This window comes from Penicillium verhagenii, assembly GCF_028828195.1.
Source record: "Penicillium verhagenii strain IBT 33310 chromosome Unknown utg000002l_segment0_segment0, whole genome shotgun sequence".
Lineage (NCBI taxonomy): Eukaryota > Fungi > Ascomycota > Eurotiomycetes > Eurotiales > Aspergillaceae > Penicillium > Penicillium verhagenii.
The window spans coordinates 10,865-1,087,948 of record NW_026643166.1 but is presented as its reverse complement, the minus strand read 5'-3'; the positions used below and the strand labels follow the sequence as shown (position 1 = coordinate 1,087,948).

General features: G+C 47.2%; 403 protein-coding genes across 403 annotated transcripts in view, besides 2 other annotated features; 198 read left to right on the top strand and 205 right to left on the bottom strand.

Annotated features, from left to right (window-relative positions):
• Positions 1-311, top strand: part of N7466_000406 (uncharacterized protein) — a gene marked incomplete at both ends in the record, with an annotated part of 3,533 nt that extends 3,222 nt beyond the window's left edge. Inside the window, one exon of the mRNA XM_057159804.1 lies at positions 133-311. Within this exon, the coding sequence (XP_057026052.1) occupies positions 133-311 (179 nt within the window). The remainder of the gene's footprint in view (positions 1-132) is intronic.
• A 1,029-nt stretch (positions 312-1,340) lies between these two features.
• On the top strand, positions 1,341-3,302 carry bgt3 (uncharacterized protein; the record flags this gene model as incomplete). Its single annotated transcript, XM_057159803.1, has 1 exon — positions 1,341-3,302. The coding sequence occupies one exon, from the start codon at positions 1,341-1,343 to the stop codon at positions 3,300-3,302; it is 1,962 nt and encodes a 653-aa protein (XP_057026051.1).
• Positions 3,303-4,039: 737 nt separating this feature from the next.
• N7466_000404 (SRR1 family protein) lies at positions 4,040-5,051 on the bottom strand (the record flags this gene model as incomplete). Its single annotated transcript, XM_057159802.1, has 2 exons — positions 4,040-4,410; positions 4,547-5,051. 2 exons carry the CDS (start codon positions 5,049-5,051, stop codon positions 4,040-4,042), a joined length of 876 nt encoding a protein of 291 aa, XP_057026050.1.
• An 849-nt stretch (positions 5,052-5,900) lies between these two features.
• N7466_000403 (uncharacterized protein) lies at positions 5,901-7,313 on the bottom strand (the record flags this gene model as incomplete). The annotated part of the gene is made up of 1 exon (XM_057159801.1): positions 5,901-7,313. The coding sequence occupies one exon, from the start codon at positions 7,311-7,313 to the stop codon at positions 5,901-5,903; it is 1,413 nt and encodes a 470-aa protein (XP_057026049.1).
• Positions 7,314-8,259: 946 nt separating this feature from the next.
• On the bottom strand, positions 8,260-9,687 carry N7466_000402 (mercuric reductase; the record flags this gene model as incomplete). Its single annotated transcript, XM_057159800.1, has 1 exon — positions 8,260-9,687. One exon carries the CDS (start codon positions 9,685-9,687, stop codon positions 8,260-8,262), a length of 1,428 nt encoding a protein of 475 aa, XP_057026048.1.
• A 462-nt stretch (positions 9,688-10,149) lies between these two features.
• N7466_000401 (nuclear transport factor 2 family protein) lies at positions 10,150-10,545 on the top strand (the record flags this gene model as incomplete). Its single annotated transcript, XM_057159799.1, has 1 exon — positions 10,150-10,545. One exon carries the CDS (start codon positions 10,150-10,152, stop codon positions 10,543-10,545), a length of 396 nt encoding a protein of 131 aa, XP_057026047.1.
• A 2,000-nt stretch (positions 10,546-12,545) lies between these two features.
• Positions 12,546-12,770, bottom strand: N7466_000400 (uncharacterized protein; the record flags this gene model as incomplete). Its single annotated transcript, XM_057159798.1, has 1 exon — positions 12,546-12,770. One exon carries the CDS (start codon positions 12,768-12,770, stop codon positions 12,546-12,548), a length of 225 nt encoding a protein of 74 aa, XP_057026046.1.
• Positions 12,771-13,086: 316 nt separating this feature from the next.
• N7466_000399 (copper acquisition factor BIM1-like domain-containing protein) lies at positions 13,087-13,916 on the top strand (the record flags this gene model as incomplete). The annotated part of the gene is made up of 3 exons (XM_057159797.1): positions 13,087-13,294; positions 13,355-13,668; positions 13,719-13,916. 3 exons carry the CDS (start codon positions 13,087-13,089, stop codon positions 13,914-13,916), a joined length of 720 nt encoding a protein of 239 aa, XP_057026045.1.
• Positions 13,917-14,549: 633 nt separating this feature from the next.
• On the top strand, positions 14,550-15,228 carry N7466_000398 (PaaI family thioesterase; the record flags this gene model as incomplete). The annotated part of the gene is made up of 2 exons (XM_057159796.1): positions 14,550-15,134; positions 15,199-15,228. 2 exons carry the CDS (start codon positions 14,550-14,552, stop codon positions 15,226-15,228), a joined length of 615 nt encoding a protein of 204 aa, XP_057026044.1.
• Positions 15,229-15,598: 370 nt separating this feature from the next.
• N7466_000397 (alpha/beta fold hydrolase) lies at positions 15,599-16,822 on the bottom strand (the record flags this gene model as incomplete). The annotated part of the gene is made up of 1 exon (XM_057159795.1): positions 15,599-16,822. One exon carries the CDS (start codon positions 16,820-16,822, stop codon positions 15,599-15,601), a length of 1,224 nt encoding a protein of 407 aa, XP_057026043.1.
• A 573-nt stretch (positions 16,823-17,395) lies between these two features.
• Positions 17,396-21,395, top strand: N7466_000396 (uncharacterized protein; the record flags this gene model as incomplete). The annotated part of the gene is made up of 2 exons (XM_057159794.1): positions 17,396-17,440; positions 17,544-21,395. 2 exons carry the CDS (start codon positions 17,396-17,398, stop codon positions 21,393-21,395), a joined length of 3,897 nt encoding a protein of 1,298 aa, XP_057026042.1.
• Positions 21,396-23,013: 1,618 nt separating this feature from the next.
• hexA (putative Woronin body protein HexA) lies at positions 23,014-25,338 on the top strand (the record flags this gene model as incomplete). The annotated part of the gene is made up of 3 exons (XM_057159793.1): positions 23,014-23,019; positions 23,430-23,749; positions 24,219-25,338. The coding sequence occupies 3 exons, from the start codon at positions 23,014-23,016 to the stop codon at positions 25,336-25,338; spliced, it is 1,446 nt and encodes a 481-aa protein (XP_057026041.1).
• Positions 25,339-26,352: 1,014 nt separating this feature from the next.
• On the bottom strand, positions 26,353-27,188 carry N7466_000394 (uncharacterized protein; the record flags this gene model as incomplete). The annotated part of the gene is made up of 2 exons (XM_057159792.1): positions 26,353-26,944; positions 27,034-27,188. The coding sequence occupies 2 exons, from the start codon at positions 27,186-27,188 to the stop codon at positions 26,353-26,355; spliced, it is 747 nt and encodes a 248-aa protein (XP_057026040.1).
• A 2,877-nt stretch (positions 27,189-30,065) lies between these two features.
• On the bottom strand, positions 30,066-32,343 carry N7466_000393 (uncharacterized protein; the record flags this gene model as incomplete). Its single annotated transcript, XM_057159791.1, has 5 exons — positions 30,066-30,493; positions 30,543-30,782; positions 30,844-31,106; positions 31,174-31,473; positions 31,763-32,343. The coding sequence occupies 5 exons, from the start codon at positions 32,341-32,343 to the stop codon at positions 30,066-30,068; spliced, it is 1,812 nt and encodes a 603-aa protein (XP_057026039.1).
• A 2,084-nt stretch (positions 32,344-34,427) lies between these two features.
• On the top strand, positions 34,428-36,295 carry N7466_000392 (uncharacterized protein; the record flags this gene model as incomplete). Its single annotated transcript, XM_057159790.1, has 3 exons — positions 34,428-34,443; positions 34,574-35,359; positions 35,427-36,295. 3 exons carry the CDS (start codon positions 34,428-34,430, stop codon positions 36,293-36,295), a joined length of 1,671 nt encoding a protein of 556 aa, XP_057026038.1.
• A 1,368-nt stretch (positions 36,296-37,663) lies between these two features.
• Positions 37,664-38,449, top strand: N7466_000391 (MARVEL domain-containing protein; the record flags this gene model as incomplete). The annotated part of the gene is made up of 1 exon (XM_057159789.1): positions 37,664-38,449. The coding sequence occupies one exon, from the start codon at positions 37,664-37,666 to the stop codon at positions 38,447-38,449; it is 786 nt and encodes a 261-aa protein (XP_057026037.1).
• A 404-nt stretch (positions 38,450-38,853) lies between these two features.
• Positions 38,854-39,928, bottom strand: N7466_000390 (uncharacterized protein; the record flags this gene model as incomplete). Its single annotated transcript, XM_057159788.1, has 2 exons — positions 38,854-39,589; positions 39,681-39,928. The coding sequence occupies 2 exons, from the start codon at positions 39,926-39,928 to the stop codon at positions 38,854-38,856; spliced, it is 984 nt and encodes a 327-aa protein (XP_057026036.1).
• A 1,561-nt stretch (positions 39,929-41,489) lies between these two features.
• Positions 41,490-42,800, bottom strand: N7466_000389 (uncharacterized protein; the record flags this gene model as incomplete). The annotated part of the gene is made up of 1 exon (XM_057159787.1): positions 41,490-42,800. One exon carries the CDS (start codon positions 42,798-42,800, stop codon positions 41,490-41,492), a length of 1,311 nt encoding a protein of 436 aa, XP_057026035.1.
• Positions 42,801-44,829: 2,029 nt separating this feature from the next.
• N7466_000388 (uncharacterized protein) lies at positions 44,830-45,753 on the bottom strand (the record flags this gene model as incomplete). The annotated part of the gene is made up of 1 exon (XM_057159786.1): positions 44,830-45,753. One exon carries the CDS (start codon positions 45,751-45,753, stop codon positions 44,830-44,832), a length of 924 nt encoding a protein of 307 aa, XP_057026034.1.
• Positions 45,754-46,422: 669 nt separating this feature from the next.
• On the bottom strand, positions 46,423-47,759 carry N7466_000387 (uncharacterized protein; the record flags this gene model as incomplete). Its single annotated transcript, XM_057159785.1, has 4 exons — positions 46,423-46,603; positions 46,666-47,091; positions 47,189-47,258; positions 47,312-47,759. 4 exons carry the CDS (start codon positions 47,757-47,759, stop codon positions 46,423-46,425), a joined length of 1,125 nt encoding a protein of 374 aa, XP_057026033.1.
• A 702-nt stretch (positions 47,760-48,461) lies between these two features.
• On the bottom strand, positions 48,462-50,890 carry N7466_000386 (acetyl/propionyl/methylcrotonyl-CoA carboxylase subunit alpha; the record flags this gene model as incomplete). The annotated part of the gene is made up of 5 exons (XM_057159784.1): positions 48,462-48,515; positions 48,617-50,240; positions 50,300-50,397; positions 50,463-50,661; positions 50,736-50,890. The coding sequence occupies 5 exons, from the start codon at positions 50,888-50,890 to the stop codon at positions 48,462-48,464; spliced, it is 2,130 nt and encodes a 709-aa protein (XP_057026032.1).
• A 1,307-nt stretch (positions 50,891-52,197) lies between these two features.
• On the top strand, positions 52,198-53,865 carry N7466_000385 (uncharacterized protein; the record flags this gene model as incomplete). Its single annotated transcript, XM_057159783.1, has 1 exon — positions 52,198-53,865. One exon carries the CDS (start codon positions 52,198-52,200, stop codon positions 53,863-53,865), a length of 1,668 nt encoding a protein of 555 aa, XP_057026031.1.
• Positions 53,866-54,300: 435 nt separating this feature from the next.
• On the bottom strand, positions 54,301-56,337 carry N7466_000384 (uncharacterized protein; the record flags this gene model as incomplete). Its single annotated transcript, XM_057159782.1, has 1 exon — positions 54,301-56,337. One exon carries the CDS (start codon positions 56,335-56,337, stop codon positions 54,301-54,303), a length of 2,037 nt encoding a protein of 678 aa, XP_057026030.1.
• Positions 56,338-59,056: 2,719 nt separating this feature from the next.
• N7466_000383 (uncharacterized protein) lies at positions 59,057-60,138 on the top strand (the record flags this gene model as incomplete). Its single annotated transcript, XM_057159781.1, has 2 exons — positions 59,057-59,128; positions 59,275-60,138. The coding sequence occupies 2 exons, from the start codon at positions 59,057-59,059 to the stop codon at positions 60,136-60,138; spliced, it is 936 nt and encodes a 311-aa protein (XP_057026029.1).
• A 196-nt stretch (positions 60,139-60,334) lies between these two features.
• N7466_000382 (isovaleryl-CoA dehydrogenase) lies at positions 60,335-61,943 on the bottom strand (the record flags this gene model as incomplete). The annotated part of the gene is made up of 6 exons (XM_057159780.1): positions 60,335-60,749; positions 60,820-61,097; positions 61,156-61,391; positions 61,462-61,556; positions 61,616-61,703; positions 61,757-61,943. The coding sequence occupies 6 exons, from the start codon at positions 61,941-61,943 to the stop codon at positions 60,335-60,337; spliced, it is 1,299 nt and encodes a 432-aa protein (XP_057026028.1).
• Positions 61,944-62,680: 737 nt separating this feature from the next.
• On the top strand, positions 62,681-64,462 carry N7466_000381 (putative 3-methylcrotonyl-CoA carboxylase, beta subunit (MccB); the record flags this gene model as incomplete). Its single annotated transcript, XM_057159779.1, has 2 exons — positions 62,681-64,110; positions 64,168-64,462. The coding sequence occupies 2 exons, from the start codon at positions 62,681-62,683 to the stop codon at positions 64,460-64,462; spliced, it is 1,725 nt and encodes a 574-aa protein (XP_057026027.1).
• Positions 64,463-65,019: 557 nt separating this feature from the next.
• N7466_000380 (uncharacterized protein) lies at positions 65,020-66,048 on the bottom strand (the record flags this gene model as incomplete). Its single annotated transcript, XM_057159778.1, has 7 exons — positions 65,020-65,440; positions 65,508-65,517; positions 65,577-65,605; positions 65,675-65,697; positions 65,754-65,833; positions 65,916-65,974; positions 66,038-66,048. 7 exons carry the CDS (start codon positions 66,046-66,048, stop codon positions 65,020-65,022), a joined length of 633 nt encoding a protein of 210 aa, XP_057026026.1.
• Positions 66,049-67,951: 1,903 nt separating this feature from the next.
• yop1 (putative membrane biogenesis protein (Yop1)) lies at positions 67,952-69,034 on the top strand (the record flags this gene model as incomplete). The annotated part of the gene is made up of 6 exons (XM_057159777.1): positions 67,952-68,005; positions 68,246-68,452; positions 68,526-68,534; positions 68,665-68,728; positions 68,784-68,841; positions 68,911-69,034. The coding sequence occupies 6 exons, from the start codon at positions 67,952-67,954 to the stop codon at positions 69,032-69,034; spliced, it is 516 nt and encodes a 171-aa protein (XP_057026025.1).
• A 689-nt stretch (positions 69,035-69,723) lies between these two features.
• On the bottom strand, positions 69,724-70,604 carry N7466_000378 (autophagy-related protein 101; the record flags this gene model as incomplete). The annotated part of the gene is made up of 3 exons (XM_057159776.1): positions 69,724-69,920; positions 70,043-70,393; positions 70,526-70,604. 3 exons carry the CDS (start codon positions 70,602-70,604, stop codon positions 69,724-69,726), a joined length of 627 nt encoding a protein of 208 aa, XP_057026024.1.
• A 340-nt stretch (positions 70,605-70,944) lies between these two features.
• N7466_000377 (uncharacterized protein) lies at positions 70,945-72,038 on the bottom strand (the record flags this gene model as incomplete). Its single annotated transcript, XM_057159775.1, has 2 exons — positions 70,945-71,542; positions 71,599-72,038. The coding sequence occupies 2 exons, from the start codon at positions 72,036-72,038 to the stop codon at positions 70,945-70,947; spliced, it is 1,038 nt and encodes a 345-aa protein (XP_057026023.1).
• Positions 72,039-72,728: 690 nt separating this feature from the next.
• Positions 72,729-73,136, top strand: N7466_000376 (EthD domain-containing protein; the record flags this gene model as incomplete). Its single annotated transcript, XM_057159774.1, has 1 exon — positions 72,729-73,136. The coding sequence occupies one exon, from the start codon at positions 72,729-72,731 to the stop codon at positions 73,134-73,136; it is 408 nt and encodes a 135-aa protein (XP_057026022.1).
• A 671-nt stretch (positions 73,137-73,807) lies between these two features.
• Positions 73,808-75,814, top strand: N7466_000375 (peroxisomal biogenesis factor 3; the record flags this gene model as incomplete). The annotated part of the gene is made up of 4 exons (XM_057159773.1): positions 73,808-73,965; positions 74,075-74,424; positions 74,488-74,878; positions 74,944-75,814. The coding sequence occupies 4 exons, from the start codon at positions 73,808-73,810 to the stop codon at positions 75,812-75,814; spliced, it is 1,770 nt and encodes a 589-aa protein (XP_057026021.1).
• Positions 75,815-77,630: 1,816 nt separating this feature from the next.
• On the bottom strand, positions 77,631-78,352 carry N7466_000374 (mitochondrial 54S ribosomal protein mL38; the record flags this gene model as incomplete). The annotated part of the gene is made up of 3 exons (XM_057159772.1): positions 77,631-77,655; positions 77,709-78,093; positions 78,175-78,352. The coding sequence occupies 3 exons, from the start codon at positions 78,350-78,352 to the stop codon at positions 77,631-77,633; spliced, it is 588 nt and encodes a 195-aa protein (XP_057026020.1).
• Positions 78,353-78,749: 397 nt separating this feature from the next.
• Positions 78,750-79,461, top strand: N7466_000373 (FKBP-type peptidyl-prolyl cis-trans isomerase; the record flags this gene model as incomplete). Its single annotated transcript, XM_057159771.1, has 6 exons — positions 78,750-78,880; positions 78,951-79,021; positions 79,126-79,186; positions 79,262-79,282; positions 79,343-79,381; positions 79,434-79,461. 6 exons carry the CDS (start codon positions 78,750-78,752, stop codon positions 79,459-79,461), a joined length of 351 nt encoding a protein of 116 aa, XP_057026019.1.
• Positions 79,462-79,700: 239 nt separating this feature from the next.
• On the bottom strand, positions 79,701-80,111 carry N7466_000372 (uncharacterized protein; the record flags this gene model as incomplete). Its single annotated transcript, XM_057159770.1, has 1 exon — positions 79,701-80,111. The coding sequence occupies one exon, from the start codon at positions 80,109-80,111 to the stop codon at positions 79,701-79,703; it is 411 nt and encodes a 136-aa protein (XP_057026018.1).
• A 586-nt stretch (positions 80,112-80,697) lies between these two features.
• On the top strand, positions 80,698-81,249 carry N7466_000371 (uncharacterized protein; the record flags this gene model as incomplete). Its single annotated transcript, XM_057159769.1, has 1 exon — positions 80,698-81,249. One exon carries the CDS (start codon positions 80,698-80,700, stop codon positions 81,247-81,249), a length of 552 nt encoding a protein of 183 aa, XP_057026017.1.
• A 272-nt stretch (positions 81,250-81,521) lies between these two features.
• Positions 81,522-83,766, bottom strand: N7466_000370 (uncharacterized protein; the record flags this gene model as incomplete). Its single annotated transcript, XM_057159768.1, has 15 exons — positions 81,522-81,694; positions 81,753-81,872; positions 81,926-82,000; positions 82,059-82,198; positions 82,251-82,338; positions 82,402-82,455; positions 82,512-82,566; positions 82,624-82,793; positions 82,851-82,888; positions 82,947-83,012; positions 83,069-83,146; positions 83,202-83,248; positions 83,310-83,337; positions 83,391-83,484; positions 83,544-83,766. 15 exons carry the CDS (start codon positions 83,764-83,766, stop codon positions 81,522-81,524), a joined length of 1,449 nt encoding a protein of 482 aa, XP_057026016.1.
• Positions 83,767-85,235: 1,469 nt separating this feature from the next.
• On the bottom strand, positions 85,236-85,877 carry N7466_000369 (uncharacterized protein; the record flags this gene model as incomplete). Its single annotated transcript, XM_057159767.1, has 1 exon — positions 85,236-85,877. One exon carries the CDS (start codon positions 85,875-85,877, stop codon positions 85,236-85,238), a length of 642 nt encoding a protein of 213 aa, XP_057026015.1.
• A 1,244-nt stretch (positions 85,878-87,121) lies between these two features.
• On the bottom strand, positions 87,122-88,754 carry N7466_000368 (uncharacterized protein; the record flags this gene model as incomplete). The annotated part of the gene is made up of 3 exons (XM_057159766.1): positions 87,122-87,361; positions 87,432-88,602; positions 88,669-88,754. 3 exons carry the CDS (start codon positions 88,752-88,754, stop codon positions 87,122-87,124), a joined length of 1,497 nt encoding a protein of 498 aa, XP_057026014.1.
• A 1,121-nt stretch (positions 88,755-89,875) lies between these two features.
• On the top strand, positions 89,876-91,474 carry N7466_000367 (amidohydrolase; the record flags this gene model as incomplete). Its single annotated transcript, XM_057159765.1, has 1 exon — positions 89,876-91,474. The coding sequence occupies one exon, from the start codon at positions 89,876-89,878 to the stop codon at positions 91,472-91,474; it is 1,599 nt and encodes a 532-aa protein (XP_057026013.1).
• A 1,964-nt stretch (positions 91,475-93,438) lies between these two features.
• Positions 93,439-93,871, bottom strand: N7466_000366 (uncharacterized protein; the record flags this gene model as incomplete). The annotated part of the gene is made up of 3 exons (XM_057159764.1): positions 93,439-93,509; positions 93,601-93,704; positions 93,756-93,871. The coding sequence occupies 3 exons, from the start codon at positions 93,869-93,871 to the stop codon at positions 93,439-93,441; spliced, it is 291 nt and encodes a 96-aa protein (XP_057026012.1).
• Positions 93,872-95,872: 2,001 nt separating this feature from the next.
• N7466_000365 (uncharacterized protein) lies at positions 95,873-97,478 on the top strand (the record flags this gene model as incomplete). Its single annotated transcript, XM_057159763.1, has 2 exons — positions 95,873-95,921; positions 96,001-97,478. The coding sequence occupies 2 exons, from the start codon at positions 95,873-95,875 to the stop codon at positions 97,476-97,478; spliced, it is 1,527 nt and encodes a 508-aa protein (XP_057026011.1).
• Positions 97,479-101,328: 3,850 nt separating this feature from the next.
• steA (sexual development transcription factor SteA) lies at positions 101,329-103,724 on the top strand (the record flags this gene model as incomplete). Its single annotated transcript, XM_057159762.1, has 5 exons — positions 101,329-101,452; positions 101,511-101,610; positions 101,680-103,209; positions 103,319-103,402; positions 103,463-103,724. 5 exons carry the CDS (start codon positions 101,329-101,331, stop codon positions 103,722-103,724), a joined length of 2,100 nt encoding a protein of 699 aa, XP_057026010.1.
• A 1,014-nt stretch (positions 103,725-104,738) lies between these two features.
• On the top strand, positions 104,739-106,909 carry N7466_000363 (putative sucrose transporter; the record flags this gene model as incomplete). Its single annotated transcript, XM_057159761.1, has 4 exons — positions 104,739-104,914; positions 105,003-105,042; positions 105,151-105,472; positions 105,531-106,909. 4 exons carry the CDS (start codon positions 104,739-104,741, stop codon positions 106,907-106,909), a joined length of 1,917 nt encoding a protein of 638 aa, XP_057026009.1.
• A 713-nt stretch (positions 106,910-107,622) lies between these two features.
• N7466_000362 (bifunctional K:H/Na:H antiporter NHX1) lies at positions 107,623-110,080 on the top strand (the record flags this gene model as incomplete). The annotated part of the gene is made up of 5 exons (XM_057159760.1): positions 107,623-107,665; positions 107,743-107,772; positions 107,897-108,046; positions 108,116-108,775; positions 108,849-110,080. 5 exons carry the CDS (start codon positions 107,623-107,625, stop codon positions 110,078-110,080), a joined length of 2,115 nt encoding a protein of 704 aa, XP_057026008.1.
• A 1,305-nt stretch (positions 110,081-111,385) lies between these two features.
• N7466_000361 (putative GABA permease) lies at positions 111,386-113,289 on the top strand (the record flags this gene model as incomplete). Its single annotated transcript, XM_057159759.1, has 5 exons — positions 111,386-111,488; positions 111,581-112,455; positions 112,523-112,609; positions 112,676-113,069; positions 113,126-113,289. The coding sequence occupies 5 exons, from the start codon at positions 111,386-111,388 to the stop codon at positions 113,287-113,289; spliced, it is 1,623 nt and encodes a 540-aa protein (XP_057026007.1).
• A 220-nt stretch (positions 113,290-113,509) lies between these two features.
• Positions 113,510-114,695, bottom strand: N7466_000360 (zinc-dependent alcohol dehydrogenase; the record flags this gene model as incomplete). The annotated part of the gene is made up of 3 exons (XM_057159758.1): positions 113,510-113,556; positions 113,609-113,963; positions 114,036-114,695. The coding sequence occupies 3 exons, from the start codon at positions 114,693-114,695 to the stop codon at positions 113,510-113,512; spliced, it is 1,062 nt and encodes a 353-aa protein (XP_057026006.1).
• A 3,067-nt stretch (positions 114,696-117,762) lies between these two features.
• Positions 117,763-122,896, top strand: ino80 (chromatin-remodeling ATPase INO80; the record flags this gene model as incomplete). The annotated part of the gene is made up of 3 exons (XM_057159757.1): positions 117,763-118,287; positions 118,354-122,623; positions 122,700-122,896. The coding sequence occupies 3 exons, from the start codon at positions 117,763-117,765 to the stop codon at positions 122,894-122,896; spliced, it is 4,992 nt and encodes a 1,663-aa protein (XP_057026005.1).
• A 1,029-nt stretch (positions 122,897-123,925) lies between these two features.
• hemA (5-aminolevulinic acid synthase HemA) lies at positions 123,926-125,928 on the top strand (the record flags this gene model as incomplete). The annotated part of the gene is made up of 2 exons (XM_057159756.1): positions 123,926-124,259; positions 124,319-125,928. 2 exons carry the CDS (start codon positions 123,926-123,928, stop codon positions 125,926-125,928), a joined length of 1,944 nt encoding a protein of 647 aa, XP_057026004.1.
• A 2,936-nt stretch (positions 125,929-128,864) lies between these two features.
• Positions 128,865-130,896, top strand: N7466_000357 (glycoside hydrolase family 47 protein; the record flags this gene model as incomplete). Its single annotated transcript, XM_057159755.1, has 7 exons — positions 128,865-129,280; positions 129,349-129,649; positions 129,713-129,856; positions 129,915-130,100; positions 130,160-130,295; positions 130,388-130,685; positions 130,773-130,896. 7 exons carry the CDS (start codon positions 128,865-128,867, stop codon positions 130,894-130,896), a joined length of 1,605 nt encoding a protein of 534 aa, XP_057026003.1.
• A 2,142-nt stretch (positions 130,897-133,038) lies between these two features.
• Positions 133,039-134,763, top strand: N7466_000356 (Major facilitator superfamily domain general substrate transporter; the record flags this gene model as incomplete). The annotated part of the gene is made up of 1 exon (XM_057159754.1): positions 133,039-134,763. One exon carries the CDS (start codon positions 133,039-133,041, stop codon positions 134,761-134,763), a length of 1,725 nt encoding a protein of 574 aa, XP_057026002.1.
• A 454-nt stretch (positions 134,764-135,217) lies between these two features.
• On the bottom strand, positions 135,218-136,817 carry N7466_000355 (DNA-directed RNA polymerase I subunit RPA49; the record flags this gene model as incomplete). The annotated part of the gene is made up of 3 exons (XM_057159753.1): positions 135,218-136,222; positions 136,290-136,615; positions 136,670-136,817. 3 exons carry the CDS (start codon positions 136,815-136,817, stop codon positions 135,218-135,220), a joined length of 1,479 nt encoding a protein of 492 aa, XP_057026001.1.
• Positions 136,818-138,259: 1,442 nt separating this feature from the next.
• Positions 138,260-140,083, bottom strand: N7466_000354 (putative MFS transporter; the record flags this gene model as incomplete). Its single annotated transcript, XM_057159752.1, has 7 exons — positions 138,260-138,816; positions 138,870-138,917; positions 138,973-139,026; positions 139,081-139,437; positions 139,497-139,619; positions 139,682-139,842; positions 139,917-140,083. Coding segments are annotated over 7 exons (1,467 nt in total), but the record flags the coding sequence as incomplete, so codon positions are not given.
• A 3,135-nt stretch (positions 140,084-143,218) lies between these two features.
• Positions 143,219-144,544, top strand: N7466_000353 (Rieske [2Fe-2S] domain protein; the record flags this gene model as incomplete). Its single annotated transcript, XM_057159751.1, has 1 exon — positions 143,219-144,544. The coding sequence occupies one exon, from the start codon at positions 143,219-143,221 to the stop codon at positions 144,542-144,544; it is 1,326 nt and encodes a 441-aa protein (XP_057025999.1).
• Positions 144,545-144,702: 158 nt separating this feature from the next.
• Positions 144,703-145,336, bottom strand: N7466_000352 (uncharacterized protein; the record flags this gene model as incomplete). The annotated part of the gene is made up of 3 exons (XM_057159750.1): positions 144,703-144,809; positions 144,871-144,975; positions 145,042-145,336. The coding sequence occupies 3 exons, from the start codon at positions 145,334-145,336 to the stop codon at positions 144,703-144,705; spliced, it is 507 nt and encodes a 168-aa protein (XP_057025998.1).
• A 1,214-nt stretch (positions 145,337-146,550) lies between these two features.
• N7466_000351 (glycoside hydrolase family 3 protein) lies at positions 146,551-148,976 on the bottom strand (the record flags this gene model as incomplete). The annotated part of the gene is made up of 2 exons (XM_057159749.1): positions 146,551-148,805; positions 148,874-148,976. The coding sequence occupies 2 exons, from the start codon at positions 148,974-148,976 to the stop codon at positions 146,551-146,553; spliced, it is 2,358 nt and encodes a 785-aa protein (XP_057025997.1).
• A 2,357-nt stretch (positions 148,977-151,333) lies between these two features.
• Positions 151,334-152,662, top strand: N7466_000350 (uncharacterized protein; the record flags this gene model as incomplete). The annotated part of the gene is made up of 1 exon (XM_057159748.1): positions 151,334-152,662. One exon carries the CDS (start codon positions 151,334-151,336, stop codon positions 152,660-152,662), a length of 1,329 nt encoding a protein of 442 aa, XP_057025996.1.
• A 254-nt stretch (positions 152,663-152,916) lies between these two features.
• N7466_000349 (uncharacterized protein) lies at positions 152,917-153,600 on the top strand (the record flags this gene model as incomplete). The annotated part of the gene is made up of 1 exon (XM_057159747.1): positions 152,917-153,600. The coding sequence occupies one exon, from the start codon at positions 152,917-152,919 to the stop codon at positions 153,598-153,600; it is 684 nt and encodes a 227-aa protein (XP_057025995.1).
• A 367-nt stretch (positions 153,601-153,967) lies between these two features.
• On the bottom strand, positions 153,968-155,321 carry N7466_000348 (succinate--CoA ligase (GDP-forming) subunit alpha; the record flags this gene model as incomplete). Its single annotated transcript, XM_057159746.1, has 7 exons — positions 153,968-154,468; positions 154,526-154,608; positions 154,666-154,691; positions 154,764-154,826; positions 154,883-155,009; positions 155,069-155,097; positions 155,161-155,321. 7 exons carry the CDS (start codon positions 155,319-155,321, stop codon positions 153,968-153,970), a joined length of 990 nt encoding a protein of 329 aa, XP_057025994.1.
• Positions 155,322-155,618: 297 nt separating this feature from the next.
• N7466_000347 (Elongator subunit ELP3) lies at positions 155,619-157,408 on the top strand (the record flags this gene model as incomplete). The annotated part of the gene is made up of 2 exons (XM_057159745.1): positions 155,619-155,925; positions 155,985-157,408. 2 exons carry the CDS (start codon positions 155,619-155,621, stop codon positions 157,406-157,408), a joined length of 1,731 nt encoding a protein of 576 aa, XP_057025993.1.
• Positions 157,409-157,892: 484 nt separating this feature from the next.
• N7466_000346 (uncharacterized protein) lies at positions 157,893-158,454 on the bottom strand (the record flags this gene model as incomplete). The annotated part of the gene is made up of 4 exons (XM_057159744.1): positions 157,893-157,967; positions 158,050-158,142; positions 158,284-158,341; positions 158,417-158,454. 4 exons carry the CDS (start codon positions 158,452-158,454, stop codon positions 157,893-157,895), a joined length of 264 nt encoding a protein of 87 aa, XP_057025992.1.
• An 893-nt stretch (positions 158,455-159,347) lies between these two features.
• N7466_000345 (uncharacterized protein) lies at positions 159,348-160,350 on the top strand (the record flags this gene model as incomplete). The annotated part of the gene is made up of 2 exons (XM_057159743.1): positions 159,348-159,710; positions 159,778-160,350. 2 exons carry the CDS (start codon positions 159,348-159,350, stop codon positions 160,348-160,350), a joined length of 936 nt encoding a protein of 311 aa, XP_057025991.1.
• Positions 160,351-164,968: 4,618 nt separating this feature from the next.
• N7466_000344 (uncharacterized protein) lies at positions 164,969-166,739 on the top strand (the record flags this gene model as incomplete). Its single annotated transcript, XM_057159742.1, has 3 exons — positions 164,969-165,280; positions 165,355-165,664; positions 165,724-166,739. The coding sequence occupies 3 exons, from the start codon at positions 164,969-164,971 to the stop codon at positions 166,737-166,739; spliced, it is 1,638 nt and encodes a 545-aa protein (XP_057025990.1).
• Positions 166,740-167,202: 463 nt separating this feature from the next.
• Positions 167,203-170,004, bottom strand: N7466_000343 (tetratricopeptide repeat protein; the record flags this gene model as incomplete). The annotated part of the gene is made up of 1 exon (XM_057159741.1): positions 167,203-170,004. The coding sequence occupies one exon, from the start codon at positions 170,002-170,004 to the stop codon at positions 167,203-167,205; it is 2,802 nt and encodes a 933-aa protein (XP_057025989.1).
• A 286-nt stretch (positions 170,005-170,290) lies between these two features.
• N7466_000342 (glycoside hydrolase family 5 protein) lies at positions 170,291-171,884 on the bottom strand (the record flags this gene model as incomplete). Its single annotated transcript, XM_057159740.1, has 4 exons — positions 170,291-170,950; positions 171,008-171,388; positions 171,446-171,710; positions 171,787-171,884. The coding sequence occupies 4 exons, from the start codon at positions 171,882-171,884 to the stop codon at positions 170,291-170,293; spliced, it is 1,404 nt and encodes a 467-aa protein (XP_057025988.1).
• Positions 171,885-172,343: 459 nt separating this feature from the next.
• Positions 172,344-175,039, bottom strand: N7466_000341 (putative APSES transcription factor (MbpA); the record flags this gene model as incomplete). Its single annotated transcript, XM_057159739.1, has 3 exons — positions 172,344-173,023; positions 173,086-174,742; positions 174,800-175,039. The coding sequence occupies 3 exons, from the start codon at positions 175,037-175,039 to the stop codon at positions 172,344-172,346; spliced, it is 2,577 nt and encodes an 858-aa protein (XP_057025987.1).
• A 369-nt stretch (positions 175,040-175,408) lies between these two features.
• Positions 175,409-176,422, top strand: N7466_000340 (uncharacterized protein; the record flags this gene model as incomplete). The annotated part of the gene is made up of 1 exon (XM_057159738.1): positions 175,409-176,422. The coding sequence occupies one exon, from the start codon at positions 175,409-175,411 to the stop codon at positions 176,420-176,422; it is 1,014 nt and encodes a 337-aa protein (XP_057025986.1).
• An 862-nt stretch (positions 176,423-177,284) lies between these two features.
• N7466_000339 (uncharacterized protein) lies at positions 177,285-178,431 on the top strand (the record flags this gene model as incomplete). The annotated part of the gene is made up of 3 exons (XM_057159737.1): positions 177,285-177,511; positions 177,574-177,925; positions 178,012-178,431. The coding sequence occupies 3 exons, from the start codon at positions 177,285-177,287 to the stop codon at positions 178,429-178,431; spliced, it is 999 nt and encodes a 332-aa protein (XP_057025985.1).
• Positions 178,432-180,331: 1,900 nt separating this feature from the next.
• N7466_000338 (sugar transporter family protein) lies at positions 180,332-181,968 on the top strand (the record flags this gene model as incomplete). The annotated part of the gene is made up of 3 exons (XM_057159736.1): positions 180,332-180,523; positions 180,587-181,261; positions 181,327-181,968. The coding sequence occupies 3 exons, from the start codon at positions 180,332-180,334 to the stop codon at positions 181,966-181,968; spliced, it is 1,509 nt and encodes a 502-aa protein (XP_057025984.1).
• A 1,683-nt stretch (positions 181,969-183,651) lies between these two features.
• N7466_000337 (GPI inositol-deacylase) lies at positions 183,652-187,305 on the top strand (the record flags this gene model as incomplete). The annotated part of the gene is made up of 5 exons (XM_057159735.1): positions 183,652-184,212; positions 184,290-186,487; positions 186,547-186,712; positions 186,794-187,020; positions 187,077-187,305. 5 exons carry the CDS (start codon positions 183,652-183,654, stop codon positions 187,303-187,305), a joined length of 3,381 nt encoding a protein of 1,126 aa, XP_057025983.1.
• A 1,159-nt stretch (positions 187,306-188,464) lies between these two features.
• Positions 188,465-191,310, bottom strand: cdc48 (AAA family ATPase CDC48; the record flags this gene model as incomplete). Its single annotated transcript, XM_057159734.1, has 7 exons — positions 188,465-189,048; positions 189,108-189,797; positions 189,868-190,669; positions 190,750-190,999; positions 191,065-191,120; positions 191,180-191,207; positions 191,261-191,310. The coding sequence occupies 7 exons, from the start codon at positions 191,308-191,310 to the stop codon at positions 188,465-188,467; spliced, it is 2,460 nt and encodes an 819-aa protein (XP_057025982.1).
• Positions 191,311-192,464: 1,154 nt separating this feature from the next.
• N7466_000335 (uncharacterized protein) lies at positions 192,465-192,995 on the top strand (the record flags this gene model as incomplete). Its single annotated transcript, XM_057159733.1, has 2 exons — positions 192,465-192,937; positions 192,962-192,995. The coding sequence occupies 2 exons, from the start codon at positions 192,465-192,467 to the stop codon at positions 192,993-192,995; spliced, it is 507 nt and encodes a 168-aa protein (XP_057025981.1).
• Positions 192,996-193,271: 276 nt separating this feature from the next.
• Positions 193,272-195,185, bottom strand: N7466_000334 (ankyrin repeat domain-containing protein; the record flags this gene model as incomplete). Its single annotated transcript, XM_057159732.1, has 1 exon — positions 193,272-195,185. The coding sequence occupies one exon, from the start codon at positions 195,183-195,185 to the stop codon at positions 193,272-193,274; it is 1,914 nt and encodes a 637-aa protein (XP_057025980.1).
• A 660-nt stretch (positions 195,186-195,845) lies between these two features.
• N7466_000333 (SWI/SNF chromatin-remodeling complex subunit SNF5) lies at positions 195,846-198,328 on the bottom strand (the record flags this gene model as incomplete). The annotated part of the gene is made up of 2 exons (XM_057159731.1): positions 195,846-196,265; positions 196,331-198,328. The coding sequence occupies 2 exons, from the start codon at positions 198,326-198,328 to the stop codon at positions 195,846-195,848; spliced, it is 2,418 nt and encodes an 805-aa protein (XP_057025979.1).
• A 1,460-nt stretch (positions 198,329-199,788) lies between these two features.
• N7466_000332 (endonuclease/exonuclease/phosphatase family protein) lies at positions 199,789-200,667 on the bottom strand (the record flags this gene model as incomplete). The annotated part of the gene is made up of 1 exon (XM_057159730.1): positions 199,789-200,667. One exon carries the CDS (start codon positions 200,665-200,667, stop codon positions 199,789-199,791), a length of 879 nt encoding a protein of 292 aa, XP_057025978.1.
• A 541-nt stretch (positions 200,668-201,208) lies between these two features.
• N7466_000331 (curved DNA-binding protein (42 kDa protein)) lies at positions 201,209-202,767 on the top strand (the record flags this gene model as incomplete). Its single annotated transcript, XM_057159729.1, has 5 exons — positions 201,209-201,236; positions 201,388-201,471; positions 201,529-201,633; positions 201,707-202,519; positions 202,580-202,767. The coding sequence occupies 5 exons, from the start codon at positions 201,209-201,211 to the stop codon at positions 202,765-202,767; spliced, it is 1,218 nt and encodes a 405-aa protein (XP_057025977.1).
• A 2,002-nt stretch (positions 202,768-204,769) lies between these two features.
• Positions 204,770-207,877, top strand: N7466_000330 (putative PHD finger domain protein; the record flags this gene model as incomplete). The annotated part of the gene is made up of 2 exons (XM_057159728.1): positions 204,770-206,478; positions 206,539-207,877. 2 exons carry the CDS (start codon positions 204,770-204,772, stop codon positions 207,875-207,877), a joined length of 3,048 nt encoding a protein of 1,015 aa, XP_057025976.1.
• Positions 207,878-208,548: 671 nt separating this feature from the next.
• Positions 208,549-210,131, bottom strand: N7466_000329 (uncharacterized protein; the record flags this gene model as incomplete). The annotated part of the gene is made up of 7 exons (XM_057159727.1): positions 208,549-208,676; positions 208,750-209,266; positions 209,318-209,512; positions 209,564-209,744; positions 209,798-209,868; positions 209,924-209,990; positions 210,046-210,131. The coding sequence occupies 7 exons, from the start codon at positions 210,129-210,131 to the stop codon at positions 208,549-208,551; spliced, it is 1,245 nt and encodes a 414-aa protein (XP_057025975.1).
• A 3,372-nt stretch (positions 210,132-213,503) lies between these two features.
• N7466_000328 (uncharacterized protein) lies at positions 213,504-216,883 on the top strand (the record flags this gene model as incomplete). Its single annotated transcript, XM_057159726.1, has 7 exons — positions 213,504-213,506; positions 213,603-213,668; positions 213,734-213,877; positions 213,942-214,044; positions 214,113-214,129; positions 214,185-215,761; positions 215,812-216,883. The coding sequence occupies 7 exons, from the start codon at positions 213,504-213,506 to the stop codon at positions 216,881-216,883; spliced, it is 2,982 nt and encodes a 993-aa protein (XP_057025974.1).
• Positions 216,884-217,711: 828 nt separating this feature from the next.
• On the top strand, positions 217,712-218,970 carry N7466_000327 (coenzyme A transporter; the record flags this gene model as incomplete). The annotated part of the gene is made up of 2 exons (XM_057159725.1): positions 217,712-217,882; positions 217,981-218,970. The coding sequence occupies 2 exons, from the start codon at positions 217,712-217,714 to the stop codon at positions 218,968-218,970; spliced, it is 1,161 nt and encodes a 386-aa protein (XP_057025973.1).
• A 510-nt stretch (positions 218,971-219,480) lies between these two features.
• Positions 219,481-220,601, top strand: N7466_000326 (RNA-binding ATPase activator ESF2; the record flags this gene model as incomplete). The annotated part of the gene is made up of 3 exons (XM_057159724.1): positions 219,481-219,892; positions 219,955-220,174; positions 220,235-220,601. The coding sequence occupies 3 exons, from the start codon at positions 219,481-219,483 to the stop codon at positions 220,599-220,601; spliced, it is 999 nt and encodes a 332-aa protein (XP_057025972.1).
• Positions 220,602-221,059: 458 nt separating this feature from the next.
• Positions 221,060-223,108, top strand: N7466_000325 (RsfS/YbeB/iojap family protein; the record flags this gene model as incomplete). Its single annotated transcript, XM_057159723.1, has 1 exon — positions 221,060-223,108. The coding sequence occupies one exon, from the start codon at positions 221,060-221,062 to the stop codon at positions 223,106-223,108; it is 2,049 nt and encodes a 682-aa protein (XP_057025971.1).
• A 240-nt stretch (positions 223,109-223,348) lies between these two features.
• Positions 223,349-224,921, top strand: pex12 (ubiquitin-protein ligase peroxin 12; the record flags this gene model as incomplete). The annotated part of the gene is made up of 2 exons (XM_057159722.1): positions 223,349-223,406; positions 223,510-224,921. The coding sequence occupies 2 exons, from the start codon at positions 223,349-223,351 to the stop codon at positions 224,919-224,921; spliced, it is 1,470 nt and encodes a 489-aa protein (XP_057025970.1).
• A 421-nt stretch (positions 224,922-225,342) lies between these two features.
• N7466_000323 (uncharacterized protein) lies at positions 225,343-225,960 on the bottom strand (the record flags this gene model as incomplete). Its single annotated transcript, XM_057159721.1, has 1 exon — positions 225,343-225,960. One exon carries the CDS (start codon positions 225,958-225,960, stop codon positions 225,343-225,345), a length of 618 nt encoding a protein of 205 aa, XP_057025969.1.
• A 111-nt stretch (positions 225,961-226,071) lies between these two features.
• Positions 226,072-226,664, bottom strand: N7466_000322 (uncharacterized protein; the record flags this gene model as incomplete). Its single annotated transcript, XM_057159720.1, has 2 exons — positions 226,072-226,148; positions 226,460-226,664. The coding sequence occupies 2 exons, from the start codon at positions 226,662-226,664 to the stop codon at positions 226,072-226,074; spliced, it is 282 nt and encodes a 93-aa protein (XP_057025968.1).
• A 796-nt stretch (positions 226,665-227,460) lies between these two features.
• Positions 227,461-229,084, bottom strand: N7466_000321 (putative histone acetyltransferase Spt10; the record flags this gene model as incomplete). The annotated part of the gene is made up of 2 exons (XM_057159719.1): positions 227,461-228,525; positions 228,587-229,084. 2 exons carry the CDS (start codon positions 229,082-229,084, stop codon positions 227,461-227,463), a joined length of 1,563 nt encoding a protein of 520 aa, XP_057025967.1.
• Positions 229,085-230,308: 1,224 nt separating this feature from the next.
• On the top strand, positions 230,309-232,076 carry N7466_000320 (lanthionine synthetase C family protein; the record flags this gene model as incomplete). Its single annotated transcript, XM_057159718.1, has 4 exons — positions 230,309-230,489; positions 230,581-231,154; positions 231,213-231,226; positions 231,286-232,076. The coding sequence occupies 4 exons, from the start codon at positions 230,309-230,311 to the stop codon at positions 232,074-232,076; spliced, it is 1,560 nt and encodes a 519-aa protein (XP_057025966.1).
• Positions 232,077-232,679: 603 nt separating this feature from the next.
• On the top strand, positions 232,680-235,245 carry N7466_000319 (F-box protein; the record flags this gene model as incomplete). Its single annotated transcript, XM_057159717.1, has 2 exons — positions 232,680-232,869; positions 232,922-235,245. 2 exons carry the CDS (start codon positions 232,680-232,682, stop codon positions 235,243-235,245), a joined length of 2,514 nt encoding a protein of 837 aa, XP_057025965.1.
• Positions 235,246-235,750: 505 nt separating this feature from the next.
• N7466_000318 (40S ribosomal protein eS26) lies at positions 235,751-236,514 on the bottom strand (the record flags this gene model as incomplete). Its single annotated transcript, XM_057159716.1, has 3 exons — positions 235,751-235,856; positions 235,952-236,182; positions 236,492-236,514. 3 exons carry the CDS (start codon positions 236,512-236,514, stop codon positions 235,751-235,753), a joined length of 360 nt encoding a protein of 119 aa, XP_057025964.1.
• A 511-nt stretch (positions 236,515-237,025) lies between these two features.
• Positions 237,026-239,291, top strand: N7466_000317 (CBS and PB1 domain protein; the record flags this gene model as incomplete). The annotated part of the gene is made up of 3 exons (XM_057159715.1): positions 237,026-237,253; positions 237,428-238,301; positions 238,357-239,291. The coding sequence occupies 3 exons, from the start codon at positions 237,026-237,028 to the stop codon at positions 239,289-239,291; spliced, it is 2,037 nt and encodes a 678-aa protein (XP_057025963.1).
• A 683-nt stretch (positions 239,292-239,974) lies between these two features.
• N7466_000316 (nuclear import receptor PSE1) lies at positions 239,975-243,712 on the top strand (the record flags this gene model as incomplete). The annotated part of the gene is made up of 6 exons (XM_057159714.1): positions 239,975-240,157; positions 240,330-240,552; positions 240,625-240,800; positions 240,877-241,308; positions 241,368-243,430; positions 243,505-243,712. The coding sequence occupies 6 exons, from the start codon at positions 239,975-239,977 to the stop codon at positions 243,710-243,712; spliced, it is 3,285 nt and encodes a 1,094-aa protein (XP_057025962.1).
• A 376-nt stretch (positions 243,713-244,088) lies between these two features.
• Positions 244,089-245,324, bottom strand: N7466_000315 (uncharacterized protein; the record flags this gene model as incomplete). Its single annotated transcript, XM_057159713.1, has 3 exons — positions 244,089-244,446; positions 244,568-244,940; positions 245,099-245,324. The coding sequence occupies 3 exons, from the start codon at positions 245,322-245,324 to the stop codon at positions 244,089-244,091; spliced, it is 957 nt and encodes a 318-aa protein (XP_057025961.1).
• Positions 245,325-246,015: 691 nt separating this feature from the next.
• Positions 246,016-246,592, bottom strand: N7466_000314 (glutaredoxin; the record flags this gene model as incomplete). The annotated part of the gene is made up of 2 exons (XM_057159712.1): positions 246,016-246,173; positions 246,442-246,592. 2 exons carry the CDS (start codon positions 246,590-246,592, stop codon positions 246,016-246,018), a joined length of 309 nt encoding a protein of 102 aa, XP_057025960.1.
• A 1,125-nt stretch (positions 246,593-247,717) lies between these two features.
• Positions 247,718-249,427, bottom strand: N7466_000313 (uncharacterized protein; the record flags this gene model as incomplete). The annotated part of the gene is made up of 2 exons (XM_057159711.1): positions 247,718-249,190; positions 249,329-249,427. 2 exons carry the CDS (start codon positions 249,425-249,427, stop codon positions 247,718-247,720), a joined length of 1,572 nt encoding a protein of 523 aa, XP_057025959.1.
• Positions 249,428-250,872: 1,445 nt separating this feature from the next.
• N7466_000312 (BAG family molecular chaperone regulator) lies at positions 250,873-252,027 on the bottom strand (the record flags this gene model as incomplete). The annotated part of the gene is made up of 1 exon (XM_057159710.1): positions 250,873-252,027. One exon carries the CDS (start codon positions 252,025-252,027, stop codon positions 250,873-250,875), a length of 1,155 nt encoding a protein of 384 aa, XP_057025958.1.
• A 2,567-nt stretch (positions 252,028-254,594) lies between these two features.
• N7466_000311 (uncharacterized protein) lies at positions 254,595-254,861 on the bottom strand (the record flags this gene model as incomplete). The annotated part of the gene is given in 2 exon segments (XM_057159709.1): positions 254,595-254,695; positions 254,708-254,861. 2 exon segments carry the CDS (start codon positions 254,859-254,861, stop codon positions 254,595-254,597), a joined length of 255 nt encoding a protein of 84 aa, XP_057025957.1.
• A 1,264-nt stretch (positions 254,862-256,125) lies between these two features.
• N7466_000310 (uncharacterized protein) lies at positions 256,126-256,401 on the top strand (the record flags this gene model as incomplete). The annotated part of the gene is made up of 1 exon (XM_057159708.1): positions 256,126-256,401. One exon carries the CDS (start codon positions 256,126-256,128, stop codon positions 256,399-256,401), a length of 276 nt encoding a protein of 91 aa, XP_057025956.1.
• Positions 256,402-258,493: 2,092 nt separating this feature from the next.
• N7466_000309 (uncharacterized protein) lies at positions 258,494-258,784 on the top strand (the record flags this gene model as incomplete). The annotated part of the gene is made up of 1 exon (XM_057159707.1): positions 258,494-258,784. The coding sequence occupies one exon, from the start codon at positions 258,494-258,496 to the stop codon at positions 258,782-258,784; it is 291 nt and encodes a 96-aa protein (XP_057025955.1).
• A 790-nt stretch (positions 258,785-259,574) lies between these two features.
• On the top strand, positions 259,575-260,121 carry N7466_000308 (uncharacterized protein; the record flags this gene model as incomplete). Its single annotated transcript, XM_057159706.1, has 2 exons — positions 259,575-259,695; positions 259,811-260,121. The coding sequence occupies 2 exons, from the start codon at positions 259,575-259,577 to the stop codon at positions 260,119-260,121; spliced, it is 432 nt and encodes a 143-aa protein (XP_057025954.1).
• A 224-nt stretch (positions 260,122-260,345) lies between these two features.
• On the bottom strand, positions 260,346-261,644 carry N7466_000307 (FluC/FEX family fluoride channel; the record flags this gene model as incomplete). The annotated part of the gene is made up of 1 exon (XM_057159705.1): positions 260,346-261,644. The coding sequence occupies one exon, from the start codon at positions 261,642-261,644 to the stop codon at positions 260,346-260,348; it is 1,299 nt and encodes a 432-aa protein (XP_057025953.1).
• Positions 261,645-263,646: 2,002 nt separating this feature from the next.
• Positions 263,647-264,681, top strand: N7466_000306 (uracil phosphoribosyltransferase; the record flags this gene model as incomplete). The annotated part of the gene is made up of 3 exons (XM_057159704.1): positions 263,647-263,823; positions 264,061-264,160; positions 264,239-264,681. 3 exons carry the CDS (start codon positions 263,647-263,649, stop codon positions 264,679-264,681), a joined length of 720 nt encoding a protein of 239 aa, XP_057025952.1.
• Positions 264,682-265,606: 925 nt separating this feature from the next.
• On the bottom strand, positions 265,607-268,121 carry N7466_000305 (uncharacterized protein; the record flags this gene model as incomplete). Its single annotated transcript, XM_057159703.1, has 3 exons — positions 265,607-265,748; positions 265,810-267,862; positions 267,986-268,121. The coding sequence occupies 3 exons, from the start codon at positions 268,119-268,121 to the stop codon at positions 265,607-265,609; spliced, it is 2,331 nt and encodes a 776-aa protein (XP_057025951.1).
• Positions 268,122-270,761: 2,640 nt separating this feature from the next.
• Positions 270,762-271,406, top strand: N7466_000304 (uncharacterized protein; the record flags this gene model as incomplete). The annotated part of the gene is made up of 2 exons (XM_057159702.1): positions 270,762-271,050; positions 271,261-271,406. 2 exons carry the CDS (start codon positions 270,762-270,764, stop codon positions 271,404-271,406), a joined length of 435 nt encoding a protein of 144 aa, XP_057025950.1.
• A 2,827-nt stretch (positions 271,407-274,233) lies between these two features.
• Positions 274,234-274,503, bottom strand: N7466_000303 (uncharacterized protein; the record flags this gene model as incomplete). The annotated part of the gene is made up of 1 exon (XM_057159701.1): positions 274,234-274,503. One exon carries the CDS (start codon positions 274,501-274,503, stop codon positions 274,234-274,236), a length of 270 nt encoding a protein of 89 aa, XP_057025949.1.
• Positions 274,504-279,206: 4,703 nt separating this feature from the next.
• N7466_000302 (putative cell division control protein Cdc25) lies at positions 279,207-283,000 on the top strand (the record flags this gene model as incomplete). The annotated part of the gene is made up of 2 exons (XM_057159700.1): positions 279,207-282,582; positions 282,663-283,000. The coding sequence occupies 2 exons, from the start codon at positions 279,207-279,209 to the stop codon at positions 282,998-283,000; spliced, it is 3,714 nt and encodes a 1,237-aa protein (XP_057025948.1).
• A 1,913-nt stretch (positions 283,001-284,913) lies between these two features.
• N7466_000301 (wax synthase family protein) lies at positions 284,914-285,850 on the bottom strand (the record flags this gene model as incomplete). Its single annotated transcript, XM_057159699.1, has 2 exons — positions 284,914-285,376; positions 285,438-285,850. The coding sequence occupies 2 exons, from the start codon at positions 285,848-285,850 to the stop codon at positions 284,914-284,916; spliced, it is 876 nt and encodes a 291-aa protein (XP_057025947.1).
• Positions 285,851-287,188: 1,338 nt separating this feature from the next.
• N7466_000300 (COP9 signalosome complex subunit 5) lies at positions 287,189-288,252 on the bottom strand (the record flags this gene model as incomplete). Its single annotated transcript, XM_057159698.1, has 2 exons — positions 287,189-288,165; positions 288,228-288,252. 2 exons carry the CDS (start codon positions 288,250-288,252, stop codon positions 287,189-287,191), a joined length of 1,002 nt encoding a protein of 333 aa, XP_057025946.1.
• Positions 288,253-288,789: 537 nt separating this feature from the next.
• N7466_000299 (putative microtubule associated protein (Ase1)) lies at positions 288,790-291,287 on the top strand (the record flags this gene model as incomplete). The annotated part of the gene is made up of 4 exons (XM_057159697.1): positions 288,790-288,906; positions 288,960-289,012; positions 289,080-289,294; positions 289,348-291,287. 4 exons carry the CDS (start codon positions 288,790-288,792, stop codon positions 291,285-291,287), a joined length of 2,325 nt encoding a protein of 774 aa, XP_057025945.1.
• A 2,055-nt stretch (positions 291,288-293,342) lies between these two features.
• On the top strand, positions 293,343-293,696 carry N7466_000298 (uncharacterized protein; the record flags this gene model as incomplete). Its single annotated transcript, XM_057159696.1, has 1 exon — positions 293,343-293,696. The coding sequence occupies one exon, from the start codon at positions 293,343-293,345 to the stop codon at positions 293,694-293,696; it is 354 nt and encodes a 117-aa protein (XP_057025944.1).
• A 280-nt stretch (positions 293,697-293,976) lies between these two features.
• Positions 293,977-295,533, bottom strand: N7466_000297 (uncharacterized protein; the record flags this gene model as incomplete). The annotated part of the gene is made up of 4 exons (XM_057159695.1): positions 293,977-294,317; positions 294,418-294,856; positions 294,949-295,056; positions 295,123-295,533. The coding sequence occupies 4 exons, from the start codon at positions 295,531-295,533 to the stop codon at positions 293,977-293,979; spliced, it is 1,299 nt and encodes a 432-aa protein (XP_057025943.1).
• Positions 295,534-296,104: 571 nt separating this feature from the next.
• On the bottom strand, positions 296,105-296,308 carry N7466_000296 (carboxylesterase; the record flags this gene model as incomplete). Its single annotated transcript, XM_057159694.1, has 1 exon — positions 296,105-296,308. The coding sequence occupies one exon, from the start codon at positions 296,306-296,308 to the stop codon at positions 296,105-296,107; it is 204 nt and encodes a 67-aa protein (XP_057025942.1).
• Positions 296,309-298,144: 1,836 nt separating this feature from the next.
• Positions 298,145-300,088, bottom strand: N7466_000295 (MFS transporter; the record flags this gene model as incomplete). Its single annotated transcript, XM_057159693.1, has 6 exons — positions 298,145-298,713; positions 298,770-298,817; positions 298,920-299,168; positions 299,236-299,365; positions 299,456-299,869; positions 299,957-300,088. 6 exons carry the CDS (start codon positions 300,086-300,088, stop codon positions 298,145-298,147), a joined length of 1,542 nt encoding a protein of 513 aa, XP_057025941.1.
• Positions 300,089-302,494: 2,406 nt separating this feature from the next.
• Positions 302,495-304,090, top strand: N7466_000294 (carboxylesterase/lipase family protein; the record flags this gene model as incomplete). Its single annotated transcript, XM_057159692.1, has 1 exon — positions 302,495-304,090. One exon carries the CDS (start codon positions 302,495-302,497, stop codon positions 304,088-304,090), a length of 1,596 nt encoding a protein of 531 aa, XP_057025940.1.
• Positions 304,091-305,254: 1,164 nt separating this feature from the next.
• N7466_000293 (tannase) lies at positions 305,255-307,061 on the top strand (the record flags this gene model as incomplete). Its single annotated transcript, XM_057159691.1, has 2 exons — positions 305,255-306,376; positions 306,435-307,061. 2 exons carry the CDS (start codon positions 305,255-305,257, stop codon positions 307,059-307,061), a joined length of 1,749 nt encoding a protein of 582 aa, XP_057025939.1.
• Positions 307,062-307,740: 679 nt separating this feature from the next.
• On the top strand, positions 307,741-309,680 carry N7466_000292 (uncharacterized protein; the record flags this gene model as incomplete). Its single annotated transcript, XM_057159690.1, has 2 exons — positions 307,741-308,171; positions 308,255-309,680. 2 exons carry the CDS (start codon positions 307,741-307,743, stop codon positions 309,678-309,680), a joined length of 1,857 nt encoding a protein of 618 aa, XP_057025938.1.
• A 1,195-nt stretch (positions 309,681-310,875) lies between these two features.
• On the top strand, positions 310,876-313,265 carry lysF (homoaconitase LysF; the record flags this gene model as incomplete). The annotated part of the gene is made up of 2 exons (XM_057159689.1): positions 310,876-310,911; positions 310,962-313,265. 2 exons carry the CDS (start codon positions 310,876-310,878, stop codon positions 313,263-313,265), a joined length of 2,340 nt encoding a protein of 779 aa, XP_057025937.1.
• Positions 313,266-313,744: 479 nt separating this feature from the next.
• N7466_000290 (glutamate--tRNA ligase MSE1) lies at positions 313,745-315,880 on the bottom strand (the record flags this gene model as incomplete). The annotated part of the gene is made up of 7 exons (XM_057159688.1): positions 313,745-314,315; positions 314,385-314,551; positions 314,605-314,862; positions 314,918-315,334; positions 315,398-315,435; positions 315,495-315,567; positions 315,626-315,880. The coding sequence occupies 7 exons, from the start codon at positions 315,878-315,880 to the stop codon at positions 313,745-313,747; spliced, it is 1,779 nt and encodes a 592-aa protein (XP_057025936.1).
• Positions 315,881-316,180: 300 nt separating this feature from the next.
• On the top strand, positions 316,181-317,761 carry N7466_000289 (putative DnaJ domain protein (Mas5); the record flags this gene model as incomplete). Its single annotated transcript, XM_057159687.1, has 5 exons — positions 316,181-316,214; positions 316,288-316,314; positions 316,380-316,438; positions 316,500-317,152; positions 317,209-317,761. The coding sequence occupies 5 exons, from the start codon at positions 316,181-316,183 to the stop codon at positions 317,759-317,761; spliced, it is 1,326 nt and encodes a 441-aa protein (XP_057025935.1).
• A 227-nt stretch (positions 317,762-317,988) lies between these two features.
• Positions 317,989-318,834, bottom strand: N7466_000288 (uncharacterized protein; the record flags this gene model as incomplete). Its single annotated transcript, XM_057159686.1, has 1 exon — positions 317,989-318,834. The coding sequence occupies one exon, from the start codon at positions 318,832-318,834 to the stop codon at positions 317,989-317,991; it is 846 nt and encodes a 281-aa protein (XP_057025934.1).
• Positions 318,835-320,130: 1,296 nt separating this feature from the next.
• On the bottom strand, positions 320,131-321,420 carry N7466_000287 (fungal specific transcription factor domain-containing protein; the record flags this gene model as incomplete). Its single annotated transcript, XM_057159685.1, has 1 exon — positions 320,131-321,420. One exon carries the CDS (start codon positions 321,418-321,420, stop codon positions 320,131-320,133), a length of 1,290 nt encoding a protein of 429 aa, XP_057025933.1.
• A 1,159-nt stretch (positions 321,421-322,579) lies between these two features.
• On the bottom strand, positions 322,580-323,431 carry N7466_000286 (uncharacterized protein; the record flags this gene model as incomplete). Its single annotated transcript, XM_057159684.1, has 1 exon — positions 322,580-323,431. One exon carries the CDS (start codon positions 323,429-323,431, stop codon positions 322,580-322,582), a length of 852 nt encoding a protein of 283 aa, XP_057025932.1.
• Positions 323,432-324,059: 628 nt separating this feature from the next.
• Positions 324,060-324,917, bottom strand: N7466_000285 (acylglycerol lipase; the record flags this gene model as incomplete). Its single annotated transcript, XM_057159683.1, has 1 exon — positions 324,060-324,917. The coding sequence occupies one exon, from the start codon at positions 324,915-324,917 to the stop codon at positions 324,060-324,062; it is 858 nt and encodes a 285-aa protein (XP_057025931.1).
• A 583-nt stretch (positions 324,918-325,500) lies between these two features.
• Positions 325,501-327,342, top strand: N7466_000284 (uncharacterized protein; the record flags this gene model as incomplete). Its single annotated transcript, XM_057159682.1, has 1 exon — positions 325,501-327,342. The coding sequence occupies one exon, from the start codon at positions 325,501-325,503 to the stop codon at positions 327,340-327,342; it is 1,842 nt and encodes a 613-aa protein (XP_057025930.1).
• An 888-nt stretch (positions 327,343-328,230) lies between these two features.
• Positions 328,231-329,477, bottom strand: N7466_000283 (uncharacterized protein; the record flags this gene model as incomplete). Its single annotated transcript, XM_057159681.1, is given in 3 exon segments — positions 328,231-328,605; positions 328,619-329,204; positions 329,272-329,477. The coding sequence occupies 3 exon segments, from the start codon at positions 329,475-329,477 to the stop codon at positions 328,231-328,233; spliced, it is 1,167 nt and encodes a 388-aa protein (XP_057025929.1).
• Positions 329,478-330,350: 873 nt separating this feature from the next.
• Positions 330,351-332,011, bottom strand: N7466_000282 (Zn(II)2Cys6 transcription factor domain-containing protein; the record flags this gene model as incomplete). The annotated part of the gene is made up of 4 exons (XM_057159680.1): positions 330,351-331,115; positions 331,178-331,324; positions 331,393-331,881; positions 331,952-332,011. 4 exons carry the CDS (start codon positions 332,009-332,011, stop codon positions 330,351-330,353), a joined length of 1,461 nt encoding a protein of 486 aa, XP_057025928.1.
• An 845-nt stretch (positions 332,012-332,856) lies between these two features.
• On the top strand, positions 332,857-334,983 carry N7466_000281 (lysophospholipase 1; the record flags this gene model as incomplete). The annotated part of the gene is made up of 3 exons (XM_057159679.1): positions 332,857-332,908; positions 332,995-333,640; positions 333,699-334,983. The coding sequence occupies 3 exons, from the start codon at positions 332,857-332,859 to the stop codon at positions 334,981-334,983; spliced, it is 1,983 nt and encodes a 660-aa protein (XP_057025927.1).
• A 339-nt stretch (positions 334,984-335,322) lies between these two features.
• Positions 335,323-335,853, bottom strand: N7466_000280 (uncharacterized protein; the record flags this gene model as incomplete). The annotated part of the gene is made up of 1 exon (XM_057159678.1): positions 335,323-335,853. One exon carries the CDS (start codon positions 335,851-335,853, stop codon positions 335,323-335,325), a length of 531 nt encoding a protein of 176 aa, XP_057025926.1.
• A 53-nt stretch (positions 335,854-335,906) lies between these two features.
• N7466_000279 (uncharacterized protein) lies at positions 335,907-336,224 on the bottom strand (the record flags this gene model as incomplete). Its single annotated transcript, XM_057159677.1, has 1 exon — positions 335,907-336,224. One exon carries the CDS (start codon positions 336,222-336,224, stop codon positions 335,907-335,909), a length of 318 nt encoding a protein of 105 aa, XP_057025925.1.
• Positions 336,225-337,434: 1,210 nt separating this feature from the next.
• N7466_000278 (M3 family metallopeptidase) lies at positions 337,435-339,834 on the top strand (the record flags this gene model as incomplete). Its single annotated transcript, XM_057159676.1, has 5 exons — positions 337,435-338,718; positions 338,788-338,911; positions 338,979-339,279; positions 339,335-339,535; positions 339,591-339,834. 5 exons carry the CDS (start codon positions 337,435-337,437, stop codon positions 339,832-339,834), a joined length of 2,154 nt encoding a protein of 717 aa, XP_057025924.1.
• Positions 339,835-339,961: 127 nt separating this feature from the next.
• N7466_000277 (DUF4246 domain-containing protein) lies at positions 339,962-342,040 on the bottom strand (the record flags this gene model as incomplete). The annotated part of the gene is made up of 1 exon (XM_057159675.1): positions 339,962-342,040. The coding sequence occupies one exon, from the start codon at positions 342,038-342,040 to the stop codon at positions 339,962-339,964; it is 2,079 nt and encodes a 692-aa protein (XP_057025923.1).
• Positions 342,041-344,556: 2,516 nt separating this feature from the next.
• Positions 344,557-346,407, bottom strand: N7466_000276 (uncharacterized protein; the record flags this gene model as incomplete). Its single annotated transcript, XM_057159674.1, has 1 exon — positions 344,557-346,407. The coding sequence occupies one exon, from the start codon at positions 346,405-346,407 to the stop codon at positions 344,557-344,559; it is 1,851 nt and encodes a 616-aa protein (XP_057025922.1).
• A 2,433-nt stretch (positions 346,408-348,840) lies between these two features.
• On the bottom strand, positions 348,841-349,641 carry N7466_000275 (alpha/beta fold hydrolase; the record flags this gene model as incomplete). Its single annotated transcript, XM_057159673.1, has 1 exon — positions 348,841-349,641. One exon carries the CDS (start codon positions 349,639-349,641, stop codon positions 348,841-348,843), a length of 801 nt encoding a protein of 266 aa, XP_057025921.1.
• A 1,004-nt stretch (positions 349,642-350,645) lies between these two features.
• N7466_000274 (uncharacterized protein) lies at positions 350,646-354,424 on the top strand (the record flags this gene model as incomplete). The annotated part of the gene is made up of 8 exons (XM_057159672.1): positions 350,646-350,758; positions 350,818-351,046; positions 351,114-351,488; positions 351,544-351,730; positions 351,781-351,843; positions 351,900-353,397; positions 353,450-354,127; positions 354,184-354,424. The coding sequence occupies 8 exons, from the start codon at positions 350,646-350,648 to the stop codon at positions 354,422-354,424; spliced, it is 3,384 nt and encodes a 1,127-aa protein (XP_057025920.1).
• Positions 354,425-354,796: 372 nt separating this feature from the next.
• N7466_000273 (putative HAD superfamily hydrolase) lies at positions 354,797-355,684 on the bottom strand (the record flags this gene model as incomplete). Its single annotated transcript, XM_057159671.1, has 2 exons — positions 354,797-355,604; positions 355,665-355,684. The coding sequence occupies 2 exons, from the start codon at positions 355,682-355,684 to the stop codon at positions 354,797-354,799; spliced, it is 828 nt and encodes a 275-aa protein (XP_057025919.1).
• Positions 355,685-355,921: 237 nt separating this feature from the next.
• Positions 355,922-357,759, bottom strand: N7466_000272 (uncharacterized protein; the record flags this gene model as incomplete). The annotated part of the gene is made up of 2 exons (XM_057159670.1): positions 355,922-356,952; positions 357,036-357,759. Coding segments are annotated over 2 exons (1,755 nt in total), but the record flags the coding sequence as incomplete, so codon positions are not given.
• Positions 357,760-359,117: 1,358 nt separating this feature from the next.
• On the top strand, positions 359,118-359,821 carry N7466_000271 (lactoylglutathione lyase; the record flags this gene model as incomplete). The annotated part of the gene is made up of 2 exons (XM_057159669.1): positions 359,118-359,726; positions 359,780-359,821. 2 exons carry the CDS (start codon positions 359,118-359,120, stop codon positions 359,819-359,821), a joined length of 651 nt encoding a protein of 216 aa, XP_057025917.1.
• Positions 359,822-360,245: 424 nt separating this feature from the next.
• N7466_000270 (uncharacterized protein) lies at positions 360,246-360,494 on the bottom strand (the record flags this gene model as incomplete). Its single annotated transcript, XM_057159668.1, has 2 exons — positions 360,246-360,346; positions 360,410-360,494. 2 exons carry the CDS (start codon positions 360,492-360,494, stop codon positions 360,246-360,248), a joined length of 186 nt encoding a protein of 61 aa, XP_057025916.1.
• Positions 360,495-362,749: 2,255 nt separating this feature from the next.
• N7466_000269 (uncharacterized protein) lies at positions 362,750-363,250 on the top strand (the record flags this gene model as incomplete). The annotated part of the gene is made up of 1 exon (XM_057159667.1): positions 362,750-363,250. One exon carries the CDS (start codon positions 362,750-362,752, stop codon positions 363,248-363,250), a length of 501 nt encoding a protein of 166 aa, XP_057025915.1.
• A 685-nt stretch (positions 363,251-363,935) lies between these two features.
• On the bottom strand, positions 363,936-364,539 carry N7466_000268 (acyl-CoA thioesterase; the record flags this gene model as incomplete). Its single annotated transcript, XM_057159666.1, has 2 exons — positions 363,936-364,386; positions 364,460-364,539. 2 exons carry the CDS (start codon positions 364,537-364,539, stop codon positions 363,936-363,938), a joined length of 531 nt encoding a protein of 176 aa, XP_057025914.1.
• Positions 364,540-365,056: 517 nt separating this feature from the next.
• On the top strand, positions 365,057-366,721 carry N7466_000267 (pseudouridine synthase family protein; the record flags this gene model as incomplete). Its single annotated transcript, XM_057159665.1, has 2 exons — positions 365,057-365,284; positions 365,342-366,721. The coding sequence occupies 2 exons, from the start codon at positions 365,057-365,059 to the stop codon at positions 366,719-366,721; spliced, it is 1,608 nt and encodes a 535-aa protein (XP_057025913.1).
• A 615-nt stretch (positions 366,722-367,336) lies between these two features.
• N7466_000266 (uncharacterized protein) lies at positions 367,337-368,867 on the bottom strand (the record flags this gene model as incomplete). The annotated part of the gene is made up of 2 exons (XM_057159664.1): positions 367,337-367,678; positions 367,794-368,867. 2 exons carry the CDS (start codon positions 368,865-368,867, stop codon positions 367,337-367,339), a joined length of 1,416 nt encoding a protein of 471 aa, XP_057025912.1.
• Positions 368,868-369,947: 1,080 nt separating this feature from the next.
• Positions 369,948-370,794, bottom strand: N7466_000265 (60S ribosomal protein eL32; the record flags this gene model as incomplete). The annotated part of the gene is made up of 4 exons (XM_057159663.1): positions 369,948-370,056; positions 370,151-370,272; positions 370,333-370,457; positions 370,755-370,794. The coding sequence occupies 4 exons, from the start codon at positions 370,792-370,794 to the stop codon at positions 369,948-369,950; spliced, it is 396 nt and encodes a 131-aa protein (XP_057025911.1).
• A 1,147-nt stretch (positions 370,795-371,941) lies between these two features.
• N7466_000264 (Gfo/Idh/MocA family protein) lies at positions 371,942-373,316 on the bottom strand (the record flags this gene model as incomplete). Its single annotated transcript, XM_057159662.1, has 5 exons — positions 371,942-372,444; positions 372,550-372,833; positions 372,917-373,083; positions 373,185-373,210; positions 373,286-373,316. 5 exons carry the CDS (start codon positions 373,314-373,316, stop codon positions 371,942-371,944), a joined length of 1,011 nt encoding a protein of 336 aa, XP_057025910.1.
• Positions 373,317-374,118: 802 nt separating this feature from the next.
• Positions 374,119-375,141, bottom strand: N7466_000263 (uncharacterized protein; the record flags this gene model as incomplete). Its single annotated transcript, XM_057159661.1, has 2 exons — positions 374,119-374,750; positions 374,937-375,141. The coding sequence occupies 2 exons, from the start codon at positions 375,139-375,141 to the stop codon at positions 374,119-374,121; spliced, it is 837 nt and encodes a 278-aa protein (XP_057025909.1).
• Positions 375,142-377,010: 1,869 nt separating this feature from the next.
• N7466_000262 (translation initiation factor 4B) lies at positions 377,011-378,925 on the bottom strand (the record flags this gene model as incomplete). Its single annotated transcript, XM_057159660.1, has 7 exons — positions 377,011-378,023; positions 378,075-378,368; positions 378,432-378,518; positions 378,586-378,588; positions 378,652-378,696; positions 378,752-378,805; positions 378,922-378,925. The coding sequence occupies 7 exons, from the start codon at positions 378,923-378,925 to the stop codon at positions 377,011-377,013; spliced, it is 1,500 nt and encodes a 499-aa protein (XP_057025908.1).
• A 3,154-nt stretch (positions 378,926-382,079) lies between these two features.
• Positions 382,080-383,046, bottom strand: N7466_000261 (O-methyltransferase; the record flags this gene model as incomplete). Its single annotated transcript, XM_057159659.1, has 2 exons — positions 382,080-382,839; positions 382,928-383,046. 2 exons carry the CDS (start codon positions 383,044-383,046, stop codon positions 382,080-382,082), a joined length of 879 nt encoding a protein of 292 aa, XP_057025907.1.
• Positions 383,047-383,323: 277 nt separating this feature from the next.
• On the bottom strand, positions 383,324-383,506 carry N7466_000260 (O-methyltransferase; the record flags this gene model as incomplete). Its single annotated transcript, XM_057159658.1, has 1 exon — positions 383,324-383,506. One exon carries the CDS (start codon positions 383,504-383,506, stop codon positions 383,324-383,326), a length of 183 nt encoding a protein of 60 aa, XP_057025906.1.
• A 705-nt stretch (positions 383,507-384,211) lies between these two features.
• N7466_000259 (uncharacterized protein) lies at positions 384,212-385,001 on the top strand (the record flags this gene model as incomplete). Its single annotated transcript, XM_057159657.1, has 4 exons — positions 384,212-384,290; positions 384,358-384,471; positions 384,534-384,650; positions 384,706-385,001. 4 exons carry the CDS (start codon positions 384,212-384,214, stop codon positions 384,999-385,001), a joined length of 606 nt encoding a protein of 201 aa, XP_057025905.1.
• A 968-nt stretch (positions 385,002-385,969) lies between these two features.
• N7466_000258 (FMP27 family protein) lies at positions 385,970-394,629 on the top strand (the record flags this gene model as incomplete). Its single annotated transcript, XM_057159656.1, has 2 exons — positions 385,970-394,468; positions 394,528-394,629. The coding sequence occupies 2 exons, from the start codon at positions 385,970-385,972 to the stop codon at positions 394,627-394,629; spliced, it is 8,601 nt and encodes a 2,866-aa protein (XP_057025904.1).
• A 1,055-nt stretch (positions 394,630-395,684) lies between these two features.
• On the bottom strand, positions 395,685-397,365 carry N7466_000257 (uncharacterized protein; the record flags this gene model as incomplete). The annotated part of the gene is made up of 4 exons (XM_057159655.1): positions 397,045-397,365; positions 396,901-397,019; positions 396,276-396,836; positions 395,685-396,173 (listed from the first exon to the last, which is right to left on the bottom strand). The coding sequence occupies exons 1-4, from the start codon at positions 397,280-397,282 to the stop codon at positions 395,685-395,687; spliced, it is 1,407 nt and encodes a 468-aa protein (XP_057025903.1). The 5' UTR covers positions 397,283-397,365.
• Positions 397,366-398,837: 1,472 nt separating this feature from the next.
• Positions 398,838-404,492, top strand: N7466_000256 (uncharacterized protein; the record flags this gene model as incomplete). The annotated part of the gene is made up of 3 exons (XM_057159654.1): positions 398,838-398,904; positions 399,091-400,659; positions 400,714-404,492. The coding sequence occupies 3 exons, from the start codon at positions 398,838-398,840 to the stop codon at positions 404,490-404,492; spliced, it is 5,415 nt and encodes a 1,804-aa protein (XP_057025902.1).
• A 543-nt stretch (positions 404,493-405,035) lies between these two features.
• On the bottom strand, positions 405,036-405,325 carry N7466_000255 (uncharacterized protein; the record flags this gene model as incomplete). The annotated part of the gene is made up of 2 exons (XM_057159653.1): positions 405,036-405,136; positions 405,181-405,325. 2 exons carry the CDS (start codon positions 405,323-405,325, stop codon positions 405,036-405,038), a joined length of 246 nt encoding a protein of 81 aa, XP_057025901.1.
• A 656-nt stretch (positions 405,326-405,981) lies between these two features.
• N7466_000254 (ubiquitin-conjugating enzyme E2) lies at positions 405,982-406,986 on the bottom strand (the record flags this gene model as incomplete). Its single annotated transcript, XM_057159652.1, has 1 exon — positions 405,982-406,986. One exon carries the CDS (start codon positions 406,984-406,986, stop codon positions 405,982-405,984), a length of 1,005 nt encoding a protein of 334 aa, XP_057025900.1.
• A 464-nt stretch (positions 406,987-407,450) lies between these two features.
• Positions 407,451-409,207, bottom strand: N7466_000253 (uncharacterized protein; the record flags this gene model as incomplete). The annotated part of the gene is made up of 2 exons (XM_057159651.1): positions 407,451-408,916; positions 409,009-409,207. The coding sequence occupies 2 exons, from the start codon at positions 409,205-409,207 to the stop codon at positions 407,451-407,453; spliced, it is 1,665 nt and encodes a 554-aa protein (XP_057025899.1).
• A 545-nt stretch (positions 409,208-409,752) lies between these two features.
• Positions 409,753-411,422, bottom strand: N7466_000252 (rhomboid family membrane protein; the record flags this gene model as incomplete). The annotated part of the gene is made up of 3 exons (XM_057159650.1): positions 409,753-409,815; positions 409,870-410,894; positions 410,951-411,422. 3 exons carry the CDS (start codon positions 411,420-411,422, stop codon positions 409,753-409,755), a joined length of 1,560 nt encoding a protein of 519 aa, XP_057025898.1.
• A 1,125-nt stretch (positions 411,423-412,547) lies between these two features.
• N7466_000251 (serine palmitoyltransferase small subunit family protein) lies at positions 412,548-412,820 on the bottom strand (the record flags this gene model as incomplete). The annotated part of the gene is made up of 1 exon (XM_057159649.1): positions 412,548-412,820. The coding sequence occupies one exon, from the start codon at positions 412,818-412,820 to the stop codon at positions 412,548-412,550; it is 273 nt and encodes a 90-aa protein (XP_057025897.1).
• A 1,903-nt stretch (positions 412,821-414,723) lies between these two features.
• N7466_000250 (uncharacterized protein) lies at positions 414,724-416,715 on the top strand (the record flags this gene model as incomplete). Its single annotated transcript, XM_057159648.1, has 2 exons — positions 414,724-415,581; positions 415,633-416,715. 2 exons carry the CDS (start codon positions 414,724-414,726, stop codon positions 416,713-416,715), a joined length of 1,941 nt encoding a protein of 646 aa, XP_057025896.1.
• A 295-nt stretch (positions 416,716-417,010) lies between these two features.
• Positions 417,011-419,101, top strand: N7466_000249 (uncharacterized protein; the record flags this gene model as incomplete). Its single annotated transcript, XM_057159647.1, has 5 exons — positions 417,011-417,080; positions 417,144-417,198; positions 417,254-418,390; positions 418,444-418,730; positions 418,785-419,101. 5 exons carry the CDS (start codon positions 417,011-417,013, stop codon positions 419,099-419,101), a joined length of 1,866 nt encoding a protein of 621 aa, XP_057025895.1.
• A 59-nt stretch (positions 419,102-419,160) lies between these two features.
• N7466_000248 (sterol desaturase family protein) lies at positions 419,161-420,256 on the bottom strand (the record flags this gene model as incomplete). Its single annotated transcript, XM_057159646.1, has 3 exons — positions 419,161-419,378; positions 419,438-419,943; positions 420,027-420,256. 3 exons carry the CDS (start codon positions 420,254-420,256, stop codon positions 419,161-419,163), a joined length of 954 nt encoding a protein of 317 aa, XP_057025894.1.
• A 1,059-nt stretch (positions 420,257-421,315) lies between these two features.
• Positions 421,316-423,456, top strand: N7466_000247 (amine oxidase; the record flags this gene model as incomplete). The annotated part of the gene is made up of 3 exons (XM_057159645.1): positions 421,316-421,372; positions 421,431-421,862; positions 421,924-423,456. 3 exons carry the CDS (start codon positions 421,316-421,318, stop codon positions 423,454-423,456), a joined length of 2,022 nt encoding a protein of 673 aa, XP_057025893.1.
• Positions 423,457-424,101: 645 nt separating this feature from the next.
• N7466_000246 (ribonuclease III domain-containing protein) lies at positions 424,102-424,600 on the bottom strand (the record flags this gene model as incomplete). Its single annotated transcript, XM_057159644.1, has 2 exons — positions 424,102-424,334; positions 424,387-424,600. The coding sequence occupies 2 exons, from the start codon at positions 424,598-424,600 to the stop codon at positions 424,102-424,104; spliced, it is 447 nt and encodes a 148-aa protein (XP_057025892.1).
• Positions 424,601-427,105: 2,505 nt separating this feature from the next.
• pld2 (putative phospholipase D (PLD)) lies at positions 427,106-431,054 on the bottom strand (the record flags this gene model as incomplete). Its single annotated transcript, XM_057159643.1, has 4 exons — positions 427,106-427,786; positions 427,846-430,379; positions 430,438-430,807; positions 430,866-431,054. The coding sequence occupies 4 exons, from the start codon at positions 431,052-431,054 to the stop codon at positions 427,106-427,108; spliced, it is 3,774 nt and encodes a 1,257-aa protein (XP_057025891.1).
• Positions 431,055-432,180: 1,126 nt separating this feature from the next.
• Positions 432,181-432,776, top strand: cyn1 (putative cyanate hydratase; the record flags this gene model as incomplete). Its single annotated transcript, XM_057159642.1, has 3 exons — positions 432,181-432,201; positions 432,253-432,692; positions 432,755-432,776. 3 exons carry the CDS (start codon positions 432,181-432,183, stop codon positions 432,774-432,776), a joined length of 483 nt encoding a protein of 160 aa, XP_057025890.1.
• A 553-nt stretch (positions 432,777-433,329) lies between these two features.
• On the top strand, positions 433,330-434,535 carry N7466_000243 (putative C2H2 finger domain protein; the record flags this gene model as incomplete). Its single annotated transcript, XM_057159641.1, has 3 exons — positions 433,330-433,629; positions 433,802-434,184; positions 434,268-434,535. 3 exons carry the CDS (start codon positions 433,330-433,332, stop codon positions 434,533-434,535), a joined length of 951 nt encoding a protein of 316 aa, XP_057025889.1.
• A 1,602-nt stretch (positions 434,536-436,137) lies between these two features.
• N7466_000242 (uncharacterized protein) lies at positions 436,138-436,421 on the bottom strand (the record flags this gene model as incomplete). The annotated part of the gene is made up of 2 exons (XM_057159640.1): positions 436,138-436,203; positions 436,266-436,421. The coding sequence occupies 2 exons, from the start codon at positions 436,419-436,421 to the stop codon at positions 436,138-436,140; spliced, it is 222 nt and encodes a 73-aa protein (XP_057025888.1).
• A 1,618-nt stretch (positions 436,422-438,039) lies between these two features.
• N7466_000241 (tyrosine--tRNA ligase TYS1) lies at positions 438,040-439,468 on the top strand (the record flags this gene model as incomplete). Its single annotated transcript, XM_057159639.1, has 6 exons — positions 438,040-438,163; positions 438,235-438,666; positions 438,719-438,783; positions 438,842-438,908; positions 438,961-439,190; positions 439,247-439,468. 6 exons carry the CDS (start codon positions 438,040-438,042, stop codon positions 439,466-439,468), a joined length of 1,140 nt encoding a protein of 379 aa, XP_057025887.1.
• Positions 439,469-440,442: 974 nt separating this feature from the next.
• Positions 440,443-445,257, bottom strand: N7466_000240 (DNA-directed DNA polymerase delta POL3; the record flags this gene model as incomplete). The annotated part of the gene is made up of 7 exons (XM_057159638.1): positions 440,443-440,933; positions 441,037-441,043; positions 441,111-441,269; positions 441,406-441,601; positions 441,828-442,562; positions 442,619-444,801; positions 444,862-445,257. The coding sequence occupies 7 exons, from the start codon at positions 445,255-445,257 to the stop codon at positions 440,443-440,445; spliced, it is 4,167 nt and encodes a 1,388-aa protein (XP_057025886.1).
• Positions 445,258-445,643: 386 nt separating this feature from the next.
• N7466_000239 (uncharacterized protein) lies at positions 445,644-446,411 on the bottom strand (the record flags this gene model as incomplete). The annotated part of the gene is made up of 1 exon (XM_057159637.1): positions 445,644-446,411. One exon carries the CDS (start codon positions 446,409-446,411, stop codon positions 445,644-445,646), a length of 768 nt encoding a protein of 255 aa, XP_057025885.1.
• A 722-nt stretch (positions 446,412-447,133) lies between these two features.
• Positions 447,134-447,761, bottom strand: N7466_000238 (uncharacterized protein; the record flags this gene model as incomplete). The annotated part of the gene is made up of 3 exons (XM_057159636.1): positions 447,134-447,238; positions 447,340-447,414; positions 447,510-447,761. The coding sequence occupies 3 exons, from the start codon at positions 447,759-447,761 to the stop codon at positions 447,134-447,136; spliced, it is 432 nt and encodes a 143-aa protein (XP_057025884.1).
• Positions 447,762-448,972: 1,211 nt separating this feature from the next.
• Positions 448,973-451,216, top strand: N7466_000237 (putative protein kinase; the record flags this gene model as incomplete). The annotated part of the gene is made up of 1 exon (XM_057159635.1): positions 448,973-451,216. The coding sequence occupies one exon, from the start codon at positions 448,973-448,975 to the stop codon at positions 451,214-451,216; it is 2,244 nt and encodes a 747-aa protein (XP_057025883.1).
• A 1,981-nt stretch (positions 451,217-453,197) lies between these two features.
• On the top strand, positions 453,198-454,730 carry N7466_000236 (acyl-CoA dehydrogenase family protein; the record flags this gene model as incomplete). Its single annotated transcript, XM_057159634.1, has 4 exons — positions 453,198-453,690; positions 453,774-454,001; positions 454,056-454,175; positions 454,225-454,730. 4 exons carry the CDS (start codon positions 453,198-453,200, stop codon positions 454,728-454,730), a joined length of 1,347 nt encoding a protein of 448 aa, XP_057025882.1.
• Positions 454,731-455,151: 421 nt separating this feature from the next.
• N7466_000235 (phosphatidylinositol-3,5-bisphosphate 5-phosphatase) lies at positions 455,152-458,118 on the top strand (the record flags this gene model as incomplete). The annotated part of the gene is made up of 1 exon (XM_057159633.1): positions 455,152-458,118. The coding sequence occupies one exon, from the start codon at positions 455,152-455,154 to the stop codon at positions 458,116-458,118; it is 2,967 nt and encodes a 988-aa protein (XP_057025881.1).
• A 151-nt stretch (positions 458,119-458,269) lies between these two features.
• Positions 458,270-459,982, bottom strand: N7466_000234 (Tti2 family protein; the record flags this gene model as incomplete). Its single annotated transcript, XM_057159632.1, has 4 exons — positions 458,270-459,178; positions 459,231-459,670; positions 459,725-459,923; positions 459,977-459,982. The coding sequence occupies 4 exons, from the start codon at positions 459,980-459,982 to the stop codon at positions 458,270-458,272; spliced, it is 1,554 nt and encodes a 517-aa protein (XP_057025880.1).
• A 328-nt stretch (positions 459,983-460,310) lies between these two features.
• Positions 460,311-462,103, bottom strand: N7466_000233 (tRNA adenylyltransferase; the record flags this gene model as incomplete). Its single annotated transcript, XM_057159631.1, has 3 exons — positions 460,311-460,549; positions 460,602-461,147; positions 461,209-462,103. 3 exons carry the CDS (start codon positions 462,101-462,103, stop codon positions 460,311-460,313), a joined length of 1,680 nt encoding a protein of 559 aa, XP_057025879.1.
• A 615-nt stretch (positions 462,104-462,718) lies between these two features.
• On the top strand, positions 462,719-465,027 carry N7466_000232 (TRAPP III-specific subunit 85 family protein; the record flags this gene model as incomplete). Its single annotated transcript, XM_057159630.1, has 2 exons — positions 462,719-463,783; positions 463,837-465,027. 2 exons carry the CDS (start codon positions 462,719-462,721, stop codon positions 465,025-465,027), a joined length of 2,256 nt encoding a protein of 751 aa, XP_057025878.1.
• Positions 465,028-465,320: 293 nt separating this feature from the next.
• On the top strand, positions 465,321-467,064 carry N7466_000231 (putative vacuolar sorting protein SNF7 family protein; the record flags this gene model as incomplete). The annotated part of the gene is made up of 5 exons (XM_057159629.1): positions 465,321-465,370; positions 465,466-465,754; positions 465,831-466,052; positions 466,115-466,309; positions 466,369-467,064. The coding sequence occupies 5 exons, from the start codon at positions 465,321-465,323 to the stop codon at positions 467,062-467,064; spliced, it is 1,452 nt and encodes a 483-aa protein (XP_057025877.1).
• A 78-nt stretch (positions 467,065-467,142) lies between these two features.
• On the bottom strand, positions 467,143-468,405 carry rad18 (E3 ubiquitin-protein ligase RAD18; the record flags this gene model as incomplete). The annotated part of the gene is made up of 3 exons (XM_057159628.1): positions 467,143-467,635; positions 467,693-467,822; positions 467,871-468,405. 3 exons carry the CDS (start codon positions 468,403-468,405, stop codon positions 467,143-467,145), a joined length of 1,158 nt encoding a protein of 385 aa, XP_057025876.1.
• A 220-nt stretch (positions 468,406-468,625) lies between these two features.
• Positions 468,626-472,741, top strand: N7466_000229 (Six-hairpin glycosidase; the record flags this gene model as incomplete). The annotated part of the gene is made up of 11 exons (XM_057159627.1): positions 468,626-468,676; positions 468,732-468,787; positions 468,846-469,084; positions 469,144-469,322; positions 469,380-469,661; positions 469,715-469,934; positions 469,990-470,172; positions 470,233-470,353; positions 470,939-471,136; positions 471,189-472,402; positions 472,470-472,741. The coding sequence occupies 11 exons, from the start codon at positions 468,626-468,628 to the stop codon at positions 472,739-472,741; spliced, it is 3,015 nt and encodes a 1,004-aa protein (XP_057025875.1).
• Positions 472,742-473,224: 483 nt separating this feature from the next.
• N7466_000228 (chaperonin-containing T-complex subunit CCT7) lies at positions 473,225-475,307 on the top strand (the record flags this gene model as incomplete). The annotated part of the gene is made up of 6 exons (XM_057159626.1): positions 473,225-473,270; positions 473,351-473,517; positions 473,606-473,942; positions 474,011-474,383; positions 474,450-475,111; positions 475,201-475,307. 6 exons carry the CDS (start codon positions 473,225-473,227, stop codon positions 475,305-475,307), a joined length of 1,692 nt encoding a protein of 563 aa, XP_057025874.1.
• A 1,428-nt stretch (positions 475,308-476,735) lies between these two features.
• N7466_000227 (caspase family protein) lies at positions 476,736-478,170 on the top strand (the record flags this gene model as incomplete). The annotated part of the gene is made up of 3 exons (XM_057159625.1): positions 476,736-476,845; positions 476,927-477,441; positions 477,512-478,170. The coding sequence occupies 3 exons, from the start codon at positions 476,736-476,738 to the stop codon at positions 478,168-478,170; spliced, it is 1,284 nt and encodes a 427-aa protein (XP_057025873.1).
• A 418-nt stretch (positions 478,171-478,588) lies between these two features.
• N7466_000226 (MFS transporter) lies at positions 478,589-480,515 on the top strand (the record flags this gene model as incomplete). The annotated part of the gene is made up of 2 exons (XM_057159624.1): positions 478,589-479,237; positions 479,296-480,515. 2 exons carry the CDS (start codon positions 478,589-478,591, stop codon positions 480,513-480,515), a joined length of 1,869 nt encoding a protein of 622 aa, XP_057025872.1.
• A 1,239-nt stretch (positions 480,516-481,754) lies between these two features.
• Positions 481,755-482,995, top strand: N7466_000225 (uncharacterized protein; the record flags this gene model as incomplete). Its single annotated transcript, XM_057159623.1, has 2 exons — positions 481,755-481,996; positions 482,077-482,995. The coding sequence occupies 2 exons, from the start codon at positions 481,755-481,757 to the stop codon at positions 482,993-482,995; spliced, it is 1,161 nt and encodes a 386-aa protein (XP_057025871.1).
• A 2,447-nt stretch (positions 482,996-485,442) lies between these two features.
• On the bottom strand, positions 485,443-486,251 carry N7466_000224 (uncharacterized protein; the record flags this gene model as incomplete). Its single annotated transcript, XM_057159622.1, has 2 exons — positions 485,443-486,201; positions 486,249-486,251. 2 exons carry the CDS (start codon positions 486,249-486,251, stop codon positions 485,443-485,445), a joined length of 762 nt encoding a protein of 253 aa, XP_057025870.1.
• An 859-nt stretch (positions 486,252-487,110) lies between these two features.
• On the top strand, positions 487,111-488,985 carry N7466_000223 (uncharacterized protein; the record flags this gene model as incomplete). The annotated part of the gene is made up of 5 exons (XM_057159621.1): positions 487,111-487,512; positions 487,578-488,050; positions 488,105-488,222; positions 488,274-488,452; positions 488,508-488,985. 5 exons carry the CDS (start codon positions 487,111-487,113, stop codon positions 488,983-488,985), a joined length of 1,650 nt encoding a protein of 549 aa, XP_057025869.1.
• A 5,046-nt stretch (positions 488,986-494,031) lies between these two features.
• Positions 494,032-495,403, bottom strand: N7466_000222 (uncharacterized protein; the record flags this gene model as incomplete). Its single annotated transcript, XM_057159620.1, has 2 exons — positions 494,032-495,283; positions 495,342-495,403. The coding sequence occupies 2 exons, from the start codon at positions 495,401-495,403 to the stop codon at positions 494,032-494,034; spliced, it is 1,314 nt and encodes a 437-aa protein (XP_057025868.1).
• Positions 495,404-498,321: 2,918 nt separating this feature from the next.
• Positions 498,322-500,680, bottom strand: N7466_000221 (VHS domain protein; the record flags this gene model as incomplete). Its single annotated transcript, XM_057159619.1, has 8 exons — positions 498,322-498,522; positions 498,583-499,139; positions 499,196-499,580; positions 499,641-499,904; positions 499,958-500,251; positions 500,323-500,398; positions 500,453-500,540; positions 500,614-500,680. The coding sequence occupies 8 exons, from the start codon at positions 500,678-500,680 to the stop codon at positions 498,322-498,324; spliced, it is 1,932 nt and encodes a 643-aa protein (XP_057025867.1).
• A 303-nt stretch (positions 500,681-500,983) lies between these two features.
• Positions 500,984-502,209, top strand: N7466_000220 (ribosome biogenesis TSR3 family protein; the record flags this gene model as incomplete). The annotated part of the gene is made up of 3 exons (XM_057159618.1): positions 500,984-501,225; positions 501,276-501,412; positions 501,473-502,209. The coding sequence occupies 3 exons, from the start codon at positions 500,984-500,986 to the stop codon at positions 502,207-502,209; spliced, it is 1,116 nt and encodes a 371-aa protein (XP_057025866.1).
• Positions 502,210-504,085: 1,876 nt separating this feature from the next.
• On the bottom strand, positions 504,086-505,369 carry N7466_000219 (phosphatidate phosphatase App1 family protein; the record flags this gene model as incomplete). The annotated part of the gene is made up of 1 exon (XM_057159617.1): positions 504,086-505,369. One exon carries the CDS (start codon positions 505,367-505,369, stop codon positions 504,086-504,088), a length of 1,284 nt encoding a protein of 427 aa, XP_057025865.1.
• Positions 505,370-506,283: 914 nt separating this feature from the next.
• N7466_000218 (uncharacterized protein) lies at positions 506,284-507,214 on the bottom strand (the record flags this gene model as incomplete). The annotated part of the gene is made up of 4 exons (XM_057159616.1): positions 506,284-506,672; positions 506,743-506,858; positions 506,926-506,936; positions 507,011-507,214. The coding sequence occupies 4 exons, from the start codon at positions 507,212-507,214 to the stop codon at positions 506,284-506,286; spliced, it is 720 nt and encodes a 239-aa protein (XP_057025864.1).
• A 2,268-nt stretch (positions 507,215-509,482) lies between these two features.
• N7466_000217 (uncharacterized protein) lies at positions 509,483-510,262 on the top strand (the record flags this gene model as incomplete). Its single annotated transcript, XM_057159615.1, has 1 exon — positions 509,483-510,262. One exon carries the CDS (start codon positions 509,483-509,485, stop codon positions 510,260-510,262), a length of 780 nt encoding a protein of 259 aa, XP_057025863.1.
• Positions 510,263-511,135: 873 nt separating this feature from the next.
• Positions 511,136-513,067, top strand: N7466_000216 (uncharacterized protein; the record flags this gene model as incomplete). Its single annotated transcript, XM_057159614.1, has 1 exon — positions 511,136-513,067. The coding sequence occupies one exon, from the start codon at positions 511,136-511,138 to the stop codon at positions 513,065-513,067; it is 1,932 nt and encodes a 643-aa protein (XP_057025862.1).
• Positions 513,068-513,609: 542 nt separating this feature from the next.
• Positions 513,610-514,927, bottom strand: N7466_000215 (GOLPH3/VPS74 family protein; the record flags this gene model as incomplete). Its single annotated transcript, XM_057159613.1, has 4 exons — positions 513,610-513,660; positions 513,721-514,214; positions 514,309-514,555; positions 514,655-514,927. The coding sequence occupies 4 exons, from the start codon at positions 514,925-514,927 to the stop codon at positions 513,610-513,612; spliced, it is 1,065 nt and encodes a 354-aa protein (XP_057025861.1).
• A 1,067-nt stretch (positions 514,928-515,994) lies between these two features.
• acpA (acyl carrier protein) lies at positions 515,995-516,806 on the bottom strand (the record flags this gene model as incomplete). Its single annotated transcript, XM_057159612.1, has 6 exons — positions 515,995-516,002; positions 516,061-516,099; positions 516,160-516,208; positions 516,274-516,354; positions 516,465-516,482; positions 516,582-516,806. The coding sequence occupies 6 exons, from the start codon at positions 516,804-516,806 to the stop codon at positions 515,995-515,997; spliced, it is 420 nt and encodes a 139-aa protein (XP_057025860.1).
• Positions 516,807-517,135: 329 nt separating this feature from the next.
• Positions 517,136-517,949, top strand: N7466_000213 (NuoI/complex I 23 kDa subunit family protein; the record flags this gene model as incomplete). The annotated part of the gene is made up of 3 exons (XM_057159611.1): positions 517,136-517,398; positions 517,468-517,733; positions 517,819-517,949. The coding sequence occupies 3 exons, from the start codon at positions 517,136-517,138 to the stop codon at positions 517,947-517,949; spliced, it is 660 nt and encodes a 219-aa protein (XP_057025859.1).
• Positions 517,950-518,702: 753 nt separating this feature from the next.
• Positions 518,703-520,429, bottom strand: N7466_000212 (putative 60S ribosome biogenesis protein Rrp14; the record flags this gene model as incomplete). Its single annotated transcript, XM_057159610.1, has 3 exons — positions 518,703-520,163; positions 520,281-520,364; positions 520,415-520,429. The coding sequence occupies 3 exons, from the start codon at positions 520,427-520,429 to the stop codon at positions 518,703-518,705; spliced, it is 1,560 nt and encodes a 519-aa protein (XP_057025858.1).
• Positions 520,430-521,852: 1,423 nt separating this feature from the next.
• Positions 521,853-522,903, top strand: N7466_000211 (putative LaeA-like methyltransferase; the record flags this gene model as incomplete). Its single annotated transcript, XM_057159609.1, has 4 exons — positions 521,853-521,914; positions 521,990-522,100; positions 522,171-522,424; positions 522,485-522,903. The coding sequence occupies 4 exons, from the start codon at positions 521,853-521,855 to the stop codon at positions 522,901-522,903; spliced, it is 846 nt and encodes a 281-aa protein (XP_057025857.1).
• Positions 522,904-523,225: 322 nt separating this feature from the next.
• Positions 523,226-525,318, top strand: N7466_000210 (uncharacterized protein; the record flags this gene model as incomplete). The annotated part of the gene is made up of 10 exons (XM_057159608.1): positions 523,226-523,504; positions 523,552-523,653; positions 523,715-523,759; positions 523,834-523,850; positions 523,906-524,008; positions 524,073-524,456; positions 524,518-524,644; positions 524,693-524,812; positions 524,865-525,056; positions 525,134-525,318. 10 exons carry the CDS (start codon positions 523,226-523,228, stop codon positions 525,316-525,318), a joined length of 1,554 nt encoding a protein of 517 aa, XP_057025856.1.
• A 128-nt stretch (positions 525,319-525,446) lies between these two features.
• Positions 525,447-526,294, bottom strand: N7466_000209 (uncharacterized protein; the record flags this gene model as incomplete). The annotated part of the gene is made up of 3 exons (XM_057159607.1): positions 525,447-525,719; positions 525,808-526,015; positions 526,071-526,294. 3 exons carry the CDS (start codon positions 526,292-526,294, stop codon positions 525,447-525,449), a joined length of 705 nt encoding a protein of 234 aa, XP_057025855.1.
• A 333-nt stretch (positions 526,295-526,627) lies between these two features.
• N7466_000208 (fungal specific transcription factor domain-containing protein) lies at positions 526,628-528,327 on the top strand (the record flags this gene model as incomplete). The annotated part of the gene is made up of 2 exons (XM_057159606.1): positions 526,628-527,732; positions 527,804-528,327. 2 exons carry the CDS (start codon positions 526,628-526,630, stop codon positions 528,325-528,327), a joined length of 1,629 nt encoding a protein of 542 aa, XP_057025854.1.
• A 2,700-nt stretch (positions 528,328-531,027) lies between these two features.
• On the top strand, positions 531,028-532,941 carry N7466_000207 (uncharacterized protein; the record flags this gene model as incomplete). The annotated part of the gene is made up of 2 exons (XM_057159605.1): positions 531,028-531,579; positions 531,637-532,941. The coding sequence occupies 2 exons, from the start codon at positions 531,028-531,030 to the stop codon at positions 532,939-532,941; spliced, it is 1,857 nt and encodes a 618-aa protein (XP_057025853.1).
• A 2,585-nt stretch (positions 532,942-535,526) lies between these two features.
• On the bottom strand, positions 535,527-538,608 carry schA (serine/threonine protein kinase SCH9; the record flags this gene model as incomplete). The annotated part of the gene is made up of 3 exons (XM_057159604.1): positions 535,527-536,976; positions 537,058-538,173; positions 538,550-538,608. 3 exons carry the CDS (start codon positions 538,606-538,608, stop codon positions 535,527-535,529), a joined length of 2,625 nt encoding a protein of 874 aa, XP_057025852.1.
• A 3,426-nt stretch (positions 538,609-542,034) lies between these two features.
• N7466_000205 (Chromatin-remodelling complex RSC SWI/SNF subunit Rsc7/Swp82) lies at positions 542,035-543,993 on the top strand (the record flags this gene model as incomplete). Its single annotated transcript, XM_057159603.1, has 3 exons — positions 542,035-542,083; positions 542,176-543,298; positions 543,354-543,993. 3 exons carry the CDS (start codon positions 542,035-542,037, stop codon positions 543,991-543,993), a joined length of 1,812 nt encoding a protein of 603 aa, XP_057025851.1.
• A 752-nt stretch (positions 543,994-544,745) lies between these two features.
• On the bottom strand, positions 544,746-545,720 carry N7466_000204 (ESCRT-III subunit protein SNF7; the record flags this gene model as incomplete). Its single annotated transcript, XM_057159602.1, has 4 exons — positions 544,746-544,825; positions 544,945-545,153; positions 545,229-545,433; positions 545,546-545,720. 4 exons carry the CDS (start codon positions 545,718-545,720, stop codon positions 544,746-544,748), a joined length of 669 nt encoding a protein of 222 aa, XP_057025850.1.
• Positions 545,721-546,150: 430 nt separating this feature from the next.
• Positions 546,151-546,754, top strand: N7466_000203 (nuclear telomere cap complex subunit Ten1; the record flags this gene model as incomplete). The annotated part of the gene is made up of 2 exons (XM_057159601.1): positions 546,151-546,272; positions 546,364-546,754. 2 exons carry the CDS (start codon positions 546,151-546,153, stop codon positions 546,752-546,754), a joined length of 513 nt encoding a protein of 170 aa, XP_057025849.1.
• A 301-nt stretch (positions 546,755-547,055) lies between these two features.
• Positions 547,056-548,823, bottom strand: N7466_000202 (MFS transporter; the record flags this gene model as incomplete). Its single annotated transcript, XM_057159600.1, has 2 exons — positions 547,056-548,427; positions 548,498-548,823. The coding sequence occupies 2 exons, from the start codon at positions 548,821-548,823 to the stop codon at positions 547,056-547,058; spliced, it is 1,698 nt and encodes a 565-aa protein (XP_057025848.1).
• A 1,773-nt stretch (positions 548,824-550,596) lies between these two features.
• On the top strand, positions 550,597-552,242 carry N7466_000201 (putative 3-beta hydroxysteroid dehydrogenase/isomerase family protein; the record flags this gene model as incomplete). The annotated part of the gene is made up of 3 exons (XM_057159599.1): positions 550,597-550,825; positions 550,951-551,596; positions 551,657-552,242. 3 exons carry the CDS (start codon positions 550,597-550,599, stop codon positions 552,240-552,242), a joined length of 1,461 nt encoding a protein of 486 aa, XP_057025847.1.
• Positions 552,243-552,873: 631 nt separating this feature from the next.
• On the bottom strand, positions 552,874-553,578 carry N7466_000200 (pre-mRNA-splicing factor SPF27 family protein; the record flags this gene model as incomplete). Its single annotated transcript, XM_057159598.1, has 2 exons — positions 552,874-553,487; positions 553,542-553,578. The coding sequence occupies 2 exons, from the start codon at positions 553,576-553,578 to the stop codon at positions 552,874-552,876; spliced, it is 651 nt and encodes a 216-aa protein (XP_057025846.1).
• A 739-nt stretch (positions 553,579-554,317) lies between these two features.
• Positions 554,318-556,680, top strand: N7466_000199 (neutral/alkaline ceramidase; the record flags this gene model as incomplete). The annotated part of the gene is made up of 2 exons (XM_057159597.1): positions 554,318-554,526; positions 554,595-556,680. The coding sequence occupies 2 exons, from the start codon at positions 554,318-554,320 to the stop codon at positions 556,678-556,680; spliced, it is 2,295 nt and encodes a 764-aa protein (XP_057025845.1).
• Positions 556,681-557,511: 831 nt separating this feature from the next.
• On the top strand, positions 557,512-559,488 carry N7466_000198 (uncharacterized protein; the record flags this gene model as incomplete). Its single annotated transcript, XM_057159596.1, has 1 exon — positions 557,512-559,488. The coding sequence occupies one exon, from the start codon at positions 557,512-557,514 to the stop codon at positions 559,486-559,488; it is 1,977 nt and encodes a 658-aa protein (XP_057025844.1).
• Positions 559,489-559,740: 252 nt separating this feature from the next.
• On the bottom strand, positions 559,741-561,982 carry N7466_000197 (uncharacterized protein; the record flags this gene model as incomplete). Its single annotated transcript, XM_057159595.1, has 3 exons — positions 559,741-560,130; positions 560,191-561,864; positions 561,923-561,982. The coding sequence occupies 3 exons, from the start codon at positions 561,980-561,982 to the stop codon at positions 559,741-559,743; spliced, it is 2,124 nt and encodes a 707-aa protein (XP_057025843.1).
• Positions 561,983-562,705: 723 nt separating this feature from the next.
• Positions 562,706-563,650, bottom strand: N7466_000196 (EI24 domain-containing protein; the record flags this gene model as incomplete). Its single annotated transcript, XM_057159594.1, has 3 exons — positions 562,706-562,880; positions 562,948-563,525; positions 563,597-563,650. The coding sequence occupies 3 exons, from the start codon at positions 563,648-563,650 to the stop codon at positions 562,706-562,708; spliced, it is 807 nt and encodes a 268-aa protein (XP_057025842.1).
• Positions 563,651-564,184: 534 nt separating this feature from the next.
• N7466_000195 (haloacid dehalogenase, type II) lies at positions 564,185-564,959 on the bottom strand (the record flags this gene model as incomplete). The annotated part of the gene is made up of 2 exons (XM_057159593.1): positions 564,185-564,738; positions 564,794-564,959. 2 exons carry the CDS (start codon positions 564,957-564,959, stop codon positions 564,185-564,187), a joined length of 720 nt encoding a protein of 239 aa, XP_057025841.1.
• Positions 564,960-565,195: 236 nt separating this feature from the next.
• N7466_000194 (HNH endonuclease) lies at positions 565,196-566,034 on the top strand (the record flags this gene model as incomplete). The annotated part of the gene is made up of 2 exons (XM_057159592.1): positions 565,196-565,387; positions 565,456-566,034. 2 exons carry the CDS (start codon positions 565,196-565,198, stop codon positions 566,032-566,034), a joined length of 771 nt encoding a protein of 256 aa, XP_057025840.1.
• A 318-nt stretch (positions 566,035-566,352) lies between these two features.
• N7466_000193 (translation initiation factor 2) lies at positions 566,353-569,335 on the bottom strand (the record flags this gene model as incomplete). Its single annotated transcript, XM_057159591.1, has 3 exons — positions 566,353-566,504; positions 566,567-569,255; positions 569,312-569,335. The coding sequence occupies 3 exons, from the start codon at positions 569,333-569,335 to the stop codon at positions 566,353-566,355; spliced, it is 2,865 nt and encodes a 954-aa protein (XP_057025839.1).
• A 398-nt stretch (positions 569,336-569,733) lies between these two features.
• Positions 569,734-570,919, bottom strand: N7466_000192 (uncharacterized protein; the record flags this gene model as incomplete). Its single annotated transcript, XM_057159590.1, has 2 exons — positions 569,734-570,229; positions 570,297-570,919. 2 exons carry the CDS (start codon positions 570,917-570,919, stop codon positions 569,734-569,736), a joined length of 1,119 nt encoding a protein of 372 aa, XP_057025838.1.
• Positions 570,920-572,073: 1,154 nt separating this feature from the next.
• Positions 572,074-572,926, top strand: N7466_000191 (uncharacterized protein; the record flags this gene model as incomplete). The annotated part of the gene is made up of 2 exons (XM_057159589.1): positions 572,074-572,329; positions 572,391-572,926. The coding sequence occupies 2 exons, from the start codon at positions 572,074-572,076 to the stop codon at positions 572,924-572,926; spliced, it is 792 nt and encodes a 263-aa protein (XP_057025837.1).
• Positions 572,927-573,803: 877 nt separating this feature from the next.
• On the top strand, positions 573,804-574,707 carry N7466_000190 (uncharacterized protein; the record flags this gene model as incomplete). The annotated part of the gene is made up of 2 exons (XM_057159588.1): positions 573,804-573,864; positions 573,923-574,707. The coding sequence occupies 2 exons, from the start codon at positions 573,804-573,806 to the stop codon at positions 574,705-574,707; spliced, it is 846 nt and encodes a 281-aa protein (XP_057025836.1).
• An 857-nt stretch (positions 574,708-575,564) lies between these two features.
• N7466_000189 (uncharacterized protein) lies at positions 575,565-575,792 on the bottom strand (the record flags this gene model as incomplete). The annotated part of the gene is made up of 1 exon (XM_057159587.1): positions 575,565-575,792. The coding sequence occupies one exon, from the start codon at positions 575,790-575,792 to the stop codon at positions 575,565-575,567; it is 228 nt and encodes a 75-aa protein (XP_057025835.1).
• A 1,855-nt stretch (positions 575,793-577,647) lies between these two features.
• Positions 577,648-580,446, bottom strand: N7466_000188 (uncharacterized protein; the record flags this gene model as incomplete). The annotated part of the gene is made up of 14 exons (XM_057159586.1): positions 577,648-578,179; positions 578,234-578,357; positions 578,413-578,432; positions 578,486-578,585; positions 578,638-578,653; positions 578,714-578,837; positions 578,892-579,222; positions 579,287-579,398; positions 579,475-579,490; positions 579,548-580,021; positions 580,081-580,140; positions 580,198-580,229; positions 580,285-580,314; positions 580,387-580,446. 14 exons carry the CDS (start codon positions 580,444-580,446, stop codon positions 577,648-577,650), a joined length of 2,031 nt encoding a protein of 676 aa, XP_057025834.1.
• A 778-nt stretch (positions 580,447-581,224) lies between these two features.
• Positions 581,225-583,207, top strand: N7466_000187 (uncharacterized protein; the record flags this gene model as incomplete). Its single annotated transcript, XM_057159585.1, has 7 exons — positions 581,225-581,774; positions 581,828-581,925; positions 581,983-582,045; positions 582,097-582,149; positions 582,214-582,285; positions 582,339-582,452; positions 582,505-583,207. 7 exons carry the CDS (start codon positions 581,225-581,227, stop codon positions 583,205-583,207), a joined length of 1,653 nt encoding a protein of 550 aa, XP_057025833.1.
• Positions 583,208-584,158: 951 nt separating this feature from the next.
• On the top strand, positions 584,159-586,708 carry N7466_000186 (putative alpha-glucosidase; the record flags this gene model as incomplete). The annotated part of the gene is made up of 1 exon (XM_057159584.1): positions 584,159-586,708. One exon carries the CDS (start codon positions 584,159-584,161, stop codon positions 586,706-586,708), a length of 2,550 nt encoding a protein of 849 aa, XP_057025832.1.
• A 444-nt stretch (positions 586,709-587,152) lies between these two features.
• Positions 587,153-588,363, bottom strand: N7466_000185 (mitochondrial 37S ribosomal protein uS2m; the record flags this gene model as incomplete). Its single annotated transcript, XM_057159583.1, has 3 exons — positions 587,153-587,958; positions 588,081-588,266; positions 588,333-588,363. 3 exons carry the CDS (start codon positions 588,361-588,363, stop codon positions 587,153-587,155), a joined length of 1,023 nt encoding a protein of 340 aa, XP_057025831.1.
• A 546-nt stretch (positions 588,364-588,909) lies between these two features.
• hel10 (putative high expression lethality protein Hel10) lies at positions 588,910-589,586 on the bottom strand (the record flags this gene model as incomplete). The annotated part of the gene is made up of 2 exons (XM_057159582.1): positions 588,910-589,204; positions 589,273-589,586. The coding sequence occupies 2 exons, from the start codon at positions 589,584-589,586 to the stop codon at positions 588,910-588,912; spliced, it is 609 nt and encodes a 202-aa protein (XP_057025830.1).
• A 1,470-nt stretch (positions 589,587-591,056) lies between these two features.
• Positions 591,057-591,922, top strand: N7466_000183 (putative phosphoglycerate mutase family protein; the record flags this gene model as incomplete). Its single annotated transcript, XM_057159581.1, has 3 exons — positions 591,057-591,405; positions 591,511-591,733; positions 591,811-591,922. The coding sequence occupies 3 exons, from the start codon at positions 591,057-591,059 to the stop codon at positions 591,920-591,922; spliced, it is 684 nt and encodes a 227-aa protein (XP_057025829.1).
• Positions 591,923-592,632: 710 nt separating this feature from the next.
• N7466_000182 (uncharacterized protein) lies at positions 592,633-593,727 on the bottom strand (the record flags this gene model as incomplete). The annotated part of the gene is made up of 1 exon (XM_057159580.1): positions 592,633-593,727. The coding sequence occupies one exon, from the start codon at positions 593,725-593,727 to the stop codon at positions 592,633-592,635; it is 1,095 nt and encodes a 364-aa protein (XP_057025828.1).
• A 1,036-nt stretch (positions 593,728-594,763) lies between these two features.
• N7466_000181 (putative amino acid transporter) lies at positions 594,764-596,613 on the bottom strand (the record flags this gene model as incomplete). Its single annotated transcript, XM_057159579.1, has 2 exons — positions 594,764-596,090; positions 596,150-596,613. 2 exons carry the CDS (start codon positions 596,611-596,613, stop codon positions 594,764-594,766), a joined length of 1,791 nt encoding a protein of 596 aa, XP_057025827.1.
• A 1,941-nt stretch (positions 596,614-598,554) lies between these two features.
• On the top strand, positions 598,555-599,485 carry N7466_000180 (pirin family protein; the record flags this gene model as incomplete). The annotated part of the gene is made up of 2 exons (XM_057159578.1): positions 598,555-598,903; positions 598,971-599,485. 2 exons carry the CDS (start codon positions 598,555-598,557, stop codon positions 599,483-599,485), a joined length of 864 nt encoding a protein of 287 aa, XP_057025826.1.
• A 230-nt stretch (positions 599,486-599,715) lies between these two features.
• N7466_000179 (uncharacterized protein) lies at positions 599,716-600,451 on the top strand (the record flags this gene model as incomplete). The annotated part of the gene is made up of 2 exons (XM_057159577.1): positions 599,716-599,837; positions 599,932-600,451. The coding sequence occupies 2 exons, from the start codon at positions 599,716-599,718 to the stop codon at positions 600,449-600,451; spliced, it is 642 nt and encodes a 213-aa protein (XP_057025825.1).
• A 4,371-nt stretch (positions 600,452-604,822) lies between these two features.
• Positions 604,823-605,779, bottom strand: N7466_000178 (alpha/beta fold hydrolase; the record flags this gene model as incomplete). The annotated part of the gene is made up of 1 exon (XM_057159576.1): positions 604,823-605,779. The coding sequence occupies one exon, from the start codon at positions 605,777-605,779 to the stop codon at positions 604,823-604,825; it is 957 nt and encodes a 318-aa protein (XP_057025824.1).
• Positions 605,780-606,245: 466 nt separating this feature from the next.
• On the bottom strand, positions 606,246-608,309 carry N7466_000177 (uncharacterized protein; the record flags this gene model as incomplete). The annotated part of the gene is made up of 1 exon (XM_057159575.1): positions 606,246-608,309. One exon carries the CDS (start codon positions 608,307-608,309, stop codon positions 606,246-606,248), a length of 2,064 nt encoding a protein of 687 aa, XP_057025823.1.
• Positions 608,310-611,083: 2,774 nt separating this feature from the next.
• Positions 611,084-612,959, top strand: N7466_000176 (serine hydrolase domain-containing protein; the record flags this gene model as incomplete). Its single annotated transcript, XM_057159574.1, has 2 exons — positions 611,084-611,106; positions 611,162-612,959. 2 exons carry the CDS (start codon positions 611,084-611,086, stop codon positions 612,957-612,959), a joined length of 1,821 nt encoding a protein of 606 aa, XP_057025822.1.
• A 494-nt stretch (positions 612,960-613,453) lies between these two features.
• Positions 613,454-614,626, bottom strand: N7466_000175 (uncharacterized protein; the record flags this gene model as incomplete). Its single annotated transcript, XM_057159573.1, has 1 exon — positions 613,454-614,626. The coding sequence occupies one exon, from the start codon at positions 614,624-614,626 to the stop codon at positions 613,454-613,456; it is 1,173 nt and encodes a 390-aa protein (XP_057025821.1).
• A 1,835-nt stretch (positions 614,627-616,461) lies between these two features.
• On the bottom strand, positions 616,462-618,117 carry N7466_000174 (MFS transporter; the record flags this gene model as incomplete). The annotated part of the gene is made up of 4 exons (XM_057159572.1): positions 616,462-617,286; positions 617,343-617,420; positions 617,475-617,853; positions 617,915-618,117. 4 exons carry the CDS (start codon positions 618,115-618,117, stop codon positions 616,462-616,464), a joined length of 1,485 nt encoding a protein of 494 aa, XP_057025820.1.
• Positions 618,118-618,962: 845 nt separating this feature from the next.
• N7466_000173 (transcription factor protein) lies at positions 618,963-621,428 on the top strand (the record flags this gene model as incomplete). The annotated part of the gene is made up of 4 exons (XM_057159571.1): positions 618,963-619,099; positions 619,263-619,906; positions 619,965-619,996; positions 620,109-621,428. 4 exons carry the CDS (start codon positions 618,963-618,965, stop codon positions 621,426-621,428), a joined length of 2,133 nt encoding a protein of 710 aa, XP_057025819.1.
• A 514-nt stretch (positions 621,429-621,942) lies between these two features.
• Positions 621,943-622,155: a sequence feature (Protein overlapping with rRNA (N7466_000172, KAJ5947157.1) was converted to a misc_feature.).
• A 14-nt stretch (positions 622,156-622,169) lies between these two features.
• Positions 622,170-622,184: a sequence feature (Protein overlapping with rRNA (N7466_000172, KAJ5947157.1) was converted to a misc_feature.).
• Positions 622,185-622,821: 637 nt separating this feature from the next.
• On the bottom strand, positions 622,822-624,371 carry N7466_000171 (WD40 repeat-like protein; the record flags this gene model as incomplete). The annotated part of the gene is made up of 2 exons (XM_057159569.1): positions 622,822-623,856; positions 623,934-624,371. 2 exons carry the CDS (start codon positions 624,369-624,371, stop codon positions 622,822-622,824), a joined length of 1,473 nt encoding a protein of 490 aa, XP_057025817.1.
• A 3,423-nt stretch (positions 624,372-627,794) lies between these two features.
• Positions 627,795-629,191, bottom strand: N7466_000170 (MFS monocarboxylate transporter; the record flags this gene model as incomplete). The annotated part of the gene is made up of 2 exons (XM_057159568.1): positions 627,795-628,847; positions 628,910-629,191. The coding sequence occupies 2 exons, from the start codon at positions 629,189-629,191 to the stop codon at positions 627,795-627,797; spliced, it is 1,335 nt and encodes a 444-aa protein (XP_057025816.1).
• A 905-nt stretch (positions 629,192-630,096) lies between these two features.
• On the bottom strand, positions 630,097-631,174 carry N7466_000169 (uncharacterized protein; the record flags this gene model as incomplete). The annotated part of the gene is made up of 6 exons (XM_057159567.1): positions 630,097-630,281; positions 630,335-630,418; positions 630,478-630,549; positions 630,624-630,683; positions 630,751-630,806; positions 630,873-631,174. The coding sequence occupies 6 exons, from the start codon at positions 631,172-631,174 to the stop codon at positions 630,097-630,099; spliced, it is 759 nt and encodes a 252-aa protein (XP_057025815.1).
• Positions 631,175-631,972: 798 nt separating this feature from the next.
• N7466_000168 (uncharacterized protein) lies at positions 631,973-633,429 on the bottom strand (the record flags this gene model as incomplete). Its single annotated transcript, XM_057159566.1, has 4 exons — positions 631,973-632,285; positions 632,366-632,535; positions 632,599-633,029; positions 633,102-633,429. 4 exons carry the CDS (start codon positions 633,427-633,429, stop codon positions 631,973-631,975), a joined length of 1,242 nt encoding a protein of 413 aa, XP_057025814.1.
• Positions 633,430-635,197: 1,768 nt separating this feature from the next.
• On the bottom strand, positions 635,198-637,126 carry N7466_000167 (caspase family protein; the record flags this gene model as incomplete). Its single annotated transcript, XM_057159565.1, has 1 exon — positions 635,198-637,126. The coding sequence occupies one exon, from the start codon at positions 637,124-637,126 to the stop codon at positions 635,198-635,200; it is 1,929 nt and encodes a 642-aa protein (XP_057025813.1).
• Positions 637,127-638,869: 1,743 nt separating this feature from the next.
• On the top strand, positions 638,870-643,114 carry N7466_000166 (CHAT domain-containing tetratricopeptide repeat protein; the record flags this gene model as incomplete). Its single annotated transcript, XM_057159564.1, has 1 exon — positions 638,870-643,114. One exon carries the CDS (start codon positions 638,870-638,872, stop codon positions 643,112-643,114), a length of 4,245 nt encoding a protein of 1,414 aa, XP_057025812.1.
• Positions 643,115-643,458: 344 nt separating this feature from the next.
• N7466_000165 (DUF3716 domain-containing protein) lies at positions 643,459-644,362 on the bottom strand (the record flags this gene model as incomplete). Its single annotated transcript, XM_057159563.1, has 2 exons — positions 643,459-644,215; positions 644,274-644,362. The coding sequence occupies 2 exons, from the start codon at positions 644,360-644,362 to the stop codon at positions 643,459-643,461; spliced, it is 846 nt and encodes a 281-aa protein (XP_057025811.1).
• A 1,497-nt stretch (positions 644,363-645,859) lies between these two features.
• On the bottom strand, positions 645,860-646,924 carry N7466_000164 (LysM peptidoglycan-binding domain-containing protein; the record flags this gene model as incomplete). The annotated part of the gene is made up of 1 exon (XM_057159562.1): positions 645,860-646,924. One exon carries the CDS (start codon positions 646,922-646,924, stop codon positions 645,860-645,862), a length of 1,065 nt encoding a protein of 354 aa, XP_057025810.1.
• Positions 646,925-648,797: 1,873 nt separating this feature from the next.
• On the bottom strand, positions 648,798-649,532 carry N7466_000163 (uncharacterized protein; the record flags this gene model as incomplete). Its single annotated transcript, XM_057159561.1, has 1 exon — positions 648,798-649,532. The coding sequence occupies one exon, from the start codon at positions 649,530-649,532 to the stop codon at positions 648,798-648,800; it is 735 nt and encodes a 244-aa protein (XP_057025809.1).
• A 623-nt stretch (positions 649,533-650,155) lies between these two features.
• N7466_000162 (Glycoside hydrolase superfamily) lies at positions 650,156-655,297 on the top strand (the record flags this gene model as incomplete). The annotated part of the gene is made up of 8 exons (XM_057159560.1): positions 650,156-651,628; positions 651,703-652,203; positions 652,284-652,493; positions 652,572-652,670; positions 652,741-653,553; positions 653,671-653,854; positions 653,931-654,057; positions 654,178-655,297. 8 exons carry the CDS (start codon positions 650,156-650,158, stop codon positions 655,295-655,297), a joined length of 4,527 nt encoding a protein of 1,508 aa, XP_057025808.1.
• A 1,827-nt stretch (positions 655,298-657,124) lies between these two features.
• On the bottom strand, positions 657,125-658,726 carry N7466_000161 (uncharacterized protein; the record flags this gene model as incomplete). The annotated part of the gene is made up of 1 exon (XM_057159559.1): positions 657,125-658,726. The coding sequence occupies one exon, from the start codon at positions 658,724-658,726 to the stop codon at positions 657,125-657,127; it is 1,602 nt and encodes a 533-aa protein (XP_057025807.1).
• A 1,328-nt stretch (positions 658,727-660,054) lies between these two features.
• Positions 660,055-660,486, bottom strand: N7466_000160 (uncharacterized protein; the record flags this gene model as incomplete). The annotated part of the gene is made up of 1 exon (XM_057159558.1): positions 660,055-660,486. The coding sequence occupies one exon, from the start codon at positions 660,484-660,486 to the stop codon at positions 660,055-660,057; it is 432 nt and encodes a 143-aa protein (XP_057025806.1).
• Positions 660,487-663,004: 2,518 nt separating this feature from the next.
• Positions 663,005-664,850, top strand: N7466_000159 (sugar porter family MFS transporter; the record flags this gene model as incomplete). Its single annotated transcript, XM_057159557.1, has 4 exons — positions 663,005-663,125; positions 663,181-663,734; positions 663,796-664,126; positions 664,186-664,850. The coding sequence occupies 4 exons, from the start codon at positions 663,005-663,007 to the stop codon at positions 664,848-664,850; spliced, it is 1,671 nt and encodes a 556-aa protein (XP_057025805.1).
• A 1,101-nt stretch (positions 664,851-665,951) lies between these two features.
• Positions 665,952-668,004, top strand: N7466_000158 (hydrolase; the record flags this gene model as incomplete). The annotated part of the gene is made up of 8 exons (XM_057159556.1): positions 665,952-665,980; positions 666,071-666,797; positions 666,895-667,055; positions 667,121-667,201; positions 667,262-667,385; positions 667,448-667,576; positions 667,645-667,738; positions 667,997-668,004. 8 exons carry the CDS (start codon positions 665,952-665,954, stop codon positions 668,002-668,004), a joined length of 1,353 nt encoding a protein of 450 aa, XP_057025804.1.
• A 1,980-nt stretch (positions 668,005-669,984) lies between these two features.
• N7466_000157 (Helicase C-terminal) lies at positions 669,985-670,380 on the top strand (the record flags this gene model as incomplete). Its single annotated transcript, XM_057159555.1, has 2 exons — positions 669,985-669,990; positions 670,039-670,380. The coding sequence occupies 2 exons, from the start codon at positions 669,985-669,987 to the stop codon at positions 670,378-670,380; spliced, it is 348 nt and encodes a 115-aa protein (XP_057025803.1).
• A 38-nt stretch (positions 670,381-670,418) lies between these two features.
• On the bottom strand, positions 670,419-672,970 carry N7466_000156 (uncharacterized protein; the record flags this gene model as incomplete). The annotated part of the gene is made up of 2 exons (XM_057159554.1): positions 670,419-672,660; positions 672,732-672,970. The coding sequence occupies 2 exons, from the start codon at positions 672,968-672,970 to the stop codon at positions 670,419-670,421; spliced, it is 2,481 nt and encodes an 826-aa protein (XP_057025802.1).
• Positions 672,971-674,243: 1,273 nt separating this feature from the next.
• On the bottom strand, positions 674,244-675,589 carry N7466_000155 (uncharacterized protein; the record flags this gene model as incomplete). The annotated part of the gene is made up of 2 exons (XM_057159553.1): positions 674,244-674,737; positions 674,794-675,589. 2 exons carry the CDS (start codon positions 675,587-675,589, stop codon positions 674,244-674,246), a joined length of 1,290 nt encoding a protein of 429 aa, XP_057025801.1.
• Positions 675,590-677,502: 1,913 nt separating this feature from the next.
• Positions 677,503-678,363, top strand: N7466_000154 (uncharacterized protein; the record flags this gene model as incomplete). The annotated part of the gene is made up of 1 exon (XM_057159552.1): positions 677,503-678,363. The coding sequence occupies one exon, from the start codon at positions 677,503-677,505 to the stop codon at positions 678,361-678,363; it is 861 nt and encodes a 286-aa protein (XP_057025800.1).
• A 247-nt stretch (positions 678,364-678,610) lies between these two features.
• Positions 678,611-680,056, top strand: N7466_000153 (Zn(II)2Cys6 transcription factor; the record flags this gene model as incomplete). The annotated part of the gene is made up of 1 exon (XM_057159551.1): positions 678,611-680,056. The coding sequence occupies one exon, from the start codon at positions 678,611-678,613 to the stop codon at positions 680,054-680,056; it is 1,446 nt and encodes a 481-aa protein (XP_057025799.1).
• Positions 680,057-680,497: 441 nt separating this feature from the next.
• N7466_000152 (glycoside hydrolase family 13 protein) lies at positions 680,498-682,234 on the bottom strand (the record flags this gene model as incomplete). The annotated part of the gene is made up of 1 exon (XM_057159550.1): positions 680,498-682,234. One exon carries the CDS (start codon positions 682,232-682,234, stop codon positions 680,498-680,500), a length of 1,737 nt encoding a protein of 578 aa, XP_057025798.1.
• A 772-nt stretch (positions 682,235-683,006) lies between these two features.
• Positions 683,007-684,731, top strand: N7466_000151 (General alpha-glucoside permease; the record flags this gene model as incomplete). Its single annotated transcript, XM_057159549.1, has 2 exons — positions 683,007-683,612; positions 683,691-684,731. The coding sequence occupies 2 exons, from the start codon at positions 683,007-683,009 to the stop codon at positions 684,729-684,731; spliced, it is 1,647 nt and encodes a 548-aa protein (XP_057025797.1).
• A 799-nt stretch (positions 684,732-685,530) lies between these two features.
• On the top strand, positions 685,531-686,241 carry N7466_000150 (putative carbonate dehydratase; the record flags this gene model as incomplete). The annotated part of the gene is made up of 3 exons (XM_057159548.1): positions 685,531-685,773; positions 685,841-685,926; positions 686,007-686,241. 3 exons carry the CDS (start codon positions 685,531-685,533, stop codon positions 686,239-686,241), a joined length of 564 nt encoding a protein of 187 aa, XP_057025796.1.
• A 2,647-nt stretch (positions 686,242-688,888) lies between these two features.
• On the top strand, positions 688,889-691,269 carry N7466_000149 (uncharacterized protein; the record flags this gene model as incomplete). The annotated part of the gene is made up of 2 exons (XM_057159547.1): positions 688,889-689,289; positions 689,352-691,269. The coding sequence occupies 2 exons, from the start codon at positions 688,889-688,891 to the stop codon at positions 691,267-691,269; spliced, it is 2,319 nt and encodes a 772-aa protein (XP_057025795.1).
• A 729-nt stretch (positions 691,270-691,998) lies between these two features.
• On the top strand, positions 691,999-693,957 carry N7466_000148 (glutamine--tRNA ligase; the record flags this gene model as incomplete). The annotated part of the gene is made up of 1 exon (XM_057159546.1): positions 691,999-693,957. One exon carries the CDS (start codon positions 691,999-692,001, stop codon positions 693,955-693,957), a length of 1,959 nt encoding a protein of 652 aa, XP_057025794.1.
• Positions 693,958-694,870: 913 nt separating this feature from the next.
• On the bottom strand, positions 694,871-696,419 carry N7466_000147 (proteasome regulatory particle base subunit RPT5; the record flags this gene model as incomplete). Its single annotated transcript, XM_057159545.1, has 3 exons — positions 694,871-695,529; positions 695,607-696,022; positions 696,106-696,419. The coding sequence occupies 3 exons, from the start codon at positions 696,417-696,419 to the stop codon at positions 694,871-694,873; spliced, it is 1,389 nt and encodes a 462-aa protein (XP_057025793.1).
• Positions 696,420-696,600: 181 nt separating this feature from the next.
• N7466_000146 (putative trimethyllysine dioxygenase TmlH) lies at positions 696,601-698,881 on the bottom strand (the record flags this gene model as incomplete). Its single annotated transcript, XM_057159544.1, has 10 exons — positions 696,601-696,677; positions 696,760-696,858; positions 696,931-697,002; positions 697,059-697,547; positions 697,605-697,704; positions 697,771-698,036; positions 698,093-698,153; positions 698,449-698,670; positions 698,747-698,789; positions 698,844-698,881. The coding sequence occupies 10 exons, from the start codon at positions 698,879-698,881 to the stop codon at positions 696,601-696,603; spliced, it is 1,467 nt and encodes a 488-aa protein (XP_057025792.1).
• Positions 698,882-699,400: 519 nt separating this feature from the next.
• N7466_000145 (putative peroxisomal dehydratase) lies at positions 699,401-700,585 on the bottom strand (the record flags this gene model as incomplete). Its single annotated transcript, XM_057159543.1, has 4 exons — positions 699,401-699,746; positions 699,807-700,275; positions 700,339-700,387; positions 700,466-700,585. The coding sequence occupies 4 exons, from the start codon at positions 700,583-700,585 to the stop codon at positions 699,401-699,403; spliced, it is 984 nt and encodes a 327-aa protein (XP_057025791.1).
• A 572-nt stretch (positions 700,586-701,157) lies between these two features.
• rmtA (protein-arginine omega-N methyltransferase HMT1) lies at positions 701,158-702,604 on the bottom strand (the record flags this gene model as incomplete). Its single annotated transcript, XM_057159542.1, has 7 exons — positions 701,158-701,164; positions 701,225-701,696; positions 701,759-702,090; positions 702,145-702,254; positions 702,331-702,350; positions 702,423-702,436; positions 702,507-702,604. 7 exons carry the CDS (start codon positions 702,602-702,604, stop codon positions 701,158-701,160), a joined length of 1,053 nt encoding a protein of 350 aa, XP_057025790.1.
• A 1,084-nt stretch (positions 702,605-703,688) lies between these two features.
• On the top strand, positions 703,689-704,910 carry N7466_000143 (PGAP3/PER1 family protein; the record flags this gene model as incomplete). The annotated part of the gene is made up of 4 exons (XM_057159541.1): positions 703,689-703,814; positions 703,886-703,928; positions 703,984-704,758; positions 704,856-704,910. The coding sequence occupies 4 exons, from the start codon at positions 703,689-703,691 to the stop codon at positions 704,908-704,910; spliced, it is 999 nt and encodes a 332-aa protein (XP_057025789.1).
• Positions 704,911-705,427: 517 nt separating this feature from the next.
• On the top strand, positions 705,428-707,404 carry agm1 (phosphoacetylglucosamine mutase PCM1; the record flags this gene model as incomplete). Its single annotated transcript, XM_057159540.1, has 6 exons — positions 705,428-705,520; positions 705,577-705,590; positions 705,703-705,847; positions 705,915-705,929; positions 705,989-706,483; positions 706,532-707,404. 6 exons carry the CDS (start codon positions 705,428-705,430, stop codon positions 707,402-707,404), a joined length of 1,635 nt encoding a protein of 544 aa, XP_057025788.1.
• Positions 707,405-707,754: 350 nt separating this feature from the next.
• On the bottom strand, positions 707,755-709,489 carry rrp3 (RNA-dependent ATPase RRP3; the record flags this gene model as incomplete). The annotated part of the gene is made up of 6 exons (XM_057159539.1): positions 707,755-707,967; positions 708,030-708,272; positions 708,332-708,401; positions 708,502-708,968; positions 709,019-709,110; positions 709,168-709,489. 6 exons carry the CDS (start codon positions 709,487-709,489, stop codon positions 707,755-707,757), a joined length of 1,407 nt encoding a protein of 468 aa, XP_057025787.1.
• Positions 709,490-709,711: 222 nt separating this feature from the next.
• N7466_000140 (Brix domain-containing protein) lies at positions 709,712-711,110 on the top strand (the record flags this gene model as incomplete). Its single annotated transcript, XM_057159538.1, has 2 exons — positions 709,712-709,918; positions 709,974-711,110. 2 exons carry the CDS (start codon positions 709,712-709,714, stop codon positions 711,108-711,110), a joined length of 1,344 nt encoding a protein of 447 aa, XP_057025786.1.
• A 230-nt stretch (positions 711,111-711,340) lies between these two features.
• On the bottom strand, positions 711,341-712,190 carry N7466_000139 (riboflavin synthase; the record flags this gene model as incomplete). Its single annotated transcript, XM_057159537.1, has 3 exons — positions 711,341-711,888; positions 711,969-712,091; positions 712,160-712,190. The coding sequence occupies 3 exons, from the start codon at positions 712,188-712,190 to the stop codon at positions 711,341-711,343; spliced, it is 702 nt and encodes a 233-aa protein (XP_057025785.1).
• A 220-nt stretch (positions 712,191-712,410) lies between these two features.
• N7466_000138 (CaiB/BaiF CoA transferase family protein) lies at positions 712,411-714,119 on the top strand (the record flags this gene model as incomplete). The annotated part of the gene is made up of 6 exons (XM_057159536.1): positions 712,411-712,587; positions 712,671-712,702; positions 712,790-712,913; positions 712,977-713,481; positions 713,546-713,839; positions 713,908-714,119. 6 exons carry the CDS (start codon positions 712,411-712,413, stop codon positions 714,117-714,119), a joined length of 1,344 nt encoding a protein of 447 aa, XP_057025784.1.
• Positions 714,120-715,496: 1,377 nt separating this feature from the next.
• N7466_000137 (phf1/phf2 family PHD finger domain-containing protein) lies at positions 715,497-716,651 on the top strand (the record flags this gene model as incomplete). The annotated part of the gene is made up of 1 exon (XM_057159535.1): positions 715,497-716,651. The coding sequence occupies one exon, from the start codon at positions 715,497-715,499 to the stop codon at positions 716,649-716,651; it is 1,155 nt and encodes a 384-aa protein (XP_057025783.1).
• Positions 716,652-719,849: 3,198 nt separating this feature from the next.
• On the top strand, positions 719,850-721,148 carry N7466_000136 (uncharacterized protein; the record flags this gene model as incomplete). The annotated part of the gene is made up of 2 exons (XM_057159534.1): positions 719,850-720,368; positions 720,519-721,148. The coding sequence occupies 2 exons, from the start codon at positions 719,850-719,852 to the stop codon at positions 721,146-721,148; spliced, it is 1,149 nt and encodes a 382-aa protein (XP_057025782.1).
• Positions 721,149-721,257: 109 nt separating this feature from the next.
• Positions 721,258-722,665, bottom strand: N7466_000135 (rRNA-processing protein SOF1; the record flags this gene model as incomplete). Its single annotated transcript, XM_057159533.1, has 2 exons — positions 721,258-722,601; positions 722,663-722,665. 2 exons carry the CDS (start codon positions 722,663-722,665, stop codon positions 721,258-721,260), a joined length of 1,347 nt encoding a protein of 448 aa, XP_057025781.1.
• A 245-nt stretch (positions 722,666-722,910) lies between these two features.
• On the top strand, positions 722,911-724,247 carry N7466_000134 (proteasome regulatory particle lid subunit RPN6; the record flags this gene model as incomplete). The annotated part of the gene is made up of 2 exons (XM_057159532.1): positions 722,911-723,178; positions 723,241-724,247. The coding sequence occupies 2 exons, from the start codon at positions 722,911-722,913 to the stop codon at positions 724,245-724,247; spliced, it is 1,275 nt and encodes a 424-aa protein (XP_057025780.1).
• A 334-nt stretch (positions 724,248-724,581) lies between these two features.
• On the top strand, positions 724,582-726,179 carry N7466_000133 (SWIB/MDM2 domain-containing protein; the record flags this gene model as incomplete). Its single annotated transcript, XM_057159531.1, has 3 exons — positions 724,582-724,672; positions 724,724-725,604; positions 725,673-726,179. 3 exons carry the CDS (start codon positions 724,582-724,584, stop codon positions 726,177-726,179), a joined length of 1,479 nt encoding a protein of 492 aa, XP_057025779.1.
• A 183-nt stretch (positions 726,180-726,362) lies between these two features.
• Positions 726,363-728,063, bottom strand: N7466_000132 (putative MFS transporter Seo1; the record flags this gene model as incomplete). The annotated part of the gene is made up of 4 exons (XM_057159530.1): positions 726,363-726,477; positions 726,531-727,465; positions 727,576-727,826; positions 727,898-728,063. 4 exons carry the CDS (start codon positions 728,061-728,063, stop codon positions 726,363-726,365), a joined length of 1,467 nt encoding a protein of 488 aa, XP_057025778.1.
• A 1,276-nt stretch (positions 728,064-729,339) lies between these two features.
• N7466_000131 (TLC domain-containing protein) lies at positions 729,340-730,618 on the bottom strand (the record flags this gene model as incomplete). Its single annotated transcript, XM_057159529.1, has 2 exons — positions 729,340-730,059; positions 730,139-730,618. The coding sequence occupies 2 exons, from the start codon at positions 730,616-730,618 to the stop codon at positions 729,340-729,342; spliced, it is 1,200 nt and encodes a 399-aa protein (XP_057025777.1).
• Positions 730,619-731,239: 621 nt separating this feature from the next.
• On the bottom strand, positions 731,240-739,604 carry N7466_000130 (uncharacterized protein; the record flags this gene model as incomplete). The annotated part of the gene is made up of 2 exons (XM_057159528.1): positions 731,240-739,421; positions 739,510-739,604. The coding sequence occupies 2 exons, from the start codon at positions 739,602-739,604 to the stop codon at positions 731,240-731,242; spliced, it is 8,277 nt and encodes a 2,758-aa protein (XP_057025776.1).
• Positions 739,605-740,053: 449 nt separating this feature from the next.
• Positions 740,054-741,000, top strand: N7466_000129 (60S ribosomal eL27 domain-containing protein; the record flags this gene model as incomplete). Its single annotated transcript, XM_057159527.1, has 5 exons — positions 740,054-740,094; positions 740,185-740,249; positions 740,315-740,370; positions 740,582-740,918; positions 740,993-741,000. 5 exons carry the CDS (start codon positions 740,054-740,056, stop codon positions 740,998-741,000), a joined length of 507 nt encoding a protein of 168 aa, XP_057025775.1.
• A 3,092-nt stretch (positions 741,001-744,092) lies between these two features.
• N7466_000128 (putative pathogenesis associated protein Cap20) lies at positions 744,093-744,737 on the top strand (the record flags this gene model as incomplete). Its single annotated transcript, XM_057159526.1, has 2 exons — positions 744,093-744,167; positions 744,246-744,737. 2 exons carry the CDS (start codon positions 744,093-744,095, stop codon positions 744,735-744,737), a joined length of 567 nt encoding a protein of 188 aa, XP_057025774.1.
• Positions 744,738-745,385: 648 nt separating this feature from the next.
• N7466_000127 (MAGE domain-containing protein) lies at positions 745,386-746,712 on the top strand (the record flags this gene model as incomplete). Its single annotated transcript, XM_057159525.1, has 3 exons — positions 745,386-745,412; positions 745,488-745,833; positions 746,024-746,712. The coding sequence occupies 3 exons, from the start codon at positions 745,386-745,388 to the stop codon at positions 746,710-746,712; spliced, it is 1,062 nt and encodes a 353-aa protein (XP_057025773.1).
• Positions 746,713-748,150: 1,438 nt separating this feature from the next.
• N7466_000126 (translation elongation factor EF-1 alpha) lies at positions 748,151-749,746 on the bottom strand (the record flags this gene model as incomplete). Its single annotated transcript, XM_057159524.1, has 4 exons — positions 748,151-749,259; positions 749,324-749,521; positions 749,592-749,662; positions 749,742-749,746. 4 exons carry the CDS (start codon positions 749,744-749,746, stop codon positions 748,151-748,153), a joined length of 1,383 nt encoding a protein of 460 aa, XP_057025772.1.
• A 1,323-nt stretch (positions 749,747-751,069) lies between these two features.
• On the bottom strand, positions 751,070-751,608 carry N7466_000125 (DNA-directed RNA polymerase III core subunit RPC11; the record flags this gene model as incomplete). Its single annotated transcript, XM_057159523.1, has 3 exons — positions 751,070-751,105; positions 751,197-751,291; positions 751,353-751,608. The coding sequence occupies 3 exons, from the start codon at positions 751,606-751,608 to the stop codon at positions 751,070-751,072; spliced, it is 387 nt and encodes a 128-aa protein (XP_057025771.1).
• Positions 751,609-752,172: 564 nt separating this feature from the next.
• N7466_000124 (ankyrin repeat-containing protein ANK1) lies at positions 752,173-752,832 on the top strand (the record flags this gene model as incomplete). Its single annotated transcript, XM_057159522.1, has 2 exons — positions 752,173-752,428; positions 752,510-752,832. 2 exons carry the CDS (start codon positions 752,173-752,175, stop codon positions 752,830-752,832), a joined length of 579 nt encoding a protein of 192 aa, XP_057025770.1.
• A 538-nt stretch (positions 752,833-753,370) lies between these two features.
• N7466_000123 (putative L-serine dehydratase) lies at positions 753,371-754,656 on the bottom strand (the record flags this gene model as incomplete). The annotated part of the gene is made up of 3 exons (XM_057159521.1): positions 753,371-754,331; positions 754,417-754,470; positions 754,571-754,656. 3 exons carry the CDS (start codon positions 754,654-754,656, stop codon positions 753,371-753,373), a joined length of 1,101 nt encoding a protein of 366 aa, XP_057025769.1.
• Positions 754,657-755,199: 543 nt separating this feature from the next.
• On the bottom strand, positions 755,200-757,657 carry N7466_000122 (aconitate hydratase ACO2; the record flags this gene model as incomplete). The annotated part of the gene is made up of 2 exons (XM_057159520.1): positions 755,200-757,551; positions 757,613-757,657. 2 exons carry the CDS (start codon positions 757,655-757,657, stop codon positions 755,200-755,202), a joined length of 2,397 nt encoding a protein of 798 aa, XP_057025768.1.
• A 725-nt stretch (positions 757,658-758,382) lies between these two features.
• Positions 758,383-760,128, bottom strand: N7466_000121 (uncharacterized protein; the record flags this gene model as incomplete). Its single annotated transcript, XM_057159519.1, has 8 exons — positions 758,383-758,538; positions 758,596-758,781; positions 758,835-759,048; positions 759,102-759,268; positions 759,338-759,616; positions 759,670-759,694; positions 759,746-759,827; positions 759,870-760,128. The coding sequence occupies 8 exons, from the start codon at positions 760,126-760,128 to the stop codon at positions 758,383-758,385; spliced, it is 1,368 nt and encodes a 455-aa protein (XP_057025767.1).
• A 413-nt stretch (positions 760,129-760,541) lies between these two features.
• rpp1 (ribosomal protein P1) lies at positions 760,542-761,238 on the top strand (the record flags this gene model as incomplete). Its single annotated transcript, XM_057159518.1, has 4 exons — positions 760,542-760,610; positions 760,801-760,878; positions 761,003-761,135; positions 761,192-761,238. The coding sequence occupies 4 exons, from the start codon at positions 760,542-760,544 to the stop codon at positions 761,236-761,238; spliced, it is 327 nt and encodes a 108-aa protein (XP_057025766.1).
• An 893-nt stretch (positions 761,239-762,131) lies between these two features.
• Positions 762,132-763,445, bottom strand: N7466_000119 (PQ-loop repeat-containing protein; the record flags this gene model as incomplete). Its single annotated transcript, XM_057159517.1, has 5 exons — positions 762,132-762,278; positions 762,336-762,394; positions 762,463-762,512; positions 762,578-763,206; positions 763,329-763,445. The coding sequence occupies 5 exons, from the start codon at positions 763,443-763,445 to the stop codon at positions 762,132-762,134; spliced, it is 1,002 nt and encodes a 333-aa protein (XP_057025765.1).
• Positions 763,446-764,574: 1,129 nt separating this feature from the next.
• Positions 764,575-765,700, top strand: N7466_000118 (uncharacterized protein; the record flags this gene model as incomplete). Its single annotated transcript, XM_057159516.1, has 2 exons — positions 764,575-764,719; positions 764,793-765,700. 2 exons carry the CDS (start codon positions 764,575-764,577, stop codon positions 765,698-765,700), a joined length of 1,053 nt encoding a protein of 350 aa, XP_057025764.1.
• Positions 765,701-765,806: 106 nt separating this feature from the next.
• On the bottom strand, positions 765,807-768,238 carry N7466_000117 (uncharacterized protein; the record flags this gene model as incomplete). The annotated part of the gene is made up of 6 exons (XM_057159515.1): positions 765,807-766,966; positions 767,072-767,252; positions 767,355-767,711; positions 767,778-767,951; positions 768,122-768,168; positions 768,220-768,238. 6 exons carry the CDS (start codon positions 768,236-768,238, stop codon positions 765,807-765,809), a joined length of 1,938 nt encoding a protein of 645 aa, XP_057025763.1.
• Positions 768,239-769,250: 1,012 nt separating this feature from the next.
• On the bottom strand, positions 769,251-771,440 carry N7466_000116 (transcriptional repressor TCF25 family protein; the record flags this gene model as incomplete). Its single annotated transcript, XM_057159514.1, has 1 exon — positions 769,251-771,440. One exon carries the CDS (start codon positions 771,438-771,440, stop codon positions 769,251-769,253), a length of 2,190 nt encoding a protein of 729 aa, XP_057025762.1.
• A 290-nt stretch (positions 771,441-771,730) lies between these two features.
• On the top strand, positions 771,731-773,648 carry ptcF (type 2C protein phosphatase ptcF; the record flags this gene model as incomplete). Its single annotated transcript, XM_057159513.1, has 3 exons — positions 771,731-772,401; positions 772,458-773,468; positions 773,537-773,648. The coding sequence occupies 3 exons, from the start codon at positions 771,731-771,733 to the stop codon at positions 773,646-773,648; spliced, it is 1,794 nt and encodes a 597-aa protein (XP_057025761.1).
• Positions 773,649-774,437: 789 nt separating this feature from the next.
• Positions 774,438-775,442, bottom strand: N7466_000114 (putative mitochondrial export translocase Oxa2; the record flags this gene model as incomplete). The annotated part of the gene is made up of 1 exon (XM_057159512.1): positions 774,438-775,442. The coding sequence occupies one exon, from the start codon at positions 775,440-775,442 to the stop codon at positions 774,438-774,440; it is 1,005 nt and encodes a 334-aa protein (XP_057025760.1).
• A 251-nt stretch (positions 775,443-775,693) lies between these two features.
• Positions 775,694-777,480, top strand: N7466_000113 (alpha-1,2-mannosyltransferase ALG11; the record flags this gene model as incomplete). Its single annotated transcript, XM_057159511.1, has 2 exons — positions 775,694-776,073; positions 776,136-777,480. The coding sequence occupies 2 exons, from the start codon at positions 775,694-775,696 to the stop codon at positions 777,478-777,480; spliced, it is 1,725 nt and encodes a 574-aa protein (XP_057025759.1).
• A 721-nt stretch (positions 777,481-778,201) lies between these two features.
• On the bottom strand, positions 778,202-780,489 carry crzA (putative C2H2 transcription factor Crz1; the record flags this gene model as incomplete). The annotated part of the gene is made up of 2 exons (XM_057159510.1): positions 778,202-779,184; positions 779,241-780,489. 2 exons carry the CDS (start codon positions 780,487-780,489, stop codon positions 778,202-778,204), a joined length of 2,232 nt encoding a protein of 743 aa, XP_057025758.1.
• Positions 780,490-782,647: 2,158 nt separating this feature from the next.
• N7466_000111 (glycoside hydrolase superfamily) lies at positions 782,648-784,120 on the top strand (the record flags this gene model as incomplete). Its single annotated transcript, XM_057159509.1, has 1 exon — positions 782,648-784,120. The coding sequence occupies one exon, from the start codon at positions 782,648-782,650 to the stop codon at positions 784,118-784,120; it is 1,473 nt and encodes a 490-aa protein (XP_057025757.1).
• Positions 784,121-784,630: 510 nt separating this feature from the next.
• Positions 784,631-785,331, bottom strand: N7466_000110 (PaaI family thioesterase; the record flags this gene model as incomplete). Its single annotated transcript, XM_057159508.1, has 2 exons — positions 784,631-784,657; positions 784,732-785,331. 2 exons carry the CDS (start codon positions 785,329-785,331, stop codon positions 784,631-784,633), a joined length of 627 nt encoding a protein of 208 aa, XP_057025756.1.
• Positions 785,332-786,986: 1,655 nt separating this feature from the next.
• N7466_000109 (arabinogalactan endo-1-4-beta-galactosidase A) lies at positions 786,987-788,152 on the bottom strand (the record flags this gene model as incomplete). The annotated part of the gene is made up of 2 exons (XM_057159507.1): positions 786,987-787,718; positions 787,823-788,152. 2 exons carry the CDS (start codon positions 788,150-788,152, stop codon positions 786,987-786,989), a joined length of 1,062 nt encoding a protein of 353 aa, XP_057025755.1.
• A 1,435-nt stretch (positions 788,153-789,587) lies between these two features.
• Positions 789,588-793,190, bottom strand: N7466_000108 (putative serine/threonine protein kinase; the record flags this gene model as incomplete). The annotated part of the gene is made up of 1 exon (XM_057159506.1): positions 789,588-793,190. One exon carries the CDS (start codon positions 793,188-793,190, stop codon positions 789,588-789,590), a length of 3,603 nt encoding a protein of 1,200 aa, XP_057025754.1.
• A 3,951-nt stretch (positions 793,191-797,141) lies between these two features.
• N7466_000107 (alpha-l-rhamnosidase protein) lies at positions 797,142-798,734 on the top strand (the record flags this gene model as incomplete). The annotated part of the gene is made up of 1 exon (XM_057159505.1): positions 797,142-798,734. The coding sequence occupies one exon, from the start codon at positions 797,142-797,144 to the stop codon at positions 798,732-798,734; it is 1,593 nt and encodes a 530-aa protein (XP_057025753.1).
• Positions 798,735-801,635: 2,901 nt separating this feature from the next.
• N7466_000106 (uncharacterized protein) lies at positions 801,636-801,926 on the bottom strand (the record flags this gene model as incomplete). Its single annotated transcript, XM_057159504.1, has 1 exon — positions 801,636-801,926. One exon carries the CDS (start codon positions 801,924-801,926, stop codon positions 801,636-801,638), a length of 291 nt encoding a protein of 96 aa, XP_057025752.1.
• A 1,939-nt stretch (positions 801,927-803,865) lies between these two features.
• Positions 803,866-806,766, top strand: N7466_000105 (uncharacterized protein; the record flags this gene model as incomplete). Its single annotated transcript, XM_057159503.1, has 1 exon — positions 803,866-806,766. The coding sequence occupies one exon, from the start codon at positions 803,866-803,868 to the stop codon at positions 806,764-806,766; it is 2,901 nt and encodes a 966-aa protein (XP_057025751.1).
• Positions 806,767-807,428: 662 nt separating this feature from the next.
• On the bottom strand, positions 807,429-808,776 carry N7466_000104 (bifunctional chorismate synthase/riboflavin reductase [NAD(P)H] ARO2; the record flags this gene model as incomplete). Its single annotated transcript, XM_057159502.1, has 3 exons — positions 807,429-808,249; positions 808,323-808,684; positions 808,742-808,776. The coding sequence occupies 3 exons, from the start codon at positions 808,774-808,776 to the stop codon at positions 807,429-807,431; spliced, it is 1,218 nt and encodes a 405-aa protein (XP_057025750.1).
• A 279-nt stretch (positions 808,777-809,055) lies between these two features.
• On the top strand, positions 809,056-810,500 carry N7466_000103 (putative lipoate--protein ligase; the record flags this gene model as incomplete). Its single annotated transcript, XM_057159501.1, has 3 exons — positions 809,056-810,036; positions 810,089-810,196; positions 810,252-810,500. Coding segments are annotated over 3 exons (1,338 nt in total), but the record flags the coding sequence as incomplete, so codon positions are not given.
• An 801-nt stretch (positions 810,501-811,301) lies between these two features.
• N7466_000102 (sugar porter family MFS transporter) lies at positions 811,302-813,411 on the top strand (the record flags this gene model as incomplete). Its single annotated transcript, XM_057159500.1, has 8 exons — positions 811,302-811,397; positions 811,469-811,545; positions 811,620-811,844; positions 811,912-812,456; positions 812,546-812,553; positions 812,640-813,070; positions 813,140-813,213; positions 813,281-813,411. 8 exons carry the CDS (start codon positions 811,302-811,304, stop codon positions 813,409-813,411), a joined length of 1,587 nt encoding a protein of 528 aa, XP_057025748.1.
• A 1,147-nt stretch (positions 813,412-814,558) lies between these two features.
• Positions 814,559-814,837, top strand: N7466_000101 (uncharacterized protein; the record flags this gene model as incomplete). The annotated part of the gene is made up of 1 exon (XM_057159499.1): positions 814,559-814,837. One exon carries the CDS (start codon positions 814,559-814,561, stop codon positions 814,835-814,837), a length of 279 nt encoding a protein of 92 aa, XP_057025747.1.
• A 1,710-nt stretch (positions 814,838-816,547) lies between these two features.
• N7466_000100 (uncharacterized protein) lies at positions 816,548-819,255 on the bottom strand (the record flags this gene model as incomplete). The annotated part of the gene is made up of 3 exons (XM_057159498.1): positions 816,548-818,188; positions 818,236-819,081; positions 819,133-819,255. The coding sequence occupies 3 exons, from the start codon at positions 819,253-819,255 to the stop codon at positions 816,548-816,550; spliced, it is 2,610 nt and encodes an 869-aa protein (XP_057025746.1).
• Positions 819,256-819,573: 318 nt separating this feature from the next.
• Positions 819,574-820,441, top strand: N7466_000099 (glycosyltransferase family protein; the record flags this gene model as incomplete). Its single annotated transcript, XM_057159497.1, has 2 exons — positions 819,574-819,642; positions 819,707-820,441. The coding sequence occupies 2 exons, from the start codon at positions 819,574-819,576 to the stop codon at positions 820,439-820,441; spliced, it is 804 nt and encodes a 267-aa protein (XP_057025745.1).
• Positions 820,442-821,462: 1,021 nt separating this feature from the next.
• Positions 821,463-822,665, top strand: N7466_000098 (SDR family NAD(P)-dependent oxidoreductase; the record flags this gene model as incomplete). The annotated part of the gene is made up of 7 exons (XM_057159496.1): positions 821,463-821,512; positions 821,584-821,728; positions 821,807-821,893; positions 821,960-822,022; positions 822,074-822,181; positions 822,235-822,492; positions 822,549-822,665. 7 exons carry the CDS (start codon positions 821,463-821,465, stop codon positions 822,663-822,665), a joined length of 828 nt encoding a protein of 275 aa, XP_057025744.1.
• Positions 822,666-822,822: 157 nt separating this feature from the next.
• N7466_000097 (methionyl-tRNA formyltransferase) lies at positions 822,823-824,196 on the bottom strand (the record flags this gene model as incomplete). The annotated part of the gene is made up of 4 exons (XM_057159495.1): positions 822,823-823,564; positions 823,625-823,752; positions 823,807-823,877; positions 823,938-824,196. The coding sequence occupies 4 exons, from the start codon at positions 824,194-824,196 to the stop codon at positions 822,823-822,825; spliced, it is 1,200 nt and encodes a 399-aa protein (XP_057025743.1).
• A 202-nt stretch (positions 824,197-824,398) lies between these two features.
• Positions 824,399-827,028, top strand: N7466_000096 (uncharacterized protein; the record flags this gene model as incomplete). The annotated part of the gene is made up of 4 exons (XM_057159494.1): positions 824,399-824,646; positions 824,706-824,799; positions 824,855-826,144; positions 826,198-827,028. 4 exons carry the CDS (start codon positions 824,399-824,401, stop codon positions 827,026-827,028), a joined length of 2,463 nt encoding a protein of 820 aa, XP_057025742.1.
• A 940-nt stretch (positions 827,029-827,968) lies between these two features.
• rho1 (Rho family GTPase RHO1) lies at positions 827,969-828,914 on the bottom strand (the record flags this gene model as incomplete). The annotated part of the gene is made up of 5 exons (XM_057159493.1): positions 827,969-828,130; positions 828,193-828,327; positions 828,422-828,619; positions 828,736-828,763; positions 828,847-828,914. 5 exons carry the CDS (start codon positions 828,912-828,914, stop codon positions 827,969-827,971), a joined length of 591 nt encoding a protein of 196 aa, XP_057025741.1.
• A 1,922-nt stretch (positions 828,915-830,836) lies between these two features.
• N7466_000094 (alpha/beta fold hydrolase) lies at positions 830,837-831,765 on the top strand (the record flags this gene model as incomplete). The annotated part of the gene is made up of 2 exons (XM_057159492.1): positions 830,837-831,023; positions 831,182-831,765. The coding sequence occupies 2 exons, from the start codon at positions 830,837-830,839 to the stop codon at positions 831,763-831,765; spliced, it is 771 nt and encodes a 256-aa protein (XP_057025740.1).
• A 1,142-nt stretch (positions 831,766-832,907) lies between these two features.
• On the top strand, positions 832,908-834,055 carry N7466_000093 (mitochondrial 54S ribosomal protein uL24m; the record flags this gene model as incomplete). The annotated part of the gene is made up of 3 exons (XM_057159491.1): positions 832,908-833,228; positions 833,281-833,325; positions 833,399-834,055. 3 exons carry the CDS (start codon positions 832,908-832,910, stop codon positions 834,053-834,055), a joined length of 1,023 nt encoding a protein of 340 aa, XP_057025739.1.
• A 410-nt stretch (positions 834,056-834,465) lies between these two features.
• On the top strand, positions 834,466-836,130 carry rtt106 (putative negative regulator of DNA transposition (Rtt106); the record flags this gene model as incomplete). Its single annotated transcript, XM_057159490.1, has 4 exons — positions 834,466-834,568; positions 834,662-835,006; positions 835,112-835,468; positions 835,550-836,130. 4 exons carry the CDS (start codon positions 834,466-834,468, stop codon positions 836,128-836,130), a joined length of 1,386 nt encoding a protein of 461 aa, XP_057025738.1.
• A 1,715-nt stretch (positions 836,131-837,845) lies between these two features.
• Positions 837,846-839,355, top strand: N7466_000091 (casein kinase I; the record flags this gene model as incomplete). Its single annotated transcript, XM_057159489.1, has 4 exons — positions 837,846-837,974; positions 838,036-838,105; positions 838,169-838,317; positions 838,369-839,355. The coding sequence occupies 4 exons, from the start codon at positions 837,846-837,848 to the stop codon at positions 839,353-839,355; spliced, it is 1,335 nt and encodes a 444-aa protein (XP_057025737.1).
• A 4,726-nt stretch (positions 839,356-844,081) lies between these two features.
• Positions 844,082-844,886, top strand: N7466_000090 (uncharacterized protein; the record flags this gene model as incomplete). Its single annotated transcript, XM_057159488.1, has 3 exons — positions 844,082-844,258; positions 844,422-844,536; positions 844,714-844,886. Coding segments are annotated over 3 exons (465 nt in total), but the record flags the coding sequence as incomplete, so codon positions are not given.
• Positions 844,887-849,647: 4,761 nt separating this feature from the next.
• On the top strand, positions 849,648-850,715 carry N7466_000089 (regulator of G-protein signaling domain-containing protein; the record flags this gene model as incomplete). Its single annotated transcript, XM_057159487.1, has 1 exon — positions 849,648-850,715. One exon carries the CDS (start codon positions 849,648-849,650, stop codon positions 850,713-850,715), a length of 1,068 nt encoding a protein of 355 aa, XP_057025735.1.
• Positions 850,716-851,593: 878 nt separating this feature from the next.
• On the bottom strand, positions 851,594-853,783 carry N7466_000088 (RUS1 family protein; the record flags this gene model as incomplete). The annotated part of the gene is made up of 7 exons (XM_057159486.1): positions 851,594-852,415; positions 852,513-852,557; positions 852,649-852,989; positions 853,072-853,135; positions 853,242-853,254; positions 853,334-853,440; positions 853,658-853,783. The coding sequence occupies 7 exons, from the start codon at positions 853,781-853,783 to the stop codon at positions 851,594-851,596; spliced, it is 1,518 nt and encodes a 505-aa protein (XP_057025734.1).
• Positions 853,784-854,467: 684 nt separating this feature from the next.
• Positions 854,468-854,951, bottom strand: N7466_000087 (alpha-ketoglutarate dehydrogenase subunit KGD4; the record flags this gene model as incomplete). Its single annotated transcript, XM_057159485.1, has 2 exons — positions 854,468-854,751; positions 854,876-854,951. 2 exons carry the CDS (start codon positions 854,949-854,951, stop codon positions 854,468-854,470), a joined length of 360 nt encoding a protein of 119 aa, XP_057025733.1.
• Positions 854,952-856,017: 1,066 nt separating this feature from the next.
• Positions 856,018-856,921, top strand: N7466_000086 (mediator of RNA polymerase II transcription subunit 18; the record flags this gene model as incomplete). The annotated part of the gene is made up of 2 exons (XM_057159484.1): positions 856,018-856,505; positions 856,600-856,921. 2 exons carry the CDS (start codon positions 856,018-856,020, stop codon positions 856,919-856,921), a joined length of 810 nt encoding a protein of 269 aa, XP_057025732.1.
• Positions 856,922-858,039: 1,118 nt separating this feature from the next.
• On the top strand, positions 858,040-860,123 carry N7466_000085 (putative DNA 3'-phosphatase Tpp1; the record flags this gene model as incomplete). Its single annotated transcript, XM_057159483.1, has 9 exons — positions 858,040-858,130; positions 858,197-858,357; positions 858,438-858,550; positions 858,603-858,908; positions 858,964-859,088; positions 859,158-859,297; positions 859,406-859,466; positions 859,654-859,799; positions 859,959-860,123. The coding sequence occupies 9 exons, from the start codon at positions 858,040-858,042 to the stop codon at positions 860,121-860,123; spliced, it is 1,308 nt and encodes a 435-aa protein (XP_057025731.1).
• Positions 860,124-860,860: 737 nt separating this feature from the next.
• On the bottom strand, positions 860,861-862,452 carry N7466_000084 (uncharacterized protein; the record flags this gene model as incomplete). Its single annotated transcript, XM_057159482.1, has 2 exons — positions 860,861-862,059; positions 862,197-862,452. 2 exons carry the CDS (start codon positions 862,450-862,452, stop codon positions 860,861-860,863), a joined length of 1,455 nt encoding a protein of 484 aa, XP_057025730.1.
• Positions 862,453-864,599: 2,147 nt separating this feature from the next.
• On the bottom strand, positions 864,600-865,829 carry N7466_000083 (polysaccharide deacetylase family protein; the record flags this gene model as incomplete). The annotated part of the gene is made up of 4 exons (XM_057159481.1): positions 864,600-864,741; positions 864,812-864,915; positions 865,008-865,585; positions 865,724-865,829. The coding sequence occupies 4 exons, from the start codon at positions 865,827-865,829 to the stop codon at positions 864,600-864,602; spliced, it is 930 nt and encodes a 309-aa protein (XP_057025729.1).
• A 704-nt stretch (positions 865,830-866,533) lies between these two features.
• N7466_000082 (MFS transporter) lies at positions 866,534-868,458 on the bottom strand (the record flags this gene model as incomplete). Its single annotated transcript, XM_057159480.1, has 6 exons — positions 866,534-866,766; positions 866,830-867,117; positions 867,185-867,561; positions 867,629-868,092; positions 868,171-868,222; positions 868,271-868,458. The coding sequence occupies 6 exons, from the start codon at positions 868,456-868,458 to the stop codon at positions 866,534-866,536; spliced, it is 1,602 nt and encodes a 533-aa protein (XP_057025728.1).
• Positions 868,459-868,917: 459 nt separating this feature from the next.
• encD (Fe(2+)/2-oxoglutarate-dependent oxygenase encD) lies at positions 868,918-870,140 on the bottom strand (the record flags this gene model as incomplete). Its single annotated transcript, XM_057159479.1, has 3 exons — positions 868,918-869,265; positions 869,357-869,835; positions 869,915-870,140. 3 exons carry the CDS (start codon positions 870,138-870,140, stop codon positions 868,918-868,920), a joined length of 1,053 nt encoding a protein of 350 aa, XP_057025727.1.
• Positions 870,141-870,593: 453 nt separating this feature from the next.
• N7466_000080 (uncharacterized protein) lies at positions 870,594-872,144 on the top strand (the record flags this gene model as incomplete). The annotated part of the gene is made up of 5 exons (XM_057159478.1): positions 870,594-870,761; positions 870,832-870,858; positions 870,905-871,070; positions 871,180-871,679; positions 871,749-872,144. 5 exons carry the CDS (start codon positions 870,594-870,596, stop codon positions 872,142-872,144), a joined length of 1,257 nt encoding a protein of 418 aa, XP_057025726.1.
• A 621-nt stretch (positions 872,145-872,765) lies between these two features.
• On the top strand, positions 872,766-875,337 carry N7466_000079 (uncharacterized protein; the record flags this gene model as incomplete). Its single annotated transcript, XM_057159477.1, has 3 exons — positions 872,766-872,973; positions 873,021-873,431; positions 873,488-875,337. Coding segments are annotated over 3 exons (2,469 nt in total), but the record flags the coding sequence as incomplete, so codon positions are not given.
• Positions 875,338-875,431: 94 nt separating this feature from the next.
• On the bottom strand, positions 875,432-876,710 carry N7466_000078 (alkene reductase; the record flags this gene model as incomplete). The annotated part of the gene is made up of 3 exons (XM_057159476.1): positions 875,432-876,039; positions 876,105-876,435; positions 876,492-876,710. 3 exons carry the CDS (start codon positions 876,708-876,710, stop codon positions 875,432-875,434), a joined length of 1,158 nt encoding a protein of 385 aa, XP_057025724.1.
• A 733-nt stretch (positions 876,711-877,443) lies between these two features.
• N7466_000077 (uncharacterized protein) lies at positions 877,444-879,501 on the bottom strand (the record flags this gene model as incomplete). The annotated part of the gene is made up of 5 exons (XM_057159475.1): positions 877,444-878,316; positions 878,372-878,682; positions 878,736-879,099; positions 879,160-879,334; positions 879,401-879,501. The coding sequence occupies 5 exons, from the start codon at positions 879,499-879,501 to the stop codon at positions 877,444-877,446; spliced, it is 1,824 nt and encodes a 607-aa protein (XP_057025723.1).
• A 145-nt stretch (positions 879,502-879,646) lies between these two features.
• On the bottom strand, positions 879,647-880,625 carry N7466_000076 (lung carbonyl reductase; the record flags this gene model as incomplete). The annotated part of the gene is made up of 5 exons (XM_057159474.1): positions 879,647-879,805; positions 879,872-879,928; positions 879,982-880,342; positions 880,394-880,569; positions 880,617-880,625. 5 exons carry the CDS (start codon positions 880,623-880,625, stop codon positions 879,647-879,649), a joined length of 762 nt encoding a protein of 253 aa, XP_057025722.1.
• A 287-nt stretch (positions 880,626-880,912) lies between these two features.
• On the top strand, positions 880,913-882,505 carry N7466_000075 (uncharacterized protein; the record flags this gene model as incomplete). The annotated part of the gene is made up of 5 exons (XM_057159473.1): positions 880,913-881,618; positions 881,679-881,817; positions 881,873-882,019; positions 882,068-882,395; positions 882,449-882,505. 5 exons carry the CDS (start codon positions 880,913-880,915, stop codon positions 882,503-882,505), a joined length of 1,377 nt encoding a protein of 458 aa, XP_057025721.1.
• An 803-nt stretch (positions 882,506-883,308) lies between these two features.
• On the top strand, positions 883,309-884,663 carry N7466_000074 (aromatic ring-hydroxylating oxygenase subunit alpha; the record flags this gene model as incomplete). Its single annotated transcript, XM_057159472.1, has 3 exons — positions 883,309-884,108; positions 884,164-884,389; positions 884,466-884,663. The coding sequence occupies 3 exons, from the start codon at positions 883,309-883,311 to the stop codon at positions 884,661-884,663; spliced, it is 1,224 nt and encodes a 407-aa protein (XP_057025720.1).
• Positions 884,664-884,856: 193 nt separating this feature from the next.
• Positions 884,857-886,336, bottom strand: N7466_000073 (uncharacterized protein; the record flags this gene model as incomplete). Its single annotated transcript, XM_057159471.1, has 4 exons — positions 884,857-884,999; positions 885,070-885,214; positions 885,284-886,240; positions 886,301-886,336. The coding sequence occupies 4 exons, from the start codon at positions 886,334-886,336 to the stop codon at positions 884,857-884,859; spliced, it is 1,281 nt and encodes a 426-aa protein (XP_057025719.1).
• A 535-nt stretch (positions 886,337-886,871) lies between these two features.
• Positions 886,872-888,504, top strand: N7466_000072 (CoA-acylating methylmalonate-semialdehyde dehydrogenase; the record flags this gene model as incomplete). The annotated part of the gene is made up of 2 exons (XM_057159470.1): positions 886,872-887,397; positions 887,450-888,504. 2 exons carry the CDS (start codon positions 886,872-886,874, stop codon positions 888,502-888,504), a joined length of 1,581 nt encoding a protein of 526 aa, XP_057025718.1.
• A 913-nt stretch (positions 888,505-889,417) lies between these two features.
• On the top strand, positions 889,418-890,386 carry N7466_000071 (uncharacterized protein; the record flags this gene model as incomplete). Its single annotated transcript, XM_057159469.1, has 4 exons — positions 889,418-889,644; positions 889,684-889,718; positions 890,068-890,272; positions 890,332-890,386. The coding sequence occupies 4 exons, from the start codon at positions 889,418-889,420 to the stop codon at positions 890,384-890,386; spliced, it is 522 nt and encodes a 173-aa protein (XP_057025717.1).
• Positions 890,387-890,712: 326 nt separating this feature from the next.
• Positions 890,713-892,193, bottom strand: N7466_000070 (URC4/urg3 family protein; the record flags this gene model as incomplete). The annotated part of the gene is made up of 4 exons (XM_057159468.1): positions 890,713-891,347; positions 891,404-891,577; positions 891,646-891,964; positions 892,041-892,193. 4 exons carry the CDS (start codon positions 892,191-892,193, stop codon positions 890,713-890,715), a joined length of 1,281 nt encoding a protein of 426 aa, XP_057025716.1.
• A 511-nt stretch (positions 892,194-892,704) lies between these two features.
• N7466_000069 (uracil phosphoribosyltransferase) lies at positions 892,705-893,366 on the top strand (the record flags this gene model as incomplete). Its single annotated transcript, XM_057159467.1, has 2 exons — positions 892,705-893,108; positions 893,171-893,366. The coding sequence occupies 2 exons, from the start codon at positions 892,705-892,707 to the stop codon at positions 893,364-893,366; spliced, it is 600 nt and encodes a 199-aa protein (XP_057025715.1).
• Positions 893,367-893,445: 79 nt separating this feature from the next.
• Positions 893,446-895,278, bottom strand: N7466_000068 (uncharacterized protein; the record flags this gene model as incomplete). The annotated part of the gene is made up of 7 exons (XM_057159466.1): positions 893,446-893,903; positions 893,964-893,994; positions 894,050-894,338; positions 894,390-894,478; positions 894,537-894,618; positions 894,683-895,028; positions 895,122-895,278. 7 exons carry the CDS (start codon positions 895,276-895,278, stop codon positions 893,446-893,448), a joined length of 1,452 nt encoding a protein of 483 aa, XP_057025714.1.
• Positions 895,279-896,803: 1,525 nt separating this feature from the next.
• Positions 896,804-898,892, bottom strand: N7466_000067 (methylmalonate-semialdehyde dehydrogenase; the record flags this gene model as incomplete). The annotated part of the gene is made up of 7 exons (XM_057159465.1): positions 896,804-896,904; positions 896,957-897,058; positions 897,116-897,914; positions 897,970-898,134; positions 898,188-898,358; positions 898,430-898,663; positions 898,761-898,892. The coding sequence occupies 7 exons, from the start codon at positions 898,890-898,892 to the stop codon at positions 896,804-896,806; spliced, it is 1,704 nt and encodes a 567-aa protein (XP_057025713.1).
• A 404-nt stretch (positions 898,893-899,296) lies between these two features.
• On the bottom strand, positions 899,297-902,595 carry N7466_000066 (acetyl-CoA synthetase-like protein; the record flags this gene model as incomplete). The annotated part of the gene is made up of 4 exons (XM_057159464.1): positions 899,297-899,692; positions 899,746-901,922; positions 901,987-902,254; positions 902,320-902,595. 4 exons carry the CDS (start codon positions 902,593-902,595, stop codon positions 899,297-899,299), a joined length of 3,117 nt encoding a protein of 1,038 aa, XP_057025712.1.
• Positions 902,596-903,996: 1,401 nt separating this feature from the next.
• N7466_000065 (M20 family metallopeptidase) lies at positions 903,997-905,328 on the top strand (the record flags this gene model as incomplete). The annotated part of the gene is made up of 1 exon (XM_057159463.1): positions 903,997-905,328. The coding sequence occupies one exon, from the start codon at positions 903,997-903,999 to the stop codon at positions 905,326-905,328; it is 1,332 nt and encodes a 443-aa protein (XP_057025711.1).
• Positions 905,329-905,556: 228 nt separating this feature from the next.
• N7466_000064 (uncharacterized protein) lies at positions 905,557-906,870 on the bottom strand (the record flags this gene model as incomplete). The annotated part of the gene is made up of 1 exon (XM_057159462.1): positions 905,557-906,870. The coding sequence occupies one exon, from the start codon at positions 906,868-906,870 to the stop codon at positions 905,557-905,559; it is 1,314 nt and encodes a 437-aa protein (XP_057025710.1).
• A 1,026-nt stretch (positions 906,871-907,896) lies between these two features.
• N7466_000063 (fungal specific transcription factor domain-containing protein) lies at positions 907,897-909,087 on the top strand (the record flags this gene model as incomplete). Its single annotated transcript, XM_057159461.1, has 1 exon — positions 907,897-909,087. The coding sequence occupies one exon, from the start codon at positions 907,897-907,899 to the stop codon at positions 909,085-909,087; it is 1,191 nt and encodes a 396-aa protein (XP_057025709.1).
• Positions 909,088-909,270: 183 nt separating this feature from the next.
• Positions 909,271-911,405, bottom strand: N7466_000062 (glycoside hydrolase family 47 protein; the record flags this gene model as incomplete). Its single annotated transcript, XM_057159460.1, has 3 exons — positions 909,271-910,211; positions 910,273-910,917; positions 910,979-911,405. The coding sequence occupies 3 exons, from the start codon at positions 911,403-911,405 to the stop codon at positions 909,271-909,273; spliced, it is 2,013 nt and encodes a 670-aa protein (XP_057025708.1).
• A 1,244-nt stretch (positions 911,406-912,649) lies between these two features.
• On the bottom strand, positions 912,650-914,026 carry rpt4 (proteasome regulatory particle base subunit RPT4; the record flags this gene model as incomplete). The annotated part of the gene is made up of 4 exons (XM_057159459.1): positions 912,650-912,770; positions 912,841-913,297; positions 913,362-913,748; positions 913,813-914,026. The coding sequence occupies 4 exons, from the start codon at positions 914,024-914,026 to the stop codon at positions 912,650-912,652; spliced, it is 1,179 nt and encodes a 392-aa protein (XP_057025707.1).
• A 1,343-nt stretch (positions 914,027-915,369) lies between these two features.
• Positions 915,370-916,892, top strand: aspf22 (enolase acuN; the record flags this gene model as incomplete). The annotated part of the gene is made up of 4 exons (XM_057159458.1): positions 915,370-915,493; positions 915,559-915,615; positions 915,691-916,030; positions 916,097-916,892. 4 exons carry the CDS (start codon positions 915,370-915,372, stop codon positions 916,890-916,892), a joined length of 1,317 nt encoding a protein of 438 aa, XP_057025706.1.
• A 479-nt stretch (positions 916,893-917,371) lies between these two features.
• N7466_000059 (eukaryotic translation initiation factor 3 subunit J) lies at positions 917,372-918,392 on the top strand (the record flags this gene model as incomplete). The annotated part of the gene is made up of 3 exons (XM_057159457.1): positions 917,372-917,390; positions 917,522-917,598; positions 917,694-918,392. 3 exons carry the CDS (start codon positions 917,372-917,374, stop codon positions 918,390-918,392), a joined length of 795 nt encoding a protein of 264 aa, XP_057025705.1.
• Positions 918,393-918,713: 321 nt separating this feature from the next.
• N7466_000058 (uncharacterized protein) lies at positions 918,714-919,205 on the bottom strand (the record flags this gene model as incomplete). The annotated part of the gene is made up of 1 exon (XM_057159456.1): positions 918,714-919,205. The coding sequence occupies one exon, from the start codon at positions 919,203-919,205 to the stop codon at positions 918,714-918,716; it is 492 nt and encodes a 163-aa protein (XP_057025704.1).
• A 2,528-nt stretch (positions 919,206-921,733) lies between these two features.
• Positions 921,734-922,396, top strand: N7466_000057 (alpha/beta fold hydrolase; the record flags this gene model as incomplete). Its single annotated transcript, XM_057159455.1, has 1 exon — positions 921,734-922,396. The coding sequence occupies one exon, from the start codon at positions 921,734-921,736 to the stop codon at positions 922,394-922,396; it is 663 nt and encodes a 220-aa protein (XP_057025703.1).
• Positions 922,397-923,092: 696 nt separating this feature from the next.
• N7466_000056 (14-3-3 adaptor artA-like protein) lies at positions 923,093-924,434 on the bottom strand (the record flags this gene model as incomplete). The annotated part of the gene is made up of 8 exons (XM_057159454.1): positions 923,093-923,452; positions 923,516-923,603; positions 923,672-923,946; positions 924,005-924,016; positions 924,072-924,091; positions 924,159-924,205; positions 924,268-924,275; positions 924,423-924,434. 8 exons carry the CDS (start codon positions 924,432-924,434, stop codon positions 923,093-923,095), a joined length of 822 nt encoding a protein of 273 aa, XP_057025702.1.
• A 2,950-nt stretch (positions 924,435-927,384) lies between these two features.
• N7466_000055 (calcium-transporting ATPase) lies at positions 927,385-930,630 on the top strand (the record flags this gene model as incomplete). Its single annotated transcript, XM_057159453.1, has 5 exons — positions 927,385-927,472; positions 927,534-927,691; positions 927,761-930,079; positions 930,142-930,459; positions 930,535-930,630. Coding segments are annotated over 5 exons (2,979 nt in total), but the record flags the coding sequence as incomplete, so codon positions are not given.
• Positions 930,631-931,985: 1,355 nt separating this feature from the next.
• Positions 931,986-935,071, bottom strand: N7466_000054 (non-specific serine/threonine protein kinase; the record flags this gene model as incomplete). Its single annotated transcript, XM_057159452.1, has 5 exons — positions 931,986-934,399; positions 934,449-934,617; positions 934,684-934,801; positions 934,862-934,893; positions 935,021-935,071. 5 exons carry the CDS (start codon positions 935,069-935,071, stop codon positions 931,986-931,988), a joined length of 2,784 nt encoding a protein of 927 aa, XP_057025700.1.
• Positions 935,072-935,781: 710 nt separating this feature from the next.
• Positions 935,782-937,317, bottom strand: cdc43 (protein geranylgeranyltransferase type I subunit CDC43; the record flags this gene model as incomplete). Its single annotated transcript, XM_057159451.1, has 5 exons — positions 935,782-935,915; positions 935,989-936,097; positions 936,167-936,534; positions 936,589-936,634; positions 936,730-937,317. The coding sequence occupies 5 exons, from the start codon at positions 937,315-937,317 to the stop codon at positions 935,782-935,784; spliced, it is 1,245 nt and encodes a 414-aa protein (XP_057025699.1).
• Positions 937,318-937,612: 295 nt separating this feature from the next.
• On the top strand, positions 937,613-938,371 carry N7466_000052 (uncharacterized protein; the record flags this gene model as incomplete). Its single annotated transcript, XM_057159450.1, has 3 exons — positions 937,613-937,750; positions 937,825-938,244; positions 938,300-938,371. The coding sequence occupies 3 exons, from the start codon at positions 937,613-937,615 to the stop codon at positions 938,369-938,371; spliced, it is 630 nt and encodes a 209-aa protein (XP_057025698.1).
• A 226-nt stretch (positions 938,372-938,597) lies between these two features.
• Positions 938,598-939,396, bottom strand: N7466_000051 (CFEM domain-containing protein; the record flags this gene model as incomplete). Its single annotated transcript, XM_057159449.1, has 3 exons — positions 938,598-939,031; positions 939,104-939,233; positions 939,316-939,396. The coding sequence occupies 3 exons, from the start codon at positions 939,394-939,396 to the stop codon at positions 938,598-938,600; spliced, it is 645 nt and encodes a 214-aa protein (XP_057025697.1).
• Positions 939,397-940,635: 1,239 nt separating this feature from the next.
• N7466_000050 (uncharacterized protein) lies at positions 940,636-941,831 on the top strand (the record flags this gene model as incomplete). The annotated part of the gene is made up of 2 exons (XM_057159448.1): positions 940,636-941,055; positions 941,124-941,831. The coding sequence occupies 2 exons, from the start codon at positions 940,636-940,638 to the stop codon at positions 941,829-941,831; spliced, it is 1,128 nt and encodes a 375-aa protein (XP_057025696.1).
• A 1,023-nt stretch (positions 941,832-942,854) lies between these two features.
• Positions 942,855-944,913, top strand: N7466_000049 (putative MFS transporter; the record flags this gene model as incomplete). The annotated part of the gene is made up of 7 exons (XM_057159447.1): positions 942,855-942,900; positions 942,961-943,097; positions 943,183-943,572; positions 943,629-944,090; positions 944,147-944,555; positions 944,620-944,787; positions 944,843-944,913. 7 exons carry the CDS (start codon positions 942,855-942,857, stop codon positions 944,911-944,913), a joined length of 1,683 nt encoding a protein of 560 aa, XP_057025695.1.
• Positions 944,914-945,033: 120 nt separating this feature from the next.
• N7466_000048 (uncharacterized protein) lies at positions 945,034-946,356 on the bottom strand (the record flags this gene model as incomplete). Its single annotated transcript, XM_057159446.1, has 1 exon — positions 945,034-946,356. One exon carries the CDS (start codon positions 946,354-946,356, stop codon positions 945,034-945,036), a length of 1,323 nt encoding a protein of 440 aa, XP_057025694.1.
• A 330-nt stretch (positions 946,357-946,686) lies between these two features.
• N7466_000047 (putative alpha/beta hydrolase) lies at positions 946,687-947,501 on the bottom strand (the record flags this gene model as incomplete). The annotated part of the gene is made up of 4 exons (XM_057159445.1): positions 946,687-946,718; positions 946,793-947,084; positions 947,156-947,351; positions 947,431-947,501. The coding sequence occupies 4 exons, from the start codon at positions 947,499-947,501 to the stop codon at positions 946,687-946,689; spliced, it is 591 nt and encodes a 196-aa protein (XP_057025693.1).
• A 1,532-nt stretch (positions 947,502-949,033) lies between these two features.
• On the top strand, positions 949,034-949,748 carry N7466_000046 (uncharacterized protein; the record flags this gene model as incomplete). The annotated part of the gene is made up of 2 exons (XM_057159444.1): positions 949,034-949,336; positions 949,464-949,748. 2 exons carry the CDS (start codon positions 949,034-949,036, stop codon positions 949,746-949,748), a joined length of 588 nt encoding a protein of 195 aa, XP_057025692.1.
• A 2,258-nt stretch (positions 949,749-952,006) lies between these two features.
• Positions 952,007-953,092, top strand: N7466_000045 (uncharacterized protein; the record flags this gene model as incomplete). Its single annotated transcript, XM_057159443.1, has 2 exons — positions 952,007-952,411; positions 952,463-953,092. 2 exons carry the CDS (start codon positions 952,007-952,009, stop codon positions 953,090-953,092), a joined length of 1,035 nt encoding a protein of 344 aa, XP_057025691.1.
• Positions 953,093-954,331: 1,239 nt separating this feature from the next.
• N7466_000044 (uncharacterized protein) lies at positions 954,332-957,103 on the top strand (the record flags this gene model as incomplete). Its single annotated transcript, XM_057159442.1, has 4 exons — positions 954,332-954,383; positions 954,476-954,529; positions 954,615-955,958; positions 956,019-957,103. The coding sequence occupies 4 exons, from the start codon at positions 954,332-954,334 to the stop codon at positions 957,101-957,103; spliced, it is 2,535 nt and encodes an 844-aa protein (XP_057025690.1).
• A 604-nt stretch (positions 957,104-957,707) lies between these two features.
• On the top strand, positions 957,708-960,843 carry N7466_000043 (glycoside hydrolase family 35 protein; the record flags this gene model as incomplete). Its single annotated transcript, XM_057159441.1, has 4 exons — positions 957,708-957,939; positions 958,001-959,077; positions 959,134-959,635; positions 959,709-960,843. The coding sequence occupies 4 exons, from the start codon at positions 957,708-957,710 to the stop codon at positions 960,841-960,843; spliced, it is 2,946 nt and encodes a 981-aa protein (XP_057025689.1).
• Positions 960,844-961,172: 329 nt separating this feature from the next.
• Positions 961,173-962,419, top strand: N7466_000042 (tyrosine-protein phosphatase; the record flags this gene model as incomplete). The annotated part of the gene is made up of 4 exons (XM_057159440.1): positions 961,173-961,279; positions 961,347-961,383; positions 961,486-961,565; positions 961,645-962,419. The coding sequence occupies 4 exons, from the start codon at positions 961,173-961,175 to the stop codon at positions 962,417-962,419; spliced, it is 999 nt and encodes a 332-aa protein (XP_057025688.1).
• A 489-nt stretch (positions 962,420-962,908) lies between these two features.
• N7466_000041 (Frag1/DRAM/Sfk1 family protein) lies at positions 962,909-963,962 on the bottom strand (the record flags this gene model as incomplete). The annotated part of the gene is made up of 4 exons (XM_057159439.1): positions 962,909-963,320; positions 963,389-963,658; positions 963,714-963,813; positions 963,908-963,962. The coding sequence occupies 4 exons, from the start codon at positions 963,960-963,962 to the stop codon at positions 962,909-962,911; spliced, it is 837 nt and encodes a 278-aa protein (XP_057025687.1).
• A 1,094-nt stretch (positions 963,963-965,056) lies between these two features.
• N7466_000040 (uncharacterized protein) lies at positions 965,057-966,247 on the bottom strand (the record flags this gene model as incomplete). Its single annotated transcript, XM_057159438.1, has 1 exon — positions 965,057-966,247. The coding sequence occupies one exon, from the start codon at positions 966,245-966,247 to the stop codon at positions 965,057-965,059; it is 1,191 nt and encodes a 396-aa protein (XP_057025686.1).
• A 26-nt stretch (positions 966,248-966,273) lies between these two features.
• On the bottom strand, positions 966,274-966,795 carry N7466_000039 (putative COPII vesicles protein Yip3; the record flags this gene model as incomplete). The annotated part of the gene is made up of 1 exon (XM_057159437.1): positions 966,274-966,795. The coding sequence occupies one exon, from the start codon at positions 966,793-966,795 to the stop codon at positions 966,274-966,276; it is 522 nt and encodes a 173-aa protein (XP_057025685.1).
• Positions 966,796-967,718: 923 nt separating this feature from the next.
• N7466_000038 (uncharacterized protein) lies at positions 967,719-969,058 on the top strand (the record flags this gene model as incomplete). Its single annotated transcript, XM_057159436.1, has 3 exons — positions 967,719-967,785; positions 967,851-967,916; positions 968,022-969,058. The coding sequence occupies 3 exons, from the start codon at positions 967,719-967,721 to the stop codon at positions 969,056-969,058; spliced, it is 1,170 nt and encodes a 389-aa protein (XP_057025684.1).
• Positions 969,059-969,729: 671 nt separating this feature from the next.
• On the bottom strand, positions 969,730-970,245 carry N7466_000037 (uncharacterized protein; the record flags this gene model as incomplete). Its single annotated transcript, XM_057159435.1, has 1 exon — positions 969,730-970,245. The coding sequence occupies one exon, from the start codon at positions 970,243-970,245 to the stop codon at positions 969,730-969,732; it is 516 nt and encodes a 171-aa protein (XP_057025683.1).
• A 701-nt stretch (positions 970,246-970,946) lies between these two features.
• N7466_000036 (putative DnaJ chaperone (Caj1)) lies at positions 970,947-971,809 on the top strand (the record flags this gene model as incomplete). Its single annotated transcript, XM_057159434.1, has 4 exons — positions 970,947-970,953; positions 971,017-971,031; positions 971,084-971,144; positions 971,242-971,809. 4 exons carry the CDS (start codon positions 970,947-970,949, stop codon positions 971,807-971,809), a joined length of 651 nt encoding a protein of 216 aa, XP_057025682.1.
• Positions 971,810-972,466: 657 nt separating this feature from the next.
• On the top strand, positions 972,467-973,556 carry sec53 (phosphomannomutase SEC53; the record flags this gene model as incomplete). The annotated part of the gene is made up of 5 exons (XM_057159433.1): positions 972,467-972,568; positions 972,633-972,695; positions 972,758-973,074; positions 973,137-973,211; positions 973,307-973,556. 5 exons carry the CDS (start codon positions 972,467-972,469, stop codon positions 973,554-973,556), a joined length of 807 nt encoding a protein of 268 aa, XP_057025681.1.
• A 327-nt stretch (positions 973,557-973,883) lies between these two features.
• On the top strand, positions 973,884-974,914 carry N7466_000034 (CCDC90 family protein; the record flags this gene model as incomplete). Its single annotated transcript, XM_057159432.1, has 3 exons — positions 973,884-974,412; positions 974,470-974,803; positions 974,857-974,914. 3 exons carry the CDS (start codon positions 973,884-973,886, stop codon positions 974,912-974,914), a joined length of 921 nt encoding a protein of 306 aa, XP_057025680.1.
• A 1,064-nt stretch (positions 974,915-975,978) lies between these two features.
• N7466_000033 (uncharacterized protein) lies at positions 975,979-977,879 on the top strand (the record flags this gene model as incomplete). Its single annotated transcript, XM_057159431.1, has 2 exons — positions 975,979-976,222; positions 976,300-977,879. The coding sequence occupies 2 exons, from the start codon at positions 975,979-975,981 to the stop codon at positions 977,877-977,879; spliced, it is 1,824 nt and encodes a 607-aa protein (XP_057025679.1).
• Positions 977,880-978,419: 540 nt separating this feature from the next.
• N7466_000032 (uncharacterized protein) lies at positions 978,420-983,131 on the top strand (the record flags this gene model as incomplete). Its single annotated transcript, XM_057159430.1, has 5 exons — positions 978,420-978,453; positions 978,515-978,699; positions 978,762-981,993; positions 982,058-982,515; positions 982,574-983,131. The coding sequence occupies 5 exons, from the start codon at positions 978,420-978,422 to the stop codon at positions 983,129-983,131; spliced, it is 4,467 nt and encodes a 1,488-aa protein (XP_057025678.1).
• Positions 983,132-984,350: 1,219 nt separating this feature from the next.
• On the bottom strand, positions 984,351-985,719 carry N7466_000031 (uncharacterized protein; the record flags this gene model as incomplete). The annotated part of the gene is made up of 3 exons (XM_057159429.1): positions 984,351-985,049; positions 985,116-985,218; positions 985,286-985,719. 3 exons carry the CDS (start codon positions 985,717-985,719, stop codon positions 984,351-984,353), a joined length of 1,236 nt encoding a protein of 411 aa, XP_057025677.1.
• Positions 985,720-987,376: 1,657 nt separating this feature from the next.
• N7466_000030 (zinc finger MYND domain-containing protein) lies at positions 987,377-988,447 on the top strand (the record flags this gene model as incomplete). Its single annotated transcript, XM_057159428.1, has 1 exon — positions 987,377-988,447. The coding sequence occupies one exon, from the start codon at positions 987,377-987,379 to the stop codon at positions 988,445-988,447; it is 1,071 nt and encodes a 356-aa protein (XP_057025676.1).
• A 478-nt stretch (positions 988,448-988,925) lies between these two features.
• N7466_000029 (ECM29 family proteasome component) lies at positions 988,926-994,649 on the top strand (the record flags this gene model as incomplete). The annotated part of the gene is made up of 2 exons (XM_057159427.1): positions 988,926-993,833; positions 993,963-994,649. The coding sequence occupies 2 exons, from the start codon at positions 988,926-988,928 to the stop codon at positions 994,647-994,649; spliced, it is 5,595 nt and encodes a 1,864-aa protein (XP_057025675.1).
• A 2,554-nt stretch (positions 994,650-997,203) lies between these two features.
• On the top strand, positions 997,204-999,907 carry N7466_000028 (Zn(II)2Cys6 transcription factor; the record flags this gene model as incomplete). The annotated part of the gene is made up of 8 exons (XM_057159426.1): positions 997,204-997,370; positions 997,483-997,492; positions 997,574-997,583; positions 997,638-997,669; positions 997,742-997,862; positions 997,922-998,559; positions 998,702-998,884; positions 998,963-999,907. The coding sequence occupies 8 exons, from the start codon at positions 997,204-997,206 to the stop codon at positions 999,905-999,907; spliced, it is 2,106 nt and encodes a 701-aa protein (XP_057025674.1).
• An 850-nt stretch (positions 999,908-1,000,757) lies between these two features.
• N7466_000027 (lipase family protein) lies at positions 1,000,758-1,002,084 on the bottom strand (the record flags this gene model as incomplete). The annotated part of the gene is made up of 2 exons (XM_057159425.1): positions 1,000,758-1,001,762; positions 1,001,860-1,002,084. The coding sequence occupies 2 exons, from the start codon at positions 1,002,082-1,002,084 to the stop codon at positions 1,000,758-1,000,760; spliced, it is 1,230 nt and encodes a 409-aa protein (XP_057025673.1).
• A 307-nt stretch (positions 1,002,085-1,002,391) lies between these two features.
• Positions 1,002,392-1,003,674, bottom strand: N7466_000026 (WD40 repeat domain-containing protein; the record flags this gene model as incomplete). Its single annotated transcript, XM_057159424.1, has 4 exons — positions 1,002,392-1,002,432; positions 1,002,499-1,002,736; positions 1,002,796-1,003,382; positions 1,003,452-1,003,674. 4 exons carry the CDS (start codon positions 1,003,672-1,003,674, stop codon positions 1,002,392-1,002,394), a joined length of 1,089 nt encoding a protein of 362 aa, XP_057025672.1.
• A 317-nt stretch (positions 1,003,675-1,003,991) lies between these two features.
• On the top strand, positions 1,003,992-1,004,664 carry N7466_000025 (U2 snRNP complex subunit MSL1; the record flags this gene model as incomplete). Its single annotated transcript, XM_057159423.1, has 3 exons — positions 1,003,992-1,004,053; positions 1,004,112-1,004,325; positions 1,004,386-1,004,664. 3 exons carry the CDS (start codon positions 1,003,992-1,003,994, stop codon positions 1,004,662-1,004,664), a joined length of 555 nt encoding a protein of 184 aa, XP_057025671.1.
• Positions 1,004,665-1,004,824: 160 nt separating this feature from the next.
• On the bottom strand, positions 1,004,825-1,005,826 carry N7466_000024 (ATG3/ATG10 family protein; the record flags this gene model as incomplete). Its single annotated transcript, XM_057159422.1, has 4 exons — positions 1,004,825-1,005,019; positions 1,005,074-1,005,289; positions 1,005,446-1,005,550; positions 1,005,704-1,005,826. 4 exons carry the CDS (start codon positions 1,005,824-1,005,826, stop codon positions 1,004,825-1,004,827), a joined length of 639 nt encoding a protein of 212 aa, XP_057025670.1.
• A 1,490-nt stretch (positions 1,005,827-1,007,316) lies between these two features.
• On the top strand, positions 1,007,317-1,009,158 carry N7466_000023 (uncharacterized protein; the record flags this gene model as incomplete). Its single annotated transcript, XM_057159421.1, has 1 exon — positions 1,007,317-1,009,158. One exon carries the CDS (start codon positions 1,007,317-1,007,319, stop codon positions 1,009,156-1,009,158), a length of 1,842 nt encoding a protein of 613 aa, XP_057025669.1.
• A 1,341-nt stretch (positions 1,009,159-1,010,499) lies between these two features.
• pre4 (proteasome core particle subunit beta 7) lies at positions 1,010,500-1,011,404 on the bottom strand (the record flags this gene model as incomplete). The annotated part of the gene is made up of 3 exons (XM_057159420.1): positions 1,010,500-1,011,104; positions 1,011,174-1,011,321; positions 1,011,375-1,011,404. 3 exons carry the CDS (start codon positions 1,011,402-1,011,404, stop codon positions 1,010,500-1,010,502), a joined length of 783 nt encoding a protein of 260 aa, XP_057025668.1.
• Positions 1,011,405-1,012,046: 642 nt separating this feature from the next.
• On the top strand, positions 1,012,047-1,012,721 carry N7466_000021 (uncharacterized protein; the record flags this gene model as incomplete). The annotated part of the gene is made up of 1 exon (XM_057159419.1): positions 1,012,047-1,012,721. One exon carries the CDS (start codon positions 1,012,047-1,012,049, stop codon positions 1,012,719-1,012,721), a length of 675 nt encoding a protein of 224 aa, XP_057025667.1.
• A 352-nt stretch (positions 1,012,722-1,013,073) lies between these two features.
• Positions 1,013,074-1,013,926, bottom strand: N7466_000020 (HCNGP domain-containing protein; the record flags this gene model as incomplete). Its single annotated transcript, XM_057159418.1, has 3 exons — positions 1,013,074-1,013,675; positions 1,013,753-1,013,798; positions 1,013,858-1,013,926. The coding sequence occupies 3 exons, from the start codon at positions 1,013,924-1,013,926 to the stop codon at positions 1,013,074-1,013,076; spliced, it is 717 nt and encodes a 238-aa protein (XP_057025666.1).
• A 374-nt stretch (positions 1,013,927-1,014,300) lies between these two features.
• On the top strand, positions 1,014,301-1,015,144 carry prs3 (proteasome core particle subunit beta 6; the record flags this gene model as incomplete). The annotated part of the gene is made up of 2 exons (XM_057159417.1): positions 1,014,301-1,014,398; positions 1,014,457-1,015,144. The coding sequence occupies 2 exons, from the start codon at positions 1,014,301-1,014,303 to the stop codon at positions 1,015,142-1,015,144; spliced, it is 786 nt and encodes a 261-aa protein (XP_057025665.1).
• A 248-nt stretch (positions 1,015,145-1,015,392) lies between these two features.
• Positions 1,015,393-1,016,273, bottom strand: N7466_000018 (pre-rRNA-processing protein PNO1; the record flags this gene model as incomplete). The annotated part of the gene is made up of 3 exons (XM_057159416.1): positions 1,015,393-1,015,449; positions 1,015,504-1,016,138; positions 1,016,207-1,016,273. The coding sequence occupies 3 exons, from the start codon at positions 1,016,271-1,016,273 to the stop codon at positions 1,015,393-1,015,395; spliced, it is 759 nt and encodes a 252-aa protein (XP_057025664.1).
• A 256-nt stretch (positions 1,016,274-1,016,529) lies between these two features.
• N7466_000017 (mitochondrial distribution and morphology protein) lies at positions 1,016,530-1,018,808 on the top strand (the record flags this gene model as incomplete). Its single annotated transcript, XM_057159415.1, has 3 exons — positions 1,016,530-1,017,265; positions 1,017,327-1,018,537; positions 1,018,677-1,018,808. The coding sequence occupies 3 exons, from the start codon at positions 1,016,530-1,016,532 to the stop codon at positions 1,018,806-1,018,808; spliced, it is 2,079 nt and encodes a 692-aa protein (XP_057025663.1).
• A 1,141-nt stretch (positions 1,018,809-1,019,949) lies between these two features.
• On the top strand, positions 1,019,950-1,024,145 carry N7466_000016 (GTPase-activating protein BEM3; the record flags this gene model as incomplete). Its single annotated transcript, XM_057159414.1, has 3 exons — positions 1,019,950-1,023,361; positions 1,023,445-1,024,056; positions 1,024,111-1,024,145. The coding sequence occupies 3 exons, from the start codon at positions 1,019,950-1,019,952 to the stop codon at positions 1,024,143-1,024,145; spliced, it is 4,059 nt and encodes a 1,352-aa protein (XP_057025662.1).
• Positions 1,024,146-1,024,767: 622 nt separating this feature from the next.
• N7466_000015 (uncharacterized protein) lies at positions 1,024,768-1,025,532 on the bottom strand (the record flags this gene model as incomplete). Its single annotated transcript, XM_057159413.1, has 2 exons — positions 1,024,768-1,025,405; positions 1,025,463-1,025,532. 2 exons carry the CDS (start codon positions 1,025,530-1,025,532, stop codon positions 1,024,768-1,024,770), a joined length of 708 nt encoding a protein of 235 aa, XP_057025661.1.
• Positions 1,025,533-1,025,747: 215 nt separating this feature from the next.
• On the top strand, positions 1,025,748-1,026,693 carry N7466_000014 (18S rRNA methyltransferase BUD23; the record flags this gene model as incomplete). The annotated part of the gene is made up of 2 exons (XM_057159412.1): positions 1,025,748-1,025,770; positions 1,025,877-1,026,693. The coding sequence occupies 2 exons, from the start codon at positions 1,025,748-1,025,750 to the stop codon at positions 1,026,691-1,026,693; spliced, it is 840 nt and encodes a 279-aa protein (XP_057025660.1).
• A 544-nt stretch (positions 1,026,694-1,027,237) lies between these two features.
• Positions 1,027,238-1,028,701, bottom strand: N7466_000013 (isocitrate dehydrogenase (NAD(+)) IDH1; the record flags this gene model as incomplete). The annotated part of the gene is made up of 4 exons (XM_057159411.1): positions 1,027,238-1,028,229; positions 1,028,298-1,028,372; positions 1,028,547-1,028,604; positions 1,028,672-1,028,701. 4 exons carry the CDS (start codon positions 1,028,699-1,028,701, stop codon positions 1,027,238-1,027,240), a joined length of 1,155 nt encoding a protein of 384 aa, XP_057025659.1.
• Positions 1,028,702-1,029,539: 838 nt separating this feature from the next.
• N7466_000012 (mating alpha-pheromone PpgA) lies at positions 1,029,540-1,029,857 on the top strand (the record flags this gene model as incomplete). Its single annotated transcript, XM_057159410.1, has 1 exon — positions 1,029,540-1,029,857. One exon carries the CDS (start codon positions 1,029,540-1,029,542, stop codon positions 1,029,855-1,029,857), a length of 318 nt encoding a protein of 105 aa, XP_057025658.1.
• A 496-nt stretch (positions 1,029,858-1,030,353) lies between these two features.
• N7466_000011 (uncharacterized protein) lies at positions 1,030,354-1,030,899 on the bottom strand (the record flags this gene model as incomplete). Its single annotated transcript, XM_057159409.1, has 1 exon — positions 1,030,354-1,030,899. One exon carries the CDS (start codon positions 1,030,897-1,030,899, stop codon positions 1,030,354-1,030,356), a length of 546 nt encoding a protein of 181 aa, XP_057025657.1.
• Positions 1,030,900-1,031,713: 814 nt separating this feature from the next.
• N7466_000010 (proteasome core particle subunit alpha 7) lies at positions 1,031,714-1,032,931 on the top strand (the record flags this gene model as incomplete). The annotated part of the gene is made up of 5 exons (XM_057159408.1): positions 1,031,714-1,031,716; positions 1,031,785-1,031,850; positions 1,031,929-1,032,087; positions 1,032,230-1,032,556; positions 1,032,626-1,032,931. 5 exons carry the CDS (start codon positions 1,031,714-1,031,716, stop codon positions 1,032,929-1,032,931), a joined length of 861 nt encoding a protein of 286 aa, XP_057025656.1.
• Positions 1,032,932-1,033,076: 145 nt separating this feature from the next.
• On the bottom strand, positions 1,033,077-1,033,818 carry N7466_000009 (lumazine synthase RIB4; the record flags this gene model as incomplete). The annotated part of the gene is made up of 3 exons (XM_057159407.1): positions 1,033,077-1,033,473; positions 1,033,551-1,033,716; positions 1,033,776-1,033,818. 3 exons carry the CDS (start codon positions 1,033,816-1,033,818, stop codon positions 1,033,077-1,033,079), a joined length of 606 nt encoding a protein of 201 aa, XP_057025655.1.
• A 503-nt stretch (positions 1,033,819-1,034,321) lies between these two features.
• Positions 1,034,322-1,036,900, bottom strand: gfa1 (glutamine--fructose-6-phosphate transaminase (isomerizing) GFA1; the record flags this gene model as incomplete). The annotated part of the gene is made up of 6 exons (XM_057159406.1): positions 1,034,322-1,034,542; positions 1,034,612-1,034,773; positions 1,034,859-1,036,252; positions 1,036,462-1,036,693; positions 1,036,775-1,036,845; positions 1,036,896-1,036,900. The coding sequence occupies 6 exons, from the start codon at positions 1,036,898-1,036,900 to the stop codon at positions 1,034,322-1,034,324; spliced, it is 2,085 nt and encodes a 694-aa protein (XP_057025654.1).
• A 2,159-nt stretch (positions 1,036,901-1,039,059) lies between these two features.
• Positions 1,039,060-1,042,747, top strand: set1 (histone methyltransferase SET1; the record flags this gene model as incomplete). The annotated part of the gene is made up of 2 exons (XM_057159405.1): positions 1,039,060-1,042,549; positions 1,042,644-1,042,747. 2 exons carry the CDS (start codon positions 1,039,060-1,039,062, stop codon positions 1,042,745-1,042,747), a joined length of 3,594 nt encoding a protein of 1,197 aa, XP_057025653.1.
• A 456-nt stretch (positions 1,042,748-1,043,203) lies between these two features.
• On the bottom strand, positions 1,043,204-1,043,701 carry N7466_000006 (RNA methylation protein TRM112; the record flags this gene model as incomplete). The annotated part of the gene is made up of 3 exons (XM_057159404.1): positions 1,043,204-1,043,208; positions 1,043,265-1,043,454; positions 1,043,516-1,043,701. The coding sequence occupies 3 exons, from the start codon at positions 1,043,699-1,043,701 to the stop codon at positions 1,043,204-1,043,206; spliced, it is 381 nt and encodes a 126-aa protein (XP_057025652.1).
• A 496-nt stretch (positions 1,043,702-1,044,197) lies between these two features.
• Positions 1,044,198-1,045,418, bottom strand: N7466_000005 (small ubiquitin-related modifier domain-containing protein; the record flags this gene model as incomplete). The annotated part of the gene is made up of 1 exon (XM_057159403.1): positions 1,044,198-1,045,418. The coding sequence occupies one exon, from the start codon at positions 1,045,416-1,045,418 to the stop codon at positions 1,044,198-1,044,200; it is 1,221 nt and encodes a 406-aa protein (XP_057025651.1).
• A 256-nt stretch (positions 1,045,419-1,045,674) lies between these two features.
• Positions 1,045,675-1,045,964, top strand: N7466_000004 (U4/U6-U5 snRNP complex subunit LSM6; the record flags this gene model as incomplete). The annotated part of the gene is made up of 2 exons (XM_057159402.1): positions 1,045,675-1,045,780; positions 1,045,843-1,045,964. 2 exons carry the CDS (start codon positions 1,045,675-1,045,677, stop codon positions 1,045,962-1,045,964), a joined length of 228 nt encoding a protein of 75 aa, XP_057025650.1.
• A 786-nt stretch (positions 1,045,965-1,046,750) lies between these two features.
• N7466_000003 (S-methyl-5-thioribose-1-phosphate isomerase) lies at positions 1,046,751-1,047,960 on the top strand (the record flags this gene model as incomplete). Its single annotated transcript, XM_057159401.1, has 2 exons — positions 1,046,751-1,047,268; positions 1,047,327-1,047,960. The coding sequence occupies 2 exons, from the start codon at positions 1,046,751-1,046,753 to the stop codon at positions 1,047,958-1,047,960; spliced, it is 1,152 nt and encodes a 383-aa protein (XP_057025649.1).
• Positions 1,047,961-1,077,084: the final 29,124 nt, after the last annotated feature.

The following is a 1,077,084-nucleotide window of genomic DNA, read 5'->3' as shown; positions in this document are numbered from 1 at the left end:
GTGTCCACGTGCCGGTGGCTCAAACATTGTCTCACTTTGAACCCCGGAAACAACGTTAACGAACTCGAGTGACCTCGGGGGGTTTTTTTTTGTTTCAAACGCTAACGGTTTATTTTTTTCGGTTCATTTTAGTGGATGCCTATCGTAATAAAATGCGCACTAGTATGCTTGCTGCGGGTCAAGAAGCATCGGAGATTCCTAAGCATTTCGATACCCGACGAGGAAAACGCCGGTTCTTGGAACGGGCTCGACATCTGGAAAGTGATGCGCCCTCTGCTGCACAACGGAGCGCTGAGGAGGTGGAGGGCTAGAGGGCCCTTTTGCTTTTCATCTTCTTTCTTTTCGTATTCTCTCTGGGGGCATTATTTGGTCCCCTTCTTTTTCTAAACTATGACTTGATGTTGTCCTGGTTATGAAGGGTAGCGCAAAACAGGAAAACAAGGGTTGGGACTGGAATGGATTCGCACGGCGCAGGGATTAGGTAATGGATTAACGAGATCACGGCAAATTTTCATGTCATGTTTCTTTTTTGTTTCTTTTTAGTGGATTGATCTAATGATCATTCAATAATTCCCAAATATTAAGGCGTTCCTTATACATGTGCAGGGTCCAAACTTGACAAAAATAGTTCAGGGTCGGACCCACCGAGGTCCACATTGACAGGACCCTTAAACGAATGCAGGGAACGGTTCGGGATGGAATTCCTTTAGAATGTAGGTGTTTTTATTTTTATTTTATTTTTATCTTTCTCTTCTCATTCTAATTCCTATTCTAATCCTGATTTCTTTTAATTCCCGTGCTTTACTAGTACTACTCACTTCAATTCTCACTTCATCTTTACAAGTAGCGGGGCGTTTCCGTTGTCCGGGTCACCACCGCGCTTGTTGACAACTTTATTTCCTAAACCTTTGGGGAATCTTGCCAGTGAATTCCTCTTGACTTGTTTTTCTTTTCTTTTTCTTGCTCTTGATTTATTGCAGTCGCGTCCAAAACTCGACCTGTCACGGCACCTCAGCTTTCTAGTTCGGCCCATTGCACTGCCCTCATTCAGAGGACCGTGATTTCTGCCTTTAGCAGCCTTCACCAGGAAATGCCTGTCTAATCGGCTTGCTCTTTCTTTCCTCAACCACATACCAACTTCAACTTCTGCATAATCCAACACGGCCTTCTCTAACAAACAATCTTGAAATCCTACAAAATCATACACCGCCGCCATTTACTTGACACCCACGTCACATCCACAATCTCAGCCTCATCCTCAAATCCCTTGCAGCCCACCTTACATACTCCCAAAATATCACCTGTCACAAACCGACTCCACAAAGGGCTCAAAACTCAAAATGAATCCCCCCAACTCAGATATCCCTGAACCACCCCGCAGATACTCAAACACTCATATCTACCGACAAGACTCCTCCGTCACACCGGGCGTCGACAACCTCGGCCCCTCATCCATAGGCGGCGGCATCAGCGGCATAGCAATCGGCGTCGCAAATACCCACAGCCGCCAGAGCGGCATCCACGCTATGAACTACCAAGACAATGACTTGGATGGATACACCGGCCCCGCCGAACGTGGCTTCAACGCCACCGGCTCAGATAATCCCTACGTACCTGTTTCGCCGGATACGGGAGCTGGAGTAGCATATGGGAGTGCCGAGTCCTTTCGCGCTGAACCGCAGAATCCCTTTGCGTCGGGATTGACGCTGGGGGATGCGGCAACGCCGCCGGCTATACAGACACCGCAGCAGTCGAGCGTACATTTGAGTGAGGCCCGGCGCAGCTTCTATGAGGGTTCTGTCTCTGGTGCGGGTGCGGGTGCGGGCGCGGCGGCGCCGGGGCCATATGGAGGGAATGGAAACGGAGGTCTCGTGAATGACGGCCCTTATCAGAGGCAGTCGCAGTACAGTACTGGGAGAATGAGTTTACCCGTTGATATCAATCCCGATGAGATTGCAGATGATGGAGACGATGAATTTGGACATGGGGCTAGGGCTGTTGCCACTGGTGCTGGGGCCGGGGCCGGAGCTGCGGCTGGAGCACATACTGGATTCTTTGGAGGGTTCTTTGGGACCGAGAAGAATGCTGGTGTTTCTTACGATTCTGTTCCCGGGGGTGGGTTGGAGGCCGGACAGGGAGGTAAGGGCAAGAAGGCATTCGGCATGCAGGGGAGGAAGAAGCGAGGATTGATTGTTGGCGCAGTGCTTGGATTGATTATTCTCGCTGCTATCATCGGTGGTGCTGTCGGTGGCACGCTGGGGAGTCGACATGACGGAAGTAACTCTTCATCCTCGGCGTCGGATGACGAAGCGTCGAATGGCGTCCTTGATAAGAATTCGGCCGAGATCAAAGCACTTATGGGGAATAAGAATCTGCACAAGGTTTTCCCTGGCATGGACTATACGCCTTGGGGTGTGCAGTATCCACTTTGTTTGAAATATCCGCCTTCTCAGAACAATGTCACTCGTGACTTGGCTGTCCTGTCACAATTGACTAACAATGTTCGCTTGTACGGCACCGACTGCAATCAGACGGAGATGACCCTGACCGCAATCGACAAGCTTGGACTAACCGATATGAAAGTCTGGCTTGGGGTTTGGATCGACTCGAACACTACGACGACGAACCGACAGATTAATCAACTTTACGATATCCTAGACGCCAACAAAAACACCTCCATATTCAACGGCGTGATTGTCGGCAACGAGGCGCTGTATCGCGCGGGTCCAGACATAGCCACTGCTGAAACGAACCTCATCACCTATATCACGGATGTCAGAGACGAAGTCAAGAAACGCAGCACCGACATGCTGATCGCCACTTCCGATCTAGGAGATAACTGGAATGCCAAGCTCGTCGAGGCCGTCGACGTTGTCATGTCCAACGTGCATCCATTCTTTGCGGGAGTCAACGTCGACGTTGCCGCTGCTTGGACCTGGGATTTCTGGCAAACCCACGATGTCGTACTCACCTCGGGCACAACAAAGAAACAAGTCATTTCGGAGGTCGGATGGCCCAGCGATGGAGGCAAAGACTGTGGCTCTAGCCCGACCTGCGACTCCGATACCCCCGGCTCTGTTGCAAGCATTGATAACATGAACACATTCATGTCGGACTGGGTCTGCCAGGCTCTAGAAAACGGCACCGATTACTTCTGGTTCGAGGCATTTGATGAGCCGTGGAAGATTCAGTACAATACCCCCGGTAAAGACTGGGAAGACAAATGGGGTCTCATGGACTCGGCGCGCAACATCAAGTCTGGTCTTAAGATCCCCGATTGTGGTGGCAAGACGGCCTCATAACGCGGTAGACATGCGCATTCCTGCCCCCTCCCTCTGATTATCATGAAACACTTGCATGCATATACGCCCTTTCCCTTATCATTTGCGCTAGCTGTCAAAAAGCTTCTGTTGACATCCATCCACACTTCCTGGCGTGGTCTTGTCCTGCTTATCATTTCGTTCCCCTCATATTTATTCCCACTATTCCGAGGGAAGTAATTCTACTCGCCGCATTTTCGCTGTCGTTGCACCATTTGACATTTTGATGCCCGGCGTTCTCTACCGCATTCCATGTTATCGTATGAGTTTTGTCTTTTTTTTATGGGGAATTTCATGAAATATCACCTGCACTATTAGCTATTTTGCGTCTGGGTTTCGTTCATTCATTTTTTATGCCTGGCAGGGTCCATGTACATAGTATTGCTACTAATCTTGATGCTTGTCTTTCGAATTCAAAGGATTGATGTGATTTCGAATCCCAACATATTAACTTTCAAGTGTTAGATCCATACTCTGTGCCCTGGATGATTCGAACCAAAAGCCAAGCATTCAAATGTTTGAATTGACATGTATTAAAAGAAAGAGTCATCAATCATCTTCATGCACAACGAATGCACTTTTATACCAACAATGCAAACCCAAAATTGTGCAAATCCCCCACAAACTCCAAAAATGCAAACCTCATCCAAAGCCCATCAATGCAGGTAGGTAGTATGTACTAGGAAGTCCAATCAAATATGAAACATCCCCAAATCCCATCAAACCGCCTTCTCTTCCCGGAAATACAATCTCATGCTCCAAAACGCATGCTCGTTGACCGTAAAAGGCTCCAATACCCGCGACCCCACTCTCTCCACAAAGCCCTGGATCACATCCGACTGCGTATTCTCCAGTGGCCCGCCAAACACGAAGCCCGGGTTCGACGGCAGAATCAGTTCGAGATGCTGCCTCTCTGCACCCGGGCAGAAGAGCAGCGTGTTCCGCGTGACGTTCTCAAATGCCACCGGGTGCTCGACGACTGTTACGCCCATGCTTTCTAGAAGCGCGCGATCCAGGCTGTTGAAAATGGGGTCTTGTGCGTAGACGGGGATCGCGGTTGGTGTGCTCGAGGCGGGGCCGGTGTTTAGGGCTGTGTTCGTTGCGGTGAGCTTGGGTACAGATTCCAAATGAAAAGGAAGAATGAAAGAATGAAAGCCAAAGGGAAAGGATGCGAAGGTAAGTAAAGAAAGGGAAGAAGGGAAGGGAAAGCGATTCCAACCACTCACAAGCTACCCGCTCCTTAATCCTCTCCAGCGCCGCAAGCTGGTACATCGACACACTCCGCCGATCCACCCACCCATCGCGCGAGAACCCACTCAAACTGCCGAGTCCAATGCACACGATGCGATCCACGTCGGCGCATTTCTCGGCCTCGACTCCGGCTCCAGCTCCAGCTGAAGTCTCGGTGCCGCGCATGCCCTGCACACGCTCATCCAGCACTTTCTCCAATTTCCTCCAAGTCTCCGATGCAGTCCATTGCTCTCGATGCGCTGCATATTGCGCCTGCAATTCGTCCAATGTGAGGCGGGCCGGCGCCTCGGCGGGGCTAAGGATAGGCGAGGTATGTACTGCGTCTGTGTGCGCGTTTGCTGTCGCTGTCGCTTTTGTGCCGCGCACTGTGCGGCGGGCGTTGCTTCCCGTTGTGACGTGCGACCAGCCGTCGTCGTCGGTGACTGTGAGGCGTTTTTGCTTGAGTGCGCTGGGCCGCTTGCTGCGGGTTGAGTGTGGCATTGTGGAGATTGAAGATATGTGTGTGTATGGATATAGGTGTTTATGGTTCGAGGTTTAGTCGTGTGTCATGTCTGTAAATTTTTCTTTTTTTGGTTCGATCTTATTGAATTTCGAGGGTGGGGACTTGATGGGTCGGGAATCTGATGGTATGGGTGACTAAGCGGGGTGTTGATTCATTCAATGTTGACTCTTGAGTCTTGAGTTTGTCCACTTCAGAGTCCAGACCTCTATAGCACTTGCGTACCCTACTGCCGCACTACACTACAAGTCTGCTGCAGCCTGCAAAAAAACTCAATCCGTGGGTTTCCTTTGTTTTAGCCCCGGTATAGCGATGAATGGCCCTTCCAGGCCAAGCGGGGTGACCAGCTGGGGAATGCGGACTGCTTGGTGCTACTGGATCGATCAATTGATAATCATCTTGCGAAGGTCGAGAGTAATGTTGGCCCTTGGTTAACTGTAGGGAAGGCTAAATTACAGGCCCTCACGACGGGGTCTAATCAGCTGGCATCGAAATTCATTAGCACATATATGGGCAGCGCTGGGCTAGCGAGCACCAGTCAAATGCGCTTCCCTCGAGCCGCCAACTTTGCCTCTACCCCTCTTCCGGGCACTGTGGGGAGTTCTATCACAACATCCAGCAGGTACGGTATGTGGGGAAATAACGCTCTAGGGCCCTTGGGGGTGTGATTGAGCCAGAACTCTCCCAATTAAACACGACCTATATAAGCCAAGAGAAATATCAAAGAAGTCCTTATATTTATCATGTCAAATGATTACCATTTAAAACCTCAAGGACCGTACAGTTACACATCAAGGAGGATAAAGACATCGCGACTAGAAAATGATTAACTAGCTAGGTACATGTGGAGGGATCATTGCTAACCTCCGTGCTACTTGGGCCATTCCAACACTCCGCCAGACCTGGTACAATGTGTAGTTACCGCGTTCTTCCTTTACTCCAGAAATGCTGGAAATGTTCTGTAACGCCTCATCTGTGATGTCGTTTCCATCCGTTAAAAAGAAAAGTACACCAGGGCCGGTTAGGAAATCTGGCCGGTCGACAATGACAAAAAAGGTACGGTATGGCTCCCTATCCCCCGGAATGTAATTCGCACTTCGGTCTTGCGGGAAAATTCGACTGCTTTGGTGAGCCGCTCCTACTGCTATCTCCGGTCGAGAGTTTAGGAGATTCCGGTGCGATGTTAGGATAGCACCTAGGGATTGAGGCGCAGAAAGGAACTCAAAGCTAACAGTCTTTCCGTGAGGAAGATTCTCAATAATCAAAGCTGTAAAGGCCTTTGTGATCGGCATAAGGTCTAAACTGAGTTGTTTATAAGGAAAGGCGATATGGATAATATACCGAAGGTCGGGTTCTGGTGCGGTTATTAAAGGGATCGATGTAATAACAATAGCCCCTTGGGAAGGTGATTGTATATTGAAATCCTTATATTGTAATGAATCAGCTTTTCTCTGTAGCGACGTAATGATCTCTGGAGGTTGATCGGTGAAAGAAGGGTCTCCCTCATCCTCATCTAGACCATAATCGAACTGATAATCCATATCCCCGCATTGACTTAACTTAAGTAGTGACGATAATTCCCGTAAGATATGAAAAAGATTCCGGCATTTTCGCACCATAAGCTCTTCTCTTTCTGAATAGACTTCATATTCACCATAGAATTTTAAAGGGTCAAATTTAAATAGGGAGACGCCCTCAATCCGGGAGTGGAGATCAACTTGTGCTTTAAGCGGGAAACTCCGATTGAAAGTTACCCACAACGGGCCTGATTCGGCTTCGTACTCCGGTGAGTCGGTAGTACGGAAGCTATAGGAAGTAATCACTAATAGAAACCCTTGCAACAATCGATTCTGATCGTTGAGCGCCACTTTAGCAATACCAGGGAAGAAGCCTTCCCCCGGGAAATTATTCTTTCGGTGAAGAATCTCGCGTTTCTGATGCTCCACGCAGGTGAATACATCAGGCTGAGGACCATAGATCTCAAATGACAATCTGGGGCTGTCAAGCATCTGAGAACCAAGATATTGACCGAGAGCGGTATATTCATGCTTAGAATTCAAGTCCAGGGGGACGGTGCTGTAAACCTGGATGGCGATTTCTGGAAGAGGTAACATCGATTCAGGGTCGGTTGAGCCATTCAGCCCGAATGTCATCAAAATCGCAGGTTGGTTTGCATGGTCCTGATACCATTTCGTAATCCATTGCACCTGTGGAGTTGTGACCACGTATGTGGTTCTAGCCATCGCGCTTCTTCTGTGGGATGGGAGGGGAGAGGGGCATAATCAAAACTGGCCCTACCTTGATTAAGTGAAACACGGCAAGCTAGGTCACCCCTAGAATTAGGCGGTAAGGTACAGTAAGCACCTGATCAGTGTATTGGTCCAATAAGGGTAACTCTATGGGTAACCCATACCGTAAGGGTGTGTACTTCTTTAGTATGGGCAGAAAAGTAGGCGGGAAACTAATGGAGTTAAAATCTTTCAGAGTCCCATACCTTTATATTCTAGACTCGGGGGAGGCTTAGACTTTTATATACTTTTAACCACCCTCCGTTTCATGCTCAAAATGAATTACAAGGCATCCCCAGCACTAGAAAAGGTGGTTCCAGGGGTTCAAAGTTGGTGAGTTTTTTTGATGGGGTGCCAACGCCGCCCGCCCGTGACGCATCACAGTATGACAAACCACCACCACAGACCTAATGGGGTGTAGGCAATCACATGGATTATTCCAGCTGGAAATCCAGGGGTTAATTTCTGCATCACGGTATTAGCAATTTATATGTATTATGGTTTGATCGATATATACATATATGTACATATGAACTAACTCCTGACGCCGTAGGATCTCGGATTAGCTAAGTATTCAAGAATGGTTTTTGCCAAGAAAGAATCGTTCTCCCGTAAAGTTTCATACTATCCCCGTGAGGGATTACATAAAGACATTGATACTGCTGATCTGCTATACGATCGAATACTACGATTTACCACCCGAAGTCGAACTATCGCAACGAACAAAAAGTCTTCTGAACCTCGAGGGCGACGCCCGAGTACATTAATACGGCATTATACCTAGCTACGCATAGTAACTCTGAGCGCCCTCATAAAAGCGGCGGCAGCTAAGATATGAAAGCCCCACCCGGGAGCGGAAATATGTTACGTAGAGTGACCTAGGTATACACACGAAACGCAATCACTCCAAAAATCCCCAAATATTGTTCAAACTCTCGGCTAGAGTTGGATGAGCCAAGACTGCATCTCGCAGTTTTTGGTATGGAACATTCCCAATCATCGCAACTTGAACGCTGCTCATAATTTCGCCACCCTCGATGCCCAAACAGGAAAATCCCAAGATCAACCCCGTATCCTGATCAACAACAGCCTTCATCATTCCTCTCGCCTCGTCTGTTTCTAGTGCGCGAGCAACGTATACCATTGGCATTTTTGCCGTCTGGATCTTCTTGTTGGGAAACTTCGCACGAGCCTCATTCTCGTGCAGGCCGACGTGCCCTAGTTGAGGATCGGTGAACACCACGTACGGGACAATGCGGTCTTTGATGGAGATTCTTGATGACGGTGATAAGAGCAGATTAGACCGAAGGATGCGAAAGTCGTCGTATGAGATGTGCGTGAACGCCGGGGGTCCTTTCACGTCGCCCATTGCAAAAATGGATGGAGACGAAGTCTCGAGATACTCATTCGTCACAATATACCCTTTCTTGTCCGTCTTGATACCAGCCGCTTGTGTGTTCAGTCGGTCTGTATTCGGCACGCGGCCAGCAGCGAAGAGAACGTGCGTTCCTTCCACGGTTTGATCGCCATTCTTAGTTTGGAGATAAAGAATGAACCCGCTAGACGAGGGTACAATCCTGACTGGCTCAGAATTCAAGTGAATCGTCAGCCCGTCTTGTTGAAAAATCTCGCCTAGCATATGAGCGAGGTCCTCGTCCTCGCGCGGAACGAGTTGTGCTCCGTGCTGAATTATGGTGACGTGTGCACCCAGTCTGCGGAACAGTTGTGCATATTCCACTCCCACATACCCCCCACCAATCACAACGAGGTGATGGGGGACCTCGTCCAGCTCTTGGATCGAGGTTGAATTCAAGACTCTTTTTGCGTCAAGCGAGCCGATGCCTTCAAGCAGTGGCGGTGCGGGTCGTGTTCCGACATTGATGAATATTTTCTGGCCTTGGACGGTTCTCATACTGCCGCCAGCATCTTTGTATTCGAGTGTTTTCTTGTCTAGAAAACTTGCCTCGCCTATTAGGACATCTACGCCGGCATCTTTTAATTTAGTCTCGCTGCTGCCGCGGAATGAGGCGACGATGTTGCGTTTGCGTTGGCGGACCTTGAGCATGTCGACTGCGGCTGCGTTCACATTGGTACCGTGCCTATCGGTGTGTATGCCGTAGTCTAGTCCCCTGTGAACTAGATGGGCAATACGACCCGATGCTATCATGGTCTTTGTAGGTGTGCAGCCTTCGTTGATACAAGTTCCGCCGATATGTTCGCGTTCGATCAGCGCTGTTTTATGTCCTGCTTTGGCAAAGGTAGTGGCCAGAGGTGTGCCGGATTGGCCGGAGCCAATAACTATGGCATCGTATTGTAGGATTGATGCCATTTTGAAATATTTCCAGGGTGAGCTGAATACAATAGAGCGACGGAACATCAAATATTGAGTGGTTCAAAATATGGCCTCAAGAGTCCGTCGGGTTGGAACGAGTCAATATGAATCAGTTGGTTTTAAGCGGGACTTCGAACAATACTGGCACTCAAGTGCTATACAGCTCTCACTGGAGCTTTATTATATAGAGATAAATCAACCAAGTCAATGATGTGATGGCCCTGGATCATTGGTCGGGATACGGATACGGTCCTTCTGGAAGTCGTGATGTCAAGTCATGTCATTGTTGCATTAGTCACCACACTCGTACATGTGCATCGACAACAACTGAAAATAGATTTAGCTCTAGCATGTGAGTCTATATCTTACTTCTGCTAGGACAAGTTGGAATGGTAGCCACGTTTTAACTGGCAGCTCAATCCATCGCCGTTCGTCGTTGCTATCACAAACCATAGTGCGATGGATCCGACCAGGAAATCAATCGAGGAGCATTGGCAGGCATCGAATGACAATGACATCGAAACCGAACACGCCATCTATTCTGCAGACGCGATTCTAGACTATCCGCAATCAGGAGAGTGCTTTAAAGGCCGTGCTGCAATTTCTGCGCAGCGTGGTGGTCACCCGGCTGCCCGGCAGTTTACGGTGCTGCGGATCTCAGGCGATGGCCATCTGTGGGTGAGTGAGTGTATCATCACCTATGATGGTATACCAACATACTCGGTCTCCATCATGCAGTTTGATGGTGAGCTTGTGGTGCACGAGACACAGTATTTCACTGATAAGTTCGGTGCACCGGGGTGGCGGGCGGCACTCGCTGAGCCTATGCCTGGCCGGCATATTGAAACACTTTGAACAGCATGTTTATGTTTGTTGACCAGGTGAAATTTTCCAATTTCTTGAAAGATCACTTAGGGAATGTCAACCAGGAGTTTCCTTTGATCTTCGTCTTTGAGTGTCCGCGGTTCCAACCTTGCAAGGTTCCCGGTATTGCCAACTTCAGTAATGTCTGTTGTGATATACAAACCTAAATGTTTGTAATACCTGACAGCGACTATGTAGGTACGAATAGACTTTTATTAGTCCCTATCTTGGCGCCGCTTGATCCAACATCTATCAGGGTCACCTCATCCAATCTTAAACTTGTGTCTAACCAGCACCACCCATGCATGAATGTCAAACGAAAGTACCAGGTACAAAATGATTGAGATATTTCAGTGTGTTGAGTCTTTGGTTATGGGCTCGAGGGATATTTGGTACTTTGCGACCCAGAGTGGTCAAGATCCCATTACACATAGCCACGATAGAAAGCTCTATATCCGCATCATTCGAGCCCAAATCGCCTTTCGATCAAGTATTCAGCATGAAGAATCAATCAAAAACCGTCTTCAAAATTTGAGCTCGCAGAAGACTTCAAGTGATACCGTATCTACCTCTCTATGCACAATTCTAATGGAGGATCTCAAAATGGCACAACGATTAGTTGCTCGTGATCGGCGAAGGCTCTATGAAGCGGAATGGGCGGCACCTGAGGATCTGAGAAACATGTTTCATTCTGTGACGAACGATCCCAGATGGTATCTTAGGCAAGAGTTGTCTGAAGACTGTGCCAGACAAGAACTGTGCCAGACAAGGCGGGTGCTGTGGCCGGGAATGTGGGTGCTGCGAAAAGCGTCAATCCCGTACCAAAAGAAAGATACTAGGCGTTGGACACTGCTCAGCAAACTGTGGGTGTTGTGAGTTGGATCGAGGTTACATGCTCAGCGATGCGGAAAAGAACGATATTGAGCTGCAGTTTGAAAGAATGATGAAGAATACCCAACCTGATTACATGTTGATGATGAAACGGGCTTATTTTGGAAGGGAATATCAGCGTGAGAATCTTGAGACCAGAGAGGGTGTCGAATCCAGCGAGAGCTTGGGATCTTTTGAAGAAGAGACGATTCTTCAAGCTGCTTTATTGGATGTTTGCTCTTCTACATTATGTTTGCAATGAGTCTGTCTACATTTTAAGTCAGTACTACTATTAGCTATTATCAGGAGAAGTGAGCCATGTTACTCATTCTGGTCACATGGTCTGCTCCTGGACTAACGTCTGAGTGCAGCGCGTGTTGGTGTTGTTTTCGTGTTGATTTCGGTGTTGGTAGTTAGTCTGGGAAGTGAGAGCTTCTCTCTCCTTCCTTCCTTTCCCCCATCTGGCTTAGTTGAGAAAGAATATCACACAATTGCTCCTTCCTCCTCCTCCTCCTCCTCCTCCTCCTCATCATTCGTCTCCCAGATCTACATTGTGGATCCGACAGCTACTACTAGTAATTCACAACGGCTTCGTTGGATGCCTGGGAAACCAGGCCAATTTGTCCAGTCAACTGTTCAAGTTCACAAGTTTCTATCAACTACAATCAAACACCCTTCTATGTAAATTGGAATATTCCATTAATTCAGTCAATGGTGTGACAACCAGCACCACCTCAAAACTTGGATTGTAGCCTGTATGCTGTGATAACCCGAACGTCTCCAAGGCACGAATGATGCCTGTTAAATTCCCATTATCTGATTGGCCACTACTACAGAATAGGGATAAGATAATTGCCCATCTGCAGTGTCCTGCTCTCCTCCGCTTTGAACTTATGCGATATTGTGATTGTGACTGGCCTAAAATCTCCCAAAAAATCGCCCCCTGGAGAACGCACGTTCAATATGCATCGGTCGCATTAAGTCGGCCCGCAATCCACTTTTGACAAACTTGGGGTTGGTCAACATTGATCATTGCGGATCCCATGAGCCCAAGTCACCCAAGTTCCAACCGAGCTGCATCCGCAAGAAACAAAAGTGCTTAAAGTGCTTGTCTGTGATAATTATCCCACCAGCATGACCATCACATATGTGCCCTGTAAGCGCTGAGCACCCACAGGCCACCCCCTCAGAATGCCCGTTAGCGTCTCCCGGACTCTCCCCTCGGCGCTTCGAGCTGTGGCCTCTCCACCAATCAGAGCCTCCCGTTGCCATTCAAAGTGATGGCACTTGCAGCAGAGCCGTGATGATCCCCAGCAGCCCTGCTCCACTCGACCAGTCAGAACCATTCACAGGTTGTGCAAGCTGCAATCGCAGTCACATCCGAATCCTGCATCCTCACTCGTCGGCGCCAGCCAAGTCTGCACCGGGAGCGGTACCCCTCAAAAAGAGACCGATCAGCCCTCGAAAATCCTCCTTGGCTTTGTGAGATTTTTGTCTGCTGGATTGACGTTCATCTTTGCATTTCTTCGATCTGCTTGAGGTTCTATACCGCGAACAACTGGACCGGTTCCATTGCTTTCGCTTCCCACTCGTGCTGTCGCTTTTTAGACTTTTGTTTCATCTTGAGCTATCTTACCGCTCATCCCACACATAATTATCATCATGGTTCAACTTTCCACATCGCGATGGGCTTCAGCTCTGGCCCTGCTGTGCGTGGGCCTGGCAAATGCTCACACTGTCATCACATACCCCGGATACCGAGGAAACAACCTTCACACCAATGGTACTATTGCTGAGGCCGACGGGTTGGGTGTTGCGTACGAAAACGGCTCATACATCTACCCCTATGGCATGGAGTGGATCTATCCTTGTAAGGAGTCACTGTCAACAATCAACATGCGATCAAGGTAAACTGACAATTCTCTACTAGGTGGTGGTATGCCCCGATCAACCAACCGTACCAAGTGGCCCGTACTGGGAGGTGCAGTTGCCGTTCAACCTGGCTGGTTCCCTGGCCACGAGACTGCCTTGATCTATGTCAACCTTGGATTTGGCACCATCCCTGAGAACATGAGCCACCCTGTCGTTTCTCCTTTCCAGATTACCGGCCCAACCAACAACCCTTACCCGGGTACCTTCTGTCTGCCACAGGTCCCCTTACCTGCGAACATTAGTGTCAAGGCTGGTGATAATGCCACTATCCAGGTTGTTGAGGTCGCAAAGCATGGTGCTGCGCTATTCAACGTATGTTCTCCATATCTCCATCGATTTATTCTGTTCTAATCTTTTCCCAGTGTGTGGATATTACCTTCGCCGATGTCCACGATGCCGAGATTGAAGAAGTCACTCGTGACAACTGCTTCAACTCCTCCGACATTTCATTCCAATATATGTACACAACAGGTGGAATCAATGCGGCGCCAAGTCTGAAGCCTCAAACCTTGCTTGCCCTTGCACCGCTCCTGTTGGCAGGCATCTTCAGCTTGGTGTAGATGTGCTTTTTTTTTCTTTCTTTCTTCTTTTGCTTGTTAAACTGCATTTGCGCGCGTCTATGTTTATGACAACCATACCCTTCTCTTATAATATGCGCCATGTCTAAAAATGTTGACCTCGATGACCATCCCATGCTTGCCCTGTGTTTTGCAGGGCCAGGCTGGATGTCTACCTTCTCTCACTGGTCTGTGGTGTTTGACGGCGTTTTGGGTCTCCTTATTTTTGGTGTTGAATATATACCCACCAATCAGTATCAGTATCAATGAACAACCTTTATGGCTGATATGCATCCCATCACTTGTGTAGATGGACCTATTGAATTCTACCAACATTCTTTCCGGGCCGTGTTCGGGTAAGCGGAAACCATGCATAGGTTTGCCGAATTTTGCCGGAAGTTAGACCCCCATTCTGCGGATACACACTTATCATTCAGACTTGGGGTCGCGGCCCTGGAGGGGCCAGTGGGGCTGATTTCAGATGACTTATCGGCTGTAATCAATTCATGACGAACTTGCATTGCACTTTTACAATCACTTCCAATTCATCATCCACCCCTTCAACCAAAGTTGACCATTGATTCCCCCTTCAAAACCCAAGAATCTGGGTAATTACGAACCCCGAACAACAAAAAAATGGGTTCCATTGCAGTCGATATCCACGATCTGCAGGATGATCACCAATCTACACATATGGTGAATTTCATCCGCAACCACCAAACAACACTCACTCTCTCCAAGAACCCCGACTTCCAAGAAACACCACTAGACAGCGCCAGCATCCCCGAAAGCCTGCGCAGCAGCAACCTAATCACAGGTGCTCTCGCCGGCCCCCAAAAATTACTCATGGCACCCTTTGCATTCAGAAACCATTCCGATAATATCTTCGTCATGTTTATGTACCTGGGTAGCGGCATCTGCGGACACCCGGGTATCGTCCACGGTGGAGTTCTGGCAACGCTAATGGACGAGGGTCTTGCGCGGTGCTGTTTCCCCTTGTTACCTAATAAAGTGGGCGTTACGGCGAATCTGAATATTGATTACAGAGCGCCGGCTATGGCGGACTCGTATGTTGTTTTGTGGGCGCAGACTACGAAGGTTGAGGGGCGGAAGGCCTGGGTGAAAGCGAGGATTGAGACTCTGTCTGTTGATGAGGACTCGCATGGGGCGAAATTGTTGGTGGAGGCGAGTGCTCTTTTTATAGAGCCGAGATTGGCTGAGGTATGTTTCGTATAAGTCGATGGCTACTTTCTATTTCTATCTGGGGCTGGGGCTGACTTCTTAGACATTTGACACTCCGTATAAAGGTGTTTAGTTAGAAAGGTACTGCATAGTATAGACGAAATGGGCATCCACGCATGCAATGCTGTGCATATAAGTGGCTACCCGTCAACTGGTGGACGCGTAGACTACATCAATAGCACTTGAGTACAATAATACCAGTGGGAAGTTCACGTAAACATGCATGTGTAGATACCCATACCCAATTGGTAGATATGAAGTCTGTGGCAATTTTTAAGTTCATATATCATTCAATGTTCAATGTATCAATCGCCATTCCTATGTACATTATTCGATGCATATTCCTGCTAGTAGATTTGTTCCTGCTCATATATGAAGAGACTCAACTTGAGCATCGAGGCGTTCCTGTATGGGCAAGTTATGGAGGCAGGAATACTTCTTACTTATCCTTCCAGCTCTTTGGTCAATTCGATGATGGTTTGCACCACCTCATCCGGAGCTTCCTGGGGTATCCAATGTCCAACCCCCTTGAGAACCTTGAGAGACCTGAAATCAGAGCAAACGGCGCCACTGGTCATTTTTTCCAAAGCACCAGGTTCCTGGTATGTGCCCCAATCTTTTTCTCCCGAGATATAAGAACATGGCGGCTCAATTTTCTTCCCAGCAAAAAGGTCGTAGTCCTTCGTGTATTTGCCCCCAGCAGCTGTGCGAACACGGTACCAATTCAAACCGCCTTGAAATCCGGTGCGAGTGTATTCGGCTACATAGACCGCAAGCTCGTCATCCGGGAGCCATGAATGCGAAGCCTGTCCTCCTGATGGGTCTTCAATCATATGCTTATCCACTGCTTGGGGCATTGTCGCGTCCAACGGCATGATGTAGTAATACGGCATCTGCATAACTTCCTCGGCCGTCCACCCGTTGAGCCGATGTGGCTGGTTGCCCGGCCATGATCCACTCTTGAGATGAAAATAGCCACGCAGGAAGCGGTGTAGATCATGTGGAGCCATAGACATATCCCCATTTGCTGGTGCCGTGGAATAGTACCACTTGTAATGCTTGCGACCAGCTTGGGCAAGAGCTTTGTGAATACCTGACGCAGCAGCAGAACCTTCGGCTCCACCGCTACCACCACGAGCAGCTGCCGTGGCTTGCTCTTCTGCGCCTTCGTTTGCGGTGTTGAAAGGAAGGGTCGGACTCCCGTTGAAGGGATGACTTATTAGCACCACGCTGCGAAAAAAGTCTGGCCGCATGAGCGCACACATAGACGCGGTCATGGCGCCGCAGTCATGACCCACGACACAATGTACCGACCGGTATCCTAATGCATGTACCAGGATGACCACGTCGCGGACTAAGTTAGTTAACGAGAAGCTGGTTAGATCGACCTCTTCGAAGGGCCTGTTGTCCCACCCGGTGGTACAGCCGAAGCCACGCTGATCCGGAGCGATAGCATAAAAGCCTGCATCTGCTAGCTGGGGTAGAACTCGTCGCCAGGAGTAGGCGATCTCAGGGAACCCGTGTAGTAAGACAACTAAGGGGCGATCCTGAGTAGGAGTGGCACCAGCTTCGAGGGTGTGAAAGGTGAGTTCGGGAGTTGAGATGTAGCGGCTGGAGACACCCCTGGGGAGGGGCAACGAGGGAGGTACATGATCATCTAGGGTCATTATTGCAGATGGAATTTGGGAATGAATTTGATCATAAGGAATCACTCCTTTCTTTATCCTCTGGAATGACAAGAAAGAATTACTTTAAATGGGTATTTTATACCAATATTGGGAAGCGGGGGGCGGAATAATGTGAATAGTCTGAATAATATGCTGAGCCTGTTTCATAAGGTTCGTTAGGTGCCTGACCCGTTCCTTGGAAGTCATGACGCAAGTCTCCCTTTAGACTTCTCGATTTCCCACTTTATGTAACATCTCTCTCTCTCCTTGACTCTCTACAAAAATTCGAGGGCTTCTAATCCCATTTTGCACCTATTTCTCCAATTCTCACCTCACTTCGTTCTTTGATTCATCAATTTCCCCATTGCGCGCGTCTTTGTCTCGCACGGTTCCCTCGTCACGTTCTCTAAAATCGCATCTGCTTTTTGGGTTTTCCTTGTCTAATTCAAATTGTTACACACAACATCCGAGTCTTCCGTTTCAATATTTCAGATCAACCCCGGCGCTGCTCTGTGCAGTGTCCGGTCGGCTACCTCCGAGCCATCGCGCTGAGCTCCACGAGTACGAGCAATCATGTTTGGCCGCCGGAAGAGAAGCAGAAGCTCTTCTCATCACCAGGTATGCTCCGCCCGAGTCCGCAGCAACCTAGCTTTATCTATTTGCGATAAAAAGAAGCTTGCCATCGCTTACGTCGTGATGCTGATATTGATCACTTTTTTAGCCACTTCCCACACCTGCATCCCAATCAGCGCAGTCTGCCGCCAGCCATGCTTTCTTGAAATCCCAACCCTCCACGAGTAGTCTTTCGTCGGCCGCCGCGGCTGCTGCTCTTCGGAATCGCACGCCAACCCCAACATCCGTGGAAAATGTCCAAACTAAGCGTATGGTCCAACGGGCGGCCTCGACCCATTCACCGCATAATTCAATGTCCAATCGTCGCTCAGCCAGCGTCAGCGGACCTTTGCGTCGAGCCAATAGCTCAAGTTCAATGTCGGCCAGGACCTTTCGGGAGCCATCGCCTCATCGCCCGTCGACAAGTTCTGGCCCCGTTAATGTCCAACGAACCGCCGGGGCCCCTCCGCTACCAAACTTACCCGCGCAGTATACGCCACAAAGACAAGCTTCCCGTCGCGCTGCAAGTCTCGAACCTACGATGCGATCGCCTCCAGCATCCCCGCCACGAGTATCCACGCGAGGAGTCAGCTCCGATCGAGGGGGAGCAAGCTCACCTTTGCACAACCGGATCAGCAGCTTGAGTACGGTACCCGAGTTCGACCGACCAGGAAGCCGAGAATCGGTCAATTTTTCATACCCCAGAGGTGCTCGACCGAACTCGCCACCCTTGACACCATCGATTCCCGAGGATCAGCCTATCAGCTTGGGAGCGGTTGTGACCGGTGGTGGAGCACAGGGAAGTGGAACACAGCAAAGTACGCCTGAGAAATCGACAAATACGAGGCCCAAGGATCAGGTGGTAGAAGGAAGCCAGGCGAGCAAGTCCGCGGGTCCCTCCGTAGGCGCTGCTGCGGCTGCAGCTGCTCAGGCAGTTGGCGAAAAAAGTAGCTCTCGTGCGGACCCCTCTCATGCAAGGGTTGACCAGCTAGAGCACGACCCTTCATCAATCAGCAGTCCTGACAATGAACATCCTTCTTCTCGAACCGGCCCTGAAAGACGGCCCGTTGCTGTTCGGGAGATCGAGCCAGAGGTCAATGCGAAAACCGAGGCTTCTCGAAATGAAGCTGGAAATCGACTATCCGCAGCATCTCCAACATCGGACCGTGTTGACACAATAGTGACACCCCAGTCTTCTCCTTCCGCTGCAAAGGGACTAAAGGAGCAAGAAGTTAACCCCCACCAGTCAAATAGCCCTGGCCGGTCAGCCCGATTCTCCAAATGGCTTTCGGTCAGCAGTTCTGGAGATCAGATTCATCAGCCCCCCGCGCGATCCGTGTCTCCAGTCAAGTCTGCCCTGAAGCATCCTCGTGGAAGCTCTCTATCTCCGGAAAGAAAGGTGTCGCTCACCGGACAGCCTATTCACCCGCCTAGTGAGATATCCGATGGAACATCAGTGGGGTCCGATGAGGGACATCGCCTTGGCGTCAAAAAGAGAGCTCCCAAAGTGAGTTTCGATGATGAAGCTGAAATTGTCGGTGTTGCCGCTAGCCCTCCTACATCCCCCGAGGACTACACAGCCGGCTCACCTCCCAAATCTAAGTCTCGCATGAGCTGGCTCGGTGTTGGTAAAAAGAAGCAGGCTTCATCTGACTATGCCTCTGGAGATGACGATTTTGGTGCAGTATTAAAGCCGCGATCGGTACTTCCTTCCTTTGGTAGCGTACGAGGGAACCGAGATGGTGGTTCCCAGGAACCTGTCATCCCTGAGTACAGTGATAATGATTCTAGCGATTCATCAGACGATGAGGCGGTAGTCGCCCCAATTTCATTCTCTCATGACCATGCTATCGGAGGTATTTTACCCAATGTTCGCTCACAGGACACCACGAATATGAACACCGTGGAGCGATTCTCTGTCAATGGAGAGCACACGCCATCTCAGCCGAAGGCCGTAATGGATAAAAGGTTAGATGGCATGGCTATTGGAGGCATCACGGAGCAACCACCCTTCAATGCTCCCGTGGGTTCAAATCTGCCTCCGCCTTCTATTGCAGTGGAGCCCGCTACACCTCCGGTTGACAGCGACCGACCCAGTCGTGAGCTGCAGCGCGCGAAGCGATCAAGTCTTGAGCAATACCAGATTCCGGGTGGCTTCCCGCCCTCGGCCTCGGACCGCAGCCTAAAATCTACTGCGGAATCTCAAATGACAAAGAACCAGCCTGTGGCCAATGCCGTCCCAAAGCACGTGGATGACGTGGATACGGAGGGAGAATCTGGTGACAGTGTCTACAGTGATGCTGAAGAGGGCTTTGATGGAGATGGCTTTGGATCTATCAATGCCATCGTTGACAGCAAGTCAATTCCCAGGTCAGCCCCTGTGGAAACAGCCAGCGAAAGCCGTGACCCTACCCCCAAGCCGCTGGATCGAGCTGTAATTATTGAGGATGCGTCGCAAGACATCACCGACCAGGCTGCCGATGAAGGTCGTGTAACACCCACCCAAGATTCAGTTGATCGTGAGGTTGAAGGTTTCACTACCACAATGCCTGCTCTACAAGAAGACGAGCCCTCGAGTCCATCTCTACCTCTCAATTCGAACCCCCGAGGAGCAACAAATGGGACTACACATCCAGGTCCACGTCAGCAGAAGAGACCTATGTCTGTTGACATGTATGGCACCTCCAACTTGAACGATCCACGCCACTCCAGCGCTGCCCCCTCTACAGATGCTGGCAATGGTAAAACGCGGCCTTTGTCTCTCGGTCCCGCCTTCCAGCGAACAGGAAGATCAGGAGAGGCAGGATTCCCTAGCTCTCTTCGTCGAGCTAGGTCCAGTGGCAGTGACTCCTCCAGTAGCTTCAAGCGAGCCAGCCATTCACCTCGGAGCGATGGGTCTCACGGCATGCGCCGAACCATGAGAGCCGGTGCAAACATTCGGGGACCTCCCTCTGACCGAACCGATTCTCCCACCGACCGGCGACCAATGTCCTCAGGCTCCTCACAGGGGCCAGGAACTTTGCGTAAAACTTTACGAGGGCCACCAGGCGGTGGAAACGAACGAGGTTATTCATTCTTCTCGACAAACAAGAAAGCTGCACCCGCACCTCGTGCTCGATCCACGAAGCCACCGCCTAAATCAATGACAGGGTCTCGCTTCGGAGACTCGGATGACGAAGGCGATCGCCAGCAACAAGTATTCCACAGCCGCTTCGCGGATTCTAGCGACGAAGAGCAGGGCCAGGCCTCTATGCGGCCTGTCCGCGGTATTCCTCGTCGCCAAGGTGCCCATGATGGAGATTCCACCGATCTAGAAGATAGTTCTGAAGGCGAACGTCGCCAACAGTCTCGTCTTGTGGCTGCGCCTACCGCCGCCCGTGTTCATCCCACTCCGCCTGCTTCTCGCGATAAGAATGCTCCCAACATGTCTGGCATGGCCGCCGTGGCCCGGCAGCGTGGCATGACGCAGCAGGAATTGGAGGAGTTTGTTATGCGACCCCAGAAGCAAGGGTTCCTCACCCGAATTGGTCTCAAGAAGCCAAAGTATGCTGATAACCGAATTCGCAAACTGGATGCGGAAAGTCCTTCTCGGAAAGATACTCATCTAGAACGATCCCAATTGCAACGTGAGCAAATCCGTGGTGCCAGCGTAAATGGACCCCCTGCCATAGTGACTACTGTCACGGCCAACCAACCACAGTCACCTCCCCCACAAAAACTTGTGAAGAAGGACTCCAAACGCTATACAACGGGTGGAGAGCCTTGGTCATATCGCTCTGACGCCAAACATGAGCCAATCCCTGAGCAGAGTACCAGTGCTCCTTCGTCTCCATTGCGAACACAAAAGCCAGCACTCGATGAGAAGGAGCGCAATGGCATCGCTAATACGAACGGGGGAGGGGAGGCAGTAACCGACAAGATTCCCGAGTCACCCCAGCCCCTCGTGCTGGTCCCAGTGTGAATGACGATGCCGCCTCGGACATCACCAGCACTACTGATGACCCTGGACCCATGGCACGAGACGTGGTGATTGCTGGTTCTGGACGGAAAAAGCGATTCCCCATGCTCCGCAAGGCCTTTGGCCTACGAGCTTGATGCCAGTGACTACATTTCGATCTTGTTTTTACTATCTCTTTTTTTTCCCTTTCACCTGCACAAAGATTGACATCTTTCTGCTCTACACGTTTAATGACCGACTTTTTCTTTCTCTGTGATTTTGAATATTTTTTTTTTCTCATTTTCTGCAAGGTCAGTATTCTTCTGTCATGGTGGCCTTCTGATCCTCTTGGAGATTGTTGTGATCTTTTCCGAGTGGATCTAATCTTTAATGTGTGATATCCACTTTGTGTCTTTGTACCCTTGTTCGATTATTCACTCTTTCTTGTGGTTGGGGCACCTACGGGATACCCCCAATTGGCGTTGTCTCTGACATCTTTCCCCTTTCATTTTCTTCTGGTGTGGGGTTTATCGTACTATATACACTTTGATACCCTCGTTTCTTCCCACACCTCTGTATACGACTCAAGTGCTCTTGTGTGTTGTTCTTGATTGGAGCCGAGCGGGCCCATGCATGGATGCCGCGTCGTGTTTCTTTCCCCCCCCTATTTTTTTTTATCTTTTTCTCCCTTATTTAGACAATTTGTGTTGATAGATGTACTTTTGGAAACATTTGAATGATAAGATCATAATTGGGAGTGGACCATGATGAATTGGACTCGTAGGGTGAATTGCGTATACTGAATTTGTTGCTCATCACAAGCGCGAATGGCTCATCAGCTTGGAACCACACGCATCGGATGGCGGAGAGAGAAAGAGGGGCCATCTGTGACTAAGTGGATCCTAGCTTCTTCCCCCAGCCACTTCAGCTTGGTCTGACTCCCCCAGCCTCGGTAATTACAGCTCCATTACCAGTATTACGGGGGGGGTCCTGGTAAGTTAAAACAACAATGAATGTGTAGGGAGTACGCGCCCAGCCTTTGGAGAGTCTAGACACATGCAGGATGAGTTGGAGCTAGACACCCAACCACCCCCAACCACCTCCATAAATTTCATTGGGTTATTGGGTTGTGGTTGGGCGACAGCAAGTGGAACACGCCAGGGATACTTGGACATATCATATTTCCGATATAATTGGATATGCATTGCGTGGTCTGTAACATGCAGAAGCGAGAGAGATAGAGAGATCCGCAATTGGTGAGACAAGGATCAGCTCTGACGTAGGATTGTGTGGGGATACAGAAGCTATACAGGAGCTTTACAGAGACCAGAGTAGATAACAAGGAACCTTGGAAACTCCCAGATTTATGGATTTATGGCATTGAACTTGAACTTGAAGACAAGTTTGTTATCTGGCTTGAATCGATCGCAAGTGATCGGCAAACCCGATTGGATCCGTGGTTCGGTTGCTATGGAGACCAAGGGGGCTGGCCAGCCTCCATGTGATTGTACTGTATCCGAGTGTTTAACAAAAGTACCAAAGTAACAAAGTAACAAAACAATATACAGAGAGAAACAGAAAGATATACGAAGTATCCATATAAGTATTCAAGTTTACACTTATTAGTATATAGATCTACTCCATGTGGGTGCCACATTCCTAAGCTCCTTGATTGACCTTTTTTTCATGTCATTTTTTTTTTCTCCTTCAATGTTCATTTTCAATAATAAAATTGAAATCAAATTAAACGTAAAATAAATCCAAGCTGACTTTTGGCCTGAAAAACCCGTGTTTATTGTCTCTGAACCTCGGGAGCCGATCCAATCACCAATCGGGTCAAGCGTCGTAAACAAACCAAACTGCGCGCTTCATAAATAAACCACAACTGCAAGGCACCTCCCTCTAAACTTCTTCCTTCTCCATCCCTCACAATTCCCACATTCTTACAATCTTCAAAAAGATCCAAACATTCTTGAAATCTGATTCCCCAGACTTCTTTTCTTTTTTACCTTAATCCCTTCGAGAAAGACTTCTCCCCTAAAGTCTTTTCTTGATTAGTCTTTCGTTCTTTCAGTTCGAAAGGCATTCGAGAAAAGACGACTCAAGTCCGTCAATCTGGACTTTGACGCCCGCGTCCCCATCCCCTTCAGTGTCTTCCCGTCGTCGTACCGGAGTGACGCTGTCTCTGAAACTACTCAGACGAGAGTAGAGGGAGAAGTTCAATTCGATCACTCTTCGCACGTCGAACGGGAAGATACTCGACAGGCGGCCCCTCTCCCCGACCAGCGTGTCTACGGAAAGGAAGAAGTCGACTTTCGTGTTCAGGAAGAACGTCCTGCCCCTCGTCGTTACCAAGACGTTGAGTTAACTCGCGAACGGTACGTTTCTTCAGAGCTTCTACAATTGTGTTTATTCTGTTGTTTTGTTGTTTTGCGCTTGTCTCTTTTTTTTATTTGTTTTCTTTTTTTTTTTTTTGGAGGGGGCAAAAGAAAACGGTGATTATGGCCCAATTGCAACCGCAAAGTCCACCTACATCACTTGTTGCCCACTTTTCCCCCCTCCCTCTCCTCCCCCAATCCCCAATTCTATGGGCGATACACCAAGTGGATCCCGACTATTTGTTGTCGGATCTCCTATCCCGGTCTAGAATGGATTTCTACGGGATTTGTTTAGCCCCAGACTAAAATTACGTGTCACAAATACGACTCCACTTCTTCCCAAAGTGGAGTCTCCCAATGAGCGGTGACCACGGCTCGTGTTATTTGTTTATATATTTCATTGCTTTTTTGTTTTTTCTTACTGGAAAGTTTCCCCCAGCTAATTTCCTTTTTCATTTCTTCCCTTCAGCTACCCCAGCCAACAATCTTCTGTTCGTTTCGAGGAACGTCCCCAGATCTACGATCAACCCGTTGTTGAGAACCAGCTCGACATCACTGAGAGAGACTACCGTCAACGTACCTCTCCCAACTACGACGTCAACGCCTCTTACCAGAGTCGTTACCCCGTAGACCAACCCTTCCAGTACCAGCAGTCGGCCTCTACCGCCGATTACTCGTACGACCGCGCCAACCAGGGTCACCCCACCGGCGTTTACCAAGGCGAAGACTATACCCGTCGCGAACTCGAGGTTGAAAGACCCCGTTACAGCAACGCTCCCGTCGACGTTAAGTTCTCCGAGACTACCGTCCGAGACATCCCTGCCCGCTCTCAAGCCCCAACTTTTGCTCAAGCCGCCCCAGCTTTTGCTTCTGCCCCATCTTTTACTACTTCTACCCAAGCTCCCGCTCCCCGTTCCACTTCTTCCATTTCCACTTCCGTTCCCGCTTCCAAGCAATCTCGCAAGATGGGTTACTACGACGACGAGGGTCAGTACCACTCCTTCCGCCGCGGCGTGCAGCGTGCCGCCCACCACCTTGCTCACCCCTTTGAAGGCCGTGATGAGGTTCTCGAGCCCACCCCCAGCTACGAGGGTCCCCGCGAGACCGTCCGTGTCATCGAGCCCCGTAACCGCGGTACTCCCGGCGAGACCGTCGCTATCCCCTGCCACTTCGTCCGCATTGGCGACATCCTGATCCTCCAGGGCCGTCCTTGCCAGGTGATCCGCATCTCCGTCTCCTCCCAGACCGGCCAGCACCGTTACCTCGGTGTCGACCTCTTCACCCGCCAGTTGCAGGAGGAGTCGAGCTTCGTCTCCAACCCTTCGCCTTCCGTCGTTGTCCAGACCATGCTCGGCCCCGTCTTCAAGACCTACCGCATCCTCGACGTCAACGGTGACGGTTCCCTCACTGCCATGACCGAGTCCGGTGACATCAAGCAGGCCCTCCCCGTTATCACCCAGGGTGGTCTGTTCAAGCGCATCAGCGAGGCCTTCGCCAACGGCCGTGGCTCCGTCCGTGCCCTTGTCATCAACGACGGTGGTCGTGAGCTCGTTGTCGACTACAAGGTCATCCACGGCTCCCGCCTGTAAACTCTATAACTCTCTTAAGATTTTTTTCTGAAGATATTAATCCTGGGAGTTTGATAAAGCTTTAAAGCGGAGTCTCTTGTGATGTGATCCATTTCTTTATGTGATTTTATTTCTTTGTTATCTACTTTCCTTTGTCCTCATGATCTGTTTCTATGACGGTTACTACTTTTATGCCTTGCTGAAAATGTGATGGGTTTCACTTTGTATCTCTGTGCTGGCTGAACTGCTAGTTGTCCTTGTATCTAAAGCGATTCTTAATGCAATTGAATCAGGGCTCTCTAATCATCTCCTTCCACGGCTCCCAAAACAAAACAAAAAAGAATTTCCGTACAGATTTGGCCCCGTAAAATACAATTCAGCCACCGTATTTCTCCCCGATCGGCCCAATCTTCCCCGATTTCCCTTTTTTGCCCCTGTTGTTTGTTTATTTATCTCATTGGCGCCTTGGCAGTGGATGTGATGGGATGTGATGGCTGGTTGTTGAGGAAACGATGCGGATCAGGGTCCACGGCGCCGGCCTCGATTGAAATGCCGAGGTTCCCAATACCCTTACTCGAGTACTCCGTACAGGAAATGCAATTATAGTCTCAAAATCTCGGTCCTGAAAATTCTGTGAAAACCAACATCAAAGCAGGATCAAACCGTCTCAATTCAAGCTCGCTTCTCGGCCCCCACCCATGTGCGTCCTGCATGTATACCTTGACTCCCAAGTATACCAAGTCCCACATGCACCCAGCCACGTATAGTACCTAGGTATACTGTACATACTGCATTTTCCCTGTGGCAGACTGATCATACCCGATTCATTCCGAGTTCACTGAAAGTAACAATTTTGCTGACTCTTCAATTATTCTTGTTCACGGGAGCAAGAGTTGGAGCATTTATACCGGGACACAAAAACAAAGACGAATATTGAAAGGGGTCTTCGGTACAAGGTCAGAGAATGACCTCAAACTGAGACATGAAAATGTTTAGATTTAAAAACAAAGCAAAAGTAAAGGAATCCCATTTAAATCAATCCACTATAGTAAACTCTGCAAAATTAGATGACGGGACCAAGATAGCAGGCTTCCCATCATTATCAGCAGGATCAACAACCTTGCCACTAAGCCAGCATGGTAGCTTCACCACTTTGCTCGCATGCTCTTCGTGATCACCCCAAACCCACCAGTCAACACGACCACCCCAGTACTGGTATCGATACGTATCTCCGACCACTGTATCAGGATGCAAGTCGGAACGGGGCAGGAGATTGTGGCTGACAAAATGTTCTCCTGGTTTCAGGCAACGGAAAAGTGAAGCGTTCGTAACGTTGACCTCTACGTCAGGCTCATCGACAATCATGTAGCCCGGATTCTGTTCGTCATCGACATAAGTCTTCCACTGTGTAGGATCCGTGTCCGAATCCTTGGAACGATTGAAGTCGGGACGGCGGCGTTGTAGGCGGAAGTGGTCGTGAGAAAAGCCGTACTTGTGTATGATTATGGGCTTTGCGTTATCACAAACAGCCTCATGATTCTCGTTCGTTACACCCTCATAGGTGATTTTCGCTGTAAACAAGATCTCGTCCGTTTTGGAACCTTTCAATGGGCCTTTCAATGAGACACTTGAAACATGTGGTTCTTTTGATCTGTATTCTAAAAGTACAAAATGCATACCAAAGGAGTCTGTGTGATCTAAAACCTAAGGCAATACTATTCGGATGACTCCAGAAGCGGCTGTCTTTCTCCGTCGTCTGCACGTCTAACCTGTCTCAAAGACAGCCACAGTAATATTGCTTGTCCCAAAGCAAAAATTGCATCATCGACAGCAACAAAGCCAACCATATGGTACCACGCATTGATTACCATGATGATCGGGTGTCCCCCATCTAGGTAGAGATCCCATGGGACAGAGACCCTGGGGACCCATGAAATGGCCGAAAGCATGAAAAAAACCGCCTGAAGTTTAAGTCCAGTCAGACTTTGGGGTTGAATCGGCATGCAAGCTTGCTTGACAAGGGCTATAACAAGTGGTAGTGTGGTAAGAAATGGCAGAAGAATCACAGAATGAAGACCCTGAAAGAGAGCGATAGGGTCTCGGTCCATTTCAGGACAGTTCGGATGATGTGGAGGACAGAAGATATCTGATACCGCATCTGCTACCATGGGAACTAAAGAAACCATGAGGAAGACAAAATAAACTACCAGTGTCAAAGCTTTGCGAGGGCGACTAGCATGTCTGTAGAAGAGGTTGAGCCCCAATCTGAACATTTGTCAGTTTCCGGTAGTTTGTTGATCATGAAGAAGTGGAATTTTTGGACTTACAGGATATTCCACAGTGCCCATACGCCAAACACTTGAACAAAGTTGACCCAGTCGAGTGCGTCACGTGGGTGATGAGTCCAGTAGCCTGTCTCGACAGGTAGATTGATAGTGTAAAAGAATACTAGTAGAAGATGCTCGGTGGAACAAATGAGATTAAAAAGGAGGTAAAGCAAAGAAATGTCATCGGTGCCGTTGTCTAGCCATGCGTAACGTATATGAGGAACGAAAGAGGCAAAGACAGAAACCAAGACGAGGCTAATTGATGGTTTAGAATTTCCGTAAAGCTCACAGTTCTAGTCTTGCATGTGTAAGAGAGAATACGCACCAACTGATCAAGAGCAACAGCATAGTTCCCAGTCTGCCAGATAAGGCCGAAATATGACATGTAATAGAGGTAGGTGAAGGTATGAATATTGAAGGGCCAAATCAGCCTCAGCCTTGCACTTGCTTCGTTGCTTTTGAGATCAAGCAAGCTCAAGCAAGCGAGCCAAGAATTTGAAATGAGCTCAACCAAATGAAAAAGCCTCACTAACAATCAACCCAGAGTCCCAGACATCAACCGAAGTGGGCCGCTAAACTGTTCCAAGCTAGCTCCACCCGAACCCTTACTGGACCCTGAGTCAACCTTTGATTATGGACAGCATTCGCTGCAGCCGGATTTTCTCACAAGGAACTAGGAGCAGGCTCAGTGAGCCGGAGCCCTGCTTAGTTCTACTCAGTGAGCACAAGTGGCGACTCAGTGAGCACTAATCCGGAAAGGGCAGCCAAAATCCGTCAGGAGAAATTCGTTCTAAAAGCTATTTTCTCGTTATCGGATTCAATACTCGTTCCAACGCGATCAATTCAATGTTCAAAGATTTATATCCAATTCCAGGCTAGCTACTGGTGGATGCATGGATGTATATTTACATATGTATGCCCGAGCTCGGGCCCGGGTACAAAGTCAATTGCTCGGCCTGCATATGATATACTCCAGGATTAACCAATTGATGCATACACTATAAATAGAACTGCTCAGAGCCCAGGTAAAACATTGAATGTACTCGGGGCCAAAACATTGTATTTATGAAACTTCAATGTTTGAATACATTTGGAGCATCGAACCTGTTTTGACGCACATGTGATACCTGCACACCCGTTGACTACAGAGGCACGTAACATGTCACATGTGGTAGATATCCGCACGGTGTGCGGGGTAGGAACCTTGAAGTCGATCAGCACTGTCAACCCAATTGATGCCTCCGTCTTGAAAACGCCTTAATATTGAAATATCAATTTCTTCCAGCCCCGTATTTCTGAAGTATGCAACCTGTGGACCTTGAAAGGTATACTTCGGTTCCCCAGATAAGGTGCAATATGAACCTTGGAACGCTCCGCAATGGATGGGATCCACCATAATACATCGAGCCCCATCTCAACCTTGGAACCTTTAGAGAGTATTGGAGTATTAAATGGATTCTGGGGTTGGCTGGATTCCAGGTGGATCTGGGTGGCATTCAACATTTGAAATGTTTGCATTGCTCTGGATTCGAGGTACCTAAATCATGTACATACTACATATATCTGGTAGTAGTAAGTGTATAACATTTGAACGTTCAAATATTTGATTCCAAGCTGGCGAGCCGCGTGTGCAGGTATCAACCTCATGCACACATGCATGTGGCAATGGTGTCACTTACTTTGAATGTTATTGATACCTATCAAGCAGGTACGAGCTACATCAAGGAATGAAAAGGTAAGCATTTGAAAGCTTGATCCATGGATTCGATGAGAATTCAATGTTATTGAGCAATTCTTCAAATTTTAGAGCCTTGAAAGTGGCCTTCCAAGCACTTGAGGCTCTGGAAAGAAAAATATAATAACAACCAAAATAACAAGATGAGGAAGATCCTGATTGCGAAACATTTTGAAGGTGGAGCGGCCACAGTCAAGAATAGTAGGTAGTACATCCACGAATTAACACGGTAGAATGCAGAGCAGTGATTTCCGAGGTTGAATAGAGAGACAAAACCCCATATATGACGTGAACTTTCCAGAACACCAGTCCCAAAAAACCAAACAAAAATAAGCCAAAAAGGTTGAATATGGGAACACGGACAAAAGTAAACCATGAATTGAGATGGTAAAAGAAGTCCACAAACACGAACGGCTTGGAGGTTGCAAATAATTAGCCATGACCAGCCTCAAATCTCCAATAATATGAATGACGCCGGTCCAATATGAGTAGTGAACAAAAAAAGACGATGAAACCAAAAAAAAAAATCAAAAAGCCAAAGTCAAAAACAAAAACAAAACGCCAGCAGACGTTCTAATTTACATCCACCGGCATGAACCGCGGAAACAGAGGGGGGTATCGTATTGAGAAGCACCAACGTACAGCGAGCAGACAGAGACACACAAGTGCAGGGTGACACGGCAGGGTTACCGCTCGCCGAACTTGCCATACTCTTGTTGCCATTTGAGAAGGTGACGCGTGAGAACATCCATCATCTCCACGCTGCTCAGGTCCTTGAAGGTCTTTTCCATGTCCCCGCCGTCCGTGGGCGCGGATTCGCCGCCATCACTGATCGTCGAGGGCATGATGTTGTCGATCTGATCGACCATGCTCTTCAGAAGGAGGCCCTGAGCCTGATCACCATTCCCAATGGGCGTGGAAGAGTTTTCGCCAGCGACGGCCATCTCCACCTGCATTCGTGAAATGAACTCAAGAATGGCCGCTACACGTCTTTTCATCTCGTTCATGGTTGTGCGTTGTGGATGCATATGGCGTGGTTTACTGGGTCGCCCTGTGTCTCCTCCATTGATATGCACGCCGTTTGCTCCATATCCTCCAATTCTGGGTGATTCTCCTCCAATTTCATGAGAGTGGCCTCGACGAGGAGACTCGGGTACCAGTACCATTCGTGTCACGGTCCTTGGTATATTGATTACGTCCAACTCGACCTCGGCGAGCTGGTGGGCGCCCTGATTTCCGGGTGGATGGTCGAGCAGGTGTCGGCTCTTGAGGAGTAGGTGTGTTAGGGCTTGCTTGGACCGGCTCAGGATCGGGCGCTGGTGCTGGTGGTGGCGGAGCTGCTTTTGTTGGGGAGGCCTTTGTTGGAGAGGCCTTGATTGGAGATGCGGGCTCATGCTCGGATTCTATGATTCTATTGTCAGCAAACAATCAAGACTCGGTCTCAAGAGGACTTTTTGCAAGTACCTTCACCCTTGCGGCGATTTGTTCTCTCTTTTCGCCGGGCCAGAGTCTCGAAGAGTTCCGGTTCAGCCTCTTCGGTTTCCTTAGTTGGCTCTTTTTCACGCTGACCGCGAGAAGCAGCTCTCTGTCTCCGGGTGCCATTCTGGGCTGGGGCTGGGGCTGGGGCTTTGGACTCGTCATCGGATGGAGGCTGAGATGCCAAGTGACTCGAAACGGCGGTTGGAGACGGCGAAGTGGTTCGTTGGCGCTTTGCACCATGTCTGTTTCTAGAAATATGCTGTCAGCTATGTGTTCGAACCGAAAAATGTCAATTGAGGCCGAAAAAGCACGCACACTTCACTGCCACTTCGACTTCGTTTGCCCCGTCTAATAGATGTGTCATCAGGGAGACTTTTTGTGTCTTCCTTGCTTTCTTCAATGGCTCGCCGAATCAGTTCTTCTTCATCATAGGCAGCATCGCGGCTGTTCATTGTGGACCGTCGCTTCGGATTCATGTCACCATCGCTATTCCGCGACTTGGGATCTCTGGAGCGTCGGGTAGTGGTCTCTCGAGAAGATGCCCGAGAGACCGGTCGAGAGGACGGTGCAGGCGACGACGCCGGTACGACGGGAAGATAGGTGGAGGAGCGGGTGCTGCGAAGTCGTTGGTCATTAGCATGGTGAACGTTGGAAAAAAACAAAACAAAAACAAAACAAAATCGAGTGCCGATTGTCAAAGATCTCATCGGGAAACGAGGGAATAAGATGATCTCAACGCTGGATTTCTGGTTGCGTCGTCTCTTAGTGGGCAAAGTTGTCTCTCCAACCGCCCACAAATTTGGACAAGCGTTCGAGGCCACAAGCACATTCGAAATCCAACCACCAGAAGGTATGCAAAAGAAACCAAAAATCGGTATAGAAAAAGGTTGTTTCGTAAACTTACCCATTGGCTTCACCCCGAATTCTGTGAAAGTCCTTTCGGCACTCCTCGCAGAAATATTCATCGGGGCTCATTTCCTCGTCCATGATCCCCACACAACCACCGTGCTGCCAAACTTTGCAGGTGTCGCACTGAATGAACATACTCCCAATATCATCCGGCAGTATATCGGACGAATCAGTGGGTGGATGGTCCGACTCTGGCTTAACGATACTGCGACCGAGAGCTTCGCGACGAGAGGGGGGCAGGCCTGGATATTCTTGTTGTCCACACAAACATCTTGTAATTTCCTCCTCTTCCTCATCATCTAAATCGTCTTCATCCTCCTCGCGGGGAGGGTCGTCATCATCATCGTGGGCGCGCTGACGCTGGCGCGTTTGTGGGAGGTCGGTCCTCGAGCCATTTTCGCCATCGTCGATGGATTGGGATCGATGGGCCGATGAGCCCTGGGGGGAGTTATTTTTATGGTTTGATCGAGTGCTCCTCTCGCGAGTGGTGGAGACTGAGGAGTTGGAGGAGTTTGTGTTTTGGAGGGCTGGAGAGGGCTGTGTGGTGCGAGCCCGAGAGGAGCGACGAGGTGTCATGATGGTATAAGGACCCAGAGGGAATGGGGGTTTGGAAGTATAAATAAGATCAAGGTGAATATAAAAGATGGAACAAGGTCTCGCAACGGTGTCGAGGAGTGTTGACTACTGCTTCTAACAGCACCGAATTGCGAGGGAGCTCTTGCGCGCGAATTTTGAGCTTCTTCTGAAGGAAAGGAGGGGGAGACAATTGAGAATTGTATATGGATCTGAAGCACGGCGTCACAAGGCTCATGAAAGAGCCCGATGACTACATAGTCTGGTGAGGTGCAGGATTGGCGGGGGTTGCAAAGAGCGAGAGAGAAAGAGAAGGAGGAAAAGCGCCGGAACGGGACTCCAAAACCACTCTCGCCCGTCCTTCCCCGCTCTCGACGCCTCTTCGACGCGCGACCTCTTTAACTGCTTTTCTTCTAATCCTTCTTCTATTGTCTATTTTTTCCCGGACTTTCTGGACTGACTTATACATCTTACATCAGATATGTTTCTTAGAACTCGTTTTTATTCCTTTCTAGCCCCGTGCGAACTGGGCTTCTGAAAATTGATCAGTGACGCGCTCGGCAGAAATCCGCCCCCTCCCACCCGCTTCAACTTTGCAAACCCTTTCCTTCGCTCCCCCTTCCAGTGCCGCTAAAGGCAATTGTCTATCTGGGATCCGAAATTCATACTGGCCTGTCCAAATGTCTGGTTGTGGTAGACTGGGTTTATCTTTCCGGTAGGGAAGGGTTGAATGTGAAGCCAAAGGCAACGGGCCTGGGTCAATAAGCAGGAACCGAGTTGAGAGAAGCTGCATGTTTATGGATGCAGCGTGTATCGATGCGAATTCTTTGCAATGCTATGCGGTGTACGGTGGATACTTGTTACCTTTCTGCAATTGTGTGAGATATCGTCAAGGGCCATGTAGCCGGTGGCTGTCATCCAGGCCATGAGCGTAGCGATGTGAAGAGGCAAAGTTGCCAGTGATTTTTTTTTCATGCTTGAGAACGAATTGCTACAATGGATTGAGTGGTTAGCTAGTGCAAGGTTGTTCAATCTCGGTCTCGATCTCGAGCTTCTGGCGGGGTGTCCGAGCCACACGCAAGGCACTCGAGGGGTAGTTTTCTTTTTCTTTTTTCTTTTCTTTTTTTTTTTTTGCGCTGCCGACCGACCATGCAGGTACAATGAGCTTTTTCAAATACCATTGTCATTTAATCTCAGTATAATAGGCTGCCGATGGTGTTCATCACAAAAACAGCCTTCCCATTCACTTCAGTTTTGCTGTTGATCAGTTGGTTCATTGCGGAGATCGCAGCCACGCAGAACGAGAATGCTTATCGGCATCTTTGTGGGGGAAGAGAATCGATGGGTAATTTCCAGCTCAGTAAGCAGAATGGGGTTAGTTTCCCGTGAGAACTCCGTAACATTCTGGGAAGAAAGAGAGGGACCATAGGGATGATAGTGGTCAAGGTACTATACAGAAGTACACAAGATGCGTAATTCATTCTACCCCAGAGGACCCGGTTGGGTGCCCAGGATTACCACATACGGTTAGCGCCCAGCGTTCCGAATTCCCGTGACTCGCTGTCCATTTCGCTTCACATCTCTAACCCCTCCGTCCTATTCTCCGAGATCCTACCTGTAGCTCGAACAGGGCTTTCCTGCGTGTGAGAGTCAACATACCCGATTTTCCGACGGGCCCAATTCCTGTATTACCTGAGCAGAGTTTGGACTCTGTGGATTTAGAGCACACTTTGAGGGTATGTTCATGATATTCAATGTTCCCATTACGTGGCTGTGGAACACCGAAGCCACCGGAGTCCCTCTAGATATATCCTGTCTATATCTGATAGTGTCCCTGGCTTTCTATATTACCACCACCGTGTCTCCTTCGGATGTGACTAATATATGGGATCAATAGGGTGTCTCCTGAACCAAAACATTACCCCCCGAAATAACAACGAACCCCGACTTTGGTCTAGCTGACTTACCAACAACAAACTCGGTGGAGGGGGAAACAAAAGGAAAAGAGGGGATAAAGGGCTGGCATACCTCCATTCCACACGTATGAAACGATTGTGGGTGAGGCCCAGTGTTGAGGATCTTGCACGATGACTGCGACTTTGAGTATGTCTTGCTTGTAAGGGGACATCCCGGTCTGGCCACCTTGTAAAGGTGGATCGGCAGGGCCCTAACCTTCTCGAGTCAAACTATCTGCCGGTTACTCAGTTACTGACGTCGTGTTGCACTCGTGTAGACGGGACGTTCAACTCGGCCCCTGACACACCTTCCGTCGTCTATCCCGATCGTCTGATTCGTCCTCTCCCCAAACGGACCTTGCGTTCCCGCCTGTCTATCGACGCCGCCGACACCATCCACTATCCACCAACTCCCCCAGCATCACAGATCTTTTACGGAGTGTCTGGAGATTCTGAAGAGGCGGTGAATGACTCCAAGGTCTATGTGCAGCAGACCATCGAATCGGATCGACAAGAGCTAACCCCCGAGGCCGAATCTCACCACGCCTTTGAGACGGCAGCCGAGCTTGAAAGTGGAGATGAAGATGCGCCAGTAGTGGTACGTCGCAGTGCAGGATTTAGAGGTTCTCTGTCGCCGGTTTCCAGCACACATCCAGGATCAGGGAAAGACGGAGTTTCGAAATCTTCGACTGGACCTGACGGTTACGACGCATTTGAAAATACCAACAATAAAAAGAAACGAAAAATCCCCACTCCGGGCAACATGCCTGGTCACCATTCTGCTTTATCGCCGGAGTTTGCCAACATGGGCTTGGCTAACTCAAACTCCGCTCCCCCACCGGCCGGTGATGGAACGGGTACCGGCACATACTATGGGAATGGAAACCCAGCTTCTCCGTTGGGCAGTGGAATTTCTGGCTCGGGCCGAGGGCGTCTTAGCGGACGTGTATGTCCCCGCATCGGCCAGGGACGGAACCCGTTGTCGGCGAATGCTCAGAACGCATGGATGAACACTCGGACCCCGAGTCGGCGGGATGGACTGATGTCATCCCCTGGACCATCTGGTAGGTTTCTCAGCCCGTGCCTGAATAATTGATAGGATAAGCACGGTCGCTAACTTGGCTTTCTCAGGCGATTCGTCCGACCAAGGAATTATTTCCACGGCCATCGCAAATGCCGCTAGCCTTTCCTCACCTACCCGGGGCCCCAGCAACGTTAGCTTGCTGGAGCAGGAAAACACCACACCGACCAAGACACAGTTCACTTTCACTTGCGAGTCCGATTCATCCAAGGGTATGGCAATGCAGTCATACTCGGTTCCCCATCGTTCGCCCACTTCTCCTCTTGCTGTAACCACCGGCAACTCCCGAGGATTTTCCACCCAGGGTACACAGACAAGCCCCAATTTAAACGACCAAATCCCACCGGGATCGCATGCGCCCGTGTCAGATCAATCCCCTGTCACTCGCCAAAAGAAGCGATCTCCTAGCGCTGTTTTCGCTTCGGCTTCCCGCCAGCGAAAAATCCAGCAACAATACACCAACATACATCATCCTCCTAGCTTGGAAGATATTTGGATCTGCGAATTTTGCGAATATGAAAGCATCTTCGGCCGTCCTCCCGAGGCACTGATCCGCCAATATGAGATCAAGGACCGGAAGGAACGAAAGCGACTTGCTGAAAAGAAGCGTCTTTTGGAAAAGGCCAAGATGAAAGGTCGAAAGACAAAGAAGACGTCAAAGAATGCGTCAAAGAATGCCTCAGGCCACCACAGCTATGACCGAGCTTCAGTCGATCACTCCTCTGCAACTGGGTCGGGGCCTCATGATGATGATTATGTGGGCCACGAGTATGATGAAGAACCAGAACTACCGACTCCCAATCCTGAATCACCTACCGACTTGAAACCCCCTCTACCGCCCGATAATCACCCAAAGTTATCAGCAAGTGGGGGGACTGTCAAGGGTACTGCAGACGCTGGCACCATGCGACCACCCTGACACATAGCTGTGCCATGTAGCTGTTAGGTGCCAAGCAGTTTCTGTGGACCTCGGTGGCTATGCGGATGGCTCTTGTCGGCGTTTGTCTGGAATGACCCGTTACGAATTTTTTTTTCTCTCTTGCATTGGAATTCCCCACTCAAGCATTTTCATGATCGCATCGGGATGGAGCAGGCTATTTTATCATTGGACGGAGTCTGTAATTGTAATATAAGAAAGCCATGTAGGGCAATGTGCATAATTATTCGGGTTGGATATTGGTTGTTTTCAGCATTTGAATGCTCCAGGGTTCTTTGTAGGAGAGTACGGAGTAGTTGCTAGTGACAGTGTTAGGTTCATTCTTTGTTTGGAGACCCCGCTATTATTAGAGCCCTACGATTGGAATACAGCTGAGACAAATAATTTTCAGCTTTCAAATGTTTACTAGTATATAATTTGCACTTGGCCAATGTTCAGGTTTTCCCTATTGATTGGCTCATAGCTGATGATTGCATTCTACGCTGAAACGACCTTCCTGGTTGGCGCGCGCGAAAACTAAAGCGCCGTACAGATCCTGCTCCTCTTTGGGCCAACAGCCATGTTTTATCTACCTCCCCGCTACTAATCCTGCAGGGCAAGTCTATTTACGTCCTGAAGAACTGTGAGCTTTGTTTCATCATATCGCTGGGCTTCGGTGTCAATGGTAGAGGGTGCAAGACAAACAACCGACCAGGTGGAGCTTCTTAGCTGGAGCCGCTCGGCATTCATCAAGGCGGGAATGGTTTCATACCAGACTAGACAAGCCAAAAAAAGAAACAATAGCAGTTTGTGACTCTTGAGTCTTTGTTCGTACAGAAAGGGATCCAAACTGAGACGGTGTGGTAGACTCGGCCTGTTTCTATAGAATCTTGGAATCTACTATAAAGCCTCTATCATCCCTGGTGACATCTATAAAATCAGTAACACCAACGACTTTCATTTGTCCCTTTCCTTCAACTCCATTTCTTTCAGTCCAATTTTTTTTTTTTTTTTTCGCCTCTCCTTGAAACCATTACGCTCCTCGTTCTTTCCTTTTGCCTGTCGCATCATCCTGGTTGATGACCCGACTCTATTGAGACCTTCTTTCGTTATTGGCAACAGGTTGCCTTTCATCCAAGTCCAACACATACATACTGTGATATCCATATACCGTCTTGAGAACATATATTCCCGCGAGTGTCTCTTTTCGAAAACCCAGAACTCTCACCTACACTCGACATCAGTCACTACATCTCTCGAGCTGTAGCACGCATCAACCTACTACTGCTGGTCCAGTCACTCTCTAATACCACCACCAAGCCCAAACCCTCAAGTCCTCAATACATCCCCTCTCTGCAATACGAAGCCAAGATGTTCGTCGCAACAAAACTCCTCAAAATCGGCTACAACCAAGCCAAGAAGCACAAAGCCAACAAGCAACAAGCTCAATTCCAACAACCCCACCCAAACTACACCTACCCAAACCCCTACCCAATGTCTGAGTACCCACCAGGCGTAGCCCCAGGCACAAACACTCAATACATCTCGCCCGAGCCCCCCGCCGAGCCCATCAGCAAAGGCGCAAAGCTCCTCTCGATGATAATCTCCATCCTGCGCTTCCTGCAGTTCGTCTTCGGTCTCACGGTAATCGGCCTCTACGGCCGAGATGTGCACCACGACCACAAGGAAGACGACACGTACCATCCCAAATGGGTATTTGCCCTAGTCGTCGGGTTCCTGGCAACCAGTACTGCGGGATTCCATATGGTTCTGCCGTTCCTGATGAAGCGGGTGAATATGTCCCGGACTCCTAATCCGAAGTTGTACCTGCCGCAGTTTGTGTGGGAGGCTGCTCTTTGCATTATCTGGTTGGTGGTTTTTGGTATCTTTGGCGAGATGTATATTGGGGTCTATGCCAGTACATCGTCATCGACATCCACTACCACCACAAGCAGCAGTAAGAGGAGTACCAGCTCTACTGCAGCCTGGGATGCGGCGAAGATTACTCGTATGCGCCATGCTGTGTGGATTGATCTGGTGAACTTGTTGATGTGGGTGTTTACTGCTTCTTGGGTGTTGGTTCGTTGGCTTAAGAGTCGGCGGGCTGCTATGGCTGCTGCTGCTGCTCTTGATGCTGAGAAGGCCAATCAGATCTAAGAGGTAGATAGAGAGCTTCTGTGGAGCACTTCGATGTTTGCATGTATTTTCTATTTGATACGAGGAGTAATGGGAACAAGTAATCGCTTCAAGGCTGTTCACATGGTTGTTTCCTGGGAAGGTGCTCTCTTCATCCATGGATAGTGCACGGCGTTTATCGAGTTTAATCGCCATGGCGTTCTTTTCAATATTATTTGATTCAAAGGATTCTACCTTTATCCATTATCTTACAGGATTTCTAAACCAAAGACTTTAATGTTTCAGGAAAAGGTGTAGAAAATAGCTCTCGTATATAAGCTAGTTCAACGTTTACACTTCCCTACTAGTATATACACTATGTTGGCAAAAAAGGCGGAGGGGACAAAAGGACCAGTAAGGTATCAAACCCCTCCATATACACCCGCTTAAGCAAGGTAGCTGGTGTCAACCCAGTCCTCGTAGCTACTACCCAAGATACTCGTGATAGTAACAGCAGCAGACAACTTCTCAGCGAAGCTAGCACGAGTACCCTCCGATCCATCACCAGAGTTATCGTACTCTCCGAAGAGAATATCCGCAGTGTTAGGCTCGCTGGTAGACCACTCCTCCCATCCAGCCGAGTTAATAACATCACTGAGAACAGTCTTCTGGAAGACAACGCGCGCATACGGATACCAAGGACGACCAAGGAAATAGGTACCCTCCACCACATCCTCACCAGCCGCAGCTTCAACGGTACTCTCGTTGATAACGAAGTATCCGTTCTCGGAGCTGGAGTCACGGCCCTGCGCGGTAATGGTACCATCTCCGTAGGTCAAGACGCCGATCGTGCAGCTATCGAACCAGGCATTGCCCGTCTGTCCGAAGATGAAGTCAATGGCACCCTCGATGTAGCAGGTGCCGTAGACCTGGTAGCCGGTCTCGGCGAGCACGGTGTCCTGGAATCCGGTGAACTTGCAACCGTAGTAGCCCTGTTCGGTGTTGTAGGCGCTCAGTGCAAGGGCCTGGGAGCCCTCGCCGTAGGTGTTTGCGACATTGATGTTGTAGATGGCTGTCTTTGCGGCCCAGTTGCGCAGGGTGGCGGTCTCGTCGTCGTCGCTTACATCGACGAGGCCCAGCCCCGAGGTGATGGTGACGGTGTTTGAGGAGTAGGTGGTGTCACTGGGATGGGTTAGATAAACATGTATATGAATATTGGTTGAAGGGGGAGAGGTTTCGTATGCATTGGGGGCTATCGGCGGAAGATACATACTCCTCGGTCTGGCCGTAGATGATGAGCTTTCCGGTTAGCTCGGGGATATAGACCTGTTCCTCGTAGGTGCCTTCTTCGATGAAGATGGTCTGGGTATCATCAGAGGTGGTGCTCAAGGCGGCAATGGCCTCGCTGATGGTGGTATAATCACCACCGGACTTGGCCACGACAATGGAGCCAGAGGGAGGGGAAGTCCGACTGGCGGCGAGCACAGAGGCCGCGAAACAGGCGACGATGCAGAACTTCATGGTTACCGATCAACAGTAAGTGAAGGGGAGAAAAAAAATACGAGGAAAATTAATGCTGATGATCTAGGAAAAGAATGGAAAAGAACATAGGTTGGAAATAGTGTAAACTGCTGATGCTGTCCCAGTTCTTTTATATCCCATCCCATGTAGGTAGTCTGATGTCTCTCTCCCCTTTAATCCAACGGAACAGAAGACGTCCGAAGTCGAGCAGATCGCGACTTGGAAGGCGGGCCTCATCCGGACAGTAGCTCCGGTGCCCACAGGACCACAAGGCTTAATCCACCTATGGGGACGAGCAAAGCTAGTACACGCCGCCATCTCGTTTTAACGTTCTGCAGCAAAAGCCCCGTAGCTCCGTAGCCCCGTAGGTTGTTTGAGCCATGTCGACGCGGCCAGCACCACTAGGAATAATTTACCAGAGGTTAATCAGGTTTAGCTTCGGAGAAGGCACAAAACAAGCCCTACTGGGCGTTAATTGTTCATGATCTGGCAGGTTCTGGGCAAGGCTTATTGGTGAGGGGGCGCGAACTTTTCCACCAGTGTGTGAAACGAAACATGTGGGGAAGTAAGAACAGAAGTTGCCCCTGCTTATTTCCACTGGTTCAGGTACTTCGGTGGATCCACCCGTCCGTCCATACACTTATTTCTCCGAGAGAAAAAGTTTCTAATATAGTAAGCATGTAACAGGGTTATTAGAGAGTCTTCCTCACTGTTGAAAAAGGTTATTAGCATTTTATAAATGGGGGGTTTTTTTAGTTCTTGATATGTGGTTGGGTGCTGATGTTTACTCCATACTACTAGTAAAAGCGCTGGAGGGTCCCGACTGTTTTTAAGTTAACGTTGGAATTAGGATATCCCTTCCAATCCCATATGCCCCATCTCTAGGATCAAACCAATGGAGTGGATCTTTGTACTTGAGTCGCATCAGTCTCTATGTAGCATAATATGTTGACTCATCATCAATTGATGACCATTGTATCTATAGCTGCACACGCACCCCTACCCAGCACTTGAGAATAAAGCAGCACCGGAGGATTTTGCCAACTCTGTGCCTCAGGAGTCAGGCTGTACATATAAGAGCCCTGTCTCCTTAAAAATGTGGCTATGAAAATACACCGCAATGCCTCTCCAGGCCCATTTAAAACAAAGACAACTACACCGACTCATACACCTGCATCTGAATCTACATCCACATCCACATCCAGCTTGGTGGTAACATTGAGATATAACTCCCTTGCAAATGGGGGTGGAGTTTAAGGATGTGGCGTTGATGAATGATCATTTGGGTGAGTTGATAAAGACGTTTGATGAGGTTACGAATGGTGGATGGAAGAGGAAGAGGACTAGGACTGTGGAGGCAAGCGCAAGCTCCAGTGGGGCGGAGACGTAAGGGGCTTATCTTTTTAATTTGCAGTCAAAGCATAAGGCGGAATTGAAGACAGTAATTTTCCAATGTTTTTTTTTTGTATCGGATGCATGCTTAGTACTAGCTGCATTGTACGATCAGAGTCTTAGATAGCCTCGAGATTGATAGTATTTCAATCACACCACAAATTTACCATCAACAGGACGAATACTCAGCCTGCAGCTCCCGGAGAATTTGATCGATATCAATCTCGGAAGGAGTATCAGACTGCTGCTGCCTAGTAGTCTGATGCGCCTGTAGCTCCTGAGACGGCATCTCCCGAGATGACAGCCCCCGAGAAATTTCCGAGTCTGAATCAAATTGCGTACTGGTCCCCTGACACAGCCTGCGACCCTCCTGAATGAAAGACAGCGATTCTTTCGCGGCCTCGTTCTCGGCAATTGACTCCGCCAGAAGCAGATTCTCCTCTGCAATGAAATCGGTCCACTCCTGCCGGAAATTTTTAGGGACCAGTGACCTCCGCGACGGCTGGTGATTAGAAGGAGAGGGGGCCTTGATCATGAAGTCGAAGAGGAAATTGGGACGCGGGAGCTCGTGCCATGGGTGGTTGAAATAATGCAATGGGCGATCCGGCGCTGGAATGAATCCTTTCAGCGGCGTGTTGTCAAGAATTGTGTCGACGAGTGCTTCTGTCATTGCTCTAGGCATGGGGGTACGGGTAGCGTCGTGGTATCCCGGGACGGGGGTTCTCTTCACAGGTTTATAAGGTCGAAAATCATAAGGGCCCGGGATGTTATTAGATAAGCTGTTGTCCTGGATTTCAGTTTGGGTGGCTTGGCTTCTCTGGTCGGGTTTGTCACTAACCGTTTGTACGCCTTGGGATTGGGACAGGATGGGATCGTGTGGCTCGGGGAAGCGGAGATCGGTGAACGGGAGGTCGGCGGGAGTTATGGTGATTGCGGGGTGGCCAGATTTGCCGTCTTTCAAGAGGCTGGTGGCTGCTGGGGTGAGACCTGTAACGGGGAAATCGAGGTATGGTTGATCGTGATCTAGATCGGCCCAGGTCGCGTCGCGGGTACTGCGTCGATGGATGCTCTTGGGTTTCGTCCGTTCTGAGGTCATGTCATCATCGTCATCGAATATCTCCTCCGTTGGACCGGTGTTTTTGCTCTTTCCATTGTGTTTTTTGGGGGTTCCTTGGGCCTTGGGGACCACTCCTTGCGACGACTTGCGGCGAGCAGTCATCACTGGTCGACGTTTCCCACCTCGTTTAGAATGACCCGGTATGACAAGGGATGATCTCCTTGGTGTCAATCGGTCAGGGATGCTACCTTTTGGTTCCACTATACTTGGAGTAGGCGAGTTGGAAGGATTTTGGGTAATTTCTTCGCCATCGGGTTGGGTGATGAGTATGCGAGTCGTTTTCGGTGGCTCACTATGAGAAGCCTGAGGGGGTTTGAGAATCGGATGCAGAGATTCCGGCTCGGAGACCCCTTCCACTAGCATGGATTTGGATTCAGGCCGATAGAGAGCTTGGGTTGGAGTTGCCTGGCTAGATTCTGGGGACAGAAAAGTATTCTAAAGATGACTCTTGTGGTAAGCTTGTGGATTCGGGTGTGCTGATGGGAGCGCAAAGAAAATGGAGAAAAAGGTACAAGCACAAAAGAAAAAAAAAAGTAGCCGTAAAGAAGTGTAGCAGGCTGGGGGGTACTCACCTGGCTGTGGCGCGGCGAGGAGATGGGCTCAGACGCCATGATGCGAGAAACTAGCCCATCTAGATATTTGATATCGATGCGGCCCAGGAGATGGTCACTGCTCCAGATTCGCCAAAAAAGATACTCTAATCTGCGATCCTTCTCTCGATCACTAGCTTGTCTTGATGTGAAAAAGGCTGCCATATTATGATTAGAAAAAGATCGTAACACAGCAAATTTGAGAGTTCTGGTACCTTGCCAAAAGCTCTTGACGAGGGATCGGTCTAGCTTTTCTGCTCCATCGACTTCACTCGGGTGATTTATCGGAGAAATCGTCACCAGACTGTTTGCAATCTTTTGCGACATTTTGAATTTGTCAAGTGTGTTCCAACTTGAAGCTTACAACATCCGAGGATTGCTCAAAGCGAGGCTTGTGTTCCACTCGCCCTTAGTTGTAGGGTCGAGTTGGAAAATGCCGAAGGGGGCTAACACATCGTTAGAAAGGGGCTGGAAGTTGGAATATATTGGAAATTCCTAGAGAGACGCGGAACCGTAGGATGGAAAATGTGAGTTGACGGGGATTTTGGAGGTATCAGTTTGGGGATAGGTTGATCCTGGTCGCGGGGCAGAATCATGCAAACGTAGACAAAGAGGCTTTATTCGCGGGGTAAATACCATCAAACATCAAGGATCATGCATGAGATGCAGGTCAAAGGGGGATACGGGAAGAATCAAGCCCTGTGCTGTGTATATAGGTGCTTGAATCTCAGACTCCGATAGCAGAGAAGGATTTCCACACGTTGACAGATTTGCAGGAGTCTGGACCTCTCAGATATGGACAGGGATTATTTGAAGGGTGAAGAGCTCCGACATTTATGTCCGGAGAAGGTATCCAGATCAACGTACCTCCAAGGTAAGATCGGCAATCAACCCATGGGTCAAGTCTGACTCAAGATGCTAAGACAACTCCGCCTATCATAGAAGCTTTTGTGAAGATATCTCGATATCTCACTCCGATCTGAAGAAACAAAAAACGAGGGACATTCGGGACGGGCCGGGACTAGTGTTTTAAAGGCCATGAACTGAGCGATAAAACCCTCTTTCAAGGTAACTTACGACAGTCTCATCTCTCAAGCTGTGACAAATTCAGGCAAAATCTGAGAACGATTGCATGCCTGAGACCTCCGCTGAACTCCGCTCCCCACATCCGCATTCCACGACTTTTTGCCCCTTGCAACCTTGCAACCTGGGGCCCCACAGCTTATGTATCGGGTTTCAAAGACCTGGAGTTAAGTCAAAAACCCCACAAAACTCGTCGCAACTGCTGGAGAAAAATCTACTCCTTTTAACTCTGTATGGACCAGCGGAGGCTACTGAGGGGAAAAATTACCAAAATGCCCAACTGGAGTTTGAAATTAGTAAAGTACATCCTACGGTTTACGGAGGTACATTAGGATGTTTCATCCTCCCTTTCATGTCCAAGACTAATGCATCTTGCCGATAGTGAAAAGAAAAAAGCTTGGAAGTTGACTTGGAAGCAATGAGGCAGTGCATTGGTGGAATGTCGACGTAAGCTCTTTGTTTGCGGGAAAGGGGAAGATGTTTCCCCCTTGATATCCCCGCATTGGCTAACTGGACCCACTTGACTCTTCAAATTGAGTATACTGTATGCCAGTGTATGGTGGACCTGGTTCACTGAAGCGCCACTTACGAAGTTGGCTGACTAACACCTGAAAACAATCTCAACTTTCGAGACTCAGGCAGTTGCGGACTTCAATTCGTTATTGTGCATGTACAATGTATCTTGTCACATGAGAAGCCTTGTCATAAACACGTCACACTCAATACTCGCCCTCCGCCAATCTCGTGTTCAACGGAAGCTGAAATTTGTTCACCAAGCCATCACTCTGCGTCGCGTATGCATATCCACCCTCCGCAATCTGAACAGAAGTGGCCGAAGCTATGCCCTTCGCATAAATACCATGTGTACCATTCGGGAAAACCCGCGCGATCCCAAGGGTAGGTTGAGCAATGTAAGCAACACCATTAGAGTCGACGATAAAGTCATCCCAATCTCCAATGCTGATATCCATAGTAGCAACAACCTCCACATCGCCGAATATCTCCCCATCCTCGCTGATGGGCACCTTAGCGAAGACCCCAGTGGCACTGTTTGTAAAATACACACTATTCCCAACAACCTTCAATCCGTTGACGCCAATGGGCATTGGGGAATTAGACGGAGAGGCAAGTGCGGTGTTGTTGAATGCGACCTTGTACGCTCCAGTTGCTGTGTTCAAACGGAAAAGGACGCCGAGGACTGCATCGCCAATGAGAACGACGTGAGGCTGTTTGGGGAGTGCAGCCATGCCGTTGAGCATGACGGCATCGGGGAGATGAGCGTTTTTCTCAATGATGGGGTTCGAGGAATTCTGGCTGAAGTCGACTGTGTATATAGTTTCGTTGTCATAGTGGTAGCTGCCACGGACACCGCCTATGATGGCGAATTTGTCATGTGCGATTGTTGTAATACCACAGAGAGCTGTGGCACCAGGGAGCGAAGCGACCAATTCTCCTTCCGGCTCTTTTGCATATGGATTTAAGGTGTAGAGGCCGCCTTTCTCAAAAGTGGTGAGAAGGATGTGACCATTGGGACGCAGCTCACTATTTTCGATGTCGATTCCACTGGTGAAATTGAACAATGTGCTTGATTGTACTGCAAGGGCTGATGTGGCTGCCAGCACCGATAGGAAGGGGGAGCGCATGGTGGTTGGAGAAGTGATGTCAGGTTAGGTCAATTTGGGGTATGGACATCCGCATTCTATGGGGATGAGGGAAAATACTTCTTAAAAAGGTCTTCATGGATGTGGGGATCAACCGCCGTGTAATCTTTTTGCCCTGGTGCGGTCATATTGAGATTATTCCTGAAGGAACGGTCGTCGGAGATAAAAGATGGATCGGCAACGGGGCGGGAGGATCATCGCCAACAGGGTATAGAAACGGGCAAGAAGCTCCGACGTCGGACTACCTACAGACTACCTACGCAGATCTTTTTCATTTAGGTGGCGTGATGCCCATTGTACATGTACATATGCGCCACTGGCTTGGTTAAACAAGATACGACACGTCTGATGAACCCTGGCACTTGGCGAGCAGTATGGTTGGTGCACAGAGAGTGGACTAGGAACTAGTATGTCCTACCGTTGCATGCTGGCACAAGGTGGTCCTCTAGGCTCTCACCTACTTATTTAACCCGTATAGGTACTAAGCTCAGAAGATCATAAGACTCGTCAACTGAATAGACAGGAAAGACCAGGGGAAATTCAATTAAGATGCTAGTCATTTACAAGTTTTACTCAGAATGGATTCAACCGGACCTTTCTTCAAGACCACGTACTTGTCAAAAACAAGTAACCTAAATATCCAAAATGCCCTTAAGTAACTGTGTATCCACCATCCACACGAAGCTCGGCGCCGGTGACATACTTCGATGCATCACTAAGCAAGAAAGTCACAGCGCCCATCAAGTCTTCCGGCACCCCCATCTTCCCGACGGGAATGAGAGAAGTCCACTGGTCGCGAAGTTGCGGGTTCTCGTCGAGGATCTTGCGAGTACTAAAGGAAACAAAAAACACTATCAGCACCAAGTACTGGATCCCTTTATACATCCGACTTACAGCGCAGTTAGCATATAGCCAGGGCTAATGCAATTCACCCGGATACCATGACCAGCCCATTCAACTGCTAACGAAGCAGCCAAATGGCGCACAGCTGCTTTGGCAGCATTGTAAGGAGCCTGGGGCTGGGGTACATTTACAATGGCACCCGACATGGAGCCGATCATGACGATACTGCCTGGTGCCTTGCGCTCCATCAAATGCTTGGCGACTCCGATCGCAAAAAGATATGTTCCATCCACATTGACGCCCCAGAGCTTCTTCATGCGGTCAAAAGGGTAGTTGATGGCATCGAAATTCTCGGTAAAGCCTGCAGAGGTGACGAGGTTGTCAATCCGTTGGTGTTTGGCTAAAACTTCAGCCAGGGCTTCGCTCACGGAGTCGGGGTCAGCGACGTCGGCGTAATGTGCGGTGATATTGGGCATTCTGGTACGTTGTCTGATTCAGCACTGCATCTCCACATTCGAGTCGAGGGTTCTAGGCGGAGAATATTGGAGATGTAATCAGAACAAAGCTCACTTACTGTTCAATGCCAGGGTTTTCTTTGCGGAACTGCTCAATCAACTTCTCTGTTTGCTCTTCTGCTTCTGCCTCTACCTTGAGAGTTAGTATATACCATTTTGCGTGCCCGGGACTTAATGCATACTGTTCAAGTCAACAATGGCCAAATCCGAGCCAGAATTTATCAAGCCTTGTCCCATGACAAGTCCCAATCCACGCGCACCGCCGGTTACCAAGCTGACCTTCTTCTCAAGAGAGAATGATGCTAGTGTGCGCTTGTAGTGCATTCCACCACGGCCCTGAACAATCGGCTGTGCGGGCATTTCGCTGTCCGGTGGGTATTCAATCTGCATGCTGTCATCTGTGCGGGCAAATTGACCTTCTTGGCCCCCCGAAGCTCCACGAGGAGCCTGGGTGGTTGCTGCGGTATTGAGGTCTTTGGCATTGTCATTCTTGTTTTGAAGATGCGTCGCGGTGGAGGACAGTGATTTGACGAAGCATGTAGTAGCTGGTCTCGGCGTATTTGAAAGCCTAGCAAACGGAGAATAGTTGTTGATGGCCCTGATGGGACAAGTGGCCAGGCGGTTGAACATCGTAAAAGCTTGCGCAAGTGAAGTTCGAGACAGGAGATCCAAGTGAAATAATTCTCTTGGGGTGAGCAATCGAAGAAAGGGGTGGGTAATTGAATGAAAGAAACAGAAAAATATGGTGAGGGGGTGCTACATGAAAAAAATCCAGCTGATCAGATCTTGTTTTCTCCATCGGAAATCAAGTGGCTGAGAGCTTCTCCAAATGGAGCCAATGAGCCATGGGATGCGCGACACGTCGAAATTATGAGAAAGATGGATCTCGGATTCTCTCTCAGAAGGCCAATTATAGATTGCCATGGAATTGTTCCATGAACCTGAGTAAAACACCCGGGACTGTAAACTCCCCGCAGTGGACCTGCGGAGCCACTGGCCCACTACTTAGCGGGGTTTGGTCTTGTTGAACCAAAAGTACCTTGCGAATCGCGATTACTGTTGGCGGTCCTCGTGACGAGGACATTGAAGACACGAGTGACAGCTCATTAACTCTGAAAATGTGATCGGATGAAACTAGAATCTTAATGAAATACTACATAGCTCGACTCTTTCCGCTACAGGGCTCTACAATCGAAGCAGCGCCTATTGATGAAGAGGCCTAAATATTGTGCAAAAATACTTCCCAAGCTTTGAACACTGTGATAATCTTGGAACCTAGAAATTACTCTATAGAGTAAGGCACTTATCGTTAATCTCGCATCTCTTTCGGATTTATTCTTGCTCTTCGGCAAACTCGACCAAGGGCGTGCCGCTCTTGCATTGATCCTATAGGGTACAGTTAGCATTGTTTAGTCGAGGTGATGAATACACCCAGTGGAATTATGGGTATGAGCTTTCGGTCCGGATCCCCAAGAAAAGTGACTTACCCCTTGCTTATGCACGACACGCGCAATTGTTCCCTGGTGGGGGCTGCGAATCACTGTTTCCATCTTCATACTCTCAATAACCACCAGTGGCTGGTCCTTTTCAACCACATCGCCAGCCTGGACTTCCACTCGAAGCACCTTGCAAGGCATTGGAGCCAGTACGCTGTTCGCAATGTCCTTCATCCCCAGAGCCTTCTCCATCCACTTCGCACGCGGTACGGCCAAGCGATATTGCACACCTCGCTGGAATGCGATGATCGTGTCTTCCTCTTGGACCACTGTGGTATCGAGCCGAGTATGTGGGAAGAAAGATGTCACCACGTGTGTTTCCGGATCCATGCGGCTCTCGACTTGCTCAAAGACTCTACCCCCGGCTGTAATGTTGAATGTGTGATCGGCAGTTTGCTGAACACTAATGTGGAAGGTAGTTCCTTCACCCGTGGATCCTGTTGATTCAATGAACGACAATTGTCGCTGCATAAAGCTTGGAGCAAATCCAACTGCAGATCCAGCAAGCCCGTTGGAAGGCCTGGCAGATGAGTGAATATCACGGTGTAGGCATGCTAAAGCAACTTGAGCCAGGGTCTCATCTTCAATCGGCTTTGGGGCGAACAGCTCCTCTCGGTGCTTCTCGATATACCCAGTTTCAACGTCTCCGGATATGAAATCTGGACTGCGACAGATGGTCTTGAGGAACTCGATGTTCGTCACGGGGCCCGCGACCTCGTACTGCTCTAGCGCAGCGCCCAGTTTGCGAATAGCTTCCTCGCGAGTTTCGCCACGAACAATCAACTTGGAGATCATGGGATCGTAGTGTGCAGAGACATCATCGCCCTCGACAAATCCAGCATCAATGCGAACATCATCTGTGGTGGTGGGTGTTCGTACATGAATTAAGCGCCCAGAGTCGGGAATGAATCCCTGGTTTGGATTCTCGGCGTAAATCCGGGCTTCGATTGCATGGCCGCTACGAGCGATCTGCTCTTCCACTTGCTCCTGCGTAAGCGGTAGGGGGGATCCTTCCGCCACCATGATCTGCCAGTGCACCAGGTCCTGTCCTGTAACCATTTCTGTCACAGGATGCTCAACTTGGAGCCGCGTGTTCATCTCCATGAAATAGAATTCACCCGAATCGTTGTCAAAAATAAATTCCACAGTACCCGCGCCTTCGTATCCTACCGCTAATGCGGCAGATCGAGCCTTCGCCCAGATGTCCTTGCGAGTTGCATCTGGCAGATGTGGTGCAGGAGACTCCTCTAGGATCTTCTGATGTCTTCGCTGAATACTGCAATCTCGTTCGCCCAGTGCGACGCTATTCCCATGCTTATCTGCGAATACCTGAACCTCAATATGCCGCGGTGTGGTAATGTATTTCTCCACCAATACATTGTCGTCTCCAAATGAGTTCATGGATTCTGACTTTGCAGACTCAAGTTGTGCCTGGAACTCTGCTTTGGAAGTGGCGATACGCATTCCCTTTCCACCGCCACCTTTAATGGCTTTGATGAGAACCGGATATTTAATCTTATCGGCCTCGGCTTCGAGGAATTGGGGGTCTTGATTTTGGCCGTGATACCCAGGGACACAAGGCACTCCCGCGGCAAGCATGATTTCCTTAGAGCGACTAAGGGCAATCATCTGGTAAGAATATGCAAAAAGCCGAAGAAGTGAGTGACCACATACCTCTTATCGCCCATCTCCTCGATTGCTTTCCATGGGGGCCCAATAAATACGAGCCCAGCTTCGGTGCATTTTTTGGCAAAGGCGGAATTTTCACTCAACTGGAGAGCATCAGCACCCACTGATTCACTGGGAAACTCAGTTCAGCCTTATCGTCTTCACTCACAAATCCATATCCAGGGTGTATACCCCGGCATCCTTCTTTTTTCGCAATCTCAATAATTCGATCTCCATCCAAATAAGCTGACACGGAGCCCAAGTTGAATGCAAATGGCGAGCTTAAGGCGTGTTGGGATCGACTATCTGGGTCTGTGTAGAGGGTCGTCACGCGAATTCCATGCTCCGCAGCAGTCCGGCCAACGCGCCTAGATGATAATGAGCTTTGGTCTTGTGGATCGCTTCGGTAGTAACTTATAGTTCTATAATGGCTTATACGTACAGTGCAATCTCTCCTCGGTTAGCAATTAATATTGAGTCCAATGACTTCTGTGGGGTGGCATTCGTGCCAGATAACGAGGACACAGCTCGGACTGTCCTCCGGGCTGCGGTCGGAGCGAGGCGGGGAGTAATGCGGAGAAGGGATGAAAGGGTCATGTTGGAGATTTGGTGCAACGGTTGATGTCGCTGCTAGATAGAGTCATCCACTCGTTTGTGATGGGGCTCAGCACATATTCATAATCGAATTCAAAGGAAAGGAAAAGTGAAAGCACCAAGAAGGGCGGTCTTTTTGGCTTTGGGGATTACTTCAAGCCTGCTTGAGCCGACGCAAAGCGAGATGCGGGGAAAGCCGAGGCTGACATAATACAAGGGAACTCCCATGCCAAGACTAGCCAGTTCGCTAGCAGTTACACTGAAGATGAAAAAAGACAATGCAGTTGGATAAAATTATGGAGATGTGAGTTTAAATAATGGTCTCATGAATGTAACAGTGCGCGCCCGACTCTTTTATTTCTCACCACATTTGGTATCACGGCAGAAAGACGTTATAGGACCGTGAGCGACTTTTAAAACATTACCGCCTTCGATATCTTCGATGATGGGGTAAAAAGAATAATAACTGTGTAGGATTGAAAGGTGAGTCATATAAAAGGTAGATCCTTAGTACAGATAGCATAATTAATCTCTATTGCAAATACTCCGTGTGGCACCACTAAATCAAGTCAGGTACCGAACCCCACTGGGGCTTTTACATTACATACATATTCGAGTGTATGCAGATCGAGTTCCATAATTCGATTTTCAGTGTATACTCTAGTAGGAAGGTGGCCACATTCTATTCCCTAGCAAGAAAAAAACCAATAAGCAGCTTTTTATGGATAAAGACATTCCAGAATAAAATTGATATTGATATCAGATCTGTGAGGCACTTCTAGTTTAGAGTTAAGCTTTGCGGTACGACCAACTACCCGCCCCAAGGCATCTGGATAGGTTGCTGTCCAAGGGCCTGTAAATAACTCAGTACGGAGTACATTTGAAGTACAAACATTTGAGGATAGCCAAGCTCTGTGCGCACCCACATAGTGTCGGCACTGGAAGCTTCAAACTTGTTTCAAGCCTTTGCAACGGCACGCCATCCCGTTGATCGACATACCGATTGCCGCAATGGAATCAGATGACGATAGTTCCACCTTTCCCCTGGTACCTGAGCACACGATTGACCGAACACAACAACCATGTGGGACTAGAGTTTCCCGTCTGGTAAGCCAGAGGAAGATCTTCGATCAGATAACCAAAGGCAAAAGCAAGTCAGGCACAATGTGGAGTTTCATCGGGATTCATCTCGGGTGAAATTCAATGTAAAAATGCCCCTGGCGTCCCAACCCCTCCGAGGTTTTGTACATACAAAATCCTTTTTTACTCACACCTAGTGTTCTTTGTGACCCGTTCTCATGGCTTTAACCATGAGACTGCTGGGCAGCATTGCCGTGGCGCTCTGTTTCCAGCTCTGCCAGGCCAAAATCGTCACGTATGATTTCAATCTTACTTGGGTAACGGCGAATCCGGATGGCCTCCATGATCGCAAAGTGCTTGGCGTGAATGGTCAATGGCCGCTACCTGTCATTGAGGTTGAAAAGGGGGACCAGCTTGTGGTCAATATGCACAATGGTCTTGGGGACAAGAGATCGAGTATTCACTTCCATGGCATGTACCAAAACGGCACCAACAACATGGACGGTCCTTCGATGGTCACTCAATGCCCTGTCATGCCTGGTTCCTCTTTTACATATAACTTTACGGTGGACCAGGTCGGCACTTACTGGTATCATTGCCACACCGATTGGTGTTATCCCGATGGAGAGCGCCAGGCGCTTATTGTCCATGATAAAGATGCATATTTCAATGATGAGGTTGATGGCGAAATGGTCGTGACCATGAGTGACTGGTATCACAACATGACGGAAGATCTTCGCTATTCATTCCTATCCCCTACAAATCCGGATGGTGATGAGCCTGTTCCAAACGCGTTCTTGTTCAATGATACGTTGAACTCAATTCTCCCAGTTGAGCCTAATAAGACCTACTTGATTCGTCTGATCAACATTGGTGCTTTTGTCAGCCAATATTTTTATATTGAAGACCACTCTTTCCGCATTGTGGAGATTGATGGCGTGTATACGGAGCCTACGGAGGCAGATTTGCTGTATATCGGCGTTGCCCAGCGGTATTCCATTCTGGTTACTACCAAGAGCACCGCAAACAAGAACTATCCGATTGTTATGGTCGCCGACTCTCTATTACTTGACTCTATTCCCGATACTCTCAAGCTGAACCAGACAAACTGGCTACAATACGACGCAGAAGCTGCCCACCTTCAAGCTGTGCTGAATGTCAGCTCCTCTGCGGACCTTTATCCATTCGATGACATGAAGCTCTATGCATACGACCAAATGGAGCTTCTTCCCGAGCCTGACATCAGCATCACAGTCAATGTTGTCATGCAGGAAGCTAGTAACGGCGACGGCTACGCGTACTTCAATAACATCTCGTACACCAAGCCTAAGGTTCCAACCCTGTTCTCAGTCCTGTCTTCCGGCGATCTTGCAACGAACCCCGAAGTCTATGGAACGTACACCCACCCAACCGTTCTAGGTCACAACCAGATTGTTGAGGTGGTCGTCAACAACAATGACACGGGCGCACACCCCTTCCACTTGCACGGTCACAACTTCCAGCTCATTGATCGTTATCCATCCTACGGCAAAGACTTCTTCGATTATGCGGATACCGACTACCGCGTTACCTATGATCCTTCAAATCATACTGCTTTCCCTAAGATCCCTGCTCGCAGAGATACTTTTGTTGCTCCACCACAGGGCTACTTTGTTGTCCGCTTTGTTGCGGATAACCCCGGTGTCTGGTTTTTCCATTGTCATATTGACTGGCATTTGATGCAGGGATTGGCTATGGCGTTTATTGAAGCGCCTCTGCAGATTCAGGAGCGGGTGTCTATTCCCCAACAGCAATATGATGTGTGCAAGGCTGCTAGTATTCCCACTGAGGGTAATGCTGCAGGAAACACGACTGATTATCTCAACTTAAGCGGGCAGAATGAGCAGGTGCCTATTTAGAGGATTGTTTTATTTCAGCATTGTGATGTCGTTCTGCGATAAATAGAACGTATAGAGAGACCCTCAGTATAGTACAAATGTTTCAACTTCAGTTGAAGAATTGATGTGATGACTCTTGGAGTTCGAAGGGTCAATTCCCTCCATAATATCAATACCTTTACTTCAAAGCAACTTTTCTGAAATCTGTGAGATTTGGTATTGTGTTTGTGGTTTTATTATCAAATAATGACAGTGGTAGGTACTGGTAGTGTGAATCCTCGATGTAAGCAAGGACCTAAAGCTACTTAAAAGACCCCCCGCCTATATTGGCTTTGGAATAATGGTTGGAAAATGGCTGAAATCGAATGTCTTTGCTGGAGCTGCCTGTATCGCATTCCACCAAGTTCGAGCAATTCATCCATTGGAACTTGTTTTGACCGGTCAATGGCGGCACACTTAAGTCCAGGTATGATCAGCCAAATCGTGACGGGCACGGTCACAGTTGGCCTTTCCGGTGTGAGTGTAGCAAAGGCCAGCCACACCAGCGGACCACATTGCTCCACACTCCCACATAACGATAGCAAGATCCCACAGCTCCATAATCTTCTGTCCGTGGGGATAAGCTGTCTCAGCAGCGAGGACGGTTCCAACATACTCGCTCTCAGAGGGCAGAGTATCACCACCCTTCACGTAAGCGAGAACAGGGTTTACCAAGTGGTCAATAACAGCACGAGTCTCCGGTAGAATGTTACCAGAGACGAGGGCCTCAAGACGTGCCTCGGCACTGGAGAGAGGGCCCTGGCCGCGCTCGACTCGAGTGCCGTTGGCGCGGAAGTGCTCCAGCTCTGGACGTCCATCTGGCATGGTGGGGGCAATTGCTGCCTCGGGGCCGTGGTCAGTACGGCCGAGGAGAGTGACGGGGCGGTGACGACAGTTGGAGAGCTGCCACCAGTGAGTGAAGAGGAGGCAGAGGGCGGCCGGGTTGTAAGGGTCGTTGTTGCGGTACCAGATCATGGCACCGATCAAGCGCGAGTAAACCTCGGCCAATGGCTCCTCTTCCAGAGAGCCTCGGGTCAGAGAGGGGATGATATTTGAAACCTCACCACAGGACACATCAGCTCCGAGGTCAATCCAATCGTGTGCAACGCATCCAAGACCGGCAATAGCAGCCATTTGCTCACCACCACCAGAGTCGTAGTAGACGTGGCAGAAGACCGCGTCAGCGAGCTTGTAACGAGCAAGGCGATCGAGATCGCTCCAGACAACCAGACAGGGGCTGGACTCGACAGGATCATTGTCCTCAAGGATAGTCTTCTGGCGCAAGCATCCGTAGTTGCAGCCCTTGACGATGCGGATATCGTCGATGTGGGGACCGGCAGAGGAAGATGCTTCAGCAGAGGCAGTCACTTCGGCGAAAGCAAAAGAAAGTCTGTCTGCCATTGCAGAGCTATCCGTGCCGATGGAGTAATCCAATACAAAGGCTGAGTCCATGACAGCCCACAGACCAGAGATGGAGCCACCATAGACACCGCGGTTGTAACCAACTGACATGGAAAAGATACTGGTGTTTATCAGAGGGCCTTCGCACGCTTCCGCTGCAAAGAGCGCATCCGTAAACTCATCTGGCGAGTCGGCCACACCACTCAGCTTGGGAGCCAAAGGCTTGCGAGCATTACACCAAGTAGGGATCTCGGCCTTGCGCACTTCTGCAAATTCAAGGCTCTCAGTCTTTCCAGACAGAATGACTTTGTCACGGGCTTTTAGGAGAACGGAAGCGTCCGCCAACAGGCCAATAGCACAGTCGACCGCATCTGCCACACGGGCATTGCGAATCCATGAAATGCTTGAGGCAGCACCAAGCACGCCCTTTGTGTGGACGGTATCAGCACGACGCGGCAAGTTGACCGTGGTCGTCAGCGTGTCGGTTTCAGAGTCATACTGCTGGGAGAACTTGCCCGATTCGGGCTCGACTGGACCGAGACCGTGGCTCTTCAGGGTCCAGCATGGGGCTCCGTGTGGAGATTCTCGGGTGAGACCTTCTCCGCGGACATGGATGGTGTTCCAGGTCGAAGTCAGACGGACAGTAGCAGAAGGATCTTCGGCTGAGTAGTCACCGGTACGTTCACCCCAATGAGAGACGACAGGCAGACAATCAAAAGCGGGCGAGCGACTCAAGCCACCGCTGACGATGAGGCCCGGGAGGAGGTCGGAAATGGGCTGGTCAGAACACTTGACTGCCAAAGGACGACTGAGCTCGTTGGTACGGGCGAGAATCTTGTAAAGACGGGCTCGAGAGTCGCTGGTGTGCTTGGCAGCAGCCTTCTTGTCACGCAACTCCAAAGGTGAGACCTCGGCAGTATTGGAGATGAAGTCGGTAACGTCACGGCAGGAAATTCGCTTGTTGAAGGAATGCTGGTGATCAGCCCGAGGGTCCACAAGACCACCTCTGAAGGCTATCTCGGGAAGCTCTTTGACTCTGGCGTTGTAAGGCATTTTGATGAATAAAGAACCAGACGATGTGTACAAGCTGGCGAGGGATCAATTGATCGCTCTAAAAGTTGCTTGCTCTCTTTTTCACCGAGAGAGCACCTCTTAGTATTTATACATGTTTTTCTTCCTTCCCACTATCTTTGCTTTTTCTGCACTTGGTAAGTGATACTAGTAGGGACCAAGATGGAAGCATTCGGAGGGAGGAACATCGTGCATCGTCGACCCGGGACCGGTACCACTTTGGCCTGGATCTAGACGATGGGAGGCTACTATGTAGCACACATTCAAAGATTATCCCGCAACAGCATATGCACAAGTGCAGGTATGTTGTACCATGAACCACGGTCCACACTCGTGCATAGATGGCTGATCATTTACGAATCACAGTGATTTGCTGCGACCATGGAGTCGACGAATGCACAGACTGTGCTTGAGATCAGCTATACTAGATGCATCAATCTCAAGGTCATATTCAGTCAACGCTAGTATTCAGTGTGACCTAGGGTGGAGCTGCAGGATCTAATGAGGTACGCCCTTGGAACATTGAACGTGTATCAATAGTACCTACTGGTACCTGCTGGTAGGTAGTATCTATTTTTTACATATCTGATCTGTTCGAATGCTCTGGATGTACGTCAGTGACCTCGTGCTACAGTAAAAATAATCAATAATGTTCAAGCATTAGACTATTTTTCGGAACCTCAGAAACTTCCGAGGCGAAGATAACCATGAATTTGCAAGATTGGCGTCTGGTTGAGGTGGTAAACCTGCGCAGGTGGGTAGCTTCTGAGGTTATAATTTGCTAGTTGGATGTCTACCATTTGCTCATATACGCTCATATAACGGCATCATTGGTCAAGGGCAAGATAGTAGGTTGTAGGTGGTCGGCCAATGCTCTCAATACATACTACTAAGCATAAGCCTATCTTGGAACATTGAAGACTACAGCTCAAGCTTGGGCAGGTAAAGGGCTTAGAGATCGAGTGCTTGAGATTCAGCTTTTGCAGATACTATGTGATGTCTTTTGCATTTCGGTGTATCGTGAGCTCAATAGTTCCGAACATGGGAGCGCTCGATGTTAGCGCAACCCTTGGAAATACCCTCTCATTATGTGTAACTTGAGACTCTACTAGTAGGATAGAACCAGTTATGTCTCGAAGCGAATAAGCTTCGCTCTGGAGAATTTAATATAAATCTACGAAGCTCAAAGTTTACGAGTCAAATATGTGAGCCCAAGTTGCACAACATCTGGGTATCTTGTGTAAATTGATTTGCATTCATCAGATAGACAAAGAAAAACATGCAAATCCAAACTCAACACTGTGGGCATTTCTCCAATACTTTGACATAGCCATATAGTCAACACAGGGGTGAATTTCAGATTCAATGTTGTTTTTTTTTAACCATGAAAGATCAGATTACCACTGTATACACCTACCTACTAGTAGTAAGTTAAAAATTATCTTCTCCGTCTTCAGAAGTCTCCGTTGGTCTGAACCTGCATTTGAACTATCACCTTGTTTGCTTTTTTTTTTGGCCAACCTCTTTTTACGTTCTGTATTACATATCTGGAGTGCATCTATTTTCCCTTACGTGTCCAAGAATGGAGTGCATGAATATACGCGTGTGTGTGGTATATCATATGCAAGAGGTACATACAAGCAAATCAAATCTCACAGGGAACTTTCACGTGTTCAAGGGTCAGGTGGTGTCTTTTCACAAGAGAGATGGATCTGACTATCACTGATTCAGGGCCATTTTCTCCTGTGGTCTCTTTTCTCAAGGCTCTCCAAAGTTCCGGTCTGCTTCCCCCTCTCTAGAATTAAATCTTAGAATGGGAGTTCAATATTTGACCCTTGCTTCCTCAAATGCTTCATTTGCAAGCCATGCAAGACAAACCATGGATTTAACTCAAAAAAAGCAGCCTATGATCATTACTTGGACTTGATTAATGGCCAGAAGTCCGATACTTTGTTGGTATTGAACACATGCAGGGATGCGGGAATGCTTCTGGAGACAAAACGTTCAAGTCACCACTAAAGATGAATTTGGGAATACTCCAGGGCTACCAACTGAGGTATATATGTGATTCAAGTCTGGGATGATGGAAATTAAAGTAGGCCACATTTTCAGTCCTAGAGTTTGAACAACAGTAAATTCATCCAGATGTCCTGTACTTGGCTGAGAAGTTGAGGACATCTGGACATCTGGATTGTATAGTTCGACAAACCAATCAGATGCCGCAAACCCCTTATACAGAGCGATAACTAATCCCCAATGCACAAAAACATAGCATGGAATCGATAGAGTACTTGATCCAATATAAATAGAAACTATAAATCAAGTTTATTCCAAATGATATAAATACTGCTACTAGCCTTCTCATTAAGCGTCATCTTATCGGGGTCCAGACCAGCTGAAACAAATCGGGGCCATAAGTTGATGGGGTCCATGGACTCCAATATAGAAAAGATGAAAAAAATGTGAACGCAGAAAAAATGCCAAGGCTTACATTAGCCAGGCTCCTCTTTCCTGCAAAAGATCAGCCCCGATCTTCACATTCTCAGCTGCACCTTCGTTTCGACTGTTGCATTGCCTATGCGCTATATATACATCAATTTTGCACGGCCTGTTTCCGAGGTCCCTCGCTATTCGAATTTGTTTCTGTAACCTCTCTCGCTTTCTCTGGATCATCGCCACATCTTGACCGCTACCCGCAACCATGTCCGACGATGAGGATTATTATGACTTTGAAGAAGACTACGTCTACGAGGACGCTGTCCCGGATCTAGTCGTAAGTTTCTGGAATCACGCCCCCTTTGATCCTGTCACTGCGTCCATAAATCATGCAAGCATTGGATAGCACTGCATTACTCTGGACTTGCACACCGTGGACATTTGGAGCAAACAGACTCTCTAACAATCCCGCTCTCTCCTTAGGATGAACTCGCCGCATCCTCCTGGTACGAAGCGGCTCTGTACGAAGACCCGGGCATTGAAGTAGAGGACTACTTCAGTGACTGGGACTACTACTCAGATGACTACCATGACGACGACCCGACCGTAGCGCAAAGCAAGGCCCGTGCCAAAACCGAGCCCGCGACGAAGAAGACAAAGAAGGGTCGCGCCCACACCCACGCCGCCCGCGCACCCCTTCCCTTGAAACTCGACCTCGGTTCTTTCCAGGGTGTCGTGTGGAAAACCGATAGCCTGGAGAGAGACACTGATGTCTCTGTGCAGATCTATGAGCCGGGCCAGTTGGACAAGGTCGCCTTCCTGCAGGACTGGAGGGAGATCTTCAAATCTGCCCAGCCTGCGCTGGATAAGTCGCGTTTGAGAAAGAGACGCCGACCGGAGCCCCAGGCGGAGGATGTTTCATCTGGTGTTGAGGAGGACGATCACGGCGATTATGATGAGGAGATTCTACACGATGCTGATGAGGAGGATGGGGGTAGTGAAGAGGGCGAAGAGGAGGAGGAGGAGGAGGAGGAGGAGGAGGATCCCATGTCTGATGTTGAGTCATCCGTTCCGAATGGGAGTGTGGATGCTGGGGAGGCTTCGAATACCACCCCTGAGCCTGGCCAGTCGCCCAAGGAGGCTCCGCGGATTTCGGTGGAGATTCCTGTGAAACGGGGTCGCAAGCGCAAGGCTGAGGCTCAGAACCCGACCCCCGTGAAGGAAACGAAGAACAAACCGAGCGATAATTCGACGAGAAGTCGGTCGAAGCGGGTTGCTTTGGATAAGAGCGAGGACGATGCGGGTTCGTCTGGTCCTGTACGCCGTTCTGCCAGACAGAGAAAGTAGTGTGTATGGGATGTGGATTTGCTGGTTGTCTTATATCTGTGAAACATCTTCACTCACGACTTATGATGAATAGTACGATTGAAGGAACATTTCAATGCATCTTGACTCGAAGAGAGTTTATTGGAGACATCTGGATCAAATGATCTTACTTAATATGCACACATCTGGATAAGTCTTCTTATATGCGCCTCTAATCCTAAGCATATTCCTTATTGAACGCTCGACCGATGACCATTCGTCGAATCTCACTTGTTCCCGCTCCGATCTCGTACAACTTTGCATCTCGAAGCAACCGCCCTGCGGATATCTCATTAATGTATCCATTCCCGCCCATCAGCTGGATGGCATCCAAGGCGCACTCTGTTGCGCGCTCAGCGGCATACAAAATTGCGCCAGCACAGTCCTGGGTGCGGATAACCAGTGGATCATATGATGCAGCACCGTTGTCTACCGCGCGTGCTGTAGTGTAGGTGTATGCCCTTGAAGCAGCAAGCTTGGTGTACATATCTGCAAGCTTGCCCTGGATCAATTGGTTGTGAGCAATTGGAGTGCCAAATTGTTTGCGGGTATGCGTATAAGGGAGGACAAGGTCCATGGCAGCTTGCATAATTCTGGGTTGAAGTCAGTACACTGATACACGTATACTAGTAGGATGGGAAAGGTGAAAGCAAGGAACCATACCCAAGTGGTCCCGCACTCAGGACAAGTCTCTCCAAGTCGAGGCCTTCCATCAAAACTCGGACACCACGGTTTAGCTGGCCCAGAACATTCTCTCGAGGAACAAAGACGTTGTCGAAGACAAGTTCACCGGTATTAGAACCGCGCATACCAAGCTTGTCCAGCTTCTGAGCACAAGAGAAGCCCTCGAAGCCCTTCTCTACAACAAAGGCGGTGATTCCCTTGGAACCCTTATCAGGTTGTGTCTTCGCGTAGACAACCACAAAATCGGCTTCAGGACCCTGCAAAGCGAATTGTCAATATCTCCGCGTGATCAATCCGCAATACCCAAGGACGTACATTGGTGATCCACATCTTCGTTCCATTCAATAGCCAGCCACCATCCACCTCCTTTGCGTTGGTCTTCATGCTAACAACATCAGAGCCAGCAGAGTGCTCCGACATCGCCAAGGCGCCAACTTTCTCACCAGACAGTAATCCCGGCAAGAATCTCTCCTTTTGTTGTTCGTTTCCATTTAGTGAGAGTTGGTTAACACAGAGCTGGGAGTGAGCGGCGTAAGAGAGACCAATACTTCCTGCAAGAAGAATAAGAATTAGATATTTCCCACCCTCGCTGTGCAACAAATAATTGAATAGACCACTGACCAGATGCTCGACTAATCTCTTCCATCACCACACAATGCGCTTGGTAGCCCATTCCCAATCCACCATACGCTTCATCGGCTGTAACACCCAGGAAGCTAGAAGCAACTAATCAGTATACGTGATCTGGACTGACATGAATGGTGGCAAAGCTTACCCAGCATCACCGAGTTTCTTCCACATCTCCGCAGGGAAATTATTCTGTTCATCAGTCCGCGCCGCAACCTCGGCTGGAATCTCTCGCCCTGCGCCGGGGTCAAAAACAATGGAAAGTCAAAGACGAGACAGAGCAACATACTTGTGAAGTCCTGTACGCGTTCTCTGAGCTCTAGAAGCTCATCGTCGGTCGGGGGTGTGAAGCCTGCTGGGTGTTTTGTCGACACGCTGCGGGCGAGACCGAAACCTGGGGCAAGTGCGGGGATGGCGGTCCGCCGCAACGAGCGGGTGGATGTGCGCAAGAGAGATGGGACGGCAAGGAAGGCCATTGCAAGGACTGGGTGCAATGGGTATGAAGTTGGTATTTGTCTAAGAGAAATATGTGAAAGGAGAGAGTATTCAAGTTGGAGATGTAAGAAAGCTAGAGCAAGAAGCGGCTGTCCTCGGCGCGGAGAAACTGCACTGTAATCTGGGGGTTTGTGACGGCCGTATACACCAGTTTACAGACATGCACTAGTGTTATTATGTTGGCATTTTTAGAGTAATTTTGTCTTGAATATACAGATCGCTTCAAATGTTCAGTTTGGCTTTATCGTGCGTGAAATTTAGCCTTTAAATCCCCTCTTCGCCGTGGTAAACTATTCAAGTTGCTACTAGTACATAACACATGTTGGTTGGTTGGTCTTTGGTCACTTCAAGTTGGAATTGTATAGAGTCGGTCGCTGCAATAATTTGATCATGAGAGAAGTTATACTGAAATGCCTTCGCCTTTTAATTTCATTGCAGATTGTTTCAGGAAATGGAAATAACAATACCTCCATTGTAAATTTCATGGCCAGGGTAGTTTCTTTGCTGACGGGTAGACGCGGCAATCATCGCAACTCCGCACAATCTGGGGAACCGCGAGCTACCCTTTCTCACTTTCTCTCGAACTAAATATTCCAGATTGATTAATATTACATGTTCTTCCCCATTTCTTGATCTCGAGCACCTTTGAACTCTACGCTTCCACCTGGCATCGCCCCTTCAAACCCCCGCTGGGCAGTGTAATACTCTATCCCCCGCAATGCGTGCCCCTTCCCCGCTCGTCCTGCGGAGCCTATGCTCACGAGCCGGTCAACGCAACTGTCAACCAGCACACTTCAAGTTCAACACGATTCGAATCCAATCAAGATCTGTCGCTAATTACACACACCCTCACCATGCCTCGGCACTCTCAGTCATCCCAACAGCAGTCGACACCTCATCGGCCGAATACAAAGAAAACAGCCAACAGATGGAAGAGCTCCTTTCCAAAATGAACCTCCTGCATACTGAAATCTCCAAAGGCGGCCCTCAGAAATCTCGAGATAAGCATATTGCACGGGGTAAAATGCTTCCTCGAGATCGGGTTTCGGCCTTGATTGACCCCGGAACGTCCTTCCTGGAGCTCTCCCCGCTCGCAGGACACGGGGTATACGAGGGCGAGGATGTACCCGCTGGAGGAATCATTACTGGTATCGGTACGGTGGAGGGAGTCAACTGTATGATTGTTGCAAATGATAGCACCGTCAAGGGCGGAACATACTACCCCATCACGGTGAAAAAGCACCTTCGTGCACAGGCAATCGCGCAAGAAAATCGATTGCCGTGTATCTATCTGGTTGACTCGGGGGGTGCCAATCTTCCGCACCAGGCCGATGTGTTCCCTGACCGAGACCATTTCGGTCGCATTTTCTATAACCAGGCTCGGATGAGCTCTCTCGGCATTCCGCAGCTTTCCGTTGTTATGGGCCCTTGCACCGCGGGTGGTGCCTATGTCCCTGCTATGAGTGACGAGTCAATCATTGTTGAGAATCAAGGTACTATCTTCTTGGCTGGTCCGCCATTGGTGAAGGCCGCTACGGGAGAGGTTGTTTCAGCGGAAGATTTGGGTGGTGGCCAGCTGCATTCTACTATCTCTGGGGTGACGGATTATCTGGCTGTCGACGACGCACATGCACTCATTTTGGCGAGGCGCTCAGTTTCAAATCTCAATTATCCGACCACTAATGCACCACTGGAGCTTGGTGATGTCGTAAAGGAACCCCTCTATGATCCTGCTGAACTGAACGGTATCGTCGGTGTCAATCTTCGACGACAGATTCCCGCTCATGAAGTAATTGCACGAATCGTCGATGGCAGCGAATTTTCCGAGTTCAAGCGCGACTACGGAACTACGCTTGTGACAGGTTTTGCACGAATCCATGGGCATCGGGTTGGCATTATCGCTAATAATGGAATCCTCTTTTCGGAGTCGTCTCTTAAGGGCGCTCATTTTATTGAGCTGTGTGCTCAGCGACGAATTCCTCTTGTGTTCTTGCAGAATATCTCCGGTTTCATGGTGGGCGCAGATGCCGAGAAAGGAGGCATTGCAAAGAATGGTGCCAAGCTTGTGACTGCTGTTGCATGTGCAGATGTTCCCAAGTTCACAGTCGTCTTCGGCTCAAGTGCTGGAGCTGGAAATTATGGCATGTGGTAAGATTTCATCGAGTCTCTTCCCCTACACTTCGTTTGTCTCACATTTGCTTCTAGTGGCCGTGCCTATTCCCCTCGGTTGATGTTCATGTGGCCTAATTCGAAGATCGGTGTCATGGGCTCCGAGCAACTTTCCGCTGTCATGGAAGCTGTTGGTAAGACTGTCGATCCAGCTCTCAAGTCTCGTATCGACCACGAGTCTGAGGCTGTATTTGCCTCGGCCCGTCTATGGGACGATGGTGTTATTCCACCAGCACAGACAAGAAGAATGCTGGGACTCGGTTTGGCAGCTGCGGTCGGTGGAAAGCCAGAACCAGACGCGCAGACTAAGTTTGGAGTGTTCCGCATGTAAACAGAAAAGGACGAAAAAGAATCGTCAACTATAATGTAGACATGAAAACCAATCAGGCATGCTATTTTTCTTTTGATAAATATGGCAGAAATACTCGAATCATAAGCAACTTCGAAATGAAATATGAGAGAGAAAACAATTGCCGTCAGATATCACAGATATGGTATAGGCAATTCACCAAAATCGACTTTTAGGGGGTCCAAATAACCAAACGTCTCAGTATACAAGATCGTGGGGAGGGGAAAAAAGGAAAAAAATTAAAGAAAGAAAAGAATAAAAAAATAAAGAGAAGAAAGAGAAGGCTGAGCACTCAAGAGTGTATCATAGAATCGAAGAATGGATGGTATAATAGATGAGAAAGGGAGAAATGGCGGCGACGCGTCAGTCTATCAAGAGGCGCAGATGCATATAAGCGTAGAAACAATCATGTGGCACGTCAAAAAAGCATAGGTGCAAGCAAAGACAGGCGTGACTTGCAAAAAAAAAAAAAAAAAAAACCTATGAAGTCCTTGCTGGAAAAGTCCAGAAGGTCGTATTATGTGGTGGTTGTATCCAATTTACAGGATGACACACGGGGAACGTCGGCGCTGTGATCTATTGTCTCTCTTGCGGTCGTTGCGATTTGCGTTTTCGCGCTTTCGGGATGAATCACTGTTGGAGCCTGAGCCCTGTAGGTCCTTACGGATGATTTGACGACAGAGGTCAACGAATACCTCATTCACGTTCGCGCGGCGGCGGGCCGAGGTTTCGTAGTATGGTGCGTTGCCCCAGCTCTGGGAAAGGCCGAAAGCGCGCGCTCGGGGCACGGCTCGGTCGTCTTCGAGATCTGATTTGTTGCCGACAATCACGAGGGGGACTTTCTCGTCGTCTTTGATCCGAATTATCTGTTCGCGGAGTTCGGAGAGCTCATTCAGTGATGACATGCTAGTGATGGAGAAGACCAGTAAAAAGCCTTGACCTTGCTTCATATAAAGTTCTCTGTGAAGAGGAGACGCATATTAGTATGGTGTGGGTGTGAGAAGATGGAAGGCGAGTCGCATTTTACCTCATGGCAGCTATAAATCTTGTTAGCAAAATAATCTATACTAGTAAGTTTCAGGCAGACTGCACTCACTGAATTGTTCTGTCCCTGCGGTATCAAGACTACACCCCGAAATACCCGGTTAGCTTCCGGCTTTCCATGTCCCATTGTATTCGCATCGAACTACCTACATTTCCAGAATGCATTGCCGGCCCTATTATAGATACGTTAGTAAGAAATATTTGCTTCCGTATGAAAGGATCCACTTACATCTACCTCAATCTGCTTGCGATATGAGTCCTCGATGGTCGGGTCATAGCTTTCAATCCAAACATTTTGAACGAATTGCGCTGTGAAGCAATTAGCTACTGCTTCGCGGCATGCGCAATGGTGTTGTAGCGAGAGGCAAATGAGCCAAGGTGAAGTATGTACCAGTCAAACAACTCTTTCCAACACCTCCAGCACCCAGAACAACAATATGGTATTCCCGTCTATGGTGACACGTCATAGCGATTAGAAGAAGGCATTGACGAGAGCAGGATGCCACGACTTACTGCGGCCGCATTGAGAGAGATCCAGAGATCACCGGGTATAGTTATGCGATTGCGAAGAAGAAAAAAGAGGCGAGGATGGAACCCAATGGGACGGAGCTAGGTTGGTGACCGCAGATGATCTCGTGCCGCGTTGTTTGTACCACGCGGGGGGGGGGGTGGATCGAGATCCTAGGTTCTTTCGCGTCGTAGCGACGGGGAGGGAATGTTCCGTGTATGTGTTTCCCTCGGTAGCCGTATAAAGCCGTGATGCCCCTTAATTATAGCACGATGGTGTCCAGCTCCCTGGGGGGCCGATGGGGGAAAAGCAGAGGGAGTCGGTTACATCGGAGTCCCAATGGATCAAGGAGTGGTGTTGACGCACAGACCGTTCAATGGGATTCGGTGCGTCGGTTCAACCCACAAGAGGTCAATGTGGTGATAAATTGAGGCTGAGTGGTTCAAAAATGGGGGGGTTTGAAGTTGTTTGGGAAAGTGGGTGTTGTGTGCGGGCCGCGGAGTTTAGGGGCAGCTTTTTTTATTTTTTTACAGTTCTGCAGAAGCTAATTGAGAAAACTAGAAAATGGCAAAGTTTACGAAGGAAAAAGAAAAAAAGAAAGTAAAAAATTAGTAAGAATGAAGGAATTTCAAATGTTAATAGTTATGCAGACATGAACATGTCGAGTCCAATGAGTTTTGCTTGTTTGAACCCCCTTGGTTTCTCCCTAAATCACATCATCTCTGTTCCTGGCGGTGAGTGTCCAGAGTCCAGACTCCAGACCGTCAACTCCACAATGGCATTGAGTATGGAATACCTAAATTTATGAGGATTTCTACTATGCATGATTTGAAATTGAACTGAACAAGGGGTAAGACTACATGAAGTAAATATCCCCAATTAGGTCTGGTTGGGCTGCAAGTCCCAAAATTTGGGGAGACTTGAGAATGCAAAGTCTTTAGTACTCTACATGTATGCATGCACTATACATAGATCAATTTTGGGGAAATCCAGAACAAGAGATTGGAACATTTTATGGCTAGGGCTTTATGAATTGATCAATCATAAGGAGCTTGTATATTATTACTAAGAGTTTACTGATCAATTTAATATTTTTAATATTTTTAATCTATACGATGATATCCCTCGGAGGGAGCCGAGACGGGACTGATATGAGATGGCTTATTAACGTATGTGATAAGCTCTAATATCTAATAGATGTGAATGATAGAAGAACTCCTCAATATCCATTAGTTCTTTTGCTTATCGGTATATTAAAAAACGAGTGAGTGATAAAGGACCAAGGTGGAATAGATGGATGTGGATAACCAAAATAATCTCCCGGAGCTTGGCTGTCCGGGGTTGGTTTCACATTTCCAGTAGGTACTCACAAGAGCACATCATAAATTTGGGGTAAATCGTCATGCTATTATACTTTGGAATAATATGAAAATAATATACCGGCTAGATCTTTTAACCCAGAACCTTGATAATTTAGAGGAAATATCTATAAAAAAAAAAGAAAAGGAAAAAAAAAACCTGTATCTCTATGTCATAAGCCATACTTGATTTGGCTTAGAGAACTATCTAGGGTTTTGTGATTGATGATAGGGCTGTTCAAGGATGTCTTTGGGAATGAAATGGAGATATGGCTCGCATGAAATCCTACCCAAGTACAGGTAAGTCGGGACTTTTGTCCCTATCAACTAGACAATACTACTTGGTATGCGAGGGGAACACTGCATACATGATCACCCAAGTGCGTTATTCACATGGTCCTCGCATCTGATCGCAGAGTACGTCATGCAATCACGTGATACTCGCACGGGCACAGCAGGAAGCGCCAGCTTGACCAAATGCATTCTCACTCATCCCTCGCTCCCATTGCCAATCTCTCGACTTTTCAGAATCAATATTTTGAATTTCACAGCTCTTAAAAAATGGCTTCCTTCCAAGATCGTGCTCAGCACGCTATCGCCCAGCTCGACAAGGAGGTATGTTTCTAAAGTCATTGTGTGTTTCGTTGGTGCCTCGTTAGCTCTAGCCCTCTGCCCCATTTTTGCCTGCATGATTTCTGTGCCCTCACGATAGTGCGATCGGGAGGGCAACGGCTTCTCACAGCACTGCACACATATCCTCGTGCTACCATCCGTCACTATTCTTCCCAATTTTTTTTAGCCTCACTCTGCCTTTTATCTCAAGCTTTGTTTCCCTTACTAATATCTCGTCAATAGCTGTCCAAGTACCCTGTCCTGAACAACCTGGAGAGACAGACCTCGGTCCCTAAGGTCTATGTCATCCTCGGTCTGGTCGGCATCTACTTCTTCCTTGTCTTCTTCAACATCGCTGGCGAGTTCCTTGTCAACATTGCCGGTTTCGTTCTTCCTGGATACTACTCGCTCCAGGCCCTGTTCACCTCGGGTACCTCGGATGACACCCAGGTAAGCTTCAAGTTCCTTCTCACATCCTCTCCAAATCAAATGACTGCCTTCTAACATTCTTTTCTCTCTCTAGTGGTTGACTGTAAGTTCCCATGACCCTCAAACCAGCTACTATTTTCCGTCTGGTGTTCCTGGCACGAGACAGTCTGTCTTGTGCTTATCGGGCGACACGTGATATTGCGCAAGGCCACAGCAATCTAACTTATTCATAGTACTGGGTTGTCTTTGCTTTCCTGACCACCCTTGAGAGCGCCATCAGCGCCGCTTACTGGTTCCGTATGTACAACCAAGCTATCACCCCCCCACCAGAGCTCTGCTGACCTCCACCTAGCCTTCTACTACATCTTCAAGTTCGTTCTGGTGCTCTGGATGGCTCTTCCCCAGACCAAGTAAGTGATCACAAGGGACCTGAGGAAAACCCGACCTTGAAAATGGAACCGTACTAACCAAATCCACAGCGGTGCCCAAGTTGTCTTCAACTCCCTGCTCCAGCCTCTGGTTGGCCGCTTCTTCTCCAGCACCGGCACCTCCGCCAACCTCCGTGCCCAGGCCGAGGCTGCTGCCAAGACCCACTCGTCCTAAATGGTTTCATAATGAATCCCAGCTGAGAATCGTCTCGATATCCCGAACACTCGAGGCTGTAGTCAAGATATAGGCCGTGGGTTTATCGATTCTCCCCGACCGGTCGGGTTTTGTAAACGACGTTATGCGCATTCGAGGATGAAGTTCTTTGTTGCGAATGAATTGCGATTTTTGAGCCCAGATGACAATAGAGTCATGGCGCTAAGAGAGGAAAGGAGCCTAGCCCGGGGTCGCGTTGAGGGGGCTTGGGAGGAGGATTGAGTTTCGGCGATGGTTTTGTGTTGATTACCTTACATATCTTGAATGGTAGAGCTCGTCTGTAGCTTTATAACTCTATCGATTCGCTCACTTTCAGGGCCGTTTGATACGGAGACAGTATGATACGCAATACTCAGGTGCTTTTGTATTGAATCGCTTTCATTTCCAACGTTTATTTCTCTACATTTCCTTGAATGGGAGAGCACACTTTCATTGCCTTGCTCTTGATATGGTTTCTCCCGGTGAACATTGAAAAGACAATCATGATATTCCGAAACGCCGAACCTAGTATTTCCGAAGGACTTGTCCGCCAAACGCCGAAAGAAGAAAAAACCACCTCGTGTTCTACTAATTGCAATCGCATAGCCCTGAATCAATCACATAGGCCGACTGGCTCCGCGCGAATCGCAAAGCCAAAAGCCTCCACAAAATCATGTTTGCGAATTCAGCCCAATGCGATTACCCCAACTATCGGTCCTTGGGTTCACAACAATGCGATAAGGGAATGGGTTGGAGTCACTGGTTGTGATTGGCGGAATATGGTCATTGTTATCATGAATAATGTCCCTGATCTTGAACGCGGCCTTCTGGAGCATTTTGCTCATGGCAAGGCCGACCTTGGCTCGTTCTATAGACGCAGAAATCCCAAATTAGCATGCCGATCATCTCAAACTTCTCCAGTTTGCGCGCCCTGATGATAGAATGCATGCGCTCCCTGGATTGCCCACGGCAACACAACACATCACTCACCAGCATCCGTCCGTGGGGTGGCAATGGTCACATCCAACGTCCAAATCTCCCATAGGACCTCCTCCTCTGCCTTCCCAGCTAGTCCTCCAAACCAAAGTCCAGAGCGGCGCCGCTTCTTTTCGTAGAATTCCACAGCAATCCGACCACGTACACCTCCGCCCGCGCCCACTTTGCCATCTTGGCCCCCAGCGGCGGGGGAGAGATGCTGCCGCACAAGCGCGCTAACACGGGATTCGATCAAGGTCTCGAGGTCCGCATCTTTGATTGCCGGGAGTGAGAAGTCCAATACCTCGAAGGATGTTGGTCGGACGGACGGGAAGTATCGGTGGAAGAAGATGAGGTTCAGGATGCCTGGGGTGAGGCGCGGGGCAAAATGTCAGCGGCAATGCGAAGGGAGTAAGAAACGGAAATGAGGCCCGAATGCATTTCACAGGGTAGGCATTGAGATATTGTATGGAGGGCTTGAACTTGTTCAGCTTATACCTTTTAGCACATCGCGCACTGCGGCGGTATCGGCGAAGATCTCCAGGAAGTACTCTGGAGGGGTTTTGCGGGGCTCCATCCCCGCGGGCAGTGGAACGGACCCAGGGCGTAGTTTGGGTTGATTTGCGGGAACGCGGGTTTGTGGAGTGAGAGGGTGAGTTAGAGTACTGAAGATCGGGAGAATTTGTTGAGTTGCATAGATGTTTAGAAGAGGGGAATGGTGACTTCAAAGGGTCGGGGCGGTTTCCATCGGACTAGGCCGAATGACGCTTATCGGGCTTATCATTGGTCCCTGAGATTCTTTGGAGATGTTTTGTTCGGTTGCGTAATGAGTAACTACTAACAAGGGAAAAAAAGTGGGTTCCGCTTTTGATCATCATTACAACCATTACATTATTCATGGACTTTTTTATCCTCTCTTACAATTCTAGGAACCTCGTTGCCGGGTTGATCAACAGTCCATCCAGGTCGCGCATCTTATACGCACCACTTTCATCATCCCGAATAGGAACTGGCTCAGGCTGATCTGCCAAGCGAGGTGTGAAGCCAACCATTAGGAACACGCCCATGATTCTTGCCATCTTGATAATACTGATGGTTTTATCGCTAACCCCAGTTTCCTTTTGAAAGGTATTCCAGAAAATCTCCTCTAGCGAACGATAATCATCGTATCTCGACCAGCCTTGAGTGATATGAATCTTACTGATCATCCGCTGGTGATGGAAAAGATTAAGACCAAATGGCAGAATTTCTGCTTCGGCCCAATCAATAACCCCAAGCAAACTATAAGTCGTTTCGTCCACGAGGATATTGAATTCTCCAAAATCTTGATGCAGAAGGGCCATTGGAAGTGAGAAAATCTCGGACATAGACTCCAAGACTGCCTGGATCAACGGAGAAAATCGACCCGGAAGAGAAGTAAGCAGTAGCTTCAAGTCATCCTCATATCGATTGCGGAGTTTGGTGCGATAGACCTGATGAACATCCTGGGGGGCCTTCCAACAGGCAATGAAGAATCTATATGCAGTCATCAATAAGTACATATCCCACCGAAAAGTGCGTACTAGACTCACCTCGCAATGTCCAGCATGAGAGTTTTCCGATAGCCAAAGAACTCAGGTTCGCTTGCACCCCAATTATGGGCCCCCAGAAAGTCCAGTGGGCTCACGCCTGGAAGCCTATTCATGATGTAGATAAACAGAGGCTCTTTGTCTCCCGAAGCTTCACTCATTTCGCCCTTGAAGTTGACTTGGGGTGTAAGCTTGCCGTAAATTGTATTTGCGAGCTTCATGGTTTCCATCTTGAGCAGGAGGCACTTGAGCCGGAACTGAACAACGAATTCTGACCTAGGGCCGGCGTAGACGGTGTAACTGGACACGCCTTGTACGGGAACTGGAGTGACGTTGCCTCCGGCGTGCTTTTTCGCATACTCGTCGCATTCTGCGCGAGTCGCTGTTGTCTTCTTGAAGAAATCTGTGATTTCATCTTCGGCGTCATAGTTCTTAACAGTCATTATGCAGGGTCCAGGGATACTATTATCGATTGAAGTGACGGTTGGCTTGTGGCTTGGATGAGGGCATAGAGGGATCAGAACAATTTGAAGGTGGCTTAAGTCGTCTTTTTGTCATGGTTTCCGATCAGATTCAATGGACCAGACCAGGGTCTCACTGAGCCACGGTAAGTTTACTGACCGCTAGATTTGCCTACTTGGACCCTGGTCATTCAAACCAAACATTGACGGCTCAAAGAACTGGATGTTAATGAGCTCCAAGTACCTACTAGTATAATTAAGTTACTCTTAGTGAAGCTCGCCTTTTGCCAAGTATGAGCTTTTACTGGTTAATTCTGACTCTTGAGTACAACACTACACCTGCTTTCCAAAAGTACAATCATGAAGCCAATAGATGCTAGAATAAAAGCCTCAAAATGATAGTACTGCTTTGAACTACCCGGCCTCTTCCTATAGGTCAGCCTATATAGATGGATTGGTTTTGGGCCGTTTGGCCCCCAACAGGCAGGTGTTGCGTGGAAAGAGGGGCAAATACTTGGAAGACTATATAACAGTCAAGCTTACCTACTTCAACAGCTTACTTCTAACCTCTAACTTCTGAAATCTGGCCTCTGTCCTCTGACTTTCACCGTCCCTCCACAAAACCACACCATTCAATCCCAATACACATTCTCTTCTGTCATTTCAAACAAAATGACATTCCAAATCATGGTCCACGCCTACCGCAAGGCCGGTATGTCGCCGGGAGACTTCAAGAAACACTACGATTCGCACGTCGACCTTCTCAAACGTATCGCTGGCGACGTCTTCCCACTGTCCCACAAACGCATGTATGTGGCTCGCACATCCGTTGATATCGCTGCCGAGGGAGCAAGCTCTTCCAATGCCACCACCCCGGCCGCTGTCATTGTTGGCGAGCAATCGGACTTTGAGTTTGATGCGTTTGTGGAGCTTACATTCCATGATGAGAAAGCTTTTCTGGCTTTTGTTGAGAAGTGTCGTGGGCCTGAGTTTGGTCCTCAGGTGACTGCGGATGAAGAGCTCTTTTTGGATCGACTGGCTGTTGTGGCTATTGGGGAGGTTTCTGAAACGACGGCGTGATGACGTTAAATTCTGGGCTTTAACTATGTACACATAAGGCTATGTATTGTATATGTACCTAGAGTTTTCTTTTAGAGCAATGAATAGATCCACATTCGTGTCCAAGGTCCGTTGGTGTCACAACGCTGATTCAAGCGTTCCCATAGAATATGAATATGAGGTTAGTTCGTGAGAGGCTGGATCATGAAAGTTTTAAAAATAGACCAAGGGTAATAGGTTAATTATCATAAATCTTGTCTTCGTGTGTTGGATGTTTTGAGTGTTCATGATCAAGTGTAGTTAAGCACATGTTATTGCCATTTGCGGCTGGGGCAGCCTGGACCGAAGCCGGAGCTACAATCAGCCTACAGGTAATACGTGAGACATGATTTGAATCATTTGATATACATTATCCCTTGTCAAACCGCTGAAGTAAGAAGAGGAGAGGTTGTTGCATCATCGTGACTTGATGTGTTCCCCCACACATGTAGTCGGCGTCTCTCCACAGAAACCTGGCGCACTAGCCGAGGCTGGCTGGGGATGATCTCCGGTCGCCGCGATCAGCGCCCGAGGGTCAACCTCTCACATCGTCTGCCCGACTCCAACCTCAACCCAACAAACATATAAGTCCAACCCTGTTAACCCCTTCTACGGCAAACGAAACAGAGGAGGTATTCCTGAACATCGAAAACATGATCGGTGGCGCGAGGCGCTGGTTAAAGCGCAATCGCAAAGGTCTCGCGATCGGGGCTGGAGTGCTGGGTGCTGGCTACCTGGCTGGTCAATATGTCATTTCCAAGATCTCAGAGGCACGAGAGCGTATGAGTAGTGACCGGATTGCCAAAGAAAAGTGAGTCATGGTTCACATTCCCAATGCCCTGTCAATTCGGGCACGCGAGCTTGTGACGGGCTCCGTCTTGTTCCCGAAGCCCAGTGGCTAACAGTCGTCTCCACTCTAGCCTTCGTCGAAGATTCGAACAAAACCAAACCGATTGCGCCTACACTGTTATTGCTTTGTTACCGACCGCTACAGAGAATATCGTCGATGCCCTCCCCGTGGAGGAATTGACCAAGGAGCTCCAGAAGAAGCGGGCGGAGAGGTTGGCACGGCTCAATGCGGGGGAAACTACGGGCTCGGATATGAGCTCGGTCTCTCCAAGCTTAATCGGGGATGATACAAAGAGCCTCTCGAGTTTTCAGAGCGAAGGTTATGTGCACACGAGCCAGTTGGGAGAGCCTGCCGACTCAGATGGACAACCCCGCGTGAAGCGGAATAAGACGCAGCTATGGAACGAGGTTAAGATTACATGTATGTTTGACCTGAGTGCCCTATGATGCCGAATCCTTCGAGCTAATCTGAGATTTCCTGCAGCTGTGACCCGATCCTTCACCATGATCTATATTCTCTCCCTTCTCAACATTTTCACTCGGATCCAGCTCAATCTCCTCGGTCGCCGAAACTATCTCTCGAGCGTCATTTCCCTCGCCAACCCCCCAACCGACTCAACCATCAGCCTTGAAGATCACGATTATGATCTAACACAAACACTTGGAGATGATATCGCGACCAACCGGCGCTACCTTGCTTTCAGTTGGTGGCTTCTTCATCGCGGATGGAAGACGCTGATGGAGCGGGTCCAGCCCGCTGTGGAGCAGGCGTTTGGCCCTCTTAACCCGCGTGAGGACATCAGCCTGTCCAAGCTGTCGGAATTGACTCTCCAAATTCGGAGGAACATTGAAGGCAACACGGAAGAAGACCGCCGGTAAGACAGATTGCTTTGTCACTGACAATATACGATTTCGGATCACTGACAAGGTACCAAATTAGATCCAAGAAATGGCTGTCCTGCTTGCTACCGTCAACAGAAGAGGAAGACTACGTTCTTCGTGAATCCGGCGTCGAGGGAGTGACAGACCCGTCATCCTCGAAGACCGCTTCGAAGCTGCGTCTCCTCTTGGACGAGACAGCCGATCTTATTGACTCTCCATCCTTCTCCTTCGTCTTGACTCTCCTCCTCAACGAAGGATTCTCCACCCTGATTGACGTCAAGTGTGCCAACGAGGCATTCAAGGCTTCGGCTCCAGCCCCAGAGACAGCACCCCAGTCCTTTGACTCCATGGCCACCGTCATTCCCCCTGTCACCTCTGAGCGCAAGACCAAACTTGCCAATCTTCTGGCTGTGCTGGCTCGCCAGGCACATGTGATCGGCCATGGCCCCATGGGCCCTAACGATTATCTTGATGTCATGGACAAGAATGTGCGAGAGCTCGAGGCCTTCTCTGCTGTCATTTATAGCTCTAACTTCGACCTCGAACTTCCCGGTACTAGCCGGCAATCCGAAGTCTCCAAGGACATGTCTTCCTTGGATCTCAATGCCCCTCCCACATATGCAGAAGTTGTGGCCGGTAGCGAGGTCGATAGTGAACCTACCGATCTGGCTCAAAGCACTCCAGTTTTGATTGATCATGATCAGCGGGTTGTTGAGATTACTGATGATCCCATTGAAGCTAATGAAGAAGTCGTCGAGGCCCCTGCGCCCGTGACAGTGACAGCGGCAGTGGCCGAAGAAGAGGAAGGGGAAACAGACCCAGTGCCATCCCAAGAGCCCGCAGCTGAATCCGCCTTCGAGGCTGCCTGGGGAAAGGCCGTTGATGATGTAAACATCGCGCCCGAGCCGGAAGTTCAAGAGACCTCTTAGATTTTGGGGACCTGTATACTGGATCTATGTGGCCGATTTGTCATTTACTTCCTGTATATACCCTTGTTTTTACATCTATCCTTCCATGGCTTTTAATGTCTTAGTCCTAGGTAGACATGGTGGTGCTAATGAATACATGCTTTATAACCTACTACTGCCTCCATACACTCTCGGACCAAATGCATGTGTGGGTATGTACAGCATAGTAAGCTTTGTTTAGAGCTCAAAGAGCAAAAAGATAATAATAAAGGTATACAAATAAAAGGAACCAGTAATCCGGGCCTATTCATCCATAATCTCCTCGTCCTCTTCAAGTTGTGACGATGTCTCCTTTGAATGAGCAGACATCGTCGCCACCTGTGTGAACATCTGAATAAGGATCGCGTATACCTTGCATTGACCAGTCACCATTGTCGAGACGCAACAATCTGAGGCCTAGCAAAGGTTAGAGCCTCAGATAGAAGTTGAAGTAATATAGAGAACTTACTTTTGAGTCATGTGAGATCTTCGAAAACCAAAACATCTCCTCGTCTGTCGTTATTCCGTATATGTACAGTACAGTCCCTCTTCTGAAGGGCTTTCCGACTTTGGTGTATACATTCTTTTCAACAGATTAGCTTCAGTTTGTGGATATTATCAGAAATATACACTGATAGTAAAAGCTACTCAAGGCCACATATCTGAATCCAGGGGCAGAATGCACTGGCTCAGTGGATCATGCAACGCATCAATTCATATGTTTTGTAATTGTTCCTTTGGAAGCCTGATCTTTTTTTGACCAAGATCATTCAAATCCACTCATTTCTGGAGAGTGTGTTGACATTCATCCTAATACCACGGACCGACGACTCGAATAGACAATATTCCATGACTCCAGAACTCATCTGTTCCATTGTCTTTAGAATCACGTCAGCGATTCTGGCTCTCTTAGCGGTCATCCAAAATTTCTTCCGACAGCCAGCTAGAGGTAATTCGAATATGCATTTCTTCTTTCCACTGGAGTTTAAAGGCTAATATCAAAACTAAACATAGACATTGGAGACCAGCGAAAATGCTACCATGAAGTGTCTCCTTGTTTTCAAAGACGAGTTGTCGAGCATTCAGATTTCGTAATTTCCACATACCAGAGGTATTGCGCAAACGACAGCGGAGCAAGAATCGGCCGTCGTGACTCAGCTGATAATCTGTTTTCTTGAATAATAATTAGAGCCGGCATCAATGACCGAAACCGATGGCCTGGGTCTTATCGTCTCATTGGCACTTCCGCAGGTCTCTTTGAGCAATTTTCACCTTAACCATCTGGAGATAAGAATGAATTTTAGTAAGAGGTGGAATTGGTCAATTTAAGGCAGCAGAAGATAGAGCAAACTTGAATAAAGATTGTAGCCCGGGTTTAACAGGTGCGGCGACTTTCTTATAATTGCACTCGAGGCACTGATGGGGATCTCATGAGGCTACGACTAATTGCATATGTGAGTATCCTAGTATAGGGAGAAACTTTCGATCTTCAATGTTCGTGGTTTCTAAAAAAATACTTCATTAGAAATTTGTACTTTTGTAGCTTTGAGGATCATTTCTCAACATTTGTAGCTACTAGCCAATAATTGTAAATGTATACTTTCGTATTATATACTGCGAATAGTTTTTGCATATAACAATTAACACTACTTTGGTGGACAGACAGTGCGCTATGCTAATGCAGCAGTTTTACATGCCCATCAAAAAACCAAGCAATGCAAAAACTAGCCCCAAGCTCCGCCCGTTCGGGAACACCAGGCTAGCCACAGAGCCGCTGGTAGCGGTCGGCGTGGTAGTGCTAGTCGCGGTCGCGGTTCCAGAAGCTGTAGTTGTAGCTGTAGCCGTAGTAGTGGTACTTTCCGATTTCTCCTTGAACCAATTCGCGGCCACAGGCTCCTCCAAACCAGTTGAGTTAATGAACGGTCGCAGTGGGAAATTGACGCGGTTATACACATCTGTCAGATTCAAGGCCAAGTATGGGTCGTAGATTGATGCCACGGTGAAGTTACTGGGTTGCTTAAAGAGAAGGAGCGTGTAGTTGTGCGGTGCTGTCCCGGAGGGTTCGGGGGCAATATATTGCGCTAGAGTATTTCCGGATGAGGAGTTGGCGACTGTGAGGTTTGTGACGATGGTGTGCAATGCGACGGAGGTCGGGTCAGTGGTGTTGGTGCCTGGATCGACCATCATGAACACATACTTCTGGTCTTTCTTGATGACTGAGCCTGATTTTGCTAGGTTTGGCTGAGGTCGATTTGTGGTGTCTGTTTTCGACGTTTGTCAGGTTTTTTTTTTTCTCGAGAGAGTGCGTGGGAATTTAAAGATCATTGAAAGGCACGGCATACCATTCGAGGTTAACAACTCGCCGGCTTGCACCTCCAGAACTTGAGTGGAAGTTTGGAAAGTCACGTTCAGAACCTGCGAAGGTTCACCGATGATGGCGATCTCTGGTGGTAGAGACCCGGCGGACGCGACTGAAGCGATGGCAGTAGTCAATGTGAGAACGAAGGAGAGTGGGCGCATGATTGTTTGATTTCAAATTATTTGTTCAATATTTGGTGTATATACATAAGAAACTGGCTCGACATTGGGACTCGGGAGTATATCTTAAGTGGAAGAGGGAGAAATCCATCGAAGGTCAAGCAAGGCTGAAATACCTTGGGACGCGCTATGACCCATCTTCAAGGCGCCCTATTAGATCTATAATGAGGTAAAACATTGAAGATCTACATTCAAAAAGGAACGGCCCCAAAATGCAGTTCAGCTCTGCCTTGGTGGATTTCAAGACTCTGGACGACTTACAAGTGGTGGCGGCCAGCCCCACTTGGAAGAAAATTACGAATCAGCGTTGAGGCTGATCTTCCGAACTTCACCCCTCCTTCATCCCCCCATACATTCAATTTTTGTCATCAAATCCATCATGGGTGTCCAGAGAAAGATCATTACTCGCGGCAACGGCCCCTCGCCTGCGTCAGGTGACAAGGTTTCTATCCACTACACCGGCTGGCTCTACGATGCCAAGAAGGCCAACAAGGGCTTCCAAGGCAAGCAGTAAGTTGTCTTTCCCCACCATTTCTCGGCCTTATAGCAGGAATACACAGATTGTTAATCGTATAAATAGGTTCGATAGCTCCAGAACCCCTGGTCGTGGCCCCTTCAATGTCCAGATTGGTGTTGGACAAGTTATTAAGGGTGCGTTTTATTTTTCCTTGTTTGTTAAAGGATAGAGCCAGTGGTCAACTTGGGAACTACTTGCAAGTCCTAGTAAGATTGGTATGCTAATACTGCTTTTTTAGGCTGGGATGAGGGTGTCTTGGAGATGAGCCTGGGCGAGAAGTCCATGTTGACTATCACTCCGTGAGTATTTCGATCCGTTCATAAAGGATAACATTGAACAATGAAAAGTGGACCATTACTGACATTCATCCATAGTGACTACGCTTATGGTGACAAGTAAGCTACCGCGTGAGATATCCGCTACTGATCATTTTCTAACGTTCTTTTCCTATGCAGGGCTGCTGGCAAGATTCCTGCAGGATCTACTCTCATCTTGTAAGTTTTGCCAATGCAAATTCATCGGACTTGGAAACTAATGGGTTTATAGTGAGGTTGAGCTCCTTAAGATCAACTAGATTAGCTATCCACGCTAGCAAAATCCAAAGCTTTTTCTTACTCTATTACATCGTTCAATTTCTTGAAGAGGGTAGGCTAAGGCAGTCCCAGATTCATCATAGAGGTGTCAAATTGGATAAAAATATCGAGATACATGTGTAGTATTCATCACTGAATGTGGCAACGCTCGGGTAGTCTATCAATCAATGTCCCCATGTTCTGACAATCGGTGTAGCCCATCGCATTCATATCCATGTGCTCATTCGTGCTCGGTCATGTCTCCGTAGATTTCATGTTCTTCGCAAATGGCTTCATAGACTTCATCGGCCAGCATCACTCGGCCATGGGGATTAATCTTCACCCACAGGGCAGCTGAGATGCTGAATAGCAACCAACAGCCTACTTCAATGGATAATTTGAACCAAGGGAGCCAGTTAGGGTCATCTCTTCCGGGTCGAGGCAGGTTATAGTCTATGAGTGCCTTGAGGTGGTGTTTCTTCAGTGTATTATGCACCAATGTTCTCCAGGAAATAAAGTCATCCTCCCTTTGGAGTGTTGGCTTGGTTTGTTTGAAGGCGCCATATGTTCTCGGTAGTTTATCCCCTTGGCATTTCTTAATGATATCAGGCATGACTGTGGAGTCGCTGTCGTCGCCCGCTGAATCGGACATGTTCATTGATTTCCTAGATTCTCTTCTAAAAAAAAACAGAAACAGGTTTTGTAGGATTGGGTTGTCAGGAGATGGCGTGATGGGGAAATATCAAAGCCTTGTTTCGAGGATGAAGCTGATGTGGGTATCAATCTTCTGAACGATGAAGAGCTTCTGAGATGGCAGGGCAGGATAAGTCATGCAGGGTTTGAGAAGGATAAAAGGAAGGAACTTGAAATGCATTGGGAAAAGGGGGAATCAAAACTGGGTGCTATTAAAAATGCGATTCAATGAAGAAGGACCAGTCCATAAGCGACGCTATACTTTTTCCCTCTCTCCTTCTCTCTTGTCACTTCAACCCTCTTCCCCCTCTCCGCAATTTTTCACCTTGTTTCTCAAAGCATCCATTGCGCCCATTTTTCATTGCCTCTTGTATCCTACTTTCTAGGTACGTCTCGCCTAGCCCTGTACCCAGGCTCTAGCAAAATCCGTGTACTGACAGGGCATGCATGAATCAAATGGACCAGAGAGCTCAAGGATTTTAGCTTTCGAACCCTCTCCCCATCTGCGTCTTTTCAACAACCCAATTCTCTCCCAAACCGTCATTATGTCTGAGGGTCCCAGCAACCCAGTCCCAGCCAATGATCACGGGAAGCAGCCGCAAAACATCCACAGACAACGACTGACTGCCATCAAGGAGTTCTCCATCCTACAAACCCAAGCCCCTTGTGGCAAAGGCTGTCTGGAATCCCATCAAAATGACCCTAAGAATCTGATCAAGATGAGAGACGCGCTAATGGAGATTGGAGAAACGGCCAAGCCCAACGCGCCCCAAGAACCAGACCTCTACGAAAAGGAAGACACCACGAGCGCCAAACCCCTCGGAGACCCTCGAACGACTATTTTCCTCGAGAAGCTTTACATGGCAGCTCTCAAAGAGCTTCTCAGGAGAAAAATCCAGGGCGACTTTCCTACTCCGTACGTGGACTTGATGCTGATTCTGATTGAGTTTGAGGAAGAGGGATACGATGATGTTGTCAATTCGGTTCTGAGCGGATTGAAAGATGGCGATGATGCTGAATTGACTTTTTCGATGGAGGATAAGTTTGAGGCTTTTGATAGGATTGATACTCTGTTGAGACTTAGGAATGCCGCATGATGAGGGATGGGTCCTTTGGTGGATCTACTGATACTTTTGTATCTAGTGTGCGGTCAGATGATGTTTTCTCGTCTTCGACGAAGATAGTACCGAATCATATCGTCAATCTTCATTTTGGTATCTTCATTATAGCTGAGTGTGTTGAGACTTCAGCCCTTGCTCGATTAATGGCGTGATAAAAATTTGCCTTTTGATAAGATCGTTTCCCATGATCTTTTAGCCTTGAATCAATCCCGTTTCCATGCAGGTATAGTGTAATTGGTAGGCTGGGGTCATTCCTTCTTCACCTCCTCTCCAGTAACAATGACCTCCTTGTCACTCATGCTGTTGCTCTCCAGCGTGCCCTTCTCCTCATCGCGGCTTCCATTGCTCAATTCCTCGGTTTTGCTGTGCTCAATAGGGGAATGGTCCTTGATAACCAACCAGGTGGGAACGACCGCAATACCTGCATCAGAGTAAGTCTTTGTTGCGAAAGGATAAAAGACTAAGGAAATTTGACGAACCTAGCAGAATTGTGTTCACTGCAAGAGGAACTCGGCCTCCATACCAATCCCGAGTGTTAATTCCATACGATACTGCCTGGGCAAAGCTCTCCTGGCCACGCAGAATACCGGAAAGACGAGCTGAGACTTGTTAGTCTGACTTCCATTGTAAGGGGCTCTTGTGGCTAACTTACAGAGTTCTGAAATGTTATCGGTCATTGTGGAGAGCAGGTAGTACAGCCAATTCTGCAACGCCTGCTGAGAGAATTCTGTATTTTAAAATGTCAGATATACCGAATCAGAAAATGAATGACAGGAAGTACTCACGCCAGAGAAGAATCACAAACATGCCCTTGGCGTAGCCTTTATCGGCCCAATCGAGAGAAGGCGGGTTAGCGGTGTACTGTTCTTGCACGACCCAGCCATACACCCAGGCGATGATGTGAAGCACAATGACATAGTAAAAACTGGATTGATTATTAGTGTGTGGGTTTCATTTTATGCTTGCGGTTCCTTTACCTGTAAGTGATTCGGCTCTTGACCGGCACCTTCTGGTAATCCAAGAACCGACTGATAACCCAGGACGAGAAAAGGCCAGCAATGTAGCCTGGATCGCAAAAGTTAAATTTCGCACGAATTTAGAGCTGGTAGAGAAGGTCTTGAAACATACTAACTAGTCCAATCAAAGCACGGGCTCTGACTCCAAAGTAGTAAACTTCGAAATCTAGAGTTTCAAGTTAGCTCTGATCACAAGTATTGAATAGGACATTTGAGACTTACTGCCAGTGTACTGGTTGAAATAAGCTGCCCAGAAGACAGGCAGCAAGAGCAGAATCTAGAGAGAAAGTTAGCTCGGTGTAGTCAATCGAATTGGTGCTTTAAATAAACTGACATCCTTCCGGCGAGTGACCTTCCAGAGCTCAACCATCTCAGCGCGCCATGAATCCTGCTTGATAACCTTCACAGCACTTCCATCGCTGCGTTGGACATTTTCAGGCCGGGTGAGGAAAATAGCGAAAGGAACAGCAAGACACTGCAGCGCAACGAAAATGAGGTACGTCTCTGCATTCTATATCAGCAAAGATCCCAAAAACCTTACCGATTGATAGAGAAGCTTACCAGATCCGACCTTTCCTTTAGTCTTGGCAGCAGCAGAGCTAATCTCTCGTTAGCCACGTTGCCCGATGGCGCATTGAGCATTCGATTTAAACTTACTGGTTGAGTCCAAGAACAATGGCACTGCCCACCAGTGGGCCACCTGTTCGGAACCAAAGCCAAATGCTATTTTCTGGTTAGAGATTCCATTTGTTTCCAGTTCCTTGTTCTATTTAACTTACTTCATATATTGGCCTCTCTTGGCAGGCTCGGGGTATCCAAGCGCGACAGCGCCTTCAGAAGCCCAGAATAAACCAGCCCTGTTCTCATCAGCGCCCTGCACTGTTATTCCAAGAAATCGCTTTTTGAACTCACGACAGGCCACAGGCGACTGCACCAACTAGCACGAACCAAACATTGCCCTGTACATATGATTAGTACATATTGATGATTTTACACATGAAAGAGAAAGGCGGTATTCACATAGCGGTTGTTTGTATATAAAGCAGCCCTATTGGTAAGTTAGTTCATGTTTTTGGCGAGTAGTCTCAAATAGCCACATACGAGTAGATAGGATATCCAACTGCACCAAGCAGCAAAGTCCAGTTCATTCCAATGCGGTTCGCAATCGGTCCACCAAAAATGCAGAGAATTCCCACTGGAACAAGAATCAGTATTCGGTTCAAGGGTTCCACTTGCAAATAGTAGTGCACATACTAAGACCGAAAACCAGCGCATTAGCTGCGTTGATCAGAAATGGTGATTCCGCACCACCAGCACCAAGGGAATTCATCGCATTCCATAATCCCGGTGCTAGGAACCCAACACCTCCAATAACAAATGCATTAAACAGAGTCGTCCGGTACCAAATTCGCTTTTGATGCTGGATCGGCGCATCGTCGGAGGATGCCGAGGCCGAGACCGAGATCGGTTCTGCCATTTTGTAGTATCTAAACACGGATCTGGAGTTGAAATCGAGGAACTTTGGAAGAACAAAACAGTTGCGGATTCAACGACCTTTTTGTTGGATTTAAAGTTTCCTGCATCGGAAAATTTTGACCTCACGAGGCTTCATGCAAATGGCGTGCTTATTCGTGCTTGCCAAGTTGCTGCTCGCGATAGTTGACATTCTAGCGCCTGTCACCAAAGTAACTTGGTCCACCTTCGACCCACATATTAAGGTATTCGACCAATCATCTTTGCTTTTACGTACTAAATTTTGCATGTCCCTTGTCCTTAATCCCTTTTCGCTCTTAGGGTTCTCCGTTTCATGGTCTTGGAGAGCGCTTTGAGTTTGGGCCGAGAACATTCATAGGCCTTATCGGCTGGCTTTCGTGTCTGATTGGTGAATGCAGAACTGCCATCCCGAATCCGAGGTTTCGTTGATCGGGATCTTTCCGTCAATTTTGAATTCCTCGACGGGCGCCGGGGGAGAACCTTTAGCCCATTGCGACTCGCAGTTCATGTGGTAACTTTTCATGGAAAGCGATTTTGCGGTCTCGTGATTTGCTTTAGCAAGATGGGCCCCGTGGGGCAAACCATCCGGGGTAGTTGGTGATCTGCCAGTGGCAAACAAACGTCAATCGTAGTCCGATAACTGCCAGAATCATGTGACGGATTTTCTCGCAAGTTCTAGAGTAGTAAATGGTTGATAAATGGTTGATTGGCTGAATGATTGATTGGTTTGAATGCAAATGTGATGGTACAACAAGTCTGTCGCGGGCAGGTCATGTGGCGAATCTTTCCGACATGGAAACGGAATAGAAATCAATATCCCGGGGGAAAAAAAGTCCAGACGGAACAATTTAACTTTCTGCAGACGTGCAGAGAAGATGCAGGCAAACATTGAGAATGAAATGACAGGGGAAGTTGAAGTTAGCGAGTGCCTCGGGTAGCTGCATTCGCTAGCCCACCTGCGTTATTACTCTGTCAAGCATTGCGAAACCCAATCAGCCATGGATTCTGGCGATAAATTCCCACTTCTCGACAGTGGTCAGAAAAGGGACAACAGGTAAGATATTAGATCTCTAATTCTTGGTTTGAACTATTGATAATTCCGGGCATAAAAGATGAAGGAATTGCTCCGATGGTATTGATACTAAGCTTAAGCCTTAGACGGCATTGGCCTAGCGCCGCAATCTTCACATGCAAGCCACCATGTAAGATGGCGGAAATTTAACTTTCAGGGGCAATACATGGCACAATCCATCTCTCGGACTTTTCAGGCTGCAAAAAAAAAAAAAACGAACATAGACGGGAGCTGAGGTATTAATTTCGCTTTAACGATAGTCATTATGTAGGTGGTATAGATTAATGTAGTAACATCGTATAGTAACATCGGAACACAATCTGCAAATCGAACAGACCAAAAGAGGGGATGCCCGATTTCTATATCAGGATTATAAGTTCTCACAGAGCAAGAGCGACACCGAGGATACCGGCAGCACCAGCAAGGCTGATGGCGAGGCCACCAGTAGCGGCGGCGGCACCACCGGTAGAGGTGCTGGTCGCGGCACCGGAGGATGCGCCGGAGGATGAGGAGCCCGAGGAAGTAGTGCCCGAGGAACCGGTGGAGCTTGAACCGCTTGTGGTCTCAGTGGCGGTAGTGGACCCTGTGCTGAGGGGAGTAGAAGTAGAGGAAGCGGTAGAGCTGGGGATCAAGGTGCCAGAGATGGTGATATCGGAGCCGGTTGCAGTAGATTCGGCGGCAAGCATGCTTTCGTATTCAGTAATCTCAACCTGGATCTCGGAGGTGAAGTAGGCCTCGACGGCGGAGGGGAGACTGGTGACCCAGGCGGGGTAGTCACCGCTCTGCATGGCGCTGATCTCGGATTCCATGAAGGCGGAGTTGGAGTAGAAGTCATTGAGCCAGGTTGAGGGGATGCCGGTCATGAGAACGGACTCGATGGAGGAGGGGACCTCATCGCCGTCGTCAACCGATGAAGGAGTGGTATCGGTAACTTCCGAGTCCGACGAGCCGGAGTCTTGGGGCTTAGGGGCAGCAAGAGCCGCGGTAGCGAAAAGGACGGTAAGAATAGTCTTGTACTGCATGATGGAGTGGTTTGAAAAGAAAGTAGTTATTCTTTTGTGGGAAGGAAGAATAAAAATAAAAGAAAAGGTGTACCCAGGGTCTGGGGGGTTAAGAAAGGTTATATACGCCTCTATGGCAGCCTTGCAAAGCCATGTTTCCATCTAAGACATGAACCATAATCTTGCTTGAGGCTCGACCTGACCACTTGCCAAGATCTCCGAACAGGCTGAATACGACTCTGAAAGAAAAGAGCGAGTCGCCCACGCTAAAGGCCTTTGGAGCCAATCGCGGTGAAATCGGAACTTGTCAACCCCACTTCCTGCGACTCAAAGAGGGAAGGCGCAGGGGCGAAGCCAAGCCCAGGCCAAACCACTTGTAGCCTTGGTGCCTATTATTGGTCCCTGTGCTTACCCTAGTCAAGTTAGGCGTGGTCAGTAGCTTTGTTTAACAATTCCTTTACGCCGAACTCCCCTGGTTAAAATTACTTACAAGAAAGAGAAAAGCTCCACTGGTAACGCTATGGACTAGACCCTTTCCCGCCCGAAAATGCTCATTGAATACTGTTGTTTTAATAGTGTTGTTTAAAAGGTTATTATGAAAACCAAAATCCTCGCACGGAAGTATCGGATTTAGCCGTCAAACTTATTTTTCATGTATTATACACCGTTTCCATACGAGGCTCGCAAGCCTCGGAAGTACCCAGTCACTCTTTCTTGCATTTCTTTGCACCTTTTTATCCCTGCCATTAGACCCTGCATGATTCGTCATGACATCATTTCCTGGGGTAAAGACCAGAAAAAAAAGACAGTTGCCTTCCTGTACTCATCGCCCGATGATGGTTGCGCAATCCTTCTCTTTTCCATTTGCTGAAAGAGCAGCCTCGGACTCATGATTGCGCGTCAATCTCCCAGTTTCTACCAACCACAACTGCAGGGTTCTGTCGGCCACAGACAAGCTTACCCATTTTCCAGGCAGATATTATTCTATTAGGTAAATAAGGCTTTATGTTTTGTCTGTTGGTTTGCCATCCAAAACTTTCCCCAGCTCTTTGTTTTCTTTTTTTTAAGGCTATACCTAAACGGAATTCTGCGTCACCTCGTGCCTACGTCAACTATCACATGGCTTGAATATTTCAAGTTCTGTAGGCAATTTGCAGTTTACACTTTTGATCACAAATAAAAGGTCTTGAATTTTCTCTACTCTGAAATTTGTGAAGATCTGAGGCTTCCTAATTCAGCTAATAATTCATAGTGAGTCCTGGATATTACCAATCGGTACTCTGCTCGCTATAATGACGGTATCTTCCTGCAGTCTTCACCCGAAACTTCTTCCCAATGTAAACGAATATGAAGTTTCCGAGAAGAATAACTGTAGCAATAAGACCAAAGGTAACGTAGAACCATGATAGTCCAACCCGATTGACCCAAGGGTCAAGGGCAAAAACAAAGACGGTAGAAATCAGGTTTCGAATGAAGGTCACTCCAACGACTGAGTCCGCAATAACCTAATATCATATAAGTTGGTCAGTTATCTCTATCGCCAAGGGACAGGGGGGGGGGGGGGGGGGATCTTACGTCGGTGTATGCATCCGTCAGGTAGGTCAAGGCGGCACTGCAGGCCGGGACAGTGCCGAATCCTACAAGTCCAAGTCCGAAGGCTGGTAAGAGCCAATGGGATCCGTTGTTTAATCCAATACCAAACATGAATAAACCCGCCGGGACCAAGGGCATGAATACCAAAGAAAGCCAAAGACGCATCTCTGGCTCGAAGATACCCTTGTTTCGTTTGGCCAGGTAAAGAGCGATATAATCACTCAACGGTCCACAAACCAGTGCTCCTAGACTGGTGCCGAGGAACGGCGGAATCCCCATCAAACCGATCTGAGCAGAGCCAAAGTTATAAGGTGGCAGTGTCATGACGGAGGAAAGAGTGGTGACGGGAACGGTCGTGCAGGTTGTCATGATACCGTATTGGACGGCCATGAAAAAGACTGCTGGAAAACTGAAGAGTATCAAAAATGGCTGGTAGCTGTGTTTTAACAATTGGCCAAAAGGCATGGGCGAGTTGGTCCACAAAGACAGCTTTTTTAAGTATGTCTTGTGGGGGATGGATTGGTCAACCTCAACGATCTCGGACTGCAGTGCGACAGCATGGGAATCAAGAGTCCCTTTGACTGGTTCTGTGTCGAGTTTATCTTTTTTATCCAATGTTGCTTCGGGCACAGATAAACCATTGATGGGTGGGGCGTTAAACATCGTCTCCTCGTAGAAGAAAACAAAGCTGACGAACCCAACACCAAATAGAATAACCATCCACCACCAAACCCAACGCCATCCCTGTGAGAGTGTAATAAATCCACCTGCAAGAGGAGCCAATGTAGTACCGACGGTCATGACCCAAAAGTAGATTGTGTTCATGAGACCTCTCTCGTGGACGAAGAAGACATCCGCAACAGTCATTTGAACCAGGACCTCCGCCAGAGCACCAACTATGCAGCTCAAGACATTGACCAGCATCAGGTCTGCAACAGTCTCCATTTTGGCAGACCATACACTGATTCCACACTGAACGGCAGTGCTGAATATGTATATTGGTCGCCGGCCGAATTTCAAAGCAAACGGGATCAGGATTATGCCGCCGATGCATAATGCTCCACACCCAGCAGCATAACTGTCATTCAGTAGCGCGAAGCTGAAGCCCAGCTCTTCGTTCATTGATCCCCATGTCACAGTTGCTACATCAATTCTGTATGGTCTTAGTAAATTTCTAAGTGAGCTCTCAAGTAAATATGTCCATATATTTACTACTTACAGTGCGAAGACCATCATCACATAGTAAGAGACCAGCCCAAGATTCAGGTATTTCCTCCATTGCGGCCAGTTCTTTTGGGATGGCATCAGTCACGTTCATCAATTGACGAACAAGGTATATGGGGTACCTACCAAAGGATCATTGGGGTCACTGCTGGGTTTCGGCTCCAGAAGGACATCTGAAGTTTGACTTGATTGCGAGATATCTGTCAATGGTGAGACGCTCTCAGTCAGTTATATGATTATAATGTCAGAAAAGCATAAGGAATTCTGGCTCGCCTTCGATTCGAACTGTTCCTGGTGGCCACTCAGGGTCTATTGCTTGATTATCGAGAGGCATTGGTCTATGTTGTTAAGTAAATTGGCCTCTTGCAGCAAGTATGAATGTCACGGGGCCCAGAAACAGAAGCACAAGTCGGCATGCCTGAACTGGGGACCACCCATGTCTTATGTCCCTACTCACACTCACAGCCGGGATCAAACCCAGGAAGTACGTTGATATGAGCTTATCATCATCGGCTGCGACTCCTGGCATGATGCTCTGTGGCCACTCACAATCAGTCCGAGGGCGGAAAGGGAGAAACGACTTGCCCCAAAAGGGAAGTTTGAAGCAATAGCCAATGGGTGTAAGGCTGTAAACAAAAGATCGTGTCTAAGCTTATCATGTTGTGCTTGATCCGATAAGCGGGGAAACGCTTGAGATAAGGGAAGTCACGGCATTCGATACGTATCACGCGCAGAAATCATGCCCTTTTTACCGTGTTAGTAACACACATTTGATGCGAATGAAATGCCGATAACGTTTGTGTGGAGCAGAAATAACTTGATCACCAGGATTTATTGTTATCTCAACAGTCAAGAGTCAAGACATTGATAACCTCTCCACTTCCCCGCAGACATCCACCCGGAACGGACCAATGGCGTCAAATTGCGCCGCCAAGATGCGCAGCAGCTTATTCAATGGATCCCGACCAACATTCCTTTCGAACATCACCGGGCCCCTCTCCGTGAACTCAAGAGCCGAGAATATATCCCGTCTTCTTTCCTCGGAAATCACAAAAGGAAACTTCTGGAGACCCGGACTTGCGGTTGCTTCCGCCCTCCGGATCCTACCCCACACAATCTCATTTAAATAGCATGGTGCGCCCGAAGCCACCAGAGACTCGTCAATTCAACCCTTAAATCAATCAACCTCGACCTTTTTCACCATGGTGTCCATCTTTAAGAATGGCCGAATTTTTGTGCCGTCATCCGGCAAAGACAATGAGTTCGCAAATACAATGATCATCGAGAATGACCAGATTTCCTACGTTGGCTCACTCGAAAACGCCCAAGTACCCGCAGATGCGACGGTGATTGATTTAGAGAATAAGGTCGTGGTTCCCAGCTTTATCGATAGCCATGTGCATCTTTTACATTATGGTCATTCACTTCGAAAAGTCGATCTCATCGGTTGTGCTTCGCTGGACGAAATCCGGGAAACCATCAGGTCATATGCCAAATCTAACCCATCTGTTCCGCGGATCCTCTGTCGTGGATGGATTCAGGCTTCAGTCGATGGACTTCCACTGGCTAGCATGCTGGACGATTTGGATCCCCGGCCTATCTATATCGATGCTTTTGACCTCCATTCTATCTGGTGTAATTCTCCCGCGCTTGAGGAAATGAAGGCCCATACTGCTCCCGATCTTCCGGGTGGTACTATTCATCGAGATGACAATGGCCGAGCTACAGGCTTACTGGATGAGTCGGCTTTGATGAATCTTGCCTGGCCACATTTAGAAAGCCTCTACTCCAAAGAAGATAACTTGAGTGCGTTGGAGGTGGCCATTTCAACATACACCGCGGCTGGATACACGGGTATCGTCGATATGGCAATGGATGAGGCTACATGGGATATTCTACAAGAATATCGACGCGATAAATCAATCCCTTTCCACATTGGCGCCCACTGGCTTGTGCCATTTTCCGCCGATCAGCAAGCCAATCTCAGCTACGTGGATAGAGCGATTGAACTGCACAAGCAATTCCCCGATCCTAGCTTCACCGTTCTCGGAATAAAGATTATCTGTGACGGCGTGGTGGACGGATGCACTGCTGCCCTTCTCCAGCCATATACAGGCAAATCAGATCCAGTGGAGCCAATCTGGCCGGCCGACATGTTGACGGGGGTTGTTGAGCGTGCCGACCACGCCGGTCTCCAATGTGCCATCCATGCAATTGGCGACAAGGCAATCCACCAAGCACTTAACGTCTTATCAGAAGTCGGTACTCCCGGTCGACGACACAGAATCGAACATCTCGAGCTAAGCACGTCCGAGGACGCAAAGCGACTCGGTCAATTGGGAATCACCGCATCCATCCAACCAGTTCACTCCGATCCAGCTCTTTTCAAGGCCTGGCCCAGTCTTGTCGGTCCACACCGGTGCAAGCGGGCGTTTGCCTACAAGGATTTCCTGGATGGAGGCGCCCCTATTGCCATTGGAACTGATGCACCTACTGCTCGACACTTGCCCTTTCCCAATCTCTATAATGCCACTACAAGACGCTCGGCTCTTGAGCCAGAGTCGACTGACACGGTCAATGCACACTTTGGTATCAGCTTGGCTGAGGCGGCTACCGCTGCTACGACTGGTGCGGCATATGCGCGCTTTGCGGACTCTTGGACTGGGAGCTTGAAGCAGGGATTGAAGGCGGATTTCCTTGTTGTTGATATGCAGTGGAACCCAGAAACACTTCTCGAGGCAAAGGTGTGCCAGACTTGGTATCTTGGTCAGAAGATCTATGATTCGAAGTTGAAGGGATAAAGCGAAGTGATACTAGGTATGCACCCAATGTATTGTAAAATAATAAACTACTAGTATATCCATGAATAAAAAAAAGATCAAAAAGAAAACCGAAAAGAATATGAACAATGACATTAAATCAAGTTCCACATACACGCTATCCATGTTATCCTTTGCAGACATTTCATGGTGTTCTTGCCAGGTTTACACCGTCTGGTGGTAAGCGCCACTATCTTTTGTGGGCTCTTTGTCAGACGATCGTAGTAGTACACGGTGAATGTGATGATCGTGTCAATCACAAAGGGTTTGTTCATTTTCTTCTTTCGGATGCTCTTTGCTTGTAAAGGGCTAGAGGGGTACTCTCCAGATTCATCTAAGGATGAAGTGGCCCCCGACATCATGATGTGACACCGTGAGTTCAAAAGATGACCTTGGTCATCTTACCCCTAACTAGTTAAATATATGGTGTGGTAAAATCGGCCCCCCTCCTTGAAATCGCCACTGCCCTCAATCAAATAAATAGCCAAAAGCAAGGAAACACGCTCAACGAAATAACGTCAGGTTATAGCGCTCAACTGCGTTCAGCATACAGTAAGCCCATAAAACTTGAGCATCATTCAGCCGGACCAAAGTAAGCGTGATCGTCGGCGCATGCGGAGCCGCACTGTTGTATGCGGTATGAATATCGAAGTCAGTGGCTTGGTACTGCTTCCTTGCACATGGAAAGATGTGTGCTACATCCTATAACAAGTAAAGAATAGCAGATTAGCAAATGGTATTTCCTCACGACCCACCAGGGTCCAGGACACAGGGAAACTCACAGGATAGAAGCGATGTGCTGTAGATGGCTGCTTTAGTAACATCCCGGAAGAATTTTTCCGCCACTGGCTTGACCCTCTAGGCACTGGATATCCGCAAGCCAGTAACCAGCCCAGAATGCAGCTCTTTGATCTTCATCAAGCCTGGAAAAGGCTTTCACCAAAGCGACAGTCCTCAACTTTCTGTTCAGTGATCATTGCCTCTTCGGACAGCTTGCTCTGATCCACCTCCACAGCACGTACAGTGCAATCATCGTGCATCCCGAAAATAAGATAGGTAAAGGCGTAAAGGGCAATATTATGAGTCTGCATGTTTTCCCAGGCAAGCCGTTGACCCTGTCGCTGGATGGTATATGCGTAGTCGAAACGGCCGAAGGCACAAGAGTATAGACGGTTGTTGACACTTGAGTGATCGTAAGTGTCACCACGCTGGTGACCGTAGTAATTGTTCTTCGAAGTCTGAGGGCCTTCTAGCGTTCCCTCACTTCGTCTCAGTGTTTCCCTTTTTTCTTTTCAATTCACTTCGTTCCTTTCAGATCGCATCTCCTGATCGGGACTGCTCTGACAGCAAGGATCTTTCTTGTTTAGATCACTTCCAAGCCACCAGGCCGTCTCCTCTCGCTTCGTGCACCTGCAAAAATATCGTCAGATAGCGGACAAATTCGACGACGAACAGCGACTGACCTGGACTCCTTAGGTGCCAAAAGGCTATTGAGCGGGAAAGGAAAGAAACTAGCCAGGATTACAGATTCCTACTAGTACCCAATTTTCATGGAAAGGACAAACAGTAACGGCAATTACTACGTACTCCTTCCTCTTCTATACCATTGTTGAATGTTTGCTTGTTTGCTCTCCCTACTGATAGTCCTTGTCTCCGTTACAACTCCTTCACTCATCAAGTGTTGATAAGTAATTAATATGTATTTTTGTGCCTTACTATCCAGGCAGGTCAATATATCACATCCCTAATGCGGGGCGGCCATCACCATGACATCACCAAAAATGCGGGTAGAACAGAATTCGAATACAAAGTTTCATATTATACTAGTACAGTTATTATACAGTAATAAAGTACAATTCAAAAGCTGCATCACATATCCCAGCCTCATAAAATCTCGCGGTTATTCCCATTGAATAAGCATATTTTCCTCTGCACGAACGTTTTCATCACTCCTCAGGCTTGCGAGGCTCATGGTACTGAGCACCTTGATCCGAAGAGCGGCGGGAAGAGCTCATATCTATCATCCAAATTAGATTACTCTTCTGGGGGAGGTATATCGTTGGTACTTATGGACGACGGGAGAAAAAAAGGATGAAGTGAGCCCATACTGTTACTTAGCGTCTCATGTTGGTGTGAGGTATGCTCTGTCACATCGTGGAGATCTTCAAGGGCATGTTGGTGAGCAAGCTCCGCACATGTCGCTCGGGGGGATCTGTTCAAATATTAGAATAGTGAGTTCGGTATAAGTATGTGAAGCACATACGGTGCAACATTTCGGTCTATGATTATATCAAGGTCATCGGCTTTGGGAGCCTTGGGAGTGCTCGTATACATGGTGTTGGGGTCAAGAGGGTTGGCGTCGATGGACGAGGTGACCATTTTGAAGCGATTTCAGAGAATTTTGAGTTTGGGAGTCAAGATGATTTGAATTCCGGTGGTATATGATTTGATGTATCTCGGAATGATTGAAGGGAGAAGAATTAAAGTAGAGATGTCAGATATTTAATACCAAGGTCGCGTAGTGCGGGGGGAGAAGGTTAGTGGAACATCCGGGTGGGAAGTGGCGACCTATGATATAAAGACTACTGAAGGCTGTCAGGGGTGTCTCTCAGTGGCTACCGACTATTTTTTTTAGTAGGGTGTGACGTTTTCAATTCAGCGGGTGCTTTAAATGTTCAAACTACCTGATCTAATCCAGGTTAAACTCGGATTGATCTCCAAGGCTGCGGATATACAACTTCTCTTCCAACTCCTGTCTACGCCGTACCCTTGTTCGCAGTGCACATGTAATTTGCCATCAGTACCCAAGTGGCCAATTTTCTCTCCAAGAAGTAAATGACAGGAATTAATTTTCAATTTCAATTACTGTGATCGATCTACACTTAAAACGATAGCTACACAACATTTACTCAATTCTTCCTTTATTTTAATCTTCACGCTCATATGCATCCAAGCCTTGAAAGTGAAACCCAGATCTCGATATTAAGTATCAGAAAAGGTATGTACTCGCACAAAATTGCAAATAGAATATCTATTAGACTAGCATGCATAATACAGAAATTTAAATCTGCTCTTGTCAATTATATTTCTCAATAGACAATAACCAGCTTACGTGTATGCATTATACTAGTGCTTTACGCGATTTATCCACCAGGATTGGTCCGTTTTTAAATTTATTGGTTCTATTGAGAACAAATGACCTCATCTGTCCTATGAATAATATCTAAGCTCAAAATCCATTACTGGCCATGAATGTATCCTGGGTCTTGGTCTGCACATGTGCAGCTTGATTTGACAAAAGATACATCAATATCCCTGCAAATCTGGTCCAGGAGCATGGCAGTTTTCCTTCAAATGGTTTAAATCTAATTTCAATGTTTGAACCCATGACTGGTTGAAAGGTTGTAACATTTGAACATTGGATGTTCACTAGTTGACCTGGTGTGTACATGTATGTACATGTTCAATGTTGAACTCGAACTGCCCACATGCAGGTGGATACATATGTATATATATGTCTGTAAGAACAGCGGTGAACATTCAATATCAATTGAACTCCATGGTAGAAATTACATATGGAAATTAGAATCATCCGGGATTAGTTTTCCTATTTTAGCACAAGTTACATTTCCAGATGTCCGTGTGCACCTAGGGACCTTCTGGGCACTCGGCAAGGAAGCCGAACGGGGAATCAGCACTTGAGCAACACGACAATAAAGTCTAGATCAATAAGCCAGCACGAATTTCGTCAAAGAAGTCCAGTGAGTCAAATTCCTGTTACTAATAACCGATGCTTCATGCACTCCGAAAACCCTCAAGTGCAATATTTGCGCTTATTGGTCGAAATATCAATGGAGTAGGCCGAAGCCGACTTGCGGGGTACATAATAATTGCAATGTTAGCAAATGGAATGATCTAATGAGAATCTACTTAAGAACTGGGATTAAGTAATTAAGTAACTGACGAACCAAAGTTGGGGAATCCAGACCATTTCCTTTTACAGAACCCACTAGTCCCGATATGGTTATTGTCTGGAGAGGGTGGATTCGCATCCAAGAAACAACGCTATTCAGCTGATCGAGGATGGGGGAAAAATTTCGTTCGCCTCGTGTTGTTGGGCTTTTTATACTTTAACTGCTGATTCCGTTATATCCATGTTGGATCAGTTCTCGTGAAGCGTCTTTTTTTTCAGTCTTGCTTTTATACCTCGGTGAAGTCATTGTTGCTCGGAACGGGAAAGTGAAGTCATCTCCGAGCCTCCGATCCACTGGGCAGACCCTCGTGGCGAATAAACAGAACGCCGGGATATTGAAGCACCAGGGGTAAGCTACCCTTGCAGGCAAGGTATTGAGGAGTTATCCCATACCTTGTCCGGTAGATATGGTCTTTACTCGTGGAGATGTATCTGGCGAGGTTGATCAGACAATAGGTATTTTGCAACGTCCTTTTTCTTCTTTTTTTTCGGTCCGGAAGGTATACAATTTTCGGAACTAACACCTGGGCTTTAGATCATAATGAGCCTGCCAGTAACATCGAGGTGGTGACCTGGGATAGCCCCGAAGATCCTGGGAACCCGTATAACTGGTCTCTTCGACAGAAGTGGACGCTCACATACTTAGCGAGCTTCACCACCTTCATCACCATGATGAACGGTACGATCATCACGGTTGCCCATGTGGCCATCAATGAGGAATTCGGCATCTCAGACGCTTCCTTCCCCAACTCATACTGGCCCGTGACATCCTGGGCCGTTGGCGGCGGATGCTTTTCGCTTCTTGTCCTCCCTCTTATGGAAGATTTCGGCGTAAGATGGGTATTCCTATCCACATGGGCAATGTTCATCTGCTTCGTTATCCCGCAAGCTGTGGCACAGAACTTTGCCACCTTGGTCGTGACGAGGTTCTTCGCCGGTGGCTGTGTTGCTATCCTGGCGAACACATCTGCAACGGTCATCGGAAACCTCTGGGACACGGAGAGATCACGAAATATCCCCGTCAGTCTGTACATCGTGACATACCTCGTCGGTGCCAGCATCGGTCCGGTCATCGGAGCCCCGATCTACCAATTCCTTTCCTGGAGGTGGATTGGGTACCTCCAATTGATCTGGTATGGGGTCTTGTTCCCGGTATACTTCTTCATGTTCAAGGAATGTCGAGGCATCGCAATTTTGGGCCAGCGCGCGAAGGCCCTGCGGAAGGAAGGTCGGGAGGCATACACGCAGCATGAAATTGATAGTGCAGGCACTTCCATGCTGAGGATAGTGGCGAGGAGTGCGACACGGCCGCTGATCATGTATTTCACGGAATCCGTCGTCTTCTTCTCGGGCATGTGGTCAGCCTTCACGGTGGGCACGCTTTATCTGTTCACGCAGTCAGTTGAGCAGGTGTTTTCTGGGCTTTATGGATGGACTCCCTCGCAAGCGGGATATGTGCAAGGTGCCATTGTTATTGGAGAGTGTGTTGGTTGGGTAGGGACACTGTACTCCGGGAGACTTTATTTCAACTCTGCATCCAGAAACAACGAGGTGCCCGGCACGCCTATTCCCGAGGCACGGTTATACCTTGCTATTGTTTCCGGCATTGTTGGCCTTTCTGGTGGAATGTTTGTTTATGCCTGGACCTCTTATCCTTTTCTTCCGTGGATTGCTCCGGCTGTTGGTCTCGCTATGGTTGGAGCCGGTAGCGTCATTGTGGTTACGGGAATTTCAGACTACGTCGTTGATTCTTATGCCAAATACGCCGGAAGTGCAGTGGGAATCATTGTCACGGGTGAGAACATGTTCTCTGCCTTCCTACCGCTGGCTGCAATGAGCATGTACTCACATCTGGGATTCCGGTGGGCTAGTACCCTATTGGCATTCATCTCACTCGCTCTGTCTCTTGCTCCGATCCTGTTTGTGGTTTACGGCAAGGGGATCCGAGCTCGGAGTCCGTTCATGAAAGAGGCGATGTTGGAAAAGCGGAGGAAAAGCATAGATTCGGTTTGAGTTCCTCGTTTCGGAATTGTACATAATCTTGTCTGGCCATGTGCAAGAGCCAAAAATAAAGAGAAATGCCGCACGATTGAACTCTACTCCTGTATTGTTCGCAGGATGGAAATCGTTTATTCCAAATCAGTGAGTTCCACCGGCCATCCAAAATCGGTCGTTCAAGGCATGTGAAGACTAGCCTCCTGTGATGTCAGGGGTTCTCCTATCAGTTTCAATTCGAGTAAAAGAGCCGATTGATACCAGAAGGACGAATGAGGCTCGGAAAAGATCTTTCGAGGTTGAGTTTTCTAGAGGGGATAAATCTGAGACACGCTGCTGCATTAGTGTACCATGTCGGAGAATGGACGCCTGAAGAAATAACAATGGATTGAACTCAAGATCGACTCCATAGAGTCGAGGGCCCCACGGGTCAAAAGACTCAAAACGAAAGGTACATGTATTGTCGGGTTGAATGACAGGGTTAGCGAAACTGTGGAACATTCCATTCTGTAGGGCGTAATATACTTTGGCACTAGAGGAAAAGGTGGGAATCCAGGAGTAGTAGATCGGACGTTTTCCAGAATGAGGTTTAGAACAGGCGTTGTGTCCACTAGCCCGAACTATCCGCGCCACATTTTGTGGAAAGACCTGCACCTTAACGGCCAACATGTGCGAATGGCGTCTTATGCTCATGAACAGGAGTTTTCCATAGAAACTCCCCCGTTGTCGATCTGGAAGATCCCGAGGTTCCGACTCCATTATACTATCATGACACGCGAAGTAAATACATAGCCAACTCCTATCACCTTGAAATGATACTGTTACAGCAGACTTCCCGCTGAGTGGATTGTATTTTGCAAGAGAGGAGAAGATCATCAATTGAACAGGGATTCTCAGGGATTCTCAGGGCATTTTTCAGCAGGGATGGCAATGGCCAGACTGTTACTCCATTACTACAGTCCACTTCAATATCGACTTTCCCTTTCGGGGTTGCTGCATTGATTGCAAGTGGTCTTCCAGCCACGAAAATATTGACACTAACAGCCCAGAAGGCCCCACGTCCTCGACGAGGATCTAGACTAGAATTTCTAGATCGTTTCAGATTGGACGATCAAACGAGCAAGAATCATTTAATGCTCCGTGCGGGTCACCCACCTTACTCGTGCGTCCAGGGGCACTTGAATCTTTCTTATCCGAATGGCAACTTCTTGCGATAGACTCATGCCCGTCGTTTCAACTCTATGTACTCGTGACCCCCCCTTCTACCCCTAATCCCTAGATGGGACAATGCCGTGCGGGTCAGGGACAGTCGAGCCGAAGGCTTTTTGACAAAGAGTAAGACATTCGGAGAGTTTTTTTTTCTTCTTTCTTTTTGTTTATTCTCCTTTTCTTACTCTATATTCAATTTGCATCCATGACGACGCTAAAGAAAAGCAAAAGATAGTGAATGAGGGCAAGCACGGAAGCTACCCGGTAAATCTTGATCAATGATGAAACACGATTTTATACCCAAAAATAATGTATTCACCAGCTTGGCTGTATGAAAATCCCATCGATCCATTTTGGCAGGAATCTGTTCTACGCACAAATTTGATTAGATTTCTCATTGAATTGTTGGGGGAGAAGCCCCGTGACCTGAGCGGATCAGATTTGATATCGCAAGAATTTTTCGCCGAGAGCTATGGGGCACAGTGGGTGTTCTGTGAGTCTGGACCTTGGCGCGGTTTATTAATCTCCAATTCCAGTTGACAGTGCCAAGCTTTTTGCCTTTCACTGGTTATGCTGCTCATCAACCATGGGAAGAGAGGGGTTTTGACGGTCGGGGAGTGGTCTGGAATTCTTTAAAATGCTGATCTTCATAAGTGACATTAACAAGTCACAAAGGTGGTGATGGAACCAATCGGCTGATGGATACAGAACAGTATTGGGAAAGCGACAAGTCCCGAAGCCATAACCCCCTACTGCATGCACTCCAGGAAATAGGGGGGGCTTGAAGGGAAAAAGCCAAATGCCAAGTCAGGTACCAGAAGCACTTTACGCGGAAGAACTTCGGACCAACCAGGGGGCTTGTATAGACCTTGCCAGGTATAGAACATAGCGGATGGACCAATCCACTTGGGTTATACCGACTCGGGATGGGAGGTTTGGTCCTGCCGGAATCACACGGAGAGAGAGGAGACAAATCAAAAGTCCATGTCAGCTCCAGCTCCAGCCACAACCGTGCTTTGTTGACCCAAGCACGGGCATTTTTTATCTTAGTCGGAGAAATTCCTGGGACTAGGATGAGAGAAGGATAGTATAGAAGTGGGACGAGGGAGAACCCGTTTCAATGCATGTAAGCGCCGGGGATTCTGAAACATCCAAGGGCGGGTGCTTCAGGTACCCCAGCGCCAGTTTGATGAGCGAGCGAGGCCTTTGGTGGGGCTTTAGTTTTTCTAGTTTTTTTTCTAGTTGTTTTTTTTTCCCTTGGCTTTTTGGGAATCTGTTAATTAATTCTCGATTTTATGATTATTATCATCATCGTCACTTTTTTGGGTTTATTTTTGAGAAATAATGGAGTATATAACATCAGCTATGGGGGTTGGTACTATGTATTTGTGTGTATACTGTACGAAAGTAACGGTAAATTCTATGTGATGTACTCCGTTTTGTTAACTGTACTCCGTATACTCCGTACCTATACTCCACCGGAACTCAAGCTGATTCCTCCGCGAGGTAAATTGTATATAGAATGTACGGATTAGAAACCAATGTGTACACATTCTATGCATTCCAAAGTAATTTACGGAAAGAAGAAAGTGATCTCTTCACAGATAATCTGCAGTCTGATCACCCCCTCCTCATTTGGTGATGCATCAAAATCGACCTGCAGAAAGAGTACTGCAAGGAACCTTGGAACTCTGTTCAACTGCATGAAGAGATGTGAAATGAGGGGGGAACCAAAAAAGAAGGCATCTTTTCTTGTTTTTTAGTGTTTTTATATTTTAATATTAATATTAATATTAATATTTTTTATTCTATTTTTCGCTATTTTACTAAAAAAATTCAACCACATTTCTGGCCCCATCTTTTTTTCCCTCTTTTCCCTCTTTTTCCCACTTGGTGCAGCAAGTGAGAGTGGAGATCTGCATTCGTCCAATCATAAGCAAGGAATCCAGGAACCGTGTGAATACCTGTTATGTCATAAATGACAACTCTACCTGACCCATAATTGATGTTATTTATGTAATTCCGTTCGAAGTCTGACTGGTCATTCCTATCGCAGGGTCCTGGCGCTTCCCTATTATTATTAGTACCCAAGAAAACTGACGTTTGTACTCCTTCTCTCCCTTTAACCTACTTCTTCCTCTCATCACGCAACTTCCTTCCTCTCTCACTTTCGTTTCTATTCCCGCTGTGCGAGAAATTCCTCTCCCCCTTCAGAGACTCTAAACCGGCTGGCCCAGTTTCCTTTCTCTGTCCTTTCTGTCTTTCTCTTTGTTCCCTTGAGGCCGGTTCCTCAAATCTAAAAAAAGCTTTCGATCTGATTCGATACTTGCGTCTTCATCGCACATCGTCTCGCGTCACCCCCTCAAACCCCTGCAAATCAACGATAGTTGATCTCTTCGATATTTCCGAAATCTAGATCTTAGATCCGCGCCTCTGATCAGACGGTGATAGACTCATCTTCCTCCAGGTATGTTGTTGATATAATTCAAACAAAGTTGTTTTGATGTGGCACATGGTTCCAGAGGGGTGTCAAACAAGGGCCTCACTTGAGGGGTCGGATCAGATACCCTTTGTTGCCCCGTGGCGCTTATCTATCTCGTCCCATTTCCCCGGTCGGCGCTGACGGCTCCGTACATAGAGCGTGTGAAGAACAACAAAAATGTATCCCCAGCATGCCCCCCCTATGGCACCGCCACAGAAACCAGAGACCTTCATGCTCTCAACAGAAGCGCAACACAACCTTCCTCATGATGCGCAAGTCGCCCTGCAGCAAGTGGACAACCGTATGCCGTCGCAAAAATTACCCCTCACGCGAAAACAAATCATGTTGACGAAAACTAGTGAAATACTTCCTTTTGTCGGCGCCTGTTGACTGGCAACCCGACCAGCTGATCCGTCGCTTCCTACTTCCGACCGGTGACTACGTTTCTTGCATCCTATGGTGAGTACTACGGATGACAAGTGAGTTAGGCCAGGCAGAACTGATAGGTCTCTTTTTTCCCCTTCGCAGGAGCAACCTTTTCCACATTTCCGGTACAGATATCGTCCGATGCCTCGCATTCCGATTCCAGGCGTTCGGTCGCCCGGTGAAGAACGCAAAGAAGTTTGAAGAGGGCATTTTCTCCGATCTCCGAAACCTCAAGGCCGGTACCGACGCGACTTTGGAGGAGCCGAAGAGCGCTTTCCTAGACTTTTTGTACAAGAACAATTGCATTCGAACGCAGAAGAAGCAGAAGGTTTTCTACTGGTACAGCGTGCCACACGACCGGTTGTTTTTGGATGCGCTGGAGCGTGATTTGAAACGTGAGAAGATGAATCAGGAAGCGACCACTGTCGCCGTCAGCGAACCGGCCAAGTCCTTCGAATTCGATTCTTCTCAGTCACTTTACGAGCAATTGACGAAAGCACAACAAGCAAACTCGTCCTCTTTTGCTGCCCACGCAAGTGCCCACGCAAGTACGACATATGGCCAGCCCAACTCCCCCGTGGTTCGGACCGTTGACGCAATGCCTCCTCCCCAGATGGCTCCCCCAGCGATCCCTCTTCTCCAGGACGAGTCGACCCATCCGATGTACAGCAACCAACCGATGCCCCTGTCGAACACCCTGGTCCAGAGCATTATTAAACGAGAGCAGGACTACGGAACCGTTCAGTACGATCGCAATGGAATGCCAGTCGCCCGCATCCATCAGCGCCACTCCTCTATGCCGACCTTCTACGAGTACTCCCCCGCCCCGTCCTTTGTGTCCTCCCAATACGAGGACTACAGCAACCGTGGCCTGTCCTTTGAGCCAGTCACCCCACCTCAACACTCGGTCGGACTCGGTGCGGAGCCCGCATACATCGCCAATGAAGATACAGGCCTTTACACCGCGATTCCGGATCTCTCTCATGCGACGCAGTACAACCCCATGATGCAGCTTCCGCCTTCCAACTTTGCTGGTCATTACCAATCAGCGCCCCGGCCCTACTCGTCAAACCCTTACTCCGTGATTGAGGGATCGCCAACTTACAAGCAGCGACGGCGACGACCATCTATCACTCCAGGCCCACAGGGAGCTCCTGGCGTCATGAATGGCATCCCATCCACTCAATCTATTTCGCACTCAACCACTTACGCAGCCCACAGGCCCAGTGATCTTCGGCGCTCAGTGTCTAGCTCTGTGGCTCCAGGTCTTGAAGTTGACGAATCGGCACATGACCTGACACGTACATACCCGAGTGCCATGCTTCCTCAGAAGGATTTGCTGCATGAAATCTCGCGTCACGGTACCCCACTACAGCATCTTGATGGTAGCGTTGAGCCACAATCGGTACCTTTGTCAAACCCGCATGACGACTTGGCGGCGCTACCCACCAGCGCCGCTATTGAAACGACTGTTCAAAATAGTACCAGCCGTTCGGACCGCTCGGGCCCTGGTCCTGCCCGTCGGGCCCGCAGTGCAACAATGATGGAACTGGGTCCCTACCCACAAAAATCGCATTCTTGCCCGATTCCGTCATGTGGCAGACTATTCAAGCGTCTAGAGCATCTCAAAAGGTAAGCTTTATTCTATTTTTGAAACTCCGGCGTCCAATGTGGGGCGCCGATCTGCACAATGCACAATGCCTTGTGATGGTTTTAGCCGCCGACTAACCTGGGCGCCTAGGCACGTGAGAACTCACACACAAGAACGTCCCTACCCCTGTCCATACTGCAGCAAAGCTTTCTCGCGTTCCGACAACCTTGCCCAGTAAGTTCCCTTTCTTCTCCCCTACCAGCTGCCTTATGAACGACTCTAATATTATAATAGGCATCGTCGAATCCATGAGGCCCAACAAGATGGTCAACCTCTTGTATCCGAAGAGGACCTGGAGAACGATGTGAACGATTCCGACTTCGCCGGTGAAGACTCCCCTCCACCAGTGCCGGAGCCCATTCATGCGTCCCACATGGTTAACATGCCCGCCATGGCACCCATGGCTGCACCTATGAGCATGCCTTCCGCTGTTCACCATCCCAGCATGGTTGGCGCCCACATGATTGCTCCTCAGCTTCTGCAGCAGCAAATGTAAAATCTCTGCAAATTTGAGTTTATATTTGGCGTGGCCTCGTTCTTTTTTTGGGGATCTACAGGCGCACTGTAAGCGACCTTAGTCCCGGTGTCTAATGGTATCACATCCGCTTTTCTTTCGCACCACGACGTCTCTCTTGTCCAAACTTTGTTATATTTGCACATCCTCCATGGTATCTCCTACATTTTTCTTTACTATTTCTTTGTTATTTATCTGTTAGGATCTACGGTTCGATTTCGTTGAAGGAAGAACCTTGTATTATCGTTTCGCCGCTTACTCCGACGCCCGTGGACAACGAACATGCCTGGCGGGTACTGGCACGTGTGGCGTACAATGTCAAGGGTCGGGGGTCATTTGCTTTGCGCTTATTCTTTTTTTATCTTTTGGAACATTGGGAATATTTTCTTGAAGGGCAGGGATCGGAAGCTGCTCATGCGGCATGGTTAAACTATAGAACTTTAACGAATTGACTTGAATATCAAATTAAGTACATTAAAAACATAGTTATTGATCCACGATAGTAGCATTGTTTACTTCAAGTTAGTCATTGGTACCTGAGTCCAACCATAGGTTCAGTCTTAAATCTAAAACCCATCCCGATCGGGACACGATCATCACGTGCATGCTGACGTCGATCCCTAAGACCCATCATCGATTCAGCTGTATCATCCATTTATGTACACCTGTCCATAATTGTGCAGGTCAGAGGGACATCGCAGCATCGTTAATGTACCTTCTTACTGGTGTATTCTATAAAGAAGACAATCCCGGCTTCCCGAGTGTGGGCCCCATGACTGAACGCCTCATTGCATCCCCGACTGATGATTTGTTGGAATCAACCTAACCCCGGTCTCCAGTCTTGCCCACATTCGTTGCGGCCCGATTGTTTCCCTCGAACAAATTATACATTCTAGCGTCGAACCAAAACGCCGCGTGATCTACCCTCTGTCCCGGTTGAATTTCTGACAATCGCTGTGGGTCTCCCCTCTTATCGCATCTCAACTGTACTACCCCATGGGGGAAACCAACACATTTTCAGTTCCCCACGAAAGGTCGCCCCTGATGCCTGGGCAGCAGGAGGCTGGGGCTGAGGGTGAAGCTATGCTTCATTCTACTCCCGCGGACTCGTCAGCTCGAGATGAGTCGAAGAGTAGCTGGTATCTGTTTCTGCTCACCGTCTCTATTGGGGGGTAAGCTGCTCCTGTCCGGGTCTATGGGATGATAGTCTAGATCGCTATTTAAATGATGGATCATTACTGATGGTACCCTCGTTTGCAGTCTTCAGGTAGTCTGGTCTGTGGAACTGTCCAATGGATCGGTACGTGTCACCATGATAGTTGACCTGAGTTTACCATTCCCTGTATATGGTGGCTCAGTGTCCAGGCTTGCCCACGCAGAGTGCTAATTTTACTCTTCTCGACAATAGCCATTTCTTCTTTCTTTGGGCATGAGCAAGGCCCTGCTTGCTTGCGTTTGGATCGCTGGGCCTTTGACTGGCACAATAGTCCAGCCTTATATCGGCATTCGAAGCGATAATTGCCGAATACCATGGGGCAAGAGGAAACCATTCATGGTGGCTGGTGGTGCAGCAACTATCGTATCTTTACTCTTGCTTGCATGGGTCAAGGATATTGTTGGTGGGCTTCTGTCAGTGTTCGGCGTTGACTCGAGCTCGAGTGGGACTAAGATGACAATCATGATTGTTGCGACGATTATGATGTTCTGCCTCGACTTTGCGATCAACACAGGTAGGAACAGAATCTTGTTTCCCCCCCTGATTTGTTAAGCTAATACGCAATAAAACAGTGCAAGCTGGTATTAGAGCTTTCATTCTCGACAACTGTCCCACCCATCAGCAGGAACTGGCAAATGCATGGGCAAGTCGGTGGACGGGAGTGGGCAATATCATCGGCTACATTTTCGGCTACATGCATCTACCGAAATATTTTCCATTCTTCGGTAACACCCAATTTAAGGTGCTTTGTGTATTCGCTTCCATCGCACTTGGCGTGACGTTGGCGGCCAGTTGTTTCTATATTAAAGAGCGAGATCCCCGACTTGACGGTCCGCCACCCCCAGGCGGACTTGGAGTCGTCGCTTTCTTCAAACAGATATTCAAATCTATACGCACTCTACCCCCGCAGATTGCGCGAGTATGTGAAGTCCAGATCGCGGCTTGGGTGGGCTGGTTCCCCTTCCTATTCTACGCTACCACCTACATCGGGCAGCTCTATGTGAATCCGATATTCGAAGAAAACCCTCATCTCCCCGCGGATCAGGTTGACAAGGCATGGGAAGATGCCACACGCATCGGAACATTTGCTTTGCTCATTTATGCTGTCATATCTTTCACCGCAAACACCGTCCTTCCGATATTTGTTGTTCCCACCTACCAACCCGCTGTCGAAGTCATCGCACAGCAAGACGACCGAGATGTTTCCCTTGATGACGAAGATGAGCGCTCTCGGAGAATATCGATCTCTGCGATGCCGACTGGAATGGCATCGGAGCCACTTTTGGATACACCATCGGGCAAGAAAATGGACGCAGAAAAACCAACCTGGCTCACGCGCTTGCAGATCCCTGGTCTGACTCTTCGACGCACGTGGCTTCTATCGCACATTTTATTTGCGATATGCACATTTAGTACACTTTTCATCTCATCCTATCAGGCCGGCTCCATTGCCATTGGTTTCATTGGAGTTTCATGGGCAGTGACTCTCTGGGCCCCGTTTGCCCTCATCTCAGCAGAGGTTTCCCGTATCGATCTTGAACGACGGCTGCGCCGCCGGAACGCAGCCAGCACCGACGGACATCCGGTTTTTGCTCCGGTGCCCAATACAACATCCAACTCCTATGCACCGGTCTCCGTTGAGGACGAAGATGATCATCAGGATGACCACAATGCCAGTGCTGACGATCTCGAGGAGGGCCGCTCTAAAGCATCGGCTGATGCTGATTCAGACAACTTGATCCAAGCTGGCATTGTTCTGGGCCTCCATAATGTGGCCATTTCATTCCCCCAGATATTTTCCAGCCTTATCTGCAGTGCTATATTTAAGGCTGCTCAGAAACCGCGCGGTGAGCCCTGGGATGATAGTGTTGGCTGGGTGTTGCGGTTTGGCGGATGTGCTGCGTTGGTAGCGGCATTGTTAACTAAGCGATTAGCTGAGGGTACACGGTGATTTGGGAAGGTTAGGATAACTGGTTAATTGGGGGTTTCAAGCGATGTTGATCCTCATCTAGCCCTGCAGGGCATGCCAATGATGTAGTACGTAGTGTACACACGGAGGTGTGGGTCAGGGGGGAAGATAACTATGCGGTCATCATCGACCAAAGCTTGAATGCAGGGGGAGGAGAACGAAGACGAGGGATATGATATATCTGCAGCAAGCTATTTTGCATGTATAATCCTAGCCTCCTGATCTCGGATTTTCCCTTGATTCAAATGATCTGAGTAACTTTTAGTTCTGCATCAATATTTTAAAACCACAGTGTTCTTCTGTGCAGCCCGCTTGTCTTGGCGTGTTGCGCGGCATTCTTGAAGAGGCCCACGTGTTATATATTGTGTTTTGTGATTTCACGTATCGTACTATACTTCATTACATCTTGCCAAGCGATCAGACTCTCCGCCCGTAATCGGGTTTTGTTACTGAAATACCCGCTGCTTACGCCCCGATCGGTCCCTCCGCTCGGCCAATGCAACTCGACTCAGAACCTCAAGCCGACCTGCCACCTTTAACCCTATTTGTATCTTGTTGCGCTGACTCTTCACACATCTATTTTGCGTCTCCCAACCAGTGGATTATGCGCGCCTGTTCCTGGCTTCTCAAACTCGCAGGAGTTAACTGTCAGGTCTCATCCGCGCTAGCTCTTGAACGTTCCTAATCAAGTCGCGATGGCCAGTCAGCTCATGGGCGAGACCCTCCACGCTCTGCTACGTACGTCTACCGTCACCGGTCTTGATCGGAATTTTATCTACATGGATCACCAGCTAACATTGCTTCATATCTTATAGGGCGAGCGTCGGAGGACACTGACCCCGATGGTACGCGTACTGCGAGCTTTCCCCTCCCCTCCCCTCCTCTCTCTTTCCATCGAACGATAACGTGTTCCTGCGCGCTGCGGCGATGAGATCAGAATCTAACCGATGCTGTTTTCGGATTTTACAGATGCCCCCGAGGCGGGATCGAAGGAGATCACTAGTTCCTGGGCCTTATTTATTATGATCATGCTCTTGATGTTTGCCTTGTTCACAAGCTACATCCTCCAGCAAAGGAAGATCCAAGCCGTCCACGAAACAGTTTTATCCATCTTTGCGGGTATGCTACAATGAGAGAACCCTGTTTGATTGTCAATTGGACTCGCCGCTGAAATTCATGTCTTACTAGGAATGTTCGTTGGACTGATCATCCGCCTAACCTCCCAATCGACCCTCCAAGATAGCGTCGCATTCGACTACCAGTTCTTCTTTAACCTCCTCCTACCCCCCATTATCCTCGCCTCCGGATATGAGCTCCATCAGGCGAATTTCTTCCGCCATATTGGCACCATCCTCACCTTTGCGTTCGCCGGTACCTTTATCTCCGCCATGGTGCTTGGTCTCGTTCTCTATCTCTGGACTCGTATCCCGCTGGACGGGCTGAACATCTCTTTCGTCGAGGCGATCTCTGTTGGTGCGACACTCTCCGCTACGGATCCGGTCACCATTTTGGCTATTTTCAACCTTTACAAAGTCGAACCGAAGCTTTATACCATCATTTTTGGAGAATCGATTCTCAACGATGCTATCGCCATCGTGTTGTTCGAGACTGCACAGAAATACGCGGAGACTGATGCTGGCTCGTTGAGCTTTTTGAACTTCTTCGAAGCCATTGGTCTCTTCTTGCTTGTATTCTTTGGTAGCATGGTGGTCGGTATCATTGTTGGTATCGCCACTGCCCTGGGCCTCAAGTATACGTTGGTTCGCCGCATGCCGAAGATAGAAAGCTGCCTTATTATTCTTATCTCTTATGCTAGCTATTTCTTTTCGAATGGCGTGCACTTGTCCGGTATGTGTTACTCCATTTTCTTCTTTTTTGGATACTCGGGGATTACAATGAGTACTAATGTGACGGTCTATAGGAATTGTGTCACTCCTATTTTGCGGGATCACTTTGAAGCATTACGCGTACTATAACATGTCCCGACGTACACAGCTGACTACCAAATATCTGTTCCAGGTAATGGCGCAGCTGTCGGAGAACTTCATTTTCATTTACCTCGGTCTGGACTTGTTTGTCGAGTCCAACCTCCAATTCAATCCACTTTTCATTATGGTGGCAGTGTTTGGAATATGCCTTGCCCGCTACCTTGCTGTATTCCCACTTTCCAAGGCAATCAACTGGTTTATCCGGTATAGAGCTCGGCGTCGGGGTATCGAAGTCGCAGATGAACTGCCCTTCGCATACCAAGCCATGCTCTTCTGGGCCGGTCTCCGTGGTGCTGTGGGAGTTGCGCTAGCGGCAGGTCTTTCTGGTGCCAACGCACCGACGTTGCGAGCCACCGTATTGGTGGTGGTTGTGTTGACCGTTATCATCTTCGGCGGAACAACAGCACGTATGTTGGAAATTATGGGCATCCGAACTGGCGTTATCGAGGAGATTGACTCCGATGATGAGTTTGATATTGAAGTCGCCCACGGCGGCACCTACTACAAGCGATCTGATACTGCTTTTGGATATACTCCGCGACGGGGCGACTCGACTATCCCTCTGGATGGCGTCACTCCCAATCATCAGCGCGCGGCCACAGTCACTGGGCTCGGCGAACGATCAGGTAGTTACTCGACTGGCAACAGCCGACGCCCCAGTCCCCCTCACGGCCACACTCGAATGTACTCGGCCGCCTACGGCGCCAAAGATACCCAGGCGCGGCGCGATCGCTCGTCAACAGCAACCCTACTCAACCTTAATAGCGGTAATGCTGGCAGTGACGATGAGTTCGGTCTCCCGCCCAGTGGTAAATCTCGCGGGACCCCAGTGGCTCACCCAGACGAGTTCGATCTGGATCTCGAAGGCGTCTCTGATGACGACCTGCCACCCGCCGCAAAGGCCGCAGCCTCTCGTATGCGACGATCTCCATCTAACCCACCTTCTGGACCGCATACACCATTACCCATTGAGGGTTCTGCTAGCACCTCTCCTGCCCGACGGGACCAGCAGTCTGGTCTCACCGCTCGTGACGCTCTTCGAGATCTGTTCTCGGGTGGTGCGAACGGTGATCATGCGGCGTGGTTCCGCCAGATTGATGAGGACTATATCAAGCCGAAATTGTTGCTTGATCAATCCAACCATAAAGGACCCGGCGCTGTTTAATTTGATGATACCTTTCCTCTTTTATCTCTTTTTAGAAGGCTACTCCTTCCTGCATGATTATGTTTCTTCAATATGAAATGTATATTTAGCCTGTTGCTCATTTGGGTCTGCATTACCGTAACATTGGAACTCCAACGCTCTTTCGCTTTTTTTTTCTTTCTTTGTCTAATGTTAGCTTGTTTGTCTTGTCTCACGTATTGGTGTGGTCGTTCACGTTCAACGTTCTAGGCCCTGGTGGTCTCGTGTACTATTATCAGGTTTCGGTTGGGTTCACGTGTCTTTCCAAGGGTCTTTCAAGGTTCCTTCTTGTACTAGTAGCACATGTGCATGTCACGAATATCCAGGTGAAATTTTGGTATTGAGGTGAAGTGGTTTTGATGCAAGTATTATACTACTAGCACTAGTCAGTAGGGATATGAGGCCGCACTTCTCTGGACGTACTATAGTAGCGAACGGGCCAGCCCCATTTATGGAGATTCTGGGGTAAGCTTCAATCAAATCCACTTTTTTATAACCTTGACTACTAAGTAAACAACTAAGGGCCTCCAAATAATCAACATCACTGAAGATAAGGGCGATTTGCAATATTTCAGATTCCTTCAATGTCCTATGATAAAAGCAATGGCCTTACTCCAATTAACCCCAACACCCCCTTATCACACACCAACCGGATCGACCACGCCTATCTCTGGCCGTTGACAGCTATCGCGGAACGACCAAGCCCCAACCCAAATCCAGTCAAGATTTCCTCTCTCAGCTGAAACCCTCCATGTATTTCCCCGCTTCGGCCTCCACCTTCCTTTCTTCCGCATTCCATTGGTACCAGAGACCATACAACCTAACCCTTCTCTATCACCCCCATGGCTCCAATTCCGCACTGCAATCTAGATGAGGGGATGCGATGACGAGCCCCAAATACATTTTTGCCGCTACTTCGACATACAGATACCCGTGCATCCCTAGCCAAGGCTTGTACCTCGTACCTGCTGCACATGGCGTGACTTTCCTTGGCCCCGAAGCATTGCAATGATAGGCTTCGGAATGTTGGAGGCTTGTTCCATGCTTTTGAGTAGATAGTGAGATCGATATCGATAGCCATGTACTTCCGCCCCTCGGATTGATTGTGCTTTATCTTCCGAGCCCGATGCATCTGCTGTGCAATCTGCAGGTGCTTTTTGTTTCGTTTCTGCCTGTAATTTTCTCACTCTACTTACACTTCCCCGGCCACCTTGCCGTCTTTGTATATTATCTGCGCATGTCGCTTTCTTGAACGTTGTTCTAGATTGGTCTGACTGTCAAAATATCATGGCGGACATCAAGAAATCCATGGGCGAAAAGCCATCGACGCCTGTCGAGCATGGAGCTATTATCGAGACTACGGCTCAGGCTGGAGATACAGAGTTACTGGGTAATTATGCCCATGCTAAGGCCAATAGCAACTTCGCTGCTTTTCGCTCCCAGTATTGGGTCATTGTGCTAATGTGAGATTTGTCTGAATAGCAACACTGGGTTACAAACAAGAACTTCGCCGCCACTACTCTACTGTCCAAATCTTCGCCGTCGCGTTCAGCATTATGGGTCTCCTCCCGTCTATCGCATCAACACTCTCCTTCTCCATGCCCGCAGGTCCCGTCGGCATGGTCTGGGGCTGGCTGGTAGCAAGTTGTTTCATTTTCATCGTCAGTCTCGCAATGGCCGACATGGCGTCCGCCATGCCCACAGCCGGCGGTCTATATTTCTGGACACACTACTACGCCGCCGAGAAATGGAAGAACCCGCTCAGTTTTGTCGTTGGATACAGTAACACTATCGGGCTGATCGGCGGCATCTGCTCAATCGACTACGGATTCGCCAACATGTTGCTCTCCATGATCTCTATCGCGCGCGACGGCAATTGGTCCGCTTCTCGACCTGTTATCTATGGAACTTATGTTGCGACTGTGTGCGCGCACGGATTCATCGCTACGTTCTTTGGACGGGTGATGCCGAAGATTCAATCTGCCTGTATCTTTTTGAATATCGCGCTTGTTGTGGCGACGGTTATTGCACTTCCGATTGGTAAACATGAGAATGCGCCACCGGTGAATTCGGGCGAGTATGTTTTTGGTCAGGTGGAGAATTTGACGACTTGGTCATCTGGGTGGGCTTTTATGTTGGCGTGGTTGTCGCCTATTTGGACTATTGGTGCGTTTGATTCGTGTGTGCATATGAGCGAGGAGGCGACTCATGCCGCGAGGGCTGTGCCGTTGGGTATTATTGCTTCGTCTGGGTTGTGTGGAGTTCTTGGGTTTTTGTGTTTGGCTGTCATCGCTGCCAGTATGGATACGGATATTGATGCAATCTTGAATTCCAAGTTTGGGCAGCCTATGGCTCAGGTATGTACACTTCTTTTTTTTTGTTATCAATTTCTCTGTGGTTTGCGGGTGCTGACCTCTTTTGTAGATCTACTACGATGCTCTGGGAAAGAAAGGTGCCCTTGGATTTATGGCTGTTGTGGCAGCCGTCCAGTTCTTCATGGGACTAAGCATTGTAGGTGGCTCTATTTTAATTACCAAGGCCGCTTCGTTTTGAAATTCCAATTAACTGTTGTTATAGGTCCTGGCCGCTTCACGCCAAAGCTGGGCATTTTCTCGTGACGGGGCTCTACCCTTCTCGTCATTCTTCCGCCAAGTCAGCCAGCATAAATTAATGCGCTACCAACCCGTCAATATGATGTGCGGTGTAGTTTTTGTTTCTGTCTTGATCGGTCTCCTTTCGCTCATCGACAACGCAGCTGCTAATGCGCTGTTCTCACTCGCTGTTGCTGCTAATGACCTTTCATGGCTGACGCCCATCTTGGCACGTCTTCTTTGGGGACAGGACCGCTTTGTGCCCGGAGAATTCTATACTGGGAAATACCTCAGCAAGCCGATTGCGTGGGTTGCAGTCATCTATATGGTGTTTGCTATCATACTCTGCATGTTCCCGACTGAAGGACCAGATCCGACTCGTGAGTTACTTTTCGGTGTTTTTTTCGGAGTCTTTGTTTACTGACCACTCGAATAGCGGGCAATATGAATTATACTGTTGTTATAAACGGGGCTCTCTGGCTAGGATCTGCCCTTTATTATGTACTCCATGCAAGGAAGACTTTCACTGGTCCCCAGGCTACGGTGGGACCGGAGGATGAGGGTAAGATCGCAGCAGCTAAGGTGGAGTCAGAGGAATAGGCAGCTGGAAAATTCGCTCTCTGTAGATAAGCATACTGATTCTTTTCTATTATGAACTATCCTGAAAGGCTATTTGGTATTCCATTGTAGAAAATGCATCTCATTTCTCATGGTCTCCGCTGCAAGGAACCGGGGTGTCATTGATTCAGGCATCTGCTAATGAGAGAATGTATCATTGAACAAAGTTCATGTCCATTTCAAAGCATTCGTTGCTGGTAAGTTACTCGGGCATTTCGAGCACATATCGACCGGCAATCTTGCCTTGCTCTGCATAGCATTAGTATATAAATCTTAATAATTTGTCATCGTCAGCACTTACCCATGAGCTCAAAGACCTTAGGTAGATCCTCGAGAGGAACAGTCTTGAATGGTGCTTTGATTAACCCTCGAGCAAAGAAGTCAATAGCTTCGACCGCATCCTGACGGTTACCAACGTAGCTGCCCTTGATGTTGATCATCCGGACAACGCTTTCAAAGACAGGTGCTTTGAGGAAAGCATGGGCGGGTAGACCGATAGCAACAACGGCACCCCGTGGACGAGCATATGCACAAGCCTGCTGGAAAGGCTTCTCAGAGACAGCGAGCAGAAGAACAGCATGAGCACCCAGACCTTCCGGGGTGGCAGCCTTCACATCTTCAACCAAGTCCTGAGACTTGGTAAAGTCGACAAAAGCCTAGAATAATAATTAGTCGTCGCCCCTTAGAGCCAGCCCAAGGCATGCCAGCCAACAAAAAAAAGACCATACCTCTGAGCCAAGCTTCTCACACATAGCGCGCTTCTCATCGCCTCCATCAATAGAAATAACCCGCAGCCCCATAGCCTTAGCATACTGCAGCGCCAACGAACCGAGACCGCCACCAGCCCCAACAATGGCAACCGTCTGACCAGGCCGCGCTCCGGACTCCTTCAGCCCCTTGTAAACGGTGATACCGGCGCAAAGAATCGGCGCAACAGCATCCATCGCCAAGTCCTTGGGCAGCTTAGTCACATGCGCCGCCTTTCCAATGGCGTATTGCTGGAACGTGCCATCGACCGTGTAACCCGAGAGCTGTGCTTCGGCGCAGAGAGGCTCATCGCCCGTCTTGCAGAACTCGCAGGCCAGGCACGATCCATTGAGCCATTTGATTCCGGCGTGGTCGCCGATCTCGATTCCCTGTGCTAGTTGACCCTTGGCTACTACGACTCCGGCGCCTTCGTGTCCGCCTACCAGGGGGAGCTTGAGGGGGAGGGGCCAGTCGCCCTTCATGGCGTGGAGATCTGTGTGGCAGACGCCAGTGTATTTGATCTTGACGAGGACTTCATCGGGGCCGGGCTTTGGGACGGCGATCTGCTTGTAGATTGGGGGGCCGCCCTTTTTTTCGACTACTTGGGCCCATTGGGTGTCTGGGATGGTTGCGTTTGTCATTTTGGTCGTGAGCTTGGTCACTGAGGATGGTGATGGTGGACCGTGGTATGTCAGATTTGGAATAAGAGAAGGGGGTGTATGGGAGGAAGAGTGTAGTAGAAGGTTGGAATGAAGTGAAAGGAGGATGGGAAACGTTCTCAATTTAAATGTGTACACTAGATGTCATAGATCGAGTGGTGCCACCGATGGTAATTGCCGGATAAATCACGCCTACTATTTTCCCCTTTTGATTAGCAGGATCATGAAAGCCATGACAGCGTCTTACTACTCAGGCAATGTATAGTTTCCTGTTTTCTGATCCATGGATAAATCTTTGAGAAAACATGACATTGTCTTCTTCCCCTTCAGGCCTTCAGACGGTTGATAATGGCCGTGTCCCTATTACTTACTAGTACAACTTACAACATCCACATCCTGATCATTCATCCTCAATCACTCAAAGGGAGTACTTTTGGTAATTTTTTGTACTTTTGCTCCCTGAACTCCAATTGAATACATCTTGAACCCCGATTACCCCTCAACCCCAGACCCCGACAAGTGCAGCTTCAGACCCTGGAACAAGTTCATCCTGCGATGGAGCTCGGAAGGTCACCGAACACCAGAAGAGCTCCAATCCGAATGATGAAGATGGTCCTTCTGTCATATTGTGGCGGGTGACTTGCAGGGATGGCTCCGTCGGCATACTGGGATTTGTCGCTGCAATGATGAACGATATGGAGTGGAGGACGTCACCATCGGATCCCCCCAACGAAATCAGGGTATCTCCGAGAATCATGCGATGATTGACCAGGGGTATTTTTTAAGGTCCAAGCATGATATCTTGTTCTTTGAGCTTTCTAGTGGTTATTTGATCAGAAAAGAAAGATTGATCGGGTTAATTTCCATAGTTCGTATTTTCCGGTGTGGCGTGGACCTTGGAGGAATCAATTGATCACGGCAAGGCGCCGGCCACTTTAACCCCGCAGCAAGTATGTACTATGTATAGCCGTTCATCCCGTCGGCCGGGAGGAAGTGCATTTCCTTGTTGTGATGGCAAGTTTTTTTTTGGACCTTTTGTCGTTCTCCTGGGATTGATGCTGGTATATTGGCTTGCTTTTGCTTGGCTTTGCCTCGGGTAGGTAGGTCGCCCATTCAAGCAATGTTGGGTTCTGGGGTTGACGACATCCATGGATCTGCCCAGGTGCTCGTACATCCTGCGACTTCGCTATATGATGGGCTAGACAGATTCAGCAACGAGACTCCATTGTATAAAGTTCAAAGTGGTTTCTGAGGCCGACTGTTCTTGTACTAGGTGCATGCAAGGGTCTTGAAAAAGCAAATTCGGTATAGCCGCTCTCTGCCTATAATACAACTACACGAAGAACTTTATGGATACCCAGAGTGGGTTGATTCAAGGGTCCAGATTTCAGGGCCTGCCACATTCTTTCAGCGTTGAATGTTGAATTGTGTTGTTCTGAAACATCCGGATTATGAAGAATTTTAGAAGCCGCAATAGACTCTAGCCGCTGACAGGTCTCCTTGAGAAATGCTCATTTGGTACTGTATCCATGGATATTGTTCCGTCGATCTCCAGTTCTATCGATCGATGTATGTGGAGAGGTCTTTGAGTTATTCAATCTAGCACTCGAATAAGATGCAGCTTTCAAGTAAGACAAGGCACTACCCAAGACAAATGAGCGATATTCCTTCAATGCCGCATGTATCTAGGGGTGCGTTCTCGAGATCCAGTGGCTAATAGTCAGAAAGCAGGGCCTGAAGATCAATATCAAACTTGACTGGTCTCTTTGTTCCACAGTCGCGGGGACTTTGACTTTTTTTTTGGCCCTAGTTCTGCTTCAGGGTTTTTTTGTTCGCTTCATCTTCTGAGTTCTCCCCCTGGGCGTCAGCTGTGTGGCCACGATCCTCGCCCCATCAGCATGACCAAGTTGCACGGAAGATCGTGGATGCGCGCTAGGACAGTTTAGTATGGTCGCGATTCAGCATAGACATTTCGCTTCTTATTTTGTAAAAGAAAATTCAGCCTAAGAAATGACGAGCTTCTGCTCGTAAAGGCCGTGTTGAGGAAAATGGTTGTTCCAGTGGAAAACCCCGGGATCGGCCTCGATGACATCCTAATGTCGGTCTTTCGGGATGGACAGGAACGCTGACCGGGGAAGATATGATGATGTTAAAGAGAAGTCCTTCGGCAAGAGATGAATCCAAGAGAGGTTTGTCATCCACTTCTTTCGCTCGTAAAAGTGTTTCCGACCGATGTAATATAAGGCCGCTTCGTCTTATGCCGTCCGTTCCCCCCATTGTTGTATCGAAAGCTTGCCGCTTCACTCTGCAACCAAGTGGCCACACCATTATATCAGTTTCACCAACGGTCAGAGAATAGAAAGTAGCATCTAGACAGCAATAAATATTTTGTATTTTGTATTTTCGCGTTTGAAATCACTAGAAAAGAAATTAAAAAATTGGGGGGATTTGAAAAATGAAAAACCAAAAAAAAAAACAAAAGGAAGCACGAGTGCCGGATGGAAAGAAAGCCATCGGGAACAAGAGATGCTTGACAAGGGAAGCCAAATCCTACTTACGGTTCCTCCCCTTCCCCAATTTCCCTGCTTCCCCCCCTCCCAAACCATCCCCCCCGTCACGTATATTCCCTTCAGCAGGTTTTGATAATTACGAATCAAAAGACCATTCGGAATTATAGCGTCAACCTGCCTCGTTAGTTCAGCGCATTCTCTGCTTGGCTCGACGCGGCCACAAAGATCCCTCCTGCATCTTCCCACCACAAACGGACCCATCATCTAATCAGGTATTATCATCATCTTTGATCCATTTCCCTTTTCCTCAACCTTTCTCATCCTTCCACCACCCACCTCCGCCATCTTGCCATTTCGATCGTACACGCTGACGTCGCGGTCACGGTAGAATCACTTAAGAGCACCGAATCCCCCTTGACACCTTTCCATGGGCGTTCCCTCCGCTCTTTGACCGAGTTTCGTCCCAATTCATCCTCTTTTATCGCTTTTCGGTTGAATAGACCCTGCCGCGCTTGTCCGGCGCCGGGGACGCGGCCATCATGACCGGCGCTCCACCATACAACGCTCAGTCGCCGACTCGGTTCGGTGCCTATGAATCTCCGAGCAAGAATCGACCATTCTATCCCAACGGCGAACAACCGCCACCTCAGCAACAGCCATATTCACAACATCCCCCTCAAACACCTCCAGCTTTCGGTCCTTCGTCCGTGTCCAGGAGTCCTCGTTTCTCCCACGCATCGTCACCCATGCCGGCTTCCCTTCCACCACCCTTGAATGGCGCTGCGCCGCCACATGCGGATCAGTCGCAATACCAGACACATACCCCAGGTGTTGCCTCTCAGCTGCCCCTTCCGCGACCTTTCCCGAACTCTGTGCTCCCGGGCAACGGCGCCTCGCCTTACAGTGCTCCGACACCGCACGGCCACCCTTCCAACCGCCCAGACGCTCACTCACAATCCCCAACACGTGAGCCGGAATCTCCATATCGAGTTCGAGGCAACGGAGCAGGATATGCGACTTCTATGATGCGGGAATCCAGACCCGCATCCCCTCCCAAGGAGTCGGTACGTATACCAAGTACCTCAATCTACCCCAGAGACCTTGCCTAACACTATTGAACTACAATATAGAAACCTGCCCGAGCCGCGGATCCCATGTCATTTGCCAGTATTCTGTCTGGACCGACAGAAGACAAACCCGCACGAAAACCGTCCCCCCAACCTTCCCTTCCCTCCACACCCGCACTGCAGACACCATCCGTGTACGACCAAAGAAAACCCGAGCCGACTCCTGTTACGGGCACTTTCTATCATAAGACAACAAGCTTAAGCCAGGACAATCATAACCCGGAACCTTTGGAGCCGCACGCTTCCAATGGCTACAAATCAGAATCTGATCCTAGGGAAGCTCGAGCTCAGGCGCCTCAACGGAAGCCATTCCCGCCGGGTGTAGATGCTGACCAAGTAAGCCGCGCTATGATGGATATTGACAATGGCGCAAAGAGCGACCTGGAGAGCTCTGAATTTGGACCAGAAAAGAAGCGTTATTTGGAGAAATCCCGCATAAGGGCTCTGGATAGTAGCTATGCAGAGGGCATTCGGCGCAAGCGTCGGCGTCATGACTTCTTAATCGACCTAAGCAAAAATCTCGAGAAGAGCTTCATTCTTGGAACAGACCGGTTCCGCGCCCTTCACGAAGGCGCTGTGATTGCAGAGGTCCAGCAGAAGGAAGTCCACGATGAAAAAGAACGAAAGAAGGACATGCAACGAAAACGCCGTCGCGAGAACACGGTGCGCTTGGAGATGCAAAAGAAGCTCGAAGCCGAACGCAAGGCAGACACCGCTCAGGACTCGGCTGAGAAGGCGAAGTTCCTCCGTGAGGCTGAACGTGCTCAAAAGAAAATCAAATCTACTAAGCGTGCTCTTGAAGGTGGAAGTGCCCAAGATGACATGGGCGAAATCACTCCACTTGCACCAAATCTGGAAGGCGGCACTACCAGTTCCTTCCATGTTGGTCGTTCATCACCTTCTCGACGTCGATCTGGGCGTGCCGGTCCTTCTTCGCGACCGAAGAAGTCAAAGGAGCAGAAGCAAGCTGAAAAGGATTCTGCAGAGGCCGCTCATCTTGCCGGTCTGGATGAAGATTACTTCATGTCGCGTGATCCCAAGAAAGGTGGCCTCTCCAAGGAGGGTACGCCCAGCCTCCCGTTGCACTACGACAGTAAAGGCTACAACCAGATCTATGAGCAAATTTGGCGCGACATTGCTCGCAAGGATATTCCCAAGGTCTACCGTATCAAGACTGTGTCATTGTCGACTCGCCAAGAGAACTTGCGCAAGACAGCCCAGCTGGCCAGCAAGCAGTCTAGGAAGTGGCAAGAGCGTACCAACAAGAGCACCAAGGATACTCAGGCTCGCGCCAAGCGGACTATGCGAGAGATGATGTCGTTCTGGAAACGCAACGAACGGGAGGAGCGTGACCTGCGTCGTGTGGCTGAGAAGCAAGAGCTTGAGTCCGCCAAAAAGGCTGAAGCGGAGCGTGAAGCCAACCGACAGAAGCGCAAGCTCAACTTCCTTATCTCCCAAACTGAACTGTACTCTCACTTCATTGGACGGAAGATCAAAACTGATGAGGTTGAAGCTGCTGGGGATGGATCGGTTGCTGCCACTGGCGAGACTGTCAAGGCTGGCAAGCCCGGCGCCCACACCGTCAATCTTCCTAGCAACGTTGGTGATCTGAGCAGCAAAGTTACCAACTTTGAGGACTTGGACTTTGATGCTGAAGACGAGTCTGTCTTGCAACAAGCGGCCATGGCTAACGCCCAAAATGCCGTGCAGCAAGCACAGGATCGTGCGCGAGCCTTCAACCAGGAGAAGGGTGATGACAACATGGCTACCTTTGATGAAGGAGAGTTGAACTTCCAGAACCCCACCAGTCTGGGTGACATTGAAATTTCTCAACCTACCATGCTCAACGCGCAGTTGAAGGAATACCAGTTGAAGGGTCTTAACTGGCTGGTCAATCTGTACGAACAAGGTATCAACGGTATCCTAGCAGACGAGATGGGTCTCGGAAAGACCATTCAATCCATTTCCGTCATGGCCTATCTCGCCGAGTTTCACAACATTTGGGGACCGTTCTTGGTCATTGCTCCTGCATCTACTCTACACAATTGGCAACAGGAGATTGCCAGGTTCGTTCCGAACTTGAAGGTCTTGCCCTACTGGGGTAATGCACGGGACCGTAAAGTACTCCGCAAATTCTGGGACCGCAAGCACATCACTTACACCCGTGAATCGGAATTCCACGTTTTGGTCACTTCTTACCAGCTTGTGGTGCTTGATGCACAATATTTCCAGAAAGTGAAATGGCAGTATATGATTCTCGATGAGGCTCAGGCCATCAAGTCATCGCAAAGTTCTCGATGGAAGAATCTGCTGGGCTTCTCTTGCCGAAACCGACTTTTGCTGACAGGTACCCCGATTCAAAACAATATGCAAGAATTGTGGGCTTTGTTGCATTTCATTATGCCCACCTTGTTCGACTCTCACGATGAATTCAGCGAGTGGTTCTCCAAGGACATTGAGTCGCATGCTCAAAGTAATACCAAACTCAACGAGGATCAGCTGCGTCGTCTACATATGATTCTGAAGCCCTTCATGCTTCGCCGTGTGAAGAAGAACGTACAGTCAGAACTTGGCGACAAGGTGGAGAAGGACATTTTCTGTGACCTGACTTACCGCCAGCGCGCTTTGTACGCTAAGCTGCGCAACCGTGTTAGCATTATTGACCTGATCGAGAAGGCGGCTAGTGGCGATGACACCGACAGTAGCACACTGATGAACCTTGTCATGCAGTTCCGTAAGGTCTGCAACCACCCCGATTTGTTTGAACGTGCCGAAACCAAGTCACCGTTCTCGGCGGCTTCTTTCGCAGAGTGTGCTTCTTTCGTCCGTGAAGGGGCCTTTGTCGATGTTCGCTACTCGACTAATAACCTTATTGAGTATGAGTTGCCGCGCATGCTGGTCAGTTCGGCGGGGCGTATTGACATGCCAGGCCCTGATAACCTTATTGCTGGATTCCGAAACAAGTATCTCTCCCATATGATGAACGTTTGGACACCAGAGAACATCCAAGAAAGTGTGCGCGAGAATGGTGCATTCTCTTTCCTACGGTTCGTGGACTCATCTGCTGGGGAGGCTAGCAAATCGGGCCACCTTGGTGTTTATGAGCGTGCAGCCCGCCGGCGTGGGCAATTCAACCGCTTGTCTCATTTGAACGTTGTGTACGATGATGACAAGTCGCTCTCCAATTCCGTGTTGTCACATTCTATGCTTAACATTGTCGAACGCAACGACACCCGGGCTGTTCATGATATCACACCCGAGGGCCGTATGCGGGCTTTGATGAATGTTTCACACTCTGCATTCGAGGATCAAGGACTCAACCGTATTGAGCCCTGTGCTGCTCCTGCGGCTTCGGCACCACCGATCCTTCTCTCAGCCTCTGGACAGGAAGCTCCACGAGTAAACCAAAAGACCATGTTCAACGAGTCAATCCGTGAAGCACTGTATGGCATTCCCGGCAAGCAAGTCGATGACCAGCTTATTACGAAAGATCTCGAACCCACGCCCTACACTTTGTCACCGATCCTGCCCCAGCCACTCTCGGTCAAGTCACGCTACAGTCACATCGAGGTCCCCTCGATGCGCCGATTCGTGACAGACTCTGGAAAGCTGGCTAAACTGGATCAGCTGCTGCGAGAACTCAAGCCCGGTGGTCACCGAGTACTGCTTTACTTCCAGATGACTCGTATGATCGACTTGATGGAAGAGTACCTGACTTACAGAAACTTCACCTATTGTCGACTTGACGGTAGTACAAAGTTGGAAGACCGCCGTGACACTGTCGCGGACTTCCAAAGCAACCCGGACATCTTTGTTTTCTTGCTTTCCACTCGTGCCGGTGGTTTAGGTATCAACCTGACAGCCGCCGATACCGTTATCTTCTACGACTCCGATTGGAATCCCACCATCGATTCACAAGCCATGGACCGAGCGCATCGTCTGGGTCAGACCCGCCAGGTCACAGTGTACCGACTTATCACGCGTGGAACTATCGAAGAGCGTATCCGCAAACGTGCTCTCCAGAAAGAGGAGGTGCAACGCGTTGTTATCTCTGGTGGTGCTTCCGGTGGAGTCGACTTCAACACCCGGGCTCGCGACAACCGTACTAAGGATATTGCCTTGTGGCTTGCCGATGATGATGAAGCCGAACTCATTGAACAAAGAGAGAAGGAAGCGCTTGAACGTGGTGATCCAGTGGGACCTGTCAAGGGTGGAAAGAAGGCTGCAGCCAAGCGGAAGCGAGATTTAACGCTGGATGACATGTATCATGAAGGTAAGACTTTTTTGCTCTCTCTCTCTCATCTCTGAATGTTCCTGGAAACCGTTTACTAACCTCTATATCTCTACAGGCGAAGGAAACTTTGATGATAACAGTGCCAAACCATCCGGGGCTGCCACGCCCCTTTCCGATCCGGTTGACGTCTCCTCGTCGGCCCCAGCGGCTAAGCGTAGTCGTGGACGCGGCCCTGGAAAAGGCACGTCAAAGCGTGCCAAAACCACCAATGAACGCCTGCGTCTAATTGACGGTGATGGCGGTCTGGATTAATCACACGAATTTTTCTATTACTTGCAACTGGGCGACGGCGTTATGTGATCTGTGGTGCTCTCTCTTTTTTATCTTACTGTTCTTTTGTCTGTTTTTTTTTTTAATCTTTCTTCTAACTTGGCAGGTTTTTCTGGCCTGCTATGTATTACCATACAACCTTGATCAACAGAATCTTCGGGAGGCATCAACTTCAAACTCCATATCGGATATTGTTTCTTTTATTCTTATTTTTGTGTTCTTCTATTTATTTGCAAGATGCGGTGGATGGCCGGATGGATTGCATGAAGGCTGGGCAGAAAAAGATGTGCTTGTGATAGACGTTCAATTATTGATTCATTTTTTTGATTTCTCAATGCCTCCAGACCCTGATTGACTTTCTATGCGAAGACTTCAAACTCTGATTTCCAATTCTCGATTCCACGGATTTTTTTTGAAGGCCCGTGACCTGGAAAAAAAAAAGCACATATGTACTATGCAGCCATACCTACTTGTTTGGTGTATGTACATCTATGCCACGGCTTCTTTGGGATAATGATATTCGAACAACCGAGTGGCAAATGCCGATTTCAAAAGACATGCATTCCTTAGTACTGTTTGAGACTACTATTACTGGTGTTTTTATAGTAGATCTGTGTGATGTTGCACAAAATTCCACATGTTCACCTTGAATCACGATAGGCAATTTTCCCCGCAACGGAACCGGACTTCTCCTCTTTTCTAACGGACCACGGCATTGCAGACTTTCCGCCACTTGCCCTTTTTTTTCCCTTTTTCTCTCTATTTTTTTTGTTTGCACGAGGCCCTCGGCATGACTAAACCTCCTTCTCCTTCTAACTAGAACTGGCAAGATCTCCCGATTGCGCTCCGTGCGCACCAATGATATCCCGTGGATTATAATGGCTGAGTCAGGCCCTCCCGTTCTGCCCCCCAGACCGATTTTCATTTCCATATTTCTCTGCTCTGACTCCGCGTCTTTCTTAGGACATCTTTTGTTTGTTCTAACCCATTGTCTATTCAATCATCGCAACTATGGAGGCAATGCTCCAGCAGTCTCGGGCCATGTGCCCATTCCTGAAGCGCACCGCTCCCTCGACCTTGCGCACTTTGTCGACGGCCACTCGCCCAAGCACTGGAGGTGGAACTATGTCCAATTTGCAGGTTCTCGCTCGCCGTTGCCCTGTCATGAGCAAGGCCCTCGCTGTTCAGAGTGCCCGTTTGGCTGAGGCTAAGCGCTTTACCTCTTCCGCGGCCGGTGTTCCCACCATCAAGCCATTCCGCGCTCCGGCTGAAAAGCGCTCGTTGCACACCACCGGCGGTCACCCTGCCAGTGTCGCTCCGGGCTCCTATGAGAAGAGCGAGCAGAGTAAGCAGGGCTCACAAAATGTTTCATGGCTCTTCAATTATGCTAATTGGTCCCATCAGTTCACCCTAATCCTGCCCGCCCTCTCCGTGCCTCCCCCGCCGCTGAAGCCGCAATCCGTTCCCAACATCCAACCGCCGCCCCCACCACTCGTTTCGACTACAATGCATTCTACAATGAGGAACTGGACAAAAAGCACAAGGACAAGTCTTACCGCTACTTCAACAACATCAATCGCCTCGCCAAGGAGTTTCCACGGGCTCACACCACCTCCGCCGAGGAGCGCGTGACTGTCTGGTGCTCCAACGATTATCTTGGTATGGGACGTAACCGGCACGTCTTGGAGTCTATGCACCGCACACTTGATACTTACGGTGCTGGCGCTGGTGGCACTCGCAATATTTCGGGCCACAACCAGCACGCTGTGCACTTGGAAGACACGCTTGCCAAGCTTCACGGAAAGGAGGCATCTCTGGTTTTCAGCTCTTGCTATGTCGCCAACGACGCCACTCTTGCTACCCTCGGCAGCAAGTTGCCTGACTGTGTGATTCTCTCTGACAGTCTCAATCATGCATCGATGATTCAAGGTATCCGTCACTCCCAGGCGAAGAAGATGGTCTTCAAGCACAACGACATGGTGGATTTGGAAACGAAGTTGGCTTCGTTGCCGCTCCATGTGCCCAAGATCATTGCTTTTGAGTCTGTATATAGCATGTGTGGATCTATCGCCCCTATCGAGAAGATCTGTGACCTAGCCGAGAAATACGGTGCCATCACTTTCCTGGATGAGGTGCATGCCGTTGGAATGTACGGCCCACACGGTGCCGGTGTTGCCGAGCACCTGGACTACGAGGCTTATGCTTCCCAAGATACTGCCAACCCTCAGAGCACCAAGGGAACTGTGATGGACCGCATCGATATCATCACCGGCACCCTGGGTAAGGCTTACGGATGCGTTGGTGGTTACATCGCCGCCTCTGCCAGCATGGTTGACACCATCCGTTCTCTCGCCCCGGGTTTCATTTTCACCACTTCGCTGCCTCCCGCTACTATGGCCGGTGCCGACACCGCTATTCAATACCAGGCTGAGCAGCCACGTGATCGTGTTCTTCAGCAGCTGCACACCCGTGCAGTCAAGTCTGCCTTGAAGGACCTGGACATCCCCGTTATCCCGAACCCTTCGCACATCGTGCCTCTTCTCGTTGGCGATGCCGAGGTCGCCAAGCGCGCCTCGGACAAGCTGCTCGAGGAGCACGGCATCTATGTCCAAGCCATCAACTACCCCACTGTCCCCCGAGGTGAGGAGCGCCTGCGTATCACTCCTACCCCCGGCCACACCAAAGAGCTCCGCGACCACCTGGTTCAGGCCGTGCAGGCCGTCTGGAACGATCTGGGCATCAAGCGTACTAGCGATTGGGAAAAGCTGGGTGGTTTCGTTGGCGTCGGCGTTCCCGGCGCCGAGGACGCCAACCAGCCCATCTGGGAAGACTCCCAGCTGGGTCTGAACCCTGCCGAGCCTCTTGAGGGTGCTATCTCTCGTGAGCTCGAGGCCGACGCTGAGGCCGCCCGGGCTTTCCAGGCCACCGTTGTTCCGACCATGAAGACTGGTCTTCCTCGGGGCACCCGTGGCTACTCCACCATCGCCTCCGCTCCTGTCGGTGTGGTCGCCTAATCAATCATCCAGATATCACCTCTGGGGGCATTAGGATCTTCTTCCTATTCACTGCCTGTCCACTCTTTTTAATACACGAATCATGTTGATGCGCACGCGCATTCCGAGTCTCCGCATATCTTTTTTTTTCTTTTTTTTTCCTTTTCCCCCCATCGCCACTGTTAATATGAGGTCTACTTGGCCTCCTTCTTTTGCTTCTGTTTCTTGTGCATTTCCCGATGATCTCACTGCTGATCGCGATTTTGCATTCGATATATTTTTGTACACCAGCATTTGGATATCTATGAAGGTTTACCTACTATTTTTGCATGGTCTAGTGACCTGTGATAGTTGAGATGAGCAAGTCAAATGGATTTGGTTGACGGGGAGAAATCTTGAACAACTTTCTATCAATTGTAGCTGTAAGAACTAACTACTATATTCCATACATTGGTACAGCAGGTGCTTAACCATGTTGTGTGTGTGGGTCCTCTGCTTTCCAACGCCTGAGCAGATTCATTCGTCATCTACCCGTGGTCCATGGATATGCCAACTGGTTTGTGTGCTTGGGCAATTATGCAAATGAGCATACACTCTAAAATTTTATACTGGCCTATCTGTGTCACCATATAGCTACTTCATAGTCGATAGCTTGGTGGTAAGTTGTAATTTCCAAGGATGGAGGGAACGCGCGCCTTCGAAGCCATCGAAAAGCGCGCATTCCCCCACAAAAGAGGGGGCTCCCTGGTGTCTGTGTGGATTTGGCTATGTATCAGTTGACTTCATAGTCCATACTATCGCTTGATGATAACTTCCAAGAAAGGAGAGAACGCGCGCTTTCGAAGCCATTGAAAAGCGCGCGTTCCCCCACAAAAGAGCGGGCTCCCTGATATCTCTCTGGATTTGACCACTTGGGGAATCGGGCATCTGGGTGAGCGACCCAATTCCTGGGACTCATTTTGAATGCATGCGCCTGGGACCTATCTTATATATACATACTTTTATATTGTATCATCATTTGGAGTTTGATATTGGGTCTCTTTCTTTTCTTTCTTCTTTCTTCTTTCTAGTGACCTCTTATAATCTCCACTCCCGTCATCTTGTCCATCTCATTGAATCCGCTTTTACCTGCTGACAGGCAGAATACACGATGGATTCGTAGTTGACTTTGCGACTGTCCTATGTCTGTTTGGTGCCGTCGGAGAAGAGTGTAAGCACCCCCGGGGGAGAGGGTCGCCTAATACTACTTAAACGCCTCGGACGCGAGTCCCTTCTTGATCCCTCGCATTGGGCCCTAACGGAACCAGGGGAATAATGGTAGTTTAATAGTATAGGGCGTGAGACTGTGGGGTAGTTAGGTGGTGCCCACTAGTTAGGCACTGAACTTTGGCCTGAGGTCGCTGTTGTGTGCCTGTTCCGCGGCCGCGGGTTATCATTGGGGGGTCGTCGCACAAGCGGGCACTGGGCGTCCACGGTGCTTAAGTCTCAGGTGGCCTGCAGTCCGCTGGCATTGCAGGTTGCAGAAGGATAGCCTGCATCCCGGAACAGTTGAGTTGACTGGGAGAGTTCGCGAGAACACAGTCCGAAAAACTCACGGGCCACTCCAGCGAGCGATGCGACACTCACTCAACCATGTAAAGTCTCGATTTCACGACATGTCTGACAAAAAAAAGCCGTCGCGAGTCACATCGCGTACTTTAGCCTCGCTCTTCGGTGAGTGTTTATGTCTCCACAGCGATCAATATCAAGCAAAGCCGTGAGCCCTCAGCCACCGCAGCTCTATGTTTTTATTTGGAGGTGGACCGGTTGACCTCGCACTGACTCCGGGGTAGCATTTTAATCTGTTAGTCTCCAGACATGCTGGATCCAGCTGATTTCCACGGCTGGCCAAACCCCGTCTCGACTCGGGGTCTTCGGTATCCGTGTCGATCCCTTCCTGAAGGCTTGGAGCGGGGGATATTGGGGAAGTGGGGAATTGCGCTAGGCTGTACGGGGTTCCATGATCAATCATCCAGCAGCGAATCCTTGATTTGGATTTGGGGGGTGAGGGAAAACTGGGGGTGGAATGATAACGCCACATGATGGTTCGCTGTAGGGCACCAGGGGTACCTGAATGATGGCGGATGTCTAAATGATGGAATGTTTTGAGGCTTTTCAGCAGAAGACAAGACAAGTCTGGTTAGCATTTGACTATTATCTTGTAATATCCCCCCTTCCCCTTTCCCGCTTCTTCGATCTATTTGCTCGGCTTTTAGTATACTTTATATTCATCTCCACATCCATCTTGGAAATCGGCATTTATGCCAACGAGGCGGATGGTTCCGCTCAGAAAAAGCTTGGATTTGGACATTGGCGTGGATGGCGTAGATGGCTTTGATGCGGGTCAATGCACCGAGTTCCTGACTGTTATTCCGCATAATGTGACTATGGCGAATGGTCTGCAGCATCCACCTGAGCATGACCTGATTTTTGGATTTTCCAAGGCTTGAGATAATTACAATTCTTCGAAGGGACAAAATTTTTTTTTTTCGATAACTTGTACAGAAACTTCTGTTATGCCGTTATTCCAGATCTCCTTCCCGCTGCACAAATCAAGGGGGGGAATGCGAGAATGTCTAGAGTCTAGACATGTAACACGCAGATTAGATTTCAGGGGAATAAAAGCCAATAAGTCAACTCGTTGAATCAAAAGTGCCAATGGCCTTAATTCCCGAAATTGTAACATGATAACATCCAAGCAATGTAACCATATGTGATGATCTGCAGGGGGGTCCAAACAGAAGACTTTCGGAACTATTGGAATATCGGACAATCGGACTATTGAAATATTTGAAAAATGACTATATATCCCTTCGATCAAAATGCCAACTCCTGATTATCCCTCCTTTCATCCATTCATTTAGCAGGTTCCGGCTTCTCTAGATTATTCTAGAGCCAAGCCAAATCGAAAGATCAACATGGTCCCCGGTTTACCCCACGCCCTACTGGCCCTATCGCTACTCGGTCAAGCCAACGCCGCGCCCTCCCAGGCGCGTTCATCCGACGCGACATGCGGCACAGTCCAGTTCAATTTCCCGTCTGGAACAAACAAAAATGATCCCCGGGCTGAAGCCGTGAAACAGGCCTACGTGCGCGAGTGGAACGAGTACTCAAAATACGCGTTCCCCAATGATGACCTCTTGCCCATCACGCATACTTATACTAACGACCTGTTTGGCTGGGGTGCTACCGTGGTCGATGCGATCGATACCGCGGTTGTGATGGGTCTGACCGATATTGTGGAGCAGCAATTGAAGCATATTGCTGCGGTTGATTTCACCAAATCGGCCGATCTCGTCGATTTCTTCGATGTCAATATTCGTTATATTGCGGGGTGGGTATAATACCTCTGTGCATTTGACGTGCTGTGAGTGGGCCATCACTGACTCTCGATATGTATAGACTTTTGAGTGCGTATGATCTTATCAAGAGTGGGGATTTCCCAAATCCTTATGATAGTGATCTTGTCGAGGCCTTGCTGTCTCAGGCCAAGTCATTGGCCACGGCTATTGCGCCGGTCTTTGACACTGTCACCGGTCTTCCTGTTGCGAACTTGAACTTCACGTCGGGGGAGCTTGTGCAAAGCACCACCGAGGTCAACGGTACTACTTACAATAGTACAAACACGGCCCAGGCTGGAACTATGATTCTGGAGTACTATCGTCTGTCGGATCTTACTGGCGATGAGTCTTTCCGTGAGAACGTACGTTTAATGTATTTCTCGCGTACTTGTGGAGCACTGCAGCTAATTTGAGAGATCATTTAGGCTCAAAAAGCTGAAAAGTACCTAATCAATCCCAGCCCGGCGCCTGCCTTCCCTGGTCTTGTTGGAACCGAGCTTGACACCGAGACGGGCAAGTTCATCACCCTTGATGGTGGATGGGAGGCCGGTGTTGACAGCTTCATCGAGGTAAATATCATGAACAGATATAGCTTCTTTGCAGGCTAAATTTCTGACTTTATCTTAGTATCTTATTAAAACTTATGTCTACGATCGTGATGATGCGCTCGCTTCTGACATGAAAGACTTTTGGATCACCACCGCCGAGTCAAGTATCGAGAATATCGCCTTGCACCCCTATGACGAGCCGCAGTTGACTTTCCTGTCTCAACTGGATACTGACGGTAACATCATGTGGAGCATGGACGATTATGTACGTGACCAGTCGATTAATCAACTCCGGTACCAAGTAAAAGACTAATACTATTACAGGCGTGCTTTGCTGGCGGCAATCTCCTGCTCGGTGGTAAATACCTCGGTCGTGACGACATCACTGAGCTTGGTGTGAAGGTATCAGACAGCTGCCACGCATGGTACAATCAAACGGTGACCGGACTGGGACCTTCCAGTAAGAATCCACCCCATCACCCATATCTCATCCATTACAGCTTTTCTTCAATGAAATCCAGCTTAACATATACTGACAAATTACCCTTCCAGCGATCGGTTGGTACAACTCTGATAACCAGCCCTACGATTCATCATACGACAACGCCACATACCGAGCTGAAGCTTCCAAGTGGGGGTACTTCATCGAGGACCCATCTTATCGCTCGTACCCCGAGCCTATTGAGAGCATCTTCTACGCCTACCGAGTAACCGGCGATCAACGCTTCCAGGATTATAACTGGGAGATCTTTAACGCGCTGAATACTACTCGCTCGGCGTCTGTGCCGTATGCCGAGATTACCGATGTTAATGAGCCTTACGGTGGTACACTGGTCAACTACGTTTCCAGGTAAGATTTCCACTTCCATTTCTATTTCTTGTCTTGGTTCGATTCTAGTACCGATGGAGCTTTGTGCTGATTGTGGCTTTGATGCAGCTTCTACTTTGCCGAGGTTCTGAAGTATCTTTACCTTTCCTTTGCTGAACCGGATGTGGTGAGCTTGGATAAGTATGTTTTCAATACTGAGTGCCATCCTTTTACGATCAAGCAGACTTGTTAAGGGGGCTATTGTGACTCCAAGTGCTGCCATGGAATGCTTGGTGGAAGAGACATTTGGATATACGTGTATGTGTCGATTCGGACAGCTGTTTCAAGCTTGGAAATCTGTATAGACTGCAATAAATGCATGTAATACATTCTATTTTCGACGATCTATTAATTGTTGCTTGGTAATGAGTAAATTGAGAACTAACTAGTTAGTAGTTATAGTTGCATGAATGCCAGTATACGTAATTGATGTGCAATAATGGCAATCATCTGATAGGTCAACTTGGTTGTAAGGGAACGCGCGCTTTTGAATATTTCAAAAGCGCGCGTTCTCTTACAAAATGTATGTCTCCCTATACAAAATCTGAACCAATGCAATGTCGGATAATTCTAGACTCTGCTCCCCCATACGAATTTTGTAGGATCTGGTGTGTAGCTCAAGCTTTCCCATGTCTATGTTTTCATTTCCTATACAGTAATCCCGGGGCTATCATATTTTGTTTACCCAACCAACCTAGAATCTGCTAGATCATGACCCAGCATTATTTTATTTTCTTTCATTTTCAAGAATCGACTCCTTAAACAACAACCAAAAAGCGGGCGTGTTCTGATTCGCAATCTCGTTACGACCATGCATTATGCAGGCTTAAACCCCGACTAGGCCCGAGAACCAGGAACAGGGGCCAAAATCCGGTTTTGCGCATTTTGCGGTCAGGGTTTCTTTGGATTTCTTTTGCATTGAATGCACATGGCGGCCATGCCATCGGCCAACTTTTGAACTTTGCATTTCCGGATGATTTCATACATGTATGCATAATTGTATGAACCTGTCGATTATCTAGACTTTTTGTTTGGTAGCGAAGTGGATGATTTACCCGCCTATCATGAACATTTTGCCGGAGACGGAGTTGACCGGTAGATCACTGTAAATTCTGGAAAGGAATAGCTGTCAGTATTTGGTGAATAGATCGAGAAAAGTCTGGACTCGGCTTTTCGGTCAATTTCCGTTGTATTGCAGGTTTTGAAGAGAGATCAATGATACTAGTGTGGAGTGTTATGTTATGTTGTGGAATACTATGTAGAGGAAATCTGAAATCTGAAATCCAAGATCCTTGACACCCATGGCGTAAGACTAGCTTTGCCCAGATCACCCATGATGATCATTGAGATGTTCAAATGTTTTCAAGGTGTCTGCTTACTATTTCAAATTGTAGGCATAATGTTGGTTTTTAAGATGTGCAATAATGATGTTCAATAAAGTCCTTAGCTTCCCCGGACATTTGTTTCTAGAATCCGGAGAATAAAAAAGCGGATAACCTCGTGGTCTTCCACGCCTGCAATGTACATGTGGTGTCCAAAAAATCGGGGTATCAGGAACTGCGCAAATGTACATGGGCATCTGATTAACCCATGAGTCAACTATGACAACATTCCACGATTACATTAAGTGCCTAGTATTGTACCTTGTGCATTAGCCCCCCTATCGCAGGTCAAGCCACCACAATTGAAATAAACCATTGGTCGATGCAGATGCAATCAAAAAAGAAATCCATCATACAACCCATTCAAATGTTACAGAGGCGATTCCCCATTGACGTATTATCCGGAAATGACGTAGAGGCTCGGGTTGCCGACGATCCGAACGCCCCACGGCCCGTAAAGCATAAGTCCAAGTCCAAGCCGTAACAGGTTTTCCCGTGGAAATTCCTCTTCCAACATCTTTCCAGCCATTCAGCATGCAATTTCATTGGATAGGATGTGGGGGTGCGAGGTTTGAGCGAATCATGTATGAGATTTGTCCCGTTGAGATTAGTTTGGAGGTCATTTTGCCAGCTGCGCTCGGGTTTCCTGTTTGAGAAATTGTGACTGAGCCATCAAACTACAAGATATGATGATACCGGTTTGCAAGCTAGTAGGCAAATCAACCTGTCATATATAGAGCCCCCGGATCCGTTTGCGGTTGATATGTCTGGACCTTTTGACTTAATTTTCCTGTGAGACTGACCGAGTCCACTTTTATGCTTGATACCCCATACATTACCCACATTCTTGCGGTCTCCTCCCCCGCATTTCTTTTCTTTCCATACTACAAGAAATAAAAAGTCCAATCAATTAATCCCGGTCTGGATCTACCGGGCTAAAATCCACCTGCCACATGGCTTCGTCGGCGGATTCTTCGCTTTTCGACAAGCGGAAGGACGAGGATAAAGATCAAATCGACCTCGACCAAACAAATAATCGATTGGAGAAAAAAGTCGAACGGGGCGACGATGCCCAAGCCGAAAACGCCTCCGAATCGGACGAGACCAGCCGGGAATATACACCGAAGATTGAGAAGGCTGGAAAGCGTGAACTCACCGAAGATGATTGCTACGAGTCTTTGGGGTTCTGTTTCCCCACCTGGAAGAAATGGATGATCCTCACGGTGATTTTCGTGGTACAAATGTCCATGAACTTCAACTCGGGCGTCTACTCCAGTGCGGTGACAGGCCTGACCGAGGAATTTGGAATCAGTGAGCAAGCTGCGCGGGTCGGCCAGGCCGTTTTCCTCGTGGCGTATGCTTTTGGCTGTGAGCTCTGGGCTCCCTGGTCCGAGGAATTCGGTCGCTGGCCCATCATGCAGCTCTCACTGCTCTTCGTCAACATCTGGCAAATCCCCTGTGCGCTCGCGCCAAACTTCGGCACCATCGTCGTGTGTCGTGTTCTGGGCGGTCTCAGTTCGGCCGGTGGCTCCGTCACCTTGGGTATGACTGCTGATATGTGGGAAGCTGATGACCAGGGCTTTGCCGTCGCCTACGTAGTGCTTTCGTCCGTGGGGGGCTCGACCATCGGTCCCTTTTTCGGCGGGATCATCGGTCAATACCTCTCGTGGCCGTGGGTCTTCTGGGTGCAGTTAATCTTCGGCGGTGTCACACAGGCTTTACATTTTTTCCTTGTTCCCGAAACACGGTCGACGATCATGGTGGACAAGGAAGCGAAACGGCGGCGCAAGAGCGGCGAGGAAGAAGTCTACGGACCCAATGAGCTGAAATCGCCTCGTTTGGACAAGAAGGAGATTCTGAAGATCTGGATCCGCCCCTTTGAAATGTTCCTGCGGGAACCTATCGTGCTCTTCCTTTCCCTTCTATCCGGCTTCTCAGATGCCCTGATCTTCGTCTTCACCGAGTCCTTTACCCTGGTCTTCGATCAGTGGAACATGAGCACCCTCGCCATCGGCATGACCTTCGGCTCTATCTTACTCGGATACATCATTGCGTACGTGATGTTCTTACCAGACGTATACCGGCAGATCCAGACACGCCGCAAGCACGGCGCTGCATCTCGCTATGCCGAGCGTAGACTTTTACTCCTCCTCTTCATTGCTCCCCTCGAGCCAATCGGTCTTCTCGGCTTCGCCTGGACATCAATGGGACCACCGATTCCCTGGATCGCACCCTTGATTTTCGCCTGCCTAATCGCAATGGCTAACTATGCCATCTACATGGCCACGATTGATTACATGATCGCAGCTTACGGCCCCTATTCTGCCTCGGCTACTGGTGGTAATGGCTTTTCAAGAGACTTCCTCGCTGGCATTGCTACCATGTACGCAACGCCTATGTATGAGCATATGGGAGGGAAGTACCATCTCCAGTGGGCGAGCACGTTCCTTGGGTGCTTTGGTTTCTTGGTTCTGATCCCTATATACGTCTTCTATTGGAAGGGCCCGGAGATTCGGAAAAGGAGTAAGTTCGCTCAGGAGCTGGCTGCTGATCGGGAGAAGCATGCGGAACGCCGCTATAGTCGTGCTACCCCTGGAGCTACTCCTGCTGCAACTCCTGCCGCGCATGCACAACATGAGGCTGCGGAACATGAAGCTGCTCAGGAGTATTTCCCTTGAGTTTGGACTGGTGCGCGATTATTTCGATACCCCATTGAAGATGCATATGTGTATAATGTATTGCGAGGATGAATAAATATTTTGTGCCTATTTGATTAATTTATAAATATGAGACATTCAAAAGAAACTGCATATGTAAGCAATCTCTAGGTAGATGATGTCCAGATCGATTGAACTGTGTAAAGTTGGATGTGAAGTCAGCCCAGAAAACAAACAGAGAGAAACAATTGAAGTCTGGCGAGCTACGCTAAGTAGCATATCAATAAATTTTGAACATTTCAAGTTACACAAAACCTTTTAAGATAACAATGTATGCGTATGCAATCACTTCATTCATATAGGAACATTTTTGAATCGAGTACAAGTTGAAAACGCCGGATATATCACAATGGCATAAGAAATTTTAGACCGCCCAAACACTAAGGCTCGAATCGATCAAATTCGAGAGATCCTTTTATTGTTTGCCTCCACGGCTAACCTTGGGGAACTCAACAGGAATACGCAGGCGAGCAATACGACGAGCATTCGCCTCAGCACGTCCACCCTTGATGTTCCACTTGGCAAATTCTGTCTCGCGGGGTCGGTCGATGCGGCAACCCAGCTCGCGGAAGTATTGCTGCACAGTATTTGAGTCAAGACGCAGATCGTCACGAAGATCAGAGGGGTCGGTCGCCAGCTCGTTAGCTGCGTTGCCGCCCAGAGAGCTGGATCCACCGTCCTTGGCCGGCTGCGGGGGAATGTGCAGGGAGAGAGCGCAGATGGTGGTGTGGAGAAGGGTCATGTCGTGTCTGCTAACAGAGCCACCGCTGGGGGCGAAGCGGCGACGGACAGCGTCGATAACAGCGTCCGGAAGGAGCTCATCCGTAGACTCCTCAGATTCATCAGTCTTGACTCCAGATGTGCTGGAAAGAACCCTCTTGAGTTCGTCACGGGGTAGCAACTTCTTGGTGCCGGGACCACCAGCAGAACGGCCAGACTTGAGTGAACGAGCGAATTCCAGCAGCAGCTGGATGAATCGGAGAACCTGGAGCTTGTCCTGGTTTCCGGAGAGCACAACTGCTTCGACGCGGTTGGCCACATATCTGGAACTGGTAGTAACGGCCAGACCAGCTTCGACTTGCTGCTTCCAATCTTCGACACCAGTCAATTGGCGCAGAGTGGATTGTCCACCTGGAACCAAATTCTCGATAGGGTAGAAGTCCAGCGGGTGAGCTGCGGTGAGGTTTGGTGTGGGCAGAGGCTTGGCTGCTTGCACCTCGGCCTGCACATTGAGTGCCTTGGCCTTTCCGGAAGCAATATCCGCTGGTAAAGAGGAGATGAGTGCGGCACCAGCCTCGGTGACGGATCCAGCGGGGGCGTTGGATAACTGGGCATTCTCGGCCATGGACTGGACAGCCTTGCGAGACTGCTTGGTACCGAATGTGTTGGTCAGGGCCGTGCGTTGGGCGCGCATAGTGTTCTGCATCATTTAGTTAGCTTTGACAAATCCCCCCAAAAAACACAAAACAGGAACCCTTGGAACGTACCAGCTCCTCTTCAGATTCTTCATCTTCATCATCCTGCTGAATAGTGCGGACACCGCCACGAAGAGTCACTCGCCGCGCTTCCACAATCTGCCATGTCTTGCGCTCCGGGTCCACAACGGCAACGTAGTGCTTGAGCTGCGAGTCTGTGTCGTCTCCAGTTCCTTCACGGCCGACAAAGTCCATCTTTTCATGCTGAGACGACTGCAATAGCATCTCCGAGGAGACAATTCCAGGGTTCCGAGCGAGGGTTGCACGCTTGCCGTCGCGGGCTTTGATGTATGGGTTGAAGCGGAGGGCTTTCGAGTTCATCACACCGGGTGTCGTAGCTGCTCAGTAGTCAGTGACAAGCGATATATTGCTCCAAATAGACATTTCCATACCAATCACTGGAGCCAGCTCGCTCTGATCCTCGACAACACTAGCTGCCAACGGCGGGAGGGCCTGCAGCTCCAGAGCGGTCTTTTTGCTTGGACGCTCATGGCGATCTGAGGCGCGCTTGCGCTTTTTCTCTATTTTGTCGGAAGGCATTGTGAATGTAGAAACTACGGCTAAAACCACAGAGGATTTTTGAGCGTGTAGCTTCAATGGTTGATCGTCGTAATTCGGTCGAAATAAATGTCGAATGTCGCGGGCAGAAAAAAATCCTTTGCGGAGACCGATTGCAAAGGCGGTGAATGTATATTCCCACAAATAGATTCAAGTGCCAGATACAGCATTTATTACCAAATTCCAGTATAGGTCATATAGTGATCGACATGGATATTACAGCTACAAATATTCAATGTTGGAAAATGCAAATACTCTTAAAGTGTCATCGATTCATCGGCAAGCATAGCTATCGAAATCAAGGACCTCCGAGCTAAATAGTACCAGTTTTTGTTTCAAACTCTCGGTAAAAACCGCTCCATAGCTCCGGTCCTCGAACGAATTCAGGGATCGTAAAAATGTGAAATGAGCATGTAGTTGAACAGGCACCCTAACACCGAGCCCAGACTGGTCCCGAGGAACCAATCTCCAACCCTTAACTAAGCACAGGCGCTTTTCCAAATTAAAACATCGAGTGGGTATCCACTCAACCCATACCCGGCATCAGCACGAACGACGTTGTAGGATTCCGAAAGAATTGGAAAAGGTGTTTGAACGTGGAGTCCGTCGAGCGACTGTGGATTCTTCAAATGGCGGAAACCGAATCCGAGTAGGTAATTTTTTTGATGAGAGGCGTATCATTGTTGTGTTCAGTGTTCAAACGTGGGCCTCAATGAGAGGGGCTGAGGAGGAGGGGCGAGTTGTTTATTTGCTGAATACTTTATTAGAATTGTTGTCATGGTATAATTAGCGAATTGTCGAAACTCACGATCTGGCTCTCATCTTTCTTCTCTTGCGCTTGAGACGGCGAACGCGCTTCTTTCTCCACTTATTTCTCATCTTCGTAGATGTTACTATGAATTGGTTAGCTAAATTCGGTCAAAGTTTAAGACGTCAGGTGGCAACTAACAGTTCTGCGAAAATGAGGAGAGATAGTGAAGGAAGACAAATGCAGAGACGGGTCGCGGCGCATTTGTGTAGTGGGCAGCTTACTCAGCTAAGCGAGGTACTAACCCCTTTAGGACACTCTGACATCGCCAATATGGGGCACGTGACCATTGTATTGCATCACACAGTGGAAATAGGGTTTCCGCGCATCATTGATTCCATTCAATCGAAACAATAAGAAGATGAATGAATCGAAGATTAATGTGGATTCAATTGGTTTCGTCAAGCTTCAGAAATTTTCACACATCAAATATTTCACACACATTACATATATTGAACTTAAAAAAAACAAAATAAGTACTATAGCTTTTAAAGCTATGCAACTCAGCTCTAAACCTTTCAGCTCATGTGCATCATTGATATCCTTCCGGAACTTCGTCATCCCAAGGTATGAACCGCGGAATCTCTAACCCTATCGCAAAGGCGACGTCATAAAATCAGTAGTCATACCGGAATGTGGGTGAAAGGTCACCCAAGATCTCCTTTTCTTCCTCTGCCACTGTATTGGGGTCGATGGCGGCGTTGTCACGCTTGCGGTTCTCGTACCGCACAGCCAAAAGGTATAATGTGCACGAGATGATGGATAGGCAGGCGAATGCAATGCAAATACTATGTCCCGTAGTATAGTCCGGAGCATCTTTGCTCAAGAAAGCGAAAGTGGCAATGATACCACCAATGTTGCCGAAACCAACCTGCCATGCGGTACCAATACTGCGGCGGTGATGACCACCTAGATTCATGGAAAACCAACATACGATAACAGGCATAGCACTGTAAGCACCGCTCGTCACCAGGAAGAGTGCACCATACTCGGCATGTCTGTGCTCTTTGCCGTGAATGCTGAGCAACATGGCAAATCCAGCAATTGCAACACAGATGGGGATCAGTGTGAATACATAGCGATGCTTTAGGCGATCAGAGCAGAAAGCAATTACCATGGAAAAACCAAAAGCTGCTGCCCAAGGTGGAATGGAATATAGTTGGGTTGTCACCGCTGCACATCAAGTTAGCCATATTCTGAATTAAACACAACAAGGCAGGACATACAGGTATATCCATAGCTCTTGATAATGGAGGGCGCGAAGTATGCGTATCCTAAATCAATTGAGTCAGCAACGATGACAAACTTGCATCGGGTACGAATACTCACCATATGCGGGAACAATAAGACCGAAATACATAAATCCTCCGAGAATGACCTTGTCTATACCACCAATCAGTATCCATTTCATTGGTACCATCAATCGAGCCAACTTACAGTCCTTGAAGACAGACACAACTTCACGCCAGCCCATCGAGCGATGGTGTGCCGACTTGCCAACGTCTTTAGCCAGCTTGGCTTGAACAAACTCACGCTCCTCGTCGGTCAACCACTTGACATCCTCTGGGAAATCAGGCATAAAGAAGAACAAGATAAAGGCAGCCACGCAGGTGATGCAACCTTCGATGATGAAGACCCAGCGCCAGCCCGCGTAGCCACGATCTCCGCTCATCTGAGAGATACCGTACGCCAGCGCACCGCCGAATGCGCCAGCCAGTGTAGTGGAGCTGAAGAAGAAACTGAAACGCTTCTGGGCTTCACTGCGCTTGTACCACATACCCAGTAGGTAGAAGCCTGTAATGATAAATCAGAATCGCCAAATTGCATGAAGAGACTTTGGTTCGATCACTTACATCCCGGAAACATGCCTGTCTCAAAGACTCCCAAGAACCAACGAGTGGCCATCAATCCACTCCAGTTTTTGACCAATCCCTGGCAAACCATCACGAGTCCAAAGCCAAACATGCATAGGGGCACTGGGTAGAGTCAGCATCATCTCAACAAACACCCAAACCGCAATTAAAGTCGAATGACGTACACCAGACATGAGGTTTGAATTTCTTTAAAAGGATATTCGATGGAATCTCAAAGATAATATACGGGACGAAAAAGATCGTCAGCGCAATGTTGTATTTCATGCCCGTAGCGATACCAAGGTCTTCGGTAAGACCCAATGTAGCCGCATTGCTGATATTGACACTAGAGCACCCGAATGGCCAATGTTAGCAGCGCTTCTTGTCGCAAAATTTGGAGCTACGCGAAGGAATTCCTACCGGTCAAGGAAGGCCAACAGGTAAAGCACGCAAATGCATGGCAAAATGTGCCAATCAATCTTGGCCATCAGCTTGCGCTCGGTGGTTGATCGCAGCGGAGGAAGCTCATTATCGAAGTCAGGGCTGTCGACTTGTTGCGGATGGCCTTCGCCAACCTCTGATTTGAAATCTGCCCAAAAAACAGAGCCCGTCAGCACCGATCCCGTACTTTGGGCCCACTGAATGGAAAGTCCATGCGCCAGAGAGAAAGTCGGCAATATTGTGGAAGCTTACCTGTCGCATTCATGATTAGAAAGCGATCGGCCTCGCCGCGCGCCTACTTGTCGATGGAAGTTGACCAAAGTGAGAGGTTAGAGAAATGTGAGGGATGAGACCAAATGCGACTCCTCGGATGCCGATCCCTCAGGCGCTGATCCTCGGCTTGGTTTATGTAGTATCCGAGGCTCCTTAGTTGCGCACGCGAAACCAATGCACCAAGGTAAAGGCAATATCGATATTGCTCAAGTGGAAGGCAACACAATAGGAAAGATAAAGTGAAGAAGAAAAAGAAAAAAAAAAAGTTATGAGAAATAGTCCAGAGTTAAAGGCGAAAAAAAATGGTTACATGTAGCTTGGCTTGAGTCACCGGAGCCAATAGCCCCAGACTCCAGAGATCCTCATTCCGTAAGTACATTAGTAGGATCCACTATAATGCTAGCTGGGGCCCGATCTCGGCCTCGAGGTGAAGTTACATAGGCGATCCCCGTAGCCAATACAAACCCACCGCTTTTTGGGGGCTGATGCAGTATGCCATCAGCCGTGTGGCCTCACGCCATTTGTCAATTGAGACACGTAAAAACGGTGTGTTGGGTGAAAGAGATACAGTTGGAAGGGATTTTCCAAATGCGGTTCTCCCCGCAAAAGCAATCAAGTCTCTCCGCCCCCAAAAAGGGGCTCGGGCCCAATGACTAAACTTCCGCCTTTTCCGCTCTCCTCCCCAACCTTGGAAGGTTTAAATGAACCATAAAAATCCAACTCTGCACCTGAATTTATGAACTTCAAGTTTACCATCTCCTGCGGGTTTCTACAGATTTTCCCAGCACAAAAAGAAGTGGTTTAATGCTTCAAGAATTGCCGATGGTCTTTCTCCACTTAGTACATATTGCTTTTCAGCTCTGCAGTTTGCATGCTCCACAGTGGTCTTTCTCCTCGATGAGCACCAATCATGGCCTGCTGGTTAGACTTACGCAGCCCGCAGGCATGTGCTTCTTGATGGTCCGTGATCAACGGACTAGTCGCATTGAGATAAGCTTTTGCGACTCCTGTTCCAAATTCTTGCCGAAATGGCTGACTGCCTTAAAAGTAAGCACAAGGGTTATCTTGGCATAATTCGAGGTCTGAATGTACATAATCAATGAGACATTCTTAATCTAATATAAAGTGTCTGCAATTATGTATACTGCTATGTATTGATTTCCTTTTTTGATGTTAGCTTGGTTGTACTCTGAGTCAGCAGACGATACGGAGTACGCCACTATGCAACTCCAGTCTCTCTGGCATAAATTGTTAATTTTCACAAGCTCCAGTCCGCCTTTTTCGGTTACATTGCAAATTCACGCTAGCTAGATTGATCTTTTTAAGAGGTTCTTGTTCTTCATTGGTTCGGCAATTATACCCCTATATATGTAGTACGCATAATCAAATTGTAAAAATACGCTACACCATATTCTCGGGTCAGTAACTCAGTTGTTCATTGACTCCGTAATCAATTGATATGTCAGGGTGCAATGTGCGGAGTACATAAGGTTAAATCGGAGATACCCCTAGTCTGACTGCAGCCGCACTGGGGCCGCATTCCGTCTCTTGTCCCGTATGCACATGTGACTGGCCCGTATCCTGAAACCGTAATTAAATCTGTTTCTTTACATCAAGACCTATCATCTTTCGGGGGGAAATACCATTACCAGTTGACCCATCTACATATGCAGTCCTCCAGTTAGCGTTTAACTTTCTCCGACATCTGAAATGAGGCCATTTGTACTTGATCCTCACTGGAACTGTGAAAATTATTCCAAAGCAAGATGCCAGAATTACGGACGTCCAATTGCTTGATTTGGAAAGGGTATTTACAGCGGACTAACCCTGACAGGCTTATGTAGCTTGAGTTTATCCGTAGCATGACATAATCATTCGGATCCACAACCTTAATCTTTTGCGATTCATATCCAGTTCTTTCACCTGCCCGGACGAGCAAGATGATGGACTACATACAAAGTTGAAAACCGCCTGGAATAAATACAATATTTGAGTACCTTGAGAGTTGTGGCTTTGATGAATTGACGCAAATAGATACATACTATCTTCAAATTTCGTAAAATACGCACGTGCGTACATGTTGCGTACATAAGGTATGACTGGTACATCCATAAATATACATACATATCGCCGACCCCGGAACAATGAATGCTCTGCAATTGGACAATGTCTGGATGGATCTTCGAGTGTGCCCCACAGTGAGCACCAACATCTAAAATGCATGTGCATGTGCCCAAGGGCATTTTCATCTGGGCAATGTTTGGGACTACTCGAGGGCGCAATATTTGAAGCAACGAGCATTCAAATATTTCCAAGTTTCAAAAACAAGTATGCACTAGGTGTTATCCAACATATTATCCACATATGTGCATGCATGTGCATTCTACATAAGTCTGTTTTTCTTCATAGTTGACCTACATAGTATTAATGTCCTCCGGCTCTGGCTCGAGCACTTGAGGACTTCAAGGTTCCGGAAAAGACTCAAGGTGCTCAGTGCTAACAGGAACTTGAGAAATGGCCACCAATCCCTACTTTAGACATTCAAAGGGAAAGCCTCTATACTTATTTACATAGGGCCTTCAACTTTTAAAACCTCAAGTGCTTGGAACATTAAAGATGTAACAATAGAACGATCCGTGGGGTGTTGCATTCAACTTTGTCCCTTAGAACTTTGAATGCACATTTGTTCACATAAACTTGAAAGTCCGGTCGTTTCCAAATTTAGAGAGATAGAGCTATTCAAAGCAATCCCTTTCAAAAATCCATTCATACTTACTTTAAGGCTCACACCAGGCTGAGAAACGTGGTTCCTCGAATGCTGGCGCTCACTGACCGCACATGTGGATGACAAAGCACATAACGACAACATTGAACAATGGCCCCACTTATTCCCGCGTTTGAAAAGTTTATTGGGCCCCGCCATACACGTGATCAATCGAGAAAATTGACATTATCAGATTCAAGCGAACGTCTTTTCTCAAAGCCGAGCTCAACTTTCCATCTTCAAAATGATAATAAATTGCGGGCCTCTGACGGGCTTCACCCAAGCAAGATATGTGATTCACATGTCCACGGGAAAGCGGATTGTGTTGTTTCGCCTACCGTCCATCGACCCTACCAGCTCAAAACCAAACGAGAAGCAAGGATGGTCCTACTACGCTATGGAGGCAGAATGTCCTCATGCGGGTGGACCGATGGCAGACTCGCTGATTGATATCGAGGATTCGGCATATGTTGCCAGCTGTCCTTGGCACGCGTATGATTTTAACGTGGAGACCGGAGAGTCGAGTGTCGGTATCAAAGCATGCACATATCCCATTGACGTCCGTGGTGACGATGTCATGCTAGATTTCCCCGTTGAAGATAACGCTCATGTGGAAGTCGCCAAAATTAGACCCGTGAGCGAGAAAGCCAAGTTGAAGAATGCGCGACCATCAGAAAAACCAGTGGCCAAGCAGGAGGATTCTGGCTTGGCTCGTTACCTGGATGACAAGGCGACACTGTGCGACTGGGCCGTCCACATCCTGAATACTGCTCACCCCGAGCACAAGATTGAATTAACCATCCACCTTTTCACTATCTTCGCCGAGAGGGAGGCTTCGGACTCACCCATGGAGCTTGGAAGAGGCACCGTGACTGCACCTGACCAACCGCCCCGTGAACAGATGATTGAAGTCCACCCGGGTGCTATGCCGAGAACCGGAAAAGGAGGCTCATTGAAGAGCCGAATTGCCATGCTTCATGCGTTGGCCAACATTGAGCTATGGGCGATTGACCTGGCCATCGATATTTGCGTGCGATTCGCTTCATTCCAGACCGAGAAGACCTCCCAAGAATTACCGCGCGCATACTTCCATGACTGGCTCAAGGTGGCAGCTGATGAAGCGAAACACTTCTCTCTGCTGCGCACTCGCCTTGAAGAGATGGGATCCCACTTTGGCGCTCTTCCCGTTCATCACAGCCTTTGGTGGTCCGCGCAGGAGACAGCATACGATCTTCGCGCCCGTATAAGCATTATTGCCTTGGTGCACGAGGCCAGAGGTCTGGATGTCAACCCGATGACCATTCAGAAATTCCGCCTCTCTGGCGATAAGGAGAGTGTTGAAGCGCTGGAGGTCATTCATCACGACGAGATTACTCATGTCACTACGGGTCACCGGTGGTTGACCTGGATCTGCAGCCAGGAGGAAACCGACCCAGTGCAGGTCTTCCGTTCCATGGTTAAAAAACATTTCCGAGGACCTATCAGAGGGCCATTTAACGAAGAAGCTCGCTTGGAGGCTGGCATGGACAAAAGATACTACGAGGAGATTCCGATTGTAGCCGCTTCCTAGCGATCTCCTATTCTCATGATGTATGATAAAAGCAATGATACAATGATTTGAATTCACGAAATGAGGTCATATAACTATCACAGAAGGGTTCGACCCCTGATCATCATCTATTAGCATTACTTATAACATAGCGATCCATCGTGATTTTCCTCGGGCGCTCAGTAAACAGCCTTCAGAGTGACCTTGCTACAGCTTGAAGGAATGACGGGATCGTAGTATGAGATGAGGCCGAACAGCTGCGGCGCATTGTGGTACCAGGGGCAGACTGAAACAAAACGTTAGTTCAGATTCAACAAAGAAATCTGAATTTTCAAAATAAGACTCACCAAGCCAGCCAGCAAAGCCATCGTCCGAGGACCAAACAAAGTTGCCATTGCTGATCGCGAATCCTGTTTCACTAGCTCCTGCGTTGATAGTGACGGGCTCCCATGCTAGACATTGAATAGAATGATTAGCAAAGCACTCGACGATAATGGATGTGAGTCATGGGCGCATACCGGCATAATTGGTGTCACCTGCAACTGTCAGGCCCCATGGGAAATCTGTTCCCAGATCCGCAGAGGCAACTGTGCCATTAAGTGAGAACTTTGTTGCTACAGTAGCATTGCCGTCTAACACTCCATCACTGAGACCTGCGCCCGTGTGATAAGAGTAAAGATAAAGGTCGTTGAATTCGGAGTTCGTGGAGCCGGTGGTTTTGAGCTTGAACTCCTTTGGGGAACGGGAAATAACAGGGTTGGCCAGGGCCGTAGCGACGGTAGTGGCCAATAGAGCGATTGATGCGAACTTCATATTGCCAAGGGATAGATATTATATGTGATAAACAGATTCAAGAGGTCAAAATGAGGCTTTCGGAGTTTTGAGTATTGTGTAAGTTGATGTAAACGAAACTCTGTCCAGGGAGCAGAGTTGCGACCGGCTTTATAGGGGAGCCAAGAAGCGAGTGACGTTTTATTAAAAACAAACTTCTTGGCGATGGAGTTGACCACAAGGTTTCCGTCTCCACGGGTGAATCGGATGACGCTTTTTCGTTGGTTGTCCAGTGCTTGTGCTTGCTCCGTACACTATAGTTCGCTGGCGACCGTGGATGCAATTCTGTTTTGGATCAGGATCAGGCACTGTGGTAGAAAAAGAGAAAATAGCTGGAATCTCGGAAATCGGAGCAGCCCCCTTAAGACAATGATTGACATATGCAGTGCTTCTTGCAGATGAGGATGATCATTGCGAACCACTCATGTCTCCGCATTTATGCCGATCATCCCACTTATACCCCACTTGGCCAAGGGATGTGCTCTGGTGTGATCGAGCTCGGCAACCCCAAGTGGAGATGTGAGACATTCCTGCTGAACGGCCCAATTGTTGTGGAGTGAGTTCTCACGGCCTTCATCCTTCATCATTCATATGACTCGTTTTTTCTTTGTCGGAGTTGGGGATTCGGGATAGAGATTAGGCGGCCAATGGTTATGGCTGAGACAGGCCGGGATGAGGTCAGACGAAGCTAGCTAAGAAAGGCAAAGGTTGCAGTGAATGAACAACATTTGAAAGAAAAGGATGGGGACTTGGATGAAAGAATCAAGGAAAGAAGCAAAGGCCAGGAATAGAAATACTCGTACGCAGGTGCTTGGACATGATAACCCGAGACAGCCTTCTAAGGTTAGAACAAGCAAAGGAAAAAACAGTCTTTGATATCGGACATTTGTTAGCAAATATCTACTAAGCATCATTACAGGGTAGTAGGTACTATACTAGGTATCTTGTCAGTTCGTAATTGATTAAGTCTAAAAAGTGACAATTGAATGAGAAGAACTTGTTCCGGAGGATATCCATGACTTTTGACTCCTAACAGTGAGCTTTCTTACTGGTCTACATCAGAATTTATTCCGTCCAAGATTCACCGCTGGGAGCAAGTAACATAGAAGAACAATTGCAAGCTTCTATCTAATTACCCGACAAAAACTTTGTCAGTCCTTGAAATACCCTAAAATCGAAAAGAAACTCATTTCAGCTCAAATCTTTGTCTCAACACGAAAACTTCCATGCAATCGCAAATCCCGTGAACTGGCTCCGACATAGACTGTGTATGTACCAGACGCAACTGCCCATTTTTGAGCTTTCACATCCCAATGAGAGATATCTCGACGACGTAACCCAAACTCCACTTGCTTCTGCTTGCCTGCAGCAACATTCACATTCTCGAACCCACGTAGCTGTCGAAAAGGTTGCTGGGCGGCTTTGGGATATTCGATGTACAACTGAGGAACCTCTGCACCGCTGACGGTGCCGGTGTTCTTAATCACCGCAGTCACATTTGCGACAATGTCCCAGAGATCCTCGTAGCCACCGACCGCAAGCTTACCGGTGGGATAATGCGAGAGTGGCATCGGGGAGTCAATACCAAGGGACGAGTAGGTGAAGTTGGTGTAAGAGAGACCATAACCAAATTCGTAGCGAGGTGTCACATTGTAGGCGTCGAAGTAGCGGTAGTCGATGTAGTTGCCTTCGGTGAAGTTGCAGTTCGCAGTATAGCAAATTCCCACGTTATAGTCGGATTCGTTCTTGGCGATCGTGTATGTCAGTCGTCCGCTGGGGTTGACATTGCCATACAGAACATCGACAATTGAGTTACCGGATTCTTCACCAAGGAGACTACCGTATAGCACTGCAGTGACATTCTCGTGCTCGATCCACTTGTCAACCAGGCGTGCTCCGACGGTGTTGATGACAACTACCGTGTTTTCGCAGTTCACGGCCACCTCCTTCACCAGATTGTCTTGATCAGAATTGGTGAGCTCTGTGCGATCCGCGCCTTCACCGGCCAGTGCATTGAGGAAAACGAGACAGACATCCATGTTCTCTGCGTAGTTGCTAATTGAGGGCGTGACGGAAGTACTAGAGGAGCCCTGCATGACCAGCGTAGAGCCACCCGAGGATGTGTATGTGTCGTTTGCGACCCAGCGAAGCATGGTTCCATCTTGACTAGCCTTGATCGTCAAAGCAATTCCGGGCGTGATAAGGTATGGCAAAGATCCTTGGCCAGATCCGGATCCCGATGCAAGATGTCCAGCGAACGTTGGCCCAGATCCCACGACACTGAAGGCCATGTTTGGACCGGCAATTGGGGCCCGTGCATGAGATCCAAAGATGGCCATCTTGTGGGGTCTCTTGAGCGGGAGTGCGTTGTCTGTATTCTTAAGAAGGACCATCGACTTGGATCCATATGCACGGATAAGCTTGGAGTGATTGGCACGAACATCAACGTATGCATCTGTCTCTGCAGTGGAAGATTGCTTTCCGTTGTCGAGTCCAACGTGGTAGTATCCCATTAAGTTGCGAATTGCCATGTCGGTAAGACGAGCCTCGGACATGGTATTATTCTCAAGGAAGCCGTTAATGTTGGAGCTGGACCAAAGCGACGATGAACCGTAGTCAAGTCCATTGACTGCGGAGGCGAGAGCGTGTTCCTGGCCATTGGTGTCTGGGAATACAAGGCCTGGGAAACCGAGCTCGGTTTTGAGAATATCTAGCAAAATTGAAGAGGACTCGCAAGACAGAGTTCCGTTGACTTTGGTCATTGCGCACATGACACCACCAAGCCCAGAGTGGACACCATCGTAGAAAGACCAGAGATAAGTCTCATGGAAGGCTTTAGAGTCCACGTTGGACGAATAGGGAGCTCCAGAGCTGCTGGCTTGGCCCATTCCAGAAGTGCGATTTGTTTCTTGCTCGTTCAGGATAAAATGCTGAGTGATATCAGTATATTTCAAATACTTGAATGCCAGGTCCGAAGTTTTTATGGCAAGGGGGGAAGGGACATTATACCGTACCTTGATACCAGCAATGATTCCGGCAGCTCTATATCCTTGTGTAGTGAGTCCTGTTGCAATACCATTCAAGTATGGATCCGATCCCATAGTTTCGACCAAGCGTCCACCCCAAGGCGTGCGACCCAGAGGCTGAGATGTCGGTCCGTCAATAACTTGAATACCCTTTGCATAGAACTCAGTGCCAACAGCTTTCGCTTGGTTGTAAATGGCATCCTTGTCCCATGTCATACTTATTGCAGATGCCAAGCTAAAAGCCGAGACATAGAAATAGTCTTGAAGACCCATATCACCATCCAAGAACTCGAGGGCAGTGAAGGAAGATCCATCTGAGGCTTCGGCATCACTTCCCGTGATGAGTTTGATCTTCTCCGTGGTGTTCAATTTGGATACGAACTCAACAGCCTTTCTGTAAGCCGGTTGCCATTCGCCGAGGGAAACTAGGATTGTTGTTAATCAAGGGTGTACTGTCGTTAATCTATTGCTTTTTGTTTTGGCGGGAGCTTACCATTGCCGGTGGACAAGAGACCGGCGCTCGCGTTGTCTCGAACAGCAACCGCAGAGCTTAAGCTTATACAAAGCGAAAGAAGAGAAAATGTGTGGATTTTCATGCTGCAAAGATTGCGTGCTTTGAAGACGCACGAAGAAATTCAAGACAACAATATTCAAAATCAGACAGAAGACGAAGGGGAAACCCGCAATATTTACAATAAATCACGGCGATTGAACCCCACCGTCATATCCAAGTATCTAAGTAGCCTAGTCTGAGCATTGAATCTCCGGGAGATCAAAACCCTTGCCTAGCAAGTGGGAACGTGCCAAGGTTGCAGATGTCCGCGTATGCAATCATGCTCCACAGTAAGAACATTGTATCTCATCCGCAGCCTTCCTAGGCCGTTGGAAGGTTAAAAAACCTTGAGATGTATCAATTGTATGTTAGTCTCTAGATGCCACTTTCATATGAGAGAATCTTGTCCAAATCGCGAGATATAACATGGAACCTGTTTGACTATCTCGATTCTCGATGGTCATTCTCTTTTCAATCATTGACAATTTTCAGCAGAGGCTTATCAGTTGTGAAGATCCGGGAAATCCGAAAATGAGGACTTTCAGGGGACGAGTTACGCGGCAGTGGAGAATTCGGGACTGCAGGTACCTTGTTAAGGATCTGGTCCGACATTAGACTCGTGGATTGATCAAGCACTAACACAAGTACCGAGTGGGTCGTCGATCATTTACTCATCTAAGGTTACTGTTCCCTGAAAATTAGTCAATTTTGGTGTCGAGAAGAGATGACGTAGGTCATTATTTTTTATACTTATCATAAATAAACTATTTTGTAACAATCAAGGCATCCAGATTTCAGTTTCAAATAGAAATTAAGAAACATGAAGGATTTGCTCTTTCGCCCCCACTAGTACTATATTCACCAATCACCCACCTCAGAATGCGATTTCACATCATCCCCAAGAAGATGTCTCCAGAAGAATACCCCCCCCCCATGATTTCTTTGTTTCATCAGGGTGGTTTGAAGGAGACGACGCACGGCCTACTCACTGATGCCTGTCGCGAGAGAAGAATCAAAGTAAGCCTAGACCACAAAAAACCGTTTCGGCGGGTCACCTAATCCAAGACTGGTACGATCGTCTCCGCCAATGTTGCGTGTTCGTAGTGTACTAGTACCTGAATATACGCACGGGCTATACATATATAACGGGGATAGACTTCAGTTTTATGAAACTGAAGACGAGACGAGCTCTCAAGTATGACCTGCAAGTGGGGGATGGGGGAAACGCGACTAGCACTCCACTATTATCAACCAAGCTCCAGATGTCTGTACTAGTATGCACATGTGCTATCTTCTCATTGATGCAGGCGGAACTTACTTAGTGCCTTGACTGGCTACTATCTATTCTTTATCTACCTCATGGGCGGCTTGTTTCCGACACCTACTATCTATTAGGAGTTTAATACCAGCTTTGTTCAGTAAGCAAAATATTACAGCCCCGGAATTAATGTATAGGTACTAATGAAGACACAGTGCTACTAGACATGGGAAAGTTTTAGCTACACACCAGATCCTACAAAATTAATATGGAGGAGCAGAGTCTAGAATTATCCAGATATCCGTCATTGTAATGGTTCGGATTCTGTATAGGGAGACGGATTTTGTAAGTTTATTTTCAAAAGGGCGCGTTCCCTTACAACCAAGTTGACCTATTAATATAAGACTGTAATTTATCATTCTTGCAACTACCGTGACTACATACAATGGGTGCTCTCCCATCCCTGAAGATCCAATGAGCACTATTGCCACTTGGCAAAGGAAGTAAGCGCCCTAGGTAAATACCCTTTCGGGACTAGGCGGTTCTCCATCAACCGCATCTCCATACATTACCTCCAGGTCCAAGGCTGTTATCCTTTCGAGATTTTCACTTTTGACCAGGTTCAACCTTCCTTCCGGTTCTTTGAAAAGCGGGGGGCGTTGCAGGACTTGGGGATTTGATGCAACTCCAGAGCATAGGATCCCAATTGGTTGCTAGAAATTAAAAGTGTGATCATGAGAAGTTACAAACCAAACACCGACATCTACACAAAGGCCGACGCCATGGATGAGCGCTTGAGCTTGACTGGTTTCGGAATATTCCGTTCAACAAAGACCGAACCGGAAAACAAGAGATCGTCACTCCCCCTCATCTTACTTCTTCCTGCGCTTAGACCTTGTTGACGAAGTGAATATTGGTCCTTATTGGTCGGTATACATTGCACAGGGAACGAAAAGCGGGCATGAATCTGGGGCAATGTAACCTCTTCAATGCTGTGCGTTAAGTGTATTGCGAGGGTTTCATCAGTCAGCACTCGAAAGTTCTGATATTTTAACCTGTCTCCCCAATTTCTCTGGACAAAATTTGAACTGGAAATCTCACCTGGGCAGCATTTAGGAAACAAGTATAACTTGTACCACATCATGCGATTCCGATCTCTCTTTATCTCCATCACCACGCTGGTCTCTTTGGGAGCTGGATATGTCATTCATGAAGGAAGCACCTGTCGTCTGTATCCAGAGTCCCTCAAGCACAATGGACTACCCGTTGATGATGCGCCTTCCATCCACGAAGCCTTCAAGACCTGCGGGTCCAATGGCCAGGTTGTTTTCTCCAACTATACGTTCAACATCAACTCTGTCCTGAATACAACAAACTTGATGAATTGCGATGTGTCGTTACAGGGGGAGCTACTTTTTTCTGACGACATTTCATACTGGCTCAATCACTCTTATCCCGTTGTCTTCCAAAATCAATCCACGGCATGGCTCTTCGGAGGAACCAACGTCACTTTTCGTGGCGAGGGTGGCTGGTACAATGGAAATGGCCAGGCGTGGTATACAGAGAACCGCAACCAAAGTAATCAGCCGGGTCGACCAATCAGCATTACATTCATCAACTCTCTGAATCTACTCGTGGACGGACTACGTATCGTCCAACCCCAATTTTGGGCAACATTCGTCTCATACAGCAAAAATGTGTCCATCACGAATCTCTATGTAAATGCTACGAGTAATGATGAATGGGGCACCGTCAACACCGATGGCTATGACTCTTGGAATAGCGACACTCTGCTTGTTGAAAATGCCGACATCACCAATCAAGATGATTGTATTGCGGCGAAGGGAAACACTACGAATTTGCTAGTCAGGAACGTCACTTGTCATGGGAACTATGGAATGACAATTGGTTCTGTTGGGCAATACCCTACAATGCCTGATTATGTCCAGAATGTCACCTTTGAAGATGTCCGATGCTTGAATTGCATGGAGGGGGCCTTCATCAAGACGTGGCAGGGTGTCTCTGATGATGGCAGCTCCAACGGCGATGCCGGAGGTGGTGGCAGTGGTCTCATCAAGAACATCACTTACCGCAATTTTGAGTTGACCAACGTTGCTTTGCCCATTCAAATCTCGCAATGCATTTACTCTGAAAACGGGCAGACTTGCAATACATCCAAGATGGCTATTGAAGACGTTACTTGGTCCAATATCAAAGGGACGTCTCGGTACAATGTTGCGGCATCGATCTATTGCTCTGATGTGCACCCTTGCCCAGGCATCAAATTTGAGGACATCAACCTTCAATCCGTGAATATCACGTTGGGGTTGCCCCTTTATGATACAGATATTCAGCATGAGGTCTATCAGTGCACAAATATCGTCAATGTGGCTGACTCTGGGATTCCTTGCAATCTTGCTGCCCCGGACAATTATGGCCAAACAGTGACTTCAAATGTGAGCGACGAATAGCGGATGGTGATAACCTGGAATATTTGATGATCATAATGGGACTTGCCCGTATAGAAAAATAACACTCCTACCTAATTTGCAGGTGCGGTCAAGACTCCAGATGTCCAGTGTTGTCAGTTTCAAGTTGACTGGTGAATCCATTGCGTGACTCATCCATTTGCCGCACAATTTGTATAAAACTTCTAGAAAGCCCCATCCAATATTCTCTTCATTTGCATCAGGTTTAAAAACAAAACAAAAAGATCCTCATCATAATGCCAGGCTCACTGGACACAGGCCGTCGCACGGCTCTCATTCTCATCGATAATCAAGCAGCCTTCTGCGCTCCAGAAACAATCTCTCACTGGGGAACCGGCCGCTCCAATCCTCTCTATGAAGCCAATCTCCAAGCTCTCTTATCCGCATTCCGAAATAAACGATCTCTGTCGCCCGATCTTATAGAAGTGATTCATATCTTCCATTCTTCCGTGACGCCTGGTAGTCTGCTGCATCCTTCTCATGAAGGAAACGGAATCCGGCCGCTAGAGTTTGCTATTCCGGCCTCAGACGGATCGGAGCCTGTCTTTTGGAAATCCGTCAATTCATCTTTCATTGGAACCAAACTCGAGGCACATTTGCGCGAGGGGAAATTTTCCCAGATTGTTGTTGCGGGGTTGACCACTGATCACTGCGTCTCGACCACTGTGCGTATGGCGGCGAACTTGGGTGTTGTGAATGAAATCGAGAGTGAAGTGGAGATTAAGGCTGATGGAACGCATGCCAAGGATGCGTCGATTAAGAAGGGCCGGATCATTCTGGTATCAGATGCAACTGCGACATTTGGCAAGGGTGGATTTGATGCGGAAACCATCCACCAGGTCTCTGTTGCCAGTCTCGATGGGGAGTTCTGTGACGTTATGACAACAGAGGACGTGGTCAAGGGCTTGAGAGAAGGTTAAGCTTGGAAGCACTGGAAATGCTTTACCTATTTATTAGAAGACTCTACCTCTGGACGACAATAGTACATGTCAGTTTCATATAAATCAGCTTATAGCCACGTTCCGAATTGGCTGTGCTTGGAAATCCTTCTAGATTGGTCCAAATGGGAAATGCAGTGAATTACCAACTACAAATGCACGGTCATAAGTAGAAAGTACAAGAAACTAATTACTCTTCAGGGGTCTCTAACACACAAAGGAGAAAAGAATACAGTCGCGGCATGGTATCAACCGCCAAATGCCATCATATATGATGGATATACCTCAGATTCCCAGCCTTCTCAACCAGGACACCGAAAAGCATTACACGTCACGGGCACTAGCCAATTTAGATAAGGTCGCGCTTGACGAACTCAGCAAGCAGAGCCTTTCCAAGGGAGGCAGGGCTGCGCTCGACGATGACACCAGCATCCTGGAGAGCGGCGATCTTGGAGTCGGCACCACCCTTACCACCGCTGACGATGGCACCAGCGTGACCCATACGGCGACCGGGGGGAGCGGAGATACCGGCGATGAAGGAAACAGCGGGCTTGTTGTGGATGTTGTTGGCCTTGAAGAACTCGGCAGCGTCTTCCTCGGCGGAACCACCGATCTCACCAATCATGATGATACCGTCGGTCTCGGGGTCCTCAAGGAAGACCTTCAAGCAGTCGATGAAGTTGGTGCCGGAGAAGGGGTCACCACCGATACCGACAACGAGAGACTGACCAAGGCCGGCCTGGGTAGTCTGGTTGACGGCCTCGTAGGTCAGGGTACCGGAACGGGAGACGATACCAACACGACCGCGCTTGTGGATGAAGCCGGGCATGATACCGATCTTGCATTGACCCTAAAGAAGATATGAATATCAAATATGACGTCGGAAGGGGCGGAAGACCACACTTACGGGAGCGATGATACCGGGACAGTTCGGGCCGACGAGACGGGTCTTGTTCTGGGTCTTCAGGATATCGGTAATGCGGACCATGTCTGAAAGGGTAATTGGTCAGTGTATGTCGAATGGGTAGACAATGGAAGAGCTCGTACCGTGCTGGGGAATACCCTCAGTAATGCTATCAGGAGTGAGCTGTCAGTAAAGAAAAAAAAAAGTTTCAGGAGCTCCCTAAAATTTTCCAGCAACTTACCAGACAGCGAGGGGGATCTCAGCAGCGATGGCCTCCTCAATACCGGCGGCGGCGAGGGGAGGGCTAGAAGTTGTCAGTTCATGTTCTGTCGGTCTTTTGACGAAGTGACGGGTTCATACGGGACGAAGATAGCAGTGGCGGTAGCACCAGTCTGCTTCACGGCGTCGGAGACATTGGCGAAGACAGGGAGATCAAGGTGGAGAGAGCCGGCCTTTCTGGGGTTGGTACCACCGACGACATTGGTGCCTATGCGGAGTGAGTGTGTGTCCTTTTTTTTGCGATCGCGACGCGAGAGGGTGAAATACCGTAGGCGATGGCCTGCTCGGCGTGGAAACTATTCAAAAAAGCACACGTCAGCATCGCAGAATCAGAGCAATTCAAGAGATTCAACACTCACGTTCCCTGCTTTCCGGTGAAACCCTGGTAGATAACTCGGGTGTCCTTGTTGATCTTCAGGTTGTTCACGGTGCTGGCATAGGAGCTGCTGGCATAGCCCTGGCGCTGCTGGCCAGCGATCTTGCGAGCAGCCGAGAGGGTGTTACGGCGGAAGGCCTGCATGACTGCAATGTGATGGAGGAGAGGGGAAGAGAGGAGAGGGTAAAGGGGGAAAAAAGTAGTTGACTCGGGAGGTGAGTTAGTGCAAGGAATCGGGATGCGCGCCCGGGAGTTTTCGTTCGGGACAAACCTTTACTTAAGCGGACCCGAATAGACTGTTTCGGAGCGCTGCCTCGGCCACCAACTTTTTTTCTATCTAATCGTCAACCCCCCCACCACCAACCACTACCAACCACCTGCTCCTCACAGTCTTTAATATCAGTTTATTCTAAAGCTGCTGTGCGGTAAATCTCTCTGATCATGGCCACCATGACGGTGACGATGCCACCGGCGTCGAAGAACACCTCAAAGAAGAACGCAAAGCTAGTCCCAGAGAACGAGCGATTCATGCGAGCATGCTCCGACATTGCAAATGCGCTCATTCTGGATTATGAGTCTCAGAGAGACTCTTCGAAACCGAAGAGAGATATCAATCTGAACAAGTTGCGGGGTCAAGTATCGAAGAAGCATTCCCTAGCCACTCAGCCGCCACTTACGGCCATTATTGCGGCCGTTCCAGAACACTACAAGAAATACATTTTGCCGAAGCTGATTGCAAAGCCGATCCGTATGTTAAAAAATTTCCTGGGAAATATGGTGGATTTTGAGCTGACTCTTCCTCTGCAGGTACCTCATCTGGTATCGCTGTCGTTGCCGTGATGTGCAAACCCCACCGATGCCCCCATATCGCTTATACCGGTAACATCTGCGTCTACTGTCCCGGCGGTCCTGACTCCGATTTTGAATACTCCACACAATCTTATACCGGATACGAGCCGACCTCCATGCGCGCGATTCGTGCGCGATACGACCCCTTTGAACAGGCCCGAGGACGAGTTGACCAGATCAAGTCTATGGGACACAGTGTGGATAAGGTTGAATATATCATTATGGGTGGAACATTCATGTCTCTGCCCGTCGATTACCGGGATTCGTTTATTTCTCAACTACACAATGCGCTGAGTGGATACCAAACCGACAATGTGGATGAAGCCGTGCAGGCGGGCGAAATGAGCAATGTCAAGTGTGTGGGTATCACAATCGAGACTCGACCCGACTACTGTCTTGATACTCACTTGAGCAGCATGCTTCAATACGGATGTACGCGTCTGGAGATTGGCGTCCAGAGTCTGTATGAGGATGTTGCGCGCGATACCAACCGTGGTCATACTGTTGCGGCCGTCGCGGAGACCTTCAAGCTTTCCAAGGATGCCGGTTTCAAAGTTGTCAGCCACATGATGCCTGACTTGCCGAATGTGGGCATGGAACGCGATCTGTTCCAGTTCCAGGAATACTTTGAGAACCCTGACTTCCGTACCGATGGCCTTAAGATCTATCCCACACTCGTCATCCGAGGCACTGGTCTGTATGAGCTGTGGCGAACGGGTCGGTATAAGAACTACACTCCCAACGCCCTGATTGACCTGGTGGCTCGCATCATGGCATTGGTACCCCCATGGACTCGTATCTACCGAGTTCAACGTGATATCCCAATGCCGCTCGTCACTTCCGGTGTCGAGAATGGTAACCTGCGCGAACTGGCGCTGGCGCGAATGAAGGACTTCGGAACAACCTGCCGTGATGTCCGGACTCGTGAAGTCGGTATCAATGAAGTTAAGAACAAGATTCGCCCCTCGCAGATCGAGTTGATTCGTCGTGATTACGCCGCCAACGGCGGCTGGGAAACTTTCTTGGCCTACGAGGATCCGAAGCAGGATATCCTCATCGGTCTCCTTCGTCTGCGCAAGTGCAGCGATACCCACACATTCCGCCCAGAGTTCACCGGCCAGCAAACTAGTATTGTTCGGGAGCTTCACGTTTACGGATCCGCGGTGCCTCTTCATGGACGTGATGCTCGCAAGTTCCAGCACCGCGGCTTTGGTACACTGCTTATGGAGGAGGCGGAGCGTATTGCCCGCGAGGAGCATGGCAGTCGCAAGATCAGTGTTATCTCCGGTGTTGGTGTCCGTAGCTACTACGCCCGCCTTGGTTACACTCTAGACGGTCCTTATATGTCCAAGATGTTGGATCCTTGGGAGGATGAGGAGTAAATTTGTTCCCTGATTCGTGGGCGGGGTTCGTGTTTGCATATTACTGGCGTCGGGGGTTATACTCCAAAAGTGGTTCTTGTCAATAGTTATGAGCAATGATTGAAATGTCTATGGTCGCTCAATGAAGCGACAGTCAATGGAGTCAAGAAACAGGTAGTAATTCCGAATGATCTATGTACAAACACGCCTCGCAACCAGAAAGCCATCCGTTTACTATATCAAAGGAGTCCAGGAGACCAGCCCAGCAAATAGATTCCTTGAAAAAGACCGATTGTAATTCGCTTCCAGCACAGGTAGTGCGGGACTCCGTCGGGCCAACCGGTGGTTGTTGGCCCAGACAAAACGTAGCCCGCTGATCCGTTTCAGATCTCTCCCGCCCCTCAAAGGTGACCATGTATTCCCAAGAAAGACCGAAATATGTAACCCCAATGCAAACCAATCAGAGACACCGAACAAGAAATATTGGGGGAGGGTATTTTGTTGTTTAAAGTGATATGGCGCCGCCGCGGCTTACGCGCATATGAAGGTAGGCCTGGAAGCCGCAGAAAACAAAGAATCCCTATAAACCGCAAGATATTAGAACAAAACGCCGCTTGGGTATATATATGCTCCGGGCGGAGGGGAGAAAAGAGGCGACATACGGCGTAGACTAGCACAGCGACGTAAATGGAGGCAGCGACTGCAGGGCCATCTTCAGGCTCTCCCTCAGATCCAGTGTAAGCGTGGTTGTTGGTCTATAGCCAAAATTATCAGGTCAGTGGATTTGTTCCAGTCAATTTAAGTGTGTATTTGGTGCGATGCGACGACGGGGGGTGGGTGCGCAACATTGACACAGAGGTGTTGGTGGTGCAGAGGAGTTGGCAGGTTGGACGTACGCCATATAGAGTTCCCAAGACGGAAAGAATGACGATAGCAAAGACAGAGATCACAACACTGGGAAGTCGAGACATTGTTAGAATCTAGACGGAGGCCGAGGCTTGGACCGATCTTGATGACGGAGGAGCTTACCAGGACCAGGCGTTTAACGCCGACACAACGGGCTTCATCTTTGGTTTGATTGTGGGATGTCGGAAAGGTGAGGTAAGGCGGCGCTCAGATGCGTCTAAGAAGTAGGCAGCTGGTGAGTTTGGCGTGCAGTGGGGATATCAAAGGGTTGGATGAGGGATGGAAGAGTTGAAGATCACGGAGGTTGGCGGGCGGAGCTACTTGAGCCCCTAAGCCGCTTTCGGACACGGCCTTCTATAAAAAGTTCATGTACAACAACTTTTCATTCGTTACTTTCATCTGAGATCAAGATCGAATTTAAACTAAGCCCCCAAATCAATCTTAAATTCTATTTTCTATCAATACTAAGCTCCACTCCAGCTCATATAACCCTTGAGCGGTCAACAATAGGGCATTTTCGACCATCGAAGGCACAATTGGGCTGCTAATATAAGACTGGATTTTGAATTGAGAGCATCGTCAGAGCCTCTGCCAGAACTGGAATGATACCTATACTATTCACATGCTCACTTATTTCTCCAGTGTTGGTTTCCTTCCAATGTTTTCCTATAATTATTGGTTGAGGGTCAACTTCAAGTATTATCGAAGGTCAGTTTCTTCGTGTTCGAATTGTACACGCTGAATGTGAGTATATACATTGTTCAATTATGTATGTACTGTGCAATACAGGTCTGTACCGTGGACCTGATACGCATTTTCAAAAATCCCTTTAGTACACTTTCAACAATGCAAAAATCAAATAAATAACAAAGCACAACCTTAGAACTATAATTTGGTCAGTTCGAAATTTAAGATACCTTTCAAGTGAGGACTTGGGACAACTACGAGGGGCTTATCGATATCGTATCGCACGTGATCTGGAGCTTGGTCCGTTCCAAAAAAAAAAAACTTAAGAGATTAGCAACTTTCCATTGAACTCATAAAACCATTAAATATGCCCAATATGACCGGGAAACGCAAGCGAGATACCGCTGTGGTATCGCGATCTACTAAATCTACTAAATCCGAGGAAACAAGCCCCCCACCGACAGACAACGCGCAAGACATTTTCCGCAAATATTTCGAGGCGCAATTCGAGCCTCTGGAGCCTTCCAAGGCGGATGCCGATTCCGACGAAGACGAGATTGACGATGACGACGATGAAGAATTATTAGATGCCGAAGGCTCAGACTGGGACGGAATTTCCGGCGAAGAGGAGGATAGCGATGACGAGAGTGTCGAGGTGGAGATTGTCGAACACAAGGATGCCCAAAGGACGGATGACTTGATGGATAAGAAACTTCGCAAAGCATTTATGGTACGTGCTTAGTTGAGAATCGCCAAAGGCTGCGGGTACCTTGGATATCGCTAACCGGGTATTGTAGAATTCGAGACCACCGTCGTCTGCCGATACGCCGAAGAAAACAGCGCAGCCAATTACAAAGGAAGAGGAGCAGGACGACAAGGACAATTTCAAGCATGACCTCGCATTACAACGGCTTCTTCGGGAATCTCACCTCCTGGAGGATGCATCGGATCTTGCACCTACCGGCAAGAATCGTTTGAAGGCGCTGGATCTACGCATGCAGTCGCTTGGTTCGAAGACGTCTCTTTACGATCAGAAAATGCCATCTGCGCACAGGAGGGGTATGAAAGCTAAGGCTGCGTCAAAGGATGCGAAGCGAAGAGCAGAGGCAATGGAGAATGGCATTATCCTCGAAAAGCCTTCCAAGGTCACCAAGTCGAATTCCAGTCACAGAGAACGGGGCATTGGAGGGTCTTCCATTGGAAGATTTTCGGGAGGTACTTTGAACCTGAGCAAGGACGATTTGGATCATATGAGCAAAATGAGAGGACGCAACGAGAGAGGAAGCAGAGGTGGCAGAGGAGGCAGAGGTGGGCGAGGTGGAAGAGGTGGACGAGGACGAGGAAGGGGAGGAGGCAGGGGACGGGATTGAGAACGGGAAGCTCACTGATACTAGGAGCCTGTGTCCATTGATGATTCGAAGTATATAGAGGACCCCCTTTGCATTGTCTGCAAATTGATACCCCCCATTTGGGTCCTTCCGAGACACAACTTGAACCCTTCACATGTAATCTTGCTGGACAAACCTGACATTGACAATCTATCCACCACGTTTCTCGGTTCCCCAACGTGCGGGCGCTCCCGTCTGCCTCCGACCTCCAGGCCTTTGCGTAGATTTCTTACCATTGTTCCAGGATTCCCCTCCTTCCCAGGGTGGTAGTGCATATGACATGAGTAGCATTGGGCTTCATGCCAAAGTATGTCATCGAATAGCACCAATCAAGGCCGCCTGATCGCGTGTGCAATCTATTAATCTCGGTATTTATCGCCGTCATGCGCCTCCTCTTTTACGGGAAGCATGCATACGTCTTACATTCCTGATGATGCAATTGTATCTACCTCCAGGGCTACTAGTAGGTATACTTGCATCTCAACCAGCATGAATGACCGGGTGAACGTTCCTCAAGCCAAGGCCACACGCAGGCCAAGACGGCCGAGCAATTACCCAGGACCCATGCAGCGCTTATATTCCATACACCTTTTGTGTATCAGATGCTCGGTGCATGCCAAGAGCGGGAAATCGAAAGGCCCCCTCGTGTAACAATGAATGGCCAAGGGGACAGGTACGAAACAAGACAAAGATGCCAAGAGTGTACATGTGCATTTTATCTCAACTCCGCCTTTTGCCGCTTGGCTGCACGGAGATAGATGCAAGCTCGAGACCATGTTGCTTGGCACGGCAGCCACGGCTAGATGGGAGGGGCCGCCAGATCTTCCAAAAAAAAGCTCGGTAAAGCTCGTCAGACTTTCTTGCCACCAATGTGCTTTCAGGTATATGAAACATATGGCCGAGATCGACTGGGGAGTTCCACGGTAGAGGATGATCAGGGGAGTCCCATGGGCTTCAGGGTCGAGCACGGAGTACGGAGAAACTAGTAGTAATTTACGTGGGTTTGGCGGTTGCGGGTCGGGATGAAAATCATGTAGATAGACCCACCACGTTCGGGCAGAACCGTTTACAATTATCCTGATCTCTGCCAACCCTGCCAAGAGCGCGTCGAAAAACAAAAACAAAAAACAAAAAAAAGAAGCTGATAAGAACCTTTTGGCCAAGAAAGCCCAAAATCATACTAGCATGATATCTCTGCACAGTTGTCTTGGCGGACTTTTTTTGGAGCCCGAGATAAATAACCAAAGGCAGTCCAAAAATGCTGGGGAGACGTGGATTTGGGAAAATGGAAGATGGAGGAGAGAACCGGGGACATCTGGGCCATGTGAAGTATGGGGTGATTGCGTGTACGAACATTCCAGGGGACCATTTTGAAAATGCTTTAATAATGTTAAATTGAATTGATACTTTCCTCTAGTGCCCTTTTCATACTCCTCATAAGGGGTTGAAGGTTCTCAGGTACCCACCCAGGTTCCAGGGGGACCTCCACGATCTACGCAACTGCTGGTCCATGCGTCGCAGTTGAAACCACTTGGTGTCGGTGATTGCTTCTTCGCGGTTTCTAGGCAACACTTATTTTGATGTCGATCAGGCTCCAATGTTACTGGTCATAAAAATTTGGAGCCAATTGCGTCATTCCAATGTTGGGATATCAGGGGAAGATGGGGAAGAGAAGAAAAGTAGAGCCTGGGGCTGTGTTGAGTAGATAGTGGACCGGCGACAAACTATTGTTTCATACTGCACGGAGTTTGACGTTGAATATACTGACAATTATCATCTCCACTAATAAACTGGACTATGTACTGTAGTCAGTACTGCAGTAGGCTGTACACCTACATGGGAAGGTATGCCAGGACTCCATTAACTAGGAAACGATAAAAGTGAGAAAGGAAAGGTCCCCGAGGCGAGATTAGGTACGGAGTATAATAATTGTGAAGAAACTCATGGAAAGTCTATTTGGAGCATTTAGAGTCTAAGACCATCCAGACCATTGAGCTTATGCCAAGCACTTGAGAGGAGTTTGGAAAGTTTGGGCAACAACGTGCATAAAAGACTATCTATCAGAGGATGAGGTTGAAAGACCAGAGCATGGTGGAGACACTTCGAACAGGACCTAGACCATTTTCGCTGTGGTGGAGTGAAGGTAACTGACATGATCTACACTAGAACTACTCCATACAACAAGAATCTTGAAAATCTATAATCTATTATACTCCGAACTAGATCATGTTGCAACCCAAGATGCATCCAGCCCAACCGAGTAAGAAAAAAAAAAGAGGGATTGAAAGGTACGGAATCGCGGAGTTCACAGTGCATTGCAGTTCGGCTAGCCGAGTCGGGATTTCTCTCGGAGGCCGCGGTTCGGAACTGATAGAGCTCCGATGGTGTGTTGCAAATGTTCAATGTACCAGGGTTGTATGTATGTTGTTTGGATCCTTGCCACATGCACTTTCAAATGTTGGCCGAAAATGAAATCATGTTTAGTTTTGATTTATCTCATTTTATTCTAATTTATTTACCCAAAAGAAAAACCCCTCTTCGTTTCTCTTCCCTAGTACTGTAGCTACAAAGTCCAATTGATGTAAAGAGAAGTTGCATCAAGCCTTGGTCATGTCACCTTTGATTCAGCCCAAAGTGCCAAAAAAACGCCAAAACGATTCTAACGATTCTAACGATTCCTAAAAAATTCCCGACCCCATTGACCAGATGGTCGCAACTGCCGTGGCGTAAGTACCAAGGAGAAATATGCATGTGCCAATTCTTGGCTCTACCCAACATTGAACTCCGCTTTCAATGTTGGATTTTGCGTCACGGAATCTTTAGACGGAGAACCGTGGTCGCATGAGTTTGCCCCAAGATTCGGGCCATTGAGACTGGAATGTGTGAAATACCTTAAAATCTGATAGAGTCGACCCATGGCTCAGCAATGAAGTAAGAGCGGAGAACTACGGAGTACAGTACGGATAATGCAGCCGCTTGGTCACAAATCACAAATCATCAAAATTAGAAATAAAAAAAGGGAAAAAAAGAAAAAAGAAAATAAGAAAAAAGAAAAGAAAAAAAAGAAAAAGAAATCCCCCTGTCGTCAGCGCCAAGGGGGACTATGGTGATGGCAAGTGGGGTCTGATCGACGGCTCAGGATTGGTACCATTGTGCACTGGGGCCTTACAAGGCCGTTCGATTGTCGATCATATATCCGCCTAGCGTGAACCTTGTGAGAGGAAGGCGCATTCTTGACCCTTGATGTTTGGGCTTGCCGGATCAATTGCAGCTTTTCTCCCAAGTTAGTTCTGGGGTATGAAATTCTTTGACGTGGACTTTAGCCTTGGCTTATCTCTGATTGTGTCATAGGCTTGAAATCTTGGATCTTGAATCTTGAGGCGATTCCCCTTTCCGGAATTCCGATTGGCTGCATCTTTACCAGCAAGGGCAAATCGACAAACTGCGATGATCTCTTATAAATGACCCAGGCCAGGAATTACGTGTACCCATTGGCTTCAAATACTTGCCCTTGAATCTCAGGGCCAAAAGAGCCAAGAGATTGATGATGTAGTCATTTTGGGCGGGATTTCCTCTTCTTTTGCATCGTCACCAAAATTGTAACATTGGAAACAACCGACGGTTATCATGTGCAAGAGATGTTGCCGACTTGCCAAGATTTGAGTCTTTTTTTCTTGTTTATCGGACTTTTTTTTTTGGCTACTTTTTTGGGTTGTACAGAGTACCTTATCATGCATCCTTCAGGTGCGGACCCGAGGGACCTTGCGAAGTCAATCGTGATTAATCATTAATCGTTTTTTTCAGTTTATGTCCCTTTTGTAAAAAGAGAGAAAAAGGAAAAATCAATTTCGAAACCATCTATGCAGTATTTTATTTTGATTAGTTGATTGCGTGCTGTCAATTGCCACGCAGATCATACAGGACGCGTGTGTGTATAGACCCTTGAAGGACTCGGAATCTCATGAGAGAGAGCTCCCCATCTTTAAGGGTCTTTTTTTTTTAATTGAGTTGTTTCAGTTCATCTTTAATCTTCCCGTAAATAGGGCCATTTGTGTTTTCGGACCTGGGAATAACCTTGGAAAGCCACGCCAGCGATCGGGGCTTAGAGTGGATGGTATGCATTCCAGAAACTAGTCATTCAATATTGGTCCGGGAGTTGACATAGACTGTACAACCGCCTCGACTTCTCTATATCCACTCGCTGATCATGATCCATCCCATGGAGCAGCACCCGTCTTGCCCTTTTCGTCTTCTTGAGACGCCACCAACCTGCCAAGGGCAACCACAAGTCTTCCTGGGCCCCAATACCCACAGTGGAGCACATGGTCTTGTTTCCAGACGCATGGACCTGTGGAATATTTGAATATTTTGGATTTCATTTTGCCTTTTCCTGACACTATAGGGGCCCAGAGAAGAACAGACTCGGCCTACATAAGGGTCCATTCTTGCCCTGATCTTCATGCCCTGACACAGCTCAATCTGGCTGAACATTCGCTTTGGTCCTTCATCCATTCTTTCTCCTGTCTATATTCCATATACTATTTCACCTATGCACTCTTAGATTGTTCATTGGAAGCTTGTGCTCTGTTCTCTATACATAATGTCTTTGAACCCAGATGATCTCAAAAAGAACGCCCTCATCACAGAGCGTTCTATTCACTCTAGCGGCTCCAGCAGCGCTACTCTATCCCCAACATTAACGGCTCAAGATGAGAAATACCTTTCATCTTCTTCGACCAATGTCTCCTCTGCAAACTCCATCAACCTTGAGAAGCAAGATGCGCCTCCACCGCCATACCATGTATTCACTCGTTCTCGCAAGCTGCAGATGGTCTGCATCGTCTCGCTCGCTGCTATCTTTTCTCCGCTCTCATCTAACATCTACTTTCCCGCTCTTGGAACCATATCAAAGGTTTGTAATGCCACCTTGAAATGCATATTTGAAGCTCTTTCCAAAGTCCATACCATTCTAACAATTTAAAACAGGACCTTGACGTCTCCATGTCTATGACTACTTTGACTGTAACCGTATACATGATCGTCCAAGGTCTCGCGCCCAGCTTCTGGGGCTCCTTCTCCGATGCCGTGGGTCGTCGCGGAATCTTCATCGGAACCTTTGTCGTCTATTTAATTGCAAACATCGCATTGGCCGTATCCACAAACTACGGCGAGCTGATGGCTTTCCGCGCCCTACAAGCCGCCGGCAGCGCCGCGACCATCTCCATCGGCGCAGGCGTAATCGGCGACATCACCACCTCCGCCGAGCGAGGAAGCCTGGTAGGAATTTTCGGAGGAGGTAAGTCAAAACCACCCCCAAGCCCCAATCCAACCGTCCATCCTAACTCAACCCCCCAGTCCGAATGCTCGGCCAAGGCGTCGGGCCCGTCTTCGGCGGAATCCTCTCCCAATACCTGGGCTACAAGTCCATCTTCTGGTTCCTCACCATCCTAGCCGCAATCAGCATCTTCTCCATAATGGCCTTCCTCCCCGAAACCCTGCGCTCAATCGCAGGCAACGGCACCGTCCCTCTAACCGGCCTCCACAAGCCCTTCATCTACTACGTAACAGGCCAGCCCGACATGGACCCCTACGCCACGCCCACAGCCGAGAAGAAAAAAGTAACCTGGAAGACGGTCCTCGCGCCGCTGGCCTTCCTCGCCGAAAAAGACGTCTTCATCACGCTGTTCTTCGGCGCAATCGTCTACACCGTCTGGTCCATGGTGACTTCGTCCACGTCCCAGCTGTTCGAGGACACCTACGGCCTGAACAGCATGGAGGTCGGCCTGACTTTCCTGGGCAACGGGTTTGGCTGCATGTCCGGCTCTTACACGATAGGCTACCTGATGGACTATAACCACAAGCGCACGGAGCGCGAGTACTGCCAGACACACAATCTGCCGCTGGATACGCGCGTCACGACGAAGAGCCACCCCGACTTCCCGATTGAGTATGCGCGCATGCGCAATACGTGGTGGATCACTGCGGCGTTTGTGGTGTGCACGGCTGTTTATGGCGTGGCGCTGAGGACGCATATTGCTGTGCCGATTATTTTGCAGTATGTTATTGCGTACTGCGCCACTGCTATCTTTACCATCAACAGTGCCTTGATTATTGATCTCTACCCTGGAGCGAGTGCGAGTGCTACCGCCGTTAATAATCTGATGCGCTGCTTGATTGGGGCCGGTGGTGTGGCGTTGGTTACGCCTATGATTGATGCCATTGGCTCATTGTTTACGTTTGTTTTGCTGGCTGGTATTACATTGGCTATGGTCCCGCTCTTGATGATTGAAATGAGATGGGGTGCTGGGTGGCGCATGCAGCGCAATGAGCGTCTCAAGGCGAAGGCTGATGAGTCGATTCAGGAGGCTTGAAGTCTTTCAAGAGTCTGAGTTTTGATGGAAAGAGTTGCATTTGAAAAGCGTGTTTTTTTGGGGGGTTTTTGTTCTTGGTGAAAATTGAGTCCTCACTCAGGGCGATGGGGATCTCAAAAGAGGGGAATTCTATAGATAGATGTGGGCCCTTTGATGACTGATGACTTGTCTTTTTGGCGTTGACATGGGTACATACATTTGCGATCTTCACTTCTAGATACTTTTACATTCGGGGATCACTTTTTGACTGCTTTTTTGTATATAGAAGATACTACCACATACACTGCTTGGTGTGCTTATTTAGCTAGAATTCGGAATTCTAGATTTGGGGTCTTTCCATTTTGGATCATTCATCATCTTGTTAAAAAATAAAATTTATTCATCATCATGGTAGTTCTTTTTTGGGGATTTGGGATGATTCAAGAATCAATCCAGCAGTTTTCTTTGGATATATGGTATGATACTAATTGCCAGTAACCTCGCTTTGCAGTTCCTTCAAGCGAGTCCAGCCTTCTGAATCCTCCCAGAAGTCCTTGCCCTTGCCCAAGATACCACGCACAGCACTTCTGGCCTTGAATCGCCAGTCACTGGCAACCATCTCTGGCTCCGCGTCACCTTCCAAGTTCTGGTCTTCCCGGTCCATGGGGCCGTACTTGGCATACCCATCATGAACAAGTTTCTCAGTAGCCCGAACAACTTGGAGCCAGGGCTTTTCATCACCCATCTGGAAAGCACCCTGCGCACAAGAAGCAACGGTAGCACGCCATGCCTTCTCGTGGGCTTCCATTGCACGGCTGGGGCGGCTGCGGAACATTTCAACTCGGGAAACGATCAACCATAATGTAGAAGAGTGGGTAATGAGCGGGACAACGTTATCATCGACGAGCGAGAGAATCTGGCCCGGGATCGTACCGGAACGGAAAACCGGACCGGAGTCCGATTCGATAAGGAAGTCCTTGTACTCAAAGGCCGTGGTGAGGAACTCAACAAGCATGGCCAGAATCGGGATATCGACGCACTTCTCGCCACTCTTGGAACCAAGTAGCTCGATGATTCGTTTCTGGGCTGTGATGACATCGCGGAATGGTGTGGCGGGCGGTGGGATGGATGCAGCCACGGTCAACACGTTGTCCCACACACGTGCATCGGTGTGTTTCAGAGCGGCGGCACGTTGCAACGCAGATAAGGCTTCGCGTTTGCGTCTGTAGGGATCCTTTTCGAGTGCGGCCTTTTCTTCGGCGCTGTCATCGGTCACGGTATCAGGACCCTCCTCGGGTGCTGAAGAGCGCAGCATGGCAGCTCCCAGGTTACTCCATGCCTCTCCATCGGTATCATCTAGTTGCACAGTGCGGGTAAAAGACTCGGTAGCATCTTCCCAGCGTTCAAGCTCAAGCTGGACACATCCGACAGCAAACCACGCACTGTGGTTGAGACGGTTGATGTGCAGACTCTTTTTGTAGGCAGCCTCGGCCTTTTCCAAGTTTGGCGGTGTTAGGCCCAGATAATGGCGTGCCAATGATCGTTGAGCACGAGCATATCGTTCGCCTGAAACCTCCCATGCGCGCTCGTACATTTTCTCGTCGTGGTCGATATCTCCTAGAATACAGAACAGACGCGGGGCATCTGCGGGCAAAGTTGCAAGTTCTGGTCCCTCAAATAGCTCGTTTTCATCATCCTTATCATCTCCCACGGGCTCGAAGAGTTCGCGTCGTACCATACTCTTGGCCTTAAGCTCGCGGTCAGTGGCAGCGTAGCAGAGTGCTGCTTCAGCCCACATATGAAGTCTCTCGTAGATTTCCAACGCAGTACGGAGACCACCCAAGTCAACCCAACGCTTGGCCAGCTCGGCCTCCAGATCCCATCGGGTGGAAAAGTTCATGATCCAAATGTACTCTAAACGATCGGAGGCAGAGGCTGACTCGGAGACCTCTGGTCGAGGCAAGAAGGTTGTGGGATCTGCCGAGGGCTGTTGAGCCGCCGAGTCATTCGTTGCAGTATCGGCAATGACTTGATCAACAAGAGCTTGCATTTGCAACACAGATCGCTCAACTGTACGTGAACGGAAACCTTCAACACGACTACGAACCAGCAATGCCTGAGTGTAAATTTGCCAGTTGGAACTGCCACCCTCCAATACTCGTGCAGCGTAAGGCTGTGTCTCCTCGCGCGTGAGACCGTTCTCCGGAGCGGTGTTGGTGATTGCGGATGCCACGGCGAGCAAAATAGCCGAGTCCACAGGACTAAGAATGGGCTGGTTATTGGCATCAACAGATTGCAGAGCTGGAGAAAGCTCCTCGGACACAGTTGAGGATTTCTTATCGGCAAAGGAGATGGCTTCGAGGAGGGTATCATCATTCAAATCCAGGTTTTTAGGGCCGGAGGGGGTAGTAGTCTTGGATTGCTCTTCATCGGAACTCTTTGCCAGAACCACAAGCTGACTGAGATCCCGGTCCTGGAATTTTGTCCGCTTTCCTAGCTGTCCGGTTAGGGCAAACTCGAAGTTGCGAACTTGGGCCGCCTGGTCAAGATCAGCACGGGCCTTGGCATCGAAGCCGTGGTGTGTGTTGATAATGGCGCGCTCCACCAAGAAACCGCCCAGTTCGTATGAGTTGAGCTCCACCTTCACCAGCTCCTCGAGGTCCTTGTATATCGTATCTTGCAGGGTGCTGGTGACCTCTGAAAGCATCTTCTGATGGAGGAAGTTGGTGCGCATCCGTGCGGTCTTTGCAACCACCGAGCCCTCGTTGTTCGCATCCACCAACAGTGCCTTAGCAACGGAGAACAACTCCGCATTGGGAGTCAACTTATAGGCCGCTTCTCCATCGACGGAAAGATCCCGGATGATTTTGGCGCGAAGGGCTCGGATGGTGGGCACGTCGCCTCTCAGTTTAGCGGGGAGAACGGTTTCAGCCGAGTTGAACTCCAGTGGTGGGCCGGTCACGTTGGACTGTAGGAAGCTGAAAAGAGCTGCCAGACCAATGTGTAGGAGCTGCGACTGTGTTTGCTCAATAGTTGAGTCATCGTGGGAGGTTTGGAGGGCGGCGCGTGCCTGGTCGGCAACGAATGTCGTAAAGGAGATCTCAGCTTGAGCAACCTTGGTTAAGAGTTCACTGTCCGAAGCGTCGTGGCCTAAAACCTTCTTTGCTAGAGGCAGCTCGAGAACAGGAACGATATTGTTTGATACCAAACGAACAGGGTCATATTGGTCTTTAAGTGGTGCTGTGAAAACGCCATTTAGCGTAGCGGGAAGGGAAGACTCGGCCATTCTGATGACGAAGGCCAATTTGTGTTAACTCAATAAACCAAGTGTCAACCTCTTCACTCCACAGATTAATAAGTGATCGAAAGTGTGCGAAAACCCCGCGATCTTTTTGATTTTTTCTTATCGATAGCGTGTGGATAAGGGATTATATGCGTGGATTTAAGCTATATGCATAACGATATTATCGGTCTATACTTCAAATTGCCACGCACTTTACTGTACCCCTCTTCAACCCAAAATCTGGTCTAAAATGTCTAACATCTAATCAATATATGACATGACCATTCTCTTACTGGCGAGAATGTTCCTTCAGGATATGATTCAGGCCCTCTCGTTTCACGCACTCATCAAAGTGGAAACTTTTCGCCAATTCTTCAAGCTCATCTTTCTCCATTCCCTGGAACAATGCCGCAAACTCATCCGTAAACGAAGCGGCCAAAAAGGTATAGAGCACATTGCGTGTGACGTGTAACTCCGTATTCCACGAGGTAGGGTACGTTTCCTTGGCCGTGGGACTGACTCGATCAATCCACTCGAGGAGGGGTTTCAGAGCTGCCTCGGCCTCGGGGACATGCTGATGACCCCATTTATCGATCCAGATAGCTCGCTTCTTCTCAAGGAAGGGCTGGATCGTCTTGATCCATTTGCCTTGTGGGTTTGCGAACATCATACCTTGTAGACCAATGTCCTTGTATACCCAAATAGACCAATGAATAGAGTATTTGTCATAGATGCGCAGCTGTTCTCCCAGCAGATTGTATCGCTCTTGGTTGATTGTTGCTGCATCGACATCCAATGCAGGATCAGAGTAGACAGGACCAAACTCCCCATTCCAGACAGGAGTGCCATTCTCAGTCATGAACTGTGCCTTGCGAAGATATGATCGTTCAAGGTGCGCCTTCTGCTCTGGTGTGCCAAGGTACCGATCGCCAGTAGGGAATCCCATTGACTGAAAAATCGAGTCAGCAATTGGCAGCTATAGCGTGTCTTTTCTGCGCAGACTTACCGAGTAGTCATGCATAGCATAAACACAGTTGGGCAACACTTCGTCGAATCCCTTCCACTCCATAGCAAATGTGTTTCCATCTAGCCACAAAATATGATCTGGGTCAATTGCACGAATTGCTTTCTCCACTCGAGCATAGAAAGCAGGAAGTCGGACATGCTCCGGGTCACAGGGCTCATTAAGAGGGTTATATCCGGCAACCCAGGGGTTGTTCTTATATCGAGAGGCAATCTGTTCCCATAACCATACAGTGCGGTCCTGGTGGTCTCGATAATCCCAGAAAGCAGCATAGCTCGTGGGATTGTCGGAGTGCCAATCTGGATTCTGGCCCCCAGGCACCGCGTGCATGTCCAAAATAGTGTAAATACCGCGGGCCGCACACTATTGATTCCATAGTAAGCTTTGAGAATAGATAAGTGGATGAGATACTAAACTGACCAGATCAATCACACGGTCCAGATGCTTGAACCCCGACTCCTTCAGTACTCGTGGGTTCATATCATCCTCGAAGTGGCGATAGTTAAAAGGCAAGCGAAGACAGTTGAGGCCTACTTCGGCAAAGAATTTGGCATCTGCATCGGTGAAGAAGTACTCCAACCATTTATCAAAGAAGAACTCGTATTTTTCAGGTCCGAGGACTTTCCGCATCGCGGCCCGGTGCTGGGATTCATGGCCGGGGAAACCGGTGATGAAATTCTCCATACTAAATGGTACAAGTCAGTTGTAGTCCAGAATCCATTTCTCAGGAAGTCAATTTGAAAAAAATAGCTCCGACCTACTTCATCCATCCTCCAAGTGCTGCTCCCCGAAGAACCACAGTTTGCTCATTCTCATCGACGACTAGGCCGCCTTTAACTTTTAAAATTCCCGTAGCCATCTTGGACGAGGTATTTCTGGCTGTATGATAAGTTGTAAGCGAAAAATAAATCCAGCATGACGAGAAACAGGGGGGTATAAGTATTCTCCCCGAGATTTACCCGCAAGGTATCCAGAAAAGGATACTCCCCAGACGCGGGGAAGACTAGTCCGCTTTGCAATCGTGGAGGCGCGCCTTTCGTACTCGGACTACCGGCTAATCTCACCTCGGGCTTGTTGTATTTAGGCTTAAATCCTGTGACCCCCACACCAGAAAAGCAGTAATCATTGGAATTGAATGATATTTGAAGATATTCATGTTCAGAAACATTAAACTATCAGTAAATTGAACACATGATGAGTAGTGCAGGCCACTCGGGTATCTGTTATCGCAATCAAATGCTGCGCATCAACGCCGCCCAATAAAACCCGGCAGAGAAAAAAATAATAAGATTAAACGCTCGACAAAGGAGGGGTTTGTTTACCAGTCCTGGCCGCGATCCCGCATCAGAATCTCAATAGCCTCATCTTCCGGGACAGGGTTGTCGTTTAGCTCCTTGACACACTGAGTCAATCCATCCGCTGCGTCATCAACTTGTTCCGCAGTCCAACCTGTGCAGGCCATAACCATGCGACGATAATTCTGGCCCAGAACGGCATTTTTGGCCTTGAGACTCTCAACTTCATCTGTCACGCCAGCAAGGAACTCGTTGTAAATTTCAAGGCGGCGCTTCAAAATATCCGGTGCAGGCAATGTGGCCAGGAAGGCTAGTTGCTTGTCGGAGAACCCTGAAGATGGATCGAATGTCTCTGGGAATAAAGCTTCAAAGGCCGTGGCATCGATGCCTGAATCTTTATCGGCATCGCTGACAAGTTTGATCTCGGACAAGTCGATGTTCTGCGTGCCGAACAGTTTGGCTTTCAAGGCATCGGAGGAACGATCCAGGTTTTTGATGCGGCGTTCGAGTTCAACCCGCTCATTGACCTTCCGCTTCAATTCATCAAGTTCTTTCTGCTCAATCTGACGAGCCTTGGCAGACTCGCGGATCTTTGAGTGCCAGTGATCAAATTTCTCTTGTTTTTGTTTTAAGCTCGAGGCTAATTCTCGGTCGATTCCTCCCAGAGCCTCCTCGACCATTGTGCTAATTTGGCTTATCGTTGCTATGGAGAGACGTTAGTGAGTAACAAAATATTGAGAAAGGAAGGGAAGAGGATGAATTTACCATCCAATATTTCCTTCTTGGATTTTGCCAGCTGGTCGATAAAGGTATCACCCCGATCCCCAGACTGCTGCGACTGTGTATGACCATCCGCCATATCGACGCCCACTCCATAATCAGCAGGCCTAAGACCAGTGTGATTAGGAATGTGAGGATCAGCGCCCACTTCTAGTAGCTGCGGAACCAGAACGGAGCGTGCACGCCCCGCAAGGTTCAAGGCGGTGTCGCCCTGGTCATCGCGGAGGTTGACAATCTCTGAAATGAACCGGCCCAGTGAAATAACATCACTCTCTTGTGAACCATTCTGTGCGGCATCGCCATTGGTGGCCGAAGAAATCCCCCCGTGTCGAACAATGAACTCCAGGAGCGATTCTAAGTAATGTTTCGCAGAAACATGCCCCCCGCCACCTGTCGCAGCCATAACGGCAATATGATGTAAAATTGTTCGTCCTGTATAGTCGACCATGTCAATAGTTGGGGCGAGAACTTGCAGGAGACGAGGGAAGCTTCTGTAGTCGAGGTTGTTCCGTGTCCCCACGGACTTTTGTAGAGCGGTTTCACCGACATGATTGACACGGCTGATGTTGACTCCTCTATCAACTAGCGCGTGAACAAGGGGCATGCGAGCAAGCATCGCAGCCCAGTGAAGTGCAGTATTTCTATACTCATCGAGCGGGATTTCAAGGTCTTCACCTGATAACTGCGTAAGAGCTGGATGATTTGTGAAATCCTTCGCTCGTTTATCAAGAAACAGAGTCATAAGTAGCTTCATTTTTTGAAATCTCTCTGGTGTAGTGGCCGGACCCAGAGATTCGATCCCACGTTTCTGGCCATCATCCAAAGGCGGGGGTGGTAGATCAATGTCTTGGTAGAAGGAGTCATTTGGTTCGGTAGGAGTAGGTTCATGCATGGATAAATTGGAAGGTTCTCGGGGCAATCCAATAGATGGAGCTTGATGTGAGGTTGAGCGAAAGCGTTTGCGAGGAGGTTCAGCAATATCATCTGTATCATCTTGGACCAGGTAGCGATTCTGCAAACTACTAAACCCGCTGTCAGACATGCCATACATGCTTTGCTGACTGCTAAAGGCCATCTGAGACTCCTGGCTGCTCATCTGCTGTGACGGTTTGCGGATCACACTGGGACGCCGATTGTTGGCACTCGGAGAATCGAAGCGGGCTTTGCTGATAGCATTCACCGCAGTAGCAGCAGTGCGAGATATGTTTTGGAAGAACGTTCCCTGCTGTGGCTGTGATGAGCCGCGGCTCTCTGTACCGTTATAAAGTCGTTTTCGCTGTGCCGCCATTGCTTGCTCTTTGGTTGGGGTATCGAGTGTTCCCTGGGAAGGCCCTCCTGAGCCATCAGGGCTCATATCGTACTCCAGGAGGGGTCGTAGTAACTCCTCCACATGGTACTCGCGACATAGCTCAACGCCCCTTTTGTAGTTCACCCAGGTGCCTTGGTATTTTCCGTAACCACCTTGCACTTTCTCATGTTCACCAGCGGCGATTTCTTTCTCCAGGGTTTTGGTCCGGCGAGCCTTCACGACACCAGCAACTTTCAGGATCTGAGTGGCATTTAACCACGAGTCTCCGCGGCGCTTCATGACTGCAATCCCATTAACTTCCACCTCGTAGACTGGTACATTCGAATAGACGGCCTAATGATTTTGTAAGTATGCGGGCCCCAATTGGAGGTTTAAGTAAGGCACACGAACGCGATAGATCTGCGGTGTATACTCCTCCTGGTACGACATCATAGACACATTATCATTTTGGCCATCATAGCCTCCGTAGCTACTTCTTGAAGCACCGTTCGACATATTGAAAGAGGCCATTTGAGGACCTCTGGGAGTTGGAGGCGTTAATCGAGGGGTGGCGGAAAACGATTGGGAATTGTTGAGAATATTGTAACTTGGTCCATTCATTGACCTAGCGCTGCCTTGCGAGTAGGACATTCCTAAGCCTATCGGTCTGATGGTCTTGGTCAGTGAACGAAAAGTGACCAGGGTAAGGGAAGTGGAGAATTACCGGGACGCGAAAAAGAGTCGCGTGGCTTACCACCTTCAAAAGGCAAAGCACTGCAGGTGTAAATACTGGACCATGCACTTCCACAACAGTCAAATGCACAAGAATGTGTCAGGAACGGGATCGAAGATCGGTCGTAATGCAAGGCAAGATCAAGTCGCGGGGTTGGGGGAAGGAAGAGCGAAAAGGGCGCGTCAATCCCGTGACCGCGCCATCCGCCAAGGTTTTTCGCGTTTTCACCGTTATAGGATAAGAGAACATCTTCAACTCAAAAAACATACTCGAAGATAAAGATTACAATGGCAAATCGAATATCTCCCATTAATCTGAACCAGAATTCGTCCCAATGGCAACATTTACTACGGGCCACGCTCCGGGAATGCACCTATCTTCCCGATCCGATTGCTCGAACCTACATGCATGGCTATGTTCTCGACCGATATCGCCGGGCGTTCAAATCTAAGCAGCCGGAAGCCAAGTTGATACAGACAGCCAGGAAGGAATTATCTCGACTTCAAAGAGCAAATGAAGGCTACCCGCGCCCATTGGACCGAGTCATGATGATGTCCTATGGTCGAACTGGAAAACGAAGACACGAGCTACTAGCCCAGTTGATGAGCCCCGATACCCCGGTAGACACCGAGGCACTTAGAGAGCTCGTCACCAAGGCTCCGGATTATGCAGATGGCTGGGAGCCCCCACAGATCATCTTGGCTCTTATCAAATCTCAGATGAATAATGGAGTGATCACATCCTCCCGTCTGCGGCCTCAGCTGAAAGGTGTTGAACCACCCATACCCGAGAAGAACAGTTGGGGTCGACCCTTGAGACATTCTCGCAAATTCAATATCCGGCATCAGTGGTACTTTGATACATTATTTTGTCTTCTGCCGCCGTTGCCAGATAAGGAACTCAAGGTTCTGGACGGGTTGATAGCAGGGAATGTGTTATGGAAGCCCCGAGAACGAAAGCAGGTAGAAGAACCTCCAAAATCCCAGGATAATCTTTTATTGGATCTATTGGCAGATGGCCCTCAGAAGGGGCCAACGTTTCGGCGACACGTCCTGGGCCGACCGCATAAGATCACTCCCAGATTTATGCTCCGCCAGTGGCGACGTATCTCTGCCCATGTGCCGAGAAAGTTTTGGAACGAGAAATCGACCAAGACAATGAAATGGCTTTTCCACTGGGACGCCCCAAAGAAGGTACCAACGCTGGCCTTTGACGTGGATCAGAATGCAGATATTGATCAGATTTTTGGCGAATCATCCAAGGACAAGATCGAAGCACCATCCAAAAAATCCACTTTATAAGGTGATTATATAATAATGTATCATATTTTCGAGACCTAATACATACAATCCTGGGACTAAAGTTCTCATCGGAATCGAGCTCCCAAAAGCAGACGTTGTTGGCTTAGTACCGATGGTGACCGCTGCGGGAGACCTCACTGAGGAAATTTTGCTACGGTCGATATACAAGAATGTGAACTGATTGATAATAAATACCCACATGTGCAGACAACGGTATTTCCATCTAAAGAAAACTAGTACTAAGCACCCTTATGGAATTACGGACGACCGGTCTCCGGTGGTCATCCCTCAGGTCGCCTGGAGTTATTTCGACTCACTTGTCATGTTTGTTCAAATAACATCCCCTCAAGATAGATTAAAGTCCATTCAAGACAAATGAGACAAACTAGACAAATAGGCTAAACACCATCAAACAGTGACCCGTGGGTTTGATGGCGCTTTGGCTAGTCTAGATGCAGTCGGGTTAATTCCCATCATGACAGCTGATTCGCTGGTACTCGCAGGATTCACAGCCTCGGCCCTCCGTCATCCGATGATGCAAACTACTCCGTACCGGAGTTCTGGGTTTACCTGGATTTAAACACCGGAGATCGATGGAACGAACATCTTTGAATTCGGGGCAACGAGAAGACATGTTTGCATTAATCGAATCACTTTTTGCAATGCACGGGATTATCGGATTTGAAAAATAGTTAAATACTCCTAGGAAGTATCAATCGAAGCATCCATTATTCAACTCATACCTAGCAAGCTGATACTGGAAAACATTCCAAGGTTTGATCTCATCTCGACTCTCACTATCCGAAGAAATATCAATTGAATTACCCCACCCAAGCTCTCGAGCACTTAAGCAGCAATCATCATGATTGGAGAACCAGAGATTCACGACATTTCCAAATTCAAAGACTTTCATATCCACCATGAGACATACAAGGTCATCTCCGGACATCCAATTGACCTTTCCATTCTTGTCCCGAAATTCTTAGTTGAGAATGGCGAGTTGACCGAAAAGACTCCCTTGATCACTGAATTTCACGGCGGGTTTCTTGTTGGAGGAAACCGACTATTTTCACCGTGGTTCTCAGACTGGTCAGTTTATGCAGGAACCCTTCTTACTCCTCTTGCCTCAACCATACTAATCCTTTTAACAGGCTCATTGAGCTGGCTTTAACCAGACGTGCCATTATCGTGACCCCCGATTATCGCCTCCTCCCGGAAGCAACTGGCCACGATATTCTCGCCGATCTGGCCAGCTTCTGGGAATGGTTGCCGCGGAACCTGGAATCCAAGCTCGCTAGCTTCTACCCAGAAGTGCGTATTCGTCCGGACTTTGATCGCATACTTGGCACAGGTAGCAGTGCGGGAGGATGGATGGTCTCCCAAAGTATGCTCTTGCATCCCGAGATCAATATCAGGGCGGTCATTTTGTCATACCCAATGATTGATCTGAGGGATAAATTCTGGGCTGAGAAGTATCAAAAGCCCATTTTCGGCTTGCCTACCGTATGTCAAGCTCCGAGTCCCGAGGCGAGATTTTCGACTTATTTTTTGTGTTCTTGTTATCATCTGACTGATTCTGATTCTCACAGCTCCCTTATGAAATCGTGGAAACTCATTTGAAAGGATTGCCTCCAAATGCAGTATGCACGACAGATGGAGATATTGAGAAAAGCGTCGGACTATCCAGATTGCCGGTGGCAATAAGTACCGTTCAACATGGGAAATATCTTGACTTCCTCGGTCGAGATACTGAGCTTTTTCCCTTCGAGAACCTACCACGGGCGAAACGACTTCCTCCTTTTGTTTGGGTGTTCCATGGACGCCAGGACTCTGCAGTGCCTTTCTCGGGAAGTGAGAAATTTATCGCTGAGATCCAGAAGCACAGGCCCAATGTTCATGTTAGACTTGATGGAAAGGATGGTGAGCATGGATTCGATAATGAAGATAAGGTTACCATTTCTGAAGGGTGGATGAAGGAGGGAGTTGATGAATTATTGCCATATTGGTAAACAATCGATCTGATCTCTGCACACCTATGCAAGTCTCTTTAGCTTGATATCCCGCATATCCTGTTCAAATGTTACCTAACGGTAGCTCAATAATCAAGAATTATTTCAATACGGGCTATAGAGTTCATTGGTCGTCTTGTCTCAGAGCAGAAGCTTTCACGGCAACTCGGTAATAATTACTTGGCATTTTCTCGGTAATTATATCAAATCTGTGGTAGCTGCAGCCAAAAATGAAAATTTGGAATCTCAGCTCCGGTCAATTGTAGCTCGAAAGATTCTACAAGCCCAGGTGCCAAACAGAGTCTGGAACGTTCAAGAATAGAGCAAACATCGCTAGGTACCATTCTCACCATGATCAATTTCATCCTCTAGCCTATCGCTTATGCTTTCTTATTCAGATTCTCGGCCGGGCCGATGAGTCCCTGTTGCACGGAAAATTGCTACGCTACTACTAGTCGTATAGTTCCGCCATCGCTGTGCAGCTGAATTCCATCTCTGCAGACCGCGTCGGCCAACTTCCGGAAGCGTAATTGAATCTCCGACCATTCTCAAGCCATATGCCAAGCCCAGACCCCGGCCCGACGAAGTCTCGGGGTAAAGTTTAATTGCCGCAATACTTGAAAAGAGCCTCGTGCGAAAGATGGGGGGATTTATTCCGCCTATTCTCTAACCTAACTTGACCACTGTGTGACTCAATTACCGTTGCAGACTTACCGGTGAGCACGGCAAATAGGCTAAACCGGTAACTTCTTTAGCAAGCCGAGGCTGAAGTAACTATGGGCCGATGCTAGCGATCTCGGCGGCATTGGAAAGTCGGCCACCAGTTCTGGGTGGGGATTAGGGACCATTTGAAGGGGGGCAGCGGGCTGGTAGTGGGTCGCGGGGGTTCCGATATCTGGAGAGAATTGGTTTTTTTTTTTCTCCAGACAGCTCCACACCCCACGGTCTGGGCAGATCAACGGAGAAATCCTATGCCGGGTATATGCGGGGGTTGCACGGAATTACTACGGTTCTCGAGGTTGATGGAAGGTGTTGGCAAGAAGTAAACGGAGATTGTCCGTTAAACTTTTGCCATTAGAAGATAAAGGACTGTTGGATTTCGAGTGAGAGGAGTGGTGTCCAGATGTGAGAATTGTGCATAAGGTTTGATGGAGCCTTGTTATACAACAAATTCCGAGGAACGAACCCAACACTCGGCAAACGGGGACTGCTGTGACGGATACCCTTTTAGCGCATTTCGGTCGGTGTGGATACTAACTCATCTGTACAGTAACGGCGGATTCAACCAATCTTGACATCTGCCGACATCGACTTTGACAGGTTGATGCGGGTCTCTCGGCAGGAAAGGTAGCATTCTGCATGGTGTCAGAGATATGGAGGAAAGCAAAGATTAAACCAAACATCGAAGGAACCAAAGCCCCGAAAGCCCTGAAAGTCAAAACCGGTCCTTGGACCACCCGAGAGCGATAAAATGGATGAGTAAGCCCATTTCCCCAGTCTTGGCCCTTGGACTGACTCCAAGAGGATCCACTAATTGCCTGAAACGTGAGGTGATCGGCGCGCAACCGTGGGTTCCCATCCTGCCTCCGTCGACAAATCCAGAAATGCGGGACAAATAAGATGACATGTTTCTTAGTCTCTTAGAGCACGGGGATTGTTTCTAAGAGGCACATGGTAGGATTGACGTAGAGTTGTATTTAATATTTAATAACATGACCTTCCCCTCATTCCAATATCTTTATTGTTCTTAGTATTTCTGTCTTATTATTTACCCCTTCCAACTCTACCCCTTTGGTCCTGACTCTTTTTTTTCAACTCTCTCCATCTACCTGCTCTCTCCACGTGGCCCCGCTACTGAGTGCTTTATACCGACTGCCTTGACCTGTTGGTTTAGCCAGTCATGGCGGAGTTTCAGGACAAGGCTCCGCACTCGACTGCAAGAGTCGAGCCCTCGCCAGATGTCGAAGAACATATGAGTATTGGTCGGTACATTGCTACCCGCATCCCGACCTTGGTACCACCCATGAACCCAGCTCCAAACCCCTTTCGAGCCCTCACGCTCCTCAACCGCCAGCAATGGCTATTTTTCTTGGTTAGTGCCGTCGATCTCAGGCGCGGGAGAGAAAGTCACTAGTACTAACGGGTCAAAATCTAGGTCGGCTTTTTGGGATGGAGCTGGGATGCCTTTGACTTTTTCACCGTTTCTTTGACGACCAGCCAGTTGGCGAAGCAATTCGACAAGTCTGTCACCGATATCACATGGGGAATTACCTTGGTGCTGATGCTTCGATCGGTGGGGGCCATCACATTTGGTATCGCTGCCGATCGATGGGGCCGTAAGTGGCCGTTCGTGGTCAATCAACTTTTGTTTGTTGTGCTCGAGCTTGGCACCGGTTTCTGTCAGACCTATAAGCAGTTCTTGGCCTGTCGCTCTCTCTTCGGAATTGCCATGGGTGGTCTTTATGGTAATGCCGCCGCGACAGCGCTGGAGGACTGCCCACCTGAAGCGCGTGGTATTATTTCTGGCTTGCTTCAGCAGGGTTATGCTTTTGGGTATCTTTTGGCAACTGCTTTTGCCCGTGGATTGGTTGATACCACCTCACATGGGTGGCGGCCACTGTATTGGTTCGGTGCTTGCCCGCCCATCCTGATCATTGCTTTCCGGCTGTGTCTTCCCGAGACGGAAACCTTCCGCCGTCGACAGGAGACACGCGAGGCGGTTCGCGGTGGCGTAGCCAAATCGTTCCTCTCCGAAGGCAAGGTGGCACTGAAGCGACACTGGCTGCTGTTGATATACCTGGTCCTGTTGATGGCCGGGTTCAACTTTATGGTATGTATTGTTTCCTTTCTCTTATGAAGTGCTAAACAATAGCCGGGCTAACATGAAAACCCCAGTCCCATGGATCCCAGGATCTGTACCCAACAATGCTAGAGAATCAGTTCAAATTCTCTGCCAACGCAGTTACGGTCACCCAAGTCGTTGCGAATCTGGGAGCATTGACAGGAGGCACATTGTGCGGATGGGCGAGTCAGATCTTTGGCCGCCGATTCTCCATTATTGTTATCAGCATCGTCGGCGGTGCGATCCTCTACCCCTACACTTTCACCACTTCCAAATCCGTTATAGCGGCTGCTTACTTTGAGCAATTCATGGTGCAAGGCGCCTGGGGTGTGATCCCAATTCACCTGATGGAGTTGTCCCCAGGAGCCATTCGGACTTTTGCAGTGGGTACAGCCTATCAGCTCGGTAACTTGGTCTCGTCTGCCAGTTCGACTATTGAGTCAACCATTGGCGAACGGTTCCCACTTCCACCTAGCGCTAGTGGCACCAAACGCTACGAGTATGGCAAGGTGATCTGTATTTTCATGGGATGTGTCTATGCCTATGTCATCCTCATCACCCTGGCCGGTCCGGAGCGCTTGGGCCGGAACTTTGATGCCGAACATGATGCCGATCTGGCAGTTGTCGCGGCTCAACGTGGTATGGTTGACCAGGATAATGACCCGGAGAAGGCAGTAGCTTCGCGAGTGGAGTAATATACGTAGGGGCTTTTACATGTCTGAGCATTTACTCGATCATGATTTATGTTTGAAACTTCAACGATTCCCCCGATATTTATGAATAGCTTTTCGAGTCTTGTATAATTCGATTTAATTGCTTCTGAAGATTTCATTTCGAATTTCCGGGCGTCCGATTCTAGCTTGTAGGTACCTATAACGATTGCCGTTAGCCGGAACCTTAGCCACGCAATATGATCCACTTTTCAAGTAAACATTGAATAGGTCTCATGATCAGAATCTGCTTAATTGTATTGGGTCATTCCAACAGGCTTGTCGGTCCAAGGGTTGAAGGATTTCTTCATATGAGCTTGTTCTCTGGGGAAACTTTGTAAGGAAGGAATACTCACACATCAAAGAAGAGCTACGACGGGATCAAGTAGAGACTGGGCCATTTTCCAGAATACACAGTGATTTATGGTATCACTAGTGATGACTTTGCATGGTTGTCACGTCTATCGATGAAAAGTCAAGGGGAGAAGCGCTGGAGGTTGGAAGGGACGATGATTTTATGAGGCAATGAAATTGACCAAGTCACCAAACATTTGAAACCCCCGCACTGTCAGAATCCCAACATTTGAACTGACCACTAGAAAGAGCCAATATCTTACCCAATCTGATCGGCTGCATCCCGAATGTTTTGACTCTCAAGCTACCACCAGGTCTATCCCAGGTCACGCCATCCGACCAAATTATTGGTTATAAGGGGTTCATGGTGTCCAACATTGAAGTGATAGCTTTTTACTTAATGCGGATTTGGGAGTGGCTGAACTTTGAAGGCTATATGGTAATCTTTTTAATATTTCAATTTATTATCTATACTTGTGTGACATACGCGTCCTGCAGGTACGTGGTCAAGCCCTGAGATTTTATATGGCTGCCTGGTGTGAACCAGAGGAATGTTCCCAGTAGTTGAATTTAGCTTACAACACGGCATTGCGAGAATAATGCCTGTAATGCCTGTAAAGTGATGGGTATAATACATACTTCATTTACTTCAATGTGTTTTCCCTATCAAAATGTCTCGGGAAAGAGGGTCTTTAATCTTACCTCCACACTGCCAAGCCTGTACGATACCGTTTCCGTCTGGGCCTTATGGAGTAGAGTCAGTTCAAAGTTGTAGAAGATTGAAGGGGAGCTATAGCCAAAGATCATTACGATCTACTACCCCAGATCCCTTTCAAGCTTCTTCTACTTGGTTTATCTCTTCTCCCGGAAAAAAAAAATCTTGTTCAAAGCAACTTCAATATACTACCGTCTTTTCCGCAGTCAACCGGTTCCTTGTACCTGTCCCACTGATACCCTTTTATTTTTACTCCACACCTCCCGACAAACCTGTTAGAAAAGAATTAGAGAAAATCAAAAAAAGAGAAGGGACTTGTTACAGTATTATAAGGGACTATTGTACATCTTTTCTCGGATGCCAGGGCCAAAAGAAAACGCCAAGTCTGAGCCGGGAACTCCATCTCTCGCTCTAACCCCCGAAACGTTCTCGGGAACACTCGAACCTCTCCTACCTATCCTCTCCGACCGCATTCCAGTCGCCCCTTCCCTTCCCCCCTCCTTCCCTGTTTGAATCTGTTCGACCAGTGTGAGGTCGCGCTTCGGACTGCCAAGATCGAATCCCCCTGTGCTGGATGAGTCCCTACTCCGCCTCCTCCAATGCACAGACGTTCGTCTGGCTCCCCTGTCGCGGACGACACTGAAGATTCCTCGGCTCGGTCAGACGATCATGGCTCCAATGCCATCGACGCCCCAAACGATAAATCGCGGTCCCAGATAGCTCGTCACGGTACCAGTTTTGATCTTCGCCGAGACAACGGTAGCTCCACGCCGCGCTCGCGGAACTCAAGCCTGTGGCGCACACCTTCAACTCAGCCGTCCAACGATACCAAACCCATGCCATTGGGCTCCCCGAGGCTTCCCATGGAGGCCCCCTCCCCTGAGGGCCGTCGCGCGCGCCAATCCCGACAGCGCAGCCCCTGGTCGTTATCTATTCTTACCATTTGCACCACCTTCGCCGCCATCGCGTTCTTGTTATCCGTCGTCCACTCGTTCACCGGTCGGCATACCGGAGGAGATGGCTGTGGGGTACCGATGATGAGCCCGACGTTTATTCGTATGGTGGAATTCGATACGGAGCATACCCGGTTCGCGAGCAAGTATAATTTATTCCTCTATCGGGAGGAGGGTGTAGATCCATATACCCAGGATAACATTGGGGTAAGAATCATTTGATTGTTAACGGGGCGGAGGGGACATGAGCTGACTTTCTATCTTTTTTTTTTCTTGCTTCCCAGTTAAACGGTGTACCGGTTCTCTTCCTTCCCGGAAACGCGGGCAGTTACCGACAGGTCCGGTCTCTGGCTGCGGAGGCGTCACGGCATTACTACGATGTGGTACGACACGATGAGGAGCGACATGCGGCCGGCACCCGGAGCTTGGATTTCTTCATGGTGGATTTCAATGAGGATATGGCCGCTTTTCACGGACAGACCTTGTTGGACCAGGCAGAGTATGTGAATGAAGCGATTGCATACATTCTCTCACTCTACCATGACCCCCAACGGACTCGACGAGACCCCGGACTGCCAGACCCGAGTGCTGTGATTTTGATTGGACACTCGATGGGTGGAATTGTCGCACGCACCGTCTTGACGATGGCTAACTACCAGGCTAACTCGATCAACACGATTATTACCATGTCTGCGCCGCATGCGAGACCCCCGGTATCGTTTGACTCCGACATCGTCCACACTTATAAACAAATCAACGACTACTGGCGTGAGGCTTACTCGCAGACTTGGGCCAACAACAATCCATTATGGCATGTTACTTTGGTTTCCATCGCGGGTGGCTCGCGCGATACCGTAGTACCGTCTGACTACACCAGTATTTCTTCTCTTGTACCAGAAACACACGGGTTTACGGTGTTCACATCTTCAATTCCCGACGTGTGGATTGGCAATGATCATTTGTCGATCACTTGGTGTGATCAATTCCGCAAAGCCATCATCAAGTCGCTTTTCGAAATTATCGATGCTCGACGTCCGACTCAAACAAAGCCCCGGGCAGAGCGTATGCGGGAGCTTAAGCGGTGGTACTTGACTGGCTTGGAAGATGTTTCTGAGAGAACCCTTGCTCAAAAAGAACCCAATACGCTCTTAACTCTCGAGGACAACGCAAACACCATCCTTGCTTTAGGTCAACGGCTTATCTTGCGTGAAGTGGGCCAGCGACACGGTCCGGATGTTCGCCTTCTGCCGATTCCACCCCAGGGTGTTGCAGGCAAGAAGTTCACCCTTATCACCGACCAAGGAATTGGTGCTAAGAGCAGCATCGAAGTTCTCTTTTGCAGCGTCTTTCCTCTGAACAATGGCCGTTCAAATATTTTCTCCATGAACATGGATTTCTCGGGTGGCACCGCGGGATCCACCCGAATGGCCTGTAAGAGTGCATCAGGAGATGTGATTCATTTGCCTGCTTCTACCCCTTCGTCGAAGCACGCTTATGACCGTGTGCCACCATTCTCCTATCTCCAATACGATCTAGAGAGTCTAGCAGAACATCAATTTGTAGCCGTTGTGGACAAGGCCAGCGTGCCGGCTCCAGGCTTCTTGGTTGCTGAATTTTCTGATAGCTCGGACTCAGTGATTCGTGCCAAGGTGGGATTGGGTAGTTTGCTGAGCGCAGGAATTAAAATGCGACTCCCTGCCAATCGACCCATGCTCACCGAGGTCAAGATCCCAGCGTTGTACTCCAGTCTTTTGGATTACCGTCTTAAAATCACAAGACATCCTCAACAGGACGAGCTTTTTGCTCCACTGTTGAGACAGTCTATTGCTGATCCTCATGAATCTAAGTTCTTTGTGAATGTTGACCAGGTCAATGTCAATCTTCACGGTGCTGCTCCGTTCATGCCGCCTCCTCTCCGCGACCTGGCCGCGCAGAACGGCGTGTCATTCCAATTGTGGACTGACCCAAGCTCCGGATCTACGGTTGATATCTCGCTGCAGGTTGACATTAAGAGCAGTCTCGGTGAGCTTGTGATGCGATACCGCACCATCTTTGCGGCATTCCCATTGCTGGTTGTGGCCCTCGTGCTCCGCAAACAATTCCAGGTTTACGACGAGACGGGTTATTTCATTCCCTTCAATGACGGACTCGATCGAGCTTTGCGCACTTCTCTCCCCCTTCTATTGGTAGCTATGTCGCTCTTGGCGTCTTCCCTCGCTACCTCTAAGGCGCTTCCCCAATCCGATGACCCATTCCATTTCCGAACAAATTCTACGGAAAGTCCCGTCGATTTCACCAAAAACGATCTTCTATTGGGATCACAAGACGCGTTCTTCTGGTTCCTTGTTCCAATTTTTGGAGCCATTAGTGTTGGCGCCTGTGTATTGGTCAACTATGTGGCTCTTTTCTTGGTTAATATCTTCTCTTTGATGTATGGAGCTGTTAACAGCAAGTCGGGTTATATTAGACGCGAAGACCGAGGGTGAGTGCTTTTCCCCCGTGCCATGTATCTTTTTAGGGTTATTTGCTAACAACTGATAGGAGTCTCCCGATCTTCAGTACTCCTACGCCTCGGCGACGTGTCATACACACTGCAATCTTGCTGATCCTCGTTTCCACAATCATTCCGTATCAGTTTGCCTACATGGTGGCCTGTATTGTGCAGCTTGCGACGTGTGTGCGTGCCCAGTGGCACGTTAAGGAAACAGTATGTTTCTTTTCCCCTTCCAAACCCATACCCAGAATGAAAAAGAAAGGAAGATAAGTAAGATTCTAACCTCTGCTGCAGCGATCCTCCTCTCACCTCAACTTCGGCAATTACGCCCACTCCATCCTAATTCTCATGCTATGGATTCTACCTATCAACGTCCTGGTTCTCCTAGTCTGGGCCCACAATCTCGTGGTGCACTGGTTCATGCCTTTCTCTTCCCATCACAACGTTCTGTCTATCATGCCATTCCTTCTCCTGGTTGAGACCATGACCAGTGGCGCTATGATTCCACGCATCACTACTCGGTATGTCCATATATCCTCTCTGGCCGCTCTGCTAGGGCTTACACTAACATTCTCAGCTTCAAACATGTCACCTCAGTGATCTTCTTTGCGATCGCCATGTACTCGGCGGTCTACGGAGTCACCTACGCATACCTGCTCCACCATCTTGCCAACCTCCTGGCAGCATGGTTCGTCGGTATTTACTTATTCGGCAATAACTTTTCCCCGCGGCGTCTGTGGCGTATCATCGATGGCGACGAGCTCCCCTCTGAAACTGGAAGTCGCCACGTCAAGAAGAAGCCATGAGAAAAAGAAAAAGTCAATTTTAATAGTCTTTGAACCTTGTTGATTCCGCTTCGGCGCTACGCATCTGGGAATGGAGTTTGAGCGTTTTGTTTATCTTATTTTACTTGTTTGTACAGCACAATCCGGGATGACCATCCATCCTCGTCGTCTCACGCCACCCTTCCTTCCCTCCTTTCCTCCTTACCCTTACCCCTTCCTCCCTTCCTACCTCCCAGGAACGATTAGAAATTCAGCAACAACCCTGGTGGCGCTTGTGCTCGCTCCCCAGGAATACCTATCTGCTACTGCTACATCACGACCTGGTTGGTCCCATTGTTTCCCTCGGCCACGTTTTGAGAATGAGATCCCATTCCCTCCCTTTTTGCGTGTGCATGCATATCTATCTGTCTGAGGTTACTTCTCGTTCAAGGAGCTGTGATAGATCAGATCCCACTCGACCCCTATCATGGTTTGGACTGGATCTCCCAGGACCGGCGGTCATGTGTATATACCTCGATTCCAAGTTTTGTGTTTTCTCTCCGTCTTCGTGAACTGGACATAGATTTTCTGGGGTGTTTCAAGGCTGGGCAGATGCTGTGGACTTTCTTGTATTCGTTTGGGTGGTTGATAGAATTCGGTCGAGCATCCCACATACTAATTGTCTTTTTTATTTCTGGCACTGTTCTGTGGAACCGTACTCTTTGATGTCTACTATAAATGCATAGATCATGAATTATTCTGATGAACCAAGCTTCAAATGTTGAGTGTCAGTGCCCGATGGAATACTTACTACTAGTAAAGGTACTAGCACTTGAGTAGTGAATCAACCTTTGATCTCAAAGTACACATTGCAGTCTATGAGACTACTAGACTACACTGTAGCACTGCACAAGATGCAGATAAGAGTAAATCATGAAACTTCTCTACTAATTGGCGATTATGGCAATTATGACACATTGTATAAGGCAGAGATAACCAGGTTTGAAGACCGAGAAGATTCTGGGGGGTAAAAAAAAGAAATAAGACCACTACAGTTCTCAGCGAATTCCCTACTCTAAGAGAAACAATCATCTAACTAACGACGAATCTTGATTAAGCGCAGGAAAAGCCCCAATGGTGACTGGAATGGTCGAACAAAGATATCGTCAACAATAGCAATAAAATTCAAAGCGGAACCCATTTAGTCGTAGAGGCTGTCATCATTGCCGGCTTCGCCGAACGTGTCGTTGTTCTGGACCTCCCCGGCCTCGGGGAAGCGGAAGAAGCTGCTGCCTCCAGAGTTCTTAAGGCTCTGGGCAAAAGCCTCGTAGCGGCGGATCTCAACGTCGCTAACGGAGCGACGAGCAGACTTCATGGCCTCCTCAAAGTGAGCCTTGGTGAGCTCAGACACGGTGTCTTCCATGGCCTCATCATCATCCATGGTGACGTCCTCACCAGCAGCCTCGCGAGCCTTGATGCGGTCAATGTCGGCGGTGATGGCCTCCTTAATAGCGAGCTTGACGGCACGCTGGGTAACGAATCCAAGATCGGCACCGGAGAAACCGTGGGTCTTGCTGGCAATGAAGTCCAGGTCGACATCTCCGGCGACAGGGGTCTTGCGGAGCTGGGCCTTGAGGATACCAGCACGAGACTCCTGGTCGGGCAGAGGAACGTAGACAAGGGTGTCGAGACGACCGGGACGAACAAGGGCAGCATCGAGTTGCTCGGGACGGTTAGTGGCACCAATAACGAAGACGTTCTTCTTGGAGGTCATGCCATCCATCTCTGAAATGGGTGTTAGTAAAAAAGAATTTATGGATATAAGAGGTATTGAAGATACTTACCAGTCAAGAGCTGGTTGACAACACGGTCGGAAGCACCACCGGCATCACCGACGGAACCACCACGGGACTTGGCAATAGAGTCCAACTCGTCAAGGAACACAACGCAAGGAGCCGCAGCACGAGCCTTGTCGAAGATGTCACGGATGTTGCTCTCCGACTCACCGAACCACATGCTCAGCAACTCAGGACCCTTGATGGAGATGAAGTTGGCAGCACACTCGTTGGCGACAGCCTTAGCCAACATGGTCTTACCGGTACCAGGAGGTCCGTAGAAGAGAACACCTCTTGAAGGGCTGAGACCAAACTTGGTGAACATCTCAGGGTGATCCACAGGGTACTGCACGCTCTCGATAAGCTCGCGCTTGACCTCCTCCAGACCACCAATGTCGTCCCAGCGAACGTTGGGAACTTCGACCACAGCAACCTCGCGAAGGGCAGAGGGGTTGGAAACACCGAGGGAGTAGCGGAAGTTCTCCATGGTAACACCAAGAGAGTCAAGAACCTCGGCATCGATAGTATCCTCATCAAGATCAATGAGATCCATCTTCTCACGAATTTGTTGCATGGCGGCTTCGGAACAGAGCGAGGCCAAATCGGAACCGACGTAACCGTGAGTCTCAGCGGCGAGGGTCTCGAGATCAACGTCATCGCCGAGCTTCATGTTCTTGGTGTGAATTTGCAGAATCTCGACTAAATCAAACCAGTGTGGTTAGTCGTGTAAATTAGAGAAAACAAAAGGGAGATTTCAGGAAGCACGTACGACGACCAGTTGGGTCAGGAATACCAATGTCCACCTCACGATCGAAACGACCGAAACGACGAAGGGCAGGATCAATGGAGTTGGGGCGGTTAGTAGCAGCCATAACCACAACGTTGGAACGGGACTTCATGCCGTCCATGAGAGTCAGAAGCTGAGAAACAACACGACGCTCAACTTCACCGTTGGTCTTCTCACGCTTGGGGGCAATAGAGTCGATCTCATCAATGAAGATAATGGCGGGTGAGTTCTTCTCGGCCTCCTCGAAAGCCTTGCGCAAGTTCGATTCGGACTCGCCAGCCATTTTGGACATGATCTCAGGTCCGTTTATTAAGAAGAAGAATGCTCCGGTCTCGTTGGCGACTGCACGAGCCATCAAAGTCTTACCGGTACCGGGGGGGCCATACATAAGAATACCACGGGGCGCCTTGACACCCAGAGTCTGGAACAGCTGAGGGTGGCGGAGGGGCAGCTCAACAAGTTCACGAATCTGGGCCATCTGTTTGCGGCAGCCACCGATATCGTCATAGCCGACCTCATTGAGGTTACCTTCCTCATCCTCCCTTTGAATGGGCTCACCGTCGCAGTGAATAACTGTGTCCTGTGCAACGATACCGTACTCTGGGGGGTCCACCTCAACGACCTTAAACTCGACTTGGCGCATACCTCCTCGCACAGTGAAGAGATCTCCTTGGCGCACAGGTCGGTAAGCCTCGCGGAAGTAGGGGGCGAGGAAGACATCGAAAATGGATCCGGTCAGGCCCTCAATGGTATCGGCGATGGGAAGGACGGCAATGCGCTTGGCCTGGTGCGACATTCAGATTAGCACTCGAATGAAAAGAATGGATTGTCAGGACCAAGGAATAGCTCGAATTCTAGACTCACATATTTGATATCGGGGCAAGGGTGAACGGTAATAACGTCACCGTGCTTGACGCGGAGGTTGTGTCGGACAACGCGGTTGATGCGGGCACTACCATCATCCAGGTCGTCATCGGCCAGGACGATCAGTACAGTGTCCTTGCGCTTCTTGCCCTTCACGAGGACTGTGTCACCACGGAAGAGCTGGAGAGTCTCCATGGTGTTGTTGGAAAGGGCAATAACGGAGTTGTCATCGTTGACGGCATCAGTCACACTATTGGAAAGGCTGTCAGTTTTGTCCCCGCAAATCGGGCTCATGGCCTCAATCGAATCTCTTACATCAAAGAGTTGGGCTTCTTCTTCTTCTTGAGAATGGCAGTTGCGGTGTCAAGCTCCTGTTTATTCCGTCAGTCTCCCGATATGTTGCGAGTTGCCGGGTGTGCGCTAGTCTAACCTCTTTCTTCTCGGCGCCCGAGGCATCCCTAGTCCAATGTTAGTTACGAGGCGATAAAGGATGGATTCAGATGTAGCATACTGGAGGTTGACCCTCTTCTTATCGTGAGTGTGATCCGGCTCTGCAGACATCTTGAAGGATCTGAGATATGTGGCAGGTTGATGGGAAGACGAAGCTTGAGAGAAGCGGGAAAGATCAAGTGTTCACAGCCAAGCTGGGGAGCAGCTTGAGGTGAACAAGAAAAAACAGAAAATCGAATGAACGATAGAAAGATGGAAAAGTGTCAAATTAACACTTGGGGGGGGGGAATCAACAAGACGACCTGGTGGGAAAGTAAGAGATGGAGGTTGGTTCGGAGAGCTCCCAGGTACTCATCGAGTGACGATATGTGATGAGGTAAGCGGTGGACCGTTATGTCAGCGAATTGGAGTCCGCCACCAGCGAATGTGATGGAACTTGGTCGATCTTGACTGCCTGAGATGCCTGATTTACTGGTCATTTTTGATTAAATATAACTAAATATAATTAAATTATAACTGGATTGGTACTATGGAGTCCTTAGACTACTTTGTTCAGTTAGTTCCAAAATCAATATGGATCAACAGATCAATAGATCAATAATAGTCGGTGTCCACTATGGAGTAGTATTACCCCGGGTTATTATTGGCATTTCAGTTCCATACGGAATCATACCCATTGACGGAATACTTAATGACTTACTATGTTCTTACCCGGGTGATCTCACCTGCGCTTTCTGCCTTCTACCTAGCCTGGCAGGCACCCGCGGGCGCAGAACTATACCTTTCCTCGGCCTTTCTTCCCCCTGAAACCACGGTTAACCATCCAAGGATAACCCAAAGTGATGTCGGGGCCTTTGCTCACATTGTATGGCGCTCTCCTTGTTGGTAATTATGAGGCTCTTCAGTCGTTATTTCGCCCAGGCGCAGTCTCTCTGTGGCTCCTCTCTCATACTCACAGTCTAGATCGTCTACGCCTACACTTATACCCCAGAGCAAGGAATGGTTGATTAATTCCCTCGTCACCAAATTAGAACAGAATTTTGCTCCTATCTGGCAACCAACCTATCTAAATTGTCCTTGGAAACACTTTCGCTATCGTCACTTCGACAGTTCATTACCAAACCTTACGCTGCAACAGCTTCCAATCGTTCGTGATAGGTTACAGCATTGAAACCTGTCTCATAGTTGTGAAATCTCTCCTGAGGTTGAATATGGAACTGAAGACCTGGTATCCGACCGATTTCAAGCTAGCGCTAAGCAACACAATGTCCGAAAAGGATGTGTCACGCTTCCTCAAGCGACCAGGAAGCTCCCCACGATTTGTGTATGGGGTTCTCATGCTTCCCACTGTCTTAAAATATTACATCGGCATGGAACAACGCTGCGAAATCCACAACTCCATGACCCAAGCCACAATATCCGGCTATCAATTACATCAATACGCTGAATCGAGTTCGCCTGTCATCACGCCTTCTTCAGATCCAAAAGCTATTGTGGAGGGAATGCTTATATTCAACCTCAATGAGCAGCAACGAAATGCTCTCTACGAATTCGAGGCAGGATTGATGCATCTTACCAGTGTCCAGGTGGAAATATGTGAGAAAGATGCAGATCAGATGCATCAGCTTCATACTGTGGATGCTGGGGCTTTTACTTGGACCGATTCTACACAAGGAATGACTCGTGTTTCTGATTCTTCCTTGTGTATTGGAAAGTTTCTGAACAGCCCATTTTATCGGTATATTTCCCAATCCCAAAATAGATCCAGCGTCGAAGTACGTGAATGGGGCAATTGAAAAAGAGTTGAAAAGCAACAGCCATGCACCTGGCTTGATTGGCTGGGGCATGAGGATTGTTTTCATTTGTAGCATAAATAGGTGTCTGTCTGGATACAATGCATGGATGTTGTATGTGGAGAGGGACTACAGCATGGATTCTATTTCAGACTTGGAATGAAATGTCAGTTGAACAGGTTCTTCTTCGTCTTATTCTTCCTCTCTTGGTAAAAATTCATACATGGGGTATTTCCATGCTTCCTTATAACTCACTTTATCAAATTGGAAATTATGAAATCAGCCAAGCAAAGCAACGACACCATCATGCCCCTCCTGGAGAGCAAAACTCAGAGCCGTTCGTTGCATAGCATCGGGAATCTTCAGATCTACTCTACCAGTCTGCATGAGTAGTTGAGTGATATCTGTATCGCCGCTTTGAGCAGCATAGAATATGGCGGATCGTCCTTGATAATCCTGTAGATTGATGTTCAAATCCTCTCGAGCCAGAATTCTCTTCAAAATCTCGCTGTTTCCAACCGCCACAGCAAAGATGAGAGGCGTTCGATTATTTCGGTCTTGAAGGTTGACATTAATCCGAGGACATCGCAAAAGGACATCCACGAGTTGAATGTTCTGCATCGCCACTGCCCAAGTGAGAGCAGATTGTTGAGCTCGGAGCAGGTGTCTCTTATTGTGCCTCTCTTTTAACATTAACTGAAATGAGTAGTCCTGCAGCGGGAGGTTCTGATAATCATCGAATGGCGCAGGCTTTCGTAATGGAAGATCAACACGTTCATCTTCTTCGTCCTGGTCTGCTTGGAAAAATGGATGTTTAATTGTTGGGAAATCCGGTCTTTTGATATCACCCAAATGAGGATCCGGTCGATTTGGATTGATGCCGGGGTAAGCAAGCACTTCTTCAAGGCTTGTAGTAAGCCAGTTGTCGTGGTAAGCGTTCCATAGGGCACTGTCAGCAAACCCCTTGTCGATCCATATCTTCACCAAAGCGACATCCCCAGAAGCCTGTCTAAACCCTAGAAGTGCCATTCTTGATACTTCTATTGGAAGGATCCCACAGAGTGTGAACGTCATCTCATTGGGTGGCCAAAAGCAAAATTGCCGAGCAAAAGAAAAGTTTCGAGCTCGGAGGCATTGAAGCAAGACGGGATTCCATATCTCAGCCTTCACTAAAAGCTCTGCAACGTATAAAAGGGTTTCGAGACACTCAAAATCATTATTGACTTCAATGTAGTTGAAAAGAAGGCTCCATAGCAGAGGGGCCGGCTCGGACATGTTAATCCCCCGACGGTTGAGTATCCAATTAAATCCAGTTGTATCACCAGCCATTATCATCAATGGCAAAGCTCTAGCCCCTGCGCCCTGAGCAAAACGAAGCACACGTTTCACGGCAAGTGGATGGTAAGAGCGCATGACATTTTCAAAGACGATTTCGAGTTCATCTTGCCACTCATGGAGTGCTGTCTGCTTTTTGGGTATGTGTACTTTCAGATCATCTATCACATCCAGACTGTACCTCCAGTTGTCATTTCGCAACAAGTGTATAATTGCCGGCCAGTCCTTCTTTCCACATATTGTCGAGTCGATATCGGGATGGTGTACAAGAAGCCGAAGAACATTATCGTTGCCATTCTCAGCAGCAGCAGTCAGGGGAGTCTCGAAGTGAGATTCAACCTTGATCTTACAATTGACGTTCAATTTGTGTCCCCATTTTTTGGAGCCTGTGAGTAACAAATTGATGAAATCGTGATTTTCTTTGATTTTGGCTGCGAGGAGAAGCAGGTAATCAAAGTAAAGAGGGTTTATTTTCGATTCTTCGCAATGATGTCTCAAAAAATGGTCCCAATTTTCGAGAATTTTCGTTTCGTGACGATCAGGAAATGTCATGTACTTCAAGTACTTTGAATCCCAGCTCCACTGGTGTGGGTGATAAAACCTCCCAGATTTGACAAGACGGTCTCCGATTTGGTAGAATCCCAGAAAGATGGCAGTCTCCAAAGCGTCAAACGAGCGCACAGGATCGCAGTGCGGTATAAGCAAGTCCACAACATCTTCATGATTGTGCGCTATGGCGTCTTTGAGTATATCGTGCTGTGTCGTGTTGACATCAGCACCTTGTTCTATCAGAGCACGTATGGTGTCCAGGCTCCCTCGAGCCACTGCATTGTGGAGGTCTTTCTGAACGTCTTTCATGATATCCGTTAAATACCGTATTAGAATTCTTCGAGGTCATAAGCTGCACAGTAAGATACTCTGTAGGTAGGGCGTAATTCCAATGAGGTCCAGCTGGAGGGGCGGTGAAAAAAGTAAGCAGAAAGGTATACAAAGTACTAGTACACATGTGCACAGTGCAACTTGCCCAGGTGGAATCTCGGTGCCCAAAGATTCCCTTTGGGGAAAGTCGCTTCCAAGCACTTGAGAGTTTACACTACTGGGCTTTGCAACTCATGTTGACATGTATCATCCACATGCAGATGTGAGAAAAAGAAGAAGAACCCATTCTGATTTGCTAATAGTAGATAGTTGGGTCCTGCCGTCAAACATAGTATTATTACGTTCAGATGTGAAAAAAAGAAAATTCTGTGTTTTAGAAGGCATTGTACACCTCACAGTGAATAATGAATAAGCACTAGATAAATCGCTCTGCCGCTGCAGACTTGAACAGAAAAAGAATCCTGTACAACAGACACCATCACAAACGAGAGAAGAACAATCGGTGTTCTAGGAAAGGGTAGAAACAATGGATAGTGTCATACATAAAATAAAGAATACAGGCGTTCAGAAGAATGGGGACTCCAGTCAGAAGATCTCACACAGGCGCCGCAGTCATAACTTCATCAGGGAACTTGTGACTCAAGGACGAGGTGCAGGGACGGGTGAAGGAACCCCCGTGGTTGCAGGACTAGCACTGGCCGCCATACGAGGACCAGCAGGGGCCGGGCTTGCACTACCCAGATTGGGATTGGCAGGAGTCTTGGCAATTCGCTCCTCCACCCGCTCCTTGTGCTGTCGGTTGCGAAGATGAACCTCAAAGTTATCGACAGTCATGCCGGGACCAGGTGTGTACAGCTTGCCAGGACAGTCGTGGCATCGAATTCGCGGTAGGTACTGGTATTTTATTTTTTGACCTGGCTGGAGGTTGTTCGTATTGGTCACAGGGGCAAGAGTTTCCAGATCCACGGCGGAATAACGCATCACTCCTTCAAACGAGTCGTTGGGATGGGCCTGTTTTAACCCCTGGAGTCCGGCTACCAGCCAGCTAGGTGGTGGGGGCTGAATTGCGCACACGGTCAGCCAAAGACCCCCCAAAAAAAATCCAAAGATCAATATCTACTCACAGCAGAAACACCAGGCTGAGGAGGGTTCGGTGCATCAATGGCTCCTGTTTGTTGAGGCCGTGGCGGGTTATGTCCAGGGAGTCGCCCTTGCTTATCAGAGGGAGGTGCCATTGTTGTGGCATTGGGTGCTGCCCTGTTAAAAGACGTTTGAGAAGCAGAAACGATTCGCTGCCCATTTCTTAGAGCCATCAACTTATCTCGGGACAACCTAAATCGCACAATCATTTTTTCCGGTTCTTCGTCACTTTCTTCACGGTATTGTTGCCGTCGGGCCGACGCTCGAGGCTCATAAGCTACAGGCTCTGGGGTTTCAGAGTGACCCAAACCGGCACGCAAGGCCGCATGAGCTTCTCTGGCGGCTCCCCTCATGCCTCTTGTGCGGGCAGTTCCTTGGGCAAGGTTTGGCCCAACTGCTGGAGAGCCTTCATCCGAGTCATCACTTTCAAATTCATCGGAATCTTCATCGCGTTGTCCCGCAATGCCACGACGGCGACCAGATCCTGAGCGCTTGATGACATTGCTTTCTTCCAAGGATGCTGCCGAGTTGGGAATGACAGAAGATACGATCAATGTGCGGATTGTACGTTGCCGGTCTTTCAGGTCTGGTAGAGCAGGACCGCCACGCCGGTTTATAGACCGTTTTTGGCGACGTTGCTCTCGTGATATCGAGATCTCAGTTCGCTCAAGATCTGTCTCGTTCAATTCGTAGAGGTAAGGGGTGTGTTCCTTGGCCGATTGGTAAGGTCGGAAGGCGGAAGATACGGGGGTTGGTAGGAAAGAAGCGCTGAGATCGGGATCCTCTATAGGGCGACCATCGAATGGGTGGGCAACAATATAAAGTGATTTGGTAAAGAGTTGGGATTGTTCACGGATTGAATGGGCGATAGCGGTGGTGAACTCGCCAGAGAGAGAAAGATCGTCTGTCATGCGCATGGCAAAATCCTCGGGAGAATTTTGTGCATTGTTGATATCCCACTCAAATTGGTCAATAAGAGTATGTTGTCCAATAGTGATATTCAACTTGATCAAGATACGCATCTCGTCATTTCGATATGCCGTGTAGGGAAGATGCGGGTCAAGGGCCTCTTCATGCATGTAAATTTGTGGGTAGTAGTCCATTAACTGTTCTTGAATACTCTGAGAGATCTGGCGTATGAGGGGAGTGGAAGTTTCCAAAGGGAGACCCAAATCCTCTACCAGCTTCTCAGCAAAGAGGTCGGGTGACACAACACGATCATGTAAATTCCAAGTAAAAGTGTCACGAATCTTGACCTTTTCCCAATCGATATCCAGACGGATTGGAACTAAATCATCCATCTGCTCACTCTGCACCTTTAAATCTCGACGTGAGATTCGAAGTTCGCGGGTCTTGCGGTTCCCAGGCCGACGTCGATTGGCTGGGTACAATAGCTGAGGTGGATGGTTTCGCAGATCTGTGCGGACATTTCCAAATCCTTCGTACCCTGCGCCAAACAACGCAGCTGGGTTTGTTTGGTTTTCGCGTCGAAGTTGGAAGTAGAAATCACGCTCCGCCCGTTTCTCCTGCTGCAGTTCCTGGCTTGGGTTTTGCCAAGCGATCGCAGCCGAATATTCAAACTCGCGATTCACGAGGTTCTCTATCACAATTTGTTCGACAGGTGTCTCACGTGTCCGGACGGCCATCGTCCCTGATACGTCACTGGCTTGAATGGCAGACCCATCGCGAGATTGTTTTTGACTTTGCGCGGAACCATTTGTACCGTTCGATTGGGGGGTGCCATTAGGGTCAGCGTTGGGATCCGACACACCAGACGTTGCCAACATAGCCTTGGCATTCTGTTTTCCATCTTCAAATGTATTGCTCTCCTGGCCATTGGCAAATGGTTCTCTGCCTAGCTCCTCTGAATCATCTCCAGGTCTCGTGCCAGGCGCGCCGGGGCCATTCTGCACACCAAAATGGGACTCGGCGGTGTTGTACTCTGGTGGAACAGATCCACTTGCCAATTCGGGGGATGGCATGGTGAGCTATTGTGCTGATAGGAAAACGGGCGTTGGGTGTCACTCGATCGATAATCTATTGAAAGTGGCACGCAACGCGACAATGATAAATGAAGACCAATTAAAAGAGCATCGTTGAATAATGTCCTAGATACAATATGCATCTATGTCAGCCATCTCCTTAATGTGTGGTGGCAATGAGCCATCCTCATTGCGACTACGCGATCATTCTCGGCCTGTTCTGGCGCCGCTCAATAGACGTGTCGCGACAGACGCATGCACTGAGCAACACGCTACACAGACCAGGGTGGCGCGGGAGTCAAGGATTTAATGGAATAGAATTGTGGAAAGCGACGGATAGTGAAGCTTATGGGAACGAAATAACATACCAGAGCCAAAGGGGGTTGGGTGCCGATAATGGCCTCAGTCTTGTCACGACTCACGACCTCTCGCACGGGTAGAGTCTGGAGCTCAATGTGGGTTTGAGGGACGTCACTTGATTCAAAGTTATTCGCAAATGGAGATTGTCGAATCTTCAGGCTTGTGTACTCTGACGCTGGAAATATTGGGGTGGTGCCGTCGTATGATTGGGGCGTCGGTGGGTGGGAGAAGTTCAGTTCAAAGGGGAGGATTACGAGATGTCCGCTCCCGGGGCGAAAGGCAAGGACTACGCTCGACGCACCCTTCCACGTCCACAATATATGCTCTATAAGATTACAGGAGAGGTGATACGAATATTGTATTTGTAATAAGTCCATGGAGAGCAATAATTTGCCCATTTATGGCTGGAGACGAAGCTGCGCCAGGACTGGTTTGACGGCATGTGGGAGTCATGTGACCTCGACGCAAATGAGGCCGTGGTGCCTGGTTTCCCAGGCATTAAAGATTTCACGCAATTCTTGAATCATGGTCCCAAATCCATCAACATCAGATTGCTATTTATGCCGATAGGGACCTTTTGGCCTTTGGTGCACAAAGAACCTTGGATGATAGATTCAGTGCTTCAATCAGCTGATATTCATAATACTTGCCCGGCATCATATTCCAAGTACGCCCGCGGATAACCCATAGACGTGCGCTTATTTCATACATGTATAACTCTGTCTAGTACTTATCAAACTTGGATTTCGGTCGTTCCTGAGGTCCAATATACTCCAGGGTTTATTCATGATATCATTTGAAGTTTTTGGGGGACTCTTTCCATGTAGGTCGTTTTGGTGTTACCTACTACCAGTTGAGATGAGGATGCTTCTGATCAAGTTCACACCAAACTTCACCAAGGAGTAGTCTATCAATTATCAAAAATCATGGAAAACTCCGTGGTCTTGCAGGCATGCTGAGAATAAGTCCGAAGACATTGAACATCTGGAAATATTACGCTTTTCGTGGTGACTCTGGAAAAAAACACAATGGTCTTGATTGATTCTAGGGGAGGAACACCGCTTCAAAGTATCAGTGCAACCTATTATACAAATGCAGGTCTAGCCAACCAGCGTGAGATCAGCAATCACTGCGCAATGATCGGAATTATAGACACCATCATCAAACCGGTTTGGAATCACCGAGTACCCATCAACTCTCCAAGGCTCATTACCCTCGGGTACCAACAGAATAAAGTCAATTCGCTTTTGTGGCTCCTTCCCATATCCAAATCCAGTGAAAGTGTTGTGGTTTCCATATCGAAGCGTATTGGAAGCTAGCTTGTAGGTGTCCTTTAGTCCACCTTTCCCTGTCAGCTCTGAGTAGGCTTCCTGTTTCTCCTCACTATTCAAATCCCCAGATAAGAATGCGCCCGAGATCAGACCTCCAAATCGTCCTTGTTGGTAATATTGAATCTTGGATAGAATAATGCGCGCAGCTTCGAGGCGTGACTTCGATCCTTGGTCATCAAGGTGCGTATTTAAAGCTAGGACAGTATTACCTGTCTTATGATGAGTGAAGATGCCAATGGTGACAATGCGTATGGAGGCTGCATCCCAGCTTTTGGAGGGCTTGGAGGGAGTTTCAGAGAGCCATATCGTCTCCCAGGACTGAAGCCTCCACACTGACGGCCGATAGAAAATTGGCGAGTATTCACCGGCTTGATGGCCATCATCCCGACCAACGCCGATGTATTCCCACTCTTGATTCAAGGAAGCATTTGATGGATTCAGTTCGGCACGAATATCCTCGAGTTGGTTATGGAGAACTTCTTGAAGACAGATGAAGGTCTCATCACAGTGTCGTGAATGGTACTTGAGCTCATTTAAGAGATTTTGCCTTCGATCAACCCAGGGGACTTCTCCCTTGAAAGGAGAATTGGTTGCATACCGGATGTTATGGGTCAGTACCCGAACAGGAAGCGATGGAGTGGATCTCATCTTGGTCAAATCCGAAACGCTAAAACAGAAAGAGGAATGAATTTGCTTCTTCGATTATGCCTTTATTTCTTGTCATAATTGGGGGGGAAAGCTTGGAGGAAAGGGAGGAGCAAATCAAATGTATGTTTACATCTGCGGAGAAGCTCGGGGTTATGGTTCTAACTTCTGGGCCTGTGGCTGACCCCTTGTGACCTCAGGCCGGGTACTAAGGGATGTAATCACATAATAGAAACTGTACAGGAAAACCACGCAAGTCCTATTAATGGAAGTTTCACAAGCTGCAAAAGCGGGGAAATCCAATGGTTCTGTAGTCATCATGACCCATGACGTCTTTCCGGCCGTAACCCTACGGAAGGCCTGATGGATCAGGCTGCAACACTGAATACCCCCACCACCGCTAAACGCTAAACGCTTCATTCGCTGCACACGACTTGTTCTTGATCCATTCCTCTCAAGCTTCCAGTGGATTTCAGATCTACCTTCATACCCACCCATTCACTTTTGATTAAATTTACTACCGGCCAGGCCAACTTCCTTCACAATGGTCGAGACTACAACACCCGAGGTTGGTAAGTAAATTGGACTGGTGCTCCCGAGAAAGCTCTGACGTTTGTGGGCATCGCTGTCCGACATGCCGAAGAGCTTTGGCGGGGCTCCAGAATAGCCTCACAAACTTCCTGGAATATTTCCAGAGCTAATTGATATGATTTTGTTTTTCAGACTACTCCCTCAACAACCCCGACACCTTGACCAAGTACAAGACCGCTGCCGGCATTTCACACAAAGTGCTCGAGGCTGTCTCTGGTACGTTCCCCTTCGCCGCTCACTGGTAATTTCATGTGATCTAACATTCGTGAATAGCTCTGTGTCTCGAGGGCGAGAAGATCGTTGAGATCTGCCAGAAGGGTGACAAGCTCCTCGAGGAGGAAATCGCCAAGGTCTACAAGGGCAAGAAGATCGCCAAGGGTGGGTGCTAATTTTTTTTTTCTTTCTTCTTTATATGAATTTTTGAAAGATGAAATCTGACTGGGCAAAAAAGGTATCTCTCACCCAACTACCGTCTCTCCCAGCTCCTATGTCACTCCCTACACTCCCCTTGTGTCCGATGTCGCCGAGGCCGAGATCGCTCTGAAGGCCGGCGAGGTTGTCAAGATCCAGCTGGGTGCCCAGATCGATGGATTCGGAACCATTGTCTGTGACATGGTTGTTGTTCCCAAGAAGGACTCTCCCAAGGAGGTTGTCACCGGCCGTGAGGCTGACCTGATTGTCGCTACCCACTACGCCAACGAGCTCCTGCTCCGCTTGATGGTTCCCTCCGGTCTGCTGGCCCAGGGTACCGACGAGGAGAAGGCCAAGGCCGCCTCCAAGAAGCCCCCCACCCAGGCCTACATGACCGACCTTCTGGAGAAGATTGCTAAGTCTTACGACTGCAAGGTTGTTGAGAACACTACCAGCTGGATGTTCGACCGCAATGAGATTGAGGGTAACAAGAAGATCATCCTTGTCCCCGGCGAGGGTGTCCGTGGTGAGGGTGTTCCCGACGTTGGTGAGGTTTGGGGTGTTGAGGTCGGTCTCAGCTTGGGATCCGGAAAGGTCAAGAACCTCGACCACCGCACCACTCTGCACCGCCGTACTACTACCACCTACGGCCTGAAGCGCCCCAGCTCCCGCCAGACCCTCTCTGAGGTTGTCAAGAAGTTCGGTACCTTCCCCTTCAGCTTGCGCCAGCTTGAGGATGAGAAGTCCGCCAAGGTCGGTGTTGTCGAGTGTGTTCGTGGTGGTGTCCTGCGCCAGTACGAGCCCGCTGGTGAGACCGACGGCTCCCCCGTCTCCCGCCTGCTTTCCACCGTTGGTAAGTTTCGAAGTCATATGTAGTACAACAAACAAGTTTGCTGATTCAATTTTTTTTTAGCCATCACCAAGAACGGTCTGACCAAGCTTGCCGCCCCTGCTGCCATTGACCTGGAGCAGTACAAGTCCGACAAGAAGATTGAGGATGAGGAGATCCTTAAGATCCTCGAGCAGCCCCTGGCCCGCTCGACCGGTAACAAGAAGAGCAAGAGCAAGAAGAAGAAGACCACCACTGCCGGTGAAGAGTAAATGGAATGATCAGAGCTCATTGCCTGTATCTCCATATACAATATCTCCCGACCTCATCTTGCCATAAGTCTTGATATTGGTCTTTGACCTTCAAATCGAACCAAAAAAATATCCAATAACAAAATCTCACCGGACCATACCATCTCGGGAGTCTCCTACGGTATAAAAAATTAAAAAATAACTGATGTTTGATGTTTGTATATGTGGGAGATGGGCTGGCAATGCCATGAACTGAGAGTTGTACTCAGGTTATAACATTTGGATATTTTCTGTCTGATGTGCACAGCGTGTACTTACATGTAACCGTGGAACAGAAAGAGCAGAAAGCTGAAACAAAGCCATTACCAGCCACATTTGGAGCCGTAAATATTCGCTGATAGAAGTCCCTTCCCTACTAGTATTCAGCTTGTTCCGTTGTTGTAATTTTTAACGTGCATCAATCTTGGAAGTCGGACTCCAACCGTATGCACCTAGCACTTGAGGACTTGTACGATTATTTTTACTTTCTGGGCAAGATTCTTCCCAAGTGCTCTTGTCTTCTTTAGCATTATGAGATCGGAACCACTGAGGCCCACCAGTAGCTACTTACTAGGTAGTAAGTTCTTGCAGTGCTCCACACGTTTAGAACTTTGAATAAAACATTGAATACTAGTACTATGTACTATATAGTAGTATATACGAGTTAACCTTCAATGTTAGCAACATTTGAAGCCTATATCTACTATACATACTAGCACATACTAAGAATATTCTAAGGTTGGAACACGGGCGGTTGTGTAATACATACAAGTCAAGAACGCCGCTTATCCGCACAGCATACTACTAAAGTTCAAGTTCCAGGCATATCTTTTGGTAGCACTTAAGTAGGTGCCTAGTAGCCCTAGGGGTATCTAACCTTGAAGTGTATATCAAAGGTACTTCAATGTTGTTACTTGAACACTGTATGTAGTACTCAGTACTAGTGGGTATTGCAGTCACTACCCAGTGCCTACTACTTTCATACCTTACTCTTCAACTACCAATTGAAGAAATCATGCGGTAACAGAACTGCAGGCGCCCGAGTAGTAAAGGGAAAGAAAATGGGGCTCGATAATGATTTAATCGCTATCCTACTTTGCATGGAGCTTGATAAGATTATTGTTATTGATGCACCTACTCGAATGTTTGTCTCCATAAACCATATCAAACAGCGACGTAGAAGATCCATGCCCATGTATAACCTTAGAAAGCATATTTCCTTGGTGTCCTTACAGATCCATACATACTATTATCGACCTCCAGGGCTTTTCTATGTACATAACGTTCAGGTTTCTCCCACCATGTATCTTCATACATTGGTTCCCAATGAACACATACTAGGATATTCAAAAGCTCAGATTAATTCTTGTATATCAAGTTATTGTTCAGGCCCTTGGTATATTGTGAAGCTGACCTCAAGATACCTATGACTAAGTATCTAACACAGCTTAGTATGTACTTCATGTGAGCTATTTTACACAGATGAAAGAACTTTGATGACTTGACGGGCAACCTTGGAACACTACAACCAGTCTGCCTTTTTCAAGTTGTTTCTAAAGATTAATCACTCCGAGTTATTCGGAAGCTTCAGAGCATAAATTATTAACATTGAATCAACTTTACATCGAGAACTATCTGTGGTGAGTTGATCAAATCCTCAAATGCCAAGTCAGGAGTTAGGGCACGGGTGGCCATGGCGCTAACCCTAGCAGGGGCTTTTCTGCCTCACCGCGCGCGCTGAGGCTATTTGACTCGGACCAGCTACCGAGCTAATTCTCAACCCGCGAAACCCGCGAAGCTGCGCAATATCCAATAACCCAGACCGCGTTCTGAACGCGCCGACGACTTGTACCTAGGCAATGCGCCAATAAGTGAATCCAAAAAGTCCTGTGAGGCTGTATGGGAAAACCCCCCGGTCGCACTCGCGTGGCCGACTAAAGCCGACGCCAAATCTACAGCTCGACACCAGAAACCGATCAATACCATGAAACCGATTGGCGAATACCCATCTCCCGCGGAGTACAAAAGCGCTGGCTTGAAACCGCCTCCTAAAAATGCCCGCAATCTCACTAAATTGGTGCCGGGCACTGATGAAGACGATGAAGGCTTCATGACCGGCACCCCTACAACACCAACCGCGGAGGAGGGGATCCTTTCAGGCATCGCATGTTTTGATAAGCATCGCGATCAATACATTGGGGATGCGAATCTAGCAGCACTGGATGTTTCTATCAAGAAGATCGCTAAGAGGCGTTTGGTGCCTGGTGGAATGAATGGAGCGAATGGAAATACGACCAGTCGTGACTACCTGGATGAAGGACCAAATGATGATGATGTGAATGAGGATATCAATACAAAAGCTACTGCATACAAAACCAATCCTGCAACCCCTGTTTCTGAGATCGCCGATGTTCATCTTCGTCCACCTTCAACTACACCGGCATCCCTTTCTCCAGCAGAAATCCCCCTACAGACACCCGCTGATGAGGATCCGACCAATTCCATCCTGGCTATCTCTGACTATGAGGCATCCTTACAGTCTCCTCCAGCTACGGCTGTAACCGATGCCGATATGGCTTCTTGGCCCAACAGGCCTACTGCCCCTAAGTTGTTGAAGCTGCTAGATGGAATCCCACAGCCAGTATCGGAGGTCTATGATGTTCCTGAACTTAAGAAAGTTTTGGAGGCTGCCGTATCCTACTCTAAAGACATGGGGGATGACAAGGCTGCCTTGAGCCTTGTATACTTCTGGTCTGGAGTGAAAAAAGATGAGTTCAAGTTAGCTTTAATTCATAATATGGGCCGCCAAGCTACAGATCACCAACTTGCACTTGCGTTAAATACGTTCCTTCGTCACTCTATGACGGAAGCATGTGAATGGTACGAAAATTACGGGGCAAAGCTCGGCGCGCAGCTCGGCGGCGCAAACCTTCAAGCTCCCGTGGTGACAAGTCCTGGCGCAAACATTCAAGCTCCCGTGTTGACAAGTCCTGGCGCAACCCTTCAAGTTCCAGACGTTACGAGTTCTGGTCCTGGCCCAACACGTCCCGACGCAAAACGTTTCAGCAACTACGAATTTGACGATAGTACCACCTTTTCTTCCACCGCCTCTCTTACATCTCAAATTAACAAACCTTCTTCCTTCAAAGTCTCTGATATCTACCGCGACACCAGCGGCCCCAAACTCGAAGAATTATTTGTCAGTGGCAAGACTAACACTGCGCCCTACAAACGCCCCAAGAAGCCTGTTCGTGTGAACGAAAACTCATTCAAGCGCCGATACGAGTGGGATTCAGACCCAACCATGGGTTATGAGCTGCGTAAGAAGCGCGCCCGCTTCGCCAAAGAAACCAACGTGGATGAGGTTCCTGTGCAACCCAGCTCCGTCCGCCCTGAGCTTCCAAAGCCAGTGACTCAGGCCGACAAGCCCGTTGAATCCCCCGTTGGTGACGCTTCTGGAACCAGCATGTCCCCACGCTCCAAGCGTGCCGAAGAACGCCAGAAGAAGCAGGTTCTCGACAAAGCCACACCCACGGCGGCTAAGAAGAGAAAGCGGGCTTCCGAGACCCCTTCTCTCTCACTCCGTGCTCAACCACAACCTATCGCAAGGACTAGACCTCAACAGCCAATCCATCCTGGCGACGTTGATGCTTGGTACAAAGGCTGGGAAATCCGGCAGCTACCCGACACACTGTATGTGATCATTCTTTGTGTGATTTCTTAGTCATATCCAAGCTAACTTTGACTCTACAGTAAGAACAACGGGGAAAACATTGATAATTGTTCTTTATGCGGTGGAGGCGGCAAGTTACTGTGCTGTGACACCTGCGAAAATGCCTTCCACTTCAAGTGTGTGAAGTTTAGCAACAAGGAGCTCACGGACGATGAGTGGTTTTGCCCGGACTGCGATGTTCGACATGAATTCACCTTTACCATCCAAGGAGGTAGAAAGTTGGAAAAGGAGGTTGACTTTTCTCCTCCAAGTGAGATCAAGAACTATTTCGAAGGTGTTGGCGAGGACACCCATTATGATCCTAGTGATCCGGACGAAATGACCACTTCCTACCAACCCATTCCCCACATTCCACGTCTGACTAAGCGACCCAGGCGCAAAATCCAAACACCGTTCTACGATGACCCCAACTTGAACAAGGTATTTGAAAACGGGCAGGTGATTCGTTGCACCAAATGTGGCAAAACGACGGAACATGTGCGCCCCATAATCAGATGCGACTACTGTCCCTGCCGATTCCATTTGGATTGTCTTGATCCTCCCATGGCTTCGCCCCCTAATCCGATGGAGCCTCATGGGTGGATGTGTCCCAACCACGTCACACCCGAGGACATGATCGCCAAGAAGACCATCAACGGCGAAGTTCAAGAGCGCCGTGTCCGTCGTCCCCGGAACTTGATCCTGACGGATGCTGAGCCAGCAACCAATTATGATCGAGATTCCACCTTTGACGATGACTGGCGAGCTGAACGCCTTCGCCTTCCCCCTGGTGATATTATCATGGAGTTCATTTCCGCCGTCAAAGAAGAACGAGAGCTACGTCAAACCAGTCTTGTAAACCGTCTGTCCCAGAGCTTAGCAAACGTTGCTGCCCTTGCCGTCAAAGACTTGGCGACTAGAAATGGTGCCCCTGTTGATCGGGATTGGTATAACTACGTCGAATCTCTTTGCCAGTCCGAGGCTCGTCGTGTGCAAGCTGGCACTCGTGCTGATGAAGAAGTTATCGCTGCGGATAGTCTGCTCGATCTAGCCTCTCATGCTTCGCAAGAACGACCTGTTCCCCAATTCGGAGAACAATTCGCCCCCCACTACGCCTTCCCTGGATCCCTTCACGCTGAGCAGCCAGCCAAAGAAGCAGAGCCGGGTGATGAAGGAAAGCTGGCCGAAGAAGTAAAGCTGGCCGAGGAAGCAAAGCTGGCCGAGGAAGCAAAGCTGGCCGAGGAAGCAAAGCTGGCCGAGGAAGCAAAGCTGGCCGAGGAAGCAAAGCTGGCCGAAGAGCCAAAGACACCTTTCAAACCCCAGCCCATGTGTCCTCCTAACGAGGACTTAGTCAAGGATTTCGATTTCACCCTTGACTAGTCTGGGACTTGCGATGATCTAGTAGCTGCTATGGATGATTAACCCACCTATCCCACCTATCCCAACTCATCTACATCCATATTTCCGATCTACCCGACTTCCGATTTCCTCTCTTTCTTATCCACCTTCATCTTTTAGTTTTCCGGGGCCGGGTTTTTTGTCCGTTTTCATTTTGTTCTTGTTCGCCCTGTTGCATTTTTACATTTTTATCGCTATTGTCGTTCCATTCGCGAAATTGTTATGTGAGCATGGGACGGCGCATTCTCGAGGATATTCTTTGTACGATAGCATACTTAAGTCACCCAAAATCGATACCATATTTTATGTATTTCTTTGACCCCAACGTAGTCATTAACTCCGAATTTTCTTCTTATTATTCCGACACAGAAACATAAGAAGAGTTGCTTTTTCCGATTCCAAACTTCATAATGATCAAATCAAACCAAGACTGCTAAATTCGTACTCTACATGAACATGAAATATTCGAACGTCGGCGTCCACACGAACATCAGACATCACAGCTATAAACGACACGCAAGAACACAAAGGACTCCCATTTCAAGTCCCGCTACAGAAAGCACCGCAAAGAAGTATCATGCATTAAGGCGTTGCAATTCAGATCAAAGGGCTTTGTTTCTCAAACAAAAAACCACGCATCCGATTCGATCCGCCTAGAGGAACTTCTTGGGCATGTTGGCGCGGCGACGCTTGTAGACGACATATGAAACGGCGAGTAGAATCTGGAATGCAATGACCAGGAAGATAAAGAAGCCCATGCGAGGAGTCGAGGCCGTAATAGCTAGTGGGTGAAAATATTAGTAAATATAGCCTGGGAAGACAAGCAACTTGTTCTCAATCAAGAGGAAACTCACCACTGAGGAAATGTCCCTGCAGGTTCTCGCTAAGACTAAGATGCGATGACCGCAGGGTATCTTGTAGTTGCTTGAAGCTACCGCTGTAGTCCTTGCCATCCAGATCCCGCTGGATACTCTGGAGCAGCGTCTCGATGCGCTGAAGCCGGGCGTCGAGGGCATTGAGCTGGTCCTTCGAAGCTGTGTTGCGGAGGATCTCGTCGTGGCGGGAATCACTCTTAGAAGCCTGAGACCTGAGGTCCTGGACGATGCTGTTGGTGGCCTTGCTCTGGAGCTGGATGCGGTTGTTCAGGTCGAAAAACTGAGTTGAGTAATCTTTATCAGAGCCTCCCTGGGCCGCTTGAGGGATTTGCTGGTTCACGATGGGCTGCTGCTGTTGCTGGTCCTGCTGGGGAATTCCTTGGGGGATGGTTTGGCCGGTCGCAGATTCCAGGACAAACTTGAAGATCTCGAAGGAGTCGGGGTTTTCGGGGGTGGCGGCTGTGATACCGAAGGTGTTTCCGGATGGGAGGTTGACCTATTGGTGGTCAGCATGCTAGGTGAGTGTATTGAGAAGTTGGATGCATACCTTATCGGTCGAGAAGCAGACTTTGTCGTCCACGGTGACCTCGAAGAACGAGCTGGTATGCTTGAGCTTGACCACCGAGGGGCGACCTAGGTTTCGGTATGCGTAGTCGCAGTGTCCGAATGCCAGGCTATCGACGCTACGGTGGGTCTTGTAATCTGTTGTTCCGTCGTTCAAAAATCCACGGATGCTTCCTCCCTATAGTTGATCAGAAAATGCCCAGCACTTGGTTTTTGGACTTGAACATACTCTTCCGCCATGTGTATCAATCACCAGGGCAAATCCGTCGAAGGGTCCCACGGTGTAAATGCTGGAAGTACCCACGCGGGCTTGGCCATCCTTTGTGTACCATAACTGGAGGTTGCCGCTGGCTCTCTCGGGGCCCGTAGCTCGGAATTGGAATTCTGCAGACCATTCAGGTTGAGATAAACTGGATTGTCTTCAGTGTATTGTCCATAATTCGGTTGAAGGGGGGTCACATACGCGCTTTGCGCCCAGGCTGATCCGCGTACATTTCCGGGGTAGGGAGGGGTAAGGATGAGTTTATCGGATAGCTATACAGTAGTAGATGTTAGAGATTGAATATCATAGAATGTACATAGCACTTACCAATGATGTGTCAAAGCCCTCTCCATTAATGTTCCATCCTGGAATCGAGTCTCGGGTTGGGGAAATACTAGCCACATTAGTTAGACGAGGTGGGCCTAGCAGCTAGAAAGCAAGTCCCATACGTTTTACCGTAGCCAAAGCTGGCACTTTCAATGACCTGGGCAGTAGCACCTGCAGCAAGCAATGCGATCGAAGCGAGGGTCTTCATTGTGGCGGCACTAAGGACGAAGGCGTAGGAAGGGGGTAGATGAACGAGGCAGATTTTCCAGGGGCTAATTCAATATAGACGGCTCCTGCGGTGCGGATTGTAGACTAATTTATTTCAATTATTCGGTTAAGAAGCCTTTGAACAGTCGGAATGGCAATGTTCACAGGATGTCGATTTCGGGCGATGTTCAAAAACACTAGACACGAAACGAGTAGTGATCCACCCAACCACAACAGCAATCACACAGATGCGAGCCTCTTTAGCAATGAGAGCAGCTGACGGAGAAACGTCGATAAAATGATGGAGTTGGAGGCTGTTGAGAATAGTGTGTCGGATGCCGACGTCCGTGAAGTCCATGGGGGATAGTTTTACCCTGTACTAGTGCACGGAGCTGTTGATACCTGGCCTTCTCCTGATTTGTTCTCCGCATCTGCACGTGACCTCGGGTGCGGAGGAGCTTCCTTACCCTTTTTCGGACTTGATTCTGCATCTCTTCTCCAATAAATAAGCGCCGTCTTATAATCCCTGAATAATTCAATGTTTCGGTGCCTTTGTTCCGATTGCATGACTATTCCTCACTAGGCTTAGCTTACTTCTATACTCAGATTGTCACCCAAAAATCCCATCAATTGCGAAGTCCAATTTTACTCGCGATTCCTACATTTCTAATGCACAACTGTGCAGTTGAAGTATGGAGCTTTGAGGTTCAGTGTACGCTCTTGGAGCACTGCAAAATTGGCTCTAATCTGATCTTAGAAAATAACACGATTTTACCTCCATCTGTCTCACACCTACTGCTCAAATATGGATGGTCGACAATATTCCGTGCTGTCTATGCTTTTGGAAGAAAATCTACACCCTACTAGTAGAGAGCGGCAGCTACTATCTTTTAGTTTCAAGTTGTGTCAATTCATACATATGTAGTCCGTCTCACTTCAATATTATTAGGATACCGTTTTCACCTCTATCATACTAGTAGTGCAAGCATAACACCCGCAAGACAACTTTTCGAGTCAAGCTTTCTTTGTCATGTCTACCCTTGAAGAGAAAAAACCTACTTCAAGCTTCTCGTGAGGGCACGATAAGAATCTCGGTAGACGCTAATTTATTTCCTGCCTTGATGGCTCCAATTCAAACTAGAGCTCTACAGCATACATATATACATACCCGTCATTTGCGACCGGCATTACTCCTCACTTGCAAACTTGCCTTTGACAGTATCGAATCAGTTCCTGGTCATCTTCTGCTATTCTGCATATCAATTGATTGTTCTTCAATGTCATCAGTTGTCTCTCTGGGCTTTCGTACCTACTAGGTATCTACGGAGTACTTATCCTAGTACTCGACATTGTAGAGCAATGATGTAAAATGTTTGCATTGTTTGGCTGACCACGTGGGCCGGACCCACCCAAACCTGGGAACCGCACGGAGCCTAACCCGCACTATCCCACTTGCGGTTAGATCCACTTGAGATCCATGCATGCCGCCTGCAGGATGCGGTCAGAATACCAATCGTTACCGAGTAAAAGAAATGGATATGTTCTGGCGGGGAAAAAAAAAATTGGACTTCTTGGTGATATGGTCTTAGCTTCCCAGGTGATTCGTTGATTCAAACTTGATATTTTGGGTTGATACAAACTTGGAATGTCGGAAGTGGACGGGTTTTGTCAGATCCATACATATCCTGTGCAGGCATGTACCAAACGTATGTATATATCCATATATGTTTCCCATGAAAACCTTACTGCACATGTGTATGCACCAACGAGCATGAGTAATAAGTTGCTCAAGAAAAATCATATTTTGGAACAATCAAAGAGAACAACCCACATGATTCTTTGAACAGATTGATTGGACTAAGTCGTGTACCGAGGAGGAAGTAGCACACAAAGAGATCGTTTGGACATACTGGACAAAGAAGAGAAAAAACCCCAACAGATATAATAGGCTATGATCATAAGAGCCTAGAATTTCCACTGTCTAAAGAAGTGACGCAGACATCAGATGAAAGAACTAGGAAGGGATGCCCTGTTGTCAAGTGGCTGAAAAAGTGGCTAGAAAATCCAGTACTTGAGGTGAAGATACTCGGAAATACACAATGAATACCCTCAAGTCACTCTCAGAATGCGCGTTTGAGGACAAAGCAAGTATCAAGGAACGATCATATATGTAGTTGATTTAGTATAAAGGGTAGCAGAATGGTGCAGAAAGTCATAACTTACAGTGGAGATGTTTACGACGCCTAATTCACATCTTCATCTCTCAACCCCCCCTGTGGTGAGATTTCTAATATGTATATGGCCCCGACAAAGAACTGTACGATAACCAGTCATCTAGATAGATGTTAAAGGTTCTATTTGGGTTGCTTAAAAGGCCCTAGAAAAGCGATGCGAACATTTTATAATTGAATTGAGAGCCCGTTTCTTCTCATGTAAGACAGTTGATGAACACCTGTGTCAAAGATGAGAGATAGTTCGGATAATTAGAAAAAGCTTCTAGAAATTTTATATTCTGTTCAGTAGAAACGCAAACTAGGATGGTTGTGGGAAAATATTATAATATGGGTTTAAGTAATAGTCACTATTGCGATTTGACACTAGTTGTCGGAGAGGTGGTCCAGAAAGATCAATTGATAACCGCACAGATTTAGCAAATTAGAGGGAGAAGGTGAGAAGTCGTTTGTTCATTGAATTCTCTGCGTCTGGACGACTCGAATGAGGGTAAATACATGGGTGGATGGTTGAGATAATGGCAGGGAGAAGAGGTCAAGCGCGGGCAACGGGGCAGCAGGGCGAGGAGGGTCCTGAAGCAGGAGTAAAAGCGGTTTTTCTGCTGGGCTTTTGACTTCCCGCTGCTCCTCCTCTCCACCAATCACAATCCACCGCTGATTCGCGGTTGATCTACCGCTTCCTCCTCTTTTAGGCCTTTCAACCTTTCGACTTTCTGCTTTCTCTCCTTCCCCCCAATTCTTCTTCAACGCGACTTGCGCGTCAACCATCCCAGCTCCACCACCATCCTCCTTCCAGCTTTAGGTTCTGGAACTGCCTCAAGGCCATTCAAGACGCGTTTCTCCGGTAAGTCCGCCTCGATTCTATTGTTACGCCTTCGCGGTCCACCCGCTATGGCCCTGGTCGCCTAGACCACCCTCTCAGCGAGTTCCAACATCATGGAATGGAAGCGCTTCAACCTTGAAGCCGTCTTTCCATACATCCTTGTCATCTCCACTTGCTCTATACTTGCTGGAACCTTTTATGCATGATCGGACATAGTCCGCTAACTGAAGTCGCGTGCTATTTTAGTCAGTTCATGTTCAAAGTTATTTATAATCTTTTCCGGTAACCCGGCGCGCGTCGGCACGATATCTTAGATATAATGGTGCGTCATATCGTTTAAATTCGAAACATCCACCTTCCAGATCACTGGTGGAGGAATAATTAGCAGTGGGACATTTGGCTGACGTTGCAAATCTAGGTCCTTTTCAAACGAAAGCCGGTCCAATACCTTCCACGGCCCGTCATTGAAGATGACAATTCCGAGGTACCTCCATATCGCCAACCAACCCACGAATTTGAAAAGAAACAATCTTGTTAATACCACCTTAGGTCTGGGTTATCCCAGAGACCAGCGAGGTCTTCATGAGCTATGAACCGTATCTCCAGCGTATGGATTTTTATAAACAACGTCGTTTTATATGTGAAATCACTGGCCATTCGGGGCTGAACTTTTTTGAGGCTTTTCGGAGTGAGGTATGTTGCTGCAATGGCATATTTGCATTCGGTAAACGAGAGGCGGGGGCTCATTCGAAAACAGATGGAAGAGTCGCGCGAGGTCAACAACAGTTTCCCAGAGGCTTTGAAGGAGCCAATTTTGCGACGAATTCAATTCGCGACGACCTCACGAGTTGATAACCTGGGTAAGCCTTTGTAACGCTTTACGATATGTCACAGTTAAGCTAATTTCCTTTTGTTTTTCATTCATTAGTGGATGAAGTATATGATGTGAGAATCGTTGATCAATTCAAAATGAATTGACAGTTCGACTAACAAACCACAGGAATTCAAACAAGACTTCTATCCCGGAGAGGTTGTCGTCATCCTCCTGCAGGACACCACTAGACTTCATGGCACGATCAGGGACAAGGCCAACTTTGCTGAACAGCTTTTTGCTGACGGTACAATCAAAACTCCCGCCTACGCTCGGTACTTAGTGAAGGTTTTGGACCGTCCTAACGAGGAAGCGCTGTTGGACCAAGATCATATCACGCGTGACCGTAAGTCGTTCACAAAGTTGATGCTGCGTGGCTTTATCAAAAACAATGTGACTCGTGAGTCTTGGACCGGTGCGCCCTGGTTGGTGAAACCATCGATCGCAGAGGAGTACAAAATCTCCACAGAGGTCCCTAAACATTTGCAGTACGGCGCAAAGGTCGCAGAAAAGAAGGCGATGAAGAAAGCTGACCAAGACGGCTTCTTTGGATTCTTCTCTTCTCAACAACTACCTGAATTAAAGCCGGCTGTCAAAGGACAGAAATCTAAGTTGTCAGCAAACGATATGGCCAAGTCGCGAGAAGCTCAATATCAAGAATATCAGCGATCGCTGAACGGCAATCCCTCGTTTCTCTCACCAAGCAACCCGCTCCGCCCTACCAAACCGCCGCTGGTCGGTGACAAGAAAATGGCTTCTCCTGCGGTTGTTATCAAAAATGAATCGAGACCTCCATCACCACCTCCGATCAAATACCCAATCGAGGATCTAGAACTTGCCCCACGTCATGAGAAAAGTCCTCGTCCTGCTTTGAAGCATTTGATTCTAGGTGAGCTGGAGGAGGATGGAGCAGAGGATCTCCTGCCCAATGAGTTGGAGCCTGAGTCCGTCGGATTGCTTCTCGAAACATGGGACACCCTCAATGTCTACTGTGAGGTGTTCCAGCTGGACTCATTCACATTTGATGATTATCTTCAAGCTATGCGCTTCGCATCAGAGGAAATTGATTGTGAGTTGTTGGTCGAGTTGCACTGTGCCATTCTGAAGAAGCTTGTCAACTCAGAAGATCAAGGCGGTGCAATTCAGATCTCTCTCCCAGATTTCCCCACGGAAGATTCAGATGACTCCGAAGATGACTCCGAAGAAGACGAGGAAGAGGACGATGAGGAGAAAGTGGAGAAAGCTCCTCGCATGACTACCAGGGGAAGTCTTGCCAAGAAAGAAGCAGAGAGCTTGAAGGCACAAATTGTTGAAGAAGAGCCCGAAGAGGAGCGCATTCATCGTGCCGCTGAAATGTTTGAGAAGTATGGATGGATTGATCGCCTGCGGAAACGCGATTTTCGCAATGGTGGATGGGAGGTCGTCATGATTGGCTTGCTGCATCAATTGTCTCTTCGTCCTCGCTCTGAAAAGACATGCAACGAAATCCTACAACACCTCGCCCCGCTCGATGAAGAACCGACCCAGAGAACTGCCCAGGAACAATACCGAACCCTGGATGTCAATTTGCGTGTCAAGGCTCTTCAGATGATTACTATGCTTTGTCTGGAAACCAAGGCGATTCGAAACTATCTTGAAGAGTGCAGCAACCAGATGACAGAGCTCCGCAAGGAGAAAATTGAACATCAGAAGGGTCGAAAATTATTGTAAGTACTCGTGTGCTCTATCCAAAATTTCTAAACTAATACTTTACTAGGCTGAGTGAGCTTCGTCAGCTGCATCAGGAACGGAAGGCTCTTCAACCAGAACCTGAAAAGTCACCCTCTCCTATTCCTGAGTTGGAAGGAGAGAACATGGATGATTCAAAGATGACTGGATTGGAAGGTGATTCTGAGATGCCTATTGATTCAGAGGATGAGGACACACCCAGACCACGTGCCCTGCGTGGTGGAGTTGATCGTGCCCTTGAACGCAAGCGCAAGCAGGAGGTAGAGCGAGAACGCAAGGAGCTGTTGGCTAAACAACCCAAGGGTACAAAGCAGTATCAGCGCGTCCTCAAGAAGATCGATGAGCTGAAAGTCAAGGTCGCCAAGGCCGAGGAGGAAATCGAAAAGGTGGACAATGACTTGCGTGAGGCTGACTGCCCCCGGACTCGATGCCTGGGATTAGATCGTTTCTGCAACCGATACTGGTGGTTTGAGCGCAATGCCATGCCTTTTGAAGGAATGCCAAATAGCTCGAGTGCGGATGCCCGATACGCCAATGGCCGCCTTTGGGTGCAAGGCCCTGACGAGCTGGAGAGCTCTGGGTTCATTAACTTGACGGATGAACAACACAAGCAATACCACAAGCATTTCCAGACCACCCCCGCTGAGCGCAAGAAGGTTGAGGAGGGATCTACCCATTTATCGAGCGCCCGCGAATGGGGCTACTACGACGACCCGGACACGATCGAGCAGTTGATCGAGTGGTTGGATGCACGAGGAAACCGTGAATGCAAGCTGTTCAAGGAGCTTCAGTTGCAGAAGGGTTACATTATGAAATATATGAAGCATCGCCAGGCTTATCTATCCGAGAAGACCGAGCGGGCCGAATCTGAGGAGATGCCCACCAAGCGGGTCACCACGCGTACCAAGACCTACGTGGATGTCAATGACCATCGTCTTCGTTGTCTCCGGTGGAGCAATTCGGTTGCACTTGCTGAGACCGGACACCTTCACGTTGACCCTGGTCGGCCAGCCAAGCGCAAGCGAAACACCGACGATATGCGTGAGATCAAGGCCACTCGCGGTAAACCCTTGACTCGACGAGGTTCGCGCCGAGGATAAAATCAGTCATTTCTTTCGGTTTGTCTTGACCAGGATCACGCGACCACGATTTTTATTTTCCTGTTTCTAGGTGTATTATTTCTACATGCTTTATTATCTCTTTCTCTGTCAGGATCAGTTTTGATCTATATACATTCCGTGCGTGCATCTTTGGAGATTGGAGCCCTGGAGGAGTTGAGGTTTTATTTCACAAACATTTTCCTTTCTGTTTTTGTGTTGGGGTCTTTCTCACTTTCTTCATTTTCTTTTATCATTCTACATTTCCATCAAAAGGGGGAGAAACAAATAGGATGAAGCACATATAGAATAACCAATAGCTGACCATTGCACCGCTCGGGACTCGTCGGGTTCTTTTTCTGCCGCCCACTTTAGTTCGGTCCGTAGGTCACGCTCCCTCGGCTACTCACGGTGCGTCATTGTTCTTTCGCCTCTTTTCGACGAACCCCATATTTTGACGAATTTTACCCCAATTCCCGGTTCGCTCCAGTTCGTCCCTTAATAAATTATCCCCTAAATTGCTTCTTAAATTCCCATGCATTAGCTTTCTGTCCCAACCGCTAAACAGCTGCGTGGCTCGACTAGTGTGTAGTTCGAAGATCCGCCGTTAGCCCGAGAGAATCCCAAGCTTTTCTTGCCGGGCTATCGCCGAAAGTCACGAGGGGGGAATACCGTTTTCCCCAGACCCTCTTTTGCCCCCAACCTCGGTCTCACCACATCTCTTTCATGTCAACGGGCGCAACAGATCATGCAAACATAGAGACCAGCTTTACACAGACTCGCTCTTCTTTTCAAACCGTTGCGGACCCAAATCCGCAACACAACCCGCAGATGAGTGAGATCGCACATTCACGATCGGCGGGTCCCATTGCAGGCGATGCGGCCGCAAAGACCGCCTCTAGTTCGAGCGCAAAGGGACAGAAAACCGATGCCCCAGTCAAAACGCGCAGCTTGGACTATGTATTGCGGAGTGGTCTAGCTGGAGGGCTAGCGGGCTGTGCGGTAAGTGCGCGAAATCGCCGAGCACATGATTGTTCATGAAAAAAAAGCAGAAAACAACAAAGAGAAGCATACTGATCGAGAGATTCTTGTTTCAACAGGCCAAAACCGTCGTGGCGCCACTCGACAGAGTTAAGATCCTCTTCCAGGCCTCAAATCCACAATTCGCCAAATACACAGGCACATGGGCAGGCCTGGCGGCTGCCATTCGGGACATCAAACGATACGAAGGCACCCGAGGCCTCTTCAAAGGTCATTCAGCCACGCTTCTCCGAATTTTCCCCTACGCCGCAATCAAATTCCTCGCCTATGAGCAGATCCGTGCTGTCATAATTCCCTCCCATGATAAAGAGACTGTCTTTCGCCGCTTGATATCTGGCAGTTTGGCAGGTATCACGTCTGTCTTCTCCACATACCCATTAGAACTGGTCCGAGTACGGCTCGCCTTCGAGACCAAGAAATCATCTCGATCATCATTAAGGGATATCTGCCGTCAGATCTACAATGAACGCGTTTTGCCCCCATCAACAGGCCCTACAGTCGCAGCCGCAGCCACCCAATCACACTCCACTACCGCCGTGGCCGCTGAAAGCGTCTCTTCAGCCGTGAACTCAGCCGTACCTCGCTCAGGTTTTGCGAACTTCTATCGTGGATTCGCCCCAACTCTCCTTGGTATGCTTCCCTACGCGGGTATGTCGTTCCTCACACACGATACAGTCGGTGATTGGCTTCGCGACCCGTCCGTCGCGCAATACACAACCCTTCCCGAATCAGAAACCACTCCTTCCAATAAGAGTTCACGACGACCCCAACTCACGGCGACTGCAGAGCTGTTCTCTGGCGCCGTGGCCGGTCTTGTTTCCCAGACCTCCTCATACCCGCTTGAAGTAATTCGGCGACGGATGCAGGTCGGTGGCGCAGTCGGCGATGGTCGCCGGCTTGGAATCATCGAAACGGGCCGCACGATCTGGCTTGAGCGCGGATTCCGTGGTTACTGGGTTGGCTTGACCATTGGCTATATGAAAGTTGTACCCATGGCAGCCACGGCTTTCTTTGTTTATGAGCGATTGAAGTGGTCATTGAGCATTTAGATGCCCTTGTTACTTTCGGCCGACTTCCTTTCAATGTCTCGTCCCATCAAAACTTCTTCTCTTTCTTCACCCAATACTTGCTTCATTTCTTCGCTGCATATTCGTGATAGATTACCCTTTTTTTCAGATGCGATGTCTAGCATCTGCGCTCGATTCCCGCTGTTGGCGTCTGTGTATATCCTTTTTGGTCTGGGTCTTGTATTTTTTTTTTCATTTTTGCTTAGCATTAGACGAGCCAATGATGGCTCGCGTGGAGATACAAATATCTGAAGATGGACATATGAATTCGGTTTCCGGACTTTTATTCTCATGATTTTATTACTCCGTATTGAATACAACTTTCTCTCTTTGTAAGAACAAAAGCCTGCAATCCTCTATATACAAGTGAATGCAAGGAAACCAATTGGCGGATCCCGGGTGGTCCGTGCGTTACTCCGGGCTCCGCAAAAAAAAGTTCGAGATCAAGCAAGATCTTGAAAACTTTCCGAGCCACTACATTCTGCACACAAAATGACAACACGAAAGCACAACGATTTCCTGGACATCGCTGCCAGCGACGATGAAGATGTCGATCGCGGCTACGATTCCGAAGAGAAGGCGACAGAGAGCAAAGGCCGAGCCGTTAAGCGGAGAAAGCAAGCGGCAGACACCAAGGATTTCTTTGGCTTAGAGTCTGACGAAGATTCAGAAGGCGAGCAGTCGGAAGAGGAAGAATCGCGAGTGAAGGGCAAGGCGCGTGCGCAACCTAAGGCGACGAAATCTTCTGCGGATGTGGATGCCGAAGAGGCTGAAGAGGGAGGCGACGATCTTGACGAGGACGAGGAAGAAAGCGCATACCTTGATACTTCTACGATAAAATCGAAAAACAAGACTCTGAAGCCCCTCAAGCCGAAAAAGAAGCAGAAGCTCGGAGTGGTATACTGTAAGATTCGCAGACGAACCATCTCTATCTATTCGCAAATTGAAACTAATCATACGAATCAGTGTCCTCTCTCCCTCCATACCTGCGGCCGATGGCGCTCAAATCGATTCTTGAGAAGCGCGGTTTCCCTCTCACCAAGGTCTTCCTGTCGAAGCAGGTCAACGACAAGTATAAAAAATCCAATAAGAGACAACTGTATACAGAGGGCTGGGTCGAGTTGCGGAAGAAGGACGCCAAGATTATGGCGGAAACACTCAATGCTATGACAATTGGTGGTCTCGGGTAAGTGAATCAATCGTCTGCGGGTTATGGAGAAGAAGCTCTACTAACACAATAACCCAGCTACTACCGTGATGACCTGTTCAACATGAAATACCTCTCTGGTTTCCGCTGGGACGATCTGACCGACCAAATAAACCGCGAGAGAGCGGAGAGAGAATCGAAACGCCGGGTTGAGGATGCAAGGGCTCACAAGGAAGAGAAGATGTTCTTGGCTGGTGTCGAGTCTGGGCGGGTTGCTGATGGTATGGCGAAGAAGAACGAGGAGAAGAGGAAGCGCAAGTTGGAGGAGGCTGGTAAGGATGCCGAGCCTGTTGCTCCGAAGAAACAGATTGTGCGGAGACGATTCGTACAAAATGATGTTGTGAAGCCAAAGCAGGAGTCTGCTGTTGGAGACGAGACGAAGCGGGTGCTTGGAAAGATTTTCTGATCTTTTGATATGTTTCCCCATTGGAATGAGAAAAACATTGCATATCTAGTTTGGTCTATTTGGGTCTTTTTATCTTGTAATATCCATTTGCACATTCGACCCACACACAAAATAATATCTCACAGTTTAAAGAACTTCGCCACTGCTTACTATTCAATAGTTGCTTCATATTGAATCTTCCAATGCACTCCCGGGAAGCTACCAAGGTATGCTGCGGCTATGAGAATAGTGAGGGCCTTGAAGATCAAATTGCAGCTTCACTCCAAGTTTGGAGAATGATAACAAAAACAAAGCTGAAGTATAAGCTGATTTACTTATGCACTATAAATTGATCGGCGTAGCTGATTTCCCTTTCTAGATGACTCAGCTTGTTTGTCGCATTTGCATACTTTATCGCCGTGCTCTTTCTCCGAAATCAAGATTCGTATTTCCAAGTCTTAAGCATCATCGTACCAACCATGAGTAGAGCACTGCTTCGAGGGGCCGTGTGCCAATCCTGTCGCCATGATGTGCTCCGATCTTTCATCGCAGTATCAGGTCTACCCATGCCACGATACACTTCACGTTTTCGCCCCAGCTTGAACGCTAGAGCTTTCTCCGCTGTTGCGCCAAAGCGATCCGATCGTCCCCCTATCTCGAACCCGGCGGATCTCAATTATTCGCCAGCTTTAGAATCTGCTACAGAATCCGAATTGGCCACCGAGGAAGCTGCGGAGACCGAGAACAATGAGGCCGCCGAGTCGCATGTTCCTTGGTACCTCCAAGAAGAAGCACCAACCAGGAAACTCCGCCCCGTGACCGAAGAACACATCCCGAAAGTTCCAGAGAACTCCCCAGCTATGCTTCCTACTCTCCTTGAGTATACATACCAAGATCTCGGCTTGGATGAGCTGAAATTATTTGATCTTCGTGGTCTTGACATCCCGGCAGCCCTGGGCGCCAATGTCATTATGATCGTCGGTACTGCTCGCAGCGTGAAACACTTGAACGTTTCAGCCGATCGCTTGTGTCGCTGGCTTCGCAGCACGTACAAGCTTTCGCCATACGCTGATGGATTGCTGGGTCGCAATGAGTTGAAGATTAAGCTCCGCCGCAAGGCCAAGCGCGCTCGTGCCGCTAGTCACGCAGGCACCATGATCGACGAAAAAGATGACGGAATCACCACCGGATGGATCTGTGTAAATATGGGTGTAGTTGACAAGGATGTGGCCAGTCCCCAGCTCAGTGAGATTGGGTTTGAAGGATTCGGTCAGCTTGACAGTGGAACAAGTGTGGTGGTGCAGATTTTCACCGAAGAAAAGCGGGCTGATGTTGATCTGGACGGCCTCTGGCAAGGGACTTTGGATCGGGCTGAGCGCAAGAGATTGCAGAATGCCTCGGAACCTGTCCCCAAACGCAACCCTACAATCGATGGCACTGGCCGCGGAGGCATGAGCACCCCTGGTGGTCAGCGTCGAGGTATGCACACAGGGCGAACAGACAAGGCAGCTGCGGGCCTAGCTGAGACACTAGAGGAGTCATCTACTACCTCCAACCCTGCTGGCTCTGGCGTGAGCACCGAATCGTTGATGCAAAAGCTAGTCGGACTCAACCCTGAGAACGCTCGAAGTGAGCTTGGAACCGGCCCTGGTGATTACACATCGACTCTTTTCCTGCAGCTTCTATATGCTAGCTTGCCGACCGATATTTCTACAGCAGAAAAAGCCGCTCTGCAATTGCGACTAGACTCAATTGCGGTATCTCGACAGCATCCTAGCTACAGCAAGGACGCCCTTCTCAACAAATTCAACCAGTATCTTACCAATGGTTATCAACTATCAGACGAAATCGCCTTCGATATCGTTGCCGCTCTCTTAACACCGCGCCTGCAAACATCTTCTCAGACACCTGCGCAGTTCCTACCTGAAGCTGATGTCGAGCTTGCTTTCCAGGTGCTAGACCGTCTCAGCCTGCGTGGTGTGTCCATTCTTAATATGAAAGTGTTCAATATGTTCTACGAAGTCGTTAACACTCCTTCTGCGCTATCATTGTCTCCTGAAGAAGTCGAACAAGCCGCAGGTGACAAACGTCAGACATTGAAGCGTCTCTCCAAAATTGTTGCCGCAGCTGAGGTTCCTTTTGATGCGACCGAAGCTCGCAAGCTTATGTTCACTCAATTCCGGTGTCAAGATTATGATGGATTCTGGCGTCTGTGGCGTCTATTTCCTCTGAAGAATGCTGCTCGTACCCAAGCCGATTATGCCCAAATGTTTCAACTTCATGCGGAGCTTGGCGAAGAGGGACGGGCCCGAGAAGTCCTGTCTACCTGGGTGCCCATGATGCGTCGGGAAATGATCCCTATCATTCTACAGGGCCCTGTTGTCACTGCCGTCATGCATTGTATTCTGGTGGCAGACCCGGAAATCCAACACCGAGCCGAGGATGATTCTCCCAGCTACTTCACGGACTTATGGGCTCAGTGTCAACGGGCACTGGCGCAAGCTGAGGAGATGATGGAAGAGAACTGAATGTAACAAAAATCACATTATGTATTTATATCCAAAATTATACCTTGTACCAACACAATATCGTCATTTCTTGTATTATGGATTTTGGTTGTCAAATGTAGTCCCGCTCGGGCAAGTTGAGCCTCGGCTGCTGATCACTGGATCCGGCCATGAGGATTGGACCTCCGCTCTCCCCGTTCCTCCACTAAACAGCTCTCTACCTCTCCCATCTACAGTCAAAGATGACCGGTGCTCTTGACAATGGAGTATCTTCCTAGTCTTCAGCAAGAGTTTGATGAGCACAAGCCGTCGCTCTTCGGTAAAGTCCCCACGCCGCGGCCTCGCGGGGAAGTGACTCCTCGAAACCCGGGGAACTGCCATACCTAAGCGACATCGCTAACAGAAGCATCGCGTCCATCTAGAACTCCTCGCTGAACAGCAACTCTCTGACTTACTCCCTCCATCCCTCCGATATCTACTTGCCGTCGCGACACACCGTCATCCGCGGTACCTACTCCGGATTCTCAATTCATATGATGAGGTTTACGCCCTCCTCTCCTTAGTCGTTGAACGCTATTATCTCCGCACATTCGGCGGCTCCTTCACAGAAAACTTCTATTCCCTTAAACGCGAGCGCGTTCTCCGCACAAAAAATGGCGAAATCCCACGCGCCCAGGTCGGCGCCGCTGGCCCCGTGCGCGATGCCCTCAAGTTACACTCGGCCGACGTGTGGAAGAACCTCCTCGTCATGGTCGGGATCCCATATCTGAAACGCAAACTTGATGAAGGATACGACATTCATGCGGCACCTCAAGCATCCCTAGTCTTGGGTGGAGGGCCACGATATAACCCCAGCGATGATCTGCCTCCGCGCCCGACGCTGCGCCAACGCATCTTCCACTACTACAAGTGGTTCCTACGCAATATATACCCCTCCGTGAACGCGGCCTACTATTTCTCGATCCTGGCCTTTAATCTTGCTTACCTGTTCGATAATACGAAATACTCCTCTCCCTTCCTCTGGCTCATTGGATCGCGCATTCGGCGCCTCGGAGCCGCAGATCACCGTGCCATTGCTGAGGTGTTAGACCCGAAGCCTGCGTCCGGCGGTAACATATCCCAGCGACCTGGATCCGGCTTGATGGGCCTTCTGAGTCCCCAGAACCTGTCATCGCCACTCCTCACCTCCGTACGCTATTTCCTCCCAGCATCAATCTTTGCATTGAAGTTCCTGGAATGGTGGCACGCGAGTGACTTCTCGCGGCAATTGGCTCGCAAAGCAACGGAGGTTTTGGACCTCCCTGCGCCTGTTGTCTCGGGTTTGACGAACCCGGCCGAGCGACGGAAGGCCGGCCAAGAAGAAAAGGAGAAGAAGCAGGCCGAGGAGAAGAAGGCTGCTGGAGATCTCAAATCTGCTCTCAAGCCTCCCCGTCGCCATCAACACCCCATCTCGGCTACCTCATATCTGCCCATCTTCACTGTCCCCTTACCACTAGCAGATACCTCAAGCGCGAACACCTGCCCCGTCTGCTTGAATACTTTGGTCAACCCGACAGCCTGTCAAACAGGATATGTGTTCTGCTATGTCTGTATTTTCCACTGGATCAACGGCGAGCACCAGCGCCAGCTGGACTTCATGAACGGAGAAGGAGCTGGTGCAGCATGGGAAGAAGAAATTGTCGGTGACGAAGATGAGAAGAACGCAGACGACACTGAGGGAGAGCCTGGCTCTCGTAAGCGTGGCGGCAAATGGGAGAGTGGCAGGGGACGATGCCCTGTCACCGGCAGGAGAGTCCTCGGTGGAACCGAGGGCTTGCGCCGTGTGCTTATTTGATCCATGGGTTTTTGTACATATACCTGGCTTGGAACCACTGTTAGATTTGTAATTAGCGAGAATCAGACTGGTCCTCGGATTTCATCTCATCGTTTTTTCTCTGTATATGGATGCGCCTCATAGTTGTATAATCTAATCTCGGTGCCTATATAATATGTACGTACGGTATACCCATGGATGCATTCTAACTTCCAAGGTTCCTAGCTTCCAACATTTGAAGCTTGAGGAAGGTTTGTGGGTTCAATGTTGATTCCAGGTGCAAGAAAGGCAACCATGGCTTTGAACTGACCCAAATCATTCTCCCGCTCACCTTTAGTGTGATACATGAATGATGTTTGGAATTCTGACGCCTGATATATGAGCCATCACTAATTTTTGGCATCCCAGTCCCGCATCACCGTTGATGAAGATACACTTGGAATCATAATCGCCCCGAAGCCTCCAAATCCATATCACCATCTTCAATCCTAGACCACGAAGCATCCGAATCCAGCGGGTGCTTCGAAGGATGAAAACGACCTGGACGGGGCGATATGTGTGGAGGATCCGAACCCTGCGAAGGCTGACTAGACTTGGGACTGAAACCAAGTCCGCTCTTAACACGACGAGGAAGCCCAGATTCCATAACCAACTTAGAGAGACAGGGCAGACAGAAGATGCAAAAGCCACAGGTCATTTCAGCGCAAGCCCAGAACAGCAATGGACCTAGAAGATACATTCTATCCGACGTTCTGGCGAATGCGACGGTACGGGCTAGGCGAAAGCAGGCCGCGATGGAAGCACTGTTGTCTGCGAGTAAGTTGTTGAGCACTTGGACAGCATTGGAGGTGATACGCACAATATACCCACACCGAAGAGAATGGAGACCCCAATCTTCTTTTGCCAATTGATCCGTAAGCCCCAAATGATCCTTTGCGGAAGGAAGAACATTGTTATGTCGGAAAACACCTGCACGCTGGCAGATGTGAGCATTACGTCGGGAAGGGAGTAGCATTTGCTTGGGAGGTAGAATTTCCAGATGGCGTCGTGGGGCCTGCATTGCAGGTTCAATAGGATGATGCAGAGGACACCCCATAGACATTGGACGGATATGATGATCATGCAGCCCCACCAGAAGGGGTCTTGAGTGCGGTTGATATGGACGAATATTCTACACCAGTCCAGTAAGATCGCGGTCTTGATTAGAGGCAGAACTGCCGAGTAGCAGCATCCATAGACAAGAATCAACTGGCGGCGGAGATTAGTAAAGCATTCGGAAAGAATTAAGATAAAATGGCACGAACATACATAAAAGGGTCTAATGAGGTCTCCGTTGGTCAGATTCCAAGTATGAATGAAGTATCCTGGGGTATAGATCAATGAATAGCCGGCATATGCAGTGCCGCAGTATGCTCCCTAGGATGCAAAGTTAGCAAGAGGACGTATTTAGTATAAGGACCGACAATTGACAGCATACATATGCGCAAATCATCAAAACTTTCGAGATAGATGTCAGCCTTGTTTTGACTATACTATTGCATGAAGCTACGGGTACTCACCCTCCTCCGGGCGCATCTTTTTCTCCAGCCAGACACGAGCACACAAACGTAATAACACGAATATTGTAGCAACTACCAGGCACAAGGTCGTCACCACCCACGCGAGGGTATTTTTGTTCGGTGGGTTATCAAAATTGGCTGTGACGCCGGGTGGTGGTGGGAGGGCTGGCTGGGCCAGTAGTGTAGCCAGCGCTTCTGATGACATATCGCGCGACAGGCCCGTCACGGACGGTGCACAAAGCCTTACATGAAGATATTGGCGATTTGATTTTTATAGGATGGAGTTTTCGCTGTGGAAAGTTCGAGCTGCCAAGCCATATATCGAGCTCATGATCCTATGATCCTTGGTGGTTGACGTGGATCCATGGTTTGTCCCGGAGAATTGGAGCATTGGGATACGCCACTCGATGACACCTCCCAATGAGATGGATGGTTCTTTTCTCTAGATTTTCCCATTGATGCCTTTTCTTTCATTGGATCGTCGTTGGAGAATTAATGGTGATCGTGGAAGTCAAATAGAGCATTGATGACTCCCGATCTGTAGTCTCCGCGGAAACCTTGGAAACAGCCCGATTTGGACAAAGCTTGAGATCAAAAATATCTTCAAATGTTTTGCTATTTACAACTAGGTAGTAGTTATGTACCTACTCAAGTCTACCTCCAGCGCTCTTGGATGCACCGCTATGTGATAGTAGGTATTACCTACGATCCATGTATTCCAAGCTTGAACATTTGCAAGTTTTTGCCGGGGAGATCAAAGGTTTGAACAAACGTGGCTATGGGGTTTTTGATGAAAAAAAATATGTAAATTGGATGCCGAAATAAAAATGCCTAGTATTGATGCAGATAAATAATAACCCCCGAAATGCCTGGGTAGACATGTCTAACCCTGCCAGTTTGATCGATCATACAGAAATAGTGTTTTCCCATAACCCATAACAATGCATGCCAATACTAGGTCGTAGGGGAGATGGTGAATATAAGATAAGGTGGAGGCCAGCTCAGTTGTAATAGTCATTTGTTTCCGAAGGGCTGCCATAATCGAATTTGGACAGCAACTCCGCGTCGTGTTGCAGTTGGTCATGTGGAGTTGTATTCATAAGTCCCAATACCTCCTGTCGAAAGGAATCGGAACCGTCGTCAACCATCATTTGGTATGCATTATTGGCCGTGTGGTAGCGCATCGCATCGTCAAAATTCGTGAGGCCCATGTTGGGGCCCGGGGGGAAGACATTGGGCATGGCGTGTTGTTGTTGGTAACGTCGCAGCTGTTGCTGCTGTTGTTGGAAATGCATGATCTGGGGATCAAGGGGGGGCATCGGGGCGTAGTTTGTCATATGATGCACCGTTCCAGGTACATGAGCAGGGACGTTTCCTGGTACTGCTGAGTTGATGAAAGAATTTTGAGTACGGGGGTCATTTGTTTCTTCGTCAGATTCTTGTGAGACAACCATGTGGTCCTCGCCCTGATCCATGCTGTCGTCTGGCAGGTCCGATGTATCCACGGGTGAATCGTCCTCCTCTTGGCTTCCTGGAACAGGTGGCGCTTTGAGAGTCTCCTTGCATTGCGGGCAATCACGAATCACTCGGTTGACCGTTTCCTTAATGCGAACCCAGTGGTATTTGGTCGCAATGGCAGCGGTTGTTTTGTTAATGCCAGCATGTAGGAGGAGATGGTTGTCCTTTGCAATATCATACTGTTGCTGTGGGTCCGATATGACTTCCTTGTCCTTGAGCATCAGCTTCTCATGATCCCCGTTTTCGCTTGGAATGAGCTTGTAGTGGGTGGCAGCGCTACGCAGCCGACTCTTCTCAGCGCGATCTGCGCCCTGGGGATACTTGAGATGTTTGAGATAATACCGGATCTTGTCAAATCGATCTTGTGACGCAAGATCCTCGCAGTCTAGACTCAGACCTCGACCGTAGATAATCGCATCCACATACTCCCCCTTGAGCCTTCCTCCACCGGGAATTCTGCCAATGCGCTTGAAGCCAAGAGAATCCCATAGACGACATGAGGCAACATTGCTTTCGTAGACCAAGTTGAATACTGCATATGTGTAGCCCTAGGTGAAAGGTTCAACCTCCAGCCGTGTTATAGTATGGGGGATAGCGCGTGATACTTACCAATTGAGGCGCCCACTCCAGATAACCTTCACCCATCAACTTACCTACACCTTTGTTTCTGGCTGCGTCTGTAACAATAAAAGTACCATTGCAAACATGGCTACTGTGGCCGGGGTAGTTAGGACGAATGTGAAAGCCACCCAGGCATATCTTGCCCCAGTTGGCACCACTTTTGTCCATAGAGTGGGTCTGCTGTACATTCTTGATATCACCGAGTAGCATTACCACACCGAAATCGGAGAACCAGTAGCGGCTGAACCGCGCCAAGGGAATCGATTCCGCGATGGCATATGTGTCACCCTTTGCAATCTCCTTGTTGAATTGGTCAGAGAGATACTTGAGTAGGGATGCGGGCACATCGTCTCCCGAAGCGAATGGCATCAATGTTGCCACCGTCACCCGGTCGCGAAGAACGACTTGTCGAGGGGCTAGTGCTAGAGGATATTCCATCTCTTGACCTGTCGAAACCATCTCTGCATCTCCACGGAGCTCAGACATGATGGCTTGAAGTATACTCTGGTCTTCTTGAGTCAGTGCTGATCACGGGACTGGTTGCCATATTAGTCAATCAGTTCTTTTTTGGCAATCCATGCATTATAAAGATATCAGAGGAGATGATGATATAGACAGAGATTGAGAGGGGCAAGAGCTTTAAATTATGTCTTGAAAACACCAAGGTCATCAAAAGAAGGGGTGGGAACTGACAATTCTGGCCTGCTTCTAGAAGCCTATTGGCACTTCGTGGACCGCGTGAGTATTCTCGAGTCCGGAATCGCTGCAACGCAAGTTAAGAAGCCGTGGTCCTTGATGACTCAGCAGCTGACTCATGCTGGGGCTCGCAATGGAAGGCGGTTTTTATCGGCAAAACAGAGTTGTGACAATAATAGTAGGCGGTCTGGGAGTGCAGAAAGAGGAGTTGACAAGTAAAGAAGCCGGTCTGTAGTGGCAAAACGTAAACGTCACGAGAAAAAGAGGCAAAAAGAGCGCAGACAAGTTGAGAAGGCGGTTGTATTTGGCAGAACCTCAATGTGGCATGAAGAAAGGCGGTCAGTACAGGGAATCCACCTTTGTAGTTGTACTTTCAGTGACACCTTATCCAATATTCTCAACAGTCAATATTTATCACCACTCCCTTAGGGATTTATGCTATATTCCCTCTTCCACAACTAGGCTTATTCTAGGCTTGTTGATCTGAGATCGTGCGGCGTGGAGAGCAAGTATTTATTGCCTTTAATGGGTGCACAAAGGTTTTCACAACCACGCATTTTGTTTACTATGGCTTAACATTACCTAGAAAATTCATCAAATTATGCACTTATACAATACCCACTACTATCTAGATAAAATCCATCAATTTGGGGGATGAGATTTTTTGAGCGATATACCTCAACAGTTCCCTGTCTAGCATCTGCACAGCTTCGTGCTGTCCCCTCTGTGGAGTTCAACCCGCCACCGACATTTTGAGATTCTGTCAGATGCAGGCCAATCACTGGTGCAGTCCTTGATCGTCATTAACTAATTGAGCTAGCTTTGTCCTTACTATGACGAGGGGTCTGCCGCCTGAGCCTGCCTTTCAAATCGGGCGAGAGTTCATCGGGCGGGGGTCGAGTGTTTCCGATCGAAAGCTCCGAGTCCCAATCACCCCCAGGTGCCATCACTTTAGCACGCCATCCCGAAAAATATTATCACATTGATCTATATCTCAAGATCTTACAACGAAAAATGGCAGAACGCCCACAGTACTATAAAAATACCCTAGAGCCGCTAGAGGTCAATGCAGCCTCGCTCGCGGAATCCTTGGAGGAATTGCGTACCGCAGTTCGCTATGGAGCTGAAGCTATTCACGCCAATGAAACTCCCCAAGACAAATGGCCAATTGGTGGCATGTTTAAACATTTTCCAGGTATGAACGCTCGTCGGAAATAACTTCCGTTTTTATATGTTTACTTTATGGCCAATGCCGTATGTGCTAACAACATTGCTGTCACTCACAGGTATCATCCTTGCTTTTTTACGTCTTGACTACCAGTCCTCGGTATTGAGTGAGGACGATGATTCGCAGTCACGGTACCGCCAGTTTGCGCTCGACCGGCTTCCATTGGGATTTCCTGATATACCTTTATTGCCATCTCGATTGGCTCCTGCAGGATCATTTTCCCCTATCGCTGCTGTAACTCTGCGTGTCCTATCAGCAAACGCGAAATCTGACTGGGAAAGAAGCTCTAAGCCCATTATTTCTCAGCAGGATATCACATGTCTTCTCGATGCTGCCAACTTTGCTCTGGAAAATGGGCCTCTTGTTCCTCATGATGGCCGGAATATGGGTGGTGACGAGATGCTGTTTGGTCGTGCAGGTCTCCTATGGGTTCTACTGAACATTCGCACGCATCAATTTGGTGAAGAAACCCAAAGGGCACTTGGTCCGCTTTTCGAGACAATCCCAAAACTAGTCGATGTGATTATAGACTCTGGACGCCAGTGCTCGAAAGCTTACATTGAGAAGAATGGGGCACAGGATGCACACCCGTTGATGTATGCCTGGATGGAGGGACACTACTGCTTTGGAGCGTAAGTTTGATCTTCTATATAATTTTTAAGGCTTGAAATACTAATAGTTCCTGATCAGCGTGCATGGAATTAGTAAGTTGCTTCGCGAAACAAGCATTGGCGGAATTGAATACTTACTGTTTGGTATCTAGCTGGTATACTGCCCATCATCCTTTCGGCTAGGCCAGAAGAACTCACAAAGCACATTGATATTATTGGAGAAACCATCACGGCCCTCTGCAAACTCAGTCTTTCAATCGACGGCCATCTCCCAATGACTCTCCCGCCATTCAGTTTCGGACAAGCCTCGGAGCTTGTGCAGCTCTGCCATGGAAGCCCAGGGATCCTGATTCTCTTAGCAGCAGCTTTGAAGAACAAGTCTCTAACTCAAAATCACTGGTGTCCCGAATGGAACCAAACTATCTACGAAGCCTCTCAGCGAATCTGGGAAGAAGGCCTTCTATCTAAGGGAGGAAGTCTGTGTCACGGGATCTCTGGTAACGGATGGCCCTGGCTCATGCTGCACAACGTTTTTGAATACCACTCAGTGGAGCTAGAAGCTGCTAGAGCTGCCTACATGCAGCGCTCGCGGTTGGCATCTTCGAAAGAAGACCGGAGCCCGGAGCTCACCTCGGATTTCTTTTTATCGAGGGCTCTGGCATTCATGTTGCACTCACGCGAGACGCGACCTTACAACAAAACGAATGAATCTTCTGAGAAGGATTACCGTATGCCCGACGATCCATACTCGTTGTTCGAGGGTCTAGCGGGTAATGTCTGTGCTTGGGCTGAGACCTGCGCGGTGATCCAAGCCCGATTGCGTAAGATAGAACTTGGCGAAAAGGGATTGGACTTTGAGTCTGATTTGATCTTCAAGCAAGCCATGAGGAGTGAACTTGGATTTCCGCTCATCGGTGGCAATGGGGCTGGTGGGCTTCTTTAGTTGGTGATCCTGTTGCAGATACCTTGGAGCGATGAAGCTTTTTAATTCCGGTTTCTACCTTATTTTTCTTCTCCGTATATAGAAAAAACCAGCCATGCATTAAAGCTATCAAGCTTGGCTTTTTCAAATCCATTGATATTTAGATTTGAAGTTATGCTTAGGTGGACTGTTTACCTCGCCCAAAGTGTTGTCGCCCGATGACATCATAATATTGAAAAGCCTCAAATTGAGCCCATGTACCTTCAAAAACATGCATTGGAAATTGTTATCCAAATACTCTGAGGCCCACAAACCGAGAGAAATCTTGACGAACTGTCTGAAATGTAGGAAATTGGTGATTTTTGCATACTTTTGTAGCAAGACTTGTCAGACTATATACAAAGTGAAATTAGGCTAAGAGCTTTCCCCACCCACACGGACCTCAAAATGGGGCACTTCAGTCTTGCGGAACTCTCCGCTTTTCCACAGTACTTCAACGTGGCTATGCAGGGCACCTTGCAAGACGCAAAATTTGGCCACTTGATCATATTTTCGGAAGAAAAGCCCACTTTTGCATAAAATGAGAGACAGCCCATGAACTAATCTCATAAGCTAAACAATGAGATGGATTTGATACCACCGTCATATGAGTCGGCAACGGACCGGGATGCATGGGTCATCATCGCCCACTATATCCCCTCAAGTGACCTTTGTGCAGTTTCACTAGTATGCCATCGATGGCATGACTTATTTATGCCCTTCCTATGGGGTAGCCCAGCATCACATTTTGGCACAGACAACGATGCCGTCTACGGTATTTCATGTGCGGCTCCGCTTCAGACCTTTGGCTGACTATGTATAATCAGTTGCCCTGACGCGGTTTAGGAGAACCTTGAAGTATGCGAGACAAGAAATTCGCGCATTAACACATACACTTCATCTTCCACCGGCTTTATCGGAGATCTATGATGGCCCCCGACCAGGATGGCTAAAGGATATTCTAGAGTCATTGCCTTGTCTGCAGTCACTGATGGTTTCGCGACTACCATTCTTCGATCACAACTGCATGATTGCTCTGAAAAATTCACAAAAACGGACTTACAATATCCGTCTCCTGCTGGCAGATCATGAGCCAAATACGACCCCTGCAGGTCTAGCAGAAACTCTTCTTCGATTTCCCCTATTGACCTATCTGGATTTCTCCTACACGGTTTCCGTTCGAGACCCGAGCGTATTATCGTGTCTATCTCAACTTGAACATCTTCAAGTACTGAAGTTGCGCGGTATTGGCTTGAAGGACGCCGATGCTGAGTTTCTAGCCAACGCCATCGGCAATCGAGTCCGGTTTTTGGATTTGCGAAATAACCTGCTCACTGATATGGCCGTTCGCTCTCTGCTGCAGGCCTCTTTTCTGGCGCCAAATCAGCAACCGCTACAACCACGTTGTATGAGACGTACTGGAACTTCCCCAGATCCTGTCGCCCAATCGGCTCTTCGAGGTCTTGGGTCGGATTTCTTGAAGTCGCCCTACCTAGACGAGCAGTATTTAAAATTCCTCGCCAGTCAAGCGTCTAGTCACCCCTGGGTTGATTACTTACCATCTGTGGGTATCACTCATCTTTATATCGCAAACAACAATATCAGCGTGGAGGGCGTAGCCGCCCTGTTGGCCGCCTCCAGTCTCTATTCCCTCGATGTTGGGACTGTCAAAAGCGCAGATGTCATTCACAAAAAAGCGCTGTCTCTAAAGCAGGAGAAATACCCCGGTGCAGAGAAGCTCGTTCCTCTTTTAGGGAAAGTTGCTGGAGATAAATTGACTTATTTCCGTGTCCATCATGCAGTACTTACTGCTGAGCCCCCGTTGAAAGACTTCGGCTCCAAGTCCGAGTTTCTTCCAGAGCTCGGGACTAGTGAAGTGCCTCGTGGGGCTGAGTTAGATGCTTCGGTTGAAGCTCAAATATATGAGCTTCCTGATGAAGAAGCACCAGTCTATGAACTTGCAGATACGTCCCTCGCCGAATCTACGAGCACAGTCATGAGCCCTAGCACGACTCAAAATGAAAAATCGGGACAGCTATATGATGAAGTCATGGTCACCGCCAGGAGGGGATCAGCTTTCGCCCCAGAGGTCATTGAGTCCATTTCGGATGGAACAGCCTACTGTGAAAGCCCTAGTGACATCGACTCGCTTCAACCACTTTCAATTTGCAGCTCTCATCTTACATCGAACGATCCCCAAGCTCAAAGGATTCAAGAGCTTCTCGCAAGGCGCCCAAGGAACCAATCCCTACCGCTACGAAGCGGCAAGGAAAGCCGATTTCCCTATCTACATCCTTCACATCTCCCCCACTGCGAAACACTAGTATTAACAGACATCCCATCCCACATTCCACCCAACTCCCCAATCTTGTATACCCTCACCCGCTTTATCACAGCCTGCTCCAACGAATCCCTTCTCGCAACCCTCCAAGCTGGCTCAGACTACTCTCTCCCACCAGGTCAGGCCCGCTACCAAGCGGAGCAACAACGCTCCCGCTCGGTCTTCGGTCTTCGCCGCATCATTCTTGAAGTCACTGATACTTCTACTCGACTAACATCCTGGAAACCGGCGAATCAGCGTAACGGAAACACAGTATCTAGCACCGGAGATCGCGACTCGGAGTCTCTATGGGCTGCTGCTACGGACGACTTTAGCTTCTTCGGCGAGGAAGAATGTGGAATACCCGATAACGATCCGGGGAAGTACTTCCCCATGGCAGTGCTAAACGAAAAGGTCTCCCTGATACCCTCGGACGAAGACTCTCCCTCGCGCACTGAATCACCCCTACCACGCGGGGCCAACAACCCATTGCGGGGTATGACGTCTTCTGGATCTCATCGCGCTGGAGAAAGCATACAGCAGCAGCTTTTGCAAAATGTGGACCTGGTCGCGCAGCTGGCTACTTTCCGACGTGAGAAGAAGGCAGAGTATGAGCAGCTGTTGCGGCGGGAGAGAGGACGGCGGAGTACAGCTGGAACCGGGGTGTCGAGTATCTACTCAACATCTTCGGCACAGGGATCAATGGCGCATTTCGTGGAGGGGCATTGGAAGGGGGAGGTTAAGGTTGTCAGAAATCCAATGCCTAAGGTTCGAAGTGGGGTGGTCGATATGTATGGGAATTATTTCGAGAAGGGATATCTATACCCATAAAGGATCTATGTACTAACTAAGTGGGCCTCGTGTATGATATCAGAGGGGCCATGCGCTTGATGAATATGATTTACAGACAATTTTTGGAGTTTTGAGAAGTTTTTTGGTATTTTCTAAAGCCCGTAAATGGGGCACACCCTCCTCCCTAGGCTAACCTGGGGCTCAAGCAACCCGAGGGAGACATAACCCAGACAATGGTAGTAGTAAGAAAAGCGACAGACGAGCCCATGTGAATAAATCCTCATTGTAGACTCCCCTAGCCACCCCAAATCCCAGCAGCCATCATGTCAATCCATCCAACAAATCAATGTCGAATCCATCCAATTTTTATCAATTCGTCACAGCATCGCCGGTCGGCCCATCCGCGCCCCTTGGACGTTTTTGAGACCGAGCCAAAAACCGCGTGGTAAGAAGATCAACACGGGAAAAAAAGAGACAAAATAAAAGAATTCATTTCAGACTATTTCCATTTTATTTTGTTCGTTGAACAACCGTCACCGATCCCTTAGTTGGCCTTGCCAGCCTGGGGGGGAGTCAACTTCTTTCCGTCCTTGTTGTAGCGGATACGGGGAGGAGGAGCACGGTTGCGGCGGCCTTCGCGGGAACGGACACTATAATTTGGGGTCAGTATTCATGTTGATTGGCAGGTGAGCAGTGGAGCGGCTGTTCGCCACGTATTTTGCTGGTTGGATGGGAGATGGCGTACCGAACGATCTTTCCGTGGATAGCGCAGGACACGCAGTACTGGAGCTTCAGGTACATCTTGGGAACGGCGTACTCGGCGAAGACGGAGGCATCGGAGATATCACGGATGGCAGCGGACTCAACCATGTTGCGGATGGTGAAGCGCTTGATAGCCTTATCCTTGGGAACGCAGCGGGCGCAGTTGGAGCAACGCACCGGCTTGACGTGGCCGCGGCCATTCTTGTTGCGACCGCTAGAAAAATCAATCAGTGATTCGTTCTTGAATTCGTGATATATGATATATATGTTCGTGCTGTGCGAAACATATATCCATTTTCACGGGTGTAATTTCGTGTCTCGTTTTGTTCCTCCAGTGGCTCCCATTCTTCTTGGTTTCCGGCAATGCGCGTACGTTGTTGCTATGGCGTGAAATTCATCGGCGTGTTTGTCTTTGTCCTTCTGATAGAATTTGTGCGTGGCTTTGGCATCATTGCGGGAGGTTCAAGTCGAATGGGAGTTCTGGGGTCGAAATTCGAGGCGACGGGGAGGGATTCGGTCTTACTTGTTCGCCCGCTTCTTGACCATTTTGACGGATTGATCTGGTTGGGGGTTAGAGGTTGAAAACAGATCGTATATGGGGTAGGGGTAGCGTACGGTTGATTTGTCGAGGGTGGGTTGTCGAAGCTCGCTCACTCACAGACTCATCGGGAATGGATAGTGGTTGTGTTGTGGGAAGCCCTAAACCCTTAAGCGAGACCCACGGACACCTTAACACCTGATTTTTGAGGAGACAAAAGCAACGTCACCTGACAGCACATCATGTGTGAGGTCACGAGAAGCGCTATTCCGAATTGAGAGTAGTGTCCGGAACGAACCGTCAAATCATGTGATTACTTAATCCCCGTGTTTACCTGCGGGACAACGAGGAGACAAACACCCCTGTCTGGATCGTCAGTCGACTACTTCTCATTGGGACTTCGAACAAAAAAAAAATTCACCCTTGCTGCTGTTTCTTGTACTTTCTCCTAATTACCCTTGTCTCTCTTCCCCTCCCCCCTTCCTCTTTATCCCTCTTTTTTGGTATTATTCCATAAAGATGTCGCATACCGGCACATTTCGTGGAACGCCCAATAAGACCATCGGCAGAGGAAGGCTGCCCGACTTTGACGGTTCCAGCTCCAATTCTTCCCACATCCCCCGGCCCCGATCCGACCGCCCTGAACCTACCTCTTCCCACCCCCCAACCAGCGAAGTTGGTAGCGGAACCGGCACCATGAGCGCCGCCAGCAGCAGACAGCGACAAACCCAGTCGAAGCGTGATGAGGTACGTGATCACCCGATCTATATTCTACCCAAGACTCCGCCCGTTTCCTCTTTTGGGCAGCCCTTCACTGGACTGAAATCCTCAAGCTTACCTGCACTTGATTTGGCTCGACTCTCATTGTTGTTATCGACTATTTTGATTTCTTTGACTTGCTGACCGCTTTTTTGTTGATAGGCAATCCGCCTCAAGATGGAGGCCAACCTCAACAAAAAGAGGCAAAACCCGACCAAGGCCACCCGTTCCCGCAAAGCCCCACCGGGGACCGTCCTGGCTTTGAAGCCCAGTCAGGCCCTACAGATTAAGCCCTCCCTTAGCATTTCGGAGGCCGCTCAGTTGATGGCCGCCAAGCGCGAGGACTGCGTGTTGGTCACCGACGACGATGAGCGCATTGCCGGTATCTTCACGGCCAAGGACTTGGCTTTCCGTGTTATTGGTATGGGCCTCAAGGCCCGTGAGGTCTTGGTCTCTGAGATCATGACCAAGAACCCTCTATGTGCGCGAACAGACACCAGCGCAACCGATGCGCTTGATCTGATGGTTCGCAAGGGTTTCAGACATTTGCCAGTCATGGATGAGAACCAGGATATTTCTGGTGTTTTGGATATTACAAAGTGCTTCTACGACGCGATGGAGAAGTTGGAGCGCGCCTACAGCTCGTCCCGCAAGCTTTACGATGCCTTGGAGGGCGTTCAAACCGAGCTTGGCTCTAGCCAACCCCAGCAGGTCATTCAATATGTCGAGGCTCTGCGGTCGAAGATGTCTGGCCCGACCCTTGAGTCGGTGCTGGACGGCATGCCGCCGGTGACTGTCTCAGTCCGGACAACTGTGAAGGATGCTGCAGCTCTGATGAAGGAACACCACACCACTGCTTTGCTTGTGCAGGACCAGGGTTCAATCACTGGTATCTTCACCAGCAAAGATGTTGTTCTGCGTGTCATTGCTCCTGGCCTCGACCCGGCCACCTGCAGCGTCGTCCGCGTGATGACCCCTCACCCTGACTTTGCCCCCTCCGATATGAGCATCCAGGCCGCGCTCCGTAAGATGCATGGTGAGTTGATCTAGACTTGAAGTACACATGGCGGTCTACTAACTTTGACATACAGATGGTCACTACCTTAACCTCCCCGTCATGAACGAGGGCGGCGAAATTGTCGGTATGGTGGATGTGTTGAAGCTCACTTACGCCACTCTTGAACAGATCAACACCATGTCGACTCAGGATGACGAAGGTCCTGCATGGAACAAGTTCTGGCTTTCGATGGACCATGAGTCGGACTCGATGGTCTCAGGCAGCCAGAGCCAGCAGCCGCACACTCCCCATAACCGCTCTGTTATGAGCCCCGACCTGGCTCGTTCAGGTTACGATAACAGCGTCCTTCCCAACGATTCCGCATCACACAATGGCGGCGAGGACCACTCCGAGGTTGCATCCCAACACCACCATCACCAAGTTGAGGATGTTCCGTTCCCCTTCAAGTTCAAGGCTCCCGGTGGACGTGTGCACCGCGTTAACGTATTGACCTCCGCGGGTGTCGAAGACCTTGTTAAGCAGGTAACTGCCAAATTGGGCAGCGAAGTCGAGGCTGTTGGTGGTGAGGCGGTGGTTGAAGAAGGCCGCCTTAGCAACACCGGCTATGCTCTCAGCTACATGGACAATGAGGGAGACACTGTCTCCATCACCACCGACCAGGACATGCTGGATGCTATCAACCTTGCACGTCACACCCACCGCGAAAAGGTTGATCTGTTTGTTCATGATCCTTCTCAACCACCCATTCCTGCCACCGTTGAGCCCCAGCCAATTAAACCTGCCACCCCAATTATCGAAGACCAGGCCAGTGTCGCCGAATCCAGCGCCACTGAGGAGCCCATTGTGAAGCCCCGGCAGCAAACTCTCCCTTCGCGTGGACATGGTAATGTCCCCGAAGACCAGCTCATTGCTGGTGTTCCTAATGATCTCCTGCTCCCTGGAGCTATCGTGACTTTGGCCGCCGTTATTGCTGGTGTGTTCATTCTCAGCCGGCCCAGCGGTCGCTAAACTTCAAGCTTCATGTTCTTCCTCTCCTTTTCTTTTTTTCTTCCTCTTTAGATATTCCCTTCCTCTCGTTTCCACAGCCTTGTTCCTAACATCCTCCCACATTCCTGATCAACTAAATCTCCCTTACTCGTCATATTGGCCCTTGTGAACTTTTTGAGAGAGTGCATACCCCCCTTCTAATTATCGATACTTGTGTACCATGTGTTCAGATACCGCTGTTCTATTAATGATCAGTTGAGGCGTCAGCCTTTTTTAGCCTTCAATGCAAATACTTCTTTGTGTCGGGTACATATTTCTTACAAAGGCATAAATCCAAGCCTGGAAGTTAAAAATGAGCTTGGTTGGCGTAGTAAGAACAAAATATGTAAAATGAAAACAAATGACCCACGAGTTTCTCTCAAGGTCAATAGCAAACCCATTATAGGTATATCTACCAACTTATGAGTAGCTGAAGTGTATTCCCCGGCATCAAAAGTGCTGATCTTCAGTGGCCGCTATCGCATATCAGTATTCCCCTAATCATCAATCTTTTTTTCCCTTCCTCCCCGCCCCACCAAAAACAAAACTCCTCCCTTCTTAAACCACCCCTCCTTCAAACCCCCCCACTCTACTCCTCACTTCAAGGGATCCAACGAACTGGGTTGCTTCTGTCTGTTGGATCTTGGGAACAGACACCGCCCATCATGTCCCTGCTGCCGCCCGAGATCCACACCGCGCTGTCCCAGCTGCTGCGCTCTCTGAGCACTCCCGACAACGCCGTCCGATCACAGGCTGAAGACCAGCTTAACAATGACTGGGTTCAGAACCGACCAGATGTCCTCCTTATGGGACTTGCAGAGCAGATTGGAGGAGCCGAAGACACATTAGTTAGTACCCACCGACTCGACCCCTCCCTTGAAAGATCGTGAACTTGCCGAAAGAACAGAGGGAACATAAAACATATGAGGATGAAAAGACTTTCAGATTTCGACAAATCTCGTGCAAACTGCAATACTCGATACAAAAACAAATGCTAATGCCAAGCCAACTCCTAACCAGACTCGTGCTTTCTCCTGCGTCCTTTTCCGAAGAATCTCAACAAAAACTCGCAAGGACCCTATCACTGGCGAGGCGAAGGAGATCTTCCTCAGCTTGCCAAATGAGCAGCGTGTGGCCATTCGGGAAAAGTTGATCACATGTCTCACAACCGAGTCTGTCACTGATGTGCGCAAGAAGATCGGTGATGCGGTGGCCGAGGCGGCTCGCCAATACACCGACAATGGTATGCAAAAACATGTTTCTTCTTTGGATTTGGTATAGGCAGTGACCCTAACCGTTGGAACTTTTATTCTAGGCGAACAATGGCCCGAGCTGCTGGCTATTCTTTTCCAGGCCAGCCAATCCCCCGAGTCCGGTCTTAGAGAGACTGCTTTCCGAATCTTCACAACTACTCCCGGTATCATCGAGAAGCAACACCAGGATGCCATCCTTGCTGTCTTTTCCAAGGGATTCAAGGATGACAATATTGCCGTACGTTATATGCTTGCAGGATATTCGAAATGGCCTAGGAGAATCATAATTTGCTCACAAATGTCTTATTCTATAGGTGCGAATTGCTGCTATGGAAGCTTTCGCCGCGATGTTCCGTTCCATCCCCAAGAAATCCCAGTCCAAGTTCTTCTCGCTTATGGGAGATGTGCTTAACATTTTGCCTCCTCTTAAGGAGTCTAACGAAAGCGAGGAGCTGTCTTCAGCTTTCCTTGCCTTGATTGAGCTGGCTGAAATCAGCCCGAAGATGTTTAAGGCCTCTTTCGCTGACCTGGTCAAGTTCAGCATCAGTGTCATTGCTGATAAGGATCTCAGTGATCAAGTTCGCCAGAACTCACTGGAGCTGATGGCCACTTTCGCCGACTACGCACCAAACATGTGCAAGAAGCAGGAGAACTTTGCACAGGAGATGGTTACCCAGTGCTTGAGTCTGATGACTGACGTCGGTGCTGATGATGATGATGCTGAAGAGTGGAATGATTCTGAGGATGTAAGTCTTTCCTGTGCCCCAGTTATCAATTTGATCTTAAAATGCTGATTGCCTCTTAGCTCGAGCCTGAAGAAAACGATCTTAACCACATTGCTGGTGAGCAATGTATGGACCGTCTTGCCAATAAGCTCGGTGGCGAGGCTATTCTACAGCCTGCCTTCTCTTGGATCCCCCGCATGATGGGATCTACTGCCTGGCGCGATCGCCACGCTGCCCTCATGGCCATCTCTGCCATCTCCGAGGGTTGTCGTGACCTTATGGTCGGTGAGCTTGACCAGGTCCTTGCCCTCGTTGTGCCCGCTCTCCAGGACCCCCACCCCCGTGTTCGCTACGCTGGTTGCAATGCCCTCGGTCAGATGAGTACCGACTTTGCTGGAACCATGCAGGAGAAGTACCACGCCATTGTACTGAACAACATCATCCCTGTTCTGAGCTGCCCTGAGCCCCGTGTCCAGTCTCACGCAGCTGCCGCCCTGGTCAACTTCTGCGAGGAGGCTGAGCGCAGCATTTTGGAGCCATACCTTGGAGATCTTCTCAGTCGCCTTCTGGATCTTCTGCGCAGCCCCAAACGTTACCTGCAGGAGCAGGCTCTTTCCACCATCGCCACTATTGCCGATTCCGCTGAGACTGCTTTCGGTCAGTACTACGCGAACCTGATGCCTCTGCTGCTCGACGTCCTCAAGCAGGAGCAAGGCAAGGAATACCGCCTGCTTCGCGCCAAGGCCATGGAGTGCGCTACTCTGATCGCTTTGGCTGTTGGCAAGGAGAAGATGGGCCCGGATGCCATGAATCTTGTGCAGATTCTCGGCAACATTCAGCAAAACATCACCGATGCAGATGATCCTCAGTCACAGTACCTCCTCCACTGCTGGGGCCGTATGTGCCGTGTTCTTAACCGCGATTTCGTCCCCTACCTTCCGGGTGTTATGCCACCTCTGTTGACTGTGGCAGCCGCCAAGGCTGATATTCAGCTGCTTGATGATGAAGATCAGATTGAGCAGGTTGAACAGGATGAGGGCTGGGAGCTGGTACCCCTTAAGGGCAAGATCATCGGTATCAAGACCAGTGCCCTGGAGGACAAGAATACCGCTATTGAGTTGATTACCATCTACGCTCAGATCTTGGAGGAGGCCTTTGAGCCTTACGTCTTGGAGACCATGGAGAAGATCGCCGTTCCCGGTCTTGCTTTCTTCTTCCACGACCCCGTCCGTGTGTCGGCTGCCAAGTTGATCCCCCAACTCCTGAACTCGTACAAGAAGGCCCACGGGCAGTCCCCGGCCTTTGCTGAGATGTGGAATAAGGTTGCTGAAAAGATCATTGAGGTTCTGAGTGCCGAGCCTACCGTTGACACCCTGGCCGAGATGTACCAGTGCTTCTACGAGTCGGTTGAGGTCATCGGCCAGAACAGCTTGACTGCGCAGCACATGCAGGCATTCATTGACTCCGCCAAGTCTACCTTGGAGGACTACCAGATGCGTGTGAAGCAACGGTTGGAGGAGCAGGCCGAGCTCGAGGAGGGCGATGAGGAGAACCTGGATTACGAGTACGCTGTCGAGGATGATCAAAACTTGCTCAGTGATATGAACAAGGCTTTCCACACCATCTTCAAGAACCAGGGCACAACTTTCCTGCCCGCCTGGCAGCAGCTGATCCAGTTCTACGACAACTTCATCACCAGCCAGGACCCTACACAGCGCCAATGGGCTCTTTGCATCATGGATGATGTTTTGGAGTTCTGCTCCCAGGAGTCGTGGACATACAAGGACCACATCATCCAGCCCCTGGCTGCCGGTCTGCAAGACCCTAATGCTGCCAACCGACAGGCGGCCGCCTACGGTGTTGGTGTTGCTGCTCAAAAGGGTGGTGTCGCCTGGAGCGACTTTGTTGCTGCTTGCATCCCCAGCCTGTTCCAGGTGACTCAGCACCCTCAAAACCGCACTGAGGAGCATGTTTTTGCCACTGAGAATGCCTCTGCCAGTATTGCCAAGATTCTTCACTACAACGCCTCCAAGGTTCAGGGTGCTCAGGAAGTTGTGACCAACTGGATTGAGACCCTTCCCATCACCTTCGATGAGGAGGCGGCTCCTTACGCCTACTCCTTCATTGCTCAGTTGATTGACCAGTAAGTCCCTCATTTTATTTTGAGTATTCAAATATCGTCATGCCCATCTTACTAACTTTGTTTCTTTTTCTTAGGCAAAACCCAGCTGTCTTCGCGAAGGCTGACCGCGTGTTTGGTTTCATTGTGGAGGCTCTCGAAGCCGCTACCCTACAAGGCCAAACTGCTGCTCGTGTGGCTCAGTCCGCTAAGTCATTGGTGGCCGCTACTGGTTTGAATGCCGAGGCAATTCTGGCCGGCGTCAGCCCGGATAATCAAGAGCGCATCCGCAAATTCTTCCAGTAGATTTGGTTTCGTTCTATATCCGTGGCGCGATTGTCCGTACCTATCCCGGTTTTCTTTTGTTCTCCATTCATTCCCCTTGTCCATGTGAAACCTGATGCTAGTGAACCGAAATGTCCCCGTTAATCCAATTCCCTTTTTTTTTCATCATATCCGTATCTCCCTTATTAAAAACCAAGTACATAAAGTACACCAGGTTAAAATTAGAGCTCATGACCCGAATGAACATCCATTTTGATTGCATCAATCCTGCACATGTGGAAATGGGTATTTGAGACACTACCTAAATACAAACTAAAATCTTTCAAATCTACTAGTATATACACAGATCTCCAAGACGTAATCTTGATAGCAGTATTACTAGTGTATCAACTCAAATCTAAAGAGAAGCCACCCTTTTAATCTCATTAGCAACAACCTCTTCTAACCCCGTAAGCTTCGGCTCCCCAATAACCCCATTAGCACGCTCCTCATAAAGCGTGCCCCCCTCCGTCCAGATCCTCCGCAAAGTCAAAACAGTCGCGGTAGGCTTCCCCTCCTCCCACGCCTTCGCCTCCAACTCCCGGAGCCGATCAAGCGGTGTGTAGGAAACATCCGTCCACGGCGCCCCGGTAGTCTGACGCTCAAACTCGGCCTGGATCAGAGCAGGCGTGGTGGTGAACGAGTTCACGCACAGAGCCCGGTTAAGTATCTTCGGCGACGCATTGAGCAGGGTGGATAGAACGAGCGTTCCAACGCTATCATTTGATATTGTCAGTGGACATCACTCACTCATTCGGCAATCCATCATCCAGCCTGTCCGTCTGTCTGTCTGTGCCAGGAACCAAAGCAAAGAAAAAAAGAACAATCAACACTTACTCTTTCATAGTCGTCAAACTAACCCTCTCCTCTCCCTTCTCCCCCAACAAAACCGCCTTCCGGGCCTTAACATCCCAACCCCCGGCGCCTTCCTGCCCCGGTGAAAAATGCAAATACATCTCGGCAAAGGGCCCGGTAACGACGTAGGCATAATCGAGCTGGTCGCGCGAGACTTCCTTTTCGAGGACAGCGCGCACCTTCAGTTTCTGCTGGTGCGGCTTCTCGGTCGCGGAGGCAGGGCTGTAGGCGATGTCTGTGCCGTATTCGGAGGGGAGGAATAGCTTTACGGAGGGGGATGCAGCGGCGAGGCGGATTAGGGGGATTTGTTGCGCGAGGGCTGTGCGGCCTAGGGCTGAGATTACGGTGTCGATTCCTGGGGACTGTTGTTAGTTGGTTGGTTGGTTTGGGGTTTGGGTTTGTGGTATAAGATATGGGTGGGGTGGGTGTAGTATAGTATAGTATGATAGTATAGTAGGTAGTAGATAATATAAGGTCACGGTAGTAGATGGGTTCGTTGTAATTGTAGCTTACCATTGTATGCGGCCTTGACGGCGCTCTCATCTTCGACATCCCCGACAATAACCTCGATATTCTGAGCCTTCAGTTTCTCGAGGTAGGCGGCTTTTGTCTCGGCTGTGCGGGGGGAAGTGAAGATGGCAACGCGGTCGAATTGGGAGCGTGCGGTGAGGATGGATTCGAGGATGAAGGAGCCGATTGTGCCGGTGGCGCCGAAGAGAAGGAGGTTTTTGGGAGACATGTTCGAATTTTTCTGTACAGATGATCTTCTACAGAGGAAGTCTGTGAGGTGGGTTGGAAAGGCAAGTTAAGGTAGGTCGGGGAGCTTGGTTCATAAAGCTTTGGCTTCCGGGTATGACGGTGTGGGGTCGCGGGGTTGCTTATCAATACGATTGAGGAGGAAAAGTGTTTTGAATTTATCCGATGTGGATACTAGAGTATGCGGTGGACTTTATTGGGTGCATTTGAGAACCTTTGGAGACGATATTGCGTCAATGCATGTAGTGTGGTCCGGTGGAAGAATGGAATTCCGTTATCCGTCGGATATAGTACTAAGTAGCAGTATAGGGATTGGTAGATGATGAACGGAGTGAGATGATCTTGCTACACAGGAATTCTTTTCATAGATCAGACATGGTCTCGATGGGCAATGATTGATTCTTACTAGTAGTATAGTACATATGCAGCATCCTCTAAAACCTACAAGGCTTCGAGCTCAGATAAAAACAATCAAAACATCTACACAAAGTACTTGGAAGGAAACAGACGTACACACAACATAACGCTATTTACGTATGCAATTGCAATTGTCAGGCTAGGCATAATCTAGCCCATCCAGGAATCAAATAAGATGATATCCTGTATCTATTCCCGTCCTATCTGTAATCCAAGCGCTGAAATCGATCATAATAGATTCACGTCGTGAACCCAATTTAAAGAGCACCGGCAGCAGCAAGCAGAGCAGGGAGCTCGGCCTTCTTGGCCTGCAGATCGGAGTTACCGCCAATGTGCACCTTGCTGATGAAGATGTTGGGGACAGTGCGCTGACCGGAGATCTCCTGGAGAGCGGCCTGGATGGCAGCGCCATCGGCTATTGGAAGAAAGAGTGTTTGTCAGTGAAAGGTCTTTGGAAGTTGCATTTTAGAGCCTTGCAAGATATTTCCGTGATGAAATTATAGAAGGAAATGACGACAGAGCGGGGTAAGCAATGGTGAGATGGATTGTGTACAACACTTCGAATGCCATGAAGCACACTCCGGGGGTGTACATGGTATCCAAAGCATAGGAAAGAAAAAGAATGAACGAAAAGAGAAAGAAACGGATGGAAACAATAATAAAAAAGAGGGTTGATCACTCACTCTCCTCATCAAGCTCAAGAGCAGTGTACTTGGCACCGAGCTCGTTCAGCAAGTCCTTGCTGGACTTGCAGTAGGGGCAGTAAGACTTGGAGAAGACAACGACTCCATTCTCATCGATGAGCTTCTGGGCGGTGGCCTTGGCAACAGACATGACGGCGGGTGATGGAGCGGCGGTGCCGAAGAGACGCTGGAAGATGAACGAAATGGTGGGCGGGAGGTGGAAAAGAAACCGGGGGGGTGCGGCTTCTTTTTAGTTTTATAGGTGGGGAAGTTATGTATTGTCACAGGAGGTTTATAGCGGAAAAGACGGTGATTCGATCCGATGATGTCAGGTGATGGCTTTGTCAGCTGGGCTGGTCGAGATCTTCCTTATCGTTATCGTTATCGGAATCTTTGTCTGCAGGACTGAACAAGCACGCCATCACTTTACTAATGTACATGTGGCAATCTATATAGTTACATCTTGCAGCTTATTTGTACTTCGATGTAAAATAATACATACATATATGTATTGCACTAGATTTGATTGGTCTCTTACTTTACACTCTACATGAAGCCTGGTCATTCGTTGATGTCTTTTAGTCTTTTAGTCCAGAGAACTTGGCTATAAAATGATATGGGAAGATACCATGCACGATATATCCGCCGATAGAGAACAGGGCAGGTAAAGAATAGAGTAGGAAAAGATCAGAAACGCTTGTAACGACTTGGGAATATGGCAGAAGTGGCAATGAGTGCAAAAGAAGGGCCAAAACAGAAATGAAAAGATAAATCAGAGGCAAGGAAGTCGAGCAGATCGCACAAAAACCAGATGAATATACTAGGGCTTGAGATGACCCGTGGGAGCTTTGCTGCACCCAATAAAGGTCGCTTTTTGGGTCATTCCGGCCATTATGAGGTTGGCGGAAACCGGGAACAATGATCACAAGAAAAGAATTGAGAAGGAATGGATGCGCGACGTATGTCACGCTCCGGTGGAAGTCCGAATTAAACAAAATTCTGGGGCAGACTTCAAGTGAGGCCAGTTCAGTAATGGGTAAAGGGAAAAAAAAAAAAAGAGTTAAAAAGGAAATATCAACCCCCACTGAACACCATCCACCAAAGTGGAAAAATCAAAGAGAGAGAAAAGGAATGAATCAAGAAGGAAGGGGCGTATGTGTGCGTGCAAGTATCCGAAGATTTCTTGAAATATGGAGGTGGAGTAAGAGGGAAAATGGAAGAGTTGCTAAGAAAATGAGATGAGATGAGGCGAGAGGAGAATGGATATGGATTCCCATCACATCACGACGCAACATCCGCAACTCTTTTCCTTCTTCGGCTTCTCTTGGGCAGTAACCACCGGCGGTTGCCAGTTGGGGTTGGGTGTCAAGCCCATTGGGGGCGTATCCTGCACCTTGGGCATCGTACTGTACCCAGTGCTTGTGTTGGGCCGCGGTGGCTCAGGAGTTCTGGCCTTGGGAGGCTCTTCAATTTCCATCTGCATTTGCCTATGCGTCTGCTGTGAATCTTCCACCGGCTCCTCGTTCTCATCCTCGACCTTTGGTGGCACGCGAGGCAAATCATTAGGATAAACAGCCAGGGGCGCAAAGTCACGGTCGTATGTGTTCGGGGTTCTTCCTTCCTTCTCCCACTGTTCCTGCTGCATCTTTCTTGCAAGGGTAGGGAGCATCTGCTGGTCAGGTGGGAGACGAGGATCCGGCTTGTACATAGTTGCCAACCACGGGGGATCACCCTCCGGTCGGTTGGCAGCGGTGGTAGGTCGAATTTCACCAGATCGAGTGGTGGGTCGTTGCGTGGTATTGCCTGACACTGCCCGTGATCTTGCCGTGGACGAAGTTTTCCGATTGTTGGGCGGCGGCGCAGATGTTTTCCGGTTGCCAGATCCAGTCACCTTGCCTGGAGTCTTTTTAGCTGGAGTATTCTGGGTGGTATTGAAGCCATTGAAACCACGGCTGCCCGGTCGACTTCCTGTAGAGGGAGTCGATGGTTCCAGGTCGAGGGCTAATGGTTCACTGGCTCTGCGTCCACGACCGTCGTCATCCTCGTCCGTTGCTGCACGGCTGCGAGGTCCGCGAGAATCACGGCCTGGCACAAGAGGTACGGGGCTCGATGCGGCAATGGGAATTCGAGAAGAGCTCTTGCGAAGGCCCGGGTGGTTATAAAACCCAGCGGCTGCTTCATCGGCAGCGATCTCTTCTGGTCGGCGGAGATCCCAGTGTTGCCTTTCATTGTTTTCGCCATTGCCCGGACCATTCAGCGAGGACTCATGCATTTGTGGCCATGGTTCAGGGTACTCCGCATTCGGAGAGGACACCGAAGCTGAACCGCTCTGGTGAGAATCATGACTCCTTTCCCGCCCCGCACTTGACTTGCTCTCAGCTCTGATCCGCCGTTGGAATATTATGGCCGCCTGGTGTAGCTCCTCGCTCTCGATTTTTGCCAGCTTATCACGATGGATCCAACTCTCGCTATTGAACTCGAACGGACCAGATCCCTCCTGACCGTCTACCTGGGCTCGAACAGCTGCTTCGGGCGCTGGGCCCTCACGCGGGCTGGCGATTTCTCCTGCGAATCGATTCTGGCTTTGTTCTCGTCGACCTCGACCGGCCATGTAGGACGCATCGTGGGCGTGAACGGTTCGGGAAACAGAAGAGCTTCGGGAGCCGTTCGAGTTGCGCTTTCGATTAGATTTGGCGTGGATGGAGCTCGAATCGTGGGAGTTACGTGGTCGTGCGGAATGTTGGGTGCCCTGTGCGTCGTGAAAAAACATGGCGATCGGTCAGAAAAAGTAAATTCCCCCCTCGGTTTATGAAAATCATTGCCTCGTGCGAGTGCAAAGTTGAAAGTAAAGAAAGACGAAGAAAAGGAACTTGGATAAAAAACTCACATCACTGCCGATCGGCACGGAAAAGTCCCACTGCGAAGAACTATCCGGGGCTCCAGATGTCAACGCATCTGTTGAGAATGCGGTAGCCACGCCCGCCATTCCAATGTGTTTTTAGAACGTAATTTTGAGGGTTGATTAAGGCCAGGCCAGCTGGAACCTGTCACTTAAGATAGAGAAGCAAACGAGGAGGAGTCCAGATCCGCTTTGACAAGTTGTGGTGATTTCAATCAAGCCATCCCAGTCGGTAGCCGCCCGTCACGAACTGATTGTTGGGGGAATGGAGGTTCCTCTTTTTTCTCTCTTTCTCTCGTAAGGGGTGGAGAGAGTTCCCACACGTCGCAGTGGGGTACCGAAAGTAGTAAAACGTAAATACACTGCAGGGGGTGAAGTTTCTGAAGCCGCACTTGCAGCCTGTTCGTCGATAGCTTTTTGGTTGTTTTTCCCCCCGAGCCACGGAACAAGTCTGGAACGGCGCGAGTTGGTACCGTGGAAGGATTGGCGATTAATCCCTGATGATCGAGAACACAATAGGAGGTCTTCTGGCGGGGCTCTCTAATGAAAAAAGAGAGCTAGACACGAGAAGTCCGGGGGGGTGTTTGATTTGGTCAGATAGCCCACGAGGGGAAGAGGGGGTTGGGGGGTAAGATCGTGCGTTTGGTCCAAGCTGGATGTTTGTACTCCGTACCTCTTGGAAGGTTTTGGGAGAAGGGGAAAGAAAAGTGGATATGGAAAAGAATGCGCGGGGCAAAGAGAGTAAAAGGAACACAGGAAAACAGGAATTGGAAAAGCGAACGCGAAGAAGATCCCGAATGGCCTCAAAGGAGAGAGAGAGAGAAACGGTCAAACTAACGAGGTTCGATCCCCAACTGGGATTAGCACCATCACATTTGGCCTAGACTTCTTTCCTATATAGATTCGGTATATACTTGTACTTCCTTTTTCCCTTCTATACATTTGATTTGGAAGAGGGTTTGAAAAAAAAGGACTAAAATGCATATAAAACCACAAAAACAAAGAACTAATTCAATTTATTGACAGCTAAAGGATCAGCCGTGCATCACTGACAGGCATTCCAAAGAGTCTTTTTTTTTTCTCTCCTCAGACTATTCAACCACTTGGACCGTGCACTGCGAAGTTTTTGCCCCTGAACCATTACGAGGATCAATAGTTTGGTCCTAAGGAGACGGGATAACCCGTGTAGAGTGTAATAATAAGTTCAAATCTGTTTCTTTCTTATGAAAAACCCCCACTTTGAAATTACAGTGACATCTTGACACATTTGTTTCGAGGCCTAAGCGGTTGACTCCTCTGAAACGCCCATATATGCAAAACCCCCCCCCCCAAAGTTGACAGGTCCCATAGTCACATTTCCCCAGTCCCAGTACCATGGGTATCAATAGTCTATGTGTAAGAAATGGAAATATGGGAAAATGGAAAAATGCAAAACACATGGAATCGGATCCGATAGGGATACATTCTTTTCCACTTTAGGCCTCGTCCCTGGTGGATCGGAGGAAATCTGGTAGATCAGACGCATCTCATGCTTATTCCTGTTTCGCCTCATCCAATCGGTTGAGGTAGGATTGGGCCTCCTTGATCAAGGCTTTGCGGGCATTGCGCACCTCGACGTTGCCATCGGGTTCGATCCCGTCTGCCTTCAGCATGATCTGGGCTAAGATGGTTTCACTGAGTTTCTTGTATTCAAAGTCCCGCTTCTTGGGGTCCGTGGGCATATCGGCAAAGAATTCATCGCACGCGGGGATGAGCACCTGTTGGAGGTATCCAGTCAAAGCAGCCAACTTCTCTAGCGCACCGGGTATAAGCTTGAGATTGGGTGGCAGGGCTGGGTTAGAGCTGGGGGCGGGGGTTGACTCCGGCCGTGCGGTCTCCGGTAGAGGAGCCTTCTTCTTAGACTTCTTCTTGGACCTCTTCTTTTTGCTTTTCTCGGTGGGTGAACCAGCGTCTTCATCCTCTCCATCTAAACGCGATGAATCGGAGACCTCGCTCGGGGTGTTGGCGCCGACCTCGGAGACCACACACAGCACTTCCGAGTGCTGCTTGAGTCCTTCGGTCTTGCATGAACGACTATCATCCTTGAGAAGATTCCCCTTGTACAGCAACCGGACTTGGTGAGGGTTATTTGCGCCGGTCTGTCGTGCGGCTTCCTCCCGCAGTGCGCCCACGGTCAGCACCCCGTCATCGATGGCGTATGCGCGGAAGTGAAGAGGGTAGATGGTGCCACGGTGTCGAAGGCAGATGATGTCTGGCTCGCTATTATCCACATTTGGGTCGTATCGAGTCTGATTGGCCGAGGGCTCGATATAGTCCGGTGTGATATAACTGTAATCTTCGTCGTTGACCTGCGGGGCAGTGCGGCGCCAGAGGTTGGATAGGGGGTTTGACCAACTCATCGCGGCAATTGTAAGGATGCAGACGAGAACAGCCGCACAGATAGCAGTGGTTTGTTCGTCGACGTCAAATGGCAGGGCCTTTGCGATCGAACGGAAGGACGTGGTCGAGTATGTCAGCCACGGGTCCAGTCGAGGACGAAGGGAATGTAGGAACACGGGGAGATTGTCTGTGACGTGATCCAAATAAAGGGCGGCCTTCTCGCTCAAGGTAGACTGAGCGAGTGGCGACGGCAGGAGAGTCATGGATCTCTTGAATGGACGAAATGGACCAGCAGGTGGTTCAGTCATGCGCGAGAAGTTGAGTGCTGAACGAGGCTGATAAGGCGGAGAGCCCCCAGGTTTTTTGCCATGGCGTAAAAATAGTCTTACCAGAAAAAGAAAATTTGTCGGATCTATACCATGGAAACAACCTAAGGAAATTTGCCATCAAGGCACTGGGTTAGAAAATGCATCTCGATTTGAGTACTAAACTTCTCTCTAAGGCGCCGGTGCTGCCTAGTTCCTGGGGGTGCCTAAATTCGCCTACCTTGGAAAGTCCATGTGATTAGTTGATCTATACCTATTCCAAGCCAACATTAAACATTTAGATATTCAGATATTTGGAATATTTCCAAAATCATTGTCGTTGATGATTTCTCCGTGGTGCTTGAATTAAATAAATGGTTTTTTATATTTCATTTTAGCTATTCAAGTCTACGAGTCTCACTGTTTAAAAGTTCCAGTGGCGAGATCTTGGACCATGCACATGTGTATTGAACCCACTCGGGCAAGAATATACTACACATGCATAAGGCCAGTTGTACATCCGTTTCTCAGGGCGCTTCGACAGTACACACAAATACTGGTAGCCACGCATCCCAACTATTTAGATGACGGGTGTTGAATTCTGACCGAAAGATACTGGTACTGATTCCAACCTTTAATATGGCCACCTGGGCAGTAGTACCTACTAGCTAGTAGTAACCAGTAGATACTTCAAATGCTAGTACTTTCACTAAATATTGCCAGCATTTAGTGAAAAGTCATGTAAATTGCTGGAACAAGAGATAGAACCCCCCTTGAATGATATTAGGTATTAGGAGCTTAAAAAAAACATGCAGAATATACATGATTTACTGGCAGCTCTAAAAGTGTCATTTTCACTCAGTATAAAGGTACTAACACAACCAATTCTGAATAGTTACTCATGAAAAATTTGAAGGTTGACAATCAATCTCAAGGTTCAAATACGAATGTACCACGAAGTAACAAGCCATTAACAATAAATTGAAATAACATATGTATTCAAACTCACCGACTTTTGATTAGGTTTTGGCAAGAATTCAATGTTTACAGCCTCATCTTTCTTTGCCGACAATGCAAGGAGTATATGTACCAGGAGTCCCGAAGCGCTCCCCACGGCCACTCCTATTTGAAACCAACCTTTGTGACACCTCAAATCAGAAAGGAAAAAAAAAGGAAAAAAAAGAACACGGGCCACCCAGAGGCAGCAACTGGGGGAGAAAATAGAAGTTTGGAACAAACTGTTACCAAAAAGCAACAAAAAAGATGCTCTCAGCCAGGATCGAACTGGCGACCTTCGGATTTCAACCCTGTTAACAGGGGAGTCATATGAAAGTGATATGAGACCAACGTCATAACCAACTAGACCATGAAAGCATTTGATGGAGGAAGAGCCCAGAAGTTGCATCTATGAGGACATGAATATGAGCCGAAAAAAATTGTGAGCGGAAGAGCTTCTGATTGGCTTGGGCAAGTGGGATGTTGACTCGAACTATATAAATCATGATAATTATTTTTTTCTGATATCTACCTAGCAGTAATCTATTTACATGGTTAAATCTAATTCCAAACAAGGATGAGAGTAGCAGGGGAAATAAAAAGGGCATTCAATGTTGGGTCTTCGCTAGACATGATTTAAAAATCAAGCAGAATCTTTCTTCCTGGCCTGAAAACCCTAATATTACGGTTCAGACCACCAAACTTCGCGAACATACCTAGTGAAGAGGGGAACGCTCGTCGGCTAGCACATCACCAGATGTGCGTGGGCCGACCCCACTAGCAAAACCACACCAAAGTGCAGCGCCACGTATACTGAGTCGTCGAGGGCACCCGTATGGGTCAGATGAGAGATGTGTAGGGGTGTCCAAGGCTATGCGCGAAATATTCCATGAGTATATTGCGCGTAGCACATATAAACATTTGGTTTACACTATCCAGATGTCAAAACCGTGGGTTATAAGGCCATGCGCGAAAAATATTGCGCGTACCTCATATAAATGGTTCACACCATCAAAACACCAAGGATTGTAAGACTATGCGCGAAAAATCTTGCGCGTAGCCCATATATTTCTAAATGATAGTGAATCTAGCTTAATACTGCGTGTGCCGTTACTCAGCTGCCAGTCGTTAGTTACCGCCTCTCGCACATCAACCCCTAGTAATATGTAATGGTAGGGGTGTTCCCTACACTAGGTAGAAATTCGTCCTAATGAGCATCTGAACAGATCTAGAGGTGCATAGTGAGATCTATCGACTCCATGTGAGCAAATCAAATCTACAATTATGACCATAATATAGGAAATCAAAATGTGAGATTGAGTACCGCACGCGAACAATTGATTGAGGTAACATGCTCGCTAGCAATGAATATACATTTCGTATGTATAGTGGCATTTGTCTACCACATGTGCAGGAAACCATGAACGAATCTCCACTATAGAAGGCGCATCCGGGAAACATTGACAAGAGAAAAGCAAAAATTTCAGAAACCCAATGCTTGAAGTAAAACGAAGAATTGAAACATTGATGTGTATTTATGCCCGCACAAATAGCATATCAATTCCTCGGCACCCTTAGTAGTTAGGGATGCAAACTCCGGCGTTCCACTCAGTGGCGCCAACACACTGCCAGCCATCGCAGCAGGCATTGCCAGAGTTGCAGGCCACTTCATAGTCTAAACACAAACAGTCAGTCAAGATAGTTCCAGATGTCTTCAGACGGGGCCAATTCTTGTGACGATGGATGAACTCACTGGCGACGCAGGAGCGCTTCTTCTCAGAGGTTTGGGAAGCAGAGGCCACGGCGGCCAGGGTAGCAATGAAGATGGTGATGAACTGCATTTTGATGGTGGGAGGTTGTTCAAAGGTTGAGAAGATTAAACTTTGGAAGTATATTGTATTGAATTGTGTTGATTGAGTTGTTGATGAAGGTCAATATATCGAGGTGATCTCCGGCTATTTAACCTTGGAAACTTCTGATGAGATCAGTATAAACGTCTGACATGAGAGTTTTCATGGCTGTAGATTATCGCGTAACTCCAGATGTGGCGTTCTCAAACATCAGTCTTCTAAGGGTGAAACTATTTTGGGCCGTTGGAGTTGTTGCATACCGAAATCGGTAATCTTCAGTCCTCCTGGCCCCCGGAGTAGTACATGTCCCGAGCATGAAACAAATGCCCCTTTCGTTCATTACTACCATAACCATGGAAGAACTGTAATTTAATAGCAATGATTGCCATTTCAGTATTTTTCCAAAGAAATCTAATCCTAATTTTTTTTCGAATGAAGAAGGCCATGGTTCAGTAAGGGTAGGGGCTAAAATGTGGACTTCCATATCAGGCCTTGCTACCGGATTTACACTGTTTCGGGATATACGGTGATCAAATATGCCCGGAGTCTTAATCGAATAAAGATAGAAACATAGAAAAGAAAGGAATTGGCATCCAGTACGTAGCCAAAGGTTTTTGGGTGGTGGATGGGGGAAAAACAAAAACAAAAAAAAGATGCTCTCAGCCAGGATCGAACTGGCGACCTTCGGATTTCAACCCTGTTAACAGGGGAGTCATATGAAAGTAGATATGAGACCAACGTCATAACCAACTAGACCATGAAAGCATTTGATGAAAGAATCTAAGAAAATATGTCCTATAGCCCCAACTCAAGTACAATTTATCAACTAGTACTGCATAGAAGAGACATAAAGTAAAGCCATTACTAGTGAATAGTTTTCATCTCAAGTGAAGTAAGAATAACATTTCTTTCTTCACTTTCTCTTTCATTTCTTCCTATCTCAATATCTTCAAGCTAATTCCACCGTCTCCACCTTTTCCACACAACAATTGAACCTGAATTTCATCTTCGTCGGATGCTAAGGCTACACGCCATACCTCGCAAGACGAAAGCCCACCGGACGAAATCACCAAAGCCGGACAACTCACCGTGCACTTTGATATGGGTTTACAAACAATTCACCTTACCTTTCTCTCGGTTGAAAACCACCTTCAACATACAAAATTGTCTTCCCAGCTGCGAGAAGACATCATTGAGTTCCTCGAAGAAGTTGCCTTCGAGGCATCCCCCACCCAACCAAAAGAGGCATAAAAACATGGCCATGACTACCGGGAACTTTGTACACCCCTACAACAGTCCCGATGCTAACATGGAATATGCTGCCTTTGGGTGTTGTGTCAAACGACGAGTACGAGAAAGTTATATAGTTAAGTGGGTAGTGACCGACAACCGGCAGTCATCGTTAAAGTGGCCGTGCTATGTTGTTGTGAGCTGCTTTGCATGGCGAGCAGTCATGATTACTATGGACCTTATGGTGGCTCGCGTCACAGGGACGCTGGTAGCTGCTGTGGATAGCCACATGACAAGTTAGCGGCTCTGCTCCAACGGCATACCGAATCCCCGAGCATAAAATTTACAATCTCCGGTACATCAAAATTCATAAAATGCTGATGTGAATTCCAAGTTTTTTTTCCCCTCCCAGTATTACCAAGGTTCCAATTTTCTTAGCCCACATCATCTCCATAGACCTTATCCCAAGAGTATACCACGACCCCGCATGGGTTGACCCCTGCCATTGAACAGCGCCTCCTATGTCATAGATACCAACTTGTTGTCACAGTAGAATCCTCCAGCCCCTCTATGTACGGAGTACAGTCTCTTATCTTTGTTTTGATGTGCTACCATGGAGGGGGGCTTATTTTTTTCAAATATGAAAAGTCACCCGATGAATATGAAGTTTTCATCAGCAAGTTCGCCTATTTGTCCAACATCTCACCACCCCGCCTTTGTGGAACGCGTCACTTCAGTAAAATGGTAGCCTATACTCTCACATTCACCCAACTGCATGCATCTAAAACAAGATGATGTATGCACCAAAATGAGGGGCAACTTGCCGAGAGCTACTACCTACGTGGCTTGCGATGTACGGTGCCCGTGCCCTACATAATATCTACAATATCTGACCGCAGAGCCCCGAGTACCACGATGTATGTATAGTACAGATACATGTTATATGGATAAGGGTTTTCAACTGCCGGGACAATGTTGGAAGACTGCAAACTAGAAAATTGGATCCACCCTGTCTACTTAGCGCGGAACATTCCCGAGGCAAAGACCCGATGGCAAAAACATTGAATATTTGAATATTAGGGTAGTTGCATAATGCGATTTTGATTTTGAATCTACGTATCTGTAAATGTGGCATGGTTGTTGTAGCAAGTGACCTGATGCAGATGCCAAGATTCAATATTTTTAGAAAGGCTGTAAAAAGTAGTGAACTACAATGGGGGTTCAGGGATTCAACCTGCAGGAGGACAGGAGAACGCTGCGGAGTCGGGCTAGATGAGTATCTCTTATTGGCGGTGGGGGTCGTTTTGGGTTTTCCTTGCATTGCAACACAGTTCCTTGATTGACGAGCGATTAATGGCCGTTTGGTTGACCCACCGGGACCTTTTTTTTCTTTCTTTTTTAATGACGATCGGGAAGAGGAGGTGGGTCTTTCAGAGTAGAGCCAGGCAACTTTGAACAGACAGGTTGATTTAAGCGAGGCGATTTAAGCGACGAAATCGTACAAGTACTAGCATGATAAGCTGGTGAAATAGAAATCTCCTGATTTATATGTCCAGTTTCAAGGTTTTGTGCTAGTAGATGACGCCGGAGAACCAAAAATCTTGTTTATACCTCGGGGGTACATACAAAAAAGTGCGGCTGGGGAAGGCAACTCCGTGCAGGGCGCGGGCCAGACGATTGGAGAAGAGAGCATCCCTGCGCGATAAAGATAGAAAGGGCAGTGATCACAGCCAATAATGGAAACGCTATATAAATTGAGCTCCACTATCAAGCCGTTCCGATTACATAACTGGCCTGACTAAGGCCAGTCCCTGACTTTCGACCCGTGGCTCGTCCAATGAACAGACCCGCCCTGATCGGCTTCATTTCTTTTTCAAGGTCCCTTTTTCCCTTTTTTTTTCCCCTGTCAAGGTCCTTTCTTCTCCCGCACGAGGAAGGGAAAAAAATATACAAAAGAAGCTTTACCAGTTGACCAGTTCGAATTGTCAAGCCCCCCCCCGAATCCCTTGACACAGGTTGCAGCTTCTATTGGATCTTTCGTCGCCAAGCACCTAGCGTTTGGCCCCCTATTCCGACCCTCTCCCAGCATCCACCCCCCATAAATTCCCACAATCCTCAAAAGCCCACATTCGTTTGCGACTCCGTGTGATTTGGCCGTGTATACGACGACTTCTGCTGTGTATACCATAAGATCATCGTCTGGAGCTCGACTGTCCATCTCTACACGTCACTGAGGAACTGTTGCCTCGCCAACTCAAGAACCCTGAAACCCACGACCCGCAGTCCTTGGCGTTGCTTGTTTGGCGCGTCAACCCCTCCAACGATTTCGGTTTAATAACCCCACGCGTACTGCGAGAGGAGAAGGAAATTCATCACATTCAATAATATACACAATGAGACCGGCTGTCTTGCTTGTGGCCCTCGCGCCGGCCGTCCTCGCCGGGCCCTCACCTCGCGCCCCAGATAGCAATGACCTAGCCATCCGCTCCCACGCCCCATCAATACCGGAACTTGCTCCGAGAGAACAGCTTCTCTCCATCGCAGAGCCTGACTTGATGGTCGGCAAACTGGGTGCACGACATGTCCTCCAAGCGCGCAGTGAAGGCTCCCTTGGCCAGACTCCATGGATCGGAATGGCCATCGGGTTGACATGCACTGCCCTAGCAGCAGTAATGCTGGGATAAACGGCATCGCCGACACATACGCGACCCAAAGGTCCTTTCTACCTTTGTTTCTTTTTGGCATTTTTTACTTTTCACCTCTGCCTCTTTACCTCAACTTCTCTTCGACTACCCCCATTTCCTCCAATTCTTGACATGACACGTGAATACGCGCCCCCCGAACCTTACCATCAACATCTTGGATGTTTAATTAGTCGACCGCCTGTCGACATACTCTTTTGGCACTCTTATTTTCTGGCGATTCCAGCGACATTTGGGTTTTCTTCTTCTTTTTTTTTTTTTTTCCATCCATTGCATCCATTGCCTGCTCGGCGTGGGCATTCCATTTTTGATTTGAGCACCGATTGCATTCCCGCCTTTTGGGCCGTGGGAGAATAGAGCTTGTACATGATACCTCTGAGCCTGTGTATACCTGGACCGATATTTGTCTGTATTTGTGTGTACATAAATGAAATCATACACTTAACAATTTTTTTTTTTTTTACTTTTTCCCAAGGTTTCTCTTTGTTTGCTACAGCTATTGGCCTCGAGTGCTTTCTTTGTTTGCTCAACCCCTTTATCTTCCCCCTCCCCAAGGACATTCTAGTACCTTTCAATAATATTTCCGACTCGAAGGTTGGAGGTCACACGATTTCCTTCATTCATGCAAGTACCCTATCTGTCCTCACTAGCATATACTCCGATCCACTCCACTTCGCATCCGCACATCGAATCCAGCCTCAAGACAAGTCCAAATAGAGAAACCTCCGACCTCAGCAATATCGTCTCCTTCATCTTGTAGCCAAACCGAGCAATGACGGTCACATTTCAACCATACACACCTGCAACCTCGCTCGGCGACGAGCTAGCCATTATTTTTGCCTTCAGCGCAGCCATGGTCGGGACCATGATTATCTATGTCTTCTTCTGGAGAAGTAAGTGCCATTGTCGTCCATTTCAATCTCACTTAAACCATTCTTATCTCTTATACATCATCGCGCCTACTCTTTGCCGAACTCTGAATGCTAACTGGCCCTAACAAACTGCCAGTCCGACAGAAACAGAACCATGAAGAGGACCTCGTCCGCCGTAGAGCCCTTCAAGTCCGTACGGCCTCCCGCGCAGAGACCTTCAACTTTGACCTGCAGCTTGGTAATATGGCCACTGTCACGGCTGGTGGGGGAAGTGTTGCGGACAGCTGGGATCTGGGCTCTGTTGTGGCATCTAGTTCTGGCGCTGCTGGTGTGCATGAGAAGATGATGGATCGGGATCGGGATCAGTTTGCGACTCCTGAGAATCGGGTCGAGCTGCCGGTTCATGGAATGGAATTTGTGCGAGGGGGGAAGTTTGTCGGGTCGTAGAGGTAAATTGTTGGTTGATGCTCAAATTTTTCTAATGGCCCACTCACCATGTATGTCGGGTGAATGGGTGGGCGGAGACATTGATCGTTGGAGCTCGTGATGGAGCTGAGATGGAAGTTGGCTGTGAAGAAAACAGTTGTTTCTCGAATGATTATATCTAGCTGGCTATATACATATTACTTACATAGTGATTTTTTGTGAACATGGCACATTAGCTCGAAGCTTCATCCACACACCGGGTCATCAAAGCCACGAGTCCATAACAAGGACCCCATAATCACCACCATCAAGCCAAGTCCCCCAACCACACTAGCGACACCGTAAAAATACGCATATCTCCTTTTGGCCAATCCATTCAACTCCGCAACCCACGTACTAATCGTAGTCGTCGCCCCACAAAACCCATCCATAACACCCTGCAAAACCTGACACCCCGTCAAAGCAGCCGGCAAAACAGCACCCAGCCCACTAACATGCTGCAAATCATAACACAGCCCCTCAACCAAAGTCCCAAGCATATTAACCGCAAACGTCCCAAGCGGGAACGAAGCAACCCGCCCATTAAGAAACAGCGACACATAAAACCTCAACAAGCAGCCCAAGGGCGCAAAAACAATCGCAAACACCGCGCGCCCACGCCACTCTTCCTCGCCAGCACCAAACCGATCCGGCGGCCAGATAGCCAAGAACACAGCACCAAGCCAACAGCCCCACCCAAGCACCACCATCAGCGGATCCAGCACGCGCCGCGCCAGCGCAAAGGGCACCGTAGGCGTGAACCGGCCCAGCGCGAGCGCCAGATGCGCGCCGAAGATCAGCGCCGACAGGCTCAGCGACACGGTCACCAGGACCACGGCCACCAGCGCCATGAAGCTGTAACCGCCGTTGCGGGAGGCGATGCTCGCGCCGGCCGGGAGCGAGGGGTCAGGAAGCGCATTTGCCAGTGCGAGGAAGGTGTCGCGCATGAAGGACGAGAAGGAGGTAAAGCAGCCGCAGAAACCGGTTGTCAGGCCGATGTAGAGCGGGATGGTCTTTTTGGTGGCCTTGTGTTTCTTGGTGTGCTCTTGGGCGTCGTGCGAGTCTGGCTCTTGCTCTTTGGGCGGTGGTGTTTGGGGCGAGCCCCATTCTTCGGCGAAGATGTTTTTGTCTTCGATTAGGAAGCCCATTATTAGGCTGCCGCTGACGTTGGCCCAGACGACGCCGGTTACGATGGGTGCGCCGGTGTAGAATGTTAGGGCTTGGAGGCCTAGTCGGGCGAGGGTGCCGAGGATTCCGAAGAAGATGAGGTAGGAGACTGTGTAGAGGTGGGTTGCATGTTTAGAGAGTGGTAGGATGGTGGTGGCGGTGGAAGGGGCTGTTGTTGTGTCCAAGGGAGCTTCGGCTGGTGTTGGTTGCCATGATTGCCGCCGGGATGAGATGGGCTCGACGGGTTGAGGCGCGGTGGTTTCGGTTAAGGGGAGCTCGTGGAGCTTTTCGGCATCGTGCGTGAGGGGCGCGGCCCCTGACATGGCACGATCAGGCATGTTGGGAGACAGAAGTCGCGTTTGGAGTAAAGAAAATTAAGGTTGGCGGTGCTGATTATCTTAGATAATCCGATAAGGGTTATCGCGGCTATCTACTGTTGTACGGAGAAGTGTCTTGGCTTCGTGGAGTCTTGGCTTTTTTTTGGACATCGAATTATAAGAAAAAGGCTTGCTAAATCGATATTATACTCGCTGAATGGGTGACCCTTGAATGGATAGATAAAAGAAGCCTTCGATATCATCAGGTTATCAATACCAGGAGCATTCTTTTCATCCGACATGACCGGGAATCCCACGAAGAAACTGGATCATCTTTTCCACATGCCTCTTCTTGATAACATCAATTTTGCTGCCAATGGATCAAATTCTCAAATCGGATTCGTGCCCATGTCGGATGGAAAGGAATGGCCATCCTATGTGGTATTGATAACCCTGATATCTAGGGCTTGGTACAGTGGATTGTACGTGTGGGGCATTCAGTGTGTATCTAGTTTTGTTCAAGTTTAGAAACAAGACACAGATTCTCCGTATTACTCAGTTTCAATATCATACCACAACAGTAGAAGAATTCCCAGCTCATTTACCAAGCACTAAGGTTCGAAAGACACCTCACGGTGGTTGTGGTATAGTGATGTAGATTGAATTCAAGTCTCGCTTTAGCCCTCAAGCTTCACACAAAGTTCCAGTAGACACAGTCCAGATAGTCCCAATATTCCAGTCCCATCGCTATGCAAAGCGAGGTTTCCCCTCTTCTGTCCAACCCATCATTGACATCAACATCAAAAACATAGTAAACCACCCAAAAATCACAATAGAGCCACATGTTTCCTTATCCACCCGATCACAAGGCTGCTGAGCAGCAAGCTTCACACAATGTTTTTTTTTTTTTTTTTTTTGATACAGTAACAATCCTCCTTGTTTTTGCTTGAATCCAATCTTCCATCTCCACAGCCTTTTCCAAGTTCATCTCCTCCGATACACGACCAAAATATCCAGGAAGCTTTAGTCGAGCTTGAGAAGTGATACAGTTGCTCAAGCCAGCCACATGTCACGAGAGCCACAAATTCCCGAGCATAAATGAATCGAAGGCCCATATTTTATCAATTCAAAAGAATTTCATCTGTCAGCCACATATGGCGACTATACGAAAGCCATCTGGACTGATGAAACATGGGCCACCGATGGATATTACACCCAGGAGAATGTGCGCCACTCAGACAGCAGATGAGAGCATTTTGCAGAGCACTTCTCAATTTCAACACAAATCTGCTTGGATGTTTTGGGAGTATCGAAGGAAACGAGCTTAGGAGAAGGTTAAGGGAAATTGCAAAATGGTTGTGTGTGAAGCGCGTTATGTAGATGCAATAATCCACGCTAAATCATATTAGGCTAGCGCAAATAATGGAGACTATAGCTGCCAACTAAGAGAACTTGAGGGCTAGCCTCGTCAATAGGGTTATGATATGGTATGTCAGAGTAGTATGAATTGTTTGAGGGCTTTTTAGCATTTGAATGATCTGGATCAAATTTTTGGAGAGGAGCCAACCGAAGCCTTTGATGCTTTGGAGAGACTACTAAGGAAACTTGCAAGGAACTCAGCCGGAGCTTTTATGGTATTCATGCATACTAGTATGCTAAAATAGTGACCCAGACAGAACTAACAGAGCATCTTTTATCCGATCCTTGATTATGGTCTCCACTGGCATATTATGAAAATACTAGTAGTTGAATACTAAACATGCACGGGCCCGCACGGTGAAGCCAAACGACCCCTGTACTTGTACCTGCACCTGTACATGTTAGGTGTGACAAGTCAAAACTCACGTAGCACCGCAGATAAGAACCCCTCACTCTAACTTGAACACTTCACTTGTCACGTCTGTCATTCTACCCATGGTTCATCCCAGATCATAACTCTATTCCTCACACCTAACCTTGGATTCACCCCTCACCTCTCATCACCCCTCTTCTCCTACTAACATCTTACCCCACATCTCTAACAATGTCCCTCCCCTCAAACATCCACGTCTCCTCCCATCCCTGCCTCCAGGCTAAGCTGTCCCAGCTCCGCTCAGCAAGCACAAGCCCCCGCGAAACAAGAGCGCTCATCCACGAGATCGCCTCGATACTGGGCGTCGAGGCATTTGCAAAGGGACTCACCGTTACGAAGACCGGGACGGTATGTACCTGGTCCTCTACCTATCTAGTACCATGCCAGCACCAAGTTCAATCTCAGTCTCAGTCTCAGCCTCAGTACCTACAAAATAGGCATAGCTATCCAGTCATTCATTCAACATTTTGTACCTCTATTTCCGACGCGAGGCCGACATAACAAGACATTGAGATATCAATAGCACTATTTGTACACACACAGCATACCAAGCATAGCCAAAACTAATCCTCTCGTTCCGAGCAGGACCACACCCCACTGGGCGCCTCGTACGAGACCCAAAGCATCGATCCAGCCGATCTAGCCCTGGTTCCGATCCTGCGATCAGGACTGGGCATGGTTGAGGGTATGTTCAAGTCAAGTTCACCCCGCACACCCATTTTTCTTTCTTTTTTTGTAAAGGTATGCAACTAACCACCCCCAGCCCTCAACGCCCTCCTCCCAGCCGCCGTCCCAATCTACCACCTAGGCCTATTCCGGGAAAAAATCACGCTGCAGCCCGTAGAATACTACAACAACCTCCCCTTCCACCGGAGCGAGCTCTCGCCGCAAAGTCCCGCGCTCCTGGACCCGGCGGCCGCGACGACGAACACGGCGTCTGCGACGCTGGCTGTTTTGCTCGACCCGATCATTGCGACGGGGGCAACGGCGGAGGCGGCGATCCAGCTTTTGCGAGAGTGGGGGGTGCAGAGGGTTATTATGTTGAGTGTGCTTGCTTCGGAGGAGGGGGTTAGGCGGGCGGCGGGGACGTGGGAGGGGGTTGAGGTTTGGGTTGGGGGGGTGGATGGGGTTGTTAATGAGAAGGGGATGATTGTGCCTGGGGTTGGGGATATTGGGGATCGGTTGTTTGTTGCTATTGGGAAGTAGTGGGTGCTAGTAGTTGGTATTGGGATTTCATGATTTCGTTTTGGGTTGGTGTTTTGGGAAGGGGATACATGGTAGATGCTCGGTCATTTCGATTATCAATTGATAAGTACTTGAGTTAGTTATTGGGAGCTGAAGCAGAAGAGTAATCTGCTCTTCAGTATGGTTTTTTTACTTTGTTTACTATGAGAACATATTCCCCGCCAAATATTGTATTCATCGATTACGTATAGTACATGGAAATAAGGCATCAAAAAAACATGTGCAGGTGGAAACAAAAATGCAAGATGCTGAACAGAAAGCATGGAAGAAGAAATGAAAAAAAAAGCAGGGGCGGGGAGGGGACGTGCAATTAACATCAAATACAGCAGCCGAGGTTGCACTGGGCCACAAGAAACAGATGGAAAAACATGAAAGCAAGTAAGACATGAAGAACGAGAAGAAAGCAAAAGCGGCAAATGGATAAAAAAAAAAACATGGACAACCGTAAAAGTCAAAAGGTATCAAGAGATCAAAAAAGCAGATGGACGGGGGCACGATTAGGGGCTAAGGAGAAAAACAAAAAAAACTCCATCGAGTGCGAAAGAACACACAGGACCAGCCAGGTGTCGAAGGGGGACCAAAGCAGATAAACACCACACCGGACTCCCTGGTGCAAAGATAGATCAGGGGGAAAGATGCAACCCAAAGTAGTAGAAAAGTCAGGAATCACACCAAAAGGCAGAATGCAGAATGAAGGCGACGTATTCCCATAGCCATAAAACACCCCGCCTGCCCACCGGTGTACCCGTTCCTGAGTTTTCCCATGTCCCATAAAGCGTCCAACAAATGAGAGTAAGAAAGCCCGAAAATAAAAAAAAAAACCAAAAGAAAAAACGTAAAAAGTTGAAAAATATGCAGAAATCGGACCGGAGAGAGGAAATGGCGATTAGTACGCAGTGCCCACAGAAGCAAGCGACTTCGTAGGGACTGCGTGGATCGGCTGATCCTTACCGACGCGCAAGGAATCCTCGTAACCGACCAAAGCTTGGGAGTGGAGTTTGAATGACTCGCCCATCAACTTGGTGATTCTGTGAAAAGCATAACGTCAGTAAAGAGTCTAAATCAGATGAAAAGAAATATAGGACTTACCCCCAAACAACCACGCCGTCAAGGATGTTACCCCAAACACGGGCCACGGTGGAGCTGAGTTTACCAAATGCGTCGATGGCATCATCATCAAACAAGTTCCGCACCTTGTTGTAAATAGCCAATTCAGCCTCAGTAGCTGGCTCTTCGTCATGTTCCAGGCGGTAGAGCCAGAGGCTGAGAATGACCATCAAATCCAGGCCGCAGAGGGGGTGCTCCACACTCCAGTTAGTGGCGGAGGTCTTTGCAACCCAGTTGATGCCCTGGAGAGCGGCAATCTCGATGCACTCAAAGCATTGTTGGACAACCTTGTTCATCTCTTGTCCACGCTTGACCTTCTCACGAGCGACAGTCATGGCAGCAGCCACCTCATATGACGAGTGGTACCGCATGGCCTCCTGGATGGACTTCAGATCAACTTCCAGGCGGGCACGGGTGTTGCGGTAGACTGCCATCGAGTTGAAGATCAAGGGGTGGCCCTTTTGAGGAGTGCTTAGCGGGACAACGATAGTCTCAGACTCGCACACATCGAGAGAGCTCTCCCAGGTCTCAAGTGCAAGACGGAGCTTGTACTCAGTGACCACGTCCTGAAGAGCCTCGAAGCTGCGCTTGTGATTCCAGACCTGCAAGAAAAGAGCATTGATGAGAACGCGGGTGGCAAAAGCGCTGTAGCGAGTCTGTTCGCCCTGGAACAGGAAATCGTGTGCCTCGCGGACAGTAAGAGTGTTTGTGGCAGTACTGCGGCGCCAGGTCTCCTCGTCAGATGGATCCAGGTTCCAGAGAGACTCGGAAGATGGAAGCTCCAGGTTGTCGAACTCATCGAAGCTCATCGCGGGAGTGTGGTTGAAGGTGAGAGTCAACATTCCAAAGAATATGTACACTGCGAAGTAGGTACGGCGACATGACTCATCCTCGATCCAGTCCTCACGGGTAGTCGGAGTACCCTGGCGAGCATCAATTCGGACCTTAAGCTGGTATCGGTTACCAGCGACCATGTTGGCCAGAAGACTCTTGATCGAGCAAGTCCATTCAAGACCCTTGGGATCTCCACTCCAGCTTTCGAAAACCATGTTCAATAGGGTGCTCTGCATCAACCAAAGAGGGCACTTGCGAGAATCAAAGTTATCCTTATGTTGCAGGAACTGGTTGACCAAAACCTTGGAGCCGACGTGCAGCATGAAAGCGTGTTCGCGTTCGAAAGTGTACAGGGCGCCGATCGAGAGAACTGCTAGCAATAGCGGTGCTGACACAGTGGTGGGGTTGAATGACTGTTGGTGCAAGAAAGGCAGATGAGGGTGATACAAGTTAAAGTAGGTGGACAAGTACCGGTTCAGTGCAATCAGACCTGGCATCTGGAAAGTGTCAGGTAGACCTCCAAGTGTATCGGCGCTTTGAACGCGCTCCACCACCATGCTACGTTCCATTTCGTCCATGATTTGCGGCGCTCTGGGGAGAGTCAAGGCTTGACTGGGACCGGGAGAGCGACGGTAGTTTACGGGGCTGACGGGACCGGTCATGGAAGGGTAGGGGGACAAGGCGTTCGGAGTCGAGTTGCCAGACATGGGCATCGAGTTCGACAAAAGCACATCTCCGAGGGGGCCGTGACGGTCGGCGAGGGTGGGCATGGAACCGGCATCGGCGGGGGAAACGAGGGTATCCCAGGGCATTTGTGGCAGAGTGGCGTTGCCAGAAAGGTAAGGCTCGAAGGAGCCTTGGCCGGGGGATAACGATTCGGAGCGCTCGGAAACCTGTCCAGTCGCCGCGGCTGCAGCCTTATGTTGGAAGTCTGTCATCAACATGGCTGCAGTTTCAAGGTCGACCATACCATCACTACTTGCCTCAATCTGCTCCAGCGTCGCTGGGTCAATTGTGATTGAGGGTTTGGAGGGGGCAGAAGTTGTGGACTTCTGCACACCACCTCCGCGTCGGCGGCCCTCGGCGACCAGAGGGATACCACCATCCTTGGCGTGTACGGTTCGATCATGGCGCAACAAAAGGTCGCGACGAACGAAGGTACTCCGACATTTTAGGCACTTGAAGGGGCGTTCCTTTGTGTCTGCATGTAAGTTAGTATTTGGAAATGGAATAAGAAAAGAGAAGAAAAGAAAAATAGACTTGAAATTCCAACTATTGATATTTTCACTCCCTAGAGAAGAAGAAAAAAGAAAAAGAAACTTACGCGACCGTTCGTGTCTGCTGCGGTGCTCACTGCGACTGAATGCGCGATTGCAAAATTGGCACTTGTATTTCTTCTCTGGGGCTGAAGCCTTCTTAGCCGGCGAGTTGCTGGCTGTCCCGGGAGCTGATGGAGCCATGTGTGTGTTTGTGTAGCCGAAATCGTCTTAAATAAGAATAGTTGAGATCGGTGCTATGATTCCCTGGGTGAGCTCGCACCGGTTTCTTAAACGTGTCGACGACAGAAGTTCGTTGGGATGTCTGATCATTCCTATGTGGGGGAAATCGCGGGTATGTTAAAGGCGAAAGTGGGTGTCCAGCCACGAAAACAAATAAAAAAGAACGCTCGAAAAGAAAGGCGGGTGAGCGTTAAAGCACCGCGATAGGAGGGGTTGTTATGTGTTGAAGAAAGGTGGAGGGGGAGGAGGGGGGGGGGGAGGGGAAGGAAAGAAAGTGTGGATGAGGAGAGAAGAGGAATTTAGAAAACGGGTTTCCTTTTGGGGGGGGGAACGGAGGGGATGGAAGGGAGGGGGAAGTTGGGACGTGGGCCCAAGCATCGCTTACTACGCGTGAGGCGCGACGAGGGGCGAAAGTGCGAGTTGGGAGGGGGGGAGAGGGGGGCAGAGGAGAGGGAATCATAGGGCAATCATGATTTTACTAAGGGAAAACGAGAAATCAGAGGGGCTGGGAATCACTTCCTCTTTTTCGAGCCACGCCTGACTGGCTCTATTCCCACGCACGCACTATAGTTGGACTAGACGGATGATGTGCCCCCCCTTTTTTACCATACTAAATCGACACGTCGTAATATTCAAACGCAAATCTCATTCGACCCCGATCGTCCTAAAATCCCAAAAATTCATAATTTTCCCATTAAATCCCAAAATAATAAAATAAATAGAATTACATGTGGCCCGCAAATTGCTTTGAAACCCATCATTTCGGTCCTGCCGAACGTTTACTTTTACCTTTTGCTTTCTTTTTTAGGGTCGATTCCAAGGTTCTTGTATACATATGGAGGGGTAGATGTGTACACTGATGTATAAGATGGATACATGGTTGACAAAGAATGATCTATACAAATAAAAATAAAAATAAAAATTCAAAAAATGATACACATCAAAGAAAAAAAAAAATTCCAAGGCCAAAAAAAATTTAAATAAAAAAAAGAAAAAAAGAAAAAAAAATCAAAAATCAAAAAGCAATATTCAAGGGAGATCGAAAGAAAAAAAAAAGTGGGAATAGCGCTGTCCGCTGCGAGGGTTTTCGAGGGTGGGCCATGCAGTGGCCCCTCGCTCAGGAAAATAGTAAATACTGTAGTATAGGATTTATGTGTATACGGGATTCTCAGCTTATTACCAACGGAGTACAATTCAAATTCATGAAAAAAAGTATGAAATGTTTGGATTTCGTTTCCAGGAAAATATGTGGCATGTGAGGCGGTTTAGTGTCTCGATCGTGGCACATCCACAGCAATGCAATCTTATTACTGGTAGATTGTGGTAGCCCTGAAGTAACATGGCTGTCATTACTGATGCCCTAGAATACTTTGCATTCGCAACTTGAACTTGAACTTGAACTTGATAAACTTGATACTTTTTGATATCGCAACCATGGTTCATGCCCACGTTACCCCTCTTGTCATCCAAACCCCTCCGATCGGCAAGATTGGCTCGGTTGATCGGGTAGGAGAGATATCACTCGTTACACAGCTCCGACGAGGCAATCGGGTGGGTTGGGAATGAGACAGGGATGTATTGGATGCATTGGATAGAATTTCCTCACATTTTCTACCAAATTAACAAGGTTTAACTTGACCGGATTCCAAGCTTTGATTTGTTCAAAACAACTGTATACATACTAGTGATGCGTTCACTTCCAAGGTTACTACGTAGCCGGAGTACTATCTACGGGGACCTCCCTCCAGACCTCCGGCATAGCGCTAGAATAGCCTCGATCGGATCCTGTCTATCCGCGGGGCGTGGGTTAGTTGCAGCCAAGTCGATCAATCCACCATGATCGTTTTTCTTTTCTTTTCTGGTCTCATAATTTGACTTTCTTTACCCTTTTGGGGCCTTTCTAAAAAAGGGTCAAATCAAAAAATCAACGAATTGTACTCTACTTTTCCATTCGACCTGACAAATGCGCCACACCTCTCTTTCTCACCATTGATGGACCCCCTTTAATTATTGACAGATCATCGATGTTCCTGTACTTTTGTCACGAGGTCTTACTGGGCCAGATCCCGTCTCATCTCGGAGCCGCCCCGCTTTGTGGCGGTTCCAAACTGTGCCACGCTGGAGGGGAAACACAAAGAGGGGAGATTTTTCCTTTCAAAGGAACATCTATTTCAATCCAGATTCATATGTAGATGAGACATGTCACTCCGTACCTGCACCGCCCGCAGTTATACATGCCACTTTTATCACGAGTCATAGGCTATCGTCGACGCAGAAGACGTACGACACCATCAGATCATGTCTGTGCGACGTTGTGTCCGAATCCCTCCTCCAGACATCACCTGTCGGACTTGCAGGGCGATCTGCAAGCAAAATGCTAATCGGGCCCTTTGGGTTGGGATACCATCATCTGATCCAGAATCTACTCTTACTGTTTTAAGCTAAGATCCATGCAATCTGTACTATCTACTTTTTGCCGACCTGACGGGAGTATAACCGGATTACACTCATCAACTGAATCATGATATCTGTGCCCGGTCGCTAGCGAGCGCATGATCGTATTTCATTGCTCAACCTGCCGGGCTCTTCTCGGGGTCCACTATGTACACTACACACGGTAACCTCAATGAACGGTCAACCCGCAGTGAGTTGGCTAGCTCTTGTACACCGCACAAAACCCGTGTCCTGAATTCCCGGCTTTCCCCCTCCGTGGGGCACTGCATCATTGGCAAGCCCGAAGATCCGCTAGGATTTGGGACGCGGAGGACCGACGCGGTTACTTGGGAAACGCGTCTGGCGACGCCCCTCCACCGGGTGGAGATGCGCGATGCAGCCCAAGACGGCACAGCAATGGAAGATCAGTTATTTATTCAGCGAGGGGGAAAGAGAGGTAAAATCAAAAGAGGCAGAAAAAAAAAGTACGAAAGCACAGAGTACATTATTCTGATGTACATCGTTGGATCCTCCCTTTACCCCTCGAATCACTGACCTATCAAATTATTTCGATTTCAACATGTTTGCGATGGATAACAAGGACATTTCTTCGGATTTTGTACAGGTAGGCTTTTTTTTTCTTCTGTCAAAAGTACGTTTTATACAGCCATCTGCAGCTGTCCCTTAAACATGGGAATTGATCGGAGTTTCCGGATGATCATCGAAGCATCAGCGAACGTTCTCCCAAGCCGCTACTCACATCAGCTGAGCAGAGTGCAGAGTGGCGGAGAGCGGGTTGACTGCGCAGGGTAAACTTTAGCAGGGATAGAAAGGGAGAGCAAATGAAGTCTGTAAAAGCCCTTGATTTGACCAAAGGAATTTCAATAATGGTCCGATCCACTTCCCGATGCAGCGGTCCGACCCAGTTTCAACGTTCTCGACCCAAGCAGGAACCAAGGGGGAGAGAGAAGATGACGAAGTGCAGATTGAAGCGGTGACTTGACCGCCAGGAATTGGTGGGTTTTTCTGCGTACTTTTGTCTACTCAGAACAAAGAGAAACCAGTTGATGATCCACCATTCTCAATCCCTTGGCTTAACGCCCAAACTCCTAAAAAATCTGACATTCCAATCCTTGAAGTAAAACTGACTCGTTGAATTGGAGTTTAGATTGAGGCCCGACTCCGAGATCATAGGATTAGAATTCACAATCTTGCACCAAGTTACATGGCAGTAGAGATGAATCTCTCCGCACTCCCTACATAGTAAACAAACGCAAAAACACTAGGTATTAGAACTCAGGCCATGCAACATCCTCAACCGAACAATAGATCTACAGAGGGATCGGAATCAACAACACTTTGACCTCGTGAATTCACCCTATACCAAACCTACCCTGGAATTCGTCTCCATACGGAGTCCAAAGACGAAAAAAAAAGGGCAGTCTATCTGTATCGAGCTAACGACTCAAGCCAGCTCCACATACAACAAAAGTTACATCAGGAATCTAAGGACCATCTTCCCCGGCGCCGGCCCCTGAACTAATGACTTCCGGCAGCCCGCGCCTGGTCGATTGGGGGCCCATCGTCCCGACAACTCCAAAGGGAGTGAACGAAGTGGGGGCAGCCAAAGTGGACTCTCAACTGGGTCTGCTGGTCGCGCGCCCCGCCCACGCCAGGACGGTCTGGAATTTCTGATTCTTCCTCGCTAGCAACTTCTAGCCCCGTTTGGCCTACGCCTAAGCCGTTGCCGAAGATGTCGGTGAGACCTCGTCGTGCATGTCGCTATTCCCAACTATACTTGCAGAGCGCTTTCGCTTCAATTGACCTCACCGCTTCGTCACACATGGCTTGTCTAGGATTCGAGATGCAGATGCAGGTCCCACCTTGATTATGGTTCTTTTTCGTCGGGTTTTCGGCTGAATATTGATTTTGGATTTGAATTTTGGATTTTGGATTTCATCTCCCTTGTGCGCGCTAGCTTTTTTTTTTTTTTTTTTTTCTTCTTTTTTTCTCTCTTTTATCCCTTTACACTTTCGCTAAGGATGGGGCGTTGAAACTTCCCCCGATTTTCCCGGTGCCCTGGGAAGCAACACCTCCGAGATGATGGAGTGGGTTCCACTAGCTTTGGTGTGAGTGGGTTTTCGTGCTCCCTTCTGATTTGGTTTCTCAGGGCCATCTCAAAGGAAATGAAGCCGAATCCGATTACGCCTGCCTAGTTGAGCTGTCTCGGTTTACGTATTTCCGTGGTGTGTGTTAACCTACATATCCATACTCCGTAAACATAAACCTAACGCTCTCAAAGGATTTCGTCAGTCCGCTTATCCGTTCGTTAGTACAGTATGTCCCGTCCCGAGGAACGAGGGTCTGGACTCGGCACACAATCAGGAAAAATTGAATTGGAGTACGGCAGTAGGCTAGAACAAGGATGAGAATCCGTTTATTGTTTTTACAAGGGTTTGCTTTGCATTGCTTCCGGCAGTTAACTACTGTATTCAGATAGTCCCCGCTAGCAACCATTGAGCGCCGTTCATCCTTCTTTAATTTGCCACACTGGGGTAAGGAGAAGAAAGAATGGAGTATTGATATTTTTGAAGGAGCTTATCGCGGCCTGCTAATTCAAATATTGGTTGAGTAGAGCATCATGGGATTCGCAATATTTCATCACATCATCAATATTAACGAATAGCTCAAATGCGATCATTCCTTGGAAAGGAAATGAGGGTCCCGGGGAAGTAGACCCGGCCCATGGTTCACCACCGCGGGAGGATCGATGAAACCAAATCACACGTTCGCTTCCACTTCTGATATCACTGCAAACCACCAAGCGGAGTCTACGTAGGGTATAGACTCCGAAAAGTCCAGACCGACACAGGGCTGCAGTTGCAGCTGCCGTGCGTGTACGTGGCAATCCTTCACCGTCATTATCTCCCAATTCCAGGGTTTGGCTTTTAGTGCACTTAGTCCGATGCAGGGGATGCATATGAAGTGAGAATCAAGATAATCAAGATAATCAATCTCCCTTGTTACACATTTCATCCAACAATAAGTACTCCGTAGGACGTTCCAATAATCCAAGTGGCAAGTACGGAGTACTACGGATATTGAATTAGAAACCTCATTTCCCTACGCCCCGCGTCGATGTGCTTCGGAATTTTCTCGAAGGGGTGGAACACTCGCTAGTCCTTGGAAGTGGGAAAAGAAAACGGAGCCCCGGCAAGCTTACTTCCCAGACAAGGTTCAAAGCGCGGAGCTAGACTTGCTTCTGACGATAGCGTACCGGCAGCTCCACCACAATTCACGGTGTAACGAATGATCTATCGAATGCAACGGGCTTGGTGGAAGCTCTTCCTCTTCCTCCACGCGTGTGAGTGGAGCGGGATCACCGTTGAAGTGGTTCTCCGTGCGACATATCCGCACTGCAGAAAGAGAGGAGGGGGGTGTTAAGGAGGAGGGGCAATAATGCAAAAGTTCATTGCGAGTCTCCAGTCGGATTTGCGAACGACACTGTCGCTCTGGGTATCTTTGCGCGGGTGGGGGAGGTGGGAAAAAAAATTGATGGTCGCTATGAAACCTGGAAAGGGGGTATGAAAGTGATGATCAGGATCATCGGGCGGGCCCGACATTTTGGATACAACAGGGGCTAAAATTGTGGTCGGCGATTGGATGCCCCCTGCCCCGGGCGGCAGGATAAGTCTCCGCTTGGGAACTCGGTACCCTTCTGGTTGGGTAGGTGTTGATGATGTCGTCCACAGGGAGGGGTTCCTGCGACTCCCGTCAGGTCCGCTCCTGCAAGGAACAAGGGACGGGGATTTGCGGTGGCAAATTGGCCGAGGTAAGCTCTTGCCGTTTGCTCTGGTGGGTATGGGTGAGCTTTGTTCTTGGCATCCAAGTGTTGGACTCTGGTTGCCATTATTCAGGTGATTGTACTCCGTTTCAATGGATTGAGCCCGACTTGGCTTGAATAAATTGCAGGCTGAGATGGACCTGGCTTTCAAGCTTGTTTTGACTGTTGCTGCTACGGACCTATTTTGCTGGTTTAAGGTTGACCTTTGAACTTCAATGTTGGTTGGAACCTTCAACCTTGAAAAAGTACGTGGTTCATCTACTTGAGTACTGTGTACATATCAAACCTTCAGGTAGTGTTTATTTATCAAAACCTTGGGGACATCTTAAACTTCCCTACTACAGTATATCCTTAAAGAATTTCAGATCGCTGCTTGCGAATTTCTAAGAATTCAACCTGAGAAAAAAAAGGCATCCAATCCATCCGTTTTATATACATACATATACATGTATGTCCAGATGTCACATTGAACTATTCAGTGCTCCGCGCTAGACACATTCAAATTTTCGTACCTAGTAGGCAGGTAGAGTTTGAATATATGTTGTAGGTACATAGTAGGTACTGGTAGGAATTAATGTGTATACATAGCACTCAAGTAAGATCAATATACCAGTTGACACCTCCAGCGTTCCAACATTATACATTCAATGTTTGAAGCACTTGAATATACTAGTATGTATTGATATGTCCACATGTGCACCCACATGTGCACCAGTTGACCCTTTCAATACATGCACATGTGTCAACTAGTATGTGTCCCCTTTCAGATGTTGCCAGCAATGGATTGTGGAACATCAACTTCCAAATGCCCATTCAATTAGAACTTTGAACATCAATTCCTTAAAACATTCAATGTTTAAGCTCCAAGGTTATTTAAATACTCTTCCAACCACCGAGGTTTCTTGGAAAGGTTCAACATTTGAAGGTTCCAATTTTTGATGGCCCGTCCAGATGTCTAGAATCTTATATTCCCATAACAATGGCACCTATTTATTCGATATAAGTCATATTTTCGCGTGGATGGAGTTGATCCGTACATATATACAGATGCATACATAGCTAGACACATGTGCAGTAGGTACATATCGATGATGCAAATATATACATATGTAAGCCTTCCAACCACGGTTGGCGCTGACCTTCGAATGTTGGAACTCCAGATGTTTGAACTTGATAACATGCCTGGATATCTGGAGGTGTATACTACCCACGGATATTTACAGAGTGGTACATAGCCTTGCAGCATTGAAATGTTTGAAGGTCCCAAGGTATAGATGTAGAATAGGTATATTATTCGTTGACATGTGAGGGCATTAATCGAGCCCTCAAATGCTCAAGTGGAAGAAATATTATGTATTCACTAGCACTTGAGCATTCAATGTTTAGCAGGGTTTCTGGAAGTTTTGGAATACTCCCTCGGTAACTTTCGTCAGGATATCATTGGGACACATTATTCAGGTTGAAAATCTACGTAATGGAAATTATATTGATTCGGCGATCAATGGCCACGTGGTCATCTGCAAACCCATAATTATAGCGCAATGGTGCAAAACTAGTGCTTATAATGATATGATCAATGATCTTGCCCACTGGCAAAACGTGCCGAAAAGAAGAATTGATCGAATATTCAGTTGCATACGTGCGTTGAAACTACTCAAGTTTGAGAGTATCAAAGCACCAGTCTAGACTCAATTCAACGTTCTATGAAACCAAACTACATTCCCAGTTTACTATCACATGGAAGCGCCCCGACCCCGCAACCAAACTGATCTACTCTGATCTACAGGAACCATCGCCGAGGACAATGTGCGTGTTCACTCCACTAGACTGGGAAATCAAGGATTCATTGAACTTTCTTGGATTCCCAGCGGGCAAGCCCCGAGAAAATACAATGTACAGCGTAGTACAAAGTATGATTCCGTACATACCTACATATGTATATTTGATATCTACTTCGTACAATTCCCCTACTACATATACCTACCACCTACACCTGCCGTGAGAATAAAACGGCGCGGAAAAAATTCCCAGCTGATCGGTTCTCGGCGCACTTTATTGCGCCCAGCTTGAGGACGATGACCAATTGTTTTGAATATATTGTATCCTTGACAGGGAATATAAGACTAGACTGCCACATGGCAGGAATTGCCGACGGGAGATGGAAAATTGCGTAAAAGACACGAGTGATTATTGGTATGTGGGGTTTGGAAGCCTAGTCGAAGTCCACCCGAAGTAGGTTATGAATACTCGCATGTGAGACATGAAACGTGCGGGTGCGATTAACTCCAACTTATAAAGTCAATTCAGGTTTTTGAGAAGTCCCCAGATTGAAGGTTTCCAAGCTTATACTTGGAAATACTACTTGTGTCAGCACTTGAAGGGAAACTTAGTTGTTCAAGGTTTAGCCGGACTTTGGGCTTAAGATTTAGATATTCCATCGTTCCCAGTCTTGGTATTGAATATCCGATCTTCGGACTAGTGAACTGACCCCAAATAACGATCATTTCAATGGTTCAAAGTGAGGCAATGAATACCAACTTACATACTATACTAGGTAATCTACCCCATTGTCGCGATGACGTGGATTCGGACTTGATTACCAACTCGGCATCTGCCCATAGTTAACTAGTTATGGCAGGCCCCGGTCTCCTGCATGAGGTAACTTCCCCTAACCCCCAACAGACCAGGGGTCCAATGAGGCTGTGGAAGGATAATACCGAATCCTTGTACGGAGTAATTATTCCGTACTTGCTATCACCCAAAGTCAATTGCACGCCATGTGTTTATTGCCGCGTGGATTAATTTCTGTTATGCAGCCACCATCAACAAAGGAACCAGGGACAACACAGTGATTCCAAGTTGACTTTGAGCTTCGGACTTCGGCGGAAGCTATGCCAGCCACATCAATTTAATATATTTAATATGGGTTCGACCTTCTAGAAAGGTTCTGGAACTTGTTGGTTCCTGTGTAGCTTGGTGTGGCTTAGTGGGGTCGCGCAGTAAGAAAGCCAACCGTTGAGTTTTATTTTCCACGGGGGATGGGGTCGATTTGATCATATCCCCCGAGCATCATATAGATGGAAAGAAAGAGAAAAAAAAAACAAAAACAAAGCTGTCATGATTTCTCCGACGTTGCTTATCTAGCTTGGTTGGATATTGTCCTGGAGGACAAGGTGTGATAGATTAATGTCGTGTAAATGGCGTTCACCTGCTGGTCCAACAATTATTGATATGACACCTGAGGGGAAATTTTACCTTTTTTCCCCCTTGCTTTGACTGTTTTCCCCCTTCTTCCTGTCATTCTACTTGTCTTCGCGCTTATCAGTTTCCTTTGAATCTGATAGTTCCGCGGATCTTTTTGGTTTTGGTTTTTCATCGTATCCCAATTACCAGGACCCCTGGATGACGAGAATATGGAAAAGCAAACATCCCATACAGGTACTCCGTACCGGCATACGTATATAATGTATGTATGTAGCAAGGGTGGGAATTCCGATTGGATCAATGGAAGATGAAGCTCAGAGTTCACTGGAAAACCCACCAAGGTGTCAAATCAGCGCGAGCCGCGGCCGATCCACATGGGCGCACTTTTCACGAAACGAAAGCCGGCGTAACACGCTTTGGTCTGGATCTCCTGTCTCTCTGGGAGTTGTCATAGGGCAAAAATGGCATGACGAAGAGAGATGGATACCGGGTTTTATTGCAGATTTATTTTTATCCTGCATCTTGCACCTCTAGTTTATTTTATTTTATTTTGTTTTGCCTTTTTTTTTTTTTTTTTTTTTTTCGTTGCCTCTTCCTGACCCATTTGCCCCTCATCAGTCGCGTGGATGTGACGGTAACGGGGCAAAGAGGCTGTCACACCGTTAAGATAATAATCATGTCCTACCAGGTTGTTTTTAGAGACGCGGTTGGCGATTTGAGGGGCCAGATAGTAATGGAGTAATCAAAACAATACAATAGTGGATTTGTTCCCCCCCCTTAGGGCTTGCTTGAGACCATAGCGCGTGAACGTGCCACGGTAGATCCAAAGGCTGTCGGGTCGATGGAGTGTTATGGAGCCGGGTGCTCAGACGCTGGTAAGCGGACTGTTGCTGTGATACCCATGAGACAAGATAACAAGTTCCCCAGAGAATTCAGGATAGAAAAGAACCCTGGAATGATTTTGGATAAGCCATAAGAAGTAAATAGAAACCAAGATGTATAGATGTCAGATTGCATAGAATGCATATTGAGAAAGCGAGAGCGAGACTTGAAGGTTACAGGGGGTTTTATTACAGAAATTCAAGGTTTTGCCGTATTCCGGACTCTTTGCCAAACGGTAACGATACCAATAATACACCGCGGCAAGATACCAACATCGTAGTACTCTCGTACGGATGAAGAGAGAGAGACTTGACTGCAAATGTTGCTCTCAACGGAGTAGACGCCTTATCCGTCCCGCCTCCACTCCTTGATTCTCCCACTCTCTCAGTCATAATTACGAGCCTCCTGACACTTCCCCCCTTCATGTCTTGAATCCGATCTAGAGTGCTGGTGGTTATTATTGTGGTTGTACCGTCATCCGTGAGCCCTCGAAACACAGTCATCTTCTCCCTAACCCCGGAAAGTGGGCTGCAAAAATTACCCACCCGCCCCCTCCCAACAAGCACACCAATTTCAGCCATGAGCCTCCCGGAACTGTGAGACAGTGAGAGAAGACATATAAGCCAAAAGTACGGTCCTGACCGGGTCTGACGGCTTCGACTTTCCCCAGTTGAGACTTCCTTATGTACGAATACCGCGCAGTGGACCTAGCCGTGGACTCTGCGCTGGTTTCCAAAGCCGGGGCCTTTGCGACCGCTTTCGAGTACACCGACGAACAGGTCACCACCCCCACAGCTGCCTCCCGACACCGCGGCCGGGGCACCAGCATCTCGCAGCACTCCGACCGTTTGCCTCAATCCCCCCTGAAAATGGCCACCGGATATGCGGTCAGTCCCGAGCCGCCGGCACTGTTCGTGCGGGCCATGTACGATTACGATGCCGATGACCACACAAGTTTGAGCTTTCGCCGCGGCGACATCATTCAGGTACTCAACCAGCTGGACACTGGATGGTGGGATGGTGTCATTGATAATGTTCGTGGTTGGTTCCCAAGTAACTACTGTACCATCATCACAGAGGCGGAAGATTTTGGGGAGCACATGTTACATGGAAATGAAGAGGAGGACATGAGCGCCGAATCAGGACCCGAGGAAGAATATGATAATGGAAACGACGAGGATGACGAGCTGGACTCGGAGGGCAACCCACGCGACTCAGAACCCATGATTCTACCGATCGAGGGTGTTCCGGGGCAACAGGAGCAAGAGGAGGCCGCATTTTGGATCCCGCAGGCCACACCAGATGGCCGCCTCTTCTACTTCAATACTCTCACGGGATACTCGACCATGGAGCTGCCCTTTGAAAACCCCACCGCTGCGAATGAAAATGGCCCTCGAGATCGAACCAACTTTTTCGTCCCTGATCAGACCCGGCCGCCCCCTGAGCTGATGGCGCGTGGATTCGAGAGAGACGAGGATGAGTATGACGGCTCCGCTTCGGAGGCTGAAGGGGAGTCGCTGATGCTGACTTCGCATGACTCCATGTCTCGTCGTCGTCAGTCTTTGGTGGACGGGGTCTCACCTGCCACTTCCATGGATTCATTATATCCACCCGGGCCAAAGGATTTCAAAATTCCACCGATGAAAAGGAGTCCCCAGCCATCATTCAGCAGCGCTGGAGGCACCAGCACCAACACCTCCGTGGCCGAAATTATCTCGCGACCTTCCATTTCCTCCAACACACCTTTGCACTTTGTAGATGATGGCTTCATCCCGCCCGTGGCCTGGCCCACGCTGGTGGATAACATGCGGTTTGCCGTTGAGGCTTATCGCCAGACTCTTCTTTCCGGTGAACGGTCAGAGTATGTAAGAAAGGCCGAGGACATCTCTGATCATCTGCGCATGCTTTTAGCCGCTGGTTCGGATACCACTGATAACCATTCGGGAAACCCCTCCATCATTTCCACTAATAAGGCTCTTTATCCTTACTTCCGTGACATGATGTCGAAATTCTCGAAGTTGGTTCTTTCATCGCATATTGCCGCTGCCGACTGGCCTGGCTCCGATTCAGTCAACAAGTGCCTCCAAGAGGCCGATGGTGTCATGCAAGGAGTGTACGGCTATGTTGATGTTGCCCGCCAGCAGTGCGGAGACAACATTCCCAGAATTCTTCCTGGCTTCGTCAGTGGTAGCTCTTGCGGTGGCAGTTGGCGAAACAATGGAGTTTCTTTGAATGCAGCCGGACCCACATCGTTCCTTGTTCCGGAAAATAGTGATTATCGAAACGAGCCTTCGGTGTCCCTGGATTCTGCTCTTTTGGATCACATTGATGTCCTTAGGAGATCGTTTGTGGGTTGCATTCGTCGACTGGAGGAGCGGTTAATGTTGAGCCAAAAGATCGTCACTGTCACTGAACATACAGAACTCGCAGATGCTGTTTCCGCGGCTGCAATCAAGGTCGTGGAGCAGTTCCGTCCCTGGATTGCAACTGTCGAGTCGATCAATCTCGTTCCCCTTGGCACCAGCTTTCAGAATCCCCAACTTGTGGATTTCAGCTTGCAGAAGCAACGGGTTTATGATGGCATTGGTGACTTCATCTTGAGTTGTCAAGCAGTTTCTTCCCCTCTGCCTGATGAGTGGGCCGAGCTTCGAGGTGACTCTCTTGACGACCGAATGACTGCTGTACGGAGTGTGGCCAAGCAAGTGGAAAACTATGTGTCTCAGATTGGGTTTTCATTATCTTTGCTTCTTGAACAGATTCCAGATGATCAATCGTCCGTTACCCGAGTCGATAGTCGCCTGGAGGAAGAAGATGAGTCGCTTAACAAGACCACCCACAGTCGCAGCGAATCTAAAGCCAATATCTCTTCGGAGTCTATCGGTATCCCATCGTCATACACCCCCGGCAAGGAACCTGGAAAGGTGCGACGCAATATGGACAAGGCTCAGAGATTCTTTGGACAAGCACCACCTACCACTGTCACACGTGAACCGGTTCAGCGGGAGCCCGTAAGAGAACCCGAAGAGACACCGTGGTTCTTGAAAATGGATCATGAAGGCGAAGTGTTTTACGATACCAAGGGAGATTCTCCCATTCTCAAATGTGGAACATTGTCCGGCTTGGTTGAGCACCTCACACGCCATGATAAGCTTGATGCTTCCTTCAATAACACCTTCCTCCTCACCTACCGCTCCTTTACCACAGCCTCTGAACTTTTCGAACTGATTGTACAACGATTTAACATTCAGCCTCCATTTGGCTTGAATGCTGATGACATGCAAATGTGGGGTGATCGCAAACAAAAGCCGATCAGATTCAGAGTCGTGAATATCCTTAAAAGTTGGTTTGACAACTTCTGGATGGAGCCCAACGATGAAGTGAACATGGATCTCTTGCGACGTGTCCATGCGTTCACCAAGGACTCTATAGCCACAACAAAGACTCCGGGTTGCCCCACTCTTCTTGCTGTTATTGAACAGCGACTTCGCGGTCAGGACACAACTGTGAAGCGTCTCGTCCCAACTCAGAATGTTGCCGCCCCAGCATCCATCATCCCGAAGAACATGAAGAAGCTCAAGTTCCTCGATATCGACCCTACCGAATTTGCTCGACAGTTGACTATCATTGAGTCTCGCCTTTACTCCAAGATCCGGCCTACAGAGTGCTTGAATAAGACCTGGCAGAAGAAGGTCGGCCCGGATGAGCCAGAGCCAGCTTCCAATGTCAAGGCTTTGATTCTTCACTCTAACCAGCTGACAAACTGGGTTGCCGAAATGATCTTGACACAAGGCGATGTCAAGAAGCGCGTGGTCGTCATTAAACATTTCGTCAATGTCGCTGATAAATGTCGCTCACTCAACAACTACTCTACCCTTACATCTATCATCTCCGCTCTTGGAACTGCCCCTATTCATCGGCTGGGCCGCACATGGGGCCAAGTCAGCGGCCGCACTTCTGCGATTTTGGAGCAGATGCGTCGATTGATGGCCAGTACAAAGAACTTTGGCGAGTATCGTGAATCCTTACATCTCGCTAACCCTCCCTGTATCCCTTTCTTCGGTATGGTATACACCTTGATACACTATCTGGTGTATTATTCCCTTTCTATATATCCGAAACTGTAACTTACACTGTTCTAGGTGTATACTTGACGGATTTGACATTTATTGAAGATGGTATTCCTTCTCTGACACCATCAGAACTGATCAACTTCAACAAACGGGCCAAGACTGCTGAAGTTATTCGGGACATTCAGCAATATCAGAATGTGCCTTATCTCCTCTCGCCAGTTCCCGAACTACAGGATTATATTCTCAGTAATCTACAAGCCGCCGGTGATGTTCACGACATGTACGACCGGAGTCTTGAAATCGAGCCTCGTGAGCGTGAAGACGAGAAGATTGCAAGGTATGCTGATTCTTCTAGCAATAAGTCCAACACCATGCTTTTTGCAAGTACCGTCGCCTTGTTGCGATAATCATGTTTCAATTTATTTGCTTTTTTATTTCCTCTTTCCCCCTGGGATGTGGTGTTTGGCACTTTTCGGCGATACCCAAATTTGATCTCAAATTTCCGGTTCATTTTTCCGGTGACGAGAGTGGCATTTCAAACCTGTTTTGAGCGTCGAAACTAACCGCTTTTGACTTTAACTCGTAGATTGCTATCTGAGTCAGGTTTCCTGTAGTTGTGGCGGTGACCCCTGTCAAGCTACACCTGCAGGTGGCCGTGGCCAATCGAGGGCTACATATGCCCCAATTTTCGCCACTTTCAACAGCGCTCCAATCAAATCAACGCGATACCCGATCGTCGTCGACTCCCGCAGGGCAAGTGTTTCACTATTGGGCGATTAACAGGGGCTAGCAAGTACGTTTTCGGACATGTCCGAATCATGCGACCATGGACCTAGCCGCTGCACAAGCTCCTGCATAGGTATGCAAGCCTAGTTCACCGACACTGGGACGAATCTCTTTCGATATACCCCACGACCTTGTGGGGTAATAACCCGGTCTATGACGAATATCAATGATCCGATCGCCGCAAACATCAACCTCGCATGCATCTTGCCGCTTGCCCGAACCATGTGCTTTCGCTTTCGATTTTCTTCTTCTTCGATCTATATACCTCTTTGTTTGGCATAGAATTTTTGGGGGGATTTCACCGGTTGTTTCTTTTTGCACTTTACAGTATTGTAAAGGAAGGTTTTTTTCAAAATCTTCATTTACATGTACTTCATTGTCGCACATATTGGCCATATGGTGTGTATATTTTGGCCTTCTTGTTAACACCTTCTCTTACATTCCCTTTCCGTTATCGTGGGGTTGAGGTGGGATGATGTGAAACCGAGACCTTTGGAAAGGATAATGCCTTGATGCCGTCTTCTATAATGATGTGTCACGACCCTTTTGACCCAAGCTCTTGTCAATTGAGAGCTTTTTGGCAAGTCCAATTTTTCTTACGAGCAAGAGCCTATTGTATGGCTCATGGCTCTTGGCTCAATTCTGTGTATTTATTGGTTGAATAACTACTTTTCAAATATACTCAGTACCCGATGTCAATATAAGCGCCCGAGCTGGTCTCAGACCGCTACCTAACTTTGAATAGTTGAGAAGCCTGGATTTCGTGATGTAAAGGGACGGGATACTGACTATACAGGTGGCTTTTAAACTTGGTCGGGATTTCCTCAAATTCCCACGGCTTACTAGGATAGATCCACGACTGATAGATCACATGCACGACTAACCCCTGCAGAGCACGTATTTGTCATTAAACTTTCAAGTGGCTCTACCATGAAGCTGTTACCTGGTAGTGCCATTGGTTGTATAGGAGATGCGCAGTATATTAGAGACAACAGAGGGATTTCCTGTGTGATTTCCAACTTTACCTACTGGATTTCTGGCGATTTTTGGTTGCCCTTTCCGGATTAGTCACATTCTCGCCGCTTTTCCTCACTGAGTAGAACTGAGCACGGCTCCCCACTGATCCACTGAGCCTCATGTAAGCCCAGGCTCAGGGGAGCTTCATAGCTGGTAAAGATTTCTGCTCGTGAGTGGGTGCAACATGTATTGTCACCCGAGTAGTCGCTAGATGCCGCCGTACAACCAAAGTCCTCTACTTACGGACACCAGGGGTGTTTGAAACCCTTTGAACATTTACCATTGAGTAAAGACATTTGATCATAGTTTGGACCGAGCTGATCTCCAGCAAGCCTCGCTTGCTTGATCTCATTGCGAAGAGGATCAATATATTCGAGACGAAGACAAAGATCAATAACAGCATATCCCAGGGCCTGTCAAATCCATCTTTTACAAATTTGTAGCTAATTTGACATTTGAAGGAGGATAAGCATTTGCAATCTTGCTATTGTCGCAGCAAATGCCACCTGTATGCGGCTTACTGGGCACTTATGAATAGGTTCTTCAAAATTCCGATAATGCTGACCGGGATAACAGAGTCATTGAGTCCCAAGTTTCCTCGATGCAGCATTGGATAAACATAAGCCGGCAATGACCAAACCAGGAAAGCACCCACCCAGATATGTCCAAGAATTTTCTGGCCTTTTGTGATCGGCTGATCAGGCGAGACATTGCCAACAGAGCGACATGTATAGCGGACCAGATCTTCAATCAAGACTCCTAAAGCTTGAGCGCAGAAGAATGGAACAGCGCCCGAGATCGATAGTGAAAGGCCGATCGAGAGATCGATCAGATAATGCATCAAAGCAGAAATCAGAAAGACAAACACGATATGCGGGTAAGAGGCTACCGGGCCCTCTGAATCGAGTCGAAGGATATTTTGTACAATGTAAGAGGATATGCGACGGAGTTTATGTGCGTTGCACTGGTGCCACGTGCGACTAGAGCATGTGCTTTTAGTTAGCTGTTACATACACTCTCAATTGGAACCGAGCGATTTACTTCCAGAGACGTCGGAGGCTATACGCATCGGATGGAGACCCGTAGAATGGAGGCCACTCAGACGGCTCACTCATCCCAGTCAGGACACTGATGAAGCCAAAAATGCTATGTATACCGCCCTGACTGCAGACAAGTCCTAAACCCATCGCAAAGGTACTGAAAGATCTAATCACAGCCTCTTCCAGCGTGAATTCACCTAGTCGGCTGAAAACTGGCACGCGAGAAGGAACCAAGAAGCGATTTCCAACTTTCGGATCATTCATAGAGCCGAGAAAATCAAGACCGATGTAACTCAAAAGCGCGATTCGAGCAGTGCGACGAAGGAAGGCAGCTCGGGATGGGACATTGTCGGGATCGTCATTAGAGAATCGAGGCACATTTTTCACCTGGTCGGCAGTTCCAAGGCACCGCATATTAGATGAAGCCCAAACTCCAAACGACAAGCGATTCCACCAGGTATCTTTTTGTTTCAATGGCGCTTTCCCGGGTGCATTGACAGAGGATATGGCAGTGCGTGTGGAGTTGAACTCCCATCCGCTCAGGAGACCGACATCGATATAATGAAATAACAATAGACCAGAGTACCCTGCCACGAGACTGGTTCATGGAAGTCTCACACAAACCCCCAACGAAGAGTTGAGGCAATCCCAACTGCAAAAGGCTACCAACCCGAGGATACCTTTTCTTAGCGGGGATTGGGCCGACGTGTACCCGAGAGCGCCCACCACCAAAGCCGTTTGAACAGCTGCGGACAGTAAGGGATTGGGAAACATATTCATAACGAGTGTGAAATTTTGGAGATATGTATAGACTGAAATGAGAGTCAAGCAACTGAGCTATCTCTCGAGAAGCGCAGGGAAAGCAAAAGGATACTGTAAAATACCATTTCAGCCCCAACATTGAACTATTTTGGGGCCAAAATGGTATTCAAATGTTGTATTGTAACAGCTGAAACTCGATTCCCTAACCTTGAGGCGAGTATTAATGTTGGTATCCGAAAGGCCCCGCACCGGGACGCGCCGTCTGTTAAGCTTTCGGGTAAGGATCTGATGGGGTTTAGAGATGTGATAGGCTGTAACAACCCAGATTTCTATGGCTTGAACATAGGTAAAGCAGGTAATGGCTCCTGCGGCGTGTAGATCTACATCTGCACCACTGATATTGGGATCCGCACGTTTTGAACCCTCGTGGACAGCAAGCAGTGCAGTGCTTTTTTTGACCGAGAGCCTGGAGCATGCGTGAACCCAAACCATATATCAGTGGATGGAAAGAAGCGTAGTATAGAGCGCGTGACGACACAGCAATTATTCGAGCCGCTCTTCAGAGCCCGCCAAAGATCGGAATGGGACGAGGGTGTAGCCGTAACTATCTCCCCAGAAGCTAGAACAACTTCGTATGCTAGGACGTTCGAGAATCCCAGGCCAATTTCAGGTGTAAAAAATGAGAGACCTTGTGCATTTTGTATTAGTTTCGTTACCCCCAGGTTTCTTCCAGAAATTACTTCAGAGTAGTACAAGTACATGGAACTTAATTGAATACACACTAGCTGGCCAGGTGCTTGACCTAGATACTAATGCCTGGCATAGTTCGTTGATTTACTAGAAGACGCTCAACACCCAAAAGTATGAAAATTGACCCACCCAGCGCCAAAGACACCAGTCCAAATCTGTAGCTGAATGCAAATATGAAAGAAAGCGTGACAGTCGTAGCGAGAAGTATTTAACGGAGGCACCGTCTACCCGTCATGGGACTTAGGATGCTTGGGTCGGCTGCTCTCCAATATTCTGGAAGAGCTTCATCTTAACCTCAGATGCCATGAGACCCTTGACTTCTTCTGATACGACCCTTTGGCCGCCTCGTACAACCTTATCAAGCTGCTGATCCTGAAGCGTAGACCCACCAGGACGCGAGCCAGAATGCTCAATTTGCTTCGAAACCTTGCGCGCTTTATCACCGAGATCCATCATCTGCTTACTACCGAAGTCCCGAGAAGCAAACAATGGGCTTTGACTCAATGTAGAAACCCAATACTTATTCCAAAGCAACGAGAGAATATCTGAATCAAGCGAACTCTTGAAATGTGTCGTCTCAAGCGAATAGTACCGATTCGCATGAGTTCCAAAATCCTCCGCCTTGCCAACAGGAATAGTCTGAAACTCATCATCCTCATGCGGTTCCTTGGCAGGCGTAAAGTCCAGCGGGAAAGTCCTGAATGATCCGATCTCCACCTTACCCGCTGAAATCGTGCGGTCGGGATCGATAACGACAGCCACAAACGGCCCCGACATTTGCTGCGTCTGCTGTGTTGCCACATCAATGCCCGAGAGCCAGCATCCGTACCCCGGGTGACTGTGGTACCAGCCAACGGCGTTATCTTTCCGGCCCGCATCTCGGCATGCCTGAAGGTAGGACACCATGTATTCGTTCGCCTCATCCTGCGCGTTGACGCGGGTCTCTGTGCCCTCGACGGGAAGTCGGAATGCGTCTGTCACCACGAAGGTTTCTGGGAGGATGTAGCCTTGCATTAGACCCATCACTTCGAGGGATCCACCGGACCGAGCGTGCATGACCATTTTCAATAGTGCTGCTGCGGAGATTCGGACATATTTGAAATAGTAAGGGTCCTTGGCCCACGGCCGTTCTTCGTTCAATGCTTTTTGTGTTGCTTCGTCGTATTGGTAGAGTGTGTCACGTTGGGGATCAAATACACTGATTGCATTCTCGAGCTCTGGAGTTGCCCTTGTCGTTAGTTTGATGATACTATTGTCATCTCGGGTAAGGAGTACAAACCCCAGGACTGCTGTGCAGCCTGCATATTGGCTGATTGACTATTAGAGTAGATAGTTGGAAAGTCCTTGATGGGTCGTAGGCGAGGGGTGAGAGGGGAAAGTGACGATAAAGTCTTTGGAGGGGAATCAAACAGCTTGGTTGATGTAGTGCTAGTATGGAGAAGAGCGGTGGGGTAGAGAGGGGCAGAATATAGGGGCGGTGTGAAGGGTGCTGCTGATTCAGCGGCGGGCTGCGGCGCACACCAGCTGAAAAGCAAATCTGTTGCCCAGACAACGATCGGCGCCAAACAATGGGGCTTTCCTTGAATGAACCTGTTATCACTCAGCCCTCTGGCTAATTCTCCATCCCCCTCATAAACACACCCACCCACTTCTTCATGTCTCGCATCTGACGCATCCCACCTCAAAATCCACCTTCGTTTTTTCAAGTTTGGTTCCGTGTGTCGGGACACGTTGGGTTCTGTGTTTTGATCCCCTCGTCGCAGTCGTCGACCTGCTGTTGGAATTAAACCACATTCCTTGATTCAAGTTTGTTCTTGCTACCCGCCAGGGCTCGTCAAGAAATGGCTGTCGACACAAGCTACCTGACCACTCAGGTCAACACTATCGTGGAACAGCTGCATGGGATTTTTGATGACATCGGTGTCCCTTCTCATGAGCGCGAGACTCGCGAAGCAGAAGTGAGTTCCATGCGAGTCGCATATGGTTGGTCGCAAACTAATCAGGGGTACAGTTATTCAATGCACTGTCGGAAAGTTTAAACAACCATCTTAAGCTTGTCGATGAGTAAGTCGCGACTATCTCCATCACTTTCAAATTTTCGCGTTGTGACTGTCACTAACATGGACTGCAGGGAAAAGGAGCAAATGACACAAGAGGCCCAGCGCCTAATTACGACAATTCAACAAATAGAAGTTTCTCTTGGTGATGAGAAAGCCAATGGACGGTATGAGCTGAATCGCGACGACGTTCGCATCACGTACCCGCTCAACCGGTGTATCGCATTCCTGCGCGAGAAGTGCGAAGGCTTGACCAAGCTGCATCGCGAGCGTTTTGAGCAGGTCAAGAGTAAGTCTACATCGGTTGTCCTACGAAGTCTATTATATGCTGACTTCCGATAGAACTTGTCGAAGCGCTTGAGTCCTATTCTTCTCACCTAGAGGCCTCATTCCTTATCGTTGAACTTCCTCCCACTGCGCCAGGCTCGACCATCCCCCCGACCTTCGACCTTTCGCCCGATTATGTTACATCCCTGGACTCCGAATTTAGTCGCGTCTACGAAGAATATCACCGCCGCATCTCTTTTGTCCAGAACACTTGTGAGGAGATCATCAAGATGTGGGCCGAACTTGGAACTCCCCAAGTCCAGACCGACGCCAATATCGTTAAATACTACCGCGAATCTCCCGAGCAGCTTGGTCTACACGAAGGTGACCTTGCCAGCCTAAAGGCTAGGCGCGATAAGCTGATGGAGGAGAAAAAGAACCGCGAGCGCAAGATTAAGGAGCTTCGAACCGCGGTTGAAGGACTGTGGGAGCGCTTTGGGGTTGAGGAGTCAGACCGCAAGGCTTTCTTGGCCGCCAATCGTGGCTGTGGCATGCGAACTATTAACGAATATGAAGAGGAACTGCACCGCCTCAACGAGCTCAAGAGACAGAACATGCATCTATTTGTCGAGGATGCACGAGTTCGCTTGCAGGAGCTGTGGGATAGCCTCTTTTTCTCAGAAGAGGAGATGCTCGACTTTACCCCGGCTTTCTCCGATGTGTTCAGTGATGCTCTGCTGGAGGCTCACGAGGGCGAGATCCAGCGCCTGGAGCACCTCAAAGAGCAACGTGCCCCTACCTTGGAAATGATTGAAAGACACCGCGGCCTGCTGGCAGACCGTGAGGCTTTGTCGTCATCCAGCCAGGATGCTTCTCGTTTGATGGCCCGCGGAACCACGGGCCAGAAGCGCGACCCCGGCAAGCTTCTGAGAGAGGAGAAGATGCGAAAGCGCATTACAAAGGATTTGCCTAAGCTCGAGGCGGACCTTCGCAAAGAGCTTGAGCATTGGGAGGACGAGTTTGGCCGGCCTTTCCTGGTTCACGGCGAACGTTACCTTGATAACTTAACTCGTACTGTCACAAGGGCCCCGCCTCGTTCGAAGACACCATCCGCTCCTCCTTCCACCATCAAAACCAATGCTAGTGCAGTCCGCCAGCAGCAGCAACCACCGCGACCTGGAAGCTCCATGCGTGGTCCTCCTCCCCCTCGCTCCGCTACCAAGACTCCCAATGGAAGTCGTCCTGTGGCTGTGAAGCACAACACAATCGGGTACTCTGGATCTAGGTCTGGAGCTACCTCTCCTTCCAAGCTTCCAGCACGAGCTCCCTTGAGCAACATGCCTCATGGAAACAACTCCCCTGAACGTCGTACTGGTCCTGGCACCTACTCATCTAGCACCCTCAACAGCAAGATGCTTCCTCCCCGCAACGCGCCTCCCCGCATGCGTGCATTGACCGTCGAGTCAAAGGAGCGTCACAGCCATATTTTGGAGCCACCACGCTGCAACAGTGCCATGTCCAATGCCTTTGTCCGACCAATTAGCCCAGAGGACGTCTACGATGATCGCCAGCGATCTTTCATGAGCGCATCTGCCATGTCCAATCATCGCTCAACCGGATTCTCACACTCTTCACAGTCCTCTTTGTCATCAGTGTCATTGAGTTCTTCTCAACAAGGATACCCGCGTATGAACCCGTATCTGTCACAGGCCCCACCTCCCCCGGCTCTTCGTCAAGCCTCCAACTCATCCACCGTCAATACCGCGACCTCCGGTTCTGAAAACTGGGAGACCTTTGACGATGGATCCGAGTCTGATGTTGATTCCAGCGACATCTACTACTCCAAGCTGCGCGGTGGGCCCGGCAAGCGTTTTGCCCCAGATGACGACATGGATCTAATGGGCAAGAAGAGCAAGGGTATCAGAAGTGTGAGCCCGGATGGGCCCCACCCAGGCCAGGTTCTCCGTGTCGCGGGCAGTGACTCCGAGTGGGCCGACGACTTTGAAACCTACTAATCCCCGTTGAAATCTGCTTTTTTGTTTCCACGCACGCATTGCAAAATTCCCTTATCGGTGCTTCTGATAATTAGCTGTGGTTACGCAATCGCTTTGTTACAGACGATCCCTTTACTGGACCTCTGTATGGCTCATGCCTCTCACGATCCCCGGACGTTGACGATCCTTTATGATTGAGCTTTTCTCAGATTCCTTCCGGGCTGGTGTACTATCCGCACGCGGTGATTCCTCGGCGTCGCCTTGGAATCACTTTTTTCTTTTTTTCTTTTCGTGTTCAAAATTCTGACATGGCTCATGTCAATACTGTTCATGCTATGCCTTTCTTCTGTTGATTCTTCCCCAAATACGTTGCTACTTTTCTTTTTGTGGTCTGACAGGGTTGGCATTTTGTTTTTTATTCCCCCAGTTCCTTGCCTTTGAAGCACGACATCCAACTTCAGCTCCAGAACGGGGTTTAATGCTTTTTTTTTTGTTCTTGTCCTATCTCCCGGTGTGGTATGGCGTTCGACTTTATCTTCTCTGTCTTATGGTTTTGGCTTGGGTGCTTCGGTTCATTTATTCCCTCCTGACCCCTTGGGGGATTCGGGGTTTTTGCTGGGTACCGTCCTTTCTACCTTATTTTTTATGTGTTTGATTCTAGCGCTGTGCAGTTTCTGTGTATCTTGTTGATAATACTACTACATCCTTATTCGAGTAAGCTTTTCGATCTTCCAGTTGTATGAACCAGTAGCGGTTATGTATGGAGTACTATGTAGTCAGTACTGATATGTAGTTGTGACCTTGAGATTTGCCCCTCGGCCTCGGCAACTCCCGTGGCCCTGGAAGTTTTTTATGGGTCATGACTCATGACCATGAAGAAAGAAATGCCTCGAACATCAAATGTTGGGGGGTGGACACTGTATCCACTTCATTTCTACGGTCCACATGTCGCCACTTACAAGGTATCATGCGATGAGGCATATACACGTTTGGGATCCACTATATTGGTCATTTTGCGGGTAATGTTTCATGGTCTTTCGGCATTGCGGAAGTGTAGATCCTACTGTAGCTGCGGTTTTTGAGAAATAAAAATCCTTCAATCAGATGCAGCATGACGACATTTGCGGACAATGCCATTAATCAGATTTTGATTGTCGTGTTAGTGGTGCCAGCATGAGTCAGTCTCTACTAACTAACGGCTTATTCACTATACCACTATAAACACATGCAGTGTATACTTGTAGTAGCATCAAGGCGAATATACGCAAACGAACTTCAAGGGAAAAATTCAATGTAGGTCATGGTACCTGGAAATTGTGACTAGCGTCTCTTGAAAATGCGGGGGATGCTCGGTCCCCGCAGCAAATTGGAGAATCCTGCCTCATCACGGGGCACCGAAGATATGACGATCTAAGACGATTCCCGCCATTTCTTCTGAAAATAGCAACGGATTGAATAATAGAAACTAGAAATAGCTAGAAGGGAACCAGAAACGGCCAGAAAGTGAAAATTGCGAAAAATGAGAAAAAAATGAAAAAATGAAAAATCAGAAAATTGGGGAAAAAACGTAATAGTGGCCACTGCCCAGTCACTTGACTGGGTTTTTTGCGTGAATAATTACATAAATTGGGTAATTTCTGGAAGATTATGTAAGAAATCTCGGTTTGCCGCGGGGCTGTACTTTCCCAATCCAGCCGTGCCTTCCGTTTATAGAAATCAACCAAAGTCTAGATCGCCATGTTTTGGCCAATTCTTAGTCATTTTACATGTTTTGGCATCTTTTTGCTCCATTTTACGTGATTTCGCCGAACATTCCATAGACCCCCAATAGCGTCATAATGATCTGCCGCCCCCCCGCAAATTTGGTATAAATTGACATGTTCCCCGGACTTGAATACCGATTCATCATTCAGACAAACACAGAGCATCATAGCCTCTCAACCTACTCTATCAATTTTACCTCACTCAAGTTCAACTCAGGAACTTCGATCCAATCCAATCCAAATCCTAATTCCACTTTCAACCATACTTCAAACCTCCAATCTTCAATCTCCAAACTTCAAATCCTCTCTCATCATGACACAAAGCTGGAAGTGCGATCAGTGCGGCCTCCCCGGCGTCCGCTTAGCCAATGCCTCCAATGACTCCACTAGCGCTTTCTACAAGTGCATCCCTTGCAATCGCTCCTTGGGCTCTTGCCCCTGCACCACACCCGGATCCAGAACCACCTCAACATGCCCGTGTGGCGAACGTGAACGCAGTGGCTCCGAATCACCGGGCCTAGACGTCCCCCGTGGTGTCTCCATGCTCTCCGAGGCAAGTCTCTACAACCCGGACTCTGGGTTCGATGAGGACTGGGAGGCCAACTGCAAGCCTGGTTACATGGTTTCCAGGTTCAAGGCTGCCGGCCACGAACTACTTTGGGCCTGAGCATGATTGATGCTCTTTGAAATCTGTTTTCCTTTTCCTTTTTCTTTTTGATTTTTATGTTAAATAGCGAGTCTTGATGCAGTCAAGAAATTCTACTCAATTGTTGCCTCCTGGCGACGCAGCAATTCTGAGTAGGAGAAAAAAAGCCAATATATGTTAATAATACTATGGTCTCGAGACCGACTATCACTTCAAATCTTTGAATCTCCATTGAACTTCCTTTCAAATTATTCCAACCTTTACCCAATAGTAAAAATTACTCTGCGCCTGGACCACCACCCTAACTAGAACGAGCTTGCCACTCAGCTCGAGCCTTTTCGTACATCTCATCAATATCATCACGCCAAAGCCACTCCATCCGATTTTCAAACTTGGCCTTCACAACAGGTAAACAATCTTCGTAGCTCAGACCGACCAGCTCATCGATCTTCATTTCATACAGATCCCCCGCCTGTCGAGAGGTAACCTGTACCTTTTTTGACCTTGGAAAGCGAATCGAATGATACAGTCCCAAACAATCCCGCAGACTCCTCGACTGCGATGTTCCCAAAGCCCCTAAATACTCCTCCAGCACCCGTCCAAGAATATACCCATCTTCGATTCCTTGACCTGCTCCGGCCCCTGTGTACATATCGCAGTATCAGCACATCGCAAATATGACTCAATGGCAAACTTGAACCTTCCACGGCAACATTCCAAGGTTAGGTTGGGAGGAACGTACCTTGGTGCGGGCACATCGCGTGAGCCGCATCGCCCAACAAGGCAACTTTGCCACCGGCAAAAATCCATTCCGGCGTGGGCTGCCGGTCGAAAAGTACCCACTTTAATGGCTGAGCAGTCAAGTTGCGAATGACGCTCTGCACAATGGGTGCAAAGTCCTTGAATTCCTCTTGCATTACGTTCTCGGCACCGGATGTCGTCCAGCCTTCTTTTGCTTTTGCTGTTGCTTTTGCGTTTCCTTCGCTGATTTCTTCCCACGGCGTAGAGACGAAGGCGAAGACGTTGAGGATCGTGTTGTTGCTCATCGTGAAGGTGAGGAAGTGCTTGTTCGGCGCCATGAATACAGTTGCGAAGGTGGGGAGGGTCCATTCATCGCGGATCTTGTCCAGGTCGCAGAGGCCGCGGTAGATCACCATATCGCCGTACCGGGGCGCGTCTTGCTAATTCGGAAACCGGGTATCAGCTGTCATAATCCTTGGGACTCTGTGCATGCATTGAAAGAAGATCAGTGTGAAGCATGTATGATACGCACCACGTATTGGGCACGAATAACCGAGTGAATTCCATCTGCGCCGATAACCAGATGTCCCGATGTCGTCGTCCCGTCTGCAAATTTGATCGATACTTCGTCGCCTTGGTCCTAGATCCCATTGATATAGTTTAGCCCATACCATCTCCGCCGCGTCTTGCCTCAGCATCCACTGACCTCAACCTCCACGCACCGCTTATGCGTGTGTAAAGTAGCAGCGCCCCGCGCTCTCACAGCCCTCACGAGAATCTCCAAGAACTCCGCTCGGTGCATCGACAATTGCATCGTATTGCTTCCTTCGTCCGGGATCTTGACCGTATGAATTTCAGCACCGGTATCATATCGGCGAAACGAAAGCCATGTCTTTGCACGATCGCCGGAGATCTTCAACACTTCGTCCAATAGTCCCAGTCTCTTGATCAGCGTCGCTGCATTTGGCCCGATGCCAACACCGGCACCTATCTCTTCGTATTCGGGCGCTTGTTCGTAGATGTCGATTTGGATTTCCTTGGCGCTGCAGTGGTGGTGGATGGATAGAGCGGCGAAGAGGCCTCCTATGCCGCCTCCGATTATGGCGATGCGAAGCATGGTGGTGTACCCGGCCCTGGGGTTTGGTTGTAGCGTGGTTTTGGGAATGAGAAAATGGCAAATATTTTATGTGGGACTTGATCTTGATCGTACTGTCGCGTTACCGCCGGATTTTGTATAATTTCGCTTTCGGGTTGTACGTACATTGTTACATGTTATGTAGGTTGTGTAAACCAGAAGATGATTATTCGCGGTCCACTGAGGTCTACGAGCTTTTCCAAGGAATATCCTTACATGTAATAGTAAAATAGTATAAACGTTTCCGGCTATGCCATTGAGTAGTTTGTAACATTCGACGACCTTGAAGGAATGAATGAGATTTATGAAAGAGATAGCAAAAAAAGACAGAAAAAGAAAAGCACAAGCACAAGAGACAAACCATGAGTATTAGAAACACTGTAGGACGCACTGTTTCACCACCTGAGCTTAGGCATGTTGTGACTGACGACTTTCCCCATATCCATCTTCATATAGTAAGGCATTCGCTGAGAAAGTACTCCATCACAAAGTTGACCTTTCCCGGAGTGGCGATGACTTGTTGCTGGAATGAATCGCCCAGTTCTTTAATCACCTACTTCCCACAGCCCGTGTTAGGCTCCCAGCGACTCAAGAAGCCGGCGCCTATGTAAAACCCACCGGTATCAGGATCCAAAGTCTTCGCGAGATTCACCCAGTAAGCTGGCATTTGATCGGCAATGCTGTAATCCTCATCAGTAAAGGGAAGATAGTCTGCGCAGGCACACATGGCATTGAGAGCGTACATGAGCTCTGACATGAGTGCAAAAATTATGAGAAGTGCGGCAAACATACAATGTCTCGTACTGATGGAAAGAAGAAGCAAAGATAAGAAGGGTCCTCGGAAGAGAATCGTCCTTGCCTTAAGGGTTCTTTAACCCAAGCATCCAAGCAGCCTTGGGGCTGTTCACTGCATCACAGGACCCAATCATCAAATCTTCTAAAGAGCCCGCATTTCAGCATCGGTGGGAGTATTGTGCAAGGTTGTCTTCCGGTACAACCACGATTGAGGTTTCTTCTGTGACGACAACCAGGGTAATTGGCGAGGGGATCTTCTCAGCGTAGGGACAATCCTTAAAGGTAGAGGCACACGTAAATTTATAGACAGTCGAATATTCGGTTGTGTACAGTGTTTCAGTTGTAAAATTTTCCGCCGGTAAAGCGCCACTAGGAGCGCTTCAGCGACGGACGTGCCAACAGGGTAGATAGTAGTGTTTGTGGCAATGTTATGGGTGGTTGGTGAGGGTGTCCTTGTAGAATAAATGTAATTTTTCATTGTAGGGGGGCATTTATAAATCGTTGAATCATCACTTGTATAGCATCTCAGTGGTTTGATTCCCTGGCAATGCAATGCCAGTCGGGGTTTGCCGTGCGGTAGGTGTGTGTAGTCTGCATATCGTTCGGAACACCTGTTGGAGCATTGCCGTGGGGCGTATTGTATTGGATAAACTGACGAAAGATGAGTACTGAGATCCCGGAATTCGCAGGTGAGAGTCGGCGGGTATAATGCCCAAATGGACCCTGGTATGGCTTGAACATGAAGCTAGATGATAATAGTGGTATTGATCAGGTTCGCGATGAGATTGGGTATGAGGAGGAAAGATGACGCGCTGAAGAGCGAGAGCGAATGGGCGTAGCTGAGGCACAGCTAGGAGGCGAGATGATGGGAGCCTGAGATGACTAAGATACATGGGCAACAGAAGAGCTTGTATGGATGAAGGCTGCAGCTACAGCAAGAAACTTGAAGTAGAAGCATAGAAGATAAAGAAGATGAATAAGCCACTGGGGAGCTAGTGTAAATAGAAGGTGATGCTATAGCAGAAATTGGAGACAAAATTGGCGGTGACGAAGATAAGTACAAGAGCGTTGCCAAGGTGCTCAAAATTCAATCTTCAGGGACAAAAGCATACATTGTCCTAATTTAATTAATGGAAAACTTCTAAATGCGAAGAGCCATTGAATTCGCCCTTCAAATTGAAACGCCACGATAGTTACATGATTCGCCAGGAACAGTGCCTACCGTCTGCATCGATACGCGTCGGATCAAAATATTTGGAACAGTGCAGACCAGCTGTTGTAAAAGCGGGTTGAACATCTTCTAATGAATGATTTGTTGACTGCGAGTCGTTCCCACGTCAACCTTTTCTATGTCCCAATCCGTGATTTCATTTAGTCCATCAGCCTGGCTGTTCTTTGCCATCATATTGTTGGTGTTAGTGTAGGTGGTTTGCGAGAAAAAAACAGCTCGGACGCTTCCGAGGATGCCAGCCGTCTCTCAAAGAGGTGATGTGTCAAATACTGGTAAGGAGTGAAGATGTCTTCAAGATGCCCAGTGCCGGATGTTACCGCGAGGGAAATAGTTCGTGCCACATAACTGGCAGTTTTTACGCTGCCCCATATTCAAATCATATAATTAACGTGAGTGAATTTGTTGTAGATAACTATTCTCTCGGACCGATCAACAAAGCAACAGTAGCTACTTATTCTAACTGATCGAACAACCTTCTACACAGTTGGCATAATTACAAGTATCGTGGGTTTGAAGTTATGCAAACTTCTGAGATATTGTTCCCAACATTTATTGCAAGTCTTGTCACTAAGCAGACTTCGCGGAAAGGTTCCCGCTCTCTGGTACATTTGCTGCCGAAATTTCATCTTGTTCCAGTAACTGACAGCAAAACTTGCTTCTTTTCCGAATCCAGGGACCTGCGTAAATCAAAACGAACGGAATAGGAAGGCAAAAAATGCTGAAAAAGCCAAGAATAGAAGTAGCCCACCCATTGCCTAATTTATCATACATCGGTGCCGCTGCCAAAGGTAGAAGAGCACCGAAGATACTCCTTAGGATGGTCGAAGAAGCTAGTGCACTGGCTGAGTAGATCTTGTAAGCATCAGTGACATATGTCAATAAAGAGATGAAAATAATTTGATATCCAAATCCAAAGAATAAGCCTGGAAGCACAGGAACAATCCACGGGACGGCTTTGTTGGCGCTCCAACCGAGCCAGAAAAGGCTGATCGTGATGCAAGGACCACCAACACATGCCATGGGAAGTCGTTGAAATTCGGTTTTGGTTGTCCAACTTTTGCCTCGTTTCTTTGCTGTCTGGAATATGTGCTCGTAATAGAGGGTAAATAAGCCCGAGCAGAGGGCTCCCAAACCAACTGCAGGTTGTCTGTTAGCACTTAACAGTTAGGAGTGGGATAGCCAAGGTACGTACCCGGTATAAAGGTAAGTGATGAAAGTTGTGTGCTGAAGTTATAGGTGCCTTTTGGAGAACAGTGGAGTTAGATAAAACATTTTCGCGATTCCAAATCCCCTGAAGCTATGCCTGAGAAGGTGAAGGTGTGCGCGTGGGAGAGGGGCAAACCTTCAAATATAATTGGAAAGGCCTGGAAAAAGAAAAAGTTTAGGCCGTATGCGAGAGAAACGTAAAGTGAACTGAAGATGACGATGGGCTCAGTGGCGAGCATGCCAAGTGGTCGTGAAAATATTGCCAGCCAGTCATGTTTCACGGCCCCCTGATAAGAGGAGTAGGAGTACGAGGGGCTGATCTCCGACGTTGTGCTCGATCTCAATCGCTTTATTTCATTATTTAGAATCGCCGGCACAAATGTTTCTGGAGTTAACGATTAGCATATTTTCTTTTGCTCTAAGCTGGACAAGGGAGGGGACGTCATATATACCAGGCATGAAAAAAAGAGCAATCCAGCAGGTGCCTGCTAGTATCAAAGATATCCAAAATGTCCATCTCCAGCCGTGCAAGGACGCAAATCCCGAGATTATTGGACCAAGAATGGGGCCGAAACTTGCTGTCTATCGTTCAGTATACGTTCATACATATTAGCAATCTATTACATAGTATAATGAGCAGCTATGGCCTTGGTAATAGATTTTTAAACCTACCGACATATAGAAGGCCATTGCTCTGCCACGAGAGCGAAGATCAAAGAATAGATCTGCATAAACACCGCCAATGACGGTCTGAGGAGCAGCAGCCATCATTCCACAAACTAAGCGGAAAAACAACAGAGTGCCCCAGCTTGGGGCAAGAGCACAGGCGAGGGTCCCAAAAACGAAGACGGTAAAAGTCCAGAGCAGAACAGGCCGACGCCCAATGGTCTCACTCAACGGACTCCATATCACGGGTCCAATGATGAAGCCGATAAGGAAGATAGATGTCGGTAGACATTTCTCTTGGCTATTTTGGATATCGAAGTCTTTGAATATGTACGGGACAGCATTGCTGGGAAGCGAAGATGATATGCCGCTATTTAAAACGTTGAACAATGCCGTGATGACAACAAGCATCTTCTTAGACTAGAGAACCTCTCGAGAATGTATCAGACTTGTGAAGTATTACTCGAAGGGGGTCATATTACTCGAAGGGGGTCAATGAGAACTTACGAAAACCCAATTATTGGGGTGCGCTTCGGAACCTTCCTCGAACGCGACGAGTGCCTCAGTCTGCCTTATCTCCAAATTAAATCCACGGCTTGCCTCGTTCGCTCGGGGCGCAGAATCCGTTGATTCCTTCATATCTTAAATAGATAGGAGGATGGCTTGATCAATGCGTCAGTCGCCGAAGCTGCAAACATTTGCGCGTTGGGCTTTCTTCTTACCTATAATATCAATGAAGTGTGTTAGAGATATTTATCAGAAGCATGTACTCTGACAATGAGAAAGTCGTATTCAAAGCAGCGCAATGAGATCAACCCAGAGCGTGTGTGATGTTATAGAAGATTGGTGACATCTGGAGCTTTATTGAACAGCAGAAGCGGGGATTTTCATTATCTATACCCTGTTGAAAGTAGCTCCACTTTCGGAATGTTGCCCGTATAGCTTTTGAGGTAACAGCGGCGCCGGACCGGCTCCGGCACCTATCAACTCGTTCCCAGCTGGATCTTGTACAGAAAAGAGAGAATAGAAATCGTTATATTTGAAGGCGTACGAAGAAGGCTGTCCTGCAAAAGGCGCAAGCTTTTTTTTTTAAAACCCGTCTGATACTATAAAATCCCTCTATGTGGATGCCCACGCGGTTGCATTCAAATGTTGAGAACATTGAATGGGGAGAACTTAGCCGGTATCTTGGACTCCGATACGTGATACACCCATTCATCGGAACAAAAATTGTGTCGAGGCGTTTGCTATGGTAGATTTTATGCACATTAGGTTCATGCATGTGTCTCCACACCCCCACACGGTGATGACCTTAACCGATATTTGTGGGGTAGCGCCTGCTTGGCGACGGCTATCTATTTTCCGTCCGGTGTGGGGTACTAAAACTAAAGTGCTATTATATCATATATGTACGTGATTGATATCAATTTTAGATTGAAACTTATTGATTCAAACTTGAAGTTAATACATGTATCATTTTGAATCAGAACATTACTTCCCTGCAGCTTATGTACATGGTGATTCCGCTAAGAAACCTTTTGGCAAGAAGGTTGGGGCAGCTCTAGGTCAGTGATCAAATCAAAAACATCAAACTAAATTCCGCTGCTTGGTTTTTGCTCTGGAGATTGCTCTTCCAGGGGCTAGCCTTCACGAGAAGCTCGAGTCCCGAATCTAAGGTGTTGCGCGTCTGAAGAACGGAGTTATCTTTCAGTCCGATGTTTGAAATCAAGGTTTCTAACTGTTGTACGTTAATCTGTGCCTGGTCCATAGATGAGTTCCAGAAGGTGCAATGCCGATAGAATAGCCAGGATTTTAATTGATTGGACGCGTCCTCACGCTCTCATCAGTGTACTACACAACCTACGCGGCCTGAAAAGCTTGACGATGGTAGGGCTCCCAGAGTGGAGACGTAAGAAAATTGAAGAAACATAGGCGGGGCGGCGAAAGGTATACCCCTGTAGACCGTGACATTCGAGCGATACTCAAAAGCAGTATCTCTCACTTTTCACTGAGCAGTATTGACAACTGGGTTTGAATGCAGCATTGGCGATGGAAAGCAATGTAGCCCATCCGGCCAGAGCCTTGAGGAATTACATGGTTCGAAAATTGCCAGAGGGCTTGGATCATGTCCATTGAGGATTCATCAGCCATTGTAGCTTCTTACCTTTTATCCATATGTAGTTGTATCCCCTGGCGTACATACCCAACTTTGCACGTCAATGGCACATGTGCATGGTGCACCACCTCTTACGTAGCAGCCTAATGATGCAAGATCCACCCCAGGTGCCTGACGAGTATATATTTGATGAATAAAATACATGCAAGAGTTTCCGTGTGATGCCACTTCCGGTGGAAGTTAATGTGGGGAAAGAGAGAAGAAGACGTTTTTGATTGCGTGCACAGTGGATATATTGAGCAGAGCACCGGCGTCTGGGTAAAGTTGGATTCATGCTATACCGAGACTTCAATGTTTGATCAGTCCAGATGGTCGGTGTGTTTACATGTAATGAATGTTAGTTGCCGTTCTCCACTTGGTCCTAAGATTTGTATGAAAAGAGCCTATGAAACATCATATATCAATGGCACACGCAACGCAACATCGAAAACATTTGAAATCATCACAAATTCTCAAACAAGAAGCTGGAACTGATATCCAAATACGGTGAAATAAGTCACCAGTTGACTGAATACCAAGAGGCTGCAAAGAAATGGTTTGGAAAATTTCAAGTCTCAGGCGGTTTAAGCTTCAAAATCAAAGATATGCATCCCAGTTTCCATTCATAGCATAAAATTTATGCCGGCTTGTACGCGTCTGCCGGAGATAAAGTACTACTGTGTAAAAAAAATGCCACCCACAGACAGTGGATCCAGTGATCTGATTACACTTTGCAACTCCTTCCGATGCTTCGTGGCTGTTTCTAACTTTAGCGACAAGTCAAAATCTTGAATGATGACGCGTTCGCCAACTTCATATAAGACATTAAAGGTTTCCTGACAGTGTTACTATACCCATCTTCATCCTAATCATCTTGGCTACCGTCTATCATGGACAGCTACTCCATTCCAAAGATTCTTGCCTCGGCAAGTGTGCTGCTCTGTATGGCCTCTGCGGCACCTAGCTCCTCGCCGTTATACAACTCCGTGATCAAGACCAAGTACGGCGAAGTCCAGGGTTATCCTGCCTTTAGCAGCGCTCCCACCGGTAACTTGACCAATTGGAAGGATATCACCGTCTGGAAGGGTATTCCTTTCGCAGCTGATACTGGAGGCGATAACCGTTTCCGTGCCCCTCAGATGGCCAGCTCATGGAACACCACGCTAGATGCGAAGTCGTTCGGCAATGTTTGCCCGTCCGCCACCAGCGACACCAACCTCACCATTTCTGAGGACTGCCTCAATTTGAACATTTGGAGTCCTGCCAAGTCCACTGGTGCTAAATTGCCCGTCGTTATGTGGAGTTACCCGGCTGAATCCACTGCTGCTGATGCTCTCTTTGACGGCGGTGGGATGGCCGACAAGGGTATTGTGTTCGTCAATTACAACTACCGGACTGGATCCTTTGGTTGGCTTGGACACCCCGAATTGAATGAGGAATTCTACAAGGTCACTGGCTCCAACAGCTCTGGTAACTGGGGAATGCTCGACCAGTTTGCCGCCGTGAAGTGGATTCATGAGAATATCGCCGACTTTGGTGGAAACCCCGACCACATCACTGTCATGGGTCAGTCTGCCGGATCCGCAGCGACTTACCACATCCTCAACAGCCCTGTCACCAAGGGTCTCATCAAGGGTGCTATCATTGAGAGCGGTGTCCGTGATCCCCATGACCCTCTTTGCACTTCTCTTGCCGAAAGTTATAAGACACAGTCATATGTTATGGCGCAGGGCCTGAACTATACCGCTGATAAGAATGTCAGCACTATTGCTGAGCTGCGCAAATTACCTATGGCTGACTTGGAGGATAATGTTCTGGATGGTTGGAGCTTCGGTGCTACCTTGGACTACTATGCCATGCCTGCCAAGTACGCCGAGACTCTGAAGGAGGGAGCTGCCAACAACGTGCCAGTTCTTACTGGTAACACCAAAGATGAGAGTGGTGCTGAGTATAACACAAATATTACTGTGGCTGAGTACCTTGTGGACTTGGAAGACACATACACCACTGGTAACTGGTCCCAGAGATTCCTTGAACTTTACCCTGCCGACAACTCTGTCCGTGCCGATGGCGCCTACAACTCTATGTTCACCGACCGATCCAAGGTAGGCACCTGGATGTGGGCTCAGCTCTGGGCCACTTCCAGCACTAAAAATGTCTTCAGCTACTTCTGGGATCACGCCCCGCCCGGCCAGGACCAGGGTGCCTACCATGAATCTGAGATTAATTACGTTCTTAACAACCTCTACGCCACCGACAAGCCCTGGAATGCCAAGGACTATGAAATCGCTGCCAAGATGAACGGATACTGGTCCAACTTCATCAAGACTGGTGACCCCAACGGTGATGGTCTGGTTCACTGGTCCGCAACTAATGACAATGAGCTTGTGCATCACGTTGGTAACGGCTGGGGTCCCATCCCCGTGGCCTCTGAGGCTAAGGTCCAGCTGTTCAAGGAGTGGTTTGCTTCTCTTCGGACCTACTAGATTATTCTGCTACCTATAACGATTCCATGGCAGGATCGAATGTGTTCTCTTGTGCTCTTGAGTATTTAGCGTGTGGATCTCAGATGTATACTAGCACTCGAACCTGCAGCAAAGAAGTGTACCAGTATGGATACACACTTCAATGACCATACCACAGAGAATATGTGCGAATTCAACGATTGGATTAATTACATACGTGTCTAATCAGTCTCATCGGATTACCGTTAATTAAGGACGGAGTCCGGTCGTATCTCGCTCTCCGTAAGGCTAATTAATTCCACAGTAACTCAAGCCTCGCAAGGGACGAAACATGAGGCGATTGAGAACATTGAAAGATTGAGAACGCCCGTTTGAGAGTATAGATGGCACGACCTGCGTTATCTTGGCTCCGGAAATCACTCTTGAAGAGGCCTAGCGCCTTCGCGAGAAAGCCAAGCCTCGGATCTAAGGTGTTACGCGTCTGAAGAACGGGATTTTCTTTCAGTCCGAGATTTAAGATTAAGGTTTCTGATTGATTGTAGGTTAATCTGTGCCTGATCCATAGATGACTTGCAAAGGGTGCAATGCCGATAGAATAACCAGGGTTTTAATTGGACGCGTCCTCACGTTCTCATCAGTGTATACATATAACGTACGCGGCTTGAAAAGCTTGACGTTGGTAGCGTTCTCAGAGTGGAGGCGTAAGAATGCAGAATGATGCCATTGAAGAAATATCGGTTAAACATCAATTTGAATATTACGAATGTACATATAACCAAGGAACCTGAAAGTGGAGTCAGCCTACGGAAAAAAGAACCCCTAACTTGTTTCCGGGATCGAACACTCGGAGTCCCGTGTTTTGTATCAAGCTTATGCGGCATGCCAAGGGCCGAGGTTCGGCCTCGGTGGAGAAAGATATCCAAAGGGGATATCTAGTTATCGATCTCGGCCCATTGTCGATCTGCAATTGCCTCCACCGTCGCCATCGTTCTTAGGGTTTACCCGGTCGGACGCGTCACCAAAGTTCAAAGTTCAATGGTCAATGCCGTTAGGTACTGCAATTTAACTTGAACAAGCTTTGTTCGAGAAACTATAGGGATGATCTGATTAGACGTAGCCATAGTATATAAGGTCTCGACAATCTCTTAAGCAGATCAGATCAAAAACTTCAGAATTCGTACCAACATGAATAAGGCCTTGTTCCTTCTTGCATCGGCCAGTGTGGCCTATGCTACTTCTCTAAGCAGCGCATGCACTGTCGCGCAGGTTCGCGACTCGTTGCCTGAGGATGGCTACATTCTGGGTGTGACCTTTGACCATGACTCTGTCACGGCCAATGCCGTCTACAACTCCTCGCACTCCGGAGAGACCTTCTTCCCTGATGCCACTATCAACTACTGCAATGTTACCTTCTCCTACACCCACACTGGATCGGATGATGCTGTGATCGTTGGCTACTACATGCCCGCGCCATCGAGCTTCCAGAACCGCTTCCTTGCTACTGGTGGCGGTGCTTATGCTATTCAATCCGGCTCAATGTCTGCCCCTGGTGGTGTCATGTACGGTGCCGTCTCTGGCTTCACCGATGGAGGATTCGGCAGCATGGACACCGACTTTGACGACGTCTTTTTGCTGAACAACGGCACAATCAACTGGCCGTCCGTTTACATGTTCGGCTACCAGGCCATCAAGGAGATGACCATTATCGGAAAGCAACTCAGCAAGAACTTCTACGATGTCTCCAACAGCACCAAGCTCTACTCCTACTACCAGGGTTGCTCTGAGGGAGGTCGCGAGGGATTCTCCCAGGCCCAGCGCGCTGGTGAGGAGTATGATGGCTTGATGATTGGTGCCCCCGCTATCCGTTACGGTCAGCAGCAGGCTAACCACATCTACTCTAACGTTGTTGAAAAGACTCTGGGCTACTACCCCCCACCGTGTGAGCTTGAGAAGATTGTGAACGAGACTATCACCGCCTGTGACCCTCTTGATGGTCGTACTGATGGTGTGGTGTCTCGTTCCGACCTTTGCGAGCTGCACTTCAACATGACCTCGATCATCGGCAAGTCCTACTACTGCGCCAGCTCTAGCGGCGGTAGCCTTGGTCTTGGATTTGGCAAGCGTGGCTTTAGCACTACGCCCGCCCAGAATGGCACTGTCAGCGCCGAGGGTGTTGCTGTGGCTCAGAAGATTGTTGACGGACTTCACGACTCAAAGGGACGTCGTGCCTACATCTCTTACCAAATGGGTGCCTCCTTTGATGACGCCGAGACCTCCTACAACTCTACCATTGGCGAATGGGGACTGGTAAGACTCAATTGATTCCCAACAAAATTGATCTAAACCTTGCTAATAATCGTTACAGGACATTGCTGGCGCTGGCGGTGAATGGGTTGCCCGTTTCCTGGAGCTATGCGATGAGGACAACCTGTCCACCCTGGATGGTGTGACTTATGACACTCTTGTCGGCTACATGAAGCAGGGTATGACCCGCTACATGGACTCCCTCCAGACTACTATCCCTGATTTGACCGAGTTTTACGAGAACGGCGGAAAGCTCATCCATTACCATGGCGAGCAGGACGAGTCAATCCCTACTGGTTCCTCCATCCACTACTACAACTCTGTTCGCGAGACCATGTACCCCGGCAAGTCTTACAACGATTCCACCGCTGAACTAAAGGAATGGTACAAGCTCTTCCTTGTTCCCGGAGCTGCGCACTGTGCCACCAACAGCGCCCAACCTAACGGTCCCTTCCCTCAGACCAACTTCGAGGTTATCTCTCGTTGGGTTGAGAAGGGCATTGAGCCCGTTACCCTGAATGCCACCATCCTCCAGGGTGAATACGAGGGTAATAACGAGCAGCTCTGTGCTTGGCCTCTTCGCCCTTACTGGAAGAACAGCGGCAAGGACTTCACCTGCGAGTACGATCAGGCCTCGATCGATACCTTCAACTACAACTTTGATGCCTACAAGCTGCCCCTTTACTAAGGGCTAGCAAGAACTTGGCTTCTGCGGCCCTGAGCGACCCAAAATCCAAATCCTCCAAATGTTGTTTTCTTCTTTTTGTTTAGTTACACTATATGCGAGCTAGATATAGATTTCCCAGCGCCATTTCTATAGAAATCATTTTGCTCTGGATTTTGTCTCATATAATCAAAGTCGTCCTTGATCGGAACAAATATTTGAACATTTGAATGCAAATGAGATTGTCACAGTCCAACACGATTAAATTGATTGATCTTCTACCGGGGCATTTCAATTCCATAGTTACCTATAGCAAGTAGTTTTACTAGGGTTGCCTCACACTGCATGTGGCATCACGTGATGTATACACAGTCTCTGAACACTTCATTAGCCGAAAAGCGGCCAACTAACCAACTACTAGTATTTAAGTTAACTAACCTGCATCGGGTCATTATTAGTCAGCTCTTTACACAAGAACCATGGTTCAAAGACAGATAAGCAATTTGACTCTCAAGCGAAAACGAACCCCATTGGTTGATCAATATGCCCGTTTTTCCGAAACCTGGCAACCCCGCCAACTCATCCAAATTGATCTTATCAAAATCCCCGATAGAAGTAAACTTAGATCTACTACTTGGTTCGCAACGGCAGGATAGGCAACCATCGCCAACAAAACAAAGGGTTCACGTCGAATGACTTAAACATGTTCGCTCCACCAGGTGCCCCAGATGTCTTCACCCTGGCAACATTCGCTTACCAAGTTTATGACACCTACAAAGGCGCTCCAAAGAGGTTCAAAGATCTCACAAGTGACATCAAAGGACTTGAGATCCTCCTCCGGAGACTTGGGAACAGACTTGCCCTCCAACAGGAGGATATCACTGGTCAAGACCGGACTTTATTATCGTCTGATGAAGCTGCAGGCTTGGAACAGCTTGTCAAACAAGCTGGAAACTTGTTAGAAGATTTGCAGCAGAAACAAGGACATGTATCAGCTCCAAGAGGATTGAGTCGATTTAGGTGGTCGCAAAAGGAAGTGGACTCTGTGAGGTCGAGAATTACGTCTCTTTGTGCGATCATTGGAGCATTCAACAGTGGTTTAGCGCTTCCTAATATTGCGTCGAGAGTTCCCGTGTGAGTCTCATCTTATTCATATCCACTGCAGTGTATTGAAGATATTTCCCTTCTTTTGACACCGAATTACTGACCGAGAGTAGGGTCGACAAACAACAAGAAATCTTGGATAAGTTAGATGACTTCCTTCTGAGTCTCAACAAGAACAGCCTCTCATCTACCATCTCTTTGGCTGATTCGAGCAGCCCAACCCTTACTGAAAACGAAAACGAGGTGGACTCGGAATGGCCCAAGCTAGTCCGCCGAATGACCGATTTCGGTATATCCGAAGCAGAAGCAGAGCAGAATCAAGACCTCATTCTGAAATGGACAGCTAATGCATCTAAGCCCACGGCTTCACCTCCCCTCGAGCAATCACCAACTACCAACTCTCTTATGGGAAGTGCAGGGGCCGACTCAATCCTAGGAGCGCACAAAGAAGAGATTGAAGTCATTTCAGCCGTATACGGACCCAAAATTGTCACAGACAATATCAGACATATTATCAACGCACACTCAGGTCTCAAGCAGACCAGAGTGGTATTCTCAGCCTCGAACGAGACATTTGGTGGAGATCCTTGGCCAAACTGCATCAAGGCGTTCTCAATGGTCTGGCGAAAAGTGATCCGACTCGATTATGGAAACCTTTATTCAGCTCCTCAGAAACTGTTCGCTGAGGAAGGCGAACTGCTTACCATCGATCTCTCAATTCCACTCCCTTACCACGAGAGCTCGGAAACAAATAAACGGGGTTCGATCTACATTTTGAATGCAAGCTGGCATAACGTCGACGTCACGGAACATGTTGCGTCGATAACGGAGAATGATCCTCGACCGGATATCATGGCATCGACTCATGAGTTCTTCAGAATGGACCCGTGCTATGGACACAAGAAGGTCATGTCCGTGACGTGGACGTACTCGGATACCGCGGCGGCACTATCGCATTGCGAGGTGAAGACTGTAACTGAGAATTCTTCGATCCAAATCCCTCCATTCCTGGATATTATTTGTGCGAGCTGGGGTGGGCTGGACATTACGAATCTTGTTCGAGCGAAGATCACACCTCAGCAGACATTACAGTTTGACACGAAGAATATCTGGGCCTTGGCATCTCCCGATCCGTTACCTGGATGGCAGAAGACAATTTCGATACTGTATCAGTATGGGTCTTTGGAACCGATGCAAATGCTGGTTACAGGCGAGGACTCTAGCTATGCTATGATCGAGCCGGGGGATCGAATGAGACGGAATTTCTTCTTTTCGAATCCTATAGAGGTCACGTCTGATATCAGAGTGGTGGCTGCTGTGTGGGGATTGCAGCCTGTTCCTGAGAAGGTGTTTCGCAGGGCTGTGACAGAGAGGAAGAAGGTGCCTTGTAGTAATGAATTCTTTGGGAGGGATGGATGGGGTGGGAGGCTAAAAACTCTTCAGGTGTTCTTGCAGAATGGGCATACGGGGGAGTGTGCTTGTGTGAGTGAGAAGGAGGGGAATGTCCTTGAGATGCCGACTATTTGGCCAGAACATTAAACAGCATCGAAGCTAGAAGAGTCTCAGTTTCAAATGTTGGTGTGGTCATGGAATTCATAAAGGATGTGCGCGATTTTAAAGTTGAGCGCATTCTTTAAGGTTTTTTGCTTCTTCGAAGACGTTTGCTTTTTCAAGGATGTTTGCTGTATAAGCATATTTTAGAAGGTGTATCTAGATGGCTAAATTTACTATGACTTTAAGTTTATATAGGCTGTGCGCGATTTAAAGTTGAGCACATTTCCAACCTGGAAAGTATTCTAGAATTCTACTAGTCTCCAATTTTAACATAGAATTCAGATTTGTATAGGCAGTGCGCGAATTAAAGTTGAGCACATTTTCAACCTGAGAAGGGGTGCTGAAAGAAGGTGTCTTCTAGACAGAATCTAGAAAACTTCTAGAACACTACTAGTATCTAATTTTAATACAGTTTTTAGATAGATAGAGGCTGTGCGCGATTTGAAGTTGAGCAAATTTCCTGAGCAAATTTCCAACCTGGGAAGGGGTGCCAAAAGAAGTGTCTTCTAGATAGAATCTAGAAAACTTCTAGAACACTACTAGTGTTTAATTTAACATAGTATCTAGTAGATACTTCAATCCAAGCTATCGCTGAGCCAGATGGGGGTTTGTTCAAGGGACACTAAAATTCTGCTTCTGGATTTCCGGACCTATCGAGCCCAGTGAACTCTGCCAATTATTCTCCAACTCACAGAAATATGAGAATATGCCAATTTCGGCGTAAATGTGGGGCTCCAGGACTATGGGGCTTTGAACTGGGGCATGTTTCTTTATTACGTACATCCCGTTACATGTGGATTTAGCCGCTCGTTATGGAGAAATTTGTCTGTTATATTTTGGTATGATGTCATTATTCGAGATTCGAGATCTGTGAACTCCGTGGTAATGAACACACGCCTAATCAAGTGTCCTTGTACCTAATGAGTTTCATGAAGAAACTGAACTGCAAGAGAACGGGAATGAGCCGAGAGGCTAAATGTTTCCCCACAAGAAAGAATCGGTGGATCGACAGGAATCACGTGCCCGGCTTATGCTTTGAAATCACGAGACAGGGTTTGGCCGGGGAAACGATATCGGAGGGTCACATGACATAAATGCCGGCCTCGATTCTTGGCAAGTCTGCAGGCGAAATTTCCCTTCGTGACTCACCAGTATTGTTTTTTTTACATAGTAGATCAGCATGGCTAGGCATCTGTGTGCGCTGATGCGCCGGCCAGTAAGTTGATATGTCTTTAAGAATTGTTATACTCGATCTGACTTTCCCAGGTATGGCGTCGGGCTCTTTTGACCCCATCGATCGCCCTTCCGATGAGAAGAATTCAGCCTCAATTGCGATCAATTGCGACTCCTCTTGCCCCTCGCTCGCTCAGCACAACTGCCTTTGCTCAGGCCGAAGCCTTGAACTCGCAGCAAAGTGCCACTTCGATTCCCATGTCCGAGATCGAAACCGAAAAACGGACACCCCAGACCTTGACCGAGAAGATCGTCCAACGCTATGCAGTTGGTCTCCCCGAAGGAAAGTTCGTCCGGAGCGGCGACTACATCAGTCTGGCGCCTCAGTACTGTATGACCCATGACAACTCGTGGCCTGTCGCCACCAAGTTCATGTCCATGGGAGCGACCGAGGTTCACAACCGCAAGCAGATCGTCATGACCCTTGACCACGATGTCCAGAACACCAGCGAAGCCAACCTCAAGAAGTACCAGCAAATTGAGACCTTTGCTGGTCAACACGGTATTGACTTCTACCCTGCCGGTCGAGGTATTGGACACCAGGTTATGGTTGAGGAGGGATATGCCTGGCCGGGTACCATGGCTGTAGCCTCCGATAGTCACAGCAACCACTACGGTGGTGTTGGTTGTCTGGGAACTGCTGTTGTGCGGACAGATGCTGCTAGTATCTGGGCCACTTCGCGGACATGGTGGCAGATCCCGCCTGTTGCCAAGGTCACTCTCACCGGAACCCTCCCGGTAGGTGTGACCGGTAAGGATGTGATTGTCGCGCTGTGCGGACTTTTCAACAGTGATGTTCTTAACCACGCAATTGAGTTCGCCGGCTCTGAAGAGACCATGTCAAGTCTTCGTGTGGATAGCCGACTGACCATTGCCAACATGACAACTGAGTGGGGCGCCCTCACTGGTCTGTTCCCCATTGACCGCACCCTAGAGCGCTGGTTGCGATACAAGGCTACCGAGGCAGCTATGCTTGATGACCGTACCACTCGTGACCGCATTACTCACGAGCGTGTCGATGAGTTGTTCGCCAACCCCCTTAAGGCTGACCCTGATGCTCAGTACGCCAAGCAGCTCTACCTCAACCTCTCCACCCTCTCACCCTACGTCTCCGGACCAAACTCAGTCAAGGTTGCCACTCCATTGAATGAGCTCGTTCAACAGAACATTAAGGTTAACCGCGCATACATTGTTTCTTGCACCAACTCACGTGCTTCCGACATCGCAGCCGCCGCCAAGGTCTTCAAGGACGCCGCCAAGGCCAACAACGATGTGATCCCCAAGATTGCTGATGGCGTTCAGCTGTACATTGCCGCTGCTTCCGCACCCGAGCAGGAAGCCGCCGAGGCTGTCGGTGACTGGCAGGTTCTGCTCGACGCTGGCGCGCAGCCACTGCCTGCCGGTTGCGGACCCTGCATTGGACTCGGAAAGGGTCTCTTGGAGCCCGGCGAGGTTGGCATCAGTGCCAGCAACCGTAACTTCAAGGGACGTATGGGTTCTCGAGACGCCAAGGCCTACCTGGCCAGTCCCGAAGTTGTGGCTGCCAGCGCTCTCAGCGGACTTATCTCCGGCCCCGGTGCTTACCAGGTGCCTGAAGGCTGGTCCGGCGTGGAGCATGGATTCGGCACTGGTGCCGAGCCCTCCACCGAGAGCGAACTCGACAACCTGATCCAACAGATGGAATCACTGATCGACCGCGTCGAGTCATCCGCCGGAGGCGAAGAGAAGGCCGCCACCGAGATCCTCCCCGGCTTCCCCGAGAAGATCAGCGGAGAGATTGTATTCTGCGACATGGACAACCTCGACACCGACAACATCTACCCCGGAAAGCTCACATACCAGGACAACGTCTCTAAGGAGGACATGGCGCTCGCTTGCATGATGAACTACGACCCCAACTTCAAAGACGTCGCCAAGCCCAACGACATCCTTGTTTCCGGCTTCAACTTCGGCTGTGGTTCCTCCCGCGAGCAGGCCGCTACCGCCATCCTGGCTAAGAAGATTCCCCTCGTCGTCGCCGGTAGCTTCGGCAACATCTTCTCCCGAAACAGCATCAACAACGCGCTGATGGGCCTGGAAGTCCCTCGCCTTGTTGAGCGTCTGCGTGCCACCTTTGCTGAGTCTGCTGCTGAGCGCCAGCCTACCCGCCGTACCGGCTGGACCCTGACCTGGGACGTCAAGCGCAGCTCTGTTGAGGTGCGTGAGGGAGAGAATGGTGAGACCTGGACCGAGCAGGTCGGTGAGCTACCCGCCAACGTGCAGGCCATTATTGCTGCAGGTGGACTCGAGGCTTGGGTCAAGGAGGAGGTTAAGAAGGCTGCTACCAAGTCTTCCTAGTCGAGAGACTTTGAAGGAAAATAGATATGGCATTAGAGAATATTTGTGATGTGCTCACTTTTGTAATATAGCGAAAAGAATAAGCGCAGAGTGGGATGCCAACGTTCCATCTGGAAAAGGAATGAAGCCCTGGAGGGGTTTGAATGTATAAATTGAAGATATACGATCAACACCAATTAAACTCCAGCATTGAAGCATTTGAATTCATTCAAAATGTTGGGTATCTGTTGACTAATATTAGAGATGTATCACAATATATGTACCTTACTAGTAGTAGGTGATCAATAATTGAAGTCTTCCAAGCACTTGAATTTCATGGCAGTCTATTTCAAAGAATCCATCTAGAATTTTCTCTGCAGATATGACGACCATATGGATGAGATTTAATCTTTTCGGGGGGTCTCAAGTACCACCTTGCTATACAAAAACATCCAGAACAATACAATATAATACAACCTCACTCAACTCATACAAAAATCTCATTGCCCACCAGCAAGAGAACCCATCCAGCTTCGGTCATCACCCATACTCTGATTGCCCTTAGGCACCCGCCTTCCAACAGCAGGAACAAGATCCTGAGTCAAAGCCTTCGCATCTTGAATTCTGCGCACAGTCTCCTCTCTCCCAAGTATAGTCATCGTCTCAGGGATACCAGGGCCAGGCGCCGAAGCAGACAACGCCCAGCGAAGGTAGTGATACAATTCCTTCTTGAAGATTTTATCCGTCGACCCGGTTGTCTCCGACGAGAGGGTAACGGCATCAGAGCCATCGTAAGAGTTGACGTTGAAACGGTGAGTTTCAATTGTCCAGTGGCTAGTTGGGACGAGAGTCAAAGCCGCTGCTGCCGTGTGCAAGGCTTGCATCGGGACTTGGGGTGGCGAGGGGATTTTAGAAGTTGAAGTTGGGACGTAGGGAACTCGGTCGAGTTTTGTGGTGAAGAATGTCGAGTTGCGCTCTTTGAATTCTGGTGCTGTTGTGTATGATTTGGCGTCGGCGCGGAGGAGGGGCGCGACGTACTCGGCGAGGGAGCGGCCTTTCAGGAGGGGAGCACTGGGATGTATGTTAGTCAGGGGGTCTCTGTAGAATGGCGTAAATGTAGATTATGGGGCGGATGCTTACAGGTTCTCTTGGGAGTGGGTTTCTTTGACGTCGTCGCATACTTTGTTTACCATCTCGTCGAACTCGGGACCTCCGTTTGCTGCAAATCGCTGGGCATGCGCTTTTTGAAGGAACCAAAGTTTCTCAAAGGCAACAATGGTGTTGCCGCGGGTAATTTTCAGGTTGAACTGGAATTATGTTAGCAGCAACTTCTTTTGTAGACGTAGATAGATGGGCTTACAATCTCTTCCAGTTCCCCCAAGTCGAAGATATCGGATTTCTGTAGATGCGACCAGCCCAGAAGAGCAGCAAAGTTGACTAGTGTAGCTGGGAAAATTCCTTGTTGATCCTTGAACGAAGAGAGGTCAATGTCTGCGTTTCGCTTGCTTAGCTTCTGTCCAGACTTGTCCACCAGCAAGGGAACATGACCGAAGCGCGGAGGTGTCCACTTGAATGCATTGTACAAAGCCATATGCATCGGAGTAGATGGCATCCATTCCTGGTTCTGAGTTAGAAAACAATCGGTGTATGACAGGAAGAATAGATAATCCTACCGTGCCCCGAATGACATGCGTAATCTCCATACAATGGTCATCCACAACATTTGCCAAATGATATGTCGGATAGCCATCTGACTTGATCAAGATTGGATCGTCATATACGCGATCAATAAAGTCCATTTTATTGTTGTTTGGTTTATTCTGTCCCGTCTTGCCGTAGACCAAGTCGTTAAACATGGGGTATCCCTCCACCTTCAAGCGGACAACATGTGCTTCTCCCTTATGAGCGCGATCTTGCGACTCTTCAGAGGATATATCTGCGCATTTCCGATCGTATCCAGGAGGTAGGCCTGCTGAGCTTCGGTGCCGGGCGTGGGAATCGAGTCGCTCAGAAGAACAGAAACATCGGTAGGCATGACCATTGGAGATTAGATCATCGGCATGAGATCGGTACAAGGCTGTTCGTTCCGACTATGCGATAAAAATATTAGCCATTGTTGTGTGGTAACGTTATACACTTGAATATTGCTTTACCTGTCTGTAAGGTCCAAATGGGCCACCGACAACAGGGCCTGGTATCGCATGAGCTCAGTTCAACATAGTAGCGCTTCAAATAGCTATATAGATATACCTTCATCCCAGTGGAGTCCCGCCCAGCGCAAATCATCATAGAGTCTCTGTTCCGCTCCGGGGATTGTTCGTTTCTACTGATAATCAGTCGCTGCCCATTATCCCATCCATACACATCCTCAATTGTCTAACCTGGTCGGTATCTTCAATGCGTAGCAAAAATTGTCCACCAGTTCGCTTTGCAAGCAGATAGTTGAATAGCGCAGTCCGTAAAGATCCTAGGTGGAGGTAGCCGGTCGGGGAAGGAGCAAAACGCGTGCGTGCAGGAGCATCTGGGAGGTTAGTCTTGCCCTTGCGCACTTGTGCGCCCGCAGTAGATGAGTGAAATCTGCATTTAATACAGGTCCAAGACCTTCGGGCAAAAAGCCCAGTATGTGGGCGTGGCATGGGGCGCAAATCTGGGGAACTTGTGTTGATTTAAAGACTCGAGGATCGGACTTGATTTTCTGCGGAGAAGTTTGGGTGGCTCCGCACCGAAGCTGCCGCAACAAAATTTCGCCCGCAAACTCCGCTTCATCAACATCTTTTTTCCTGCGACGTTTTCTTGAGCACTCACGTTCGCTTTATTATAAACCTTTTGGTTTTAATTATCTGTTACTTATCCCAAGCATTTTTCTTTTTTCTGTCGAATATTCCTCCTTTACTACCTGCTCACTTTGTGAAAGCTTACAACCAACCACAACCAGTATGTCCTTCCCCCGAAAAAGCGCGCGCGCGTTGCGTGTTTTGCCTCACTTTTGACTCGCTCTTGTCTTGTCATGTTAAGATGTGTCTTTTGCTAATTTAATTTACAGTGGCTGGCCCTGAAGTTGACCTCTACGGTATGTATAGTGGTTGTCAAGTGATGTGATTGGATAGAATGTTGACTTAGTCTTTCTGGCTACAGAGGTCCTCGATCTCCCCCGTGGTGCGAGCAAAGATGAAGTTCGACAGGCTTATCGCAAGGTAAGATCCATACCGCAGTTTCTAGATAGAGATATATCATACTGACAAGTATGCGATTTAGGCTGCCCTGAGCAACCACCCCGACAAAGTCGCTGAAGAAGAACGTCCTGCCGCCGAAATCAAGTTCAAGGCCGTCCAGGAAGCCTACGAGATCTTGTATGATGAAGACAAGCGACATATCTATGACACACATGGCATGTCTGCCTTCAACGGCTCTGGTGAGCCTGGTATGGGTGGAATGGGCGGTCCCGATCTAGATGATCTGCTCGCACAGATGTTCGGTGGCATGGGCGGCATGGGTGGCATGCCCGGTATGGGAGCAGGCATGGGAGGTATGCCCGGCATGGGTGGCATGGGCGGCATGCCCCGCGCAAGCCCGAACGAGGAGCAGGATTATGAAGTCAGCCTGGAGGACATGTACAAGGGCAAGACCGTCAAGTTCGCCAGCACCAAGAATGTCATTTGCAGCCACTGCAACGGAAAGGGTGGCAAGGAAAAGGCGAAGCCTAAGAAGTGCTCTACTTGTGATGGCATGGGACAACGCGAGGTTCTCAAGAACATGGGCGCTTTCATCACCAAGGCTGTTCAACCCTGTTCCACTTGCAATGCCCAAGGTGAATTCTTCAGTCCCAAGGATAAGTGCAAGAAGTGCAAGGGCACTAAGACGACCGAGGCGAAGAAGATGCTTGAGATTTATATCGCTCCAGGTTCACGGTAAGATTTCACCACGCCCATGAAAGTAAGACTGTCACACTGATTTTGTTCTTTAGTGAGGGAGAGAAGATTGTCCTTGAGGGTGAGGCCGACCAGATCCCTGGCCGGGAGCACGGCGACATTGTTTTCCGTCTAATTCAAAATGAGCACGAGGTGTTCGATCGTTCGGGCGCTGATCTCCGAGCTGCCATTAATGTTACCTTGGCCGAGGCCTTGACCGGTTTCCACCGTGTTGTCCTGAAGCATCTTGATGGTCGTGGTATCGAGATCAAGCACCCCGCTGGCTCTATTCTCCAGCCTAACCAGATTCTCACAGTCCGTGGCGAGGGAATGCCAATCAAGCGTACTGATTCACGTGGTGATCTTTACTTGCTGGTGAATATTGTGTTCCCCGAGAATGATTGGAAGCCAACCCTCGAGGCTTTGGAGAAGCTGCAGGAGTTGCTTCCCAAGCCCGAGGCGCCTATCGAGGCCGCCACTGTGGATGAGGTCGAATTTGACGCACAGGGTAACATGGAAGAGTTTGGCGCCCGCGACCACAACGGAGGCTCGGCTTGGCAAGATGAGGAGGAGGAAGATGATGAGCCTGCGCAGTGCGCACCTCAGTAAAATGGGAACGGATTCCTGCGATTCGGCATAGAAGGCGTCCGGGGTTTGCATTTCGTTTTTTATTTCTACCCCCTCGGGCATTCAGTTTCCGAGATATGGAAATCTCCCTTCTACGATCATGACCAGTACAGTGCTTAGAACATTTCACCAAATCCATTGAGATTCAATTTCCTTCATTCATGGAGTAAACTTCCAACTTGTTTAGTAAAAGGGTACATACGTGATGATCAGGAATCACCCTTGGATTTCAAGGTTAATATTCCGTCATCTGCCAACTTGTTGATCGCCTTCTCTGTCCATTCATTACACTTTTCAATCTTCAGGGGTATATGATGTCTCCAAACATTACGGTCAGTCGTCCCCTCCTTCAAATCCTGGACCCACGCAGTTTTGCTTTTGGTGGCATCAATCGGCTTCTTCGCTGATCCCCAGTTGATGGCCTGCTGTACTTTTGGTGCATGCACCTTTTTCAAACACCCGTCCACCGTTTCCAACATCTTGTCCACGTCGTCATATTTGCTAGGATCAATGTATCCTACATATTTCAAACCCCCGAAATCTCTTGAATCCTGAGGGAGGTAGTCATTTTTCGGGTTGTCGTAACTCATGCCAGAAGGTGCCATTATGCCCCCTACAACTTGGAAACGACGTCCATAACCATTAGGTTTCGTTTGAATGAAGAGACCCTCGTGTTTTCGAGATTGCACGATATCCCCGCGGTTTTTTAGACTGTTAGCGAGTCTAACACACTCGGATTTCAGCTGTTGGCCATTATCAAGGTCCATAGTTTTCCACAGGTCTTCTTTCTTTTCCTCTGGGAATGGTGTTGTCGCGAAATCCTCCTCTTTGCAGGGATTCTTCTGTTCAATCACATAGAGGTATCGCGCCCACAACCACAACAGCGCACTCGTGTTTGAAGGCTTTGATGCCCATTTCTTGATTGCAAAGAGGTTCACTTCCAGCTTATCCGAGTCCCCAGGACCGTTGGTGAGTTCCAGTAGGTAGACGTTGAACTTTGGAGTGGCTGCTGCCACTTGTCCAGCGCCTTGTATGAGCTTCGGATGATTGGGCATTTCCGATGCTTAGACAAGAAGCTTGTAGGGCTGATGAAGACAAGGGAGAGTAAAAATAGACAGGTTGCAGTCAAGAGCAGACTACATATGGATCGTGATGGTTTTCTTCTCCCAATTAAGCCCATCCATTCCTTTTATATGTCGCCATCAAGCTTTCTAAATTTGGTCAAGACGGACCCTTGGCCGTGATCTCTGTTTGAACGTGAGGGCTGTCTTTAATGTACATGAGATTTCTCGAGCATCTGCGCACGCGCGCGCTAGCAGAAAAGTTGACAAGCTGAAACAACATCCCTGGACTGCGAGTCCGGAGTGGTCTCCGGGGGCTCCTCAAAAGAGTCATAGTGGCTTTTGTCGATCCCAGATGTCCTAATAATAGTATCGTGAAAGTTGGGTATGGATAATTATTACATACTATGTATGACTTAGTACGCATCAAACCGAAAAGGAACAGCGATGCGACCACAAATAGGTCACACTACCCGGCTAGCCTACAAGAGAATGGCCACCTTGTCCCGGATTCAAATAAAATGAGCCATATTTCCCGTCACTCTCAATACCAAGGCTTTATCAGAGTAGTATGCACAAGTGTTGTCGCCGCGCGTGCGCGCGGCGACTGGTGTCAATCAGAGACCCCAGCTGTGGCATTTTCTTTGGACCCACTTTGGGCCTCTCAGCCAATCAGGTGCTGCAAAAAAACACAGGTTCGCGCGTAGTAGAAGGCTTGACTTGACTTGATATGTCTTTGCCATCTCAATTTCCGAGTGAAATCTCCGAGGACCTACGTAGCAGGACCTTTGCAGGCGGATAGTTAACGGTCTCTTAGGCTTCTACCATCCGGTACAATTGATGGTCATACATTTGAGAAGCCCTTAATAATGATACATAACTGAGGGCACGACAAGTACACATCACGTGTGATGAATTGGCTCTTCTCACCAATAGTTGAAAAGGATTCTAAGACTTAGGTCCTATCCATCACTAGATAGGACGGGTGCTGACTCCTGAGCACTGCTGACCTAAAGCGCCCAGTGTAGTATCACGTGACTTGAAAGAAGTGCAACTTATACTCTGTAAAAAGCATCAGAATGTGGAGGACGAAGACCAGACCACTGACGTAAAAATAGATACATATAAATGATGAAATTCCGTCCTTTACGGATATGGAAAAGTGACTGGAAGCAAGAAAGTATCTTTTCCGTCTTAATATTAATACTCATACGAAATATGCTTATGGCTTGCTATATCATTTTCATTGTGCATCATGACCACTGCGAAGTGAGATTCAAGTCTTCATCTTTACTGGAGGAGAAACGGATCAATGAAAGCAGCCTCTGCAGCGAACTCCTTGATAAGATCAGAAAAGAGACCTCCCGAACGGGATTCCGGAGAGTGTAAATCTTGTGCAGGCTGATAGGAAGTATCTTGGGTTGAGGCAGGGGAACGTTCCCAAGCAACCGGGCCGCTTTGCAGTCGTTTTTCAAAATCGTGCACCTTTTCAAGCAAAGCTTGCCCGTAAAATTTGGCACAATGGACTTCATCGACGGCCAATTGGTGCATCAAGAGAGCGACATCCTTCACAGTATTTAAAGAACTCCTGAGATCGTCATAGTCTGGGTTGGTGTGAAGGATTTCACAGCCTCGAAGAACAAATTCACATGCGTAAGCAATTTTGACGAACGCAGTATCCGCAAGATATCGTCCATAATCGATGGTAAGCGGTGGAAGTTCCAAGATGTACCCACAAAAAGTAACTGCCGCGCGGACAGACTCAAGGACATAGTTGAGCTGCGTGGAGTATGGCATCTTCTCCGCGGAAATTGAGCGCAATATACGTACAAAGTATGTGCTGATGCAGAATCTAGAAAACCGATAATTAAATGTGATGAACATGAATCGGATATCCATATTTAAGCCACCTGCTGGGCACCATCGCTCGCTCCATATGTCCAACGCCTTGGTGAGATCCCCAATAACAGCGAGAGCAGATGGGATGTTGATATCATTGGGGCTCAGCAAGCACCACCATTCTCCAAGCCCGTGTTGATGAAGACCTGCTTGCCTCCAGAGCAAAGACAAGTCGATCTCGGACATAATTCTACCCACATAGTGATCGTCGATAAGATTCTTGAGAAGGTCTGGTGCCAATTTGATCGTTGTATCTTCTGGAATTGTTGGAGGCGTGCTTGTCAGGAGTGAATATCGGTGTGCCAACGTATACAGCCAGAGCCAGAATAGATATTTGCGTAGAGCCAATGAATCTCGAATTTCCTTCTCATTCCACACAAGCTCTGCAACATCATCGGCGGATCTATGCAATGAGAGCGTCAATGCAGTCGATTCGACTAGAGCTTTTAGGTCAGTATGACTAAGTTGGGCATTTATTGCATCATCATCAGAAATCCTTTCCAGAGGTAGAGGGGAGGCCCATGCGTATAGAATACCCAGGGCCTGGAGAAACATCCATTTGTCGTCTTCTGACCGGCGGGAAATCCCATGCCGTAAGCGGAGAGTATTCAAAATTTGCGGAACAAGCTGAACACGTATGGATCTCTGTCCGGGTGCGAACCGACTTGCGACAAACGCCATGCACAGCACAAGGGGTCTTTTGGTCTCGAGCAAAACAGGAATTTCGGCAACATCCGCTTCTCTGAGCGTTGGAAGAACGTGAGCAAGCTTGACTTTGAAGCTGAAATAATATCGGTTAATACAGATATGGGAAAGGTTGAAGGGGGTCTCCGTACAATTCTGCCAAATGAATCAGTTCGCAATCTGGTACAGAGGATGATAAGTCGTTGTATCTATCTGAATACATAGGACAATCGTTGGAAGTGGAAATCTGCCGCTTTTCTAGCGGATTGAGGCTGGGCTGCACTCTTGCGATTGCCAATGGACTGATGGCCCTTATCGGTGGGGTGGAATAGATGGACGGCAAATCTGTTACTGACAGTCGATTCGGGCGGAAATCATTGTATTCGTGAACCGGGCTAACAGTTGACACAGAACGAACATATGGTGGAGTATAAGACGGTATACTCTGCGAGAATGACGTTTGATGGAGTCCCGCTACTGTATCGCATTGCTGTAAATCCTCATCAACGGCATCCAGCGCTAGCGCTGGCGAGGCTTGTGTCCGGGTCGCACTATGCCGCGAAGATCTTGCTGTATGTCTGACTGGTACAATACATTCTCGCCCAGACTTCTTGCATCGTGCACATGGAGGATTATTTGCTCCAGTACATCTCATCTAGGAGTTGCGCGTCGGCTGTGAGCTTCGTCTCGCCTGATGAGGGGAATACGGACCTTAAGCCGACGGCATGCGATACATGCAACCGGGGCTGAACCCACAAAACGGAACTGTCTCATTCCTTCGTGCTTGATTCATCAACATGGGGTGAACCGTGTGGTGGATAAGATAAGGGGATCTTTATTAGAGCTAAACTAAATACATGTACAGAGTTAAGGGGCTCCCAAGGTCATCCGGGGCCCCGCACGGATAAAAGGTAGTCCGCTGTGGGGTACCCAGCCACTGAAAGTCTTTGACATTTGTTGTCAACCGAGGTATCTATGAAATCTGGACTATCGAAGAACCTATCAGCGGTTAATCTGAAGATAACATTGAGCAGAAGACAGAAAATGGAGAGAAACCAATCAGAAAATCATATAATTTATTGTAGATTGGGGATATCTACATAAGAGAAGGAGGGAGAGATGGGAGAGAAGTCTCGAGAGCTGCTTTCATTAAGCGTTAACTGGTGGAATCAAATGGGATCATGTGATTGATATCCGGCTTGTTGGAGTCGTTGGAAGAAGAAGAAGAAGTTCCATTAAATGCAGGAATAGAAGAGGAAGACTGTTCTCCTTCTCTGATTAAGACTCGACCCTTCAAATCTTGTGAATACTCACAGAAGTTGTTGTATGTGAACGTCTGCGCAGTGAGGTTCTTCTCTTTCATTGTTTGTAGAGCCATGTCACGTACGTCGACTTGTTGAACTTGAAACAAGAGTATCATCATTGCATGATAAGCCTCGACACCCATCTTGCGTTCCTTCAACCTCATGTTCTGCGCACAGTACTCATCAATGAATGCGACTGTTGTAGGGAAGTCTTCCCTTCTAAGACTAGCATAAGCACCACATTGCATCATCTCTTGGTGCATGCCGAAGCCGCGCATCTCTTTGTATATTCCTTTCCAGATGTCGTCGGCAAAGATAAGCGATTCGGTTGTACGAGCTTGGATCTTGTTGTAGATCTCGGTACTGATGTTGGCGATGAGCCATTCACCAATGGTCTTGGATGCCTTGAACCATGCACTCGCTGTACTAGCGTTCTTCGCCGGTCTTGGAAGATCACTGTCAATAAGGCCGTCCATTTGGTGGTGTTTGAGGTTGGTAAGCACAATCCTCTTCCAGGAGTCATAAACTTCCGCTCTCTGTAGTGGATTCTTCAGTGGGTTGATGGTCAGTTTGATGACTGTGAGGCCCATTCCTTGGTCGGTTCGAGTAACGATGGCGACATTGTTCCAGTTGTTGTCAGTGTCCGTGTTGAACGGCTTGTCAATGAGGGCCTCTATGTCGTAATCAACAGAAAACGCCGTCATGTTGATGAGGTTGTTAGCGCTGTGCTACTGCCTTGTATTGTTGTGAAAGGGGGGGGGGGGGGGGTTGTCAGCACTATATGGCTGTGTCGTGGTGGAGTCTGCTCGAGTTCGAGTCTGCTTGAGAGGAGGGGGAGCCTGGATCTGCTAAAAAGCATCAAAATAGGGCCCTGGGAAAGAGAAACTCGCTTAAATTCGCTTAATCTTATCGATTTACAGCGTTAATAAGTGAGAAAAAGGAGGGCCCATAACCTCATAGAAACTAATGAGGATGAACAAGCAAAGGAAAGAATATGGATTGTTGATTGTTTGAAGGAGGAAGGAGGAAGCGAGACACAGCCTGCTATCTAGAACAAAGAAGAAGCACTGACACAAACATAGTCATGTGATTCTAAGAATATCGTCAGACAGACTCAGACTCAACAGAACTACTTTTAAAATCAATTGATAATGACGCAAAATCATTTGTACATCCAGATGTCTAGTACATTTTATCACGTCCCATTGTCAACTGTACTGCGTACATCAGCAGCTTCAATGTCTTTGATCGTTCAAATGTCCCGAGCACTGGTTGCGATCACAGCCTTGAAATCTCTGCCATGAAACATTTGAATGCGATCCTAAGTATCAGTTATTGGTCCCCCTTAACCGTCTGCCTCAGACGCGTCACAAGCCAGTGTTCTACTTTCTCCGTAAATATCTCTGAACATTTGTCCCTAAATAGTTCGTGATACCCGCCCTCAATGAGATAAAGCTCCTTGTCCGTCGACGAGATCCGCTCGACGAATTGACGACTTTGATGGTGGTCTGTATATGTATCTGCCGTTCCATGGATCACCAGAGTTGGTACATTCCATTGGGGAGTCGCTTGCCACAATCGCTCAGCGGCTTCTAGAGCGGTAGCTGCCAGCCGATATGAAATGGCCCCATGGAAAATATTGGGATCCGCTATCGCTTTTTCCACCACGGTCGGCACTCTTGAAAGCCAATTGGTACTCTGCTTGGTGAAGGGGATTTCTCTTGTCCCCCAGATCATAGCCAGTGGCTGTACCAAGCCACGACGAAGCAACGGCATCGGCTTTTGTAGCGCTGCGGCGCATAAGATGACCCCATCGATGGGTAAAGAATTTCCAACGACGCTGCAAGCTGTGAGAAGACCGCCAAGCGAGTGTCCAAATAGATAAAGAGGAAGCAAGGGACGGGCTTCGATCGCTGTTTCTTGGATTTCAATCAAATCTTGAACGGCTTTGCAACAATCTATCACACTTCGCGGTAGCCCAGGAGAGTCACCATGGGCCCACAGGTCCAACGCCCAGATCTCAAACCCTTGAGCTTGCAGTCGAGGAACAAAAATGGCTGTGCCATCAAAATAGCGTCGTGCATATTCTGAAAACCCATGTTGAAGTACGAGAATAGCCCGAGGACTCTCAATTTCCCATCGATGTGCGACGACCCCTGACTTGAGAGGGAACGTGCGATACAATGCCATCTAGCCTTGTTGCGGATGATGTACTAGTAAGTATTCACAGGCTTCAGAAGATAGAACGAGTCACCAAAAAGAAAATAAGGAAAGATAGAACACAGCGTATGCAACGTGTATCACAAAGCAAAAGGGAAAGTGGGGGAATAGCTGATATAATATTCAAGACGAATCAAGAGCACATGGTAAATTCGAAAGAAGAAGAAAAATCGACCTCCCCCTCCAAGATTCCGAATCATCTGATCTTCAGCAACATTTGACGCCGGACGGTACATAGGTTGTCTCTATTCTATCTGTGCATTGTTTCGTTCAGATGCTCTCAATATCAGGCTTGTATCTACTTCTCCGGATAATTCTACTCCGCACTGACCTCGACCCGTCACCCGAGATTGACGTACGAAGGGACCGGTGACCGGTGACCGGAGTGGGTCGATCCGGAATAGGAAATACGCCGGGTCAGGAACTGAACACCTCCAGGCTCCTTGTACATGGTAACGAAATATGTATTATTTCCCGAGGTTCCAGCCCTCCTACCGATCGTGGAGTGTACGATGCATTTCAATCATTAATTTGCACATACATTGTGGATAAAATGTCACAACTCTCAACATGGGCAAAATTCACCTTGCCATGGACGAAAAACGGCGGTCTCTCACGGCCTCCATCCTTCACGCGGACTCACTCTTACACCATCGCCGTGATATTTATTCTCTGTTGGTGGCGAATCTTCCGGTCGCATCGACATGCGCGGTCAATATATGAGTTGACATGGAGACAAAAGCTATCCCTGGTTTGCCATCTGCCCATCCTCCAGGTGGCCAACCTGGTCAACCGCGGGCTTAATATCATCGCGAATGTCTCTCTTTGGTACAACGGCATTTCTGTGAGCAATTTTGGTGTCCAGGAAAGTGCCTTCACAAGCGAGGACGACTTCAGCCTGATGCTCGACAAGATCGGCGGGTTTGGACATCGTTCGACCGGTAGTGAAGCACATGAAGAAATGCTGCAATGGTTAGAAAAGGAATTGGTTCAAATTCCAGGCATTGTGATTCATAAAGACGCTTTCGGTATCAAGAAATGGGAGACTGCAGATGGCTGCACGCTGCAAGAAGCGGGCGAAATCCTGATTGATGATACGACCAGCGTCCCGATTGCTGGGGTTGTACCATACAGTTTACCGACCCTAGGACAGACCGGAGATTTAATCTTCCTTCCGCGAGCAGAATCTATTGCAAACGCTGCCGTCAAAGGTAAAGTCATCCTTCGAGACTTTCCATCCCGGCAGATTCCATATGCTTTGGGTCGGATCTGCGCCTACCATGCGACACCGGACCTGGATACGGACTTGCTATCACTTTATGATCGGCCTGGCTTGGCAGACGAGCCATTACACGTGGATCTACTGGAAGCAGGTACTGCGGGTGCGGCCGGAGTTATATTTCTGTTTGATATTGTTGGCGAACAGGTGGAATCCTACTTTGATCCCCACAAAGGCACCCACTATCTGATACCAGCGATGTATGTGGGGGCAGAGGAGTCGCTTATGCTTCGTCAATTTGCTCATCAGGGAGCCAGTGCCACTCTGAAAGTGAAGGCGACGGTATCGAACAGCGAAACCCGCAATCTGAGAGCCACGCTTCCCGGCCAAATCAATGAGCGAGTCATCTATCTTTCACATACAGATGGCAACACCTACATCCAAGAAAACGGACCGGTGGCCCTTCTTGCATTGGCCCGTTATTTTGCACAACAGCCCTTGGCGAATCGTAGGCGAACACTTGAGTTCTCCTTCAATACAGGCCACTTGCACATCTCTCGGGAAGGAAGCCTCCGACACGCTCAGCAGCTTGACCAAATCTATGAGGAAGGATCTATAGCGCTGGTTATTCCCATGGAGCATCTGGGGAGCCGAGAAATTGAGGCTGTAAAGCGCTCAGATGGGAAACCGGGGCGTGAACTACGCTACTCAGGTCGTGGGGAGCTGATGTTGTGGTGCGTGGGACCGAGTCGCCCTGTGGTGAAATCTATTTGGCAGGCAGTGCAGCAGCGCGGCTTAGATCGTGTGGTTGTGACTCGTGGAGTATCAAAGCCCAATCGATCTCAGGTGCCGACCTTTACATCGTTTGGTGGGATTGGAGGATATTATCACAATATGCTCTTACCCACTACCTCCTTAATTTCCGGTCCATGGTCACTGTGGGCACCAAAGTTTGGCAAGGAAGCCGTTGATATAAAGCGATTCCGAAACCAGACCCTTGCATTGGGGGATATCTATCTTTCAATCGACCACTTGTCTCGAGAGACCATTGCTGGTGATTATATCACATATCGTAACCGGCGAGTGATGGGAGTGCCTCCTGCTCAAATTGTGTACCCTCCGGAAACCGCTAGCTCAGAACTCTCGGATTTTGGATCTAACTCCTTGATCTATTAGACCTTTCTGTGCAGGCTGTGTTGTTGTGCCACTTAGAATTCCATTTTTTTCTCTATTTAAAATCATTCCCTTCCTTTCGTATCTTTTCTCTCTTGTGTGAGATTTGAATTCAAACCCCAAGACATTTTAAAATGACCATTTCAGGAAGTAGAGACGGAAAGAAGGGCGAAGTGGTATAAAGCACTGTCCCTGAGGGGGTTATAAACATGTGCCTCTTCCTGGCGAATTATACGCACATAAATCACGCTATAATCTAACTGGCCATTATAAAGGGGTGATGAGTGACAATTATTATTGAAGTACTGCATCCGGATAAAAGTCTTATTCGTCCCTTGATAAATTTATCTTATAATTCATTGTTGCTTATCTCTGCCAAACATTTGAAAACAAACCTGCGATACAGGAAACACGAATTGATTTCCAAACTCAATGGCATCACTTTGTGCCAGTTAGATCCACCACAGCCATCGAAATTCTGAATTTCTTCGCTGGCAACTGCAAAGAAAACAGATGGTCTATTTCATGAATAGTGCGCCCTTTAAGTTCTGGCACTTGGAGCCACGTCACTACGAAACCGATAGCGCAAAGCCCCGCATACACAAAACCGGTCTTGGCCCCAATATTCCCTGCGTCTTTGTTGTAAATATATGGCAAACCGACAGAGATGATGGCTGTTGATAATGCCCCAAAGAGCCAACCAATAGATTGTGACTTTGCCCGAAGTTGGAGTGAGGATACCTCGGCTGCAATCACGTAGGATGCGGGCCAGACGCTCATACCACATACAAACACAATCAACATCATGGATACCGCCGTGTACCTATCAGTTTCAGAGCGAGTCAGTATAAAGTAAAGACTGTACCAAATGGCATATTAAGAAAGAAAATATTACCACATGATCACCTCCGTATTGTGGAAACATCCTGCAATTCCCATAGCCAGCCATAGAACGGTGGAGATTCCCATTCCCATTAGTGACAGGTATCTCCTGCCGAAAAGGTCCAAAGCTTTCATGCTGATCACATTGGAAACAAGGCCTAACGCAATGCCCACAATCAAAAAAATGATACTGATGCCTGATTTCATTCCAATGACCTGTAAAAAGTAGCTAGCATTAGCCAGAAGGGTTAAGCCCCAGAGCTGGGGTAGAATATTTGCAAATGCCACGATCCATGTTCGTCTCAGATTAGTTTGCTTAAAACAATCAAGATATGAAGAAGTTCCCAATTGCCGCTCTTTCAATAATAGTAGTCTGAATGCGCTCTATGCTTTGCACCGCGGCAGCATCGGAATCTTCCAATCGTCGCTGTGCTTTGAACGCTTTCTCTTGTTGACTTTGGCGAGTGAGCCAAGAAGGACTTTCTGGCAAGAATGTGGCCAAGATGAGTGGAAGTGCTGAAAACACCCACTGCGAAGCAAAACAGATTCTATACGACATTGATCCGGGTTTGTCCAAAGAAACGTACACGACCACAGCACCGACTAGCTGTCCAAAAAGTGTAAAGATAGGAAAAAATGCCAAAACTGGACCACGCAGTCGGGGAGGAAGGACTTCGGACATGTATGTTTGCGTTGTGCTCATAACGCCCCCTATTGCAATGCCTTGCAGCAATTTGCAAGCCAGGAATACCCCTCGTCGTGAATCCATCCCCGCTGGCAGGTCAGAAACGTAGCATATGGCGACCGCGATGGCAGATAGGGCACTTCCAAGCGCGAGGGATAATCTGCGACCGTATTGATCTTGAATAAAACCACCCATGATGGCACCGATCATCGTTCCGATAGAACCCGAGGCATTCCATATGCCTAACCATAAGGCGGGGAGTATGTAGCTATCATCGTCTAGGGTGCCGTAGTGCTCTCTTTAATTTCTCATGTCATTAGCCAGTCAATATAAACTTCGTCGGGAATAAAGATCATAAGACATACTGAAATGCTGGTATCGAGGTGACAGTCCCGACAATTACATTGTCATATCCATAGAGGAGGATTGCGGAAGTCAATAGACCACAAGCCCCGACTACTTTCCAAGAAATCCGAAAAGCTTGCCAAAGTGTTGTATTTGGGTTGGCTATAGATTCGTCGGGGTTAGAAGCACATTCCTCACGACTCGTCTCTTCGGAGGGAAGTTGCATCACGGATGAGAAGAAAGGATCGTTATTGTTAGCGAGGGCCAGACAATAACAAAAGTGAAATGCAAGTAAAAGAAGATAAATAACTGGGGAACTCTATCAATCATTAATCTGCGTTGTCGCAATTTTGGGGCTGCTCCGGACATAGATACCTGATTTGTGGTTTTGGGGTTTAGCGTCCGGCCTCTCGTAGCCTCTCTTCTTCACTCTCCGGCCTCCGGTATCCCCACATTATTCATTTCCCAGAAACCCCGGACACCCCGGAAACCAAAGAACTGAGACATCTGATTCCAATTGCGGGGTATAAAGAAGTATATCTGACTCGTGCGAGGATTCCATTGATGTTAGCTCAAATTTCATGTTACCTGCTGTGGTTCTTGTTGTTCTCTGACCCACTTTCCCGAACTTACCTTCAGCAAGCATCTATTACCAAATCATTATCTGTCCCACGTTCATTATTCCATTTATCATCCATCATATTCCATCTCTACCGTACCGAGTTCAGTCACTGCCTAAGGTTCCCCTGATTCAAGTCTTTTCGCTTTATTCAAAACTCACATCCTTCACCAATCGCCTCTTTTGCCCTAAGCTCCCAGCTAAATCTCTGCCTCTTTTTCTCGCACATGTGTAGTTAGCACTCTGGTAAAATGATTTACTTCAAATATAGATATCTTGAATAAAGAGAAGGAATATATATAAGGAAATACCGCAGTTTAATACATAACACGTAGAAACGGTCTTCAGCGATTGAATATATAATAGAGGTCAACATTTGAAGAATTTAATAATCAATTGATGAGTCCAAAATTATCGTCCCTTTACCGATCCTCCACTAGCACTACATGTCAACTGGTAGACACCTTGGCAACAATTCGTCTAGAAATGGACCATAGATAACTGGGGAAGAATACCATGTGTGCACCCCTCTCTAAGTCGTTGAGCCAAATTAGAGGTCTGCTTGAAACCAGTCACAGTTGCAAGCATCTCAATTATTCCCAAAATCTGCTCATATCTTTCTGACGACTTATCAGTGCAGATGGCGGCAATGAACAGTGGCAATTGTAATCGCAGCACAGCTCCAACCCCTGATGGGCCAGAGTTCAAGTAGAAGCCAACAGTATCCAAGACATCATCCGCTAGTTGATCGATGGTATCAACCGCTTGAAACATTATATACTCCCACTCGTACGTCCATTCGAGTCCAAGGAGGCAATGAGACACCGTTCGAATAGTCTCATTGACAATTATCCGGGTCTGACGGTATAGATTCCAGATGCCGGCTATATCAAGACTGTGGTACTTATGATACCTGCTGTGATCTGTGGGGGAGTTTGAGTTTTCATGGGCCGGACTTGGTATCCCGTCAATGAATGTATAGTGCCAATCTTGACCCAAGGACAGGCCCCATGATTCGAGATCAGCTTCTAGGAGAAGACCCTCCCCGAGGAGATACTGAAGATTTCCCATAGTCTTTTCAGCATGATCAATCTTGACAACCAGATCATTCACTCGGACAGCTATCGTATAGAATTTATGACGAGCTCGTGAGCTCTCGTCTTGCGTTGAAGCTGCAAGCTTTGATAACATGCCGATTTTTTGGGAGTGATGCTTCGAGTATCTGAATAGCAAAGCACCAACCGCCTAAATAAACAAGTTAAACTTGAAAAAAAAAATGATTTAGTTTGAAATAACAAAAGACATACATTCACCAGAATCAAATTTTCAAAGAGATATCGGCCCAAATCGGAATTCATTTGCTCTTTGCCTCGTAGTTCAAGCATTCTTGTTGCGCCCAGGGTATGGTTCATCCACCCATGCATCTGGTCTTTCCCCATATTGCTCGTTACCATCTAGGAAGGGGTTTGGGGTTTAGCGCTGAACGTCAGATATGGTATGTTTTTCTGAAAAGAACCCTCACCTCGTAGAGACTAAGGACGCTAACAGCTATCAAGGTGGAGTCAGAAGTTGCCATAGCCGGGTCTTTCAAGGCATCATTAATGGCACACAGTGCTGTCCCGTATGCCTCTACAACCAATCGGCTTGATTTGGGTATAGGCTGCTCCTGCCGCCCGGAAATACTAGCCAGCCCCAAGGCAGTGATTGAAGCCCGGAGTGCCGGAGATGGATCTTTCCTCAACAAAGCAGGCAAGTACCAGATCATGCCTTGCGCGCCTTGGGCTTGATTGGTCCCGACCCAGTAATTAAAAATGTGGGACATAACATGGTCATCCAGTGAGATAGGTGGGGTAGGAATCCTTGGCGGAGATGACTGCTTTCGATGGGCTTGAACCTTCAGCGAGACTTCTGTAGTCTGATCTACGATTCGTAAGGCTTCGGGATCTCGGTATCCAGTGCATTCCTTCCGAATCCTAATGCACTGCGAGCATGATGGCCGGCGACGATCACACTATAGATCCTGTCAATCAAATTGCAAAGTTTGTCATGCTTGTAAATATGTCAAACAGGGGAAAACATACTGCAAGGCGCCGTTGTCGACACAGCGCGCAGCCAAGTCCGGGCTTTCCTCTATAAACCATGACGATGAGTGGAATAGTAAATCATATTTTTGGGATTGTGTCAAGGCCCCCCAAACCCCCCTCCCCTCTCTCTCTCTCTACCTGCACTAAGAATTTGGGGGCCAAAATCCAGGGCTAAATTAACATGACTCAAGCTTTGTGGGGCTGTACTGCCGCAAGTCAATGCTCCCGGTTTATGGAACATCAAGGAATGATCAACAAAATACCTCATTTTGAGGGGGAAAGAGATGTGCATGTACCTTTTTACCATGCTGGACGTATGACGACAACCTGTAAATTGCTGAAAAAAAGGACGACAGGGGAAACACAGGCGAGTCCTCCCAATGACAAAATCTCAGCCGCTCCGATAAGCTATCTGAATACGGCTTAGTGTGTTTTCTTTAGCCTTGGCAGATGTTGTGGTGTAAAAATGGGGGATCGTGGGCCAATAAGATCAAACGAATTCCGACAAGTATACTGAATAAAGATTAGTGTATATTTTAGCGTACATATCATTTGAAGAACGCCAAGTTCTCCAAAGGCTCCTTGGAACCAATTAGGGGCGAAGGAGTCCTTCTCCACACTTCATTTCCAATAAGCCACCGGCGCCTTGCTCCACTAATTCTTCATTGTCATAGCTAATTTGGTCTATGCTAAGGCTAGCTAAATATTGAACACGGTACAGCGGATGTTCAATGTTGATTGAACACAGGCCTCAAGCTAGTCTGACTGGAGGTATAAGTATTTCGATCTTTCCCTGAGAGCAGACATACTCAAGAGTCAAAACACAGGCTTCTTACCTTGATCTCACAGGATCTTCTCAGAATCACACTTCAAAGTTCTGATCCATCAAACGAAACTCAGTCATGAAAGCGGATCTTCTTCTGGGCTCTGTTGCCTTGAGCATCATAACCGGTAGTAAGTTCTTGGAAGATAATCTGGATCTCAGAAATCCTTCCCTTCACGACTATTGTATGCAAACACTGATGCTTCTTTTCATTCAGCTGCGATTGCTGGCACTGTTTCGGTTAAGAACCAACTCAGCTCGCGAGGTGTCGATGTCAAGCCTCGCGCTCTCCCGGATGCCCCAAATGGTTATGCTCCAGTCCATGTCCAATGTCCAGCAAGCCGGCCTACCATACGATCTGCTTCAACGCTATCTACCAATGAGACGGCATGGCTCCAGACAAGACGTCAGAAGACCACATCTTCTCTTAAAGTCTTCTTTGGGCATGTGAATATCGATGATTTTGATGCTGTCAGCTACATCGAAAACCACTCTGGTGACGAACTACCCAATATCGCTATTGGAATATCAGGTGGAGGTCTCGTGGCGGCCCTTAACGGAGCAGGTGCCATCAAGGCTTTCGATGAGCGTACGGAAGGAGCAACAGCTCAAGGTCAGCTCGGTGGACTGCTACAATCCTCCACTTATTTTTCGGCCCTCAGTGGTGGCTCGTGGGCTCTTGGTTCTATTTACGTGAACAACTTCACGACAGTAACAAATCTACAAGATAATCTTTGGGATTTTGCAGCAGGCCTTGAGCTCGGTCCTGGGACGATTGAGCCTCTTGAGATGTGGGAGAACATGACGGCCGAGGTTAAGAGCAAGCGTGAGGCTGGGTTTTCGACTGGTGATGCAGACTTCTGGTAAGCGTGCTACTCCACTTGAACAAACATGGAGATATGACGTTGACATGATTTTTAGGGGCCGTATTCAAGGCTACAACTTTTTTAATGCTAGCCATGGTGGCGTTGACTACACTTGGTCCTCTATTGCGAGAACCCAGTCTTTTGAAAACGGTGATATGCCATTACCGCTGGTAGTCATGACTGGAAATTATCGCAATACATCAACTTTGTCGACCTCCCCTGCAACATACCCAATCTACGAGACTACACCTTGGGAATGGGGTACCTACGATGATAATATCTATGGCTTCGTCCCATTGGAATACCTTGGTACTCGATTCGTCGGCGGCGCTGTGCCAGAAAACGATACTTGTGTTCGTGGCTTTGACAACGCGGGCTTTATCACAGGCACATCAAGCGACATCTGGAATGAGAACGGCAATGATCTAGTTGCGCATATTAGGAGTGCATTAACAGACTCAACAAGTTCTACAGAAACAGAAGAGTTCGAATTCATCATCAAGGAATTCCTCAGCGCCACCAGTTCATCCAACTCTACCATCAATGGACCTGCAGCCTATGATCCCAATCCTTTCTACCAGTACAACACCGCCACGTCCCCACTTGCGAAAGATACAGGACTATTCGTCCAGGACGGAGGGGAAACAAGCCAAAATATTCCTCTTTACCCTCTTATTCAAATGAAGCGCAAAGTAGACGTGATCTTCGCGGTTGATTCTCTCGGATCCGACAGTTTCGAAGACAACTGGCCCACCGGCTCAGCATTGATCGCCACCTACAACCGCACCCTCCTCAATGTTGCCAATGACACTTCGTTCCCCCCAGTTCCAGACCTGGACACCTTCCTCAATTTTGGTCTCAACGCTCGTCCAACCTTCTTCGGCTGCAATTCCTCCGCCCTATCGAAGTCAACACCCTTGGTCGTTTACTTGCCCAACCATCCCATCACCTATAGCTCCAACTACACACTCGAGCAAAGCAGTTTCACAAATGCTGCGCGCGATGACGTGATTACAAACGGCTATAATGTTGCCACCCAGGCAAACGGTACTCTTGATGAGGACTGGTCGGCTTGTGTTGGTTGCGCAGTGCTTAGCCGCTCGTTGGATCGCACCGGTACTGATGTGCCGGAGATTTGTACGAAGTGTTTCCAACGTTATTGCTGGAATGGTACTGTTGACAACGAAAGTCCAGCCCCCTATACCCCGACAGCATCCCTGTCTGCTTCATCAGTGAAGGCAACTTCGTCGTCGACTGCCTCTAGTGCGAGTACTTCGCTAACTACGAAAGGTTGGTCTACTCTAGCTATGATGGGATTTGTTGTGTATATGGTGGTTTAACCTTTCTGGGGATTCTTAATTCGATGGTTAGGAATTCGATGGTTAGGTACGGAGATAGTACCTTAGTATACACTTCAAATGTTGATGTTTATCAATTATTTATACAACACACTGCATAACTAGTAGTTAACTAACCAATCATAATATAGAGTCGGGGTCTTTATCAATCAATTCCACTAATTAGTTACGTGTAATATTTTGATGACTGAGCCTTGGATTCACTACTCAAAGACCCCGAAAGATTTATTGATTGATATCCTGTTGGAAATTCCCTCTGTCTATGTGGCGATTGACAAAATGAATGCCGAGATGGATCTGATTAGACTTCTCTACGGATACTTACCAATAAGGGCAACAAATATCGTTGTCAAGCTGTTCCATCATCGCTGCCTGGGCAGGGAAAACGGGGAGAACCTCCTCGAGTCGGGAAAACCAGTCATTCATCCATCGTTCCGTAGGAGGCCAACAAGCATAAAAGAATTCCCAGTAGTCAGGAAGCCAACCTGAGGCTTCCCAATCGATAAGGACGATGTCGAATGATCGCCCTCTTGCAGGCTCTGAGTGATCAGTATTTTCCACGACAAGGATGTTCTCCTGTTGCACGTCCCCATGCGTCAATATCGGCCAATTACCATGAAGAACGCGAGCGAGATGTCTTTCGTAATAGAGAGCCTTAAATTCCGGCCGGTCGGTTCGGCTAATAAGAGCACGGTAATTACCAACTAGAAAGGCCACTAGAGCAGATTCGCTAGAGAAAGGACCCGCATATTGACATTCATCACTCTTATGGTCATCGAATATCTGATGACGGACAGGACCCCCATCTAAACCACCGAAAAAGTCGGGCCAGGGACACTCGACCTTTCGCATTGCTGTAAATATCTGGCGGAGCTTTGTGATAACATCATTTTTCTCGGGGGGAGTTAATGAGGCCAAATCAAGTCCATCTGCACGCCAGGAATGCGTTGCATCACTAAGAAAAATTCTCCGGCATCGTAGTACATGGCGTAGAGTCGCGAGGCCGGAACTTCGGGAACGTGCCGTTCAAGATAAACCAAGGCCTGGCCTTCATAGTCGTGTGCACGATAGCCATATTTCACCACAACTTCGTCGTTCACCGCCACCACCTTCAGGCCCAAGGGTTCTGTGAGTACATTGGTGCAGGCGCGGATTTCATCGACTGTAGGCAGAGTAGGCACAGCCTGGGAATTCTGAAAGGGGATAGCCACTGGTTCCCACATGGTGAACGGAGCCGGAGTTTGACGGAGAGGGTACGGAGATAAGGAGCGTTGTCTGATCACGTGCAGGAAGACAACCGAGGGGTGAAGGCAGATCCGTCTCGGATGTTACGCTATACCTTAAACGGCACGAATGCAAGAGCCTAAAAAAGAAAGCTCCACACATACACCTGCTGGCATGGGATAAGTATAAAACCGGTGAAGAGCTAACACGCCATGAGATGACGGCTATTGTGACTTCTATTCACAATCGTGCCAATGAACGAAGATTTAAATATGAGACCTTCAATCGGGGGCTGGCAGTTATTGACTGGTGTTATCTCAGGACGTGTTCAGACGCGACTGTGTCGCTTTCCCACTAAGTGAACCATTTTTTGCGTCTTAATCTGCGACCAGCCTCAGATTGAGGGGGACTATGACGCGAAAGGGTGTTTCCATCATTACTATTATGGAGTATTGCTACTAGTTCTTATCAAATTTAGGTTCCAGAGAATGGCTCATGACCTGCTGCAGGAGAACTAGGGGCAGAAATGGCAGAAGGACTACGCGTACATAGATAGCGTCCAGGTCTCTACCACGGATATGTTCAGATTGATTCGTGCTGACTGCTGAGAGTACTCGCTACATAGCCTAGGAATTCCGAAGAGGGGAATTTGAGTCCGGCGCTAGCAGGGATGACCTCGAAGTCCGGACACTCGAAATCCGGACAATACAATGTTCTTTCGAACAGATAAACTCGAAGTGGTGAGATCCAGATATTCGTACAGAGCTAGAGAAATATGCAATTTTGGTCATGTGGCTCCTTGGATATGGTGCCTTGGCCTGCTGGCATTGTAGCCTTAATCAGGCAAGCTAAACCAGAAAGGTTCACGAGGCGTTAAATACTATCATGTGAGCGCGCACTGGCCTTATATCGTTTAATTTGTACCCACTAATTACTACTACTCATACACAATCTACTAACTAGTTGGTAGTTTGACAGTTTGGCGTATGCACGTGTCTAGTTCGGACTACCCGCACTGTTTACATTTGCTAGCTCTGTCTTTTATAACTTCAATGCTCTCCTCCACATGTGCATACACTTCCATAATCATTGGCTTTATCATTCGGTGTTAACATCAAGAGAGGACTGCTCCTCTTGGATTGATCAACTCAGATAAAATTTATATACCGTACTACCATGTTTGACCCTTTGACAAAGGAAGCGATCAAAATGTCCCTGCCACAGCCTCTTCCCCGTGTCCCAACCGCAGAAGAAGTCGTTCCATCTATGCAAAAGATCATTTACCAATGGCAAACTTTGCGTGACCAAATCCTCAAAACCACGACCCCCTCTACCGCCACCTTCAGCAATACCATGCTTCCTCTAGCGCAACTCGAAAATGCCCTCGGTGGAGAGACAGGCATGATTTACATGCTACAGTATGGATCTCCATTTCTTGAAGTACAAGAAGCTTTTAATAGGGCCCACAAGCTCTATCTGGAAGCCTTGGCATTATGGGGAGCGGATGAGCCTTTTTTCAGACTTCTTCAGGCGGCGAAAGAGAAGCCAGAATTTCAGACACTGGACCCGGAGTCACAGCATTTACTCGAAAAAGAACTATTGAAGTACAAACATAGCGGACACGGGATCTTAGTGCCTGAGGATGTGGAGGTGTATCTGAAGCGACGGACAGAAATCGAAGAATTGCTCAGAACTTTCAACCAGAATGTGACGATGGAGAATGGTGGCGTCTCTTTTACGTTGGAGGAGCTTGCCGGTGTTCCCGATGACGAGTTGGCGAAATGGCTAGATGATTCAGAGGGAGCAACCGATGGACACGAGAAGAGAAAGTTTGTGCCTTTCGCCAATGGAGGGACACGTGCTGTCTTAGCATACGCCGATCAATCCGAAACCCGTAAGAAGATGTTCTTGGCAGATGATTTGAAGTTGGAAAAGAACAAAACGATACTTGAAGAGATCGTGAAGCGTCGTGCGAAGCAGGCACAAATGCTCAAATACCCTACTCATGCAGATTTTAGGATTGAAATTCGAATGGCAAAGACGACAGCCTGGGTGAAAACTTTTCTCAGTCGGTTGAAGGAGACCCTTGTCCCGCTTGGACGAGATGAGATTGTGGCCTTGCAGCATCGGCGGCTCGAAGATCTGCAGCGAAGGGAGATTCAGCAGGTGGGAGACGGATTCCCTCCATGGGATAAATCGTACTATACGCGCCTTGTGAAAAACGACCTTGAGATTGACCATCAGAAGATCTCAGAGTTCTTCCCATTGGAGCAAACTGCAAGCGGCATGTTGAACATCTTTGCCTCTCTGCTTGGTCTTCGTTTCGACCTTATCCCATCGGAAAGCCTGCCTGCGGATGTACTATGGCATGATGCTGTGCAACTTTACTCCGTATGGGACACGCATGATGATGGATTCCTTGGCTACCTCTATCTTGACTTGTTATGGCGTGAAAATAAGTATCGAGGAAACCAGTCTGTCAATATCGAATGTGTGCGTATCTATAGCTCCGTATTTATGTTATATCTATCGCTTCCTTTGTTGCTGATTATGCCAATATAGGGTTATTTACGACCAGACGGAACAAGACACTGCCCATCGACGATTTTGATGTGTTCATTTCCAGCTCCAAATTCAAAAAGCTGTGCCTTGCTAAAGCATGATCAAGTTGTGACTCTCTTCCACGGTAAGTGCGCATTATCCTCTTTAGCAATCATTCTTACACGGGACGCATTTAACGCTAGATCTAATAGAGATGGGTCATGGTATTCACGACCTACTGGCCAAGTCTAAATACTCTCGCTTCCATGGGTATAGACTACCGCCTGACTTTGGCGAGATGCCTAGCATCTTGCTTGAGAATTGGTGCTGGATGAAAGATGTCCTTTGCGGATTAAGCTGCCATTACACAACTCTCAGTGAGACTTATTTGGCAGATTGGCGCAATAAGAATCCCGGTTCTCCCGACCCAGTGAAAACCATTCCGGGGCATTTAGTCGACAGCCTCATTAAAAACCGATACTATAATGCGGGTCTCTACTACTTACATCAGCTGTACGTTGGGCATTCTATTACTCCAATGCGTTTGGCCTCTAACATTCTTGAAAAGAACCGTATCTGCCTTCGATTTCCATATCCACTCTCTCGGTACAGACCAGGACTTGGCGGATCTTGACATCGGGAAGCTGTGGTATGATCTACGCGAGGAGCTCGAAAGCATGGATTTTTCAGAATGCAGAAGCGGATTCGAATTTGTGACTTTCAGTCATCTGGCGTCTGGATACGATGTCGGTTATTATGCCTACTTGTGGTATGTTCGCTCTTTCCACATAAAGTTATTGTATGATAAGGCTGACTTGTAGAAGCTGCACGGCTATGGCCCAAGATCTGTTCCTCTCTACCTTTGCTCACGATCCTTATAACAAGGAAACTTGGGCTAGGTACCGCCGCGGGATTTTGGAGTATGGCGGAACTCAGCAGGACTTACTGAAGATGTTAGAAAGCTTTCTGGGTCGTCCCCCTAATATAGATGTCATTATCCCTGGGGGGCTAAATACCCGGGGGCCGTCACATTTGGAGAGTCAGGACAGAATTGAAGGACAAGATTGAAGCTAGTGGGAGTGGATATAGAAGACTGGGGCATTGGTATCTTACGCATGTCTCCCTTCAATGTTATATCGTTGTAGACACATTGGAGTTCTAGCTGCTAGCATCAGCCTCTTGTGCTCGGCTATGTTCAAATAAGGTAATCTTCTGAATATGTGTGCTGCATAATTGACCATTTGAGAATTTCCTTGCCAATTTTGTCTCTCTCCTGCCTCATTTGGTCTCGAACCTGAATAGCCTGCGTAAATGTCATTGAATCGTCCTTCTGTGTGTTCTCCATTGATTGTGATGTCTCGACCCAGCTTGGGTCTTGGGGAGGCACATTCTGGGTTGAGCAAATTCGATAATGCGGGTCTACCAACCACAAAGTCGCAAATCTAAGGTACCCCGGCCGCAATGGATCTGCGAGACTGAAAGTCTCGGCCTTAGACCGCAGTGTATTCGGCCAAGCAAGAAGCTGCCCATTCTGTGAAATCGGGATAGACCCCATGGTCTGTAGAGCATCCGGGTAGCAAGGATTATCGTCGTCGCACGACCACTCAGGAACATCAAAAAGTCGATCCATGGCCGTATATTTCGAAATATTGAAATCATCGCTATCGATCAGCGTCTCTTGTTGGAATGAAATCTTTGCATCTTTGATGTTGTCCATATCGAAGTAACATACGGCCGTAGAAACAATATGGTCATTGAGGACACCAGCGACGTTGTGATGGAAATCACCACCATAAAAAGGCTTTTCTGGGGTGAGCTCAATAGCTGACACTCGAAATATGATCTGAAGGCCCGTAAATTGATCTTGCAGAGATATAGAGTAATACTGGTGATCTGGATCGGGAATAGAGGGAGTTTCAGGTTTATCAGGGCCACTCCACTTAGGGTCCTTCCATTTGGGCATGATCGCGCGGCCTGTATTTTCACCAGTCTTCCATTCATCGTATGTGAAGGATATTCCCGGCTCAACACCTTTCACGGAGTACAACCGGTTATACTTGGCGATGATCAATTTTTCCAGCTCTTCAGAAGAATTCCATTGCCATGGCTCCATACTAGCGAGAATGTCATGATAACCAGTATCAGGCCGTATGCGGTCCCGCTTCTCGGGCTCAGGGAGATCAAGATATTCTCTTACTCGTGATCGAACGTCAGGCCATTCGTCTTCTGTGATGGGCGGTGTTCGTTCCTCCCTGGCGTTGTTCAGGAGAAAATATAACTTGGGATACCAAACACTACCTTCCACTTGAAAGTCATAAGTTCTGATTCGAATTGGTGTCCGACCTTGATCTCCAAGGATAAGCATTTCGTTCCACGGTTGGATGGCGGCCGAAATGAGCCCTTCGAGCGCTTTATATATGCGCCTTTCCTTTGGATGTACACCATTGACATATGATGTGATTTCAGCTCCTCCTTGACTGTTCAGAGCAACCTCACAGGGAAGACATTGAAAGGCCGTGGACCAGTAGTTTCGCTTTCCAATATGCCGGCTATCCATTAGGGATTTCTTTTTTCTCTCCTCGAGATGCATCTCTTCGTGTTTGTCATCTGGTTTCTCGGGAACCGGGGCAATCTGGGATTGTGATAGTCTCCAGGACTCAGGTCTCTCCATATCAACTTTGCCCCCGGCGGTAAGAACTCGAGTGCGTCCATAAATGAGAGGATACATAAAGGGGTCAACCACATCTCGAACCGGACTCTCAGAGTCACTCCTATGAGAATCACCACTATGGGAATCATTTGTGGCAAAAGACAAAACAGATCTCGACTCGGAAAAAAGCGGCGACATCGATTCGCGAAGCTCTTTGAGAAGATCGTCATGAACTTGAGATTTGATGACTCGCGAGTCTGCATCAAACACAGCAACATAGCCCGTGCGTTTGAAATCAGACGCTTTATCTCGCAACTCCTTTACACACCACTGCCATGAGGGTTCATCGAGATCAAAGACCGAAATGGCATGCTGATGCCATTCTTCCAGTGTCTGCGGATCTTCCTGCTTGTTTTCCCAGTCTGGCTGTTCCGTGACATACAGCATGAACTGCAGCATGGAAAGCTCTCTTAGGAACAACTGGGGAGTTTGTCTCCAATCGACAATTCCATGTGCAAAGCGATTATCCTTTGGGTGCTCATAGAACATAGGCACACCATTGAAACCAGGGACTCGCAAGGGGCCGGTGCCGCTGTTGTCCAACTCAATAGCTGCAGGGCTCATCTTTATCATCCCCGAGTAACAGCGAGATGAAGAGAAGGATAATTGGGCTGTTCTAGCTCGACCAAGTAGTTGAATATGACACTGGATCCGTTGGAGGACGGTCATTCCGAAAGAGTGGTAGGTATCAATATGAGGATGCTGCGATGAGGGTTCAGAAGCGGCGGAAACGAGAGAGGGAGAGGGAGACAAAGTGAGAGCTGTAAGAGTCCGAGTCTAAAGGGGGATTTTACTCGGATCGAGAGGGCCAAGCGAGTGGTAATTCTGATACAGGGCGCGTACAGGACCCTTGGGATCTCCCGATCTTGGCGCAGACGCTAACCGTATCTGTGGCTTATCTAGCAAGGCACTAGCTATGTCTCACCACCACCCGCGGAGCTCCGAAAATTGATTATGATCCTTGATAGTGGCATTGAGAGAGAATGATTTCGGAAATTTTTGACGAGGCGCCATCGCTAGGTCAATGTTTGAGCCTTCCATATGTACCCTTATAAAAAGTGCCGGGGTGGCATAAATCACCTCAACATGCAATTCCACCGTCAAGTGAACATCCAGAGCTGCAATCATGCAGCCAACTTCATTCTTTGTTGTCATCTTTATCCTGACTATAGAGGGGTTGATTTCTTCTGTATCCGCCTCTTGCTTCGCTAGCGCCCAGAATGGAACCATTGGGTTCTTCAGTAAAGCACCTCTGGCCCATGGATACACTCACTTATCGCCATCCGAATGTGCTATTGAATGCGATAGCATGAACACCTGCCAAGCATGGCTTTTTATTGTCAATGCGAACGAATGCCAGTTATATCGTTCAGTTCCTGTGGCGCAGGCAAAGAGTGCAGGTTTTATAATGGGATCGTGTGATACAACTGGCACCCGAGCGGCTGAGTCGGCATCAAAAGTGCCTCTAGCAGCTTTATCTTCTTCCTCTGTGGCACCTGGTTCACAGACTACTCAGTCCTCCCCATCCAGCGTAAGACCTTCCCGTCTGTTGAAACTTGACACGAGTCTATCTTTGGAGATTTCTTCCTAACAGAGGATCCAGATCCCAGGACATACAACCCATCTGAACCAGCATAAGCGCGGTCATCGTCACCTTCTTCATCGACAAGACTAGTGAGATCATAGCGACCTGTCATTCCGCTTATATAATGATGAGGTGTCAGGATTGTGTGCCCCACAAGCCTGTTGGAATTAGCTAATATTGGTGCCTCAGGCTGTAAGCCAGACCGCTGCGCGGTACACAGCGACCTCGGGGTTCAAGGTGCCTGCACGATGCCTTTTGTACAGAGATTTTGCAGAGATTTCGCGAGTTTACCATGATCATATGCCTAGTTAAAGAAGTTTCCAGGGTTCGGAAAACAATTTGTGGATGGAGGCAGTGTCAACGCGTCGATGAGCAGATCGTTTATGCGAATATATATACAGTGTATATTCATATAATTAGGTGCATGAGGGAGACGAACCTCCCAAAGTTTGAATCAATGCAGCATTGGAGCAATTTGAACATTACAATCCAATCGAATATTTTCGAAATGATTTGAAATGTCATGTCTTTTTCCAGTTATATGTATATATTCCAAAGTTTTTGGTCCAATGGTCGACGTCGACCAAATATTCAAAATCAGTCAAGGTCGCGCATTTGGGTAAACATTATGTCAGTTATAGGACAGAGTTTCAAGCCATTACTCATACAACAAGCACGCTTGGCCAAGTGGTAAGGCGTTCCACTTGTACACCTTTCGAGGTATGGAAAGATCGCTGGTTCGATTCCGGCAGTGTGCATTTCTTTTTTGTCATTTCTTTTTTTTGCTCCGCCCACAATTCCCCACATTCAGTTAGATCCCGCAAATTGGAGAGAGACACTTTGCTTCTCTGTCTGATTCTTCTCAATTTTTTATTTGAAGTTTTCATAGATTTGCTTTCTTTCCTGCCACACCAGCGTTCAAAAATGCCACACCGCTTCCTGGAATTAAATAGGGCTGTACAAATCGCGCACTGATTGCCATTCCAAAAAAGGATTGTGGTTTTAGTGATAAGGCGGGCGTGGTATTGATTTTTTCAATGCCCAGATCGAAACGCCGATATTCAGCCACTTCCTCACTTATGTTTAGTATTGATGATCACACACAAGCTATATGTGCCTGGGCTTTATCACGGAGAGAGTCATGTATTCCAGAGGACTTTAAGTTGTAGCATATATCTGTGTCAGCATTGGCACTCCAAATTCTCGTTCAAATCACAACCCTGCGCTCCATATCAATACCCGCTTCTCTTGCCTAATTTATCTTATTTCAAGATACCATTAAGAAGGTTCTCGGGAGGGTCCGAAATCTAAATTGATTGTAGAGAACGATTGGCCAAAATATTGAATAAGAAAGTCATGTTTATTGTTTATTATATCAAACATCGTACAAATCCTTTATGGATAACAAAACACACGGATTGTTTTAACCCGCTCAAAGCAACGTAATCAACATCCCTCATCTATAAAATCAGACATTATAATCGAAATCAATAACTTAACCAGCAGGGTTGGTGCAGGTGAAGGGAGTCAACTTGGTGGTCTTGAAACTGACGTTCATCGAGATGACAGACGCCCAGATACCAAGACCAGCCAGAGACAGAGCAGCAAGCGCATAGACCAAGTCAAAGGTGTTCCACCAGAACTTCTTCTTGTAACCACGGATCCAGCGCTTCACACCGTGATCCACACGCTGAGCCTGGCCAGTGCGGGGGTTAAACTCCTCCTCGGGCAGCATAGCGTCCTTCTGGACGTGGTAACCGACCAAGAGCAGAGGAGGGAAGGTGTAGGAGAACTGCAGAATACAGGCGGCTCCGACGAAAGAGGTCAAGTTGCTGATCTGGGGGATAGCGGCGGCAATGACCCAGGCGAGGATCCAGTAGATGGGCACGATGGCTGTCCAGATCCACTTGCCGAGCTTGCTGTCCAGCGGCGGGAAGTGGAAGATATCACGCATGACAGACGAGTAGAAGACCTTGATACCGATGTTTCCGTACAGCAGGGCTGCAATGACACCGGTCACGAAGGAGAGGGCGTTACCCAGAGTCTGGAAGCGGTATGCGCCGTTGGAGTTGGGGATTCCCTCGTAGGCGGGGTTGTAGGTGAACTGGCCCTGGGCGGAATAGACGACCATTCCGTTGACAAGGTAGCAGACGTAGATGAAGATCTCGGCGATGATGAATCCCTTCCAGAAGTCCATGGGACGTCTCATCTCGGCCATGAGCTCGTTGAAGAGAGTGGCACCGCCGTAGGCGAAGACGGCGTTCATCATGGCGGTGATACGGTCCTCGAGATCGTAGCCTGCGGCCCAGTTGGCGCTGGTGACGATGGGACCCTCGGCGATACCGTAACTGGTCAACACGGCCGAGTAGTTGGGAGGGTAGATGTAGACAACGACCATGGTCATGATGATAACGATGACGTTACCCCAGATGGCAAGGTTGGCCAACCAGGACAGGCGCTGCAGGGTTCGGATCTGTCCGAGGACGGCTCCGATAACCATGAAGATGACCTCGGCGGCAATGAAGCAGAGGAAACCACCGGTGTTGTTCACACCAGCCACCATCTGTGCCAGACCTTGACCGTTGCTCGTAATCAGGAGAGAAACGTTAAGGAAGAACTGGAAACTCTGCAGAACATTGACACCAATACGGGCCCAGGAACCAAAGACACGGAACGCAACATCACCGTAGTTACGCATGGGGAAGCGAGTAGAATCCAAGCCAACGAAGATGCGCCACAGCTGCATACCGGAGTAGGCGGCCAGCACACCAAAGACAGTGTAAAGAGCAAAACCGGGACCGTATCCCATTCGGCTGATGGCGTAGGGAACGTTGGTGGGACCCAAGATATCGGTGGTGATCAGATAGAAGATCGAACCCCAAGTCGCAGTGCGAGCCGCTCTCTGTGCTGTCTCCCATTCTGTTTCGGTAACACCCCATTTATCGCTTCCTTCATCGGATCTTGGGCCGGGCACAGTTGTCTTTGTGTCCAAGTCCGTGGCTGTCTTCTCAGATACAGGCGCTGGCTCAGCGGGCTCAGCAGCTGGTTCTTCTTCCTTCTTTCCCTTACGGTTGAGGAGAGCCTTTCCAATTCCGGCAAAACCGGCATTGTCGGTACGAATGCTCTTCTCGGCTTCACGGGATCGGTTGGCCCAGTAGTGATAGTTTTCGAAAGTGATGCTGGTGTCCAAGTAGATACTGTCGGAACCGTGCATGTTCGGGGGTTCAATATCGTGGTGCACATCGACCTCATGGTGTTCTCTCTTAGTTCCAATAATATCAGCCTCCTCTCCAAGACGAGGGTCGGCCACGCCGCCAAGGTTGGCAGCGGAAATAATGCCGGCCATTCTGGAGATGTGAAAAAAAATAAGTCGCGTGTTGATCTCAAAATGAGGGGAGACGCGAGGGCCCAGCGACCTTTTGAACTAAAAAAAATCCAAAATATTTTTTTTCTCCTCATTACCTTCTCGGGTCTCCATATTTTGAATGCGTATCATCCAGGCTAGCCAGATTGGGACTAGAGCAACGTACTGCGGATAATGTATTTTACATCTGATATGCTTATCCTGTATTTCTCACATACAGATCCGTGGTTTTATTTCGTATTAATTACCGCTAGTGAGAGATTCGAAATATCTACTTAGTCCCCCGGCCACCCGAAATTTCTCTCGGGATTGTAACCCCAGCAAGAAGAAAAAAAGAAATAAAAAAGAATTCTGGACTGTGGAGTTGATAGGGACTTGTGGGCCGGACTTAATCCCCGTTATCTGGGTTGCTATTGGGTTGCATGATGAAGGGGTGGAGATCATTATCAAAAAGTGGCATGGATTCGGTTTCGGCCAGTGAGTCTCCGGGGACTTATCGCTCGGCCCTATATGTACTTAAGACATGAATCGTGTGGTGGGTGTTTTGTATCAGTGACTATCGATGGTTCAAGAGATATTGGTGGCTGTTGCTGACGACTGGGATCCACATCTTCCCTTGGATACTCGGCAAAAGCTTGTCTTCTCCGCATTCGAGTGAAATCGCGTTGTTATGCCTGCCAATCAGCTTTCACCACCGGGAGTGGGCGGATCGCACGACTCCCCTCCAGGCTCCATTGTTTTTTATCTAATAAGACACGGCGGGTGACCGACGGGATAGAGAGTCGGAGTTGCGTAGGTCTTCAATATCACGTCGCTTTCAAATCAAGTTTCCCTGCAAAGTAACCTGGGGGCGAAAAAAAAAGAGATTTATCAGCACAATCATAAGATCATAAACAACAAGAAATCGTACCGTAGTTCGATGGATGGGAATTTTTTCTTTAATTTTTGGTTCGGACGTCCCCGTGGAAAGTGGATCAAATCCACTTACAATATCTCAAGGGAAATGAAAAAAAATTTCGCTTAAGCCATGGGGGCGAAAGGGACGCGTTGCTAAACTATCTTCCCCGAGACTCGGGAACGCTGTCCGTTGAAACCGAATCCGAGAACAATATAGATGTTAGATGTTCATATACTAGTAATCGTGAAGAAATGTAAATCGAAAGGGTGGCTTTACTAGCCTTTAGCCACTGAGTCACCATGCCTATTGGGGGAAATGCATAAGCATTCGAAAGCCATGTGCTAATTGTGCATAAGCATAAGTTCCTGACTTCTCGAATCACGGAACCTCAAAACTTTAAGATTTTTTTTTTTTTTCTTTTTTCTCCTAGATCTAGAGCGAATCTTTCCCCTTGAACAAAAAGAAAGTCGGACCCGATATCAGTCGCATTCAAGTGCAAACTGGCCATATCCGGATTCCCGGTAATAATTTGAGCCGCCAACGCCCCGCAAATTACGAACGAATGAAAATCTGTTGGGGGGGCAAAAACAACTGTACTCAGTATTCTAGTCGCTGGGGCATTTTCTCAGACCCGCTCCAGTTACCGTTGCAGATACCCGTGGACCCAGAGAAGAAAAAAAGAAGCCAAAAGATGGCGACATCTTTAGTGAGAACTTAATATTCGCAACCGAAAGTCAAGTCACGAACGTTGCTGTCATATTCCCGATAGGAATACCGTTCCGAAAAAAAGCGTTCATGCAGAACAACTGCCACCAAAGCTTATCTGCTAGTATGCCGACTTGGCATCTCGATTCCTTGGCCAACGTTGAACATCTTTGTGCCTGATGAATCGATTATTCAAAAGGAACACAGATACCCAACCAATCGGAAATTAGGAGCAACTCCGAAGTACTCTCTCCACTGTGGATTCCGAATCTTCCAACACAGGCTCTTATCTTTTGGTTCCACGTGGGTTTGAGACCTCCAGAGGGTCTGGTTCCGTAACTGGATGACTTGTGGGTTCTTGGGTGATAACTGCTTCGGTACTTCTGACACCTGGAATTTAGTCATCACCTTTGCTATACACTTATATCTGATATATTGGGCTTTGCTATTGGTTCGCATATAATATCTATATCCTCGTAAGAAACGCAATGTCTTGGCGGAAATCGAGTCCGATATCAAAAATTCGTGAAAAAAAGAAGAAAAAATTACAGATACGAAAGACTGGTGTGTGCCTATACTGATGGAATATCATCAAGATCTGCTACAGTATAAACGAGAATGGCAGTTGGTGAAACCAAGAAATAATCATCATGGATATTTGCACTGATGCTACACATGGGCATGGAACCCGCCCTTCCAACATAGTAGTTAACTCAGCAGTGAATCCAGATCTAGGATTACTAAACACATAATTGCTTGCAAGCACTGAACCCACCTAAATATCTCAGTGTATTTTTTTTCGAACTAATATTTCAACCTACTTTATGCAAAAAATCCGAAATCCGACGATACATCTCCACCGGATTCGAATACATAGGAAAATGCCCCGTCTCCGAGATTTTCGCCAACTCCACCTCCCCCTTCCCCAACCTCTCCAAATACGGCAACCATCTATACTCATCCCCAAACATAAACATCTTCGGACAAGGCAGCCCCAAAAACATAACAAGCAGGTCCTCCTCATCCGACAACCGCACCATCGAATCAAAGATCGGCCGCACAACCCCCGCCCTCACCCGCGCAGGCAACGAACTCGCATACATCATACTCCCAAACGACTTCGACTTCCGCACCCGACTAATAAAGTCCTCCAAAAACGCGCCCGGGTCCTCAGACGGAAAATTAAAGATCTGCCGACTGAGGAAGCAGTCTTCTGGCGCAAGGTTTCCCTTGATATCTATGAAGCTGAGAACCCGGTCCGGGTGTCGCTTTGCGAATAGGAGCCCCGTCAGCCCGCCCATTGAGTGGCCTATTAGGTGGAACTTGTTGACTTGGAAGTGCGCGAGGATGGCTTCGGCGCAGGCCACTAGGAAGGGGATGTCGGTTATGGAGAGGTCGGTGCTGTCGGATTGGCCGCAGCCTGGTGCATCGTAGGCGATGAAGCCGTAGTTTTGGAGGGAGGGGTGGAGGGAGAGGTCGGCTAGGTCTTCTTTGCTGGAGCCGAATCCGTGTAGGAAGAGGATTGGGGGGTTGAAGTTGAAGTAGTGGATTGTTGAGAGGTTGAGCTTGACGCCCTTTACCTGGAGGGGGATAGTAGAGCATTCGAATGCCATACTCTGTAGGTATCAACGGTTATAATGCGCAGAGCGTGTGATGATACGGGGTAAGATACTAGGATAGTAAGTTGGTACGTGCTTGATGCCCGCATTGAAGGAGATGACATGGCGATGACAATCTTTTTCGTCAGTGTGTTGGATCGTCTACCAATCTTATCGGGAGGTTGATCCGTAGGTTTCAATAGATTATCAATATGTATCCTCTCAAGATCTTTTGATTCTTGCACTTAAGGCCCCCCCCAATCGATAAAACAGTTTCAATTGGGCAGATCGCTGGTATAAAGATAGCGCCAGAAAATCCACATGCATGATAACGGTGCCGATATAGTACTTTGCGAGTCGATCATTGGCCACACCAACTATGGAGTCAAGTTCCTTCAGGGTGCGTTGTCTATTATTTTTCACGTTTAAAATCGAGCCCTCTTAGTTCAATCGACTGAGCACTTGCCATTAGCATGATCATACATGTTCAATTACCTACTACTAGTCAGTTGGGTTCTTCGGTTTTAGGGATGAAGTAGTTATCAACTGGTATTGAGTACTATCTGACACACGAAACAGGCCAGTCTCCACCTTAAAATGTAACTTACTATCTATATTAACATTCATTCCTAGATAATTCTCAGAAATTTGATTTACAACCTTGCACTTGAGGCTTGAATGAAGTGCCAAGAATGAGCTTCAGGAGAAACCTCCGGGTCGGGCCGTGGTTAGTATCGAACGATTGTATTCATGACTGTCGTCTTATCGAATTTTCAACTTCTAAGTTCCCTTGATACACCAAAAGACTACTCGAAATTGACAAAGATAGAGAACTGCTCATCAAGGCGCATGCTTGCATATCATGTGATATGCGGCTGACTGGGCCTAGGAGTGACCGGGGTCTGGAGGTAACCCCGCACCACGAGTGCACGACAGAATTCAGATAATCAAACCTTCCAACCATTTCACTCTCCTTACGGTAAATGGGGTCTTCAGTCTCCATACCCTGCTAGTTTCATATGTCATTTTTGGGTGATAGTACTACCATGACCACACTCAAGAGCTTTGCGGCGACTACAGGCCAACTTCACGTATTGCAAGATCTAGTGGGAGCTTTCCCAGATGGCGTTGAGTGAGAAAAAAAACCACTTCCATTAAAATTTCACAGACTTTGCTTATATCTCAATGTAGCATCGTTCTTGTTCCAGGAATTGGAACTCCTTCGCCAGGGACATGGCCATTCGCTAGCCTAGAGTGGCTCACTTCTTTACCTGGCTCCGGTGCTGGAGTACGCGTCCTTGCCTATGAGTATTCCTCGCCATTTACGGGCAGCACCCCTTCTTGGGAGTCAATCTTAATGCTAGGCTATGATCTTCTCCAAAATCTTACTGACACGCGATCAGCTTCTGATCCAGATCTGGTCAGTCGCCTCAACAGGATACATTCCTTTCAAGTAATCAATATTCTTGCTGACATGCCTTCTATAGGGCATTATAAGACCAATTTTGATGGTCTGTCATAGCTTAGGAGGTCTTATAGTCAAACAGTCTTTGTGTGTTGCCGACAAACAGTTCAATCGGTATGGATCTGTTGTCAACGCTATCGCAGGTGTCATATTTATGAGCACTCCACACCGTTATGGGGACAAGAAAATGAACCTGATGCGATTTCGAGATATCGCAGAAACGACGACGAATAGGGCTTTCAAAATACCTAACGCCAACGTCGGTCAAGAGGGGGCCATTCTGCTGGACCTTGCGAATAGATTCGAAGGAATCAAGCTCCGTACTCCCCTACTATCCGTCTTTGAATTGAGAGAATCCAAGAAAGGTTCAACGACATTACGGCAAAAAAGCCAATCAGTAAGCATTGAGCAAAGATCTATAGTCATGAGACGGAGGCTAATTTTGGTTCTAGTTGGTCAACCGTGAAGCCTGTTTGACCCGAGCCCCAATGGAAACAGTGATCGGCCTCAATCTCGACCATTTTGAAACATGTCTCTTTTCCAAGAGTATTGACGGCGAAGGCCTATCAGATCTCAACAAGTTCATTGAAAAGACTTTGAGTGAAGCCGGGAATCTTGTTGCAATGCGACTTGAAGAGAGTAAGTTATGACGCTGCCGAAAAGCTACGGAGACTCGCTAATGGCAGTAGATGAGTATCAATACGCCACGATCAGCGCTTATTCACCTACGATGAGTGAATTACAGCTCAACTGTACGTATCTTATCCTGCGCCACCTCCCCCCAATTTGCCTTGCTAACATTACCCAGTTGAGCAGCAGGAGCTTACGCAAAGGCCGTCTATCAAAGCAACAGAATGGACATCAAACAAAGCAACCGAAGGGACATCTATTTCAGGCTTTGATATAGTATATCCTCCTCCGTCAAGTGCAGAGATCAAGAAGCCCCTCCATTTGCCCTGCATCCTTCTCAACACGCACTCTGCCAATGAAGATTTTTGCGGTCGGGAAGATATTTTGGAACGTCTGGCTGCGGAGCTTCTGCCTTCTAAATCAATGGCGACGACTTCAGGCAGCGGTCCACGACATTTTGCACTCTGCGGTTTTGGGGGCATCGGAAAGACAGAGATAGCCCGCGAATTTTCCCGACGGCACAAAGGCTCATTCGATGCAGTCTTCTGGGTTATAGCGGATGAGGTGGCAAAGCTTGATCACCATTACCAGGAAATTTCGTTGGCACTGGGACTCGAAGATGCGGCAGGATGCAAGAGCCAAGTTGTTACTAGAGAAATTGTCAAAGGATGGCTCTCAAATCCCCGGAAATATCTGTCAGGCTCGGATGAGTTTGAGCAGCCCGAGAACTCTAGCTCTGACGCGACGTGGCTGCTGATATTTGATAATGCAGATGATCCCATGATCCTAGCAGACTACTGGCCTCAAGGAAGCGGGTCAATTCTCGTTACTAGCCGTGATCCTTTGGCAAAGAGCATGTTCACGAGAAGACCCTCAGGCCTGGATCTTGGTCCAATGACACAACAGGATAGCGTTTCCCTTTTCAATCATCTTACGAGTGGTTCAAACGAGTCAGAAGATGATATATCCCAAAAAGTCTCCGATAAACTTGGCGGTGTTCCTCTCGCTATCTCACAGATGGCAGGTATCATCCGACGACAGGACCTTACCATGTCGGAATTTTTCGAGTTATACATGGATCATGAAGAGCACGCCAATCTCTATGAGACAAAGTTCGATACCAATTTAGTAACGTACGATTACAGCCTCTCTACTGTTTGGGCATTTGAGAAGCTGAAGCCCCAATCTCGACAACTGTTGGAGCTGATGACATTCTTTGATCCTGATATCATCGGCGAAGACTTGTTGATGGAAGTTGCTGCAAAGGTCCTCGGGGTCGAAGGTGCTTTCAAAAAAAGCCATTACATTGACGCTCGAACTGATCTTTTACAATCATCCTTGATACAAAGAGATAAAGGCAAGCAGCAAGTATCGGTTCATCGCATAATCCAGGACGTCGTCTTGGCTACGATGGATGACGCGAAGAAAAAATTAACGTTTGAGCATGTATTACACACTCTTTGGTCAAATTGGCCATCGGCAATGCCCAAGCCATCAAAAAAGCCTGAGCTACCTCTCCCCAAATCAGCTGGTGGCAGGCTGTCTGTTGGAAGGTGGCCTCATTGTGCGGCAGCTTACCCTCACGTTCTAAAAATGAACCAGATATGGCCTGGCATTTCGAATCCCGGTGCTGACACCAAGATTCTTCTTGCACAGCTATTGACTGAGGCCGCATGGTAAGTTTAAAATTACAAGATGTCCCTGTGAAACATGGTTTAATATTACTAGGTACCAAAAGGAGCGTGGACGAACGAAACAATTCGATGGCTTTTTCGAAACTGCTCGTGGAATTTGTGAGTCAACAACACACGCAGATCGAGACGCTTTGCTTGCAGACATCTACTTCTGCTTGGGCTCTATTGCAATGGATACAAACGACTTTGAGACGAGCCGCATCCACAAGGAAAACTCGCTCAACATCGTTGCCAGTATATGCAAAGATTTGGGCACCGAAGACGAAAGGCTATACCTCGCCTATGCAGAGCGGGGGATCTCTCGTATACAAGACAAGCGGTATGAAGAAGGCGAAGCAGACCTAAAGGAGGCATTGCGACTGCGCAAAGCTCTCGGTAATTACATTCCCCGATCCGGTGAAGCAAACCTAAGCTGGTCACTTCTTGCGCAAGGCAAGCTTGACGAGTGTAACACACTCCTCCTTGATAGTTTAGCTGGTAGGGAGAAGGCCCTTGGGAAGAACGACCGGGAGTCAGTCCGAACTGGACTGATCCTGTATGCACTTGGTAACCTACGTGCAACGCAAAACCAATTGGATGAGAGTTTCGAATACCATGAGCGAGCATGGAATCATATGCTTGCAACAGTGGGCGAGAGAGACTATTATACAGCTAATGTTGCCCACAAGGTTGCCGAGCATCTCATCCGCCTAGGCCAATATGAAAATGCGACGTAAGTGTGGCTTTTCTCCCTCCTATCTCGGCCTGAATTCGTCTAACAAACCTTAGTGGTATGATCAATAAGGCCTTGGATATCTGGTCCTTTGATCCTAGCTCACACAGAAACGAAATTGCCCGTACCACATTTTTGAAGGGGAAGTTGTTCAAGTTAACTGGCAGGACTCAAAAAGCCTCTATTGCTTTCAGGGTTGCCTGTCGCTTGAGAAAGGAGATTACTCAGGAGGATCGGGATGTGAGTAGCTTGACGACAGAAGACTTTGACGAAATTGTTGCATTTTGGGCTCGTTGATGGGGATGAGAACCACCGGAGATTGCAATCACACATCTTCGTGCTGGCCTTGTCGACTTTTCTTTTTCAAATGTCCGGATTCTTATGAAAATTGATATCATTTGGGTTTCAATTAACCAACTAGTGCATGTGTGTTTTCTAATTTCGAAACTCTCAATATGTAGAAGGCTGGTAGTGGAGACCATGCGTCTGTATTATTCCATTTATATGGGCTATGCGCGAAATTCAATTATTTGCTCAATTTGATTAGTTTGCCCTGTATGTATGGCCTTGGGAGCAACTTCTGGTGGCCCTGCGACATCTGGTGATGCTCAGCCCTGTGGCGACTCCAGAATTTGACTTACATGGAGTTTTTGAACTCCATGTACATATTCAAGATTCCAAGATGATACCGTACTTCTCATAGTCAAAATCCCCCAGACTTGTTATACTTTCGGCCCAACCATCATCAAGCTCTCCTCTTTGCCAATTGTCTCCTATATCAAACATCCCCGTCCTCCCCGCCAAGATATCCTTATAGCTCGTCTCATACTCGCTCGCCACATCTGAATGCGGTACCCAAACAACCCTCATCCCAGCCCGTCTTCCAGCCTCTACCCCAGCCACGCTATCCTCAAACACTAGACACTCGCCTGGCAGGATGGGACTTTCATTTGAGCCAGAATTCAGCGCCTGCAATGCGACTAAATAAATGTCCGGTGCCGGCTTCCCTCGACCCTGCGGTACCCGCGGATCATCACCGAGTATCTTTTTATCGGGTCGAAAGAAATCTAACAGCTGTTTTGTTTCCGGCCTCGAGATTTTCAATTCGTAGCTTTGGCTTTTGGTGCTGGATGCCAATGCCAGCTCAATATTGGCGCCCGAAGCATTACGTGCGCGGCTGAGGTTTAATAAAAGATTCGCCGCACCGGGCAATGGTGTGCATTTTGGGAAATTGCTTCGCATTCGTTCTTTTAGTTCTCTGGCGCATTGGTCCCGGGGGATGGGCAGCTTGGCCCAGTTGTGGAATACGTCGCTGTTGGTAGAGTCTGGGACGCCCATGAGCTGGGCTCTTATTGACGGGATGAAAGTGGGTCTGCCGTAGTGTTCGAGAAGTTGGTTCGTGGATAGAGTAATTATGTCTTCGGAGTTGATGAGGAGTCCGTCCATGTCAAAGATGCAGGCACGGATCTCCGGGAAGCTGGTGGAGGCGGTTGTCAGATTTGGTTTCACGGGGATAAACGCTGTTTCGTCGGCTTACGCTATTTCTGGATGCGCCATGGTGGACAAGACTAAACTGGTCTCATAAATAACTCGCCTGGAGTGACATGAGGGACATTGAGTTGATGCAAGGTAGCTCGTGAATGCCGATCCACTACGGCCCCCACCAAAACCCCTCTTTCATATTTAGAGTAATCTGACCTGAGCCACAGCTTTCATAGTGGCTGGTCTGCTTCAATAATTATACATGGAGTTACCGATAAATTGTCCCTGGTCATAAAGCCCCGGGAAATCTTGTTACACAATATGATCGGGATCCTTCTCGTATCGCCCAACTTTGATATCTCCCCTCATGCCACGACATCTTTTCCAAAACTTCACCCAACAACGTTTGAGGAACCGAAAGTCCCAAAGATAGAAGCTGTAGGCAAGCAAAGTTATCGGAATACACAGGACAAAAAACCACCAAGACTTCACAGCATTCTGGCCAAGGAGATCAATGTTCATGCCTAGCAGGCTGGAGCTGAAATTGAGAGGGATGAAGAGTGTAGCAAGTAGAGTCAATCTCTTCACTCGCTTCGACTGCTCAATGGCTTTGCGTGACTCCTCGATCGTGGCTTTGTTCATCGCCAAACTTATGCCTTGGGTACACATTTTGGACAACTCGACGCAACGGATATAGAGTTGATCATAGTCCTCCATGATGCCTTTTTGAGTAAAGGTACTGTCCGATCGAGGAGAGGTGAAATTTCCGGTCCTGTCCGTCTCCGAAGGCAACCTTATGTTATGGCTTGATGGAACGGCAAGTCTCCTACTCGGACTTTCGGATTTGGTGCCATTTGATCCCTGTCCATCTTGTTCCGCCAGTTTGCAAAGTGCCCGGGCGCTATCTTTCAGCTGCTTGGAATGTCGGTTGAGAATGTTGGTGAAATATTGAAGAGTTCCTAACGCATCAGCCGGATGTTCCGCAACGATCAAGTCTATCTGGAACTGGATTCTGGATTCCATCAGATTCAGAAACTGGACCTCGGAGAAAGCCGCGTGGGCAAATAACGGGATACATATGGATAGTGAATCCTGGGGTGCGCGACGGGCCAAATCGACAAGCGCGATCAAAGAATCGTACTGCAAAGGAAGCAAGGTCGTGCTTTGCTGGAATTCTGCTGTCGTATTCGTATCCGACTTTAGACGATTGGTCGTCGTTCTAAATGCCATTTTTGGATGATGTTGGATGATGGGAAGTGGTGTTGCCTTGGCTTCGATGTGACTAGTCCACGGCCCTGGGGGAGATTGTTCTAAGGATCGTCCGTGGTCCATCCAGACAATGACTGAGCATGCATATCCAGATGTCAGCGAATATTACCTACTATGAGATACCGTTCAAGGATACCAAGAAGAATGAATGTCTTACCAGCCCAACTTCCATTGATTTTTGCGACATAAATCGAAATCCACTGTTCAATCACAGAGAATGACGGACACACAGTAGTGTATTCGCGGACTAGCGAGTCTCCGCAGCAAACCTTATTAGAGCCAAGCTGGTGTATCTTGTATTTCGCAAGCCCAGTGAGTTGTTCTGAGCGCTGCGACTGCAAGTTCTGGCCCCCGAAATCATCACGGTGGAGAAGAGTGCTCACGCAGAGGCGAAAAATGTTGTTTGAGGAGCTCGCAAGCGGTGGGAAACTGTAGGAGTGCCTAACATCATTGCTAGACAGAAAATTCATGTGTCGCCTGAAGAATTCCGGATCGATATTGTATTTACTCCCAAGAGCTGATACCCAAGACGGTGATATGAAGCCTCGGATGAAGACTACCTGCCCCAAGTTCTCTGACGGAACTGAGATTTCAGCTGAGAACTTCTCATGTTGGTCTTGGTGGTATTGCCCCACGTCCCACTTCCTTTCTTCACAGTCATATACCACGACCAGATCATGAGGCTGTTCAGACTTGGAAGCGAAAAGGTTGGCCTCCTCTTCTGGCTTTTTTGAACTGAGAAGATGGCGGTCTTGAAGCAGCCACTCTGCAATATCGACGTAATTATTCCCGGGGAAGGAGGAGGTACTTGAGTACCTTCTAGATAGGGAGATAATGGCTCGAACGTAATTTTCCGGTGTGACTGTTGAGCGAATGGGCTTCTTGTTAGATGATGAAAGCCGGGAAATTGATTAGGATTAGGCCTTACGTGCGGTTTTTCTGTGTTGCATTTCCAACAATAAAACTCCTCTATTTACTGCTAAGTAATATTGAGTCAGGAATTGAAAGCAGTTGATAAACTATGCTGATGCTAAATGAGGTACTAGCTCTTTTGGAAGGAAGCCAGGGGTTGGAACAGAATAAAAGGAATAGCAGCACTTATTATTACAGCATATGTGGGTGGCTTGCAGCATATTATACCACAGGAACGCTAATATACAAGATGCTTAACCAGCCCGGGCGCATCTGCCGCCCTGGGAAAGCGTGCCTCAATGCCAAGGTCACAGCCTCGCAGGTGTTTTATACGCCAATCGTGGACACTGCTGGAACGCAGATCCACTCCGCCTGGGCGTCTAGTGCCTATTCAAGTTAGCGTACAGCACCAGGTGACAGGAACCATTTTAATCATTGATTGTACCACCAATCATAAATGCTGATGAACCGCCATCTTCGTTCCTGAAATCACCACCGCATTGAATTCATTCACCAACTCGACTTTCCAAGGCTCCTTCCAAGGCTCCACGTATTGGATCGCGAAGCCAGCCCCGCCTCGCCCGTCTCATTTTTACAAGGACGCGCCCGTGGGAAGAGGCAAAAGGCCAATCCCTCTTTGAGTACTTGGCGTTAAATTTCGTCACATGACCCCCCCCCCCCCCGGTTGGCTGTTGAAAAGGACCGCGCGATATGTAAGTCAGTACGGAGTAGAATTGAGCACAACACTTACACTTATTTACACCTATACCTCCCGTGCACTCACATAAAAAAAACCACCTGAACAGTATTTGAAGATCAACTTTTATCATATAGCACCTACTCTGTGTTATATTGTTTTCGACCAACGCCCAGTGATTCGGCGGTTTATTCAGTGAGAGATACCAGTTGATCTTGGACAACATAGGTTTGTCCCTCGTAAATGTGGGGCGTGTAGTAAACAACGACCCCTATGCACAGGTTTGCGAGCCGCAGCTCATCTACTATGTATCTTGTCAAACCTTATCTTTCTTCAGGAAAAGAAGCTAAAAGAAGCTCATGTAAACAGCAGAGTCTTGCCAACCCAACTCGCTTATGAAAAAGAAGAGCTTCAAAATAAAAAGAACCTAGTGTGAAGCAACAAGTGAATCCAGGGCCGGATATCCCCCACCCTCCACCCTTCACCTCCCCGTTCGGTCCCACACAACCCCCGCATATTGACCCAAGCCGTGAACCTTCGTAAAGCCCAGTATAAAATGAGACCAATGACTTTATTCTAACCTGTGCCTTCCCAAAACAAAAGAGGGACAAAAAACTCAAGTCCACCACAATGAGTAACAGTTCTACAACCCCTCCCACCCACCCAGTGGGCGAATACTTAATCAATGGCGACAAAACCGAATCCCCATTACTCCCCAACAACCCCACCACCGGCTTCAAGCTAAACCACATGATGATGCGAATCCAAGACCCCGTCCGCTCCCTCCACTTCTACGTCGACCTCCTCGGCATGCGAACCATCTTCACCATGAACACCGGCCCCTTCACAATCTACTATCTCGGCTACCCCCAAACACCCGAGCACCAAATAGACCTGACAAAATTCGGCGAGGAAACACTCGCCAACCTCGTACATACCCTCGGGCTACTGGAACTGTATCATATCCACGGCACGGAGAAGGAGCCCGCGGGCCTGTACAGCACGGGCAACCAGCCCCCGAACTTGGGGCTTGGACATTTGGGATTCACGGTTCCGGATGTTCCAAAGGCGCTGGAACATTTGAGATCGAATGGCGTGGAGGTAGAGAAGGATTTGGGGGTCGCGACGAGAGAGTCCATTCCTCTTAGTCGGTGGGAGGCTCAGCGTGGTATTGGGTTGGGGGCGGTGCATCCGGCCTATGGGAGGATTTTTGAACAGATTGCGTTTGTCAGGGATCCGGTAAGTCGCCAATGCTTCTTTTTTGAGAGGGGTTTGAGCTAAATTGGGTTTAGGATGGGTATTTTATTGAGCTTGTGCCGCAGAATATGAAATGAGTGGCGATTGGGTGGTGGTGTTGGAATCGGGTCCATGGCTGCAAGGTTTCTTTATAACTAGAGCTAGATCGATCTGGACACACAAAATATTATAGGCCACAAGGCAGTAAATATTAGAATAAATTCTGTACATTTCGCCTTCGAAGCTGACATTCATGAAGCCTTCCACGTGTGCAAGGTTGGAATAATGTTGACTACGTATACGAGCTCGTAACGTTGGGAATGGTGTCTTTTTTGACACCAAATCATTTCCCGATACACGGCAGGGTTATTTTATACGCGGAATAACTCGAAAGACACAATGGATTTCAGAAATCGCAAACTATCTAGACCCGCTAGAGAGTAACAAGCTTCTATAACAGTGACATGCTAAACAAGAAAAAAAAATAAAAAGACCACATCGCTAGGTGCATAGTATCATCCCCTAGTAGTTAGGGATGCAAACACCGGCGTTCCACTCAGTAGCGCCGACACATTGCCAGCCATCGCAGCAGGCATTGCCAGAGTTGCAGGCAACCTCGTAGTCTAGAGAAGAAATAGTCAGCCAACGGAATTCCAAAAATCCAATCATTATCAAGGTCGACTCACTGGCGACGCAGGAACGCTTCTCGGCGGTCTGGGAGGCAGAGGCAACAGCGGCCAGGGTAGCAATGAAGACGGCGATGAACTGCATTTTGTTGGTTGGAAGGTGGAAGATCGGGTGATCGGTGGATTGGATTGGATTGGATTGTTTGGTCGATTGGATTGATAGTTGGTGGATGATGATATTCAATTCTCCAAGGAATCTCTAGCTATTTATCCTCGAGTCCAGTCAACTTTGCATAGAACATTTGAAGAGTACAAGGAGTACAGCTCCCATGATCGCCATGCCTATTCAGGTACTGTTCCAGAACCGGAAGCAATTCTTATTGCCATTTTGGTTAAGTGCTCTTGCCCCCATATAGGTAATCGGGCGAAAAATAGCGGTTTCAAAAGGAGAATTCTCAACGAGAGTTGCTGTTTATTATATGAAGCTGGTGGTATTGCAATTATCTGTGTCGGGTGCTGCTTCTGTCGTTGCAAGGGTTCTGGAAACCATGAAGAAGCTCATAATGAATCAAAATTCCGGGGTAGAATAACGCCATATGAGGCTCAGGAGGTGGCTTCTTTGACTTTACACATGTGGCGAGTAAGAAATGAAGCGAGTGGGGGCATTGCGATGGACTACAGGACCACGTATATTTCAAGGTTTCAAAAGGGGGGTTAGACCTAACGGTCCGGTCAAGGGGAAGAAATTGTCATTCTGGAAGGATTGGAATAATTCTCAATATGGTAAGGTGGCCAGATTTTTGTTTCTGCTTTCTAAGTTTTTCAATTTTTATTTATTTTCAATTTTCAATTTTCAATTATCCTTCTTTTTCTTTTTCTTTGTCGCTTTTCTTTTTTTGGGGTTTGTTTTGCACGTTGGCCGGAGTTATTCAGGTGGAGTACTCCGTACTCGGTAAGTCCCAAGCATACATGTGGCAGTGCGATATGATAATTGCGACGATCATCTCCTCTTGAGTCCAAACCAGAGCTTTGAAGTGTGGCAAAGGATCGAAATCCACTTATTTAGAAGCTAAAGAAATAGGAAATAGGCTAACCTTTAGCAGGCAAACGGTGACATTTTTATTTGTGTGATGTCAGCTGGTCAGAAGCTGAATCCAGAGCTATCATTTTTTTCGCAGAGGCTGAAACTGGAAACGCTGGTCCACATGGTCCTATCGCCTCAATTGCCATAGTAAGCAGAGACGGAGTCACCGATGACCCTCGTATGCAATGTATCATTAGGAGACAAAGGAATATGATACATTTAAAGAGAGAAAGAAAAAAAAAAGAGCATTGACCTAAGAAGCTATACGTTGCTAGGGCAAGAAAGGACAGAAACCGGAAGGCAGCAGTCTTGGAACTCTTGGTATAGACTAAGAGGGATTTAAATGAAAGATTTAGACCAGTAGCGTGGATTTTAGGCAAAAAAAAAAGAGAAAATCGCGCGTGGAAATGGCTAGTGGAGCCTCAGAAACGAGGAAAATTTCGATCTCGTGGAGAGTCTAGACAACTTTGGTTTAAGGTGATGGATCCCTAAACACGGGAGACCCGCAATTCAAAGCATCCCACACATTTCTCTTTTATTCTTCTGATTCCCCTACAATCACCGCCATGTCGGATTTCCTCCAGTCAAATGCTCCATTGCTTGCATGCGGTCCTGTTGAGCAATAACATCGGCTCTTAACACTTCCTCAACGCACTGTCTCTGCTGCAAGCTGCCGATTCTTGCCCTGGCCCAACTCGTCAGATTCCCCAAGCCACTTTTCTGATTCGCCCCGGATTACTTCCTTCTCTCAGGGAGTTCTTCTCAGAAAGGTCTGTGATCAGCTACTAGCCCGTCGGAAGCAGCTGCAAGCTTATCACGACTCTTCCCGACTGCATTTCGCAAATCCCGGGGACGTGTACTCCGTTCTCACCGCAACGATAACGACATTTTCCCTGTTCTTTCTTCCCTGGATAATCAATCCAAACATCCCTGCCCTTACCTTACCGCGGTTGTGTTGGCCTGTGCCTCCCCGTGGTCCATTCTATTCTTCTTTGTAAGAATAAAGAGAGCGCCTCTCTCTCCCCCCAAGGCCCTTCACCGAAGCTTCCAAGTCGAAGCTGAAGGCCTTGTCCATTCCTCTTTACATCGATTTCGAAACCATTGATATCGAATTACCCCGTCACCATGGACGTCGACTTATAACATCACCGTTCCTCTGGAATTTTTTATTTCGCAACTATACCATCCGCATTTCAGCGTTGCCTGCTCGCCTTATTCTTTTTACAGCTTCATAGCCTAGCCTTGCTACTCCTTTCCCCTGGCCAATCCAAACCGCCACACTCGCAACATCTACCAAATAAAAGCCATCACCAATCATGGCCCCAAATCTCTTCCTCTGCTTGCGCACCATCTGCTGCCCTCTCTACTGGTTCCAGCGCGGCGACCGCATCAAATCAGACGATAACCGCGAACAACACTGGGAAACCCCCGTCCCGGGAACATACAAGTTCCTCCCCGGTCAAGGCTGGCACCTTGTCCGCCGTGATGGGCAGGATCAGGACGAAAAAGTCCCCGCTGCCCTGATCTACTGCCGCGTTCTGCACCGCTACATGTTTGAGGGGGAGCTGGAGGAGCGCTCGCGCTTCTTCACGGCGCCCCTGCAAAAGGGCGGTCGCCCTGAGAAGCTGCGCTTCTTCCTCCTCGACGATGGCGTTCACTGGGTCGCTGGCTGGGACGCCAAGGGCCGCTTCATCCCCGGTCCTTATCCTAAGTGGTGGTTGGATGAGGACGGTGAGACTATGCGCCGTGGTATGTCGCCGCCGACCAGTGCGAATGTCTCTCGCTGTAACAGTGTTATTGCGGGCAAGATCGAGTAAATTGGCAAACTCTTGGCCTTTTTTCATCCATTTTGGGCAGTTTTTTTTTCTTCTCTCATTTCTTTTTGGTTCTCTATTTTTGCTGCCTATATCCATTTACCTTCATCTTTGTTTTTACCATGGCAATGACTCCCAACACCTTTTGTTAGTGCTTGTGTTTCAAGTTTTGGGAAGCGTTTCAGCGTGATGATCGGTTAACAAAAGTGTTTTGACTTGCTTTACGGTAGCACTGGTTGTGGGTGTTCAATTTCGGTTTTTTGTGTTCAATTTTTGATTTTTTTTTTCTCAAACGATAGATGAGATTAGACCTGGGTTTCTGTTTTACGTGGGCTGAGATGATCTGCGACGGCGCACGGGCTCAACGGTGCTCTTTGGCGGTTTCATTGGGTCGCTCACTTTCCATAGACTTTGAATTTGATGATCCGGTAAATGTCGGAGGATTTCATATGAACAACTTCAATTTCCCATGTGTCAATTCTAGTCCCAGTCTTGAAAGTTTGCGTATAGAGTGCCATGCACGAGTATGATTGGCTCGCTTCCAAGTCTACCTGCTGGTTATTCCGTTACTCTTCAAGGATATGTGAACTAAAGAAGCAGGGGACATGCACATGTGTACATGCATGTGTATGGCGCAATTCCAACCGGTATATACAATATGCAGGCGTCTCAATATGTTCAAGTTACATCACAGCTTCGAATCAGGTCTACTAAGCAACTTCTCCAGTCCATTGCGCACCTTATCCTCCATCCCGCCTTTCCCCACTCGCATCGTCTCCCGCAAAACAAAGACGTGGATATAAGTCCCCACCATCTTCACATCCTCCTCTCCCTTCCGAAACACGCCAATCTCCCACGTCACGCTCGACGACCCTAACTTGGCAACCCGCAACCCGACCTCGAGAATATCGGGAAACGCAACCGAAGCGAAAAAGTCCGCGTGCGTGGAAACAATCAGGCCAATTTGCTCCGCCCCGACGGACAGGTTGGATGGCTGGCCACTTTGGCTTTTTGGAGTGGGATTGTTCACGCTAAAGGGATCCATGCCGCAAGCCTCGATGAGGTAAGAATTGGCGATGGTGTCGAAGAGGGCTGTGTAGACGGTGTTGTTGAGGTGAGCGTACATGTCATTGTCGAACCTGGATTGGTTTCCTGCATTAATTCTCTTGGCTGATTCCATCATCTATGTATTTGGGTTTGGGGCGTGGTTACCATCTTGTTTGGTGGACTTGGTGATAGCCGTAGTCGCTGCGCACGCGGGACTTCTTGGCTACGAACTCGGGAGTTGCCATGTTTGTAGGTTTGTAAATGTGGGTTCTTTTTCCTATGATCATAGAAAGAAAGAAAGTCTTGAGGCACCGTCCAGCGGGGCAAGAAGTGATATGCAATTCTGTCTGCACGCCTCGGAGTTGATCACGTCCGGACCGAGGTACAGGAGATTAGGTAAGCCTGGAGATTTCAGAAATTGGATTCGAAAGATTAAACAGTAGGATGTCGATCAAAAGATCTTCTACTAGTATTTTCTGGAGATTTCAGACATGTCAATGATATTGTTTAATCTACATCAATATGAGTTCTGGATCCAGATTGACGTGGGGAAGAGATTTACTCCACAATGGCCGTTTCCAAGGTTGTTTCTTATCGTTAATCGCAGTTTCTATTTTTTTTTCCACTGACTTTTCCCCCGCCAACACTTTCTTTTGCATTTTTTGAGCCGCAAGTCGCTCATTTTCCCTCCTGGCTCCCTCTCCGCGTATAACGGCCTATCTTCTCCGGCGAGGAAAATATCCTCTGCCCCCGCCGCCCGTCATGTCCCTTGTCAATTATGAAGTGAAGGCCGATCCCGTCCAACAGCCCCCGGACGTCTGCGTTACCCCTTGCGACCCATGGCCAGCACCATATTACCTGGAGGGTGGACTTCGCCGCGTCAAGCCTTACCACTACACCTACAACACTAATTGTAAGGAGCGATGGCGCGGTCGCACATTGGAGGACATCTTCACTTCTGAGTTCCGAGACCGCAGACCAGAATACTATGTATGACCCCCTGGCCCACAGTCATAACAATCCCCATATAACTAACCCATACACTAGCGCTGGGCACTGGACCAAGGCCTCGTCGCCGTGAACGGCAAGCCCGCCGCGCGCAACACAGTCATTAAAAACGGCCAAGTCATCTCGCACACCTGCCACCGCCATGAACCCCCCGTCTCAGCCCAACCAGTCGGCATCATCCACGAAAGCGACGACCTCCTCGTCATCGACAAACCCGCCGGAATCCCCGTCCACGCCGCCGGCCGCTACCACTTCAACTCCGTCGTCGAGATCCTCCGCGCAGAGCGCGGCCAAGGCTGGCTCCCGCGCCCCTGCAACCGTCTCGACCGCCTCACATCCGGCGTCATGTTCATCGGCAAGGACCCCAAGGGCGCAGAAAGAATGGCCACAAAGCTCAAGGAACGCTCCGTTCAAAAAGAATACGTCGCAAGAGTCAAGGGCAAGTTCCCCGACGGCGTCGTCGTCTGCGACCAGCCCATCATGCAGGTCAGTCCCAAACTGGGCCTGAACCGCGTGCGCGCCACCGGCAAGACAGCCACCACCAAATTCCGCCGTCTGGCCTATTACCCTGCCGAGTCGGAACTCCCCACCCCCACCCCGCCTGCCGGCGAGCACGGCGAAATCCCCCGGCCTGCTACCCCGCCTCCGGCTTTGGCGAATGAGACGGAGGGCTACAGTATTGTGCACTGCTTCCCGCTTACGGGGCGCACGCACCAGATTCGAGTCCACCTGCAGTTCTTGGGCCACCCTATCTCCAATGATCCCATTTACTCTAATCGGCGGGTTTTCGGGCCCGAGCTCGGAAAGAACGAGTCGCATGGTCAGCGCGATGATGAGATTATGGAGCGCTTGAATAGGATGGGGAAGACTGAGTTGCCGGATACGGTGTCGTACCGACACCACTTTATGGCGTCGCCGGATGTGCCGCCGGATACTGACCCGGCTATTCTGGCGCAGCTTTTGGAGCGCGAGCAGAAGGCTGCGGCGGAGGATTATTCTATTCGCAAGGGTGAGCGGTTGTCTGGTCAGCTTTGCGAGGTCTGTGATACCGAGCTGTACTCTGATCCGGGGCCTCATGAGCTCGGTATCTTTTTGCATGCTGTTGCGTATGCTGACCTTGAGGGTGATTGGTCGTACCGGAGTGCTATGCCCAGTTGGGGTTTGCCGCCGTCTGGTCTCTTTGGTCCTCGTGAGGTTCCGGATTGGGTTCCTGGCACGGAGGGCGAGGAGATTGTTATTGGGCATGGAACTGTTCCGCCTGAGATTGGAGTTGATGATGAAGGCGTGGTTCGCAGGGGTACTAAGTTGCCTACCGGTACTGTTTTGCTGGAGGGCGTTGGCATTGTTGATGTTTCGTCTTTGAACGCAGCTTCTATTCCCAAGGAGGCTGCTGAGCTGGTGGCTGCTGCGGCGCAGTAAACTTGGTTATGTTGCATTCGGCAGAGGTTGCATATTCCTTCTTGCTTTGATATTATTATACCAAAATCGTTGATTGAAGTCGAGGTTGGCATGTTTCTTGTCTCATCTGGACATACAGCATATAGAGTGGGTGTTTTACATTGCATTTTGACTTATATAGACCCTTTGAACTTGATGACCGTTTCACGACTCCTATTTCCTGTGTGTTCCCGGGTCTCGTAAAGTACTATAGACTAGTATGTACCTGGTACTCCTATAGTGTATGGGGGAGGTCACTGTTTTTGTTTACCGCTCTTTGCAGATATGGAGTAATCACCACTCATACACTCCCAGCTCGGTTTGATGTCTACTAACTTGATATTACCACACAACATTCCAAGAATCTCAAGTAACTCAATTCGCTGCAAATTTCTGGACCATTTCTGGACCCAGTCTATCTTTCAAGTATGCCCAATCTAAAAATGCAAATGCCATTTCTCCAGTCCCAATGCAACCATCCCATACGCCGCGTGTACAATTAAGACGAATGCCACAACGCATCAAAACACAAGCACAACAAAACGCAAGTAATTGCGAACAACCTCCAAATAGAAATAGATATAGTAGTAGTGCGGCTCATGGAGACGCCCACTGCGGGCTCTCACAATCACCCAAAGAACGGACTTTTTCGTCGATTCTCCAGATCATCGAGCCAGCCGTCACGTCGGCTGCAGGCCGGCCGCGGAGCGCAAGGTCACCGATTTTGCAAGTACCAGCCTCGTCGAAGCGGTACTGCATGCACTTTGTGCGTTTGGCGCATTCCTCAGCGCACTCGTAGTGTGTCCACGGTGCGCTGTTGCCATCTTCTCTTTCGAGCTTTTGCGGAGCGAAATTGTCCCAGTTTTGTTTTGTGTCTGTTAAATTAGGGCGGGTGAGGAGGCGGAAGACATCCTTATATAAGAGGTAGCCGTTGTTTTCCTAATGGCATGTAAGTATGAATGGGAGCGACGAGGAGAAAAAAAAAGAAACAGTATTGCGAACAAGAACAATGCTTATGGGGCAATGAGAAGCAGGCAACGGAGACTTTACTTACTTTAGCGTGCCAGTTTGTATCGAATCTGAACATCATTTCAATGTCCGCTGGTGTCATGTGGTGGAATGTAAAAGGTGGGTAGCACCATTGCGTCCTCCCATAGGCCTCGTTGATGGCATCCTGCTCCCAGACCGATTGCCCGGTAACATGTGGCCAGGACCATGTGAGCGGGATATTGACGGCCTTGAGCGCCATGCCCAGAATACAATCGCCTGCCCAGTGCTTATCCGTCTTGAAATGCCAGTCATCCATGTTCTCCTCGTACTCATCCGCAAGAGCATGCATGGCCGCATGCGAGAGCACAATGCCCGACCCGCCGTGCGCAAACACGTCCTCCCCGATCTGCATCTGGTTTCCGAGATACAATCGCTGGTTCGAGTCCAGCTTCGATAGCCAGCCCACCAGCGTGTGCCAGATCGGGTATGTGTCCGCCTCGAGGATAACGTACCATTTCGCAGTGGGCTGGTAATTGCGTGCCTCGACGGCCATGGGGAGAAATTTCCACTTGTCCAGCTTCCAGCCCGGGTTGCCCATCATTCCGGCAGCGCTGTTGGCTACCTTGACTGTGTCTTCTCCTGTCAGGCCTGCACGGCCGCTACCTTTTGCGCGGTTGTATAGTGCAAAGTCGGCATTCTCGAGGACTGACCAGCTGGTGTTGCGGAAGACGTCGTGGGTGCGGAGGCCTTCGATGTCTTCTTCATAGTCGGAGACAATTAGTTTGTTCGGGATGCAGCGGAGGGTGGAGCGGATGTGCACGGGGACTTTTTCTTGAGCTTCTGTGATGCCTGTCTTGAGAATGACGAGGATATCTTCGATGCCGGGAAGTGGGCGGCACGTTGCGGATGTGGGGTCTGCGTTGATAGCTTCGGGATCATCGGTTTTGATGTTGGGTGTTGGAGTCGTTTCATCGGGTGTGGTGAGTGTTTGATTAGATGATTTGACGGGTGGTTCGGTGATTACTTGTGGCGTATACAGTCCGAACCCAGTGTGTCGGAGGTGTAGGAATAGAAAAATGAGGACAGCTCCGGCGAGCAGAGGTAGCCATCGGGCGTACCGGGCGGGGAAGGTGAGCATTGTAGATTGTAAGACGATATGAGGGGAAACAAAGTAGAAGGGATGGGAAGGAATTGCCTAGAATTGACCCTCCATGTTCCAGTAGAAGTCAGGAAACAACGTCCAGAGCTGTTATTGTTTGAGGAGAATGGTGAGATTTTTTTTTTAAAAGAAAAAAATATCAGGATTCAAGTCTGCCTGGACTTTAGGGGCTTTTGTGTCCGGGGCTTGTTTGGGGCTGACATTGGCCAGATCGACGTCTTGTTCCACTTTTTTTTTCTTGATAATGTAGTAGGTTATGTAGAGCGATGACGGCTGAACCAAGTGGGGAATACAAGCTGGCTGCTTTCGAAAAATGACCTGTAGATCCGAATTGCAACTGTCGTCGTGCTCCCACTCGGACGCACGTAATCTGGCTCTTTCGTTCCAAGCGCTGTGCCACAGAGGCCCGCTACGAGGACCCCTGAACAGGTGGGTCTGGCGATCAATTAATTCCTCTGCACGGACAGAGGAACCCTGACGAACTGGCCTGTACCAGGTTTGGCCCTTGGGAGGTCGACAATCGAGAAAAGTTCAAGGTCGGAGAAATAAGTATGTCGAGGTTAATCTTAAGCCACGTCTTGGCCGATCCGGAAGCAGTGACATGTACCCGAGTCGATCCCAGCCATACTTACCAGCCACAATCTGTAGTATGCAAGATGTACTAGTATACAAAGAAAAATGTATACAAAGCAAAAAAAGACTTGATACCCAAGTATCTCGATGGTTATAGGTCTCAGATATTTCAGATATCTCAGATATCGAGAATCCAAATGTAATCCCAGTGCATATACGTGTAAAAACTACAAATCACGTAACTCATTTTGCATGCCCAGAAAAGAATTTTTGAATTTTTGTTTGTCATTTCAGAACAAGTCTCTCTCGCTCTATCCGCCCAGCACTCATGACCAAGCGCGAGCCGCACATGGCGTGGCATGCACAATCCTTGTAATTCGTTATCGCCAGAGTGATATCACGACCGTAACAAAAACCCCGCTCTCATGCTCCTGCGTATACCGCCGAAAATTAAATGAAACAGAACTTTTTAGGGGTTCAATCCATTTAAGCCTCAGTGGTGACACGGCCCTTGGCGTTGGTGACCTTGACACCGAGAGCCTTGGCCTTGGCGATGATGTCGACACGCTTGCGGGAAGAGACGGCGTGGCCGATCCTGTGGGCATTATGTTAGCGCATCGTTCAACTGGATCTCGTTTGATTTGGCAAATCTGGCAAAGGGCATCGAAAAAAGGTGGGTTGAGACATACTCAGCAGCGAAGGTGCGGTTGTGCATCAGGAGGAGCTCGACGTCCTTGGTGTTGTGGACGAGGAAAGCCTTGTGGCCGGAAGGCATCATGTGACGGGTCTTCTTGTTGGAACCGTAACCGATCTGTAGAATCGTGGATTAGCCATCTGATGCTGGCGACATGCTGGGAGAAAGGAGTCGTACGGAGGGCATGGCCATCTGGCCCTTGAAACGGCGGCGAACGCAGTTATCAATACCCTTGGGCTTGCGCCAAGAGGCGCCAACACGGTGGAACCGGTCAGACTGGTGACGGTTGAAGCGGTTGGTGCCTAATTCAAACTGTCAGTCCTTCAATTCTGGGATCGGTAGTCGTGTAATGCATTGGCGATGTTGATTGTGGTGGGTATCCGTGGAAAATATCGCTCTCCGACCATGACGAATGCGTGTCGTTGAAAAAAATCAAAATAAAAAATCTCCCCTCCATGTTGTCGTCTTCAAATGCCCATCTCTTCCTCGTCCAACTCGATTTCCATTCTTCGCGTTCGTCTGGTGGTAGGGAGGTCGAAGGGCGATACTATCCAGGGCCACAAATTGGATTCGCAGGGTCGAAGATCGGGGTAACATACGCTTCTTCACGATGGGAACATGCTGCTTAGCGGCGACCATCTGTGAAAAAAGAAAACTGTCAGAATGCTGGATTTGTCGATCGAACGGACGTGAATCACTCACTTTGTCGGTGTTGCTGGGTCTCGCCGGGCGTTGAGAGTTGTCGAGTCGGAACGAAGTCAATCTCGAAAACTTCCAAGCAGAGCGGCGTGGGCGACCCACACTAGTGTGATTTGAGCGACCTAAGCGAAATAGGTGGGCTTATGTCAGCGTAGGGTTGGCTGACACATAGCCCTGCCAAGACCTCCCTTTTGGGATGCAACAACATCCAACTTAGATTGAACATCTATACAACGTAATTCTTCATGTTAATGCCTAATGTTTTGTCCTGTTTATTCAAAAAGTTCCCATTCTCGAAAATAATAAGAAATCTATTCTTTTATTAATTCTTCCATGAACATATCAACTTACGCATCTCAAAACAAAACAAGATTCCAAGCTATCAGCGCTCAGGTCACTCCGTTTGGAATTACTCACCCAATTATGACTTGAATGATGCTGCGAAAAGTCTCCTCCAACGGCCAATCCAACATCTACTATATTCGGAACTCGGTATGCTCCAAAATCCGCGATCACTACTAGTAGTACTATGCACTATACTCTCTATCAGCCTTGAGTAATGAAAGGGATACTGTAGAGAGCCTTCTGAATGTCTTGCCGTGTAGTATTCAGCAAGCACAATATCTAACTTCGGCGGTCACGAACCCTATTAGCTTGACTGCAAGATTTAGCGGCTTTAGGCTGACTTCAACGCACTTTGCCATCTTCATGAAGACAACACTAGTGGTTTCCGAAGCTGTGAATGCATCATGCGTCCCCACGTGGATCCACTTGGGGGCGTTGTTGAACTATGTGAGTAGTACTAAGTACCACTATGAATGACTGATCATCGACGGCCTTGATTTCTACCAAGTCGACAAGGGGAGCTGCAAGAAGAGAAGAAGGTTGGCTATTTGTTTATGAAAAGACTACATTGAAGGTGGTATCCAGGCGAAGGGAGCGGGGGAATCAAATAAGACTTATCACATTTTGACAAGAAAGCTCCAGCAAAGAAAACATGATTCCCAGATACCCTGGTGACCTCTATGCAAGCAATTATACATCAAATTTCCTACCGTCTATACTACTATGTACTGTGTTAGTACTACTACTGCCACTGAACCTCCATCTTGTCTCCCTCTCGCTCCCCACTCCGCAACATCTGCTCCAAAACCTCCAAATCAGCCAACGCCTCCTTGGGCGACTGTCTCTCAGCAACAGGCCTTCCATTGATAACAGCCGCAGCGAAATCTGCAACCTCAGGGACAACGCCCTTGCCATCAAACTCAATAACATGATCCAAACTATTAACAGTGACTCCATCAAAATGCATCTTCACCACGCCCTTCTCGCAGGAAAACTCAAAGATGTTATCATTGAACGCAGAGCCCCATGACAGAGACACAAGACCCGTAGCTCCGGACGCCGTCTTCACAACCGCATCTACAGTATCAACGGGTGGCAGGTATGTCTGCTGGAGCTGTGAGTGCGCGGACACAGTCGCGATTTTCTCTTCGGATCCTAGGATAAGTCGGAGACCGGCGACCATGTGGACGCCGCCGTCAAGGAGAAATCCTCCCTGGTACTCTGGTGTTTTGCGCCAGGCGGTCTCTGATAGATCCAGATAGATAGACAGTTAGCAACGAGTTCACCGATTGGGTGTATGGGTGTATGTTTGAGATAGGATTGAGAGTGTTTGCGAGCCAGATAACGTACGGTAGTATTTGTTATCCTGCTTCACGAGACTATGCACGTTTACTCTGAAATGGCGCACTGGTCCCATTTGCCGGACCTGCTCCGCTGCGAACAAGAATTTGGTCAAGTACCGGTAATTCTCGCCCACGGCCCAGAATACCTTGCTAGCATCGATGTTCTTCTGGTACCATGCCAGAAGCTCACGCGCCGTTGCGACGTCCTTGGCGATGGGCTTTTCGGAAAGAACATGCTTGCCTGCTAGGAGAGCCTGGCGGATGAAGTCTGGTTGGACCAGAATAGGGAGACTGGGGAGTTGATTGTTAAGTTGGATTTCGGAAATGACAATCGACGGCTTGATCTGATGGGATTTGATTTTGATTGAACGTACGCGATGATGACGGCGCTGATATCTGAGCGTGCTAGAAGATCTGAGTAGGAGTGTCCTTCGCCGGAATCCTCGGAGTAGAGATCGATGTTTGTGGTGGTGCTGGCGAGGTCCTGTGCTGATTTGAGGGACCGTGAATAGATGGCTTTGAGAGTGAGGTCTTTGACGGCCTGCACGGCGGGCTGTATACATTTCCGCATCGAGGAATGATTAGTGCAATGATTCTTTTTGTTGTTGAATTCGGCATTTTGCGATTTCTGGTTGGACATACCAAATGCTGTTCTTTAGCAAAGTTGCCTGTGTATATTCACATTAGTCTCGAGGTCTTTGTATTCAATTAAGTTATATTTGAAGGCTGGAATGGACGCTTACCACTGCCGATAATAGCTATTCCGATAGCCATAATGTGATTTGGTGAGCTGTCTGGCAAAGAAACTTAAGACTTTGGGATTGAGAGAGGAGCAGTGACGGGTAAAAGGTTTGAATGTAAAAAGACGAGTCCAAAATTCTTATTGAAATGTCATGCAGGAGCATGCAGAAACAAGTGGGGTTCTTAGGTCCGGGTACACCGGCCTCCACAATGAACGTGGGAAGGTCCAACCTTCCTGGGTTAGCTTGGCTTCGGCAAGCCTTTTTTTCCGTCCGATCTTGCAAGTATGCCGAGCCATTCACGATTGGATACTATTTCATGCATTATACATAATGTCCATAAGATCTATATCGATTACTACTGGTACTCCATACCCAGCCGCTTTGCTGAATATGCATGACGCAATAAGCAGCATCAAGCACCAACGCAAATTGAAGACAACGATCGACTCTACATATCAAGCTCTTTGAACATCATCAATGCAAACACCCTGAAACTTCACTTGGAATTACTAATAGTAAGGAGAGGAAGAGCAAGTTCCCCAACGGCAAGTCGCCGACCAATAAATAACCTTGACAAAAATCCACAAACCATAACGCCGAACCAGCATATAGAACACATAATATATACCACAATGCGAAGGTGGGAATCGAGCCCTACCCCAGATAGGTAGGTGAAAACAAAGCGCAATACCTAAAACCATTCCCAGTGCCGCCGCACATACATACCCATCATAACTCAAGAATCATAGCTCAAGCCTATAAATAAAGGCTGTGGGGAAAAATCATAGCAGTCGTTATAATATAAGTACCCGCAAGCAAGCTGCATCGCATCCTCACGAATTAACCAAAGCCTTCAACCTGTCCACCCTCGCGATGGACTTCTCCAGCTTCTCCAGCCGGCCCCGCTTCTCGATATCCCTGCGCTCAAGCACAGCAACGCGCTCCTCGAGCTTTGCGCGCGCTTTTCGCTCTTGCGCGACCATTTCGTTCGCTTGGCTGAATAGCTGCACCGTCAGCTCTTCGAGCTCGTTGCTTGCTAGCGAGAGCTGGGACTCGGCGGCTTTGCGGAGCCCTTGCTCGCGCGTTAGCGCGTCTTGGAGCTCTGCGTTGTCGCTGCTTGCTGGGGATGATTGGGGGAGAGGGTTGGGTGGGATGGAGGTTGGGGTTGTTGGAAGGGCGGCTGTGGGTGTAGGTGCGGATGCGGTTGTTGGTGTTGAGCTACCGCGGCGGTAGGGGAGGAGTGAAGTGAGAGTTGCGAGGCGACTGTGGTAGGTTGTTGGTTGGGAGGCTGTGTCTGGCGTGGCGGGGATTTGGGTTGGTGAGAGGGTTGATTTGTCGGTGTGGGAGGAAGAAGGAGGGAGGGAAGCGCTGCTTCGGGGTGTGTCGTAGGATCCGCGGGTATGGGTGTGAGTTTGGGATTTGCGCAGACGTGTGATTTCGTCTTCGTAGTCGGCGAGTTTGTTTGCTGTTGTGAGGGGAAAGAGTCGGTCAGCAGGTTGTTTGGGGGGTCTTTGGTCTGAATTAGAGTGGTATGGGGGGGGGGGGGGGGGTTGAGAGCTTAGGGCTGACACTAAAAGCCTGCTACCCTTCTCGCCCTCTATTTTGCTGTTTTATGGAAGGGGAGACACAAGTCTGCTGGGTTGTCACTCACCATCTAAGGCAACGCGATGCGTTAAGTCCTGGATCTGCCCCTCCAGCTCCTGGATCCGGAGCTGGGCCTCGGAGGAATCGAACGAGTCGGTTTTAGTAGAACCGCATGTTGCACAGTGGTTCTCAGTGGCTGTAGCAACAGTTTTCATAGTAGAGGGAATTCCGACAAGAGTAGCGGTCGCGATCGTGGTGGTCGTAGCAGACATGACACCATGGGGATGTTTACCCCGAGTTCTGAATTTTAGAGTGGAGTCTAAATAAGAGCAAAGAGATGATGAAGCAACAAAGCAGAAGCTCTAGGGTTTTAGAAAGTGTAAATAATGAGATCAAAACTGTCCGGAATGCTGAGAAGCTTGGAAGGGACAAATGGCCAAAATATGAAACGAAATAGTAATTAACGTCCGGCAACCTTTGAAGGGGTTCAATCTACTCCATACTGCGCCACCGGCTTTTTTTACTTATTCCGTGTCTCATTATTTCCAGGGTCGATTTTTCTTCTTATTTCTTGACTGTGCTGATATTAAATGATTTAAATTATATCATCCTAGATCTCATTCTTTGCATTTGGACCCTGCAGATAGATCTGTGATATCTTTCTCGCGTGCTCTTGATCCTCGTCATTCTTAATACCCCGATGACATAGTTGTACATTGACCCCCGCCCCCAATGTCATTTGTGACAACCAACCTCGTGGTCGATCAAGGGTAATTATTTTACATGTTTAGTACGCCTTGCAGAAAATGGGAAAGTCGTACCCCCTACTAAGGCTAGTGGTTATCTATTTATATCGCCCTTACCGCGAGATAATATAGGAGACCATTTTCATTATACCGCCAACTGTACTCGCTACTCCGTACTGACCTGCGTCCAGGCCCATAGGCTATACCCACTGGGAAAAAAAATTGGCGCGGGGACAAGGCCTAAGGTTCAGTAGTGTGCTGTCTATGAATGAAACAAATTTGAAAATTTCATTCAATAATACCCGGCCCACAATTCTAGGGCAACAAAGTGTTCTGTGTGGTTGATCTGCTATTGGAACTCCACTCCCTTCAAAGCGGTAGGACATGTACCCCATACTGGGGTGCAGTATAAACACTACCTAACATTGAATGGACGACTTCATGCCATGTTAATACCTAGTTATAGCTACCATTAGGGTGGAACTTAAGTGTCAATGAAGACTAAAATTTCAATCTATACGCAATGAAAAAGAAAAGAAATTAAGATGACAATCAGTACGTGCAAAAATAGGAAACCAAAAAGGGCAAATGCACCTTGGAAATGTAGAAGGATATCAGCCGAAGCTAATGATTGAGGATGAGGGGAAGACCAGAAAGAATTTCGGAGATTCATTGTCATCAAAGGCTCAAGAGGGTGAGGTTATGGGAATACTCATGGCGACTACTTCGTCTCTCGTAGAGTCATTCGTGATCACATAGCAGGTCGAGTTAGGAACCAGAGATGGTAGAAGATGGGACTCGAACGTATTCTCAGGTTCCAAACTTGACAAGGGACATAACAGGAACCACCTGTGGATCAATAGGAGAAAGGACAAGAGGAAAAAAGGAAACCGGGCAATCTTCATTTCGCATCGGCTGTAATGGTCATGGGCAAATCACACGAGTCACACGCATGGGAATAATAGCTAGATAGCGAAACATCATACGAAAACAAGTAAAGAAAAACGGAGGAAAATAAACTTTTCAGACTGCCAAATCATCAGAGCGAGGACTAGATGTGTATCGAGAATCTAGCCCGAGAAGAAAGGGAAGATCATGAACCAAGGACAAAATGAGGAGAGGCAAGGTGGAAGGGCGAAGTGAGGACAAAACAACTACCGTCTGAAGCACGGGTGTGCAATAAATAATGGACCAAAAATAAAGAGTGCATGCTCACGGTCAGCGATATCGAAACCGCAGTTCGTGGCCTCGCGGCTCCTTCAAGACAACGATGCCTTAGAAAGGGCGCCGGAAGAATCGTCAAAATGCGGTCACTGGTTCATCTGCACATCCAGGGACAACAGTTTTGGGGTTAAGCGGAGGTTGCTTCGGGGGGGGGGGGTATCGATAAGGTTATCAGAATCCACGACCACCACGACGGTTGTTGCGCTTGGTGGGGGCGACGGTGCTCCAGCCGTCGTTCTCTTCGGTAGGCTCAGCGGTCCTCCAGTTGCCGTTGGAAGTCTCCTTGGTCTCGGCGGCCTCAGCAGCAGGAGCAGGGGTCTCCTCGGCTTCGGCGTCGGCGTTCATACCGCTCTCCTCCCCACCGGCCCGCCGGAGGATCTCAAAGTTGGCTCCGCCCTTGGGAGTATCCACATCATCCTTGTTGGAATCGGTACCGGTAAGGCGGATGTCCTTGTACTGCTCCTTGTTATCCTTGGCCTGTCTAGGCTTCTCAGACTTCTCGGCCTTCTCAGCCTTCTCAGCCTTAGCCTTGTCATCAGCCTCCTTCTTCTGGCGCAGAGCTTGCTGGTGCTTCTCCTCGACCTCACGCTCACGGGCAGCGGTGTCAATCGGGCGAGCCGCACCGAAGGGGCTAGCCTTGGAGTCACCGGCGGAGGCGGTGGCAGCGGCAGCAGCATCGGGAACGGTACGCTTGGCAAGGTTCAACTTAGGACGAGCGGCAGGAACGGTGGGAGATGTGGGGGCAGTGGCCTCCTTGGCGGGCGCATCGGGGCGCATCTTGGAGCGCCACTGGTTGTCCATGTCGGCAGCGGTAGGAGTCCGCTCGGGACGGGGGGCAGGTGGGCGCGAGCCCTCATCCTGGGAACGACCCTGACCTTCACCCCATGCGGGGGAGCTTCTCCGGTAAGCAGAGCCAGGTCCTCCTTCGTTGCTGTGGGGGCGGCCACCCTCACGGGGTGGGGGGCCACTGGGGGCCGCAAGAGGGCCCTTGCGCTCCCAGTTGCCGAAATCGCGGAACTTGCCGTCCGACTCGAAGTTGTTGCGACGGTCGCTGCCAGCATCGGATGCGGCATCCATGTTACGACCAAAGCTGGAGCGCTCGGGAATGCGACGCTCGGGGGCGGGGGGAAGGGGTCCACGGCGGGTCCAGTCAAGATCACGACCCTCTGGGCGAGATTCCTTGGCTATATCCTGTCAGTTTTTATGAGGACAATGTTGGCTATTATGAAACTTACGAGGCTCAGCAACGCTAGTGCGAATGGTACGGCCCTGCAGGGTGGTGCCAGACAGATCAAGAGCCTTCTGGAGGCCCTCCAGGGTCTCGAACTCAACGTAGCCAAAGCCCTTGGGGGCCTTGCTCAACTTGTCTTCAACGATGCGGACGTTGGTCACGCTGCAGCCAGCGAAAAGGTCGGAAATATCATCGGCAGTCGCCTCGAATGAGAGGTTGCCAACGTGGGCAGTGTATGGGGGCTCGGTGGGAAGAGCAAGCGGCTCGCGAACAGCGTAACCTCCACGGGTCTCACGTTCTATATTGCACATGTCAGAACTCATTTCACTTCCCATTCTCATTCTCATTGTATCTGGCATACCGAAAGTACTGCCGCCGCCGAAGCTGTTGCCTCCAAAGCCCATACCACCAGCAGGGCGGGCACCGAAGCCAGAGGACGCCGAGGGGCCTATAATAGATCAATAAATCGTTCCAGGTGAATCGCGAGCATTAATGGTAGAGATCGGGTGACGTACCGGCTAAAAATTATAATTAGCTACCGATTGAACAAAATATAGCGGGGGAGAGGATCAGCGACTTACATGGGAGGGGCATGTCCTCCATCTCATCAGCCCAAGAGCCAAGGCCTAGGATCCGTTAGTATAAATTTTTTCCTCCCTTGTAGACATTTCTGATACTTACTCTCATCAGCCAAGAAGTTGCTAATGGTCATCTTCTGACCCTTCTGTTTAGGCGCTAGTGGAGAAGATTCGTTAGCGGGGAACGACCACCAGAGATATTTCGCTCAACATGGCCATTTGGCTCTCTGGTTCAAGGCCGAAGAAAATATGCCATAGGCGATCACTACATACCCATGATTGCGGTTGAAAGGTTGGCGCGCAAGCGGACTTGTGCGCGCTTCACACACTAGGGTTGCAGGTGGGGGGAAGTGGTAGGAAAAAATGTAGGAAATTCCCGAGCGGAAATCCAAGAGCCTGTCAAGAGAAAGGAAGTTAGACAGGAGGTCGTGATAGTCAAGGTCGGCAGGAACAAACTTCACGAAAACTTGGTTAGAGGGGAAGTCGGCAGTCGAGCACGATGGAAGTGGTCGGGTTAGTTAATCCGTGATAATTTTTAAGTGGTGCCGCTAGTCCAATCAGAGCCGCCATCGGTTCTACAAACGACAAACTCCCGAGTTTCTGTAGTGAAGCAGTCAAACCAATCAAATTCAATATTCAGAAAATTGATCATTCAATCTATCCTCTATTCTAATGTAACCGGAGTTTCTATCACCTTAGGGCAAAAAAAATTGAATACGGGCCATCCCAAAAATGTCGTTTGACGGTGGGGATCCAAAAATTGGTGTAAAATCATTAGAAAGTGAATTATGTGTTTCATTCCAGGAACGGATATACCCCACGCTCAATAAGAGCACTCATTCAACTCTACGACATATGTCAAGTATAGCACTGGAGGTTATACAGAGATTCTCTATTTTATATGTTGGAAGCAGCAAAAAGAGTACAAGGTACAAAGTGGTACCTTTTTTGTTATACAAAGTACTTGGACCTGGCGGCGAAATGCAAATGATGCAAACATCCCAACATTCGGTCTCGGTCAACAACTCCATCTTTTGTGATATTGCTAGAAAAGTAATAGTGCTTACTAACATTCAATGTTGGATCTTAATTTATCACTTAAAGAAGAAAATTCTTATGCCCGTCCCGTTTTTGAATGATATTAATTCACCGGCGTCTATAAAAACTCACCCCCGGCGCGAGATTTAACGTCGCCGTCGCCGCCAGAGATTCTTCAGTTAAGGTCAAAAAGATATATAGTTATTCGGAGGAGGCTTGTGGACCTCAACACATGTGCATCATATGTATGATACCACATGCTCTCGATACCACCATATGCCAGTGAGTTAAGTACATATCCTTCAATGTTGAATGTTTGATGTTCCTCTTTTTCAAATGTTTATCTTGGTGCTATTACATATCTAACATTTGGAACCCTATATTTCAAAGTGACCACGTGAAAGAAAAAGCGCAAGGTTATGGCCGGATTCCCTACAAACGAGGCAGCCGCTCGAATGCTTATGAGCACATGACATTGAATGTACTTGTCGCGGTCATGGATGAGGGTATGGCCGATTATAATACCGCTCCGGGTGTATGGCCGATTCACCCGGTGCCAGACAGAAACAGCCCTAGAGTCAGATCTTACTGTTACTTAACTACTAGGCCCGTATCTTTATAACTACTAGGGTATTGATATTATTCAAATGTTGTTGAGAACAAAGTGTATATAAACTGGAATAGATATAAGAGTGGGCTTGAGGATGGACCTGAGAATGGACTTGAGAAGGGACCTAAGAATGGACTTGAGAAGGGATTTGAGATGGAACTTGAGTGAGGATTAAATGGCTAGGATTTCTGCCTGCTTTCTTCTACTTAGGAACTATATATTATTTTTTAGTGACAGTTTTTTGATGCTGTAGCTTGAAGATCTGCTAAGTGAGATCTTTAAAAGCGGTGGTAGAAAGCGGTCTAGAGCTGTTGCTGCCCGAGGCAGATTCAGACATATAAAGGCATCGATTAGTTCAGATTAGGCTTAGTGCATCATATGATCCGTGTTAGCATGAGAGTGACTGACAGATCCACAATGTAGATCTGGGAGACGAATGGTAATGAGGAGGAGGAAGGAGCAACTGTGTGATATTTCTTCTCAACCAAGGGGATAGAGAGGAAAAGAGGGAGAGAAGGAAAGGAGAGAGAAGCTCTCACTTCCCGGACTAACTACCAACACCAACACTAACACACACACGCCAGTGACCAAACACACACCAACACACACGCGTGACGCGCTGCAGCATGACCAGGAGCAGAGCATGTCAAGTCATATGGTTCAATTCTCCTGACAGTGACCCGTGTTTAGATTAAATCCCTTTTTCTTTATTGTATGGAGACTGTAATAGCAATGAGAAAGCGATCAACCTGATTGTTATTGAAGTGGAAAGAAAGGACTTCTCCTCTACCGGTGCATTAGCCTATATGGGTAAGTCTCCTTACTCCCTTTTCCTCTGATCTAAAAAGGTTCTAATATATGTTTTGCTCTAGCATGTGTTCATAAGGAGAGTAAGAAGCGTCCTGACCGAAAGGCCACTGTCTACGAAGTTGTCACTGATGGAGACAAGTGGCGGTTTCTTCGGATCGATGAAGCTGGAAAATACTCGCTACCCGTGGAACTCTAGGCCCACGTGCAAGGAGGGCCGACTGCTTCTCGAATCGCGACACTGCTCGGCTTCATAATGAAGTAAGCTATGCTTCTTTCACCTGTGGCCTCCAGAGTACACTCTTTGAAAGCAGGTATCCATAGAGGATGATGAGCTGATGTAACTGCTGTATGAGTAGCTTCTCTACTCTTCAAAGGGAAAGAAACTCTTATATTACTATTCCTTATTCCATTATTGTCGTCTCTCTTTCTTTTTCCTTCTTTAAGATTGGTTACATTTAAAATCCGGACGAGGCTGGTGAGACTGTGTATAAGCTATTGTATACACTATATGATGACGGGCTAGTGTTCCCGATCTGCTATTCGAAATAGATGGGCATCGGATAGGGCGGTCGTCCAGCGAAGCGAAGGCTTTGGGCAATACTAATGATAACTCAGAATATTAAAAAACATCATCCATTGACTTTGAATGTTCATTTACCAGGCTCATAAATACCACCTTAGTATGAAGTTGGTCTGGTTAACAGACGATATAAGGAATGTCAATATCGAGTCTAGCTCGTAATGATGGAGAATAAAAGAAATCGAAAAGAGTGATAAGGATTGAAGAAAAACAAAAGTAGCCGACAAGCCAGGGCTCGGTATAGTTATCTGTGCACTCTGACATTAGCGTACATATACAAACATGAAACGACGAGAAAAGATCGTCCCTTCCACCCAAAACTCTTCAGGTACGGAGTGCAGGGTTCAATCTGTAAAGTCCTCTAACCGAAGCATTGACAGAGAACTATCAAATCTAGACAGGAACAGCCTCAAACAATGCATTAGCTCCCACTCCCTGGTTATCCGCTCGCCACACCTTAAGAACCTTGAACTGAGCACGCTCCAAAAGACTAAACCACTGCTTGTCCGTCCGCTCCAGGGACGAAAACATAGTCATCATAAGAAGATCAACGCTGGCACTGAAGCGGGGAACACCAGTCTCAGGCACAGTATTCTCATTAATCAGCAGCACAGAATCCTCAGCCATCGCTTCCCGAATACGTTGTAGGGCCCGTAGAGCCTGCTTATCAGGCCAGTCATGCAGTACAGTACGCATATAGTAGGCCTTAGCGCCACGGACGGGCTGCGGGTCAAACATGCTATAGCCCTGGGCGTCGATCCCGGTGAGCGGGGCCTGGATATCCTGAATAACCTCGGGTAGGTCCTGCACGATAAGACGACCAGTGGGATTCTTCTTTTCCTTGAAGCGGGTAAGGTCATGACCTTTGCCACCGCCAATATCAACCAGAAGCACGCGGTCTGCGTCACTGCCTAGTCGTTCTTCCCAGGGGTAGAAATCGTACCACTGCTCCCCTTCTACCGTTCGGTTACCGTGTTCCATGACAGTATTAAAGGCGTGCTGATACTCAGGGTTCTGCGCCAGCCATTCGAAATGGTGCAGTTTAGTATCAAAAGCACTCTGGAAGGGGGTATCGTAGGCGTCATCCGGGGTCTTGTACCCTCTAGCTTCCAGAAATTCGGGCACACATGCTGTAGCCCGTAGATTCATGTGACTATTCATGAAGGAGGGGGGAAAAACAGTTAGCCATGCCTGTCATTCCATTTTTCCTTATCAAAATAAGGAGAACTTGGGCTACTCACAAGTTTTTGATCACCTCGCTAGGTGAGGCGCCGGTTGCGAAGGCAAGCGCCAAGGGCTGGGGCTTGTATTTATCTTTACCGGTCTCAGTAAAGAGACGGTTTCCGTTAAGAAGCCTCATGATTCGAACTATGTTTGAAGCGAGGAAACCGGTTAATAAACTGGTATATTCCAATCCAGGAAGCAATTAACAGTGGTTATAAGATAATCCTCCTACCTAGTAGTTCCCTATCGCCTTTGGTCTTTTCGTTCAACTCGTCGATAGTCAATTCAGCACCGGCGGTGGCGGCAAACGCATCAAAAATTCCCATCCCAATCCCAGTTCGAATCGCAACTAGGGGATGCGCCTACGACGAACTTCGGGTCAGTAAAGAATTCTTCAACAGTTCAGAGAGTACTCATAGACTTGCCGCCCAGCAGATAGCCATAAGGGACTGGACAGGTAGTTCGACGACCCCGCGGACTTTTTCCAGAGCTTCGAGGAGCTGGAATCGCGCCGGATCCGGGATATCATCGGCGGGTGAGAGCTTAGACAAGGCTGCATTGATAGCAGCCGTCAGTTCGGCAACCGTGTCGGCCATTCTAGATTAATATTTAAGAGAAAGAGGAGTTGTGGAGAAGGAACTTAGAGGAGGAGAAAGGAACAATTTAAGCTCAAGTCAATGCATTGATGTTGATTGAGGGCCAATTCTTAACACAAGTGAGCCGGTCTATAATCCTCCTTGATCTGTCCCCCTCCTTCTAATTCAATGTCACAGCCCTGGAGCTGAGAACGAAATGAAAACCGTGATTGGTTGGTGTCACTGGTGGCCTGATACTGACGGCGTTCAAAAATGGGGGCCAAAGCTACTTCCAAGATTCGTGGACCGTGGCGCCTCAACACAGTGACTCTCATTCACTGACCGTACGCACTGATATACCAGCAGTCGAGCTGAGGCCCAGGGTGAGGGGAAAAGAACCGCAATTTATCCATTCAGCTCTACGACGCCATCTTTGGTGTAAAAGACCCACATGCATTTGCACTCACCTGCACCAGAGGGGCAGATCTATTGGTAGATATGGAGAAAATGGAAAAGAAGTCGAAATCAACTCAACTAAACCCCAGTGAATGATAACGATGGGACTCGGCAGCTTCTTTGTTGATAGGCAGAGGCTAGAGCCGCAGGCCCGGGTATTATATAATCGACACGTGATCTCATTTCGCCCAGCGCTCCAGTGGAGATGAAGTCGATTCTTTTGCCGAGTAACACAGGAATGCTTGAACTTTTGTCTAGTTCGTTCACAAAATGAACGGGGACAAGCGTCCAAATGTCAGCTTTGTGCCTGAACCCCTGCTGGCGGCAGCCAAGGTGGGTGCTCTGAGTGGTTAGTTTTGACCCGCGCTAGCTCCCATGTTCCTGTCTTACTTGTGCTCACTACCATATTTATTTAGGGACTGCTGGGTTGGTCTATGGAGGAGTGGCAGGAGTCATCAAATCTCCAAATCCAGTGATTCATTCTCTGTCCTGCGGAATCCACTGGTTTGCATGTGGCTCAACTTTTTGGTGTATGTTCAAAGCCCGATTCATTACCCTTTCAACCACCTAGACACTGATTTTATATGTTCAGGGCTACGGAGCAACATTATCAAGTCTCAATTCCAAGACCAAGCCTCCCCACAAGAACGGGCATATGTCAGCGCTTTCTCCGGAGGAATTTCCGGCGGAGTTGTGACTAGACTTATGGGTATCTATAATTCCCTAAATTTAGTCGCATTATGTGATCACTGACCAATATTTAGGTGGCCGACTAATCCCTGGTCTTGTTGTGTTCTCATTGCTTGGTTACTGTGGTCAAAGTGCCTTCAACAGACTTGATACATGGCAAGCGGAAAGGGTACAAACCCCTTCTAAACCATTTTTCCAGCGGATGGCCGATAGCAAATGGATTCCTCTCCGGAATTTATCCGATGATGAGTACCGTGGGATTCTTAGTGAGAAGCTCCTAGGTATTGAGGCTGAGATTGCACTTCTTGACGAAAAGATCGAGGAACTTGAGCAGGCACGACCGGAGTCTACTGATCCCACCAAAAAATAATCCCACCTTCTATCCTTGCACACCGCGGCTTCCAAAGTTCTGTCGACCATTCAAATGTTGAGATCACGTTGGGGATCTGGTCGGAGTCTGTACCAGTGCACAGACATTATCCCTTGACATTTTTCTGGGGACGGGCACATGCACATGTGTGCAGCAGTCTTACAAGGTTGTGTCAGATTTTACCTACTTTTCATTATGTGTCAGGTTCTACGGATAACCGGACAAGTGGGTAAATAATTGTATGTATAGTTGTATGATACTAGATTGTTGAAGCCATTGTATTTTTCCTTCTATTTTTCTTCCATTGAATCCACTTTCAGGTCCGTCCAATTTGGGGAAAAGGGGGGATCGAAGCACCCGAATCATGGAACGCCGATCGCGAGTCATCAAGAAGCCCCACGGTACTGGCAAAGTTGAAATGACGAGGTAGCCCAGAGCCAAGAGATTCTTGTATGATGAGATAGAAGGCTTGGAAGGATTGGTTGAAAATGAGGAGACTGATTAGGGGGGAAAAAAGGCCAGTAATATAGTAGTAGAGTGCATGCAAGTCAAGAGGGTCCAGAACTCCGAGAAAAGCCGGTTTGGAAGGTTCCGCTTAATGGTTCTGGCTTTCTCCGGCGCGTCCGAACCATACTTGTCATTTTCTACAGCTCCAGTATGATCTACCCATCCGCTTCGATGGGGTCTTCGTGTTACTGACAATTCTGGAGCTTTTGCCCCGTTCTTGGCTTTCGCGCGAAATTGAACACGCAACACTTGATTTCTACTTCAATCTCACCCCTCTACCAAGTCTAAAGAGAACACACGACACCTTTCTCTCTCAAAAAATAGTGGAGGATACCCGGACAGCTCAGTATTTCGATCGACATAATTGAAGAAGAAAAGAATCCCCGTCAATCTACTCAATGTTCTTTGTGCTGCGCCGTGTCTCTGTTCGACAGATCAGCCCCTGCTGATCGCGACTCGCGATGACCCTCTTTAATCCGACCTCGATCCTCGTCGGCTTCCTACTCCTATACCTGTCGTCCTTCTTCGTCTTCGCGATCGTCCGCATTGCAACCGGAATCTCCATCCAACGGATCGGTTACTTTTCCCTCCGTCGCATCGCATATACCCCGAAGGAAGGCCTGCATATTGAGATACGCGGACTCGGCTTCTCATTACACCCCCCGTCCTTCGCGCAGCCAACATGGATCAGTATTCGGTTGACAGAATTGAAGGTGAAACTGGATGCAGGTACACAGGCAGGGGGCAAACCGGAAGCCCCTCGAGACATTTTAGGATCCCTGAGCCCTGGAAGCCCCGTCCCTGACGACAGCACGACTCCCGACTCGACAACCCCGCGGAGTAAAACATGGAGGACATTGAGCCGGCTGAAGGAGCGCTTGAAGCGACTGCATCGACAAATCAACTGGCTGGCCCTTGTTGATATCTCAGCCATGAACACGACCGTCCAATTTGTCGGCGCCGGTCAAATACAGGTGGGGTCGTTGTCGCTGGCGGTGGACACCCGGAGTAAGATGGTCGAACGGGGCAAGCTCTTTCGCCGCAAGAAGGACATGTCCCAGGAACAGCGCCCGGCGGAATGGATCATGAATGTTCAAAATGTTCTTCTCGCCGTGGATGGCAGGGAGCCAACCGAGATCTTGGATAACGTTGGTGTGAACCTCCATGGGTTACTTTATAAGGACCTTGAAGGGTTACGGGATGCCTCGATCGCGCTGAAGATTGGTCGACTGCACGTTCCTTACGATGATATCAGCATGCTTCTACGACGTATCAAATCCGCTCAGAAACCACCCGCCAAGGAGCCGATGCGCGGGGAGACGGATGACGAGATCTCATTTGCCGACTTCGTGGAGGAGCTTGACAAGCCCGGCAGTCGGAACGATTCAATTGTACAGACTGTGGCTGATTCAAAGGAGTTTGCTAGCTCTCTTCTGCGGGGAATTCAGGAGATCCAGGTCGCTCTTAGCTTCTTCCGGGTTTCACGAAGTCTTGGATCTCTTTCTGCAGACCAGAGCCCCGTTTTCGTGAATGTGGTATCCCACGAACTGGGTATTGATCTCCATAGGATGGACCAAAAGAGCCCGGAGCATCGTATGTATTTCCAATCAACCGACGTTGCCCATCAAGCACTACTCGCCGCCATTTCCCTGTCTGTGAGCTTGGATGACAACTCAGGAGAAACCGATAATGTTCTTTACGTTCCTATGGCCACCACAACCATCAAGACTACATTGCCATCGAAGACAGTGAGTGCCTTCGAGGACGAGAACCCAGAGGAGCGAAACTCCAATATCCTCTTCGCCAACTTAGTTATCACGTCACCATCACTCGACATGCAACCTCAACATGTGTCTCGACTCTTGAAACTGGCACAAGCGCGCGCATCTTCTCCTCGAATCAAGAAGCGGAGCAACCACCAGTTGATTACCCGTTTACTTCCCAAGGCGACCATTAAGTTGTCTGTTCATGAACCCGTCATTCGATTCGTCCTTCCAATTGAAAAAGAGTCGGGCACTCCGGATGACTACAACCTCCTCATTTCATCTATCTCTTCGATATCGCTGGATATTGAATCATCTCATTCGTCCGAGGGTGGCGCCCATTATTCCCTTTCAGCCATTTACCGTGTTGCATCTCACAAATTTTACTACCAGACCCCTGCTGGTAATAAACACAATTTACTTACGACCGAGAGCCTGGAGTTCAAGGCCCATCTCAATGCAAGCCCGGAGGTCAAGGTCATTGCTTCGGGAGCCTTGAATGACTGCTCGATTCATATGATCAATGGGGACGTCAATCGCGGAATTCGCGAGGTTCTTGAACAATTCCGGATGCATCTGCAACCTCAAAAGAAGGTTCGAATGCCACCGAATGAACGCAAGACGAGCCCATTAAGGAAAATCCCCCCATGGCTTCTTCAATTCACATTCGAGTCTACTGGTCTCAGCCTGGAAGTTGCTGGAGTGGACAAGCCTGTGTCTGGTGTCTCTCGCGGTGTCTCTTTGCAGTTACAGTCTTGGACAGCAGAATACAAGGTGGTGCAAGAGACTGAACACAATGTTGGTAGTATTGCCAGGAGACGTACTTCCAGTCAATCAATTAGCGACGAGTCGCCGTTCAGGTTCACTCCAACATCGCCCCCAAAGACTATGCAGCGTGGTACAGAGCGTGGTGCCACTGATGGCAGACGACTCGCACTTCATGCGCGAGGCTTTGACGGTTTCGTGATCGAGTCTGATGATTATCTCGAACCCGAGCCGTTTGTCTCTCTACCCCGATTTGAGATTGCCTTGAGCACTCATAGCGACCGGCTCGGACCTGTCCTGCACATTAATTCAGTCTTTAAAGGGATTTACCTGCAATATTCTCTCTACCGGTTTTATTGTCTTGGTGTTGCGATTTCCGTGCTTCAGGACGTTTTCAAACCTCTGCCACAGGACTCCGATTCCAATAAAACGAAACACAGGGGAGAGCCAAGCATATCGATGCCACCGCCTCCATACTCTCCCTCATCATCATCGAAAAATGAGCTAATCACCATGGACGTGAAAGCGACTGTTGTTCAGCTCAAAACCAACCTTCCCGCCGATCCTCCAATGATGCTCCAGATTTATGGCCTGGCGGGTGGTTCACAGCGACTTTCAACTCCTCATGTCAAGGCAAATCTAGTCCGCATCCATGCCGAGGCCCCTAAGCTCAAGGGTGTTTGGGCTAGAATTGGCAGCATGAACAATGTTAGACTTGACTTCCGCAAGATGAAATACAAGCAGGGCACAGGGTTGGTTGAGGAGAGGTCAATCGATTTGTGGGCCGACTTTATCCGAATCGGCGTCCCGCATCATATGGTAATGCATCGAATTTTCGATAACATTATCAACACTTCAAAGGCTTTCAAGCAATTACATCATCGCTTTAAAAACCGCTGCAAGGAGTTCGTCTCTGTTCGAGAGCCCGAGGGACCGAAGAAAGTACCGAGAGTGTCACTTCGCACCAAAGCTCTTCTCTTCGAGCTTGAAGATGACGCCTTTGAATGGAAGCTGGGTTGCATCTACCGAACCGGCTTGGTTGAACAGATTCAGCGATGTGCACGCGAAGAAGCGTTCATTTTGAAAGCGCAGAAGGTTAGAGAACAGGATCAACGCCGTGCTTCGTCAAGGCTACGGGCGAGATCCAGTCATCGAACCTTGCGCAGCGAACGAACTAGTCAAGATACTCGCAGAAGCAAGAGCGCGGATACGCGAACCAAGAAAGAAGAACCAGCTCGTGGTCGTGCCCGCAGATATCGCTATGACACTGAAGGCGAAACATGTTTGACAGCGGAGCAGAAGATTTCAGTGGATGCTGCCTGGAACCGCCTTCAACAACATAATGCTCAAGTCTGGAAAGAGAAGATCGATGCTGCTATGAAGTTCCAGGGTACATCTATCAAAGAAGTCCGAAACTTATTCTCTGGTGCAGATGAACCGCCTGACGATGCCAAGGAGACCGAGACCATTCTTGCAATCCCAAACAGACCAGGCTTGCTTTCTGCTCTGATTAGCGATGTGAATCTTGTGATCGATAAACCTTCGTTCCCGATTGATGACTTCCCAAAATTCCTCAACCGTATTGGCAAGGGCATGCCTATGTCGATGAAATACGGCTTACTCGTTCCCATGAGCTTCAACCTGGAGATGGGCGAAGCGCGCGTCAACTTGCGAGACTACCCCCTGGACCTATTGCATGTCCCAGCCCTTCGTCCCGGACAGTCTCCGAGACTTCCTAGCTGGTCCTTGCGAACCAATTTTGTCATCGCTGAAGAGTATCGTGACCACGAATCTGCAAGACAGGTCGAAGTAGAGCTTATTCCCTCTGCTACAGCGAATGATGGGTCTCACGTCGATCCGTTCCGTATGAAAGTTTGGCGGTCAGTGAGTCCTGTGAAGACATATTCTGATCCGATCATTGAGATCAACACGAGCTTGCCTACGAGCATCTCCTGGGGAGTGTCGTACCAGCCCGTAATTCAAGACATGATGAAGATCATTGAGGGTTTCACCAAGCCTGAAATTGATCCATCTGACCGGGTTGGCTTCTGGGACAAGATCCGTCTAAGCTTCCACTCTCGCATCAAGGTGCTCTGGAAGGAAGACGGTGATGTTCATTTGCGCCTCAAGGGCTCTAGAGACCCTTACGTTGTCACAGGATTCGGAAGTGGCTTTGTTATGTGCTGGCGAAGGGACGTCAAGTGGGAGCTTCATTCTAACGATGACCCAATGGAGTTCATGAGCGTGACAAGTGGAGAATATGTGTTGGCGATTCCGGATTACAGCGCAGAAGCTCGATGGGCAAACGAAATGACCACAGAAGACGCGGATACCAGTTCACAATCTAGCGAGCAGAAGAATGCCGCCTACTTCAAGAAGGTCATCATGAAGCTGTCTGGTGACGTAAAATGGGCTGCTGGGTTAGTCTTCGAGCGTGATATTGACGCTGACTCAAGATCCTTCGCATTCAAGCCACATTATGAGGTTATTCTGAAAAACCCCAAATTCATCACCGAAGCACAGCGTGCCAACTACGATGCCTATCGTGGCTTCCGGAGTGACCACATTCACCTGTCTGTATCGATTATTGCACCTCAAAGCAGGAACTGGTCTGTTGATGGTGTCCAGCCATCTTCAAGTTACAACACTACTCACCTAAGTCCCCGTTTCTTTACCCACTTTTTCAGTTGGTGGTCGCTCTTCTCCGGTGTCATGTCTCTCCCTGTTCGCCAGGGTCCGCTCTTCCCCGGCATCACGAAAACCAGCAAGAAGTTCAATCGTCATTTGGCGACCGTCAAATACAAAGTTCTGCTTGCTCCTTTGTTTGTAGCGCACATCTATAAGCACAAGGACCGTGAAGATTATGGCGAGGATGCCGTGGCAGCTACTGGTATCAAGGTTCGCCTTGACAGTTTGAAGCTTGATATTCATCAACGCCGCGAGCAGATCAAGACACAAGCCCGTGGCCACTCCAAACAGACCAAGACAAGTGCGATGCGCATCAATCAAGCTCTCATTGACTTGCAATCAGCCGACTTCCGGGCTGTTTCTGCTAGCATCGAAGGCACTTCATCAGAGGACATTGAGAAGAATAGAGATGACATTATATCATCCTTCCAGCAACCTGTGGCCTCAGTTGATCTATCTCGCTTTACGATCCCCGATCAAAACCTGGACTGGATTGATATGGACGATTTTGTCGAGCCAGACTGGATTCTTCCCCAAGAGTCAAATCCCAAAACACAGATTCTTCCGCTTGCATTTACCCCGCGCTTCACTTACTTCCGCCAAACGGACCACGGTGATGTTGGGCCCGAAGAGACCGGCTACAGTACCTTTGGGAACGAACCGACCCACGACTGCGTGATGTCTGATACAAACGAGCCTCGCCGTGTCCAGATAGAGTTGATTAAGGATCGTCTCGCGACTATTGAAGCCCAGCTCCGGAACTACGATCGTAATATCGGGGAACTCGAGCTCAAGATGATGAAAGATGTCGATCATGACCCTGGCTTGAAGACTCAGCATGAGACTTTAGTTCGCCAAGCTGAATCTCTTTCCAGGCGGCGAAAGTTCTTGACATCAACCCTGAACCGACTTGAGAAGCTCCTGGCACGCGATGAACGGACGCCTCAGCGAAATAGGCTTGGAGTCAATGCTGCGCCTAGCGAGGCCTCTTTCCGCACAGGAAATGACGCAGACTCTACTGCTGACGGTCGCTCTGGCATTGATGGCATATATTCATCTGCCAATGATGAATTTTCTAGCGACTTCAACAATCGTTTTATGATTCACAACGTGCAGTTGAAATGGAACAATTCGCTTCGGAATATCATTCTCCGGTATAGCCACCAAGTGAGCCAGCGTCGAGGCTTTGTTTACTACATGTCTAGACGGGCTGTCAAGTTCATTCTCGACATTGTGGACGAGCAGAGCAAGGGCAAAAAGAAGCACTGCAGTGTGCCCAAAGAGCAGCCTCGAAGCGACAACGAGGAAGAGGACGTGGAGGATCGCATTGAACAGCTTCTAAATGATGCTAAGCGCTACGTCAATGCTGAAGAACATGAGCCAACCGATTCCAACACCGACTCACCTCAAGACTCTGACAATTCCAGTGAAGTCATTGCGCCCGAGTTCACCCCGCAGAACAGCTATTATCTCCGACTTATTGCCCCTCAGATCCAACTACTTAGCGAGAAGAATCCTAAGTCGGTGCTAATGGTGGCGGCCAAAGGAATGGAGCTCAAAGTTGTGTCAATCATGGACAAGGAGCGTGTTTCAGACGATGTTAGCGGATTGGTTCAACGTCGTTTCTCTCTTGAGATGGACGGTGCACAATTCTTCGTTGCAACCCAGAAGAATCTCATGGCGAACTTGCAGTTGTATGCTGGTAACAAATACGGCAATGTTCCCGGATCTGCCTGGCCGCCTTGGTTGACCCTTGAGGCCATGTTTGATTTCGAGCTGAACCCCTTCGGATTTTCTCGAATCGTGCAAAAGACTTCGGCTAGCCTCCGCTATGACAAGTACAACAACCTTCGGTTGAAGTACAACGAAGAAGTAGGCAAGGGTCACCACGAAGAAGACCGTATGGATCAAATAAGTGTCGACTTCCCCCACTTCCGGGCTATCTGCGATTCTGCTGAGTATTACTCCATGTATATCATTGTCTTGGATCTTATGCTATACAGCGAGCCGCTCGAGAAGATCCGAAACGAACGCCTAGAAAAGATCATGCTTACTTCCGATTTCAGCGATCTTCGTGGCACTCCAGAGATGGTCTTCAAGCTACAATCACGCATCCGCCAGCTGGAAGAAATCAAAGACTACTTCCAGATCAATGCCAAGTATCTGGACAAGCAGGGTTGGGAAGACCGACTAGCCCTGGAACGTGATCTTTCTCAATGCGAGGACGAGCTGTTCTTCATGATGAAGGCCATCACCACCTCCCAAAGACGTGCCGAGCCTAGTTCGTCTGTCACAAACGGCGTGCTGCGTTGGAGCATTTCCGCAAGCGAGGTAGTGTGGCATTTGATGAACGAGGCGTCTGCTCCATTAGTGGAATTCCAGCTTCAGAATGCTGCATATGAACGAACAGACAATACTGATGGATCCAACCACAATCTCGTGGCAATTGAAAGACTGAGCGGGTTGAACCTCTTGCAAGATGCGATCTATCCCCAAATCATTGCACCTTACCTTGATCAGCCTCGAGCCTTGGATGATTACATGCTAAGAGTGAAGTGGCACATGCTGGAAGCTGTTGCTGGAGTTCCCGTGGTTGATAACTTTGAAGTATCTCTCTTCCCACTCAAGATCCAGTTGGAGCGTGAACTTGGGCAAAAGCTCTTCGAGTACGTCTTTCCCGACGTGGACTCTGGTCCATTTGAAAATGGCGGCCTCTCGTCTTTCATGGATAAGAATATGAAAACCTTTGATGATTCGGATGATGAGAACGATGCCGACTCCAAAAACCCGTCAATCGCTCAATCAATTAGTGCCGACGATGACAGCACATCGATTGATGACCTCTCTATGAAGGGTCCTGGATCCATTGAGCTCCGTCTGCAACCGACTCTCTCACTTTCCGAGGAGGGCAAATCTAGTCGACGCCCGAGCCATGTCAAGGGCCTTGCCATGACTCCTATCCATAGGAGTAATACGCATACTCGACTGAGCGTCCCCGATTCCTCTCGGCAATCAGGTCGTCCGGCGACCACTGGTGGCTTGTCGAAGAAAAAGTCTACTGAAAGCATACGCATGCTAGTCAAGCAGCCCACAGATAGATCTCTTTCTAGCCAAAGCGCCGGCGAAGAAAGGAAGAAGTTCGCCCTGAGCAAACCGAAGGGCGGCAAATCCAAGGAACCGACTGATGACCTGTCCCAAATGATATACCGAGCTTCGAACTACATGACCCTTGCGCACGTGAAGGTACACGACGTGGTTCTTAGCATGAGTTATAAGGGTAAAGGCGAGCACAACATTGAAGATCTCCACGACTTCGTTTTCCGTCTCCCTGTTCTGGAGTATGGAAACAAGACATGGTCGAATCTAGATCTTGCCCTACGTCTCAAGAAGGATGTCATCAAGGCTCTAATTTCGCACGCTCCCGCTATCCTTGGCAACAAGTTCTCTCACCACCGTCCTTCCAAGCAACAACAGAAGAAGCTCCGCGAGCTTGCATCCTCATCTCAACTTCTCCCTAACGCGGGCAACCTGATGAACAACCCTGCGCGAAGCAACCCTGCTAGCATGATCAGCTTTGACTCCAATAGCGAGTACTCCGAATCGCCGTCGCGAAGGTCCATGCAGTCGAATGCTTCGCCATTGGCGAGGTCGGTGTCACTGAGCTCTGATATCCACGATAACCATGATCCTCCCATTTCCGATTCGCGATCTGCGAGTGGTGTAGATGTGGATTCTCGCTGGGAGGTTTGTATTGCCCTTTCTTAATCAAACCAATCAACTTCATTTACTAACTCATTTCCTAGGAATCACGTCGCTTTGTCAATGCGCCGGGAAGACCTAGGACTGCCGGCCACACCGTGACTACCGTCGAAGCCGGCCGTGCCGAGCAGGAGGATACTAGGTAAGAAATACTCCTTTCCCCCAAGCATCCACCAGAGAACGGAATACTAACATTGTATCCTGCAGCCACAAAAACAACACCATCCGCAATATTAGTCGGAAATTCACATTCCGGAAGGGATAAATCCTCGAACCTCAACGTCCCACCTATCCTCTTACATCATTACAATCCTCCATACCTCTCTGTTCCCCGTCCCGTTTCAATCCAATCGATTTCCGTGGCTTTCAACCTTCAGCCACACACAACACCCTCTTGCCCCATCTGTTTGTTTGTTATTCCCGTGTCTCCTATTAGATACCCTCTATGTGCACTGGGGGCCGTATATAGGCGTTAATTTTTGTGTTTATCTTTGGTTGTAATTGCCTGTACAGGCATCATTTGTTTTTGGATGTGGGAGGGAGGGAGGGGGAAGGTCTCATTTCATGTTGCCTTTCGTTGTATTCCTCCCCCTAACTTTTTCCCCCTGCAGTGTTACTGTATCTCGGTTCGACATTTTTGGCCCTTTGGCATGCATTGAGGGAGCGGAGGCTTGGTTTTGTTATTCTCATAATTCATACATACGCCTTAGGTTTGCTGCTGCGTACCAAGCGGCCAGCAAGCGCGATCAATATTTCAATCCATCAATTGGTCTTTCCAATTTACCAACAGCACTTGAATACATAGTATTGTCCACGGGTGTACTCCCTAGGTGATAGTTCTGAGATAATTCTCTGGGCAGTGTGATTTGCGATGCTCAAGTAGAGAGAGGGATTATTCAAATCGCGAGGTACAAAAATATGCAGGATTTTTCATTTTTATCGTATGAGTAGTATCACAGTAGACAAATATCAAGGGTATCTATATACGGACAGGAGCCAAACTTCCGAAACAAACCAGATTCAAAACCAATGCCAAATATAACCTGCATCAGTAAGTAATTGCAGAACCAACATGTGCCTTAATATGCAAATAAACATGGACAACCACAATATCCAACATGGCTACCAAACAGGCCATGAAACAAAACAAAAGCCCCAAAAAATTCATCATCAATTCATGCGTTGTTACAGGTTATAATTTTCAATGACTGCTCGGCTGCGCGCCAGCGTCAGCCGTCGTCGACGCAGTCGCCTCACGAGCCGTCTCTGTACCAGGTAGCTCAGTATTTTTCTCATCGAGAGCAGCCAAGTCCGTAGCCCCCTCAGGCTCCTCAGCCCCAAGAAGAATACGTTCAGGCCGATGCGCAGTAGCAGGAACCTCCGGAGCGCCCGCAACAACGGGCGCAGTGGCCTGCGCGCCGTCCTCCACGCCATCAACAGACGGCGTCGAGGGCGCGCTCTGCTTCTCCCTTGCCTCCCGGCTCCAGGGCAGCAGGTTCGGCAGGCGTTCCTGGACAGACGCGAAGCGGGTGCGCGCCGTCGGCGCGGTGATATCGTCCGTCCAGGGAATGCCGCCCTGGCCTCTGTTTTCGGCCCAGGCCTTCTTTTCGCGGCGCAGGTCGCTCTGGACCCAGGGGATGGTGATGGCGGTCCAGATGAGGGCCCAGGCGAAGGGGAGGGACCAGCCGAGCTATTTGTGACGTCAGTGCGGTTCATTGGGAGAAGGGATGGGGAATTGGGGGATCGGAGATTGAGTTTCGGGCTGGACTGGACTGGGCTGGCGATGACGTACGGTGAATGCTACGGATTCTTCGACGGTGAAGATTATGGCGGTGATGGCTGCTGCGCAGATGATTGAGCCGCCGCTCCAGAAGCAGTTCATTTCGAAGAGCATGCGGCGGAAGTAGGGGCTGGATAGGTATCGGGTTCGGAGGGCGTAGCGGTAGATTTGGCCGCCTCCGCCGTCGACGGCGACGACGTCTTCGATCAGGGCGTAGAGGGCTGTTGGCATTGGGGAGCCTTTGGGAGTGGATGAGATGCGGAAGGGGGCTTTAAAGCCGGCCATGCGGAGGATGTCGAGGACGAGGTGGACGATTCCGAAGTAGAACATGACTGTTGGGAGGACCATGGCGACGAGGCGCACTGTTGTTGAGGTTAGAGAAATGACTTTTGTGTTTCGTTTGTTTTTGTTATCTGTTGGCTTTACCAATTGGTTCTGTAGGAACGGTTCCACTGGTTTGTTTGTTAGCTTTTGTTGATTGAAGTATGGGGATGGGTTATTGCCAACGTACGCAATCAGCTCGACCGCTAAGATGAGCCATACTATCGTGAAATTGATATGGAAAAAGTCGAGCTACCAATATTTGTTAGCTATGCGCCCCCGAATTATTTTCTTTTCGCGAAAAACAAAAGCATACTCTTGATTTTGGCGCATTTAGCGGCCGGGCGCACGAGCCCTTCTTGAAGAGATTATGTAGACGATAGAAGTACTCAAAAACCGAGATACCTCCCAGACAAGCGGTGACGATAGAAAACACTAGGCAAGAATTAGTCAATGTCACTTTTGCAAATCTTGTCCGCAATAAAATCAAAGACCAGAGCAACAAAGAACATACCCAAATTATGCGACAAGTTGGTGCCGTACCATAGTCCCCAGTATAACGCGACCGGCTGGCCTAAGGTATCAAGAACAAAGATAGTCCAGAAGAATGCGATGGACTTTTTCCGAGTATGTAATGAATATGGGAGCGGCGGGGGCTCCGTATGCCTAGGAACAGTGTTCCTTTCGGGGTCTTCCATGAGCGTGGCGATGAGTGGCGGACGGCGCAACTCTTGGACCGAATTTCCAGGGGGGATGTTGATTCTGTTATTGGATATGGGTACTGTTCAAAGATTTGTACATTAGGACATGGTGGGTTTCGATTGAAGATTCTGACTAGAATCCAGGGGAGAGAAGAAGATGAAAAGCAAAAGCCATTAAAAATAGGATGATCATTTGGCCTTAGCCAAAACGAGATTTTTAGTTTGTAGGCGCAGTGCCGGAAACGACGGAGTGCGGTACCTCGGTGCGCATACAAAGTAAGGTGTGTGGGGAAGTACCGATTGGAAAGTTCTCCGTGATGTCATGTCTCGATAAAAACGGGCACTATTTGGCATTCGCTGACTTGCATAAAAAAGACAGATTTCTATTGTTTTCTTTATTGAACACTTCCAAATGTTCCAGTCCTTTCTTTTCACCTGCACATAATCCCGTATTCATATGATGGGTTCATTGAAATCTTCCCTGAAGATTGCGTGGTGGCCGATGCCGCGTATCCGTATAAAGTTAGCAGTTTCGTACCCAACTTTATCAGAACCGGGAGACTTGAGCTCCGGGTAAAGAAAAGAAAAAAACAATATGTAATCATGTGTCTGTTGTTTATGATGCATCGATGTCACAGAATAGTGGGGGCCGCGTTATCCCTTGGCAGATGTGCATGGCAAAACAGGTAATCGGGATGCCCAAGGGACATGGAGTCCGAAGAGTTAGTTCGGGCGCCGATCCCAGCCAAACAATCCAGTCAAGTTAATCTTCATTCTGGTTCAACGTGCAACCAGTTGACCCAAATTTGTTTATTTTAACCTTATACTAATGCTCATTGAATCATGATCAAACTAGTATAGTTTTATTGCATCGAAAAGCAATAGGTGATGTATCATACTGCAATATTGAATTGTCCACTGAATGAAGCCATATCTGACTCAGCGGGTCGGCTTTTAAGGCGCGAAACACCTTCAACACTGTTATCTCCGTATACAAACCCTGCTCCGTATACCCCCGGGTCTTTCACGCCTTAGTATAGCTAAATCTTAAATCAGATCATGCCGCATACCCGAGTCCCATATTCACTCGGAGTATGCTGGCCGATATCAAATTCTAGGCACTGCGTATCCACTTGCACTATGCCGATAAGAAAAAGGATACAAACAAAGTACTATGTCGTCTGTACCTGGGAATTCTTTGTGAGCAGAAGTGAGACAATCAGGGTAGATTCAAGGAATATCAAGCTCAAATATAATCCCATATGACAGAAAACAGGTATCTCCTGTTCCTGAAATATGTGGCGATTCAAAGTTTCTGATTGGTGAGGCAGACAATTATTGATGCCCGAGTTTCGGGGTGTCCAGACAGTCTGGGTCACATGGAGATAAGCAAGTTTTATTTTCTGATAAGCGCAAATTTCGAAAGTGGCGCGAGTTCGATTCACGTTCTCTGCTTCGAATTCCATCCCTCTTTTCACTCTCAACAGAACAACCTTCACCCCATAGAGGCACCATTTCTCCATTTCATCCTTTGCCTTATTATGGACTGATAATGGCGCCCAGCTTACAGGAGCTGATCGCTTTTTTGCTGAATGAGGTTGCGCTATGCGGTAATCAAGGTGCGTATAGCTCTGCTCTCAGACCCACTTTACTCAGCTATCCTGCATTCGGACTGGCATCAGTCGGATCTATAGCCACTTGTTGTGATCGAACATTTTTTGTCACCTTTTGAAGTCTCTTGATATACGCGGAGGAAGAATCGCAAACACCATCTTGATTTTTATGACAAGCTAACTGATTTTTAGGTGCAACTTTGCAGGATGTTTTGAAGAGTATTGAGGTTTTCTATCTCAATTCACCTCAAAATGATTCTGGGCGAAGTCAGCTTGTGGATCGTCACTTCAAAACAAAGATTTGGTCATGGCTGACTCGAAATCCCGAGGTATCGGTGGGGATAGATAATGAATGGAATCATCTCAGCTTGGATGAATTTGAAAAGCTTGAGCAATCCGCCTGCAACCCCCAAGAAGAAGCCACCGAGGGAAACGAGGAAACCGAGAACGACCGAGAAGGCTCTGAGTCATCTACTGCCCCAGAGTTCCGGATTTTCGTCTCTAAAGAGAGGACCTGGTATGCAGTGGCTGGTCATGAACCTGATGAGACCAAGCTTCCCGCGTCAGAGTTTATGCTACTATCTATCATCGCCAATCGGAAGTCAAATGGCATTCCACAGACCGAGTTGATCCAAATCAGCGGTCAAGATAAACGATCCGTGCCTAAAAGAACCGACGCTTTGGTCGCCAAAGGATACATCGAGAAGCGAGCTATTCAATTTAGGGCAGCACGTACAAGTTTGTGTACTCTTCGTCGATTCCTGAATGCCCCGACCGCTCAGCCTAGTGGTGAAAAAGAAGCCGAAGCAAAGCCCCTAATCGAATTCGATGATTTTGTGAAGCAACTGTTTGCGGCTCTCAGGGAGAATGATGGCACTATCAGTCGGAACGACCTGAAGAGAGAATTAGGTTTTGAAGATCTTTGGAGATCGAGAATTCTCTCCCGAACCGTTCGCAAGTATGAAAAAATTGGCGTTCTCAAACGAGTGAGAGTGAAGTCGCAGTACAACATGATGCACCCATGCATCATGCTTTTACGGGAACCTACAAAGTCGGACACTGCAAAGTTTTTTGAATTCACTCAACATGGTTTCACGGGAGATGAAGAGGACCCAGCAGATGCAGATGAAGAATTGGACGTGGAGGCAGATTCTTCAAAGCAAAATATTGCGGATCAAGAAGATGGCGTCAATAGCAAGGATGAACGCGTCGTCGATTCTGGACGCACTATACCGGCCTGGACACCCGATCGTGTTTTGTGTAACCAACTTTTCGATATCATTGACAAAGCAGGCACGTCTGGAATCACCAATGAATTTATTAATCGGAGTTGTTTTGGTCAATTCTACAAGCGACCGTCAGAAAACATGGTCCATCGTCTGACAGACTGTTGGCAGATCTCTCAGCCTCCACATCTTCGGCACCTGGCCATTGTCAGAGATTCCGATGTGCACAAGACCACTATTCATTATGTTCATTATTCAGCGAGAAACTTTGCGAAGAAGGTTGCTGAGGGCACCGCATTCTGGGAGGCTGTCGAATTTACAGGGAAGAAGGGTAAATCATCAAAGACTGTGCTTCCTCCTGTCCATGCCCCTGCGCAACTCGACGAATATGGACTCCCTCAGAACAACATACCCGTGGGAATGATGAAGAATGGGAATGTCACTCTACTTCAGGGTCTTGCAAGCTGCAAACCAGCCGACTACAGTCTTACTCGCAAGGATCCTATGGGTGTAACACAAGCTGATGGTTCATATCGTACGTATTCATCCCCTTTCTGTTTTGAGGCTCTCTAACCGAAACAAACCACAGGAGTCCAAGCCGGAAACACCATCACTCTTGAGGGTTTCAATCAATCTGGCATCTTGCTTAATAACAGAAAGGGCCGTCCTAGGACTAGCACTGGCCGACCTACTCCGAAGAGGATAAAGAGAGAGTCATCTATTGTTCCAGAATCCGAGAACGTTGACATCGTTCTGGAAGACGATCCCCCAATGCCCCTACACTGGAAAAAAGCCCGAACCCCGAAGAAGCAAAAAAAGTATCAAGGCATGTCCAAGAAAGAGCGATTCGAAGCAATGGGCTGGGACGCGTCATGGACTGAATACAGCGCTCTTGTCATGGAAAAACCAACACCTGGAGTTTATGTCACGAGTCATGGAAAGCGTCGACCTGCAGGAAAGAAGCAGGGTCGTCCAAAGGCGAGCCGGATTGCTATTTTTAAGTCACCAAAATTATCCTCCTTGTCTTGGTTCACCAAGGACGAGAACGATTCAGACCACGGGGAGGAGGCCGAGGGAGAGGAGATGACCCCGGCAGTTGCTGCCACACCCAGGCTAGTGACTGAAGAACCCATCTCCCGTCAGCCAAGTGAAGCAGTTGAGTCTACCCCAACCCAGTCGAGGAGTAGCAAACGGGGTCTCCTGGCTGCCGATGTTCTTGAGTCGCCAAATCCATCGAAACGTGCTGCCACGCCCAACGGCGCCAAAGAAAGACCCAAGAAGCAGGCTCGTATCCGTGGGCCTCAGAAGGAGAGTCGGACCGATCAGGTTTCGAAGTCTCCAGAGCCCAGCAATAATGGAGAGGCTGCAATCGATTTGACCCCGGTAGATGTCAATGTGACTGGACCGTCTAAAAGCGGAAATCCTCAAGACCCAATTCCAAGCAACCACATTGAATCCGCAGACCAAGGAAATGCCGGAGACAATACCATGGGGCCTCCTTCTACATTGGTCACACCCAAACCACAGGCCTCCACCGTGTACCTCATTCCCAGCACGCCAATGGAGTTCAATAAGAATGAGATTCCCAAGGAACATGGCTCATCTAACAGGGGAGGATCTATACCGTTCTTGCGAAGAAAAATTATTATGGATATTGTTGAAAAGGCCGGTGGAGCATACCCTGGCGGTGGTGAGCTTTGGTATCCATTCACTACTGCATGGATGAGGATGAACCACAAAGAAAAACCAGACATGCGGACTCTGAAGAGAGCTGTTAAATACTTGGTTGATGCTGGTACACTTCAACAGATGACATTCAGTGGCAAAGACTGCAAAGGAGCGATGGTCACAAAAACAATCCTGAGAAAACCAGAGATGCTACCCGATGATCCTCTGATCAAGGATTTGCAGGTCCAACTGCTGGCTCGTGACCGCGACCCTAAAAATTCCTTCTCACCTCACATCGAAACAAATCACAATATTTCGCGGAACAGTGGTCCTTTAGTTCCCGCTGCTGTGAGCGGCCAAAAGCCCCGTCCGTTTTCGTTGCCTACCGTGTCCGATGCAATTGTTCATCTCCGTTCGAAGCCTGCTTCTGTTCTAATCCAGGAGAAGAAGCGAGGCTTAGCACTCCAGAGAAAGCTCATGAAAAGGATGCTCTTGGATGACGGATCTGAAACTGACTCCGAAGATGACCTCGATTTCTACGAAGAAAACTTGGATCTCAGATTCAGAGTTCAACGACTCGCTCAATTGGAGCCAGGTTCTGGAGATCAAGGGACATCAATCTACCGCCCATGGGTAGGCAATGGAATGGCACCGAAGATGTCTAGATTCAAAGTCAAGAAGTCGATTGGAAGGCGGAAACGACGGGGTCGCCCTCTGGGACGAAGAAACCTGAATGGCATAGAAGCAATGAGGATGCTGATGAATCCAGGGCAGATCTTCCATAGCTCGACAAACACTTTCGCCACAGGATCTATCAAGCGCAGATGGGGAGCAGGAAAGTACAAGACATGGGCAGAGACCCGGCCCAGTAAGGTTTACAAATTCATTGACGCTGCCCAAGAGCTCGTCAGTCTGGCCCAATCTGGCGATCCAGCGGCGGAAGCCAACATGACGGAGGCCGAAAAATTCATGTCGAGAATTGACAAGATCATGATATGGGAGCTTGAAAATGACGGAATGATCGATTCAAAACTTGATGATCATCTTTTCATCATGCACGAGGTCGGCAACGGCTTCACCCCTGGTGAATTGCAACTTCCCGTTCGATTCCATGTCGAAAAATCTTTACGAACTACGGGATCCCGCAAGGCACGCATGCTAACCCGAGCATTGCTTGGCCGTCAACGTCATCGCAAAAGCAAACCTGATACTGCTCGGGCAAATAAAATCAAAAAGGTGGAGGCACGTCAGCCTCCGCGTCGCCGGACGACGTTCAAACCACTTCCTGAGGGGGTGGTACGAAGATACATGGTTGCTATCACTGCAATTCGAACGCTGGCTGGTGGGTTTGAAGGAAAAGTCGTCGATTGGGACCTTGTGCCTCTTGCTTTTCCCAACAGCGATCCGGATACTGTCAAGCGCCACGGTAAATCGATCCTCGCTCGAAACCGAATGGAAATTCATAAAATGCAACGGGATTTCCAGGAGCGATATCTCCAGGCCTACGAGAAAGAACAAGTGCCCCCAATTGACTACGACAACCTGTCAGAATACAATTGGCCAGCCGTGGTCGAGTGGGCTAGCATTGAGCTTGATTTCTCTACATCCGAAAAGGCTCCCACTCTCCCTGCGACCCGCGAACAGTTTGACAGCATGTTCGATCTCCGTGAAGAGCCTTTCACCGTTCCCGAAGAAGTGCATGTCACGAGTGGTGCTCTCACTGTTGCCAACAAAAAACGTCTCTTGGCTCGTGTTCCATTTGTCGTCGAACAACCTCGCACCATGGCCTCCATCACCCCCAAGTATAATCTTGAGCAGCTGGAAATCGCGAAGACATGGGTTCGTGGCAATGTCGCAACCCCAGAAGAACAATACAATACCCTCGCAGCCAACGAGACCCTGGCACCAATCGGAGAATCTCTTCTCGCCGCTGCCACGCAGTCTCTGATGACTGATCGCATAATCTCCAACGCACACCGCGGCCGTATTGGCCCAGGCCGCAATTACATGCTCCACGACGTCTTCCTACAAGCAATGGAACGCCGCCGCGCGATCGACATCGACCAACTAGCACGTGCGGCCGAATTCAAGACCACGGTTCTTGACCCAGCGCTCAAGAACGAAGGAGCCTTCAAAATCAACTACCACGCCGGCGACGGCGATGCTCTCGCCGTAGACGAACTCTTTGCATACAACCACGTCGAACTCGTTCCGCTCAATCTGCCCCGCGAGAAATTCGGTCTCATCGACGGAGCATACCTCACCCGTCAAATGGACAAAAGTCGATTACGTTTCGAAATGGAGGTGCGCCCGCTCCCGGGCTACATCTACGGGAACCCAATCCGCGACATTGTGAGCAGCATCCCACCTCCACGACCACCTGCTTCAAGGCATCTGCCGCTCTGGTTTGATATCCATGGCCGCTTCTTGCCGGATTGGTGGGGCAAGTCTATTGCCTCCGTGGTGGGATGTCTTATCCTTCGGCCTGGTGTGTCAGCTGAGAGTATCATCATGATGGTGAAGCCTGGCTTGATGAAGTGGGAGGTTGAACTCTTGCTAGAGGAATGGTTGCTGAAGGTGGGCATTGTGGAGAAGTCGGAGACTCCTGGTCGATCTTGTTGGAGCCTGAAGGAGTGGTGGTGGATGGCTTTGGGTGATATTGTCCAAGCCCCTCCAATTGCGCAAGCAATCGCGACGTAAAAATGGAAAGGGAACGGCATCATAGAGAAAAAGAAGAAGGTCGTCCTTGATTGCTTTTACTGGATTTTTACCGTAATGTACTAGTAGCTAGAGGGGTCAAAACCCGAACATATCAATTGATTTCATACATACCTACCTACCTATTTACTCAGCACTTGAGTCCCGCCGATGTCATCATTTCCACCATATCACCCTCCAGGGCTCCAACCCGTGGACATTCATGGGCTGCTTAGAATGGCAGTGAAGGTTTGACTACCGGAATTTTCCGAACATTGCCGATTTAATACTTCTGGTAGAACGTAACATCTGCCACATATGTAAACATTTGAATGATTTGAAAACAATCATATAATATAACATTCAAACTCAAAGTAATCTTCAAAAACAGAATCGATCTATAAACCCAGAAAAAGAAAAACACTAAACCCTCAGCTACCTAGTACCCGTAGACCGAAACCCTCAAGTACTCGCTTCGAAGCCCGCTCCGAAGCCCTCATTCATGCACGCGAACCAATCCAATGCGGGGTGCAAATGCAGGTGCATTTAGTTAGGAATGCAGACACCGTCGTTCCACTCAGTGGCGCCAACACACTGCCATCCATCGCAGCAGGAAGGGCCGCTGGGCTGGCAAGCAACCTTGTAGTCTGGAAGTAATGGAGCACAAGAGTCAGCGAATCTTATTTCTCACTATGCATATATGGATCCATGTCATCTTCATTCTTTGCATGGTGGAACTCACTGCCGACACAGGTGCGCTTCTCGAAAGCATCGGGGAAGGGAGAGGCGGCGGCAACGGCGGCCAGGGTAGCGATGATGATGGTGGTGAACTGCATTTTGGTGGATTTTGGTTTAAATGTTTGATTTGAAGACTGGGAGTCTGGAGTGGTTTCAAGGTTGTGGATTGGGCTGGTTGATTGTTGACTGAGTTGATGGATGATGTTTGATTCTCGGGGATGTTGGTAGCTATTTATGCTCTTTGATGTTGGATTGTTCAGGCCAGTGTAGCTCAGTGTCCAGGATTGTCAATCTGGCCATTTTGCCTCTCTGTCTTGTAGATATTCCCTAAATAGAGACATGTAACCTCAAGGATGTTTCATGATCTATAGATATTAGATCTTGACTCCACATTGTCTTGGCGTTTGGAACCCGAAATACGGAGATGATCTACTTGCCCTTTTGAAGTAGGCGGTGAACAAGGCTGAGTCCCTGCTATTACCAAGATAGGATAACCTGTACGTCAAGGTTCCCTAGCCTGGCAAGGGCTTGATATAAGCATGCAGATCTTCATGTTGAGTAGATTGATTGTCCAATTGCTTAGATAGGCACATAGCAATTCTGACCGCAACAATTTGAGAATGAAGACAAAGATAACCATATACAATCTAGTAAACACCAATTTGCCCTCCCGGCCCCGTAAACGCCAAGCTAAAACTGTATAAATGTGGAAAAATCGAATAAAAATGCAGATCCGGCCAAACATTAGTTGGGGTTACAGGTCATCAACATCCAATGTCTGGCGTAGAATCAAGATGATCAAAGCAAACACAACGACCACAATAGCCCTGTCTAGCCATGGGCTGTTCGCGGGTTCGGATGAATGTGTGATACCTGCAGCGGCACGTACAGGCCGAGGCTGAAGGGCAGTCGTTTGCGAAGTCGATGGCTGACTCAATCCCGTCGATGAAGACGCACCATCTTGTGTTAATTGTGATGGTTGAGCCTGCGCGGTAGATTGCGACACGGTTGGCGTTGGCGTTGGCGCTTGTTTAAGTTGTTGTGGTTGTGGTCGTGTTTGGGTCTCAGGCTCCGTTTGCAGTGGCGTTTGCGATGGCGCATCGGTATTCGTTGTCGATGTCGATAAAACAGGCTCAACCTGCTCCTTCTCGGAAACCTCCTCACTCGCATCAGCAGTACCAGCCTGCTGTCCCACCCCATCTGCAGAAGAAGCCGTAGCATTACCCTCGAACCCCTCAACGTCGACCTCAACACCCCTCTCCACACAAACAGTCCACCAATCCTTCATAGCCTCCCCATTACTAACCCCACACTCCCGACAAGCCCACTGCAAGCTCACTTTCGCATACTCCTTCCTCAGCTCTGTACTCCCCTCCACCCCGCCAACCTGCCCCTTACTCTCACCACCCATGATCTCCGACCGGATGGCTAGCAGCGCTGTCCTCACGCCCCAGGCTGGCTGCCACGTTTCCTCATGGTGACCGGAGATACTAAGACAGATTTCGCGGTTGACCTCGAAGCGGCCGGATGGGGTTAGGAAGCGGAAAGATGGGGGGCGGAGCGGGTAGGTTGAGGGGAAAGTTATGCGGCCATGGTAGAGGCCGCCGGCGTACGGGGTTGGGGTGGGGGGACCGGCGAGGGTGAAGTGCCAATCGTGAAGGTTGGTGTCGCTTATTGGGGCGGCAGTGAAGTAGGGACTTGGGTTCTTGTGGAGGTCTGTTGATTCTTTGAGAAGACGTTTCGTGGAGGGGCTGGTCATTGTCTCTTTTTTTTCTTGGTTTCTTTGGGTTTGGAGTTGGTGAGTTGGAGATGTTTGGGTGTTGCGGAGGTGGGATAAGGATAAGATGATAGTGATCGTTGATTAGATTGAGTTGGAGATCTTTTCCATGACTATGGGGGTCATGTGATTACAGGCCAGACATATCCCTACCAGTGAACATTACTAGTACTATCTGACTGAGAGAATAGAAATAACTATGAATGATGATGTCTATCTTGAGAGAGAAAAAAGTAGCCTCTCATCCATCAATAAGAGCATGCAGTATATTCCAGTCATGTACAAGAACCTCTGTATTATATTTGATAGTAATACATGAAAAATGCCATTCAAAATATTGGCTTCCACGTTCACATTGTCGCTGAAACGCCAAATTTATGCAGTCCAGCCAAGTATAAATCATGGGAAATCGATTCCTTTTCATAAGCAAGATAGCGAGAAGGAGATCATTCCCAGTCGCGCCACTCATCCGTATCTCGCGCACGCACAGGACGAGCCGCAGCCTCTGGATCCAACAATCCGTTGCTCTCGATATCGGGCTCGTCCTCGTAGTCGCTATCGCCCGGCCGAGGTCGAGGGGATGCGGGCGCAAGAGTCTGCATGGACACACTAGTTGGTGGGCGATCGTGCGTCTCTTGTCGGTTTCGATTGGCGATCCAGCTGGGCTGAGCTGGGGAAACACTTGTACCGGCGCCGGTACCGTTGCCAGCGCCCGCGCTAGCTCCGCCAATCCAGGCATGGCTGTTATCCATATTCCGCTGGTACAGATCCCTCCGATACTGCTGTTCGTCGTGCGCCTCCTGTTCACGGCGGAGACGGAGGCGTTCACGTGCTTCGAGGAAACGAGGACTTGGTTCCCAGCGCCAGCCGTCACCTGTGGTTGTGCTGATGGGAATGGGCCAGAGGAGGGGGCGGTCACCGAAGAGGTGTGCGAGGTTCCGGCGCCAGCCGTGGTCGAATGCGCTGGGCGTCTTCTCGGAGTCCTCTTCGTTGAGGTAGTTTTGATACCGGTCGTGTTCACGTTGACGTTCCATATCTGCGTAGGAGCGGGACAAGGCCTGTTGGGCTGGAGTGAGGTTGTTGGGGTTATTGAAGTTTGGACCCTGGAAGCTTGGACCCTGGCCGGGGCCATAGGGTGCGGGTGAGAGACGCTCTTCGCCTTCTTCGGCACGGGTCACGCCTGGAATGGCATTGGCATGTGCATCGATGATCTGGTTCCCGTATCCTTGAAGTCGGTGGGCGAGACTCTCCTGGGACGGGTCACCGTTCGAGCCGTTAAGTCCGGACTCGGTGTCGAATCGCTGTCGGTCGAGCGCTTTGCGTAGCGGCGAGACGTATCGCGTCTTCTCAAGGCATTCAATGGTTGTTGTCCCGCGCACTGCGAGACTGATATGCCATGCGGTGAATCCACTCAGAACTAGGCCGATTATTCCACCGAGAATGGCTAGCAGGACCACGTTGACCGGCAGGAAGTTATCCATATACACGGTGTCATTGAGGACTTCCTGCCAAGTCCATGTACCCGCGACTCCGAAACAAACCCAACAGAATAGAGAGGTATAGATCAGGAAAAGGAGGAAAGCCTTGTAGTTGTGTAAACCAACGCAGGTTGCTAGCCATGGGCAGTGGTGATCCATCTTAAGCACGCAGCGCTTGCATGTTGAGCAGTGATGCGCGCGGTCTGGTTTGGGGCACTGACATTTCTTGCAGTATCGCGACCCGCCCGTAGAGTTGACCGTATACGACGTGAATTCAGGGTACTCGGATTCGGTGATTGGCAACGCGCTATAATTGTGTCGATCATTGCCTCTGCGTGTAGACAACGGAGATCCGGGATCGGTGAAAACGGCAATGGTATATGAAGCGTTGAGAGCGATGTACAAGAAAAGGCCGAGGAAGGTACTGGGTAGGCCTGAAGGTCGCGAAATCATTAGCTTTCATCTCAAATCAATCTAGACAATATGTCTACTAGTATGTCTGAAAGAGTTGTTGGTCGGGCCATACCAATCCATTTACTCTGCGATTCTTTGAACCCGAGACTGGCTTCCACATACACCGCCCAGGTTGTGATACCATAGACAAAAGCAAGCGGAAAACAGCTAGCAGCCGCACAGCAGTATCTTTCACATCGGAGCATCCAAGCTCTTGATCGTCGTTTCGGCCATGAAGGCGAAGTCGGGGGAGACGAGGCTAAGGTAGCCATGAGTAGTGCTGGATCGGCGCGGACGCTAAGGGAAAGGAGGGTGCATTTGTGTCGATAGAGTGGCTTCTAATCCAAGGTTAAGGACAGACCTGCATGGTCGAGTGAAGGACTCGGACCTGTAGGTTGGATGTGCCTCAAGCCTGAAGTTGGGATGCGCCGGATGCCTGGGGCTTAGTACAAATGGACTGCGTAAGCATTTCTGACTCAGCCACGTTGGACTCCAGCCACTTGTACCTGAAATAGTTTTAGGTTGAGTAGACAAAGTTAATTCTTTAGGAATGAACAATTTCATCGTGGCATAGGTAAAAGTAGGTAATTAAAAGGGAGGTAATGACAAGGGGTAATGACTATTGTCAATGCTGATACAGTTGACATCCTGACTGGCGCGTCCGCATGAGGACATGCAACGTGAAACAGAAATGTGATCTATGTAATTCATCATGGATCTTTAGATTTTATAAGTTTCCTTTATTTACAATTCCCATATCTTTCTGGGAAATACAAAAGTGAACGCCTATTGGGATATTTGGAAAAAGTCAAGAGATCTAAGAGCTACCGGATGTGCTTGTAAGCTGGAGAGTGCCCTCCTTGCACCAACCATGGACGGGCTGTGGAAACATCATTAGCAAACATTCAAACAATTCGGCAACGGAATCACATACCAGACAGCTCAAGCGGTAGCACCACGAGCAGTTCGAAGAGGGGTATTTGTAGAAATCGATAATAAGCAGAATAAATCCAACCAGCACACCAACGAGAGCGCCAGCGCGAACAAGCCACCAAGCCCACCACAGGGGCTTTCGACCCGTGAAGAAGGCCAATGGTCCCTTTGGTTCTCCAGCATTGGCTTCATTACTGGGTGCGACCATCTTGCCCTTGTTTTTGAAGAAGTCCGCAAATGAGGTGGTCTTTCTGCCCTCCGTGGCTTCTGTGCCAGCCCCGCCAGACATGGCAACATACGGCTGGCGCGCAAGGCCAATACGCTCGCGGAGAGCATTCGGGGACCGCAAAATAGTCAAGCCCAGAGCAAGGCCCATAGTAAAACCGCCAATGTGGGAGAAGTTGTCGAGACCAGGAAGAAGGCCAAGAACAAATGATATGGCCACACCTAGAACCATGATCAGGAGCTCCACCCAGGGAGATGGGCGGTTGGGCCAGTCGTACAGCAAGTCAAGCAGCTGGAGAGCGAGAATGCCAAACAGAGCACCCGAGCAGCCGTCACTAGCCTCTAACTGTGCGGCATAGTTTCCACCCAGTACAAACCCAAAGATACCACTGGCAAAATAGATAAGTGTATACCTCCAGACTCCAATCATACGCTCCATTTCTGCACCCATAGTCATTTGTACCAGCAGGTTACATCCGATATGAAGGAATCCAGCGTGGATGAACATGGGAACGATGAAGCGCCACCACTGGTTCGGGGCGGGTGTCTCATCAAGAGTGCCGTAAGCATGGTTGTTGGGGACTCCGCCATATCCACAAGCTTCAGAGAGTGTGCATTCGGATGCATCTGTCGTGGCGTTCGGACACGGGAAGTAGATCGTTTCATTGGCGTTTTGAATCCCCGGGATGTTTTTCATACAAGGATCGTAGCGGGCGCCCATCCAGATTTGAACGTAAGAAGAAGGGCCGATCATCGGGTTAAATGAAGGTTTGGTTTCAATGGGCGAGCCAGTTAACTCAGCTAAAAGAGGCAGATTAGCGATTGAACCGAGCTCCAAAGAAGCCACCATTACTCACCAGACTTGACTAGCTCCACAATAAAAACAATGATTTGAGCGAGTGTAAGGGCCCAGGTCACCCAGGCAGGTTTCTTATTAAAACTGAAGAAGCCCTGCTTTTTCCGTCTGCCCTGTCCCCTCCGGGAGTCCTCCAGGGCCCCTGGTGATTGCGGCGGGTATTGAGTTTGTTGATGCATCCATTCAGGGTTATTGCCGTACTGGGCCTGGGATTTCAGTGGAATGTTCTCTGCGTAGTGATCTCCTTCTCCGGCTCGGCCTGCTGTTTGGTATGCGACATTGTCCGAGGCAAAGGATTGTTGACTCTCGCGGTTGTGATAAGGGGCGGAAGGATCGTCGTGGTTAGACAAGTTGGGGGCGGCATAGCCGTAGCCGGGGGTATTAGAAACCGCTTGCCCGATGTGTCCTGGATTGGCCTGCTCATAGCTCGGTGGGCTGGGGATATTGGAGTGGTAGTATTCGTTGGCTGCCATGGTGGGCTAATTGCCGGGGCGGGCTGGAGCGATCGGGGACCCTGGTAGATGTCGTGGCGGTGATCAATAAAAGTGAGGAAATCGAAGTAAGCGATCGAGAGCCCTGGAAGTGAAAGGGCGGTAAAAGGAGAGTTGGGGAATTCAATCACCCAAAGACAAAAGAGACAACTTGAAGTTATGAAATGTTTGAAAGAAAGAGAAGGCAGTCACATTAAGACCAAAGTTATTTTTGGGCGATCAACACAGCCGCGCGTATCGTCATCTCGGTATCGCCGCAGATGCGCTTGGCACTAACACATGATCTTATTTGCTGTGGAGACCCATTATTGTATTTTTCTTCCTTCCCTTGGCAACGGGCTCTAGCTTTCTTCAAACATAATCTTCTAAAATGTCTTGTACCATTACGCACGCAATCTGAGCCGCCCTACTAAGTAGGCGCTATGCAAGCCTCGATCACAGCCCACGAATGACGACTACTTATGGGGAATCATCCATGGAGTGAAGGGATTCATAGGAACAAGATAACATGGAATTCTTAGTACGGAGTAGAATTCCCTCAATCTTAATTTTGAATTGTTAATGTGGATTCTGGACCCTGGGAAGAAAAAATTAAGGACAGGAAAAAAAATTGAGCGTGGATTTTTAGTGTCCACTGTCTAAGTATTGTCGATCCCCGCTAAAAATAAGGCTGTGCGTCATGAGGGGTATAAGTTGTGTAGGGCGAGGGCCTTCAAGCAAAAAGAAGTGGTATACTGTACTTTCACCCAGGAGACATCTGGAGGAAAAGACCAAGCTCGGATGCGCATGTCTTCCCAAGGGGACAAATAAAGCAATCGTAAAATGGCCAAATTGAAAGGATACGGAAAGGGCGGAAAGAAAAAGGCAAGGAAGGGGAGAGGAGTCCATAACATGTAAGCGAATGCTGGGTAATAATAGGCACTCAAAAAAGGACAGGGTGTGAAATCCTTCATCGAAGACATAATGTACACAAGCCCGAGTGAGACAAACGAGCGCCATCTGTATACGAGGATAAAATACCCCCCTGTGAGCAAGGGCTTGTCGCGAGGCCATGCATGAGGCGCTTTGGCGAGGCAACAGATCGAGACGAGAGATTCATTTCCCAGGTTAGTCGAGTATTCCCAATACCGCCCTGACTTTCTCATCACTGTGACCAGTGAACAGCCACACAAGCCGACCGAGCTTGTGGTATAGTATCGACGGGAAATAAAAAGCCAGTGCCCATATCAACAGTGCCAAGAAGATTATCACAATGATGTTGGCAACCCACTTTTCACCTGGCGTCAGCACATAAAGGCCATAGGTGACCTCGTATCGGTAGTACTCAAGCTGGAGAAGGTCGATCAAGCACTGCAGCGAGATGCGGTGCTGTTTCTGCATTGCGGTTGAGCGTTTGTTCATGAACGAGATTGCCCACTGTTCAAGTACGAGAGCCACAATGGTTTCCAAAAAGATTAAAATTCGACCATCGTATGGATTGGTATTGTGATGATCTTTCCTGATCCCAGAAGTTCCAGTGGAGAGTTGTCAAGTTGAGGATGTATGTTCCTCTTTGTTACTCCGTCTTTGCTTGTGGAACTGGGATACTTCGATTGATCATGCCACCGAGGGATCAAGCTTAAAGACCCAGGTGAAATAAGCCTGCATCAAATCGTAACATTCGCGACGTGTCTAAAGGGGGTTATGCAAGTGAACAAGGCCATGAAAGAATGAGGTAGAGAACAGCGGGCTCATTTGTACTCGGGTACACGCACCGGGGGAATGACAACAAATGTATACATAAGAGAGAACGGGATAGATGAAAAAGAAAGCAGAGTGAGAGCAATAAATGAGAGTGAAAAAGAGATCGAACGTGGAAGCAAGTTCGAAATCGACCTCGGGAGGAAGGCAGGTGCAAGTTCAAAACGGAAAATCCAACATGGATTTCATCTCAACCAACCCAATAATAGCCAGAGGTACATCATACTATGTATTCAAAAAGAGACGTTGAATTCAATGACAATGAGACAACTTGGTTCAATGTTATTCAAAGTTCTATATCATAAGTAGAAATCGCCGCGCAGTTCAATTTCCAGGCATGTCTTTAGATACTTGGAAGTTAGTAGTAAGTACTAGGTAGTACCTACTAGTCGCCCTCAAGGGCTAGGGGTATCCAACCTTGAATTGCCCTACTACATACTATATGTATACTTGGTACTTGGGATGGGTGTATAATAAGTACCCAAGTATCAGTAAAGAGGGGAAACAATGTACTAGCAGTCTGCGTTCCACCAAGAATTACCCAAAAGTGATGTATGTATATTAAGTGTTTGTTTATATGCACATACAAAGACAGGATAATATCCGCCGGGTGGGGCATTGCCAACTGTGCTCATGATGTGTGTAAGTCCTATAACTCTTCTATGATCATCTAAAAGGTATTCACTTATAGGATAATGGTATGCTTATCTGTGCAGTCGTATGATCCTTATCAATTTCCGGATAATGGCATGGTCCTGTTCAGTTTGAAACTTGGTCGGATCTTGTATCGAGGTTAGTTAAGTCATTCAAATACTTTAGGGTCTTCTTACCATAGAAGAGGCCCGTAACATCCACAACATCAAGATACCGATGGTCTGAACCAGAGAGCTCAATTCGTTTCAAGGCCAACCCAGTCCACCACGTATCCATTGATACTGGAAAGGAGCTCATACGGAAGTCGGTCTAACGATGCCATTGTTGCATTGAGATCCGATATCAGAGTTGTCTCAATCTGAAAAATGAAAAAAACGGGTTGGTATTTCGTAAACCTAGATATTGGAACTCGCGACGGGGGACCGCAAGTGGAGAATGTGGAATTCATTATAATCATTTTTGTTCTAAGGTTTCCAATGCATAGTTCTAACACTAGTAAAGTCATCTGATGTCCAATTACATAAGATTTGGTTCCTGGTACCTGGTGCCTTAACAACCAGGTACAAGTATAAGTCCGATGACGCAGTTAGTAGATCTACAACCGTTACAAAAATGCGATGCATTTTTACTTGGCATTATTGACTACTCAATTTTCTTGAAGAATAAAACTTGCCCTTTTCAAATCATTCAAACAAAATTACATCGCTTCAAATTTTAACAAGATTCCTTGATTTCTTGTCTTCTAATTTGAAACACAGCAAGGCAAGCCACACGCCACCGGTGGCTGAGTCAGTGATGTGATGTCACTTTCTGTATCTTTCTTCCCCGCGCGGGACGTCCCCCTCTGAGCCTCAACAACTCAACTGTAACGTATTACAATATCCACACCATGGACGCCGACGCTGAAAATCCGCTCGTTAAGGCTCTGCCTCCAGCTACAGATTATCTGACCTACCTGACTCTCCTTGAATATCAACTCACACCCAAGCGCCTGCCCTTGCTGCACCGGCTCTTGCAGGATGAGAAACTTACTACCAACATCGGTTGGGACTTGATCAAGTTGCTTCTTCCCATGCTGCCAGCATCAACAGACTGCCTCCATGATGTAGCAAGATTAGGAAATCCTCGAGAGGTTATTTTGCGGGTGTCCGAGGCCCTGATGCAACTGCAACCGGACGACGACGACGAGAACCTCACAGATGACGGATCTGAAGACAAGCCTTTACCCAAACATACTCTTCAATTCAATTGCCTGTTGGCAATGCTGTCAGAGCTTCATACCCGCATTCAAACCAAATCACCGAGCCGTTTCATTGCGACCTCACTTCAAGCGGCCCTGGAAGCCTACACGTCCATGCCGAGCGACGAGACAACCTTAGCCTTCCTCGAATTCCTGCGCGACCTTTCTCCGAACAAACGGCCAGCCCCGCCTCCACGATCTAACAGCCAGTCGACTGTTCTGCGCGTGAACTCAATCTCTTCTGCCCCAGACCCGGAAGCAGAGGCGGACCCGGCTCTAGCCAATGAGGCTATCCTGGTTGAAAAATTCATTCAATTTGGTCTAATGGAAGTGCTCAAAGTTTATCTGTTGAGTCACTCGAGTCCAATGGATCCAGGAATTTCCTGGACGGTCCGAATGCAGGAGCATTTCCTTCCGGCGTTGAAATTACCCGAACAGTCCCAGTCGGATGCATATGCCAACACCAAAGAGTTGAAGGAACGTGATATGATCATGGGAAAGATAGTGGTACGTAAAGTCCCGCCAAGGTATTCAAAAATGAATAAACTGACCCTTTAGGCCTTGTCGCGAGACGTTGGAATCGAATCCGCAGATCTCATATCCATCATCTCTAGATCTCCCGATGACCAGCCCCAGCCTCTGGATTTCGAGGAACCGCCAACCTCCGCAAATGAAATTTCACTGGAGCGCCACGGCTCACTCTTGCTTCTTGCAGCTCGCGCTGCAGGAGCAACTTTGTTCAGATCTGGTCAACCTGTACCAAGTATACCAATCTTCCCTGACCTAGCTTTGGTTTACAAAAATTTCTTGGGAGATACCGCGAGCTTGGACGAAGTTTCTTATGGACAACCGCAAGCTCTTATCGACTCACTCCTGGCATTGACTGTCTGCGCCTTGCAAGATCCGATTCCAACACCATCCAGCGACACCGAGTTCAAAAACTTCGTTATCACATTAACGGGCTGCACATCCAACAAGGAGTATGGTATTGTGCGCCAGATCCCGGCAACCATAGTACACAGCTACCCATCTGAAATTGCGAGGTTCAAGCTCATCCGAACAATTCTGGGAGATAATCGCCTTCAGTCCGCTCGGGACAGCGCTGTCTCATGGCTGAAGGATGAGACTATTGGGGCCACCTCCTCTAGCACAGTCTTCCACGACCCGATCTACTTCTGGTCACTTTTCCCACTTCTCTTCCAGACGGTCAGGACCGCTACCTCTTCGAAGCTCATTGACGGCTGGATCAGTCTTACCCAGACTGATGGACCAGCTCTCCACTCCGCACTCAGTTTTTACTTCTTGGTTCTCTCTTCTCCCCTGAGAGACCAACTTCATCTAGAAAAGACCATTCTTTCCTTCCGCAGTGAGGTTCTTGCCCCTCTCCGGCTCCTGTTCCGCACATTTGAGGCAGATCTTACTGCCAATGGCGGCGATGGAATTGTTGAATCAGCTGTTGGAGAAGAGATGGCCCAGGCTGGTTTAGCTCGGTCTGTAGGCCTGATTGGTCTGACGCTTGATCAGATTGAAGATGCAATTAATGAGGCTTATGGGACAGATGATGCTGATTTGACAAAGTACTCTGAAGCAGAGGAGGCCAAGGCAGTAGGAGTTCGTCAAGAGACTGAAGTCTGGAACTAGAAATAGGTGAAATGGCCTTCTTGATTTACTCCGTGAATATTACTTTTTACATACATACCACATTGATTCCTCCAATCGGGCCATTCAAAGTTGTCCAATATCTACATTCCATAGTAGTTAGTACTAGTAGTGACTGGTCCGACGGAATTACCTAACTGGGCCTAGCGCTATCTACGGCGGGCCTTCGGCTTTGAGAGATCCCGAGCTGCATCGCATCAATAATCATTGATCAGACATCAATTGAGCTGGCTCCAAAGCAATGGTTCTGATGTAGAGGCCTAATTATTAACACATCATGTTCAAGTGTACACAATGCGATAAATCATATCAGAGGAAAACACATCTGCATCGTCATGAGGCTACTCGTGAGTCCCCATCTCGTTGTCTTGACTGACTATTGAGCATCCCCCAAACTGACAGATGATTAGATATGCAGCAGCCTGCTTCAAGCTGTCCGTTTTGCAAAAAATCATTTTTGAAACCGTATGAACAATCATATGCGTTTACGACTTTGTTCCTGCTACTAACCTGCCCATAGAGAGGTCACTCGAAGACATAGCAAGACATGTGCAAAGAAGCATGATCAACCTCTTCCCCCTGCGGCAAAGCCCGGAAGGAAAAGACAGTCATGCGACGAATGTTTCTCAGCAAAAGCGGCATGCGATAGAAAGTCGCCCTGCTCCCGCTGCGATGCTATCGGTCGGCAATGTACCTTTGGAGTCCCATCTTCAGCACTCGCCGTCGGCGCCCGCTTACTAAAGCTGCCAGCGACATTGTCTATAGCAACCCCTCGGGGTGGTCCTGTTCACACCAATCCTTTTTTCTTTCTTCGACACTTTGCCAACCCGGCCGTTAAAAAGGACAGACTTGCGATAGGGGAAACTGCCAAGTTTTCCGTTCGCAGGAATCTCGACTCGATCTATTCTCATCTTGAAGATGCGCTTGTCCCATCTGATCCACTAGCAGCATTTCCCGAGGATTTAAGGGAATCAGACTTCCCATTCCTTCTTTCGTCTGCTATGGAAGACTCCCTCATTTCTCAATGCCCGTCCGACGCACTCTTTCCTTCCAAGCTTTCCACTCAACTAACGGAGTTGGTAACGGAGCTAGTCGAAACCTCGAAATCCATGACATCTGCTGGCGCAGAAGATCCGGAAATACTTGATATGATGAAACTCACAGCGTTGTTTGGAGTATCTAATATTTCCATTTTTATCTCAGCCTTTTTCCAGTCGCTGCACTGGCACCTACCCATTATTCATTTCCCGACCTTTGATCCTGGAAGCATATCAAGTCCGCTTCTGCTCGCTATATTTTTGTCAGGCGCAACATACACAACGCCCTTGGATGGTGCTTCTTTATCTCCTTGGATATTGGATGTAGCAGAGGAGTATATTTTTCGACACATTTTGAACCTGACGACGACTCCGTCGTCAAATGATCCTATGAATATATCGCCTACAGTCCAACTGGTGCAAGCAGCTCTTATCATGGAAATGCTCCAATTCGGGCGCGATGACATGCAGACGAGGCGTCGCATTCGTATCATGCGGCACCCGTGCTTAGTTTCTACTATCCGGTCACTGGGGATTTTCCAACTCAAGCGGCGCACGGCACCTAATGCTCATGACGATTGGACATGGAGAGCTCTTGTCGCCGAGGAGGTGTGCATACGGTATGTCGATTTGCTTCACTTTTCTTTCCCGGATATTTGCTTATGTGAGACAGAATTGCGTGCTGGGTCTTTCTAGCAGATGGCTTTCTTACAGTATGTTTCAAAAACCACCCGGCATTATCAATATTTGAAATGGATTGTCATTTGCCATGGTGTGCCGAACTATGGGAAGCCGAAGACGCCGCAGCATTTGCCCAGATTGCATCTGAAAGATCAACCGAATATCCCATACCCCCTTTGAAAGATGTAGTCACACAACTTTTGGAAACTCCCGATTCCGAAACCCCAATTCCATGGAGCCATTCGTTGTCCGCAGAAAATCTTTTAATTCTCATATATGGTATGTCGCTTGACCACAAAAGCAAGGCGCCCTGAACTAATTTAATCCTTATAGCCATGAGCTCTCTGGCCTTTCAAACCAGGACAGGGCTTTTAAAATTCCTTCCAATTAACACAATAAGTCGCGGAGCCAAGAATTGGAAAAGGATATGGGACTCAGTGATGGATTCCCTGAACCAGAAGCAATTTCTTCATCTCGGCTACCCCAAACATGCCGAGGAGTTGTGGTGGCTGCTCACGGCTACGTTGGATATCGCCAACCAGCCTGAGGCTGGCCTTGCATATCTTAACCCCACGGCTACCGATGAGCTAGCCAATCTCAACGATTTCATGCAGCACTTGAGCGGAGCCAGCAGAGTCCAACGAAATTGAGATATTATTAATGATTAATGATACATGCTATATACAGACCAAAACTATATTCTTTTCCTTCACATATCTTTCTTCAAAGCTTTTGCGGCCTTTGTAGCCTTGTCTTCTTCATTCTGCTTCATTTTGAAAGCATCCTCCTCGGGGATACGGTATGTCCCTCCAATACGATCCCATAAGGTAATGTACTGCCCATAGTTATAATTGAAGTGCAAATGATGCATGGTATGACACGCCGCACCATTAATAATCTTAGAAGTAGACAAGTACTCGGCATCATCTAAAAGCACAAAATTAGCCATATTCGGAACGACAAGGATCCCAAGAAGAAGAACTCACGAATCAAAACAGTCCACAACGTAACAAACACAAACAGTCCCAGATAAGCACACTTCTGCAGCGGAAACAGAAGCGGGAAAACATGATACGGCAAGCTCTGCGCCCACCCATCCAACGGGTGAAACGCATAACTAGCATACGGCGTCGGCACCACCCACTTATGATGCGGCTTATGCAGCCACCGGTACACCAGCGGGTGATGCAAGCCGCGATGAATCCAGTAGATCCCGGAATCAGTGAACAGGATGAAAAGCGGGTACTGCAGCAGCGTGTAGCCCCAGAAGGGGGACTCGGAGCTGAAATCGTACAATTTTGAGAAACCTCTTATCTCGGCGACGAAGAAGGGCGCTGTGAGGAGGGATATCACGGGGATGGAGGACATGCCTTGGGCGATTTCTTGGGAGATTTGATTGGGGAGGAAGCGCGGGTGTTGGAGCATTCTTTTGTCGAACATTGTGTGGTAGAGGATGAAGCTGCCGGCGAGGTATAGTAGCCAGGCGAATATTCTATATAGATAGTGGGTTAGTACGGGATAGGTAGAAGGGAGAGAGAGAGAGATGGATAACTAGTTTTAGAGAGGCTTGCTTACAATGCAATTAGGAAAAACGACACGCCCTGTCTGAGGACATAGTCTCGTTTCCAGAGACTTGCGTAGGCCAATTCGGATGCTTGCAATGGATAATATACACCGACATGTTGATTGACCGGTGTTTTAAAGTCCCAGGTGGAGGAATTGTTGCCGAACGATGGATCCGGTAGGAGGGAAGCATAGCACCGGTCGAAGACGAAGGTGTCGAGGATATCTAGGATGATATCCATTTTGACAATTTTGGGTTTGGACTTTCTTGCACGATATGCAGGAACATGATTTTTCTAGAAAAGCAAAAGAATTGGGGTTTTATAAGGGTGTGGCTACGGGTATTCCCTACCTGAGGATACCATGGGGAATACCTACATGGGCCCACTTTACGGTGATTCCCTACCAAATCATCAACCCACCCCGGGAATGACCTACCAGCGGGGAATCCCTACATGAGTTGATAAGGAGTAAAAACCCGCTTTTATTTCACGCCACTGGACGGTTATCCGGATGCCCGAGTCAGCTAACTCGATCGACCCCTTTATTCTAGACGACGGATTCTGGCCGTGGACTTCAAAGTTCGGGCGCACTTGGAATTTTTGGAGTGAAAAAGTCGAGTTTGATAGGCTTCATTACTCAAATTCGGTCGCATGATTGCTCACACAGTTGCCAGCTTCTCACATTGCTGGTTTTCAGAAGTTCGAAGGAGAACAAAGTATCAATAAGTCAAGTATGGCGTTGATATATCCGTGAGTAGGCCATGAAATCAGCGATTGAATGAAAGGAGAATATTTCAATGTTCGGAGGGAGAATAACGAGAGGAAACTCCAACATTTGAAGCCACCACAGGAAAGCTTCAGCATCCTAGAAATCGTGAGAGGAGTGTTACCTAAGCGCCTCCCCGTATTACCGAACATTGAAGCCCCTTGGGGCAACTTGACCAGGCAGGCAGTGCCTTGGCTTTGATGATGATAAGGCCGGAACCATTTGTGTCTCATAGCGGGGAAGAACCGTCTAATCTTAACGTTAGCGTATTTGCGGGGCAATTTTAGTGTCGATTGCCGGCTATTCTTATACCTTAGCGGATCCTTGCTTTTTGATAACAGGCTCAAGTGCTTGCCTTCAATGTTTAAGAATCTTTCAAAATCCTGGTCTTCGCAAGTCTCGCATAAATCAATGCAAACTCTTCTTGCATCGCCCTCCAGTTTATCCAAGAAAGCTCTTTGAATATATCTCGGTTATCGTCAAATACAGCTTTGAGCATACATATCCCGGTGGATATCATACGTACATTCAAGATGTCAACCCCAATCCCGCACCCATTTGATCCTCTAACACCACTGGAGATCATCCAGGTAAAGAAAATCCCGTACAAGAACCATTGCAAGAGTGCTGATTAGATACTGAGGGCAGGCTGCAAACATCGTCCGAGGCGAGTTCCCTGGGCAATCGCCTAACTTTCGTGTTATAACACTACAAGAACCACCCAAGAAAGAAATGATCCTTTTCTTGGAGCAGGAGCATCAGGGCCAGCCACAAACAACGCGACCTGCTCGAAGTGCTCGTGTTCAAGTTATAATTAGCAAACAATCGAGCTGCAATGAAATGGTCGAGCTCGTTGTCAATATCGAGAAAGGCATTGTGTCGAAGAAAGAGAACTTGGCTGGGAAACATCCATACATTGACTTCGCATATATGCAGGCAGTTGAGAAGGCCTGCAGAGCCGACCCGAGAATTGAGGTCGAGATTCAGAAACTCAAGCTACCAGAAGGCAGCACCGTGGTTATCGAACCTTGGGCGTATGCCACGGATGGAATAAGTGACATGACTGAGCGCACAACAATGGTAGGCGATCCCCAATGACTGATGCAATGCGCTGTTCTAGTCATACTAACAAATCCCACAGTGCTGGTTCTACATGCGCCTTTCTGAAAACCAAGACGCGAACTACTACGCATATCCCTTGGATCTGTGCGCTGAAGTATCTGAGCAACTCCAAGTGACCAAGATCTACCATTTGCCCTCGTCTGAAGATGACAGTGTTTCCGACGAGGCCCGACCATATGATCACCAGAAGATTCATTCCCCCGAGCTTAGCGAGTACCACCCCGATCTGCGGCCACCCCCTCGCACATCGACAAAGCCGTATCACGTCGTCCAGCCACAAGGCCCATCTTTCCAAACCGATGGCAATCTCATCACCTGGGAGAAGTGGACAATGCGCGTGGGATTCAACTACCGCGAAGGACTGACCCTCCACGACATCCGCTACGACAACCGCAGCTTGTTCTACCGAATGTCGCTATCGGAGATGTTCGTACCATACGGTGACCCCCGATCCCCATTTCCCCGCAAGGGAGCCTTCGACCTTGGAAATGACGGCGCCGGGATCAACGCGAATAATCTCCGTCTTGGGTGCGACTGTCTGGGTGTGATTAAATACTTTGACGGCTGGCACAACACCATGAGCGGCGAGCCCGTGAAGCTCCCAAATGTGATCTGCTGCCACGAACAGGATGATGGCATTCTATGGAAACACACCAATTTCCGCACGCAGAATGCGGTTGTTACTCGCTCGCGCATCCTGGTTCTGCAGACTATTATCACGGTCAGCAACTACGAGTATATATTTGCGTTCCAGTTCGGCCAGGACGCCTCTATTCATTATGAAGTGCGTGCGACGGGAATCCTATCTACCAGCCCGATTAATATCGGTGATAGCGTCGGGTATGGAACCGTTGTTGCGCCTGGTGTTTTGGCACCGTATCACCAACACCTGTTTTCTCTTCGAATGGATCCTTCCATCGATGGAACGAAAAACTCTCTGCAGGTTGAAGAGTCTCACGCTTTGCCCATGGGAGATCCATCGATCCATAACCCCTTTGGAGTGGGCTACACTACAAGTTCTAAGATCGTCACTGAAGAAGGTGGACTGGATTTAGACGTGTCTAAAAATCGGACCTTCAAGATTATCAATGAAGGAATCGTTAATCCAATCACCGGCACACCGGTCGGATTCAAGTTGCTGCCGTGCTATAGCCAGATGCTTCTCGCTCATCCGCAATCATACCATGCCAAGAGATCGGAATTTGGTAGCCATGCTCTATGGGTGACTCGGTACAATGACGATGAGCTCTATGCCTCTGGGCGCCACACTATGCAATCACTTGGTGGCGAGGGAATCAACTCAGTCATCAAACAGAGGAGGGATGAGGAACTTTCAGTTGGGGCGAAGACGAGCGTGCGTAATGAAGATATAGTCATTTGGCATACTTTTGGATCGACGCATAATCCGCGCATAGAGGATTGGCCGGTCATGCCCGCAGAGAAAATGGTTGTTGGATTGAAGCCTGTGAATTTCTTCTCAGGAAATCCCAGTCTAGATGTTGCTGTTTCTTCTCAGAGGAGTAACCAAAGTATTTTGGTTGAAGATTTCTAGGAGAGAATTATTCTCAACGAGTGACTAGATTAAATTTGAAGCTAACTCGACTCTGACTGCCAGTAACGATGTTGAATCGTTGCATATCTGCGCAAACAACAGTAAAGCATAAAATGACCAATGACATGTTGGATGTCTCCCATGCATATCCATGATATGTATCAACCGAGAAACGAAAAAAAACAAGAATCAAAAACCAAAAACCAAAAACAGCCAGGGATCCAGTGCACATATACCAGTCATGGTATTTGCATGTCGAGAAGACCGGCCGGGCAATTTCACGACAAGACACCCAGGTACCAAAGGGTGTCTTTTCGTAAAATTGCCCGGCCGGTCTCCGCTTGAGACAAATGCCATGACCGGTATACTCACAGGAGTATCAAGATACTAAAGAGCCACAGTAACCGCCAGATGCTAATATAAAGAGGCTTTCCAGCCCTTCTCGAGAGGGCCACATGGTACCCGGTGTGTCCCTCTCGTCAAGGGCTGAAAAGCCCCTTTACCATGGCATGTGCCAGCAACCATCGCCGCAAGGGTATCTGTATACCCCTCGGGAGATGCGACCTATCAAAAAGAATCAGTCAGCGAAGACCATTGTCATCATCGGAATTTTGTTCAAAACATACCCGAGGATGTCCATCAGATCTAATCCAAGTCGAGTAAAAGGACAACCACGTCGCCCGTGATCGCCAGATCCTTGCCGCTGTCTAAATAGACTGCTCCCACGATGGCCTCCATGGTGGTTGCCATTAGTCGGCTAGGGATTACCCCCTGGGCCGACGGGTTCAGTCTAATGCAGGAATCGATGCCCAGGCTGAATCCGCGCTGGGCTAGATAGGCATTACAAGCCTTGGTGTTCTGGGCATTCGTCATTTCCACTTTTTATTGAATTAGCATCAAAAATAGGGGCAAGAAGGGGTGGGGGCTCACTTGTAGACGCATTGCTCTCATATCCGCGCACATAGAGAATGAGTCTTATAATGGCATCGCCGATAATGGCAAGGCGCTTATTGCCCTCTCGGCGCGTTGTAGAACCGGCCGCCTCTAGTGACTGCATGGGCAAATCAGGGTCTCGTGGACTGTAGTGTATAATCGCTTCAAGATCGGAGATAGGGTCGAAACTATTTTTCGGAAACCCGGGCATGGTAAGAAGCCAGAAGATTGTAAAAAACTTAAATGATGGAGAATACTGTGAAGGAAAAGATGTGTATAGGTAGAAGAATAGTGTGGAAAGGAAATGAGATTGGTATTTAAGGAAATTTGGGCGCTTATCCCTTCATTCACGAGTCGGACGACCCTCACGGTCTCACCCCGCTTCCCAAATCCAGCCTTGCGTTGGAAAGCAAGGCTGACTCCAGCTGCTTCGCCACGTCAACTTGCAGTGCCATCCTTAGCATTAATTGGCCGACAGATCCTGAGAATCGTGCAAAGTGCGCATCTTACGTCAAAAGAGAGGAATTCGCAGCAAGGCATATCAATTGACCGTAAATTGAGCCTACGCTTCCACGTTTCTGAATATTTAGTCAGCATGATTCATTTCAAAGGTAGATGAGTTCGATTTTTTCTTAGCGTCAGCGGGACTCTCGAGACGGAAGAATCCGGTGCGACGTCTGGCGACTGCCCAGGTGCAGAACGATATTTCATTTTCAACGTTCAAATGTTGTTCCGCAATGCTGGAAATAGCGGATTTGTACTGTCCTCCCGTCTACCCCTCTACTACTTGGGAACCTGTAATTTTTTTTTGCAGCACCTGATTGGCTGAGAGATTCAAAGTGGGTCCAAACAGTCTTTGACATCTGTCTCTGATTGGCCCTAGAGTCGGTCTTAGTCAGGTGATTCCAATTATGCTACCAGTTGACCATCTCCCTTTTGTAGGTTTCATGGACCCTAAGCTTGTTGATATACTACTGTAGATACTCGTTCAACTATAAAAATAAAATCCCAAGGTCGAATTCTTTGGATCAAGTCAAGGTCATACTTTAATAGTGTACATACACTATTTGCGAATTTGGACCACGCGGACAAGTGCTTCATGTAAAGTATATGTAGTACAATCTACGAGTTGAAGACGAAATAGTTCAATGTTAGGCAGAAAATGCTGTATTCCTATCGACCACCATGACCAAAGTAAAAACTAAAACAATGAGTAGAACCCGAAGACAAGAAGAATCCTGAAAATCCATGACAACCAAAGCAAAAAAACCATAGAATCCGCACCACAACCACAAGAAAAAAACCACCGAATGTTTTGTAAAATTTAGTGAGCCCCCCAACGAGTCGACAGAAAAGGGAATCAACATAATCCGCCACTTTCCATCATCCCCTGTCACCTGGGCAATCCACGAGAATCAGCATGATGGACCTCGCGCCTTGAAGCCCTGCACTCTCAATCCTCTCATCAAAATCCGAAGATCAGCCCCAAGAGGAAGAAAGCAGCAAGGAAGGCACAAGGAAGATCAAGCCGTAAAGAATGAACTGGACTGATAACGATATCGTCAAAGCAAGTGGGTGTTGTTGGTCATGTTCGGAAAGGGTCGGTTTTGCGTCGATAAATTGTTCTCGTGTGTTTGTTATGCAGATTGTGTTTTGCATTTCATTGCTGGCCACGCTGGAGATCAACGAGGCAGATCTCGCAGCGCGACGATTGGCTGAGATGGCAGGATGGGTGCATCATGTAAGGAATTTACATGATAACACAGCCGCCGCCGGGGGAAGCTGTAGATGGATATTAGAACGAGGATGTTTTGCTTGAGCATTGGAGTGACTTACCCTTAACGATGGCAGAGTTGCGGATCTGAGTGTTAGGAGACATTTTGAAGATGGTTGGGTTGCTTGGAAAGCGAAAGATTGTTTGAAGTGGAGTGGTGATTGGAGTAGTGGATGAGGAGAGAAAAGGTTGGACAGAGGGGGAATCTTGGAAGTATTTGTACCCCGGGACGAGGAAGTGAGATCTATTAGGGTGTGAATGTGATACAGGGCCAGGATCTGATTGAGGCGTGGAAAACAGTACTCTCGAGATATTGGTGTGGGGTCTTATTGATATTGTTCCTTTCACTTTCTTAATATTGTCCTTGATCTTTCAGTTTGAGTGGCGTTCTAAATTGATAAAGACCAGAGACTCGATTCGGAGATTCACGCTACATACTGGGAGTATCAATGAGACTTTGAATTGATCGTTAATATTGTTGTCTCCGGCACAATATCAGCACAAGCGAGAAGGAGCGAGGCCATGGAATGGCGTTCTTTCTCTCAAAACGCCATGGCAGTAGGCATCTCAAAGCGAGAAGGAGATAAGGAAGAATGATATGACGAACAATACTAAGTGAAAGAAAGAAGTTCACACTGAGCGACTATGGATTGATGATCTCGAGATATGAGTTGAAGAATTAAGTTCAATCAACAAAGAGAGTGTCGCCTCGCCTATGGCTTAGTATTGTTCTTCCCCGGAACAATACTAAGCTAAGGCTTGGCAGGCACCCACGTGGCACACGTGCGATTATGCTTAATTTTTCAATTCGCTCGGTTTGTTTTGAAATTGAAATATCATTGAGAGCTACAGATCACGCTGTTTCAATTTAGGTACAAGTTGAAGATATTGAAAACGCAGATTCGTGAGTCATATCAGTAGGACAAATCAAACATAGAAGTATCAAGTGTAGATGGGCTCAGTCAGCTCATTCAGGGTCAGGCCAGTCTTCGCAATATCCTCCTCGCCAAGGAACATCAAAGGCATCTCCACCAGATTACCCTTGACCTGGCTGAGCAGTTCTTTGACTTGCTTCGCGCCTTCCGGACCAGGGGCGAAATCGTCGCGAACAACGTGGCCCCACTGGTATCGTGCCGGTCTGCCTCCCTGACCCTCAGCCTCTTTATCGGCTCCGTGGAAGTAGTACTCGTAGAACTCTTTGTATGTGGCCCAGTTACGCACGCTGTCATCGGGAACAGCGTGGAACACCTTGCGGAAGACTTCGGTGTTGGCGTGGGCACGTGAGTTCCACAGACTTTGCAAAGTATCCGAGAGCGGATCGGAAACAATCTTGCTTTCGGGGCAGTCAAAGTCAAAGTGGTTGGGGACACCGACCGGCTCAAAGTTAGCATCTGGTTGCTGGTAATCTTGTGGGGGAAGAAGTCCCAGATGCTTGCGCATCAGCTGGCGACGGAGAGATGAAGCAAAGCGACTGGCGGTCCAGGGCTGGCCGTTCATAGTGGAGTGGATCGGAGTAAAGTCTTCGATAATAAGTGCAATCTCCGAATCATGCTCTCCGAGCTGCGAGCGATCGTTCAAGTTCGCCGATCCGCAAATCACAACGCGATCGTCGGCAACCATGACCTGTTGTTTCCTCTGTTAGCCGGATTCACTGTGAGTGCAATTTTCTTTTGGTTACATACCTTGGAGTGCACGTAGAGCTCTTCGCTGACAAACGCATCGATCTCAGCATCGGGATGACCGTTCCACGGAACATTACGAATATCCTCTCCGCCCAGCATGTAGCATGAGCTAACGCTGTTCCATTGTCCAGCGCCAGGTGCCTTGCTTCCCGGAACCTGCTGAGCAGCGTGCTGGTACTGCTGGAATGGAGCAGTGGGATCGAAAACACTTCGAGGAGCAGGAGCGGCAGGAGCATTCTGCTGACCATAGTTGATGGGAGCTGAAGCATTCTGGTCATATTGATGACTCGCGTCGCCATAGTTCACACCACTCTGCTGTTCCGCTGCAGCCATGATGTTTCCGTTGTTGATTCGATCATAGTTGCGGAGGTTGTAGAATCGAATGTAATCCATGGGATTATAACCCTCCTTGGCGATCAGCTCCATAATGCTGTTTCCTCCTCGGTTGATCGAGTTGTACTGGAACTCCATAATGGCCCGCGTGCCAAGCATTTCATCATCGCGGAGATCACCAGCAAAGCAGGGCACAGAGGGAATCACCACAATAATCTTGTACTTCTCGCCGGCACGAGCAGCACGAAGAATACGCTCCACAATGGCGGCACCGATGGTATTCTTCACAGGGTGTTGGTGGTCACCAGTAGCAGTGATGAAGAACTGGTTCTCGATGTAGACAAAGTGCAGACTGTTCTTGATGACAGCAGCATAAGCGTTAGCAATGGAGTGCTCCAAGGGGCTACCATTGCTCCACTTGGTACAGCTACGCACAACCTGGCAAGACATACGGCCTTGGGTTTGCTGCGATGCAGGACGTCCGTATCCGGTCAAACGATCCTGATACTGATGAATTTGCCCAGCAAGCTGTCCACGAAGTGGGTTAACGTATTTGTTGAACTTTTCTTCGTAGCGCTTTGGCACAAATCCACGCTCCCCATCAGCGTGAGGCTGATAGTGCTGTGGTGCAAATCCACGCTCGCCGTCGTGGTGCTGGCCATCCAATCCGCGAGTGCCAGAATGGGTTTCCTGGCCTGGTGGAGGCGGGTAGTAAGGTGCTGGGGTCTGTGCTTGGCTCTGATTTCCCGAAGTTTGATTCTGGGATTGGTAGTAGGGAGCTTGACCCTGAGACTCGGCATGAGGCGGGTAGTTTTCAAAGGATTGAGCCGGCAGCTCCGAAGCACTAGGCGGTGCAGGTGACCCGTAAGATGTCTGTCCATGCTGCTGCTGCGAGTGGTAGGGGGCATTTCCAGGCGATTGGCTGGGAGCGGGCCCTGGGGGTGGAGGCGGGAACGAATTTCCAGTGTATGAATACTGGCCCGATGTATGATCCGGTAGAGCACCACTGGAGTAGGGAGGAGGGGACTGAATGTTAGAGGGAGACTGAGACTGTCCCTGGGGAGGATAATCGGTCTTTCCGGATTGCCAGGACTGAGCAGAATGCTGCTGCTGTTGGCCTTGTACAGGTGTTTGAGAGGCTTGACTGGGAGCAGGTGGGTAAGTAGAAGACTGATATTGGTTGTAAGATGGAGTCTGGGACTGCTGGGGTTGCGGCGGTTGCTGCTGCTGCTGCTGCTGCTGGGGTTCGGTGCTAACAGACGACTGGCCTCCGGATGGCTGGCTGTTTCCAGCCTGCCAGGAAGGCTGGTTTTGCTGAGGCTGCTGTGGAGGGTGGGACAATCCTGCTCCCGCCTGAGCAGCAAATTGCTGGGAGGGCTGCTGAATCTGAGGGCTCGCCTGTCCACTGGGGTAGAGATTGGGCTGCTGTTGCTGGCCACCCTGCTGCTGATTAGATGGTTTGGGCTGTCCATACAGAGCTAGCCGTGCGTAACGCGACTCATTTCGAGACTGATACTTGGCATCGTAGATGAAATTCCATCGCTCGACAAAGTGTCGGCGCAGATCTTCAACTGCAGCACCATGTAAACTGATTGAGATATCAGACCAGCCCATGCGAGACGAAACCCTCCGGTCCAATTGGTTATTCTCCCATTGAGCTACATCATGGAAGTCCAGAATGCGAGAGTTGTTGTAGTCTTGACCCGGGAAGACTGTCTCACTCAGATCTTCCGGGTGAACATCGGCAATTGCGTGCTGGTTTGTATCCCAGCGGCCAAAGCACAGATCAAGTCCACCCATGAAGGCAGTCTGTCCATCGATCAAGCAGAGCTTCTCGTGATGGGCCCAGTATAGGATCATCTCGTCGGTGGCGCCATACACTCCTTTAAGCTTATCCTTATCCATGTGAGTAAGACTGGCAGAGTCTAGCGTCAGGTGCTGGAATGCATTTTCGATTTCAGCAGCGACTTCGTGTCCCGGCAAATGATCCGGGTGGCGGAAGACAGCAATGTTCGGATGCAGGCTTTCCAGAGCCTTCTTGGTGTGGTAAGAGGAGAGTGTCAATGCCTGGGTGACCTCTTTGTAGACGATAATGTTCACTCGCACACCACGCTGGGCAGCTGCCTGCAGCATGCGGTCCAGCCGGTAGTTTTCATTCTTTGTCGGTGGCCGTCTGAGATAGAGCTCGGGGGAGAGCCACCCTGTTCACCTATTAGATGTCGGACCCACATTGGAAGAGCTGGGGATCTTGAAACTTACAATCCAAAATCCAGATGGATTCCCGTGCATTTTCGAGGGCGCGAGATACGGCCCAGAAATAGCCGGCGCCATCTACATACCACTTCACGTCGTTATGTTCACGCGGCGGCGCAAAGCTACCGAAGCGATTCTCGGTGGTTGGGTTGGTGTGGCCATATTGGGCATAAGCCTGGGGATCGATGGTGCTACCGATTTTGGTAGCCCATTCCGATCCGTACCCAGCAACTGTGCCTTGGATCTTGTCCAGAAAACCGGAAATTTTATCTTGCTTCTGCGGCTGTCCGTGGTACTGTTGTTGTTGTTGATATTGAGGATTAGGGGTTTGATTGCTGGATCCGTATTGAGGGGGCTGATTCTGATCCTGATACGCCTGCAAATGAACATAAATATTAGAGAGAGGGTTTTAAGTTAGATTGAGGTGGTCATACTCCCTGCGGTGCGGACTGGTTGGAAGATTGGTTGTAGGGCTGAGCCGGTTGACCCGAGGGCTGCGACGAGGTCTGGTGGCTCTTGTAGAACTTCTTGAAGGTGTCACCTAGACCCCGCGAAGAGTCGCCATAGCCCCTCGAGGATTCATTGTAGTGGCCATAGGCCAGGTCATCATTCTGCTGCGACATGATCGTGTAGGGGGGAAATAAGGAGAAAGAAATGAGAGAGTGAGACGCCTGGGCGGGGATTGTTTTATGAAGCTCCGATGCCCCGCTGCCCAGCCACGATGGGGTTCGTGGCTGTGTCGTAATACGTATAGCTTGTAGTACTAAGTAGCAATAAAGGGAAAAGCCAATAACTTATTCTGGGTGGATGCTCTAGGTAACAAGATTCAGTTGAGTCTCTCGGTTCTTTTTGACATTTAAATGCAGGTGTCAATGTCAAGCCACCTGTAGGTTGTACGGACATGATGCAGCCCAATCGGCCCCAATGTGATGCCATCATGCGATCGGCAATGGCCCCGCGTCAGCTCAGTCAGATCACTTTTTTCCCGCAACATGCGCTCTGTTCTGTACACGGAGCTTTTGTGCCAAGAATGTTCTGGTTTGATCTATCGATCTTCAGCTGCTGATACTAACACATTATTCAAGAAGATGTTGATTTCTCTAATCCGTGGTTCCTGAATCCAAACATTGAATGATTACGTCATCGAGCATCACGTTCTAAAAATAAACAAATTTGTGGATTATGTAATACTTTATGTACACATTTCCCTCTTGAACCTTTGTGATCTGTCTCTTATTCTAGGCATCTGGAGTCCTGGACACGGCCCATAATGCACTTGGAAAATCGAGGCATTTATTGATCTTCGTATACATCCAACTGAGAATGAGCACCAAAAGTACCCAAACGTTAATCCGGGAGGGATCGGCAGGAAGCATCGTTCTCAGTGACACATGGAGATCTAGGACAGCAACTTAATTGAGAAAAGAAAACAATATCGGAACTGAAGGTTGATGAAATGTGGGGAAAGATCGCGTATTTTCTTCGGCATTGCTTCCCTCTATGCCCAGGCCGTTTTAGCTACAATAACTATAATCAGGTACCTAGTATGCTATCTAGGTGATACTAGTAGCATGTCAGATAGTAATCGTACTTTGGTGAAACGAGATCCCCGCACTTCGTATGATCTAATGTGATACGTACAAACCCCGCCTAGATAAAGAAAGCCTTAATACTCCAGCTGTTCCTGCTTCTTCCATCAATCCAGTGTTTCCAATTCTCACCATTCATCTTCTAAATCAATCAATCACAATGTCTCTAGCAACTTTAGATGTACGCGCAAAGCCCTCCCCATAGACCCAATTCCACATTAACACCAAACAGGCCTCGCAACATCCTAATCTCCCCGAATCCGCCATTGCCCTTTTCGCTGCCAAGGCAACAAAGAAATTGAGCTTTGAGCAAATTGCCGCACATATCGGCCGCAATGAGGTTGCCACTGCTGCCATCTTTTATGGCCAAGCTAAAGCATCCGAGGAGGACATTCAAAAACTCTCCGAGCTCCTAGATATCTCCCACCTTCTACTCGACGGCTTGCTGAGTGGATTCCCGGATCGTGGCCGATCAGTGGAGATGCCGCCAAAGGAGCCACTTATTTACCGACTCTACGAGATTGTGCAGAACTATGGGTATGCATACAAGGCAATCCTGAATGAGAAGTTTGGAGACGGAATCATGAGTGCCATCTCGTTTTCCACCAAGGTGGAGAAAGAGACAGATGCTGATGGTAATAATTGGGCCGTCATCACCCTGCGTGGTAAATGGTAAGTGGGAGATTTTTGTTGTCCGTTGGCTGTCAGAAAAGTCGCATCTAACAATTTCCAAGGCTGCCATTCTCTCGGTTTTAATGGGAACTTTTATCCGGGTCAATGAGCCAATTATTGATTGATGGTGCATGTTCTTCTAACGCAGAATAAGTGTTCAAATCTGTCTTCCAAGATTGTAACAAAGTATCGGATTGACTTGTTGAATCTTTTTATGCCCAGGTATTAGTACAGTGCTATACCAGATAACCATTGGACATCGTTTTTTTACGACAGATACGGACATATTGGCAGTGGAAAAAATGAATATGACAGATCATTGTGTTCATGAAGTATGGGCATTTCAAATCCACTATTCAAATCTCTGACTATCAGGGTGTACAAATTATTAGGGAGCAACGTAGGTTTCTTTTCCGACATAGCGCGTCATTGTTTTGATATCAACCTTCCTTTTCAAGCAACGCGACATGACGTTTGATTAGTCTCAGATCTATCTAGCGGTCTTAACTCACAACATTTGATATTTCGAGTGACGAAGTCGCGTCTTCTCCCACACCCACTCTTTCTTCGTTTTTCAACTCTCCCAAATCGGACCTCCCCAACCATAACGCGCACCACTGCGCCTTCCTTCGCCAACATGGATAATTCACCAAACCCAACCCCCCGCAGGATGACGATTGACTCTTGGGAAGCAGTTCCTCCCGTTGTGCCATGCACTTACAAGGATTGTTCGCTGAGTTTTCAAAATGTGGAGGATATGAGGGAGCATAAGAAAAGTGACCCAGATCACGCTTACTGTTCTCGATGCCAGCGAGATTTCTTCGATGAAGATGACCTGACAAATCACAAGCTGACTAGCCCCATGCACAAGATCGTTTGTCCTTACTGCGATCTTGAGTGCATGAGCGAAGGTGGACGGGAGTTTCATGTCAAGATTGTGAGTTGATGCGCCATTTTCCTCATCCCGTTCCCCTACAGATATCCTCCTCCTCGTTGTACTTCAAACTACAATTCTTGTTTCTTGCAATTCTACTCAACACCAACAACCAAATTATCCAGCATGACGCCTAAAAACATATTATATGCCGTCTTGGACTAACAAATCACAGTACCATCCCGCCAGTCAGAACATCCGATGCACAGGCTGCGACGTTTTCTACAAGAATGCCTCAGCCCTGATCCGCCATCTTGAGCGCAACCTTTGCCACAATATCCCGGTCCTGTGCAAAACACAACAGGAAGCCCAACAGAAAGCGAAAGATAACCCGGGAAAGGAATATGTTCCTGGCTTTGTAGTCAGCGGGTTCCAAGACATCCCCATCAAAGTCACCAGCCCTATCAGCCCCGGGTCCAAGCAAACCCACGACTGGACCGCCCATGTTTTCAAGAGCGAGCACACAGGCCACTTCATGTGCCTATGTGGATACGAAGCGGTCCTCGAAGCGGATATTAGGAGACACGTTGCGGTGGATCTACGGCTGAACAAATCTGTGTATGTTTTGGTCTATACTTCGTGCAGTTGCTCATACTATGGCGGAGAAGGAATTTTGATGCTAACTGCTTTTTTTTTTTCAGCTGCGTCGCATGCGGAAAGGACTTTACCTCCACTTCCGCTCTCGTGAGTCACGCCGAGATGGCCACTGTCAAGTGCAATATTCGGAAAAGTGACGGGTTTAGTCGCTTTATCACTGAGGCTACTAGTGGCCTTGTCAAGGTTGATGGGGAAATGCCGGGTGGTACCAAGCGGCTTGTTGCTGTAGGAGTTGAGGAAGCAAAGGTTGCTTATCATGGGCTTTTTGGGGTGGTGGCTGTTGTTCGGAAAGACAAGGGAGCTTTTTGGTAAACTTTTATCGGGGGAGAGATTCGGCGAATAATGATTCTGTTTTCATGGAAGTGGGTGGTATGGTTCGGTGTCGTCTAGGTTTGTTTTTCCATTAAGAATGTATTAGTCGGTTGTTCTTGATGGAGAAGATTAATTCACACAAGTGCTTGCCTTCAGTTTCCTTCTCAATTCTTTGGCGCTCGTTAGAACACCTACTAGACAGTAGTAAGTATTGTGATAGTATGGGATATACTTGGTATTGCCTTGTGAGGTTGAAAGTAGATGTAGTTTGCAACCAAGGCAGGGCCATAATGCCACAGTTAGGAATGACTGCTTGTCAATGTTCCGAAGGTTATGATATAAGAGTGAGACTCCGAGAAGGGGATGAAAAAATTAGAAAAGCAATAGTGAAGGGATAGGGAGGGGAGCACCCATAGCCACAGACTCAGAGTTGCTAAGGGCTCCTTTATATTTAATAATTTGAGGATAAATTCCATCCTGGCACCCACGTAGTCCAACTGGTTCCACCCTTCGGGACCTCAGCCAGCTCTGGATTTGCGGCCCCCACTTCAGGTACACTGGGCCCATCCACGATGGGGATACTGAGTAGTACGGCGAGCCTAAGAGTCGAAGCCTAAGTTGATCCTGGCCTGAGCGGGACAGCGAGAAAGTGCGCCGCGGACCTACTACAAAGTATCTGCCCTCTTTTTTTTTTTTTTTAAATTATGAAACTATTTTATTTTCATCTTTTTTATTTGATTTGATTTTGATTTTTGAAGTTCGGAGGAGAGTTCTTAGTATGAAGCCGTGATGCATCGATGTCGGGAGTGAGTGACTTGTTTCTTGGGAAATCTTTATGTATTTGTGCTTTTTACCTCCCTGGAAGTCCCTGGTTCGATTCCCAGGCTGATCTTTCTATTTTCCCTTTTCGTTTTACAAAACTTCAAGTGATGACGCTGGACTAAATGCATATAAAGACTAGAAAAATCTCTACTTGGCATCCACTGCAGAAATACCACCTAGGTCATAGCTGTTAAATATTCATATCTACAATACAAAAGTATTGCTCTGAAGAGATCCCTCTATGAGATACGGCTTTAAGATACCAGATAATAATGATAATAATACACAGTTAATAGAATTATTTCAGCTAAAATGGGTATTAATCAAACAGGTGCTTGGCTCCAGTCGAAGGAACGTCCATAAATGACGAAAGACTGCGAGACGCCCGTAAAAAGACAAACTCAACATAATAGGATGCAAAACAATAAAGGATAGCGAAGAAAAAAAGAATCAGCCACGAACGATTTTTATGGAGAGCCAACCATCCAGAACGGCAAGGTAAGCAGCCTTATTGAATGCTGTTTCCAAATGGTCCCAGCATGCCATGAAAGTTATCGCTCATACAAAGTGTTCCCTGATTCGCAGTGGCGTTCACGTCGTGATTTGATCGTTAAAGAATGTGGTCGTTTAAATCGTACGGATCGAATAATGGTATTGAATGACATGGACAGAGCGCTTAGCAGCAGTCCTCGCAGCACTCGAAGCACAAGAGACCAGCGCAACTAGATATAATCAGTACAAACCCTTCAAGGTGTGGAAGAGTAAGCTATGGGCGACTACTCACAGGCCACAGCAGATGTCACCACCGCCACCACCACGCAGCTTCATCATATTTTCCTGGGAGTTCTATTGAGATCATCGTCAGTAAGGTGAGCAAAGAGAGGATCTGAGCGAGCGCAACCACATACGGGCTGCTCGGAGACGACACGCTCGGTGGAGGGCGCATTGGGACTGGTAGGCTGCTGGTTCTGCATCTGCACAGCGGCAGTATTCACAGGCCAAGTGGCGCGGGAAGACTCCTGCTTGGAGGAAGAGAACCAGCTGAAGAAACCGTTGAAAGACATTTTGAAATCGAAGAGATTCTGACTTGAATGTGAAGAAATGAGAAGAAAACGGAGGAAAGCTTAACTTTCTGGAGACGATTTGAGATGTGATGGGTAGAAAGAGAGAAAGAAAGAAAGGAAAAAGAAAAGGTGGGGAGAAAGTTTGCTTTTATCTGACGTCTAGCTCGGAGGCCCAATATACGTAGTACAAGTATGGATGATGCATGAACAGCGCTAAGGCCAACGTCAACGCTAACGCCAACAGTGAAAGTTAAACCTACTTTATTACGCTGCTAACTCCACCTACGTAAGTAGTGCTCGCGCCTCGCCGCTTTTTGCTCACTGAGTAAAATTATGGAGCATGGACTGTATCTCTTGGAATGAAAGGCCGTTTACCGACTGAACCAGGATTGTGTTGAAATTGAGGCCGGTGACTTTATGTGGTTGCGGGCGGAATCGGTGGGCTCGCGTTATCAGGTACGATTTTGAAGCCAAAAGACCTTCTTCTCTCAGCTACTATCTCCACACATCAAGAATTTCAAGCTAAGAATCCCGGGGAACAGGTGATCTCTCTTTCTTCTCGTCTCGCGAAGGCTTGATCAGCGACAATGTACTCAACTATGAAATTGTCCTCTCCCCGGGCCTTATCGTCAATTCCAGACCGAAAACTCGCCGATGTGCATACTTCAGCACAACAGCCAAGGATGATGTTGAAAGATTGAAGGCCTCAGCTGAGATTTATACATCGGCTCTGGAATATTTAAACCTAACCACGGCACTTCAGGTCTGACTGTTCGCTTACTTTCGAACCTGGCCCTGTGTCTGTGCTCAAAAAGTCAGCATCACAGGGCGGAAAATCTCTTGGTGTGAATGAGAGAGGTCCTCTGGTGGGAACATTTGAAGCATACACAAAGATGATGTACCTTTTCCAAGGTTCCCTCAAGTGCTTAGTGGCCTCTTAATAGGTTCCCATCACTACTAGTTACCTCAAAATACTCAGTGAGTGTTCATCGGATGAGCCCGGACTGGAATTTGCTCAGTAAGGCTGACTCTGAGAACCTCTCATAAAAGCGGCGGCCTGGGAGCTCAGATGGGGAAGCCCCAGGTACATACATACAAGCTACTCCACCTATGTAATGGTTGTCTAAGATCGCTGATCACATTCCCCACTCGGTTTGGCTTGGCGATCCTGACGTCGTCACAGTCATGCGTAACATAGCCTGTCAGAATCAAGAAACAGAGAGAGAAAAAAGCAAAATTATTATAGCACTCCCCAATAGATGCTGAAACTAGTCAAGATAGGATCTGATGCTGATGGTCAATGTCTGGGGTAAGTTGTACCGTAACCATGTTAGAGAACTCGAATACAAACGGAAATCCCCCGAAAGTCGGTTCCGTCGTTCCGACTCCCGAGGTCAGGTGACCTCGAAACTGAAGATCTAGTACCATGTATCGTCTATCTGATATATATCCGTCTATCAGATATATCCGCGATTATCCACTATCTGAGTCACGTGAAAGTGAGTCACCCCTCTGACCGCCCTACACGTATAGGCGCAGATTTTAGGGTGGGGTGATTGTGGCTTTTTCTTTGCGATCTTTCCCCTCAAACATCGTCCATCCTTTAATCGGTCTAACAATGGCTTTATCTGCGGCTGCACAATCGAGATTTGATCTCATCAAAGACAACCTCGGCGAGATTCTCAACCCGGAGATCATTGAGACCGTTCTTGCTGAGGGGCGCAATCCGCGTATTTACTGGGGTAATACTTTCTTCCTACACTCTAGCACCTAGAATAACGAACTTATGCTGATCTTGTTTCCCTTTATTCAGGAACTGCCACTACTGGACGGCCCCATTCCGGTTATTTCGTTGCCGCGCTCAAAATCGCCCAGCTATTAGCGGCAGAATGTGAGGTAGTAATCCTCCTTGCCGACGTGCATGCGTTCCTGGATTCAATGAAGGCGCCTCTTGAACTCGTTGAGAACCGTGTCAAATACTACGAAAAGATTATCAGGGCGATTTTGGAGGCCGTGGGCGTGTCGACCGAGAAGCTCGAGTTCGTACTCGGCAGCTCTTACCAGCGCAGTTCCGAATATGTTATGGACGTCTACCGTCTTGCTGCCTTGACCTCTGAGCATGATTGCAGAAAGGCGGGTGCGGAGATTGTGAAACAGTCTGCCAATGCCCCGATGAGTGGCCTTCTTTACCCTATTCTTCAGGTCCTCGATGAGGAGTACCTTAAGGTCGATGCCGAACTTGGCGGTATGTCTAACTCTACTTCTATATACATGCTCTTACTAACAAAGTGGAATAGGCCTTGACCAGAGGAAGCTTTTCACTGCGGCCACAGAATGGCTACCCAAACTCGGATACCGAAAGGTAAAGCTTATCTTTTCTCCGGGCTTACTGAATGTTACTAATAATCTCAACCTCTTAGCGTGCCCATCTTATCACTCCAATGGTTGCCGGTCTCAGCGGAGGCAAAATGAGCTCTAGTATCGAAGGTATGTGGAAATCTTGTCTTTTCTCAAGGATCCCACACTAACTCCCAGCTAGACAGCAAGATCGATCTCCTCGACCCGCCAGAGGCTGTCGCTAAAAAGATCCGTAAATCGGAAGCCGTCCCCAAGGTCGTTGAGAACAACGGCATCATTGCTCTGGTGGAATTTGTCCTATTACCTGCAGCTGCCCTCAATGGCAAGGACTTCCGCGTGGAACGCCGCGACAACGAACCCCTTGTTTACACCGATATCCAACAACTAAAGGATGATTACACCAACGACATTGTACGTTCATTACCTTTGTTTATCCCGAAAATGTTACTAATTATCATCTGCCACAGTTAACTCCCCAACTTCTAAAGCCTGCAGCCGCAGATGCTTTGGTCACTCTCATGGCCCCTATTGCCAAGGCCTACGCAGAGTCCACTGAATGGCAGGAGATCACCCTCAAGGCTTACCCTCCCCCAGTTATTAAGAAGAAGGAGAAGAAGGTCAAGGACAAGGGTTCCCGCTTCCCTGGAGCTAACAAGGAAGTGGACATCCCCGAGCGTCCCAAGGCTTAAGACATGTATCGACGAAGAGAGCGAAACAGGCATCTCACATACGGCAGGCTAGTCGGAATCCTATATGGGTAAAAGTCAATCATAATTTCATCCAGTTATCCTGTGTGCATAGCACATCACATTTCAAAGTGATATCATCCAGGTTTATGCTATGAACAAGACCAAGCGCTTAAGAGGCAAAGTCCTATGGTGTGGTCAAAACCTAGGCGTCGATATCAGTTGCTGAACCCTCAAGGACATCTGGAATTCAAGGCTGTCGCATAAAATCTTCCCACATGAAACTCTAGCGTGGTCATAATTTCGGCATTCGCATCAGAATTGAGCTACTTATGTATCTGCCCTGTGACCGTGGGTCTTGTTCAATATAAACCATGATAGGATTAGATTCTGGGCCTAACAGAGCCCTAGCATCATCGTCATCTTTGACCAGGATTAGAGTTGGCTGCATGCCTACCCCAAGCTGATTGTGTAGAATTAACGCTCATTACCTAGTCTCTTTGTGCCAAAGACATCAGAAATCTCAAGTCAGTGAAGTCAATGTGAGCATTTCTGTACATGTAGACGTGGATCTTTGAGTAGGCATCAAGGCTTCGATGCATCTACGCCGCAAATGTTTGATGGAATCTACAAATCTAGATGTCCCTGTGAGCTAAGCTTCCGTTAAGCTTTCAGTGCTGATTGGCTTTTCTTAGCCTTGGAACCCCCCGTGGCTCGGTCGTAGATGAATGGTTCACCATGTAGCCGATGTACTACTACCGTGTACATATTTGAACGGAATCTTTAGATACAGACTTCAAGACCTGGGCTTGCGGCAAATTCCCAAGCTTGACGCAATGGCAGCATGTTATCGCAATGATAAGTATTGGGATTGCATTCATATAGTACATAATCATAAACATATAGCATCCGAGTTTCACCGTATATCCTCAATTTGTTGATGGAAAATAACAGCGCAAGGACTTGATTTTGCCACCTTATCGTCCCCTCTTCATCCTCTTTGCTCGGCCTCCATCGGGCCTGGATCCAGACAACCCGTTCACCGACCCACGTTCATCCTCTACTCTGGCGCGCTTTTTTGGGGGTCGTGACGAGGCCGCCGACGTACCATCGTTCGAGATCAGGCTGTCTCGCTTGCGCTTCTCTGGATGCGCGTTTTCCTTCTTCCTGCGTTTCTCTTCCTTGATTCGCAGTCGTCGCCGCACTTCTTCAGATATGTCTTCTGTCTCGTTGGAGTCATATGGATATTCTGCGGCTTGGTGGAGATGTGTGTCAAATTTGTGGCTGGGGGCATGAGAATAAGCATCATCGGGCTGGTCGGTGGGGATATTGGGCTCGAGATCGTTTTGAGTGCGCAATCGCTTCCGCTTGGTGAGATATTCGGTGTCTGTGGATTGTGGAGTTGTGGTTTCTGGGTATCTTTTGGAAGGCGAGGAAGCAGATTGAAACGGATTGTTCGAGCTTTGCTCTAGAAAGGGGTGTTAATATCAAGTTCGCGTTCACGGAGAGTTGGTCATAGAGACTGCTCTGGTGGATCGGCGCGCATCGTCGGGTAATCTGGGGTAGCGTACTGTTTAACTTCAGGTAAAAAAATGTCAGTCGCATGTCAACCAGTTTTTTTGGCTTCAAATGGGTTGAGACATACAGTTTGTTTTCGAACAATCTTGAGCTGGTTCATCGCTTGGACTGTCTTGCTGAGCATCGCAGATACGGTTCGAAGGGCTTCGCCGTCAGCAATGTGACCTTTCACCTCTTCGAGCATCTGAAGGTGTGATGATAGAACTGTTTCATGACGAGCGAAGATCTGCACAGCGCATAGAGTTTATATGTTAGCTGAGGGGCCTTTGGTCCAAAGGCCAGAGAATAGAGCAGCATTCGGGAGCTTGCATGACGGCTGTTCGTTTGACGCGCAACACAGAGAACGGCTCATGCTAACGTACCTCTGGCCAAGGGATTGGAGATTCGTTTGTGGCTGATTCATTGAGAGTGGAGTTCTGATTCGTCTGGCTCTGGTCTCTGGGAGGGTTCATGGTGCTAGAGGCTGGGGAAATCATTATGAAAGGATCGAAGAAGTCGGGAATCTTGAAGATCGGCGGGGATGGAAGCTTCTCCGCGCCAAGAGGATCCACCCGTCGACTTACTGAGTACGGATGATATCCTTTTATCTTTACTTTACCATATGACTTACCTTACAGTTTAATAGCCTTTGACCAAATACTATTTAATTGAACAAAGAAATTGAATGTTTGATTATCATGCAGTGGAATGTGTCCATCTCCTAACGCCAACCCAAACAATACGCCCCGGCATGTCGCAAAATGAAGAAAAAGTAGCAACTAATTAAATAACATACAGCCCTCACCACGATCCAGCATCAAAGTCAAATCGAGTCAGCTCCTTCTGGGAGTCCTCAACATCCTTCTTCGCCTTCATGCGCATGTAGAAAATGGGACAATCGCGTGATGAGCAGATGACCTCACAGTGAAGACTGCCCTGGCATCGCTGGCACTGGGTCCACAAACGACCAAATCGAACCTCCAAATCCGAAACTTTGTTGAGGGTCTTCGTGTAAAGCTCTCCAAGACGCGGTTGGCAGTTTTCGCAAACGGCACCGGCCATCTCTTCTTTGCCCGACAGCGGCTTCTTGCAGCCCATGCAAGTTTGAGTCTTTTTGGCGAACTTCATGAGACCACCCAAGCTAGGGGCAGCAACGGAGATGGATCGAGTGTGCTCGCCGTTCAGGAGTTGATTGGCCTTCTTCTCACCCAGGATAGGCTCGAAAATACGACCAAGGGGGTTTGCAAGTTGATTGTCGAGGTAGTACTTGGTATCAATAGGAACATTGTTTTCCAACACGTAGATAGGATCTTCCGCTCTTTCGTAGTTTTTGGAATTTGTAGCACCACGAATCATCACGTAGGCCACACGGTCACCGAGGGCAGGGGCGGAACCAGCGTCGCGCTTGTGCATGCGCTTGGCAAGTTCAACGTGTGCTTGCTTCGCCGTATACTCTTTCTGCGCATAGGCCTTGGTAATGACCAGCTTTGACATATCGACTTTGTTCTGAAGGAGATCCGAAATGGTTGATTTGACATATCTGTAGAGAAAATATTAGCATGCAGTCGGCAAGTGGACCAAATCGTGTTCTCTTACTCTTGGGCACCATCGACATCTCGGTCAATGAGAATTTTGTTCAATACCGTCTCGATGACATTTTGAACAAGCAGACAGTTGTCACGTCGCACAGTCTCAATACCCTTGGTATCCATCTTGTCATGCTTCTTGGTATTGGTCCAGTAAAGACCGGCATATCGCTTCTTGTTGATCAAAAGGTATGGGAAATACACTTTTTCGAACTCCAGTTTGATGGGTTTGACGAACTTGGATGAAACAAATTCCGCTGCCTCCTCGCCAAGTTTCATCGCATCAGCCAGCTCAGTGACTCCAAACTTGACCATGACGGAATCAGTATCACCATAAATGACCTGAGCATCGTGAGAATAACCATTGGCAATGGTATACCGTTCTTCAACCTCTTGCTTGGTTTTCTCAATCATTTGACGACCGTAACTGGTTGTACTACTGGCAATGGGAAGACAAGGAAGCTTGCCAACTGTCGCTCCAGTGAGACCGTACACACTGTTTGCGCTAACCTTTAAGGCAAGCTGTCGACCATTCAGCACGGCCTTTTTGAACGGATCAGTCTCGGTAGCCAGTTCCTTCTTTGCACGTTTACGTGCGCCTAGCAGCTCCTCCAGAATTTGTGTCAGAAGACCCTTGCGAAGTTTTGTCGTGCAGAACATGTCTCCGTTCGGGGTGACGATGTAGTCGTCGTCCTTTTTAAGTCCCATTTTCTCGATGGCAGTTTTGTTAAGGAGAGTTGTGTAACAAAGATTGTGTGCTTGGATGATAGACGGATATAGCGACGCAAAATCAAGGGTGGCAATGGGTACACCATAGTATCCACGTTTGGGCTCAATAACCGTGGCACCTTCGTAGTCTTGCTCATCTTGGCTTTTCTGGTTTGGAATGACGAGCTGTTGTTCAAGGGCCTTTCGGAACAACTGACTGATGAATTTGACTTGCTGGCCTCGCGAAAGGAGAAAGTTGAAAGGAACGCCCGTAACTCTGGCCATTTCGGTGTAGTTGACCAGACACATTAGTTTGTCCATCAATCTTTGCGGCAAATAGGCATCCTTTAAGCAGTATACTGCCAATCGTCGTCGAGAGTCCGGCGTGCCATTGAACAATTCCGTGATCATGGTGTGATGGACATCTTCTTTCTGTTCTTTCAGGAACTCGTAGGACACCGAGTTTAGGGTGTAACTTCGCAGCTGGTGATCTCGTTGCACTAGTTGAAGTAAATCAAGTTGAATTCGACCATTGGTGTTTGTGGCTTTGGTTTCTCGGTTTCCCATCTGCTTGCTAGAGAAACTGGACTCTTTTGCCTCTGTCTTCATGGCCTTCACTCGAGTCCAATATGGGAAATTCAGACACTTGAGGTGTCTGGCACGATCAAGAAGATAAGGAAAATCGAAGTTTGCAATGTTGTATCCAATGATCACATCAGGGTCGACCTTCTCCACGAAATTTCGCCATGCCATCAGCATCTCGTCCTCTTTTTGAAATTCCAAGACCTGAGTGTTGACGATCAGACTTGTCTCATTGAGACAAAAGACATTTCGAATAAAAGGCTTTTGTTCTCCGTATCGTGTAACAACATTCGCGATTTGAATTACTGGGTCCACGTTCGGTTCCGGGAAAATACCCTGGCGACCAGCACATTCAATATCGAACGACAAAACACGTAGGGGTGCCATTTTCGCCCAATCTCCGTTTGGTGGATGGGCGATCATATCACGGTAGTCGACGATAGCTTCAATTTGACAGTTTGATAGCTTATCTTGCTCGTTGAGAAGGGTGTATTTCCCTGCCTTTGCCTCAACCCAGGCCATGCCGGATAGCCCGGTATCAATCATAAAACGCAAAAGATATTGGATATTGTCGAAAGTAAGAAGGCCCGCGTCCATATTGCTCCACATGCCCTTGTAGTTCATTCCAGAGCCACCGCTCTCGAGTATAGAGCGCACCTTTGCAATGCTCCTAGGATCGGCCACCGTGATCTTGAGATACCAGCTCTTCTTATTTCCTTGGTAGCCATAGATATTCTCCCGTAGTGTGATCTCTACCTTCTCAATGACTCTTCCGGACTGTGCCATTTTCGTTTCCAGGAAAGCTCTGTATGGATCACAATCCTCCTTATCGAAACCTACGGGCGCAGCGATGTAAAGGTAGTGCTGGAATCCGGTGACGTGAAGCAAAACAGATTGTCCCGCCTAAGTCAAAATTAGATTTAATGCTCTGCAGTTGGAGAATTCGCATAGCAACAAACTTACCTCTGTAACACCAAAAAGTCGGACAGCCATCACATCTCCCCGAGGAAGTCGCCCTTCTTCCGCATCGATCTGCTGGAAGCAAACGTTTTCCTTTGCGGGGTCCCATTCACGGAGCGCTGGGCGTTCCCACTGTTGGTCCTTTTCCGCGTTGCTCCCTTTCAAGTCGCCGATGTCCTGTGTGAATTTTTCCAGTACTTCCTCCTCGAACTGACTCTTCTGTGGCTGAGTAGAGCCAAACCCCTTTCTCTGAAATTGTTGCCCGGGCGGCTTGAGCTGGGATGAAGGTTGGCTTTCTAGCTTTCGTTTTTTTAGCGCATTCGAAGATTCGACGCCGTTACGGGCATTATGGGTCGTATCGACCAACACCCGCTTGTGGGGCATGGTAGCTTCTGGCATGGTGGCAATTCGTTAAAGAGACATGTAAAGACACGAATTTCGTGGGCCTCAAGTTGTATGAGGGAGAAAATAGGTTGGGTGGGCAACTACTCAAAGCGTGTCGTAGTCGCGTCAAAGCGTGGCACCCTTTACGCGGGTTCAGTCACATGCCGATAAGATAAGAGCTCAGTATCACGTCACCGCGCGCTCTTACAATTAGCAGTACACTTCATTACTGGAGAAGCATTGGAAGTCTCCAAATTTTAGGGGCAGTATGAGTATTGCTACTTCCATCTTTCATTTCAGATTCTTCAAATTCACTGGTGTCTTCCAGAAACCTCAAAGTACGGCCCCTGGCCCACTGCACATGTATTCGTTCCACTTTGACCTTCCGTTTCGTTTTTGCTTCAAGTATCCCCATTCAGACTCCAAAATATTTGCCAGAAGTCCGTGACGAAATCTCCACCCTCATTTAATAGCTGCTTGAAAGCCCTTTGTTCGCCAATTTGACCAATGACAGAAACAACATAACGCACTACCAATTTTCGCAGGGGATCGACATTATTGCCGTAATCTGGTCGCGTGTTGTTGTAAACGAACCGAACCAATTCAACAACTCCATCCACTCCTGTATGATAGAGCTTGAAACTTCTCAATGTCACAACGAGCTTGAAAAGGACGAGTTTGCACAAAGATTCAATTCCATACTTATCAGCCAACACGTAAAGCCGAGCTTGCTCGACTAAGACAGCGGTGAAATCTTGCCAGAACCAAGTATTTTTTGGCGGCGCAAAATTATGGGCCGAGTAACCGGTTGGAGGAGGTGTAAAAGAAGGATTTCCCTTGAACGAATCACGCAGCTTCTGACCCAATCCGCCTCGCTCCTCAAGCGGCAACTCAAAATAGCTCGACTGGACATGCCTCGGTGGACTATAGTCCCCAAAATGCAGCTTTTCACGCCGGCGAGCAGATCTCCATTTCGCCATTAGTTCGCTGTGTACGCTCTTTTTCTTCTTCCTCGCAACTTCCACGGCGTCCGGAGGGGGAGGCCAGTGCTTTATTGGGTGGTATGACGGTGGTTGGTAGTCCTTTAGGTAGGCAAATTCACATAATCGAGTGAATGTATCTACATCAATGTCAGACCAGTCCGCGCGTCTGGTCTGTGCTTCAATCATTCTGCCATTGATGAGGGTGTTCAGAGGTTTAGACAGTCTAGCGAAAGCCGCTTTATGCACAACAAATTCCGTCTTATCAGGACCGACCAAGAACGTAAATGTAGGTGACGAGAGACATCTGAAAGAGTCAACGTCTACTAGCCATAACCTTCAATATTCTGATAAGCTTTCCCCTGGCCTCCTACTCACCTTCCAAGATGTCCGTCCATTTTGAATGGCCAAAAACCCAAATGGATCATAAACGAAAGTTGAACCGTGCCAGAACTTGAGAAGAAGTGAGACCCGTGAAAGTTGTCCTGGCGGGCTTATCACACTAGATTAATGATGGTAATTTCCAAGATTCGAGGATTCACAACCAAGAATTCGGCCATGAGAGTAGTTGGATTCAGTGGGAGTGCAAGTTCAAATGTTGTCAAACACCCACTCTGGTGGAACTATTCTAATTTCTGCCCATGGCAAACAACTCATAAGTGACTATCATGTGACTCAAATCGGCATAGTCATTCCCAAATGCACAAGCATCTTTGTACTCGGGCCTCGAGAAAGTAGCTAACTAGGTACTAGCAGAGCCTTGGAATTACAATATACCAGTCGGATGTCTGGAACTCGTCTAGTTAGGCATCTCTCAATTGATGAGTGTTTTATTTATCAACTTTATTCCAAGGTTGTATAAAGCATGCATATCCATACATATTTCAATGTTTGACCTCTATGCGAGTCTCCTATAGCCGTGCCTTACCTTCTTCTCGGTCAAGGAGGTTGGGGTGGGGAGTTCGAACGGGACGAGTCACGGCGTAAAAAGCAAGTCCAGCAGACTTAGTCGAGAACTATACCAGAGTAAAAAATGTTAACCAACTGGATTCCAAGGTCATGGTGTAAGGAGTCCCAAGGAAGTCCAAATAGAAAGAAAAAATGAGGCATGACATACCTTGACTTTGGATCCGACATGGAAGAAAGCAAAATCTCCGGGAACTAAATGATGTGTGATTCCAGTGGCTTCATCCTGCAGGGGAAAAGTGAAATGATGTTAGTATGAAGTACATGTAGGTTTCCTTCAAAGTTCTGCAATTTTTTCTGGAATCGCCAGAAGGAGCATACCAAAATATCAATTTGACCACTGAGAACATATTTGGACTCCTCGAAGGTGTAATGAGCAGGCCTTTGAGGTCCAGCCTCAATTTTGTAGAAGCCGGATGTGATGTGAGCAGGAGACTCGGTCTTGGTGCGGATAGAGTGGAAATCAGCCGTAGTAGCGTTCTCGCCCTGAGGAAGGGGGATGAACTCGTGACCGGCACCTTTGATGATAGTGAGAGGAACGAGGTTTCCAGACACTTGCAAAGTAAAGCTCATTAGCAATTTGAACAGTTTGAGGTTCCTAAAGACCAGGGCACTAGAAAATGACTCACTTCTGTTTTATTTTGTTGATATAAACTAAGCTGGAAAATTATCAAGAGACCTTCATCTTGGGTAATATACTAGTAAGCACCAGTATACTTCGGCTGCCGTCCCGCTTGCTTTAACCCGATGAGGGGAATCAGTGCCCAGGTGAGGAGAACACGGGCCTATCTCCCGGCTGCCGGTGCGGGGGAAAACCGGACGGGGACCCGATATCTACTTCTACCTTAGTGACACATTCTCGTCAATGAATAGTGTTGTGTGAATATTGGGTATCTCTTGCTCCGATTAAATGGGTTTCAAGGTAAAATTCAAGTGAAATTTGGTCCCTGTGATGTTTGTTTACTACGACATACACCAAAACATCTTCCAAACCCCAGTACCAGAAAGATTTGGATGAAAATAATTTCAGATCCAGTATTGAATTTGTGGTTGTGGATTTGCAGGAGGATTGATCATGAGCTAATTGAAGAGTGAAGCAGATGAAATTCATACTATGTAGTACACTTGATCAATTCAATTACAATCCATTCGACATTCAATATATTGGTGCCTTGTGATTTAGTTAGGCAGAAACTCAGGTGATGATGACTCAAGAGCTACAGGGCGGTGAAGCTTAATTAAGTTGACTCAGCAGCCTCGCCCCTGCCTCGAATTAAGAAACATGCCTTCAGCGCCGCCAGTGTCTAGCTTCAAATTTTGAATTTTGCAGACATTCAGCCTTCCGTTCAGTTCGCACCTTCCTCTGTCTTCAGTCCTTCACGTTTGTTGACAAAAGTGGGTTAAAACTTTGAAGACACCACCATTACAGACCCGCATGACACGCCCTTCCAGAGACCATTGGAATCCGATGGAAGCTTGAGTGATTCAGGGCCCTGCCAGGTTTCACAGCTTGTTTACGTGTTCATTTGACAAGAAAAGGGATTCTGGAATTCGAAGGTAACAAGGGGTCCTGTTTATTTCCCTCTGGCGTTTTGGAAGAAGTTCTTGAAACTTGACTATAGTATACCCCGCCAAAGTCATCTTTCCACAACACTGAACTCCCGGGGTTCTTTTAGATTCAATCCCCGCCTTATTGGCTTGTGATTGTTTGCCATATTTATGGCGCAAGTGTAATCATCGGTTAGCGTTTATCTCGTTTCTGATTAGCGTGGGCCGGCGCCAGAATGTCCATGTTCAGACCAGCTGGGGAGATATCCTCATCCGAGTCGGAATCGGAATCGGGATCGGAATCTAGCAATGGAGTGGAAGCTGAGCCTAGTGGATCGTCTCAACGATCGAAGCCAGACTCAAGCGAATTAGACGCGTCGAAATCAGTTGAAGATGTGTCTGCACTATCTCAAGACGCCCAGAGTGCCAATATTGAACAGCATGCGAATGTACTGACAGCTGCATTGCTGGAGTTTTACTGCCAGAGTCGAGCTGCCGATATTCTAAATGCTAAACCCGACTCCCGCCGAGATTTTACTCGTCACAGCCCCGAAGCCCAGTACTTGGGGAAAAAGCTGTACAAATTCAAGTCGCAATTTTTGGCGTCGCATGGTTTAATGCCAGAGGGCATTGAAAAAGAAGAGTTAGAGGCCACAAGACAAGGTTACCGGGACAATCTCGACATTCTCGGTATTTCAGCCCTTGACAGCCTCGATTTGAACTCGCCTTTACCGTCACCAATTGAGGGTGTTGATGAGCTGGCCTTGATTTCAAGGCCATTACTAAATCGCCAAGAGACTGGCGGAAATACAAGTCGGTTTTGGAGAAGAGAGGGGGAAAATGCGCAACTGCCGATCATCGACCACGTCGATATCCTTGGAGGTGTTCCTAGCATCCCAAGAAACCCATCAAATTCTGCGATACCTCTTTTTGGAAGCTCACCAGTCAGCGTCCCGTTATTCAATGGACCAGCTGGAGCGTCATATAATCAAATGTCACGCTATTCAGTTGAATTCAGTGAAATGAAGATTTTGGGCCGCGGGTCGTTTGGCGAAGTTTATCAAGTCAAAAATCATATTGATGGCCAGGAGTACGCCGTCAAGAAAATTCCACTCAGTCAACGAAGACTTGAGCAGCTTCAGTATGGAGGTCAGAATCAATTGGAGACTATCATGAAAGAGATTCGAACCCTCGCGCGCCTCGAGCATACAAATATCGTTCGATACTTTGGTGCTTGGGTCGAACAGGCACATGTATCGAGCCATGTCCCACTCAAAAAAAATCCTCAGCCAAGATACGAGCAGTCAGACATTCATCAGCCCAGTTTTGGTGAGACTAATGAACCTAGCATGGGCATCGTGTTTGAACACTCTGAGAGTTCCACCATGGAGTCACACATGAGCTCCCTGCCCGAAGAGCATGGCTTCAACGACAGAATAGAACGGTCAGACAGCCATACAACATCGTCGTCCCGCCGGACAAGAAAAGGCTCCACGGTCGAGTTGGAAGATGATGACGACATTGAGTCTATACCTCGCAACTTCAACAATCCTTCCTACGGGCAGACGTCTTCCTTTGGGGAGACTGACGATATCTTCACAGATGGCTTAAGTCAAGATCACTCGAAGATGCTGCAAAGGCGCCATGGACACGGTCATCAACCACCAGCTGTCATTCTTCACATTCAAATGTCTCTCCACCCTATCTCTCTGAATGCTTACCTCAACCCTCAAGCGCCGGAAAAGAGCGATTACAAGGCAGGGTCTCCTTCCAGGCGCCACTGCTTTCACTTAATGCCGTCTTTACGCTTGATCTTGGACATTGTCTCCGGAGTCGAATATCTCCACTCAAAGGGAATTGTACACCGTGATTTAAAGCCGGCCAACATTTTCCTTTGTGCACCTGAGAGCTATGCCGTAGAGAGCTGCACATCATGTTGCTCTGGTGGTGACTCTCCAATCCACTACTGCCGTCCTCGAATCGGAGATTTCGGCCTCGTCGCAGACGTTTCTCATCTGAATGAAAATTCACCAGATGGGTCGCCGAGTGGTGCAATGACTCCCTTCCACGAGGGCCCCAAGATCCAGCGCGTTGTAGGGACTGAGTTCTACCGACCCCCTACTTCCAACACCAGTCCATCAGATTCACAATCCGGGTATTTTGATGAGTATAGGATTGATGAGAAACTGGATGTTTATGCACTTGGGGTCATTCTATTTGAATTGATCTACCAGATAAACACCAAGATGCAGCGACAGCTAGTCTTGTACGATTTGACCCGTGGTTCGGCATCTCTACCCGAAGACTTTGCGTGCAAGGTCGATCACGGTAAGGCAAAGTTGGATACCGGAGAGTCTGTGGCTGATTCTTTGGTCACTTGTATCAAAAGCATGTTGACACCACGCTCAGAGCTACGCTGGACTTGTCAGGACGTAAAGGAACACTTACGACGAATCTACAAATCCGTCAAGAAGCTCTGACAGGGGAGCGGAAAGGCTTGATTTGCGTGCATTACGGATACCGCTATGGGAATTTGATAAATTGAAATGCATAATGAGCGTACATTATTTTTGTTAGGTAGAATTAGCATGCTGATTCAACTGCGGCCACTCCACTCTTTAAGAAGAATGAGACCAACAGTCCAAACATTGACTCGTGGATTGTAATGCTATGCGCGAAAAATTCTGCGCGTAGCCCATATAAATGGTTTACACCATCAAAACTCCGCGGATTGTAACTACTAGTAAGGCTATGCCGCACGTACATGCACATGTTGTAAATAATTCCACAACGTAGCCCATATAAATATTTGTTTTACACCATGAAAACTGTGTGAGTTGTGAGGCTACGCGCGAAAAATCTTGCGCGTAGCCCATACAAATAGTTTATGTTAAATACACACTTTTAAAGCTCCGCCCAGCGGGGCCTTGGCCCTTGAGGTGTGCCGAGCTGGCCCGAGCACTATATGGGTTGTAACTTGTAAGGCCATGCGCGAAAAATCTTGCGCGCAACCTATATTAATAGTTTATAGTACACACCTTCGCCCTGGTGATAGGATTCACATCTTACCGCGGTGCTATGGTTTATTAGTCCTCTTTAAGAGGATGAAGCCAAGATGAATCCCCCCTTCTCCGGTCGCAACACCCCTAATCAGAGAGATTTCTCCCTGACTGAACCGAAGCAACACCCCCTTTGATTCGCACCACTACAACGCGATAAAGACATCTCCTTTTGCAACAAGCGATCGATCGAAGCAACTACGGTTACGAAATCCCTTGTCACGATTTTTGGCAATCATTTTTTCCTCCTATTCTACACGAGCGAGTGACAATTACGACTTCTATAACCTCACCAAACTGCCACATGTTCTTAATCCCGATCGAGAATGATTCTCTTCGACGAGTCTGCATTTGCTATATCCGTCTGTCTCCACCGATTAGGGAGTATTGTGGGCGATGGCTCTATCACGTTTACCTTCTAAGGGACGTATATATATACGGGCTTTAGAGGGGGCATTTGATCAAAAGAAGGAATACTGTGGGCTACGGTAGAATGGTTTGATCCCTCTTTTATCCCTCATGTTACCGCCGACTCTATCGCTTTTTATTCCCGGACCCGATAACAAGACTCCAAGGAGTGATGAGAGAGTAGGAGAGTCGGTAGTCCTATTCTGACTCAGTGCTGAGAGAGGGTGAATACCTCATCTAAGGGCACCAGTCAATTGTACGTACTAGATAGGATGCACAGGAGGCCCTGGGCCTTGGCTGGCGGATCCTACACCTACATACTAGTAGTAGACTTTAGAGTGGCCCTCATATCTCCTTATGTATAGTAAGGATAAAACAATCCTCACCGATAGTACACACCTTCGAAGCTCTGCCCGGTGGGGCCTTGGCCCTTGGGGTGTGCTAAGTGCTGTGTGGGTTGTAAGCCTGTGCGCAAAGAATCTTGCGCGTAGCTCATATAAATGGTTCACAGTGCACAGCTCCAAAGCTCCGGGGCCTTGGCCCTTGAGGTGTGCTGAGCGCCGTGTGGGGCGGTGGCTCAGAGTCACCCTTGAGTCCTACAGGCTACAACCATCCGTTGATTCCCTTTCTTAGTAATGAACATAATATGCCAAACTTGCAATCTCATGGAAATATATAAAAAAAAATCAGTCTAGGATCTACTAAGTTCACAATTCATAGTACCCATCATTTTCGCTAACGGTGAGATTTGCGACTGGATATCATTACGGCAGCATACAACCTGTATTTCAATTTTCAAACACCATACATCGGCATGAAGTAGCCGAATAAAGCTTTGGTTGCATCATACAATCTATCGGGCCTCGGTCTCAATGGAAAACCCCCATTATCACAAGTTCCCACCCCCGCATTCTTTAAACCTTATGCAGCAGCTAAAATTTAGCCTCAAAACTCCACACTCTGCACTGCATAGCGCTTGAATCAATCAGCAATCATGGCACATTCTCTTCGTGCCCCGACAGCTCCATATAGCGAGCCTCTTCTCCTCCAACTCGATGTCCACAACCCATATTACACCGATCTGCACCACAAGCTTCGTGCCTGGATCCGCGAGTACGTCGAAACCCACATTGCGCCTCATGCCCAGGAATGGGAAGCTGCAGGCCAGGTCCCCGAGGAAGTATGGAGACGCCACTGCAAGCTAGGTTTCGCTATAGTGCACCCATTGACGACAGAAGAGAATGCCGCTGGCTTGTCTCTGCCGGGAAACGTACCCCGCGATAAATGGGATACATGGTGCTCGCTCATCACGACAGATGAATTGACCCGCGTAGGGTTCGTTGGCGTTGTTTGGGGGCTTGGTGGCGGAAATTCGATCGGTTGCCCTCCTATCGCTAAGTTCGGCACAGCGGAGCAGCAGCGGCGATGGCTTCCTGGCGTTGCAAAGGGTGATATTCGTTTTTGTCTGGGTATCACAGAGCCAGATGGTATGTTTCAATTTATTGCCAATTCGGCTAAGATTCGGCTATTATCTTTTGGCAAAGCTGATATTTTGTCATTTTGCTACCAGCTGGCTCAGATGTAGCCAACATACGGACTACGGCACGACTTGAGGGAGACCATTATGTCGTGAATGGAGCTAAGAAATGGATCACCAATGGTCTTTGGGCCGACTACTGCACTGCTGCGGTGCGGACAGGCGGCCCTGGACGTTCGGGGATCAGTCTACTGGTCATTCCTCTGGCAGCCGAGGGCGTGACCCGTAGGCGAATGTATAACTCTGGTGTGAACGCGAGCGGTATGTTTAAAGCTTTCAAATTAGATGCTAATACTAAGTCCTACACTCCTACAGCCCAAATAACTAAAAAAAATCATTCTTTAGGATCTACTTTCATTGAGTTAGATGAGGTTCATGTACCGGTTGAAAATCGAATTGGAGAAGAGAACAAAGGCTTTCCTCTCATCATGTCAAGTAAGTTTTGCCGGCTTTTGTCATGACGTTTATGTTCTGACCTTCCAAGATTTCAATCCAGAGCGCCTAGCCCTATCCTGCGCTTCTCTCAGGTTAGCTCGTGTGTGTGCCGAGGATGCTTTCAACTATGCAGTCCAACGCGAAACATTCGGGTCCCCTCTTATCAAGAGACAGGCAATTCAATCGAAGATCTTCAAGTTTGGATTAATGATTGAACCTGCATATGCCTTCATGGAGCAACTTGTTAATATCTTAGAGGTCACAAAGGATCGCTCTGTGGACGATGTCAAAATTGGAGGTATGACCGCCTTGTTGAAAGTGATGTCGACCAGGGCACTGGAGAAAGGTGTGCGAGAGGCACAGCAGATTCTTGGAGGAGCTGGATATAACAAGGCCGGCAAGGGTGCTCGTATTGAACAAATCAGTCGTGATGCTCGAGTCCACGTTGTTGGCGGTGGAAGTGAGGAGATTATGCAGGGATTGGCGCTTCAAGAAGAGACAAAGGCTTTGCGATCGCGACGCAAGGTTCTCGAAAAGAGACAGTCAAATATTTGAATTTCTGAGAAATTCATCTAGGTACGCCTGTGAACCTGTAAGTAAAAAGCTGCCGACTTCAAATCAATTCCAAATTTTTATTTTTGCCATAGTACTCTATGTCATTGAAAGACATATTGTGGAGTGGAGCTGGGGACAGAAAAACCATCAAACATTGCAGCAGTTACACTCTACTAGTAGGTAGTAGGATGTATGAACGGCTGGCGGAGTCGAAACAAAGAAACGATATCTGCCAGATAATAAACTCCTCACGTGTACTAATAGCCAAATAATCAAGTTTGAGCATAGATTGCAGTAATTTGTTCTATGTACTAGTACATAATTGAAAAAGTGGTTCCTCAGGCAGAAAATATCGGGCGACGTCACCGGCTTCTGTGGGGAAAGCTTCCAGCTCCCAGCTCCTCTGTCTCTACGCGCCCCGATGGAGAGCTTTGACGACGTGACTCTGATCGGCCCGGTACTAGATATACACGATGAACACCTCCCCTCGAACAACCATGAATCAAAGTCAAGAAAACCTGACGTGGAATCTGGCGGCACGGGCACCCCCACCTCCAGTCAGTCGGTGAATGCAGGCCGCGGTCAAATAGAGGGAACTGGCGCCGAGATACCTGACGAACCAACGATATCAACGGAGTTTCCGCCTGAAGAAGAAGATGAGGAGCCACATGCTGCGACTTCCTTTGAGCGCGAGTCATCGCCTACGTCTGCACAAAAACACCGATCGGGATTGTTTGGGGAAGATGAGGGTATCAACCGCTTGCACAAATTTACCCTTTACGAGACTGCGACGAGATTCTACATGGTTGGAATCAATCTATCCGAGACACGATTTCGAATCTTGAAAATTGATCGCACCACAGAGTCGGGCGAGTTGAGCATCATCGAGGATGAGATGATTTACACAAAGCGGGAAATGGTCCAGCTACTGGATGCCATCGACGATGGAAATAAGAGTTCCGGTGGCCTGGTACAGAAGTGCAGTGCCTGGGCCTTACTGGGGTTTATTCGATTCACCGGGGCATACTATATGCTTTTAGTCACAAAGAGAAGCCAAGTGGCTGTGCTTGGTGGTCATAATGTCTACCAGATCGATGAGACAGAACTCGTCTCACTGACAACAGCGGAATCATCACGCCTAAAACCCGAGAATCAACCAGATGAAGAGAGATACAAGGCAATTTTGAATAACCTAGACCTTACTCGATCTTTCTACTTCAGCTACTCCTATGATATCACGCGGTCACTGCAGCATAATGTCTGCCGCGAACGCAAAGCTCATCAGGACGGATTGCCTCGGTTTTTGGCTGAAGATTATAACACCATGTTTGTTTGGAATAATCACCTCCTTGCTCCAGCAGTAGCGACCCTTAAAAACCCTTTCCAATGGTGTCTTCCAATCATCCATGGATACGTCGACCAGTCTAAAATGAGCGTATTTGGCCGGCTGGTATACATTTCGATTATTGCTCGACGGTCTAGGCTCTTTGCTGGTGCACGTTTCTTGAAACGTGGTGCCAATGATTTGGGATATGTGGCAAATGATGTGGAGACTGAGCAGATTGTTTCTGAACAAACAACAACATCCTTCCACTCTGCAGGGCCAACACTTCATGCGAACCCCAATTATACCTCATACGTTCAGCATCGAGGAAGTATCCCCCTTTACTGGACCCAAGAAAATACTGGCGTTTCGCCCAAGCCTGACATCGAATTAAATCTCATCGACCCCTTCTACTCTGCAGCGGCATTGCATTTCGATAATCTCTTCGAGAGATATGGAGCGCCGGTGTACATCTTGAATCTTGTCAAGGCTCGAGAACGGACACCAAGAGAGTCCAAACTTCTTAAGGAGTTCACGAATGCAGTGGAATATCTGAACCAGTTTCTGCCCGCCGATAAGAAGTTGATATACAAGGCGTGGGACATGAGCCGTGCATCGAAAAGCCGAGACCAAGATGTTATACAGACCTTGGAAGGAATTGCTGGCGATATCATCCCAACGACAGGTTTCTTTAAAAATGGCGCAGATGTCGAGTCAGGCCTACAGCTACAGAACGGGGTCGCGAGAACTAACTGCATCGATTGCTTGGACCGAACAAATGCAGCACAATTTGTTATTGGGAAACGAGCTCTTGGACACCAACTTCATGCCCTTGGCGTCATCGATGAAACAACTGTCGAGTATGATACCGATGCTGTCAACCTGTTTACAAACATGTGGCATGATCATGGCGACACAATTGCTATCCAATACGGAGGATCCCATTTGGTCAACACCATGGCCACATACCGAAAGATAAACCAGTGGAGTAGTCACTCGCGCGACATGGTGGAAAGCTTCAAGCGGTACTACAACAACTCTTTCCTCGATGCTCAACGCCAAGAAGCGTACAACCTTTTCCTCGGGAACTATATTGTTTCGGAAGGTGGACCAATGCTTTGGGAACTGACCACCGACTACTACCTGCACCATGAAGACCCCAAGTTGTATATCCAGAAAAAGCGGCCAAATTACATTTCCTGGTACACACCCGAACACCTGGAAAAACGAGAGATTCCTCCTCCCCCAGCTTGTCCAAAGGAGCCACTATCACGATTCGATGATTATTGGCTGGAATATTATCGACCGCTTGCTCTATCCACGCTGTCCAAGATTTACTCCTATAAGATGAACTCTACTCTCCGTTACCTGCCCCATTTCCGCGGGGGTAATGTCGCTCCAGATCTCAGTCCATTTGTGCCACGGATTCCTCAAGATCAAGCGCAACGAGAACGTCCACAGCGAACGGTGAAGATCCAAGAACCTATAATCAGTCGCTCTTCAACATCAACTCCACCAATCATGGAACCTAGCCAGACTTGGACACGACAGGCACCTTCCTCCTCCAAACGGCCACCCTCGGTCGGTATCATCAAGGAACCAGCCTTTGAGTTGTATCAAGGAAACCCCATTCCACCTATAAACGCATCCAGCGCTCAGTCCACTCCAAGCAAAGCGCAGATTGCCCAATGGACGCTTGGTCAGCTAGTCACTGGTTCTTTGAACCCGTCTGTTACTGCAACAGAGGCAGAGGAGTACGAACGGTATATCAACCATCCCCTCAAGGTCCCGCTGGTCGTTACCTCTGAAGATGAAATGACAGCTGCCTCGCTTCGAGAACACAAGCCAAATCTCGATCTTCTAGAATATGTGAATAAGTGCAATGTCGAGGAAGGAGTACTTAACGCCAATGCGGAGGAAAACATGTCTGATTATGCAGAGTTTCTCAGGGTTTCGGAAGACGGACTTACTGTTGTTGGCGAGGACTACGAGAAGAAAAGGTACAAAAGGTACAGACAGTGGTTGCGAGGGAAGAGTCTTTTCAAGCAGCGTGTTGATACTTGATGACTCGGGCACGTTTTTGTTCAATTTAGCGTACTTTCAGCTCAAGATTGATACCCCAATGCAGCATTGGTTCTATTTGTTGAAGAAATGTTAAATCTAAGGTACATTTGTTTCTAATTTTGTTTTTGAGCGCCACGTTATGAGACCTAGTCTACGACTTCGAGTCCACAAACAAAAGCTCTGCCAGCTCGGAATCAGCGTCGACGAGCTTCTGTAACTCCCCGTCCAGCCGTTCTTTAAGAAGGATTTGATCCGCACTAGGAGATTTAGGGTTCTGCAAAGCATGCTTCAACATCGAAACAGCACCCTGCAGCTCCCGTGACAACTGGGAAAGTTGTTTTGCGAGAGTACTGTCCTGTCCTGCTCCACCTGCTTTGTTCTCCTCAGAAATATGGAGCCAGCACGAACACAGTCCGGCCAGAATCTCGCCATGCCATTTCCAAACACGAGGGTGGGCATTCAGAATGACATCCTTCGTTGTGGATACGGCGGCAGAGAGAAGTGGAGGATAACCTGATCCGAACGGGTTCCAGAGGGTCACGCTTAGCAGTGGAACAATATCTTGAAGGTACTTGATAGTCTCGATGCCCAGTTCGTTAATGACAATAGAAATTTCATCCATTAGGAATGTGGAAAGCTTCGGATGTGGGAAGGAGGGTGAGGACTCTGAAGCTGGCGCCGAGGAGCTGATATGATTGAACGAGGTGACTAGGTTTGATCGAAGTATTTTGACGAGATTCCTTTTGTAATTGTCTTCGTTCTGTTCTGCCCGGAAAAGTGCAATCAGTACCGGGTAAGCGGCGCCCAGCATTTTGATGGATTTGTCTTCCGGGGTGATGGTAGGTAGGAAAAGGAGACATGGCTTGATGGCTTCTTCGAAAACAGGGATAAGGTTTGTTCGGAGGAGGATATCTGAGTCGCATTTTTTAATCGTGTCGATTAGGTGACCGAGAAGCTGACAGCCCTTGACCTTGAAGGCAATGGAGCTATCGTCGATCAAAGACAGTATAGCAGGGACTAGGAGTGGGAAGTGTGCTTCCAGGTATTTCTTATCGGCAGGCTAGAGTCAAAGTCAGTATGATTGCAGTAATATAATTAACGATAAAATATACCTTGTACTGAGACACAATCCAGGAAAGAACACTTGTGGCATAGATGTCCGTGTTCTTCCAGGGCTTTGCCGAATCATCGAGTGCACTTCCGTCGAAGCGTGGCAAAGGCACAGGATGGAAATCCTTACGGCCCTCGTTCGTGATGTTAGGATTCCTCTGTTTCGTGAAAAGAGGGCGAAGTTTTTCCTTGAGAACGCGTTCAATGGTATTCCAAAGATCAGGCCATGGGTTACCATAATACATGTCGAGTGTTTTTCTAGTATTAGGAGTGGTCCATGGATCTTGCTCGGAATTGAAAGTAGCGATGGTAATTAAAGCATCCGGCGAAGTGGTTGCACCACTGTTTGGAAAGGTACAATCGGTATGCGCCTTCATCAGGAGAAGAAAGTCTGCGGCCAGCGAGGCTTTCAAAATGCTTTCATCCCGGGCTTTCTTACTGCCTGTGGGATTATGTTAGTACAAACTTGCCACTTTTGGAACAGAATCAGTCGTACCTGCGGTCACATCGAGGGTGTCATCAAAAAATGACGCGAATTCTGTTGATGGCAGTGCAGCTTCATGTGCCCATTTGATTAGGTTGAACATTGCCGTGGCCTCGTTGCCTTTAAGCTGTTTGCAACCCGAATCATTGGCCATCAGGGTGGGAGGGTTCATGTCAATGTAGGCCAGCGCAGCATACAAGCTTTCACATAGCTGATCATCAAGTTAGCTTGATTTTCTGAGCGCATGTATCCAAGATAACATACATCCATAGCGGTGCGATGGTCGTGATTTGAGACATTCTGCCATAACTGGTGCAAGTCACCTTTAATCGACGACTTTCTCGCGCAAAAGACTTGAGGGGGAGCTGATTGGCCTAGTCTCCAAGTTTCTTTTGGGAGAATCTCACGGGCCTCTTTCCTTAATTGATCCATGTTGGATCTTAAAGGTAAGCAGCAAGCTAAAGTTTTGATGAACTAGGTTGACTAATTGGAGAAGTGGAGAAATCTGAGTTGGGAGATTGATGGGTTGACGGTTGACCCCACGTCACTTGATCAAATCCTATGCATGTAATTATTTTGAGTAATTTTTTTCTCTCCATCACAACCCCAACTCCCCACGACGCCGCGAGATCTGATCGAGAGTCGCGTTCTTATCTGTATCGGGATTTAGGAGTTGCCATTCTACTACCATTGTGGTCGCCCTAGACATCCACGGTCCCTTTTTGGCGCCTAGGTGCTGCATAATATCCCCACCATTAACAACAGGCACGAGATAATTTACGTCCATCAGATCCTTGTCTACAAGGTATGAGATAAAGTGATTATACTCCGGAACCACTAAAGATAAGTCAGTATTGAGCAAAAAAAAAGTGAATGAAAGAGACTGTACCCCTGCTGAAGTCACGTCCCTGCATGACTTCTTGAAGAATGGCCAAGACCACACACAGTTTCCATTCCTTGCCCCATTTGCGAATACGCAGTCCCATTTGCTGTCGGATTTCGGCCGGGCTACCACGGAGAGTGTTATCGCACAAAGCGGATTTCTGAGCAGTGATGTCCATATAATGCCAGCTTGCATCACGGAGGATGTGGAGGGTTTTGTTATCAGCGCGAAAGCTGTCTCGACCAACCTCGACGACGCGAGTTGGAAGTGGTTTATGATTAGGAACAGACGCAGCTCTAGGCGGTATAGATGACCATGGGGCAAAAGCAGCGATCATCCAGGCATAGTAGATATTACTTTCATCGTCTATCAGTCGCTTGCGCAAGTCATTCACTGCCGGTTCGGACTCAGGGTCCAATAACTTTTCTAGCGTGTTATACGCAAGAGGCCAGGTCAATGTATCAGTGGTTACCTCGTCTTGGTGGTTGGCGAAAATGGTTGGGTAAAGATTGAGTCTGTCGATGAACTCCAAAGCGCCTCTAGGGTCCGGACCTGATTTGAAATTTATTAGAACCCGATCATTAAATTTGTGGTGTTCAGCCGGTAGACTCACCTTTGAGCATCTTCTCCACCTCAGCCAGGACGCGCTCCTTGCTGATTTTCAGTTTGAGAGCAGCTTTGATATCTTCATTTTGCATCGCGCTCTCAGCGTTAGGGTCGATGGAATATCCCAGTCTGCTGGCGAATCGGATCAAACGAAGTACGCGAAGCGGGTCATCTTTGAATGTCTGATAAGGTTCCAGTGGAGTGCGAACCAGGCGCCTCTGCATATCATCCAGCCCTTGTTCTGTAAGATCCTCGAGCTTCGATTCGTTAAGATTGTAGAAAAGAGCATTGATGGTAGCATCTCGTCGTAGCGCATCTTCTGTCGCAGTTCCGAACTCCATCTGTGGGTTTCGACTGTCGTCCGTGTATGTCTCTTTGCGCAGATTGACGAGATCAATGTCCAGACCAAAGATCTTGGTTGTTACGGTCTCCAAATGTTTCGACTTTTCTGGATTGGCTTCGATTTTGTGTAGGCTCACAAATGCATCATCCATTTCCCCACTTGGGAAACTCTTTTTGTATTTCTCGAGATTTTGAGGGTTGTCCAGGTAATCCTTCAACAACATACCGAATTGGTACCCAGTCATGTTGCTGATGCCGATGTCAATGTCATGGCTTCCCACCCCAAGTAATTTGTCCCTAACCCAGCCGCCTGTGAACCGTAGGACAGTCTGAGTGCGATGGGCTATATCACTAGTTCCATCGCTAGATGCCTTCTCATCAATGTATCTCGCGACATCGAGGAGGAGGGTTTGTAAGGTGCTTTCGATGGGGGTGAGGTGAATGGTGGGGTGATCGCGAGCCATTTCTTCGATAGAACCACCCCGCACTGGGGAGGTGGAAATGCGTCGTCTTTTATTTGCTGGCTCAGGAGAGTGCGAACCAAGTTCGCGGCCTTTCATGGAAACGTGCCAGGCAGTTGAGTAGGTGCGATGCGCGAAGTTTGAAAAGTTCCGCGGGTGTGTATGATGGTGTACTTGGTTCGCTAGAGGGTGGGCAAGTGGAGTGGGGATTTTAAGTCGAAGAGCGATAAACAATGAATCAACACAGCGCAAGCTGGACATTGAGCGCCATGAGTCAAATACGTGGTGAAAGTGTATAATAAAAAAGTGAGTCAGTTGTGCTAATCGCCGATCGGCGATAAAGCTTCCATCTCACGTGGTTGCATCATCACCCGCGTCTTTTCTTGTAGTATTGTTTAATACGCGCAAATCTTAACCGGTCTACATAGCTTTGCGCCTCACCTTTATTGTTGACCAATCCAAGCTCTACTCCGGGCTTTCAAAATACCCTTAACCTAGCGTAGTGCTCTCATCCGCCACTAGAGCCTTAAGCCTATCGGGCCCGAACCCAGCGACTTGGCTTTCCCCCATCAACAACGACCTACCTAACCTCTGACCTTGTCGCCGAACACTTTCGCCACGGCGCCCGCATTCCTTTTTTTTCTCAATCTCCCGGTCCATGGGGCCTATCCATTCCTTTTATTAAGTCGGGTTCGCCAAAAACAGTAGGAGTCCATGACATCGCCCGGAGATGCTGCTCCGGTCAAACCACCGCCGTCCTTCTCGCCCGGCGTTGCGCGAGGCACCTCAAAATCAAGATACCCAGACGAGGCCGAATCAACACATTCCATAGACACTGAACTGGCAGAGTCCCGCTCGGGGTCTTCTCCGACGCCTTCTCAATCAGCCACAACTACGGAACTGCCCATCCGGTCATCATCACCACACGCCCGCTCCATCAGGTCGTCCACCCCGCAATTAACTCGAACCTCACTTGGATCGCCTTTCGATGGAAGATTCGATGGCTCAGAAGATATAAGGTCATTAATTATTCGCGCTTTCTCCCCAACAGTCGCCGTCTACGCCTCCGAGGACACTGATGAGCTGGTGCGGAATAAGGGGTTCAAGGGGGGATTCTGGGAGTTGATTAGGCCATTTGGGGACACCATCCCTGGAAAGGTGGTCATCCGGGACAGTGTCGGATCGAGCCGTGCCTGGGAAGACTATGGAGTGCGGTTTGTGGATTTGAAAGGGTTTGGCCGGGCCCCTGCAGGCCGAGAGCCTGTACAGGAGTCATCCTTGACGCAGCTGGAAGAAATACTGGAGCAGCAACTAGAGATGGCTGATGGGCCTCTCGGGGGATCTTTTACCTCAAAAGATGCACTGGGGGTTCCCGTGGCAAGCCCGCTGTGGAAGTTGCTGTTGCGCCAAATACTATCCGCTACATCTCCGGCACCCCATGAAACATTCACACACCCGGTTGCCAGTGTGATTGTTATTAGCTCACGCAACACATCTCCGCTGGAAACTCTCCGACAACTGTATGGTGAAAGCAGTTCTGGTGACCGGCGGTTGCCGGACTGGGTCAACCCGGAGTATCTTCGATATTATGTCTTGGTCCATGATGAGGAACGTGATGACATTACAGAGTCAACAAAACTATATGATCAAATGAAGCGGCACTTTGGCTTACACTGCCACTTGCTAAGGCTTCGTAGTAGTCAGTGTATCGTGACGGACGATGATAGTGTCCAAGTGCCTCCGTGCGAGTGGCTGTCCCCACAGGAGCGCCTGTCAGGCGTGGGTGAAGCAGGCAAGTTTTCTTTGGATCAACCTGAACATCGAAAATTGAGAACCAAACTAACACTACAGCAGAGACACTTGTGGATCTTGGGACGGACGGTACTCCATACCTGTTCGATTCGGATGCCACTGCGATTCGAGCGTTTATTCGCGAACTCATGGTACAGTCGGTAATTCCGTTTATGGAAAACCGCGTTGCTGTTTGGAATGATCAAATCGCATCCAGGAGGCGTGGAATCAGTGGCAGATTCATGTCAGTGGGCCGAAGATTCATGACTTTTGGTTCCGGCGCACGATCTGGAGCTACTGGTTCCTCAGGAGGAAGTGGCAACTACGACGCTACGAACAACTACTATGGTCCAGATGCACCAGAGGCTATTCTACGAAAGATGGCCGACTTCGCTTTCATGCTTCGGGATTGGAAGTTATCCGCGTCTACATATGAAATGATCCAGTCAGATTTCAAAAACGACAAGGCATGGAAATACCATGCCGGCGCCCATGAAATGTGTGCAGTAAGCATGCTACTCAATCCACTTGCTATGTCCGCCAAGATCAAGCTCGAAAGTGTCGATCAAATGTTCGAGAATGCCTGCTATTCTTATCTTACACGATGTTCAGACGTGCCACATGCACTGCGTGCCTTGACTCTTGGCGTCGAGCTTCTCAAATCTCGGGGTGGATCTGCCACTGAGAGCGCAGCTAGATGGGCCATGAGGGTCATGGATTTCGGCTTGGTCGGTCCGGTGGGTCAAATTCTGTTCACGGAGAGGGTTTCAGCATGCTATGCTTCCAAGATCTCCATGGGCGGAGCTAAATGGGGGGCGCGTCGCCGAAAAGCCGGTATGTGGAGCATATTCGCTGCAAACCAATGGCTTAAGGCAGGTAAGCCTAATCTGGCTTCCGCTTGTCTTGAAGAAGGAGAGCGTCTCTACGGCGATGTGCTTGACACAGATGGTGTTTTTCCAATCCCAGAAATGCAGAGCTTTGTCGATAACCTTCGGCGCTCTGTGAAACTGGAATATCTCGGCGCTAGAGGCTTTGATACTCAAGATGAGCCAGCTCCCGAGGATCCAATTCCTACCGAAGAAACTAGCGAAAAACTCGAGAAGATTGACAAGCGGAACCATCGGCGTTCACTGATTGGGCTGCCTATGCAGCTGGATGTGGGAAATCTCAACATGACCTCAGGGGCCAGGGACCCCGAGAACACATCAAATGATGACTTTGAACGAGCGTGAAGCATGAATTTAATATCTGATCATAACATATAAGAATAGAGTACATTTCTGGGCATTGTCCATTTGATTATTTTGTGTTGTTTGCTATGTATGATGATAGAGATAAGAGTCACGTGTATCTTATCGATAAAGCTGTGGAGCGCATGATGTTGACATCAACTCTAGTCCAAAATCCACCTTTCAATCCAAAGCGAAATATCCTCTCTCCTCTTCACACCTTTATTTGTATTTCCCACCCCATATACCTGCATGGCCTACATAAGAGCCACAACTTTGCCGTAGATTGTCTCAATATGAGTGATCTTTTGAACTACATCCTCAATAATGAGGATGCATTCCGAAGGTACGGGACCCGGGTTTACCTGCAACAACCTCAATGAGATGTGAAATGGAAACGAGCGAGCAGAGCGGAACTAACTACATACTCATAAACTTCAGGAATCGACTCCCATCTCTCTATTCCGACTTCACCACTCAAAAGAAAACAAACCCCGATGGCTACGCTGTAAACATCGCCGCATGGGAATCAGCATTGAACCGCGCTGCGAAACGCGGATATACCTCATCACGGGGAGTGCGTGTACGATCAGGGTCGACGGCGTCACAGAAGAATGGCCCACCGCAGCGGAAAAAGACCGACCACCTCCTTCTACGGACAGATGAGTCATTAGCCAGAGATCTGGAGCTTCCTGAGTGGGGCAGACCTGTCGCACTCGGGGCTGTTTTTGTATGTTGCGAATGCAGGCCTTGAAATTCGAGATCCATATCAGGCCGTGGTTCTCTGTAGCTAACTTACCTCACAGGACGAAGCCATGCGTAAACGCTCTATGGTCCCTTTGCCACTGTATAAGACCACTCCGGGTTGCTTACGGAAGAACCAGTGGAGATTAATTGACCCCGCTGCTTTGAGCCCTTGGAATGTTATGAGCTGGGGCGTCCGTCAGTTGAAGGGATTTGTGATTGGCGATGGAGAGTCTGCGCCAAAGATACAGGTCCAGGAGTTAGTGTTGGTAGAAAACTTGGAGGTAAGTATTACGGATTTTATTTGGATGTTTGGAACCAATGGCTAAGTTCTATGACATCACAGGAAGCTGGAGATTTGGTTGTCAAGAAGGCAACCGGCGGCAAGTCTTCTAAGCTGGATCTCATACTATCGAAAGAAACATTTGTCGAACAATACGCGACGATACTACACGATGCTACAGAATTGTCAGACTCTGATTTTGATGTTCTTTTGCTCTATCTATCCCGCGATTGCGGGGCCATTGCATATGATGGCAGGGTATGTGTGGCTAAATACATTAGGTTAACGATCTATCAACGCTAACAGATGACCTCCAGACAATCAAGTTCAAATCCGCAGACGAGCCAGCTCAAATCACGCAGCAAGACACGACAATTGCGTCCATCAAAACGCTCGTGGCAACTCTCTCAAAGCAAGTAACGGATATGGAGTCAAAGATTGCAGAGCTCACCCAGTCTGCGAAGACGGCCTTGGCCAATAAAAATAGAATATCCGCTCTTTCGGCAGTGCGATCGAAGAAGCTGGTTGAGCATAATCTTTCCCAGCGACTCAGTACCCTTGCACAACTAGAAGAGGTCTATCTCAAGATCGAGGGCGCTGCAGGTCAAGTTGAGATCGTCCAAGTCATGGAGGCAAGCACAGGCGTATTGCGTGGGCTACACACTCAAATCGGTGGCGCCGAACGAGTTGAGGATGTTGTCGAAACATTGCGCGAGGAGATGGCGAAGGTGGATGAGGTTGGTAGTATTATGAGCGAAGCTGGCCCAGTCATTGACGAAGGCGAGATCGATGATGAACTGGAAGCTATGGAGAAGAGTGACCAGGAAGCGAAAGAGGAGCGGGAAGCAGAGGGAACTCGGAAGAGGCTCGCCGAGCTGGACAGCATCAAACAAGCTTCAGACGAAGCAGCCCGCCACGCAAAGGAGAAGGAATTACTGGATTCTGAGCTGGCAGAGAGCATCGGTAGGCTCTCTAACATGTCAGTCGAGGATTCTCCGTTACCAGCTAAATAAACGTAGTAGTTTGAAAGCAGGTAACATGTTTCATGGTCATGATGCGATCAGTTCATCATTTGGCGTGTTTGGAACCGCTCAATAATCGTCGAGATCCTCAACAACGTTGTTTTGCAACCCATCTGGGGGTGTTGATGCTGGCCCATTCGCTTCAGATGCTCCTGGAATGGTGGATCGTACCTGGGCATCGGTCTTCTTACGAGCACTTGCGATAAGCCGCTTGAAGTCGTCGTTATGGTTTGCAGACCACCCAGCTGCATCAAAGTCTTTCCCAGTGACGTTGTTTCTATCGAAAACAGGTCTCATTGAGCCCCCGCCTTGTGTATCTTCCCACACTCTCAGCTCGCGCAGCAATTGCATTCTGGATTTGGGATTTTGGGAGTCACAGTTTGCATTCCATAAGTTAACCCATTCTGTGTGGCGTCTTTTCATAAGATCTTTGGCCCCCTCTGCTGGAATGCCGAGCTCCTTGAACTTTTTTCGCAACTGGCTTTGGTTCATAACATCGTAATTCAAGGTGGGCAGTCTATTTAGTTGTTTGTTGGGTGAATTTTGCGCGCGTGGGAGCAGTCTTGAATCGCATCGAATTAGACGCCATACTCCGGGCTTTATAGATGGAACGACCTACCCGAAAGTTGATTGGTGCCTACTCGGTGGTGCTTGGGCTGCTTCGCTTTCAGCAAGGCATCTGTCAATATGACTACTGACGGCCTGTATCGTCATAGATCGTGCACAGACAGGGCATGTGGTCATGCCGGCTGTATAGAGTTAGACCGGAGGCAATATGAGGATGTGATATGACTGACCTGGTATATATTCCTCTTCCTCGCCCTCGCCCTGGCTATCATCAACTACTTGTGGTATATCTTCTGGCGCTTGCTGCACAACTTGGGTGCTCCTTGATCTTGTCCGTAGCCGCGGGGGGCTAGCTTCCACTAAGGAAACCACCTCTGGCTGCTCCATATGATTTGCTTTGCGCTTCTTATGTTGGGGCTCCGGGACGCGATTTGATTCCTGGTCCTTCATCGACTTGAAGTTTCGAGCGAGTTCCAACACAGCAGGTCGCGCCGTGTTAAATGTATTCAATAGTTCTTGCACTGCCCAGTTGCGACGCAGTTTTAACACCTGGTCTCCTTCCCGGCAGGCGGGACATCTGCCGTCGGAACTAAGGCAGCGACGTATACAAAGTGAGCAAAAAGTGTGCGAGCACGAGGTGATCATCGGTGTATCGTAGAAGTCTTTGCAGACTTGACATCGGAGGGCGGACTCGAGAGGCGCGAGCAACTTGAGTGGAGTATCTAACCAGTCGGTTGAGTCGGTAATTTCGTGAGAGTTCTCCATCGTTGCGCAGGGACGGCCCTTGAGCTGTAGACGAAGGTGAGTTGGGTCAGAACCAACTCAGAGTTGGTCCGCGTAAATATGGCTAAGCAAAGGGAAGACGCCGAACTTCGAAGCAGCGAGTGGGTCCGGAACCTCCACGCCAAGACCGCTGACTGATACGCGTAAAGTGGTTTCGCGTCTCAAACATCGAGCTACTGAGTATCTGCAAGCTTCAATCACCATGGATCCTAAGATTTTCCTAGCAGAAAATGTGCTCAATGAGCGGCGCAATGTGAGTTCTATCTACCTCGATATAATCAATTTAACTAACGGCTGACCGTGACCAGGTGACGTATCGCTCCTTGAGCCGCGCTCTCAAAGTCCATGCCAACCGCGCCAAACAGTATGACCCTCTACCTTTTACTTTGAGTTCAGAAACGGAGACTTATCCTATGCTACAGGGTGCTCTATGAATTCCATCGAAATGAGAACGCAAAGAAACCGCAAAGTGTCCATGCAACCTACGTCATTTCTGGTGTTCAGAGCCCACAACCTGTGACTGCAACGGGCCCTGCGAACGATGAAGATGAGGTTATGCAAAGTAGTCCTTACATGCCGAGCTCCATGCCGAATCAGGAATCAACCTCCGGAACCACGCGCATCACATCTGTCATACTTGTCCGTGAGGAAGATTTGAATGGTAGGTCATTATAGTAGAGTCATCGTCCCATTTTCTAATCGTGGTTTTGACTGGGGCAGATGCGAAGACCACTTTCCGATCGATATCGTCAATTCATGTCTACAGTATTCAATCCACGGTGCTTCAAGACCTGAATGTGTTGATAGATGTGGCTCGGGAAGTTGCGACTGCTAGTGTACAGGATGACCCACTGGATTGTGGAATGAAATGGGGCATGATACAAAACCGTAACGTCAAGGTATATTTGCACAGACGTCTGCTGCATGGGGATTTTGTTGTCTAATTATAATTACAGCGGAGAACCGGAGCGCGCCCACCACCATCTGCACCAGCACCTAAGGCTGAGGCACCAGCGGCCAAGGTCAAGCTCGAACCAACCGTACCCGCCAAGCGACCACTGCAGAGTGAACCCTCCATCAAATCGGAATCCACGGCGGAAGAATCCAAGCCCCAACCTTCCTCGAACAATAATTCCCAATCGTCTGTCAAATCTACGGCCTCGGCTCCTAAGAAGGGTAGCCTCTTTAGCTCTTTCGCGAAAGCAAAGCCGAAGAAACCTACAGCACCCGCAGAGCCGGTATGTTAATTTTACCATTCCCACCGTTGAGATTTACTAACTATTATCTCAAGGCCGCTAGTGTTACACCAGATAGTGGGTCAGAAATTCTGCAACACAAAGTTCCTAGCTTACATTTTACAGTTGCCCTTGACGATGCTTCAGATGAAGAGCAGGAAGAGCTATTCCCTGATAGTGGTGACAAAGCCGATAAATCGGCTGCTGCGATCCGCGAAAGCAAGAAAGAACGCGAGGAAAAGCTGAAACAGATGATGGAAACCGATGATGCCGATGGTGGGTTTACGTTTCATTATAATAACCAGCCTACAATTCACTCACACCTATGCAGATGAAGAGATGCCGGATGCCGATGACGAACCGGAACCGGAACGAGAGCAGACACCCGAAGAGCAACTCCCGCCGTCCAAGCCTACGGAGCTAAAGGAAGAGGTCACAGTACGAGGGGGACGTCGGCGAGGCAAGCGACAAGTTATGAAAAAACGCACGCTTAAAGACGAAGAGGGTTATCTAGGTAAGTTTCTTTTCTTCCGTGCTCTGAGGTCTGATCCCGCCAGCATCTAATACGAAATAGTGACTCGGGAAGAAGCGACCTGGGAATCATTCTCTGAGGATGAGCCGGTGCCGAAGAAGAAACCTGCAGTCAATGTGCCCAAAGCAAAGGGGGCTAAGCCAGGACAGGGAAACATTATGTCGTTCTTTGGAAAGAAGTAGAGAAAGTTACCACATGTGCAGTCTATACTAGTAGTAATACACAAATAAAGAGCGGCGCACTTCAAGTTCCAGGCATATCTCTAGCTATTAAGTGGTACCTAGTAGCCCCAGGAGTATCCAACTTTGAAATGTACATACAACATTTGAATGTAGTTACGGATGGCCCCTTTAGTAATTGAGTCCTTGTATACTAACACTTGGAATGAGTATATACTCAGTACCTAACATGTATGTACTTGCATATTTTATTTTTTTAACTGCTAGAAAGAGCAATCATGCGACGAAAAAACCTGTAGTGAATGGGGTGATTCTTCGAGGTGGACGGTGGACAGGAATATCTCGTCACAGGTATACGAGTAGGACAAAGTAAACAAACGCCGATCACTGTACATCTTCTCCGCATTTATGGTGGAGACGGTGCAACCATGCCCGTGGCCGATGTCACCTCGCCCAGTATTTCCCCGCGACATTAATCTCGTTTATGTTTTCCAGACTCAATTCCATGCCATGCGGAAAGGAATGCAAGTATCCCTGTCTGGTTGTGATCGACATTAAGTCTACAAAAGCCCATGGCCTCCCCTCACCTTCCTCCGGATCCCCAGCCCCGGAGAACTTGACAACAGAAACTCGCCTGTCATGCCTATTTCAACTTTCCTGACGGCCGGCCTTCTTGCCCTCCAGGTACATGCCTTACCTGGTCGGGACACCCCTGCGATACTTCGTCGCGCGTGTCCCGATTACACGACCTATGCCTCGACGCAGCAGTAAGTCGCACTCAGTCCTGCTCTGGATCAGTACTGAGCTAATATCGCCCAGTGGTCCTTACAGTGGTGGTCCTCTGAATCTCCCATATCAGCGCCCCGCAGAAGCCTGTCGCACTTTCTCGTCCGATTCGGTTGAGAAGGTCATCGAGGATGTCACTTCGCGTTTGGTTGATAAAGACCTCGCACAGATCTTCCGCAACGCGTACCCGAACACGCTTGACACCACTATTCGGTGGCACGTAAATGGCAGCAGCTCCACTACGACTCGTCGAAACCTCGACAAACGAGATACCTCGGATTGGAGCGGCCTCCAGACCTTTATCGTGACGGGCGATATCAATGCGGAGTGGCTGCGTGACTCAACCAATCAGGTCACCAATTACCAGAAGCTAGCAGCGACGGACAAGGGTCTATACGATTTGATTCTTGGCGCAATTCGTACACAAGCCGAATTTGTGATTCGATCGCCTTTCTGCGAAGCATTCCAGGCACCTTCCGTAAGTGGCATTGCGCCTGAGAACAACACCGAGGTCGACACCGTTCACCCGGGGTATGACAAATCGTTTGTCTATGAGTGCAAGTACGAGCTTGATTCCCTCGCTCACTTCCTTAAGATGGGGAGAGAGTTTCATGAGAATACCGGTTCGACCGAGTTCTTGACGGATCGATGGTTCAAGGCGTTGCAGACTGTTCTCAGCGTGATCGACGCGGAGTCTAAGCCAACCTTTAACTCGGACAACCAATTTGTTCAGAACCAGTATACCTTCCAGAGACTGACTACTCTTGGAACCGAGACACTGACCTTGTCGGGTGTCGGCAACCCGCTCAACAGTGGAACTGGCCTTATTCGCAGCGCTTTCCGGCCTAGTGATGATGCTACCATTCTTGGATACTTCATTCCTCCGAATGCTATGATGTCTGTTGAGCTGCAAGGTATTGCAAAGGTTCTTCAAGCAGCCGGAGGTCATGACAGTTTAGCCTCTGAGCTACAAGACCGAGGCGAGAAGCTTGCAGCAGCAGTCCGCGAACACGGCATTGTCACCAATGGCAAATATGGCGAGGTTTACGCTTTCGAGGTTGATGGCTATGGATCGCGGATTATCATGGACGATGCCAATGTTCCATCTTTGCTCTCTTTGCCATACCTAGGCTTCTTGAACCAGACCGACGAAGTCTACCAAAATACTCGCAAAATGATTACCGATAAGCTCGGCAACCCGTACTACCTGGAAGGTCCTGCTTTCCATGGTATCGGCGGTCCCCACAGTAAGTTCATTTCCAGTATATTGCTTCTATTTTGTCATATGTGTACAACAACTAACATTATTCGCAGTTGGACTTACAAATGCCTGGCCCATGTCTTTGCTCATTCAGGCCCAAACCTCTGACAACGATACTGAGATCATGGAGTGCATCAACCTCGTTCGCAATTCGAGCTTGCTTGGCCTCATCCACGAGTCGATAAATGTTACTAACATTAAGGATTACACTCGGCCTTGGTTCTCATGGGCTAACTCCGTGTTTGGACAGACTATTCTTAAGGTTGCTGCCGAGAGGCCTTATTTGATCTTTGGCGAGGGCGCAGAGCCCTACATCGTTTCTTAGAACCCAATGACTGCATGGTACTTTTGTTCTTTTATTATACCATGAAATGCGTACCAATTTTTATCTTTCACAGCGTGTGATCGACTTATCAATATAATTCCTCCTGAGGTTGCGAATCTTGCGATAGTGGATTGGGTCAAAATGATCGGACTTTTTAGCGGAAGACAGGATGAACCAAATAGCTTTTTACGGAGAACAATCAATCCTGTAGAAACATGGATATAATGTACGTTAAAGAAGAAAAATAAAGTACAAATGCGACAGGAAACTTCAAGTTCTCAATGGAATCATGATCGATTGATACACAACTCCGGTGACTTCACCGCCTTTGGCAGAACGAGAGATTTGGGGGGGAAACAGAAGCTCTGGGAAATTTTGGCGGTCGAAGATCAGCGAAACCCCTCGGACTTCCACGACCTCTCCTTTTTTCTTGGTTTTACATTCCCTTCGAGTTACGGTTTCGATCTATCTCGATTTTTCATCATGGCCTTCAACGGCCAAACACCCACCATTGTCGTGCTGAAGGAGGGTACGTGACCATTTACCCCCCGTCGGAGGTACCGTTGTGGTGGGATGCATCGATGCTAACCATTCGTCTCCTTTGAACAGGCACCGACGCCTCCCAGGGCAAGGGTCAGATTATCTCCAACATCAACGCATGTGTTGCCGTGCAAGCCACTGTTAAGAGCACCTTGGGTCCCTACGGTGGTGACCTCCTGCTTGTGGACAGCAATGGCAAGACCACAATTACAAATGACGGAGCCACTGTGATGAAGGTGCGAATTCCGGAATTTCCTGCTGCTTGTGGCCGGACCAGCGGGTCTGTACAGTGACAGCTGATTCTGATTCTGATTTTTGATATAGCTTCTCGATATTGTGCACCCCGCCGCCCGCATCCTCACTGACATTGCCCGATCCCAAGATGCCGAAGTCGGTGACGGAACTACCTCGGTCGTTGTTCTTGCTGGTGAGATTCTTAAGGAGGTTCGGGAACTCGTTGAGCAGGGTGTCAGCTCGCAGACTATCATCAAGGGTCTGCGGAGATCTAGCGCCATGGCGGTCAACAAGGTTAAGGAGATTGCGGTGGAGATGATCAACTCCGCTGAAAGCGAGGAGAAGAAGATTGAGACCCTCCGGCGACTAGCTGGAACAGCCATGAACAGCAAGCTTATCAAGCGCAATCAGGAGTTCTTCACAAAGAGTAAGGCAGGATTCGAAGATGTTGATATAGGGGGCTGAGATGGCTGACGAGGTCCTTTTATCTTACAGTGGTTGTCGATGCCGTCCTTACCCTTGACCAAGACGACTTGAACGAGAACTTGATCGGTATTAAGAAGATTACCGGTGGTGGTCTCCAGGAGTCTCTTTTCGTTGACGGTGTCGCTTTCAAGAAGACCTTCGCCTACGCCGGTTTCGAGCAGCAGCCCAAGTGCTTCAAGGACCCCAAGATTCTGTGTTTGAACGTTGAGCTGGAGTTGAAGAGTGAGAAGGATAATGCGGAGGTCCGCGTGGAGCACGTCTCCGAGTACCAGGCCATTGTCGATGCCGAATGGCAGATCATTTACAACAAGCTTGAGGCTATCTACAACACTGGTGCCAAGGTCGTGCTCAGCAAGCTGCCCATTGGTGATCTTGCTACTCAGTACGTCTTTATGGGTTCCAATGGATTGATGATTCTTTGAGATATGTGTACTAACGGGCTATCTAGGTACTTCGCTGACCGAGACATCTTCTGTGCCGGTCGTGTTGCATCGGATGACATGAACCGTGTGTGCCAGGCTACCGCTGCTGCCACCCAGTCTACCTGCACTGATATCCAGGACCGCCACCTCGGTACCTGTGGTTTGTTCGAGGAGCGTCAAATCGGTGGAGAGCGCTTCAACCTGTTCTCGGCGTGCCCCGCAGCCAAGACTTGCACCCTGGTCCTCCGTGGTGGTGCTGAGCAGTTCATTGCTGAGGTCGAGCGCAGTCTTCACGACGCTATTATGATTGTCAAGCGCGCTTTGCGCAACACCACCATTGTTGCCGGTGGAGGTGCCACTGAGATGGAGCTGTCAGGTCACCTGCACGGCTACGCAGACCGCAATGTCCCCCACAAGCAGCAGGCGGTAGTCAAGGCGTTCGCCAAGGCCCTGGAGGTCATCCCCCGCCAGCTTTGCGATAACGCCGGCTTCGACGCCACCGATATCCTGAACCGTCTCCGTGTGGAGCACCGCAAGGGTAACGTGTGGGCCGGTGTGGACTTTGACAACGAGGGTGTCCGGGACAACATGCTTGCTTTCGTTTGGGAGCCTAGTCTGGTTAAGGTTAACGCCATTCAGGCCGCCGTGGAGGCTGCATGCCTGATTTTGAGTGTAGACGAGACGATCAGTAAGTGACCTATCACTCTTTCCCCTTCCATTCACCCCTCCTCTCCTCTGAGAGGGGTCATGTCGTACCTGACTAACAAAACTTTGCAGAGAACGAGGAATCCGCTCAGCCTGGTGCCCCACGAGGTGGTCTTCCTCCCGGTGCCGCACAGCGTGCCCTTCGGGGACGTGGCCGTGGAATGCCCCGTCGCGGATAAACGAGTTAATGCCACGAGATGATGGTTCTTATCAACAAAAAAAGATTGGAGAATTGGTATTTTCTAATGAAACAAGCTTAACCCAGCAATATGGGGCTTTGCTTTTCGTGACTTGAGGATCTATGACAATACGGAATATAGAGAAGAGTTTGTAGACAATTCCTTTCCTCACATAGTACATATGGCACATAAAGATATTCTCTCTACCGGATGTATTGCTTTTGTGTGATTTTTGAAGTTTGCAACCTTAGCTTGAAACCTGAGCATATGATGGATCCAAATGTCAACTTGTTGCGGGGGACAATGATTCAGCGTGCTTATTGTCCACGACCTACTGCACACGATTCCAATACGAATCATATACATAAAGTTTCTGCCTCCATCTCCACATCTATCGATTTTCGCTTCTCATCATTGGCGCTTACACCGTACCTGACTCTTCCAAGGTACCCGACCGAAATATCCGAGAGATATTGATTCTTTGCATATCCACGCAGAAAGTGGATCCGATAGAATAGAATATCTGGATTCTGTGGTCACTTCTAGTACTAGTGTCTCGATCTGTGTAACCGATCTCTGATCACCAATCCAAAATGGTTCAAGTTTTCAAACTTTGGACGAATAGAAGATCAGAATTAGTTCCAATAGCGGGGTCTCGCTCGGAATTGCAGGGATGGAATTATAGGTAGCGCTGGTCTCGGAGGTGCCGATGGGCTTGGGCTGCATGTCAGATATAAAGAAGCCTGAGAACAGGTTGGAATATTTGGACTCCTTTTTTTTTCTTTTTTTCTTTTTCATCCTTCAATCCTCCCTTTGATAGAGAAGTCTCATAGAGATTCAAAACTTGTAAGTAAAAAAGGTTTTATTGTGGTCGATCGCAGTTCGTGCATTGATCTTATCTTTTCTTAACCTTTTATGCATTTCATTCTCTCCTTTTCACCCTGGTTCATGCCATACTAAAAAAAAAAAGAAATCACTAAAACATCTCATCACTTCCTACTTCGCATTCTATTCTCCTTATTCCTTGTATCTCTTGTTTTTTTTTTCTCTTCAATACTTTAAAATCCTAAGGAATATCGTGGGTTTTGAACCGAGGCTTGGCAACTCCTGTACTTCTGGGCTCTGGCACTCTGCGGATCGTCTCCACCCAAACCTCTCTTTCCTTCCTCTGACCTCTCCACGCGTTTCCCCATCTTTCAACAGGTGTCTTTCGCCATGTCTTATTATCCGCCGTATGGCGGTCCCCCTGGATACCCTCCGTCCCAACAATATCCCCCGCAACAAGGCTACCCGTATTGTCTCCCGTCCTGGTCGCACGTGTTGGGCGCTAAAGCTGACTGAACTGTGTTCGCAGACCAATGAATAACCAACACCATCACCAGCAACAGCAGTCCTACGGCGGATACCCTGGCCAGTCTTACCACCAGCATGGCCAACCACCTCAAGGCCCCCCACCACAAAATCCATATGGATATAACCATTCACCCCAGCCGCCTCATCAACAATACGCCTCGCCTGCCCCGCAGCCTGGATACAATGTACGTCACCGAGAGCTAGATTAACCCCAACTTGGTATGCGGACCATCATCTAATTTTTTTTCTTTGATTTTTTTTCGCAGGGAGCTCCAGGATATCAACAGCAAGGCCAGCCTCCTACCGGCCAAGCCGTTTACCAGGGTCAACCCCGCCCAGCAGGTTCGCAATCGTCATGCCAGTTCCCGTTTCACAAATGAGAGAAAAAGACTAACAATATCCTATAAAACCATAGGAGGAAACTCATACCAATCCCAAGGAGGCCCCACTGCTCCTCCCACTGGAGCAGTCTCGTTCGGAAATGGTGCTCCACAAGGTTACAGCTTCCAATACTCTCGCTGCACGGGTAAGAGAAAGGCATTGTTGATTGGAATCAATTATTTCGGCCAAAAAGGTCAGCTGCGTGGATGTATCAACGATGTGAAGAATATGTCAACCTACTTGAACCAGAACTTCGGATACGCCCGTGAGGATATGGTTATCTTGACTGATGACCAACAAAACCCGATGAGCCAGCCGACAAAGGCAAACATCCTTCGTGCCATGCACTGGCTGGTGAAAGAAGCACAGCCGAACGACTCGCTCTTCTTCCATTACTCCGGTGAGTACTAGTCTAATAGATGGGGGGAAACTAAAAGGATTGAATGCCGAGACTAATACCCTCGGTCTAGGCCACGGCGGTCAAACACCCGATCTCGACGGTGACGAGGACGACGGATATGATGAGGTTGTTTACCCGGTGGACTTCCGAAATGCTGGTCACATTGTTGATGACGAGATGCACCGGATCATGGTGCAGTCACTTCGCCCTGGTGTGCGTCTCACAGCAATCTTCGATTCGTGTCACTCTGGTTCCGCGCTGGACCTCCCATACGTCTACTCCACCTCTGGTATTCTCAAGGAGCCCAATCTGGCCAAAGAAGCTGGTCAGGGTCTCTTGGGTGTTGTGTCTGCATATGCACGTGGTGATATGAGCGGCATGATGTCCACCGCCATGGGTTTCATCAAGAAGGCCACCAAGGGCGACGAGGTGTACGAGCGCAATAAGCAGACCAAGACCAGCCCTGCCGATGTTATTATGTGGTCCGGCAGTAAGGATGACCAAACTAGTCAAGATGCTCAGATTGCTGGACAGGCTACCGGTGCCATGTCATGGGCTTTCATCGCTGCGCTCCGGAAAAATCCTCAGCAGAGTTATGTGCAGTTGTTGAACAGCATTCGCGAGGAACTGGCTTCGAAGTACACTCAAAAGCCGCAGCTGAGTTGTAGCCACCCTTTAGGTAAGACTTCGGCATCCATGTTGGAATCCAAAGAAATTCTTCCTGACTGATTACTTTGCAGATACGAACCTCCTCTATGTGATGTAAAACCACAATGAAGCATAATCAAGCAGCGATCATCAGGTCCTCAGGCCCGGACTCTGGCTTTCCAGTTTTTTTTTCTTCGCCATGTATCTAATTTCATGCTCTGGTGTCTGTGTATCACTCGCTATGGATACTCCGATTTCCACCAATTGTCATTTATCTTTCTGACTTGTTCTTTGTTCAAAATTTCATCTGGAGTTATACGGCGGAGTGACGACACCCCGGGTCTTCCTGACCTCATTGTAGACTAACACCTCGGAAAAGTTCCCCACCGACCACACACACAAGGTCTTCCTATCAACTAAGATGCAATCCGTACTGAGCATGATCTCTCTTCTCTAATTTTTGTGCAGTTCGCCAATCTCGCCCCCTCATGCCTGCGTTATGCAATCGTTTCTGGAACAACGACGGATCTACAAACAACTCGAGAAGCAATTCGTCGTCAAACACAACTATCCTGATGATGTTTGGACCCACGAACGCCGATACTGGTACAGAGATGGAGGAGGCATCTCATCCGAAGAACGATTTGCAGATGATGGGGCTCCAGCAGCCCGACGACGGGAGCATGGTCAACGTACTAGTATAATTCCTGGACCAGCGCTCCAGCCACGACACTCCTTGCGTGCACATCTCGGTAGAGAAGAGGATATCGAACGACAAGATTGGCATCCTGCATTTGATGTTGATCCTTTTACTATCAATACCAGGGATACGCTCGGCTCCAGTGTGGATATGATGCTTACTGGTATAGAAGGATCCCGGGCACGTGGAGATGTCAGCACTCCTGATGGACTTGTGACGGATAAACAACCCGGTGAAGAGGAGGAGAAGATTATAATCATCACCTACGAGGGTGACTGTGATCCTGCCGATCCGCATAACTGGTCTATGCCAGCTCGCTGTGCAAGCACGGCGCTTCTGGCCTTGATGGGGGGCACTATCTTGTTCTCGTCTGTCATCGATGCCACTGCGTTGACTAGCACGAGGAAGCTCTTCCATACAGGCTTCGAGGTTGAGTCTGTCCCGACTGGTATGTTAACACAGTCATAAAAACTCCAAATCCACGAGTCTAATCTGGACTCTACTAGCCCTCTTTCTCTTCGGACTTGGATTCGGTGCACTGATTACTGCACCGATCTCTGAGCTTGTCGGTCGAAATCCAGTTTATCTTACTTGCTTGCCATTGTTCATGCTCTTCGATATGGGAGCTGGAATGTCCCAAAATTTCACCACCCGCTGCGTTTGCCGTGGTCTCGCAGGCTGGTTCGGCTCCGCGCCTCTGGTCTGCTCGGCCGCTGCTCTAGTCGATCTATGGTCTCTTATCGAACGAAACTACGCATTTCCTTTCTACTCGATCTTCGCCTTTCTCGGTGCAACAGTTGCTCCCGTCCCCGGTGCCATAATAAACTGGACACACTCAGTCACCTGGCGTTTTGTGGATTGGACAACCATCATGCTAGCAGGAATCTCATTATTCTTTGTCTTATTCTTTCTTCCGGAAACATATAGCCCGGTGATTCTGCACTGGAAAGCAAAACAACTCCGCCGCCTCACAAAAGACGACCACTTTCGCTCTCCTCTGGAGTTCAGACGCACAACCTTCTACAAGCGCCTTGGCCGAGCCCTCTACCGCCCTACCCTACTCCTCTGGACCGAGCCCATCATCATCATCTTTTCATGCTACCTCGCCGTCATCTTCATCATCCTCTACACCTTCTCAGCGGGCTTCATATCAGTCTTCTCAAAGAAATACCATCTAACAGAGGGCCAAACCGGCGTCACCTTCCTAAGCATTTCCACCGGCGTCCTCCTCGGAAGCCTCCTGGTTCCTTACACCCAAGTCCTGGTCCGAAGAGACATCTTCCGCGCTCGCGATCGTGGCCAATCACGTCCAGACCCAGAAACAAACCTCTACCTCTCCATGTTCGGCGCCCCGGCCATCCCCGTCTCTCTATTCTGGATGGGCTGGACGGCTCGCCCCAGTATCTCGATGTGGTGCCCGCTCGTAGCTGCCGTTCTTTTCGGGTTTGGCGTATACTGTGTCTTTGTGTCGAGCTACCAGTATATCACTGCGTCGTTTGAGAATCACGCTGCTAGTGCGCTTTCGTCTTTGCAAATGTTTCGCCTCGTTGCTGCTGGTGTGATGGCTGTTTTGGCGGACATTATGTACAATAACCTGGGTGTTGCCTGGAGTATGACTTTGCTTGGCGGTCTTGCTACTCTTTTCATGCCTGTCCCGTACATTATGTATATTTATGGATCGCATATTCGGAGATGGAGCCGGCATGCATCGAGTAGCGAGGGGTGATTTTCGGGGCAGGTGGGTAGGACCTTGGGATCCTTCAATGTTGAAGCCTTGAAGCCTTGCATGAGATGCATGTGTGAGTGCATGATATATATAAACCTTTGTACTATCTAGTATTCGTGGATAGTAAAGTGCTGCGAGGCGAGGGCTTTACAAACATTTGAATTTCCACGCCCGTTCAACGACCTCCAGGGAGTGCTCTCTTTCTGGATGACCTGAAAATGTGCCTCGGGATCCACATGCAGTTTGAATCGTGCAGAATCAACCCTTCGATTCCATCCGTCCTCCAGCGCTGTAAGCGGCCCAATAGTTCGCCTGTCCGGGGTAGAAATGTCATAGTAGCATATAGAACGCGTGTGGTAGATGCGGTGACTTCATCGGCCGTCTTATCCTCAATCACCTGTAAGGCTTCCGTCGTCCATTTCTCAAGCAGGCTGAGATCGGGTATATCGAAGGCACATTTCTTTTCCTCGATGATATATCGCGGCGATCGTTGGGTGATTGGAGCTCAAAGCCTTCCATGCCTCACGGAAGCAACATGATAGATCTTCTTTGGCGAGTGAGCCTAGCGGCGTCACCGAGGCAGCGATGTTAATGGTCCAGTGTTCACGATTGAACGGACGAGCGGCATCGCCAAGTATCTTGATAAATGTTTCATTTTTTTTCATTTGAGCCGAGTGGACTTTCACATTGTTGTTCGTTCACTTGAGATCATGCCATGTCGATTTGTTTGCCGACCGGGGATAAATCTTGCCAGGTTGCTCGCTTTGTTTGGTCGCTTCGCATGAAAGATTCTATTAAATTCCACACTCATCGAGTCATCGTTACAGGGGACGGTCTGACAGGGGTCATTGGGGAATGGCTGGAACCAGACTAGCTTGACGCAAGCTGGGGCTCGGACTCAAGACCCAAGGAGTCAAGGGTGTATAGATAATGATGGATCTGAATTCGAATACTCCTGTATCACATCTGTTGGGCTAGACCCCGTCAGCTGATAAGTCGTGTAAAGTATTTCCACGCGGACCCACAGTATGCCACGCACTTCACGCGTTGATTTTCCGTTCTCCTTTGTTCACTCCACGCACCCTCAAACCTCCCCACGCACTATCTCCAATTCGTCCGACCTATACTTGAGAATCAATGTCAGGTGATTTCACCGCTCAATCAAAGGCGTGTTTACAAGGGATAGGGATTCACGTTCACGCCAGATACCCCGAGTCTCGACCATTACTGAAAGTCATCATGGGTACCATCCACCATTACTCCGAGGGGCCCCAGAATAACTTTTCGCGTGGTCCGCACTGGAATCACGAGTCGCCATTTTTGCCAGTAGACTGGGAAACAACCCAAGAGCTGGGCGCTCCGTCTCTCAAGCATGCCGCCATGAAGGCCATTCTCTACGATCAATCCGAGCTCAGGCCCGAAATGTTCGAGCATGTCCCCTGGTTGATTGCTGAATATTTGTGGAGATGTCTGGAGAAGTGGTATGTTCAATTCCACAACATTGCATTTCTGATCAACACTTCTTTCTTCCCCTCTCATTCCAAAGCTAATTCCTTCATAGCAATAAACGGACTCTCTATGCGTGGAAACTGATGACAACTATTTATCCCGAATTCAGGGCGAGACATCCATCCTATTATCTGGAAGTTGCGACCTGTAAAAAGCCAATAAAGAATTACTTTGAAATGATTCAAAGCAAAAATTGCGCCTGGCGCGCAATCCTATCATTTCCCTCGCAGTTTGCCGATGGGCTCGACTTTCTCGCCATCGCTGACATTAAGAACCTCGTTGCTCTCCAAATCTGCTCACATCACGAATCAGGACGCGATGGCTCGGGGATTTGGAGCTCACGTCCCACTGACACCCCAGGGCTCCAAGACGGCATTGTGATGAGCTGGATTGAGATGGCAGAAACGCAATGCTCCTTTCAGCATCTCCGCGTATTCAGATTGGAAGGACAGCAAAAGCTGACTCCTAACGTGTTACCGATGCTGAGGAAACTTCCACAATTGCAGTATGTAGTCTTCAGGGGATGCGATCTCATCAGCAAGGAGCTGAGACAACTTCAGAAGAAAGAAGGACAAAACGTGGCCGAAATTGATGGGTGGATTGTACGCCGAGGGGACTGGATTATCGACCAAGATGGACCTGAGAAAGCCAAGGAGGCGGAAGGCTGGATCAGGAATATTTATGAGGGCACGGCTGGTCCGGACTTTGAGAATTTCACCGGCATGGATGCGATAAAGCCGTACTCGTTGGGCTTGGAGATTCCGTCCTTGGAATTTGATCTTGGCGGGGAGTTTGGGTGGTCTTTCCAAACGCCGCCATGGGAGTCCTTTTGGCTTGCTAGGGCCCCCTGGGCTTCACCACCACCCGAGCGGAAGAGAGCACCAGATAACATGGGAAAATTCGGAACGCAGAAACGGGTCATGAAGGATCGAGGACAATATTTGTCTGGGATGCTGGGTCAATTCATGTGAATGTATTACCTTGCATGTGGGTAGTGGGCAAATGCTGCAATCCAAGCTGGGGGTATGTCATGCTCATGAAGGTGATAAGAGCTAACTACGAGTATGAATGCATGTGCAGCTCTTGTCTCATGGCCCGTGAATATCCATTAATACTAGTCTTTTCCCATCACCCGCCCGCTTCTCCATCCTTCCAAGGAAGGTTCGCTCTCAAAAACCAATATGATCTTCCAAAGCACGCCTTCTCATTGAAAAAGGCGCATGGATTAGCCATGCATACTCAGTTCCGGTCCAATTTTCAAGACCAGAGATTCCCCTGAAGTATTGCCACAGAGGATGATCATCTACTAAATATGGAAGTGTTCTACTGGACTCTTCCATATCCCAATCCCGTTCTTAAGATTGATCCAATTGAACACGCGGCAGGAGGGGCTGGCTGCTTGTGAGCTGCGGCCTACTACAGACACTTCAGAGGATCAACAGGAGGTGAACCATCTGTTGGAGATCAACCTTGGAATGATTCCTTGATTCTGGTATGGTGCTTACCTTGTGTGTACAACGACGCGCAACCTTGGAAGCACGGATGTTATTTCCACCTGTCCCAAACTACCAGTACTCAACAGCTATGTCCAACATTTCATATGTATGTCATAACTTCTAGAGGCGATTCCAATTTGTTTCAAGATTGGATTCTGTGATTTTATATCTTCTACATCCATGGATTTAGGGTGGGTAAAGCCTCGGTTCGTACTCGCCTATAATACTCGGCATTCGAATTAACAAGGAAGTGTTGCAAGATGTCACCAGCTGTATCTTGAAAAGATAAAAAGGACAAACATTGGCTGTTCCAAGGTGATGCAGCCGGCTCCCGTTTAACACACTATGTAAGTAACTCTTAACCCCGTAAATTCTAAGATTCCAGACTGCACATGTGGGGAAGTGGACAAGTCCCGGGGGCATTGGGGCACAATTCGCGCATAACCTTGAACTGCTGCTTCTCCAGAGAAATTGAGAAGGCGAGGCAAGTGGGTCTACCCAGATACTAGACAGCATATGCAACTGAGTGCAGAATACTTCCTTAGCTTTCGTTCCATGGATACACAGTGCTAGCTATGAGGCATTTAGTCTGTTTGCATCATCTTGAGTCTCGGTATCGCCTTCAAGGCACCAGTCTATTATTCGACTTGAAAATTAAGGATCTTCGTGAGACAGACTTTGGGAATACATAGATCACCTTGGGAATTTCTGAGAGGAGTCGAGGATCATGATCCGCTATTTTGTAAGACGTGCCACTTGACGCATACTTGCCTGGGGGCTTTGATTATCCACATTCCGGCGTATGTACTGTACAGTAAGAGAGGTCCACTTGTGCATCGCCGAGTCTTTGCACATAGATAAACACTACTATTTATGTACATTGTAAGGAGTGGAAAATTCGGCTGAAGTGGGTGGGGGCCTGAGGCGTTGTTGTACTATTCCAAGTTTACTAGGTGATATCAAAGACACCCCAACCACGTTTCAACACTAATTATCTCTTATACATAAACCGGTACATTGCGGTGTTTTTTTTTTACATCTAAGATAGAGTTTGTCTAATTATATCACAGTCAATTGTCATTGCAGAGCACTACTTACATTAGAACTCAGTGTAGGTTGTAGCTGCCTAGGAGTGGGGCCTAAGTTGGGTGATCGACAGGGCCGCGTGTTACGCCCAACTTAAACCCAATAACGCTTGAATAATGCCGGGAGCGACTTTGCAAGAACCGAAAACCGCATTAGCTTGTTGATCATTGTGATTGCCTCATTTACACTCCACTTTGCCAAACAAAGATTCGTAAGCCTGAATTGGGATAGGGCTTCGGCACTTGTATGCATCATCTAAACCCCACCGCCTCCACTTAGGGCTATATGCGCCAAGTTAATCACCTTCCAGCTTTGAGGAATGTCATCATATGTACTCGTAAGACGTTGATGTTTACTCAAGTTTGAACGATGTAGATCGGAACCATTGAAACACATCGTGGAGAATCTCCTGTGCATCGATCACATCTCGACCATCTTTTCGTCTCCATTGATGTGCCTTCTGCTTGCTCCATGGGTCAACAGCTTACGACCGCAAAGGGGATTGGAGAAGTCAGACTGTGTCATGGTGCATTTAACATTCGAATGATGTGATGAAGAGAGAGTTATTAGGAGATCAGAAAGGTATAAGAAGCCCGATGAATGCCGTCCATCTGCTCAAATCATCAACTCAACAAATCTTCAAACAACACAAGAACAATCACTCTTTTCTACAAAGCTTTCTATCACAATCTTTTAAATCATCACAATGAAGATTTCCGCTGTTATCGGTACTCTGATGGCCGCCGGCCTGGTCGCAGGTGCTCCTCCTGCTGAGCGTATGTGCAAACTTCTATGACTGCAATGACCGTGCTCAACTCATAACTGACAACACATTTCTAGGTCCCACTGAGGTTTCTGGGCAGCTGCCACCACCGCCCACTGGAACTGAGATTCCTCCTCCTCAGAAACAGGACAATGACAACGAAAAGCGTGACAATGATGTCCCTCCTCCGCCCCAGAAGACCGATGGTCCTCCCCCAAAGCAAGGCGAGAACGACAACAACAAGCGTGGAGAGACTCCCCCTTCCCCTCCCCCTCCTCAGAAGACCGATGGCCCCGCCCCCAAGGAGGGTGAGAACGACAACAACAAGCGCGGGGAGACTCCCCCTCCTCCTCCCCAAAAGACCGACGGTCCTCCTCCGAAGGAAGGCGAGAACGACAATAACAAGCGTGGAGAGAATCCTCCTCCCCCGCCTCAGAAGACCGACGGTCCTCCTCCCAAGCAAGGCGAGAACGACAACAACAAGCGCGGAGAGAACCCCCCGCCTCCTCCCCAGAAGACTGATGGCCCTCCCCCAAAGGAAGGCGAGAACGATGTCAACAAGCGTGGAGACACTCCCCCTCCCCCTCCCCAGAACACCGACGTTCCTCCTCCCAAGGACAGCAAGAACGAGAAGAATGACAACAACAAGCGCGGAGATGCTCCCCCTCCCAAGAAGGCCGACCCCAAGAAGCCTTCTCACTTTCAGGCCTAGATTACTGGCTGATTTCTGGGAATGCCTAGAGGCTGAACTGTCATAATGAGCTTGCAGGTCAAGATGTCCTGATGAGCATTGAACATCAGGACAAGCATCATCACAGTCTGCAGGAATCTTCTGGTCTACAATGTATTACTTTTCATATGTTTTATGTCATAGTCTACCATCTAGGTAGACATCTGTTTCGGATTTGGATAAATACAAATCATTATATGGCTTGTGACAAACATTCTGGGGTTTCTTACGACATGTCATTCCCTTATGTAAGAATGATCCCACACTAGCTGTAGACTCCATAAAGAAGCAGTGTTGACAGAATTGGCTCAAGAAACTCGAATTTCGCCACTTCTATGACACAAATGAAAGAAAAAAGAGCAAGAGAAGAATTGCTTTCTGTGGATGAGTTGGCCAGGTACTAGTTAGTTATGTGGTTATATTTAATAAGCCAATAATGTTTTTTTCTGGAGCCCGATGATCCAACTGTAAGCGCCTGTGGATACCGGTGGAGATTGGCGCGTCAAGCAACAATTCCCGATCCACACTAAATTTAGCAACGACTTTTAGTAGAGAGGATGTTTGAACATGTCAATATGTATAGTGGCCTTTTTTTTAAAAAAAAAAATCAATTAAAAACCGAAACTGTTATATTAGATATCGAATACTATGTAGTAGCAATTCTCTTGGATCACAAGGCTATTGTTGAGAACTCGAACTTTGGAACTAGGCCAGTGTACGGTTTGAACAGCAAAATCCTTGAGAAATGCAACAGCTTTACAATACGGCCATGTTGAAAACTTCAAGTTTACCAATATAGCATGCTAGAAGTTCTAGACTGAAATGCAATGAGCTTTTCATGAAGAGTCGTGCTCATATATCATCTTAGATATACTCCCCCACAAAAATATGACATAAGCGAATGATGTCAGTAACCAGCGCCCCGTGATTGGCTTACGCACGTCAACCCCGCGCCATCACCGCTTCTCTTGCCTCTCCAACTTCACCTACGTTGTTTGGCCCAAACCTGTGATGGCTGACCAGCAGATTCACCGGGAAGGTTCCGATACCTCCCTCAATTCCACTGCCAGTTCTATCAATGGTTCCACCGTCGCATCGCCTCGATCCAGCACCGAATCCCGTTCCTCTAACCGCAATTCCCTTCGTGTGACGCACATGCCTCCTGCAAATCATCAACACCGCCAGAGCTTGAGTGAGACCCTACGGGGTCCACCGGGCTCTCCACGTACCCGGCGCCAGCCTTCTCTAAACCAGTCTGCTCTTCAGAGCCTTATCGATAATCCTCCTCCACCAAAGACTATTGATCCGGCTTTTGTTGATCGCGATTGGCGAGAGATCTCCATCGAGGAGCTTATCAGCCCAGATGACCTTCGATTCGTTGAGATGGACACAGGGATTGAAGAGGCTACGAATGTGAGAGAAATTTGAGCTTTGGGTAGACCGAGGAAGGATTACAAGAGCTAATTTCTCTTTCCTAGTTATTGATCGACTCTGGTGCCGCTGTGTTGTTGATCCGGGAAACCCCAGAAGACAAATGTGCGGTCGCGACCTTTGACTACTCAGATTTAAACACATATCTGCTCCTGGCGGCTGGATTGTCATTTCCACCTGAGGAGCACCGCGCATCGTATGATGAGATTGCCAAGAAAGCTCGGGAAGGCGAGAAGATTCCGATAAGAGACGTGAAGCGTCTAGGTGTGGAGAAAGAGCCACTGGTCACTCTACCAGCCTCAGCGAATGTGTTGGCTGCCGTTGAGACATTTGGTGGTGGTGTCCACCGCTTGGTCATTACGAAGGAGTCCAATGATAACGAGGTGGTTGGCATTTTCAGCCAATTCAGACTCGTGAAATTCCTATGGGAGAACGGACGCAGCTTCCCTGTTATTGAACAGCTTTATCCACAAGCCCTGCGGGAATTGCGAATTGGCTCACAGACTGTGATCTCTATTAAGTAAGTCAACTAAACATCAATATCTTACTCTTTACTAACAATCAATGTTTCTAGTGGCGACAAGCCTCTGAGTGAAGCTCTTCAAGTCATGAACAGTGAGGGGGTATCTTCTCTTGTTGTTGTTGACAATCATTTCAATGTAATCGGCAATATATCTACAACGGATGTCAAGGTACATAATCGTCAACTTCTATTGCGAGATTGTCGTGCTAACAGGCTCTAGCTTTTGACTCGCTCTTCTTCCTTGCCGCTTCTTCAGAACACCTGCATCCATTTCATCTCGGTCATCTTATCTACTCGCGGATTGATTGAAGGACAAGATTCTTTCCCCGTATTCCATGTGAATCCGACTTCCACCTTGGCCCATACAGTTGCAAAGATTGTTGCAACTCGATCACATCGGTAAGACTCCTCGTCAGAACCAGAAATTAAAGGAATAAATTCTGACTTGTGGTAGGCTTTGGGTGACTGATCCAGCATCTCCATCTTCATCGGGACCTCCAACACCCTCTCATTCCGCAGTCCATATGCCTCTTCCAACTCCTCCTCTTGGAGCTGCCCCACCAGCTTTCCCTGTCATCTCTCCCCCAGCCTCACCTCTACCTCAAGCAGCAGTTGCCCCACCACCTAGTTATCCGGCGCCCCATTACCCAACACCGCAGCCTGCAGGCCAGTATTCACACTCACCCACAGCCACTCCACCCCTGGCTCCCTCAGTCACATCATCCACATTGCCAGGCGCGCGACTTTCTGGGAAATTAGTCGGTGTTGTCAGTCTCACTGATATTCTCAACCTACATGCTCGCGCCAGTGGCCTCAGCCCTGCCGACCCAGACGAGTCTCGGCGCCGACGACGCAGCAGCTCAACATCGAGCATGAACGTCCGTCCAAATGCTGAACATGGCCGTGAGCTGTTCAGCCGTGGTGGAATCTAAACAATACAAACCGGCCCCATAAACTTTGAATATTCTTATCTTACAATCGAGTTCTGAAAGCACAACAGTCCCTAGTACATTAAGGCGAACACTTACTGTCTCTCTTATCTGTGTATTTCTTTTTCTTTTTTTTTTTTTTACATTATCACCCCCGGCTGCAAAGCCACTTGAAATGCCGTCGCAAGTGCCGTGCCTATACTGGTTGAGATTTCTCGGTGTTATCCGATAACCCCGGACATGTGGCCATATGTATCGTTGGCTAAAGTTCTACGAGAACGGAGATAAGACACCCTGGATTATTAGCACTTCTGCTTCTGTTATTCTTTTTATCCGCGTCTACCATGTGACTTAAATTACCTGGATGTTGCAAATATCTGATCCGTGCAAATTAGAAACCACAACAAAAACAATCAAAACACGCATTTGTTCTCGGGCGTAATCGGGATTGGGAGTAAGCTGATCCATAATTGGCAGCCGATAGGATTAATGGCCCTGGCTAGCCGTCGGTCAATATGCCTGCGGCTGACAATTAGATTTTACGATCGGCTTTCAATGGCGACGATTACTTGTCAATCGGCCATCGAAGGATTAGACGTTGCTAAGATTACTGGTTGGGGGTATACTTCCTCCTGACTCGTGCTAAGATTTGTGATAGATCCAATCTCCACAATCGAGATAGCGGGCTAGTATATTGACCTGGGCCAAGGTTAATCGGGAGACTAGATCCAAACAGAAAGGAGAAGCTGACATACAGAAGGTTATCGCAAAACATCCGATCGCCTTGCGTGGCTACTAGTCGGCAATGCCGTGTTAGCAGCAAAACTTTGAACAAACACATGCTTAAACCTGTTTTGCAAATCCAGGTCCCGTCCTAGCACAGCAATGGATGAATATCTGATAGGCAAGGATCAAATGCCTCCCCTCTGTTCATCCACGTCTACCTTCTGCGCAAACCATGACTTGCATACTTATCATCCAGACTAAATTCCAGAAACTCAAACATCAGATCAAATCATACCGATCAACCCCCCCGTGTCCTTCTATAACCGATTGGCCAAGCAGGCAACAAACCAATGAGCAGCACCACATCCAATCCAATCAGCACTCAGCGGTCAGAACCGACTCCTCGTCTCTGGGTCACTCCGAGATTCCTGACTCGCATCGCCGATGATCGCCCCTGCATAATAACCTCGGGAAATTTGGTCACCTGTCGCCATATTTGATCCGCTCCTATCAAGTGCCGTATGAGGCTGATTAGACTTCTGCAGCGGGTCGTGGCTTGCGACTTGGTTGGACTGGGGTGGTCTGAGCTTCCATCAAGCCCGTTGCTGTTTTCCCTATCGTTTTCATTGGCCGGGGCCCGTCACCGGATCCGGTGCTGGTTTGGGAAATTGGTATGGTGGTGTTTTTGCTGGCGGTGGCGGTAGTGTGCCTGTTTGGGGGACTGCGGGTTTAGGGTAAAGTCACAATATCTATGGAACGCGGACATGTATCGTATCTTGCCTTTCGGGGAGATGAGGGGTACCATGTTGTGCCTCGTCTATTTGATCTAGGTCTGAAGTACTGGCCAGTTGTTTTTTGCCCTTTGCATTGTGGCTTAAGCCTATATGTTGCGGAAACAGTAACGATAAACGAGATTGGTAGCATGGAACTAGTAGTTTTAAATGTGCTATCGTACGGTAAATGGCGAATCTTTCTCTCAAGTTCAGTTCATGTGACGCTGGCCTTGATAAGAGCCAATGCATAAAGACTATACAAACAAGTTCGACTGCAGCAGCACCTGCCCCGTGAGGTAGCTAGAAGTAGAAACATTAGTAAGGACTAGCCACGGATCCACAGATTAAAAAGACAAGGATTAAAGCTGGAGAAGAATCGCTCCCTGGAACACAAATAGCCTTTCCATCCTTGGCGTTATCGGGAGGCATGAAGTCCAGCCCGGTCTTTCCGATTAATCGCCACCAAGTAAAAGTGGGTTTCACCCCCCTGAGAAAGTGCTAAATTTGATGATCGACCGTTGATTACTCTGTGGAGTAGGTGTAAAACCCCCGATATGGAATGGCTCTATTTATCCCTGCAGGCTAAGCCTTGTACTTGTACACGGGTATGTATGTCGGTACTTCAATATAGTTCCAACGTAATGTCTGTGCGACAATATTGCATTCAAACGTTGATGGAGGTACATGCTTTTCCTGTTTCCTGAGACTTTGAGCCTCGCAAATTGTCCGTTCTGGACCTATCTACTCCATCGGCGTAGTCCCGGCGATAAGACCTTCCTCCGACACTCGACACTCTTGGGCTTGGCTCTGGAAATATGAGCCCGATTACCTCGGACTCCGGGGAATTCTTGTCGGTGCATAGACTTTGGCTACCAGTCGCATACCGACTAATAAGTATCTCGTACGCATGGACCTTCTCAGCACACGAGGCGCTCCAGAAAACAATCGAAGCCAAGCCATTAACTAGTCAAGTCCTGATAGTAAAAAGAACGAAAAAAAAAATTAAAGAAACATGTCGCGGATACCTGCATTGCATCCAACTAGCCGTAAACGGGCCTAGACTCGTGCTGATCAGTGATCATTTAGCCACCACAATAACTCTGACATCCTTGGAATCTAACCTTAAGTATTTCTCAGGTTTTCTCGGAGGGAACTTGTTAGCACACAATAATTCCCTTATTGCCTTCTGAATTGGTGATTTCTAATCGTCCGAAGGGTCAAGGGTCCAGTTGACCCCTCACCAAGACCCTCGGGAACACCCCCACCACACACGCCATTCCCAGATGAATTAGCCCAATCGATCGCCCGGATGCGTGCACGGGGGGCACACCAATCAGGAGATGCCAAGATGGACCCAGGGATCTATTCGCACAGGGATGTTCCCTGCAGTTGTGGAACCATGGAAATAGAGTCCATTGCTTACCGTGGTTAGGCTTTCCGCGTTAGTCCCGATGCGTGATATGGTCTGTGCGGAAGCTGCAACCTTAACCCCGCAATTTTCTTTTTTCGTGATTTCTTGTTTCTGGATTTTTCTTTTTTGGCAAGAGCAGGATTTTGTCATTTTTTTTTCATTTGATACTATCCTCAATTAAATATGATACCCGCATAGCGCTATCTAAAACCCATACGTAAGAAAGAAAGATATATTTATTTTCTCTTTAATCATAAAACATCAAAAAACTGCCATTCTCTACTATCTACAATGTTCTAAGTTCCAACCCCACCAAAACCCTGCAGATCCATACAATCAACTTGAACCCAGCAACACATCCCCGGGATCACCACATCCATCCTCCCATCCGATTGGACACCAACCAGCTCGACGTGATGTGACAAGCCCTGACCTCATACGAGGTCACACCGAAAGCCTCCATCTCCCCGACTGCCCTATCGCAAGCTAACAACCAGCTCCAGAAACCCAGATAATCGCTTCAGGACAGCCGGTCCTCACGTATCCACAGCCCCTCGCCTTCCAAGGTCTAGCTAGCTCCAGCACTGAGGTTTGACTCAAGCCCGAACCCCGAACCAAAGATCTGAAATGCCTTCCAACAAGTTTCCAATCTAACACACCTGACCACCATTCCGTACAAACGTGAACAATCCCAGCATGTGGAAATTACCATAAGACAAGAATACGAGAGAAGATTAGAAAAAAAGGCAAAAAAAATGAGAACATTACAACATGTGCATTGAACCCCGAACCCCGCGCGTGCCTTGAGCGCCAGGCGCTTACAATGTCCCTAAAAAGCAGCGGAAGCGATAAAAGCCAAGCCACGCCAGCCACCACGCGGGTCTAAAAGGCGCCGATAGATTAAACGTTTATGATGGTGCGACAAGTTAATTTATTTGATTTTCTTCACAGTAATCTAGTCTAGTATGCAGTGGGAATCTTGAATCTTGGGCATTGTGCAGAAACGAAACGGAGGGCCGATTTTTGGAATTTCCTGATACTTTTTCCTTTCATCCATGGGCAGGGAAGGGTAGGCCCGAGTACGAAACAGAAAACCACAAAGTACGTACCTGTTTCCGGATGGACAGACACTGCGGGATTTTTTTTGAAAAAAAAAAAAAATTTGGATTTGGAATTGCTTTGGCTTTGGCTTTGGCTTTGCAAACGAGCTTTTATTGGAATATCTATTACTGAAGATTGAGCAGAATGGAGCTCTGGTACGGAGTACTAGTACTGTATGTACGCAGCCAGCCGTTACTCTCCTAGCTCCTCATGGATCCCAAGGGTTCAAGGATTGAATGATACGATAGTAGTGAGTGGTGGAGCAAACCATTGAAGTGTGGGAAATATAGCAGGATGTACAAAGAGAACCTTACCTGTCTTTGCCTTGCTCGTGCGACCTGAGTACAACTTTCCAGGGTTGGTGTGGGGGGGGGGTGTATGTGGTCTGGCTTCAGAGCTGTAGCTGTAGCTGGCACGGCCCGTGGACAGAAGGAATGGAAAATCAGTGGATAGTGGATGAGGTGGAGAGGGGATATCTTTTTTTCTTCGAAAAAGAAAAAGGTGAGTATTACTATGTATGGTGTGATGTCGCCGGATTTGGCATGGGCTCCGCTGACGATACAACATTGACGGAGTTTTCCACATAAGGTACATACTAAGTAAGAGTGGGGACGGGTGCCGGTTCATGGTTATGGGTGAGGCCCAGGGAAAATGGATGGGCTGGTTCGGTGATCTACCAAGACTTGATAGAATTGTAGGTTTTTTGTTTTTTTACCAGTAGACTTGGGTTGGATTGAATTTCTGATTTCTGATTTCTGATTTCTGATTTTGGTTCCTAGAATCCCAATGTGCTAGTACTAAGCAAGTTTTTCCCAACGAAATTTGGACTGCCTTTCCATCGAGAGTGATCATCAGACATTAAATAGACAAAGATAAAATAGAATCAGAGAATAGATAAGAAAAAATGAAATGCGAATACAAAAAGGTATTGTACAGGAGCAATGTACAAGCCAACGCATCATGTACAGGAAATAGGGAATAGACATGGGAATCACTAAGTGAAGAAGAAATAGAAATAGATCAAAGATCACTGGTCAATCAGCAGGAGACGGTAGCGAACTCATCCAGGGTCACGAAATCTTCAAACCCGAATGGTTCCCGGTCCTGAAGTGACGAGTTCCCACCTAATCCCAGTGCAAACTGACTGAACTCGTTGAAATCCGGATCCAGTTCTTCGTGAGAAACCATCACACCCTGTTCGTTCTTCACAAGCCGGGTGGTGGCACCAGCCGTAGGCGAGAGAGGAGTGTTGGGCGTAGGACAGAAATCCACAGTCGACTGAGTTTCCGCAGTCAGAGACTCGATCTTCGGTGAACTGCTACTGGACACGGCAGCCATGGGCGTATGGGCAAGGTGTGTACTCTGCGTCAAGAGATGCAGGTTGTGGAACTGGTTAGTGGGCTGGGAGTGGCCGCGGGAGTGACCACTAGGACCCGAGATGGACGCAGTGGGGTGCTGGTGGTGCTGTGGGGGTTGGGGGATGGAATGATGAGAGATGGGGAATTCCGGTGCAGAAGCGAGGCGATCTCTGAACTGGCGCATGTGCATGGTGGAGGCGGCGTCGGTGGGGATCTGAGCTTGCTGCATCATTTGCTGCTGCCACATATGCACGGAGTGGGAGTCGGTGGGGGTGTGGTTGGGGGTTGGGACGTGCTGTTGCATTGCCCACGAGGGTGCCATCTGTTGGTTCCATGCCGGGGTGGGTGTCTGGTGGGCGACGTAGGCCGGTATGGGGCCAGATGAGCTGGCGGTAGTCATCATAGTAGAGTAGGGGCTGCTTTCTGAGCCGTCAAAGGGCATGTAGGACTGTGCGCCTTCGAAGCTGTTGGTGGATGGAGACAGGACGTATCCATCGGTGGTCATGGCTGGGCTGGTCATGGAGTTGGAGTCCATGGCGTGGGGGAATGGCGAGCGAAGGTTGGTGAGGTCCAGGCTCATCTTGCGAGATGAGGATGCGCCATCAACTGAGGCACGCGGGGCAAGACTGGCTCGTCGGCTGGCGATGGATGAAGCTGTTGAGCCGGGGCCGTTGGCTCGGGCGGCAAAGGCAGCCAATAGATGACGGTGGAATTGCTCTTCGATCTGCATGTTCTGGGCTTGCAGCATGCGAATGCGCTTTTCTTGGTAGCGCTCATCGACTTCTTCGTACATGGCTTCTTTTTCGACAATCTCCTTGGTGATATGGAATGCTTTGCCAGTACGCTTTCTGTGTAGCATGGATGCACGGTTGGCAGATTCCAGGCGAGCGTCCAGACTCCGATCCTTTCGCCTTGAAGCAGCGATAAAGGCACTGTGGGGAAAGGATTAGTGGGGGAAGTTCCTCATATCTATATTTCAGATGTACTTACCGCTCCTGGTTCTCCTCCCGCGAACGGGGGATAGGCGCGATATCCTGGTCTAGATCGGACATGATATATTTGGAAGGAATATTGGGTGGTAGCTCAACTGAAAGAGCGATAGGTTGTTGTAGAGGGAAGGAGGTAAGTTTAAGTAGTGAGGGGGCAACCTGTCAGGCCCCGAGCGTACCCTTTTTCGATTGCAGGAGAGATCCATGGATTCAAGGCGATCGCAGTTTGGACGCCGAGAAAGTCTCGTTCGGCTTGAGCCATGGATCCGTTTCATGTCTTCATTCAATCGCTTTCCCCGTCTAGTCCGTTCGATAAACGCCACGCCCAATACGAGTTTCTCTACTTCCCCTTCACTGGACTCCAGTGGACTCCAGTGGCCTCCGGAGACCTTTTCCTATAAATCCCGAAAATGGTCTTTTTGCTTTGGTTTTTTTGGTTTTTTTTTTTGGTTTTCTATTACTTCGGTATTCAACATGCAGAGAAAAAAAAAACCCACATTGCAACTGATTGTAGTTTAGGCCTAGAACCGGATTACAGTGGATCTTGCTCTTGCTCTACTCCCCCACGATGCGACTCGACTCGACTTGTGCAACCTGCAGATCCGCTCCTAAACCGGCACTGTTCTACATGTTTTTTCCCTACCTTTTCGACCTTTTCTACATTTTCTCCCTTTTTACCTTTGAGCTTTTTCTTTGACTTGCTATCTTAAAGCGTTTCATGAATTTTTTTGTTTTTTTTTTCTAAATTTTCTAAATTTTTTAAATCTGGTTGGATGGTTCCTGCAGCTCTGGAAACTTTTTCCCTTTCCAATTCTCTGCCGATCCCCGAGTACCTCCAGGCCCATCCTTACTCTGGGGAAATATTCAAACCTGTCCACCAAAAGAGAAAAGAAAAATGATCTCAGAACAGAAGAATGCCGATGTAAATCCGTTGAGCCACGATAACTTGTCGGCACCGCCACTCGGGGAAATACAAAACCTGAATATCCCACTTCCATCCCACGCCCTACTTGCCTGCTAATGCCTCTCCCCTCCAAACCCCACCCGGGACTTCAAATGTTCTAGTTCACTACTAAGCTGACGACCTTCTATCCTGGGAAGAAGCCTGCATTACTGACTTTCCCCTCTCAGATACGATCCCCTAAAATCTTCGTGGAACACGGCATGTGCCCAAGTCCCTTTCCTCGGTAACTGCATATCTTCACTGGACCTATGATTGGACCTGGACGTACAGAGATACTCCCATTGCCCAGCCAGCATTGCACTCAGCCCCCGTAAGCCGCATCTCTCCAAGTTCCCCAAGCGCCCAAGCGCCCAATCTAGACTGGAGACTGGAGAGACTTGCATATACCTCCATTTTCCTGCACTTAGTGGCAGCGTGTTCTGGGGTTCGCCACTGCGGTCCCGTGGGTCTAGACGTTGTTGCTTCCTTCTTATCGTCCGGCCGAACCCATACCCGTTTGAGAGAGCTGGAACTTTACAGTGGGGGTTTTGAGGTGGCGGGATCCCATTTACTTGATTATTTGATTATACTTGGCGTTTTTTGATTTTTCTAGTATTTGATTCTAGGGAGTATGAGGGTGGGAAGGTCCTGGCGATTATAAGGGGGAAAAAAAATTCCTGTGTCTCCGATTGTCGAATGTGGGGAATAGAGTAGACGTTGCGAGTGTACATAGTGGAGTGATCGTAGATCATCATAGTCGATCACTATAGCCGTTAAAATACTCCACATACGTCGCGGGAATCGCGATATGTGAATGTGATTTCAGATAACCGGAGAAAAAACTCGAAAAATCCCAACGTTAATCGTGTAGACATAAGCTTAGCTCCGAATTGCAATAAAGTACAGAGATCGTCGATCGTGTTACGTCGATCGATCTTAATCAGCGGAGAATATAACCATCTGACCCACCATTGATGCGCTTCTACTCTTAACAGTCAGAAATTACCAATCCATAGATAACCACGAATCTACCAAAACCATTTCCCATAGGAAATCCATCAGACAATCATCCAAGCCGCATCTCCCAATGACGACTGACGACTCCAAAAGGGAAAAAAAAAATCAGATGTGGGAAAAGGGCGGAGAATAATCGGTGTAATCCCAGCGAGGCAGTATCAGAGCGAGCGCAACGAACCGCCATCTCAATTATGAGAAATGTGAGATCAGCATCTCAACCCCAAACAAGCATGAAGTGCCGAAAAGAGGGGGGGAAATATTTTCCAATGTGCTTCCGCGATCTTTCCGCGTCTTGCATTGATATCATATTCGGCATCCCCGAGATCGATCTCCTCTACCGGCCCACCGGGCTTGGGCGTGCGATCGACAGTACATCATGCCTCAACCGTCATCGAGTTCCTGAATATCCGGCGCCATGGGACGAGGCCTGTGGATGCGGCAGTGTGACAGTGTGGCATCAGAGATGACTTTCTCCGCGGCACTTGGCTAGGATCATCTTGGATTTTGTTTAATGTACCTGGCCTGGTAAGCCAGATTGGGTTTGATCGGGAATTTCAAACTCGGATCGTAAGGAATATTTCAAGGACCACAACTACAACGTCACAAGGGTTCGTTCAACATGTTTGCAATTGCATTTCATGGTAATTTATGGCCAAGAAAAATAAATAAATCAGTGCAGTGCTTACTTCAACTTTCACTGGACTTATCTGGAATGTTGCAGGCAATGGGATCTTTATGGACAGAATAGAAGACGCGCTAAGTTTTCAATCGGAGAGAATCAATCACACTTCAACCTCAGAAAAGACAGCATCAAGGTGTCAAGGTTGGGGGATATACCCACCTAACGTTATCCACTTATGCAGGGACTACTGAACCCCCCGGTCGGAAATTCCGCATGATGCAGGGACTGGTGGTTCCGACTGGCTAAGACAGCGAGCCGGACGGTCGGGAAAAACAGGAATGCCTCGCACCTGGCCATTGGGCTTGGCATTGAACTGAACAGAAAAAAAAAACTCAAGGCTTAGTAAATGCCCAGAGATGGAACCATGCCTTGCTCCTCGCGAGACTCGGCTCCGAGCTTGTATGAGACCTTGAACCGAATTTTCACCGAGTTGCCCTTGCCAGAGTCAACACCGTCCAGGAGCATGTCCTGTTGCACTCCATGTTGTTGTTGGGGAGCAATCTCTCGGCCAGACTGCGGCCGAAGTTGAAGCGTGTATGACTAAAAAAAAAAACGAGTTAGCATCGGGGATTCCGAGACACAGTACCATTTCTGGCTTACCTTCTCCACTGCAACCTGGAAGTGAAGCTCTCCAATCGGTTGGCTAGTAGTGTTGGAGAAAATAGCTCGGAGGTAGATCTGGCGCGGCGAGTTGGGCACACGACGGGCATGGAAATCAACCCGGAGCGGCGTGTTCAGAACCTGCACTTGGTTGTTTGAGGGTAGGGCGTTGCTTTGAGGAAGGGCTGATGCAAAGTTCCACTCGTCATCCTCGGGAGCAGCCTGTCCTGCGGGCTGCGGCTGGCTAGGGCCTCCGACCAGATCAAGTAGAGATGAGGAAGCCGGGGCGGCTTGGGTCTGCGGAGGGGCTTGGAAGGCATTGCTTGCGGGTCGAGGGCTGGCAGAGACCAGCGATGCAAAGGGATCAGCCGGCTGCGGCGGAGTCGCTGTCTGGCGAACCTGGGGGGACTGGGTACGGGCTGGAGTGGAAGCCTGAGAAGCAGGCCGAGATGTGTTCATAGATGCAAGAATGTCATAATTTGCCTTAAAGCCAGCGGGTGCTTGTTGAGATGCGGCTAAAGGCGGGGTTGGGCCAGAAGGCATGGAAGGAAAGCCCACTGTGATAAAAGGTTAATGTTTGAATCATGAATCAAATATGAAGGGAAAGTCTTACTGCCTCCAAGTGAAATCCCACCACCGGGCATAGGGCTATCGTCACCAAGGGAAAGTCCAAGCAAGTCATTCTCTAGAGCATTCCCTTGGGCACTTTGTGTGGCTTCGGCTGCATTGCCATTGGAACTCGGCTCCGGGTCAAAGTCAATCAATGAAAGTTCATTGTTGGCGTTCTTGGAGACTCCGGTTGTTGTGCCCAAGGTTCCCTTGGGGATCCTGGATGCGGCATCCAGATCACCCTTCTTAACCAGCTTATACCGTTCGATGGTGCGATGTATACTATCGTTAATCTCCAACAGCTTGTGAACCGCCTCTGGGTCATCGGATTCCTCCTCACACATCCTCTGGATCTTGGGGTGCGCACTTTGCAGCGCGTTTGCAAGCTCCTGTACAGCCAATCAGCTGGATGGCAAGGAAAGGATGTATAGAGATTGCCGAGAACCTACCTCGAAAACATCACCCTCTGGAACTCCCTGTCCGTTCTGCAGCATTTCCTCCAGGATTTTGGCCTTCTGTTGTACTCTCGCAACCTCCTCTGCGGCCTTTGCCCGGTAATCAGTCTTGTGTCGGTTATCGTATCCTGCCATGACTTTCATCAATCGGTTGGCTTCCTGCAGATCCGCCGGTGTGCCTCTGCGAATAAGCTCCTGAAGCTTGGCAGACTGGGCCTCTTTCTCTTCCTCCTCCATCTCCTCGGCCGAACGAAGGTTCTAAACGGTGTCAGTAGCTTCCTCACATCTTGTGACACCACCGGAATACCTACGTCACTCGGGTTCAACACAGCCGCATCCTCGCGACGGACCTCTGGGAACGCATAACCTTTGTAAAGCAACAGGCGGTGCATATCCCGAATGAAGCCCAGGTCCTCCTTGTATCGCGATGTCTGGCAGATCGTTTGACGCCACTCCTCAATCGACTCCAGGATGCGGTGTTGGACCCTCGAGGGTCGCATAGCTGGGCGCTCGGGAAACCTTCGGACCAATTCATTGAGAAATTCTTTCGTACTGATCTGGAGGTGGAACTTGTATCCGCAGTTCTTCACACACATGTCGAGAAGCTAATGAACCATTGTGGAGCGATCGTCAGTAACCCCGCGCCAGGCTGTCATTTGTCATAATCCGAACGTACCGACAATGCCAGCAACGCGACATTCTGGTTCCGAGAATTGATGAGCTGAACGATTTCGACGGCTGATTCACGGGGGCTGGAAGGAAATATCAGTATGCGCGATGTATGGGGTCGGCGGTGCCCGACTCACGCATTGCCCTTCTTGGAGTTGACCAGATCGGCCACTTCAAGGTTAAGGGCCAAATTGGGCTCGTAGTTTTGAGGATCGCATGCATTGCCTAAAATTTCCAAACCATTAGCAATTATATTCCACAGATGTTCCCGGTGTTGGTGATGGCGGAGTCAGCTCACGAATCGCCCGCTGTAGTGGTGTTAACCCCGGCTCAGCATAGGCACCGAAACGGTCCCTAGCCGCCATGCGCGCTGAAGCAGCCTCCAGGGTGGCGGTTTGGAGGTATTAAAGGAGAAAAGAGACAAGATAAAAAGGAAAGGGGTATAAGGTAATAGCCAGGAGTTGAGAGGGTCGAAGCGGGAAGACGCCGCGATGGTTTGTTGTAGATTGCCAGTGGAGAGCGGACAAGGCGGGCGGAGAAGCACGTGTGGCGCTTATATGCTTCCACTGGAATTTTTATTCCTTCCAACATCGCGCGCTTCACGCAGTCAACGTGAAGTTTTGTTATTGTTCACTTTCAGATACTTCAAATACCTTGCGGCCTTCACTATGGTTCGTCACAAGAAGGACAATTTCTCTCGAGGGGGCAAGAAATCTTCTCACCCCCGCCCGCGACCGGGACCCCGCGATGATGGAGATGAGGCCGGTATTTCGTCGCGACCTCCCTTCAAGGCTGCTTGCTGGGACATGGGACATTGTGACCCCAAGCGATGCTCTGGAAAGCGCCTGATGAAGCTCAACTTAATGCGAGAGCTTCATATTGGCCAGCGCTTTGCTGGTGTGATCGTCTCGTATGCAACATCCCACCTTGGGTTAAATTCTCAGCTAACCATTCTACTAGGCCTAATGCGAAGAAAATCATCTCACCGGCGGATAAAGAGCTTATGGAACAACAAGGCGCGGCGGTAGTGGAATGTTCTTGGGTGCGCGTCAAGGAAGTGCCCTGGTCGCGGATCGGTGGAAAATGCGAACGACTCTGTATGTGTACAGCACCAGCCAGGAGGAACACCACACCTACTAACTATATTGTTTGCATAGTGCCCTACCTTATCGCTGCGAATACGGTCAACTACGGAAAGCCTTGGCGATTGAACTGCGCTGAAGCACTAGCGGCCTGCTTCGCCATTTGCGGACACCTGGAATGGGCGGAAGAGATCATCAAGCCATTCAGTTACGGACAGGCCTTTTTGGATATTAATGCCGAACTATTCAAGCTCTACGCCGCTTGCACTGATGAAGAGGATATCAAAAAGACCGAGGAGGCCTGGCTAGCCAAGATTGAAAAAGAGTACGAGGATAGTCGTGGAGAGGGAGCGGAGGATATGTGGACCGTTGGAAATACCAATCGCTTGCCGGCAACCAGGGGAGGTTCGGACGATGAGGAAGGTGATAGTGAAAGTGGGGAAGAGGGCAGTGATGCCGAGGAGGAGAGCGAGGAGGAGGATAAGGATCCGTTTGCCATCTCTGACGACTCCGAAGATGAAGAACAGATGGCTGAGATTAGACGCAAGATTCTTGAGTCCAAAGCTTTCAAGAATCCGAGCACTTCGGATAAAGAACAACCGGAGAGAATCGCAAAGCCAGAGCCTACATACGTCGAGTCTGATGCCGAATCTGGCTCAGCAGGCAGCGAGGATGGGGACTTTGACAACATCATCAACGCTACTCTGGTGACAGACCGTACTGGAATTAAGGAGATTCAGCGCAGAAGAGGGCAGGAGACAGTCAGTGCTTCATTCTCTCGGGCCGAGATCTCTGCACCGAAGCGATGGTAAAACGAACGAACAAGGACGAATCAAACAAGTTTTCGGCTTATGACTTGACGAAAAGAATTATATCACATTTTTCCCCTGTGCATCTCGAAACATTCCTTATTGTGCTACATGTTCTTCAGGCACTGTAATGTCACGCGTGACCTGCAGCTGTAACAAACGGTACCTCGAAGACGTCAGCACGATGGATCTAATCGGCAATTGAAAAACTCACCAAGTCTTGTGGGAAGAGACCCGACAAAGTATGGGTGATCAACAAACATACCTCGGAAGTCTTCCAAAAACAACCCTTCATTGCAATAAGTCCTATGATCTGCTACTATCCTGGGTGTCTTTATTTCGACAAATTTCTCCCGTCCTGGTATCTTGACTGTACCGCATGTACTGTGCTATTTGTTGAAGTTTTGATACATGGAAATCTTTGACATCGTGGACAATCCACAACTGCATGTCTGGGCAATGTATGTGTCAATGAATGCGTCAACGAGTGTGCCGTTGAGTCGTAGATCAACGGATTGGTGTCGTTATAGCAAGGAAGCGCCGGGGGTCCACGGGATGGTTTTCTTCTTCCCGTGCGGGTTCTCAAAGAACGTCGTCGATATGATTGCTGCAGTGATGGAGAAGGCATGACTGTCTCTTCAAATTTTCGAAACCAAGGTTATTCAGATTTTTGATATGAGAAACAAGACTTGAGGACAAAGCACTTGAGAAGAATGTTCCGTAAATTACTCAAACACTCAAGTGCTGGAATCTGAGACAAATAACGGCATATACTGATTTTAAAGTGCACTTGTAAAGATGGAATTCCTCCTGGTGGATCTCTTATACCTTAAAATTCGAGAAGTTTGAGAAATCAACATCAAGTGGAAAGCAATGGTCGCTTTTGCCACGGGTCGGCATAACGGCAGATTCCGCAAGGGTTAACATTTGAAATTCCAATATCTGCTTCTCAATGAAACTTATGCAAGGAGAACCTACATAGTGGGGATCTACCGAGCCTTACACTTGGCAGTGTTTCGGATCAATAAATATGTTTTTGCCTTGGTCCTCCCTGATCCCTCACACTCTGGGAGTTTTACTCACCTTGAGAGTATCCCGACCTCAGTGCTTAAGAAAGGAGTGAGGGGGCCGATGAAACTACTGTGATTGTTGCACCCCCTGAGTGGGCTGCTTCTCCCTAGTTGTAACCATCTAGCGACCTTTAGTGCTGATACATAATACAATTATGTGAATACTCGAGCGGCATTTCGCTTTAATGTTAGCAAGAGCAAAGATATTGACTAGGTATAAGCAATACTTATACAGGGTCTACACACATGTGCACTAAGCGTCTGGGTCAGGTATACCTAGCTAGTATGTAGGTAAACAATACTTCGTACTCGGTGAGGCTACAAACCCAGACCTGGCAAGAGTACAAACCTTACCTTGTACTTGAGAAAGATATGGTACTCCCTACTCAGTACATGAACAATAGTTGTACTTTTCAACTACCAACTGGGGGGGCGGGGGATCATGCACCGTCACGACTTTTTTTTTGCGGTCAACAGTAGTAAAGGGGGGTTTATTTATTCACTTCGGGACCAAAGGGAGCATGCACAGCTGCATATACGTACATGTACTAAATACTATGAGTTGGTGTGGGAAGTGGGGCCTCAAATCCTAGTGTAGAATTCTCCAATGTTTCGATAGAGGAATGTGGCTTCGAAGCGAGGCTGATAACTTTAATTTCACGCCTGTTTCCCATCAATAGCTCTGAACCACTGACCTTGAGGATCTCATGAAGCTGTCAGTGATGGAATCTACAGATGAACGCACCCAAGAGACTACATACGTGTATTGGACCCATGACTATTGTTACAAGAAGTGTAATTGATGCACACTATAACACCAGATCCTCCATCCCCAAGCCATCGACAAATCCATAAAGCTCAGAAGGGTCCTCAAAAACAGTCCAAATAGAAGCCGGAACGTCCTTGAACGCCGCTTCAAACCTCTCGTTCTTGTTCTTCTCTTCCATGTGCCCCACGCCTGTAACCTTCCTGATGGCAATAGCATGAACCCAGGTCGGATACCTCCGATAAATCTCCCCATACGCCTCAGGATCACTCTGCGTCGAATCTCCAATACACAGAACCCTCCGCGCCGGAAACCAGTGATGAATCTTCTCCATTTGAACGGTCTTGTACTCCTGTGTCCTCTCCGTCAATGACTTAATCAAGCCACTGATATCTAGGAAAGAGTACTCGCGCAGCAAAATCGTACCCGGAATGTAGTACTCGTGGATGAAGCTGCGCAGGAACGGGTAGAGGTTATACGGTGAGGCAGAGAGGTAGAACCAAGTGGGATTTAGCTCCTCGTGGACATGACGGTAGAACTCCGGCATGTCGGTGATGGGGACTGGTTCTTCGGTGAAGGTTGTTCGAATAATACCAGTTGGATCGACGGTCATGGTACGTTTTATGGTGTCGTCGATATCAGAGACAATCAGCCAGCCTTCCGGCGCAGCGAAATGCGTTTCCATAGCCGCCATGCTATTTCCGAAATTCGCCAGGCGTGGCCGGATTACTGTACCATCGGGGATGTTCGGTGCGCCGAGCTCGATGGTTTGACTTATTATCCCATTCCGATCGGAGGGGCCCATTTCGTGGGACTGTTCTGTACCGGCTATGTCAAGCTGAAGCGTAACGGTTCTATTGGGACAAACAGTATCGAGGAACGGCTGGATACGTTTCACGATTCGCTGGTGCGCTTCTTCGTCGCGGATGCCTGTTTCACCGTCCAGTCCGACGTGGTCTGCTATCGAGGCGACTAGCTTCCCCACATCTTTTCGGCCTTCTGTATCGAAGGTGCAGGCTACAAACTCAGCATACCACGGTGTTGGCAGGTCAGGCTTGTCTGTTTCTCCGGGCTCCTGTACAGGCTGGTATGCGGTGTTGTCCAGCAGCCAAACAGTGTTGGTGTGTGGGTCCGCCGGGTGCGCGATCGGACTTTTGGAGCCTAGGATTGACGCGACGAAGTTCATAAACGACGAACCACGCCTTTCAATAGGGGCTGGTCGTTCCTCAGACTCCTGGGTCGAGTCCTTGGTTTCTGGGCCACTGGTCTCGCCTTGCGGGTGCGTGGTATTGGGAACTGAAGAATCCCTCGGCTTGGTGTGGGCCATGATGCACCTCCCCAGACCGTTTATCTGGATAGCTGCTTTTATGGCGCAGTTACTTGGTTGATGCCCATATAGAATACCTGAACGGGGACTATATAGTCAGATTTTTTCGATTTGCAGCAGATCAACTGTTGAAAATCAGTTTTCGGTTGTTGGTGCTATCTCGGAGAACGGGATGAATAGGGGCAAGCACGGTGATCATATACTGAATGATCAACCCCTTTAGTGTTCTCGGCTGTTCCCTGCCCTATTATTTCCACCCCACCTGATCGCAACACCCCGGTTTGAGGCTGTAAATTGGGCGCTGGGCGCCTGCTCATCGAGGCACCTGCCCGGGCACCTGGTGCGCCGGGTACATCATTTGGTCTGGTCATGTGGCGAAGTAGGCCAAAAGCCCATCTCGTCTGCTCAGTATATGTGTTGGGCAACCCTTCTTCAAGCTATGAGGTGCTCGTGCATATTCTGGAGGAAGAGTCCTTTCATATGTTGGATCTGCCGGAGTGACGTTATACGTCCCACTCTGGGGAACACTGGCTTGGCCGTTTATGCATGCATGCACCTTCACTAGTTAAGACACGCATAACCTTAGTCTACTAGCACCTATTTTTGTAAACTTTCTTTTTCTTGCATCCCGTGTCTTTGAACTAAAGATACAGTAAACCGTTGTTCAAGGAGTTTCAGCTATCGATGTTTTACTTCATTAGAAACCAGAAAATCACAAAGTGTCATATAATAACGATGTTTATGTTTTGACGAGAGAACGGAGAATTTAGATCCGCTGAGTCAGCAGTTGGTGCCACATAAGTGAGGCCCAAATGAGGCCAAACTAGACCAAATTAAGCATCCGGGCCGGGCCCGCTCCCGTCTAATTGAAATTTGAGTACATGTTCACCGGGTTTATAACACCGATGAGACTTCTAATCCCAGTTCCACAGAGGAGTGATTGAAAATCCCTGTACACCAGTTGAGAATGTCAAACAGGTATCGACATTAGCCTCTGTAAAAGTAGCCACTGCGTCGCCAGAGCAGTCCTCGGTCGCGAAGCCCACAATCTCCCAGCCCTCGTTATCGACCGATGTACCGCAGGCCCAGGTGTACTCTACCCCAAGGTTGAGATAATAGCAGTCTGTGGGATCGTTGATGGTAAGATAAGCACCAATGGCAGAGCAAGTGTTGTTTTCGCCGCTCAACTCCAGTTCGACTTCGAAACTGGTTGGGACAGGATAGGAGGAGTTGGAGGGAACTGAAGTGATGGCGCCTGTGAAGTTGGACAACAAGTGGCCGTCATAGTTGGCAATGTATGTCTCTGTTTGGTTCCCAAATGTTAAGATGATGTGGTGAGAATATTTTTGTTGGTTTTTTGTTCAAATTCTTACCTAGGCTCAAGGTGGTGGTTCCATCTTCGGATGAATAGGTGCCATCGCAGTAGCATTGCAGTGTAGATCCACTGTCGATGAGCTCACAGTCATCACACGAAGAAGAGTACGAGCCACTAAATAAGTATGAGTTATGAACAATAAATCAAGAGGAAAGAATCAAAGGTAGACGTGGATACTTACTCAGTTTTCCACTATTACCGATGGAAGTCCAATGTTAGCGGAGAGGTACATCAGTAGAGGGCAATTGATTCGACGCATCACATACCGCAAGCTTTCCCTGGGTATTTTCGATCTTATTCACAAGATAAACACTGCTTTGGATCTCGCCCGTGCCATCATCTGTAGGACAGGTTCCGACCAACCAAGAGTCGATCAGACTGATATCCGTGCACTCAGTGGAGAATCCCTGTGACTGGACCAGAGATCCAGCGAGTCCAGTGAGAAACAGAGAGGCTTTCAGATACTTCATGATGGTCGAATTCTGGTGCTTTGCTGCCTTGGAGTTGATGAGAAAAAAAATTTCAAAAGTCTGGGATCATGGCTCTTTATATGCTTTTCCTCCGATCGGACGACTACAATACAACCTCAACCCCATCCATGTATGAGCCCGTCAACTCCTGCCAGCTGCTTATCAATTGATTACTTTGACTTGCATGTTACCTACTGATTCCTCACAAAACCTAGTTTTAGAGATTTTAACCCCTCAATTCTTCAGCAGAAGGAAGCCATCCTGATAAGCACTAATCCAATCTAAGAGCCGCTAAGAAAATATCTGAGCTAGGCGGGGGCGCGGCTTACCTCTAGCCTCAAAAGGAGATTACATGCGTCCAAAGCGTGACTAGTTTTTCTTCACTCGTTTGCCCACGCTTCTCCAAAAGTAGTTACTATTGCATTAGATCCATCCTTGTGGCTGCGATATTCATGCTGTTCACTCTTGTCCGAACCCAAAAGAGACTATAGTTCTTCGTCGGCAATATCACTTCGGCTATTTGTTTTCTACTCGGTTCCCTAGCTTCCCAAAGCTTTACTTTCTAAGGTTCTCGCCCTCGGGCATACGTAATATGGCTTGTTCCTTCCATGCCTAGTACACTACTAGCAGGAACCACCGCATGCTAAACTGTAACCGAAAGTCTTTATCCACCAATCGATATATTCTCACCTCGGAAAAGCTCGGAAATTGGAATAAAAGCTAGGTCCATTGTGCGAAGCTGGTCTGGCATCAGTAAGATCCAGAAATAACTTGAAAGGATTTGATCCTGAAATGTAACAAGTGAGTGTTCAAAAGATCCTGCGATATGTAGACTACTAGTGGCCAGACTCGCTACCCACATGTGCAGGTGAAGCCTAGGTAAGATGGTTTCTGGAAGACTAATCCCCTCTCCAGCATACAAACTTGCAAAGGTACGCTAGTTGCCCTTGTCCTTTCTGAAGGAATGTGCTTCTTGTTCATAATATTACTGGAAAAAACATCGGATTTTGATCCCTTGGTAGGTACATATAGATGTCAATGTGCGCTTAGAAAGTCTAAAAACTTCAGTCTTCTAAGCTGTCCTTGAATAACTTTCACCGTTGGCGAGGAGACAAACACCGCCGCCCTAAGCGCTCCCTGAGTACTCCCTGATCAACCCGGAGCTTTCAAGCCCTAAGTATACCCTGATCAACCCTAAGTACTCCCTAGGACCTCGTACTCCCCAAGTACTATCTAAGTAACTCTAAGCCTTAAATGGACTTCAGCAGAGGCTAGAGTCCATAAAGCCCACGACCTAGCCTAACCTAACCCACGTATAGGCGGCATGCTGCATAAGTTAGTATAAACTATAGTATTTATATCTCTAGGCCATCTATAATAAATATCTTCCTTATATAGTTATGACTCTACTCTTGAGCACTGATATAGTCAACTGGTGCATATAGGTAAACTATAATTACTATATCATAAAAGTTTAATATAAGCACTGTGCTTGAGTCATTTGACCGTCACTGAGAGAAACAATATCAAAAAAATCACATCGATTCCAACCATTTATATGCTAATATAAGTATGTATTAGAGATGCATGTGAATATGTAAGATTCTTTTGGCCCACACGGGGCACTTGCAGCCTGGAAACTGAAGATGTAGGCCTCGTTGACGGTGGGCTACAGCGCCGTGACTCGTGAGGGCTGCAGGCGGGCCCGTGGCACTCCGTGTATTCTAGGAGGAAGAAACATAGCTATACAGGAGGATACGTGGTATATACAAGAGTGGTTCCGCGGTGGGCAGGAAGAAACCGTTGCGGCGAGATCCCGGCTCTCACTCGAAACGGCGATGTTCTTTTCGAAGGGGGGGGGGATGTCTAAGTGATATTTGTGTGCGATATCCCCCGCACGGAATATCGTGGACCCGATGCAGGGATGCAAGGGGTTCTCGTGATTTGTATTGGTTCAAGTGTCAAACAAAAGGTGCTATAAGGCGTGGATTGATCCGAGTTACCCCAATAAAGAAATGGACATTACTCCTCAATCCTGTCGGCGTATCCGAATCATGACAAATTATGGCCCCCAATTGCCTGAACCTCAACTTTTTATGACATTCTTACTAAAGAACACCTGTTTTTCCAAGCTTCCTTTCGATTAGCTGTTTCAACCTATCCTCAACTAGGGAACTTTCAACTCGCCTGCCGTCTATGCGCCTTGGTTGAAACCATTAACTCCATCATAACCACCCTTGTCAATTCTACTGTGCTGCCTTCTGTAAGATGCTCCGCATCCTCATCACGGGCTCTACGGATGGTTTTGGCCTTGAGGCAGCCCGTCAGCTGATCCAGCGTAACCACCTGGTATACCTTCATGCGCGGAGTCAGGAGCGCGCAGAGGATGCCAAGGCGAAATGCCCTGGGGCTGCTGGCGTGCTCATTGCGGACTTGACAAGTGTGACAGAGACGCGCAGACTAGCCGAGGAAGCAAATGCGATTGGTGTCTTCGATGCCGTCATTCTTAATGCCGGGTTGCTTTACGGACCCTTCCGAAAGACGCCAGATACTGGCGTGCCAGCTATGCCTTTTGTCAACGTTGTTGCACCATATATACTTGCTTGTCTGCTTAAACAGCCCAAGCGTCTGGTTTTTGTAGCCTCTGTTCTACATCGATTGGCTAAAACAGACCTAAAAGATATTTTCTGGTTTGAGCGTGGAGAGAAGGAATTTCAGGATTTCCAAGCATACTGTGATTCGAAGTTTCATGTTATGCTTCTTGTCGGGGCAGTAGCAAGGCGTTTTACTGGTACTTCTGTCACATCTTTGCATCCTGGATACGTTGCCACGAAGCTTGGAGGTGAAGGCGGTACAGAAAAGCTAGAGGATGGCGTTGAGACATACATCATGTTAGCTGAAGGTGATTACGATCAAAGCCTCTCCGGTCTCTATTTTGAACCCAAAAGGAAGGTTGGAACACCCCTTACAGAGACAGCCAACGAAGACTTGCAAGAGGTTGTCCTCAAAGCTTGCGAGGATCTCACCGGTCTCCAGCTGGGAGCTTAACCTGCGCCTTTTGATGATATCTTTCATTGGATTTGCTCTTGTGCATTAGGTTGCGATGTCTTTGATAGCAATCATTCAGTGTGCTGGTAGTGTGCTTCTTTCGCCTTTTCAACCGAATTGCTGTTGAACCAGCGAAAGAGAGTTCACGCAAGCAGTTTTCAAGGGCTTCCGGGAAATGGTTAGTAAGACGAGTTTCATTCAGCATATCGAGTTTTGGAATGGTTGTGTCGCTCCATCTCGTAGTCCCACTCTTATCGTGATCATATTTAACAGAACGGTTATTACTCTGTTTCCGAAAAGATCTCTCTTCCAAGATTTCAGGTATGTTGCTGGAGTGGCAAAAGCTCGAGCTGGGCAAGTGGAGATTTACTTCTAGAAAGGAGCTGATTAGGTTCGAACACCCAAGCCAGCCTTTACGTTCAAACCCCTTTATAATAGGTACAAAGAAACAACAAGTATCCAAGTAGTTAAGGGGTAGAAGATTCATCATTAGTAGTAGCATTGGTGGCGGACATTGCTCCCTGAGATCGCCAACCGACAATCACCAAGAACCGACCATCTTGAACCCTGCAGAGCTTTATTTGGGCCATCTACTGCGTTGAAGAGGAAACAGCTACTGAGCCTACTCGTTCTATAGGCAATTTGCCTCTTGATCTGATATTGTACCACGAATGATTGTCTGGTCATGCTGACCTAAGGCAAATCAGGCAAAGTATACGTCAATATTAGAAAATCGCCAGACAACGCCTTTTTTTCTATAAAATTATGGAAAAGCCACCAATTCACCGTTTGGTCCCAGAAACAAAAAGCAAGAACCCCATTCTCTCTTTACAGCACCTACATATCCCAATCCATTGCCTCCAATCCGCCAAAATGAGTCTCGAACCGCCCATGATGTCAACCAATACCACTGCGGATATAATCAATCCCTCGACGTCTTACGGTCCAGCAATGAGAGGCGAAAGGAAATTTTCATCTGCGGATGATGAAAGCTCGATCCCCACCACGATGAGAGCTCTATACTACTCACCCGTCGCATCACTAGACAACAACACGTACCCCACGACGGGCTCGCCACGATTCAGAGAAGACAGCACGGCCGTGAACCCCAGATCCGACTCGTTGGCATTCAATCCCAGAGCCAACTCTCTAGCATTTAACCCGAGAGCCGATTCCCTGGCATCTCTACAAGACAACAACTACAATCCCAACCCTGGGTCAGTCCCCGAAACAAGAGCTGCCTCGACGGCAAATACCACAGATACTTTGGCAAGTGCCAGTTCACATCCGAGAACAAAGCCCGGTCCAGCGGGTTCTCTTATCTTTGACAAGTCCTTTCCAACCCCACGACCGGAAACACACCAGTATCTCTTGAAAGTGCAGACGGCAGCTTTCTGTCAAGACGAACTACGGCTCGCAATGACACTCAATCCACCCAAAACAACGCCCACCATTCCGTTGCATAGTGTCTGTGGCACAGTGGTTACGACTCCACCGCAAGACCCTGACCGGCCTCTTGGGCCGCGGTATAGAATTGGTGATGTGGTCTGGGGTGTTCTGAGCTATGCACGGGATGGTGGAGCAGCGGACTATGTTATAGCAAATGAGGACGAATTGACGCTGAAACCACCGAACATCACGTCCACCCAGGCTGCCGCGCTGGCGTTGCCGGCTTTGACCGCTTGGCAAGCCTTATTTGTGGTTGCGGGGATAGATCCTGATACGCCTGACGATGGGACAGGTCAAAACGCATCCGACACTGTGAATAGAACGGGGAGCGGTGTTAGTAGCGGAAAGGGCGCTGCTGGTAGTGGGAGAGCTGCTAGCAGTGGCAGGGGAAGTGGCCAGAACCTTAGGGACGGAAACAGCGGTACCTCTGAGCAAAGAGACGACATGATACCCAGGCTCAGCATTGCAAATAAGGGTGCAGAAGGTCAAAAGGGACACAGATTCAGTCTTACCAACCTCACAGGTGCGAGTGGTAGCGGCGAAAGCGGACGCAAGTTCAGTCTAGCTAGCCTTACTGGCAGCGGCAGCAGTGGTAGCAGTCGCAGCGGCAGTACGGATGAGGGAGGGCGCAAACTAAGCATGGCCAGCATCGGCAGCATGGCTGCGGCTAGCGGACGCAAATTAAGCCTGATTAACAGTGCCGGCAGTGGCAGTGATACTGGCTACGCGCTCCGCAAGAAAAAGCCTCTGCGCATACTTGTGACCAACGCCCGGGATAGTGAAGTCGGTCGTATAGCAGTACAACTTCTGCGAGCGGAGAAACTCTTCCCAGCCAGGGTTCGGCCCTGGATTTGTGTGACTTGTACGGTAGCGGAACAGACCGCTATTCGCGATGACTGGATGGTTGACCAGACACTTGTGATTCCGCATCTTCCCACGAAAGAAGAGTGTGATCTCGGGGTGATGTTCCGGTCCCGAAAGTGGGAACCTGTCGATATTGTACTGGACTGTACGGGCGGGGAGGTGTTTTGCCAGGCTCATTCGAAGGATGTGGTGAGGGACGGCGGGGCTGTCTTGACGGCTGTGGATCCTAAGCCTATGAAGGATGCGTCTCATGAGCAGGAGATGCTTAAACAGCGGAAGAGGGGACTCAAGAGTCGATTTGTGCCTGTGAATCCTGATGGCGCCGCTTTGAAACGGATTGCTGGGCTAGTGGAGGATCGGGTGCTGAAGGGGCGTGAGGAACAACTTGTTGATTTGAGTAGTGCGGCGAGGTTGCTTGAGGGCAAGGCAGCCGGTGCAGCAGGAAGTCGTCGTGGGGGAATGATGGTAGTTCGTGTCAATGCTGTTTGTTAGTTTACAAACAGTTGTCATTCATTTGGGCATTGAATAGTCAAAAATTGGATTATCTTTTTGGTATTGAAATATGCAGTAATGTCGCAAAGCCTTGAATTGCATTCAAATCAGCAAGCCCCGTAGCCACCCATAGACAACCATGTCTGAATAACAGTTCCATATCAAGGGGATCGAGCGGCCCAGCCGGTCTTGATGTATGAGGGTGTGTCACATGAAGCCATAGACTGAGAATATAAAGCTGCTCACCGGGGTTAGATAGTGAACAGAGAAAAGACAGACTATCACAAACATCAGAAGATGGTTCAATCAATGAGATATCCCATACAAGAAATGATTTTTTGAGTCGTATAAGATCACAGGACGCTCTGCCAATTTCCAACCTGATGAAAAACTACATGAGTGAAGAAGAAAAGAAGAAGAGAGGAACCCGACACATGAAAAAAAGAACCGGGTGAAATTCGCGAGGAGAAGAGTATAGAAGAAGAAGGCGGAAGTTGAACAAGAAAAGGACATTGTATTAGAATCAAACACGGTAAATCCGCTTAGAGTAAAGAATCGAGTCTGGTGAAAACGCTCAAGCAAGCAGCGACAATCTAGAAAAGTGTTAATGTTTGCACAGGAATCAAGTCATACTAGTAGGGAGAAAAGCATACCTCCAATTGGAGCTCTCGGTCTGGAGACTTGTTGACTTCGTCATTGATGGCCTGCGCTAGGTTGGCGCCAATGGCCTGCGAACCGCCGGGTCGGCGGGCAAATGGATACTGCGAGTATTCGGCCAGCAACTCATCCACCTGAGCAAACGCTCTCTCTCGAGCCTCGTGGCTCATTGTTACCAGAGCATTCTCCAAGACGTTGGCCGCATAAGCAGCACAGACCATTGTGACTGTGCGAAGGTAGCGGTACTCTGAATCCTCGGGGAGCCACTGAGAAGAAGGAATAATCACGGTACGGTTGCTGCAGATATTGCGCACCCGTCGGTGAAGGTCGTCTTTGGCGCCACCGTCAGCCACGGGGTGCGTGGCCATGTCGAATAGGAGGAAGTTTCGCTTCTCGGTTCGCAAAATACCCTTGTCCACAAGGCCCTTGGCCAATCGCTCGCGCACTTGTTTCAATTGATATCCGATCTTCATCAAGTTCCAGGTCTCGCCTGCGATGGAAAATAATCAGGTTAGCCAGCGTGTCACGCAATGAGTCCCTCCCCTTCCATCAAAGTAGAACATGGAATTTGATTTAATTCATACCGCTCAGCAAATCGATCCAAGAGTTCACACTCATTCTCTCGCTCGACTTCATCATCTTCAGCGTCTCGTCCAGCAAGACTTCGCCGGTCAAAGTGTCGTCGACGACCTCGATCACGCGGTCGGCCAGGGGAAAGCGTCGCCGAGAAGAATCCTTCTGCATGCTAATCCGACCCCGGAGCGCGAGTTCGATGACAATACACCCTCGCAGGGCGTATGAAATGTTCTCATTCCAGAAGGACAGGTAACCCTGTCAAAGAACGACAAGTCAGCATTTCCGAGTCCGCCACCTTGAGGACAGCACAGCAGGGGAAACCGTCACTTGTCAATCAGGGGGAAGTCAACTCACCTGCTTATCCTTCAGACCCAACAACAGCACCTCCTCCATCAAAGTGAGTTTAGGCTGCTTGCTCCGCTCCTCGGTTTCGCTGAGGTCGCGGGGGTCGAATGCGATCTTGTGCCCGTTCTCTCCAGCCGTGAACGAGGTCTCCGGGCCGCGGTTATCCATCGCAGAGCCATTCCTCGACACGGGCGACGACACACGGCTGTTGTCATCTTGTTCATCTGGGCCAGCAGCTCGACCGCCACCTCGTCGGCGAGTCAAGCCCCCGGCTGCGGACATGAGGATGGGGGTAGCGGGTTAGGGAGGGGTGGACAAAGACCCAGGTGGGTAGGGCCAAACGGCGGGATTTCGATTTCAAAAGCCGATCTGCGTGCCGGTCGCAGGGGGCATGAATTGACCGCGGTGTAGGGAGTTGTTAGAGGTCGCGCGTAGTGTAGACCGAAAGTCTGCCGTTGCCGCTTCTAAGTGGGACCTCTTGTCTCGGCGTCAGGGGAAACCAGGGACCGAGTGGGTTGTTAGGTTGAAACAGATCAAAGACAATAAAAAAACCAATTCTTGGGCTGTAGTTTTCTTGTCTAAAACCGATGAAGTTCAAACGACGGGAGAAGAACTAAGGAAAAAGGATGATTGGGTCGAAGTTAATTTAGTCGGCAAAAGCACTGGACTCGTGCGCCCGATAGCGGGCAACATCCAGATATATAATGAGCCTCCAGATTCACTCCACATGCACGATCTTATCTGAGTGGACATCTGGACATTTACATATGGAACAACACAACATTGGAACATTGAAACCGCCTAGACTAATCTTCAGCATCTATGTATTTTTATGTATCTTTGAATTCACGACCGCCCTATGTAATCATTTCCACATCAGTCTTTTCTATCAGATACGCCCTCAATGTTGGAACTTGAGCAAGTGCACTGCAAACATTGAATATCAATCTTGGAACCTTGGCCAACCAAAGTTCTAAATACACTGTGCACAACCTTGGAATTGATAGGTCGATTAGTGCCACATGTGCTACACCCGGACCATCTTCTGGGCCTTTGAAGGATCCTGGTTGGAGTGATATTCGAAGATTACTTTAGGAACTTCTGCAAGAATTAGGAGTGGCGAAATGGAGCTATTACTCCCACCAAATACTGCGTCAAAACTGCATTCAAGATGATATACACGATATAAAAGGACAAAGGCAAAAAAATCCACTGATATGGAGTTCTGGATACAGAGCAGCGTCAGGAGTCGAAAGATCCCGTACAACGCCTGATGGACGCCAATATCCGATCCTTTTCTATCCGACCTTTCAAACACACCGGTCCCCAGAAATTTTCAATTAAAATATTTAGTGGGCTGCATAGAGTTCGTCAGTACTGGGTAACTCAAAAACGGAGGGAAGGGAGAGACATACCATCGGGCTGAGCCAGGATGTACTCAACAGCCTTCTCGACTATTGGAAATAAACGCGTTAGCCTATTCTACTGCAAACATTAACTGAATTCAAACTTACCACTGTGGATCTGGTCGGCCTCCTTGTCGGGGATCTCAATGCTGAACTCCTGTTGTTGCGATAGTCAGAATCTTGCTGCTGATCTTTTCCGAGGAAAACAATTTGAGCGCGTACCTCCTCAATGGCCATGACAACCTCGACGGTATCCAAGCTGTCCAGACCGAGGTCGTTGGAGAAGTGGGAAACACCGTTGATCTAAAGTATCGAGAAGTGTTAATGATGATGAATTCTGGTGACGGGGTTACTCGGCTCGGAGCTAATGTTCAAGCCGAGGGATGTCGAAAAACATCTCGCGTCAAACTGACCTTGCTAGCGTCGGAAACCTGCAATCGAGAAAGATGATTAGCATTATTGAACCTAAAATCATGGTGGATTCAATGAATTCCACCGAGGACCAAAAAAAAAAAACAATCTTGACGCACTTTGTCGAAGTTCTTGAGCAGGTTGACTATGCGGCCCTCAATCTCTGTCTTGTTCAGACCGGCAGGGGCGGAGTAGAAGCGGACACCCTGGGAGACGAAGCAGGGAGTGAATTGGGAGGCGCGCACAGCGATGGGGGAGCTGCGGATCTGGAAGGGAGCCGGGGTCTTGACAGCGACACGGGGGGCGGAGGCCCGCAGGGAGCGAACAATGGCGGAGCGGAACATGTTGAAAAAGAGGTAGATCAAGAAAAGCGCAACGGCTAAAGATCTAAAAGGAGATAAGAAGAAAAGTGAAGTGGGGGAGAGGTTGGAGAAGAGGATGGGTAAGGTCGACGGGAGAGATGGAAGAAGATGGTCGGAAGTGATGCACCGATGCAAAATCCTGCCGCCAACCAATCACAGCCCGGCAGAAAGAAATGACCTAAGCCTAAACCTGCAAACACCACTCAACCTCATCCAGCGACCTTCTCCCCTACCTCGAAGACCTCTAATTCGACTTCCCCACCTTCCTCCTCCCCCCCTCAAACATCCTCTCCGCTCATACCTCCTTTGCAATGGCCGCTACACGACAGGTCGCAAGGCTGGTCGCCATGCGTCGGTCGCCATTCACCCCCATCGGCTCGACAGCAAACTTCTCTTCCTCAGTGTCCCGCGCAGCAACCCCAGCGGGCCCCCCTCAGCCCGGTTTCCGCCTGCCCGCGCCCAAGCGCTGGGACCAGGGCTCCGAGTCCGCCATTGACAAGGCCACCAAGTACTTCCTCCTCGCCGAGATGATGCGTGGCATGTACGTCGTGCTGGAGCAGTACTTCCGCCCTCCGTAAGTCTTTGATCTCACCGGCAACCCACGCTACCGACAACATCAATTGGGTCTGACATTCCTCTACAGCTACACTATCTTCTACCCCTTCGAGAAGGGTCCTATCTCCCCCCGTTTCCGCGGTGAGCACGCCCTGCGCCGTTATCCCACCGGTGAGGAGCGCTGTATCGCTTGCAAGCTCTGCGAGGCCATCTGCCCAGCGCAGGCTATCACCATTGAGGCCGAGGAGCGTGAGGACGGAAGCCGCCGGACGACCCGTTACGATATCGACATGACCAAGTGCATCTACTGTGGTTACTGCCAGGAGAGCTGCCCCGTTGACGCAATTGTTGAGAGTGAGTCTTATATAGCCGGGAGACACAGAGCTCCACTTCATGTCAATATTTTGCATGCCTATCTAACCAATTCCTCTACTTACAGCTTCCAATGCCGAGTACGCCACCGAGACCCGTGAGGAGCTTCTCTACAACAAGGAGAAGCTGCTCGCCAACGGTGACAAGTGGGAGCCCGAGATTGCGGCTGCTGCACGCGCCGATGCTCCCTACCGATAATCGAATCACTGTTTTTGTTTCTGGTGACTTTGTCGAATTCGATCATCTGAAACTGAGAGCAGAAAAAAGCTGGTCTAGTGAGGAGGATCATGCCTATAGTGCGCCCCCCCAAATGGCGTGCATGAAAAACTAGAGCAGGGTTTATGACACCCTATACTCCCCCGTCACACACACAACACACACAACCTTGTACATATTTACCCACCTTGTGTTTTCTCTGTACTAGTCGATTCCCTACCGAAGTTTCTTTTCATTTCGAGTGGAACATGACTTCTTTGTCTTTCTTATTTTCCTTTGTTTTGGAATCTAGCAGCTCTTTTACTTTTTTTACGGCTTCAATCAATTAAATAAATGATCAAACCAAAGACTTTTTCGTCTATACTTGCTATTTTTTGATACTTAGTACAAAATTGGCGCTTTTATAATGCTCATGGCATCAATCAGCTTGGTTAAAGGAACATCCCAGAACGACCGCTTTGGAACAGAATGATATTTGTATTCACAAAACGAGACAAAATCGCTACCCATGCACAGAGACGTGGAAATCATGCCGCCGAAACAGCGCGAACACCGAACACCGCAAAACCCCGGATGGATATTTCCCAGTTCGATGTTTGAAAAAACACTTTTCTTTTTTTTGGTGGGGAACCCAGATCTTGCAACCATAGGCAAGAATAAGAAGGGAAGGAGAGGGGGAAGGAAAATAAATAGAAGAAAGACACTAGACTAAGTTGTCAACAATGAAGAAACCGATTATTTCTTCTTGTTGGCACCGCCAGTCTTGGACTTGAAGCTGCCCTCAAATCCGGGTCTGGACTTCTTGGCACCACCGCTGGACTTCTTCTTGCCCTTGCCCTTGGTGCCCTTCTCATCTCTGCGCTTTTTCAAGTTCTCTTCACGCTTGGTAGCGCGCTGGTCCTTCATCTTAGCGACGGTGTCGATGCGGTCGTTCCACTCACGAGCGGACTTCTTCTTAGCAGACTCTTTGCGCTTGAGGGCCTTCTTGAGAAGAGATGTGTCGTCGCGAACTCGTTCGCCGTGGGCGCGCTTCTTAGCGTTGAGCCAGCGGTCCTTCTCTTCAACGTCGGAACGCTTTTCGGGGTTCATACCAGCCAGACGGGCCTTCTTAGCCTCCACAGCCTGGAGCTGGGCAGCGGCGTCTCGGGGGCCGGCGGTCTTGTGTGCATCGCGGACGTTTGTCAAAGAAGCGTCGGTGTGCTGACCATCTGCGAAGACAACACGGCCGAAAGAAAAGTTGTTGCTGGCTGAGCCGACTGACTCGGCAGGAGAACGAGGAGAAGCCAGAAGAGATCCAGATCCGCCAGGAGAGAAACGACGGGCCATATCCTCGTCGTCCTTGCGCTGCTCTTCTTCCTTGGCCTTGGCACGCAGTTCCTTCTTGTGTACTTTGCGTTGTTCGGCCTTTTGTCGTCGAGCCTCGATGAGCTCTTGACGGTTGCGAGCGGGCTTGCCGTTCAGGCCATCTGCATGGCGCTTAGCCCGGAGTTCATCCAGGCGCTTTTGTAGACGCTGCTTGAGGTCTTCTGGTGTGGCCTTGAGGGCCTTGGGCTCGGTGGATTTGGTATCATTAGAGGCGGGGGGAACAATAGAGGAGATAGAGGAGCTACCCGACTGGGTGTTTGAGGCTTCGGGAGAATTGCGGGAGGAGGCTGAGGATGGTTCTTCGGGACCGGCATCAAAATCGATGGAAAATCCTTCCTCGGCAACACCCTCCTCAAGGTCATCACCATCCTCGTTGTCTGATTCTTCGGCCTCATCATCGTCACCGTTGGATTTGGGAGCATCCTTCTTCGAGGTCTCAGTGGAAGTGCCATTTGGCTTGTCGTCCTTGGACTTTTCTTTGCGGGCTGCATCCTTGGCCTTCTTTTTCTCTTTTTGGGCGGCCTTCTTCTCGGACTTCTTCTGTTCACGTTCCTTTTTGCGGGCCTCGGCTTCCTCAGATTTGGCATTCGGCTTCTCCACCTGCTTTTGCTTCTTGGCCTTGTCGCCGCGGCTCAGGCCCTCGCGGGGGATCTCAGAGCCCAATTCGCCATCCGAGGAATCACTCTCCACGATACCGTCTTCCTTGCGCTTGCGCTTGCGGGCGTTCTCGTCCATGATGTCCTTGGCGGTCTTTGCGGCTTCAGGGTCCAGCTTTGCACGCTTGGCCTCACGAGCCTGCTCTTTGGTCTGTTTCTTCCGTTGCCACTGGTCCTGCAGGCGGAAAAAAAGGTTATCAGAAAAAAGAATCGAAAAGGCCGGTATAAATTAGGAAAGGAAAGGGCCAGAAGGAAATAAAATCCGGATTCATGAAACTGAGGGCGCACGTACACTGGTGTCTTCACCGTAGTAATACTTGGCGGGGATCAAGGACAGCAAACCATCGAATGCCTGCGCATGGCTGCGCAACCGATCCTGGAGCAAGTTAATATTCTGGTCTGAGAGTCATTTTCAACCTCACATACCTCGATATCATCCATGCTACCTGGTGGAATCTGTGCTTGTAGAAGGCGTGGGTCGTAGAAAAAATTGATTGAGGAAATCTCCGCTCGGCTTCACCGCCCGCGCAGGAAAAAAAATCACTGGAGACTTGGTCTGTGCGCAGTATACAATTCACCATGTTGAACTTCTACCTATTTGGGAGATCTATTCACTTTGATACAACTCAAGGCAATCTTTCGAATTGAATTGTGCCAATTCCGATAACTTGAGAAAATTAACAAAATTTCCACCAAAAACACCATCCACTTCTATCACAGTCACCGAAAACGCTTCATCTGATTAGGTAAGCCAAATTGCGGGAGTCTGGCCGTGGTCGTGGTGGAGCCTTGGAGGTTTGCCAGCAACATTGAAGACGGAGATTTTGTTCCGAAAAGATGAGACAACGTGCAAACTACGGGAATGGAGAAAATATAAGCCTGGAAATCTGCGTTCAAATGTTGGGACTCCGACCTGCATGTGAGGTGTTCTTTTGAAAAAACTCGTGGGAAAGTAAGAGGTACGCCAGAATAAGCCTAGTCTAGAATCTAGATGTCGGCTACCAACCCTCCAAGAGAAAGGAAAACGGAATGAGGGGAGAGATATACTGTGTACCCGTGGCTGAGAGGAGCCACTTCATACAAAAAAAAGAGCAGGTTTTCAATACCTAGATCTCACGGTGATCATTCGACACCGTAAAAGTGGCTATGACTTTCGGATGAAAAAGCGGGAATAATAAGCTAACATTTGAAGTCACCGATTGGTTCCACCGACGATCTAAGTTGTACAGGTTGTACAACATGTGGCTTTTGTCCGTTGCAGGTGGAATATGTGGATATAAGAAGATCCACTGACGTTTGAACACGCGCCCCCTATCCTCTTCGTATTTATGAAGAGTTTCAATGTGAAAATCGACATAGAGCCCCATCGGCTAAAGTTTTATGATTTGAATCCAAGACACAATTTTGGATGGCTTGAACTTCATGGTCAGGCTGATATCGATATAGAATTTATGCTCAAACGATACTCGTGAGGTGGCTGGCTGACACGACGCCTCAATGGACAAAAGCGCCTAAGCAGAGCTAATGTGGACTTGTGGGGTTACTCCATCCAGTGGCAAACAAATGCACATGTGTATTCAGGTGCATCGAGGCGACAGCCAAGCAGCTGAGGAAGTCTGTTTCCTTCCAAGGCTTGCTTTTTAATGTATGGCGGTTCAGAAACCGATCATTCTTGGTTCGGCCATGCCGTGGACAAGAGGAATAAATGGGACTCAAACCCCGAAGTCGAACTATAAGTAGCCTCAAGTGCTTGCTTTTCCGGGTTAATTCAGTAGCCCTTCGATTATTTTGAAAGAATTCATTTCATACATCTCGAACTGCCTGTTTTGCACTTTTTATCCGTTGTCTGCCCCCTCTTGTCAATATGCCTGGCATACATACCCACGAGAAATACGTCTTCGGAAGAGATTCGAAAGAATCAAACCGGTAAGGGAGAGACAGAGACCAATCACGAGCAGGCCAGTTAAGATGAGAACATAGCTGAACATTTGAAACAATTAGACTCAATGCTCAGCACAACTTGCTCACGAAAGTGACTAAGAACACCCTGATTCATCCATCGATTCCCAAAGAAGGCCTACTTGCCGTTGCAGATATCGCCACTGGGACTGGGTGAGTAACTCTCTTGGAACGTAACTCACCTCTGATCGTAATGCTAATAGATGGACTGGGTTTCATTCAGTATCTGGCTAAAGGACGTCTCCAAAGTATTGGAACCTGAGTCCCAGGGCTCAGTCTACTACCATGGATTTGATATCTCATCGCAGCAGTTCCCCAAGAAGCGGGAGAACATCGAGTTCTCCGTTCACGATATAACGAAACCATTCCCCGAGGAGCATCTGGGCCGATATGATCTAGTCCATGTGCGACTCCTGGTTGCGGCCATTGACGAATGTGATTACAGATCGGCAATCGCCAACATCAACGCAATTTTGAGTAAGTGTCGGCCGATAGAATCTCAACTAGTGTATTTCACTTCTAATTCATTTATTTCAGAGCCCGGCGGCTTCCTTCAATGGGAGGAGATTGACGAAGAAACATACATATCCGAGAATAACCCTGTGATTCAAGAGATTCGAAGATGTTTCAGTGCCGCAATGACTGCCGAGGAGAAGTGTTTCCAGGCATCATCCAAGGTCTTCCAGGAATGCATTGCAGCTGGATTTTTGGATGTTGAGAGACTGGAGTTCAGCTCTGACTGGGATAGCAGTATCCGTCACGAAACGGATGAACGACTAGTTGCCATTATTGAAACTTTGTATGCCGGTTTTCTGCTGCGATCTGGGCAAGTCGCCGACGACGAGGCGGCAATCAGCCGGGCTGCGGCCTTGGTTAAGCAGCATCGGGAGCTTTGCGCAACTGGAAATTCTCCTCCCATAAAGCTGATGAGAGTTGTTGCCCAGAAGGCGAACTAATCATTAGAATCAGTGGAGTCATTCGTACTTGAAAGTACCCCCTAAATACCAAATTCTATGTTCTTGAGAATTAAAAAGTGACTTTGCCTTGTAGAAAGCGTCATCTCGTTCACCCCTGCAGATAATAAAGGTCTCAAGAGTCTTGAATCTTGATTATTCAAGGAAACAAGTTGTTTTCTCTGAAGAACGCCGATTCCCCACCAACGCACAGACCCATTTCCCCACCTCCCGTCCTTTTTACCTGACAAAGCATTCTGCAAAAGAGACGAATGTCATACATGATACAGCACTGAGCTTGAAAAGCCTACGTCAGCCTGCAAAGATGTTGGACCGAACTTTAGAAAGCTCGCATGGAAAAGATGTGGATCTCCTCACCATCGATGCTAAATCCTTGCAAGTCCTTCTGAGTCAGGGAGAAGTCACAACTTTGAGTCTCGTCAGACAATGCATCGCTCAAATAAAAAAGCACGATGAAAAGCTTCACGCCATGATTCAGATTACTCCAAATGACCTCCTTGAAGCAGCTGCGAAATCCCTGGATCATGAGCGAGCCTCTGGGAAAACACGTGGGCCATTGCATGGAATTCCAATTATTATCAAGGTATGTTGTGGCCAATGAGCAATTGAAAGGTTGTTGACATTTCTCAGGATAACGTCGCTACCCATCCGAGCCTTGGTCTCCCAACCACTGGCGGAAGCCTTGCACTCCTTAGCTCGAAGCCCAAGAAGAATGCCGAGATTATTGACCAAGTAATTATGACACTAATAAAAGAAGGTTGCGGAATGGATGAGTGTGCTCACAACAGTCTAGATTCTAGATGCTGGTCTTGTAATTTTGGGAAAGGCCAATCTTGCTGTAAGTAGTCATTCTCAACTCCATGACTGTCATGTTTGTGTCACCACTCATCATATAATTGCTGGGATATCCAGGAATTTGCCAATGCTAGGTATGCAAAGTCTCAATCCTAAATGGATTGATGTACAAGACTAAACCAACAACAGGGGATCCAAAATGCCAAATGGATGGTCTGCAGTGGGTGGCCAGACACAGTCAGCTTATATTATTGATGGAATTGACCCAGATGACTCATCAGAAGGCCATTCAGTAAGTACCAGCTTCTCCATTCCCAGGAGTCAAAGTTTTCAGTTGTTGACAATGTGTTCCATAGAACCCCTCAGGATCATCTACAGGCTCCGCCGTGAGTGTATCAGCTGGCTACGCACCATTAGCGATAGGAACCGAGACAGATGGCTCGCTTGTCAGCCCATCAGGTCGTGCCGCTCTGTACACAATCAAACCAACCATTGGGTTGGTTTCTCAAGATGGGATAATACCGATCTCTAGCAACTTTGATGCAGCCGGACCTATGGCAAAGTCTTCGTACGATCTGGCCGCTCTCTTGGATGTCCTTATCCGCGCACCAGCGTCGGAGTCTTTCATATCTGATTTGACTGGCTCATGGGCTGACATCTCTGTTGCGGTCCTTGACCCTGATGTGTGGAAACATCCAGAGACTGAAGTCAAAGCTGTCGATGAAGCGGAAGCTCAGATTGTACGTGCTCGAATTGGGACCTTTAGAGTTGAAATCCCTTCAGTGTGTCTAATCATAACAGACTCGAGAAATCCGCCAAGCATACGATATAATCAAGCCTAAAGCAAAGAAACTTGTCGAAAATATTGACTTGGTCTCACCGGAAACCTTCAAAGTTGACGGAGAAGGGAGCGAATGGACAATTATCCGTATGTGCTCAATGCAGCCGAATAAGCCAATGCTAACCGTTGTTTCAGAGGCGGATCTGAAACCACAACTCAATGCGTATTTTGAAGGCCTAGCAGAAAGTAAGGTCCGATCTCTTGCAGAGGTGATTGACTTCAACGAAAAACATGCAGATTTGGAACTTCCTTCACGTATGTACCCAGCCACTCATTTTTGAAGTTTCATCTACTGACATTTCCTTAGACCATCCTAGACAAGACACCTTTGTCAATGCAGAAAATCAGAATCTCTCCACAGAGGATTATGACCGACATTTGTCATATTTAAGGCACATGGGTGGAGAAAAAGGCGTGGATCTAGCGTTGAAACAGTATGATGTTGATGTTATACTGGGCCCTATCGATAGTGGCCTCGCGTCATTGGCAACAGCTGCTGGTAAGAAGCCTTTTGAACACTGGATTTATGATGCGAAACGTAGCCCGAAGATGCTAACTACCATTTCTACTTTTCAGGATATCCCATCTGTGCAATGCCTTTATCATACCTTGATTACAATGACCGTCCATTTGGTGTTGCAGCTATTGCAGGAAGAAATCAAGAGCACCTTTTGGTTCAGGTAATGAGTGCCTGGGAGGCTACGTTTCCTGCACGAAAGCCTCCTCCCCAGCTTGTGCAATCATCCTCAATTCAACATTGATGAATGGAGATAATATTGATTTGACATGCTCCAAGATAAAAGAAGTCATTCGAAATGGCGAGACTCTCATAGCACTGGCCTTCAATGTTCTAACAATAATAGAGTCATTCTATTCTTCGCCTTAATCCTCAGTCCTTAGCTTGGCCAATGCGAACCAAGTCATTATTCAACAATGTTTCCTTGTCAAACCCATATATAGCCTGATTCAAGACTGCAGCTGAAAGCTGACTTCGGGTGACGTTCGGAATTACCCTTGTAAATAGATTAACCACGCTAAACAGAGAAGCTAGCACAGCTCTGGGCCATGTCTTTGAGTTTGTCACTACTCCAGGCTGAGCAATACAGACCTGAACCCCTTCATATTGCGTCGGAAACTGCAGCACCATGTTCTCTGTTTCGCACTAGAAGAGAGAAATATCCATGTATCAGCAGTGCACAAAAACCTGGCCAAAACCTGGCCAAAACACCAGCCTAAACCTTGGAACTCACACGCATGACTTGATAATCCCCCATCAACATCGGTCTTTTTGACGAGTCTCGCGGTGTGCCCTCAGCACTGAAATACAGAAACCGAAATGGCCGTGCAGGCCCCGCTTCGTAAATAGTCTTAAAGCCAGCTAGTGTGCAGTCCTGACAGACGCGCTTGACCTCCTTAAAGTCAAAACTGCCGCTGCGGAAAGGTGTGATTGCAACAGTCCTAGGAATTTAGTCAGTTGCTGATTATGTGAGCTTATGAATGGGGCCTGTCATACCATATGCATGCGTTAGCTCCGGCTAGCTCGGCCTTGACTTCGTCTGAATACTCAGCATAGTCTCGTATGACTACACATTTCAGCTTAGATGGGCTATTGTTGCCTTCAATATGAACAGGCTTGCGAGCCAACGCGATGACTTCAGTAACATCCTTGTTCTGTAGGGCTTGTCTGATAACTTCGCTCCCGACCAAACCAGTGGCACCAGCTACGATGAGTTTCATGGCCGTACTGGTCGTTGGTGATGTAAGTTGGAAGAATTGCAACGAAATTTGTATGAGTCTTGGCCTGAAGTCACGATAATGCAGCTGTAAAAAAGAAAAAGGGTTCTTTGCGTAGGAAAGTCAACTTCAATGATCCCCAGTCTTTAAAAGCATTAAGCCTACTCGGCGTTCGGCCGGCCGAACCCCGCTCGCCCTTCGGAATGCCGTAACACCGCACTCCAACTTACCTTTTTACTCTCAGCGACACCTTGAAGCAAGGCGGAACGTATAGAATGCCACGAGATCAATATTCTGACATTCAGCTATACGGGAAGGCACGTACTAACACCGCACATGCAATGTTATTTCCTAACCGTCTATACCCACCCGCAGGCCTGCTTCAATTGTTCCAAATCAAAATGCAAATGTGTCTCGAGCCCCGGCCTCTCCGGATGCGAGAGATGTCACCGTATGAAGAGACAATGCATTCCTGGGAAAGCAGCCAGATCGCGTAAAGCCGAAAACAACAACCCCATCAAGCGCATCGCCCAGTTGGAAGACAAAATCGACAGCATCGTTTCTCACCTTGAGAATAGCCGGAGAGTGAGACACGTTTCGGATTCTCCATGTCCACCGAGTACATGCAACGGACCACCAATACCACTCACTTCGGCCACTGGAGTCCAAGTCCCATCAGTACTGACTGAGCCAGCTATTGAGCGTTCACCCGAGGAATGTCTCGTCGAGTTCCGTGAGAGAATGCTAAAGTACTTCCCTTTCATGCATCTTCCTCATAACGCGCGATGGATGGCCACCCATCGACCATTTTTGCTCACTTGCATCATGGCAGCAACTTCCCAGTCAACAAAAGTCAAACTTGAACTGGGAGAAACCATTAAGCAGACCCTCATACAGCGTGTATATTTCGACAATAATGCAGACGCGGTGAATCTTGACCTACTTCTTGGCCTTTTGACATTTATTGCCTGGGGCCATGACAGTTTGCTTCATGGCACAGCTGCTCGAGTGTCACGATTTGCGCATTTAGCAATGACATTGACATTCAGTCTCCGTCTTAACAAGCCGCCACCAGCTGACTCGAATATGCTCCCTATGGACAAACCTCGCTCCATCGCAGAGAACCCACAGCGTACTCCGGAAGAGAGACGAGCCGTTCTGGGGTGTTTCTATATGAGTTCTATTGTGTCATCATACTTTGGTCAGATTGACACCATGCAGTGGACGCCTTATATGGATGAATGCATGGATGTCTTGAGTGAAAAAAACGAGTCTGTATACGACCACATGTTCATTCAGCAAATAAAGTTACAGCGCGTCGCGGTGGATATAGAAGAAGTGAAAGGGACGGAAAAAGTGCCGCCGGCCTTTTATCTAGCTGGGCTTCGACACAGAATGAACAATATCAAAATGCAAATCCCGCCACAATTGCTTCAGGATGGTGAGTTTGAAGGTCCCAGATCTTCATTATTTGGTAGCAGGGAATATTAAAGTCATACCTTTCTTTGGTAGGAATCATGCTTTCGTCAGTTTACTACACCGAACTGAGCATATCTGGACTTATGCTCTGCACTAAGGGTTTTCCAGACTCCCAGGGACTCGAAAACCTATATGATTGTCTGAACACGATCAAGTCGGCACTTTCGAATTTCTTCCGAGTTCCAGTATCTGATTATCATGGGATACCATTTCCGTTCTTCATTCAGTTTACAAGAACTATCGTCGTGTTAATCAAGCTCTCGACCACCAAGGACGCATTTTGGGATTCTGCCTTGGTGAGCGGTACAGTGGATGTGCTACAAGTCATGGATCGCTTGTTGAGTAACATTGACGCAGCCAGGACTGCAATAGGTGATCAGGGTAAGGATGGATTTCTGGATAAAGCTTTCAAGGTATTCACATCAGTCAAAGCGTGGTGCTCTGCAAAGCTTCAAGGAATGGATGGTTCAGAAAATGTGGCAGAAATTGCCTGTGATCTCCAATTTGAGGATCTATTTTTAGATGACGATTGGTTGAAAGATTACCTGGTCCTATGAAGACCTAATTGACAACACAGTTTCTTTTCAGTATTCAGAAAACTCAATGAGATGTTGTTTGATGCCTACACAGCTGTTTGGTGTATCTGTAGGTAACACGATAAGAAGGTCGTTGACGCAAACAAGCACAAAAATGATGTTCTCTATGAACTGAAGTCCCCCCTCTTAAGATCGGTGGACCTGCTGTGTCCGGGCACCTGGGCGAGCTGCATCAATTGGTAAGCCGCTAATAGGCGTGCACTTTTCTTCGGGTTGGCCGTTGGCTGCAATTTGTCCTCTGACGCTGTCAACGACTCATAACCCTTCCACTTAGACATATCGGTGACGGAAACTTTCACGCCATGATCTTGTAGAGCAGTCGTTTTCTTAGCACTTTCAATGCTCAAGTGCTAGTATTCTTTCCATATCGTACTCCACGTGCTCCAGAACACGAATCAATAGGAAGCTCGGGTATATATCTATATACATCAATATCTCTCTCTCTCCGATTTTACCCCTTCACGGCGCATTGATCTGTCGTGTTCGTACGTCGCAGCTTCTCGGGCGCAAAGGTATCATGAATTCGCCAACCGCCTGGAAGGTGTATTTGATCTTGAACACCCATCGTGTTGGCAGCGTATAAGCATGTAGTCATCGTCTTCGATGAAGAATGAATGTCATTCGATCGGGCGTTAAAAGAGATCAAGACAATCTCAAGTTGAATAAAGTTGATGGTGCCTCATTCACACCCTAATCCACGGCATCATGGGTAACACTCCGAATTCTCAATATCCTCCAGGGTTGAGTCCATTCTAGGGTTTTGCATGCTTCTTGTCATTGAACTGGAGGGATTGGAGATACTAGTATCTCTAGCATTCCACCAGTTAGGAAACCACCTGGGCGCGTAATGGCGCATGAACTGGCGGAGATAGGGAAGAGAGCCACATATGATGATAAAGTTGGCCTCGATATTTCTGTAAGGATGTGCACTTCAGTCAGATAATTCTAATAAAGACAGGGAGAAAAAGACAGTGATGGAATGATTTCGAACTTACACAAATGTAGAGGCAAGAGCAAGTTTATACGAGAAATCCTCTGACGTCACTAATGGCCATAAAGTTGCCAGTCGCAAGATACTCGTGATGGCCGTTCTTGAAGATTTTTTTGTTAGCGATAAGTTGTAAGCAGTAAGTAAGCAGTATTCCCAGTGTAATGTCTTAGGTATTGGCGAAAAGGAAACAAAGGGATTTCTCACAGGCAACCGATTCCAAATACGAAAATCGCGCCGAGCTTCTCAGCAAAACGCATTTGTAGCTTCCATAAAACTTGTATGGGAATCACAATCAGTACCATATCGCTGGCAGTATTTGTGGCAGCTGTGGCGAGATATAGCCCCGGTAGATTGACGCAAGACCCTCGTGAGATCGTGGCACTCCAGCTCTTCGCGAGAGGGTCGCATGCAAAAATAAGTGCCAGAGTCAATGCTATGCTGTATCCAATAATCACAAAGCCGACAAGATAGAGTGTGTACACCCAGGCTCGGACTGAGTTGAGGAGCCTATAGTAAAGCATAAGTAATGCGAGTTTTGCGAATGCGAGACAAGGAATGTAGATTATCGCGGCAGCTAGGACGGTCTGTGGTGATTAGAATCAAGGCTTGTGTATTAGCTACTATGGAAGCACTTAAGCCCTCGAAAGGCGAAGGGGAAGAGAGTTCTCGGGATTCTCCCACATAAATACTACTTTACCTTTTTTAAGTTCCCTATGTCTGATATAGACAGCTCTGTAATGTGTAGTCCGAGCCCAGCATGATTAAATCCATCTAAAATAATCTCAATAAGCAAGATTCAATTAGAAACATAGCTACACTTACATAGGAGTGTTGCTTGAATGCCGATGGTGAATAACTTTGCTGATCGAGACCGGTCAATCATTTAAGCCACTATAGTATTCAATGTTGGAAGTGAGTTATTCACCCAGGCAGCAATAATGAACACTGGGTGAAACATTATGTCAATCATCTGTTAAGACCTTCAAGGAAGCAGCACTTGGAAATTTCCTACCATCATCCCACCAAAAGCTCTTCATTACAAAGGTCTTTGTATAAATCCGCATTATGAGACAGCTGGTGCTCAATGCCAATCCGACTGCAACTATCACTAGATTTGCCGTTCGTAAATGTGGCGTTGAATCCATGGAATCGAGCTTGGTTAGAAGGAACCCAGAGATTGTACATGTGTCCGTCAGATAAAGGACAGTCTGTAAACATTAAACAGCTTGACCAAGCGTTGAGCTTGAAGGTGAGGCTAAAAATGTTGAAGTGCTCGAAGTCGCGTCGTGATATATGAATCATCAGCGCCGCACCCGGGACTGCTACCATGGCTCGACTCGACATTTGATGGAACTTTATGGGTTCTCACTACTAAGCTACATGATATTCATCAAAAAGATACTAGTATCATATTTAGTAAGTATTCCATCGGTATTGCCAACTATATTGGTATTTAGTAGGTACTATACTATACAACCTTATCAATTCATGTCTTGGCGCGCGGCTTTATCTCCGGACTTGGCGATAAGCTCCGCTCGGATCTCTCGGGATTACTGTCGGAGATCACAATCTCCGAAGAAACGCTGTCACACTCAGCCTTTTCCCTTCAAAGGCACACCTCAAATGAATTCAGAGTTATAATAACTGCGCCTGAGAGCTCCGAGAGAAAAATGCTATCCCCGAATCCACGGTCACAAAGTGCCGGCTCACCGCCAGCCCCGAGCAATGGAGCCAAGCGCAAGCGGAAAGTGTACTCATGTCACCCATGTCGACGACGAAAACTGCGCTGTGATCGAAGCTATCCCACTTGTAGTCGATGTCAAACAGCAGGACAGAGTAATTCTTGTTCTTATGATGGGCCGCCGCCCTCTAAATCTGTTGCGTCCATTGCAGCTCCGGTCGCGCCTATAGTCCCCCCACCACTCAGGACCCCAGTGCCTGTGGCTAGGGCTAACTATGACGATCACCGACAGGCGGCATTAGGTGAAAACCCTCTATCCGACTTGGAAGTGGGTCAAAATGTTGGCACTTGGCAGCTTCTTAGTGAAAGGGCAGCTTCCACGGCTGATGTACAGATTCAACGGCCTGCTGTCAAGGCCGATAACGAGGAGCCCGCTTTTCCAGGTCGGACACATGATTCTATACGAAATGTTATCTTCCGTGGTGAGAATTTTAGGACTCAGTACTATGGTGGAAGTAATCCAGCTAGTTTGATCGGACATGTAAGATTCTTCCTGACGCTGATCTACCAAGTGGGTTTTATTTGACATTTGCTTTAGTTCCCCGAACTTCGGTCCTTTATGAAAGAAGCTATCAAAAATCAGAAATCGCTCTATAGAGTTCAGCATGATTTGAAAAGCCGGCATAAGAAATGGAAAGTGGAGAAGGTTAATACGCTATCCACACCTCAATTGGACTTCACCTACCTCCTCCCCGACCAAAGAACGATTAATGAACTTGTGCATCGCTATTTTGACAACTACGAGTCCATCTACAGGATTATTCATGGTCCAAGTTTCTGGGAAGAATATGCCAAATTCTCGACTGACCATCTATCAACATCCTCTGCCTTTGTTGTTCTCGTTCTATTAATAATGGCCACTGCGAGCTGCATCTCGCCCAACGAACAAACCCGATACATCGGAGATAGCTCACTAGGCCGAGAGCGCGCAGTTATGTGGATCGAGGCCTCGGAATCTTGGCTCAGATCTCACAGCCAGAAGAACGTGTACCTGGCAGTCTGGCAAATACGCTGTCTCCTGCTCCTGGCAAAACTAGCGAATACAGTCAAGAAAAAAAGACATTGGACAGAAGCTGGAAACCTGGTCAGAGAAGCAATGGCGGCTGGAATGCATCGTGATCCGGGCCTCTTGGGAGATAAGATTTCTGCATTTGATCGAGAGATGAGACGAAGATTATGGGCTACAATGACCGAGCTGGAACTTCAGGCTTCAATCGATCGTGGAATGACCTCTACATCGGCAGGAGCATTTGCTGATACGAAGGGAGTTTTGAACCTCGAAGATAAGGATCTTCTTGATGAGCCTGACGCATTGGATACACAGCGACCCGCAACAGAATATACTGCGAGCTCGTTCCTTTACTTTTCCAATATGAGTTTCTCTCTACGCGTGTCCTTGAACTCGGTGGTGAATGACATGAATTCTCCACTGCGGTATGAGGAGGTCATGCATTACGAAGATCTCATTACAAAGGAACTACAGAAGCTTCCTCCATGGAGCTGTGTCCGATCACATGAAAACGAGAACGGACTCTCTCTAGCGGCAAGAACACTCCTTGATGTCCAGCTTCGACAATTCTTGATCATGCTACATGCCCCGTTCGCTCGGCAAGCTGAGGCATCGTCTCGGCATTCATTCTCCAGAATGGTATGCTTTGATGCCGCATCAAGTATCATCGACCAATATACACGACTCATCGAATCCCATAGCCTGGTTTTATTACTGCAGCGACATGACTACTTCAGAGCAGCATTAGTCATGTGTCAGAACTCGTATATCTCCATGAATCTTCAGAGTGAGTTGATCCCAGGGCATTGCATTCTTCTTGAGGTTTATATTTGACTAATTTCTCATACATAGATGATCTCCTCCTCAGCTCCAATACGTCAATATTTATAGCTTACATCGAAAAAGCACTATCGATGCTCGAAGACCGTATTGTGCAAATTGGCACAGGATACACTCACCATTGGTATATTTCAGCCGGACGTGCTCTTCTTCGATTGACCCTTTCAATGGATCAATCACATCATGAAAGCGGACAAGCTGTGGATCAAGTTGCGAGGCAATATTTCCGAGTGATGTCTTCGCAGGTCGATATGGAACTTGCCAAAGAGAAAATAATCAATTTGCCCGAAAACAGAGTAAGTGGTTCGATTTCAACACTGGAGACTTCACTAACCATCGGTAGACAAGCACTACTCATGAAAAATCAAAGGGTCCAAATGATATGTTAGATAACTTGGGCTCGCCTTTTGCAGATTCCAATGCTCTCAATGTAAGTTTGCACTGGCTTCTTTGCCTATACATGCTCTCGCTGACCGTGAAAGGCGCTTTTTCAACAAGCCGATATGAATGACTTCTTCGGAGATCCGGAAGTATGGGTCTTTGATAGTTTATACCCAATGGAGGATATGTAGGTGGAGGACTGGCGCAACTTGGTAATACAACAATATGATAAACATGATTCGACTGCTCATAATAGTATTGGCTCCAGCTCTCGCTCCGTGCAAAGCTTTAATCCTGATTTTTTGTCAAATCGAACATTCAGCGTGATGCCCATCACGTTGACACAAGAAAGAGCGAAATGAGATTCCGTTCTGACTCGCAAAAACTTCAAATGTTGAATATCAATCCATACGGATCAATAGCTACTAGTACATATACATAGCCTAGGATTCCCCGCCCACATGAACTACTAGTAAGCCTCCTTGTGCATCAAAGCTTCACCCTCGTCTCCCCACCCTCCCTCTCCGAAAACCGATAAACCACATCCCCAAAAGACCCAGTAGGAAAAACATAAAACCACCTCAACTCTCCTTCCCCCGTATTCACAATCCCATGCTCAGCATCGCCGGGAATAAACACCGAGCTCCCCTTGCTCACCCGACTCTTCACCCCGTCGATAATCACCTCCCCCTCCCCCTCCAGAACATGGTATATTTCTGCCTGAGCATGCCGATGCGGGCACAAGTGTCCGGTTTGCGGGGCACAGACTGCTATGCCGGCGCTGAGATCAGAGGTGTTGGTCTGCGGAGTGGAGAATAGGGTGTGCCATGTTACTACTCCGTGGCCTAGGTTTGGAAAAGATTCTGATGGTGTGATTGAGGTGTATGTTGGCGACAGAATCAGGGGGGTTGGCTTTGGGTTTGCCATTTTGGTTTGGTTTGGTTTGGATTATATGGAAATGCCGGAGGTGTAGCGAAAGGCCATTTTTACAAAGAGCTTTTGGGGAGCTGGAAGGCTGGGCTATGTGTGTTGATGGGATGTTTTGTCGTTTTTGGGGTTGTGTTCATCACATGTGCAGATGTCAAGTGCTTACTCTTGAGTCTTAGCCCTTCCAAGGTTGCCACTTCTTTATCGCGTTCTCTTTACCCCACATAGACTCATCCTGGGAGTCTGAGGGGTAGGACTGCCAATTTGGGGATGGCGGACCGTGGCGTTTATTTGGATACATTGGCGCCATCGTAGTTGACGGACATGGTATAGTGGGAAATACATGGGCGATGTTTATGCAATGTTGCCAGACTGGGAATGCAGGGCTCTCCCAGTACACTACAATTTCTGTAAACTCTAGTTGCTATTTTGACATTTTGAAACACTAAGAAACAACTTGGTTTGAATTGAGCACTATATTGACGTGGAAACTACCCAGATACTAGTATAGACTGTAATCGAAAATTAGATCAACCATTTCCCAACCATGCTGCCCTGCCTGAACGCCATAAGCACCACTATGTAGACCTCCAAGTCAAGATAGCCGCATATGTACCCGCTTTGTAGATGCTAAATTTGCTGAACCAACTCACATGTCCCAGGAAAATGTCTGAAATGCTACCATCGGAAAGGTGCACTGCACCGGGTCTTATCGTCATGGAGATGAAAAATAGGAAAATTTCGAGAAAGAAAAAAAAAAGGTTTCACTTGATGAGACTGGATGAAATAGAAGAAAATCGCTGGCAAGAAACCCGAATACAATCCCAGATACAAAAAGAGGAAGAATGCCTCAGAAAGAAAACACAGGTTCGGTCCGTTTCCGTTTCCGCCCTAGTTATAATAATAATCCAGGGAACAGAAGACAGAAACACGTAATCCCGGTCAGTTCCATTGGAGATGCAGGTCTTCCTGGGGACAAGTAGTGGAATCCCCAGGAAAGACGGGGTATGTAGCTGATAACAGCCAAAACAAATCATGATATGATAAGACGAGAAAAAGCAAGGTAGGGGAATTCCGATTCCCTCCTCAGCAAAGACTGGAAATAGCAGAAGCACGCAGCAATATGAATATCTTCAAAACAAAATGAACCATGAACAATGAAAAACCAGGTCTGGGTGGACAAAAGGAATGCACCCAAAGACATGTACAAGACAAGATCAAGACTCCATGATCATGCAATGTGGGATAAATCAAGGGAAAGCGTAATCACATCAAAAGTTCTCATCAACGTTAAAGATTCCAGGATCAGCAGCATCGGATGTCTTGACACCACTACTGCGTAGATCCGAAGAGTTGGTTGGTCGGTGGGACCGCCAAGACTGGGCAAGGATAGTATCCTCGTCCACCATATCCTCCTCCTCTTCCTCATCATCCTCCGGGCCATCCTTCACATGGTGTTCCATCGAGCTTTCGTTGACAAATGTGAAGCCCTTGAAGTTGGCCTGCATACCGGGGGAAAGCGGTGTGCCAGCAGGCATCAGGCCGTTAGCCAATGCGGCGGCACGGTCATTCAATGAGCTGTTGGTCTCCATGGCAGTTGTGAACTCAGGGTCGAAGTTGGAGGTATCAAGGTCGGACTTTAGCTTAGGCTTGAAAGGGGGGATGACCTGCTTCTTGCAGAGCGCAACCCAGTCAATGTCGTGGAAGAATGGGTGCGCCTTGAGTTCGGCCGCATCACCATTGGCTCCCAGACGGTGTTTGGGATTTCGGTTAAGCAGTCCCTTGACGAAATTTCGACCCTCAGTGCTAAGAGCATCTCTGGGGAATCGCACTTTGCCGAAGGCGATATTCTTGTACATCTGCTGGGTATCTTCGGCGTAGAACGGACTCCAACCACAGCACATCTCGAATACCAAAACACCCAAAGACCAGAAGTCGACCATCTTGGTGTATCCTTGCTCATCCAACAAAACTTCGGGGGCGAGATACTCGGTTGTACCACAGAATGTGTTGGTGGTGTCGTTTTGAGTCAGATTAGCCTTGGACAGACCGAAATCACACAGAGCGATATGTCCATTGGCATCCAGCAGGATGTTCTCTGGCTTCAGATCCCGATATACAATATCGTAATCGTGCAAGTGCTGTAGGGCCAAAATCAATTCGGCGATATAGAACTTAGCCCGAGCCTCCTGGAAGCGGCCCTCGCGCTGGAGGTGCCAGAACAATTCACCACCGGACATGTAGTCCGTAACAAGGTAGAGGTCTGACGGTGTCTGGAAAGAAAATTTGAGGCCAACGATGAATGGGGAAGCGGCCATAGCCGTTCGGACCAAGATGTTACGCTCTCCCAAAGTGTGGACCACTTCCTTCTTCTGGATGATCACCTTCTTTGACAGAACCTTCATCGCATATACTCGTTCGGTATCCTTCTTCTTGGCCTGATAAACCTGTCCGAATGTTCCCTTGCCGATGAGCTTCAAAATCTGGAAGTCATTCGGGCCGACTTGTTTGCGCTCGGTCATTTCATAGGTCATAGTAAGATAGATTTCACCCGAAACCGGGTTATCTCCGGCACCACGGGCGACCAAGGGGAACCAGCCCTCTAGTCGGCTATGATCCTGCTTCAGGTTGATGCCAAGTCGCACATGACCGAGGAATGCTTCTTGGTTGTGGCGATCGTACACAGTGACATCGACTTCAGATTGATCACCGAGAACATCACTAACCATAAGTCAGCAAGCCATCCATATGATAAAAGACCAATGGAAGTGAAGGGGGACAAAAAAAAAATTAAACACATACAAGACAGCTGCGTGATCCCAGTGGGGATCTGTGACAGGCGACTTGCCCTTCTCGGCGTCAAAAGCACTGTTGTTGCTGCTTTGACGGCTTCGCATCGGAATGGCCATAGGCCGACCCGCTGCAGCATCCGACTCGATCTGACGGCGCATGTTCTCTTCTTGCTCTTCTTCCCCATCCTTGGTACCCTTGGAAATGTACTCGTTCCATTCAAACACACACACCACATAGGGATCCACGCTGGGACGCAGGCCTCGGCCTTCGGAAATTTTCACGGTCAATTTACCCTTAAGCGGGCCCACAGGGGGTCCATTCTGGGGTGAGGGTTGGCGGGGGAATGCCTGATCGAGTTTCAAGGCAATCTCATCGGTCTCGCTATCCGGGGTTGGGGCCTTGGTTTCCTCCTTCTCGGTCTCGGTGTCGGATTCCAGTCTGGGTGCGGAGGTCACCGGGGTCTTCTTCTCATCCTCGTTGGACATGGTACGGGGTGTGAGGGGTGGGGTATTCTTTAGACACACCGCATCGGGTGCGGTTCCAGTCAGCTTGGTAAGGTTCTCGGAAGATATTGAGACATGTGGCTTCTCATGGTCGAGTAAGGGAGAATCGGTAGGGGGAGACGCCTCTTGAGCAGGTAGGGATGGATTGGAGAAATGTGTGGCAAGAACGGGATCATCAGAGACGCTGGAGACTGGCAGGGAAGTTTGACGACGGGAATGAGAATCATGATCATGAGGAATGAGATATTTCTTGAGGGTATTAAAAATCGACCCCGCAGTCATGTCTGGACTCGAGCTGAGATCCATCTCATCTGACTGCAGTAAGGAATGAGGGGGTGTAGGCAAATTTGCCTCGATCTTATCAGACCCCTCCTCTCGATCCAACACGACAAAAGACTCGGAGGAAGCGGTAGGGTGTGGTTGCTCCGAAAAGGGTTTTGCCACACAGGGCCATAGGCGCGGTAGACTCAATCTATCACCGGAGAAGGAACCAACCTGGAAGTAGTTGTGCATGATGGAAGGCAGACGCTTGTCTGCGGGATCCGGCTGAGGGGTAGCGATTCCAGTAGGAGTGGATCCGTTTGAACCGATGTGGTCGGGCGTTTCGTCTTCGGGCAGAGAGCTAAGGGTTCAAAATTCTTGTTAGCCATTTTCCACCCGAGGAGAAATAGCGGTAAATATATCAATCCGATGAACGGTGGGGATTGTAGTGCGACCGGGGTCATCAAGTAGATTTAGTAGGAAATCTCCGGCAACCCGGCGCACGGGATGGTTTCAAGTCTCCTTGTCTCTTTTCTTGTGTCTTTCGTTATTCTGTCTCCTTCCCTTTTTGTTTTGTTGTTTTTTTTTGGTGACCACGTTTGTGCCCCAGATTGTCTCATCACCACAGAAAAAAAAGAGGCAAGACATGCAGAAACCCCCTAACGCCGAGTACCCAAAGTTTCCCAGTTTTCGAGATTTGGTGATAAGACTCGATAGCATAAAGCGACATGACTCACCTGTTAGGCTTCATGACTGCCTCTCCGTGCAACACGGTACCGTTCTGCGCAGCAGCCATTGTGTTTCCATTCAGTAACGTTTGCCCTCCGCCAAAAGTGTAAGTTGGAACTTGAAAAATCGAAGTGGGGGGTGGGGCGGATTTTGGTGGCGGGTCGTTGAAGAAGTAGGAAAAACGTATTTGCTTTGGAAGGTCAAAAAGTCGCAACGGAAAAGGAAACGAAAAAGAAAAAAAAAATTAGAAAAAGGAATTAGTGACGGATGATGAGCTAAGGGAGATTGCGGGATGATGAACCCGGATCGGCTTCGGGTTTTCCACTTTCCAAGTTCTGGAGAAGGAAGGGTAGAACAATTTCAGAAATATGGGGGAAGGGATCATTGAGATTAAGGACAAGTTTTTAAACATTTGAAATGGAATTATTTCTCTACAAGTGAGATCATAAGTCAAAAGACCCCCCACTAGGCTGAGATCATATGGAAGAAATCGTATCGGGAATTTCATACTTGCAATACTATCAGGGGACATGGAGTAAGAGAAAGATATTAAAAATTACAAAAAAATTACAAAAAATTATAAAAAATCATAATAAAAAAGAAGGGTAACATTGATTGGAGAATGTCTTCAAGAGGCTACAAAACTCGATTTATTTCAAACAAAACCAATGAGGCGTCTTTTCTATAACTTATCGGCTTCTACATAGATCTCGGTCTTACCTTACTAACCTTAGAAACCCTAGAAACCCCATGACTCTTTTTCTTTATATCTTACTCACCTCCGTGCATCTTACAATCTTACTTCTTTGTTCTTTTGGGAAATCAAACGGACCACGACCGAGTAACAACCGAAAAGAAAAAGGAAAAGGGAAATCCCTCAGTTTATCCTTCAATGGACAAAACCGCCCGGTGGAGACCATGTTGGGCTTGACCCGTGAATGGCCGATGACTTTGGGTTTGGAGATTATGATTGTGGATTGTGGATTTTTCTGTTGAATATTGGAATATCTTGTATCCAATAGAACATTTCAGGAATCCTATCCAAAATCAGTCTGTATATGGCGCATTGGCGCATGGAGTTCCAACTGTTACAGTATTTTCTATGCCGGAGAACGCGCCAAATGATATGCGATCGACATAACATGTGGGTGTACCTTAACAGGCTTTGCTCTCGATACCGGGAAATGTCGCCTTAGCATTTTTACATTTTTGCGTTTTTGCATTTTTGCCCTTGGGTTTCTTATCGCTAACATCGCTAACTCCTGGGTCTGACGCACCATATGCACGAGTATCTCCGCCATCGCCGCTGGAAAATAGGCGGGGTACATGCGATCGGAGTACATGCCTCCTATGCATGCAGAGCAACTATACTGCTATATACTACCTTTCGGTAAGGCACATCACAACATCCCCAGTTGCCTATCAACGCCATTACGCCTTTTTTTTCTCATCCTTTTTTTTTTTTTTTTTTAAAAAAAAAAATAAGAAACATTCGCCCTGTATCACATGGATCGAGTCCGATCGACAAATTTCCCCCCCTTCACCTCGATCGCGATCGTGCATCAGCTTTGAATATGGCCCAACCCAGCTTCTCCGGTCCCCTTGCATCCACATACCTTAGGAAGCTCCCCTAGGTGGTAAGGTTGTAGCTGTTGTACAACCTACCACGGTGGTTTCTCCCCCACCCCCTCCCTCCAGCTCTGGCGGTATGCTACTAGATCCCCACTATCTGCGTCATAGGGCGTCCACCAACAGTCCCGCGCTTCTACTCTTAAAGTTGGTTCGATGGACTAAAACCCCGGAGGTATGAGCGTGCGCAACATTGTACATGCAGGTGAGCATTGCTCAAAGGGCAACCTTCCTCAAGCTCTTTGCTTTTTGTACAACATTTGTATTCTTCATTTATAAACAACATTTCAATCTTGTACCCTCGCCCCTACCCGAAGCCCGATTTCCTGCCCCCAGGCGGGGGAGGATCTACATCCACCCCTCACCCTGCTCTTCGGATTATTCACAATAGCGAATCGGCATGCGATGGGAAAATGGATCCATTTATACTTAAGCGCTCATGAGGGACCGGGGTCTGGTGTCCTGAAAAGAACACCTCCAGCTTGAAATTGACATATGGATATCTGATCCCGAGATAGACGTAGTACATTCAACCTGCCCTGCTATGCGTCCCCGTTGCTTTTTTTTTCATTCTTTTACTTCCTTCTCTTTTTAATTTTTCTTATCTTTTTATTTTATTTTTGCTTATATTTACTCTATTTATTATCACAGAGCTTGCTAGGGCTGCATCATTTGGCAGGTAAAGTTCTCCATTAAGCCATGCCGACTCAATTCGTAGGTCATCTGCAAGCTGCGGTGAAGCTGTGCCACGATCTGCAACCATGCAGCCGACTCGCCGTCCCGAGGGCCTTTGACATGATCCGTGCATAAAAGAATGAAACACAGACTATTCTGGAAAGATGGGCAAATCACTGGCTGATTACTGGTTAGATCATGATCCAACCCAAATCAATTCGACTGCCTTTTTAAGTAAACCAAGTCAAATGCTGCCCCGTTTATTTCCATTATTAGATGGCTGGCTGGTTATCCAGGTCAAAGCGGGTGCTGAATTGCATTCTGGCTGACATTGATATAACTAAAAAGCAGGTTTTTGCTTCCCATCTTCGCTTCATGTTTACTGTGTAGTACAGTGGACATGTGATATTTGTATTTCTCTACGGACTAATAAAAACTTTCAGTACGAGAATAGAAAAAAAAAAGAAAACAAAAACGGCAACTATACTCCTCTCGTCGGTGGAAGGGAGCGGTCGCGCGGAGATATCAGTTCACCGTTGGGAGCTCTTCGTTGGGTGCAAACATCAACTTTGTATTAGATACTAGTATCGGGAAAGAACGGTGAGCTCTACCCGACCCGGTGAGCATTTAGGGCGCATGAGCTGGGCATTCTCCGCACTTGTCCAAACGGCTCCTGTCACATCCGACCTGCGTCGAGGGATTACAACAATGATATCAATGGGAATGATAAATAGAAGGCGGTCAGAAGTCTAGAATGTATGTGGAAATAAAAGGCTGCATGGAAATGGGATGAAGAGGAATGAATGGTCAATGATTGTCAGTTTCAAACAGAAATTGACCAACTGATGGCGAAAGATCGGCCTATGACGTCAAATGCTTATGGATGGGAAGAACTGGCTAAAAGGGGAAAGGTAGGGCACAGGGCTACTGATTGGTCTGACGTTGACCCGATGTTAGCCTGAGGCTCAAAAAGCGACTCAATACCTCACGTGATAAGAACCTCCTCACGCTCCTTTAGGCAGTGTCACGTGACTCACACCGTAGTTATCCGCTTGCTTCCACTAACTACATAGTAACTAACTAACCCTTAGAATCACGTGTACCAAAAAACCGGCTCATAGTTAATCCGCAATACCTAAACAGCTTCTTTCGACCATCCAGTCATTCCAATCATCCAGATCTCGCCGACATGCCCCGAAAGCTGAGGGCGGCTGCCCAAGCGGCAGCAAAGTCTATGCGTAAGTCACTGATTACAATGGCGTCTCTAAGTCATCGCGATGACCCCCTCAATCGCCAACTTGAACGCGTTCGCGACTAACATGAACCCTAGGAAATGCGCCTCAGATCCCTGATGCGTCTGACGATGAGATGCTAGACGCTCCTCCCTCAGAGCCATCATCTCCCATTCCAGACTACAACGATTCCCCTGAGGACGATCCCGATGTCCAACCTGATGCCGGAAGTGAGGCTGGGTCCCCCGAGCCCGAAGCTGAGCCCGAGGTCGGAACCCCTACCGGATCCAAGGGCGACGAGGCAAGTGCAGCAACGCCCGCCGTTGAAGATACACCGCATGTCGCAGGCGTGGAAGATACCCCAAGCTACACTGGTGGCCGTCAATCTGCCATTCCCCGCAAGCGTCGCATTGGTCGCCCGCCCAAGAACCGCCCGCCAGACTGGGATGCGCCAGATGGTCCCGACACCCCACTTCGCGTCACCACTCCCGTCAAGCGTCGTAGAGGTCGTCCGGCTGCAAGCGGTGGACGTTGGGCGCGTAATCGTGGTCCATCTCACTTGACGCAAGTCCCAGTTGACAAGGAGGGAAATATGATGGACGTGATTAATGATGAAGTGGCTGTTCCCCCCGATGCCAAGGGAGCTACTAAGGTCGATGAAAATGGTCATCTCCAAGGTGGACGCGAGTACCGAGTTCGCACTTTCACTATTCTCGGCCGCGATGACCGCCTGTACATGCTTTCAACCGAACCGGCACGGTGCATTGGTTTCCGTGACTCGTACCTCTTTTTCCAGAAGCACAAAATGCTCTATAAGATCATCATTGACGATGATGCCAAGCGTGACCTGATCGAGCGCGATCTTATCCCCCACTCTTACAAGGGTCGAGCCATTGGTGTGGTCACTGCGCGATCCGTGTTCCGTGAATTTGGCTCTAAGATTGTTGTTGGTGGTAAGAAAGTTATCGATGACTACTACGAGGACGCTGCCCGTGAACGTGGCGATGTGGAGGGCGATCTGTCGGTCCCGGATGATAAGCTACCCGGCCCTGGAGAGTCCTACAACCGCAATCAGTACGTGGCTTGGCATGGTGCCAGCAGCGTTTACCACACCGGCGCTCCCTCAGTGCCTATGGCCGGAGGTAAACCCGTTGATTCCAAGAAGCGTCGGGTTCCCATCACTGATGACAACTGGATGCTGGAGCATGCCCGTGCGGCAGGGTATGTTTAGCGATTTCCCCAACGAGTTTTCAAATACCGCTAACACATTTCATAGCACAATCAACGCCAAGCTTCTTGACGTGCGCCGCAGTACCATGGGAGGTGCCTATGATGTTCACACCAACACTATGCAATATCCACAGATCACCCAGTCTACTCATGTCCGATACGAACGCATGCCCCCATCCGAGGTTCGCCCCACTACAGAGCTGATGCACGACCTGTCATCCCTGACTATCCAACCACGTACCACCAATTCATCCAATCCCCAAGATCAACCCGCTACCGAGGAACCATCCTCAGCTACCCCCAGACCCACCTCCAGTCACAGCATCACACAAGCCGCCGCTGAGGAAGAGCCCGAGCCATCCATCTTCCCACCCGTCTACAAAGACATCTCCGATCGCTACGTCGTCCTTGACATTGTCTCCGAGGCCCCTCCCCACTCCAACATGGGCATTCCAGGTCCCGACGGAGACATGCACACTCTCGCCCCGAACGGCCTAGTCAGTCTATCTGGCCCGCTGCACCCCGAATTCATGAGTCCCGAGATCATCGCCATGCTCCCCGAAGAATGCAAAGAGGGACTTCTGGAACACGCAGCTCGCGAGATCGAGTGGAAGTCCAGGTGGTCTACCGAGGCTGAAAACGCGGCACGCGCAAAGCCCACTAAGAGCTATGCGTGGTACCCCTAAGCTAAGGCTGAGCAAGTTCTCTTGCATGATGACCAAAAGCTGTACAACGGGGTTCCGGGTTGTCTGTCGTGTGTTCTGTTTTATGTAATTGCCATGGAGTTTGTTACATGCCGGAGGGGCTTTTTTGTTTTGTTTTTCTCGGCGAATGTGGTTTAGCATGGATATAGGCGACCGGTTATGGCAGGTCAAGGCCATGGGAGTTTTGGTTCTGGTTCCTTGTTCGTTACTCGTCCGATTTGCCTTGTGGCTCTCTTCATTTGAGATGCATATATACTAGGTGTCAATCCTGATGGTTTCAATTCATCTCATAATCATTGAGCCACTGTTTCTGTAAAGACCTAAGGGCCACTGACCGCCAAACACTGTATAAGTGAAAATAATTTTACTTCAATGTGGCGAGATGTACCTTAGGTTAGGTAGTTCTGCCCAGGCCGGGGTGGTTTCGTAATAACCTCAATTTCAGATAAAAAGGGAGCATGTACTTTAGTCGAAGTCAAGGTCAAATGGTCTAGCGAAATTCATTGTCCATGGACAAAAAAAGCAAAAGGATAAGATATGATAACCATATTCAAGGTGTATAGAAGAGAACTGGCGCCAGGGTACATCAAAATAGGCTTGCTTGCAAGGAAACAACAAAAAGATCCAATGCATAAGTAAAGAAGAAGTGGCGAGAAGTTAACAAAAGGAGTCCCGCCCACTCGGGGAAATCAGAAATGCGCATGAAAATGAGAGACCGGTCGAGGGCAGGGATACTACATAGCCATCTCCTCGCGCAGCTTGGCCAGTTCCGCCTCCTCGTCGTCCTCGGTTATCGCTGTCTTGTTTTTGTTTACTGTCGCGATTGTTAGCATCATGATCTGTGATCTTGTATCTGCAGTATACATCATAACCATCCCGTCTATGCGAAAAGATAGACCGAAGAATGACTATGTAGGGCATACTTGAACTTACAATCTGAAGTTCCAGCGGCCGGTAAACGGTCCAGCTGTGAATTGACTGGTACAGGACCAGTGTTGAGCATCCGCTCGTCCATAGCCTCCTGCTCCAGTCCCTCCAGCTCGGCATCCAGCTCGTCCTCGTCGAGCTGCTGGCCCAACGGGGTAGAAGTAATCGCAGCATTGACCTCCTCCGCCAGGCTGTGTTGTTCCTGAAGTTTGGCCCTGCACACGGTTGGTTAGTCCCAATGAATGAGAGAAAAAAGAGCAAGAAGGAAAGAGATAATCCAGCACACATACATCGTTTCATCAACCTGCTCAATGTTCATTCCACCGTGAATCTGTTCCATCGCCGAACCAGCCTGCTTCATAGCCTGAAGTGTCTCGTAATTGATATTCGCCGCTTCGATCGAGTATACTTGCTGTTCAAGCTGCATGATCTGCGCTGATGTCTGCTCAAGGGTGTTCTCGATCTGTTTTTTCCGTCGCAGAGCGGCTTTAGCGGCTATTGGTAACGAGTCAAGTCAGTTCACCTTATCATAATGAGGGTTGATCATTTTTCTTCTTTGTTCCTTTTGTGGTGAGGCGAGGGGGAGATAAGGGGAATGAAACGGTACCGTTCTTATTCGTATTGACATGCTTCCGTGCTGCGGCATCTTGTTCCGCAATCTGGTTCTCGAGGTGCTTTTCCCGCTTCTGTAGCATGTCCAACTGTCCACGTAACATCAGGATAGCGTTCTTGGGCGCCTCCTTGCGCTTCTGGGCGGATGCGCCGCCGAACCAAGACCACATGTTGCTCTGGAAACGGGGGAGTTGATTTAGGGGTTTTGTTGGAGTGAGGATCGGATCGGTTTATGAACGCGTTGTTTCTAAGAGGTCAGGCAGAGCGGGTTGATCCCGTGGCGGCAGTATGCAAGTGTGCCCGTGAGTCGAGTTGCGAATTAGGTAGTCAGACGGAGGCGGACACGGCGATAGGCAACAGGCAAACACAAAACGCCGGCAGGGACAAAAAGAAGTAGGAATCAATTTAGCAGCCTGTGGTGGACTTTTGTGTGCGTTGAGAGTGTAGTCAGATTGAAAGTGGCAGATCGTTGGTGATTGTAGTCTTGTGATGGAAGTCCGAGAAATGGAGGGGAGCGGACTTTCCCCTCGCTGCACCTATGACATACGAGGAGTCACGTGGCCGATTTTTGTCAGAAATCTACCAGTTGATCAAGAAACGATGGGGCTTTGGTTTTCTCTTGCCTTCATCCCAGGGATGAATGGGCCGCGTCCCTCGACTCGCGCATTTCTGTGCGATCTGCCATGTCTCGCTGCAGACTCGAAGATCCGTTTCTTGGGCTGGTGTGTCTTTCTTTTGCGTCTTCTCAACGAATAATATACATACATCTAGTTATCAACTGACAGGGATCTATTGCTTACATATACAATGCAGTGTCAGACAGTATGATGTCGCAGTGGGGCATCTGGTTCTAGAACACAACTATCCACGTACCAAGGAAGAGCCTAGCATGGTCTCTGTCGATATCAATGCCGTTCTGGAGACTTTGACGGCTGAGGATCTAAGCGTTGGCACTTGGTTGAATGTGCTAGGTTATGTGCGAGATTCCACCACCCCGGAGCCTTCTTTCTCTTCCAGTCAAATGGACTCGCAACAATCGTTCAGTCAATCTGCTACAAGCACATTTCCTACTACGGTTGCTTCTCGTCCGGTCTATATCGAAGCTGTTATGGTTTACCGTGCCGGAGCGATCGCATTGGGGGAATATGAGCGCATTCTTCAACACGTGCAAGACGTGGAAAGCCGGATTTATTACCCGGAATGAGTGTTAAGGGTCAAACGAAAAGGAAATGCCTATCATATGTACCATAATGTATTATGTCTGTTACGCTGAAGTGCTCTCAATGATGACCGAAAAATTAAAGGTATAATTAAATTTTTTATTGCATTGCTCATGCAACACTTTCCCAAGGATACAGGTCATTTCAAGCGTCAGATCGACCTGTATATACATAAGGAAACTTCCAAACACCAATGCAACCTTGAATGCCAAACATTATGGGGTATCGATGTCAGCGAAAACCAAACAAACTTCAAAACATGGAAATGGGTAGGACAGCACTATCCTAGACTTCCTCGGGCTTTTCCTCAGCAACAACATCCAAGTGCACCACCCTCATCGCCCTCTTCCCTTCCAACTTCTTCTTTTCCTCCTGCATGCGCGTAATCATTGTACTCTTCTGGCGAATCTTGTGTCCATACTTGTAGAACACAAACGGAATGGGGACAATAACAATCTCGAGTAGTCCCAGCAAAGTACCCGACCAATTGGGACCAAGGCTATTATACATGGACGATCCCGCAAGCGGCAACACTCCACCAAGAATACTCCGAATAACCGAGTTACCAGCTAAAGCAGATGCAGCGTACATGCCATAGCTGCCAGTGAGATAATTCGAGGCGTAGATGAAGACACCAGTGTTACCGGCTCCGAAGGGGATACCTGCAAGCAAAGGCACGCTCCAGTGGATGGAGGCTGGGGCACAGGTCCAGGCGAACCAAAGCTCGCCGATGGGGATAAGGACGGAACAGATGCAGATGAAAGAGACCATGGCCTCAGGGTGAACTTTGCCAGTCTCCGGATCGATTTCGTGCATGTTGATTAGGCGGCGGACGAGGGGTTCGGAGGCGATGGTCAGTATAACACCGATACCGATACCAAGGAAGGAGAGGCCAGAGAGACCGAGGGACCAGCCACGGAGTTCCTGGAAGACGATCGGGTATGCGACAAAGCAAAGGTAAAGAATACCGTAGACAATAGCGACATAGATATCCCAGAAGATACAGATGGGTTCGGTAACGGCCATCACAAACGGACGGCTAAGACTCAGCTTCAAGATCTCGTATATACTGTCCTTTCGGTCGTAACGGGACCACCAGCGTGAATCACCTGTTTCCTTGCGCAGTCGTGCGGCCTTTCTCTGCAGCAAAGTCGGGCCGTAGGTCTCCTTCAGGATTAAAGCGAAGACCAGGGCGATGCCTGAGAGGATCAGTGCGATCCAGCACATCCACCGCCAGCCGAGGTACTGGGTTACGAATCCTCCGATGACGGGCCCCAGAACGGGGCCGTTGAGAGGTCCGATACTCCAGATTGAAATTGCCAGTGCTCGATGCTCGTCATCCACGAGGTCGGCCACCATACCTGGCGCCGTGGAGATCATGACACTGCCGAAAAGAGCGCCAACGAAACGCACGACGATCAATGCAGTCACGGACTTGGCGAGGGCACAAGGAATGATCATAACGGTAAAAAGGATCATGCAGATCACGCAGACGGGTTTCCGGCCGTAGACTTCACTCAATGGGGCCATGAACATAGATCCGATAGCGAGGCCGAAAAGATAAAATGTTAGTCCCAGGGTCACGATGGTCTCCGATTGACCGAACTCATCACCGATCTGTGTTGTGGCCGAGGTATACGAAGTGGAATATAACACGCTGTTTCCGTCAGTTCTTGGAATCCGATGCTTCTCATGCACAGTTGACTTGAGTAGATCGCCCAACTTACACGATGAGAGTGTTCCATGACAAAAACAGCAGGCCCATGGCCTTATAGCGCATGGACCAATTTTTGGGGTTCTCAGGGTCATCCTCTGAATCCCAATCGACTTCGAAGTTAGGGTCCGAGGTAGCATTTGTTGGAATTGTAGTGACACGCTCTGACATGGACATATGCGAAGCGCGGGAGGCATGCGCTGTCAAGGCCTTGTCCAGCGCATCCTGATCCGCTTCTGTGTCTAGCGAAGAGACTGTCTCAGCGATAGAGTCGGTCTCATGATCATTGTTTTTCGACCATGTTTCCTGAGGGTCTGGGGAGTGGTGTTGCGACGACATCCCTCAGACAGGATGCGAAGTCAACGATGTATGAATAGAGTTCCCGAATGCGATAAGGTTTGAAGATAGATAGATTGAGGCGCCAGTTGGTGGGAGGTTATAGGGTTTGGTTTCTATTAATTAAAAGAAACTTCAGGGGAAGCTAGAGGCGATTATGGCAAGCTAATGAAAACCGCGTGTCCAGATTTGGGATGGAACCATGGAAGGCCGGTTCCAAGGATTGAATGGCGAGATGGACACCACCAGTGCTATGTAGCTGCAAAACTGGAGTTTACAGAGTCCGATGAAGATAGAGAATGAACGGTTAGCAACGGGAATTTCTATCGCAAGTATCAATGTGAATTAGAAATTTTTTCTAGAGCCATGACCAGGTGGGGCCGGGGCGAGTGATAAGCCTAAATTCTGCGAAAGCCCAAGCAGTGATCATGCCGAATAAGGTGATTAAAGCACGGATCTCGGAAAGGAGACCGAAGGGCGTAGGATCGCATCATCCAGAGGGCATCTTGGTAAGGTGGTATGTAGTGTGCATAAACTTTGATTTGATAATTCCGCCCAAGTCTCTGATAATAGGTTGTACAGCTTCTCCAGATCTACTCCATACTTCCGATAATTCCGATAAGAGACTGATATTCCCCGTGGGTAAGATCTCAGTGCATTGAAAGAGGGTTAACCCCCCTATCCGTTCGGAATTATGGTGGACAGGCCTAGCGTGCCGGTTTGCCGAGATACACAATGGTACATTGTTGCTTCAATAGGCCAACGAGAAGCTGTCATTTGAAGTGACATATCATATGGATTCTTCAGTGGAGGTCGGAATTCTCTGCGAGCCTGTCATTTTTGGCATAAGGAGTAAATTGTATAGGTTGTGCTCGGTCAATTAGATAGGTTTACTAGGTGGTACAGCAAGCCATATGGTGTTGGGGAACAAGGTCGTTTCAAGTCAATTGCAATTCGGACATGAATCAGATGTTTCGGATAAGCGAACATCCCGAATTCAGCTAAGTCTCAAACGAAGAGACGGATGCCGATGGCCAGGCCCGAGACGATCGGTGCCGACAAAGAATTTGACGCTGAGGTCTTGGTCTGGAATGAAGAAAAACGTGGGCAATAGGCGGAACGGTTTCCGCGGTGGAGCCCCACGCTAAAAGGGTAAAAAGAGGGGCACAGCAGTCCTACAAAAAGGTGGGCCTACCCGGAAGCGAAGTACCAGAAAGAAGAAGGAAAGGAGATTTGAATTTTGTGAGAAGCTGAGAAACTTCGGGGAAATCGGAGAATTTCTCTGATACCTGAGAAACCAGGCCATCAAAGCTCGCGGTGCCCTTCCTGATTCGATGGAAAGCAGGACAAACAGTGCAAACCACCAGCCCGATCCTGCAAAACACGACGCTCGACCCCTACCATGGCGCGTGGTGGCTCTCGTTTACCTCTAACCGAGCCGTCTATGCTCTAAGCGACCCTTTGAATCCAGAACGAGTGAGATGTTCCAGATGGATATAGCTAAAGAAAAAATGGATTCGGATTTTGAATATAATGCTGTTCTCTGCCAACGCTCATCTCTTTCTCACTTCTTTCTCCTTTGTACTCATTCCGCTACACAAACGACACTGCTGCAAATGCTACCCAACACAAAGTCACTCAACGAATTACATTAACTACACCGTTTGACTTTTAGATGGTCTAAGCTCCCAAAGTCTGCTGTATCACATACCTGAACTTCCTCAAAAGGGGAATACTCTCGCTTCTGCATTCGGCTTGGAAATCTACAGTTCCAGGATGACTTACATACTTCTACCTGCGGCCCTGGGCTTGGCGGGTCTATACTTACGCCATGTCAACACCGTCATGAAGAAAACACCAGAAGAAGCCCAAACTCTTTCTCCCCATCGCTGGACCGTCGAAGAGATTAAATCGGCTTATGCAAGAGCCAGTGAGAATCCTGTTGACGTGACGAAAAGTCTCCCACCAAAACAGACCCGCCGCTACGTTGTAGTAGGTGGATCCGGTTAGTACCCTCCACCATTGAATGACGCAAGCTCGTTTTGAACAAAAGAAGCATGGGCAAAAAGCTGCCCAGAACAGAGTTTGAACCATAATTCCAAAGTATCTGAACTGACATTCATAATTCAGGTCTTGTCGGAGGTTGGATCGTCCAGCATCTACTAGCACGTGGCGAAGACCCATCCGCCATCCGCATTCTAGACCTCCACACTCCCGCAGCAGAAGTTCTAGACCTAGGAGTGGCCTATGTCAAAACAAACATCACTGACAAGCTAATCGTCGACACTGCATTCGAGCAACCATGGCCCGAATCCGTGGCTCAGCTCCCTCTATCAGTCTACCACACCGCAGCCATCATCCGTCCCCAAGACCGCCTGAAAGTCTTCCTGCCATTGAGCATGAAGGTCAACGTCGAAGGCACCCGGAACGTTCTCAACGCCGCGAAAAAGAACGGTGCTAGCTGCTTCATCTCTACTTCGTCCGGCTCTGTGGGTCTCCACAGAGTGGGTTTCTGGGTCTCCCCTTGGGCTTCGCTGCCAGACCGCTCGACACAGATCCTCAGCGACGACGGCGCATTGCCGCAGGAACATGATGAGTTCTTCGGCAACTACGCCGTGACAAAGATCGAGGCAGAGAGACTTGTGCGGTCGTCGGATGATTTGGCCTCGAATTTCCGCACGGGATGCATCCGCCCTTCGAACGGCATTTACGGCATTGGAAGCGATGTGGCTATGACCATTACCGGCACTTATCTGCGCAGCGGTGGAGCTCCGACGTAAGTTTCAATAAGGGCTTCGTACAGGATTGAATGCTGAATACTGATATACGCTTTTAGATGGTTGAGCCCTATCATTCAAAGCTTCGTCAACGCGGAGAACGTCTCTATTGCCCACCTTCTCTACGAGCAGCGCCTGATCGAGCAAAGCGCGCCTGGCTCTACGCTGCCTAATATCGGAGGCCAGGCTTTCGTGGTTACGGATCCCAACCCGGCCATTTCATTCGGCGATTTGTACACGCTGCTGACCACGCTTGCTAAGACGCCCATCGCCTTCCCGATCGTCCAGCCTGTCTACCTATTCATTCTTGCGCATTTCATTGAGTTGTACTGCTATGTGCAGCACAAGTACTTGTCTTGGCTTCTGCCGAAGATCACGGGTGATCTGGCGCAGGTCCAGCCGTCGTTGTTTGCGATTTCGGATGTTTGCATTGTTGCGGATGATGCGCGTGCGAGGAAGTCGCCTGAAGCGGGTGGATTGGGGTATAACCCGCCTATCAATACGTTGGATGGCATGTGCAAGGAGGTTTTGCACTGGAACAAGAATGCCATTGCCAAGGGAATTGTTGTTGAGGAGAAGGTTGGACCTTTGCGGGTGACGGAGAATGGGGTCGATGTTAATGTTGTTACGCCAGTGAAGATTTGAATGGGGATAATGGGGGAGGTGGTTTCTCGAGAAATTTTTTATTGATATTAAATATGGCATAGCTCGGCGAAGGATATTGAATGCATTTTATTCATTATGAAACTGTTTCCATGTTGAGATTTGTAAAACACAGGCTATGGATGGTAGAAGATATGGCCAGAGATATCGTATTGCCATTTATCAAAGGCACATTGGCCCCCGTGGTCGGGTCATGTAGTCTAGAGTTGACTTTCGTTAATTTGTCAGAATTTCCTTGATTTTCCCTGGCCTTTTTCAGACCACCAGAGCACCAGGCGGATGGTAGCTGACGCAGGCTAGCGTGAAAGCAGACCTTCGCGAGAGAAAGTGTCGGACCTGCGACACTCTTAAAGAGGGTAGTGGTGGGCAGCAGACATGGGAAACGTGCCCTGTAGACATGGAGACAGCAAATCTGGTACGTTCGAAGCTCCAGTCCTGCTTGTAGTCAAAAGCACACCGTTCCGTCGCCTGCCACCACTTTGAAAAGAAATATTCCTCAGGTTCACCGAGGAAGAAAGCCAGAGAGATTATTGCATCTGCAAACCCGATAGAGATAAGGGCTCACAACCCCGTGCAGTTGCACAGGACAGAGACAATTCAAGAAGCTGATTCTTTAACGAAACTGCTGCTGGGCTGCCTGTCTCTGGTGCTCCAGAATCTGCATCCGAATACCCTCCGACGCCAACTCCACATCTAGGATAGCTCCAACCCCCCGCTTCCAGGTCTCCTCCAAGTTCGACAGCTCTCCATACCTCGCCTCCTGAGCAATCTTTCTCTGTTTATTGACGGCCTCCGAAATCTCCTTTGTCTCAGCCAGCTCCTTCTCGAGACCACCAAGAATATATTCAAGTTGCGAATTGCCAATCAACCACGCGTTCTTGCCATGTTCATCAAGAAGAGTTAAGTTCTCATGGCGTTTGGAAAGGTGTGAGCTTGATTTGTACGCGCTCTGCAGCGCCTGGCGCCATTCGTCTAGGTTGGGGCTCTCCCCGTCCGCGGCGCGAACTGGGGGTTCGGGCGCTTCATAGCGGGTTAGGTCGATTCCACCCGTAAGAGGCGCGCCAATTGCCTTGCGCTCGAGTTCTTGTTGAATTATGGGGGAGTAGTTTGATTCGGGAGCTGGTGGAATTGAGGGGTGGAGAGTTGAAGAGTGTTCTGGTGATAATTCGGCGTTGATGAGTTGCTGGGCTCTTTCGTACGCGGAGGCCGAAGGCTCGGTGTCGACATCTACAGAAGTTAGTTTTGCTGGAGATAAAGTCTGCTAGCTGGGGAAATGCGCACAAGGTAAAGAGTCGTGGGCTTCGTTAATGAGAGGCATTTTGAAGTGAGTTGCGAGTGGTGATTTGGAGATCAATGGTCAGATTGAAGCAATTGAAGCAAATGCAGGAAAGCGGTGTGGAGACAGTAGCACGTGACCTAGCTGGGTCTGGACGAATCAGCATCGCGGATTCTTCATCTCTTGTGACTTGTACTATGTAAGTCTAGTAACTAGAAACTCTTGAACTCTTAAGTTTCGGCTACAACCTACATTTAGTGTTGCTCCCGGCCTGGAGCTGTAGTCCATGTGAAATCCAGGGTCCAAGCTATCCTAGCTAATCATAGTTCTCATACCATATGCATCACATATCCACAGTGTAACCATGCTGATCCTATGATGCTATTTGGAACAGCTGCAGGAGTCAGAGCTAGCCTGACGAGTCACAACTGATCCAGGGCCCCGAAAACTTGATTTCTTTTTCGTATAGACCAGACTAAATGTGTGAGTTTTGGAAGCCCGGACTCATAAGTGATTCCGTGCGGGGAAGAGTTGGTTCCCGTTTCGATCTCGGAGATGGCAGATGGCGATCACCTGAGGTTCCTTGTCCATCACACATCGCTTAATTGGAATGCCACCCTTGCGAGATGCTTACCACGACAGTCCGATTTTGAGTTCCCTTCTAGCCTCTCTGGCTATAGGCCTCCCGTCCGCATAGAGCTGTGCTTAAATATTGGTTTGATTCCCTAGAGTCCTGTGTGCTCTTCCAGGATACATCCCGATCCCCGACCACATCCGCAAAATGATGAATCTTCGACTGGGCGCGGCTTTTGCTGCCGTCACGCTGGCCCTTCTAGTCTTTATCCAACTACTTGGTATGGTAGAATATACCGAACAGATTCCTAAGTCCAGCTTCACTCAGAACTTCAACCTGTGGAGAAGCAGAACGAGTGCTGCGGCTGCGGCCGATGATCGATTTCTGGTGGGTGCCGGAAAGGCCGACGTGACGGGGTATGACCTCTATTTCACTACTTTTTCTGCCTCTAATATAGTCGGAGAATTAACTCTCAGCTACACAGTCCAGTGGTGGAGGTTGATTTCAATGGCTATGCCAGTCTGGATCAATTGGGCACAGGTCTACGCCAGAGAATCTATTCACGGGCATTCATATTCGCAGACCCAAATACTCCAGAGGATACGTTCGTCTATTTGGTTCTTGATACCCTTTCAGGTGATACCGCCGTGCGCCGTGGAGTTTTGCAGGGACTCGCAGCACTAGGGAGCGATTATGAACGCTATGGCGAACACAATATTGCAATGACAGGCACTCATTCTCATTCCGGACCGGGCGCGTGGATGAATTATCTTCTTCCTCAGATCCCAACCAAAGGATTCGATAAGCAGAGCTACCAGGCGATCGTCGACGGCGCGATCTTGTCCATTCAACGTGCTCATGCTAGTCTCACCACAGGGCGTCTATCCCTTGGGTCCATTGAACTTGAAGATGCCAACATTAACCGTAGCCCATACTCATATGACCAAAACCCAGAAGAAGAAAAGGCTCGATACTCGGCTAATGTGGAAAAAACGATGACCTTGCTCCGCTTTGACCGAGAATCCGACAATAAGACTACTGCTATACTGACATGGTTCCCGGTTCATGGAACATCCATGTATAACAATAACACCTTGGTGACAGGAGACAACAAAGGTGCAGCGGCTTATATTTTTGAGCGCAGCATCTACGGAGACAACAGATTCGCCGAGAATGCGGTCATTGGGTTTTCTCAGTCCAGTGTGGGAGATACCAGCCCCAACACTTTGGGTGCCTGGTGCGAGGATGGTTCTGGAAAGATGTGCTCATATGATGACAGTACCTGTGGTGGCACAAATGAGGCCTGTCACGGCAGGGGGCCCTTCTTCCAAGTCAAGGATAACGGGGCGAAGAGTTGTTTCGAAATTGGCCGACGCCAGTACTCGGCGGCTAAATCCCTATACGAGCAGATGAACACCAATGCGACCACAATTACCGGCAGCTCTGGTGTTAGGTCCTTCCATGTATTCCAGGACATGAATGGATACACCTTCCAATCTCCATTCAATGGCAGCACTTTGACGACATGTCCCGCAGCGCTCGGGTATTCATTTGCTGCTGGAACCACCGATGGCCCTGGAGCCTTCGATTTCACCCAGAACTCAAGTAGTCCGGCCACTGGTAATCCACTTTGGCTCGTTGCTCGGGCGTTCATTCATCAACCCAGTGAGGAACAGCAAAAATGCCAAGGGGCCAAGGATATTCTCCTAGATGTTGGAACCCTCACCTTACCGTACGCCTGGGCCCCAGATATTGTGGACATTCAGGTTCTCCGAGTGGGGCAACTCTTTCTCGTCATCTCAGCTAGTGAAGTTACCACCATGTCAGGCCGTCGGTGGAAGGAAGCTATTTCCAAGGGTGCCCAGGACACGCTGGGCGTCTCTGACCCTCATGTCGTTCTAGGTGCCCCATCAAACAGCTATGCTCACTACGTTACAACAGAAGAAGAATACGGTGTGCAGCGCTATGAAGGAGCATCGACCTTGTTTGGGCCGAATGAACTTGCCGCGTATATCAACCTCACATTGACCTACCTGCCATACCTTGGTAGCGCCCAAGACATTGCAAGCCTCCCCGCCATCGGCACGGGCCCTGATCCACCCATTAATACCAACAATTCCCTGAGCTTTGTCACCGGTGTGGTCTATGACAACGCGCACTTCGGCAAGTCCTTTGGAGATGTCATCTCGAACCCCGAGAACAAAACTTTTGGACCCGGTGATGTCGTGAACACAACCTTTGTTGGCGCCAACCCTCGGAACAATCTCCACCAGGAGTCTACGTATGCAGCCGTGGAAAAATACGATCCCAGCTCTGGCGACTGGGAAGTCGTGCGAAATGACAGGGACTGGAACCTTCTCTTCTTGTGGGAGCGAACCAATAGCATTCTCGGATACAGCGAGGTCACAATTCAGTGGATGATTGAGGACAGCTATTATAGCGTGGGTGACCCGAATGCCTTGCAAAGCGGGACCTATCGCATGCACTACTATGGAGACTCAAAGGATGTCCTTGGAAACATTTCACCCTTTGAGGGGATCGGGGGGTCCTTTAAGGTGGCGTCTTCTTAAAAGAAGGCTGCTCACTGGGTCATGAGAGTAAGCTGGTGGCGTATGTGAAACCAGGTCTTGAAGAAAGACTTATATCTTAGCGTGTGTTTTATTTAAGAGCTAGTCGTTAGTTTTGTTGCAATTAATCTCGAACGCGACTCTATTTAGTTCTCGTCCACCAATGAAAGCGCCCGTCACTGGCTGTAATCTGGATGTGGACCCCACTAGCAACCAATCACGGGGCTCAAAGCTGCATACTCGGGCGGTTCCTGCAACAAGGAGTCTTTGTCGCGCGCCTTGGCTGATGGAGCTATTTCTAGTGAAACCGGTGCATCCTACAATATACCCCTGGTAGTTTCGTCTTTCAGACCAGATGCTTTAACTCAAACCAGCATGTCAAACATTGGGGATTGCACCACTTCCTTCGCCAAACTGAAATAATATGCATACTAGCCCAACGCCCTCGAACATGGCCTCATTCAAGTTCTCTTTCACACACTCTTTGCGTCTTATTCAACCCCATTCTTTCTTTTCTTTTTTTCCGTTCGGTGCAACCCTTCTTTATACGCAGGCACATACCTGGGCATATACCACGCCACTCGTTCATTGTAGCAGCCCAACAGCCATGCGCCGCCATCTTTGATCCCAGGAATACGTTCGATGCCATGCCTTTCTTTACAAACCATTTTGGGCTTTTTATTCCCTTGAAACTGTCTTTATATCCACTGTGATTCTCCGTTTGGGCTTTGATTCTGGTTCCTGCCTACTGTCGCGCTCAAACTTTCTCTGGTCGATCTCTATCTCTTGTTCATTTGAACCTGCGAGTGCAGTGCATCGCAGATTAACGGCAACATGCTGCTAACGCACTTTTATGTTTTGTTTTTTATGGCGTGGACTTGCTCGGCTGGTCCGATTTCTCGTTCTACTGTTCTTGGATACTATCCGTTTGATGTATCGCCCGCCGAGACAACCTTGGCTGCTGGTGCGAATTACTTGGTTGTGCGCGATGAAGACGATTTAACAATCAATCCCGTGACGCCTTCTTGGCTGGTGTCGTCTAGCTATGTCTCTACGAAGTCTGTTAGCGAGGAGCAGAGCTCGCAGACTGCAAGCGCGTCTGCAACGGTCTCTGTTTCGTCTGCCTCGAGGGCAGAAGCTACAACAACCTCTACCTCTGCTTCGCTTCTGCTCACTTCAACCGTTCTGTCTACTTCTGTATCCTCGACATCAACATCTGCTGGCAAGAATGCCAATAAACCAGTTATCGTTTATCCAGAAACGTCGAAAGATACTACAACTCCGACCAGTTCGACTCCCACTACAAAGAGCGTCACTTCGTCAAGCAAAAATGACCCCATTACGACCTCCTCAATGGCTACGGACCTTACGAATATCACTCCATCTTCCGTCTTATCCCATACCTCCACATTCTCTTCTGACAAGATATCTTCCCCGTTTACAACGGCGCAAGAAACAACAAAGACTTCTTCGGAGAAAATATCCTATAGTGGAATCACACGCAAAGCCTCAACTAAAGTCAAAAGCGAGTCCTCAACATCAACTGACGACATTTGCGAGGATTGCTGGACCACGACATCAACTATCTGGTGGAACGCTACTCTATCTGCGACCACGACACCGTATCAAACAGCCACATCGACTGAAAAGTCGAAATCATCACAAGCATTGATACCATCCAAAACAGCAACCCTATCGAAGACGCCGACCTCGTTTGAAACTTCGGCATTTGCGAAACTCTCAACATCGTCGTCCACACCATCCAGATCAGCCACGGTGACTAATAAAGCTACAACCCTGCCAGCAACCTTGGCCTCATCCGAAGCTTCGAAATCGTCTAAGATTGCCAAATCGACTGGTATATCGAGACTGCCTAAGCAGTCGTCGGTACCACTTATCAGGACATCTACATCCTCGACAACGCCAATACAGTCGCAGAGTCCATCACCGACATCCTCGGCCTCTATATACTTCGTGACAGGTGACATAATCGAGTATGTCTCCTCCGGCGAGACAACAGCGTACTCCACAGGCACAGTTCTTCACTCCTTTTCATCGGCATCTTCAAGCGAGTCTCCAATGAGCACAGCGATATCCGCGACGCAGATAAATGCAGCGATTAATTCGCCAACCACATCGACTACATCGTCTACAACTGAAGAGTCAGAGACAACTATCACAGTTAAAGCAACGCAAACAGCAAAAGTCACAGTCACGCAGCCTGGTCTGACAGTGACCGAGACCGAGAGCCCGGTTACAGTTACCGAGTCCCCTGCAACTGTTACTATCGTGGAGAGTCCAGCGGTGACAACCGGAGAGACTTCAACTGAGACTCCAGAGATTGCGTCTGAAAAGGCTGTTGCGACTCCGACAACAACATATACCTCTTCTTCTGAGGGGGCTGCTGGCTCTATCTCCACAATTTCCCTTGTGTCTAGTAGTCATCAGGCGGCTGCTGCTTCGGAGACTGAACAGGCTAGCTCTACGGCTGAGAGTGCGTCCGTGGCCGTTTATACATCTACAACCATCGCTACAAAAGCCTCGACTACCGTGGTGACATCAACTGATGTGGTAACGTCAACCGCCGTCGTAACTTCTACTGCCGTGGTAACGTCGACTGCCATACACACGTCTATTACCGTCATTACATCAACGGACGTGGTAAAATCAACAACCACAACTACTGAAACCGAGATAAAATCAACCAGCTCGGATGCCGGGTTGGCGATTGTTCCTGTGACGCCCGTTTTGGTTACTACGACGAAGACAGAGACTGTGACTGAGGCTACGGCTACAGTGACGAAGACATAGGTAGCAAACAAGATGCAACCAGGAGATCTGACCTGCTGCGAACTGTTATAGAAATTGCAATAGTAGTTTTCTTTCATTCAATTTGTAAATTCTTTTTTTCAGGGTTATTTCATTTTTCAATTCGTGTCTTGAAAAGCAAACTTTACCTAGGCCTCGGGATTGGTTTAGGTGGACTGGGTAGGGAAGTGTCTAGTAAGTAGTACTGGTACAGATAGAATACAATTAGCAAGTTCATTAATACCCTTCATCTAATTACAATTCATGTAAGAAATCTGCAGCCTCAGCAAATTTCTGCTGGTATCCCTTCAAACTCGCCCACTGGCTCAATTCTTCTTGATCTCGTTCGTAGTCGCTCAGATAGCTCATCGCACGGCCGTTAGCTCGCGGGCTAAGATCCTCAGCATTGCTACCGGGATCAGTTGCTGCAGAGGAGTGTCCTTCAAGACGGATGAGGGTATCGATGAAAGCGTGTAGATAGGACTCTGCTTCGGCAGCACTAAGGCTATGAAGGCCTGACGGTTGATCAACTGATGTCGGGGTAGCTAGTAAGTCTGTAGTTGGAATGGTGCTTGATGACAGATTGGGCTTGGAGCTGTGGGGTATGTTGAGGAGAGTTGATGCTACTTGACGAATTTTGCTAGTCTGCTGGTTGTTAGTAATGTGGTCACCATGAGATTTCGTGAAAAATTGTCTGGTACGTACGATACTGGCGCCGTTGGGCTCCATGTTGACTTCATTGACGGTTCGTAGGAGGACAAAAAGATCTTTAATCACCAAGTTACGCTCTTGGGCCATCATCTGACCAATGTGGTCTGTCTGGGCATGCCCATGAGTGCATGAATGATGTCCCGAGGAGCTGCTGCCAGTAGTAGATTCGGATTTTGCATCTGAGTAGGATTCGGTATTGATGTTTGGCGTTGTGTTGAAAATCACGGACTTGGCTGGGTTTCCAAATTTTGTATACGTCTCAAAAAGATTCCAATATTTTTCAACTAACCAGGAGCGGGTTGATAGTTGACTGGCGTATATGTTGGCTTTCTGGATTTCATATTGAATTGCACGTCGTTCTTGATTGATGAGGTCATCAGGGTAATTAAATACTGAGCCATCTTGACCCATTCCGGCGACCATAGGAGTCTTTTTTGGATGAAACACGGACAGTTCAACAGGGACATCTGAAAGAGCAGATTTCGCTTTTTGAAGACAATCCCAAAGACTTGTGCGCTGGTGTTCCCAATTGAAGATCTGACCGCTACCAAAGGCGGTCTCCCAGGCCAGCAGGGCATTGTATGAACTGAAGACCCGGACGTTCGCATTGAAGCCAGCTAGGCGTGACACTCGACCAGCGGGTTGTTGATTGACATGATCTGGGAAAAGGAATTCGTCATCCACTTCGAGTGGAAATGGAGGATAGCGCTCCGTAGGAGTTTCTGGAGGTACATGCATCTTGATGTTGGATGAGCCAAGCTGAAGTAGAGACTGGTATCCAACCAAGGAAACATAAAAGAGACGACGACCAAGCTCCTGCGTGATTAGATCCACCGTTTTGGTATCCGTCAAACTCGGGGGGCAATTGTCCTGGCACATTCCTGGCGAAGTCCCTGACGTGGCCGACATTGGACTCATTGCTAGCAAAGATGCAGGATTGGTAGAGACAGGAGGATGGTTGGCAGGAGAGCGACAGAGGTCATAAACATGTAGCATGGTGCGGCATTCCGCCAGGTAAGTGCGACAGCGGCGCATGCTGTATACGTAACCGGCACAAACGCCCAGAAAATAACTGATAGCTGCGTCGTAAACTGTAGCGTTTCTATCAAGGTATCCAGTACCTCGAGCCTGAATGGCAACATCGTGGCACCGCTTGACTAGGGCGATGGAATTCGGGAACGCGAAACGCTCCGCTTCGGTGTTGAGTCTTAATTTGGGTCGCCGGGGGAAGGAGGCGACAAGGAACCCAATCATGGAAGCAAGAAGGGCTAAAAATGTACCGCTGGTAGCATCTTCTCGGCGCTCAAAGGCAGCTCGAAAAGTAGGCTCATGGGGAACTGGAACTAGGGGATGAATGTACGTAAAAAAATCATCAAGGAGTAGCTGCACTGTGTGCAGGGAGCAAATAGCTTCCGCCGAAGTTGGGGCAGATGACGGCGGTGTCTCTGTAGGAGGCCGGTATGTTGATGCCTGCGAGGCTTGAGGAGTGGTCGCAAGCGGGACGTCACTCAGACTAGCCGGCGAGGCATCAGGCGGTACCTCCAGTTTCTGCTTCTTGAAGGCCTCGGCATGACGATTTGGGGGTCCACGGCGTCGACTTGGCCGTTCATATGTGCATGGTATTTCCAAGCTAGCGCAGCTCCGACAAGGAGGGCCGCTGGCATCACACTTACGGGCAATATTAGTCACCCGTTAGACGGTTTTTCTTTTCGAGAACAAGACTCACCTTCACCTTGCGGATACTACAGGCATCGCAGGCCTTTCGCAGCCTGGTTTTAGGGTCCATCCGTAAGGAACTGGCTTAGCCCGAACACCATACAGCAAGATTAGAGCATGATCATCTGTAAAGGTGCATAAGCTTTGAAGTTCAGTACATGCAGACACTGCGGGGGACCCTTGAACGACCCACTTCTTGGGGCAGGTCGCGTGGAGCTCTTGTGCGAAGTCGTGCCGTGCCACTCCACGAACTGGCGTTAGACCCTTGGTGGCACCACAAGCGATCAACGTGACGCAGGGCTCTTTACTTGGTGTTTCAGTGTCAAGACCAACGTAAGCAAGTCACGATAGCTCTCTCAATTATCCACAGATACCCTGACACGTTAGTTTTACTCCCAGTGGGGTAACTTTTCTCAAGGGCGGAAGAGCCTCCTCCTCTTTCGAATTAGTGTTAAGCGCTTCGCCCGGCGCAAAGCCGCTCGGAAGCGATGGCTGACCGGACCTCGGATGGGGATAGTCACGTGGCGCGCACGTAATCCGGGGAAAGCTTAATCTTGTACGGAGTAAATGGTCTGATATATCATATAGCATATATGCGAAATTACATCAATTCAAAGTAAACATTGAATAAAAAACTAGTATATGTATGAGACAGCTGGCGTTAAATGATCTATAATACGTTCGTGAAGTACCGAGGTGAAATTCCCACTCAGTAGCGGGAAATTCGAGAAAAGGAAGCAAGCCATTATTACGAAAGAGGCCCGCCTTGGGGCCCACAATTCATGCCACATTATTAAACCGTGAGATCATCATGATAGGCATCGCCCAGGCGTGTGGGTCGTTGGCTAGCAAGTTGTCGTTTCTGCTCCAGCTCGGATGCCCACAGCGCAGCACCAGCCGCAGTAGTTAACAAAAAGAGCATAGAAAAGGGGGGAATAAGTTGCAGGATCAAAGCAACGGTTCCAAAACTAAAAGGTGTCAGACAGGGCAACGAGGGAAAGGAAAAAATGCGATGAAAAAAGAATAAAAACATACGTAGTGTACTGCAACTGCCGCCGACTCACGCTGGCTTTCCGCTCCTGCTTAGTGAAATCCAGGAGCTGGAAATACCGCCAGTGGTGGAAGGGCCCAGCGCGATAGCCAGTGAGGATCAAGAACATTGGTGTTCCAGCCACAGGAATGAAATTCAATGGCAGCAGAATGATGAATTCGAGAATCTGTCGCAAAGAAAATGGCGCATATACTGCACTAGTCGTCGGTGTGCCGAGACGGCTGGTCGGGTCACCAGCCTCGGGATAAATCACCCGCGAGGCGAGCACAAGCTGCTCTTGGCCCTCGTTCACAAGGACGGAGTCGAACACGTCCACCAATGTTTCGTCAACGAAGAATGCCTCGAACAATGCAGCCACAATCGCGGCTCCTTCGCCCAGCACCAGGAATGCACCGTTCACCCATGCTCCTGCTCCCTGGAAGATGCTCAAGAAGGCTACCTGGGGGAGGTATGTGAAGAAAAACAGAAGGAAGTATATGAAGCTCGAAAGAAGCACGATAGGCGCAAGTCGTGCCTTGAATAAGGGCCAGAGGAAGCGGTGTGTCGCAAAGTAGTGGATGCCCTAGTCAAGCAAGGTCAGCACGGAGTATCTAGGGCGATATTGTTGTGGAGAATATTTTTGTTGCGTCTTACCCGAAGAGGGTACAGCCAAGCTGCCCGTGTCGGATCCCACGTTCTTGAAGCCATGGCCCGATATCACAGATTAATGAAGCTTCAAGTTGCTTATGAATATTCCAGGGTAAACTTGGAAGGCACCAGCTTCGGCTTTCTCCAGTTTTTCCGTTATCGTCGGTCGATAACGGGATCACGTGAGGGCTGAGTCAGCAGTGGATATATTAGGCAAGAAATTTTTCTCTGGGCGCTTTTCCTTTTGTTCCTCACATAAAACTATTACTCCTCCCTATTCACTTGGAAATCCCCTGCAATGGGTTCTTTCGAGGGGAAATGGGAGGACAGACTGACTCTGCTGGCTTACCCCGAATGCTCCTTTCTACGTGGAGCATCTGGAAATATAATCAGCGGTACATCCCCTTTTTCCAAGTCTTTTTTGGTCTTGATACAGAAAAAAATGAAAATGAAAAATTGTTATGAAAATCACTTTGCTCTGTATGAAAACATCATTTAAGTAGGCTCATAATCGCCATCAACCTCGCTGTTAAACCTGGAATTCCTGGTATGACCGGCTTGCAAACGTTTTTCTGCCTTCGAAACACAAGCATGCTATTCGTGTCTTCTCTTGATCTCATTGACGATATGTTCCAAGCTACGCACAATCGCTGTCGGCCTTAGCTCCGGCACAGCAGCATCCTGCCACCCTTTCCCAGCGCGGTCGATCCAAATTGCATTCATACCAGCACTGCGCGCCCCGACAACATCCCACGCGTTGCAACTAATAAGCCACATCTCATTCATTTGAGAAGGCTGCTTGCCGACGGTTCGGGCACAATGCTGATAGCTAGCAGGTGAAGGCTTATACGCTTTCACGTCATCCACAGTGACCAAGGCTTGGAATACTTTGGCGTGCTGGGATAAGTCTGGAGAGTGTAGGACTGATTTTGAGATCATATTCTTCGTGCCATTGGAGAATATGACGGCATGAAGGGTCGGGTCATTTGCGATTCGGTTAAGCGCCGGGCTTACATCCGGGAAAGTGTATAGACGGTCGTACGCTTCCAATAAATCATCGATGCCAGTGTCCGGTAGCTGTTGACCATGCTCGGATAATGCCTGTCGCAGCGAGTTGCGGGTGACAGTTGAAAAATCTTCGTATTTGTCTGCATGGCTGTTAGATGCAGACCACTGGTGAGTAGTAGCTGTGAGCAACTTAACCCATGCTATTCAATCTCCATGTGTACTCAAGCTGGTATCGGCGCCAAAGTGCGGAGATAGATGATGCCTGAGTAGGACCAACATGCGTGTCCAGTTGTCTCACAATCGAGTCTGTAGACAACAATGTGCCGTACATATCAAACGCGACGACAATTTTGTCCGACATTGATGATTATGGAATCCTGTTAATATCCCGAGAAGGTTGAATGCTATTCTAAGATATGAGAGTGATTAGCAGGAGGAATTGTGAAAGCTTATGTGCTCAGGTTCTGGTGGAACGCGTGCGGCGTGGATGATGTCAATCTTCCGTTGTTCCGCGGGGTCTCAGCACTTCCTCCAACATCCCGCCAAACTCAGAGAATTCAAAATCCTGAGAGCCAAAACCATGAGCTCAATATACCAATGACATCGAATGAGAACTACCCCATCTTCCGAGAATGTCTCTCAAGCGCAATTGTTGCGCGCTCGGAAAAACCGGCGTCCAAACGCAGAACCAAGGTCAAGCGCAATGGACGTAAGGAAGTGACCGTGACAAAAACCGAAATTGTAACCACCGAGCGAGCAAATCCAGAAGAGCTGGCCGAGTTTATCGATGTATGGGAAATATTAACACGATACACGAGCAAACTAAACAAACTTCATCAACTCACATACAACCTTAGTTCATCGCATCTGAAACCTTCGACTCCTTCCCCGAAGACCTTAAAACACTTTCCTACGCCGCAATCCAACATGATACAGACCTTGCGAAGACCTATATACCGCCCGAGAAAGATACCCCTCTTGACCGTGCGGTGCTTGAGTCAATATGCACAGTAACACCCGTCGATGTCACTGATTCATTGTCAGTCTACGGACTGATCCCCGACCCGGCCGATTTCCCGGATTTCATATCCTCGGTGCTGTCGGAGTATATAAGTGGCGTGACAACTGGGCCACCGGCGTGGTCGACCACGAAGACGGATGCGTGTGAGATTTGCGAACGAGATTGGATCCCGTTGTCGTATCATCATTTGATTCCGCGGGGAGTCCATGCTAAGGTCATGAAGAAGGGGTGGCATGACGAGTGGATGCTGAATAGCGTGGCGTGGCTATGTAGGGCATGTCATAGCTTCGTACATCGCATGGCAGGGAATGAGGAGTTGGCAAGAGAGTGGTTCACTATCGAGAGAATCATGGAGAGGGAGGATGTAAGGGATTGGGCAAACTGGGTTTCGAGGGTAAGATGGAAGGCTACCTGAATAACCTAGAAAAGAACAATGGAAATACATAGTACAGAGTTCTTGTGGGAAGCCACCTAGCCACCAGGGTGGGTCCTACATGTATGAATGTTGAGGCGTGAAGTGAGTTTGAGGTTGGAATTTTGCATTATGATACACATGAACTGGCTTGAGTATCTGCATCGCCAGGTTATATCCAGTGGTAAAACGCCCAACCCAGATGCAACCGATTTTAAGAGAAAGGAAGTATATGGTACATATCGTGGGGACAAAAACAAAAGGCCCCAAGTGCGAAAAATCAAATCTAGAAATACAGTTGCGTACAGATCGCTGGGGATCTTAGAGGAAGCGCTTCTCGTGGATTTCCTCATAGCACTGGATGTGATCGCCAACAGCAAATTCGGACCAACCATCGAATCCAATACCACACTCGGTGTCTTTGCGCATTTCCGTAACGTCCTTCTTGACGTTCTTGAGCGAAGTCATCGTGCCTAGAGCATGTTAGCAAAGCCGAACCTTGGAAAAATCAGAAACAGGATGGGGATTTTCATACCATCGTAAACAGTGACGTCGCGTCGTAGGACTCTGACCTTGCGAGCCTTGTTGACTGTACCGTTACGCACACGACAACCCGCAATAGCGATCTTGTCGCGACCCTTGACGGTGATGTCGAAGATTTGGCCAATCTCGGCTTCACCAGTCACACGTTGGGTAATAGTGGGTGCAAGGTATTGACTGAGATCCGCCTTGACGTCGTCAATGAGCTTATAGATAATGTTGTGATCCATGATCTTTACACCGTCTTGTTCCGCCATGCGCATCATGCCTGGATCGATGGGCTGGTTGAAAGAGATCAGTCTGCCCTTAGCAGCGGCAGCATGCTCAACATCGAACTCTGTTATGGGACCAACTCCCGAGCGAAGGATGTTGGCATAGACCTCGTTGTTTCCGATGGCAGCCATGGAGTTCATGACTGCCTCGGCAGAACCATCAACATCGGCCTTGATGATGAAGTTGACTGCCTTGGGGCCACTTGGTTCAGCTGCTGTTGGAGTAGCCGCATCATCCGACTCGGCTTCCTCTTCAAGTTTGCGCTTCTCGGAAAGCTCTCGTCGGGCCTCGTTAATCGCAACCATATCCTGACTGAGCTTCTCGGTGTCTACTCGGTCCTGGCGATATTGCACAACATCCTTGGCCTTCTGCTCAGTAGATGCCTGTAGAATCTCAGCACCAGCGGCAGGTTGGTCTCTCCAGCCGTCAATCTCAATAGGCATTCCCGGTGTAGCTTCACTGACGGTCAAGCCGGCCTCGTTACGCAAAGTGCGCACTCGAGCCCAGGTATTACCAGCAACAATGATATCGCCGGGTCGCAGCGTACCACGACGGATGAGAGCTGATGCAACTCGGCCATAAGTCTTGGTGGAAGCTTCAAGAACCCAGCCTTCGACGTTGCCGGTCTTTTGGGCTCGGTGATCAAGCATCTCTGAAAGGGCGCCAATAGCCTCCTCGAGCTCAAGCATACCTTCTCCAGTCTTACCACTGACTCCGATGGCCTGGACATCACCACCGTAATCTTCAACGTGAACACCGTGGACCGATAGATCTTGCTTCACGCGATCAGGGTTGCGGCCCTCCTTGTCAATCTTGCTCATGGCAACAATGATGGGAACATTGGCTTGTGTCGCGTGCTTGATGGCTTCAATAGTCTGAGGTTTGACACTGTCATCCGCAGCCACCACCAGAACAACAATGTCGGTGACATCGGCACCACGACGGCGCATTTCCAAGAATGCCGAATGCCCAGGAGTATCCAAGAAAGTAATCAATTTTCCGGAAGGCATTGGCACGGAGAAGGCACCAATGTGCTGGGTAATTCCACCGTGCTCAGTCGCAGCAACTGAAGAATTTCGCAACCAATCCAGAATAGTGGTTTTACCATGGTCAACATGGCCCATGATAGTGACCACAGGCGGTCGAGATGGCCAGCCAGAAACATCCTCGGGCACCGGCGCAGCCTCAATATTATCGGACCCAGTATCAAAGATAGCTTCATAATTATACTCGGCAGCGACCAATCCAGCAGTCTCGGCATCCAGCACATGGTTGTATTCAACATCTTCAAAGCCCATTTCCTCCATGCGCATAATAAACTGAGCGGGCCGAACACCAATGACATCAGCCAGGTTGTTAACGCTAATGAACTCAGGGAGGTAAAGAGGCTGGGGAGCAGCACGCGCTTGCTCCCTCTTCGCTTCTTTGTCCTTCTTGCGCTGGCGCGCCTCGCGCCGCCGATCACGGTTCTCAGCCTCGAACTCTGCGGACTCAGATCCCCGCTGCTTTCCCCCATCGCGGCGCTTAGACTTCTTCATATCTTGTGGCACATCTTCATCCACTTCCTCTGTCTCTAAGTTCTCCAGGGAAGACATATCCCATGACCACTGGTCGACAGCTGGCTTTTTGTCAACCTTGGCTGTGGATTCTTTAGCCTTAGCTGTATCCTTCTTTGGTGTCTTTGACGCAGGCTCGGCTTCTGCAGAGTCGGCCAGAAATGAGCGACCTAGGCTCCGAAACTTGGCAGACTGCTCCCTATCCCGCGGTGGCCGTGCTTGCCATGATGGCGAATCTGGTCGTGGGGTTTTGCAGAAAGGGCAATTCGAGTGTCGTTGAAATACCATTTTTTGGCAACTTGGACAGTCCCAATCGGTCGTACTCCGCGTCACTTGTTTTTCCTCCCTCGGTCTCCTTTCCCTGTTCCAGTCTCTCCGATGTCCCGATGGTGCCTGATGATCCTCCGTATGTCGTTGTCGGTGGTGTAGGCCACGAAGGTTTTCTTCTCTGGCGGGCGAGTCCGTATACGAGCGCTTGGCCCATCTTTGATTCCGTATCGGCGATGAGCGCTCCTGCTCTGGAGCGGATGGTGGAGGTGGTGGCGGCTTGCTTTTAGCAACCATCGCGTCGCGCAATGCTTGCTCCGCAGCACTTAAACCGACGGGCTGCGATGTTCCAGGTCCCCATTTGCTTCCGAACTTGGGAGCTCCGAACTTGGCTGCACCAGGCTTGGGAGCACCAAACTTGGGCTTAAAAGCCGATGGCTTCGAAGGGGCCGAAGGCGTTCCATCATTGTTATTATCACCGGATTCTGAATTTCGATGGGGTGCGGAGGATTGGAAGCTCCGCTGAGAGGAGAAGGTCGGGGTTGAGGCCGTTACGCTGGTCGAAGAAAGCTCGACGCGGCGGGAAAGCTGGATGATAATGTTAGGGATCCGGTTATGGTTTGTATTTTTCAAGAAAAGCTCACCCTTGTGACCGCTCGCCTGTGCATTGCTGGTCGTGTCTGCTTTACTGTTTAGCAACTGTCAAATGCAGAACTAATTACGGTCGCTTACGTCAGTTTTAAAAATCGACGCTGATTGGTGGATCTGAGATCGCCTTACAATTGTCATTAGAATCAGTTCCAACTTCAACCTTGGAACACTAATGAGACGTTGATTAAACTTGGAATTAGATCAAGGGTTGACATTTTACGTATTATAACACCTTAAATATTCCAAGCGACAGTCTTTGCCTCCAAGTTCCCAACATGACCCTCCTAAGTGGCGTGCAATGATGGTTTGTATGAATCCAATATAGACTGCCATCGCGGAGAGTCCATGAGGAGCGAATTAGGAACCTCCCTCTCGATATACTACCAAATCGAATTCAGCCATTAGTCACTGTTGTTCAAACAAGAGATGGTCGCCAAATACTCACATCACGGTATTTACTTTCCGTTCTCATCCTCAGGAAGCATTTGAAAGGCATTGTGTCCTTGGTCAAGTACTCAAACAGCTCTTTCCCAGGGGATCCTTCATGAGGTCCCAGCCCCATCGATAAAGTGTCGAAGACGATTGCCCATCCACCATGGTTTTCCAATCCTAACGCCCCAAGGAGAAGCCCGACGTGATTTTGAAGAAGCGAATGATGTACCTTGCTCCAAACATTCTCCAAATTATCCGTCAATGTGGCCGCTCCCGGTGGTAATGAATCATAGCTTACGCCATGTTCTCGCAAGGTTGGGACATGCATCCTGACACCGCCGAAATCGCGCACCGCAAATCCTTTAATTTCACCTGTCTGGCGGCAAACACGCGCGACGAGGTTCTGCCCGTGTCCTTCTAGTCCGATGCCATACTGAACCAATGGGGTAAGAACAAGCTCAAATAGAATACCGACGTATCTGTTGGTATCGGTTCGCAAATCAGTTTCTCATATTATCTCTTTCATGATTAATTGTGATAACTGACCGTTGAAACCATTCTTTTTTCTGGCAGATCGTTTCCAGACCGTATAAGATTTCCGCGTATGTACGACTGTCTCCACTGGGCTTCTGCGCGAATCCTGCTGTTATAATAAGAGTCTCGTCATTTTCTTCCGCTCTGCTCTGCAAGCTATCCCGCAAAATGCAAGCAAAATGGCGTGCATCGTTGAAATCTTCCTGGCTGCCCGATACAGCTGCTACTTCGCGGAATACCCACATGTCATCTGGAAGCAACTTCTCTAGGATTTCTGTTTGGATAGGACCACCACATGTCGTCCAGGGCGTTATGGTACGTAGCGCGGAAGTTATCTGGCAAGCCAGCGAAAGTTTCAAGTTATACTTGAATCCAAGCTCCGGTCGCACACTCAGTGTACGCAGTGATGCCTGAGCCTCGACAGAGTCTGTGACGAGCTTGAGAACAATAGCAGCCGGGAATCTCTGGTGAATAGATGGGAGTTGCTGACAGAGACAAGGAACAATCACTCGGTCACTGCTTGTCTTTGGGATATCAAGTCGTTCCAGAAGCGGTTGCAATTCTTGCTCAAACTGGCCCGTGACACGGAGATCTGTCCGGGGAACAGAAACAAATGCCAAACTTGGCTTAAGCATCCCAGGGATATCTTCAGGGGTGACCTGCTTTAGTGGTGCTTGTGCATAGCACAGTCGGTGGTACTATTCAGAAATCAGAATATCATCAAGCAAGTTGATCACCATTTCAGCAGGCATACAGGATGAGTCGGGTGGCCGTAGACCAATGTTCGTTCCCAGTCCGCAGACCTGCTCTTCAGGCTTAACAATGGCTGGTTCTGGCTGATCTCTAGCCATTTTTCTGAGGATATCCAATTTAATTTAATGCATATTTGAGTGAAATGAATGCTATCTTACCTTGATTTGCTGCTGAATTGCGCAGCTCTTGGGCAATCTCATCCAACACTCTCTCACTGGCAAGATCCCAAAATGAAGTACTCAGGAATTTGAATAGTGTGCCTGGGTCTAACTCCTCGTCACCGCTATTGGTAATAATCACAGGTGGCTGTAAGGTGTCCGGTCGTATAACGGTGATCACCCGACCGTCTCTAATCTCGATAACAGTGCCAGCTTTAATTGATACATTGACCAAACTTCGATCTTTGGGACTAAGTATACTTTGTAAACACAGATTCTGTGGCCCTCCAGGGGTAAAAGCTTCAAGCTTTGCATTAACTAGTCCTTCATTCACAATTTCGGCAAGGAGACGTCTTGTAGTCTCAAATAAGGCCTGGTTGTGGCGGGAGAGGACGGTCGTGTTGTCAGTCCTTGAGATAAAATTTTTGAAAGTCGTTCGGAATCTCAGACAATGCAGGAAATACCAATATGCCTCAATGATAGCTTTGGCCTTTCTTAAGTGAATAATGTTGCCTAGTACTAGCGCGACTTTCATGCAATATCACTTTCCCAGATTGTGCGATTGGCTGTTCTGTCTCGTCTATATTAAATCCCTGCATTGCACTAGCTTTGCAGTTTGCATGGGCATTTTCGCCATAGCTTCTAGCTCGTGTTTTCTGGACTGTATCGATAGGTCACATCCAGCGAAGTGCAATGGCTAGATGGCAGCACCTCAATGCAAGATATCAAGTGGCGATGATGAATCCTGGAAGATGTGACTATATAACATTCATTATAGTACTCGTGCCACTCAAAATCCCTTCCAAACATTGAAGCTGCAGCACCCATCACAGTCTTCCCATTTTGGCTCTGCCTTCCAAACGTGGGAGTCGTTGACCATGACACAATCAATCCACCAGGTTCCTTATTTTCCAGATCGCAATGAGTATGAAACTCGTATACTCGGCCATTTACCGAAAGAGGCCGTGGAAAGAAGTCTTCCCCATGGTTTTCCGCAGAAACTGACATCGGATATGGCTTGGGAAGGAATGGATATTTCCATGGATCATCCTGCAGGCGATGAGACGTCATACCTGCTGGTCCTGAACGATGTGCAGCTGAATGAGATTCATGCAGCGCTCAGACACTTCCAAAGTCAGCCATACATACCCTTTGCCTTTGCCTTCTTGACTAAATAACTCTTCTTCTTCTGCAGGACTGAGTCAGCCAATCGAGAGTCTGGGCCCTTCCACGTTTCCTCTGCCTTCTTTACACCCAACTCTCCGATCCGCATCCGATAACTTGCATTCGGGGTACGGATTTACCCTCATTCGCGGAGTCCCAGTGGATCAATATTCTCGTGAAGAAAACATCATCATCTATGTCGGCATTTCTGCCCACATTGCCGTCATCCGCGGTCGCCAAGATCATCAATTTGAGGGGCACCCCGCAGACGTGATGATGGCCCACATAACCGATATGAGGCGCCCGGGGGACGTGCAAGACTTTGCTTTGGCGGCATATGCAGACGGAGAGGTGGTGTATCACACAGATGTAGGGGATATCGTATCCCTTTTCGTTCTAAGTGGTCCCTTAAATGGCGGTGAGAGTCTGCTTGCGAGTGCATGGACAGTGTACAATGCTCTGGCCGAGACACGCCCAGATCTGATCTGTGTATTGGCGGAGGATTGGCCGATACCTAGGTGTGCAAAAATCCCTAGACTGGCCCTGATACATCTAAGATGGAGCTGAGAGCTTTTGCTGACAATCGTGATTGAATCGGAGGACCTAGCGTGAGGCAGCCTGGTCTAATCACCCACCGACCGCTGTTGTACTACCAACCAGCTTGCGGTGAAGCTCCGGAACGCGTGATTTTGCAGTTCTCTCGACGCTCATTCTCTGGGTTTGGTACTCACGCTTACTCTCATATGCTAACATCTTTACAGCTAGAGGCACTCGATGCTCTCCACTTTCTCGCAGAAAAGTTTCATGTATCCATGAAGCTGAAGAAGGGCGATATGCAATTCATCAACAATCTCAGCATGATACATGCTCGGAACAGTTATGTAGATGATTCAGAGAATCGGTAAGTGGGCTCCTACGGGAAGATATGTGGGTGAGTATTGGCTAAATAGTATTCGATCTGCAGCCGTCATTTACTTCGTCTGTGGCTTCGGGATCCCCAAAATTCATGGACCACACCGGGGTGCCTGCAAAATCGCTCCAGTCGGATTTTTGACGAAGAATTTACGAAGGGCCCGCAGATGTTTCCTCTGAATCCTGTGCCCAGATCGGTGGGGAAGGCTAAAAATGATTGATTTTCATTCCGCAGGCCGATAGTCTTAATCTATCACATTTCAAAGAAGACATTGAGATCGACACATATCATCATGATGCATATGCATGTGCAGATTAGCTTGACCGCTCATTTTGTTTTCGAGTAGATGCATCCCACCCACGCATTTCGTGCTCACAATAGCTAGTATACAACAACCTACAGCTTGTCAAGGATGCCTTCATGCGATCCATGATGGCGACTCTGATTTGAGCAAAAACTATTTTCGGCATGACTTTTAGATTTTATTATTTCAATTAAATGTGATTCAATCGACCTTGAAACAGACACAAAATGAAGTGGTTATGCATCCACGGTACCGGGTCCTCTGCCACAATCTTCCAGGACCAGCTGGGTAGGTCTTTCCCGACAGCAGCTCCCGTTATAAACCCCATTTGACACTTGGCATATAGCCTCCGTCATATCGCACTTAGAACCATCAAAGCATGAGTTTTGTTTCATCAATGGCCCGTTTACGTCCAACTCAGCAGCAGGGCTGGATCTCCGCTATCCAGATGGGCCCTACTACACATGGTGGCAAAAGGCAGGCGTGGCCGAAATTCGAGCTGCCTGTCACAAATTCCATGAGTTTCTGAGCAAGCAAGCCGATGAACCGTACGATGGAGTGGTGTGCTTCTCACGAGGATGCCTCCTGGTTGCCAGTTACATCTGGTTCCACCAGACAGAAAGACCATCGGAGCCACTCCCTTTCAAAGCCGTCGTATTCCTTTGCGGGGGACCAGTCTTGTCGGTGCTGGAAGATTTGGGAATGGATATTTCGGACAAAGCTCGCCAATGGGATAAGCAGACCAAGATAGCTCTTCGTGAACGAGCATCCAAGGAAGCGATCCTCAAATTGGGAAGGGATCGATGGACCACTCCCGGCGGAAATGGCGATAGGGATCTGCAAATTGACACATCAGCTCCGATTGACCCTTCTGATGTGTTTGGATTGGATACCGTTCAGATGCCTCGGAATCTCCGCATTGACATTCCTACTCTCCATGTGTATGGGCGAGTCGATCCTCGGTGGCCCGCGTCGTTGCAGTTGGTTCATCTTTCTGATCCTGCCCGGCGGCTGACTTACCAGCACGAGGGTGGACATAATATTCCCCGAAGTTCTGTAGCAGCGGAAGGCATTGCTCAACTGATAAATGAATGTGCTCAGATTGTGGAGATGGTGGGTGCAGATTCATGATCGAGTCGGAATTTACTACTTAATCAATCGAACTTTCTTATTAAGGGAGCCAGTATAGATTAAAGACTACTACTATTTACTACTGGTATGAAGAGGGCAGGAAATGACCCGAAGTCGGCAGCATGTATTGTCAATTCTTGATACTATGGCAAAAGAAATGAGACAACAGTACAACAAACAGCAATTCAACCAGCAGGTCATCTTCATTCTTCATTCCTTGATCCTTTTTTTTCTTCTTTTTTTTTGTCCATGTCCTTGATCCTTTTTGATGAGGAGGTGTCTCTGTTTTGGTTTTGGTTTTGGTTTCGACACACGGTATTTGTGGATGAAGCACGAAGCTCGGAGGTATACTTTCTTGGTATGAAGCCATCGAGTCCGGATGAGGTCATTCGTTTTGTGTGGATCCATGGTCTTGTAAGGACTAGACAAATGAAGGTTGTATGAAACCAGCAACATGTCAAAGTCAACTTGAGGCGATGTGGTTGTGGAGGTTGTGGAGTTGGAAAACCTTGGCTGTGATTCAAGTCTCAGTTGAATTTTCTGTCCTGGCACTCGGGATGTTCCCAGTTGAGTGACGCCTGTGTGCAAAGAGTATTTTGGTTGGGACACGAAGAGAAAAATGAGGTACTTGGATAGGATGACATATTGATCTTGTTTCAATGGGGTCATGAAGAAAGAACAAAGCTATCAAGGCTGAAGCTCATCAAGGAAGAATGATGAATCCATCGGTTCTTGATGGATGTTGTTTATGCTGTGGGTGCGTTGCTGCCTGTGGTGATCCTGGTTATCACGATCCTCATCTTCACTGAATTTGTCCTGACACTTAATGAGTGACGCCTGTTCAGAAAAGACTTAGACTAAACCGAAGGATCAAGACCGTGGAGGTCGGTGAGTTGTTGTGGTGGGTCATCCTGGTTATCCTGATCCGCGTCTTCAATGAATTTGTCCTGACACCCGAGGCTGGGTGACGCCTGTTCAGAGAAGACTTGGACTAAACCAAAGGATGAAGGTTTTCGTGTACGTTCGTCGGCCGCAGGTTCGTCAATCGTTCGGTGGTTGTGCTGGTAGGTGGTCCCGGTTATCATGATCCGCGTCTTAACTGAATTTGTCCTGACACCCAAGTTGGGCGACGCCTGTTCAGAGAAGACTCTTAGACTAAACTCAAGGATGAAGGTTGTGCAGCTCGGTGGACGATCAAAGTTTGTTCTTTCTGTTGTTCTTGTTCTTGTTTTTTTTTTTTTTTTTTTTGTGCCTTCTTCATTGCCTGAAGGCTGAAGGCTCATCGTCGAAGGATGAAACAAAGACTTGGTAGACAATTAAGTCAACTAGGCATGATGAAAGTCAGCAAGGTGGGGCAGGGCAACATGTTAGTGGATGGAGGTCACCAAGGTTGTGTGTGACGATATGTTTTTGACATATGAAGTCGACAAGGGTTGATGAAGGTTATCAAGGTCAGATAAGACAACAACATGTTGTTGATGGATGAAGTCAACAAGGGTTGATGAAGGACATCAAGGTTAGATAAGACAACAACATGTTGTTGTTGTTTGATGAAGGTCACTAAGGTTGGATGGGACAATATGTTAGTGATAGATGAAGTCAACAGAGGTTGATGAAGGTTACCAAGGTTAGATAGGACAACAACATGTTGAAGGATGAGGACAACCAAAGTGGATGAGGGTCAACAAGGTTGGACGTGGCAACGCGTTGTTGTTTTGGTGAATTAAGGTCAGCAAGGTTGGACGTGACAACGTGTTGTTGTGTTGATGGATGAAGTCATCAAGGAAGGATGGAACAATATGTTGATGAAGGATGGATGACACAACAAATATTATATGAAGGATGATCAAGTGGGGAAGTAAGATCAGGGTCCAAGGGGAAGTGGAGAGTGGGGGAGAGAAGAGGAGAGAAGGAGAAAGGAAGAAAGTCAGGGGAGAACAAGGTATTTATACCTCAAAAAAAGGGTGGGCTCGCTTTTTTCTCAGGCCGCAACTTATCCTTCTACTAGTATTTATAGCAGTTGTACCTTGGATTCATGCTCAAATTCCCTCAATGCATGGTTTGATAGTGAGTCTCAGCATTAACCTCACGGATGGAATTGACCCCCGGCTCTGAGATACATCTTGGCCCCACTCCTATATCCCGTTCCATACTGGGATTGTTGACACACTAATTATCATGATGAGCTCTTGATAATGTTCTCCCAGGTGGAGGCTTCCCATACTTATTCCTTTGCCAGTTGCTATGTGGTTCTCCTCTCTCGCGCCATTCTGGTTTCATCGTGTTCATCGTCAAGTATTATCAGATCTACCAGCGTGGTATTCTTGAAGGCATTCATTTCTTCTTGACGGCCCATACTTTCAGCTTCCTCTTTTGTCTTCCTCCTGGAGTCAAGATTGTGGAAAGCACCGAGCCAGCTAAGCAAAGTTACTTCATACTGTTGCCTATACAATCGCTAACGATGCATTCTAATACCATTAGATGATTGAGCCACCGATTTATCACGATCATCAGACGGACGGAAACTGCCGAATAACCTGTGGATGAAAGAATGCCAAAGAAACTCCGGAATGAGAGTGACCCTATTTTCTGGAAGTTCGTTGTCCTATTTATTCGTCCCCTTGGTTGTACATCATACCGTGGTCTGTGGCTAGATTGACGAAGTTTCGAGTCCAAATCTCTCTACCGTCTTTCCCTTTTCTTCAATACAGGTTATTGTCCCGCTTAAAGCCGACAAGCAGCCCCTTCATGCTGAAGCGATAAATCAACAAAGTGATTCGTCTGGCTCTGAGAGATCGGTGGCACATGCACCGGCATTCACTCGGGATAAAGGGTAAACAAACACGATGCTTATAGTTGGGGGCTTTTGAGGAGTTCTAGATTTTTCTTAGACTCGATCAATGTCACAGAAGTTATAGATATTATTTTTGAAACTCTATATCACATAGCAAGCGAGAAGTCCCCAAAGAAATCCTGCCAAGCTGTAGGGAAATAGAACAGATTCAATCCAGGGAAGTCCCATTCTGAGACAAATTGTTCTGGTACAAACCACTGCAGATCTGCCTGCGCATCAAACAGCTCCCAGAACGGCGACGTTGCTGTCGTGCCACCAGTACTCGGCTGCTGAGATTCTTGTAAAGCACGACCATATTTCTCAATACTAACTCGAAGAATCTGGAGATAAACGTTGCCGGCCTTGGATTGGTTGGTGTTCGAACCTGCCTTGCTCAATTCGTGCACGAGTCGGTTCCCATGGTCTAGAAGTTCTTCGTGTTCTTCGTCGCGTTCAGGCAAGAGTCGGGAGAGTTTTAGGAGTAGGAGGAACGCGAATGCACATTTTGCCCAGACAAAGTCCATGGCATATTTTAGCTTGGCTAGGTAGAATTCTGGCTCGAGTACCATCAATCGAAGATGTCGTCGAGCGCTTGTCTTGGCTGTGTGGAGGATTTTTCGTTCGGTTGGGGACATGGCGCTTGAATGGGGATTAGCCTGGCTTTCCGTACAAGACAACGTGGTAAATACTTACGCAACGTTCTCAACGCCCATAGCTCGGAGGGCTTTGCAGTTGAGCATCATCTCGGCCCAACATTTTTGTACTCGGATGGCTGCTAGAAGATACGGCCTTTCTTCATTGGCGGAGGCGGAGGTTTCTGCCACTGTATTAGAGAGATCGTGGGATACAATAGGCTTCAATTTCGGTCTCACCGATAATCCGTATCCAGTCACTTAAATAGGTCAGCATTGTTTCCTTTCAAGCTATGTACGGTATGCAACATACTCAAACCATATGTCCAAGTCAACTTTCATTTCGTGAACAAAATCCACAATCCCCGGGCCATCAAGCGTAGTGCCTGGCCCCAGGCTATCATTTATAGTTGCTGTAAAAGTATTAGAGCCCGTGATTCGAGCAGCGAGGTTATTATACCCTACCTCTTAAAATGTTGAGCTATTGTAGGACCTATCAGCACGCTACAGTTGAATCGGGATACTCTTTGGGTGATCGTACCTCAACTTGAGAGAACAGTCTTAAATCCAGGACTGTCGCTGAAGGATGACTGAGAAGAATCCTACTTCGCCTCGAGTTCCCCACCAATCGGATTCCAGGAGGCTTTCCTCCATCAACGCGGAATCTATTCAATAAGAAGTCAGTACAGTCCTCGAAACCAAGCTCAGGGTCCGCTTACATATGCTCCAGAACCAGTAGCCCAAACCAAGTTCTAGACCTCCGCATCAACTCTCTTTCCCTCTCAAAGTCATGGTCCGCAACACCTGCTGCTTCCTCATCATTCTTATATGCCAATCTTTCAGTCAGCTCTTCAAAAGCTTCATGCAGTTCCAAATCAAGTGCCATTCGTGTAGCAAAAGATAAAATGAGCAGTCGTTCAGAAGAGTAACATGCTACTACAAGCATTGCTTGAACGGACTCGAGACAGTTTAGCCCCGTGTTTTGAATGATGACGTTGATCCATTTTTTCAGTTCGGCATGGAGCATGTCGGAAGTTGGACCACTGATTCCTGAAATTGAGCGTCAGTTACCATATTTGTCAAGCCCGCCTGGAATTGACCTATAGCAGCTTACTTGTCTCGACCATGCAGCCGATAGTGCATATGGCATTCAATAAAATGCTGCTCCGAGCTCTGACGGAATCGAAATTATCGTAGACTGGGTCGAATATTGGAATGTATCTGTCCTATTATTTTATTTGAAGGAGTCAGAGATTCGGTTTTCTTCGATGCAATGAGTCCGAATTTTGAGGTTTTACTTACACAACCTTGGAAGAAACTGGAGATAACTTTAGATAAGTGTGAACATTCAACGTGAGAAGTGGATAAAACGTACGTATTAAAGCAAGACACTGCACCTTCCGGTGTGATAAGACCTTTATCAATGAAATCGGCGATTGATTCTTCCCGAATCTCAAAGCAAGAGCGTTTACGCTTATTAGGACGGGCAGCTTCTCCATTTGGCAGCTCATATATTGGAGCTACCGCCCTACTCTCATTCGGAGACACAGTTGGCATAGATCTTTGATAATTAGTTGAGCTGTGGATGTAGTCCGTTGAGTCTTGGTGGGCTGTTATGGCCCCAGTACCCTCTTGTTGATGAGGATGAGCAAACTGTGAACATGACGAAGTGCAGACACTTCCACGTCGTGGCTGGTCTTCATGATCATGTAGCTGTGGGGGAGGGGATTCGAATTCTTGTTCTTGAAATTGTGGGGTTGGGCTGATATGGTTCTGGTTGATCAAAGCTTGCATTTCACTCAGTTGCCGACGCAAATATTGGACTTCGGACTCGACGCCCTCGAGCCGTCTGCAGAAGCATCAGCTGATTTTACCTCGGGTTGCAACCATGGTATTCCTGTTACTTACTCCGAAACAGGGTCTTTAGGGATCTCAAAGAAGACACACTGTTTATCAAGCTTCTGGCACCTGTAGGCATTATTCTTAGAAACCCTTCCTGCATAACGCTGCAGGGGTGTTGCATACCTCCCACATGGCCGATCGCCATCACATCTAACCTATAACGGAATTAGTGAGCTCCTCGATCGTACTAGCTTTAGCAAGGGGGCTTACCTTGGATTGTCGACAGGCACTACACGCTTTCTACACAATTAGGCACGGACTGTTAGGGCTGTGCCGGAGAAGAACACCGAGCTCCGGGGGTAGGGTTCATACAGGGATACGCTTCTTCCCGATTGGGACAGGGAGCAGGTGTAATGAATCCTCGTCCGGCATATTCGGGATATGAAGAGCCGTGTTATCTCCTAGGGTCCAGTCAAGGGGGTTGGGTATCGGGAGAATCGGAGGAAACAACGTGGTGCAAAAGAAAAACGCGGGGATCGGGTATTCCTCCGCTTAACGGAGAGTCAATGGTGGTTCCTGCCGATTCTCCACTTTTCTCCCCAGACTAACCCCAGATCACACACCGCCGATCCCGGCTGTCAAACCCAATATTTTCAATAATTCCCACTTTTTCTTCGGTTTTCGCGCCCGAACACCGACCCCTTTCCCTCATCTGGTAGTGCCGTCTCCTCATTCCTTGCAAACTGCACGCGTGGCTTGCTCGGTGGCTTGCTCGGTGGCTTGCTTAGGAAGTCTGGGTGATTGGCCCACTGGACCGGAACTTGTCCGCCATTAGGTCTCGTTTCAGGGATTCAGTCGACTTCTTCCGTATCGGATATCCTTTGAAAAAACAGTGTGGTATGATTTGAGCCTATGGGCAGTTCGATAAAGATGACTCTAAAGAGACTTGTGGCTTGCTCTTGGTGAACCTTGGACTTGAATCACACTAGTCCCCAGGAGATCATAAACTTCGTTTCCCCACGGGGTTCACATATACCCTATTCTTCCCGAGTCAACTTGTTCCGGCTTTTAAGTACTCTGGGGTTTGTCCATTTTGCCGCTTCCTTCGACAAGTTTCAGGCTCCATCTTGCTTATCCATCTACTATTTTTATTATTCTATCTCGTGTTGGATTTCATTACCACTTCTTATCTCTATACCCGTGGTCAGCGATGTCCCAGGTAAAATCTTCGCAGTCCAAGCACCAGCCGGAGGAGCACCAGCAGGAGGAATTTGTCGAGTCCATCGAGGACGAGGAGCAGGTTCATCAAAACAAGCAAGATGCAGCTCAAGGAAGTAAAGGCCAGCAGGATCAGGCCCTGCAGTTGATCGAGGATGCGGGATACACAACCATCCTGACCCCAGAGAACAACAAGCGTGTGCTTCGAAAGATTGATCTTCGTTTGCTTCCCATCATGTTGGTCATTTACTTCCTTCAGCAGCTTGACAAGTCCACTCTCTCCTATGCGTCCGTTTTTGGACTCAAGGAGAGTGCCCATCTTGTTGGCCAGCAGTATTCCTGGCTGGGTGCGGTCGTCTATGTCGCCCAGCTGGCCTTCCAGCCCCTGGTGTCTTATCTTTTGGTCAAGATTCCCATGGGAAAGTTCTTGGCAGCATCGACACTTCTATGGGGTATTGCATTGTCTTGTATGGCTAAAGCCGACACCTTCGCTACGTTGATGGTGTGTCGGTTATTCCTTGGTGCCTTCGAGGCCGGCTTGGGTGAGTTGATCATACCCTATAACGAGAGTTCGCTTCTAACGATGAACAACCAGCACCCGCTTTTATTGCAGTGACCCAGTCATGGTACCGACGACGTGAACAGCCTGTGAGATTGGGTTCGTGGTATGCCATGAACGGTGTGGTCAACATGGTAAGCCATTCATACGCTTTGGTTTCAAGATGAGAGGACTAATTCTTCATCGTGAAGGTTGGAAGCTTGATCACATATGGTCTTGGACACATCAATTCCTCCGTCTTTGCTCCTTATCAGGTATGGCGGTCTTAACAAATACCATTCACAACAAAGCCCTAATTATAGCAGGTCATTTTTCTGTTCTTTGGCCTTCTCACGGTTGCATTCTCAGCCGTTGTCTTGTGAGTCGACTCCATATTCCTGATTGAATTTCTCAACAACATTCTAACAATGCTTTCTCTATAGCTTTTTTATGCCCGACTCTCCCGTGAATTCTACGTTCCTGTCAGAAGATGATAAACTAGTGGCCATTGAGAGGTACCTGCTCCTGCAAGCTTTCCGGGTTTTTGTTGAAGCTAACAAATGGACAGACTGCGAATGAATCAGCAGGGTATGGAGACTCACGAATGGAAATGGGAGCATGTGAAGGAAGCATGCCTGGATCCCAAGTCCTGGTTCTGGTTTTCTCTGATGATTTCTATCTCGTATGTAAAACGCATTTTCTTTTACTATGCCTCCTTTTACTAACTATCGCAGTATTCCGAGTGGCGGAATCACTACTTTTGGCCCCTTGATCATCGAATCTTTCGGTTTCAACAGCCTCAACACAATCCTTCTCAACGTTCCTTTCGGTGCAGTTCAGCTTATCGCTACAATGGGAGGTGCATGGTTGGCCACGACATGGAGGAAGAAAGGCCCAGTCCTTGCAATGCTGTGCATTCCACCGATTGCGGGCTGTGTCATGCTGCTTAAAATCCCGCATGATGATGCTCACAAGGGCCCTCTTCTTGTCGGATACTATATTATCTCCGTTTACCCTGGCATCACACCGTTGATTTACTCTTGGTCGGCCGCAAACACTGCTGGAGAGACAAAGAAGAAGGTCACCACTGGTATTCTTCTCGTTGGACAGTGTGTTGGAAACATTATTGGACCCAATCTCTACAGCACAGATGAGGCACCATTGTACCGCCGTGGACTTTTGGCTGATCTCTCACTTTTCTGCGTGTTGTGGCTCCTGATTGTGCTCCTCATGGTTTACCTTTCTTATCTCAACAAGCAGCACGAGAAGAAACGGGTTGCTCTCGGAAAGAGTGCCAAGGTCGTCGATCACTCTATGTTCGCGGTTGGAACTATACAAACCGACAAAGAAGGCGTTCCTGTCCAACAAGTGGTTCACGACAATGCCTTCAAGGATCTGACTGACTGGCAGAACGAGGACTTCGTGTACGTCTATTAGAGACACTACACAAGCAACAACACTCAGGCAGTGTTGATGACGAACCTCAACGATTATTTATGGTAGCATTTTGAATATAATTTGTGATTTTTAGTTGAAACACCCAAGTGCCGTATCCAGTAGTACCCCTACCTACTACTTGGTATTCTCATTTAGCAAACGTTTCACTCTCTAGACCTCTCCCCCTTTACCACATGGGTGCCTGTGGTTTTTTCGTCTCATGGTCTCCCCAGTTAGTAGTTGAAAAGTAGGAGATGAAAGCAGGCACTGGGCAGTAATTACATTACGGTCAATACCTATAAGTATTGAGCACTCAGTATGTACACTTCAAGGTTAGATACATCCAGAGCTACTAACAGTCGACTTACAAAACCTGGGACTTTAACAGCGCGCCGCACGTATGCGCCGCGCTCTTTACTTTTACCTTCCTAAAACGATTCAGCTGGTTTGGCTTATAATAAAATAAGTTTTCAGCTGTCCCAGCCAATTTCAATTACTACGTGCGTGCTAGCTCCAGACCTCCTTAGTGAATTTTTAAGTCATGGGGACCCAGCGGGCTTTCGGTGTTCACGCCACATACCCGTGGACGGCTAGTGATATCGGGTGTCCGTTCACAAATTCTTTATATTTTTCTTAAACATTTTTCCTAGCTGCATTTCCATGGCCCCACATGGTCTCAATCGGCCTTTGTATTTGCTCGCGTCCCCCGGCTTTTCGATATCCGGGGGTGGGTCAATAGCCGGTCGCGTCCGTCCAACACTTCGCAAGTCGGAGATGATCCCCGATCTCCGATGTATACCTAGGTCCTGCCCCACGTCATCCAAGGTTTTGGAGCATGAGAACGCGGGGCAAGCAATTGGAGAAAATGCTACAAATATAGCTGTGCGCCATGGGGTACCGAAAATAATCATCTACGATTGTTCTCCGTGAAGAATCAATACATCAATCACAATGCCTCAAAAAGAAAGCTCCCCGCGCGGGTATCAACAAGTGCCTTCGAGCACCGAGCAAAATGACGCCTCTGTGCACATTCGCAGCAGCACCAAGAGCAAGGATGCCTTTGACTTCTCTTTTGAAGCTATCCGCCAGAACCTTTTCCGTGTCAGCTTCTCCTCGCCAAAGCATGTCATTCCTCCCTACCCAAGCGTCACCAAGCCCGAGACCGATCTCAAGAACGTCAATGTGTCCGCCAGCTCCTCCGAAACCTCCAAGACCATCAATGTTGGCGGCGTCACCGCTACCGTCGAGTGGGAGCAGACTCCCGTTGTTTCGCTGGCCTGGACCGGCTCCGATAAGCTCCTGCATCGCGATCTGCCTCTGCGCTCATACGTTGCTGACGGAGAGGGTGTCGCGCACTACTCCGTACATGACCGGGAGGCATTGCACGTCGGTCTAGGCGAGAAGGCTGCGCCGATGGATCTCACTGGCCGCTCCTTCCAGCTTTCCGCGACCGATTGTTTCGGATATGATAACTACAATACCGATCCCCTTTACAAGCACATCCCGTTGTTGATCAAGGCCACTCCCGAAGGCTGCGTTGCTTTCTTCTCGACAACCCATGGTCGTGGCTCCTGGTCTGTCGGTGCTGAGATTGATGGTCTTTGGGGCCACTTCAAGATCTACCGCCAGGACTACGGTGGTTTGGAACAGTACATGATTGTTGGAAAGAACCTGCAGGAAGTTGTTCGGTCATACGCTGAGCTGGTTGGAATGCCCCTACTCGTTCCCCGTTGGGCCTACGGCTATGTTTCAGGTGGCTACAAGTACACTATGCTTGATGAGCCTGTTCGTGCCCATCAAGCACTCATTGACTTTGCTGAGGAACTGGAGTCGCACGGTATTCCTTGCTCAGGCCACCAGATGAGCTCCGGATACTCTATCTCTGAGCACGAGCCTAAGGTTCGAACTGTGTTCACCTGGAACTACTCCCGCTTCCCTGACCCAGAGGCGTGGGTTAAGAAGATGCACGCGCACGGTATTCGTCTGATCAGCAACATCAAGCCCTTCCTTCTCGCTTCCCATCCCGATTTCAAGCATCTGATCGATTCCCGCGGTTTCTTCCAGGACGACGACAAGGAGCCTGGATACATGCAGCTCTGGAGTGCTGGAGGTGCCACCGGTGGTGATGGCTGCCACATCGATTTCACATCCGAAGCCGCCTTCAAATGGTGGTTCGACGGCGTCCAAAAGCTCAAGAAGGTCGGCATCGACGGCATGTGGAACGACAACAACGAATACACTCTCCCCACCGACGACTGGACTCTAGCCCTCGACGACGCAATGGTCAACAGCAAAGTAAAGAACACCCTCCCCAACAGCGTCGGTCAATGGGGCCGCGCCCTCCACACCGAGCTAATGGGCAAATCCTCCCACGACGCCCTCCTCGACGCCGAGCCAAAGTCCCGACCCTTCGTCCTCACCCGCAGCGCCACAGCCGGTACAATGCGTTACGCCTGCAGCACCTGGTCCGGCGACAACGTCACAAGCTGGGAAAGCATGAAGGGAGCCAACGCCCTCTCCCTCAACGCAGGCATGTCCCTCATGCAATACGAAGGCCACGACATCGGCGGCTTCGAAGGACCCCAGCCCTCCCCCGAACTCCTCCTCCGCTGGATCCAACTCGGCTGCAACTCCATCCGCTTCACAATCAACTGCTTCAAGACCTCCCCCGACAACAACTCCGTTGGCGAAGTCATCGAGCCTCACATGTACCCCGAGATCACTCCCCTCGTGCGCGACACCATCAAGCGTCGCTACGAAATCATGCCTTACATCTACTCGCTCGGCCTATCCAGCCACCAGACCGCTTCGCCGCCGCAGCGCTGGACCGGCTGGGGCTACGAGTCCGATCCCGAGGTGTGGACAAAGGCCCTCAAGGCCGGCGACACGCAGTTCTGGTTCGGCGACTCGATGCTCGTCGGCGGCGTCTACGAGCCCGGCGTCAACGTCGCGAAGATGTATCTCCCCCGCAAGTCGGGCTCCGTCTTCGACTACGGCTACGTGAACATGAACGCCCCGTACACTTACTACCCGTCCGGGCAGTGGGTTGAGATCTCCTCCGAGTGGCGTGAGAGCATCCCTCTGATCGCCAAGATTGGAGGCGCGATCCCCGTGGGCAAGAATGTGCATACTCGTGTACCGGGTGATGAGACTGCGGCTTCGCTGGGCGTGAAGGAGCTAGATGATTACCGTGGTGTGGAGGTCTTCCCGCCCAAGGGATCTTCGCATGGAACTGTCTTTGAGAATACTTGGTTCGAGGATGATGGTATTTCGCAGGTTACTAAGATCTCCAACTACACTCTGAGCTATAGCTCTACTGAGGAGAAGGTGCTTGTGCACCTCCAGCGTGATGAGAGCAGTGGCTTTGTGCCTGCTTGGAAGGAGCTGGATGTCGTTCTTCACCATGGAGACGCTCGCGTTGTGGTTACCTCCTCTGGACAGGAGATTGTGGCCAAGGGCGCTGATTCCCGTGGTCGGTTGGTGTACACTATTAAGGCTTGAGATGACTTGTTATGAGAAATGATGTGCTGGACTGGGCTTGATCAGGCTACTTGGGACTATGGATAAACATAGATTTTCATATTTGGACATACATAGAATGAATTGTTAATTGGACCTTTTGAAGTCTTTTCGTTCTGATTTGATAGCTGTGTTTAAGTTTGAGGTTGCAACGCTGTAAATTTAGTCAAAAAAACTCATAGCCAGGACAAATCCACCTGAAAATATCACTGCTGAATTGAACAGGAAAGGGGTACATTAAAATCCAAATGCATTTATGAAAAAAGACTTGTTAATACACGAAGATGTTATAACACCAACAAACAAGGAATCATCTATACAGTACAAAGTCCGACGCTCGAATGCAATGTCGGGAAGAAATCGAAACCACAAAGCCTTATCAAGACATGCAAGAACAGCAAGAAAGACAGAAAGGTCTCAAAACCCCTACTTCTTATTCTCAGCACCAGGAATCTCACCAGTGAACGGATCCAGCTTCAACTCCTTCGAAGTGATAGGCTTGTAGGTCAACTCGCCCTGCGCAGCCAACCCAAGTCTCCTCTTCTGACCCGCCTCACCAGCACGACCCAAAACACCCGCAATAAGCCCAACAGCCTGAAGACTATCGTCATTCGCAGGAATGGGATATGTCAAACGAGTAGGATCCGCATCCGTATCCACAATTCCGACCGTAGGCACATTATTCAAACCACACTCGTGCAGCAGCACAACATTCTCCAACGGGTTGAGACAAACAACCAAGTCCGGCTTCACGGACGGCCGATCCGCCAGATCCTGCTTGAACTCGAGCAGGGGCTCATCCACCGCATTCACAACCTGTGTCTCGCAGTGGCCTAGAATCTGCTCTCCGTTCGTCAGGGAGCCGGGGATCCAGCGCTCGAAGATGTGGTATCCGCGCGCCAGCTCGGCAGCGCGGACAACGGCGGCCTTTTGGCCCTTGCGGGTTCCGACGAAGAGGATGATGCCGCCGCGGGCGGCGACCTCTTCGATGACCTTTGCGGCACGGCGGAGGTACGCGGCTGTTATGTCGAGGGAAATGATGTGGATGCCCTCGCGGATACCGAAGATGTAGCGACTGTTCTGCGGGTTCCAGCGGGAGGTGCTGTGGCCCATGTGTGTGCCTGCAGCGAGGAGGAGCTCGAGGGTGACATCTGATGGGGAGGGGGGGTTGGTGAGAACATCATGGGTGTGGATTTCCTGGACGGTGGAGCCAAGGGCGTTGAAGTTCGCTTCTGTGGAGGTTGGAGAGAGAAGGTTAGATATAAGGATTTTCTTGGATGTTGGATGTGAAAAATAATATAGGTTTTATGTTCGAGGTGTTTGGGCGTTTTTTAAGGGATTCGGAGTTGCTCACTTGACCTTAAGGAGCCCTTCCAGGCCTCTTTAGGGGTTGGTTGGCGTGCAGCCTGAGTGACTTTGGGGATGATAGCTGAAATGGATGGAGTCTCGGCTGGAGTCTCGACTGTTGTGTCGACGGGTGCATCGGAGAATGAGCGGCTGTAGACCGGGGCGCGGCGAGTGAGAGCGAGCAATTGGCGGCCTAGAAGGAGAATTGTCAGTCCAGAAATTCAGATTGATTTGGTCAAGGATATTCAAAGCCACTCACTTTGCCGCACACCAAACTGTCGTACAATCATGTTGGTTATTGATTTCGGAATTGGAGCAAAGGCGTGTTCAAGACTTGAGATCTCCGCGCAACTTTTGTCAAACTTTCCGTGGCCTAAGGCAGAAACTACTTTTTTTACACCTGAGGCATTTATTGACTAACTCGGGCATCAAGGCATCAAAGTCTATTACGCTAATCCCGATACAGACACGGGCTGGACTGATCTCTGGATCGGGTTTTCCCCGCGCAGTGGCAAAGTCCCCCTGATGTAATACGTCGATCTTAGATTCATGGATTTAAAAAAAAGCAATTCTGATTCTCGTGGATTCTTGATATCGATGCGAAAATAGTACATGTAAGGGCTAATTAAGCCATGGAAAAAAATATTCAATAACAAAGATTCGGCAAAAGGACACATGCCAACCCGTTCTCGCCAAAGTAGCAAATGTAAAGGAAATTCATGAGGTTTGTAAAAGTCATCAAACTAAACGCACGAATGATTGAAGATGGTGGAGAAAAAAGCAAAAGGACGACGGCAGTCGGTCGAGGGTATCAAGACGATAGGAACATTCTCCTTTTAGCGCTTGAAGTAGCCACCGAGCTGGTCCATCATGTTGCTACCGTTGTTGGAAGGAGGGCCAGGGGGGCCACCGTAGGGAGAGCCCTGGGGACCGTCATCGTGCTTGCGGTGCTTCTTGATAGCATCTTCAGCAATGCTACCAATGATGGCTCCACCGATCGTTCCGAGGAAGCCGTGGTTGGCCTTGTGGCCAGCGAAACCACCAGCGGCACCACCGGCAAGGGCACCGGCGAGACCACGCTCACCCTCCTGGGCTTGACCGGGGGCAGACTGCTCCTGCTCATTGTAGTAACTGGAAGAGTGAGGTTAGTATGAAGTGTTCGGGGTAATGTGGGTAAAAAGTGGGGGTGTGAAACATACCCCTGTCGGGAGGAGTCCTGGCCGTACTGCTGCTGCTCGCCGCCGTAGTGTTGCTGGCCCTGCTGGCCCTGCTGGTTGTAGTAGTCGCCAGCACCGCCCTGCTGACCCTGCTGGGAGTATCCCTGCTGGCCGTAGCCTTGCTGCTGGTGCTGAGGCTGCTGCTGGTTGTAGTATTCACCGGAGCCGCCCTGCTGCTGGTTGTAGCCCTGCTGGGGGTAACCGCCTTGCTGACCACCGTAGCCCTGCTGAGGGTAACCACCCTGCTGCTGGCCGTAGCCTTGGTTGTATTGATCGTTGTTGTAGTAACCGGACATGATGAAGGTTGTGGAGTTTTGAAAGTGATGGAAGGTTGAGAGGGAAGAGGAAGATGGAGAGTGTTGGTGGATGATAAGAAATTGAAATGAGGGGCAGAGAGACGTGACCTTTTTATAACAAGTGACTGCAGGGCTGACGGGGCCAAAAGAACCCCACATGGCCACGCAAAATCACGGAACGAAACGCACTCGGGGGCGCAGTTCTGTCACTGGTTGGGCACAGCCAAGGCACCGCCACATCTCGCCATTTTCTTTTTCATTACATTACATTGCATTACATTACATTTGCTTACTTTGCTTGACAGTTCAGGGCCCGGAGGGTCAATGCACAGGGCTGAGCCTCGTTCTGAATTACGGAAAAATACATGATACGTCAGTAAGATATACACTTCTCACTACCGTATCCAGTAAGTGATACGTTCAAGTGGTAATATGTACGTGGCTTCCAAAAATAGGAGAGAAAACCGGTCTTCGGAAGCTCGGCCTAAGATCTTCTAATTTGTTCTATGAGAGTTCGATCGTTTACGAAGCGCCAAGACGATCGGGTTCGCGTTATTGAAATTTCACTTCCGCGCGAATTCCGGTTGCCTAGCGCGCTAAGCCACTACCTCTCTTGGCTTGTGTCACGAATTCACAATTTTCTTTTCTCCCCTCTTCTATGCCGGGAAGACCGAAATCTCCGGCATAACTTTTCTCCTTTTGACCCTTGTTCGGATCTGCCGATATGGTTTCTCTCGTATTGAAGATTGAAGTGGCCTTTCCCACAATCCAAGTCTCCGCGGATGCCGAATAGAACAACCTATAGGGAATACCCCAGGCCCACATCTGACGACGGGACCCATTCTCGAGTCACCCAAGGGACTTGGAAGTCGGCGTTCCCTTTTTGAAACTCCCGGCCCAGATCATCCACCTCGGTCCGGTGACGGGAGAAGAGGACCTAGCGACTCCCGATTTTCAGTAATGCCCGCTTATTGGTCGGTGGTTGGTTGTTGATCTAGGGAAAAGGTTGCTCAGACACCATATCTAATCAACTATATTTGCTCTTTTTTTTGGTCTATGTACTGCATACATGCACATGTGCTATCCGACGGACATATTTTGTGAAGTGTGTAGCAAACTACAGCATTTAAAGACTCGTAACTGGTTCTTGCCCCAGCTGGGGAATACATGTAAGGGATGATTAACTATGCCGACCTCATCACCGTTACACCGCATGGCAAATCTACAACCCCACAAGCCAACAAAACCAATCATTCCATGCTGCGGGGCTGATACCAAGGTGTTCGCGTCAAATAATGATCCCCATGATTCTCCTCCACTTGCTATCATTACCAAATACGGGACGCGCCGATGCGCCAGAACCTATTCGCCCTTCTTTCTTGTCGATCTATGCCTTGGATCTCGAAATCGAGCGATCTGCCGATCACCGTATCTCTCAAATAAAAATATAGTATAAAGGAAACAGCCAGCATGATCGCCCGACTGAAGCTTATTTTTTCCGCCTTAGCAGCCAAAGCTTCTATTGCATTGCGTCCATCATTTCGCGTTCAGGATGTTTTGGTGCTGGCATGTCAGATATCCATATACTTCCTCTTTTTCACGGCCGTAACGGCTGGAGTGGTAGCAGGAGCAGGAGAAGTAGCAGCAGACACTCATCACCCGACAATCTACCTCATCCGACATGGCGAAAAGCCCATCGACCCAAACAATCATTCGCTAAACTTTGAAGGTGCCATGCGCGCGCAATGTTTACGAAGGGTCTTTGGAGTGAGCTCTGCGTATGATATTCAATATATCATCGCGCCGACTGTGATCGCAGGTGAGTGTGTACATTAATAGTAGAGTTATTCCATGGGCTATGTTGAAGAATCAGATACCCAGTACCTAGAGCCGCGGTGCTGATGTCATTTCTTTTCGTTATCAGATGACGAGCACGGCCGTCCTTACAGGACCGTCCAACCTCTTGCGCATGACCTTGGTCTAGAGGTGGACTTGCACTGCAGCAGGGATAAATTGAGATGCCTTGTTGATGCCATCCGGTCTTATAACGGCCCGGGCAATATTCTTGTCTCGTGGCGACACGGAAACATGAAGAAAATATTGCCGCTTTTGGGAGTCGAGAATGGGGCGAAGTATCCCAAACACCGGTAAGTTGATTTAAGTTGGTTTGGTTTGATTGCTTAGTTTCGAGCTGCGAGACAATTGATGGTAACTGGAATACTAGATTCGACATCATTTGGACTATTCCATATCCATACGACCAGCTCACTGAGATTAAGAGTGAGAATTGTCCTGGCTTAGATGTGGATGCGCAGGGGCTGATCGTTCAATATTGAAATTTGAGGAAATTGGGGCTAAAGCTGAAATCCAGGTTAGAGCTGAAAACATTGTATTCGCTAAGTTGCTGGATGTAGGATTAAGGTTGAATGAGCAACATTTGAACGGAATCCTGAATAGCAGTACACAATTAATTAGTTCTAAGATAATATCCTTTTCGGGTATACACTGCGCGTATTTGATAATAAATAACAAGTTCCGTTTCCGTTCTGTGGCTGTGCTTTGTCGCACTGGTAGCTTTAAATGTTCAAATGTTGGGCAATTTCCTAAGTGAGAATATGCTGGGCGCCGTATTGCTTACTGTTTCGGTCCGCGACGATCCCGACGATCATTTCCAGTGGCAATTGCCAATGTCAGCCTTGTCCCGGGATTTTGTGCATAGTAAGCACTAAGTGTTGATTTCATCCCGGTGTCACAGCTTTCAAGTGCTTGGAAGTTCTTTCAACCGTTACCTATTACCTAAATGACTCAACACGAGCGAAAAGCTATAGATTGGGCAGATATACTATGGATCCACATTTGGGAATCGACATTCTTGAAATGTCAAATCAGAACTGCCCTTATCTTATCAAATTTGTTCATAAGCAGGACAGAAACGAGAGCACTATATTTCAAAATTTGATCACAATTGTCCTCTAGAGCTGCCAGCTGATTACTCAATGTTCTGTATATACTTCGCACTCCCCAATCCAGAATCCTCCTTCAAAAATCAAACTGTAATCCGTCGAGCCTTCAAATACTCATAATCAGGCATGGACTTCCTCACATACTCCTCCACCAGCCCCCCAATCTCCTCCCCAAACTCCACCCTCCACTTCGCCGCCTCAACATCAATATCCACATCCTCCGGCGCCTTATCCCTCACAACCCCCGACGAACTCTCCAACGTAGAAAGCATAACACCAGCAGCCCGCTGATGCAAGCTCACCTCCTCAGCCCCCTCCCCAACAACATGACTCCCCCACTTCGCCGACTTCCTCGTCTCGCCCTGCTCCGCCCACTCAAACTGCACAACACCCTTATCCAGCCCCGTCCGCTCACAAAACTCCCCCACAACCCCAGGATTATGCACGAGATCATGCGCATCAATAACCGGCGGCGGAACAGGCCTATCCGGCTGCTCCAAGCACCACTCATACATCAACCTTGTCCACCGCATATCCATATTCGAAAACGACGCCCCCCGCACCCCGTCCTCATCCAGCAGGCCCGATTCTCCGATCTTCACCATAGCCCGGTACATGGACGGCCACGCCAGCGCCGGGTGCCGGATGATAAACGCAAGCTGCCACGAGCGCAGGTACTCGTCCGAGAACACCGTCTCGTTGAGCCGGGAATACGTCTGTGCGGCGCCGTACTGCTCCGGCATGGCTATGCGGAATTCGTTGAAGAGGGCTTCGTCGTGGATGCCTGTGCTTGCTTTGTGGAGGGCTGCGGGGCTGTAGAGCCAGTAGGCGTGTTCTTTGGCGAACATCATTTTGTGGGTGGTTGAGGCTTGCGTGGAGTATTCTTCCAGTGTGTTGAAACACTCCTGGAAGGAGCGCTGGGCTTCTGCTTTTTGGTCATCGGTCCATTGGGAGATGGGTTTGTGTGGGAGATTGTTGTTTAGGGCTGCGGCGGCTTTGGTGTAGGCTGGGTAGAAGAAGTAGCCGCCTTTGGCGCTTGTGAGGAGGTTGGGCTGTTGGGGGATGTTGAGGATTTTGAGTAGGAGGTTTGAGGCTGTTCGTGGGATGCTGACTAGTAGGAGGCGCCGGGGTGGGGTGGCGGGGGTGGTGTTGTTGGTCTGGGGTGAGGGACCAGCCATTTCTAGTCGCTTTTTAGTGTATAGGGCTGATGATGGATGATCTTGATAGGCCTTGTGGTATATAAGCTTAATTGTATAGAGCAATGAGAGTGGAGGGAAATGGCTATATTCTGGGGGCGTATGGCGTGATTAAATACCAGTGTCTAATAGACTAGATCGACCTGCGTTGCTATTCTGTAAACAATAGTTCTGTTGGCACGGACATCCACCTTCCAACAGTGGAAACATACTTTCCTTTTGGCCTTTCTTCTCTTCGCTACCATTGGGCCCGTCGGTCTTTGGTCGTTCGTCAATCTGAAAAAGGGGACTGCTCATGTACGTAAATTCGGGATTTGACCGGGTTGTGTGGAGTGATCTGCAATGTTCGTTTCTCTTCTGGGTAAACAAAGAAGTAGGGTTCTCGGTGTATCGGACCTAGGAAGCTCCGAATGCACCCATCCCTCGTATCATGCACGAGATGCTTGGCAGTCTAAGTATTAGAGTCAGACGACAAATCGAAATTGTGTATGGCCAATTGTTGCAGATGAGGTGGGGTTGAATTCTGAAAGCTCTGTTGATATGCTTTCATCGGGTAAAACCCGTGACAAGAAGCAATGCACGAGTATGACAGTATTGGTCTTATCTGATTTCGGGGCCAGGAACTGTGGGGCAGGATCCAATTAAATGGTCCATGCAGTATGACCCATAACGAAATATGAAATTTGGGGTACAAAATGTTGGTTCTGAGCGTGGGGTTGCTGCCAATGGTCGGGTTGTTTCTCTGGTTGTTTCTCTAACTTGGGTTGGAAGTCGAAACTAAGTGCTAGCTCTGGTCCTAGACAGGACCGAATACCATGATCATCTATACCTCCAGATTAGCTTAATATTCTAGACTCGATATGGATAATACCAATGCTGGATGGATGTTGGAGATGAAGAAAGAGTCAAGAATCAATTCGTCTTATACATAGCACTCATCTCTATCTTGCTCACTATACTAGTACAATCACAGACTATACACAAAATATTTTTTTAAACAGAAAACCAATAAAGCCTCTCAACTATCCAAGGGACTCTTGCAGGTGAACGAGGTGGTGACGCTCGACTTATAAGTAGCCATCAATCCAGTGATAGCAGAGTAGGCGCCAAGGCCAGCAAGGGACAACGCGCCAAGGAAGTAGAAGAGGTTGAAGGAACTGAAAATGATACGCTTGGTTCCCATGTTCTTGAATCCACGAGCGAAGCGCTTGAAGCCCTTGTCATGGCGCACGGTCTCGCCCGTGGCAGGGTTGAAACCTTCACCGTCAGCCAGAGCATACTTGTGGATCCAGAAGAGAGTCGCCAGCATCGGGGGGAAGGTGTAGGTGAACTGCAGGATACAGAAAGCAGCGACAACGGAGGTCAAGCCCGAGAAGCTAGGAATACCGGCCGCCAGGACAAAGGCGATGGCCCAGTAGATGGGGATCAGAGCGACCCACATGAACTTGCCAGCCTTGGCGGTAAGAGGGGGGCAACGGAAGAATTCAACGAAGATGTTGTTGTAGATGACCTTGACACCGATGTTTCCGTAAAGACCGGCGGCAATGACACCGGACAGCATGGCAAACACGTTACCGGTGGTCTGAATGCTGTACTCGCTGATACCGAGGTAGGTGGGGTTGATGGAGTACTGTCCCTGATAGGCGTACATGAATAATCCGTAGAGCATGTAACAGAAGTAAATGAAGGCCTGGGCAGCCCACATGCCAGTCAGGAAGTCCTTGGGGCGCTTCATCTCAGCCATGAACTCGGGGAACACCATGGCACCACCGTACGCGAAGACAGCCTGCATGGCACCAGTGACCGAGGCAGTGAAGTCGGCAGGGTCGGGAAGTCCGGCAGTAGTCTTGACAGCGGGCCAAACGCCGTTGACTTCAGTCACGGATGAGCCATTGCCGATAGAGATACCGGCGGATTGGGTATAAGCGGTATAGTTGGGGGGAGAGTGAGCAGCACCACCCATGGTCACAAACATACAGAGAAGGTTGAGCCACACAGCGACGTTGGCCAACCATCCAAACTTCTGCAGGGTACGAACCTGGCCGAGGAAGAAACCGACCAGTGCCCAGACCAAACAGCAGATGATGTAGCAAAGCTTGAACTTGACGGCTTGGGACAGAGCTTCTCCGTTGGAGATGACGATCAGACCGACGTTCAGCAATAGTTGAACGCTCTGTAGGATGTTGAAGAGGTGGCGCATCCAAGGGCCGTACAAGCGGAATCCCATATCACCAAAGCTCCGCAGCGGGAATTGGTATGAGTCAAGACCAAGGAAAGTATCCCAAAGCAAATATCCAGAGTATCCGGCTAGCAAGGCGAAAACAGTGTATAAAGCGATACCAGGACTATTACAAGAAAAGTTAGTCATAATCAAATTTAAAAATGGACACTTTTAGAAGCTTACCCCCAGCCCATGGTTGCGAAAGCATATGGCAGTCCGAATGGACCCAAAATATCAGTGGTAATCAGGTAAAAAATTGCACCGCGGGTGGCAGTGCGCAGCGCACGCGATGCGTTGGTCCACTCCTGATCGGTGATGGTCATGCGAGTGGCCGGATCACTGGTATTCAGGGCGGCGGCATCCTTGCCGTCAACTTCTGTTTGCTTAACACCACCGTCACTCTTGGAAGGGAAGATGATGGAGAGGACTCCATTCTCTGGTGTGGTCAAGTGCTCTTCCTCAACGCGGGTAAGCTGTGCATAGTGGTAGTATTCCTCGAAGGTGACACTGTTGTCGTGCAGCTTGCGGTGCTGGGGGCGAGTGCCGCCAGTGCCCGGGCTATCCACAGAGAAGTTATCAATAACCTCACGCTCCTTCTCGTGAAGGCGAGGATCACCGTCAACGGCGAGACTTCCGAGTTGAGACATTGCCACGAAAGCAGGGGATGAGGGAAACTGGAGGGGAGGAGGTATGAGTCAAGAGCAAAAAGTAGCCAGCGGGGGGAAAGAAGCATGCGACCGGGCTCCCATTTATTATTATTTCATTTGTGGGGGGGCCCAATGCAGCTCCGGGGCAATCGGAAGGCGATATGCATTTCGATTCTAGTCCGCGCCATTCAAGGCCGAGTCGCGACAAAGGGCGCCAAAAAAATGCAGCCGGTGGCCGGAAACGGTCTCGATGCGACCAATGGAGTCTCGCCAAATTTTTTGTGGTTCTGGGTAGGAACATCCACTCTTTGGAGACAAGGCGCGGAAGAGGCCGAAATGAAGGAACACCAAGGAAGCCAAGTAAGCATAAGCCTTCGATGGCTGCCTCGGCACAGTCAACACGATTGGTGGTGAGTGGGGTGGCGTGGAGGATGTGGACCCTCGTTACATCTGCCATATATTAAGGGGACCACTCAGAAGGCACAAAAGACGCCGCGGACCGTAGTAAAGTCAGGGTTCACTATATTTTTATGGGGCACGCGAAATCAACGCGTGATAAATTTCTGCAGATCTCATCCCAAATGGAAAGCTATAGCTTTTGATTGGAGATGATATGCATCGTCAAAGGGGGTTGGATCTCCAATCGGACTGATCGTACATCTTTGTATCACGCAAAAGAAGATGATGATGTACAAGTTAGAAAAGTCAAACGGTGTACAAGTTCCCGCGGCTTCAAGTGAAAAACTCCTCGCTCGCTCGCCACCTTCCTAATTGGTCGATTTCTTTTACGCTCACTTTTTCACATAAAGACGCCCCTAGGTCCACTCGAACCATAACTTTCTTATCGCCTTAGCCGAATTACCTTTGCAATTGACATTTATCGACAAAGCTTTATTCCATGACTATTTCTTATATTTTCTTGTTTTTCTTCTAATTCATTCGTCTCCACGTGGCGAATTCCTTAGGACTTGCCTATTTTGATCCCCAGATTTTCACCCCGCATATATACAGAGTTTCACTACACTTTGAAGTCGGGGAATCGGGGACTCGGGGATTCACATCAAAGGATCATCGAAATGCTTCATTTAATCTACGGTTAGAGGCGGGCCGGCAGGCGACGGCAATTGCGATCGTCCTACAAGGCTGCAGAATTGGCCCCCATGTAGCATCTTTGTTCATATATTCGGCTTCGGTTGATACTGATGGATTGGCATTTCATTCCAGATGATCAGAACCATATTCAAAACACCCCCTCTGCACATAACTATGGCAGGTCAAGGAAAGCTAACACCCTTGGAAGCTTGTCTGCCTCGGCTCTCTGGGATTACACCAGTTCGCATCCATGGATGTTTCTGCCTTATCAACCTTGTGCTTTTTCATAACACGCTTTCACTAACAGCAATTTCCCAGGTTAAAACATCGCTGTCTATGGTCAAAATAATCCATAGTGAATCGTGTACCCAATTCTATGAACTTTCGTTTTTTAATATTTCCAGATCTCAAGGTGGCGCATGTGTGGCTGGTGATTATTCAGGGTGCTGTGGCAGAGACAAACCATGACAGATGCGCGAGCTATGATAACTAATCAACAAAACATGAATAATTCCTCGGATATTCGGAAATAAACTCTGCAATGTTCGCAGCATTAATGTGCAAGAGCAAAACCAGTGCCTGCTTACTCATGTCGAATGTCAGCAGCCCATCAGCAAATGTGGGTCCACTAAGCCATTTCCGGTCCCGCTTTACTTATTGATGATCGATAATGCTTGGATAATCCTCTCGACGACACTTCTACGGCCATCTCGGTACTTCAATTCCAGCCCTATATAAAGCCAATTATCCACGATTCTCCTCCAAAAAGTCACTCAAAAATCAAATATAGTAGTACAAAGCAGTACACAACCAAATAAATCGATATACCCATACAAACCGAAATAAATCATGTCCAACACACTCTCCCACGCCAAGATCGTTCTCCGCCGCTCCAGCGAGCGCGGATATGCAGAGCACGGCGGCTGGCTCAAGTCCTTCCACACATTCAGCTTCGCTGGCTACATGGACCACCGCTTCGTGAACTTCGGATCCCTCCGCGTCCTGAACGAAGATCGCGTCGCCGCCCGGAACGGCTTCCCCACCCACCCCCACCGTGATGCCGAGATCTTCAGCTACATTCTTAATGGCGAGCTCACGCATCGCGACAGCATGATTAAAAAGGGCGCCGAGGGCGAGCAGGGAAAGTCATTTTACCGCATGCATCGCGGCGATGTTCAATTCACCACTGGTGGAACCGGTACGCATTGATCTTTCCTGAACTAGTTGTTATTTTTTTTTCCGTACAAACACTGACGATATAATAGGTATTGCGCACTCGGAATTTAATGAGTCCAATAAGCCTGTTCATTTCCTCCAGATTTGGGCTTTGCCCTGGAAGAGCGGCCTCAAGCCTCAATACCACACTATGAGCTTTAGTGAGGAGGCGAAGAAGAAGGCCTTTGTTCCCATCTTGTCGCCACTTGCGGCTGGTCCCGAGGCTACGCCTGCGGAAGAGGCGGCTGCTGTGCCGAAGATTCCTGACACCATTCCTATCCACGCGGACTTTGTCATGGGTGCTGGTATCATTGCTCCCGCTGAGACATTTAAGTGGAATGTCGGTGCGGGTGAAGCTGTTGAGTCTAAGAAGAAGCGGAACGTTTACATTCATGTGCCCATGACCAAGCAGGGCAAGGCCAAGGTTAAGATTAGTGGTCGTGAGGATGCTGTGCTGGAGGAGGGAGATGGTGCGTTTGTCACCTTGGTGAATGCTGGAGACATCCTCCAGGTTGAGAGTGTTGGAGAGGTTGAAGCGGAGGTGATTGTGCTGGACAGCAACTAGTTTATAATCTTTTGTTTTCTTTTAAATTTAAATTAATGATTCTACGTTATGCACTCAAATATTATAAAGTTTTCGGAAATTTATCTATTTCATGGATCAACAATCATCATGTAGAGACTAGAGCACCGCACACAAGATTGGTGTGTTGACACTATCTCTTCACTTTTGTCACTGGGAGATACCATTCCCCATCAAACCCGTGCATCAATGATAGCTCAAAACACGTCACCATGATTATTTTGATCACTGATGCCTTAGCCAGCCTTCTTTGGCTCCTCTTGGCCATTTTGACCGTCTGGGTCCTTCTACTTCTTCACCGTGTCGCGGATTTCTACGATCCAACTCATCTCCGGTAGAGATGTCCCAGCCCCTCCTGCCATCATCGCTCCCATCTATTTTGAGACCACATCTCAGTCAAAATGTTAACAATATTCTTTTACAAACAGCTCCCTTGTCCCACTTGACGATTTGCCCCCGAACCTCCCTCCCGCTCAATACGCGAAATTCCTTGCCACTTTGCGCGCTGACCAAAAGAGGCTCAATATTCAGCAGCGCCGAAGTCAACGTCAGATTTACGTGGAACCCTGGAAGCCATTCCAGCCATTTGAAGACTTCTTTTTCTCCTTTTGTACATGGGTTCTGACCGGGGCGGTATGGCTACTGAAAACGACACTGCGCGCCGCTTGGCCAGTTTCCCCGTGGTTATTCCCAACAGTCATATTCGTGGTTGAAGTTTTTCTCTTTATCACTGTCGTGCTCTTGGTTACGCTATTCATTTTGGGGACTGCGGCAGTGACTATGGTGAGGGAGCGGCAGAAGCAGCAGCGTATTCGAAGACATCTGGTCGTTGAGATCCCGCCGCTACCGCGTTCCAGAGATGGTCATGTCATAACTACTCCGTCCAGTGAAGGAAGTCTAAAGCCACGGCATCGAGATCGCAAGCGATATCGAGTATCGTCGTGGTGAGTGTTGGGTTGAGGTTCTTCGGTGGAGGGCGATGTCTGGGAGATGTGGGCTTGTTTCCTTTTCTTCTTTCGGAGATATTGATGTGACCGGATATGTCAATAGGATGTTTGGGTATCATTTTGTCCTTCAATTGAGACGTTACAGCTTTTGTTTCGAGGGCTTCCGAGTAACGACCTCTGTGCATAGTATTATAAATATGCTCTTTCTTCCACCAAGGCTCAACGTGCGTCGAGGAGGCAGAGTACGGGTATGTAGCCAAGCCTCAATATCAACACACAATTCAGTCCGGCGAGTCTTCGTTCGAAATTTCGCTTCAATACTCCTGGCAGGAAGGAACAATTTATGTGAAAGGGGAGAGATAAGGGGAAACAAAAATAAAAACAAAAAAACAACAGCCGAGTTCAGAATTCGAGGCGATCGCGGTAACCACTGCGCCACTGCGTCAATTCGACGCAGCCAGGATTCGAACCTGGGCACCCAAAGGAAATCGCTAACGAATGACACTTACGTCAGACTGCTGTTAAGAGATTTTTCGGAATTTTCACTACATAAGGGGGGGGCTGATATCCTAAAAGAAAAAGCAGTCCCAAGGAACTGCTATGCATTCACGGCTAACAACGAAACTGATCATGTGGCCACCTGCACTAGGCAAATATGTGTCTTTATTCTGATATGGTATAATCTCCGCCCGAAAAAAAGCCAATCGGAATAGAGCCAATCGGCTACGATCCTTGAAAATGTGTACACTATTTAGGTTCAAGGCAAGAGGCGACGCAGCTGCAGAGAGTACTAGTCCCAAATGGGGTACTGACAAATCTACGCAATGTTGGGTTAAGAGGATGAATTCAGGTGTCCTTTTAATATTAACCAGCGCCTGTGTGGGCGAGTGGCATAGCCTATTATCTTCTCGGGGTTGGCCGTTGCGATTTGAGAGACGGGTGTCGGTTACAGCGGGGAACATCGCTTAGTAGCCAGACCTCCCTCTAGTGCCACATGGGCGCTACCCTCTGGGCTAGATGTTTGCCAATTTTTTATAATTGACCATGCTGGATTTGACCATCTTTATTTGAGCTCTATCTGCGTGTGATGCATAGTAAAATGAGAGAATGGTGGGACAAGACTTTGACTGATGTAAAATGACGCTATTCACAGGGTACTGGTACTTCTACATACCTTAGAAGTATATAGGGAAATGGATTCAACCTGCCTTTGAACCCAACTTCCACTGGATTATTTGAACTTTTTTTGCTAAACTATTTCAACAGCTATTCAGGACATCTCTATTCCAAACAAAAGGTCAGGATAATTTTTCAACAGTCTATATTTCTCTCTCGATAAAAGCTATGTCGATGGATTCATCGAGGTTTCCACGGGTAGCATACATAGTGGGTAGGTAATTCTTGAATGGCAGACGACGGTCAAAGGATGGGGTTTAAAAAGAAAAGAAAAAAAAGACAAAAAAACAACAGCCGAGGCAGAATAGCAGGCGATCGCGGTAACCACTGCGCCATTGTGTCAATCGACACAACCAGGATTCGAACCTGGGCACCCGAAGGAAATCGCTGAGCTTATACCCTTACGTCAGACTGCTGTTGAAAAGTTTTCGCAAACTTTGATATATAGCCCCAACGCATTTTCAAAACTTTGGGCAGCATGCTCAGAAATGCTGGCTTTAAAAATACGCCACCTTATAATGCGATTCCAAATCGGTGTCATATGAGAGAGGGAATTAAATTTCAGTAGATTCTTTGCAGTCAAGCCGTACTAACTATGTCAAGCTGCATTGCTAAGCTACCCTCTAAAGGGGGTAAAACCAGAAAAAAAGAACATCTGGATCAAAAAAGGAGTGGGGGTGGATGCACCTGAAATAACCACGCCGTCGCCGAGCTATCTCTCAAAGATTCAACACTCTTTGGCATGAAGGTCGGGTAGACTAGGTATGGTCATCTTGGCACCGGGCGGTATCTTCATTGATCACACTATGACGCTGAAGGTCAGGATTGGCGAGCAGAGTAGATGTGCTCTGTGTAGTTACTGGACGTACTGAACCTTGGCAAGCATTTGCTCGCTCTCGGGGTGGGCATGCCGGTCTGACTGTGCTGCTGCTCTGAAATTTAGATGTATGATCGTCAGTGTCTGATTTGCTCGTTCTGCTGTGCTGCTCTCACATTGGAGGCTCTCGGGGTTGTACGGTTCGTTCAGCATGCCGTTTCCCCCCCAATATATACTTATTTGCTGCCTGCCTGTAGTAGTCTGTTCTGCCTGTGTGGGCCTGCTCTTCGGAATTATCATGTTCTCCGGTCGCGTTCTTCATATTGTTTCGCTGACTCTCGGGTATCGGGCTCGATTTCATGTAGACTCTGGATTGAATTGTCTCGTTCGCGCCTGGTGTTGTAAAACACTTTCTGGCGGTTCTCTTTCTTCTGATTTGCGTATACCTCAGCGGCCATGACGCGTCCATGGCAGGCATTGGTGTCTGTTCGGTATCAATCATGACATTCATGCTTCTGTATTAAACATCCAATACAAGCAATATAACGAAATTTCAAGTGGTAAGGAGGGGAGGATGCAAAGATGCAAAGCTGGGGGGGGGGGGGGGGATTCATGATTCTTTGCTATCTTGTGAGAGGCCGTGAACGGCCGCTTTTCCCAGACGCGATAGCTGATGTGATTTTTGGAACAAATACAGAGAGGACGAAATAAAAAGAAAAAGAAGAAAGGAGAGAAAAATAGAAAGAGGAAGATAGTAATAAAAGATAATAAAAGAATAGAAGGATAAAAAAGAAAAGGCAAAAAAACAACAGCCAGGTTAGAATAGCAGGCGATCGCGGTAACCACTGCGCCATTGTGTCAATCGACACAACCAGGATTCGAACCTGGGCACCCGAAGGAAATCGCTATGCTTAAACCCTTACGCTAGACTGCTGTTGATATCCTTTCACAAATTACGGTATATAGGGGCCAGGGCATTAATATCGAAAACAAATTTCTCACTATCTTCCGTGGAATATCCGGCCACCAACTTGCTCTATACCAAAAAGAAAAAAAAAATTTGGATCAGCACCTGTGTAGGATTTTGCCTCAAATGATTCGAAGCAGTAGTAAATTCTTTTCCTCCAGGGCTGTAAATGATATCCACCTATTTCCAGTTAACGGCTCTACCTAATGCTCCTTTCAGAACAAAAGTCAAGCCTAAGTTAAGAGGTTCAAATACGGGTGTTTAGGTGTAGGTATTAAATGTCGTTGAAGTGAGAAAGCAGCACTTGAGAATTTGAGATAAGAGAAAAAAAAATCAACACCACTAACCATGCCCGGTCCTGTGCCGCTAGTGCTGAATTTTCCAAGTGGCAATCCATGGAATCCAGGCCGGGCCTTTTTTGTCATTTGGATATTGGGATTTTTTATGGCAGACCAATGGTTCCGAGTCCTTGCTAGCAACATAGATCGAATGTAGTACCAGCACTTGAGAATTTATTCTTTCAAATGTTAGCAGAAAAATACTTCGAAACACTAAAAATCATTCCAACACTTATTGTCCCAAGCACTCTTGAGGTTCAACTATACTCCTCTAGGGATGTCTAAATGGTAGGAGGTTAGGTATATATTCCCACATGGAGGGTATGTGGTTAAATTTTCAATGTTTGAATCCATGGAGAAAAACAGCTGATGTCAGCCCTACCTGGGTATGCGGATACAGGATTTAGTAATATATAAGAATTATGCAGTCATTAAATGACTGGTTGCGCGGTAAAATTCAATTCCAGTAATTTCAAACAGCTAGAAGTGAATAAGTGAAGATCAAGTACAAGAAAGTTTCAAATAAGGCGTAGGCTGAATTAGGTAGAATCTAGTCCCGTTATAGGATGTTTTAAGGCCAAAACATTCAACAGCAGTCTGACGTAAGGGTATAAGCTCAGCGATTTCCTTCGGGTGCCCAGGTTCGAATCCTGGTTGTGTCGATTGACACAATGGCGCAGTGGTTACCGCGATCGCCTGCTATTCTGCCTCGGCTGTTGTTTTTTTGTCTTTTTCTTTTTATTCTTTTTCTTCCATTTACTTCCTTCCCTCGTGATAGTGGTCTGTCCGTACACTGCGAATATTTAGTGGTGTGGGTGCTATGGTCCGTTTTCTAGTGCACAAAATACCCTCGCCTTTGGACATCAATAACATTACAACTCGTAATTGTAATCATTTAACGCGGATCACTCTCATTGTAGCTTATTCTCAAGGTACAAAATACCAAGAAAAGGAGACTTTTCAGGACTAGGCTTTATCATTATCAGCTTGAGGTACCATGAACACATACATTTATTAATATGTATGGGAAAATTTGCAAACTAGGATCTTAGGATTTTATTATCAGATCAAGAGTTACTGTCTGCAGCTATCAATGGTCCACTGTACCTCTTGAACTATGCTCTGTGGTTGTTGAAGCTGCACGTTGTGACCGCAATGAAGTCGGACAGATCTGCTGAGACGAGAAAGCCTCAAAAGATCTCTTTGCCATTCCTCATTCATCTCGCGCCATCTATCAAGACGTTTCCGAAATAGAGCCCGTTCCTCTTCTGTTCCATTGCCCGCAGCCACCCCAAACTCATACATTTTCTGAAAATCCTCAGGTGTATCCGCAACGATGACACTGACCGGATAATCCCCGAGAAGTGTCCTTTCGAGTTGATTCCTGTGGACCAATGCCCGTCTGTCATCCGGCACCGCCTGCAACTCCGCAGCCTCAGTGACTTGATGTCGGGGATCAGCCTGCTCATCTTGAATGGCTTTCCACTCCGCCTCAGATAGGACATGGGACGTTGCAAGACCGGTGGTTTCAAAAAAATCTTGCTCACCGAGGACTGGACTAAAAACGTCCCAACCCCACGCACCACTATCAAAGAAACGTTCCGTGTTGCAATCCACGAACACCATGCCCACGACATCATTGGGCCTGAGCTCCAGAAACTCGCGAGAAGTGTAGCCTCCCCAAGAGTGAGCGACAATGATATACGGAGGCTCAATGCCCGCGTTCCCGAGGAGGGTGTCGAGCTCTGCTGCGACTGATGCTGCGGATATGCTTGGTGGTGTTTGCTCGGGACCTTCACTCCTGCCCATCCCCGAGCGATCATAGTTCAGCCAACGAGCAAATGGGGCCACGAGTTTTCGCACTACGACCCACTCGTCGATCGTGCTGCCAAGGCCTTGCATGAGAACGACGATAGGCTCTCCAGGCTTGCGATCTGGTCCTGAAACGGACAGATAGAGGCTATGGGAACCGATGGAGACAAGCCCATCCTTATCACCTTTGTCCCAGTCAATTTTAGAGATTGGTTGCATTTTGAACTGGATGTGGGCTCAAGTTGAGCAAAAAGTGAATGGGTTGTTGGATGACCGGGAAGCGAAGGACGCATAAGCCCCCGCTCTCTAAACCTCCCCTCCCTAGAACAAGTTAAGCTTAGCGCCATTTGAGTGGCCCGCTGGGAAAGAAAGTGTAAATGTCTCAACAGTAATCTGTTTTCGAAATCTACTATATTTGGATGATGGCATGGTAAAATAAAACTTCTTTGCAAGCGTGTCGAGCTCTTGGATCGTGCCGTGATGGAGGTGCTTGAGCTTAACTCGGCGCCTTAACATTTCAACATTTATTTTCTTGACGTCATGATTGCAAAGAGATTTGGAATTTTGAAGTCTTAAAATGTTCATTCAACATCAAACGGTTGGAGAATTTAGGTATATACATCAAATGTGCATAGCCAAAAACCGGTCTGCTAGTCATCAGGCGTGTCTATCTGCACCCAACAACTTAATTGTCAGCAGCCCAGACGTCATTCGGAATGTACAAAGGCATAGTGTCCTCCCACCGACTCTCAGTCAGCACCTCCACGTTGGATCCATCGGCATCCATCTGCATGATGAAGGGATACGGTTGCTGGTTGTTATCATAGACGACAGCTTCATCTTGGAATCCGAACATGCCCGAAGCCCAGTTAATTTTGCCACCGGCCGTCCAACCAGCATGCGCATCGTTACATCCCAAGCTGGTCAATCTCTTCAAGTTGCTGCCATCAACATTCATAGTCATAACATCATAGTTATCATCAAGGGGTCCGGAAATCGGCCAGCTAGTACGGCGCGTGAAGACAAGACGGTTGGTGCCATCCTTCGAGAACATGGGGGTATTGTCCCATTCCCAGGTAAGCGCCTTAACCTCACCGGTCTTCAGGTCCATGCGCCGCAGACCAAGAGGCTCAACCTCAGTGCTCTTGTAGTCAAACTCGCGCCAGACGACCCAGCGTCCATCCGGAGAGATGGTAGGGAAACCGGCGTTGGTGCTGCCGTTGGTCAACTTCTGGGTCCAGCTACCGTTTGCCGAGACAAGGAAGACCCAGCCGGGGCTTTCATAGCGGTATTCGAACCAGTCACCTAGGCCGATGGCGATAACTTCACTGTCGTTTCGCCACGAGGCTTGGAAAGTGCCGTTGGTGTTGGTTGCGCTTGTGAGACTTGGGAAGCGCGAGCCATCGAAGATATCTTTCTGATCCGTGCCGTCGGGGTTCATGATGACGAGGGAGGAGTTCTCGGTTTGCTGCGATGTGTATGCGACACGGCCGTCTTTGGACAAGCTGGGGAAAACGTCGCTGAAGCGGTACTCCCAATCCTCGTTCCAACTGTAGAGCTTCTTGTCGATTGAGCGGATGGGTTTCCACTCAACGTGCTCGTAGACCATCTTGCTTCCGTCAGGCGACCAGGACGGAGAGCGGTAGAGGCCGACCAGTGATGTACTGCTGTAGTTGGATGCCACTGAGCCCTTCCCGCTGGCAGTGGTGAAGTTGATTGAGCCGGGGTATGTTTCGTTGGTGAGGATACTCTTTACGAGATAACCGATAGTGTTTTTATCAACGTATTGGGGGAAGATCTTGATACCGCCAGAGTCGGCCGAGGAGTGCACGATTCGGTTCTTGCCCGTGGCAAAGTCAACGGAAACAATGGCTGTGTTGACATCGTAGAAGGCGGGCTCGGAGACACGCGCGTAGTACGTGAGCTCTGTGGTGATTTCATAGAAGACCACACGGCTGCCGTCGGGGGAAAACTTTGGTGATCCTAGACAGTAACCGGTCTTGTTGGCAACAAGGCGGAAATCACTACCATCGGGGCGAACGGCATAGATGGAAAGTTCCTGAGTGTGTTCCCAGCCGCTGACATTGTTGTGTCCTCGCCATGGTGTGTTGCGATCCGAGGTAAATAGCAACCAGTTCCCATCCGGTGACCAAGCAGGTCTGAAGTGACCATCGGGCAAAGTCCAATCGCCGGCGATCTCGGTGGTGTTAGTAACATTCCATTGGGCACCTGTCTCCAAGTTCTTGATCCAGATGTTACTCTTGTGGTTGTTCAGGGTGCCAGCAAAGGCGACGAGGCTACCATTGGGCGAGATTGCACCCGCATCCTCAACATGGGGAGTGGTGGAGATGGGCTGCAAGTCAGTGCCATCAGGTCGAACGCGGTACAGATCCGACTGTCCGTCACCGGCACGCTCACTGGTGAATACAATCCACTCGCCGTCGGGCGACCATTGAGCATGGTAGTCGAATGTGGTCTCATTTCCGAGAAGCAGACGTGCGTCTGAGCCATCGGTATTGGAGACGTAGAGCTGTGACACAGCCGGTGCAATGCGGTTCATCAGCATCACACCCTTCTTGCCCTCGACAGGCATACCACGGGGCACGAAGCTCGAGCTCGAGTCTTCGGAGCGGGCCTTCTCGGCATAGGGACATGCGGATCGTGCCTTTTCAGCCCTTTCGGCGTAGGGACATGTTCCAGCCACGGCAAGACCGCAGAACAGCGGGGCGATCAATGAGGAAAATCGCATCGTGACGATGTGCAAAGCGCGCCGTTACTGTTGATCTTGATGCAAGATCCCGGGGGAATTGGACATGATCGCGTCCTTTTAAATCCCATCTCCTCGTCTCCTGAGATTAACACACAATTCTGTGGAGATTCCTTTTACCGGGCCCCCAGATAATAATCAGTGGGTCATTGTGTCCAGTAAAAGCCTGTATATTCGCAATGCGTTGCCATATGGGGAAAAGAACGTCGCTGGCTGGTAGGATTCGTGGTAAGGAATCTCGCTCCTCTCCGTCCGTGTCTCCGAGAAGAATCTTGCGATCGACACGGAGGAAGTCTCGATAGTGAGAATACGTATGTGCGTTAGCTTAGTGCTGCAGTTTCAGGGTGCAAGCAGCGAGGCACTAGCGCTAGTCTCTTAATTCTGGTCCTTTTGCATCCCGGCGGTCTGGAGAGAACAGGGGTTAATTCCCCGGCATTGTAGAAAGGACCCTTTTATGTTTTAGATAATAGATCCTGAGCCTCCTTGCCCTTTTCTCTCTTTTCCCCCCACGGAAATTGCATTCACAATTCTTCAGCTTTCATTTTTCGTGGGGTACGATCGCCCACGGGAAAGGATGGGCGAGCACCGAGACCGTTTCCACATTGTTCCCACCCCCGGGCTTGGCTGCTGAGTTGGTAAGATGATCGCCCCCGGTCAGCAAGTTGATCAACCATTTCTTGGGTAGATAAGTCCGGTCAAATGTGAGTTTTTGTTGGTCAACCGGTTAATGGCGTCATTCGTAGTGGGGCCGATGAGGAGGAAGAGTTGAAGGAGTCTTGGCACAGCTGCACGGTCGAATAAGACGGATAGATTAACTGATTGTGCAGCATAAGCGTTCCTCGCTTACTTCGGGAAATTTCTTGGTCCTGTAAGCCAAGCCGGACGGCCCGAGTTAAGTGGATGCCTGCTATCACCGAGAAGCTGTATCTGAGTACCTGAAGGCGCATCACCGTTACATTTTCGATCCGCGACTTTTCTGACATGAAGTCTTTGAACTCTGGTCAAATTAGCCAGCCAATGACGGGAAGTTTCTGTCATGCATGAGTCCTGCAGGAGTCCTGCAGAGATATTCAGGAACTCAAATCATATCGCTTATCGATATGTCAGCGCTAGTTGCCCAAAGTTCGCAACCCGCGTCCGTTGCTCCGAACGCCTCGATGATTTTTTTAAACCATTGGAACGTGTTATGATGATACTCCGTAGACGGTGATGAATACTTTTCAAGCTGATTAATCACTTTGGCCACCATAATCCTAATTTTAGCTTGCCCGATGGTAATTAGCCACCGCAAAGGTCAAAAATCTGACAGTTCCCCTTGCTGTTGAAATCTTTCGCAGAAGAGTACATTGCAATAAGGAAAAAATCGCCCTCGTAGAAATCCATATGCCTGAACTTTATCAATTTTACCCTGAGCATGTGGTCCTTGAACCTTGAAATAAACGACAATCAAACTCACAGCTGAAAACTTGCATCAATTGATTCAGCCCCACTGCTGTCATTACGAAGCCATGAGATACCATGGGCTTAAGGCTAGGATCTGAGCTTGGACATGTTGAGCCCCACAACATCAGGAATCTTACTACGAATGTTGGAAGATTTTCAAAGTTGATCCTTCAAGACAGTCCTCATAATCCCAATTGCCACGATCGGCTATCAAGCACATGAGAAGCTAATCCATGCCCACTCCAATCATTCCTTTCAGCAAACGTTCATTGAACTAGGTCCACGATACCTAGAAAGAGTTCAGAATCAGTAAGAAAACACGAACCCTCTAAATAATCATTCTTGGAGGAGGGTAATGGAACAGGTCTACTGTGAAAAGAGGGCGAACGCAATAATGTGGTATTAAGTGCTGCGGAGAAGAAAGAAGAAGAGAAAGCAGAAGAACTATCTAGAGTGAGACAAGGTGGGAGTACAAGATCATGTGATCAAACAGATGGCGTTGGCTTCAGCTTGAGTGGTCTGCCTGACCACCACCACCACCACCACCATGATTGTTGTGTCATTATAAGACTACTCTCAAGGGTCAGATTTCAGATGCTTTGAGTGGGGTTGAAGTACATCAGAAGAGGCTGTATGCGCAGTGCGAAAAATACTTGCATGCACATCTGTGGCGTTTGATCGTTGGATATAACCATAAACAGACCAACATCAATTTAATTTTCTGCTTCATCCACTAGAATATTAAAATTCCTGGTATAGCCTCGCCTAGTAAAGAGGGGAATTTGTAGGCCTGCATTTACGAGGTGTAGTCGCTCTTATTATCCACTCCGTATGTTTGTTATTTTGGCAAATCCCACATTCTCAGTTGAAAAGAAGCAAATATTGACCGGGGTGATATCTTAGTGCGAATATACGAATCCCATATAGATCAACCCCGCTCTTGGGATGAGGCAACTAATGGGAGTGAAAGAATAATTGTGAAAGGGGACAGACAAAATCATGATGAAAACGTCATTTATTTGTTTCTAAGGAGACTCCAATTTTCAACTTCTTACCATATTTCCATAAACTTCTCTTTCCTTTGGTTCATGACTGTGCCTATCGACACCTGGCCGCTCACTGGCAGATAGTCTCCCTATACATTCCTATTCCCTCTTACATTATATCACTCCGATATTCAGGACTTTTTCTAGTTCGAGACTCTTACGTGGATTTTGCAGCAGGAATAGTTCAGACAGCTATCCTGCATGAAAATAGTATCCAACATTAGTGACTTACTATACTAGCGAATCATAAAATTCTCTTCCGCCAACATGAGCGACTCGGTTGATGATTGGTTAGTAGAAAAAGCTCGTACTCAAAAACAAAACCGCTAACACTTATTTCTTCAGCCATAAAGACGCCTTAGGACGTCTGGAGGCCGCTATACCTCAATTTGAAGAGGCAATGAAGATGGCTAAAGCCCCATCTATCTCAGTTGGTGTTCTATATGACGGTGAAATAATATTTACGAAAAGTATTGGCTTGCGTGACATTGGAAGGAAACTTGAAGCAAATAGCAATACATCGTATCTTCTTGCTTCGTGTTCAAAGATGTTTACCTCGTCGGCATTGAACATACTGCAATCAGAGGACAAGCTGTCGCTGACTGATACTATTCAAAAACATCTGCCTAATTTCGACCCTGTCGAAGACCCTGAAATTGGAAAAAACGCTGCATTGATTGATGCAGGTCGGCATTCCACCGGTCTTGCGAATCCGAATGTTATTTACATGGGACCGGACGGAATCCTCTCGAACACTGCAGAGAACCATGTTTCTATGGTCAATGCCCTGCCAACGTCAAACGATCTTGGTCAGCGCTTCCAAAGCTGGTGGTACTATAGTAATGCTACTTTTGGGCTCCTGGCCAAGGTTATTGAAGCAGTATCTGAAATTCCCTTCGCAAATTTTCTGAAAGAGAGAATTCTGGAGCCCCTGGGATTACGCCAAACATTGCTTTTTGAGTATGATGTTGAAAACAATAGCAATATCGCATATCCATACGCCATACAAAGCGATGGATCTTGGGTTAGAATCGAGACTCAGGTTACGTCTGAAAACCATAGTCCCGTCTTGGGCAGCCAAGGGATACGCAGCTCTGTTAATGATATGCTTGGCTTCTTCGCGGCAGTCATAAATAGGCACGACGAGCTAAAAGACAAGAGCCTAAGAACTCCTCTTTTGCCAGAAGCAGCCTTTAATCCTCTAGGTCATATCACCGATCTATGGAATCATTACTGGACAAGACCAATTGACGACGGCTTTCCAAACGGAAGGGCCTATACGCTAGGATGGTCTCGGTCCACTCTTTCAACTGCCGGGCTAGGCTTAAACTCCACAAACTGCTATACCATCTCAAAAGATCCAGACTCACAGACCACTCTGGGACGTGATTCCGAGCCGTGTACTGCTTACGGTCATAATGGGAATGCGAATGGCTCAACGGCATCGGCCTATGTTTTCCCGGATTCGCATGCCGCAGTTGTAGCTTTCAGCAATGTGTCATATGAGTGCGATGCGGCCGAGGCGGCGACAAGAATATTAGTTCAAGCACTTTTTGACCTGAAACCACATGTCGATTGTATCTCTGCTCTGCGTGAAGCAAGGGACCGTGGGTTTGAAGAGCGAGAGAAGACTGTGAAAGAATGGGAGGAACATCGTGATGTGTCCAAATACACGAGTACTCCGGATGACTTTCTTGAGTCCTACGTTGGGTTGAATACTACGTCTCGCATTTCTATCATAAGGAGCGACACGGCATCTGCTAAGGTCGCAGTAAAGTTCGGGAATAATGAGACTGGAATCTTCGAATTGGAACCTTACAACGCTGATGCACTAAGCTTCTTACCCTCCAATACTGATATTTGGTTGGCTCGAGGAATGATTGATTGGGATTATTACGCCGTTGGTGTTTATGAATTTGTAAGGGACGAAAATGGCGAGGTTGTTGCTCTGTGGTGGCAGTGGGAGGAGACTGACTGGCCGGGTCTTTGGGTGAGACAAAAAGAGGGCATGTCCGAAAAGGATGTGCAGGGAGTCATTGGAAAATTCGGAAGGTTCCGCAAGCCAAAGACGATCGGTGAGACTGATGCAGCGGATGCCCCGACTGCCGACCTAGATAATTTGTCAATATCCGAAACTAAGTAGGATCACCACCTACAGCATGTCAAATTAAGATTCTCTTAATATTCGAACCGATTCCTTTTTTCAAGAAACGCTGAAAGGCCACATAATAGACACTCGAGCACTTGAGAGCGATAAAGATTACTGGATCTGATCCATCAAACAAAGACCAGTGAGAAATTCTTTAACCCACTTTCATGGAGCCTTTGTACTTTGCACTTGTGCATCATCGATGGGTTTTTGCGGTATCTAGGCTCGAATCAGTGAAGATGTATCAAGTTCCAAGGCTGCGGAAGAAGAAAGAGGAATTATTGAGGGATCACGGAGGACTATTGCGTTAGAAAAACTCGAATTTGGGAGACCTAATCACTACTATCTCGTGAGTTTCACACTTCGCCATTAAGAATGATATGTATTAAAAACGTGTTATGAAGCGGACAAGCATACATGAATAGATCTAAACTTTAGTTCTGAATAAACTAGTATACACCCGAAACTCCCCTCAAACAACAGTAGCCTCAAGATGACTTGATTCTGCCACAGTTTCCATTGGACATTTGAATAGTATCCGCAGTGGTTCTCATATAAGCAGTAGCATAGTTGGAGTTAGACCCAGCCGTGCATACTGTTGTATCAACCAAGTAGCAGTACGCAATGGAAGAGGTGAGCTGGTTGTAGTAGGAAATGGCGCAATTTGACTTCTCCTGGCAGCTCACACAGCAGTCGTAGGCAGATGCAGAACTACCCACAGTAAGACTTTCACCACTGATTCCGGAGAAGTTGATGAGGTAGAAATATTCGCCGGCTAAACTGCCAAATTCCGAGGAGAGAGGGACACCGGCAACATTGTTGGCGGCGCATGCTGCGTAGGTGGAGGCGGTTTCGATAGCGGAGATCACTGTCAGGGTGGAGGTCACAGTATCGGTGACAGCAGACGCCGTGGAGGTCTCAGTGATGGTTGAAGTGGTGCTGAAGCTCAACGTAGTGGAGACATCGGAGGGCACAACTACCGAACTGGAGGTGATGCTGATAGTGGCTGTCACGGTTGTGGACGGGGCAACGGCAGTGGTGGTAATGGGGGTCGCAGTGACGGTTGAAGTGGTGGTGGTCTTGAGAATAATCTTCTCGTGGCAGATCACTTCCTCGGCATACTGATAATCATCCAGAATAGGAGCGCAGCTTTCGTCCTCTGTGTCGAGTGATCGCTTTGCAGGGGACGTAGTGGTTGGAAGCGTATCTACAAGAGGGGTGAAGCCTGACGAGGTAGCGACCGTCACGGTGCTAGTGCTGGTGTATGCAAACACATCAGTGATAGTTGATGTCACATCAGCAGGAGTGACAGTCAAGGTTGTAGTATCGAACTCAGTCGAAGTGGTTGAGAAGACATCGGTGACAGTGGTCGCGGTGGAAGTAACCGTAATAGTCTCATAGTCTGATTCGGTCAAAGTTGAGACTGAAGGAGTGACAGTGACGGTGTCCTGAATAGTGGAGAAAACGACCACGGGAGTCGGATCATGAACTCGACGGGTGATAGTCGTAGTAGGTACGGAAGCGATTGAAGTAGTAGCCAGCTTTGTACGGCAAGTGGCGGAGTGGACGTAGGGTTGACTGCTAGCAATTCCACTAGAGAGGGAAATGGCAGAAGCCTGGCTGAGCAGGAGGCCCACAAGGGCAAAATGAGAAAAAGACATGTTTTATTTTTTGTCTATTTCTTCTTCTTTTTTTCCCGAGAAGAACTTTCTCAAGATAGATTTACGACATTCATCGCTCTAAATACTTTCGCGGTTGTGCCAGGGGAAAAGTGGATCACTTACATCGCCGGGTATTTTAACCGCAACATCTCATCTCCACTGTGATTTCCAGGACAAGACCCATCGGGCGTCAATAGTGCGTCTAAATGAGGAACAACAAATCAGGGAACATTTTAATTCCGGTTCCCGTTGCGAGTTCCGGGCCAATTGGCCTTTTGTTTTGTTCGGTCATGTCCGTGAACGATCAACACCTATCTGGATACTTAATCGCGTTTGTAGCCGCCTGGTTATAAGCCACTCCGCACACTTGGAGCTTCACAACAAAGCTTGTCACCGTAATATATTGCGTGTGTTGAAAACTCCCCATTGTACTCTGGGGTAAATCGGAAAAGCAGACTTCTCTCCAAATGTACTCTTGTTTTGGAGGAAAAGAATCGAAACAGACATGCGTACCCACGTGTAGAGTGAGCATATACCTGACCAACCGACTTGGTGTTAGTTCAACCTCGAAAGTTCTGATGTTCTTTCGAACTTCGAATGCGTCGATCAATATTCCGAAAATCGATAATTTGTGTGATTTGAAAAGACTGAGCTCGTTGATGAGCGTGAGCGTATGTAATGGTGCCTTGATACCCTGTGTTTATATAGGATATCGCAGCGACATATTTTCCAGGACAACAAGTGACTAGTAGTCGAGTTTGGTATGGTGGGGAGCCGAATAGAATGACTATGGGTCATCACAAAGGGCAGCCCTGGCGTTTTCAACCCTCCGAGAGCGCTGAAAAGTCCTGTCCCAGGAACTCTTTGCCCTGCCTCCCTTTGAAGTCGGGCTGGCGTACGTCGCAAGTTGTAGCGCTACCTTCGGTGCCCAGTGTCTTGATTTTCGGGGATCGTGTCTGGATAAGATGCGGATGCGCTTGGGTACGTGTTTTCCGTATGGCGTCGACTACATTCTGTGCTGAGTGAGTTCATATGGCCCAAACTAGATCGCCAAAACTTACTGTTTGGGTCTGAACCAAGCGCGCTTTTTGACCAGGATTCATTTGTTCTCGGGTTTAGTGGAGCGGCCTGACCGACTGGTGTGCGGGATGACGCGGGTTCGGGTGATGGAGAAGGGGAGTGGTATGGGGGTTGGAGTGCGATGTAGGCGTTCAATTTATGGTGCAAGTCGACTTTTCTTTTTTGGTTTCTGGGTTTCCCCAGTTCAACGCGTTGCAAAGTTCTGACGGACTGAAAATAGTGAATGTTGTTGGCGCTGAGCCTCAGGGGAGGAATTGGGTATCAGCGAGAGATGGACAGGTGTGATGTGATACAGCCACTTACCTGTCGCACGCGGTTCCTGCACCAGTACCGGGGCAAAGTCTTTGCCAGCCCCTGGAGATAGTGGGCAAGGTTGTTATTTTGTTTAAACCGTAAGCGTTGTTTTAAGTGACACCAAGAAGATCATAAATTCCTGAATCCCCGTTCGCTTGTGTTCTTGCTTTCTCCAGAATTCTTCCATTGCTCTGTTTATACTACTAATTTATTTGTTCTACGTTGTTCCATGGATATGGCTACGGTCGCATCAACCCCACCCGTGGAGCTTATTGGTTTATTCGAACCAATAGAAGGGCCGCTATCAGTAGCAAGTATACAGGGAAGGACCCCCTAAGAGCAGTCTCGATCATATTAAACACCAGACTAAAAAGATATGTAGTTGAAACAACATAGGATAGGTTTGATCAAAGTTGAAGGCCCGGGTCAAAAATTTATGGCGCCAGAACGTAAAAAAAAAATCAATAGTTCACTGGAAAGCGAGTTCTCAAATACTCGCCATATTTGAAGAACAGCCAGGGAACTGGTACAAAGGCAAGGGCGATAAGTCCAAGCAGTGTGTTACCCCAACCAAGCCCCAGCCGAGAGTACATAGAAGGTCCTGCAAGGGGTAGAAATGCGGCAAACAGACTTCGCAAGACAGTATTACCAGCCAGAGCAGAAGCGCTCCCTTCAGTCCCAAAGGCATCCATAAGATACAGCTGTGCCGGCATCATAATCAAAAATGCACTGATTCCAATGAACCCGGTGCCAAGAATTGGAACGATCCAGTGCGTGTGAAACTTGGCACTCCAGCCATACCAAATAAAACCGACAGGGACCAATGGCGAGCACCAAATCATCAAAATCAGGCGAAGCTCAGGTCGGGAAACAGTACCACCGCGCGGCTGCTTCAAAAGCTTATCACTAAGCAGACCGAACAGTGCAATGCTGAAGATCATGCCTATGCCGAGTCCGAGGTATGCAAGCCCAGAGATTCCAGGGCCCCAGCCGTACGTCTCTCCGAAAACACCTGGAAATGTCGTGAAGAGAAGATAAAGCAGACCAAACATAAACGCACAGTAGATCGAGAGTAAAAAGACAATAGGCGATAGAAAAATCATCTTAGTAGGTCGCATAATAGAGCGCATGAGAATCTGCGAAGGTGTTAAGTCTTTATTGAAGGTTCGAGCATAGAGTTCAGTGTTCCCTGTCTGTTTGCGCAGTCGGGCCGCTTTGCGATCGAGAAGAGTTGGCTCATAGGTCTCCCGCAAAAAGGCCAAGGCAAGGAGAGAGATCACGGTTGACTATAGATGAGTGTGTTAGAGAAGTGAAAATGCGCCCAGGTCGGGTTCTCACGCACTAGAATCAGGATCAACCAGAATGTCCAACGCCAACCAATATCCTGCGAAACAAATCCACCAATAACGGGCCCAATGACCTATAGCATATGATGAATATCTTTATTCGTTGGGGAGAATTTGGTAGAACTCACCGGACCAAGAAGAGGACCCATGCCAAAGATTGCCATTGCCTTTCCCCTCTCGGCCTCCACGTGGAGATCAGCAATCGTGCCACCTCCAATGGCCATTGGTGAAGATGCAGCAATGCCGCAAAGCATGCGGAATGCCAAGAACATGCCCGTGTCAGTACTTAGAGCACAACCCACAGTGAATCCGATATAGACCACATTGCATATATGGTAGACAATCAACCGGCCATATGTCTCTGACAACGAGGAGAGGATAAGGGGGCCCAGACAAAATCCCAGGAGGTATATCGTGACGGTCAGGGACGCCACGATCGTGTTTGTGATGCCGAACTCTTTCACTAGATCCTGAGCTCCTGGAGCAAACATGACGGCGGCAAGATTTCTGCTCAATTGATCAAAACAAATTCCCCACGGGGCCGGGGTAATCGGAGAATGTATCTTACGAGTAGAGAGTGAATCCACTAACTAGCAGGACATGGATGAGTTTTTTGCCCGATGGCCAGTTTCGAGGGTTTTGTGGGCCATCGGGACCGTCCCAGTCAACAGCGTGAGGGTCGACGACGTGAAGGTCTTTCTCATTAAGGACTCCTTCCTTCCGCGCCAGCTCAGGATCACTCCCAGCGGCATCGAGTGGGGCTGTATTCATGTCCAGATCGGCCAAACTGGCTTTTGGGGGAGTTGATATCGATTTCAGATTGTAGTAACGGCGAGACAGGTACGAACGAAGAACGAAGAACGAAGAACGAAGAACGAAGAACGAAGAAAGAAGAAAGTGAAGAATGGAGAAAGTGTTTCCGGTGCAGATGAAGAGGAAAGTGAGAGCAGTATATACTAGTAGGTTCCTGATAAGTTTGAAAGAAAATAGATTCTCCTAATAAGAACTATCATGAGTACGCGGAGAAAGTCCCAAACAGCTCGGATGTTCCCCTTGATCGACCGAGCTCGAAAAAATCATGGTATAGCGGAGAGCCTCCCCCGAGGCCGAAAAAATTCACGGATTTGGCCGCGGCTTGCAATTTCTTTGTCCTAGCAACCCGACCATCCGAGGTCGCTGATCAACCCTCAAGTTCCTATATGGATCAAACATTGTATTTTGTCTAGCCCGCAAGGCCATCTATGGGTTCTTTCTCACTTCATACCTCGCGTGGCACTAGATCACACTAGGCCTAGCCGGATTTACCTCCGTGGGCCTGTTGGAACGCCGGTATCGTCGAGTTCCTTCGGGTCATTCTGGACAGGCGCTAATCCTACATTAGGCTCAATCGGTACATAAAGACTTGGTCTGTGGCCCACAGAAACCATCAAAAACACAACCGTCATACGCATATAACGGGGTCCTTGCCGCGCAATCCACGCGTTCTCCACCGAAGTAATAGCGTTCGGATGATCGACCCTCCGCGGACGCCCGAGCGCCACGTGACGGGCCCACCCGTCTTATAGCAGCATTCTTGCCTGGGGACCTGGGGTAAATATTTCCCAACAATACACAATATGTCCGACCATTACAACCCCTTGGTTCCGCCCCTTGAGGCTTCAAGCACGAGTCGTTCAGGAGATGTAAACATCCCGCCGCCTGCAAAGGGTCGGGATAAGCCCCAGCTAAGCTGCAATGCATGTCGGAGGCGCAAGTAAGCAGTCCCACTCACCTCCACTAAGAATGGCATGATACAATGTGCCGGACATTGGCTGCATTTTCGCAGAATACCACCCCCTCTCGCTCCCATTCTATTCCCTCACTGAATTCATAGCGTGTGATGGGTACTTACGAACGGACGCTAACCCCAACGACAGGGTCCGATGTGACCGACTGCAGCCTTGCAGTAATTGTTCAAGCCGGGGCCATGGCACGTCGTGTAAATACACGAATACCCCGGTCTTATCTGGGCGCTTCAAGAGTGGTGGCCATGTGCAGGAGCGCATCAATCGGTTGGAGAACTTGGTGTTGGGGCTAATGCAACAGAGCGCTCCGAATTCCCATGAATCACCATCTGAGTCGGGCCGGATTGCGGAACATCTTGTTGCCACACAGGATATAACCTTTGGTCGAAGGATTTCCCCGAGTGGTTTGAATGGCGATGAGAGGTCGAAACTTACGCGAGCTGAACAAATCCAGGACGAGATGCCATCCCCGTCCCCATCCGACTATGGCAGTATCCGTCTTCAGGGGTCCGGCGTTAGCTACGTCAGCAGTGCACACTGGACCGCCGTTCTGGATAGCATTGACGAACTCAGGGATCATTTTGAACAGGAGGACAATAGCCGCATGATCGGTTCCGATGCAATTCAGCCCCAAGTCAGCTTTCCCAGTCCCCAGCTTCTCTATGGCGGGGGCCCTTTGCATGTCACGCCGGCGTCAATTCTCAATTCACTCCCCACTCGGCCTACAGTTGATCGGTTGGTAGCCCGTTACTTCAACTTCTTGGACATGGCACCAGGTTAGTGGATCATGGCCGAGATTATTCGCAGTATCTCTATTGACAGACTGCAAAATAGGCGTCCCACATAGCGATAAGTTCCTCCGTGAGGTAAGACCATGTACTTTCCACCTCACCTAGACATTCAATACGTTACTACTAGTCCCAACCCGATAATTTTTTTCGACTAGGGGTTTTGACTAGTGCTGACGAGAACAATTAGTATGAGGAGTTTTGGAAGTTTCCGGAAGCAGCGCCGATAATATGGCTTGGACTTCTTTTTGGAATGATGTGCTTATCGACACAATTTCAACAGTCCTTTCTCGCACCTACCAACACTCTGTTTACTAGTGGGTACTCTCCGGGATCGGCACAACCACAGGAGGGCGATGAAGCGGTTTCCACGTTCCGAGAAAATATGATACACTGTCTGATACTTGGTCACTACACAAAAGGAGGGCCCTACGTTTTAGAGACTTTAATTCTCTATTTTATGGTGGAGGTGTTTGCCGCCAAGGACACTGAAGCTGGCACTCGAATTCTAGTCGGCAATATCGTCCAGATCGCGATGCATATGGGTTACCATCGAGATGCCAAGCATTTCCCCAACATTTCTCCATTTGCAGGAGAGATGAGGAGGCGCGTTTGGGCCCTAATAGTGCAGCTGGATTTTAGTATCTCAAGTCAAGTGGGGCTTCCCCGGATCATCAAAGAAAACCAGACCGATGTAACCGAACCAAGGAATCTGGCTGATTCCGACTTGAACGAATTCATCACTGAGCTCCCACCTTCCCGACCTGAAACGGAAGTGACACCCACTCTCTACACTCTAGCAAAGCTGAGACTTATCTCTGTTGGGGCAAAGGTTGCGGACGTTGCCACGGAACCTCGGCCATATTCGTACGCACATGTTCTTCATCTCGATAAGGAAATAGATGGGGCGCGCGAGGCACTACCATCAAGCATGAAATGGGTCAGCCTTGCGTCGTCTCTCTCAGTTTCTTCACAGGTCATCATTCAGAGAATCTGGCTAGAAGTCAGTGTCCAGCGCTTGAAGATTGTTCTGCACAAGCAGTTCATGGTTGCTTCACATCCTCAACAACAATACCCATATTCAGTTTCTGCATGCTTGGTAGCTGCCACGAAGATCCTCGAGCTGCAACACCTGATCGACGAAGAGACTCAACTAAATGGTCGAATGTATCAGAGCCGCTGGAGGGTGACTGCCTCGTTTACCCACGACTTCTTACTTGCTACTAGTATTCTTTGTTTCTATCTCCAGGCTCACGGATCGGCAGAGGTAAGAGATCACAGTGATTCTGGAGAGAAGAGGCCCATGCCTGTGAATATCGACGAGTTGAAGCAACTCCTGAGGAAGACGCAGGCGATTTGGCTTCGAGAAAGTGAGACGTCCAGGGAAGCTCGAAGAGCTGCCGTAGCATTGCAATATGTTATTGGAGATCCTGGAGCTGGTTCAGATTCATCTTTGCTTACACAGCGGCTTGATCCGTCATTTCAAGGTAATACCGGTCCTTTCAGCTAGCAACTGGCTTCTTTTCACTAGGGTTTTTTTTTTCGCTACAACTTTCGGCTTACATACATTAGGACCCCCACCAGTGATGCTGGGGTTTGGAATTCCTGGCCTGAGTCTTGAAGCGCCGGATAATTGGCTATCCTGGCAGGGTTTTGCAACCCCCGTGGGTAATACGGGAGAGTCATACGTCGACGTTAACACATTTCTGCAAATGAATGCTTTATCTTGAGCAGGATACAGATTATATCTCCTACGAGGTCTTTTTGCCATGGTGACATCGGAAGTGATACCCACACTTGACACGAGGTACTCGTTCAAAAACATTAGTGGGCGTTGGTCTTATTGGTATACCCAGTGATTCATTTTGAATGATATTCTACTTTGAAGCACCTAATATTCTCACTAGCTCCCACCCTTCTCAACTGTGCGCTTACTTTGTACAATATAACCTGGATCAGTAAATCTCCAAGTACATACGACCATAGGGTGTGGAAAACAGGGCTTCCCGTCCGCTCAGCCGTACTTAAGCCACACGCCGGTCAGTTAGTAGTATGGTGGGTGACCACAAGCGAATCCTGACTGTTGTATGTTTTTGATTTTTCTTCTTCTTCTGTTTCTTTTTCTTATTTAGCTCAGCAAGCCCCAGCTCCGGCCAATTTTCAGAAACAACAAGAACGAAAATAGCGCAGCTGTTTGAGAATTCCTGCTGGGCTTGCGGCGCATTCCCAGCAGAATGCTACCACGTCAAACTGAGCCTTGGTCCATGTTCAAAAAGATCGTTGCGTCGCGAACCACGCATAAGGGGCAGCACCCACAATACCTGTTGCGAGTCGCGACGCAGGGGTATGGATCTGGCATGGGACGAGTGGCGGACACATACGGAGGTCATGGCAAATCGTCCGGATCTGATCGAAGAGTTCGGTGAGAGCGAATAGTCCGGTTTTGCACCTTTTGCTGTTGTTGTCGTTGCTGCTTTCCTACTTGTTATTCTTCCACTTGTTGTTCTTCTATCCTAGTCCGGTGTTATTCATTGTCTCGTTCTCTCACTTTTATTTGTTACACTGCCATCCTTGATCGGCGGTCACCGCCTAGGATCACCTGATTATCATGTATATTAGCGGGAAGAGTGCCGATCCCTCTCAGCAATCGAGGCCTGCACCACCATTACGCTCACGCGGTAATATTATTTCACTCCTTCCTGTTTTGCTAGGTTGTTAATTGATGACCATTTTTACCACTTAAAATGGTCCAAATTTCGGTTTGACCATAAAATGATGGCAATAAAAGATATATCAAAATATCAGCTCCATAAAACCAAGACACAAATTGTAATGACTATCAGAAGTTTAATTGCAATGATCCCCGCCCCCACTTTTTTTCTCCCATAGTGAAGAATCTCACCCTAATCATAAAAGTGGCTATTACAGTTACCCCCATGGGTTACGCTGCTAAATCCTGGTCTTACCCATCTAGCCTTCTCATTATTTTGGCATATGTCGGAGAGAAGTTTTCTCAGACGATAGTCTTTGTTTTTCTCTTGAATGCAGCAATCAAGTCGATCAGTCACGAGAATCACCAGCCGAATACGCGCATCTGCAAGCATCTCCCGCAGAATGTGCTTCAGAGTATGAAAGGCGTTCGTATCGTCAAACAACCTTTGGCCAAGATTGTCATGTTTGTTTTTCAAATACTGAATGAGGATATGATCTTGTCGAACCAGAGTCCAGATCAAAGTGCGTAGTATAGTCACATCGGCCTTTGGTTCTGTATCATTGCAGAAGAAATAGGCAACGTGAGATATGTCGAAACGCGCATTGAGGTTTTCGATCGCCAAATCAAAGAAATTTATCATTCGAGATGATGTGACCTCGCCATCACCCTTAGGAATGCACAAGCTGCGCTCGTAACATTCTCTAGATGCAAGTTTTTGGAGTTCATCGAAATAGTCCTCCTTCAAATCGCCTGGTGTTCTGAGAGACTCAATGGCTGCGTCAACGTCTATGACGCAGAGCTGTTGCATAATGCCGCGGTGTTCTCGTGACATTTTCAAATTAACCAGGAGGCCGACGTATGAAGTGACGCTGGTGTTGCAATATTGAGCCAAGAATTGCTGAACTTGGCCCTCAGTGATGGAGATGCCGTGCCGCAGATCTTTCCATTTGCTAGGAAAGACTTCGAAGTTTGTTAGGGCTTGAGTGAGGCCCCTTCTGAATGCAAATACACATTCGATGGTGAAGTGAAGAAGCTTTTGGTACAGCTTCAAGATAGACTTCAAAATATCACACCGCATCGCCATGAATGATTGCTCTTGTCTGTGCTGATGATGGGCGAGAACATCCGCCAAACCTGTGTACCATTTTATTTTGCCCGTAATGTCAATCACACCGGTTATAGCATTCACTGTATCCTCAACGGCCGAGGCTAATGTGCTCAGCAACTGATAAAATGCCATAATATTTAGTATGTTTTCGCTGAAAATGGGAGTTCGCTCTTTGAAGCATCATGTTGACTTACTTGGAGTGCGATTGCGAGTGCAACCCACAGAATCGTGCCGTGTGGGACAACTGCCTCAATCCCGCTTTTCAACGATACAATGGCGGATAAAGCTTGTTTTGAATAGGGAGCAATATTTCTGGCCATGCTGGGTTGCATGCTCTGCACATTCTCGAGGCTGCGACCAAGAAATTCCACCAGTCGGCTCTGCTGGAGTGAAGCATCTTCCTTCTCCTTTTCGTTTAGGATACCGGGGAGATATTCGCACAGAATACTTTCGTAGTTGGTAATAAGCTCAACCTGCTCCACTCGAAGTTGAGAGTATGCCATATCCCACAAATCAAAGTCTCCCTCAAAAGTATGAGATGGAATTGCAATAGAATCACTCAAGCTTGTCTCCTCACTGCTTTTCATATCAACAGGGAGTTTCAGCACATCGACAGAGATATCATCCGACATGTATCTTTCCGAGAATTCACAAATGCGCTATACACTAGTAGTTAGTACCTTGCTCAAAATATTGATTGAGGGATTGGTTGTGAAATTGTTCCCAGGTGCCATTACTTTAATATTGCCTGGTAATTCCCCGGAAAATACTAGCCATGAAATATGCGTGAATGGTTTGATAGGATTGAAATATCCAAGTAATCCGAGGCTGGCGATACCTCTTTCAGAAACAACCTCGCGGAAAATGTGGCGCTGTGCAATATAAAAAACCTTCTCCTTTTCAGTCTTCATTAATTTCAGAAGCATTTTTTCGGAGGATTTTTGCAAAAAATCGGGAATCTCAGAATGGTAGCGAAAATAATTATCGGAAAAAGATGCATAAAGTGTCTTCAGTTCTCCAAGAGAAGGAGGGTGGTCTGATGGGTTTGATATTGCCATTCCTGAAGTGTTCGACATCCTTTTGCCCTGAACCTTGGAACGTGTGACTCGAAACAGAGGCTAGTCAGGTTCGCTTTGCTATCGCACTTGAGAATTATCTAGAAAGCGGTGAATGTGGATGCACATGTGAGTGAGTTAATTAAAATTCATTGCGCCGGGGGCATCGTACAATTATATTCTACAAGAATACGAGGTCGGCAGTGCCATTGACGCATGCACATGCGTGAAAGAGGCTCAGACTTTAGCGCGTATTATAAGCCGAAAGTATTGATTGAAAGAAGCCACTCACGGAGAACCTATCTCGTATGACGAAGTCAATCATGTTTATTTCTTTTATCTACGAGTATTACCGGTGAAACTGTCAAACCTGAGCGCACGTTGAATCTCTTATATATAAATGTGGTCAACTGACAATTGTTCAGCAATTAGCGTGAAATCTGCCTCTAGTAAATGGAGAAACAAATTGGTAGAATGGAGGCACAACATAACATAGTGAAGATTTTTTTCTTTCTTTCTTTTCTTTTTTTTTTTTCCGGCTGCGAGTAATATTCACCCGCCTAGAAGATCTCATTTTGACAGGTACACCAGCCACTGAAAACCGACTGCAGGACGGACAACCAATGAATGGCATCAAAATCACTGGTCAACCTTGAGTGATTTAAATAAGCGGTGTAAGTAATCATCATGTGTCCAAATTCCACCATTAAATCAAAGCAGTGCCGCAGTGGCGAAAAAGATCCACCTAGGCCATAGAGGTAATTATAACAGTATCGATTATAACGAGGGTGGGATTCTTTACTATAGGGGAAAAAGAGTAGGGCGGGAGTCATTATAATTTTATTTCATTGTTGTACAGAGGTGAGATTTTGATATGTTTTTAGTTACCCTCCTTTTCCAGTCAAACCGAAATTTAGATCATCTTAACGAGTAGAAATAGTTGTTGTAGAGGTATCCATTCGGGGGATTTTTTTTTCGAATAGGGTGCTCTTACTTGACGTACTTTCAGGGCTGACTGCATTGCAGTAGCTCGCATATTCGCCTTGAGCTTTTACATACTTTCTTTCTGCACTGCCCTTTGTTTCTGCACTGCCTTCAACAAATCTCTTCTCAGAAATCTAGCAAGAAGCATAATAGCTAGCTCAGACCTTCTTTCTTTCAACAAATCAGAATAAATTAGGTTAGCTGCTAATATCGCCGACAATCCCGTGGGAATTCATACGTTCAAATGTTAGCGCCGGTGGCGCTGGCGTTGGAGGGACTTGATCTATTTCGTTCCATGCTAGTTGCCAAGAGCCCTTGAATCTTGCACAATACGCTCAAAAAAAGATTGACCTTCTGAGCTTTACAGCAGTTGAGAAATAAGACGATGACAACAGAGATGGTAATACTAATACCGAAAGCGAAGTTACTACGGAGTAATGCTCACTAGGTTAATCGTAGGCGCTTGGGCGCCTAAAGATGTTTAAGCTACTGCGGAGCGAAACGAGGTCCACCGCCGTAGCCTGTAGGTAAATAATGTAGGAAGAACAATAAACAACTGGGTAGGGAGCCAAAGACTTAAAGTGCAACCCCTCAGTCGTCCTTGAGGCCGGCGTAGTAGTGACAGAAAGCAAAGTCCGAGCCGACGCAAAGAATGTGTGAGTGGTAAGTACAATTCAATATGTTCCTGATTCCCGCCAGTATGACAATCGACTGCACATGATTAGCTATAAGCCACTTCAATGCCATTTCTTGTACATACGACCATAGGGTGTGGAAAACAGGGCTTCCCGTCCGCTCAGCCGTACTTAAGCCACACGCCGGTCAGTTAGTAGTATGGTGGGTGACCACATGCGAATCCTGACTGTTGTATGTTTTTTTTGTTTTTATTCTTCTTCTATTTCTTTTTCCTCACCATTTCGGCTTTTTCACCATTCTGATTTCCTTGAGCCAAATGATTTATCTTGTTAATATACCAAGGGTTTATTAGGTATGACTCGTGAGGCGGTAAAGCCCGACAGCCGAATAGCGGTGTGGACTTCAATAGTTAGATTAGCTACACTTTTAGAATAACACACGCCTACACATCTCTCATTTGTCCTGTACATAAAGGGAAACAAGTATGGCCAAGACCTCGGACCTTTCCTTTAACTGAAGGGGTGGCCACGATCGACGCTTTTTACCTTGGGGAGTAGGTCACTGGTCGTCACGCGTCGTGGTCGGCGCATGGTGATGAACGCGCGCAATAATTTGCGCGTTGATTGCGCTAGAGCGTTGATAAAGGATCGAGGTTGATCTGCAAGCGCCATAAATTTCTTCCAAGGTCTAGATAACTTAAGAGGTATGACTAGGTATTAAAACGACACTGAGCAGCCCTCGTTGATTCTTAAATATCGATACCCTTTTCTTCTCAAAGATACAGCAATCTCCCCACTCAGTTGACCGACAACATGAGCGCCTTCACAGACAAAATAATTCCTGTTCCTGGAGATCTCCCCAACGTCCGCGCAGATGCCCAACGAGTTTTTCAAGTCCTCGAATCAGGGGGTGTGGTCAGCCATTGACCGGGCCTTCGCCACCAAGCGACGTCGACCAGGTCACGCTCAGGGTATATACGGAACACACGATCTACACCGGCAAATTCACATTTTGGACGACCGTCGTTTCGAAATGACTAACAGAAGCGAAGGAAACAAGCAGTGGAATGAATATGGATTCTTGATTGTGGTGAGCCAGAGAAGAAGAACTAGAGAGACGCAGCCTGCTATCTCAAGGAAGCACACCAGGCGGTGAGGATCGACAGGACTGGAGAGGTCCGGTAGAAACAGCGTGGTCATGTGATTCCAACAACATCTACTGTTCCCCTTGTGGTAAACCTCTCCTGATAAATAGCAATTACAAAGCCCCCAGGTGTCAATACATGTAGAGCACATGAAAACTCAAGCAGAGAATTTAACAAAGAATAACAATTGGTATATTCTCGAAGCCTATATAGATCTCAGGTACATTTGAGAAGGCTTATGTATATTTACAGCATCGTGCAACCAAACACAATCCACTTGCCAATGCAGTAAGGCCAGTACAAACAATGAGAAGCCCAAACTCAGTACCATATGCTCCACCTGCTTGTCCTTTCCAACTATCTGCACGAAGCAAAAACTCGCTAAAAGGCCCGCTCACAACATTCCCAATCCCGCGTCCAAACGCAATAACTGAGAACACGATAGTTGCATCCGAGCTTCGATCCACATTTTGGACATCCCGTATCATCCCCGACCACGTCGCTGAGAAACTCCCAGCGAATATTCCATACGCAACCGAAAACACCATCACCACTGCGATATTAGTGGAGAAGCCCCACAGCAAGAAAATAGACAGCACCGTCCCAACAGTCGAGATGGTGATGCATTTCAAAGCATGACACCGATCAGACAAATGGCCCATCGATATACTCCCAAAAACGGACGCGAGATTCAAAGCCGTGACGGTCAACGAAGCAAGCAACTCGGACGCGCCAATCGAGCGCGCAAAAGTCGGAAGGTAAATAGCCGGTAAGAAGAATCCAAAAGCCTCAAGCGTGTTGCAGGCCTGATAAATAAGAAAAACGGGATCCCGCAGGAATCTTGCGTTCAGACGATGATGAGCTATCTTTTTCGAAATCGGGAGCCGCGGTCGGTGAAAGTATAAGAATGGGGCGGCGAGTACGAATAGTAGGACTGAACACACTCGCAGGGTTGTTTGGAATCCGAAGCGGTTCAATAATTTACCCAACACGAGTGGGAATAGGATGCCGGAGACACCGGAGCCTGCCCAGACCATTCCAAAGGCGAGTCCTCGGCGCTTATCGAACCACTCCGACATGAACATGATTGATGGGCTGTAGGCTATGCAGCCACCGATGCCGAAACCGATCCCTTGCGACAGAACGAGGTGCGTGATGCTCGTGGAAAAGGAGGCCAGGGCGAGTGATAAACACATGATGATCAGGCCTGCTGTTGAGAACCACCTGGCGTATCGGGGGAGAAGAATCATGGTTACGATGACCACGGGACAGCTCAGATATGCGACTCCCTTTCCATGCATATATTAGAGCCTGTCATCAATTGGAAATATTCAAGGATGGAGAAACTCACCGTGGCACAGGTTCCGATAACAGCAACCATATTTGAGCCCTTGAGCAGCTCATTATCCCGGTAATAGCTTTCAAAAACACCGAATGAGAACGCGAACCCCCACACCAGTGCTTCTATCATCGTGGAGGCGGCCAGGAACATCCAGGCGTGGAAACCGCCATCAACGGGCGGCAGGTCATTTTCGAGAGGGCTCTTCTCCGGGTCATTTTGAGCGCTACATGACAGTGAGTCTTGTTTCTGACAGGTGCTTGAAACGCTCGATGAGGATCGTTCGGTATCCATTGGAGTGGATCATGGAGTTCATATATATGAACGCCGGAGTTTTTATAAAAGCAATGTGTTGAATGTTGAATACTTACTTTATAACTGAGAAATTGTTCCAAAATGCATAATGTCACATTGCGTAATGCCCCTAGGTTTATCCCCTTAATTATATAACGGGAGGAAGGGGTGAAAAGCCTAATATTTATCAAATGACGAAAGGAATTTTCTTTCCCTGTTGCACATATAATGATTGGCCAGAGAGGGGTATTATAGCTAATGGGCAGCAAGAAGAGCTCAAGCTACCCCACAAGACGTCTTCATCGAATCCTGGAAGTCTCGAGAATTATCGGCGGCATCCACGCTTCGAAACCTTGGAACAGTAACAGGAACAGAAACGGCAATCCGGAGGTTACAGCCATGTGCTTTCAAATGCTGTGTTATGCTATAAAATAAGCCGTGTCCAACACCAGCACAACTCAAGTATGCATGTGCAGCCTGGGCCAGATATGGATGCAGGGCACACATTTGAAAGGCCAATTTTGACGTGCTTTGCATGGGGCATAGAATCATACAAAGGGCATCCAGCCTGTTTAAACCGTTTGTAGCCGGGCAGGGACAAGAGTTGAATGTTAGGAATGGAATGTCGCGAAGAATGCAACGCACGATCGTCCCGGAAGGCCGATAGGCCCATCTGTTTAAGCTATGCTGATAGAATTGTGGGGCCTGTGGCCCCCTTGCTTGCGCCAGTTCTGGGGTTGATTCATTCTCGTGATTTTCAAGCTCGGGGGAATCTTCCATGTGCATGACATAGCAGCTTCGAGTAAGGCTGGGAGGGTATATACAGGTATAAATGAGGTATAGTACACCAATTAACTCATGATCTTCAACATTCCGATCCATATCTTGGGGAAGAAAACCTGATATTAGTAGTCGACCTCAGTGTCACTGGAAGAGTCGAAGTCGATGGCAGAAACCTTGATCCAGTCCGCGTGCCAGGTGATGCCTCCATCGGTGCTCTTGAAGTTCTTGTCCGTGACGCTGTCTAGGGACATGACATCAGCGAAACCCTTGTCGGCCTCGCTGAGGGTGATGGTCAAGTTGGAGATGGCTGGAGAGGTCAGTATGAAATATCTTTGAGTGGTCTGATTTGAGAGGACATACTGTAACCAGCGAGCGAGCCGCAGCTTCCAGACCCGGTATAGCATTCGTTGCTGGAGTAGAGATATTGGAGGGCAGCGTCGAGGGCTAAACAAGACATTATCAGTGAATATTCATTTCGTAGCAGCGTGCTGGAGGGTGCTTACTGTCGCTCTGCTTGGAGACTACCTCCCCATCAATAGTGACGATCTGGATGACCTTTTCATCCTCGACAGCGACTTCAATAACAATTTGTCAGCGACTGAAGATAAGATTGTGGGTCGCAAATCAGCAAGTGTGGGCATATACATACTTTCAAAGTCCACTATAGTGTTTTTGGGAACAGTCACGTAGTTCTGACCGATCTGGCCCTCTGAATGAAATGAATCTTAGCTTCGGTGCACAAATCGACTTGCGCATCATTTCCGATTATCACTCACCAGGAGTATAAGTACTCGCTGCCACACACCACTCTCCCACAGAGGCAGAACAACCCCTGAATTTCATGAAATAATTCAGCAAACTGCACCATTAATATAATTGTGAGACATCATATACTCACTGCGATTCTTGGTCAAGAGACCAATTGAAAAGGGGCTGGTAGAGGTCATAGTCATCGCTGCCAGCACTCGATGATGCCCCAACCCAGACAGAGACCCAAACCTCGTCATCGTTATTAGAGACGGTGGCCCCCGATGGAACAGAAGGAGGCAAGATGGAGTAAGTAGCCTTGGTGATTCGGGAATTTCCGGCGGGGGGTCCAAGATAGAAGAGGCTGTCACCAAATACCCATGAATCAGAAGGCTGAGTTGCGACCGCGCCAATGGCACCGATCAGAGGAACGAAAGCATGAACAGGACGCATTTTGAGTGAGTTTTGTCAAGATGAACGAGAATCAATCTAGATCTCGTATACTAGTAGATAAGGAATATTGAAGAAAAAGAGGGAAATGAAAATAAATTCAATCGCAAGGGTATATAGAACACAAAGGCAATTTAGAAAGAAATTCCATAGTAGTAAACACGAAAGTTGAACTGACTTTTTATATTGGAAACATTCAATGTTGAGGTAATTAGGATATAAGCCCAGGGATTCACCAAAAATAAAAATTTTAAGCATGAAACTGGTGGTGGTTCTTGGGATGTTTCAGGCCGAGCTTTGTAGAGAGGCTGAAACCAAAAAGTCTCATATTTTCCCCTTTACATTGATACCACACAGCATTGGTTTCTCTGCCAATCTTGAATGGATATGAAGTTTGCTTGGAATTATCAGAAAAATAGGATATTGTTCATAATAAATCTATTTCTCTATGACTCTTCCAATTCTGGCAGTTTGTTTTTGAACACCCTATCACTATCAACTTGAAACGCGTTGGAACAGGGGCTCGGACAGTTCCTGGATAAGTAATCAATAGTGGATTCTTCCCGTCGGGGCTTTCCTATCCGAGCAGTCGCCGCTTCCCCCAAGAATCAGATCATCAGGTACCCCGTAAATCCAAGTTCTGTATCGAATTCGGTGGCCTGGGTATTCCTTATCAAAGTTTAAATGAGCGTAAAACTACTGTTTATTTCAAGAAGAAATTATATCGAAAAATTTGGTAGACACTTTGTAGACCTACCAGATTAGAACTCTTGTAACATTTGAAGCCAACACTAAGTAAATTCAGGCTTCTCTGAGTGCATTTGCTCCAGACAACAAGTTGGCAAGAATGACGTTTGAAGGCATAGAATTCTTGTCCCTTAGCTTGGCAGAAGTCTCTTTTCCAAAGGCGGGAGTCTTGTATCCATCCTGGGCCTTTTCGATCTTTGGCTCATTCGTAGCAGGAAGAAGATGGGTCGGCATCAAGCCTAGCTGCATCAAAACAGTTCCCTGGTCCCAGGTAATGTGCTCGTGATAAAGACGATCTCCACGAATATTGACTACCGCCATGAATGGAATTTCCATGTCGCGATGCGTAGGTGGGATACCCGGAATTCTGAAAGTGTTGTTGTAAGCAAATTTTCTCAGGCTGGAGATTTTATGAACGTGATAGGTTTGCAACATTGGATAACTTACAGCCAGTCCATTTCCGTATCATGACAGAATTTGAAAATAAATTCGTCGACCACGCGATCAATGCCGATCGTTCGGCTGATCAGCTCTAGGGTGGTGTTTTTGGGGTTCTTGTAAATAAAATGGTCACGATAAAATTCCGTTAACTCTTTGCGCCCGATTCCGCCAGTAAGCTATTGGGGAGTCAGCGCATTTCAATCAATTATGTCAGGTTCTTGGGGATTGGCGAGATATACTGTAGGGACATGATTAACGTATGGCTCTTGGACCATCGTACTCATTGTATGTTCAACGGAGCGGTTTTCAAACTCATAGTATGTGTGCTCATCCCAAATTTGCTCAAGGTCGAAAAATGGACCTCCCATAATTTCTTTCAAAAAGGAGAGATTGCGAGTGTGCGAAACTGCTTCGGCATTGTAATGAAAGTCTGGCTGGAACGGAATGCTGAAAGACGCACTCGTCGTCTCAGTGTAACTATATTGCATAAAGTCTTTGCGTCTTTGAAGCGTGTTTGGCGCGGCTATTCCTGCTAGATGTTGGACCATGGGAATAGATAACCTGGTAAAAATTTCAGAGTCTTCAATACTCCCATATATCACCGTAGCCTTGATCGCCGGTACTTTTGTAACAACTGGTGCCACAAGAGACCACGCGCGGGCACTGTATACTGTGATCCAGAAATAGAATCAACCTGTTGTTTCCATATGACACAGGAATGACTGGGATGGCTGAAACTTACATATTAATCCAACTCGATCTTTGATGTCGCACAGAGGGTTTTCATTCAGAGTACGAGCGACCTCAACAAGCAGTTCTCCTCCTTGTTCGGAGCTCTCAAGAACGGACTCATCAATCGCGGCTACAATGTAGCTTTCTTCGGTCCATTTGATCACTGGCGACGGAATTCCATTTTCGATTGAGAGAATAGATCTTCCAAGATCAGGAAGCACCAAGATCAACCCAGGTCCTGTGCCTCTCCTAGATAGTGGTAGAACAAGGGAGACACCGGGAAGAAGTTGTTCCAGTTGAGGTTTTGGAAGTGGGGGCACGGGCGGCAGCGAAGTCATTTTCATGCACTCGATGTTCTCGCCACAACTCAATTTATCACAACCTCAATATTGTAGAACAAGTGGAACCTTGGAACAAATTTACTTCTGGAGGAATTCTTCACTTGGAGTTTCTACAGTATAGAGAAGCGGGAATCAGATTTGTTCAGAGATGATGTCGGGTAAAGGAACTCATGATTTCTTACCCCGCAATCGACTTCAGTGGATTTGGAGATAAGTTGATTAGACTAGCTTAGGTAAGTAGCACTACACTAAAACAATATAATATAAACAGCCCTGTCATCAGAACCTGGGTTCAAATGTCTATTTCTTCCAAGCTTGAATACAACATTAAGCCGCTCCTTTGTATCTCTTGAAACTAACCTGCAGTTGAACCCCTTGCGGGAGAGACGACTCAAGCGATTCGTTATACCAACCATATTCTTCCAACTGGTGCCCAAACTGCGGACGTCCAGCATGTAAAATGTTTCGGTCAATCCAGATATGATCATTTCCACATCGCGTCCCATTCAAGTACACCTCACATCCAATGTGTGGTTGTTGGGAAGAAGTAGTCGGCGGAATGTCAACATCAAGCAAAATGCGAACGACGTTTGGGTGAGGTCGAGCGTCCAAGGTGATGGTGGTTGTCACCTCCACAACTGGGCCCCATCTTTCATTTTGGAGCCTGAAAAGATGGCTGTTGGGATCGATTTGTGGAATGATTCTCTCGAGTAAATCCTTTTGGTGTCTCGGCAGATGTAGGCCATTGATTATGGCATTTATTGATGCAAGAGCTCGGCGGTTTGCTGCACTTAGAACATCCATTGCCTTGAATGATGAAGATTTTTAATTTGAGAGAATTTTCGTTGTTTGCCAGAGGGTTTGATGAACCGCAGACGTACTAGTACTAGGTAGTACTTGTGTTTGAAAAGAAATATCTTTTTCTTTTGCACAGTGACGGTCTGGCGAAAAAGAAAACAAAGTTCACTTGGCGGCCTTCTGTAGGTAAACAGCTTCAAATTTTGTTTGTGGTCAAGCATCAATTGTAAGCAGTTCAATAGTGTGGTTTAAATATCCATCAGTTGTAGTTCCAAGGTTGGTCTTTACCCCGCTCATATAAGCGATTTGGTGAGGTGAGATTTCCAATACCTGTCTATACTAATATGTAGGCAGCCTATCTAGGCTTTATGTTGAGGCTCAAATGACGTGGAAACCCCAGGTGCCCCTTGGTCAAAATAAGCGATACAAAAAAACTGTAGCTGGTTCGGCTGAGTTTTTGGCCCAGGATGCTGAACATTTGAAGTCAGCCTTGCCATGGATTAATTTGGCCAATCACTGTTTGAGATATATGTTCCAAGAAATCGTATTTTTAGGCAGGATTAAGACAACCAATAACGGATGTTCTCCAGTTTCTAACCCGGGTTATTACTCTAAAATCACCCGGGCCCGGGCGATATCCCGAGTAATCCGTAGAGTACGGTAGGGTTGTTTTGTGCCAAGCCCCTATGTGGGTAAACACTTGAGGAAGCATCTCGCCTTTTGACATTCAAATACTTCTGGGAGAGTTTTTTTTGAATATAATTCTCCGAACAGGCTCGATTTATTTTAGGGATACGCCCAGCGGAGAGACAGGCGCTTGCATCTGCTCTGCGGGTGACCATTTGATTCGAGCTGAATGAAAACAGCTGGACTGTTTGGCATTAATGTTCCCATTCATAAAAAGCTTCCGCCACTCAATGTTGGATGACTACAGTCTCAGACCGATTAAATAATTTGACCACCGTTTTCATATGGCTGTTTGAAGCTTATGGGGTGTCAACAAAAAAGGGAAATGAAAGATATCATAACGGGTTTTCGATATCCTTTTTCCGGTCACGATAAGGCGGCCTCTGCCCTGTACTAGCCGAAGAAGTCGACTTTCTAAAGAGGACTGATCTGTGGCGGTGCTTCGTGCAGCAGCATCGGAGTTTGTCAAAAATTGCAAGTTGACAGGGCGATTTGAAGCCACGACGACCAAGGTATCCAACACCGGTTGTCGTTTGGGTATGTTGAGTGGCCATTGGACCTTGAGTCCCTCAAGCTTGAAGTTGGTACTGCCGATTGTGTGACTGCATCCCGGGGGCAAATCGATTCCATCCGGATTTTCGGTAACTGCGTTGATCTGTCCATTCACCTCGACTTCAAAGACAGACACAAATACAGTATTTTCATTGTCGTTGTTTTTCATAGTCATAAAGATGTTGGAATCCTCGGTGATACCATCCTCGCCGGTAGGATCGATCATTCTTCCGTGACGGTCATTGTTCACTAGCCCCAGCTGGATTTCAAGATCATTCTGTAAATATTCCTCTGCGCTATCACATGTTTGAACGAGAAAGTGCTGCGCGCGAGCCACTCGATCTGCAACACCAACAGCTGCTTTGTACATTGATGGAGTAGGCTCCCTTCCGTAGAACCGCTGTGAGAAAAGTTCCACCCCATGATTGTTGATCACCAAGAGTTTGCCTTTCTGCTGGCAAATTTTGAGCAGTGGGCTCCTCTCGCCATCGAAGCTGCACCTAATAAGTCTGGACAGCGCGACTTGCTTCTGAAGTGCGGCAATATTCGCCGTAACAAAGACTGGCCATTTTTTGTCATTTTCTTCGATGAAAAACGCTAGTGCGCCTCCATCAGGTAGTCTGGACTTTCCGTTTTTCCAAGTGATTATTGCCACAGCATCAAAGCTGCTAGCCTCTTGGATGGTTGCAGTGGCGATCTGAGTTTTCAGGTTCACACATTCCGATCCAGGTGGCATAACCGCGTATGTGTCCTTTTCTCTGACTCCTGCAATCCTGCCAGCTTTTATAATAGCTGTTTGATCAACACCCTGTGTGATGAGGAAGGAATTGGAGTTTCGACAGTCCAGAGAAAATAAAAAGCGACTCTGCGGTCCTTCAACTCGCGGATGCTGCTGTGGAAAAGACATGTTGACTAATTCTTGCACCTCAAGCATCAGTGTCCTCCAAGAGATATGATTATTCCCTGCTCGTTCTATCACACGAGCAAGAGCCTCGGTTAATGCACCAAGTTGCACACCCGAATCGCTTTCATATTCAAACGCGCTCTCCCAAGGTGCCGCGGCGGCAATCCGAACTGCGTGAGGATTATCCCCCAGCTGCGTGCGCTCGCGCAAAAGACCCTTATCATACAGAGACTGGACGTGGCGGACGATATCATCATAAATGACTGTAGGGAGATTCCTCCGCTTAGCATTTTTGACATATCGAGAATCGCGCACCATGCGACCGGAATGACAACAATCCATTATGACGGTGACATTTCGCGTTTTTTCTGTGGTATCAAGCAGCCATTGAGAAATTTCATCTTCTGAAATTCCATGAAACTCTCCTGGAACTTCCTTATAGTCCATAGGAACGATAAATTGTAGCCGCCTTGCCATTTGAGAATCCTGTTGGTCCGCACTCTTTACTCGAAGCGCTTCTCCGCCATGACCTGAATAGTAGACAACAACAGTATCATCGGCGGAGATTTTGCGGATGAGGTTCTGCCAAGCAGAACGAATACCATCGCGAGTCGCCGCAGAACCACAACACTGATAGACTTTGAAACCCCGCTTTCGGAGAATTTCGGACATCAGTGCAGCGTCATTCTCTGGCCCCTCGAGCTCCCCAAAGGGGCTTGCAATGAGCAAAGCGCGACGCTTGGTGGAAGGCATAAGGGATATAGTATGTGAGATACAAGAAGAAAGTTGTTAGAGAGCCTTGGGAGCTAAATTTATGGTGAGAAAGTCCAATCTGATAAACAATCCCCCTCTCCCAATACGCGGTGCCAGCATGAATTCAGTATTTTACAAGTTAAGTCAATCAGGCTTTAAATACATTTTCTAAGTCTGTATCAAAAAAAGGGCTTACTGATTCGAGTGCCATCCAATAGCGAGGGGATAGAAGGGGACGCTAACTCCCTTGATCACTAGTAGGTGGTATCGAACTGGGGCGGTTTGTACTAGTTAGTACTTTGTCAGTCCGCAATTCCGGCCGAAAACCAACAGCTGGTCTACTATGTTTTAGATTACAAAACATGGAATCAATTATTGAGCCAGAATATTTACAGAGGCACGCTTCCAGTGGCACCTCCACCTCTTCCTTCTACTTCTTCGACCGTTTCCCCTACCAGATTACGACGCTACTATGAACCAAAAATCTGACGAGGAGGAAAATACAGAAAGAGAAAATGATTTGGAGCTGGACTCAGAAGACGCCATTTCTGCTGCAAATCTCAAAGAGCCTGAAATGATGCTGGAAGTGCTAGAATTACCCCGCTACCCCCCAAAGAGGGGGGCCACCCCTAGGGTAAGAAGCTCGTTATTCTCTTCATCATGTGAAAGTATCGCTCATACCAATCACCACTCTGAAGGGGGCCTTTGGGGCAATAGCCCGTAAACTGAAAAATATTCCACCTTGTGTTTGGGTTGTCAATGAACATTCCGAAGAAATAACCGTCGTGGTTTCGAAATACAAACCAAATCGCCTTCTAACGAGCATGGGCTTAAATGCCTCTGCAACTGGAGGGGGGCTCAACTTTGAGACTACGGTACAGGACCATATGATAGCCACTCGTTCATGTTTCAATCAGGCTGACAATCTCAAAAGACTTTTGTTGGACCAGCCTCACGAAAGACGCTTGCGCCTTCAGATCAGGGTCGTGAATTCAGTAGCGCGGTATTTCCATTATGGAACCGCAAAGAAGGATTTGGCGTAATCACCGTATTCAAGGGCCTTGAAAAGACTTTGTTTATTGAAAACGATATGGTGCCGCTTGGGGCGACTGTATTTTTTGCGAATAAACCTGATTTACGCATCGAGAAGTACCCTTGACTCTTGAGAGCACTTGAGGGAGCTTCGCGCCTGAATTTTACCACCAAAATATAAATTACGACTAAAGCCTGTATGGGTCACGTGATAAATCAATGTGTTGAAAACTTGAAACATGACGGTGCCCGAAATTCGAATGGTGCCCAAATGGCCCCTATTGATCATGCACGTGTGGAGAAAAAGGCTCTAGTCTACTACTAAGCAAGGGCTTTACAACTTACTACATCGTCAGGTAATTTATAGGGATATCCTATAAACGGCTTATGAACTTCCATAATATTTCGTCTAACAAAACTTTTTATCGAAGCCCTATCACATACTCATTGGTATTTGCTATACTCGGAGCGCGAAATACAAGTCAAACTATCAAATGGTGAGTCATATTACATCCGTGAATCCGTGATAGCGTCAAATAAAAAGTGCGAAGCAAACTTGGCATTGAAGGCAACCTTGGAACTCAACCGTATCAAAAGTCCATGGAGAAAAACATGGGGAACAAAGAGATATTAAAAAAGCAGCTAACCACGTGCAAGATATCAGCGTTCCAACCCAAACCTTGAGAGCAGGAGAAAACCCAAGAAGAAGCAATGAATATTCTGCAAGAAAATGTCCGCCATGCTCAGGCAGCGCTCAAAGCTACCCCCAAAGGCCAGCCCGATCCATTATTACTGTCATACAACCTAGCAGAGGCCCTATCCGCCCAATATCGCGAATCTGGAAACCTGGAAGACTTACAGGAGGCAGTGCAATCGGCGCGGACAGCTATCGACATCACCCTGGACAGTGACCCCTATATGCCATACTACGCAATGAACTTGGGGATATACCTTGTAGCTCTCCATCTTTGCACTGGCAACTTGGATGATTTGCATGACGCAGTGAGCTATGAGCGAAAATCCATCGATGCCACCCCGGAGGGCGATCCCGAGCTAGCGGACCGTGCCGGTTATTTATCTTTTGCTCTCGTCACCAGATATATCGAAACCGGAAACCTAGAGGATTCATATGAGGCATTTCGGCTGGGCGAAAAAGCTTTCAGCTTGACTCCAGAGGATGACCCAGACAAACTTATATATCTGACGAACCTCGCTTGGTGTCTCCATGAGCGCTGCAGGCAAACTGGAGACTTGGAGGTTTCAAACCAGGGAATTCGGCTTGGGGAAAAAGCCATCAGTGATACCCCAGCAGATGACCTAGACCTTCCCGGTCGACTGACTAATCAATCGGCCTCTCTTCACTGGCGCTTTGGTCAGACAAGTGATCTAGAGGACCTTCAAATGGCAATTCAACTAACAGAAAAGGCCATCAACGCTACTGGAGAAGGTCACCTCGATAGACCGGACTATCTAAGAAGCCTTGCAACATACCTCTCAGATCGGTATAAGCACACCGGAGACCTAGAAGATATTCACCGGGCCATTCTGGTCACTGAAAATGCTATAAACGCTGCTCAAGAAGGTCACCTCGATAAACCGGACGATCTAGCAAGCCTTGCAGTGTACCTCTCGGATCGTTACGATCACACTAAAGACCTAGAAGACCTCCATCGAGCAATTGGGCTAACTGAAAAGGCCATCAGCGCTACTCGACAAGGTCAGCCTGACCAACTCAACTATTTGAAGAATCTCTCAATTTACCTCACTGATCGGTATGATCGCACTAGAGACCTAGAAGATCTCCATCGGGCAATTTGTCTAGCTGAAAATGACATGGTCCTTACTCCAAATGGCCGCAACCAATTGGGTGATTTGATTCGCCTCGCGAAAAACTTCTCAAATCGCTATGAACGTATAGGAGATATAGAGGATATCCAGAAGGCAATTCAGCTAGTCGAAACAGCCATCGAGGGCCTTGATGGCCGGAATGATCACCCAGAACTCCAGATCTGGCAGAATAACCTCGCACTCTATCTATCGAGCAGATTCGATCACACTAGAGAAGTGGACGATATAAATCGCGCAGTTCAGATAGGGAAGGAAGCTGTCAATAATACCCTGAAGGATCACGCCGACCACGCCACCTTTTCCGCCAATTTAGCTTCCCATCTCTCAAGTCAATATCAGGAATCGGGGAATTTTGATGACTTGCAGCAGTCAATACAGCTTGCCCAAAGAGCTGTCGATTCTACCCCAGATGACCACGCCGATCTACCGTTCCGGTTCAGCATTTTGGCGCGAGTTCTTTTCATAAGTTACAACAAGACTGGGAACTTGGATGATTTGCTAGAAGCAGTCCGCAGTGCCCAGCAAGTAGTAGATATTACCCCAAAGGATCATCATGATCTAGCGGGTCGGTCAACTTCTCTCGCTACGAAACTCTTGACTAGTTATGAGCAATCTGGGGACTTGGATCAATTGCGAGAAGCAGCCCGCCATGGCCAAACATCAGTCGACATCACCCAGAAAGACGACCCCCATCTAGCAGAGCGACTACAAGCTCTTGCCCATATTTTATCAACCCGATACGATCGAATGGGAGATTGGGATGATTTACAGCAAGCAATTCGCTTAGCCAAAAGCGCTATGTCTACTGGTCTACCCAGCTATAACCATTCAGATGGAACAATTCTACTAATGAATCTAGCAAACGACCTGACAAGCCGGTATGAGCAAACTGGGGACTTGGATGATTTGCAAGAAGCAGTTCGGCTCGGGAAGAAAGCCATCGAAAATATCGCAGATAACGATCCTGAACTAGGACATCTTCAAAGTACCCTATCAAACTTGTTTTTGACCCGTTTCTATCGGGTTGAGAATTTTCAGGATTTAGAAGAGGCAGTAAAACTAGCCGAAAGGTCCATCGCGGTCACTCCAGAGAATCACCCGGATCTAGGTAGTCGGCTGATATCCCTGGCGAGCAGCCTCTCGGCCCGATTTGATCGATCAGGAACATCGGATTTAAGTGATATACAGCACGCTATTCGCCTTACCCAGAAGGCTGTGGACCTTGCACCGGAAGGTCACATAGATACACCAATGTGGCTGAACAATCAAGCCATTTACGTCTCCGCCCAATATAATAGGACTGGAAACTCGGTGGACTTACAAGACGCAATCTCAGTCGCTCAAAAAGCCGTCGAAAATACACCAGACAATCATCCGGATCTGACAACCTGGTTGAATAATCTCGCGATCTACTTCTCGATTCGATATGAAGAAGAGAGCGATGAGAATGATAAGTTGGCAGCTTTGAAGTACTTCTCACAAGCCCTCGATTCCAATACTGCAACGACACGTATTCGTATCGAAGCTGCCCGTCGAGCGATCAATCTTCTTGTTCCGGATGGCCACTTTGATAGAGCTCAATTGCTGGCCGAAAGAGCACTTGATCTTTTGCCTCTCGTGTGTGGCCGCTACCTCAGCCGGGAGGACCAACAGTATGCTATTCAGCAAACGTCGGGCCTAGCTGCCGAAGCATCATCTGTTCTTCTCCAAACTGACAGTGATCCAGCTCGGGCTTTAGAGTATCTAGAGCATGGCCGAGGTCTTATTATTGGGTACCTCATTGACAGAAGGGGTGATACCTCGGATCTGTTCGCTAAGCATCCTAGGGAAGCGGAAGAGTTCGATCGGCTTCGTGCTAAGGCTTTTATGCCTCTGCATCAACAGAGCCCGCTTGAAACCCACCCACAACTGTTGGAAGAACGCGAGGAGACTGTAACACGCCTTGAAAGCTGCCTGGCAGGAATCCGGGGATTAGAGGGATTTGATCGGTTCCTCCTTCCCCCTCCTTCTGAAGTGCTACAAGCAAACGCCACCGAAGGACCGATTGTGGTCGTCAATGTCACATCAATCAGTAGCGATGCCTTAATTGTTCTTCCCTCTGGCATCAAGCACGTTCCATTACCAAACTTTGGCGTATCGAAAGCTAGCCTCTATCGATCCTGGGGCTTGACCCGTAGCTCATCAAGACGGATTGAGTTAAGAAATACGAGAAAGCAAAAGAGCTCACAAGATCTTCTACATGATTTATGGTATGACTGCGTCCGTTTGGTACTAGAGCAGCTGGGGTTTCTATATCTTGAAGATCACACGGCGCTTCCTCGCATTTGGTGGATCGGGACGGGCCTTGCTGCCTCGATTCCCTTCCATGCAGCGGGCGATCACTCACCAGGCTCAGTTGAGAATACCCTAAGTTGTGTTCTTTCCTCATATACACCGTCGATAAAGATGCTCCATTTTGCAAGGGAGAATACAAGAGTGACAGCCGACGCACAGTCGGTTTTGCTGGTCACAATGCCGACAACCCCTGGTGAAGATGATCTCCCTGGAGTCATGGCGGAGAGCCAAGCAATTCACAAAGCAGTCACCACGCCTCATACCGTCACATCCTTGATTCAGCCCAGTGCAGAGATGGTTCTCCATGGACTTCAAGATTGCAGTATCGCGCATTTTGCGTGTCACGGATCATCAGATATGCAAGACCCCTCGAACAGTTTTCTGGCCCTTCAAGGCCAGTCTGATCTTACTGCCGACCCTCTGACAGTCAAGAGAATCTCCGAGTCCCACATGAAGCAAGCCTGGCTTGCGTATCTTTCTGCCTGTTCTACTGCTGAGAATGAAGGATCGGAACTGGCAGATGAAGCTCTCCATCTTGCGAGCGGCTTTCAGGTCGCAGGGTTTGCACACACTGTTGGGTCAATGTGGTCATCAAATGACGACATTTGTGCGCAAGTCGCTGCCGTCTTTTACCGTGAGCTTATTTCCCAAGATGGGTTGGCACAGGGTAACCGGGCAGTCTCGATGGCACTACATACTGCTGTAATGACCGTCCGCGAGCAGAATTGGGAAAGACCACATCTATGGGCCCAATACGTTCACTTTGGTGCTTGAAATAAGAAACCATCAGCCCTTTCCGCAGTGACGCGAGAAGGAAAAGAGAAAGAAGAATACAAAGACTGCCAGAACACCTGGATCAAGGTACGTTATAATCTCCACATCAAATGCATCCAATAGTCTAGCCAAAGATCCACCGGAAGCACTTGCTACCAGAGGCCTTGCTTGCATATAACATGCCTTGACATATATGGATAATAACATCACATCGGGGGGAAAATAAGAAAAAGAACAAAAAAAATAAAAATATGAAATATCTTCTGTGACGAGTAGTACTAGAAGGTAATAAATAAATCCCGTATTAACACCGGCGCTAACCTTATGACATGATCGAACCCGACTCAAAGAGAGTCCAACATTTTCTTGATCCCCCTGTCCAGCTCATTGGCGAGCCTCAAGGCACCCTCAGTCCTGTTCAGGGCCTCAAGAGGAAGAGTAGTCGCTACCCGTCGATAATATTCGGCGCACCGATCAGCAGTAGCCGGCTCTGTCGCTGTGAGGCTGTCTGGATTCTTCTCCATAGCTGCGTGTATGGATTCTCTTTGGGAATTGAGGATTCCGGTCAACTCAGTGACTTGGGCATCCAGCTTTTCCAAACTTTCTTTCATAACACGAGCTTTGCGAGTCAGGACCTTGGTACCTTTAGAACGGGGCCCAAAGCTACATCGCGAGCGCTGCTTAGACCAGTAACAATTGCCGCACTCAGGGTACCCCTCAACACCGACGGTAACGCAAAGAGCGAATGGTCCACTGCCTCTTTCGCAGTGCTCGCATCGATCCTTGCCGGTTTTCACTTCACCGACTACTTGGATGAGGGCGGCTTCGATGTTGGTGGAATCGAAGCCAACTTTGGTCCACAAGGCCCTGGCTCCCCATGACAATTTTTTAGTTCGCAGAGTCAGCTCTTGACGGGGTGGCATTTCTCTCAGGACTTCAATCAAATGTGTCTTTAACTGTTCCCCTAGCCAGGCCTTTGGGAAGAGTGTTTTTTTCATGATTTCGGCCCAGGGACCTGGGGGTAATATTGCAGTCCCACTTTTCGGAGCGGGGATGGTTTCTGGCATTCCATGTGTGGCTGAATTTGGACCTGGCTCATATCTGGATAGGAAATATTAGTAATTAGCCTCCGAGATAAAGTGAGTTTATCGTGACTTACGCGAAATCGCTTTCCTTGGGATCCTTGTCATTGGTCTGGTCTGCATTGGTCTGTTCCCTCTGCTTTCCTTCCTGTATGGATGAGCTCATGGTTCGGTTTTTTGTAGGAGGAATGGAAAGGGAAAAGCGTTGAGAGGAGATGAGAAAATAAAGGATGGAAAAGCTGAATCGGAGGGGTGAAAATGGGTGGGAATTCACTGGCAAGTCAGAATATCACTATCGTGAAAGTTCGTTTTGGGTGACTGGTAGCAAGAAAGTGTGTAGAACACAGATACCAAGTGGTATAACTGTGTATGTTTAGTCAGTTATTCAGATCTTTACTTTGGAAAGAAATCCAGCAAGCCATTTCTATTTGGTTTGGTGCTAAAGGGCTCTACTTTATCCTGAATGGAGGTAGTAGTTGTGACTCTTGTGAGAGTGAATTTTTTTTGGAAACATTGGAAATAATATTAACAAGATAAATGGCTCAAGAAAATTAAAATTTCAGTAACCTGATAGTGAAAAATCCCAAATGATGAAGAAGGTACATATAATAGTTGGTAGTAGGGAATGAAATCTTCTGGGGTTTAATATAAACACAGGTCACATGATAATATACTAGGCCTAATTGGGATGCATTGATGCCTTTCATGCCTGAATCTGCCTGAATCTGCCTCGGGCAGCGACAGCTCTAGACCGCTTTCGATCACTGCTTTTAAAGATCTCACCTAGTACATAGATCTTCACGCTACAACATTAAAGATTTAGTGATAAAATAATAAATATGTCCTTAGTAAAGGAAAACAGACAGAAATTCTAGCTATAAAATTCCCTTTAAATTCCATTCCACTAGAATATGTACTTCAAGATGCCACATTTGCAGGCAAATATGAAGGTCAAGTTCAACATGAGCTTCGCCTGTTCTGACAAGTATCCTAATCTCCTAAACATTTATTTATTGAGAATTTGAAGTAAACATTTGAAAGTTATTGAGGTGATTTTGTTATTCATCAGTCTACTTACTGCATGTAATAGTTCTTCTAGGCTTGTACTATATGAGCTTTCTTAATAGTTTATCAAGTACATACGACCATAGGGTGTGGAGAACAGGGCTTCCCGTCCGCTCAGCCGTACTTAAGCCACACGCCGGTCAGTTAGTAGTATGGTGGGTGACCACATGCGAATCCTGACTGTTGTATGTTTTTTGTCTTCTTGTTTTTGTTTTCCATGTATGTTGTTGATCTCTGTGTGGACTGAACTACTGGACTACTCGGATCGACCTTGTTGGAAGGATCAAGGATTTAAGGTACTGTACATTAGTTACATATAGGATCATGGGCTTGATAGTTTGATAGTAGTACTGGGGTTGTTTTTGAATCAAACAATTATAATAAAGCGTGCAGAGATCATGTCACCTCACCATTGATGGGGCAAAGATTATGTGCACCATCCCCACAGTTAGGGATGAGGTGACTTCTGTCTTTTCATTTCTCATAGTTAACATACGAAATTTCATACACCCACCCCAGTATTCCCCTCGCTGCGGTCACCCAAGGTGAAATCGATTTGCTATTTTTACATGCTTTCGTATTCGCACCGCACAGACCTCTATACACCCACACAGATGTAATCGCCAAGCCAGACATCCGCGCAGGTGGATCCCACATTCGAATTCCACGCTACGATATCAGCCACTGTAATGCCCTCACTGCTAGCAATGGTCGCGCACGTGTCACCCGAGCCAACAAGCCAGAAGGTAGTGCAGTCGCTTACCATGCCCGGCTCATCAGGCGTCGGCGTCACGATACCATTGCCAGTCGAGGTGGTCGTGGTAGCCACAGTGGAAGTGGAAGCGGAAGCGGAACTATTAATGCCGACGCAGACATAATATCCCAGGTCAAGATAGGCGCAGGACGAACCAACGGCCGGGTTCCAGGCATAGAAGCTGGATAGGTCGATGCTATATTCGGTGGCAATGCCCTGGCAGGTGTCACCGGATTCCACGAGGTCGAATTTGCTGCACGACGCGGCGATACCGGATTGAACGGGAGTGGGCACAGAGTCAACGCACACGTAGTCGCCTACATCGAGGTTGGCGCAAGATGAGCCGACGGCTGGGTTCCAGGAGTAGAAGCTGGAGAGGTCGATGTTGTATTCGGTGGCAATGGACTGGCAGATGTCACCAGATTGAACGAGGTAGAACGCGCTGCACGAGTCAATCATGCCAGATTGAAAAGGGGTGGGCGTGGTGATCCCGTTGCCGGCAGTAGTTACGCTGGCAGTGGTCGTGGTCTTCGTGGCCGTAGAAGTAGTGAAAGTCGTAGAAACAGTGGACGTCGAGGAAGTAGTAGAAGACGAGGTAGTAGATGACGAGCTAGTAGTGGAAGACGAGGTAGAGGAAGATGAAGAGCTCGTCGTCGCAGCAGCTGAAACAGTGCCAACCACGCAGTAGTCCTGAGCAGCCACAAGGGTCGGGCAGACGACAGACGGGTTCAGAGACTCAAAGGACGCCTCGGTCAAACCCCATTCAGCGGCGAAGGACGTGCATGTATCCCCCGAGCTCGCAGCCCATTCAAAGTCACAAGTGACCTGACGCGGGACCAAAGCCATTCCCCAGGCCATGTTCAGCTGAGCAAAGAGGAAGAGACCAGTTTGAAGTGATTTGGGCGCCATCTTGAATGTTCGAGTGTTGATGCTTGCTTCACCACGGATGGGCGAGATGGACTAATTTATAGACGTTACAGGAGTCCATCATCCTGCTTTCGAGAACCGACCAAGAATATTACAGGTCTCTGGTGTGTCAATGAATGGCCGTGAAATAATACATACAGTACGAAGTATGGTCGCAATCCATCCTTTGCCCCGTAGGCTCTAACCTACTTAGCAATGAATGGCTGCTTGAAGGATGAAGCCGGATCCGAAGCTCCCAAGCGACGAACATAGATTCTCGTTTTCCATGTGGCGTTCTCTTCTAGTGTCGTCTAGTGAGACAAAAGTAAGATTCAAAAATGATTTCCTTCCTGTTCAGGTAAGCCTTGTGAAGCTTTCGCTAAGCCTTTGTCATGTTCTTGTCGGAGTGGAGAATCCCGTGCTAAGCTTGTTCGCCCAGAGTTCGGAGATTCACCCAGAGCGACAACTCGGCAAATCCCAGGTGGATGAAGTGGGCCCCTTGGAGGGTAGAGCCGCTCCAATTTCGCTTATAACAGAGGTGGCTTGATTATTGGCCTGCGCCCAGATCGGAAAGACGGCATCTCCGTAAGGTGGCCCCGATATTTGGGATAACCTCAGATTTTCAGTGCTAAGACAATTTCAAGACCAATTTAAATCTACATAGAAGCTTCACACCAATATTCACACAAGGCTTTGAGTGGCTGCAGGTTAAATAATAATTTAAAACGACAGAGCGAGCGACCAGACGCTCGTGGGGATGGATTCCTTCTGTGGGCTAACCCGGGCATATTGGAAAACTCGAACCGTGAGAATCCTGAAAACCCTGTGAACCCTGAGAACCCCGAGAATCCTGAGAACCCTTAGAACCCTGAGAAAACCCTGAGAAAACCCTGAGAAAACCCTGAAAGGCGAATTGCACGGACCCTGCGTTGCGCTAATCGGGTTAGACAACTAACTAGCGCCTTACCCGAATACTCCCGGGTAAGGCGTTAGCCCTTCTCTTCGAAACACGGGGGATTTGCATTATCTGCAAGTTAGAGAGCGTTAAGAGTGATGTTAAATTATAAGTAGCGATATCCTGCCACTGTAAACAAAGATGATAGCATGGGTAGTCAAATTATTACGCACCTTTTTTGGGTAGGAGACCTGTCACCTGCGCGTGATATACTGCATACTGTATTGCAAAAGAAAAATACTTCTGATAAAATTCCTTTTTCGAAAAAAAAAAAAGAAAAAGTACAAGAAAAAACTAGCAAACACTAAAAATGGATCCCATGACACATCTGATACTTTTAGACAAGATAAATGCAGAATAGCGTGCTGAACACATACTCCCTCGAGATTAATTGAATAGGCAAGGTTAGGCCAACCAGGGATTTGGACGGTAGGCGAGCGACTGCCAACATTTATTGTAATTAGCGGAGCAAATTTTTTTTTTTAAATTAAACGAATACGAAAAGTGATATGAGAAAATAGTGCAAAATGGAGTAAAAAATGAGGGAAAAAACGAAGAAAAAAAGGGGTTAAAAAAAGAACAAAGAAAATGGAATTTGAAGTTCGCAAAATACGACACATATAATGGAAATGCGCTAGATGTAAATGTTACGACAAGTGTCAAAGTGGGCGGTCCGGCCACAGCTCTACATATAGGCAAGAATAGTAGGTAATAACCTGAAAGGACGACATGACCAAGGATAGCAAAGGGTATCAACATTTGAAAAGTCAAGATGATAGAAAAAGCTGTAATGACTGTATTACGCTCGGGTACAAAAAAGACAAATAATATAGCACGGTCGCACCCTAGGGAACGTGAACAAGACCAGCGGCCCTGTCCTTGATTTAGAGAGAAAGGCGTTTCCAACCCTCTGCTCGCTCCTCACCCGAGATAAACCAAGTTGGTTACCGTGGCCAGCAGCATCAACAAGACCGGCGCAGCGGCCATGCGTGAGCGACCTGCAGAATTGCTGGCAGACGACGAACTAGTCGGGCAGGTCACATTCGCATTCTCAGGTGCAAGGGCCGAACAGGCGTATGCAGTTGCTGAGGCGTAAAGACTGGCGTTGGTTGTCGAGTTGATGGTCACGCCGCATGGATTACTGGTTGGAGTCGGACCGAGGTGACCACAAATATCATCCAGGGCCGTGATGTTCAAAGCAACTGCTCCCATTGCGCCACATTCAGCGTCAGAAGTGGCGGCCACTAGATCAGGTTCCTGGCCCGACTTATCGATAGTGAAGACGGTAGAACCTCCTCGGGTGACAACGTTGTAGTTATCAACGTTGAGTGCAGAGCAATTGTAGAACTCTAGATCCCACGTTAGGGTCCACTGGCCTTCTGGGTAGGCCATGGTGTTGACAAAGTCTGAAAGCAGAAAAGGTTCACTAGACGTGATCTCCTCGGTCAGCTCAAAAAGGCCTCCGGCGACGGAACCAGGGGAGCTACGGCTGTTGCCTTCCCACAGGTTCCAGGTGATGGAGGCCGTTATCGGGAGAGCCAAGCTTGGATTCTGCAGCGCCCACACAATGGGCGATAGCGCCTGAGGAGTATAAGTCGCATTGCGTGGGAATACCAAGTCCACCTCAAAAATGCCGGGGTTGGCAGTAATCACCATCGTGGTTGTTAGGCCAGCAATTGATACAAGCGAGAAATGTTAAACGAGTGTAAGCCCCAAATGTGATCGAAGGAGTGGCAAGGGCACCTGGAAGGATCAGGCACAAAAGGGTGGAAAGAGAAGGGAAAACATAGAAATGCTTGACTGGGGACTTCAAGTTTAAATGGTTGGGACGTAAATATGAAAGTTAACCGTACCGTACCGTATAGACGGAGTACAGGGACCGGTATTTATGCCACTTTAGTATATCAATTAGTGTGCCTTAGTACCTTTTAGTGTCATCCTTAGTGCAGGGGCCGTACTAGTCTTAACTAGGATCTATATTTGCCTCAAGTTCTCGCAGGCCTTGGAAATGTTCGCTCTAACTCGGAAAATTCATTTCCACAACTCCGTAGTGCTCCTGGCGACGCGAAGTGTCCCCACCAATTCTTCCATGAGGATTCATTTGCTGATTTAGTTCAGATAGCGAGTCGACCGCGAGCCTATAAAGCCGATTGATTTATCCCCCATCATGGAGAAGAATAAAAAGCAGAAGACTCGGCATTAGATGTGCTAGTCTTCTATCCATTCATTTCTTTCCCTTTTCTAGTCCTGACTTGTGCTGTGGAATTCCACTATAGCGCATGTCGTGGTCATCTACTTCGCTTTCGTGGCTGAAGCCGCGAAATGCGTTCCTCACTCTCTTTTATGTCACTCTTTTGACTCTTTCTTTTTCAGTTGATTCATCTTCCGCTATCTCGGCACCAGTCCGGCTCCCTGCCAGTCCTGGATATCAAGGCCGATCCAATGCGTGTCCCACTCGATGTGCAGTCTCGGGACCCAACCCAGCAAACTGGTCCATGTACCACAACTTCGATCAATTGGCCTCATGTCGAGAGTCTCTCTTTTATTCTTTCTCCTTCCTCGACCCGGTTGATGATGCTAGCGTTGGCCATCACATCTACGCCTGTACCTCGTTTGGCCCGGATTGGGGAAACCTGCCGGCGAACACAACAAATCTCCTCCTGCAGTCGTCAGACGCTCCGGAACCCGTGAATGGTACCTATCAGGTTGGATACTGGCCCGCCGCCTCTGGTTCTCCAGTTTCAGGTTCTTTAGGCACGCTCGCTAGTCAGCTCCGTCAGTACTTGGTTAGAGGATTTGGCCTCAGCGACAGTCCAACAATTCTCTTCGCCCGCTATGGCTCCACCTCGGTCGGTCTCTTTATCGGTCAAGGATTGGAGAACAAAGGCATTGGAGAAAATGTGCTGTCAACCTTGGAAAGTTCAATTGCAAATGCCAATGCCACCAATGCCGCGAGTGTAGCGATGCAATTCTGCGAACCTGGCCAGACTTCGCATCACGTCTTCGGTCTGATTGCGACAGGCAATGGAACTTTCGCTCCCATACAGGATGCCCTGTCCTCATGGTCGAAAGCAAAATGTCTGACATTCCCGAGCGCTCACAACATCACTGCCGAAGTCCCACTCGTGAAGCCCCTGTTCAACGCCTCTTCCGATCCTCTCATTGCTACTTCCACTCGTCCCTCGATTCCCTCCGCCACCCCAGCTCATAGCAATACGACCTCCATTCGAGGCAGGACACTCACCCCTCGATCTACCTGCTCTACTACAGTCCAGGTCGTCTCGGGTAATTGCTATGATTCTTTGGCGTCGGAATGTGGGATCACGGAAGCCAACTTCCTTGATTACAATAACGTCACGAACAGCGATTGTGACACTTTGGTGATCGGTGAACACTTCTGCTGTTCAGCCGGAACGTTGCCAGACTATGCTCCTCAGGTGCAATCTGATGGTACTTGCGCGACATACACGATCCAGTCTGGTGATAACTGCGAAACGATCGCCGCTTCATACGGTCTGACAATGGATGAGCTCGAGGATTTCAACGATGACACCTGGGGTTGGGCTGGCTGCAGCCCCCTCTACGCGAACACTATCATTTGTCTGAGTGAGGGTACTGCGCCCATGCCGGCCGCTATGGCCAACGCAGAATGTGGACCACAGGTTCCCGGAACGGTGACTCCCCCGAGCGGGACGAACATTTCCACACTCAACGAGTGCCCTCTAAATGCCTGCTGTGATGTGTGGGGTCAAGTAAGTGCAGAACCCAGATTTGATGGTTTAGTTGACACCGTACAATTAATCAATGTCGCTGACAACGCTTCTAGTGCGGTATAACATCCGACTTCTGTACTGACACCAGCACCGGTGCCCCCGGAACGGCGAAAAATAATACTAACGGCTGTATCTCCAACTGCGGCACCGACATTGTGCAGAGTGATGCACCTGCCACATACAGGCAGATCGGCTTCTTCGAGGGTTATAACTTACAGCGACCCTGCCTCACCATGGATATCTCTCAAATTGACCTAACTGCTTATACTCATATTTACTTTTCTTTTGGTGTCCTTGACTCGTCTTACGAGGTCCAGATCCCCAACGACACTACGACCGGCACAACATACGAGTTCGGCCTGTTTACAAAGCTTCTAGGCACAACTCGTGTCTTGTCGATCGGCGGCTGGTCATTTTCCACTGATCCGAGCACTTACATGATTTTCCGTGATGGTGTCACTGCTGCCAACCGGTTGACGATGGCCACGAACATTGCCAACTTCATCAACGACAATGACCTTGACGGCGTCAACATCGACTGGGAATATCCAGGAGTACGTATTACTTCCGTCGTCGCTTTTCATGCCTCTTTCTGTTGGGATCATCTATTGACATTTCGATTTTCGCGGCTTAGGCAACTGATATCCCTGGTATTCCGGCTGCTAGCTCCGATGATGGTACCAACTATCTTGCCTTCCTTGCCGTGTTGAGAAATCTTATGCCCGATAAGGAGATTACAATTGCGGCTCCAGCATCATACTGGTATCTGCAGGGCTTCCCCATCAGTGAAATGGCCGAACTGGTGGACTACATCATTTACATGACCTACGATCTGCATGGACAGGTATGGCATCCATCTATTTAGATTAAACACGCGATTTATGACGATGAAGACTAATATGAAGCCTTTCTACACCTGTAGTGGGATTCCAATAACCAGTGGTCGCAGGATGGGTGCCCAACAGGTACCTGCTTGCGTACAGACGTAAACATCACCGAAACCGATGGCGCTTTAAGCATGGTGAGTCCCCTTGAATTACACATGAGGATTGGTGGCTAACTCTCCATTTTCTTCTTCTTTTTTTCCAAAGATTACGAAAGCCGGTGTTCCCTCCAACCAGGTTGTGGTCGGTGTTACTAGCTATGGACGATCGTTCGCGATGGCCGAAGCAGGCTGCTATGGACCAGAGTGCTTATACTTGGGATCGGCCGATGACTCACAAGCCACCCCAGGAGAATGTACTCAGACTGCAGGCTACATTGCCAATGCTGAGATCTTGGCAATTATTGCAAACTCCAGCAGAGTCAATCAGGACTACATCGATGTTGACAGCAACACCAATATCCTTGTATATGATGACACTCAATGGGTTGGCTGGATGAGCGATGGTATCAAATCGGAGCGAAAATCGGTCTACCAGGGCCTATCGATGGGTGGCTGGACTGACTGGGCTATTGACTTGCAGGAATTCCAAGATGTTCCTCTTTCGTCGGACTCCTGGACCATGTTCATTGAAGATGCTGTTGTGGATGTTTACTCTTCCGAAGGTAATCGAACTGGCAACTGGACTACCTTGGACTGTTCAAACCCCGCTGTGACAGATGCACTATACATGCCATGCGCGCAGCGCTGGTCGGAGCTCGACGCGTCCAATGCGTGGTCAGACGCCTTGACTGTCTGGCTTGATACAGATGAGCCAGAACTTGGAGACTCTGAGCCCGAGTTCACTCTATCTATCATGAATACCCTTCATGCTGCGGAGGAGATGAACTGTGGACAAATTGCTCCGGCAGGTTCTTGCTACACCACTGAAACTTGCGCTTGGTTTGAAGGTTTCGGTGACGATGGTGGCTCAGGCCCTGCGGCGATGCTCATCTACGACTCTTTCACCATTATCAACAGTGTAAGTCTCTTCGGTGCCGCCCTAGGCAAGGGCTAATGGAAGGGAGAGGAGTTCAAGCCCCGGGTAGGGCGCAAGTCCGTATGAGAAAGGTAGCTGACATACAATCTTGTCGACCAGGCATACTCACAGTTCTATCTCGCTATCAATGGAATCGCGGCAACATATATCGACAACCAGCTTGCAGAATTTGAAGACACTTTTGCACCGGTTCCTCCAACCGAAAGTGACGCGTGGCTGGACATTCTGATCGACTTGCTCGGTCTTGGTCTCACTGCGGTTGCTGCGCCATTCTTCGACGGAGGTAAGCTCCTTATTTGAATTTATTTTTTTACTTGAGACCTTCAGTCATTCTATTTGCCAATGCTAATGCCTTATAGTCTTTGGAGCCCTACCAGCTCTTGAAGCGCTAGGGGATTCTGGTGCCCAAGTTGCCCAAGATATGACGTATTCTGCCATCGCTTACGGAGCTTCAATTGCTACCTCTAGTCTACCTGCCGGGGCTCCGTGAGTAACATTCCCCCTTTTTATCACATCATAGGCTCAAATGAGCATTCGTGGCAAACCCACTACGAATGTGCTGAGCTTATATCGAGGAGAGCAATTTCGCTAATGGGTTTCGTACAGTGACAAATGGACAGCCGCGTCTCAAACGAGTTTCACCGCCACTATGGGCTCCGTACTATACGGCTGGTCTGCTGCCGCGGAAAACCAGCTCTACACGCTATTCAACGGATCTTCTGCCTCTATTACCCTCTTGACAACTCTCATCAGCGATGGCAAGCTCATTGAGGGCAGCGGCGCCTCCCCAGAGACTGGTTACGACCCCACAACTTCAACAACCACCGATGTCGAGGGTTTCATTGGCACAGCTTTCTTCGGATACGCTATTCCGGCTTTGTGGACTGCCGCTGGTACTGCGGCTTTCGTCATCGACTCGGGCTATGCATGCAGTGCACAAAACCCATTGACCGACTACATGACCGACTCCACCCAAGAGGCCACATATGCATGCTACAACGACAACTTGTACTATCTGGTCTACCCTGACGGCACGTACGAAGGTTGTACCGGAAACGATGAGGAAGCATGCTCTCAAAGTTACTTCACTGCTCCACCAGGTCTGGACACTCTCAGCAACGCCACCTGGGGAGGCATCACTCTAGCCAACCTTATCGAAGGATCCGTGAACACATATGTCGCCAACGGCAACGCGAACGGAGGACCTGTCGCCGATCCGGTAAACGAGGACACACTCAAGGACTTAGCGAATCGGGATATTACTACTGCCGGTTACATTCGCCTGCCGGTCTGTTCGGCGCAAGTTGCCTGGGCTTCCTGGTCGACTCCATCACAGTCCAACTCCTCAGCCGCCGGCTACCCTTGCAACCCTCTGCAAGGTGTGACCAAATGCAGCTCTTACACTTACGAAGATGAGACCACATCCGCTTCTCCCTCCGTATCTGATTGCCAGACCCTCATGAGTAACATTGCGGGCACGGACGGCGAATGGACTACCGGAATCAGTGGACAGCGCGCAATTGCCACCTATGGCACCTGCAAGTTTGGCGTCCAGAATGATGGTGTTACCGGTGATGTTACTTACTACACTGGTAGCCAGGACATTGTCACCCTTGTCACCGAGGCCATTTCGCTGTATGAATGGGAAGGTCTCGTTGGTGCGAAGGGATACATGGAGTGTGATGGCGATGCGGGCAAGCAAAAGGTGGAGTGGGGACTGTATTAAACAGGTACTATACTATTTTGACTTATATATAAACACCAGCTCAAAATGCTAGACATTCACATATGCCCGTAACCACGGGCAGTAATACATAGAATCAATTGTGACAAATGTTGGCTGTTCCAAAGATTGACTGCACATGTTCAGTGTTAGTGTAAATAAATTCCAATATGAAGTTATGTAATGAACGACGAAGAGGCCGTCAATTGATCTCCAACTCGACATGTAGCGATTTTACACTGCCTTGTCTTACATTCTTCGGCGGTTCAGATACTAATTGATATGATTGGTGCTCGTAGTTAAAAGCCTAAACTCAAAACCTGCCTACCACCTTTATTATTCCGCACTCACCCTTCTCGCCCATTCCTCCCCTAGATTTCTGTGCCTCGAATTGATTTTTTTGCTATATATTTCACTCAAATGGTACGTCTGGTACATACGACCATAGGGTGTGGAGAACAGGGCTTCCCGTCCGCTCAGATTACTATTACATTACGTTCTCGCCCTCCTTCCTTCATAGACTCACTCCTCATGTTTCTTCAGGTTATGAGCCCTTGTGCCAGTCGATTCAATCTAAAAATTGATCGACTGCCCCGATCCTTCGATTTACGCAGTTCCCCAGTGTTCCTTGTTTACGCCGGCCGGTTCCCCACGTTTTCCCCCGCATTATAGGCAACCCCTGTGACGCACCCCGGTCTTTGCAGCGTTCCTGCATCGCATCCCTCGTTCGCTGGTCTTTTAGATCGCACACCCCGTTCGCTGATCTTACAGGTCTTCACTGATCTTATAGATCCTCGTTCACCCTGGTTTGTGCAGTATTCCTGCATCCTCCCCCCGCATTACAGGCGACCCCTGTGACGCACCCTGCTTTTGCAGTGTTCCTGCATCGCAACCCCCATTCGTTGATCACTTGGATCTTTGTTCATATCAACCCTGGGGATAGTTTTAGGCTTCGCCACGGGTTTACTGTTTCCCTAATGGTCATTTTAGGCTTTGACCTCGGGAGTCGTATTCAGATTTGAAGGGCTCCAGTTGGGTCAACCGCCCCACATACTTATTATTGTCACTAAAGGTCCAACTTGACACGACAAGTCACAACATATCTACCAAAAAATGGAAAAATGAAAAAAATATCTAGCAACTCTTGGCCTTCCCATTCCGTTCTAGTGCTCACCCCTCGCCCCTTTTGGATCACTGAGGAGAATTGAGTGCGCCCCTGATCAACTGAGGCGGTCAGTGAGCCTTATGTCATCACACTTGTCCTCACGAGTCACAAGAACATCTCCATTTGATTACTAAGGGCAATCAGAAACTGAGCGATATGGGTCGAGTTGAATAAAACACGACACGCTAGCTCGGTTCTGGTGTAATTTCTACCTTCTCTTCACCCGGCGAGTTTTGACGCCATAAAGTTCGCCACTAACCTTGGAATCTGACACCTTGCCTCTGGACGTGAGATGTACGTAGCAAAAATCAGCATAAATAAGAAAAAAATTAGGAAAAATTAGGAAAAATTAGGAAAAATTAGGGACATTCAGGAAAAAAGAAAATACCAGGTTTTTTTTCACCCTAAAAAACATACCCCGAATACCGCATTTCAACAAATACAGTAGAAGCTTCGTATTCTGATGGTACTTGAATATATGGTATGATCGGCAGAAAAGTTAAAAAATCTATTAAAGTCTTCCAAGGCTGTCAGGACTAGCATATGGCCTGGATCCATGGATGATGCTTGATTGAAAGAAAATTATCTTTATACATAGGCGGGATAAACATACTTCACCGCCAAGAAATGAGAATGACACTTTGTCCACTTGTAGTAGTAGTACACTATAAGATGTCGGTGGGACAGGCCATCACCGTCACGGTTTCCGTATGGGAGACCGTAGAGAGACTCGTCACCTCAATTGTAGTCACGGGCACAGGCTCTGGCCTTGGAGGGGCGCGGATGGGGTAAACGGTTGTGTATGCTGGTACAATCTTCGTATGCGTGGACGTTGTTTTCTGCGGGCCCGAGCAGCCATGGAGAGCTGGTGGACAGCCAGCCACTGTGTAGACTTGAGTGGTGTATACCGTGGAAGCGGTCAGAGGATAGACGGTGGTTGTGGGAATTATCAGGGTTGTTCTCTGTGTGGTTCGCTGTGCTGACCGACAATTGGGAATTCGCGATGGGCAGCCGTAGATTGTAGAAACACTGGTTGTGTAGTGTGTTTCTGTTGTTTCAAATGAGCTGCTTATAGGGCTCGTGTCGGTCTCGCTTGAAGTGGGTATGTTGTTGTTGATAGGAATTCCCGAAGAAGACTGATATTGAACAGACGGGCTTGAACGACTAGCGGAAAAGCCCGTGAACAAAGCTGAACTGGCAGGAGACGGAAAAAGAGAACTGGATAGAGATCTTGCGGGCTGAGAGGAAGACCCCTGTGTTTTCGCAACACTGCTAGTAGCCAGGGCAGTTGAGAAGGAGAGCGGGGTCTTGATCAAAGATTTTGACATCGATGGAACCAAAACACTCCTGGAAGCAATCTTTGAGGATGGCGACGCGGAGGAAGATGACTGTATATTCGCAACACTGCTAGAAGCCAGGGCAGTCGAGAATGTGGGTGGTATCTTGATCGAAGATGTTGACATCAAAGGAACCACAACACTGCTGGACGCAATCTTTGAGGATGGTGATGCAGATAAAGAGGATGCTATAGTAGGTTGAATTCTAGAGCTCGGCACAGATGATGACGATGATGATTCTGTAGAGGCTAGAATTCTAGAGCTCGGCGCAGATGATGATGAGGATTGTTGAATCTGTGTTGAAGACGGTAGTTGGCTTGATAGAGAAACACTTGCAGCGCTAGTAGCGCTTACGCCAGGAGTGGTCGAAGTAGGAGACGGGGTCAAAGTGATAGTCGAAGTATAAACAGTGGTATATTCCACTGTCAATACATCCACCGCCGTACTTGTCGTCACTCCCGTGACCGTTGCCTCGCACGGATTAGTAGTTTTAACCAACATTACCTCATCATATGAGACGCCAACCGAGGCTGTCATGCTTCCAGCCGATAGATAACACAACATAACATTGGCGACGGATGCATAATTAATGCCTGCGCAAGCTGTGTTCTCCGCACAATAGCTCGCACACTGACTATACGGGACGCTCACGTGTGAGGTGATCAGTGTACCGCTGTGTAGCCAGACCGAGGAGCACAATTGCTGGTAGTATGTTGAACCCGACGACCAGACCCCCGGGGAGCAGGTTGTGATAGCCGGGGCGCCCGAAGCAACATTGCAGGTGGTGGTGGTTCCCGTTGTCGTCAAAACGCTGGTTGTAGTCTGTGAGACTGTTGTGAGGGAGGTACTAGTCACAGTCGCTAGAGAGATCGCCGCATTCGAGGGCGCGAGCAGGAGGAATGCCGAGAGCAAAACGAAAGGAAGTCCCATCATGAACCACGTCCCCTTAGACTACGGAGTACACAGCCAAGAGAAAGCAAAGTAAAAGCGGACAAAGTGAAGACTAGATTGAGGCATTGGCTATTAATATCTACTATCGAATCTCGGTAATTTTGACTCCGTTCGGTGAAAGGAGTGGTGGGCCCTGAAACTATTCGATAGTGCTCAAAAGATGGCAATTCCGACCGACAACTCCACCCGATAAATTTTAACCGAATTATCTTCGGAGTACGGAGTACTTCTATCCAAATGTCGGTCATTTTGACTGTATTTTATGAGCCACAACTGGATAAAGCAATGAATTCGCCCTGTGCTACCTTGAAGAGGACAATATCATCTCCAACACTGTGATCCTGGGCATCGGATCACACAACGCAAGTGGGCTCAAAAAAACCCATGACAATAAAGATCGAGTTTGGCAGCTCGGCAGCTGTACGCTTACGGAGTACACCGTGCTTCTGAAGTAAATAATAGTAATTCAAACCGAGCTGAGAGCCAGGGGGAAAGATCAAGAAAAAAACAACAAAGAAAACGCAGGTCCCAAGCAGGACCAAGCTTTCTAGCAAGACGCTAACCCCGATATGGGAAGGTCCCGCCACGCGTCAAGGCTTGGCTGTAGCCTGTACCTAGAAGGGGGACTGCAAACCTGGAAGCCCTAATATTAGTTGTCAACTTGTCACGGAATAAATGCCCCTATCAGCCATACCGCATTGGGGAAAGCTCGAGATGTGGTGACGGACATGCGTTGATTGGACATGAGCAATGAAAATAGTGACTAAGCACACTGAGCAGTGAGCATTAGTCACTCATCACCTGACTTTCCTGATTTTAATTTTGATCACTGAGTCTGAGCCTCAGCGCCTGATAAAAGCGGCATTGGCCGTTGGCCAAGACATGAAAGCCCCACCCGTCAGGCATTTTCCGGTCTATATAGGTGCATACAAGTCTGGACCCTTTCTGCTTCTCCGCTGAACGGGGTTTTTTTTATAGGCGCTTATGTATATGGAAGGCCAAGCTTGACTTAAAAGATTTTCAGCCTTCAATGTTAAGACCAGTGGGGAAGAATGAGTCTACATAGCACGCTAAAATTGGACCCTTTTTTCATTTCCCCCTCACACATGTGCAGCTAGTTTCTCAACTTTCGATCCACATGTGCAAAATATCCTTCGCTTGATTGTATCGCTTGGCCCCGTTAAACCTCTGTACTGCCATCCTTCGTGAGCCTGAGGCCACTTTGCAAGATGTCACGGTCGAAGAACTTCATGTGTTGTCTTCCATATCAAAACTTCAAAAGTACCCAAGTAGTCACATGTACAGCATCAACTCCGGTCCTCCATCAGTTTCTTTTCCATCTGTTCCTTCATCAGTCTCTTTTCCTTCTCTTCCTTGAACTTCCTCATCCAGAAGGCGTTAGGTAGCGACATCCGATCTTTTAAACCTATACGCGAGCTCCCGTCCGAGATATCAGTATCATATCCACCACCAGTACCAAAACAGCTCTGCCTCTTGATAGTCGTAGTCCGGCACTTGTACGCTTTATACTTGACAGCGCTGTTCTGCACCTTTCTTTTATTTTCCATCTCCCCCAACCATGGTTTCACTTTCTCTCTCAAAACCTGATATACTGCGGTGTAGAAGTGAACTTCAAACACCTCTAGGTTCTCATTCGCCTCGACCATAGCTTCAATTCCATCTAACCACGCATGTTGGATGTAATTGTTCCTATCATTTTCGGAGACTCCTCTTGGCATTTTAACCAAAGATCCTAAGCTCGGACAATCAATGTAAATCCGGATATGAGATAGGGAGAACGTCGTCCCTAGAGCCTTCCATAAGGAGTCGTATTTTGCTTTATTGCGACGTGACACATGTGGTTGGACATCTGTCCCCAGTCTCCACCAGAAAGTCAGACGTCGGATAGCAGGCAGACCCAGGAAGGGAATCTGGGCGGGAAAAGTGTTGCATATATCTTTTTGGTTTGTAAAGCGGAACTCATTACTGCCATAGAGAATCAGTAGGCCTTCGGTGTATCTGCTTCTATCATTAGTGTCATCATTTTCTGAATAGTCCCTGGTGTATGAATCGCACGGTAGAATTCAAGATAGGAAATATTATAACTCACACCTTCCAACACGAGAACAAAAGCCCAACATCAATCCACATCCCCCAAAACACTGCACTAGAACGTGCATGACTTCCATTTAATGGGCAATAGTCCCAGTCTACTCTTTCGGATTGTGAATAGCATCCGTACGAATAAACAACCCAACTTTTCGTTTCTTCCACCCAGTCACACTGGTAGTGCAGGGAACGGTTTCCGAAAAGGAGCTCGTAGATAATGACTCGGATTTCTGGGGGAATGCTAAAAAATATGCTTTGGGACTGGGAATTGATGGAAGAGTGACAGGGGTAGGGCTTCTTTTGGTGGAAATTGGTAGCTGAGTGGTTGTTGGATTTGACTCCTGATTTTGTATTTAGTATTCGATCATTTGCGTAGTGTTGGGCTTCTTACTTCGCTCTATGTACCGTTTCAGAAAGTCGAAGGGCATGGTTTTGGCCAAATATTAGTGATGAAAGAGATGATGGAGAAAGCTGGGGACGATATGGAAACGAGGAGTCTGACTCCTGAGGCGCTTACCTAGAGGCTAGGTGTTTATAACTGGGCAAATTTACTAGGGTAATTTTGGTATCTCTAGGGTACCCTGGTAAACTTACAGTACCGACCTTGCCCAGGTTTGAGATAACACCGTGTTCCAGCCCGATAACATCACTCCGCTTTAGATGAACCCTGCCGATAGCTCCGTTGACAAGCCTAGAATCACTATTGCCTCAGTCGCGATGAGCCGGCTGTCAACGCGTTTTTCGAGGACGTTGGAGTCAACCTTGGAAGGAATCAGAACCACTACCCCTTTTCTTCGCCTTTTTACACTAGTTAACTATCGAACGTTGTCGTGACTAATGACTGCTACGAGTCTACGACCACATCCAATGGGTTTGACTTCGCTCATAGGGGTCGAATTCCTCGTACAGACGAGTGCAGAACAAAATCACTTTTGCTCGTCTTGTCCATTCTCCTGCTGCAATTCGTAGAATTATTGCACTTAAACATTTGAATCTGTGACGAATACTGCAGGTGACAAGAATCGAAGACAAAATGAAAATAATACCCTGACACGGTTGGGTACATGAGTGTACCCGTCTGGGGGCTTTATCAATCACAAAATATGCCATCATTACGGCAAATGTGCATGTTCAAATGCCTACATATACGGTTTGGAGTAGAACCTCAGGAAACCGGTTTCCGAAATTTGATCATCTTCAAATGTTTCTTGTTACGGACATGCATGTGGAGGCTCGGATGCGTCTCTACTTGGAATCGGTAGCTTTCATTTGATTGTTGGCTGATACCCTTGGCTTCAAATGTTTCTCCTTGGAATTCAAAACATTTCAAATATGTACCTAGAGATATCAATTATATAAAAACACAGCCCAAGAGTAAACAAGGAGTTCCGTCACGTGCGTCTAGACGTACGTGCTTAGTGTCCAGATGTCAATTGTTAGTTTCTGGGATCGTTGAGCAACGATGCGCCCGGGTTAGCTTATACCCATTATGTTGTGATATCCGAAGACATGGTTTGAGCGGCTTCTTTTTTGATGATCATTTTGCGCAATATCAGCCACATCTTTTTCCTCCGACCGTCGCATTTATCTAAGTGTAAGCTGATAACAAAAGCAAGAATTGCCGATCATAGGAATCCTCCGACTCTCCCCTTACTTCAACCTGAAAAGTGCCGGATGTCGAATTGAAACAGTCTTATCTTCATTTTCGGAGCGACTCAATGTCTTCACTCGGCCTTTCAAAGTGCGTTTTTAGGATCTACGCCCGGTGGAAATAATTCAAGCCAATATGATTGGTGGGCGATAGAAGAAGAGGGGAAGGTTTTATCGGAATTCACGCCCGAGAGATCGCCCTGCCGAAGTGGCGCCTCTGGAGTCCTGACTCTGGGGCCCCCGTGGGGAAACACGGTATGTGTGGGGAAATATTGATGTCAGCAAGGAATGGCTTGCTGTTTGGGGTGCGTATGTTATAAAAGCAGAGCTAAGACTTGATTGAACGATGCTATTTGGATTCTTGAATAACCAATTCAGAGTTCACGCCAGTGGCTCTCCAACAAATTCATTTATACTGCTCCTCCAGGTTGTTTGACTTCTACACTTTTATCATCCTATTCAGTCTATTTTTTACCACCCAATATATTCTCTTAGACGATGCGACAACCAAAGTCCACGTCAAAGCCGTCTGGAGGGCTTCCAGAGTCGGAGCACCTGGAGACTTCAAGCCCTTTGGCTGCGATGCATATCGCAGAACGCAGACCTTATGGACCATCAGGTAGAGTTAAAGGCGCGTCGTTTATACCCAGCCACTAACAAATCTTGTATCCTAGGATTTGCCGGCGCTTTCTCCAACAGATATGTCTCAGCGTGTGCTGCATTCGCTACCATCGGTGGTGCGATGTTTGGCTACGATCAAGGCGTTATATCCGTGACTCTGACAATGGATCAATTCCTCAAGAGCTTTCCCGAAGTTTCCAGTAGTGCCTCTGGAGCTGGTTTTCAGAAGGGACTGCTCACAGCCATGATTGAGCTTGGAGCTTTCTTGGGCGCGATGAATCAGGGTTGGATTGCCGACAAGATTTCACGAAGATGGTCCATCATGGTGGCTGTTTGGATCTTCATATTTGGATCTGCCTTGCAGACTGGTGCACAAAGTTTCTCTATGCTCGTGGGTGCCCGGTTTGTCGGAGGCATAGGCGTTGGTATGCTTGCAATGGTTGCGCCCTTGTACATCTCTGAGATCGCCCCTCCTGAGATCCGCGGAACATTGCTCGTCATGCAGGAGCTCTCAATTGTCACCGCTATTGTTGTCGCTTTTTACATTACCTATGGTACCCGATTCATTCCCAGTGAATGGTCCTGGCGCCTTCCCTTCCTTATTCAGGTACGGTGCTCTCGTTTTCCACCATCAATTGTTACTTTGTCATCACTAACTGGCGTTCCAGATTATCCCGGCGCTCCTGCTAGCCGCTGGAATCCCGTGGCTTCCATACTCCCCACGTTGGCTGGTCAGCAAAGGTAGAGATGATGAAGCACTTCGTGTTCTCTGCAAGCTGCGTAACGTTGAGCCGACCGATGAACGAGTCCTTCATGAGTGGATCGAGATCAGATCTGAAGCCGTATACTGCAAAGAAGTCAGCAGGGAACGACACCCTAAGCTTCAAGACGGGAGTTACAAAAGTCGGATCATGCTTCACGTTTGGAGCTATCTCGAATGTTTCCGAAAAGGTGCCTGGAAGCGCACTCATATCGGCATCGGACTCATGTTCTTTCAACGCAAGTCTTCAAGGAACCGCATTCTGCTTCGTCCCAATAACTAACTTCTTGGTTTTTAGAATTTGGCGGTGTCAATGCGATCATTTATTATGGCCCCAGTCTCTTCGAGGGAATGGGCCTAGATTACGAGATGCAGCTCAACATGTCTGGTGTCATCAACATTTGCCAAATGGTCGCTTGCCTGGGGTCCCTTTGGGGGATGGATCGCTTCGGTCGCCGCCCACTACTATTCGGGGGATCCATTTGCATGGTTATCTCACATTTGATCATCGCAGTCCTAATGAGCCAATACCAAGACAGTTGGCCGACCCACACTGCTGGAGCATGGGTTTGTGTTGCATTTCTGTGCTTCTTCATGATCACGTATGGTGGCACATGGGGACCTATCCCTTGGGCGATGCCGGCTGAGATTTTCCCTTCTTCTCTGCGCGCAAAGGGTGTATCCTATGCTACCATGTCGAATTGGCTCAACAATTTCATCATCGGACTTATAACTCCGCCTCTTGTACAGAACACGGGTTATGGAACATATGTATTTTTCTGCGTCTTCAGCCTGGGATCTTTGGTTTGGACTTGGCTTTTTGTGCCGGAAACTAACGGACGCGCTTTGGAGGAGATGGACCAAGTCTTTCAGGATAATACGGGAGAACACGAGCAGAACCAACGAGCTCGGATTGAATCCGATATTGCCTCCCAGGTTTATGCTCACCACATCGTTGTTTGAGGGGATGATTATCTGCATAACGAACGAGAAAATATTCACCCCTCCAGTGTTTAGCAATCAACTCTATCTTCTCACCGCTATATTTCAGGTAAATTCTCTATATTAGAATGGATTGGAATCGAATACCGGACTTGCATCCTTTGGAAACCGTTTGTTGCCCTAGTGATGATAGGCCAGCCTGAATCGATTTTGAGGCAGGCCGCAGGTGTACGGAATTAGTAAGCTGTAATCCGTGCCTTAATTCTACAGAGCAAAAGCGGTGAGGAGCCAAGGCTTCAATGTTCGGGAGAATTCTCGGGCCACAGTTGGTCTAACCGCTTTGGGCAGTGAATTGCCAAAGGCACCAAAGTCACCGTCCCTAACCACTAAACACCAAAATCTATCTCAACTTTGGTATCAAAAGCTTCACATTCTCAATGGAGTGGTCTCCGGGCATTTTATTGGTCAGTTACGAGGTTTCTGCCTTGCGGCATAGCCCTCACTTATCAGATTGGCAACCAGCATTTGCGGTCCCACATTCGAATCCCCTTACTTCCACTTTTATTTTTCTGCATTGGCCAGATGAGAAGTCTCGCTTTCTTCTGCTCACATCTTCATTTGAAGTCGTGCCAGAAATGCGATCATGCATATTTTGTGTACTTGGGTATTTTATACCATGCAAAACGGGTACGCAGTCTATGATCTAAATTATATCTACTCGTCGTTGATTAAATACGCACTGCACGTGGTATTGCAAAGCTTTTGTCGTTTGTAATATCGGTTGCCGGGTAATGTACTAGCGTCGTGCGGCGTTTCTCTTTTTTTACTCCCTTAACTTCAAATCTTATCAATTCTCCCAACAAGACCCTCAGTCAAGCCACCACATGCCGCGTACTCCGTATATCCGTACTAGTACCAGAAGAACTCAAAAATTCGGAAACCAAAACCGACTGACCAATCAGCCACAGAACTCCATTCCCTAAACAAACAACCAATCGAAAAGGTGAGAACTCCCCACGACCCACAAAAAAACCGCCAGGTCCCGCGTAGTAGGAAGCTGGAAGCTGAATCAGTGCTCTAGTATCAGAAGTTAGAACACACAAGACCCGTAAAAAAGCCACCATGTGCCGTGTGTTCTGTAGCGTTGGGATGTATGTACTAGCACTAGCGGTGAGAATCAAATACCGTTTTTACTCCACCCAGGGCTCTTTAATACCCCAGGACCCTCTAATAAAATTTAGTCGCCATCCAAATGCCGGTGAAGGTAAAAGCCGTGTTTTTCTCAACATGAACCCTCTTTCTTATATCTCTCGCTCACGGAAAGTATCGTTTTACCACTCTTCCACCTCATATCAGCTCGTGCAGAAGAACGAAGACACCCCAATATCTTTAGCCGAGCTGTGTAAAGAATGTACCCCACCATTATGCTCATTAAGTCCCTTGCTTTTCAATGGTCACCTACAAACCGCCTGGACTCAAAAAGCGGCATGTTACACACCAGTCTACTACAAACGGAAAATATTTGACTCGAATCATTCTTCTTACGAAGGCCAATTCTCTGTCGATTTCGTGGTCCCTCCCTATGTTGATACTGGAGGTCACTCCGAAACCAACAACACTGAAGATCTGCCGCCTCGTACAGAGCTCTTCGAGGCTGAAGAGGATGTGAAGTTCTTATCAGCAGACGATTCCAGACCAATCCTTCTTGTGCTCCATGGAATGTCCGGGGGGTCCAACGAGCCGTACATACAGGATGTTCTTGCTGCAGTAGTAGCACAGGAGGGGGGCTGGGCGGCTTGCGTTGTTAACTCCAGAGGGTGCGCCAACTCCAAACTAACGAGTGGCTTTCTTTATAATGGACGATCCACCTGGGACTTTCGGCAGGTCGTAGATTGGCTGAAGGACAAGTTTCCGAATAGGCCGCTTTTCGGAATTGGCTTCTCGATTGGAGCAAATGTTTTGACTCATGTATGTGTTTCTCTCTCCCGAAAAGGGAATTCCCTGTAGATTATATTGTATTATGGTGCGAAGTGACGATGCTGACTGTCACGTGGCGGTGGGGCAGTATCTAGGAGAAGAAGGTAGAGATTGCGCACTCAAAGCCGCTATTATGGTGTCCAACCCGTGGAAGCTGGAAGTCGCATCGCATGCCCTTCGACAATCCTGGATCGGGAAAGAGATTTATTCGAAAATACTGGGCCGTAACATGAGAGATATCGTCGAACGGTACTTCACCCATCTGGTGACTTTGAAGCCGAGATGCAAAGACAGAAGGCTGACTTACTTCAAAGACATATTGATATGATAACGGCAATACCCACAATTGACCGAGATTCTATTCGAAAAATAAAATATGTTCAAGATTTCGACCGGTGAGTGGCAACCTTAAGAGCTTATTGGGGAACGCGCAGCTGATCCATGTATGAGTCCAGTATGATCCAGTGTCCCACATGGGGCTACTTGACAGAAGATGCCTACTATCGAGATGCCTCCTGCGCCGATGCAATGCTTGCTATCCGGATCCCATTTTTGGCAATCCAGGCAGAAGATGATCCGGTAAAAAAAGTCCACGGAGACGGCTTTGATATACATGTTATGGACTAACTGAATTCGTTCAGATTTCACCTAAACATGGAATTCCATTCGCGGAATTTGCTCGAAGCCCCTTCGGAGTTCTATGTATGACACCTGGTGGAGGCCACTTGGGTTGGTTCGAAGCAGATGGTGGACGGTGGTTTTTGAAACCGGTACGCAGACCCACATCCCTTCATGTTGATCTAAGATTTTTCATTAACAAATGCCGTTTAAATTCTAGCTTACAAGATTTCTTGACAAGATGCTAAATTCAGTCAATCTGGAAAAGTCCACGGAGCTCAACAAAGATCTTGATGTCAACTTTGATACGACGGGTAGGCATTCAAGAGAACGGTCATTATCCAACAATCCGGTGAGGGCGTCAGAACATCGGGTAAATATGGCAAGGCTATGAACATTGAATTCATGCGTCAAAATTATATAGAAAAAACAACCTCACATGTGCAGTGAGATGAGCTTCAAAAATCTATATTTTGACATTCAAATTTTCAAATATTCTAACTAAATCATCGGCCGAATTAGTACCTCGAACTCGAAGGAAGATCAACTACTAACTATTGCTCAGTCTCCAGATGTCTGATCCTGACAGTAAAAAAAACAAAAAACATACAACAGTCAGGATTCGCATGTGGTCACCCACCATACTACTAACTGACCGGCGTGTGGCTTAAGTACGGCTGAGCGGACGGGAAGCCCTGTTCTCCACACCCTATGGTCGTATGTACTGGATAAACTATTGAGAAAGTTCATATAGTGCAGGCCTAGAAAAACTATTAGTGAGTAGATACATATGGTTTTCGGAGGGCAACTGTGAAACATTTGAATAAGCCTTAGCTCAGGTGAGAATCCCGCTAGTCAGTATAACATTCAAAGAAAGTTGCGTCTTCTCCTAGTCAATGGGGATTAGACATAAATACATATAATTAGCTATGTAGCTTGCCTTCGCCGATATATTGCATGAAGGGGCCCTTCGTTTTAACATGAAACATTGGGGCTTTTCTCCCAAGTCATATGGAGCCATTTAGACTGTAATGCGGCGGCCGATACCCGCCACCCCTGTGCCATAACTCAACATTTGAATCTCAACTTTCAAACCGGCAGAAAGTAAATTACGCGTAATTCCAAATTCATATTTGTTATATTCCTCTAAGTCCGCTCAGATCACTACGCGCTCGCTTAATCCTATTTTATATTCCGATTTACATAGTAAAAAGTACTAGTATGTTTTAAGCAGGCCTTACATTAACTTGGAATCAATGATTGAATTGTAGTCTAAATAATAGCGTAACTTGCTCTTACTCCCTCCGCAACTACGGGGGCCGATAACCGCCACCCTACTGCCATAACCCAATTTCAATTTCTAACTTTACCGCCCTGTTCCCCGCCCGTATTATATTTATCACATACAGGAATATCTTAAGGGATTTGATCTAAATACGGGTCACTTTTAGAATAGACTTGAGAATAGACTTGAGAACAGACTTGAGAGAATAGACTTGAGAAGAGACTTGAGAAGGGACTTGAGAATGGATTGATTCGAATGCTATTTATGTATCTCCAAACCGCCAAACAGCTGAACAGTACCGGCAATTTGCTCTACGGGTTAAACCCAGACTCCCTAACCGGGATTATCACAATAAAGATCCCAAGAGCATACCTGGAGAGTCTTAACTCTACTGAGATCTGGTTTTCACACGATTGGAAAGAATTTGTCTGGCATAATCAGCGGGGCGAGAGAACACCCTCCAATCTTGACTGGTTGAACCACCAGGATCTCCTCAAAGGCCATATTATGACCGGGGCCCAGAGCAGGCTTAATGAAATTGCATTTGAGAATATTGATAGAGAGATCAACGAGGACCGTGTTTTGAAGACACAGATTGGCCAGCAAAAACTCAAGGCCATCCAATGGGCCTTTATATCTGAGTCTAAATGGGCTGGAATAGAAAGACAGATCAGAGGGAAAGTCCATGTTGATCTATACCAGCCCTCTTCCCACATTGAATAGTCTTCAGCATCCGATACTTCTTTTTTTTATTTGCTTGTTATGGCTTTTTCAAATATTCGCTTTTGTTACAAGGGTCCGGAGCAGTCAAAGCAGACTAGCGTGATATTCAGCCTGCATTCAAATCTTATAAAGACCCTTCCAATCCTTTTTTTTAACTTGCTCCGTTATACAATAGTAATTACTCTAACAGCCGTCACAAAATATGACTAATAGGCCAAGCAGTACTAATAGTACGCCCCGCTCCCGGGTGGAGAAGTGCGGCTCTCGCAGTATAAGATCTACATTCACACATTCCACCTATATCGTGCCTCTCCCTACCACTTCTATAGTCTTTAATTCAATAGGAGAATCTGCAGACAGGATAGTTTTGGCCAAAAAATTTTAACTATAAATAGAGGTTTCTCTGTCTCCGTAAACTTTCTTTCTGTTTTACCCCAACTTTTGAATACCTTTCATCCCGTCATACACACAGGTATCTCATCAAAGTTTGACGGCTGTCAGAATTTACGCTCTGAGCAGCTCAACGCTGCTTATTCACACAAGTCGTTTGTGATGCCCGTCAGTATATTCCTCTTTGCTGGTATTTTTAGCTTACACATTGTTTAGGCATCTTTCCTGAACATCTCTCCCGAGGACAACCCTTCACCAACAGTTCCAATGACAGCCAACCGGGCACCGCATGGTGCCGGAAAGATCAGTCGCCGAAATTCACTCGAAGGCTACCATAGCATCAACTTCACGGCAGAGTCAATGAGGGATCTCGATGGATCCGCGGCTCGTCTTGCCGGTGCGATTGGTCTTGATACATGTCACCAACTTCATCAACTCTTCTCCAGCGCTTGTCCTGCAACCCAAGACGTTATCGCCAATTTTGTTAAAGACAGGCAAAACGACGATGACAATCTTATATACATTTGGTTTATTAATATCTGTCAAAGTCAAGTATAATACAAGTATTGAAGGCGAAATGAAGAAAAATCTGTTGCTCAGAGAGTAAATTGCAAACCTGCGACGAGTCCACACAGCAGGCTTAGACCCTTAGACAGAGTGCTCATCTGTGAAACCGAGGCACCAGTGTAGATAGCACTGCTAGAGCTCAAAGTCGAAGATGATGAGGTAGAGCTACTAACAACGACCGACGAGGAAGCAGGGGCGTAAGTAGGACTGGCGATGGTTGCGATCTTGGGGCTCGACTTCAATGGAGCAGAAGGAGCCGGTGACATAGACGAAGCAGAAGAAGTGAATGTGCTGAAGCCGATAGCTTTAGTAGTGACGGCAGTGGATGCAACTTCAACGGAGACGCCCGATTTAACGGTTTCAACAACTGTATCAATGGACCCCTCAGAAGATGCACTTGAAAGAGAAATATCCTCTGAATCAGAACCAGAAGATGAGCTGGAGGTTGAGCTAGAGCCTGATACAAAGGTCGAGCCCGTTTTGATTGTGTTTTCACCGGTCGTGGCAGACTCGGATTCAGCTCCAGAGTTTGACAAAGTCGACCCGGACGCGGGGATAGAGCTGCTGGAAGAAGAGTCCGAATCTCCAATGGAAGAGCCAGAGGAAGCACTGGAGGTTGGGACTGAGCCAGAATGTTCTTGGGCGGTAGAGCTGGCAATAGCAGATTCCCCATTTATATACACTGTAGTGCCAACGGCTACAGTTGTAGTGGTAGCATGGGCAGTCTTGGATCTTAGTGGGCAGTCAGTAACTGATGAAGGGCACTCATAGATGGTTGACACGCTAGTGGCGTAGATTGTCTCTGTGGTGAGGGAGCCAGCCTGGCTAGTAATAGTACTCTCAGTGCTAGCAGCATTGACCCCAGCTGAGTAAACCGTAGTTCCAACGGCGACCGTAGTAGTGGTAGCGTGGGCAGTCTTGGATCTTAATGGGCAATCAGTGACCGAGGAAGGGCATTCATAGATGGTTGACACGCTAGTGGCATAAATGGTCTCCGTAGTAAGGGAGCCAGTCTGACTAGCTCCAGCTGGGCTTGCACTTGCAGATATGGTTGAGTGTCCGGTAGAGGTGACAGGATAGACCGTGGTTCCAGCAACAAGAGTTTCGGTTGTAGTGTGAGTTGTCTTCTGAGTCAATGGGCAATCAGTGACAGTCGATGGGCACTCGAGAATTGTAGAAACGCGAGTAGTGAAAATTGTCTCTGTAGTGATTTGTTCACCAGAGTCAGGACCGGTTCCAATCTTGGCAGTAGCAGTAGCGGCAGACTCGCCAGCGGTGACAGGGCAGATTGTGGTGGAGACAACGACGGTTTCGGTAGTTAGATAAGTCGTGCGTTGCGAGGCTGGGCAATTGATGACATTCGAGGGACAAGCGGTGACAGTGGCTGTGCGAGTAGTACAGATGGTTGAGGTAGTGCTTTGACCAGAGCCAGAGCCAGAGCCAGGAGAAACAGCCGATGTAGTCGGGGCAATTACAGGAGTAGACGAGCTCAAGCTGGCCACAAGAGGAGTCGATGTGGGTCTGACGGTAGATGAGCTTGAGCTGATAACAAGAGGGGTTGAAGTGTGTACACTGGCAGAGGAGCTTGAGCTGACTTCAAGAGGAGTCGATGTGTGTACGGCGGCAGATGGGCTTGAGCTGATAACAAGAGGGGTTGAGGTGTGTACACTGGCAGAGGAGCTTGAGCTGACCACAAGAGGAGTCGACGCGTGCACAGAAACAGATGAGCTCGAGCTGACAGCGAGAGCAGTGGAAGTGTGCACGGAGGCGGATGAGCTCGGAATGACCACAGCAGGAGTCGATTTTTTCACGGTGGCAGATGAGCTTGAGCTGAGCACAGCAGGAGTCGATTTGTGTGTAGCGACAGATGAGCTTGAGCCGACCACGGCCGGAGTTGAAGTGGGGACTGCGACAGTCGTCGTTGTGCAAACTTCTTCCTCATATGTCACAGAAACGGCGTCAAGGTAGAGGTCCGGATAGCCACTATTGCAGGACCCAATAATTTGAAGAACCATATAGCTACCTGGTAGAGTAATGGTCTGCGATACTGTAGTCCATTCATCAACGTCGCTGGTAATTGAATCAAGATCCAAGAGATACACAAGCTCGCCATTTGAGATATAATCGGCCTGCAAGTCACAAGTATCACCATCGTTCAGGGTGAACTTGTAGTCGAATGTAATAGTATACTCGTCGCCTTGCGTCACATCGTAGATATATTTCTCGAGCCCGTATGCAGTGTAACCGTCCGCGTCGTCGGCTACTATCTTACTATATATCATCGAACTTGTCAGCACCAATTCCCAAGACTGCACTATCTGATCTAGATGGAGAAACTGTACAGGTAGTATGAGCCTTCGGCCGCGGAGGTCGCATCGTCCACGACACCACTGCCGGTCCCGAACGCAAGATCATCCCAGGTACTAGTTGAACCAAGCTCAAATCCACCATTGGTCATAACATTCACCGCATTCACCGTACAGCTAGTACCACTCCCCTTCGTAGTGCCACTTCCTGCTACCGCCAACACGGGGGATAAAACCAAGGCTAAAGAAGCGAGTAAGAGGCCTTGAGAAGGCATTTTCATATAAAGTAGAACAAAAGAGTGGACAAGGGAGCAAAGTCTCTCCGTGAACGAGGGATGTCCGCAGTTTGAAGGAAATGGATTGACGGTGACTGCGACAAGAAAGAGAAGAATTAAAAAGGGAGGGGGAAAAAAGGGAAAAATAAATATTATGAAAGAGAGGGTTTCTTAAGAAGAGAAGTTGAGGGTTTTGAGAGGGTGACTAGGTTTCTACTATGTATACGGAAACAGATGTTTAGAGCGGCATCACCGATTTCCAAATCGCCACCAAGTGGATACGTACCGCCACAGCTCCTCCTTTTAGTGGTTCACAAGGGCGGAGCCTCAGGGGCTGACTGTTTGATACCAATCATTTGATTCTTAGTACCGCTCTATATTTCCTTGTTGAACCCGGATTGTTCTTACGATATGCCGGGACTAATTTCTCAAATCGCGCTTCGAAACAAGGTTCCTGGGGTCAAGAATCAATAAGAGAGTATTTGCCCCATTGATTCATAAATTTGATATCAGCCAATACTCCCTCCGGTCGGGTCGTTAAAGCAGTTCCCTGGTTAATAAGGAAGAAATGTCGCTGAATAGGGGTGCATATTCATAAAATATCCTCCTCTGCGCCCGTCGTTCCAGCCCGGCAAAAATAAGCGACCTTCGGCTCTCAAAATATTTTTCTTTTCCTCTTTCTTGGTTTTCGCCTTCAAATTCACGTGGCTCCGGAATTGCCATTTTTATTTCTTGCGTCTACCCACTTATTAAGCTTGATCGCATGGCCCGTGTAAACATTCGCCGATCAAGTGCCGGCAGAGACCCAGAATGAATAAAACTTCCACATACTAGTATTAACTTCAAACGTTCATCGACACCGGCTCTAGACATCTTGTCTAGCCTTCATGTATCAGGAGTATTCGATTTGCTTCGGGTTGCATGTATAGGGTGTCCGACAGCGACCAGTTAGCTCAAGTGGTTTTACTCCGTATTTTACTGCGTATTTTTAGCCGGCAGAAAAGCACGTAAATTACAACTTTCGGCCCGGAGGAAGCAGTATTGTTTTCGCTTCTCATTATGTCCGATCGCCCTTCACCTCCCTTTCATTGGCCTACCACCCGAAGTGAAAGCCGATCCTAACGGTGACATTACCCTTGAGCAGGCCAACGAAGCAGCTAGAGGCTGGTTGCTTTTTGTAGAGGTATGCCGCCTATATAAAAGTATCCCCCAAAACGATTACATTTGGTTCAAGTATGCAGCTAATGTCTTCCTACTCCCCGGCGGATTAGATTCAAAATCCCACCGCATACTCCATGGTCGTTCGTGGATCACCATCTTCCAACCACGACTCGTCTTTTATCTGCCTGTCCAAGACCTCAATTGCGCCCATACTCTCTAGACGCTCTTTGTCCCACATCACATATCCCCAGTACCGCAGTCCATTTCCTCCCATAAAATCACAGAGCCAATCTCCCGTTATATTGCTGTAGGTCCCTTCCCATATGAATGTCCATGCAAACGGAGGATACGCACCATCTACTCGGTCACCCTGAAATGGCAGTGGTTCTCGTCTCCTCTCCTTCAAATCTTGATCTGAAGGTGCACAGCGACGTCTTTTTTCCTCAGCCCCCATCCCCTCAAGGTCATCTCCAGTAAGCAACCCTGTGTGGAGGCAAAGCTTGGCCTGCATGATTAAGACTAGTTCAGCGTGATCTGTGACCCGAGAAGTGATTGTGTGAAGGAGCTCGAGGCCCTGCGTAACCATGCCATTCAACAAGCCATCTTCTGCGACAATGTTAGCTTTCGAAAAGGCTAAAAAGAAATATGAGTCTGATACTAACCAAGGGAATCGATATTAAATGAGCCTTCTGGATCACCATCCTTTCTTATTGCATCGAACTTGGGGTTTCTTTCATCCACATCCCAGCGAATTTGTTCAAAGATCTGCCTGTATATTGTCTCGAAGAACAGATAGACACAGTTTATTTCTTCAATTTCCCAAGGCTCAAAGTGGGATGCGTGTATGGTAAGAAGATCGATGCTGCTGTACCCGGAACGAAATGGCTGATCTATCTCTTTATGTGGTCCGATGCCGAATAGATTGCACCACAGCTGTAAGCGATAAAGGGCACGGATTATGCGCGTCTCTTCACTTTGACTCAAAGAGTCAGAAACACCGACCAGGGATGAGTTCGCTTCGTTGATCTCGGTTTCTTTGGCCAGGTTGTCCAGAGCCCACGCACTGTACTGATTGGCTAGAGGCACGACAATCGAGGTGTGAAAGAGCAAGATCCAGATGATATCATCCAGAGGCAGGCTATCTTCGATCAAAGAGAAGCTAGGTAGATCTTGACGATGCTTGTATGATTCAAGAAGTGGGGTGATAGACTCCCGAGTTCGAGTTTGTGCAAAGCCGGCAGTACTAGATTGACAAACCAGGCTGGCCTCGATGTTAACGCTGCCTAGTAACTTGTCGACGCATTGACCGAGCAGCCATTGACGGTCCAACAGATTTTGCTCATGATAAAGTGGGGAGGCATGGACGAGGGCTCTTAATCCATTGAATTCCATCATGGTGAGGAGATGGCGCCGGATCTCTGGAGGAAGGGCTTCCAAGGGGCAACTAATTGGAGACATTCTGGCCACAGAAATAGCAGGGTCTTGCATCAATATGTGGGAGTTTGAGAGTTGAAGGGTGTGGAAAGAGGGAATAGATTTCAAGGGTGAGGTTCTGCGCAGAATCTCCCCCTCTATTCTCCCCCTCTACTACTTGGGAACCTGTGTTTTTTGCAGCACCTGATTGGCTCAGAGGCCCAAAGTGGGTCTAAACCGTCTTTGTCTCTGGAGTCTGGGACTCTGGATGGCCCTAGAGTCGGTCTTAGTCAGGTGATTCCAATGATGCTACCAGTTGACCATCTCCCTTGAAGGTTTCATGGACTCTAACGCCGCGCGTACCGTCTCGTGTGAGATACCCCGTTACCCCGCTGATTTTTGATGGGGGGACCTTTGAACCCCGACAACGGTAGTGGTTTACGCGCCCATACACAATCCTTTGCTATCTTTGTTTCATATGTGTCTTCTCGCGCTTCGACATTGAAAATAATTTGCCAGCCAGTCCTTCTGAATTGGCCAATTCCAAGCTTATTTACTCGGGTAAATAAGTTGGGTTCTCTCAGTGATGATGTCTTGTTTCGGGGGTAATAGGAAGACCGGAGCCAAAATTGGTGGAGTAGTTTGGTCAAGAGGGCCAGAAACAGTTGGTTGTCTTACTGGTCCATGAGTCATGAGAGTGACCGTTGAGGCCATGAACGAAAACAATATCCACGGCGGGGTCACCATGCGGGGCGTAGACCTGTGTCAAGCTAAATGGCTTGAAGGGACGAGGTTCAGACATTGTAGATCAGATCAGCACAGGGCCATAGTTCAGATAGAAGCAAAGCAAAGGTACCGGAAACCGAGATTCGTCCTTGGCTCATCCCCATCGCCTCGATATGGCACGTCATGGCGGCCGCTACCTGTCCCCAGATACTGGATCAAGGTTTCGAGGCCTTGTAGTAGGCCTTCAGCGGCCGGGGGGGGGGGGGGGGGGTTAGCTTAAAATAAACAGCATCATTTCATATTTTCTCAAATAACATTACCGGCATCTTCACAATGTTGCACATGTGTATAGTGTTTTCAAGTTTGAACAAGATGATGTGAGAATTGTTTCTGTGATGGTTGCCAAGTCTAATTTTCGAAGATCGAGGGTAATACCTCCTTCGATGGCTGTATAGTACAGACTGCCAAGCTCCTGCTCCAGCTGGTTTCTTTCCCACGCGAATTTTTTCGAACCACCCTGTTGAGAGGTTGGTAATCTGAGATGCCATGCTGACAGTTCTGGCCTTCCTATGTGAGATGTTTTGAAGACAAGGCCTCGACATCAGTGAGAATAGCTGTTCGGGTATTTTGGGCAAGACTCAGGCATTGCAAAAGACTTGATAGGAGAAAAAGTAATCAGAGAAGTGAGGAGTAAGTGAATGTAAGGATGAAAGACGAGAGAACAAATATAAACAAAGGTATTATTCTTGAGTATTGACAAGGGTGTCGATAAGGGAGACAGATACAATGGGTTGATATCAGCGATGGATGCATGGATGGAAGATGAAACATGAAAGAGGTGGGAGGTTGGGAAAGGAATAGGAAGAGAGAAGGAGAAGAAGTAAGATTTTGTAGCTAAGGGGAGAGCAGAGAAAAGCATCAACTCTCTCACCCAGCATAGGAGAAATGATCAGGCTTTACAAGATCATTGTTAACAAAATCATAGCACCCCATTGATCCCATTCATGATCGACCAAGTGTCATGGATTCTCATATAGTCATCGGATCAATATGTCAGCCAATCAGCAATGACTCCTACTGGCGATTTTTGATAACACTGATAAGATAAGGATACATAAGCTTTTAAATTGAAGTTTGTCCCATTTGCATTGTTTATTAAACAGATTCCAGACCGTACATCAGGCCCCTGAGCCACTTGCCAGTTGCTATCTATTCTCTTCACATCGCACAAAATGAGTTTTACTCTTGCTAGCAGGAGCATTGCCAGTCGGCTATTTCAAAACTTCGCCCCCACCTCACTAGTCGCATTGCGCACGCTTAGTCCTAAGCAAAAAAACTGGCATCTGAACCTCCCCCCACAAAGATACTGCTCGTCAACTCCACCAGCAAATCCTCTACAAAAACCCACAAACCCACCAAACCAATTCCCCCTCACGGAATCCAGAAGCGGCGACATTTGGGAGGCAGACCAAATAGAGATTTGGCGTCTTGCAGATGGCTATCGTGTGTGGGGTTTTCCTATCTACCGCTCTACCTATCAGAGCGATGCAGAGTGGGACGAATTCATGCGCCGTCTGGTCGCTGATACCACGGAGTCGCTGTGTCCTGATTTATTTGATAACATGGCTCTGACCGTGTTTGACGATCCAACAAAGTTTGATGGCGCCACGACGGCAGTGATTCGGGACCATTTCAAGCAGTGGGTGGTGACTGCCGAACAGGAGGAACGGAGCCCTGAATTCGATCCAGAGCGAATTAAAATAGATGTGTATGGGGCGCAACGGTATAGATACTGTATCCAGGTCACGCAAGAGATGTTAGAATCAGTTATTGCCGATGAAGGGGAGGCAATGGCGATTGTGCGCATTATTCGCGGAGATTGGGAGGAGTACAGCCCTTACAAAGATGACTTCAGGTTCGAGGAGGAGAGAGAAGCGATTGAAGGGTGTACTCTAGAAGATGTAGGGTGGATAAACGTTCCGTTTGATGGTGTGATGACTATTTGTTGGGGCGACCTGCGGGGTGATTGGGATGGAGAGTATCGTCGTCCGCCAAGTATATCATGTCACCCGTGGTTCGATGTTGACAATTAGGTAAGAATAGGAACAGCGTGGACTATCTAGTAGGTATAAGAATATATCTAGAAAAGATCCTATGAATAGAGGGTAATATAACATTTGAATAATAGAATACTTGAAAATAGGATGTCATACTTCAAATGTTACCAGTTGACCTAGACTCCCCACATAATCCGTCCCGCCCCCACATCTCGGCATCGGAAGCACATCCCCCGGAGTCCCCGACTCAGCACCGGATTCCACATGTTTCAGACACCATAATATGCCGGATTCTGACTACCGACGCACTTCAAAGGCATGTGACCCATGCAAGCGACGCAAAGTCAAATGCAACGGCCAGGCCCGCTGCCAGCAATGCACACATGCCGGCCTGCCATGCACCTACACAACCACCCCACCAGATCGCCCGCGCAAGAAAGCCGTACGGCGGGGAACTGTTATTGCCGAGTGCCGTACCTTGATCTCCAAGTCAGCCCATTCAAACTCACTGCCTCCCCCACAAGCTTTATCGGCTCAAATCCCCCAGTCAATCACGTCGCATCCGAACCCAACATTCTTCCTCGAGCTCTTGAGCGACTACGAGCAGTATGTGTACCCGATGAGCCCGGTCATTCCAGCCGATACGATCCATGACATGATCTTGAATATGGCCGACAGCACTGACGCCGCATCTTTTGCCTACATCTTCGCAGCGGTCACCCTGGGCTTGGCGAGAAGCGAGCCCGTTCAGGATGTACCCGCCACGTGCGACCGTATTGCAATGTTACTCACCCGCTCGCTAGAGCTGCGCCTTCCTTTCGGCCTCGAGTCCCAGCCTGGTGTTGAGCATGTTATCAGGGATGTCTTTACGGAGATGAGCTGCATGTCCCTGCGCCGTCCGGAACTAGGCCATATGTATCTTCGTGAGGCGATTTCCTTGCTGTACATGTTGAATGCGCATTCGGAGGATGAGCTGGCTGTAATTGAGCCTACACAGCGTGCTCGCTTGCAGCGGGCGTATTGGGAGTGCTTTATACATGAGAGATTTACGGCGTTGACGTACCATCGACCGACATCCTTAGATCCGTTACCCGCACTGCCAGATCACGATGCGTCACTTCCTGCAGATGTCGAGATAGGATTCAATTACTGCATCAAGAACTTTTGCATTATTGACAGGCAGTTTCTTGATTTCTGGCTAGGCGATCGGTCTGGAGTCACAGCTGGATGGGTCGAAGAGAAACAGCACCAGCTTGAGGATATCGATTGGCATTGTGAAGTCTCCCGGCTACCGAAGATGCAGCAGGCAGATCTGATTATCACAAGGCATTGGCTTCGTACGCTGACTTGGCAAATGGGCTTGTCTAATACATTGTTGTCCTCATCGCCTGAGTCTTCGATCTTACTTTCTCTCTCTTTCCCGCTGCGTCTGTCCAACCAGCTTCGCCAGTTCCTCATTACGATTCCGCGGGATTTGGTGGGCATTCATGGCTCTGGTATTCTGAAAAAGCTATTTGAAATCGCCAATACTATAGCTGATGTCGTGCTTCATACTCCGTACACACCTGGTGATGATACAGTGCAGCGCATCCATGATATTATGTTTCTCAAGAAGTTTGTATATTCTTTTGCTGGACTGCAAAACCTGTGGCCAGAGTTTTTGACTCAGAAATTTGAGATGATTCGGGACAAGTACCCGGGGATCAAAGAAATGGAGTTACTTGTATGACTTGAGAACACGCAACCTTGAAAGGTTTCAAGGATCAATACCTAATATTAATCAGAATATTTTCACCGTGCGGAGTTGATCGATTGACTTTCACATCTAGTTCCTGGAAGTTTCTGGAAAAGCATAAACTGATGCAGACCATGGCCCAGTGCACATGGGCCGAAGCTTAAAATCAATCACGTTTGGCATCCATGGATTACTAAACTTCAAGACCAGCACTTGAGAAATACATGCTACGTTTCTTATGTCAAGAAACTAAAAAGGAGAACATTGAAGACACATTATGGTAGTACCTACTAGTAGTAGGTAAATCGATTCAATGGTCACCCTTACCCAAGGGGTAACAATTGATGTAGTGTGTAGTATCGATGCGTCTAAATTATGACAGTACATAAACTAGTATCTAGCAGCCCACCCTCCAATTAACTTTCCAAGGTTTTCTTAAGCTTCCACCAGGTAGATACGGCCTTCATAAGGCTGCAGTATGTCCAGAACATCATCATCATAGTTCTGAACCAGGAGCTTTCGAGTTCCACTGCCAAATCGTCCAGCAAGGTCAACCGACTGTTTCTCACCAGAAAAGTTCAAGGCCACCACAAGCTTCTCATGATCGGAATGTTTCTCAAATATAAACACAGATCCATGTGCTGGATCGGTATCTTCAAAAACTCCTTGCGCAAAAACCTTCGGATTGGCGCGACGCACTTGCAGCAATTTCCGCCAGAAAGACAGAACCGACTTTGGATCGGAGCTTTGTTTCTCTACATTCAATGTAGGATAGTTATCGTGCACGCGCATCCATGTCTCAATGCCTTCTTTCGAGAATCCAGCATTGGGTGTACCATCCCATTGCATGGGTAACCGTGCATGATCCCGCGCAAGGTGAGCGATAGCAACCTTAGTCGCTTCCAACGCGACGGGGTCATTTCCCGATATTTTCTTGACGTAGTTGTAATAGTTGAGACTATCGAGGTCCTTGTATTCCGCAATATCCCATTCGAGAGGTGCGTTGACCATGCCAATCTCCTGCCCTTGGTAGACATACAGTGTTCCCGAAAGACTGGCAACGAGCATGGCAAGCATCTTTGCACTGGCCGCCCACAATTCAGGCGTGTCTTCGCTTCCCCATCGCGAAATCGACCGAGCCTGATCGTGATTCTCAAGGAATGTCGTGCTCCACCCGTCCGTCGTGCCGTCCATAAGCGCCTGCGTACGCTTGACTCGCGCGCGGAGATCAGGAAGCGTCCAGTTCCGGGGAGTGGTCTGGAAGGGAAAGTCTTTGCCTCTTCCCACGTCGACGATGTCGAACTGGAAGACCATGCTCAGTTGCTGCTCTTTCTCCGATACGTATTTGAGCACGTCGGTAACCTCGGGGGTGCAGGGGAGCTCGCCGACCGTGACGGCGTTGTACTTGAGCAGAATCTGGCCCATCTCGCGGAGGAACTCGTGGATCCGGGGCCCATTGCAGAATAGCGAGGCGTCGAGCTGGTGCTCGTGGCTGGGGTCGATGATGGGCGCGTCGCGGTAGGACTGGTCCTTGCTGTACATGTTCACGGTGTCGACGCGGAATCCATCAATGCCCTTGCGCAGCCAGAACTCCATGGCCGACTCGTAGACCGCCGCGCGAGTCTCGGCATTCTCCCAGTTCACATCTGGCTGCTCCACGGCAAACAGATGTAGATAGTACTCCTCCGATACCTCGTCCCACTCCCACGCACTGCCCCCAAAGATACTCCGCCAGTTATTAGGTGGTTGGCGCACGCCATCGGCGCCGTACTTTGCCGGACGCCAGATGTACCAGTCGCGCTTGGGGCTGTTCTTGCCGAGCCTTGACTCCTTGAACCAGGCGTGCTGGTCGGATGTGTGGTTTATCACCAGATCGAGCAGGATGCGTAGGCCTCGCTCGTGACAGGCGGCGATGATCGCTTCCACGTCGGCGACTGTCCCGTACGGGCCATGTACGTCTTCATAATCCGCCACGTCATACCCCATATCGATCTGGGGTGACTTATACATAGGGCATATCCAGATCGCATCGACGCCCAGTGACTGGATGTAGTCCAGCTGACCCAGGATGCCTGGCAAATCACCGATGCCATCTCCGTTGGAATCCTTGTAACTGGCAGGGTAGATTTGGTAAATGGTGGCGTTTTTCCACCAGGGCGTTTGCGGAGACATGGCAAGGGAAGGAAAAGTTAAAGTATATTGGATTTGGTGTAAAATAGCCGATAGGTTGTTGCGATCCTTGAAGGAAGTAAAGTTTTTAGTGTGTATGAAAGGCCAAGTAGAAAAACAATTTGGTTTATGATTTTCTCTTGGTCCTTGAGTATTTCCCCTGCTTTTATCTTGTTCTCTTCATTCGCAGCGATCGATTTATTGGCCTTTTGTCGGTCCGACATGCTTTACCCCTCCAGTCCCCGTGCGAACTTGACATGCATGGTAGATGCAGAGTGATGAGCTGTGATTGGTGCATTGTCGGGCCGAGATTTGCTTGATGCTAGTCCCTTTGTTTACATTCCCGATAAGCCACAAAATGGTTTTTTTCATTGTATCTGGCTTCATTCAATTTCTCCATGGGGAAACAGGATTCCCCATGGGGTATTTCGTTTCTCCTTGAAGATATCGTTTTCAGATCTTATTTTTCGCTTGGGTCATATTCAGACGCTGATTCGTTCAATCTCGACCCGACATGATCATGGCCTGACACTACCCCCGGACTGCCCCAGGATTGCCCGACCCGATCCAAGGAAAATCCGGGGTACTTGCTTGTATAGCATACGCAAGCAGACTAGTGCCACATGATTTGGAACTAGGGGGAAATTGTGTCTTAGGCAGACATAAAAGGCGTGATATCTGCTCATGCAGAGGCCCAAGTTGCCAGCAGATAACAGCAGCGCAGTCTGGTCTATTTTCCACTTGACAGACTTCATACCACTATCGCGATTCAACCATGTCGGCCGTTTCTCCGGAGCACGATGCAGAGAAGACCCCTCCATCTGTCCCGGTGGCCACAATGGCCGCCGAGGCTAATCGGGCTACGGAGACAGAGCACAAGATGGGCCTTTGGCAGGGTATACGTACATACCCACACGCCGTGGGCTGGTCAATTCTGTTTTCCTCGGCGCTTATTATGGAAGGTTACGATAATGCGCTGATTGCTAGTCTGTTTGCATACGGACCGTTCCAGGAAAATTTTGGTGACAAATTGGCCGATGGGACGTACCAAGTGACGGCTGCGTGGCAGTCGGGTCTCACCAATGGCGCCTTGGTCGGCGAGCTTATTGGTCTACTTATGAACGGTATTATTGCCGAGCGCTTTGGTTATAAGAAGAGTATTATAGGGTCCTTGGTTGCATGTGTGGCTTTTGTGTTTATTGTCTTCTTTGCGAAAACTTTACCTGTCTTACTTATTGGAGAAATACTTATCGGAATTCCGTGGGGTCTTTTCCAGACTATTACTACGACATATGCGTCTGAGGTGTGTCCGGTTGTGTTACGGCCATATCTGACAACATATGTCAACCTTTGCTGGGTGATTGGTCAAGTCATTGCCTCGGTATGTTCAAAAGAAATTCTTGTTTTTTATTAATCACACGTGCATGGATGTGGATTTCAATGCTGACGTGGATTGCAGGGTGTTCTTAAAGCAATGGAGAGCCGCACGGATACTTTGGGCTACAAGATTCCATTCGCACTACAATGGATGTGGCCCGTCCCAATCATGATCGGCGTCGCCTTCGCCCCAGAGTCTCCATGGTGGCTAGTCCGAAAGGGACGAATCGAAGAAGCCCGCCACGCCCTCAAGCGCCTGACGACAACTGGACAAGATCCCGACTTCAACGTCGACGAGACAATCGCCATGATACGCAGTACCAATGAACTCGAGAAGGAAATTTCCGCGGGAACTTCCTACTTTGATTGTTTCACGGGCATCGATCTCCGACGCACCGAGATTGTGTGTATGACCTGGGTCGCACAACAGATATCCGGGTCCGCGTTCATGGGGTACTCGACCTACTTCTACGAGCAGGCCGGACTGGCTGCCAGTAATGCGTTCACGCTGAGCATGGTGCAGTATATCATTGGTGCAATTGGTACACTGCTATCCTGGGCGCTGATGGGCAAGTTCGGACGGCGCACGCTATACGCCTACGGACTCGGCGCGCAGATGACCGTGTGTTTCATCATTGGATGTCTTGGTATCATCCACAAGGGTAACGTGGCAGCACAGTGGGCTATCGGCAGTCTGCTGCTGGTATACACGTTTTGTTACGATGCGAGCGTCGGGCCGGTTTGTTACTCGCTTGTTTCGGAGTTGAGCTCCACGCGCCTGAAAGCAAAGTCGATCGTCTTGGCGCGTATCGCTTATAATGTGAGCGGTGTTATTGTCAACATTATTACGCCGCGCATGCTCAATCCTACGGCTTGGGACTGGGGCGCTAAGTCGGGGTTCTTCTGGACTGGTTCCTGTTTGCTTTGTCTTGTATGGGTCTATTTCCGTTTGCCTGAGCCGAAGGGTCGCACATATGCCGAGCTGGATTTACTGTTTACGCGCGGAGTTTCGGCACGTGAGTTCAGCTCGACAATTGTGGACCCGTTCTCTGCACACGAGAAGGATCATGGAGAAGATAAAAAGACCATCGGGCCTTCTGTGGAGATTGTGGAGCATATTTAGTACGTACAGTCTATAGTTCTTTCAATCATTTGAACGATGTTGTCATTCATTTGGTGGCCAGTAGCATATGCATTCTAGTCGTTTGATTCTTCCAACTGCCTGCTGCAACCATTTTCTTGTACTGAAACCTCTCTTCCAAGCTCGGGCCAATTCCGCGAAGTCAAAATCGGAGCTCTTGCCCCAAAACAATGAAACCAAAGAGCCCAAATAAAGTTATTAGGTGCACGCCGTTGTCGATGCAGCTATAATTACAGCGGATCTTATCTCGATTTAGGGCTGTATCCGGGGGGATCGGGGGGCAGAGTGGGACTCGGCCGAAAGTGTCGGCAAATACTCGGAGCCGTTGAAGTTCGGGGTTTCTAGCGTACGTTATACTCACTGAATCGGCAATCGCCGTTCGTGATCCGGAGAAGTCCATGATTCAGAGCCCAATCAAATCAAAAACTTCAATATTAAGAGGGTCCAACTATTACAACAAGAAGCCCCAGCGAGAATCGGAGCTCTGTTCGATGAGCTCCACTTGTTCGCATACGTCCTTATAAAAGGCAAGTTCTGCGCCGCACTTTCCCTTGCGTTGACCGAGATTTATTTCATTCCACCTTCAAATCCGAACCTGCTCCAACTATCTAGCCTTTTTTTCTGGTGAAGAAAAAATAACCATCGCTTGTCAATATACGGATCATTCGAACTCTTCATGATATCTCCGCTCGCTCGTGCATCACGATCCCTTCTTCCCTCTTTCCGTGCGAACCTGACTTGCGCCCGATTGGCTCACACTGCTTCTTGCTCGAGGATCATGATGGGAAACACTCGGTTTGGGAAATTCGAGGCGGCGCCTCTGCAGGCCGATTTCATTCCTAGTCTGCAACAACCAACCCAACAGATTCTCTGGATCGGATGCTCTGATAGCGGGTTCCAAGAAACTACTATTCTCAATCTCCTCCCTGATGAAATGATGGTACACCGAAATATTGGCAACATGATTATTGAAGGCGATTTGTCCAGTGAGACTGCTGTGAAATATGCTGTTTCGGTTCTTGGGGTGAGTACCCAAATATTGAAGGAAAACCACTATCCGGAGCCCGAGAAGTTAACAAAATTGTTTGCAGGTGCGCCATATAGTTGTCTGTGGACATTATGGATGTCAAATAGTAAAGGCTGCATCAAGAAATGGACTGCAGGGACCATGGCAAAGGTAAGAAATTATTGTCGTGCATTTTTCCGACCAGGTTATACATATTGGGCGGCGAAACTGACGGGTTTCTTGTACAATAGCAAGCTTGATTCTCTGCATTCCACGCATAAAGACACCATTGATCGACTACCGGAAGCCGAATCGGATCGCGCGTTTGTTAAATTGAATGTTCTGGATCAGTTGCGCTCTTTGCGTCAGTTCCCCGAGGTTGTTGATGCTGCGAAGTCGGGTGGCTTGCAATTACATGGATTTGTGTATGATACACATACTGGGGAGGCATCTCGGTTGCTTGAGGATCCCGAGGCTCATATTTAATAAAACTGGAGCATATGAATGGCTCGGATAGAGAGAAATGTACATAGTATTTGAAGTAGAGATGGCTCAGAAAGGGGCTTGTCCTATCAATCAAAGGTTTGCTTGATTGCAACATTTGCTACAAGAGTACATAAATTAGAAATTACATATAAATGATGGCAAAAAATACCTGCTTGGTTCATGCAAAGCTTTCAAGACTTGAGGTTGAGTGGGTCACCGTTGTGCGACAAAGTGATTTAACTTGCGTCTATGTATATTGCTATGCATGATGTGGCTTATTCTTAATTTTGGCGTAGTATAAGCCTGCACAAAGTACATAGTATGTACGTGCTCCGTAGTATACACTACCTAAGCAAGTAATACCACACATCCCCTTGAAAAAAAGACACTCAATTTCTCAAGTGCTGGTAGATATTTCAAGTATGGTGAATTTCATGACTAGATAGCACACGCATGCTATCAAGCCACGTCCTCGTTTCATAGATAAGGACCATGAAACCAGTATTTCGAGATAGCGCTGATGTTGTCATGGAGATTTGGCGGTTTGAGTTAGATCTGGAAATTCAGAAATCAGATAGAGTCAACAACATGCATCATTGGTCAGATAATTCTCTATTTCTGGATGTGGATATGATATGACATGCATTGTTGCATGTATATTTCATCTGAATATTCAAGACAAGCCAAAAAACAAGCACCTTTTCCCGTGTCTTGCATTCGCCCAAAACATCTCAAGATAAGACAAGTGGACCCGATTCCTGATTTCGGAAATGGGAACTCCTTAGGCTGTACCGAGTAAGTTGAACACGATCGTCAGCCGCACCTCGTGGCAGATGGAGACCTGTGGATGAGGACCCGAGTACGCCCATGAATCATGTAGTATACGATAAAACACATGGGGTGGAACCCTCGAAATTCCAAATCGCGTTCAGCTGCTCATGTGTGATGGAGCAGCACGCGATCTAGGAGCCGCGAGAGTCAGATCGTAAGGAGCGATTGGTCATTAGGCCAGGACGACGGGGTTCGTTTTTCCCCACCAGATCGGGTTTCGATTGGAGGCGTCGCCCATGTATTACCATTGGCTTACTCCGTTGTTCCATGCCGAGTGAATTATGCCGAGCTTTTTTTTTCTTTTTTTTTTCTCTTCAAGCCGTGACATCCGAGAGGGGTTTTTTTTGGATTTATTTTCATACAAAACCTCTTGTTTCAATGTTCTTTAGGGAGTAAACATAGCAGATTTCCAAACCCTTTACGAGGCCCTCTTGATTAGCTGGGAATTAAATCCATCAGTGCAGATCGTCATTGCTTGGGAAAGTCTAATAGTTCTTTTATTGATATTATGCTTGTTTCCATTAAATTGGTCGCTACTAGTAGTTAGAGCGAAGCATGTTTTGCAGTCCGTGGCGACTTCGGAGTTAAGGGGCGAAACAGTGTACGTATTAATTAATATTAGAAAGCATTATGAATTAAAAATAAAAATAAACGTGGGTTCTGTATGCATTCTATGGAGAATCTTGCCTTGTTTTGACTTCACCCTCGGACTAGTCTCTACGCCACCGATTCTCTACTTTTAAACGAGCGCTTTTTTTTCTCTCTGGCGCTTTGGAATAGAAGGGAGGGTTTTGTGACTATTATTGGTATAATCATGCAGAGTGTAAACTCGAAAAGTCCTTCCTCATCTCTTCTCGTCTTTGAAACAAAGCTAGTGCAGTTTGAAGTACAAATGCAATGAGTATTTTCCCGGGGGGTTCTTACCTGACAAGAGTAGGTGCATTAGTGGCATTGAAGGTGAGAAATTCGCCAAAAAAGAACGAAAAAGAGACGAAAAAAAAGAAGAAAAAAAGAGAAAAAGGGGCAAGTGACCCACTGACCCCTCTAGACTATGCCTTTTCGAGACTAGGGCTGAAGTTCACGAACCGCGTTCCTGAAAAGGATTTGAAGGTCTTTTTCTGTTTTGTTCGGAAATATTAGCCTGACAGGTCAACTCATATGCATAGAAATCAAGAAATAACCTGGATAGTTCTATGAGAACGCGTGGCATGGTCTAGGTAAGGGAGACTGTAAGATTGAAATGAAGTATGAAGAACCAAATCCCAAACTTCTTTGTCAAGAGTCAAGACTTAAGAGGATCCTACACGGTTCGGGCTTAGGGCGTGGATGTGATGGGTTAGTCCAACCCCTGAACCGGCCCCTGTCAGTTCTCCGCTTAGCACGAGCAGAACATGATGTGGGGGTTGATCGACCAATGCTTTTTCCGGACCCTCTAAGCAAATCAGCAATGAGAGAGAGTACGAGCGGAAGTCACGCATTTTGATATCCCCTTCTCACTTCACTGATACATCCTCTGGTAAAGAGATTGCAAAAACAACACCTCCGACCTCCATATCCATCTTGACGTGTTATTTGTTTATACACCCTTTCAGTGACCTCACCTGGAATTCCTGTCGATCTTTCTCCGTATTACGACACTCTCCCGTCCATCCGTGGGTCGTGAAACCTCCCTACATTCCTACGCTGTCTTTCCCTCCCCCGCCTCCCGTTCTCCGAACACCTTATTCTTCTGTCCCATTTGTTCGTCCATTGGAATTCTTTGTCGGCTCTATTTGCGCGCTCTTGACGCTTCCGATGCCAGGCGACTCAATTCAGAATGAGTGTCGTAGCCAGTAGACCGGATAGCCCTGCTGTGCCCTACAATATCCCGCATGACGATGGCAAGGATTGGACAGTGACCGTTCAGCCGGTCCCATCGCGAACCTCCTCCATTTCCTCCTACAGATCTAACTATACCGCCTCGACCGCGCCAACCTCCAACCCGCCCACATCTCCAACTCCCTCATCTCGCCAATGCGATTCAGTGGGGTCAATCCCCAAGAGCATCGAGCCCGTTCAACGACGAGTACCCCACGAGGTATACGATGCCATCATCGATAACCTCGAAAACTTCCACAAGGCCTCTCACCAGACGGGCTGCACAACATGCTTTCAACGCGACCTTCACGCCTTATCCTTGACCTGTAGGTCATGGGAGAAGGTAGTTCGCGCACGACTGTAAGCTAGAACAAACACCCTTGAAAGTTCAAGATACTAATATGGAATTTATTCAACTTTAGATATACGCAAATACACATTGTTGGCAACGACTCACCCGCCCAATTGAAGAAATATCGTCTGAAAAGAGGCAGTCGCTTAAAGCTGTTGAGACGCACCTTGCGAGAGCGAAAGTCACTAGCAAATCAAGTCCGCGAGTTACGCGTTCCCCAGATGGACTTGCTCTTCACGACTACAAAACAAAGCGCACAGTGGCAAGAGTATCGCGATCTGATTGCCTCCGTTGTTATGGTTTGTCCGAACCTGGAGCGATTACTTGGCCTGACAATTCCTTATCACCATGAGTTTGACCGATTGACACACGCTTTATCCACACGCAAGAAGTTGAAAGAGCATACCTGGGTTCTGGGGGAGGCAGCTGAAGTGACTGAAATGTCACCGCGGGGTGACTCCTGCCCGGGCAGCCTGGGCCCCTGCCAAATGTTCGAGTTCTTGGATTACCATGTCTCATGGACGACTCTGGAAACATTGATGCTGTATGGATTGAATGGGAACGGGGCACTAGAACCCAGTCTCTTTTTGCGCATGATTGATCTTCTCCCTTCTTTGAAGAACCTATGCATCTCTTCTTTTAATGAGGATGCTTTTGCCGATAGTACTTTATTGTGCCTGCCTGCGCTAGAATCCTTGAGATTGGAGAACCTACCTGGGGTCACAGAGGGTGGTCTGACCCAATATACCTCTCGTCAGGAATCCCTCTCTCTCAAGTCGTTTGTCCTGGTGGAGCAGAACATTGAGTCTCTACTTGTCATCTCCAAGATTCTCTCCTCGCTTCGCCAACTCGAACGCTTCAAATTTGTACAAACCGCCAAATGTCCTATTATGCCTGATGAAGGAATGGTTTTCCAGCCCATCTTGGCTTCTTCGACCCTGAAATACCTACACTGGGATGTAGCTTGTCCAGATCCCGGCACAGCCCTCACCCAACTCGACTGTCTCCCTTTCCAGAACCCCAAGAAAAATTCCGACACCCCCAATTCTCATCTCGCCCAAAGCATTCTCTCCGCCGGATTCCCAGAACTCGAAACCCTTCGTGCGCCGAACGACGTGGAACCTCCCGGTGCTTTACAAGCCGTTTGCCGACCCATCACTAAAGGCCAAGCTCTGTTACGACCCGACCGATACAGCTTGCCTCGCAGCTCCCACGGCTCGGTCAATACTCGGCCACTCGCCTTACCCTCCGGGAATAACCTGACCAGTTCGCGAATTCGTGCACAAACTTTCATCGATATGGCTATCAAAGACCCGGAAGCCGGCCTTCCCGTATTGATCCAAGATTTTTCCGATGACTTTCTGCCCGACAATGCCCTTGCAGCATCATTCGAAGATGAGCCCGAACAAGAAATGGATGACTATGGCATATGGGCTGCCGCCGAGCGATATAAAAACCGATCTCCTGACCTCGACGACGAGCATAAGGGGCCAAGAACAGTATACGAATTTCGAATGCCGGCTTACATGGGCCGTATAGGTCTCAGAGACCCCCTGACCAATGCGTCTATTCCACGATTCCTCCTGCGTCCCGATATTACTGGTCAGGAATCAGATGGTGGTTTAATCGGATGGAAGCAATTGCTTGCATCCAATCAGTCATTATCATACGCTGCCGGGATGGGTGTCCATTGTTTTGATAGCCGCAGTACGGTCTCTTTGCCAGTGATCGAAGATATAGCCTCTCCATCTTCAACAACTACCTCGCGATTTGGATGGGGTAGCTTAAGTGGGCGATCGACAGGCACCCCGGCAACCCCTACTACTCCTGTCACCACCATGAGCATCGGATCCAACTCTGCCCTTCCTTGGGAGAAGGATTCTTGCACTGGATCCTGGAATCATAAAATGGGCCGGGATTGGTGGTTTCATATGGAACGCGATCGCCCGGGAAATTCCGAGCTCGTCAATATCCACCAACTCTTTTAAACATACCTCAATCCTCTCTTTGTCTTCTATCTCGATTCACACGCCCTATACCCCGCATTTTTATTTCTTTGTTATGGTGCTGTTGCATTTTTTTTCCCTCTCTGTCTCTCTCTTTCTCTCATTCCCTCTTTTTGCATGGCACATACTACCCGTCAGGCTTAGTGGCATCTGGCGTTTCTCTGGTTTTAATGAGCATGATCGGCGACTGGACTGTTCATGTACTATGATGTTGGCCTTTTCTTTCTTATTCCCTCGTGCTCCTTGGTGCCGTGAGTCTTGTCGTCTGGTCTCAGTCTATCGACTCGCATTTAGATTGGCAATATTGTACGGCACTTTGGTCTTGAGGAGCATCTTGTGTTCCCTTATTTTTCTCCTTTGTACATTTTGTACCATCACTGTATTTACATTCTCTCTACATGTACATTATTGGTAATATACAATACCTTTTTCCATGACTCAAACCAATGTCGAAATTTGACCTGTATCTTACCAACTAGTGTAACATGTCATCTTCTGACACTCCTTGATACTTTAGTTTTTATTACATATCATATGATCAGTCAATCGTGCAAATAAAAACACCTGCATTCAATGTTTATCTTTGAAGTATACTATATGACTCATCCGGGGTTTAATCGGCCCGATAAGCGAATGGGGACTGATAAGAAAGCATCGCAGCCCCTCCATAAAAATTATCTCCCCCGCCATTGAGAACTCATAACTTCAAGAATGGATCCGGCAAAGCCTGTTGACTTGCCAGAGCGGCCCAAGGTGGCCGCTCAGGAGGCTACTCCCGCCACTCCTGCTGACCCCGCCGCCCCCGCCGGTCCTTCTAAGAAGCAGCTCAAGAAGGAGCAAAGAGAGAGAGAGAAGAAATTGAAGAAAGAGCAGGGCCCCAAGCCCACCAAGGAGAAGCAGTCCAAGCCACAGAAGGCAGCAAAGGAGCCCGCTGCTCCCCGCGACCCCGAATCCATCTTCAAGTCCGGATTCCTCTCCGACGTCTACCAGGAGAGACCTCTCTCCGAGACCCATCCCAAGATCCGCACCCGTTTCCCGCCCGAGCCCAACGGTTTCCTTCACATCGGACACAGCAAGGCCATTGCCGTAAACTTTGGCTTCGCGCGCCACCACGGAGGTGAGTGCATCCTCCGTTTCGACGACACAAACCCCGCCGGCGAGGAGGAACGATACTACAATGCTATCCGCGACATTGTCTCCTGGCTTGGCTTCAAGCCCGTGCGGGAGACAAATGCCAGTGACAACTTTGAGCGTCTTTACGAACTTGCTGAGGAGCTGATCAAGCGTGATGGCGCTTATGTCTGCCACTGCACCAAGGCTGAGGTCAAGGCTCAGCGTGGTGAGGGAGAGGACGGTCAGCGTGGTGGTCAGCGCTATGCCTGTAGCCATCGCACGCGCCCCATTGAGGAGTCTCTCACTGAGTTCCGTGCGATGCGTGATGGCAAGTACAAGGCCGGAGAGGCTGCTCTGCGCATGAAGCAGGATCTGGAGGACCCTAACCCACAGATGTGGGATCTGTTCGCATGGCGCATTCCCGAGAGCGACAAGGAGCACCACCATGCCAAGGGACTGAAGTGCTTCCCGACCTACGATTTCGCCCACTGCCTGTGCGACAGTATCGAGGGCATCACTCACTCCCTGTGCACAACAGAGTTCGAGCTCTCCCGTGTCTCCTACGAATGGCTCAACGACAAGCTCGACGTCTACCGTCCCATGCAGCGCGAATACGGCCGTCTCAACATCACCGGAACCGTCCTCTCCAAGCGCAAGATCATCCAGCTCGTAAAGGAGGGCCACGTCCGTGACTGGGATGATCCTCGCCTCTACACCCTCATCGCCCTGCGCCGCCGCGGAGTTCCCCCCGGCGCCATCCTGAACTTCGTCAACGAAATCGGCGTCACAAAGGCCGTCACAAATGTCCAGATGCACCGCTTCGACCAGAGCGTCCGCCAGTACCTCGAAACCACCGTCCCCCGCCTGATGGTCGTCCTCGAGCCGCTGAAGGTCATCATCGACGACCTCCCCGACGACCACCTGGAGATGTGCGACGTGCCCTTCTCCAAGGACCCCGCCTTCGGCACCCACGACGTCCCCTTCACCAAGACCGTCTACATCGAGCGCTCCGACTTCCGCGAGGTCGACACACCCGACTACTTCCGTCTGGCCCCCGGCAAGACCATCGGTCTCCTGAAGGTCCCCTTCCCCATCACAGCCACCACATTCGAAAAGGACGCCAACGGCCTCGTCACCGTCGTTCATGCCAAGTACGAAAAGCCCGCTGAGGGCGAGACCGCGCCCCGCCCCAAGACCTTCATCCACTGGGTCGCTGAGTCCCCTGCGCATAACAGCCCCATCCGCGCTGAGGTCCGCGCTTTCAACCCGCTCTTCAAGTCGGAGGATCCCTCTGCTCACCCGAACGGTTTCTTGGCCGATATTGATCCCGACTCGGAGCAGATTTACCACGGCGCTATGATTGAGACTGGCTTTAAGGATATTAGCAAGTCTGCGCCGTGGCCTAAGGATGCGGCTGAGGATGACGTTGAGAATAATAAGCACTCTATTCGTTTCCAGGGTATCAGATCTGCTTATTATGCTGTTGATCGGGAGTCGACTGATGATCAGGTTGTTTTGAACCGTATTGTTACGCTTAAGGATGCCGGTAAGAACTAAGCATTTCTACCGCGAGGACTTCAAATGTTCCTAGCTTTTTTTTATCCTTCTATATTTTGTTTTTGAAATGATGGTGTGATGTTTGGGGGTGTTTATATGGTCTTCACCATTGCATTTTGTTCGTTTCAGCTAGGGTTTTGACATGAAGATATTTGCATATATATCAGGATTGATCGGTAGCCCTTAATAACTTTAAGACTTTCCGAGTCATCGACATAAACATTAAAAATAGTTTACTGTATAACAGTCGTAGGCACAGAGATCACGCTAAACTTGAGACTTAAACATCGTAAGGCTGTATGTGGTGTTGGTGGCCTTACTATAGATACCAGACGGTGGAGATGTGCGTGTTATCTGCCTTGACAGGGTTGAGAATGCAGTAGTTCCAATGGGCACCTTGAAGGATATTCCCAGGAGTAACAGTCGAAATGGTTCTGGATAAGGAGGTCCTTGCAGCAGATAAGGCCGGAAGGATGATGGGGTAAATTACAGGAAATCTAAGAAATGACAATTGTGAGGGGATAGCGGGTTCATATATGTGGGTGAATGGATGGATACACAAATGCATGAGCGTGAGAGATCATGTATAAGGAGGAGAGCGATCATACGTAAGCAAGGACATGGAATTAAAGATAGATAGGGAGGGAAAAGGCACGGGAGAGAAGATTGTGCAGATAGGATGGCGCTGAGTACAATCAATAATCAGATTGTTACATACGGTAAGATTGTCGTCACAAGTCTATTCAATGTTTGAAATCATCATGATATTTAGTTTAGAGGCACCACCCGCATGCATAGCGAATTACCGGCCTATTCATGCCTTGAACCACACATACATGACACGAGACGAGAAGAGGGGAAAAGAATTCATAAAAGATGATAAAACGAAAGATCCAATTCTGAAACATAGGCCTTAGACGTAGATACCCATGTTGGTATCCTTCTTCTTAGCCTGGACCTCAGCAATAGCATCAACGTAGTTCTCGTGGCCGATCTTGCTCAATCCCTTGCGAAGCGCAATCATACCAGCCTCAACACACACGGCCTTGAGCTGGGCACCACCGAACTCATCCGTGGACCGGGCCAATTCAGCCCAGTTGACAGTGTCCTCCACGGACATCTTACGCGAGTGAATCTGGAGGATGTTGGCACGGGCTTCCTCGTTAGGCAGAGGGAACTCGATCTTGCGATCCAGACGGCCGGAACGCAACAAGGCCGGGTCGAGAACATCGACACGGTTAGTCGCGGCCAGGACCTTGATGCGGTCGTCCGAGGCGAAACCATCCAGCTGGTTCAGAAGCTCAAGCATGGTTCGCTGCACTTCACGATCACCGGACTTTTCGGAGTCGAAACGCTTGGTACCAACGGCATCCAACTCGTCAATGAAGATGATTGAGGGGGCCTTCTCCTTGGCCAAGGCGAAGCAGTCGCGCACTAGCTTGGCGCCATCTCCGATGAACATCTGTACCAGTTGGGGACCGGCGAGCTTAAGGAAGGTTGCGTTTGTCTCGGCGGCACAGGCTCGGGCCAGAAGTGTCTTACCGGTACCGGGGGGTCCGTACATCAAGGCACCTGCAATTCAAGGATTATGGTTAGCCCTTGCAAAAAGAAAAGACCAAGAATAATGGAAAAGAGATCAGTGGACGTACCCTTCGGGGCCTTGATGCCGAGCTTCTTGAATCGCTCGGCCTCCTTCATGGGCCATACGATAGCCTCGACGATCTCCTCGATCTGCTTGTCCAGACCACCGATATCCGTGTACTTCTCCGTTGGCTTCTCGTCGACCTCCATCGCCTTCACGCGGTTGTCATATTCGGCGGGTAGTGTATCCAAAATGAGATATGAGTCCTTATTGACACCGATCAAGTCGGCGGGCTTCAGCTTCTCGTGATCGACCAAACCGATAAGCGGGAGGAAGATAGTCTGACGGGTCGAAGTCTTGATGACAGCGGATTTGCCCACGCGGGTGGCATCCAGATCGATGTTGGCTCCTTCCTCCGCTGCCTCAGCCTCCACATCCAGATCCAATAGCTCGACAACGTTTCCAACGAGGTATGGTAGTTGTCTAACGGTAGCGCAAATGTCAGCACCAAAGAAGCATTTGTCATCTCGTCCAGAGCCGTCCCGGAGTCCCTGGTGGGACCTTACCTGTTGTTCTCAATCTTTTCTTGATTATCCTTGACCTTTTCCCTCATTGTACTTTGCTCGTGTGTCAAACGTTGGAATTCGCTCTTCATAATCCGCATCTCGTTCTCCAGCATCCGCCGCCGCTTGACGATATCTGCGGTGCTTGAGTGCAGGATTTCCTCATCTAGGAGCTCCTCTTCCTCATCCTTCTTGTCGGCATCGGCCATTTCCGCATCCTCATTGTCACTAGGCTTCTTGTCGTCACCATCTTCCTGGTCTTGCTTCTTGTCTCTGGTCTCGCGCTCAAGGTCGTCGAGGTCCTCAAGGGTGGACATGATGGGTGGTGAATTATCAAAGAATTAGAAACAATCGTGTCAGATAAAAAAGATGTTATTAAAACGCAAGGGGTTTGGTTTAGAGAGGATAGGTCGAAGGTGGAAATGGGGAGGTAGAGGGTTGGCGAAGAGCTTAGGTGTGGCCGAGCTCCAACAACGTCAGTAAGTCACGTGAAAATCATCAACATCGAATAAGTTCTAGTTTGGTCTCAGTTCGATTTTCGCTCATATTATGTGCAATTCCCATTAAAATTGGAACTATGTATCGATAAAAAAAATACTTGAAACTAGTATGTACGATTTTGCAGTTTGATGAGCTACTTTCAGTATATCGGCTTACCTAGGGTAGCTGCCTTGTACGAGGATCCTAGATTGTTCAAAACTTTCTCTCGGCCATGTTTCAAGAGTCGGAGTCGTGAAATGAAATCATCGTTATTCACTGTTTGCCTGTTAGAAATTATGCACCATCATACGCTCAGTTTTTATGGCTCTTTCTCTGCATATTACATACCATAGCCACCGCACATTCTTCGCTTCCCAGTAAACTCGGAGCGGCCATGCAACATTCTCCAATTGTCAAAAACTGGAAAATATACAAGTTAGCTATAGCTATATGCTTCGAAGTATGCCATTACTTACTCAGGGCTGTCCCGGGTTTCAACTGGGTCCAGATTTGGTTGCTCGGCTTATGAAGAATAGAGTTGAAATTCCGAGCCGCCTTGTACCAGCGAGTCTGGTCGCGAACACTCCAATCATTCTTTGGTGCGCGATCATAGTTGTTCCAACGAACTTGATAGACTTTGTTAAAATCAGGATGGATGGAAAGAACAGGGGCGCGGAAGGAAGGTTGAATGCAGACGTCTTCATTGCCGCTCGCATGCCATGAATGTCTTTCTGTGGCCAAGGTGTCATAATCCAAGGGACTCTTCTTTTTCAATTCATGAGCTGCTGCGAGTGCATCTACTAGTAAGCTCTCACCTCCACTTCCATCTGTATGTGACAACAGATGGAAGAGCTGGAGCCTTGCAGGATCGGTGAAATAGGTATTGTCGGTGTGTCCGCCAAGAGGCTCATTGGTATATGCCGTATCCTTGTAGGTCAAATCGGCAGTAAAGTCCCAAAAGCCACCTAAAAAAAGGGTTAGAACTAAATATCTCAGAGTCAGTTGGGACTTCAGATTTATACCATAATGAGTGTGTCGGATGAAAGCAATTCGCTCAATTAATGCCTTCGTTGCCTCGGGGTCAACTGGAACACCCTTGATGAAGCAAAACCCTTGCCCGTGCTACAAAAACCAGTCACATCAGTCACTGCCTTGAAATAAGGCATACAAATATTTTGACAAACTCACAATGTTTTGCAGCCAATCTAGTAAGGCTCTGTCGTTGGATATCACCTCTTGGTAAGATGCCTCTGGATAGTTCTGGTTTTCGGCATTGAAGATGTTCGCAAGCGGCCTTAATATAGGATTAGAATCAATAAACCCTGTGTTGTAAAGCAAGAGACCGTACTTTACACCAGACAATTTGTGTGGGCCAAGATCCCGAGACGTGAATTTGGTAGTCTGATGGGCGACCAGCCAATCCCAAGAATAGACACTCTCATGGCCGTCAGACCCTTACCCGCTTGTTAACCCCGTAATATTCCTCAAGTGGACTTCTAGACAAACTTACAGCCAATTTTGACATCCGTGGGACTCGGTTTGATACACGTCACATCGATATCCTTGGGGACCTATTGGTCTTCTGTTAGTTTTTCCCACCGTGAGACTTCTTAGTGCAGTTTTTCATGCTCCATGCATACCGAAAAGGTATCAACAATTCTCTGTCTCGTTTCTGGGTGAACACATTTGGGACATTGACAATTTTCTCTGGTGAGGAACCATCAACATGGGCTTAAACAAGTATCATTCTTGCAAGGCTTACCTCAAAAAAAGCCTCCCACTATTTTAAGATTAGACATATGAAAGCTCAACAGGTTTCCTTCAATCGGAGGCTCACAATGATAGGAAGGGGAGCTCTCTATAGACGCTACCTTCCCCTTTCAACGTCAGATACCCCTTAGAGTATGTGGCGTAAGCTTTTTGGATATCCGTCTCAGAGTCAAACTGCTTCAGAATAACCGAGTTCCTTGCTTGATCTGGAATCTCAACTATGTTTGCCGTCTTTGTCTTGGGAGCCCCGCTTTTGCGGGCTTGTTCATTCGAGCTCCATCGTAAGGGAACATGTACAAGTCCTCGAGGAACAGCAGCCTATTCCAAAACACAGCAAGGTTCAAATTAGACAATGAATCAAGACTCAGTTATGTATAGGTCCTCCACAACATACCCAGCTAGCCCTCTGTGGAGCCCGCAGGCGGGGGAGTGACGTTCTGATCAGATATTAGCCGAGGTACATTGGTAGCTCGCGATGGGATTCCACATACAGGCGATTACTCCATGACATCGCTGAACGAATAGACATGGCTCTGGTGAAGCTCATGCGAAGGATCTTGGTACAATGGAGCGTATTGAGTTAGGCAAGTAAGTGGTGCAATCTGGGGAATGTCCGAGCTCCTATTTAGAACCTCGGAATGACCGACGGTCACGTGGCTACCTCGCTGAACAGAAACAGTCCCTTTGCTCTAGTTTTACGTTGATTAAAGTGGTTCCAAATCATTTTGTGGGGGAAATACAGTTTGCTGAGGCTACTTTATGCTCTGTGGTTTGTTATTTTGGCCAATCATGCTGGTTGAACAAATCGCGGCTCTTTCTGGGGTTGCAGCCTCTTCCGTTAGAAGTATGTGTTAATACCTAGTAGTATCGCAGGAGAATAGGTAGGAAGCTCGAGTCGAGTAAATTTAAATGGAATCAAAATTGCTTATATCACATGTGCAGACAAGGCTTATTGACGGATTTGATGATAAACAGTGCACGGAGCATTGCTGCTGTATAGACAGGGATGCATAAAGCACTAGCATTATAAAGACCCGGCACCACAGAATCACAGCTTGCTCTTGGGGTTAGTAACCTTCAGCAAGCATCGGCCGTTGCTCAAAACAGCCTTGCCATTCTGGTTCTTGGTGACAAATCGAATTTCCTCAAAGCCATCAGCTCCAGCATTGCCCAGGCGCCAGATCTCGGTGGTCAGCGTATCACCAGGACGAACAGGCGATGCAAAACGAGCCTGGAATTCTTTCAAGTTTGACGGATCACTACCACCCAGGAGGCGCAGAATGCCATGAGCAGAGGAGTTCCAGCTAAACAGGCCGTGGATGATGATGCCACCGAAGCCCATCTTCTGGCCTGGCTCCGGGGTAGCGTGGAGAGGGTTGTAGTCTCCATTCAAACTATTTAGATAATTAATACGCCGGTCATACAATAATCAAGGATATAACGTGGAGTTTTACCGGTATAGGTGCGCAGTCTCCATGTTGGTCTGAACAACATGAACAGCGTCGGGGTTCTTGCCCTCTGGGGGTGGGAAGTTAACAGTAGCGGGACCTTGATATTTGTAAGTAATCAGGTCGTCAACTGGGTGTTTGGTCTTGAAATTACCCTTGGGACCGCCCCAGTTGCCCTGTCCAACCAAGAAACCACTGGACAGGACCTTGGCATAGATCTCGCCGGTCGCTTTATCGACGATAGACTGCTCTGTCTCGATGACGGTACCAGGCTTTCCCTTATCATAAACGCCGATGACCTTGTTGCGCAGCTCAAATTTGCGCCCAGCACTAGTAGGGGGGAGCGGCTTCAGGACAGTTATCTTACGCTGGCCATCGACACCGTGGCGGTGATCCAGCTTTGGGACGCCAGGGATGTGAGTAGCCTTTTGGCGCGCATAGAAATCAGTCACCTCATTGTCTGTGAGCTTAAAAGCTGAGAGATTGAATATTGATTAGCGTTGTCCTCTTGTTTCCTTGCGATCGATACACGACATACGAAGAATAAGGGGATAGGTCGGGAAGACCGAGAAATTGGGGTGCAGCTCCTATCGAAAGCATTAGAGAGAGGCAAAACGAGAAGAAAAAAAAGCTGCACAAAGATCAGCAGTCTCGAGTGGACCTACGTAGAGGAATTGGAGCTCGTCGGCCTTGCAGCCAATGCTGTTGGCGAACAGTAAGACGTCGCGCTTCTGCCAAGAGACCTCTTGAGGCGGGAATTCGTGACCAGCTCCGGGGGCAGACATTGTGATAGATGTTTTTTAATTTAGAATGAAAACAAGAAAGTGCAGGAAACTGCCAAAAGATAAACGGGAAATGAAGACGGGGCGAAGCTAAAGTAGGATTGAACAATTGCGGGGCGACCCTGGGCCGAGGATCTGATAATGATTTGCTCTCATGATTACCGACGCCGCGCCATACTGCTTGGCAACACTTACCGAACTTGTCTTTTTCGGGATTTACAGTGGAGAAAAGATGGATTGTGGATAAAAAATTGAAACAAATCCCTAAGAGGACATGAAAAGAGCGTAGGAGTTGATAGACTAAGCATCGACTCGGGGTATCTACTTGGTAATTTCCAGATGTCGAGGAGCTTCATAAAATCTCTCCATATCGCGCCATATAATGCCTTTTACCTGCCACCCAGATGAAAAAACGCCAGTGAAAAAAACGAGGCCGGAAGCCATGTTAAATCGCCCTGTGTAGATCCTTACCCATGCTATGCCGCATTGCATCAGCAATGAGACATTTTCTTCAAAACGTGTAACTGCGTCGAATGATCGTAGAAAAGGACGAACGAAAATTAAAATCATTCAAATTAGCACCTAGATGGACGTCAGTACAAATTCGTATACACAAAGCCTTATTCATTTGATAAAACTCACATGCGGTAGGAGCAGCTGCCCTCGGCGAAGCGAGTGGGGTCATTAATCTCGAACTTGTAAGAGAGGTCGATATCCAAATCACGCTTGTTCTTGTCGTTGGGGCGGTTCTCGATCCAACCGGAGACAGTCTCACCCTCCTCAATGGTAAGCACGTCACGGAGGTAGAAGACGGTTTGCTTCCAGTGAGTGTACTTGGCGTGGGGGCCGGTAGAGAAGTGAATTGGCTTGTGGCAAGCGCTGAACTCAATATCGAACCAAGAGATCATGGCGTGGATGAAGTCACTGCGCTTGGCGATAAGGTTGTAGGGCACGCGGAACGCAAGGTCAGCGGCGGTAACAGTGTTCAGATCAAAGGTGATGATAGGGCAAGGGTCGGTCACAAGAGCCTTCATCTCGACGGTATCGACGAGGGGCTCGGTGAGAGCGATCTGCTTCATCGGGCTGTAGTCAAAGCCGTAAACGTTGTCCCAGACTGTACAAGTCGAGTTAGTTATCTGTGGCCAATAAAAGGTTGGGGGTTCGCAATTCACTTACATCCAATCTTGTCATCCTTGTAGTCGCCGTCCTCAATGGCAGCAACGTACATAGTGGCCTTGTCAGGGAAGATCTTACCACCCTCGGCAAGGTAGGTGTCACGGGCGTACAGGACGGTGTCCAGCATGGACTCGTAGAGAAGGAAGTAACCCATCCACTCGGAGATAATGATATCAACCTTGGGGAAGGGAAGGTGAACTTCCTCCATCTTACCCTGGAGAAGGGTGATCTTGTCGGACAGGCCGTTGACGGCGACAATCTCCTTGGCCTTCTCAATGATGGAGGACATGTCCACACCAATGACGTGCTTAGCACCAGCGCGAGCAGCGAACCTGGAGGATTATAAGCATGGATGCTAACAAATGGATTATTTCCGAGACACATACATGCTCAGAATACCAGTACCACAGCCAACATCCAGGACAACCTTGTCCTTGAAGATGTGGCGGTTCTGGTAGATCGAATCACGGTAAGAGCGAGTACGGACATCATCCTTCTATAGAGCACAATAATTGGTCAGCAATCGATTTATATTCACGGTATGGTCTTAGCAAAGGATCGAGTTAACTTACCAGCATCTCCTCGTGAATACCTGTATGTGAATAAGATAAACGCATCAGTAAACCGCCACCGTACTCTCAAGGACTTGTCTGTATGTATTTACCGTGGTGATCGTAGCTGTTGAGATACCAATTAGCTTCTGGACATTTCGATATAACATCTTAACCAGATATCAGGAACGACATACCTGGTGAAGTAGCGGACTTCAGCGTGCTCCATGCCAACCATGCGATCGGCGCTGCTGGTGATAACCCCATCGGGGTGAGAGGCTGCAGATCCACTCATTCTGGTTATGTGTGGTTAAATAGATGGTTCAAAGTAAATGTGAAGAAGAAAAGAAAAATGCAAGAGGATGGTCTAAGTGAAAGACCTGGTAAGTTATGTCTCGAACTTTTTTTTTCGCGGAAGTCCTAACGCCAAGCTTTACTCAAAAAATCTCCCCGCCTGCAACCACGCTAAGCCTATCTGGCTTGCTATCACGTGTAGATAACATCACGCGGATGGACAAGCCCTCTCACGTGATGCAGTTAGGGCTAGGAGTTTGTATACAAAACAAAGGGTCCAGGGCAACCGGAGGTGCTGGGCAGTCATCAATTTATATGTACCTTGAAGTACTCGAAGCACCATCTATATGTACTATTTATACCTGAAATGCCTACCTAATTACCACCTATGAGTACTATCTACCATGTATCAGGTGCTCAATTGTTTCCGAGGTTAACTCAGACTCGTTGGTATTTTAAGGTTACCTACGGAGTATATGTAGTAACAATCCATCGATCTGGTGCAGGAAGAGGGAATTTTGAAGCTCTCAATATGTACTCTGGGTACCATGTCTGTATGTATGGAGTAGTATATGTAACATTGGACTAGTAGGTATTTATTTCAAATGTGTCCAAATGAACCGTAAAAGTGGACATCATGTGGACTCAAGCTCAGCCTTGGAGAGAGTGTAAAGTCTGGGATGCCATAAGTAAATATATTCATGTACAAATTCAAATAGTGCGATTCAAATGTTGACGTGTTCAAGAGTCTGCATGTGCATATAGGACTAAGAGATTTTGAGGCTGAAGTTTGAACCTCCAGGGCTGGATCGTAAAAAGATACTTGGATTTTCTTGTTAACCAATTTATAAAACTCATACCTGAAACCCCAAGTCAGCCCTGGAGTCAGAGTTGAGAATCAGAAATAAATTTAAAGGTGAAAATTAAGCCAGACATGCAACTCTCAGCCTTTCGATCTTGAATGTAAACGCTGTGCTGTCATTGCCAAGACTACCGCGGATGCTTCCCAGGCCGCCCGGAGCTCCGCCCGACTGATCTTTCCTCCATGCTGACGCGTGTCACGCCATTAAAAGTTACAGAACACCATGAATTTGGGTGCCTACCGAGTGAACACTTCCACTCTTCTTGCCGTGGTTCTCCTGGCTTGTCTCGTGGGCCAGTCTTCGGCATCTCTGGGTGACCATCTCCCTGATTTTAGAGAATGTGTCCAGGTAACCTTTTCCTACTTGGCCCTCCCCAATGAGACCCTTGCACAAAGCTAACTTTCCCCTCCCTTCCCCAGGTTTGTAAAACCGAGAATTGCAATTCTGGAAACTCCGTGCTACGTAAGGCCACATTGTTCCGACTCTGTTCTCCAGCTTTCATTCTGACCGTCTGCAGCTCTGCACCACCGCTTGTTATTATGGACCTGCCCAGCTGAATGCGACTATACCTGTCAACATGTCATTACCGACCGTCGAGTCTCGCGTGACCCGCCAATGCTACACCCGATCGTTCAATTCCATGGCAAATGGCCCTTCCGCCGCCTTCTGGGGATGCAGGAGCCCTTCTCTGTGCTCTTCTCCTTCTTCAACTTCGCCGCCCACTGGAATGGCATGTCCCGGGTCCAGGAGAACATCCCCGCATGGCACTCACTTCGACCATACTACATGATGTTTGGATATTTTGGATTGGCTAGTTGGACATTCAGTATGCTTTTCCATACCAGGGATTTCCCTATCACGGAGAAGCTAGATTACTGGGGCGCTGGTGCCAGTGTCCTATTCGGTCTCTATCTGGCCGTGATCCGGATTCTGCGTCTAGACCTTGAACAACCGAATTACCGACCCACCTTGCGTCGGCTGTGGACAGTTATCTGTCTGCTGCTGTACACCATGCATGTCTGTTATCTCACCTTCTGGTCCTGGGATTACACTTACAATATGGCGGCCAACGTGGTGGTTGGTATCATCCAGAATGTCCTATGGACTGGGTTCAGTATTTTCCGGTATAACAAGTACCTTAAGTCCTGGACTGCCTGGCCTGGTATGATTGTGGCTTGGATCATCCTCGCCATGAGCTTAGAGTTGCTCGACTTTGCACCTTGGCATGGATTGATCGACGCGCATAGCCTGTGGCATCTGGGTACCGTGGTCCCCACAGCCTGGTGGTATTCGTAAGTCCCTCGCTTCTTTCTTGCACTGTTTTTTTTTTTTTTTCTTTTTCTGCGTTGCTTCATGCATTGACTAACGCATATCGCTTCTGCCCGACAGTTTCCTTATCAAGGATACGCAAGATGACATTGCCGGCCACAGACTCAAGGCGTAAAATAAAGTGGGCATAAAATTTGTGCCATCTATCCCCCAAAATTGGGTGAGAAACACCTTAGGTATGATGTTTTTTATTTTCATTTTTGGTGTACAACAAGACGGATGGAGCCCTGGAGGTTCCGGTAGACCCGTGGCTATAGTAATAATCAGTCAATATTTGTACCTTTCTTCTCCCCACTTCCAAGTTTATCTTGTAATCTGAGCGCAACTAATAATTAATTTCCACGCCGCGAATTGCGGGTGGGGGTGTTATTGCCACGACCCGATAATGTAACTGATCACAAACATTTTGTACTGGGTTCCCCGCCATTGGCTCACCGCTAAGGTCGTCGCATTAAGCCCGTGTCTCACCCGCGAGCCCCTCTCTTGTTTCTTTTTTTGGTTTCAAGTAACTCTTTCCTCTCCCACATCTCCTCTTCATTTTAAAATACCAGACTCGTTGCGCGCCTCTCCACAGAAACAAGAACTTCTAGTTTGTTCAGCTTCCTGTTTGATCGCAGCACATTTCCGCCACAATGGCCTCCCCGGCTGTCAAGAAAGCAATCTCCGAGGCTGCGCTGCAGTATACAAAGCCCGAAGGAAAGGTTTTTGAATATGGTACCGCAGGGGTAAGTCGCACTACGTTATGGACCTTTTTTTAGGGCTCTTACTAACCTCGCGACAGTTTCGCATGAAAGCGTGAGTCCAGTAAACACCGATCAGCCCTTGTCTCCACACCTCTCCCCGCGATCGTCCTTTTTTTTTTTGGCTTTGTTGACGTCGGTCATCGCTAACTGCCATGACCTTGAAGTGACCTCCTCAACACCGTTGTCTTTGCCGTTGGCCTGCTAGCTGGTCTGCGTTCTAAGAAGCTTAGCGGCCAATGGATCGGTGTTATGGTGACTGCGAGCCACAACCCCGCGGAGGACAATGGAGTCAAGCTGGTTGACCCGATGGTAAGAATCCAATGGCTATGTGATTTTGTTTTCAAAGAAGACCTTCTAACGCTATCCGAGTTAACAGGGCGAGATGCTTGAAGTAAGACCGACGTTATTCCTACAATTTCATTGATTCCCTAAGCTCACCATCCTATTTAGGCTGAATGGGAGACATATGCAACCCGCCTGGCCAATGCCCCGCTCGAGTCCATCGCCGATGTCTACGATCAACTTGTGAAGGAGATCGATGTTAAGGTAACTAACCCGGCCCGCGTGGTCTATGCCCGCGATACTCGTGCCTCCGGTTCTCGTCTCGTGGGTGTGCTCAGCGCTGCCATGACTGCAACTGAGGTCGAGTTCATCGACTTCAAGTATATGACCACCCCTCAACTCCACTACGTTGTGCGCTGCAAGAACACTCTCGGAACACAATACGCATACGGAGAGCCTTCCGAGGAGGGTTACTACGACAAGCTTACGAAGTCCTTCAAGAAGGTTATGCGGGGAGTTAAGGTTCAGGGTTCCTTGACTGTCGACTGTGCCAACGGTGTGGGTGGCCCTAAGTTGCGGGAGTTGATCAAGGTCCTAGATTCCGGACTCGAGATTAAGGTTATCAACGATGATGTGATCAACCCTGACAGCCTGAACTTCGATGTATGTTTTTTCCCTTGAACCATATGAACATCCACTAACTGTACCCAGTGCGGTGCCGACTATGTTAAGACAAAGCAACGTGCCCCTCCCTCTTCTAAGGCTGTCGCCCTCGATCGCTGTGCCTCTCTGGATGGTGATGCTGACCGTCTGGTTTACTACTTCTCCGACGAGAGCAACGTCTTCCGTTTGCTTGATGGTGATCGCATTGCTACCCTCGCCGCTTCTTTCATTGGCGACCTTGCCCGCAACGCCGGTATTGCCCAAAAGTTGAAGATTGGTGTTGTTCAAACAGCATACGCCAACGGCGCCTCCACCGACTACATTGAGAAGGTGCTGAAGCTCCCCATCATCTGCACAAACACCGGTGTCAAGCACCTTCACCACGCCGCTCTCCGATTCGACGTCGGAGTCTACTTCGAGGCTAACGGACACGGTACCGTCACTTTCTCAGAGAATGCCATGAAGGTTATCAACAACACCGAGCCTCAGTCCCCGGCTCAGAAGAGTGCCCTGGAAACTCTCCAGGCTCTTACCGATCTGATTAACCAGGCTGTCGGTGACGCCCTCTCTGACATGTTGCTCGTTGAGGCAATCCTTGCCCACAAGGGCTGGAGCCCCAAGGAGTGGCTGGGCACCTACACTGACCTGCCCTCTCGCCTTGTGCGAGTTGAGGTCAAGGACCGCTCGATCTTCAAGGCTTACGATGCCGAGCGCAAGCTTGAGTCTCCTGCCGGTCTCCAGGCCAAGGTCGAGTCTCTGCAGTCCCGGTACAACAAGGGCCGCAGCTTTGCCCGTGCCAGTGGCACTGAAGATGCTGTCCGTGTCTACGCTGAGGCCGCTAGCCGGTCTGAGGCGGATGATCTTGCTACTCGCGTCGCCAATGCCGTTCGCGAGGCGGGCAGCTCCGATGGCCAGCAGTGAAACAGTCAAATGACTTAGACATGCGAACAGTGGAAAATTGTTCGCTACAAAAGATCACGACAGCGTTTTGCAACTGGGGTCTCCTGTAATAGAAGGGAGCTACGGCCCTAGTAAAATACTTTCGATATCATTTTGATGCAGTAATGAAACTCATACCCATGCTCATTGAGCATGACTCTGGAACTTAAACTAAAAGTGCATACTTAAAACCACCATGTAGGACGATATTTTTTTCATTCGTACTTTTTCTCCCAAAGGGACGTAAAATTATACAAGAACCAAGTCATTGGGCCGATGGGCCAGCCATCAATCAATCAAAACATTCCATTTTCATATCGCCAGAAGCGAGTTTAGCCTTCCTCCTTGTCCATCTCGTCACGACCCCGCTTGCCCTTTCCAAATTGCTTCTTTCCGGCCTTGTTGCCGTGCTTCTCATCGTAATCCTTCATTTGCGCAATCGCCTGTCTCTGTGCATCACTGACTCGGTCGGCGAGAACCATGACCTCGTCCTTTGGAGCATCATACTCGGGAAGCTCCTTGCCAAGCGCACCTTCGATACGTTGCTATTACATTCATTAGCCCTCGATCTTGCAACGAGAAAGTATAACGAAATACGAGAACTTACCCAAATCTCCACATCATACTGGCTGACAAAAGAAATGGCGACACCACTCTTACCAGCACGGGCGGTTCTTCCCACGCGGTGAATGTAAGTCTTGGAGTCTGTTGGCAGATCGTAGTTGAGGACGACATCCACGGAAGGGATATCGAGACCACGAGCTGCGACATCAGTAGCAACTAGGATGTCGCGAGCACGAGAACGGAATTTGCCGAGCGCACCCAGACGTGCAGATTGAGAGAGTTGTCCCTGAAAATGGTATTAGTATACGACTTGTTCACGGGTGCGGTGATGATTCGGGAACATACATGGAGAGGGATCGCAGGGAATCCGAGCGCACGCAGAAGGTAAGCGAGTCTCTGGGTCTCGTGAACAGTCCTAAAAAGTTATAATAAGCGCCTGTCTTCTCGTCCATCCGGGGGAAGATGGTGAATTGAAAAAAGTCACGACATCCGAGAGAGTCGCAATAGTAACATACCGCATGAAAATGATACAAGAGTGACCTGTGAATTCCTGGAGGAGGTAGATGAGGTGGACATCCTTGTGCTTGTGAGGTCTCAAGAGGAAGTATTGCTGCAGCGTGGAAACGGTCTGGTACTTGCTCGAAACAGAGACACGGAGCGGGTTGCTGAGAGATGCACGCTGGAGAGACTCAACCTTGGAGCTCAGAGTAGCGGAGAAGAGGAATGTCCGGCGCTCGCGAGGAAGCACCTTCAGGATCTTGTCCAAGATAGGACCGAAGTCCATGTCAAGAAGTCTGTCGGCTTCGTCCATGCAGAGGTATTTCAGGCCGCGAAGAGAGAATCCCTTTGTGTTCTCAAGGTGATCGAGGAGACGTCCGGGGGTCGCGACGATGATGTGAGGCTTCTTTCCGAGCGAGATGCTTTGAGGGACCATGTCCATACCACCAACAAGAACTGTTGTCCGGACGCCAATTGTCGAACCCTATAAGAAGATTAGAACGTGTTGGATAGTATAGAATGAAGAGTCCGTACAAGGTTCTCAAAGGCTAGCGAGATTTGGTAGGCCAATTCTCGGGTAGGCGAGATGATCAGTGCGTAAAATGGCTGGGGCTTGTCCATGAGAGCTTTAGAATGTTGTCAGTAAATGCTGGTTATGCTGATCAGGCGGAGATACAACATACTCTGGAGGATCGGGAGGGCGAAAGCTGCAGTCTTTCCGGAACCAGTTTCTGCGAGACCGATGATATCGCGGCCCTCTAGAGCAGCTGGGATCGACTCTGCCTGAATCGGTGTTGGCGCCTTGTACCCCATTTTCTCACAAGCAGTGACGAGCTCAGGCATGACACCCAAATCCTTGAAGGATTTCTTTGCGGCGGTCTCGGGGGTGGGCTCTATGGTATCCTCCGAGGCGTCGTCGCCAACCTCGGGGGTTGGGGAGCTAGCATCGACTTTTTCAGCAGCAGGCGCCTCTTCGGCGACCTTGCGTTTCTTGACTGGAGGCATCTTGAGGAAGTTTTGATGTTATTCCAGAAAAAAAGTTGATCGCGGTCGAGATCCATCTCAAAATAATTTAATGTGGGTCCGCAACATCGTTCCTCCGCTCTTCTCCGCTGGGATTTTTTGGAGAAAAAAAAATCAAAGACCAACCAGAGAAGAGCTGAAGCTTCTCATATCCCCATCCTTTTGATATTTTATTTTTGAGGACTCGATACCATATAGCCCATCATGGCCAAAGCACGTGTTAAGAAGCGCACTCACCTCCGGCCGCAAAATGCCTCTTCAGGGTCTAACAAGGCCGGCGCTGCTTCTATGAACAAGACCCCCAAGTCTATGGTCATTCGAATTGGCGGTTCGCAGGTTGGTACCAGTGTCAGCCAATTGGTCAAGGATGTTCGACGGATGATGGAGCCCGAAACAGCAGTGCGATTGAAGGTATGGGATATTGAAAAAATCGCCTCCATGGTTTTGTTGCTAATCGTGTTTACAGGAACGCAAATCCAACCGACTGCGCGATTACACCGTCATGGCCGGTCCCCTCGGTGTCACACATTTGATGCTTTTCTCCAAGTCCGCCACCGGAAACACCAACATGCGTATTGCAGTCACACCTCGCGGCCCGACCATGCATTTCCAAGTCGAGAACTATTCGCTCTGCCGAGACGTTGAGCGCGCAATGAAGCGCCCCCAGAGTGGAGGCCAGGATCACAAGACACCACCTCTTTTGGTGATGAACAACTTCAACACCGCAGATGTCACAGAGGACTCCAAGGTGCCCAAGCGCCTCGAGTCTCTCACCACCACAATCTTCCAATCCCTTTTCCCTCCCATCAACCCGCAAGCCACCCCCCTTCACTCTATTCGTCGTGTCATGTTGTTGAACCGTGAGCCATCTACCGAGAACGACGGATCATATGTCCTCAGTCTCCGACACTACGCCATTGCTACGAAGAAGACCGGTGTGTCAAAACGCATCCGTCGTCTGGACCCCAAGGAAATCCGAAACAGAGAAAAGAAGAAGGCCACTGTCCCAAATCTCGGTAAACTGGAAGACGCTGCCGACTACTTGCTCGATCCCTCCGCGGCAGGCTACACATCTGCTTCCGAGACAGAGCTGGACACGGACAACGAGGTGGAGATTCTGGAGAGTGCAACCCGAAGAGTTCTCAACAAGCGTGAGCAGCAACGCCAAAAGGCCGCAGAGAAGGGCGAGAAGAAGCCTGCTACTGCACCGGGTGTGGAGAAGCGGGCCGTCAAGCTGGTCGAATTGGGCCCCCGCCTCAAGCTTCGATTGATGAAGGTCGAGGATGGTGTCTGTGATGGTCAGGTTATGTGGCACGACTATGTCACTAAGACTGAGAGAGAGAAGAAGCTTCTGGAACAGACCTGGGCCGTCCGCCGCAAGGAGAAGGCAGCTCGCAAGAAGCTGCAGAAGGATAATATTGAGAAGAAGAAGGCAGAGAAGGCCAAGGCGAGATCTAAGGGCGAGAAGGTGGAGGACGACGACGAGGATGAGGAAATGGATGACGAGGCCGATTGGCTCAGCGACGACTTTGGCGCGGAAGACGATGGAGATGAGGATTCTGAGCCTGAAGCTGGCGATGGAGACGAGTCTATGGAGGAGTAAGAGCGTGGCTATAGTCAAGATTTTCAGACTTGCCCACAAAATGATCCCAATTCTATACCCACGAGCCTCATGGTGGTTTCCGGTGTACATGTACATGGAGTTTGCGAATCAATGTTTTGAACGGAAAAAAAATATGCATAATGCTTTCTTGAATTTTAATGATGTTTATTCTCGTCACGGGCATAAGATTGGGGTTTTTGTTTCCCTGTAGCCTTTACACTTATTTCCTTTTATTTCTTGAGCTTCTCGTCAACGATGCGAGCCACCATCTTCTCGAGGATAGCGAAATCTCCCCCGGCAGTACCGGCAAAGTAGCCCTGGACGCTCTTCTCGACATATTTACCCACAATGTCAATCTCAACGTTGACCTCCTCGCCAGGCTTTTTCGCAGCCGTAACAACCTTGTCCTGCGTGTAGGCAATAAGCATAACCTCCCAATAACCATCCGCGCCATCAACGACCTTGGTCACAGTCAAACTGGCACCGTCCAGAGTAACGTATCCCTTTTCGACGACGTAGCGCAGGATATCCCTCTCCCGCGGCTGCAGCCGGAACGTCAAGGCATTTCCGTCCGGAGTGACAGAAAGGATCTTCGCAACGGTATCAACATGGCCCTGCACGAAATGTCCACCCATCCGCGTATCCGCGGCAACAGCGCGCTCAAGATTGACGCATGATCCGGCCACGAGAGACCCGAGATTCGTGCGACGCAGGGTCTCCGGCGCAACTCCGACCTTGAACCAGGTCTTGTCGAACTCGGTCACAGTGAGGCAGGTTCCTGGACAAATTATTTCCGTGTTAGGGGCCAGCTCAAGGTTGAAGATTATTCAGGTTCTCGAAATAGGGGAGGCTATGTACCATTGACGCTGATGCTGTCGCCCAAGTGCGCGTCTCCCAGGATCTCTGCGCAGTCGGAGATCGTCAGTGATGTTCCCCCGCCCCCGCTCGACGAGGTATCGAGGGGCTCCAGGGCCGTGACGGCTGAATTTGAAAAAGAGCTTTGTTAGCTACTATGGACTTCAGAATATAACATTGCTTAATAAACTCACTTCCAATTGTCTCGACGAGGCCAGTGAACATTTTGGCGTGTATAGATTCTAGAAGGAGAAAAGTTGGGAGTTCGGTGATCGACCTCGGCCTAGGACTCCGCACCGAGCGGTGTCTGCCACTGTCGGCGTTTCAACGGAGGTTCCCTTATACCGCTATTAGCACTTTATAAACATTCCTTATTCCCAGAACCGGAGAGTTTGTTGCACTTTCTTTGCATTCTTTGAGTGTTTGACAATTGTATTTTTGAACGATGGCTGTCGCACTTCGATCGAATGTTCTTGCTCGGCGATCGTGCTTAGCTTGGTCTAGCAGTGCCTTGCGGCGCATGCCGTCTAGTAGGGGCTACTCCAGTCCAGCTTCAAGTATCGATGGTACGCTGCCTTTGGCGGGCATTCGGGTGCTTGATATGACCCGAGTTCTAGCAGGTGTGAGTTGTTATTTTTTCTTTTCTTTTTGTCTTCAATATGTTCCTTCTACAGAATTGATTGCTAAATTGGCCTCATTCAATAGCCTTATTGTACTCAGATTCTGGGTGATCTAGGGTATGTGAGGACCCAGAACTCCCAATAATGCATTTTGGTCTTTAAATTGTTGTTTCATCTTATCTCTGACAATTAATTTCGTGACAGAGCCGACGTCATCAAGGTTGAACACCCCGTGCGAGGTGATGATACTCGTGCCTGGGGCCCACCTTATGCCAAATATGAAGACGACTCGAGGAAAGGCCCTGGTGAGAGTGCCTACTACCTTGCTGTTGGTATACCCTCATCCAAGTGCATACTAGGGACTTGATCGAAAATACTAATTGAGCTGCAGGTTAACCGCAACAAAAAGTCCCTTGGACTGTCCTTTCAACACAAGTCTGGCGTCGAGATTCTCCACAAACTCGTAAAGGAATGCGATGTGTTGGTGGAGAACTACCTCCCAGGTGGCCTCGCAAAATACGGCATGGACTACGAAACCATTCACAAGATCAATCCCAAGTTGATCTATGCCAGTATTACCGGTTATGGCCAAACCGGACCCTACAGCAATCGTGCCGGATACGACGTCATGGTGGAAGCTGAGATGGGATTAATGCACATTACCGGAGCGCGAGACGGTGCCCCGGTTAAAGTCGGTGTAGCAGTCACTGACTTGACGACCGGTCTTTATACTTCCAATGCGATCATGGCAGCTTTGCTTGCGCGGGTCCGCACAGGAAGAGGCCAGCACATTGATGCCTGTTTGAGTGATTGTCAAGTCGCCACGTTATCGAACTTGGCTAGTTCTGCCTTGATCAGTGGACAGAAGGACTCAGGCCGATGGGGCACAGCACACCGTAAGTTGACCGCTTGTGATCAAAAATTACATTCCAGAGGAGACTGACTAATGTTCGTATTTAGCATCCATTGTACCATACCGGAGCTACAAAACCCTTGATGGAGACATTCTTTTCGGTGGCGGGAATGACAGATTGTTCGGCGTGCTTAGTGATCGACTTGGATTCCCAGAATGGAAGACTGATGCGCGCTTTGTGACGAACAGCGATCGCGTCAAGCATCGAGCGGATATTGATGGGTTGATCGAGACCACGACACAACAGAAGACCACGCAGGAATGGCTGGAGATATTCGAGGGCAGTGGAATGCCTTATGCGGCTGTCAATGATATTCAGGGCACATTGAACCACAAGCACGGTATGTCTGGCGATTGAATTTGCTCTCCTAGCGGAGGTTTCTTCCTCTCTCTCTAATTACGATATTAGTTCTGGCCCGAAATATGGTCACTGAAGTCGAACACTCAGCCTGTGGCCCCATCAAGCTGGTCAATACTCCCATCAAGTACTCCGAAGCTACTCCCGGCATACGCTCCCCTCCACCTACACTCGGCCAACACACCGATGAGATCCTTGGTAGTGTTCTTGAATATGGCGAGGCGGATATTGCTAAATTAAAAGAACAGGGTGTGATCTCTTGAATAAGCCCTAAGAATTACCTCGGGAGATGTTTATAGCGCCAACATACTGCACTTATGTACATAAAGAGTCTCTTGGGCTCAATAGCATGGAAATGACAATGACATAAATACGGGCAACAGCCTATCTTTTTGCAACATTGAAAGGCCTCTTCTCAAGTGCTTATTTGTTCAGTCTCGTTGCTGCTTGTGGCTTTGGATCACTCACTTGGAACGGTTTAGCGAGTAGGTATGAGGAATTTTGCGGGTTATATTTCCCACCAGCTTCTTCCATGGATTTTATGAGAGCCCATCCACTCATAATCCCCTCAGTTTGCTGTAACTAAGCTCTGAGTTTGTCATCTCCTTCGAAATTGAGCTCAAATCTTGATGTGCTAAACTAATTCTACATTCTCTCTACAGACTCGCATAATATGCCAGCAAAGCAAGCTCGCGGGAGGGAGATGGCTGCTCAAGCTCTTCCTCCTCTCCCCTTGGCTCAAGCCACGCCAGAGCTATAGACCTCCACAATATCGAGTGTGTGGGCGGGCTCCATCATTGGGCCCAACCTCCTACGATTCATTCTTTGTCGAAACATATGTCCAAGGCCAAAGATGGAGCAACAAGGTCATCACTTATACCCACGAACTAGGCAACGCCTAGGCTGAATCACACCTCATCAGAGAAAAGACAAGAGTTCAAGGTGTTTTCAATCACTTGGTGGGATTTTGAGGTTGGGAAAATCCTTTCCTCAAGGCTCAATCCATCGACCCGGGGTTTCGCTGATTTTAAATACATTGGAAACCCTGGACCAACACACTTTGAGCGGGGGACGAATGCCTGAAATGATAGAAAGCATATCATCTGCCCTGAATGACCAGTTCGTGGTTTTCCAGTACCAAGATTACCAGGCAAAGATTGTGGAAATAAAGAAAAACAATAACAATTTTAATTGTACGTGCTATAAAAATTGAGAGTGTGTACATACTATGTATAGGATTTAAATCGGCAACTGGTGGGCCCACCGATAATGATCACGTGAGGCTATACAGATATTCGGGTCACAGACGTTCATCTTCACCTTGAAAGTTAGAACCAAGATACCAGCAAATCTACCTCACCAGGATTGTGCGTAGCCAGAACGGTGAATCAATGGGAGGGAGAGGGGTATTCACCGACTTGTTTGGAGGAACCGCCGAAAAGGGCGCGCGTGGTGTTTGCGTGGCATAAAGACCTCTCATCTCTCACTTCGCTTTCTTCCCTTCTATTCTTCTTTCCGTCCGAAATTTCTTTTTTTTTCAGCGGCGCTTTTACCTGCATCACAGGAAATCTCTTTTGCTTGGTTCCTTTTTTCCTTTGTTGTTTCCACTCCTTTTCTGTTTTCTTTCACGCACTTTCAATATGTCTGTCACCAGGGCCGGCCGGGCTATCAAGGCCCCCACCACGTACGAGCCAGCTCAAGCTCCCTCTCCAGGCAAGGGCAAAGGCAAACGTGCTGCAAAGAAAGAATCGAGCATTGTATGCGTCAAGTGTCACCGGGGTAGCTCGCCCTCCAACAATCAAATTGTATTCTGCGATGGATGCAACGACACTTGGCACCAAAAATGCCATGATCCGCCAATTGACGATTATGTCGTCTTGGTGGCATCAGCTGGATGGTGGTGCTCTAAATGCCGACCCGTGGAAAATACAGTCCCGGCTCCAGAGAAAGAATCAGTACCCCGGAAGCGCAAGAACCTCCTATACCCGCGGCTTGGACCCCCTCGGGTGATCAATGGTTCCGAATACAGCGTCGACGCCAGACGGAAGTATCTTAGCCAGCTTTCGCATGCTGAACTCGCCGAGCTTGCTCTCAAGGTTTCCATGGAAAACCCAGATGTCGCCATGTTCCCCGTCGATATGGAAAGCTTCCACAGTGACTTTTACAGTTGGCCTCGACAACACGGCAATACCAACTCCGTCTCTCCTGGCACAAAGAAGAGGCAGCATGAGCATGTCAAACCAGATGAAGAGGTCGAGACCCGCGCAAAGCGGCCAAGAACTACCTCCGCCCAGTCATCCAAGCCCCTTGTGAGCACCAAGACCCGTGCGCAGTCTGTCAGTGCTGTACCAGAACCTGAAGTGGGACCTGCAGCGGAACGTACAGGGGAACGTACTGCGGAACGTACAGCGAAAGCTATAGCTGAAGCTCAACCCAAGGCTAAAAATGCCCGCTCCAAAAATGGCAACGCTAAGCTATTGAAGCCTACCCTCGACGGATCTCAGCAGGGAGAGGACCGAACCTCAGGATCCCCGAGCAAGTCTGTAAAATCAGACATTTCCGACAACGAAGCCATTGAATACCGCCAGTATCCTAAATCTGGGGATGGATACTTTACGAAAGATGACTTCATTGAGCCAGAGACGGGAGATGAGCCCAAGATCATCCAAGAGGCTTGGGACTGCGCGACATTCAGTCATTCGCTTCATGGGGCGGCCAAAGAAGACGGGCCCAGCCACCAAGAAACTGGGCAAGCGGCCAAGAGGGGACGTCCCAAGAAGAGAGTGAAAGAGTAGGGGTTTTTTGAAGTTGCGTTTGTGTTGCCTGTTATCCTGTATTATGATAATGAATTATGTTTAGGATGGTCCAAGGATGGAAGAGGTGTTTGGTGTTCGGTTTCAATTTTGCGCGCTGATTGTACTCATATCCCAACATCTATATGTTTCAATATACTTTTCTTTTATCTTTAACTATCTTCTCCTACATTTTCTCTCTCAAATTTTGTCATCAAAATGTGCATACTACTACTTGAAGGCTGAAGTTATTAGTATCTTATCGGCCCAGCGGGCCGTGGCCCACAACTGCGGAGCTCCTCGACATCTAACATGTTTTAACAGCATTGACAAAAGACAAAAGAGACTGCCCATACTGGACTCTGGAGGGGAGAATAACCCGAGATTCTAACAGCTCTTCCTACATTCTGCGCATATGCAGTGACAACTTACTACTGTATTTTTAGACATGTGCTGACTAAGTGCCTATCAATCCAGATTACACGATCCACACTTCTTATCTCCAACTGGTGGGGAGCGGGCCCCATGAGTATGTGCTAGCAACATCACTCTCATTCACAGAGACTCGGACCTTCGGAAGCAATGGCCCCTGAAGAGGATATCCATGTGGCCATGTCCTCATGCTCGTTGTGCAGACAAGCCCCCACTCCTGGGACGACCATCCTTGGTATGTCATCCATCTCTCCGTCTGCCTTTACTTTTGTCTGATCCACTTCATAGATGTGCATCAAAACGTGCTTTCAGTTCCAGCGTGTAAACTCCCATGCCTGATCTGTTTTCGTGCGCCATATCCGAGAGCTTGGTTTCATGCAAAATGCTGTGACACTCTGCTGATCAGTTATGAGCCATCGGAAAAGCCCACCTTTGAGGAACTAGGGGATTTTGCTGATGCCACGAGGCCCTCTTGGAAATTTCAAGACAGTACACCTGGAGAAATCGCACCCATACTAGAAGGGTTGTCGAGCGAATATACTCGAAGAATTATTCAATCAGTCTTCAGACAAGATTTATTTATGAAGCTGCCAGCGGAGATAAGGCTCACAATCTCTGAGCTAATTGCTCCATGCTGGTATTTGAACGTACTAGGCGAGAGTCGTCGCCTGATTGCACAATTGAGGAGCTACTCTGAAACCCAGGCTTCACGGGTCAAGCTCACACAAGATATTTGGGTGATGGAGACAAGTTACCGAGGTATCGCTTACGTGGCACGTCTCAGCAACACACCCTTAAAAGCGACTGGCACTTCTCCAGTACATCGCATGAATATCCCGCATGAATTTTGCAACATTGTTATATCGCTTGACTCTGTCGGCTTACGTGGAATACAATTTATGGACAATAACTCAATGCCAAAACCCGATGGCTCCCCATGGTATGAGATTCTCAAACCGAAGGCTTCCAGTATAGAGGTTGAAGTGGAATTTGATGTATGAGCACCTGATACTCAGTGGATGAACGAGCGCTGATATTTCCAGGGTCTGTTCGTGCGACGTATCCACCTGGGGCAGGCTAATGGAAGTGTTTCATATTCAAGAAACATACTTTGGACTACTCCTTCACCCCCCAAGTTCCACCCTTGGAATATTTACAGCTTCCGCGACGAACATCGATTTGACTATTTGAAATTCGACGCCCATGTGAAAGGTCTTGTTGTCTGCTGTAGTAATGGTATGATGGCTGGTATACACGGTTTCTCGGGTAAATCGAAAGCATTCAAGGAGTTCGTCGGTTTAATGGGCGAGCGCATGAATAATAGCCACAGACAGTGGTTTTACTTTCCACTGAATCGACAAGAATCCATTACAGGAGCCTGGATTCGGAAGTTTCGAATTTGTCATGGGCCAGCCTCCACCCCTGTCTTACATGTAAGCCTATCTTTCCCAATTACTCTTCGATTACTCACCGGCCGAAGCTGCAAACATCCTTAGGAAGATCCGTTACATTTGGGCCCCAACTTCCAACTGGTGTGCTCAATGGGTGTGAGTACATTTCTCTGGTCAAGGAAAGCGACGGCCCAATTTCGGGAATCTTCCACGATGGGCTTGACCCATACTGCAAATACATTACAGAAGTTGGGGTTACTTGTAGTAACCCATCTCAGAGCGGAGCTCTCAGCCTGCTGCCCGTGGACACTGGACTTGAACCCCCGGAAGTTCCGTCCGGCCAAGGCTCAATAACGACGACGTGGTATATGACAAAAGCTTCGCTCAATGGCCTTGTCAAGGTACAGGTTTGCAGGGATCATAATCAGTCCCATCAACCAATATCGGGCCTACTGCTGTTTTACAGTGACGAGCATGTTGAATCACTCGGACAGGTCCGCTGGGAGGTCGGTTTAAGTCAAGAGATTGACATGCCTATCTACTTTGAGAAAGCCACCGTCGATGGACAATATTATATCAAGGATATCAGAAGTGACAAACATGATTCTAGATTTGATTTGGAAACTTGGGAATGGCAAATGCTGCCAAGGTTCGGCACGATTGTTTGGTGGTTTAGTCGTTTTGCTGACCACATAGTTATATATGAGGATTAAATGATCAATCTGAGTTCTCACAATTACATCAATCTTCTTCTCCTTATTTTTTTTCCCTTGAGCACGAAGAGCTAGATACACATGTGCATGCGAGATAACACGCTAGCTGCAACCAATAACCTGGGCAATTGAGATGTCCCGATACTAGCCTCCGAGCAATATATTTCAATGTTCAAGGTACTGATCACGTTCGGCCAAGTCGCTAGAGCCAAATAATGGGAACAGATGATACATCAATTCATTATTGTGGTTATTTTGGTTATTTTGGTTTTTTTGAAAAAAGGTCAAATCAACATTTGAATACACAATAAAGTGCCAGCCTCGAACATTATAAGGCGTCGCGGGCGATACGGGCGTTAAGCCCGATTCTCCTCCAAAAGTTGTGACGATAAGCGCTGATGCTCCAACACCACATGCACTTAATCCTTTCGCGCCCACGACCTCTCGACTACTCCCCTCTCACAGAGTACTCCGTACCAAGCCATCCTATAGAGCTGCAAAACCGGACCCTCGTCAATGCCACTGAGTCAAAGACCAATCACTGCGCCCATCACGCATCTCCAAAACCCCGCATCACATCCATCAAAACAGCGAGTCTCCAAAAACCAGCAGGGATCACACAATCCCGATAACCAACTCAACCCGCAAAGGGCAATCAATTCAAGATGTCATCCCCGCCAGTCAAAATAACTACAAAAAGTGTCCTCCCACCTCCACCACCACCGCAGTCCTGGACGCACCACTTGACCCTCGACACCCTCCTCAAAGTCCTCTACCGCACTCTATTCAACCCTTTCCTTGCCTGGATTCTTGTTCTCTGCCTACGCGCCCAGGTCACGCCACCTACACATCCGGCCTGGATTGTGAGCGTTGGCTATGCTGTCTTTTTGTCCCTGCTTTTCATAGCGGGGACGATCAATCACCGCGTCGCGCATGGTCTCCCGAGGACGGTGGATCCCGAGCGCGAAGTGGTTCTTGTCACCGGCGGTGCGAGTGGGTTGGGGCTTCTTATTGCGCAGCTTTATGCGATGAGGGGTGTTCGTGTGGCGGTTCTGGATATTAGGGAGGTTGGGGAGAAAGAGGCCGATGAGATCTTTGGGGAGGACGTTGACGTTAGGTGTTATGCGGTTAATGTGGGGGAGAGGAAGGCTTTGGAGGCTGTCCGGGAGAAGATCTTGAATGAGGTAAGTCTATATTTGAGCTTTCTTTTTTAAAGATTACGGCGGTGGTTTAGATCACATTTGGTTACATTTGGATGTTTGAAGTTGTTGGATTGGAAACGCTTTTTTGAAAAAAAAAAGGAACTCTGCTAATGCATGCATGCTATGGTACAGTTTGGGACTCCGACTATCATTATCAACTGTGCGGCAGCGAGGATCAATGGCCACTCGTTGCTGAATCTATCTGCAGACGCTTTTGTGAATACAGTGCAGACAAATCTTCTTGCGGCTTTCCATTTGTACCAGGTGTTTATGCCGGGTATACTAGAGACAGAGAACGGTGGCACACTGGTGACGGTCAGCTCAGTGTTGGGCCAGCTATCTCCGGCAGGATTGTCAGATTATTCGGCCAGTAAGGCTGGGCTTAGCGCGCTGCATCGAACAATGGAGGCGGAGTTGCGTGGTCATGAGCACATCAAAACAATGCTGGTGGAGACAGGCCAAATTTCCACACCTTTATTCAGCTGGATCCGCACTCCGAGTCATTTCTTTGCACCGGTGTTGGAGCCCGTGGAAGTGGCTCGAGAGATTGTGACCGCAGTTGACAGTGGCCACGGTGGAGTCCTCAGATTACCGGCGTTTGCGAAATTGATCAATTGGTATGCCGTGTTGCCAGGCGCGGTGCAGGTCGTAGCGCGATACCTGAGTGGCATTGACGAGGCGGTGTCTTCCGGTAATCAAAGTCGTGACACGCCCAACGGTAGTGGGCGAGTGCTCAGAAGCTCGAAAAAACGGACCGACTGATCAAAACATTATGCATGTATATAAACCCAATCGACTTGTGGATTCCTGTACATAACCCAATCCATGATACAGCTGGTCTGAGATATGGCCGAGACCGGTACAGTCCCGCTTATTGCTCGTGGGTCAAAATCATTTTCTCACGCTCGCTCTGTCTCGCCTTCAGATTCTTCTTGCTGGTATGCTTCCGCACATTCTCCTCACGCCTCTTGATGGCAGCAAGCTCCTCACGCTTGATTTCACCAGCCTTCTTAATAGGCTTAGGCACGTGACGCTGGCGTTGAATACGGCGAATTTCAGGCATGTGTCCGTAGCGCTTGATAAGAGCTTTGTCGTATTCCATCTTGGTACGTTGGCGTGCGCTGACAATTCCACTGCGATCAGATGCATTGGCACGCCACAGACGGACGTTTCCGTCGTCCGAACCGGACAGCATGTACTTGCTGTCAGGAGTGAATGTGGCGCAGAAGACACGCTGCATGCGCTTGGTGTGGTAAATATCCTTGGATCTACCCTGCTGTCTGGACCAAAGACGAATTGTTCGATCGTAAGACGCAGTAACCAGATCCTCACCCGTGGGACTGAACTCGACATCCATCACGGCAGCCACGTGGTCCTTTAGTACATTCAAGGCACGATCCGTCTTTCTCATATCGAAAATGTAAGCGTTGTGATCCTCATTGGCCACGGCGAAGTTGAAGGACTCCTGGGGGTTGAATGCGATCTTGTTAGAGGCCAGCTTAAGGATCATCTTGTGCACCGGCGATGAAGTTCGCAAATCGTACAGAACGACGGATCGGTCAAGAGCAGTGGATCCCAAGATCGAAGTTTCGGACTGATTGAACGCAACGGATGTGATAGTATCAACACTGGTCGGCCAGTGCAGAGTCTGCGAGGGAGAAGAGGAAGGTCGCGAGAGATCGTAGATTGAAATCACAGACGAGGCAGCTGCAAACGCAGGCAACGAGCGGTGGTGTGAGAGACTGGTAAAAGCACTTGAGCCGAGATAACTGGTCAAGGGAGGGGCGTCGGCGGTCGAATTATATGGGTCCCATAGCTTGATGGTCTTGTCGCTTGCGCAAGACAACAGCTTTCTCTCCTCGGGGAGGAATGTGAGACCCTTCACCATACCTTCGTGGGCTTGGGTTTGGAAAACCTCCTCCCGGGTTGTCAGGTCCCAGACCTTAACCACACCGTCGCCACTGCCACTGGCAAAGCGTTCCAGAGAAAGCGGATCTCTGGCCATAGAGTAGACACCGTCAATGTGGCCGTCACCCATCTGACCCAAGAAAGGCGCAGCAAACATGCGCTCCATCTTGATAGCATTTAGAGCCCGAGTATATTCTCTAGCCCGCTCGAAAGGATGCTGGGCTGGGTCCAGATTCCGTGATTGACGAACGGTAGCAGACCCGGGGGCCTGCTGCGACGCCGTTGGGCGAGACAGTGCTTTGATTTTCTGCGAGTTGTTAGCAACCACTCTACGTCATGTTTAAAAAAGTCCAAATGACAAAACTCACCATGGTGGGCTGGCGAAACAGACGTAAAGAAGAAAAGATCAAAGCGGAAGTGAACTTTTTTTTTTCTGTTGACGGGATGATTTTACTAAGCGGGCGGTGAGCCTGCAGCTGCCAGCTTCAAGCTCCCCGACTCACGCTCCAACCTATCTATCAACCTTCCATCTTCTTCCACCTGCTGTGCCCTTTCATTGTCGGAAACTTACTCTGACCGACCACGTTTCACTTCTTGAATACAGAAATCCCCCACAATGGCCCCTCCCTCCCAGGTCTCGCCTCGGATCCAGGAAGTCCGGGACCTGGCGAAGCAGGACCCCTCGAAAGCCGCCAGCAGTTATCAAAACATTCTCTCCGAGGGCCCAGGATCTACAGAGGCTTCGTCGCGAGACTATGAGCATGCATTGATTGGGCTGGGCGAGCTGCACCGGGACGCCAAGAGGCCGCAAGACATCGCAGAGCTCATCAAGACCAGCCGTGACACCTTCTCGTCATTTGCCAAAGCGAAGACCGCCAAGCTGGGTAAGCAGCGACTATCGAGGCCTTTGGAAGTCTTTAGAAGTCAATATTAACGGTTATCTTAGTTCGTCAACTCCTGGACCTTATCAGTGATATTCCCAACACTCTCGACCTCCAAGCCGCCGTCATCCAGTCATGCATAGAGTGGGCTATCGCCGAGCGACGGTCATTCCTCCGACAGAACCTCCAAGCACGATTGGTTGCGATTCACATGCAAAAGCAATCATACTACGATGGTCTTACTCTCATCAACTCCCTTCTCAAGGAGTTGAAGCGTCTGGACGACAAACTCATGCTGGTGGAGGTGCAGCTCCTCGAGTCTCGCGTGTACCATGCTTTGGGCAACCAGGCCAAGGCACGCGCCGCACTGACTGCGGCACGCACATCGGCCGCTTCCGTTTATACTCCTCCCAATCTGCAGGCTGGGCTCGACATGCAAAGTGGTATGCTGCACGCCGAGGACAAGGACTTCAACACCGCATTCTCATATTTCATTGAGGCACTGGAGGGATATAACTCGCTTGACTCAGGAGAGTTGGCTACCGCTGCTCTGCAGTACATGCTGCTGTGTAAGATTATGTTGAACCTGGTGGATGATGTCACACAGCTTTTGGGATCCAAGCAAGCCCAGAAGTATGCCAGCCCACGCCTGGAAGCCATGAAGTCCGTGGCTCGGGCCCACTCAAACCGGTCTCTGGAGGAATATGAAAAGGCTCTTTCCGACTACCGGTACGAACTCGGCAGTGACACTTTCATCCGGAATCACCTTCGTCGCCTGTACGATGCCATGTTGGAACAGAACTTAATCAAGGTGATTGAGCCTTTCAGCCGGGTGGAGCTGGATCATATTGCCAAGATGGTTGGTCTTGACACCCAGCAAGTGGAGCGCAAGCTTTCACAGATGATTTTGGACAAGGTAATCATTGGTGTGTTGGATCAAGGCTCAGGATGTCTAATTGTGTATGATGAGACCGAACGCGACCAGGCCTATGACTCTGCACTTGGCACCATTGAGAAGATGAGCAATGTGGTGGAGGGCCTGTACACTAACCAGGCTTCGCTTCTGGAGTAGAGGAAGAATAGATTCATGTCAATGCATTTATGTCAGGTTTTAGGGAAATAATATATGCTGTATAAGGAATAACTTGCATGTAGTTGCTCTATTGCTACTAGTATGTACTGGAGAACTTGGCGTAATTGTTTTCTTTGTTTATTATATGAAACAGGATCTTTCAAATGTTTAGTTAAGTATTGATTTATGTATAGATATTTGGGTGTTCCAAGTTGGAGAGCCGTGACCTTCCGAATCGGGTAAAGCGCGACGGCAGAAGAATCGCGACTTCGCTCATCTTCACCCTCCACCCACTCCATCCCGACTGGAGCCCCTACTTTCCACTGGATCCGCAATGAACGCTCCAATGCAGCCAAATTTTGCCCGGGGCTTTCCCCCGACCGCCCAGCGATCTCCGGCCACTCCCCGTCGCGTACCTGGACCAGGTTTGTCCCCTTTATCTTTTCATAAGCTCGCGCCCAATCTAACTCCGCTAGGTCAAATGCCTGTACAAATGCCCCAACACGCCATTCCCGCTCAGTACATGCCTGCTGCACGCCCGATGCAGCCTGTCCCAGAGCCCCCTCGTCGCGCCCATAAACCTTCTGACAAGAATATTCCTGAAGGCGTTGAAAATGTGATCGTCTGTGAGGGTGTTCAGCAATACAAGAACCTTCGCGATTTGGAAAAACGACTCGATGCGTCTGTGGTGCGGAAAAGACTGGACATTCAAGACTCAATTAGTAAGACCGTGAAGAAATATCGGACTATGCGCATTTGGATCACCAATACTGTTGAAAACCAGCCGTGGCAGGGTGCCGGCACCAACCCTGGCTCCGGTCGGTATAAGGTGCGCATTGAAGGACGTTTGCTAGATGATCACAGCGATCCTTCTTTTGGAGCCGAGAATGATGAAGCCCAGCGCAACACAGCTGGAGACGACGCTATGGACCAGGACAAGACTGAAGATGAAAAGAACAAGGAATCTGACAAGAAGTCCCAGCGCTTGTCGCACTTCTTCAAGACCATTACAGTGGACTTTGACAAGCCGGCCAATGCTATCCCGGATGAAGTCAAGCCGGTCAATTGGTCCAAACCACAATTGGCTTCTAATGCGACCTCAGCAGCTCCAAGTGCGGAGTTTGATAGTATCCAGTTCGCGCGGGCCTCCCAGGAGAACCTGAATGTTACTATTGGTCTGGTACGGGATGAGACACCTGAACGATTTAAGCTGAGCAAGGAGCTGGCTGAGGTTCTGGATGTTGAAGAAGAGACTCGAAGCGGCATTGTGCTTGGAATTTGGGATTACATTCGTGCTATGGAGTTGCAAGAAGATGAGGAGAAGCGCACAGTTCGCTGTGATAGCCGCCTTTATTCGGTCCGTAATATCTCTTTGGCTTCTCTTTTTACCAGGTGATTACTTATGCTAACATTGTGCTTTTCCAGATCTTTGGCCGTGAACAAATGTTCTTCCCACAGATTCCCGATAGCATTGCGCCCCACACCAGCCCTATCGATCCGATTAAGCTTCCATACACTATCCGTGTTGATGAAGAATTCCACAAAGATCCCACTCCTACCATTTACGATATTCAGGTCGCCGTGGAAGATCCTTTGCGTGCAAAGATGATGGCTCTTCTGCAGAACCCGCAGTACCTCGCGGGCATGCGCGAGATCGCCGCATTGGATGACCAGATTGGTCTCATCGTCCAGTCGCTCTCACAGTCCCAGGCACGCCACGCCTTCTTTACTGGTCTCAGCGAGGATCCAGCCTCTTTCATGAAACGCTGGGTCAGCTCCCAGCGCCGCGATCTCTCGCACATTCTTGGCGATGTCAACGACTCTAGCGGACCTGAGTTCCGCCGGGGTGGCGCTGATAGTATCTGGGAATCTGCTGTAGCAAACGAAGCTGTGCGATATATGCTGGCCAAGCCTGATGCTGCAGCGCGCTAGGCATGGTTTGGATTTATGATGTCAATTGAAGAGCCGCGGCTTTTATATCTCTGTTTTGTTTCTTGTTGCAGGGGCGCTCATGTGGTGTTTGGTTTGGTGTAGCTAGGACAGGGCTAGTTCATTTCCAAAATTTCGATAGTTCTTACTATCCCCTCCTCTCGCTTTATTTAATTTGTATCTGCCTTACTCAGAGGCTACTGCTGAAACACGGACATGCTTAGTTCCTTCGGGCTCGGCAGTCAGAATCGAGTCATCCTGGGACTCGTCCGCGTACTCGACGACAGGCCTATTCTTCTCCCTGTATAAAAAAACGTCAGAAGCAGACTCCAAAGCACAAGCAAGCCAACTTACCCATCAGATCCATACACATATCGAATGACAAACGTCATGCCCACCAAGCAAACCGTCATCACAGCCGAAAACACATACCCATGAACAAACCGCGGACCCTCGACCGTCGGATAAGTAAACAACGGGATCCACGCCGTCCACGACGTCGAAATCGCCGTGATCAAAACAAGCACAACAGCCCTCTCCTCCACGCTATCCCGATAAATCACATTCGTCCACCCATACAAAACCGACGAAACCGCCACAGCAGAGTACTGCACACTAAACGCATACCACTTCGCACCCTCAGCCACATCCCAAACCGCCAGTATAACCAGGCCCGTAAAATTCACCACAGACGCAAGCGCAATCGCCCCCGCCCGACCCAGCCACAAGTCCGAACTAAAATTGATAAACAAGATAATAAACACCCCCAACGCAGGCGGGATCGAGTTCAGCTGATTCTCCTTCGCAGCGCTATACCGCCCCAAACTCTTCAGCCAGAGCAGGAACGACGCCGAGTTCGCACTGCTGTTGAAGAAGAAACCGTCCCAGATAAGAACGAGCCAGAACCGGCTCGTCGTCGTGATCTTCTTCGCCAGCGCCCACGTGAACGGCACGCTTTGAGTCCGGCTGCCCGTCTCCAGCCGTGCGCGCGCGAGCTCGAGCTCCGCGCGTGAGAGCACCAGTCTGTTCGGCTTGGCGATCGTCCCGGGCCAGATGAAGTAGCCGGCCACTGCGAGCGGGAGCGTGATGATCGCGTTGATTATGAAGAGCCACCGCCAGCCGGCGAGCCCGTTTACTCCGTCCAGGTGCTCCAGGGCTGCGCTTTGGAGGAGGCTGGCGGTTAGGTAGCCGAGTGTGAGGCCGATGTAGAAGGTGCCGCCTCTTCGCCCGATTTCGCTGCTCTTGTACCAGGATCCGAGGACGAAGTGCACGCCTGGGAAGTACGATGCCTGGAGTGTAGGGAATTAGTGATTGGTGGGTGGGTTGGGTTGGGTTGGATGGATGAATGCTTGGGTGGGATTGATTGAAGCAGACTCGCTCTTTGTCGGGGCTTTCGTACCTCGAATATTGAGACGAGGAATCTGTAGGCCATTATTTCCGCGTAGCTTGTTGCTCGGTACTGGAGTAGAGTGAAGATGCCCCATAGAAGATCGAGGGTTGGGACTAGGTAGTGCATTGGGACGCGAGGAAAGATGTACATAAATGGTAGCAGGCCAACAACGTTTCCAACTGTGAAGATGGTTTGGAAATGGATGAGTTGGTTTCCGGTGAATCCAAGGTCTGTGGCCATTCCTGATACATAGGCATTATCTGTAGGCGAGGGTTAGATCTGTACATGGTTGTTTGTTCAAAGGCTGGAGAGAGAGAGAGAGAGGACTTGCTGATATTTGCTTGGTCAATGTACTTTACCCAGTATACAATGAATGCGTATGGGACAATTAAGAGGTCGAGTTTGAGAATGAGTTTCCTTTCTGCTGGGGTATCATCTGGGGAATACCAGTTGTACCATCGACGGGGAGGGTTGACAGTAGCTATAGATGGAGACATGCCTGCTACTGGTACATGTATATACTGAATTCGAGGGTAAAAATGGTATAGTTTTCAATGTTTATACACATTCAAAAATTAGAAAAACAGAAGTTGTTCTATCATCTATTCCAAGGTTTTTGTATCTGGGGTTGATACCCATGATGATGCCATCCACTACTATATTACGCCAACTGTAAGTATATGCCGAATCGTCGAGAGTAGATCACGAATAAATCCAGCTTATCAGATCTGTCAGCTCAATAATACATTCTTATCAGGGAGCAAGTATCATACCCAAGGAATAATATAAAGAGGGTTAAAGGATGGAGATAAGTGATAGATATAGATGAGGATAGTAGGGAACAAAGGTCACAGTAGTGAAGAGACAGGGAAGGAAGCACCCACAGTCACAGACTCAAAGTTGCTAAGGGCTCCTTTATATTTAATAATTTGAGGATAAATTCCATCCTGGCACCCACGTAGTCCAACTGGTTCCACCCTTCGGGACCTCAGCCAGCTCTGGATTTGCGGCCCCCACTTCAGGTACACTGGGCCCATCCACGATGGGGATACTGAGTAGTACGGCGAGCCTAAGAGTCGAAGCCCAAGTTGAGTGACAGCGAGAAAGTGCGCCGCGGACCTACTACAAAGTATCTGCCCTCTTTTTTTTCTTCTTTTTTTTAAATTATAAGTTTGTTTTATTTATATCTTTTTTATCTGATTTGATATTGATTTTTGAAGTTCGGAGGGGAGTTCTTAGTATGAAGCCGTGAATCCCCGCGATGCATCGATGGCGGGAGCGAGAGACTTGTTTCTTGGGAAATCTTTACGTATTTGTGGTTTTCACCTCTCTGGAAGTCCCTGGTTCGAATCCCAGATTGATCTTTCTTTTCTTTTATTGCCCTCCTAGTATCCCTAGTATACTTATAATATATGATGGACTCGATGAAGTATTTATGGTTCTTAGAACGATTCATTGCCACCCTAGTGACGAAGCTATAAAACAAGCAGTAATTATACTAAAGACGCAAACTATGTAAAGGTTCAAGTACATAAATCGGAACAGAAAGAAAAACAACACCAAGACCTTCGAAATGTGCAACCCTGCTATCAATCAGCAACCCAGATATGAAAGAGTAGATACATCCTCACTGAGGAAAGTCCACCATGCAACCCGCAATGTCCTTTCCATCAAATACCAGGAGACGCAAGCAAAAAGCAACTTGAAATGAATAGACACTCACACCTGTCTACTAAATGGCTCTGATAAATCAGATAAAAATCAGAGTGACTTCTATGATCCAGGTAGAGGAACCTTGGACACAAGGTCCACCCTCCGCTTTCTCAACTCCTCATTTGTACCAGCATGCACATCTCTAGAGGAAGCCTGCTCACGCATGGGAGAACCCTCTGCCTGCTCCAGTTCAGCAGCCGCCTGGAGAATAAGATCCGGCGTGAGATCCTGTGACTTGGCAGACTGGCCCTTCTTCTCGCCAGAAGCTTCGGTCTTTTCCTTCGAAGCCTCGGGCGTGCGGAATCTCTTGAGAACCGTCTCGACCATCTTGAAGAACCAGAAGTAGTTCAGGAAGTTCAGGATCAGGTTCGATACAACGTACGTTGAGACCAGCCATGTCGGAACACCTGCAGAGGTGTATTCCTTGAACTGAGAGATCTGGGCATTGGCACGTGCGCAGGTTTCGTCAACACACATGTTGCCATCGCGGGTTAGCTGGAAGACATTGGCCATGATATCGATCGGTTCTGTTAGCGGGCCAGAGGAGCCCTTCCAAGTGTGCTGAAGAGCGGTCCACATGTCGCTGTACACGACAACGGATTGCCAGGTTCCCCAGATAAGACGGCAGGAGAAGAATACGCCCAGAAGAGCCATGCCGTTGTACCATTGAGCCTTGCTGCCGGTCATGTTGACTTTGTCAAGGAACCAGTGAATATTGAGGAATGGGGTCGAGAGTTCATAAAGAATGAATGTCGAGGCATAATAGTTGAGGAATGGTTTCTGTATAGTTGAAGCAACGTCATTGTTAGATATTTTCGGGGGGCCAAATCCAGACCAGGGTGAAACGGAGTTGACTTACGAATCCAAGACTGAATACCCAAAGAGCACTGACGGCGTGGAAGAGCGTGCCGATGCCAAACATTTTCACGTAGATCGTACTGACGATCAGATCGTAGATAAAATATCCGACGGCCAGTGCTTGGATCAAGCCGCAGGCACCCGTGTATCCGAAAACGCGCTCCAGGGAATTCATCGAGTTGCGCTCATCATCGACAAACATGACCCATAGTGCGAGAGCATTGATAGCAACACTCTGCACAAAGGAAACGACATGAATATCCCAATTTAACTTGGTGCGGGCAGACAATTTCGGATAGGAATTCGGGAAGAGGATCGGCGACAGAAGCGGCGAGAGCACCGAGTGGATAAACTGGTAGAAAGCGAAGGCCAAAAAGATTTCGTGGACGTGCTCCGTGAGGGTCGGGCTATCTAGCGATAACGCATAGGGTTTGGTGAACTCTCGCAGCCATGCTGGAGGAGGCCCAAGAGGGTCCAGCATACTTGAGGAGTCGGCGGCTTATCACTCCGATCGTGCGGGGAGCTTTCACAGGCTTCAAAGAGGAATTGTTAGGAAAGGGAAGGTAAAATCTATATGGCGGGGAGAAAATTTCTTAGAAATCCACCACCGGCTAAGGGGAAAAGGGCAACGCTCCTTCTTTACAATTGAGCCCCATGCATAGCAAAGAGAAGCGGATTGGAGTTCCAGCTAGCAGGGGAATTATGGCCTCGGTAGTGCCTAAGGCATGGTGACCTGTCACATGACCACCTACCCCATCGGGGCAGCTGACCTCTGTAGAAGAAAATGACTTGGTCATGCATCTTTTTCAAGTTTACTGATCTTATTTTACAGTCAAGTCTTATTTGAGGAATGAATAAGAAACAAACAGTATTGTTCTTTTCGAGAGAAAGTTGGTAAAAAATAATCATTAATTCACACATAGGGGATTCATACAGGTCCATCATCAGAATAATCAACACAAGGGTGGTATATGAAAAGCACAAAGGAAAAAGACAAAAGAAAACCCAAACTCCAGGGCCAAAAACATAAGCATAAACAAAAACAAAACAAGGGTAAAAAGTAAAAGGCAAACACCAGGACCAGATCATCCTGTCATCTTATTCACGAGACAGTCATCTCCGTTCCCAATCCACTGTCAGGAGGGGCTTCCAGCAGTTTAAGGACTTCAGCCTCCATCGCTGATGCAGTGTCCGAGAAGTGGTCATCCACATCATCTTGTGGGTCCTCTAATTCTTCATTCTGTTCCTCATCATTTCCCCCGTCCGTATTAACATCATCCTCCTCCTCATCTTCATGAGCGGTCTGAGCATCATCATCATCATCTGACTGAGATGCTAGTTCAGAATCCTCATGCTCCTCATCATGTTCTTCGTGGTCCCTGGTGGCGGTGCTCATGCCACTAGTGCGTCGATCTTCGGAGATGACACTGTCGGTGACTCCGGTCACCACACTGTCGGTACAAGTCTCGGCGTAGCTAACCTTGCGATCAGTTCCCGCGTAGCTGGATTGTCGGTTGGTACCTGCGTAGCTGGTCTTTCGCTCCGTGCCGGCATCTGTTTCGGGCTCACTCTCGGGCTCCTCTTCTTCTGGGAACGCTTCATTCTCCTTGTTTGCAATGGGACCGGCCCATGAGGTCTTGCGGAGTGAGAAATTGGATTTGACCGAGTGACTGCGCTTCAAGCTGGTGATGCCACTGTTGGGTCCCGAGGAATGACCAGCATCGCGGTTACCAGTAACATGGCTCAAGCTAAGAATTCGGCGCTCCTTTCCGATGTTAGGCTGAACTGCTGCTGGTCCGGGGTGGAGACCGTTGCCAGTTCGGCGCTTGAGGGCCATGCCGACGCCATTACCGAGGAGGCTGCGCGCGTCCTTGGGCTCCCGTGCAGTGCTTGCGGTGGTGATACTAGCCATGCTAGGGCTACGCACACCGGTGCGAGATGAACGAGTGCTCTGGTTGCGCTTGAGGTTCATGCTGTTGAGGCTGCCAGAGCTGCGGCTCAAAAGTATACTGCGAGCATGGTCAAGAACGCCCTCCAGGATACGCTTCTCCAGACCATCAGCACGCTCCTCCATCTGCTGCATCTCCTCGTGGCGGATCTCCAAGGCGGTCTCGAGGCCAGACAGCTCCTTGCTCATCTTCGAGGTTTGCTTGGCAAGCTCGTCCTTTTCGGCCTTGAGAGTTTGGAACATCTTGAGCAGAGAATCCTTCTCTTCTTGCAAGCCAACAATGTCAGCTTCGACTTGCTCGCGTTGGGCAATTCGGCGTTCCAAAGCAATTGCAGCTTCTTCCGCTTCGCGACGTTTGCGCTCGGTATCTTCAGCAACAAGTGTCGATTGCATAGCGAACATCTCGTTCATTCTGCGCGTGTTCTCCATGAGGTCTTTGTGCATCTCATCCAGCTTCATCATCTGAGTGACTGCTTGGTCAGGGTCAACGGTCTGGATCGGACGACTGAGCAGAGCATCGAGCTTCTCGTGAATAGAGCTGCTGCCATTGGTAGTATGGTCAAGGATCAAGTTCAGCTTCTCGTAGATGTCACTGTTTGATGAAGCGCCATGCTCCAGAGCACGATCAAGCTTGTCGTGGAGTTGCGTATTCTTCGAGTGATCGAGAAGCGTGTTCAGAACATCTTGAACCGGGCTTTTCTTGGCGTGCTCCAGAAGATCATCGAGCTTACTGTGAACTGGATCATTGTCTTCTATCGCTCGGCTTGATTCCGGGGGTGGAAGGGCCGGCAGCATGCTCGGAATGGCTGCCGGAAGAGACAAAAGTTCCGACTTGACTTCTTCCGCTGACTTTTGCGAGTGATCAAAGTGCTGGCTCACAACTGTGAGAATCTCTTGGACAGTGTTCAAGATTTGGGGGTTGAACTCGAGTAACTTGCTCTCCACACGCTCAGTGGCGGCAACTGCTCTCTCATTCTCGCCTCGGGATTGCTCCTGGTGAGACTTGGCTTCACTCTGCATCTCTTCAATCCGGTTGTATGATTCATCAACCTTTTCAGCAAGAGCCTTGGTCTCCTCGGACGTGCGCTCACATGCTTCGGTGACCGTAGACCCCATCGCGCCAATGACAAGTCTGATATCTTCAGCGAGAGATTTGGTGCTCGTCACTGTTTCAGCATGAGCCAGGTCTCGCTCCTCGGTTTCCGAGAACTTGGAATGCAGCGAAGTGTGAGCCTCTTCGTATTTGGCGATCACTTCTCCGATCTTCTCATCGATCTTGGCTCCGAGTTCGAAAACGACAGCAGCTCGAGTCTCATCGTGCTTGATCAAGGCAGCGGCATCTCTCTCCTCCGATTCAAGCTTGCCTGCATCATCTTCGCCGCGGGCGCGCTCAAACTCGCGATTGATAAGATCTGTGAGCTCCTTGATGCTATCTACAGTAGTGAAGTTCTCAGCAGAGATAGCGAGAGCTTCGAGTAGTTGTTTGAGTTCGTTGAGCCCTTCGCTGCTACCATCAAGTTTGCTCTTGAGCTCGTCACCAAGCTCACCGACAACAAATTTGGCCTCCTCGATCTTCTCATCGATCTTGTCAGCCAGACCTCCGTGCTCGGTCTTGCGGGCCTCGAAGCCTTGGGCAGTGAGATCATTCGCATTTTCCATCCTGTCGCGGAAATCGGTGACCAGGGCTGAGAGCTCTTGAATCTCGTCCTTTGTCGGAAGGGTCTCCACATCAGGCAGCTTGAGCTCGTCAATTTGAGACTTGACTTCGAAGACCATGGCTTCCACTGTTTGGAGATCAGACTTCAGCAGCTTGCCATTCTCCTCGCCTTCGTCGCCTTCTGTCTCCTCCTCCTCTGCGGTCTTGCCCTTTAGCTCATCCAGGGCAATCCAAACGTCCTTGATGAGGTTTTCCAGGGTACCAATATCGGACTTAGTGGAGCCTTCAGCCTCGAGACGTGTGGATAGCTCAGCGATGGAATCCTTGGCCTCCCGGATCATAGCCTCAAGAGCCCCAATGTGTTCAGAGGTGGCAACCTCGTCGAGAGATGGGAACTGTATCTCCTCAATCTGGGTCTTGGTGCTCATGAGGAGGCCCTCGAGGATATCGGTATCTTCCTTCCGAGCACCGCCCTCAGGGATCTCTCGACTGGCACTCATCTCACCCATCTCCCCAACGGCGAGTTGTACTTCTTGAAGAGCCATCATGACCTCATCAAGATGACTGCGGTTTAACGGAGGCTCGGCAGGTTCTGTAGGCTCCACGGCCGGCTCCTCGACAGGCTCTGCGGCGCGTGTGGCTTCAATGGACTCCATCTTGTCTGAAAGCTGAGTGATGAGGGCCTTGAGGCCTTCGATGTCGGTTCCGAGAGTAGAATTTTCGTTGGCAAGCACAATCTCTCCGCCACGCGTGGTCTCTGCGACATCGGTCACGTCCTCCTCTTCCTTTTTAGACTGACGGAGCGAGTCAATCTCGAACCGAACCTCAGCCAGGCCGTCCCTGATGGTGTCGATAATTTCGGAACTGTCAAAGTCTGCAGGCTTTTCCAAGACTTTCTGCACATCTTCACGGATCAAGTGGATGCCATCATTGAAGGCATCAAGAAGTCCGCTTGTAGCAGACGCCATGCTGTCAGTTCCATCCTTATGCTGCATGGTTTCCTCCCGGAGGGCATCGAAATGCTCGCGGATGGCGGCAATGATATCCTCCTTTTCGGATGCTGGAGGCTCGGATCGAACAAGGCTCATCTCTGTAGATTCACGCATTTTCTCAAACTCCTCCTTAATCAAGTTCAGAATCTGCTCATCGCTCGACTTGTTCATGTGCTGTTCGCTGACCTCACGAATGGCCTCGAGGATTTCGGTAGTAGCAGTCGCCATGATCTCGGTCCCGTCCTTATGCTGCATGGTTTCTGCATGAAGGGCATCAAGCTTCTCACGGATAGCTGTAATGATTTCGTCTTTTTCTGAGACAGGAGGCTCAGAGCTAACAAGGCTCATCTCTGTAGACTCGCGCATTTTCTCGAACTCTTCTTTGATCAAGCTCATGATTTGCTCATCACTCGACTTGTTCTGAATGGCTTCAAGAATCTCGGCGGTAGCAGATGCCATGATTTCGGGACCGTCTTTGTGCTGCATGGTTTCTTCACGGAGGGCGTCAAGCTGCTCGCGAATGGCTGCAATAATGTCCTCCTTTTCGGATGAAGGAGGTTCAGAGCGAACAACGCTCATCTCCGTGGACTCGCGCATTTTTTCGAACTCTTCTTTGATCAAAGACATGATATGCTCATCGCTTGACTTGTTCTGGATGGCTTCAAGAATCTCAGCAGTAGCGGACGCCATGATATCAGGACCGTCCTTGTGCTGCATGGTTTCTTCGCGGAGAGCATCGAGCTGCTCACGAATGGCAGCAATGATTTCGTCCTTATCAGATGATGGAGGCTCGGAGCGAACAAGGCTCATTTCTGTGGACTCGCGCATTCTTTCAAACTCCTCCTTGATAGAGTTCAGAATCTGCTCGTCACTCGAATTGGCTTTGTGCTGCTCGCTGACATCACGAATGGCGTCGAGGATTTCGTCCTTGTCGCTCGCTCGGTGGCTATCCAGAAGGAGGTTACTAATTGAGCCACGCAGGTGCTCGAATTCCTTCTCCATAGCATCAAGCAACTCTGTGGTGTCGGGGCTGGTTGGCGTCGCATTGGCAACAGCGGTATCGGTAATTGTCTTTTCCATATCAGCCTGCAGGAGGCGGAATCCGTCTTTGACAATATCAATAATCTCGTGTTTGCCTGAAACCTCCTGGGCGGTGGCCACATAAGACTCAATCTCTTGTCGGACAACAGCCAAGCCATCCTTAACAGCATCCAGGACCTGCTCAGTATCCTTGCCATTGGCGGCGGAGTATTGTTTAAATTCCTCCTTCATGCCATCAACAACATCTTGAAGCCTTTCAAGTACTTGATCTCCAACATTGATGTTCGCAGTGTTTGTAGCTTCATGAAGGCCGGTGGTAATTGCTTCCATGAGGTCATCTTTGTTTAGCTCAATCTCTCGAACGGTCGTCTGAGCGGATTCAAACCCATCTACAATAGCAGTGAAGACTTCCTCTCGAGTGATACTAGGCTGCTGAACTTCAGTACTCAAAGCTGACTTTTGAGACTCGTATGTTCTTTCAAGTCCCTCCGAGATGGCTTCCAGAATTTCATCCCGAGAGATTGATGAAGATGCCTGAACATTGGTGCTTATTGCTGACTCTTCCTTAGCTTGGTTTGCAATCTCAATACCATCTACGATGGCATTCATGATTTCTTCACGTGAAATGACAGGCTGAGGGCTGGTAGTAAGGGCGGACTGCTGGGCATTGAAGGCATCGTTGATGGCATTCACCACATCATCCCGTGAAACGTTTGATTCATCTAGCCCTTTCGCCGAGGTAAAGTGAGCCTCAAGACCATCGGAGATTGCGCTGACAATGTCGTCGCGGCCGAGACCAGAGTCGAAAGATTCCTTGCTGACCATACTTTGTGTAGTCATAGACCTAGTCACTGCGTCAAGAATCTCATCGCGGAGGGAGTTGAGGTGCTCGAACTGCTCTTCATTAAGCGATCTCGGAGCAGTCGACTCAGCTGACTCGATGGATCTTTCGGCCATGGCATGAAGAATATCATCACGGATTGAATTCAAGTAATGAATGTGCTCATCATCTAGAGATCGGCTCGGCTCGGGTCGTTCGGAAATTGCTTGGAGAATTTCATCACGAAGCGCTGTCAAATGATGGATGTTTTCCTCATCATGAGACCTATCAGTTGTTTCTGGCCTTTCAGACATTGCGTGGAGAATATCATCACGGATTGAATTCAAATAGTGAATATGCTCATCATCCAAAGCTCGGCTGGATTCTGGTCTTTCAGCAATGGCTTGAAGGATTTCATCGCGGATTGCTGTCAAATGCTGGATGTGATCACCATCCAGAGATCTGTCTGTAGACTCAGGTCTCTCGGCCATGGCCTGCATTAACTCGTCGCGCATAGAATTCAAGTACTCAATATGTTCATCATCCAGAGATCTACTCGTGGAGTCTGGGCGTTGAGACATAGCTGACAGGATCTCATCGCGGATGGAACTCAGATGGTGAAAGGACTCAGGCCGTTCAGCCACGGCATGCAATAAATCATCTCGAATGCTGTTGAAATAATTGACATGCTCCTCGTCCAGGCCTCTCGAATGAGGCTGCAATCTCTCAGAAACTGCATGGAGGATGTCATCGCGCATTGAATTCAGGTGGTTGGCATGGTTCTCATCCAATCCACGAGAAGTTGGTTCTGATTTCTCAAGACATTCCCGAATGGTAAGGATAATCTCGTCTCGGGTGATAGCAGGTGTTTCATTCACTGGCGGTGGGGGTGGAGTGAAACTTTGCATGCCAGTCTGAACCGCAGCCACAACTTGTTCATAGCTGATGGATTGCTCGTGTTGCGGTTGGTATGATTTGAGGCCTTCAGTCAGGCACTCAAGGATCTCATCTCGCTCCAAGCCAATAGTGTTCAACTCGATCTCCGGCTTGTAAGTCTCCCAGGCCTCTCGTATGGTGTCGATAATGTCCTCCTTTTCCATCCGGGAACCATCAGGCTCCTGCTGAGGCCCGGGAAACTCTATTTCGTCCAATGCTTTCTTAACAATGGAATAGATCTCAGCGCTATTCATTGTTGACTGGAACTGAGAAATGGCAGACGAATGGCTACGACTTTCGTTCACGGTAGCAGCCAGCTGCTCTTGTAGGTCACCGAGGCTTTCGTGGATAATTGCGGAGATCTCATCTGCATTTGGAGTTTCGATTTGCTTTTGTTGCTGGGCATCGTGGGCTAAAGTCGACTCCACTGCTTCGAGTTTGCGTGCAAGATCACGGCCCATGCCCAGCACTTCGCCGCGCAATTCCCGGACAAGGGTCTTGACATTGTTGGTCATACCACCACCTTCCACCACACTGCTCTTAACAATGCGGAGGATTGCCAAGACCTCATCATTATTGGGCGTACTGCGCTGGACTTTGTCATCTTTGGGGACATCCAGTGCGCGCACCGTGGCCGTTTCGTCAATTGAGCCAAGTGAGGTCGATCTTAGACCTCCATTCTTGTCTTTCGTGGGCGGGCTCAGGTTCTCTGTTGTCATCGAACGAACAAGGGCTTTGCTTGCTGGGTCCTCCTTGACGAGGTTAAGAATCTCTTCCAGCATGTTGGTGATTTTCTTATCAGCATCCTTGTCGGAGGGAGTTGTTGCAGGTCGTGACTTGATTTCATCCACAAGTTCTAAAAGCCTCTCCTCACCTTCCTTTGTAGCCATCTCGCGCAACACCTTTTCGAGTAAAGCGATACTAGCAGATCCATCGGAGATTGGTGCAGGAGATCCACAGACGTCTCGATCAAAGGCGAAAGGGTTAGGACTGGGCATACGTGGCACTGAGTAGCTTCTCTTGGAATTGGGAGAACTATCCGATTCAGTTTGGTTAGGGCCGCTCTCCGGCTTTAGGAATGCACTGAAATCCAACCTTGATAGATCACCATCAAAATACTTTGATGTGAGATTAGAGGACAAGTCCTTCAAGCTCTTCCTAATATCTTCATCGCGAGCATTTGTCGCCGCCTTTAAGCTGACGAGATCAGTGGCGTTATCCTTGCTTCGACGGCTCAAATTTGACATTTCACGCTGCAAGCTGCTGGCAATGTCGGTGAGGCTAAGTATTTGCGACGATAAGGTATCCATTGTGTGTGTGGGTTCCTCAATCTTCGGTGCTGTAATCATCTTAGGGGGTTTCGAAGGGGATGGTGGGTCGTGATCAGAAGGAAGCTGCATATTTTGCAAAGCGAGCATTGTGGCTGATGGAGGAGTACTTTCTCCGAGAATTGGCTTCGACAGATAACGACTCGACACGTAACTAGGGATTTCCCGCTCAGCAGGACGTGGTGGGGAACCAAGACCCTTGTTCGTATCATGCGGCTTGCTCGTGGGATCAATAATGGTAGCTCGAAGAGGTCGCTCTGGAGATCTATTCTCCAAGTAGTTCAAAAAGTCGGAACGAGCATCGCCCTTAGTGTCGCTGGGTTGTAGAGACTGCATGCGCTTGTGATGATGGCCTTTGACCAGCGATCGTTCTGGTGAACCAGACTTATTAGGCATGGGATTTGTTGTGTAAGAGCTGGGCGCGTTTTCGCTCGGCTTGTCCGTAAACTTAGCGGCCACCGCTTGGATGCCAGGCGAAACGTTGTGCCTGGTCACTGGGCTCATGGAGCGAGGATTCAAAGGCAATGGAGGAGGAGCGCGCTCTGGGTCTGAGCTGTCCCACCTGTACAGGCAAAGAGTTAGAATTTTGGTCCAGTAATTTTCGACGTGCACATGCGTACTCGGCCGAATTGAGATCGGACAGGACTTACATTGGAACCAAAGACCGACTGGACTCGCTTTGTGTTGGTTTATGCCGAACCAGTTCCCGGTCATGGGAGATTGACTCCCGATCTTTGGACGTCATAATGGTGTTTTTTTGTTTGTAGAGAGGGGGAGGATTCAAGGTGTCTCAGAGAGGTATTGAACAAAAACAAGGGTATTGGAATGTAGGAGATTGCGTTGTTGTAAAGCTCAAAACAAGGGTCATCAATGCATATCAAAACCACAGATCGCTAGAAAACAAAGCAGTGGAAAATCACGGTGTAACAAGCATCAAACCCGGGAGATCAGCTTGATAAGAGGGAAAGTCCAAAAGTGGAGGTGGAAAGCAGGAACTACTACGCGGCCTACACATCACACATCACCAGCGACCATAGCAACGGGCTAGTTACGTCGTCATGTAAACAAACGACAAGGGCGGTGAGGCCCAGCCAAGATCCAAAACCTGGAACTTCAGGCTAACAAAATAAGGCTAGAATCTTAGTAAAGTCTTGGCAAATATTAGATAAGCGGATTATCTCTAATCCTGGCTGAATGGGGAAACAGCCCGAGTCGGGATTAGTCACCCTCTGTCGGTAAGTCAACCAATCATACCGCCGCACACAAATCTCACTTGCCCTGAACCCTCTCTTACCCAAGCGAAAACCTGAACACTTCGATCTTAGACTGTTCCGTACTCCGACAACCAAACCCGCCAACCTCGCCGCTTACCGGGACCTCAGAATGAAGTGTGCGTATTCGATGCCTTTACGACCCCAATCCCTCGATTCCCTGCTGACGAGAATGTCGCGATAGTCATGAAAGTGGGCCGTGTGGCCATTATCACCCGTGGCCGTTTCGCCGGTAAGAAGGTACGACAAATCGAACGCTCCCTTCCGAAGACAAGAGAATGAGGAAAAGAGAAAGAGACCGACAGCATTCAAGAGGAGGACTTCTACGTTTTTTTTCCGTGACCGCGCAAACAAAAATGAACGGACATTTCGATGAAAATCTGGAGAAATCGTTAAATGGGGAAAAATGCTGTGCGACGGAATGAAGATGACTGACAGCGCAATTCGACAGGTCGTCATTGTCCAGCCTAGCGACACTGGCTCCAAGGCTCACCCCTTCCCCTTCGCCATCGTTGCCGGTATCGAGCGTTACCCCTCGAAGGTCACCCGCCGCATGGGAAAGAAGCTCGTCGACCGCCGCTCCAAGGTCAAGCCTTTTATCAAGGTCGTCAACTACAACCACTTGATGCCCACCCGTTACACCCTTGAGCTCGAGGGTCTTAAGGGTGTTGTCTCCGCCGAGACCTTCAAGGAGGTTTCCCAGCGTGAGGACGCCAAGAAGACCATCAAGAAGGCTCTTGAGGACCGCTACACCAGCGGCAAGAACCGTTGGTTCTTCACTCCCCTCCGTACGTTTTCTTTTACCTACGAGCAACCCGCTTCTTTTCTCATCCGAACTTTTCGCTAATCTTAACGTTTCCAGGCTTCTAAACGGATCACCCCCGGCGTTTTGTCGTTTCGAGCGAGCACGGTTCTAGGTCAGGGCGGGGACGAAAAAACCATCGAGAACATTCAGTCCCTGCGATGGGATGGAAAGACATATACCAGAGCTGGAAACAGAAGAGGGAATGTATCGATGTCCAGTTAGGAGGTTGCCATATAAGACCTGGTGCCTCTGAATGAAATGGAAAATATGAAAAACTATTCTTTCTTGTTTTGAATCTTTTCCGCTATGCCTTGAGGTGTACGACAACATCGCGTCCAATACCGTTCCATTAAAAATTCCCATGCGACCACGATGTTCACAAAAAAAACCTCTCTCAGTGTCCAACTTCTAGGCCCTGGCGCATTTCCAAGTTTTTTATACTTTTTGCACTCCGTACATATCGGGTCCATCCATGTGGCGCCTCGATTATACTAACGCTCAGTTCCCCCCAGGTCACATGTAGTTTCGCGTCACCTGGGTTCACGTTACCTGCGATTCACGTTACTTGGAATAAGAGTAAATAAGGATGGTGGCTTTGAGTCCATGTGATTAATCTTATCTCAACTACATCAGCAAGTTGACCTCATCGCATATTCAACTTACCAAGGTCCCCCAAACTCTCCACGTCCCCAGTGCATGTGAAACGCCACATTGATGAAGGCAATCACAGGATTCCGCGGTTCTCAACAACACATACATCTGAAATCGATTAAGAATACACTAACAGTCGCAGGATCCGCCACCTAGGGCATTTCCTCAGATCCAATCGGGCTATCGAGCTCCGTATCAACTATGATCTACCCCCTCTAGGTATCATTCGAGAAGGTGGTGTTGCATCGCTCTGGATACAGGCAGAAGTATTTGGTTCTAACCTGACAACAACTTGAATGGACTAAAGTCCTCGATACGTGACGCAATTTGCCTCAACCTCAAAGCAGAAATGATAGTCGACTAGCCCTGGATCCTGCAATGGCTTTGCGGTGCATACACGAACACAGGGGCCAGCCTAATTATATGGGGCATACTGTCGGCCACGTACAGCAAACGGCGTACTTTTGCCTTTTTTTTGCGGTTTTGTTTTTTCTTTTGCTGTCGCCTACGGGTGGTGACGGACATATGCTTGCTGCGGCCCCAGACCGGGGTAAACGGTCTTCTCCGTTTCTCAATCCGTGCCAATTGTAGGTTACAATTACTATCTCTCCCCAACCAACGCCGATCCACCGTATCTCCTGTACATCTAGATTCTGTACTATCGGGCCTGGAAGCATGATTGCCACCAAGATCGACAATTATATTGCCCGTTCATTACTTAAGTTTAGCTATGTTGATCACCAAAGGCAATCCAGATTCCACAGGAGAGCAAAGGAGGGGAAAAGGGCAAATGGTTTCATCTGCAGCCTCAAATTTATCGACAGATCATATTATAATTGGTCGCAAACTTGCATCCGTGCCGACTTGAAATTGTTCAAATGTTCCCGAGGGACCCAAATCCAGCTTTCAAATGCCTGTGATTTGGATTTCTGCTAACCGTGGTGCCACAAGCGCATGCAAGTATATCTAACTTGTCCAATGTTGATAGTATTTTGTAGAGTACAACAAAGGACATTCATGTGAGAAATTAATTCATAACCAACCACAGAACGTTCTCGCGTGGAAAAAGAATTCCCTTTCCCACCCTCGGAGGGACAAGAAAAAAGTTTATATAAGTTCCTTACAATCTACGGAGCATGCATCGCATAACCCGATCGCCGAGAACCGGAAGGTGGTTTCTGGAATCTGAACGAATCGCTCATCGAGGCAGTAACACGACGCCCGGGGCACATAGACCCGGTAAGCAACGATCGCGAACGCGGCCAGAACCTTGTGTGCCATGAAGAAGAGACTACATTACAAGCGGTATGGCATACCTCAGCTAGCCTAGCTTGATCGGAATTATCGTAGTCGGGTCAATGCCTTGCGTCGGTCGAGGGCGTTACGTAGATGGGATTGCTGAGCCGAGTACCAAGACTTTGTGTGCCTTCATAATTGTTCAATGGGGGCCCTGCGGGTTTGGATTGGCGAGATGAAGGTGGGGTGGGCTACAGGGCCATGCATTGCTAGGTTCGGGCGGCGGACGCTCAGGCCAGGATGGTGGATCCAGATGTGTAGTAGACCGGCGAGACTGGCCGCTGGACTCGCGGGATATGAGCAAGTCGACCCCGGCTCACAGGTATCACGGCCCGGCTAGATTGATGGGAAACGGTGAGTTGACACTAAAGCATGCAGGTCTGGATGACGAGGTGTAGCGCTTTTCCCTTTCCCCTCCTTGAGCCCAATTCAATTCTGGAACACGGAGAGTGGGGGAAGCGATTAGGGACATGGGGGTTTCGTCCGTAAGCGGTGAATTCGAGCTGAAGACAAGTATTTTGGGGATTTAAAACTTGAGATTGGACAGTTTCCATGGTCAAAGCCGGATAAGGGATGGAATAGATAAAATGGTTACTTCGTTACTTCGTTACTAGTATTACTAGTCAAGAGAAAACGACCATAGTAACTACAAGGTGGATCCCAATGCAAATGCGTCAACGTTAGGACCCGCTATCACATGTGAAACCAGGCCTTATCAAACTTGCAAATTGAACTTTTTTCTGTTCAATTGCACGATTGACTGACAATTCCAAGTTGTTTTTTATTTTCTAATTACTGCTGGATTTTTTATTTTGAATACGGATTCCTTCCAAGGTTCCGGATCAAGATTACAAGTTGCCGTCGAAAGTCAAATCATGATGGCGTCAGGGCCTGCATGGTGGAAGAACTGAGAACTTGAAGCAGGTAAAAACCATTGTAAATCGAAACAAAGTACAGAAATAAAGAGTATAACGTATCAAACGGTAAAATAACCCAGGGCCAAAGCATAAATACCAAGTTTGAGCACTACTAGTACTAAGAAGTAGATGGTGCGATTGCGCTCTGACCTTCGAGCCAATTGCATAAGGTCACAATCACATGTGAATTTGGCCTATATACAAACCCACTTCTTCCATTTTTCTCTTCTCTCTCCTACTGATATATTCATCCTTTTCTGTCTTTCATCATAATCCATTCCCTACTTTCCCATATGCCCCACGCCAACTCAGACACTATGGGCGAACCAGTCGTCAACGGCGAGAAGGTCCATTCTCAGTTCATCAACGTATGATCTCCTCCATATCCTTATCTTCTCTCTCCAGCATCAACTAACCTAACCCTTGCTTCTTTTTTTTTTTAACAGCACCTGACATCTTACCCGGTTGTCTCTGACACCATCACCCTCTTCAAGGGCAACCCATACGGTGCCAAGTCTCTCGAGTTTGCTGGCGAAGGCTACACCCGCTTTGCCAAACCTGTCCTACCTTACTTCTCGACACCTTACAGCTACATTGCTCCCTACGTCACTCGTGCCGACTCTCTGGGTGACCAGGGTCTGAGCCAGATCGATACTCGCTTCCCTATCATTCGCGAAGAGACTCAAAAGATCCGTGGCAGTATCTACAACTATGCTTCCTCCCCGGTGCGCTTTGCAGGTGATGTGAAGGCCCATGTCTTCGACACCTACGGTTCAGAGTACAAGAAAGCCGGTGATAGTGGTCTGGTGAACTCAGGAAAGGCTGCCTTCACCACTAGTCTGCTGTTGTCGCAAGAGTCCTTGGGTTGGGTCTATGGGCTAGTCCAGAAGACCAAGGAGGAAGTCAAGGAAGCTGTGAACGAGAAGACCAACCAGTGATCTAGACTCTTCTCTGTGTGTGTGTCTTTCTTTTTTCTTTTTTTTTTCCTGTCTTTTTTATGATCCCCAGCGTTGTTCTGTTTGTCGGTCATTGTTGTTTTTAGAGAAAATAATACCTCCCATCGCTATTGGATTTGAATTTTATGTTTTCTGTGCTCAGTACACTATGCTGTGTCCATGGAGAACAGTACACTGCTGGTCTAGTCCATGGATATAGTACTAGTACATAGTACATACTGTGTAGTTGCTTACCGCAAATTCGAATATCATGAAATCTTCCATAACTATCTGTATCTTTTGACAAACGAACCTCCAATTTCGAGTTTCGAAAAGTCCCCTTATATCCAGTTCATTTTAAAATCACTTGCCCCTTTGTTTAAATTAATTTCGCAGTCCTTCAACAAAGAACTCAAAAAGAAACAGAGGAAAAAAGATAAAGGTCGTGCACAGACCAGGCCGGATATGGTAAAATCGGCATCTCTTTGATCATCGCGTCGCGTCCACTCAAAGAAACACCCGCGCCCAATCTAAACCTCACCCTCGACCCCAACTTCGACTTCGACTTTAAAACATGCAGATCGCCTAATTCTCACCAACGCACCAAACATCAATCAACCATCTACCAAAAACCAAAAACCACCATCAAACATGCCTCCAGCACGCAAACGCAGGGCGGTACGTATCTAACAGCGCCCCCACCAGCCGGCAATATCCAAATCGCAATCTATATAAGACACTAATTCCCTCCAGGACCCAGATGACTCTGACGCCTCCGAGCCTCGTCCTGCGCGCCGCCAGCAAAGGAGCAGATCGACAGATTCCGAAGAAGCAGAGATGTCCGACGCCAGCGCCGGCGCACGAGCGCCGACTAGTCAGGACGCGCTGGTCAAGAAGATGGTTCGCCTGGCCCTCGCCAGCGAGTACTCGCGCCTCCCGATCCGGCGCACAGATATCACTTCCAAGGTCCTCGGGGAACAGGGGGCCCGCATGTTCAAGGCCGTTTTTGAGAATGCGCAGCGCCAGTTGAGAGATAAATTTGGGATGGAGATGGCGGAGTTGCCGGTCAGAGAAAAGGTTACTATTTCTCAGCGGAGAGGTCAGTTTTTTTTTCCTCTTCCTGTTTTGTTTTCTCTTTCGGTCTATGCTCTGCTCGAGGAGATAGATTGTGGGAGGGAGAGTGAGAAAGATGAGATCCCCTCTACTTCAGCACGACATAACCCTTTCCCATACTACGAAAAGGCGCGAAAGAAATACCGACTCGAAGCTAACCAAGAACACTCCAACAGCCGCCCAAAAAGTCGAAAAACAATCCTCCTCCAACAAATCCTGGGTTCTAACCACCATCCTCCCACCCGCATACCGCACCTCCTCTATCCTAGCACCCTCCAAAGCCCCCTCAACCCACACAGAAGCCATCTACACGGGTCTCTACACCTTCATCATAGCCGTGATCTCGTTGAACGGGAGCTCGCTCACCGAGCAAAAACTAACACGCTACCTTAAGCGCACGAACTCCGACATCCATACGCCCATTGAGAAAACGGAAAAGCTATTACAGCGACTCGTTAGGGAAGGATATCTTGTCCGTACTCGAGAGATGGACGGAGACCAGGAGATCATCGAGTTCATGCTTGGGCCGAGGGGGAAAGTCGAGGTTGGCTCTGGGGGCGTGGCGGGCATGGTGAGGGAGGTTTGGGGGTATGGACCTGGGGCTTCTGTTGCAAATGGAGGGGAGGGTAGTGAGGATGAAGAAGCGACGGTGGCTGATCGAGCTGTGAGGAGGGACTTTGAGGGGCAGTTGAGGAGGACTTTGGGGATGCCGGTTGTTGAGGAGCGGGTTGAGCGGACGCAGGAGCCGCCGTCTCGGTCTCAGGTTAATGGAGGGCATGGGAGGCATGGGAGGAGAGGGCAGGAGGAAGAAGAAGAAGAAGAGGAGGAGGAGGAGGAAGAGGAAGAAGAAGGTGAGAGCGATTGATTAGAACGCGTTAAGAGATTGTTGCTAGTAGATACCCAGAGAAGCCTTGAATATTTGAACATGGATGGATTGAACATTTTGAACAGCAAGATTGAACATTGAATTGTACTCATGCAGTTCTGTCCATATACCTAGTAGACATTGATACATGTATGACCTCGGGATGCACAAAGTTTTTCTGCGGTCACCTAGACCTGGAGAGGCCTGCGCCCCATGTGCCATGAATTGATCGACTTTTCAACATTGAATGTTGATGGAATCATGTCACATCCAGATGCAGCTGTGTCCACATGCATACATACTAATATTGATGTGCAGCATTTTAAATTATTCCTGAAATGAATACGTAGGCATTTGAAATCAGCGAGCCAGCTTCCAACATTCAAGTTGAATTACACATGTGCAAGTACTAGTAGACATAGTATATTTATACTACATAAATATACTATGTATGGATCAATTGTATGCCAACCTTAAAGGTCCTCCTTGACGAATCCATCCATCTACATATCGCACAACCCCACACTGTGAAAACGATCAATAAGGATATGTATATAGGTATTAGTGCATGTGGACATGATATGCAGAGACCATTCCCAAAACCACAGTATACACCACGCAAACCATGCACAGAACTTGACTTATCCAAAAAGTGCACATGTGCAGATTTCACGCACCAATAGCATAAGCTCGTCTTATCAAAGTTTGGAAACCCGCGTCAAAGGATCATGGATGCGGAGAAGACGTCACACATTTTATATTTAGAAAAAGGAACATTCGAACCGAGGAAATAAGCGTAGATTAGAAGTTTGGGATATGGAAGTTCTCAACTTGGCATGGCGGTTTATAGCTTGAGACAAGATGTCGTATTATTCTATATTCTAGGTAGTAGGTACCTAGCAGCCCTGGGGGTTGACCAACCTTGAAGTATATCTACTTCCTCACTTCTCAACTACCCACATGTGCACTGGGGGAATCATGCGCAAGTACTCGAGTAGCAAAGGGGGGCAATTTTAGATACCAGTTGACTTTGAATGTTCAAGAGGTTGGAGGGGACTCGGAGAGATTCAAGGGCCAGTGAGCTCCAGTAGCATTTTGACTTACACCAGTTGACTCAAGCTTTATGCCGCGGTAAAAACGCATAACGCCAAAATTTCAAATTCCCAGGCTCAAAATGGGCTCCAGGACATCTGGATAGAGGGCAAGAAGGGGTTGAACCTCACTACATTCTTCTCAAGGGACTTGGTCATCTACGATTTTAACATTACATGTATTGATTTACAATGGAAGAAAAGAGAAAAAGAAGTTGACATGAGTCACGAATCTGTAGGTAGTCATTGTTTTTTAATACTACTCAGCAAAATCTAGCTCCATCCATAAAAAAGCATTTTGAAGAAAAAAAATCATCACGGCGTCTCTGGGGTCATCCGCAAATCACTTATTTCTTGCCAGCCTTGGCAGCGGCCTTGGTGACCTTACCGGCACCACCAGCGGACTTGTCAACAGACTTGATGACACCGACGGCAACGGTTTGACGCATGTCACGGACAGCGAAACGACCAAGGGGAGGGTAGTCGGTGAAGGGCTCGACACACATGGGCTTGGAGGGAATCATCTTGACGATGGCGGCATCACCGGACTTGATGAACTTGGGAGAGTCCTCAACGGACTTACCGGTACGGCGATCGATCTTCTCAAGGAGCTCAGCGAACTTGCAAGCAATGTGAGCAGTGTGGCAATCGAGGACGGGTGCGTATCCAGCGCCGACCTGACCGGGGTGGTTCAGGACAATGACCTGGGCGTTGAAGGAAGCACAACCCATGGGGGGGTCGTTCTTGGAGTCACCGGCAACGTTACCACGGCGAACCTCCTTGACGGAGACGTTCTTGACGTTGAAGCCGACGTTGTCACCGGGGAGACCCTCCTTGAGCTGCTGGTGGTGCATCTCGACGGACTTGACCTCAGTGGTGACGTTGGCGGGAGCGAAGGTGACGATCATACCGGGGATGATCTTACCGGTCTCGACACGACCGACGGGAACCGTGCCAATACCGGAGATCTTGTAGACATCCTGGAGGGGCAGACGGAGGGGCTTGCCGGAAGGACGCTGGGGGGGCTCGATGGCATCAATGGCATCGAACAGAGTCTTACCAGTGACCTTGCCGTTCTTGCCCTCCTTCTCCCAACCCTTGTACCAGGGGCAGTTCTCGGAGACCTCAAGCATGTTGTCACCGTTGAAACCGGAGATGGGGACGAAGGGAACGTTCTTGGGGTTGTATCCGACCTTCTTGATGAAGCCGGAGGTCTCCTTGACGATCTCGTTGTAACGGTCCTGGGACCACTTGCAAGTGTCCATCTTGTTGAGGGCAACAATGAGCTGGCGGACACCGAGGGTGAAGGCAAGCAAAGCGTGCTCACGGGTCTGGCCATCCTTGGAGATACCAGCCTCGAACTCACCAGTACCGGAGGCAATGATGAGAATAGCGCAATCGGCCTGGGAGGTACCAGTGATCATGTTCTTGATGAAATCACGGTGACCGGGGGCATCTGAGATGGGAATGTTAGATATGACTCAGATGATATATGAACACAAAAGGGAGATGAAGCTTACCGATGACGGTGACCTCGAACTTGGCGGTCTGGAACTTCCAGAGAGCGATATCGATGGTGATACCACGCTCACGCTCAGCCTTGAGTTTGTCAAGAACCCAAGCGTACTTGAAGGAACCCTTTCCGAGCTCAGCAGCCTCCTTCTCGAACTTCTCGATGGTACGCTGGTCAATACCACCGCACTTGTAGATCAAGTGACCTATTATAATGAATCAGTATCTTTGTTGGGAGGAAGAATGGAAGACTCTTTGAGGGGGAGGAAAGCTTACCGGTGGTGGTGGACTTGCCGGAATCGACGTGGCCGATAACGACGATGTTGATGTGGCTGCGATCTTCCTTACTGCGAGGTGAGTTAGTATTTGATTCCAGACGCGATGAGGATCTCAATGAGAACCCAAAGAGGATAGATATAGACATACCCCATGATGGCGGTTTGATAGAAAGACTTTTTAAAAAGGTTCTGAAATTGCACAGATTTTACGGCGTGCGTAAAGGTACTGTGCAGAGGATGTTAGAGAGATGAAGGAGAAAAGAAGAGAAGAGGGTAGGGGGGAGAAGTTATACGTACTGATGCGGACGAGGGGAAGAAAGAAAAAAATCTGTGGGAGGGGGAGGAGGGGAAATTCTTATATGGAGGGGCAAGCGAGAGAGGCGAGTCGTGGGCGGGTTCAAGCCCTTTCCAATCGCGGTCTGTGATTGGCTGACCCGGTGCTCACCTACCCCACCTTGGCGGGACCAACGCAGAATCTTCCTGGTGGGCTGTTTGAGTCACTTGTACATCCTTTTACACATAACATTACATACTAACTCATGTACCTTGGACTTAATCTACTCTCACTTTTTCGCCATTTCCCTGGTTCCCTCCTTCTATCGGGATCCACTCTGTGTAAATTTTTTCTCTCATCGCGCTTTCCTTCTAGTCCACTCTGTCCATTAGACTGGGCCGACTGGGCAGCAACGCAGTCCGTCGGGCCTTCTGTTTGGATTGTTTTGTTCTTTTGTTATGGGGTGTTTTGTTTTTCCTTTTTTTTCTTTTCTTTTCTCCAAGCTGATAGGGGAATGGAAAAAATCTCTGCTCACTCTGTAACACATCCCACCTGCCCCTCAGCCGCGGGGCAGAGCCCGTCACCGCCAAAGCTCTGGACCCACTATGATTTCAACAATGTTATGCAGCGAAGCAGATTTTTTATTTTTCGCCACACAGATATCAAGGATTTTTATAGTCGGAGGCTGAATTTAGTAGCTACAGTAACCGTCGGGGTCTATATCTGGATTAGTGAAACCTTTCAATGACTCTACTCTATACTGCGTACACGGGTTATCAATAAAAAACGCCAGAACTCTTTTTTTTTTCTTCCTCCTTGCCAGTTAGTATGGAACCGACCGGGACCCATGGGTTGGTTCTATGTATACTAAACCCAATTTCGGATCATTTTTCTTTTTCTTTTTGCTCTGTCTTTACTGCGTAAAGATCCATTTTTAAAAATTTTAGAAAAATTTTACCTTTTCCTATCCGGGACCACCTGACAATCTGTGCGTCTGACGTAGATCAAATTTTTGGGTATCTATTTCGCTTTGTTGTCATTTGAACGCCAATGTCCCACCTTTTCTTTTCAAAATACGCCATGTATGCGAATCAATATCTCTCATATAAGAGTGCTGTAAAATCCCTCAAAATAAAATGTGTTATGTGTTTGTCGCTCATGACCTGAGCAATTGTGGAAAAAATCGCCGATCTCTTCGGGCATTAGTTCTCTCTCCACTGGGTGGCACATTTAGTGCACTAATCACAAGCTGTCAGTTTCTCGAGCTTTCGGGCACCATGCAAGGAGGTGGAGGGGTAAAAAAAAAGGGCAAAAAAAAGTATAACCTACCCGCAGGAATGTAGTCATCGGCTCATCTGCACTGCGAATCTGCAGCTGGTAGAAGTATGCTCGCTCGCCATTGCAGCCTTCCTTGGGGCATTGCGCTGCATGCTGTTAGCCTCTCATCCAAGTCGAGAATTTCCAGAACCCTTGACAAAGACTCACTGGCCACACTGTCCGCATTCTTCCACTCGTCCTTTCCGCCAAGCGCCTCTTCAACCTCCTTCTGCTTCATGTCGGTGCGCTCGAACCACTTCTTCTCAAGCGCCCACTCGTAGGGGCAGGTTCGACACTCGAATCGGTTCACACCCATGGGGTGATTGTTGGTCGATTCGGCACGGGCAACGGTCAGCGCATTGCTGCAATTCGGGCAGACTAGACGGGGAGAAAGAGTCAGTCGCTGGAGCTGGAGCTGAAGCATGAAGCTATTTTTTTTTCTTCGTGCGGGGAAGGGTCAACGGACAAACTAGCGGCATTTTGACAATAGCTGTAGAAACCAGGTCGTTGTAGATTCCTGATTTAAATTGGGAAGTGAAATAGTAGATGATCGGATTCAATGCGCTGTCGCTGAAGTCGCATCCGTCACGAATCGTCGTCAAATCGCATTCACCAGTAACTTTCGGGCAGATCTAGGCGCGCGGCTAAACCGCAGCGGGGGGTTCGGAAAATCACCTGATCCGGCGTGGGATGTCCCTGGGGAAAGCGGCTTCCCGAATAACAACAACAATCTTGGAAATTCAGTTGAAATCGCCTGATAATTGCCATTCCCTAAGATCTGATCGCGGATTTGTACATAATCCCTTCATAACCGCCCTACGGTCCACCGGAGAGACATTGCAGCTCCACTCGCTCCGAACCCCGACGCTGCGCCACTTCAGGCTTCAAACGTTTCAGGTCACGCTTCCGCGGTAACCGCATCCGCGCATCAGGAATAGCTGCTTCTTTTCGTCAAATTATTACAAGATTACATTGAATATCGATTACAATGGCTGATGAAGTGAGTACCTGCAGCCCGCCAGTTGTTGTATTGCACGATCCGGACACTGACCGCCATGTACTTCAGGGTGCTTCCCCCCGCGAGCTGGTCGTCGAGGCTTGTCGCCGAGACCAGCAAGACCTGATTGAGCAGGTTCTTAACGGCATGAATGACAAGACCAATGAGGAGGTTGCGGAGTTCTTCAACAATGTGACTGATGCTTTGGGAAACCATGCACTGCATGTTTGCGCTTTATACGGGAGCTGTACGTTATTTTGATGATGACTGAGTCAATTCCTCCCCAGGTTATCTTCGAGAAACCTTCTAACAAAACCTTCTATTGTAGATGACGTTATGGACGCCTTGTTCGATATCCAGTACTTCGAGTGCGACCCCCTGACCCGCAACGATAAAGACACACCGCTACATGTCGCCGTGCGCTTCGCCAACGAAAAGGACGCAGAGCTGGGCGAGGCCATGATTAACATGATGTGTGAGGCTGGTTGTGATCCCCGAGTGCGGAATAAGCATGGTCAAAAACCTGCGGATCTGGTCTTCAACAAGCCTGAGATTAAGCAGACCTTGCAAAAGGCGGAGTATATTCTGGCCGAGGGAATCCAAGATGAGGAAATGGGCGACGATAATGATGTGGCCAGTGATAGCGAATAAACGAGAAGCTGCATTATTTTTTTCATTTACGGCTTGTTGATATTTTTTTCTTTTTACCCCCCTGTTCTTTTTTCTGTTCCTCTTCATAGAGGCCCTGATGGGTTGGAAGGTGTCTTTGAGCGAGGGCCTAGTATTTCCATGGTTTGCATATAAACTTGGACTAGGCCATGTCCTTATATTGCGCATAGCTACGAATATTACGAATCAAGTATTACTTCTTTAATACAGAAAACAGACGAAAAAGATAATAATTTGAGTTTGAATCCGTGGTCAACGCATTCATGGATGGAGATTTCGATGTCCATGGGATGTATATCTTATCGAATGCACGTGGGTGAAACGGGGTCGTTCAATTCGAGACAACATTGGAACGCTCAACACTCAATGACAAGCACATTTAAATGTTTAGTTTATGTACATGCTTACTATTGAATTTTGTATGTACATATTATTAGTTTACTCAAATTTTCTAAAAATGCATATGTATGCCATGAATTTCAATATCTAGTAGTAGTATGTAATTTCCAACTGCCCCCACTTATTCCCACCCTTCATCGAGAAGCTGCCTGTACTGCACAATCATCTCCGACGTGATGTTACTTCCACCACAAACAATAACCACAACCCGACTATCAGGACCCAGATCCGGCATAACAGCCTTCAACCGCCCAGCAACAGCAACCTCCAAGCTAATCCCGCAAGCCAGCTCCACCTGCAACCGCGTCTCATCCGCCAATCGCAAAATACCCCTCGCAGCTTCAGCATCAGATCCCACAACACTACTAACCTGCACACCAGGCGGCGGATACCTAGCATTAGCAAAAGTCTTCTTAGCTACCTGCAGCGCGCCCAGCGAGGTAGCCTGCGACGTAATCGCCTCCAAAGAACTCAGCTCCTTCTCCCGCAAAGAATGAGCCAGCGAGTCCGCCCCCTTCGTCTCCACAGCCAAAACATGCACCTTCTTCGTACCGGGGATATCGGTCCCACTTCCAAACTCATCCATATGCTTCTCCAGTCCAGCGACAATCCCGTTGAACAGGCCCCCGCCGCCGACACTGCACACGATCGCATCGGCCGGGAATGCCCCAGCTACTTGTGCACCACCTGCCTCCCGCACGGGTAACTGGGCCGCGATCTCGTCGACCATCGTCGCTGCCCCGTCCCAGACATCGGGGTGGTCGAAGGGCGGCACGTAGACGTTGGCTGCGTTCTCTGAGGCCGGCGGCTGGTTCTCGATGAAGGTCTCGCGGAGGTATGTGTCTGCTTCGAACCAGCTTGCGCCGTGCTGCACTACGTCTGTTGCGCCGGCGGCGTGGAGCTTCGCGATCATCATTGGTTTTGTGCTGTGTGGGACGATGACGGTGCAGGCGCAGTTGAGCTCGCGGGCGGCGTGGATGGCGGCGAGGCCTGCATTTCCACCCGAGGAGCTGAAGAAGTGGACTGTTTTGGATTTGGTGGCGGGGTTCTTGAGGGCCTGGACCATTAGGTTGCCGACTCCTCTGTCAATGGCATAGGTAGTTTGTTAGTTTGTATAGTCTGGGGTGGAGCAGATCAGGTTGGTTATGTTGGGACGAGATGACGTACCGTGATTTGAAAGAGCCGGATGGCTGCAGGAGCTCGAGTTTGAGGAAGATTCTACTGTACGCGCCATGTCAGTTGTGAGACTTGGTTTCTTGCGGGTGGCCCAGGGTGGGCTTGGGGTGAGGATGTTAATGGAAGGGGGGGAGTAGTGGCGTACCATCCTGCGAGCTTGGAGAGTGTGGACGACTCAATGATCGGGGTCTCGATCCATGGCTTTTTGATTATGCGTGTAGACTGATCCATTTTATTCGGATTGAGGTAGATGGTAATTTAAGCCGTAAATTGTAGCGGGCAGTCTGTTTTCTAGTAACAAATTTTCCCCGCACGTATCTTATCAGTTGTGCGGGCGCCCTGCAGTTGACATGTCATCAATCGCGTCTCCACAACAGTTGTAGAATGTATTGATATACGCGCATGCAATAGCCTGATGGGACTTATTGGTATCCCTAGTATGTATGTACCTAGTTAGTATAGATGCCTATTTTGTTCTAGGTACCACCTGGGCAATTGATGACAATATTGTCTATTCAAGATTGAGTATTTATGACGTTCTACTTGAGTGCAATGGGAATGAATCAAAACATAGAATACAGATCACATTGGATATCATCTAGCTCGCAAAACCAATAAAAAAAATACAGAAATCCAAGTTCTCCACAGATACAAAAGTGAAATGGCAGCAAGTATATATGCATCCCACAGCCTAGCACGGATCATCAACTCCTGATCGAAACCGACTTTTGTTGTTTCATTTGTGAAACATTTTTAACTTCACTTTTTCTTTATTTATTTCTGGGCTTTCTTAGCCAGCAGGTTGAGGGCACTGCCGGCAAGAATGAATCCAGACTGGTCCTTGCTGAGGGTGTGGTTGGTAGGAACGAGGAAGGTCTCGCCAGTCTTGCGCTTGGTAACGCGCAGCTGAACCTCACCCTGGCCACCAGCCTTCAGGACATCGTACAGGCCGACGGTGTCGACAGTATCACAGGCATCAATGCGGTCATAGTCCTCACGGTTGGCAAATGTGAGAGGGACAACACCCTGCTTCTTGAGGTTGGTCTCGTGGATACGGGCAAAGCTCTTGGAGACGATGACACGGCCACCAAGGTAACGGGGCTGCAGAGCGGCGTGCTCACGGGCAGAACCCTCACCGTAGTTGTCCTCAGCAACGACGAGCCATTCGATACCACGGTTCTTCCACTGCTCAGCAAGCTCGGGGATTCCGAACTTGTTGCCGCTCTCGTCGTAGGCGACGTTGGTCTCGCCAGTGGCAGCGTTAACAGCACCAATGAGAGTGTTGGCGGAAATGTTGGGCAAGTGACCCTTGTACTTGAGCCAAGGTCCAGCGGCCGAGATGGTATCAGTTGTGCACTGGCCCTTGACCTTGTACAGAACCTGCAAGCCGGAGATTTCACCCTCGGGGAAGGGAGCGAATGGCTCCAACAAGGCCAAACGGTCGGAGGTGGGAGAAACCTCGACCTCGACGCTGGCATCGGGGATGGCGGCAGTAGGCTGGAACTTGGGGTTACCAGCCTCGAAACCAGCACTAGGCAAGTCAAAGCCCTGAGGAGCCTCGAACTTGAAGGACTCGCCGCTCGGGGTGGTCAAGGAATCGGTCATGGGGTTGAAGGTGGTGGTGCCGGAGTAGGCGAGAGCAGTGACCAGCTCGGGGGAAGCCAGGAAGTTCATGGTGCGACGGTTACCATCGTTACGACCGGGGAAGTTACGGTTGTAGGAAGTGAAGATGGCATTATCCTCACCCTTGGGCACTTCGTCAGTACGGTTCCACTGGCCAATGCAAGGACCACAGGCGTTAGCCAGAACAATACCACCGGCCTCGGAGAAAGTAGACAGAGTCTGATCACGCTCGAGGGTGGCACGGATCTGCTCACTACCAGGGGTGATAAAGAAGTCTGACTTGGGCTTCAAGCCAGCGGCGGAAGCCTGCTTGACCAGGTGCTCAGCACGGGTCATGTCCTCGTAAGAGGAGTTGGTGCAGCTACCAATGAGACCGGCACCGAAAGTCTCGGGCCACTTCTTCTCACGGACGGTGTCCGCAAACTTAGACAGAGGGACCGAGAAATCCGGAGTGAACGGGCCGTTGATGTGTGGCTCCAGCTCGGAGAGGTTAATAGTGATAACCTGATCATACTCGGCCTTGGTATCAGCCCGCAGCAAGTTCTGAGGGCCAGAGGCAGCAATCTCAGCAGCAGCCTTGGCGACATGACCACGGTGGGTAGCCTCCAAGTATGGAACCATGCTAGGCGAGAAGGGGAAAAGCGAGGTGGTAGCACCAACCTCGGCACCCATGTTACAGCAGGTAGCCATACCAGTGCAGCTCAGGGTCTCCACACCAGGACCGTGGTATTCGACAATGAAGCCAGTACCACCACGGACAGTGAGCTTGCCTGCGAGGTGCATGATGATATCCTTGGGAGAGGCCCAGCCGCTCAGCTGGCCCTCAAGGCGCACACCAAGAATCTTAGGGGCCTTCAACTCCCACGGGGCATCGACCAAGGCATCGACAGCATCCGCACCACCAACGCCGATAGCAATAGCACCCAGACCACCTCCGTTGGGAGTGTGGCTGTCGGTACCGAGCATCATCAGACCAGGGGCGGCGTAGTTCTCCAGAACGCTCTGGTGAATAATACCAGCACCCGGAGGCCAGAACTCAATACCGTAGCGCTTGGCAGCACTCTCCAAGAAGTCAAACACCTCACTGTTACCCTTAATTGAGGCCGGGAGATCAGTGTCGGCACCACGTTCACCAACAATCATGTGGTCGCAGTGGATACTGGCGGGGACAGCAGTGGAAGGAAGACCACAGGACATGAATTGGAGCAGGGCCATCTGGGCGGAGGCATCCTGCATGGCAACACGATCGGGCTTCAGCTTCAAGTTAGCCTTACCGCGAATGTCGCGGCCATTATTGGTACCGGTGAGCAATGACTCCTCGGGGTTGGCCAAATGGGCGTACAAGATCTTCTCAGCGAGAGTCAGGGCACGGTCGGAGCCGAGAACCTTGCGAACTTGCTCGAGGTTTCGGACAATCTTGGGGTAGGGCGGCATGCGGGAGGAGGAGGCTTCGGTGGCTAGGCCACGGGTGACTCGTTGTGGGGACAGGCGCGCGGCCAGCTGCTTTAAGGTCAATTTATGTTCAATCTCAGTGCCTCAGTACTCCAAAGTATCTAGAACTTACCCTGCGAGTGGCATTAGCCCGCTGCCAAACTAGTTGGCTCACCATCTTCAATTGCGGAGGGGTGGGAACTGGGGAAAGAGTCAGGGTTGAGGTTCCAAGGGCTTTTTTTCGCCGTCGGAGCGGTGGTTATTTGTATCATCCCTGATTGGCTCGAAGAGGCGCCGATACCGGTTGTTTAAAATAATTGTGGGGAAATCGGAGTATACGATCTACGGATTACGTTTAGGACCCTCTGTTAATGATCCAGCGTCATGGGTATGTACTACTTGCAGATATTCTCTGCCTTGCAAGGTTTTGAAAGAGAAATCGATAAATGGTACCTGCTAGGTAACATTCTAGAATAAATACAGCCAGCTTCTTCTACTATGAACTTAGCGTCAAGCGCCTTATTCGGGTCAGGAGGAACCATGCTTTAGTCAAGGTAAAAGTAGTACAAGCAGACTCATATTTGTTCCTAGGAAGTAACAAAGAAGATTCAAATGTAGATGTGCGACATTCAAAATAGATCGTTCGAAGATTCAACAGTCAGATACCTCCCCCTCCATAAGTAATACCAGTAACCAGATCGGGCTCAAGACTGCCGCCACATGTCAACGCCTTGTGAAACTAATGAAAAGGAAAAATAGTTATTAGGTCAAGCCCCAAAAATACAGTGGCAAAGCATCCAGGGCGTTTCATAGATGGCCAATCTACCTCAGAGATAGGCAGGGACAGGTCGTATTTGAAAGAAGAGAGAAAGAAAAAGAAGTGAGGTCGTTGAGAGGCTCTCTCTAGGACTGGGTGTCTTCGTCTGCAACAGCGGCCCGCAGTTCCCAGACGAAGTCATAGCACTCTGCAAGCAAGGCGTTCACACTTCCTTGGCCCTCAGGAATATCAGGACCAACATAGAATTTTCCATCAACACGCATGTTGTCAATTGAATTGAGCTGTTTTTGTTAGTCAACATTTTATAGAAAAGATGGATTTTCTGGGATTTTAGTTACCTTCATGCTGTAAGGGTAAAGCTCTCTCGAGTTTGACACGCCGCCAGACTCCTTAACCTCAATGAGGCAGCGGCGCAGGGTCTGCAGTTGGTTGTAGACAGGTAGCAAAGCCTCGGACACGGGCTCAGATGAGATCAAGAGGGCGTAGATGTATGCATAGCTTCGTCGGATAAGGTACAATAAAGTCTAGTAATCAATTAGCATGGTTGTTTCGTAATGCGTTCAACTGAATTATGTACCCTCTGTGCATGAAGATCGGCAGGTTGCCCTTCAGCATCGACAAAGTTGCCATTGACTCGGGCCTCGTCAATTCGATCAAGTTTACGCTGGTAAACAAAAAGGTCCGTCTCCCGCAATGACCAAGCCTGCGTGACTGATAGACGGTCTAGCTGGTTGCGAATCTCAAGCAGGCGCTCATATTGCTCCTGGAAGCGCTCCAGAACTTTACCCTCTCTAAATTCCAGTTAGTGGCTGAGACAATTTGATGTGATATTCCAGAAACATACCGCTCCAGAACAGTTTCAGTCCACCGCCAGCATCGCTCCATCAGAGACTTGATATCGTCCTGACCCGGAAGAATATTGCCTTCATCATCCACAAAGTTCCCATCCTTCATCTGGCTTTCGATCTTCTTCAATTGATCCCGGAGGCTGTTTACTTCTGTGGCTGAGAACTGGGAGCAAAACCGAAGAACATCAGTATAAGTCGAGTAAAAAAAAAAGAGCTTTGTGGGTAAACCTACCTTTGAGCGGGTGTTAACTGCGGACGTGGAGCGCAGGATAGAAACCAGCGTCTCGTGAGTTTGAGCCAAGGGTGGAGCCAGGATCGCAAGTCCTTTCTGTAATTTATCCAAAGACATCTGACATTGTTCCAATCGGCTTTCAAGGAGGGTAAGAAGGGCTGGTGAGTATGTATTGCGGCCGCGATCGAGAGTTTCCCGCGTTGATTCGAGGGTCTTTGTGATCGAATTCAAATCCTTAGAACTGTAGAATCCGGCTTCTTCGAGGTGGTCAAGCAGGCGCTGAAATAAGTTAGGGACATATTGAGAGTGATAGCATATCAACGAAAAATTACCTGGATTGTGGTTGCTAGGGAGTACCTAGACAAAGAAGTCAGCATCGATAAGGGAGCCGCGGGGTAGACGACTTACACTGCCGGCGCCTCGTTATTCTTGCCAACCGTTAGGAATAGCAAGGAGATCAACTGGAAGCAATCATCCAAAACGTAGTCCACTATCAAGGATCTGTGGTCAGTCATTGCTGCATGGGTCGTACATTGGCGACGCACGGCCCATCGGCCCATTCGGTACTCACGTCGGTTATGTATGAGGCGGCGATCTTGTTCTTTCCGAGCTGCATTGAGTTTTTCCACCTCTCCAATCACCTCCTCGTAAAGAGGAAGCACGTCGCGAGACTTGATGTAGGACGACTTGTCTTGTTTGAGGAGCAGGAGGGCGTCGCGGGTTCGGAGCAAGCGTTCGAGGATGGGCTGCTCCCGCGGATCCAGCGGGACCGGTAAGGCGGGGGAGTCCATGATCCGAGTGGTTTTCGTACAGGCCAGGTGGTGACAAAATCAACTTAAAATGGGAAAGAGGTCAAAAGAAGACTTGAGATTCAAGAAAATATCACACTCGTGAATCAGAAATGAAAAAGAGTTGGTAGAAACCCCACAGTCTGTGATGTCAGTTCGGGGCCGATTGATATCGTCTTGCGATAGGAGATTACTACGGGATTATGTCATCTAGGCCGGATTGGGGACTAGCGTGTATTCTCACAAAGTCACGGGAAGAGGGGATGCGCTAGTCCCAGTTTAGCCAAGCCCTAAGCGAGGGCTTTTTCCCACACACGCCAAGCAGCATTGCCATGTTCGGATAGGCCTTTGATACCCTTCACTCTTCCCTTCTTTCCTATCATCAACTTCAAACCGGTCAACCCACAGTCGACAAAATGTCCACCTCCGAGCTCGCCTGCTCTTACGCCGCTCTGATCCTTGCCGATGAAGGCCTTGAGATCACCGTACGTATCCCCTGGGATCCATGAGAAATTTGAAGATGTGAAGATATTGGACAAAGGCACCCGCCAGGATCATTATACGCGAATCTCGAATCGCAATTGAATGAGACGGGATGACGGGCGCTGAACTCCCTTCGCTACATCTTTCATCAAATTTGGGAAAACCCGGGCTAACCTGAAACCCATCATACAGGCCGACAAGATCCAGACCCTGATCACCGCCGCCAAGGTTCAGGAGATCGAGCCCATCTGGGCCACCATCTTCGCCAAGGTAAATTTCTGAATCTGCCTCCCTCACCAACAACAAATCGCATACCCACGAATATTCGAGAAGAAGTTGCCGGGTGCACAACAAATTTCACGATCAAGGACTTACGCGAATTTTTCTCTACCAGGCTCTTGAGGGTAAGGACATCAAGGACATGCTCACCAACGTCGGTTCCGCTGGTCCCGCCGCTGCTGGCCCCGCTGCCGGTGCCGCTGGTGCCGCTGCCCCCGCCGAGGCCGTCGCCGAGGAGAAGGTTGAGGGTAAGTTTTGACTCGATTGGTCTACGAATTGGAATGGGATGCTGACCCCCACACAGAGAAGGAGGAGTCCGATGATGACATGGGATTCGGACTTTTCGACTAAGCGGTTAATCCGTTATGAAGTTGAAGTCGTTTCCTTTTTGCTCTTTCCCTTACCTTTTATTCCGCTGCCGCTTCGCGGCTCCCTCGACGATTCTCTCTTGTACTCGATACTCCACGACCCCTGCTACGAAGACCTAAATCACGGGGAAGAAAAAAAAGAAAATAGCAAAAGATTCAAACGGACAAGGACATTCAATGGAGACTGGGTGCTCGGTCTACCTCCGCCTCGAGTGCCGGAGGTTGAATCGATCGGATGCCGTTATGATTCCGAAACTATTGTTGCTTCCAAGATATTAGGGGAATTCAAGAGACGTTTGGCACAACTTTATTCTTATTTGACAACGGCCTACGCCCAGGCCTGCCAGGTAGATGCATGTTGTGCTTCGATTGCCCCATGGATGAGTCTTGACTCGTTTTATGGTCTCATGCTATGCGCCACGACGTATGAAATCCTTTTCTTCCAACTCTGGTCGGGTATTTCCGTAGTAGTTAGTACGCGCTAGAACGATAAATGTCCTCACTCATTGATTTGGGCATTGGTAAAGTATGACGTAGAAGCCAATCCCTGCACATGTGGACAATCACTTAAGGTTGGATATGATTCCATGCTATTCAACCTTATATGTTTATGGAAGAGAGCAGCACCTGAGTGGATACGTTGTTTCTATTCTTATAACAATTCATTTACTTTTGCTTGTACTATTCAACCCACTTAAACTAATGATAACAAAACGCCATTTTTTCGCTGCAAATAACACAAGTTCGCATACTACTGATCACACGCAGACTGTTCATAACAGTAAAACCTTTCATACACTCTGTGTATAAAGACACCACATGGATCAATAGTACTATATGCCAAGAAAGACGCAAGGAAAGATTCGAAAAGTTAAATCAAGACACTGCCAACAGAGGTTCCTGCGCGGCATAGATGCGGAATTGGGCGAAAATGATCACATCTTCAGCCATGGTTCCCAAAGATCCGATCAGCCAAGGGAGATTGGTGATAACATACTCTCTCTCCATGGAGTGAGCCAGGATCTGTGTAGTTGTTAGCAACGACTTCGGTATCGTGAAAAGAAGCTCAAGTATACATACCCCGGCGCCATAGGTCAGATTACCCAGGAGAGAAAGGATGAAGAAGAGAAGTGACAAGCCTATGAAGCAATGTTAGTTCGTGGCCCAACCTGGGATGATAGTAAGCAGTAAGCACTGAAATAAGTACCTTCACATGACTTGTCGCTGTAGTTCTTATAGATCTGAGGTAGTCTCGCTCTATTACAAAAGTCAGTATCAATCAACAATGCATCACCATGAAAAACCCCCAAAAAACGACATACCCCAGATAACACACCGCACTAAAGTATCCCAAAATCTGACCACCAGCCGCCCAATCGGCTGCGTTCGCATTCGCATTCGCGCTCGCATGAGCCTGCGGCGCCGGTGCCGGCGACCACATTCCCGTCTGCCAAGCAATAGTCCAACCGACCATACCAACAACGAAGATGCCCAAGACACTAATACAGTTCTTGAGCCAAGCCTTCCGCCCGTACTCGCTCTCCTCCACGATCTTCGCCAACGGATCCTCAACCTGGCTCTCCCGGCGCCCAGCGCCCTGGTATCCACGACAAGAACCCGACGACCGCCGGCGGCCATTCGGGCCCTCCAGCGAATCGCTGAACCGGCGGCCAAGCAGCGGGGTGGTGGGATCGAGCGTCTCGGTTGAGGAGCGGCGGCGCCGGTGCACGGACTCGGGACGGGAGTTCCGTGCTTTATAGTATAGACATTGCGAAATCAAGACTCCGTCTGCGATACAGAAGTATATGGCAATGGCAACGATGACGGGTACTAGGCCTGCTAGTAGGCCGCCCAGGAGGTTGGCGACGTCACCGATGAACCAGACGACGACGAAGAGGAAAGAGATTGCTTCGGCGTTCCCGTTGCGGTAGTTCTCGATCAGTTGGGGGACCTGGTAGATGGGAGTTTGTTAGATTTTTGAAGGGGAGGGGTTTTGGGGGAGGGATTCATTTTCGCTGCGCTGGTGCTGCGCGCTCTCGCGATGAACAGTATCCTTGGTTGGGAGTGACGTACCAGTAAGAAAATCCAGCAGGTCAGAGACACGGAGCCCAGGAGGCCGGACGCGGCCTCGGCGGGCGTCAGGGGCACGGGATTCTCCAGCTTCATGTTCATGAGTTGCGCTAGAGTCATGACGCCGATTGGGGATTTTGTGCGGTCGCGAGTCCTGGGAATGCTTTCAAGGTTTTCGCGGGGGCCGCTGGGAAAATTGCGGGTGCGCGGCTGGGCCGTCTTATGACACAATCAACCTTGGATCACTTCCGGGGCAAGTTTGAAGGTGCGCAGAGAATGTGAGCTTGAGGGGCATTTAAGAATAGAGGTTTTATTTTTCCTCATAAGAAGAAACAGTCTTCGCCTGCAAAGTTTGATAAGGAAGAAAAAAATTAGTCCAAATCTGCTTTTCATGATAGCATCATTGTGAGCCAATCACAAGTCTCGCCTTATGAGATTACTTGCATACATAATGCAGCTGACTGGAGCAGAGATCTGTACATGATAAGGGAATTGGAAACATTTCAAGTATTGAAGATTTAATGCTGGGACTTTCTAAAAGACTACAATGGATGTCGGTTTCATCTGTGTAATACTCATACTTCCAAACCCGCTTGCCCTAAGCACTTGCATGATGTTTACCTGTATTATAAAGTTGCTGTACCCCTGCCATGCATATGTTCCGTCGCTTATGTACTGCACGTGGTATCACTATCACCCAAGTTCTACCAGTAGTAGTTCTAGCGAGCATTTAAATGCCCCCTTCCGTAATATGCTAAGCAAATATACCCTTATGATCCTGAAGAATCTTTTCTTGAGTTTATTCAATGTTCGTGATACCTAACAACCTCTCTCAGTCTCAATGTCTCAGTTTCCTTTAGCCTACTAAAGACTTGAATTTTCTGGACATTATAACATTAAAGTAGATAGGTCAACAGGCTTAAAAAGCCAAGGGGGTCTAAGCACCAAGAGCATCGTATTTAGGTATACTAGTTGCCTTTTATGTGGCAAAATCGCCTACCTTCACCCATTTCACCCAGGGTTCGTTAGCTTTTCCAGCCGCAAGCCACAATTGTCCCTGCGCATGTGCGCATGTGGTCTCGATCCTGTGCCTTTTTTAGAATATTTCTTTTTCTTATGGCGAGCAAGGGTAATAAAGTTCAGGTCCCTTTTGAGGGGAAAAAAGAGCTTGGCTTTCTATTTAAGCTATACTAAGTTCTCATCTTAAAAAAAAGTGCTTTTCTCTGGGTCCCTATTAAATGCTTTCATCATGGAATCCGTATGGAAGACGACAACAATGCATTCCCCACTAATTACTCCAGCTCCCGATGCAGCTCTTGTCGCCAATATTCTCCAGCGTCAAGTAAATGGGTATGGAAGTCCCGTCACTTGCGGGTATGTCGATGGAGATGCAGGTGAGTTCGGCAATACACTAGATGCTAAGTAGAAAAGCAATCTTCCCGCCTCTTGATCGCTAACACAAAGCAGACTCACCTGCGACCTGCGCAGCAGGCTCAACATGTGCCTCCGATTTGACCGCCAGTGTTCACTTTTGCTGTGTGGATCCCGATAGCTGCGTTATGCCATCGGCCTGCTACGCAGCGACTGCTATTTCAGACGGTCTTTGCGACTCGGCTTGTCAAGAGAACACTTCTATATTGAAATGGTATGACCCGCGGCTCTGGATCCCCATGATTAAAAAACAGTCTACGGAGTCTGACCTACCGTTGTCTAGCACCTACCCCGACTCCGGATTGACGGCCTGCTATACTCGGGAGTGGGTCGGCACTCCACTTCTCTATGGATATGGCTGTGCGCAATCCTCGTTCATTCAAATCGTCTACTCCACGGTCACAACTCAAGGCGAAAGCAGTACCACCGAGGCCACTACTACCGCCGAAACCACAACGGCTGGCGCCACTACCCAATCGGACACAGCGACCAATGCGACAACTCAGTCTGACACGCCGACGAATGAGTCTTCGGGAACCTCAGGCACTGGCTCTACATTTACGACGAGCTCTTCCACAACTAGTACAACGGCTACGTCCACTGGAACAAATACACCGACTCCTGGTCACGGGCCACATTTGAGCACTGGAGCAATCGTTGGAATTTCAATAGGAGGCGCTTTCGTCTTCTTAGTTCTTTTGACTGCTTTCTTGAGTCGGAAAAAGATACAGGCATGGCTTGCGCGCCGAAAGTCCAGCCATAGGATCAGAGACAATGGCCAACTGGATGGGCACGTACTGGTCAATGTACCTGAGCCAAGGCGATTGGATCATAGCGCACGGGTCAATAGCCCTGGCAATATTACAGCGAGTGGAGCGAGTGTCTTCTCGGATCCTCGATCGGACCCTGCAGTTGATCCAGACCAAGTCAGCCAATACGAATAAACGATCCACGAAAGTGGGAAAATAGGAAATAGCAAACATGGCAACAGTACATAATGTCTGAAATATAATACCAGTATACAAGGAATACGCATCTGCTAGGCTTGATCTATTCACTCTCAAACCGAATCTCTGCTAATTGTATAATCTTCCGATGCACAATATCCCAAAGCCGATCATTCCTCCCGGGATCCGATTCCACCTCAGCCAGCAGCGTCCTTAATCTATGCTCAATAACCTCTTTATCCACCTGGAGCCTCGAAACATCAACATCCAGCGCGGGCGGATTCCGAACTCGCAGCATAAACTCCTGCGCATCGAGTCGCGCCTGATATATCCGAACCCGTCTCATCTGCCCATGGCTGCCACCGTCTTGAGCTATCTGCATAGCCACTCGGCACGCATCGCGGGAATCTTGGATATGACCCGGCTTCTGCTGGTCGCTGACGTGGGGGCTTTCGATCAGATCACAGTAGCAATCGGCTATGCCGAAGTAGGCATGTACTTTGTGTCGGGGCTCGGGATTGCGCGATTGCTCGGATCTGCGAAGGGCGTGGCTGAATAGCACGAGGGCTTGCTTCGTGGCGCTCCTGCGAGTGGCGCCCTTGCGGCATTTGATTGCCTCTGAGATAAGCGCCTCTATGTCCTCGCTTTCGCTGTTTTGACGTGCTGGTGGGAGCTCGTGGGGATGGTAGGACCCGGTGGTGACGGGAGATATGCTGTGCGTGGAGTCGGTCGACTGGCTTGCTTCGCTTAGGGACTTTCGAGGGTAAGTGTGGAGGGTTGGTGGGTGGTTATGAGTATTGTTGTTTGGGGCTGGTTGTGGAGGTGGTGCGAAAGTGGAATCGGGTCGGTTGTGACTGGGTGCCATTTGAGTTGCGGATGAGAGGTCTTGAGTATGGTGTTGTTCGCTATCGCGTGGGAGCTCGTGGGAATTGTATGTTCCCACCGTGCCGGGCGATATGCTGGATGTAAGCTCACTTGCAAGACTTGCTTGGCCTGAGGAGTGTCGGGGGTAGATGTGAGGGGTTGGTTGGTAGCTCTGGTTGTTGTTGTTGTTCGAGATCGGCTGCCGAGCTGACATTATGGAGTCGATTCGATTGTGTGCCATTTGAGATCCAGATAAGATTTCCCTCATATGGGTTTGCCCATTATTCCGTTGGTTGAATTGCGACCAGGTGCCCGCGCCGGCTATTTCGCGGCGTCGAGGCATGGTTCCAAAGTGAGAGCCATTCAATGAAGACGAGGTAAGTGGAGATACATGAGGTTCTATGAAATCAAACCACTCGTCAGGATATCCGTATTTATACTGGCAAAATTTCATAGAGAGTCATAGCTGTATTAGCTAGAGCTACCTGACTTCGACCCACATACGTAGAGCTGCCCCCTGTTCTCGCTGCACTTCGTCAATAACATTTTGGATAGCACCAAGATACTGCTTATAGCCGGCTGCGTCTCGACTAGCGAACTTCACCATTGTTCTGTGATCACATCCTGCTACTGAGGATACGATCTCGTTTTGCATGTCCAAGGTTGCGGAACTTAGTGTCACAATCTGAAACCATACGCCGATGTCAGTAAAGGGCACTGGGGCTAAAGAGACCAAAAAAAAAGAAAGAAAAAAACCAGCGACCGCCATTGCACAGATTTGACTTACCATTCCTATGACTGGCATTGGACGACCTTCAGCAAATGTATATGTAGTAATATCAGGTTCTGGAGGTATCGCCCTAGCTCGACTGTCCCGTATTTTGCGTCGGAATACTAGAAACTCTTCACGAAGCATCTGAGTTGTATTAGATCCTTCTTGTACGTCTCTGATATTTTCTGGTGTTGTCGAAACACCAAAGGCTCCTAGCCAAGAGGTGGCCCACGCAGCTGTTTCAGCGCGAGCGGAACCACGGTGCGGTGTTCCTGCAAAGATAATTGCTTTGGTGCTGGTTGCTGTGAGTCTTCTTCGTCGAAAAACATCAGCACTTGTCGGGTCATCTTCGTCCCATGCCTTTGACATGGCCTATAAAAAGAGATCAGTCAATTTGATCATAGTACACACATCAATATGAGCCAAGCTCGAGCTTACCCGCTTGATGATTAACCCTCCCAAGCTGTGTCCAAATAATATCAAAGGGCGTTCGCGTTGATAGTCGGCTCGCCTCATATTTGCCAAATCGGCCAAGAACGTATCTGCTATGCTTGCGATCGTTTCGCGGCCCGTCCGGCCAAAGAAGCTGAGTACATCTGCGTCGAATTCAAACTATATGGGTCTTAGGTAAGTGATTGAATGATCAATTGAGAAATCCAAACCTACTCCCATTATTCGGGCTTGTGATTTTCCATCAACGGTCAAGTCCTCCTTTAGTAGATCTCTGGGCCATACTATGTGCCTGCGACGGCCGATTTTTCCAGAAGTATGAGTAAACGTACTCCCGATGGCGCCGTTGAGTCCATGAAGAAATACGATGCTACAGGGGCTGTGAGCGTTCAAAACCATCGATTCCACAGTCATGGATGGGATCACATACTCGACAAGGCAATCAACATCGGACTCTGGTGGAGCAGGATGCCAAAGCGTCTACAAAGCGAATTAGATAATCTCAAATACTGGCGCACAATCTGTATCCGGTGGAGCATTACCATTCCATATCGTTCCCCAGCCATTTCGTCTCTTAGATTGCTTCTGCTTCGTGTCTGCACAGAACTCCGATGAAGTAGAGCGGATTGAACTCAGTTGAGAAATCCAATCCAAAAGCAATGCACACCTTTAAATCGTGTGCTAAGCTCGCCATCATTCTAGGCAGCATACTGCTCTAACTGGCTTTTGGGGCTCGGCTCCAACAGCCAGATAGGTCCGGACCCCCGATGTCAGTGGCTGGAATGCCTCATTTCTGAGAGATTAGCGCCACGGCGTTCTTTGGCTGACGCGGGGTAATCGTATAAACAGGGTGAATACGGAGTAGTCAGAAGGGCAATGTTGGACCCTTGGAGGGAGATTTTTTTTTTTTTTTTTTTTGTGAAATTGTAGATTCATCCGCTCGCTGACGGAGAAGAAGGAGCAAGGCTGACTTGCATGATCGGCCGAGCGTATGGACCAATAAAAGCACGTCGTCGCCACGGGAAGTGAAGATGAGATCCATCAACTACCCAATCGTTTAGAGATTGAGCCACAGCTCGTATTCTGGTCTGTTTGCTTTTTTCTGCTTACCCAGGCTATGCCAAATGCCCTGATTTGCCAACCCCCGGGGCTCGTGACATTGGCAAGACTAGACGATCGGCCATTGAGCCCGGGTGATGCTTAGGGTATAGCCGAAGGTGAGAACTGGATAGTTTCTTAAGTCTCCGAGTCATTGTAAACATAGTACTAGTAGTACTAAGGTCCACAACTATGTGCTACATGTAGTTCCCTGTGAAGCATTCGATGATTTGTCATTTGATTCAGTGACGTCATGTCCATTTGGCCTTTGCCCTAACAAACACTAATATAGCACGTTCTCGTTGTCTCATGATGCATGTCGTAATTGAATACCTAGGTAAGATACAACTATTTTTATGTCTCTCAATCCAAATCGCTTGGATTGGAGATCTCCTCTTGCATCATCTCGAGTTCATCCTCGAGCATGGTGACAGCGAAATCTCCAATGATTTCCTGAATGGCGCCATGCAGCAGCCGCTGTCGAGACTCTTCTGGTTGAATTTCTGACAAAGCTTCTAAATAATCCGTCAATGGCGCATAATCCATCACATCACCCCAGTTGCCCCGGTCCACGCCATGTTGGACCAGGAACATCTGTAGGGACTCTAAACCATCTTGTAAGAGCCACTGCTCGAGAACCTGTTGATCCCCCGCCAGCCCACGTGGCCGAGTACCTGCAGCGTGATCGGTGGCGCCATCTTCAGCGCCATCATCTTCGACATCTTCACCTGCCTGGAGTCCGGGAAACTGGACACCAGCGCCATTTTGCATCTGGTTCATAATATCACGGAGCCATTGTGGCCGTCCACCCTCGGGGATTCGTGAGATATAGGAAGGAACAGAGTCGGACTGTTCACGGAAGGCTTCTGACTCATACGGAGGTAGAGGATCCGAAGCAGAGAGTCGACCAGACACGAAGCGGTTGGGCAGATGGGTGGTGACGCTGGGAGTGTCCGACAAGATTACATGACGGGCAATATCCAAGGTGATCTCGGGGGGCTCGATGGGCTCTGGTTCTCCAGAAAGAGTATCGGCAACTTCCATGATAAGGGATATTGCCTCAGGGGTGTTCCAAAGATCCTTGCAACGAACAATGTATAGTTCCGCGAGAAGCTCATGGGATCCAATGGGAGGCATTTTGCCCCAAATTTGCTTAGGGATCTGTCGAAGATCCAGCTCTTGAGCCAGCCGGTTAAAGATCCATGGGAAGCGAGACATGGCGTGGTGAAGCTGCTGACGACATTCCTGAGGCTTCTTCAAACGAATATATGCCATCACCAATGAGCACTGAATGTTAGGAAGGTCGGCCCAATCACGACGGAAGCGAGTCTTGGTGCATAGCTCCACGAATTGTGCATACTCCCGACCACGTAAAGCGAGAGAGTCAATCATCAACTTCATGCAATAGGGATCCGAATCATCCAAGCTAAGAAGTAGCTTGGCCCATTCGTACGCCGTTCGCCATGTTCCCTTCATTCCTAGATTCGCAATGTATCTCCATCCCAAAAGCCACAACTCACGATTCTCCGCATGCAAAAAGTCAAGTCGGGCTTGCCCTTCCTTAAGCCGGCTACCAAATGATGAGTGGGCCGAGCGACCAATATTGAACAGTGCTCTTTCTAAAAGATCGGCAGAGACAGCATGGTCGCTTTGATGCTTGGCAATCTCAGACACTTGGAGAAGAGTGGAAATATGATAAGGGTTGTATTGAAGATGGTGGATCAGTCTCTGGGGATCCATGGACTCAACACATAGCTCAAACTGATGTTGCACGTCCATGTACGCCGCATTACGTAGGATCTTATAACGTATGGCACCCGAAGAGAGTTTTTCCACCATCTCCATGCCAAGACCTCCACTGGGAGCCCGAGGCCATTCATCCTTTCCTTGCATAAGAACATTTCGTCGCAAGGTGACACCTCCAAGACTCTGACCTTTGCTGGCTGGACTGTATCGGCCTGTCAAAGCGCGGCCCAGATCGACGGTTTCATCTCGATTACGATCCCGACGGCGGCCCGCGCCTGCATCCTCATCAAAGTTTTCCAACGCCACATTTCCAAACAGCTTGCGCATCTCGTTTGTTGGGTTGAGGAACTTGGACTCGATCGACAGTAGTTCGTCGGTGGTTTTTGGGAAGGATGCATTTGGGTTGGAGGCAAGAGCAGCCGATGGATGAGACCCGACTGAATGTCCTTGAACAGCTAGATCTTTCAAGGCCTGGTCAATTTCATCTAGTTCGGCGCCATTCTTGCCTTCATCCTGTGTCGGCTCTACTGGGGCCTTCTTGGCCTTCTTCTTCTTCTTTTTCTTGCTTGCACTCTTTGGTTTTGTTGGCTCAGGCTCAGGCTCCGAGACTTGAATCACTGGCTCTTCAACCTCCTCCTCCGGCTCGTCATTGTCGTCATTGTCATCATCGCCGGTATTCAGAAGATCGAACGCGTTGAACTTGGGTTTCGCGGGGCGCGGGGTATCTTCGTCGCTTGACTCATTTTGCTGCTCGGCTTTTTGCAGTTCTTGCTCCCGCAGGAGCTTTCGGATCGCACGAGAGGACATTTGAAAGTGAAAGAAAGCACTCGACAAGCTGATACCAAGTAAGGAAGGTTTGCGACAAAAAGATAAATTGCGATTAAATTCCGCGGGCAATGACGACACTTCCTCATTCAGCCTAGCGTGGTACCTGGATCACGTGACATCTCTTATCATCTATCAGCGCTGTTCACCTGTTGTCCTCCATTCCGCCCTGGAGTTGGTCACTTAGCTGGACGTTTTTACCGAGTATTCTCAAAAACAGCAGTCAAAATCCGCTGCTGTTTCAATACGCTTTCAAATATTCGCCAGAACCAATGCGTCGGGCGATCGTGCAAGCTTTGCGTACTGCTAGGCGCACCCCAGTATGCAAAGTTGCCGGTAGACGGCCGAGTCCGCTCTCTTTCACCCACAACCAGGTACGAGGCCTACGGCCATACTCCGGCGGTCGACGTCCATCCTACACCCCAGTGGCTCTGCAGTCCTCCATGCATTTCCGCAAGTTTTCCCTCGCCGTGATTTCGACAGCAGTCGCCTCCGGGGCATGGTATGCGTATCAGGGTGACGGCGCTCAGTCATTAGCAACACAGGTTCGAGGATTTGCCTCCAGCGCAATCGCATCTGCCCACGCCGAGGGCCCTTCAAATCCACCACGCCGAGGCTTGTTGGTCAATAACGAGCAATTCTACACCACGACGATCTCCGAAGACCAACCGCTATCGAAAACGACCGACGATTCGGAACGGCGCATGTTGAACATGTTGACACCGGAACAAGCTACCGAGCAATTGAGGAAGCACGAGGAATCTTATTTGGTCAATCGTGGCAAGGGTGTCGTCCGATACGATATTTCTCAGGTTCCCAGCAACTCGCCGATCGAGGATGACCATGCCGAGTTGATTGTTGAAGTGCCATCCACATTGGCAGCTAATCAGAATGGGGAAGCAAGCAGTGATTGGTCTTTCTGGGCTGTATTTGATGGTCATTCGTGAGGGCTACTTGAACTTATCTACAGTAGGAATAAACGTGCTGACACCATGGTAGGGGCTGGACCACGTCTGCCAAGCTCCGCAACGTACTTATCTCATACGTTGCGAGGGAGCTTAACGCCACATACAAGGCTGCCGCTACTGACCCTTCAATCTTGACACCTTCGTCGGAGGCTATTGATGCTGCCATCAAACAAGGATTTGTTCGCCTCGACCACGATATTGTGAATGAGAGTGTCGAAAAGGTCCTCAAGGCCAAGTCGAAGCGCATGGCCGCAGAACTTCTTGCGCCTGCTCTTTCAGGATCTTGTGCCCTGCTTAGCTTTTACGATTCTCAATCCAACAACCTCAAGGTTGCAGTTGCGGGCGACTCTCGTGCCGTTCTTGGTCGCCGTGGCTCCAGTGGGAAATGGACTGCCACAGCGCTATCTGAGGATCTGACTGGCGGAACTCCCTCCGAAATCAAGCGTTTGCAGGAAGAGCACCCCGGAGAGCCCTATGTGACCCGCAACGGTCGGATCTTGGGTCAGCTGGAACCTAGCCGTGCTTTCGGTGATGCCGTATACAAATGGAGCAAAGAGATCCAAGACAAGATCAAGGGACAGTTCTTTGGCCGTACCCCCTCTCCGCACCTCAAGACACCCCCATATGTCACTGCCGAGCCTGTCATTACCACCACTAAGATTGATCCTTCCAAGGGTGACTTTGTTGTCATGGCCACCGATGGCCTGTGGGAGATGTTGAGCAACGAAGAAGTTGTGGGCTTGGTTGGTCAATGGATTGAGCAACAGCAGTCTGGTTCCTCCAACAAGGCTTGGCTCCAGGGCTGGTTTTCTTTCGGCGGCCAAAAGCACCTGCCTGTTGAGGCAGCTGGTGACGTCTCCACCGCTGGCCAGCGCCGCCCGATTCGCCAGCAGCAGTACGACATTTCCGGCGCAGACAGCCGATTTGTGGTTGAGGATAAGAACGCAGCCACCCATCTTGTGCGCAATGCCATGGGAGGCAAGGATAAGGATATGCTGTGCGCCTTGTTGACCCTACCCAGTCCTTACTCTCGTCGGTACCGGTATGTTTTGTTTTTCCGCCACATTTGGGCTAATATCACACAAGATTGCTAATTTTTTTTTCTCCCAGTGACGATGTCACCGTCGAGGTCATCTTCTTCGGCCAGGGTCCTGACTCTCGTACCGTTGAACGCAACGAGGAAGCCAGTGCTGCTGAGAAGGCTCCCAAGTCTAAGCTCTAGGTTTTTCTTATCTATGCTCTACTACATATTGCAAACGGAGCATTATTTGCATTCGCTGATCTCGGCCATCATTGAGTATGGTTAAACGACTTACAGGGATGCTGCGAAACATAGAAATCATTTATTTCGATATTTCAAAGATGGTTTATCATTCGCATCACTGGAGTTTTACAAGAATGATGGCTGAGTTGGAGGTTTTTTTTTTCTTATCATTTCTTGTTATTCCGATATCCTCTGCCTTGTACAGATGCTTTCCTCTCTTAGTTCAATGAATGGTTGAATCTATTGCGATCAATTGATTGCATTTGACCTTTTCTTGCAAATATTGTGCTGACTACCTAGAAGTAAATGCGTGGACTCTAGTACCTATGACTGAACTGTATATAGGTATTTACCAAATTTCCAAGATTATGATCTGAGAATTTGCATAAGAACAGCGTTTCGCTAACATTGGGAATATTCAATAGCATACATGCAAAGACAATATTATACAACAAATTATACAAGCTGTTTTTCTTCCTTCGGTGTTGCTCGCTTAGAACACAGGCAGAAGAGGGTGATTTATTTCCTGAAATGACCCCCAGAGGTGCCGTGGATTCGTCACCTGTGTTGCTGGCCTGTTGGCTTCTCATTGATTGGGAATCCGAGACATAGTGTATGAGCCACAGCGGTTCGGTGTCTTAAACTCATCAGGACTTTCACGATGTCAACTAGTCACCCCGTCTGTAAGAACGGTAGCGCATGACAATGTGCGTCCAAGGTGTCTGCAGAAGGAAAATGTCCAAAACCTCAGCGGACCTTCAGATTCAAAGAGAAAGGATCTCCGCCCTTCTGGAATTTCGTGAATACAGGCTTGTATGCTGGAATCGGAGGCCTTGAGAACATGTATTTTTCCAGCAACCAAGTCTGGAAAGTCGCAACATTGGTACTGGTAATCCAGTAGATCAAGAGCGCAGTAGGCATATCATAGAACCAGCCCGAGAATCCAACATTGACAGCAAGAACCTGGATGAACACTCGCAGACCGCTGAAGAACATAGTTTGATACATCTGGAGCTTCGGCATCTCAGACATATCGAACCTGGAGACAGACTTCCATCCCATGTTCACATTCAAAAGAATAGACGCCGTGAGAAGGACAGGCAATGCTCCGGTCGGGTCACCGGCCAGGAGATCGGGGAACCAGAGAGCGCCTTCATTGGCGAGTGATGACTCTACGGTCAAATGGAGAGACTGAACAGCCTCTTTTGCTGCATCCTGGGTTGGTTCGACCAGCGAGAGTAACCAGGGTACTAAACCGTTTGTATTGCCACACATCCCACGGATACTTTCCATAAGCGATATCCAGACAGGTATCTGAGCGAAGGCGAGGAACTTGGACCAGGGATTCACATGAAATGTTTTTCGCATCATCGCCGAGACTCGAGCCATTTCCTTTCTTATTTTGGCTGGTGACGGATCCTTCGTAGTATACATGGCGATCCTCTGGAAGGAATGTGATAAGGGCGCTATATCTCGTTCGCGACGTGCGTGGAGTCGTGTATAGTATTGTAGTGGAAATCCGACGACTGTTCGGACGATGACCGCCGTAAGAGGAATGGAAGCGACCCATGGGAGATATGTAATATTGTGTACACCGTGAATCAGACCTGCGGAGGCGTCTAATGCGACATTGATGAGATTGGGTGCTGGCTTGGTAGGATGGAAGTATCGAATATGCGATGGTGTTATCGGCGACAAGGGTTTTCGAGACGATACCCTGAAGATCCGGGAAGAAGTGCGAAGTGTATTCATGATTGGCAAGGAACTGGATCCCAGTCCACGAGAAACCAAATCGCAATCGCTCTTTTTGAAATTATGAGACGTTCGTCGATGTTGAATCGGAAAGGAAAAACAGTCTCCACATCATGTGACGCGTATTGTAAGTTACGCATTCTAGCAACACGTCAACTTCTTTGAGTTGATCTAAACCACTTTGATCTTTCCATCCTACAAACTACTACTTCCTAGTAGCATGCGCGGATCTTGGTGATCAAACTGCGACCATGGCCTTTTTGTCCACCGCCATCCTCGCCCTTGTGGTCCTCGTTACCTCCGTCTTCCTCCTTCCACGGCTAGCGGGGACGCTGCTTGGCCTAGTATTTCGGAGCGTGGGCTGGCTGATCCGCCGACGAACACGATCTCGTCGGGATTATGTGATCGCGCGGGCGCGGTCAGATGAAGAAGAATACCGGGCAGCACATCCCAAAACCTCCAAAACACATGCTCTGGCTCGGAGCCAGGTCGAAGATGAGGATTGGGAGAAAGTTGATAGCTCCGGTGGGGCAAAGACTGCGACCAGCAGTGATAGCGGAGAGGGCTCAAAGAATGAGGGGACTAGCTCTGACGAATGGGATGGCATTATTGGATTCTTCCACCCGTTTTGGTATGATATTCGAAACCAAAATCGCTTAGACAGGAGCTTGTTTATTAACTATTTGTTGTTAGTAACGCCGGCGGAGGTGGAGAACGTGTACTTTGGGAAGCAGTTCGCGCAACACAGAAACGCTGGCCAAAGGCCGTTTGTGCTATCTACACTGGCGACCATGAAGCTAATAAGACGACAATGTTGGAGCGGGTGGAGAACAGATTCAACATCCACCTGCACGCCCCGACTGTTGTCCTACTTTACCTGACGACAAGAAAATACGTGGTCAGCAGCTCATACCCGTACATGACACTGCTCGGCCAATCCCTAGGATCACTGATTGTCGCCTACGATGCTTTCAACCTTTTGGTTCCCGATGTCTTCGTGGATACCATGGGATACGCATTTACATTGGCGTTGTGCAAGTGGCTTTTCCCTACCGTTCCCACTGGCGCATACGTCCACTACCCGACCATCTCAACCGACATGCTCGCCTCTCTCGATGACCAGACCGGCGTGCAGGGCATCAACTCCGGTGCCGGAAAAGGATTCAAGGGAACTGTCAAGCGCCGATACTGGCAGCTTTTCGCCCAGCTCTACGGCTGGGTCGGCCGCCATGTGGACGTCGTCATGTGCAACTCATCCTGGACAGCGGCCCACATCCGCGCCCTCTGGGGCACCAGCAAGCCCATCGTGAACACCACCAACGAGAACGACGACGAAGGAACCCCCGCATCTCCAGCCGTCGTCTTCCCGCCAACAGCAGTCGCAGAGCTTCAATCAACCATCACCGTCGACGCTGAGAGCGAGAAAACCCGCCAACCAGTCCTGCTCTACATCGCGCAGTTCCGGCCGGAAAAGAACCACCCGCTCGTCCTGCGTTCGTTCGCCCGCTTCCTGCAAGAACGCTCCCGGAACCCTGTTTTCGCAAACACCCCGCCCCCGCGGCTCGTGCTGATCGGCTCAGTGCGCCACAACAGCCCCGATGAAACTCACATCTATAACCTGCGTCTGCTAACTCACGAGCTGAAAATCCGCGAGCATACCACCTTCCTCTGCGACGCTAGCTGGCCCGCGGTGCTGTCGCACCTCGGCACGGCTTCCGTTGGCGTGAACGCCATGTGGAACGAGCACTTCGGAATCTGTGTCGTCGAGTACCAGGCCGCGGGTCTGATCTGTGTGACTCACGACTCGGGCGGGCCCCGGGAGGACATTGTGATTGATCTCGGTGACGGAGCGACGGGATTCCGGGCTGAGACGGAGGAACAGTTTGCGGGTGCGTTTGAAGCGGCGCTTGCGCTGCCCGTTGAAGAGAAGATTGCGATGCGGCAGCGGGCGAGACGGTCTGCGTTGCGATTTACCGAGGAGGAGTTTGCGAAGAAGTGGTTGCGTCAGGTGCAGAAGTTGGTTCAGGCGTCGCGATAGATGTCTTGCATGTTTTCTGCCCTTTATTCTTTGCTATAGATCAATCCCCAATGTCCTTCGCTTGGTCATCATCTTGTAAATATTCACCTGATTCTATGCTGCTTGCTTGCCTAATATACCCTCTTTTCAACCTAGCTTTATAGTTGTCAGGCTGGGCCCGAAGCCAAGGCTTATTCCAGGATTGCAGGAATCAAGTAAATTCCACACCACGACGCAAAAATTTACTGTTTGTAAGTTGATCATATTGGTATGGTATAATTCCTCATTGAGGAAATTCCAAAAGAAAAAGATCCAGAAAAAAAAGGCAGACGGGTATGATAAGGGGAAAAGATGTCATCAAACGCATCAAAGAAGCTACTTTGTGAAAGCAGTAAAACAAAGAGCCACAGTATAGTTGAAAGGATACAAAAAAGCCCCGAGCCAACATGCAGCTGAAGAATGAAAGAGAGAGAAAAAAAAAGACATTCGAGGCGATAAATGTCGGTGTATCAAATGAAAAGAAGCCAAATCCCTCCTTGCCAGCCAATGGCGGAAAGTAAAACAAAAAATCCTATATCTCAACGCCAACCCCTTCTCTATTCAAGCCTAAAAGCCAAAGAAGGAAAACCAGACAATCATAAAAAAAAATGCACAAGTCAAAAGATGCGAGAATGCCCACGAGCGGGGGTGCTATTCTCACAGTTGATATATGGGATTGGTATAGATGATGAGTTTCCTGTCATCATGAACTCCACTTTTGATCAGAGTATCCAGGATCAACTCCGTACATGCCGGGTTGATTATTGGTATAGCCACCCATGCCATTGCTGATGCCCGAGTCATCATCATCGAAGCCAAACTCGCCCCCAGAGCTGGCATCATAGCTACTATGGCCACCAATGTCACTGGGGTCATCACCCGCAGCAGGAATTTGATCCCACTGTAGAGTTTGAAGAGCTGGATACTGGGCAAGCAACGCTGCTGGCAAAACAAAGTTACCGGAAGTCTGCCCATCCATTCCGGTCACGCCAGGCATCACTAGCGGTTGAGGAACGGGTTGTAGATGGCCGGATGGCTGTTGTTGCTGTTGTAGTTGCTGATGTTCGAGAAGCACTCTTTCACGCTCCATCGATTCCTCATCAAGCAGAGGCTTTATACAGACCCGTCCTGCCTCGGATCGGAAATGACGCCCTAAAGCATCTGCACGTGCGAATCGGCGACCGCAGCCCCAGTTGCCGCCCCTTGAAAGATCGCCTCGACAGACGAATTTCTTTTCACCGGAATGGAGTCCTTCGTGGCGTTTTCGATCATGCTGTCTAGCAAAAGCTTTACCGCAAACCGTACAAACGAAAGGTCGCTCATCAGTGTGTGTCCGGAGATGGGAACGCAGGTTATATGCACGGGTGAACCGCTTTGGACACAGAGTACATTGAAATGTGGCGGGGTGCTTCTGAACGCGTTTCGAATCGCCGGGTATGGCACCGGGGCGCTGGGGGTCTGCTAAATCCAAAATGTAGTTGCGACTTTCAATCGAAGATGTTGACAGACGGCGGTTTGATCTTGAGGGGGATGCATCGCGTGAACCAGGGTTGCTTCGTGAATGAGGTGATAACGACCGTGGCGAAGTAGAGGCTTGTGCCTCTAGACTGGCGGCCGAGGTAGCGGGAGATCGTGAACGAGAAGCCGGGTGCGAGTAAGGGTCGGATTTGCTGCGCACTCGAGATCCTAAACTAGAATGAGAAATTGAAAACGCTGAAAATCGAGTATACACGAAAACTTACTCATTGCTGGAGGACTCAAAGAGTCAAAGTCAGCAGCCGGTTTGGAGGGACCAAAACTCGGAATTCGCGACGGTGGAGCAAATTCCACATTGATTGAGGGTGGAGCCATCTGAGATGCTTGTCCAATATCGGAGCCATTCATCGCATTCATCATCTCATCTGACATGCCGTACATCTCTGTTGGCGCGGGAGGAAATTGGTTGTTGAGGTTGGGAGACAGATAAGGTGCATGTGGGACCATCTCACCCCCCTGCTTTGGCATAAGTTGGGGCGAAATATACGGACTATGGAGCGGACTGAATCCTTGTTGCTGTTGCTGTTGCTCAGAGAGAGTGAAAGACTCGATCCCAAACGCATTATCATACAAAGCGGGGTCATTCTGTGGTACCAACGAAGGAGAAGGATTGTTCTCAATGCCATCATACTCATGCTGAGACAAATATGGGGAGTGGTTGGCTGAAGACACCTCTGATACTTCGGATGGTGCTCGACGGTGACCCCTAAAAGAGGAATGGTTCACCACTGATTGCCAGTCTTGATTGGATTGTGCGCCCATGAAGGCTGCAGTGGCCGGGTCTAAGGAGGTATGACGCGAATGTTGAGGGGTATAGAAAGTGGCCGGTGTGGAGCCCGGAGGAGACATGGGACCGGGTGACGATTGCTGCTGGTCTTGCGACGACGCGGAGGGATTGGAGATGGGGCTGACTAAATCGGCAGGATTGACAGCTTGGTGAACTGATTGCGGTCGTTGATGCATTTGAGGGTCCATCAACAGCGACGACGAGTCATAATCCGGAGCAGAGACACTATTAGGACTGTGATTGTGGTAGGCGGAAAAGTCCATGTCTGCGGTACTAGTGTTGAGAAGATTATAGTTGCCCTCTGACTGCGGTTGACAAAAGCCCCCGGGATTGTGTTCCATCTGATTGACTAGGCTTGCCTCGAAGGACTGGGAGTTGGGAATGTTGCTAGTGTTGATGTTCGGAGGAAAGGATTGATCAACTGGTGGAGCAAGGCCCTGTGCTGGTGGGGAGAGATATGAAGGATAGCCGTACGCGTCCGTAACAGGCATCCCCTGATCGTGATTCGCGTTATTGAAGACGTGGTTGGAGGTGAATGCCATGGAGGGGTCGAGGCCAAGTCCCGTGGGATCGAGATACTGCTGCGAGTGGGGTGACGGGCTCACACTGCGGTGTTTGGAGCCTCCGGGAGACGCGCCGGCGCCTTGATTCTGGTCATGAGACGCCATACTGATCGGGAGAACGCGGTGCCCAGCTCTGGGAATAAAGCGCAGGAGGGATATATAGAAGCGATTTGCGGAGAGGATGCGCGAAGTCGGTGTGCCGTGGTTAAAAGGCGGGCGCCGTGGAGGAAGCGCAAGGAGGAGCGGGGATGGAGATGGCGGAGCATTCGCATAGAGGTAGGAATGAAGACCAACACACGCGCGCACTGTCAGCAACGGTAGGGCATCCTTAAAAAGCCTAATCCAAGGGAGTATATGAGAGAAATGATGGATTAAGTGATGGATTATGATTTCACGTGCTCAAGGCGGTCTGGAGGGGGTCAAATCAAGCGTATTTCCATTTCGCAAATTGGTGCCCTAAAGTGTGTTTGGCGGCTTTTGGCCCACTTCCAGGAAACTGGGGAATTGTGTTTCACCGAGATAATCTTTCTTTTCTCCTCACGGGTACGGAGTACGGCTTGCTGAAGAGAGAAGAAGTTGATCGTCATCTATAACTGGAGAGATTCCAGACTACTATTTTCCCCACTCCGATAACAGATAGGACAACTATTTTTAAATCAGTCCAAATAAAAAAAGGCTTAATTGACCAAGATATGACAATTCCCGTAGGCACCGTCAATCTTCAATTCTACAGCAAAGCTTCAGTTAGAAGGTGTTCTTCCGAAGAAGTGCAGGTGGAGTGTACGGCTAATGCATAGGGAGTCCTAGTTCTTTGCACAGCCACGCAGCTGAAAGGTATCCATGGTTAGTAGCGATTGGACCCGATCGATACCTATTCAGGATTAGCCGCTAACAACTTTCCTGATTAGGATTAACTCGGATTAACCTGAATTAACCTGAATCGGGGGTTGAACTTGCCAAGTTTGGGGGTCAAACCTACTTTACAAGGCAGACTAGTAGTGAAGTCTGCGACTGTCTGCCTTGTCTATAATCTGATAAACGTGTCTGCCTTCGACATATTTAGATCACTCTATTTTCTATGGATATCTTGGAGCCCAGAGCCGTCATGCTTTTTTGCTTATCCTACAGCACTCTTGCTGACATGAGCCTTTTCCCCCCTCTCCCAATTACATCGGAATTATGGGGACGTTTCATGTTTCGACTTGACAGCTGCTTATTCTTAAATGCGCGACACATAGCGTTGGTACCCGACCATATGTCTAACAATCCTTCAAAATAGCCCCTAGGTTGGGCTAGCCCAAGCATTATCTACCGGGCCCTCTCATTATTACCTCCAGAATGATCTAAATCATGATTAGTCATTTTCATGTGAAGTTTCAAAATTGCGCCTTAGGCATACTCTTAAATTCATACGTACGTAGTAACTTTTAAATAAGCACCTAGGGGAGAACACATGCTCAATAGCACAGAAATGACAATCCGAGATTCCCAGATGAAAATGGCTGTCTTCTTTTCTGTAAAGAAAACACATGGTGTTGAGGATATGATCCCCACAAGTTGAACTAACCTGGGAAGTATGTAATCTTCTCTATACTTCTCTTATCCTCTAACCTCCTACATAAAATGCACTTTTCTTTCAAATGTTAGCAATTTATTAACAACCTTTGGCTATCTACTGAAAAGCCCTTCTCACCACATGCTTTTTTCATTTTCCTGTTTCCAAGGTTGTATGTTCTCTGTTCTTCTCCGAGTCCGAGTGCTTAGACCATGTTTGTGACCCTACTATCCAAGTACGGACTCAAGCCCGGTGACAAAAATGATCCATGGATGCTGGAATTCTTCAAAAAGGCGGGGGAAAAGCAATACATAGAATTGTATGTTACTGGTAGTTTTAGTAGGTACATGGATCCTAATTCAATGTTTACTCCGTACTAGTACTATGTACATGACCCCGTCTTTACCCCACATTATCTCCGACATTTACCCAAAAACAAGGTTTCTTCAAGAGATCTTCACGACTTGCGTGTACCTGTCTCAGCAGCTAAATAGTCATTCCTCAGGTTGCATCAACCCCATTTATCCGACACCGGATTATTGGTCGGAGCTGATTCTCCCGATGACCATTTTCAACCTTGAATCCCTGCCGTTTCTCAATGATTCTCCGCGATGGATATTAAATAAGAGGGGTCCGACGGGCTTAAATATGGCAAGGAATAGCTACAGGAGAAAAACAATACATCAAACAGTCATTTTATGATACACAATGCCTGGCGTCTTCTCTCGCCTAGTAGCTCCCACAGTTTTCCTGTGGGCGCTCAGCAACCTCCCCTCCACTCATGCTGTCCAAACAACAACCATCACAACCGACCTTTACCCCCAGATCTGGGCTGGCTGGGGAGTATCCCTGGCGTGGTGGGCGAACATCTTCGGAGACCGCGAGGATCTAGCAGATGTTGTGTTCTCGCTGGACTCGACATACTGGAGCCCCGGAAGCGTAACGCTGCCAGGCCTGGGCCTGAACATCCTGCGCTACAACGCAGGTGCATGCTCATGGAACACCATCAACAGTACCGTCAAAATGGTCCCCTCGGCAAACATCCCCGCTTCCAAGCAGATGGAAGGATACTGGTTGGATGGCCTGAGTACAGACCCCAGCTCCTCCAGCTGGAACTGGACGGTGGATGCCAACCAGCGCACCATGATGCTGAATGCGCAGGCCCGAGGCGCAGATACATTTGAGCTTTTCTCCAACTCGCCCATGTGGTGGCAGCTCAGTAACTTGAATCCCAGCGGTGCCTCGGGTGGCGGGAGCAACCTGCCTGCATCGCAGTATCAAAATCATGCGATTTATCTTTCGACGATTGCGCTGTACGCGCAGGAGAATTGGGGCATTACCTTTACGTCGATCGAGGCGTTCAATGAGCCTGCATCGGACTGGTGGGTCTCGACGGGTACGCAGGAGGGGTGCCACTTTGATGCTGCTTCTCAGGCTGCTTTGATCCCGATTCTTCACGAGGAAATGAAGGCCCGCGGCTTGGATAGCACTGTTATTGCCTCCTCGGATGAGAATACGTTTGAGTTGGCTCTGGAAGGGTGGGATACGATTACTAAGGCTACGGAGAAGGCGGATGTTGGACGGGTTAATACGCACGGCTATGAAGCTCTTAGTGGGCCGCGCTCTGATCTTCGTGCTGCGGCTACGAGCGCTGGACAGGAGCTTTGGGATAGCGAGTATGGTGATAGCGACGATACTGGAGCTACGCTCGTGCAGGTTATCATGGATGATATCATCTTGATGCAGCCCAATGCTTGGGTACATTGGCAGGCTGTCGATTCCTCGGACTGGGGATTGATTACTGGCGATATCACAACTGCTACTCTTGATGGTGCGACCACAAAGTACTATATGCTGGCGCAGTTCAGTCGTCATATTCGGTCCGGAATGCAGTTTCTGAACAGTACTTCGAGCAATGTTGTACCGGCTATTAACCAGGATAACGATACACTTGTCATTGTTGCGGCGAATTGGGATGCTGAAGAGACGTTCACTTTTGATCTTTCGGCCTTTGCTGAGATTCCGGATGATGGCACGGCGGTTAGTAGCTGGCTGACGGATACATCTGGTGACAGTCTATATGCTAGTGCCTCTGGGGTGGTTATTGAGAACAAGAGTATCTCCTTGTCTATACCGAGTGATACTGTTCAGACATTTGAGATTTATGGTGTCAAGATTTAGGGTGGTGGGCAAGAGAGAGATATCGTGTTCAAGCTAATCACATCTTTTGGAGAATACATGAATTTGTACATGAGAACTTTGGAATAACTCTAATTTATCAGAAGCAGGCCACTAGTAGTAGATGGAAGAAAGGAAAGATCCAAAAACCGATTCATGGCAGTGACTCATGAGTCGTCGTAACGTTGTGACTTTTCTAAACCGCGCGCTCCCTTACAAATACTAATAGGCGCGCCCATATGTATTTGGATGTGACCAGTGAACAATAGGCACTCACTATTTACTATACTCTACTATGCAGTTTTTCTATGAAGATTCCTTACTAAGGGGAAAACATCCTCATAGTTCGAGCTTTGCAAAATTAAGAGGCTGTACGCCATTTTTGCAAAGTAACAATATTGATGATAATTTCTTTAGCTCTATAATGTATCACGTAAAATCCCATCGACTCCAGACGAAAGCAAATCTCAGCTTCTATACTAAGGATTGGCACAATTCCATTCATCCTTCTATTTATGAATTGTAAAGCCCCTTCAATCCCTAAAGCCCAAAAATCAACATCAGTAAAAGCCCCTGAAGCTCATCATGAAAACTCCCAGTCTGACCAAACTTACCGCTGCATGTTTAGGCTCAACAAAAAGACTCTTCGCCTCCGCAATAAGCGTCGACTCTCCCCGTTCACTCGGCAAAGTCTCAACCCAACCATCCACCCACGCCTTCCGACCCAGCACCTTAGTAACCTTTGCATGCACAACAAAATAAGAATCCGCCATCGCCGGGCTCCGATAATCAATATTCAAATTCGCAGTCACGGCCACCTTTTTCTCAAAGACCGGACAGCAACATCGCGCCAGACACTCGTCAAGCAAGGTAGCGAGAAGACCGCCATGAATTATGCCCTCGTGGCTGCACATCTCGTTGCCCAGGTGCATTAGCATGATCATGCTTTTCCCGGGATCCTGGAACACGTATGGTGCCACGCTTATTCTCTCAGGCCCGGCTAGGACCCCCGTGAGGAGATTGCGCGATTGTGATCGCGGGCTTTCGAATACGTTGAGGTGGGGTCTTGACTCGTTGAGTCGAGGGTTTACTTGGAGGGATCGGGTTAGGGGGTGGGACTTGATGAATTGTTCGATTAGGGGCGCTGGCGATTCTTCTTTGGCCCAGAGGAGTTGGAAGACTCTTGTCTTTGGGATTGAGAGGACGGTTGTCATTGTTGCGGGGAGTTTTATATGAATGTAGTTTGCATGTGTGATTTCTGGATATTGAAGATGATTTGCTTTGCACACAAGTAGGAAATACTGGGAGGTGAGCTGAGCTTCATACTTATACCCTCAGGCCTCCGTTTTTTCAGGCCGGCATTTGGAAGTTTTCTCCTACTCGATCGCGAGGATTCCGGGTTATCATCTGCCAATACTCGCCTCTTAGATCGATCATCGATCATCGATCATCGGACATTCCACGTTATGAATAATCAAGACTTCATTTGAGCGTCAATTTGCCCGAAAGGCCCTCCCCAGAAACAGTCACCCACACACACACACACACATGCAACGGACATGGAACAATCACTCGTGATAATCTCCATCCATCACGCAAACCACCAATGGCGATATAGTCGTTCCCATAAGGTTTACCATATCGGGAGAAATAGTATCAATCTCTTCAACCATTCGTCCAGTTCTAATAAATCTTGTAAAGGTGGCTTATCATGGCTGGTCATTGGTTTATCTCCTGCATACATTCAACATACTATGTATCCCTGCTGTCCCTGCCGTACAACCACCAATAACCCCTTGAAGAGTTCCATGCTAACATGATTCGACACATCGTCTAAGATACAGCTTTTATCATGAGCTGACCTTGGATGCCTAAAGAATGTCCGATTTTCATATGGCGAAAAAGCACAGGTATAATGGTGTATGAATCAAATCGCTGATTGGAACGATCGACCGATTTCGCGCATGGAGCTAGTACTTGGGAATCGATACTGGGACACACCCATCCCTTTTGTGTGACCCTAATTCTCCTGGCGCTGGACGCGCAGTTCTGCATGTCGGCAGCCGAAAGTGGCTGCAGATCTATACTATAATGGCGGGCAGACGGTTTTGGGAGGGCCAAAATTGCTGCGCTGGCTAATCTTGAATCAACCTCAATGGACGACGCTACCAGTAATCTGCTGTCGTTGATTCTCGGTGGAAACGGGAAAATCTCGGTTTTTTGGTATTGAAGTGCATTCAAACATTAGATGCTGTGCTACCTGCTTACGTGGAAATTGATGCTAAACTAGTATGCATTAGTCGACAAGTAAGTGCCGAGTGTGTTAGTATATACAAGGATTAATTAGTTAGTCTATATTTGCCTCTTGAGTTCTTTTACATGCGTAGCGCAATTTTATGACATCGAAGATAAAAATACCTAGCAGATAAATTCATGTGTAGACCGCTCCTTCACATGAAAATGTCTTCACATTTACCTATAACGGAATGCCGTTCGTCTATGCCGGAATGCTGCATTCTTGATGACTGTGGGATGTACAGCAGCCCGGCGATAAGTCGGCTTTTTCCCGGCTTTGGTGGCGAAGACCTCACATGCACACGGGTGTATTGATCTACGCAGATGACAGGGCTTGACAACATTGAAGGTTGAGGATCAAACTTGGAAGTCAGAACTTCTTAAAAACAAGTATCCCAATTGATTTTAATATCCAACTTTGATCGGGGCCGTGGGCTGAGAGAAGCATTTGAAAAAAAAAATATAAGGAAGAAATCCTTCAGATGAATTCTCGATAATCTGTCAACAAACTATCAATCCTATCCTCACCCTATGAAACAAACCACCACATGTGCATAGAATCAAACCCGTTGATCTACAGCGCTCCAAGCGCAGTAAAGCTAGCGTAAATCTCATCATTAGAAGTGCTAACCAACAAATTGTTGGCACAGCTACTTCCCAAATCCGCATTGTTAATCCAAGCCGGCTCCCAGTAGTAAATACCCAAGCCACCCGTCACAGCCTCAACAACAGTAGCCAACTCCGTCAAGAAGGTCTCCTGTCCCGCAACCGAGAACGGAATCGAGGTCAAACCGCTCGGGAAAGCGTATTCAGGGTCGGGGCAAGAAACAGGCCAGTTGGTCTCCACAATAACAATGTCCTTGCCGTAGGCCGCGTACATGTCCTTCATACTAGTCTCCAGCGCGGTGAGGGTGGCTGAGGAGCTGTAGAAGGGGTAGTACGAGATACCCATGTAGTCGAAGTCGGTGGACACGAGATCGGTGGTGGAGGCGAGCACCTCGTTGTAGAAGTACTCTTGCTCGGCCCAGTCCCAGCCGTTGTCGAGGTGGATCATGATCTTGGGGGTCGTGGCGAGGTTGGAGTCCTTGACACCCCAGGCACCGGAGTGGAGGAGACTGGCGATGTTGTCGTAGTTGGGGGTTTCGCCGAGGGGCCAGAGGAGACCGGCGCGGATTTCGTTGCCGATCGAGATGATGTCGACTGTTAGGTCGTTCTCGGCGAACGTGTTGCACACTAGCAGGGTGTAGTTGTATAGTTGCCATGTCAGGGTGTCGATGTCCGTGGTGGACCAGCCAGTGGGGACTGTCTGTTTTTGGGGGAGAATGATGTTAGAAAGATGTCTTTGTTTTTTTTTGGTTCTTTCTGTCTCTATCTGGAGTTGCCGTATATAGGCTTGCTCTGTCTACTTACCTGCTCACTGGGGGATGCCCATGTATCACTCAGATGGAGATCAAGGTATGTTCCCATACCGGCCGCCTGGACTCTGGTTGCCAGCTCAATGTTGTAGGCAAGATCATAGGTGCCATCAGTGGGGTCGACCCAGATACGCTGACGAATAGAGTTGATGCCCACACCGGCAGCAATCACCTCCAGCTTCTCTGTGGTTCCAGCCGCATTTTTGTAAGTATAACCGGCCTCCTCTTCGACGAGCAAGGAGGAGATATCCGCGCCGCGGAGAGAGAGCTTAGCGAACACGGCCGGAACAAGGAGCTGAGTAGCGAGAAGGGCCAAAGAAAGCATGATGGGCAATTACTACACTCCAGGGTGTGTCTTGTCTGATCTGTCTTTGGAAAGTGGGCTGAGCCTAAGTCAAGACACAAAAAAAAAGCATTCACTCCACGAGATTCGGTCTCCTTTCTATACTCTGTGTTCTCTCTCCTCCCTGCCTCGGTGCCTCCCTTAACCCGGATTCAAACGCAAGCCAAGGCGGCCGAAATTTCCCCATCGCGCTCGGTTTCATATCGGCTTTCCGCAGCTGTCGAGATAAATTGTCCGGAAAACATCCGGCTTGGGACTAGTTTGCGCGGTGAAACGTCCGTCTGATGGTGCGGCGGGCGGGGTGGATTCAGGCTGAAGACTCGAAAGAGAGGCCTTATTACTTTATTTGGGAGTCGGGAGTCGGGACTGGTGGCTTGCCCCGTTTTTCAATCTACATGAGTAACATGACGGATGTGGTGATGACGAAAAATTCTTCAGAAAAGGTACTTGGGCGCTTCGGAGAGTAAAGGTCAGCTGGACTTGGCTTTGCAACGGTGGGCTGAAGGTCCATGCTTGTTTTCTTGTTTTCCCCTTGGAGGTTTTTGCCGATCCCGGTTCGGAGGTTGGCCAAGCAGCACTCAAGCTTCAACTTTGTTCTCCACTGCACTTTGGCTAAATTATTGCATGGCATTTATTGGTGGAATTCGTTGTATAGCTTTGATCGGCTCTATAAGCGAGGTTGGGAACTGACGTACACTTTAGAAACTTGGGGGTCAAACTACCGAGATATTATAGTCAACCCCGCCGGAGTTATAAAATCTGGAGTGCATTAGCCCTGTACATACGGGAGTTATTCCCGGACAGGGGTGAGATTAAATTAATATAGATGTGTGCATGTGTATGGGGTACAAGTAGATGTTTCTTACGTTATACGCAAAGTTCCCTTTCAAAAGTTCCGTTAATCATTTTCATCAATTGTCATTGCAACAGGTGTCCCCACACCTCTCAGCTTCATATATCATGCAGGCATCCTTAGCTGGAAAATCGAAAGAGATCGCAGAGCACCCCCAACGTTCAACATTACATACAAGTATCAGTATCCAAAAAAGAGAGACCCGAGCGCTTTCATACAAAAGAGCAAGCGGATCATCAGAAAGAAATAAAGAAGAAAAAAATATGGAGATAACGTGGTGACGTCGCGCCAGTCACTTGACTGGCACCGACGTCCCGGACAGCAAGAAGCAAGAGACGTCGCATCATGACGGGTGGGAATATGCCACCGATGCGAAATGTGTATATGTACAAGTCATGTAGAAAATGTATGTCAACAAGCTCTAGGATGCCACATAGGTCCAAAATGACTCGAGAAAGCAACCGATTGATGTACATCGACTTCGCCAAATTGAACAAGTGTCGAAGCGAAAGGTGGGGGGGATGAGTTATTTCTTTTGGGAGATTCTGCCCAACATAAGGAGTATTAGACACTGGCTTTCTTGCCAGTAGGAATTGGGGCTTTGGTAGATGGCTTCTTCTTTCCAATCACAAGGATTTCTTCTTCCGACTCTTCGTCCTCGTCTTCATCGTCACAGTAGTATCTAGACTCATCCTCCTCAGATGGGCGAGGAGAGCCTTGAGCGTGTGCTTTGATTGTCTCTCCTGTTCGAAGAATAGAGGGCACTGTCGTTGAGTCACTAGAATCTTTATCTTTGGATTGCAGGTAAGAGCCATCGCCAGAAAGAGACGAAGCACCGGAAACAACAGACGGGATACTAGGATGAGAAGCACTCTGAGACATGCCACTCGTAAAATCGTCGGCAGAAGAGGAGGAAATGGTAGCAGCGGATGGAGTGGAGGCAGAGAGGCGTTGACGAGGAGGATCAGCGGGACATCGAGTATCCCGGGGAGGAGCCAAATTCGGCAAGTGGAGAGAGTCGGTAGAAACCATTGCACTCTCAATGTGAGTAGAAAGTGCATTATCTGCGCTGGGCTCGATATCGCTCCTTCGGCGGCGTAAAAGCGCCTCCTTGGTGAGGTGGAATGAGTCCGCAGAGGAGTTGGCGGTAAGCTGATGAGAGCGATTACGCCGGTGCCCAGATGCCATAGCCGGGACGCGGGAAGGTGCAGGGCTTGCGGCGTGCCATAAGCCTGTTGTTCGTAGATGGCCCACAGCAGAAGCAGTGCTCACGGCAAGGCTGGGCTCGGACCGACGATCTCCATCCAAAGAAATTGCATCTCCAGAGGGGGATGTTCGACGACTCCGGCTGCCGTAGGAGCCACGCGAGTCACGTCGATGTGCACCAGTGAACAAGCTACCAAAGCCAGTTGTCCCCAAAGCTTCTATAATCGAGGGAGTTCCGGTCCGCGGTCGGTTTGTCGGCGTAGCGTCGAAGTTGGACTGCTTGACCGTCTTTGTTGACTCCGCAGTAGACATTGAGGACTTGGCGCGCCGAGGAGGGCCAGGTCGAGGTGTCACACTCGACAGAGCAGAAATCTTATTAATATCGGGGAGGAATGATGCATTATCAAAGTAGTTACCCCAAGAAGATTCTTCCACGGGACTTGCTGTGACGCTCTGGGCCAATGGGTGTTCTCCTTGAATGAACTTGGATGATCGGATGTCCTCATCCCCTTTTAAACTTGACCGGCGACTACCAGACGGAGTTTTGGCAAATGTCATCATGCTCGAGGCCGCCGAAGACAACGTATCCGAAGAATTATTACCCGATCGCTTGCGAGCCTCCTTATCCTTGGAGGATCGGCCGCCAAACCACTTTGCGACGTTGGATCGAACACGCTGAATGAATGGCACTTTGCTGACAGCGCTGGTGACTTCCTCACTAGAGACCTCAATTTTCTTCCCCTTACTTTGATAGCCTGGGTCGCTCTCTTCAACCCATGCGCGTGGATTGGGAAGACCGTGTAGAGTCCAAGGGTGGTGTTTGATCTCTTTCAAAGTAATGCGCTTGAAAGGATCTTTGGTCAACAGGCGGCGAAGCAAGTCGTACAGTTCATCGTCGATGTCTTCGTAGACAAGTTCATCACTATTACGACAGAATTTCTGACCGACGTCTAATGTTTCATCCATGACAGGAACGAGGCGCTTGCGTGGAATGAATACATCCTTCTTCACAATCGTCTGAAACATGCTATACTCGTCATCAGAGACAAAGGGAAGACGGCCAAAGACCATCCCGTATAAGGTGACTCCCAGAGACCAGACATCGATGGCCCCCGTGATCTTGGGTACCGACCCAATTTCTTCCAAAAAGTCATCGCCAGTGTAGCATAGCTCCGGGGCGTAGAATGCAGGGGTGCCGACGGTTTTGGACAGCTCACGGGCATCATCCAGCTCAGTTGCGTCGGTCTCGCCTTCGCCCAGTTGCTCCTCTTCCTCATCGTGCAATGGCCGTCCCAGGTATGAAACGCCAAAGTCGGAAATTTTAACGCGATAGCTGCTGGTGACTAATAGATTGGCAGGCTTAATATCACGGTGAATGATACCCTGAAAATGGAGATATTCCAGTCCAAGAACCGAGTCTCGGAAAGCGTTGCGAGTCTCGGGAATAGTCAAGCAAGGGACATAAGACAAGTCATCCGCATCGGCGGACCATTCAGGCTCAGATGGAGCATAGCCGAGGCTACTGGATGCTGTGCTGAAGCGTCTTTCAAAGGGAAAATCTGCGTAAGCACCGTACATGGTACCTTCGACCGCGGACAAGGCTGAGTCGTGGGCAGAGGATTGACTGGGAGATGAATCTGTGACTGCAACCGATCGAGTGGATGGCCGCCTGATTGGCAGCCCGAGGCCTTCTTCGTCTTCTTCTTCATCCGAGGTGTCTGCTCCATGCTCCAGACTCCAGGCAGGAATGGGTCCTTGTTGTGCATCTGCGGCCTGCGCTTCAACCCTTTCCCTAGCCCTTTGTCGTTGACGGCGCAGATGTTGCGCCGTTCGAATAAATTGCTGGCTCTCTTCTACGAATGCCGGTGTATCAGGTATGCCGGCAATCTCTCGCTCCAGACGTAGCTTGTCGACATGAACAATCTCTCGCAAGCCCTTTTTCCGCCAGACAATCTCTCCATTCTCAACATACTCCAACACAATGTAAACTTTTTGCCTGTTGGGATCGTCGATCACCTCGAGTAAGCTGACAACATTGGGATGGCGGGCCTTCTTCAAGATCGCGACCTCCTTCTTCACCTTGTCTTCGGGATTGCCCAGCTTCCCAAGTCGACGTCGTTTTGAGTATCGCTGAACGATTTTGATGGCAACCTGTTGTTTGGTGGTGATATGACGACCGAGTTTCACTTTGCCATGCTCTCCTCGTCCCAATTCCTCCAAAATCTCATACTGGTTGATAAGTTTGTTCCCGGTGACCAGATCTCGATCCACTTCAGCGGTGTGGGTTTCCTTCGGTGGTTGCAGATGGGATGGGTGAAGTAAAGGACCGGTAATCACACTTCCATCATCGGATCCCAAAGATGCAGTGTGTCGGTGACTTCTCATCGAGAAGAGACCTGGACTCGACATGGGGGTGTTTCCGGCCGTACGAGCTGCGCGATGGAAGCGGGGCGCCGGCTCTGTCTGTGACGGGTAGGAGCTGCGTGATCCGAGATGCGGGAGCTGGTAGGTTGGATGGATCTGGGACTGGAGGGAGGCATAGGACTGGTCGGGGTATACTGGGTACTCGGGGGTGTTTTCGGAGTGTCGAGATGCCCTACGAGGACTGCGACCAACCCCACCTTGTTCCGACCGAACATCGACCACGATATCCTCGTTAAGAGCCTGTAAAGAACTTGTTGACGAACGGGTGGATGGTGCTCGGCCGGATGCATAGACGTGAGGGAAAGCTTGTCGGAGGGTTGCTTGTGCTTCGGAGATCTCCACGGCCGCAGTTTTGGGAGCCTGCTTGGTGCTAGTTTGTGCTGCCTGTCGAGGCTCTGGTTTGTCATTTAATAGAGACAGCGCATGTAATGATTCTTCGGACCGGTGCATCGGTGGCTTGGGGTCCGCGCCATGGCCATTTCGAGTCGCCTGTTCCGACTCCTCAAGACCAAGGACCGAGGACCCGCGTTCCGTCATTTTTTCTTCTTATTCTTCCGTTGGGATTATACGTGTGCGAAGAAGCGGAATAAATTTAGACGTGGGGGCAAACGGTGCCAATGTTCCAGTTGAGCATCCTTCTCACAATGGTGTGCCTTTTTTTTTTTTAATTGAACCAGGAATTCCCTTCACGAGCTGATAAGCTCAAATGACACACACGACAGGATCATTACTCTGCGACTCAAGGCAGATTGGGGCGAAAGACCGTGTACCGGACAGCGGGATGCCAAAGGGGGAGGGGAAGATCGTAGGCCTGCTACTGCACGAGGGAATTCGTGCCGATCCCACACACGTGGAAGGCAACACGGATATGGACAAAATCTTGACAACCAGATGTTTTGGGAAAATTAAGGAGCGCAGTTGATCGAGGTATAAATAGGCGGTGTCGGGAATGGATTTCAAAGGGCCACGATGTCGGAGAGGGGGGTAATAGGTGGGAGATGCGGGAGATTAATGGGTGAACAATTCGAGAAGGAGAGTCCAAATGAACGGCAAGATAAGGAAAAAAGGAGAGGAAGTAGAAAAAGAGGTCCTCGAAGAAGATGATGGGAGTTGGAGAGCTCGAGGGGAGAAAGGAAAGGGAGGTTGGGTTTGGAAGTGGGTAATAGGGCAGAGCGAAGATCGGATGCCAAGGGAAAGAGAGAATCAAATACCAATGACGATGCACTCGCCCCACGAGAGTTGGGAAAAAAGGGAAGAAAAAAAAGGGAAAAAAATAATTAAAAAAAAGAGTCAAAGGTAAAGTAAACTGGATACCAAAATAGTTTCAAAGTTAAAGATTCAAATATGATAAATTTACAAGAAAAAAAGAAAAAGAGACCTTAACTTCAGTGGGGCCTTGTCATGTCCCTAAATTAGTTAAATACTATCTGGTATAGAATACTAGTGGCCACTGCTTACAGCTTCGGCCGACACTCCGGCCTGTGGCGATCTTAATATGGAATCTTTTTATACCTATATCGTACTATCATTTTATCTTCTTTTTTTTTTATCTTTTTATCTTTTTTATCCGTACTCATACGGGATATACGTTAATGTACGTTAGATTACGTCGAGGACTCGAACTTGATACTGGGTGGAACGCGAATCAGATCGTATTCCCGTTTTCCTTAGCTTAGATACCAATGGGTCTTTACCAAACTGAACTTGATATAAAATCTTCTCACTTTCCTCGTATTCCCTTTTCATATAGCTTGAAGGGAAAGCGGATAAGACTGGCTGAAATCATGCCCTTTCAACCATGGTGGAATTAGTTGCTCTTGTAATGTTCTCTCTCTTTTCTTTTTCAAAATGTTCATTAGTATCTACACCGCCAAGTCTCATGTGGAGGATCACCATGTACTTTGTCAGGACGTTCTGGGGTTTTTTTTCTTTCTCAATGTTTCTTTCCTCTCTTCTCTCGTGGGCTTATTCCTCTTCTGGCTGTTTTGATCTTCTCCAAATGGGCATTGTATGACTCTCTCATCTTCCCGTTTCGTCTACAAGCAGCCAACGAAAAGGAAAAAAAAAAAAAAAAAAAAAAAAGTCCGACCTCAGCGTTTAACCCCGGTCCCCATCTACGGGTACCCGTAATCCTTGGGTGAACGAGCCTGCCATTCTCATTCCCCAATCCCCTCCCCAATATCACTCTTTCTCTTCCCGCCAATCGCACCACTTCCCCCACGGCATAACAACGGCTCAACTCGGTAAGAGTCATGAAACTAACTTCTGACAACCCGAGCACCTGGAGTTAAAAGAAAAAAGTTCCCCTTCGCCTGTCGGGTCCGTGGATAAGTGGATACAATTCCAATGGATGCCGCTGCCTTTTGATGGGCTGGAACAAAACTACGCCCAACATTCCGGGAGATTGTGGCGAGTCAGGGGGGGGAAGTAGGTTGTAGGCTGTAGGTACAGGTAAGGAGCAGGGATTGGCTCTAGGTACACTTGCCCCTCTGCATATCTCTTGCGACCGCACTAACGCTGGATGTGGTTCGTGGGGATACCTAAAGAGATACTTTGGAACCTTGTAACTTTTTTTGCTGGTATATTTTATCCAGTGCTATATCCAGCTATATAATTGAGGGTTGCAGATGAGGGATATAGTCATATAGAACATATAAGCTGCAGCAAATATACTCATGTTCAAATTGCAAAGTTCCCCTGCAAGAGTCCTCTTTTGTCTTGTTTTAAGTCGTCAAACGCCCGAGCGCTGGTCCGTGCGGGATTGAATCCGTCGATTACATCATACAAGGGTCTGGGCCCCGCTATAGGTTATCTAATCCAGTTTTCTCTTCACTTGACTGTATTACTCACGAGTCACGGATCATACAGTATACCTCTGTGACTCTGTGGCGTGCAAATCTTTGGTTTTTGATGGAAAAAGTGAGTTCAAAAAAATAAGGGAAAAGAAAGACCCCAAATTACCCGGGTTTTATGGAATTTACACATCGGAGAATGTTCGAATTTGTACAGTATTCTCGATTACATGTGCAGAGAGGCACAGCGCCGACTCCGCCGAGTACAGCACACTTTATGGGTCGCAGGTCGTCGCAGGGACCAAACAAGTCCTATTCAAAGCCCGAGCCCAATACACAAGACAAAATAAAAATAATCGAAAAACTGAAAAACTGAAAAACAGTGCCCGATACCCGACAAAACCTCCAAAAAGGCACTAGTCATAAAGTCCAACCACTGGCAGAAGCCAGACTAAAGGCTAAAACTTCCCATTCTCCGAGATACGGAAAAGCTCCAGGGAAAAGGGAAGGGAACTGTGCCCACTACCTAGTATGTAGTGGATTTCTTGTCCCGATTCTTGGCTTCCCTCTTCCGCATTAGTGTGCAGCCCTTGCCGCTTTTTGCCCTCTTTTTGCCCTCTTTTTGCCCTCTTTTTGCCCTCTTTTTTGCTCACTGAGTAAAACTGAGCACGCCCCTGAGCGCCGACCAGTGAGCATTACATAAGGCCCCTGATCTGCTCACTGAGCATGACTGAATTAGGGTGAGTGGCTTAAGTAAGCTATAATAATAAAATAAAGCCTAGTACTAGACTACTAGTACATAATACTAGTTAATAGTCTTAGAACACATTGGGCAAGTCCATCACCCACATCGAAAAGTGCCTCATTCAAATGTTTACGGCATTGAAAAAATTGAGAACTGGTACTTGTCAAAAACTTCACGGTTTCTTTTAAGATATTCCTTGAGTGCTTGATCTTTCTTACCAAAAATGTATCTCGATTCTCAAGTGCTGGATCCCTCTGGAAACTGTCTGAAGGACTGCAGAAAGTCAGGACCAAGGTAAGAGTGACTCAGCTGGCTGGACACAACATCTGACATCATAGAATCGAATGGGCTTCCGTTCAAATGTGCATAGAATAGATTAGGATTCCTTCAGGCACGGAAAAATGGGATTAATATATGAAGCACTCAAGTGCTCGAGATGGGCTGTGTCGCTTACGTATCATTTCCAGCATCATCTACTATATAGCAGAATTCAATCGAGAATGAGGGGTAGTCGGCATCATGTGTTGGCTTTTCTGGCCTAGGAGACTTAGCAGGTGAAAGCGAGATGGTGCTCGTCAAATTGACTAATGTTGACTAATGCAGAACTCGCCGTCCAGGTCCTGAGCTAGAGGAAGGTATAATTCACTATGCAGTTTAGCTATTTCCGCTTTACAGTGCTGAAACAAACAATCTCAATCAAATTTCACTTTATATACAACGTTGAGCGTCGTTGACCCATGGGCCATAGCAAAAGGCTCGGTCCATCAAATTCCGAGATAGAAGACTAAACGTCTTTTTTATCAACAGGTCTTGGAATATTCCCAGCAATGACGTGCCATTAGATTGCCAACTGGTGCCCTAGATTTACGACAGGTTAGGTCCAAATCCCGGGGCAGCCCTCACCACTCAACCCCGCTCTTGTTCCTGCAGATCAACGGAAAGTGCCGGTATATGGAAGGTACTTCTTGGATAACCGACAGCCGATTCCTGCTACAATATCGCTTGTCATTGGTTAGGTCGGCTGAGCTCCTGAAGTCTGGCTGGGCAAGTCAATCTACGACCGGATCGCCGATTTTCGACGCATTCACATCAAATGGAACAACACATTCATATTCCCCGAAGTTCATGTACCATGGAATGCGATATCTTTCAGTGAACCTTACTCAGTCACCAACAATCTCTTCCGCCGTGGGTCATTCGATTCGTCAGGCAGTAGAGAAAGTTGGCGAGATGAGCTCAAGCAATGAGCTATTCAACAGTATACATACCATCATCGATCGATCGATTCAATCGAACCTTCATAGCACTCTGACGGACTGTCCTCATCGTGAAAAGCTCGGCTGGCTCGAACAGGATCATCTCATGATATCGCCGGTTATGTGGAGCTATGATGTGCAGGCGATGCTTCAGGTTCCGGTCCAGGATATGGTGGATTCTCAGCAGAATGCTTCCTCATTTGGCGATGTCCCTTCTCATCCAGGATTCATACCTGACATCGCTCCTGAGTTCACGGTCTTTTCATACCCGTACAGAGACGACCCGAACTGGGGAGGGGCCATCATTCTCCTGCCGTTACAGCACTACAAAGAATATGGCGATGCCAGAATATTATCAACATATTACCCCGCGATGAAAAGCTATCTGTCCTACTTTAACTCGTTGACCACAAATTACACTCTCGATTATGGACTGCGTGACTGGGAATCGCTTGATGATTGCACAGGGAAGCTAATTCCTTCCACTTTCGGATATCAGCAAGCAGTGAAAGGGATGGCGCAAGTTGCGCATTATCTTTCCTTCCCGGACGATAAAAAATTGTATGATGATTTGGCAATTCAAATCTCCACGGCCTTGCATACTGCGTCCTTCAACTCTTCAGCCGGGGTCTACGACTGTGGGTCTCAGGGCGCATTAGCCCTTGCCCTTGAGATGGGTGCGCCGCCGACCGAAGAGATTTTTGCTCAAATTCTCGAGAATTTGATTGACTCAATCATAAACGACACATACCATTGGAGTGTCGGAGAGATCGCATTGCCGTCGTTGTTCCGGGTTCTCCATGAAAACGGGTATGATGAGCTCTTGTATAGTTTGATGAGCCAAACTACTTCGCCATCATATGGCTATCAGGTTCTCAATGGCGCCACGTCATTGTGGGAAGCATGGGATGGAACGAGCTCATCCGGCTCGAGTCTTAACCACCTTATGTTTGGCTATGGTGACGTCTGGCTAGGCCAGCTCTCGGGCTTGCAACAGGTTAATTTTAGTGTTGCATGGGAGTCAATCAACTACTATCCACTATTGGTAGGAAACCTGACTTCGGCCTCCGCGAGCCACCTGACTCCTCGAGGAACGGCAAGTGCTGCATGGACGCTCGAAAATGATGTGTTTCATTACAACATCACTGTTCCTATTGATGCCAAAGGATATGTGTTCTTGCCTGTCAAAGACACAGAGGGAATACTTGGCATAGGCTCCAGCCCTTTCAATGGATCATCTGCACCCGTTGTCGTTGGAAGCGGAACTCATTATTTTACCGTGGCTTGAACTTCAAATAGGTTCTTCGAGCTTTTGGTGCTACATGTTCTTACTTCTTTCTGTTGGTTTCATCCTTGTGAATCTGAATGCTTTTCATTTTTACTCTGCTCAGGAGTCAGGACACTATATGGATACCAACGGGTGTCAACCCGGAATTTTAAAAGTTTGTAATTTAAGCGCAAGAATTTCGTACATGAAGGTAGTGATTGCAGCGAGTCTTGTTGAGCGCTGATGGATGGGTCATGCTGATTCATGCAAGTGTACCCTGAGCGAGAGCGGCCAAAAAGCTCAATTAAGTAATCAGTGAATGGCTAGCCAATCATGCTCAGTAAGTACTCAGTGAGCGCTCGTTTGGTGGTCAGTCACGTGATTGTACTGAGCAATCTGAGCCCGGACTGAGATCTACCCAGTGAGCCTGCTGCCTGACACTGAGCGCCCTCATAAAAGCGGCGGCAGCCAACATAGGGAAGCCCCACTCGGGACAGGAAATAGCCTATGTATAGTTACTAGATACTAGCCTTTTCTTTTTCTTCTCGCCTGCCAGATTTGCCATCACGTCCCCCTTGGCGTTTGACTTGGCTCACAGCCTAAACTATTCTCAGTTTAGCTTCCAAGTTCCCTTCCCCCAACCCCGCATTGAAACCTTCGGGCGGGTTACCGACACCGGACTTTTCTATACAAAGAATAACATACCAGTAGTACTTGCAAAATCCTTGATAATTTAGGGTAATTTACCCACGATGCAAGGACCAGGTAGAATTGTGCATCGGGTGCTCCGTGGGAAATACGGATTAAAATCCTCCGCAACTCCGCCACTTCAAGTGTCCAGGATCATCGGGCTTTGGAGTCTGGACAGGACGCTAAACCATTCACGATTCATAACACTAACCCTGTAGCATCTACCCTAGATGTCCCATGTACCTACTACTCTCCAGCGGGGAAAAAAAGAAAAAGAAAACCAAAAATAATGCCATTGCTAAGTCGCGATTTCCATCTTCAGAATAGCCCAACAACTCCCTACTCTTGAGTACACACAATCCTGATCTGCGTCCATCTCTCGCCACACTTTCTCCTTTGGGCTCCCTCGGGTCCTACCCTCTGCACGCCTCATGTGTAACAATCAAAACATACAAATTAAAAAAGAGAAGACTTTGTGGGTTGGGAAAAGAGAGGGGAAAACTAAAAGCAAAGAGATGATCAATGATGCACATGCATGCAGCATGTGGAATCGCTTGGTCGTAGCGGATCGACCGCCGGGATCTGCAACTTACATGCCCACTCCTCGTTGGTCCGTCATCTACGTGACACAAGCGGCGCGCGCCCTCGCCTTGACCCAGTTCACTGGCGCGTGCAACATCCCATCCTATGTACTACCTCCCTTATTACTCTGTGCTAACGTCCCTTTAAAGCCCGATTTCTAATCAGACAGCCGTACGCCGTGCCTTGCGGCAGGACCTATCGCTTAGAGGGGTAAAAAGAGACAAAGGCCAGAAGATGCCGCCGAAAACTCGAACCAAATGTACATACTGCTGATTCCATCACTGATCATCCTGAGATAGATGATGTACATGATGTACTCATGTACTTGGCAAGAAAGTATCTGGATATTATATCCAGATATCAGGCATACTGTATGTACCCTGGGTTTTGCGCCACGCACATGCTGCCGGTGTACATTTCTAGTCTTAGCTGCCGTGTTATTTTGTTTTTGATATCCGGGCTCCTCCCTTATTGGTTTCAGGTTATACTGAAGAGGAAGACTCGGGATTTTTGATCCGGAGATCGGTATCGGATTACGGTTGTGGAGTGGTGTACATGGCCAAGGGCGCTTTTATTTTTGTGCTATGCTAGCGTTTCATCTGTTTTTGTGCTCGTCCGAGGTTCTAAGAATACACGTTGAGAAGCTCATGCCTTATGAGGAACGGATTGCTCACCGTGTAAGGCTAGTTGAGGAATTACATATCTGGGTTTTTGGGGAAGTGTTGGGGTTAGAGCGGTGTTATAGTCAACTAGTGGAAGCTGGTGGCAAGGAAAATTAGGGTTTGAACATTCCCCGTCGCTTGTTATAGCCGTGCATTGATTATCCCTTTGGTGGCAATATGTTCAATGTTTGTGTAGCCAAATGCTGATCGATACAGAATTGGTCATTTTTGAGTGCATCATGCTTCTGAAGCAGACATTTTCAAATTATAAAACAATAAAATCTTCTTTCCCGTAAGTGAGCCATATTCGTATAAGGCAAGGTTTATTCGAAGTGCGCGTATAGCACTAGTACGTATGCCAGCCCTAGAGGTCTTTGCTACTAGTAGCTGCGGTCTGAACAAATAGCAGAACAAAACAGAACAGAGAACAGATTCCACTGTCTGACATAAGTCCTCAGTCAAAGCAAGAATACAAAGCACAGACTGGAAATAGGGCTTAGACTAGAAGAATAATTAAGGCAAATCTCATCTGGTTGGTGGAGGCGATGAATAAACTTCAAAGGTCAAGGAGTCAAGCCAAGCCGTGGCAAGTCATACAATCAGACAACAAAAAATACCCACACTAAATTGCTAAATTGGAGGAACGGCCCGAGCACCTGCAGCAATGTCAGTCCGAACCAAAAACTAAAACCCCCTAAAAGAAAACACTCGAGACTGTTTCGTGAAGATGCATCTAATCCTTGTCCATTGCCCCTATATCAGAGATTCGGCACGCCTTTCAAAGACGCAGCGGGTGGCTGTGTTAACCCTGGCGCAAGAAGCTCAGGCTTTTTTTTTTTCTCAGCTCCGGAAAAGCTGACATGACCTAGCGGCATAAAGTTCTCCGTGAACTCCTTGGAGGCTCTGATTAGTCTTTCTTGAGGCGAAGAAAAAGCAAACATGCGAGAAAAAAGATGTCGGTGCATGAACATGTAAGGCCCCTGACAGGCTACTCCACGCACAGAGCCTTGTCAGCATGGGTGTAGTTGGCTTGGCCACCCGGTGCCAGCCGTCCAGCACCAGGATCAATTCGGCTAGTAGACCGAGGATTTGCGATTTGCCATGCATAACCGGCTAGATAACCCTTGCCTGCGATGGACAGGTACATTGACCGAAGCCGCGACGTGCATGGGGCCAAAACTGTATCAATGGCACTATCCAAAGCGATTGGCCTGGTCAAAGCGAATTGATTGTTGGACATTTCCTCAAGTTCCCATTGGAACTGAGCCGGAGCCTGCATGCCGAAATCGGCCTTGTGTCGTGTGCATTAGCTTTTTATTTTCTTTTTCTCTGATACAGAGTATCTTTCTTGTTCGATGTCGGTTTTTGTTGTTTTTCGTTGTCTTCTTTTCTTTGCGTTTGTTTCTTCATTAGTTCTGGGCCTTCTAGCTAGATGTTGCTTCTTCGGATGTCTTCCTGATTCCCAGCTTGTCAAAAGCTCACTGTCAGCAAGTAATGCGCTTTATTCAAAGTGTGGGCATTTGATCTGTCAATTTCGGTTGAGACGGAGAGGGGAATCAATCATCTAAGCGCCGGTATCATTGGGATCTGATCTGTGGATTTCTGCGAACTGGCTACACAGATTCAACACGAGCCTGGCTTTTGGGATCCTTTGGTATCTTTGATTTTGGCCTTATCCCCATCAACCTTTTCGAGGCTAGACCTTTCCCGTGGCGGGGGTTGGCGTGCCAACCCACTGCTCCCGCGGGGTTGATCCATGGTTGGATGTCAGCCATTGGCCCACCAAGTTACCTTGAGAGGAATGCGGTATAGTCGATGACTTGAAGAGTTCCAAAAAGAGGGGATGATGATGCTGTGCAAAAGTAGGCAACAGTAATAAAGGCGGAGTAGAGGACAAAAAAAGACAAGAACTTGGCACCTGGGCAGTGTTGAGAGCAATTGTTGGGTAAAAATGGAAATTCCAACTTCTTTCCCGCTTTTCCGCTGTAAAGTCTACGAGCAGAACAATCTAATCACATGGGAAGTGTTGGGTCTTTTTTTGGTGAATATTGAAGAATCAATTGGCCATGAGATTTCTATACATTATCTTCAATGCTCAAGGGAAGAAATTTCCGAAGGAATAGGAGTTGATGAGTTGTCTGGCATTCCATATTTTCTAGATTGTTTTGATAACTCCACATTTGAGACTAAAACAAAGCTTTGATCATAGTTCGATCTTCTAATCCTTTTTTCTTCACACGGCACAGAGCTTGAGTACGAGTACGAATAATCTGAGGTGGAATCCAATTGCCCTTGTTGTTGAAGGCTCACATGTGCACGTGTAAACCCGTAGACTCGTCGTCATGGGAGACCGTTTAATATTCAATGTTGGCATTTTCCTTCAACATCTGAGCACCTACTAGGCAGGCTACTAGTCCACCAAGAACCAAGTATATTCCTTCTCAAATGCCCCCATTATATATTAAAGATTATATTAAAATACGACATAATCAAGCCGTTGAGAGAAGGAAGCAAGGCAAATTCCATATCGGCAATTTCCCACCCCGCTTGGCGACATTGATGAGGCTAGACGCCTAGCAAGAACCGGGAAATTTTATAGTGTCCTGCAGGCCATCTGATAGTCCCTAGATCCACTGTATGATTTTCTGCTGATCAGATTCGCTGAAGACAACATTGGTGGCGGTGGTTGAGGGCAGTGTGCGTAGTCCACGCAATCATGGCCCCAAACATCATTCAGTCACTTTCGTTGCCCGCGCAACCGTGTTGATCGCATGCCGATCTAACCTCTCGGCAATCTATTTGGCTCCTGTATTTCTTTGTAGTGGGCCTCTCAATTGTAAAGGAAAAATCATGCAAATGAAGCTAGATTTATTCTGATTGGTGTTCCCTCTGAGAATAACGAAAAAGAGACAAAAAATCCAGACTTTCTCGGCCCCGATCGGCCGTGTTTACTGTTAGCTGTAGAACCCGGCAGATCGCATCTAAACATCACCGCCGTTACGTACTTATTTCTTTCTCTCTTTACACTTGCTACGCAGCCGTTGAAATTACACGACGTTGAAATTAGTGTCTCGGAGCTTTCTATCGTGCTTGACATGTCTACCGCGTTGCAATAAACATTGCTTCTAGCCCTGTCAACCGCGTGGCGCCATGCTTAACGCTTCTGGAATGCATCCCTTCCCTTGATCCTTGTGTCTCAGATTGCAAATCGCTGCACCATGGGGCTCCGCTCCCACTCAAAGTCTCGTCGACTCGGCTTTTCGTCTTGCACCTTCGCCTTTCTCGCCTCGTCAGCCGCTGCCATTCCATACACACCCTCATCCATATTCCTCGCACCGCAATACAATGATTCACTGGCCTACCTCCTCCGGCCGAGTAGTTCGAGCGCGGGCGGAGCGCAGCTCCTCTCCCTCAATATCTCTTCCAGTATTGATATCAGCAACACATCATTTACCCAGCTCCTCGAGAAAACACCGTTTCAAAGTACCGACCAGACAGCTACCTTTCTTCCCGTTATCGATGACCGAGGCGTGATCACAGTCTACACAGGGAGCTGCCATAACTCATCTGATCAGCAAGAAGTATGGCAATTTCACTCCGACAAAAATAGCACCACGGGCAATGGAACATGGGCTCAGGTATCGGTCGAGTCCGGTGGGGAAGAGACAAAACCAAATTACCTGGCCGCGGGGTTTACTTTTACAGCGACAAACAGCAGTGATAGTTCCATGTATAGCTTCGGTGGAATGTGTCCCTTTGCAAATAGCACGGACCAAACTTGGACATCCGATGCCGACTACTCACAATCGATGGTTGCCCTAGCTCCGAACTCAAAAAAGACGACATACGATGCGACAACAATTGGAACCCGAGCGCCTCCTATTGCAGAGGCCGGAATGGCTATTGTATCTCTTCCTGCCGCATACTCGAAAACGGAGACGCAGCAGGACTTCTTGTTGATTGGTGGGCATACCCGACAGGCCTTTCTCAACATGTCCCAGCTGGCCATATTCTCTTTGCCGCAGGAAAGCTGGAGCTTTGTCACCGTTTCCTCGCAGAAACAAGCAAGGACGGAGTTAGCTATTCGAGATGAGCCTCTGGTAACACCTCGATCGGGCCATGCTGCTGTTCTTTCAGAGGATGGTACGAAAGTATTTGTCATTGGAGGTTGGGTTGGTGACATTTCGACGCCGGCCGACCCTCAAGTTGCGGTCTTGGAAGTTGGTGCAAGCTATGGTGGGTCTGGAGACTGGACATGGTCCGTTCCGTCCTCTTCGACTGGCGATGCTGGAATTACTGAGGGGACTGGGATATACGGCCACTCGGTGGCAATGCTCCCAGGAGGCGTCTTGATGATCGCCGGCGGGTATACCATTCCAAAACAATCCACAAAGCGGTCATCTACGGAAGACAACTCCAAGGTCTATCTCTACAATTCGACATCTGGTGGCTGGGTCACCACGTACACCAATCCCTCCGCTCAAACTACCACCTCTACGTCTTCATCACACAAGCACGGACTCTCATCATCCCAAAAGATTGGACTTGGAGTTGGATTGGGACTTGGAATCCCGCTCGCAATCTTCGCCATTGTCATTGCATGGAGATACTACCAGAAACGCAGGGTCCTGAATCACCGTGACTCGCAGCTCCGTGAACTTGCCCTAGGGGCTGAGCGCCCTCATTTTTGGGGACGTGGTGACCCACTAGCAGCCAGTAGCATCCGCAGTTCTCAGATGAGTGAGAAGAAGGATCCATCTTATCCCTGGTCGGGAAACCACAGTACAAACTCACGGCCTATCTGGAAAGGCAACGATCAAAACGAAAGATATGATTTGCTTGTGGAGGTACCCAGTCCGGATAAGAATATTCGCCCAGATTCTCGCCCAATCAACACATCCGCACTCACCGGAGCTAAGCCTTACAGAATGTCCATGTACTCTGATTGGCGTCGGAGTGATGCTACGGGCGAGATCCACCCCATCGATGAGCGCGAGGAGGACGAAGAGATCCTCCGAGAACGCCTCATGTCAACAATCCCTAAAGAAGAGCAACAAAGGCCCCAGACTCACGATTCCGACGACCCATTCTCAGATACTCCTTTCGCCACTCCCCGAAGCACCATCTTCGGTGTGGGACTTGGTCCTTTCTATACTCACAGGAAGGACATGGGTGCTACTGATGTTGACGGCAATGTGTCCCCAACGAAGAGTGATCGAACATCTACCAACCTCTCCGACTCTTCAGCTTTCTCCTTCTCTTCCACCAAGTCTACAAAGCCAATTAGCCAAGTCCCGCAAGCGCGGGTCATTTACGTCGACAGGGACAGGCCTCTTAGCTGGGCCAGCAGTGGCGGCCACTCCATCGAAGGCGTAGCGGCATCGACACACAGCAGAGAGACAGCCCACAGCGACGTGGACGGCATGACCGCTCCATCAGAGAAGTCATACTCAGCCGACTCCTACTCGACTGCGCGCACCACCATCGCCGAACGCCAAGCTGAAAATACATCCCTCCTCTTCGACGCCGATCAGAGCATTTCCACCGACCCCTCCTCCGCACCCTCACCCTCCAAACTCCCTCCTTACTCGAAGCCCAGGCCATCAGAATGGATGATGCAGACTGTTCGCCGCGCTCTAACAATTACCCGGCGGAGCCCTACAAACCAACTCAAATCCGAGACCGAAACTGCCCCGCTGGCCTCTGGCGTTGACCGTCGCAGTACAGTGCTCGGCCCCGGCCCACACCTGTCCAATGGCAGTGCTATCACGCCCCGTCGTGCAGTCTCGGCTTCGGCAGAGCTGTTCCGGCGTAAACAGGGTGCTAAGGACTGGAATGCTCAGAAGCGTATGTCGGAGAATTATACTCTGGCTCGCTCGACACGCGACGATCTGTTCATCGGTGCACCGGGCTACCTCGGTGACGATGATACTATGGAAGAGGAGGAGGAGGAAGAAGAAGATTGGGATGTCGAGGGTGCGGCTGAAGGTCGCAGTGTACAGGTTACGTACACTGTTCCTCGGGAAAAGCTGCGTGTTGTCAATGCCTCTGCGGCTGATAATATCTCCGAGCGCAGTGTCACTCGCACTCTTAGTGGTCGTCGCTATGTAAGCGGATAAGATTCTCTTTGATCTCGGAATTGTTTTTTTTTTTTGCTTTGTTCTTTCTCTTCTTCTTCCACTTCACTCATGTACTTATGACGGGCTTTTTTTATGGGGAAAGATTGTACACAAGACGCGGCTTATGTTTCCATGATTATGCACGATCGTTTTTCGGAGCGGGATTCTGATTGTCTTATTTTTCTATTTTTCATTCGTTTGATATCCATAGGGTGCTGGTTTTTGCCCTCTTATCGATTTGGTGCCCATTGATGAGTTGTTTGGGCTTTGAGCGTGTGGACTTGATGTGGTGTGAAGATTGGCACTCAGCTAGATACGTTACTTACTCTACAAAATTGAAGAAGGTCCATTCAAACTTAATGTTTGGATGTTACATAAATGTTCCAGATGTCCATCAATGATAATACTGAAGGTAGGCATGTGGATCATAAACATTATCGATTGGAATCGTAGCTCATGCATCCCATTCAACAACATTGAATTTTTGTATCTGAAACTAGATAGCGAGGATATATAACAGGCCGAAGAAGATTTCCATGCAGAGAACCCAAGACCAAGACAGAAACGAACTTACAAAATGAAACAAAACAAATGATATCTATAGAAAATTTTCATGGCCCCGTGATACTCTTCCTTCTTTTTACTTTTTAAACCACACTAAATTACGCACCATTAGGGGCAGTAGCCGGCTTGGTGGGAATAGTGGCAGGCAGTGGCGGGAGCAGGTTCTTCGCGCTCTCACGGGCGTACTGAGCCATGAGGGCATCCATAATAACGAGCGAGGACATAGCCTCAACAATAGGAACAGCGCGAGGCACAACGCAAGGATCGTGACGGCCCTTAGCCTCAAGGATACCCTCCTCGAAAGCGTAGGTAGCAGTGTTCTGGGCCTGGCCAATAGTAGCGGCGGGTTTGAAAGCGACACGGAAGTAAATGTTGGCGCCGTTAGAGATACCACCCTGCACACCACCAGAGTTGTTGGTCTTGGTGGTGAGACGCTGGGTACCGTCCTCGGAGAGGGTCACCATGAAGGGATCGTTGTGAATGGAACCGGGAACCTCACAGCCGCCGAAGCCGGAGCCGATCTCGAAGCCCTTGGTGGCGGGGATGCTGAGCATGGCGTGCGCGAGCTTGGCCTCGAGCTTGTCGAAGCAGGGCTCACCCAGGCCGACGGGAACGTTGCGGATCACACATGTCACGGTTCCACCAATGCTGTCGTGGTTATCACGGAACTTCTCAATGACCTTGGTCATGCGGGCGCCGGCCTCGGTGTTCGGGCAGCGGATGGGGGCGAACTTGTCGACGGTTTCGCGGTCAATGGTCTCCAGCAGCTTCAGGTATTCGGGATCGGTGGAAGCGGTGGGGTGTTCGGCGGTTGGGGGGAAGAGGTGCTCGTTGCCGACGGAGGAGACGAAGGAGACAATTTCGACGTTGTGCGACAGACGGAGGTACTTCTCAGCAATGGCGCCGGCGGCGACACGACCTGGAGAAAAGAAGATGTTAGTTTAAAGGGGTTCTATAGCCTCTTGGTATTGCCTGTTGTTAGGTTTGCTCACCAATGGTCTCGCGGGCACTGCTGCGGCCACCACCACTGCTGGCCTTGACTCCGTATTTCTCGAGGTAGGTGAAGTCGGCATGGCTAGGGCGGGGGTACATGTCCATGGTGCTGCCACCGTAGTCCTTGGGACGCTGATCCTCGTTGCGGACGATCATGCCAATTGGGGTACCCAAAGTCACTCCAAACTCGGTACCTGACTGGATCTCGACGCGGTCCTTCTCGTCACGCGGGGTAGTCAGGGCGCTCTGTCCGGGACGACGGCGGGTCATCTGGGGCTGGATGTCGGCCTCGGTGAGTTGCATGCCTGGAGGGCAACCGTCGACGATGCAGCCGACGGAACGGCAGTGCGACTCGCCATAGCTGAAAGATTGTGTAAGAAATGGCGGTTTGTGGTTGTGGAATTGCCTCCCAACTTACGTTGTGACACGGAAATGATCACCCCACGTAGACATGATGATCGGTTTTTTTCTGGCGCGAGGTTGCGGGGAATTCGAAAAAGGAAGGAGAATTCAAAATATATTTAATGATCAGTTGTTGAGAAGAAGAGCTAGTTCCCAACCAGAAGAGAAAAGCAGATTAATTGGAGAAATGAAGAGTCATAGAAAATCCAAAAATCGAAACACAAGAAATTCGACTCATACAGGCCTGCCTATCTGGGACTAGCGTACCCGACTATCGGCCAGAGAGATGCGCCGCAACGATAATCAAATTACAATCAATCACTTAAAGAACTTCCCTTGCTCCAAATGCTTCGGGGATGCCTTTTATCGACAAGGTGCAGTAGCACAAGGCAATGGGTCCGCCACAATTCCTCCTTCCCCGTTAATCGATTCGCCGAGCTAGCCCGTCGTCCGACTTCCCGGCACCAGATCTACCAGTCATTATCGACCGACCCTTACGTCAATTTATCGATTGAGCATTTCCTCCTGGAAAAGGCGCCAGATGACTCGAGCATCCTCTTCCTCTATATCAACAAGCCGTGCGTGGTAATTGGCCGCAACCAGAACCCATGGCTCGAGACCGGTCTCCACGCGTTATACAACGATCGCCGAGCGACTTCCCCCGAAAACGATGCTGCGGTCTTTGTTCGAAGGCGATCTGGCGGAGGCGCCGTCTTCCACGATGAGGGAAATCTCAACTACAGCGTCATCTCTCCTCGGACATCTTTTACGCGTGACAAGCATGCCGAGATGGTGGTCCGCGCGCTGCACCGTGTCGGGGCTGTCAACACGAGCGTCAATGATCGACATGATATTGTTATCACACCCCCGGACGACCTGGCGCAGCGTGCCAGTGATGAACCGCCATTTAGGAAGGTCTCCGGGTCTGCGTTCAAGCTGACCCGGCATCGAGCACTCCACCACGGTACCTGCTTGCTAGATTCGCCGAACATTCATGATCTGGGCAAGTTCTTGCGGTCACCAGCGCGTGGGTATATTAAGGCCAAGGGGGTGGATAGCGTTCGGTCGCCTGTGGGAAATGTCTCGAGTGTGCTGGCAGACTCGTTCTTCTCCATGCAAGCCGTAATGGACAACATCGTGGAGGAGTTTGCAAGGCTGTACAATGTTCAGCCGGATGCCGTCCGTCGAGCGCGCCGAGCCCTTGCAATGGAGCCGGAAATATTCGCCGGTGACGATTGGGTTTCAGGAACGGTGGGAGACGTACACGGTGATCAGGAACCAGATATTGGAAAGGGGATTGCAGAGTTAAGAGTGAGTATTCTGACTATGGTGCTTATGAACGCGGCTGATTTTTTGACAATAGTCTCTTGAATGGAAATATACACAAACGCCAGGATTCACCTTTTCGACGCACCCCATTGAGGAAGATCCCCGTGAACGTCCACCATTGCCTTCATCGCTACCGCTTTCTGTGAGTTGTCTTCGAGTTTCGGGTTTTAAAGGTTAGTTGCTGACGTTGCACTCAGACTCGTGTTTTCATTCGCGTGAAATACGGCGCAATCATTGAAAGCAACATTTCTGTCTCTTCAGATGCTTCCGTTGCTTCTGATCAAGCTACAGGTGTGCATACCATTCTAAATGGACAACGCTTGCATGAGCTGTCTGTCGAGCGCTGGGCGGAAATATTACGTCAGGGTCTTGGACCGATTGATGGGGAGAACGATGTCTCGCAAGAGCTGGCAAGTTACCTTGGAGGCTTGCTAGGAGGGCGCTGATGCCATACCTGTGGTATCCTGTAAGATAAATAACCTCTGTAATGTATAAACAAAAGGTGACGATATATAGTGATCGGCCAATCAACCTTGTAATCCATTGGGAACCAACTCATTCTGGTAAACGGGTTTAGCTGCAATCGCTCTTCCATAGTCGGACTCAGCAACATCACGATGAAAATGCATTGCACGCCCCCATACATGCCAGTGTAATCGGCCACTCTTGAACCGCCATGAATTCTCAAAAAAAAAAAATCCCCATGTTTATCATTTCGCCAAGACAGACCCTAAGCTTCCCCGCAATACCCCGACTCAGTAAAGATCGACTCTTCTCCGGATAAAGCGACTTTCTGTAGCATTTATTTCCATTGTCATGTAGTATCTGGGCCCGTCCGTGTGGCTGATCAGCCAACATGGGCGTGTTACGTTGAACTTAAAGACCGAACCCCCACATCCCCGCTCAAAGAGCTCGAACTAGAGCATGGCAATGCAGGCAAGACCCTGTTCAGCATCCAATGAAGTCGATTCTTGTTGTGTAGCGCCTGACTGCCCTCGTATTCGTGGAAGTTCTCTCCCTCGTTTGCTCTTCTTGTCTGGGTTCTTGACTGGTTCCTGATAGGTGGAGATTGAGGGCCAAGGGCTTGGATGTCAACACACTGAACCTCGATTTGAAGTTATAATCATCACTCGCTGCTGTATATGCTGCAGCTTTGTCTCTATATCCTTTTTTGCTTACTGCCTTTCTCTGTTTTGTTGGTATATGTACCATTATCAAGGAGCTACACAATACTCTTTTCCCTCAAGATGTCGGGATTCTTGCAGAAAATCGTCCACAATGAGGCGATGAAAACAGATCCCAAGGAGATTTACGGGTGGAGGGTTTACTTGCTTGCCTGTTCGGTAAGTGCTAGCTCGTTACCTCCCACCAGTAGTACGGGCATGTACTGGTGTATATACTGATGAATCCACAGGCGTGCTGCGGAGGAATGTTATTCGGTATGGACTCTGGAATTATTGGTGGTGTCCTGACAATGCCTCCCTTCATGCAGTGAGTCTTGCTTTGGGGGTTCCTTTTTTTCAATTACCGAACGCACTCCTAACACCAACTGTTACGTGGCTCAGAACATATGGCCTGAAGAACCTCGATGCCGTAGCTCAGGCCAACCTGTCTGCCAATATCGTCTCTACTCTCCAAGCAGGATGCTTTTTCGGAGCTCTCATTGCTTCCCCTGCGGCTGAGAAATGGGGTAGAAGGAGCGCCCTGATAGGATCAGCTTTGATTGGAATCATTGGTGTCATAATGCAGGCCTCGGCAAGTGGCCATTTAGAGGCCATGTATATCGGGCGGTAATTGATCAGCAGTCCCCAGAAACTATCTTGCAGAAGCCTTGGCTAACACCTATCTTATTTACAGACTCATCACCGGCTTTGGGGTTGGCGGCGCCTCGATGATCAATCCGCTTTACGTCTCCGAAAATGCACCACGCGCAATCCGCGGAGGACTGACAGGCCTCTACCAATTTTTTATCACAATGGGTATCATGCTGGCTTTCTGGATCAACTACGGCGCTCTACTTCATCTGACAGGATCGGCAATGTACCTTGTTCCACTGGCAATGCAGGGACTTCCAGCCGTGCTCTTGTTCGTGGGTATGCTGCTCTGCAATGAGTCTCCGCGGTGGCTGGCCAAGCAGGATAGATGGGAAGAGGCTCGCGCGACTTTGAGTAAGGTGCGTGCGCTGCCGGCGGATCATCCATACCTGGAGGAGGAGTTTCAGGCCATCGCAGTGCAGCTGGAGCAAGAGCGGGCTTTGGTCGGTGGTTCTGGCTTTTGGGATCTCATGAAAGAGATGTGGCTTATCCCGGGCAATCGGAAGCGAGCCATGATCTCGGTTTTCTTGATGATTTGCCAGCAGATGACTGGAACAAATGCTATCAATTATTACAGTCCGCAGATATGTAAGTCTTTTTATTCCCTTCTTCCTTCTACCCTACTCCTCCTGCCCATGCATCACCTCGACCTTGGAGCATGAACTGACAACTTACAGTCAAAAATGTGAGTTCCTTGTTCATCCGAACGAGTCCTGATCATAGTCTCCGCATGCTCTTCCCCTAAATAAACTCTGATGTATTTGTTTACAGCTAGGGGTAACCGGTAACGCAACAAACCTCTTCGCAACAGGCATCTATGGCATCGTGAAGATGGTCAGCTGCGGTGTCTTTCTCATTTTCGTCGCCGATTCCCTCGGCCGCCGACGCTCCCTACTGTGGACATCAATCGCACAAGGACTCGCCATGCTCTACATTGGACTATACATTAGAATCGCTCCCCCGGTTGCAGGCGCTCCCGTGATTCCAGCCGGATACGTTGCTCTAGTCTGCATCTTCCTTTTCGCGGCATTTTTCCAGTTCGGCTGGGGACCTGTATGCTGGATTTACGTCTCGGAGATCCCGACCGCACGGCTACGATCTTTGAATGTTGCATTTGGAGCAGCGACTCAGTGGCTGTTCAATTTTGTGGTTGCTAGGGCTGTTCCGAACATGCTGGCCACAGTTGGTGCTAATGGTTATGGGTAAATACTTCCTTCATTTGATTTGATCGGCCATTTGGTTTTTGTTGCTGAAGAATGCTGACCATATAGCACGTATATCATTTTTTCCTGCTTTTGCTTTTCAATGTTTGTCTTCGTGTGGTTTTTCATTCCAGAGACTAAAGGTGCGTTCACACACTTGAAATATTCCGCTCTCGTCTACAGACTTTGCTGACTCAGTCTTCTTTGCAGGTATGTCTCTTGAGAAGATGGACGACCTTTTTGGTGTTACCGAATTACTCCAGCACAAGGACGATCTCGAGCACAGTCCGAGCCAACAAGCAGACAAATCTACGGAGTCTCGTGTTGAACGAGTGGCATGAGACAAGGTACCAGGACATACGTGATCAGTGGGGGGGTATTCTGCTTGAGTAGCATGAGGCTGGGTTACATCATCAGAAAACATGCGGCAAACCCGTGGACTCGATGCATCAGACCTGCTTTCGACTATTAATTTATGGGTTCTGGCATGCAAATGGTGTGCTGGTGATTTGCGCACTAGCCTACGGATACATATTTATAGCATGTTCTCGATATTGGAATTAGTCCATGTATGAAAAAGTCCTACATACGTGCGTGACAGTCAAGTCAATTTTCAAAGCACCATCTATTTTGACTCACCATTTTTTTACTTGGTGTAAATATCAAGCCAGGTAGATCGGGAAGATCACTAGCCAAGCTGTGCTGTAGAAAAATTAAGAGCAATTAAAGTTAGGCTCTCAGGTACACACCGCTCAACATGCGTTGTCTCCCGTGCTTCTATTGGTCAGATTTGGCGCTAAAGTTTTTAAAGTGGGTCCGGGTACCGGGATGTACCGTCGAACCGCAGAAGACGTTTTATCTGGGACATCAATATTAGTAAATCACTAACAAATTCTCCCACGAGAAAATCTGCTCATGGCTCAAGAATACATTGTTACTTTCGCACAATCCCATTGGCTAGCTCCAAAATTAAGCGAGAAGTCTTGGGTATAAATACCCCGTCCCCCCCCCCTTTCAATTCTTCTTTTCTATTTTCCCCAACTTTCTACCTTCTCCACATTTGATCTCCCACTCCACATTTTTTTTGATCATGTCCCATCCAACCTTGATGCACCTTGATGACATGTTGTTGTCTTGTCCAACCTTCATCCAACCTTGACATGTTGTTGTCCTGTCCAACCTTCATCAACCTTGATGAACCTTCATGACATGTTGCTGTCCCATACAACCTTCATCAACCTTGATCAACCTTCATGACATGTTGTTGTCTCATTCAACCTTGATGATATGTTGTTGTCTTGTCCAACCTTCATCCAACCTTGACATGTTGTTGTCACATACAACCTTCATCAACCTTGATGAACCTTCGTGACATGTTGTTGTCTTGTCCAACCTTCATCCAACCTTGACATGTTGTTGTCCTATCCAACCTTCATCAACCTTGATCAACCTTCATGACATGTTGTTATCTCATTCAACCTTGATGATATGTTGCTGTCCTATCTAATCTTCATGAACCTTGATGCCTTGTTATTGCTTCCAACCTTCATGACATGTTGCTGTCCTATGCAACTTTTATGGCCTCATCTGTCTATCAACAATGCTGCCATCTTCCTTATCGGCATCATCATCATCATGACTTACAGCAACAACATCACTGGCAACAACAACGTCAACGGCAACAACAACGTCAACGGCAACAACATGCAACCTTTCGACAACCCACTCTCGCGACCTCATCCTTGGTTTAGTCCAAGTCTTCTCTGAACAGGCGTCACTCAGCTGGAACTTCCAGTCTGGGTGTCAGGACAAATTCAGTTAAGATGCGGATCAGGATAACCAGGATCACCCACCGACCTTCCCAATGACGAAATCGAACCGACCTTCCAACCTCATCCTTCGGTTTAGTCCAAGTCTCCTCTGAACAGGCGTCACCCATTCTGGGTGTCAGGACAAATTCAGTTGAGATGCGGATCATGATAACCAGGATACTCCGCCCCACCGAACTTCCCGAACCCGAATCCCAAATCCCGATACCGAATCCGATCAACCTTCGACCTCGTCCTCGGCTTAGTCCAAGTCCCCTCTGAACAGGCATCACCCATTCTGGGTGTCAGGACAAATTCAGTTGAGATGCGGATCATGATAGCCAGGATCATCCACCGATAAAAGAACAATGTCCGAACGAACCTCCTCCCACAACTTCGTCCCATGGTTTAGTCCAAGTCTCCTCTGAACAGGCGTCACTCATTCTGGGTGTCAGGACAAATTCAGTTGAGATGAGGATCAGGATAACCGGGATGCCACTTCAACAAAATGGACAACAATGTCCGATCAACCTCGCGATTGCATCCTTTGGTTTAGTCTAAGTCTTCTCTGAACAGGCGTCGCTCAGCTGGAACTTCCAGTCTGCGTGTCAGGACAAATTCAGTTAAGACGAGGATCAGGATAACCTGGATCATCCGCCAATACGACCATGTCGTCGTCCATATTCCCCTTGTTGTCGCTCGAACCAACTTTGGTGTCTTCACTCATCAACCAACGCACAACAATATGCCATGCCATCCAATTCTCGTGGCTCGATGGGCCAGCACAACAAAATGTTGTTGCATCCACTCTTCATGACTTTGTCTGCGATTGTCATTTGCCCAGGCTCGGGGGAGGCCACACAAACAAAAAAGAAAAAAGAAAAAAGAAAAAAAAGGAAGAAGGACGGTGTCCTGCGTGTCCTGTGAGAAGTTGTTTTGCCACTGAAAAAAAAAAAGAAAAAAAAAATCCATGTTGCCTGCCAATCTGTATATTGTGTTTGTTTCATTGCGCGTTAAGCTTCGCTGTCATTTGTTATGTTTCCAAGCTCTATGATCAATTGCAATGAAAATCTACACAATCATTTACATCTCCACTGATAAAACTTCAAGTCTCATATTTCTTGTGCTTTCCATGACGTCCGTAAGTCGCTCTCTGACCGAACTCCATTAGAATCTAGATTGACTTTGATATACTGGACACACTTGCACACACCCAACAAGAGTAGTCTCCATCGTTTACTCAGCCGTTTGCATCGACGCGCTGCTACTTGGGTATCTTCTCTATCTGCCAGATAGAATTTGAAGTGGTCTTCTGTATACTGATGACTCTCACTGACCACGTCAACCATGCATAGTACGATTGGAATGAATTGAGCCAAGAAAAAAAAAAAAGGAAAGATGGAGTCCCCCAAAAATTAGGGAGCATTTATTTAGCTCTTGTATGGCAGTATGGATAGTACACTTGTTCATCAGTCGTTCTGTATGTCATCAAATAATGGGCAATGGTAAAAAGACCTAGCCAGGTCGCCGTAAACAAAAACCAAAAAATCAAAAATCAAAACGCCCCCAAAAAATCAAAATGCTACCGCTATGTTCAGTGTAAAATAGACGAAGGATAAAGGCACGCTTGATGAGCCGGATAAAATGAAAGAAAAAATAGCAGAAACATCTACCATCGGGTAGGGGTAGCGCGAGAAGAAATGCCCCGTGCATTGAGGCTCTGCTGGGTCTGACTGCGGGTCATGCGGCGAGAATTTGGGCCGTCTTCTAGACTCAGACCCCCAAGACCGGGAGTAAGCTGATTCCGGCGAGGAGAGAAGAAGATGTCATTGCTTTGGGCAGTGCCAGGACGATGCCCATAACGAATGTTTTGGTTGGTAGTGTTTGTCCAACCCGTGGCAGAGGTGGCAACGGTTTCCCCGTCAGAGTCCTGCTCGTAATCTGAGGGCTCGTTTTCCTTGAGGGATTGCATGGTGAAGCTGTGGGGATTGTGGCTGTGTACTGGGTTTGCGGAGCGTAGGCCCTGTGACGAGAGCGATGAATATGGAAGTGCACTGGAGAAGCTGGCCGATCCAGCAGTAGTGCCAAATGAAAGAGGAGGGGGTGATCTGAAAGGATTGTGCGCAGAGTATAGAGTAGGGGAATGTGCCGTTGTAGAGCTAGTTGGGGAGTAAACAGGGGCCTCGAGTTGAGGTCTTTCGTACTGCGGTGACCCGAACGGAGAAGCAGGGCTTGGTTGTGTCTCTTCTGCAGACTTAGCAGGAGTTGCCTGGGTGCGATAGAATGCTAGCAATCCCATGACTTCTTGCACGGCCATAAAAATCAAGAGAAGCTTGCCATATCGATCAAACAACTCACGGTCACGGAACGTTTTGGGCATATGTGCCCCGAGGTGAACAGCCACAATGAGTTCAGTGACATTAACAAGGAGTTCTAACCCACTCCACTCGGCAATGGGTCTCTTGACGGCTTCAAGAAAACCAAGCCCTGCTATAAGGCTTGCGCTTCCCAATGCAATAGTTTCAATGTAGTTTCCGTGTATCAGGAATATGCGGTTCTGAGAAAGGGACCACGCGACAATAGAAGATAAAAGGAAGAGAAATCTGAGTACTTGCCACATTGCCTGGCCCTGTATGCGGTAGGGAGGGGATGTGCGATGACGTGGCTGGTGTTCTTCATTCCTTCGAGAGGTGTTGTTCGGGTCGATAGTGAAAGCTCGATCAAATAGAGTCTCTAAGCCAGTGGATTCATGATCGGTGGTTGGGAAGAACGTTGGGTCTTTGAACACCGGCGTGGTTGTGGCAGACTTGTGTTGCCATGACGTTGGCGAGTTGGTCGGGCTACGGTGAAATGGGTTTCTTTGTACAACCTGATCAACAGGTTTGTTTGAGGGCCGTGTGCGTAGCTCCCACGAGGGGGGTTTTGACACGGTCGGGATGCTGCCATAAAATGGGGTTGGGCCATCAAAAACCGATGGTTTGTCCCGCTGGTAAAGGCTGACCTCTGGCCGGATATCATGAGATCGAGAAGGAGTCCAGTCCATGTCGTCGGATCCATCTGGAGGGGGAGTAGGAAATGCAGAGGATTTTGTCACTGCAGACTGGGGGGAAGTCAACCGGGAAATCGGAAAAGGTTCACGAATCCCATTATTGGTTGCTCTCGGTGTCAATTCTGGGTTCGGGGATCGACGCTGAGCCGGAGGAGGGGATGAAGAAGGGCTACACAGTGGTGCATTTTCCCAGGAATTGTCCGACCAATCCACCACGGTCCGACGGTCGTACTTGACAACATGACGAGAAGCAATAACACACTATTTTTCATTAGTTTTGTCAAACGAGAAAGAATTATGGAACTCACGACAATGGTAATGCCGGCCATAACAATATGCCCGACAAATGATCCCTTAGAGTCTATTCCACTTGCAGATGGATCTTTGAACAGGGACCAGAATACGCACCGCAGCACTAAAGATAGTAGCTGCAACTGGTAGTACTCTCCGAGGCCATAGAATCTGCCAAGCCTTCCATATATCTTCATGCGTATCTTCGGGTTCCACCATATAGAAAGGCACCCTGCAATAAGCGCAAGGCCTGCGGTAGGGGCCAAATTGTAAGACCATTCCTGTGGTATGCCCCGCAGTTCAATCATTTTGCGTACACAAGGTACCACAGACATGAAAGAGACCGGGGCATCGATAGAAATATCAATATTTTCCTCCGCCGGGTAAACAGTCAAGGCACTAAGGGCGTCCCAGGCAAGTTGGCCAAGAATGCTGATCCAGTAAGCCAGGGCACCAAGATAAACAACAAGGCTCTGCCAGCTATGCCGTCGCAATCGTTGCTCGTTCTTGAAGGCACGGGTTTGGTCCATCATACGTCGTAGGTTGTCTGCTTTCGCCTCGTATCCGGCCTCTCGAATCCGCTGCTTCACGCGAGGTTCACAGGTTTCGCAGACTTGAGGATAAAGATTCTCGAGTTCTCGGCGATAACTTTCGTAGTTCGAGTCAAATTGAGGATCCAATTTATCGTCATTTTCCGGAACGAATCCAGCTAGGGAGCTGGTAAACAGATGCTGGTTTCGAAGACATTGGGAGCAAAATACACCGGACTCGTGGACATTCGACCTAAGTCCCTGGCTCGATGCGCCGTCACCTTGGACCTTGGAATTGGTGATTTCAGTAGGAGGATCGGTTATTTCGCCATTCTAAAATCTTGAGTTAGTGTTTGTCAGATCGGTTGGCATCAAGGGGCGCACCTTGTCGAGGAAGTTGTCGGCATCACAGGAATCGCAGTGAAATTTGTCGATCGAGTCTCGAATGGATTTGGAGGAGCGCGTCCCGCAATAAAAGCAGTTCAGGCGCTTTGAAAACATCGCCATGGTGGCATATCAAATGAAACGGTGTGTAGGGGTAGTTGTTGTGGTAGAGGTATGTTTATTGTTGACGGGTGCGTCTGTGAATGCAGGTTTGGGCGGGAAAATAAGACGGAGATACCAACGGGAGGCACGTGTTGTGGACGCGACCTAAAGAAAAGCAAGTCGATCTTTGTTTTAAGATTCTCCACGATTTCAACTCCACAGACGAATGATCTCTAAGTTTTCTTAATTATTCATTTCGACCACTTTCGACTCAATCATGAAAGCTTTTCTCCAACTGCAGAATCTTTAAAATTATCCAGCACAGCCAAAAGTGACATCATGGCCTTTCTCCAATTCATTCTGTGGATTATCCTCCCCGCAGCAGCCATTGCGATCCTTGCAGCACTTGTAAGTCTTTACATGTTGATCATCAATTCTAGGATTCAATAGAGCTAATATTGAAACCTTGCAGATCATCCTCTTTGCGCTCACTTATTCCCACAATGCTCCGATTCCCAAAGTCCGTCGTCGGGGTACACCTGTCCACATCCTCATTGTCCTTGGCAGTGGTGGTCATACCACTGAAATGTTATTCATGCTAGAGAAATACCTCGACCTAGCTACTTACACCTATCGCACTTATGTTGTGAGCTCGGGGGACAAGTTCAGCGCCGCAAAAGCCACACAATTTGAGGCTCAACATACTGCGCGTCAACTGGACCAGAACAAGAATCTGACCGATACAGGCTCATTTGATGTAGTCACGATTCCACGAGCGCGACGGGTACATCAATCATACTTGACAGCTCCCTTCACTACACTCCACTCCTTCTGGGCCTGCTTCCTCGTTCTGTGTGGACAATACCCCGATCAACGGAAGTTGCCCTCGCAATATACCTCAGCATATCCAGATATCATACTAACCAATGGTCCCGCTGTCTCTGTATGCATGGTCCTCGCTGCAAAGACTCTCCGCTTATTTATCTTCATCTCCCGCCTGCTCTCCGGCCAGGGCAAGGAGAAGGGTATCTCAAGGCTTCGGACTTTATTTGTGGAATCATGGGCGCGAGTTACCACTCTGAGCACCTCGGGGGTCTTGCTGCTTCCACTGGCTGATGCGTTTCTTGTCCAATGGCCTGACCTAGGAGGGCGCCGGGCCTGGTGGGGGATGAAGCCGACTCAATACGCCGGCTGGACTGTGCTGTGAGTCTTGTTCTTATTCGATAACCTCCTTATATGTCAGACATATTCTTAAATGCCGAGGGTACTCAAAATTTCCGATGTCTGATACCGGATGTCTTATGGTGAGCCGCGTTCGAGTCGGTGTCACGCATGCCAGTTTTCCCAATTCCACGTGAATATATCGTAGAAGAAACTCCCTTGTGGACGGGCTGGCTTCTTTCTAAGGTTGCCAGCGCCCCAAAATTAGCTTCAAATCACCATGATTGATGTCACTGGCCACACCACATAATATTTTGAAACAATTGCCTCTTACCTATATCGCAAGTATTGTTCGATGGTCAACTTAATTGTGCTTCAATTTCGAATCTTGGAGCTCAACAGCTACATACTACGGGGCCCGAACCTCACTTTGAAATGGTCAATTGGCGGCTCCCTCCACATGCCGATGTGGGGACTTTCGTATCGGCGTCTACCGCGGCCGTTATCGCTTTGCATACCAGACCTTCGGACGGTCCGACTATAGGGGAAAATCAAACATTTGAACATTACAATCTTGCAGGAAACTGGCTCTACTTCTCTTAACTTGGTACAAGTCTTGCTTGGCACCAGACGGGGTCGATTTACAGACGTATACATACATACATATTGAGGCTGTATCGATCAAGGACTGTTTGTATGCATATATTTAGATGGTTCGTCGGTCATTTCAACAAATACATTATGAAGGTAGTGTGCACATGCGTAGATGGGAAATCTAGACAAAGTTGCATCAGTGATCTAAGAGGTCTCTGGTCCACAAGTTTATCCTCAACCTTGGAATACAAGACAGCACTTACACATGCGAGCATCCGGAGTGGAGGAGCATCGGAATAGTCCCGTCATACCCGGCACCGCCCCGCATCCTATCGGACCGCCCTATTGCGGGGATAAGGAATACCGACATCTAAAGTTTTGAAAGATTCATTTCACATCTTCTCATTCTCCTTGCAAGTTTACCTAGGCTCAGGAAGAACCAATTTCGACATCGACTCCAATATCCATTCACAATGCCATACTCCCTTCCCGGCCGGAATGTCCTGGTCATCGGTGGATCCCGGTGTGTACATCATGAACCAATGTTTTCTTACAGGGCATGGAATATATAGCTAATGCGAATTCATTGGAAAGAGGAATCGGTGCTATTATTGCTAAGAAGTTTGCGGCCGAAGGAAGCAATGTCGCGATCAATTACATGTCGAGCAAGGAAACCGCCGAGAAAGTTGCCGGGGATCTTGCTGGGAAGTACAATGTGAAGACGGTCGTGATTCAGGGGGTAGGGTCTTTGTGTTTCTTAAAGTTGCTATGTATGGTGTCATCTTGTACTGACATGGTATTCGTGACCACCATCTAGGACGCTGGAAAGCAATCCGAAGCTACAAACACCGTTAAATCAGCCATTGAACAACTTGGAGGTCTGGATGTCGTGATTTCGAACGCTGTGAGTGAAGCCAACACGCCGCGGCTCGCTTCTCGTCCCTAGAGATTGCTGATGGATATTCTCAAGGGCTGGACAAAGATGACCAATTTCGGGGATCTGGACGCTATGGATGATGATGATTGGGATAAGGTCAGTGACTCTCTCCGTTACTAGATATGCAATTTCAGCTAAACAAGACAGTGCTGGAATATCAATGTCAAGAGCAGCTTCTATTTGTTCAAGGCTGCCAAGCCGACTTTTGATGCCAATCCCGAGGGTGGTGCATTTATTATCACTGCTTCGACTGCGGTAAGCTATGCAGATCATATCATCATTGAAGGTGTAACTAACACCTTATGCAGGGTATCGTTCCTAGTGGCAGCAGCGTGCCATATGCCGTGACTAAGGCAGCCGTTATTCATCTAATGAAGTGCCTTGCGCAGACCCAGGGTCCCAAGGTCCGCGTCAATGCTGTGTGCCCTGGTCTCATGCTCACCGAATGGGTATGTATCCTGGTATTCGAAGACAGCCGGATCACATTTCTGACAATATCGCAGGGTCAGCAATTCACCCAGGAGAAAATCAAAGCCATGACAGACAAAATGACACTGAATAAGCTGGTAAGTAATCTGGATCATTGGTTTGCGACTCGATTTTTTAACTGTGTTTCCCCTAGCCCGAGGTAGAGGATGCAGCGGAAATGTACTTGTCAATTGCGAAAAACTCTTCCATGACTGGAGCAGCAGTTCAAATCGGTATGAACCCTGATATTCTAAAGCTAGGATGCGGCTGACCATTCAGATTGTGGATTCGCGATTCGGTAGAGACAGATGTCGATAATTGGTGGAGATGGAAGAGTGTTCAGCTTGGGTTGGACCTGGAAACCATTATAGAGGGTATATTGTTGATAGATCAAATATAAGAAACAGTATTGTACATATTCATTCTGTTCAGGAAAGAGGATTGCGGAAAGGAGTAAAGTCCATGCCTCCCGATTGGAATGACTGATCACCAAACATGCGCGCCTTAATCGCAGCACGAAGCCCATCAGCTGACGGCTCTCCCTCTACTTTCATCTTGTTGATGCGTAGGAGCTTCCCATCTTTGGCAAAGACATACAGGGCTCTTCCCTTCTTCGGTTCGACGGGATGGGCAGCATTTGCAAATGGCAGCCCTGGAACGACCGAGAAAGAATCGCTTCCCTTGGGCGGTTCGACTTCTTCAATCTCAGTCAAGATCACACGCTTGTGGGTGAAAGTTACAGGTCCATCTGTGGAGCTGACAGGAATAAGTGCTTTGCTCCACAAAGACTCAAGAACTGTGTTGCGTCGGTTGATATCAAGAAGTGACCAATTCGTCCAATCAATGTGTCGGTCCTCTGGCTTGATTTTACCAGCATGGATGAGATCATCGGTGCCCTCAGAGGCACGCCATCCGGCGTTTTCAACTGGCGGCACGAACAGGCCGTTTTCAATGCCATTCACCAGTATTTCAGCTCCCTGGGGTGCAACTAGACCCACCAACTCGGGGACAGTGCAAGAACCGGAGCTGGGGATTTCAAACCCAGGCGATGGAGTCTGAGAGAGAATTGTGCCATGATCGAAGTTCTTGTGATGTAACGTTTGCAAAGTTACTCCGGTGGTGCTTCGACCAGCTAAAAGAGTATGGTGCAACGGCGCTGGGCCACGGAAGCTAAAATCATATTAGCTCTTCTGTTACGCAAATTTCCGACCGGCTCATTTGGCTGCATACTCTGGAAGTAAAGAAGGGTGCACGTTCAACCCTCCATAGCTGGCAGCATTCAGGATACGTGGAGGCACAAAAAGCCCGAAGGAAACGGCAATGATCAGGTTGACGGGTCCATTAGATGTGACCGGGGGCTAACATGCGAGTGAGTAAAACAATCACTTTGAACTCCCCAAGAAAAAACTTACAGTCCATCCTGTAAAGGTATCAATTTCATGAATTGGTAGCGAGAGAGCCGATGCTACCTCCTTGATAGGGACTGGTGAAAGCTCCAAGTTAGCTCACGGGAGCTTCAATTCATGATGTATGCTAAACTAACCTTCGCGAATCTTCTTAAGGCCTCTACCAACCCGTTTTCCGGGCCGACAAACAACATCTATCGAGGCAATTCGACTTGGTTGCTTCAGATGGTAGGCATGGAGAGCTTTCAAGGAAGCGATACTAAATTCGTCGGAGCCACAGAAGAGGATCCGGAGAGGCTCATATGACCGAGTGGCGAGAAATCGACAATTCGGGCGTTGAGAAGCATAGATGTTTCTGCAAGAAGCAAAAGCACTTGGTCCCCGCACGATCCACATCTTGGGTATTTAGAAATCTGGGGATCATGAAGTTTAACATCGCCGAAGCTCCGACTCCTCCGAGGCTCGTAACTTATCGATAAGCGCCACGTGATGTCAACATCATCGGTCCCACGTTCTTGAAGCTCCAACGACGACCCTCGTTGTCTCCCAATTACTGAGCCGGAATCGCCAAGTGTGACTTGCAAGTGCTAGCGATGCCATGCCGGAAAGCGACGCTGGCTCGGTAATCCCCGCGCAACTCTCCTTTCTCGCCATCTATAATCCAACCCTCGGACCCACCGACGAGACGATCGAAGACCAAATCGTGTTCTACACCTCAAGATCGGACTACCTACATCGGACAGAGGGATCGCCTACCGAAGAGGAGGGCATCAAGCCTCCAGAAGATGGCAAAAATGAGAGGTTGCGCCAGATAGGTCTGGCGCAGGGAATGGTGAACTTCGCCAGGTGGGATGCCTTTCGCTCAAAGCGCATAGATGAATATAAGACTCATATCTATTTTACAGCGATTTTTCGTCTGGCAAGACCCTTGACTATATCGAAACAGAAAAGGCACGAGTGGTGCTCCTCGAATTAGAGAAAGACTGGTGGGTGGTTGCTGTAAGTATGCCAGCAGCATTGATAGCTCAAACATGTCAGCTAAAACCAAAGCTAGTCTATCGACCTCACGCGATTACCCACTGAGCCGACCCAATCTTCCTCGAACGATGCATCTGCTAGTACCAGGTTTCATTATTCGGCAAGGGAGATGGGGCACCCGCAGCTCCTCATCCAGCAACTGCGCCGAGCCCATTCGATATTCCTCCTTCTGCATGACTTCAGTATGAGCGATCTTTACAAAAGTGCCGGACGCTCTTCATTCTGTCTGTTCCTCGAAAGGTTTTGGGAGAAATTCGCATGGAATTGGGAGCTCCTATTGACCGGAAATCCAATCGTTGATATCTATAATGGGATTAAACTCTCTGCGGGCGGCGAGTTAGGAATCGGCGTCGGAGAGGAAGAATGGGGCAGTGGAGAGAGGGAAGTCCTTGAGGATTTTGTTGGAAGAACAGATGGGTTGATAGATCTGGTTGTCTCGAGATTCGGCGACTCGTCGGGCCATTCCGGGGACTCCCCATCTCAGCTCGGTGGTGAAAAGCCATGGCTAGGACAGGACACCGATCCCCGACCAACTGACGGTGTAATATTTTCGGGTGTCGATACCATATCGCGCCGGTCCGTTTCTCATGTTTCGCATTGGATGGAGTGGATCTATCGGTATGGGGATGCGACATATGGCATTGGGCGAGACCCAAATTCCCTGCGCCGACGAAAACCCCGGAGACATGGTGGAAGAAACCGCTCTAGTGGTAGAAACCCTGCTGGCCGTCAAGATCCGTCAACTCCTGAACGGGCTCATACACCTGGTATACCACGTCCGCTTGTGATGGCTGCACCACCTTCTATTCCGGAAGCTCAGGGTGAGATCATGCCCGAGCGAGATGAGTCTCTCCAACCGGGAAGTGATCCAAAAAGCGACAAATCAGCATTTGGAACTGAAGCGGTCATGAAGTATTTGACTCTTGGATATGGGTCCTCATGGAGTCTTTCTACCAAGTCTGCATCGACACCTGCAGGATCTCCTGCTCCCGAGGTGCCGAGGTCATCCACAAGCATCGCAGGGCGACCAGATCCATCCATCAAACCGATGCAAACTCCACCGCCCAATGGGTCCAACAGACCTCGTCATGAATCCAAGAATGATGACCCTGGCTGTTTTGTTCTAGGCCCTCGTGACGATTTGGACACCCTGGACGACCTGGAAGAAGGCAGCCCGGTGTCAGTATCCGAATCAGATGTAAACAAACCCAAGACTCGAATTGTGCATCGAACTCTTCATGTTAGACTAGGAGATGGTTTAGGGGGCGAGGGTGATCCACGAAAGCTTGAGGCTGTGATTTATGTGGTAAGTGTTCAAGCTATCCGATAGAAAACCCGACTAGCTAACAAGCAATACAGCACCAGCCATTCATGTTCACCTTTTTATTCGATGCGAATACAACACCTCTCTCATCTCCATCTCTATATACCAGCATTCACCATCAGCTAGGCCCTCTCCAGAAATCACTACTCTCATCCACTTCCCCATCAACAGCTGCCTCGCGCATATGGGCATCCGAAAGCAATGCCGATCCTAAAAAACGCTTTTCCTCCCGAACCCAGCCAGTCCATGACCTGGTCTACGATCCATCCAACCTGACCATCCGATCCACCATTCCCAACATCCCAAGTCTAAACACAACCTCCCCCTCCCATTCACCCAAAATACCCCATTCTCCTCGCACCCCCTCACCTTCCACCCAGCCGCCAACTGCTCCAACGTGGTCACGCATAGAGAGTCTCGCCATCCATCACCGCCTTTTATCCACATACATCGACACCCGCTCCCGGCCCCAGGAACTTGAGCGTACGTGCAAAACTAGCCGAGGCTGGTGGATCCTCTGGGTCCGCATCCCACCCACGGCCCCATCGCCTCCACCTCAAGCCCTCTCCTCCGCATCATCATCTGTGGCTTTATCGTCCATGGCTGAGGTGGATACTGAGGATACTCGTTCCTCGTATTATCTTCCTGAGCCACAAGAAGCTTTCCTGGTCCGCAAAGCGAGTGACTATGTTTCCCCTGCAAATCAGGATCGGATGAGCAGCGGTGCGCGCTTCTTCCGTGACTTGGGTGGGTCGTCTTCTTACGCTCCTCGTGGTGCTGATACTACTACTCCGTCAAAGCTGGTAGAGGGGCTGGGGCTAGATGCTCGTCGGTACGTTGAGGGGTTATTACGGTTTAACAGGTAATTTTTGGTTTAGTTGCATTTTTGCTATTATGTCTACTTGCCTTTATGGAAACCATCTATTTGAAAGCTAGTACAGAGTACAGAACTACCTTGTCTTCTGGCCATCTAGCATACGACCCTGGGAGCTTTTATGTTGAAGCTTCCTGAGTTCAGGTATTGTTGTAATTTAATGCCTATACTATTTTCCAGAGCACACGCTATGCAGTACTATTGAAACATTGAAAGCTCGGGAAAACATGCTATATGTGAGAAATTACGTGCTATGGCATATTGCGAATTTCTCACCAAATTTACGCAAGAGATACGATTGAAAATAAACTGGAGCACAAGTCATCACAAGACCAGATGTTCCATGCATTAGCTTTAACAGAAATCAATATAGTAAGATAAGAAACAAACAAGAGTCAAGCTCTTCGCTGGAAGGGGAGATATCCGAAGGGAGAAACGGGAATCATCTATCATCACACAGGGCGACAACCATGAGCCCATGAGTCGTCGTGGCGATGTCCAAATTCACAACCGGCGCTACTGTCCAAAGGCTTTCTCCCATCCACACACTTTTTTTTTGGGTTGGTTTTCTTAATGTTTTATACTGCCCACGAAATCGGGCAAATTTGTCATTGTGATCCACAGAGTCGAAATGGGGAAAAAAGGAGACGGGGGGAAGAAAAAGAGAAAAGCCCACAGGGTTATGATGAAGACAACGCCTCCCTAGACAAATTCTGCAAAATAAAAAGCAAAAAAGAGAAACACAAGGTCGACCAACTGCAGGGGGGAAGAAGAGGGTTTCTGTAGCCCAGACACCCGGGGTCAGATATTATCCACGAATCTCTTAAAAGAAACAAGGCCCAGCAGCACCTCCCCCCTTTTCAAGAACCAAACCGGCCCGGGTCCTGACGGATGTGTGGTGGGGACGGATTACCTCAACGACAGTAAGTAGTTTACAGGATCAAGCAGCTCTTCTTGTCCTTCTTGCGGCCCTTGGTGATCTTAAGCAAGGCCGCGCGGGTGGCGGCCTCGAAGACCTCCTTAACACCATCGCTTGTGCGAGCAGAGCACTCAAGGTACTTGTAGGCACCGATCTTCTTGCGAACCTCCTCACCCTGTATTACATGGAATCAGTGGGCCATTCAAGATCTGCAACGGAATGGCGATATGAACTTACCTGGTCAGCGCTGACGGGGCTCTGGGAGGTCTTGTTGAGCTCCTCAATGGTCTTGGGGTCGTGACGCAAATCCTTCTTGCAACCAACCAGGATGATAGGGAGACCCTGGCAGAAGTGAAGGACCTCGGAAATCCACTACAAACGACGTCAGTATAGGTTCGGATTTGCCTCGGTGGATTTCATGATCCACCGGGGGGAGGTTTGGGGCTTATCGAGCCGAGGCACGCACCTTCTCCTGGACGTTGTCAAGGGAATCGGGAGAGTCAACGGCGAAACAGATCAAGATGACGTGGGAGTCGGGGTATGACAAAGGACGGAGACGGTCGTAATCTTCCTGGCCAGCAGTATCCCAAAGAGCAAGCTCGACGTGCTTGCCATCCACCTCAACATCGGCAACGTAGTTCTCGAAGACGGTAGGAACGTAGACCTGCAATGAGAAAAGAAAAATATGTATCAGATAGGGTTCGGCGGAGAGACATTGGGCTTAATCGGTAGATCCGAGATAGGACATGTGATCAGGATCGGGATCAGATAGGAGCTCACCTCAGGGAAGGTGCCCTTCGAGAAGACGCTGTAAGACGGATGGTTAATTTCAGGCATTCAAATCAAGGTAGGATCATGGATAAGGACCGATTCCGATATCAGGGGACTTACATGAGCAGACAGGTCTTACCGCAGGCACCATCGCCTACGATAACGAGCTTGCGACGGATCTCAGCCATCTTCAGGGAGACAAAGTCAGCGAACACGGATCCCAGATCAAAGTAACGATACGCAGTTGGATTCTTGCGATGAGGTGTATGTTGAATATGGAGCACGCGGGGGGTGGGGTGGGAGAGGGGGTAGAAGGGGAGTGAGGGATGAGAAAGGGACCAGGTGAGGTCGTCTCGGGGGGGTTGTCTTTGAGAAAAGAGAAAGGGTGAATCGTACTGTTAAATCTCAACAACAAGAAAACTAGCGTTTGAGGGTGGTTAATCTGAACAGCAAGTAACCCACGTCGCAGCAAAAGGACGGAGGGATGGAGAAAATAGAATTTGGGATGGAGAAGAAGAATATTTGATGACTTGGAGGTGGAGGAAGAGATAGAGGCCAGACTTGCCCGGGCGGTGGCCGTATTCCCAGGGTATTGGTATTTGTTGTGGTACAGCCCGTTCAGGTATTGTGTCTACTCTAAACGGATAACTGATGCTCCGGCTTCTTTTCTCTCTCTCCTTTTTCCTCTCATGGATTATGCCCCCCTAAAATCCCAAAAGTACGCCTTCTTGTGGTCAATTCTTTTAATTCTTTTGCTAATTGCTTTTAATTCACAGAGTATTTGTATATATTTGACTATGTAACTTTTGAAAGTATGACATCCAGGTGATCTCTCTGTACCTGATCTACAGACTTGAGTCTTGACCTATTCAAATGTTACATTAATGTATGGGTTTCTGCTGGGTCCAATGTTCTCCTATCCCGTTGCCTAGTATTTGCATGTGTGGCTAGGCTTCTTTGATTAGGGGGGGATGGTAATACAATTACACCACCAGCCCTAGCAGGTTATGAGTGGCTGAGCAAAGTTACAATCCGCGTCACATTGAAAAAAAAAAGATCCACATTATGATTCCCGGGACACAGCCACCGTGGCTTGTAGACCAGGTATGGTATGTGATATCATAGGAAAGGAAAGGAGAAGGTGAGTTTCAGAATGAATGTCAAAGAGAGACCTCGGGAGAAAGTAATGACCTTTTCTTTTTGCCAAGGGACTGTTTCTCAATATGTAATGAATTTCACTTAATAGAAAGTATCAAATCCTATTTCCTAAACCCGTTAGCATTTACTAACTTACCGAGTAGACTCAACAAATTAGAGCTGGTAAATTTAACCAACTGTACTCCATAAAAACACTTAAAAAAACCTCTGTAATTAATATCTAGGTCCATCCAAAAAAAAATTATTTGATAAAAATCCCAGGACGTGATCAGTTCAATAGTTTCCTGCATCATTTCTTAGTAGAAATGTCAAGTATCCAAGGATCGGTTCTAATATGATTACGAAGCACTCCAAGTAAGATCCAGGGGCCTTCAATTTGTCCACGTTTGGAACCACATCTCCCCTTTACCAAAGCCAATCACAATTGACTTTCGTATAGGTTTCCGAGTCAATTCAATCCACTTGCCAAACATGAACTTTGACCGTCAAATGGTTCCAAACGAGGGGAAAGATCCAAAAGAAAAAATTGACAGGAATTTTCAGAATTTCTAATAGTCTTGCGTGGCCTTTTTTTTCTCTCGATCAAATAAGAAAAAAAGAACAAGAAGAAAAAGAAAAAGAAAAAAAAGCAACCGGACTAAAAATAGCGTTAGACCGCAATAGCGGCTGAGAGATACTCAAAATTCTGGTGGCCTTAGGATTTTCTCACGGGAAGTTGGGGCACTTAAGACAAGGCTAGCACAGGTACGGAGCACCTAGAAGCGACATGGTCTAGCGTTGTTTTTGACGCTCCACGTAAAACTGTAGCTTGTTATCGCTCCACACAAATCTCAATTGATACCAGAAAATCACAGTCAATTATTTGGAGCTTGCCCCGGTTTTTCCTACCAAAGTTACTGGAATCCCACTTTCGTCCTCGCTAGTGAAAAGCCACCGAGCCCGATCGACAAGTATGGCTAGCGGCTCCCTACTTGAGGACCCATCGCTCCAGGCACGGCTTCATCAATCCATTCCTCTCCTCGACGGTCGTACCCTGGGCTTCGCTGAATTTGGCTCAACCAGTGAGAATGCCACTCCACTTTTCGCTTTCATGGCCTTCCCGGATCTCGATTTGAGTCTGCATCATTTCATCATGCCGCGTGCGAGGTGAACGTGCGTGTCATCGGCATCGATCGCCCGGGACTCGGCCTATCCTCCCCACAGCCGAATCGTAAGCTTCTGGACTGGCCCGCCGACACCCGTCAACTGGCCAAACACCTAAATCTGGCCCACTACTATATCCTCGGCGTCTCTGCAGGCGGCCCCTATGCTCTTGCCTGTGCTCGTGAATTGCCAGACACAGAATTGCTGGGGGTGGGAGTTGTGTCGGGCATGGGTCCTTGGCGGTTGGGCACCACAGGTGCGACATTGGATCTGCGACTTCTGCTCAATTGCCTTGCGTATGCACCCTGGCTAGCTCGCATTATGCTGAATGCCGTATTTGGCGAGATGGTCAAGGGCTCGGATCCAGTCAAGATGAGGGAGGTCGTGGTTGGTGCCACGAAGCGCATGAAGCCTGCTGATCGGGAGTTCTGTGAGACACCTGAAAGCTTACATCTCCTGCAGGCATCCCTCAAAGAGAGCTTTCGACATGGTGTAGATGCCACAGTGGACGAAGGCCGAGTCTTGACGTCGGACTGGGGATTCGAGCTGGACCAAATCCACTTGAGGAATATTCGCTTGTGGTATGGTACGGAGGACTATAACACCCCTGTAACGTTGGGGCGCTACATGGCTGAACAGATACCTCACGCCATCTTGAAAGAATACATGGGGGACTCGCACTTTACTATACATAGTCACGCCACTGAAATTCTCAGGGACTTGGTGGCGTCTGAGTGAGTGGATCATTATGCCTAGGCATCTGGTGTATTGATAAGACCTGTATGATATTAAGAGGCGTGCACATTGATTACGTATACCTATCAATCACTTGGCCTAAAAATCAATAATACCCTGGAGGTACACGTCATGTGTCCAGTTGAATACATTTATACATGTGTTGGGTTGAGGGGCCTGTTGTTCAATATTGAGAGCCATGATCCATGGATACTATGACTTCAAATGTTCAGTCTAGATGTCAACTGGTCGCATCAATTTACATGTAAGTATCAAAGTTTGAAATCTTACATATATTCTAATACATTTTGAGTTTCCAAGGTTCATTGTAGGTTTTATGTATGGATCAGACCAGGTGCGTACTACCTATACCTCAAATGCTACTAGGCACATAGACTTGGAGTCTCTCCAGTTAATCTTCCAATTGTCCGAGTTCTAATGGTCTTCAAGTTCAAATGTTGGTTGCAATCTTCAATCTTGGAAGTTGAGAAGGTTCAGCATTGAGTTTTTTTGATCGCTCTTAAGCACGATCTGATCAATCGATTAATTGCGAACTGAACTCGGGGGCTCCTGAGGCTAACATTGAATTAGTACTATATACTCAAGTGCTCAGATGTAAACAGCTCATATCATTCTTCAACTCTTGTCGTGTTCAAACATAGATAACGTTGAATATCAAAGAACAGCTGCGTCTTTCAGACTACAAAATATCGTCCATACATGTGGTATCTGCTCGGGTAGAGTCAATAGGTTCCAAGTACATATCTCCAAGGCTTTCGAGTTGTTACCGGCGCCTGTGGAGCGTTCGGATATGATAGTTATTAGTAACTACTAGAACATATTTCCAAAAATTGATTCCACCTTTTCACAATCAGAGAGAATCAGCAAGGCAATGAAATTTTTAAAAGGTCAAAGTATACCAATACTATCCATTTTAAATAGCCAGAAACGTTTGTACGAAGGAATTTGCAGCTATGATTTATCGTGTTCATTGAATTGTTTTTGGAAAGGTGTAAATCGCTTACATAATGAAGCTCCCTTCACATCACGTGTCGTGAATTTGGCCGCAATTTTCCGTCCGCGCATTGCTACTTATTGACAAGCAGCACACGGTCGGCCATTGCTGAACCCCTTTACCCGTCAAGATGCAGAAAGTTGTTCAGAGGGCTACATCAGCCCGGAAGCAGGCACAGAAGAAGATTTTCCGGGCCAAGCAAGCCCTCCAGGTCGCGGACCGCCAGAATGTTCTCCGGGTACGAAAAGATTACAACAAAGCTTTGGTCTCGGGCTTGAAGGAAGCGCGGGCTACCCGCTGGGAGGATTGGGAAAAGGGACCCCTGGCTCCCATGCGACATGTCGGCAACCAAGCAACTACATACGGTTCGGTCGAAGTCTCCTTGATGCACCCCCCGGCCATCCCCAAGCACCTCCGCCGAAAGCAGATCCTGTTCGCCGTAGGAGATCGAGTCTGTGTCATTCGGGGGGCGGGACAAGGGCAAGATCAATGATATCACCCAGGTCAATGAAGATAGTGAAACTGTCATCATCAATAACATCAACCAGGTGCGTTCTAGAACCCGTTGAGAGCCTGTCAATCGGCAGTGAGGAGTATCACTAACGAATCGTTATCATCCAGGCCGAGATCAATGTTCCTGAATTCGCCAAGATCTCCATGGGAATCCAGTCCGATACCGTTACTCAGAGCTTGCCCGTGTCCATGAATGATGTCCGACACGTTATTGCCCTCGAGATGGGGAACGAGACAAAAGATCACATAATCCAGCATGTTTATGCCGGTCCTCCTTTCCTGGAACGATCTGCCGAAAGCAAACTCCCTCGCTTTACTCGATACGTCTCCGGATTGGACATTGAAATCCCATGGCCCTCGGAGTCTGCACCCTCAATCGAGGTGTCCGAGTGCGACACAAGAGGAAGTGAAGTGACTGATGTGTCCTGGGTTCCCTCTATGGATGAGCCACCTTTCCCATCCACTGTCATTGATGAGCTGCGCAACAAATACTCCAGATTCCGCACACGGCACGACCCCGAATATGTCGAGAAGAAGGTGTTGGAGGAATACCGCCAGGAATACATGAAGAGCCAGACTTTATTGACCCCTAGGGGCGAGAAGAAGCAGGCGACGGCAAATGCCAGTGTTGCAGCCAAGCTGGCGAAACTGGATGCTGATGGCAATGTGATCATGGACCAGGAGACCAACGACTTCATCAGCCGCTTCATGGGGGCGAATGCGAAAAAGCCCACCAAGTCTGCCAAGGTTCAACCTTCTGCTTGAGCGCAGTGAACGCTACCGGGTAGCTAAGGCTGGACTTGTCCTTCATTTGCAAAGATAGCGATTTGTATAAACCTAAATGTATTCTAGCATGGAAATTTGCACCCATATCAATTTTATTTTTCGAGTTCATTCACAACATTTTGAGAATCTGATTGTTCAAGTGAAGTGATCGCAGTGTTATTTATATTAATTATCCCCAAAGGGCTTCATTTATGCAGACACTGCTTATAGTATAATGAGAAAAGCCTGTATCGATGATGTAGCTTGTAGGGTTTTCATATGACGATCCGCGGGCCCGCCAGGGGAGATAGAAAGTTCCGCGCATGGGGCAATCATTCTTCTTGATTCAACTTCTTCCCGGCCCTTCCCTGTCATACAGCTTTCAAACCTTCGGGCAGCTGTAGGAAAATATGGCATTCGCAGCTGTCAATGCGGCTGCTGGCCCTATTGTTGAGATTGAAGAGGCCTTTGCGACCGAACCCTCTCTAAAACAACGAGTCTACGACGCGATCGGTGCGTAGCCAACGGCGCATCTACACTCACTCGATGGCGACGACCATCACCCTGTCGCTCACCAACTGACCGTAATCAATTTCAATTCTCTAGGCTCTACTCCTCACCATGAACCCTTATTTAAGGACCTTGCACGATATACCTCTTCCCTGCTGGCCAGGACCGCCCATACCACAACCCTCCCAATCGTGCCGCCACCCACCAACGGCCCTGCTACGAAAAAGCGCAAAATAGAGAATGGACAGCCGCCAGTGACTGTGCAATTGGCTGCTGACTTGAAAGACTCTGAAGCCCCTGTGCAATTTTATGTGCAGGATGTTTCATTTGCTATACCTCAGCGCAAGAAGCTCATGCTTGAGATAACCACCAGTGGTGGGCTTCGCGCAAGAAACCAGGCTACAAAAGAGATTGAATTTGGTATCCCCATGGATCGAATTCGTGAGTGTTTTAAAATCTTTCTCTTTTCTCCTCTCTTCTTTTCTTTACCTTGCATGATCGGATTGAACGAAACATTGAAACTAATCTGATTTCCTTGCAATTTAGGTCATGCCTTGTGCCTCCCTGTGCCGGAGAAGACACAGAAACAGTACAACTTTTGTATTATTCCCGAATATGCCGATGGAATTACACCACCGCCCGAGGGTATACCTGGCTTAGATTGTATGGTTTTTACAGTGGCTGATGGCCCAGCTAAGGCTGCATTTTCTGGGTCGGGACAACAAGTTGGTCACAACGAGGGCGAAACCGCGGAATCCTTGATTCGCAAGATGCTGAATGATACTATGCCAAACACAAATGTCGTGCGTCCCGATGAGAGACAATTTGTGAGCGCCACCCCCGAGGCCCACCGCAAGGGCGAGAAGGCCTACCATGTCAAAGCCTTCCGGGGCAGTAAAGAAGGTATGTATCCCTTGAGATAGGCACTTGGGATGCTTGGAGTTGTTTTGGTTTACATTGATACTGACGTCTATTTCTTACTAGGATACCTCTTCCTCTTGTCAACTGGAATTCTATTCGCTTTCAAGAAGCCACTTTTATTCTTTTCCTTCGACACGATCGAATCAGTTTCATATACGTCTGTTCTCCAGCGAACCTTTAATCTGAATTTCCTCGCCCGTCCGCGCAATGGCACAGAGGAAGACCAGGTGGAAATCGAATTCCAGATGATCGATCAGGCCGACTTTAGTGGGATCGACACCTACATTAAGCGACATGGCCTGCAGGATGCAAGCTTAGCCGATGCCCGACGCGCGAAGGTGTATAATGTCAATGCGGGCAAAAACCAGGATGGATCTGCTGCCGAGAACGGCGCTGAAGAAGAAGAGAGTGAACTACAAAAAGCTCAACGGGAGCTTGAAGATGAAGAGGAAGAGGATGAAGAAGACTATGATCCCGGAACTGACGGCGACAGTGAAGGAAGTGGCTCCGACGAAGATGACAGCGACGATGACGATGACGACGACGAGGACGACGAGGAAGAAGAGGATGGTGAACAGGATGGTGAACAAGATGGAGATGGGGATGAAGATCTCATCACTGAGAAACCTGAAAATGAGGCCTAGGGCATTCCTGATGACGAATACCGGGTTAAGCATCCTGGCCCCTGATGTTAGCTTAGCACGTGCTTCAAGGACATATCATGATTCTTGTTCGATCCGAATTCCCAGGGAATTGAATCCGGCAAATAGATCGGCTTGACTGCTATCGAGTTGAAACAACTAGCATTCACACCGTATCTTAGCCCGAGCGATCGCCCCCAGTGGGTCGCAGACGTGTCAAATGCAACAAATACTGTATGATTAATCTCTCACCCTGAATCTGTAACCTTTGCAGCTGTCAGTTGAAGCTATGACTTATGTTGGCTTGGCAAAAAAAATAATGAAAAAATACAAATCAACATGTACACCATATACAATAATGTTCTTAAAATGAAATCTAGTTCATATCTAGATTCTAACTATAAACCGATGAAGCTCCGGATGCCAAGACCGCAATCTTACCGCTTGATTTAAGCGCATTCCAGACCGAGTCCAGACAACCTCCCCTGAGAGCGGTAAAGAAATCAAAAGAAAAAAAAAACAAAAAAACCCAAGCTAAAAAAAAATGGGGGGGGGGGGGTTGTCCACACTATGTAGTAGTGATCAGTAAATATCTATTTTATTCCGTGACCACCCGACTCATACCTTGTGCATGTGTTCAAGTTTTTTAAGGACTTTCCCGGGTTTCCCAGTGCCTGCAGGATCTGTGACGCAGGGAAGCGCCAGCATTAGCCTAGGGTATCAAGGCACATTGGTCTTTCCATTGGGTGTTTCACGAAGCCCTAAGTAAAGCAACGTTTTATTTTTATTTTTGTACATATTTTTTTCTTCTTCTCATGCGTCGAATTATGACCTCCAGATTGTGCCATGTATTGATAGACAACTGTTTACTTTCCACTAGAGAGTTGGTTCTTCCAAATGGGCCTTCTGATAGAAGCCGTAGCCGCTAGTAGTTTAGTGTGTAGAAGGAGGAGACTCCGGTCTTTTTCCCCCAACGCTCCAAAGGTTTGTTACGGTGTTACGGGTCATTACCACCCGGGATCGCCAATCTTCGGCGCTTGCACCTGCATCTTTCGGTGTCTCCTGTACCAAATACACTCTCAATACCCTCCGCTCCCTTTCTTCCAACTTCTCCCTCTCTTCTCTTCTTCCACATCCACAAACCCCCTTCCACCACCCTCTCCCCTCCCCTTCTCTTCCAACCAGTGCGGCTCGTACTCGTTGTCGAGTACCCTCGGTGCGTGTATCGTCTTGGTTCGCTTCGTTTTTCCAGCGTTGTGCCCCTTTCGTGTTCGCCACCGTCCGCATCTGCGCTTGGCCCCGACTGGATTCGCCCCCAGACATTGCCCCGTACCATTGCTCTCCAATCACCAGGTCTCCAATTTCTGTCCCGGCTCGACCAATTCTACTTCCATCTCAATTGGAAAGTTTTCGACACATTCCTTCGTCTCAGCACTCCCCGGACAACGTTCCTCGGCTCAACAACCCTGCGCGCACCGGCGACATCGACCGAGCTGTGCATCCATTGAAGTGACTGGGATCATTTCGGTTGACGATCGGATATCTTTACAGTGTATGTTTACATGAACCATTATTGTCGTGTGCTCGTAGCGTCCTTTGCTTTTGACGTCGTGCTGACACTGCGGTTTAGACTGTGCCCCGTCACGTGTTTACGTCCCTCAGATCACCCCCGTGATTGACAATTCTAGTTTCTGATCGCAACCCATACACCCGCATCAATGTCGTCCTCTTCATCGAACGTGGTGGGCGTCCACTACCGTGTGGGCAAGAAAATTGGAGAGGGATCTTTTGGTGTCATCTTTGAGGGTACCAACCTCCTCAACAACCAGCAGGTCGCTATCAAATTCGTGCGTGTCCACCCCTTTCCCTGTACACATCACTCGAATTTGCCGAACTGACCAAAAATAGGAACCCCGCAAGAGCGATGCTCCCCAGCTTCGTGATGAGTACCGGACATACAAGATCCTGGTTGGATGTCGTAAGTGCCGATTACGGAGAGTGAGAATGTTGTTTTCGTCATTTGACTAATTTCGTCTCGCAGCCGGTATTCCTAATGTTTATTATTTTGGACAAGAGGGTTTGCACAATATTCTTGTGATCGACCTTCTTGGCCCTAGTCTGGAAGATCTCTTCGACCACTGCAACCGTAGATTCTCTACTAAGACCGTAGTTATGGTCGCCAAGCAGATGGTACGTTTACAATCACATATTGAGGTAGAACTACCAGCTAACGATCTGCAGCTCTCGCGTGTGCAAACAATCCACGAGAAGAACCTCATTTACCGGGATATCAAGCCTGACAACTTCCTCATTGGACGCCCGGGTACCAAGGCCGCCAACGTCATCCATGTTGTCGACTTCGGTATGGCCAAGCAATACCGTGATCCCAAGACCAAGCAGCACATCCCCTACCGAGAGCGCAAGTCATTGTCCGGAACCGCCCGGTACATGTCCATCAACACACATCTCGGTCGTGAACAGTCCCGACGTGATGACTTGGAGGCCCTTGGACACGTTTTCATGTACTTCTTGAGAGGAGGTCTTCCCTGGCAGGGATTGAAGGCTGCTACCAACAAGCAGAAGTACGAGAAGATTGGAGAGAAGAAGCAAACCACCGCCATCAAGGATCTGTGCGATGGTTACCCCGAAGAATTCAACAAGTACCTGAGCTACGTGCGCAACCTTGGCTTCGAGGATACCCCAGACTACGACTACCTCCGCGATATCCTGACCCAGGCCCTGAAGAACGGTGGAGATGTTGAAGATGGAGAGTACGACTGGATGAAGCTGAACAATGGCCGTGGATGGGACTACAAGTCTTACTCGTCCCAGGCTCATCTCCAAAACCAGCACCAGAGCTCGTCGGGGCGCGATCTCCACGCGAGCCAGTTGCGCCACAGTCAACAACGACCGGGAGTGACGGCCGATCGTTTAAACGCCGCGCAGCCTCCTCCTCCCTCTCCCGCCAAGGGACCTGGCAAGGTACCCCGAGAGCGCCAAAGCGGCGGCGGCATTCCCCCGAAGCGTGCCAGCGGAGGCATGGAGACCGGCACTCCGGCAGCGTCGACCACAGCCCAGTTCCAGAACTCCAACGCTCATCTCCCCCGCCACGGCAGCCCCGGAAACCAAGCACTGAATAATCAACAGGTTGGCGGCGTGCAAGGAAATAACGACCAGCCACCCACTTTCGTACAGAAAGTCATGAAGGCTCTCTGCTGCGGTAGGTGATCTAGCTGTGGCTTCCTTCAGTCATCCGCGGCCCGCTCATTTTCGAGATCCAGGTTGAACTCGAACTAAATGACGCGACGCCACGGTATACTGAATTGGACTCGGCCTTCTTTTTCCTCTGCTCTGCCCACAATGTTCGAATACGGCCGAAGAATAACAACGACAAAGTCGGCATGGGACTGTCTGTCTGGTTTCTTTTGTTTCGGCCATCTTGACTAGGTGACTCGTTATCACTGGGATATTTTCTTTTCTCTCTCCAAGTGATGACCAGTTCCATACATGGCCACCCTCTTCCTTCTGACACTCTTTCTTCCCATTCGACGCTTGAGCCTACAAATCGCCTGTGGGTAGAACGATTTTTCTCTCATTGATGCTTACGTCTTCATCCTTCCCCTTTCTTTTTCTTTTCACGGTGCCACGGCTGGGAACGGCGAATTTTTTGAGAGATTTCTTTTTCTTGTCTTGTTGTCTATTTTTGCATCCTCATCACTACACTTGGCGTTCACCGTCTAATCCCAAAATTTCATGGTAACGAGCGGATTTCGAGACTCAATTTTTCAATTGGCTCTTCACATTTGCGGACTGTTATTCTGGGAGGTGCTATCTTAGATTGAGGATCTTGCCAGGCCGTCCATTTCTGCCCCCGGTTATAACATCATACACTTCAAGTTATTACTTGCTTTGTTCGAACCGGGTAATGGATGGCTCCCTGTACAGAGGACGACGGTTGACGACTCGTCGACCACATTTCGGACTTTCTGCCACGATTCATAGGATCAGCTTTTGGTCCTATCTTATTCTGGCGCTGTGCAGGATGGGCTTTCTGCATATCCTCGTTTATTTTGGACTCTTATTTTCTGGGCTATCCCTCATGACCTCCTGTCGTTCCTCCTGCTCCCCCGGGGGACTTGCCGTGTTTTGCAACTTACATGGCGATGTTAACCCCGTCTTACCAAACCGGGCGGAACGACGCATGCACATATTTCCTGGTCTTATTCCCTTTATCTCTTGTTGGATTGCCCTTTTAATTGTTTCACCCCCTGTCGAATCTACTGTCCGTGTCTATAATTGTCTCTTGTTTACCTCTTGCTCCGTTTCAGAAGCGAGTCTTTCTTTGTTTTGTTTTCTGGTAGTGTTTGGCATAAGATAGCATTGTTCTTTTTGTGTTCGTGTGTTTTTTTTTTTTTTCTGATTCTGATGCCTTGGCCTGGAGCTTTACGCGTCCGAGCGGCGTACATAATTCCTGCTTTTTCGGAGTAGGCGACTAATACATTTGCGTGCTTATCTGCGAGTGGTCTTGTAGAGTGAAACGTAGATGTACGTACTATCTTCAATTTTACTAGGGCAATAGGTCGTTCAACCTTGTCTGAAGCCATATCTCTGAACAGACAGACAGCCAGTGCTTGATGCCAACTTCCTATGTATATGTAGAGGGCCAACAGTATGCACATGTGAGTTACCCACCCAAATACATATGTAAACCGCACGGCGCTAGTCCACATGGACGGTAAGTTTTAGCTCCACATCAGGTCCTACAGAATGAATACCCTGCAGAGTCTAGATTTAGCCGGCATTGCATTGGTTCTGATTGTCAAGTAGAGGGAGACTGATTTGTGAGGGAACGCGCGCTTTTGAAATTGTCAAAAGCGCGCGTTCCCTCGCTATCAAGTTGACCCATCAGATGATTCAGGCCGTGTTCACTGCACATCAATTACGTATACTGACTGACATTCGTTTATGATGGACCTCATTTTCAATTGATCAATCTGCCATCTGCATAGAAAGAGATGGCCTGGTGCATATGGCCATAGCATTTCCCCATTTGTGTTTCATCATGAGGATCAGCTGTGCAAACTCGGGATCACTGGCCTGTCAGGCTCTGACATCAGTGAACAAATTTCTGTTTCCAGAAGCCACTCGCCTCAACTCAATTACTTGCTGGCTCAAAGAAATCTATTACCCCGTCACAGTTGCTCCTAGGAAACGAGTTGCTATGGCTTGGAACGGCTACTTCATCTTCTACGAGTAATTACCTAGGGCTATGATATCATTAGTATATATTTACTATGTAATAGTAGTTGATAAATGTTCTCAGCACGACGCCCCCAAAACATGTCTCTGCATCACACCATCTATCAATGTCGTGCCATCCTCTGCACATGCTTTATGTATCAAGGGAGGCCGAGAGACCCAATAGGCAAACCCGTTGACGTGAATACCCTTATGTTGAGTGGCGAGGTGATCACCAGTATCACAAGAATTTGCAAGGGACATAACTCAATCCCAGTCCCACCCAATCAGCAAAAGCACAAGTCACCCAATCACCCTCCACTTCAGAGACATGCCACATTCAAAAAGAAGAAGTATGTCACTCAGAGAAAGATGCGCCACCCGGCTTAGCTTTCACGTTAGTAAAGTTATATGTAATGTACTACTACTACTACTACTACTACTACTACTAACTAGTATAGTATGTACTACCCTTACATGTTGCCTATAGCTTATATCCATTTGCCACAAATAAGCAAGCCCTTGGGAATTAATGACATACTGCAGAACAGGGATCTCAACTTTGACCCTGGTGCGTATCAAAGTATGTACATTGACGTTATGTAGACAAACACCACGCGATCGACATAAACTTTCACACATCATATCCAAATGTCATCACCACGAACCCTTGTCAATATCGAATACTGTATGTACGCTTGATATAATATTACTACAATACTGATACTATACATCCCGTCCAACAGACTCGAAAAACTCAAACCCCATGTCCCCCCGGTACGGAAAGCCCAGTAAAAAGAAAACGTCCAATAAACGCTTCAACAGGATGTGCTAATGTGTACCCTTCCCCGGGGAGGAAGCCGCAGAACAGGGATGTATGGGATATCTCTTCCTGATGCGGCACGCACCAGTCAACATTGAAGCTAACATTCAAGCTAAATTTGAAAGCTAGGTCACCCCCAGACCTCAAATGTGGCTCCATACATGCACGAAAGTACCGAGTGGGTGGTCCCATTTTTCAGTTTCTTTTTTTTTAGTCATAGTTACCTCAGTTATTCAGTGGGCTTCCGAACTGCCATGCCATGCCACCTTCCAGATGTCCCGGGTCCCCATATGTAAACAGTACGGTACTACAGTACTTTCAAAAACCCTGAATCATGTCATGGTCCACATGAAGTTCCCCTCTCCTCATGGGCTCTTGCCTCAGCTGTATCCGTGATTGAGTTTGGGCTTTGGCTGTGGACCACTTAGCTTGCTTTACCCCCGCATTTGGGATGTTGTGGTGGCTCTTGGCGCTGCACGTTGCTCTGTTTTGATTGAGACCCCCAGGCAACCACGGTATTTTAGTTTTCTTTTTTGGGCTTTTGGCTTTTTGGCTCTTTACATTTATTTATTTTCCTTTTTTTCTCTTTTCTTTGTGTTGACTTGGCTTGGTTGGCGTGGGCTGATTGGGGATCGTCGTGGCTGTGTCGTGTGTCGTATGTCGTGTGGAGTCGGGGGTTTCTGCAGCGATCGGGTTTCGGTGTCGTTTTCGTTGATGGGCTGGAATACTGTGGCCGGATGGGGTCGTGCGTGCGTGCGTGCGTGCATTATGATGGATGCTTTTTTGGGACGGAGGGGACTATGTACTTCAATGTTGGGTGCGTGGTGTTTGGGCTTCCGGACGGGATGATGCTTGAGGGGATCAATGATAACCTTCAAATGTGTCGGGATTTTTTCAATGTTGCTCGGGCCTCACGAGGTAGATCGTTTCAGGGAGGATGGACTAGGCTTGATGTCCAAGGTTGTACTAGCCTGCTGTCGATCTAGTGCCCAAGTGGCCGATTGAAGATATGTACAGCATGTAGGATGAAGATGAAGGTTTGAGGGCTTACTTGGAGCTTGAAGGGCCTAATCGAGATCCAGCTACATTTTTGGGGGATTTAACTAGATATTTAGAGCTTGAGTATGTATACTAGTATGTTAGGCGGGCTTATACAACTCTGTACAGCACTTTTAAATGTGCTTGGGCAGCAAGAGAGAAAAGCAATTGACCTCGGTCCTCGGGAGGGATAGCTAGCAATCTGTTGCAGCTAGTATTCACTGTCGCGACTCGCAGCTCCTATTGTCAATTCAGGCTGAAATGCACGCTAATCCGATGTACCCCGCAGAATGCATAGCTCTGGCTTGACTCTGGCTTGACCCTAATGATTCAATGGCTGACCTGACAAACTCAACTCTCTACATGAAACCCAGCAGCTAAAAGAGAGAGAAAATTAAAAAGCCCAAAAAAAGAAACTCGCGTAAGATAAGGCAGTTGACGCCATCACTTTCACAAGGTTGTTTAATTCCGAATTCAAGCCCCGAGATTTGAAATCACGGAGTACTCGGAGTTCTCGGTATATCTCACCCACTCACACAGAGCCCATGGTAGCGGTTACTTTTTTAGCTTCAAGGAAACAGACTTTCCCATACATATGTAACCAGTTGAAACGTCCAGATCGCTAGTAGTGAAAGTCCATGTGACCTCTTGCCGGGGAAACAACGGGACCTTTTGTATTCGAGCCAATCATCGAATGCCACTAGTAATCGAGGGAAACTCCCCCGTGCCTGACACTTTCTTTCATGCCAGCGGTGCTAATCCGGTTAAGTCAAGTTTTCTTTCTCACTTTCTCTGCCTTGTGTTCGCCTGGAAACATTAATCTATTCCGTACCCGTCTCAATTCGATTTTATACCATGACGACCTCATCCAATCAAAATACCCGCGGTACGCCGACGGCTCAGCCATGGCATGCGGCCTATCCGGCCCCCAAATCCACTGCGCCGGGTGTTGAGAGACAGCTGGTGTTGCAGTGGTTGAGGGAGGGGAGAAAAGACTTTGTTCTGGTGGACTTGCGACGCAATGATTTTGAGGTATGAATGGGAAGATGATACTCGAACATGATGCGAGTCGGCATCTTGGCCAATCTAATCAATTGATTGGTTGCTCCCAGGTGCCGTACGGAATACCGTATATAGCTTAGTATGTACGTACAATTTTAGGAACTAATCTAGCTGACTCGGTCATTGGACTTAGGGTGGCACTATCCGTGGATCATTGAATCTCCCAGCCCAGAGTCTATTCCCTTCTCTGCCTAGTCTGCATTCCGCTATCTCGGGTGGCAAGGTCAAACAAGTGATTTGGTACTGCGGTGAGTTCTAAATTTTTTCATTTTTTTTTTTCAAATTGTGGATTTTGAATTTTTCAATGGGTTTCTTTGTTCATCTCTTCTGTTTTCCCATTGCCCTATTTCGCTTGGTTTATACTTCCCTTAAGCGGGTGGCGTTCCAATGGATCCTCTCTGACCTTTCTAAATTGTAATGTATAGGCTCTAGCGGAGGACGCGGGACTCGCGCGGCCGCGTGGTTTGCGGATTACCTTGAGCAAGAACATGATACCGGGTTGAAGAGCCTCGTTCTGGAGGGCGGTATTAAGGGATGGGTTGCTTCTGGAAAGGAATTCACCGAGTGGATGGATGGGTTTGATGCTAGTTATTGGGCGAGTAAGTAGTCCTCGCACCTCGAGTCCTATCTTTCAGTGTTTAGAGAATAAGAGTATGTCGGCGGATCAAGCTTGATGAGTATGGGTGGAAATCGGGTGTAGAAAAGTAGCACTTGAGTGAGATGTCGGTTGATATGTCAAGGTTGGTCCTGGTGTTATAAGTTATAACTACTACACTTTTACTCGGACATTTGAGTATGGAATGTAAATGTTTCAGTAGTTGACGTGCATGTACGAATTCAACTGCAAGTAATCAGAAGAAAAGACGATATGCAGGCACGGTTTTACTGTTGCTACGCTGTTATGTAGTTACATTATGTCTTGAACTGATGATTGTAAACACAAAAGCTCAACAAAATGAAAACATTTCAATGGTACGTACAGAACAAGACTTGAAAATCCAAATCCAGCAACAGGTAACCGCCGCAGTGGATATTAGGTATAAATTTCAGCCTCCGTTACTATGCCCGGTAAGGTCTAGATCTTCCATCAGATCGTGGAGACTGCCAAACTCATCAACCTGAAACGAAAAAATCATCAGGGCCAGCGGCTATATCAAGTTGGGGGCTAGATTGCGCACAGCGCAAGGAATATTTTTTTCTCTTTTTTTCTCTCTTTAACGAACTAAGACTAAATCCCAACTAGCGTAGGTACCGTGGTGGACAAGGATCCGTCTGAAGGATTCGGAAGTCGCCGTTGAAACACAGAAATCCTGATAGCATGATATTTGTGGATTGGATGGGCCTGAAATCAAATACAGCCGCCCACAATTACACTCCTCCAGACGGAGCTTCTTCTTAGCGCAGATCTTCATCCAGTTTTTTTTTTTTTTTTTTTTTTGGCATCAAGGAAATGTTTTCCCCTGTCTTTTCTCTCTCCACTTTACTTCTTGTTCTTGATATGTTTCCACTTTTCTGGCCGTTTTGCCTATGTAAAGTCTTTGTTCTTTTCCAAGATATAGTTGGATATGATGGAGATAGTGTTCGCTAGACTGGAATTGGAATCTCGGTTTTGAATTCAAGAGTGTGGATCCACGTGAGCAAAACAGTACCTACGATTAGGGCACGAGGTTGAATTCCAAATCGAGATCTGTGTTCAGCTGTTGTTTCAAGTAGCGCCTACAAGTATGTGGTGGTCTATCGCTAGTATTCGATTCGGCTTTCGCCTGTCGCCTTTACTAGTCATTGTCATTTTGCCCCTATCTCTCTCGTTTGGCATGCTCGACTCGACCCGACCCGAGAGAGACATAAGCGAAGATCCGTGAAACTCTTCAGGCTCGATTCGCATATTGTTAATTTTATTTCGATAGGTTTTTCTCTCCTTAGTCTCGTTGAAAATCAAGATTTTGGCCAATTGGTGGGGCTCATGAGGTCATTCGCGGCTTCTGCCGTTCCGTTTGATCGACTGTGCTTGGTGGAGTTTGTTTGGCGAAGGAATCTGGAACTTTTGATATTCCAGAATTTCGGGGAGGAGATGATCTGATGTTGTTGATTGTTTTCTTTTTTTTTCTCCTCCTTTTTTTTCAGCCCCCCGGTTTCGAATCTCACGATCTGGCCGATCGGAAAAGTTCATTACCGATGCATCCTAGCTGCACGTCATTTTGGGGGTTGGATACGATAGCTCGGATTTGTTGGGAATGACGTTCTATTCTCCGTATGATCGTCTATTGTGCCGATTTTCCCTCAGGTACTGTGTAGTTTCTTACTATGGAGCACGATTGTAGACGTTGAGGTATTTTCCCACCCCAGTACTGAATCCCCTAACAACCCGCAGCGGGTGATTCTCCGCTGGGAATTGAAAAAAAAAAAAATCCAATCATGAGGGCACTAAGAGTAAATTATGTGTAACCAGACGCGATCGAAAGAGCAAAATGGACGAGCCAATAATCGCGCAGGTTGAACATTGAATATTTCCCCACGCTTTTATACGAAGCTCATACGGAGGCACTAGTACTGCATTATACATACATGCACACACATGCATACCCCATAAACACCACAGAGTACAGGACACGAGACCTAAAAAAGAGAGTTCCCGCTGTGGCTCCCCCGTATTATCGATTCGTACTAAGGTACCCCATACGCCCTTGCAAGGAAAGGCTTGGGACACGTCGCTTCCAGCCGACCTGGCGTAATTCTAGAAGCGTGAGAGGATCCTACCAGTCACAAAACTGACCAGCAAGGGAAAGCGTGGTGAACCCGTGCGCACGATGTGGGGAATCCTTGCTGATTACCGAGGTCTTAGAGTCGGGGAAATTGTGGATTGGGAATGTGCCAAGTAGAGTTTTGGTTGGACTAGAGGGAAATGAGAGATCGTGTATGGTAGGTGGACTCCGAATCTAAGAGAGGCTGCTTATATTTGTAGCAGTGTGCATGGGGAACGGGGTTGGATTGGTTCTCTGGGGTTTTCCCCCTCAAGCCCTTTTTTTGTATTTTCATTTTTGAAAGTGCTTAGGGGGGAAGGGAAAGAGAAGAGCGCGGGAGATTGGGTTTGCCGAGCTGAGCTCGAGCTCTTTTCTTTTCTTTTCGTTTCTTTTCCCCTCTCGGCGCTCATGTAGGGTTGTAAGGTCTGTGCCGTCCGGCAGGAGAGTACAGGAGAGGTGCTGCTCTAGACCATATGCAGGTTGGAAGCTCGAGCAAGGGATATGCTAGCTGTTTGGCTCCGACCTTTTATTTTTATTTCATTTCATTTCGTTTTATTACCCCAATTTTTTCCGGTTTTTTCTTTTCTTTTTTTCTCCCTTCTTTTCTTCTTTTCCCTTCTGTAGGTTTATCGGTCATTGGGGATTGGTTCAAATCCCTGCAGCTAAAACTGCAGTAGACTGGGTTGCTGCAGATAGGTTCATGTCGCATGTCACGCTACGAAAGCCAAACTTTGAACTGGGTTCTATCGTAGATGGATTTCTTCACCTTAACCTTATCATTCTGAAAACCTGGAGTCAACCAGTACCCCATTATACAGATAAGTTTATCTTATCAAACTCTCCGCTGTCGGCGTAAAGAGAAAAAAAGTTGCTTATCAGTGACTCAGTGGATCTTTTATTGCCAAGGTCCCTGAGATCCTCTTGCGGGTCCCGGATTTTCAGAGTTTCTCGGTTTCTCTCGGCCTTGGGGTCAGGCTCCGAGAGAGAAAAGTATCCCGACGGGAAAGTGGTAGTTACTCCGGACAATGGTTCAGACCTCCATTGACCGAATCGGGTTAAATAGGGGGGGGGAGAGAACCTTGGAAAAGAAAAGAGAAAGGAAAATAGAAAGGAACAAGCCTCCACCACGATGCCCATGTCACATTTATTGGCTTGGCATGCGTGGTGTCGGAGTCAAGACAAGGATGGTCAAATGGAAGAAGGGCGTTTAAGGAAGATTTAGGAAGTGGCGATTGTCAGCAGAAAAAAAAAAAAAAAAAAAATTTAGAAGCGATCCCTGCGCTTACAGATTTAGGCAGATTAGGCAGAGAAGGAGATCCAGGCACCATTTGAAGTGTCATATAGTACAGTGTACTATGGAATAGAAAGAAAGAAGTTGTCTCGGGGCGACCGGGTGTGGCGATCGTGGATAAGGAAAGATGCTTCGGCGGGGATTCTAGAATTCTAGAATTCTACAGATCGGGTCTGACGGATTTGACAAGGTAGCATGTATAACGCGGCGTATACTGAAATATGTATTCGAAAAGCTCCTACATGACTAGTGAGCGCCTCTCTTTGCCACTGTTCCCCTGGATGCACGAGTTAGTACTTTTACTTCTACATTAGATTTACTTATATTATCATGAATCGATGGAAAGCTTGAAACAAGAGAGATCGCCAGGGCAAGGGAAATCACTTGATTTCATTTCCATTGGTTCAGTTCTTTATAACCTTGGGAATGACGTGGAAGCATTCTGGAGGGAAATGCAAGGGATTGGCACTGATTGGCCAAACGCCCGATACTGAACCGTGGGTCAACACGATTGACATTCCGAGACCGGATAATGGCGTGCTTAGCGTTCGTTGCGTTGGACATCGTGGGGCCATCGAGCCCACAGATTGGCTGATTTTAGCTGATAGGAGAATGTCTTGTTCTGGAATTTTTCGGGTTTCTCGAATTTCTCGAGACCTTGTACTGTATGAAAATCGCCACGCGCTCAGGGACATTGACACGCACCTTCTGGAATTTCTTTCCTTTTTTTTTTTTTTTATTAATTCTCCTTTTTTTTTTTCCTTTACCCCCTGCAGGAAAGGAAAAAAGGTAAAGCCCCTTGCGTTTTTTGAGGTATTGGGGTAATTGAGTAATTGAAGGGATTTGGCCAGGTTTACCAGGTTTAGTTAGAACTGTATAACAAAAAAAATACGAATACTTGAAATACGCTTGCCACAAAAAAAGAAGAAAAAAAAAAAAATAGAGACTCCACTCTGCTTGGGCCCAAACCAGGTTAATACACGAATTACATAGGGTATCGTCATGATCGACCGAACAAAATTCATTCCAGAAGTGCGGGTGGAGACTTGTCTTGTTCTGGCATTTTTGCAATTTTTCTTTTTCTCTGGCATTTTCCCTAACTTATCTAGAACTTGATCCGCCCATACATTCCTTCCCCCATTTCGCCTTTTACACGTTAACCAAGTGAAAAAAACCACTTCACATGCTTCAACTACTCACCACTTCCCAATAACCCTCGTCTTCCCACTCCGGTGTAAATAAAACAAAACTGGAGTCCCGTCCATCACATAGGGGAGGGTCGGTGAGAAAACGTCGGTTTCAGGGACCCCGCCGAACACTCTCCGCAATGCTGAAGAAGAAGACCTTGGCGCCCGCCTTCTTTTGGAACTTCTCTCCATCCACCACCCCCGAATTATCCCCTACCTCGTCGGACAGTGATTCCGACGAGGATATGGACTCGTCCGGCTCCCGACCCGTTAGTCTGGCCGTTTCGTCGGGAGCCTTTTGTCCCATGCGACCATCCCTCGACGATGTCCTGGCCAACACCGCCCCTCCACCATACACCCTTAGTGCCTTCATGGCCTACCTCTCCCAAAACCATTGTCTGGAAACCCTCGAATTCACCCTCGAGGCCAAACGTTATCGGGAAACATATCACACCTTGGTCGACCGATTGGGTCTCACCGCCGTCACAACCGATACCCCCGAGGCTCAACATCTCCACATGCTCTGGCAGCGCTTACTGATGGCCTACATCTTCCCCGGCGCCCCGCGAGAAATCAACCTCTCCAGCGAAGTCCGAGATGGCCTCCTCGATCACCGAAACGCAATCATCCCCCCGGTCCCCGACACCCTCGACTTCGCAGTCAAGAACATCCACGAGTTGATGGAGGAATCTATCTTCCTGCCCTTTCTCAACAGCCACACTACCTCCCCCTCAGTCTACCCCTCCGAACCCCCCTTCGCCGCAGACGACTCCATCAACCTGTCCACAACCAGTCTGGAAGAGCACCTGGTCAACCGCGTTCGCTCAAGGGTAAAGCGCATCTCGCCTCAGTCCTCCATCAAGGATCTCCCCGGCTCCCTCAACACCCGCAGCAACAACAACCACTCCCTCGGCGCCGTCCACGCTGTCGGGAAACGCTCCTCCGGTGCTCTGCTCAGTACAAGCGGCGACTCCATAGCCATGGCTCTCACGGACGACTCGACTAGTCCTCAGTCTAGTCCGACCGCAGAAGAACCAATGACCCCGCCTACCACCCCGCCCGCTAGCGAGCCTCATCTTCCCATGCACAGTCCCAAGTTGCGCACTGAGAATCCGTGGAAGAAGATGGGCATGAAGCTGGGCTTCAAGAAGCGCTCTACCGGGAGTGCGTCTTCTCGTGATCCTAAAATCCTCGGCCTGGACGACTAGGATCCATCCACCCTGTTTATCATATACGCTATCCCCCCCTCCTGTCTCACAATACCCACTTCCGACATGACGATTACTCTCCTCTTACCCCTGTCTCAAAATTCCCACGACCCACCTCCCCCTCTCTTCAACGATCCCTTCGGGGGTCCAATTTGCATGACCCTCAAGCATGACCTTTATACCATATCAACACACGACATGCTCCGATTTGCTAGCGTTTACATTGGCGGTGTATGAGAATCACGATGCATCAGCATACGAACACGGCGTTTTTCTTTTTCTTTTTCGACTTCATTATGTGTCATTTTTTTGGATGGTTTGCTTTGTTCGAACTGTTGTTCAGCGAGCATTTATGTCTGCGTCTTTTTTTTTTTTTTGGCTTTTTTTGGCTTTTTTTGTTCTTTGTTCTTTGTCCATGTTACGACCCTGGAAAAATTTCCCATATCTCATATATAGACTGATTGGATGGGCGAGGGCGTTTTGCTGGTTTTTGTTATGCTCTCCTCATCTCTGGCACTGGTGGATCTGTGTCTATAGCTTGCTACGATAGCATGGTGCGGTATACTTCTTGGAATTGATAGACTTGATACCCCTCTCAACCTTTTCTCCTGCTTCTTCGTAGCATTGTAAATTGGCAGTTGTTTGTCTCAGTGCTTAAGCAAGAGCTGGACTACATACTACGTAGTAGTTTCACTAGGTGGTTTGCCCTTCACTATCCCACGAAGCATTGCTTGCACCTGTACACTACCAAGACCAGATTGGTCCTTCCAGCGTGATGAATAAACCAATTGATTGCAGCTTGAATGGAATAATATCTCATAATCCATACTACTTACTATACGATATACTATGCACACTATTTACCAAGCCCCAAGTCCTCACTCAACACAAGCAACCCGCCGTCCACCCCGCGTCTCCAACGCCCCAATATCAAGCACCCACCCCACCCCAGCCAACGCCGCAAAACACCGCTCACTCGCACCAGCATTCAACACCCCAAGCGTCCGCTCCACAGCCGAGAAAACATCCTCTACACCCCCATCAGTCGGCACCTCAGACTCGGACAAAACACGCGCTGCCAAGAGCGCATGCATCCACGCTTTCAGCTGCGCTTGCACCGAACACCCTTTCTTCAGCAGCATGGAAGCGTGCCAGGTGGACTTTGCCGTGCCTTGCCCCCTGCCGCGCGGGAAGAGGAAGAGGATGTGTCCTTCGTCTGCGAAGAGCTTGTGGAGTTTTTCCATTGGGATGCTTGTTTGGAAGGATGCTCCGCTCGTGGTCGTGCTGGAGTGGGGATGGGAGTGGGTGGTGGTGAGGAACTGGGGGAGCGATACGCCTATTTCGGCTGTGCCGAGGTAGGTGCTTGGTGTGGAGGGGGACGGGGTCCATTCTAGGACGCCGTCGCGGGGGAAGATGCGTTCTTGGTGTGAGGCTTGGGCTGGGGTGAGGATTGTCGGTTGCTTGTTGTTGTTGTTGCTGGTGACTTGTTTGCTGGTGCTCTGGTTGGTGGTGAGGAGGCTGTCGTCGAGTGAGGAGAGGAAGGCTGAGAAGACGATGTTTGCTCGTTGTCGGTTTAGACTGGTCATTTGCACGGCGCGCACGGCGGCGTAGTTTAGGCTTAGGTGGGCTGCGAGGAGGACGAGGAGCGCAGCCCAGGTGGTTTTGAAGCCTGTTATATGTGATATGACGAGCGAACCGACCTGGTGGTTATTGTTAGCATCGGCTGAAAAGGCTGAAAAGCGGACTGCGATTGATGCATGGAGGATAGGATGGTGTGATGGTGTGATGGGCTCTTACAAGCATGCCTAGGAGGGATATCACAGTCTCCTGAGAGGAATCTTTCTATTGGAGTAGTAACAGGATGTATCAGTTCGGTTTCCACAGCTACTAGTATGTAATCGCCAGCTAGGAGAAGTCAGGACGGCGAACTTACCGCATTAAGCTCGGCCAGATTGCCCCATCGCGAGAAATGGGCACTCAGGCTCGCTTTTGAACTTCCGCCTGCTACGCCGCATAGAGCTCGTAGGATCCCGGCTGCGCTGAGGACAGTTACTCGCGCTACGCCGGCCGGCACCATGGGCGAAAGACAGTCGAGGATCATGGCGATGTCGTTGAACACATCTGCTGCTAGTCGGTATGTCTTGCATTCCGGCTCAAGCGCTGTGCCGACTCTGTGCGCGAACAGGATTGTTGCGACGCGCCCGGAGGAGTCTTGCAGGATGTGCAGAAGGAGAGCATTTGTTGGTGAAGCGCTGGCATTGCCCACGCCGACTCCTGGAGGTGCTTATGGTTAGTCTGCTGAACTGGGGATTCAAAAGTTGTAAATTTATTAGATTCACTGGAGTTCGTGACAGACCTTGTAATACCGCTCGCGAGGAGAGAAGGCCGGCGATGGAGCTGCAGAATGCTTGCAGGGAATCCTATTGACAATGTAGGATGTTTCATCAGCTTCAGCTCTCTGATGACGGTCCACCGATCCTCGGTTGTTTTTGTTGTTGCTACTATGTATCACACCGTGCAACTCACAAAAATTTGATATCTAACGATACAATGTTAGTATGGTTGAAATCGTTTCAGTTGGACATTGAATAAGCATGGATTTTGCAAGTACTACTCACGGTAGATAGTCGTCGCTCACACTTTGAGGGTATCCGGATGGTAAAAAGATATCCCTCAGCGTGGTTACGAGAGGCTTGGCGGACCATGATGAAGTAGGCGGCGAGCTCTGATCAGTGACATAGTTAGTCTATAAATCCCATGGTGAATATATGCCACGGTATTCTAGGGCAGAGATCGCATTGGGCTCCAGCAAGGACCGATTTCCCCTTTATGAGACCATAATGATCCCCTGTATGTGTGGAACGACTCATAATGTACATGATCGAGACAGCAATTGAGCCAGATATCAATGATGATCCAGGTCAATGGAAATGAAGACCTACCATAACATCCACCCGCGCTCGGGATCCTTTTGATGAATCTTGCTCGGAGAAGACATAGGTCGCGGTTGGACTGTCTGTCTCGTCTGTCTCTTGAAAGGCTAATCTGTTGTTGGCTTGAGATGCCATCTTGTCGTGTCAATGTCGAAGGATGTAAGAGCCACGAATCGGAAGCCCAGACTTAGGGAGGGCACGTGCGGGGAAACACGCGTTCTCCGACCTATAGAAGAATGCCATATACGGTATACAAGAGAGATCTATGCATGAAGATGGGTAGATAAAAAAAATAGTTTTATTGGATTTGGAAAGTTCCAAACCAAATGCTCTCAGAGCAGAATATGTGACAGTGAACCCAAAATCGAACATCTACACTCGATGCTTTTCAATGGCAAGACGAGAAGCTCTGTGTTCCGTCGCCTGAAGATAAAAAAAAAGAAGACCCCAAAGACCACCAGCGCCAGGTTCAAAGAAAACAGGAGTGAACCGTAGTTAAGAATAAAAGGGAAAAAAAAAAGTGGCAAGCAACGTCTCCAAATGCCTAGGGAGAGTTCAGACTTGCAGGATAGACCATAGAGTAGATGATCCTCGAGGATGAGAGCTGGATATTCCTGTACATGGTGTATGCACAAGAACTCAAAGCCTCGAGTGCAACTCTCCAATAATCGCGATGGCGACACCCAATCACCAGCAGGTATCAATATTCCATCGCACAACTTCATACAGAAGTACCGTACCCCATCGCTTCATGGTATAATATGTAAACAAAACAAAAATGTCCGCCGGCAGAAGAAAACAAGATCAGGGTAATCTTATTTACGCGTACATGCTCGCGCCACCGGTCTCAATGGCCTCGATCTCAGCCTCGGTCCAAGGCAAGCGACCGAAGCGAGTGGGGAGCTCGGCACGGTCGAAGAAAGTACCAGCCTCAGCTTGGACAGGGCCAAGGGCCGCACCGGGCATGCCGCCAATGCCACCGCTGAACTGAGAGCGACCAAGAGGACCGTGCTGCTGGGCCTTTGCGCGGTAGGAAGCGAAGGAGTCAGGCAGGGCACGCTCGGGGGAAGCAGGGTGCACGCGAGGAGTGTGGTCCACGGTCTCTGGAGAAAGGATTGATGTTAGCGCGGAATTCGGGGGTTGGCAATAGCTATCGGAAGGGTTGGGAGAGCTTCGGGAGGAGCTCCTCCCGGGGGTTTAGGAGGTGGGGAGGGCATTGCCACGTACTGGGGACGGAACGCTTGCCGACGAAGCGGATCAAGGGAGTGCGGAAGGCGCTGCTGAGGGCGAAAGTGGCACGCATTTTGATAGATGTGTGGGGGTGGAGGTGGCGGTGGTAAGAGGTGTGTAGTAGTGAAGGAAGGTGGTCAATTTCACAGAGTGTGCGAAATCAATGGGGCCCGGTTGTATCCGAACTAGCCCGGGACGCGAAGAGTAGCGTAGTAGCGGACTGGTGAGTTTTTGTATGGAGGTTGGAATATGTGATATCTGGATCTCGTACAATATGGGGATATCGTGTTTTTCTTTTAGGATATTTGAGAAGGAGTGAATGGAGGGGGAAAAGAGAAAAAGATAAGGAAAAGTAAGAAATCTATGGTTTGGCTATGGACTACCGCATTGGGATGAGCCGCTCGGAGCCGATGAGGAACCGAAGTTTGAGTTGACGGTTTTTTCTGCTTTTTTCTGCTTTTTTGGTTCGTTTTGCATCTTTTGCATCTCTTTTGCTCTCTTGGAGTCACGCAATTCAGATCCATTGGCTACACTATTGGTGGCCGGCGCCGCGGAGAACGGAAAACGGCATTTCTCATATGATTGTCATCTTCTCCCCCGCACGCTATTTGGTACATTTGGCACATAATACAATTTGCCTGGTGCTTACGGACACCATTATCCGATCCTTTGCCTAATTCGATTCTTCGGTGAAGCTTCCCCGTCCCTGCGAGGATCTACCTAGTCAAAGCGCCAATTATTTTTCCCCGTGAGACGTTCTACCGCGAACTTAACGTTGGATCTTCTGCTTCTGGTTCTCCACCTGGTGTTCTTGTGTTGACATTACTATAACTTTTTTTTTCTTCTCTCTATCTTTACTCACTTGAATATTCTAATTGATTGATATAATTTATTTGGAATTGTCCAAGAGAGTAAAATATTCAAAAGAGAGAAGACCAAAAAAAAGAACAAGAGTACAAGAAAATCATATCTGTTCAATTTATTTTCTTGATTTTCCTCTGCAAGGGCACAATCTCATTACTCAATTCTTCACTGGAGTTTATGTGATCGGAATTGATAAGCTCGGATCGCCGCCACTCGAAGCTTGGACCCTGACTAACCACATCCCGACTTCGCCCGTTCCACCAATCTTCATCAAAATGCATGAGCTATTGTTGTTCGCCTCGGTCCCCGTTCATCAGCATCATGAGCTCCTTCAGCAGCTCACCGGGCTGACGGCCATGCAGCCTCGCCACGCCCTCGAGCGTCGGCTGATCTTCAAGGCCTATCGGAAACCAGGTCTGGCCACCGTTCGCACGGGGGGCAGCCAAGACCTGCAGTCAGGAGATTTGCAACGCGTCAACAAGATGCTCAATGGTGGCATGTTCTACACCCAGGTTATCGGCCCCGTCTCAGACTCCGCCTTTGGGGCCGCCCCGGCCCCGGATCCTGACACCCAAATGGCCGGCATGGATGTTTCCAAACCCACCGACCCAGTTTCATATGATTTTGACCAACAACCCTGGAAACTGGAGTTTCGAGATATTCCGGAAGCAGGAACCCGATCTGCTGTCACGGCTCGTGTCATGGCCAGCGCCTCGCTGCCGCGGGGCGATATCGTCCCCGCCATGAATGCGTGGGGCTATAGGTACGTTTCGTGGCGTGATCTTTCTTTCTTTTTATTATTAAAGTTCATAAATGTGGATCTTATGATTGTCAGATGCTAATCCAATTCTACGCAGCTTTGTGACCGAGTATGTGGTCGAGGGCGATATCTTTATCCACAAAGACATCACTATCTTCTTGCATCGGGTGCTGCATTACCCTGCTACCGACCACGAGTCCCGTGTGCCTCGGCAGCAGCTTCCCGAGTTCAAAGAAATGGCACCCCTGGAACAGACTGGGAGCTATGTGTTGCAGGCATCCATCAATGTTCAAGATGGCAGCAACCAGGAGACCATGAAGACGGCTTCCCAGCATTTGTTCGGCCTGCGAGAACAGCTCAAATCTGCTGTGAAGCTGGAGCAGGCGGATCGTCTATCACTAGATACTAGAGCCAAGTAAAGTCTTATAAGGTGTTGCATTTAGGCCCGGCTGTCATAAATACCCGGAGAGGCAGCCTCCAATGAACATTTGAAGTTTTGAGTTACATTCCAACCGACCATCTGTATAAAATTCTAGTCATTTGAAGCTGGCAGAGAGATTCCAGACTGTGTAGGGCGAATACTATTAGTGGGTACTGAGAATGCAGTGCCTATCTTACCCTGTACTAAATTTTGTGCTGTCAATAAGTTCTGGGTTTCTAATCCAGATGTCTCCTCGAGTACATGGTACATACCCATCCTACTAGTGAGTATTGAGTATGTCCCTTTCTCAATTACTTCCTGTATGCCCTGTATAACATTGAGATAATGCAATGTTGTGGTACCTCCAGATGTTCTTCCCAACATTTGAAATAACATCTTGAGTATAATACCTACTTTCTCATCAATTCCCACTCTGTTTCTTGTTAAGCGGTCCTGGGATCTCTCCCCTCTGTTACCATACCTGCCCAGGTGGACATGTCTGTGTCTTGGTATATCAAGATATACGCTGGACCTCGGGTATGATATGTGCACCGGCATTGTCGATATCTTCTCCTTCTCCCAGGCCTCCCCTCCTCCTCCTTCTTCTTTGTGCTCTGGGTTTTCTATTTTCCCTCACATTGGTCCCACGACTCTATCATGCATATACTGGCCATGGTATTTTTTGCTCTCGGCATTGTCTTAAGATTCTCCAGTCTGGTCTCACCCGCAATCCACGCAATTTGTATGACAAGTGTTGTGAACTGGTCGCATATCGAGGCAAGAGGAAATTTGTTGCTTATTCAGACAGCCATATTCTCTGAACGAATCGAAGAGAATAGACATGTTGGGCTGCTTTTGACTGAGTCTGTCAAAATAAATATTAACCAAAGTGCAGTCATTCACAATTGACCTGGAGTTGATGTATTTCGCCATTTCGGGTGATCGACCATGTGACTTCGTGAAAGGTCGCGTCGGCTGTACGCGTCGGCTCCAGATGTCCTGACATCATCTGAAAACCAGCATCATTTAACTTCAAACAAACCCTGACTATTAAGCATCCACCACTCGCCCTCAGCCCGGGCTACTTCCACCACGTCCCTTTCAAAAGCTCTCAGGATGGCCGAAGGGGGAGTCAAGCGAACCGCTTCCCCCACTCGGAGCATCTCCCCGCCTCCACTCCGCCGCAAGGTTGCGTCGGATATCAGCAGTGAGCGCATCTAGACCGATTCAACAAGCTTCCATGATACTGATAGACATATCATCTTTTCTCAAGAGCCGTCCGCTTCTTCCTTTTTCACCCCTGCCTCACAAAGGAAGCCAGCACCGATGACATGGCGGATTCTTGGGACTAGCCTCGTCATCGGCAAGCATACACCCGAAGATGTTCCCAGTACATGGTCGGAGAAAAATCGAAAGATTGCGGCATTTGATCTCGTCAGTGGCCTTCAATTTGGACTGTGACGGATCGTACAGGGCATTCGATAGTGAAGGAGTCTTGCTGATTTTGATGACAGGACTCAACGTTGATCAAGACTAAGTCGGGAAATGTCTTTCCTCGATCTGCAGATGACTGGAAATGGTGGGAAGCCACTACCACTGTCATTCTCAGGAAATTGCATGCTCAAGGGTATTCACCTCTCATCGGCAACTAAGAAGACAAAATTTCTAACATCGTCTAGATACCAACTAGTCATTTTTTCCAACCAGAAGAAAATCAGCATACAAAAGGATGTCAAAGCCGGAAAGACTGAATCAAAGAGTCTAGCAGCTTTCAAGGAGAAAATTGCGGCAATCATGTCCATTTTGAAAATCCCGATGAGCGTCTATGCCGCTACCGAGGATGATAAATACCGGAAGCCTCGAACAGGCATGTGGGAGGAATTTGTGGATGATTGGGATCTGGATGTTGTAGGTATCGACAAGGAGAACTCCATCTTTGTGGGTGATGCTGCTGGACGTCCCAAAGACCACTCTGCCTCAGATTTGTAAGGCTTCATCGAATTGCAACTGTTATCAGGACAAGTCTAATTTCTGGTATAGTGGGTTTGCGGCAAATCTCGGTTTGACCTTCCAGACGCCAGATGCATTCTTTCGAGGGTTTCCTGAAAACCCCGTTACGGTTTTCAATCCCGCCACATACACCAAGGCAGAACCAAGCGCACCTCGTATGTGATACTGCACCTACGAGTCATTCATTTCACAAACTTGCTGACAAGCTCTCACTTGCTACCTAGTCCCCCAGGCCTTTGTTCGCAAATATCCCCAAGAACTGGTCATCTTCTGTGGCAGCCCAGCATCAGGGAAATCGACCTACTACCGGAACAATCTACAGCCATTGGGCTACGAACGAGTCAATCAAGACATCCTCAAGTCGGTAAGTTAAACATGATATTAACTACAGCGTCCACGCCTTCACCTTCACCGGTTAAATTTAAACCGCTAAGGAAAAAGCCAACCAATCATCTAACCCATCACATCTTAGCGCCCAAAATGCGTCAAAGTAGCCCGTGAACACCTCGAAGCAAAGAAATCCGTCGTTATCGGTGAGTCATATACTTCCTCGGCACATGTGCCGTGCCAAACGTGCCAGTTCAGTTCAGTTCAGTTCTGTTCGGCGCGTCTCCACTCAAGCTCCAGTTGGTTGGGCACCAACATTGCTCATCGTCACCGCCAAGCTCATCACCGCCAACCATGCTTACCAACACCTCCACTAATATTGCTCCAACGCAGACAACACCAACGCAGACCTGGAGACAAGACTCGTGTGGATTACGCTAGCAAAGGAATTGGCCGTTCCGATTCGTTGCGTGCACCTTCTCTCTCCGCCCGAACTATGCAGGCACAACAATGCCGTTCGAGCTGCCAACAAAGAAATGGTACGTTTGCGTTGCGTTGCCTTGCCTTACATTACCTTACCTTGCATTTGCTTTTTTTTATTATACTTGCTGTCCTTACTGGAACCGAAGGCATTCTTTGCCTGCTTTCGGTGTTGATTCTGTGCCGTCTTCGTGTCTGACTGATTTCTTTTTGGGTAGAACCCCGAGGCGCGCACATCTCTTCCAGTGATTGCGTTTTTTGATTTTCAGCGCCGATACAAGGAGCCACGTCTCGAAGAGGGATTCGAGGATATCACCACTGTAGAGTTTCGGTTTGAGGGAACGGAGGAGGAGCGTAAGATTTGGGGTCAGTATTGGGTTTAAGGTTGCCTTGCACGTGGCAGGGACCTTGGAACCCAATTGTATTCTACTGCATATAGGCATTGATTTACATCAATAGACTAATCGCTACTCAAGCGGGAGTTCAAAGTATTGTAGGAGATAAGATGTATTGTGTACAAGATGCATCCCATCTCGAAGAGATAAAGAAATATGTATATACAAACGATTGAAAAGAAGACACGCTTTTGGCTTGATGTCTCGAAATGAAGTAGTCTAGTAGTCTATGCGATACACGTGAAATGCAAGGCTGGGTATATCGTAAAAAAAGGAACGGACGGGTCGTAAAATGCAGCCCTGGGTTGGAATGGAAAAGCATTGGGAGAGAAAAAAAGGCTCCACAAAGATCCACATGCACAACAAAAGTCATGACTCAAAATGGAAAGACGAAGGAAAGGCATGATTCGGTGCGAGATCAGTAGTCACATTATCCGGATCGTGAAGTCGTGAGTCATCAAATAATAAATCCCAAAAATTTTCAAAGAGAAAATCACAAAACAAAGAAAAAAACAAGATGGAGAGACATTATGTCATGATGGGCGGACATGATCGTCCAGAATAATATCCACGAAAATGGATATTTCTGGGCGCCGCGCTGGGTAAGTCTATAGGGTCATTATCGTAGGCGATGTCGCTCGAGGAAAAAAGCAGGAGTATAAAGCGTCAAAAGAGTCAAGCAATGAAATGAGGCCGTGAAAAAAAAGCTCGTGTTGAAGCCGAGTTTATGGGCGCGAGACGAGATCCTGGAAGAACTTGAAGAAGTTGCGCTTCTTGAGGGATTTCGTTCGACAGAATCCACGAGTCTCAGCAGCCGGGGCAACGGACATTGGGCCCACGATATCCTCGTCGCCCATTTCGGGAAACTTGTCGTTATCATGTAGGCGTGGGATCCGGACTTCCTGCTCGCAGCGGTGGAGATTTGATTGGGTCAATGTGAGAGCGACGCCGTCGATCATCTCGAGCTGATTTAGCAAGGCATCATGCTGCATTCGCCACTGGCGGTTCAGGAACTCCCATTTCTCGCCGGTAAGCTTGAAGATGTTGGACGTTGTGCCGTAGTGTTCGCCCGTGCGTACGAGGTGCTTGGCAAAGTTACAGCGGGCGAGATCCCAGTCGGCGCGGAACAGGTGGAAATTGTCCAGATTGCAAGTCGATGGCTCGTAGGGCTCCGGCTGGATGGTGAAGTTGGCGTGGCCGAGCTTATTGGCCCATTCATCGTTAGGATCCGATAGCATGAAGGGCGCGACTTCACCGGAGACGATGCGGGAAGTGGTGCTGGCTCGTGGACGGCTCATAGAGGCGATGGAGGGTCTGGATGATAGTGGCGGTGACGGGATGCCAGCGAACCGGGACTCGGAGCAGATGACGTATTTTGGCAAATCTGTCACGCTCACGTCGGCGACGGATGGGGATTGAAGTGGGGATTGAACGCGGGAGGCGATAGCGCTTGTGGGATCTTCGCCCATGAATGGGGGTAAGAGGGGAGTGGTGGCCTGGCCGTCATTGTCGTCTTGGCTCAAGCTGTTGGCGCGAGTGATGTCGATGGGGCGGGCTCCAGAATCGCTAATGCGCTCCTCGAAGATGGTACGAGCGGGGGATGGGGGAATGGAGTCGATGCGGTTGATTGGGCCCATTGTTGGACTTGTCAGGGCGGAGGAGGCCGCTGAGTTGGCACGCGAGCGTAGATCGTCCGGGAACACGTCTCGTTCGGGACTGCCTGAGGATCGTTTGGACTTCCATCTTGTTGACATGGTGGAGATGTGCGAGCTGATACGAGAGACACCCTTCATAGATAGACTATCTGATCGACGCTTCTTCGGTGAGGGCGCAAAGTCCATACCCGCATCACTCAAGTCGTAGCCATCGGAGGGGTCCATGGGGAAAGAGGGTTCTTCTGTGGACATGCCACAATCGAAATGTTCTAAGCAGGGGAAAAAACAGATGTTAATAAGAGTGAAACATTGGTTTTTGATAAAACGGTCACCTTTGCCATTGTCGCGTATACATGATGCGCGCGCAAAGGTTTTCTCCACGTTGGATTGGAAAGGAAAGACATACGGAAATATTGATCTTCCAACGAGTCGCGAGCAAGATCTTCTTCTTTGACACCGGAGAGGGGATTTCGGCTGGGACTGTCCATGGCTAATGAGGGGACCAAGGATGAGACCGAACTGGAGACGCGATTGTGACCGGTGGCAGAGAACAAAGAAAAGGCCGGCGAGGCCGGAGCAGATGTATTGCTCAGAGATGGGAGGCGGGAGTCCACGGTGTCGAAGGAATCTCGCGCGTCGATGAAGTGAGACAGTTTATGCATTGCGAATCCGCAACAGATTGCGTAGTTGGTATGTCGGTGGATTGTCGTAGCATCAGGAAACCCGGCGCAATATGAGTAAAGGGACAAGGGTAAGCGGTGTGATGGAGAGTTCGGGGGAACCGGAATGAAGAGAGCGAAGTGAGTTGGCTGGGCAGGAATTGGCAGAACTGGCAGGAACTGGCAGAAATGGCAGAAATGGCAGAAATGGCGCTGCAGTGGCAGAAATGGGGTTCGCTATCGGCAAACGGGCGGGTGATAATGCGCCTGACAAGGAACGACCCTGGTGTGACCAAAAATATCCAGGTATTTCGTTCGTTGTATTGCGTATTTTTTTTTTTTCTCTCTATGGCCCGAGATTTCTTTTTTTTTTTCTAAATTTTTCTAAAAAAAAAAAAAAGAATCCCTGTGAGAAATAGATTAAGAGAAGAAAAAAGGCGTTGGGGGCGAGTACGAAGAGGCAACGGTCAAGGTTAGTTAAGAAAGGACGCTAAAAAAATTGGCAAACAGTCATAAATCGCAGGGATTTTGGTTAAAGAAAAAGACCCAAACACCGACTCCGCTCAGTTCCGGTGGTTGACAGGCAAGCTCAACCACGGTTACTGCTTTTTCTTCTATGGTTCAAGTGTCTTCTATGGAATTCCACTTCCATTCTATCTTTCTCTTTCTACTCCAGTTGTCTACTGAAGTATTTACTATACTGTGTACCTTACTCCAGGGTGTACTCTGAATAGTTTTGAATTATAACCCTAATGGATTACACGGATTTACTGTGTGACCAAGCCCCTCCCGAACCCTTTTTTACCCCATTTTTTTTTAATAATTTTTTTTTTCGATAACATTCTACTCAACGAAAGTCCGTTTGAATCGGAAATGAGGAGTTTAGTCAAAGTTTTCTATGTGTGCGAGATCGGCATGTGTCTAGATCCCAAATGCCAGGGCCGGTGGAGTGCCTGGGGAGGGAACTTTGAGAGAGGGGATTCATGTGGGGTCCCTTCTGCTTATGATGCAATCTGACCCATCCATTTCTTCCTTTCTCCCTTGTTTTTCTACGGTGATCTCTACTTTGTTTAGCTACTCACTTTCTTTATTCTTTAATTTTTTTTGGCTGAACTTCTCTCTAGGGAAAGCATCTTCCCGTCAAAAGAAAGAAACAAAAACCCAAATGAGGACACACAGGGGCTGAGCAACCGTTGCCAGACCATCAGAACCTTAGGGACAAGGACAGGACAAAAGGACTGGAAGATTAATTGAATGTCGCACGGTTCGCCTTTACACAAGTCTAGATCGGACTTTGTACTCTATTATACTCCCAATACGATGATAATCTATATTATGATCTTTGTCTTTTGGATGAATCCCTGTAATCCGTATAAACCTCCATAGAAATTCAGTTGGGGGTAACATGGTCCGTAACAGAGTAGTAACATGGTCAGTTCTGCCGACGTCAGGTCCACATGGAAAGAACCACAAACGGTTTTGCAATTTGTGCTTCGGGAAACTCGGGGAACAACTGCGATCATCTCTGATTGGAGAGTCTCTGCCCTGTTTTGTTGGGTCCTTGCGGGAGGCGAAGGGGCAAAGGTTGTTGGTACCGTGGCTTCCGTCCGGTCGTACTCCGGTCGGTTAACACTCTCGGTTCTTTGAAAAAAGAAGGCGCATCAGGTGTCACTTGGGAGTTTTTATTTTTTATTTTTTTTCACTTTGATTTATCACATCTCTAACAGTTTTCTTCTCTGTGTTAGCCTCGATCCTTATTCCAGTAGTCTCGATCATTCCCGTGAAAAGCAGGGTCAAAAGGGCCAAAACGGGCCGATCACCCAAATTTTCAGGTCATGGAAAGGGCTTGGTCATCGCTTCCCCGACCAATCAGAAGACAGGATTCTCAAAGAATAAACCTAATCAAGTGGAGAAAGTCACATGTTAAACAAAGAGAACAAACAGAACAAACACAAAACACATTGATTAATAATTATCAATGAAAAAGCCTCTCAAGCATACTGTATACTAGCAGTTGATATAACCCTAATCATTTCTAATCATTTCTAATCATCTCTGATTCACTTTCTAGTCCACATCACAATCGGGATTCAGCCTGAATTAAAGAAGACAAATACACTCGAGTCAAAAATATGAATTTGTAACTAAACTCATTCTTTCTGAAGAATACTCCCCGGCGCCGCCGGCATCACCGCACCCTCGGGTGGTTGATTCTTGCTCTTAAACTCATCACACATCTGTTCGAATGTCACCCATTCCACCCCTTCATGCTTGTTGATATGTTCAATAATCCTGTCCAGATGTCAGCTTCTAATCCATGTACCCCCTACCCCACCAGACTCTTGAAAGCCCCTCGTCTTACCTCTCGTGCATAAGTAACACATGCGGCCGGCCAGATACATCCGGATGAATCGTCATCGGGAAGACAAACTCATCATACTCACGGTAGAAATAATCAAAATGATCCTGTGAGAGAAAAAAAAAAGTATCTCAAGTCAACCCCGACCAAGTAAAGTAGCAAAAAAGTACAATCCATCAAAACTCGCCATGTAACTCACCTTCCAAATATCCTCCACATCCCTCGGATTCACCCACCCATGACTATTCGCCGAATTCTTAATAAACATCATCGGCGGCAAATCATCAATGTACCAACTCCCCGGAATCTCAACTAATCCCGTCGTCTGCCCCCGCTCCAACGGCTTCATCCACGTCTCCGCCTTCTGGCTGTAATCAATCTTCGTCCAAGTATCTCCCGTCCGCAACCAATACATCTGGCAATCCTCATGCGACATCGAATGGTCGTACTCAATCCCATACGCCAGCAGCTGGTCCACCATCTCCGAACTGGCTTCCCACCACGGCGCTACAATGCCCCGCGGCGGCTTGCCGCAGAAATCAGTCAGTAGTTTGTACGTCTTGTCGAGGATGTCGCGTTGCTGTTCCTCGCTCATGCAGGTCGGGTTCTCGTGCGTATATCCGTGTAGTCCGATCTCGTGGCCTTGGTCGCGCACTTGGGCGCATTCTTCCGGGAATGTCTCCAGCGAGTGCCCGGGGATGAACCAGGTCGCTTTGATGTTGTATTTGGAGAAGAGCTTGAGGAGGCGCGGAGTGCCGATGTGTCCGGCCCAGAGACCTAGTGGGGGGCTAGTTAGTAGTGATCAAGTATTGGTTTCATCTGGTTTTCTTTTTCTTCTTTTCGTAATCGTGAAAGTGAAAGTGAAAGTGAACATAAGTGGAATGAGGTGAAGTGTTGGGGATCGGGTGTATATACCTCGGCTGATATCATTGACGCTGTCTTCACCACCGTAAGAACCCAGCCATCCAGCTACTGCGTCGATATCCACGCCGTATCCAACGAGAACGCGCTTTTTGCCCATTTTGACCTGATGTTGAGGTTGCAATCGGAGAGGAAGTGTAGTCAGATATAGTCGATGGTGGCTCTGCAGTCCAATCGTAAGATTAAATAGGAAACAAAGTTCTCTGAGGATCAATTGCTTTCTAATAATGCGATTCGGGGTCACTCAAGATAAAGAGGGGGTGAGGGGTTGCGAGGTCGGCTATCGAGCTTTCCCCCCATGATTGGAGTCGCTATATCAAGGGTGGGGGTTGGTGCAGCGTGCATGCATAACCGCAGTGCTGTTTTTTGGCGGACTTATGGACCAGAAGATTTAAGTTGAACACATGGAATGCGAATCAAGATTAGGCTTGAGATTGAGTCCGATACTGGGTTTTCTATACGAATCGTTAGGATCACCGCGGCTTCCCTTCATAGATATCAGATGACCTTCCAAATGAAAGAGTGGGAGCAAGATTTTATCGTAGAGAGCGTACAAGTGGGATCGAGTGGACTATGTGGGAATAATTGTCCTCATCTTCCTACAAATTTCGATTTTAAATTATAAGAACTATCGTTGATGGAAACAGGTCACTCAATTACTCCCAGCCCTGGAGACATGTTACAGAAAGGCATTATGTTGAGTATTATTTACAATCCGGATGTCAATTCCACATAACCACTGAGAAAATTCATGCATACTAGTAGACATGAAACACGTATATGTATATACATAATCCATCCTCCTTACAGCGCATCGTGCCCATGGGTTTCATACGGTATACCCAGACAGTAGATACCAACAAGAACCCACAACGAGGCACTGACATAGATAGGCGCACTGGAAAACCCAGTTTGCGACGAGATCAAACTCGCCACAAGACCCCCAAATCGCAACAAAGCAGCAGCAGTACCTACTCCGGTCCCACGATGCGGAGCTGGGAATGACTCTGGGGTAAAGGCATACATGATTGCGTACTCTGTAGATAGTTGTTAGTCAATGAACTTCATTCAGGTATTCTTTCTCCTGAAAATGAACTCACCAAAGTTGGCCAGAAGGACTGTGACACACGAAAATGCCAAGCTCGATGTCGGATTGCTCACGCCCACATAGGCAAATAGGAATACGGCTGTCACCACTGCCGATAGACCCATCATCCATCGTCTCCCGAGACGGGTGTTCACGGATACGGCTGCAGATAGAGGTCCGATGATCCCCACCGCTGATTCAATGCAGTAGTCACGATATGTCGAGCTGAGGGACGAATCTGAAGTGAACTTTGTAGCCAGATACGACGGCAGGAAGTTGAAGTATAGTGGATATGCGATGCCTGGAAATAATGTATGTCAACTTCATGGTTTAGAAAAATAGTGCTTGTGATAGAAATGAAAACTAACCAACAGTCAGCCATACGGCCCAGATGATGATGGTCTGCCGCGCGAGTTTGCGTGTTGCGAATAGACCCCGATAATGCTTTCCTTTGAACGCATCCATATTCTCGAAGATGATCTCTTTGGCGGAGAGTTTTGTGTGGATCTCCTCTTCGTTTATTGTTACTACCATGCCCAGTCGAGCATCGATCTCGCGGAACATGCCGATGGTTAGTATCTCGGGTTTGCCGTTCTGTCTTGCGACGTAGTTCACGGCATCTACGGCATCTTTATCTCGTCCCTGGGAGAGAAGGTATCTGGGTGTCTCGGGGAGTTTGAATAGGAACATGCGGACAAATGTGAAAACAAGGGAGAGACCTCCGAGCGTGATCATCGTGTATCTCCTAAGTAGTAAAAGTTAAGACCGTGACTGATCAAAGAGAAAGGTAGATTTCAAAGATCTTCACATACCATCCCATATTTTCGCTACGAGAGCATGTCTCCGGAGTTGCATCTGTCGGACAGCTAAAATTGGCCAGAAAAACCCATGCCAGTAAGGAGACAATCAACTGGCCGAGATTCCACCATGCAGAAAGGGCCGTGAGAAGGTATTGGTGACTCCCTGGAACGAACTCCAAGAATATCATTGAATCCACGGGCACGTTGCCTCCGGCCGCGGTACCTATAACAGCCCAAAACGCACTGAACGCGATGAAATTCGTCGCTCCGGCAGTGGCACACAGGAATATACCGGCGATGAGAAGCGTGCAGTTGAAGGCAGGCTTACGCCCGATCAGATCGCTCGAGAGACCCCAGAACGAGGCCCCGAGAATCAGACCGACGTAATAAGCGACGGAGCTGTAGCTTACTTTGGTGATGTCCGAGAATTCTTGCTCGATGGGGGGCTGGACGCTGCCGATTCCTTGGGATGCAAACTAGATGGAAAAGAGGTTTGTTAGATTGATGTTAAATGAGGTTGAAATATTTCTCATGGTGTTAATGGAAGCACGTACGTTGTCCACGATCCAACCAAATCCAGTCACCACGAAAAGCTTCCATTGGAATCTGATTTCGTTAGATCTTCTCTATAACTGCGTGTAGACAGAAGCCTACCTTCCCATGCCGATCTCTTCCATGCATTTACCTACCAGCTCCGATTTGAGCCGGTAGGCCTGTGTAGTAGAAGAGCCATAAAACTGCTCGACTTCGCAGTCATCGAGAGCAATGACCTTTCCCGTATCTTCATCTGGATGAATATCCGGGCCAGCAGAGCTTTTCTTTTCATGATGTATTTCGTCCATTGTAAAGTTGACGATGAAGGGCTTCTGCTGCTAAACCAGCTCTGCTCATATACCCCCTTGCCTGCACGGGTTAGGGCTGGAGGCCATGCTGACATTTAGCATCGACCAATAGAAACCAGACTAATGCGGCAGCTTAGATTGATAGCAAAGGTGGGCGAGATGCGATATGATGGCCTGATCCCCCACTTTTGGCGTTTTGAGTGAGGGAGTTTGAGGCCAGCAGCCGGGACTCGCGAGCTTGGACCAAAGGGTGTTCAATGTAGACGCCAGAGGCGGAGGTTTGTGTCAATCTACAAGCAGACTTTCCGTCTAGCTTCGTAAGTCGAATACCATGGGAGTAGAGATAGTGGAAGAATGATATTCAATTGACCAGCCAGTACACAGTTCGGTGCAAAGTAGATACAGAAAATAGTAATAGGTACATAAAATGACTTGGCTTGACTTGTAGAACGCCCGAATCTACGCCCCAACTGCGCCAACCGTAGCCACGGCAGGCATCTTCTGAACCACCTTCGTCTCCATCTCTTTCTTGTACTTCTCCGCACGCCCATAGCTCTCTTTATACGATGCAGTCACCATATCCTGAACAGTAATAGCTGGATATTTTGCATCCTCGCCCGACTCGCGACAATTCGGCAAGCACTCGCAAAGATAATCCGGATTTCCGCTGAAGAAGAACGGAATCGAGTACCTCTCATTGCCAGACTTGTTGATCACGCGATGGGTATTTGATTTGTATTTATCATTCGCCATGCGCATAAACAGATTTCCCAGATTCACGACATACGCACCGGGAACGGGTTTAACCTAAAACATCCCGTCATTAAAATCCGCGCATTTATCCGAAAAAGAAAAGTTTGGAAAAAAAAGAGAAACTGGAAAAACCGGAAAAACTCACATCAAGCCATTCTCCTGTCGGAGCATCCAAAACTTGAAGACCATCCACCTCATCCTGTAGGAGCAAAGTGACGCAGCCAAAATCCGTGTGCGCTCCGATCCCGCGATTCAATTTTTCGTCTTCGTCCTTGGGTTGTGCGGGATAGTGTAGGTAGCGCATTGTCGCGACAGCGCCATCGGTCAGAGGATCGAAGTAGCTGGATTCCACGCCCAGAGTCAATGCCAGAACGGCAAGGACGTCCTTGGCCAGTTCGTATACCGCGTGGTAGTACTCCATTGTTGTCTTCTGGAATTCGTCGGTGTCGGGGACGGTTCGCGGCCACTGGTTAGGTCCGCTGTTTAATTTCTTCTGTAGGAAATATGGGTGGTCCTCGGGGATTTCTTCGCCGATGTAGAGGCCTTCCTTGAGCTCGGGGCCGGTGCCCACTTCGAGCATTTGCGATCGGAGGAGTTCGTAGCCGCGATTGAATGAGTTCAGATCTGTGCTCGACCGTCAGATTATCTTGAACATTGGACATGAAAAAGAGTTTGAAGATAGGGAGGGGAATTTTGGACTCACTTTTGTCAATTTGGAGCTTCTCTTCTAACGGCAAGTCGAAGAATCTTCGGGAGCAATTCATTACGCGCTGTTGCAATTCCAATGGGACGCGGTGGCCGGTGATTTGGAAAAACCCGTTGTAGTGACAGCATTTGCGAACTTCTTCGACCAATCTGGTCTTTGCTTCGCCATCTTCGCCGTAAATTGGAGAAAAGTCCAGGATTGGGGGAGCGGATGGAATCGACATGGTGGTTATTCAGAGATTTGCTTCTGTTTTTCGCGTCTCAACGTGCTTGAACATCGTTGACTTGGAATATATCTTCTGCCAAGCTCCAATGGCAGCTTCCGGACATCCTCAGATCGGATAGAATGCCGAATTGTTGCCATCATTGAATTTTGCCCATCTGTAGTCGAGGCCAAATTGTCAAAAGTGGGGGCTCGGATCTCAAAGATGGGGGATCAGCTGTGATAAGAGGATCTGCGGGGAAAACGGGAAAAGGCCAGAAGAGTCTGTAGTGCTATCGTGCTGACAGCTGATCATACATCGAATTGGTTGTAGTCTCGATAAACATAATGTAGACAATGTACAAAGTGAACAATTCAACGAGAATGTGTTGTTCTGAGTTAAGGTATGCAAGGGGGCCTATAAAATATGTTACCTCAGGCCACAGAGCGTTGAACTGTCCTGACACATGCATTAATGATCCTGGGCAACATGGCCGACAAAACCAAAGCAGAATTGATGGTCGAGCCTCAAGAATTGCAAATCAAAATCGATATGGGGGAGAGTGCTGTGTATGTGGATGAGGAGGCCGAACGGCTTTATCGTAAAAAAGTTGACTTCTGGGTGTTGCCTCTTCTTTGCTTGGTGAGTGAGAGAGACCGTGGTTACTTTTGCCACTTCGAGACTCGGTATCGAATTAACTGACCATCTGCAGATGTACTTCTTCGACTGTATGGATCGAGTAAGTAAATCATTTCCATCTTGAATCCCAGGCTAATAGACCCCAGAGTAATCTAGCAAATGCTAAAACTGATGGCCTGGACGAAGACCTACATTTCAAAGGAAACGACTATTCCCTTCTCATTCTACTATTCTATATTCCATTTGGCCTATTTAATCTCCCATGGAATCTCTTGATCAAACGCTACTCGGGTCGAATGATGCTTTCGTCCAGTTAGTCCCCCCAAATCAGGTCGTGGTAACCTCCACGGTAATCCTGCTGACCATGTTTCTCACCAAGTGTCCGTTGTTTGGGGAATTCTCGCTCTCTGTCAATGCGCAGCCAAAGATTTCGGTTCCCTCCTTTCGATTCGAATCATTCTGGGCGTCTTTGAAGCCGGGTTCTTTGCAGGCGCCACCTTTTACATGACCTTGTTCTATACCCGCGGAGAAATGGGATTTCGACTGGCAATCATGCAATCGTTTGCAGTCCTAGCCTCTGCTTTCAGTGGTCTGATCTCGTTTGGCGTGTTTCAAATCAACAATTCGGCGGTGAAGGGGTGGCAGTGGCTGTTCATCATTGAGGGCAGTATGACCCTGATCGCTGGCATTACTGGATTTTTCTTGTTACCAGATGCTCCACAGACAGCCTGGTTTTTGGATGATCGGGAGAAAAAAGCAGCCATTGCTCGATCGCTTCGTGATTCGTCATCGGAGATTTCCACGGGGTTTGACTGGAAGGCTTGTTGTCAAACGTGGAATACCTGGCAGTTCCCCGTTTGGTGTGTTATCACGTTTACCTATCCCGTTGCCTATGCGACTGCCATGAACTTTTTCCCTTTGGTGAGTCTCTCTACCATCGCCCATGACTATCCATGTTTAATCAACAACTAATTACTGGAACTGTTGCAGATTGTTGAGCGCCTGGGATTCTCTACCGTCAAAACCAACCTGTGGACAGTTGCACCAAACCTTGTCGGTGCAGTGGTGCTACTATGTGTTGCCAAATCGTCTGATTTCTTCCGAGAGAGAACAGTTCATATTGTGTTTTCCTTGACCATTTCTCTGGTCGGAATGGTGATCCTGGCTGCGATCGACGTTCTTAACAATAAGGGAGTAGCTTACTTTGCTTGTTTCTTGATGGCTGCGGGCGCTTATATCCCATCATGCCTGGTACATGCTTGGCATAATAACAATAATGTCAACGAGAACTCTCGGGCGGCCAACACGGGTTTCTTCGTTGGGCTGGGCAACTTGGCGGGGATTTTGAGTGCAGCGACGTTTCGGACCCAATATGCACCCAAGTGAGTTTCACCAATCATTGAAGATTACCAGTTGAAGGTGGACTAGAGTCACGCAATTGCTAACTCTGCTCAGGTATATACCCACTCTGATCGCTACTTGCTGTTGTAATGCTGTTTGTATTGTTTTTGTCTCGGGATTAGGGTTATGGATGCGATTTGAGAATCGCCGTCGTGATCGAGAACAAGGTCTTAGACTACGAGAGCACGAAGTTGACACAAGCCAGCTTCAAGATGGGGTTCATAGTTTGGAGTGGCGATATTTCCTTTAGTTGATTTACTCAAATCAATGTATTCTCTTTTTTGAGATTTCATATACCCAAGCTAAACATTTGACATGTTATATGCAAAAGGTGATCTACTCGCCTCACGTTAAGATTCATACACCGCTACAACTGCATTTCCGAGGTATTCCCACTGGAGACTTTGATGCAATACATATCAGGTGACCCAAGTACCTCCTCGCAATTGGACTAGATCCTTCATGAATTATTATCAAGTGATTGGGTATTGGTCATGCGAAAAGATAGGAAAAGAAATACACTAGAGTCATTCTAATTCTTAGCTTCCCCCGCATCCTTATCAGTGACATCGGGCTTTACTCCGACATTATTATTTACCCCCCAGCACTTCCAAGGTCGAGATCTCGACGATTTTATCGTCAATTTGTGCAATTATCTTCACTATGAAGGCTCATGCGTGTCAATATCCCAGTTGCAGCAAAAGCTTCACCCGCGCTGAACATCTCCGTCGACATGCGCTTAATCATGAGCAACCACGTCTTGGTTTTACCTGTGATCGCTGCTCTGTGCATTTTCAGCGACCGGACTTATTAGGTGAGATTAGATTTGAGTATTCCATGGAACTCTTGCTAATCATTCAGAACGGCATATGGAACGACATAGCAAACGAGACGCCGAGGCAGGGGGACCCGGACTAGGCGTACTGAAGACCCGCAAAAGGACCCGCAGAGCTGGCGACGGGACAATTGTTGTACGTCCGTCGCAGCGAGAGATGCGATCGGCGGTTAGATCTTCGACCTCGACGACCAGTTCCGATCGGGGGTGGACGGAGGAAGAAGAAGATTTCGTGAATCATGCACCTCTTTCACCTCCCGGTTCTGGGACGGATCTGACTTCGCTCTCTATGGACGAGAATGATCAGTTCCTAGCGCCCATGATGCCTGGAGGTCCATTTGAGCCATATGTTGAGCCTATTCCTGGCCAATTCGACGCGGCGGACGGGTCATACAACGTTGGCGACGGAATGGGTGATTTGTTTGGTATGGACACAGGTATGAGCTTGGTTGCCAGATCTTGGAACTCTGGATCTCATAACTAATTAATACAGCAACCGATTTCAATCTCCCATTTGCAGCCACCTGCAACTATAATTGGTTGTTCGATGTCGCCTCTCTCGATGACGCTTTTCATGATCTCGACTTCCCATTAGGATTCGAAACAGAGACTTTCGCAGACGGCATGGAATCAGTGAATACCCAGGAAATTAATAAAAACGATGGCCCGTCCGCATTGCTTGAGGTTGCTTCAATGATGGATAGAATGCAAAGTTTACAAGAAACAATGCCTTCGGTTGCACCGGAACTCGTGGAGATGGATTGGATGTCTGGGGCATCCTATCTGGGGTCAAATCCGCCTCAGCACTTGCCACGAGTTAACGAGGACGCTAGAGCTGGGATTTTGTCCATCGTGGCTCAAACACACCCCATGGGCATTGATGGGCAGCCAATGGCTCTAGATTCTCCACTCCTGACATTAAACGCGCTGCAGAGCTACTGTGACTTATTCTTCACTCGCTTCAATGCCACATATCCACTTGTTCATCAACCGACATTTAACCCCAGCGTCGTCGATCCAGTTCTTCTTGCAGCAATCCTATTCATGGGAGCTACGTACAGTACGCGGGAAGCGCACCAACTGGCGGTAGGAATTCATGACAAGCTCCGAATTCAACTTCTGGGACATTCAGAATTTTCGCCTCAACCTGCTTTATGGGTCTTGCAAAGCATGCTTCTGATTGATTGTTTTGGGAAAATGAGGGCTGGCCCAAAGCAGCGAGAGAATGCACAACTTTATCACTGTGTATTGATTAAACTCATTCGCCGCAGTACCTGTTGCAGCATCCAAGATTCGCCGCTAGCTCAATCGGAAGACTTGGAGCACGCATGGCGACAGGCAATGGATCTTGAGCAGAGGAAGCGCTTGGCAATGCATTGTTTTATGTGGGATACCCAGCATGCGGTTTTATTCTCCCAGTCTCTGTGCATGTCCGCATTTGAGATTAGGTCGTCCCTGCCTTGCAGTAGCGCTGCATGGGAAGCATCCTCGGCTCACGAGTGGGCCCAATTATCTGCTCGTGAAACAACTCGTCCCTTTCTGACGGTACTTAAGGGGTATATCACTACAGGAGCAGTTCCTCGTCCTCGCGATTTGAATGTTTTTGCCCGCTCTGTCATCCTTCACGGATTGATGTCAGTATCGGCTGATCTAAAGCGCCGAGACCAGACTACACTGCGATCAGAAACCCCTGAGAAAGTGGGGGCCTGGGTCCCACGTATGAGCCGCTCATACGATCTATGGAAAGTGGACTTTGATGCAGATTGTCTAGCAATGAAATTATCCCAGACTGCCGATCAACGTCGTTTCACCGGGCTCAAAGTGGCATCACATGCCCTCTATCATGCTGCCTGTCTTGCTTTGAACGTGGAAATCTTGGACTTGCAGATTGTTGCTGGTGCGACCAATATTTTAGGACGCCCTGTCACTCCGGCGGATCAGTCACGATCTCAGAGGAGTATTCTTCGCTGGTTACATGAGGAGTCGAGTGCATCGTGGGATGCAGCGCGTCATTCATCAACCCTACTCCAGGATGCTGTCTTGAGTCTTAATGACTGGAATCAGACTGATGCTTTCCATTTCCCGTGGTGCTTGTATCTGGCTACTCTGAACTGCTGGATCTTCCATCGTGGAATGGATTTGTCGGCTTCTGAGCACCGGATTACCACGGATCTGTCTTCGTTGATCGTGATGATGACCAATTGTCCCAACGAGACAGAATTGGCCGCCTTATCGGGCAGATATGACCCCAAGCCATTAGCAGTGGCAATGGCACAGCAGTTGGCGACTGTTAGGTGGGCAGTAGTGCATGACGCAATGAAAGTCTTGATGAACTTGTCCTGATATTGTACCTGTTAAATATTGCTTGTTTTTATGTATAGCTCAAAATCAATTATATACCGAGTCACCTTTACAGTGCTGTATACCCAATGTCTCTCTAATTACTGTAGAAAGGATAGTCGGTATAGCCCTTTTCAGCAGGATCAGCCCCATAGAAGGTAGTCCGATCATACGGATTCAATGGCAGTCCCTCCTTCAACCGCTTGGGCAGATCAGGGTTGGAAATAAAGTACCGACCAAAAACCACCGCATCTGCCCCGTCATTCAAGACTTTCGGACCAGCATTCTCCACACTGAAGTTTCCAGCTGCCAGAAAAGCGATACTCCCCTTCTTCAAAACCGGCCTGAATACATCCAAAGACGGCTTGTCCTCAGTCAAAGATTCAATCTTGGCACTCTCATCTAACACCTCGTCGAATCTAGGCTCAACCATGTGCACATAGATTGGCTTTGACTCAGCGGGTAGACTGGCGATTGTGGAGCAAAGAGCAAACCAGTTTGCGTTTGGACTAGAATCACGAGTGTCTTGGAAATAATTGTAAGGCGACAGCCGGATGCCGACACGCTCAGCCCCGATAGCAGAGCTAACTTCCTTGATGACCTCAATGATGAGTCGGGAACGCTTCTCAATGGATCCTCCGTAATCATCCGTACGGTTGTTGACGTTATCGTGGAGGAATTGGTCTAGAAGATACCCATTCGCGGCTTTGCAGTACCAGTCAGTATCGCTAGAAAACTCTGTAATCGATTTCTCGTCTTTCTTATCTTACCGTGAATTTCCACACCATCGAATCCTGCTTCCATCGCTCTCTTCGCTGCTGCACCATATTCTTTCACGACGTCCTGGATCTCCTCTACCGTCATCGGCCGTGGAGGCGAGGCCGCATACTCCGTCCCATCCATGGCGTTGCCACTGATCGGGATATCACTCGCGCCCACGGGCTGTGCCCCATCTAGAAAGGAAGGAACAGTGGCACGACCGACGTGCCATAACTGACACAGAATCAAGCCGCCTTTCGCGTGCACGGCATCGGTGATTTTCTTCCAGCCGGCAATCTGCGAGGGGGTGAAAATACCCGGGACGCCTGGATAACCCGCAGCCTGGATAATCCCAAACCATCAGCGTATGTTATGGAGAAGAAGAGATATTTGCTTACAAGTCGGCTAATTGGAGTTGCCTCTGTGAGCATTAACCCGCCCGCAGATGCGCGCTGAGAATAGTACTCAACATTCAGATCGTTGGGGACAAACACACCATCAGACTCCTTGGTAGCTCGCATACGAGTACAAGGGGCCTGAACGACACGGTGTTGAAGAGAGAGTGCCCCCAAGCGAAGGGGCTGGAAAAGAGGTCCAATAACGTCGACTGATCCCATTGTGTGTTTTGTTATTTATTTCGATTCTTCTTTGTTCTATTGCAGGCATTGCCATTTCTATTAAATACTTTTAAATATCTGATCGAGGGGCACTTAGAATCCCATTATTGACGATTCGCGAAAGTGGGATAATAGTGGGATGTGCATGCCTCGTGCATTATCGTGCTCGATTCCAAGGTTGGTGGTTAACCCCCACCATTCATCATAGCGCTAACTTCTAAGTGGGCTGTATCACTGAAGCCCCCACTCTCGCCATATGAAGCTGGCTTAGACTGAGGTCATCTTGGAAGAAACTAGAATATTCGCCAAAAAGCATCATGCATACCCTGAGTAGCTCATCGGTTTCTTCATAATCCGTAGTCCGGTTTCCAGTTGGTAGAACATTTGAATGGTTGTCATGTCTTCATCCACGTATAAATGGTATGAATAATGAGGTTTGGGTGGCGTTAAGACAGTCTAAGAACCAACCAGAAACATTCTAGAGCTCTATACAGGGCAAAAATCGTCGCTGTGACTCGAAGAGTATTTGATGCAGTCATCAATTTCGTGGGAACTTGCCTAGTCTTAGCTTTGAAAAGCGAGAGTTGAATCTACATTTTTTGTCGCCCAAAAATAACGGTTCTTCTATGTTGGGATCCCAGTGCTGTCTTGCTCGAGGAAGCTTGACATTACATGCCGACTATTAAATATCCATAATACATTGACTTTGCACCGGCTCTTTTTTTATTCCAAATTACAACATAAATGCGAAGTAATCTTCTACCGATTGTCCTGCCTGAACTGCCTCTTCAAGCCCCCATCTTTCAATGCTTCCACAATATCCATCCGGACGTATAATAGCTATGCCAACCTTTTCACCTTCCAGGCTTCCAAACCACGTATTTTTTGCATTCTTATCAAGGTATAGTGTCCATCGACTGTCCTGCAAAACCTGTGGCAGGTCTGCAATCTCAAAGTCCGACCTGGCCGCCTGAGTCACCATCGCACATGTAAACATATCCGACACAGTAGTGTATCTTTGAGGCGAGATGAACTCATCTACCGGGGCCAATCCGCGATTTCTCTTGATGTACGACTGCCTGGCCCCCAGAGCCAGCTTTCCAAATCCATCTGGATTGGCCAAAATACCGCAAAAAAGATTCAAGAACCCCAAGGATGCCTTCACATCAGGGACAAACAGGTATATGCGGAACTGACCCAACAAAGGGATATCAAGTTGGATATCCACCGGATTTGCATCGATATAACGCGTTACCTGGGCCGGAAGCTGTAGCCCCCCTGGCTGAAGAGGAGAAAAAGATGCACTGCCCGTAGCATGACTTAAAGGACCAGTAGAGTATTCAGCCCCCACGCCAGAGATGAATCGAATATTATCGTTGAAATTCTTCGCCAGCGCAACTTCTCCTTGCTCGAATGCATTGCAATGCTCTGCGTCAAAGTCGATCAAATCATTGGCGATCTTGCGTCGCTCTTCTTCGTAGGTAAACAATAAAGACGGCTTAGCTAGCCCACGAATCACAAGGTTGAGTTTCCATGCGAGGTTGAAACTGTCGTGCATGCTCGTGTTGGCTCCTTGGGCTGCTAAAGCTGAGTGGCAATGGCCGGCCTGGTTTTTGCTGTCAGTATTTTATAATCCCAGGGTGAATTAGATGGCCTCTTACATCTCCAGCAATAAAGATGCGGGCCTCAGGATCCATGAAGTGTTTCGCTACTCTTTGTCCGACCACATAATTCCCGAACCATTCGACTGTCTTCCATTCAAGGTTGAAAGGGTGCATTGCCTCCTTTGCTCGTTGCATAACATACTCTTTGGTTGCTTTGGATTTTTCGAATCGCTCTCCATCGGTCGCGCTTAGCTCAACATATAGCCGTGTCATATTGCGCTCTCGCGGAATCCAGAGAATAGACCCGGCAGTATGGGAGCGGACTGCTACTTTGCTCCATAGATCAGGGAAGTCGGTATCGATGACACCTACAAAATGTTTAGTATGTCTAAGACGAACGAGATTTCTCATTCAAACTCACCGTCTAGCACACCCCATGATGCGTTGGTCATTTCACCCTCCAGCTCAGCGTCGGGAATGAAAGATCGCACTTTTGATCGTGCGCCATCACATCCGATCAGGTATTCAGCGCGGATTGTTTTGTTGGTGTTAGTTGAGAGATCTTCATACGTGACCTCCAACTGTCCTGATCCTGTTGTCGAACAAGATGAGAAGCGGGCATTTCGAGTCACGAAAACATCCCTCATCTCCATATCATCTATCAAAATCTCTTCGATCATTCCTTGGTGAGCCAAAAGAATATAAGGATCGGATGCTCCGACAAGATGCTCGGGGTAGTGTGTTTGACGACCCGTTCGCCGGAGTGGCTCGTCTGCTGTGGATTGCTGAAAACTTGATTAGCGTACTGTGTCGTTCCATCAAACATACAATCAAGAGAGACACACCCAGAATGAAATATCATATACGCGCGCGGCATTTTTCAGCAGGGGCTCTGCCAGGCGCATCTGTTTGAAAGTCTCGATGGTCTTTGGCTGCATGCCATCTGCCTTGCCTGTGGACGTTTTGTCGGGGCGATCATCGAGAATGACGACGTCAATCCCAAAGCGAGCGAGATTGGACCTTTGAAGGAGAAAAAAAAGATCAGCAATAATTCATAAAATGACATTGGAAATCGAGGTCACCTACGCGAGCATCAAGCCCGATGGCCCAGCGCCAACTACAACAACTGCAGCCGTATCCACTGGTCCGCCAAAGCTGTATCCTTCATGGTCTGCACCGGGAGCCATGTTTTTGAGTCTTTTGGTAGTTGATTGATCATGAACTGAGCTTCTCTTCATTTTAGGGGTTATGAAATATAAGTCGGCTTTGGAAATGCGGAGAAGGTACAATCCCACCCCCCCCCCCCCCCCCCACTCTTGACATATATCTTAGCTACCAGCGGGTCACTCCCCCATCCACAATGATATCCTGCCCCGTCATGTATGCACTCGCGTCACTAGCCAGAAACACGCACGCCCCCATTATATCCTCCGGCTCGGCGATCCGCCCGTTCATCGTTTCCGTTTTCCAGCCCTCGAGAAGATGGGGGAACTATTCAATGTTCCATGGCGATTAGCTTAGTTCAAGATGGGGGGTTGGGAGATTGTCAAGACGTACAGATTCGGTCATTTTAGTTCGTACGTAGCCTGGGGATATCGAGTTCACCCGAATATTCTGGATGGAATTAGCTGACAATTTGGTTTCTCATGAGCATTAATCCTACTCACGTATTCGGCCAGCTCTTTCGCGATCGCGGGACACATGGACCGAACTGCGCCCTTTGTACCACAGTATGCACTGCACAACTGGCTGCGTACGGCAATGTGGCTCGCCATACTGGCTACCAGAACAATGCTACCATGTTTTGTCCCATTCGCGATCATTTGCCTGGCCGCCAACTGAGCCGTGAAGTATAGTCCGAGTACGTTGATCGACAGGAGGTCTTGGTGGTCTTTGAAGGTGAATTCGAGGAATGGGAGGTGACGATTAATCCCAGCGCAAGGAACACAAATATCGAGGGCGTTATCAAAGTCGCTTTGGAATTGCTCAAATCCACTTTGAAGGGATTCCTCGGAGGAAACGTCCACTCTTCTTAGATTAGCTATGACGTAGATTGAATTCCTGTATGGTGTTACTCACTTGTAATAAGCCGTTTTCACAGAGAGTTCTTTTTCGATCAAGGCGAATTCTTCATCGGGTGGGATAACGTCGAAGATTGCGATGTTCGCGCCGGCTTCTGCCAGTCCACGCGCAAAAGCCAAGCCGCACCCTCGAGCACCTCCCGTCACTAGTGCAGTACGTCCTTGGAGAGAAAACTGAATAGTCAGATGTGTTACCAAAGAAAATTGTAATAAGAGCTTACCTTTGACATGATTGAAGTTCAATATTTCCGTAATAATGAATGAGGAGGATTTGAATGGGCTGTGTCTTTTTTGAACCCCTCAAATATACTATTGGTCTGTAGATATCGGATATCTGTGTGTGTACAGGGATCTAACCCCCATCTTTGTCGCAGCAAGCTCCGCGTGGAGCCCAAATGGACAGGATGGATCTTAAATACCCCATCTATACATTGGAAACTTTGAGACAAAAACAACAAAAAACATCAGCATTCCGAGATTGAATATCTGCCCATAATCATAACCATTCATATTCATCATGGCTCCTCGCATTCACATCAAGCAACAAGAAACCCGTTCTGAGTCCTGTCAGCTACAGATCCTGGTAGTGGGCGCAGGCCTCGCAGGACTAGGCTCAGCCATTAGCTGTGCCCTGGCTGGACACAAAGTCCATATCCTCGAATCAACCAGCGAGATCAAGGAAGTCGGTGCAGGGATCCAAGTACTCCCTAATAGCTCACGGGTCCTCCAACACTGGGGCTTGGAAAATGCCCTCACACCGCATATGACATTTCCACGCGTGTGCAACTTTATCGGATGGAAAGGAAACCATATTTCCGCTTTGGATTTTCACGAATCGGAAAAGGGATATCCGGGAACTTGGTATCGGGATTTTCATCGCGCTGATTTGCAGCGGTGTCTTGTAAATCGGGCGCTGGAGTTGGGCGTGAAAATGACCTGCAGTGCCCGGATCATAAATGTTCGCGTAGCGGATGATGGTGCGGTGGCTACGGCTGTTGCTGCGGATGGAAGGGAATGGGAGGGAGATCTGGTGCTTGGGGCGGATGGTGTGTTTGGGAAGTTGACTGAGGAGCTGCTTGGGCGGGAGGATCCTCCGGTTAAGACAGGCGATCTTGCTTATCGTCTTCTTTTGTCGACAGAGGAGATGCGCAAGGATCCTGAGCTGGCTCCTTTTGTGAATGATCCGCAAGTTAATTATTGGCTTGGTCCTGATGCTCATGCAGGTATGTCTCTCTGTTATCCCCCCATTTCCCTATTTTAAGAACTGAATTTTGACTTTATAGTGAATTACGTGCTTCGCGGGGGTGATCTTTTCAACATGGTTCTTCTCGTGCCAGACGATATACCTGAAGAGTCTCTTGCCTCTACAATTGAAGGAAATGTGGAGGAGATGTGCTCATTATTTGAGGGTTGGGATCCAAGGTTGGTACTGCTAATTATCATCTCTTTGAAAAACAGTCGGATCTAACTTGAACAGGATTCAAAAACTGCTCAAGCTGTGTCAATCAGTACAAAAGTGGCGCCTATGTATTCGCTTCGGAGACTTCAACTGGGCTCACACATCTGGAGCATGGGTGATGCTGGGTGATGCAGTTCATGCAACCTTACCATATTTAGCATCGGGGTATGTTTACTTACTCATTTCAAAGAATGTTCGCTAACAATGATGCAGAGCTGGCATGGCCTTCGAAGACGGTGCTGTTCTCGGGGAATGTCTCTCTCGACTTCCCAACAACCCTCATATTAAGAAGAATTCCCCGGAGTTCTTGCAGGCCAAGAGACACGCTTTGCAGGTCTTTCAAGAATGCCGCAAGCAACGAACGAAAATGGTGGTCGAGCGAGGTAATTTACAGCAGTATCTATACCACCTCCACGATGGAAAAGAGCAAGAAGAGAGAGATTTCAAAATGCAGATGACGCCGACACCAGAAGGAGAGGCTTTGGCTTGGAGAGATCCTGGTCTTGCCCCAAAGCTTTTGGGATATGATCATATCGCAGACGTAAGTTCTTCTTTTAATCCCACTATTTGAATTGAGCTAATTGTGAGACCTAGGTCGATCGCTATTGGAGCCATTCATCAAGCACTGATAGACTCGAGTCTCGACTGTAGATAGTATGTGGATTTGGGGTCTTGGAAAGTTTCCAAGGTTGAGAACGTTAGATATGCAAGCAGCAAAAAATACTACACATGAACCACTGTTTTGGCCAAGCCAGGGATCTGAAGGCTATATTAGATATATTAGATCTATTTCTGGAACCAATGAATTGATCTGGTCTAGTTTCTAGTTCTGGCTTTTGGAAGAAAAGTCATCGCCTATAGCCTAGTAAGCCCTTCGGGGCATTTTGAACATTTGAATAATCCAAACATTTGAAGTTGGAAGATCTCCGGAGAGCTGATCAGAAGCCCTGCATGATTACGTCAACGTATAGATAAATAAGAATTCTGTCCAATATATGAAGCCAAGTAAAGGTAAATCCACACATGTGCATCCTTACAAGTATGTACTGTACTGGACATATCATTTCGCTAGATTAAATTTCTCAGGTCATATGGATTCAATCCATCGAGCCTTTGGATGTCAAGTATCAAATCAAAACATGCTAATATCCCGGCATATTATTTTTTAGCTCAAGAACATCAAGCATGAATCAGGCGCATATCATACCCCCATTCTTGACAGCGCTAGGTAACTATCCGAGTCTCGGAAATCTTTACGGAAGCTTATCAATTTCCATCTGTCAAGTTCCCCCGCTCCCCATTCTTGATAACAAGCTGTTGGATAGATTCCCCGCACCTGCGATAGATGGTAGGGTATATACATGTCTAGTTGTCGGAATGAAGGAAAATAGAAAACGATGTGGTCTAACAATTAGGAAGTGAGCTTGCAAGACTACAATTGATCACACTCCAACATGTGGCGAATGCTCAACTGGTCCTCAAAAGCCCCAGAGAAACAGCCTCCCAGAGGCCTCCCCGCATCATGGTATCGCTCGGAAGCAATTTACCAACTAGAGAGACGGGCTATTTTCTCCAAAAGATGGATTCTACTCACTCATTCCAGCCGCTTCACCAAAACAGGTGACTTCCTCTCATTCACGGTCGCCAATCTATCTTTCTTCCTGATACAAGACCGCGATGGAAACATCAACGGCTTCCACAACATATGCCGACATCGTGCATTCCCCGTTGTACAGACTCAATCCGGGTCTACTTCGATATTAAGCTGCAAATACCACGGATGGTCCTACGGCCTTAAAGGGAATCTCGCAAAAGCTCCCCGATTCGAGACCGTTCCGGAATTCGACAAAAGTCAACAGGGGCTCCTTCCCATACACGTCCATAAAGATAAATCAGGATTTTTGTGGGTGAATCTACAAGCTGGAGATACCGACGTCAAGTGGGAGGAGGAATTCCAGAAAATCGACGAACAACCGAGGATGCAAGATTTTGATTTCGGGGGAGAATATACTTTCGATCATTACTGGGAGATGGATGTCAAGGCCAACTGGAAGGGCTTGATCGAGAATTACAACGAGTGCTATCACTGTGCGACCTCTCATCCACTGATTAGTGGCGTCTCGGACTTGCCTCGATATCGTGTTGAGCCTAAGGCTGGGTATATGGAACACCACATCTTTAATAAGGAGAACATTGATACCCAATTTCGGAGGGCCATTACTTATTTTTTTCCAACTACGTCGATTACTGTCACGTAAGTGCGCCGCCTGGATATTTGTGGATTTCAGAGCTAATGAAGCAGAAAATAGAGATAAATTCTTTTACATTCAACGTATGGTTCCTTTAACTGCCACGACAAGTAGAGTCGAAAATGAAGTCTATCGGCATCGAGATGCCACGGATGAGGAGTTCGAGAATATCAATGCGTTTTACAGACAAGTTTTGGACGAAGACAAGGAGCTTTGTGAGGGGACACAGGATAATCTGAATGGTGGGGTTTTTATCAATGGCGAGCTTCATCCGAGCAAAGAAAAGGTAAGGCCCTTGTGCGGACTACTTGAACATTTGAGAATAAATGGATTCTTTTTGGGAACTGACAGGCATGCTGCAGGGACCAATCCACTTTCAGAATAGTGTACGGGACATGGTTATGGAGCATCGGAAACAAGAAGAGAACCGAGGTCAGGAAATTTGGCCTGCTGTCCCCAAGCTCCCTGAAGGAGTGAGTACGAAACTAGCCGAGGAGGAGCTGTTTTGTTCAAAGCTAGAAGCGGCCAGTTGTGTAAGCAGACCTGATCTTGCCTGGTAGTCGGGGTCTCGGACCAACATTGAAGCTTGAATTGATCAGGTGTGGATCTCAAATTCTGGAGTCGCTACGATATTGACCAACCTTGGGATTCGTGGATGGGAAACATGTGTACCTAGGAAAGAGCCAAGTTCAAGGATTTGCTCCGCTAATTATGAAATGTTTATTAAGAAAATGCTAGGCAATGTATATCTATTCAGTGAGCAACATCTTCCCAGTTTTGCCATCCCCGACCCTTCACCTGCGCAAGTTCGCTATCAGTGTACTTTTTCCCGGTGGTGAAATATCCAGCGTTAATCTTTGCATCGATTTCGACCCGTGAATCCGAGGGAATCATATCTATCATATAAATCAGCAAAGAGGAAAGGAGGAAAATGAAACCAGTTCCGAGGATTTGAGATCGACTTACGATCCGGAATAGGAATTCTCTCCAATATGGGAATTCCTGACTCCACAATTGCATCATGTTTCATGTTCGACATTGAAAGCATGCGGTCGATCTTCTGGATGCCCAGCCAGTGAAGAATATCAGGCATCAGAGCTTGGAAGCGCATCTTTTGAGTCATTAGTCTTTTGATCTTGGGTTTTCTCCGAATGAAAAAAAAAAAAAAAATTTGACTTACATCTCTAACACCCGCGATGTTCTCAGTACGAGCAAAGTACTTGTCGGCAGTATCACCGCCACGCTTGCGAGCATTATAAACCAAATACTTCACAACCTCACCGAGGGCACGACCTTCCTTGCGGAAATAGATCGCGATACCCGATCCGCCATTTTGAGCTTCCTTGATGGCTTCCTCAATTCCAAAGGCCAGGTAAGGCCGGCATGTGCAAATGTCGGATTGGAAAACATCCGATCCGTTACACTCGTCGTGGATTCGGAGAGCAAGTTTCACACTTGGGTCGGATACTTTCTCGGGGGCACCAAAGATATAGACAGTCAGACCGCCGATGGGTGGTAAGAAAACCTTGATGTCCGGTCGAGTGATTAATTCGGGGAAACTTCCTCCGCACTGCTCAAACAGCGTACGACGGAGAGTCCCTTCATCGATTCCAAATCGCTCAGCCACACCTGGGAGATACCATACGGGCTCCACTGCTGCTTTTGTTACGCGTACGTCGCCTTCTTTGCTGATCACGATCTCGCCATCAACCTGCAATCGGCCTTCTCGGATAGAGTCGGTGATCTCGGCTAGGCGCATCGTGGCTCGCGTCACGGCAATAGTTGGGCGCACATCTAGACCATCATCCAAGTGCTTCTTGAAATGCTTCACGGTGTCATGGCCATATGGATCCATCGCGACAATCTTTTTCTTATCTCCCCATGCGGCTTGGGGTGGGAAATCGAAGATAGGCTCAGTGTTTTCAAAGCTCGGCTTGAAATCGGGAGGAAGATCGCCGGCGGCAATTGCCAATGCGTTATAGATTGAGTAACTTCCACCATGCGCTCCGATTGCATTTCGGTGGGTAATTGTCTTCTTATTCCGTGAAACTAGAACGGGTCCTCGTTCCTGGGGATTCATTTTGCCCCATTCTAAAGGGATGGGATTGACCACACTTTGGCCGGGGTATGTTGTTAACTGTTCACCTTGTTAGATAATGGATTCAAGACAACAAAGTTTTAACAGTGCCGAACTGACAATAATACGCTCGCCATCTCGAGAGTCTTTAGTCATTGTGGCGTTTTTAAAATATTGACGGCCAAAGGAGGGATGACGGATAGAACGAAATGGATTGATGGGACTTCTTCATACTGGCTCCACGGGTGTTTTATAGACTTCATTGTATTCCAGTATTCCAGGGGTGATGATGGAGACTTAATCTTCACAAGCATCATGGGACTTGTTCGATAACCCGATAACCCGATAAGACGATAAAGACCTAACAGACGATAAGATAAAGCCCTTATCCTCATCCAACCCAACCTTATCGTGTTATCGGAGCTGTGGGGAAACCATATCGAAGATTGGGCAATACAGTTATCGTGTAGACTAAGTAAAGGGGAGGAATCGGGGATGCTCCACTGTAAAGTAGTACAGGTGTCATTCACTCCAACACTGATCCCCCCGCTTTCTCGGGAAGAAGCTCCTTTTTGGAGATGGTCAGCTGATCGTTGTTGAAAAATAATCCCCCGCTATTTGACATTTGAACATTTGGAGGTCTCTTTGGATTGACAAAAAAAACCCCCGACAAAAGCAACAGAGTGAAGAAATGGCTCAATCCCCCGCAAAAGAAATTGTGCTAGGCACATCTGCCACCGTCTTTCCCAATTCTCACGAAAAGATAACTGAGCCCAAGGATACGCCGTACTTCGTTGAAAATGAGTTTCGGTTTTCAACCACGACGGATTTCATCGATGTCCACGATCCCGCGACAAACAACCTGGTGTCCCGGGTCCCGAAGATGACCACAACCGAGCTAGAAGATACGGTCACAGCTGCGGAGAATGCGTTCCCAGTGTGGTCAAATATGTCTACAATCGCCAGGCAGCAGGTCATGTTCCGCTATGTTGCTCTTATTCGAGAGCATTGGGACCGACTTGCAGCCGTGATTACACTCGAGCAAGGCAAGACCGTTGCTGATGCGAAGGGCGATGTATTGCGTGGTTTGCAGGTGGCAGAAGCTGCCTGTGCAGGCCCAGAATACATGAAGGGAGAAGTTCTCGAAGTCGCCAAAGATATGGAGACCAGGACGTATCGGGAGCCGCTTGGCGTAGTTGCCGTCATCTGTCCATTCAGTGAGTGTGATACTTCTCATTGATCCAATAATTTTTCTAACATTTTATGTAGATTTCCCTGCTATGATCCCACTATGGTGCATTCCGATCGCCACGATCACCGGAAATACAGTCGTGTTAAAGCCCTCTGAGAGAGCACCAGGTGCAGCAATGATTCTTATGGAGCTGGCAGAAAAAGCGGGGTTCCCCAAGGGAGTCATCAATGTGGTCCATGGCGCACACGATACCGTGAACTTCCTACTTGATGCTCCTGCTGTCAAGGCGATCAGCTTTGTCGGAAGTAACAAGGCTGGCGAGTATATATTTGCCAAGGGGTCTGCGAACGGCAAGCGAGTGCAAGCAAACCTTGGAGCAAAGAATCATGCCGTGGTGTTGCCTGATTCGGACAAAGACTCTACCCTGGATGCTATCATAGCTGCAGCATTTGGAGCTGCCGGTCAGCGCTGCATGGCTCTATCTGCAGTGGTATTCGTCGGAGAGACACAGTCCTGGCTTCCTGAACTGGTTGAGCGGGCCAAGGCCCTGAACATGAATGGTGGATTTGAATCCGAAGCCGATCTCGGTCCAGTGGTCACACCGCAAAGTAAGACTAGGATCGAAAGTCTGGTTGCCAGCGCGGAGACTGAAGGGGCGAAGATCCTCTGTGACGGACGTGGAATCAAACCCTCGAAATATCCGAATGGAAACTGGGTCGCTCCAACTATTATCAGCGAGGTCACTCCATCCATGCAGTGCTACACCGAGGAAGTTTTTGGTCCCGTCTTGGTTTGTCTCCAGGTTGATTCCCTTGATCAGGCTATTGAGCTTGTTAATGAGAACCCCTACGGTAATGGCACGGCTATCTTCACATCATCGGGCATTTCCGCTGAGCGATTCCGGAAGAATATTCAGGCTGGACAAGTGGGTGTTAATGTCCCTATTCCTGTGCCACTCCCCATGTTTTCTTTCACCGGAAATAAGAAAAGTGTCGCTGGAGGGGGTGCCAATACCTTTTATGGACGGCCAGGTGTCAACTTTTATACACAGTTGAAGACTGTTACTTCGAAATGGGCAGGCCGTGATAGCCAGCCTGTCAAAGCTACACTTTCCATGCCTACTCATAGCTGAGAGCTGGCTGAATAAGATCAGATGACTGTCTAAGTCAGGCAGGAATTAGTAGATACCAATGAAATCTCCAAGACTTGGCAATTCAAATGTCCGATAGTTCAACCATGTGTTATTTGTCTCTTTCAATGTATACACGACGGGTTTACAAGCCGTGGATCAATTGAACAAACGTCTTCCAGTCTCAATGCCACGCACTGTGACGGACATGTAATCATTATGTTGTAGGCCAATTTTAAGGCGCGGGTCGGCTCATCGAATTTCAAAACCCGGGTGTAGCACTATTCAAAGACAGGCGATGTGGCAGGAAGTAAACTTAACACCAACCAGCTATATACACACTCTTCCTTAATCTCTCTCTCTCTCTCTCTCTCTCTCTCTCTCTCTCGCTCATGAGTTTTGTTTCCCAAAGCTGATCCTCAGGGCAGATACTGTGACTAAAATAATCCTCCAGCTGCACATATAGGTTCACTAGTTTCAATTCAAGAGCGGGTGAGGCAAAGTAAACTCACCCGCTTTTCCTTCCTCCAACTTCCCCCCAACTTCAAAGTACCCACAGTGACCCACCCTCGACGCCTATCAAAGCTGTTGCTTATCGCTCCCCAAAACAAAGCTCTTATCGGCTATCTTATCGCATATCGGAATGCATTCCAAGTCTATCGCATCTGGTGATTAGATTCCCTGGGATCCGCAATACCAGGGTTTTTCCATTGTAGTCTATGCTCAAAAGAATGAGGGGAAATAGAGATGGGTCACCAAGTAATTGGGTCGCGTGATGTTTTTATAGAGGTAGTCGCCGTGCCTCAGTTCGTTTGACTCAGTTTGGCTCGCAGAGTGTTCCTTTGCCACCTCCAACTATTCAAACATTGAAAGTCTTACGTTAACACAACTCTTACACGAACACAAGAACTACAACATGACTGCCACTGACAAGAATGGTTCTTTCGCGACTGACTCCAGTCATTCGGGAGCTTCTGATCCCCGGGTCACTCTTTTGCCTCAAGGCAATCATCTACTGAGTCTAATGACCATACTTCGAGATTCGAACACAGACGTCGCCAATTTTGCAGAAGTGACGGAAAGAGTTGGTGATCAACTCATCAGTGCAGGTGTGTATCTTGACGTTGTTACTTCAGAGACGGAGTGATATAGTTTCAAGTTTTCTAATGGTCTGCGGTATAGCACTCGATTTACTTCCGTCCGAGGTCACGAAAGTTGTTAGTCCCACAGGAGTCGAATATCAAGGAACTCGAGAGACCAGAGAAGTCTGTGGCGTGAGCATTCTTCGAGCGGGCGCGAGTCTGGAAAATTCCATGCGCCGTGGATACACGTAAGTTCTTCGTGTCGTTGGCAAGCCGCCGGAATCGAGACTCGAGACTGACCTCCGTCATTGTCAGTGGTCCCCTGAGTTTTGGGAAAGTTTTAATTCAAAGAGACGAGTCGACGTGTCTTCCGACGCTTTACTATTCCAAGTTCCCCGCGGGAATTGCTTCTAAGAGTATGATTTCCACGAGTTTCTCTCGTTATCATTTGACTCCTCCCAGCTTTTTACTCATCTCTTAATAGCCGTCTTGATTCTTGAACCAATGCTAGCTACCGGGGGCTCAGCATGTGTGGCTATCGACACAATTAAAGCGAACGGCGTCGCCGAAGAGAATATTGTCTTTGTTAACATATTGGCTTCGCAGCGTGGAATCAGGATATTGCTGGATCGATTTCCTTCCATTCGACTGGTTACTGCGGCCATAGATAACGAGCTTACACCATCGAAGTAAGATCAATACTTCTACCGTTTTATTCTAATGCACGTTCTTTGCTAACACGTTGCAGTCATATCAGTCCGGGACTAGGCGATTTCGGTGATCGATTTTATGGAACTCATTAACTATCATTATCATCTAAATTCAATATCATTCAATCCGTCAATCGTCTTCTACTGTTTCAAGCCAGAATTTGAGTTTCATCATCGTTATATCTCCCCTTCACAGCCCTCTCAGTGATAAACTACTAAGTTAAAAGTGACAAGGGCTCATACAAAAAGTACCTAAAGTCTTAATTGGTGCATATACAGTGGACTTGATTGGCAGGATGTCAAATAGGCATTTTTGCGCACTTTATAATTAATCTTAGTATACACAAATAAAATGACTCTATCCTACTTGATGTTAATGTTCACTTGACATAATGTAAGTAATAGCTTTTACTAGCTCACTAGAATAAGGTTCCATCGCCCTGAATGACGATAGGACTGGATTTGGTCGAAGAGCGATACTTTGCAGCAAGTTCCCGACCTCCTTTCCAAGTACCAGCCTCAAGCATCTGTGCCATATTCAATTTGACACCGTTCTGAGCAAATTGATCTCGAATAGTCTCAAATAGCTTGTCGAGCAAAGCCACAGTCATGGCTCGCCATTCGACAATAACGTCGCTGGTAGCGTCAAAGCTTGGGGTATCCTGCTGAGAGTTCGCACGGCCTTGTGCGAGAACGGTTTCCTTGAGCTGAAGAACTCCCATATCCACAAATAGGCCACCATTGCGATATTCTGGAAGTCCCGTCCCTAAGCTGAGATTTTTCCACTCAAGTCCCAGGACTCGGATGAAAGGTACGGATAGAGAATACGCAAGCCATTGCGTTAGCTTGTGGAATGGCTGGATGTGCGCCGTGCTGCTTTCACTTTGTCCCTTATTCAGTTTTGCAAGAACCTCTAGGGGCCAGGCATCGCCAATGGGGACACCTTCCACCTGGGTACGGTTCTTGGGCCACGCGGGCAGCAGGGTTTTTTGAAGCACGTTCCACAATACCTCGTATTCCAGCTCGTTACCATTCTGCTGCGCAAGTAGGTAATCTGTACATATAATCTGTCAGCAAATAAACATCATAAGAGCAAAGCTTAAAACTTACCAACAAGGTTTCCAGGTCGACCACCTTTACCAAAGATTTCGGGCAGACTCAAGAATGACTTGCCAACACTGTTCAGCAGACTGACGCGTGAAACATCTCCGATGATCTCATTTTCAGCAGTGATCTGGAAGTACTTTCGAAAGGTATCAACATTGAGAGTAGCAAGGCCCTGACCTGTTAACGCAAGCCGATGTCAGCCTTGAATTGACCTATTCCACCACCTCTATTGGCGGAGTACTTACCATCGACCACTTCTTTATCGCCTCCTGACGCGAAAGAGCCAGCCTTGAACATATACAGTGCAGCGACGGCAATTCCTTCACTCCGTCCGTATGCATCACCCGTTCCGGGCTCGGTAAATTTCCAAACATCACCCGCTCCGGCATCCAGTAGGACGGCAACGAAAAAGAGATCAATGAGTCGACGCGTGATCTCAATTTTATCATACCCTCCTTCCTGCCACGACTTGATGAGTTGATCCACTCGAGGGACCCCACCAATATCGAAATGCTGCCACCGGCCATGGGGAGGGATGGCGTCAAAGTTCGTGGCGAAGTCTCTCTGCGAAAATAAAAAAAAATATCATTAGATATCGCTCCCGTTTTCAAATTGGAACTGAAGCCACGTCGGAACATACAACAATAATGCTAGTCACGTATTCTGCAACTTCACCCATCTTATCAGGGTGATATGAAAAGTGGGTTAGTTCGTCTTGCTCGGCAGCCTTCAAGACTAGGCTTGCGCGCTCACGCACAGCCTGCAGGCTTTTCAGATACTCGATATCTGCCATGATGTTTGCGGTCAAGAATAAGATTAGATAGAGGCAGGTTTTACTGTAATCAAGGATGTGTTTCTCTCTTGTTTGACAATATGTGCAGAAAAAGCGAGTACAATAAATAGGAGCTTCACCGTCTTTCCAAGGGAGTTTGTGTTACGTACGTGCAAGTAACTATGACCATCTGGTTACAACCTTGGGATTTGGGCTTCAATTCCCCGCATCGCGATAAGCGGGAAACCCATAGTTTCTAAAGAACGATAAGATTCTCGATAAGCAATATCGTATTATTGTATATGATAGGAGACTCGATAAGGATCGATCTTAGACGATAAGAGCTTAATCCTAATCTTATCGGGATTTCGATAGCGATAAAGCATCCTGTGATTGTACCTGATCTACATTCAAAAGTCTTCTGATCTGCCATTAGTACGAACAATCATACAAATAATCCTTTCACCCTGAAAACATTGCCTTTATCCTCGTATCCAATCTCCTACTCTCCGATCTTGAACCACACCTCAATATGGCGTCAAATATCACCCTCATCGAAAACGCAGAAGCGTCCGAAACCCTCTCTCAACTTCGCGACCAATCCATAAGCTCAGCGGCCGTCCGTCGACTCGTGAGCGAACTGACAGCAAACCTGACAAAAAGCGTCATCAAACCTCCAGCTGCCGACGAAAGAATCGCAGTAATTGTGATCCTTCGATCTGGTCTCGCCATGGCCGACTCGTTTTTGGCTGCTTTCCCCGAAGATGCGGATACAGTGACATACCATCTTGGTCTGTTCCGAGAAAAGGAGTCGTTGCGACCGATTGAATACTATAATAAACTTCCTGCGAAGAGTCCCAAGATTAAGCATGCTTATATTCTGGATCCTCTGGTGGCAACGGGTGGAACTGCCAAGGCTGCGATTGATATCTTGAGGTATGTCAAAAGAGCTCCAAGTTTCAATTTGGGACTAGGCTGACTTTGCGGGGTTTTTTTAGGGATTGGGGCGTTGATCGTATCACTTTGTTTGCTTTGCTTGGAAGTGAAATCGGCTTGCAGAAGGTTGCAAATGTGTGGCCTGAATGTACAGATGTGTTTGTGGGTGCTATCGATAAGGAGCTTGATGATAAGGGATACGTTAAGCCCGGACTTGGGGATATCGGGGATCGTCTTTTTGGAACTAGTCTAGGCTAGTTGAGTAGTAAGAAGAGAATAAACAGATTGTCCACCATTTATTCCGTTATTTCTCGTGCACTTCGTGGAATCAGATTCCTTATTCTGAAAAAGCCCGCCCCGAAAATGCTTTTGGGACATCATGGCCCTCTTTCTCATAAAACCTTCCCGAGGAAACGGCAGCGGCCATAAACTCTTCGTCTTTGGAAATGGCAGAGCCATAGTATTCTTCCTCTTCGTTGCCCAGTTGTTCGCGTGTCAATCCTCTCTCCTTGGCATCGCGGATGCTAGAGGTTGGCCAAAAAGTGCAGATCACATAGTAAGATACGAAGGATACCGCAAATGCCGTTAGCCAGGCGATGTCCATGATACGTGCAGCCGAGGTCGAGACTTTGGCACCAAGTTCACCACAGAATCCGGGAAATGGGAGCGCAATGCCAATGAGATATGCTATCACGGCTTGAATATTTACTCCGCCATGATACCAATAGTTTTTATTGGCTTTTGTTGGGACAAAGAGTGAGGCAGTCGTGATGTTACCACGTGTAAGGCAGAAGTCTGTATAGCCACATGTTAGCTAGTCTATTGGTGACGCGAGGCTCATTCAAAGTAACTCACAGTCGCAAACCATGATCGCAACCACACTTGCCTATAGATACTAGTCAGTAAATACAAAGGGTAACTCATTCGTCTGGAACACAAACCATGAAGAGACCGTATCCACCAAGGAAAGTCTGGAACTTAGCAGCAGATGTCATGATCTTCCAAGGACACGCGACCCAAGCAAGGAATTGCACAATAAATTGACCTCGGCGAATATTGAGGAAAGATGGGAGTAGCATGGCTGAGTCGGCGCCAAAAGACATCATATTTGCGGCGATGTTCGTTCCAAGAATCTGGACAAACCATGCAAATGCACATAGGAAAATGGCGAATCTGGTCTTTGAAGACCAGTATTGATCCAGGATCAGGTTCATCATGTCCCATTGGTTCCTAATTTGAGTTAGATAAAGGTTGCATAAAACATCTGAAGAAGGCGCATACCAAATATCAGTGCCATATTTGGCATTTACAGCGCTAGTGGCAAGGATTCCCAGGGAGGCTGAGAGTGTAACTGCCAAGGGATTGACAATCTGAAAAGTGTAAGCAACAATATCCTTCAGCCTTGATTTCGGAGTCAAGGCAGCTTACAAGCTGGGTCCAGATGGGTGCGCCGCGTGATTTAGCCCAGCGAGCATAATCCGGTTGATTAGTGATTAATGTTGCGGTATTTCTGAGTTATGATCAGTATGAAGTATCATGAAAATTGATAAATGATAAATGGAAACCCAACATACCCCATACCACTGTTGATTCCAGAAAGAATCAACCAAGCAGTCGCACTTGATGATCGTGAGGAAACCCCATACAAGCTTCCGATTTTCGCGTTTGTGTTAATCATGGCCCAAATAAACAAGCCAAACATAGATGGCAGCGAAACGATAGTTTTGAACCAAAAGAATTTGCGTAACTGATATGGCCTGAAATAGCAAAATGGAAGATGGACCAGCCAGCTGAGGAAGAAAGCAAGCATGAGAGAAGTCGTTATCCCCGCACTGGCTGGAAGTTTATTCGGAATGTCTGTGAAGTTGTGCCCGAATATGGCTCGTAGCATATTGTGCATGTATTCAGCGCCATAGTACACTGAAGGAAATTCGAAAATGTTAGTATCGTCTTTTTTTTTAAAAAAAAAACCAGTGCTACATGATCTAACAACTTCCTGGGTTGACAACTTACTTTGCACAGAGTACCAAATCACCGCCAGAACAGCCCGTGCTGCCACGAAGTAATAGCTGCCCCACATTCCAAAGACACTGCGAGCGACAACAGGGAAGCCGATATGGTAAACACTTGCCGCGCGGGAGTTGAAGGCCATGGCAATGGAAGAGATCATCTGTGATACAAAAATTACAATAATGGATTGCCACCAATTCAGACCAATTCCAATCATTGTCTTTGAATATGTTAGTTGGCGTAATTTTGAAGTCAATAGATCAATGATCATGGGCGACTTTTCGAGTAACTGACCGATCCCAGCGTCCAATTTGTAAATGAAATAGACCAGTAAAATGTCACATAATTCCACCATCGCCAGGCTGGATGGATTAAGTATATTTATTTAGTCAAATTGCCCAGTAAACAGGGGGTATACAATTCTCACTTCGTTTTTCAGGTGGTGTAGGCAATAGATCTGGGCAAATATCCAAGGTCAGCAACTCAGCTGCTGATGAAGATCAAACCAACTCATGCTAAATACCTTCATTCACCCATCGCGTGTACTCCAACGTCCCATCGACCTCCTTCAATCTGAGGCTCTCCTGAGCCCATTTCAAATATGCCGACATCTTGAACGAGCACAAGGAAGGCTGCCCCGAAAAGAATTCCAAGGTTCTGAGCCGCGTGCAGGAAAAATAAGAAGGAATGAAGCAGGTTGAATCATTCTTGCCACAGAATGTAAATCCTGGTCAAGTGAGACCGCTTATCTCCGGATATTGGAGCCAGTTTTAGGATGGGGTAAATGTGGCTGATATGGGTGGAGTCGAGGTGAGCTAATAGGTGATAAGGATTAGTTTTGGCCCTTTTGGCCTTTTTTTTGGTGGCAAGGTAGTACTCCGCAGTCCGGAGTACGTACAGGGGGGTTGACAAGGTGAACCCAATCATGATACAGGGTTTATGGGGGAGAGTTCGACGGTGTATGCACCAAGGCACACGACCCGAAATGGTGGAAGAGGGGAAATAATCCCGGGGAATTCTTAGGCAAGATTCATGTTTAGTACTACTCTGTAGTATTTTCATGAATCTCATGGATTTTAGGATCACGGAATCCACTGGATTCGCGGCGCCCGTTCTTTGGCGGAGACTATCACGGATTGAGTGTACTGACCGGCTGAGATACTGGTATACTGATTTTCCAGGGGACTCCACTTCATCGGCTTTCCTTACCAGATTGGCTGCCCTCTTTTTGCCTCCACTTTTCTACTTATCAGCAAGCTTAGTATGGTTTAGAGTAAGCCAGATCCTTCTTTTCTGTGGATTTTTCGGTTTGAGGTCTGGGAATTTTAGCTTTTTTTTTTTCCTTTTTTTTTTCTTTACTTCTCGTCTTCGATGTTTATTAAAGTGCGTTGAAGAAACCGGAACATCTCCGTTTTCCGTAGTGAGGCTCCTCGCATTGATTCTCGTGATTTAATGACCTTATCGCATGACAAACCCATGTTGAACCCTAGACAACCTAACTCCAAAGGCTTAACCCATACACCGCTTGTTTCGCACGCCAAATTTCAGAAATCCGTGTCCAGAACGCTATTTCGTTGGTTGTCCCCTAATCATTGATCCCACCGAGCGGAAACAGTTTTGGTAGAAGTGAAAAACGGCCAGTATGTTTTCCCTGGGCAGTGCCGGTCTGTTCCAAATGAATAAAGTTAGTAACTATGCTTCAATTCATCGTAAATCCTCTGAATTCGTTTTTTACCTCCCATGAAAGAAGCCTTGTTGCTGGTTCGCACCGCAGTACCGTAGGGCGCTGGTCATCGCATTAGAAACACATTTGAAAATAAGTGGGTTTTTTAACATACCAATCAACGGAATGTTGATGCCAATCTGACCCACGTTGACCTGGCGCTGAAATGTCTTCGCATGCTTTCCACTCGTAGTGAAAATTGAGCACCCGTTCCCGTCTAGAGTCGTTAGCCCAAAATATCCAAATTAGCCGTGCGAATTTGACGGGATCTCACATTTATTTTGGTTGATCAGCTCAATCGCTTCATCCATCGTATCGACTTGCATACAAATAAGAACAGGACCAAAAATTTCTGTTTGATAACATTCCATATATGTCTCGACACCGGAAAGAATTGTTGGTCCGAGGAAGTTTCCGTTGGGATATCTCGGGACGTGAACGTCCCTTCCATCGCACAGTAGAACTGCACCTTCTTCGCTGGAACGATCGATAAGACCTGTAATTTTTGACTTCGCCTCTTTGTCTATCAATGGTCCGATCTTCGTTCCTTCATCACTGCCATTGCCCACGGTCATTGACTTGGCAACTTCGACGAGTTTTGGTATCCAACGTGCAGTGTTGCCCACAAATATTGCGACGCTAAGGGACATACATCGCTGTCCTGCGGCTCCAAAGGCACTTCCTGCGATAGCGAAGAGGGTGGGCATCATTTCAGCATCTTCTAAAATGACACCATGGTTTTTGCCGCTGCATTCTGCTTGGATGCGCTTTCCGGCTTTCCGGGCAAGATCGTGAACTTGCTTTGCAGCAGACTCGGATCCTACAAAGCTGATCGCTCTCACTAACGGTTGTAGGATGAGCATCTGGGAGACTGAATGGCCGCCGTGCACGATGTTGAAAACTCCGGGCGGAAACTCGGCCTTGAGAACAGCATCGGCAATGATCGATGGTACTGACACAGCCCTTTCGGATGGCTTGAGAACAACTGTGTTTCCCGTGATGAGCGCGTACGGAATAGACCAAAGAGGAGTCATAAAAGGGAAGCTAAATGGAGTGATTGTTGTGCAAACACCCTTGAAGAAGTCAGTCAGCCTTGCTTCTGTAGACATGGGATGTTTCTTTGCCTACCACTGGCTCATAAAATGTTTGTAGCATGGTAGGGTCGTTCCCAAGAAACATGCCTGCCATTTCAGGGCCAATTGAACATGCAGCATGAATACAATCTAGCCCTCGATTAAATTCCGACTCTGCATCCTCTATTGTCTTGCCTACTTCCCGACAAAGGCTAGTAATCTAGACTTGATTAGTTCAAATTCCGAGACAGCCTCTAACTTCCTGGTTCTTACAATGAGTGAAGAAAAATCTCGCAAAGCATCAATTAATCTCAGCATGTAATCTCGGCGGGCCTGGAATCCTATCCCCTCCCAGTCTTCTTGGGCATCATTCGCAGCATTTACTGCATTCTGCACCTCTTGATGAGTGCAGCAAGGAACCCTTGAAAGCAGGCCTTGGGTGGTCTTTGCGAAAGTTAGCTAGAAGGCCTTGGCAAACCTCGCCATCTCCTCTTTGTACTTTGTGCTGTCCTTACTGGGTCAAGAATGCTGGTCCATTCCTTGGATCTGGACATGACCGTCTTGTTATTGATAAAGAGATGCGCCACCGCAGCACGCGGTTGCGATGCAGTCGAGCTTGGACTTTCATCATATGTCTGGCCTGTGACAAAATCTAAAAAATTATTGGAACCTGCGCCGAGCTCGGCAAGTTCCGACAAGCTGGCCAATACCATCGAGTGATGATCGTCTTGGGCGAATGTGGAGTCCCCCTGGAAACAAGTCAACTTCAGCCCCTGAGTACCCCGACGCTATCTTTCAAATGTTCAAAATATACATCACTCAGCCTCAAAATTGGAGTGAACGTACCTCGACTAAGTACGTGGGGAAATTGTCAAATGATGGAAGCATGGTGTCTTCATTAGCGATCACGGGGGTTCGTGGTGTTCGCGCGAATGGGGTGAAACGGGCCCCTCGGCGACCTGCCACGGCTTTGGGCATGGTTGTGGTGCTTTTCTTCGATTGGTTGAGATCAATCAGGGGGGAGGTGGAAGATAAGCTATCTTGAGAGATACTTGAAAGTTCATGGATGTTCGGGGATTCGGCACACCGACCCCTCACGAAACTGCGGGGAGTAGGCTAAATATGCACGGCCGATCCGGTATATTTTGGTCCTATGACCAACCTTGCAATGATTTATCCACGTGATACTGTGACACTGACAATGAAGCATTCAATATTCAAATCAATAATTAATTTCTTCTAGTCTATGCGCTATGCTCTATATTCCATCTTCTATCTCTCCCTTTTTTTTTTTTTTTTTCGAGATTACCGTGTTCACGTATTCTATGATATATCCTTTGTCCACATCGACAAGTTCTCCATTCAACGGCCACTTAGATAACTCAGAACTGCCACTGCTTCAACCAGTTTGCCATCAATGGTGCAGAAATTGGTTGAAGGGAGTTCATTGTCTTGCTGGCTTCCTTTGTTTTCTGAACGTCCAAAGCCACCGACATTGCGGCGTTGGTGTCATCAACAAGACCGCGGTAGAAACTGAGCAGCTTGAGGGCGGGTTTCTCAGCCACGTCGGCACTAGACGGACTTTCAACGCTCTCAAGCTCTGCAACCCAGGCGGCGAACTCGACTGGCTCAACATTGTATTTTTGTTGAATGGCTGGAATGAGCGAGGACCAAGAGGCTGTTTCGGGGTTCGTGAGGTGGAAGACCGCGTGGGGGAATTCGGTTTGATCTCCATGTCTTGTGTGGACAATGTCTGTCATGATTGAAGATAGGGTGTCCTAGTACTGGTTAGCAAGGCTCAAAGAATACAAAGTGCCGTGGGAAAACTTACAACTGGAATCCAATCCACGGGCATTGACCCAAGGCGGGCAGGAATTTTACCCATTGCCTTTGATGTGGCAATGATGGTTGGAAGCCACTCCTGTGGGTTCCATTTTCCTTTCACGGTTGTTGGCCCTCCAATCTGTCCAACTCGGTAGACAGTGGTGGGAACATGAGAGCGACGCGATGCCTCCAGACAGATTCTCTCTGCGACGTGTTTGGACTCGCCGTATCCCTGTGGAAGAACAACGGCACTGTCTTCCATGGGGACTTCAGGTACCGATTGTCCCATTTGTGTTGTCCAAGCACCGACCGTGCTGATGGAGGAGACAAAATGGATGTGGGCATTGTACTTGCTCTTCAGACTGAAATCGACAAAGTTGCGTACTCCCTTGATGTGAGTGTCTTCGAATGACTCCACCGAGTGGTTGAAGTCAACCTTCCACGCATTATGAATGATGGTATCAACCGATTGTAGGAGCTCCTTATATTTGTCTTCGGTCAGTCCGAAGTGAGCATCTCCAAATGATGCTTGCAAGAACTCGACTTTGGATGCCCATTCATTGGTATCCACGAGAAGGCCCTTTTCTTCCAAGCCATCTTTCTGTCTTTGTTCGGCGTCTGAGCGGTTCAAACAGAACACCTTGGAAACTGATGGCGTCTTGAGCAAGTCGTGCAAAAGGTATGTCCCTAGGGAGCCAGTCGATCCAGTCAATATCACTGTTGTTGGCGATGCTGATGGCTGTAGCTCTTTGGAACTGGTTTCGGGGAGATCCCTTGTGTACTTCTCGACCATGTTATTGATCTTCACATCGCGGGGAATGATTTTCTGTGATTTTCCCTCCACAATGTCGGATATCACTCCCGCCAAAAGATTCACGGTCGGGTTGGAGTAGATGGTTTGAGGACTGATGATTCCTGGCTTCATGGTTGGCTGTCTATGCTGGATACCTCGTTCCAATACCTTGGCCACTTGCATAGTCATCAGAGAGTCGAGTCCAATGCTGTAGAGATCCTGGTCGATGGCCACTCCGGGCTTCTCCAAAACCTGTGAGAAGATTTCACGAGTGTACTTCAAGATGTTGGCCCGGTCTAGGCTCTCGGGGAGAGAGTTCTCAAGGTCCTCCTCGAGGCCAGCTTGGTAGATTTCATTGATCTCCTTTTCAAAATTCTCAAGCACGGATCGTCGCTTTACACTTCCTTTTGGAGTTCTTTCAAAAGTCTTTCCCTTGGGAACAATCCCAATCCGGCTCTTCATCACGCGACCATGAGCAGCGATCGTTTGATTTGCTGCTTGGACAGTGGGCCATATTTCTTGAATGAAGGTCCCTGTATCCATCTCTGTGATGCCAACATTTGGTTCGACCAACAAGCTAGCCTGGAATCGAGATTGGCCAATCACAATCGCTTTGGCGATCAGTTCGTGTCCCTCGATGATCGTCTCCATGGTGGTCGGGTTAAACTTCTCGCCGTTGCTTAGAACAATGACGTCGTCAATGCGGCCGTCGAACTTCCAGAGATAGTTCTTTGTGGGGTGTCGCGTATAGACATCCTTGGTTCGATAGACTTCGATGTCGGGGAAGGTGTGGAAGATGCCCTGTAGGGCCCGTGATTCGGGATGGCGCTGAATAACCATCTCGTAGAGCCCGTCACCCACACTTTGCATATCAACGCCATAGCTATCGTTCCACTCAAAGTAGCTCCAGTCAGCCCCTTCTTCGGGTACCATTGAGGGGATCCAGCCGATTTCGCTGGTCCCAATAACAGGAATGACTTGGGTATACTGGCGAAGCCTGTCACCTGTTTCCGGGGCCAGTGGAGCACCCCCAAACTCAACAGACTTTAGGTTTCTGAGACATTCCAAGGCGTCTGGGGAGTGGCTCATGTCCTCCAGGATAGAAGGCGGGAACATCCCAGTTGTTGGACGAGTGATTTGCAAAAGTTCAGTGAGATACTCCACTGATAGGGGCTTGTCGGGTCCAATCAAAACAGGAACATCGTGGAATATGGCAAGTGCAAAAGAGAACAGTCCCATCAAATGAAAGAATGGTGTTGTTGCCAAGGCAAGATCTTGTTGGCCCATGCGGAAGAAGATGGATGGCTGACGAGCTTTGGGCCAGTTGAGATTGGCTAGGTTGTCAAATGCGCTCCAAAATCCGTTGGTAAGAGGAACAGGTTTTGGCATACCTGGAAGACGGGGAAGAATCAGTTCAAGTTTCGTCACATAATAGATTGATACTACCCAACTTACCAGTAGTTCCCGAACTGTGAATGATACACGTTACTGTGTCTTCGACATCGTTGTATGACTTTTTGATAGGGTAAGAAGTCAAGCCATTCTCATCAGCCAGCATCAATTTCAGTGATGGAACTTGAAAGATCCCTAGATCAGAATTGAGTTCCTTCAACTCCAGGACCCGTGTACTTCGCTCTTCGGCAAAGAAAAACTTGGTGCAATGTGTCGCCTTCAACAGGTAAATATGGGCTTCATCCGCATTCCGTGCCGAGGGCAGAAAGGCCTATTGGCTTTTGTCAACTTTACTGTAGATGTAGTAGTATTATAGCGGGATTTGTCTTAACGTACCTGATGCCCAGTCTTTTGGCAAGCGAGAATAAAGATACAATACCGCACATCATTATTTCCCATATATGCGAGTGTTTCCCGTGGACCACCTGTGCCAATAGTGTTTTCAATCCACTGGCATAGGAAGTTCACAGCTTGGGACAATCTCTCCATGGTCAGATTTTGGAAGCCATCGGAAAGCTCCGACCCTTTCGGGATGACGGCGAAGAGTCTCTCTGGATCAAGCTCAGCGGCCCGGTCCACACTCTCGGCCAGTAATCTTCTGTGTAGAGCCATGGTTGAAATACTAGTCGAAATTCGGTTTTTTGGTTTTTTTTTCAAGGTGCTTTTTGGTGCTGTTCGTGCTGTTGGTGTTGTTACTATTATATGAAAGAGAATGAAGCTGAAAGTCTGGATGAGGATTCAATGGATCATCGGGGATTACTGTGGATTTATAGTCAAGTGCAGACATCTGGTGGATCAGAATACCAATATGTCCATATCCAAAGGAGGTATACATTATGCCGATCAGCCGCCCTGCAGGTAAGACCGGGGATTTGGAATGCGTCTTTCCTCATATGTTTCCTTTCCAAGGTTAACATTGTGGATAATTCGGCATGGGATGTCGTGGAAGGTTCAATGTTCCAAGGTTGGACAAGAGAAGAAGCCTAGTCATTCTCCACTTTCAAGGTACAATCAGATATCCACTGTCGGTGTGCACTTATACTTGGCCTCTTATGCTTAATTTTGTTGTCATAAGGATCTAATGCACTCTTCCATTTTTTGGAACGGTACGGAATAAATCTCTGAAAACCATCATTACTTGTTTTTATTGGTGTTTTTATTGTATTTGTGAAGATTTGAATCCGGAATACTTGTAAGTATCTTAACTCTTTTCCGATGGTTGGTAGATCTAAAGGAATAAGCTTGTCCCGCTTTTTTCTCTTGTGGCTTTTCTCAGCCGCTTAGCTCCCGACCATCTTATTGTTGTATTATCTCCCTTCTGAAAAAGTGAAGACTGATATGACTGTAGATGCAGATCTTCTCCAGTTTTATTATTCACTCATCTGTATCAGGAGAAATGAAATCGCACCGTCGCCAGAACGGAAATTCGGCATTTCGTCATTCCAAATGTTGCCGAGATCCGGAACACGTCTGACCTACAGTAGGTAACATCAGATGAGACTCTGACTACATCAATTTATATAATGGCACAGGTAACATGTCTCATGCCTCTATTGACGCCACATAATATGTTCGTATTTCCTCCACATGTGACATATCCATGTTGGCACGGAGTCCGGACACCGGAGTTCTGACTGCATTGAACGGGGCTTCGGAGTTGACATAGGACATGATGGTTTTTTTTTTCCTTCTTTGATGTTGCTGTTCCAACTTGATCAGTTTAAGTGTTTCTACTAGCCAATATTTGAAGACAATAATAAATCAACTATGTACTATACTATGAATCTATGATAACAACGTAAATTTGTAGCCGATCGGAGATCAATTGGATTAGTCATGATTGGACCTGCTCGTATGAGTCGTATCTACAGCTCCACTTAAATCACAGCATTAACATCAACATCTCGAGTCTCCAGAAGAAGACCTTGTGCTTACGAGAGACGATTGATCGCTTAAGCTTTCGGGTCGTTCCCCTCCTGTTGATACTCTTCTGTATTTCCACCAATTACTCCAATGCAGCTCACCTGGTATCTGGCGGCCGCCACAGCCGTCACCGTCGCTCAAGCTTCTCCGCATCCCCCACACTGGCAACAACCAATACAGGAGACATCCCTCTCGGTCGCCCAGCCCGCTAGCCACGATAATGAGCTACCCACCATCGAGGATGTCATCAGTGGCTCACCTCTTCTCTCGTTGCACAGAGATCTTATTCAAATTGAGTCCATCTCCGGGAACGAGCACGATATTGGCCTCTTCGTTACCCAGTTCCTCGAATCCAAGAACTTCACGGTTGTGAAGCAGGAGGTCGCTCCCGTGAAGCAAAAGCAGACCGATGATGATAAAACGACCCCCAAGCCACGCTACAATATCTATGCCTACCCATCCTCCCATTCGGAGCCGCCCTCCATCATCCTCACCAGCCACATAGACACCGTCCCGCCATTCATCCCGTACTCCACCAGCGAACCCAAAGCGCAGTACACTGGATCCAACCTTGAAGATATCATCATTGCCGGTCGCGGCAGCGTCGACGCAAAGGCCAGCGTCGCAGCCCAGATCTTCGCTACCCTTGAGACCCTCCACAAGAACCCCGATGCGAAAGTCGGCCTTCTCTTCGTCGTCGGCGAAGAAATCGGCGGAGACGGCATGCAGGCCTTCTCCAAGTCCGATCTGAATAAGAACAGCGCCTACCACACACTCATCTTCGGTGAGCCGACCGAAGCTGCCCTCGTCTCCGGCCACAAGGGTATGCTGGGTTTCGAGATTCTCGCACACGGCAAGGCCGCCCACTCGGGCTACCCTTGGCTCGGCCAAAGTGCCATCTCGGCTATTATCCCAGCGCTGGCACGCGTCGATAAACTCGGCGATATCCCCGTCAGCGAGGGCGGGCTTCCATCGTCCCCTAAGTACGGCCGCACTACCCTTAACATTGGCACTATTCGTGCGGGTGTTGCGACTAACGTCGTTCCGGCTGAGGCTAGGGCCGATGTTGCGGTGCGCCTTGCGGCTGGGACTGCGGAGGAGGCTCGCGAAATTATTCGTCGGGCTGTTGCGGATGCTACCCGGGATGTTGAAGCCGAGGTTGTCGTTGACTTTAGCGGCCACTCGGAATCTTATCCTCCTCAGGATGCTGATACGGATGTTCCTGGCTTTAAGATCATCCCGGTCAACTATGGTACCGATCTGCCTAATCTGAAGGTCAAGGAGGGCGTGAAGCGGTACTTGTATGGACCGGGGAGCATCTTCGTCGCGCATGGTGATAATGAGGCTTTGACTGTTCGTGATATGCACGATGCGGTCACTGGATATAAGAAGCTGATTGATGCTGCTTTGGAGCGGGAATAGAAGGCAAGCTCTTGCATTATAGATAATCGAGACCCTTTCGGGACATTTCGGGGTATCAAATAATTTCTATATACCATAATCTTCTGCGGTATTGAAACTTCAATACATATACTATACTATGCTGCATGGATACATCAAATATTTAGTTGTTCTTCAGCTCAAGTGCTCGATCTAATTAATCGTGAATATAGTAAATCGAGAAGACAGTATAGTTGAATTCCTAGCAATCTAACTAACTGACAAAGACGATTCAACAAACCGATCATAGCCCGGAGGTGCTATAGGAACCTCTTCGTACCGCGGGGGATATCTTTCCAGAGCCGCTGGCCCTATATCCTTATCATTGCATCCGGACACAAGTAACGGGAATGAAGCATTCAAAGCGACGCGTACCGGTTTACGATCGACGAGAACCAAAGTGCCTCGTTCAAATGTATCCTCACCCGTTAGCAAGTCAAGCTTCAATCGATGCTCAACCGTCATGACCAGGTTTTCCCTTGTATTAGAGACAAAATTTTCACTCAAGCCCCCATTCAATGAACCAGGATCCAATTGTGCTGGCTCAAAAGCATAGCATGCCAAATCAGTCCTTTGCGCGGGCTTGATATTTTTCGAGATCGTGCACCCGAACATGACATCCACAGAGCTGTTGATCGGGCGGTTGTTCTGGTGCATTTCGACTGGGTTCTCAATTATTTTCACCCAATGGCTCTTTTCTCGTCCATTGCATATCTCCCGCACGTTGACCTGCTGCCCTTCCTGGTTGTGCCCTTCTATGCTATGATTCGTGTCATCGGATTTGGCAAATATCCTCGTCACTTCTTCTACCCGGAATCTAATTCCCCGGATCATAGTACATTTGAACTCCGATGGACGTTCTCCAGGAACGCTTGGGCTTCGTAGTTTGATGTTCATGGAGAATGAGAGATCCGACTCCGACTTCGTATGCAGGTGTTGAGAGAGACATATTTGCGTAACCACCTTGGAGTTCGGATAGGATCGTGCATGTTCGATGGTAGGCTTGGGTGAGATAACTTGGCGGTCGAGATAGATAGATTGCCTTGCATTTGCAATGGTCTCATCTCCGGTGATCATGGATGCAATCAAGTCGTATGAAATCTCGCCCAGGCTTGTAGTCACAGACCCTGGTATATCGACTGGTATGGAAATTGTGAATGGAATTCGGACATCTTGTCCGTCTGTTGAAGGACAGTTGACTTGATTATCGGAGAGAGAGGCTATGGGCAGTTGTGTCTCTTCTATTGTGGAGCAGCTCTTGGTGATCTCTGTGGGCTTTGCCTTCGTGAAGCGAAGGCTTAAACACTTCAAGAGTCCTTGACTCTGACATGTGGGGACTGGGCTTGGATTGAACTTGATGGTGCGAACCAGTCGGACTCTGAGTTGTGTAAAAGTCGTAAAATTATCATTTTTGTCTGGTCGAAAAGCAACGATCCCACAAATCGGTCGACTATAACTTTCTCCTTGTAGATCGAAGTATATGCTATGCGATTTGGGAGAAACGATTTGCAGTGAGGGATCCATGGATGGTTCAAAATGTAGGTCAGGATTTTTCTTGCAATGTTTCTTTTTGAGCACCTGAGAAGGGGAACAGCTTCATTTTTAAATGCACGGCGTGCATTGATGATCACACACCTGGACTGCTGGGCAGCTTCATAATCACCCTGGAGCCCACTAGTCCCAATGAGGAAAGAAAAGTGCGGAAATAAGGTTTCGTGTGGGGCCTTAGGGATCGGGATGAAGCGATTCTAAAATGACATTTCTCAATCAACGAGTCTAAAATTCCCTTCTTTTCGGATAAAAATCGCTTAATTAAACCTGTGATTCACAAGAGAGCACTGGGGTCGGCAACCACGAGCAGTCTAAACAGCAGAAGCACGGCGGATGACGCTACTTGTAAGTTGTCCCAGTGGTGTATCATGTGACCTCCATGGTCTATCATTATCAACGACAACTTCCAAGATTCTTCCTTCATCTCCATCCATCATTGTCAGATGTCATCACAAAGCCCACCACTCCAAGGTTGTTCATATCATTGATGCCGACCGATCATTTCCTGCGACGTCTTCCCACAGCGAAAACTTTCTTGTCTTCTTATACCCTGAGTTTTTGGCAAGAAACACATGCTTTATTGGTTTAATGGGTTCATACACAAGTACAACTACTGTTGCTCTTTTTGGTAATTCGGATGTCTACAAGTCTCCGTGATAGCATAAGTGCAGATAAAGGTACCAACATCTATATACCTCATTTTCTTTTAATGAAAGCTAATTTATCATTTGAATACAAGACTGCCCAAAGTGCAGAGCAAGACGGATCAGTTGTGATCGAACTGTTCCAAAATGCAGGAAATGCATTGCCAGAGGATTTGAATGCCCTGGCTATGGGGTGGTTCTGAGGTGGCATCAAGGTATTGCCAGCAGGGGTAAATTGGCTGGTAAGAACCTACCAGTACGAAGTTCCAGCGTTAGCAACACCGATGCCATTATTCTTTCACACAATTCGAAGCCAAATGATTGGTTACAGGCTCCGAGGGAACATTTCTGTGCCATGTCAATCCCTCGCGGACTAAGCTCCCATACTGATCATATGACGATGGAATTGATGCACCACTTCTATCAGAACGTTTCTGGGAAACTTGCTTGGGTAGACCTCCCAACAAATCCATGGAAACAGGTTATCATACCACTTGCTTGGGCGTCAAAAACAGTTCTACATGCCGTCCTTGCCCTGTCATCGGAAGATATGGCATCAAAATTCGAAATAAGCCATCCTCATCGCCAATATTTACAACGCATCTCTCGGAATCTGCGGAACCAGGCTTTGGTCTTTTTGGCTGAGCAAATCGGCGGTATGAGAAAAGAGAGCTCTAATTCAGAGCTTGATTCCATTCAATCACAATACGCTCTAGCTTCGACGTTGATATTGTACAATGTGGAGTTGCTCGGAGCCGAGTCGCTGAAATGGCGGATGCATCTTCAAGCGGCTAGGGTAATTCTGCAATGGAAAGAGCAGGCCTTTCCCCATCTTTCTCTTTCGAATGGAAATGAAATTGATTCCTTCCTCCTTTACGAGCAGTACTATGCGAGTGTCTTTGCGGGGCTTACGACTTTCGAAACGCCGAATGACCCGGAAAAGGCCATTCAATATGCCGATAGTACTGCCATCTTTGGCGATTTTGTGAATATTATCAATCGAGTCACTCGGACCGAGCGCCTACAGTATAGCAATCAAAGCTATGCACGGAATCCAGCTTTACTCAAAACCATGATCAAAGAGCTCGATGAGGCGAGGTATCGGATGTCGCAGTCTGGCCACATACTCCCATTTCAGACAGACGATGCACGCGTCAGCTTCCAGCATCTCGTCTGCATCTTCCATCACGCTAGTTTGATATATATCTACCATGCTCTGGCGGATGATCCTTTGATTAAGCCGAAGCTGCAAGAATTGAGAGACTCAATCCTAGATCACTTGTCAGCTCTCCCTGATAAACGCGCCTTTGCTTGCGATTTGGTGTGGCCTTTGTTTATTGCGGGAACGGAATGTCGGGGGTCCTGGGAGAAACAGCAAATTGTGGCTCATGAGATTGAAGTCGTTATGGCAATTAGTGGTACTTTGGATCGACGAAAGGTCTTGTCGTTCTTGCGGCGGTTTTGGTCTTTGGGGCAGAATAGAAGCATTACGTGGATTCAACTCATGAGGGAGCAGGGTCCAGGCTATCAAATGCTCATTCTATGAAATTTTGAGGTATTACCTAACTACTATTAGGTTGGTATCATCGAAAGCGCTTGGGGAATGAATGATCCAAAATGATTTTAATGTGGCCAAGACTATGGGACAATATGCTTGCTATTTGCACATGACAATGTACGGAATGAGGCGACAAAGAGAGTAAACGCCAAGAATGCTTATACACAATGATCAGTGTTTCCGCTCCCACCCAGTCTTCAACTCTCCACTGGGCTTGAACCGCGGGAATGGATGCGCTTCAGTATTGAAGACATGGTCCTCAAGCGAGATGAAATCACGATCCGAAAATAAGAGATAGAAATATTTAAGAGTCTCTGCCAGCCAGAAACTCTCCATTCGGTCTCGCGTTTCCGGAGGAACCGCCTCGACGTTACCCACTGAAGTGAAACTCTTGATGCGCTCATAGGGCGGTGAACTTAGCCCAGCGATTGTCGAAGTCACGGTCTCAACTACCGCTGTATGTCGAACAAAGGCCTTGAACATATCCCATCCCCATTCCCGATATATTTCGTCGCCTGTAATGCGATACATGTAGAAGAGTGATTCAACTGTCTCAGGACGCTGAAGGTTGTGGCGGTCCATTGCGTGGATGTCGATATCCTTTCTCCATGGCTCATGGCCGTCTTCCTGTAGGGTTAGCGGAAGGGAGATGCCTTGCAATTCATACGGTGCTTCCGTAGCAGAATTGGCAGGATCCGCATATTTATCTGCCATCATGACTGGTGATTCGTCCAGAACAAAATGAGTAATCTCAGGAGCAAGGCCAGTGCGAGTATTTAGGTAGGTTGCCCAGCAGGTCTTCATGAGCTCGCGGGAGATTAGAATCTCTTCCTCGCGCTGTTGAGACCAGTCAGAGGACTGTCTAGCCTTGGACAGCGGCTGGCCTCCAGTAGCTCCTAGCGCAATTGTCCCGGGCATGAAGCATACGAGATGGTCCATCTTCGGGGTAAGGCTATTATCTAAGCCTCGAGGTCGTTCACCCAATACCATCAGCTGGGCATTTTTAGAGAAGGCAAGAAGGTGCTTGCGTATACCCTGCAATGACTCATCCCACATTTCCTTATAAATAGGCTCCTGTTCGGATGTCTGAAGATATTGCTTAATAAGGTATTCTATAAGAGATGAAAATTAGCTTGAACCCATCCAGCAAACCCAGCGGGTGGAGAAACGGACCATAGTATGAGTCACCTCGACTTCCGAGGCGAATATTCTTCGTTTTAAATTGTCCAGAGTCTGGATGAATGAATATAGGAACTAGCCCATCTTCTGGGTTTTGTCCGTCAACAACTTCCATTACTTTTTCCACAACCTTCCAGTACTCGGCTTCTCCGGTCAATTTCGCCAAATACTTGAACTCAAGTTGCACAGTGGTCGCTTCAGCTGTGGATGCGGAACCACCATCAGAGTGCGATCGTATCCCAAGAGACGTATTGAGGTTGATACTGGAAAATGGAATTCCAGAATTTGATTCGAATGCTCCAAGCAGCCGATCCGCCAGATCGGTAGCTTTTTCAATGTACAGATCTTCTCCGGCAGCACCGACATCGTCATCCGCAACCGGGGCAAGATTTGGGTACTGGTTAGACAAGTAGTGGGCAGACAGCAGACCACCCAACATGCGAATTGTTGTTTCAAACGTATTCACATCATGGTCTTGATCATACCGCAGCGAAGTGGAGATCCACTGGCGGGCATGACGAACCTGAGATGTCAGGTTCATGAGAATCATGGTGTCTAAAGAGTCGACGATCATCCAGCCCAGACCGCCTTCCACCATGTTCTTGTTGTTCCTAGAGGACGGGCTGTATTGGTCAAAGCCTAAGATTGGAAGGTTAGCCGTGCAATGCCAAAAGAAAATTATTTCGCCAGAATTTCATACCCCATGCATCTTGTTCATAGCCTTCGAAGCTGACGATGAAAGTGTCCCGCACTTTCTCGCGACGCGCATCCCAATCGACCTGTTTGGGGGACACTTCATCTTCCAGTGTCTGTGCCCACTTCCAGAGCCGTGCTCCTCTTTCTCCTGCATCTGCCCCCTGTAAAGATGGAATAGATGACTTGTTATACCAAAAAAATATTAAAGCGCACAGGGCGAGGAGACTGGCAATGCGCTTCCATCGCCGCCTTGGAGCCGTTCGTCGTGGTGTAAAGTAGGGTTTGTCTTTATACATTGGTAGGGTGCGCTCGGTTTCAAAAAAGCCCCCAACTGGGTTTGAAGAAAAGCCGAGTCCAGAAAGGCCACCGTGTGGATTTTGAGGGTCGCGGGGGGAACGGGAATCTGAAGGGAGCGGAGCCTGGAAGGACATGGTGTTATCCCCGCTTGGTTGTGTCCGCAAGTTTGTATCGGTATGTACAGTCCACTCGGTAGTATATATAGGAGCGTATTCGAGGGACTCCGCCGGTCGGCCCTTTTGGAAAACTTATTTCCTATCGTGAGATATTTTCAGGTAGGTTGCGGCCGTAGGTGGTTCGTCACTAGAGCTGCTGTGCAGCGTTCGATGCAGGTGTTAGTTAATTATTGATACGCGTAACCAATTGCGCCGATCGCAATACTGAAACTCTTAGCGATTGATGGAAAGCCTACCTTGATAATAAGAGAGGGCTCTCGAGCAAGTTTGGTGCAAGTGCCCTTGAGTGAAAGCGCTGTGGCTTTGTTCTCTCGTGTTTTGGTCAATAACGATATAGCCAAGGTACGGGAGAACCCTTGTCAAGGCCAAATTCTGGTTGACAAGGTGTAGCCGAACTGCTATGGGCTGTAGGAGTATTCGGTGGCACGAACAATCCCCGAGGTTGGAAGTTTGTGCGAAGGGGTAAAGGAAGCTCAAGGAACCCCCCGTTGGTTTAGTCAAATTAAAAGGGTTGTAGAATATAAGCTTGAAATGACCAAGGATGCTGTAGGCGCCGGGGAAAGTGGAGACCCGATGATCCCCAATTTTTGATTTCTTTGATTACATACCAGACCGAGTCACACTGGCATCACAGTGGCAATCTTGCAAGGGATAGATATTCGAATGATGACAATGAGTTTCATTTTCCATATGAGAATAAGGGCCCAGCAGTTGCATAGTTACTAGTTAGTAGTTATAAGAATCGGCTGACCAATACGTAGGTAGTGGTTAACTAAACAGTACGTGGTCACATGTGCAAAAATGAGACCAACCCGAATATATACTAACTTGAATCCATGCATGTCACCAACGTAGCATGTGGTCATATCTGTTTGTTTTCTTCTTTTTGACTTGATACTAGACATCAGTTCTTCAAGGTGGGTATATGAAAAAAACCGCCAACACCACGGAGGGAATATTTGTACTATAATCCCTGTGATTGGCTTTATTTTGCAACATTTGAAGGTTATCTAGATGCTTTCAAAACAGATCCGAACGGATCCCACCCAACGCTACATACATCTAGATCGATTTAAGAAGGGGAAAAAGTACTCAATGATTCATAGAATGTATAGTATTCCGTCAAGCAGATTTCTAATCAGCCTGGATCCACCGAGGTGGTCTGCTCCAGAACCATAACCAGAACCACAATCTAACTACAATTACAGCTTCTGGTACTCCAGTTTGCCCTCCAATTTCTTCGCCTCGGCAACCTTCCGAACTGCTTTGTTGAAATCGTCTTGGTTGATGGCATCCCGATAATCCTTGATAGTAAACAGACCACTGAATAATGTTAGTCAATTTTTTCAGGGAAAGGCAAAGTGAAATAGTACCAGTGAAGGGAAGAACTTACGCCTCAGTGACCACATTACGTAAATCGGCACCGTTAAGGCCATCACTCATCTTGACAACGCTCTCAAAGTCAATGTCTCCTTCCATCTGAACTGAGCTGGTGTGAATCTTCAAGATTTCGAGACGGCCAACCTCATTGGGAAGGGGAATCTCAATCTTGCGATCCAGACGACCAGCACGCAACAATGCCGGGTCGAGGGTATCCGGTCGGTTGGTTGCCATGATGATCTTTGTCTTGCCCAAGTAATCGAATCCGTCTAGCTGGTTCAACAGTTCCATCAGTGTTCGTTGAATTTCACGATCTGCTGATGTGCCCTCGGAGAATCGTCGACCGCCGATAGCGTCAATCTCGTCCATGAAGATGATACATGGCTCGTGTTCCTTAGCGTAACCAAACATCTCTCGAATCAGGCGAGCAGATTCACCGATATATTTATCAACGATGGCGGAGGAGACCACTGTAATGAGACAAGAAAGGTTAGAGAATATGGGAGAGCGGAAGGATTGGGAACAAGACCATACCTTTCAAAAAGTTGGTTTCGATCGAGCTAGCTACCGCTCGGGCAAGCAGCGTTTTACCAGTACCCGGAGGACCGTAGAGCAAAACACCCTTGGGAGGTTTGATTCCCACTCTGAGGAAAAGTTCTGGGTTCTTCAATGGCAATTCAATGACCTCTCGAAGCTCTCTGATCTGGTCATTGAGACCACCGATACCGGCAAAGTTCACCTGGCCAGGGTCTTCCAAGGACATGTTGTATACCATGGGATCAACCTCGCGAGGTAGCATCCGCATGATGGTGAGTGTTGTCATATCTAGGGCCACACGGGTTCCCTGCTTCATCTTGGCCTTGTCAACCTTTGACCGACAGCCAACTACATATCGCGGACCCGATGATGCCTTGACGATGACTAGAGCTGGTCAGACACCTGTATTTCCAAAATCTTGTGATGGGATGGGTTGCTGTCGACTTACATCGCTCTTCGTCCAACTGTTTCAGTACCTCGCCGATGATCTGACCAACACTTTGTAGTGCCTTGATGTTGTCTTCGGAGACATCAAACTCGTGTTGAAGATCCTTGATCCCCATGCGCAGGGTCTTCAACTTGGCCTCCCATTCTCGAAGCTCGAGCAAGCTCTTTTTATAGTCTTCGAGGGCCTGGTCCCGCTCAGGGTCGCCGGCGTCCATTATGACCGAATGGACGAGATTCACACGGGGGATGGGCGTTGAACAATCGGAAATTCGTTAGGCGTGTATTTGGAAGCAAGATAAAATCAAGATTCCAGCGATTTGATGATAAAAAATGGTAATTCAGTGAGTAAAGAAACGGATGCGATCTGGGGGGAGCTTCCTAAGCATCTCATCACCGGGCGAGGGAGCTGCCAACAGGGTCACATGACAGCGCGTCTTTCCGTCATGTGACTTTCATCATCGCTTTGCTTATGTAATGAGCTTTGATTTCACACCTGAGGCATCAAGGCTGTGAGCGAAGTTGTTTAGGCAGCAAGGCCATAAGGCCATAAGGCCACAAACATAGAAACGTAAGATTTGGACACCTCAGGAGTCCCATGTTTCGTCATCCATGGGCCGTTGGGAAACACATCCAAAGCCGGACTTTCCTTTTGCTGAATGCAACATAGAAAAACACGACTTGAACCAATGATTTACTTTCCCCTGGATGGAATTCCATAGAATAGCGCCATGCAGAATTTTCTTCTTTCCTTGTTCCTCTTTAGGGCATTTCCGGCTCTACAGGTTCCTTACACTATGTTGCTACTGGAAGCTATATCGACAGAGGGGTAGATAGATCAATTGGACGTAAATTGCTCTCGGATGCCGTCATTGTTTTCATAGGAGCTTCTACTTGGCCGAACCCGAGACCCCACGATAACATCATACATGTAAATTCCCGAGGGACGGAAGATCTCGCAAGCTGGAGCACCCGCAGACGGTCGGGATCAACCAGCAAGCGCTGGAGAAGGACGTGGAGCCCCACCACCGCATTGGAAAGAATCGGAGGTTCCAGCTTGACCTTTCCCGGGGATGAGACTGGGCTAAAGGTATTTAAGATATCGGGTGTTTCCGTATTTTAGGAAATTGATTTGAAATTGATTTAGCTCTTGTTTTCTAGACCTGTTTACATCTATTCCCCCAAGGTAAGTTGCGGTGTCATAACATCATATATACCCCGCCATCCCTCACTTTGCCCCTCAAATTTCCCCTTCTACCTTCCCCAACACACCGAGACACCAAACCAACGATAGTAAAGGTAAAGCATCCAACCAGAACCTGGCTGGTGTCCATTGCTGTGGCCAATCGCACCCTGTTGAGCTCAAGCAAATCAAACCCCTCTTCCCAATTCTCTCTCCGTGGCCGCCCAATCTTTTTGGGTCATCGGTGAACTCCCACTGCCCCCCCCGCCGTTAGTCACACGTTGGCTCTGTCATAAACCCCCATCGTCCTTCTTATTTCTCTTCTTTCTTGCAAAATTAACTGATTTTCATTTCCCCTCAATCAGATTATCTTTCAAAATGCCTATTGCTAAGGTTCACGCCCGTTCCGTGTACGACTCTCGCGGTAACCCTACCGTCGAGGTCGACATTGTCACCGAGACTGGCCTTCACCGCGCCATTGTCCCCTCCGGTGCCTCCACTGGTATGTTATTCTTTGAAATCCTTTACTGGAAGTATTAGAAATATATACTGACTACGATATCATAGGCCAGCACGAGGCCGTTGAGCTCCGTGATGGTGACAAGACCCGCTGGGGTGGCAAGGGTAAGTGAGAAACAAACTTATTTTTCCTGCCAAATTCAAGCAAAGCTTCCCAAACTAACATTGGTTGGTGTCTAGGTGTCCTCAAGGCTGTGAAGAACGTCAACGAGATCATTGGCCCCGCCATCATCAAGGAGAACATTGACGTCAAGGACCAGGCCAAGGTTGACGAGTTCCTTAACAAGCTCGACGGTACCCCCAACAAGGCCAGCCTCGGTGCCAACGCCATCCTTGGTGTCAGTCTGGCTGTTGCCAAGGCCGCTGCCGCTGAGAAGGGTGTCCCTCTCTACGTCCACGTCTCCGACCTTGCCGGAACCAAGAAGCCCTACGTCCTCCCCGTCCCCTTCCAGAACGTCCTCAACGGTGGATCCCACGCCGGTGGCCGTTTGGCCTTCCAGGAGTTCATGATTGTCCCTGAGTAAGTGTCCCTGTCAAAAATCTTGAAGCTATAGTATTATCAGAAAACTAATCTGCTGCACTATAGCTCCGCTCCTACCTTCTCTGAGGGTCTCCGCCAGGGTGCTGAGGTCTACCAGAAGCTCAAGTCTCTCGCCAAGAAGAAGTACGGCCAGTCTGCTGGTAACGTCGGTGACGAGGGTGGTGTTGCTCCCGATATTCAGACCGCCGAGGAGGCTCTTGACCTGATCACCGAGGCTATCGAGCAGGCCGGTTACACTGGCCAGATCAACATCGCCATGGATGTTGCCTCTAGCGAGTTCTACAAGGTTGATGCCAAGAAGTACGATCTTGACTTCAAGAACCCCGACAGTGACCCTACCAAGTGGCTCACTTACGAGCAGCTGGCCGATCTGTACAAGTCCCTGGCTGCTAAGTACCCCATCGTCAGCATTGAGGATCCCTTCGCTGAGGATGACTGGGAGGCCTGGAGCTACTTCTACAAGACCTCCGACTTCCAGATTGTTGGTGATGATCTGACTGTCACCAACCCCCTGCGCATCAAGAAGGCTATCGAGCTTAAGTCTTGCAACGCCCTTCTGCTCAAGGTTAACCAGATTGGTACCCTGACCGAGTCTATCCAGGCCGCCAAGGACTCTTACGCTGACGGCTGGGGTGTCATGGTCTCCCACCGCTCCGGTGAGACCGAGGATGTCACCATCGCTGATATTGCTGTCGGTCTCCGCGCCGGCCAGATCAAGACTGGTGCCCCCGCCCGCTCCGAGCGTTTGGCTAAGCTCAACCAGATCCTCCGTATCGAGGAGGAGCTTGGTGCCAATGCTGTCTACGCTGGCAAGAACTTCCGCACCTCGGTCAACCTGTAAATGCAGCTAGCTATATTGTGACTGTGACTGGCTCTTTTTTTTTGGGAAAGACAGCAGGCGAAAAATTCTGATGGCCTAGTACCCCCTGGCGGAATGCCATCTATTATGATTATGAATTTAATAACATCTTCTGAATGAGATATTTCACTTTAACTCAATGTCCTATTTTAAGAAAGAGAAAGAAAAATAAGGAACCAGTAAAGACAAAAAAGAAGACAAAATGGCATCTATAGCATATCGTCAACTGTTAAACGCATACCTAACAAGAATCACGCCCATCGGGCACAAAGGAACCCGGGGGTCACGTGGACATCCCACTCGAATCCCATACCCTTGGTTGTCCCACATAAAATTTGTTTCCCCTCCACTCTTTGTTGATTCAAGGTTTCGATCGCAGGCTCGTCGTCGTCCTCCATAATTTCCAGCGTCGTAATTGCGATCGCATTTCATTCTCCATCAAGCCAAAAAAAAATTTAAAAATGCCGCCATCAAAGTGGGGTATGTTCTTATCCATTTGCGACTATCAAGATCACCCCTCCTCTGTTATATGATATGTGGAACATGTACAACTTGTTCTATGACTCAACCTTTACTTTTCCGCTGGCGCTAACCCCTTGTCTTTTCATCAGATGAGGAGGAGGAGGAGAGCGTTGCGCCTCCCGTCGTCGCACCCCGCCGCCGATTCGACGACGAGGAGGATGAAGATGTAAGACTTCCAAGTTTCGTGCTGGAACCCAACAAATGCAACACCTCATGCATTCGTGGGAATCAACAAATTACTAATGCGTTTCCGATCATTAGGTTCTCGACTCGTGGGACGCGGCCGAAGACTCCGAGGTAGAGCGCGAGAAGGCGAAGAAAGCTGAAGAAGTTCTGGCCGCCGCCAAGGCCAAGGCTCTTGCTAACAAGAAAACCAAGGCCCAGCGGGTGGAGGAGCACCGAGAGCAGCGGAGGAGAGAGGGTGAAGAGGAAAGCGACTTTGATGATGAGACCGAGGCCGAGAAGCGTGAGCGCCTGCGCCGCCAGGAGATTGACGCCGATCTTGCCCACGCCAGCGACCTCTTCGGTGATGTCGACTTGAAGCGTAACCGTGGTGCCCCCAAGGCCATCGTCATTAGCGACAGCGTCGACCCCACCAAATCCATCGACTTGTCCGCCATGCCCCTGTTCAAGCCCACCACCAAGGACCAGTTCGCTCGCCTGACCGACACCCTCATTCCTCTGATCACACCACACTCGAAGAAGGCCCACTACTCCCTCTGGGCGCAGGAATTCACCCGCAGGCTGGTGAAGGAGTTGCCTAGCTCGGAGATCAAGAAGATTGCCAGTGCCCTGACCACTGCCAGCAATGAGAAGATGCGTGAGGAGAAGTCTTCGGACAAGGGTAACAAGAAGACCAAGGCTGCCAAGACCAAGGTCTCCCTTGTTGCGCAGCGCGATACTCAGGTTGACAACAACGCCTACGATGATGATGGCCTTGGTGATGATGACTTCATGTAAAGAAACGATTTCTCATTCTCCAATTTTCTTGACCTTTTTTAGGTGGCGGTCTCCATCTCGCTTGCCAATATATGCGACAGGGGGCTTTTCGGGGGCTCATTTCCCCTTTCCCCATAATTTTTTTCCCCAATACCAGCACAATGTACATCTCTTACACCCTGGCTACGCTGCATGAACAACAATAGAACGAACAAGTCTTTGGACATGGCCTGCTATCTTGAATCATTATGCCTTCTCCACTTCATTAATCCAAGTAGATACATGGTCACCACAGACTCCCATACTTTCTTATATCAAAATCATTGCGTTAAGAACTTCCCATCAAGACATGCACATCTTACTCCGAATCACCTTGCGCTCGGATTTACTCTTATTCAGCATAGCGAGATATCTCGCTTCCTCCTCAATCTCACCCGGGCCTTTGCTCAAATTGACATACCCCTCATCATCCATGACGAACAATGCCTCCTTCACCCAGACCCGGCAGTTCAGATGCTCACTGAATCGTGATGAAAATGGAGAGAGTGTAATCGAGGCGAGTCGATTTGATAATGCGTTGTGTAGGACCGGCTCCACCGACCCGATCTTCAGTGCCAGTAGCAGTCGGCGGAGTTGGGGCATCTCGCTCGTTGATGTTTGCTTGTACTCCCAAGTCGTCTTATCCGTGTCATTGGTGACGTGGAAGACTATTCCTTCTGTCGCTGTCTTTGCAAGGTAAAGTTCCCAGTGGAAGAGATATGTATCTCCCCGGTCAAGGATGGCGATGTACAATGCATTGGACTCAAAGACCAATGGAGTAGTAGAAGAGGCCATGGGAACGTTTATTTCAACTGCCCAGGTGGTGGCTTTTATCTGACAGGCTAAGAGGGATATGGTCTTTTTTGGAATTAGAATCTTGGATATCAAGGCCAACGGATATATAGAACGATGAAGACCCAGAAAACCTCTGAACGGTAGTGAAAAGAACCAAAGCTTGACTTTGGAACTCAACTATGCGGGGTATTTCTTTTGATTTATACACCAGAATCTAAGGGTTACTTAGTTGAGGTCCATTTATCGGTGTCTTCTCAGTGAACCACCAACGAAACCCGATAACATGGCCCCGGTACATAAGAAAGCAGGGATTAAAAAGTCAATAGGAACGCTAGCTTCTTTTACTCGGTTTTCTGCTTTTTGAAGGTTCCTTTGGGTGGGATCTAAATACCCAATGTAACTGCGTGTATCTGGCCAAATCAATACCTCATCATCTTCTATTATCAGGTGCGCTATAGTTTCAAAGCCAGGATCATTCAACAGTGTCAGGAGCGGCTATCAGTGATTTGTTGCATTGATGATGCAATTTGTCGTGCCCTTGAGAATACTAGACGTATGCCCAAGACTCGCTGGGTATCTCCATCTTGGTGAGAAGTCCAGGAATTGCCCGTTTTTGGACAAAACAAGCTATTTTCCAAGGTTTCAAGGTTGCAGCTACTCAATTAATGGGCGAGGAAAAAGAAGCACTTGAGAAAAGTATCTATCAATTCCCTCGAAGCTTGCGTTTTGCAAATCCATGATTCCTAGGGGTGTTCAATTTTCAAAGTAAGCCCTGGAAAGCAATAGGTAAATGGTCGCTGATGAACTGTGCAGGGAAATAGGGCTTTCGAAGTTTGTACATTCCTGTGATGTACGCCTATGCAACCTTGAAATATGTATATAGACATCAACTGTATGTAAGCTTCAGATCAAACATTCTACTGACATATGCACATTTGTGGACCCAACACTTCCGCGCAAGGTTGATCGGGAGCATATCACAATCAAATACCCCTCAAATGAGGCTGGTGGAATCAATACCACAACCCCTCCCTATGGTCTTCAGACCCCGACCAACATATCTTGGATACGCATCATATTCTTAATGGCCAGAATTTGTACATGATACACCCACGAGCTATGCACACGGCCAAGCCACACGGCCACGCTGGCCACCTGTCAAAGCCCCGAGAGCTTTGCGATATGTCATGTTTGACGCGCGGCAATTGCCCGGGACTCAAGTTGGTTCGTTTGGTGATATCTAGTGGCCTTGCTCCAGTCAGCATCTGGGCCGCTAGCATAGTCTTTCTTTGCTTGATTCGTCTGTCGCCCCGTCGGCTGGGACGGGCTGTTGGGACCGAGAAAGTTTGTCGGGTAAGGTTCTGTTGGAAGGGGTGATCCTTGTTTTGTGGGATTCGACGTGTAAAGACTTTGTTGGTGGGCTTTTGATTGGAAGTGTGGGACTGGGGTTGAGGTGTTAGTGTACGATGTGGACTTGGCGTAGCTCATACTAGTACATGCAGGGTCGGGGAGACGGGAATTTGCAGTCATGATGCCTCTGTCGATTCGAATACTTCCAATATTAGATGTATGTTGCATGGAAAAAGGTGATGAGATTGAGTCAGATTGAGTCAGGCATTGATATCTAGCACTTGATGAAAAATGGGACGTCTATTCAGGTATAGAGCCAATTTGGAGAAAAAGATAGTCTGTCAAATTGATGTCCTCAGCTCAAGGACCAAGGTACATGATGCCCCTCAAAGAACGTCCAATGTTAAGCATAATAACGCATCTCGGTATGAGCGAGGCCACATGGGTATTTTGGCGCATAATCCGCGATATAAACAAGGAATTGATCTATCTTCTACGAGCCCTAGTAAGGTTTTAGGTGTTTGGTTGAGGAAGTACCAGTTGACTAATAGGTAGAATAACGGACGTCCGTATAACTTACAATATCCCAACTGGGGTGCCCTAGCTATTGCTGAGAAGGGGCCATGGCCCGTCATTGATATTTACCCTAGGCATGTAGGATTCGAAATCTAGAGTTTGATGACTACCAGTTGACCGATGCAGTGGCCATCCCTATGAGAATCTTGGGACATTAAATGCCTCAAAGTCCTTTTCTACCTACGACTAGATATTTTAACAACTTTCAATGTTAGAACCAAATGGATGTATACTAAACACCATGGTTGACCTATAATAGCGCAATCTGTCAGGCACCTAGGTAGGCAGATATCTTACTACGTATATTCTTATTTGCTAAATCAAAACTCTGACTCAAAGCCACTTATTTTCCGTCAACTTCCAGAATTTACAACATCAGGACTAACCGTGCTAGTGATTTGGCCAAGGTTTCCATCAAGGACTGTAGACATGGATACCCTGGGCCACGTGGGGCCGCCCCCAAGCTGACATAGACGACGATGGGGGCCTTTCAATGTTCCATGTTCCTTTGGCCCCAACAACTCTCAAGATCATATGAAACACGAGACGGTAATCTGAACAAGTCTTGTGGTATTTGAATCACGTTTGAACCCACCAGCACTATGACCACGGTGAAAGTCGAAACCTTCCACTCAAAGACAAACCCAAACCGAACAGTATCCTACGTCCATCTCAACCAAGATGCCCCGCACACCCTGCTGTACTGCTACGGTGCAGGTGATGATTCTCGCCGCATGGGCCAATTCGCCCTATTCCTAGAGGCCCATCCGGACTTGTCCCTGCTCTGCATTGACCGATGGGTCCAAGGCAAAGACGCCGCCCGCGCGGGACCTGCAATCTTCACCGATCTCAGTACTATCACCTTGGAACTTCTGGACAGCCTCAACATCGGCCATTTCAGCATTGCCGCACACTCGGCGGGTGCCTATCAGATGTTTGATCTGGCTCGGTGTGCCCCACCGGGTAGAGTGGAGCATGTCTTTCCAATGTGTACCCATATCCCCGCGGCTTACACGGGATCCAGGATTATGCAGTCCATGTGTACGATGCCGGAGTATATGTTCAAGTTTGTCACCAAGTTGGATTCGGGGGCGGCTCCGAAATGGTTGGAAGATGTGGTTGTTGGTTTTATGGCGAAGAAGGCGGGCGATGGGAAAGGTGATGATGAGATTTTTGTGATCTCGAACGAAAAAAAGAAGGTGGTGCTGGAGCAGATCAAGAATGATTTGCCGGATGATGTTCGGAAAGAGAGGGGTGGATCTTGATTATCGCATGGGATATGAGCGGGTTGAGGGGGTGACTCGAGAAGTCTTGACTGGTATGTATCGGGACTGCCCGGTCGATATAACATGGTTCACGACGGATGGAGATATGTTTTTTGGACCGGAGAGTGCGCAGAGGATTTCCAATGAGATTAGGGTAAAGACTGAAATTGTAGATGTCCCCGGGGCGACACATATGGACATAATGCTGCGAACGCAGGTTTGGGATACCGTATATCTCAAGATCGCTCACAATACAGAGGCATAGTAGTCAAGGACCCAACATTGATTACAGGTTTACAGGTATTGGATTATGTATATCAACCGTTTTTTTCTTTCCAGACAGGGGAAGCAACTAGTTGTCTACAACCTCTATACTATCATGTACGAAAACTACAAAGGAACGCAGTTGAAAAATTCAAAAGAGGTTGAATTGGAAAATAAACAGATTGAATCGTGCTGGAGTGGGAATAGAGACAGTAAAAGAGAGAGAAATTCCACTCAGCCCCTTTTTCTTCGCTCGCGTCAAACCGAATATCAACTCCGCCGGCCGACCCACGCGGTCACGAACACGTGCAAGGGGGTTAAGTGCCGGTCCCAACCCAGTCACGCTACGGTGAAAACAAAAGCGACTTGCTAACCACGTTCCAGGAAGAAATGCGAACGCCTCCCTTGACAATATCGGTTTGTCGGAACCCTTTACTCCTCGGTCTCCTCGGGCTTAGACTCCTCAGTCTGCTCCTCGGCAGCAGGGGCAGCGGCCTCCTCGGGCTTGTCCTCCTTGGGAGCAGCACCCTCGGCGGCGTCAGCGCTATCCGAAGAAGTCCAGAGAGTCAAGTTGTCGCGCAGGAGTTGCATGATGAGAGTGCTGTCGCGGTAGCTCTCCTCGGAGAGGGAGTCCAGCTCGGCAATAGCATCGTCAAAGGCCTGCTTGGCGAGGTGGCATGCACGGTCAGGAGAGTTGAGGATCTCGTAGTAGAAGACGGAGAAGTTCAGGGCGAGACCAAGGCGGATGGGGTGAGTAGGAGTAAGGTCGGTCTGGGCAACGTCGGTGGCGTTCTGTTTGGGAAGCACAATTAGCCAATGGATATGACAAAGAAAAGTAGTTCAAAAAAGCATTACCTTGTAGGCCTCGTGGGCAGCGGTAGCGGCAACCTTGCGCTTCTCTCCAGAGGCGAACTCGGCGAGGTAGCGGTGGTAATCTCCCTTCCTATTATCAAAAGTCAATCATCCGCGCCTCCACACCACAGGTCGCACCACGTGGAACGATATACGCACATCTTGTAGTAGAAGACTCTGGACTCGCCAGTCTCAGCCTTGGGAATTAGAGCCTCATCGAGAACATTGAGAACATCTTCGCAGACACGCTCCAACTCGGTCTCAATCTTCTGGCGGTACTCGTGGATGATGTTAACGTGCTCATCAGAGCCCTTGGACTCCTCCTTTTGCTCGATGGAGGAAATAATGCGCCACGAAGCACGGCGAGTGCCAACGACGTTCTTGTAGGCGACCGAAAGAAGGTTACGCTCATCAACAGTGAGCTCACCGCCGATCTAAGATATGGTCAGTTTCCACCCTCACAATGCGACTTGGAGCAGAGGCTTGTCATACGTTGGCAACTTCCTGTAAGAGATGGTTAGCCTAGAACATAACAAAGATTAGAGTAGATGCGACGAACCTTCATGTAGGTGACCATCTCTGAGCGTGATCAAAATCTGTTAGTCCCCAAATCTCCATAAACAGGCTATATCCAAGTCGATCTTACCATCGTAACGCTCAGCCTGCTCGCAGAGCCGCGCGAGGAATGTCTTGCTGATGAGGGGGTAAGTATACAGAAGACAGAGATGGTAAATATGGAGATAGACTATGCTTACTTCTCACGCTGCATGATAGAAAAACGCGTGTTAGCTGATGTTTGAGAAAATCAACAGTGACAGGAAAGTGGTCATGCGTGGGATTGCGATGGCGGTGACGACTCCCCGTGGAGGGGTTAGGTGTTGTGGGGGAAAGTGGACAGACTGTAACGTACCTCAGAACCCATGGTGAAATGTGGATAGAGTAAACTTGAAGAGGGGGAATATTTGAGGAGTAAAGAAAAAAAAAAACTGGAGAGGATGGAGGCGGAGATGCAGAAGGAGAAGGTGAGGAGGACCAAGTGGGGGTGAGAAGAGTGAGAGAGGGAGATTGGGAGTTTGGGGGGAGAATCATAACAATACGCTATTACACTGTACTCCGTACCGGGTACCTGGCCTTACACTGTGTGATCCTTACTGTTGACATGTACCCGGGTACTCAGGTCACTGCCCAGTATTGTCATTACACCATATAGTGGCCCTGTCACTTATGATTAACCTCGCTGAAGATCATTTGTAGAGATTTTCCCGAAATTGACAGATCTTGACAGATCTTGACAGATCCACCGGGTCAGTGATAAGTACTTCCTAGGGCCTAATTCAAGGTATGTGTTGCACATCACCAAAGTCGCTGTATTGCTCGTACCAGGGACTTTTCTGGTACTGTCACACGGAAGATCAGTTGAAAGCGCTGTGGACCCTATTGGATTCTTCTGGCCATAGTGAACTTGTTAGTTTGTTTTCTCCTTTTTTTTACCGCCTGATTTACTCCTATTTATTTTCATCTTTTCTCCAGAAATTACTAGTAAGATACGACAACATTGTGATCTAAGGGATGAAACCCCAGTGAAGTATTATGGGGAAGTTGATCCAATCGATAGATGACGATGATGCAACGCATAGAATCTTCCAGCATTAAGAAACCAACTATGATGTAGTGATCCCACGACATCCAGATCTGCCTACAACCTTTACAGTACTCGGAAAGGCCCCATGTCATGTCACAAGATGCTGATCAGCACTGTATAATTTTATTTTAATGTAAAAGATTTCTCTAGCGTATACAATTCCCCCTCTCTACTACTCCGGTGCCTGCCAAAAATAAAAGAGTCACATGATCCCCCCTCAATCGTAGTTGAAACGTACGTATCGCGCGAAATACAACTACTACATAGTAGATATGTACTGAGTGTTGAGTACAGTACATAGTATCCATCAATCCCAGGCATTGAGTATGTACCCGTCTCAAGTACTCGCTACCCACGTAGCAAAGGGATAGTACCTATTCTGCTCTCCCCCAAGTATTTTAATCCTAGTCAAGTACGAAGTCTAATATCTCTCTGAATCCATGGATCCTGCATAGGTAAGCATATGTACCCCTCGGCTCATCACCTGAAGATCCATGAACAACTTGAACATCCACAGTCTTTTAAACTTATTATAACAAACGTATGCGCGGCGTCCTAGGCTTGTAGATAATGTCTTGTTTTGGGCTATTCATGTATTTGTGTTCCAATCTTGGAACGTTCTTTTCTCTCTTCCTCTAAATTTTATTGGTCCATGTGTAGTAGTATATGCATCGTGTTAATTTTCGGGTGCTTCAAATTGTATATTGTCCGGTTCAATGTTGGGAGCAGCTTGAGTATCCCCGGAACACCTGCCTGGATTTCTGATCTATCGACTATGAATTGTTTTGTATCAATTTATAATAGCCAATCATAATTAGAACGGGGTCTGTACATGTACCGAGATGTGTCTACCAACTTCTGATCCCTCAGAACTGCGGGTGCTCATTTCCTATCCGGGACATTACGCCCCATACGATGGCCACTGGCCAATTCAACTTGAACATTGTTCTCCAAGAGGTTCATAGTGTACAGATCCAAGGATTTAGTATGCACATGTACGCATTTCACTATACATCCGAATCATCAATGGGTTGGAACTATAACTGTCTCCTTATGTACCCGGTATCGCTAGGTACATAGTATGTCCCTCTGTGGGATATAATCCCAAATCCATGGAGTTGACAGAGCTATTGTGCCTGCACCAGTCATTTTAGAGAAACGCAGGAAGTGTTTACGACCCTTGCAAATGTGGATGAGCTAGATTCAGCCCTACAGGCAAGGGAACAAATCGCATGCACTATACGAGTTGCCGCCTTTTGCACGGAATAAGCCAATTATTCTTATCCACAGGACCCTGTTGAATTACATTAACGGCACCTGGATGCTATGACGCATATGGTGACCGTGCTAATCGCAAACACAAGATAAACGGAGCACCTGAGGATAAAAAGCCAAGATGACTTGCGTAAGGTAGTGGCCCAAAGAACCAGTGAGGAAGCAATGTGAGTTCCGCAGTCTCCAGACAAATCCACCAAAGAGTTTCTGGATGTAGGGCCAGATCCACTACCTTTTGCAGGATTCGGTGACTTGGTTGAGTCAATCTCTTACTGAAAGGGAAACGAGAGCTCCACCAGTGAGGTCCGATAGGCTTGGGCCGCTTGGCCGCTTGAGAAAAATGCAGCCTAGCAAAAGCCCCCATCATTTCGGAAGACATCCCGGAGATCCCTGATGCACACACCTCCAGGGAATTTTTGAGGCAAAAAACAAACCCCCATGATGAATATAGCAAGAAATGGACCAGTACAACCGGGGAATATGAGCACTCAGTTAATAGACATAACAACCGGATAAAATGGGGCTGGGGTTAATCGTTAAACCGCAAGAGTGGAGAGAGATGGAGACATCGGAGAAAAAGTAGCGGATATCAGGTTCAGCCCTGTGACTGTTGCTGATTCAGCAGACCCCCGATCGGGAAATGGAATCAACTGGATGAGAACACGTTGTTGCTCCGCCTCTCCACTTTTACGTCGCGCTTTTTGTGAGAGCACGGAACCCCCAGTTCTTAATACTTGTTTCCCTGCATCTTGGGCAGTATTTCGACCTTTGACTGGCCACCGCCTCGACACTCATGTATCAAGTCTGATACGCCCTTCTTTTCCTTAATCTTTTTTTTTCTCTTATTTCTGTCGTTCCCCAGACTCTCCGCATCTCTACCCCGGTGCTCCCTGGACCCTATCTGTGATCCAGTACGAGTAGCTCGTAATGGAGAACTCTTTTCTCCACTCCAGCGGATGCGCTGGATCACTTCAATGTCTCAGAACATGCAGGATTATCGCAAGATGCCGTGCTCAAATCTAGACTGAAGTATGGACCCAATGGTCAGTAACTCCGTTTTTTTTTCACGCCTCATTACGTCGTGAGAGACTAACATTCCTCTAGCCCTGGCTGAAGAACCCCCGACTCCCCTGTGGGAATTGATCCTGGAGCAATTCAAGGACCAGCTGGTCCTTATCCTATTGGGCTCCGCTGCTGTGTCTTTTGTTTTGGCCCTGTTCGAAGAAAGTGATGACTGGACTGCCTTCGTAGACCCGGCTGTCGTGCGTGCCCCTCCCTACCCCTCCCCTCTCCGCCGACCTTGTTGCTGACTCGATCTCTTCTCGTGACAGATTCTTACTATTTTGATTCTCAATGCGGTTGTGGGTGTTACCCAGGAAAGCAGCGCCGAGAAGGCAATTGCGGCACTCCAAGAATATTCGGCCAACGAGGCCAAGGTCGTTCGCGGTGGAAAAACCCAGCGTATCAAGGCTGAGGATCTCGTACCTGGTGATGTGATCCATATTGCTGTCGGCGATCGAGTCCCTGCCGACTGCCGTCTTATCTCCATCCACAGCAACAGCTTCCGGGTTGACCAGGCTATCTTGACTGGTGAAAGTGAAAGTGTCGGCAAGGAAACCGGCGCTATCAAGGATCAACAGGCTGTCAAGCAGGAGCAGCTTAACATGCTTTTCTCGGGTACCACCGTGGTCAATGGCCATGCCACTGCCCTGGTTGTTTTGACTGGTGGATCGACCGCCATTGGTGACATCCACGACAGCATTACTTCCCAGATCTCGGAGCCAACTCCATTGAAGCAGAAGCTGAATGACTTTGGTGACATGCTCGCCAAGGTGATTACCGTCATCTGCGTCCTGGTTTGGCTCATCAATATTGAACACTTCAACGACCCCTCCTTCGGTGGATCTTGGACCAAGGGTGCTATCTATTACTTGAAGATTGCGGTGTCTCTCGGCGTGGCAGCTATTCCCGAAGGTCTCGCCGTGGTTATTACCACTTGCTTGGCTCTTGGAACTCGGAAGATGGCTCAGAAGAACGCAGTTGTTCGGTCCCTTCCCTCAGTGGAAACCCTGGGTAGCTGTAGTGTGATTTGCTCCGATAAGACAGGAACCTTGACCACCAACCAGATGAGCGTGGAGAAGATTGTTTACCTGGCTAGCTCTGGCAATGGCGTCGAGGAGATTGACGTCGAGGGTACTACCTTTGCCCCAGAGGGCCAGCTGTCCCACAACGGTAAAGTGGTTGGAAACCTCGCAGTGACCTCGTCTACTATTCGCCAACTTGCTGAAGTTACCGCCATTTGCAACACCGCTACCCTGTCTTATGATGCTAAGAGCCGTACTTTCTCGAACATTGGTGAGCCTACCGAGGCAGCTCTCCGTGCCTTGACTGAGAAGATCGGTACCAATGATCCCGCCGTGAACAAGGAACTTTCCTCCCTCCCGTCTTCTGAGAGATTGCACCTTGCCAGCTCCCACTACGAATCCCGTCTTCCCCTCCAGGCTACCTACGAATTCTCTCGTGACCGCAAGAGTATGTCAGTGCTTGTTGGCAAGGGTAAAGAGCAGAAGCTTCTGGTCAAAGGTGCCCCCGAATCAATCCTGGAACGCTGCTCTCATATTTTGCAAGGATCCGAAGGAGCGGAGGTCCCCCTTTCCAAGAAACACGCCAAACTGCTTTCTGAACAAGTGGTTGAATACGGTAATCAGGGTCTCCGCGTCATGGCTATCGCCAGCGTGAGCGACGTTTCTGGCAACAAACTACTACACAACGCAACTTCTACTGAGGATTACGCTAGACTGGAGCAGAACATGACTCTGATTGGTCTTGTTGGCATGTTGGATCCCCCGCGCCCCGAGGTTGCGGGCGCAATCAAGAAATGTAAAGAGGCTGGTATTCGTGTCATTGTCATTACTGGTGATAGCCCCAACACCGCCGAGTCTATCTGTCGCCAAATCGGTATCTTTGGACCCAATGAGGATCTCACGGGCAAGAGTTTCACCGGCCGTGAATTTGACAACCTGAGCGAGAGTGAGCAGATGAAGGTGGTTGAGACCGCATCCCTGTTCTCCCGCACCGAGCCTTCCCACAAGTCCAAGTTGGTCGATCTGCTTCAGTCCATGAACCACGTCGTTGCCATGACTGGTGACGGTGTAAATGATGCTCCCGCGCTCAAGAAGTCCGATATTGGTGTTGCCATGGGTACTGGTACCGATGTGGCCAAGCTTGCTGCCGACATGGTTCTCGCCGATGACAACTTTGCCACGATCACTGTCGCCGTCGAGGAAGGTCGGTCGATCTACAGCAACACTCAGCAGTTCATCCGCTACCTGATCTCGTCCAACATTGGTGAGGTTGTTTCTATTTTCCTCACTGCCGCCCTTGGTATGCCCGAAGCCCTCGTTCCTGTCCAATTGTTGTGGGTCAACCTTGTCACCGATGGTCTGCCTGCTACTGCTCTGTCTTTCAACCCCCCCGACCACGATGTCATGAAACGTCGTCCTCGTCGCCGTGACGAGCCGCTCGTTGGTGGTTGGCTTTTGTTCCGCTACATGGTCATTGGTACCTATGTGGGTGTTGCTACCGTTTTCGGTTATGTTTGGTGGTTCATGTACAACCCCGAGGGTCCCCAGATCTCGTATTACCAGCTGGTAAGTCTTTTCATATTTCATCTTTTGTTTGATTTTTTACTAAGAACAAACTCAATGTCTAGTCTCACTTCCACCGTTGCTCTTCTCAATTCCCCGAGATTGGCTGCGAAATGTTCACCAATGATATGGCCAAGTCTGCGTCCACTGTGTCTCTCTCCATCCTGGTGGTTATTGAGATGCTGAACGCGATGAACGCCCTTTCATCCAGCGAGTCTTTGTTCACCTTCTTCCTGCACAACAACCCGATGCTGGTGTACGCCATCACTCTTTCGATGGGTCTCCACTTTGCTATTCTCTATATTCCCTTCCTACAGGGTCTGTTTGCCATCATCCCTCTCGACTGGATGGAATGGCAAGCTGTTCTGGTGATCAGTGCACCTGTGATGTAAGTTTATCTTGTTCTCTTGTTATGTGGAAGGTCCAGTGACTAATTTGTTTGTAGTGTGATCGATGAGATCCTCAAATTTGTGGAGCGTCGTCTAGACACGAGCCATGTTGTTGATGCCGCCGTCGCCCAGAACGGTGCCGCCGGCAAGCCCAAGCGCGCATAAGCAATAAAAATGACGAGATGATCCGATGATGTGGCATATAGAAAACACGGAGGCTAGTTTTTGCTTTGATTAGAGAGACAGATGTGTTATGGAGCATGGCACACAAGCTCCTGCTGCCTAGATCTCATATATCATGCCGTTTATAGATGAAAGGCCTATGGAATCTTAGTAATCTTGAATTTTCACATCATCTTGCTCTACCTAGACTTAAGTTTAGACATCAGTCAGTATCTGTAAAACTTGCTGCACCGGATCTTCATGTTTCAATTGACGACTGAGACTTTCCCGAGTTGGGACTTGTCAACAATGACTTGCCTCGGCCCCTCGCCGTTCTTGATTAGACAGGCTCTCACTTTCCCAGAGTACAAAGTTCCCCTTCCCCTCCCCCTTCTTATCTTCTTTCTCTCTCTTTATTTCCTTTCCAGAAGCCGTCGCGCCTGTTCATACGACAAGGCTTGTACTGAGTCCCATTATTCTGACAGAGGTCCTAGTTACAAACACAGATTTAAGCACACACCCCTTTTAGCTTCTTTTACTCCTTGTTTTAAATCCCTTCCAAGGTTCTCTTCAAATGTTGGAATATTAAATCGTCATGTAACATGACAGCCTTCAAATTATGGACGCAGTACTCCCGGGGGTGTAACCCAAGTTTTCCATAAGCTTCTATCTCCAGTAGGGCCGCCTAGGTGGTGGACTTAAATCAATAGGTACTACATGTACACATACGTAAGAATCAACAGACCGGTAGGGAGATGTATCGGCTTTAGGCTTATACATAGAGTAGGTATGTATATACGTATGTATGCATGTGGGTAGGTACCTAGATAGTAGAGCAGATGTGGCTGTGGAAGGGATCAATACAGCTTTTTATTTTATGCTGGTGATGCTGAGACAATATTAAATATGTCACAATGCAGGCGCTGGTGCCGAAATTGAGCCAGTAGTCTATTGAGGAAACAATGTAGAGATGCGGACTGGAAAGAGGATGAAAGTTATCTGAAAGGTAAAGTGGTAATGTAGGCAGGAGAAAGGCATAGGAAATCTCGATTGAGAGCAGGGCGCTTCATAAAGCAGAGAGGATCGGAACAGGACGAATGGAAATTAGAGGGAGGGACAAAGAGGAGAGGACATCAACGATACTGCGAGTATGCTGGTTAATGGTGATATGTCTGGCGCAAATGGGAATTAGGAAATGCAAGCAAAGTGAATAGTGTATGAAATTGGCAAACACAAGGGGTATAAAAGGAATCACAAAACAGGTCTATCGTCTAACAGATTTGGGGCAAAGTAATGAGATCGTAGGAAGGGAAATGGAAACACCAATGTCCAAGGAAAGTAGGGAGTGGGAGACAGCATTATTGAGGAGGAGACGCAACATGCTGAGAAGCCGCGTCGCCAGCGGCATCGGCGTTCGCGATGGTCACAGTCTCATATTGTGACAGGTCAACGCTACCAGTTACCATAGCAATTGCTGCTGCGGCTTCCGGTGGTGGTGAGCGTAATGAAGATGAGCGTTCGGGCATAATTGGACTAGATTCCAACTCCGGGGCAGGTTCAAGAGCCGGCTTGCGGATTGATACGGGAGAACCAGTCTCCTCGACCTGATCGGTGGAATCTTTGATAGTATCTGTATCAGGATCATCCTCGTGAATTAAATGCGTTGGTTCACCGGTTTCCTCTTCTGGGCCATCAAAGTCGTCGACTTCTTCGATTTCCTCATCATCTTCTTCTTCAATGATCTGACTCTTGCGAGCGACCGGTCTGCCTGCGACATGACTTGGTTCGCCTGGGACCTCAGACTGACCAGGAGCTGGCGAGCGGATTATTCCACCAGATCCCATGAGATTCGATGTATGAAGCATGGGACCCTTGAAAGCAGACCTCTTTCGCCGCGCGAAGACTAGGCTTGATGAGGGGGAGTAGAGTAACGGCGCAGGCGCTATTTCATTGAAACTCGACGCTCCTGGGACTAGATGCTCGCCGAACTCTCTAGGCGGGCCACCAGAGCCGCGGACCAATCGAATATTGCTAGGGAAACGAGCGGAGGGACCAGGCGTGGTGGGCAAAACTTTAAGTGATGAGTGAGGAGATTTGGCGATTCGGGCAGTGGGTGTGGCAATCGTGTCAATGCTATTGGATGAGATCGACGAAGCCTTGGAATGAGCACGAGTATGATGAATACTGCGGATGGAGGAGACGGATGAAGACGTTGACTTGCGCCCCCTTAGTCCGGCGGATGATCGTCGATATGATCCACGGGGAGTGATTGGTGATGGTGAAAGCGAATTCCGATTACTTGAATGGCCGGTGTTCAATGCTCGGGGCTGCCGAGGGTAGGAATGCCTATTCTGGCGGTAGGAAGCACTACTAGGAGCTAGACTGCTAGCATTCGAAATTCGTTTGATCTGAGTCGGGGTGACCACTTCTTCAGTTGGTTCAACTGAGGCCGGGAGTGAAGTAGTCTTTTTACTACTGTCGTGATTTTTCGCAGGGCTGAACTTGTCTGTAAATTTGCGCGAACCAGCTGATTTGGCACTTGGCGACTTCGCTCTTTTGGCCGATTCCACAAACCAGTGCTTCAGTGAAGCGAGCTGGCTAATAATTGGGTTGTGCCGTCGAGTGGCAGAGGTGCGACGACGGAAGAGGCCATGGTGCTGAGCCAGCTCCGGTTGTGAGGCACTAACGTGCAGCATGCTGGGACGAGATCTTCTTTTATCTTTTGGTGGGGGAACCGGACGTCGTCGCGTTGAGGTCGACGAATGTATAGAATCTTTATCCAGAGGCGTTGGAGGAGCACTCTTTAGTTCAGGTGTCTGTACAGGTAGTGGTTCAGGCAGCGCCGGAAGTTCCGGGACAGCTAGCTGAGAAGGTAGACTCCGTCTGTCACGACGCCCTCGATCTGATAACTGACTTCCTGAATTACCCTGACCCTCTTCATCCACCTCCACCAAGGCTGAGGAAAGTTTCTCAAACCGGCTACTAGCAGCACTCAAACGACGTAGATTCTTAGCCTCGGCTTCTCGTTCGCGACGCTTGCGCTCACGTTTTTGTTCTTTCCGCTGTTCCTTTTCGATCAATAATGCCCACCATCCGGCCAAAGGATCGCATCGCTGTGCCAGGACATTCTCAATGATCTCATCGATGTTGACTCCGGCACTTTTCATCCGCTGTAAAGTCGTTTTTTCAAGTGGGGTCGTGAAAGGTGAGGGCCGTGGGATCTTGAGAATGGCAAGTTGCTCGGGAGCATGCTCTGCGAGGAACGGATGGGCGAGGATCTCTTCGAGGCTGGGCCGGATCAATGGACGTTTTGACAAAAGAAGGTTGATAAGTGCCTTGGCATCTTCGGGGAATTTGGTGTTATAGATAGGTTCATCGGATAGAATACGATTCTTGGTGACCTGATCATCGTCGTCATCGTAGGGTAGCTCGCCGGCAAGTAGCGCATAGAGAATAATACCCAAGCTCCACACATCCACCTTTTCACCGGCGTATTTCTCTCCCTTTAGCATTTCCGGGGCACTGTAGCATATTGTCCCACAGAAAGTTTGTAGATAACTCGATTTGCCCTCATATTCGCGCGTAAATCCAAAGTCACAGAGTTTGACGTTCTCCTGTTTGTCGAGCAAGATATTTTCCAGTTTGAGATCCCGATGTACACAAGACTTGCTGTGGACGTAAGCCACCGCCCCGACGAGCTGTGTGAATATCCGTTTCACTTTATCGACTGGTAATGGACCGTGGTGCAGAAGGTAATTGTAAAGTTCGTCACCTAAAAAGTAGAAATTTTTTGTTGCGTCAGCTTATGATCATGCGCTCACACCAAGACCGATCAAGTATACCAGGACAATATTCCAGCACCAGCCACACCAGACTTTCCGTCACAACCACCTCGTAGAGCCGTGCGATATGGGGATGAAGGAATTGACGATGATGATGGATCTCGCGTGCCAAATTTGTGTCCTCTTTGCTAGAGGACTTGAGAACCACCTGCCTGTCGTGTTAGCACTAGTTACGCCTTGATTTCCCTCATCAACCAAGACATGCCATCCTTACCTTGGAGCCATTTGTGAGCTTGTGCGACGCGAGGTACACCTTTCCAAAAGATCCCTTTCCAATCAATCTCCCTAAAATGTAATTTCCCACGCTCCGAAGATCCTTGGACGAGAACTCTCTGCACAGGCCGCACGTCAGTGATCAGGGATTGCTGTTTGAATTTCGAAAGGAAACATACTCGAGTAGTTCATTGTAAGAGTTCGCAAGCTGCTATGATGCGCGACCAGAATAGAACAGGCCTCCAAGTTAGCCAGATGTTTCTGCGCAAGTGGGAAAGCCTCCAAGCAAATCATGAAAGCCAACGGAGGTTGGCATTCAAGACTCGGAGTTGACGCACCTTTTCTTTTTGTTTCTGGCTTTGAACCCCCGCTCTCGTCCTGGGCGGCATGTGTTATGATCGATCCCCGAGGTGTGCGGTAGGCCGCGGAGATCTGTATCGCGTATGGGTAGGGGGTGAAGTGGGTTGCGCAATGTTTGCCATTCAAGATGGAAAAGGCGGGTACTTCCGGCGGGGAGTCCTGTTGACAAATGTTCAATGTTCACATACAAAGTGATTTTTTTTTCTCTCAAACGGTTTTCGGGGAAAACGTGTGGAGTAAAAAGGTCTCGGTTGGACTCGAACGCTCTAAATGATTGAATCCCCCAAAAAAACGATCATTCCATCATAACGGGATCATCCAAGCCCCTGAACGGGAAAAAAGTGGAAATTGTCCCGTTTCAAATTCAATATGGGAAAATATTATACATATGTATAAAGGCTTTTTATATCTATATAAAATTTTAAATATTCTTGTATTTTTTACATTTTTTGTATACATTATTTTCTTGGTTTTAGACTTTTTTTCTTTTCTTTTTTTGCAAGTTGGAGTGGCTGATGCTGATGCTGACTTGTCTCCAGTGGTTTAGGTATGTGCTTTTCTTTTTGCCCCCCTTGATCCCAGAGACTCCCCTTGATGACAATCTTGGAAGTACATCTACTTAAAATAAATTGTACTATATTTCCCCAGAAACCCAAATGTCAGACGTCCATTGGCCCATGTCATCAATCTCTCATATTGTTCTGTAATTGCCCCTTTGCGGATCATACTACATTCGGACCTATGACCGCCACGAAAGAGATTCAAGATGCTGCACAACTCGCTCGGTGGTGACCAGTGCAGGGTCAACACGCGCCAATCCTTCTTCTCCCTGAAAAGCTAATGACACCATGCCAAAGTAAGAGTGGAGGAGATCTGGGGAAAAAAGTGGTTTGGTCAGCAGGAAATTTGCCACTCGGAGGCGATCAGATGGGCATTTCTTCCTTACCGGGAGGATCTCCAACAGTCTTTCCAAATCCACCCACCAAGTGTTGCACTTTCTCAAGAAGATATCGCCGGTTGCGCACGTCATCAATCACTGAGTATCGATCCAACATCTATATGATATGGTCAAGAAAAGGTTAGAGGGGTGACTATATCAACTCGCTCTCGATACATGTACGCACCATTAGTGTCGCCCCATTCCAAAAGGAATAGCAGGTGTCGGCAAGTTTGTTACACCGGCCATTAAATCCAGCGCATGGTATTGAGTCGGCTGTCAATGCAGGTAAACCAGGCAATGCGGTGATTTCTTCTTCCAGTGATCTTGTCACCTCGGTCGGCTGCATATCCGCTGCACTTTCTTCCCTTTCGTCCTCACCTTCGTCCTCCTCTTCCTCTTCCTCACCGAGTTCACCCGTTTGCCGCGATGCCAGCCACGCAAGCAGCATATCAAACTTCCCCGAGCCCGGTGACAGCATGGGAACCGCTTGGGTGTCTGTGCCTGCCCGACGCAGAAAGTCTAGAGATCCAACTGCACAATATGTATGTCCACCTGGGTGCTATTGTCAGAAAGATATGGGAGAAAAGGAACACTGGAGATACCGACTGTGAGGTTCACGGAAGGGGGATTCGGCCATTCCGCCATCGTAAGCCTAGTTCGGGTAATATGAGTTAGTAAATAAATCAGTTGATAATGACTGTCTTCGTCAAAAACAAAGCAACCCAAACATCATGGCTTGGAATTTACCTGGCATGCTTGGATGAATGACATGAAGCCGGGCACATCGATATCATCTACATCTTCAACGCCTTTGCTCATACTTCCCCTCAACATATACCGAATGCCAGCTGCACACATACAATATCGTAGGTCGCGATCGCCCTCAATTCTTGCATCGGGCCCTAGAACTTCTCCAAAGCTTCCATCGGCACGTTGTAAATTAGGGAGCCATTGAAGGCATTCCCGTCGTTTGACACGAGATAGATCATCGCCCAGAATGAGCAGGTTTACTAGCGCAAAGAATGTAGCCGGTACGTTGGCCGGATCCCAGACTGCATTGGCAGCTGTGCGTCTGTCCTTTCCAAAGTCTGTCCCTGGGAATCCTCGAAATCCTCCAGAAGGTACCTGACAGTGGTAGAGCCAGTTGATGTATGATTGTCTTTCCTCCGGGGTGGTTTTGGCCTGCAGAACGCCTAGGACATCTAGTCCAGAAAGACTGAAGTAGGCGAGGAGCATGCGATTTGAGTCATTGGAGGTATAGGCCGAAGGTAGGAAGGTCTTTAGACAGCGCAGATAGTATTTCACATGGCGTTCAGTGGTAAAGGGTGCCGCCATCGTGGTTAAAGCACTGTTCCCAGCGTTAAGGACCCGGATATCGTTTCTTTTCTCGTCCTATTCCGCAGTGGTATGCCGATGCGCACAGTCTTTGTGCGTTGTTTGCGATTGCGAAACAAGAAAAAGCACCGCGACTTATCTGTTGGCGGTGGGGGGGAATCAAATGGCGGAGCTGGCCTGTTCCCCACATGTTACTTTTTTTAAAGTCCCGCAACACAAGCTGTGCAACTTGCTTCCCGCAGACCACTTTGTCTCTTCTCCAACACCCCCTAGGATCACCGACCGAACCTTCAAAATGGTTCTCCTTTCGTCTAAAACGCTCATTCAGGCGCATGCCGTGTTTATGGTTGTCATCGCCGGGTATCTCATTAAAAGCCCAGAAAAGATCACGGACTCCAACATCGTGTTTATGATGGGAGAAACCTTGAGAGTCGTACGAAATCCCTGGCTATGTTACTTTAAAACTTGCGATTGAAGATTAATTTACTGACAAACTACCCATTGTAGGACTTCCCTCCTTCCACAAGTCCCCTGACCTCCCCCTTCGTGTTCTGTGCCATTTTCATCTTCACCGAAGCCTTGGTCGACATCTTCCTTCTAGCCAGCCTGCCCTTCGATGCATTGGACGAAGCCACGCCTTATATCCGACCCCTCCGCAACCCCAACCTTGCTTCTGAGGATCTCCGTGCCTTGGAGAAGCTCCCGCATTATATCGCCAAGTCCCTGACGGTCTATTGGAATGTGTGGGTCAACGTGGCCATGGCTCGGGTTGCCGTCTATGCCAGCATTGCCGTGTTTATCTACTCGAGCAAGGGCTCGTTCGTGGCCTCCACTTATACCTCTGCGGCGACCGCGGCCAGTTTTGATCGATTGAAGAACCGTGCGGTCTTTACTTTTGGGTTCCTGGAGATGATGGTGTGGTTCTGGGTGAGTTAACATTTAGTCGGGATGGCTTTCGGGAAGCTGGGCTAACATAATACAGATCTTCGTTACTCTCCGCCAGGAGCGACAAGAGCGAATGACCAAGCTGCTTGAAGACGCTGCGGAAAGCTAAGCCATTTCGAAACCAGAAATTGTATTATTATAGAGTAACTATGCTCAGTTTGGGTTTGCTATAAAATTGTCACAATTAATACATGCCTTGGCCCCTTCATATAGTGTCCTGGGTAGACCATTTTCTGGTTCTTATCGATATGCTTTCCTTTGACGATCCATTGGGACATGACTGGACTGGGACCGAAATGCCCCCCCTCCCCCCGCTACCTGACATCGTTCATTGTTTAAATGAGGATGGCAAAGGCTGCTGCAACACCGGCAGCTGCCATGAAAGAGGCGTCCTTGTTCTGTCCGAGAACAGCACCGCCGGTTTTGGCGGCTGCCGAAGTTGAAGAAGCGGCAGCTGAGCCAGAGGTGGAAGTGGTGACTGTACCGGACGCGGTGGTGCCAGAAGACTTGGTGGTTTCGGAAGCCTTGGTCGTGTCAGTCTTAGATACGGTGCCACTGATGGTGGTCTCGGAACCACTTGCAGTCGTAGTTCCACTCTTGGTGTGAGTAGTGGTGACAGTAGTGGTGCCAGTAGTTGTGCTGTCTGAGCCAGTTGTCGATGCACTTGAGGCAGTGGTGCTGCTGGATGCGCCAGTGGTGCAGGCGACCACACTAGGCAGGTTCGTCACGCCGCCGGCCGCGCAGATTCCCTTAGCTGCCTTGAGGGTCTCTATAAGATGTGCGAGTGCCAAGGTTTAGCAAAATCCATGATTTAAAGGAGCCATTGGGCATTGAGACGAACCTTCCTGCTCCTCAGTAGTACACTTGCCAACAATGCAGCAGGCAATGTCGCTCAAGAAGCTCGTGTTGTCACAGATACAAGCGACGTCAACACCACAGCTAGCGGGGATGGCGTTGGTGGCACAAGTTTGCTGTGTTGAATTGACAATGAGGGTCATGTTTTACTATAGGTTGAACCTCCAACAGGTTCGTGTTGCAGTAGGAAATACATACCGCGCAAGTGGGCAGAGAGCTCAGCTGGGCATTAGCTGCCGATACAATGGCCAGAGCCAGAATAGTCTGAGTGAGCTTCATAATTGTGAAATTGAAGATTTGGGCAATTTTGAATGTAGAGATTGAGGAGAGGGAAGGATGGTTGCAGGAAGGAAGTGAGCTGATTACCTCCGTTTTAAAAGAAACTCTCCAGCTTTTGGAAATTGCAGTGTCCGGGGGAGGGGGCTACAAGGGATCTCCATAGTACACGTTACGGACCAAGGTGTATACCCTTGTTTCTCTGCGCCTTCTCTATGTGCTCAATGGCTGTTGGTCGGTGGCTTGGCACTAGTATAAGTTCAAGCTCTCTTTACGGGTTACGGGGACGCCTGGGCGCTTGTATACGGTATGTGTATTACGAAGGGTGTTAATGTTGCCGAATCTTGTGACCCTGTGGCATTACAAAAAATTGGGGCCCAAATTTTTAAAAAGGATCACTTTGAAATGCCATTCAATGTTGAAGGTTTTGACATGATGTTCTGTACTACTCAAGTCCTTGGTACCCATCTCGAGTATTCAAATGTAAAGTACGTAGCATGTATACTCATCACCTCCCAATGCCTCGGTTTCAATGTTTCCTATATACTCTTTACAACTACATGTTATATCCATGGGTATTATACCTACTAGTATTCTCTTCCTCCTGATTAAATGAATCACGAGTATACTAAAGGTATCAAAGCTAGGCAAGTGCAAAGTCCAAAGCCCCCGCTGAATCCTGTCCAGGAGATAAGCATGTATTTCCCCTCGCTCATTTTTATTCATGGATAACATGCCATGTCATTGATCACGACACGCGTATGCACGGCGCCTAATTTTTGTACCGCTATACTTTTACACATTCAATGTTACATACAATTGATCTCTGTCGATTCAATATAACATTGAATAGGTGGGGCGGTAGGGTTGTCCATCATGGTACTTACAATCCACCAGGGTCCTTACTGAGGGACTATTTATAGAACATTGAAGGCAGTTGAACTTCTCTCGCAGGACAAATCTTCACGTCTTTCTTTTTCTCCATTTTCTCAAGCGTTCAATTGTTCGAATATGATGCAGGTGACTATGCTGCCAGACGAGCTACTTGCTAATATCCTGGATTGGGCGACGCTCAACGATAAGACAGCTCAAATGCAACCTCGAAACCGAGATTCTTGCATTACTAAATCCCTATGTCTGGTGAGCCGCCGTTTTCATCGATTGGTGTTGCCATTTCTTTTCGAAGAAATCAAACTTATTCACCCACATCTATGTGAAAGTTGTACCGCGTCTTCGTCACCGATGAAGAAAATAGGAAAGCTCCATCGATTGCTGCAGCACAATCCATATCTGCGAGGCTTGTGCCTTTCTCTGTACATCGATATCGATGATGATTCAGCAAGAGTCAACGAAGAAGAGTTTGAAATTATGAATGATTTGATCTCGTGGTTCACACGGCTCCGAACTTTGGTACTCGTGGGCGGGTTTTACTCGAAAGCTCCAGCAGAGGTCCGAGAACACACGTTATCTTTAATCCGGAACTTTCAGAAGCTAGGACAGCTTCGACATTTACAGATCGAAGGAGATATGTGGGATGAGACTGGGGGTATCTCCCTGGCAGAAACTGTCAAGTGTATCAACTCCTCTTCCCTCGAGACCTTGGAGGTGTCAGCGGCTGGGCTTTCGAATTCCTCTGCTCTCTCAGAAATGCTTCTTCCACAGGTAACTATATTGATCCATACATTGTAGCGTATAAAATACTGATGATTTTCTTTTTCTTTGCTTCATAGACATCTCGTTCTGCATCATTTACCTCTTTAAAGCTCAAGGCCTGCAAGGACTACCCCGAGGCAATCGCGGCATTGATCCACTGGCCCAAGGGGCTGGTACACTTTGCCATCAACACGTCGGGAAGCTTTGTCCCAGGCATGAACCTCCATGACATTGGCATGTGTCTCTCGATCCATAAAGAGACGCTCAAGACCATCTACATTGACCTCTTGGGGTTTCCCCATGGGCTATCTTTTGATGCATCCAAGTTCCCTTCGCTTGAGGATCTTCGGTTATCAAGGACCCAGATATGTGCAGATCCGTGGAATCAAGAATTTGAATGGAATCCGATCTATGCCGATATGATATTGGGCCCCAGTCTTCATACCTTTGGGCTCGTATTTGGAGTCATGGGCCAAAGTCTTATCAATAATTGGGGACACAAAGAAGAAGAATGGATCCGGCAGCTTGCGAACGCCTCGTGGGAGCGCAAGGCCCCGCTGGAAAAGATCGAGGTCGTATTCTCTCCCGTGAGCCCTTATCCCAACCTCAAACAGGGGGTCTATTCCGACTGGGAATATGTGTATCCGTGGGATCGTATGGATAAACTTGGGGTCCAAATCCAAAGGTTTGGATTAACATTGGAATACTCTGCTCCGCCCTGGACAAAGGACGAATGGCTGTCAAAGGTATATCCATGCCACTGTCATAATCTTGCCATGGCCTAAGGACGTGATGAATAGAGGTACATTATTTCTGAGTATGTCCACGCCCGGGTAATGGTATCAACACGGCATAAACGAGAGCCCAGGGCCAATACAATCAAAAAATACCCGATGGTTTACTTTGTACCTCCAAATCGAGTCTAGTTAAGGCCTGAAGTCTTACTTTTAGTTTAGTGGAGCTGAGTAGAGTCTAGTGTGAATACAAGGCCAATCACAGACTCAGTTATGGAACTTAAGTCATTTTTCCACTGTGATGTGGATTCCCGTAAGTTATTAGTAGTACGATTCAGGGTAACAGGGTCCGGGGTCTGGGGTACAGGATACAGGGTTCAGCTCGTTTCACACGGTAAATGACTGTTTCACTCAATAATTAGAGAATTAGAGAATGTAAAATATTATTCCCCTCTGCAGTCGCAGAAGCCGAGCGAGAACTTACCAGTAAAAACAAAAGTTACAAAACACAACACACAACACACAGAAACCTAAAAACCCGCCATTGTCGCTCCGCCTCCAATCATATCATTGATCATCTTTCGTTTGACCAACTCTAGAGTCCTTTGAACCAGTGGATCTTCCCTGTCGGGGAAGTTGATTACAACGCGGAGAAGTGACCCAAGTCCTGGTGGTAATCACAGACTCGTTGCTGCAGGGGGTCATCTATGTACAGGTGAAACCGGTAGATGGTGGCGCTTTTCTTTCCGTTAAGTCTGGGGCTGGGATTTGGCATTTGCTAGCCTCGGTCTGGTGGTTTTGGTGATTTTGGGGAAAGACTTGGAATTTCTTCCAAATCCTGAATCTCTTTGGAATTATCTATATTCCGCTTGTTGGTCGCAGAAGATTGGAATGGCGATTCAAAACTGCTTTTGGTCTCTATTTTGTTTGTGTCTGGACCTTTATCGGTGGTAGTTGCCCAATGCGACTAGCAAAAGGATTGTCACTATTAGGAAGCTCCGTGACCCCTCTTGATTTTCCTCTCTTTTCGTTCCTTATCCTCCGCACACTTTGTCCTCGGAAAGTACTGCAATTATGGGTCTCGGAGTGCTGGAAGATCACAAGCTGGATCAAGTCCCAGGTAAGATCAACTTCTCGTGTTTATATTGTCGCCGAATGCATACTGATGTCGTTGCGATAGGCACCTCCAACATCTATGGAGTAGATGAGATTTCAAGCGACAATACCCCGGGCGCCACAAGTCTGAAATACGACCGGTCGACTACAGAACCTACCCTTCTTGTACCCCAGCCAAGCGATGATCCCAACGATCCACTAGTATGTTCAGATGCTTCCTACGTCAGAGTCGACGCACTAGATGGAATAACGAGGACTAATGCCTTTTTTTGTTACCTCTACGTAGAATTGGCCACTATGGAGACGCGACCTCATCCTTGTCATCCTCTCGTTCGTCACGGTCCTCTGTACGACCCTGAGCTCCATAATGGCAGCAAATACAGTGACAATCGCAGAGTACGAAATGATCACCTTCGTGGAAGCCGCGCTTCTCACTGGATACCATCTGTGTGGCGTGGGAGTAGCCGGGATCTTGATCGTCCCAACCGCGCGAGTCTGGGGTAAACGCCATTTGTTTATCATTGGACATGTCTTGATGATCATCAGCTGCATATGGGCGGGCGTGAGTGGGCATAACCATAAGAGTCTGTTATGGGCACGAATCTTCCAAGGTGTGGCGTTAGCTCCATTCGAAGCGCTAGTGAATGCCTGTGTTGGTGATCTCTACTTTGTCCATGTGAGTACAACTTTTGTCAACTTTTTTTTTGCCGAGGCTAAACAGTTCAATCAAAGGAACGAGGAAAGCGAATGGCCGTATCAAATGTTGCTCTGTTTGGTGCAGCTTTCTTGACGCCCGTTTTTGTCGGCAAAATCACCAAATCCATCGGTTGGCAATGGTCCTTTTACTTTGTTGCCATCTTTCTTGGCGCAGCGCTACCTTTCATGGTTCTGTTCGTGCCTGAAACCGCATTCCGCCGAGCTGACTACTTGAATACCGATTTCAAGCATAAAAGTGGCCAGGCGGGATCGTCGAACTGGCCTCTGGATAATACTTCCACTAAAGACACCCAAGAGTTCATATCAGGCACCATGGCCGGTAGCGGTACGCGGACAGAGGTTTCTGCCACAGTAAAGCTGGAAAAGGATTCACTTTTGCGATCAATGAGGCTGTTCAATGGTCGAAAGACAGATGAGAACTTTTTCAAGCTTCTTCTCCGTCCCTTTCCATTATTCTTCCATCCTGGAATATTCTGGGTAAGCGTCTTGATCAATTGAATACTTTTTGAAAGAAATTATTAACCAGTCTGAAGGCTTGTCTAACTCAAGGGATCGTTATTGGATGGGCCGTCTTCATTGGCGTGATCCTAGCGATCGTATTCTTGGGACCACCTCTATGGTTTGAAGAAGACAAGACAGGATATCTATACACGGGTGCCTTCATCGGAGCTATAATAGGGCTTATTTTGGCTGGCCTTATCACGGATTCTATAAATAAGGCAATGATCCGACTCAACCGAGGCAAATATGAGCCTGAATTCCGGATCTTGCTGGTAGGTTTCCAGTTGATTTTCAGTGCCATGGGACTTTATGGATTTGGCTGGACAGCCTCGGATGTGGAAAAGTATCACTGGCTTCTACCAGATGTTTTCTTCGCAATCCTTATCATTGGAATGGTCATGGGTGCAGTAGCTGCTTCTCTCTATATTGTTGATGCACATCGTACGTGTGAAATGCGGCTTTTCCCCCCTTCTCTTTTTGGCGAGCAAAACTGATTAAGTCATAGGGGAAATTGCCGTGGAAGCATTTACTTGCTTGCTGGTGTTCAAAAACATGTTTAGCTTTGTCCTGACTTTCTTTGCCTACAATTGGTTTGCTCATGGGGGCGTCAAACACACTATGATCATTATCGGCAGCATACAAGTAGGAATTTGTCTCCTGAGTATCCCCATGTGTAAGTTTATACCTGCGAAGCCAGCCAGTGCTATTCTCTACTGACACATTATCAGATGTCTTTGGCAAGTGGAATCGCTCGTTCTTTGCCCGCCATGACATTCTTGAGATGTTGCATCTCCAGTAGCTAAGCCCGAGTCTATTGGTTTAGTTCAAAGCTCAACTGTCCCGAGTATGATTTGAAAGTGGACTTCGATATGGGTTATAAACAGATATAATAATAGTATTGCATGTACATCATAATCAACTATTGTGGCTGGGTGTTGAGACCGCCGCTTTTTTCTTTTTCAACGGGATACTTCTGAAGACTTTCATACCACTGTATTGTGGATCCGATCATAAACGCCCATGATCCCCAGAAGGTAGCAAGGGTGGCTTGGTACTCCACACGAGAGGAACTAGTTGCAGGACCCAAGGCACCGCATAGAGTGAATCCAATCCCACCGATGAAATTCCAAACTCCAATATGCCAGCCCAGAACTCGAGGTGCTGGTTGGTACCATTTTTGCTGGGTTTCAAGGGTAAAGAGCAGTCCGCTCAAAATGAATCCAGCACCGCCAATCATCTGTGGTACCCAGTATATTCCATCAGTTAGACCTTGGCTCATATGGTCAAGAATGCCGGGTAAGCCCGTTAACCCTGCAATCCAGAAAATGCTAGCAGCAAAGAACTGAACTAGCGATGCCAAGAACCCCAGTTCGTGGAGATAATGGCTCCGAAGCTCCGACATCGATGGCACCCATCGGAACGATCTGCCATCCGGCGACGACGTAGAATAACCCTCCTCGATCTCACGCGAGAAATGTCGAGTCGATTTGCCAGCTCCTACCAGATTCTTCCTGTTCGCATGGTGATGCTGGCAATCGTTCTCAACCGGCTTCACCGTGACCGTCGGAACCGTGTCGCCCTCGGCCTTCCTCAGTTCCGTCTCCAACGCCCACCCAAAACACCCCGTCTGGTGCGCATTGACAGCCTCCAGAAGTAATAAAACACTACCAACCTCGAATATCGTAGCACCGATGAATCCACTTACTCCACCGCCCACCGTGGACTCCCCAGAGAACTCGGTCTGCGGATCCACAAGCGGCTGCCACACAAAGAACGCGTTGATGATCCAGACCACGGACCCAAGCGTAAATGTCACTGCGACAAGGTACGACACATCCCAGTAAGGTACGCATGTAGCCATCCGCACAATCCCCTTCCCAGCCTCCCTGATCGTGGACGTGGGCTCGGGCGGCACGTTCGCGGCATCCTGCTGCGCTGCCTGGTAGTCCACTTGCAGCGGATGTCGTCCCTTGCGATTGTCGCGCGATCGCCATACATGCTCCACAAACCCGGGTGTGGGTGCGGGTGTGGGTGTGGGTTTGGAGCCGGGGGGAGTGGTGGGTCTTTGTGAGGTGGGCTGGTCCGTTGAATTTGAGACATCTTTCCCTGGGGCGGGTGCGTACCGCGCCCGTGTCGGATTCAAGAACGGCATAGGACCGGTGATATGGCTTCGGCGGAGCTCTAGGCTGGGGTGGCCCTGGAAGGGTTCCCGACCCGGTCGAAATTCTTTATTTCGGACCATTTTTTCGTCGTGTTGTGATACTGTGGCTGTGACAGGTGAAATGCAGTGTTGCTTGGCTCAAGTTGCAAAGTTGGGGATTGTCGGCCAAGCTTCGTGTTTTTCTCCACCTTTACCCGCTTATGCACGGACGTTGAATTTGTTAAGCATCAACAGGTTCAACACCCACGTCATTTTAAGGAAGTTGATTGGACGGTCTCTTGCTAATGCAGAGTCACGGGTAGGGTGGTATCAATGGTACATAAATAGGTGCGGCGAAGATCGCCATGACTCTTTCTAATATACATAAGCGTTTGTAAAGGAAACGGTGCACTCCAAGTGTTCTAAGGATCTTCAACTGGTTTTCTGTAGGAACCGAACGACAGCTAAACGCATGTGATCCAGTATTAGCGATATGAACGGCCTTGGAAGTGAGACGAATTAGTAAAACAAAACATACCTTGCCTGAACTCCTCTGGTTTTTCTTGTACTACCCAATGTCCACAGTCGATATTCACTATCTCAGAGCGAGGAAATAGCGACGAGATCAAGGGAAATGTTGTTTCGGGGATATATTGGCTCTGTAGACCCCGAAGAAATAAGACCGGCTTTGAGAATGTTCCAGATCCTGGGAACTGCCCCAATGGAACCAGTGCTTTTTTCAGAATATCTACAGAAAGACGCAGCTTCAGATGTGATGCATCTTTCTCCTTGATAAAATTGCTCAAGAGCCACAATCGAACCGACGGAGACTAGATTAAAGATCAGCCGACGCATCTTCTAGGTATAAAGGGTGTGAGTTGTGATATCTGGAGAGAGTTACCATCACTGAATGCTGAAGAATCTTGTCAGCTTCGCGGTGATTAGTCACTCGCATGCTTTGGATCTGATCCAGGGCTTCAAGATATGTTTGAAAGTCTGGAGAAAGGGGGAGTTCAATGGGTCCATTATCAACAGCGACTACCTCAGACACCAGTTCTGGGGATCCCAGAGCAAGTACCATAGCAGTTTTGGCGCCCCTTGAAAAGATCTTAATGTTAGCACTCGATGTCTTAAGTTCGCCCCCTTCCATATGTCCAGTCTTCTCTTTCAACTTACATGGAATGACCAATGACAGTTGGACATTGTAGCTGATGAGTTTGGATGAAGGATTTGACGTCCAAGGCCATCTCGGTATAGTTATGCTTAGGGTGATGACCAGAATCTCCATGATTTCGTAGATCCTGTATCTAGATGTCAACATCTCACATGCGGATAATAGGCACACATCAACTGATGATAGTAAACGGCAGGAAGGAGGATTTACCAAGGTATAGACATCCCGTGTTAGGTCTTTGGCAAGAAGTCTATGTAAGATGTGGGCACGAACCCGACCATTAGTAAGTACATTGATGGTTCGAAGGCGTCATGTCCATAAAAATTTAAATCAACCTGTAGATCTTTTTTCTCTCTCTTTGCTTACCTGCTCACATGTCTGTTTTCTCGTTTTGATCCCAGGAAGCCATGCAGAAAAAGAATCGGTGATTTCTTCTGATTCGGTTTCACGGCCTGTTTACCCGCTGTTGGGCTTAGTAATTCATATGCCAAAGGCACTCTTGCAGCCAGCCCAGCTAGAGGGGTTGACATGATCTGAGGTTCAATTTTTTGAATCCAGTGTTGATTTGAATTGATTCAGTATTCTTCAGTACCAAGTTGTGGTGTATAATAGAACATGATCATTTTTAGGGGGGTTTTGATTGTCCGGCCAAAAATTCGAGCGTGACTCCACTCGCGTCGGCAAAATACATTAACGCCGAGAGATCACCCAGTTACGAACCCTCAATCTATATAAAAATTCCTTAGATTTCAAACATTGAATATTATGAAATTTTATGTTCTCAATAGCATAGAGCAGGGTGGGTGCCTCTGGTAGGATACTGCGAAGATACCAGATACTACTCAGGATACTACTAGAATACGGTATCGCAGGCAAAATATGGTTCCAGATACCATATCTGCCCTAAGATACGGTCGCACCTGCTGTATCCAACCGTATCCTCAACATGCGGGCGGCATGGAGATAAGAGCGTTATGGGCCCCCCTTGAATATACCTACAATCCCTAGTGCTATATCAAACCTCGGAACATAATGTGGGATGCTGGCCACCTGGTCGAGCTACCCGATCCTCGTCTGTCCAGCTGGGAGAACCGGGCGCGGTTGCACATGTGAAAATCTAGTTCTTGATTGGAAAGATCTACAACAAATCCCGGGTGATGGAGAAGGAAACTCGAGCGCAAGCAATATGAATTTTATTAGTTCGTCCCGAGATCAATATGCAGTCCTTGTTGGCAAGTGGGTCACAGACTCACAGTGCATAGACTGCCACCTATTGATTGGTGCTTCACAGCGACCGGTGTAGCCAGTTAACATTCCAATATGATTGGTTGGAATTATTCACTATCCCAAATCTGGAACTGAATGCCCCGCTCAGGCGGACATACCTAAATGTCAACAATCACTCTTATATCTCCGTGGAAGGCCAAGGTTCCTCGACAATTCTATAATCACTGTAAGTTAGTCTTTTGGGGATACAGTCTATCTGCCTACCAAGGAACCAGCTGGATGATTATGAGTGCGGCTATGGTCGAGAACGTCTGTCGTACTGCAATCTACTTTATCATTATCTTCGTGTTTCTGTTGATTACCACAGCATCCGCACCGATGTTTAACATACCAAACCCCTTTGCCCCCCATGAATCATGGAAGACGATTGCAGCAAGAAAAAGGCAGGAAGTTATTGCCAAAATCCCCAATGAATGGCTTTTGGATGCCAAAGTTATTAACGCGGCTCGATCGCGCCAGAGCATTGCAGGAGATTTCTTTGAGGAGCTGCTTGATGACCAAACGCGCTCAATCACTTCCCTCGATGTGACAGACCTTGTCGAGTCTATGCGCAGTAAATCTTGGACAGCTGTTGAAGTCGTGAAGGCTTTCAGTAAACGAGCGGCATATTCACATCAGTTAGTGCGTTCATCCAATATTTCACGTGGCTTCGTCTTTTGATACTACAATTTACCATTTTGAGCTACACGACAAAAGCTAATGGAGATAGCTATAGGGAAATTACCTGCTTGACATTGGGTTTGAACAGGCTTTAGCGAGAGCGCAGGAGCTAGACAACTATGTCAAAGAGCACGATCAGCTTATTGGGCCCTTACATGGTGTTCCTGTTACTCTGAAAGACCAATTTCACGTTCAGGGCATGGAGACAACAATGGGATACATTGGATGGATCGGCACATTTGAGGGGAAGAAGAAAGATGGTAATGAATCAATTATCGAGAGCGAGCTTGTTCGAGAACTTCGTCTTCTGGGTGCTATACCCATAGGAAAGGTGAGAGCATACTCCGCATACTCCACGCTCTCTATACTTTAATTTTGCCCTATTTTAATTTGGAGAATAGACAACCTTGATGCAAAGTCTATGGGTGAGCTCTACTGCCTGGATACCGTTTCATGGCACTGAACTGACAGTTAAACTAGGCGCCTGAGACTAATAATAATATCATGGGCTATGCTTGGAATCCGCACAATCAAAAATTGTCGACGGGCGGTTCATCAGGAGGTTGTGAATACCTTAATTATTGATAGCCAACATGCTGATGTCCATGTAGGAGAGGGTGCTATTCAAGCGCTGCGAGGAAGCGCAATCGGATTCGGTACGGATATCGGAGGCTCGGTATCAATGCCAGCCGCATTTCAGGGTGTTTTTAGTATAAAACCTTCCTCTGGTCGTATCTCATTTAAGGATGCGGCAAACACAGTAAGTAATCAGACCCAAAATTGGGATAAGACTCAATTGCTAAGACTGCATGAATAAGGGTCGCGGCCAAGAAGTCATGCCAACCGTTGTTGGTATCATGGGTCACTCGATCGATGCTCTCACCTTGGTCTTCAAATCCCTTCTATCGACAGAACCATGGAAGCATGACCCTTATGTCCAGCCAATTCCATGGAGAGAGAGTTCGCAATTTGACCCAAACAACAATGCTGGGTACAAACCCGCATTTGGATTGATGCTCGACAACGGTTTGATAACACCACATCCACCTATTGCACGTGCAATGAGGATGGTTAAGCAAGCAATGGAAGATGAAGGATACCAGGTACGACAATGTCTTTTTTGTCGGCAATCATTGGATCTTGGCTAACATTATGTAAGTTGGTTGATTGGGCGGGACCATCACAGACAGAATGCAACGGAACTCGCGTAAGAGCACTTACAATTTGCAATTCCTGAATCGATGAGATCTTACTCACAAAATAAAGGGTCCTATCGCAAGAGGTGATGGGTGTGGGGATGTATACGAAGCAGTGCGACTTTCCGGAGAGCCATCTGTTCCTGAGATCCGGAACTTGTTCCCTGGTGGAAAGCCACGTCCGTCAATTTCCCTTCCAAAATTCAATGCAATCGTCAGACGTATGAAGACCTGGCGAGAAAACGACTTAAAGTATTGGATGTCTACTGCTGAGGCTACAGGTGGTAGGTGCTCATGAAATATAAAGACCAAAATACGTGAGCTCACCAATATTTCGCTCAGATCGTCCTGTCGAAGCGACTATCTCCCCAGTTACTCCTTACGCTTCTATTGAACCAGGAAATTTCAAACACTCTGGTATGTCGAATGAACCTTCGCGCTGTTCCCTAACATCTACACTCGATTCCCGAGGTCCACATAAACTGATTTTGGTATTAGCCTACATAAGCTCAGTCAATGTTCTTGACTATGCAACGGTCGTCATTCCTGTAACATTCGCCGACAAGAATGTTGACTTGGTGGATCCCAATTTCAAGCCCTTCAGCAACGAAGATGCTGCAAACATGAAGACATGTAAACTTCACCGATCTTTGTTTCTTTAACTGGAGCCCCTAGGCCGTTCTTATCACTAACAATCTCAATCAAGATAACCCAGAAGTTCACGATGGAGCTCCGGCTTCTATCCAGCTGATTGGGAAGAGCCGAGAAGAGGAAAGACTCTTGTCAATGGCCAGCTTGGTAGTCAAAGCCTTGGCAAAGTACAAAACCAAGCACCGCGATGAAGCTTGACTGCGTGTTGACATATCCGGACTGACATCGGAGTTAATAGACCATTCGGAGACATGAGGCCGGAAATCCTGGGAACTAGGGATATGGAACAAATTGCATGAACCAAAGCACCCGGATGGTGCGGATGTAGCATAGAGAGAGTATTAATACTGAAATAGCTCTACCTTAAGTTCAAATTTTGATTTGTATCACGACATTCTTGAGCACATATGCCCCACTTTTTTATGAGACCTACAGATCCCAGCCTCCAGGTGAGCTCACCTTTGTTGAGATTTTGTTCACCAATAGCAATCATAAACATGATCCAGACTTATACCAGGATCAATTTCCACTAACTAAACTTGTTTAGTCTATTCCCTAGTAGTATGTAGTAGTTAGCAAAGCCCAACAATTTATGCCGATTTCAATCCGATTGATCATTGGACATCAGCTGAACCCCGCCATTCTTTGTTTGAAAAAACCACTAAAAGCTCGGTCGCCGCACACGATGGTGAAGTCTTGTTTTCTATCTCGGTTTCATTGGTAAAACCAGCCTCGGATTATTTCCGCTCCAACCCTTCATTTCACGATTGTCATCACCTCCAACATGTCGATGATTTCTCAAGTCCCTTTTCAACTCTCCGGTCGGTATGCCGAGCACAATCGGTGGGAGGTTCTCAACGGCCCAGGCGACTCACGTGTAACCGGAAGTCAAATTATCGAAGATGAAGGTCTTGTTGGCCAGTGGGCAGACAAAGTTGTCCTGATCACCGGCGTTTCATCTGGGATCGGTGTTGAGACTGTGCGTGTCTTGGCATCTACTGGAGCGACCATCTTTGGCACAGCCCGAAACATCGAAAAGGCAAAAGAGGCTTTAGGCTCCTCATTGCTTGATACCGGGCGTGTGAAGCTTCTTTTTATGGATCAGACAGATCTCTCGAGTGTTCGGGCCTGTGCCGAAGAATTTCTCAAACAGAGCTCTAAGCTTAACATCATCATCAACAATGCGGCTGTGAGTTTATTAATATCAACATAAAAGCATGACCTTGCTAATTAAATGAAGGTGATGAATACCCCTCAAAGCTATACTAAAGATGGCTTTGAGCTTCAGTTTGGAACCAATCACTTATCACACTTCCTCCTCTTCTATCTACTAAAAGATACCCTTTTGGAAACTGCACGCTCCTCTAACTTCGCCTCTCGTGTGGTTAGTGTTGCCTCAGCAGGCCATCGCTATAGCCCTATTCCTCTGGATAACGTTAACTGGGAAGGAAACTACAACGGCTGGCTTGCTTACGGAGCTAGCAAGACCGCCAATATCTACATGACCACCCAAATCGAGCGCTTGTATGGCGCTCAAGGTCTTCATGGCTTCAGCGTCCACCCTGGGGCTTTTATAAGCCCCAACCTCCAGAAACATTCTCAGGAGGAAATGAAGTCTGTCTTGGAAGACAAGCGCGCAATGGCATACTTGTCCAGTCTCGAACAGGCCTGCGCAACTAGCATATACGGTGCTGTTTCGAGCGAGCTGGAAGGCAGGGGTGGCTTGTATTTGGAAGGCGCATCGGTAGCAATTCATCCGACACCACCGGGCGGAGATGCGCTCGAATATGGATATGGCAGTTGGGGATTTGACCAGGCAAAGGAAGAAGAATTGTGGAAGCTTAGTAAATCCTGGGTTGGAGTCGAGTGAGATCGAATTCCTAAATGTTCTTCAGTCGAGTATTCAATTTGAAAGTCTTTCGGCTTCTGCCTTTCGGGGTCCCATCTACGGAGCTATCCGGTTCTGCGGCAGTTATAGTAAGTAATGACTCCGGTGGTCACCCCCAGTATCTAGCAAAGTCAAGATTACTCTTTTTCAAACATTTGAAGATGCGCTGGAGAAATCAAACTAGATCCAGAGGGGCGTATGTATGCGATCTATACCTAACATTGAAGGTTCCGATGAACGCCGCTGAAGAGAAAACTCGGATATCTAGGTCGGGTAGGCTGATCTTTTGAGCTTATATTGAATGAACTTGACTTTTGAGCCGCTCTGCTCAACAGCCCCAATTCCATAAAGTATATAGTATAGTGAGAGCTATTATTAGCAGTTTTCCAACAATATTTAAGTTGAATCTTCCAAGGTTAGGAACTGGCCAAGTTCTTGGTTTTAACATAGGATTACATAATCCACATTCACACTCAACTGGCCAAGAATTCATAAAAGTTCATAAAAAAAGGTCCAAGGTTATATGTACCAGCTCTAATTTATGTACTTTATACTTGTTGGTATAATTTCTTCACCTATTGACTGCATTCTTCAAAGTTAAGGCTTTAATAGGGTGGAGTGGGGCCCAAGTAGATCTATAAATCCACCATGAGTTAAGTGGCTTGAAATCCAAGATACTAATCCACATGGGAGCTTCAAAATTTGGAGCTACAAACTTACTAGTTCATGGAAACTCCTCAGTCGTCATAATTATTCCCACATGAGCACATCCGAAGCTCTTCTAAGATTATGACCGGTGACTATCTCCGATCGGTGGTAAAAAAAAAAAAGCTCAAGGGGGGATAGATCGGACCGATCGCATGAATCATGGAATAGCCAAGTCCACGATGCAACAGAACAGAAAAAAATGGAAAAATCAAAAGAGAGAGTAGAGAGAGAAATAAGAAATACAAAGTTCCAGGTGCAAAGCACCAATAGTAAATCCGTTAGAAAAAAAGAAGAAGAAAAAAGGGCTGAAAGCGGAAAAGCCACCAACTCCCCCACGTTGATCGTTGATTCATTGAGTTCGCGATGATGCAATCAGCTTCGATCTTCCGTTGCAATCGACGTCACGGGGTCCAAGGGAAAGCTTCCGGCCTATTCCACTAAAATTCCCTTGAAATCCCCTTGATATTTCCTTCTTTCCGAAAACTCATTCGATTCCCCACACGCTTTTCACTGATGGCGACCGCGCAAATGACCGGCCCTCGGTCGGCTCGACTGGCTGATGATGGTAAGTGATGATCGTCCCCACCGCTTCCGCTCTGATCGACATCCGTTAACTCTCTGTGCCTGAAATAGCCGCTACTGCTGCACTTTATGCAGTGCAGCCGCGACGCAAGGCGTCTGTTCGCGAAAAGACCACATCTGATACTCATAGTAAGCGATAGATATGGACCTATCCCGCTTTCTATACAAGCGAGAATATACGCAAAAGGCTGACCTGGGATATCTGTTGCCATAGATCAAGGAGCAAAGGGCGCCTCAACACTAAGTGCTGCATCAGCTGGAGCTGCAATTGCTCACGCGAATCGGAGACCGGTAGAAATTTGGCGCCCGGGTCGACTGACCGAGGCCGAGACAGCCGCCCTATGTGTCAAGGACTTTAAGGCTCCGGAGACCCCCAAACCTAGTACCCAATACAGCGCCGAGGGACTGGGTGCCGCCATTCTTGCCGTTCGAGAGCAAAGGAACTCAAACCTGTCGCCGACTCGCGAACAACAGAACAAAGAATATTCCCGCGATGTGCAGGACAAAGCCTTGCGGGCCGCGACAGGAGCATATGCCACAGGACGGAAGCGAGCTGATTCGGCCCCAAGTGAACCGGTCATTGCATCTGACTCTCCATACGCATTGTCAGCCGCGGGCGCAACGCATAGTAGATATAAAACCGAAGAGGAGGAACCACTCGATCACTTGGACAGTGCAATGGAAGCGAGTCGAATCCGCCACCTCGCCAACACTAACGCCAAACTCTATACCTCGTCTCCGCCCATCTCGAGCGAAGTGCAGGAGCGGAATCGAAAAAATTCCTTGCATGCAGCAGCCATTTCGATGGCCAGGGATATGTATGATCCTAACAACCCCAAGGTTCCAGTTCGATCGAAGACTGTGAGTGGAATAGAAGGATCCCCGGCGCGGCGCGCGATGACCCTTCAGGAAGCTGCTCAGAAACGGGCAGCAGAGAAACTAGCCCTCATGCACAACGAACAGGCTGAATTCCAGAACTATTATGGGACCACCCCTCAACCTGCACGGTCTCGCCTAACTACTCGTCGAAAGAGAACTGCTAGTGATGCCGATTCAACCCAAATGGATGCTGAGCAGTCTAAATATATCCGAAACCAAATGAGGAGTCTGCGCACAAAGGTTGATCATGTGGACGAGAAGAGAACTAGGGACCGAGCGTTGCTCATGGAAGCCGCACGACGCAATGTCGATGCCACTCTTCTCGAGATGGAAACGAAAATGTATGCCGATACAGGTCGAGCGCCACCATCTCTTCAGAAAGAATGGGATGAGGTTGCCCACGAACGTGTTCGTCGGGAGGCCGAAGCTGCAGAAGCAAATTCCGCTCGGGGAAACCGTGTCAACATTGGATCACAGCAATACATGGACATGGCTGATGTGGAGGCAGTTGCGCGCTCCCGCCTGCAGCCAACGTTGGATGAGATTACCGAGAATGCGGAACAGCAGAGAGCCAAAGAGCTGGAGGAGCGCCTTGATGCCGAGGAGCAACAAAGACATGCAGCAATAGAAAGGGAGCGCGAGGCTAGCTTGTCTAGAGTAGTAGACTCGCGTAACAAGAGTCAGTGGCGCAGAAGAACTTCACTCATGAAGTGTGAGCTAACTTTTCTTTTCGCAATAGGTTCTGACAAGGAGAAGCGCAATAGCAAGGTCATGAGCTTCCTTTGGAGAATGAAGAGCAAACGGGCACGCGTCGAGAAGAATCCATCCGAGGAGGCTGTGGAAACCACGAAGCAGGAAGAATCAAACGAAGAGGCGGTAGCTCAAGATGAGGCTGAAGCTGCGCCAGAGGCCATCGCAACGGCTACCGGTGCCGTACTGACAGATGCAACTAAGGAAGGACCTGAAGAAGAGCCTGAAAAAGAACTTGAACATGAACCTGTGCAAGAGCCCACGCCAGAACCTACACCAGAGCCCGTGGAAGAACCCGTGCAAGAACTTGAACGAAAGCCCGAAGAAGAGCCCGCCGCAATTCAAGCACCCGAAGCGCCTGAACCAGCTGGTGCGACAACTCTTGTGACTGCTGCTCACGTTGGAGCCCCAGTCTCCATTACCGAGCCTACCGAGTATGCTGGACGTCCCACTATGGTGGGGCGAGCCCACACTACGCCACGAGATGCCGCGGCAGTTGGAGCTGGCCCAGCACCGATGCACGTTATCCGACCCATTACAAGCCCTCGAGCCGACTCAAAGCTGAGAAACTGGTTCCGTGATCAATTGGTCCGTCGTTCAAGTGGGCCCGTGCGTGTTTACCCCCACCAGCCTGGTCCGGATTTCAATAGCCACAGTGATGTTGGATTTTCGGGAGGTGCTTCCCTAGCTGCTCGACCTGAATCGCGCGGGGCGGCTCTTAGTTCTCACCCTTTCACCGGAGACGACCTTGATCAGGGTGAACCCGCTCGCAATGGCAGCCTTGATGTAGGCAAGGGGACGGCATTCAGCGACAGCTCAGCTGGAAGCGAGCCTGCCACTAATGGTCAAGCGAAAAGTAAGAGAGAGCGCTTCAGAAAGACCTTCTTCATGGGGATTGCACGCAATGATCTAAAGACCAATGGATCGGGGGCGGTTCCTGAAACGAAGGTTCATGGCACAGATATCCGAGGCTTGAGGAATAGTGCCACAGATCAGGGCCTTCCAATTCCGCCTATTCTTGGCGAGACTTCCAGCGCCTACCGCGAGTCTAGATTCTCTGAAGACCTGTCATGATGTGGAATTATGTCACCAATTTCTTGTGATTTATGTTTGTTTGGAGTCTACTGTACCTGGGAGTTCTTGGATCTGGCTGGGTCTTATATACGTTGGGATTATGGCGTATCTGGGAATCTCTGAACTTATGTATGACCGGTGATGTGTTTGTTTACTCTCGCTTTGATTCTTGATATATAATTATCTACCGCACACGATGCTTGACGCTTTGATTGAACGATTCCAAATTGCCGTCCGAGGTCTTCATGTTCAATTTTGCAAATGTATATTAATCTCGCTTCAAATCTGCACGCTTACTCAATTCTGCCCAGTATGTATGAAATTGTCCGACCTCCGCACTGGACTTTAGCCGAAGGTAACATCACTTTAATCTAAAAAATCATCATAATGTTTGTTTATAATATTCTCCTTCCCCCGCACATGGGCAGGAGAATTGCCCAAAGCGTCACGGTTGATCGCGAAAACATCCACCAATCCCAAAGTCCCAACTTTACAGTCGGGTTAATACTACCACGATCGCCGAGCTGTCAGGAACATGCTTATATTAGCTATGGGCCAATGATGGGAGCGTATTGTGGGATTGTATCCAACGATTTCACGAAACATGCGCGCTCTTCGGATTCTCTGGCTTTTTCTTTGGGCCGTGTCCAGTCTTGTCTATGCAACTAGCGATGGCAACACGACCGACGTGACATGGGACGAATACAGTCTCTTGGTGAATGGCGAGAGGGTGTTCATCTTCTCCGGTGAATTCCACTATTTGCGCCTGCCAGTTCCGGAAATGTGGTTGGACGTCTTCCAGAAGCTACGAGCCAGTGGATTTAATGCAGTTTCTCGTAAGTAATCTACCAGCTTCATGATGCTTGATGTTCATCATTTGCTAATCTCCACAAATAGTTTACTTCTTCTGGAGCTACCATTCAGCTTCCGAGGGTACGTTTGACTTTGAGACGGGCGCCCATGATATTCAGCGTGTCTTTGATTACGCCAAGCAGGCTGGTTTATACGTCATTACTCGCCCGGGTCCGTACATCAATGGTGAAAGCAATGCTGGAGGCTTCGCACTATGGGCAGCAAACGGTCAGATGGGAAGCGAGCGTACAAGCGCGACTGCTTACTATGACCGCTGGTATCCGTGGATCGAGAAAGTCGGCGCCATAATTGCAGCTAATCAGATCACGAATGGTGGACCCGTTATTTTGAACCAACATGAGAATGAACTCCAGGAAACCACCCACTCCGCAACTAATACTCTCGTTCTATACATGGAGCAAATTGCTGCCGCTTTTAGTGCCGCTGGCATTGTTGTTCCCAGCACTTCAAACGAGAAGGGTATGCGCAGTGAGAGCTGGTCGACGGATTATGAAGATGTTGGTGGCGCAGTTAATGTGTATGGGCTGGACTCTTATCCTGGTGGACTTTCCTGTACCAATCCAAACTCGGGATTCACTCTCGTCCGGACCTACTACCAGTGGTTCCAGAACTACTCGTACACGCAACCCGAGTACTTTCCCGAGTTTGAGGGGGGATATTTCCAGCCCTGGGCTGGATACTTCTATGATCAATGCACCGAAGAACAGTCTCCAGAGTTTGTTGACGTCTACTACAAGAACAATATTGGTTCAAAGATCACGCTGCAAAGCCTTTATATGGCTTTTGGTGGCACCAACTGGGGTCACACTGCTGCGCCGGTTGTTTATACTTCTTACGATTATTCGGCACCTTTGCGAGAGACCCGCGAGCTTCGTGACAAGATCAAGCAAACTAAGTTGCTGGGCTTGTTCACCCGCGTCTCATCTGGTTTGTTAAAAACCGACATGGAAGGCAACGGTACTGGGTATACGAGCGATGACAGCATCTATACTTGGGCCCTGCGCAATCCGGACACCCAGGCTGGCTTCTACGTCGTTGCGCACGATACCAGTTCATCTCGCGACGTGACCACCTTTTCTTTGAATGTCACCACTACAGCTGGTATGTTTTGCACTTACTAAAAGCTACCAGGTCGATGTTTCTAACTGTATCGGCAGGTGCTATCACTATCCCGGATATTGAGCTTAATGGACGACAGAGCAAAATCATTGTTACCGATTACGAAGTTGGCAAAGCTTCGAGTTTACTCTATTCATCGGCGGAGGTGTTGACTTATGCCACTTTGGACGAAGATGTGATAGTTTTCTATATGACTTCTGGACAAAAGGCAGTGTTCGCCTTTGTGGATCCACCAACGCATCTGACATTCAAAACATACGGTACTTCGAATGTGACATCAGCGACAGTCAATAATAGGACAGAGTACACATACACTCAAGGAGATGGGAGTACAGCTCTCAAATTCTCCAATGGTGTTCTCATCTATCTCCTGGAGACGGAAACAGCTTGGAACTTTTTTGCGGTTCCAACAACGACAAACCCCAATGTTTCCCCGAGCGACCACATATTGGCTCTCGGGCCTTACCTGGTTCGTGAAGCTAGCATTTCTGGGGAAACCGTCAGCCTGGTGGGTGATAATGCAAATACCACCTCTATTGAGTAAGTCTCTTTTCCCCTTTTCTCTGTTTGGAAACGAAGATGTCGATTCGCTAACGCTCGCGGGTCACGGCAGAGTATATACTGGTGAATCTAAAGTGACCAAAATCAAATGGAATGGAAAATCAATTACGACCAAAAAGACCGCGTATGGAAGTCTCATAGGTTCTGCGCCTGGAGTTGGATCTACTAAGATTTCACTTCCAACACTCAAATCTTGGAAATCCCAAGACACTATCCCCGAGATTCAGGCCGACTATGATGACTCACGCTGGGTGGTTTGCAATAAAACCACCACAGTCAATGCTATAGTCCCTCTCACACTCCCCGTGCTTTATTCCGGTGATTATGGTTATCACGCTGGAACGAAGATCTATCGTGGTCGATTTGATGGGGTCAATGCGACGAGTTCCACTGTCACGGTGCAGAATGGGGCCGGGTCTGGCTGGGCCGCGTGGGTGAACGGGGCCTACGTGGGTGGGGCTCTGGGCAGCCCAGCCCTCGCCGCGACCTCCGCAGTTCTAACTTTCAACCAGTCAAATCTTCGGGAAACCGATAATGTTTTGACGGTAGTGATGGATTATACGGGTCACGACGAGGCCAGTGTCTCCCCAGATGGTCCACAGAATCCCCGTGGTATTCTCGGGGCCACACTTTCAGGCGCCAATTTCACCTCCTGGCGTATCCAAGGCAACGCTGGCGGTGAATCCAATATTGACCCCGTTCGGGGTCCAATGAACGAAGGTGGGCTATATGGAGAACGTCTAGGCTGGCATCTCCCCGGTTACACACCGCCCAAAACTGCGGGCACGGAGAGCCCCCTGGATGGCGTCTCTGGTGCCGAGGGCCGCTGGTACAGCACGACCTTTGATCTCGATCTGGATTCAGACTTGGATGTGCCTATTGGTCTGCAACTGGGTGCGGCCGACAACACCACGGCCGTGGTGCAAATCTTCATGAACGGGTACCAGTTTGGCCATTACCTGCCTTATCTGGGCCCACAAACCTTGTTTCCCTTCCCACCTGGAATTATCAATAATCGTGGAGAAAATACTTTGGCCATTAGCCTCTGGGCTTTGACAGAGGAGGGCGCCCAACTCAATCAGGTGGAATTGAGTGCATATGGAGCGTATCGGACGGGATTCAACTTTAACCAGGATTGGTCGTACTTGCAGCCGAAGTGGAAGAATGATCGGAGTCAATATGCATGATCATGCATGAACGATGATTGAGGGGTAAATATGACTGTATTAAGGATATCAAGGAAGCCAAGAAGTGCAGAAGTCCAGAAGTAAACAAATGACGATCAATGATTGCAGAGCTCAGGTGGATCCCGGGGAAACAAGGAGCTCAGGCCAGAAAACAGGGCGGAGTGGGTTTCCTGCCCAACGTTTACGTCCACCGCCATTTTACTTAGTACCAACGCGTCTCCACTTCATTCTAATCCGCGTCTTTTCGTTCTTGGAAAACTTGACACTTAACTCATTTCACCTTCCTTTCGACTCTTGTTTTCCCCCCAGTAAATGATTCTCTCGTTACAATGGCGCGCTCTTCAAGTATTGACTTAGACTCGCCCGATCGGCCATTTGACAATATCATCAACTTTCGCGATGTTGGCCGAACAATCAACCAATACTGCGGTACACAGTACGTGTCGCTCCTTGTATTTCATTTCTCGCCTTGGAGCTTTTTTTTGCTGACAGTCAGAAACTAGGATTTTGAAAGAAGGCGTGCTCTTTCGCAGTGCTAGGGTAAATCAGATCCCTTCATCTATATATGCTAGGAATATGAAATACCGATCAAAGTAACAAAGGCTAACTCTGGCCTTCTTTTTCTTCTTTCTCTACTTATAGCCGGATGATGCGTCAGAACGAGATAAGCGCCGCATGGCAGACGAGTTCCACATTGCAACAGTCATTGATCTACGATCAACGTAAGCTTGTTCTTTCGCGAACATAAGAGAAAGTCCTCTTAACAATTTTGATCATGTTTGTTAACGACCGATACTACAGAACGGAACATCAAATGGCGACCCGAAAACGACGTGCAGAAAATGCGAATTCAGGCGAAAGTTCCGCGGATATTGACTTGACTGGAACACCAGTGCCTGTCAATGCAGATGAGCATTTATTGCAGATTCCAGACTCTCAACGTTGCTTGATCAGTTTGACAGGCAAGGGCTTAGAGCGCACATTATTGTGGAAGCTAGACTGGACGAATTATATGTATGTTACCCATTCCAATCCACCCAAAGAATCACCCCCAAAGGCTTATCAGTTGCAATCATCTAGAAAAGCAATCACTATGGCAGCAACGGGTTACCGCAATGACGCGATTCGTCTGGTTGGAGAGCAAGTCATGCAACAACGTGGATTAACAGGTCTTGCGCAAGACACACTCGACGCCAGTAAGACAGAATTACGATCAATTTTCGAGCTCCTGGGTCAAGACGACACATACCCCGTTCTGGTACATTGCACACAGGGCAAGGATCGGACGGGTCTGATCATCTTAATGATGATGCTGCTGGCAGGCGAGACTGTGTCCACTGCTGCTGTCATCGACGACTATACCCGGTCCGAGTTAGAGCTTGTCCCGGAATTTGAGGAGCGCATGCGCGAAATTCGGGCGTTGGGTCTTGGTGAAGAATATACACGTTGTCCGCCCGATTTTGTGGATGCGACAACAGATTATCTCCAAAAATACGGTGGCGTTCAAGGTTATTTGAATGGAATTGGGATTAATGCACAAATGCAGGAACATATACGCCAAAAAATTCTCGCTTAATACGGACGGCTTGATACTTGGGAGAGCATGGGCGTATTTTGTTGGGGGTTTTTCTTTTCTTTTCTTTGTATTCATATGAAACTTATATTATGTAGATATGGATACGATAATGATGATAGGCAACATACTTCAAATGTTATTGAAAGAATCCCTAATTCTATCGTCGAAGACTGAAGTAGATCTGTTTAAGCGGCATGTATGTAAGCTTGTGTTTAAATATTGATCCATTGCGTTGCGCATATATGCGGCGACCGAGGCTTGTATGTATAGTATATGACTAGTATAAGAGGTAAGTAAATATGACAAAGCATACATCTTGCGTTTTTTCAAAAGAAAAAAATGAATAAAACATAGAAAGACATTGAATCGGATGAACTCGTGGGCAGGTATCAAGTTACAGAAAATCAGAAAATCATAGGAAACACATGAGGAAAGAAGACTTCACCGGCCTTCTGGATAGATTGTAGAAAAAGAAAAAGAAAAGAAAAGTTAGACACGCTGACCACGGTAATAGTTGGCCGAGTCAACAGTCAGGGGCTCTTCTAAAGAGGCCTGCGGGACATCGTCATCGGTTTGAGAAGCAGACATAGCAGACCGCTTCTCTCCCTGAGGCAGATGTCTCCGGGTGCGGACCGATGGCAACAAATCAATGATGAACGAAAGAACGTAGCCAGTGAAGACAAAGGCAATCACCCATTCAATGATAGCACCGGGGTTCTTGTTTGCACGGTTGCTGCTCTCCATGCAGACACCAAAGGCGATGGCGAGGGCAATCTCAATGATCACAAAGCTAAGCTTGATAAAGAAGCTGACCAGTAGAATGCGATGCTGAGGTCGGTAGAAGAGTCCCATGTGCAAATATTCGGCACAAATCAGAATTGCGCTGATCAGGTATCCACCACTAGATCCGACTGCATTAGCCAAACTGGCCCTCGAGTTATCGGAGTATATTAGAAGTCATCAACTTACATGAACATGACCAGGAACCCGTCATGCAAATGCGGATATTGCGCTGTGTCGAAAATAGACAAGAGGATTAACCCAAGTGCACCAGCAACGGCAAAGAAGATGGATGAGATAGAGCAGAGCTTGTCGAACACGCCCTTGTTTGGCACAAGCTGACCCGAGTGTCGCAGCCAGCGCTCTGACAACAAGGCCAAATCCAGGAACACAACCGTGATTACACTCCCGGTAATGAAAAGAGGCTGTGCTCCATAGGCACCCACGTCAGAGATGTATCTATTGAACTGATTAGCTTTGGAATTGAGAGAATGTAGAATGGGGGAACCCATACGCAACAGTTTGGCCGTCCGTGGTGCCATCGGCGTTAAGCATACACGGGTAGATGGGTTTGCCATCTCTGACCCATGTAACGAGCATGGCAATCAACATTGCTAGAACCGGATATCTGATTAGATCCTGACGCCACTATGAAAATAGAAAAACAAGAACAAAGAAAAAGAAACTAGAATAAGATATATCACTTACCAACCCACATGCAGGCCGAAATGACCGGAAACACCCAGAACGAGACAATCCACATCTTGACGATCAATGTATTCGTGAATCTCTTTTTGATTCTAATGCGCCGGAAGGAGCGGAAAGACAGGGAAAGAATTAATTAAGGATGGGGATTTAGTTTCCGATGCCGAGGCCTTCGACGCGACAGCAGAATGCGGGCCTTCAAATGTTGTCAAGAGCGTAACAATGCGAACTCGAATCTGTATCAGGTTTTAAGAGTATTAGCCATGATGCCATACATCCATGCACATATACATGTCGCGCTAATACAGCCCAGAGCTTTTGATTTTTTTTTTTTTTTTTTCGCTCACAAAAATATAAGATTGATCTGATTGAACTTACAGGTATATCCAAGATCAATCACTGGTGATACAAGGTCCAATCTCACGCATTCCACGCGCTAAAGTGATCCACCGAGCTTTTAGGATTTTCAACGGGGTTTGTTTGTGGCTTGTGGCGCACGGGTGTGGAATCCAGGAACGCGAGAAAGAAGAACCTTGACCAAAACGGACTTGGGGGGAGAGTAGACCTTGAGAGAGAAAAGCGAGGAATAGCTAGGGAGAAATTAGAATATCAAGGGAGAACTGATCGGTTATATTTCCAAGTTCAGGTAAAAGGGATTTAAGCTACAACGACGTCATCGTCTGCCAAGGCATCATCCATGACTACATTTTCCCACGATCCACGCGTAATTTCATCCATACTAATATATGCCCCACTCAAATACAAAGTTTTATTTGGATACTCAGTGCTTGAGTGATCGACTGATACTAAAATTAAATCCTTATGAGCAATCTCCAATATGTACAGTTTTTTTTTTTAAATAAAAGACCGTGGGGACCGGCTCGCACGTCACATGTGGCAGAGAATCTTGTTGACTAAACCTCTGATCACACGGGAGATTCGGGGATCTACAGACATAACGCCTCAGAAAAATTCAAATAATATGGATCGATTCATTTAAAGACCCATTTTCGATCTAAAACAAAACGCCATTGCAAAAAAGACATATTTATAAGACCAGAAAAAAAAGGAAACAAAGAATGTGAGGAAAAAAGGCAAAAAAGAGGGTAAACCCCGGTAAAGGAAGACATGTTATCACTTTTGGTTTCCAACTTATCGACTGCTTCGCTGACGACCTCGGCCTGCTCCAGCAACAGGACGTCTTTGGAGACCAGGCGGCTGAGGCTGGGGTTGGATCTGGGGCTGACGCTCAACAACTCCAATGATCTGGACATCGGAATCTTCGCCACTCCCTGTTTCTTCCTCGCTGGACGCCTCCGACTCACTTTCCGACGGGGAAGAAGTTGGTGGCTGCGATGTAGCTGTCGACGGGCGCTCATCGACCGATTGTCGCCGTTGGGCTGGAGTCGGGGGCATGCCTGTCGGATAGCTCATACGGTTTTGAGGTCCAACGCGAAGGTCGGTAGGAAGTTGAGGTTGGAAGGGAGGCTGCTCCGACGCATACGGATTCATTGGCATAGGGTTGTAGTATGGTGGTGCCCATTGCGGATCGTCGGGCAATGGTCGCGCATACAGGGAAGGTTGATGCATCGATTGGGGCCGATTATTAGGAGGGATTCGCTCCGCAAAAGGGGAGTAGGGCGGTCGGAGAGGGGAGTTGGACTGCTGTGGTCGCAAGGACTGCATCGTCGGGGTGCGTGGACGATTAGTCGATGACGAACTGGTAGGTCGGCCATGAGGGCCTGCATTTCGATTCCATCCCGCATCGGGCGCAAAAGGTGGGTAGGCGGCCCCTGCTGGTGGCTCGGGGGGTACAGTATGGCCATTTCGCCGGGAAGATGGCCGTGAGTTGCTCACACTCCCTTGTCGACTGCGCTGCTTCCGAGTGCCACTTGCGCCTGCGCTTATGTTGTCCGTTTGTTGTCGCTTGCGTTCCAATGCTGCCAGCTCCCGTTTGGAGAGCCGAACGTTCTTTTTGCCCAACATCTGGGCCCGGCGAATTCGTTCCAGCGCCGTATCCACCAATTGATCCTCCTTATCACGCATGGCCAGCTGAACCGCATAAGCCACCGTACTGTCTCCATGTTCATACAGGTCGTAATCCCCCCCGTCCACCACTGATTCCGCCTCGTCAGTCAGATCCTCATACTCCAGCCGCCTACGCGACACTCGACCCCCATATTCCTGCTGCCAAGGGTAGCGGCCATTGCGCACCAACTCCCGTCCAAACACATCGTCCTCTTCGGTGATAATCTCCTTCACTCGGGTATCCTCCTCCCACTGCGCTCGTCCCCCGTTGTGTCTCCCCATTCGTGCCCCCGGTGGTCTTCCCCATCGGGGCATATCGTAAGGAGCTCGCGGCCGACCACCTAGACCGCCTCCTCGGAAAAAGCATTCTCGATGGGTTTATCCAAGAATGCAGCGTGACCAAAGACGGTCACACCAGTTGCGCCAATGAGCCACAGGACGGTGGAGAAAGGCGAGGCCCAGAGACCCAGGGGCACGGCAACACACAGCAATGCAGTGTAGAGCTGCGAAGTGTTGAAACGGCGGAAACCGAGATCTAGATCGCGACCGTCGAGCTTGCCAATACCGTAGAGACTGCAGGTGACGAGGATGATGACGAATAGCAGTACGGGGTTGGTCAACAAACTGTAGATGCTGAGCATAACAAAGACGACGGCATAGTTGCTAGAGAAATAGGAGAGGTTGTAGTTGACACGGCTCTGGATCTCGCCAAAGTTGGCTGGCTTGGATAAGCGCTTGACGTCGAAGAATTCAGAGACGGGGCGCAAGTTCGCAAAGCGGGTGGTCAGGGATTGGCTGCGGATGTTGTTGAATCGATCACCAAAGCGTGAAGTGATCATATCGATGGGAATTTGGATAGGCATTGTGGAGAAAATGACGCAATAACGAAGAAATTAACCAAAAGAGAGAATGGCAGTGAAAAGAGAGAAAGGAGTAAAGGTTAGGTGGATAGTGGAAAGTTGAAAGTTGAAAGTTGACAGGTTGATGAATTTCCCGGTCGAAGATGCCAAGTCGCGGAAGGGGTCAACAAGGCTCAGGCAGTCAGGCAGGCACTTTTTGGTCTCTTTTTTTATCCTTTAGGCTCCCCTGTTTTTTTTTTTTCTCTTCTCTAAGAATAGTACAATCGAAGAGTACTGGAAGAGTTGAAAATAAGAGGAGAAAAAAAAGAGGAATTAATATCAAGTTTGGAGGAATTCTGTTCGCGGAAAAAGAGACCAGTAAATTCACCGGATTTGATCCATCATGGCTTTTTAACCCCATACACGAATGTATACAAAGCACATAGTAGATGACCTTTTTTTTCACTTTCTGGTTCTCCCTGATTTATATCTTTAGGGAAGAAAGTCAGATGTAAGAACAAGAGAGGGGGGATCTTATAAATAGATAAAATCGAATCGACAAGTACATTTTTCCCCTCACTTTGAGTCACTCCAAGTCTTTTTTTTCTTCTCTCTCATATGCAGTCGATTGGGCCACGTCCGACGTACAGGAACGAGAAAATAAAAAACCAAAATGCACGCTTTTTTACTCCACCACTTATTGGGAACAAATATGCAAATATGACATGGCGATTCTATTGAAGAAATAATATTACACATCTTTCCCAAGTAATAAAGCAAAATTACCCTCAAGATACCTCCCAAATACCAAAATATCGTTGAGGTGGTTAATTTTGATGTGGGAAAACCACAGGGTTTCCAAGAGGAGACCACCTAATCGTTATTTCCGAAGTATTTCAGCGGTTTAGGGGCCAACGCAGGGTTGACCGCTTCATCACCCATCAACCATGAAGCCTGTCATTCTTTCCTTGTTTCTGGTCTTCGTGGGCCTAGTGGCTGCGTTCACTAAGGAAGGTAAATAATTCTACTCTTCATTCCCTTCCAATGGCTAATCGTTTCTTTTCTCTCTCAAAAAACAGACTATGAGATCTTCCGTCTACGGGATGAGGTCGCCACAGGTGAAGGTGCAAACGTGACCTTCTACGGTAAATGACCCTTTCCTTGTTCTTGCTCATGGGCGCAAATGTTATCAGCTCAAGAAGAAGAAGAAAAGAGTCACCCCTTTCTCTAATCATAATCTCTCGATCCAGACTTCCTCGGCATCCGCCCAAATGCCAATCATGAACAAATCACCAAGGCTCACCGCCAGAAAACGCGTACCCTCCATCCTGACAAGGTCAAGCGCTCCTTTGTCGCCAATTATGCCATCGACAAGTCCAAGTCCAAGTCCACTCAACCCGGCGTCCATGTCAACTCCGGTCCCTCCAAGCGTGAGATCGAAGCTGCCGTCAAAGATGCCAATGCTCGTTCCGCTCGTCTGAACACCGTGGCCAATGTCCTCCGTGGTCCTGGTCGTGAACGCTATGATCATTTCCTCAAGAATGGTTTCCCCCTGTGGAGAGGCACTGGATACTACTATACCCGCTTCCGTCCCGGTCTTGGCTCCGTCCTGGCTGGTCTGTTCTTGGTGTTTGGTGGTGCCGCGCACTACGGAGCCCTGGTTCTGGCCTGGAAACGCCAACGGGAGTTTGTGGACCGCTACATTCGCCAGGCGCGCCGAGCTGCATATGGAGATGAAATGGGCGTTCGGGGCATCCCCGGCATCGACTCGATTGGCTCGTCTGCACCAGCTCCTTCTTCCGAGAGTGAGCAGCCTGCTCCCATGTCGGTTAACCGTCGCCAGAAGCGCATGATGGACAAGGAGAACCGTAAGGAGAAGAAGGGTGGAAAGGCCCCGGTTCGCAGCTCGGGTACTTCCACACCTACCGAGCAGCCTGTGGTGTCGACTGGAGAGCGCAAGCGGGTCGTGGCTGAGAATGGCAAGGTTCTTATTGTTGAGGCCACTGGAAATGTTTTCCTGGAAGAGGTCAATGAGGAGGGTGAGCGGCAGGAGTTCCTGCTGGATGTTGATGAAATCCAGCGGCCTTCTTTCCGAGACACCATTGTCTGCAAACTTCCTATTTGGTGTTTCCATAGGACCATTGGTCGAGTGATGGGCTCTACCGCCGACGAGGAGATCGTTGAGGAAATCGAGGAAACCGAGGACCTGGTCGAGGCTAGCGAGACCACTGCGACCTCGGATGGACGGCCGACCCGCCGGCGTGGGAAGCGCACTCAGCGATCATAAGTGAGATGCATTCATAGGGGCATTGTTTCAAAGGGTATATATGGCCTGGAAAATTTGTGGTCATAGATCCTTCGTGCTACAGCTGCTTCTTTAAAAAAACATTGTTGAATAGATGAAGTGGGTGAAATAATAGAATATACGCTACACCGTATTCCGGTAGGCAACAAAAACAACTGCTTGTTCACTTGAGACCAAGGGCAGTCTGTTACCTGTTCATATTCGCGGCGATCTGATCTCCACTATTGACCCTGACCCTGCAGGGCTGCCAGTCAGAGTCGGCCACAGTGTTGCTCTAGTCCAATTGTAGGGAAGTCCAACGGGGCCATTATCCACCCTTGGGTACCAACACTTCACCGACTCCAGTGTTTAAAAGGGAGGACATGTCCCCTCCTAGACTTCTTATCTCCTTTTCGACTTCGGCTCTCTCGAGTCTTCAAATTTGTGGTTTTCGTTATAAACCCCGATCGTTATTTCATTTTGATAAAGAAGAAAGAAAAAGGTATTTCCGTGCAATGCCAGCAAGCCTCCCAAATACGTACAACATCGTCACTAGGTCACGTCACGAGGGGAAAGAAGTTGATGGCCACAAAGGAAATCGAAATGGGACGAGTATATCATCATGGTCGTTAAGGGTCAGGAGAGAAGTTTTTTCCTAGGGCGTCCATGTCGGCTTAGGCGAACATCTTAGCCAAGCTCACCAGCGAATTGACGCTGTCCGACAATCCCTTACCCTCCATGCCTCCCATTCCACGGGCTGCATTCGAGGATCCACCACCAAGGGCACTGAGAACACCGTGAGGCAGTCGAATGCCGATCATAGCCAACAACTTTGGCAAAACGCCACTCGTGAGGAGGGGAAGAACAACGAGCATAAACACCTTCAATGGGTGTTCACGGGCGTAGCGGTAGATATCCCGGAATAGCTTCTTGATTGAACGGACCAGACGCTGCACGAATCCCTCACGAGGTCGAGCTCGGCGCGAAGAGGAGGAAAAAGTCGAGAAAACAGAAGGGCTGGAACGACCACCACCTCCTCCTCCGCGACCGAGGCTGAAGATCGATGGCGCTGAATGGCCTCTATGGTAGGTCGAGTAGCTTGATTTGTTGGACGGGGAACTCGCGCGTCGGCGTGTGTAGCCATTCGATGATGTTGAGGTCCTGGATGAAGGGCCATCGAACCAACCCATTTTTACGTATTATGGGGACAGATGTCACCTAGCCTTGCTTCGCGTGCTGGCGAAGATCACAGATGTCTTGTCGTAATGATGGTTTGGTTGGATTGCGGGGCAAGGCTCAAGGGTATGTAGCCCGTAGACAGCTTTTTCTCAGTACTATACTCTTGGGATGAAGACAATGAGGAATTCCTCCTGGCCTTTTTGAAGATGTTTTGCCTCCTGTGTGGCAATAAGAGTGAAGGGAAAAATTCAGCGAGATGCAGGTCAGCCGCTAGGAGCTGCAGGAGGCGCAATCTGCTTCGCGACTGTTGCGTATATCTACTCCACCCACGATCTGCTGTGCAGATTGTAGAACGTAGAGATATGACAATTCAATTGACCAAGTTAGACTGTAAGAGATTCAGAGGTGGTAAATAACAATACGGAGTACATGCAAAGGAGTATGATAAATCTTCCCCCTGTGAAAATCAAGGAGGCTGGGCGAAACACGGCAACTCATTTGTTTTTAGTCGGTTTTAGTGTTCAGGGGGTTTGTGTCAGACACCTGAGATCTCAGGTGTCATTAAAATCGGGACAATTCACATGTTCGTGCCTCAGGCTACAACGACGTCACTGACATTAGGCTTGTTTTAATATAATGAGTATGATGTATCTCTAGTCTGAAATTGCTCTCTTGGATCCAACTTAGTATAATTCATATCACTTAAAGCACCATGTCAAGTAAGTTGCCTTTATTTTCTGATGAGATTCAGATTCAACTGACATGAACTAACGCCTTTACAGAAAGCCCTGATTACTGTAAGATGTGGTTCCCCACATAAAACGAATATGACTCTTAACTTCTCTACAGACAAAATTCTAGGCGTTTCGCACGATGCTACTCAGCAGCAGATTCGCACGGCATACAAGAGGTTCGTGTCTATATCCCTCCCCCGTCCCTTACAGAAAATAAAAACAATGAGAACTTGAAATGCCCCCAAGTTGAAGCGCATGCTGACTCGGCAACAGAGAATCGTTGAAATGCCACCCCGATCGAGTCCCCGCAGATTCTCCTGAACGACCCGCTCGGACACGCAAGTTCCAGGAAGTGAACGATGCCTACTATACGCTATCGGATCCAGGGCGGCGACGGGAATATGACGCGACCCGAGCATACGAGGCCGAGGCTGAGGAGGAAATACCCCAGGGTGGCTCCGGTGGGTTCCCGTGGTCTAGCTTTGGTTTCGGTAGTCGTGAGGACCATGGAGATCGCGACTCCAACCAGTTTGGCTCGGTGTTTGAAGAGATGCTGCGCGAAGAGGGGCTGGCGGAAGACGGCGAAGGTGGCCAAAGGTCCCGTCCCAACTCACGGTTTTGGGCCGTGGTTGGTGGTGTAAGTGGCGGTGCTCTTGGTTTCATCGTAGGTAACTTTCCTGGTGGTTTGGCGGGCGCAGTCGCGGGTAACCGCCTGGGCGCTGTCCGTGATGCCAAGGGCAAAAGTGTCTATGAGGTTTTCCTGGACCTTCCACAGCCAAATCGGACACAACTCTTGAGTGAGCTTGCTGCGAAGGTGTTCCAATCCGCTATGGGGCACTGAGTAAAATCATTTTTGCCGACAGCTTGATATCCTTCGTTTTTATTTTTCTTTCCTTGTGATTTTTCTTCTTTTCCCTGACCAGGATTTTGGCGTTATTCGAGGCCCGCTGTTTGCGGGGTATTGACCCCGGTGGGAAGGATGAAATATGTGGAACCTTGGCGGCACTTATAGTACATAGTAGTATGTAGCTGGGATACCTCTTTTCGGCACGAACATTTGTGCCTCTTAGAGGCTACACGGTATCTCTATAAATACAAATAGGACATAATGCTGGAATATCTGATCTATTGAATCCCACGGGGTAGAATATTCCTAGGATGCTTTTCCACCTTAAAACCGCTTATCGATAACATGCTGGTCATAGTGACCGAATATCATCTACCCCAAACTCGTTACATGGGTCAACCTCTGATTTTGAACACCTCAATCTCAGGATTCAGCTTTACCATAATCTGCAAAGTGTGTCCGCATCAAATGTCTTTGGTCTAGCTTTTGAGACTAGATCGTCAATTCTCCACTTAGTACTTCAATGCTACCGCTTCCGGTCAGAAAAAGAAGAGCCCCTCCGTTCAACTGTAGTTTATTTATTTCTTTGGATTCTCGTTGTTCCTGATCAATATTTTCAGTTCTTCGGATTCATACTCCTCGCTGCTCAAAATGCCCACTGCCACGAGTGTTTTCCCTCCACTGGAGACCCGTCCGCTCAAGGACACTATCGTTTTGTTTGATGTCGATGAGACCTTGACCAAGGCCAGACGAGTATGAATAAATCACTGACTAATGGTTAGATGTGAATCATTTACTAAAGTACATTTTGTTCTAGACTGTCACCCCGGAAATGCTGGAGCTGCTCTCACGTCTGCGACATAAGTGTGCTATTGGTTATGTCCGTACTTTTCCCTCAACGTCTCATACTCGTCTCCCTAACTTTATCTTCAAATGTTCTAGGTTGGCGGCTCCAATTTTGCGAAGCAGCAGGAGCAGTTGGGGTCAGCCACGGTAGATGTGACTACCCTATTTGATTTCTGTTTCCCCGAGAATGGTCTTGTTGCCTACCGCTTGGGTACGCTGCTCTCCAGCAACAGCTTTATTCAATGGCTCGGAGAGGAGAAGTATCAGGAGCTGGCAGATTTTTGTCTAGCATATATCTCCAAGGTCAAGTTACCTAGGAAGCGTGGTACCTTTATTGAGTTCCGCAATGGTATGATCAATGTCAGCCCAGTTGGACGTAACGCCAGTGTGGAGGAAAGAGATGAATTTGAGGCGTGAGTTTATACTGAAATGTTCTTCCAAAAACAATAAATGGACTGATAAGTTGTTATATCAGGTATGATAAGATCCACAACATTCGAAAGGATTTGGTGGAGGCCTTAAAAAAGCAGTTCCCAGCCTATGGCCTCACGTAAGTCCCCACCTGCAGGTGTCCGGTACTTGAAACAAACAGATATAAACAAATGCCTACTTTGAATATGTGATCTGATACTTTTTGTTACACAGATTTTCGATTGGCGGCCAAATCTCTTTCGATGTCTTCCCTGCTGGCTGGGACAAGACTTACTGCTTGCAGCATGTTGCAGCCGAAAAGGACATTACAGGCACTGAGTACAAGAACATTCACTTCTTCGGCGATAAGTGTTTTGTTGGAGGCAATGATTATGAGATTTACTCCGACCCCCGAACTATTGGTCATTCGGTTGAGAACCCGGATGATACCATGAAGCAGCTAACGGAGCTTTTTGACCTTTAAATAGTGTCAGATAGGGTCATAAGCTTACCTGTTTAAGAGACTGTCCGTACGGTGAGCATGTGGATCTGGAGGCTGAAGTCATGTTTGACGGTTGTATGCGAGAGATCAAGATAGATTCAATAAAAGAAAAGAAAATGAGATATGGTCTACTACTAAGAAGTTACTAGTAAGAACATCATTTGGTGTTTCCCGAGGAATTGCGGGGCGCACCGGGGAAGTTGTCGATCTTTCCGGCACCTTAGTCACCCCCTTCAATTCTCTTCCCTGCGTCACTCTAGTAGTCTGTCACAAGAGGATTTTCCAATAATCTTGAAACTCATATGCGATATGGCGCCTCAAAAACATGTCGCAGAGGTGCCTCGGACTATCCTACCTCGCCTCACATGGAACAGCTCATCGTCTCGACCACATGTTTCCTACCACCACCAACCAGCGCTTGCGACCAGGCAACGGCAGCAACATCTTTTGACCTGGAGTCCTCTTCATCAACAGATCCCCTCGATAACCGCATCATCCCAGTCACCAAGGGCCTACTCTACATCCATCCGAGACTCTCGCTTTGCTTCTACCCTTGTTCAGCGAACTTTCCCTGTTGCGACACGCCCGTCACCTGAATCCCTCGGCAACCCCATTCGTCATAATGGAGTCTATGTCGCAACATTCAAGCCTGCCCAGCGCGCTTTCCATGCGACGCCGATCCGCCCTCGTGATCACCATTTTGATACCTTGAAGTTTGTGAAGCGGCTACAGGCCGAGGGGTTCAGCGAGGAACAGGCTGTGGCCATGATGCGGGTATTGAACGATATTATTCAGGAGTCCATTCAAAATTTGACAAGGACCATGGTGCTTCGAGAAGGCTAGTCATTTCTTCTGTTTCCCCATATTTCCTCGCTTATTAACAATGGCCCAACAGATTCAGAGAGATCGACCTACACCCAAAAGGTCGACTTCGCCAAACTACGCTCTGAACTAGTGAACGCCGATTCAACAGAAGCTCAGCTTACTCGCTCATCCCACGAGAAGATTTCTGCCGATCTGGCCAAGCTTAACTCACGCCTGCGAGATGAAATTGGTCGAACACAAGCGTCGGTTCGTCTAGACCTGAATCTGGAAAAGGGCCGGATTCGCGAGGAGGCCAACGGCCAAGAGATGAGGATCAAGGAGACCGAAACACGGATTGAGCAGGAAGTGGCAGGTTTAAGGGAACGAGTTGAAGCTGTCAAATTCTCCACTCTCCAGTGGCTTATGTATGACACCCGAACTTCTCTATCTCTTCATGGATTATTACTGACTTCTATAGGGGTGTCTGCACTGGTACTGCCGCTTTGATTCTTGGTGCTTGGCGTCTGTTTATGTAAAAAAAAAATCAGGTTTGAATGTGGGTGCATGGCTGCGGAGTGTTTTTTTTTTTTTGGTTACTTTCTTCATCATAAACGAGATCGGGGGATCTCTGGCTTTCCTTTTGTCATGTACAAGTTTCTCTCTACTCGTCCGGCTTTTATCCAAGCCATCAACGGTTGATTCGTCAGACGTGGACCACAACATGGATACCACGCATTCCATACTCCAAAAATAGTCCATAACATTGACGACATACCCTGGAGTTCCCTAATAGAAACATGGCTTTATTACTAGCATGTTGAAAACGATTCTACTCGATCACTGAACTTCATCTTACTAACCCCCATACCGACTAACTACTATACCGGTTGTTACATTTCTTGCCTGCTTAGTTCACAATAAAGGAGAAAACAGTAATGGCAGATCAGGGATTTTATCATCGCGATGCAAGACCTTTGCCTTTTAGACACCTATAGTCTACATGTATGGATTAGTCTAACAGTCTTCATTCATTTAAATCTTATCATTTTCCTTTGCCAGTCTTAGTCCAATCCAAGGCTCCAGGTTGCCGAAGATAACATCAGAGATAATTCTCTTCTTAGATTCTCATAATCATCATTAGCCGAGACGGAATCGTCATCGCTTTATGATTCGAGAATAGTTAATCACAAAGTGCAATTTCTTGAAAAATGAGGCAATGGTGAAATGAGTATCCGGAACTCCGATGGACATCCCTTATCGTCAGGGGTAAACGCGGCCTTTACATGATCTACTAGTGGATGTGGATATTGCATCCTTCATGCGGACATAATCTTCTCCACTAGCCAGGAAGTAGCGTCTGTTTCTCCTCATTGTTGCACTTTTGCAATAAACCAGTTTACACTAGCGTGCCTGCCCCTCATTGTCATTATGTCTGGAGACTCAAAACGCCGACTGCCCGGGGAGTTACTTATCATGCACTGGTTGGACTATTGTGGTTTTTTCTCCTTTCAATCAAGTCAGGGCTTTTCTTGTCCTTCAAAACTCTTCTCAATCCCGTCTCCATAGTAGGCATTGGCGAGCCTCGAGGACCTGAGTAGAAATGTGGCCATTGATATCATCTTCATTGCTTCTGCTGGGACAGATCCCACGAGTATCATCGTCTCCTAGTCAGTTCCGACCGGTAGAACGCTCCTCTATAGATACTGCCGATGCCACGGGGTTCCAAGAGGTGCTTCAGGTATATCAACCGGTATCAACTACCTCTCATGGAACCACTGGCTGTGATGTCGATGTGCTGTTGATGGACTACGAATTTGCCGAAAGCTATGGAGTCCCATATGTTGGTAAGTTCACCATCGTGCTTCCAAAGTTCCCACTGTATTCTGTTCATGAGTTTCAATTCTGATACACGATTTCCCAGGAAGCTATATACCCCCAAGCTGTCGATTTGATACCGTCCATATAAACATGACGGTCACTTCTCGTGGTGTTCAGTACGACCGTTTAGGCCTCATGTACCTGGGAGACGTCGAGGTTTTCCGCACCTCAACCGCCGAGCCAACGTCAACTGGCGTTGTGTGGTCTTATATTAAAGAAATGTCTCAGTATAATGTTCTGTGGCACGAACAACAGACGCTTATCTTTGACCTGGGGAACATTATCACGGATGTTTATACTGGACCATACAATGTGACTTTGACAGCACATTTCTCATACGAAAACAATGCAAGAACCGCCGACATTATTCTTCCACTGTCGGCTAGGAAAGCATCTTCCAATTCATCTAGCGCCTTCACCGTGCCAGCTGATAACACAACCGTCTCATACACAATTCCAGATGCTGCATCGCGTGCTGTTGTTTCAATCTCTGCATGTGGGCAGTCCGAGGAAGAATTCTGGTGGTCTAATGTCTTCACCGAGGATTCAGAGGACTTTGAAGATACCGTGGGAGAAGAATATGGATACTCTCCTTTCCGAGAGATCCAACTCTACATCGACGGGATCCTTGCCGGTGTTGTCTGGCCTTTCCCCATCATCTTCACTGGCGGTGTGGCACCTGGTTTTTGGCATCCTATCGTCGGCATTGATGCTTTCGATCTTCGGCAGTCAGAAATTGACATCTCGCCATTTTTGCCGCTGGTTCAAGATGGCCAAGAGCATGCATTTGAGATCAGAGTCACCGGTCTGAATGTTTCCAGTGACGGCACTGCTATTCTCGCCAATACCGTAAACTCATACTGGGTGGTTACCGGAAACATTTTCCTCTATACCGATAGCGATGATAAAAGCACATCTGCTGTGACCACTAGAGAAGCGAGCCAAGCCACCGCCCCAGTCGTGGAAGCACCCGAGCCAAAGTTTACTATCACTCGAGACCTTGTACAAAACGAGAGCTTGTCATACTCAGTGGTAGCTGAGAGGACATTCAAGTCCACTTCCTCCAAGTATGCCTGGTCACAGACACTCTCGTTCTATAACTATGGGTACCTCAACCAAGCCGGGTATAGCCAGGTGAACAAGCAGCTCACGTCAGGTAAAAATACCATTGCTAAACTTGGCGAGAACTCAAGCTCCAATGAGACAACCTTCAGCTATCCTTTGCTGGTCAATGCAACCTACGGTCTGACATCTGACTCTGAGACCATTGAGTCTTGGATGGAGCGAGGTCTTGAAATCGAGTCCACTGGCGGTCCAGGCATATCTACATTTACCATGAACTCTGGGCCTTTTAAGCTTTCCACAACTCAGTCTGGGAAAGCATACTATGGAGCCGTCTCCGGAGAAAACACAACTTCCACAGGCACTACACTGGATGATTTTCAAAGTACAGCAAATGGAGTAGAATACTCAAGGACTGTCAAGGCCAGTGGAGGTAGTGTGGTTTCTGACAGCCAATCTGATAGTCAAGAGAAAACATCATCTCATAGCACTGGTACTATTGGAAGAGGCAGTGTGAGAAGTATGCTAGGTAGAGGGCCAGGCAGTCTTGTGTCCTACTAGATTTCATGTGAGCCCATTCACACTTTATGCAATTTTTTTCCAAAAAAAAATTCCAACCTTGAATGACAAAGCCTCCCCTGTCCTGCCTACAAGAACGCCACGCATATGTGCACAGAGTTCTAGATGAAGGTTTCTAGCTCCCAGTTGGGGAGTAGCCCTTGATGCATCCAATCTTGAAGTGTACATAGTCACTACTCACTAGTGCTTTCGTATTATTCATTTTTCAGCTGCCAACTGGGGATATCATATGATGATGAAGAAAAAATCAAAGGCACCCCAGTACGGAGTAGTATAAAGGGTGAGATGGTACTAGTTGAACCCTGAAGCTCGCCATGGAGTGGATTGTGAGACTCCACATAAAACATCATAGTGGAGAACTATACGCTATCTCCACGTGATCATAAGATACGATAGCGATAGCGATAGCGATAAGATAGTACGATAGCGCCTATTCTTATGGAGGCAGACGCGCTTTTCCTCAATCCTCTCTCTCTCCGTCTTGTATGGAAACCAAAAAGCAATCTTGAGGTGCGGTTCATGATGGCTGGGCTCGTCGAGGAGGCCCATATTCCTGGTATGATAATTGAGGCACTGCAATCTTCACAAAGCAACTCACTAACATGTCTTCGATCAAGACTCCGTCCTCCGGTCACTGCTCTCCGCTCTTGAGCAAATCGATTCCTTCGATGGGAACACGCCACCCACTAAGCGGCGGAAGATCAGCAAACCTGTCCCATCCAGTCTAGGTTGGGAACAGGGTGTTTCTCCGGAAGACATACCATTGGGATACATTCCGTTAGCTCGGCTGGAACTGCGCATGGTAAGTGTGAAGTGGAACCATTGCTCATAATAAAGTGGCTAATTTCTTGCCTTTGTTTTCAGAAATTCACAGACACCACTGAATTGATTGCCAATGGAATCCAAAGCGAGTCTTCTGGCCGGCTTCCTGTTCTCCTCGGCATTACCCCAATACATTCGATCGATAATATCTCATCATCGACCTCAGAACTCCCCTCGGCGAATGACAGCTCCTACATACTCGAATTAAAAAATATCGGGGCAGGAGGAGCAAACATTTTTCAGCAGACTTTTGACGACCCACAGCTATCCAACTTATTCCAGCAGCTCGACCTTGCAAGTAGACTTCCTTCCACAAACCAATACGTCAATGGCCCCTCGGTCTCATGTTACCAAGCCACATTATCAATCAAAAGAAACTTTATCTGCTTGGAAGTAACAATACTTTGGCGGGACTCCTTGGAAATTCCAGACATTGTGCACCTTCGAGATCCAGTCTTGCATGTCTTCGGAAAATATGCCCTACGTGAAGCCTTTGAACTTCCTGGGAGTGTCTCCACGACACGTTCGCTTCGTGAAAAGTTACTTGGTCCTCCTCAGGCCTGGTCCCCTCAACGATTTTACGAGAGTGTTCACGTGCCTCAAAACACCGAAAAAGCGTCGACAGACATCAAATGTCCGAATATGGTCTGTGAACTGTTTCCCTTCCAGAAGAGAGCTGTTCGATGGCTCCTTCAGAGAGAAGGAATGGAGCTTCAGTCAAATGGAGATCTCACTCCCACCATAGTTCCCTCATCCTCCACTGGTGGCATTCCAGCATCCTTCCAGAAGATGGAAGATGCGGATGGACGGACCTGCTACTTTAGCCATCTTTTTATGATCATTGCCACGGATATCTCACAATGGGGAGATGATGCAGCAGATCATATTAAAGGTGGTATTCTCGCAGAGGAGATGGGATTAGGGAAAACTGTCGAAATTATCGCTCTCGTTAGCTTGAATAGACGCTCCATTCAGCTAAAGCTTGATTCTGACGGATTGAGAGAATCGGGGGCCACATTGATCATCACCCCGCCTGCAATCCTTGAGCAATGGAGACAAGAGTTCCAGCAACATGCCCCAGAGCTACGAGTGCATCACTATACAGGAATCAAACGTGTTCAAGAAGGCTCGGATGATTTAACGATCGAAGAACTTGCTGAATTTGATGTTGTGCTGACCACGTACAACGTCATTGCTCGGGAGGTCTATTACACTGATACAGCACCAAAGCGAAACCTGCGCCATCAGAAGAGATTTGAACCCCGCAAATCACCATTGGTCCGGATCTCATGGTGGCGGGTTTGCCTTGACGAAGCCCAAATGATTGAGAGTGGAGTCAGTAATGCGGCCAAGGTTGCCCGCTTGATTCCTAGGATCAATGCCTGGGCCGTCACGGGCACGCCGCTTCGACGTAATATTGATGATCTGTTTGGTCTTCTCTTATTCCTTCGATATTACCCATTCTGCAACTCTAATACATTGTGGACTCGGTTGTATTCCAGGTTTGGGCCAATTTTGGTGGATATCATTCAAAGAATTGCACTTCGGCATACTAAGGATCGTGTTCGGGACGAACTTCGTTTGCCACAACAGAAGAGAATTGTTATCACCACCCCGTTTACCGCTATTGAAGAACAACATTATGGCCAACTCTTCGAGGAAATGTGTGAACAGTGTGGGCTAAATGCAACAGGAACACCGCTTGATAATGACTGGAATCCAGAAGACCCGGGCACAGTTGAACGACTCCGTTCGTGGTTGACACGACTCCGCCAGACCTGTCTTCATCCTGAAGTCAGTGGCAGCAATCGACGTGCTTTGGGTGCTGGAAATGGACCACTTCGCACCGTTGATGAGGTACTTGAAGTTATGATTGAGAATACTGATACCTCAATACGCACTGAAGAGCGAAATCTTCTCCTATCCCAGCTCCGCCGAGGACAATTTTTAGAGAACGCTAAGCGTCGGAAGGAGGCCCTAGCTCTCTGGCAGGCAGCTTTGGAGTATTCTACCAGATTGGTTGAAGATAGCAGAGAACAGCTACGACTTCTAGAAGATGCCCTGAAAGGCACCTCGGCAGATCCATCAGAAGATTTGAGCGACGAGGAAATTGAAGAAGCAGATAAGAATAGTCGTATGGGCCAATGTCGACTGAGGCTGCGCGCTGCTCTCGAGGTTCAGCATATCGCTGTCTTTTTCACTGCAAACGCATACTACCAGATCAAAAGCGATCCCGATCTTACCCAGCCCGAGTCTGTGGACTTCCAATCGCTAGAGAAAAAAGAAGAGGAAGGCTACGAGGCGGCTAAAATCATCCGCAAAGAGATGTTGACCGAAATTTCCCAAAAGGTCGAACGATATCTGAAAATGATCAGGGTGAAAACGCACAAAAGACAGTTTGTTCAAATTCAAACGATAACTCCCCACCGGTACAACAAGGAACTCGACACATATCCGCTGCTCCAAAAATTCGACGACTTGTGCACGGCTTTGAACAAAAATGCTAAACAATACATCGAATGGCGAGATGTAATGATCAAGCTTGTTTCTCAGTCGCTTATTGACCAAGAAGAGGATGTCGAACTTGAGGGCAACGAGTATGAGCGATCGACCAAACATCAAGATGAGATGTACGTCTATATGGAAGCTCTGCGGACAGTCTACGCTGATCGCCATGATGCCCTCACCGGACAGACAAACATTCTCATCGCTCACGAGGCGAAGGCTGGTATCATTCAAGCACAGAAAGATGAAGGACCTTCTCCAAAGCTGTTTCTTTCCATAATGAATACTCGCAGTGAAATCATGCCCAATCCTGAATTAGGATCGCTTCGTAGCATTGTCAGTGAACTACGCAGCCTGGTGACCTCTCTTGATTGGCACGCGACTGGAGGAAGTACACGGGCTCGCGCTGAACTCGAATTGGTTACCGAGATTTTGAAAAGTGCTGGACAGATGATTGCCGAGCAGCTCAAAGTGTCGGCCAGCATGGAGAGGGAAGTTGAAATGTTTCGTGACACAATGAATGTCAGGTTGGAGTACTACCGACACCTACAGCAGATCTCGGACACAGTTGCACCTTATGACGATGAGAGTGCCGGGAAGCCTATGAATGAAGAACTTTTTGCTTCCAAGTTAAGCCAAGAACAAAAGCTCGAAACAAAAATATCTTCTTTGAAGTCCAAGAGGCGATACCTCATTCATCTTCGAGATGAGTCCGGCTCTGAAGAGTTGAACAGAATCTGCATCATCTGTCAATCAGGCTTCGAAATTGGTATGTATCATCTATTAACAACTTAAGAATCTCCCCGGTTTATTAATGCCCACTTTTCATCTAGGTGTCTTGACTGTTTGCGGTCACAAATACTGCACAGACTGCTTGCGAACCTGGTGGCAACATCATCGAAGCTGCCCGACTTGTAAAAAGTCCTTAAAACTCAGCGACTTTCATCAGATTACCTACAAGCCACAAGAATTGGTCGCTCAAGAGGAAGAATCAAGCATCAAGTTTGATCATGAACGCCATTCAAAGAATGCGATCTACAGTGACATCAGCTCTGGTCTTTTAAATGAGATCAAGAATATCGACCTAGATGGCTCATTCGGCACCAAGATCGATACTATTGCACGGCATATCATATGGCTTCGAGAGCATGATCCTGGAGCTAAGTCAATCATTTTTTCTCAGTACAAGAACTTCTTGGAGGTTTTAGAAAGGGCTCTCTATCGCTTCAAGATCGTCAGCAGCAGTATTGACCGCCCTGGTGGCATTGATAGCTTTAAAAAGGATCCTGCAGTAAGTCCATGCTGATATATGTGCTAATCTAACCAGTCTGGCTGACGGGTCTCCGCAGGTTGAATGTTTCTTGTTGCACGGGAAAGCGCAGTCATCAGGGTTGACATTGATTAATGCCACTCATGTCTTTTTGTGTGAACCTCTGATCAACACTGCGATTGAACTGCAAGCCATCGCTCGAGTACATCGAATCGGCCAACATCGCTCCACTACCGTTTGGATGTATCTTGTCTCCGGTACGGTGGAAGAGTCTATCTATGAGCTTTCTGTTGCTCGTCGACTAGCCCATATCATTGAAAAGGAGAAAAAGCAGACAAGTTCTCGCTCAACAATCTCTGGAGACTTTGACGAATCCTTGATTAATGATCTGACGGAAACGGCTATTGACTCTGCCAATTCCATGGAAATTCAAGATGCAGGTTCAACAAATTTGATGACAAATGGTTCATCAGGTGGAGAATTAGTTAAGAAGGATGATCTATGGCAGTGTCTTTTTGGAAACTCCATCCACAAAGAGGATCGCAATCAACATTCAGCTGATGCGGAGAGGAAAATCAGCAGGTTCTTGCGAGGCGAGGCTGCCGATCAAAGAAGAGACGAGACGAACTTACTATGATCGATCTTGACGACATGTATTTATTATACCTATTTATTTCCATTTAGCCAAATGCGGATTGCTATTTCCCACAGTATTCAATGTTGAGTAACCATCTTTAAATTCCATCCTCAATTTTTTGCCCGAACTACGTACATGAGTCAAGTGTACATTTATTCACTCACGTGCTCTTGAGTAGTTTGGTCTTTCTCACTGATCGTAGGTGGACTGGAGGGTTATTTGATTGGCTTCAATATTAGTAGGGATGTCGGTATTTGTATTTCAAATTACGCATGTATGAACACGTCAATGATGCTGTCACCAATCCAACCCATGCAAATCAGCCCTTACAAGTGGTCATGCGCCATTAGCCAAAAAGAATATCTACTACACAACATTAATACACCTACGCTCTCTGGAATAGCAAACAAGTATTTTCGAATTCCCCCTCTTTCCGACAACACTGGTACATAATTATAATCATATGTCCCGAGTCTTCGTTCTTTTGGCATGAACTAGGCCTCAATATATTCGTATTTCAAGGTCCACATCCCCTCCAAGATCAACAGAATGCCACGTTGAAAGAAATCCAACAAGCCTAGATTCGAGACAGAGACATGTTCTTTGTATCCCGATCTACACGAAGAAGTCTGCAGACTTCTCACAAAAGCCAATCTGCAGCAATTCGAATTCTACCCAACTGATGACCCTGGTGCTTGCGAAAAATCCTACAATACAAACATCATGGGCCGGTTTGTGTGTAGGACTAGCTCATGTCCCTCAAATGGCTGGTCGAGCAAAATGATTACGATCAGTATTCGACTTTACCCTGGGTCACGATACAACGCTAGGGTTTATTATCAGCGCTGCAAGCGCTGTGAGCTTCTCAGTCGGCCGGAATTGGATGACTCTTACGCCGACCGAGTTGCTTATCGAATCAAGAAGTGGAGTGGATTGCCTATGGAGGCAAAACCTCGGTTGAGGAAGTTGAGCAAGGGTCCACATAATAGCAGGTTATGTGAAGGGTGTAAGGATGGACAATGCAAAGAGCTTAATTGATGGCTCGTCTCTCTCTTTTTTGGGGGGGTTTTTTTCCCTTGCTGTTTCTATCGAGAACTTCTTCAAATGTTGCTCGTGTTACCTTCATTTAATTCAACATTGAATGGTTTATTCCCAGACTATGTGGATTTTACTCTTGAGTGCATGTAAGCTGATACTAGAATACAAAAAGGTTTGACATTCAAGACCTGCAATAAATATCCCACAGACCGGAGCTTCCAAGCCAGTCTAAAAATACTTCGTTCAAGCCCTGCCGCAGCAACTCATCGCCCATGTAAAACTTCCGTGGCTTAGTCCACAGATGAGTACCAAGTGTGCTCTGTAGCGGATTCTTGATTCGAATGATCTCAATGGACTTTTGAAGATCCATCCAATATACACTCTCCGGCATCCAACCTCGCTCTTGATCCGTCAAGGATGCGAGACTCTCAAACTCTGGCAATTCCTGAACGGTCTCCCAAATCCGAAAGACATCATAATAGGCTGCTTTGCCGTATTTCTTCAGGATCCGCTCTTTGTACTCCGGAGAGACCATCTGGCGAGAAGTTCGGTGCAAATACTCAATCTGCTGATTTATAATATTTTGCAATTCTTCTCTTTGAAAAGCAGAGCTTGATTCATTCTCGGCCTTGTCGAGATAATAACTAATTTCATCTCGTAGCTTTCGCAGGCGATAGCGAGTCCATTCGGGGTAGAGCGATCCGAGATCTGCATAAGGCCGGATGTTGGTGATGTAGCTTGAGTCGTATGTGTTTGGAATCTTTGACCGATAGGAGGTGATGGTAGAAATACGTTCTTTGACTCCCTTAGCTCGAGCTGCCAGGTGCTGGACTTCTCCTCCTTGCAGCATTACTGCGTGTCCGATTTGTGGACCCTCGACCTGTATGAAATTCAATTTGACTGTTTTTTTCCCCTCTACTAGTGAAACTGAGATTTGGACGAATACCTTTTGGGATTTGCCATCTCCTCTTTTGATGTAAGTTTCTCCACCGACCATGCCATTAGTCTCGCTTAGCATGAGCACACAGACATAAGGATAAGAGTCATAGCTTGTATAACATCAGTGCCGTCTCTCTGAGTCATATAGATGAGGGAGGGGGGATTTTAGAGACTTACTGCCAGGGTATAATAGATGTTTCATCTTTTAGAGGATCATAAGCCCGTTCAGCCGGACTCAACTCCACTTTCTCTACTGACGGCTCGACTTTCAGGTTGCTTACCATCTCTGCAATCGTGGCTCCCTCAGCCTGAATATTTGTATGTCCAATCTCCGTGGGCATGACCACCTCTAAAGGCACCCCAGAAGCGTCAGATACTATTCTCATTGTCTCGGGGTGAGTCCAAAAATCTCTAATAAATGAAGAGTGTTTGACTGCGTCTCGAAGAACCAGTGTACCCGGAAAAGGCGAACTTGCGCACTTTTCAATCACATTCTGTTGAAACAATGCCTTTCGATAGGCTCTCACGCCTTGTGGTGACAGTAATGGGAAGGGTACTGTTCCTGCAATAGGGGTTGCGGTTTCACTTTTGCTCAAGAGCAAATCTTGCATCGTGATTTTCTTTTCAGGTGGCACGTAGTTGATATGGATCTATTTAGGGTGGGGTTTTAGCACAGATATGTCGATTCAACTGAAATGGAAGCCATAACTAGAATATACCTACTGTAGGGTTGAATGGCTCCTCCTTGACAAGATCTAGGCCCGGCTCACTCAAGTTGAAAGAAGCCATCATAGTGACCATGAATTTTGTTTTGGTTGCCAGTATCTTACTTTTCGGAAGCAGCTTGAGTCAATAGATGCGGAGGAGTCATCGGTGGGGGGTAACAAGAAATATCTGAAGGGATCCGTGCTACCGAAAGGTTTATACTAGATCTTTTTATTCACGTAACGCGTTTGAAGAGTCACGCGCTATTCCCATCCTAGTAACTTGGTCCCGCCATATCACAAGGGATCGCATCTCCATTTCCAGCTACTTAAATGCCGGATCACATTATTTGATTTAGTAGCATCTTTTCAGAAGTACTATGCACCTGGGCTTTTCATGTGTCACTCAGTGGCTCGCATCAATGTTCGAATGCCTTTAAGTATCAAATACATACATATACAGTGGTATGTAGTCGCGTACATATCGGCACTCGCGACCTCAGAAAATGTATGTCTTGACTATTATCTTTCCTCTTCGGTAAGGAGAAGCAGCGATTTAACCCGACAAATATTGACAATATTGAAGTTGGATACAAGATTTTCGGTGTAATTTTGAATTTGTTCTCCCCATCACATATGAGTCTTGTAAGACGGTGAATCATGGTAAAATGAAGCACTTGAGGTAACTGGCAAGGCTATTAAGCAAACACAACAAACACAACAAACACTGTCAAATCTCACCAGCTCGACTCGAACTGTTTTCGTTTCTCTCTTTTGTTTTCCTCTATATCTACCAAGAGCACTTGGAAGCCTTTGAAATCGAAGGACATAGAGCTAGACCAACACTTCTACTGCAATGTTTCCAACACTTACGTCCAACATCCCAGAATTTTGATATTTCTATCCGCTGACAATGTCACCTTTTTCAATCAGGACTTACATGGCTTTTCGAACTAACTCGAGTCTATAACCTCACGAAATGCCTGATTGATTCCCCGTGGATTCTATAACCAAAAAGGATGCGATTTATATTAGAATAGGTCCAGAAGCTTCATACTATAGTGTATGTACATACTTCAAAAGGTAGGTAGACCATCTTGGCGAGACTCATGATCCTCCGGTGATAGACTTAGATCTCTCGCGATTTAGGTATATGTCTGTTTTTGATCCATGAGTTATAAAGCCACAACTGCCTCGAAAAGGAAATTTCAAGGAGGATATCCGCTGGAAGTGAATAGCATTCGATGGATCCATTATGCTACGCGTATGCGTACGCTTGTCACTTGTCAAATTATCCTCTGGTCTGAGCGCGACAATTGAAAACTGCATGTGCGATGTTTATGGCCAATTCAATGTTGATTTTTTGTTCGAAATCGCATCAAGGGTGGATAAGGTACTGCAGGCAAACACTGTCAGGTTTCCCACTCAGCCCAACGCGTCCCTTGTCTTTCTTACTTTTTCACTTCTCACACTTCCCAAGCTTCTCCCCCACTCCTCTTCCCCCGTCCCTTTCTCCCCTTCAATCTTGCTCTACCCACGGAAGTCAAATATCTCTTTGCCCATCATGTTGACTTTGGAGGAGCGTTGGGCTATCGGTGACAGGGCTCCGTTGCCGAAAGTAGCAAATAGCCTTCAATCGGGCTGTGCCGTTTGTGGCGAGGAGAAAAACATTAGGACATGCTCTGCTTGTTACGTCGTTTCTTACTGCGGCCCAGACCACCAGCGTGCCCATCGCCGTACACACCGATTTGTCTGTGATGCAGTGAAAAACGAGAAATTAGCTCTTCAATCTGCCGAAGCTCATGCACAGGCAAATACGACAAATACGAGAGGATTCCACTCTGGAGCTAATTTGCTCCCCTTGATGCAACTCCCGGATCCTGCTATGCTTCAACTCTTCCAGGCCTATCATCAGTCTTCTTTGACCGTGTTTCTGCGACGAATCAATACTGTCAAATCCGTTCAAGCGCAAAAGGGGCACTTCCAGCGCTGCAACGCCTTACTCTTCGCAAACTCGCTGGACTTTCATTGTGCTGCCCTCGAAGCTACTGCTAGACTTGGTCAAGATCAAGAGCTTTACGACTCTATCAAGGCTTTATGCATCTTCCAAATGATAGATGGAACTTTTCACCATGAGAATGTCTTGGAATCTATCGATTTCATGATCCAGCCCACCGACAGTTTTTGGTACCACAGAATCCTCGACTTGCTCGTGCTCATGACATTCTTCAAAGTGAAGTTGCTGCTCGATTTGATGCGCCTTGATGTAGCAAGAACGGCACTGGGCTCCAAGTTTCCACGAGAAGTCCTCGATATGGTTCTTCTGAATATCCCAGAAAGCCGCACGGTTACTACCAATCGTGGGATCATGAACAGCACAGACCTCATAGCAGAGATTACTACGATAGCCGCCCAAGTTGACCTCTTGCTCGCTGAAGTGAACGACCGAAACCCGCGTTTTTGGAACAAGTTGGCTTTGCACAATCCTAACAACTCTCTTGTTGAAAGACCCACGCAACAAGAATTGTCGAACCATAGCCTGGCGCAAGCTAAAGATTTGTTCCTGTGCCATGTCTACTGCTGGTTTGAAACCCCTGGGGCCATTGCCTTGCTCCGGCGGAAGCGTGGTTTTTGAGCTTGATTTCACAAGACGGTGAATAACTGCCCGACTTTGTGATAGATAGAATTCTTTCGCCTCTCTTTCGATATGTTTCAGAATACTCAGGATCTTCTCTTTCCATTTGAAATCCAATCAAGCTTCACATCCTCGTGGATGTCACATCAAATCTTGGAAGTAACCGGGTGGTCTTGAAAAGAAAACCAATAATTAGAATCGAATTGTAGTTGTCAAAATATCCAAATCCGCCTTAGCTATAGGGTGTCCAACTCAGCAGTGGATTACGTTACATGTGCATTCTAATTTCTGACTAATCCCAACCCCAAGTCACAAGTGTTATCCCCAGCAGCCCAGGCCAAGTCAGTTGACGTGTGTATGGTTGCCTGTGGAAAGTTCCGGAAGAAAACAATATTAAATATTCGTGAAATTAATTTGTTCAACTCGGCCAGAGTCGATGCCAGCTTATTTCATTTCATAACTTCGATTTTTTCTCACCATGGCGGACTCTCAGAGCCCCGAGGCTCGCGAGTTGAGTCTGATAGGCAAAGTGGAATTTCGAATCGCCATGGCAGATACCGATGAGAAGCTCCAATCGCTACTCCAGATCTACCTGCCGCCATTGCTACTGAAATTGTCATCTGACAGTGTGGCGGTTCGCAACAAAGTGATCGCCGTGTGCCAGCATGTCAACACTCGGGTGAAAGCCCCCACCATTCAACTTCCGGTCGCAGCGCTACTGAAGCAATTTAAAGAACAAAAGTCTCAATTGGTTAGGCATTTTGACCTGATTTATGCTCAACAAGGAATCGACCGACTGGGCTCCGATGCTAGAGTCGAGATCCTATTGCCCTTGCTACAGGGAATTGCCGAGATCGGAACATCAGTTACCCAGGGTGCTATTGTGTTCAATCTGGTACTGCGGCTCTTACCTCTTTTCAAGATACCATCAAAGGGCAGCGATGAGGACCAAAAGCTGAAACAACGCCTAGGTCTATTAGACCAAGATTCCCAGTTCTTATCTTTCTGGTTAGGGAAGCTCCTCATTCTTTCCCCCGCGATCTCAGGGGCTTCAACATGCCCAGGACTTTCCACAGAAGAGTATACTTTTCTGACCAAGGGCGCAACTGCGGAAGAAACATGGAACCCTGCTACCCCTGGAGGCTTGAACCTGACCGAGACCAAAGTTATCGCTCTCCGCTTCCTCGGAAGTGGGGCGTTTGCGGATTCTCAACGTTTCCTGCCTTCGCTGATCGCCTCGGCGGACGCAAACTCCCGCCTTGCTGATCTGGGTGACGAGACTCTCAAGAGATTTGCTGTCGATCTTGAAGATTCGACGGTCGTCCAGCAACTGTATGACCTGTATTTTGGTGCACAGGGGGCACCACCTGTGCGCGCTCCACTTCAAGTGAAAGCTTTGGTGTTTTTAGGCAAATCTATCAAAGCTACTGAAGATACCCAGCGGATCTATAAACTCATTGAAGACGGACTCCTTTCAGACGCTGCGAGGTCCGCTCAAGGACTCCAGGCGTCAAAATTAAGAACTCAAATTTTCACATTTACCACTTGGGTGGTCCGCATGGGATCCCCAACGGATCTTAAACAAATTGCACCAAAGTTGATTGCTGGATTAAAGGATTTCATTCAGTCCCAGACATGGCCCAGCCCAAGTGCCAGCGGACAGAGACTACCTGCCACGGATTTGAGCCTCCGAGGCCTTGCCTACGAAAGCATTGGCATCCTTGTTCCCAAGGTGGACTTTCACATGCAAGGTGAAGCTGTCGAAAATTTTGAATTTGATTTGGTCAGATGGCTCTTTACTTCACTCAGCGCGGACGATTCGAGCCCACAGATATTCGTTAGTATTGACCAGGCACTTGGAAGTATCCTGAACTCTTCCTTGAATAGTCATGATCAAGGCTTCCAGAATCAATTGCGCCCTTTCCTTGTCCAGCAGATGAGCTTACACCCTGGAGACGTTCACCCCGAAACCGGATTTACGGTTGTCCGAGGCGTGCAGTATGCTGCTGTACGGTTTGCGAATCGTTTTCTGCCATTCAATGATGTTATTGCTCGTTGGGTTGATTTGATGGCCATTGCGAGAGGCTCCGAAAGACAACAAGAGATTGTGGAGGAAGGCAAGAAAGGTCTTCATCCATACTGGTTCCGACTCCTCAATCCAACCAAAGATCAAAAATGGACCGCCGCTAATACCGCTCCGAAGCGAGATGAGTCCTGGTTTGAATTCCCAACTTTTGCTGAAGCTACTCGTTTTCTGCTTGCCGCTGAAGAGCAGGATGTCACCGTGGCTGTCCAGGCTTTTTCTACGCCAAAACTTCTAACGGGCCCCTACAAACATGCGTTTGCGCCTGCTTTTTCATTTCTTCGCAACGCCTTGCTCTGTGAAGCTTTCTCGGCAGCCGGGATTGCGACTGATCTGGACGAGGATTGGGATTATAAGCTTGAGGTTCAGCTCTCCACCAGCGAAGATGCGCGATCTGCTGTCCAACAATACATCCGCAGTAGTGCGAAAGAGCCCGTCTTTACGTTTTTGTCCGGTATGCTTGATGGGCTTGTCAGAGAGGACCTAACAAATCTACGACAATGCGGCGTCCATTTTGTGGAAATTTGTTCTTTAACCCCTAATGATGTTGTCGCAAAATTGCTTTCCCGGACGAAGTCTTTGATCAAGCCCATCTTCGGCAACAATCAAGATATTCAGGAACTAGCAGCTCGCTCGTTCGGAATTCTTGCGTCGCATCCTTCCCTTGCTGATGAAGAGCTGAGAGGGTTTGTGACACAATTGACCAGTACTATCGAGTCATGGAACACGGCTATCGGCCAAACTGCTCTTCGAGTCCGAGGAGCAGTTGTAGCAATGTCTTATCTTCTAAGCCGCCTTGCCTATCGTGGCCTTCTCAATAAGATCCCCGAAAATCAGGTCAAACATTTCATCGAAACAGTTCTGGACATTGTTGATGTCTCGCGTGATACCCTTCTTCAGCGAACCGCAGAGATGTCTCTCGGTAAGCTGGGTTTGTCGGGTATCTTATCTGTGCAAACGCTGCCAGATGATGGCTGGAGGAAAGTTCAACAGAGACTCTCAAAGGATGCCAAGTCAGAAAATGATACGCCCATCAGTGCCCTGGGCCTTGTGGCATTGACATTTGCTCGAGAGCCCTCGGCTTCTTCGCTTCTTCGTGATTATCTGGATTCGCTGTATAGTTTGCATGAAATCAAGAGTTCGGAGGTTCAATTTACAGTGGGCGAGGCGTTAAGTAACGTTGCGGTCGGGTGGGCTTCCCGGGCTCTGGTACAGGAATTTGATGTGGATTCAGAGTTCCCAGAGTCCGACGTACCGCGAACGGTGTTTGCTGACGTGTGTGACAAAGTGATCACCAACTGCGTGGCGCCCAAGCCATCTCTTCGGAAGGCGTCCGCCATCTGGCTGCTTTCGCTCGTCAAAAATTGCGGGCACCTGTCAGAGATGCAGGAACGCCTACGCAAATGTCAAGCCACATTCGCTAGTCTTCTTGGGAACCGGGACGAAGTAGTACAAGAGACCGGTGCACATGGACTGAGTCTGGTCTACGAGATTGGTGACCAGGCTCTGAAAGATGATCTGGTCCGTGATCTTGTGGACTCATTCACGGCAACGGGCCCCAATCTCCGGGGTGGCAATGTCACAGCGGACACTCAGTTGTTTGAGCCGGGTGCTCTGCCAACGGGCGAGGGTTCATCTGTCAATACCTACAAGGACATTATGAGCCTGGCTGCCGAAGCGGGCGATCCTACCCTTGTATATCGATTCATGTCAATGGCCTCCAATAATGCCCTTTGGACAAATCGGGCAGCCTTCGGTCGGTTCGGAATCAGCACCATCTTCTCCGACTCCAGTGTCAACGGTTATCTGGCGCAAAACCCTAAAATCTACCCCAAACTTTTCCGATACCGCTTTGATCCTAACCCAAATGTACAGCGGTCTATGAACACCATCTGGCAAGCCCTTGTCAAGGACCCCACCGTTGTGATCGACACTCACTTTGATTCAATTGTCAAGGATCTCCTAAAAAGCATGCTCCAAGGGCGCGAGTGGCGTGTTCGACAAGCAAGCTGTGCCGCCGTTGCGGATCTAATTCAAGGCCGCCGTCCGGAAGTGTATGCTGAATATCTCGACGAGATCTTCAGCAATGCATTCAAGCTTTTGGATGATATCAAGGAGTCTGTACGAGTTGCTGCCCTCAAGCTCTGTCAGACCATCACCAACTCCGTGATCCGCACGCTAGAGACAAGCGGCACGGAAAAGCGCGCAGGCGCGCTCCTCGGCAGTGCCATTCCGTTCCTTCTAAGTGACAAGGGGCTTGATTCTAGTGTGGAGGATGTACGGGGGTATGCCATCGGTGCTCTTGTTCAGATTATTAAGAAGAGCTCTGGCACACACCTCCATCCATACGTCCCCGGCATTCTTGAAAAATTCTTAACCTCGCTCAGTTCTCTTGAGCCACAGGCCGTTAACTACGTTCATCTCAACGCCGACAAATATGGACTTACGGGTCAAGAAATTGACAAGATGCGCCTCTCGAGTATTCGGACATCGCCGATGATGGAAGTCATCGAGCGATACTTGATTGACCACTTGGATGAGAGCAATTTGCAGGATCTGGCCCCTAAACTAGAAGAAGTTCTCCGCTCTGCCGTGGGTCTTCCATCCAAAGTGGGTTGCAGCCGCGTCCTAGTCCTGCTGAGCATGAAGACCCTTCTCTTCCGCCCCTACGCCGACCGATTTATTCAAGTCCTTTGCAAGTACGTGGTGGATCGAAATGAAACAGTGAGCGCGTCATACTGTACCTCCCTCGGCTATCTTATGCGACTCGCATCCGACGAGCGGGTCCTGAAGACCATTGAATACGCCAAGACCCTCTATTTGGGTGCAGATGATGCCACCAGCCGAACGGTGGCTGCCGAAATTCTGTATTCCTCGTCCAAACTTTCAAACGACCGTTTCATGGCGTTCGCTACGGCTGCACTCCCATTTGTGTTTGTATGCAAGCATGATGCAGACGAGCATGTGAAAGAGGAGTTTGAAAAGACGTGGCAAGACAATGTGGGTGGCTCTCGCGCAGTAGCCTTGTACCTTCGGGAGATCGTCAGCCTCGTATCCGACAACCTGGATTCGGCGCGGTGGGCCATCAAGCATACAGCAGCACGTGCCATGGCACAGGCAGTGCTTGCACTAGAGGTGGAGATTGATCTCCCAACGGCACAATTGGTCTGGCCCGTACTAGAGAAGGCATTGGCGGGGAAGACTTGGGAAGGGAAAGAAGTGGTTTTGACAGCACTGGTTAAATTTGCCCGTCAGGGACAAGCGCTATGGACGGAGCGGCCGGACCAAGGCGAGCTGATGAAGGTGAGAAATAAGTCTTTTTTCTTTTCTTTTCCGTTTTTTTTTTTTTAATAAAAAAAAAAAGGAAAAAATTAAAAAATTAAATAAAAAGAAAAGGAGAAAAGAAGCTAACGAAAAACTGGGGGAGGTCAGACCATAGCCATCCGCGAAGCGAAGCGAGCCAACTCCGCGTATCGGCCGCATGGGTTACGGGCGCTGGGTGAGATTTCCTTGGTTCGGGACAGCGATTTTATGCCCCAAGTGCTTCAGATTGTACCCCCCGTGGTTGAGGAATTCGAGGACGGGATGGAGATAGATTCCGGGAATGGGCCAGACTCGAACGACACCCTTGCGGCGTGTGTGCAGTGCCTCCTGCAATGTCTAAACCCCGCTACGGCCGGTTCGGGCGAAGGTCAGTTGCCCTATGGGAACCCCCTAGCGTCGGCCCAGCTAAGCCTAACCACAGTGCTGGGAGGATACATACAACAGGTGATCGGTCCGTTGGACCAGGCCCTGACCCACGGGGGACGACAGGTCGTCAGCACGGTCTACCAGGAGCTCCAAGCGTTCTTTCTCCGAATTGATCGGTGGACGGGGCCCGGTGAACAGGTGTTGGCGGGCCCGATGAGCGATCTAGCAAAATTGCTTGCCCAAGACCGGAACGCAGTTGAAGTGGTCCGCAAGGGTCGTGCAGAAGCCATTTTGGCGTACCTGAAACTGCGACCTGTAGTGCGTGACGTGCCAGCCAATTTCGGTGACATGCTTCAGGTGTGGAGAACAAGCGAACGATCGAATACGGTCCAACGCATACTCGATGAGGCCCAGGCGCACATCTCGTAGATATTTCGGACAATCTGGTTTACATTTTGTTGGAAACCTTGGGTACCATGGGTGGAGAACTAGGGAACCACTAGCTTTGTTTTTTGTGTTTTTTTTTTCTTTCTTTTAGGGATGTTTTCATGAGTATAGAAATTTTGTTAGTGGGGATTTGGGTTTGTGTTTTCTTTTAGCTATAGTTAAGAGATGATGTGATCACTTAATCATTTATTTTTTTATTTTTAGGGAGAACTCTTTCTTCTCAACTCCAAGCGAAGAGAAAAAGGAAAAAAATAAATAAAAATAAAAAACCACGTGGTGAATGGTGGATCGACCGTGGATCCCTAGTATTCTTGTTTTTTTTTGGTTTTTTTTTTTTTTTACTTGGGGATTTCTTACGGACGTCAGTATATCTGGGTTATCTTGGTTTCGTCGACATCCGAGACCCAAGGATTCGATCCGATGTGCAAGAAAAGTGGAGAAGAGAAAGAAAAAGGTCAGACGGATTCGATCATTACCTCCGATAACATCGCGGGGCCCAGTCAAAAAGTAGAAGGAGAGTGCGAATCATGTTTCTGCACCTGGGGAGCTAGTGAGAACGCCACTCGCTTAACCTTCGGGCATGTCCGTGGCAAGATCAGGAAGCTTTAAAGCCCGCAGGCTGCAGATGCAGAGGGATTACCACTAGGCTCAAAGGGGAGATGGATGGACAGGGTAAAGGAAGAAAACGTTTGGACGTTGGCAAATCCCACTGAACCGCCGATCTTTTTCTCCTAGGGACCACTTTTTTCCTGGTAGAAATTTCTATATATAAGTTAAAATCTACGAAGTAGGTAATGAGAAATGAGCTAAAATGAATCTTGGGGATTTTTTTTTTGCTTTCGTTTAAATCGTTTCTGATCTCCCCAGGTTTAGGCATCTTATCATCTGATCTGATCAGCTGATGTTTGAAGTTCGTGTATCATTCAGGTAATGGCGGTTAAAATGCTGTAGAATGGAGTCGATGGAATTAAATGCGTAAATGCGTACAAGCTGTGTAATCTTAGAAGAAAAAAAAGTATTTGAGTTAAAAGTGAAATCTGATTATTTGATCAAACGGATTCTTCAAACATGTTCTTTCCCATATCTGGAATCCGTATGTTAATTATGTTAATACGATATCGGGATCGTGATGCTTATGATCGGATCTTGATTGGCGGGAACCCATATTTTGGTTAAGAGAAGGAGCAGGACATTCCGATGGGAATATTTCATCAATACCACGAATACCACCCCTGAACGGGCAAGGGGGAAGTTTTTTCCCTTTTTTCTCTGTTTTTTTCTTCTCTCTCTGGTTTTGTTTTGTTTTGTTTTGTTTTTCTCTGGCCTTCTTGTCCCTTCAGCCCAGAGGCCGAGAGTCTAGACGGGTCTAGACTCTTTAGGTTCTTGTGTGTATCAATACCTCTCATGTACACCAATGTTTACCCTTGAATACCCTTTTTTACCCTTTTTTAGTCTTTTTTACAGTTTTTTACAGTTGTTCTTACCCTTTTTGCTCTTAGCCTCATTTTCTCGCTTCCCCGCCATTACTGTTCTTGTTTTCATCCGGAGCTTTTTCTCTCGGATCCGGTATTATCGGTAATCCCATGGTTCTCTTGTTTTGACGTGTTCCTCAGCCAGCCTCAATTAGAGAAATAAAGAGATAATATAATCAAAAGATTTCAAATACCAACTTCTCAAATCCCGGACCACTAACACTAGCTTACCTTTTTTTTATTTTTTTTTTATATACTGGATTCTTTTGTTTTCTTTTTTATTTTTTTCCCACATGGTTGGCACCTGCATGCCATCTTGACTACTTTGGGTCATTTTGTTCTTTTTCCCTCTTTTTTTTTCTTGATTACTCTCCTAACATTTAACCCTTTGTATTTTGCTCGCACTTTGTCCCGGACGAACCGGATCGTAATTCCCTTAGCCCTTTTCCCCGATCTGTGACATGTTTTCTTTTTTTTTACTATTTTTGTTTAATTCTATAATTCTATAATTCTATATTTCTCTAATTCTCTAATTCTATAATTCTCTAATGATTTTGGTTTTTCGTCCAAGCCCTACTTCACCCCCAATTCCTAAATTCCATTCCCTTCTCTCCCAACCCATTCCCCCTTTCCTTTTCGGTACTTGCAGAGGCAGATTCCACAGGTTCCCGCCACCCGTCAAGCCAGATAGGAACAGGGCTGCGCCATCTAATGCGTCCGTGATGCACCAACCCACCGGTTCCTCTTCCTCGTGATGTGAGAACCTACATAACCCTTCATCCCCCCAAGCCTTTTTTTCTCTTCCTTTCCCCAGTATCAATTTACTTCACCTCTTTTTTTTTATTCGACACTTTCCTTTCCTCTTCACATCTCTCTCTGTCCAACTATTTATATTTTCCAATTCCTTCCAACTTCCGAAGCTTCCCAATTGGTGTTCCTTTCCCCGCAATTGGCGATCGTCGCTATTCGTCCTACGTTTCACCATCTACACTCGTATGTGTTGCAATCCCGTCCGCTGCTGCTTCCACATAAACTAATTGGCCTAGGGCCTCTCAGTCAGCCTTATGACGGTCACAAGCCTGGTCATGCAAAACCGTCGAGGCCATGCCTCGAACAGACCTCTCCGATTACCCATAATTGCTCCCAAGGAAGAGATTATCGGAAAACCCGAAAAGAGCTTGGTTGCTCCCCCGCGCATACGTTTGCCTCCACGATCAAGAACCGGTTGTTGGTATGTTTTTTTGTTTCTTTCCTCTTTAAGCTCCAGCGATCTACAATCTATCGTACCCAACACAAAAAAAAAAAAAAAAAAAAGTACCAACCCGCTAACTAAATCTCTCCAGGACATGTCGGGTGAGTCACCTTGGGAATTCTTTTTCCTTCAAATTAAAAAAAAATCAGTCAAATTAATGAGACAATTTGGTCATTTTACAGAGTCGCAAAGGTAAGGGCTTCCCTCAAATCTCCCTGAAGAATTATGGCTAACATTCCTTTGCAGTCAAATGTGATGAGGGACATCCACAATGCAATGTAGGCATTCCTCGGCTCGATCTGCCCAATTTCCTTTCCTTTCCCTCCCCGCTAAACTAATGATTCCTTCAGCAATGTACTCGACTTGGCCATATTTGTGACTACCGGCCTCGCCTGGCCTTTCGCGATGATACTCCCCGCATCATGGGCCGAATGGCCGATGTGAAAACTGAAGGCAATCACATCTGGGATCGTAAGCCTTCTCTACATTGCTTTTCTCCAACCCTCATCTGACTAATGGTCGATGTGTAGTTTCATCACCAAGCCCCATGGAGGACAATCGATCCGATTACTTTTCACCAAGGGATTCTCTCCCCGCCTTTGCTTTACTGACCTCGGATGAGGACCGAGAGAAGAAAGCTGAAGCGTCCAGCCCGGGTACCTACCATGTGGTCGTGGTTCCAGACAGCTTCTCCACCCTCCCAGAATATGCAGATGACTTGACAGAGAAGCCCATCGTGACCAGTACTGAAATCACTAGCTCTGTCGCCAGTAGTCCAACGGGACATGTTCCAACCAGAAATTCACAAGACCCCAATGTGGTTATCTTGAAGACATTTGAGGACGTTGCCCGACGATCTCCTTCGGCTGGGAGAATGTCCAGGATTTCCCCCACCTCGGAAATTTCAGATCCTTTCTGTGCTCTCTCTTTGTCCCCCATTCTTGGCTCTCTTCCTTCTCCGATTTTGGGAGATGAGAAACTGTCCTTTTTTGATGCCTACCTGGACCAAGAAAGTCAAGACAACGCCCTCTTTTCGCATTTCCGCCATGTTGTTTGGAAGCAATTATTTCCACACGATCGTGGACAGGACGACTCATTTGGACTCGAGAGTAGTGGTATGACATTAAGTGTGGATTATATTGAGCGGGAGGCTGCTCTCTTTCCACCGGTGAGTTTTTTTCTTTTTTCTTTTTTTCTTCTTCTTCTTCTTCTTCTTCTTCTTCTTCTTCTTCTTCTTCTTCTTCTTCTTCTTCTTCTCCCCCTCTCCTTCCATTAATCGTTTGGTATGCTAACATTGGTCTCTTCTTCAGCTTTCCCATGCCATTATGGCCATCTCGGCTCTCAGTCTCTCACACAGTGGCACTGGCCAGAATGTCGACGCGCTGCACCACTACCAGCAAGCCTTTCCTTCTCTTCAGACTAGCCTCCGCAACAGCGATGACCTCGTCTCTGATGGGCTCTTCCTTACTCATTTCTTACTCTTGATCTACGAGGTAAATGACCCTTTCTTATATATACAGCTATTCAATGGTCCGAACATTATGTATTGACTTTTTTTTTCCCCTCTGCAGGTGGCCGCCGCTGAGCCTCATGGCTCCAACCTCTGGGCCCATCACATTTCTCGTTTACTTCACATCTCTTTTCTTCGTCGTAATCATTTTGGCCGAGAACCTCACCCATTCATCATCTGGTGGATCTGTCACATCGACCTGTACGCTTTGTTAAGCGGGGCTGGAGAAGGAGAGTTTGTGCGGGCCATGATCGATCACCAAATGCTTCCGGGCTCAGAGTGTCTCCTCTATCCTGCCGTTGCAGAAGGCTTCAGTGTCATTTACCCCGACGAACATGACAGCTTACCCGTCATGATGCGCCTCTACTCCGATACATTCAGACTAGCCACCCAGCTGGGTTTCCTCGCCGCCCAGCTCCGTCGAGAAAAGCAAACCTTGCCCATCTCCGAATTCGATCAGCGCACAAAAGAAGTCCGGAACTTGCGTCAGTCATTTGGCCGCCTTTGGGAAGCCTCTGACGTGGCTTGGTATCATCAGCGCCAAGAAACCCTTCCGCGCCGATCTCAGGAAATCCTACAGCAGTCCGCTACCCTTTTCCATGTTTGCCAGCTTTTCTCTTACAGCAGCATGTGGTCTGGTCAACGGTTAGAATCGGAGTTTAGCCCCGATGGAGAAATTGATCACCATGCCTCGGAGATTTTGCGCATTGCGGAGCAGACAACGAATACTCGCCGTGCTGATCGACACTTCTTGGTTTTCCCACTTTTCCTTGCCGGTGCCTCGGCATCTGCTAGTGGTCTCAAGATGATGGCTATGGAGTTGATGACCAGCATGGAGGACGAGGAAGATGGCATGGGTCGTAATGCGGCTACGACCCGAGCTATCTTGCAAACTGTTTACGAGCGACAATTAGAGCGCCTCATGCGAGTTGGGCACACTTTGGATGTGGACTGGGCGGACCTGATGGTTCAAGAAGGGCTACAAATGGTGAACTTTGGTTTTTAAGTTCTGGCCGATGAACCCTTTAGTATTATCTCTCTCTGTTTTCTTTTTCTTTTCTTTTTTTGAGGTCTTTTTTGGGGGAAACTGGCGCAAATCTTGTGGGCATACCAGGGTGGGCACTGTACTTGTTGATTGGTATCTTTTGCGCTGTATTCTCTCTCTCTCTCTTGCATGATTGATGATCGATGTATGTTTATGTATCTAATGTCACTATATACGTTTTGGGATTTTACCAAAGTTTTCTGATTCTTGTTTCATTATTAAACTCTCCAATCTTGTAGTTGACATTTGATTGAACTAACATTGTATTTTTTTTTAGTCAGCTTCGACAGCACATGTGCAATCATACATGTGGCTTATAGCATAGAGTTTTTTGTCACTTGCATCAGCGTCTCGCCTCTATGTAAGCGCCCAAGCCATTTACGGTCGTTTCTTTTCTTTGAGTAACATATGTGCTTTTTTTTTGTCGTTTATTATTAACATTTTAGGTAGTAGAGACCGAGCATGAGGGCGCATCGGATAGTCGTCACCCCAGCCAGCCACAGGGACAGGTTCATGCCCAACGCCACTAAATTAAGAAAATTGGTGGAACAGGGGTAAAGATTACTAGTGATAAGCCTTCTTGGCATCGATGGAAGCTTGGTGGTTACGAGAGTCAACTTTCCAAAAAAGAAGAAAAAATTCTTTCTTTAAAAAGAGTAAAAAAAAAAAAAAAAAGGGTCGGTGAACAGAGAACAGACAACATGCGCCACCGTATCGTAATAATCATGAGAAATAAACAACAAAGCCATAGAAACCGGAAATACATGCTATGCGTAAAGAACATTACATACGTAATCAGGTATCACACCCCCTATCCGGTTGGGTCTCCCCCTGGAACACATAAGCCAATGCGCCAGAAGTAGTCCCGGTGTGCATGGAAGAGCTCCCACAGGCGGTATCGGGCCGGTATAAGAGACCAGTCCCAATGAAGAGGATAGAGAGGAGCTGTTGCATCATGAGAGGCACAGTCCCCTAATTCAACCCGATCTCTCTGCGTCCCTAGGACAAATTGGTGCCTTGGGTCTGAGCCTGATGGCCCCGTATATGAAGGACACGGATCCAACCGGGTACTAAAAACATCAAGGGGGATATTGACATCCCGATACATATCCAATAGAAGGGCGCCAGTTTCTGCGCCGGCAATACATCTTGAATCTCGGTCCCCTTCGCATATTTCAACATCTTCAATACCAGGCGAGAGATCTGGCTTTGAGATATAGATTTCTCCAGCGTGAGCGGCGTAGCCCCATTCTTCGAGTGGGAGAAGGGGGATAGGATCATTGACGTGTGTCACTCGACGGAATGCGCGCTTCACTCGATCGCTTCCGGGGATGTGGTACCTTCCCATGTGGAAGTGCTTGTCGATGAATTCCACAAATTCTTGATTTCCAACCATCGGCTCTCCAAAGGTCGTGACGGATGGGTTCCAGCCTTTGACTTGCATCTCTAGCCCTGCTAACGCAGCCACGGCCCCGCCGAGAGAATGACCGACTAATGTTATCTCATAGTCTGGGTATTGCTTGCGAACGGCCGATAGTTGGGGCATCACTGTCTCGCGGGTATTCAGCCACGACGTCATGAACCCAGCATGGACAGTGCAATTCTCGCATTTCGTATTCTGGGTCAAGGCAGATGGATTTTCGGGATCTTCACCTGTATAAGGTACGTAGGCTTGTGGATATGCTGAGAGATCGATGATGGTGTTGGTGATCGAGTAGGTTCCTCGGAACGCGAGAATAATACGTTTCATCCCCGGAGTATGGGATATTGCCATGTATCCGCATGAGTCAGATAGAAGAATACCGGTGTTCCAAGTCTAAGAAGCCATGTGAGGATTTCTTCGTTTGGTTTGGGTGGTTTTTTTTCTTATTCCACCCCCTCCCCTCGCGATCAAAGGACCCAAGGTAACTTACAGTAATTAACTCTAGATCTGGGAATTCAGCACAGTGGCTAAGGCACTGAAATGGTTCTTGGACCCCAGTGGTCCCCACGCAGTATGCGATGTCTACTAGTCTAGACAGCTCCTCGAGGGAGTTGAATAGCTCACTTGGAACCCGTCGTGATTCATTTTTGGGTGCTGCGATGCAAAAAGTCACCCATATTAGGTGTATGAGCGCAAGAACTAAACAGGTAAACATGTTCTCTTGAGTTGAAGAACTCAGAACAGAGGTCTCGTGAATAAAATCAAGGTTCAGGCTGGAGAATCCGGGGGAGCTGCACGCTTATGTAAGCGATCTACGTAACTAGTTATGTAACTAGTACCTCGAAAATACTTGGTCAATTGACAATGGGACATCTTAACCGAATGGCAAAATGCAGATTGAAAGAGCTATGTCAAAATTTGTATGTGTATATATGAATATGCAATCAAACAGTGGGAATTATTGATTGTTATCTCCCTCTATTCCTCCATAGACTGGTTTACTTGTAGCTAAGGGATGATGTTTAGAGGGACCAGACCACAACGCGGCCATCAACTCCGCTCGCTAGGTGCAGCGTTAGTATCACATCTGAAGATAAAACGATTCGGTGAATAGGGTGGGATTTCTTACTGCTAAAAGAGCGCACCTCTCCGTTGGCCTCATCGTAGGCACGGAGGGTGTTCACAGTGTTCTGGTGGGTTGATTTAAGCTTGGTGTCCACTTGGGACTGACCCTTGAGATCCATTTGGCGGAACATATTCAGCGCAGACTCCTCGCGAGGGCCCGCACCAGTTCCAGTCTGCTTTTCAAGAGAGCCAGCAAGTTGCCAACCATTTTCATCGCCTTGGAAGCGGAATGGCTCACAATCCTAAATCAAGCGTGTTAGTTGCCAGCTCATCCGCGCACATACAGAGCAGAGGGACTTACGTGACCAGCGGCAAGGATTTCATTCTCGCCATTCCAAATAAGACTGTTCAAAGGCAGAAGGCGGGTGGAGATGTTCAGCATTGCCCGAGGTGGCTGCTCCGGTGCGCTAGGGTACACGACCGTGACACTGCTGTCGTGGCCAGTAAAAGCGAGAGCATTTCCGCTCGGGGAAAAGGCTACACCCTGGATCCAACCAGCAGAGTCATTCAAGTATTCACCACAGATTGTGTTGAAAGGCAAGCGCTCTCCCCAGGCGCTGGGCTCTGGGCGGTTGTCGATGCCCTTAATGAAGCTCGAAAAGACTCGGGCGTGCGAGTCGGTGGAACCTGCAGCAAGGAGAACCGAGTTCGGGTGCCAAGCCAAGGTGGTGATAGTACTGCGGATGGGTTTCTTCAGATGTTTTGAGATCCACCAGTCGTTCTCCTCCTCAAAGTAGCAAACAGCGATGACGCGAGCTCCGGAACCGACGGCGAATTTTTGCTCGGAGGGAGACCATCTAACAAAGGTCGCCGCCCGATTGATCCGAAGAAGGACCAAAGTAGGCTTCCAGCCAGTCGGGGTCTTCTCCCAGACATAGGCATTGCGGTCTAAGGAAACAGGTCAGTCTTCATTGTAAAAGTGAAAGTGAGTCCATTGAATCTAAATCTGCGAAATACCTTGTGAGCAGGTCACGATATGACCACTGTTGGGAGCAATGTCAACACTGGTGACAGTCTTCTCGTGGCCCTTGAGTTCGTCACTCAGTTCGAACTTGCTGCCTGATGTCTGATACAGCTCCACATTGTTTTCGCGGGCGACAGCAAGGGTTTGTCGGTCGGACGAAAAGGAGTGGTCTGCAATGGGAGCATGGAAAAGGTGATGAACCTGAGGGGAGGCCATTGTCAAGGATTACGACAGGAGGAGCTCTCTACCGTCGATCAAGGAGAAATAAGATAGGGTACAAAGTAGAGTGGAGGTAATCAACAGTTGGCAATGACGCCGCGCGCGGGGATCCACCCAGGGGAGGGGGGTGGATTATGTCAGATATCACATGACCGAGCTCGTTTTCTCGCAGGTTGGAGTATCCACTCTTACAGCGCAGGCACATTATTATTCCTCCCCATTGAGCTTCATTCTCTTTTGAGCGCTATTCTCGCCTCTCCATTCTATTTTCATGCTAGTAGCATAATAGCTGGAATCTCCTAAACTTGCTGAATATGGCTTCCAAGGCGGCTCCCCGAGGTCTGGACGCCAAGGCAGTTGGACCTCCCAACCAAACGTGAGCTCACCCTTTGGTTACAATTGTCCTGATTGTCTGGAGCTAATCAAACCGCAAGACTCTATTGCGCCAATTTACCAGACAAGCTTCGCAAATATGACCTGCGGTTGTCACTCTACACCCTATTCTCCACCTACGGCACCATCCTCGACGTCGTGGCCATGAATACGAGCAAAATGCGTGGTCAGGCCCATATTGTGTTTAAGGATGTCCAGGCTAGCACACAGGCGATGCGCGCTCTTCAGGGATTTGAATTCTTTGGCAAGGAAATGGTTGGTTACACCCGAGTCCCATGAGATCACGATTGGCCCCCTCGCGCTAACGGCGAATAGAGAATTGTTTATGGCAAAGGAACCTCAGATGTCATTGGCCGACTTCGTGGGACATACGTTGCGCCTGCCACGGGAGCCGGACCTAGCGGAGTATCGACTGATCTTCAGAAATCCATCTTCAGTGGCCCACCGGGTGCAGTCCCTGCACGGCCGACTGAAGTCAATGGAGAGTCACACGGAACCAAGCGAGCTCGTGAGGATGAAAGTGATGAAGAAGAAGCTCCAATGGAGGAAGACAGTGACGTGCCCATGGAAGCCTCTTCTGATGAAGAAGATTAAACGAGTGTCCAGGAAGAGCTCAATTGGGGCCGGTGGGGAGCGACCAAAAACTTCCTAAGATTCGGACATGTTTTTTTTTTTTTTTTTCAAGCTTTCTTTTTGTCTCTCCTGTCCCCCTCCACCTTTTTTTTTTTTGAACCTGTATTTCTTGAATTGAGCCTCAGGATAGTCCGGCACTATCAGAGGCCACTAGCTCGCGTGGGATGTGCAGGTTCACACAATGACCTACGAGACCGAGCCAGATGAGAAGATACGTCCCAGGAGTGACACTCTGAGCGTCTGTTACCTGCGTCATAGCGTCGGCTGTGTTGCACGGGTGAACAAAGAAGGCCGGAGCGCCCGAGTCTGGATGATACTACGAAGACATGAGCTCCTGGTCGGTGTTCACAAAAAAGCAAGAGCACCTTACACCAAAGCTGATCCCACCCATGATTCCTACGCTCTTCAACTCCATTTGGTAATGCTCCGGGACCACATACCGATATATGGCATCCAGCCCCACAGGGCCATTATAGTGGTGCCAACGCAGTGCAAAGTACAAAACAGGGACTTGATATGTGGGGGAAAACACAATATCATAATCTACCTGTAATCTTGGGTTCAGATCAGTTCGAATGAGCGTCTCCTAATTGTAGAGCATTAGACCTGTAATCCTGAGCCTTCATCCCTCCTCTTTTTTTTTTTTTTTCATTTCTCTCCCCCTCGTTAATAAATCAAAGATGGATAGGGAAAGAAAAGAGGAAGCTAGAGATGAGGGGAAAGGGGGGAAAGGGCCACGCACTGGATCTTCATCCTCTATCCGTATCATGTAAGCTTCATGTGGATCGACAGGAATGAAGTCGGTCTGGACATCCATGTATCGTGTTATGCGAAGGCTAGGGCTTGTCTAGTTCAAATCATGATCAATATTATCTACATCAGATGTCGAATTTCCATCATACGTCCAGAAAAGCTCTGGTTATTGAAGGATTTCTGTTTTTCTTTCTTATTTTACCAGGTACATGCATGTACTAGGCAAGGGAGGAGATGGGGAGCTTACCTGTGACACGGGTCGAATGAACCAACCCCCAGTACTTTGGGCTGAAGTGCAGCGATCGGCCAGATCTCGACAGGCGCTCTCGAATTCGGCCGGCAATAGAAATGGAAAGGCGGATAGTGCCATTCTGAAACCCCACTTTCTTGTTAACCACGTCCGGTTGCAGGTTTTTTTTTTTTTTTTGGGAAGAGGGGAAAGGGAGGATAAGAGAATGTGGGGAGGGAAAAGTGGAGAGAGATTTGTCTATTAGAGACGGAGTGCAAGTAGTGTATAGTAATAAGTAGTAGCAGGAGTTAGCAGGAGTAGGTTAAATGATTTCGGTGGCTTACGTGGTACATACTAGTAGTAGCCTGTAGGTCTACTATGAGTTCCAGAGTATATTGGGGAAATGCCGAAGACGGAAAAGGTACAATGCAGTTGTTGGAAGGTTAAGCTTCCCTTTCTTCTTCTTTTTTTCTCTTTTTTTTTCTTTTTTCCCCCTTTTTTTCTTTTCTCCCTTTTTTCTTTTTTCGTTGCATCAGGTCGTGGATGAAGGCGGGGATATTATTGGGTCAATGGGAGGCAATTCAAGTCGCAGGTACTTTGTGATGCATAGTAAACCACTAGTAATCCCAAGTATCCATTACCTGAGCCCACCCGCTTGCGGCTAATGCCGGGCCAATCAGCTGATCTGATCTGTTTTCTTTTTCTTTTTTTTCTTTTTCTTTTTCTTCTTCTTTTTTTGTTTTTAATTCGATTTCTTATGATTTCTTTTTTGGCGTTTTCTGTTGTTTTTTCCGCTTGCAGTTGACAAGTTGATTTCACCTTGATGGTACTTTAGTATGCGTGTTCCTTGTTTCTTAACGCATTCGGCTGTTGTCTTTGGTTCTTTACCTTTTTATAATCCCTTTCATTTGCTTTCTTCCTTCATTTCTACATATTGCCTTGTTTCACCTTTATACATACATCTAAATCTTGGCCCCTGTCCGGCATTATCAACTTATTGGGGCACAATTCACCCAATTGAATCTCTTCAGGAAGTAGCAACCAAAATTATCATAAAAGAAACTCTCAAAAAAAAACAAAAACAAAAAAAAAACCACTCAAAAGGCAATATACGACAAGAATCCCCATCGGCAAAAGAGCAAAAAAAGTGTTGATCTCGACAACCAAAGAACAAGCGAAAAAAAGAGGGGAACAATCAAAGGGACAAAAGAGAGAAAGAACCCACTCATTTCCTCACAAAAACAAGAGTTGCCCTTTTGACGTAACCTTTGGCATTTTCTTTGTGCCTCCCGAGCCAACCGATCGTGGAGCTCATCCAATCTGAAACAACAGTCTAGCTCCCATCATTTCCGTGCGGAGATCTCTCAGCCGCCAATCGCACGTTCAATTCCCAATCCAACCTGGGCGTACGAGCTGGGGCTCGGATCAATCCCTCAGCAACCGGAGCGTGGCTTGACGTCACCCTTCCTCCGATCTATAGCAGGTCCATCACAGTCTCGTGGATCATTCCCCGCACTGGTCAAGTCTGTATATTACTTTGATCCTCACCCCCATGTGGTGCTGGCTCCTTTAAGAAGCAGAAGTCTGGGGGAAAAGAAAGAAAGAATATTAGCAACCACCGCTGAAGAGCCATGGGCAATCTCCAATCCACTTCGACTAAGAACGACAATCGCCGTTCTAACCGCCTCCCTAAACCTTTGACCAAGAAGTTCAATTTAGCTTCCCAGCATCCTTCACGATCCGAATATGAAACTCCAGAGTTAACCTCCGGGTTGATTGGATGGCAGAATCCATGGGTGGGCTCAACTATCTCCGAGATGAAGAGCGTTCCCCATTCAAAAGCGAGCCATATCCCTCCGACACTGGTGGAAGCAGAACCAACGACACGGACATCAGTTTGGCCTTGTGGTTCCTTACTACCGCGCTCCAGCTCTCTATCATCTGCCTCGCCTGGGAAACGAGCTAGCCTAACAGTGATATCGCCAACTTTCTCCTCTTCAACTGCCCCAGAACGGCCCAGGCGGGCGAATTCGGTCCAAGTCAGTCTCCAGCGACAATCCAGTGTTCTATATGACAACGGAATGGAAGATGCAACTTCCTCCAATACGCATTTCTTGGTGGGAAATCAACGTTTCTCATTAACCCGTCGGAGGTCTTTACTGACACGCCCTGGAGTGGCAACTCGACGGACCACGGGTGCGATTAGACGCATGCCATCACCTATTGGGGAACCCGAGATGGATGATTCAGAATCCACTCTGCTGAACTGGCGCCTACCACCGCAGCAAAGGCCCCCACTGGGGTCAGCACCTCCGGCACGGCCCACCAGTCCCGCAGATGCTCGATACACTCAACTTGGGGCACTGAAGCTTGGCTCTCTGCGAGTGGTCAATGGCTCTGCCTCCCCATGCCCGAGCGAACGTGTTCCCCTCAAGCGATCTATGGTTGGCCCGGGCCTTGGCCTGGAAGCTATTCAAACAAGTCCAGCAATACTGGAGCCTTGCTCGGTATCTGACATGAAGAAGTCGGATGATACCCCAGGGAGCCCATTTTCCTTCGTGAAGTCACCTACAATCACCGTCCCTCCGCGAGAGGAAACCATGCCAAGGGAGTTGGAAGATGAAGGTATTGCCATGTGTGATGAAAGCCAGCTTGAGAAGTTTCCTACCCAAGTTGAATTGGATCGAAGCACCTCTCGATCACTCAACAAGTCCGATAGTGGTTACAGTTCCGCGACTTCACTTCGTTCGAATCCAGGGAGTCGAACCAGGACGTCCTTTGACTCTCAAACGTCGGTGTCCTACACTGCAGATGAAAAGATCCAGCTTCAAACCAGACTTGGGAATTACTCTCGGCCCCATCCTACTTCAAATCGCTGGTATGATAACAATGGTGCGAGTGCGCAATTACGACCTGGGCCGAAGACTCGCCGATCTACACTATGTGCTCCTCGGTCCACAGAATATCCCACCCAAAAGGACCTTGTGATGGAGACGATCAAGTCCACATTTCCCGTTGCTTCCCAAGAAGATTCCAGCAAAATGCATTTCCACGCGGATCGTTATTCCGTTACCACCCTCGGGACCTCATATAGCTCACGATCATCGGCTACACCAGAGCCAACAAACGGCTCTCAACAGAGGCTTAGTGCAGAAGTTCAGTCTCACATACGTCGATCTGCTTCCGAACAGCAACTCAGTGGAAACAAGAAATGCGACTTACACTCTCGATCCCGAAGCCGACGAAGTGGTCGAGTGTGGAGCCAAAGACCTGGTATTGGAGTACCACCTCTGCCGACAATCTTGTCTCCGGATCAGGTTCAAGATGAAGACGAACGTGACAAAGAATTTCCTCTTGCTGAGCCCCGAGGCCGGCCCCGCAGCCGTAGCCAGGGCCACCGCCCTCGCAAGCTTACAAAAGCGCGTCCACAGCACATTGTTCATATGACGACTTCTCCATTTTTCCTTGCCTAATATGCGGTATTCATTTCTCTTTTCATTTCAATGGAGTTTTATTGTTTGGAATTGTTTTCACAAAAGTTGGTGTCAAGCGTTGAATTTGGAATCTCATGGGTGCTTTGGATGGAGTCTGTTGAATTGGAATGGATATACCCTCGTTTGATTTTGTCATTCCACACTTTCTTTGGATTATTTATTCGCTTCTCCTTTTTTTTTTTCTTTTCTTGGCGATATACGGGTGTTCTGGTTGAAATTTATATGGGCGTGTATTTCAATGTTCAATTTGCCTTGACAGTTGATGATTTTTATGAAGACAAAATAATCGATTCTTGGATCTTTTTTTTAAAAAAAAATTTTATTTGTTTTTGAATTGTGCATGTGGGCCACACCTGCAGCTTCAAGTTGCCAGCGCGCAACCTCTTCACCGCGTGGTTTAGCGTGGTTGGGACAAACTGCAAGGGAGAGAGAGTCTACTAGTCCCATAGCTGTTGGTATGTCACATGCGAGGAACAGGGTCAGGATACAAGACTTTGGAAAGGGCTGTAGAATATGACATCAAACAATATGGTAAACAGTTACCAAATACCTAGTACATATACCTAGCAGAATGTGGTAGGAGGCAAGAGTAAGCATTTTGAATATGATAATTAATCCAAAGGGTATCAATCCGGCATCAATCGCGTGATGATCTCATTTCTGGAGGATATCTTGCCAGAATGATAAAATGGAGATATTCGGTCAAAGATTTCAAATTTTGAAGAGAAAGTCTGGGTTTATATAAACATAAGTCAAGACAAGTAAAGATAATTTTTCAGGGCTTGTAACATACTAACTGATCAAGCTAACATTTGAATCCATCCCATACATATACATGTAGTTCAAAGACATGGAACCCGCTTATTAACCGCTTTCAACACCCTCACTTCAGGCTAGGCCATGGCTTGCGTAAGGTTCAATGCTGTATCCCAGGCGCGTTTTTCTAGATTACCTTTTCAAGTAGGTCGGCTTCACCGTGATCGTTTTAGACCATGTGGACCTTGATTCCCGTCGTGATTTAATTCGTATACATTGGAATCCAAGGCGGGACTGGGCAGGATTTAACCTATAGGAAGGAAACATGGATTCCGAGCCAGTTTAAACTTGAAACGTGACAAGCGAAGAGATTGATAGATGGGGGACCCAATCTACCTGTCTCAAAGAGGTGCCACAGATTTGGATATCTACCACCATGGCCTACTGTGGCTTAAGTGTGCCAAAAGAACTGGCAACTGGTTTTGCAATCGTTCAAATCCATCAAATTCTTTCATGTGAGAGTGACTATCAAGTGTGGAACAAACCCCATAACCAAAGCGGGCATTAGTTTGTCTGGGCACCATATCCCTTAATCCTCTCTGCAAATGCCCAGCTCTGTCCTTCGATCTGCTCATCCTCCTTCAGATCAATACCCTCTTGAGTAATGACTGCTATCGAATATTTGTCGATGCTACGGGCATCACGGTAGAAGAGGACCTTCAAGCAGTCCTTCAAGGCCGACACTGCCTCCTCCCGGGTGATATCTTCAATGGGCATCTCTTCGGGGAACCGTCGTCGCAGAATTGGAACGGCGAGATGAGCACCAAATCCAGTGGCCAGGTGGGGAGCAGAGAAGGTGGTGCCCAGGAGATCGGCTGAGCTGAGGAATGGCTTACCATCCGCGTCGAAGCCGGCAACAAGGACATGATTCCACAATGGGTTGAACTCAGAGCGTCGCTTATAGAAGACCTTGGCAAGATAAGTGTGCAGGTTCTTGGCATTGAGCATGTTGCCGTGGGTTGAGTAGTTCTCTCTGATATCGATGGATTCGAGCAAACGGTCAATGTATTGCATGTCGGACACATCTCCACCGAAGCCGACAACAGCGTTGTCGCCAAAGACACGCAGGCGCTTGACGTCGGTAAAGCGTGCGAGGGATCCGTAGGAAGCTGTGTAAGTGAATGGAGAGGGTTAGGGATTTGATCTGAGGCAGGACGCTGGGGGGGGGGTCCGCGTACCTAGGTTGTCGGTAGCCAGAACAACACCACCGTTAAACTTCACACCAATGACGGACGTTCCTGTCACTGCTGGTGATGAAGTGTGTGCCTTAGGACCCGTGGTCTGAAGATATGCGGGGTTGTAGGCGCCGTAAACATCGTTCCTGGGCTGCAATGTGCTGTTAGCAACGAAGCGGATGGGTTGTGGCCGGAAGTCCTTACTCGACCCCAAGTTCCTGGGAAGTGGTCCATTATCAATCAAGAAAGTCTGAGAATAATCCGAGAGCAATAAATCCGCGGACAGAGTAAGATAATGCAGTGAAGATGAAGAGAGTGGTAACGTAGGGATTGAACGATGACGATGCACGGAGCTTAGGCAGGCGAAGCTGACGGAGCTCTGGGTGACTAAGCACAAATTGGATTGATTTCACCTTTTTTCAATCTACTACTAACCAACAGGTAAGAAGATGATTGAATTAGATTGACGATATTTTCTAGTATGAAGGGGTCAGGTGGTCTTTGATCAACACTTTTTTGGGGGGGGGTTTTCCAAATTGCGCCAGGTGGCTTTACTCAGTTACCATAATACTAGTACATATAAAATACTACAATATCCCTTTCTTTAGACGTTCGCGATATCTGACCCAATCTGGTCATATTCGTATTCGCTTGGTGCTCGAGGCGCCACTCTTATTGGCAGAGCCACAAAACTACATATATGCTCAGCCTTCGTTCAAAGCTTCGTATCCGCACGTTCAATATTATCCCAGTTGATCAGGGAACTCCGTAGTAGACATAAATGTGAGCCCTTGGCCCCCCTCTTGGCCTCAAGTACTGGTGCAAGAATCCACTTCAAACTTCCAACTTCTTCCTTTGCGATCTGCACATAACAACATGGCCTTGGAGCTGACTCGTTCCGAGTCGAGTGAATCTCTCCATCCGGAACTAGACGAACAGAATTCATCGCATGTTTACGTTATCTATCGGAAAAGGTGGAAACGACATTATGAAATCAAGTCTACCGCAAACCAGCTCTTATACTTCGGAGAGGTGTCCAATTTCATACACGCTAAGCCTGATCTCACCTTACACCGAGGAGCCAGCGCCAACGCACCTGTGGTGGCAGCTAGCAGACTTGGCAGACTCTCCGGTCACTTCAAGTTGGCCTTGGGAGACCCTGATGATGTGAACAATGTACAATGGGAGGATATGACGAGGGTATCATGGATTCACCAAAGTTATCGCTTTGAAGTGAACGTGCCACATCGTTATGAGGGTGCCCACGAGCATCATCGACGCACTTTTCTCTGGAAGCGAACACGCTCGGTGGGAGTCGGTGACGCAAAGCCATCATGGAGCTCTCGGAATTTCAAGCTGGTCGATGAGAAAAGCGGTGATCTGGTTGCAGTATTCACCAACAAGCGGTCTATTGGCCAATGTGGGAGATTGCAGATCAAGGAGGAGCACGGGGAGTGGTTTGATACAATGATCTTGCTTTCCTATATAAGCATATATGAGAAGTTCGAGCGTGGTAACCGGCAAGCTGCTGCCGCAGCCGGAGGGGCATAAGAGGATGCAAGAGAATCGCCATGGTGGCGTGTAGTATGTATGTACTATGTGTAATACCCATTAATCTGCTCTTGCATTGCCATATTTGAAAACATGACATTTTTTTGAAATGTGAAAGCCGACCAATAAGCCATCAAGATAATGTTCTCGATGGGCCTCCCTAGAGAGAGTCTTGGCTGTTGGGGAATGACATTTGCTGCATTGAGCGATAGAAGATGTAGTATCAACAGCCACAAAGCCCGAGCATATTCATTAAGCCCCGGCTCATCATTAGCCTGCAGATTTATCCAGACAGAATTCGGGCTAGATTTTGCGAAGGAAATTGTCTTAGAGCTAGTGTCAATTTGCTCGGTCATGGGTTGCCTTTTCTCTTTGCCTCCATGCTAGAAGCGGGTCGGTTTGTAGGAGACCCGGAGACAAACTCAATAGAGGATCTCTGTCCAGATGACTTCTTATCTTCCATCCTCTGCCGAGCTTCCTGTTGGGCCCGGAGGAGCTCTTCCTTAAACGCCCAAGGAGGTAGAGTGGAGGTGTTCCAGAGTTCCAATGGTAAGGACGTATCATACTGTGCCTGCTCATCAATCCCGGCATGTTCCATCATTTTGATCAACAAGCTCGGATTCTTTAAGGACGTTGTGCTTGCCAGTTTTGTATTGAAGTGAACGCCTTGATTCTTAAGAGAAAGAAAGCGCTCGAATTTGGCATTTGCGGCAGGGTCGGGGGATCCTGGTGGGGAGGGAGGGATATCCAGATTGGGTACAGGGGGTAGCGTTAAGTCCTGGATCAAAGCTCGCGATGTTGAAAATGGAGAAGTTCGGCCGCCTGCTGATTGCTCTTCCGGGGATGGGGCTGTGTTCATAGAAGCCGGGCCTAGGACAGGGCCACTTGTGATTTCATCCGTGGTGTTCGAACCCGTTTGAAGTAGATTTAGAGGGACCTCAGCTGTATTGTGGCCTGTTTGAAGTCAAGAATGTAAATCAGCTTCAAAATGACCAATTGGCTGCAGATTCATGCTTTGTGGCAGGTATCACCTTTGATCTGGTCAGCCTGCGAGGCCCCGGGGGATTGTTTCCTTGGCTGTACAATCGCGTCTTAGCTTCACATTTCGATATCCCATAATTCCAGGTAGATCGTACCTGAGGTGCTGAAGGTCTGGTCTCAGCTTCTTCCTCGCTGCTGCTATCATACGCACTAAGACCGAGCATGATGTGGTCTAGGGCTTAATTCTCGTCGGTAAGATTATCTTGCCTAAAATCAAGGCGCTATGGCAGTATTAGAAGCAAATGTTAATCAAAGGAAGAAACTCTCTTGTAAAACTATCCTTGAGTAAATTTGAGAGCTGGCATTCAAGTCCGATCAACGTCAAGCTTCCGCGGTTGACACCGCCTGGCACAAAGTATTACATAAGCGAGAGGCAGCTACCGCATCGCGTCAGACATCGTGCGTAGAAGATTAACCTAGCTTTCTCCTCCTCCTCAAGTCCAACTCTCAACTAATTCTTGATTTCTTTCTCCTTCCTGTCAGCTCCACATCCTCCTTTGCGGCAAATATTCATTCCTGATACATCTCATCTTTCAAAATGACGTCGCTCCTGGGTCACCCGGCTGGTGGTGAGGGTATCGGCTACTCCTTCTCCCAACCAACAGCTGCCCCTGTCAAGCAACATGGATTCTACCCGTGAGTAATATACCTATACTGGGTTGATTTGAATGTCTGAAGCTCATGATAATATTAGATATACCGACAACGGCGGCTCGACCCTAGGCATCACTGGATCCGATTTCGCTATCCTTGCTGGCGACACCCGCTCTACATCAGGCTACAATATCAACTCTCGGATGGTTCCCAAGGTTTTCAAGATCGGCGGTGATGATGAGACCGGCGAAGGAGCTCACATTGTTCTATCTGTGGTCGGCTTCGCTGCGGATGGCAATGCTCTAAAGGAACGACTGGATGCCGTGGTGAAGATGTACAAGTACCAGCATGGGAAACCCATGTCTGTTTCTGCCTGTGCACAGCGACTATCCACAATCCTATACCAGAAGCGGTTCTTCCCTTACTACGTAACCGCCATCTTGAGCGGTCTGGACGAGGAAGGCAAGGGCGCTCTGTACAGCTATGACCCTGTGGGCTCATACGAACGGGAGCAATGCCGAGCGGCCGGTGCAGCGGCAAGTTTGATTATGCCCTTCCTGGACAACCAGGTCAACTTCAAGAATCAATACATCCCTGGCAGCGGAGAGGGCCATGCATTGGAGCAAAAGAAGGCCGAACCTTTGCCCCAGACGACCGTCGAGCAATTGGTGCGGGATGCATTCACAAGCGCAGTTGAGCGGCATATCGAGGTCGGTGATCACCTTCAAATGATGATTATCACCCGGGAAGGAATTCAGGAAGTTTTCCACCCATTGAAGAAGGATTAGAGAGCGGTTTTTTGATTTCCTTCTTAACCGAAGACAACCTCCTACATATGACAATTATGGAATCTTTTTTTTGTTTGAAAACATATCCCTAATTTGTTCATTTGTACTCAAGGTAACATAAAATAACTTTCTGTAAATGGTGTTCTTAGACATCGTCACTCGGATACAGTATCTTTTTTAAAAAAGCCCACACTTGAATGCACCAAAACGCCCATACCATGCCAAGGAGAATTTTAAAGAGGAGGTGACTAGAAACGCTCCTTCATGCGCGAAGCCACCGTTCGAAGGTTGCCGTAAACCTTGCCCTAATTGGGGATTAGAAAAATTGCTTCGTGAAGCCCTGCGTGGTGTAAACTTACTGGAGGGCTACCCAAGATCAGGCTAACAATGGCCTCTCGTGCTATATGAATGTTCTTGAATCCACCAAGAATGTGAATTTTCGCATCGGCGAGGACAACGCGAGTCCGGCTGGCATTTTCGATAGCAAACTTAGTCTTCCCGTCCTTGCCAGCAATTCGGCCAATCGCACGGCCCAGATGCTCTCCGGTCAGCGTCTTCACATCCTTGATCTCAAAAGTCTCGATATAGAGATCATCCAGTCGTAGAAGAGCGATCGCATCATCAATATCAAAGCCGAGAGTGAACGCCTTGACGAAATCTGCACCCTTCTGTAACGCACCGACATCGGTCGTAAATTTGGAGGTTCGCAACTCGACAGCGCGGCTCTTGACGTTCATCCGCACCTGCAACTTCAGGTGCTCGACGATCGGAGGGCAGATCTTGGTCCAGTTCGCTTTGAGGGGTGTCATACGGTGAGGTGGAACCGGTACCTTGCGACTTTCAACTCGGTAGGCGGCGCTGGTTTCCTTTGCGGGGGTGAAGACAGGGCGGCCTTCTTCGTCGATGCGCATTTCATTGTCTTCGGGCGAGTTTTCCACGGGGTTGGACACGTCGAGCTCCGCCTGGGCATCAATTAAAACTTCATCGTCCTGGCCTTATCAATGGAGTTAGCGCATGTCAAAAAGACCTCAAATTATGCTACTTAGGTAGTACAAAAATTACCAGAAAACTGAGCCACTGGAAGTCCTGTAGCTTCCACCGGTTGAATAACAGCAGTTGGGGCAGGCATTGTGTGTGAATGTTCGTGCAAGTAAAATCAATAAGAAAAGAAAAAAAAAGGTGAATCTGTTATCGCAAAATTTAATCGCCCCTCTACCAAAAGAAGTTGTGGGCGGCCCGATTTTTCCCTATGCAAACAGCACAAACAGCGGATGATTTCATCTTTCCCAGTTCCAGTTTCTCGAGTTCTCCAAGTCACCGAAGCTTGAGCTTCATTCCTCCTTCTTACGACTACCTGTAACCCCTCACAGGATGTGAATTTAGAAATGTCCGCCAACTTCGGACGTCGGCTTTGCACCCAATTTTGGGAATCGACCCATCCATTTCTCGGCCGCATACGACCAAATCGCATATCCGCCGCCGACGCATCCTCAGCGAAGCTTCTCGACTCGTTCGTGGCTGGTCCGCGGCGGTTCTCCACACCAGCTGGGAAATCTACCCAATTAACTAGACGATTTGCTTCCGGTGGCTTCCTCGTCCTCGTCTCTCCCAGTTCCGCTGCCGCAGAAACTAGTGCGGCGTGCATCATAACCTCCAAAACGATATCAGCAAGCTATCTATGGAAGCGAGCCCTTCATACACCAAGAGATAGTCAGCATACTCCAAGCTCTTCCGATGGTCATCAGACCCCGAAAAGCGATGGTTCTTCCCAAGGTGTCCAAGACACCAACTCCACTACACAAAATGCTCCTCCGAAGCTGCCACCGCATGATCCGCATCTCGCACGTCCCTCCAACCGCCATTTAATGGATCGCCTACCTCATATACCGCATTTACACCGACCAACAAAAGAGGAGCTTTTGGCAGCAGCGACTGGCTTCTGGTCGCGCCTCAAGGTGCGATTTAAGTGGTTCTCGATACGAAGCGTACGACCCTTCAATCTCGATGAGATAACAGCATTCTTCTCCTGGGTTCTCCTAGGCCATATTGTATGGGTTGTGGTGGGAACGACAACTTTCTTTTCCCTTTTGATCTTGGCAATCAACACTGTCTTTGCTCAAGGTGAGTGGATTGGTTTTCTATCATTCAACCCCTCCCCCCCCCAGTGCTAATCAGTTTTCAGAAACCTTGGCCGGATGGGTAGGCAACTACCTGACCAAGTCCTCTGGTGTCCAGGTTGTCTTTGAGTCCGCCATTGTGCCCAAGTGGAAGAATGGGGTTATTACATTCAAAAATGTCTTTGTTTCAAGGCGGCCAGGTCAAGGTACCGGTCACGTCAGTAAAGGCTCCTCAAAGACTGCCGCCGCAGCCGCCGCAGCCGCAGCCCGAGGCGAGCCCGGGCTTGAGGATTCACTTGCGTCTGAAGAAGAGGATACCAATTACACCCAGTTTGACGTATCACTTGAAACCGTGAATGTGACACTGTCTTTCACAAAGTGGTTGAATGGAAAAGGTCCGTTACGCGACGTGGAAGTCAAGGGAATCCGAGGTATTATCGATCGTCGGCATGTTTTCTGGCCGGAAGAAGATCTTGACCCCAAGTCCTACCGACACGAGCACCACCCCGGTGACTTTGAAATTGATTCGTTCAAGATGCATGATGTATTGGTGACTGTCTATCAACCTGACAACTTCCGACCATTTTCTGTCAGCATATTCTCTTGCGACCTCCCCCAACTGCGAAAGCAGTGGCTATTCTACGACTTTTTGTCCGCTAATATGATGTCGGGCTCCTTTGATAATTCTCTGTTCACTATCCACCCGCGTCAAACCAATGGCTTTACAGGCGGTCGGTGGGATGATGGTACCGAGGAGGATGGCAAACCCAATCCGTGGAAAAAGCATAGCAGAATTCGTGTTGATGGGCTTAATGTTGATCATCTGAATCGCGGTGTCCAGGGGCCGTTCTCCTGGATCCATGAGGGCACCGTGGACATTGTATCCGACATCATGTTCCCTGCCGAAAACGATGAGAGCCTAGCGAAGGTGATGGCCGATTTCTATGATCGACTCGAAGCCACCATGACTTCCAACCATGATTCAGACTCTCTGAGCCGGCAAGCTGACGTTGATCTCGAAACTGTTTCCGAGGTTGATAAGCGATTCCTAATGATGGACCTACGAGTTCAGATGAACAACGTTCGTGCCGCTGTTCCCATTTTTACTCGGGATCTCTCCTATATCAACAACGCCCTTATTCGCCCAATTGTTGCTTATATCAACTCAAAACGTACCTTCATTCCGATCAATTGCCGTCTTGTCAAGCGTGCATGTGATTTCGATGGTAGTTGGACCGTATTTGACAGTGGGTTGATGGACGACCTGTCAGCTGCCGTAAGTCATTGAACCACCTCTCCGATCCCCGTCTGCCCTGGTCTTTTTATTTTTCTTTTTTATACCAGAAAAGAAAAGCCAAGAAAAGAACGAGCTTTCCCTCGAAAAAAAAAATTTCAAGCTGACTTATCTCCTTTAGACCTATGATGCCTTCGCTCGGGATGTTGTGGATGATGAAGCCCGCAAACGACGATTTAAGAAAGTAGGGTTTTGGTCTCTCCAGCTGGCGGCACAGGCCATCTTCATGGGAATGGCGGGCAATATCGCATGATTTTATGTAAATTTGAATGGCCGTTCAATTTAGATCGATACCATCTGGCGCTTGGGAATGGGGTCTTTTGTTTCTTTTCCTTTCATTTTGTTTGATTTTTTTTTTTTTCTCCTTTTCTTCTTTTCCCCATGTATCATAGCCATTAGGGTTGCATTATGTGGAGTCTGGGACATTCCCACGGGTTTCGTTATTGCGGTTGTTATCTTCTAATACATGGATATGGAAGTCCACCTTCACTACTCTGGAAGTTTTTTTTTTTAAAAAAAAAAACTACTAACTACAACCTCCAGAGCTTGGCCAATTATCCTGGACATTTGGACCATTGAGCTCTACCTAGACTATGATTATCTTACACCGTGCTTGTACTGTTCAGGTGCTTTTGTAGGGTATTTGGATACCCAGTGGCCTGTCCATCGCGACTCATTACATAAATCTTAATCTTATGTATTGAGAGACGTATGGAACGTGCTTGCAAATACATACTAGTAGGTACGTATGCACGTTCGTGCTCTGCATGGGGGCAAAGGTGAATACATATACTAGTAGTATATATCTAAAAACGTATACATGTCAATACATATCAATACATATCAATACATATACCTAGATATATCAATCTATATTTTATCTACTTCAGAGATCTATAGATTTAAGAGTGGAAGAGTCAAATTAAGCCCTAAATTCAATAGATCACAGATCACCCCGAGGTCTTATAAAAATGGGTTTCTACAGCTGTCATGAGGGATCGTCATGGGCTCCACCAAACACCAGCAATAACCATAAGCAATTGAGCCTTTCTCTTTCCCCCTTTTCCTCTACTAATTTCCCTATTCCAGGGTTTTTTTTTTTTTTTTTTTTTTTGCCTTCTACTCTTCTTAACCCTTTGAAAGGAAAAGAAACAAGTTAATGGAGGGGGGAAAAAAAACAAGAACTGGTTTCAATGATCAAGTCCTATAATTATAATCTCTTTTGATTTTGTGCCCTTTCATCCCAGGTCGATCTCACTCAGTTGAACCCCCTTTCTTGCTTTTTTATTAAGCTTCCCAGCTTCCCGGGGACCCGCCCTCTCCTTCCAACTCCCCTCGGGTCTTTGCCCAACCCTCCCCCCCACCCCCCCTGATGCTGATCCCTGTGTGAAACGATGTCCCAGTGGCGAGGCAGTGAGGACGACGCGCCAGGTTTCAGCAAGAGCCAACCTTCCCAATACCCGCCTTCCAACGGCCTTATTCCCCGCGACTACCTAGGCGCGCGATCCGAGGTGGCTTCGCGCCCCGGCGCTCCTGGCTCTCGGCATATTTCACCATCACCATTGCACACCACTTCTCTCCCAAAGGCACGCATGCAGGATTCTCCCTCGTCACAGAGTCCACTGTCACCACGGTCCAGCGCCAATCCTTCCCCATCCCAGAACCGGTCGCCCATTTCTCGTATAGCTAATGCACCATTTCCGGCGCCACCCTCGAACTTTGCCCAAAATTTCCCCCAGTCGCGAGACATGATGGGTATGGAGCCGGGCAATGCTCCAAGCTCCGGCGATGGCAGTATTTCAAAACCGCCTGGTGCGACTGACCCTGATCGTTCCGCTTCCTCGTCTGTGAGCTCTATACTGTCGGCTCCCGGAGATCGCCCAACACACCGCATCATGCCCCGTACGTCGTCGATTGATTCTGCGATATCTTCCTTGTCATCGGCATCTCAGAAATCTGCATTTGACGCCAATGCGTTGAGTCCAACGGATATTAGCAATCTCATCAATGCAGCCGGTTCGGCGGAGGCCGTCATTGTACACCTCCTGAGGGAGAAGCACCAAGCAGCCTCCCAGAATTCGCAACTTTGGAAACTAGTCGACAAACAAAGGACTCTTATCTTGGGTCTGAATAAGGACCTCGAGCGTGCCTTCAACGAAAAGGAAAAGTATAAGAAGAAATTGAAAGAGCTTCAGGACTCTCCACCTCCAATACCAACCACGGATCCCACAAATCCACTGGCTGGATCAGCTGGAGCGGTGCATACTCAGCAAACTCTACCCGGACCAACTGTCGAGCATAGACATGTCTCACAACAAACTAGCGTGCCAGCTCAAGTTGCGTCTCGAATGCCTCTTAAAAGCACTGGTCTGAATCCCACCGGCGATGTGTCGTCTGCGGTTGAAACTGATGGGAAGAAACACCCGCACCCGAGTCGCAAGCCTCCACCGGCGCCTCTAGACTTACGGTTACCAAATGATAATGTTCACAGAGTGCACGGGGACCTGGACTCGGAATCTGATTATGGTGATTCCCAGGATGAAAGATCAAGCTTAGATCGCGGAAGAAGAAAGACTCGAGAGGAAGATGATCGAGACCGGGAAGTGACCACCCAAAAAGAGATAGATCCCCAGGGTTCCATAAGCACAGCCAAGTTCGGATCCTCTCATTCCTCCCGGGACACGGCTACGTCTGCTAGCCCGGCAACTGTTCCCCGTGAGCTTGCCACGAGATCGCCTCCAACTGTAGGCGCAACTGGCTCCCTCGGTTCCATTCTCAACCCCCGAGCCAATTCTTCGTTTCTGAATGGACGTCCGAGCTTCCCTAACCCCAAAAGCCCCGGTCTCCCATTGAGCCCAAGGCCAGAGGATCGACCCCTCGGTTCACCTTTACCCCGTATGCCTCGAGACATCAACTCCATGACAAACCAGTCCATCACCGCAGGCACGAATCTACCTGGTTTACCTCTGTCCCCGCGAGCTGGAAATTACCCAGCTCAGTTTGCTCCAATACCGACAATTGATCCTGCCGTAAAGATAGACAGCCCAAGATCTCTGCGATCTCTGGGGCCTAGTATCTACCAGGGCTTGGTTTCAGACGACTACCCGGGGTTACTGCTACCCCCCAATGCTCTTCCTGTGATTCAAGTCCAAGTTTCTTCTTCTCGACTTCGCCCCTCCAGGAATAGTTATATGGCTTCAAAACCCCTTGAGGAGGAGCCTGTTTTTACACTTAGCGTGATATCCCGTGCTGAGATGTCAGAACTCTGGCGAGTTGAAAAGGTCATTGCATCTTTACCTCAGCTAGACTACCAAATTCACCAGCTAGCTGCCTTTTCGGGAAAATTACCGGACCGCAGCATTTTCAGCGGGCATTCTCCTGCCAAAGTAGACGCCCGACGTGCTGCGTTGAATTCATACTTTGACAGCTTGCTGAATACACCCATGGACGAAAAGGCCGCCTTGGTCATCTGTCAATTTCTCACCAACGACTCAATCGAACCCCGTGATGATGAGACTAGCTTGCTCAAAAGCAATGGCTCGGCGCAGCTTGATATGCCTCAAGATTCTGATGGAAGGCCCCGAAAAGAGGGCTACCTGACGAAAAGAGGCAAGAACTTTGGCGGCTGGAAGGCGCGGTACTTCATTCTGCATGGACCGGAGCTGAAATACTTTGAGTCGCCCGGCGGCCCTCATATGGGTACTATCAAGCTGCACCATGCTCAAATCGGCAAGCAATCACAGAACTCTAGCAGCCAGAGCAGTTCTCCTCCAGGAACTGACGAGGATGCCGATAATCAATATCGCCACGCCTTTCTCGTTTTGGAGCCGAAGAGGAAAGACTCATCAGCCCTCGTCAGACATGTGCTTTGCGCTGAGAGCGATGATGAGCGGGACAAATGGGTTGAGGCTTTGATGGAGTATGTTGAGAGCGCCTCCTCGGACAACGATAGTCGAGGAAGTCCATCCACCAAGAGCCAGCACCAGACCCAGGGGAGACAGCAACAACCTTCAGGGAATGGCAGCAAAACTAAGTCGTTACCCAACAGCACGAGCAGAAAGTTGACTAGGGGTGTTGAAAGCCCCGACCAGGAAGTTGCGGCCTCGGTTCAAGGATTCAGCTTCGATGACACCATTGCTGCAGAGCCTCCGATTCTTGGTTCCTCTATTGAACACGCCCCTAGATCACCGCGTATGCCGGCTGCACTCTCGACTGAATTCCGGGACCTAAGCCAATCCCCCACCGAGCCACCGTTGCAATCACCTAAGACCATCTCGGGACCTACCAATGGAACTGTGATCCAGGATGTTGGGGCCTGGGGTAACAAAACTACGATGTCAACCAAGGAAAAGAAACGCAGTATTTGGGGTTTCCGCACCCGGTCTTCCTTTGATCTGTCATCACAGGCCCCAACTGTCAATGATCTGGCTGCGGCAAATAATGCTGTTCAAGCAGAACGCAAGGATCCTATCAGGCCTGTATTCGGCATTCCGTTGGCAGAGGCTGTCCAGTACTGTGCTCCACTCGGAGTGGATGTGGAGTTACCGGCTGTCGTATATCGCTGCATCGAATATCTACATTCCAAGGGCGCAGCGTTGGAAGAAGGAATCTTCCGCTTGAGCGGCTCCAATGTTGTGATCAAGGCATTAAAAGAGCGTTTCAACAATGAGGGTGACGTGGATTTCGTTGGTGGAGATCAGTATTATGATGTTCACGCCGTTGCCTCTCTCTTCAAGCAATATCTTCGGGAGCTCCCAACGACGGTGCTAACTCGGGAGCTTCATTTAGATTTTCTTCGGGTTCTTGGTATGTTTTCCCTCGCCCCTTGACAGTCCTCATGGCCAAAATTACGACAAATGCTTATCTTATTTATTTTCTTCTTTAAATAGAGCTCGACGACCGCGAAAAGAAAGTCACGGCCTTTAACTCTCTGGTTAGCCGGCTACCAAGGCCGAACCTTTTGCTACTGCGGGCCCTATCACTGTTCCTGATTGAAATCGTCAACAACTCCGATGTAAACAAAATGACCGTTCGGAATGTTGGCATTGTTTTTGCACCAACTCTTAACATTCCAGCACCGGTGTTCTCAATGTTCCTCACGGATTTCGATAGCATTTTTGGGGATATTGGTTCCGGCCCCGGCCCAACTGTTGAATTAACAACGGTGGATCATAGTCTATCCCCCGATGACGTCCGCTCCCCTCGTCATCAGATGTTCTCGGATATACCGACCCCATCGTACGCCCAGACGTCATTCCGAGGCCCAGGGGACGTACCCAGTGGGCCTTCAGATCATCCCCGAGCCGTACATGACACGGGCTTTGCTCCTATACAACCCAGCTATGACCAGCCAGCCTACAGGAGTGACGCATATAGTAGTCAACATCAAGGCCCCTCAGCCTCCTATGGTTCATTGAATGGGATGTTATCTCCCAGCTCAGATGACACTCGCTCAGCTAAGACAAAGAGGCGAGAGAGCTCAATGCTATTTATGGAATCCAGTATGTATCTTCAGTTGAACCGCCATGCGGGCATGCCTCTAACTCTTTATCCAGACCCGGGAGATCTTTCATTCTACCAGGATAAATAATCAAATCATCCAAGCAGTCATTCTAAATTTATATGCTGCTGCTGTCTTGATCTTACCACCATCTTTCTTCCACTATCGATGATTTTCCCCTCCTCTCCTCCTCTCCCATTTTTTTTTCTTCCACTTTTCTTTTTCTTTTTTGCCTCTTTACCAACCACGATTTGCACGCAGAATGACGACTTTACCCAATTGGCACCAGCGGAGTCGCACGGGAATGTTTAATGATAATGGTAATTGGGACGAGGTCGCAGTAATGAGGCACAAGCCCAGGGCTGTCTTTGAGATCCATTTTTCTTGATCTATCGTTATACCCCCAATTTTCTTCTGCTTTCATGCTTTCCCTCTTTCATCTTCCCCTTCTTCCGTCCTCCCATTTGCCATTTATATTTATTTCTTTTCTTCTCGACTCCTGGTCTTTCGTTATACCTTGCTCGCGGCTCTTTGTCAACTTTCCATGCCCAATTTCCCAGCGCACTCAAGATATCTTGTATCTACATTGGTATCACTGCATTATAATTCTCTGATATATTGCAAGGTCTTTATCCAAATCTTTGAACGAAAATGCAGAAGCAAAGTTCACGTGAGTTCATTATATATCAATCTTAAAAAGGAGAAGCAGAAATCAAAAACGCTGGGTTCGCTCGCCCCGCGATAGGCCCATGAGCTCCCCGTTTTCCCGAGCCCAATCCCGCACACTATCTACCAAAGCCTTTGCCATTCCTTTATTTTTAGACTTGCCATCTGAGGTGCCCCGTCTATGGCCTAATCCACTGGAGGCACGATCACCAGTTGCGTACTCCGATCCCATACTAGGCAGCACATTCTCACCAGCACTTAGACTAACAAACAGAGCAAATGGAACCAGCCAGACACACAACCCAAAATAGGAGGCAACCTCAGAGAATGAAGGCATATCGTCATAATTCACCTGGTACGGCTGACGCCAGTTGTTATCGGCTTGGCGGGATGGCGAGGGCGGCTTCGAAAAGTGGCGGAACCATAACCAATGATTCAATAGAACCAGAGCGCAGGAGAGGATAAAGAGTGGATCGGACAGTTTGACGATGGGGAAGCGGCGCAGATTGCTAGCGTAGACCAGGTGGGAGAGGATGCTGAGTAGGGAGATCCATACGGGAAATTGGTCAAAGATCACCAGTAGAACCTGGATGACTATAATACTGTATATGAGGCGGCTTAGGAGCTTGCGTGCTAGAACAGTATGCTCTTCGACCAACTCGGACAGATAGTAAAGTCCCGAAGCTAGTTTGCGTGTCAATATGAGAGCTAACTGGGGGCAGGAAATAAGCTTAGGCTTACCGATAGCTAGAGTGAGAAAGGCGAACCCAATGATCACCCCTAAGTACCCGACGAGAGAGAGAATCCACATAATGAGGCACTTGAAGAGGGATGATAATTGGCACAATCAAGAGTGGAAGAAAGGAAGACGAACGCGATCAATTGAAAGCGAACGTGATCGACAACTGGATGCCTCAGGCCGACACCCCACTCCGGATTAAAAATAAATTGCAAGTAAAAATTATACCGTTCATATACATAACTGACAGAACTGTTTCACGCGAGTCTTCATTCACAGTTCCCATCATGTCGCGTCCCGAGGATATTCTGTAGGTCCCCGAAATTACTTCGCCTTTTTCCTTATTGCTTTTTTTTCTTCTCTCTCTATCTCTCTCTTGCATGAAAACTAACAACAGAGCCTCTGTGCCGCAATAGCCCGCCGGACCTCTTCTACAACGATAATGAATCCCGCAAGTACACAACATCCTCTCGCATTCGGAATATCCAGGCCGACATGACAAACCGAGCCTTGGAACTCCTGGACCTCAAGTCTCCTTCCATGATCCTTGATGTTGGATGTGGTTCCGGGTTGTCGGGTGAGATTCTGTCGCAAGAGTCCCCGGAGGATGGTGGGCCACATACGTGGGTGGGCATGGATATTTCACCGAGCATGCTGGATGTGGCTCTGCAACGCGAGGTCGAAGGTGATCTCTTTCTTGCCGATATTGGCCAGGGGATACCTTTTCGGCCAGGCTCTTTCGATGCCGCAATCAGTATCAGTGCCATCCAGTGGCTGTGCAACGCAGAATCTAGCGACGTCAGTCCTGAAGGCCGCTTGAAGCGATTTTTCGAGGGTCTCTATGCCAGTCTCCGTCGTGGTGGACGAGCAGTCTGTCAATTCTATCCCAAGAATGATGTTCAGCGGACCATGATTAGTGGGGCTGCCATCAAGGCAGGCTTCGGAGCCGGAATGCTCGAAGATGATCCGGGTACCAAAAATGGCAAGTTGTACTTGGTCCTCACTGTGGGCGGTGGTGGTCTTCAAGGAGATATCAGAGGTGTTGTGAATGGAATGGATGATGTCAGTGTGTTGGATGCCAGACGCAAGGCCATGGAGGTGAACAACGCCCGTCCCTCCCGAAAAGGTGACCGGGCATGGATCATGAGGAAGAAAGAACAGATGGAGAAGAAGGGTAAGGTGGTGAAGCATAACTCCAAGTACACCGGCCGCAAGCGACGTACGGCCTTCTAATTGTCATCTGGATGGTTTCTTTTGGAACACTTTTTCATGCCGCCGGAGCAGACCAGTCATTGGCATGCTCAAAAAGTTCATCTGTCTCTCTCTCTCTTTTTTCTTCCTTTTTTTCCTTTTCTCTTTTGATACCCTCCTGCCCCTAACACCTTCCGAACCTTCGATATCCATCATTCTCTGGAGGTATTATTCTTCTGGGGTTTTTTCTTCTTCTCTCGGTTGACACCGTTGGTGCATCAGACCAATTGCCTCTTATCATTAACCTGAGAGGTACCATGTGCACAAACAGAGTTGGCTAGTACGGCCAAAATATGTCTCTAAAACCATTTTCAATCTAGAAATATCCTTTGGAATCCAAAAAAAAGGGTCTATTGCTTATAACTTGCGGGGAAATGGCGAGCTAAATAGAAGGAAAGATAATACATAATGGAGGATGGTTCTTCAGCTGGCTGGTAATCGGATCCAGTCAAGTAAGATTCATCCCCAGTCGTAGCGTAGCGGCGGGGGGATCATGGAGTGCGGTAATTTTCCAAACAAAGAATATTTACAGAGCTGCCTCCATCTTGTCCAGAACAGCCCGGGTGAACTCGTGGGTAGTAGCCCGACCACCCAGGTCGCGAGTAAGGGTCTGGCCCTCACCGATCACATCGTAAACAGCCTTGGAGATGCGGTTGGCATGGTCATCGAGACCAAGGTGGCGGAGGAGCATGGAGCCAGACAGAATCATGGCGCTGGGGTTGGCCTGGTCCTTACCCTTGATGTCAAGACCAACGTGACGGCAACCAGGTTCGAAGACGGCGACATCACGGCCCATGTTGCAGCCAGGGACAACACCGGGGCCACCAACGAGGGCAGCACCGACGTTGGAGAGGATACCACCGTACAGGTTAGGCATAACCATGACGTCGAACTGCTGGGGGCGCGAGACAGCCTGCATGGAGGCGTTGTCCACAATCATGTCATTGACCTCCAGGGTGGGGTAGTTCTCTGCGACCTTGTGGAAGGTGCTGCGGAAGAGACCATCGGCGAGCTTCATGATGTTGGCCTTGTGAATGCAGGTCACCTTCTTACGGTTGTTGGCAAGAGCGAAGCTGAAGGCAAACTTGGCGATGCGCTCGGACTTGGCCCGAGTGATGATCTTGAGGGACTCAACCACACCCTGGACGGACTGGTGCTCCAAGCCGGAGTACTCACCCTCAGTGTTCTCACGGATGATGCAGAGATCAACATCCTTGTGGCGAGTCTGGTATCCGGGGATGTTCTTGATCAGAGAGATCGAGGCGTAGATGTCAAGTTCCTGACGGAGAGCAACGTTGAAGGACTGGTGACCAGAGCGCTCCACCGGGGTGTGGAGAATACCCTTCAGACCCAGCTTGTTACGTCGGAGAGAGGCCAGAGATTCCTTGAACAGCTCCTCTGAATGCTTGTTTCCGGTGTCCACACCGCTTACGTCAACTTGTTCCCACTCAATGGGAACATTGTCGGCCTTGAAGATTGTCTTGACCGACTCGGCGACCTCGGCACCAATTCCGTCACCTGGCGATCCATTAGCGACCAAATTTCAGGCGCAAGCCGCAAGACAAACCGAAGGCGATCAAGCATACCGGGAATAAGAGTGACGGTGTACTTTCCACCGTACTTGGTGGGCTTGAAGATGTCAGACTGAATGCTGGCGAAGGCTAGATGCGGAAGTTAGTTAACGATCCACCCATAAGGTTGCACGCACAGCTCGTCGCGCAAAAGTAACAGTTGTTTTTTTTCCCACTCCTGTATTCTCTCTCTCTCTCTCTCTCTCTTTTTTTTTTTTATGTCTGTAACAGATGTGGATATAGGGGGCTGGGATTATAGCGTACATCGGGTAGGGATTGAGCGAGCGACAGAGGGAGCCACGGAGGCGCTGCGAAGCAGGGTCTGCATTTAGACGTTAGCTCGGATTTGCGCGCCAGGGGGGAGAGGGAAAAGGGCGTTGAAGACTAACCCGGGCAGGTTGAGCCGATCGGGAGAACATGATTGTGATAGGGAATTTCCTTTGGGAGAGGAAATATGAAATTTTTCACCCTTTTCAAAAAATGTCTCGGTGAACAAGTATGGAGTGGGGAAAGGGAAGGGCGGTTGGAGGTGGAAAAGAAGAAAGAAAGGAACGGAAAAAAAGGGCCCGGATGGGCTCGGCATCGCGCGACACTGAGCAACCCCGGCCCGATCTTATCAGTAGTACTTCTTATCCCCATACTACTACTATGAGAAAGTCATGTACCTTCAACTTTACTCTCTGTCAGCCATGTTTACGTACTTGGCCTATTGACCCCCAAATTCGGTCATCCCATCTGACTTGTCTCTCTTTCATCCAACTTCTATTCAACTACTCTTTGGGTTATTCATTCCCCTTCTCTTTCCTCTATTCAACTTGATTCCCCACCAAATGCCTCGTTCGTTTACCCACCTGATTACCCTGATTGGTTATGCCAATCACCAATTCTCTTGATGAGGGTTACCCTAACGAAGCCTGCGCTGCGCATATCTCTCTATGATCAATATGAATGAAAGAAAAGGTCTCTGAAGTGCCCAACCCGAGGCTCTCCATGGGGCAAATGAAGCGGCTCCGTTCAATGCACTCCAACTCCCAATTGGGATCTCAATAGATTCTTTGAATGGCCCTTATTCAGGGAGGGAAAGGCTCAATACTCTGGATGGAGTAGTTGCCTCGAGCTTTTGGGTATAAAGTCAACGTACTTACCTCGACTTTTTTGCTCTTCTCCATCCTCTTCATCTCATTCTCTTGACATCTGACTACCATTTCAATCTCTTCCAATCTCCGATTCCTTTTTTGAATCCATTCATTCTTCATCATGAAGGTTCTTGCCGTTACCCTTGCCTTGCTCGCCGCTTCGGCTGCTCCGGCTGCTGCCATGGTCCGCTGGTGTGACCACCCTGGCCAGCCCTGCTACAAGATGAAGCGCACAGCCGATATCTCCACCGAAGTCAAGCGCTCTGCCGAGGCCCTTGCTGAGGCTATGGCTGAGGCTCAGCCCGAGGCCATGGTCCGTTGGTGCGATCACCCCGGTCAGCCCTGCTTCAAGGTCAAGCGTGCCGCCGATGCCGTTGATGAGGTCAAGCGCTCTGCTGATGCCCTGGCTGAGGCTATGGCTGCTCTTGATGAGGAGTAAATGTAAGTAAGCTGATTCCCCTCTTGATTTTCTATTTCTGAGGTTTGTTTTCTTACTGATCAAATTGTGTCGGCAGTGCCTCATATGCTTCACATACTCCCGATGATGTCTAGCCTTGCATGTCTATGTTTCCAATGTTGTTTTGTGCTACCTTCGACTACATTATGGAATCAACCTGGCTATGCCACTCGGAGGAACTTGACTGATAGGGATGGACGCAAGAATCCCATGGCGCACACTCGTTTTTTATCTTGGCCATGAAGTTTGCTTACTTTTTTTTTTTGTTGCTTCGAATCATGGGGCTTGAAGAGAAATAGAAAATCAGAAGGGAAAAAAAAATCTTATGACAGCGCTTAGATAGCAATGCAACAGCCTCGAAAGATCGTCCTATATTCCATCTTACTTACGTGACTGTATATCTTTTACGGACCAGTTGACTGTTCTAACGTTAATCTAAAGAAAGTAGGTTCCTTTGATTATGGTTCGAAATTAAGACTTAATGAAACAAGGATGACTGGACGAATTCACTTCCTGTATCATATCGGCTCCTCTCTTGAAATGCCCCGTATTGTGACTCCATAGGCTCTGTCTGCGGAGCCATTTCCCACCAGTGCTGAGTTTTGTAAGCCGGGTCTGTTGCCGATTTATACGACTGTCCTGCGGTGGACTCAGTGGGCTCTGAATGCATCTGGTAACCAGACATCATATAAGGCTCTGCTTGTGTCTTGGAGTCATGCATTTGGATGTCTTCAGGGGAAATTGAGGTCGGATCCATCGAGCCTTCGGCAGATCTGGCGTAGAGCTGCCATGTTTGAATTAAGCGATGTCTTTGCTCAACGTCTGCATTTTTGAATAGATCTAGTTGGCGGGGTGACATGGTGCTAGGATCAAGACCATGCTGCTGTAGGATTTCTATTGGAGTCGGATCTGCGATGGCCTGAGGTTGAGGGTTCGGGCAGGAGACTATGTGGGTGGAATGGTGATAGTGCTGCGAGATGCTGTAGGAAATGGGGTTGGGATCGGGTTGAGACTCTATTGCCATTTGTCGATCGAATAAGGCCGCTAGCTCGTCTTGCAACTTCCCGTTGCTTTCGGACACCGAGAGGCCGCACTAAAGACACGAGAAAAGAAAATCCCCGCATGTCAGGGTGGAACACAATGGTGGGAAAACTACATAGATTTTCATAGTAGATACCTGAATACAATGTGGGTTCTCAATGAATGCAGCCAGGGAAAGGGATATATCAGAGACATGGCCACAGAATGGACATTGATGGAGGATGGATGAAGACATGGTCTGAGTCCACAGGTTCGAAGGAGAAAAGAATATATACTAATGTATATGTACTATATTCAGTGTAGTTCAAGGAGTGCAGCCAACATTTAAATCGGCTAGGACAATGTGGGGTAAAGGGATCAGGGATCAGATCAGTAGGAAGAGAGTAAAGGAATGGTAAAAAAAAAAAACTTTGACAAGAGGAGTAGAAGGAAGAAGAAACCACACCCGCAGCTGTAGACCATATATACCTAATATATCGGAGGGATTTTGTGGTGCCCAAACCCCAAGTGTGAGGAAGTTTGGGCTGCAAAACCCCCAAATACCAAAGTATACCCAGAAACGGAACAAATATACTCCAAACACTCAAATACGGTGTAAGATAAAAACACAAGTTTCGTAATCAAGGTACGTGTCACGTGATCCAGGCAACTCCCGTGACGCAGCTCTCTGGACCTTTCCCCGAACGCGAAGGTCGCCAATGTCAGGGTAAGCTCGTCACTTCCATCCAACCTCTTGTTTCCTTTGAAACTTATCCTCTGGAAAACAACACCCCCATTTGCAATATCACACACAAATCATGGTAATATAATTGCTCTAACCTCTTCAACATAATCTCCCGTCATCCACAGAGAGCTAACAACCGAGTAGACGTCAATCGGCACGGGCTACGATCTCTCCAACTCCGTCTTTTCACCAGATGGCCGTAATTTCCAGGTATCACCCAGAATATGATCCAGGTCCTAGGATCAATCAAAACCGCAGAGAACTATCACAGCTGACGAACCTTCACAGGTGGAATATGCCGTCAAGGCCGTTGAGAACGGAGGAACAGCTATCGGCATCAGATGCAAAGATGGCGTGGTGCTAGCCGTGGAGAAGATCATCACTAGCAAGCTCCTAAAACCCGGCGCCAATAAGAGGATCGCGACAGTGGATCGCCATGTCGGCATTGTAAGCTCAATCTTGCCCTCACCCTTCTTCCAAGCGCTTCACCCCTCGCCCGGCCACCACTTGCTGGAACCGGAATCATCACCGCTCGAACGCACTATTCTTGGTTGAAGTTATCTAACTTATGACCTGTTTGGAAACTTAGGTATCGGCTGGACTCGTACCAGATGGTCGTCACTTTGTTTCCAGAGCCCGAGACGAAGCATCCTCCTGGAGAGGAACATACAAAGCCCCCATCCCAATCTCTGCGCTTGCGAACCGTCTGGGTGGGTATGTACAAGCGTACACTCTCTACTCCAGCGTACGGCCGTTTGGTGTGACTTCCATCGTCGGTGGATGGGACAGTGAAGCGGAGCAGGCGGTCGACGGTCAGGTGGGCAATGGCCCCAAGTCAGGCTCCGGTGGAAAGGTCGAGGGTGCCCCAGCTGGTGGGCCCGGTCTGTACATGATCGAACCCAGTGGACTCTATTGGGTATGTCAAACATGATACCCCCGCCTCTCTATCTTTCCGTCAAACGGGCTTTAGCTCTAACGAATACAGGGCTATTATGGTGCCGCCACTGGCAAGGGCAGACAAGCTGCTAAGGCAGAGCTGGAGAAATTAGATCTGACTTCTGGCACGCTGTCGCTTTCGGAAGGTGTGAAGGAAGCTGCCCGTATCATCTACGTCGCTCATGAAGATAGCAAGGACAAGGAATTTGAGCTTGAGATGTCATGGATTAGCTCGTTCGATGGTCCCACCAAGGGTCGCCACGAGGAGGTGCCTAAAGAAATTCGCGAGGAGGCAGAGAGGTTTGCAAAGCGAGCACTCGAAGGCGAGGACGAAGAGGAACAAATGGAGGAATGAAACAGCATTAGATCTGGCAGTGCATATTTAATTTGATGCTTCCCGGGCACTTTTTACCCTTTTGATTGCAATCACATGAGAACATATATAGGAAAGCCCATCAAAACCCAAGCGTGGCCTTGGATTTTATGAATCGTTTATTTCTTTACACAATCTTGCCCTCCGACCAGTCACGTCTCTTTACGCCCAGCTCAACAGCGGCACTGCCCCAATCCTCACCGTGGTTATGCATCCCACTCTTGCCCAAGCCTGCTCGTTCCAAGCCTTGCTCCTCGGTTAGAACAGTCAACAGACCGAAGATGACCGGGATGCCGGAATCCAGTTGGACTCGCATCAGTCCGTGGCTGACGGCATCTGCAATGTATTCAAAATGCATGGTAGCGCCTTTAATCAGGACACCAATCGCGATGATTGCATCAAAGGGTTTCTTGGGCGAAGTGGTGGCTGATTTGTTCAAATCAGAGGTGGAGGCTGACAAGAGGTCAGTGGCACTGATGCCCTCGCCGGAGGAGCTCGCTTGAACCTGGGAGGCGGCGTACAACCTGTGAAAGCAAAAGGTGCATGAGATAGCAGATCTAAAAATGACAGAGATCAGGGCCTGGAGATGATATGGTCTTACCGTTGCACACCCAGAGGCAATTCGTAGCTACCGGGAACGGTCTGAACGGTGATGTTATCCTCGGTCACGCCGCCAGCCAGCAAACTCTTCTTGGCTCCAGCTACGAGCTGATCAATAATGGTTGCATTCCATCGCGCATGAATAATGGCGACACGCAGTCCAGAGCCTAAATCAAATGGTTAGGAATGGGTCATGTGTCACTGAAGGTGGGGGTGGATTCCATACCGTCATGGCTCTGGGCAGCTCCGGGACCCTTAATGGAAGACATCGGTAAAGGAGACAGAAATATTGCACGAATTGGGTAAGATGAGGGGGTGGGGGAGTGCAGGCGAGAAATCAGTCTGGAGTTGTTATGGAAGAGTTACGAGAGTTGGAAGGTTTTGGGGTTTCGAGGTTTCGAGGTTTCGCGACGCAGCCCAGTTGGTCCCGCATTTGCTCTGGTCCCGCATTCCTGACGGGAAAGGCGGAATATGCTACCGGATACAGTACTGCACATTAGTACTGAATAGACACCAAGAAAGATTAACATATAATAAGGTATGAATTCCATTCTCCTTAAGCTAAAAAGAGCACCCATTAAAAAAAAAAAAAAAAGTAAAAGACAGGATAGTGATGACAGACAAAACACCCTAAAAGAAAATACAGTATCAAGATCATGATCGTCATCTTACTCTAAAACCCTCCTTTGAGAGACACAGAGAGGGTGCAAAAAACCGGGGGAAAAAGGGGGAAATACCATCCCCGAGCCTATTCTCTCTCCTTTGATTTAGTTTACTCAACGGTGACCGACTTGGCCAAGTTGCGGGGGAAATCCACGTTCAATCCCTCACCAACAGCCAGCCAGTACGAGATCAGCTGCAAAGGAATCACGTTCAAAAGACCCTGAAGACAATCCACAGTCTTAGGAACAACAATCTTCTCGGTCAGTGCGTCTGAGAACTCAGAGTCGTTCTGGTTGCAAATCACAATGGGACGACCACCACGGGCAATGACTAGGGAGAGATTCGTGTTAGGGGCTTGAATCGATAATAAAAGAAAGAATGGCGGCAGTTGTCACTCACCCTGTTGATAGGCATTCAGAGACTTGGTGAACAGATTGTCACGAGTAAGGATCATAATAATAGGCAGGTTCTCGTCCACCAGGGCCAAGACACCGTGCTTAAGTTCACCAGACATGACAGCCTCACAGTGGAGATAAGAGATTTCCTTGATCTTGAGCGCACCTAGAAGGAATGAGTTAGAAGAGACGAAAAAAAAAGACAAGAAGGAAAAGGATGAGAAGGAAATTCAAAGAAGAGTAGCACTCACCCTCAAGGGCAGTAGGGAACTGGGCACCACGACCCAACAAGAGCAAGCTCTTTTGGTCTTTGAAGAACTTGGCGCACATCTCCTTAATTGGCTGGTCGAGCTTCAAGATCTCTCGGAACTGTTCCGAAATCTTGCCAAGACCTTCAACAATCTCCTCCCGCCGCTTTTGCTTTGAGGCACGGTCTTCACTAAGGGACAGGGCAAACATGACCATGGCAACGAATTGAGAAGTGTAGGCCTTGGTGGAAGCAACACCAATCTCAGGGCCAGCGTTAATGTGAACACCACAGTGGGTGAGAAGAGAGATGGAGGATCCAACCACGTTCACAATGCCAACAGTCAGGGCACCCCTCTCGAGACAGTAACGGAGGGCCATCAGGGAGTCTGCGGTCTCACCGGACTGGGAAACAAACACACAAGTATCATCACGGAAGACCGGGGCTTGGCGATCAAGGAAATCGGAGGCCAATTCGACGGCAATAGGAATCTCCGTCAATTCCTCAAAAACTCCACGTACGGCCATACAGGAGTGGTAGCTGGTACCACACGCAATGAAAATGAGACGGCGGCAGCGACGGATGGTAGAAATGTACTGGCGGAGGCCGCCCAGCGTGACCTTCTTGTTAACGGCATCCAAACGGCCACGCATGGTGTTGACCACGGACTCGGGCTGTTCGAAGATCTCCTTCTGCATGAAGTGGTCAAATTTACCCTTCATGATCTCCTGCAGTTCTAGCTCAATGGTCTGAATGGCGCGGACATTGGAAGTGCCGTCATTCTTGCTCATGCGGTGGATGTTCAGTTGGCCTTCGTGGATGTGGGCAATGTCATCATCCTCCAAGTACAGCACCTTCTTAGTATGCTCCACGATAGCGGATGGGTCCGACGACAAGAAGAATTCGGCAGGCTGGGGGATGCCGTCGTCGGATAGGAATGCCCGTGACTGGGAGCGGTGCAGGAGGGACTTGTCAGGCGGGGCCAGGAGGCTGGTAGCAGACTTCTTGATGGCAGCATTCTGGGAGGCCTGCTCCGCGGGAAGAGCACCATCTTCCGAGAATTCCACATCCACAAAGTCCACCTTCATCTTCTTCGAGGTTCTCACACCAATCACCAAGGGGGAACCCTTGCGGGCGGCAATCACCTCATGGGGGTAGTGGACGGACTTGAGTAACAGACCGAAAGCACCTTCCAGCTCCTTGATGACGGCCTTGGCCAGAACAGTGAAGTCGATATCGGGGTGTTGGTCATAAAGGTATTTGGCGAGCTTGGCAATACATTCGGTATCAGTCTCAGTCTCGAATCGGAAGCCCTTGCTCTCCAGCAGGGCCTTTAATTCCTTGTAGTTGGTAATAATACCATTGTGGACCACGGCGAATTCCCAGTTCTGATCGGATCTGTTTACCCCACCCAAAAAGGACAACATTAGCCAACGTCACCCACATGAAAAGGCTAAGGGGTTGGTGTGGGGTTGGGATTGGGATTGAAGAGAAGCGTGCTTTCGAAAGGCACGAGAGAGTTTCTCTCTCTCCATCTATCTTTCTCTCTCTCTCTCTCTCTCTCTCTTTTTTTTGGTTCTCAAATTTTTTTTAAAAAAAAAACTTACCGGTGGGGGTGGCAGTTCTGGCGAGAGGGGGTGCCGTGGGTGGCCCAACGGGTGTGAGAAATACCAGCGTGCGATTCAAAGGTCTTGGTCATGTCGGGCTTGCTCTCGGCAATGAGCTCACGCAATTTAGCGACCTTTCCTACCTCCTTGAAAGCGCAAACCTCATTCTTCTTGTCACCATCAACGGCCATACCGGCGGAATCGTAACCCCGGTACTCCAAACGGGATAGTCCTTCAAAGATTTATTAGCGCTAGGCAAGGGGGGGGGGGGGGGGGAATTCGAAGGTAATTGCATCAAATTGGCATCACTCACCATTGAGAAGAGTATTGATAATGAACTCACGATCCCGGTCGACGAGGTAGTTAATGTAGCCAAAGATTCCACTGCAGGGTTGTGAGCATGATGATCCTAGATGGGTTGCTTCGATACATACCACATGATGGGCGAATTTGTGTGAGCGAATGAGGAGAAACAAAATTAAGAAAGGATGTATGGGTATGGGTAAGGTTTGTAGGGAAGAAATAGAATTGGGAAAGGCAAAGCTGGAAATTTGTATTTATAGAGGGGAAGGGAGGGGCGGTAGGATTATTATTAGCTATGATTTTCCCTTATTTTTCCTTTTTATTTATTTTTTTTCTCTTATTTACTCCACCAGGGAAGCTACCGGGGCCAATGCGCTCCATGTCTCACTCAAGCCCTTTTTTCTCTGGAAATCGCCTTCTTGCTCCACTTCTTGTTTACCATATATCAGGGGGGGGGGGGAAGCAGAAACCTGGTTACTGTTTCATGAAGAATTTCATGAAGAATTGATCGAGTCCCCCTTTTTCTTCTTCTTCTTCTTTTCTTTTCCCCTTTTCTAGTTTCTTATAATTTATTCTTTTGAATAGATCAATTTTCTTCTTTATGATGCTTCGGCAATCGGTTTTCTCCGGGGCAACACCACAACACAACCCACCTTGATCGTATGGAGTACTTTACTAGTGCATGAATACCTTATAGCTTCTCCAGTTACGGGGGTCATCAACATTCCCTTCTCTATATACCAATCTCAAATGGCAGGGGACTTGTTAGAATTGAATTTTTTTTTAAAAAAAAAAAAAAAAATTCAAGGATCATCATGATTAATGAATACATCATAAGATACTTACTTGGGCCATTTTTCAATAAACTAAATTCTTGTGGATCATACACCAAAACATGTATATTGTCAAGATCCCCTAAAAATACCATACATAGCGTACATAGCGGGGATGCCAAGGTCTCAGAGCTACCCGGTAAGAACGATACTATTTTTACATTCGATGCTGAGCCCCATCGCCACTAATGGTGGCGTATGCTTCGGGAAATTCTTTGGCTTTTGATATTTTTTTTTTTTGGATATTTTGATTTTGATTTTGATTTTGATTTCGCTTCTTGTCCTTCTATCTCTTATCTCTAAATGCTAGACCGAAGATAGGCTAATAACTCTCTAGGGCTATATGTTGACACGACCTACTAATACTATTTACCTGTAAATGCTAAATGTTTAGAAAATATCTCTGTATTAAATGCCCAAAGTAAGGGGGTGTTGTAATTACATGATTATGATATACCTAATACTTGAGTCTTACAAAGTAGTTATATCTTACATTGACCTTTTTGAATAATCAAGATGTTTACTATGTACCTCAAAAATTTATTAGTCAGGTATGTGATTCACTGGGTTTGATAATCTGGTGTTCATTAGAATGACGGTCTTATTTTATAACCGGCACCTAATTATTTTACCCACAAAACCCCGTTCACAATATAATACCTAGAGATATACTTAATATAATTCTTAGCCAAGATTAGAAGCTCTGAGGTCATGGTAAAATAAAATACCGTTTTTCACGCTATTTACACTCTACCCCTGTATATCTATAATCTATACAGAGCTACTACACATAGATACTACACATAGATACTATAGTTATAGTCTAGTGGTAAGATTAATCTTCTTACTGAGCTTAGATATCTAGTATCATGATCTATGACTTAAACGTGATAATAAGAAAAGAAAAAAGTTTTTCATTATCAGTAGGAGTTGAGTATTTTCAGATGACTGGTGATTGATACGATCATAATCAAGAGTAATCTTTATCAAAGAAATATTTATGGTACAGGGTAAAGTAGATTAATGGTAGATTAATAGCCAACTATCTCGTATACATAACGAAAGTTGCACTACGCTACATAGGAGATTCCAGCATCCATGCAACTAGTATCACCTGACTTTCTATTTGTCCGGTTGTTCTGCCACCGCCTAATATAATCACCCAATTATATCAACATCTCCGTCACCGCCTTCTATAGCCCACATTTTTTACTCCGTCCTCTGTATATGATACCATCCCCATTCACTGACCGCCTCCCCATTTGGTCGCGTCTGCTCCTTGCAAAACCAACTCGCGCCTTTCGACTTAAGGACGTCTTGTTGCCCTACCAAATCCGCTCCTTGGTCTTTATTTTCCCTTTGTCCCTCTGCAGCATCTTTCCTCGCTTACTCTGATCCCTTTCATCTTCAAGGATGCTGCTTGGTGATCGCGCGGTTTTCTCCCGCGTGTAGCCACCTCATCATGTCACGCGCCTCGGCCGGCTTTGCGGACTTTTTCCCCACGGCCCCGTCGGTCCTCCAGCAGAAGCGCTTCAAATCAGGAGACCGTCGAAGAAGAGTTCCAGATGTTCCCGAGGTGACTGCCTCTTTCACAGTCTCCTCCGTGCCTCCCGGTGGGGCATCTGATATGCCGGCTGCGGAGCCATGCTCCATTCAACCGCCCTCCTCTGACCTCCAGGGGGGTGAATCCCATGCACCAGGAGAGGCAAATGGAATATTACCTTCATCGGTTGACGCTACTTGCCCGCCTATTCATACCTCAGCATCCCTTATCAACACGGAATCATCTACGCCGTGTAAGGCGACGAGTCCGCAGCCGAAGATAGCAGAAGAAAATCTCTCAAGGAGCACTACTGGACCTAGCGAGGACCCGATCAAAGCCTCCGTCACCTCTACGCATCCTCCCCATCTTCAATCAAAAACTCGCTCGGAAAATGTGGTCAAAGGCTACCGGGTGATCTACGACCCCGAACTGGACAAGCGCTCGTCTAAAGAGACTTCTTCCAAAGAGAAGCGACGGAAACTCCAGTATGCGGAAATATTTGCTAATCATCAAGTCACTCCTTCCGATCCTCGCCTGGCGATCACCAACTACACCCGAGGATCGGCTTGCGGGCCGAAACACAGATATCAAACTGCCCCGTATACCTTGAAACCATGGCCGTACGATGCAACAACCAGTGTTGGACCAGGTCCTCCGGTCCAAGTGTTGGTGATGGGCTTTGATCCATTGTCGCCGGTCACTCTCATCAGTGCCCTCTTCTCGAGCTTTGGTGAGATTGCAGAAATGAACAACCGCACCAACCCCACCACAGGCCGTTTCCTTGGCATCTGCTCCATCAAATACAAAGATAGCCCGGCATTCCGTGGAGGTAGCCCGGTCTCGGCATCCAGTGCAGCACGGCGTGCATATTTTGAATGCAAAAAGGAACAACGCATTGGGATTCGAAGGATTCGAGTGGAGATGGACCGGGAAGGAGCCGCGTCCGAACGAATGGCCGCAAGAGCAATTGAATCACAGCGCTTGGCTTCCCAGCCTATTCTTGCCCAGCCAAGCAAGCCGGATCTCAAGAAAAATGAACCCCCTCCGACAGCACCGAAAGGTCCCTCTGGACGGTCGGCCCTTCGCCCCGGAATCTCAATCCCACGAGGACCAAATACTCCCCTGGGGCCCGTCGGGGTACAGTCTCTGGTTGAAGAGACACTGGTGTTGGATCAAATCAAACGTGACCCTTACATCTTCATTGCACATTGCTATGTTCCAGTTCTAACCTCGACTCTTCCACATTTGAGTAAAAGACTGAAGTTGTTCAGCTACAAGACCATTCGCTGTGACAAGACTGGCTACTACATTATCTTCGAGAATTCCCGGCGAGGCGAAGAGGAAACGGAACGTTGCTTTCGATATTGTCACATGCAGCCCTTGTTCACTTACATCATGAATATGGAAAGCCAGCCTTACGGGAACCCCAATCACGTTCGCAGTCCAAGTCCGGAACGTCTCAGAGCCGAGGAACGAGAAAAGGCGCAGAAGGATAGAGTCAAGAAAGAGGCTGAATTTGATATTGAAGAGGAAAAGAAACAGCGTGCTGCCAACTTGGATCCTTGCCGAGAAGTTCTGTCCATCATCATTCGGAATCTAAGAGACAAGCTTCTTGAAGATGTCAAGTCACGCGTTGCTGCCCCGGCTTTGTATGACTATCTCGATCCCGGCAAACATGCTGCTAGGAGGGAAAGACTGGGGATCTCTGCTCCAGAAGGCACGAAACATCTTGCTTTCCGAATCGGCGCGGGCAGTAATCTCGGGCCTACAGACTCTCGGTCTGAACTGGCGAATGGCCAGGATTCACTTCGGTCTACGAACCTCAGTGTACTGGCCCTTCCGCGCATCCGCAAGGCCCACGGGTCTGATCGAGCCGGAGCTGCGTTTGTGGATGAGCGACGCCGAAAACCCCTTCGGAAGAGAGAAGTTCGGCCTCTGTACCATCGCCTGCAGGAATTGCACGACGACGAAGATTCGGACGACGAGCAACGTACACCACTCACCCGAGATACCGAAGAGAGAAGCAGTCGTCCTGCGAGTCGGGCAAGCTCGGCATCTGAATCCGAACAGGATGAACCATATCAATCAGATGCAGTGGCTTCTTTTGTCGATAGTAATACCCAAGTGGCTGATGAAACAGACGAGGCAGACGAGGCAGACGAGACAGACAAGAGGAGTGATGGGTCTGTCCAGGGCTCGGAAGTACTGACTTCTTCTACGCTCAAAAGAAAGCGAATTCCCGGAGAGACCGATGTACGCAAACGTCAACGACCAGACGAGGAGCTCTCCAAAATTCAGCCACTGGAGGTGACTATTGGTGATACTCCGGGTGTTTCTGCTGCAATTGCTCCTGATTCTCGTGCTCCATTGCCAATGCACGATAAGTCGATCAAAGAACAAGACGTCGAAATTGCTTTAGAAAAAGCTACCACTAACGATACGTCCGATGATGAAGATGCTTGGGGAGCGAAAGGCATTGATGAACCCGGAGCTGAGATCAAATGGGGAGTATCCAAGCATGAACCACGGGCGACAGTGGAAGACGATGAAGCTATCATTCTGGATCTGGATGGTTGGCAACACTTAATCAAAGACGAAGAAGACATGCGGTTCCTGCATGAAATGTTGCTCGATCAGATTGCATCCTCCAACGTCGATAATCTGGCAGCATGGGCATGGCGGCAAAAGGAGATCAAGGCTCTGAACCAGCAAGAACCCAGAGGGCCAACCCACGATGTGATTGGCATCAGTGGGCATTACATTTCAAACTCGACAGGCGCTGCTCGGACTCAGGGTCGAAAGAGAATCCTTGAGTCTGAAAAATCCAAATATCTGCCACATCGGATCAAGGTTCAGAAAGCCCGTGAGGAACGCGAGGCGAAAGCCAAGGCTGATCCCCAAGCTGCAGCTGCTGAAGCAGCCCGGATTGCTGCTGCAAAGACCATCTCCAAATCAAGCTCACGGTCAACCCGTGTCAACAATCGCCGGCTCATCGCCGATATCAATGCACAGAAACAAGCTCTTCCAACATCGAGTGGGGAGGGTGATGTTCTCCGATTTAACCAGCTTAAGAAACGCAAAAAGCCAGTCCGCTTTGCTCGATCCGCCATTCACAACTGGGGCTTGTATGCCGAAGAGAACATCTCAGCGAACGACATGATCATCGAATATGTTGGTGAAAAGGTTCGGCAGCAGGTCGCTGACATGAGAGAAAGGCGATATCTCAAAAGCGGAATCGGAAGCAGTTATCTCTTCCGAATTGATGAGAACACTGTCATAGACGCCACCAAGCGAGGTGGAATCGCGCGTTTCATCAACCATAGCTGTACACCCAATTGCACTGCTAAGATCATCAAGGTTGATGGGAGTAAGCGGATTGTGATTTATGCGCTGCGAGATATTGAACGAGGTATGTTTATAGCGACAGCTTCTTCCTTCCTCTGCCTTGGGCATTGGAGGGGGGGGTCAAGAAAGAAAAGAAACCTCACTAATAATTTGTCCAGATGAGGAACTCACGTACGACTACAAGTTTGAACGAGAATGGGGCAGTGACGACCGTATTCCTTGTCTCTGTGGCTCAACTGGCTGCAAAGGATTCCTCAATTAGGGGACCTACTACGACATCCAACCTAAGTCTTTCTGGTCTTCTTTTACGGCGTTGGTCGGTTTGGGTTGGCGTTTGAAAGGGGGAAAGATGGAGCATTCGGACAGAGAGCATTTCATCATTTAAAGCGCTATCACTAACCCTCATGTACAACAATATTTGTAAAACCTCAGGAATTCCACATGGAATTCATACTTTATTCCCCAATTTTCAAGAAGATTTGATGGCTTTGGATACTCAATATCAGACCCTTCGGTTCTTCCTGCGAAGCCCAGGCCAGTGATGTTTCAATGACTTCTGGTTATGGCCTCTGCGGGTTGTGAACTCTTTCAGGGTATCAATATAAATTAATTGTAAGCGATAGCAAGCTTAGGCGACGGGTTGTGTCTTTGCCTTGCTTGCTTCTGGGTAGTGTATCGAAATATCGGCAGGTGAAGTGGCCATAAGTCGCATCAAGCCTCAGACTGCATAAACCGGTCAGTACTATTTACAGTATAGTTGAAAGGAAGAAGGGCCATACCTAGGTGGCTTGGGAGAAGGAAATTGGCAATTCCCTCCTTGATCACATATTCATGTCCACAGTTCCCACAGATCAGCTTGCCCTCGATGACTTGGGTTTCTAACAAAATTCGGTGCAGGTCTTTCAGGGTTTGTTCATCATTGAGTGCTTCGCCTTCCGGTTTAGATTCTGGTAGACTGGGGAATCCAAGCTGTAATGAAAATGTCAGCCAACATAACCTCCAAGCATATCTTAATATATGAATCTAGTACCTCATTCGCAGTCACTCGGAGCCCCTCCCAATCAATACGTGGGATGACATTTTGAATGAACTCTGGCTGGAAATCAAGCTCCTGCATCTCAAGTTCAGCGTCGTGGAAGTGTAAAGGAAATGACGCCGGGGATGTTTTGCACTCCTTCACTGCACATGTCACAAAGTTGGCGGTGATGACCTTCATGATTTCGTCGTACAATCAGCGTATGCCTCGAGGAGGTCGACAGCGCTAGAGAAATATTTGATTTGATACTATCGAATATTGATAGGTGGTAGATGAAGCCACTGATTGGAGCTTATTATAATGGCAGTTGTGGGGGTATCAATTGTTGAAGCATAAAAAAAAAAAACCCGCCCCCTCATCGGTCAGGTGATCTTATCGATAACACAAACACCCCCACCGCAGTACCGTTTAAAGCTGATCGTTAGTTTCCCATATTCAATCTGCTATTATGTTATCATTTCGTAAAGCTTATAAACATACAAAGAAAAAGGGGGAAGAAAATGATTAGTAAGGTTTCGGTGTGATATGTTTCACTTCCTGGAAATAAATACATGATGCGTGTAGTAGATATATAAAGTCAAGGAAAGAAAGGAAAAAAGAACGGAGTTGCTCTAGGGGAATACCCTGTGCAAGAGATCTAGGACCTAGGTTATTTTGTCATTTCAAGGTCCCTATATCAGATACACGACTTGACCTGCACGTCCACCAAGTCAAGGTCAGCAATATCATGATCACCAAGACAGGTACTGGGGTCTAGGCGATCTCCGTCAAATATAAGAGAGACTTCTTGATCTGCCGAAAGATTCTGTTTGTCTCGAAATGTGGATATAAGCTTGGACACCAGGGTCTTGGGCCTTGCTTTGATCCTCAAGTCACCTAGTCCAGGGCTTCGGAGTGTCAACTTCATCGGTTCATTCTCTTCATTCTGTTGGTTGCTGGGGATCGGCGGGGTTGTAGGTAATGGTTCCACTTCTGTAGAGTAGCCAGGCTGGTTTAACAAGAGAGGATTGTCTGTAACAGCCACTATATGGATTTGCAATTCTTTCCCGCCTCTATCAAAATCATCGTCCGTATGCAAAAGCGCCCATGTGTCTTTTTTCGGTTTGATCCCCAAGCTTCTGCATGTTGTCACATCGAATAGCCGTCGACCTTTCCACGTTAGATAAACAGACGACTGGGTCCCCGTTGTGAATCCCTGGCGTTTGCACCACTCCGAGCGCACCTCTCCGAGGCTCTGGGACATTTTTCGGTGGACAACCAGTGGTTTAGTGGTTGGTATTTCAGAAGTGATGAGAACCTGGACAACTGGGTCTTCCACAAGGTGGTCGGCTGGCTGGAAGGGCTGGGAGGGTGAATATAGAGCTGGGCGATTTTTGTCGTCACTTTGTCCTTGGGCCTCTGGGCGGATTGGGGGGTAAGCTGGAGGGTGAGCTGAGGGGTTTGCTGGCGAGTTGGCCGTTGCGAAATGATCCGCGTGGTCCACTGACGGCATGTCCGTTGAGCTGGAGCCCGATCCGCCAGGAGGGATTATTCCAGGGTATTCATATCCTTTGGTGAGTTCCGGTGTCACTGGTGCATTGGGACTTTGTTCAAGGCGAGTTGTGATTGGACGATTTTCCTTCAAATTGCCCTGTTCGTCGGGTGACACAATAGGAGCAGTCAATGGGGCCGTGTTCTGTCCATCAAAAACATCTAGGCACTCAGATCCATTGCTCACTTCATTGGAGATGCTGCTGCTGCTGCTTTCATTTGCTTCAGGGGGGTTCTTGGGTTTTTTATGCGCCTCTCGATTGGCCGCAACAATATCGGAGTAGGTTTGTTGAGACCGTCGGTAGAACTCATTCGGACTATTCCCTTCTTTAGCTGCCCACGTTGGCTTATTGAAGAAAGAACGCATCTTGGTCAATAGGTCAGCGTCCTCAGGGCCTTGTAAAAAGGATTAGAGGCATGAATGTGGTGGATGTGATAGATTCAAAGTGTTCAAAAAGCAAGGGCGTGGGGTGAGAGGGGCCGCCTCACCGCCTTCGCGGGTCTTTTGTGACAAGTTACCGAGTGTCAATACATATATTTTAGACTACTAGGTTTGTCGATCGTCAACTCACTCTTCATAGCTCCTCGCCGATACCTTGAGCAACATTCAATCTACAGTCATCATGGAGAACGGTTCAACCTCAGAAGGAAAAGACCCGTCGGCTTTCCTCAGCGAGATTATCGGAGCTCCAGTGATCGTAAAGCTCAACTCCGGTGTAGTTTACAAGGGTACGTACCAGCTTCCGCTCTCCATTCTAGCAAGGAGGGGTCTTTACTAACAATTTATTTAGGGGAACTTCAGTCTGTGGACGGTTATATGAACATCGCACTTGAAAAGACCGAGGAGTTTGTAAACGGAACACTGCGGCGCAACTACGGTGATGCTTTTGTACGAGGAAACAATGGTCAGTGATCATCATCTCCGATCCTTTAACGTTTCCAGTCTCACAGCTATAAATAGTGCTTTACATCTCCGCGAGTTAATTGACGCCGGATCGGAAATCTCGCCGGGTCCGTGGAAGAGGCTGGTTCTCTGCTAAATACCAGTATCGATCGCTTCTCATCCTAGTAACGGATCTTCTGTCACTTGCAATTCACTACGTATGCAAATGAGGCTATCCAACCCGCTCTCTTTCATGATCATGCCTGATTTTTCTCGTGGCAATGATTCCTCTCTGATCATCCCTCACTTCTCCACATTTTCATGACTCTTTACCCTTCTGGTCCCGATGAGGAAACTTGCAGGCGGTATTTTAATGACCTCTCTACGATATGCAATAGAAAGCCTAAGGCTCTGGAAGCTATTGTGCTTATAGTGTGAACACTCCTAGCTTGATCATCTACGTGGAAGCCGTTTCGCGTCCCCCATAATTTATACGAGGGGAATCATATCTAAATGCCTGGGTTCTTTTGGATGTTACTATATATAGTCCTACAATAGGATAGATTCCTTGCGCCAATTGGATGAAAGGGGATACCTTGGATTTATGATTCAAATTAAAAAGTTTTGCTCTCAAGAGGGAGAAAACTATTGAGTGAGACGTCTACAGTACGTCTTTAGGATTGGGTGACCAGTAGGCTTGTTCAAGTACGGCTGAGATGAGATAATCACCGGGTTTAGGTTGTTATCTTGCGAATAAGAAAAAAAAAACCCCTCAATAACAAACCCCACACCATCCACATTCAGAAAGAAAGAACAATGTTGCAGGCAATCAAATACAACCAGGGTGTCTTGGCGATTCTCGACCAGCTTCAGCTGCCATTTGTGGAAAAATACATCCCCATCCAGACTGCAGAGGATGGCTGGCATGCCATTAAGGAGATGAAGGTGCGAGGTGCCCCCGCCATTGCCATCGTGGCGATGCTTGCGCTCTCCTCGGAGCTTTGGTCGCTTCGTGCGGCGAATCAAATTCCCGAGTCACCTGAAGAGACACGGGAATTGGTCGTTAGGAAGTTGGACTATCTGGTGACAAGTCGGCCTACCGCAGTCAACTTGAGCGACGCTGCTCGGAAGCTGGAAGCTCTTGTGACGAACCAAGCAACGGAAATCGGGATGACAGGTCTCAACTTGGTATCATCATTCATCCAAGCTGCCGAGGAAATGCTAGGCAAAGATTTGGAGGATAACAAACGTATCGGACACCATGGGGCCGAGTGGATTATGACCAATGCAACCAAAGCGGACACCGTCTCAGTTCTCACCCACTGCAATACTGGGTAAGGCTATTCGGACCTTTTTCTCCTGCAATCATATCACTAACGACCAAGGAATTAGCTCACTGGCCACATCAGGCTACGGCACCGCATTGGGGGTTATCCGTTCGCTGTCGTCCAGAAATGAGCTACGACATGCCTATTGTACAGAAACGAGACCTTACAATCAAGGATCTCGCTTGACCGCCTTCGAATTGGTCCACGATCATATTCCTGCCACGTTGATCACTGACTCTATGGCGGCTGCTCTGCTCGCGGATGTAAATGTGGGGGTGTGTGCTATTGTTGTCGGAGCAGACCGAGTGGCAGCTAATGGAGATACGGCTAATAAAATCGGCACATACGGATTGGCTGTCTTGGCCAAACATCATGGTATTAAGTTCCTAGTCGCCGCACCCCTCACAACCATCGATCTAGCGACACATTCTGGTGGTGATATTGTTATTGAACAGCGCCCGGAATTCGAGGTAACGAGTATCAAGGGCCCTAGAGACGGGGTGGAGGCTGCAGATAGTGTGGTGCTGGATACCATTCGTATCGCTGCACCCGGCATTGGCGTCTGGAATCCTGCATTCGACATTACCCCTGCGGCTTTGATAGACGGGATCATCACAGAGGTCGGGGTGGTCGAAAAAAGCCCATCCGGCCAATTTGACCTTGCCCGCCTGTTCAACGATTCTCTTTCTCGGTCTTGATGTGACTGCCTTCGTCATCTGTAACTCCACAGTCACTTGTTCCGGTATCCTGCGAAATGGGCTCTGGCTCTCTATCAAAGGCTGCCAGGATCTCGTCCATTTTGGATTCGAGAGCAGTGAGGTGGTTTTCCAATGCAGTTGCTGTCATTTCGCCCCTAGTATGAAATGTTAGGTGATTTTGTGATGCTTGCGGAGCAACAACGTGATAATATACTTAGAGATTTCTGTTAGTGCCTATTAAAATTAGTATATGGAAGCTTTAACAGTCAAAGGTGACCCTGCCATTATAAGAATAGGGTAGAGGGATATATGAATTTGAGTCATATTAAGGATATGGGCTTCGGGGAAATAATAGAAAATAAAGAAAGAAAGAGAAAGAAGCTACACCTACCTGGATGAGGTCTAGATCGGGCATATCAGGCATAGTAGATCTAGATATGGTTATGATTGTTCAAGACAAAGGAGAAGGTAGTAAGTAAATAGTTGGGGTATATAGTGACAGGACATAAGTTTTAACACCCCCTAAAGAACCGGAGTCCGCCTTTCCCACCGCTTTTAGTAAATATCCAAAGTAAGTGTTCCAACCATTATATAAGGGTTTCTAATGCCTTGGAGCCTAGATATGGCACACTAAGCAGGATAAGTTATATAATATCATGATTAGAGTTGTAACTTATTATAAGCTATATTATCTCATAGTGGATAGAAAAACCCTAGATGATTTTTGATTGGCAGAATATTAATAATTATATAATTAAGGGGTATTAAAACTTATATCCTATAACTCCTATTATTATAGGTAGTAGATATAAATGGGAGTTTAATAGAAATATATATCATCTATATACTAATTATACCTTATAACCTAGTACCTACTAAGCCTTATCAGGATAGACTCTGATATATTTTTAAATTTTTTTTCTATTAAGGTAGACCATAGATTATAGGGCTAATTATTAGTTAGTAGTATAAAGGAATATAGGAACTAGAAGATTAATATTATACTTAGTAAGATAAGTTATTAGGGGATAGGAGTCTATATACTATCCCTATAATAAAATAATAGAATAGAAATCCCCTAGATTAATAATTAATTCTAGTTAGATATATATATTCCCTATAGATTTTAACTATAGGTCTACCTATATTAATCTATAGTTAAAACCCCTATAGGCTATTTATTCTATAGGCTATTATCCTATAAGATATAGATAAGACCCTTACTTATACCTATCTTATAGGTTTATATAAAAAAGATATATATAGATTTTATATAATAAAAAAAGTTATATAGTATTAAAATAGTATAATTTTAAGATAATATAGATCTAGATTATAGATATATTATATATATATTAAGGGTAATTTATATAATAAGAAAAAAAATTAAATTTAAAAATATAGAAAATAAATTAAGATATAATAAAAAATCTAAGAGCCTAAAAAAAAGCTATCTTAATATATTTTATATATAAAAAGAGTAACTTATCTTTATCTTTATTAAAAATATTAAATATATTATTATATTTAATAATCTTCTTATTAAATTATTTTTATTATATTTTTGATTTAATAATAATTTAATTTAGAGTTAAATCTCTTATATTTAAGATCTTTTTAATTATCTTTATTTTACTTTTTATTTTATTTTTTATTTTATTTTTTATTTTATTTTTTATTTTATTTTTTATTTTATTTTTTATTTTATTTTTTATTTTATTTTTTATTTTATTTTTTATTTTATTTTTTATTTTATTTTTTATTTTATTTTTTATCTTATTTTTATTAATATTATTAAATTAATCTTTAATAAACTATTTTTTTATTTTTTTTCTTAAATAATTAATATTAATCTTATAATTAAAAGATCTAATTATAATTTATTTTTTTAATATTAATTTTTATATAAATTATATCTAATTATTTTTTATTTTAAACTTTATTAAATATATATATAATATTAGATCTTTAATTATTTTTAGTTTTAGAGTATCTTATTAATAATAATAAATATCCTAAATATAATTAAATATTTATTTAATATTTATTTTAAATACTAAGATATAAAATATATTATAAATAATTTAAGCTAAGATTAAATATTTATTATAATAATTTTATTATTAATTATATAATTTATTTTTAATAATCTTATTTTAAAAATAATATAATAATAAAGATCTTAGATAAGAACTTAGTATTTCTTATCTAAGAAATTATTATTAGCTTATATATATTATTATAGAATAAATCTTTATTAATAAAAGATTTAATCTATATTTTTTAGTATAATAGAATAACTGAAGGGTAGTAATCTCTTATTATTATAATAAATCTTTTATTAATAAGATCCTAGAAGATTATAGATTTAATCCTTAGTATATATAGGGATATAGACCTATCTATTATTCTAATATATTATTATTATTATAGTTACTAAATATATTAATAAATTATACTACTTATTAGGATATAAGATTAGGTAGGTATAATAGGAGTTAATCTATAAGGATCTAGGATAATAGGGTTTATTTAGTTATATTTAGATATATTTAATTTAGATAAGAAGCTCTTAGGTATAGAAAGTCTTATTGATAAGATATAGCTTAAGAAGTTATATTTAGATTAGAATCCTTAAATAAGATATATAAGCTATAGGTTATATAGTTATAATCCTTATAATAAATCTATATAGATATAGCTAGCTATTTTAGGCTTATATTATAATATTATTAGATTAATTATTAATTATATAACTTCTATAATCCCTATATAAAACTAATATTACTAGATTATATTAAGATATTCTATATAATATTATAAATCTATAGGATCCTAAGCCCTATCTTAGCTTATATTAATAATCTTAGAAGTAATATATAAGAACTATATAATCTAAACTATACTAAGATTAAGAGATATAATTAAGTCTTAGGCCCTAAGAGAGGCCTTAAAAATTAGGAAATATAACTTATATAAGTATATAATTATATTTTAGTCTTAGTAAAAGAGGATATAATAATAAAGATCTTAGATAAGAATTTAGTATTCCTTATCTAAGAAGTTATTATTAACTTATATATATTATTATAAAATAAATCTTTATTAATAAGAGATTTAATCTATATTTTTTAGTATAATAAAATAACTAAAGAATAATAATCTCTTATTATTATAATAATATATAAGTTTATTATTTTTTTTAATTTATAAATAAGAATTAAAAAAAAGCTAATTTAAAAGATTTTTTATTTAAATTATATATCTTATAAATAAAAAAAGATTATTTTATTAATAAATTATATATTTATTTTTTATCTTTTTATTATATAAATATTTTAAAAATTTATAGTTTCTAAGATAAGATTAAGATTATTATATAAATATAAAAAAAATATAAATTATTATTTATTTTTTTATAATACTTTTAAAATTTCTTTTTTTTTTAATTAAAATATCTTTTATAAAAAACTTCTAAGATATTATTTTTAATTTAAATTATTTAATAAATTATTATAAAGATTAAATATTAAATAAATTATAATTATTTTAAATAATAAGATTATAATAATAAAATTAAAAAATAATTAAAAAATTAAAAAAAAAATTTATTTATTTTTATTTTTTCAAACTTAAATAAAATAATTTATATTTATATATAATATAATATAAATTATATATAAATTAAAAATATTTTATATATTCTAATATTAAAAAAATAAAATTTTAATAAATTCTAATATCTTAAATTAAAAAAAATAAATAATAAATATTAGATTAAAAAATAAGAAATTATTTTTAATATTTTATATTTATTTAGATAAAAATAATAAATTTTTAAATCTAATAAAAATAAAGATTAAATCTAAATCTTATATAAATAAAAAATAAATTAAAATTAAGATAAATAAGAATTATAAATATATTTTTATTAATAATTACTAAATTTTAGTAGTAAATATTTCTTAATATTTATTTAACTAAGTTTTTTTTAATATTTTTATTATTAAGAATAAGCTTAAATTAATCTAAAAAAATATTAAATATAAATTAAATTATATATATAAAATATAAGTTTTAAATTATAAAAAATCCTAAATCTTAATTATTATTTATATATATTAATAACTTCTTAATTATTTTATTATTATTTAATATATTATTAATTATAATTATACTTATATATAATTATATATTATATTTATTAAATATTTATTAAAAAAGATTTATTATATTTTTATTAAAATATATTTTAATTATAAATAAAAATCTTAAGAGATATTTTTAAAGTTTTTATAAATTATTAATAAAATTAATTATAATAATAAAAAAAACTTATTTAAATAATAATTATTTTTATAATTAAAAAAAGATTTTAAATTTTTTTTTTAATTTAATAATTATTTTTAGATATTTTATAAAAATAATTTAGTTTTAAAAAAAAGAATTTTAGTATAATTTTAGATTAATTTAATTAATTTTTAAAAATTAAAATATTTAATTATATAAAAAATAGTTTTTAAAATTATAATAAACTCTAAAAATATATTATATTATTAGATTTTATTTATAATTTAATAAAAAAGATATAAAAGAATATAAAAAAGAATAAGATAATATTATATTTAATAAAAATAAGTTAATAAAAAATAAGAGTCTATATATTATTTATAGATAATATAATAAAATAAAAATCTTTAAATTAATTGTAATAAGAATTAATCTTTATCTAATTATAAATAATTTTTAATTCTTTATTTAAATCTAAAATTCTTATTATTTTATTTTTTATATCTAATCTATTTATTTATTATTATAATTCTAATTCTTTTTTTTATTTAATTATTTTTAAAAGCTAAAATAGTTTAAAATATTTATTTAAATTTTATTTTTTTAATTAAACTAAAAAATATACTCTTAGTTATCTTAGAAATAATAATAAAAATATCTTATATCTTATTTAAGGATTTTATTATAAAAAATCTAAAAGATAAAAAAATAAAAAGATTAAGAAAAAAAAGAATTATCTAGAGATTTTATTAAAATTAAAAAAACTAAAAAATTATTTTAATATTTAAATTATTTTAAAATCTAATTAAAATAATAATAAATTAATCTTATATTATAATAAAGAAAATATTAAAATTAAGGATTTTAATATTTTTAATCTTAAATTTATTATTTAGAAATAAATAAATTAATTTAAGAATCTAAAATAATATTTTAATATAAATAATAAAAGATTTAGGAATAATAATAAAAAAAAGATTTATTATATTATATTAATGTATATAAATAAGATTTATAAATAATATTAAAATTAATATATTAAGAGCCTAAATAAAATTAAATTATAATAAATATAAAATAATTAGAATATTTTTAAAATCTAAATAAAATAATTTTTATTTAATCTTATAATAAAAAAATATAATATTTATATTTAATATAATATAATTAAATAATATAAGTTTAATAATTTAATAAATTTTATATTTATTTAGACAAAATAAAATAATTTTTTATTAAATTAATAAAAAAAAAGATAAAATATTTATCTTTTTTTTTAAACTAAGGTTTAAACTAAAAAAATAAATAAAAATAATAATCTTATTTATTATTTAAATTAATATAATCTTATATATAAATTATTATTAAAATATATTATAATAAAAAAAAATATTAAAGATTTTTTTTTTTAGATTAATAAATAAAAAAGATCTTATAAATAAAATAATTAAGATTAATTAATTAATATTTATATTATTATTTTTTTTAATTTTAATTAAATTAATCTTAAAAATAATTTATATTAAGATTAAAAAGACTTAAATCTAAATAATTATAATTTAATTTATTATAATTATAATAAATTAGATTATTATATTTTTAAATATAAAAAAGAATTAATAATTATCTAATTAATCTTAATAAAAAATTTTTATTAAACTAAATTAATTTTTATTAATCTAGTTTTATATTTTTTAATAAAAATAATATTATATTTTTATATATTAATATATTTTTAAAATAAAATTAATACTAAAATTAATCTAAATAATTATATTAATATTAATATTATTTTTTTTAAATAAATTAAAATAAATTAATTAAATAAAACTAAATAAATAATCTTCTTTATTTAAATTATTAAAAATATTAATAATTTAATTTATAATATATATATAATTTTTTTTATTATAATTAATAATTAAGATATTATTTAAGACTTTATATAATTATATATTATAATTAATTAAAATTTATATTTTAGAATTAATCTTATTTTATTCTTAATATTAATCTTAATTAAAAAAAGAATTAAACTCTTTTTTTTATTAATAAATAATAATTTATTAATAAAAAATCTACTCTTAAACTTCTTAATATTTATTAATTTATAAAAAAAACTAAATAATTATTTTTTATATTTATTATTATTATTTATCTTAAATTAATCTTTATTATTAAATACTTATTAAATAATATTTAAATCTTTTTTAAATTAGATATTTTTTAAAATATATTTATAATTAATTAATCTAAAATCTTATTTTTATTTAAATAAATTAATTACTAAATCTTTTTAAAATTAAGAATATTCTTATTTTTTAATCTTATATATTCTTTTTCTTAATCTAAATTATTTTTATTCTAAGAATATTTAGATAAGAATATAATTATTAATTATATTTAATTTTTTATAAATCTTATTAAAATATTTATTTTTTTTATATTAAAAAAAAAGAATTTATTTATATATTAATTATTAAGATTTTAATTAAGTTTTAATTAAGAATTATTATTTATTATTCTTAATTATAAAAATCTTAGATTAATTTATTAATATTAAATATTTTTTTAAGATTAATATTTAAAATATATATTATTAAATTTATATAAGAAGAAATTAAAAATAAAAATAAAATTTATATAAAATATAATTATTTTAAATATATAATTATATTATTTAATCTTATAGATATATTTATTATTTTTTAAAATAATATAAATATAATTTTATATAAATTATTTAATATAATTTATATTATTTATTTAAATAATATTCTTATTTTTTTTATAATTTATAAAACTTATATTAATTATATTTAATAAATTTTTTAAAAAAATAATAAAAAAATAATTATATACTAAAATATCTAAATATTTTTTTTTAATAAAGAATTAAATTCTTAAATTTTATTATTAATAAAAAAGATATTATTATAAATTAAATTTAAATTTAAATTATTATTAATTAAAAAATCTCTTAATCTTATTAGATATTTAAATGTTTATTAGATTTTATAATTTTTATTAATAATTTATTTATAATCTTTTAAGAATAATTTAATTTGTAATTTTTTTTTATAAGATAATAAAAGTAATAAAAAACTAAGAAAGATTATATTAAAATAAAAAGAAATTGAATTATTTAAAGATCTAAAATATATATTTTAAATAATATATTTTTTTTTAATATTTTAATCTTTTAAAATAGATTTATTTTAAATTTAATATATTAAATAAAAATATAATAATAATAATATCTTAATTATAAAATAATAAAATTTAGTATTTAATAATCTTTTAATCTAAAAAATTCTAAAAAATAGAAGTTAATTATAAAATTATTAATTAAGAATTATTTATAATTCTTAAATTATTTAAAATATAAAAATAATATATAAAAGATTATATATTTTCTATTAAAATCTTATTAAGTTATTTAGATCTATAATATTTTATAAATAAAAAATATTTTAATAAAAAATAAATAAAATAATATTATAATTTTATATTATTTAATTTTATTATTAAATATAAATTAAATAAAATAAATCTAATAAATAGATTATTAGGAAAATCTAATAAGAATAAAATTCTAAAAATAAAAGAATAAATTAATCTTCTCTAAATATATTTAATAATCTAAATAATAACTAAAATAAATCTTATTAAATATAAAAAGAATATAAAAAAAGATTTTAAAAAAGAAAATAAACTAAATTAAGAAAGAAGTTTTATAAATTATTAAAATATTCTAAAATATATATTAAAAAAAGATCTAAAAAAGATCTATTTTATAAAACTAATCTAAAAAACCTAATTTAAGATTATTTATCTTAATATTAAAAAAAAATCTATTAAATGTAAATAAGATTATAATATAAAAATAATTAATTAAGTTATTTAAGAGGATTATAATAGTTCTTAATTAAGATCTTAAGATATAAAAAAATATATTTATAAGATATTTTAATTATAAATTAATATAATATTTATTAATCTTAGAATATATAAACTAAAAGATATTAATAAGAAAATATAATAATTAAAAAAAAAAAAAAAACTTAAAAAAAAAAAAAACTAAATATAATTAATCTCTAAAAATAATATTCTTTTATATAAAAAAAGAATATTTATCTTAATAATATAGGAAAATCTAATATTTATAATATTATAAAAATATTAGAATCTTTTTAGAAATATAATATTATATTAATTATAATTATAAGGATATTCTTAATTAGATATAGTATTATAAATATAGATATAATATTATAAATAATATTATATAATAATTTAAATTTAAGTATTATAATTTTATATTAAGTATTTTTTTTATAAAAAAAAAGGTTTTTTTTTTTATTTTCCTATGTTTTTCTTTTATTTTCCTATTTTTTTTATTTATTTTCCTAGGTTTTTTTTTTATCTTACTTTTTTTTTTTTTTTACTTTATTATTACTAAGATTTAAATCTAGAGCTTTATCTTATATTATAAGTATAATACTACTACATTATTATTATATTATTAATTACTATACTATAATCTTAACTAATAAATATATATTAAACTTTAAATTAAATCCGTCTTTAATAAATTAAATAAAATAGATGAAAATAAAAATAAAATATCTTTTATAAGCTTAATATTATATAGATTTAATAAAGAATTTTATTTATTTTTAAAAAAATATTTGAAGATTTTTAAAAAATATACTATAATTAAAAAATATTTACTCTCTATAATAGTAATATATATATCTTTATAAGTTAACTTAAATTTTTTTTTATTTTTCCCTAAAGTCTATATAACTAACTAGTTAATATTATTAAGATACTATAATAATACTACTAAGATACTCTAATTCTTATAAGATACTACTAAGATACTCTAGTTCTTATAAGATATTATAATAATATTAATAAGATACTCTAATTCTTATAAGATACTACTAAGATACTCTAGTTCTTATAAGATATTATAATAATATTAATAAGATACTCTAATTCTTATAAGATACTACTAAGATACTCTAGTTCTTATAAGATATTATAATAATATATAATAATATTATATAGTATCTTAATATCTAATATAAAGGCTAAATTAATACTATATAAAATCAAAATTATATTATATTTTAAAAAAATATAATATTATTATAGTATATTTTCTATATTTAATATTCTAAGTATATTTTTATAATATTATAATAGTTAGATTTTCTTAAATTAAATAAGATAAGTTAGATTTAATCTAATATTAATATATTATAATAATAAACTTATAGATTATTTTAGATAAACTTAAATTATTAATCTTATTAAATATAATTATTATTAATCTAATCTTTAAAATAATATTTATAAATATATATAATCTTATATAATCTACTAAGGAATTATAATATTAAGATATTAATCTTATAAATAATTTATCTTCCTTCTAAGATTTTTATAATTATTTATAAAGATATTAATAGATTTTATTATTAGATTATTCTTAATTATATATAATTATTAATAAATTAATATAATATATATAATAATAAATAGATTTATTAAGATATTAATTTTTATTCTTATCTTAATAATAATAATAATCTCTAAATTAATAGAATTATTATATAAAAAAATTAAATTATATTATAGATTATTAATAAATATTATCTTAGATTAAGATCTTCTTTTTATTAATAAATTCTAGATAATATTTTATTTCTTAATAAAAACTAAATTTTAGTTTTTAATTATATTTTACTCTTTAATTAATAATTAAATAAATAAAAAAATTAAATATTAAAATTATATTTTTAATATTTTATAAAAAATAAGTTAATTATATAAATAAATTTACTAAAAATAATAAAATTTATATATAATAATATATAAAATATTATAATTTAAATATTCTTATTTTAGATATTAATAAAATATAATCCTAAATTCTATATTTAAATAAAAAGAAAATTTATAAAATAAAATATTTTAATAATAAAAAATAAAATATAAAAATTAAATATAATATATAAAATACTAAAGAAATATTAATAAAATATTATTAAAACTTAAGAAAAATATTATAATAAATATTATATCTTAATAATATTAAAAAGAAAAATCTTATTAAACTCTTAACTAAGAATCTTAAACTTAAAAAATCTAAAAAATTATTTATTTAATAAATAAGATTATTTTAAATTCTTAAATATATTAAAATATAAATATATAAAATTATATTTCTTAAATAATATAATTAATTATATAATATCTATTTAATCTAATTATTAAAATAATAATATAAATAAAATAAGAGTAAATCTATATTTATATTTAAGTTAAAAAATAAGAATAAATAAGAGATAAAAAAAATAATTAAAAATATTATTATTAATAAATAAAAATATTTTAAAATTAAGTAAAAAAAATAATTAAATAAATATAATTAATAAATATTAAAATCTAATATAAATAATATATAAGATATTATTAAAAAATATAAAAAATAAAAATAAAAAAAATATTTTTTAAAATCTATTAAAAAATACCTAAGAATAATTATTATAAAAAAAAATAAAATCTATATAAGATAATTATAAAATAATTATATATTTTTAATATAAATCTAATTTTAAGATTTATTAATAATAATTATTATTTTTATTATAATATTTATTATTAATATATTTATAATTATTCTTATAATAATTAATAAATTAAAATTTATTTAAATATTAAATAAAGTAAAATAAAAAAAAATCTAAATCTAAATATTTTATATATAAAACTTATTGTTATAAAAATTAAGCTAAGAATATTAATCTTATAATATAAAAAGATTATTTAAAAATAATAAATAATATTTATATATTTATTAATAAATTATCTTAGTATAAATAATAAGAGTTAATTAAAAAAAATAAAAAAAATTAATAAAAAATTTATTAATAAAAAAAGATTAATATTTAATTTATAATATTCTTAATCTTATTTTTAGTAATTAAATAATATTATTTGTAATAAATAAATATTATTTTATAAAAAATATTAATAATTAAATAAAAATATAATAATATAATATTTTATATATTCTTATTCTAAATAAATAATAAATAATAAAAGATTATATTTTTAAATAAAAAAAATATTAAAATTTAAATAAAAAAAATTATTATCTTAGATTAGATTAATTTAATAAAAAAAGAATCTTATAAAAAATAATTAAATCTTTTAATAATATCTTATATATTTATAAAGATTAATTTAGAATCTAATCCTTAAAAATATTAATAATTTATATTAGATTATAAATCTTATTTTATATTTTATAATATATATAATTTTTAGAAGTTATAAAAAATCTATAATTTAAATAAAATATAATATTAAGAAATATAATATTTCTCTTAAAATTATAAATCTTTATAAATCTAAAATCTCTTATTATATATCTTAGATAATATATATAAAAAATAAAGTAAATAATATATTTTAGATCTTAAGATATTTTTAATAAGAATTAAAAAAAAAAGAAATAAAAAGATTAAAAATAATAAAAAAATAAGAATAAAAAAAAAAATAAGAAAAAAAAAAAGATTATTTATATTCTTATCTCTCTGAAAAAAATAAAGAAATATAATTATTAATAAAATATCTTATTAAATATATTAAAAATAATAATATATTTACTTAAGATTATATTCTTAGTTTTAATAAGGAATTATTTTATAATCTTAATTAAAAACTCTTTTTAAATATAATATCTTAGGATTTAATAAGTATTTAATTTAATATTATATATTATTTAGCTAAGAATAATCTTTTAAGAGAAAAAAGATAATTATAAAAGAATATAAAAAAAATAAGATAATATTATATTTAGTAAAGATAAATTAATAAAGAATAAGAGTTTATATATTATTTATAAATAATATAATAAAATAAAAATCTCCTAGATTAATTCTAATAAGAATTAATATTTATTTAGTTATAAATAATCTTTAATTCTTTATTTAAACCTAAAGCTCTTATTATTTTATTTTTTATATCTAATCTATCTATTTATTATTATAAAAGATCTTTCAAATTTTAAATATTATAAATAATTTAGATTAAATATATTTTTATAATGAATATAAATAAAATAAGAAATAATTAATTATAAAATTAAATATTATTATAATTATTTATATAATTAGATTTAGTATGTATAATAAGAATTATTTAAGATATTTGTTAATTAATAAATTATTAGTTTTTTTTATATTAATTTTTTATTAATTTAGATATTAAAAATATTTAAAATATATTTAATAAAATATAATAAATTTTTTAATCTTTTTATAAATATACTTTATAATTTAATTTTAATATAAATTTTTTTTTAAATCTAATTTAAGAATATAAGAAATTTATTTTATATTAAATTATTATATTTTATATTTTATTATTATTTTATAAATATCTTTTTTATTTTTATTTTAGAATAAAAAATAAAAAAAAATTAAGAAATTATTTAAGCTCTAAAAATATTTTTATTATTAATATTAAAGAAATTATTTAGTTATTATTATTATAAATATTAAATTAAAAAAGATTTAGTAAAAATAAAAAATATTTAATAAAAAAAATATAATATTGAATAATCTAAAAAAATAAAAATAAGAAATTAATATATTTATAAAATAAATAAGATTTAAATCTAAAAAACTTAGAAATTAAAAAAGATTAATCTTTTAAATAATATTTATAAAAATAATTTTTTTTATCTTAAAAAATCCTTAAAAAAAAATTTAATAAATCTTAAAAATAATAAATAAATTTAAAAAAATATATTAAATATACTAATTTTATTAATTATTATATTTAGATATATAATATATCTTATTTATTTTTAGTTCTAAAAAATCTAAGATTAATCTAATATATAATAAATAAAAAACTATTAAAAGATTAATTTAATTTTTATAAGATTCTTAGATAAATAAAATAAATCTAAAATATTATTAATATTATTAAAAATACTCTTATATTATTTATATTTATTATAAGATTTATATAAATTAATTATTTACTTATTATTATTATTATATTAAAAATAATTAAAAACCTTATTTTAATATTAAATTACATTATTAAAATATATATAAAAAAATATAATTTATATATAAAAAAGAATATTAATAAATATATATAAAAGAAAAAGATTATTTATTAAATTATATATAATAAATAATTAATCCTTTATTTATATTATATTAATAATCTTTTTAATCTTAATATTATTTATATTTATATTAATAATAAATCTTTTATCAAATAAATTTATAATATTCAATTAATAAATATTTTTTTAATTTTTATTACAAGATCTTAGATATAATATTTAATAAATAATTATTTAGTCTTTTTTTTTAAGATTACTCTTATTATTATTTAAGATATTATTATTAATCTTATTAATTATTAAAATCTTGAAGATATAACTTAATATTAATCAAAAAAGTTTTAATTTAATTATAATTAATATTTTTTTAACTAGATTAAGAAAAATATAAAAATTTATATATCTTAGAATTTATTTATAAATATTTATAAAAAATCTATAATTTATTAATAAAGATTTATAGTTTTAGCTCTTATAGATCTTAGAATCTATAGGTTTTTATTTATAAATTATAAATCCTTACTCTTATTTATAAAAAAAAGTTTATATATATTTAATTTTAATAAGAATTAGTTTTTATTTAGATTATCTAAGCCTAAATAATATTTAATTCTTTATTTATATCTAAATTCATATTACTTTATCTTTTATATTTAGTTTATTAGTTTATTATTATAATTCTAATTCTTCTATCTTTTTAATTATTTTTTAATTTTTAGAAGCTAAAATTAGATCTTTATAAAACTTATTAATAGATCTAAGGATTAGGCCTAAGATCTAATCTATATAGGCCTAAATAAGCTTTTATAGGCCTTATAGAGGTCTAGCTTAAAATAGCTTAAAATAGCTACTTAAACCCTACTTCTTTAATAAAAGTTAAAACCAAAATCTAGAGGATAGACCCTTAGATATTATAGAAACTATAATAGAGTCTAAAGATCTCTTATATTCTATCTAAGAATCCTACTATAAATAATTAATTAGATAAAAAGATAAAAAAGCTTAAATTAATCTTATATTATAATTAAGAAGAAATTAAGATCTAAAATCTTAATATCTTTAATCTTAGATATTAGAATTAAGAAGTTATTATTACTAAATTATATATATAATATATATTATATTATAAGATTAAAAGATTCCTTAATAATAATTATTTAAATTAAGGAATATCTTATTAATACTTATTAATAATATAATCTATTAATTAATATATAAGATATATCTTATTCTTTTTATTTTATATACTTATTATATATATTATTTCCTCTTATATTATAGTATTATACTTATTTATATTAATCTGTCTTTTATTATTATATTTATTAAATTTATATATTATTTATATTATTTAAATAACTTAAATCTCTTAATTAAATAAAATAGGAATCTTATACTTATTATAGGATTTAAGCTAAAATTAGTATTTAATTTATATTATATATTTTATATAATAACTAGAATATATTTTCTTTCTTCTAGAAGTCTTTATTTCTTCTATTTCTTTATTTATTCTTGGTAAATCTAATATTAAATCCCTTTTTAATTATATAATTACTATCTTTTTTAGTATTATATTATATAATTATATTATATATCCTTAATAATATATATTACTATATTTTAGTATTATATTAAGATTATAAGATAATCTCTTTTCTAAATCTTAATAATTATAAATCTAGAATCTTATTTAATCTAAAGATTAATCTTAAGATTAAATAAAATAATGCTCTAAATTTTTTTTTAAGAAATCTTTTTTTTTAAATTATAATTTAAAATCTATTTTTTTTATTAAATAATATTAATTTAAGATTCTTATTATTAAGAATTTAATTTTTTATTAGAATTAATCTTTTAAATTCTTTTAAATCTTTTTTCTTTATTATTCTTTTAAAACTTTTATTCTTTTTTTATTAATCTTTTATTTTTTTTATTATATTTTTATTTAATATTAAAAAACTTATTATTTTTATTTTTTATTTGTTCTAGTTTTTATAAATTAATATTATCTAGATTATTATTTTAAATATAAAAATATAAGATTAAATTAATCTTTACTAAATCTTTATTATTATTTAATTAATTAAAGATCTTCAAATATTAAATAATAAATTAAAACTAATTATTTAAATTTCTTTTTAGTATTAATTTTTTTATTATAAATATAAATTAATATTTATTTATATTCTTTTATCTAAAAAATTAAATATATAAATAAATATATTAATAATATTATTATAAATATAATAATTAAGATTTTTATCTTAACTAAGAATATAAAATAAATTAAATATAATATATTATTATATAATATTTTAATTATTTTTAAAAAATATATAAATCTATATATTTTTATTATATTTATAAATTTAATTTATATTATAATAAGCTTAAAATATTTTTTTAATCTAATATTATATTATTTATTATAAAATAATATTTTATTTTATTTTAAAAATCTTAATTTATAAATTCTTAGATTTATTAAATCTTAAATTTTTTTTTTATTAATAATTTATTAAATATTATTTAATTTTTATATAATAAAAATATATATAAATAAATTATTATTAAATCTAGATATTAATAATTTATTTATTTAATATAAATATTATATTTATAAAAAATTTTTTAAATTAATAAATTAAGTTATTTATATAATATTCTAAGAAAAAAAAAATCTAAAATAATATAATCTAATTAAAAAAAAATTATTTTTATAAAAAAGATTTTTTTAATATAAATTATAAATTTAATAATTATTTATATATTAATCTTAATAAAAGATTAAATAAATAAATATTATTATTTAAAATTCTTAAATAATTTAAGAAAATATATAAAGAAAACTTTAAATTAAAAAAGATATTTAATATAATAAAAAAAAGATATATAAATAAGATAAATAATAATAATTATATTATTATTATAATCTTATAATTTATTAATTTTATAAATATTATTAAATTTATTAAGATTTAGATATATAATATTAATATTATAAATTATATTTATAATAATTATATATTTTTTATTAAATATATATTCTTTATTTTAAATATTTATATTAATAATATAAAAATATAAATATTTAGATATAATATTATATATATAATATTATATATATATTATTCTCTAAATCTTATAATAATAAATCTTTTTTTTTATATAATATTATATATTTTTTTGGTTTTTATCTGAATATCTTGTTACTATCTTAAAAATATAAGAATAAACTTTATTATTTAGATTATATTAAACTCCTTAAATCTATTAATAAATTATTAATTTATAATATTAAATAAAAATTAAGATTTTATATAATTAAATAAGATAAAAAGATCTTTTTATTTTATATTTATAAGATTAATATTTAATATATTTTTATTAATAAAAAAACTCTAAATTAAATCTTAAATTAAATATTAAAATAAGCTTTTATATTAAAAAAGTTAGAAAAACTAAATTAAAATGTAAGAAATATTATTAAATTATTTTTATTATTATTTTATATATTATCTTTATTCTAATTTAATTAATTAAAATATAGTATTTAATTTATATAAACTAAGGATTATAATTATATTTTATAATATTTAATATTAATACTTAGGATATATAAATTATAAAATCCTTAAATATCTATAAAAAATATCTTTTAGTATTATTATTAATATAAAATATTTATCTAAACTCTATAAATCTTATATTATTCTATATATATTAAGAATAAATTATTTAAATTATTATATTAAGATCTAATTATTATATAAAATAATAATAATAGAATATATTATTTATCTTATTTTATTAATCTTATTATTAAAATATAATTTATATATTTTCTTTTTTTTTTAAATTTTTTTACCTTATTTCATTAAGAATATCATTAATCTTATAAAAAAATAATATAATTATAATATTAAAATATTATATATTAATAATAGAATATTAATCTTATTATTTTTATTTAAATTATAATATATTAATCTATTTCTTAATATTAGATTTATAATTATAAATCTAATAAAAATAATTAAATTATTTAATTAAAAATATATTCATATTTATATAATAATCTTTAAATTCTTAATAAAAAAATATTTATATATTAATATTTATAATATATTTCTTTTATACTTTTATTATAATTATAATAATATTTAATCTTAATATCTTTTGAATAAATATTATTAATATATATTTAAATTTTATATTTTAGAATAAAATATATATCTCTTATCTTTTTAATTTTAAATATAATAAAATATTAAGATTAAAACATATAATCTATAATTTATATATATTAAATAAGACTTAAGAAAATAATATAAAATATAAATTTATAAAATTAAGATTAGAATCTTTTTTTAATAATTTTTATATCTATAATAATTATGAATTTATAATTATAATTTTTATTAATAATTTTTTTAGTATTTATTATTATTAATATATTAATTATATTCTTAATATTAAATATAAATTTAAATCTTAATTTAAGATAAAAGCTTATAATAAATTAATATAATTTATTAATATTTATATTATCTAAGATTATATAAATTAATATATATATCTTAATAAATATATATATTCTAAGAAGATTGTATTAAGATTTTATTTTAAATCTTATTAAAAAATCTATATTTTAATATTTTTTTTTTAATAATCTTATTAATATTATTTAAATAAAATCTTAATTTATTAAAAAATGTTAAATAAAAATTAATTCTATATTTTATATTATTATTTAAATTTATCTTAATATTATATTTATAAATTAAAAAATCTTATAATATTTTATAAAATCTATTAATTACTCAATAATTATTATTAATTATTTTATCTTATATTTATATTAAATAAAAGATTTAAATCTTATTTTTAAGATAAAAATATTAAATTAAATATTTATAATATTTTTTTTATTAATAGACTTAATTATAAGAACTTAAAAAAATATCTTTTTATTTTATTTAAAAATCTTATTAAATAATATATATATAAATAATATATTATTATTATATTAATAATTAAGATTAAAATCTTTTTTATTTTATTTTTTATATAATAATTATACTAAATTAAATATTTATTTAAGTTTATCAATTTTAATTTTAATATTTCTCTTAATCTATAATATAATAATATCTAAATAAATAATTTATTTATATATAAATATTCTAATTATTAAATTAAAATAAAATGTATTAATATTTATTATTTTTAGATTTATTAAGAAATATAATTATAGATAAGATAATAAAAACTTATATTTATTAATAATAAAAAAAGTTTATTAAATAGCTTAGTATATATATTTATAAATTAAAAGATTAGATTAAAATAGTTTAATATTTTAATCTGAAAGATTATATTAGAATTAAGAGATTATTATTACTAAATTATATATATAATATATATTATATTATAAGATTAAAAGATTTCTTAATAATAATTATTTAAATTAAGAAATATCTTATTAATATTTACTAATAATATAATTTATTAATTAATATTTAAGATATACCTTATTCTTCTTATTTTATATATTTATTATATATATTATTTCCTCTTATATTATAATATTATACTTATTTATATTAATCTCTTTTTTATTATTATATTTATTAAATTTATATATTATTTATATTATTTAAATAACTTAAATCTGTTACTTAAATAGAATAAGAATCTTATACTTATTATAGGATTTAAGCTAAAGTTAGTACTTAATTTATACTATATATTCTATATAATAACTAGCATATACTTTCTTTTTTCTAGAAGCCCTTATTCCTTCTATTTCTTTATTTATTCTTATTAAGTCTAATATTAAGCCCTCCTTTAATTATATAATTACTATCTTTCTTAGTATTATACTATATAACTATATTACTATATCTTAGTATTCTACTAAGGTTATAGGATAGCCTCTTTTCTAAATCCTAATATTAGGTTTATTATTTAGAGATAATTAGATTAGTTTAAGAATCTAAAATATAAAAAATATATAAATTAAAAGATTAATATTATATTTAGTAAAATAAGTTATTAACAAATAAGAGTTTATATACTAATTTTATAATAAAATAATAAAATAGAAATCCTCTAGATTAATTTTAATAAGAATTAATCTTTATATAAGCCTAAATAATATTTAATTATTTAATTATATTTAAGATCCTTATTATTTTATCTTTTATATCTAATTTAAAAATTTATTATTATTATTATTATTTTTTTTTATTTATTTTAGAAGCTAAAATAATTTAAAATAATTATTTAAATTTTATTTGTTTAATAAAATAAAAAATAAATTCTTAGATATCCTAAAAATTATAATATATTTTTTTATATCTTATTAAAACATCTTATCATAAATAATTAATTAAATAAAGAAATAAAGAAATTAAATATATATATATATATATATATAAATATATTAAGATTTTATTAAAAATATAAGAGTTAAAAAAATAATTAATTTAATTTAAGAATCTAAAATAATATTTCAATTATAAATATTAAAAATTTAAGAATAATAAAAGAAATATTATTATATTATATTAATTTATATAAATAAAATCTATAAGTAATATTAATATTAAAATTAAAATTTATATATTAAAAATCTAAATAAGAATAAATTATAATAAATTTAGAATAATTATAATATTTTTAAAATCTAGATTAAATCTTTTTTTAATTTAATTATAAAAAATAATATATTTATATTTAATATAATATAATTAAATAATATAAATATAATAATTTAATAAATTTATATTTATATTTAAATAGAATAAAGTAATATTTTTTTAGATTAATAAAAAAAGGTTTAAAAATTAAAGAAAAATAATAAATAAAAATAATTATTTTATTTTAAATCTAAATTAATATAATTTTATATATAAATTATTATTAAAATATATTATAATTTAGCTAAGAATATATAATATTTCTATATATTAAGGATAAGATTAAATAAAATTAATTAATCTTAGTAGAATTAGCTAGGTAATAATAAAATTAGATAGAGTTATTCTACTATATCTAGATATATCTAAATATTAATTTTATTAATTTTATTAATTTTATTAATTTTATTAATTTTATTAATTTTATTAATTTTATTAATTTTATTAATTTTATTAATTTTATTAATTTTATTAATTTTATTAATTTTATTAATTTTATTAATTTTATTAATTTTATTAATTTTATTAATTTTATTAATTTTATTAATTTTATTAATTTTATTAATTTTATTAATAGATAAAGATTAACTAAGTTAAATATAAAAAAAAACTTTTTCTTAAATAATATAAAATATCTTAATAAATATCTTTTAATCTATCTATAAATATATTTATCTATCTAGACTTATAAATATATTAATTTAAAAAGAAATAAGTTATTATAAAATTCTAAGATTCAATAATAATCTAATTCTTATAAATAAGATTTTAGTAGATCTTATTTAAAAACAAATAATAAATCTTTAAGAATATCTATAATTAATTAAGAAATAAAAAAAAAATTATATTATATTATAATATTATATATAATTATAAATAAAAAAATCTTTATTATTTCTTAAAAGAATCCTAAAATAGATTATTAATATTAATCTATCTAAATAATATTAATTAATAAAAAATCTAAGATAATATTAAATCTTTATTAAAAAATATCTTAATATTATGTATAAAAAGAAATTAAAACTAAAAATCTTTACTCTAAATGAAATAATAAAAAGAAACTATTATTTACCTAAAATATATAACTAAGATTATAAGATTTATTAAATATATAAAAAAAATATAAATCTCTTTTATTTATTTAATATCTTTATTATATTTTTATAATCTTTCTTATTTATTTTTTAAATTTTTTAAAAATTATTATTTCTTTTTTCTTATATATTATTAGTTATATATAAATTATTCTTATTTTTTATAATTTATATAATTCTTTTTTATTTTTATATAATTAATAATATAATTATAAATTTATATATTAGATTTAATTATAAAGATTATTAATTTATTATAAAATAATAAAAAAGATAATTAAAATAATAATAATAAATATAAAAAAAATCTTTTTTTATATTATATTTAAAAGAAAATAATAAAAATATTATAAAATAAATAAAAATATTATATAATTAATATTAAAAAAAATTTATTATATGATAAAATCTTAATAATAATCTTATAAAATTAACTAAAAATAAAGAAAAGATTCTAATTCTTATATTTATCATAAATAATATAATAGTATTTTTTTTTAATGTAAATATATTTTTTTAAAAAATAAAAAATAAGATTTTTAATATTAAAAAATTTATATCTTTATTTTAAAACCTATATAATAAATGCTTAATTAAAAAAAATCTAAATATTCTTAAATAAGATAATCTTTTTAATAATAATAAGAATATTAAAAATATAAGATTTATTTTTAAAAAAAAGATATTAACTTTAATAATTAAGATTAAGTTTTTTTTTATAATTAAGATTATTTTAGTATTTATTTTTTATTTTTTTATAGATTTATTAAGCTTTTAGCCTAATTTATTAATAAAATATTATAAGATAGCTAATATATTATATTATAAATAAATTATATTATTATATAATATTAGGGATTAATAAATAGAATAAATAAAATAAAAGAAATAAATAATATAAATAAGCTTATTAAAACTATACTAAATAAACTAAATACTAAAATCTCTAAGTATCCCTTCTTTTATACTTAATAATCTCTTTTTCTTATTTATATCCTTTTAATATATATAAATTACTTATTACTCTTATAACTTATCTTATTTATATATTATTAATATGAATAAAAATAGATTAATTAACTAATAAGCTATAGATATATAATATTAAAGGATATTCTTTATAATATTTAATTATATATAATCCTTTATTCTTAATAAATTATAATATTATTTATATAACTAATATTAATATAAAAGAATAGATAAATAATATTATCTTAAGATCTATAAATACTCTAAAAGATATATTCAGATTATATTAATAGCTATTTTATTAATTATATTATAAAATATCTTTAGAAGATAGTAAAGCTAATCTAAAAGATATATTCTAAATATAAATAATATTATTTTAAAGACTAATTTTAGTATTATTAATTATCTTATCTAATCTTTAAGATCTTAATTTAAACTAAGAATCTTAATCCTAAGTTTAATAAAATTAAGATATATAAATAAGATATATTATATATTTATCTTATTATATTTATAATAATAATAACATAAGAGATTTTAGTTAAGAGCTTCTTAATTAAATATCTAAATAATTATCTTATTTTATTAAGTAATAATAATAATTAAATATATTAATAATACTAATTTTTTAGTTTATATTTAAATAAATATTATATTTATTATATAATATAAAGATTTAGAAATAAATATATAATTTTAGTAAGAATAAAAAATAAATCTTAAATATAATCTTTATAATTTAAAGATTATTATTCTTAAATCTATTTCTTAAATATTTATTTATATATTATTATATATATAATAATAAAAAGAAATAATATATAAATAATATTATTAATAAGTTTTATAATTTTTCTAGTAAATATATTAATATATTTATTATTAATAATATTTTTATATTATAGAAATTAATAGATTTAGATTTTTTAGAATCTATAAATTTAATCTAATAATCTAATAATTATATATAATATTTATTAATTTATAATTATAAACTCTTTTATATAAAATATTAATTATAATTATAATATCCTAGATATTATTTAATAACTAGATTATTATTTATTATCTTTTAATAAGTTAGTTAATCTTATTTTTATTATTTATTTATTATTATAATAATAGATATTATTCTTTATATCTAGATTTATTTAATTATAAATAGGAGTATTTAGATAAATCTATTATTATTTAGATAGATTTTACTAAATCTAAAAAACTTAGTTATTCTTAATCTATAATATATAAAAATCTATATATTCTTAGCTAAATTATATATAAAAATATATCTAAAATCTATAATATTTAATTATTATAACTAATTAAGAATCATTTATTATTTTTAGATAGATCTACTCTAAATTATCTAGATTTTATTAAGAATATATTAAACTAAATAAAAAAGATTATATTATTTTTAAACCTATTAAATCCTTATAATCTTAATAAATCTCTATAAAATAAATTAAAATAATAAATAAATAAATAAATAAAAATATCTTAGATATCTTAATAAGTTTTTTAATAATTAATATTTTTTTAATAATAAATTTAAATAAAAGATTTATTTTTTAAAAAATATAATAAATAATATTTAATTTAAATATAATTATCTTAATTATTATATATTTTATAATATTAAAAATAAAATAAAAAACTAATAAATCTATAAAATATTATATATAAAAATCTATAATTAATTATTAATAATTCTTTTTTTTAAAATCTATTTTTATAATTAATCTTAATAAAATTAAATTAGATCTAAATAAAATCTTATTAAAGAATATTTAATTTATTAATAAATATTTTAATAATATTTAATATTAAATAATTTAATAATTCTTAATAAATTATAAATATTATTTTTAAAATATAAAGATTTTTAAAAAAGTTTAATTTTTAATAATTTAAAAATTCTTTATATTAATAATAAATTAATAGATTAAATTAATAAAATCTAAAAAGTTTTTAAATAAAAAATAAAAAAAGATTATCTAAAATTAATTATAATCTATAAAAATTTTAAAATCTAGATTAAATAAGAATTCTTAAAATATCTTAAAAAAAAAAAAGATAAAATAATTTTAATATTATATATTTAAAAAAAAGTTTATATAATAATATTTTATAAAATTATATTAAATTTTAATTATTTTTAATTATAATATTCTTAAGAATATCTTAATATAATATTTTTATAAAAATATTAATCTTAAATTATAATAATAATAAATGAAAATAAATATTTAAAAATTATTTAAATTTAAGATAAAAAAATATTATTTTATTATATTATATATTTATTTATATTTTTTTATTAATATATAAAATAAGCTAATTTAAATATTATAGATTTATTAATTATATTAATTTAATTAATTAATGAAAAATAATTAATATAAGATCTTATTAATTATTTAAAAAAGATTTTTTATATTCTTATTTTAAAAAAAAACTTATTAAATTTTATATTTAATATTAAACTAAGATTACCTTCTTTAATAAAATCTAAATTAAATTAATTTTATTTAATATAAGATTTATTAAATATTATAAATAATTCTTTTATATATTTCTTAGTAATAATTAAGATAAATGATAATAAAATAAGAATAAAAATAATAATTAATTTTAGATTAATTTATTTTTTTATAATATTAATTATTTTAGAAAAAATAGATTAAAAGTTTTAAATCTATACTTTTTTTTATAAATTAAAAATTATATTATTAAATAATAAAAACTTATTAATTTAAGAATTTATATAATTATTAATATAATTATAAAAATAAATTAAATAAATCTATATATAAATTCTTAATCTTATTAATTATAAATTTATCCTTAATTATAATTATTTATATAACTAAAACTCTTAATTTAATTAAATAATCTTAATTATAATCTTTTATAATTAATAATAAAAAATCTATTAAATATAATTAGTATTTTATATAAGAAATAATAATATTTAAAAAATTATTCTTAATCTTATATTTAATATAACTCTTTTATATAAAATATTAATTGTAACTATAATATCTTAGATATTATTTAATAGTTAGATTATTATTAATTATTTCTTATTAAATTAATTAATCTTATTTTTATTATATATTTATTATTATATAATTATTATTATATAATTATTATTATATAATTATTATATACTAATTCTAGTATTTAATATATCCTATAATAATAAAAATAAAGAAAAAAGGATTAACTAACTATCTATTAACTATTATTATAATAATAGATTAGTCTTAGTCTTCTACTAAAGATTATAATATCTATATTTCTATTATTAATATATTAAAGATCTCTAAATAATAGAAACTACTTATGACTAATAATTCCTTATTCCCTATAAAAGCTTTATATAATCTCCTTAATACTATAATTTCCTTAACTAAGAAGATAACTAATAATAAGCTTCTTATAGAACTTTAGTATCTTAGGGCCTAGTTTAATTAATAGAGTATAATATAAGCTAATACTCTTTATAAACTATAAACTATTATTAACTATTAGATAATCTTTATTATTATTACTATCTTACCTAATTAGTATTAACTAATAGATTATTATACTATATTATATAGTAATTTAGATATCTTACTTATCTTTAGCTAGATAAGAAAGACTAATATTAATAATATAATCCTCTTAAATAATATTATATTATAGTATATTTTATATAAAGATCTCTAGATAATTATCTATAATATTAATACTAAGATTACTAATTATCTATATAACTATCTTAATAATATTATCTAATATATAAATTATAATATTAAAGATATATATAATACTATTAAGATTATCCTAATTAAGATATCTATTAGTTTTATTCTTCTTAATAATAATATCTTACTATACTATAATAATATTACTAATATATAATAACTTATAGATCTTAATATTAAGTACTCTAATCCTAAGAAATCCTAGTAAATAATCTTTAGCCTTAAGATCTATCTTAAACTACTAATATTTATAATAATAATATATAATATATCCCTTAATTTAAAGCCCTCTTCTACTAATATTATTATATATCTCTAATTATAGAATATATATTATATTCTATATATTACTAAGATTATATATCTAAGATAGCTCTAACTAGCTTATAAGATTAAGGAATTATATATAAAAGAATATACTACTACTAAACTTATCCTTAAGTTTAATACTACTAATATTATAAATTTAATAATTTAACTAAGCTTAGTACTGAATAGTAATGATTATAATTATTAGTTCTTTAATAATAATTAATATCTATAATAATACTTTTATTATTAAATATATAATTATATTACTTATAATTATAGAAGATAAGCCTAATATATATATTATATAAGATTATATAACTCTAAAGAGTATATCTAAGCTTATAATTATATTATTATTAAGTATATTATATATATTTAATTTAATAAGATTATTATTAATCTAATAATTATTAATTATTTTATATATAAATATAAATACTCTTATTATACTAAGAAGCTTAAACTACTCTATATCTTATATATATAAGATTTTTTTATATATTATATATTCTTTATTATCTCTTTTCTTATTATATCTTCTTATACTCTAATAATAATTCTTTTATCTTAAATATTATTATATATCAATATTATTATTATTATTATTAAGAATTAAGATTATAATCCTAATCCTCTCTTTCTTTTATAAGAGCTTAGTTATTTATTAGAATTAAGTAAAATAGATAATATTATTATCTTTTAATAATATTATTCTTAGGAATAATAATAATAATAATATTATAGATTTTAATCTAGATATTTATAAGATCTTTAATAATTTTATTATATTTATTTCTATTTTTCTTAATCTTATTAATCTAGAATTAATTAATATATAAATATAAAACTATAATAAATATATAAAAGAGAAATCTAAGAATAAACTTAATTAAGATATATCTAAATTATAATTATTATAAAAAATATCTACTTATAATATATTATATATATAATAAATAAATTATTAAAGATCTTATAGATTAATTACTATAAATCTAATAATATAATAATAAAATATTTTTTTAGTAAAAAAAAGATATAGAAATATAATATCTTAATAATTTAAGAGCTAAAGATATATTATTAAATAAAGCCTAAGATAGGGATTTATTTATAAATCTTAGATAATTAATTTTATATATTTTTATAATTAATATTTATAATATTATATAAAAAAATACTTAGAATATAATTATATATTTATTTTTTTATTTTTAAGATTATTAATCTAAAGACTTAATTTATTAAATATTATAAGAAAATATTATTATATTAATATTTAACTTAGATATAATAAATAAATTATATATTTATAATATATATTTTTAAGAGAAATTTAATAATAATCCTATATTTATTTATAAAATAAAAAAGGATTAATTATATTATATATAATATTTAGTATATATTTTATAGATTAATATATAATAGTTAATAATTTTAATCTATATTATCTTTTATAATTAATAAATATATAAATATAAAATATTAATAATAATAATAATATTAATAATCTTATATATATAATAAATAATTTTAATCTTAATCTCTTAATTAAATATAAGATAAGAATATTTAAAAATCTTATATATATATATAATATTTAAAATATATTAGATTTAATATAAATTATAATCTTATTAATAAATTATATAATATATTATATATTATACTAAGATTAATAACTTAATATAAATTATATTCTTATATTTATTAAGGTTAATATATAAATCTTTTATACAAAGGTTTATAAATAATAAGATTAATAAATAATAGATTAAGAAGCTAAATAATTTTTTTTTTAATCTTATATCTTATAATAAAAAAATCTTAATTAAGAATTAGATTTTATTATTAAGATTAATATTATAATAATATTATTAATAAATATAATATATATAATATTAAAAAATATAATATTAATATATATAATCTATCTAAGTTATTTATATCTTATTTATTTAATAATATTTATCTTAATATAATAAAAAAGATTATAAGATTTTTTATATATTATAATTTAAATTCAACTAAGAAAATAAGAAATAAAATTAATAAGTTTATTAAGATTAAATAATAATAATAATAATATTAATTAATAATTTTTAATATTTAATTAAAAAAAATATAAGAAATATCTTATTTTTTATTTATATTAATATTTAAGATTAATAATTATAAATTTATAATTACTAAAAAAAAAATATTATTTTAAAATAATTTCTTTTTATAATTTCTTTTTATTAATTTAGATAATATTAATAAATTTATTTATTTAGATATAATTCTTATATTTAATAAAACCTTTATAAATAAAATTAAAATTATTATTTAATAATTAATATTATATAATATATTAGGTTTTTTAGAGACTTTTAATCTTATTTAGAAATATATAATATAAATTCTGCGTTTTTTAGAAATTATTATAGTTTTTTTTAATATATATTTAATATTAAGATATTATTTATAAATTTTTTATAATAATCTTATTATTATTATTTATAAATTAAGAAAACTAGATTATTTTAATCTAAATATATAATATTTAGTTTTCTTATTAAAAATATTAATAACTCTTTTATATAAAATATTAATTATAATTATAATATCTTAGATATTATTTAATAGCTAGAATATTATTAATTATTTCTTATTAAGTTAATTAATCTATTTTTATTATATATTTATTATTATATAATTATTATATATTAGTTTTAATATTTTTATATATCTTATAATAACTAAAATAAAGAAGAAGAGATTAATTAGTTATTTATTAATTATTAATTATATTATAGAATAATCTTAGTCTTTTATTAAAG